Source organism: Hemitrygon akajei, chromosome 22, assembly GCF_048418815.1.
Source record: "Hemitrygon akajei chromosome 22, sHemAka1.3, whole genome shotgun sequence".
Lineage (NCBI taxonomy): Eukaryota > Metazoa > Chordata > Chondrichthyes > Myliobatiformes > Dasyatidae > Hemitrygon > Hemitrygon akajei.
Window position 1 is genome coordinate 25,514,818 of NC_133145.1, and position 1,153,433 is coordinate 26,668,250.

The 1,153,433-nt window shown below is 40.7% G+C and overlaps 2 protein-coding genes across 5 annotated transcripts in view; one reads left to right on the plus strand and one right to left on the minus strand.

Moving 5' to 3' along the window:
* The first annotated feature begins 2,380 nt into the window (after window positions 1-2,380).
* dnah9 (dynein, axonemal, heavy chain 9) lies at window positions 2,381-553,250 on the plus strand. The gene is made up of 69 exons (XM_073025877.1): window positions 2,381-2,781; window positions 12,675-12,862; window positions 14,094-14,252; window positions 20,488-20,618; window positions 21,885-22,096; window positions 24,606-24,839; window positions 30,518-30,685; window positions 41,009-41,125; window positions 43,449-43,596; window positions 48,393-48,507; window positions 49,521-49,589; window positions 53,174-53,300; window positions 53,928-54,183; window positions 54,902-55,143; window positions 57,795-57,930; window positions 68,487-68,683; window positions 69,582-70,006; window positions 75,404-75,626; window positions 85,344-85,510; window positions 90,306-91,176; window positions 92,750-92,880; window positions 94,236-94,362; window positions 102,150-102,302; window positions 104,255-104,380; window positions 105,165-105,404; window positions 114,453-114,613; window positions 123,139-123,295; window positions 129,569-129,673; window positions 165,566-165,723; window positions 171,577-171,715; window positions 173,650-173,937; window positions 175,951-176,161; window positions 176,619-176,746; window positions 179,715-179,823; window positions 184,430-184,577; window positions 191,710-191,884; window positions 204,437-204,610; window positions 206,599-206,806; window positions 213,923-214,088; window positions 219,534-219,636; window positions 225,051-225,290; window positions 243,001-243,162; window positions 243,818-244,014; window positions 244,106-244,268; window positions 270,484-270,607; window positions 279,751-279,893; window positions 292,538-292,699; window positions 296,070-296,303; window positions 332,372-332,632; window positions 334,244-334,669; window positions 336,121-336,240; window positions 344,285-344,473; window positions 362,355-362,590; window positions 366,924-367,046; window positions 373,380-373,584; window positions 384,330-384,494; window positions 386,483-386,623; window positions 386,998-387,168; window positions 396,544-396,666; window positions 427,723-427,916; window positions 429,752-429,900; window positions 432,004-432,131; window positions 460,937-461,164; window positions 464,890-465,081; window positions 490,964-491,155; window positions 495,561-495,731; window positions 500,536-500,718; window positions 504,695-505,084; window positions 552,713-553,250. Exons 1-69 carry the CDS (start codon window positions 2,434-2,436, stop codon window positions 552,938-552,940), a joined length of 13,380 nt encoding a protein of 4,459 aa, XP_072881978.1. The 5' UTR covers window positions 2,381-2,433; the 3' UTR covers window positions 552,941-553,250.
* Window positions 553,251-728,869: 175,619 nt separating this feature from the next.
* The window catches only part of LOC140714572 (protein shisa-6-like), a 578,648-nt gene continuing 154,084 nt past the window's right edge, over window positions 728,870-1,153,433 (minus strand). The window contains exons 6-9 of one of the 4 annotated variants that reach the window (XM_073025878.1): window positions 824,137-824,262; window positions 794,283-794,345; window positions 737,950-738,102; window positions 728,870-735,838 (exon numbers count right to left, since the gene is read on the minus strand). In XM_073025878.1, coding sequence (XP_072881979.1) covers window positions 735,252-735,838; window positions 737,950-738,102; window positions 794,283-794,345; window positions 824,137-824,262 — 929 coding nt within the window. In that variant the 3' untranslated portion in view covers window positions 728,870-735,251. The remainder of the gene's footprint in view (window positions 735,839-737,949; window positions 738,103-794,282; window positions 794,346-824,136; window positions 824,263-1,153,433) is intronic. The other 3 variants (XM_073025879.1, XM_073025880.1, XM_073025881.1) reach the window with 3 other exon arrangements.

Consider the following 1,153,433-nt stretch of genomic DNA (forward strand, 5'->3'; position numbering starts at 1 on the left):
TTTTCACCTTTCACCCTTAACCCATGACCTCTGGTTGTAGTCCCACCCGAACTCAGTGGAAAAAAACCTGCTTGCATTAACCCTATCTATACCCTCATAATTTTGTATACCTCTAGCAAATTTCTCAATCTTCTATGTTCAAAAAAAAATAGTCCTAATCAAGATTTTCTCTACATCAGAAAATCTGTAGATGATGGAAATCCAAGTAACACACACAAAATCATGGAGGAACTCAGTAGCTCAGGCAGCATCTATGGAAAAGAGTAAACAGCTGATGGTTCGGGCAGAAATCCTTCATCAGAACTGGAAAAAAGATGAGAAGTTGGAGTAAGAAGGTGGGGGGAGGAGAAGAAGTACATGGTGGTAGGTGATAGATGAAATCGGGAGGGTGGAGGGGTGAAGTAAAGAGCTGGGAAGTTGATTGGTGAAAGATTTAAAGGGCTGGAAATGGGGGAACCTAATAGGAGAGGGTAGAAGACCATGAAAGAAAGGGGAGGAGCACCAAGGGAGGTGACGGGCAGGTAAGGAGATAAGGTGAGAGAATGAAACAAGAATGGGGGAATAGTAATGGGGGGGCAACTACTGAATGCTTGTGAAATCGACGTTAATTCATCAGGCTGGAGGATACCAAGATGGAATTTAAGGTGTTACACTTTACCTTTACCACTCCCCCTCTCCCTGTTTCACCTCTCACCTACTTCTTCCTCCCCTACCCCACTTTCTTATTCTAACATCTCATCTTTTTTTTGCTGTCCTGATAAAGGGTCTCCGGCTGAAACATCAGCTGTTTACTCTTTTCCATGGGTGCTGCCTGGCCTGCTGAGTTCCTCCAGCAATTTGTGTGTGTTGCCTAACCTATTCAATCTTTACTTACAACTCAGGTCTTCCAGACCTAGCAACATCCTTGAAAATTTTCTCTGTACATTTTCAACCTTGCTTCCTTCTTTCCTACAGATAGTTGACCAAATCTGCACACACTACTCCAAATTGGGCCTCACCATCGTCTTATACAACTTCAACATAACGTCCCAGCTCCTGTACTCAAAACATTGATTTATGAACGCCCATGTGCCGAAAGCTTTCTTCAGGACTCTGCATTCTCTATAATAATTTTGCCTTCATTTTATTCAATTTGTAACATTGCACGTTGAAATTAATTTCTTGAGAAAAGAGAAGATTGTGAGCTCCCCTGATAGAGGTGATCGATATCATGAAAGGAAATAAAGAAACTTAAGTCCTGGGAATTGAAATAAAAATGAAAATTGTCGGAAATATTCTGGTAGCATCTGCGGCAAGAGGAACAGTGTTTCAGGTTGAATATGCTTTGTCATCTGGATGTCTCCCTTTGGCCTCCCACACACTGGAGCTAAATGCAGATGTGACACATACCATGTTGATTTATAATCCCTTTGTTCACTCTGTACTGTACTCAGTTCACTAAGGACTCATCCAAATTAAAATAACAACTATGAGGGTTTTAATATGGAACATCAACCTCTTTGATGGTAAGGGAGAACAAGTTCCTTCAGTATCATGAGGCAGAAATTAGCAGCTTCTTGTGCTGACTGCATCTGTAGCATTTGTCCCATCTTATTTAAGAAATGGGATGCCTGCAATGTTTCTCCTAGTTTCAATGAGGTGAGTTAAAGTGCAAAGCTGAAGAGCTGTGCAGGCGAGTGGAAGAACCAAGGGCAATTTGTTGGATACCCGAGGAGAATAGATCAAGGAAAACTAAGTGGGATTGGAATTTCTCCAAGAGCTGACATAGAAGTGATGGATTAAGTGGCGGCCTCCTAAAGAAACAGACGTAACAAGAATGGGAAAGAAGGAACACAGACAATGTGGGTGGGGATATCATGTTGGTAACTTGCTGCAAGTATGGTTAAAGTTGGTCACAATTGCTGGGGGTGCTGAAGGGGAAGTGAGTTGACTGGAGCTGTTTCGCTTGTGTGTGTGGGTGAATTGGCCGCCGTTACTGGGAGGAATTAGTACTACCTTCTGGGGTGAGGTGGCGGAGGAGGGGGGTTGGGGAACGCGGGATTGATGGGAGAAGGCTAGAATTGTCTGCAGTTGGGAAATTGGAGGGGGTGAATTGTCTGCAGTTTGGGGTTAGTTACGGTCGAACGCACTGTGGGGAAGGGGCGAGATGGCTGCAGTGGTGGGGTGTTGAGGTTGGCGGACAAGAGGAGGAGGAATTACATGCAGTGTGGGGGTTGTCGTTGACTATAGTTGCCAGGGGTACTGGCTAAAGCTGCCGCTCCCTCTCTTCCCCTCCTTCTTCCAAGCTCCACGTGTTTGACCAAGCCGTAAACAAGCTCGTTGCCATGGACACGGCACGCTGAGCGCCTCACTCCGCAATCGGGCTCCCGGACGAGCAGAGTTCGGCCGCCCCGGACACAGGAGACCGGGAGGGGGTGATTTTTGAAGCGAGCAATGGGGGACAGCAGCTCCGATAAGCGGTGGGACTTCCTGCAGGACTATGTGCTGAAGACCATGAAGCTTAAGGCTGATCGCTGGCAGAAGTGTGCGGGCACAGAGGAGTACCGGCTGACGATCCAGGAGTTCCTGGACAGCAGCGAGCGCCTGCTCCTTGTGGTCTCCCTCAGCCAGGCCGGCCTGCTGATGCCCAGCCTGGACTTCCCCAGCATTAGCAAGAACAAAGCCGTCTTCTTCGTCAAACGCCACAAGGACAAGCTGAACACGGACTCCATGAAGACGAACTTGGTGTTTGGCGACCTGGCTTACTGTCCTCTCGAACAGTTCTCAGCCCTGGTCGATGAGGTAAGTCTGAAACAACCACAGGTGGAAAGAGTAAAGGCCTGCCACTGTAGACCAGGACACAGTGCTTCCTCCTGTGGCAGAATCCACAACTTGGGGTTCTCCCATTAAGCCAAGTTGCAGGGAATTGCAAACACGAGGAAATCTTACCTTTGAGAGATGTGCGCTTTTGAATTCTCTTCGCCAAAGGGCTGTCGAGTCATTTCACTCTTTTAAGAACTCAGCGAGCCCGCTGTCCAACAGTATAGAAATCCTGTTGGTTCGGTGTCTGGGATACTGGGAGCTGATTATCGGGCTCCCTCTGAGCCTAGAAGTTTTCGCATCCCATTCTGCCTGAAAACTCACTCCTGCACACACTGGCGCCCCAGTGCCCGCCCTCCCTTGAAACTCGCCTGATTGCTTGGTTCTGTTTCCCGTATTCTTTTTTTTTAATGCACAGGTTTCACTATAATACGTATATCTTACTGGCTACCATATTCAAGTGGGGGGAAAAGCAAATTTAAAATTACGGAGTGAAAGGTTACTCGATAGTGAGGAAATGGACAGCTGAGGTTTCAAAAAGACCATTTAAACAGAAAATGCTGGAAGAAATCAGCAGGTCCGGGGTCAGGCAACATGTTACAGGTTAAAATTCTGGTGAAGGGTGCCTGACCTGAAATATTAACTCTGTTAAGACATCGGAGCAGAGTTAGCCCATCGAGTCTGCTCCGCCATTCAATCATGGCTGATCCTTTCTTTTCTGTCTCCTCCTCAACCCCAGTTCCCGGCCTTCTCCCCATAACCTGTGATGCCATGTCCAGTCAAGAACCTTAATTTATCTTACCTGTTGAGTGTTTCATATTGATGTTAGATATTCAGAATCTGCTCTATTTGATTTTCATTTAAATATCTGCAGATTCTTCAGTTGGATATAATTTAGTCATTTAATATATATATATTTACCATAATTCAGATTTTCCCCCTATATTATCCTGTATTGCATTGTACTGCTGCTGCAAAGTTAACAAATTTCAGGACATGTGCTGGTGATATCAGGGATGGAGCAAGTACAAAGTGCTGAGTAAGTCATTCTTCCTCTGCTATTTTGCATATTTGTAGTTTTTGCATTTTTTTCTAGTTCAACTCATCTCTACTGTTTGGATCTTCAGGTCCATATTGTACTGCTTTCTTAAATATGCTGTCTGGGTTGAGTGCTATCTGATTGATTTAACATGTAAATAGCGTAATATTGGTGTTTGATGCAGTGTCCTGACACAGTCAATTATTTAATGATAGCTCATGACTTGCACTGTTGATATGAAAAGTAGTTGAAGACAATTAGAAGGAATGCAAAAGCCTCGATTAATGGTAAACTGAATTGTATTCACTTAGACAAACTGATCAAGATCATCTGAGAGCTGTTCCGTGCTATGAGGTTCTCTGATCTATGCTGATACAGTAGATCAGATTTTGTTTCCAGTTGAAGTTTATACGGAGCATTCTGTTGCTTTCTACACTTCCAGAAGTAGGATAAGTATGTTGTGACAAATCATGACAAATTCTGCTTTTGTTCACATTTGGAAATTCAGGTAGTGTTTTGGAATGACATTCTAGGGAATCCTGCTCGTTCCACCCCCGATTGAAACCGTAACATGGAGAAGAATGTTCTTTGTGAACGTTTTTATACCAACCAATGTCATCAAGAACTTGTATGTATTTCATCTGATAAATTAGTACACCTTTCTAACCCATCAGTAGAATCTGTAATCTTTTTAAACTCTTGTTTCTTGAGCCAAAGGAGATGATAAATTTAGTGTTAATTTGAGTACTATGCAGTGGTTCCAGCTGTAATACAAAAGTCCAGAATGCAGATTGTAAATTTGTCTGTGATCCCCTCTGCAGTTGACCTTGCACACGTGTGAAGGGAAGAGCCATCAGAACTGTCAGAGAGGCTGCTGAGTGAGCCTCTGCATAGTTATGGTTCAGGATGTGTGACCTGTGGACCAGTGCTGCTGGGACACAAGCCAGGGCCTGATCAACTCTGGCTGGGTCGCCTGGACAAGAGGTGATGGTGAAAGACCCAAAACACCCGATGCCCCAGGTTACATCACTGATAATGTACCTCAGCGTTAGCAGGATTCGTCATGTCTATACCACGATATTTTAGGCCGTAAGACATAGGAGCAGAATTAGACTATTTCATCATGACTGATCCATTTTTCCTCTCAGCCCCAATCTCCTACATTCTCCCCATATCCTATCGTACATTAACCAATCAAAAAATCTAGCAAACTCTGCCTTAATCCTCAGACTTGACCTCCAAATTACACAGATTCACCACTCTAGCTAAAGAAATTCCTCCTCATCTTCATTCTGAAAGGACGCCCCTCTATTCTGAGTTATGTCCTCTGGTCTTAGACACTCCCTCCATCGGAAGCATCCTCTCCACATCCACTCTATCAAGGCTTTCACCATTCAATAGGTTTCAATGAGGTCACCCCTCCTCTTTCTGAATTGCAGTGAATGTAGGCCCAGAGCCATCAGACGCTAGCCATTTAAACCTGGAATCATTTCATTAATCTCTTTTGAATCCTTTCCAGTTTCAGCACATCCTTTCTAAGATAAGGGGCTCACAGTACTCCAAGTGATGCCTCACCAGTGTTTTGTAAAGTTTGAATATTATATCATTACTTTTAATGTTGTAATGAAGAAAATTTAGGAAGAAGAATATTTCACAATTGTCCCAACAGACTAGATAATGAATATTGTAAATAACCAAAACATTAAGGCTGATTTATACTTCTGCGTATGTTGGTGTGTCTGCATCGCTCTGCAATTCGCTGCCAAAACACTAGTTGGCGGTGGGGTTTCTATGCCACTGTGTTGAGTTTCTTCGTGAGAGACATGGCCGAGGAAATGCATTTCAAATATTTTCGAATGTCAGCAGGTAGGTTTGACTATTTGGTTCATTGTCTCCAACCATTTATTTTGCATCGGTGTACACACAGCCTACAAACGTGGCGGAGAAAAAGCTACCCGAAATGCGTAGGAGGAAATGCGATGCTGCCAAGTGGACCAATCACAGTTGTTGCTGTCTGCATCGCCGTGGTGTGCGAGCTACATTTTTGGGGAGGTGCATGTCACCCTACGGCATAGGGTACAGTGTAGGGCACGCAGTACCTACGCATAGATTTGATGCAGAAATATAAATCAGGCTTAAGCCAGACTTCATGAAGTTGCAGGAAGTCTGCATTAAGTTAGCTTGCATTTTTGTCTTATGTGGGGTAGTATGTTCCTGATCAAATTAATGTGCATCTGGGGTCCCTATAAACTTTGAAACATAAGAGACTTAAAATGCTGGAATCTGGAGCAACAAACAAGATACTGGAGGGACTCAGCGGATCAGGCAGCACCTGTAAAAGGAGACCAGAAGTCTGTAATTTGGATTGAGATCTTTCATCCTCCCCTCAACACCACCTTCCCCATTTATGGTATTGCCTGTGGATCCCTCATTAGGCACCACAGAACACGCATAATTGCAGTGGAAGTAAGTCATCTTTAATCCTGAGGCAGTGCTAAAAAGAAACTGGATCTGAAATTCTAGTGCAGCAGATGTAAGTTTAAAATCTGCCAGAAATGAAGTTACCGGTACCTGTTATTTTGACAGGATGCGCCCACACATCTTTGCCTAAGAAGAAATATGTAACTGAGTAGAAAAGCTGTCAAAAAGGATGTTATTTTACTAATGCTTCGAGCATTACTGCTGGATGGAGGAGCCCTTAGCCTTTGAGTGTTATCATGAGAGATGTGAATTTTATTTGTCCTTCCTAACCTTGTCCTGACGCATAATTGTATTCCTTTTGATAGTTGTATTGATAAAAGTAATTTGGGTAACTGGTTATCTGTAGGATGTCTGTGACCTGATGATAGGATGTCCTGCTCTAGCCATGAACATCTTCAGGGATGATGAGAAATCCATTTGCAGTGAATACAGTGGTTGCCCCTGTGTCTGCTACAATGAAAATCATTACCAAGATTGCTTTCATTTTCTCTCTTCTTGTGATCAAAGAGCTGTTTCCCAAACTGATGTATGGATTTCACATTCATAGGCACAGTGGATGTGATATTCACTTTGCATCACCTCCAAGGAATGTGCTGAGAACAGCACTAATCACTGTACATGGGTTTTTTTGATGTTTTATAAGCCTTGCCTCTATTATCTGGGTTAACTGTGAGCATTCTTCTTAAATTTCACTTGAAATGTTTGTTGCCAAATCTCATCTGCTACAGTTCTGTCTTGTAGACTGTGATCTTACCCAAAGGAATCACAACAGACGCAATCACAGCACAGACTTGTGTCAGGCAAGGTTGTGTCATCACCCCAGAAGAGCAGGACTTCATACCCAGCGTATAGCTCATGGTGTAGTAGACAATCGTGATGTCAAACTTTCTGGATATTTCTGAGTTTGAGATACCAGTAGTGGGATAGTCAGGCTGCTGGAAATATACCACCATCGCTTGTCTGAAACCAGGATAAGGGAATTGGTGCCAATATCCTTTCTTAGACTACCAAAATCTCCAACAATGAGATTTTAATTATACTCAATTAACTCCTATAAGCAGACCATTTTTTGTTCATTTTACCCAGTCCCAGTACTGGAATCCTGAAACAAACACTCCACACATTCAGTCAGAGCAAGAGGTTACCAAGAGAGCAAGAGATCTCCTTGAAAAATGTAACACCCCCACAGATTATATGGAAATGCCTGATCCATGGCTGCTCAAAGTAGACTTGCGAGCATTTGGAATGGTATTGAAAATCAGAAGCTCTGTGTAGGCAGAGGAAGGAGTGCACCTACTCCAACATTACCTGCACTGTCATGTCCTTCACCAGTGGCAATCTGCAGGTGCTACATTAGCCTGAATAGCTAACTGAGGGTTAGTGGAATGGGAGAGAAACCAAGTCATTCTTGAATGGAGGCACTGCCTATGCAACCATACACTGTTGAGAAGAATGAGGAAGGAAGGGAAAACCAGAAGAAAAATTGAGAGTTTGTGTTTGATGAGAAAAAGCAGACTTGTTGGTCCTTTTGGTTTGTCTTAATAGTACGTTGGAGTTCCTTCAGGGAGCGTCAGTACTTTATTTCCTTCTCACACCAGATTTCTGTAGTATATTTATTTTTTGTCTTAGTACTACAAAGATACATAGCTGTAGGGAGAAACAGATTATGACCACTCCTTGATGACTTGCTTAGATCATTAATACATTGGCCAAGTAATTGAAATCATTTGAAATGTAAATTGGGGGCATTTTCTACCATATGTAGAGTAGAATTTGCAATGGTGGCTTTGTGTCTGATTTTTCAGGAAAAGTTACACTACTATCTTACAGCAATAAAAGCAGAAAATGCTGCAAACACTCAGCAGTCAGGCAGCATCTGTGGAAGCAGAGAGTTAATATTCCAGATTGAAGATCCTTCCTCACAAAGCAAATGTCCTTCAATTTAAATACTGATCACCACTGTAAAGCACATGTCTTGAAATTTAAGAAGGCAAAGCACCTTTTATAAGTTCTTTAAAACAATGGAACAAACTGTGTCTGACCTGACAGATCAGATACCTCTCCCATGCCTTGAGTCAGCAAGAACGTGATGACAATAGTTATTGAGTCACCGAGCTTGTGTTGTAGTCTTCCAAATACCTAGCAAGTCTTCTAGGGAAGAATGCAAGTGTGGATGGGTATTCACTTATAGTGTTTGTGTTGTATCCACAGTTAAATTACATTGTGACATCTACCGTCCAACCCTGCAAGTAAAGAAACCACACTTGTTCTTGATTGGTCAGGACATGAAAGGATACAGGGAGAAGGCAGGTGATTGGGGCTGAGAGGAAAAATGGATCAGCCATGATGAGTTAGCTGAGCAGAGTCGATGGTCCAAGTGGCCTAATTTTGCTCCTATATTTTATGGTCTTGTGGCCTACCTGGAAGTCTCATGTTGCACACCACCAGGTTCATGAATAGCTACTTCCTTTCAACCAATTGGCACATCCCTAATCACTACAGTTTAGTAGAACCATGACAACTTTGAGCAGTTTGCAGGAAAATGAATTTGTTTGGTTTTTATGTTCTTTATTATAAAGAATATATGTAATTTGTGAATGTTGCTGTGTGCCTCTGATGCCACTACTAGTAAAAATTTTTATTGCAGCTGAGCATACGTGTATTTGTGCATCTGGCAATAACCTTTGAGTGATATTGACTAATAAGTTACCAGAAAAGTTGATAGCATTGGGCAGATGGTAGAAATCTTATCACTTTGGGCAGATGGGGCTAGTCAGCCATGGTTAGCAGCTCATCTAGGAGAAGAAAATCTCAATTCTCTGCTGCCTTGTGGCTATACCTACACATGGGGCAGGATTCCGGAGTAAACCTTCAGGAAAAATCCAGAGTTGGAGTCCCTATGGTGGTTCCATGTTGAGTTCAACACTGATGGCAACTCGCGCGATGCAGCTGGCACCAAACTGTATCGGTTTCTGCCATTCTTTGGATTCATCAGCTTGCTACGCGGGTAACAGCTTGCTCTCCATATCGACTGCCCTGGCTTGCGTATCACATAGATGACTGGGTTGCAACATCCATGGTTGACCCTAAGTAATGGAGTGCCACACAAAAAAAAAGTAACGGGAATAAAATGTTCAGAATCAGAATCGGTTTATTATCACTGATGTGCAGTATGTTGTCAAATACGTTGCTCGTGGTAGCAGTACTGTGCAAGGCATAAAGATTTCTATAAGTTACAATACAAAATAAATAGTGCAGAAGAGGAGTCCTGACGTAGTGTTCATAGACCATTCAGATGTCTGATGGCAGAGGGGAAAGGTTGTTTCTCAAACATTGAATGTAGGCCTTCAGGTTACTGTACCTCTTTCCCAATGGTAGATGCAAATATTCCAAAATCCAAAATGCTTCCGGCCCGGAGTATTTTGGACGATGGACTCTCGATCTGTAATGAGAACAGGGTGTGTCCTAGATGGTGAGGGTCCTTAATTACAGATTCTGCCTTCCTGAGGCGCCACTTTTGAAGATGTTTTTATTGGTTGGGAGAGTCATTGTTGTAGGCAATGTTCTACAGCTCCTTTTGATCCTGCACCTTGGAGTTTCTCTACCAGGTGGTGATCCAGCTAGTCTGAATGTTCTGCACTAGATATCTGTAGAAATTTGTTCCTGCCTTCTCCTCAAACTCCTCATGAAGGATCGCCATCGTCTTGCCTTTTTTATGATTCAGATTCTATATCAATATATTGGGGCCAGAATAGATCTTCTGAGATGTTAATTTCCTGGAGCTTGAAGCTGGGTCACCCTTTCCACTGCTGGCCCCTCAGTGAGGACTGGTTCTCCCGACATCCTCTTCCTGAAGTCCACAATCCCTTGCTCTGGCCAATTTCGAGTGTGAGTGTCAACGAGCTGATCTGTCTTGTTTAGGATAGGTGGATTTAAAATTAGTCATGATGTTACTGCATGAAGAGTTTTAAACTAACAGAAGAATTGGATAGCTGCCAGTTTGTTTTGAAACTTGTTGCTTGGTAAATTATGTATTAAGATATACATAGTTCTGGTGAACTTTATTTGTGATGAGGAGCAAAGGATTTTTGGAAGACAGGATAGACTTATATACCAGGTGCAATTACTCATTGTACAGCTATTGAGTGCTTAGTGAGAGTTTATGTGACAGTGTGTTTATTATGATAAAAGGAGTTGTTACCTTTGTTCTCTGTTGCTAAGCTAGTACTTTGGAAAAGGCTGCTGCTTTGACTGTGTTGTAATAATTGCCTTGTAAACTTTGGCTATAATTATATTGCTCAAAAGGTTCTTAACTAGAAGCCATTGAATGCAAAATTCAAGCAAGAACCTGATTATGGTCATGGATACACTGTTAGGAGGACCATTGTTTATTTTATCATGGTAAGAAAGGCTGATTATACATTCATGTTTCAGAAGCCAATGAAAGCATTTAACTGGTCTTTCCCGAGTTCTTGTTCTGACCCAAGGTGTTAATACATTGTCTTATAGAGAATTTAACAACTTTACTTGGGTAAATTACTTGTAAACCTTCAATATGCCTTTAATTTAATTGGGAATCTTATTATTGCATTGACTATAGGATTGTGAGGAAATTCCAATTAAATTGTGATAAATCAAAATACAGCCAATCTTTTTAATGGAGCATGTAGTACATCTATTGATCTAATACTCTAATACGGATATAAACCAGAGCCAGAGTGATGCCAGGGAGAATAAACCAGAAACTGACATTGTTCCTTTGTGCTTCTGATGATGTGTTAGATTTAGCTGGAGCTCAGGTTTACACAACTGCCCAAGTGTGGTTATGCATCACAGGCCTTTGCTGAGTCCGTAAGACATAAGATGTAGCAGCAGAATTAGGCCATTCAGCCCGCCGAGTCTGCTCCACCATTTCATCATGGCTGATCCTGGATCCCAACCCCATACTCCTGTCTTTTCGCCATATCCTTTGATGCCCTAACCGATCAGGAAACTATCAACTTCTGCCTTAAATATGCCCACAGACATGACCTCCTCTGCAGTCTGTGGCAGAGCGTTCCACAGATTCATTACTCTCTGGCTTAAAAAAAACCCTCCTTACCTCTGTCATCCCTTAATTTTGAGGCTGTGCCATCTAGTTCTGGATACCTCCACTATAGGAAACATGCTGTCCATTCAACATTCGGTAGGTTTCAATGAGAACCCCATGCATTCTTCCTAATTCCATTGGGTGTAGGCCCAAAGTTTCCAAACACTCCTCCTGTGTTAGCCACTTCATTCCTGAAATCATCCTTGTGAACCTCCTCTGGACTCTCTCCAATGACAACACACCCTTTATGAGATATGGGGCACAAAACTTTTGACAATACTGTCGACATTCAGTATTTTTTTTTAAAATCCAAGTTCAAGTTTAATTGACATTGAGCCATTCATGGATACCCATGAATGCAGCTAAATGAAACAGAATTATTCTGGGTCCAAGGTGCAGAACCCAGTACTAACAGTCATACACAACACAAGGTGCATATAGCACGTATAATGTAGCAGTAAAATTCAGAGCACCCACTCCAGCATGGATGCCATGTCACCACCTCTGGGCGGCAGCATCACAGCGTGAGTCCCAGTACCCACTATGACCAAGGCCACACAGCTCCCTCGCCATTCGACTTGCAGCACACCACGCCACCAGTATCCAACGGCGTCTTGCGATCACAAGAAAAGCAACTAAAAAGCTCACTCACTGTTAGACTGCACACTGATGCCTCTGTGACGCAGGATTGGCGCCAAGACTAGCTCCTTCAGTTTCCCCGCTAACCCCACTGGTGGGGTAGTCCTGATTTCCTTTAAGTTCTTAATATCTAGCAGGATCTTGTGATTATAAAAAAAATACATTCAAAAAAAGACAGTAACACTTTTGCTTGACCCCATAGAAGCCATTGCCTCTGAGTGTGCCACCATCTTAGTCATCTTTTGATGGATTTCTGTGTTCAATGTTTGCACCAAGGTAGCATTTAATTTTGTGACTTTGTTTTCCACTGCCAGTGGGCATCTGATCAAGAGAACGATCAGAAACTTGTAGTTCGGGTGCAGAAATACTCAGAGCTGTACAGCATGAAAGGCAATACTGGGACAAGGGAACCTGAGAATTGGGAGGTAGTGATGGGTAGAGCAGAAAGTTTGATGGAAAGATTTATCTTTGTGCCAGGAGGTGGAGTGACTATTACTTTCAAAACTTGGTACATAGCTTATTAAGAATGAATGGTGGAAATGTATGCAAATCCTAATCACATTTGATAGTGTGGATTATGCTTTGCACAACTCTGTATCGACTAGTGCTGTCCGTTGTTCTCCCTAGGTGGTTATGCCGGTTTTGACCAACAGAAGGAATCACAACCAATGGCCACAGGTTGTGTCCCAAGATGTCGTGCACCATGTCCACAACCTGAGGAGCAAAATCTTTGTCGTCATGGGGCAAGTGCAGGGAAAAACTCTGCTGCCTCTGCCAGCAGGAGCAGAGAAAGCTGCTGCTGTTTTACGCAAAAAGTAAGGACTTTTCTAAGAATGTTTCTTTCTGAATAAAAATCCACTTTCCTTTTAAGATGGTTTTCCTTCCTCAGCTTCAATTGATTCACCACCTTTTCGGCATCTCTCGAAATTGCTCTGGAAATAAGTCAGGTTCAGGCTAGATCACCTTCCTTTCCTCCTTAAGTAAATTTCTAATCAGACTCTGCTTATCCTGACCTATCTATCAATGCCACCTCATGAAGTATTACATCAAAATATTCCTGGACACACTATGTTGTAACATCAATGGAAAATAAGGTCAGGCAAGCATTCTTCCCTGCTATCATCAGCCTGTCATTGCTAAACTTAGAGATGCTCCACCCATTTACTCTACTCTTTAGGGCAAATGTGCTGTCTTTTTAGTGATTCTGCTGAAGATAAATTTGAAGACTTTGCTTCTATTACGATTATATATCATTTAAAATAGCCTTTGTTGCCAAAATAAAGATCACAATACCACAATGTTCATAAAATACTGTTTCTGAGCAAGTTGTTGTACTTCACACTCTCCTGTCTTGATTCATTTGTTCAGGTTCTGATAGAATGAGGTTATGCAGATTTGAATTCTCCTTCAGAGCATCCTTGATTTTAGCTGAGATGGCAATGAACAATCTGCTGCAGGAACTCAGCAGGTTGAGCAGCATCTGTAGGAGGAAAGGAATTGTCAACTTTTTAAGTTGAAACCCTGTATCAGGATTCCTGACCTTACCTGTATTTGTTTGGGTGCATCTTCATTCACAGCCAAACAGTTCTGGAAAAGAACCCGCTGCAAGCTTTGCAGTCTTCCTCGCTGCCCACTACACCCCCAATCTTAGTGTCATCACAAATTTGCTGATCCATTTTACAATATTATTATTATCCAGATTGTTGATATAGATGATAAACAACAACAGATTCAGCACCGGTCCCTGTGGCACACCATTAGTCACAGGCCTCCAGTTAGAGAGGCTACAATTAAATGAGGCGGACTCTTTGTCCAAATGGCCTAAAACATAAAATTATTCCAGTATGTCTAACTAAGCGTGGTTTCAGAAACCTGTAATAATAAAAAAAATTAAATGGGATTTGTAATCTATCCTAGGGACAGGAGATGGACAAGACCACCTTGTCTCTGATCTGGCAGTATTTTCACCAGATAAAAAAATCCAGTTTTGGGATAATAGATGGAAAGCAATATTATATTTAATACATGTCTCTGATCTTCCTGCAGTGGTGATAATGTAGATAAAGGAATTGCACATGTTGTAGAATCGATTATAATTGATTGGAGCCACCAGGTCAACGAGGTGCTTAAGAGGGACTCATCTGAACCTTTGCTTTCTGGCCACAATCCCAACCCAAATGTGGAACTGGAGTTCTGGAAAAACAGGTAATATTCTTTCAAAGAAACTTGGACATGGTGAGAAATTTGCATCTTTAGAATCTCAGGCTTAGATATAATTTCTTTGCATATGATATGTTAAACTATTAACAAGCGTTCTATATGCAGAGGAGAGTTTGGCAATTATCTTTTGTATTTACCAAGACAAAATGACCAATTATGAATCATGGTGAAATTGTTGCATAGTTCCTTTGCTTTCCTATAGACATCAGTTTACAGTGATGTACTTGGTTCTTGCTTGCTACGCTGATGGTGCTTCAGGCGGCAATGAAGATCCTCCATCTCAGTCTGTCCTTGGCTATCTTCTCTATTGTGCTCCAGGTGCAAAGAAATGGTGGACAAACTTAATAAGTACTTTGTGTTATTCTTCACTGGCGAAGATATGAGCAATATGTCAGAAATTCAAGAGTGTTGGGGCAGAAGAGAGTGTAGTTGCTATTACTAACGAGAAGGTGCTTGGGAAGCTGACAGGTCTGAAGGTAGATAAGTCACTTGGACCAGATGGACTACACCCCAGGGTTCTGAAAAAGGTTGCTGAAGAGACTGTAGGCATTAGTAATGATCGTTTTAGAATTACTAGGATCTGGAATTGTTCCAGAGAACTGGAAAGTTGCAAGTGTCACTCCACTCTTTAAGACAGGAAGGAAGCAGAAGAAAGGAAATTATAGGCCAGTTAGCCTGACCTCAGTGGTTGGGAAGATGCTGGAGTGCACTAGGATGAGGTTTCGGGGTACTTGGAGGTGCATGATAAAGTAGGTCGAAGTCAGCATGGTTTCCTTAAGGGAAAATCTTGCCTGAAAAATTTGTTGGAATACTTGGAGAAAATAACAGGCAGGATAGACAAAGGAGTGTCAATGAATGCTGTTTAGTTTTAATACAGCCTTTGGCAAGGTGTTCGGCAGTTCCACGATGGCATGATGGTGAAAGTTTTGGATGATGATGACGAGTCAGAAGCCTTCCCAGTGACGAATGGTGTGAAGCAAGGATGCGTTCTCGCCCCTACACTCTTTAGCATGGTCTTCCCTGCTATGTTGACTGATGCCTTCCACGATTGTCAGGCTATTCAACCTCTGGTGTCTACAGGCTGTTACAAAGGTAAAGGAGACCGTCGTCAAAGACCTCTTATTTGCTGATGATTGCACCCTCAATGCCAGCACAGAGCAGAAGATGCAGCGAGAAATGAACTGCTTCTCACGAGCCTGTGACAACTTTGGACTTACAATCAGCACCAAAAAGACTGAAGTTATATACCAGCCCACACTCGGAAAGCCCTACCAGGAACCACAGGTCACAGTAAAGGGGCAGAAGCTACTGGCAGTCGACAGCTTTACTTATCTGGGCAGTACTCTATCACGAGTGGTGAACATAGATGCAGAGATCAGCAACAGAATTGCCAAAGCCAGTGCCGCCCTTGGGAGACTCCGTGAGAATGTATGGGAGTGGAGAGGACTCAGCCTTACCACCAAGCTGAAGGTCTACCAAGCAGTGGTTCTCACCACCCTCCTCTATGCCAGCGAGACCTGGACTGTCTACAGCAGATACACTAAACAACTCAACCACTTCCACTTGAGCTGCCTCCACAGACTTATCCACATACGATGGCAGGACAAAGTCCCAGACACGGAGGTCCTGGAGCAGGCTAGCACCCACAGTGTCTACACCCTCCTACAGAAAGTCCAAGCCAGATGGGCTAGCCATGTCGTCAGGATGTCTGACAGTCGATTACCAAAACAGCTGCTGTATGGAGAGCTGAGCCAGGGCAAGCGCTCAGTTGGAGAGCACAAGAAACGTTTCAAAGACTGCCTCAAAGTGTCCCTCAAAGACCTCAACATCAATCTCAGTAGCTGGGAATCGCTTGCTCTGGACTGCCCAACCTGGTGGAGCAGGACCACTAAAGGAGCATATGCAGCAGAAATCAGACGCACCGCAGAGGCTGAGAGAAACGCACCACGCGCAAGGCTCAAACTACCTCCACTTCCACTGCAGCACCTACCCTCGTGTCCCACATGTGGGCGAGCTTTCAGGGCCTGGATTGGCCTCACCAGTCACCTCTGGACCCACAGTCACAAACCCTCCACCTGACAGAAGTCGTGGTCGTCTTCGACTCCAAAGGACGAACAACAACAGTTTTAATATGGCCTTTGGCAAGGAGCTGCACATGAGGTTGCTAACTAACATAAGATTCCATGGTATTACATAGATAGAAGATTGGCTGATTGGCAGGAGGCAAAGAGGGGGAATAAAGAGGGTGTTTTCTGTTTGGCTGGCTAGTGGTGTTCGGCTGACTAGTGTTCCACAGTGGTCAGTGTTGGTACTGCTTATTTTCAAGTTGTATGTCGATGATTTGGCTGATGGAATTGATGGCTTTGTGGCAGTTTTGCAGGTGATTATGAAGATAAGTGGAAAAGCAGGTAGAATGAGCAGGGAGTCTGCAGAAGGTCTTAGACAGATTGGGAGAATGGGCAAAGAAGTCCTATATGGAATACAGTATAGTGAAGTGCATGGTTATGCACTTTGGTAAAAGAATAAAGGCACAGACTATTTTCTAAATGATGAGTAAGTTCAAAAATCGGAGGTGCAAAGGGACTTGGAAATCCTTGTGCAGAACTCCTTAAAGGTTAACTTAGATCATCAGTCATTGCAAAGGAAGGCAAATTCAATGTGTAATGCTCATGCAATTGTCTGGTGTATGTCTAGGGGAAAATTTGTCCACTCGCCAAACCGCGCCTCCCGTATACATGGATGCTGTGAAATGCACACTAGTGCAAACTCGCACACGCAATATCAAACCACACATCATGTACGTTTACAGAATACACTTTATAAATCTTACTAGAACTAAGTGATTAATAGTGATACAATATATATGAAAGAAAAGAAAGGAAAGAAAAGGCACCAGAACCTATCAGGGTTCATTTTTCATTTTTAGAATCTTTTTATTGGTACATAATTTTCTACAGCTATAAAATGATACAAAACTTCAACAAGTTAATATATATACAATTAATAAAACTGAAGAAAATAAAAGCTGATCATAATATATAAAAATGAAAAAAATTATATATAAGGAAAAGAAGGGGAAAAAAAAGAACCCCATCTAACTAAGAAAAAAAACACTGACTATAAAAAAAGGGGAAAAAAAACATTAGGAATCAACCCTTGGAGCAACACGTCTTACCATTTATTTTTTATATATATATATAAAAATAATCATCAACCACCAATTCATATTTATATAGAATAAGATTGGAAGGAAACCATATAAAATGAGTCAAATTAAATAATAATATTTGGCAAAAGAGCCCCAGCTTCTCTCAAAATCGAATCCAGGATCAAAAGTTCGACTTCTGATTTTTTTCAAACTGAGACATAACATTACTTGAGAAAACCATTCAACTAATGTAGGGACAGAGGTATCTTTCCATTTTAATAATATAGCCCAATAATGTGACAAATTCTGAACTTTGTAACAAGTGTTCTGGAAAACACCAAAATGGTCTGGTAGAAGCAACATCTTTCAGTTCAAATATTAGGTTTAAAGGAACATGATCAGAGATAACAATTGTATCATACTCACATTTCTGAACATTAAATAAAAATTGCGGGTCGACTATAAAATAGTCAATTCTTAAATATTTATTATGAACATGTGAGAAAAAAAGTATTCTCTATCACTAGGATGCATATGCCTCCAAATTTCAATTAAACCATAATCAATTAAAAAGGAATTAATAAGTGATGCAGAACGATTAGAGAGTTGATGTTTGGATGATGACTTATCCATTAAAGGATTTAAACAAGTATTAAAATCACCACCCATTAATAACATATATTCATTTAAATCAGGTAATAGAGCAAAGACAGCTTTAAAAAATGAGGGATCATCAACATTTGATCCATAAATATTAACCAAAACCATTTGCCTATTATAAATTATTCCTTTAACAATCAAAAATCTACCATTAATATCGGCTATAATATCCTCCTGATTAAAAGGGATATTGGAATCAATAAAAATAGAAACACCTCTAATTTTACTCCGAGGTTGCATGAAACTGAGGATCCTACCAAGATTTAAAAAATTGATTTTTATCACATAACCTGATATGCGTCTCTTGAGCAAAGATTATATCAGGTTGGAATCGATCAATTAGTGCACAAACGTTGGAGCTCAACCATCGAAGTCTTCAGTCCGCTATTCGATCTTCTCCAACCTCCATGACCCGCGCACCTGGGACCATCCTCGGTGATCGACCAGAGCGCCTCCAGCACCGTCCACCTTCCTCACAATCTCCTCTCTGACTCACCAAAAATCCGCAAAACCACAGCTCACAGACCCACAAGAAAGAGTAACATCTATCCTAATTGGTTAACAAATGAATACAATTCTCATTATCAGTAATCATAACCCAAACAAGCTGCGAAAGAAAGCACTCTCTCACCTGTTACCATAATAAAGAAGCATCCCTACTTTTATTTAACAGAAGCGATTTTGATTAACATATGCAGGAACATAAGAAACCCTTTACAAATGTTTGCATTCATTTTGAAGAGAAATAGAATATAAGAGCAAGGATGTAATGTTGAGGCTTTATAAGGTATTGGTCAGACTGCACTTGGAGTATTGTGAGCAGTTTTAGGCCCTTTACCTAAGAAAAGATGTGCTGGCATCAGAGAAGATCCAGAGGAGGTTCATGAGAATGATTCCGGGGATGAAAGGTTTAACACGAATGTTTGATGACTCTGGACCTGTGCTCGCTGGAGTTTAGAGGCAAGGGGGTGGGGATCTCATAGAAACCTATTGAATATTGAAAGGCCTATGTGGAGAGGATGTTTCCTACAGTGGGAGAGTCTAGTTCCAGGGGCACAGCCTCAGAATCGAGGGCCATCCATTTAAAACAGAGATGAGGAGGAATTTCTTTTGCCAGATCATATTGAATCTATGGAATTCATTGGCATAAATGTCTATGGGGGGCCAAGTTGTTGAGTATATTTAAAGTGGAGGTTTATTAGTTTCTGTGTCAAAGGAAATGGGGAGGAAGCAGGAGAATGGGGTTGAGAGAGATAATAAATCAGCCATGATGGAATAGCAGAGCAGATGTGATGGGCTGAATGGCCTAATTTTGCTTTGATGTCTAATGGTCTAAGATGGGATTTATGAGCGGTTGTCCACTAGTTGACTGATGGGCTGTCTATTTCCATACTGCATGGCTCTAAGTTGAGCTCTAACTCAGTTACATAGGAGCAGGAAGATGGTAGAATCTAAACCCATGTTTCCCTGTTGTGCAGTGGTAAACCTGTTTCAACCTTCCATGCAATATCCACCAGCAAATATGGTTTCCTATTTTTGGATATATATTTTAGATTTATATCTATGTTTATTTGCAAAATGTAGCAAGTCCAAAAGAAATTTTAAGAGTCAACATGATTTAATTTATTAAAATAGTGCTTTCATTTTCTGGGAAGTTTTGGATGTTTTAATTTCTGCTTCATTGCATCTTGTCAGGTTCAAGATGCACCACATAGATAATTGCATTTGTAGGGCTGCCCCAAGTCATTCTTTAGTAATTTGCTTCTGATTTATTTCGACTGTATCAACTTCTGGTGTGGAAGATTTCTCCCAGCAGAAACCAACAAAAGTGAACTTTAGTGGAAAAAGTGGAAAAAATATTCTTTTTGTCAATGAAATGAGCAGTAAATATTTTGTTTGCATTTTATCTCAAGTAGTCATTTGGATTACTGAAACAATCTATAGTTGTCCCAGATTAGTGAATTTGAAGGCAAGGTTCCTTTTAACGAGTGAACTACTGTACCTGCGAATAATATTGAGGAAGACAATAGGCTGAAATTTCACCTGCAAACAGCTGGCTGATGTTCAAAGACCATGCTCAAATGAAGAAATATAGTTAAATCACACTCATTGTCATGCTAGCATTGATTGGAAAGGTGTCATTGATAAAAGTAGTAATGTAATAGAATATCACATTATATTTTTTTTAAAAGATTCTCCTAATACTTTAGAGGATAAAAAAACTAATAAAGTTCATCGTAGTGTTTTTTGTATTCCTGTCAAAAATTCAATTACATTTAATTAGATATACAGTAAAATTGTGCTTCTTTATGACTGTTGTACAACAGTGGTAGAATATTGCATGGCACCTATCAGATGCTTTGTTGATGTATTTACTAATCACTCTTCCTTGATGTTTTTAATCTGCCTAAGGTGCAGTAATCTGAAATGTATTTATGATCAACTGAGATCTAGAAAAGTAAGAAAGATGGTGGAGCTTCTGGAGAGGATGGAGAGCAGCTACTTCCCAGTATTTAAAACAATGTTTAGTGATGTTGTTGCAGGTATGATGACGTCAAATTCACTAGATAACCAAGACTCTCCTTTAAATTCTTCAATTCATTTGGTGAACTATGATTTACTCTTTTATTTTAAATGTTCTGCATTCATTATTATTTCAAACTGGCTTCACTTATCTGGGTTACATTAATGAAGGCAAGGAATTTCTATATGTCTATTTGCAGAACAATTTCAGTAAGTTAAAAAGAGAATGATGGAAATATGCAGCAGATTGGGGAAAGAAATAAAGTTAGTGTTTCAGATTAATGACCATTTGTGAAGGAAGTACAACTATTGTTTAAGTTTAAAATAGTCATTACCTTCAAGTATTAACTCTTATTTTTGCTCCTCTCTCTACAATTACTGTTGTGTGTTTCAAGCTTTTTATACGATTTATAATATTTTGTTGTTCTTTTTCTTACACCTTAGCATCATTTAATGGGCAGAGATTTTGTCTAAGAGAGCCAGGTTCTGGTCAAGATTGTAAACATAGCTAGGAGTAGGAAGCTGTGTTGATTATGCATGCCGTTATGTATGTATGCATTGCTCTTTCACTTTCTTGCCTCTGAATATCCCTCTATTGACCATGACTGTGAGATTTGCAAATGATTTTGTTCCTTCAATATCCCTCAATCTTTCCTTTCTGCATACCTATCTGAATTTTTTAAAAAAATTTGTACCTAACTTAAGCACTTATTCTGGCAACTTGTTCCATATACCCACCACATGAACAATTTGCCCCTGAGTCCCTTTTAAGTCTTTCCTCTCTTGCCTTAAACCTATACCCTTTAGTAGTTGATTTCTTTTCTTCTGGGGAAAGAATGTGTGCATTCTGTCCCTCATGATTTTATATGCCTCAGTAAGACATCCCTCAGTCAGTCTCCTTCACTACAAGGAATGAAGTCTTAGTCTGTTCAACTTCTCTCTATAACTCAGGCTCTTGAATCTTGACCACATTTCTGTAAAATCTTTGCACTCTTTCCTATCATAGGGTAACCAAAATTGCACACATCAGGTGTTGATTCACCTATAACTTATGTGGACTAAGTAAGTGGTGGAAATCTTTAGCTTTGTACATACAATGGCAAATAGAAAATTGTTGGAAGGATTAGTTCCTTGCAGGTCGTGAGTTCAATTGCTAAAGATTTTGAGTACTGGATGTTAATACAAATTATAAAATTGCTATATTTTCTTTGCAATAAATTCATGTTTCCTTGAAAATATTTTTCACGGTGTAATTTGGGTTGCCTTATTTTACTGTCTACCTCCAGCTCTGACAGAAGCAAGGGATATTAACGTGCATTTGAAGCCACTCCAGCGCCATTTTGAGGATATTGAGAATGCAGAATTCACTGAGCTGAAGCCCCTGCTTAGCTGCTTCATGCATGTAGTGTGCCTGATCTGGACCAGATCTAAGTACTACAGCACTCCAGCACGTATCATAGTCCTTCTACAGGAGACCTGCAACCTCCTTATTCAGCAGGTATGGGGACTGGCAGTGCAGAGGAACCTCATCAGTGTGTAACTGCAGGAAATCTCCAATAATCTTTAATCATACTATTTGGGAAATACTGATGGTTCAGCATCTGACTCACTGGATAAAGTTTGCCTGGTTCATGGCTGCTCACTGGATTCAAATAGCAACACTCTCCCTTTTCCTTCAGTAGAGTTGGGTTCCCAGTTCCCATTCTTTCTTTCCACTCACTGAGATCCTCATTCCCACTTTCTCTTTCTGCTCACTGGGATCCCAATTCCTTTTCTCTCTTTACACTCACTGGGAACCTGCATTTCTCCACCACAATTAGGCCTGGCTTGAGTTCCCTCTTTCCACTGTACAAGACCTCAGTTGCCGTGGTCCAATTCAACTCAATTGGAAAATATATTATGTTATGAACACTGCAAAATCAAATGCCTCAACCCAAGCTACCAATATTCACCACTGTCCTAAATTTATTATTAGACTGTGTTACATATATAAAGTGAGTGAATTTAAAGATGAGTCCAGAAGAAACTGATGTAGGTATCAGGAGGGGGGAAAAAAAAGACAGCTGGAAGAATTCAAATGTTCAGTCAGTATCTATGGATATTATGGGTTGAGACCCTGTATCAGAACTGAGTGTAGAGTGGAGGCTGGAGCTGACAAGTGACAGGTAGATGTAGATGATGGAGTCAGGTGGGGGAGGGAGGAGTGGAGTTGAGGACAAAGGCTGGGAGGTGATGGGTGGAGACAAGCAAGAGCTGCAGATGATGCAATCTGCTGAGAAAGGAAGGTGATGAGTGAAAGCACGTAAGCGAGGGTTGCTGTGCATATGGGGACAGTGGGGAGAATGGATAGGGGACCAGGTGGGTTAAATGTGTGGGTCTCAGGCAGATGGAACCAGATGGGGAGGGGAGTAACTGACAAACAGGGGGCTGGGCTCCAGTAATTCTATGATTGTTGAGTTTGTCTGGAAAATTAGCCAGTCCCACACCATTACAGTTTCAAATATAATGTATCATAGGAGTTTAATTGTTCTGTTTTCATTGACATCTGGTGACATCTTGTTCGATTTGAGTGTATTTCTAATAACTTGGGGTAATTGAATGTAGCTGATAACACATCATCCTATTTTGTGAGAGATTTCCTTTCATTTATTTCTTGACTTTGATTTAGACCTAAAACTTATCCAACCACATAGACACTAAGGACGAGAAATCTCACCAAAGGTTCTACTTCCTCATTGGGCTAAAGAAATTTTATTCATCCATCGACCCTTATGGATTTTTATTGATGAAGTAGAGAAAGCACATATCTGGATGCATAGTAGCTTGATAAGACAATTACTTTGCCCATGACCACAAGAAACTGCAGAGACTGGTGTATAGAGTTCAGCACATCATGGAAACAAGCTGCCTCTCTATGGATTCTATCTTACCTATTTTGCTGCCTCAGTAAAGCAGCCAGCGTATTCAAAGTCCCCCATCCACCCCGACATTCTCTCTTCTCACCTCTCCCATCAGGCAGAAGATGCAAATATCTGAAAGCATATACTCCAGGCTCAGGGACAGCTTCAATCTTGCTGTTGTAAGACTATTGAATGGTTCCCTAGTACAATGAGCTGGACTGTTGACCTCACAATCTACCTCATTATGAGCTTGTGCCTTATTGTCTACCTGCACTGCACTTTCTCTGTAGTTGTTACCCTTTATTCTGCATTTTGTTATTTTACCTTGTAGTCTCAATGCACTATGTGATGACTTGAGCTGTATGAACAATATACAAGACAAGCTTTTCACCGTATCTGTGATGAAATATTCCAATTCCAATTAGTAAACCCATAGAACATCACAGTGGCATTGCTGGTAAAGCTGCTGCCTCATAGCCTTGGTGACCTAGGTTTGGCCTTAACTTTTGGTGCTGTCTGTGTGGAGTTTGCAGATTTTTCCCCGAGACCCAAGGTTTCTTCCCACAGTCCAAGATTTGGTAGATTAATTGACTACTTGCGATTGTCCACAGATGTGTTATGGAATTTGGTGGGTGCTGATGAACATATCTTGGGATTAGTGCAGGATTAGTCATTTAGACTAATCCACGGTTTTTGATGCCACTGGGCCTGTTGCAGTGTATGACTTCATGACAAAATTCTTTATGAATCCTTAACTGTTACTCTGCTCTTCCATGTTATTATGTTGCTTTTAAAGTCTGGCCAGCATTCAAACTTCCCCAGGAATCAGAGTTCCATGTAGCATTCTGTCTGTGCTACAATAGCAGCCCAACATCATTTTGTTGCTGTACTTTCTGAAGCTTTTTTTTCCCTTTTTGTTGTTTTAAGAAGATGGTCCAGCCTTCACTGGACTATGCTGGAACTAGTATTGAGCTTTGTAGAGACTGAGCTGTGCACGTGCTGGAAACACCCCCATGTTCCACTCTGTAACATTTTCATTGTGGGAGCAATGTGCCTGAGAGCTCCTTCTGCTTCATCATTGGGTTGTTCTGTCATTGCATGTTGCAGGCGCATGCTTATGTCAACCCAGAGGACATCCTGAAGGGTGAAGTGGATGAGAGTTTGAGCAAGGTGCGGGAAACCATTGACATCCTATGCTTTTTCAAGCACATTTTTGATGAAAAGCGTGGAAGTATGCCAAGTTATTATAAGGAAGGTGAGAATGTGAAAGAGTGGGACTTTAACTCTCTGCTGATCTTTGCCCGAATGAACTGCTACCTCAAGAGACTTGAACAAATCGAGGTAAGGATGATCACTTTTGGTGATGCCATCTTCTACACTTAGAATTGAAATTAATCTTACATCCTTTAGTCCTCTTTTCAGAAACCACCTTTGTGAATGTATAAGGGATATCCAGCTTTGTGTTGTGCTTTTATACCAATTTGCCTTTGTTCTAGTTCACAATGTAGGCAGTTAATGCAGAAAACCATTATCATTGTTTTCCTCATTCATCTTATAAATTAACTGAGGACTTCTATTTTTCTTGTAAGCTTAACAATTAGTGGTTATAGCTGTGCTGTGTGGAAACTGAAGAGACAGTGACGCTCCAAGCATGTGTCTCAATATTTTCATGGTATCAAGAAATGAATGATAAAGATGCAGTAATGTTTAATATAGTCAGCAATGAGAAATAATGAAAAACCTGAAAAATAACCAAGTTTAGGAAGCTGAATGAAATGGTTTCCTATTTATTTGAAATCTTGAATATCTGGATTTTTTTTCATGACATTTGAAAGTAATCTGAAAAATTAATTTATTTTTGAGTAATTGTTTTTGAAACTCATAAATGTTACTGCAATATTAACAACAGGAGAGCCACTATTTTCCTTTGTGTGATTGGCCATTTGTGATTGAGCTCATTTTTTTCTGTTGAAGTATTTGCATCATATTATGAACAGATATAACTACAATTATTAGTACACTTCAGCTACTACTGAATCACAGGGTCGTACTGAACCTTGTGTCTTTAGATGTACTTATAATTATGGCAGATATCACTAAGTATGTGCCTCTGCTGCAAACAGGAATTATCAATGTCTCCTGGAAAATTTAGTCAAGATGACTTTGACTGCTCCTAATCTTCTGTGAAGAAGAGGATTTTCAATAACTTTCGTCTCCTTTGAGGCTTATTCATTCTTACTGATGGCTTTTAGTTCTGTGCATAATCCATTTCTTCTTTTTTCTCAGTATATTTGAAGAATGAAGTGATGTCTTATTTCAATTTTTTTCCTCCAACGTTATGTAGTTGTGATGCTATCTTCATTACTTGGGACAATATTCTCACTGTAGCCATAAGAAAGAGAAGGGATGTTGATCACGATGATAGAAACTCTTAAGGGGAAGCATATTCCTCAAAAGCACATGCCCTTGAGTAGGTGTGATGTAAAAAATAGATTTTAGAAAGATTACTCCAACTCAGCCAACTATGTTTATAATGGATTTGTGTTACTAGCTGGCTACCAATCTATTTTCTGGAAGTGAGTTGGCTATTTATATATTATAATAAGGCTCTGCATTAGTTACCATTTAAAATTTTGACACTGGCTGAGTGGGTTTCCTGGGCTTGGGGAAAGGCATCAGCTAAAAAGAAGTGAGACTGCCAATCCTGAGGGTAAATGCTATTTCATTTACTTGTTGGTTCTGGTCCATTTTGTTCCCTATTCCCTATTTATGGACTAACTTCTGATCCAATCTCCCTGCCTGCCTCCCTCACAAACCCTGGGTTTCTGATCTCTTAAACTATGATTATAAACTATACAGAGGCCAATATCCAAGGTTTCAATATCAGCAGTCTCTCCATTGAGTCTACATATCTCATCCTGACTCTTCTGCTGCCTAGTCTGAGACGTGAAATGAGAAAAATATTCTTTTACACATGGAACTGTTATCATTAGGGAAGCACCTTGTAGTAAGGAGATGCAATTGTAAGATTCAAAAGCTAATTGGAGAAATACTTCAACAAATACATGGATTTAGGGAAAGTCTAAGAGTAGTCTTTCAAATCTCTTCCAATGATTTGCATAGACATGAAGAGTGAATGGACTACTCTATGCATTGTCAATCTAGGATTTTATGAATGTCCTTAGGCAATCAAAGAACGTTGAGCCTGTGGCCGTCCATCATCTATTAGTTTGCAAGTAATTGGATATGTCTCGGTATTATTGTTCTCAGGTGGTTGACAGGACTTAAATCAGTATATGGTGATACTGAAATACAGATGGATCTTGATCATCTGGGTAAAGAGGGCTGAGGATTAACAAATGGAGTTTAATTTAGATAAGTGCAAGGTGTTGCATTTTGGGAAGTCAAACCAGAATCAGACATTGACAGTGAATGGGTAGGGTCCTGCAGAGCATTATAGAACAGAAGGTCCTCGGAGTTCAAGTACATAGTTCCCTAAAGGTGTATCACAGGTAGACAGGGTGCTGAAGACACTTTTCGGTATGCTGGACTTCATCAGATAGGACACTGAGGGTGTATAGAAACTGATTCATTATGTTGAGTCTTATAAGATATTTGTAAGGCCACACTTGTATTGTGTTCATTTTTGGTCATTTTGCTATCGGAAAAGTTCCGTTAAGCTTGAAAGAGTGCAAAACAGATTTATGAGGATGTTGGCTAGACTGAAAGAACTGGGTTATAGGGAGAGGTTCTGAAGCTAGGACTTGATTCTTTGGACTTTAGGAAACCAGAGGTGGGGGATGATCTTAAAGAGGTGCATACAATCATGAGCATGGAAGGGGTAAATACATATAGTCTTACCTTTGGCAAGCATGAACTACAGGTCATAGGTGCCCAAGAAGAGCAATCTGGTTATCAGCCAGTAGCACTCATATCTACTGTGACAAAGTGCATGGACAAGTTGGTCATGGTTGGAATTAACTTCTCCCTGAGCAAGGGTTTGAACCTGGATTTATTGCAATTTAGCTACTGCCACAGCAGGTCTACAGCAGATACAATTTAATTGGCTCTCCACTCAACTTTGGAGCATTTAGACAACAGCAAAACGTACTTCAGGCTTCTGTTCATTGATTACAGGCCAGCATTCAACATAATCATCCTCTCATTACTTATCTACAAGCTTCAAAACATGGGTGTCTGCAGGTAGATCCTCAGCTTCCTTATTGGGAGGCCATAGTTAGTGCATATCAGTAACAAAGCCTCCTCCTATCTGACAGTCAATGCAGCCACAGCTCAATATATAAGCTTAGCCCACTTCTCTACTCTTGTTACACTCTTGACTGTATGCCTAGACACAACTCCAATGTATCTGTAAATCTGATGATGATGACACTCTTTACAGAATCTCTGATGTTGATGCGGAGGTGTAGAGGACTGAGACAGATTGGCTGGTTGAGTGGTGTTGCAGCAACTACCTTGGATGGAAAGTCAGCAAGACCAAGGAATTGACAGTGGACCTCAGGAAGGGGAAGTTGGGAGAGCACATAGTAGCCCTCTTTGAGCTGTCAGTGGTGGAAAGAGTGAGCACTTTAAGTTCCTGGACGTCAACATTTCAGAGAATTTAGTTTAGGCCCAATACATTGATGCAAACATGGAGAAGCACACTATCGACTCTGCTTCATTAGGATTTTTAGAAAATTTGGTATGTCAGCAAAGACTCCAGCAAATTTCTCTAGATGTTTGATGGAGAGCATTCTGACTGGTTGCAACACAGCCTATTGTGGAGGCTCCAATGCACAAATTGCAATAGGCTGCAGAGCATTGTAGACTCAGTCAGCTCTGGTATGGGTACAACGTTTCCCACCATTTGTGCATCTGCAAGAGGCAGTACCTCACGATAGTGGCATCAATCATTAAGGACCTTCACCGTCTGGGACCTGCTCTCTTCTCATTATTAATAATGGAGCCTGAAACTCATACTCAATATTTTAGGAACAGTATCTTCCCCTTCATGATCAGAAATCTGAATGGTCTATAAACCCATGAATATTACTACATTATTCATCATTTGCACATTTATTAATTTTTGTAACTAATGGCAACTTTTAAGTCTTGCACTGTAGCTGCAAAACAACAAATTTCATGGCATACGTCGGTGATAATAACCCTGATTCTGAGGTTCAAGGTGTGAGGGGAAAGATGTAATAGGCAACTGAGGTGCAAGTTCTTCTGATAGGGGTCAGTGTGTCCTTTATATGGATGAAGGTTCCAAAGGAGTTGGTTGATCGAGATATGACAATTTGTAAAATAAATTTGAACACTTATGGATAGAAAGGTTTAGAGGAATATGAGTGAAACGTGAGCAAATGGAATGACCTCAGCGGGCATCTTGGTTGGCATGGATGCATTGGGCTGAAGAGTCAGCTTCTGTGTTATAGAAATCTAGACTGTTAAGATGACTCAGTGATTTGTTCTAGTCAATGTCTTCTCAAGAAATAAAAATTCATATGTCTGAATAATCTATGATCCCTTTGGTCATCTGTTTAGTTGACCAGAAATGTGTTTGGATTTCCTGGTTCTAAATGTGTGACATCACACTTATTCACTCAGGGAATATCCTCCACTCAAGTAGTCTGTGAGCCAGGACCCTAAATTTGGGCCACCGGTACCATCTGGGGGAATAGTTCTTATAGTGATTTTTGGCAAGGTATACACCCCTAGTGCTAGAAAATATGTGATAGCATTGTAGCAGTGGTAGCTTTCCATCACAACAATGGAGAGCTCTCCATATTCTGGATATCATACATTGACATGGTAGAGAATGTAGTACTTGGGCTTCTGCGCGCCTCTCATGAGGGGGACTGGGAGTTGCACCTCCATGCTATATGAACCACGATCCCATGGGCTTTGCCTTATGCCAGGTACCTGTCCCCTTACTTTGCTTGGATGATGAACCTCCCAGACAGGAATCCTTCTGTGTATGAGGCCTTCAAGACAGGCCAATTCTCAGTGCAGCTGTCAAGTAACAACCCCTTTGGGCAGATCCCTGTGGACCAGGCTATTGAAGCCACAGTGAAGAAAGACACACAGATTCCTGGAGGCACATCACGGTTCAGCCTGAATGCTGGAGCTACCAAGCGTTACTACGTAACAGCTGAGCACCGCAGTGCATTCCTGGGACAGTTAAGGGAGATGATGCAAAGCAACAAATCAGAGCTTTGTCAGCTGCGGAGGTACAGCGGCCAGAAAGATGAGGAAGCAGTTTCAGCAGTGGTTAGCCTCATACATGAATGGGTCAACCCATTTGCAGAGAAGCGGGACCTCATTAGCATCTCTAAGGCAAAAGAAACCCCCCAGGACATTGCCTCTGACCTGATGAAGGCATATGAGATTGGTGAGCAATGCTATGCAACCTTCAAGGATGAGAGCTGCCTGGATCTACTGGCCTGTAACTGTCCAAAAAAAAAAGTTCACTTCCAAGATGTATGTGTGTTGCAAATGGCCTCAGGTATACTGATATGTGTAGACTGGCAGACTGTGAAAAGGGTGTACTCCCCTAATCTCCAGGGTTAATTTGTAACCTCCTAGTCTGGTCTTTTTGACTTTATATTTCCATATCATCTGTGGAATTACAAATATCTATCAAGTCAAGCCTTGTCATTTAGCATGGACCATTAACCCTTCATCCAGTTTTACCAAGGATAGAAATGCAAAAGAAAAAACCTTGTTTATTGTATTTGCAATCAATAGACTTCAAAAAATGAGAGCAAATGTCTCCGGATACCGTATTCAGAAAAAAATTAACCTTTATTAAAGTTAGCAGTTTTACCGAAGTAAAGACAAATGTGTTCAATGCTTTCTTAATTGGGAAAATTTCTTCTCGTTTTCTCTGTAGCACTGGAGGCATTTACCTAAGTGATGATTATAAATTGGGTCTAATGTTATGCTCTCACGATTAACTGTAAAGCTGAAGTAGCAATTATTCATTAAATGGCTTTAGTCTTTTGCTTTTTTTTTAGGATTTCTTGGTGACAGCACAAGATATTTTTAAATTAGAAAAAATTGAGTTTGGAGGGATGCGGGGCAAGTCATTAAGCCAGCAGGTGGCGCAAATGTATGAGGAATTCCAGGAAATGTACAAAGTGTTCACAGATCGTACCTACGACTGTTTGGATCCTGCTAACAAGGTAGGAAGGTATCAGGTTTTACATCATTTACCAGATGAGCAGCACGTTTATTAGTGTCCTAAAATATATATGTTCCAAAAGAGAGACACAAGATACTGCAGGTGCTGGAAATTTGAAGCAACATACCAAATGCTGGAGGAACTCAGCAGATAATCAGCATCCTTCGAGGAAAATGAACAGTTGACTGATGAAAATGACTGTTGACTGATCTCGGCCAAATTGTCGACTGTTCATTTCCCCCCATAGATGTTCTGAGTTCCTTCACCATTTTGTGTGCGTTGTTGGGAAAGGGCAGTTGATAAGATAATTTATAATACTGATTTGGTGTTTTAAAAAGTAAGCTCAGGACTGTAAATTAAGTTTTTAGGAATATATAACAAGCTGAAATTCAACTCTAGTCAGCTAAATGTGAACTCTAAACTTAACTCTAAATGTACAATATGTTCATGAAAGAGCACTGAATTCTGCTTCTGAAACTTGTTCTAGAATGCACTAACTTGATCAGTTTTTTGATCAGGTGTTCCTTTATCAAACTTTCAGAATAACACTTAAACCATGGAAAATTCTACACACAAAGCAGAAGCTTTGGCAGCTAGCAATTTACAGACTCTACAGTTGTTAATTAGTCATTGTGGAGAGGTTCACTATTCAGATAACCACCATGCAGTGCCTGAAAATAAAATAAAACAGCAGATCCTGGAAATATGGAAAACAGCAAAGAAATCCTGGTAAAAAAAACTCAGTAGGTCAGGCAACATTTGTGGGAAGAGAAACTTAACTTTTCAGGCCTGGATCATTATTTTAACTGTCTACAATTGCTGCCTCACCTGCTGGAAATTTCCAGCAGCTTCTCACTATTTGAACCTCCCTGTACAGTGTCCGTACACTTGGGTTATATAGACAGGCCATGCAGTGCACTGCTGCTGATCACTAGTCATTCATATGAAGGATGACAGTTTGCATTTACCTTTAAGCATCAACTCCTGTTGTCATAGCTCTTTTGTTTTGGACTAAGATTTCTCAAGTGATCAACATTCAATTTAAATTCTTCGGTCTGCGATATTTCAGATTTGGATTGGGATTCATTGAAGCATACAGCAAAATACGACCATATATACAAACACGGAAATGTTAGGCCCTTAGCCCCACCATGCTGACCATTAATTTCCCATCTACACTAACCTTATTTACTAGCCCTAGGTCTGTAGCATTTTATGCCTTCATGTTTTACTCCAGGGTGTCACTCAACTCACGTTTCTATGGTTGTTAGATTTTGTTGTAGTACTTAATTCCCTCAGCTTAGGTGCGGCCTGATCTATATTTGTATCAGCTATTGACTTATCCCATTACACTTTCTGTAAACATGACATCATCTGATGCTAAGATACATCTTGGAATGTACTGGGACACATCCTCAGTGACGTAACCTGGGGTCATCGGATGTTTCGGGTCTTTCAACATCAGACACTTTTGCCCAGCCGACCCAGCCAGGGTTGTTCAGTGTGACGAGATTTGAAGGATTATTCTAAAGCGGACTGTTCCTTTAATAAGAGAGAGAGAGAGAGCGAACAGCTTGTGTGCTAATTCAGCAGCAGAGAGAGAGAGAGAAAGTCTGTGAGTTGCCTTGGAAACTGAAAGGCGGAGCTATATGGTGGACAGCTGGTGTTCCGCACTAGTGAGGTTAGTTGACTTTTTAATCAGACACACACGACGCCAGAGGCAAGAAGGACACTGGTGAGCTTTGTGTGCCCATGACAAGGGTGGGGTTTTTGCTCACAGTGTGGACAAAGGAGTGACCGGTGGGGAGCTATCGGTGTGTTTAACCCTGGCCTGGGTTGATTGCTCACTGTGGAAAACCATCATTCCACCTCCTGTGGTCACAAGTGGTGACTTTAAATAAGTTTCAGGAGCAGGAGGACGACGTGGAGGATCGGCATTGGCATTGGAGGACAAACCAACTCTCTCTCTCTCTCCAACTCTACTCAAATCAAATTCCAGAACTGAACTGATTACTTACTATACCACCGTAAGACTGTATCACCTAACCACCTGAGCTGGGAAGCTTGGGAACATTATTTACTCACTTATATATATGCATATACTCTACTAACCTGTTTACCTTACCTTGTTTTATATTACTTTATTCACGTAGTTACTAATGTAACACTTACCCAACAGGCTGGTATATGTCTAGGGGAAAAGGAGATCCAGCCACACACCAACCCACCTCCCGTACACGCAGGTGCTGTGAGAATCGAGTTTATGCCTCGCGCCGCTCACCGTATCAACTTCACACCAAATACCGTTATGACATACACTTTATAGAATTTACTAACATTAACTAAAGAAGTATTAGGCAATACAATATATATATATATATACAAGGAAAGAAAAAAACAAAAGGTGCCAACTTATCAAAGTTCAGTCAGTGTAGTGCACATCGTAGGAGCTCAATCAATGAATCATCCGACAGCCACGTCGTCACCCCTGGGACCACCCGGTGGTCTTACGAGCCGTCCAGCACCCGTCCACCTTCCTCGTCTGTCTCTCCTGCCGATTCCCTTCAACCCCAAGCCCGCGCAACCCCTCCCCCAAGTTCCCAGCCTCACAAAACACAATAACATTCCCCATTGATTAACAAATGAATACAATTACCATATCAGCCATTCTAAAGCGAAACAATGGCGAGAGAAACATTTAACAGACAAAGAAACATTCCTACTCATAACAAACCAAAGAAGCCCTTTTTAGTAACATACACCGGACATTGTACATTCTCTCCCCACCAGCAAATGTCATGCCCTCATGGCATTACTAGAGTTCCCCAAAGCTTCTTGCAACACACAAAACCCCACCCAGGTGCAGAAAGCAGTGACATAACTACCCAGAGCAGTAGAAATCACACTCGGTTCTCCTGGTACCACATATGTCAACCGCTCCGGGGGGCGCCTAATCCTCTGAGATCTCCATACCCCTTCTGCCCCACTGGGCTCCCTCTCCACCTGCGAACCCACTGTCTCGGACACCCCAGGTCTTCCTGACAGACCCTCACCCCCTTCCTCACGGGGGTCCTCCCTCACCTGAGATCTCTCCGGCTCACGCTCAGGCTCCACCCTCTCTCCCACCACTGTTGGCTGCCTCTCCATCTGACCCTCAAGACCTTCCCTCCTCTCACCCAATTCAGTATGGGAAGGGCCAGGAGCCTCCTCTCCTGGTACTGGAGCACCAGCGAATGGGAACAGGGGCCACTCATCTGAGTCGTCCTCTTCCGAATCAGTAGCCATTTCCGGCTGAGGGACCCGTCCTTGCTCTTCAGCAGCGGGCTCTTCCCTTTCTCTGCGCCCTCGCAGAGTCCTTGTACTAGGCGTAACCTCCCACTCTGGCTCCGTATCCACCTGCACCGCTTGACCCAGCGGCAGCAGGTGATTCTGATGGAGTACCTTGATAGGCCCTTTCCCATCCTCAGGTTTCACCCGGTAAACTGGCAGGTTCGGCATCTGGCTCTCTATTACATAGGGGCTGGCCGCCCATCGGTCTGCCAACTTGTGCTTACCGGGGAGTCCCAAATTCCGTAAAAGGACCCGGTCGCCCGGCAATAATTGAACAAACTTCACCTTTCGATCATACCGCATCTTATTCCTCTGATTTTGTTTGGTAGCCGCCGCCTCGGCCAACTCGTACGCCCGCTGTAACTCCCTCTTCATGTCGGACACATACTTTAGATGGGACTTCCCGGCCCCTAAAACACAAGTCAATGGGCAACCTCGCTTCCCGCCCGAACATCAGATAATAGGGCGAATATCCTGTAGCATCATTGCGAGTACAATTGTAACAGTGAACCAATTGTCCAATATGACGACTCCACCTGCTTTTCTGCCCAATCTCCAGCGTCCCGAGCATATCCAACAGGGTCCGGTTGAACCTCTCTGGCTGCGGATCTCCCTGTGGGTGATAAGGGGTAGTCCTGGATTTCTCAACCCCAAGCATAGTCAGTAATTCATGGATAAGGCGGCTCTCAAAGTCCCTCCCCTGATCGCTATGGATTCATCTGGGAAGGCCGTAATGAACAAAATACTTCTCCCATAACACCTTCGCCACTGTCGTCGCCCTCTGATCCTTAGTGGGAAATGCCTGAGCATAGCGAGTGTAATGATCGGTGATGACTAAGACATTCGCGGTGTTGCTGGTGTCAGGCTCAATTGACAGAAAATCCATACATACCAGGTCCAGAGGTCCCGCACTCTGCAAGTGTGACAGTGGAGCCGCCAACGTGGGCAGGGTCTTCCTCCGGATGCAATGACTGCAGCCCCTACAGTATTCTTCGACTTCCCCCCTCATCCGGGGCCAGTAGAACCGGTCTTTGAGTAATCCATAGGTCTGTTCCACCCCCAAGTGTCCAGAATCATCATGTAGGGCCTGGAGTACAGCCTGCTGATACTCCTCCGGCAGGACCAGTTGCCAACAGTGGGGTTGGTCTGGAGGCACCGTTACCCGGTACAAGATTTGGTTCTTCAACTTCAACCGAGACCACTCCTTCAACAACAGGGGCACGAATGGGTGTTTTGCCTTCTCAGCCAACGCCCCATTCCCCCCTCTCGACCGCTCTCCACACTGTGCCAATGCCCGGGTCATTTTGCTGAGCAGCTGCCACTTCCCCCGGACTCAGTTCCGGCAACTGTTTAGTCCGCAGTGCGGTCAGGTCACAGTAAGCTAGGGGTATGGCATCATCAAAACCCCCCAAATGGTCCACGGCTCGTTCCAGCCTCCCTCTTCCCTCGGCCTTCACGGTGATAGCAAACTGACACATCGCCTTCACTCCAGGGGCAGGGACACTCTCCCACTCCTCGTCCCTCTCCTCGTCCCTCTCCTGTTCCCCCGGCTCCCGACGAGACAAAGCATCCGCATCGACATTCTTGCTTCCGGGCCGGTACCTCAGGCTGAAATCATATACCGACAAGGCCGCCAGCCACCGATGTCCTGTGGCATCCAGCTTCGCCGAAGTCAAAATATAAGTGAGAGGATTGTTATCCGTTCGCACCTCAAACTTGGCTCCGTACAGGTAATCGCCCAACTTGTGAGTGGGATAGTTTCTCTCCGATGGCGACAAGCTTCAGCTGACAAAGGCTACCAGTCTCAATGCTTTGCCATGCTCCTGGTACAGAACAGCCCCGAGACCCTCTCGACTGGCATCCATGTGCAGCACATATGGCTTCTGGGGATCGGCAAAAGCCAACACCGGGGCCTGGGTCAGTGCCCTTTTCAAAGATCGGAATGCCTCTTCACATTGATCATCCCATCTCGAGCCAAAAGGTTCCACCGGGTTCCAGTATCCTCCAGCGTCCTGCCTCTGGTCCCCCGTCCTTTTCTTTCCCACCGGGGGATAGCCACACAACAGCTGAGTCAACGGGTGACACACTTTGGCGTATCCTTTCACAAATCGCCGGTAATACCCACAGAACCCTAAAAATGAGCGCAGAGCGCCCACTTTCTGGGGTCTCGGCCAGGTGGTCACGGCCTCTATCTTGGTTGGATCAGTAGCCACTCCCTCTCGCGAAATGATATGGCCAACGTAGCTAACCGACGACTTGCAGAACTGGCATTTGTCCAGGGAAAGCTTCAACCCTTCTTCATTAAGCCGGCCCAACACCTTCAACAGCCTCTCCTCATGTTCCTCCAAAGTCGATCCAAACGCTATCAAATCGTCCAGGTACACCAGCACCTCTAACAGATTCATATCCCCCTCAGTTCTCTCCATGAGCCTCTGGAAGGTGGCTGGGGCTCCCGATATGCCTTGGGGCATTTGTTCGAACTGAAAGAACCCCAGCGGGCAGATAAAAGCGGTCTTCTCTTTATCGCCTGGACTCATCGGGATCTGGTAATACCCACTTCTTAAATCCAGCACACTGAACCACTTAGCACCACTCAGGCAGGCCAGCGCATCCTCAACTCTTGGGACAGTATATTGATCAGGGACAGTTCGCCGATTCAACGTCCTGTAGTCAACACACATGCGCACTCGCCCATTCTTCTTCCGTGCCACCACTATTGGGGACGCATAAGGACTTCGGGACTCAGCTATGATTCCGGCCTCCTTCAACTTGCACAAGTGCTGCCGGACGTCCTCAACATCTGCTGGAGCCAGCCGCTGGGATCTCTCTCTGAACGGGGTGTCCTCCGTCACCCGAATGGTGTGGCAAGTGCTTTTGGAGCAGCCAACATCAAACTCGCCACGAGAAAAAACAGCTTCCATCTTCAGCATCTTCTCCACTAGCCTGTGTTTCCACTCCAGCGACACAGGGGAATCCCCGAAGTTAAAGACTTCAGCGGTCAGCTCCCTTCGATGCTCCGATCCCTCCCCGTTAGGGGTCCTCACTGGTGCGCTAGACATTACCGTCACCGGGAACAGATGTGCCAGCGGCATTCCCCTCTTAAAGATGATGTCTCTTGCCGTGGTGTTCCTGATACTTATAGCTATACGCCTCGCATGTACCACCCCTGGTCTCTGCACTTCGGGCCTCACCAGCGCCCCCGCCAGAAATCGTGTCTCCCCCTCAAGATCGTCCGGGGTGTCTACTAACAGGGCTTCGTCCGTTGGCACTCCCGGGAAATCTGGGGGTCCCCATCACTAGTGCTACCTCCCCGGGTCGTATCACCTTGGGCCTCGCCTGCGTACACCACACCGTCCCTCGTTTACATTCCGGGTCCAGTCCGAGGGAGGCAACTCCTTCTTTGAACACTGCTCGAAACACTGGATGCACCGAGAGGGTCTCCAGAAAGTCTTCCCCTGCTTTCTCCTTACAAGCTCCCAGGAGCCGTCGCACAACGGGGGAATTAGTCCCCACCAGGAGGGCAGCACCACCGGTTTCCACCGGGTCAGGACACACCAACACCAACGTCTCAATAGCTTCGGACACTCCCACATCGCCCTCCGAGAACTCCAATCTCACCGATAGGTACCCATCGTACGGGTAGTCACCCTCGCTCACACCCCAAATCTGCAGGGCGTCAAATGGGGTTACGGGCAAATGCTTTAGATATTGGTTGTAGAAAGACCGGTACAATAAGGTCACCTGCGATCCCGTATCCAGAACGGCTTTTGCGTAAACTCCCTCTATCCGTAGACCCACACTGGCACGGGGTCCTACCAGCCCATCTGGAATAGAGGCGTGGGCACCCTGTGGTCCCCTGGCTGATCTCTGGGAACGTGTTCCTCCAGAGGCTCCAGTCCGTTCCCTCACTGAGCCTCTCCTAAGTTTCCCGACACCTCCCCCTTCTTAGTCGCAGGGGGGCTTGTCCTCAGCGGAACTCCTGGTCTCTCACAATCCCACCTAAAGTGTCCCTCCTCTCCACAGCTATAGCACACCCTCGGCCACCCACAGTCCCACCTGAAATGCCCCTCTTTCCCACAGTTAAAGCACACGCTGCCTGCCGCCCCTCCTCTCCCAGGACGACTCCCACTCCCAACCCACGGCACTGGTCGCCCCGAGAGTGGGTACCTCCCCTGTCCCTCCCCTCTACTCCCCGATGGGTTGTCATTCCTCCACCCAGCCACCACTTCCTGTATCGCTGAGGATCGCTCCCGTAGGCCCGCGCCCCTTTTCCGCCTCAACGCTCTCTCTTCCTCCCGCACCTCTCTAATCAGTTGCCCAAACGATGGAGGGGGGCCTTTCCTATAAGCCTGCCGAATAGTCCACGCCACCTTGTCCTCCTCCAGAGAACCACTGAATAACTGACTCATCCTCACGCTAGCCACATCAGGCGCCTTCACTACCCCCCGGCGCCACAGCCCTGAGAGCATCCCCTCCATCCTAAATATGTACTCGGAGAGCTTTTCCCCTCTCCATTGTTCCAGGCGTTGGAACTCTGCTAAAAGCAGCCAGGGTTCCCCTGACAACCCAAACGCTCCCTCCAAAACTTCTATACATTCCTCCACTGAGGCCCCAGACTTTTCAGCTTTCAACTCCCGAACTGTTTTGGCTGCTAAACCCCTCAAACTTCCCACCAATTGCTGCTGCTTCTCCTCCTCCGAGCCTGGCCACTCCTCTAACATCAAGGACGTATGCTCGATCCAGGTCTCATAGTCCACCTCCCCGTCCGGAGTAGGCTTGGCTCCGGAGAACACCCCCAGCTTCAGCCGTGGCCTCTCGGCCACTCCCACCAGGGAGTTAAGTGCGGCTGTCAGCTCGGAGGCTTCCACCCTACCTGGGGAGCGGGGCCTAGTCACGACTCCCTCCTTCCTCCTCCCTTTGCTAGTGCCTGCCACCTCTCTGGGGTTTTCCTCTAGCTCTAGCTCCTCCTCCAAAGTCTCCTCAGCCTCATCCTTGGAGAGGGTGTGGAGCCCCCACAGCCCCTCCTCCCCCGGTACACTGACCGTTGCCGGCAGTTCCAACGTCCTGACGTCAGCACTTGTACGAACCAACACCCAGCTAGACTCCATCTCTTTACCACACCATCTAGCTACCAATTCTACCTGCCCCATACCTTTCACCAAACTTAACCCCCGCACTAGCGTGTCTCCCGAAACTCGAAAATCCACTCCGCTCACTACGCATGCGTACTGTACCGGTACACCTTCAAATCCACACCAGTGAACAATTTTATCTCTGTCCATCTTCGCTCACTACCTGCGCGATTCCACAGCCCCCTGACAATCCAATCCCAGATGAGCCCCCACAAATGTAACACTTACCGAACAGGCTGGTATATGTCTAGGGGAAAAGGAGATCCAGCCACACACCAACCCACCTCCCGTACACGCAGGTGCTGTGAGAATCGAGTTTATGCCTCGCGCCGCTCACCGTATCAACTTCACACCAAATGCCGTTATGACATACACTTTATAGAATTTACTAACATTAACTAAAGAAGTATTAGGCAATACAATATATATATATATATATACAAGGAAAGAAAAAAACAAAAGGCGCCAACTTATCAAAGTTCAGTCAGTGTAGTGCACATCGTAGGAACTCAATCAACGAATCATCCGACAGCCACGTCGTCACCCCTGGGACCACCCGGTGCTCTTACGAGCCGTTCAGCGCCCGTCCACCTTCCTCGTCCGTCACTCCTGCCGACTCCCTTCACCCCCAAGCCCGCGCAACCCCTCCCCCAAGTTCCCAGCCTCACAAAACACAATAACATTCCCCATTGATTAACAACTGAATACAATTACCACATCAGTCATTCTAAAGCGAAACAACGGCGACATAAACATTTAACAGACAAAGAAACATTCCTACTCGTAACAAACCAAAGAAGCCCTTTTTAGTAACATACACCGGACATTGTACACTAATAAAATAGAGTTTATAACAGAAGACTCGGACTCCAGGTGTGTCCATTTCTGTTGGTTCTTTTTAACCCATTAAGGGGTACGTAACATCAGGCTCTGGCTTGTGTCCCAGCAGCACTGGTCCACGGGTCACACATTTTGATCCATAGCCATCTGGAGGCTTACTCAGTACCCTCTGATATGGTCCTGATGGCTCTTTACTTTGCAGCCCCTGTAATGCCATGGATAGAGTAGGTTCTGCAGAGCAGGTAGCTAGCAAAACCTCTACACCCCAACTCTATAGTCTTGCTTCATACCCATCACCCCTGGCTCTGGTTCTGCTCTACTAACTCCTGGTGTTTGAGTTTCTTGTGCTCAAACGCCCAAATCGTTGCCACCTTTTGTCCAACTCGTACCATTCCTCATTCACCTGTCGTCTCAGTGTGTATTAACTTACATTGGTACTTGCTTCAGCAATGTTTTAATTATTAAAGTGATTATTTTGATTCAAATCCCTCTGACTTCATCACTTACTAGTTTTTTTGAGTTCCATTATTTTCAGAGATCAATGGGTTCTGGCCTTTGGATCTATCTCAAATTTAATGGCTCCAGCATTGTCAGCTATAGTTTTAGCTGCTGTTGTCTTCTTCAACTTCCCCGCCCATCTATCTGTTCCTGCTTTAAGACAAACAAACCATTTTAGTCAAGTTTTTGGTTATATGTGCTAACAATTCCTTCAGTGATCTTGTATTAGGTCTTGTTGAGGATAGTCCTGCAAAATGCCTCAGAACCTCTTGCTGCATAGGAAGTGCTATTTAAATGCAAGCTATTGATAGAAGTGGAGACTTTCACCAAAAGATCTCCTACAGATTGAAATTGTTAAAAACGTTTTTCTTCCCTGTTGATATTGTTGACTGTTAATGTTTTCTGCAGGCAGTCCTGTGAGTGAACCAAATCTGACTCGCCATACTGTTCAGCAGGAATACATTAAAAAATATTAGAAGGAAGGTTTTCACAATGAATTATTAAGATTTTCTTTTCATACGCAGGAATTTGAAGCAGATTTTTTGAATTACAAGCAAAAAATTGAGGATATTGATCGACGGTTGGCAGCCATTTTCTGTCAAGCTTTCGATGATGCCTTTGGTTTGGAGCATGCATTCAAGGTCTGTATGGCTTGCTTCAAAGTTTGAACCATTTACTGATGTGAAATCATGAAGTCTAAATTCCTCTTTGACAGTAGCATGTATGTGACAGATTTTAATGGAGTATTAAGGTACACACAAAAGATTCTGCAGATGCTGGAAACTGAACAACAAAGAGAGAGAGACAGAGAGAGACACAGACAAGACACACACACACACACACACACACACACACACACACACACACACACACACACACACACACACACACTCTCTCCCCCTCTCCCCCTCTCCCCCCTCTCCCCCTCTCCCCCTCTCCCCCTCTCCCCCTCTCCCCCTCTCCCCCTCTCCCCCTCTCTCCCTCTCTCCCTCTCTCCCTCTCCCCCTCTCCCTCCCCAAGTCAGGCAGCATGTATGGAAGGGAATAAACAGTTGATACTTCAGGCTCAGACCCTCAATCAGAACTGGAAAGGAAGGGGGAAGCTAGAATAAGGTGATGGGGGAATAAGGGGAGAGGGAATCTGGCAGTTGATAGGTGAAACCAGGTGAGGGAGAAGGTGGATGAAGTAAGAAGCTGGGAGGATGGATGAAGTAAGAAGAGGTAAAGGTATGAAGAAAAGGGAATCTGATTGGGAAGGGCAGTGGACCATGACAGAAAGGGAAGAAGGTGTGGGTACCAGAGGAAGATGCTGGGCAGGTGAGGAGAAGAGAAGGGTTGAGAATGGGGAATAGAAAAAGAGAGAAGGGGGAGGGAGGCAAAATTACCAGAAGTAATGCTGTCGGGTTGGAGTCAATATAAGGTGTTGCTCCTCCCTCCTGAGTGTGGCCTCACCATGGCAGCAGAGGAAGCCATGGACTGGCATATATGAATGGGAAATTGAATTAAAATGGGTGGCCAGCCCACTGGGTAATCCTGCCTTTTGCAGTGGACAGAGCGAATGTACTTGACAAAGAAGTCCTCCTATCTACGTTCGTCTCACTGGGAGTATTAGCATGGTTGCTGACTTGCTACGGTCCTTTTTGTAGGCTGGAGCAAGACAAATTTGTACCTCAACGAATCTACTTGAATTGCACAAGCTCTGAATATTTGATCTGGTTCTGGAGAGTCAGTTGAATGAAGATCTGATTTTAAAGACACTCCTTGAGGGCTTTTTGCCATCCTGATTGCTGTTATACAGATTGGATGGTGCACTTTATGTTGGTGGTAATATAATTTAATGGTACAGAAATGTTCTTGGTGGTGGTCTCAAATGGCAAATAGTTTGTTCACAATCAATAATTCTCAGTTTTCATGGTAACATATAACATTTTCAGAGACTTTAGAAATTCTTAGCAAAGCAATGTTCCTTTTTTTGACTCTGACTGTAACCACTGAAGAACATAACTTACTCTGATTCAGATCAGGAATAATTCAAAACAATCATAAATCTGTTAAATACTTTCTGTTTCTGAAGCCTAGAGTTTCCACTGTGGTTACAACTTGAAATTGTGCCCATTAAGATGAGAGTTTATGCCCAAGAATTCTATCTATCTTATTAGAACACATCCATATTTAATATGGCTGGGCTCAGTGAATATGACAGGAGTTGACAAAAAACACCAAAATAGTATCACATATTAAGAATTGTTATGTGCCCTAATTATGCTTTCCTTTGCTATAAATGCAGGAGGAATGTGAGTTTTAAATGTTGTTAACAGCTTCTAGTGGCGACTGTCCATACACTCACAGGATTTTTGGCAATACAGATTAAGAGTTGCCAACATTAAACCTACTTAGGTGAATTCACAGTGGATCAGGATTAGCTTATAGAATTAACCATGCTGGACTGACTGTTATTAAACCATTTCAGTAGATTCACTCACCTTAAGCTTCTTCATTATGCCACTGCAGCCATGAGCAGTATTTAATGTTTGATCAGTATTTTCAGCATTTAAGACCATAAGATATAGGAGCAGAAGTAGGTCATTTGGCCCATCGAGTCTGCTCCACCATTCAATCATGGGCTAATCCACTTCATCCAGTCATCCCCGCACCCCTGCTTTCACCCCATACGCTTTGATACCCTGGCTAATCAAGAACCTATCTATCTCTGTCTTAGATACACCCAATGACATGGCCTTCACAGCCGCTCGTGGCAACAAATTCTGCAGATATACCACCCTCTGACTAAAGTAATTTCTCCGCATCTCAGTTCTGAAAGGACATCCTTCAATCCTGAAGTTGTGCCCTTTCGAGCTGCATTATTGTTGCAGTTGATACAAATTGTGGAATGAAAATAAATGAACAGGCAGAATCAACATAAAATATTTACCTGCATTCTAAGATGTTTCCTTTTTCTCAACAGTTACTGGAAATGTTTGGCAACCTCCTTGAACGGCCCCTAATAGCAGCTGCCGCTTGTGATAAATACTCTCGCCTCATGGTGATGTTCATTAAGGACCTGGATGATGCTAAACACATTTATAACAAGCATATGCAAGAAGTGGAATTAGGTATAGATTCATTTTAATAAATTGCAACTGTAAAAAAATTAAGTCTTGGGGTGACAGAGAAATTATAATACTTGTAACATTTCTAGAATAGCTGTTCTCTCCTATCTCTGTCTCTTGCCCTAACCCATGCTCAGACTATAGTTCACTCAATTTGCTACTTTTTAAAAATTCAAACTAACATCCCCCATTACTGGATTGCTTTCTGGTCTATAGACTATACATACTGTTTTGTGTATCATGTACCTGTTTACAGTTTCCATCCTCTCGCATCTGAAGTATGGATCACGATTCTTTGTAGTTGCTTGATAATGTCTTGCCTTTTGTTTTCTTCTTGCTTAATCTGTAATAGCTTCCAAGATCGGCTTTGTATTTCTCATTGGGGACATCAGCGAGTGTGCACGTATTGGGAACCATGGTTTCAAGCAGCCTTCACCATCCATCTCTGTTTGTTCCATTTTAACTCACCAGCATTGTGTCTCAGTCTGCTGTGAGGCAAAGCACATTAGAGAGTGCTTGTTAAATATTTTCATTAATCTAAGCAAACCTATAGAAAAGTATGCAAAATCACAGTAAGTTGTTGAACAAGCAGTGGTTCAGAGGGATGTGGTCAGTCTTTGGTTATTCACATGAATGGAGAAAGACATTTGGAAAAATATTACAGTATTTGGCACTTGGTAATAACTTTCATCTCAGTAATTCAATATTATATGGTGATGGTTTACAAAATTAAAGTTTAAGGATCCATGATTAAATTAGGTTATGAAAATTAGTTCTGAGTTTAAATCTTAGTGGGTTACACACATAATGCCCTAATAATCTTTGAAGTATTGTGGAATACTGGGTTCTGCTGGTAAGTCAAAATCAGCATTGCAACAATCAAACTCGGTGCAATGTTATCTAAATTCGTTGTGCTATCAGATACCAGGTAATTTTAGAGTCATAGAGCAATACAGCACGCACAGTAGAACCAGTCGGTGTCCATCACACTCTCCAACTAGCTGGTCCCAGTTTCCTTTCTGCACTGCACAATACACTTTCCACGGGATCCTTCTCTACGTGACTCCCTTGTCTGCTTATCTCTTCCCACTGATATCTTTCCTGGCACTTACCCCTGCAAGCATGACAAGTGCTACACCTGCCCCTACATCTCATCCCTCACCACCTATCAGGGTCCTAAACATTCTTTCTAGGTGATGTGACACTTCATCTACTGTATCTAGTGTTCCTGGTGCGACCTCCTCTATATCAGTGACATCCAATGTAGATCAGGGGACTGCTTTGTCAAGCCCCTTTTCTCCATTCGCCACTAAAAGCAGGATTTCTTGGTAGACATCCATTTTAATTCGACTTCCTATTCCCATTCCGACATTTCACTTCATGGTCTCCTCTGCTGCAACTGTGATGCACATTCAGTAATGAATCTGATGGGAGAGGACAGTGAACCCTGGGAGAAAGGGAAGGACAGCAGAGAAAAGTGATGGGCAGATGAGAATGATTATGCAGAAAGTTTGAAGTTAATAATTCATCTCCTTCTACCTTAGGCCACAAACTTATCAATCACCCCTGCTGTGGACACTTTCTGGAGGTCCAAGATCCGTATGTTCCATGATTGCTGGACTAAGTGTGTAAATGTAGGAGAAGACTATGTTGAAAAATAAATGTCCCAGGTTTTCTAAAATTGATTCCTTCTACCTTAGGCCACAAACTTATCACCCTTTGTATTTCTTCCAGGCAGAAGAAATTTAGTTTAAGTAGACTTGGGGGTGGGGGGGCTTGCTCCAGTGCTTTACTGTTCTATATATTAAAATGCTAGCATTAAAAATTCTTATATTAGAATTAACATTTTAATATTTTAGGCAATTTATTTAAGTCTGTGTGTCAGAGTAAATTACTAGATAATGGTTTCTTGGTATGACAATAACTGGCATTCAATTATTCTTCCAAGTTTTCAGTAAAGAAATGATTTAAATTTCTGTTTATCTCTTCAAAAATGTCCATTCATTGAAGAAGTTTTGATAATTTGTGTGCAGTGTGGGTACCCGCCTTCACATTAAGCAGCTTGAGTAGGCTTCAATTAAAATTAAAAATCACTTGAATACTTGCCTTTTTTTGTCATTGTTGTTCATTGTGGGCTTACAACTAAAAAAAATTGCAGTTGTAGTAGGAAATATTTCCCAATCAGAATGAGTTGTTCCGTATTTGCCTAGAAACAGTGTTTCTTAGAACCTGGTGGTGCAGCATTATCATGCCTATGGGCATGAGGTGGGGATGATGTGGTGCAGTCTGGAGGACACAAGAAAGGAGGCCATTGAGAATGAAAACAAATGAGTGGAAATATTTCATTAACTTCAAGCAAAGAAGCTAAACTTTGAGAGGCACAGTGCTCATATGAACTTGAAATACGCTTGGATCCTAAATCTAACTTCTGGTGACAATTTTTCAGACAATGCTTCAAACAATATGCTTTGTTGCATATTGACAATTTTTAATCTAACCTTCCATTTTATTTTATAACTCTTTGACTCAGCTTTTGACATAGTACCCAATTCTGACTTTAACTCAAAGTATTTTGGGATATTTTCTACCTTGAGCATGCTGTACTGTTTTATTGCAATTTTACTGTTTCTTCTTTATTCATCATTGAGATATTTATACTAATTAAAAATAATATTGAAATATTTTGTATAAATTTCAATTTAGCTGCCAAAATCAAATAAGAATATACTAATTATTTCTATTTTTTGGAAGAACATGTTTTTTTAAATGAAAATTTGCATTCAATCACTTTTGAGTTATCACTAAACATGGATATGAAATTTAATGTTTTCTCTTGAAAAAATGTAAATCAATCTGTAAAATTTTGATAAATTATTATAACATACAAATGGTGGAAGTTGTTTGGTCTTCCCCACCATCGGTTCTAAAGCCTACACATCTAGATAATGTCTCCTTTTTTTTTAGATGATTAAAAGGCAGACATTGTCAGGATATAACTTTACGTCCTTTTAGATGATTCTAGAAATTTGGTCTCCTTTAATTTGCCTATTTAACTTCATTCTCATTATATAACCGTTGGCATAATGTTTGCCTTTAACCTGCATGGCCAAAATGTCTTCAAAATTATATGTCTTTTGGAAACTATGCAAAATATTGAAACATTTTAGAGCTCTCTAAACATGGTGCATTATATGTGAAAGTGAATAATTATATTTTATCCCTTTTCCATCTGTCCAGTACAGAGAGTAGGTTTTGAGAAAAAGGACTTTCCACAGCTTGTTTGTTATTAAATCCGCTTAAGCATTCCATTATTCTCTGCTGCCCAGAGCTGAATGCTTCCTTGAATATTAATTTTAAATTATTTCAAATCCGATGAGTCATTCTAAAATTCAACCCTATGTGGGTGCCTCGGAGTGAATAATGTCACTAAATTTTGTTGTAAAGGTTGCATTTGGTGCTTTAAAATATAGATAATTTAAGGCATGTCCTCTTATTAATCTCCTTCAGGAAGGAGTAGGAAGGAAAAATGTAAAGCAAAATTAGATGCAGAGTTTCACTACAGTGGCTCTCGTCTATTGTGTTGAGATGGTTCAAAATGAAGTGGTTGGAATGCATCACTGATTTATGCAGCATTTCCTATCCTTTTTAAATTCATGTTCACAAAGAGATAGGGAGAGAGCATCCTGGCAATTTGCTGTGTAAGATACATTTCTTGTAACCTTTCTTCTAGTCTAACACCACAAGACCAGATGAATGTGCCCCTTGGCAAAATTCCCAATAACTTAATGCATGTACTTTCATTCAATAATGTCATGTTATTTTTTGAGCACTATTGCCCCTTTGCCCAAATTAAAGAGAACATCCTGTTTTAATTTAAAATTATAAGTTGAGAAGAAGTATGCAACAAACTTAAATGTTACATTGGAGTTGAATTATAGATTTATATAACATGGGTGGAACATTTTGAGCAATTGTATCTACATTGACTCTTTCAAAGTGTAAACACACAAAATGCTGGAGGAGCTGAGTAAGTCGGGTAGCATCTACGGAGGGGAATAAACAGTCAACGTTTTGGGCCGAGGCCCCTCAGAACTGATTAATGACCTTGGTCTGAAATGTCTATTGTTTATTCACTAGATGCTGCCTGACTTGCTAAGTGCGTTGAGCATTTCATATGCGTTGCACAAGATTTCCAACATCTGCAGTCTCTTGTGTTAATCTTTGAAAGTACAATCCATATTTTTTCTCACTTCTAGCATTTTCTCAAATTTGTGCACTGGAAGTGTTCATGGTACTCTTTCCAGAAAACCACCATTGAATCTGTATCCACCACATTTTTGGGTATTGAGTTCCAGGTCATAACAACATGCTGCATTGGCTTTTTCTTTGCAGCTCAGCATAATATTATGTTCTAGAAACTCACATTTGATTGTTTTAAAATTACTCTTTGTGACAGTTACTTTATTGTCAATCATTCCTCTAAATGCCTGAGGTGGTTTCATGTATTTGAGCTTACACCCTTTGTACAGAAGAAGGTACCTCAGCCTTGTATTCTACTTGTGGGTATATTGTTTAACCATCTCATCCACTGTTTGAAATGGTAGATGAGTTGATTGTCATTTTTTCTCTATATTTCAAAGGTTCATTTACCCTACCATTTATTTCTACATTGCCCAAAAATAGGCTGTAGTATAAACACAGTGCTTGTGAAGTACACCGTTTTAAGCATTTATTTAAATCCCTTGCTGCAAGGATTAGATTGTTCACCAGTCAATAAGAACCTGTTTTCTGTTTTGTAGGAAATCCATCATTGAACAAGAACATGCCAATTGTAGGCGGTGGGTTACGCTGGACGCAAGAATTAAGGGAGCGCATTCGAGTGCCATTTAATAATTTCAAACAAGTCACACAGCTGTATGTATCTTGCACAGAACAATGGGCATTGTCCAGGAGTCCTTTTGTGCAGAGCCTTGTATCTCTGGCACAGTAAAGTAACTGGCTTTGAGGGAAAAATGTGGTCGTCCTCCTTTTTTGCCATTCCCTATTCTGGTTCTCCTCTTACCCCATCTCTTCTGACCTACCTGTCACCTCCCTCTGGTGCCCCTCCTCCTTCCCTTTCTCCCATCTTCAACTCTCCTCTCCTATCAGATTCCTCCTTCAACTCTTTACATTTTCTGCTTATCACCTCCCAGCTTCTCACTTCATTCCGTCCTCCTCACCTACATACGTATTGTTTAGGCAGGCTCCTGGCAGGCTGTCTAGAATCTCTACTGATACCTCCCAGCTATTTCATACTCTATAGCATGCAAAATTAATTAAACAGAAGGAATGTTCATCTGCTCTTAAAATTCTAAATGAAACACAAAACAGTACAAAACAATTTTTATGAGAATAAAGTGAAGAAATTTAGATCACAACTAAACATATAGCTGTCTTTGAAAGCTGGTTTAACCAGGATGCACTACTACTCTGAACTTATGAGTTTGATGCTGTTTTGAATACCTTCACAAAAGGATTGCAGCTTTTGCCTTTTAGATGTAAAGAACTTTGATAAATTTCTGAGGAACATAATTGCAGCATATCAATGTAATATTCTCACTTTCCCCCTCTAATGTGGCAAGTGGAATCAGATATTATGACATTCTGGAGTTCTATCCATAGTCACTGAATGTAGGGATTTATTACAAAATACTGCCTACAATCCATTCCTATTGCTATGTTAGAGAAGTAAATCAGTGCATTAAAGAAGATTGGATTACATTAGTCCATATATTTATATCCTAAAATAACTTAGAACTTTGTTTGCATGTACTCAGTTGAAGTACACTGTCTGCAGATGCAGGATAAAGTATTGTACAGCTTGAAATAATTCAACTGTTGTATGAATATTGCCTTTTGTTAGTCACCAATACAAATAATTTCTACAGGCAGATGGACTCCACAGAAGGTAAAAGAATGATTCAGATGTATCAGGAGATGATGGAACTTTTGGATCAGTAAGTATAAAGTTCTGCAAATTAATTTTCAATAAACTGACCTTCAAGCATTGTAATAGTTGGCAGACATATGAGGTTGAGAGTTGAAAATAAAGATGAATTCAGGAATTAGTTATGATGAGTCAAGTGCAATGCATGATAGTTTCCCCACTTCTGCATATTGATCTTTCGCAATCCTGTTGAATGTCCCAATGTATAAGATGACTGAATATTCTCCAGTGTTTGGTGTAAAATTCCTCTGATCATGATAACTTGTGGTTTCGAGTAATGTAGCATGGAAATAGGCCTTTTAGCCCAGTGAATCGAAGCAGCCATCAAGCACCCACTTATTCCCATATTCTCATTAACCATCCCACCACTATGGGTAATTTGCAGCGGCCATCTAACCTTCTGAACTGCATGTCTTTATGGAAGGAAACCAGTGCATCCAGAGGAAATCCACACATTGACATGATGAGCCTGCAAACTCCACAAGGACTGCACAGAAGGTTAGGATTGAATCCACATTGCTGGACATGTGAGGCAGCAGTCTTCTACTAGCATCACTGTGCTGCCCAAATCCATTCTGGTGGTGCAAATCAACTAACAGTGATGAAAGTGGCTATTATCCACAGTGTTTAATGACCTCAACGTTATACAGAGTAGGTTCAATATTCCTTCAGGCAGTTCCTTTTAAACCACTTCAGCAAAATGAAAAGTACTGTGGAGTACAGTTGCATGTGGTAGATCATTATTGTCAGAAAATTTGGTTTTTTGTATATATGGAGATGTGCAATTCTTTTGTGTAAGTTGTGATGGATAAAATGGGTTATGCAGGCATACATTGTAAGAACCATGATGCTCAAACTATGTTTCTTAGATGGATGAACTTGAATCAGGGTCTTGCACATTTCTTCTGTTATCATTTTACAAAGAAACATGTATGTGAAGGCATTGGGTTTTGATGGCAATTTGCATCTTTAAAACATTTGGAATCTAAAACCTTGAAAACTCAGATGTGTCTGATTTGTATTTGAGAACTGATCTCACCATCTTTGCTTTGTTATTTTCGTGAAAAGCTTGATGTCTCTCTGAAAGCAGCTTGTTTCCTCAGTTCCCTCTTGTCTAATAATCGTTTAATAGTTTGTATTGAGCAGATTTTGGTTTGGCAGTTAGCTGTTTCTGCCGTTGTTTAGCGCTGATGGGGTGAAAGTGATTGTGACCATTGGGTGCAAGAGGAGCAATTGAGCTGTTGCTTTGATTTAGCCATATGCTATCTACTTACTAATGTAGCTACATTTTAGAGCAATTAACTATATGCACTCTAAGAAAAGGTAATGTTTTACATTTTAAATAATGAATGTCTGCTATGAATCACATTTAACTGAATTTAAAATTAATTGCAGATTTTTAATGTGCACACAATCCAGAGTTTACTCGATGAATAACAATCCCTTCATTCACCTAAATGAGCTACTGCAAATGTATTATTCCATTTACCTAATGGTTTAATTCCTCCATTACCCAAAGACAGTCCCTTGATTTAAATTTTATACAGATTTGGTTATGTCTTTATTATGCTTCATCCAATGCAATCTCGACTCTGATGATAATGGATGCTCACACAAAATGTCACTAACATTTTTGCAAGGCCTTTTATTCTAATCCAGTCATTATTGTTCATTTTTTATTTCTGTTTTATCATTCCTGGAAATTTCTTTTTACTTTGCCATCATAAGTGCATTGGGCCAACATACAAACATTGGAAATTGCTTTAAAACTGCAATACTGTTAGAACAATATTGAGATTCCCCTACTGCTGTCTGTGAAAGGTAAAGGTCAACTGTAAGGTTCATTGTAGAAACTTGATGTTTCTCTGGATAATGTGATGAAGCTGATGTCACCAGTTTTGGTGCAGTGTTCCAATTAATCTATTGTAGTTCTTGCTACTGCTGTTAATCTAATAGGTGTAATGTCTACAGCCTTCATTTAGGGATATAGAGCAAAGCATCATCATTTGTCATGGCTCAAGGGATCATTACTGCTGAATAAATGCTCTACTAATGGGAGAGGCTTGGCAGACTGCTTCCAGAGGCTTAGAGATATTCAGACAGGCATGTGAATTATAGTATCCATGGCGGGTGAGTGCTTTGTGAAAAGCAGTCCAAACTCCCTCAAAAACTACACCCTGCTCCTGGCAGGAAGTTGTCATGAGAGTCTGAATCCACCAATGTCTTAACAGAGACAAATATTGGTGCTGCACTGCCTGTCCCCGTGAATGTAAGTGCAGCTTTCCTCCTTGAATATGCACTTCAGGTGACCTCTCCAGTGCAATAGTTAGCAATGGAGCATGAGATGCTAATGAAGTGTGAGATGTTTAGGTAGGTACATGGATGGTAGGGGAGTGGAGAGCTATGCTCCCAGTGCAGATTGATGGGAGTAGGCACTTTAAATGGTACAGCGCAGACCAGATGGGCTGACGGGTCTGTTTCTGTGCTGTACATTTCTACGATTCTAAGTGGTGGCAGCAGCAGTCTGGAATGGTCTTAAGTCTGGGAAATTGAAAGGGGCTGTGACATGATGGTATCACGAGGTTGGTCTACATTCACCAGCAGTTTAGCAATTTGCCCCCTCAAAACTGACCTTAGTTGGTTAGACATGATCTACATATCCTGCAGCCTTGGCGTCACTGCCTTGGTGTATTTCTCCCATTAGCTATTCTTTCTCTGCATTGCCTTTTCTTTCCCCTGTCATCCATGGCATTCATTTGGTGTCTGCTTGCCATAGGCTTACGGTTGTAATATAGATTTCATATTAGCAGAATGGGGTTCAAATGACTGATGTTCCTCACTGTTCCAGCATACTGCAGTGGTGATTCTGTAAACTTCAAGAATGAGGGCTGAAATGTGGATTTTGATTCAGAGAATTTTTGATCTTGGTCTCATTGCTCTAAATTTACTGGTCAGTTTCTCAAAAGAAATGCAAACCACAGCAGGTTCAATACGTGGACTTCTCACATTACAACCATGTTTTTCTTGGATTTAAATTTATCATTCTGTGTGGTATGAGATATTAAAAATTGGTTTGTGGGGATAATTTTCAGTGTTCATGTGTATCAAAAACTACAGGCAATGTAGGAAGATTTCTGATGGAGATTCTCAAAGTTTTGCTGGAAACGTTTAGCTGAGTGAAATTTACACCTGATGTCACTGCACTGTGACCAGAACAAACTATTAATTACATCCGAAGCAGAAACAAATCACAATTCAAGAAAAATAATGGTTGCAATGTAATAAGAGGCTTCAGCTGATTACAGCTGAGAGAATTGTGGAATAGAAAAACACTGTATACTTAATTTATGCATGAAATTGTGAATGGAAACTGTACTTGGTGATCAAGTTATTGAATGCATGGCAATTCTTTTGTTGGGTCACTATGACAACAACTGATTTGATTATTGCATGTTAGCTTGTTTAAATTTAGCTTTCTCATTTTTGGTGCTTCTTGAGGTATTGGACTAATATGGAGTCTATTAAGTGTACTTTACAGAAGTGTTCAACCCACATTTGCTTGCTCTTATTTTGGAATTCCTTCAATTTTACTAGGTATGAAGCAAAGCTGTATTTAGAGTGGTCCAAAACTGTATCTGAAAAATCTCAATATAATCTAACTCAACCTCTCCTCAAACGAGACCCAGAAACAAAACTGATTTCAGTTAATTTTGAGCCGCAGGTAAGTTATTCAAAGTCAGAAAGTTATGTTGCAGCTTTATAAAACTCTAGTTAGTCTGCATCTGGGAAGCTGATCCAGAAGATTAATGGTGAATTGGCTGTTTGGATTCAGAACTGGCTTGCACATAGAAGACAGAAAGTAGTGGTTGAAAGGACGTATTACAACTGAAGGTCTGTGATTTGTGGTGTTGTTTTAGATGTATGTAAATGGTTACTATTCGGTCTTAGTTGTATCTTAATTTAAATTAGTTCATTAGTATCACTGTCTTAAAAATTCAAAACATGCCAGACCACAATCGTTGTCAAACCACTGTTTTCCAGACTCGTGTTTCAACCTGTTTTTGATGAGTAAGAACTGTAATATAAAAACTAACAAATTATGATTTATCTAGTGGAAGTTATAATCAAGTTTAATCTCCTGTAACTTTGTATCTGAAACTGTTTCAGGCTACTGTAAAAATAGTATGTTTATTGTTGATTTAAAGTGTTATAATGATGCAATCTTCATTAAGAAAGCCTTGTTCTAAATTGAATTTGCAAGGAAATAAAAGTTTAAGTGAAAATTAGAGGTATGCCAATTATGTTCTTTATTTGCCTCATGATCTTGGCTATTCTATGCCATTTACAGCTTGTCTCAGTTCTACGAGAGGTTCGATACTTAGAAACAGACCATGTTGAGAAGATTCCTGAAACTGCAGTTGAAATATATGCCTCAAAAGAATCCTACCACCAGTATGTGGCAACCTTGGAGCTGACTGCCAACTGGTACAACAAAATCCTAAAGTCTGTCCTTGGGGTGGAATTTCCTCTCATAGAGGAGCAGGTACAACAGATTGACTGTAAAATGAAGGAGGCAGAAGTATTACTGAACTGGAAGAGTGAAGGTAATTCATTTGCATTTTATTTTCCCTACTTCTGATATACTATATATTGTATGGAATATTCAATGCTAGCAATCACAAACTCTATTGAATCAAATCTGTCATTGATAATGGAGATATTTTTTTAAAAAAATTGAATGCCCTTTTCCCCAAAATAAATTAATTTATTGCTTTTGGGGAAAGAAGGACAGAAGCTTTTTTTTAGAGGTGTTTAACTTCATTAAAGTAGGTTTGTTTTAAATTGGGTTTTCTAGGAAGAAAGTTGTTTCACATTTAATTGTAAAGAATGCCTAAGAAAATAATTTGGTTAAGCCAGAAAACTATGGACTACAATGTTTGAACAGTTTGCAGTTCCAGGTTTCATGAGAAATTACTTACGTTCTGTGAATATTGTTAGAGCCCCAGTCTGTTCTGTTTAAAAGTATGTTCATTTCCCGTTTCTTCCAAGAGCTGACTTTTTCAACTTCTAACCTCTAATAAGATTAACAACTACTTCAATGAAATTAATCAAGAACTTGCCAGAGGTTGACTGCAGTATGCTTAAGTAGTAAAAATGAATTATAAAACAGGCTAAAGAAACCTAGTTATGTGAAATAGTAATTAACAAGCTAATAGAAGGCAATCAAGATAAATGGAAACTCTTCAAAAAGGGAATCTGATAAATATTATTGTGTCTGAATACATTCATCTGCTTAATGCATTCATGTCAATATTTGCTAAGGCATCTGGGATTATATCCAAAAAGTTCGGGATATGGTCCAAGACTTGGAGAACCGATTGCAGAAAGCAAAAGACAACGTGGGTGCCATACAGGATATTATGAAGACTTGGGTATCTCCTGTTTTTGAAAGAAAGGAAGGGAAAAAAGATACACTCCTCAGTCTCGATGACAAGAATGAAAGACTTGAGAAACGCTACAGTTTTATTAAAGAAACTGGTGAAAAAATACACTCATTGGTGAAGGTATGGCAAAATTGGAATTCTAACCTTAAGAAAGCGCAGTATTTCAGCTAATACTACAGACTAATTAGTATTACTGTGAAATTGTTAAGGATGTACAGTATATTTTGCCAATGCTATTACAGGACAAATTGAATGCGATTAGGTAATTCCACTATCTGTCAAGCCTGCTGACAGTGTTGGTGTTGAATAACGAAAACTGATATAAAACCTGTAATTTATGTTTAACAATTCTCCACAAATGAATGGGGCCACATTAGACAACCCCTTAAATTGAGAGGCCTGATAATGATGACTTTCTCACCCCAGGATATTACCAAATGACACAGTAGGATGGTAATGTAGTGAAGTTGTTAACTCAATCGGTTTGCAGCAATAAGCAATCAGTGTTTCATTCCTGCTCCTGTCTGTAAGGAGTTTGTATGTTCTCCCCATGACCACGTGGGTTTTCTCTGGGTGCTCTTGTTCCCTCTCACATTTCAAAGACATATAGTTAGAATTAGTATATTGTGGGCATGCTGTGTTGGTGCTAGAAGTTTGGGAACAGCACAATCCTCACTGATTTGATTCAATACAAACAGGGCATTTCCCTGTATGTTGCAATGTATGTTTGGCAAATGAAGCTAATCTTTAAGGTTGCCCTCAACTATGTGAAAGTACTAGGGTGGATACCTCCAGTCAATGATCTCCAGTGTGTTCTGTGTAGCGTACAGGTGGGAAGTCAGCACTCTATCTAGTCAGTACTTATTGACTGAACCACTAGCTAGGAGTCAGTGTGATCTTACCTAGTGCTTGATTGATCATGCTTGGTACGTACACTAATACCTGGTAATCTTGTGAAAATTGAAGGGATTAAATTGAAGTTAACAAACTTAGTAACAAATGCCGGTGATATTAAACCCAATTCTGATTGTTTTCTAGCCTGATAATTAGGTTCACTTTTGTTTAAAGGGCAGCTGTGTGGTGCAGCAATTATTGCTGCCACCTTTCAGCTCCAATGACAGGTTCATTTCTAACTCAAGGGGTTCTGTGTGTGGAGATTGCACATTTGTCCTGTGACTGTATGAGTTTCCTCTGAGTGCTAGTTTCCTGCCACATCCTAGATACGCTAGTCGCTTACTTGCGGGGGTAGGGGTTACTGTAAATTACCAGTAGTTGAATATAAGTGATTAACAAAGCAAAACAGGAGTTAATGGGCAAATAAGGATGAGTAATTTACATGGGAAAAGTAGAATCACATTTCAGAGTTTTTGCATTTGGATATTTGATCTTTATTGGCTTAAGTTAATTGGCAAAAGGATTAGTGGAAAGCTAACCCTTGTCATCTCTAAAATGTAGCTGGTTAACTACTTGAAGAATCATGTTCCACAAAGCTATGGGCCAACAGCTGACAAGTGGGATTTGCTTAAATAACTTCATCCTTAGGCTAGAAGGTTCGGTTCGTCCATCGTCTCAATGAAGACCTCGATAACATTAGTACTTTTTACGACGTTGATTTGTTAGCTCGACACTCAGCACAGCACAATGGAGAGGGTGCAAGTTCAAACCAGCTGGATTTGAACTTGGAACCTCTTGCTCCGAAGTCCAGCGCTGATGCCACTATGCCACCAGCCGGCTTATGGTGGTGTCGAGACTAGCACTTGACTTGGATTGAAGTGAGGGGAAGTTGCACAGCATCAGCCTTGCACTCTCTTCCCAATTCCCATCTGGATCCAGTGGCAAGGCAAGAGTCGAGACGGCTGGAGATGAGACTAAGTGCAGTGCATGACCAGGACATCATCTGTGTATTGTCGTGCTCTACAAGTTCCACGATGCTTGCAGACACCGCCTTCTTGAACGTTGGACCTTCCATTGGTCTTGTCCGCTCAATCTGCCGGAGTCTGTCTTCACATGCTGGGATAGACAACTTCTTATCTCACCGAGGGTTTGAGACCTGTCGGCTGCCCTCACCTGGTTAAGCCAGCTTGTCGAAGCCATTGCCCGGGGTGTGGCTGCTGTCACATGTAAACAGCTACAGGGAGCCATAGGTGAGAGCTGAGTGCCAGGTGGGGACCAAACGTGGACAAACCAGCAGAAAAGGATGTGACATGTTCCCCACCAGAGGTGCTACCCCTCCCTGACACTCCATACACCCCAGGCTAGAAGGAGCAATGGGCTGAATGGCCTCCTTATAAGCTTTAAATTTCTATGGTTCCATGATTTATTAATTTTAAAAATGATGCACTGCAATGAAGAGTAGATTTTCTGCCAGAATTATCTACTGCTAGAACAAGAATCCGAGAGATCAGCCTTATCCTACTGGTGCTGATACAAGTACTGATAATGGGCAATGACCTCATTTCAACAAAAATTGTTTAAGTGAGGCAGAGTATCTTGAAGATTGGGTTGTAAATTTTAGCTGAGATTTCTACTCTGCAGGAATATCAGCTCATAACTTCATATTAAGCTGGTTGCATTTCTTAAGTGTGTCTCATATAACTACGGTAAATATAGAAATTGTGATTACTTCAAAAATGCATTAAGCTGTATATTTACCACGTGGATTTTTTTTGTTTTTAGTGACTTGTTTTCCAAATTTCCCTGATGGTATTACTTCTTTTAATCACTGATTATGGATCTTATTATGTACGGCTAATATTTTTATCCATCAATAGGACAATCTGAATCTCTTCCAAGCTGATGTGACTTCAAACATTTGGAAGGCATATGTTGACTACGTTGATGAAATGGTTATTGATGGTTTCTTCAATGCTATTGAAGCGTCCCTGAATTACCTTGTAGATAACACTGGTAAGAATAATTTATTCCAGTAATATTATTCCTAATCATCAATTTATAATGGTCACACAATGAGGAAATGCTTATTGTTGTGGTAGAGTAGGTTCCATTATTTTAACTTAATGAAAACACAGAAAGAGGCTGTTCTGCCCATAAAATTTGCACTGACCATCAGGCATGTGTTTACTTGAATCCCACACATATCCCCCAGTTACATATCAATTTCTAACACTAGGGGCAATTTGCAGTGGACAACATAGCCATAAGGAGTAACAGCAGGGACCTTAGAGTATTTATGTACTGAGATTGGGTGCGTATAACTGGCTTACTGAAAGTGATGAAGTAGGTGGATAAGGTCGCTAAGAACTTTTGTAATCTGCTTGCCTTCATAGGTTACTTCAAGTATAGAAGTTTGAACATCATATGGCAGCTGTACAAAACCTTGGTGTAACTGCATTTGGAGTATTGTGTGCAGTTCTGCTCATTGTATACAATACTTGTCAATTGCTAACTCAACCCTATCAGCAATTCTGTCTGCATCGCAATTATTTATATATATATATATATTACGAACAACTGGGGTCTCAGCACTGATCCTGGTCACAGACCTTCAGTCAGAATAACACCTTCTCACAATTATCCTCTGTCTTTTTTATTCAAGTGAATTTTGAATCCAATCTATCAAATCTCCATGATCCTACGTGCCTTAATCTTCTGGACCAATTGAACTCAAATTTCCTGCAGCACATATTTGCTTGAAATGCAGCTTATTAATGCTATGTCATGCTCATCTGTAATGAACAATTAGTTCAGCATCCTATTCAATCTATTAAATAGGAAAAAGAAAGATACAGAGGACAACATGGAAAGCAAGTGCAAATTAGAATCGATTTGGTTGATAAATGTGAGAGGAAAAAGATTGTTTTTACAAACCCCATTTCCAGAAAAGTTGGGATATTTTCCAAAATGCAATACAAACAAAAATCTGTGATGTTAATTCACGTGAATCCTTATTTAACTGACAAAAGTACAAAGAAAAGATTTTCAATAGTTTTACTGACCAACATAATTGTAATTTGTAAATGTACACAAATTTAGAATTTGGTAGCTGCAACACACTCAACAAAAGTTGGGACAGAGTTAAAATAAGATTGAAAAGTGCACAGAGGAGTCAGCGGGAGACGCTCATGGAGTGAGTACTGTTTCAGATCCGCTCCATAATCTTTACTTATTTTAACCTTTGATCACCCTTATTCAACTTATTGTTACCTACACCAAAAGACTTTTGCTACTTTCTCGGGCTTTTTGTTAAGATTTTATCGTGAATTTTGGAAGATATGCAAACAGAAATGGCTCTTAGATCCAAAGGACGAGAACCGGGGCGAAACCCGAACGGTAATGGAAAGAAGCCAGCTCAACCTCAACGCACTGAGTTAACTTATGAACTGCTTATGGAGCTTTTGGATAAAAAATTTGAGGAACAACGTCAGGCTTTTCAACGAGACATAAAGGTTTTTCAAGATTATATGGTTAAGACGGATTCAGTAATTAACCAGCAGCAAGCGCTTATCTCATTGCTGCAAGAGGAAGCGCGGAAACGAGATTCGACAATTGAAAAATTGCAACAGGATCTAATTTCGACTATTAAATTGGTGGAGACACTTAAAGCCAAGAGTGTCGATTTGGAGAATCGGTCCAGAAGACAGAACCTACGCATACTTGGTCTCCCAGACGGCATAGAACAAGGCGATCCTTCGAAATACTTTGCTCAATTTCTAAAAGATGCGTTTCCGTCGGTTTTTCCAGTAAACCCTCCGCTACTTGACCGAGCACATAGAATTTGGAGTCGATCACCGACGATTTCAGATAAGCCCCCGGTGGTAATCGTCCGATTTCATTACGTACACGATAAAGAACAACTCATTCGTGAAGCTCGAAGGGCTGGGATGATTAAATTTCGTGATTATTCTTTTCGCTTGGTCCAGGATTTTAGCCCAGAAATCATGAGAAAAAGACTGCTTTTTAAACCTCTGATGTCTGAATGTTATGAGAAAAATCTAAAACCTGCGCTCTTATACCCGGCGAAGCTCAGGATCTCCCCCCCGAATGCTCCGTGTAAAGTATTTTTGTCTACCTTTGAAGCGAAAAAGTATTTGGAAGAGAACTTCCATACTGATACAGTTACTACTCTCCAGTAAATGAGTGATTCTGATCGTGAAAGATGGTTTTTGATTTTTTAAACCAGGGTTAGTCTCTGGTTATTGGTGTAGGTTTATCCTATACTTCATATTTAAGTTAAAGTGTGTTTTCGTTATATTAATCGCTCTGTCTTATACACTTTAACTACTATACTATATTTTTGTCTACTATTTTTGTTCCCTTGAAGGTATATTTTTAACCTTTCGAAGTGAATTTTTTGTTTAATATCAAGATAATGGTTTTTTGTAAAGTATTGGTTTAGTTTAAGATGGCGTTATTGCTTCTTTTTTCGTCTTCTTCCTATAATGCATCGCTTATCATAGTTTAAATACTTCTTGATTTGTTTGGGTTATAAACCGATTTATAAACTTTTAATGATTTTATTCCCTTTTTCTTTATAACTCAGCATATTAAGAAGCGTAGTTTTTAGTACTGTGAACATAATTCTTAAAGTTCGGGTGGTTTTTTATATATATCCGTTAAACACGGAGTGGTCTGCCGCTGATATGGGGTTAGAGTTAGTTTCATTTTTTCTTTTTTCTAGCCATATTTTGGCTTTTTTTCCTTTTCATATGGGGGTGGGGGTTGGTCTGTTCTCCTTTTTAATTTTTTTCTTATCAATTTGTTTTAGTTTTTTTACTTGGGCTGTTCATGAACTACAAATATGTCTACGATGTCGTCACTTCCGGGTCCGCTCTTTATTTTTGTCCCTCTTCCGGATGCATGAGTTTATAACATGGTTAACCCTTTATATACCAAAGGGATGACTTTGGAAACATGGTTCAAACCATTAACTTTGTGTCTTGGAATACTAATGGATTAAACCATCCGATTAAACGAAAGAAGATTTTCAAAGTATTCCAAAGACTTAATGCTCATATTATTTTTGTACAAGAAACTCATGTGAGGAAGGAGGACAAATATCGCTTTTTTAGGTCTTGGCGGGGTCAACAATATCATTCGAATTCGAATGCCAAAGTTAAGGGAGTTTCAATTTTTATTGACTCCTCTATCACATTTGTTCAACACGATATTCTTTCGGATCCGAATGGTAGATTTTTGTTAATTACGGGTTTACTCGGTAATAAAAAGGTTGCTATGGTTAATGTTTATGCCCCAAATGTGGATTGTCCTGACTTTTTTAAGTCCTTATTTACTTCTTTACCTAATTTAAATGAATATAAATTAATAATGGGTGGTGACTTTAATTGTTGTTTAATTCCTTTGATGGACAAATCTACAACTATTCAGACTTTACCCAATAAGTCGGCCACTTGTATTAACTCCTTTCTGACTGATAATGGAGTTTTTGATATTTGGAGATTTCGTCATCCTAAGGACAAAGAGTTTTCTTTTTTCTCACATGTTTATCACTCCTATTCGAGAATTGATTATTTTTTTATTGACTCTTGTTTTATTCCATTGGTAATTGGTTGTAATTATGATATTATAGCTATTTCTGACCATGCTCCATTAAAACTTTCTATTAATTTTACGGATACAGCTTTAAATGCTAGACAATGGCGATTTGACTCTACCTTATTGCAAGAACCGGACTTTATTAAATTTATGAAGGAACAGATTGATTTCTTCTTTTCAACTAATTCCACGGAGGATATCACATGCGGAACACTTTGGGACACTTTAAAAGCGTATATACGTGGACAGATTATCTCGTATTCTGCTGGTCTGAGAAAACGCATTAAGAAGGAAACTCTTTTACTGGTTGATAAAATTAAAGAGATTGACAAGAAATATTCGACTACTCCTAGCATGGAACTTTATAAACAAAGGGTTGAACTTCAAATGGAACATAGTTTATTACTTACATCTCCGATAGAAAATCAATTAATGAAAACCAAATCTGATTTCTATATACATAGTGATAAATCAGGAAAACTGTTAGCTAGTCAGCTGAAGAATGTTTCAGTTAAACGCCAGATTACTAAGGTTCGACAGCAGAACGGGGATTTGACAGTTAACCATGATGACATAAATAAGTCTTTTCAAGACTTTTATACCTCCCTGTATAAATCGGAATTCCCTCAGGATCATAATACCATGTGTGATTTTCTCGGGAAATTGAATTTTCCAAAACTATCATCTGATGATATTTCAGTAATAGATACTCCGTTTACAGATGCGGAAATTAAAGGGGTTATTTCCTCAATGAACTCTGGGAAAGCACCAGGTCCAGATGGGTTTACAGTAGAATTTTTAAAATGTTTTTCTGATACTCTATCTCCTTGGCTATGCAAGGTGTTTGAAGAAGCAATTAGATTGGGGAAGTTGCCACAATCTTTTTATAGAGCTTCCATTTCTTTAATACTGAAGAAAGATAAAGACCCTACTGATTGTGCATCCTACAGACCAATATCTTTATTGAATGTGGATTCTAAGATTTTTTCCAAGTTGCTGGCTTCTAGGTTGGAGAAGGTATTACCCCAAATTATTTCGGAAGATCAAACCGGTTTTATTAAAAATCGCTATTCTTTTTTCAATGTTAGGAGATTATTGAATATTGTTTATACTCCTTCACATAATATTTCAGAATGTGTTATATCATTAGATGCGGAAAAAGCATTTGATAGAGTTGAATGGCCCTACTTATTTTATGTGTTGGAGAAGTTTAATTTTAGTCCGACCTTCATTTCTTGGATTAAACTGATATATCAAACTCCAGTAGCCTCGGTGTTTACTAATAATCAAAGATCTCCATTTTTTCGTTTATTTCGGGGCACTAGACAAGGTTGTCCTCTTAGTCCATTACTTTTTAACATCGCTTTAGAACCTTTGGCAATTGCCATCAGAGAATCACATGATATTTTGGGTATTAATCGTGGAACAGATATTCATAAGGTATCTTTATATGCAGACGATTTATTATTATTCATCTCTAATCCTGAGAAATCTATTCCAGCAGTCTTATCATTGTTGGCTCAATTTAGTGAGTTTTCTGGGTATAAGTTAAATCTTAATAAGAGTGAATTGTTTCCTTTGAATAAACAGGTCCCAAATTATGGTATTTTACCTTTTAAATTAGCTAACGATTCTTTTACTTATTTAGGGATTAAAATTACCAAAAACCATAAAGAATTATTTCGGTTTAATTTTTTACCCTTAATTGATCAGATTAAAGGTTTGTTTACTAAGTGGTCACCATTATCTTTATCTCTGATAGGTAGGATTAATGCTATTAAGATGGTTATTTTACCTAAATTTTTATATGTTTTTCAAGCGGTACCAATTTTTATTCCGAAATCCTTTTTTACTAATGTTGATTCAAAAATTTCTTCATATATATGGCAGAATAAAAATCCCAGGTTAGGTAAAATATACTTACAGAAGACAAAGAAGGATGGTGGGTTGGCATTACCCAATTTCAGATTTTATTATTGGGCAGTTAATATTAGATATTTGATATGTTGGTTGAAAGAATGGGATGGTCCTTTTGGCCCTCATTGGGTGAGTTTGGAAACCAAATCGGTTTCTGCTTATGCTCTGGGTTCTATCTTAGGGACATCTCTCCCTTTTGCTCTTTCTAAATTGCCGAAGCGAATTGACAACCCGATAGTTAAATATACCTTACGTATATGGTTTCAATTTCGGAAATTTTTCGGGTTGACTCAATTCATGTTAAATAGTCCTATTGTATCTAATTGTTTTTTCCATCCCTCAATTATAGATCATGCTTTTTTGGCTTGGAAAACTAAGGGATTATTAAGATTTTCCGACTTATTTTTGGACAACTGTTTTATGTCCTTTGAGCAACTAGCTAATAAATATAATTTGCCTAGATCTCATTTTTTTAGATACTTACAGGTTAGGCATTTTTTAAGTACGGTACTTCCTTCGTTCCCAAATTCTCTGTCTTCAGATACTTTGGAAAGTTTGTTTGAACTAAACCCTTTTCAAAAAGGGCTTATATCAAAACTTTATAATATAATTATGAAGATACGTTCAGTGCCCTTTGATAAGACCAAAAATGATTGGGAAAGAGAACTTAATCTTATTATTCCTATTGAGAATTGGGATAGAATTCTTAAATTAGTTAATACATCATCTATATGTGCCAAACATTCATTATTACAATTTAAGGTTGTACATAGGGCCCATATGTCCAAGGATAAATTAGCTCATTTTTATTCTCATATAAACCCTATTTGTGACAGATGTCATTTAGAAATCGCTTCTTTAACTCATATGTTTTGGTCGTGTCCACTTTTGAGAAAATATTGGAAAGATATTTTTGATATTATTTCGGCGGTATTGAACACTGATTTACAACCCCATCCTATTACCGCAATTTTTGGTTTACCGATGATGGACTTACTTCACTTATCTCCTTCCGCCTGTCGAATGATTGCTTTTCTCACTTTGATGGCTAGAAGATCTATTTTGTTGAATTGGAAGGAAATTAATCCTCCCACGGTATTTCATTGGCTTTCTCAAACTATGTTATGTCTAAATTTAGAAAAAATTAGAAGTGCTGTATTTGATACTTCTATTAAATTTGAAAAGATATGGAGACCATTTATTCAATATTTTCATATGATGTAATGGCCCTGTGCCGGGCTTATTGGTTTTTTTTTCAGCTTTAACCGTATGTATGTTGAGAGGATCGGAGTTGACGTCATTGATGTTTATGTATACTCGTGAGATACTATGAACAGCCCTTTTTTTTCTCTTTTTAAAAGTTTTTTTTATTTTTTTTTCTTCTTTGTTTTTTTCTTTTTCTTGATACTAGATTAGTAGATTAGCTAATTTCCTTAGATAGATTTTTTTCTCTTTTTTACACTATATATTATGAAATATCTAAACTTACCTTGTTCATATATATACTATACGGTTTATGTTTTGGGAAACTTACTTATGCTCTATTCATTGTTTATGTAATACTTTATGTATAATGGGAGTCTATATATTTGTAATCCCTTACCAATATTTGAATTGTATCTCATTCATAATATTCTAAATATTAATAAAAAGATTGAAAGAGAAAAGTGCACAGAATATTCAAGTAACACTGGTTTGGAAGACTCCACATTAAGCAGGCTAATTGGTAGCAGGTGAGGTATCATGACTGGGTATAAAAGTAGCGTCCATCAAAGGCTCAGTCTTTGCAAGCAAGGATGGGTCATGGCTCACCCCTTTGTGCCAAAATTCGTGAGAGAATTGTTAGTCAGTTCAAAAGGAACATTTCTCAACGCAAGATTGCAGAGAATTTAGGTCTTTCAACATCTACGGTACATAATATTGTGAAAAGTTTCAGAGAATTCAGAGACATCTCAGTGCGTAAAGGGCAAGGTTGGAAACCACTGTTGAATGTGCGTGATCTTCGAGCCCTCAGGTGGCACTGTGCAAGAAACCATCATGCTACTGTGACAATTATAGCCACCTGGGCTCGGGAGTACTTCGGAAAACCATTGTCACTTAACACAGTCCGTCGCTGCATCCAGAAATGCAACTTGAAACTGTATTATGCAAGGAGGAAGCCATACATCAACTCTATACAGAAACGCCGGTGAGTTCTCTGGGCCCGAGCTAATCTCAGATGGACCAAAAGACTGTGGAACCATGTGCTGTGGTCAGATGAGTCCACATTTCAGCTAGTTTTCGGAAAAAATGTGCGTCGAGTTCTCCGTGCCAAAGATGAAAACGACCGTCCTGATTGTTATCAGCGAAAGGTGCAAAAGCCAGCATCTGTGATGGTATGGGGGTGCATCAGTGCCCACGGCATGGGTAGGTTGCATGTATGTGAAGGTACCATTGACTCTGAGGGGTATATTAGGTTTTTAGAGAGACATATGTTGCCATCAAGGCGACGTCTCTTCCCAGGACGTCCATGCTTATTTCAGCAGGACAATGCCAGACCACATTCTGCACGGGCTATAACAGCGTGGCTTTGTAGACACAGAGTGCGAGTGCTTGACTGGCCTGCTGCCAGTCCAGATCTATCTCCTATTGAAAATGTATGGTGCATCATGAAGAGGAGAATCAGACAACGGAGACCATGGACTGTTGAGCAGCTGAAGTCTTATATCAAGCAAAAATGGACAAAATTTCCTATTGCAAATCTACTACAATTAGTATTCTCAGTTCCAAAATGATTAAAAAGTGTTATTAAAAGGAAAGGTGATGTAACACAATGGTAAACATGCCTCTGTCCCAACTTTTGTTGAGTGTATTGCAGCCATCAAATTCTAAATTTGTGTATATTTACAAAATACAATTAAGTTGGTCAGTAAAACTATTGAAAATCTTTTCTTTGTACATTTGTCAGTTATATAAGGTTCATGTGAATTAACATATCACAGATTTTTGTTTTTATTGCATTTTGGAAAATATCCCAACTTTTCTGGAAATGGGGTTTGTAGAAAGATTTAGGGGAAAAAACACAATACAAACAAGCAAAACAATATGAAATCTGAAGTTTTAAAAACCTGAATGAATAACTTGCTACATGCCGAAATAAGGCAAAGTATTTGAAGCATAAATCTTGCAATGTAAGGAATTCTTGCATCATTAACTGCTATCAATAACTTTCTGTGCCATGTTTAATTCAATTTAACTGCACAAATGCTGCAAATTTTAGAACTTCAGGAAATTGGTAGTGGCTTGCTCTTTTCAAGGATGCTGAACTAATGTGCAACATTTCAGATCTTTCTGCAGTTTGGGCCATTTTTAACAGCTCTTCCACACCATTAACTGCTGGCCATTTAGATCCTTTATAGCTCAAAACATACTAGGTTGTCAGCCCACTTGTGCTGTGCAGTTTTAATGATGGACAGCTGAGATTGCATGGTTGTAGTCTGAGCTTCCACTGTAATGGTCAGATGCTTTGTGGCTATTACTGTGCTCCCATGAAAGCTACAGCTGGGAGCATTGCTTAAAAAATGTAAATGAAATTGGGTCATTAAAGCCTTGCGAGATAGCATGGCTTTCCAGATCTGCAATTGAATGCTCTGCAGTAGAACTCAACATCATACTCTGGACTCTGAATTCATCACAATTTACCCTAACTCCAGGACTGATGACCACTGTCTCACCAGAAATAGATTTTGCCTTTTTGCTCTCTTACACATGTAGTGTCTGTACCTGAAGTGTTTACTTTGTGTATAAAACTAAACAAGTCATACTTCCATCATCACTCCAGCTTTACTTTTTCTCAAGGGCCTGTCAGGTTGCATCTCCTGGATACCTTACATGGAAAAAAAAGTATGGGAAAATACCGAGGGGAAAAAATGCACCTTAAACCATTTGCAGCTTGTAACTTAAAGGATTGTAGCAAATAAAATAGCGTTAATTCAACATCTGAATGTTCCTAGTATCTGGCTCATTCACCCAGAATTTGAGTTAGTCACCCTGAGCGCGAGCAATATGTACGGTAGACTTGTGGTCAAAACCTGGTACTTGTGTATTTCCTGTTCTTTTTAAACTCACCAGGTTCACTGGAAAATGTATTATTCTGCTGTTGCCATGTAAAAAAGAGTGAAATAACAATTTTCAGGTATTAGTAAAGATTATCATCCAATAGTCCAGAAAAATCCAAGCTTTATCAAGGGTGGTAGTTATCACTTTGTCTTTGGTGACATGAGCCTGCCGGCCAAACTCTCAGCACGTAATCAGAACATAAAATGCAGGAGCAGAATTAGCTCATTTTGCCCCTTGAGTTGTCTTACGAAGTCTTCTCAGTGATACTCAATCATGGCTGATCTTTTTTCAACCATATTCTCATGTTTTCTTCCTATAACCTTTAACCTCTTACCAATCAGGAACTTGAGAATCTCTGTCTTAAGTATATCCAAAGGCTTGCCTTCCAAAGCACTCCCGGAGTGAAATTCTATAGATTCATCACTCACTGGCTGAAGAAATTCCTCCTCATTTAAGGGAGTGTTTCTTTATTATGAGGCCATGCCCTTCGATCCTAGACTCTTCTACTAATGAAAGCATCCTCTCCACATGCTCTCTCTTCAGGCTTGCAATACCTGGTAGGCCTCAGTGAGATTCTCCCTCTTCCTTCTGAACTCCATCAAATACAGATGCAGGGAATCAAATGTTCTTAATATGTTAAACCATAAGTGATAGTCAGTAAGCCAATATTGATCAACAGCATTTTCTCTGTGAGGTTTAGGATGATTAAGTTTAACTCCTTTTAATTATCATCTGACAATTAAAAATGTTGAGTGATCAGCAGTGCCAGGAAGATGTAGATTTTCAAAAGCACTTAGATGTTCTGCTTATTTGTGGAAAAATGCTAGGTTATACATCTTCCTCATTACACAGAGGAAACATGGAAATTTATTGTTTAAGCCTTCACACTTTGCATAGAAATCACACAGGTTTCCATTATTCTGTTCTCATCATAGAACCTAAAGCTGGTCTTGCACCACTGTTTGAAGCCCAGTTGGATCTAGTTTCTCCAGATTTGGTCTTCCACCCATCTCTTGAGATAGGCAGTGGTGACAGTTTCTATGACCTGGTGGATGGATTGATCAATGATGTTTTCAATATTTCATCTTTGGTACCCAGACTGGCAGAACACTCCACTTTTCCTCACTATCAGGTAAGATGGTATTTAATATCCGCTTGTTTCACCCCAGCTTTTCAGATAGGAAATGTGATGTTTTGGGTGTAATGCCAATTGCAGATCCTTACTTTAATGGAGAGTCATTTGGCTCACACTGGAGATTTTTGATGGATGGGCTGAATTAAGAATGCCATATATACTGTATGTGTCATTATGTTTTTCTAGTTACTTTGTCTAATAGCAATAAATTTGCAATTTTGAAAATATAACTTTTGGTTCATCTTTATTAATCAGAAATGATAATAACTGTAATGGAAAATTAAGTAACTTTGAGGGTCTTTTTGAATTAACTGCTAAAAGCTAATATTATAGATGAATAAAAACCATATCAAAACTAGGAAGTATTTCAAATCATTCTTGTTTTAATGTTAGAAATGAAGTTAAGCATTTTCCCCCCACTGTAGTCAGAAGCAGCTGTGAGAAGAATTCAGTGAAAACTATCATTGGAGATGGTGGTTTTCTCAGATACTTTCAATAAGTCTTGGAATTGCATAGGATAGAAATGAGTCCTTCAACCCTCAGAATCCATGCCAACCCTTTTTACTAATCAACATTAATCATATTTGCCTCCATTAGGACCATATCCTCTATACATAACCTTTTTTAATGTCTGTCTAAATTTCTCAGAAGCATTGTGTATCTGATTTCAACACCACCTTTGGAAGTATGCTTCATACATTGGCCACTTTGTGTATATAAAAAAAACTTACTGTGAAGAACCCTTTTAAATCTTCTGCCCATCTTCTTAAAAACGATGCCCTGTTGGTTTTGATATCCCTACCACCAGAAAAAGATTTTAAATATCTACCCTCTCTATGTTTTGTTTATTTATCATATGTATTTTGTTGTTTTTATCTTGTTGTGTGATTCTTAGGCTGACATGGAAGATATGGCTGACTTGGCAGACATGCGGCAGCATTTAATGGACAGTGTTCGACACGTGATGGGAAAATGCTGTGAGTATCGAAACTCCTTTGACCAGTATGCGTACCTTTGGGTGGATGACCGTAAAGAATTCATGCGCCAGTTCCTTCTGTATGGGCACGTTCTCACTGCTGAGGAAATTGAGGCCTATGGGGAGGATGGTGTCCCAGAGAGCCCCCCAACGCTCCAGCAGTATAAGGAACAGATGGACTCCTATGAAAAGATCTACGAAGAGGTGAACTCTCTGGAGCCCATTAACGTTTTTGATGTTTGGATGCAAATTGATGGCAGGCCTTTCAAGTCTGCCTTGTTGAATATCATCAAGAAATGGAGCCTTATGTTCAAACAGCACCTCATTGACCATGTAACACACAGGTAAGATTCCATAGGTTGAATGGGATAATGCCAGAGTAGGCACAGAGGAAATTCACGAGAATATTGTCTGGATCAAATTATTTAAATTTTTAAAAAAATATTATTTATTTATTGAATTTTAGAAATTACAAGAATAAATGTAATAATGAAATGGTAAGAAGAGTGATATTAACCCTCCCCCTCCCCTTAACCCTCCCCCCTTAACCTTATTTAAAGAAAAAGAAAAAAAAAAGAAAGAAAAGAGAAGAAAGATTGCCTGGATATCAGAGGATCCCCACATGTTCCATGGAGTTCAAAATAATTTTGATATTTATTTTCACTTTCCCCAATTACTATAATTTTATCTTCAAATTTAAATTGAATAAGTATCAGAAAAAATTTATAAAAATTGCTTTGGCAGTAGCCAAAAAAGTTATTGCAGTTACTTGGAAATCTGATTTAAATTTAACTATGGATCGTTGGAATAATGAAATACATAGTTGTATTCCATTTGAAAAAATTACGTATAATTTAAGAAATGAATATGAGATATTTTTGAAAATTTGGTCACCGTACTTATGAAAGATAGGATTAGATACATAGGTCCTTTGAAGATAAATTATTTAAATTTTTTAACTATATTATGTTAATTAAATTAAATTATTGAACATTTCAATCATGGGATGAAAATTGAGACACTAGTTTTTAGTTTTCCTTGGAGTGGAAGAAGTCAAAAGTTCAAGTTTTATTGTCATTCCATCATACAGAAATACAGATGAATGAGCCAAATGAAATAGCATTCCTCCAGGGCCAAGGTGCAAGACACAGTATCAAAATTGTACACAGCACAAGGCTTGTATAGCACATAGATGATAGCAGTAAACATAGTCACAAAAAATATATAATATAGCTGAAGTCACTGAGTCCATGGATATTGTCAACAGCAATCTGCAGATGAAACCAATCCAGCTGGTCTTCCAGCAAGTGAACACTGGGGGGCAGCTGGTCTGGCGTCATCTCTCCTGGGAGGCGGCAACATGTGACACTGGGGCATAAGGCCTAAACTCCACTGTAAAACTGAGGCCATGCAGCCCATTGGTCCTGCCAATAAACCAATGAACTGGGCTTGCAGCATTCCACATTACCAATGCCCAAAAGGACCTTGCAATTAGAAGACAAGCAACTAAGACAATCACTCGCTGTTGGACTGCAACCCATCTTTGTGTACCAACTTTGATCCCTCTCCATAGCATGCAGAACACAATTTGCATCAAGTCCAGCTCCTCCGCCAACAAGCAACTCGCTGACAAGTAGACCTGCAGTAGCTGAAACTCCTAATGAAGCAGTGTCTTGTAATCATAAAAAAGATGTTTGGGGAGAAAAAACAATACACCTTTGTCTGGCCACCTTTAGTAGAGGCCGCTGCGTTTGAGCGTGCTGTCACCTTGCCGCAAGGGGATGTTAGGGCTGTAGACAGGACAGGAAACTTTTCTCCATGTCAGAGGTAAATAAAACTTCATATTATTTTTATTTTAAGTGGTAAGAAATTCAGATGGGATCCAATGGGTTCCTTTTCATTCAGAGAATGGTGAGTATCTGTAGAGTATTACCTGAGAGGGTGGTGTAAACAGAGTGGCTGACAGCTTTAGCTGTCTTGAGAAGCACTTGAATCATTTAGGTGTGGTAGGCTGTAAAATGCTTGAAGATGGGATTAATACGGATGAATTCCCACTGGCCAACATGCTTTAATACCCTGACTCCAAGACACTTATCTCCAGATTAACAGTTGAAAATAGATGTCAAAAGTTACAGTATACTGTCTAAGATTTTAAATGAGAATACCTGAAAAGTATTACCTGAGAGTGTTGTGCAAGCTGAGTCGCTGACAGCATTAGTAGTTTATTTTGTTGGAAATGATGCTGATAGTCTGAAGCACTGTTGTATATATTCTCTCTCATTATACTAAAGCAAATTTTGGTGTTAAAACTTACAACTTTGATCTGTTAGGCCACTCTGTGTGTTTGTAAAGTGTATTTCCTGTTACCTGTTTTGCACAAAATAGCTATTGAATTGTACTGGTGTTATTATTACAGAGCTGTTGTAGTTGATATAGCCATCTTGCACAGGAACTGACAGCCAGTAGGTTATAGCAAAGGATATCCAAAATCACGTGCACACATACATCAAGAAAATAATAGTAATAACAGCTGGATCTTGTAATAGACAAGGACCAGGAGAGATGTGAAACTAGGAAGGGGATATTAGAATTAGAGAATATAGTACAGTATCAGGATCAAGAAAAACATAACAGTATTGTTGCTTGCAAATTAAACTAATTTGCACCAAATTACATGTGTAAACTGCACACAAAAATCAAGCTTTGCCTGTTCCTTTGCATCCCTTTCCAGCATAAACATAGGACTGGCCATGTCCTGTCATGATTCACTTAAGTGCACATTTCATTTAACTATCACATTTTCCATATGTGATGGTGTTGCCAGTAACTCAATAATAGAAATTGGATAAGAAGTATGGAATCCATGTATTTAATAAAATAGGAGTATGTCCTGCTGAAATTAGTGAATTAGAGAATAAGAGGTAGAGGAAGTATTCGGATAGTATGAGAGAAGTTTTAAAAAAATTGAGCATGCAAAGAAAAATGCACAGATTTTTAACATCCCTTAAACATCTTTAACATCTCTTTGCAACAGTCCACTGTCCCTGCAGGTTTCAAGGCAGCCACCATCATTCTATTGCCAAAGAGAACAATAGTAACTGGTCTAAATGATTACTGCCCAGTGGCACAGACCACAACAATCATGAAGTGCTTTGAGCGACTTGTAATGGATTGTATAGAACCCCACCTTCCGGTTACTGTACATTGGACACTTTCCAGTTCGCCTACTTTGATCCAGTTCATTCATGATGCCATAAACTCAGTCCTCCACACCATCCTGTCCCACCTAGTAAAAACAATCCCTTGTAGCCAGGATATTGTTCATTGACTTTAGCTCAGCTTTTAACACAATCATACCTCTGAGGCTAGTGGGTAAACTGTCCTCGTTGGGACTCAACACCCCAACTGCATCTTGGATTTCAGATGGAAAGACCCCAGTCTGTCCATGTTGTCAGCAACATTTCAAACTCCCATCACATTGAGCACTTGTACCACCCAGGGCTGTTTGCTCAGTCCACTGCTGTTCACTCTGCTGATTCATGACTGCACTGCTAGATCCACCTCAAACAGCATCATCAAGTTCACTGATGATACAACAGTGGTTGGCCTCATCAGCAACAATGATGTGTCGGCATATAGAGAACAGGTGGAGTGGCTCGACAAATGATCATGGAGTCATAGAGAAGTACAGCACAGAAACAGGCCCTTTGGCCCATCTAGTGCATGCTGAAACCATTTAGATTGTCTTTTTCCATTGACCTGCACCAGGACCGTAGCCCTCCATACCCCTACTATTCACGCACCTATCCAAACTTAAATGTTGAAATTGAGCTCGTGATGATGTGAAATGATGTGAGAACAACAACCTGAGTCTCAATGTGGAAGAGGCAAAAGAGATGATCATGGACTTTAGGAAGGCGCAGTTTGACGACTCTCCATTTCACATCAATGAATGCTGTGGAGAGAGTAAAGAGCACAAAGGTTCCTGGTATGCACATAATGGATGATCTAACCTGGACACACATCATTAATCAAGAAGGCATGACAGAATTTATACTTTCTGAGGAGATTGAGGTGTACAAGGTTTCCCACCTGCATCTTAACAGCTTTCTACATGATCACCATTGAGAGTGTCCTGTCTGGCTGCATCATCTTGTGCTATGGAAGCTGCAAGGCATTGAATTGCAAGAAGGTCGTAAAATCTGCCAAGAGGATCACCAGATAACAATAAACTTGAACCTGAACTTTTCCAGGAATAATAATAATAAAAAGAATATATTGTACTGTGTTCTATGGACATACAAAATGGAAATTTAAGAAAAGGTAGCATTTAATGGAGAGAACATTAGAACTTTTGAATGACTGATCTTGGTTTCTATTAAAGCAGCTACAAAAATAGATACTTGACTGGAAATTGAAATAGAGTGTTAGTACAGCAGGAGAAACACTAAGAAACTGGAGGAAGTCAGGCAGCAGCTGTGGAGGGAAATGGACAATCGAAGTTTCGGATTGAGATCCTTCTGACAAGCCACTCCTAATGAAGACTTGGCTGCTAAGTTCCACCAGGCACCTTTGTGTGTTGCACAAGATTTCTAACATCTTTAGTTTCTTGTGTCTTCATTACTACAGCAGGTTTAAAAAACATAATTAGTAGAACTAAAAGATGGTATGCACTGGGCACTCTTCAGTAAATTCGGATGGAAGATTCAGAGGCAACAGCCAATAGTTCATATATATACAAACAATACTTAGACTGGGAGATAGTACCAGAACACTGGTAATGTCTGATGTTGTAACTATTTGCAAAAAAAAAAAGGAGAAAATCAAACATGCAACTGTAAATATCTGTGATTGGAAAGTTTTTAAGGATGAGTACTAAAGAAAAGCGCTCCAAGGTGTAGGTAGTATAATAATGGATGAGTCAGCCAGATGACAGAATTATACCTAACCAAGCTAAAATAAATCTTTGGAGAGGTAATGGTATGAATGGGCAATGTTAATGTTATATTCAATGCCTTCCAAAGAGCCTTTGACAAGGTAGGTGCCTTTTATAGTATTTAGAGTAAGAGGAGTATATTTGAAGTGCATGGGGTTGAGATACAGATGGGCAGTATTCTCTACTGGCGTCATTAGGAACAAGTATTTGAGGATGCTATAGGACACATAAGAAAAGGCAGCACAATACAAGATGATAATAGAAAACTAGCAGAGTGGGTAGTTAAATGACAAATTAAGTGACCCACTTGTGTTAGTTGGAAAATGGAGAGATGTTAACTCAAAATGTGAGATCCCAGGCAGACTGCATTTAGGAGCACTGAGCAAACCCATGGTCCCTAAATGACAAAAATTCAAATAAGCACTAGAGAAAATACAAAGTTTAACACAGAAATGAAAGATTACAGATATCAAGAAAGATATGAGTGGTTTAGGGTTTTATCTTTAGAATATTTAGGGATAATTGGAAGTTATGAATAGCTTAAATGTTTCTGTATGGAATATAAATGAACGTATGAGAGAAGAGGATAAAAAGATTGCTGGATGGCTGAGATAAGGAACTCCCGCTATTCAGTTTGTCTTGTCATTCTGAAGATGAGATTACCTGTCTGTCCTTTTCAAGAGTTATATCATTAAATGTATAATAGCTAATAAATTCCAGGTAAATTGCATATAGCTAATATTAGTTGAATAAGCTAACTTCACTGTGCCTGAATGTTTAATTCTCCTTAATTATTTTTTCCTAGTTTGGCTGATCTCAATGAGTTTATTAAAATAACAGAAGGAGGTTTATGTCAGAAGGTCGAAGAAGGTGACTTCAGCGGCCTGGTTGGTGTAATGGGTCACCTGATGGCTGTAAAAGACAGACAGGTTTCGACAGATGCAATGTTTGAGCCCATAAAACAAACAATAGAACTTCTGAAGGCCTATGAGCAGGAATTACCTGATGAAGTCCACAAGCAGCTGGAGGTCAGTGAATTATTGATGTATTATCCCTCTATTTATTTCAACCTTCACAATGACCATAAAGCTTCAACTGATAAAAATTCTAGAATTTTCAATTTCCTATATTCCACAAAATAATCCTATCATTTCCAAATTCGCTCCTATTTTTTGATTTTTCAATCAAAATCCTTTTCTCATTGTTATAATTTTAAACTGCAAATGCCAATTACCTCTTGCATGTTCTAAATATCTTTTGCTAATGTTCCAATCACACTAGCTTATACCTACAGTATGCTGTACAGCATTCAAGTGCTTTTTTATATTACTTGAAGCTGTTCATGTGCTTTGAATGGATTCCTATGAATAAGAGTCATCCTTGCATCCCTCTGTCAACGTAAACTCACAACTCCTAACCTCACCCCCAAAGAACTTCTGATCTTTTGTGCACCCATGGCATTTGCCATTCTTTCATTTCCTCACACCCCAATCTATTCCATCCCATTCATCTTCAGCACTTGATGCTGATTGCTATTATGTCAACATGCCTAATCTTTCTAGTTGACCCTCGTTATCAATCCTTTAGGCTCGCCCTTTCTGGCCCGATCCAAAACACAGATCACAGGCTCTTGAAATGGTATAAGTCTATAAGACAGAGGAGCAGAATTAAGCCATTCAGCCCATTGAGTCTCCTCTGCGGTTCCATTACAGCTGATTTATAATCTCCATGAACCCCATTCTCTTGCCTTCTCCCCGTAAACTTTGATGCTCTGACTAATCAAGAACCTATCAACTTTTGCTTTAAGTATTCTCAATGACTTGGCCTCCACAGCCATCTATGCCAATGAATTGTACAGCTGCAGCACTTTCTGACTAAAGAGATTCCTCCTCAGCTCTGTTCTAAATGGGCATTCCTCTATTCTGATGCTGTTCCCTCTGGTTCTTGACTTGCCTATTATAAAAAAAAACATCCTCTCCATGTCCACTCTTTCTAGGCCTTTCGATATTCATAGAAACACAGAAAACCTACAGCACAATACAGGCCCTTCGGCCCACAAAGTTGTGCCAAACGTGTCCCTACTGTGCGGAAAGTATCCCTTGTTAAGTTTAAAGCAGATAGCTTGTCATTCTTCTAAACTCCAGCAACTACAGGCCTAGAGACATCAACCTTTCCTCACACGTTAACATTTTCATCCTCAGGAATCTCCTCCAATGCCAACAGATCTTTCCTTAGATAATCAGCCCAAAACTGCTCACAATACTCGAAGTATGGTCTTACCAATGCCTTATAAAGCCTCAGCACCATATGCTTGCTTTTATATTCTACTCATGTTGAAATAAATGCTAACATTGCATTTGTTTACCTTACCATGAACTCAACCTTCAAGTTAATGTTAGGAAATCCTACATAAGGACTCCAAGGTCCCTTTTCACTTCTGATATTTGAGTTTTCTCTGTTTAGAAAATAGAAAAAGATAACTACATTTCTTATACCAAAGAGCATCACCATACACTTTCCTACACTATATTCCATCTGCCATTTTGCCCATTCTCCTAATCTGTCAAAGCCCTTCTGCAGACTCCCTGCTTCCTCAATGCTATGTGCTCCTCCAATTTCTTTGTATTATCTGCTATTTGGCCATAGAGCCATCAACTTCATCATCCAAATCGTTGACATATGATATGAAAAGAAGCAGCTCCAATACCAAGCTCTGTGAAACACAGCTGGCAGCCAACCAGAAAAGGCCCGTTTGATTCCCACTCTTTGCACTCTGCCAGTCAGCCAATCTCTCTCCATAATACTATCTTTCCTGAAATACCACTGCTTTCATTAAGCAGCCTCATGTGCGACACCTTGTCAAAGGCCTTGTGAAAATTCAACTAAACAACATTCACTGTCTCTCCTATGTCTATCCTGCCTATTATTTCCATATAACCATATAACAATTACAGCACGGAAACAGACTATCTCTGCCCATCTAGTCCGTGCCGACGCTTACACTCACCTAGTCCTACTGGCCCGCACTGAGCCCATAACCCTCCATTCCTTTCCTGTCCATATACCTATCCAATTTTACTTTAAATGACAATACCGAACCTACCTCTACCAGTTCTACTGCAAGCTCATTCCACACAGCTACCACTCTCTGAGTAAAGAAATTCCCCCTCGTGTTACCCTTAAACTTTTGCCCCCTAACTCTCAAATCATGTCCTCTTGTTTGAATTTCCCGTACTCTCAATGGCAAAAGCCTATCCACGTCAACTCAATCTATCCCCCTCATTATTTTAAATACCTCTATCGTCCCCCCTCAACCTTTTACGCTCCAAAGAATAAAGACCTAACTTGTTCAGCCTTTCCCTGTAACTTAGGTGCTGAAACCCAGGTAACATTCTAGTAAATCTTCCCTGTACTCTCTCTATTTTGTTGATATCTTTCCTATAATTCGGTGACCAGAACTGTACACAATACTCCAAATTCAGCCTTACCAATGCCTTGTACAATTTTCCAACAGCTTTGTGAGGCAAGACTTTGGCTTATTTTACCATGTGTCACCAAGTACCCTGAAACCTCATCTTTAATAATGGACCCCAACATCTTCCAACCTTCCTTTCTTAAACAGTAGAGTGACATTTGCAATTTTCCAGTTCTCTAGAACCATTCTGGAATCTATTGATTCTTGAATGATCTTTACTTACACCTCCAAAATGTCTTCAGTTACCTCTTTCAGAACCCTGGGGTGTAGTCCATCTGGTCCAAGTGACTTAAGTATCTTCAGATCTTTCAGCTTTCCAAGTACTTTATAGTAATAGCAACTACACTAGATCCTTTTCTTTTGCCCCTTGATGCCCTTGAATTTCTGGTGTCTTCCACAATGAAGGTTGATGCAAAATAATTATTCATCTGACATTTCTTTGTTCCCCCATTAGTACCCCTCTGGCATCATATTCCTCTCCTCTCTTTTACTCTTTATGTATCTGAAAAAATGGTATCCTCTTATATATTATTGGTTACTTTACCATATTTCATCTTTTCTTTCTTTGTGGCTTTTTTAGTTGCCTTCTGATGGTTTTTAAAAGCTTCCCAATCCTCTAGCTTCCCATTAATTTTATAAACTCTGTCTTTTGCTTTTATGGTATCTTTTACTGCCCTTGTCAGCCATGGTTGACAAGGAAAACTACTACTTTGGGAGGTATCTATCCTGTGCCTTCCAAATTGCTCCCAGAAACTCCAGCCATTGCTATTCTGCCATCATCCCTGCTAGTGTCCCCTTCCAATCAATTTTTGCCGGGTCCTATTTCATGCCCCTGTAATATCCTTTACTCTACTCTAATACTGATAAATCTGACTTAATGTTCTCCATTTTTAACTGCAGGGTGAATTCTATCATATTGTGATCACTTACCTTAGGTCCCTAATCAAATCTGGTTCATTATACAACTCCCAATCCAGAATTGTTTTCCCCTAGTGGGCTTGATCACAAGTTGCTTTAAAAAGCCATCTCGTAAACATTCAATGAATTCCCTCTCTCGGGGACCAGCACCAACCTAATTTTCCTAATCTACCTGCATATTGATATCCCCCATGACTATTGTAATATTGCCCTTTTTACATGATTTTTCTATCTTTCATTGTAATTTGTACCCCATATCCTACTTACTGATCGGAGGCCTGTATATAACTCCCATCAGGGTCTTTTTGCCCTTGTAGTTTCTTAACAAGAATTCTACATCATCCGATCCTGTCTTATTTTTCTAAGGATTTTATTTCTTTTTTTTTTAGCAAAGCCACCCACCCCCTCTGCCTATCTGCTTGTCCTTTTGATACAATGTGTATCCTGGATGTTAAACTCTTAACTATGATCTTTCACCCATGACACAGTGATGCCCATAGTGTTAAACCTGCTAATCTCTAACTGCGCTACAAGATCATCTGTCTTATTCTGTTTACTGCGTGCATTCAGATATAACACTTCCAGACCTGTGTTCATCACCCTTTTTGGTTTTGCCCCATTGCACTTCAACTCATCCCTCTGACCACAATTCTGCCTTATCATCTTTCTGTCATTCCTCAGTATCACTATACGCTACATTGATTTGTATACCAGCTGCCCTATTCTCAGCTCTATCACTCCATTTCCATTTCTCATCCCCCCCCCCCGCCTATTAGTTTAAACCCTCCCAAACTGCTCTAGCAAACCTGCCTATATGGATATTGGTTCTCCTTGGGTACAAGTGTAACCAGTCTTTTTTGTACAGATTATATCTTCTCTAGTTGAGATCTCAGTGAACTAGCAATCTGAAACCCTGCCCTCTGCTGCATTTCCTCAACTACTCATTCACCTGTACTATTCCTATCCTGTCTAGGATGTGGTACTGGGATTGTTCCAAAGATTACTACCTTGGAGGTCCTGCTCTTCAGCCTCTTCTCTAACTCCCCATACTCACTGCTCAGGACTACATATGTCATTGCTGCCAGTGTGCATCACTGCCTTTGACTGCTCTTTTGAATCTCCTGCAGCGACTCTGTGACATCCTGGACCCTAGCACCAGGGAGGCAACACACCATCGTAGTATCTCTTTCACAGCCACAGAATCTGCTTTCCTATCACTGTCTTACTTTACCCTTCCCTGCTGAGCCTCACGGTGCCACTGGCTTGGCTGCTGTTGTTGCTGCTGCTTGAAACATCATTTCCTGCACCCCCACCCCCACCAGTCTCCAAAGAAGTGTTCTTTTTGGGCTACAAGGGAACCCTGCACTGACTGGTTACTCCCCTTGCTTCTCCTGGTGATCACCCATCTACTATCTGTAACATGCCCTCTGGGTGTGACCACATTAGTAAAAGTCTCATCAATGAGGTTTTCAGCCTCCCAGATGATCCTGGGTGCATCCAGCTCCAGCTCCAGTTCCTTGATCATGTCAGTCAGGAGCTGAGGTTGGATGCACTTCCTGCAGATGTAGTCATTAGGAAGAATATTAGGTACACTGAAATCCCATGTCTCGGAGGAAAGGCATTTCCACTGCCTTAACTGTCACACGCCTACACTTGGTATACCTCTAACTTCTCAAGCTTAAGTTTTAGCCCGTGTCTGTTCTCACCAAAGCCTTGCCGCTCTAACACTATGCACTCCAATAACGGTTGCTTCACTTACACCTCACTTACTTTTATTGGCCCTTGCCATGTGCCCAAGAGATCATTAGACTATATGATATAGACAATAGACAATAGGTGCAGAAGTAGATCATTCGGCCCTTTGAGCCTGCACCGCCATTTTGAGATCATGGCTGATCAATTCCTATCAATACCCAGTTCCTGCCTTGTCCCCATATCCCTTGATTCCCTTATCCATAAGATAACTATCTAGCTCCTTCTTGAAAGCATCCAGAGAATTGGCCTCCACTGCCTTCCGAGGCAGTGCATTCCAGACCCCCACAACTCTCTGGGAGAAGAAGTATTTCCTTAACTCTGTCCTAAATGACCTACCCCTTATTCTCAAACCATGCCCTCTGGTACTGGACTCTCCCAGCATCTGGAACATATTTCCTGCCTCTATCTTGTCCAATCCCTTAATAATCTTATATGTTTCAATCAGATCCCCTCTCAATCTCCTTAATTCCAGCGTGTACAAGCCCAGTCTCTCTAACCTCTCTGCGTAAGACAGTCCAGACATCCCAGGAATTAACCTCGTGAATCTACGCTGCACTTCCTCTACAGCCAGGATGTCCTTCCTTAACCCTGGAGACCAAAACTGTACACAATACTCCAGGTGTGGTCTCACCAGGGCTCTGTACAAATGCAAGAGGATTTCCTTGCTCTTGTACTCAATTCCCTTTGTAATAAAGGCCAACATTCCATTAGCCTTCTTCACTGACTGCTGCACTTGCTCATTCACCTTCAGTGACTGATGAACAAGGACTCCGAGATCTCTTTGTATTACTCCCTTACCCAACTCTATACCATTCAGATAATAATCTGCCTTCCTGTTCTTACTCCCAAAGTGGATAACCTCACACTTATTCACATTAAACGCCATCTACCAAGTATCTGCCCACTCATCCAGCCTATCCAAGTCACCCTGAATTCTCCTAACATCCTCATCACATGTCACACTGCCACCCAGCTTAGTATCATCAGCAAATTTGCTGATGTTATTTTCTATGCCTTCATCTAAATCGTTAACATAAATGGTAAACAGCTGTGGTCCCAATACCGAGCCCTGTGGCACCCCACTAGTCACCACCTGCCATTCCGAGAAACACCCATTCACCGCTACCCTTTGCTTTCTATCTGCCAACCAGTTTTCTATCCATGTCAATGCCTTCCCCCCGATGCCCTGAGCTTTGATTTTACCCACCAATCTTCTATGTGGGACCTTATCAAATGCCTTCTGAAAATCGAGGTACACTACATCCACTGGATCTCCCCCGTCTAACTTCCTGGTTACATCCTCGAAAAACTCCAACAGATTAGTCAAGCATGATTTACCCTTGGTAAATCCATGCTGGCTCGGCCCAATCCTATCACTGCTATCTAGATATGCCACTATTTCATCCTTAATAATGGACTCTAGCATCTTCCCCACCACCGATGTCAGGCTGACACGTCGATAGTTCTCTGATTTCTCCCTCCCTCCTTTCTTAAAAAGTGGGATAACATTAGCCATTCTCCAATCCTCAGGGACTGATCCTGAATCTAAGGAACATTGGAAAATGATTACCAATGCATCCACAATTTCCAGGGCCACCTCCTTTAGTACCCTAGGGTGCAGACCATCTGGACCTGGGGATTTGTCAGCCTTCAGTCCCATCAGTCTTCTCATCACCGTTTCCTTCTGAATGTCAATCTGTTTCATTTCCTCTGTTACCCTATGTCCTTGGCCCATCCATACATCTGGGAGATTGCTTGTGTCTTCCTTAGTGAAAACAGATCTAAAGTACTCATTAAATACTTCTGCCATTTCTCTGTTTCCCATAACAATTTCACCCAATTCATTCTTCAAGGACCCAACGTTGTTCTTAACTATCTTCTTTCTCTTCACATACCTAAAAAAGCTTTTGCTATCTTCCTTTATATTCCTGGCTAGCTTGCGTTCGTACCTCATTTTTTCTCCCCGTATTGTCTTTTTAGTTAAGTTCTGTTGTTCCTTAAACACTTCCCAATCATCTGTCCTCCCACTCACCTTAGCTCTGTCATATTTCCTTTTTTTTAATGCTATGCAATCTCTGACTTCCTTTGTCAACCACTGTGGCCCCTTTCCCCCCTTTGAATCCTTCCTTCTCTGGGGGATGAACTGATTTTGCAGCTTGTGCATTATTCCCAAGAATACCTGCCATTGCTGTTCCACTGTCTTTTCTGCTAGGCTATCCATCCAGTCAACTTTGGCCAGCTCCTCCCTCATGGCTTCATAGTTTCCCCTGTTCATCTGCCACACTGACACCTCTGAGCTGCCCTTATCCTTTTCAAATTGCAGACAAAAGCTTATCATATTGTGATCACTACCTCCTAATGGCTCCTTTACTGCGAGATCGCTTATCAAATCCTGTTCATTACATAACACTAAATCCAGAATAGTCTTGTCCCTGGTCGGCTCTCGTACAAGCTGTTCCAAGAACGCATCCCTTAGGCACTCTACAAACTCCCTATCCTGTGGTCCAGCACCAACCTGATTCTCCCAGTTCACCTGCATGTTGAAATCCCCCATAACTACTGCGACATTACCTTTGCCACATGCCAATGTTAACTCCCTATTCAACTTGCACCCAATATCCATGCTACTGTTTGGTGGCCTGTAGACAACACCCATTTGGGTCCTTTTGTCCTTACTGTTCCTCAGTTCTATCCACACAGACTCTACTTCTCCTGACCCTATGTCCCCCCTTGCAAAGGACTGAATCTCATTCCTCACCAACAGGGCCACCCCACCCCCTCTGCCCACATTTCTGTCCCTACGATAGCACGTATACCCTTGTACATTCATTTCCCAGGTCTGATCTCCCTGCAGCCATGTCTCCGTTATCCCAACAACATCATAGTTACCCATTCACACCTGGGCTTCAAGCTCATCCGCCTTATTTCTGACACTTCGTGCATTCAGATATAGGAGCAGAATTAGGCCATTCAGCTCATTGAGTCTGCTTTGCCATTCCATCATGGCTGATCCCAGATCCCACTTTCCAACCCTCCCCCCGCCCATCCATACACTTACCTTCTTGCCATGTCATTTGATGCCCTGACCGATCCAGTAACAATGAATTTCTGCCTTAGATGTACGCATGGACTTGCAATCTGTGCTACATTGCAATCTGTGGCAGAGTATTCCCCAGATTCACTACTTGCTGGCTAAAGCATTCCTCCTTACCTCTGTTCTAAAAGGTTGCCCCTCAATTTTGAGGCTGTGCCCGCTAGTTCTGGATACCTCCACCATAGGAAACATCTTCTCCACATCCACCCTATCTAGTCCTTTCAACATTTGGTAGCTTTTGATGAGACCCTTCCCCCATTCTTCTAAATTCCAGTGAGTACAGGCCCAAATCTGTCAAACCTTTTCATTCCAAAAATCATCGTCATGATTGCAGCCCGCTGGAAAGTTTTCAAAGACCCTGAGCTCTTTTTAAACCTTGCGCTGCCTCAGCAATGATGTTTGCTGCCTGCCTTCATTTCATCTTCCATCTACCCAATCCTTCAATTAAGTGCAAAAATGTGTAAATGAAATTGGCCGTAGGGGGTCCCGGGACTGAAATGGTCAGTCATGGCAATGTCAGCAAGGTGCACTCTGTTTTGGTCACGTGTTCACATAACTGCTTTGGGACTTGAATCTATAAACTTCTGACCAGAACAAGAGCTGAGCCTATTTCCAAAAGTAATTGTTTGCTTTTGTTGAAAATTGAATCAAATAATTACATCATCAAAGACCCCCATCATCCAGGCCAAGCTCTCTTCTCACTGCTGCCATTGGCGCCTTGGGACCTACACCAACAGGCTCAGAAACAATTCACCTGCAAACATCAGGCTCCTGAACCATCGTGGATAATTTCAATTATCTCAACTCTGAACTGGTTCAAATTCCAATGGACTCACTTTCAATAACTCTACAACTCATGTTCTCGGTATTATTTAATTACCTCTTTATTTGTTCAAATATGCAGTTTGTCTTTCTTTGCACATTGTTTGACAGTCTTTGTATGTGGTTTTCATTGATTCTATTGTATTTCTCTGCCCTACTGTGAATACCTGCAAGAAAATGAATCTCAAAGTACATACTTTGATAATAAATTTACTTGTAAGTTTGAACTTTACTTCATTGAATATGTTCTGATCACTGGAGTCATTCCTGAGTCTTGATCTTCTGAATAAGAGGCAGGAGACCTACAGTGTTTCTGATACTTACCTTACCTTGGTTTCAGAAGATCATGCAAGAAGTTTAAGGTGTTTGCTGGTAACATATTTCACTATACCACAGACCTATAAACTAGCTAAGTATTTAGAAAGGTCAATGTCACTTTGACCCTTCTAAGTTCTTAGCTACTCAATAGGCCTGTGAAGTGAAGGTCATTTGGATGGCAAAAGAATGTACTGGGGAGCAGTGTCTGTGAAACGTAGCAGAAGAGTGGCAAAACTTGGATCTTTATAAGAGGGTGCTTTCACATTGCTTACCTTGCTTCCAGAACTATTATTGAAATATACTAGATTGTGCAACATGGATTGAAGTGAAGGATACAGTATATGTTGATGCTTGTTTGTACAGGAGCTACCAGAGAAGTGGAACAATACTAAGAAACTAGCAGTGACAACAAAGCAACATGTGGCTCCCCTTCAGGCTAATGAAGTCACAATTATTCGCAAGAAATGTGCCAGTTTTGACGTGGAGCAACATAAGTTCCGAGAGCAATTTCGCAAAAATGCTCCTTTCAGGTGAGCAGTGACTGCACCTTGTGTATCAGCATTTACCGGTCGCAGACCAGCTTATAGCTAATGTGTGGTTAATATTCTAGTTTTTTTTGGCTTCTGTTTGTCTGGGACTATCACCATTTTACTTTTAGGTGGGCTTCAAGAATGTTTGGAAAGCACATACATGGAGTTGTGCACCCATATTTTTGAAATTTACGCTGGATTTGGTACCACACTGAATATTTTGATTTAAGGGGTATTAGGTTTGCACAGTGTTCAGATAGTTGAAGGATCACTTTGAGTACCAGATTTCACATCATGCTTGAATTATATTTCAACTGTTTCAAATTCCAGTAGATGTAAGATTGTTTTCTTGATGTAAATTTTACTCTACTACAGTGATAGATTAGTTGATGGACTGAATGCTGTTTTGATACTAAGTTGATATGGCTTCATATTCATGCGGAACAGGCGGTGTTAATGTGTTCCAGTCTAGCCTAATATATTAAGAACTGGTGGAAAGGAATAAGATAAAGTTTCCAATCAGAATTGCAACAGTTTGATAAAGAGGATGAAAATTTCACATATCTTCTATAAAACAACCATCGTTATAGATCCTTTCAGTAATTTTGTTTCCCTTAAAGAGTCACTTTGAGTTATGTACTGCAATATAGCTTAATGAAAAGTGTGCCTGCCTCAATTTCATGCTTTATAACAGTTTGATATGCTTTGATGCTTTGATCACCTCTTTACAGAAATATTTGTATGAATGTATTGCTTATTGCTAGGACTATGGTTATGATGGGAATAATATTAAGGTGGACAGCATCAATTCAATTGTATTTTATCCATCCCTTGAAGTTCATTTACATCGAGGTCGCTCATATTGTAAATATGGAGAGTTGCTGAACAGCTGTCCCATCTAATTCTGTCAGTTTCCATTGTCTGCTAATCCTAATTATTGGTACTGTGCCACTAGATTTTTTGGGGACCAATTTGCCAATGCTTAAAACTTGTAAATGTAACTTGTGCATATTCTATGATGTGGTTTAGCAATACGCTCAGTTGTACCATTTCTGCTATATTAGAGAATGAATCCACATGATATTACCTGAGGCACTGAATTTACACTCATTAAAATTAATCCCAAACTAGCTGACCTCATGAAATCCTCTTCACAAGTATTCAAGGAGTGGTGTCTAAATTCACAAAACTGTCCTGCAGACTTGTCAAAGAGCATTCTGCCTTGGATATATTCGCAGAATCATATCTTCAGGTATCCCTACAGGTTTCTCATCACAAGCCACATTGCCTACACCTGCCAGGGTAGACCATCAAAAAATGGCTGCACAGTGCACAAGGTTGGAGAAGATAGCCCTTGAAGCTCTCAACAGTGATTTCCAGGTTCTCTGGACATTAGACCAGGCAGAGGCTTGGAAAAGCAAACATCTGGACTGATGCAGGGTTTTGTTCTGAAACGTTGATAATTCCTTTCCTTCTACCGATGCTGCTTGACATATTGAGTTCTTCCAGCAGATTGCTTGTTGCTCCAGATTGCAGCATCTGCAGTCTTTTGTGTTTCCAGAAGCTAGGAAACTTCCTTTTACTTGATGCCTTCCTTCAGCTGAAGGATTAGTGCTCCTCCACATTGAACAACACTTAGAAGAAGCACTTAAAGTTAGAAGAACGCAGAACATATCCTGGCTGGGGACTAAGCTGGCCTGTGTCCTGAAGGATACAGCTGCCAGACTAGATCATGACAGACTGTAAATGAACCAACAAGAAAGATATAAACCTATTTGATTTGTGCTAACTCGGTCCACCCCAATCTGCCAGTGGAAATTAATCTGTCGTGATAATATTGGCAGAAACGACCACTCCACAGTACCTGTGGAAACAAGTTAAATCTTTGCAAAAAGTGTACCCTTAATTAAATTCCATGTCACTACAATTGAGCTAAATGAAACAAACCCAGAAGAGATCTGCCAGCTTATTACTGGGCGTCTATTAATAAATCATCCATGTGAGCCATTAGCAGCAGACAGTAATTCCATGGCTTGGCATAAAGCTCACTGTGCAATTACTGTCAATCCAGGAGATCAGCCTTATTTCAGTAGGAGTGCAGAAGGACATCCTGAGAGCAGCACTTGATAGACCTAAAAATGAACTGGCAACCTACTGAAGCTGCACTCCTGGACACGGTGTACGTTGCATAGCTAGAACATGTGGTGGACAGAGCTAAACATTCTCACAACAAGTGGATCAGATCAAAGTTCTGTATTCCTCCCAAATCATGAATAGGACACTAACATCTAACTGAAGAAGAAGACTTAAAGAGCATTTCAATTCTTTATGGTGGTGCAGTGTTGAAGCATATCTACATGATCATGTTTATGAGATCCCAATCACAGAAACCAGTTTTAGCCAATTTGATTCTAGGAAAAGGCTGAGAGTACTGGGTGTAACAAAGGCTGGGGTCTGCCTGCAATTCCAAATTCCTCTGTTCCAGGACGAGCTGCGCCTCTGGCCCAGCTGTTTCCATTCATCTGTAACACTGGCATCTACTCGACAATTGCAGAAAATTGTCCCTCAGTGAGCTGTCTTCAAAAAATGGACAAATCCGATTCAGTTGCTCCATATACCCTCAATTATCAGCATAGTTGTAGAAGTTATTTTCAACACTATTCTCAAGTGGCACCTATTTGCCAGTCAGTTAGTTATTGATACAAAGTTTGGGATTTCTTTAGGACCAGTTGCCTTATCATAACCTTGGTCTGAATATAAACCAAAAATCTGAATTCCAGAGATGGGCAATAATGATTTTCATTGACGTCAAAGCAATACTTCACAATGTGGCATCAAGAAGCATGGGTGAAGCTGAAGTCAGTTGCTATTGAGGGGCCAATCACTCCTATGTTTAGAGACATTTCAGGAAGATGGTTTATATTTGTTGAAGGTCAGCCGTTCCTGCTGCAGGATCCTTTTGCAGTACTTCCCCAGTAAGTATATTAGGCCCCTCCATGAACATCCTGGATTGACTGGAACAAAGCAGGGATGAGGCAGGGTATGGTGTGTTGTGATAAGTAAATCAGCTTGAAATACTCAACACAGTCCGTCATCTACAAGGCATACCGTAGATGTCGGATTATAAGCCGCTACTTTTTTCCCATGCTTTGAACAGCATTGAACATAGCGGCTTATAATAAGGTGCGGCTAATAGAAAGTTTTTTCCCATGCCGCCAAAACATTTTGCCTCGTAACAGTAGACCAATAAAATTGATGAGTAGTTCACAGAGGTCCAATGAAATTGTACGATAAATCAAGCGCACTTCACAAATTATTGTAAATCAGCCATTTGTACTCACCCTCATCAACATGGAAAACACTCGAAGAAAAGCGTATGATGCAGCTTTTAAGTTAAAGGCAATCAATCTGGCGGTTGAACAAGGAAATCGAGCTGCTGCGCGTAATCTTGGCATACATGAATCGATGGTGAGACGGTGGAGATTTAATTTGGGACTGCCGCTTCAGGTCAGGAATGGCTCACGTGATATTAGACAGCAGTACAAGGGAGGGAGGGAGCGAAACTGAGGATTCCGCTGCACCGAAACTGCTAGCGATTCAGTAAACAAAAAAACAGTAAAACTCGTGTGTGAATGGTATCGGGCCAATAAGGACACAAGTGTCCGATGTTACCAAATACCGGTAGGTATAACAAAGTTTAGCCTTACCAAATATGTGTAGCGAGGGTTTGGTTTGGGGGAAAAAGGAGTATAAATAAGAGCAGAATGTAAGGGGAAGGCAAAACGCGTTCTGCAATAAAGCCACGCTGCACTGTAATCCGGTGTTGGTTGTCTCTCTTCCAAAACGAACACAGGGCAGAATTTGAAGCCCAACACGTGTAATATCTTTCTGTGTAAATATCTCATATTACAAGCGGCCGAAAATCCGGTGCGCCGAAAATCCGGTCCGCCGGAAATCCAGTGCGCCGAAAATCCGGTCCGCCGGAAATCCAGTGCGCCGAAAATCCGTTCCGCCGGAGATTCGGTGCGGCCTAAAATCCGATGCGGCCTGTATAATTAAAAAAATGATTTTATTTCTAAAATTAGAGCCAGCGGCTATTAATCAGGTGCGCTCTGTAGTCCGGAATCTACGGTAATTCAGGAAAATGAGAATCACTGAATGCAACTCTGACAACTTCCAGGAAGCCAGATGCGATCATAACAAAACAGCCAACTTGACTGATATCGTATACATCACACACAGCATTTTTTCTGTCATTGTTGTACCATTTATAAAATATACCGTGGTTCCTCAGCCAAACTGTCTGACACCTCCCAAACCTGTGAGTTTTACTACCAAGAAAACGAGGCTTCAGGCATATGGAGACACCACACTTGCAGCATTCCCTTCAAGTCACACAGCATCCTGATGTGAATCTAAATCCTGGAACTTCCATCCCAACAACTGAAGAACCTTCACACGAAGGAATACAACTGTTAAAAAAGGTGGATCACTTCCATCTTCTTGAGGGCAATGAGAGATGGGCAATAAATTAAGGCTTTGCCAGCAATGCCCAGGTCCTGAAAAATTATTACATACAGTATAACCTCCATCTTTGTCATCACTGAAGATTCTTGTTTATTGATTGCATGAAGATATAGTAGCTACTGTATCATGCTGTGATTGCTATGATGTATCCATATTTTATTCAGTGGCCAAAGTGACTTTTCTTGAGTCTGTAATTATTAAATATGCAAAATGAAGAAAAGAAGTGTTGTATATTCTCTAATACAGTGATTTGTTTTCTTTTCATTAGGTTTGATAGTGTGCAAGCCTACCAAATACTGGATGTTGTCCACTCTCAGATCAGCCAGATGGAGACAACAATGAGCACCATTAATGAGTCTGCTGGTTTGTTTGAGGTCAACGTACCAGACTATAAGCAATTAAAACAATGTAGAAAAGAAGTACATCTTTTGAAACAACTGTGGGATATGATTTTTCTGGTACATTCAAGCATCGATGATTGGAAGACGACCAAGTGGAGAGAAATCAATGTTGAAAACATGGATCTAGAATGTAAAAAGTTTGCTAAAGATATCCGTGCCTTAGATAAAGAAGTGCGGGCATGGGATGCTTTCACTGGATTGGACCACACAGTAAAGAATATTTTAACTTCACTGCGGGCTGTAGCTGAACTTCAGAATCCAGCTATTCGCGATAGGCATTGGTATCAACTAATGCAAGCTACAAATGTAACATTTACAATGGATGATAGCACAACTCTAGCTGACCTCTTGAAACTGAATCTGCACAACTTTGAAGAAGAGGTTTGTGGAATTGTTGACAAGGCTGTAAAAGAAATGGGCATGGAAAAGGTATTGAAGGAGTTGAATGCCACTTGGAGCACTATGGAATTTCAGTACGAACATCACTCACGCACTTCTGTCCCATTGCTCAAATCAGATGAGGAGCTTATTGAGACCCTGGAGGACAACCAGGTCCAGCTACAGAACTTAATGACTTCCAAGTATATTGCCTTCTTTTTGGAAGAGGTATCCAGCTGGCAGAAGAAGCTGTCCATTGCTGATTCTGTGATATCAGTTTGGTTTGAGGTGCAACGAACGTGGTCACATCTTGAAAGCATCTTCATTGGGTCTGAAGATATTCGCTCTCAGTTGCCTGAGGTATAATAAACATTTACTTTGTATTTTTAAGTGTGATAAAATTGTAGCATTTAAATTTATAATTGTAAATCAGAAGTCGTGTCAGTTTTTGAGTTAATGTAAAAGTGAAAAATAGTGGAGAAAATAAGGGGCAATACACACAAAAGGCTGGAGAAACTCAGCAGTTTAGACAAAATTTATGGTTGTAAGGGAACAGTCGATGCTTTGGTCTAAGACATCTTGAACCAAAGCTGGACAGTCCATTTTCCCCTGACAGATGCCACTTGACTTGCAGAATTCCTCCAGCACTTTGTGTGTATGTTGCTCCAGATTTCCAGCATCTGCAGAATCTCTTGTGTCTCTGGAGAAAGAAAAAAACATTTGGATGGTTAGATGCACAAAGCACAAACATCTGAGACAAAAGGTAATTGGGAAGATCATGAAATATTGGGCTTTATCTCAATGGGGTTGAAATACAAAGAAATGTAAGTGATTTTTTAAATGGATGGAGTGCTGTCAAAGCTTATTGAAGTCATGCATGCAGTTTTGCCTGTAGGTCTTCAAGTAGAACATATTGGTCCTGGGCATGATGCAACTAGGGTTGACCAGAATGGTGTTGAGGGCTAACTTATGAAGATAGTTTGCATACAACTGGGTTGCATTTTTTGTGTTTTGAATGTTAAGTAACAATCTAATGACAATCTAATAACAACCAAATGTTCAGTAGTTTAATTCAGAAGGATGCAGAAATTATTTCCTTTGACTTAATTGCTGACTTTAGGGCAGCAATGAAGGTCTTCCTTCACAGTGTGTTCAGGGCTTCCTTCATTGTGTCAGGTGCATTCTCTCAGTTTTCACTACTGTCATGCAAGTCCTAAGTGGGGACTCAGGAATACTGACCCTCTCAGATTTAGGAGGATTCTTTATTGCCATTTCAGTAACAGTTTTGTTTTGCCAGTCAGGGCTGTTAGCCCTGAGCTGCACCCCCGAACCAGGAGGATCAGTGGACCACTCTTAGTGTGTCTTCTACCCTTTGGCTTATTTGGCATGGGTGACCCTACCCAGAGCCAAAGTATAAAGCTCTGGCCCCAGCTGGCATAGCTCTCTAGGTCATTGAGGCAAGCAAGCCTCCAAACCACGACAAAGTTGTGAAGACAAAATCTTGGAAGATTTCTTCTAAGGTCAGGGAGAAATCTAGATCAAAGGATCTAATTCTACACTAGTGCTAGGCTACTAGTGAAACTAAAGAGCACTTTTTCACACTTAGTGTTTGGAAATCTAGACTTTGTCATCTTTGTCACAAGATTGTGGATGCTGGGTCTGTTGAAATGTTCAAGATCGAAGAGGTCAGATATTTACTAGTTAAAACTATAAAAGAACATAGATTGATTAAAGGTGTTTATATATTTATCAAGCAAGATCAAGCTCTTTATCTTCAATTCATTTCCTTTTCATCTTTTTCTAAATATTTAGAGGCCACTTTAAAAGCATAAATAACACTTCTCATTTTTGGAAGTTGTTCTGTTCATATTTTATGATAAAATAGGAAGTAAAAATGTGTTAGAAAATTACGGCTGTGCTGTGCGTCATGTAGGATTCCAAACGCTTTGATGGCATTGATAAAGACTTTAAAGAACTGGCATGGGATGCTGAGAGAACTCCAAATGTAGTAGAAGCCACTAACAAACCAGGATTGTGTGAAAAGCTTGAAGACATCCAAGTGAGGTAAGTTAAAACTTTTCTCATTTGATTGAATGAACTAAATGAAATATTGAGGGCTGTAATAAAATGAAGTGGAGTAAAACAATTTGTCAGTGAAGTCATGACCTTAGTCATCTTTTGAAAGTACTTGGGGGCACAAAGCTTGTTCTGGCTATATTCCGTCTTCAGCTGCTCTGCTCCTTGAGATTGTAAAGCACAATAAAACCCACTCCTAAAGTTAAACTACTGGATAATGGAGTTGGAAGGGCATTGTTAAGAATCGTAAGAAAGTAAGTGATATGATAAGCTTCTGTTTTTCTTTCATTAAGGCCAGGGGCCTTGGAGACTTGTTGAAATCCTGTCCGAACAACTGGGCAATTTAAAATATGTAAATCTGGAGAATGATATTTCTGTCAGTAATGGTGACCGCAGAAGTATTAAATTATTGTAAGGACAATAATGATTCACAAATGCTCTTTAGGACTGGAAATCTGCTGTCCTGAAACAGTTTAGCAATGTGTTAAATTGACTTGTAAGCTATTCAATTATAATAACTGCTAGGGCTGGGCAATGAAAGTATTGGCCTTTGCCAAATCATCCACTTCCCATAAAAGGCCAAAGCTAGCAAAACTTGTTCAGCGAGCATGATGCTAGTCTTCTGGAACTTGATTGCTTTTGCATATACAGATGGGATATGAGTGAAAACTCATAGGTCTTAGGCCTAAATGTCCTGGTATGTAATGGTAATCGCTCGTGGAAAGAAGATGGGACCTTAAAGTCTATGTGGATAACTTATCCAGAATAGCAGAGACAACATGAGAAATGTTCCAAAGGCTGCAGCCTTTCTGAGGAATTAGAACATTTTGTAAACTAGGCTAATGTCATTTTGCACTAGGCAAGACCCACAAGGCTTTGAAAACCTCAAGATGTATACTTACCAGTCTGGATGTCTATTTACCTTTTTTAATTTTTGTGTTGGTGGCTGGCCAGGGTGTTATTTTCAAAATATAAAAAAAGTCAATCACATTTTTTGCTCAGTGTAGTAAGACTCCAATAATCCTGTGTCTACTGTTTGTTTGGAAGTTCCAGTGCTTTAGCATCCGGGTCATCTGGTCTGTTACTTATACTCCTTTTTACCACCATTTTTACCACCATGGTTTGCACCATTCCCTGTAAATTCACTGGAAAACTTGTGCTGGTTTGTAAAATCAAAGCAGTGAATTAAAAGTTTGCGGTACTAGAAATCCAGAAAATCTGCCAGTTGGGAACTACCAGAGTCCTGTGGATGCTAGGTTATCAGAGTTTTATGAGAAATGTCGTTCAGTAAATCTTAAGTGTGATGTAAATGGGTGCTTTGTTCTTATTTTCTTCCTGCATAGACTGGCTCTCTGTGAAAAAGCCCTGGCTGAATATCTTGACACCAAAAGACTGGCCTTTCCCAGGTTCTATTTTATTTCCTCTGCTGATTTGTTGGATATTCTATCCAATGGGACCAACCCTCATCAGGTGAGCATCTCAGTATGCTAGCTGAAGGGTTAGAAGGTTACAAAATGCTGGGGTTATTAATATTGCATAAATAGCTCAACTTCTGCACACTGTGTAAAATTGTACAAATTCAGGTAAAGTGTGAATCTAGAATTATAATCAGATGTCAGGTAGAATGTGAATTTTTAATTATAATCAGATGTATTTTTGACAATATTTTTTCTTATTGATGTAGAACTAACTTAATCACTTAGTAGCACCATATTGCTAAACAGTTGTGATATGTTTTTGAAGGTCTGTAATACTGACATATTGACCTTTCAGACATTAACATTTATTACCTAGGCTTGTGACACAAACAAATGCTGGAATTTGGACCAAAACAAGAATAAAATACTGAAAGAATTCAGTGGATTCTGTGGAGGGAAAGGGGTAGTTGATAGTTTGCATCTCAAAATGATATTGTCCATATTGGTCAGTACTCCTCCTTTAACATAGAGTTATAAAACACTACAACACAGCAACCAGCTCTTCGGACCATGTCCATGCCAATCTGTTATTCTGCCTAGTTCCATTAATGTGTACCTGGATCATTGCCCTTCAAACCTCCCCCATCCATGTACTTATTCAAGCTTCTCTTAAATGTTGCAGTTGAACCTGCATTGTTCTGGTAGCACAGTCCATACCCCCCACTCTTTGAGTGATGAAGTTTTCCCTCAGGTTCTCCTTAAATATTTCACCTGTCATCCTTTACCTATGACCTCTAGCTCTAGTTTCACCCAACCTCAATGGAAAAATGTGTTTACGTAAAGCTTATCTATACCCTTCATAATTTTGTATAACTCGATCTTGTCTCCTGTCATTCTTCTCCACTCCAGGGAGAAGAACGTTCTAACCTATTCAACTTTTCTCTATAATTCAGGTCCTCAAGTCCTGCAACAGCCTTGTAAATTTTCTCTGTACTTTTTCAAACTTGTTGATATCTTTTCTGTAGCTAAGTAACCAGAACTGCACACATTATTCAAATTTTCCTCACTAAAGTCTTATATAGCTTCAACATAACATCCCAAATCCTGTACTCAGTGCTCTAATTTATTGAAGCCAGTATGCTCAAAGCTGTCTTTACAACTCTATCTACAGTACTTGTGACACCACTTTCAAGGAATTGTGGATCTATATTCCCAGATCCCTCTGTTCTACTGAACCCTTCAGTGTCCTTCCAATCACTGTGCAAATCCTACCCTGGTACCTTCTCTCAAAGTGCAACACCTCACACCTGTCTGTATTAAATTTCATTTGTCATTTTTCTACTCATTTTTTGAGTTGGTTCAGATCCTGCAGCAAGCTTTGATAGTTTTCCTCGCTATCTACTATGGCCCCCAGTCGAGGTGTTATCTGCAAATTTGCTGATCTAGTTTACCACGTTATCATTCAGATTGTTGATACGGATGGCAAACAACAATGGACCCAGTATTGATCCCTGGGGCACATCACCAGTCACAGGCCTGCAGTCAAAGAGGCAACCGGCTGCTGCTGGATGCAGATCTTGCATGTGTAGTCATCATCAGGGACACTGTCTTCCCACATTTTACAAGAGGAGCATTCCACTGTCATGACAGTCATTCCCACTCTTAATGTGCAATAAGAAGGAAAGAAATAAACAGATGCTAGAAGCTTATCTTAATCTCCACCTCTTCTCGCTGGCCTATTGAGTTGAAACCCCAAGGTCCCCAATCTAACCCTGTCCACTCCAACAATGGCTCTGCAAAAAGTACCCTCTCCCTTTTGAAAATCTCGAGCTTATTAGCTACAAACAATGGGCCTTGCAGTAGCAAGCTCGTGGAATTTCTAGCCCAGCAAACTTTAGTAGACAAATTCTGATTCAGTAACATGCTTAACCAGATGCGACATAATGTAAAAACTTGCTTTTTTCATTTGTTATTTAACAATCATTGCATTCTAAATACCTTTTCTGAATGTAAATACTTTTTCTACATAATTTGTAATGCTTAACAAAATGACAAACGTCAGTAAGGCAGCTTATGTGAAATACTTGCAATTTTCTGTTTCTTCAGGGTTTTGATTTAGTTTTTGTTCTGGAGTGTTTACTGAAGGCATCAGAGGACAGGGGAGGAACTGATTTACTAACACTTGTTCGTTCGTTATGTATCAAGTCAAATGACAATGGTGATCATGATCTTTCCATGACCAGGATTGCGCTTGGAAATTTTTTCTATAGAAGTGGTTTGTCATTGCTGCCTTCTGGGCAGTGTCTTCACAACACAGGTGATCCCAGCCATTAGCAATACTCTTCAGAGGTCGCGTAACCAGCACTTGTGATACGTACCAGCTGCTCATACGTTTCAGGTGACCCTGATCGTGGAACTAAGTAAGTGCAACACATTGCCCAAGGGAGACCTTCAGGATAGTGGAGGAAGGAGCACCTTACACCTCCTTTGATAGAGATGTATCCCCACCCTGCCACCCATTACTAACACTATGTCTATTTATATTTCAGAATCAGAATCAGGTTTATTATCACCAGCATGTGATGTGAAATTTGTTAACTTAACAGCAGCAGTTCAATGCAGTACATAATCTAGCAGAGAGAGAGAAAAAATAATAATAAATAAAATAAAGCATAATGAATAAACAAGTAAATTATTTATGTATATTGAATAGATTTTTTAAAAATGTGCAAAAACAGAAATACTGAATATTTTTTAAAATAATGCTCAAAGCTTCAATGTCCATTTAGGAATTGGATGGCAGAGGGGAAGAAGTTGTTAGTGAATTGCTGAGTGTGTGTCATCAAGCTTCTGTATCTCCTACCTGATGGTAACAGTGAGAAAAGGGCATGCCCTGGGTGCTGGAGGTCCTTAATAATGAATGCTACCTTTCTGAGACAATGCTCCCTAAAGATGTCCTGGGTACTTTGTAGACTAATGCCCAAGGTGGAGCTGACCAGGTTTACAACCTTCTGCAGCTTCTCTTGGTCCTCCACAGTAGCCCCTCCATATCAGAGAGTGATGCAGCCTGTCAGAATGCTGTCCACGGTACAACTATAGAAGTTTTTGAGTGTATTGTTGACATGCCAAATCTCTTCAAACTCCTAATAAAATATAGCCACTGTCTTGCTTTCTTTATAACTACGTCGATATGTCGGGACCAGGTTAGATCCTCAGAGATCTTGACACCCAGGAACTTGAAACTGCTCACTCTCTCCACTTCCAATTCCTCTATGAGGATTGGTATGTGTTCCTTCGTCTTACCCTTCCTGAAGTCCACAATCAGCTCTTAGGTCTTACTGACGGTGCCAGGTTGTTGCTGCGGCACCATACCACTAGTTGGCATATCTCACTCCTGATGTAACTCAGTTTTTGAGTTGTGCTTTTTAATTTTTTTAACAATTTTCTCGAACTTTAATTTCATATTAAAACCGATATTATAAAATTAATTCATTTTACTGTAAGGTAAATGAGGTTTGGGAAATGCACGTGGGATTGGTTTCTGGTTTGCTGACTGAGCATTTTGGTTAATTGTTCTGTATGTCTTCACCATTCCTGGACACCACAGAACCCAAAAGAACAATTCATCACATGAATTTAACAATTATGACTATAAATCTGCAATGTCTTTGTGGGCTTTTTTTGAGTTTGCTTCCATTCATTTTTGACAGCTGTATTCATGGTACGGAGAAACAAGCAGTAACCTATGTCAGGGATGATGGAGAGCAAATGTCAGCAACTATGCAAAAGTCCAAGTTCCTCCCTTGGTACAATTGAGTTGCATTCAGCAATTCACCCATTTAGCATACTCTCAAATCTTTTTTTTTCCCTCATTCTCCATGTTAAGTTGCAGCTGGTTTAAGTAGATTTAATATTTAAAAATAAGAGCCAAAAATGTTGCAAATATTTATAATTGTTATACCAGTATTTAGTCTTTCAGAAGGATTGAATATTTGGTATCGACCTTAATCAAACATAAGTATATTCTACTGACAATAACAAACTAAGGAGGCAAGCCCTCATTACTCATTGCCAGCAATTGTACTTCGGGTTGTATTAGTGTATTCATGGCACACAAATGTTTACAACTATTTGTCTATGTAAAAGGCAAATATATTTCATAAAGGAATGAGTTATTGCAGATTGCAAACTTAATATTCCACAGTAGAATGACAGGAAAATTACTTAGTAGCGCAAAGGAGAGACATTTTCATCTGTTCTGAGCTTTGGGGCACATAAGACAAAAAAAATTATCATTCGTCTTTCACCGATGTGGGAGATATCTAGCAAATAATCAGATCACTTCTGGATCAGGTGCTTTCCTGCCTCCTCCGTAGTATCACTAAAAAAAATACTAATCACTTTTTTGAGCTTTGTAATGCCATCAGAGCATTTTAACATTTATTAGAGGAGCAGATTTAAGTTGGAATAATGAGTCTATAGTATGATTTTCCTCTTGTCTACCAAGTTACTGATTTAAGCTGCACTGGTTAATCAGTGGTTAGGAAAGTTTCTCTCATTTTACTCAAACATAACTTTTCATCAGACAATTAAGATGACAGATATCATCAGTCATTTGCAGTTTTTTATCTGTAAACTCTGGGAATCACTGATGTTAGACACATAACAGTAATGGTGCTGATCCTTTGTTAAATTTTGAGAATATGTTTCTGGGTCATAAAGCTGTAAGCTGCATATGGACTTATTTCAGAACTGCTGAGTGGACAATTGATCTTGGGTTTCTCCTGGGATACTCACCATTACAGCACTCAGTCCTCTGTCAATTTGATTCAGTTGAAGTGACACAAGAAATTACTGAGGGCAGTGGATATGCTGTGTTATTAGACAACATCCCAGACAGTATTGAAGGTTTATGATCAGCTGAGCTGTTTCAGTTCTTTTATAATATTGACAATGCCAATAACTTCAAGGTGTTTTCTGATGACACATAAACAGGAACAATTCAATTTAACTAGTTAATACTCAATCTATCTTTGATTATTAGCAGTGTATTGAATACGTTATCGACTTTGCTATTGAATTGCATTAATCACCAATAACCTACTCACTGGCGCTGAGTTTTGGTTTTGTTAAACTTGTTCTGCTCTTTACATCATCACGCCATTGATCTCAAATGGATCAAATCTGAATTCCAGAGTTTAGTTGGGAGTGACTGTCCTTGACCTCAGTGCCAAACTGATTGAAAGTGGTATCAGGGAGCCCTAGTTAAACCGAAATCAGAGGGCATCAAGGGAAAATACACCAATGGTTGGGTTGTGATTGCTGGAGGTCAAACAATTCAACCCTAGTATGTTCCTGCAGGAGTTCTTCAGGGCAGCAGTCTCGGCACAACAATCTTCTGCTGCTTCATCATTGATTTTTGAGTCATAGAGGAATGCAGAATGGTTATGTTCATTGGCTGAATTTGTCTCTGCCAACCAGGGTGTTCATCTAAACTATTCCCTTTTGCTCATGTTTGGCTGGTACACCTTTAAAACATTCCTATTCATAAATCTTTTTTCAAATAAGGTGAGAAGTGAGAATATTTGGCGTGAGGTAATGTTAAAGTTATATAAGTCCCTAGTTAGATCCCACTTGGAGTACTGTATTCAGTTCTGGTCACTTCACTACAGGAAGGATGTGAATGCTATAGAGAGAGTGCAGAGAAGATTTACAAGGACTTTGCCTGGATTGGAGAATATGCCTTATGAGAATAGGTTGAGTGAACTTGGCCTTTTCTCCTAGCGATAGAGAATGAGAGGTGACCAGATAGAGGCATATAAGATGATGAGAGGAATTGATCATGTGGTTAGCCAAAGGCTTTTTCCCAGGGTTGAAATGGATAACACAAGAGGGCATAGTTTTAAGGTGCTTGGAAGTAGATACAAGGAGGATGTCAGAGGTAATTTTTTTCACACAGAGAGTGGTGGGTGTGTGGAATGCACTGCCATTGACGGTGGTAGAGGACGATACAATAGGGTCTTTTTAAGCGACTCTTCTATAGGTAGAAGGAGCTTAGAAAAATAGAGGGCTATGCAGTAGGAAATTCTAGGCAGTTTCTGGAGTAGGTTACATGGTCAGCACAACATTGTGGGCTGAAGGGCCTGTAATGTGCTGTAGATTTCTATGCTAATTGAACAATATTCATTTCCATTTGCTACTGCTCAGCAATTGGAAAGGTTTGTTCTTGCATGGAGAAATGACACAGATGTCACATTTAGGCCACAAAATTGACAAAGATGACTATTTTCAACAAAAGTGAACCTAATTATTTACTTTTGAGATTCAGTACCATTGTCATTGATGAGTCTCCATCATCAGCACCCTATTGGAAGGAAACTAAGCTAAATCAGCTACATGAATAGAGTCACTAGAAAACTATCCTGTCATGAATAACTCACCACCAGATACTCTAGAGTATCTTTACCATCTCTTAGGCATGAGCCAGGAGTGTAACAGAATACTCTCTACTTGCCTAGTCAAATGCATCTTAAGCAGTTCTCATACAAAACAACTCACGTGATTTGCATTCAGTCCATCATCCTAGGCATTCATTCTCTCTGCACCAGCTCATCATAGTTGCACCATGTTAGGTGTATGGCACCTAAAAAGAACACAGCAGTCACACACCTAAACTGCTCCAGCATCACATCCTAAACTTTGAATTCAGCTACAGAGAACACGGACAACAGGTAACACATCTGAGTAGTATATAATGTAATCCTTATTTGGAAATTCACATTGCATCATCACTGAGTAAGAATTCTGGGCACTGTAGGAGTACCTTCGGTGTAAGGATTGCTGCGATTCAAGCAGGCAGCTTACCAGTACCCTTTAATGGTAATTCACACAGAGAGTGGTGAATCTGTGGAATTCTCTGCCACAGGAAACAGTTGAGGCCAGTTCATTGGCTATGTATAAGAGGGAGTTAGATATGGCCCTTGTGGCTAAAGGGATCAGGGGGTATGGAGAGAAAGCAGGTACAGGGTTCTGAGTTGGATGATCAGCCATGATCATACTGAATGGCGGTGCAGGCTTGGAGGGCCGAATGGCCTACTCGTGCACCTGTTTTCTATGTTTCTAGATGGAGTATGTGTATTGGGCTTAGTTATGAGTCCTATATCCAGAAAAATGAATAAATGGAAACTTTGTAAACTTCATTGTATTGAGAATTGCTGTTTTATTTCATGCTTCCTTTATTACTGTCAGGATGATGAATAAATTTTCAAAGAAATAGCTTATAGATATAGAGTTTATTTTACAAACCTAAAAATTTAAGTCAGAATTTGTCCTCTGTTTATTAAAGTTGCAGGCATATATTTTGCTTTACTTCCACTGTATTGATATCATTGAAGTGTCTATTGGAAGCAGGGTTTAACAATATTGAACAGATATGATGAAGGAAACATTTCTATACATTTCCAGACTCGTTTAGATTCAGTGGAAAGATTATAACATTATAGAATAGGCAACCCAGGATCGACTCCTCCCGCTGCCTGTAAAGCATTTGTACGTTCTCCACGTAACTGTGTGGGTTTCCTCCCACACTCCAAAGATATACCAGTTACTAGGTTAATTGGTCATTGTAAATTGCCCCATTATTAAGCTAGGATTAAATTGGGAAATTGCTGGGCAGCATGGCTCGAAGGGCTGTAAGGGCTATTCTGCAGTGTATCTCAATAAATAAATAAAACAGCTGTAGAAAATTTCACAGTTCTCTGTGGAAAGCAGAACTTTTGGATTAGTTTCAAGACATCTGCTGAAGAAATGTGAACCATTTTTGAATCATTCCAATTGTAGGTTCAACGTCATTTGGCTAAACTATTTGACAACATGGCCAGCATGAAATTCCAGACAGAGGGTGATAATAAGCCAACTAAAATGGCCTTGGGGATGTACAGCAAGGAGGATGAATATGTGAACTTCAAAGAGCCATGTGACTGCAATGGGCAGGTAGGAAAAGCATGTCTGTGTCTGCTGAAGCTATTCAAATGTGTTAATGAGTGGAAATGTTGTAACCTTGGATACAAGACTTCTTGAGAATTGCAAAGTGGGTGTGGTCATCTGATTGAAAATATCTGCCAACTCTCTTTCTACACCCCTCATAATTATCTATACCTCTGTAAAGATCCCTCTAGGCTTTTTTTTCTGCTCTAGAGAAATAAGCACAGACTTCCCTAACTCCATTTGTTCAATGCCAGAAAATTATGATGAATCTCTTTTGGATCCTCCCCCTCCTTTTCTCATGTGATCATCCTTTGCTGGTTTGAAATGTTCTCATTCCTCCTGTCCTTTATTCTTTTTGACAATATTATAAGAATTTTCTTAAAAACATTAAAAAAAAAAGGAGCAAGAGTAGACCCCTTGAGTGTGACCCACCATTCTATAAGACCATGATGAATACTCTGCTTGGCAACATTTTCCTTTCATTCCTACATGGCTTGATTCCTGTAATATCCCCCTCAGATAAAAATGTAATCAATGGTTTGAGTCTCTAAAACTCCACAATAGAGAATTCCAAAGATTCACCTTCATTTTATTGTAGACATTTTCCTCATTTCAGCCTTAAGTGGTTTACAATTTGGTTTAAAAGTTACCCTTCATTCTGGACTTCCATCTAGAATTGTAATGATCGCTATTCTAATTAATCTAACTTGATCTAACACTAAAACTTACCATGCAGCCAAATCTTATCACTTTTATAGTGGTTTTTGTGTTTTTAATAGATGTAAATTAGTCGTGCAATTAATTCTTGTTTCCAGTGTTTTTAATGCCAAACATTTACTCCAATGTCCCAACTACTATGGCCAACTTACATTTCATACTTTTAACAGTTCGCGTTGTTTAGATTTAAGTTTCTATTTTCAAATTGAAGTCCGAAACTTATGAGTCATGTGATCACTCTGCAGATTATTAATGACCCCCTTTTCAGTATACAACTGTAGATCTAAAATGACATATTTGTAGTTGGGGCTTTTGTGGGTGAGTGGGGAATGATTTCATGAACTGCTGCAGTGTATTGTGGATCCAAGGAAGAGCTGTTGCAAGGGTCTAGCATCTCACATTCTCGAGGGGAGCAGCCTACAGCCTGGGAGTAGCTAAGATTCGTAGTCCTCCTTACTTCATCCTAAAGCAGACCTGAGGCATTATGAAGGGTAGAGATCATCATCGATGAAAATTTTATAAGTATGCCTTGGTGCATGTTAAACTTGTGTTTATACATCAGATCAAGAAATTAGACTTTTTTGTGTTTGAGGTTAACTTTATTTTCCTCGGAACTTATTTTCCCTTCCAATTTGGGCATACATAAGTTTTAAAATAAAATATGTATCATTATTTTAGGCCTGATTCATCAATGTAACTTATGCTTTACCATTTCTTTTTCACTTTACTAAATTACTGTTGATATTTTCCTTCTATGCCTTTGGGAGTGGCTCTGTATCAAGGTTCGTAATGTCCCATCTCCAGGATGTTGGCGTATTTTGCAAACTTTATAAACACTTGCTAAATTTTTTGTTGTTTGACTTTTAAATTATGATTTGGAAATTCTGACAGAGCCTCTTACTTGGCCAAGCTTATGTTGCAGTTGTGTGTTTTGTGGAAGGAGAGGCAGAGGTTAATTAGACAATGTACCAGAGTTGTTAGGAAACAAGTGTAATTTGATCACATCCATAGATGGAATGACTGAACGGCTGGAGCTGTGAGTTTGGTGGGAATTACTAACTATATTGGACAAAACTGGAGGTTTAAACATGCCAAATTACTGTTTTTGATAACTGCTAATTTTTTTTTTACCAAATATATACCTTGGGTTTCAAATTTGTTTAAGGTAATTTGTTTAGTTGCTAAGATTGTGGTCCTGTTTGTGTCATAATGATGAAGACATTATTTACTTTCTGTTTAAGGTTGAGACTTGGTTGAATCGCGTGCTTGAAACCATGAGAGATACAGTGAGGCATGAAATGACTGAGGCTGTTGTGGCTTATGAAGAGAAGCCAAGAGATCAGTGGCTGTTCGATTATCCAGCTCAGGTAGGCCAGAACAAACAACGAATCTGGCTTTATCGCTAGCCTCTTGCTTGTATTTTAATCATATGATATATTTCCAGCCAGCCAACAGTGATCGAGTTCCATGGCACTATTACATGGAATGGATTTTGTCTTTATCACCTAGAAACCAGAGAAGAAAATAATTTGACACTGTTTAGCAGCATTCATCAGCTAATTTCATCCTCTGTTAAGAGATGTGTTACATCTAGTTGATACAAAATGAATCCATCGCTCTTTGGTTCTCCTGTGTTGACAAAGTAAAAAAAAACAATTCAAAGGTCACCAGAGCTATATATATTTGCATTGTTAATCTTAATCTGGTTGCTAAATTCTGCTACCAACCATGGGTTTCTGTTTAAAGTTGTAGACTGTATTTGTCTGATGAAAGGTCTTGGATCTAAAATGTTCAAATTACAGAGCTACGTAGAATGGGAACAGACCCTTCAGCCCAATTTGTCCATGTGAACCAAATTGCCAACTTGAGCTAGTTCCATTTTCCCACACATGGCTCAAATCACTCTAAATCTTTTTATCCTAATTTTATTTCTACTTCTGTGCATCCTGTCTGACCTGCTGGCTGCTTCTAGCACTTCGGTTTCAGGTTCCAAGCATTTGCAGTTTTCTTGTTTTTCATTTTTGTACTGTTCATTCCTTCCTTTTTAATAGTAGACAACTTGATGAATCCTCTATTAGTATGCAAAATAATATGTTTATTAATATTTATGAGACAATTCACTTTAAGTTGAACCTGCTTTTCTTGAACCAGGTAGCACTTACTTGCACACAGATTTGGTGGACTACAGAGGTTGGGATTTCCTTTGCCAGACTGGAAGAAGGATATGAAAATGCCATGAAGGAATATTACAAAAAGCAAGTTAACCAGCTGAATACACTTATCACCATGCTAATTGGTCAGCTCTCGAAGGGGGATCGGCAGAAGATCATGACCATCTGTACCATTGACGTCCATGCACGAGATGTTGTTGCAAAGATAATTGCTCAGAAGGTTGGTGCACCAAATACAATGAGATATTGACCATCTAATCCTATTTCATTGCAATGTCTCTCTTCATCTTTTACATTGTGCATTTTAAGTTGATCCTTCCCCTATAATTTTGAAACTTTTTAGGCATTTCAACCCATTGCTTTAACAGAATTATTATACACCTCTTATGATTTTCGATTCCATTGACTTTTATTGAACCAAAACGCTGACATTTTAATAAGTGGGAGATTTTGTATTATCCATATACCACTCTGCCCACTTCAAAATTATACCCAGTTAGCTTGTACCAGTAAGTATGTAAGCCAGCAGAAAAGATGTTGAACGCTGCTATCAGATATAATTTCTGTTTAGGTATATCACTTATGACTTCCTTTTTTCACATTGACATTTTTTGTTCACAATTTACATCCATGGCTTAGACCTTGGAATCAAAAGCGCAGCTTGGAGATCGGTGGTGGGGTGCGTGGTAAAAACAACCCTGAGGAGGATGGAACAAAAATTACAGAAAAATGTACCGAGCAGGACAATGATTGTCTAATGATTCCTCAACACAGATAAATGTGAGGTAGGACATCTTGGTAGAAGGATTAGGGCAAGTCAACTATTACCTGGAATTTGAATATCTGGATGGCGTAGCAAGAGGAGTTCAAGTTCAGTTTGTTGTCATTCAACCATACATAAATATACCACCAATGAAGCAACATTCCTCCGGATGAAGGTGCACAACACAACACAAAGTAACATTACCATTAATAAATTAACAAATAATATGACACAAATTTAAAAAGCAACCAGTATAATGCTACTGGTACTTCATAGTGATGAGACCTGGATGTTAGCAGGGAGTTCAGTAGTCTTACTGCCTGGGGAAGGACACTGTTTTCCATCCGAATAGTTCTTGTTCTAATGCTATGGTACCTCCTACCTGATAGTAAGTGGTCAAAGAGATTGTTGGATAGATGGGAGGAATCATTGACAATGCTAAGGGCCCTGCATATGCAGTGCTCTTGGTAAATATCTCTGATGGGTGGAAGAGAGACCCTGATATTCCTCTCAGTAGTCCACACAATCATTTGTAGGACTTGTGGTCAGATGCCTTGCAATTCCTGTACCAGATGTTGATGCAGCTGGTCAGGACACTCTCAATGGTATTCTGGTAAAAATTGGCTACGTGGCTGGGTGGGGGGAACCTCACTTGCTTGAATATGCTCAGGAAATGGAGATGCTGCTATGCTTGCTTGACCAAAGAGGCACCAAGTGATATCATCCATTATGTGCACTCTAGAAACTTGGTGCACCTAACTCTCTCCACAGAGGGGTCACTTATGTGTAGTGAGTAGTGGTTCAGCCAGCACCTTCCTGAAGTCCAGAACTATCTTTTTGGTCTTGTCTGCAATAAGACTGAAGTTATTGTGCTTGCACCATTCCACTGGCTGCTTTACGTCTTCTCTGGACACTGTCTTGTTGCCGTTGTTGTTGAGGCCAACCATTGTTGTGTCACCTTTGTTGTGTCATCAGCAAGCCTGGTTTAATTTCATCTGGATCCAGCAGTACAGTCATGCGTCAGCAGTGTGAATGGCAGTGGGCTGAGCATGCACCCTGAGGGGTGGCGGTGTTCAGCGTGATGAAGCTAGAGATGTTTCTGCCAATATGGACTGACTGTGGCCTTTCTGTCAAGAAGTCCAAGCTCCAATTACGGAGAGCGGTGTTGAGGGCAGTTTACCTACCAGATTTTGAGGCATAATTGCAATTAACAGTGATCTGAAGTCGATGAACAGTTCCCTGGCTTATGAATCACCATTTTCCAGATGGGACAGGATGGAGTGGAGTGCAGAGGTTAGGGCATTTTCAGTGGACTGATTTGTGAGATAAGCAAACTGGAAAGGGCCTAATATAGCAGGAAGTTGGAAGTTAATGCGATCCGTATACAGCCATTTAAAGCCCTTTGTTATGGAGGTCAGTGCCACTGGATGGTAGACATTAAGATAGGTTACTGTCTCCCTCTTGGGCACCAGGATAGTAGCGGTTGCCTTCAAGTCTGCGGGGACAGTGGACTTTTCTGAAGAGATGTTGAAGATGTCTGTTAGAAGCTCTGTTAACTGGGCTACACAGTCACTCAGCATCTGCTCAGGTGCATTATTGGGCCCCGCAACTTTGTGTGGGTTGACCCTGGCAGGGGTCTTCCTCACATTATAGAACAGTACAGCATGGCAACAGACCAGCTAAAAAGCAAACCAAAAACACCCAAATACTAATCCCTCCTACCTACACAAGGTCATTATTCCTTCAGAAGTTCGCTGATGACACGGCCATAGTGGGGTGTGTCAGGAATGGACAGGAGGAGGAGTATAGGAAACTGATACAGGACTTTGTGATATGGTGCAACTCAAACTACCTGCGTCTCAATATCACCAAGACCAAGGAGATGGTGGTGGACTTTAGGAGATCTAGGCCTCATATGGAGCCAGTGATCATTAATGGAGAATGTGTGGAGCAGGTTAAGACCTACAAGTATCTGGGAGTACAGTTAGACGAGAAGCTAGACTGGACTGCCAACACAGATGCCTTGTGCAGGAAGGCACAGAGTCGACTGTACTTCCTTAGAAGGTTGGCATCATTCAATGTCTGTAGTGAGATGCTGAAGATGTTCTATAGGTCAGTTGTGGAGAGCGCCCTCTTCTTTGTGGTGGCGTGTTGGGGAGGAAGCATTAAGAAGAGGGACGCCTCACGTCTTAATAAGCTGGTAAGGAAGGCGGGCTCTGTCGTGGGCAAAGTACTGGAGAGTTTAACATCGGTAGCTGAGCGAAGGGCGCTGAGTAGGCTACGGTCAATTATGGAAAACTCTGAACATCCTCTACATAGCACCATCCAGAGACAGAGAAGCAGTTTCAGCGACAGGTTACTGTCGATGCAATGCTCCTCAGACAGGATGAAGAGGTCAATACTCCCCAATGCCATTAGGCTTTACAATTCAACTGCCAGGACTTAAGAACTTTTTAAAAGCTATTATTAATGCTTTTTGAGATAGTGATTTAGATGCATATCATATTTTTTACTGAGTTAAGTATTGTATGTAATTAGTTTTGCTACAACAAGTGTATGGGACATTGGAAAAAAGTTGAATTTCCCCATGGGGATGAATAAAGTATCTATCTATCTATCTATCTATCTATCATTCATGTGCCTATCTAAATGTCTCTTAAAAGACTCTAGTATATTTGCCTCTATCACCATACCAGGCATCCATCTCTACTACTACTACTACATCGACTCAGGCCTAGGGGGCCGGCGTCGGGCACTATGACAGACTCTCCACTCCTCCCTCTCCCTCATCAGTGTGTTCAGTTCATCTATAACAGCGGTGCCACTATCTTCTAGGAGCGTGTTGACAATAGTCTTGGGAGGGCGCCCACGGTTCATCCTCCCATGCCTGGGCTCCCATGTGATGACTAGGCTGGCAGGTAGTTCAGGGTGGCGTAAACAGTGCCCCGCTAGTTGCAGTCTTCTTGCCTCGATGTTAGTAGTGAGCATTGGTAGGTCGTCATAGAGTTCAACGTTCGTCATGTGCTGTTGCCAACTCACGTGAAGAGCCATCTGGAGCATTCGTGTATAGCAACCATCTAGTGACTTTTGCATGGTCTTGCTGAGTGTCCATGTCTCGCATCCGTACGTGAGAATGGACTCTATGACAGCTATGAGGATCTTTTTGAGCCCTCTGGTCAGGTTCGACCTCCAGATTTCCTTCATGTCGTTCATAACTCTCCACGCCGGTGCCTTCCGTATCTTTATGTCCTTCTCTGAACTAATCATTCTTGACCTGAGGTACTTGAAGTCTAAGACTTTCTTAATGGTATAATTCTTTACGGTCTTGAGAGTATCTTCATCGCAGTTGGAACGCCATGTACTCTGTCTTTTTAGCATTTAGGTGAAGTCCAACTTTATTGCACTCAATTTCCACTTCTCTCAGTAGCTGCTGTGCTTCCTGCATCTGGTCAGAGAGCAGGACCATGTCATCCACAAAATCAAGATCTGTGAACGTAACTGGTCTGACCCTTTTCGTTCATCCTTGTTTTATGGTAAAAACAAGGCATCCACCACTCTGAGTCAAAAAACATAATCCTCACATCCCCTTTGAACCTACCCCCTCTCACCTTCAATGCATACCCTCTGGTATGAGACATTTGTACCTTGGGAAACAGATACTCCCTGTCTACTTTATCTATGCCTTTCATAATCTTATAAACCTCTATCAGATCTCCCCCAACCTCCGTCGCTCCAGAGAAAACAACCCAAGTTTATCCAGCCTCTCATGATAGCACATGCTCTCTAAACTGGCAACGTCCTGGTAAACCTCTTCTGCACCCCCTCCAAAGCTTCAACATTCTTCCTATGGTGGGGCAACCAGAAATATATAAGATAGTCCAGATGTGGCCTGATCAGAGTTTTATAAAGTTGCAACATAACCTCTTGACTTTTGAACTCAATGCCTCGATTAATAAATACAAGAATTCCATAAACCTTCTTGACCACCTTATTGACCTGTGTAGCCAATTTTAATGATCGATGAACTTGGACCCCAAGATCTCTGCTGAGCAACACTGTTCAGGATCTTGCCCTTAACTGTGTACTGTCTCCCTGCATTTGCCCCACCAAGGTGCAGCACCTCATATTTATCTGGGCTAGATTCCATCTGTCCATATCTGCAACTGGCATGTATCGCGCTTTATTCTTTGCCAGTCTTCCATACTATCCACAACTCCATCAGTCTGGGTATTATGCGCAAACTTACTAACCCATCAGCTGCAGCCAGACAGTATCCCTGCTGCTCAGGCTCATACCAGTTCAAAAGGAATCGTTATTGCCGGACAGTCATTATGTGCATTAAACCATGCTTAAGAGGCACTCAACCTATCAGGAAGCGATGAATCAGTGTCATGGTGGACTTGTAATCTGTTATGGTCCATGTGCAGCTTGTGTCTCTGGTGTGGCATAAGTAGCAGTATATTCTCTGTGCATAATCCCGTCAAGCCAGCTCTCTTGCTGATTTGAGAGCTGTCTTATCCACCAATCAGAGGGCAGCATCCTGAACTCTCAACCATGCCTGGATCTCTGCTGTCAGCCATGGCTTCTGATTTGCCCTCAAATAGATATGTTTCATAACTGTGACATCTTCAATGCGATTCTCTACGTAGCCAGTCACAGATCTTGCATATTCTTCGATGTTAATGTGATGGTCTTAGGTAGCCCTGAGCATGCCACAAGCAGTGTTTTAAAAGCAGTCCTGCAATTCTGAGGTTGTCCTTCTGGCTAGGCTATTAACTCACTTTGAACTGGTTTGATTCATTTAATCTATGGTCTGTTTAAGAGGTAAGTGGTCAGAGCATCTGAGGTTGGGGAGCAGCTTCATATTCACCAGTGATACTGGTATAAACCAGGCCTGATGTGATTTTGTCTCTGGTAGCAAAGTCAACATAGTGATAGAACTTAGACAGGACTGATTTGAAGTTAGCATGGTTTAAGTCACCAGCAACAATAAAGAAGCTTTACTTAACCTTCTTGCGCTGGTGGAACCCTTGAAATAATTTTCAGGTTTCAGGGAACCCGTGCGTAAATTTTTTTATCTACAGCTCACAGTACATTAATGTGATCAGTGTTGTAGATATAATAATCCAAAATAATTGTCGATGCTCTTTTGAGTAGAGAATGAATTTTTAGACAACCTTTCTTGGGGAAGAAAAGCAGGTAGTTAAGCTTAGCTTACCTTTCTTGAAATTGATCTCTTTCTTTCCGTTTCATAAATTTTAAAAACTCAATAAAGGCAAACATAATAAATTTCTATTAAATAACTAGCTAAGTGGGATTTAATTTTTCTGAAGGTAGGCTTGATAGATTTAATTCAAATAAAGGTCATAAATTGATTTTAATTAATGCTAATTACATCATGAAAATTTATTGACAATGTTGAATAGTAAAGTTACTAAGAACCATAAGCCAAAGCATTATGAATAAAAGTACAGCCTAATATAAAATTTTATACAAGATTTTGAAGAATAATTTTCTTACTAAGTGACGTGATCAGGCTCAAATATAGGCCTAGCACGTGAAACCTGTGCTTGTTTTTGCTGCACAAATACTCAATTCTGGGTCAGACTTGAGATAAGCACACACAGATTTCACCTTCAATTGACATCAGACTATTTCTGTCCTTGCTCTTGATGCTTGTTAAACAAGAAAAAGCTTGCTCACACATGCAAGAAGTTGAAAACTGCAAGAAAATGTTCATTGCTTTCCTATGAATGGCAGGATACTCTTCTGTCACAGAAATCCAGAACTTGTCCGGGGCAGGTTAGTAAATCTCGAGTGCACAATCAGACTGCAGCTCAGAAAGTCCTACCTTTTCTATCAAAGTCAAATTCTCAGGCTGAGCAGAAGATTCAGAGAAAGGGTCCCTCACCCAGTCATACATTTGTGTTGGAAGGAGAGGAAAAATACTGTTCAACTTCCTTCTGCCATTCTTCCAGGTAATTTTCAATGTGACTTGAAACTTTCTGATATCCTTCCTCATGCTACACTAGTAGAGTTTGTTCACTCCCATAAGTCAGTCAGTGGCACAGAAGGGTAAGTTGGGGAAGGTAATTTGAGAGAGAGAGGCTGATGTCACAGCCCAACTTGCGCACGTCCATTCAATGCTCAGAAAATGCTCTTCACACTCCTCGTCAGCCTACTGTTTGGGGCATCTTCAGGGCTACCTATGACCGTCACATTAACATTGAAGAATATGCAAAATTCCAATTCAATAAAAGCCTTCCATAACTTTAAATGCCTCTAAGTCATTCCTCAGATTTCTTGATAAATGAGGCTCAGGTTTGTTCAACTTTTAATGTATTATTGGTAAAATCCTTAAAGTCCTCTGTAGCCTCCTTTGTCCTTTTTATAATAGAGTGATGGCAACAATAGGCAGTCTAATCAAAGCAAAGTTTCACACAGCAATACAGTGCTCATCAATTATCAATGGCCTCCCATATTTCTCATCAAAAGCTGAGAATGGACTCAACCAAATAAACTGAGTCCTGCTGCGCACTGCCATTCTGGGCTGAGAGACCTCTAACGAGATTGCTAACAGGGCTGCTTGGTCACTGCCCAACAAATGCGAGTGCTAGCATCACGTGAAATCCAAAAACGATGTTTATTTTTTTAAATCATGATCTCTCGTGGAACCCTGGTTGAGAAACCCTGCATTGGGTGTATGGCTCTGAGGTCAGTAATGGCACTGTGGAGCGCAGACAATGTTTCCCCAGCATTAGCACGGTGGGGATGGGGGTGGTTGAAGGTATGTATACAGCACAATATCAATGGCAGTGAGCTCCCTTGGTAAATAGAAGGGCCATTAGTTCACTATTTAAAAACTCTAGGAGAGCTGAACAGTGGGTCGTCACTACTGAAGCATTCACACACCAGTTTCTATGTACACCACCACCACAGGTCTTGCCAGAGGTTGTGGGAATTCTGGGGACCCAAAAAGAGATGAACAGCTGCTTCAGGGGTGGTACCCTGGAGTCACATTAGTAACAGGATGAGCATACAGCAGTCCTTCATTTCATGCTGATTTACTCTCAGACGCAGGTAATCTTGTTTATTTTCTAACAATCTAATGTTTGAAAGGAGAATCAATGGGAGAACCGGTGTGCAGGGATTCACCTTTAGTCACGCATGAATACCAGTGCACGTCATGCGTTTCTGTTTTCTTACGCACTGCATCCAATGCCTCTTCTGCTGAGTGGCTGTAACAGAAGACATGATATGTAAATACGCCCATGCTGCAAAGCTCATCTTACGCTCATCTTTCATGCTCATCACTCAACAGTGGGGTGGACTTGCAGTACTTAGTGTTCTTAATATCCAGTAGTGTTTTCAAATCTTAAGAAAGACATAAAGGATGGACGATTACTCCATTAGGTGGAGCCAGAGTGGCCTACTCGTCAGTCAGTAGAAGCTGTGCCACATGTTAGCAAGGTCATTGTGCACAAGTAGACAAAGCCTTGCAGTTTGATTTGAGAGAGATAGTATTGAAAAGTAGGAAAATTTAGCTTTATCTGTGTTAAATGTTGCTTTGATTAGACTGCATATTGTTGTCATCACTCTATCATGGAAAGGACAATGGAGGCTACAGAGGACTTTAAGGGCTATACCAGTAAGACAGAAGTACGTGGATCTGTAAGAGATGAACAAACCTGGGTTTCACATCAAACAATCTGAGGAGTGACTTAGAGGCATTTAAAGTTATGGAAGCCTTGGATTGAATTGGGATATTTCCACTGATAGAAGAACATGACTAGATGCCATAAGTATAAAACTGAAGAAATCTATTAAGGAACTGTGGGAAATGTATTTGTCCAGAGCACACTACCTCAGGGTGTGGCTGGAGTGAATGGTGGTATAGATGTATATCAGGGCAGATTGGACAAGCACAAGAGGAAGTGGGTAACAGAGGAAATGACTCAAGTGGTGTATAAATGCTGTTATGTGGTGATGGGCTACACAGCTTTTTTGCTGTATATCTTGTGCATTCTGTGTAAAGTTATTATTAGACACCTGTTTAAGTGTTTCACCTTTCCAGAGGGCATCGGATAGTCTGCTCTTTGGCACTTCGCTTGAAACGCTTTTTGTACGTGACAATTCTAACATTAAGCTGGGAGGTGTCATGCTTGAGAAACTTACTTGCTGATAATCTGGCCACTAGCTTTGTCATAAGAGCATACTTATTTTAGAGATACAGCATGGTAACAGGCCCTTCTAGCCCAGTGAGCCTACGCTCCAAGTGACCAATTAATCTGCTATCCCATGTCTTTGGAATGTAGAAGGAAACTGGAGCAGCTGAAGAAACCCACGTGGTCATGGGGAGAATATACAGCTCATTACAGACTTCAGTGGAATTGAACCCAGGTCTCTGGCACTGTAATAACGTCATGTGCTTTTAAAGTGGAGGTATTTCTTTGTATTTCTGTGCCTATTTTGTGGTTAATTAACAGTGCATGCTTCATTTCACAGGTTGAAAACTCTCAAGCTTTTGTCTGGCTCTCTCAGCTTCGGCATCGCTGGGATGATGAAAAGAAACACTGTTTCGCCAACATTTGCGATGCCCAATTTTTGTATTCCTATGAATATCTGGGCAACACTCCTCGACTGGTAATTACACCATTGACAGACAGGTATGCAAACACTTACAGAGTGTTTTCATTTGATGAAATTTTCTTGTGCTTGGATGTTGAACAAATACATAGCTTACCAAATTTGTAAGTGGCAAATCTAATACATCACCCATGACTTTCTACATTCTTCATAATAATGCTTCATTTGGCATAGAATGAAGAACATGTGTCCAGAAGTTTGTCAAAATTAGCTGTTAGGCACTGTGGGTAGACATAAAAGGGACCTAAACACATTTTAAAATTGGACTGCTCTATCTATAATCTCTGCTGGGCTTGCAGTGTTTGGCAGAGCTGCTGTACACTTACATCAAACCTAATTGACTGTAAAGAATTACATTTAAATAAATACCTCCTTGGGTTTTGAGTTGAAGAGAAGTGAAGTACTTTATCCAGTTCCATAGCCATCCTAAAGACCATTTGTGCTTCATCTCCAGCAGATTGTTCTTCCGCACTATTGATCAACCAGTTTCTTCCTTGATTGCACTTCTCTGGAACAGCACCGGAATGTTCCTAAATGCCCCTCTGCCAAAATCAATCAGAGAGAGAATTGGATAATGTCATGACGTGAGCTTTGCATAATACTTTTTGTCGAGCCATGAGGGGACTTGCAGCAAGACCTTACAAATTGTCCATGAAACATAAAGGAGATCAAGGACTCATAAAGAGAGCTCAGACTACTCTGCTTAATTGTTCCCAAATTATTACTTCAGCAGCTCAGAAGCTGCAGTGGCAACCTTAGTGAAGATTTTGTATTCTTTCTCTTTGAAAGGCAGCAAATCAACTTTGAAGTATTTCAGTGTAGGTATTTTGCATGCCTTTGAACAGAACCTGAAAGGTTTCTTCATGTATTACTCTCGTTTGAAAACTTGGAAACCTGCAAGTAATAGAATATTTAATTCTTCAACTTCTCTATTGGGATGCAGCAATATAAAACACTTGGTAAAGGAAGATCCGAATATGTACCTCTGTGCTTAATTGCTACTCAATTATCTTACACTGAAGTATAACTTAATTACATCGGTGTGACTATCTTTCGTATAATTTTAGACACCTTTCTGTACACCTGACATTTTGAGCAGTATTCCACAGGAGGTGCTGCCTCAAGTCTCCTTGCCTTATAGCTGCTTATTTATCAAGCTGGCTATGAATTAACGTAATGTCAATTTGTTAATTTTGTCTGTGCCGTGGAATAGATTATGACTTTGATAATAAAATGATGCTAAATGTGTTTTGGAACCCATTTAACTGTAGAATTACTTGTTCTAATTTATGATTTATCCCTTCACTGTGTTACACTGCATCGCTTAAAAGCTTACCCCATGTACAAACAGAATTATTTACATACTTGATCTTATTTAGCCTTCAGGAGTGTATCCAGTATTTCTGTGTGAGAATTAGGCACATGTTCTAGTTTGAATTTGAAATCAGAATGGATTCTTAAAAATTAAACATTCCTTTTTTAATTAATGTAAAGTGTATGTGACATTTTTTGATTTGATGACCTGAAATTTGTAGTCAAAAGCCCATACTGTTTATGGTTGAGTAAGTTACTGTCTTACAGGCTGTACAACAGGCTCGACTCCATTTATCCCGCCGCTGCCCGTAAGAAGTTTGTACGTTCTCCCTGTGGCCATGTAGGTTTCCTCCCGTAGTCCAAAAGCATACCATTTGGTAGGTTAATTGGTTATTGTAAATTGTCCTGTGATTAGGTAAGGATTAAATCGGGAGATTGCTGGACGGCACAGCTCAAAGGACCTGAGGGGCGTTTTCCATGTTGTATCTCAATAGAGAAATAACACCACTGGTGAATTCAAGAACAATCTCTGAAGTGTACCTTCCAATTAATGGTTGTAAGAAAATTATCAAAAACATTTGCAGGGTTTTTCCTTTATGCAATAGTTGGCACAGAGAAACAGTGCATAGCAAACGCAGCACAATAACATTCTGTTTGCCTCAGGACCACATCCACTTGCTGCACTATTACATTTCAAGCAAGAATTCATGCTTGAAAGATCGAGTTAACACATGCTGGGAAATGTGTTAAGTTTTAGTCACCCTGATATAGAAAAGATGTCAGTAAACTGGAAAGAGTGTAAATAAGGACATTGCTGGGATTCAAGGGACTGAGTTATGAAGAGAGGTTGGGGAATGGAGTGAATTTCTGGAGGTTTATAAAAGCATAAGGTGCATAGATAGAATTAATATGCTTTCTATATCCCAGGGCTGGGGAATCAAGAACTAGAGGGCATATGTTTAAGGTGGGGTGGGGGGGGGGGGGTGGTGGAGATTCAATCGGAATCTGAGGGTGATCAGTTTATGGAAAGAGCTGCTGGAGGAAATGGTTGAGTAGGTGCATTAACAACATTTAAAAGACACTTGGATATATACATGGATTGGTAAGGTTATATGGGGCAAGCCAAGGCAAATGGGACTAGCTTAGATGGGAATCTTGGTGGGCATGGACCATGTGAGCCAAAGGACCCAAATTCCATTCTCTAAGACTCTAATGACTGTGAAAGAAGAAAAGTTCCAGGAAATGTAGACTGTGGCTTGGCATAGTTCAAAGGCCATCTATCAATTTGCTGATGATACAAGCATTGTTGACAGAACCTAAGATGGAGTCAAGAGGGAGTACAGGAGAGAGATTGAGGGGTGTTGCAGCAACAACATTGCACTCAAAGTCAGTAAGACCAAAGAGCTGATTGTGGACTTCAAAAGTGGAGAGAGTGAGCAATTCCCAGGTGTCATTTCTCTGAAGATCTAACCTGGTCCCAATGTATTGATGCAGCTAGAAAGAAAGCAAAATTGTCAACTAAGACACTTGAAAACTTCTACAGGTGTACCATGAAGAGCATTCTGACAGGGTGCATCACTGTCTGGTATGTGGGGGGCTACTGCACAGGATGGAAAGAGGCTACAGAATGTTGTAAAACTAGTCAACTCCATCTTGGGTACTAGCCTCCACAGTATCCAAGACATCTCCAAGGAATGATGTCTCAGCAAAGCAGTGCCCATCTCTAAGGACCCTGTCACCCAGAACATGCCCTCTTCTAATTGTTACCATCGGGAAGGAGGTACAGAGCCTGGAGGCATGCTCTCAGTGATTCAGGAACAGTTTCTTCCCCTCTGTCAACTGACTCCAAAATGGACATTGAGCCTATGATCATGAACTCACTTTTATTATTTCTGTTTTTGCACTATATATCGGTAATTGACTTAATTTTTTTCTATATTATTATCTATTGCATTGTACTGCTGTCATTATGTTAACAAATTTCACAACATATGCTGGTGATATTAAACCTGATTCTGATTAGAGTATTTACCTTCCCTAACTGCCATAAATAACAGGATGTTTGGGACTCCAAAGTGAAGGCAAATATATCACTGGTAACCAATTTAATGAGATATGAGATGATGATTTCCATCAAACAAATGCAATACAATTTTGCTTAATTTATCACAATACATTTGCTAAATATAACAACATTACAAAAATAACAGGAATAGATGTTCAGCTAGAATATTTACTGTGAAGTCTAGTCATCAGCAGATGGTGGGCAGTATCTGAACTACTAGATTAGAGCAAATCCAAGGTTTGGTGTTACCAGCAATTCATTAAAAATTTGTTCACGTTTTTGGCTATGCAGAAAGATTTATCTTTACAAAAATTTTATATTCTGCATTTGCTTTTTGTTAATGTTACAGAGAATTAGTCAAGCAATAAAAGAGAAATATACATGAGTAGAATCATTAAGACTACTTTTCTTATTGATCTGAAAATATAATTTGCAGACTCCCAGCTTTGATCAGGTAAAGTAAGTGGACAAAGCCTCGGCTGATGTAGTGTAATGTGGAGTAATATGAAATTATTCACTTTATAAGAAGAATAGATACACAGGATATTATTTTAAAATATGATAGCAATGAATCTCTGTGTTTTTGGGTAAGGAACACAAACACAGAAAGCTAATATGAAGAGTGGCCAAGCAGTTAGGAAGGGAAACAGGATGATGGCTTCTTTGCAAGAGAGAAGAAGCACAAATGTAAGAAAGTTTTTAGATAACTGTACAAGAGTTCAGTTAGATCACAGTTGGAGTGCAACAGGAAGATCTGATAGCATTATCAGAATTAGTACCACTGTGAGGATCATGATTTTGATTTCTCAAGTGCCTTCAATACCATTCAGCCCTCATTGCAGGGCAAAAAAACTCCATTCAATGCAGATTTGCACTTCCATTGTATCCTGCATAATGACTAACTGACTGGCCGATCACAGTAGGTGCAGCTTCAGAGCTGTGTGTCAGACATGGTTATAAGCAGCACTGGGCCCCACAGGGGACTGTATTGGCTCCATTCCTGTTTACCCCGTATACCTTGGACTTTAAGTACAACACTGAGTCATGTCATCTGCAGAAATTCTCAGATAACTCAACAATAGTTAGGTGTATTGATTGGGACTCCATACTGTTAAAAGTCTAGATGGGTTAGAATTTGTAAAATGTGTTCAGGAAAGTTTTCTAAATCAATATATAGAGGTACCAACTAGAGAGGATGCAATATTAGATCTCCTATTAGGAAACGAGTTAGGACAGGTGACGGAAGTGTGTGTAGAGGAACACTTTGGTTCCAGTGATCATAACACCATTAGTTTCAACTTGAGCATGGATAAAGATCTGGTCCTCGGGTTGAGGTTCTAAACTGGAAAAAGGCCAAATTTGAAGAAATGAGAAAGGATCTAAGAAGCGTGGATTGGGACAGGATGTTCTCTGGCAAGGATGTCGCTGGTAAGTGGGAGGCCTTCAAAGGAGAAACTTTGAGAGTGCAGAGTTTGTATGTTCCTGTCAGGATTAAAGGCAAAGTGAATAAGAATAAGGAACCTTGGTTCTCTGATGAAGAAGAGAGAGATGTATGACATGTTTAGAAAACAGGGAGCAAATAAGGTACTTGAGGAGTATAAAAAGTGCAAAAAAATACTTAAGAAAGAAATCGGGTGGGCTAAAAGAAGACATGAGGTAGCTTTGGCAATCAAGGTGAAGGATAATCCAAAGAGCTTCTACAGGTATATTAAGAGCAAAAGGATAGTAAGGAATAAAATTGGTCCTGTTGAAGATCAGAGTGGTTGGCTGTGTATTGTATTTACTAAGAAAATTGGCATGGAGTCAATGGAAATAAGGCAAACAAGTAGTGAGGTCATGGAACCTATACAGATTGAAGAGGAGGAGGTGCTTGCTATCTTGAGGCAAATTAGAGTAGATAAATCCCCAGGACCTGACAGGGTATTCCCTTGGACCTTGAAGGAGACTAGTGTTGAAATTGCAGGGGCCCTGGTAGATATATTTAAAATGTTGGTATCTACGGGTGAGGTGCCAGAGGATTGGAGGATAGCTCATGTTGTTCTGTTGTTTATAAAGGCTCTAAAAGTAATCCGGGTGATTATAGGCCGGTAAGTTTGACATTGGTAATAGGTAAATTATTGGAAGGAGTACTAAGAGATAGGATCTATAAGTATTTCGATAGACAGGGACTTATTAGGGAGAGTCAACACGGCTTTGTGCGTGGAAGTTACAAGGAAAGTGGATGAAGGGAAGGCAGTGGATGTTGTCTACATGGAATTCAGTGAGGCCTTTGACAAGGTCCCGTGTGGGAGGTTAGTTAGGAAGATGCAATTGCTAGGTATACATGGTGAGGTAGTAAATTGGATTAGACATTGGCTCAATGGCAGATGTCAGAGAGTGGTAGTGGAGGATTGCTTCTCTGAGTGGAGGCCTGTGACTAGTGGTGTGCCACAGGGATCAGTGCTGGGTCCATTGTTATTTGTCATCTATATCAATGATCTGGATGGTAATGTGGTAAATTGGATCAGCTAATTTGCTGTTGATACAAAGTCTGGAGGTATAGTGGACAGTGCGGAAGGTTTTCAAAGCTTGCAGAGGGATCTGGATCAGCTGGAAAAATGGGCTGAAAATTGGCAGATGGAGTTTAATTCAGACAAGTGTGAGGTATTGCACTTTGGAAGGAAAAACCAAGGTAGAACACACAAGGTAAATGGTAGGGCACTGAGGAGTGCAGTAGAACAGAGGGATTTAGGAATACAGATACAAAATTCCCTAAAAGTGGCATCACAGGTAGCTGGGGTAGTAAAGAGAGCTTTTGATACATTGGCCTTTATAAATCAAAGTATTGAGTATAAGAGTTGGAATGTTATGGTGAAGTTGTATAAGGCATTGGTGAGGCCGAATTTGGAGTATTGTGTGCAGTTTTGGTCACCGAATTACAGGAAGGATATTAATAAGGTTGAAAGAGTTCATAGAAGGTTTACAAGGATGTTGCCAGGACTTGAGAAACTGAGTTACAGAGAAAGGTTGAATTGTTTAGGACTTTATTCCTTGGAGCATAGAAGAATGAGGGGAGACTTGATAGAGGTGTATAAAATTATGATGGGTATAGATAGATAGATAGATACTTTATTCATCCCCATGGGGAAATTCAACATTTTTTCCAATGTCCCATACACTTGTTGTAGCAAAAGCTAATTACATACAATACTTAACTCAGTAATAATATGAAATGCATCTAAATCACTAACTCAAAAAGCATTAATAATAGCTTTAAAAAAAAAGTTCTTAAGTCCTGGCAGTTGAATTGTAAAGCCTAATGGCATTGGGGAGTATTGACCTCTTCATCCTGTCTGAGGAGCATTGCATCGATAGTAACCTGTCGCTGAAACTGCTTCTCTGTCTCTGGATGGTGCTATGTAGAGGATGTTCAGAGTTATCCATAATTGACTGTAGCCTACTCAGCGCCCTTCGCTCAGCTACCGATGTTAAACTCTCCAGTACTTTGCCCACGACAGAGCCCGCCTTCCTTCCCAGCTTATTAAGACGTGAGGCGTCCCTCTTCTTAATGCTTCCTCCCCAACACGCCACCACAAAGAAGAGGGCGCTCTCAACAACTGACCTATAGAACATCTTCAGCATCTCACTGCAGACATTGAATGACGCCAACCTTCTAAGGAAGTACAGTCGACTCTGTGCCTTCCTGCACAAGGCATCTGTGTTGGCAGAGTGAATATAGATAGAGTGAATGCAAGCAGGCTTTTTCCACTGAGGCTAGGGGAGAAAAAAACCAGAGGACATGGGTTAAGGGTGAAGGGGAAAAAGTTTAAAGGGAACATGGGGGGGGGGGGAAGCTTCTTCACACAGAGAGTGGTGGGAGTGTGGAATGAGCTGCCAAATGAAGTGCTAAATGCGGGCTCGCTTTTAACATTTAAGAAAAACTTGGACAGGAACATGGATGGGAGGTGTATGGAGGGATATGGGCCAGGTGCAGGTCAGTGGGACTAGGCAGAAAAATGGTTCGGCACAGCCAAGAAGGGCTAAAAGGCCTGTTTCTGTGCTGTAATGTTCTATGGTATATAGGGTGGACAAGAGGATGAACACAGGGCCATGGTGGAGGACTTTGTCAAATGGTGCAAGCTGAATCATCTACAGCTCAACATCAGTAAGACAGAGGAGATGGTGATGGACTTTAGGAAGACTAAGCCTGCACCGCTCCCTGTTACTATTGATAGTGAGGACCTGGAAGTACTTGGGGTGCACCTGGATGGCAGACTTGTGCGGAGCACCAACATAGAGGCTGTGTACAAGAAGGGCCAGATTTGCCTCTACTTCCTGAGGAAACTAAGGTCCTTTGGAGTATGCAGGCCTCTCCTACACATGTTCTACCCATCTGTTGCCAGTACAGTCTTCTATGCGGTGGTGTGCTGGGGCAATGGCATCAACACGGGTGATGCTAACAGGTGCAATAAACTGATAAAGAAGGCTGGCTCTGTTATAGGAGTCAAACTGGATACACTGGAGGCTGTGGTAGAGTGAAGGACCCTATGGAAAGTCCTGGCAAATCTGGACAATGTTTCTTACCCTCTGCATGCCACCTGGACTGAACAGAGTGGCATTTTAAGCAATAGGTTAAGACAACTGTGCTGCTCTAACAAGCACTATGAGGCAATTCTTACCCTGAGCCATTAGTCTCTATAATGAATCAATCAATAGATGGGGAAGTGATGACCCCCTCCTGTTAGACTGAGGTAACTTTTTTTTATTCTTTCGACTTCTCTTCTAATATTTATATCTGTGCCCTTGTAATGCACTGTGACACTGTAATTTCATTTGGAATCAATAAAGTATATCTATCACTTAAGGAAGAATATATTTGTAAATGTAGTTGAAAGAAATTCACTACATTGATTGTAAGTGAGAGGAGATTATGTTATGAAGAAAGATTAATCTGGGCCAAAGATTCTGAAAATATTTGCTTCCAAACTAATGTAGCTTTAAGGCAATTCTCATTACTCATTACGCAATTTTTAGTTTGGTCCAACAGCAATTTTAACTCGTATTAGCCACAGTTATGCTCTTGAGATTGAACACCATCTGATTGCATAGTGTTGATAATGAATAAAGATTGCTTCTGCTACCTTTGGCTTATGCTTTATAATTTTTTTATTTCATTGTTTGTTTTAGATGTTACATCACATTGACTCAGTCATTGCATCTAACAATGAGTGGAGCTCCTGCTGGACCTGCTGGCACAGGAAAGACTGAAACCACTAAAGATTTAGGCCGAGCCCTAGGAATTATGGTCTATGTATTCAACTGCTCTGAGCAGATGGATTACAAGGTATAGCCTCTTCAATAAAGATCCACACACACTTCTTCATTATTAATCTCATCTATTGTAGCTTTTTATTGATAATTTCTTTATAGTATGCTACTATTATTGCATCTATTTTATTAACTTGCTGCGTGTTAACTTTAGACACAGAGACTGAGTTCATCAGTTTAAGAAATAAAGCTTTGTCATTGTTAAGATGATATTGGCAACTCTTCTGAATCACAAGAACTGGAATCTGCTTCTCTCAGCTTGAAAACATGTCATGTGTATTGCATTTAGGCCTTGTGGAAAATTTAAAAATCTATTCCTTTCAGAGTAAATACCAAATCTTGTGTTATGTTAAGCAATTATTGTAACCATTGCGTTATAAATCACATCAATATGATACAGTATGCTTGTGATCTTCATATCATATTCAAATGTTGAAGTAACAATTTGGTTTATAAATCCACTGGCACTTAAATCCACAGTGATGAGGTGTTTTGAGAGGTTGGTATTGAAACATAACAAATCCTGCCTGAGAAGCAACTAGGATATGCCCAGTTTGCCTACCGACACAACAGGTGCCATCTCATTAGCTCTTCAGTCAACCCTGGAACAGATGGTCAGCAAAAATGCATACATCAGGATGCTCTTTATTGGCTACATTTTGGCATTGAATCCTATCATTGTCTCTAAACCTGATCAACGCATTTCAAGACCTTGGCCTCAACACCACCTTATGCAATCGGATCTTCGATTTCCTCACTTGCAGACCCCAGTCGGTTTCAATTGGCAACAACATCTTTTCCACAATCTCCATCAGCACAGGCACACCACAAGGCTGTGTGCTTCAGCCACCTGCTCCACTTGTTTCACATTAATGACTGTGAGACTAGACAGAGCTCCAGTGCCATATTCGAGTTTGCTGATGACACTGCTGTTATAGGCCAAATCAAAGGTGGTGACAAATCAGATGTAGGCGGGAGATTGAAAATCAAGCTGTTGTGCCAAAACAACAGCATCTTACTTAATGTTAGCAAGACCAATGGAGCTGAACTGATTACTGACTTCAGGAGGAGAAAACCAGAGATCCATGAGCCAGTCCTCATCAGTGGATCAGCAACTTTAAATTCCTTGGCATTATCATATTGGTGGACCAGTCCTGGGCCCAGCACGTAAGTACAGTTATGATGAAAGTACGGCAGCACATTTTGCATTTACACAGTTTGTTGTCATTGTTTTAAGGCACAGTTGGTGTGTTCCTTCATTGATTCTATTACAGTTATCATTCTGTTATGGAATAGAATATTGAGTATGCCCACATGAAAACAAATCTCAGGGTTGTACAAGGTGACATATATGTACTTTGATAATAAATTTACTTTGAGTTTTTGAACTTCTAAGTTACTTGGATAGTTTCCAAGCTGCTGTGATGGTGAGACTTGCGCAGGTTTACGATGCTCAGGTGCGGCAGGATTATTAAAATAACATTTTGGAAGCCAGAAGAGGATGCTTGATAGAACATAATTTTGTAGCACTAATAATCATTACAAATTAATCTATATACTATTAAAACTCATGCTCTGTTTGTCTGTTTGCGACTTCTAATTAGCGCAAACGGTGCATTACAGTGGTACTATTTTTGGCGAAATCGACTTATAATGCCCTAACTTACAGAATGCAGGCAAAGTTCAGGGTTATATATTCATATAAAATTGCTCTCCCGCCAAAATCAACAGCCCCGCTCTCACCTGAGAGCCGATGTCAGTCATGATGGAAACCGCGACTCAACAAAACGACGCAGGCATATGGCCAGCCTCAGAAGCTACTCATGATGCTCACAGCAGCGACACCAACCGGAGCAAAAGGGCAGGGCAACTCTATTTCGAGTGGTCACATTCTGCTAATCACCATCAGCATGTGCAGGATTGGGACAAGTCTAACTGCCACCCATCAGTAAGAGATAATTAATTCTTATTGTAATGACGTACTTCAAGACACCCGTCAAACCCTTTGCTGCAGTCAAAGGACAGCGGTGACTATATCACGTCCATTTAGGAGAGCGCCAACCACATCATCAAGTATAATCAGCATCCTGGAGGCTTTGGTGTTACTGCTTCAAATCTTCTATCTAGCATTAAGGTAAAAAAATATGGTCAGCCTAATTATGCCGCATGGAAAGAGAAGGGGGACATTATGGTCAAGAGATGACACCAAACATCGTTGGGAAGTGGCAAAGAGAGGGAGAGAACAAGAACTGGATGAGGCCAGGGTCGTACGACTCCAGGATCAAAGAGTCAGGACTAAAAAGATGATAGAAGAAGAGACAGAGGAGGGGAGGCATGCACGTCTCTAAAATGACAACAACTGGCATAGGAGGAGGAGAGAGGAAGAGACAAAGGAGCTGCGAAATGCACGTCTCCAGGATCAGAGACAAAGAACAAACAGCAGAAGAGATGAAGAGATAAAGAGATGGGGGATGAAACGGCAGCACGTCTCCAGAATGACAACGAGAGGTACAAGGGTGGCAGATCAACCAGAAATGATGCCATCCAAAGTGTCCTTCATTAAACAAGGAGGAGCTATATTTGCCTTGCTGCATGTCATTCTTCTTTAATAAACTGAGGTTTTCTTCTTCAATTTCCAAAGAAAAGTGTTACCAATAGCATTCAGGAAAATTTATTGTTCATTCTGGTCACATCAGACTGTACTACCCTTCTCTCAAAGGGTGCTCCAATCGGTCACCCCGTTGTCTAGTTTAATATAATTGTTTAAATCACCCAATGTACTGAGAAATGAATCATTGTTATGTTTGAAGCTCACCTTTTTGATTGTTTCATCTCATGTTCTTTTGATTTCTTTAAATATGCATTTCTCTTATTTATACTGTCAGCAATCTTTCTGAGTAACACACCAAAATAAGGCCATAAACACCCCAACTACTCAACCTTTTGGTACTTGAACCATTCTCTGAAAACACTATTCATTTTCACTTCTCTCCTGCTCTCTCTGGAGAAATTATGTCAGGTAGTTATTGTAATCTTCCCATGGAGGAATTACTGCAAGCAAGGAATCAGCGAATTGGCAGGTTTGCAGTGATATTGCGTACTGGAGCTGAACTTAACACAGTGCTACTGAGTCAGTAACAATCAATTTAAAAGGTGGCCCTCCATAAAAGATTGACTGTGATCCTGCCAGTGCTCTGCATAAACCTTGAGCTCAGTGTCAGTATGGCATTTGAACCATTGTGTCTTGTGCTCTTTCAAGATGATCTCTTCACTGTATGACAATAAGGCACTTAATTCTCAGCATTACCCTACTCATGATAAGATGCGTGTCACCACCTTGCACCTCCCTTCAAAGCACAAATTAAAGTATATTTTAAACACCTCTGGAGACTACTCTCAGTTTGCTCAGGGTTCTGCCTGTAGTGTTACCTGCCTGACACACTAATGGAGGATCCTGAGAGGGAATTTTTAATATCCAGCATTGCTTCATTGAACCAAATTTGGAATTTGTTAATTATACTAGAACCATAAAACCACTGAAGTCAATAATATTTTTAGTAGAATTATCAAACACTGTTCAGCATAACTTTTGGACTGGGTTGGCTCATATGGTTTCAAAATTCCCACTTTAAAATATGCACCACCAGGCTCAAGGACAGCTGTTATAAGGCTATTGAATAGGCCATTTGTACTGTTAAGATGCATTCTTGACCTCACAATCAATCTGTGTCTTATTGTCCACCTGTACTGTACTTTCTCCGTAATTCTAACTATAACACTATATCCCGTATTCTGTTATTGCTTTTCCCTGTGCTTTGATATACTTGTGTTTGAACTGATCCGTATCGATGGCATGCAAGATAAAATGTTTCACTGTATCTTAGTCATGTGTCAAGAACAAACGAGTTACTAAGTATATCCTGTGTGATAGCTTGATAGGTGAACCACAAACTTGGACTGTCTTCATGGACCTCTGTTCTCTGTAATATATGTTAATGTTTAGGATGAATATGTGGGTGATCAATTTTGTAAGTTCACAGATGACATGGAAATTGGTGGAATTGTTGATAGTTTGGTAGGTTATCGAAGGATTCAATGGACAGTGATCAATTAGAAATTTGGGTACAGGGCAGGTGGTAGAAGCTAATATGTTAGCAATGTTTAAGAGATATTTCAAAAGGCACATGAACAGGCAGGAAAATATTGGGATATGAATGATGTGCAGACAGATAGTGTTAGGTCAGACTGACATCGTGGTCATTGCTGACATGCTGGGTTGAGGAGCCTGTTCAGTCTTCTAAAGACGATGTTGGAATGCTTCAGACTTTTGTTTAAAAAGTATGCCTATAAAAATGTAATTCTGCACAGGGTAAAAGTTTCCCTAGGATATATGCAAGATCATCAGGCATAGGAGTAGAATTAAGCCATTTGGCCCATTGAGTCTGCTCTGCCATTTGATAATGGTTGATTTATTTTCTCCCTCAACTCCATTCTCCTGCCTTCTCCTTGTAACTTTTGATGCCCTTACTAATAAAGAGCCTATCAATCTCTGCTTTAAATATTAAATATAATGATTTGCCCTCCATAACAGTCTGTGGTAATGAATCTCACTAATTCACCACCATCTGGTGAAAGAAATTCCTCTTCATCTCTGTTCTAAGACATCATTCTATTCTGATGCTTTGGCCTCTTGTCCTAGACTACAGTCAGTTGCTAGACAGGTAATGATTTGTTTTTGTTGAGTAAAGATCAGATGATTCATTGCAGAATTAAAGATCTGACTTTCTTGCAGATTATGAGGGTTCTTTTGTCTTGCTGCATCAGTGCAAGATAACTAAATGTCTCACATTCCATATTTACAATATATTTTGACAACTTTATAGCCAATTCCATTATATCTATTGATACAGTCTTTCAGTTGCGCCAGGCATCGCACATTGAACAGACTGGTGTGAATAATGAACAAACCACAATTAAGGAAGCACTGTCTTCACAAAGCAATGAGTCATGCAGTTTGACAGAATTTAAAAAATAAACTATTTTAGAGACACACGGTTTATCATATTTATATGTTTGTTATTGTAACAAATGTGTTTAACTGTTTAGTTAATTTCTCAGGTAAGTTGTCAAGCAGAAATTTTGTCTTGGACATATTAAATGTCTCTATGATTTTTACTTTTTATTTCAGAGGTACTACACGGTAACAGTCCCTTTGGCCCACTGAGCTCAGGCCACCCAATTACACCCACGTGACCAATTAACCTACTAACCTGTAAATCTTTGGAATATGGGAGGAAACCAGAGCACTCAGAGGAAATCCATGCAGTCACAGGGAGAACATATGAATTCCTCACAGACGGCAGCAGAATTAAACCCTGCTTGCTGGCACTGTAATAGCATTATGCCTATTGCTATGCTAGCGTGCCGCCTCATGTGGTCACACATCTTTTCAAGGCTTGGTTTTTCACACTAGATACAATTTAGCAGCATGGTTGTTGCATTTTGTTGATATTAAGGCAGTGGAGCAAATGCATAACCTTGATTTCAGACGTTAAAAGTGGTTGAATTAAAAGCTTTTGTTGTTTTAAATATTAGTGTTCCCCAATAAATAATTTTCAGGAATAACCAACATACTAATCACCATAGTTTCTATTATGAAAAGTGTGCAACAGTCTATCAGTAGTGCTTGTAACCTTGGTAATCAGTGATACCATTGCTGGATGTATTTTTAGGCCAGGGTCTTTTACAACCATTTGAGAGCCTTTTAATGTCTTCTCTAAAACATGGAAAATTCCCTTGCAGAGAGCTTCCTTCATACCTCACAGTTGCGTCAATGCAGCATTTGAGTCCATGGTGCTGTGTGGTGTGATTATTGGTGGAAGAGGCCTACTGTTGGCTTAGGTTGGAATTCCTCTCTTTTAACAGATAAACTTGATCCCAGGCTGCCAGGAGTCCACCATATGTGTTTAAATTGGGTCCAGTGAATATTCTTCCAAAGCTCAGATTGATATATCCAAGACACAACCAGACAAAATGTTGAAACTAAGAGATTAAGTAAGAAAGCTGTGTAGATTGTGGTGAACTGCATCCTTGTAGTTTGTCAAAGCAGTAAGTGTTGAGTTCATTTGTTTATGTAGTATTTGTTTATTTGTTCAGAAACTCAGATTGACTGGGATACCAGAAAACTTACTGCAGAGCTTCGGGCCATGTCGGGAAATCTTTTGTCTCTTTGTACAGGCAGAAATGACAGCAACAATATTAATTCTTCTTGTTTTTGTTTGTATTACAGTCATGTGGCAACATCTACAAGGGTCTAGCACAGACAGGAGCCTGGGGTTGTTTTGATGAGTTCAACAGGATTTCTGTTGAGGTTTTATCTGTTGTTGCTGTGCAGGTAAGTTGAGATTTTTTATTTTTTTGCAAACATTTATTGATGCATCACAGCAGTTGGACATTCAGTTTATCAAACCCATTCCATCTTCTTAGAAGAGTCTTGCTGTTAGTAACTCACTCTTAATCTTTTCCTTTAGGCCTATAATTTTTACTCTTTTAAGTATTTATACAATTGTTCACTGAATGTTGCTGTTGATTGCAGTATGTATCACGAAACACTCCTTTATTGTCTCTGACGCAAGAAATAGAGAGTTGTCAAGGACGCGGGGGAAAATTGATTGTTCAGTATGGTGGAATCTGTGTTCAGACGATACTGTGACTAAAGTGATTCAAGTGACAGCGCTTTGATGCAGTGCTGGGAGCTAAGAACAAAATAACACTGAAGGCACAAGAAACTACAGATGCTGGAATCAGGAGCAAGATCAGTTCAGGCAAAGTGTCTTGAACCAAAACACTGACTATTCGTTTCCTTCTGTAGAGGCTACATGACCTGTAGAATTCCTCCAGCAGTTTGTTGATTTTTTGAGCAAATTAATATTAGTTAATATTACAAGAAATAGCCATATTATCAAATGCATCCAATATATAACAAAATTAATTCCACACTTCTAGTTTCAAATACTATAATCCTTCACCAGTATATTTATAACAGCGACCACGTTGGAAAGCATTAGTTTCTTCTCAGTTTTCTGCTCAATCATGAGTGAACTAGAAAGTAAACAACTTAGAGATTCTTTTGCATGACTCATCTTCATCTGACGTAGGAAAAGTTATTTTCATTTTAAGTTGTCTTAGCACATGCTGGGAAATTCTCTCCTCTCACTTCTTGACAGATTTCTCCTTAGCGTGTGCTAAGATTTTCTCCTGGCATAAAATCCCCAAATGGCATCAATGATAGTGGAATACTTAAAGTTCATTGGCAACATTGTGACAAAATAGTCTTTGTTATTTATTCAGAGTTTTCTAAAATCTTTTCTCCCAGACGCTGTGCTTTTTTCAGAGGGCAAGCATGCAAACTGTATTCTTTATTCTTGCTGAGATCTCCTGAAACCTTAAGTATAGACTCACCCACGTGTGGCTGAACTCAGGATCATGGTCCCACTCAGCTATTGAGACTCAGGATTATTCTAATTTCCAATTCACGGAGAAAATATCATTGACTTTCCATTTGGCTACAAAGCAGACAGAACAGGCACAGGGATTTATCTGCATTGCAGCTTTTCCCAAAGTGCAAGCATTCAAAATCTGAACTTGTAATGTTACTATCATTCCCTGGCAAGCTCATATTGGGAATACTTGTACGTACCATTGAGGGTTGCTTGGGTATCTCTGCAAAATGAGCATGAATTCTCTTCACACTATTTTGCCTGCCTATCTGGCTAGCTCAGTCCCTCTGAAATCATTTCACCCATCACTGCAGCCGCTTTTTCTAATTAGTTGCATTCCTCTGAGGCTGAGGATTAAGGGAAATCAACCTCCAAGGGAAAGTATATAAATATTGTATACTCTGTCCAATGTAGTTCAGGATCATTTTATATATTTGCCTTTATTGGAGATGCCTGGACATTTGGTACAATGTAGTTTGGACCTGAATTGCTGTGTGTATTGTGATGCCAGCAACTCTAAGACTGGTTGCAGATGTGAAGTCAAATGTCAGCACTGGTGAGATCTTGCAATACATCAATAGGACATACAGTGCTGAATCTGCCATATTAATGTAGTAAAGCAATCTGCAGGTTGCAACCCTTAATTCTCAGTCTTATCCTCTGGAAAGGTTCAAGGGGAAGTGTATGGGCAAATTATCCCCTACTGTATCTAATGAGGTAAGGAATTATTGAGTCAGATCGTGATACAGCATGGATACGAGGCCTTCAGCCCAACCAATCCATGCTAACCTTGATGCCCACTCTCTTGTGTTCGGCTCACCTCTTCATGAATCTATCCAAGCACAACTAAAATGGTACTATTGTACTTGCCTCAAATACTTCCTCTGGCAGCTCATTCCATACACCTGCTTATCTGGATAGCTGAGTCTGTCTGGAATTTACTTATTGAGATACAGTGTGGAATAGGCCCTTTCAGCCCTTCAAGCTACTCTGCCCAGTAACCACCCCCCCCCACACCCCGATTTAATCCACACCTAATTATTGGACAATTTACAGTCGTCAATTAACCTATCAGCTAGTATGTCTTTGGATTGTCGGAGGAAACCAGAGCACCCGGAATAAGCCCGTGTGGTCACGGGGAGAAGATACAAACTCCTTACTGGTAGTGGCTGGAATTGAACCTGGGTGGCCTGAACTATACAGTGTTGTGCTAACCATGATGCTACACTACCCAACCTCATGCAAGGAAATAGTGGACCTCAGATCGCTTGTAAATCTTTTCCCCTCTCACACTAAATCTATGCTCCATAATTTTGGAGTATTCTACTCTTAAAGAGAAAGAACATTACCATCCACTTTATCTATACCTCTCATAATTTTAAGCCTATCAATAAAGTCACCTCTCATTATACTACGTCCAAAAAATAAAGACCTGGGCTAGTCCATCTGGCCATTTCTCCCTAGAACTCAGGCCCTCTCATCAAGTAGCATGCTTGTAAATCTTTATTGCACTCTTTCCAGTTTTTAGGTTTAAGATCAAGTTTCAATCCAATTTACAGGTCTGAGCTGAAGATCATAAAACACAAATTGTAACAATACAGGACAGGGAAAAGCCCTTCTGCCCTCCATACCTGTGCTAAACATGTCAGTCTAACTAATCCCATCTGCTTGCACAGGGTCCATATTCCTTCTCTGCTTTCTGTGTGTTCAGTCACCTACCATTCTCTGTGTAAAAAAAAACTTGCCAAGAAAATCTCATTTAATTTTCTCCTGTTATTATTAAAATTGTGCCCTCTGGTATTTGAAGTTTCCACCTTGGGAAAAATGATTCTGGTTATCTGCCATATCTGTGCCTCTCATAATTTTATGTACTTCTTTCGAGTTGCTCCCCCAGCCTCCAGTGCTCCAGAGAAAACAATTCAGCTTCGTCCAAGCTCTCGATGTCAGAAATTATTACTCATACTATTTGCAAATGATGTTCTAGCACATTGTACAATATTTGACATTCAACTTTAAATATTAACCTAGAGCTGACCTTCATTGAATGTTTGACACTTACCTATGCTACTCGTTCATTCATTATGTACCCTGTTGTATGACATGGGCAATCATGGTGTATCCACAACCAAGATTGTTCTTGGCAAATTTTTCTACAGAAGCAGTTTGCCATTGCCTTCTTCTGGACAGGGGACTGCAGGCATCATCAATACTCTCCAGAGATCATATGTTTGGCATCAGTGGTCGCATAACCAGGACTTGTGATACGCACCAGCTGCTCATATGACCATCCACCACCTGCCCCTATGGCTTCATGTGACCCTAAACTGAAGGCTACACCTTGCCCAAGGGTGACCTGAAGGCTAGTGGAGAGAAGGAGAGCCTCACCCTTCCTTTGGTAGAGGTGTATCTGCACCTTGTCACCCCACTTCTGCTATTAGCTTTATCAAATAAAAGGAGTCCATCTTTCTTTAGCAAACACGAGGAAATCTGCAGATGCTGGAAATTCAAACAACACACACAAAATGCTGGTGGAACACAGCAGGCCAGGCAGCATCTATAGGGAGAAGCGCTGTCGACGTTTCGAGCCGAGACCCTTCGTCAGGACTAACCAAAAGGAAAGATAGTAAGAGATTTGAAAGTAGTGGGGGGAGGGGGAAATGCGAAATGATAGGAGAAGACCGGAAGGGGTGGGATGAAGCTAAGAGCTGGAAAGGTGATTGGCAAAAGTGATACAGAGCTGGAGAAGGGAAAGGATCATGGGACGGGAGGCCTCGGGAGAAAGAAAGGGTGGGGGGGGAACACCAGAGGGAGATGGAGAACAGGCAAACAACTAAATATGTCATGGATGGGGTAAGAAGGGGAGGAGGGGCGTTAACGGAAGTCTACTTAAATGGTTATGAATGTAATGTGTGTTTGTTTAAATCTGTTCTTCTTGACCTTTGTATTATTCTGAGCACTTTTGACTCATAAAGGCTAGTAGTATATTCAGTCCCTGTTAGGTCTATACATGTAGCTCCTTGCAAGGTTCCTTTGATTCACAAAGCAATGTGCCCTATGTGCATTTATTTACATATGAAATGGATGCATCAGATACCAGTTTCAATCTCACATGAATGGATGGGCTATCTCCTTACTGCTTTTGAAAAAGAAATTGAAAAAGGTGGGATTTAACTCCATGGGCAGTTTCATTATCAAAACAGTGGCAAAGATACTTTGTTTAGATCATAATACTTTGTCTACATGGCAGCAAGAATTAGAAATAAGAACAGTATCTAATCCATTGAACCTATTGAGCCATTCTTCAAAATCACAGTTGCTCTTCAGCTTCGGCTCTCTTACCCTGTATTATCCCTATTTCCCTTCATTGTCCTAATATCACACAAGAAAGTCGGAGCAGGAATAAACCACCTGGCCTCTTGATCCTGTCCTATCCATCAGCATGATAATGTTTATTCTGCTTTGCATCTCAGCTTCTCTCCTGTGCCAGGTCCAGAAAGGGCTCATTTCCCAACTTCTCAAAAGAGTACCAGCCTGTTCTTTAAATATCTCCAGTGATCTAAGCTCCACAACCCTCTTGGGTAGGGAATTCCTGACTCATCAACCTCCATGAGAAGAAATTCCTGTTGCTGTCCCCTTATTTATTCTTGAGATACTCAAAGTGGTGGAAATATCTTAACATCTTAACACCTGTCATTTCCCCCCTTAATTTCTTATGTGGTACAAGAAGGTATGCCTCCCCCCTCCGCTTCTTTTAAACTCCAAAGATTACAAGTTTTCTCTTATGGAGGGACAGGCATAAGATATAGGAGCAGAATTAGGCCATTCACCCTATCAAGATTGCTCCACCACTCAATCATGGCTGATTTATTTACTAAACCTATTCTTGCACCTTCTCCCTTTAATCCTTAACCTTAATAATCAAGAAGCTATTAATCTCTACCCCAAATACACCGATGACTTGGTCTCCTCAGCCTTCTGTAGCAATGGATTCCAGAAATTCACCACCTTAAGACAGAAGAAGTATCTTCTCATTTCCAGTTTGAAGGGAAATTCCTTTATTCTGAGGCTATGCCCTCAGATCCTAGACTCTCCTACTAGTGGAAACATCCTCTGAACATCCACTCTATAACATCATAAAGGACTCCTCCCATCCTGCGCACGGACTGTTTGATCTGCTTCTGTCTGGTAAGCACTTCAGATCCCTCCAGACTAAGACTAATAGGCACTGGAGAAGTTTTTTCCGTACTGCGGTCACTTTGCTGAACAGATAACTGCCGGTTAACTGTCGGCAAACTATTACTTGGATTGCACTACCTGTATGTATAATCTATATTTTCACTTATATTTATCATTATTATTGTTATGAGCAGAGAGACAACATCTGCCGGAAGTAAATTCCTTGTATGTGCACAGGTACTTGGCGATTAAAGTCTGATTCTGATTCTGATCCAGACTTTTCAATCTGTCAGTTTTGGAACCAGTTTGGTGAATCTCTATATATCCTGTATGACAAGTATGTACTTTTATATAGGTTAACTGCATATTGTACTCCATTAACAATCTCTTTGAGGTCTTATGTAATTACAGTTAGATATCTGTATTAACCTATTTATCATCTCATGAGAAAAACCATCTCCTCTTTGCCTTATGAAGTGGTTGTTGCATCTGCTTGCAGGGGTTTGTCCTAGCAATGACTTAGTGAATCTTTTCTAGACAGCTTCCAATGCTAGTATATTTTTTTTGTATAAAGGGACATACTACTCCAGATATGACCTCAAGTATTACAAAATAATTATAACAGTTTTTATCTACTTCTGAACTCCAGTCCCTTTGCAATATAGACCAATATGCTGTTTGCCTGCCTAACTGCTGCTGCACTTCGTGTTTCATGAACAAAAATACTTAAGATTCCTTCTACTCCACTCACTTGTGGTCTCTTTTCCATTTAGTTAACTGTCTGCTTTTTGATTGCTCCTGCTGAATGAATTACCTCACATTTTCTTACATTAAAGTCCACTTACCAGATTTGACCCATTCACTCAATGTATTGGTATTTGTTGGAGAATCCATGTATTATCATCACAGCCTGCCCTCTCAGTGAAATCCATTTTGAATGAACTCAACAACTAAGACACTCCATGGGTGAGTGAATTCTTAAGATACACCAACCTCTGAGTGAAAAGCAAAATCACACTGTTCAGTATTTAATAGTGAATCTGTTATTATGAAACTAGTTCTAGGCTAGTCAGCTTGTGACATGCATACAAGAACACCTATATTCATTTGAAAATCATTTCCAATTTCACCATTTAAAAAAAATACTGAATTTCTGTTTTGCATGTTCTGTTTCATTTCATTTAGCATATTTGTATTCCCTTGACGTATCTTTGCATTCTTTGCTGTACTAGTAAAATTAAAAATATGATATTTAATCCCTTTAGTCAAATCCATCACGGCTGTCTGACCTTATCACCTAAAGTCTACCTATTTGAGAAAGATCTATTAACTTCCAGTTTCTGGTTTCTATCATCATTTAAATCAGAAGAATCAGAATCAGTTTTATTATCACTGTCGTGTATGATGTGAAATGAACTGTAATACGGTAGCAGTACAGTACAAAAACTTAAAATTACTATAAATTACAAAATAAAAAAATGTACTAAAAGGAACTGTTCATGGACCATTCAGAAAACGGCTGGCAGAGGGGAAGAAGCTGTTTCTGATTAGTTGAGTGTGGGTCTTCAGGCACCTGTACCACTTCCTCAATGGTAATAACTGTTGTTGCAGATGGTGAGAGTCCTTAATGATAGATGCCTTTTTGAGGTATCGCCTTTTGAAGATGTTTTCAATAATGGGGAAGATTGTACCCATGATGATGCTAGCTGTGTCTACAACCCTCTACAGCCTCTTGAGGTCCTGAGCACGGGGGCCTCCATACCATGATGTAATGTGTTACGTACCCCGTAACTGGGTCACTTACCAGCAAAGATAGAGAGGTCCGTTGAAGTCTGATGGTACTATTTTTAACAGTATTTATTGATAAAAATACACAAAAATAATATCAATGCAAACATACAGATAATATACGTCGTCAATACTAAATCTAAAAGCGTGGGTATAATAATAATCAATAAGAAATAGCTCTATCGTTGTCTAGGGGATAATGTATTGTCCGATGGAAATATAAAAGTCACTCAAGTTCATTCAAGCTGCAGCTTTTGGTTGGAGAGAGAGACGGATTAAAACTTGCCTATTCCTTTTATGATGTCGATCCTTCGAGAGTCGTTGGGGGCTGATTTCCCCTTTGTGGTTAGCTAAAGCCGTTCTTCCGTGGCAAGGCCCACCAATTCCGAGGCAAATGGAAAAGGATGCACGTAGGCTTTTCCACCGGCTTTCGCTATTACGCTGTTACAGGAGTTCTAGCGTTTCTTCTGGTGCGTCTCAAGGGCTGTTTCCCAGACCCTCTTTTATCCCCACTCACGGGGTTTCAGATGTCAATCAGGGTAGAATGATGCCATCCCCCAACCAGCCCACGTTTGCCCGAGGGCTTCCACGAAGCACAGTATTCAATACACAATTCTGTCTCCAAGAGACAATAGCCATTATCAATGGTTTCGCCTTTCGGAGGCCAGGACACATTCCAAACCTGTTTGTGGATTCTGCATGTCTTTCTCTCATTTCCTGGGTCTCCTGACCTGACTTAATAGCGATCTTGCGATTCTCAAAAAGGAGGGGGGGAGCACAGGCGTAACAAATGTAACTAGTTAGATTGCTCTTCACGGTACCACTGCCTCTGGTTTCCCTTTATCTATTCCATTAGCTATATTCTCAAGGAAGATCAAGAGATTAATCAAACATTGATCTTTAATTATGTGTTCTGTTATTCACTGTAGATTACAACAGATGTTCGGTTATTAAGCCAGTCATTTCCTATTTTCTCTTTCCCTTCTTGCTTAAACATTGGAGTCTTATTAGTCACACTTTGATCTGCAGGAACCCTTCCAGAATCTAGAAGCAACCTGATGACAATTTTGTTGAAAGACTTGTAATTGCGTCGTTTTGTAGCCTGCTTTACATTGTTGCTAGCTGGCATTTACTTCTGATGAACATTTTACTTGGATACAGGGTAAGATATTTAGGAACATTGAGAACAAAATGTTTATCCACATCAAAAACTAACTTAACCATCAAAGGATTAAAATTAAATTCTTAAAGTAGTAACCTCATTGGAATACTTGTTAAAAAAATTCTCTTAAATGCCACCTCTCAAAAAGGGGTACACGTTTACTTTTGCACCAAGGTATCCTGCAGATTTTAAAAGTCAATTTGGCTGAATCGTTACTTACGGTACAGGTACTTTTTCATTTATTGCTGTTTGAAGAGATTGAGCCAGCAGGAGACCTTTTGAAACAGATTGACCAGGAAAGAATGAATGACATTAGTATTGCTGCAGTGACTGCTTTATGGGATATTGTGTTCTTTATCATTACCATTTGGTGCCAGAGGTCCATGACCTTTCAAGTCTAGACTTGTTGTTTTAGAAGCAACTATCACTGTAATTATGGCAACCTGCATTCAAGCGATAAATAATCCTTGTTAATCTATTTTGTTTTCAAGAACAGGTGCGCATTCTTTTTCCTATAATTAACCAAAGAAAGCTCTAATATCTACTGCATATTCCCAATGAATGATTTAAAACTGACTGAAAATGTCTTACATCATCCCGATACTACTGGTGGAAGAGATATTCTCCCATTATATTCTGAACTTCTGAACTAGGGATATTCCACTTAAAACCTATGTAAGAGATGTGTGGATTTCTACAATCCATGGCAATCTCTGCCTCAATTCTATATTTAATGCCTTCTAGTTCAGTTTTTGCTCCTGTTTCAACCCTGAAGTACCCTTTAGTGTTGTAGAATTACAAGCAAGGAAACAGGCCCTTTGGCCCAACTCATCCAAAATGTCTACCAACTTAGTCATATTTGCCGACATTTGACCCATCTCCCTTTTAAGCCTTTTCTATCCATGTACCTCTCTAAATGTCTTTAGAACTTTTTAATTGTACCTGTCTCTACCACATCCTCTAGCAGCTCGTTCCATATATGCACCACTTACTCTGTGAGGAAGTTTCTCCTCATATCCCATTAAAATTTTTCCCCATCACCATAAATCTCTGTCATTTAGTTTTAGACCACTCCCTGGGAAAAAGACTGTGACAATCATCCATATCTATGCCCCTCATGATTTTGCATACTTGAGCTCCAGGCCTCCTACGCCTACATACGTTATAATTCAAACCCTCCTGTTCTTGTGAATCTTTCCTACACCCTTTTCAGTATAATGACATCCTTTCTTTGGCCACAACTGTGCACAATACTCAAAGAATGTTTATATCAGCAACTTGTATAGTTGCAACATGATGTCCCAGTTGCTGTACTCAGTGCCCTGGCAAATGGAAGCAACTGTGTCAGATGCCATCTTCACCACTCTGTCTACCTGTGTCACCATGTTACCTAAGTCACAAACAATAAATTAAACTCTCTGTGCAATTGTTCTTCTTACTTTCTTGCTTCGTCATTCCTTGAAATTATGAATATTTTGGCCATACATATCTAGCTTCTATGTGGAACAAAATGGAAAGTGTTGGAAATGCTCACCAGGTCAGACAAAGAATTCTCATCTCGGGTCAAGTTAACTTACAAAGGATGACTCCATTAAATGAAGAGGCTGATGATGGAGAACTATCTCCTTGTTCTGTCTGTGAGAAGTAGTGTGGGAAATAGCTAAAATGTGGACAAGGCTACTTTCAAATCTGGTGGAGGGTAAAGAACTGTTTAAATGGAAGCTTTGGATTATCTTTCTTAATTCCTGCACCTTCAGTGAGAGTCCATCGCCAGATAATTTTCCTTTCCACTCCCCTTCCAGTATTTTGAATGGATCATTTCTTTCATGACTGTTTGGTCTGCTCTTCTGTCATAGTGCACTTTCCCGTGGAACTGTGAGAGATGCAGTGCCTGTCCTTTTACCTCTTTCCCTTCCCACCATTCTGGAACACAACAATCCTGTCAAGTGATGCACAGATTCACTTGCACTTCTTCCAGACTGCATGCAGCATTCTCAGAGTCATATCCTTTGCATTGCATTGGTGAGATCCCACACCGATTGGGTGACCACTTTGTGGAGCAGCTGCATTTATTCCACAGAGCTAACTTCAATGTTGTTTCTGCCTGCCACTTTAATTCTCCAGTCCTACTCTCACGCTGACTTATTTGTGCATGTGTCTCTTACACTTACAATGAGATCCAGTGTGAACTTGAGGGAGAGCATTCCATCTTCCATTTGACATGTTGCAGCCTTGCATGCCCAATATCATATTCTACTAATTTAAGTAACTTGCTTTCTCTCTCTCACTAGGAATTAGACATTACTGCTCTAAGTCATCTATTTCTGATGTGAAGTCGGTTTGGTGTTCTACAACCTGATCTAGTAATTTTGCTTCACAGCCCTGTAATTTGCAACTTTTATGTTGTTTTTTTTTGTCCTCTCTCTCTCTCTATCTTTCTTTCTGCTGTCCCCATTAACTTAGTTTCCAACTTATCTTTATAGCAACTCTGTTCTCATCCCCTTATAGATACTTACTCTGTCCTGTCCATCCCTCACCATCCTTCCTGCAAATTAAAACTGATATTTCTCGCTTTTGACAAAGTGGGAAAGAGAGAAAATATATCAGTTTTCTGGACTTAACTCCATTTCCTTTTCCATGATGCTGCCTAACCTGCTGAATATTTTCATTACTTGCTGATTTTATTTTGTATTTCCAAAATATGCAGATTTTTTGAAAATTAGCATCTTTATGGTTTGCTGACAAACCATGTTGTCATGCATTATTTGCATTACTGTAAGTAAGTGATATTAAAATGTGCACACAGTCATGGTGGGATCAGGCTCTCCGCCTTTGTTTCCTCAATTTTTTCTCTATATTTACTCACTCAAGACTTTGTAGTTTTCTTTTCATTTTGTGAACCTTTATTTGTTGTCAGTTCTGGTTTACAGGCGCACGACAAAAGTTCACCTCACAGAAGGAATCAGTGACCAGTTTAGCATAGTTCCTAGCCTGCTGAACTCCAGTTCAGCGTTGCAGAGACTAGGTCAAGTAGACACAGTGGCATAGCTAGTAGAGCTAGCACAAAGCATTAGAGACTGTCAAGTTAAGACCTTGGATGCTGTCTATAAGGAATTTGCATGGTCTCCTTGTGACCATATGCATTTTCTCTGGATGCTCCAGTTTCCTTCCACATCCCAAGGATGTGCAAGTTGGATGGTTAATTAGCCACTCTAAACTGCCCCTGGGTAAGTGGTAGAGTCTGGGGGGAATTGATGAGAATGTGGGAATAATTTTAAAAAATGATTATTGTAGATTGGGGTAATGGGATGGTTGATAGCATGGACATTAGGCTGAAGAGCCTCTTTCTGTGTTGTAATGCTCTATAACTATATGACTCTTCATGCCTTTGCTTCCTCCAAGACCTTTGGTTTAGATTGTTCATTTCATATTCTTACCATGAACATATAATTGGAATATACTTTCACATAATTGTAAGAATATTTTGTCTTGCATGGGTAAACTAATGTGTTAAATTGTGCCTTGCAGAACACACATTAGCTCCACTGAAACTGGACCAATTGCTGCAATCTCTGTTACTTGTTCTCTCCTATATATTATGAAAGTATTTATTACAGCCCCTTCCCTGTTCATTGACATACTAGTTGCCTCAGTATTGACAGAAGTCCATTCCTTTTTCAAGTAAATAGTGTTCCATTGGAACCTATGAATTACAAGGCTGTTTTAATCTGTAAAGCCACATGACTTTGCCTGGTGGAATAGATTAAAAGCAGTGAATTGGGAAGCTGATTTCCGTTTACTATATCTCACATTTAGCAGCATTTGGCTCGGCTTGTGAGCCCAAGCCCTGCATAAAAGACAGGTTGTCAAGTTCAATATACCAATCAATTAGAGCTCTGTTTAAGTTGGAATCTGCTAAAATTCTGAGCTATTCTAGAGGTGGAATAAGGAGTGTACAAAGCAGTAAATGCAGAGGAAGCTGAAATTGTTTCAGACACACTAATAAATGCACAGGCTTTGCAAGTAGATTCTTCACAAACTTGGAGACTCCTGTAGGTGGCGCAGCACACAGCAGCAGCAGCCTTTCGGATCTGGTGCTACTTTAATTTAGTTTTTTAAATTTAATTTTAAGGCACAATTAGGGTTTAAGGTAATGGATAACAGAGTGACTATCTACCATTGCCAGCTACAGCTACAACACAAAGATTGCCCAAAAACAAACCTTCATGAAAATCTGCTGGTTAGATTGCGCGACCTCGGCTTGCAGAGGGAATCGGGCTGCAGTCCTCGGAGTCGCCTGATGCCGGTGGCCGGAGTTGGGGACGTCGTAAATGGTGTGCGAGGAAGCAGAAGTGAGGCGAGCGGGCAGGAGTCCATGCCAGGAAAAAAGCAAGCCCCAGCCAGCCAGCTCTCCTATCCATTCTGCTGTCCAATGGACATTAAATTGGACTACATCTGTGGCAACGAAATACTAGGCGGCAGTACAGAAACGGACGGAATCCCAGACACCACCATTCAGCTGATTATTTATGTAACAGATTTTCCCCCAAGCCATCGGACTACCAATCTACTGCCCCCTGCTGTGCCTATTATCTTGTTTATTATTTATTGTAATGCCTGCACTGTTCTGTGTACTTTATGCAGTCGTGGGTAGGTTTTAGTGTAGTCTAGTGTAGTCTAGTGTAGTTTTTGTGTCGGTTTACGTAGTTCCGTGTAGTTTTTGTATTATTAATGTAGCACCATGGTCCTGAAAAACATTGTCTCATTTTTACTGTGCACTGTACCAGCAGTTATGGTCGAAATGACAATAAAAAGTGACTTGACTTGAGAAGTTTGTTGAGATGACTTTGGTCAATTTAGAGGTTACTTTCTATACTTGGGTTTGTTTTATTATGTGAGATTGTGTGCATGTTGTGTTGTCTTCTATTAAGGTGAAGGTAAAGACCAAGGTGACCAATAACAGCACCAGCAGAGGCAATTATTTTCATTATTGAAGTGCTGCTCATAGGACATTCACAGGAAATGGGGTATACAGACGCAGGAAACACCAACATCGAGGGACTCTGGATGCAAGGCACCCACAGCTGACAAGCAGGAAATTCCTTCCTGCTAAAATTGGGAGCAAGAGGCAACCAAAGTCACCACTACCTTTGGCCACATGACCAACCTCCTCTAAATCTTATGTGTCAGGGCTGGAACTTGGGTCAATGTTTGCTCAGTAAGTGAGTGGACACTTGGGTTTGTGGTTCTGGCTGACCTGCCACAGGTGCAGGGTGCTTTTTATGGTGCACACTTGGTGATCTGGGCATTCTCAGAGCAACATGGATAATTCATAGCCTCGAATGTTAACCCTGCACCAATATATAACTGGTGAACAGCCACAGAAATATGTAAATGCAGGAGCAAATAACATTCCAGGCAGCTGTTCTGATGCTATTTAGCTTTTTTGTACCTGTCTTAAGGAATAACTGCTCACCGGCAACCAATACCCTCCATGAACTTGACTTGTGGGATCGCTGAAAAATCGTTGGTACAACGGTTACAGCATATTGCGTTTTTTGGATTTCTGCATCTCATTAAGGTGTGCTTGATCACTTGTATAGAATGAAGATTGAGATTTGACAGTCCTTTGCCTACTAGGGATCATAAAATAAAATTTAGAAATCAAAGGGGGTCTGAGGCAGTGGGTCAGTTATCATTTTTGTAAATGATGTTGCAGGCTCAAGGGTCTTTTCCCCAGTGCTGAGAAGCCAAAATTAAAGGGCACAGATAAGAGGGGAGAGATTTTAGAGACCTGAGAGGTAACTCCTTTACAAAGAAGTTGGCGAGTACCTGGAATGAGCTACCTGAGAAAGTGGTAAGGTGGGTACAATTGCAACATTTAATAGGTACATGGAGGCGAAGGGCTTGGAGTGTTATGGGATGAATATGGGCATCTTGGACTAGCAGGGAGGATGCTGTGGTCGGCATAGAGCATTTGGGCTGAAGGGCCTGTTCAATAGATCAATAGTTCCATTTAATATCAGAGAAATGTATGCAATATACATCCTGAAATTCTTGTTCTTTGCCGATATCCATGAAAACAGAAGAGTGCCCCAAGGAATGAGTGACAATTAAAATGCTATATCTCCACTCCCCACCCCCCCCATTCACAGGCGTCAGCAAAGCAATGACCTTCCCCCTCCCCCACTTATTTAAGCAAAAAATCATCAGCACCCTCCACTTACCAAACATGCAATAGCAAGGCTCTCAATAAAGACCATGATCTATATTACAACAAAAACTAATCATTCACCTGACAACTCAACATGCCACAGTCTCTCGCTCTCACTAATAAAGGGAAAAAGAGGTGTCCCTTTTCACAGTGAGAGGAGAGACCTAACAAAACAATTTGCTGATTTATGGTGTTAGAAGTTTGTTGTGCTGCTTTCTTTTCCCCCTGAGTGCTCTGCCTGGAGAATTGACAACAATCTCTCACCCTCCAATGTGAGAGAGAGGGAGCTCAAGTTTCCATGTACAGAGCCTCTGACATCTGATCCACAGTTCCTGATGTTCCATTCTCTCCTGCGATGCTTCAGTCAGTGGCACCGGCTTAGAATCAGCCCGTCCACAGGACCATGGAACCCTAAAGGCTGCATTCTTCGGATATCGAAAAGCGGCCGGACGTGAACCCCCAGGAGTGGCTTCAACCACTGCAAAGAACCAAAGTCTTGAGTCAAACTGCAGGTCAGGATCTTCAACGGAATCCCATCCATCTTGAAGAGGAGAGACTTTCTTGTGCCTATGCTCCACGTGGATGTTCTCAATTCTGGTGATGGCTTTATCCATGATGCACTAGGCCTTTTCTGTGCTGTATTACTCTATGGCTCTTTGGCCATAATAAGCTTCTCTTGTTTTCAATTATGCACTTACTGCCAGCTTAAAAGGTGGTTAAACAAAGCAGTAGAATGCTGAAAACACAGTTGCAGTGCCCCTAGATGCTCCTTCAGGGGGCACCCACAGAAATATATTTCCACTACTCTAAGGAAAATAGTGCTGTGCAGTTAAAAATGAGGTTATCCCAGGGGAGAGCACATTTCGAGATGCCTTCATGCTCAAGGGGAAATTTGCTTCCTTCAAAGTTCAAAGTAAATTTATTATCAAAGTATATATTGTGGGCATAAGCAGTAAATCCAAGGAACACAATAGAATTCAGGAAAGACCACACCCAACCGGATGGGCAAGTAACCAATGTGCAAAAGACAGCAAACTGCAAATACAAAAAAAATCCAAAATAACAAAAAATAAACAATAAAGTATTGAGACATTAAGATGAGGAGCCCTTTAGTCTATGGGTGTGGGGATAGTTCAGTGATGGGGTAAGTGAAGATGAATTTAAATTGTCTCCTCTGATTCAAGTGCGTGATGGTTGAGGAGTAATAATTGTTCCTGAACCTGGTGATGTAGGACCTGAGGCTCCTGTACTACCTTCCTGAAGGCAGCAGCGAGAAGAGAGCATGGTGGGGATCCTCTGACAGATGCTGCTTCGCTATGACTATGCTCCATGTAGATGTGCTCAATTGTGGTGAGGACTTTATCCATGATGGACTATGTCATGTCCACTACCCTTTGTAGGATCTTCCATTCAAGAGCGTTGGTGTTTCCATGCTAGGCTATGATGCAACCAGTCAATATACTCTCCACCACACATCTATAGAAGTTTGTCAAAGTTTTAGATGTCATAATGAATCTTCACAAACTTCTAAGGTCGAGGCGCTGCCGTGCCTTCATTATAATTTCACTTATATACTGGTCTCAGGACAGATTCTGTGAAATAATAACACTGACAAATTTAAAGTTATTGACCCTCTCCATCTCTGATACCCTGATAAGGACTGGCTCATAGATCTCCAGTTTCCTCTTCCTGAAGTCAGTAATCACCTCCTTGGTCTTGTTAATATTGAGTGAAAGGTGGTTGTTGTGGCACCACTCAGCCAGATTTTCAATCTTCCTCCTATATGCTGATTCCTCATTTATTGGTGAGAATTTTGTTCCTTCAAATCATAGCTAGTTTACTGCAACACACAAAATTCATCTTTTTTTGAGATTTTCAACTTAATTGGTCTGAAAATGACCATTGTTATTTATAGATAAAATGATCATCTTTTACAAACCCTGTTCATCCTGAAATTTCTTGAAACTGAATAGTCAATATTCAGACTATATTTTGTCCTTGTTAAGATCTCTAGGCTCCTACGACCTACTACTCCACTACTCTCAGCTTTCTAGACTTGTGAACATACTGAACTTTGCTGCTTCTGATTTCTCTCATATCTCACTATTTTCTGCTCTCTGTTGCATTAATGTGGTCACCCAGACTTCATCTTCTCCTGAAGCCTGTAGGAGCAGGGGCAAGAATTTGTCTGCATTGAAAGCTTCATCAGAATTCAGTCACTCAAGAGTCTGCAGACATATTTTAACTGAGATCCCTTTTAGATCCTCATGTCCGAAGTTTTTGGCTACAGGCCCGGAGGTCTCTAAAGAAAGTATCCTCCAGTGGGCATTGTTTTATACCAGCTTAGTCAAGTCTCTCTGTTGCCTGTGGTGAACACTTTCCCACCCATCCACTCTTTAATTTCATCATCTATTCATTCCCGGTAGCTGGTGGACGATTGCTTACAGTGAGGCCTGTTGCTTTAAGAATTGTCCGCAGAGATTGCACCAACTAATTGCAGAGCATTGCAAGATCCTGCCACACGTCAATAAAGAACACCACACTGAGCCAGCAACATCAGTTTCAGTCCTGTATTACACAGGATAAAGCCAGCAGTGCTGTTCTGTGAACCTTGTAATTGAAATTCCAGCTTTTTATATGAATTTTATAAGCATCGTAAGAGTGATGCAATCTGCCATTTTCATAACAGATGGGCAACATGGAGAAATTCCTAGGCTGGTCGTTTTAGCTGATTACTTTGTACACGGCTGTACAAGAGCAAGGTTTGGAAATGGAGAAGGAAGAGGGAAGGAGCTCAAATGAAATGGAGAGGGAGTTGGAGGAAGATGGATTAAAAGCCTCTTGAAGTCTGCCTGTTGTCATTGCTGCTCAAGATGCCACAATGTTCTCAACCATGCAAGTTGTATTAAAGTTGCACAAGCCCAATCATTATTCCTCTTCTTCTCAACAAGAGCTCCTGGCTCAAACCAACCATTCATAACTTCACAATTTTCCCATTCCCCACCCAACAACTATGGTGCCCATCAATTTGTGTTTTCATGTTCTTCATCCATCAGGTCATGAGGCAGCTTAGCTGCCAAGAGAAAGGGGGAAAAAAAAAATTTTCGTTTGGAGAAGGAAGTTGGATGATCAGAACGGGAGAGCGGCGGGAGACATCTTGAATTTTTCTTATCCTCATCGGAGTTAAGAGAGGCAGGACTGCACAGGCGTGTGATGGCGGGCAGTGAAGGGGGGAAGATTTAAAAAGGGCAGAAATCCTGAATCGGTTTTCGTTTGGAGAAGGAAGTCGGAGGATCAGAATGGGAGTGCGGCGGGAGACATCTTGAATTTTTCTTATCCTCATCGGAGTTAAGAGAGGCGGGACTGCGCAGGCGTGTGACGGTGGGCAGTGAATCAGGGAAGATTTAAAAAGGACCCAGCCTTGTATAGCGGGCAGCGTCGTTTGCGGGCAGTGGAGTGAGCCAGGAACAGAGTGTAGGCTTAAGGGCTTGGGCTCAATGGGCTTAGGCGGAAACGGGCAAGGCAAGATAGGTTTAGGTTTCAGTTTTTCCTGTTATTTGAGGAAAGGGGAAGTATGAGTGTGAGGGCAGCTTGTTGTTCTCGGTGTCGGATGTGGGAGGTCCTGGAGTCTCCTAGTCTCCCGGAAGTCCACATCTGTGCCAGGTGCGCTGAGCTGCAGCTTCTAAGGGACTGTGTTAGGGAACTGGAGCTGAAGCTCGATGACCTTCGTCTGGTCAGGGAGAGTGAGGAGTTGATAGAGAGGAGTTACAGGCAGGTGGTCACACTGGGACCACGGGAGTCAGACAGGTGGGTCACAGTTAAGAGGGGGAAGGGGAAGAGTAAGGTACTAGAGAGTACCCCAGTGGCTGTACTCCTTGACAATAAGTACTCCTGTTTGAGTACTGTTGGGGGGGACAGCCTACCTGGGGGAAGCAACAGTGGCCATGCCTCCGGCACAGAGTCCAGCCCTGTAGATCAGAAGGGTAGGGAAAGGAACAGGAAGGCAGTAGTAATAGGGGACTCGATAGTTAGAGGGTCAGATAGGCGATTCTGTGGACGCGATCAGGAGACCTGGATGGTAGCTTGTCTCCTTGGTGCCAGGGTTTGGGACATTTCTGATCGTGTCCAAGATATCCTGAAGTGGGAGGGTGAGGAGCCACAGGTCGTGGTACGTATAGGTACCAATAACATAGGTAGGAAAAGGGACGAGGTCCTGAAAGGAGAATATAGGGAGTTAGGAAGGCAGTTGAGAAGAAGGACCACAAAGGTAGTAATATCGGGATTACTGCCTGTGCCATGCGACAGTGAGAGTAAGAGTGGAATGAGGTGGAGGATAAATGCATGGCTGAGGGATTGAAGCAGGGGGCAGGGATTCAAGTTTCTGGATCATTGGGACCTCTTTTGGGGCAGGTGTGACCTGTACAAAAAGGACAGGTTACACTTGAATCCTAGGGGGACCAATATCCTGGCGAGGAGATTTGCTAAGGCTACTGAGGAGACTTTAAACTGGAATGGTTGGTGGGTGGGAATCAATTTAAAGAGACTAGGGGAGAGGAGGTTAGTTCACAAATAGAGAAAGCTAGTAGACAGTGTGAGAGGGAGGATAGGCACATGATAGAGAAGGGGAGCGCTCAGACCAAAGATGTAGGGGAGAAGGAAGAAAAGATAATAAAGTTGATTCCATCGTTAGGGATAAACAGAGAGGAAGAGGTGGAGAGTTTCTTAAATGCATCTATTTTAATGCTAGGAGCATTGTAAGAAAGGTGGATGAGCTTAGAGCATGGATTGATACCTGGAAATATGATGTTGTAGCTATTAGTGAAACGTGGTTGCAGGAGGGGTGTGACTGGCAACTAAATATTCCTGGATTTTGTTGCCTCAGGTGTGATAGAATCGGAGGGGCAAGAGGAGGAGGTGTTACATTGCTTGTCTGAGAAAATATTACAGCGGTGCTTTGGCAGGATAGATTAGAGGGCTCATCTAGGGAGATTATTTGGGTGGAATTGAGGAATGGGAAAGGTGTAGTAACACTTATAGGGGTGTATTATAGACTACCTAATGGGGAGCGAGAATTGGAAGAGCAAATTTGTAAGGAGGTAGCAGATATTTGTAGTAAGCACAAGGTTGTGATTGTGGGAGATTTTAATTTTCCATACATAGACTGGGAAGCCCATTCTGTAAAAGGGCTGGATGGTTTGGAGTTTGAAAAATGTGTGCAGGATAGTTTTTTGCAGCAATACATAGAGGTACCAACAAGAGAAGGGACAGTGTTGGATCTCCTGTTAGGGAATGAGATAGGTCAGGTGATGGAGGTATGTGTTGGGGAGCACTTCGGGTCTAGTGATCACAATACCATTGGTTTCAATATAATTATGGAGAAGGATAGGACTGGACCCAGGGTTGAGATTTTTGACTGGAGAAAGGCTAACTTTGAGGAGATGTGGAAGGAATTAGGAGGAGTGGATTGGGACAATTTGTTTTATGGGGAGGATGTAATAGAGAAATGGAGGTCATTTAAAGGTGAAATTTTGAGGGTACAGAATCTTTATATTCCTGTTAGGTTGAAAGGAAAGGTTAAAAGTTTGAGAGCGCCATGGTTTTCAAGGGATATTGGAAACTTGGTTTGGAAAAAGAGGGAGATCTACAATAAACATAGGCAGCATGGAGTGAATGAGGTGCTCAAGGAATATAAAGAATGTAAAATGAATCTTAAGAAATAAATTAGAAAAGCTAAAAGAAGATACAAGGTTGCTTTGGCAAGTAAGGCGAAAATAAATCCAAAGGGTTTCTACAGTTATGTTAATAGCAAAAGGATAGTGAGGGATAAAATTGGTCCCTTAGAGAATCAGAGTGGACAGCTATGTGTGGAGCCGAAAGAGATGGGGGAGATTTTGAACAATTTCTTTTCTTCGGTATTCACTGAGGAGAAGGATATTGAATTGTGTAAGGTAAGGGAAACAAGTAGGGAAGTTATGGAAACTATGACAATTAAAGAGGAGGAAGTACTGGCGCTTTTAAGGAATATAAAAATGGATAAATCTCCAGGTCCTGACAGGATATAAGGACCTTGAGGGAAGTTGGTGTAGAAATAACAGAAATGTCATTAGAAACGGGGATGGTGCCGGAGGATTGGCATATTGCTCATGTGGTTCCATTGTTTAAAAAGCATTCTAAGAGTAAACCTAGCAATTACAGGCCTGTCAGTTTGATGTCCCTGGTGGGTATATTAAAGGAAAGTATTCTTAGAGACGGTATATATAATTATCTAGATAGACAGGGTCTGATTAAGAATAGTCAGCATGGATTTGTGCGTGAAAGGTCATGTTTGACAAATCTTTTTGAATTTTTTGAAGAGGTTACGAGGAAAGTTGATGAGGTTAAAGCAGTGGATGCTGTCTATATGGACTTCAGTAAGACCTTTGACAAGGTTCCGCATGGAAGGTTAGTTAGGAAGGTTCAATCGTTAGGTATTAATATTAAAGTAGTAAAATGGATTCAACAGTGGCTAGATGGGAAATGCCAGAGAGTAGTGGTGGACAACTGTTTGTCAGGTTGGAGGCTGGTGACTAGTGGTGTGCCTCAGGGATCTGTACTGGGTCCAGTGTTGTTTGTCATATACATTAATGATCTGGATGATGGGGTGGTAAATTGGATTAGTAAGTATGCAGATGATACTAAGGTAGGTGGCGTTGTGGATAATGAAGTAGGTTTTCAAAGCTTGCAGAGAGATTTAGGCCAGTCAGAAGAGTGGGCTGAATGATGGCAGATGGAGTTTAATGCTGATAAGTGTGAGGTGCTACATTTTGGTAGGAATAATCCAAATAAGACATACATGGTAAATGGTAGGCCATTAACAGAGGTGATCTAGGAATAATGGTGCATAGTTCCCTGAAGGTGGAATCTCATGTGGATAGGGTGGTGAAGAAAGCTTTGGGTATGCTGGCTTTTATAAATCAGAGCATTGAGTATAGGAGTTGGGATGTAATGTTAAAATTGTACAAGGCATTGTTAAGGCTGAATTTGGAGTATTGTGTACAGTTCTAGTCACTGAATTATAGGAAAGATATCAACAAAATAGAGATAGTACAGAGAAGATTTACTAGAATGTTACCTGGGTTTCAGCACCTAAGTTACGGGGAAAGGCTGAACAAGTTAGGTCTTTATTCTTTGGAGCGTAGAAGGTCGAGGGGGGGACTTGATAGAGGTATTTAAAATAATGAGGGGGATAGATCGAGTTGACGTGGATAGGCTTTTTCCATTGAGAGTAGGGGAGATTCAACAAGAGGACATGATTTGAGAGTTAGGGGGCAAAAGTTTAAGGGTAACACGAGGGGGAATTTCTTTACTCAGAGAGTGGTAGCTGTGTGGAATGAGCTTCCAGCAGAAGTGGTAGAGGCAGGTTCGGTATTGTCATTTAAAGTAAAATTTGGATAGGTATATGGACAGGAAAGGAATGGAGGGTTACGAGCTGTGGGACTAGGTGAGTGTAAGCATTGGCACGGACTAGAAGGGCCGAGATGGCCTGTTTCCGTGCTGTAATTGTTATATGGTTATATTAAAAATCAAAGGAATGAAGAATGAAATGTGGAAAGAAATAAAATGTAGATGAGAAGAGTAGCATCTGTGTGAGCTACAGAAACACCCACTGCAGCATTTTATCAGCACCAATGTGTGGGCCCTCGTTTGAAAATCATGCTGAATATTTCGTAACAAAAGGAGAATATCTGCAGATGCAGGAAATCTAAGGCAACACACACAAAATGCTAGAGGAACTCAGCACACCCGGCAGCATCTATGGAAGGGAATAAACAGCTGACATTTCCGGCCATGACATTTCATCAGGACTGGGGAAAGATGCTGAAGGGCTTCAGCCTGAAACGTTGACTGTTAATTTCCTTCCATAGTTGCTACCTGACCTGCTGAGTTCCTCCAGCATTTTATGTGATTACCCTGCAAATTTCTTTTATAACTTCTCCACGTGGTGCAACTTATCCTGCTTCAGTAGATGATGCAGCTGGCTGCTCGGGTCTCTTGTTTTGACTGTTGGTATGATTTTGTCTGATATCCTTGGGGTTTTGGCCCAAGGACCACATCAAAGATGGTTTCACATGTGCTGTGTGATAGTAGATTCATTGGGAGATGAATAGTGGTAGGGCTGTTGCTCAGGAGCTGGGCTGAGTTGAGGTTAAACGAAGAAAGCAAAGCATCATTTCAGGGGATCTGTCATAGAATGTGCTCTTTCATAGAGACACATACACACAGAAACAGGCCCTTCAGCCCATCAAGTCAATGTTAACCATCCACCATCCAAAGTGAATTATATGACTACTAATCCCAAAGTGGAACCATAGAATCTACTTTGCTGAAAAAAGTTTTGCTGCAGGTACATACAACCTTGTAAGGCCAGGTTCTGTGTGAGGATAAGTTTGCACCTGTAATCTGAAGCATGGAGTTGAAAGTATGTTTGAACCATGTGACAGTCCACAGTGCTGACCCCTCCATTCGTGGAAAGAGCCTTGATCTCATCTCTCTAATCTTTTATGTGAGTTTTTCCAGAATCTCTGTAAATGTGGTGATTCAATCCAGACAATTTTCCGTGTTTTGCATTTTGTGAGGTCAGAGATTCTCCTTCTTATTGATGGCTCCTGAGTGATAGCACCTGTGTTCTGCTCAGCAGGGCTCGGAGGAAGCTGTGCCTTCTGATGCACAGTCACCACTGCTGTCACTGTCACCATCTGCTCCTCCTCACATGTTCTAAGCAGGCCATCCGCTAAGAATCCAACCAGCCACATTACTAATCCACTGAAGTATGAGTAATTGGACTCACACTGTGGGGGCACCACAGTGATGTTCAACACTCTCTCTGCACTCATGACTGTGTGGCTAGGCACCACTCAAACGGCAATTGTAAATTTGCCAGTGATATCACTGTTGTTGGCAGAATCTCAGAGGCATACAGGAGTGAGATAGATCAACTGGTGTCGCAATAACACCCTTCCACTCATCAGCAGCGCGACCTCAGAAAGAGGAAAAAATTCAAAGTAACAAAGAACGAACTGTGGAAGGAGCAGAAAAGGACTGTGGAGAGATGGCGAAAAATAAAAGTTCGACAAGAAGAACGCCATCTTGTGTGAGCTATATAAAGACCACCTGCAACATTTTATCAGCACCAACGTGCGGACCCCTTTTTTGAAAATAAAGCTGAATTTTTTTTTATTTCTTCATGTGGTGGAACTTACGCAGCTTCAGCAGATGATTGTGAACTTCAGGAAGAGGAAGTCAGTAGAACACACACCAGTCCTCGTTGAGTAGTCAGTGGTGGAAAGGAAGGGCTGCTCCAAATTTCTGGGCATCAGAGGAAGTATCCTGGGCCCAACATATTGAGGCAATCATGAAGAACGTATGCTAGTAATTTACTTCATTAAAAGTTTGAAGAGATTTAGCATATCCCTGAAGACTCCTGCAAATTTCTACAGATGTTCCATGGAGTGCATTCTGACTGTGTGCATCACCACCTTCAATGCACAAGATCACAAGAGGTGGTTGCCAGCTCCTTCATGAGCTCAAATAACCCCACCGTTGAGGACATCTCAAAAGTCAGTGTGTCATGAAGGTGGCGTATATCCTTAAGGATCCTCACCATCCAAGACATGACCTAATCTCATTACTATAACTAGAAGTCGAAGGGCTTGAAGACCCACATTCAAAGTTTTAAGACAGTTTCTTCCTTTCCGCTATCAGATTTCTGAAAGTTCCATGAATACTATACTCCTTTGTTGCTATTTATTTATTTATTGACTCACTGTATAGTAATTTTGCATTATATTGCTGCCACAAAAGAACTAATTTCATGACATACAGCATGTCAGTGATAATAAATCTGATACTGGATATAAACATTAGTTGAAAGGCAATGGTTTGTAAGGGTGGAATGCTGAGTAACGCATGAATAGTACTACAGGAGGCCCCCCTTTTTCGAACGTTCACTTTACGACAGCTCGCTGTTATGAAAGACCTACATTAGTACCTGTTTTCGCTAACCAAAGAGGATTTTTGCTTTTACTAGAAAATGACGGCTGCTTTATATGTGTGTTTACCCTGAGAAAGACTACCATGACCGTGAAGCCTTGTGTGGGCATTTGTGTGCGCATGCGTGTACATCCGTATGCATGAACGTGCATAGGTGTGTACATGCACATACGTGTATGTGCCGATTTTTTTCCTCCAAATCGATTTTGGCTCGCTGACTTCCCAATTTTGATAAGTGAAACTACACCATACATACAATATTTCTACTTTATATAGGCTGTATATTTATCTTATCATATTCCTGCTTTTACTATATGTCAGTGTTATTTTAGGTTTTATGTGTTATTTGGTATGATCCGGTAGGTTATTTTTTGGGTATGGGAATGCTCAAAAATTTTTCCCATATAAATTAACGGTAATTGCTTCTTCGCTTTACGACATTTCGGCTTACAAATGGTTTCATAGGAACACTCTACCTTCGGATAGCAAGGGAAACCTGTACTCTCCAAAGGAGCTATAGATCATATGGAACCCCTGGAAAGAAGGTGAAACATCATTCAGACAGTTCAAAATTGGTGATCAGGAAACACATAGTTGGACAAACAGAAAATCAAAGCAAATTCATCAAATAATCCCAATTATTTTGGGTACTCCAAAATATTCGAGTATGAATGAAGAGTTCTGGTTGCTAACAAACTAAAATGGAAGATCGTTAATACAATGCACATCATGATATTCGAGATGCACGGTAGTACCTGCAAGATTGGTGCTGATAGTGCTTTGTAGCGTAACTAATTTGCAGCACCAGTTCTGTTGCAGTTGAGAGAGTGACTGAAATGTAAATTTATTGTCACTGGTGATGTTCAGGATTGATATCTTCGACCCTTTATTTGACACCGAATTGAGTGCTGTCTAATAAATCAAAGCCATATCCAGCTGTACTGCTGACTGTGCATTAAGAGCTTCTGATTTACATTGGCAGCAGCTTTATTATAGTATAAATTACTGTATAGTAACAAATTCCAGGGGAGCTGCTCATAGAGAAAACAAAGCTCTCTTTGATCAAAGTCAAACTCAACACCATGAAGGAAATGAGGGCTGCAGTGGTCTTTGGCTGTGTTAAGTGAATGCTTTGTTATGTTGTATGGTGAATGTAATACAGTTAACTACCAGCATGGTGATTTACTCCTGCACGACCTCAAATTCCAGGGATCTTTTTTCATATCGATTGATTGCGGGGGGTGGGGAAGGTGTTTGCAATTTGTCACATTGCAAATTGGATTAAAGCATTGAGGATCATAATATAAATAACTGACAGCTTTTTTCTGAATTCTGAATACTTAAATAGGTAACACCTATTGTGTTAATTCATTTAAGCATTCAGAATGAGACATTTGAAGATGGGCATTTGGAGTATAAAAAGTGATTAAAGAAATCACCCTCCCTGTAAATACTCTTATACAATGATACCATTATGTTAATTTAAATTAGAGCTGATCAGAATGTTTCTCGGAACAGCTATTGCATTGGTCATCACATGCCGATGAATTGATCAGAGGCTGAATTAAAAAATAAAGAGATGGGCAGCTCTGTGTTTATTGTTGGGTGGAGGGGTTGAGGGGTTGAGTGGTGGAGATATGAGATGGGAAATGCTGAAATCTGGAGCAACAGACAGTCCACTGGAAGATTGAGTGGAGCAAACAGCCCTGCTGAAAGCTTCCCTCCCTGATCTCAGTCCTGATGCAGGGTTTCAACTCAAACCATTGACAATCCCTATCACTCAACCCGCTGTGTTCCTTCAGTTAATTAATTCTTTGTTGCCGTGGATGGGGCAATGTCTTATTGGGATGATTGATTAGAGAATGTAATGGATGGGGGTGGGGGAAGGGAAAGAAAACATTTTGAGCAGGAATTGAGAGAAAAGAAAGATAATTATTTTGAGAGTTTGGTAAAGGAAGAGTGGATCGATCCTGTATTAGGGATAGGGAAGGGGAAAGAGAGATACTTTTCAATTAAGCAGATGTGGGAAACAAAATACTTCCTGTTGCTTGAAAGGATTAAGTTAGAGTGAAAAAGAGGTGCTATAGTTGAGAAGAGTGCACCACAGATTTACTCATGTCTTGCTGATAGTAATTCTGTGCCTATATTTTGAACAGTACTTTTGATTCACTATGATAAATCCTGTGGGAGAGGCTAGATGCATTTGGCAATATATAGTATGTGCATCTCCTCAAGTAATAGACAGTATGCACTAGATAATGGTATCAGATTCAGATTATCAATATAATAATCAATATTCCAGATTGCCTACCTGATAACAACAGGAATATTTTGATATGAATCAGCAATCTTAAATGCTTTGAAAAAGATGGACACGCACTGCAGCAGACAGGAAGGCTCTCCAGTGGGTTGTCAAAATTGCCCAATGCATCACCGGCCTCAGCCTACCAACCTTCAAGGATGTATACAGGAAGCTGCCAGAAAAAGGCCAGTAACATCATGAAGGATCCTGCCCACTCTGCTCATGGACCATTTGTCCCACTCCTATCGGCGAGGACAGTACTTAGCATCCATGCCATGACCACCCTGGCTCAAAAACAGTTACTTTCTCCAAGCAATAAGGCTGATCAACACCTCCACCCACAAACCCACCCCTCCACACCCCCAACCATCACTACTTTTATCATTTGTCAGTCACCTATGTGCAGACAAGCTTGTGTCACTTTATGGGCATACAGTCAATCTAAGTATATAAGCTATCTTATTGATTGTGTTTCATTATTATTATGCTCTGTATCTTATTGTGTTTTTTGTTTGTGTTTATATCGTTTCCGGAGTGCTCTTCTTTACATTTGTGCACTAGAAGTAACATTAAACAATCTTGAATCACCTATCTGTAACTTTAAGAACCAATTCTGAATCCAACCCACAAACATTCAATTATGGAATGCATCATTTTGTCATATTTAACTGGGAAAAGAATGTCACTGCTACCGTTCTGAAAAACCTGAGAGCCCATAAGGAATGAACTGATAAATGAGGAGTATGTTTTCTTAGAATAGATAGCAACATTTAACCCTCAGTGTCCCATTTCATACAACATTTCAGATTGATATTTTTGATATCCTTCAGGCTTGATATTTTTATTCATTTATTTTTACATTTTGTTCAGTTGAAGTTTGCTTTTTATAATGATTGATAATTAATGTACTTTTTGATATTAAAATAGCACTAGAGATGCATCAACTTGTCATCTTTATTGTGATTGAAATTAACAAAGATAAATTAAAATAAGTGCAGATAATTCAGACAAGTTCAAACTTTACCTTAATTATTTCTTTGAGAATATATTTAAGATAATCTCAAAAGAACTTTCATTCTCTTCTCTGTCACACCCTCCTCACCCAGCTGTTTCTACCATCAGTGTACCCTGCTCAGGTACTCTAGATTAATGGCTTACATCACTAGTTCAAGTGCACATTTTGAAAGCTGCATGCGGCAGGCATAAAATGAATACAAAAGTGAACTCTGGTAGATTGACATTTATCAATGTCACAGAATCTGAATGTTTTAAAAAATATTTTGCCCCTAAGAAGTAGAAGTGGTAATTTAATAAGAGACTTTGATCTCATTCATCCATATCATAGGTGGTCCTTTGTCTCAACTTTTATTCCTTGATGTCTTTTGTGTCTGTTTATTTCCTTCAGAGACTTTGCCCTCATTACTTCTGTGGTAGAGAATTACACAGGTTTCACCATCTCCCAAATGAAGAAATTTCTCTCATCACATATCTAGGGACTGTAACCTCTATTGTGCCTGTGATTGCTCTTGGAAATATACCATATACTTAATTAGTAATGCCGCTCTAATCTTTTTCCATAATTCATCATATTATTTCTCTTTGGGTATTTGCCCAACTACAGTTTGAAAGTCATTCAATTTGTTTAGAGTCATAGAAAACTACAGCTCAGAAATGGGTCCTTTGGCCCATCTAGCCTGTGCCAAACCATTCAAACTGTGTAGACCCATTGACCTGCACCGGGACCATAGCCCTCCATACTCCTCCCATCCATGTACCTATCCAAACTTCTCTTTAAAAAAAAATTGCACTGGCAGCTCGATCCACACTGTCACCACCCTCTGAGTGAAGAGGTTTTCCTTGTTTCCCTCAAACAATTCAACTTGCACCCTTAACCCATTGTAAATATTCTTTCAATCTTATTTGCATCTTTCCTGTAGGTAAGTGTCCAAAGTTGCACATGATACTCCAATTTAGGCCTACCAAACCTCTGAGACAATGTCACATAACTTCACTACTGCTATACTCAATTATTTTTCATCTATGAAGGCCAATGTGCCAAAAACTTACTTTATGATCTTATCTACCTCTGATGCCACTTCCAACGGATTATAGACCTAGATTCTCAGATCTTTTTGTTCTACCAAACTCCTCTGCCCTACTGCTCACTGTGTAAGACCTGCCCTGGTTGGTCCTACCAAAGGCAATACTTCGCACTTGTCTGCATTAAATTCCAGCTGCCATTTTTCAGTCAGTTTTTCCAGCTGGTCTAGATCCTTTTGCAAGCTTTGATGGTCTTTCTCGCTGTCCACTACACCCCCAAGCTTGTTTTTTTTTTAATCTGCAAATTTGTTGATCCAGTTAACCACAATATCTTCTGGATTGTTGATATAGATGACAAACAACAATGGACCCAGCACTGATCCCTGCAGCACTCTACTAGTCACAGTCCTGCACCTAGAGAGGTAACCATCTACTACCACTTTCTGGCTTCTTCCGCAAAGCCAGTGTCTAATCCAATTTACTGCAGGTCCACAATCTCTTATCCGAAATTCTGAAATCCAAAAATCTCCAACAGTTGAAGTATTTATGGCTAGGAGCTGACATCACTCAGATGTGATGTGGCAGCACTAGCAGAGGTCGCCAGATGTAAGTTGTGGCTCAGCGCTCGTAGTGGTTACACGTGCATTTGCTGTTCGCTGGTATTTTGTTTTCACTGTTGACTTTGTGTTTAATTTCACTGTGAAAATTTCAAAAAGAGCTGCAGATACCCCTGTGGGTAACAATGAGAAAACGAGAAAGAAGCATCTATCATTATCAATAACGCAGAAAGTGGAGTTATTGCAGAAGCTTGATCGTGGTGTCTGTATGGCATCTTACTGAAGAATATGTCATTGGAACTACCACTGTATATGATTTAAAGAAACAGGAAGACAAGTTACTGAAGTTTTATAGTGACAGTGATGTTCTACCTTTATTCCAATAAGTCACTTACCATGTGTTTGATTCGGTTCATCTGAAGCTGTATATTTTTATGTTTTTGATGGAAATAAAATATTTTTCTTGTCATTATTTCCTAAACAATACAGTATAACAACTATTTACATAGCATTTACATTGTATTAGGTATTATAAGTACAGGAAGATGATTTAAAGTATATGGGAGGATGTGCGTAGGTCTGGAGCTCCACCGGATCCTAAAGTACACCCGCACTGAGACAGGTTAAATCAGGATCTTGAGCATATGTGTTTTTTGGTATCCACGGGTGGGGTCCCGGAACCAAGGAGGAATTCTGAAATCTTAATTCTGAAATGCAACTGGCCCCAAGGATTTTGGATAAGGGATAGTGGACCTGTACCTCGTCTTGAATGCCATGTGACTGAATTTTCTTGACCAACCTCCCATGCGAGACCTTGTTGAATGCAAAACTGAAGTCGATGTGGACAGAATCCATTAGCTTGCCTTCATCAACTTTACTGGTAACTTCCTTGAAAAACTTTAAGAGTGGTTGGACATGACCTACCATGCACAAAACCACGTTGATTATCCCTAATCAATCCCTGCTTATCAAAATATTCATGTATCTGATCCCTTAGAATACCTTCCAATAATTTTCCCAGAGCCAATGTCAGGCTCACTGGCTTATAATTTCCTGGTTTATTCTTAGAGCTTTTCTTAAATAGTGGAACAACATTACCTATCCTCTAACTGTCTGATGTCTCACTTGCCGTGAAGGGTGATTTAAAATACCTCTGCTAGTACCCCTGCAACTTCTGCACTTGCCCCCCACAGCATCTGGGGGAACACCTTGTCAGGCCTTAGAGATTTGTCCACCCTAATTTGCCTCAAGACAAATTACATCTCCTCCTCAGTAATCTGTATAGGGTCCATGACCTCACTGCTGCTTTGTCTCACTTCTGCAGACGCTGTGTCCATCTCCTAAATAAATACAGATACAAAAAAATCCATTTGATATTTTCCTCACCTCTTTTGGCTCCACACATAGACTACTATCGCAATCTTCCAGAGGACCAATGTTGCTGCTTGCAATCCTTTTGATCTTAACACATCTGTAGAATTCCTTAGGATTCTCGTCCACCTTGTCTGCTAGAGAGAGCAACATCTTGTCTTCTTTTGGCCCTCCTGGTTCCTTTCTTAAGTGTTCTCATGCATTTTTTATACTCTACAAGTAGTTAATTTGTTCCTACCTGCTTATACCTGCCATGCATCTCTTTTTTATTTGTTAACCAGGGCCTCAATATCTGTTCCCTAAACCTGTTACCCTTGTCTTTTATTCTGACAGGCACATACAGGCTTTGTACTCTCAAAATTCCACTTTTGAAGGCTTCTCACTTACCGGGTACACACTTGCTAGAAAACAGCTGTCACAAACCAGATCTTTTCTGATACTGTCAAAGTTGGCCTTTTTCCAATTTAGAATCTCAACCCGAGGACCGGACCTGTCCTTTTCCATAATTACTTTGAAACTAATGGCATTATGATCACCAGGTGCAAGGTGTCAGGCATTGTACATCCACTTATTAAGACATCAACTGATTAAGGAAACTTTCATTGGCAAACTCTATCCCATCTAGTCCTTTTATAGTATGGGAGTCCCAGTCACTGGAAAGTTAAAGTCAGCTAATATCACAACCTTATGATTCTTGCAACCGTCTGTGATCTCTTTTCAAATTTGTTCCTCTAAATCTGTGGACTATTGGGTGGTCTATAATATACCCTCATTGTTGTGGACATACCTTTCTTATTCCTCAGTTCCACCATAAGGCCTCACGAGATGAGTTTACTAATCTGTCCTGACTGAGCACTGCAGTGACATTTTCCCTGATTAGTACCACCACCCCTCTCCCTTTAACCCCTCTCACTCTAAAGCAATGGAACCCCAGAATACTGAGCTGCCAGTCCTGCCTCTCCTGCAACCAAGTCTCACTAATGGCTACAATATCATAATTTCAGGTGATGAACCATGCCCTGAGCTCATCTACCTTTCCAATAATACTTCTTGCATTGAAATCTATGCAACTCAGAACAGTAGTTGCACCAGAATCAGAATCGGGTTTATCATCACTGGCATATGTCGTGAAATTTGTCAACTTAGCAGTGTAATATAGAAGAAGAACAAAATAATAAATAAGTAAATCAATTTACAGTATACATGTATTGAATAGATTAAAATTGTCCAAAAAACGGAAATAATATTTAAGTGAGGTAGTGTTCAAGGGTTCAATGTCCCTTTACGAATTGGATGGCAGAGGGGAAGAAGCTGTTCCTGAATCGCTGAGTGTGTGCCTCAGGCTTCTGTACCTCCTGTCTGATAGTAACAGTGAGAAAAGGGCATGCCCTGGGTACTTGGGGTCCTTAATAATGGATGCTGCCTTTCAGAGTTATTGCTCTTTGAAGATGTCCTGGGTACTTTGGAGGCAAGTAGCTAAGATGGAGCCAACTAAATTTACAACCCTCTGCAGCTTCTTTCAGTCTTGTGCAGGAGACCCCCCCCCCCCCCATACCAGACAGTGAGTGCTCTCCATGGTACATCTATAGAAGTTTTTGAGTATATTTGTTGAGATACCAAATCTCTTCAAATTACTAATGAAGTATAGCCGCTGTCTCGCCTTCTTTATAACTGCCTTGATATGTTGGGACCAGGTTAGGTCCTCAGAGATCTTGTCACCTAGGAACTTGAAGCTGCTCACTCTCATCACTTCTGATCCCTCTATGAGAATTGGTGTGGGTTCCTTCGTCTTTCTCTTCCACAATCAGCTCTTTCGTCTTACTAACGTTAATTATAAGGTTGTTGTTGCGACACCACTCCACTAGTTGGCATATCTCACTTCTGTACTTCCTCTCTCCTCCATCTGAGATTCTACTAACAATAGTTGTATCATCACCAAGTTTATAGATGGTATCTGAGTTATGCCTAGTGACACACTCATGGGTATAGAGAGAGAGTAGAGCAGTGGGCTAAGCACACACCCTTGAGGTGCACCAGTGCTGATCATTAGGGAGGAGGGGATATTATTACCAATCCACACAGATTGTGGTCTTCCGGTTAGGAAGTCAAGGATCCAATTGCAGGGGGAGGTTCAGAGGCCCAGGTTCTGTAACTTCTCGATCAGGATTGTGGGAATGATGATATTAAATGTTGTGCTATAGTCGATGAACAGCATCCTGACATGGGTGTTTATATTGTCCAGGTGGTCAAAGATCATGTGAAGAGCCATTGAGATTACATCTGCCGTTGACCTATTGTGGCGATAGGCAATTTGCAAATAGTCTAGGCCCTTGCTGAGGCAGGAGTTGAGTATAATTATGACCAATCTCTCGAAGTATTTCATCACTGTTGATGTGAGTGCTGCTGGGCGATAGTCATTAAGGCAGACCACATTAATCTTCTTCGGCACTGGTATAATTGTTGCCTTTTTGAAGCAAATGGGAACTTCCATCCATAGCAGTGGGAAGTTGAAAATGTCCTTGAATATTCCCGCTAATTGGTTGGCACAGGTTTTCAGAGACTTACCAGGTACTCCATCAGGACCTTCCGCCTTGCGAGGGATCACCCTCTTTAAAGACAGCCTAACACTGACCTCTGAGATAGAGATCATAGGGTCATCAGGTGCAGCAGGTCTTCTTCACACCTGTAGTTATATTCTCCCTTTCAAAGCAGACATAAAAGGCGTTGAGTTCATCTGGTAGTGAAGCATCACTGCCATTCATGCTGTTGTGTTTCGCTTTGTAGGAAGTAATGACTTGCAAACCCTACCAGAGTTGTTGTACATCCAATGTCACTTCCAACCTTGTTTGAAATTGTCTCTTCGCCCTTGAAATAGCCCTCCACAAATCATACTTGGTTTTCTGATACAGACTTGGGTTGCCAGACTTAAATGCCATAGATCTAGCCTTCAGCAGACGATGTACCTCCTAGTTAATCCACAGCTTTAGGTTTGGGAATGTATAGTAAGACTTTGTAGGCACATACTCATCCACACAGGTTTTAATGAAGTCAGTAACAACTTCAGCATAGTCATCCAGATTCGAAGATGAACCTCTGAATACAGTCCGGTCCACCGATTCAAAGCAGTCCTATAATCGCTCCCGTGTTTCTCTTGTCCATACCTTCCTGTTCCTCATTACTGGTGCTGCAGTCTACAGTCTAGAGGTACAGCCGGGTGATCAGACTTCCTGAAGTGAGGGCGTGGAATAGCATTCTTGATGGTGTAACAGTGGCCTAGTCTGTTGTTTCCTCTGGTATTGCAAGTGATCTGTTGCTGCAGCCATTTGTTTGTTTCCACCACCCTTTCAAATAATGCATCCCAAACCATAACAACTTGTTTTAGTGCCTAAAAAGATAGTCGGACAGAATAGCTCCTTCATGAATTTATACAGGTTGTCTTCTTAGCCAAATTATTGTGATATGTGATCTGGCTCATTCGTTAATTTATATTTTAAATGAAATTGAAGTATTATTATTCTTGTTGTAGTGAAGGGTGGAGTGAACAATTAACAAAACCTGTATATTTTCTGTAAGTTGAAAAACAGAGATAATCAAAATTCTCCAGTTGTAGCGCTGCTGATATTTCTTGCATATAGCCGTGTTCTATCTCATTCATTCTGCTGAGGTATTTAAACCTGTCACCAGAGGGAGCCATCTACTGTCGCTTGGCAGACACACATTTAAGTAACTGAAAAGCAACAAAAATCTGAAGTAAAACAGAAAATGCCAGAGACGTTAGGTAGACCAGGCAGCCTCTGTGAAGAGCCAAATATCAACCTCTGGTGAATATTTTCAGCATTTTCTGTTTTTACTACCTGTTGTCGAAGCTTTTCTCAGTTTGTATTTTATTGGTACAGAAGTTATAAACAGAAGTAAACCCAAAACCTTTTTGTATTTGAATCAAGATGCCTGGCAGTGTGCTCTACTTGCCTGCAAAATCATCAGAGCCCATTGATCACATCATTATAAGTACTCGGAGCAGCAGTGGATGGATAATGTGTTGCCCTGCTAGCGATGCCCAAATACAAGGAAAAGATGCTACTTTAATATTAAAGTTTAGAGATCTTTTACAAATTCATTGTGCACATGTCTGTTCTCTTCATTCTTGTCCTTGGTTTATTAACACGTGTGTCCCTGGTCCCAAGGTTTAGTGAGGCACATCAGGACATTTGTCTGTGTGATATGACAACTGCTTAATGCTGCTGTATGAACAAGGAGTATTACTGATTTCCTGTTCAACCCATCCTCAAAGCTTGGCAATACAAGCAATTTTGGAAATGCGAGTGTTTTTTTTTTACATTTTGGGTGCATTTTGTCATCCAATATGTGTCCCTGTTGTGGAGTCATTAAGAAGGGAAACGTCTGCATGGGACCTATGGACCACCTACGAGCATGGAAATATCTGCAGTCCTTGACTGCCCTGTATGGTTTGAAAATAAACTGTCTGCCCCCTTGTAAGAATTGTACTCAGACTCCCATGCTTCTTCTTCTTGGGCTCTTAGCCCCCAGTGGAGCATAGGCCATCGATGACCTCGCTGTTGGGATTCAATGTTTCTGTCATCCATTCTGTCCACTGTGTAGGGGATTGGCCTACCCAGCTTCACCAGAGACCCAATGGCCGACCTTACCTGTTTCCACCTCTGACAATGGGGATGTAGGTCGATTTTGAGAGGTCGACTCCCATCCTTAGATCCTGAATTATGCTTGTGATAGGGGTATAAAGATCAGACATTTTCAAATGTTCTGACTTTTCACTTTCCAATCTTCTCTTCTATGAGGAGCAATTAACTGGTACTGACTTTGGCAGTTAACACGTTCCACATTGAAGTAGGCAAGCGTTAAGTCCCTAAATCAGTGTCAGTGGAAGACTTGCTTCAGGGCCAGAAAGCTGTGTATTTAAGTTTTGACAACAAAGCAAAAATCTAGAGTAATAACCTGGCACAGTGCTGAGATGCTTCTGTTGTGTTGCAGGCGCTGTACAAGACTGAAATTAGGCACAGGCTGCTCTCTCGGATAGGAACAGAAAGGACCCCATCATGTTTTCTCTCTCTGTGGTGAAGTTCAGAATGTGGAGCAATTTGTCATGTTACTACGTTGGTGTTCCCACAGGTGAAATCCATTCAAGATGCAATCCGAGACAAAAAATCCCGCTTCAACTTCATGGGTGAAGAGATTAATCTGACCCTGTCTGTTGGGATCTTTATCACGATGAATCCTGGATATGCAGGACGCACAGAACTACCTGAGAATCTGAAAGCCCTGTTCCGGTGAGTGTCCACACTCAGCAGACCCATCGGTAGGAGTACCAGGTCTGTGACTGTTGTATTGCAAGTTGTGCTACTGAATGTCATGGAACCTGTTAGCCATCCAGTGGCTTAGCAAATGCACACTGTCTTTAGTGGAAAATATTTTTAAACGATCATATCATTGTACAGTGCAGGTATCACTACATGGACTACACAATACTTTCATAGATTTTTTGAATAGAATTGATTTTGAATAAGGTCAGTAATTCTCCAGACTCTGTCAACAAGTTTCTGCAGAGTGCACAAGGCTGTTCCCGTTTGACTCACATCATACCTTTCCTGAAGTAGTGTTGTCCTTATGATTGTGACTGTACTAACAGCGAAAAGGTAGCGTCATATGTACTGGATGATGAGGTTCCTGTGGAAGTGATCATCCTCATTTTTGTACATCTCTAATTTGTTAGCAATGTGGAAGTTATTACAGGGGGGCACTGGACTTTTAAAGAGAGCTTAATTAGTTTGGGGTGAGGAAAAAATGTGGAATCTATGTCAGTTTTGTTAAATGACTCCAGCTAGAAAAGTTTTGTCGAGAAGGAGGCCCAACATATAGTGGAAATGTGTCGAAGTTTTCTAGTCCATGAGCTTCTGATATTGTGGTGAGTAGAACTCATGGAGGGAGAGAAGTTGGAGGCATGGTGGCGTGGGATCATGGAGAATGATTATGGAACATAAGAAATAGGAGCAGGAGTAGGTCATCTAGCCTGTTGAGCCTTCTCCATCATTCAGTAAGATCATGGCTGATTTGACCAAGGGGTCATCTCCACCTACCTGCCTTTTCCCCATAACCCTTAATTCCTCTACTATGCTAAAATCTATCCAACCTGGTCTTAAGTAAATTTACTGTGACTGGGATTGCAGGATTTTGAGGATGGTGATGGCTGGCTGGAGAGTAGCTGGAGCGGGCACAGAGAAATTGAGGAGGAGTTCAGAGTGCGAAGCATTGGCAGCAGGTTTGGTGGGATGAGGACTCCCTGGCAGTTATCCAAGTTAAATTAGGTGCCCTCTATGCAATGGCATACCTGGATTTAACCTTCTTGTTAAGGCTTTCTTTAGTGTGATCCTTGTCTATGCAGTAGAATTTTGTGCATTTGTTTCAAGGTAAGTGTTGGATGCTATTTGACATCATAATGTCTGCCCAATGTCTTTTATGAAGAACTATGCCAAATAAATGATGAGTCCACATCTAATTTAAGAAAGTATGCTACTGGTGCACAATGTCCTGATCATGTTTGAGGCAGTACATAAAAATATTTTATAATGTGAAAGCCTTTTTTGGTCACTAGCTTTAAAAAAGCCAGTCAGGATATTTGTCATTGCTACTTTATGACAGAAGGGATAAAATGTGACTTTGTTTTAAGTTAATAATTATTTTTTTCAATAGGGCCATAGTTTTCCATAGATTTAATCAACAAATCTTTGAACAAATTTCATCATATAGTAACTATAACCAGTGCCATAGCAGGATGCCTTTCTTCCCTTACTCTCTGCACCAAGCAGAATCTTGATGGTTCTGTTGAATTTCCTGCAGAACCACCCTGCTACAAGTCATTCTCTGGCCAATTCTTCACCCTCCATCTAGATGTACTTCCTTGCATGACATTAGAGACGGTATGAAAGATACAGTAGATTCCAGTTAATTGTGAAACTTCAGGACCAAGACATTTTGGCCCAATTAGTTGAAGTTTCATGGAAAAGCATAAAAAGAGAAACTACTCTTTGACTGAGCAACAAATTATGTATTTAAATGAAATACGGGACAAATTAGAACATTACCAATACTACTACGGTACAATAAAACTATGTATTGGTTCCTAATGTTTATTCATCCTGTGTATACTGGGTGTTCTGTTGATTGACTGTAAATGAACAAAATCAGCACAGTCACCTTGGTGCAGATAATGGCTGCCTTCATATAATGCTCTCAATGATTGCATTTTCCAAATCTTTCATTTTCTTTGTAACATTCAAGATGACAGTCAATACCTTAATTCTTTATTGTTCCCAGTGAAATTGTTTCATTTTCACTCAAGGCCATTTCTGGCATCTCTAAGCTTGAATGCTTGAAACCTCAAACAGTTCTGAATTGTCTTACTGCTAATTTCTTGCCAACTATAAGTGACACCAATTAGTTTTTTTGCACACAAACACACACAACTGACGCTATTTAAAAACTTTTCACTCTAAACACAGTGTAGTCTCTAACAGATCAATGTTAGAAACTGTTCAGAATGTCTTCTGCCCCAATTAAGTGGCATATTGTAGCAAATAAACAAAATGAGTCCTGGATATTTTCTTGATTAGTTTTCTTTCTTGAAGAGTTGTCCAAAAAAAAGCGACTGCCCCCATTAACTGATGGCCCAATTAAATGGAATCCTCTGGTATTATATTGATTAACAGTGTATTATAGAATTATAATATGGAAATGCGTCCTTTGGCTCAAGTTGTCGTTGCCAAACATGATATCTACATATCCTGATCTCATTTTCCTGTCTTTGGTCTAGTTCCTTCTAAACCTTTCCTATCCATGTACCTGTTCAAATGTCTTCTGAATATTGCAATTGTACCTGCCTCTGTCACCTCCATTGGCAGCTTGTTCCGTATATCTATCACCCCCTATGTGGGAAAACCCTCTTCCCAGATCACTCTTAAATCTTGCCTCTCTCATCTTTCACTCTGCTCTCCAGTTTTAAACTTCTCTACCCTAGGAAAAAGATGGCTGGAGATGCATCTCTCCCAAAGGAGGTGTAAGGCGTTCCTTCCATCCACTAGCCTGCAAGTCACCCTTGGACAAGGTATAGCACCTGCTTAACCATGGGAGCAGGAGGTGGATGGACGTATGAGCAGCTGGTGCGTATCCCAAGTCCTGGTGTGCTATCACTGACACCAGGCAGACAATCTCTGAAGAGTATTGATAATGGATGAGGTCACCTGTCTTGTAAAGACTTTGCCTAGAAGAAGGCAATGGCAAACCACTTCTGTAGAAAAATTTGCCAAGAACAATCATGGTCATGGAAAGACCATGATTGGCCACGTCATACAACACAACACTAAATGAATGAACGGACCCTAGGAAAAGCATTGTGATTATCTACTCATTCTATGCTTCTTATACCTTTTTAACACTCTATAAGGTCACCCCACAGCTAACTCTGCTCCAGGGAAAATAGTCTCAGATTGTCAAATCTTTCTTTGTAACTTAAGCCCTTCAATTCCAGCAACTTTTCTGCACCGTTAGTTATATTTTCTATGGCAACTACCCACAATACTCCAAGTGCAGCCTAACCAACAATTTGTGCAACTATAAATATACTCAAAGCCTTGGGCAATGTAAGCAAGCATCCATGTGTCTTCTTCACCCCTTTATCTACCTGCATCTCCAGTTTTTGTAAACTATGTACTTCTCCTGAAAAATCTTTCTGCCACATTGCCCTCTGACCTTTTGATACATCTCCAGCTCAGGCCTTTTGAAAAGTTAAATTCTAATTTTAACAGTACTCTTCTTGGTTATCTCTGCTATTTCCAAGTTCCAGGGGATCTGGTTGCCCCTCACAGCTCAAAGACATAGCAGTTAGTAGGTTAATTGGTCATTATAAATTGTCCCATGATAGGTGGTATGCTGTGCAGTGTATCTCATTGGGACATAAGGGCCTGTTCCGTGCTGTATCTCTACAGTATCTCTAAATAAGTAAGTACATTTCCACCCTGTTCTTCTCCACCCCCACTCCTTTTTTTTTAAAATGTTCTTTCAGCTGAGGTTTTCATCATCTGTCTTAAAATCCTTATTAAGCTAATGATGTTTTTACTTGGCTAAAGGTGGCATAAATTGTAATAATATAAAAACTGCAATATTTAGACTCTGTCATATCCACATCAATCCAGCCCAATGTTGGATTTCTGTTTTAAATGTCAATGACTTGGAAGGTGATTTATTCCATCAGAACTTGCTTAAGCAAGTTGTACCTTGTATATCTTACAAATTACATAGTCTCAACTCTTCTGTCAGGCTGCATAATTCAATTTTTTCATTTTGTTTTACTTTCCTCAAGGCATACTTTTAGTAATTGATTTTTAATACATTATAACTGTGTGGAAATGTGTTAAGTATAAAAGACCAGCTAAGTGACAATGCTTTTCTTTCACATGACTCTAAACTGCATTTTTAAATGATCTATACACGTTACTTGCTGCTTTTTACTTAGTGTTCAAGGATTCCAAGCCAAATTCACAGCATAATTTGGAAAGTGATGTATCCTTCTGAATGACACTAGCGGGTATTAGTAAATTTCATACTAAATGTATCTTTGGGTGGGGGACTGAAAGCCAATGAATGAATGATGCACACAGCATCATTCCATAAGTTCCTGTGGACTTCAAACCAGAAAGGTTTGTGAGTATGAAGAGGAAATTCTAACCACTGAAGAAATAATCTAGGAAGCATCTTAAACTTAGTATCATGGATAATTCAACATTGGAACAGGTGCTTTGCAAGGTGCCCATCTAAACTAATTCCACTGACCTGCATGCAGGTCCTTCCAAGCCTTCAAACCTTCCAGTTTAAGGTGGCACAGGTGAAGCCGAGTAGCTACTTATTGGCGGCAGACAAAACAAAGCATGCCACTAAATACTTTATTAAGAACCCTTTTTCTGGAAAGTGATCACCACAAAATAGAGAGGCAAAGGCAAGGGATGGGTATGAGGCAGAGTCGAGGTGAGCAAAGGTGTGGCCTGAGAACGAGGAAAGACCCAAGATTTAATCGATCTAAGTGCCAGGGCATTTTGGTATGGGCCAAAATGTGGCAGCAAGGTCCAGGCCCAGAGTGTATTGAAAGGACAGGGCAAGGGTGCTAGAGCAAGAAACAACACAATACTTGGATGATTTAAATGCCGGTCCAAATTAAAAAGGCAGGGTGTCGGGACCAGAGGTTGCTGCTCCACGATGTTTACTCGGCTCTGTGGTAAACTGAGCCTGTGGCCTGCTCCGACTGCAGTGATCACAAAGTACACCGCAGATGCTGTGGTCAAATCAAGACGTACAAAAGCTGGATGAACTCAGCAGGTCGGGCAGCATCCATTGAAATGAGCAGTCAACGTTTCGGGCCGAGACCCTTCATCAGGACTGAAGAAGGAGGGGATAGGGGCCCTATAAAGAAGGTGGGTGCAGTGATTCCTGGCCTCGTGACTGTAGACTCACTCACTCACTATTGTTCTGAATGTTATCGATTCCTTTTACTGTTTGTAGTATTTGCTTTTTTTCACTCTGCGAATTGGGCGTTTGACTGTCTTTTTTTTTAAAAAATGGTTCTTTTGGGTTTCTTTGTTTTGTGGCTGCCTGTAAGGAGACAAATCTCAAGGCTGTACAATGTATATGTACTTTGAGAATAAAAGAATAAGTGTACTTTGAACTTTGAATCTTTTCTTATCCATGTACCTGTCTTTTAAATGATGTTTGCATTCCTGCCTCTCCCACTTCCTCCGACATCTCATTCCATGTACCTTCCCCTCTGCATGATGAATTTGACCCTCAGATCCCTTTTAAGTCTTTCCCCTCTGACCTCATGTTTTTGATTCCTATTCACTGAGTGGGGGGGTGGGGAGAAAAACTGTGTGCATTAAACCCATCATGACTTTATACAGCCCTGTATGGTCATCCCTCAGTCTCCTGTGCTCCAAGGAATACTGTTCTGAAGCATCAAAGAAGAGTTAACATTTCAATTTTACCAGCGCTGACCTAGAATATTCTAAGTAATGTGCTTCTTATGTCAGCACTCTATTGTGATGAAGAAGTTCACTGAAAGCCATTAACTTCTTTTCCAGACCTTGTGCCATGGTGGTCCCAGACTTCGAATTGATTTGTGAAATCATGTTGGTTGCTGAAGGTTTCATTGAAGCTAGGCTGTTAGCTAGGAAGTTCCTCACCCTGTATCAGCTTTGTAAAGAATTGCTTTCCAAACAGGTATGGCTGAATGGTTTATGATGTTGAAAGACCTATTTTTTTTTACCTTAACTGACTTTATGAATGCTTACTGTGTGTGGCTGTTAGCTTACATGTTGTAATTATGATTTGGTATATATTTATTGGAAAGAAAGTTGATAATTATTGGGACTACTTTTCCAATTCCTGGCACAGTGATAATGCTGTTACAGTGAGAGCATCCCATGCACAAAAATCAAACATAACAATATTATCTCAATTAGAATTTGGACTATATGTGCAGCCTGTTTTGCTAAAATGCAACTGCGACACTCCTAAGAAACCTTGCCAGGCAGAAATTCATGATGTTATAGAACAGGCTGCAGTTGACTCTGAAGTACAGATTTCCCAATCACGATTGCCTTATTTCCAGCTTATCCATCAATCACATTATACACAATTCTTATTATGGAAATATGGATGCACCTCCCTGTCACACTGTAACTATATTATGGTCTGGAATGCTGCAGTTATTTAGTCTAATGCCTTTAGTAATCTTTATCAACTCTCTGGAAACTTCTATCTTTTTTACAATTGATACTGTTCGAATGAAATATAATTTTTTTTAAATTAGTTTTTTTATACACTTTCTACATTGCTACAGATAAAAAAAAACCCAGGTCGAAATATGAAATATAATTTTTAATGCCACCTCCAGGACACCCACCACCCTCCTCCGCCATTGGCAACTGGAAGTTATTGAAATCAAGCATAAAATGAAGCTAAATAGCATACAGTGAAAAGGCAATCTCTTCACAGAGTAGACATTTAATTGTTTTCTTGAAATATTTCCCACCTGTATAACTTCTGGAGACCAGGAGGACCTCTTAATTGGAACATCTAATATTAAAGGTTTCATGTTTTTATACAGGCCTAATTAAAGCATTCAGACTACTTACTATTGCTGAGTCAGGATCACTGTGTGTCTAAACTAAATCCCTTGTAACAACAAGAGAATTTTCATGAAGGAATGTTTCTTCAAAAATCAATGTGCTTTCAAACTGTTCTCATTGAATATCCTTAGATATTTTTGTGAAGCAAATGCATTTTGTGCCAATTGTACTGATGGGATTTTCCCCTGGCTGTGTAGTTCTTGAACCTGCTTGAATTGCACAAGTATAATTGACTCTTCACTAATACTAATGCACAGTAATAAGGTGCGAGAATACCAAGAGACTTATACAAATGAAAGCAGGTATTGATTATGCTGCCTCCCACCCCTGCACACCTGAGAGTTATATGACGTATTTTTACATTTATTATTATTGATTTTAGTTTCACTGATGTTGTACCACTTAAAAGAAATCCCAAAAGCAAATGTAATCCGTTATTGATGAGATCAACAATTCAGAGGACAAGCTCAGTGTTAACTCTAATAAAATTACAATGTAGAAAAGATTTTCATGATTAAAGAGGCTCTGAAGCATAGAAATTATAGGTGAAAGCAAATAAATTCCTACCTAGATCTGTTTCCCCACTGGGGTGAAATGGTTTTGTGTTTTTGCATGGAATTCATTTGCTATGTTCAGGAGGTGTTTTGCATTTCAAACATTTTATATACATTGGTGAACCTCTTTATTAAAATAATGGACAAAAACTTTTTTACAAATGTGGTAGCTGCAAGTATCACGAATTGTCATTCCAATTTGTAAACAATTAAGGAATGATTTTTAAAAATATTTTATATAGTCTAGTTATAATTAGCAGTTTTCTTTGAGAACTTGATTATTTGAATAGTTTCTAATTATCTTTTCAAGTAAGTTTGAGTTGTTCTCCACCATGAATAAAGAAGATAAAGCTCTTCCAGAATACTGCTTGCTCAGAGGCCAATAACTGCCTCTTTGTTGGATCCTGTCATTGCTTTTTTTTAAAATCAAGTGCGCGCTTTGCTTAGCCTCACTATTGTCTTTGGCTAGGATCACTATGACTGGGGTCTTCGTGCTATCAAATCTGTGCTTGTTGTGGCTGGTTCACTGAAAAGAGGTGACCCAGAACGCCCTGAAGACCAGGTCCTGATGAGGGCCCTTCGGGATTTTAACATACCGAAGATAGTCACTGATGATGTGCCTATTTTCATGGGTCTGATCAGCGACCTCTTCCCTGCACTGGATGTCCCTCGAAAGAGAAATCTTCAGTTTGAAGGGCATGTGAAGCAGTCTGTTATAGACCTTAAACTGCAGCCTGAAGACAATTTCATTTTAAAAGTAAGTAACAGATTCTTGGATTAATTTTGTTAAGCCTTAAGATTATTTTATCACAGTTTCAACTGAAATTAGTAGCTGAAAGTTCAATGATCAGAATGGAATAGGAACACAAGTGACTGCAGATACTGCAAACTCGAGCAAAAATCAGACCTGTGGAGGAACTTAGCAGGTCAGGCAGTGTATTTGGAGGCAGAGAGATAGTCAATCTTATGGATCGAGGCCCAACATGTGAAAAGGAAAGGACAGTGGACTGGGTTCAAATAAAGGGAATAAATGTATTTGGCACTGGTATGCAGTTCCAGAGGACTGCTGTTAATGTTCTCTCGGGTTAGTTGCTCTCCAACTTCAGTCCCTTTGCATTCAAAAATGGAAGTGAGTAGTAAGCTGGAGATTGATGCTGGTGCATCTAATCTCCTGTTCTTCTGTAGGACTCTCCACTGAGCACAGGAGTAAGATAACTGTGTATGGAGACGAGGGTTGAATACATGTAGCATCCAAAATTTTCCATACGTGCTGCCTGGCCTGCTGAGTTCCTCCAGCATTTTGTGTGTGTTGTTTGTTATAGAAGCATAGAATCCCGCCGAAGGGTCTCGGCCCAAAACGTTGACTGTACTTTTTTCCATAGATGCTGCCTGGCCTGCTGAGTTCTTCCAGCATTTTGTAGGTGTTGCTTGGATTTACAGCAACAACAGATTTTCTCTTGTTTGTGAGAACATTGGGAAGTTTTTTGACAAGAACAGGCCATTCAGCCCAACAAAGCTTACCAAATTCCTATTCACATAGTGTATTGAAATAACTATCGAGTTTTGATTTGAAAGTCTCTAAGGTACTATTATCAACAACACAACTACTTCTTGTGCCCACAAGTCACTGTGTAAAGAAATGCTTCCCGATATTAGTCTGAAATCTCCCCTTAAACAGTCTCTACCTATGGCCCTGGGTCCTTGATTAATTTGAAGTAGCAGCTGGCAACTACTTTTCTTGTACCCTTAATAATTTTGAACACTTCTATTATGTCTCCTCCAACTCCATGTCTACTTATGCTAAAATGATGATTTAATTCATTCAATCTTTCTTCATAACTCATGCCCTGCAGACCTGGAATGAGTGTCTAGTCACCCTTCTCTGGACTCTTTCCAGTGCCTTCACATCCTTCACACAATATGGGGACCAAAACTGTACACAGTATTCAAGGTGTGGCCTCACAAGTGCATTAAACAGCTTAAGGAGAATGTCTCTTGACTTGAACTCCAGTGAGCGCATTATATAGCCCAACATTCTGTTAGCCTTTAGAGTGTTGCATGCTGGGATTGTGCATCAGTCCAGCATTTTAGCACTGTGAGATGTGGTGAATTTGTCGAGAAGTGAATACCTGATCATTCATTCCTTGATTGACTGTTTTGGGGTCTTATGTCTGAACTGTTTGTTTTGTGTAACAAATGTTGTTGAATTGTAATACCTATCAAATGTAAAACATCTTTGATAAAATGTGACAAACTATTATCAGTATATATGACACATACAAAATGCTGCTGGAACACAGCAGGCCAGGCAGCATCTATAGGGAGAAGCGCTGTTCACGTTTCGGGCCGAGACCCTTCGTCATTTCGCATTTCCCCCTCCCCCCACTACTTTCAAATCTCTTACTATCTTTCCTTTTGGTTAGACATGATCCTTTTCCTTCTCCAGCTCTGTATCACTTTTGCCAATCACCTTTCCAGCTCTTAGCTTCATCCCACCCCCTCTGGTCTTCTCCTATCATTTCGCATTTCCCCCTCCCCCCACTACTTTCAAATCTCTTACTATCTTTCCTTTTGGTTAGTCCTGACGAAGGGTCTCGGCCCGAAACGTCGACAGTGCTTCTCCCTATAGATGCTGCCTGGCCTGCTGTGTTCCACCAGCATTTTGTGTGTGTTGTTGTTTGAATTTCTAGCATCTGCAGATTTCCTCGTGTTTGATCAGTATATATGATCTTTGTTTCTTGGCAAATTATTGATACTTACATTTTTGCAGGTTGTTCAATTGGAAGAGATGCTTGAAGTTAGGCATTCTGTGTTTGTTGTGGGAAATGCTGGAACTGGCAAAACTCAGGTCCTGAAATCCTTGTACAAGACTTACCAGAACATGAAACGACGACCAGTCTGGGCAGATCTTAATCCCAAGGCTGTCACTAATGATGAACTCTTTGGAATCATCAACCCGGCAACCAGAGAATGGAAAGATGGTTTGTAACAGTCTCTTAAAATGAATCTATCCCGTTACACCCATGTAAATGAGCGCATGCCTTAGCAGAATTAGCCAGCTTGATGTTAAATGAGTGAACAAGTATTTGGGCATTCAAAGTACAAAACAGCCTAAAGTTCTTACTTTTTATTAGAACTTCTGTATATAAAAAGTGAGCTTTGATCCAAGAATTACTTAAAAAATCTGTTGTTAAATAGATATATGCGCAGGTTATCCATGTCTGCAAGTGTAAGCTGTATCAAATGCTACTGTGGAGAGTTCCTGTCATTTGTTGAGTATAAGTTCTTATCAAGGAGAGAAGATTAAGAGTTAAAATTGCTGTATGTAGAAAACTACTTAAATTCAGGGTTAGCTGGTGATGTTATTTTTATCCCCGTGTACCTCTCTGAATCGTCTGTATTTCAAATGTAAATGTTTTTTTTCTGTTAAATTCTTAGGGCTGTTTTCAAATATTATGCGTGAACTAGCAAACATCACCCACGATGGTCCTAAGTGGATTGTGCTAGATGGTGACATTGATCCTATGTGGATCGAATCTCTAAACACTGTCATGGATGATAATAAGGTAAGTCGATATCTGCATCCCGAACTGAACCGGTGTTTGAAGAACAAATACAGGGAAAAAAATGATTAATAATAGGTTAACTTTTCATAAAAAAAATCTGTTGCATAATTAATTTAAATCATCCTGGTACACTAATTGCCATAATGGTCAGATGGATTATAAAGGCCTATTATTGATACTAGGCTGACATTTACTGGGAGAACTACAGCCCTCGTGAGGTTATGCTGAAGGGACAATTTAATTTTTTTTTCAATTTATCGAACTAGAATCACCATTTAAGTGAGCAATGTGATGTAAATAAATGGGCACTGACTGATAGCAACAAAATATTTCTTTAGTTATCTTACTAGAAAAGGAGCATTTCAGGGAAGCAGCATGCTCCCCACCAAAACTGACTCAACTCCCTTCCTACAAATCCTTTATGCAGTTTCTTCTTCTTTTTCTTCAGTAACTTTCCATGACCTGCGCTAGGTCACGTAGAGGTCAGCTGCAGTCAGGCAAAGTCAATAACAAAAAGCAGACTCAACCCTAACCACACGAGGCTCAATTCATTCAAATGGTTATAAGTTCTCGATAGATTTGGCAGTACTGTAGCAAGGATACACATTAATCCTTAAACATTAACCCTTTTGCAACCATGCTGTTCATATTTTTCCGCAAATACTTTGTTTTGGGAATACTAACCTACTCAGGTCAAAACCCCCAATGGGACATGGAACAGATTTTGCCTAAGCAAAATGCTGGAGAAACTCAGCAGGCCAGGCAGCCTCTATGGAAATGAATAAACAGTTGACGTTTCAGGCCAAGACCCTTCTTTCAGGACTGCCTAAATGCCCTTATTGCTTTGAATTTTAGTATAAATATGCTTACAACTAGTCTTCAGTATTAAAATAAGCTACTTGGTAGATATTTAGAACTGTTAGACTCTATCTTAGCAGCGATTTGCCTTTAAAGCTCTGTTTAAATTAAAGTTATATCTCATTAAATAAATGCCTTAAACTCTACAAGGCTGGAATGAAACTTTGCACATTTACAATAAAACGTTGATAAAGTTTTCACACTCTACTCATCTTCTAAACTCAGTAGAGATAGTTGTTTTTATCACTGTGACTACTGTCATTAATTATCTGTCAATCGTTAAGACTTCCAAGAGCCACAGTTTTCAACAGGTAAGCAGTAAGTAGTATGATGAGCTCAGAAGTTACTGTTTGACTCTTTACTTTTGATTTTTCTTGTCTTATAAGGTATCTATTTTTCCCAATCACTTCTCCTTTTTCCTCCAAGCCCTGCAACCTTTCTTCTTCTAAATATTAATTTAGTTCCTTTGGACATCATCGCTGAAGTGACTTCCAGCTGGTGCTTTCAGATGTAGCTTTTTTACTATATGCTTTAAAGGTACTTTATGTCATGTAGCTGCTAATCCTTCTGCACTGGAAACAATTTCCTTTTCATTATTAAAACTAATCACTTCCATTAAATCTCCCATTAATTGATATCAAAAATCATATTATTACTATCTCTCCCATTTTCCGCACATCTGCCCTCACCCCATCCACCCGCCACCCCACTCGGGATAGGTTCCCCTTGTCCTTACCTACCACCCAGCCAGCCTCCAGGTCTAACGTACAATTCTCCGTAACTTCCGCCACCTCCAATGGGATCCCACTACCAAGCACATTTTCCCTCCCTCCCTTTCTGCTTTTCGCAGGGATCGCTCCCTACGCGACTCCCTTGTCCACTTGCCCCCCCCATCCCTTCGCACCGATCTCCCTCCTGGCACTTACCCTTGTAAACGGAACAAGTGCTATACCTGCCCTTACACTTCCTCCCTCACCACCATTCAGGGCCCCAGACAGTCCTTCCAGGTGAGGCGACACATCACCTGTGAGTCGGCTGGTGTGGTATACTGTGTCCGGTGCTCCCGGTGTGGCCTTTTATATATTGGTGAGACCCGACGCAGACTGGGATACCGTTTCGCTGAACACCTACGCTCGGTCCACCAGAAAAATCAGGATCTCCCAGTGGCCACACATTTTAATTCCACGTCCCATTCCCATTCTGAAATGTCTATCCATGGCCTCCTCTATTGTCAAAATGAATCCAAGCTCAGGTTGGAGGAACCTTATATACCGGCTGGGTAGCCTCCAACCTGATGGCATGAACATTGACTTCTCTAACTTCCGTTAATGCCCCTCCTCCCCTTCTTACCCCATCCATGACATATTTAGTTGTTTGCCTGTTCTCCATCTCCCTCTGGTGTCCCCCCCCCTTTCTTTCTCCCGAGGTCTCCCGTCCCATGATCCTTTCCCTTCTCCAGCTCTCTGTATCACTTTTGCCAATCACCTTTCCAGCTCTTAGCTTCATCCCACCCCCTCCGGTCTTCTCCTATCATTTCGCATTTCCCCCTCCCCCCACTACTTTCAAATCTCTTACTTATCTTTCCTTTTGGTTAGTCCTGACGAAGGGTCTCGGCTCGAAACATCGACAGCGCTTCTCCCTATAGATGCTGCCTGGCCTGCTGTGTTCCACCAGCATTTTGTGTGTGTTGTTGTTTGAATTTCCAGCATCTGCAGATTTCCTCGTGTTATTACTATCATATCAGTTTTTGATCTTGTTCGTCCATTGTCAATAAATTTAATGATCTGCATGTTCCTGATCTACTGGCATCTGTCAATCTTCACTTTACTTCCTCTGCCTGTCATTAATATGTTATTGGAAACTCTTTCTCTGACAGTGTTCTTGCTTTTGCAAACCTTCCTAAAAAAAATTCCTTTGGCCGTAACTTGCCTTTCCATTCATCTAATTTTTCATGCTTTCATTGATTTTTTTCATAATTTTTCTCTTGGAATGTTGCATTCCTAAAAGTAAAGCAAACAGGACTTTGTTGTTTGAGTACTATCATCTGTGGCCTTCTGGCACCTGGGAAAATCAGAGTTTTCTTGCTGAGTTTGCTGTTGTTTTCCTTTAGGTTTTGACTCTGGCCAGCAATGAACGGATCCCTCTCAACCCCACTATGAGGCTTCTGTTTGAAATTAGTCACTTGCGGACTGCTACACCTGCTACAGTATCTAGGGCAGGTGAGCATGAAATTAACCCTTAATATTTAGTGAGATTATGCAACAGACTTAATCAATTGCAAGCCATTTTATCTCTGGAAAAGTATATCTAACAGTGCAATTTATGTTTGCCACACTGTTGAAAAATTATAGTGAAGAAGGTGCTTAGCAGACCATTAGGATTTTTCCTGGAATGGAGCAATTTAGCAATGAGAGAAAAGGCTAGATAAAGCTGAGCTTGTTTTCTTTGGACCATAGCAGGTTGAGTGAGCCCTTATTGTGATAGGCAGTATTTAATGGGACGTTGTATAGATAATGAGAAGCCTTTCCCTCTGACAGCAGGGTATGTAGCTGTGGGACACAGGTTTATGATCAGCAGAGGAGACTTGAGGAAGATCTTTTTATCCAGTGGGTGGTTGAAATTTGGAAGACAAATAAATAAATTCAGATCATGCAGAAAAATATTTGGATGTATGTCTGAAATATCATGGGATGGAAGGCTATGTGCTGAATGCTGAAAATGGGTCAATATAGATAAACATTTGATGGATAGTACAGACAAGATGGGCCAATAGGTCATGCTGACTTACTCAATAGCTTTATAACTCATATCTTCCACAAAGGAAAATTAATATGGTAACTGGAAATCTATTGTCCACATTTCAGTATATTTTTATAAGGGTTCCACATGGTCATGTTCAAGGTATGGCTATCTAGTTAGTTCATCAATGACCTTTATTTATCATTAAATCAGGTGGAGTTGTTTGCTGATGGTCATTTACTCTTTACAAAAGAAGCAGTTCATGCCTGCATGCAGCAAGAACTAGACAACATTCAGGCATGGTCTGATAGGGAGCAAGTAATATGCATGACACAGAATTGATAGGCTATGACTACCTCCAACAGGTCCAACCACCTACTCTTGACATTCAGTGGTATTAATGTTGCCAAGTTCCACACTCTGAGGCATACTGTCTGGAAACTCAGTAGCTATTCACATAAATGCTGTGACAATAAGAGTATGACAGATGCTATGTAGAGCCAGTATGGAGTATTCCATCATATATCTGATTGTGCCTTTCCATAATCTACAAGGCACGAGTCAGAAATATGATGGTATACTTTATACTTGACTGAATGAGTATAGCTCTGACACAATTCAGGGCACATCAGACTATTTGATAAGTACTTCAAGACCGCCACCATTGTCCCCGTGCCGAAGAAGTCTTTAGTGTCCTGCCTAAATGACTACCGTCCCATTGTACTCACATCCATCATCATGAAGTGTTTCGAGAGGCTCGTTGTGAGGCATATCAAGACCCTGCTGCACCCCTCACTGGACCCCCTGCAGTTTGCATACTGTCCCAACTGCTCAACAGACGATGCCATTGCCATCACCCTCCACCTGGACAAAAAAGACAGATAGGTTCAGATGCTGTTCATAGACTTCAGTTCAGCATTCAACACAATCATCCCTCAGAAACTGATTGGAAAGCTGAGCCTACTGGGCCTGAACACCTCCCTCTGCAGCTGGATCCTAGACTTCCTGACTGGGAGACCTCAGACAGTCTGGATCAGGAGCAGCATCTCCAACACCATCACACTGAGCATGGGAGCTCCCTAGGGCTGTGTGCTCAGTCCACTGCTGTTCACTCTGCTGACCCACGACTGTGCTGCAACACACAGCTTGAACCACATCATCAAGTTCACCAATGACATGACCGTGGTGGGTTTCATCAGCAAGAGCGATGAGTCAGCTTACAGAGAGGAGGTGCAGCGGCTAATGGACTGGTGCAGAGCCAACAACCTGTCTCTGAATGTGAACAAGACAAAAGAGATGGTGTTGACTTCAGGAGGGCACGGAGCAACCACCCCCCACTGAACATCGACAGCTCCTTGGTAGAGATCATTAAGAGCACCAAATTTCTTGGTGTTCACCTGGTGGAGAATCTCACCTGGTCCCTCAACACCAGCTCCATAGCAAAGAAAGCCCAGCAGTGTCTTTACTTTCTGCGAAGGCTGAGAAAAGTCCATCTCTCACCCCCCATCCTCATCACTTTCTACAGGGGTTGTATTGAGAGCATCCTGAACAGCTGTATCACTGCCTGGTTCGGAAATTGCACCGTCTCACATCGCAAGACCCTGCAGCGGATAGTGAGGTCAGCTGAGAAGATCATCAGGGTCTCTCTTCCCGCCATCATGGACATTTACACTACACGCTGCATCCATAAAGCAAACAGCATTATGAAGGACCCCATGCACCCCTCATACAAACTCTTCTCCCTCCTGCCGTCTGGGAAAAGGCACCGAAGCATTCGAGCTCTCACGACCAGACTATGTAACATTTTCTTCCCCCAAGCTATCAGACTCCTCAATGCCTAGAGCCTGGACTGACACCTTACTGCCCTGTTGTCTTGTTTGTTATTTATTGTATTGCCTGCACTGTTTTGTGTACTTTATGCAGTCCTGGGTAGGTCTGTAGTCTAGTGTAGTTGTTTTTATTTTTGTTTTTTTACATAGTTCAGTCCAGGTTTTGTACTGTGTCATGTAACACCATGGTCCTAAAAAACATTGTCCCATTTTTACTATGTACTGTACATAGCAGTTATGGTCGAAATGACAATAAAAGTGACTTGACTTGACTACGCCTTCCACTCTAAACACTTAATTCCCTCCACCATTATTGCACAGTGTAGAGAGTACACTGTGATTATTTGCCTAGGGTAGTGCCTCTGCAACCCATAACCATCCAGAAGGTCAAGCACGTTAGGCAAATGGGAACAATACCAACTACATGTTCCTCTCTGAGTCATGTGCTGTGCCGATTTGAACTATATCATCTCTCCTTAATTGTCACAGCATTTAAAACCAGAGATTCCCTACCCAACAGACTTATGGGAGCACCTTCATCAGTGTTTTGAGGGCCTGCTCTCCACCTCACACAAAGGTCTTGACACTGTTATTACACCACATTCCAGAGGGTGGAGAATGCAGACGTAGTATTTGGAAGTGACTTGAGGAGAGATGGAGAGAGTTTTGAAGAGGGTGGTGAGAGGATAACTATGGGAATGACGTGGAGGATGAGGTCAGAGGGCAGGAAAGATGATCAGCTGGTGACTAAAGGAGTTATGGAGCTGGATAGTGGTAAGAGATCCAAGGAGGCATGTGAATATTGTCAAGTTTGGAACATTTAGTATGATCAATTGTCGAAGATCAATTTTTCAAATACCTGGCTGGGAGGCAGGCAAGGATAGACTTTTCAAGTGCCGTTAGCTATGCTTTGCATGTTCTTGGACATCATTGTGTACCCAACAATTTTATGCAAAGAGACATGGGTTAAATGTGCTCAAGTACATAATGCTAGTGCAAAACACCTGGATGTGGTTACTGGTCAGGTTTTAAACAAACCTGAGAGGAGATGCTAGAGCAAGCAACTGCTGGAAACTGTCTCTTTTCCCCCATTAATGCTGCACATCCAGCATCTTACTTGCTGTTTTAAACAAACTTTACTCACATAAAACCTTCTTAAAGCCATTAGTATTTAATAATTGAAAACACTAACATGTGATGTGCAATAGGTACTTAACAGAAAGTTGCTATTAGTACCTGAGACTGTGGTTGTTGGTTAAATCATTTGTTTAGAGCAGGTTTTGAGGAGAGTAAACCAATGGTATGATTCATTGCTAAAACAGGCACAGAAATTATTGACAAATGCAAACTACTGCATCAGCTGGAAGCCTGAAATAAAAAGAAAATGTTAGGAATCTTCAATAGGTCAAGCAATATCTGTGAAGAGAGAAATAGATTTAACATTTCAGGTCAACAACATCTTGTCTGAGAAAAGATCATCAACCTGAAGTATTACCTCTGATTATCCATAGAAGTGCTCCGTGTTGTTCTGTCTGAAAGCTGGTTGATTGATCAGTCATTGATAGAATGAAGTGAAAACCGAACAGCGTGATTTTTTAAAGTAATTTGGATAACAGCAAAGAGTTGATGATTGTCAGAAGGGTCCTATAGAAATCAGTGTTTAACATGCCCAATTAGCCTATATGAAGTTGAAATAACCCAGGAGAGGGCAGTCATAAACTCGATAGTAAGAAATAAAATATTTCCAATAAAACAGATAGATGTAAAGAGTGTTCATCTTTTTCCTCTTTTTTTTCTCTGTGTTCCTTTCAGCTGCTAAGTCCTAGTTGTACATTTCAATGTAAGTCATGCATACAGGTGACGTAATAACATTGTTGTACAGGTGACATAAGTACATTTGTTGGTGGGTCACCTTCAATACAGAGTTTATATGTGGTCTGACGTTCTGAGTGTGTTGTGTCGTGAAGATTAGTTACAAATAATATTTAATAGCACCCCAAAACTAGCTCAAAGGTTTCCTCTAAATACACCCCAGTAACCATAGCAGCAACAGGTGGAAAACCAGCAGGTTGTATTGCTTAAATAATCTACTTAAATATTATGCAATGGTTACACAATCCACGCAAAGTGGCACTGTACTCATGACTTAATGTTGTAGATTTTATTAGCTATTTTTGCTAATGTCTATGTGGGATTCCCAGGGAAAACCTTGTATATTTGGAAGTGAAAGTTAATGCGGATCTTGTTTGATTTTTAGGGATCTTATACATTAACCCTGCTGACCTTGGATGGAATCCTCCAGTTAGTAGCTGGATTGATAAGCGAGAGATCCAGTCAGAGAAAGCAAATCTAACCATTCTGTTTGATAAGTACCTACCTTTGTGCCTGGACACCCTTAGAACAAGGTAAGGAAAACAAAGGATAAGTGTAATGTCTCATAACTCCAGAACCTAATCAAAAAGAAAAAGCACAGGAGATGTGATACTAATCTACTTTTTTTTAGTGAGGTGCTCAAATCTAACATGGTGGCATATGCCATTCATGTACTTCTTACATATAACCTGTAATGAATTATGTAAGCAAAGAAATAATGCTTAATCAATGCAATGATTTTTTAAATTACTCAAATATTACTGATATATTAAATACACAGCACTTCTCCCTGCTTAGCTATAAACTTCAACTCAATATAGAATGCATCTCAACTCAAATATTTAGTGTATTGCTCTCTAGATATCTCAGTACACTATATAATACACCTACTATATAGACATCCACAGCAGAGCAAATTTTTAAATTGTCCCATTCAGACATAAAGATTTAATCAGCATGGAGGATTTCTTTCTTCTGTGGGATAATGTCTTTCCTGCCAAGGTGGGGTTACTCTGCTTGTCTTGTGAGACTTGTGTTTGTGAAACAATATCAGGTTCTGGGGCCTTCTCGTAGTGGAAGTGGTTCCGACAGTTCTGGACTCCTTTCTTTAACAATTGACTGCTCTCCTCAACTGATCGATGCGGCATCTCCAGATGACATCAGGCACAGTCTCCACTCTGTTGGAGGTCCAGTTCTGTCCTTAATCTTTACAAGTAGCCATTCTTAGTCATTTCTGTAGTACCTCCCAAGGACTGTTTGTTCAGGAGTGAAATATCAAACCTCCTTGTCTGAGGAGCCCTCAATTTGACTCAACTGTTTGCCTTGCATACCCCTTCTGAGATTTGGTTTGAGGAGATCTAAGGGTGAGTGCAAGGGGTGACCCAGATTGGTTGTAGAGTGTGTTGTATTGCAATATGGAAAGAGGAAATTGCTGAGTTTCTTATTCAATGTAGTGTGTTTTGCTGATGTTCGTCACAGTGCATTCTTTAGACTCTGGACAAACCTCTCTGTCAAGCCATTTGTTGCTGGGTGTTAGGGTGCATATGTAATATGTCTTAATTCATTCATTTTCAGGGTTGACTGAAACTGTTCCACAACATATCACTGACTTAGTGTTCTGGAACAGCAGTCCTTGAGAAAAAAGTTCTCAACACATCAACAGTGTGTGAGGCTCTAGTGGAGGCTATTGGGAACACTTCTGGCCACTTTGTAGCTGTATCCAAAAAAATTTGTGCCCATAAATGGTCCAGCAAAATCGACATGAATCCTCTGCCAGGGAGATGCAGGCCATTCTCAGGGATGAACTGACTCTTCTCTTGGTATCTTCTGGATGTGTAGGTATCCTGAATGGTGTATGACAATCTGCTCAATCTGCTGATGTATTCCAGGCCACCAGACAAAACATCAAGCTAACACTTTCAATTTCACCACACCTGGATGAGCAACATATAGTTCCTCCAACACTTTGGCTGTCAGCTTGAAGAGTATGACAACTCTCAATCCCTACATAAGGCAACCCCTGTCAAGATAAATTCATTCCAGCGCAGGTAAAAATGAGGGAACTGGAATATCTGTTGCACATTCCTGCCATTTTGGGTTGCCATGTAGACCTGAGACAGTGTGGGGTCTTTTCTGGTTTCCCTGTGGATCACCTCGGCTGCAATAGGGAGACTTATGATTTGCATTAGGGAGAATATGTCAAGAGGAGTGTCCACATCTGTAAATTTTCAGGTATTTCTGTTTCCAAGGGTAAATGGGACAGTTCATCAGCATTTCCATGATTAGTTGTCCTTTTGAATTCACCCCAAACCAGACTCAAGGCCTCTCTGTAATCTGTGTGTAACTTTTCTCTACAGCAATAAGGGAATGTAATGCAAAGCCTGTGAATTTTCTGAACACATTTCTCTAATCCTTGTGTGTCAATAGCGTGACCACAGTAAGTGATTGTTAGTTTAAAGAATTCACACTTGTTGCATTGTGGTTTGCATCCATAATGTTCTAATCTTATTAACATTGTCTTGAGATTTAGGAAATGTTCTTTGTCATCCTTATGGTAACAATGATGTCATCCAGGTAACACTGAGTGCCTGGGCAGCCTTGCAGCATCTTGTCCAGAGCTTTTTGGCAGTCTGTAGGTGCAGATGCTACTCTAAAAATAAGCCTATTATAGCAATAAAGTCCTTTGTGAGTGTTTATGGTGAGAAAAACTTTGTGTTCTTTTTTCCATTCCTATGTGCCTCACCTAGGTCCACTTTGCTGAAGTGTTTCCCCCCAGAAAGGTTTGCATAGATACCCTCTGTCCTGGGCAGATGATATTGACCTACTTTTAGTATTGGGTTGATGGTAACATCAATCTTGACAGATCTTGACAACGCCATTCTTCTTGGCCACTGGGAACACTAGCATTGCCTATGGTCTCCATTCAGCCTTGGAAAGAATTCCTTTTAAGATTATTTTAACACCATTAACACATTTAACACTATTTTACAATTGATATGTATGAGTTTTCCAATGCCATCCTTGAACGCTGTTGTGGCATCATCCAGTACCTTTTTTAATTCGCTTTCAGATGACTCAATTGCAGGGGATGTGGCATTCAAATGTTGAATAGATCTCCAAACAAGTTGTAATTATCTCAGCTAATCACAGCCCCACAATGCTGGCCTCTTGTTTTAACCACATATTCATATGTTATGAATGTCATTCACATAGGAATTATCTGTTCTCCAGTATAAGTTCTTAGTTGGATATCTGCAGGCTTCAGTTCTGTATCTCTGAAATGACATTCAAACTCATTTTGTGGAATGACTGAAATGGCCAAGCCACTGTACAATTCTATTTTAATTAATTTCCTGTTCATTTCTGGTATAAGCCATATTGCTTGTCTCTTGTTTGTTTTACATTGTAAATCACAAGGCTACTCAGTCCTGTGGCACTCTCGTCGTTATCATATTTTTCATCAACAGCATACAGATTCGTGCTCTTTTTGAAACTGCAACTTGATGTTTTACGTTTTTCTCTTTCCTACGCAGTCCATTTATTTTTGGCTGCCCGACATGTTCTTTGTACGTCACGTACCTTGTTACATTTTCAGCAGATTTCACCTTTTACACCTGCATTGATCTGATGTAAGTGAGACGCTGCTTCGATGGTAACACAATTTGTTCGGCCAGGCAGGTTTTTTGTTTAGATGTTGCAATTTTGTTCATACTCATCTTTATTCCTGACTGCAACTCAATTGCGTCTCCGGCTGCTGTTTCCATTGATACAGTGATTTCAACTGCTCTTTTAAATGTGTGTTGTGCTTCAGTTAAGGGCTGTTTTTGAATGTTTTCTTGTAATACTTCACAAACTAAATGATCTCTCAGTGTGTTATAAAGCCTATCACTGAACTGAGAATGCTTGGACAATTTCTTCAATTCAGTCACCTAATCTGAAATGGTCTCTCATTCCTTTTGATTCCGCTTATGAAACCTAAAGTGTTCTCCATTTAACAATGGTTTCAGTTCTTTATGTTCTTGCATTACATTCAGAATGTCAGCAAAGCTCATTTTGGCAGGTTTAGTTGGAGCATTTAAGCTTCTAAGCAAACTGTAAGCTTTTCCATCTGTTAAACTTAGTAACACTGGTACTCATTTCTCATTGGCTATTTCTTTTGCTTCATAATTCTTCTCAAGTTGTTTGGTATACATCATTCAGTTGTTTGTGGTGTAATTGAACACATCTGTTTATCTGATGAAGCCAGCTATTTGTGCTTTTTAAAAATGTATTATTGTAGCGGTGTGCTACACGCAGCGCTGTAATAACGACACGGAGTTGGTGAGCTGCAGTTACAAAAGAGGTTTACTCAAACTTCGCGGCCTCGCTTTAAAGCCTTCCTGATCCCGCCCTCCCCGGGCGGGAATGCTGTAGATAGATAGATAGATAGATAGATAGATACTTTATTCATCCCCATGGGGAAATTCAACTTTTTTCCAATGTCCCATACACTTGTTGTAGCATAACTAATTACATACAATACTTAACTCAGTAAAAAAATATTATATGCATCTAAATCACTATCTCAAAAAGCATTAATAATAGCTTTTAAAAAGTTCTTAAGTCCTGGCGGTAGAATTGTAAAGCCTAATGGCATTGGGGAGTATTGACCTCTTCATCCTGTCTGAGGAGCATTGCATCGATAGTAACCTGTCGCTGAAACTGCTTCTCTGTCTCTGGATGGTGCTATGTAGAGGATGTTCAGAGTTATCCATAATTGACCGTAGCCTACTCAGCGCCCTTTGCTCAGCTACCGATGTTAAACTCTCCAGTACTTTGCGTATTCACAGTCCCGTCCCGCGCACGGGCTTTTCCCCTTGCTGGTGAAGCAGGCTTGGGGCCCTCTTTGGGACCGGCCTCAATGCCGGAGCGCGCCGCTTTGTGAGCCGGTTCGAGTGCGCTGGGAAGTGGGTCGCCACATTATTACTATCAGTTGGTACTCATTGTTTATGTTCCTTCATTGATTATTAATTTCATCCTTTTTCTGCCTTTTCTAACTCAAACATCATTCTCCCCTTCCGAAGTAAAAATATGCTGCATTTCAACAGGTTGGTAGTAATTTCAGGTTTGTTTAAAAACTACATCCTCACCACAACTATGTTTTGTAACTCCAGAAATCAATCAAAAGAAAACACTGGAGCCATGAAATGTGTCTACTTAATTTTTCTTTGAGTGAGGCATTCACATATGGTGATGGTGCAATGACATACGTCATTTACATACTTCTACATGTAATCTGTAATGAAATATATAATCAAAAAGGAATGCTTTATCATACAATAGATTTACAATATTACTCAAATGTTACTGAAATATTTGTGAATCCAATCTGATTGTGACCTGTTCCACTGCTGCTCTAGCAGATCCAACATTGTTTCATGTGCTGAAGTGGTATTGTGCTTGATTTCTTGTAGCAGCCGGCAAAAGTCTCTTGACTTATACTGTGGTGCTATAGAAGGAGCAGAGATATTGTTCTCATTCTATTGGAATGGAACTTCTGTTTGAACCACGGAAATTACTTTGATGACAGTTTGAAAAGATTGTTATATGTAAGGGTTTATATTACCAGTTAATTCCAGAAATGAATGTGGCATGTCAATGACGCTCTAATTTTGAAAGAATTATAACACACATTGGTTCAGTTTCTTCATTCGAATGCTGAAATGATTTGCTCTTTCGGCCTCCCTGATCTTAAGTGTTTATAAGAATATTGAAAGGTTTAAGGAAGTGGTGGTTGGTGCCACGAGGAGTGTGTTAGTGGGTGCAGGTGTTGATCAGCCGTACTGCTTGGGGAAAGCAACTGGATTTGGGCCCAGTGGCTCTGGAGTGTTGTTATGTATCCTCCTGTCTGATGGGAGTGGGATAAACAGAAAATGAGCAGGGTGGGTGGGATCCTTCATGATGTTCCTGGCCCTTCTTTTGGCAACTATCCGTACATATAGCACCTAAAAAAATATTCAACACCCCCCCCCAAAGTTTACATCTTTGTTTTACAACATTGAATCACAATGGATTTAATTTAGCTCTTTTTTTGACACTGATCAACAGAAAAAGTCTCTTTCATGTCAAAATGAAAACAGATCTCTACAAAGTGATCCAAATTAATTACATATATAAAACACAAAATAATTGATTGCAGAAGTAGTCACACCCTTTAATATGACACACCAAATCATCACTGGTGCAGCCAATTGATTTTAGAAGTCACATAATTAGTTAAATAGAGATCACCATGTGTAGTAAAGATGTTTCAATTGATTGTAGTAAAAATACACCTGTATCTGGAAGGTCCAGCTGCTGGTGAGTTGGTATCTTGGCAAAAACTACACCATAAAGACAAAAGAACACTCCAAGCAACTTTGCTTGGAGTTATTGGAAAGCACACATCAGGAGATGGATACAAGAAAATTTCCAAGTCACTGACTATACCCTGGAGTACAGTTAAGTCAATCATCACGAAATGGAAAGAGTATGGCTCAGCTGTAATCTGCCTAGAGCAAGCCGGCCTCAAAAACTGAGTGGCCATGCAAGAAAGGAGCTGTTGAGGGAGGCCACCAAGAGACCTATGACAACTATGGAGGAGTTACAGGCTTCAGTGACTGAGATGGGAGAGACTGTGCATAGAATGACTGTTGCCCCGGTGCCTCACCAGTTGCAGCTTTATGGGAGAGTGGCAAAGAGAAAGCCACTGTTGGAAAAAAAAGTCATATGAAATCTCAGCTAGAGTTTGCCAGAAGATGTGGAAGACTCCGAAGTTAGCTGACAGAAAGTTCTATGGTCTGATGAAACCAAATTGAGCTTTTTGGCTATCAGACAAAATGCTATGTTTGGTGTAAGCCAAACACCACTCATCATCAAAAACACACCATCCCTACCGTGAAGCATAGTGATAGCTGTATCATGCTGTGGGAATGACTCACTGCAGCAATCCCTGGATGTCTTGTGAAGGTGGAGGGTAAAATGAATGCAGCACAATGCAGGGAAATCCTGGAGGAAAACCTGATGCAGTCTGCAAAAGAACTGCAACCTGGGAGAAGATTTGTTTCCCAGCCAGATGATGACCCCAAGCATAAAGCCAAAGCTACACAGGAATGGCTTAAAAACAACGAAGTTAATCTCTGGAGTGGCCAAGTCAGAGTCCTCAATCCAATTGAGAATTTGTGGTTGGACTTGAAATGGGCTGTTGCATGATCCCCATGCAATCTGATAGAGCTTGTGCAGTTTTGTAAAGATGAATGGGGAAAAATTGTGGTGACCTGATGTGTAAAGCTGATAGAGACCTATCCACACAAATTCAAGGTTGTAATTGCTGCCAAAGATGCATCTACAAAATACTGACTTGAAGGGGGTGGTTAAATATGCAATCAATTATTTTGCATTTAATAATTGTAATAAATTTTGGCCAATTTGTAGAAAACTGTTTTCACTTTGACATGTAAGAGTCTTTTCTGTTGATCAGTGTCAAAAAAAAACAAATTAAATCCACTGTGATTCAATGTTAGTAAAACAATAAAACATAAAAACTTCCAAGGGGTTGAATACTTTTTATAGGCACTGAACTTCCTTGATGGTGGGGAGGCTGCTGCTGTTATTATTAATTTGTTATTATTCAACTAATATCTGCAGGTTTAAGAAGATCATCCCCATTCCAGAACAGAGCATGGTCCAGATGCTTTGCTATTTGCTGGAGTGTTTGCTGACAAAAGAAAATGCACCTGCAGACTCCCCCAAGGAACTCTATGAACTCTATTTCATTTTTGCCACAATTTGGGCCTTTGGTGGTGCTTTATTTCAAGACCAGGTGAGTTCATCCTTCCAAATTGAAAATTTATTCAGATTGATGTACCCAATATGGTTCGTGGAGCGCTTAACAATTTGAACAAATGAAGTCAAGTTAGAGTAATGTAAGGCTGACTGAAATACTACAGATCATTTTCAAAATATTATGTGATTTAAAAGAAATGTTTCTTCAATAAGTCCTTTTTCCCTTTGTGAGGAGACAATAAAGGCTTTAAGTCAGTGACAAAAAGAGTGTAGATGATTAGCCCTGTAATGTGCTGCTTGAGAAGGTGTCTGATGCAGAACACCAGATGGGCACTGGAATTGTGTCGGCATTGAAGACTTTGGAGCAAGTGCTGGAAAATGGGAATAATATGGATTTATGCTCACTAGTCAGCAATGGCGCAGTGGGCTGCATGATTTGCTTCCGTGCTGTATGGCTCTGTGACTTAGCCCACTCCTGTATGCCTCATCAAAGTATAAGTTTGATGATAAATGACTACTGGAAGAATTGAGACTTCAATGTCACATGTCCATTATCAACATCTAAGTATAGGAGCTTTGGTGTCTCTTTGTGTCCAAGCGCACTGTGTGCTATATTGCAAGTCGCTTCTGAGTGAGAGCTATTGATTCAATGTGAATGGTGCACCACTGGCTTCTGTAAATGGCAGTCAGTGGAACAGTTGGTGCAAATAGATCAGCAGAGCATTGTGTTTATGGAAAAATGAAGACAATGAAAATCACTTGAAATATTATCACAATCAGCCCTTTTCTCAACAAATTTGAATTTCTTTTTGTTTTTCAATCCTGCCTTTAAAGTTACCAGCTATTTGATTATCAACGATACTCTAACATTTTCTTTGACAGCCAGCCATGTAGTTCCATTGCAAGAATGTTTTATTCTCTTGAAACTATCCTTTCCCATTTCTGATAATTCAGTGCTTTTTTTTAGGTAATTTAGAAAGCTCCATACAGATGTTCCTGAACATGTGGGCCAAGTGGACTCAGAGTCATACTGGGACAAATTTGAGGGCCTGTGGCTTGCAGGAAATTAGTACTTGCACCTGATCTAAAGCATTCCATAGCATTTATTGTTATTCTTTTTCACTCATTGCCTTTGTTAATCTAACAACCAGGTGACCTCTACAACTTAAATCCATGGTAATCTTGTCCTTATCCTGTCAGTGTCTTCAAACTCTATTCAAGCTATTTCTGTCTACCCTTCCCCAGCACTCTATCCAACTTGAAACTGACTTATTTTCTTCCATTCCCAGTTCTGCTGAAACATTAACTCCCCATTCCACAGATGCTGCCTAAACAGCTGTGTTTTGAGGATTTTCTGTTATTTCTGGTTGCCCAAGTGTGAGTGCATTTAAGTATGACGAAAGCTTCTCTTTTCACGATCTTAGTGAGTCAGTTCCAGGTCCCACTGAAGGCAGCTGGTAGAGCTGCTGCCTCACAGTGTAAGAGATCCAGGTTCCATCTTGATCTTTGATGCCATTGTCTCTCTGTGACTACGTGGGTTTCCTGTGATTTCCAAAGGTGTTTAGTTTGTTAGGAAATTGTCCACACTAAAATTGCCACTTTGTGTTGGTGAGTAGTAAATCCTGGGAGAGTTGTTGAGAATGTGGAGAGAATAAAAAATTTAGGATTAATGTAAGATTATTGTAAATGCATGGTTAATTGTTGGTGCAGAGTTGGTGTGTCGAAGGACCTGTTTTTATGTAACATCTTTTGAAAGCTTCAGTTTTTTATTGGGGAATCCTCTGTAACTGCACATCTATTAATTATTAACTATCAGCTCGTAAAAATTTGCTCTCAGTTTTGTTCTGTCTTCGAATTCAAATAGATTTAATAGTTCCCCATATCTAAGCCTGCTAAGATTTTATTTAGGTCAAGGAGATCTTCCTCCTCTGGTTGATTAAAAAGCAGTTTCAGCCTGGTTATAAATAAACATAATGGATTCTGTAGATGTTGGAAATCCAGAGCAACAGACACAAGATGCTGGAAGAACTTAACAGGTTAGACATCATCTGTGGAGAGAAAGAAAGAGTCAACGCTGAACAGTGATGTTTAACCTAGCTATTTTCTCCCTTTAACTACTCTCCCTATAACTAAAATTCTCTAGCCCTGGTTGGCAGTCTTGTTTATTCATTAAAGTATTAGAGTCCAGATGCGTAGAGAGGGGGAGTTTTCTACATGGGCAACAACTTGCTCTCCATATCGTACTGCCCAGGCTTGTGTATCCAGACAGCTAGGATGTAATATCCATGGTCAACTAAGACTGGCAGAGGCCCTCACTCAGTGGACACCAAACGATCTGGAGTGTCATTGCTGAAACTTTCCCAGTATTGACTGGGTTTGTCTTAGTGCAAGGAGATGGGGTAGAATTTGTCAAGCTGTTGAAAATCCTATGAGGGACAGGGTAGAACTTGATCCTATCTGAATAATTGACACTAAGCCAGTGGAGAACACTTTGAAAACATGATTATAATACTGCAAATTTCAGAGATGGTCTTCAAGTTAAGATCTTGGATTTGGGGAAGGCTAATATCATTCAGCTAAGAAAGCTGCTTTTAAAATAGATTAGGAACTGATGTTTGCAGGTGATATAATGAGGAGTCTTTGAAAGAGAGTGAGTAAGTATTCAGGGCCAGCAGCTTCTAGTCAAGGTGAAAGGTAAGGACAGCAATATTAGGGAACCTTGGATGACAAAGGGTAATGGAACTTTGATCAGAAAAAGGAAGCTTCTGGCATGTAAAGGATACTGGAATTGGTGGGATACCCTGAGAATATAGAGTGGTTTAGAGATAATTTAAGAAAGAAATCGGAGACCAAAAGTGGACCATGAAATATTCTCGCATGTAAGGTTAAGGAAAATTCCAACACATTCTATAAACGTATCAGGAAGAAGAGGATAGGCAAGGCAAGAATGGGACCCTTTAAGGAGCAAGAAGGTCATCTACCTTGGATCCAAGTCGTAAGGAGCACTCATTTGTATTCACGAAATAGAAGGACATTGGAGATTGGGGTGAGATTGTTCATAATCAGGATCAAGTTAGTATGAAGATTGAGGTGGTGTTTGAAATCATGAGCATAAGGTTGATAAATCAACAGGGCTATCTATTGCAGAGATGAGGTTGCTGGGACTTTGGTGGGGAGTTTTGTGTCTTTGTTAGCCATGATTGAAGAGAAAGAAGACTGGACGATAGCTGATATTGTTCTGTTTTTTTCCAGAAGGGCAACAGGGATAAGCCAGGTAACTACAGGCAGGAGAGTCTTATTTAAATTGGAGGTAAACTATTGAAAAAATCCTAATGGATAGAATTTATATACATTTGAATCATGGATAGTCAACATGGTATAGTCCAGGGCAAATCCTGTTTTAAGTGAGTGTTTTGATGAGGCAACTAAGAAAGTCAATGAAAAGTAAGATGGTAATATAGTGAGCAAACATAATAAGATAATATAGTAATATAGTAAGATAGTGGGCAAAATTAGAGCACATGCTATTGGGGGTAGGGTACTGACATGGACAGAAATTTGATTGGTAGACAGGAAACAGAGTAGGGATTAATGGGTCCCTTTCAGAATGGCAGGCAGTGACTAATGGAGTACCACAAGGCTTGGTGTTGGGACTGCAACTATTTACAATATACATTAATGATTTAGATGAGGGGATTAAAAGTAACATTAGCAAATGTGCAGATGACACAAAGCTGAGTGGCAGTGTGAAATGTGAGGAGGATGTTATAAGAATGCAGGGTGACTTGGACAGGTTGGGTGAGAGGGCAGATGCATGGCAGATGCAGTTTAATGTGGATACATGTGAAGTTATCCACTTTGGTGGGAAGAACAGGATGGCAGATTACTATCTGAATGGTGTCAAGTTAGGAAAAGGGAAAGTACAGCCAGATCGAGGTGTCCTTGTTCATCAGTCACTGAAAGTCAGCATGCAGGTACAGCAGGCAGTGAAGAAAGCTAATGGCATGTTGGCCTTCATAACTAGAGGAGTTGAGTATAGGAGCAAAGAGGTCCTTCTGCAGCTGTACAGGGCCCTGGTGAGACCACACCTGGAGTATTGTGTGCAGTTTTGGTCTCCAAATTTGAGGAAGGACATTCTTGCTATTGAGGGAGAGCAGTGTAGGTTCACAAGGTTAATTCCCAGGATGGCGGGACTTTCATATGTTGAAAGATTGGAGCGGCTGGGTGTGTGTACACTGGAATTTAGAAGGATGAAACGGGATCTGATTGAAACATATAAGATTATTAAGGGATTGGACACACGAGGCAGGAAGCATGTTCCCGATGTTGGGAGAGTCCAGAACCGGAGGCCACAGTTTAAGAATAAGGGGGGTAGGCCATTTAGAATGTTGAGGAAAAACTTTTTCACCCAGAGAGTTGTGGATCTGTGGAATGCTCTGCCTCAGAAGGCAGTGGAAGCCAATTTTCTGGATGCTTTCAAGAAAGAATTAGATAGAGCTCTTGATAGCGGAGTCAAGGGCTATGGGGAGAAGGCAGGAATAGGGTACTGATTGTGGATGATCAGCCATGATTACAGTGGGCGGTGCTGGCTCGAAGGGCCGAATGGCCTACTCCTGCACCTATTGTCTATTGTAAACGTTGTCTTCATAGACTTCAAGAAGGCATCTGGTAAGACAAAGAATTGGCATATAGAATTTAAACTCAACAACAGTCAGGTGAATGTCCAATAAGGGTAGGGCATCATCAGTAAATAGTTGGATGCTAGTTGTCTTTTATATTTTATTAGATAGTTTCTTATTTCTCACTTTAATAATACTAAAAATGTTAATCAAACATAGATTGTTATTTCAGTATCTTTAGTGCTTTACTTCCACTAAAGTCTAAACATGAATTTATTTTAATTTTGGAAGAGGAAAATGTTAAACTAATTGAGGGATCAGGACTTGAGTTTCTCCAGCATTTTGTGTGTATTGCTTTGGATTTCCAGCATCCACAGACTTTCTCGTATTTTTGAAATGAACTTTGATGTTTTGGGATTTGACTGTAAGTATTCACTATGGAACAACTTTCAAGTAAGAAAACTTATCAACCTCTGGAAAAAACACTGTTTCAAATGCCACATCATCTGTCACTGCTGCTTTTGAAATGTTCTCAGACCTTTACTCAGATATATATTTTTTTTTCTGTTTGCATGGATGGATATCTTTACACATTGGTTGTTTGTCTTCCCTGTTGGGTGTGGTCTTTCATTGATTCTATTGTGTTTCTTGGATTTACTGTGTATGCCTGCAAGAAAATGAATCTCAGGTTTGTATATGGTGATCTATATGTACCTTCACAATAAATTTACCTTGAATTTTGATTGTTTTTCTGTTTTTGTATCAGATTCCTAACATTTGCAAACTTTTTTTATTCATATTAAAATCTTCTCTTTACCTATAAGCCTATACCTCAGTGGTACCAGTTGAGGGTTGATATTCTAGATGTTTGCAGTAAAAGTATTTCTCCGCAAATTTTTTCTGGCTGCAGCACTAACAATACTTGATGTAAGTATTTATGAATTTGTAGGACACAGGCTACCTTAGAGCTAATAGAATCTTTTTTCAAAGTCAAAGCAACTTGTCCTTTTTAGTTCAGGTTCTTTGAAAATGTATGAAGAGATGAAGACTGAACTTAAATGTCACTCAGATGAGAAATTTTTTTGAAAGATGTTCCATCTGCATAAATTCAGGGCAAGTATCAAGTCCATCCACCAAGCATTTTGCAGCCTTGTGAATTCAACAGTAAGTTTCAGACAATAGATTTGCTATTCCAGTTTTCACCTCTGTAGACCCACTTTTTGTTTACTTGCTTGTTAACTCACTATCACTGCTATGTCAATGCAAGAGCTTTAAGGCTTAAAGGATACTTGGCTCAAAATTATTCCTCTAGATGCATTCCAAGTTTAGAAGGGAAAAAAATCCATAACCGGACTACCAGATATTTATTTTACTTTGTGGACAAAGGAAGAAAATCTTACACAAATGCAGTTACTTACCTGAAATCATCCTAGAAATTTGGATATTTTGCTCCTTTCTCCGTGTCACATATTGCTCCCAGGGTGGAACACAATTGGGAGGTTCCTTGGCTGATTTGTGTCACTTCACCAATCTAACTTGTATGGATCTGGTGCTTTCTGTGTTGAATACGTGCATTCCTCACGTAACATACATTTATAGTAGAGATGGGAGACAGTAGGTCACTGAGGTCGGTTTCTAACCCAAACCCTTGTGCTGTTGTGCAGCAGTCTAATTTTAACAAATGACTCCTTGATGCTGTCAACCTGACTCCGCAAGTTCTTCTTTAGTTGTTTACAAATCAGCTCCGTCGGTACCTCAATCCTGCATAATCCACACCCCACCTGATGTATTGACTCCCACACCTCGCAGTCTTTGCAGAAAATCCACCAAACTCCGAATCTAACAACCACCACCCATCCTCCTCACTCAACTTATTAGCTACTTGAATCCCATATGCTACCATTGCCCAAACTTAACACTTGGTTAGGCATACTCAGTAAATCCAAGAAATATAATCAAATTAATCAAAGACTGCAGCCAACAAGATGGACAAACAACCAAGGTCTTAAAGAGAGCAAACTATCCAAATAGAAACAAAATTAAAAAGAAATAGCAATAATAAACAATAAGCAATAAATATCGAGAACGTGAGATGAAGAGTCCTTGAAAGTGAGTCCATAGGTTGTGGGAACAGTTCAAAGATGGGGTGATTGAAGTTAACCCCACTGGTTCTAGAGCCTGATGGTTAAGGGGTAATGACTGTTCCTGAACCTGGCAGTGTGGGGCATGATACTCTTGTACCTTCTTCCTAATGGCAGCAGTAAGAAGAGAGCATGGCCTGGGTGGTGGGAGTCTTTGATGAATGCTGCTTTATTGTGTCAGCACACTGTGTAGATGTGCTCTCTGGTGGGGAGGACTTTACCCATGATGGACTGGGCCATATCCATTATTCTTGTGGACTTTATCATTAATGACATTTGTGTTTCCATACCAGGCTATGATGCAGATAGTCAATATACACTCCACCTCACATCTATAGAACTTCGTTAAAGTATTAGATGTCATGCTGAATCTTCACAAACAGCAAAGGCCACTGCCATACTTTCTTTATAATTGCACTTACAAGCCTATAAGAAGTATTCACCACCCCTCCCTTGGAAGATTTCATGTTTTGTTGTTTTTCAGCATTGGATCACAGTGGATTTAATTTGGCTTTTTTTGATACTGGTCAACAGAAAAAGACTCTTCCGTGTAAAAGTGAAAACAGATCTCTACAAAGTGTTCTAAATTAATTACAAATATAAAACAAAAAAAATGATTGCATATGCGTTGACCCTCTTCATGTCAGTATTTAGTAGATGCATCTTTGGCTGCAATTACAAGATTGAGTCTCTGTGGATAGGTCTCTATCAGCTTTGCATATCTGGACACTGCAATTTTTCCCTACTCTTCTTTATAAAACTGCTCAAGCTCTGTCAGATTGCATGGGGATCGTGAGTGAACAGCCCTTTTCAAGTCCAGCCACAAATTCTCAGTTGGATTGAGGTCTGGACTTTGACTTGATCACTGCAGGACATTAACTTCATTGTTTTTAAGTCATTCCTCTGTAGTTTTGGCTATATTCTGAAAAACAAATCTTCTCCCAAGTCGCATTTCTCTTGCAGACTGCATCAGGTTTTCTTCCAGGATTTCCCTGTATTTTGCTGCATTCATTTTACCCTCTACCTGCACAAACCTTTCAGGGCCTGCTGCTGTGAAGCACCCCTCAGCAGGATGCAGCCACCACCAGATTCACAGATGGGATGGTGTGTTTCTGATGATGTGTGGTGTTTGGCTTATGCCAAACAGAACTATTAGTTGGATGGCCAAAAGCCTCATTCTTGGTTTCATCAGACCATAGAACCTTCTTCCAGCTGACTTCAGAGTCTTCCACATGCCTTTTGGAAAACTCTAGCTGAGATTTCATGTGACTTTTTTTTTCAACAGTGGCTTTCTCTTTGCCACTCTCCCATAAAGCTGTGACTGGTGAGGCACCCGGACAACAGTTGTTGTATGCGATGTCTCTCCCATCTCAGCCACTGAAGCTTGTAACTCCTCCTGAGCTGTCATAGGTTTTTTGGAAATCTTGCTTACTAGTCTCTTTCTTGTACAGTCACTCAGTTTTTGAGCATGTACTGCTCTAATCTGATTTACAGCTGTGCCATTTCCTTCCATTTCTTGTATCCATCTCCTGAAGTGTGCTTTTCATAACCTTTTCACTAAGTTGCTTGGAGTGTTCCTTTGTCTCCATGGTGTAGTTTTTGCCAGGATACTGACTCACCAGCAGTCGGATCTTCCAGCTACAGGTGTATTTTTACTACAATCAATTGAAACATCTTTACTACACATGGTGATCTCTATTTAACTAATTATGTGACTTCTAAAATCAATTGGCTGCACCAGTGATGATTTGGTGTGTCATATTAAAGGGTGTGACTACTTCTGCAATCAATTATTTTGTTTTTTATATATGTAATTAATTTAGACCACTTTCTAGAGATCTTTGACATGAAAGAATCTTTTTTTGTTGATCAGTGTCAAAAAAAGCCAAATTAAATCCATTGTGATTCAATGTGGTAAAACAATAAAACATGAAAACATTTGTGGGGGGGGAGGGATGAATACTTTTTATAGACATTGATTTGCTGCATCCAGGACAGATCCTCTTTTATGACAATACCAAAAATTAAAAGTTGCTGATCTTCTCCATCTCTGATCTCTGAGGAGGACTGGCTCATGGACCTCTGGTTTCTTCTTTCTGAAATCAATGATCAGCTCCTTGGTCTTGGTGACATTAAGAAAGAGGTGGGGTTGTTCTGCCACCACTCAACCAGATTTTCAATCCCCTTCCCACATGCTGGTTCATCACCACCTTTGACTTAGCCAACAAGAGTGGTGTCATTAGCGGACCTAACTCAAAGAAGACAACATGCACCATTCAAGACTGTCACTATTGATAAAATGACCTATTTCTCATTACTGCCTTCAAAGAGGAGGTACAGAAGCCTGAAGACTCGTATACAGTGTTCTTGGAGCAGTTTCTTCCTCTCCGCTATCAGATTTCTGAATGATCTGCGAACACTTCTTGTTATTCTTCTTTGGCACTATTTATTTTCTGTAACTTATTTTTGTGTCTTGTATTGCTGCTGCAGAACAACATATTTCACAACATGTGTCAGAGATAACAAACCTAATGTTGATTCTCATTCTGAAGTTATATTTACTGATAGGTTTCTCTCAACCAAAACTTACTTCATTGCAAACACGAGAAAATCAGTGGATGCTGGAAATCCAAGCATCACATACAAAGTGATGGAGGAACTCAGTGGGCCAGACAGCATCTACGGAAAAGAGTATAGTCGACGTTTCAGGCTGAGACCCTTCCTCAGGACTGGAGAGGAAAAAAAGGATAAGGAATCAGGGTTAGAAGGTGGGGGTAGAGGAGGAAGAAACACAAGGTGATAGGTGAAATTGAGAGGGGAGGGGAAGGGAATGGGTGAAGTAAAGAGCTGGGGAGTTGATTGATGAAAGTGATTGGTGAAAGGTCTGGAAAAGGGGAATCTGCCAGTAAATGACAGAAGGCCAGGGAAGAAAGAAAAGGGAGAGGAGAAGGGCAGGTAAGGAGATGAGGACAGAGTGGGAAAAGGGAATGGGGAATGGTGAAGTGGGGTCAGGGGCATTACCGGAAGTTCGAGAAATCGATGTTCAAACCATCGGGTTGGAGGCTACCCAGACGGAATATAAGGTGTTGCTCCTCCAACTTGAGTGTGGCCTCATTGCAACAGTAGGGCAGGTCATCGACTGTCATATCAGAATGGGAATAGGAATTGGAACTAAAATGGGTGGCCTCTGGGTGATCCTTCTTATTCTGGCAGATGGAGCATTGGTAGACCATTTCACCGAGCACCTATCTACATTGGGTCTCACTGATATACAGAAAGCCAAAATGGGAGCCCTGGATAAAGTAGCTGACCAGAACAGACTCTCAGGTGAAGAGTCGCCTCACCTGGAAGGGCTATTTAGAGCCCTGAATGGTAGTGAGGGAGGAGGTATAGAGGCAGGTGTAGCACTTGTTCCACTTACAAGGATGCGTGCCAGGAGGGAGATCAGTGGGGAGGAACGAATGGACCAGGGAGCTGAGTAGGAGCAATCCCTGCAGAAGGTTGTGTGGGGGGGGGGTCAGTGGGAGGGAAAGATGCGCTTAGCGGTGGGATCCTGTTGGAGATGCCATGAGTAATGGAGAATTATGTGCTGGATATGGAGACTCATGGGGCAGTAGGTGAGGATAAGAGGAGCTCTATCCCTGGTGGGGTGGCGGGAGGATGGGGTGAGAGCAGATGTGTGAAATGGAAGAAATGCAGTTGAGTGCAGTGTTAATGTGGAGGAAGGGAAGCCCCTTTCTTCAAAGGAGGACATTTCCTTTATTCTGGAATGAAAAGCCTCATCCTGAGAGCAGATGCAGTGGAGACGGAGGAATTAAGCGAAGGGGATAGCATTTTTAAAGCTTATTTAATCTAGGCTGCTAATGCTGATCCCCAACATCATATTTTTACCAAGACCCCATGTTCCAGTCTGGGCCTCTCCTCTTCTGATCTAAATTCAGTTGATTTTCTTTGTGTGCTAGGCACTGATAACAACAAATGATGGAATGGTCTTTGCTGGAGTGAGATCAGTTCACTAATTGAGCCTTTAGTTCTGCTGTACTCCCACATGACAGGATTTGACCAATGCAGTTGTTCATATCCCATATGGACAAACAATCACGTCCTTTGAGAAACCTTTGTATTTCTACGTGAGGCTTTTCTAAGGCAGCTAATAGTTTTGTTAATAAGTTCATCCTAACTTTCGGTAGACCGCAAATTCAATAATACTAGCCTTCTTCAGCTTTGTTACCTTGTATGTCTTTAAGCAATAATAAAACAATGATAAAACTGGAGAAATTTAATAGATAAAGTGAACCTTAAACTGCATCAGATTCTCCTTGTCTTATATTTATAATAACAGACAATTTAAGAACATTAGACCATTCTTGTGTGAAAGAAAAAAGACATACTTTTTGTGAGTATGTTAGACACATTACTTTGTTATTTCCCTCTGTAGTCTTTTCTATTGTTTAATGCTATAGATGACATGCTGTGGCCTTTAACTGTGTATTGTACAAAATGGAATAAATTGTGGTTATGACATTAGATGTCACTGCAGGAGACAGGATAGATGAAAGATGATGTTACCATCAAAACTTGAATGATAGGAGATGGAGAACAATTATAAATAGAATGCTCTGTGATTGAAGTTTGTTTCGGATGGTGTTCTGAAAGTATTTGTACCAAGACTCTACCTTCCTAAGTACTTGCACACGGGATCTTCCTTGCTCTACGTTTATACATGGGCCTGTGTAACCATCTAGACTGCAGATGACAGTTAGTTAAGGGACATGGAAAATTGAGATGATTACAACCAAAAGTACACAGCCAGATTAAGTGACTGGCAATTACTATGGCTAAAGATGTTCAATGTCAGAAAAAGTGAAGTCATTCATTTTAGGCAAACCACAATATTTATGTATTTGTAAGAAACAAAAGACAGTGGAGGAACAAGAAGATTTGGAATTCCATGTGCTAAAGGTGGGTGTAAATTAGAAGCAAATAGATTAATGGAATGTTCCCTTTTATTTTGAAGGGATTGGAAAAGAAAGGAAAGGAAATAATATTCTAATAGATTGAGAGATTTTGGTCTGATTTAATTTGAATATATTTTACAGTAGAAAATCAACACAAGTATAGCACTTGAGTTAAATTATGAAGACAAGTTGTATAAATATGAATTACTTCCACAAGTTTATTTTTATTTATTCATTTATTTATTGAGATTCATGGCAGAATAGTCCTTCTGGCTGTTCAAGCTATGCTGCCCAGCAAACCTCTAATTTAATAGTGGTTTACATTGACTAATTAACGTACCAACCAGTTTCTAAGTAAGCCTGCATGTCCTTGGACTATGGGAGGCAACTGGAACACCTAGAAGAAACACGTGTGGTCATGGGGAGAACGTACAAACGCCTTACAGGCAACAACAAGAATTGAACCCTGTACTGTAAAGTGTTGTGCTAACCATTATGCCACTGTTAAGGTTAAATGATGTTTGTTTAAGCCTGCCAAAGAATTGATAGTGTAAGTCAGTCAACTTCTTCCTCCAGAGGCAAAATCTAAATCAAGGAAAACAACTGGAAACAATTAACTTTAATGAAATTAGGAAGTGTGAAGTTTGTTAAAACCTGGAACTTTTCTCAAAAGGCTATACATACTGGGATAATTGAAATGTTGAAAGTTGAAATTGTCAGTGGAAGAATTTCAGCAATATGTACCAGGAAAGTGTATGAAGGCTGGAATTGTTACTCCAGTTGCATCGTTCCAGTATTGTGAAGGCAAAGATCCTGTTCATAATTAGTGAATTAGAAACCTTCACTCATTGCCATTTCTGTTCTTTCTCAGCTTATTGATTACAGAGTGGAGTTCAGTAAGTGGTGGTCTTCAGAATTCAAGACCATCAAATTCCCATCACAAGGTACAGTTTTTGACTACTATATTGACACGGAGACAAAGAAGTTTGAGCCCTGGTCAAAACTCATTCCCAAATTTGATCTTGATCCTGATATCCCTCTTCAGGTAACTAACTAATTGTAGATGAAATATTTAATAATTTGAAAAGTGCATCATGTTCTGTTTGTGTTGAATTCTCACTTGTATGCTGCTCTAGAAATGGAATTTAATTTGCATTTTGTTCTGACGTATTTGTTGAAATGGATCTTTCTAATTATAAAATAATATAAACTTGGAGCACAGTCAGAGGATAGTTGCTCCATTAAATTGAGCCAGAAACGCATACATTTTATTAGTCAGTCCCATTTCAAATCTCTCACTTTGTACACTTGTGTAGTTACCTATTCAAAGAATTCCAGCTTCTGATGAACATTTCTGTTAATTCACCTTTAAAACTGCGAGTTTCAATCCCCACTGCACTTGGATGAAAAGATTCTACTACAATCTTCTCTAATCCTCCAATAAATTACTTTAAATCAATGTCCTTTTATCACCAACCTTGGCCAGATAAGTTCCACCCATCCTAATTCTCTGATAACTTTGAGCACTTCAGTTATATCTTGCCTGTCTTTTTTTCCCCCCCAAGGGAAAATAAACTCTTTGCACAGTCTTTTAGCTCTAATATTCCAGCTCTGGCACCTCTCCAGTAAATCTGTTGTGCATTATCATTAGTGCCAGCATATGCTTTCTATCATGTGCTAACCAGAATCACACATTCTAGATATTTTATACAGTTCTCACGTAAATGCCCTGGGTTTATAACCAGCCAAAACTATTGTCTAATACACCCTTTTACTAACCTTATCAACCTACCTGCTACTTTTAGTGGCCTTTGGACACATCCCCTAATATCCTGCCACACCTCTATACTAATTAATTTTTAACAATTTCCCTTTCCAATTACCTCACATTTCTCTGGATATTTATTGATGCCTTCCTGCAGCTCACTCCTGTACTCAAACTTCTTAATCAGGGACTCAATCTTTAAGCCCAAGTTAGTGACATCTATCACAATAAATGTGGGCTAACATGAGATCAGCAGGACTCCACTTCACATAATCCTCCAGTCACTAAATTTCATGTCAGCCACCACTCTTCACTTTCTCCCACTGAGCCAGTTTTTAATTCATCTTGTCAATCTTCTTTCAAAGCTGTGGACTTTTTCTTTCTCAATCTATCTGCCATATTGGCTTTTGTCAATTACCTTGCTAAAAATCCATCTTGGTTGATGCATATGCGCAGTCTCCTTCAACTCTTTGTTACTTCATCAAACAATTCAGTAGGATTTGTTAGATGAATAGTCAGGGTGGTACAACATATTGCAATGCTGATATACTATCTTCTATTTGCTATACTGCCGTCCTACCTTCCGCAAAGTTTATGCGTGGATTTATCTCACCATATATTTACTGCAGTCAATAGTTCAGAAATTCTTTAGCGAGGTGCTATGGTCATGTGGGGAAAATGCAGTAGAGTTTCAATAGAAGTGATTTGTGAATATTTTGTGGTAATTCTGAAGTCTCTGATTTTCCTCCTGGGTTTTTTATACTAATGTATTGAGGTACCAGGAAATGCACTTCGGCTTCCAATAATTTGTGAAAGGTGCATGTACTTCAGTTCCACAAATTTCATGTAAACCACACAGCAAGACAGGCTTCAATGAAATGTGAAGGAACTGTGTTTGGATAGGTACAAACCCAGCGGTATGGCACTCGAACTGGCTTAGGTTTGGTGGTCGATAAGTAAAACCATAGTCCTCACTATGTAACTATAGCTCTTCATTGGGAACACTATCACACCTTCCCCAAATCATGATTCTGAATTCCCTGACTCCGACATCGTCCACCTTCCTCTGTTTATTGTGATGATGATTCCTCAACAGCAGCCAACCACTATCTCTCCCCTCCCCTCCTCAGTAATATAGTCAGATATACATGATCCTAATGCTCCACCTTTTGACTGGTAAGAAATCCTCATTACCTTCTGACACTCTTGCTTTTCAGTTAAAATTGTTGTTTGTTCCTTTTAATGCTGTCATGATTTTTTATTTTCAGGCTTGTCTGGTGCATACAGTAGAAACGATTCGCATCCGCTATTTCATGGACAGGCTGCTAGATAGACGCCGGCCTGTCATGCTTGTTGGGAATGCTGGGACAGGTAAATCTGTGCTGGTGGGTGAGAAACTTGGATCACTGGATCCTGATGAGCATATGGTGAAGAATGTGCCATTTAACTACTACACTACATCTGCCATGCTACAAGGTGAGATTATTGAAAGAATATTGCAGCTTATATATATAACTGAGATACTTTCTGATAGTCAAGTAAGTTTACCTCAGTACTGCCAATGTTTTTAATCATTTTTTTAAAATAATAAAGGCATAAATAGCATTGGATGTTCGAAGAGAGACAAAAAAATTTGTTAGCTAGATGCCTAATGCTCAGCAAGCACGTGTCAGAGAAAGAGCCAGCCAGCGTGTCGGAGAAGGAACTGGCAGGCACGTCAGAGGAGCAGGCAGTGGGGAAGCTGAGTAGCCTCGGTTGTATTGAGGACTACGCCTCAAACCGTAGGCTTGCTTGGTGCAGCAATCAGGAGAGAAGACACTGGAGGTGGTCCAGCATGGTCTCCATGCCTGTTTGGGGGCTGGCCTCTCCTGTTGGAGCTGCCCTCCAGTTTTTGATCGACGGAATGACAGGCTGGATTGCTGGGAACTGTACCATCCATTTGCAGAACTTGCTATTCAGGGTCTTGGGCTATATATATGCTTTTTTTCTGCAGTTTTTTTGCTTGTTATTTTGAATGTGCTGTGTGCGTTTTGCACCTTGGCCCCAGAGGAAAGCTTTTTTTTTTTCCGGCTGTATCCATGTATGGTTGAATGATAATTAAATTTGATTTGAAAAACTTGAACAATTTACAACGGTAAATATTTATCCACTAATACATGCAAAATTCTAGACGAAGAATGGTTAAGATGATATGCACACTGATGTCTGTAAGTAATTATTGCATTAAACTTGCAATAACTGGAATTTCAAGTCTGAAAGGCTGTGCATAACATCACTGCACAACAAAATTCTTTTATACTATCTCCTTACAAAGTGAAATCTTTAAACACCAGCGTATTCTGGCTCTTCACTCGGCACCAGCATTCTAAATAAAAGAAATCTGCGAGCATAAATGTTCCTGGCTGCTTTCGTTTTGTGTTGTTTCTTGAAGTACGTGCCGAGAGTATTCTTCAAATTCCGCAAGAGCTGCAGCAAGATGATATAATTAAAGCTCAGGTCACGTTTGCACAAACCTCTTGATTAGCACACCACTGAAAGCCATACCAAAACATGATGACCTTGGAGCATCGTCATGGATAACAGGCATATCACAATTGACAGTTCCCTATATCTTGACAGTATATCTTGGCTAGACCACTCATGCCTTGTGCATAATGCACTGCATTTCATGTTACTGATCTGACTGTTGTGAGTAAAATATGAGAGGCAGGCTTGTCTCTCGGAGTGTATTGTGACATTTCTAATGCACTTAATAAGAACCAAGATAACAACAGATGGTGAAATGTGGATAGAACTGGATAAAATAATGTGGGATGAGAGTCATATGGAGTATTAATGTCTGAACAAATCAGTGAAGTTAAATAGTCCTCTGTGCTATAAATTCTGTGTAATATTGGTAGTTAGTGTTGTGATCAAAATTTATGAATGACTCAGTATAAATAATCCATAAACATCATTGTTTTTTTTGTGCTGCTGCTGGGCACTGGAACTTTAGTTTGCAATGCTACAGATTCTGGGCAGTATGTGATCTTTGTGTTTTCAATAATCAAAGGAAACAGTGAGGCAAAGCTGAAAGGAATAACACAATGAAGTGTGCAGCTTCCTGTGCTGGCTGAAATATACTTGATTGAGAACTCTTGTTTGCCTGTTTCCCTGATTCTGTTTAATGTCAGGGTGATCACTTGCTTGGTTTTTAGATTTGGACATTTGATCATGAAAATTGACTAATTATCAAAGCACAGGACATTCTGCAGATGCCAAAACAACACAAATAAAATGCTGGGGAACTCAGCAGGTCAGGTAGCAACTATGGAAATGAATAGATAGTTGACGTCTCAGGCTGGGACCCTTTTTCAGGACTGAGAAGGAAGGGGGAAGATGCCAGAATAACATTTCAGCAATACCATTCTAATTTTAAAAGAGTAATGGGCTAGGCTTTCTCACACCATCTTGCCTTAACCTATTTGTTGACAGTATTAATAGGTCAGTACTGACAACACACAAGCTCAAATATGCCTATTGACAAAACATTTATTACTTAATTGAGGGTTTTGGGGAAAGCTTGAGAAGCTCAGTTAAATACCTTCAAGTGTTACTTCAAGGAAGAAATAATCTTCAGGTTTATTCCTCAGATAGAGATATCTGATTGATGTCTTTAATGTTTCTGAGTCAAATAATGGAATTTTATAATAGTGTGACAGTCAGCAACAAACTTTCAATTATTTATTTATATGCATCAAAGTTGTAATTTTTTTTTCCGTGAGACTCTTGGCAGAGCAGTATATTCTTTTGGAAATAATGAAGCAGTTGAAGTAAATAATTCACATGGCATCCTTTCTTCTTACTCTTCTATCTTCATATTGATACTCGCCTTATATAAGTTGTGAGATCTGGAGGAATCTATAAGAGGCAGGTGTTCCCCAGCAATCTTTCATGCCTGTTAACTCAGTGTATGCCCTTACAGGGGGATTAATCTTGATGGAAACCCATTTGACTGTGTTCTTATGTTCGTTACACTTAAGAAAAAATGATTAAGGAAGCTTGAGCAGATATAATGTTGCATATGTAAAAATGAATCTGCTGCTGCTCTCTTAGGTGAGAAGTTTTTTTTATGTAAAAGGAACAGCTACTTAATGTACTGAACCGGTGCCATTTTGCTGTGGTCTAAAATCAACCATTTCCATTTCCCAAAGTACATCTGAAATATTCTACCCCTTATTAATGCAATTAATTTGTGCTTTTGGGGAATAATGTATTCAGCATTCAAGTGCCTCAGAAACGCTCTTTGCAAGTTACTATCTTATCAGCGAATCTCATTAAGTGGTGACTCAGCCAGTTGGTGTTTTTCTAAGAGTTCTTTGAATTTTACAGAGGCTAAAAGGCAATCTGATTTCCTATTTAAATAAATCAAACCTGCACTTCATAAGTAGAATATGCCTGGAGTAAATGTGCTCTTAGTATAATAACAGCAAAGTATTTTGTCCAGTGTAAGATAGGATATAAGTTAGTGATTATTCCACAATACAGAATTTTTTCCCAAAGTTTTCTGTTTGAGAAATGAGAATTTCTCATACAGAGAATGAGAAAAGGGTTCATCATTCAATAACAACAGGGGGCGAGCTGGCAGATGAACTAAATAAGTATTTTGCATCAGTCTTTACTGTGGAAGACACAAGCAGTGTGCCAGGTATTGACGGGTGTGAGGGAATAGAAGTGAGTGCAGTTACCATTACAAGGGAGAAAGTGCTTAAAAGGTTGAAAGACCTAAAGGCATATATGTCACCCGGACCAGATAAACTGCACATTAGGGTTCTTAAAGAGGTAGCAATAGAGATTGTGGAGGCACTTGTAATGATCTTTCAAGAATCATTTGCCTCTCGCATGGTTCTGGAGGACTGGAACATTTGCAAATGTCACTCCACTCTTTAAGAAAGGAGGGAGTCAGCAGAAAGGAAATTATGGACTAGATAGCCTGACCTCAGTGGTTGGGAAGTTGTTGGAGTCAATTGCTAAGACTATAGAGTACTTGGTGACTCAAGACCAGATAGGACAAAGTCAGCATGGTTTCCTCAAGGGAAAATCTTGCCTGACAAAACTATTGGAATTCTTTGAGGCGATTACAAGTAGGATAGATAAAGGTGTTGCAATGAATGTTGTATATTTGGAATTTCCAAAGATCTTTGTTATTGATCCACACATTGAGTCTGCTTACCAAATTAAGAGCCCATGGTATTACAGGAAAGTTGCTAACATGGTTACAGCATTAGCTGATTGATAGGAGGCAGTGAGTGGGAATAAAAGGATCCTTTTCTGGTTGGCTAACAGTGACTATTGGTATTCCACTGGAGTCATTGCTGGGCTACTTTTTATGCTGTATGTCAATGATTTTGATGATGGAATAGAAGGCTTTGTTGCCAAGTTTTCAGATGATACAAAGATTGGTGGAGGGGAGGTAGTGTTGAGAAAACAGGAAGGCTGCAGAAGGACTTGGATAGATTAGGAGAATGGGCAAGAAAATGTGAAATGAAATACAATGTTTGAAAATACATGATCATGCACTTTGGTAGAAGAAATAAATGTGCAGGCTATTTTCAAAATGGGGAGAAAATCCAAAAATCTGAGAAACAAACAGACTTGGAAATCCTTGTGCAGAACATCATTAAGGTTAACTTTCAGGTTGCGTTGGTGAAGAAGAAGGCAAATGAAATGTTAGCATTCATTTCAAGAGGTCTAAAATATAAGAGCAGGGATGTGATGCAGAAGCTTTATAAGGCACTGGTGAGGCCTCACCTTGAGTATTGTGAATAGTTTTGGGCTCCTTATCTAAGGAATGAGAAGGTTCAGAAGAGGTTCACAAGGATGATTCCAAGAATGAAAGGGTTATCATATGAGGAACATTTGATGGCTCATGGCCTGTACTCACTGGAATTTAGAAGGATGAGGGTGGATCTTAATGAAACCTTTCGAATGTTGAAAGACCAAGACAGAGTAGATGTAGAAATGATGTTTCTCATAGTGGGAGAGGCTAGGGCAAGAGGACACAACCTCAGGAGAGAGAACTGTCCATTTTAAACAGAGATGCGTGGCATTGTCTTTAGCCAGAGGGTGGTGAATTTGTTGAATTTATTACCACAGGCAGCTGTGGAGGCCAGGTCATTGGGTGTGTTTAAGGCAAAGCTTGATGGGTTCTTGATTGGCCATGGGATCAATGCTATAGGGAGAAGGCCGGGGAGTGGGTCTGAGGAGGGGAGAAAAGGATTAGCCATGAGCCAAGTGGCCTAATTCTGCTCTTATGTCTTATGGTCTTGTGATCTTGTTTTGATACTTACTCATTCCTACATAATGTGTGGTCTTATTTGCAAACTGTACATTTGCAAACAGCCATAATTTGATTTGAATTGTGGTCATCTTTGTTCTTCCTTGTCTGGATTTTATCACTACAGCTTCCTCCTTAGCTGGTCTTCTAGGCATTTTCTAGTGCCCACCAACTTAATGAAAAGGATCCGCTGGAAAGGAAACATCACTTGGTTGCACAGAAAACTAGGAAATCCATGTGGAGCACCCAAACGGAGGGCAGAGGAGAATCATGGTCTTTTGTTTATATGTTGAGACAACACAAACTCATCGTTGATTAAAGTACCAGGATAGTGGGATCAATCAAAGGCTGCTTGTCAGACATCAGTTTTCTGAGTTCAACTTTAGCTGTTCTTTCAGCCCCAGACCATTTGCACATCTTCTCTGCAGTTTCTTTGACGCATAATTGTTTCAAGCTCTGAATCTTTTCATTGTCCTCAAACTTTGTTTCACTGTGTCAAAATAAACTAAAGGACAAGATGTAAAATAGAGAGGACCAGTTGGAGAGCCCATGAAATAGTCAAAGCACAGTAGCAGGCCCTGAACCGAACAAAGGAAGGAAGATTACCGAGAGCTCAAATGGGTAAAAATGCCCAGAAATAATGATTCAACCAACAGGAAGTATAAACTGAGAGGATGTTAAAGAACAGAGGTGAAATTTGAAAATGCCAACTGTTGCTTTTTATTGAGTTGTCGTCATTCAAAGCTGTGAGACCTATAATGAAAATCACAGCATGTACCTTATACCAGAAACACAACAACAATTTATCAGTACTTTCTATTCTTTTAGGTGTAATAACACTAAGTATCAGGCTGGGAACTTTTCATTGCAGAATAATTTTTCAGAGTTATGAAAATCTAATGTGAAACCATCTGTTGTTTTGTCATATTTCTTCTGTTCAGCATATTTACATTGTAATAGCTAGGACCTCCTGAACTCTCAACAAAATGTTGGCATGTGAGTATTGTGTTTTCATAGGCAGATTATTTTAAACGGTTCACATGTTAGCAGAATTGTATCACTAGAATTGCTCTCCATTCATCTCTGCTAACCATCTAGCACAGTGCAAGGTAAAATCAGATGCAGTTCATGCTCACAGTCCAGTGACCTTTGCTGATCCTCTGATGATAGGATCAGAACACATTCCTGATACTGATTATGTTCTAGCAGCTTCTGACAAGTAGTCCAAGCCTGTCTGTGAATACATGACTAATGCAAGATTTTGCCACTCAGCCAGCACCAACATGAGCAGGCAACTAAAGGGGGAAAAAAAAGAACATTTTTGATGGCTGCCACGACTCACATAACATACTTGATAATAGAAGAGAACATTTTGGCAGGAAAATCAGTCAGGTGTCTTGGGCAGTGACAAGCAACATGTTGTCAAATAGAAAATATTTACAAACTCACTGCACACAGCAAACAGAGCAGCAGGGAAAAGTAGAATGGATTTATGTGGATGTTTATTCTTCCTGCTGCAAAGGGTCTGGACTTAACTCTTTATCAGCTTGAAAGTAACAGTAAACAGTACCTCACCTTGTTTTGGATTTTCTAATTGTTAATTGGCATACCATTTCCATTTACTACTGAAAGAAGAAGTCAGAGCTTTATTTTGATTTCTTGGGAGCCAAATAAGGAGCAAAGGATTGAAATTATACGGTACTAAATATTAGTGGTCCAAAACTCTACAGTAATTATAATGGAAGCTGTGGGGAAATGGAACAAGTGACTGAAAATACTGTCACTTGTGTCTTTATTTATGCTGAAGGACTGTAGAATAATTGAATAGTAGGACTAAATTTAACAGAAACTGAAGCAATATATGTGAGATCAGATGGCTGTCGTCTCCATTCACAGGCATAAGTTCATCATCTTACCAGAAGAACCCACCTTGGGCTATATTATTTTCCCCTTTTTTTCCCTTCTTTCTCAACATTTCACTAGTGTCATTGTCATTCATTTTGCACATGTGTGGGTTATGTATAATTGTCATTAATAGAAGTTTATGGTAAGTTGTTATTGTCTTCATAATGGTCTTTGCTGCTAATGCAAAAGTTAATTTTAATGACCTTTACACCATGTGTCAAGATGCCTGTAACAACAATAATCTTGGACTAGTCTTAACACCGTAAACACAGAGAGAAATATTGATAACTCAGCTCCATGGTAGTGCCATTTTTCTCCTGAGTTCAAATCTCATGCTTTCTTCAGTGATAGTTGCTGTTTACCTTTTGCAGCTGTACTGGAAAAGCCTCTTGAGAAGAAGGCTGGCAGGAACTACGGGCCACCTGGCACAAAGAAACTGGTCTACTTCATTGATGACATGAATATGCCTGAAGTTGACACTTACGGCACTGTTCAACCACATACACTTATCAGGCAACATTTGGACTACAGTCACTGGTAGGCATCTTTTAAATAATTAGCCACTTGTATCTTTATAGATCCTAAGAAATGGAACATGGACTTCTTTTAGGATGGTACAAAATGTTTGATAGTGAATTCTCAGAGATTTGTAAACTTTGCTCAAAGTTAAGTCTAATATAGACTGGCAGTTTGCCTCACTATCATCTGAGTTCATTTTCCACATAAGATTCAGATTCAGTTTATTGTCATTTAGAAAGCACAAATGCAATGCAGTTAGTTCCTCCAGAATGATATCACAAAAGCACATGACAAAACAGACTACACCAAAAAATCCACGTAACGTTTGGCAATCCCCAATCCAGAGTCCGGAGAGGCTGCTGCGTATTAATATCACGCTACCATCTTAGCGCGTTCCCCGGAAAGGAGCTCCAAATCCAGCAGACAAAACAAGACCAAAAACTAAAGCTACAAGACCTGCACAAAACCACGTAGTCACAACATACAGTTACAACAGTGCAAACAATAGCATAATTGATAAAAAAAACAGACCATGGGCACAGTAAAAATAGTCCAAAGATGTTAAGACTATAAGTTCAAAAGAAATCACCACACAGTTTCCACAAGTCCCCAGGGTCCCGACAGATTCGCCATCCCACGCAGGCAGCAGAAGGGAATACCCCCGCTATGGACTTCCACGGCGCCGCCTGACTCAGCCTCGCAGACACAGCACACAGTGAAAGCAACCTGACCGCAGCGGACTCCGAGTCAGTCGAACCTCTGAGCCTCCGACCATCCCCTCCGGCACAGCTTCTCCGAGCACCATCCTCTGCTGAGCATATTAAGACGGCCCTGCCAACAGCCATCGGCAACGCGACCCTGAGGACTGGGGGCCTGTTCTTCCCAGCAGACCCTGACCTCACAGCAGCAGCAGCAATGAAGAAGGTCTTCCTGGAGATTTCTAGACATTCCTCCTTGTTCCCACGTCCATTTTTCATCCGATTATGATTGCGCATGGCACCCAGCTTCACAAATAACAGATAATCAGCTCTGGAGTGGCTGCTGCAAGCGCTACTTACATCCCAGCTTTTAGCGCTGTGGTGAACTACATTTACCTGTCTGGACTGCTCCTGTGGCTCCTCCCACAGACCCCTGTATAAAGGCGATTGAGGCCTGAGCCCGGCCTCATTCTCCAGGATGTAGTGTTGTTCATTCTTCCAGTCAATAAAAGCCGATATCTCGCTTCTTACGTCTCAGAGTGAGTTATTGATGGTGCATCAAGCGCTACTCAAGGTGAAGGTTACCAGCAGTTGCTAACTACAGCATTTTATTTTTGTTTCTGTTGAAGTCCCTTTGTATTCCTTCTGTTGCTTAAAGTCATATGTGTCCCATGTTGTCTGATAGCCCCCATCCTCCTTGAAATCTGACAGAACTGCTACTTTTGGGTTCAAGCTTATTCATAATTTGACCAGGTAATCAAGATCAACATCTGAATAAAACATTGAGGAATTTGAGGAATGTTTAAGAATGCTAACATTTGAACATGATATCAAACTTCAGACAGCAGGCTGGACCTTACTACAGTGGCACAGCCAGTCGTGTTGCTACTTCACAGCTCTTGTACCTCAAGTTCAAGCCTGACCTTGGGTGCTGTGTCTGTTTGGAGTTTGCTTCTTGTCTCAATGACCACGTGGCTTGGATTTCCAGCCTCTGCGGATTAAGGAAGCTTGAGTAGATAGAATGTTGCATATGCAAAAATGGCTCTGCTGCTGCTCTCTCAGGTGAAAAGTTTTTTATTGTAAAAAAATTTAATGTAAAATTCCTTATCCCAAAAATGTGTGGATTGTTGGGTTAATAGGCCGTGGGACATCCCCCCCAGTATGTAGGTAAATGATAGAATCCAGAGAGAGCTGATTGGAATGTGAGGAGAATAGATTGCAGAGAAAATTAGTGGGAGAAATGAGATTGCTGTACAAGCTGGCAGATTCACAATAGGTTTAAATAACTTCCCTCCATATTGTAAGGAGATATGGAAACAAGGAATTGTGCGGTCTGGCAAATATTTCATTGTGTTCCATCATGTGGAGTGCAGCAGTGGTACCCGGTGATGTCAGCATTCCCTGACCTGTGCTGGGGAATCTGCTTTCCCAGTCCTACATTGCCAGCTCTAATGCACGGCTTTAACACCTTCTCATTTGAGCTGGTACTCACATCGCAATCAAGATTAGTTATTTTTGGTACTTTCTCTTTCAAATGATGTCAAGATACTTTAGGGACCAGACCTTAGCACTATACCACTTTAGGTCTTGATACATCTTTCCAGATGTTGCTGGGTATAGATCAGTTTTATCTTCCCTGTGAATTCAGACTGGATGAGCATGGACAAGTTTCACAGGCTTCATTTAAATGATGTTAAATGCTAAATAATACCTTCATTTTATGTAATATTCATTTGGATGTTTGTAACTAATACATTACAATAAATATTAGCTAAAATATACCTAAAACTTCCTCATGAATTGTAATAGGGAGTTGATTGATAAATCTGGTACTTTAAATATCATTTGAATCTTACCAGGTTTATAAATCACACAATAAGTATTCCAGCCATACAAGCCCACGGAAATATATCAATAATAACAGGGATTACAGGGAAGATTCTAGCATGGGCAAAGCAGTGGCTGATTGGTAGGAGGCAAAGAGAGAGAATAAAAGGAGCCTTTTGTGGTTGGCTGCCAATGACTAGTGGTTTTCCACCGGGGTCTGTGTTGGGGTCAATTCTTTTTACAATATGTTAATGATTAGAATTTGAATTTACTTAAATTTTGGAACTATTTCACAATGTGAGGGAGTAAATATCTTTGTGTTATGACTCTGTTGCAATGTACAGACATGAATTTATAAGTCTAGTTGCTTGTAGAAAGAAGCTGTCCTGTAGCCTATTGGTCCTAGCTTTAATACTGCAGTACCATTTGCCAGACAGAAACAGCTAAAACAGTTTATGATTGGGGTGACTGGTGACCATGATGATCTTCCAGGCCTTCTTTATGCATCTGCTTCTGTAAATATCCTCAGTTGGGGGAAGTTCATGTTCACAGATGGGCTGGGCTGTCCATACCACTCTCTGCAGTGCCGTGATCAAGGTTGGTGCAATTCCTGTACCAAGCGATGATACCGCCAGTCAGGATGCTCTCAGTGGTGCCTCTGTAGAAGATATTGAGGATTTGGGGGCTCATGCCAATCTTCTCCAGTCACCTGAAGTGGAAGAGACTCTTGTGCTTTTTGATGATGGAATTAATGGCTTTGTTGCAAAGTTTGCAGATGATACAAAGATAGGTGAAGGGGCAGGTAGTTCTGAGGAACTAGTGAGGCTACAGAAGGACTTAGACAGATTAGGAAAATAAAGTGGCAGATGGAATACAGTTTTGGGAAATGTATGGTCATACACTGGTAGAAAAAATGAAAGGATTGACTATTTTCAAAACGGAAAGAAAATGCAAAAAAAAAACTGAGGCGTGAAGAGACTTGGGATTCCTTCTGCAAGATTCCCTAAAGGTTAATTGCAGGGGGAGTCTGTGGTTATGAAGGCAAATGTGATGCTAGCATTCATTTTAAGAGGACTAGAATATAAAAGCAAGGATGTAATGTTGAGACTTTATAAAGCACTGGTGAGGCCTCACTTGGAGTATCATGAGCAGATTTGAGCCCCTTTTCTGAGAAAAGATGTGTTGAAACTGGAGAGGGTTCAAAGGATGTTCAAAAAATGATTCCAGGATTGAATGGCTTGTCATATGAAGAGTGCTTGATGGCTCTGGGCCCATATTCACTGGAATTCAGAAGAACGAGGGGTGACCTCTTTGAAACCCACTGAATGGTGAAAGGTGAATAGGTGAATGATGAATAGAGTGGATGTGGAGAGGATGTTTCCTATGGAGGGAGAATCTGAGACCAGAGAACACAACCTCAGAGGTGGTATCCTTTTAGAGATGAGGAATTTCTTTAGCCAGAGAGTGGTGAATCTGTGGAATGTGTTGCCACAGGCAGCTGAGGAGGCCAAGTCTATATGTATATTTAAGGCAGAGATTGATAGATTCTTGATTGGTCAGGGCATGGAGGGATACAGGGAGAAGGCAGGAAATTGGGGCTGAGAGGAAAAAAAAGAATCAGCCTTGTTTAAATGGCAGAGCAAACTTGATGAGCCAAATGGCCTAATTCAGCTCCTATGTCTTATGGTCTTGTATTTAAGATTTGGCTTCCCGAGATTAGAATGGAAGTTGGAGTAGATATGGTATTAGGCTGCTGAAGATTGGTTTCCCATTGCTTTTTTCAAAATACAGGTGGTATTGACTTGGAATTAAGGATTTTTTCACAACATTAAGTGGAAGAGTTGTCTCTTTTTAACTGTATTGCATTTGTGGTTTCTAAATGACAATAAACAATCTGAAGTAGATGGGAGTCAGTTCACATTAGTATAGTGAAGAGAGCGAGTTCCCACTTCTGCATATTATAAACATATGATCAGGTTTCTCTCTATTCACTATGTTAAATTGCTCCCTGCAATATAACATTCCTCCAAGAACCAATATTACCAATGTACAAAGAAATTATTTATTTGCTGTCCTTCTGACGTTTTGGCAGCCCAATCATAGTGCCCACATCACAAAATATAATTAATTGCTTTGCAAAACAGGTTAGGTTTACAAATGTGATACGGTGTTCTGCAGATGCAAGTTGAATTTGTTTATTTTCAAATGATTCATTCATATGGCATAAAATAAAATACAGTCCAGTTTTATTTGAAGCTTATCACAGTGAGTTATGTATTCTGGATATTAGAACAAAATCATTTTTTGGTGAACTCAAGAGTTTTGAACAAGCACTGCACCACCATAATCACATGGAAAAGGACATGAAAATACACAGTGAGTGTTATATCACATGCACTCAAGTTCAAGTTTATTATGCCAACCAGAACAAAAATGTAAGCTAAATGCTGAAGATGCTGGAACTCCTTAATACAAATAAAAATGCTGAAAATCCTCAGTGGGTCGGGCTGCATTTGTGGAAACAAAAAAATAGAGTCAACATTTCAGGTAAATTACTTTTTGTCAGTTTACTAAAGAAAAGTGATTGAACTAGAATATTGTTTGAATTTCCAGCATCTGCAGATTTCCTCGTGTTTGCTCTAGAATATTAACTGTTTGATTTCTGTACAGATGCTGTTTAACTTGTTGATATTCCAAGCATATTGTTTTTATGCAAATATGACCAAAGCTAACACTGGAAGAGAATTATGTAATTTTATTTTCTATCACAGATGTTGCTCTTCACCAAAAGCTTTTAACGGTTGATTTAAAATTCAGTTTTGATAATTCTGAGGGTGTTGTGCAAGTTGTGCAATTTCTTCACTCTGATTCTAATTTAGTTTGTTTGTTGTGTTGTCATTCAAACTCCTCGGCATCACTAATTTTAATCTTTTACCAGGTATGACCGGACTAAGCTTACACTCAAAGAGATTCATAACGTGCAGTATGTGTCCTGCATGAATCCCACAGCTGGCAGTTTCACCATAAACCCTCGCCTACAGGTACAAAACAGGAGTTTGATTTGGTTGTGCGCAAAGTGGGTGCAGTGAAGACAGGAGGGTTTCAGATCAAGCATAAGAGCTTTTGCATTAGGACTGCAGAATGCAAAACAACTTCAAAATCACACACAGAACACTGGAGGAGCTCAGCAGGTCAACACACTTGCTGAGTTCCTCCAGCATTTTGTGAGTGCTGCTTTGGATTACCAGCATTTTCTCACAGGCAAGGAGGTAAAAGGAACTGTAGGTGACAGAAATCTGAAAGAGAAATTGAAATTGCAGGAGGTTTTCAGCAGTTGTAATGTCACTGATTGAAAGTGGAGGATCTGTGAAGATCTGCTTGTTCGGCACTTCCTAACTTCACTTCAGATCACAACGCCACCTTGTTGTGAATTTTAATCATTCTTTACAATCAGGGGTTGATGTTAAACAAAAGAAGTGCCAAGCAGTACATGAGGCTAGCAGGATTTTTCATCTCAATTATCCATCTTCAACTCGCCAGAAGTACTTATTTGCATCAATCTAGCTTCCAGTAGCTTAATCATGAACATCTAAGCTTTAAAACCATTTTTGGGCAAGTAGAGACATCTGGCACAAAGTGAGCTGAAAAGCTGTAAATAAGTTTACACTGAAATTTCAAAACAATCAATAAAGCATATCACTCTTAATCTGCTGATTAATCAATCCTCTTTTTCAATTTGTTTAGAAGCTGCACTAGATGATCACAGTTACTGTCAGGACAGAGTTACTGTTCCCAGATTTACAATATGTGTATCACTTACTGACAGAGATCTATAAAGCTTTTGTCATCTTCTATAATTTAAAGGATGGGTACAGATTGATTGGTGTGTGAAGCTTGCCGAGTGCTGTAATCAATTGCCTGTTCTCAAGGTGATGTTGGCCCTTAACGGACTGTAATCACCGTGATTGCATCTCTCTCATCTTCCCTGATCTAATGCGGACACACGAAGATTGAAAGGATCAAAATGAGTAGACCAAGTTCTGAAACTAACTGTGGTTTTTAAGCCCTTGAACTTCCTAGATGCTTGGACACGGGGGAAAAAAAGTTTCAGTATTAATATCAACACCTTCCAAATGAATACCTCCACTGTCTGCAGATTGAGGGCAGCACTTGCATGGGAGCAAACTTTGCATTTCCTCACCAGATCATGCACTACCCCACCTTGGATATAACTTACATTTTCTTTATGGATGATTGGTTAAAGTTCCTAAACTGGTATTATTGTGGGGACACATAAGTTACTTAAATTGCAGTGATTAAAGGTAGCTTATAAACAAAGGAGAATAAATGCCAGTCTACCAGTTATGCATGCATATCGAGTGAATTAGAAGCAATGAAAACATTTGCAACATAACAGTCAAAGTGATAGCTTTGAAGGAAGGTATAAAATCATAGAACATTTCCAACACTGAAAGAGAGAATTTGGTCCAAAAACAAGGAAAAATCAAAGGAACACACACAAAATGCTAGAGGAGCTCAGCAGGCCCGGCAGGATCCATATGAACGAGTAAACAGTTGATATTTTGGGCTAAGACCTTTCATCAAGACTGGAAAGAAGATGGTGAGAGGGGAGGAGGTGGTAGGTAATAGGTGAGACTGAGAGACTGTGAGGGGTGAAGTAAAGAGCTGGGAAGTTTATAGGTGAAAGAGATAAAGGGCTGTAGAAGAGGGATTCTGATAGAAGAGGGTAGAAAGGGAAGGGGAGGAGCACCAGAGAGAGACAATGCAAAAGGAAATGGGAATGGTGTAAGAGGGGGAGAAATTACTAGAAGCTTGAGAAATCTATTTTCATGCCATAGATTAGCAGCTACCTAGGTGGAATATAAGTTGTTGCTCCTCCAACCTGGGTGTGGCCTCATCATGGCACATGTGGACTGACATGTTGGAATGGGAAGTAGAATTGAAATGGGTGGCTACCAGGACATCCCACTTTTTCTGGTGGACAGAGCATAGGTGCTTGGCAAAGCTGTCTCGCAGTCCACATCGAGTCTCTCCAATATACAGGAGGCCACACCGGGAACACCGGATACAGTAGATGACCCCAACAGACTCACATGAACGGCACTGAGGGAGAACGTGTTGGGGCAAGTGTTGCACTTGCACCTCTTGCAAGGTTAAATACTAGGAGGGAGATCAGTGGGGAGGGACAAATGGACAAGGGTGTCATGTATGGAGCGGTCACTGTGGAAACCGGAAAGTGGTGGGGAGTGAAGGATGTGCTTGGCTGGATCCCGTTGGAGATGGTGGAAGTTATGGAGAATTAGGTCCATAATTTGGGTGCATGAGATGTGATATGTGTTTCTGCCTTTACTACTCCACAGGCAGTAAATCTTGGACCAGAACACAGTTTGAGTGTTTTTTAAAAAAACTCATCTTCTTTCTTCTTTTAAATCTGTGCCTCCTGGTTTCAGATCCCTGGTTTTTGATTGTTTTGCTTGAAGAAATAGACTCTTCATATTTATATCACTCAAGTTTTCAGAATCAGATTTATTATCATTGACTTGTATGGTGAGAAATTTGTTTTTTGTGGCAGCAGAAAAATGCAAAGATATAAAGTTACTATAAATTGCAAATTTGAACAGTACAAATATAGAGGGTTAACAAGACAATGATCTCAAATGAACAAGGTTGTATTAAATGTGCCTGTTAGAGCTGCTGTAAAGTCGAGGAGATTTACAGAACCACTGGCTATCTTTCCATGTAATCCAGTTAAGCATTGCAGGTAGCAGACCTTTTATTAGAACTCCATTGCATTTGACTGGAGCAGATCAAAGATAACTTTTGTCTCCAGTTAACTGGATAAGATATTTAAGTTGGACACATTAAGGTGGAAATTGCCAGATGTGAAGCTCAATAACTAGTTTATTGAATTTGAAGATTTTTCAGTGTTAATGATGAAGAATCATGTTTTTGTGGATACTTTAGTCCTGGTTATTATGGGCTTTCTCCAGTACAATGACTCTGCTTTCTTATCATTGTGAATATATTTTTGTGTTGTGAAAGTGAGATTGATTTTGCAGATTACTTTCAGATGGCTTCTTTGCTAAATTAGCAGTAAAAATGTTTGCTATTCCTTTCTCTAAGGCTCTTGATTAATTTAGTTTCAGTGGAGGCAACAGCCATTATAATTCCTTGTATCTTAGCAGTCTCTTCAACCATGAAGCAAATTGCAGACAATCTTGTTTTCAATAGACTTCTAAACCACTATTCATTGTTTCATGATTAGGGGAAGGGTACTGAATAGACCCTTGTTCTTCCTGTTCATCTTAAGACTGGAATCAGTCTTTGAATGCATTAAACTGGATCAGAAGATGTAGAGCCCATGTGGATAGAGTTAAGAGACCATAAGGGTAAAAAGATTCTGGATGGAAGATAGATATAATTATACACACCCATCTCTGAACAGTAGCCAGGATATGGGGTACAAATTATAAAGGGAGATTTAAAAAAAAGGCATATAAAAAGAACAATGTTATAATGTTCAAAAGGATTTCATTATGTAGGTAGATTGGAAAAATGAGGTTTGTACTGGATCTAAAGAAGGTAGCCTGTGATTGAGCCCACGAGGGAAAAGACAATTCTGGCTTAAAGTAAAGGAAGCTTAGGAGGTGGTGATCATATGATAGAATTCACCCTGCAGTTTGACAGAAAGAAGCTAAAATTGGATGTATTGATATTACACTGGATTAAAGGTAACTACAGAGGCTTAAGAGAGGAGCTGGCCAAATTTGATTGGAAGAGAACACTAACAGAGATGAATGTAGAGCAAAAATGGCTGAAGTTTCTGGGAGTAGTTCGGAAGATGCAGGATCAGTTCATCCCAAAGAAGAAGAATCATTCTAAAGAGAGGATGAGGATGGCCAACAAGAGAAGTCAGGAGAGTATAAAGTCAAAAAGTAAATTAAGACCACATGTTATTAAAGCAAAGATACTAGTATGGACAGAAGATTAGCTGACTGACAGAAGGCTAGGATTGAGAATAAAGGGGGCCTTTTTTGATTGGCTGCCGGTGACTAGGGTTGTTAGTTACACTACATTCAATGCACATTATATAGATGAAAGAATCAGTGGCTTTGTGGCCCAGTTTAGAGATGATACCAAGATAACGGAAGGGAAGGTAGTGTTGAGGAAGCATGGATTCTGCAGAAGGACTTGGGCAGATTAGGAGAATTTGCAAACAAATAGCAGATGGAATTGTGTAGGGAAGTGTACAGTCATGCACTTCGGTAGAAGAAATAAAGGCATAAACTACTTTCTAAGCTGGGAGTGAATACAGAAATCAGAAGTACAAAGGGATGCAGGGGTTCTAGTGCATTAATTCCTAAAAGTTACCTTACAGGTTGAGTCAGTGATAAAGAAACCAAATGCAATGTTAGCATTCATTTCCAGAGAACTAGAATATAAAATCAAAGATGTAATGCTGATGCATTATAAGGCATTGGTCAGAACAAATTCGGAGTATTGTGAGCAATTTAGGACCCCATATCTAAGAAAGAATGTGCTAGCATAGGAGAAGATTCAGATGTTTATCAGAATGATCCCAGGAATGATAGGGTTAATGAATGAGGAGCAATTGATAGCTCTGGCCCTATTCTTGCTGGAGTTTAGAAGAATAAGGGGAGGGGCAAGGGAATCCCTCTGAAACCACCAAATATTGAAAGGCTTGACAGAGTGGATGTGCAGAGGATGTTTCCAATAGTGGGGAAGGTCCAGGACTAGAGGAACACAGAGTCTGAAAAGAACAGAGTGGAGGAGGAATTTCTTTAGCGAAAGAGTGGTGAAATTGTGGAGCCCATTGCAGTGGATGGCTATGGAGGTCCAGTCATTGCATGTATTTAAAGCAGAGATTGATAGCTACTTCATTAGTAAGAGCACCAAAGGTTATTGGGAGAAGGCAGGAGAAAGGGGTTGAGAGGGAAAATAAATCAGCTATGCAGCAGACTGAATGGGCTAAATGTGCTTCTATGTCTTATGGTCTTTGCTCTTGCTAGTCAAATCCATGCAAAGTAGTTGCATTGGGGTTTTGGAAAGGGATTATACTTGGTACACTATGATATGCATAACCCCAAATATATTGAAGGTTTTAGGAATGGAAAATGATTCTTTATTACTCTTTGTAAATTGATCCGTGATATGTTGTACATTGCTAGTCTTGAATATTGGTGATATCAGCTTAATCAGGCACTAACTGATAATCAGTGGTGATGTCCTATGGTTTTCCATCCCCAAATCTTGTCCACAAGAATACATATCATATAAAATAACAATATGGGGGTGTAAAGCAACAGTTTTAACATCAGAATTTATGTACACTACTTATTATTTTGATATGAAGCTGCATATAGTATTGAAATCAACCTTTCTCTGACTAAAGGTATCTTATTTTTAATTGCAGCGCCACTTTTGTGTGTTTGCTCTATCGTTTCCCAGCACCGATGCACTTGTGACAATCTACAGTACCATTCTTAGCCAGCACCTCAAACTTAATAACTTTGCCGCGGTTTTGCAAAAATCAACACACCAGCTAATCAGCCTGGCACTTGCCTTGCACAATAAGGTGGCTTCTACATTCTTGCCAACGGCCATCAAATTTCATTACATCTTTAACCTGCGTGATCTGTCCAATATCTTTCAGGTAAGTTTATCGCATCAAATGGTAAGCATTCTCTATTCTGGGTGGCCAGATCAAGATTGTTTAATGTTTCAAATCGTTTAACGTCATTTCCAGTAGACAAGTGTAAATGAGAACAAAATAATTGTTACTGTGGATCTGATGCAGCATAGGAAACATCATAAGATAAAGAACACAATTATTAAAAAAAATACAAATGTACAAAATAGATTTAAACTGTACATAAGGTGATGTTTAAGTACAGGAGTGTCTCTATATAAGGTAACAGACAGGACATGATAAAGTAGTGGTGGTGGAGTGGTTAGTGGGTCGAAGTATTGATCAGCCTTGCTTTTTGGGGAAGGTAGCTGTTTCTGTGTCTGGTGGACCTGGTGTGGATGCTACATAACCTCCGCCCTGATGGGAATGGGCCAAACAGTCCATGAGCAGGGTGGGTGAGATCCTTCATGATATTGCCGGCCTTTTCCTGGCACCTTTCTGTATGTATGCCATTAATAATGTGTAGGCTGTTGCCAGTGATGCTTTGGGCAGTTTTGACTACTACTTGTAGATACTTCAATAAAAAGTCCTTTTACCATGACATCCAAGAGCCACACATTAGAAAGTATCATAAGTCATTGTTGGTCTCCACTTATCTTTTGTACAGGCAATTTGTTTAAATACAAGTATAAACTGAAAAGAACAGAACACAGCGATCATAGGTCTCTGTTAAGCATCTTATACCCTGCTTCAAGTAAAGCATAGAAATGCTGAGCACTGGGGTGGAAAAGGGGGGTCATATTGCTGAACAGTGTATCATTTACTTGTTGTAGTACAGTGCAAATGCTTAAATAATAAATAAATCAGCAATCATTTTCCCAGAGGCAATGAAATTGTCATATGAAAGGCCAGCACCTGTCCTGCAAGGTATTCTACTAGTTAGAGAATAGTTATTAGTTACTAGTCAGTGTTTTAAAATATTAATACCTTGAATGTGACATTCTTCCAAACTCCTGCTCTTTGGTTGAGAGAGGTTGCAGGAAATGCAAGATTTGATTCAACATTCTTCAACTCGCAATTTGGACTGTTGACAAATTGAACTGATCTGATATTTTAAAGCCATGATTTCAATCAGGTGGACAAGTGATTGCACCGCTGATGGTGGCTGATGTGAATCTTCCCTGAAATATAACAAGTTTAAGTTTATATTAAATACCAAGTTTAGCTGTTTCTAAACAAGTTGTACTTTATGGGAGGAACATTACCCATTAACTATGGAAAAGAAAATTATTAAACTTCTGCAAATTTTGGAATAAATGCTCTTTTAATTTCAACATATGTCCTGTACCTAATAAAGTGTGTTCAAGGTCTTCTGCTGCTGTAGCCCATCCACTTCTAGATTTGATGTGTGTATATTCAGAGGTGCTCAGGTGCATCACTGCTGTAACGCATTGTTATCCTATCAGCTTGAACCGGTCTGCCCATTCTCCTCTGACTTCTTTCGTTAACAAGGCGTTTTCACCAACAGAACTGCCACTCACTGGATGTTTTTTGCACCATTCTTTGTAAACTCTAGAGCAGAGATTCCCAACCTTTTTTTTTAATGCCGTTGACCAATACACAAGCAAGGGGTCTATGGACCCCAGGTTGGGAACTCCTGTTCTGGAGATTTGTTGTGTGTACAAATCCCCAAAGATATTAACTGTTCCTGAGATGCTCAAACAACCCTGAACTGCACCAACAGTCATTCCAAAGCAAAGTCATTTAGGTCACCTTTCTTTTCCCATTCTGATGTTTGGTCTGAGCCATAAGTGAACCTCTTGACCATGTCTGTGTGCTTTTATGTATTGAATTGCTGCCACGTGATTGGCTGATTAGATACTTGCATTAATGAACAAGTGTACCTAATAAAGTGGCCACTGAGCAGGTGTAGTGAGGAGTCCTCCATTGCCTCTCCCCGCCTTCTCCTCAGCCTTTAGTTATTGCACATTAAAACAGCAAGCAAATATCTGATGCACCCTCATCATACTACGAACATTAAATGGTTACTTGTTTAGAATGGATTGTAAATGCTGTCATTAGTTTATGTTATGTCTTGCCTCAGGTCAGTCCATTAGAAAACCTTCTCATTACAGGTTTTATTTAGTGTTGAATCAGAGACAGTTTAAAATAAATTACAAACCTCTTCTAGCTTGCTTTGGAACAAACCCAAAGAAATTACTGTACATTTATTATTTAAGCCAGTTATCTGTGAAGGTCCCCTGGCTGTGATTATAAAGGGGTTAGATTCTGTCTTGGTACCTTTACAACATGGATAATAATAGTTCGGAACAAAATGACAAAAATAGCTCTTTAAATAATTTCTGTTTCATTTGACAGTAATTCAGAATCAGCTTGGAATACGAATGATGAAGCATAATTTTGGCACTTTAAAGTAAAATTTAATTGCTTTTCACTTATCGGATTCTTCTTTTGAATGTGGTCATCAAGTTGTCATGTGTGTAAATTGATGGATTACAGAAATTAGTCACAGTGGCTGACATTGTAACTAACAGACAGCAGGCACAGAGTGAATGTCTGAGTTAGGCCGTGATGGGTGGCAGCTAATCGTGGGAGGAAACTATACTTGTAATGCAGTTGAGCATGGATTCAAAGTAAAGTAAAAATTAACAGATGAATTTTAAAGGGAAAAAGTATAGTTTGGTGTTTTACTTTATCAGAGATGGTAAGGTTTGTCAAAGGCAGCATTCAAAATTGGATCAAAGGATTAAATGTGGGCTGGTAAAACTTTATGTTAAAATCTAATTTATACTCAGTTATGTTTCAGCTGCTAATCATGAGGATTGAAATTAGATCTGAAAATATAAGGTGTCATATGCATGAATACAAATAAAAAACATGTACTGAGTAGAGACGTGTAAATTACTAAAATGGGATGGGTGTGTAGAAAAGAGGATATGGAACAGCTTCAGTTGTTATGAGGATGCAGACGATCTTGCTGACATCAGTGGAAATGCACATCATCAGCACATCCTACCAGAGTAAAAGGTATTATACATGCAGCGTTATTGAGGATGCAGACAAACTTCTAACTAGGAAGGCAAGAGATTGTGCTTCAAGGTTCTTTTAAAGTTTGTAGAGTGACATTCAACAGTTTCATATTATGACCTGTAAATAGCACTAAACCAATTCTATAGTTATAATGAATTCATGAATGTTTTGTATCCATCTGTCTCTATAATTAGCTGCACAATTTAGCAACAGATGCAATTCCTATCATCAGTATCTTTAGCAATGAGGTGTAATTACATTACACTTAGGGCCTATGTAAAAGTAAGCAATTTGTTTACTAAATACTTCATTGGTTATCTTATCTCAAGGTATGAGAATCTGTTACATCCTTTATTTTACCAAAATACACTTCATAATATATGCAAATGCATATTACTATATATTCAAATGCTGCTATTCATTGTACTAGACATGTCATTTATTTAGCTTGTAAGATTTGTACAACAGCAATAGTCTGATTGTTCATTGTATATATTCCTTAAGTTGTCATTCCAAGAGATTCTTACGCAGGTTCCAGCTTCTTGGTGTACAATGTAAAAGTACAACTGCACCAAATTAACTGCAACATACTCAGTTCATACTCCTGGACCTTGGACTGTGGCTGTCTGTAGCTTTCTGTTATGGTCATTTGCTTTCTCAAGAAGATCAGTAATATTCAGGTAGTCCAGAGGACAAATTTCATCATGTTACTAACCCTCCAGTGGCAGTCGATATGTGTCATGTTGCATGTTACTTGGAACAGCCTGTAGAACACAATATGCCGTGTTATGTTGTTGTTCAAATGGACCTCGACAAAGGCCACTGCATCATTTCGGACTTTTCGACAAAGGTGTATTCAGAAGGTGACGAATGAAGTCTCTGTACCGTGGTATGCACCTCAGGCAGCTATGACAGGAGGACATGACCAGGGGTATTCTTCTTGTAGTAGCCAAGCAAAATCTCAATGGTTTCTTCAAAACCCTGATGATGAGGCATTTCCCCTAAAGACTTTGTTATTCTCCTCCAAAGAAACATCTGATATGATGCGCAATGTCCCTCTCCTACAGAGCTTCAAGGATATTCTATACAGAGCAGCCATAGTCAAGTGGGTTTTTATACAGAGGTTTTCTTTAGGAAACTATGGGTATGTCATGGTCCAACTGGCCAAACTCATCCTTTGTAATTCAATTAGTGATAACCTGGGATAGAAATCTATAATTCACATCAAACAATGAGACTGATTACTAGTTTCTCATTTCAGTTTTCTACCCTTTCTGCATGTAGATGAGTGTGTTGATGCTGTTACTCATGGACTTTGATGTGATATCAGCTGCAAGCCTATTGTTGTGTGCTTACAGTAGTTTGGTCCCAAAGAGCTGAGTACAACTCAACTGAGGAGCCTTCATCAAAGGAGTAAATAGACCTTTTCAGCTCACCCAGAGTTCATAAGTGGTCCAGACTCTCCTGAATGTTGTGATTGGAAACCTCCAAAACAGATACAATAGGGTCTTTTAAGAGTCTCTTGGATAGTTACATGGAACTTAGTAAAATAGAAAGCTATGGGTAACCCTAGGTAATTTCCAAAGTAAGTACATGTTCGGCACAGCATTGTACGCCAAAGAACCTGTATTGTGCTGTAAGTTTTCTATGTTTTCTAAGTCTGGGAGATTTTGCTGTTGCGGCCTTCAAACTGTAAAGCCTTTATATAAGAATTTTCAGGTGCTTAATTTGTCATGCTGCAATTATGTAACTGTTCATTCTCTTCCTTATGAGCTCCCTATGAAATCAGTTTGCAAAAAGATGGATGATATATTCTGTTACATGAACATACTGGATTGGAAGTGAACCTGAAGACATCCCACATAAAGAATTAGGCTTTCTGGCTCTTTACCTCTCAGACCTCCCTCCCATCAAATTCAGAGCAAATTTATTGTCAAGGTACATATATGTCACCATATTCTACCTTGAGATTCATTTTCTGGGAGGTATTTACAGGAAAATAAATACAAAATTTATTGAAAGCCATTTTGTAGACAAAGCTCCAGAAATATAAAAATCAGGGCAGGCAGATGCTGCACAATTTTTTCTGGAGTTGCGGTATTTCCTTTTGACTCTCTCTCACCTTCTGAACATCTTTGCAGTTCAGCTTGATTGCCTCCCACCAGTGCATCAAAGAATCAGTTTTTTTTTTAAAGTCTCCTGAGTAAATATAGATGCAAAAAAATCCATTTAAGGTCTCTCCCATCTCTTTTGGCTCTTGCATAGGTTATCATTCTGATATTCCATAATTTTCCACAATGTTGTCTTCTCCTTTGTTGAAGAATCAGATTCAGAATCGGGTTTAACATCACTGGTATACGCCGAGAAATTTGTTGTTATGCGGCAGCAGTCCGTTGCAATACATAATTTTAAAAGTCAAAATTTCAGTAAGAAGTATGTATATAAAAGTTAAATAATTAGTGCAAAAAGTGGGAAAAATAGTAGTAAGGTGATGTTCGTGGGCTCATCATCCGCTCAGAAATCTGATGGCAGAGGGGCAATAGCTACTCCTGAATTGGTGAGTATGGCATATGGCTTCTACGACTTCTTGAGCAGCATAAACAATACTGGAGGAACTCACGGGCAGGCAGCACTTATGGAAAGAAATGTACAATCAATGTTTCAGGTTGAGACCCTTCACCTGGACTGAAAAACATAAGGGAGATGGACAGTATATATATTGGAAAAAAAGGCAGTGGAAAGAGACTTCTATGACTTCTTATTGGTGGGAAATGGTAACAAGGATGATCCAGATGTGTTGTAGTGGGATAGAGCTGAAGAACAGTTGTGTTAGAGGAATCTTTCAAGTAGATGCTGACTGCCTCACTATACTTGATAAGTATGTCCCTACTCATATCCCTTGGCAGTGTTGTGCTTCCAGTGTTTGTGTAGTAGGTAGTTTTGACAACACTGAAGAATTAAGTATGACATGGCTGGATCTGTACTTGTTCTTTCCACCTGCCATCAGTTATTTCATGCTTGGGGTTCTTACTGGATCTTGGCTTTCAGATGTCTGGAAGAGATTGGAGGAGTGTCCAAGATTACCTTGTATTTCTGGTTAACTAGCTCCTCGATATCCCAGTTATTGTCATCAAAACAATCTTATTACTTTGTGGTAGAGATTAGAATCTTCACATTATCATACTGTCGATCATTCAGAAGGTGCTACTGACTGGGATTCATCAGATTGTCTCGGTGCCGATTCTGTGCAGGTGATAAGGACACCTTCTGATCTCTTTCTTGGATAATGATACAGTCTTAGAGTTCCAGTGCTTGGAACTAGTGTGTTGCCATAGGGTCTTGGTTTTGTCCCTTTGGGTGCTGGCTCTGAGAACTATGTTCCAAACATATAGTCAGGTCACAGATCCATTTGGAATTGGCCTATCCTGATCCCTCCTTATAGGACATACCTTGATAGAGAATTATAATTTTCCCACCTCGATAGTGAAGTAATCCAGGAAGATCAGTGAGCTGGGAATCTTTCTCATGATTGGAATGGAAGTTTTCGTTATTCATGGTGGGGCATATAATCATACATTGATGACTATAGTGAGTTGGCTTTATGCTATGATGGGCTGGAGGACATTGAAGCATTCACAGATTACATTGGTAGAGTCAATTAGAAACCAGATTAGTTCACACCTGATTGTTTATTTTATGAAAATGCTGTTCTTTTTCAACTTTGCCCTTGCAGAGTACAGTGTACTCACCACCTTGCTCTCCTGCCTGTTGTATCTCAGAGATGGCAGTGTCGAGGAATCTACGTTCCTGTCTATGATAATGCCAATTATGCTTGTCTATGATAGGTCTGTAGCCATCCACACCTTGAATGAACGAATAGTGCTCCTGACTAACTAACTAAATTATGAACTGGTGAGTTTCTTTTCTAAGCTGTTGTACAGAGAACATGCATAATACTTTTGTGTGATGTATGTTAAGAAAGGTTGCAAGTTCAGGCTACATTTGTTTCAAATGTAGATCTGGAAATTTATCATCCAATTCTATCTCCCTCATTGAGCTACAGATACATTCTGATGTAATTCAAGTAATGATTAGTTACAAGGGTAGACTTTCTGGGCTTAAAGACCAATTAAATTACAACTTCTCTTTAGCAACAGAAGAATAAAATGAGACATAAATCAACATGTCATTTGAAACATTGAATGCAAAGGCTAACCTATATTAAATAGGATTGAAGGGATCAACTTGGCAGAGTCGGCCTTTTGCCAGTTTCTTAAGAAATTGTTGAAAAGCCCAGACAGGTTGGCAAGAAGAATTATACTCCCTTTGTTGCTTTAGGGGCACTTGAAATTTAATGATCAGGAAGATTGTCAATAATCAAGGTCAAGTGGGGAATCATTTGCTGTGGGATATAGAAGTGGGTCCATCTTATTTCACCAAGTGCTGATTGAACAGTTAATTTAACTGACAATGGGTTTATTTATAGCCAAATGGTGACAAAATATCTAGAAAAATGCTTGAGTTTAGAGTCTTAAGCCAATTGTATTTTACAGCTTATTTTAGTAACATTTATTTTACATTGGCCATTATAATGGGATTTTCACTTTGTTCAAAAACCTGGGATTAGTAATGTTTTCACCAGTTTGTTGTAAGTGGAGTAAATACAAGATATTTATATGCCATTCGTTGTCTCCAGTCACATCGTGTTATACTTCAGAGGCATCTAGTGGAATGATGCATGGTTTGAGTAGTTTGAGCTGGCTTTGTGTCATTTGCAAATCATGTTGCATCTTGCAAAACAATTAGGGCATATAGATCCAGTGCTGTGAAGTTTGCCAAGGTGCTTTAAATAAAACAAAGTGCTTTAAGAAAAAAAATCAAGTATAACTAATAATTCAGGTAGGGTGTTCTTTGGTGTCTAGCTGTAATTTTTGATGATATTGCTGCAGGTATTGTACTCCCATGCTGGAAACATGAATGGAAAATTATTATCATACAATGTGCTCTGGCCTTTTCAAAATGAGAAGAATAGAAAATAAAAACATGAGAAAATCTACAGATGCTGGAAATTCAAGCAGCACACACAAAATGCTGGTGAAACACAGCAGGCCAGGCAGCATCTGTAGGAAGAAGTACAGTCGATGTTTCCGGTCAAGACCCTTTGTCAGGACTGACGGAAAAAAGAGATAGTAAGAGATTTAAAAGGGGGAGGGGGAGACCTGAAATGATAGGAGAAAACAGGAGATAGAAAATAAAGTTACCCATTCCAAGTTGCATGCTATTTGATAAGGGAAGACACTAATCTGGGTGGCGGGGTGAAAATACATCTCTACTCCTTCTCTTTGCTAGCATGTGGGTTAGCCTTAGGCAAAGTGATTCACCTGCTTTGGTACCTCCCCATCTCCCCACCCCCACCTCATGGTCACGTGAAGCCGTGGGAACAGGTGGTGGATGGTTATATCAGCATCTTATGCATATCACAAGCCCTGGTTACGCAACCACTGATACCAGGCAGACAATCTTTGAAGCATATTGCTGATGGCTAGGGGTCACCCATCTTGTAAAGACATGAGGCAGCAGTCCGATGAAGAATTTGTAGAGTTGTGAAGTCCACTTTGTAGCTGTGTTGATGTTGCAGAATAACCATGGATTCAGTTGGAACCTGACTAGGTTGCCAATCTTCCATGGTTGTTCAAAAATTAAAGATGAATATCTTTGACATTAATATCCTCTGAACAAGAAAAAAGGGGGAAAAAAATTTCGAAGTCCCTCTCTGATCACAGTAATAACCCTCAACTTATCCTGGATATAATGTAGATTTGTTGCTTGAATTCTGCAGTATCTGACAAAGTATTTGTATTGGTTTATTATTGTCACAAATACAGTGAAAAGCTATGTTTTGTGTGCTATCCATCCAGATCATGTCATAAATAGTTACAGAGGTAATAAAAAGAAAACAATACAGGTATACTGTAGAGTTGGGGTTACAGAGCAAGTGCAATTCAGGTAAATATTATAAGTGCCAGGGACATAATAAAGTAGATTGGGTGGTCATTGTTCATCTAGCATATGAGGGGTCCATTCACGAGTTTGTTAACAGTGGGATAGAAGCCACCCTCTAGTTTGGTGGCACATTATTTCAAACTTCTATACCTTCTGTCTAAGAAGAGCAAATGACTAGGGTAGGAGGAGTCTTTGATTGTTAGATACTTCCCCAGAAAGCGGGAAGTGTAGATGAAGTCGGGGGAGGGAAGGATGGGATTGGGCTACGTTCACAACTCTGCAATTGTTTGTGGTCTTGAGCAGAGCAACTGTCAAACAAGCTGTGATGCATTTGCAGTGTAGAACATTGTGGGTATTGCAGCCACAATATTGATATTTGACAGATCTAACAGGTGAATGCGAAGAGCTAGGATACCACTGAGTCCCTGCTAACCTAATTTGGGAATTGTAGATGTAAAGTAATTCAGAGTGAGGTTGTGTGGAATGTTTCCCCCTCACTAAGGCAGACAGCTGTGCAACTCTGCTGTGAGCATACAAGTACTTAAGCCTTTTTAGAGAAGAGCTGCAGTTAGAGTTCAGCAGTATAGTGTACCACTTCTTAGATTTCATCCTGATCTCTAGCAGCTGAGTTTGGTAGGAGCCACATAGAGGTCTGATTGCCTTCCAAAAGTGAGAGAAAAGAGGTAGCACTTAGAAGATTCAAATTTCTCCTGTAATGCGAAGATTTTGAAAGAAGATATTTATTTCTAAGTTTGCAACTCTATTTGGTAATTGCTGTCATGGTCACATCCACAATTAAACCAAGCCACACTGAAATCTAAACTATCATTACATTTGTACAAAATATGTATGAATGTGTCATTAAAGTACTGGATTATTATCACTTCCTATTGTTTATTTGTCTATAATGTATGCCTGTTGTGTATTTAATATTTCAGCATTCTTTGTTTAAATAATTCATTACCAGTTATATGTAAAAGTACATAAATGGCATACATCACACTACCATGTGATATATGAGCATCTCGCTTAAAGTAAACAAAAAACAAAACTAAATCCGGTTATCTTGAGCTGCCATCATTTTCTTGCAATAAGATTTATGTTTTGGACTTTAAAAAAAACCTGTGTTCTATTGTTCATCCCTTAATCAAGATGGAAGTGTTGCAGTTCTGCTTTCCATTTGTTCTATTATCTCTGTCTTTTACATTCTTCCATTCAGAACAACAGATTTGAATTACCTTATGATGATTTATTCATGGTCTATTAGTCTTGAATACAATAATTTATAAATTCAACTGCATTCTAGTGTATTAAACCTTCTGCTACAGGGACCTTGTAATCATTTCAAAACAAACAGTGCCTAATCTTGGAACAGGCATAAGCAAATATGGGGCCTCAGGGCTCTTTGAGGTGACCATTAATAGATCAAATTACCATGCGTCATACATTATTGGTGATATTGTGACCTCCGTCAGTCGTGGTTGACCATGGGTACTGCGCCTCTGGTAGCCACTGGTTTGTCGAGCAGCATCGACTGTGGCTATTGAGGCCGATCCTGGAACGGTAGGCTCTGCCACAGTTGCTGCATGTGTAGGGCGCCGTGGAATTGTTGTCCGCTGTGCTCTCTGTTTAGCTCTCTGCTCCTCAAACTGACTCGGGATCACTCTTTCGCCTTGCTCTAGGTGTTGCTGAAGAATACCTCGCCATTTGTTGCGGTCATCTGGTGTATCCTCCCAGCACTCTGTGTTGATTTTTAAGGCTTTCATGACGCACTTGCACAGGTCCTTGAAGCGAAGCTGGGGTCTACCAACGTTCCTCTTGCCTGTTGCTAGTTCTCCATAGAGGATGTCCTTTGGCAATCTACCATCCTTCATATGACGGACGTTGCCCAGCCAGTGCAGTCTGCATTGTCTTAAAAGCGTGAACATTGTGGAAAGTCGAGCGTGGGAGAGGACCTCAGAGTTTGGGACTTTGTCTCTCCAGATGATGCTGAGGATGTGGTGAAGGCTGTGCAGGTGAAAACTATTGAGTTTCCTCTCCTGCTTGGAGTAGATGGAGCATAGAGTGGGTTTTGCTGTTAGGAACTCCTTGTAGCAAATGGTGGAGCCACCACAAAATGGATCAGAACAACTTATAACTCTCCGCCTACATACCAGCCATGGCCCAGTATCTCTCGTCAGTGTGTATGCCCCTACCTTGAACTCTACCTCTGAGGCAAAAGACATGTTCTACGACAAATTAGAAGCTGCTGTCAGGAATATTCCATGATGAGTACCTCGTACTCCTTGGTGACTTTAATGCCAGAGTGGGAGCCGATAACAATTCCTAGCCGTCTTGTCTTGGCCACTTCGGAATTGGCAAAATAAATGAAAATGGACAACATCCCCTGGAGTTCTGCTCCTGTGTGTAATTAACTCCTACTTTCAGATGAAGTCGCGGTAAAAGGTTTCATGGTGACATCCATGGTCTAAACACTGGCACCAACTAGACATGATCATCAGCAGGCGCTCATTCATCAACTCTGTACTAATCACCCGCTCATACCACAGTGCAGACTGCGATACGGATCATCACCAGGTGCTCTTTCATCAACTCTGTACTAATCACCCGCTCATACCACAGTGCAGACTGCGATACGGATCATCAGCAGGCGCTCATTCATCAACTCTGTACTAATCACCCGCTCATACCACAGTGCAGACTGCGATACGGATCATCACCAGGTGCTCTTTCATCAACTCTGTACTAATCACCCGCTCATACCACAGTGCAGACTGTGATACGGATCATCACCAGGTGCTCTTTCATCAACTCTGTACTAATCACCAGCTCATACCACAGTGCAGACTGCGATACGGATCATCACCAGGCACTCATTCATCAACTCTGTACTAATCACCAGCTCATACCACAGTGCAGACTGCGATACGGATCATCACCAGGCACTCATTCATCCACTCTGTACTAATCACCCGCTCATACCACAGTGCAGACTGTGATACGGATCATCAGCAGGCGCTCTTTCATCCACTCTGTACTAATCACCCGCTCCTACCACAGTGCAGACTGCAATACAGATCATCACCAGGTGCTCTTTCATCAACTCTGTACTAATCACCAGCTCATACCACAGTGCAGACTGCGATACGGATCATCACCAGGCACTCATTCATCAACTCTGTACTAATCACCAGCTCATACCACAGTGCAGACTGCGATACGGATCATCACCAGGCACTCATTCATCAACTCTGTACTAATCACCCGCTCATACCACAGTGCAGACTGCGATACGGATCATCACCAGGCGCTCTTTCATCAACTCTGTACTAATCACCCACTCATACCACAGTGCAGACTGCGATACGGATCATCAGCAGGCGCTCTTTCATCCACTCTGTACTAATCACCCGCTCCTACCACAGTGCAGACTGCAATACAGATCATCACCAGGTGCTCTTTCATCAACTCTGTACTAATCACCAGCTCATACCACAGTGCAGACTGCGATACGGATCATCACCAGGTGCTCTTTCATCAACTCTGTACTAATCACCCGCTCATACCACAGTGCAGACTGTGATACGGATCATCACCAGGCGCTCATTCATCAACTCTGTACTAATCACCCGCTCATACCACAGTGCAGACTGCGATACGGATCATCACCAGGCGCTCTTTCATCAACTCTGTACTAATCACCCGCTCATACCACAGTGCAGACTGTGATACGGATCATCACCAGGCGCTCATTCATCAACTCTGTACTAATCACCCGCTCCTACCACAGTGCAGACTGTGATACGGATCATCACCAGGCGCTCATTCATCAACTCTGTACTAATCACCCGCTCATACCACAGTGCAGACTGTGATACGGATCATCACCAGGCGCTCATTCATCAACTCTGTACTAATCACCCGCTCATACCACAGTGCAGACTGTGATACGGATCATCACCAGGTGCTCTTTCATCAACTCTGTACTAATCACCCGCTCATACCACAGTGCAGACTGTGATACGGATCATGCTTTAGTATGCTGCAAGATCAAACTACGTCCGAAGAAAATCCACCACTCCAAACATACTGGAAAACCTCGCACCAACACAACAGGGAAGAAACAGTCAGAAAAGTTTGCCAGGTCAGTACAGGGTGCTATGACTACCTCGTCACAAGGAGATACTGCAACAGAACAGTGGTCATACCTTCGCGATACCATCCGCGAATCAGCACTCTCTATCTTTTGAAGAAAGACCACAAAGAGCAGTGACTGGTTTGAGGCAAAGTCCAACATCATGACTCCTGTCATCGAAGCCAAGCGTGTAGCTCTCACAGAGTACAAGTGCTCACCATCCGACCAAAAACCCCAGGCACTTCGAGCTGCTGGAAGCAAAGTGCAACAGACTGCAAGGCAGTGCGCAAATGAGTACTGGCTCCAGCTCAGTGAGGACATTCAGACACCAGCTGTGACAGGCAACATTAGGTTGATGTATGATGGCATCAAGAAGGCCCTTGGCATATTGCAGAGCAAGACAGCACCCTGAAGTCATCCAGCGGTGAAATAATCACTGATAAAAGGAAGCAGATGGAACGCTAGAAAGAACACTACTCTGAGCTCTACTTGAGGGGAAAATGTTGTTAGCTCAGCCGTTGATGCCATTGATTGTCTACCTGTCATGGATGAACTCGACTCCGTACCAACCACTGAGGACCTCAGCAAGGCAATTGACAGTCTGGCCCCAGGGAAAGCACCTGGAAAGGATGGGATTCCTCCAGACCTGGTCAAACACTGTATTGGTGATAACAGCACTCAATAGAATTAAGCCTCGGGATAACCTGCCATTAGGAATTTACTGAACTGATTGTAGAGGTAGCATATGAAATCGTGATCTTACCAACTCCTTTTTTAACGAACATGGGCCACAATCCCCATTATAATCAGTATTGTTGCCTCAAGCTGCAGCCCTGACTGACTGAAGTGGAGGTTCATGCCTCACACTTCTGTCTTCCACATCTGTCTACAGCATGTATCCCTTATTATCCTCTCAACAACGACTATCTCAGCTTGTGCTCATCCTCTCGTCTGATCTCCACTCCCAGCTGCTCCACTCTTAGCCATATTGCCAGAACTTTGATCTTTCACCGCCATGTTTTGATGTTTGAGTTTGGTTTGAATGGTGTAACATCTCCTATTTTTATAGGGAAAAAAAGGTTTAGTTTTTTTCAGTCAGCCATTCTCCAAAAGATAACAAGAAAGGCAGATTCATTGACACTTTTGCCAATGTCTTGAAACCAATTGAGTGCATTACTCTCTCCGCTGCAGAATTTTGATCAGATGAATGTATCCGAATTGTTAAAACAATTTGCCATTGTAAACTAAAGAGGCGCTGAAATAGAGAGATGCAAGTTCAACACTCATTTGATTAGGATATGACAGTGGGAAATGGAGTTAGAGAGGAAACTGAGCTGCTGTTATTCCTTTTCTCATTGGCCCATTTTACTGGTCTCTCATCAGCTTAACATAAACATCTGATAAATTGGCAATTGTTGTTATAATTTCTCAACATAAAGATATTCCCTAAAATTTTGTGAGCAATCAAACTACAATCTCATCCTTTGTGCACATTTTAAATTTATTTGAGTTCTGTAGACCATTTTTTGGTCATTCAATAAATAGCTCAATGGCCATGCTCAGCCCATGATGAGTAAGTGTGTCCAACAATTGGCTATATTCAATGAAAGACCAAGTTTCATCATAGAAAGACTAAGCCCATTGCCATATTAGTGAAGAATGCAGGAAAGGTTCCCGAGTTAAAATTAAAATATTTAATGTTCCATAATATTAATTAGCCAATAATAATAGCAGAATAATATTAGCCAGGTATTTGCTAACTTGGCAATGAATTTGACATAATAATTCCACTACCAACTACAGTGTTTGTTAACCCCTCAGTAACACAGGCTTAAGGTTATAGATTTCACAATTTTAACAATGTCCAGACTTTGGTCTCATTTCAGGATGGGTGATGTTAAAAAATGACCTTTAAAAGAAGCTCATAATGATTTAAACCTAACTTTGAACACTTTGCACAAATAAATCTAAAAATGTTGAATAAAAGGAATGTTGTTAGGATGACTGGATGGAGATGATTAAAATATGACAATTACTCCAATGGATAGATAATTTTGAATACATAACTTCATGCCTTCATCAGTGTGGTGGATCAGGTCAAATTTGGGGCAGAGGTCAGTCCATTCATATAAGGATGGGCTAGTGGGAGGCAAGTAAGGTTTATTCCTGTGTCTTCTACAATTATATATTCCCATTTTTTCCCCCAAAACAGGTTAGTTTGAATAGCGTAATATAAACTACAGCCAATGTGTTCTGATTGTTAACTACCAGTGTTACTGCATTTTGAAAATAAATCTAATTGAGTCTAGCCAATATAGTGTCATATCATATCTATGTGAAAACTCACTTTCTTAACAATTCTGGGCAAAACAAGCTCAAAATTGGGCTGTCTATATTAATTCCATTTTTGATCTTCTTGATCTGCAAGGCATTTGGCAAGCTTTCAGAATCTGTCTTCTGAAAGCACCATGTTCACTTGATCCTAAATGTTTCCAACTCTCTTACAAATCCTAGTTTTGTTTTGCTCCTTTGCACATATACATCCCTTGTGTCTTGGCAATAAGGTTGTAAGAACATCGAATTCTTTATCGGATTTATTAAATCACAGGCCAGTACTGACTGATTTAAATTTGGTACAGTGATGATGAGATCTCTAAATGTGAGTGACTCATAAATCATGCTGTACCAGCTGGTCCTTGGCTGTCTCTTAGTTTCTTCCTGACTTTTCCTATCACTCTCTGCCTATGCACGTACAGCTTTTCTCTTAAGTTTATGTGTTTTAATCACTTAATGGGAGTGGAGAAAAATTATTTCTTCTGAAATTAGCCAGCTTGTCTTTTTAATAGAGTCATAATTTTTTGCCTTTTACTGTTTTCTCTTTTTGTTAATGTTGGCTGAGTGTCTGTGGTGTCCGTCCTTGGGAACGTTACTAGAAATTAGCAGTCTGTTGAAAGTATGTAACAGGGACTCATAGACAACCCAGCGCAGAGGAGCATGATCACTTCAAAAATTTCATAAATGACCCAAATAAATTGCTGTCATAATGGAGTCCAGGATGCTCATATGAGAATTGATCACACTTTGAGGTGTTGTTGCCACCCAGGTATAGATTGACTCTGCTCCTAATGAGCTTACCCTTATTCTTAGCTGTCAGTTGGATGGGGCTTTGTGAGTTTGAACTGTAGATGGCTTTCAAAGCATGGAAAAACATGCAAGTCATAGCCATTGGGTAGTAGCAGTGTCTCCTGCACTGTCTTCAACCACCATCTATTTTTTAAGCCACAGGTTTACTGATGGAGCTTTGCCTTCAGGTGTCTGCAGACCTGTTTCTTTTCACTAGAAGAAATATTTTTTTACTCTCACACTACTATCTGCATGCTAGATCTTTACGTAGGACATAGAACAGTATAGCACACTACAGGCCCTTCAGCCCACAATGTTGTGCTGACCTTTTAAGCTACTATTCCTTTCCTCCCACAGAGCCCATAACCCTCCATCTTTCCTTCATCCATTTGCCTATCTAAGAGTCTCTTAAATGTTCCTAATGTATCTGCCTCTACCCCACCCCTGTCAGTGTGTCCCAATTCACTTGTCTCTCTGTGTGTAAAAATCCTACTTCTGACATCCTCCCCCCCCCAACTAGAGTTCTGCCAATTACCTTAAAAATATGGACTATTGTATTAACTATTGCTATTCTGGGGATAAAGGCGCTAGCTGTCCACTCTAACTGTAACTCTTATCATCTTATACACCTCTTTCATGCTCCTTTGCTCCATAGTGGAAAAACCCTAGCTTGCTTAACCTATCTTCATATGACATGCCCTCTAGTCCAGGCAGAATCCTAGTAAATCTCCTCTGCATCCTCTAGAAAGCCTCCACATCCTTCCTATAATGAAGCAACCAGTAGAGCTTTAGTGGTGACCTATTGACAGCTGTAAGAGCATTGTTTGTTATTTCTAATTATACTATACGTTGTTATTGTTATTCTCAAAAAAAGTTTTTTAAAGGTTGTAAAGGTAATTCTCTATATTTTTTTTACACTGACACCAGGCAGACAATCTCATTGATCATTCTGGTGTCCTGTGCTGCAGTTAACTTTGGCCATTTATGAACTTCCCTCTTCCAAGGATACAGATTGTGTAATGATCTATCTAATATACCTTGTAACTAAGTTAAACATCTCTCTTGGAAGTACAATAATAGCCCTCTGGATTTCAGTGTCTAACAGCACTTGAAGCATGGCGAATAGTTGAGTTATATTGAAGGAAAATTTGAATCTCATAGGAATTGTTTCTTTTTGGAGTTTGATTCCTCTACTTCCTTAATGATTTTTCTCCAGGATAATGAATTATGAAATAATTTTAATGAAGTTCCCGAATAAGAATTAAGCCTAGTTTCTTGATCAGTTACAAAATCCCATTGAGCATGGTCTGGAAAAGAAGTACTTGTAATGAAGTTGTGAAAGTCACTGTAAAATTGTACATCTTTTTTCATTTCAACAAATTACTTGTGTTGCTAATGCAACGTTTTATGTGCTTTTCACAGGGTATTCTCTTCAGTACACCTGAATGTCTGAAAACTCCTCAAGATTTGGTCACGTTATACCAGCACGAATCTAATCGTGTCTACAGGGATAAGATGATGGATGAAAAAGACTTCAGTGTCTTTGATAAAATCCAGACAGAATTGGTGAAGAAGTTCTTTGATGTATGTGCCATAGTTTCAGGCTCCAAGACAAATAAATGTGTTAAAGAGGGCACAACAGTCATTCAAGACATTGCCTTAAAACCATCCAGCAAGCATCTTGGAAATCACAGGAAATTGATTTGTTTAAATTGGCCCTGTTTTGTCTTGTCAATCAAAATAGTATGGAGTAGAAATCAACCCTCCCCCTTTCATACCTCACCCTCCATGTCTCAAAATACCACTAGTCTGGAGGACAGTCAATAGCCATTCATTCTGGAGAGCAGCATGCAAATCCAATGTGACTGGATAAAGTAGAAGGGATAAACACTTTGTTTGGAACAAAAGTTGGAAACTTGTATCTCTGCTGATTTAAGGTTCTTTTTGATTTTTTCATCCAGTATTATTTATTATTTCTACCACAAGGCAAAAATCTAATATATAGACATAAATGCAGATTAAAATGCAGGTAAAACACAGGGTAGACGCCCGATTAGTTATTACCCTATGATTAAAAATGTTTGGAGCCCATTGATGCATCTAGTGCAGGAGTGATGATGCTTCTGTTTGATTTTTAAAATATTGCACAATTATCTAATGAACAAGAATAATCAACTATGTATTAAAAGTACCAAGCTGGTTTTAGGAAAAAATGACATGTGGCTTTTTTGTACCCTAGGACATGGAGGAGACCCTGGAGCAGGCTAAAATTATGAACATGTACTGCCACTTTTCCAGTGGGGTTGGAGAACCCAAGTACATGCCCGTACAGAACTGGGATTCCTTGAACAAAATCTTGATGGAAACGCTGGATAATTACAATGAAGTAAATGCTGCAATGAGCTTAGTTCTTTTTGAGGATGCCATGAGTCACATGTAAGAATGCATGCTTTTTTCCTTCGTGCTGTTACTGATACAAAACGATTGTAAGCAATGAATAATTATCTCACCATTTTATTTGTCCCAGCTGCCGGATTAACCGGATTTTGGAGTTTCCCAGAGGAAATGCACTTCTTGTTGGTGTTGGGGGAAGTGGCAAACAGAGCCTTACAAGGCTTGCTGCTTACATCAGTTCATTAGAAGTCTTCCAGATCACTTTAAGAAAAGGCTATGGCATTCCTGATTTGAAGGTAAGGGAAACTGAATTACATCACTAGTATTACTGACACTTTGGTTGAAAGCATGGGCTGTTCTATACACAGTTCCTCTATAGTACAGGTGATATTCAGGTCAAGTAACCACAGAAATAACCAAGGAGGAAAATCCTCTACAAACACCAAGAAGTAATCAATTCCATGATATTACTCTGATGTGGATGACGTGTGTAGAAATGTAAGTTTAAGAAATATTCACAGTGTGGTGAACTACATATACCTGTCTGGACACGCCCCCCTGCTGAATGCTTCTGTGGCTCTTCCCACTGACTGTGGCTCCTCCCACAGACCCCGGTATAAAGGCGATTGAGGCCTGAGCCTGGCCCTCAGTCTCCAGGATGTAGTATGGTGGTCAATTACTGCTTGTTCTTTCTTCCAGTCAATAAAAGCCAATATCTCGCCTCACATCTCGGAGAGTTATTGATGGTGCATCACACAGTCACTAAAAATTTGTGCCCACCTTTTCCATCAAATTCCTGCCCTGCTGTTGCAAGCGTACATTTGTATTGCGACAAGAATTGTACAGCGAGATGCCGTAGAATGGGAAGAAGTCAAGCTTACAATCACAGGACTTCCTGCAGTGATCCCTAACTCCTGAGGTACCAATTAGTTATGGCAACTTACCAACAGAAGAGATCAGGCACACACCTTTCTTCTTGTGTATATTCTAATGGATGGTTAAGTAACGATGTGGGGAAATCACCTGTCCAGTTTATAGGCAGGAAGGACTAAAAATGTCCATCTTATTTGGATGCTAGTTTGGCAGTGTGAGGAATTGGAAAGGGAGGGATTAGAGAAAAGAAAACAATAGTCATTTCTCAAAATAATTCTTCATAGTTTTCCTAGTGATATTCTGCGGCTGATTCGTAGAACCACAAATGCCTCATTTTTCATATCCTGAAATTGTCATAAAACACTTCGATGATTGCTATTTCTTTAAAGAGAAAATTATTTTAAGGGAATGGAACCAGGTCAGGAACTCTGTCATTTTTTGTCATTTCATATTCTGTACAAATAGGCTGATTGAGCTGAATTGTGAGCCATCCAACCTAATTTGTACTGTCTGCTGCATAAATATCATCATCTCTTTTGGATAACCAGTCAGGATCTTCCAAAAGGAACAAATGCTTCAGTTTCTCAACTGGTCATTTGACCCGAGAATTATCTGCCTCCTACAGAAGTCAAGAAAGGGAAAATAAAATTAAAGTAACCATTCATGTGTAGCTAATCTGATTAACTGGCATTTATTATTCGATTGTGCTGAAATTCCAGCTATATAATGAATGTTACGTACCCCGTAACTGGGTCACTTACCAGCAAAGATAGAGAGGTCCATTGAAGTCTGATGGTACTATTTTTAACAGTATTTATTGATACAAATACACAAAACAATGTCAATGCAAACATACAGATAATATACGTCGTCAATACTAAATCTAAAAGCGCGGGTATAATAATAATAATAAGAAATAGCTCTATCGTTGTCTAGGGGATAATGTATTGTCCAATGGAAATATGAAAGTCACTCAGTTCATTCAAGCTGCAGCTTTTTGGGTCAGAGAGAAAAACGGGTTTAAAACTTGCCCATTCCTTTTATGATGTCAATCCTTCGAGAGTCATTAGGAGTTGGTTTCCCCGTTGTTAGCTAAAAACCTTTCGGCCGTGGAAAAAGGGCCCACCGATTCCAGGGCAAATGGAACCGGATGCACGTGGCCTTTCCCCTGGTTTCTTGCTATTACGGGATCGCTGGCGTTTCTTCTGGTGCGTCTGAGGGGCTGTTCCCACAGACCCTCTTTTTATCCTGACTCACAGGGTCTCAGATGTCAATCAGGTTGGGATGAGGCAATCCCTCCACCAACCTCCCCCTCGTTTCATTGCCTGGGGCGTCGATGCATCGTACAGGATGCAATACACAAGTCCGTCTCCAAGAGACAATAGCCGGCATCAATGGGTCCGCCTCTTGGAGGCCAAGACACATTCCAACAACTTGTGGATTCTGCATGTCTTTCTCTCATTTCCTGGGTCTCCTGAACTGACTTAATAGTGATCTTGCGATTCTCACAAAGGAGGGGGCTACCCCGCACCCTTCGGCCCCTCAGAGCTGTGGTACATTCATAACATGAATAAACTATATCTAATTGAATTACAGCTTATTTAGAGTATATTTTGTGTCATGTGTGCTCACAGATGTTGGGAGAATGCAGTATTATGTAGAATATTAATGGATCTTGGTGGTATTTATATGAAATAATCTTATTGTGCTATAAATGATTTATCTGCTGATTAATAGTCTGAGTACTGAGTTAAGTATCTGCTGGTTCTGGACCAGTGACAGGTACTAAAGGAACTGACACCAGGGAAAGCATTCTTGACCTCCTCCTATCACAGAAATTATGGAGTGACTGGGAACTACAACTTCATAGACCTTGTAAAAGCTCAGTTTTGGCTTTGTAATGAGGGCATAACAACTACTACGTAAATGGTAGACTGATAAGAAATCTTGCAACAGAAAACAGCAGTAACAAAGTGCTTGGGCAGCACCAAAATCTGTGTCTTCATAGCTTGATATCAATCCAAGAGTTCAGTGGCAGCTACCATGTCAATAGTTCTGTTGAGTATGCTTTAGATAAAGGCATAAAAATAATGAACACATAACACAAGGCAAATTTCTTCCAGTGCAAAGCCAAAATTCTGACAGAGTTCAGTTAGCACACTATCAATGCACCAGAGTGAAGGCTACATAATACTGCCAGTGAAGAACAGCTCTTCCTTCACAAGATGTAACTCTCTATATCCACCTTGACAAGACTATTCAGGATCTTATATTTTTCAATCAACACCCCTTGCACTCCAGCCTGTATGAGTCAAGTCTGTCTACCCCTTTGTCATTAAACAAACTGCCTATTTTAGACATTACTATACTTTTATTTATTTATTGAGATACTGTATGGAATAGGCCCTTATGGTGCTTCGAGCCATGCTACCCAGGAACTCCCGCTTTAACCTAGCCAAATGCTGGAACAATTTACAGTGACCAATTACCCTACCAACTGGTACACCTTTGGATTGTGGGAGGAAACTGGAGCACTCGAAGGACATCCCCACGCTCACGGTAGAGGGCTACAAACTTCTTACAGAGGTCACTGGAATTGAAACCATGACTTTGATGCCCTGGGCTGTAATAGTGTTGCACTAACTACTTTTACTGTGGCATCCCCTCATCATTCTTCTCCAGACTACTTTGAATGCATTATCACCCATCCTTGAATAAGCAGGCCAATGCACTGCATGATACTCAATGTGGGGTCTTACCAATATCTTTAAAACAGCCTTTTGTATTCATTTTTGTAAGCGCTAGGCTTTCTTAATTATTTGCTGTAGTTGTGTACTAGCCTTTTGTGAATCATTCACTAGGACGCATAGCTCTCTCTGTATCTCTGAGCTCCTCAGTCACACAGCACTTGCTTAATGCATTTAATTGCATAACAGTGCTGATGTTTTGCAGTAGTGCAACTAAACTAAAATGTTTTGTTGATGATTTTTATTTGTACTCAGTGTCTGAGGCTTCTCGCTTAGGTATCCGGCAATAATCAGCCATCATTGATTAATTCCAGTTGCCGTGATACCATTTTTCCATGACCGCAATGTCTTGGTGAAACCTTTCGCCATGCTTGTCACTGGCAGTGCCAAGATTTGCAGGGAAGAAGTCTAAATGGGATGCAGAAAATTAATCTTTGTGACATACTATACTCGATGGTTTCAGCTTACATTGTGGACAACTTTTTAATTGACTTGAATTATGAATTGAAACAGTCAATACAAGTAATTTCAATAAAGTGGTGCATGATAGGGAAACTACCTGGTGATTTTCATGATCAGCAGCCCAAAATCCATAAGATACACCCGAAGGTTTTCAGGAAGCAAGATCTTTGTTGGTCGGTGTAATTGTCCAGCTAAGTCTTATTCTTAAAAGAATTGTAGCCATAAACCTAGTAGAGTTCATTCACATCCACCTAGCCTTATCAAAGAGCAGCACAGTTAAATGAAAATTTTTATAAAGGCAGCTGTCAATATTGTAGTAGAGTGGCATTAGTAAGTTGTTTTTTGTAAGCCAGAAGAGAGGTATGCATTGCTCTGCTCACCCTAAAAAAAAACAATATACCATTATAGAGCAGAGGGTTACATAGAAACATAGAAAATAGGTGCTGGAGTAGGTCATTTGGCCCTTCGAGCCTGCACCGCCATTCAGTATGATCATGGCTGATCATCCAACTCAGAATCCTGTACCTGCTTTGTCTCCATACCCCCTGATCCCTTTAGCCACAAGGGCCATATCTAACTCTCTCTTAAATATAGCCAATGAACCGGCCTCAACTGTTTCCTGTGGCAGAGAATTCCACAGATTCACCACTCTCTGTGTGAAGAAGTTTTTCCTCATCTCGGTCCCAAAAGGCCTCCCCTTTATCCTTAAACTGTGACCCCTCGTTCTGGACTTCCCCAACATCGGAAACAATCTTCCTGCATCTAGCCTGTCCAATCCCTTTAGAATTTTATACGTTTCAATAAGATCTCCCCTCAATCTTCTAAATTCCAGTGAGTATAAAGTTCCACGAGGGTTGCCTCATGATCAAAGAACAAATGGGAAAATCTGCCAATGATTGGAGTTAAACCTGACCCAAAGAAGGACATGGGTGAGGGGGTGGTCAAAAACAAACCATAGCAGCTCCAGCTTACATTACTGGCTTCAAACACAGTATTTCCAGCTGCTTCAGGGACTATCTCTGGATCATGTGCTTCATTGATAGAACAATGCTTGGCTCCACTCATAACTATTCGATTAATTTTGCTGGATCCATCTGTAGCAGGATCTAGGTATAGCGTAGGCTTGAACCGAGATGAAATAGGTAAGATTGAAGCTATATAAACGGAATGTATATAGATACCTGCAAATAAAACATGACCCACCACCTTCCAGTGGTCCTCAGTGTTACTTGAACCTCTCAGGTCTGCACACTATGGCTGAACATTTCATTGTTACAATTAAACTTATCACTGCCAAGGTTGTAAGAGTAAGCTCATTTGCTGAGCCTTCAGTGTCCCCCTGTTGTCCACAAGGTTTGTCTATAAAATGACGAATATATGCATTCTCTTCACTTATCCTGCCTCCAGTTTAAATGTACTCAGTGATGTCTCCACAGTCCATTGCAATGAATTCCACAGATTTACCACCCCTAGCTAAAAAAGTTAATCCTCGTCTCTTTTCTAAGTGGAAATTGATTTATTCTGAGACTTAGCCCTCTGATAGGAAATGTCCTCTTCATGTCCACTCTATCTTAGGCTTTTCAATATTTAATAGGTTTCAATGAGATCCCCCCCTCATTCTTCTAAACTCCAGTGAGTACAGGCCCAGAAATATCAAACACTCCTCATAATTAACACTTCCATTCCCAGAATAATTGCTGTGAACCTCTTCTGCACCCTCTCTAATACCAGCACAACTTTTCTTTGATAAGGGGCCCAAAACTGCTCAGAATGCTCTGTGGGGTTTGACCAATGGCTAATAAAGCCTCAGAATCACATCCTTGTTCTTGTATTCCAGTCATTTCAAAATGAATGCCAGCATTGCATTGCCTTGGAGACTCAATCTCCAAGTTATCCTTTAGGGAATCCTGCACATGGACTTCTGAGTCACTTTGCACCTCTGATGTTTGTATTTTTTTCTTCATTTAGTAAACAGTCCATGCCTTTATTCCTTCTTCCTTCTAACAAGAGCATGACGTACACTGCGCTACACTATATTTCATCTTCCATTTTTTTGTCCATTTTCCCAATCTTTAGTCCTCCTGCAAAACTACCTGCTTCTCCACTTATCTTTGTAACATCTGCCAACCTGGCCACAAAATCATCAGTTCCAACATCCAAATCATTAACATATAATGTGAAAAGGAGTGGCCCAAACTAATTGCTGCAGAACACCAATAGTTGCCAGCAGCCAGCCATAATAAGCCCCCTTTATTCCTACTCTTTGCCTCCTGCTAATCTTCTATCTATGCTAGTATCTTTCTTGTAATACCATTGGCTCTTATCTTGTTAAGCTACCTCATGTGAGCACCTTGTCAAAGACCTGAAAATCCAAGTAAACAATGCCCAATGACTCTTCTTTGTCTATTCTGCCTGATATTTAGAGTCATGGAATCAAAGAAAATTTCCACACTGAAACGGACCCTTGGTCCCATCTAATCTGTGCTGCGTACTCCCATCGACCTTTCCTCAAAGATTTCCAACAGGTTTGTCAGTCCAGATTTCCTCTTAACGAAACCATGCTTACATTGGCCTACTTTATAATGTGCCTGCAAGTACCCCCAAAACCTCATTTTTAATAATGGACTCCAACATCTTCCCATCCACTTATGTCAGGCTAACTGGCCAATAATTTCATTTCTTCTGCCTCCACCCCCACCCCCACCCCCACCTTAAAGAATGGAGTGACATTTGCAAGTTACTAGTCCTCTGGAACCATTCCAAAACCTAGTGATTCCAGAAAGATAATTACTAATGCCTCCACAATCTTTTCAGCTACCTCTTTCAGAATCCTGGGGTGTAAATCCATCTCCTTTCAGCTTCCCAAGCACCTTCTCCTTAGTAATGGCAACGGCACTCCCTTCTGCCCCCGACACTTTTGAACTTCTGGCATTCTACCAGTACTTTCCCCAATGAAATGTGAGGCAAATCACTTAAGTTCATCTGACATTACTTTGCCCCCATTACTACCTCTCCAGCATCAGTTTGCAGTAGTCCAATGTCCACTCTTGTCTTTTATTCTTATATATTGGAAAAAACTTTTGGAATCCTCTTTTACATTATTGGCTAGCTTACCTTTATATTTAATCTTCTCTCTACTTATTGCTTTTTTAGTTGCTTTCTGTTGGCTTTTAAAAGCTTCTGAATCCTCTAACTTCTCGCTAAGTTTTAGTATATTATATGCACCTCCTTTTCCTTTTATGCTGACTTTGACTTCCCTTGTCAGCCACGGTTGCCTCATCCTCCCTTTACAACACTTCTTGTCTTTAGGATATATCTATCCTGAGCCTTTTGAATTATACCCAGAATCTCCCGCCATTGCTGTTTTGCCATCATCCCTGCTAGTGTCTCCATCCAATCAACTTTGGCTGGCTAGCTCAGTTATGCGTCTTCAATTCCCTTTAATTCACTGTAATACTGATACATCTGACTTTATCTTTTCTCTCTCAAACTACAAGGTGATCTCTATCATATTATGGTCACTCTCTCCTAAGAATTCCTGTTTTTACTCCCTAATCAAGTCTAGTTCATTACACAACCACACCCCCCCCCCCCATAGTGTACACCCACAATCTGCCGTAGTAGGCATTCTATAAATTACATCTCTTGGGATTCTGCACCAACCTGATTTTCCAAATTTACCTGCATATTGAACTCCCCCATGGCTATAGTATCATCGCCCTTTTTACATGCCTTTTCTATCTCCCATTGTAATTTGTACCCCTTATCCTGGCTACTGTTCGGAGGACTGTATATAACTCCCATCGGGGTCTTTTTACCTTTGCAGTTTCTTAGCTCTACCCACAAGGATTCTACATCTTCCGGTCCTGTGATACATTTTTCTAAGGATTTAATTTCATCTTTTTATTAACAGAGCCACTCCACCCGCTCTGCCATGCTGTCTGCCCTTTCGGTACAAAGTGTATCCTTGGATTTTCAACTTCCGGCTATGATCTTCTTTCAGCCACTACTCAGTGATGCCCACAATGTCATACCTGGCAATCTCTAACTGTGCTACTAGATCATCTTGCAAATTCTGTATACTGCATGAACTCAAATATAACACCATCCCCCTCTTTGATTTTGCCCCTCATTACACTTCAACCCATCCCACTGACTGCAATTTTGCCCTATTATCCCCCACAGTCTCACTACACAATGCATCGTCTTGTATACCAAGTGCTCCGCCCTCAACCATAACACTCTGATTCCCATCCCCCTGTGAAATTAGTTTAAACCCTCTCTACCAACTCTAGCAATCCTGACTGCAAGGATATTGGTGCCTCTCGGGTCAGTTGCAACCCATCATTTTTGTACAAGTTGTACCTTCCCCAGAAGAGATCGCTGTGATCCAAAAATCTAAAAGCTTACCCCCTGCACCACACCCTCAGCCTCTCATTCATCTGTACTATCATCCTGTTCCTGCCCTATCTAGCACATGGTACCTGGAGAAACCCAGAGATTACTACCTTGGTGGTCCTGCCCTTCAGCCTCTCCTTAACTCCCTATACTCACTACAAAGGACCTCTTCCACCTTTCTACCTATGCAACTGGTGCCAATGTGTACACAGCCTCTGGCTGTTCCCCCTCCCTCTTTATAACCTTCTGCAATCACTCTGAGACATCCTGGGTCCTGGTGTGTAGGAGGCACACACCTTCCTGATTTCTCTTTCACAACCACAGAATCTACTGCCTGCCCCCCTATTGTGTCTCCTATCACTCTTGCTCTGCCTGAAATTACCCGTCTCTGCTGAGCCTCAGGGCCAGCCACGGTGCCACTGGCCTGGCTGCTGCTGCTGTTGTGTCCTGATAGGTCATTTCCCCCCACCCAACACCCCCAACTGTATCGAAAGGGGTATACTTGTTGCTGAGGGGAATGGCCTTGGGGAACCCTGCACTGCCTGCTTACTCCCCTTACATTTAAGGTTATCACACATCTACTATCTGAAGCGTGCACTCCCTTGGTGACCACCTCAGTGAAAGTCTCATCCAGGAGGTTTGCAGCTTCCCAGATGGTCTTGAGCACCTCTACCTTCAGCTCCAGTTCCTTGACCTTTTTAATCAGGAGCTGAAGTTGGGTGACTTCCTGCTGATGTCATCACCATGGAGACCATTATGTATGTCACAATCGCACATCTTACAGGAGGAGCAATAAGCTTTGCAGCATAACCACATTATGAATATTTTTTTTCCCGTTCTGGTGTTGCACCCCTGCCTAATCCAAAATCTAATTTTTGATATTGGTCCCTCATACCAATTTGAACTATTTTTTCTAACTATTGACCCTACTCTTGATCTTAATTTTTACTTTCAGACAAACCTAACATTCAACTCTGCACTCTCTTACAACTCACAGTATTCACATTCAAATGTACAAGACTTGTCCTCATTATTTTCTGGAAGGTACATAATGGGAATAAATAATTAAAGTTGAAAAAAGCAAGGTGCATAACCATGAATTGCATCGGTATGTGGTCCCTCTGGTTTCACCTGCATTCTACCTTCCCATTTCCTCCAGTACTCATGTACATGGAAAGTACTTAACACATGTACCACACGTGACCAAAGCATTCTACATTTGCTTAGTTTTAGAGGGAGTGGTCACCTTCCATGACAACACTGACCGGAGATCTGTCCTCGTAGCAAGGAGGTCATTTGGAAAAATAAACATAAGATCAAACAAGTGCTTAGTTTGAGCTTTTTTTGGGCATGGACCAAGTCTGAAGTCCCACAACAGCATATTCAAGTGCAACTACTTCACTTCCAGCAATCAGTCCTTGGACCAACCTGGACAGCCCTAGACACGACCTCAGTGTAATGACACTTTAATCACTTTGCACTACAATAGACCTTCTTTATTTTTGGTTGTAATTGTTCTATTCTTGTATATTTCTTGTAGAATTTCCTCCACATGTCCTGTCTATGATGCTGTGTGCCTTTGATATTGCTCCATATATGTTTTTCATTGCACCTGTGCATACATGTAGTTTTTCACATGGCAATAAACTTGACTTGATGACACGGAACTCATTGCATCCCACCAGGAGTTCAGTACACTTGAACTCATTCAGTTCCCAGAGCTGCATTAGTTACTGACTTTGCGAATTTACTGATGGAACAAGTTTAAGTAAGTCCGAGTGAAGGGGCTACCTACGTTGTTTATATCTGAGAGAATTTTCTGGGCTTTATTGGCAGTAACTGTGAAGTGATACACTATGGAAGATGAACCTTGAATAGGGCATTCAGAGTTAATGGTAGGACTTTTAGTAGTATGGAGGAACAGAGGGATTTTAGGGTCCATGTCCCTAGGTGCCTCAAAGTTACCATACAAGTTGATAGGGTGGTTAAAGTTTCGAGTAGTATGTTAGCCTTCATTAGTTGGGAGATTGCGTTTGATATCCATGAGGGAATGTTGCAGCTCTATAAAATTAAGGTTAGTCCACATTGGAATATTGTGTTCCGTTTTGTTCAGCTCTTTGTAGGTGGGAAGGATACAGAAGCTTTAGAGAAGGTGCAGAGGAGCTTTACCAGGCTGCTGCCTGGATTAGCGAGCATGTCTGAGGAGGAAAGATTGAGAGAGCTGGAGCTTTTCTCTTTGGAGCAAAGGTAGATGAGAGGTGACTCAGTAGAACTCTATAAGATGATAAGAGGAATAGATCATGTAGGCAGCTAACACCTTTTTCCTGAGAGTAAAATGGTTAATATGAGCGGGCATAGTTTTAAGTTGATTAAAGGAAAGTATGGTGGGGGGATGTCAAAGGTAGGGTTTTTACTCAGAGTGTGGTAGGTGCATGGAACGTGCTGCCAGTGGTGGCAACAGAGGCAAATACATTAGGAATATTTAAGGGACTCTTAGATATGTATATGGATGCAAGAAAAATGGAAGGCTATGAGTGAGGGAAGTGTTAAGTTAATCTTGGAGTAGGTTAAAAAGTGGCACAACATCATGGCCCAAAGCGTCTGTACTGTGCTGTACTATTCTTTGTTCTACGGAAGAATTGAGTTCTGCAGGCTGCTTCAAGTTTCAAGTTGACTAACCATGTGGAATAGTAGGATCCAAAAACATGCTGAAGCGTGTCTGATTTTATGACAATTTTGGGATAATCTTGTGAGTCAATAAATCAGAGGTAATGATAGCTTTCAGGCAACTTCTGACCTTTTCTTTCTCAAGAGAGATGACCAAATGACACGAGTCTCTGATACTCCGACAGATAGTCATCATTTTATGGCCAATTTCAAATGTTATTGAGTGTGAATTATCAGTTATCTTTGTAAGAGAGTCAGGGCCCTGGGCTATTGTATAAATAAACGTCCAATTGGAATTCTGTATGAAAGATGTCTGTTTGGTATTTTAGATAAGTGAATCCCTTCAGTTAAAGTGGATGTCTTCTGTGAGCTTTATTCGGGAGCTGACCACAAGCTTTTATGCTGTTTTCACTAAGCAACACTGGTAAATGCTAGATGAAAGCAGGATGGAATTCAGTTGCCAGCAGAATATGCTCACACATGAAGAACTTTCCAATTTCAATAAAGTAACGTATTCAACCTACAACATAATATACAGGGGGCAATATAGGTTGAGCACCCCTTATCTGAAAATCCAAGGTTCAAAGATCTCCGAAACTGAAATTTTTTAAAGTGCTGACATGACACCACAAATGGAAAATGAGGCAGATGACAGTGGAAGCAACATTTTAAAAAGTTATCCAGCACAGTGCCTCCTCATCTTGAGAGCATCTGCTTCCAGGTCCCTCAATGCTTTGATGCAATGATGATATACCCCCTCCCTTAAGTTTCTCAATAGTTACAGTGCCTGGGACTGCATTTGTTTTCTTTTGTAAGCGAAGATCATTACATTGTTTGGTGATTATAAACATATTATATTTGCATGAAATCTGAATTTCATGTTTAAGTGTAACATGACCAGTGTCTTTATTGCATTAAGTTCAATTTATTGTCAAATTATGTCACCACGACCCTGAGATTCATCTTGTTGTGATCATTTCAATGATAGGGCAAGTGAAGTTGAGGGGTAGTAACTGTTCCTGAAACTGGTGGTGTGAGTCCGGAGCTCCTGTACCTTCTTCCTGAAGGCAGCAGTGAGAAGAGAGCATGCCCTGGGTGGTAGGGTCCCTGATGATGGATGCTGCTTTCCCATGATAGCGTTTCATGTGGATGTACTCAAAGGTTGGGAGGGCTTTACCCCTGATGGACTGGGCCGAATCCACTACTTTTTGCAGGATTTTCCATTCAAGAGCATTAGTGTTTCCACGCCAGGCTCTGATGTAGCCAGTCAATATACTCTCCTCAATGTTTTAAATGTGTTGTCGAGTCTTCACAAACTCAAAAGGAAGTAGAGGCACTACCGAGCTTTCTTCTTATTAATAGTTTGAAAATAAAATGTTGACTTTTTTCAGTTTTCATTACATATACCTGTAATTAAATTTAATCTTTTGTTTTTATACCTTAAATAAAACCTGAAAAAAAGTAAAATGCAAATCCAGTGTACTGTAACATTTTAATCAGAACACCATATCATAGCTGGAGACTGAAAGCTTGATATTGTTTGCTGTTGTTCAACATCTGATTCAGGTATTCTCCCGATGCTGCTGAGCTGCTTTTGTTACCCTGCACACATTATATTTTCATTATCTTAATGGTATGGAATATATTTTATTGTTAAGTATGTATGTGTGATGAACAAGTATAAAACAAAGACTGCCTACCGGTAGCACATAAATTCAGAGTTGGGGATGATGGTGTTACCAGACAGCCACTGATTGTCTACATGGCAGCACAGGTAGTGATTGCTTACCTTTCTGGGTGGTTCAAAGTACACATTATTGTTTCATGCACAAAATGATTAAAAATGTTATATGAAACTATCTTGAGAGTACATATATAAGCTGTATATGTAATGTAAATGAATTTTAGACTTGGGTCCTATCCCTGAGCTATCTCATTAGATAACTGTAAGTATTCCAAAATCTGAAAACATCCAAAATCTGAAAACATCCAAAATCTAAACATTTCGGATAAGGGGTGCTCAACTTGTATATTGAAAAGTAAAGGTCTTCTTTCCCTAAAGGATAACGAAGTTGAATACGTTCTCTTCATTGCTTCATGTCTACTGTGTTGCCGAAACCTTTTGAAGCTTGTTTTTGTGTCTCTTCAAATCATACTTATAGCTGATAAATTGCACTCTGCGTTTCTGATATTTCAACTGAGAATATTGTTGACTTGTAGCTATTGCAAAATCTAGCTGTTAATCAACCTTCTAAATACTTCAACCTAATAAAAGTTAAAACAAGAACAGGAATATTGTTGACTCTATTGAAGATAAAATATATCCATGAGCTGATCAATTCATATCTTATCTGCAGCCAAAGAATTCAGAATTGAAATTCACAGTTTAATGATGGAATTGTATTTCATATGATCATGTTTTATTTTCACCATAAAGGCTTTCCTATGCTCCTTATTCATTACTGTGAATTAGAGAGTTAACATACAGTGCACAATTTATTGGGTATCCAGGATACATGCTAGGAAAGTTCAACTCAAGAGGTTTTGAGTACAGGTGGAAAGATGTCCTGTTGCAGTTTGTGACACTTGGAGTGTGCAGCTTGCTCTCCTCACTGAAGAAGGAATATTGTGACGCTTGGGGGGGGGGGGCATGGTTGACAGCCTGCCCCTGCATTTCTAATGACCAGTACTCTTTATTGTTAAAATGCTTTTGTGGGATTATGGTGGGGAGTTCCAGTTCATTTATTGTGACATTTTAGCTTGGGTTATACAGTTATTTGCTTATGGATTAGTGGGTCACCCTAACTGTAACCGGGCTGTGTGATGATCACCTCTCCCCCTCAGAGTGAGACTAGTTGGGTTCACTCTCTGGGTCATGGTACCTGCTCTGTTTTGTGTCTATCACAATAAAACAGTTGTTGAGTTCAACGAGCTTCCTCATCTGGGCCAAATGCTTGCCACAATATTGTCAGAGAGGGAATTGTACAAAGATTCACCAGACTGATTTTTTGAATGATAGGACTGTCAACAAGGGGTAACTGGGTTGACTGTGCCCATATTTACTGAGTTTTATAAGAATAAGTGGATTGTTGAAATGTAAGCAATTCTGTTGGGACATGATGTGCTGGATTGGCAGTCATTCACTAGGCTTGGTGCAGGGGGAGTATCTTTAGTATATTGTTTCCAAATGTTAATACTTACCATAGTTCTCTCAAAGATTTTCCTCTAATGAAATCAATGAAGAATTGCTTGGCTCAGCTCTAATATTGTAACTGTGAGGGGGAATCTCTGCAATTTCACTCACACCTACTGGACACCATGTACCTGAGCCCAGTGGAAGAAACACTGAAGAAAGCTACCAACAGGTTCATGTGTACATGGAAATACCAAAACTATTGGTAGTAATATGGGGATAGACAAGTATTTCAATAGGTACATTTAATATCAGAGAAATGTATACAATATACATCCTGAATTGCTTTTCTTTGCAAACATCCATGAAACCAATGGAGTGCCCCAAAGAATGAATGACAGTTAAATGTTAGAGCCCCAAAGCCCCCACCAGCTCCCCCCCATGCACAATCAGTAGCAAGGCAACGACCTCCCATCCCTCCCCCACCAGCAAAAAAGCATTAGCACCCCCCCCCACTGAGCACTCAAGCGTGCAGCAAAGCATCAATAAAGACACAGACTTGCAGTACCCTAAAGACTACTCATTCACCCGATATTCAACATACCACAGGGAAAAAGAGGTGTCCCCGTTTCACTGTGAGAGGGGAGACATAACCAACAGCTGGCTGATTTATGGTGCTAAAAGTCTGTTGCATTGCTTTTTCTGAGCTCTGTGCCCAAAGAGCTCAGGTCTCTGTGTGCGGAGCCCGCTGCTTCTGATGTCCCGTGTTCTCCTGGTGACGCCTCAGTCGGTGGCATCAGCGTTGAATCCGCCCGTCTCCAGAGCCCCGAAAATCCGGCATCCTGAAGGCACGCTAGTCTTCCAGGCTGCATCTTTGGGATATCAAAAAGCAGCCGGCCGTGAGGCCCTGAGAGCCAGTCCCATTCCCGCAAAGAACCAAAGTCAGATTGTAACTCTAGGTCAGGGTCTTCAAAAGAACCCTGAAAGGGGAAAAAAGAGATATCAAAGATAGAAATAGAGCTGTTTCTGAAGATGCATGCAAAGAAGTCGTCATTAGCGCCATTATGACTATGCTCTGCCCTCCATACCAAACTGCTGATATTTCTTATAAAGTTTTGATGTTCAACCAGTCATTCTATTATAAGAGAAATAGATATGTACATCTGATTAGAGGGGAATAACCAGTATTTAATGCATCTGATCTGTGTGATTAAACAATTGGCTAAAGCTCATTGAGTATCCACTTGATCTAAGTATTGAGTGGCTCTGGTTAACTCTGAATCACAGCACAAACCAACACCATCAGGCAAGGAGTGAGCCGATTGCAGAGCAACTGAAAGCTAATACTTTGTAAAGCAGATTTCAATTACAAAACTTTAATTGAAACAGAAGTTAAGATTCTGATTTAGAGCACATATTTGTTCTGTACAGTTGTGTTTGTAATCTAAAATTACATTTGTCTGTACATGTTTTGGTTCAGGTCAGAATCAAATTTAATATCACTGGCATACATTGTGAAATATGTTGTTTTGCAGCAGCAGTGTGGAGCTATACATAATAATAAAAACTATAAATTACAATAAGAAGTATATAAAATTTTAATTAAATAAGTAGTGCAAAAAGAGAGGGAAAATAGTGAAGTGTAGTGTTCATGGGATCATTGTCTATTCTGAACTCCGATGTGGAGGGTAAGTTGCTGTTCCTGAAATGTTGAGTGTGTATCTTGATGCTCCTGTACCACCTCTTTGATGGCAGCAATGAGAAGAAGGCTTGTCCTGTGTGATGGGGTCCTTAATGACGAGTGTTCCCTTTTTGAGGTATGGGCTTTAGAAGGTATCCTGGATGCTGGTGAGGCTGGCTGAATTTGTATCTCTCTGCAGCTTTTTCCAATCCTGTGCAGTGTCCTCTCCATAACAGATGGCGATGTGACCAGTTAGCATGTACTCTACAGTACATCCGTAGAAACTTGTGAGTGTCTTTGGTGATATACCACTTCTCCTTAGACTTCTAATGAAATATAGCTGCTGTCGTGCCTTCTTTGTAATTACATCAATATGTTAGGCCCAGGATAGATCCTCAGAGATGTTGAAACAGCTCATCCACGACTGATCCCTCAATGAGCACAGGTGTGCGCTCTCTTGACTTACCTGTCCTGAAGTTTACAATCAGTTCTTTGGTCTTACTGATGCTGAGTGCAACACCACCCAACCAGATGATCTGACTTGCTCCTCTACTACTCATTGTCACCATCCGAATTTCTGCCAAAAATGGGTGTGTCATCGGCAGATTTATTGATGGCATTTGAGCTGTGCCTAGCCACACAGTCATGGGTGCACAGAGAGTAGAGCAGTGGGTTAAACACGCATCCTTGAAATACGCCAGTGTTGAAGTGGAGATGTTATTTCTAATCTGCGTGGACTGTGATTTCACAGTGAGGAAGTCAAGGATCCCGTTGCAGAGAGAGTTACAGAGGCCCAGGTTTTGGAGCTTGTTAATTAGAAATGAGGGTAAGATTGGGTTGAATGCTGAGTTATACAGTCGGCCCTCCTTATCCGCAGATTCTGCATGCGCAAATTCAACCAACCGCGGAGCGAGAAAACCTGGAAGTTCTCTCTCCAGCACTCGTTGTTTTTCTTGTCATTATTCCCTAAACAATATAGTATAACAACTATTTACATAGCATTTACATTGTATTAGGTGTTATAGGTAATCTAGAAATGACTTAAAAGTACAGGCAGTCCCCAGGTTATGAATGAGTTCCATTCCTGAGTCTGTCTTTAAGTCTGATTTGCAGTTGGAACAGGTACATCCAGTATTATTTAGTGTCAGTTAGTCAAACGTTTTTCTTAGTATATAGTACATATTTTACCTTTCTATGCATATAAAACACTAAAGAAATATGCGTACAGGTAGACCCCGAGTTACGAATGTCCGACTTATGGACAACTCGTACTTACGAACCGAGGAAGGAGAACGCTGTCCGCCATTTTAAGTCGTTGCCATTGACATTGTGTTGAGTGTTTAACTTTGTATTTGGCTTAAATTTTTCTTAGTAAGATTCACCCTGATCCCGCCCCCCCCCTCCGTTTCAGTTGGCTGGTGGCGCAGTGAAATCAGCGCCGGGCTCGAGAATGGAAGTTTCAGAGTTCGATCCAGTGACAGACCGCTCCCGTGCCGGGTTGATATTGATCCAGTGACTCCCGTACCATCCATGCCAGGTTGATGTTGAGCTCACAACTCGACCTCGTAAAAAAAAACAGTCACCTCCAGTTTAAATTCCTGCGCGGAATATTGTGGATGATCAAGTACCCAAACCCAGCACAGCCCCCACTTGTCCCATTTAGCCTGTCTCAGTGCGGTGGTCCTTAGGGCCCAGCGGACCTCAGGAGCTGGCAGAGATTGGGACCCGCCGCCCGCAGTGTTTCTGTTCCATTGACGGGAAACGATCATGATTGAAAATAAAGTGGAAGTATAAAGCTTTTGGAAAGAGGTGAAACGCCATCGGTCATTGGAAAAGCATTAGGCTACAGTCAGTCAACGATCAGAACAATTTTAAAGGATAAAGTGAGAATAATGGAGCATGTGAAAGGCCCTGCCCCAATGAAAGCTACAATTATTACTAAGCAACGTAGTGGTTTAATTATTGGAATACATAAGTTTCTTAAGTGTTTTATATGCATAGGAAGATAAAATATATACTATATATGAAGACAAACGTTTGACTAACTGATGCTAAATAATACAGGATGTAATTGTTCCGACTTTACTACAGACCCGACTTAAAGACGGACTCAGGAATGGAACTCAAACGTAACCCGGGGACTGCCTGTATTTCAATAATTAAACCACTGCGTTGTTTAGTAATAATTGTAGCTTTCATCGGGGCAGGGCCTTTCACATGCTCCATTCAAATTGTTCGGATCGTTGACCGACTGTAGCCTAACACTTTTCCAATGACCAATGGCGTTTGACCTCTTTCCGATTGCTTTATTATTTCCACCTTATTTTCAATCGTGATTGTGATTATTTTCGTGAACAGAAACACTGCGGATTCAGAGCTACACTGCCGGGTCCTAATGTCCACCGCACTGAGCCATGTTAAATAAAGTCTGGGGTCCTGCTGGGTCCTAAAGACTACCACACAGACAGTTTAAATAAGGAACTTGAGCATCCACGTTTTTTGGTATCCACGGGGAGTCTTGGAACCAATCCCCCGCAGATAAGGAAGGCCGATTGTAGTCAATAAACAGCAGCCTGATGTACAAACATATTACAATTGTCCTGGTGATCCTTGGCCAGTGAGATTGTTTCTGCTGTAGACCTATTGAAGTGGATCCTAATCCTTGTGTAGGCAGCAGCTGATTCTAGCCATGACCATCCTATCAAAGTACTTCATCACAGTTGATGTGACTGCCGCTGGGCAAACGTTATTGAGGCAACTCACCCTACTCTTCTTTAGCACTGGTATGATTGCCAGCCTTTTGAAGCAGGTGGGACTTCCAACTACAGCAGCGAGAGATTGAAGATATCCCTGAACATCCAAACAGTTGGTTGGCACAGATTTTCAGGATCTAGCGACACGTTTTCGGAGTCTTACCAGGTACCTGATGTCTTGTGAGGGTTTACCCTTTCGAAAGATGTTCTGATGCCAGCATCCGTGACAGAGATCACACGGTCACCAGCTGCTGCAGGGATTTGCATAAATATACAGTTGGCCCTCCTTATCCGCGGGGGATTGGTTCTGGGACTCCCCGCGGATACCAAAAAACGCAGATGCTCATGTCCTTTATTTAACCTGTCTCAGTGTCGTAGTCTTTAGGACCCAGTGGAACCCCGAACCTTATTTAACCTGTCTCCGAGCGGTGGACATTAGGACCTGGCGGCATAGCTCTGAATCTGCAGTTTTACTGTTTACGAAAGTAATCACCATCACGACTGAAAATAAAGTGGAAGTAATAAAGTGATTGGAAAGAGGTGAAACACCATAGGTCATTGGAAAATCATTAGGCTACAGTCGGTCAACGATTGGAACAATTTTAATGGAGCATGTGAAAGGCCCTGCCCCGATGAAAGCTACAATTATTACTAAACAACGCAGTGGTTTAATTATTGAAATACATACATTTCTTAAGTGTTTTATATGCATAGAAAGGTAAAATGTATACTATAAACTAATACAAACGTTTGACTAACTGACGCTAAATAATACCATATATACCTGTTCCGACTTCAAATCCGACTTAAAGACGGACTCAGGAACGGAACTCGTTCATAACCCGGGGACTGCCTGTACTTTTAAATCATCTCTAGATTACTTATAGTACCTAATACAATGTAAATGCTATGCAGATAGTTGTTATACTGTATTGTTTAATGACAAGAAACAAATAGTCTGTACAAGCTCAAACAATGAGTGGCTGGAGAGAGAACTTCCGGGTTTTCCTGATCCGCGGTTGGTTGAATCCGTGCATGCGGAACCCGCAGATAAGATGGGCCGACTGTACTTTTATTCTCTATTTCAAAGCATGCATAAAGGTCATGGAGTTCATTTGGGAGTGAAGCATCACAGCCCTTCATGATGCTAGCTTTTGCTTTGTAGGAAGTAATGGCCTGCAAACCCTGCCAGAGCATCTAGAATCAGAATCAGTTTTCTTACCACCAGCATGTGTTGTGAAATTTGTTAACTTAGCAGCAGCAGTTCAATGCAATACATAATAAATAAATAACATGATAATAATAAATAAAGGATTTTATTCACCAGAGACTGCACATTTGCCAGCAAGGTAGTCGGTACTGAGAGTTTTAAAACCCTGTTTCTTTCAATGCACTTGTATCCCCGACCTGCAGCCAGGTTTCCTGTGTGGAATCTGAGGAGGAATTCATCCACAATCGGCATTGTTTCCATCGGGTTTAAGCAGTGATAGTTCATTTAAACACATTGAGACATCTTTGTTGACTGTACTGACCTTGGAAGCAGTTGTGCTTTTTAGCTGAATCAGGCTGAAATGAGAATATTTAATCATATCCATTGAGAGTTCTGCTGCCACACGAGTTGCCTCGAGGCACCCCAGAATTATATTTGATTTCGTTTAACCTCAACTGGAATTATTTGTTCTCCCTTAAAATTGCTTTCCATAGGCTGTACCTGAACTTCTTGTATAGTTCTGGATCACTGGTTTTGAAAGCCACAGATCCATCCCTCAGTAGAATATGAATCTTCTGGTTCATCCATGGCTTTTGGTTTGGGTATGTAATGGATTTCAAGGATGTAATGCTGAAATTTTATTAAGCACTGGTGAGGTATCACTTGGCGTATTGTGAGAAGGTTTGGGCCCTTAGAAAGGATGAGCTGAAACTGGAGAGGGTTCAAAAGAGGTTCACGAAAATGATTCCAGGATTGAATAGCTTGTCATATGAAGAACATCTGATGGCTCTGGGCCTGTATTCACTAGAATTCAGAAGAATGTGGAGTGACCACATTGAAACCTATCAAACGGTGAAAGGGATGTGGAGAGAATGGTTCCTGTGGTGGGAGAGTCTAAAACCAGAGATCACAGCCTCACAATAGAGGGGTGTCCTTTTAGAGTGGAAATGAGAAGGAATTTCTTTAGCCAGAGAGTGGTGAATCTGTGGAATTCTTTACCATAGGCAGCTGTGGAAGCCAAGTCTTTATATATATTTAAGGCAGAGATTGATCAGGGCATAAAAGGATACGGGAGAAGGCAGGAGATTGGGGCTGAAAGGAAAATTGAATCAGCCATGATGAAATGGCAGAGCAGACTCGAAGGGCCAATGGACTAATTCTGCTTCTATGGTCTTATGGTATGTCTGGTATGTTCTTGAAGGCACACACTCATGCACATAGGTTTTGATGAAGTAGCTGACAGCTGGTGAGTATTCATTCAGATTTGAAGATGAATCCCTGAATATTGTCCAGTCCACTGACTCAAAATAGTCACAGTATAGTTTGCTGAAGTTAATTTTCTCCACACTTCCTACCTGCTGTTTATGTTTAAATTGCAAGTTTAAAATAGTGTTCCCTGTTAGCTATAACTTGAACTTTTGTATTGAACTTGCCTTGAAATATACTCAAAATGATTCAAAACTCAATTGAAATGACTTTGCATATACAGTTTATACCGATGAAGAGGTGATGTAGATAGTTTTCCAGGAAATGTGAAAAAGACCACCAGTTGGTTTATTCCCAGTTAATTTATTGTGTGTTTTTGAAATGCATCTCAATGCAGGTACGATTTGCGATTTGCAATAGCAATACTTATTCACTAACTGTAACACATTCACAGTGTGCAGGGTAATTCTAAGGAGTCGATTTGAGAAATAGGAGCAGGAGTGAACTACTCAGTTCCTTGTGATTTCACAGTCATTTAATTATATTAGTATTGTCTTTTTGCCTTCAATGCTGCTTTCCTGAACAAACAGCATCTCACTCAATTCCCTTAATATCCATAATCCATCGATCTCTGTCTTGAATAAACTCGGCCACTGAGCATCCACAGCATGCCAGGGAGAGAATTCAAAGGAATCCTTATCCTCTGGGTGAAAAAAAAGTCCTGAAGGGTTGAACTGTATTTGGGGACTGAAAGAATTGGTTCTCCAGCTCGGGAAAACATTCTTTCTCTTGCGTTTAGTGCTAATTGTGTATGTTTCACTGAGATCACCTCTCATTTGTGTGATCTGAGCCCACTCTCCTTAACCTCCCCTCATATAATAGCAAATTACCTCAGGATGGTGGGTTTGCATTAGGATATGGGTAGCAAAGTATGGGATGAATACAAAGCAAGAGGACTGTCAGTGGTATGATTGATGGGAAGAGTGCACATTTTAGCTTTGTAAACTTATGTTTCAATGCTGATATATAGCTCTCCCATTTCCAATGAGCTCTTGTTAACTATACATGTAGATATTGAAACAGTGAGGTTAAATGGCTCTGAAAATTTCATATTCACTCAGTGGCATGTAATTACTGCAATTTCTGAATCATCAATAACCTGCTGTCATTTTTCAGGTTTGTGACTAATTCCAGCCCTGTACTGCATGTCAATCTGATGTACAACGGGCATTAATGAAGTTGCAGAGTTTCATTCTTTCATTTTTTATGGCATTTCATTTCCAGAATGAAGTAAGTTGGAGCATTCACTTATATCCAGGTGTCATTGTTGCTTTTAAAAGGAACAAGTGCAACCCAATTAACTGAAGTGGTTGCTGAACTACTTTGATCATCTCTTTGCAGCAGAAAACCCCTTTTTTTTCCCCAAAATTTTAACAAGGAGTTATAAACTTGAAGTTCAAGCCTTAAACACCAAGAAGAACTGATCTACAATTGGAATTAGATTTTTTATTGTCGCTGCACTGAGATACAGTGAAAGGCTTTTGTTTGCCTGCCATCTAAATGTACCAATTGATACATTAATACATTGAGATAATTTAAATAAAAAGAGAACACACAATAGAGTGTTACACAGGTATACAAAATGCAAAAGAAGGAATGTTGATTCAAGAATTCGACTTTTAGCATATGAGAGGCCCTCTCAAGGGTCTAATAACAATGAGATGGAAGCTGCACTCGAGCCTGTTATGTGCTTCCAAGCTTTTGTATCATCTGCCCGATCAGAGGGGAGGGAACGAAAATTTCCGAAAGTTGTGTGTTAGTCGAGCTAACTTAGGTCATGTTGTACTTCACAAGTACAAGTACTTCACTCTTAATCCAAGAAAACAGAAAAACAAATTGACAATTTTGATGAATCAACTAGTTTATCTCTTATTCAAAAGTGAACTTAAAGGCAGTCATCATTGCTTTAATTCACTAAGACATTCGCTCATATCTGATTCCTTCCATAATATCTCCCATGTCTCAAACTTCCATAGAGGCACTTTCTGCCTTCTCCTCCAACTTTATCCCCCCAAGTTCAACCTACCAGTCTTCAGCTTCAGCAATACATTTTGCAGCAGTGTTGATAAAGCAAAATGTTCTGTGATTTTGCACAAGAATAAGATCAAACAATATCTTCTACCAGGTTACTTGAAGTAATATTATGCAAGATTAAAAGTTTCTTCAAAGGTGGTGGCCTTGAAGGAGGAAAGATAAGGAATGAGGCTTTGCCACCACCACTTTTATCAAGTACTCTTGGATGCAGACAGCCGATTATTTTAAATAAAGAGTACAGTGTTTTTAAAAACAAAGCAAAGAAGCTTTGGTGCTCTTTTTGATCTTGTCTCAATCCTTGGACCTATCTGAAGCACCTATTCTTAATAAGAATTACTAGAATGCAGTATGAAAGAGTTATAAAATCTATTCATTCATAGCCTTTTGGTTGTCAGTAAAACAATGTGAAGGAAGAGACAATGGGAGGTAGCTGGGTGGGAGAAGAACTACAATTTAATAGGACCCCTGTATTAATCCTTTATTCTTCCCCTGTTTGAGAATGTAAGAAGACCCCTGATAACTCAGTCTTTATTATAGTCGGCATTCTCTGTCTAAATCTCTGTCTGCTATTCTTACTGCCTCAGAAAAGCATCCGCTGTAAGCAAAAATCTTTCCAACCCTGGACATTCCATCCTCTCCACCCTTTCATCACGCAGAAGGAACAAAAGCCTGTAAGGCAGCTTCTATCCCACTATTATTGAGCTGACCCCTTGTACGATAAGGTGGACCTTTGACCCCACAATTTCCCTCATCGTCATCTTGCATCTTATTGTCCGCCCACATAGCATTTTCTCTGTAACTGTAACACCATATCCTGCAGATTGTTATTGCCTTTCCCTTCAAGTACCTCAATGCGCGAAGTGAAATCTGTATGGATGTCACATGCACAACTGTACTGTGCCTCAGCCCATGTGGTAATAATATACTAATTCAATGACAACGCATACAAAATGCTGGAGGAACTCAGCAGTCCAGGCAGCATCTATGAAAAAAAGAGTAAACAGTAGACGTTTCGGGCCGAGTCCCTTCATCAAGACTGCACCCAACATAAATAAATTACTTGAACTGTTCTGTTACTGCAAATTAATTCTCTTAATATTTGATGATTTAATTCAGATTTTACACTGTTGCTTTTAGAAGTTGATAAGGATATGCTCAGGTAGATGTTAAATTGACCATTTTTTGATTTCCGGTAGCATGGTGGTTAGTGTAATGCTATTGCAGTGCCAGTGACAAAGGTTCAGTTCTTGCTGCTGCCTGTAAGGAGCTTGTGGGTTAGTCCATAAAGAAGACTTGAGGTGTTTTGTCATGTATATCTCTAGCAAAGTAGTATATATTAAATATGTTGCATTAATTAGATATGAAAGGGACTACTGTTTAAGGCACTTGTGAGAAAATCCATTTCCCAAATATTCCGAAGCAATGTGGGTGCATTGTAGAAAGAATCGCAAGAAAGAACAATGAGAAACAAACACTTAGAAATCCATTGTTAACATGGGCTTAGCTTTGTAAAGCTAACCTCATTTATTTCTGCACTTACATACCTACCATATTTAACAGATCTCAGTTACTCTGGATCATAATGGAATTGTGATTACTCTCAGTCGCTGATGAATATGAATCCCATTTCTGACAGTGATCTTACTGGAGAGTTAAAGTAAAAGATAGTAAATTAAATAGAATTATACCATTACATTATGATATATTGTAATTGTTACAATGGATGGTGTATTATGGTCATATATGTCAGTCATTTGCATAGTGAGAAATATTGTTAAACTGAACTGGAATACTGAATGGCATCAGATCTTGCCCTGATTCATCTTAATACTGTCAAAATTTTCTCTATGTATGTTGCCAAATGACTTGAGTGTGGGTGTATATCGAAGCAGTTATTAACGCATTTTCAAACAAGTGTCATTATTTAGATTTGAAAATTTATTCTGGTCATTTTCAATGACAGATGAATCCCTCAATTTGTTATTGTCAGTACCCATTTCTCACTAATGTACTGTATATAGTATGTAATCCATGATGGTAGGTGTTATCTTTTGTGCACAAGAACAAAATATTGCAGCTGTTGCAAGTATCAAATTCCCAGCATAAAATTTTCAGCAAGTCTGCCAGAAACGCTGTACTTCATTATTTTTTTGTAAACCTACTCCTTGTTGCTAATTTGTGTTATCACTCTACTTCATGTTAGCCTCTATTATCTACCCTACATTTTACTTCATCTATGAAGTAGTATGTCAATATGTTTTCTTCACTGTAACCTCTCAACAACCATAGAGAAGATATTTCAGTGCATTACTGAGCAGGTTCTACTTCGGTAATTTTACTGAATTTCTGATTAGGTGATATAACAAGGCTCTGAATATTATTATACAGGTGAATTTAAAAGATCTTGAGGCACCATTTGAAGAACATAATGGGAATTCTAACTTCGCAATAATCTTTAGATATCAAACACTAATAATATATTTTTGGATCATTGAATATCATTACTAGTTGGGCGTGTATTGCAAAGTTAGATATGGCAAAGTATTTCCCATGGACAAGAGGGCACAACTTCACGATTGGAGCAAGTCCTTTCGGAACTGAGATGCAGAGAAATTACTTTAGTCGGAAGGTGGTAAATCTGTGGAATTTGTTGCCACGAGCGGCTGTGGAGGCCAAGTCATTGGGTGCATTTAAGGCAGAGATAGATAGGTTCTTGATTAGCCAGGGCATCAAAGAGTATGGGGGTGAAAGCAGGGGAGTGGGGATGACTGGAAGAATTAGATCAGCCCATGATTAAATGGTGGATCTAACTTGATGGGTCAAATGGCCTACTTCTGCTCCTATATCTTATGGTGTATATTTTGACTCTCACCTTCCCAGTAAATAAGATTAATTGCTATAAGAGTATACTTCCAGAAGTTGTAAGGAGACAACTCACGGAAGTATACATAAACACAAGATTCTGCAGATGCTGGAAATCTTGAGCAACGGGTACAAAATCCTGGAGGAACTCAGCAAGTTAGGCAGCATCTATGAAAGGGAGTAAACAGTCGTCATTTTGGACTGAGGCCATTCATCAGGACTGGAAAGGAAGGGGGCAAAGGCCAGAAAAAGAAAGTGGGGGGAGGGAAAGGATTACAAGCTGAAGGTGGTAAGTGACCCCAAGTAAGTGGGAAGCTGGGGGGGGGGGTGTGTACACACACACAGAGACTCTTCAGATTTTTCTTTAAGATAGGTCAGTAAAGTAAATTGTAATTACTGCATTAGACTGTCTTCTTCCTTTCCAGGTTGACCTTGCTAACCTGTGCTTAAAAGCTGGAGTCAAGAATATTGGCACTGTTTTCTTAATGACAGATGCTCAAGTTGCTGATGAAAAGTTTCTGGTACTAGTGAATGACCTGCTGGCATCAGGTAAGTAAGCTTGTATATTCTATAACAGACAAAAATATAAAATGTTCACCTGAATTATTTACATCTGATACTTAATAAATTGTTCAGTGTTAAAGCCTGACACAAAGCTAGTTCAAGTGAAGCCATTATGTATTTTTAGACTATATTTGGGAAAAGGCTTCATTGAACTCAATAGAGAAGGTCATTATGATTGAAGTGGTGCAAAGTTGAAAAATATTGGAGGATGTCTAAAGATAAACCTTGCAGGGGAAGACTGAATTGTGGTAATGAACCTCAAATGCCTGTGTATCTCAAAATGAAATAATGTAACAGGATGATTAGACCAGAAGAAGGTAGTGATGGAAGCAGGATTGGAGACTATGATTTTTTTAATGTCTACTTTTATATTGCAAGAAAAGGATCCATCACAAGTTCAGTTGTGAAATTTTGGAATACAGTGATGTGAAACAGATTTGTCGGTATGAATGTTGTAGAGCATATTAAATCTGGTGAAAGCATTCTATGCTATTCTGGCTTACAAAGAACTGCCATGTAAGCACTTAACCTTTGTGAATTCTGGTATTCTTTTCGTACTTTCAGCTGCCCAGTTTATTGACGGTTGGGAAACCCAACTCACTATGAATGTAAATACTATCTCCACTAAAATGAAGAGGAGTCTTCTTATAGCATACACAAAATGCTGGTGGAACGCAGCAGGCCAGGCAGCATCTATGGGAAGAAGTACAGTCTACGTTTCGGGCCGAGACCCTTCGTTGCGACAAACTGAAAGAAGAGATAGTAAGAGATTTGAAAGTGAGAAAGGGAGGGGGAAATCCGAAATGATAGGAGAAGGCAGGAGGGGGAGGGTGAAGCTAAGAGCTGGAAAGGTGATTGGCAAAAGGGATACACAGCTGGAAAAGGGAAATGATCATAGGATGGAAGGCCTAGGAAGAAAGAAAGGGGGAGGGGAGCACCAGAGGGAGATGGAGAACAGGCAAAGAGTGACTGTGAGAGGGACAGAGAGAGAAAAAACAGAGAGGGAAAAAAAGAGAAGAAATAATAAATAAATAGATAAGGGGTGAAGTAAGAAGGGGAGGAGGGGCATTAACAGAAGTTAGAGAAATCAATGTTCATACCATCAGGTTGGAGGCTACCCAGACGGAATATAAGGTGTTTTTCCTCCAACCTGAGTGTAGCTTCATCTTGACAGTAGAGGAGGCCACCACACTCAGGTTGGAGGAACAACACCTTATATTCTTTCTGGGTAGCATCCAACCTAATGGCTTGAACGGTGATTTCTCTAACTTCCATTAATGCCCCTCCTCCCCTTCTTACCCCACCCTTTATTTATTTATTTATTTATTTATTGTTCCTCCTCCCCCCCCCCTCTCTCTCTCTCTCTCTCTCTCTCTCTCTCTGTCCCTCTCACAATCACTCCTTGCCTGCTCTCCATCTCCCTGTGGTGCTCCACTCCCCCTTTCTTTCTCCCTAGGCCTCCTGTCACATGACACTCTTTCTTCTCCAGTTCTGCATCCCTTTTGCCAATCAACTTTCCAGCTCTTAGCTTCATCCCTCTCCCTCCTGCCTTCTCCTCTCATTTTGGATCTCCCCCTCCCCCTCCCACTTTCAAATCTCTTACTATCTCTTCTTTCAGTTAGTCCTGACAAAGGGTCTCGGCCCGAAATGTCGGCTGTACTTCTTCCTATAGCTGCTGCCTGGTGCACAGACATGCATCATGGTGCACAGACATGGCAGTTCAGTCTCAATCATGCTCAATTAACCTGGTACATCCAGCAGTCAAATGTTATCCCTTTTATCTGCCTAAGGAGTTTATAGCATCGTGCTGGTACATTCCACCTCAGACAAATGTCAAGTAGGCACTGGAGGAGCAATCAGCTCCTGTAATCAGCAAGCATGAAACAATATACCCTGACAACTTCCCTATCATTGCAGGGGATTTCAACCAAGCTATCTTGAAGAAGTTTGGAAACAGCAACCACTGACATTATCACCTATATAACCAGAGGAGCCAATACACTTGATCACTGTTATAGCACCATCAAGAATGCCTACCGTGCCATTCCATGCCCACATTTTGGAAAGTCGATCTCTAACTGCAGCAGTAAGATTTTCAATCTCTGGAGGTTGCCAGCTCCATCAAGGGCATTGATTCCACCAAACCCTATCCCCCCGGGCTGCATCTAGGATACCTTCAAAAAGGTGGTATCCATCATTAAGGACTCCTATCACCCAAGACAAGTCCTCTTCTGATTGCTACCATCAAGGAGGAGTTTCAGGAGCCTGAAATCACACACTAACATTTCAGGAACAGCTTCTTCCCCTCTGCCATCAGATTTCTGAATGAACAATGAATCCATGAACATTACCTCAGTATTTTTCTTCTCTTTTAGCACTACTTGTTTAATTAATTAACACACACACACACACACACACACACACACACACACACACACACACACACACACACACACACACACACACACACACACACACACACACACACACACACACACACACACACACACACACACCAGTACTTATTGTAAATTATGGTTTGTTTTTTTTCTGTTATTATGTATTCCAATGTACTGTTGCCGCAAAACAACAAATCTCATAATATATGGCAGTGATATTGAAGCTGATTCTGAGTGTGGGGAAGTTGATGGGAATGTGAGAGCAAAATGGATTAGTGTAGGATTACTGTAAAATGGATGCTTGGGGTCAGCATAGATACAGTGGGCTGAAAGGCCACTTTCTGGCTCGGATGTCTCCATCTCTATGACTAAGGCAACAACCTTTTCTCAAAGAGCAAAATAATCTCTCAATTAAATTACCAGAATGCCTTAAAGAGTAGTATTTTCAGATGAGGATCCATATCAAAAACAACTTTAAAATACCACATCAAACAAATGCTATGAATACATTCAAGTTGACTTCTTTAGCTCAGCAGCATTAGAAATACATGCACATTCAAAGAGACACATTGAATTTGCTATCTGCCAGAGTAAATAGCCACACTTTAGCTAAAGATGGTTTCCATACAGCTCAACACTTTTTCCTTAAAATACATTGGAGACTGAATTTCATTAGCCGCCCATGGAATCCTGATACAGAAAATATGGGAATTTTCAAATTTCAATTGCATACATTGAAAATAGTTTCCCTTTCCTGCTGCTTTTTATTAAAAAATGATTTGTTTCACAAATGCTTGATGGTCCATCAAGCCTGTTCTACACACAAAATCATCGCAGCATCATGAGTAAATGCTCTTAGTGCTTCATATCAACTGAACCAACTAACTGGCAAGACAAAGAAAAAATATGAATCCCAAAATGGGAAAAAAAAGATAAAATTCTCTCTGGCACCCTCATTCAAAACTAAGATACTATGTTGACCATGAGTTTGTGATGTTTTAATCTATATGTTGCCACAGGGATACATATATATCTAGCAATATCTAGAATAAATCTAGCAATCAGAGTTTACAGTAAAAAGGCAGATAAGACCACGGTTTTAAATTGCATCTGTATCAAAGCATGTACCTTAACAGGTAAGGATGATGTACTTAATTGCCTCCGGGGGGAGGGGGGTTAGTATGTTGTGGCCATAATAGAACTCTGTCTGAGGAAGGACAGAAATGGCAGCTAAATGTTTTGGGATACAATGCTTAAGATGTGACAGTGGATCTTTAAGAGTTGGGATGGAATGTTAACCTTTTGAAAAGGGAGGGCATTACAGCAATGCTTAGAGAGGATATTCTTGAGGGATCACCCAATGAAGCTACTGGGCAGAACTTAGAGATAAGAAGGGAAAGTTCACATTGATAGAGGCTATATTATAAACCCCACAATAGTCAGTGAGAGCTTGAGGAACAGATGTGTTGAGGAATTGCATGTAGTTGTGAGAATAGTAGGAGTGCTATTAGGAGATTGTAATTTTCTCTGTATTGACTGGGCCACCCAGAATCCAAAACACCTGGATGGGGTGGAATTTGCCAGGAAATTTTCCTCACACAATGTATAAAGGAGCCTACTTGGGAAGAAACAATACTGTTTTCCCTTTTTGAGAACGAGGCACACCAAGTAATTAAGTATCAGAATCAGGTTTGATATCACTGACATATATTGTGAAATTTGTTAAGAGTAGTTCAGAGATCTTTGGGTCCAGTAACCACAATTCTATCATTTTCAAATAGTTACGACAAAAGTTAGAACAATTCCACATGTTGAAGTCCTGAACCTGAACAGGGCCCAACATTGAGGGCATTAGGCAGCATGGATATAAGATTGGTTGACTGGCACAAGGCAAAGTGTGGGAATAAAGGGAGCCTTTTCTGGTTGGCTGCCGAATGACTATTGGTGTTCAGCAGGGTTTGGTATTGGGACGGTTTCTTTTTGGGTTATATTTCAATGATTTGGATTACAAAACTTGTGGCCAAGTGTGTGTGACAATATGAAGATAGTTGGAGGGGCAGTTAATGTTGACAAAGCAGGAAGTCTACAGAAGGAATTAGATGAATTAAGAGAATTAGAAAAGAGGCCGATGGAATATAGCGTAGGGAAGTGTATGGTCATGCATTTTGTGTGAAGGAATAAAAGTGTAAGCTCTTTTTGAAAAGGGGAACAAATTCAGAAAGCAGAGGTGCAAACAGACTGAGTGAGTGGTAAGATGGCAAATGCAATGTTAGTATTCATTTCGAGAGGATTAGAATATAAATCCAATGATGTAGTGCTGAGGCTTTTAAGATATTGGTCAAATGGCACTTAGATTATTGTGACCAGTTTTGGGCCTCTTATCTAAAAACGGATATGCTGGCATTCGAGCGGGCCTGGAGGAGCTGCACAAGAATGATTCTGGGAATGAAGGGGTTAACCTATCAGGAGTATTTGATGGCTCAGGGCCTGTACTCACTGGAGTTTAGAAAATTGTGATGAGATCTCATTGAAACCTATTAAATATTGAAAGATCAAGAAAGAGTTGATGTGGAGAGAATGTGTCTATAGTAGCAGAGTCTAGAACCAGAGGGTACAGCCTCCGGATAGAAAGATGTTCCTTTAGAATAGAGGTAAAGAGAAATTTTTTAGCCAGAAGGTGGTGAATCTGTGGAATTTATCGCCACAGACAGCAATGGAGGACATGTAATTGGGTATATTTAAGGAAGAGGTTGATAGATTCTTAATTAGTAAGGTCATCAAAGGCTACGGGGAGAGGAGGCAGGAGAATGGGGTTGAGAGGGATCGTAAATCAGTCATCATGGAACAGTGGAGAACACTCAATGGGCCAAGAAGCCTAATTCTGCTCCTGTATCTTATGGTCTTGTCCAACTGGCTTGTTTGGCTGGCTGCATTTAGAGGCAAAGGATCCTTTGGCAAGTGAGGAACATTTAAAGGGGTTATATCAAGAGCCCAGTAGCAGCATTTGTAGGGTAGACATACACTTAGTGGCTACTTATTAGGTTCATCTGTACATTTACTCATTAATACAAATATCTAATGAGCCAAGAACTCAATGCATAAAAGCATGCTGACACGGTCAAATGGTTCAATTGTTGTTCAGACCAAATATCAGAATATAGAAGAATTGAATTGACTTTATTTCTTACATCCTTCACATACATGAGGAGTATATATCTTTACGTTATGTCTCCATCTAAATGTGCAATGTGCAATCATAGTAATTTATAATAACATAATAAATAGAACAGTCAATGTAACATAGAGTACACTGGCCCGGTGGAAGAAGCTGTCCCAGAGCCTATTGGTCCTGGCTTTTATGCTGCATTGCTGTTTCCTGGATGGTAGCAGCTGGAATAGATTGTGGTTGGGGTGACTCAGGTCCCCAATGATCCTGTGGGTCCTTTTTACACACCTGTCTTTGTAAATGGCCTGAATCATGGGAAGTTCACAACTACAGATGTGCTAGGCTATCCGCACCACTCTCTACAGTTCCCATACCAGACAGTGATGCAGCCAGTCAGGATGGTCTCAATTGTGCCCCTGTAGAAAGTTTTTAGGATTTGGGGGCCCATACCAAACTTCCTCAACTGTCTGAGGTGAAATGTGATCTAAGTTACTTTGACCGTAGAATGATTGTTGGTGCCAGATGGGGTGGTTTGAGTATCTCAGAAACTGCTGATTGCCTGAGTTTTTCATGCACAACAATCTCAAGAGTTTACAGACAATGGTGCGAAAAGCAAAAAGCTTCTAGTGAGTGACAGTTTTGTGAACGAGAATGTCTTGTTAATGAAAGAGGTCAGAAGAGAATGGTTGGTCTGGTTCAAGCAGACTTGAAGGCAACAGTAGCTCAAATAACCACACACTACAACAGTGCTGTGCACCTCTGAATGCACAACAAGTCAAACTTTGAAGTTTATGTGCTACAGCAGCCGAAGACGATGAACATGTACTTAGTGGTACTTTAATAGGTACAGGAAGTGCCTAATAAAATACCACTGAGCGTGTAAAGTTCAGGGAACTCTGATGAGAAATATTGAAGCTCTGATGAGGAGAAATGGAACTATACATCATGTTTGGACAGCTGAATGCAAATGATTCCCTTGACATATATCAAAATTTTAAGACCAGACTTAAGAGCGAAATTAGGAGGGCAAAGTGAAGTGTAGGAGATGGATTTGTCAGGCAGGTTTAAAGATAATTACAAGGGACTCCTAAGTTATATTAAAAGAGTAACTGGAGAGAGACCATGTCCTCTGAAAGAACATCAGGCTTGCCTACATGTGGAACTGCAGGAGAAGGCTGAGATTTTTAACATCTATTTCTCCTTAGTGTTTACTAAGGAGAATGTCATGCACGCTGAAGAAATGCAGATAATAAGTAGTGAGGTCTTGTAGCTCTGCAGCCTTCAGGGCAATAAGGTGGGTCATCACCACAGTCTGACCACGTGCATCTAAATCTCATAGGAGGCTAGGGAAGAAATGGTGGAAGCCCTTGTAAAGATATTTGCTTTGTATTTAGCTACTGGCAAAGATCCAGAAGGCTTGAGCATGGCTAATGTTTTTCAATTGTTCAACAAGTGTAGCAAGTACAGGCTAGTGAGCCTGACTTTAGCAAAGTTAATGAGGAAACTCTAAGGGGCAAGTTCTGCCATCACTTGGATAATCAAGACCTGATCAGGAAGAGACAGCATTATTTTGTGCCTGGCAGCCCATCTCTGATATATTTCTTGGCATTCTTTTAAGAATTTACTAAGGGGATAAATGAAAGTACGACAGTAGATGTTGTCTTGATAAGGTCTTTGACAAGATGATCTATGGACCCAGGTTTAGTGGAATTCCCCAGTGGTCAGTGTTTGCATGTCTGTTATTCATTTTTATGCAAACGATTCATGAATGTTCATTGCAATTTTGCTGATTATACTAAATGTGGGGGTCTTGTTGATAGTGAAGTAGATTAAAATGAACTGTAAAGAGATCCTGTTCGGTTAGGAAGATGCTGAGAAGTGCCAAGTAGATTTCAGTATAGGAAAGTGTGACATGATACATTTCAGACAGTGAAAGCAAGGTATACAGTAAATGGCAGGGCACTGATGAGTGTGTGAAAACAAGAGATCTAGTAGTACAAATGCATAGCTTGCTGAAAGTGGCCATGCAAGTAGATAGGATGGTGAACAAAGTTTTTAGTATGCTGGCCGTCATTGTTCAGGGCATCAAGTTTAGGGGTAGAGACATTATGCTGCAGTTATACAAGTCATTGATGAGGCTGAACTCGGAGTATTGTGTACCGTTTTAGTCAGCCTGTTACAGGAAAGACATTGTCAAGATAGAAAGGATGCAGGAGAAATTTATCAGGATGCTGCCTGGACTAGAGGGCCTGAGTTATCGGGAGAGATCGGATCTTTATTCCTCAGAATACAGAGGGGTGATCTCATGCAAGTTTATAAAATCATGAGGGGAAAGAATAAGCAGAGCAGCGATGGTCTTTTCTCCAGGGTTAGGAGCTCAAGACTAGAGACCGTAGATACCAGAGGGGTGACTTCTTTACAAAGAGATTAGTGAGTAGCTGGAATAAGCTGTCAGAAGAAGTGGTCAAAGTGAGTATAGTTGCAACATTTAACAGTTATTTGGTTAGGTACATGGAGGAGAAGGGTTTGGAGAGTTATGCACCGAACGCAAGCAACTGGGAATAGCAGCGAGTGCTGTGATTGGCACGGACCATTGGGACCAAAAAGGCATATTTCTGTGTTGTACTACTGTATGATTCCATATCTTCCACAAAATCCAGCATATGCCCAGTTATGAACATGTCTATTTCCTTCTGCAACGGTAACTGTGTGGAATTTTGCAGAGCTTTGAAGCTTTTTCTTTTCCTGAAATTAATGTGCCATGCATATTATAATAGTAGTACATACAGAGAAACCTAAATTGTTGCTTATTCATCCTATTTTACTGTCACGTGAACCACTCCAGTTATTCTCCTTTGACCTGTCTCATTAAAAGTGCATTTTCACCCGCACAACTGGGGCTCTTAAGATACTCAAACCACCCCATGTGGTACCAACAATTATTCCACAGCCAAAGTGACTTTGATCACATTTCTTCCCCATTTCAATAGTTGGTCTGAACAACAACAGAACCTCGCGGCCGCGTCTGCCTGCTTTTCTGCATTGCATTGCTGTTATATGATTGGCTGATTAAATAACTGCGTTAATGAGCAGGTGACCCTAATAAAGTGGTCACTGAGTGTATATCAACATGATTTGTGTGACTTGCGTTCTGCCTCCAATCTCGTATTTGTAAAGTCCCATTGACCAAGAGGTTATTATAAATTAACTTAAACACAGGAAATTCTGCAGATGTTGGAAATCCAAGATTTGGGACCACCAGACACAGTAGATGACCCCAGCAGATTAAATTAAATTTCCATTTTATCACTCTGTATGAACAATGATCATACTTTTTTTTAAAATAAGAAGTACTGTGAGTAAATACAAAACTTTACTTCACCAGAAATAAACTGTGCTGATTGAAAAACAGGCAGTGCAATACTTGAATGAACTCCACTGTGTTCCTTGCATTAATTTTCAGTTTTGATCACCATTCAGTTCTGCTTTTCAAATAAATAACATCTCCACCATCCCCCTCTCCTTATTCCCTATTCGTCCAATTCCTATCTCTACACATCCAGGTGAAATCCCTGACCTGTTCCCTGACGATGAAGTGGAAAATATCATCAGTGGTGTACGGAATGAAGTCAAAGGACAGGGTTTGATGGACACTAGAGAGAATTGCTGGAAGTTCTTTATAGATCGTGTCAGGAAGCAACTGAAGGTAATTTTGAAGCAAACAAAGTGGTAATCTTCCTTCAAAATTGACTGGATAATTGAAAATAATGTTTGTTGATAATGTGGTGTTTGTAAATTATTGATTTGCCATTTAATTTGTTATTAAATGGAAAAAAACGCATTTGCAACTATTATATTGACTACCGGTAGAGGAATTCAAATTAAGTTGGCTTCTGATATTTAGCCAAAGTCAAAAAATTCTTACTAGCAGGACGCATTGCTTTTGCAGAAAACTGCTAAAATAAAATATAGCATTGCAGTAGAAATCTTAACCAGGGCATTACATGTATAATTTGTATTTTCACATATTTCTCAGATAAAAGCATAGAAAGTAATTTGTTTCGCACATAGAAAGAGTTAAAGAAGCTTCCACCAAATAATACACGGGTTGGTGCACAGTTCCATTGTGGTAAATAGATTTAGTGAGTGGTGCTTCTTCATAATATTTAGAGATTTGCAGGGTTGGTGAAATTGTATATCATGCACATTATAAAATGGAATAGAGGTTCAATTTGGATTGTCAGTGTATTTTTTGGTGCCATATTAATGTTCTGCTATCTAATGGCATTATCAGGTTCATCGAAAGACACTTATGTGGAAAACTGGATGACGTTTTATTCAATGGCTGTTGATAGAATAGCGTGAAATTTCCTAATTAGAATGCAGAATTGTTGCCATTCAACTCCGTACTAACAATAAAATGTATGATTCTTACTCAGACACACATGGGAATGAAGATCAGTAGCTTCTTCAGAGTTTCAATCTGACAGGATTCTAGTGGCGTTAGCTACAGTTGTGGAGGAAATTTCTCTGCTGTATCCACTGGAGGCATGGCAATAACTTCAGGAACAGGAGTTGAGTGGGAATTAGTACTCTAAGAGGGAGTTTGTTCTCCATTATTCCAGAAATTGAACAATAGTGTCGTATTCCAGTATTTGAGAAAAATAGACTTGGTAAATGTATGTGCTGTGAAAATGTGTAGCAGTGACAGGGAGAGTGAGTAAAAGAGAAAAGTGTCTGATAACTTGTGGGTCTTAATTGTCCAGAAGGTATATACATTATATTAAAATAGAGACTCAACATTTGAATTTTATTTCAAAAGGATTTTGAAGCAGCATTTAACGCAGCAGTTGTTTGTTGATATCAATATGGGGTTAGTTTGGTTCACTAGCAGAAAACAGGTGCTGTGAATGTTTTAATGTTATTTTCCCCAAACTGAAATGCATCACATTGTAAATATGTAATTACTTTGAATTGGCTTCTCACCTGAAAATCTATTGAAGTAAATTAATCCATTGTAATTAGTAGAAATGCATGTAATCATTTGGAATGTAGATCCAATGATGACTCTGTAACATAAAAAAAAAATTGATCAAACAGCCTGATGCAGACACCAGACAGGAGAATCAGAGAGTGCTGAAGTATTTTTTGTGCAGGGAAGGGTAAAATGAAACTTATGTTGAGCTGCAGAAGAAGCTGCAGTACATGTTGTTTATGGCAAGAAATCTTTGAAGAGATTGCTTACAAAGTTGTCAAAACATTTTTGTGGGTTATATTAGGTAAAGCCGGTTTAATTCGGTAAATTCTCACCCATGGAATCTGCTCAAGTTCAGAGCAGATTTACTAGATGAATTAACGCAGTGCTTCTCTGCTCTTAGGAAGTTCTAGAGATTAGGAACCCCACAAATGTCATAGATTGCAAGACCGAGTGGTGGCTAGCAATAATGCAATATAATCAGACTTACTGTTCCATTCATGACAGATGTGTAAAACCAAGTTTATATTATCCTTTCAACATTCCATATCCATTCTCATCAGATTTGTCATGGAGGATAGAAGAATGGTTTGAACTTAGTTACTTTACTGCAAATTTCAAAGACAAAAGAAAAGAGAGTAAGCCAGATAGTTGGAAAATAAAAGTTGTTCAGTCTATTTTTGTACTTAGCAAATGTTCTGCATTGAGGATGTTATCCGCTGGATAATGCAGCTGTGCGTTACAATCCATGTGTGAATAACAAATTTCAACACTGTTAGTAGCATGACAGCAAACAACTAAAAAATAGATTGGGCTTTCTATTAAAGTTGTAAAGTCTCTTAAATTCTTAATTTTATTTAATTGTCAAGTACACACTGGGATTTTATCTCCCAAATGAAAAAAATCTGTGATAAATTTTATATTCAGCTTTATAAAAAAGAAAAGAAACGAGTGCCTGTTTCATTCATTATCGATCACTATGTGCACTCAGTGGCTGCTTTATTAGGTATGTCCTGCACAAAATGAAATGGCCGCTGAGTGTATGTTTGAAGTCTTTGCCGCTGTAGTCCATCCATGGCACTGTTGTAATGTGAGGTTTTTTGAGCTACTGTCACATACATGTCAGCTTGAACCAGAGGAAAACATACAAAATCTGGAGGAACTCAGCAGGTTAGGCAGTCTATGGAGGAGAATAAACACTTGAACTAGTCTCACCATTTTCCTCTGACATCTTTCAATTACAAGGTGTTTTCACTCACCAAACTGCTGCTCAATGGATGTTTTCTGCTTTTCATACCATTCGCTATAAACTCTAGAGCAGGGGTTCACAACCTGGAGTCCACAGACCCCTTGATTAATGGTGTTGGTTCATGGCATAAAAAAATGTTGGAAACCCCTGTCTGAAGACTGTTGTGTGTGAAAATCCCGGGAGATCAACAGCTTCAAACTACTCCCTGTGGCATCAACAATCATTCCATAGTCAAAGTCACTTTGATCACATTTATTCCCCATTCTGATGTTTGGTCTGAACCTCTGGACCATGTCTATATGTTTTATGCATTGACTTGCTGCCACATGATTGGCTGATTAGATGTTTTCATTAACAAGCAGGTGTACAGGTGTACCTAATAAAGTGGCCACTGAACATACACTTACATGTGTTAGGGAATTGCTGTAGCGTATTGATGCTACATGCAACAAAAACAGCATTCGACAATTATAAGAATAAAGAATTATAGAAAAATGGAAATAGAAGAATGGATGAGTAAAATCCTCGTAAATGCTAGCATGTATTTACAATGTAAACAGAATTATTAAAAGTTTTTTTTAAAGTGTTTACTCAACAGTTCAGTGACTGATGGTCAGAAGGGATGGGGGAGGGGTACTAGAGTGGTTAGTCAGATTAACATTCTAGTAACCTCCCCACCCCTGGAAGAAGAAACATTTAAGATGGCATTAAGTTTTTTTGTTTTAATAACCCTCTAGTGTTTTCAAGAAAAGAGCTTTTGGAGAGGGCAGTTTGCTGGAAGGATGCTATCTTCAATAATTTTCCTGCCCACTTCTTTGTCCTTAATACCTGCAAGTCCTGCAGTGATTGTAGAGTATGCCAATAACCTTATCTGCTTTCTGGCAGTTTGCTGTGGTATTCATATACTGTGAGAGGATGCTGTGCCAAACCGGACAGTGATGACTGATGTGAGGATGCTCTCTATAATAGCAATGTAGAATTGCTCCTGCATGTTCTGTGGAAGGTGGAATTTTACTGACTGCCACAAGAAGTACAGTACATCCTTTGCTGAACATTTTTAATAATGAAGGAGATTCTCCCACATGAGGTCCTGTGAAATAATGATGCCCAGAAACCTGAGTGTTGATGTGCTGCTAAGTGTAGCATTGTTGATGATAGTGGGTAGAGAGGAGGTAAATTTCTCCTGAAAACTGTATGCATTTCCACAGTTTTTGAGGGCATTCAGCTCTAAGTTTTGTGTTTACACCAGGGCACTAGCTTGTTTACTTCCTGGTGGTACTAAGGTTCGTCACCTCCGGTCATTTGAAAACTTTATCAGTTTAACTGATGGAGATGTAGTCATTAGTGTACAGAGAAAATAGAAGAGGGGAGAGTGCACACTCCTGTGGCGCACCAGTGCTGACTGAGAGGTCTGTGGAGATGTACTTGCCAAGTCTCAAATACGACCATTAGACATTGGGGACAGAGTTAGGACATTTGGCCCATTGGGGCTGCTCCACCATTTTATCGTTGCTGATATACTATCTCCCTCAACCCAATTCTCCTGCCTTTACTCCGTAACCTTTGAAACCCTATCAACCTCTGTCTTAAATATACCCAATGACTTGGACGTGAAGATGAATTCCACATATTCACCACCCTCTGAATTAAGAAATTCCTCCCTATCTCTGTTCCACATATTCACCACCCTCTGAATTAAGAAATTCCTCCCTATCTCTATCCTTGTAATTAGGGTCTGTGTCCTCTGGTCCTGGACCCCTCCTTTGGAGGAAAACGTACTCTCCATATCCACTCCATCTAAACCTTTTGATATTAGACAAGTTTCAATGAGATCCCTCTTCATTCTTCTGAACTCCAGCGAGTACAGGGTTAATGCTCTCAAGCACTCCTCATAAGTTAACCCTTTCATTCTCAGGATCATTCTCGTGAATCTTCTCTGGATCCTCTCCAATGACAAGTCATCATTTCTTTGATAAGAGGCCCAAACCTGCTTATCATATTCCAAGTATCATCTGACAAATGCGTTACAGAAGTTCAGCATCACATCCTTGCTTTTAAATTCCAGTGCTCCCAGCATGAGTGCTAATATTCATTTGACCCCTTACTACTGACTTAAATTGCAACTTCTGTGGAATTGTGCATGTGGAATTGTGCTCTATTTAGAAAATAGTCAGCACCTTTATTCTTTTTACCAAGTGCATTGCCATACACCTTGCACTGTTTTCTTCGTCCACTCACCCAATCTGTCCAAGTTCTTCTGCAGAAACCTTGCTTCCTCGACACTACCTGCCCTTCCACCTATCTTTGTATCAGCTGCAAACTTGGTTACAAGCCATCAATTCTGTCATCCAGATCATTAACATATAACATGAAAAGGAGCAGTCCCAACACTGACCCCTTTGGAACACTGCTAGTCACTGGCGGTCAACTGGGAAAGACTCCTTTTATTCCCACTTCTTGCCTCCTGCCAGACAGCCAATCTTCTATCCACATTAGTATCCTTCCAGTAATACCATGGGTCTTTCTTATTTACAGCCTCATGTGAAACACTTTGTCAAATGCCTTCTGAAAATCCAAGTACACGACATCGACTGACACTCCTCTGTTTATCCTGCCTGTTATTTCCTCAAAGAATTCTAACAGATTTTCTAACAGAAGATTTCCCCTTAAAGGAAACTGTGCTGACTTGGGCCTATTTTATCATGTGCCTCCAAGTACCCCGAAACCCCATCCTTAATAACACATTCAAGCATCCTTCCAACCACAGAAGTCAAACTAAATGTCCTTTCTTCTGCCTCCCTTCCTTCTTAAAGAGTGGAGTAGCATTTGCAATTTTCTAGTCCTCTGGAACCATTCCAGAATCTAATTATTTCTGATAGTCATTACTAGTGCTTCCATAATCTCTTCAGCTACCTGTTTCAGAACCCTGGTGTGTTTACCATCTGGTCCATATGACTCATCTACCTTCAAACATTTTACCTTCCCAAGCACCTTCTCCTTTGTAATAGCAACTATTCTGCCTCCCGACGCACTCCCAATTTCTAGTATTCTGCTGGTGTCCTCTACAGTGAAAGCTGATGTGAAATACTTATTAAGTTCATTCAATATTTATTTATTCCCCATATACTCCAGTAATATGATATCCACTTTCACCTCTCTTTTACTCTTTATATCTCTGAAAAAAAGCTTTTGGTGTCTCTTTGATATTATTGGCAAGCTTACTTCATATTACATATTTTTTTCCTTGCTTTTTTAGTTGAGTTCTGTTGGCTTTTTAAAAGCTTCCCAATCCTTTTGCTTCCCATTATTCCAGCTACCCACTAAAGATACTGTTCCTGTCAGAGAGGAAGTTTAGGATCCACTTGCAGATGGAGTTTAGGATCCACTTGCAGATGGGACCTAGCACATTAAATTTGGAGAGGTTCTCTTGCATAAGCTCGGGAATGATGGCATTGAAGCTCAACAGAAATCGACAAAGAGAATCCTAACCTATGTATCAGAGGAGTGAGGTGCTGTATAATGAAATCCAGACCGATGTTAATTGCATCATCTGCAGTTCTGTTGGCTCTGTGGGTGAACTGCAGCAGATCTAGAAAGTTTTGAGTTATGGTTTTGAGCAATGACATGACCAGCCTTTCAAAAGTCTTCATTGTGATTGATGTGAGTGCAACTGGCCTGTAGTCATTGAGTCCAGCGATCTTTGATTTTTTTGGGGGACAGAAATAAATACAGATTTTTTGCAACATGTTAGGAGACTGATTGAAAACATCTGTAGAGGCTGTTGACAGATAGTTAGCACAGTGTTTAAGGACACTGGGTCAGGGCTAGCAGCCTTCTTGATATTTTGCTTCCCAAACAGCTTCCTCACCTACTCTTCCTTGACAACTAAGCATGTGGGGTATTGGTGATGATCTGGCTGAATAGGCATTTGAGGGGGTTCTTTGAAAGGTGATCTGTGAGTCAAATATGAAGTAGAATTTATTTATCAAGTTTGGGAGGAGGGGGTCATTGGCAGTGGATGTCGTCTTTTTGTAGTTGGTAATGGACTGAAAGCCTTTCTAAACTGAAGCACAGTCATCTACAGAAAAAGGGTTTTCCAATATTTGGTAGCTCTGGTTAGGTTCTCGAGCTTGTATGTTGTCTTTTTCAACTCCTCTTTTTGTCCACTCCTGTAGGCCTTGTCCTCCTTATCATGATAGGTGGTGGCATCTGTCGGTCTCGAGAGACCATGGATCTGCACCTGGAGTTTCCAGGGCGCAGGCCTGGGCAGGGTTGTATGGGAGACCGGCAGTTGCCCAAGCTGCAGGCCTTCCCCTCTCCATGCCACCGATGTTGTCCAAGGGAAGGGCACTAGGACACCGGTGACGTCGCAGAGCAATGTGTTGTTAAGTGCCTCGCTCAAGGACACAAACACGCTGCCTCAGCTGAGGCTCGAACCAGTGACCTTCAGGTTACTAGTCTGATGCCTTGCCCACTAGGCCACGTGCCAACAATGATATCGTGATAGAAAGCCTCCTATTGGATGCATAACTGCTTGGTGTGGAAAATATTCTGTACGTGGCCATGAGAAAATGCAGAGTTGTGCACACAACTCAGCACAAAATGGAAAACAGGCACTCCTCCATGGACTCTGCCTGCACTTCTCACTGCATCAGTAAAGCAGCCATAATAATCAAAGATCCCAGCCACCCTGAACATTTTCTCTTCTCCCCTTTCTTCTTTCCCTGTAGCTGTTACACTTTATTCTGCATTGTTATTGGTTTACCTTGTTCTACACTGTTTAATGTATAACGGTACATGCTGTGGATCATAGAACAGTATAGTACAGGTGTTTAGTTCAGAATGTTTTGCCTGCTTTTTAACCTGCTCCCAGATCAATCTAACCCTTCACTGCCACATAGCTCTCCAACCTTATTCCATCCCCATGCCTATCTAAGAGTCTTAAATGTCCTGAATGTATATGTCACTACCACCACCTCTGGCAGTGCATTTTGTTAAGTTGTTACTTTTGTGTAAAAAAAGACTACCTCTGTATTTCCCCCCTCCATAATTTCATCCAATTATTTTAAAATTATGCATATCAGCCATTGCCGTTTTGGAGAAAAAGTACTGGTTGTTGATTCCGTCTATGACTTTTATCATTTTGTACATCTCTATCAACTTGCTTCCCATCCTCATTCACTCCAAGGGAAAAGCCCTAGTCCAGGTAGCATCTTGGTAAATCTCCTCTGAACTCTGTCTAAAGCTTCCACATCCTTCCTATAATGAGGTGACTAGAACTAAACACAATACTCCACGTGTGGTCAACCAGAGTGTTTTAGACCAGCAGCATTACCTCGTGGCTCTTGAACTCAGTCCCCTAACTAATGAAGGCCAGCACATCATATTCCTTCTTAACTACCCTATCAACACGAGTGGTAACTTTGAGGGATCTATGGACATGTATTCCAAGATCTTCTGTTACCCCTCACTGCTAAGAACCCTGCCATTAACCTTGTCGTCAGCCTTCATATTTGACCTTGCAAACTGCACCACTTCAGACTTCTCTGGATTGAACTCCACCTGGCATGTCTCAGCTGAGCATTGCATTCTATCGATGTCTCTTTGTAACCTACTACAACTTTCTACACTGTCCACAACAGCACCAACCTTCAAGTAATCTGCAAGCTTACTAACCCACCTTCCGCTTCCTCAGCTAAGTCATCTATAAGAAACACAGAGAGCCGGGGTCCCAAAATAGTGGAAAATCAGTTGTCAGTGATGCCCAGGCAGAATGTGCTACATCTGCTACCACCCTCTACCTTCTGTGGCCAAGTAAGTTCTTAATCCGTACACCCAGGTTTTCCTGGATCCTATGCCTCCTTACTTTTTGAGTGATCCTATCATGGGGCACCTTGTCAAATACTTTATTGAAATCCATATGTATCACATCTACCACTCTATGTTCATTAGTTTGTTTTGTTATTTTCCCAAAAAAGGCAAGCAGGCTTGTGAAGAACAACCTGCACCTCACAAAGCCACCTAACACTCCTCAATCAAACTATAATTCTCCAAATGGTTGTAAATCCTGTCTCTAAGAATCCTCTGCAGTAGTTTGCCCACCATTGATGTATGACTGACTGGTCTATAATTCCTAAGATTATTCCTATTATCTTTCTTGAACAAAAATAAAATAACACTTGCCACCATCCCTCCAATCGGCTAGTACAATGCCTTTGGCCAGTGTGACCATAAAGATCATCACCAAAGGCACAACAATCTCTTCCCTTGCTTCCTGTAGTATCTTGGAGTGTATCCCATCCAACCTCAGGTACTTATTAATCCTAATGCTTTTTAAATGTTCCAGTACATTCTTTTTTGTGACCTCACCATGTTCCAGCGTATTAGCCTGTTCTGTGCTGACCTCACACCTTTTGTCCGCTATCCCTGATCAGTCTTATCCTCACTCTAGTAATCCGCGTGTTCTTCATATGTGCGTAGAATTCCCTGGGGATTTCTTTAATCCTACGTACTAATGCCTTCTCATGAGCCCTTCTAGCTCTCCTAGGTCCAATCTTAAGCTCCTTCCCAGCTGTCTTAAAATTCTCAAGAGCCCTAGCTTATCCTTGCTTCTTAATCTTTAAGTAAGCATCTTTCTTCCTCTTGATTAGATGTTTCACATCTGTTGTCAACCATTGTCCTTTCATTTTACCATCCCCTCACCTAACTATCCCTTCCCTACCTCCAAAACTATACAGAATGTCATGCAAGTGCTCCCTAAACAACCTCTGCATTTCCCTGAGATCATCCGTTCCCAATTTATGCTCCCAAGTTCCTACCTAATATCATCATAATCCCCCCTCCCTCAATTGAATTCTTTCCTATCCATGTCCAGTGCTATGTTAAAGGACAGGGAGTTACGGTCAGTGACTCTGGAAAGCTCACCCACCTAGAGATCTGTCACCTGACCGGGTTTAAGGTTAATTACTGGAGTATAAGTCACCATATACTACCTTAAGTTCATTACCAAGTATTAGATCCATTATGGGCTCAGCTTGTCTGCATATTCTTCTTTTTACAATGTATATTGATGATTTAGATTATGGATTAAATGGTTTTGTGGCTAAGTTTGCGGATGACACCAAGGTAGGTGGAGGAGCAGGAAGTGTTGAAGAAACGGAAAGGTTGCAGAGAGACTTGGTTGGTTTAGGAGAGTTGGCAAAGAAATGGCCAATGAGATACAATGTTGAGAAATGTACGGTTGTACATTTTGGAAGAAGAAACAATCGGGCAGATTATTATTTAGATGGGGAGAAAATTCAAAAATCGAAAGTGCAAAGGGACTTGGGGGTCCTAGTGCAGGATACCCTAAAGGTTAACCACTAGGTTGGATCGGCAGTAAGGAAAGCGAATGCTATGTTGGCGTTCATTTCAAGAGGAATAGTGTTTCAGAATAAGGAGGTGTTGATGAGGCTCTATGGGGCACTGGTGAGACCCCATTTAGAATACTGTGTGCAGTTTTGGGCCCCCTGTCTTAGAGAGGATGTGCTGATGTTGTAGAGAGTTCAGAGAAGATTCATGAGGATGATTCCAGGAATGCAAGGATTAACATATGAGGAGCATTTGTTGGCTCTTGGATTGTATTCATTAGAGTATAGAAGAATGAGAGGAGATCTCATAGAAAAATTTTGAATATTGAAAGGGTTGGACAGAGTAGATGTGGAAAGGCTGTTTCCCTTGGTGGGTGAGTCCAGGACAAGAGGTCACAGTCTTAGAATTAGAGGGTACCCATTTAAAACAGAGATGAGGAGAATTTTTTTCAGCAGGAGGATCGTGGATTTATGGAATTCATTGCCACATCCAGCTCTGGAGGCCCAATCATTGAAGGTGTTTAAGGAGGAGATTGACAGGTATCTAATTAGTCAGGGTATCAAGGGATATGGGGAAAAGCCAGAAATTGGAACTAGACGGGAGAATAGTTTAGCTCATGGTGGAGTGGCGGAGCAGACTCGATGGGCCGAATGGCCTACTTTTTCTCCTTTGTCTTGTGATCTTGGGATATTGTGTCATAAATTCTTCCTGGACACATCTAACCAAATTTTGTCTTAACTAAACCTTTTGCACTAAGGAGTTGTTAATCAATATTAAGGCTGTCTCGATGGGCCGAATGGCCTACTTCTGCTCCTATATCTTATGGAAATTAAAGTCTTGACGACAACCCTGTTATGTTTGTGCCTTTCCAAAATCTGCTTACCAATCTGCTTCTCGATGTCGCTGTTGCGACTGGGGGTTGGGGGGGGGGGGGGGGTCTCCAGAATACTCCCAGTGGAATGATCACTCACTTGCTGTTTCTGACTTCTACCCAGAATGACTCGGGATCCCTCCGTTTTGCAGCTGGGATACTATTCCTGATTAGGAAAGCCACTTCTCCACCCCATTTACCTCCTGCCTGTCTCTTTTGAAACATCTAAACCCCAGAAATTTCAACTGCCATTCCCGCAGTTGTGGCATCTAAGTCTCTGTAATAGCCATAATATCATAGTTCCATGGACTGATCCATGCTCTAAGTTCATCATTCTTGTTCCTGATATTTCTTGCATTAAAGAGACACATTTCAACCCATCCAACTGGGGGAAAAAATCCAACTTGCATTTATGTCATATATGCATTTATGCCTCCAAAAGCTGTGCCTGCAAGGACTTTGGTCCCTCTCATGTTCACTTGTAAGCGTCCTTTGTGTACAGGTGATTCCTTCCCCAGAAGGGATCCAAATTATCCACAAATCTGAAATCCTGCTCCTTGATGGGCCAAATGGCCTAATTCTGCTCCAATATCTTATGGTCTTCATGATTCTTCAGCCACACATTATTTACATGTGACAATAATAAACCAATTCCAATTCTAATCCGGTTAATCTTAAATCATCGCTTTATTAAAGGATTTACAGACTGCAGCATGAGCTGATATAGATTTTTTTCTGATTATTTGAATCACCAAAAATAACAATGGTACAATATTCACTTTATCAGTGTACAATGATTTTACATGAGAACATTAGAGCAGATCGTGCAATATGGACTCTGCATAGAACAGCTGCCTGTGTGCCTGAACTCATCTAATGGATGTAGTTATGCCTGTTCTCTGATGAAGCCTGAGTGATGGCAAGGATAAAAACACGAAATAATGCTGCCCACTAAGTTCCCTTGAAGGACTTGTCATTGAGCAAAGTCACATACCCAGCTTTGTTAGCTCATTATGTTACAAGTTTCTGAACACTTATAACCATGAGAGTATAACAACCGTTGAAAATTAAGTTGATTAATCTGTTTTATTTAAAAAAACAGCTGGAGCACATAACTAAAATCTTTATATCGTGGCTGAAGATGGCAAGCAGGATGCAGTAAAACTCTCAGTGCACAGTAAGATTGCAACTTCAGAGCTCAACTACACATGCATGGGTGGCCCAGTTACAACCTTCTGAAAGCTTTAATTCCATTTGGAACTGTTGGCACTTGCCATCAAGTTCTGTTATGGGCAATTTGTGCACCTCTATACTTCACACTACAGCACTGATGTTATGAGATGCACATTGAAAAAATGTTTGGTCATGATGAAGTCTTTCCAAATATGATTACAATTAATTATTGGAAAACTAATAAAGCAATTATGTATATATTTTCTATAGATGTTATTTTTAATTGCTTCATTTGAAGTAGAGAATATTGAAGCACATATATTTAGCTGCATGAGAACTTCAAAGATAACAGTGAAGTAAGAGTGTCACCCTAACTGTATCATTTGTGGTTCTGTGATAGTAATGAAATCTATCCACTATCTGACCTGGACAAAGCATCTGAAGACTGTCATCCTTATCCATCAATTAGTCTGCCTATACCATGTGGAACCAAAGATCAAATACCACAGAATTCTTTTTTCTCTGTCCTGCTGAGAAGTTTTGCATCTCTGATCCCAGACCATGCAACCACGAGAATAAAATGAGCAGTGATTCACTTTAAACTTCTGCACTGTCACATCTGTCTACTACTACTCACAAGCCCTGGAAGGGAAGGCTCAGCAAGTTAATGCACAGTACATATCTCGTCCTATTAAATGCCAGCAAAATGATTCCATGTTTATTTTCACACAGGTAGCTTTGTGTTTCTCACCGGTTGGTAACAAACTGCGTGTTCGCAGTAGGAAGTTCCCCGCTGTCGTCAACTGCACTGCAATAGACTGGTTTCACGAGTGGCCCAAGGAAGCTTTGGAATCTGTCAGCCTGCGCTTCCTACAGGAGACCGACAACGTTGATGTGAGATCATTATTAGTTTTGGCACATTTCACAGAACCTGTTGGTGTATTTTGTATGGTTGATGATGCCATGCGAGCTTTACCTTTCCATCAACAGATTAAGTATCCTCGCATTTTTATTAACCCGTATAGATCTGCTCAATTTAGCAATTAGTCATTGGAAACCACAGATCCACTTGTTCTTTTATTACTTGTAAAGATGAATCATTGGATTTTACATCGAAATTAAAATGATGTGTAATATATTCATGGATAAAGTAATGTACTTATGGAAGTAGTGCAACAATCATTTGATCTGTGCACAAAGCATGTAAAAAAGGAATTCGCAGTTTTAATATCTTGCATGGAATCAAGAATTTGTATGATCCAATACGTCTATTGTGTAACTGTACATAGTGCAATAACTGGATATCTGAAGTCTATTAGACAATTCCCATATTTTCTTCTAAAGATTAAATAATATTTTGCTGCACTCATCTTAAAAATGGTTTGACCATTTAAACTAAAATAGGAGAATTGTGTTTCCTGTAGATGATGTTCATATCTTTCTGGCTGAACTGCTTCTTTTAAAACATAGCAATTAAGGAGATTACATGTTTGGACAGCAGTCGGCAAGTGGGATCCACATAGTTGCAGTTAATGCACCCTGAGACAGGCATAAGACATCAAAAGTACATTTAAGTAAAATATTCACATAGAATTTAATAACCACTTATAATACTGTATATGCTTTTGGTTACCACAGTGGAAAAGAAATATTACCCCAATTGAAAAGATGAAAACGAAAGCAAGTAGAATGATTGAAGGGATAGAAGAACTAGATTCTGAGGTGCAATTATATAAATTGGGCTTGTCCTCCCTGGGGAAGAGAGAATTGATTGGTGATGTGTGATCACTGTCATTAGGATTCCAAATTATCTTAATAATACAACTATTTATAGCTATTTTAACTCCACAACAACAAAAACAACGCATGTGTTTTGAGAAAGGTAAGTGCAGGAACATTATTTCAGTGAGATGGTGAGTGATCAAGTAATAGATCAGAGGAGTGCAATTTCTTGATACATTCAAATGTAAATTAGATAAATTATCAGAGAAAGTAACATTTTAGGATGGAATAAATTTGCAGTTTAAAATAAAGCAAGGACATATTCTTTTGGGAAGAAATAGATGATTTTGAATCTGTGCTTCTTAAATCTTTCCACAACCAGTGTTTTTACGTGTCATATCTGGGTCCTGCAGTCTAATTTATAGAAATTGACTGCTATGAACTGACAAGATATTTATTTTAATTTTATAACTGTGGGTGGTGGGGTGGAGGTACATCTCTATCAAAAGAGGTGTAAGGTGCTCCTTCCCTCTGCTAGCTGGCAAGTGTTGCGCCTGCTTAGACCCCCCAATCAGGGTCAGGTGAAGTTACGGGGGAATAGTCGTGTGAGTGTCTGTTGTATATCCCAAGACCTAGTTATTCAATCACTGACGCCAGGCAAACAATCTCTGAAGGGTATTGATGATGTCTGGGGTCACCCGCCTTGCAAAGACTGCCCAGAAGAAGGCAATGATGAACCACTTCTGTCGAAAAATTTGCCAGGAACAATCATGGTCAAAAGACCATGCTTGCCCATGTAATACAACATGGCACATAATGATGATAATTACTATATAAACTGGGCAAAAGGCCAATAAAATACAAACCAGATGTAATCTGGTGTTTTTATATCTGACAATTCCTTTTTTTCTGTGCAACACTTTCCCTGCATGTATTTGTTACAGTCTCAGTCTTGGCTCCATTCAAGTTAGAACTAGCTGGAACTATTTTTAATTTGAGTTGGTCATTAACACAAGTAGAAACATTTTAGCTTTAGCACTACCGTTTTTAATTATAGCCACCAGGTTTTTGCAGTGCAATAAAAATGATGGCCTTGATTGACAAACAAAGTTTTTCATGCCTTGTTCTTTGAAAAATGAACCCTATCTGCATAAAGGAAGGAATTGATATTTCGATTAATGGAAAGTAGGGACAAGCAGGAGTAATGTTACAATCTATTTGAACTCATTTGGGACTACATAAGCATTATCCCTCAGGATAGAGTTCACATATCCCCATGCTTTTAGAATCTGCCACTTCCTTCTTAAACAGATCCTTGATTACAAGGAAATGATCAATGTGCCTTTGCAGATATGTGTATTTGAATAAAGATTGACATTCTTCTGTTGGTAACATTGGTAAATTCAATATTTAAAATAAAAATGGCAATGAAACATCTCTATAATGATTAGATTTTAGAACATCTGCAATGATTTACTTTCTGTAGAAGAGTAGTCTCACTTGATTTACTTTCTCATTTTTTGCATTGAGATAAATGAGTAAAGATACATTGTGGATATTTTGTGGATATATATTACGTGATAAGATATTATAAGGTAATATATATATATAATATATAATTATATTATAAGATATATTGTGGATATCTGGTTATCTAGGGCTTGCTGTACTGTACTGAAATTATGTTCATGTTAACTACAAGCAGATGAAATGTTAAGTTTAAATACTAAGTAGAAAACAAATCCTAATTATTTACCATTTTCTTGGTGGTGCTTGTCCATTGTGTCTGACAATTGAAGGAAACCTGTGTAGGAGAATTTTGAAGTGGAAGCATCAGTGTACTGAGGCAATTTCACTCTCTTGACCTCAGAAGTCCAAATTAATGGTACAAGCAAGCATCGCTAACTTGGTTGGAGTGGATGACCATGACATCTCCTGTGCCTTGTCATGTCGTTTGCTCTCCACGGAGCGTTGCAGTACAGCCTTCCTAGCAGTTGAATCTCACTGTAGATCTCATCGTTCCTGTACACCAGAGCTGACTTCACATGCTGAGATAGACATGTCCCTAACTGACCGGGGGTACGATGCTGCCAGCTACCCTCACCTGGTTTAGCCTGCTTGTCGAAAAGTGGGTACTAGGGTGTGGCCACTTTTGCATGTAAGCATCTACTTGTAGCCACAGGTGCCAGCTGAGTGTCTGGTGGGGTCCAAACGTGAGTGACCTGCCCCAGAATGGATACTACAATCCCTTTCACCTCCTCCCTGAACCTCATACACCGCATCCATATTCTGAACTCTGTTGAAAAAAATCATGTCTCAGACTGTATGGCTGCAATTAGTGCTGTCCTTGATTTAGAAAATGCTGGCAAAAGAAGATGATTTCTGTGAGTCATAGTATATGAGGGTTACGCATGAATGTGTCAATGCCTTGTAGTTTTGTCCTAATTATAATATTTTAGTTAGCAATATAAGCACCTAATTTCTTATCACTAGGAAGCATTTTAACAACACATTTTTCTCATAACTTTTCCTTTCTCTATAGCCTTCAATTAAAGAATCTGTAAGCAAGTTTATGGCATATGTACACACCAGTGTCAATGAAACATCCAAGTCCTATTTAATTAATGAACGACGGTATAATTATACTACACCCAAGTCATTCCTTGAACAAATCAAGCTGTATCAAAACCTGCTAGCGAAGAAGAGTAAAGAGCTTACGGCCAAGATGGAGCGTTTGGAGAATGGACTGCAGAAACTAAACAGCACCTCAGCACAGGTAAAGCACAGCTCTTATACATATTGCTAGCAAAATGGTAAATACCATCTTCCTAAATGGTAAATACACCGTTTCCACTGAAGTACTCTTTTTGCAAACTGTGTGACGGGAATCTTAAAAGCAATCAAATTGGAAGGGTTGCTATTGTGTGGGCACAAGAAGATGGGATGTATATTGTCATTTGTGCAGAAACTTTATTTCTGATACTGGTAGGATGAGATGTACAGTTTTTCCAATTGTCACTATTGCAGCTGTATTTCTGTTTATTTTATACAAAATTATTATTTTTAAATCATCAATTAGATTCAGGGATCTGAACTCTCAGTGAATGCATGCAATAATACTGACCAGAAAGTTAAGACAGAGATATTTTAGCCCAGTCTCTGATTTATGTGTTGCAGATTTATAATTAAGCTAATTTACTCTGAGGATGAAAGTTAAAAGCAGAGCTTTTATGTGACCTTAAAACCTTGCTAAACTTACCAGAATGTGAATCATTTTCCTTTGGCATAAAATGGAGCTTATGTGCTCAGGCTGCCTTTCTAACTCCTTCCACGATTGCAAGTTGAAGCTTGATAGGTGCTCAATATAAGATCTAAAAAGGAGCATCTGCAGGTATTTTTTTCCGGTGGCCCAATGCAATCACAATTTATTAGCCAGGGCAAATAAAAATAAAATGGGGACAAGGGCAGCCATTGTTCAAGTGGCTGTCATGTGAGTGGACCAGTCTTAGAGCGCTGAGGCTTTGGATCATTAGGCTTGGGTGGGGTAAGTTTCTAGTAAGTTTCTTCTTCTTCTTCATTCTTCATCTGCTAGTGGAGTGAAAATGGCTCCAGGGGCTGTGTTGGATTCTTTGTGTGAGATGTGGGAATTCTGGGGACTACCAGCCTCCCAGAAAACCACATCTGCACCAGGTGCACCAAGCTGCAGCTCCTCAGAGAATTTGTTAAGAAACTGGATCTGAAGCCCGATGACCTTCAGCTCAAATGGGAAACCGAGGAGGTAATAGAGAGGAGCTACAGGGAGATAGTCACCCATAAGTTGCAGGAGGCAGGTACCTGGGTGACTGTCAAGAGAAGGAAAAGAAATGGGCAGCCAGACAGGAGTAACCCTGTGTCCATTCCCCTCAATATTAAGAATTCCACTTTAGATACTATTCTGGGTGGGAGTGACCTATTGCCAGAGATGACTGGCTGAGCCTGGCACTGTGGTTCAGAAGGGAAAGGGGAGAAGACGACTGCAGTATTGATAGAGGACTCCATAGTTAGATGAGTAGATACGGGATTCTGTGGACGTGAAAAAGATACCTGGATGGTATGTTGCCTCCCAGGTGCCAGGGTCAGGGATGTCTTAGATAGGGTCCATGGCATTCTAAAGGAGGACAGTGAGTAACCAGCTCTTAGTGTATATTGACACCAATGACATAGGTTGGAAAAAAGGTCTTGAAGAGAGAATTTAGGAAGTTAGGTAGAAAACTGAAAAGCAGGACCTCTAGTGTAGTAATCTTTGGATTGCTGCCTGTACCATGGGTCAGTGAGGGTAAGATTAGAATGATTTGGCAAATGAATGTGTGGCTGCAGATCTTCAGAATCATTTGAATCTCTTCTGGGGAAGGTAGGATTTGTACAAAAGGGATTGGTTACATCTGAACCCGAGGGGGGCAATATCACAGTGGGTAGGTTGCTGGAGTTGTTGGGAAGAATTTAAACTAATTTGACAGTGGGATGAGTAGTGGATTGATGGGGCTAAGAATGGGGCAGTTGTTATGCAACTAGATGCTGTGTGCGGTGAGACTGTCAGGTTGGACAGGCACGTGATGGGGCAAACTTGAAGTCAGTAGAATGAGGTGCAGTGTAACATGGGGATAAAATCAAAAAGGGTGATGAATACAGAACTGAAGGATGCAGTATATGGAATAAGGTAGATAATCTGGTAGCGCAGTTAGAGATTGTCAAGTATGACATTGTGGGCATCACTGAGTTGTGGGTGAAAAAAAATCATAGTTTGGAGCTTAACATCCAAGGATGTCCATTGTATTGAAAGGACAGGCAAAGGGAGTGGGTGGCTCTAATGGTAAAAAATGAGATTAAGTCTTTAATAAGGTGGCATAGGTGCAGAAGATGTAGATTCCTTGTGGATAGAGTTAAGGTAATACAAGTGTAAAAAACCCCTGATGGGAGTTATATACAGGCCTCCAAACAGTAGCCATGTGTGAGCTACAAATTACAATGGAAAATAGAAAAAGCATGTCAAAAGGACAATGCTACAATACTTATGGGGGATTTCAATATGCAGATAGATTGGGAAAATCAGGTTGGTATTGCATCCCAAGAGAGAATTTGTAGAATACCTCTGAAGTGGTTTTTTTCAGCAGCTTATGGTTGAGCCCATCAGGGGAAATGCTATTTTGCTTTGGGTGGTGTGTAATGAACTGCATTTGATGATAAAATCATAAGATCATAAGATAGAGGAGCAGAAGTAGGCCACTCAGACCGAGTCTGCTCCACCATTCAATCACAGGCTGATCCAATTCTTCCCATCATCTCCATTCCCCTGCCTTCACCCCATAACCTTTGATGCCCTGGCTAATCAAGAACTTATCTATCTCTGCCTTAAATACACCCAATGACTTGGCCTCCACAGCCGCTGGTGGCAACAAATTCCACAGATTTACTACCCTCTGACTAAAGTAATTTCTCCACATCTCAGTACTAAATGGATGTTCTTCAATCCTGAAGTTGTGCCCTCTTGTCCTAGAATCCCCTACCATGGGAAATAACTTTGCTCTATCTAAATTGTTCAGTCCTTTCAATATTCAGAATGTTTCTATGAGATCCCCCCACATTCTCCTGAACTCCAGGGAATACATCCCAAGAGCTGCCAGACGTTCGGCATACGGTAGCCCTTTCATTCCAGAAATTATTCTTGTGAATCTTTTCTGAACCCTCTCCAATGTCAGTATATCCTTTCTAAAATAAGGAGCCCAAAACTGCACAAAATACTTATAGAGCCTCAACATCACATCGCTGCTTTTATATTCTGTACCTCTAAAAATGAATGCAAACATTGTATTCACCTTCTGCACAACCAACTCAACCAGGAGGTTAAACTTTAGGGGTTAGAAAGTTTAAGGTAAAGGAATCATTAGGACAGAGTGATGATTATATGATAGAATTCACACTGCAATTTGAGAAGGAGAAACTAATGTTAGATGCATCCGTACTACAGTGGAGTAAAGGGAATTATAGAGGCATGCTAGAGGAGCTGGCCAAAGTTGATTGGAAGGGGACACAGGCAGGGATAATGACAGAACAGCAATAGCTGGAGTTTCTGGAGACATCTGGAAGTTGCAGATTAGCTATATCCCAAAGAAGAAGGCAGGATAACACAACCGTATAAGTTTGCAAATAATATCAAAGCAGATAACAAATGTTTTCTTCAGATTTAAAGAATAAAAGAGACGAGTATATTTTGGACTGCTGGAACATGATACTGGATAGGCAGTAATGGGGGGAAAGGAAATGGTGGAGTTAGAAATGACACTATGGAAGACATTAGCAATATGCTGGAAGTTCAGAAGTGTCAGGGGAGCAGAAGCGAGTACAATTGCTATTACTAGCGAGAAAGTGTTTGGAAAACTGAAAGGCCTGAAGGCAGATGCCACCTGGACCAATGTTCTGAAAGAGGATGCTGAAATGTTTGTGGAGGCATTAGTAACGATCTTTCAAGAACCAGTAGGTTCTGGCATGGTTCCTGAGGACTGGAAAATTGCAAGTGTCACTGCACTGTTCAGGAAGGGAGGGAAGCAGAAGAAAGAAAACTATAGACCAGTTAACCTAAACTCAGTGGTTGGGAAGATGTTGGAGTTGATTGTTAAGGATTAAATCTCAGGGTATTTGGGGATCCAAATTAAAATAGGCCAAAGACTGCATGGTTTCCTGAAGGGAAAACCTTGCAGCAAAAATCTGTTGGAATATTTTGAAGGGATGACTAGCAGGATAGGCAAAGGAGAATTGGTGGATGCTGTGTCCATGGATTTTCAGAAGGCCTTTGACAAGATGCCTCACATGAGGCTGCTTAACAAGAGCCCATGGCATTACAGGAAATTATTCACAGATAGGAGATTGGCTGGTTGGCAAGAGGCAAAGAGTGGGAATAAAAGGATCCTTTTCTGGTTGACTAGTGGTATTCCTCAGGGGTTGGTGTTGGGATCGCTTTTTACATTATATGTCAGTGATTTGGATGATGAAATTGATGGCTTTATGGCCAAGTTAAGGGACAATATGTAGATAGGTGGAGGAGCAAGTGGTGATGATGAAGCAGAGGCTGCAGAAGGTTTTAATCAAATTAGGAGAATAGGCAAAGAAGTGGCAGATAGAGTACAGTGTTGGGTAATATATATTGGGTAATATAATCATGCAGTCTTGTAGAAGGAACAAAAGCATAGACTCTTTTCTAAGCAGGCAGAAAATTCAAAAAGCTAAGGTACAAAGTGACATGTGAGTCCTCACACATCTGCCCTCACCCCATCCACCTGCCACCCCACTCGGGATAGAGTTCCCCTTGTCTTTACCTACCACCCCACCAACCTCCAGATCTAATGTATAATTCTCCGTAACTTCTGCCACCTCCAACGGGATCCCACTACCAAACACATTTTTCCCTCCCCCCCTCTTTCTGCTTTTCGCAGGGATTGCTCCCTACGCGACTCCCTTGTCCACTCGTCCCCCCCCATCCCTTCCCACTGATCTCCCTCCTGGCACTTATCCTTGTAAACGGAGCAAGTGCTACACCTGCCCTTACACTTCCTCCCTCACCACCATTCAGGGCCCCAGACAGTCCTTCCAGGTGAGGCAACACTTCACCTGTGAGTTGGCTGGTGTGGTATACTGCGTCCGGTGCTCTCGGTGTGGCCTTTTATATATTGGTGAGACCCGACGCAGACTGGGAGACCATTTTGCTGAACACCGACGCTCGGTCCGCCAGAAAAAGCAGTATCTCCCAGTGGCCACACATTTTAATTCCACGTCCTATTCCCATTCTGTTATGTCTATCCATGGCCTCCTCTACTGTCAAAATGAATCCAAACTCAGGTTGGAGGAACAACACCTTATATACCGGTTGGGTAGCCTCCAACCTGATGGCATGAACATTGACTTCTCTAACTTCCGTTAATGCCCCTCCTCCCCTTCTTACCCCATCCCTGACATATTTAGTTGTTTGCCTGTTCTCCATCTCCCTCTGGTGCTCCCCCCCCCACTTTCTCCTGATGCCTCCCGTCCCATGATCCTTTCCCTTCTCCAGCTCTGTATCACTTTGGCCAATCACCTTTCCAGCTCTTAGCTTCATCCCACCCCTCCGGTCTTCTCCTATCATTTTGCATTTCCCCCTCCCCCCACTACTTTCAAATCTCTTACTATCTTTCCTTTTGGTTAGTTCTGAATACACCTAGGGTCTCGGCCCGAAACGTCGACAGCGCTTCTCCCTATAGATGCTGCCTGGCCTGCTGTGTTCCACCAGCATTTTGTGTGTGTTGTTATGTGAGTCCTCATGCAGGATTCCCTAAAGATTAATTTGCAGGTTGAGTTGGCAGTGAGAAAGGCAAATGCAATGATAGCATTATTTCATGATGATTGGAATATAAAAGCAAAAATGAAATGTGGGGATTTAATAGGCACTGATGAGATCTCACTTGCAATATTGTGAGCAGTTTTGGAACCTGGTTGTGTTTTGGAATCTGGATGTGCTGACATTAGAGATGGTTCAGAGGAGGTGCACAGGAATGATTCTGGGAATGAAGGGTTATCATATGAGGCGTGTTTGATAACTCTGGACCTGTACTCACTGGAATTTAGAAGAATGACAGGGAATCTCATTGAAACCTAATGAATGTTGAAAAGCCTAAATAGAGTTGATGTGGACAGGATGTTTCCTATAGTTGGAGAGTCTAGGAGAAAAGGGCATAGCCTCAGAATAGAGAGACTTCCATTTATAATGGAGTTGAGGAAGAATTTCTTTAGCCGTAAGATGGTGAATCTGTGGAACTCATTGCCACAGGAGGCTGTAGAAGCCATGTCATTGAGTGTACTTAAGGCAGAAGTGGACAGGTTGTTGATGAGTGAGGATGTGAAAGGTTACGGGCAGAAGGCAGGAGAATAGGGTAGAGAGGGAAAATGGATCAGCCATGATGAAATTGCAGAGCAGATTTGATGGGCTAAATGGCCTAAGTCTGTTCCTTTCTCTGATGGTCTTATGGTTCTAGTGTGTGGAGCAGTTGTTTAGCTTACTGCTTGGGGAGAGTAACAGTTTTTGAGTCTGGTGGTCTTAGTGAGGCTACTTCATAGCTTCCTTCCTGATGGGAGTGGGACAAGTAGTCCATGAGCAGGTTGGGTGGAATCCTTTATGATGTTGCTGGCTCTTTCCTGGCACCTTTTTGTATATATATGCCCTTGATGTTGAACAGTCTATGCTGGTGATGCATTGGGTAGTTTTGACTGGCCGTTGTAGAGACAGTTTTAGCTCATTGTTTGACTTGTGCTCGATACCTTGCTGAGATGGTCTATGATCTAAGTGAGTGATGGTAGGGTGATTGGAACTGCCATTGCTTGCATATTGTGTATTGGATTGTGGTGGGAATAGAGGAGCAGCAACACATTAGACTGGATTGGAATAGGGGATGAATGAACCATGGGGAGGTGTTCATGACCAGCATTTTCAGTGGGAAGTATATTGAGGAGTAGGGTCGAGATCACGTGGGAGTGTGGGTGATTTGAGTTGGGAACAGCCCCTCTCCCCTCATGCCAGTGTGTTGCAGCTTCACAATGCCCTAAAATGAGTGTTCCAGAAAGAATTGCCTCAGTTAATGCATCCTGGCACATACATTGTGCCAAGGATGCAAGGGTGATTTATTCCAGCTAGTTCTTCTTAATTGCAAAAATAAAAATGAGCAATCCTAGAAATGATTGCTGTCATGTTTCATTCAGTCATGGGAAGATATGCTCTTCAGTTACATAACACTGAAATTCAGTGTTTATCGTCATTTGCACAACTATCTGTAGGCACAGGTGCAATTGAAAATTTTCTTGCTATGTGTCATCACTGACACATGCCATCAAGTAAGCAGCATTCACAAGAAAAACATAAATTCTACACAATTTTCGCAAGAAAGAACACAATTAGATCAAAAATGCAGGGTGGTCAAAGCAGTTGTGGTATTGCTAAACTGCGGTGATTAAGGTTGCTCCAGTTGGTTCAGTCATCAAGTGATTGAATCGGAACAGCTGTTCTTGAATCTGGTAGTTTGAAATGTATCTCCTGCCTGAAGATGACTGGGAGAAGATGGCATGGCCTGGAACAAAATTTTGTTAAGTAATTGCATAGTGTTCCTCATTCAGGGATAACGTACTGAGATCAAAACTTTTCTTAAGGGAGGAATTTAAAGCATGTTCAATTTATTTTAAGAGCATGCCCTTAATTTATTTTTGATTTGAATTTTAATTTTTTTCAGTAAGACAGTTGTTTTTGAGTGCATAGAGCACTAAATTTCTCAGAATACATTGCATACATAATACAATAATATATTCCCACTCAAACCAAGTAATTAACAACTTCATCATCGCTTGTCACTTCCTTGCCTGCTGAGGTTGATGGAATTTTGCAGATTCACTTTGTGATCTGCATTTGTTTTTATAAGATCTGCCTGCAGGGTGAATGATCTGTGACACTAGTACATCAGATTTCAAGACGTGACTTTCTATATGGTTCATTGTGGTTGTTCCACATTGACAGTGTATGTGTGTGAATGTATCTGACCCAAAATATCATGTTCTTTTTGGGAGTTATCTTCTGATGCAAAAATATGTCCCTTGATCCCAGATGATGCTGTAGAATATTACTTTTGCCACTAGGTTAAAGTACATGCTGTTAATGAGATTTTTTTAAAAATCACAATGCAAGCCTGAATATTTTGTGCTTGTGCATCTTCAGTGCTGGTTTGTTATCTTCAAATTATTTTAAAGAGCTAATGCTAATAAAATAGACACCAAGACACAAAGTGAGGTTTTGTAAGATTTAAGATTAAAAAAGCACAGTAGGATATATTATCCATTTTCTTCCTTTCCTGCCAGATTCCATCATCTGCAGCCCCTTTTTTAGCCTCCTCCCATCACCTCCCAGCCTCTGTCACTATTTCTACACTATCCTCTTCCATTGGCCTGTTAGCCCTCTTCGCCTGGATCCACATCACTTGCTAGCTCATATAGTCATAGAGTCGTGGAGCACCACAGCACAGAAACAGATTCTTCGGCCCATTTAATCTCTGCAGACCTGGTTTTCTGCCTAGTCCCATCTATCGTACCTCCATACCCCTCTCATAGATACACCTAGGCAAATTTCCCTTAAGTGCTACAATTGAATTTATGTCCATCACTTCTACTGGCATTTCATTCCATACTCACAGCACCTTCTGAGTGGAGTAATTCCCCCTCAAGTTTCCCTTAGATATTTAACCTTTAACTTTAAGCTATATCTGTCATTATAGTCTCACCCAACCTCAGGGAAAAAAAGTCTGTCTGCATTCCCCCTATCTTTATCCCTCATAATTTTGTACGTATACCTCTATAAAATTTCCCCCATTCTCCTTCACTCCACGTAATAATGCCATAAACTATTCAACCTATCCCTCTAAATGCACACAATACTCTGAATTTGGCCTCATCAACACTTTAGACCACAAGATATAGGAGCCAAATTAGGCCATTTGGCCCATTGAGTCTGCTCAGCCATTTCATCATGGCTGATCCAATTTTCCTCCCACCCCAATCTCCTGCCTTCTCTATATATCCCTTTGGGCCCTGATTGACCAAGAATCTATCAACCTCTGCCTTAAATATACATAACAGACTTGGCCTCCACAGCTGCCTGTGGCACTTTACACAATTCAACATAACATCCTAATTCCTGTACTCAATAATTTGATTTATGAAAGCCAATGTGCCAAAAATTCTGTTTACTAACCTATGTGCCTGTGATGACAATTTCAAGGAATTGCTCTTCACTGTGCAAGTCTTACCCTGGTTTGTCCTCTCAAAATGCAACACGTCTCACTTGTTGTTTTGGTATTTAGTGCAATGTCAATGCACAGGGACCCAGAGGTTTTTCTGGCATTCAATATTTGTGCTAATTTTTAAATTCTTTGATAGTGTTTCAAAGTGTCTAGTCAGGGATTTCAGTCAAATAAAGCTCCGCGAATACAATGCTGCTAAGCTATTAGACAAATTTACTTTTAATCCACTGGCAATTACGATGCTCAATGGTATCAGAATTCTACAGACACCAGACCCAATGACAGTGGCCTAGCCTAGGCGGCTCAGCAGAAGAAGCAGCAAATGCAGTCGTTACAAGAGGAAGCTGAAATACGGCAAGAGAGCCGGGGCACTAGCTAGGCTGAGAGCTGAACCGACTAGGCCGGCAGTACCACCACTTTTCCTGGCCAGTGCACGCACACTGGATAATAAAATGGACTGAGAATGAACACACTGAAAGAGATGAAAAACTGCTGCGTTCTGTTTTTCACTGAAATGTAGCTAAACAACAACATGCCTGACTCCTGTTCCAACCCAACAGGATGACTCTGCTCCGTGCAGACAGAAACTCCCTGTCGTCGAAATCCAAAGAAGGTGGGATCTGTGTGTAGATTTACAAGGTTGGTGCGCCAACTCACTCTTCTGGGTCAATTGAACATCTTACAATTAAATGCCGACCACACTTCTTGTTCAGAGAGTTTATTGTTTTGTTTGTCGCTGCTCCCCCAAGTGCGAATCCCAAGGACCCACTTTAAGAACTTTACAGTATCATCAGCTCTCTACAAAACAAGCATCTGGATGGTCTCTTCATAACCATAGGAGACTTTAATCATGTTAATCTGCAGGGCATTTTACCCTAATTCCACCAACATGTTACCATGGCCACTAGGAGATCAACAGACTGGACCATGTTTATACAAGTAGACATGGTACTTATAAAGTCATCCCATACCATTATGTTTGCTTCTCTGACCACATCTCAATAACATTAATCTCAGCATACTGAGCACTACTGAAAATAGAGAAAGAAGCCTAGAGGGCTATCATTAATGAGGCAACCTCTTTGCTCCAGGACCGTTTTAAATGGACTAACTGACAGATGTCCGAGTAATATGCCTCTTCTATCACCAGCTACATCAGTAAGCGTGCAGACGACGTTGATACAACAAGTTATGTCTCGGCCCTGCCAAAAGAATTGGCTGAACGCTGAGATGAACTCCCTACTAAAAGTCTGTGATGCTGCCTTCAAGTCTGGTGACAGAACAGCTCTCAGAGTGGCCAGGAGAAACTTATTCATAGGCATCAAGAGAGCAAAGACTGTTTGCACACAAAAGATTCAGGAATACTTGTCCAATAATGATCCCTGGTGTATGTGGCTGGGCCTCAAGAGCATTACTGACCATGCAAGGAAAGACAATGTTGATTGTACCAGTGGCACCTCCTTCCCTGATACTCTAAACAATTTTTATGCATGTAACACAATGCCGGCCATGAAAGTTACTCCCCTCCCAGGTGAGTGACCACTGTCTGTAACAGCAGCAGAAATGAGACAGACTCTGCAGAGATGTTAACACCTGTAAGGCAGCCAGGCCAGACGATATCCCAGGCGAAGTACTCTGGGAGTCTTCATGGACATCTTCAACACTTCACTTGTCCAGACTGCTTTCCCCACATGCTTCAAATCAGCCACCATCATCCCTGTACCAAAGAACTCTACACCTTCAGAACTAAATGGGCACCTCCTGATGACACTGATGCCAATCACCATGAAGTGCTTTGAATGGCTGATAATGGCACATATCAAAAACTCTATTCCTGCCACATTAGCCACTCAGCAATATGCTTACCGATAGAACCACTACGACAGATGCCATAGCTTCTGTTATGTATCTGGCCCTGAGACATCTAGAAAACAAGGCCAGAATGCTGTTTCTGGATTTAATTTCAGCATTCAACGCCATTGTCCCACAGACCTCGGTGAACAAATTCCTGCTCCTCAGTCTAAATAAACCACTGTGCAACTGGATTTAGGATTTCCTAACCAACAAACCACAGATATGTGGATGCCCCACTGATCCTACCTCCTCCTCATCCTCAGCACAGGTGCCTCCCAGGGCTGTGTGCTGAGCCCACTGCTGTGCACTCTGCTCACACACATCTGTATGGCCATAAACCTGAGTAATCACATTGTCAAGTTCACCGATAACACGACAGTGATTGGAGGCTCATCACCAACAACAAGGAGGTGGCCTACAGAGAGGAGGTGGGAGAGTTCAAGGCCTAGTGCCAGACAAATAACCTCTTCATCAATGTCAACTAGGCAAAGGAAATAGATATTGACTTCCAAAGAACTTTTACCACTCACATCCCTCTTTACATTAGCAGCATAGCAGTGAAAAACTGCTGATGGTTTCAAATGCCTGGGCGTACAAATCTTGCACAACCTTTCATGGTCCCAGAACACATTATGAGCAATCAGGAAAGCTCACCAATGCCTCTACTTTCTATGGAGGCTGAAGAGAGATGGACTGTGCATATTTATACTTGCATTATTCTACAGTAGAGAGCATCCTAACAGGCCACACCTGTGCTTGGTACAGAAACTGTGCTGTGGCAGACAGGAAGGCTATACCACAGGTAGTGAAAACTGTCCAGTACTTCACTAGCACCAGTCTACTTTCTGTCAAGGACATGTATATAGAAAAGGGCCAGTAATATCATGAAGGATCCCACTTACCCTGCTCATGGACTGTTTGTCCCACTCCCATCAGGGAAGAGGCTATGAGGCATCCATGCCAGGACCATCAGACCCAAAACACTTACTTTCCCCAAGTAGTAAGGCTGGTCAACACTTCCAGCCACCAACCCACATGATCCATACTCCCTCTTTATCATTTTCTGTCAGTCACCTCATGTACAGATCCAACTGTGCCGAGTATTAATTTATGGACATACAATCAATCTATGTCTATAAATGATCTTATGTATTTATATTTATTATGTTTTTATTATTATTATTGTTGTTGTTGTGTTCTTTATCTTATTGTGTTTTGCTTTTGTGCTGCATCGGAGCCAGAGTAACAATTATTTTGTTCTGCTTTACACTTGTGCACTGGAAATGACAGTAAACAATCTTGCATTGTTATTCTTGTTCTTGTCTGTCATTTTTCAGCCCATTTTCCCAGCCTTTCCAGATCACTTTGATTTGATCCACCACACCCCTCATCTTGGTGTCACCCATGGGTTTGCTGACCCAGTTTACCACATCATTATCTAAACCATTAATATAGGTGTTGAACAATAGTACAGCATCGATCCCTGTGGCACACCACTAATCACAGGCCACCAATCAGAGAGACAACTATCTACTACAAAGCTTCAGTTACTCCCCCCTAAGCCAACATTCAATTCAAATGACTGCTTGATCCTCTTGCTTTACTCTTCCCCTCACTTCTTTATACTGGTTATCTCCCTGCTACTCTTTAGCACTTCTGAAGGATCTAAAGCCTTCTGACGGATCTGTCCATTTTGCTCCAAAAATTTACTTGACTGATGTGCTCCTCCAGTATCTTGTTTGTTACTCCAGATTCCAGCATTTGCACCCACTGGTGTCAACAGTAATTTCAAAAGTAAGAGGATGACAATTCTTTCCTCTGCTGGGATTGTTGAACAACCTTAGTTCAAAGTATTGTTATTCTGTGCAATAGATCACTTGCCACTTTCACTATATTTGTTCTTGCCACCTGTTCCACAGTACTTTTTCTAAAATCATTTTTCCCTCACTGTCTTATCTTCACAATCATAAGGTAATGCTCCTGAGTTTACACATGTTTATATTATGTTTTTTCTAGAAACCTATCTCAGTGGCTTACATTTTATATATATATATATATATATATAAAAACAATTGCAAGTAATTCCATACCAATCTGACCCAATGCTTGAAACCATCATTCTAACTTCTGAAAGCTATTCAAAAGTAAATCATGGAAAACTTATTATTTGTTTTGTTGTAAAAATAAAATCAGTAATTTAACAAATATTAAGATATTTTGGCAAAAGGGCTATAATTTGCTGCCGTTCTTTTGGGACTCCTTACAGACTGCCTTGCTACCTAGAATTTCAGTTTGTGAAGCAAAACATGGCAGGAATCTAGTCATTTTTATTACTCAACTTACACAATTACATTTCCACCATCTTCACCTCTTTTAAGTATTGATTTCAGCAGTTGGAACAAGATACTGATAGCTTTTGTTTACGCCATTTGAACTGCTATTCATTCTATCATAATATTGGGAGGATAGTAAAAGCTTCTTTAGGTATGTGAATAGCAAAAAAAATAGTTAAGACCAAAATTGGGCCATTGAAGACAGAAACAGGTGAATTTATTATGGGGAACAAGGAAATGGCAGATGAGTTGAACAGGTACTTTGGATCTGTCTTCACTAGGGAAGACACAAACAATCTCCCAGATGTAATAGTGGCCAAAGGAACTAGGGTAAAGGATGAACTGAAGGAAATTTATATTAGGCAAGAAACGGTGTTGGATAGACTGTTGAGTCTGAAGGCCGATAAGTCCCTGGGACCTGATGGTCTACATCCCATCAGGACTTAAAGAGGTGGCTCTAGAAATCGTGGACGCATTGGTAATCATTTTCCAATGTTCTATAGATTCAGGAACAGTTCCTGCTGATTGGAGGGTGGCTAATGTTGTCCCACTTTTCAAGAAAGGAGGGAGAGAGAAAACAGGGAATTATAGACCAGATAGCCTGAAGTCAGTGGTGGAACAGATGCTGGAGTCAATTATAAAAGAGGAAATTACGACACATTTGGATAGCAGTAGAAGGATCAGTCCGAGTCAGCATGGATTTATGAAGGGAAAATCTTGCTTGACTAATCTTCTGGAGTTTTTTGAGGATGTAACTATGAAAATGGACAAGGGAGAGCCAGTGGATATAGTGTACCTGGACTTCCAGAAAGCTTTTGATAAATTCCCACATAGGAGATTAGTGGGCAAAATGAGGGCACATGGTATTGGGGGCAGAGTACTGACATGGATTGAAAATTGGCTGGCTGACAGGAAACAAAGAGTAGTGATTAACAGGTCCCTTTCGGAATGGCAGGCTGTGCCCAGTGGGGTACCGCAAGGTTCGGTGCTGGGACCGCAGCTGTTTACAATATGCATTAATGATTTAGATGAAGGGATTAAAAGTAACATTAGCAAATTTGCTGATGACACAAAGCTGGGTGGCAGTGTGAAATGTCAGGAGGATGTTATGAGAATGCAGGGTGACTTGGACAGGTTGGGTGAGTGGGCAAATGTATGGCAGATGCAGTTTAATGTGGATAAATGTGAGGTTATCCACTTTGGTGGCAAGAACAGGAAGGCAGATTACTATCTAAATGGAGTCAAGTTAGGAAAAGGGGAAGTGCAACGAGATCTAGGTGTTCTTGTACATCAGTCAATGAAAGCAAGCATGCAGGTACTGCAGGCAGTGAAGAAAGCTAATGGCATGCTGGCTTTTATAACAAGAGGAATTGAGTATAGGAGTAAAGAGGTCCTTCTGCAGCTGTACAGGGCCCTGGTGAGACCCCACCTGGAGTATTGTGTGCAGTTTTGGTCTCCAAATTTGAGGAAGGACATTCTTGCTATTGAGGGAGTGCAGCGTAGGTTCACAAGGTTAATTCCCGGAATGGCGGGACTGTCATATGTTGAAAGATTGGAGCGACTGGGCTTGTATACACTGGAATTTAGAAGGATGAGAGGGGATCTGATTGAAACATATAAGATTATTAAGGGATTGGACACACTGGAGGCAGGAAGCATGTTCCCGCTGATGGGCGAGTCCAGAACTAGAGGCCACAGTTTAAGAATAAGGGGTAGGCCATTTAGAACAGAGATGCGGAAAAACTTTTTCACCCAGAGAGTGGTGGATATGTGGAATGCTCTGCCCCAGAAGGCAGTGGAGGCCAAGTCTCTGGATGCATTCAAGAGAGAGTTAGATAGAGCTCTTATAGATAGCGGGGTCAAGGGATATGGGGAGAGGGCAGGAACGGGGTACTGATTGTGTATGATCAGCCATGATCACAGTGAATGGCGGTGCTGGCTAGAAGGGCCGAATGGCCTACTCCTGCACCTACTGTCTATTGGGTAAATATACCTAAGCACGTTTACAAAGAGCATTGCCCAGGAAAACATTGTCCAGCAGCAAGGACCCCACCTTCCAGACCATGCTCTCTTGTTGTTGCTGCCATTGGGAAGGAGGTTCAGGAGCCTTAGGTCCTACTCCATCAGGATCAGGAACAGTTATTACCCTTTAACCATTGGGCTCCTGAACCAGTGTGGATAAATTAATTCACCTCAATTCTGAACAAATTCCACAACTTATGAACTCACTTTCAAGGAATCTACTTTGTGTGTGTGTGTGTGTGTGTGTGTGTGTGTGTGTGTGTGTGTGTGTGTGTGTGTGTGTGTGTGTGTGTGTGTGTGTGTGTGTGTGTGTGTGTGTGTGTGTGTGTGTGTGTGTGTGTGAGTTTGTCTTCTTGTGGACTTTGGTTGTTCGTCAGTTTGTATTTCTCTGGTCTACTGTAATTACCTGCAAGAAAATGAATCTAAAGTTAGTACTGTATATGGTGACACATATTGTGCATACTTCAGTAATATATTTACTTTGAACTTTGAAAATAATCTCACTGAATGTGATTGAATGCTGACTACACAGTGTTTTCACCTCCTCCGATGTCTAGCAGATGTGAACAAGCTTATTTAAATACACTAATGCTTCCATTGAAATGCCACATAAGAGAATGTGTTGTACACATGTATTATGTACATGTTCAATAGTTATTTATTTATTGAGATACAGTGCCGAGTACACCCTTCTGGATCTTCGAGCCACGCTGCCCAGCCATCCCTTGATTTAATCCTAGCCTAATCATGGGATAATTTACAATGACCATTTAGCGTCACAAGCAGAATGTCATTGGCCTGAGGGAAGAAACTGGAGCACCTGGAGGAAACTCATGTGGCCACGGGGAGAATGTGGAAACTCCTTACAGGCAGTGGCAGGAATTGAACCCCGGTCACCTGTACTGTAAAGCATTGTGCTAACCACTACGCTGCCATGCCACCTTATACATACACTCATATTTGGAAAGCCTAATTTCAAGTCTGTAATTTCCAGGTGTTATGTTTTTAAATAGGTTAAATTAGAACTCAGTACAGTTTCCAAGTTTAGTTTATAGAATTGTTGTGGAAATACACACTATAAAACAGTATTATTTGAAATTGTTAAAATAACACCTGGAGGTGTAGGTTATTGACTAGGTAAAGGAAAATCAATATTTCTCATTCCAACCTGTCATCTGATCACAGGGTACATTCAGATATATAAAGATACACAAGACAACCTTAGCTCAGCCATCTATAAAGATCACACACTCTCCTATTAAGTTTCCAACTGTTTCTTCACCAACTCTACAACAGTCCATTCCAGAGATTGATTATTTTTCCTACAAAAATAGCTTCATGACATCAGCTCTGAACTAAGTTTTCACAATCTTGAACCTCACCTACTTCATAAAGTGAGTTAATCTTGTCCTTACCACTTACCATTTTCTACGTTACAAGGTCGCCTCTCAGTCACCTCATTACTCAAGTCTTCTGATGTTAAACATCAACTTTTTCACTGCATTGTTTTTGGGAGGTGGGGGTTAGGGGCTAAGGCAGTGTGTGAGCACGTATGTTTATTTAGAAATATCTATGGGTAAATTTTGTTTATTGGTAGAATGGATATATTAAACATTGCTCCATTATCCTGTTAGATTAAGCTATTAAGTCTTGATGAAGGGTCTTGACTCAAAGTGTCAACTGTTTGCTCTTTTCCGTAGATGCTGTCTGGCCTGCAGAGTTCCTCCAGCATTTTGTGTGTGTTGCTCAGATTTCCAGCATCTGCAGATTTTCTCCTGTTAGATTTATGTTTTAATAGGCTGATATCTTTGATTAGGTGTTATCTTGCATGTTCTCCTTGTATCCAGTGTTAAACATTGAATGCTCCATTTCACACAATTTTTCTGTCCAGTTAAATATGCAGTTCATTTTAATGTTTCCAGGATTCAACAATCTTTACTGTCCTCAATCTCATTTTGTCAGTAACTTTGACTGTTCTTTATTAATCAAATTAACTAAACCCTATAAATTAGACCTTCTTTCAAAAATGAATGCCAATAATAAATACCAGAAATGAGAAATAAATATAGAAACCTCAAGAAATTCTCAGCAGGTCAGACATCATCTGTGGAGAAAATTAAAATGAATATTGTAGGTTGATGATTAAGCCTATTTTATGTTAAATAAAAAGGTTGAATAATTAAATTAAACAATTAAAATAGTAGTTTGGGAGAAGAGAGATTTAAAGGGTGGAGATCAAGAACAACTGATTGACACATGTGTTGGTGGTGTGGGCTGAGAGGAGGTGGCGAAGACTTGTTAATTGCAGCAGAAAGCAGTGGGCAAGACGATTCTAGCAATATATGGTGTTGTTTTCCAGCCTGCTCACAAAACTACCAGCTTTTCTATTAAATATACTTCTTCTGGAGTATGATCACTGCAGTCTGCAGCCTTTAATTTCCCTTTGGGAGGCATGCTCTTGAACTGTCTGAACGATCTGGCAGTTTTTGCAGTCCCCTGAAGGATTCGGAGAACTGAATCTTTGAGAATGCAGTTAACGGCGTAGCAGCCATTGATGGACCGGACGTCAGGTCAGTTTGAAGTGGCAGGGCCTGGGCCCGAGAGCAGAAAGTGCACTAATGTTGAGTCAAAATAAGCACCAAGCTGGATTCAAAAGGTCAAGTCTGCGAGGCCAAGGATGGTGAATGAACCAGTGTTCAGCTCCACCCTCGACAATGTCAGCTAAGGTCCCCGCACTTGACTTCATCCCTTCTGCCTAGGTTTGATCCATTTCCCTCTCTCCTCACCGCAACCATCGGGCAGGTGGCGCCGGAGTCTTGGGTCCACGCCACCAGGTTTGGGAGTAGTTGATGCCCTGCAACCGTCAGGGTTCACTCACCTCAGTCCCAAACAGGCTCCGTGGCTATGGACTCACTTTTGGGGATTCTGCATTTCATGTTCTGAGTATTATTTACGTTTTCTTAATTGTTTGCAAAATTTGGTCTTTTTTTTGATGCATTGGATGTTTGTTGGTCTTGGTTGTGCAGGTTTTTTGTAGATTCTGTTGTGCTCCTTTGTATTGTGGCTGCTTGCAAGAAGGTGAATTTCCAGTTTGTAGATGGCATACATACTTTGATAATTAATTTATTTTAAAACTTTGAATCACCTGAAAGAACAGAAAGAGGAGGAGTTGAAAGTGTTACGAACCCCGTAACTGGGTCACTTACCAGCAAAGATAGAGAGGTCCGTTGAAGTCTGATGGTACTAATTTTAACAGTATTTATTAGTAAAGATTCACAAAAATAATATCAATGCAAACATACAGATAATATACGTTGTCAATACTAAATCTAAAGGTGCGGGTATAATAATAATCAATAAGGAATAGCTCTATCGTTGTCTAGGGGATAATGAATTGTCCGATGGAAATGTACAGTTCACTGCAGTTCCACAAGCTGCCGTCTTTTGGTTGTCGCTGTGTTGCACTTTGTTGGAGAGAGAGAGAAATAGGAATAGAATGGGAACAGTTACCCTGTGGGTTTTCCAACCTTTATGAGTTCGATCCGTCGGAGTCTCGTTGGGTGTGGCCGTTCACTTGTGGCCTCTCCTTTAGCTAAAGCCGTTCTTCCGTGGTAAGGCCGCCAATCCCAGGCAAGGGAAGGACGCACACGAGCCCCCCACCGGCTGTCGCTATTAAACGCTGTCACAGGATTTCTAGCGTGAGTTCTGGTGCGTCTGAGGGGCTGTTCCCACAGACCCTCTTTTTATCCTGACTCACAGGGTCTCAGGTGTCAATCAGGTTGGGGATGATGCCATCCCTCCACCAACCTCCTCCTTGGTTCATTGCCTGGGGCTTTGATTGCATCGTACAGGATGCAATACACAAGTCCGTCTCCAAGAGACAATAGCCGGTATCAATGGGTCCGCCTTTCGGAGGCCAGGACACATTCTAACCCTTTTGTGGATTCTGCATGTCTTTCTCTCATTTCCTGTGTCTCCTGAATTGACTCAATAGTGATCTTGCGATTCTCACAAAGGAGGGGGCTACCCCTGCACCCTTCGGCCCCTCAGAGCTGTGGTACATTCATAACAAAAGAGAACAATCGTTTTGGTGGGGGGGGGGGAGTGGACAGCAGGAAGCAATACTGAAACCATAAAATATAAAATATTGCAGTTCATGGAAATAAAGTCATAGTCACCTGAGTTATACAGCATAGAAACAGCCCTTCCAACCAACTCGTCCAAGTTGTTTACTTAAGCTAGTCCTAAATTCCCATGTTTGGCCAATAACCCTCTAAAACTTACCCCTCCATGTAATCTCAATCTTTATCACTTCCTCTGTTGCTTGCTCCATTTATGCAACCCCCCCCCCACCCACCTGTATGAAGAAGTTGCTACTCAGACCCATTTTAAATACATCCCCTCTCACCATAGACCTCTGCTCACTAACTTTAGATTTCTCTACACTGGGAAAATTGGTCTATTGAGTAAACATTCACTCAATCTTTACCCCTCATTATTTTATAAACCTCTTGAAGATCACCCTCAACCTCCTACACTCCAGGGGTAAAAAGGTCCCAGCTGATTTAGTTTCTCATTTCAGTAACTTTCCAATGGATCTTTTCTGCACACTTTTTAGTTTAGTAGCATTCTTCCTAGATCCAGGTGGCCTGAATGGCAGTGTCCCAAACGCAGTCTTACCACATTATGTTCAGCTTTAACACAATGTCCTAGCTGTTGAAATCACTGTTCTGACCAATAAAGGCATGTGTGCCAAACACTTTCTTCATCATCCTATCTATCTGGCTCTTCATTTTCAGGAATGTATGTACCTGTACCGTCTGATCTAACCAAAGTGAAATAAAAGAGAATTCTGCAGATACTGAGCAGGTCAGACAAAACATGTGGAAAAGTATAAATGGAGTTAACTCTTGAAAGGTTGGCAACCATCCACTAGAATTGGCCAGTACATAGAGAAAGTCAGAAGTTGTTGAATTCTATGTTGAATCGTGAGGACAAAACAAAGAGAATGAAGTGGGAGTAAGCAGCTGGAATTTCTTCTGTTTGTTTTTCTTCAGTACAAAGAAAACACATAGTAAGGACCAAATTCAGTTTATTAAATTGGAGAAAATACAAGTTTTTTTTCCCTGAAAGGCAGAGCGTTTAGTTCTCTGGTGGTGGGAAAGGAAGAAGTCAAAAGGCAGTTGTTCCTTCTACAATGGTTGTATCATGGGGAATGGATATTTGTGGAAATGGAAGACCAAACTAGATCATCGTAGAGCGAATTGATCCTACATGATGTTGAAATGTGAGGGAGGAAATATCTATGTTGTGGCAACATGTTAGAGGTGGTGGAATTTATAGAGGATGATTCATTGCGATTGGAAACTGGTGGGGTGAAAGTTGAGGACAAGGTGAACCCAGTCCTTGCTCTGGCTGGAATGAGGAGTGGTGAAAAAAGAAGTTTGGGAGTTCAAACAAATATTGTTAAAGAGCACCCCAACACTGAATCGGATAATTGCTGATAACCACCATGCCAAGTTAACTTCATTTCTTTCCCTCTCTGCGCATGCTGCCTGATCTGATGAGCATTTCCAGCATTTTCTTTCATTTCATGTTTCCAGCATCTGGAGAAATCTTGCATCTCATGGTTCCAGTGTGGTGTGTGTTTTGTCTAGAGAAATCAAATCCAATGAACAACCCTTCAGCGTCTCTCATTTGCATCAGTAAAAATTTTGGCATTTAGACTCCATCTTTATTCTATTGTGAACATTCTGTTTGTGTTCTCCACATCTGTCCCTAGTCTGATAAGTAAAATATGTTTGATTTCTATTATTCCTCATTCTGATGTCAAAACATCATGATGAAACATTACCCTTTCTTCCCCCCAAGAGATGCTGCATAACCTGCAGAGTACCCCTAGCACAGATTTAATGCATTTATTTCATGTTTCCAGTGTTTAGGTCTTGCTTTTTCCATCGAGAATAAACTTTAGGCTGCTATTGAATAAAGCCATTGTGCAAGTGATATTCTGACTGGGAAAAAAATATTTTGGCAGTTTTAACTTGAACCATCCTTCATTATAATAAAATTAAGTTTGAAGTAATATTGATAATCTGTCAGTAACATATTTATTTAATAATCATATTATCTATAATGCTCTTCTGCAGAGAGACCATCATTAATTTCTACTCTCAGGTCCAATTTGCCGTGATGAAAATTAGCCTCAGGAGTCTGGTTTTAGGATCAAATTTAAGTTATTGATGTGAACTGGCTTCCTGATGGGGAACCTCCCAGATATTAGCAAAGATGTTGAATAAATCATGAACTAAGTAAACAAAGGTTTTTAGTGTGTGCTCCTTGATGCTACATTGTCTGACTGAACTGTGGACAAGCAGAGCAATCTTTACTGAGTAAGTAATGCCACAATGGAGAGGGAAAGGGAGAGAGAACGATGACAGTTATACCTTTAGAATGTGTTCTATCTGTGTTAGTGAGCATGGAGTCAGAGTTGAGGTGGGTCTAACTGTAATTATGATTTAATTACAGTTGTTTCTGCTTTGACTTTTAGTCCAGCTTAATGGATTCTTTTTGGAAATCAGAATTTTATATATAAAAGTCCAACTTGCGATTTATTATTTTATTGAATAATGTTTGAAGCTTATTTTACCTTTATGCATTTTGTAGATCCATTCTTGCCAGGCCTGCACTTTTCCATCCATCATTTTTATCATATATTTTGCATGCCACAGTCCTGACAAGCTATTGGATTGCCCAGAGGGAGAGAAGGTTTAAAAGAAGTGAAGGGGGCCAATTCCACATACTTTGTGTGCCACAGTCCCAAGGAATCATCGGAGGGAGAGTTTAGAGAAGGTGAGCAGGTGCAGTCGACACATTTTTGGGTGCCACAGTCCTGTGGAGTCATCAGATTGTGTAGATGGAGAGAGAGTTTAAAAGAAGTGAGTGGGGGTAGTTAGCATATTTTGTGCCCCACAGTTTTTGAGGAGACATTGGATTGCATAGAATTATGCAATGGCAAGGTTCAATAAAAATAAGTTGGGTTTAAGCAGAGCAGCCATTGTGTGAGTGGGCTGGTGTTGGATGGGGTGTTGAGGCTTTGACTCATCGAGGATTCAGCAAAAAGAGGTGCAGTCTGTAAATAGATGTTTTTTCATTATTTAGTCTTTCTTTTTTATTGCATATTTAGAGTAATGAGGATGCCAGACAAGGTAGTGGAATGCTCCTCTTGCAGGATCTGGGAAGGCAGGGAGATGTCCAGTATCTCTGACAACTACACCTGCAGGAAATGTATCCACCTGCAGCTTCTAACAGACCATGTCAAGGAGTAGGAGTTGGAGCTGGAACTGGATGAATTCTGGTGTATTCTGGAGGCTGAGGGGTTGATAGACAGGACAAACTGGAGATGGTTACACCCAAGGTGCAGAGCACAGGTAACTGGGTGACCATCAGAAAGGAGAAAGAGGATAGGCAGCCAGTGGCAGAGAACCCCTGTGGCTGTTTCCATCAACAGCAAGTAACCACTTTGGATGCCGTTGGGGGTTGACCAAGCAGAGGAAAGCTGCAGCAGTCAGGTCTCTGACACTGATTCTCTGCGGCTCAGTAGGGAAGAGGGAGAACAGGTGAGCTGCAGTGATAAGGGGATTCATTGGTTAGGGGAAAAGAAAGGAGGTTCTGCAGACAAGAATCAGAATCCCGGATGGATTGTTGCCTCCCAGTTGCCAGGTCAGGGTCATCTCAGATCAAGTCCACAGCATTCCTAAGCGGGAGATTGAGCAGCCAGAGGTCATGTTCCACATTGGTTCCAATGACTTAGATAGGAAGAGGGATGAGGTTCTGGCAAAGGGAGTTAGCTGCTATGTTAAATGACAGGACCCCCAGCATTATAATCATAGGATCGCTACCTGTGCCACATGGTAACAAATTTCACGTCACGTGCCAGTGATAATAAACCTGATTCTGATGTTAGTGAGGCTTGAAATGGAAAGATTGTACAGTTTTGCTCATGGCTATGGAATTGGTACAGGAGGGAGGTCTTCAGATTTTTGGATCATTAGGCTCTCTTCCAGGGAAGTTGGGACCTGTATAGAAGGAATTGTTAACACTTGAACTTCAGAGAGACTAATATCCTAGCAGGAAGTTTGCTGGTGCCGCACACTGGAGGGAGGGAGGGAAGGCTATACTAGAGTCGGATGGGTTTGGGGACCAGAGTGCCAGAACGGATAGTGGAGTGGTTTTAGAGGAATATGTTTTTAAGCCTACATACAAGGTCAGGAATCAATTGGTCAAGCGTGGTGGGACTAATGTTCTAAGCTGCATATATTTCAATGCAAGGAGTATTATTGTAGGAAAGGCAGCTGAGCTTAGGGCGTGGAACAGCACGCGGAATTATGACATTGTAGCCATAAATGAAACTTGGCTGCAGGTGGGGCAGGACTGGTAGCTCAGTATTCCAGGGATCCATTGCTTTATAAGTGATAGAGTGGGGGGGATTAAAGGGGAAGGGCTGGCATTACTAGTCAGGGAAAATGTCACAGCAGTGCTCAGTGAGGACAGACCGGAGAGCTTGTCTAGTGAAGCTTTATGGGTAGAACTGAGCAATAAGAAAGGTATGATCATGTTAATGGGATTATGTTATAGTCCGTGGGATTTAGAGGAGCAACTTTCCAGAGTAATTGCACACTGTTGCAAGAAACATGAGGTTGTGATCGTAGGTGATTTTAACTTTACAAGTATTCTATGAGACTCTCGTACTGAAAAAGGGCTGAATGGGTAACAGTCTGACAATTGCGTTCAGGAAAGTTTCCTTAATCATTTCATAGAATCCCCAATGAGAGAGTGTGATGCTAGATCTCGTATTAGGGAATGAGACAGGGCAGGTGACAAGAGCTTCTGTAGGAGAACATTTTGCATCTAGTAATCATAGTGCCATTAGTTTCAAGGTAATTATGGAAGAGGATAAGTCTGGTCCTCAGGTTGAGATTCAAAACTGAAATAAAGCCAATCTTGATGGTATCAGAAAGGATCTGGCAAGGGTGAATTAGGATAGGTTGTTTTTTTAGCAGAAGTATATGTGGTAAGTGGGAGGCCTTCAAAAGAGAAAGTCTGAGAGTGCAGAATTTGTATGTTCCTGTCAGAATAATAGGCAAGAATAACAGGTTTTGGGAAACTTGTTTTTTGCGAAATACAGTATTGAGGCCTTGGTTAAAGCTGATGTTTTGGGCTGAGACCATCAGCATTTTGCGTGTGCTACTCTGGATTTCCAGCATCTATAGAATCTCTTGTGTTTATGACGATTGTTTTTTTTTGTAAATATTGAGACCTCTACATTTGACTTCTGAAATTTCTGTCTCCATTCTTTTAACTGTTTTAAATTTATCCTCATTCAACACTCAATAGTCGGTGAGCTGTTGGTCTGATGAGTCAGGCTGTTTTATTTCTTGACTTCTCACGTCCATAATACATATCAACAAGAATAATGCAAAGCTTGTACATTCACCTTTCCAAGGCTCCATTCTCAAATCATGGACATCTCAAAACATGTGCCTTGCTTACCTCTCTCTGTTAACACATCTCAGCTGCAATACCACAGCCTTAATTCATCCTGTTGGCTCATGACTGGCAATGTTGGGTCTAGAGACACTTTAGAACTTAACATGTAGCCAATTTCACCATTTGCAGAATGCAGAGTGTGCAGTGTCAAGCTTTTTGAAGGCTTTGGCATTCGGATGTAGGTCTCTAAAGAATACCCAGTATTGGATCTGCTCTGTCGCCAGGACACTTAAAGACTGATCCACTTATACTTCTAGAAGGTTTTGATACCTTTGTGAAATTCAATAAAGTTAAGGCATCCCTTGCCTTGTTCTTGAGTGGCACAAATGTGACATGTCACTTAGCAGAAAGTGGCAGCTGTGTGATTCTGCTTTCGTGCAGGCATGGACTGCTTCATTATCTGAGGAATTCCCTGTGAAACTCAAGGTTGTAACTACAAGCATCCGTGCTCCTGAACTTCAGATGGGAGAAAGATTCCTGATGTAGTAGTTGGCAGTCATTAAGCTTTGGAGATCATCTTAACAAACTTTGGCATTGAGGCTGAAGTGGACCAATATCACCCACAATTTCTTCACTTGTGTTAAACAGAATAGTGACAAATTTTACCAGTTGCTTCTCATAATCTTTAATTTTACTGTTGCTCCTTGATGTTACAAGTGATGCTACTTGATGCACTCAGTCTTAGCTCCCATCAAAAAAGTACCTCTTTTCAATTTGTCTGAGGTGGTGATGAGGTTCAAGAGCTCCTGGGGGAATTTAAACTGACTACTGCTGTGCAGTTTATTTGTAAGTGACATTTCATAGTGCAATCAGGGACCCTTTAATCAGTTTGGCTCAATATATTCAGACACACCTGCTGCTACTGCTGGTGTGTTCAAAACTTCTGGTAAGCTTAGTTTCACTTTATTGAAGAGCACAAAACTTGTGCAGACATTTCAATGTAGTTCATATGGAGTTACCTTCTACTGGAAGAGAGTTTAAAATCAAGAAAACTTCTATTTTCTCAGGTTGATATGAAATCCTGCTTGCAGGATTATCTTGAAAAGGAGCAAGAGAGTTATCTCCAATTCCCTGATTTGCAGTTATTCCTCTTCTATCATCACATAAACTGATGATCATCACACTGTTATATGGGAGCTTTCTGCGTGCAAATTAGCTCTCACGATTCCTATATTACAAACAGTGATTGCACTTCAGAGTAATTTAATTGGTTGTAAGGGACCAGAATGTCCTTTGGCCATGAAAAACTAAAATGAATATGCACATCTTATTTTGCTTAAGAAATCCTGTGTATGTGAGAGATCTAGACTTTTTTCTGTCTATACTGCTTACCTCATATCCTGAGGAAATAGTTGCATAGGTGGTTTCTGAGCAGAAAAGTTACTCATACCATCAAGAGCAGAGTGAAATGCAATCTATGTCCTAAAGGGAAAAGAGACTTTGATCCAATTCCCTGAAGTGTTTTGTTAAACCCTGGATTTCTCTATTTTGGTTTTTGCAATTTATTAGGTTTCCTATTGCACATTATATTGAAATGACAACAAGAAATTTGTATAGCATCTTTCACATAATAAAATGTCCCAAGTATCATTTATAAAGCAAAGGAAGAAGATTTTGAATCCAATAATTACAGCCTGTGTATGATTGCACTAATAAGAGTGCACAGGATTAGTCTGTGTTACCTTATCATTAACATGCTACTTAAAATTCTGTTGTATCTAATTATAACATGAGCTTCAGACAAGATACTACAACAAATTATGAAGTAGAAGTGATGTACATAGAGAGCCAAGAGTGATGTAGATGAAACAGGTTAGAACAAAACAGAACAGAATGAGGTCATTCAATTAATTCCTGTGAACTACTTTTCCTCACGAATCTGCCTTTTTTTTTCCATTCAAGAACTGATCTAATTCTCCCATTCGTTTCCATCACAACTGCAACTAGTTCAGTACAGGTTATATTAACATGCTGTGAAAACATTATTTTTCAATCTGGCTGCTGTGGTGTTGATCCCCGAACAATTAACTTAACTCTGTGTTGACCATCCTGCCACTGGAAATGGCATCTCTTTATATATTTTATTGACTCATCATCTTAAACATGTTATCAAATCTATCCTGAATCTCCACTCTTCTTGTGAACATAATCCCAGATTTTCATTTATCTCCAGCTAAAGAAATTTCCAGCCTTCATTCTGGCAAATTTCTCTGCACCCGGGCTTTGAAATACTTGAAATACTCCTTGGTATGCTGTGGAGCCTCTTGTAATCTTTGAACATGAAAGCAAGGCTCTTTTTTTTCTTAGCAGCCACAGATCTTATAAATGTTACCTCCTGTGGTCTCTGTGTCTTCACCTAATTGGACTAATGTGTCTGTATAATTGTTCTTCATTCTTCACACCAAATTGAACTGTTTCACACTCCTCTGTTAAATTTTATCTGCTATTTTACCAACCTCTGTGTATCTCTTACGTCTGTCAGTCCACAATGTTGTGCCAAACTATTTTTATTTATTTATTCAGGTGCAGTGTGGGATGATTCCTTCAGCCCTTTGAGCAGTGCTGGCCAGTAACCACCGATTTAATCCTAGCCTAATCATGGGACAATTTACAATGATCAATTAACCTACCAACCAGTACCTCTTTCCACTATGGGAGGAAACCCGAGCAGTCACGGGGAGACATACAAGCTCCTTGCAGGCAACAATGAGAATTGAACCTGGGTTGCTGGTACTGTAAAGTGTTGGGCTAACCACTATGCTACAGAGATTTGATTATCACAATAATAAAATGCCTGACTAAACTAATCCCTTATGCCTACATAATGTCCTATTCGTCCATTTCCTGAACATTTATATACCGGTATTAGAGCCTCTTGAATGCCTTTATTGTATTTGCCTCCAGCACCACCCAGGCAGCAAGTTCAAAACTTGCTCTTTGAACTTACTCCCCATAACTTTAAATGTATGCCTTTTGATATTAGACATTTGAACCCTGGGAAAAAGATGCCGGCTCTCTACTGTATTTACACTTCTCAGAGTCTTATAAAACTTTTATCACATCTTCTCTCAGCCTCTGCTGTTCCAGTGAAAACAGCCCAAGTTTGCTCAGCCTCTCGTTGCATGCCATCAATCCCAGCAGCAAACTGCTAAACCTCTTCTACATCTGCTCCAAAGCCTCAACATCCTTATTCTCATGGAAAACCAAAACTGAATGCAATTTTCCAGATGTAGCCTAACAAGTGTTTAGTAAAACTGTAATGTAATTTCCCAACTTATAAAGGCAAGTATGCAATACAGTATGCCTTCTTTGCCATCCAGTCAACCTGTCAGCCACTTGCAGTGAGATGTGGGCTTGGACTCCAAGAGCTCTCTGCATATCAACACTTTTTAAGAGTCCTGCCATTAACAGTATCCTGTCTCTTTAAAGTTTGTTCTACCAAGGTACAACACTTCACATTTGGCTGGGTTTAACTCTATCGGCCATTTCTGCACCTAAAACTGCAACTGACTCAGTAGATTCTGATTCTGCATTGTGAGTCTTGTATTCTACCCAGACACAAGCAATTTTCATATCATCTAGAAACTTACTAACCCAACCATCTATCATCACAAGCAACAGAAGTCCCAATACAGATCCCTGTGGAACACCAATAGTCACAGACCTCCAGATGAAATAAGTCCCATCACCCACTATCTTCTTACTTCTATGGGAAACACAATTCTGAATCCAAAGGTCCGATTCATCATGGACCCCCTCCCAACATTCTAGATAGCCATTAAAATCCTGCAGACGACATTCACAGCTCTACCTCATCAATCACCTTTATCACCTGATTGATTGATTTAATCAAATTAATAAGGCATGATGTGCCCCACACAAAGCCGTGCCCACTGCTTGCTACATTTCTGAAATTTGTCTGTTCAGCTAGGCATCAAGATTGGCCATTAATGTGTAACAACAGAATGTGAAGATCCTAACAACGTTTAACAGCATGCTTCCTGTCTGTTGAAAAGCAAACCTTCACGTCTACTCTTGTTTTCTGTCCCTTAGCCAGCTTGTGTCCCTCTGATACTTCGGCATGGGATCTGTGAGTGAATTTTCCAAATTAGACTCTGGGCTTCTCACAAGGAATCCATTATCTTATCATTTTCAGCCGTTTTTTTTTACCTTTCATCCAATGTCTTCTTAAGAAATTTGTATGAATCTTTTGCTATCTGTTTAATAAACCTTCGATTAGATATCCGTTGATTAGTAATTAATGTCGAAGTAGATTTTGCTAGCAGCATTATGCCGATGATTGAAATGCTAATTTGGAGAATGTACATTCAATTAATTTTTTCTAAAGGCAGAAGATCTTTTTTTTAAAAAACAGAAAGATAGCAGTAAGAATCATCAATTCCATATAAAAAAAAACTGAGAAAAGTTGTCATTGATAATTAAACAGCTCTGTTGAATCTTTTGACAATTATTTCCTTATGTTTATGGTTATCCACTATAGTTGTTTGAAAATCTAACACATAATTTCTGCAGTTTCTTGAACACACCAGTGCCCTAGTTCTCATTCTCCTTTGAAATCGGTTCAATTTCTGCTGCCAAGACATGGCTATATTTCATTAGGAGTTTGAAGAGATTTGGTTTGTCAACAAAAACACTCCAGAACTTCTGCAACTATACCATGGAGAGCATTCCGACTGGCTGCATCACCATCTGGTATGGGGGAAGCGACTGCACTAGATCAAAATAAGTTGTAGAAACTAGTCAGCTCTATCATGGGTACCAGCCTCCATTATATCCAAGACATCTTCAAGGAGTGGTGCCTTAGGAAAGTGGATCCAACATTAAGGATCCCCACCACCCAGGATATACCCTCTTCACATTGTTACTGTCGGGAAGGGGGGGGGGGTACAGAAGCCTGAAGGCACACTCAGCAATTCAGGAACAGCTTTTTCCCCTCTGTCATCTGATTTCTAAATGGACATTAAACCCATGAACACTACCTCACTACTTTTTTATTTGATTTTTTTTGCTAATTAACTTTTTAATGGACATATATATACTGAATATAACCCAGATTTTTTCAATATTTATTTATTATGTATCTCAATGTACTGCTGCCGGAAAGTTAACAAATTTCCCGACATATGCCGGTGATATTAAACCTGATTCTGATTCAGATTCTGCCTGTAAGGAGTTTGTATGTTTTCCTGCGTGGGTTTTCCTCCGAGTGCTCTGATTTCCTCCCACAGTCCAAGACGTGCCAGTTGGTAGATTGATTGATCATTGTAAATTGCCCTGTGATTTGGCTAGGATTAAATTGGGGGTTTACTGGGCAGCGTGGCTTGAAGGGTTGGAAAGGCCTATTCCACACTGTATGTCAATCAATACAATTTAAAAAAAACACTTTATTCACTGACTAGTTTAACACTGTCCAATTAATTAAAGTTCATTCCACTACTATCAACAGTCAGTCACTTCACTGTTTGTAGAGCGTGGCTGCAAGGTATACTACCAACAAAATGCATTGCAGCAAGTTGCCAGGGCTTCTTTAAGAACAGTCTGTAAAGCCATGATCTCTACCAGAGAAATAGCAGCAGAATGCGCATGGAAATGCCATCTCCTGCCATGAACTCTCCAAGCTTTCCACCATTGTGGCCTGGGAATATATCTTTGCTCCATCTTCGTCATTGGAACCACCTGTATACAAGATGACTATATTGGTTCAAGAAGCTGACCACCATGGACAGATATTAAATACTGAACACAAAGTACACTGCGGACGCTGTGGTCAAATCAAGACGTACAAAAAAGCTGAATGAACTCAGCTGGTCGGGCAGCATCCGTTGAAAGAAGCAGTCAACGTTTCGGGTCGAGACCCTTCGTCAGGACTAAAGAAGGAGGGGGCAAGGGCCCTATAAAGAAGGTGGGGGAAGCGTGGAAAACCAATCAGAGGAAAGATCAAGGGGTGGGGGAGGAGAAACAGGGAGGGGATAGGCAGGAGAGGTGAAGAAGGAATCTAAGGGGAAAGCACTATGGGTAGTAGAAGAAGGCAGAGTCATGAGAGGTGATTGGCAGCTGGAAGAGGAGACAGAATGAAGGTGGGATGGGGGATGGGAAAGGGAGGGAATTCCGGAAGTTGGAGAATTCAATGTTCATACCAAGGGGCTGGCGACTACTGGCCTGTTAGCTGTGTCTTCATTTCATGTGTGATTAAAACAAAAGTCAGAGATTGTTGGATTAGACTGGATGGATCGGTCTGAAGAACCAGCAGCTGCACAGATGCAGATTCCTATTGATTCCTGTGTTGTAATCTTTATAGTTCCAAATTTAGAGTGAAAATTATGGAAAGTATTAGGAATACACATTTGGCAAAATCATTGAACTCGTAGGTGTGATTAAGATGATGTATAACAGTTAATATTTGGCAGTGGGTGTGCTTATTAAAAAGATGTTTTCTTAAAATTGGTGCCTCAGAAAAAGATTTTGGTTGTTTCCATGGTAACATCTCTGTAATGCTAGGAAAGGGGAGCTGAGGGTAAAAGAAAGCTATTGAAATGTGAAAATGAAAGGTGAAAGAGATAAGAAGAAATTAAACGAACTAAGTAGTGGTAATTTGGGAGAACAAAAATGTATGACATGTCTAATCATTCAAGTTTATGTCTTGATTATATTTTCACTTCTTTTGCAGCTGAATCTTTCATGGGAAGAATGTTACACAAGTTATTTTTAAAGGGACAACACAAAACAGTGTTGGATAAGTCCACCTGAAAAAGAATGAGGCAACATAAATCATTGTTGTGTGGCACTGGGATGCAGATTCCCTTTGCAAAAAAACAATGCTTCCATGACCTTGTATGTGCCTTGTAATTAAAAAAAAATTACATGTTACATTTCTTATTTCATGTATGTAGCAATGAACTAAAAGAATCAAAATGTGTTTGTTCCTATTGTTTCTAATTTTCATTTCAGTAGCCCTGAAAACTCTTGTTGATCTGTAGTTAAGTTCCTATGCTGAGAGCATAAGAACATGATATTGTGATGTAGATAGATATCAGGTGAGTTATATCACTCAATTATTCATCATCTTGTATGACCTTCAAATTTGCCATACTTTGATTTATGGGAAAATGCCTGTCAGATTGTTGATGTTGCCCTAGTAATTCAATCACACTTTGCATGTTTTTTTAAAGTGTTGTGGGAATTAATTGTGGCATAAAATCAATCATTAAATGTAATCTGTATTTTACAATGTGCATGGTGTACAATGAAACCATTTGCTCCATGGTTCTATGCACATAGTTTCCATACACCAGAAACCCTGTGGCACACAGAGGTGATGTCATTCATGTTTAATGCCATTCCTCTCAAATTGGTCCACACATAGGCATCAAGGAGACAGTGTGAATCATGTACAGTAAAGTTGACCTTTACAGTACAAAGCACCCATACACATGCTATGCCACCACATATGTCTTTGTCAGGATGTTTATTTAAGGTCTTGATAGTATAGGTAATTATAATGAAGAACAGATTTGCGGATTATTGAGGGAATGCCATTTGAGCCTCTTGGGGGTTGTGAGCATGCTATTCTCTTTAAGAATCTTCATTGGACAAGCTAGCTGGCAGTCTTGTTATTATTCCAGGCAGGTCATGAAACCTGCCAGTAATTTGCACCATCACTTTGAGAAGTTGCAACTTTGCATTAACTAGTACAATTTGCTTACTGTGCCACAAATGACTCTCAGATTTATATGCAGTCAATATGCGGAATGTCAAAGAGATCACCAGCCATGCTGCTAATGAGTATAGATACGTGCATGAGGTGGACAGTGTTAAACATTTTCTAATGGCAACTGGACAAGCTGGCATGGGTGCCCATGCACCACTGTGTTAGCAGATGTTTTCTTACATAAGCGGATGACCACATATGCCTGTGCTTTGAAAGAAAGCTTGTATTAGTCAGATGACTTCCCGAACTACCATAGTGCACATTTCGATGCTTATATTTTGATGGTCCTAATGCAGGCAACTGGCAAATGCTGGTAGGTACATGGCCAGCAACAAGGGCTGTTTCTGTGCTCTGCATTTCTGTGATTCTAAAGAATGAATACATGTGTGAAAGTCTGGAAACAAATATGAAGTGAGGACATATACTATTGAAATCAAGTACATTATGTGTTAATTTGTGTTTGTAATAAAAACATATTTTGGGATAGCTGTTAATGACAGTACACCTGAAGTACAGCAATCACAGTGGGTAAATTGTTTATGCATTAAACATGTTGAATTATTTGAATGAAGTAAGTTTTATAAAATGATAAAAGGGAAATATAGTACAAGATGATTGAATTGTAAGAAAGCCAGCTAAAACAGCATTGAATTTAGAATTTTTGTTACTTATTATTAGAGCAGAAGAAGTCCCTTCTACATTTGGTTTGGAAACGGGATTTAGTTAACTAGGTTAAACCCAACAGTGGATATGTTTGCTGTTGCTTTGTTACTCAGAATCAGAATAAACAATAAATACTGTTTCCTTCCCCAAGTGATGGCAGGATTCAGCTGATTGCTTAAAAACATTGGTTGGTGCAACTAAATGGGGTCAAGCATCTGCCAGGTCACCAGTGCTTATATCGGACTTAACTTGTGTTTTTTAATGGAGTCTGGAAGTCCACCTGTGGCGCTGGCTTAAGGCAGTAGCAGCATCTTCTGCCAAGGCTCCCGAATTCTGGCTGTCCCCACCCGGTGTTGGTGGACTCCCTGTCGAGAGCATTGGCCTCTGCAGATTTCTACAGGTTCCCAAGCTCCCAGGCTGGGAAATGTGCCTGCTCAGCCCCTGCCAAAATAAACAATGCAAGTTCAATAGCCCCAGTGAAATCAAAGAGAAGAAATAGTTGTTGAGAGAATAGTAAGTAATGCTGTTTATTTCATTTGATTTCCAATTTCAAAGTAAATTTTATTATCGAAGCACATATATGCCACCATATCCAACCCTGAGATTCATTTTCCTGTAGGCATACTCAGCAAATCTATAAAATAGTAACTATAACAGGATCAGTGAAAGATCAACCAGAGTGCAGAAGGCAGTAAACTGTGAAAATGCAAATGTAAATACATTTGTAAATAACAATAAAAAGCAAGAACATGAGATAACAAGATAAAGAGTCCTTAAAGTGAGATCTTTGGTAGTGGGAACATCTCAATGTGGGACAAGTGAGTGTATTGTAGTTATCCCCTTTTATTCAAGAGCCTGATAGTTGAAGGGTAGTAACTGTTCTTGAACCTGCTGGTGTAAGTCCTGATACTCTTGCACCTTCTACCTGCATGCAGCAGTGAGAAAAGAACATGGCCTGGGTGGTGGGAATGTCTGATAATGGATGCTGCATTTCTATGACAGTGTTTCATGTAGATTTGCTCAGTGGTCGGGAGAGCTTTACCTGTGATGTACTGTGCTGAATCCACTCACTACCTGTTGTAGGATTTTCTGTTCAAAAGCATTGTTGTTTCCATATTAGGCCATGATGCAGCCAGTCAAAACGTTGTCCACTACACATCAATAGAGGTATAATTCGCATCATCCAAATGCATTCAGTTCTTCCAGTGTTCTTAATATTTATAACTTTTAAACATATTTTAGGTTGGTATTTTCATTTATTTCTTCCAAGTTTTTGACTGCTTGTGAGTCACAAATATCCAATTTCAGTAGGAAGTAGAAGCTGGCTGCCTTTGTGGGACTTGATGATATATTTTGTGTTCATGTCAGTTATATTCTGATAAAACAGTTGGGTTTGACAGTGGTCAGGTGGCAGCATGCCAGCCCATCCCAATGGCTTTATTTAGGTCAAGATAATTTGTTTAGTAATGCCACGTGTATTCTCTGTTCTTAAAATCATTAAGAATGACATGTTTAAGATTGTTCTATTTATGATGATGATTGTGTTGCCTGTGTTAGAGCTGCAATAGTCTAGATTTCTGAATTAGATTTTAATTATATAATTGAGCTGTTGTCTATTCAGAAGCAACTATGTGGGTGACAAGCAAGTGGTCATCCATTGCCTGGATCTGCTCCTTTACAGAGCCCATTTCTGGGTGCTGCTGGACCATTTGATTTTTGGATGGAAAACTGAGGTTGTTCATGAATAGAATTGTGCCAGTGGTTAGGGTTTGGTGAGAAAGAGTAGGGATGTCATGTTGAAGTTCTGCAAGATTTTGGATAGACTGCACTTGAAGGATTGCGTACAGTTCTGGCTGCCACGGTACAGGAAGAATGTGGTAGCGAAAGGTAGGAAAAGATTCGCCATATAGTTGCTTGCCATGCAGAGTTACAATAAGGAGATGTTGCATAGTCTTGGGTCATTCTTGCTAGAGAGAAGTGGGCTGAGAGGTGAGCTTTTGGAGGTTCAGGAGATTTTGAAGGGCATAGACATCATAGATATTAAGAATCATTTTCCCAGAGTAGAGGTGTCTAGAACACAGTTTTACGGTTAGAGGGGGGAAATTTAACGAAAATCAGAGGGTTAGGTTTTTCTAAGTAGTGCATGCTGAATATTTGGAATGAACTGCTAGAGGTGGTAGTGAAGACATAAGCTATTGCAATATTTAAATGGCATTTGGACAGGTACTTGGATAGGGAAGGCAGACAGAGTTATGGGCCTAACATTTGCAAGTAGATTAGTATAGACAGGCATCATGGTCGGCATTAAGGGCACATTTCTGGGCTGTTCCTTGCTGTAATTTGATGATTTTGAGTCAGTGGATGGATTGGTAAAAGTGAATTGGTAGCAGATTGAATGTGATACGAAGTATAGTAGTCATATATTTCAACAGTTTTGATTTTGAAAGAAGCAGATTACAGACTGACTGTTGGAATAATTAACAGGAGGAAATAGGTGGTATATTGTTTGACAGATTAAGAGCAATGTGGAACAAATGAATTTACTGGTAGAATATAATGGCAGATTTGACGAAGATGTACAATTAAAGAACTGGAAATCATTTAGAAACCATTGGATTTATATTGCAGCGAGGGTGAGAGGGGAAGGACATTTTAGTGGTGATGAACTCCAATTGCAAAGTAATTTTAGTGAGAAAAGTGCAGTTACATTTTCATGAATATTGATAGATGCTGAAGACGAATGTCAAAACTTTAGATATTGCAAGGAGATGAAAGTAGGATGAATGTAAATTGGTGTTTAATGATTGAGGGGCCTGTATAATTGTATTTAATTATCTTCATTTCCACCAAATAGGTGGATGATCTCAAAGCTAAACTGGCTGCTCAGGAAGTTGAGCTAAAGCAGAAGAATGAAGATGCTGACAAGCTGATTGAAGTCGTTGGGGTTGAAACAGAGAAAGTAAGCAAAGAAAAAGCCATTGCAGATGAGGAAGAACAAAAGGTTGCTGTCTTTGCTCAAGAAGTTACCCGGACACAGAAAGACTGTGAAGAAGATTTGGCAAAAGCCGAGCCTGCTCTTTTAGCAGCTCAGGCTGCCCTTAATACTCTGAATAAGGTAAGAGGTTAAAATATTTCAAAAGAAAGGTGGTTTGAAGTTTTTCAGTGGTTGTAGAAAATAGTCTCTAGGGATATCTCAGCATCATGAGCAGGAAAAAGGACAGCAATTCAATGAAGAGAGTCATTAGCTTTGAGGACCAAGTGACTTTGAATGAGATGTGTCTAAATTTTTCTCTTCCTTTAGTCGAAATAAAAAGTCTCTCTCATTGTCTAGGTAGAGGGCCAGGAGAGATTATGTACTTCGTCAATCTTTTCCATCATATGCAATATTATTTTGTGCAAAGATGGTTTCTGTGCACCGCAACAGAATGCATGGATCTCCAATTGTAAAACAAATTAAGGACATTGTCCAGCACTAAAAAAATAAGTTCAATTCTATCAAGTACAGATGGGCATTTTATGATATTTGCATTTTAAGTGTTGTATAAATGTCAGAATTGTTCAAAAAGGTTATAATCTTTTTTACTGCATGTGCATTGTAAAACTTTCTTTGTATTATGTTCCGAATCTACAACAACAAAATTGTAGTTGTAACACATGCAGATGATATCTTTTGATTTTGATATAATCAGCTGCCATCAGATTAGAGGTATATTATAGTATTTTCCCAATTAATCTTGTCCATTTTATTTTTGTTATTTTTCCTTTGAAACGGAATAACATCTTCTTACATCATGTTAAATAATGTAATAGTAAATTGTATGTTCTGTAAATTTGATTTATGTATTTCTCCTACTGGATGATAAAGAAATAGTCTTTTGTCCTAGTAAGGCAATAAAGTATCTGCGACGATCTTGTGTAATCTGGTAAAAAGCCATTGACCTGAAACATTACTTTTTGTTTGTCATACCTGATCTGCTCGAGTGCCCAGTATTTTTTGTTTTTGTTTCTGATTTCCTGCATCTGTGGTATTTTGCTTTTGGATTTTGTTTGATGTTGTTTTTGCATAATCAACTGATTTAAAGTTCTAACTGATCCCATTAACATTTCTTGTGGAAGGACTGATAGTGTAATCTTAAATAGTCATGAGAAAAGATTAGTGCTGTTTGTAAACCATTTAGAATGAGGAAGAATGAAATAGAATTGAACCATTTCTCTGTGGAGTAAGAGTTCAGAATTGACCAACCAAAACAATTTGAAATCTGTGGTTAAATTAATATCATTCTACCCAAATTTCATGCAATTTATTTGTCTAATTTGCAATTCCACAACACTTCTCATTTGTCACCAAATATTCATGTGTTGTCCTAATATTCATGCAACAATATTGCTTGAAAAGAATTTCCAATACATTAACCTAGGTCAATTATGCAAGCATTGTCACAAGCTTGCATACTAACCATTTGATTTGTTTGATCTTGATACAATCAGCAGCCATTAGGCACACTGGGACTTCAGCAATTTCAGAGTTTACAAGCAGTTCGGGTTTGGGTTACCACTAGAGGGTTTCATTGCACTGTGTCTTTATGAACTCATATTATGTAAAATTCAACCGAAATTCCAGACTTCAAAGCAACCCGTTTCAGATTGATAATAATTGGACTCTATTAATGCTTCAATACAAAACAAAAATCCATTCTGATTTATCTGTAACCTCATTTTCTTCCAGAATAATCTGACTGAGTTGAAGTCGTTTGGTTCTCCCCCCTCTGCAGTGACTAATGTCACAGCTGCTGTGCTGGTTCTTACAGCAGTCAAAGGCAAGATACCCAAAGACCGTAGCTGGAAGTCAGCAAAGGTGATGATGGCAAAGGTGGATGCTTTCCTCGAGACTCTGATCACCTTCAATAAGGAAAACATCCATGAGAGCTGCCTTAAAGCTATTCAGCCATACTTGCAGGATCCTGAATTCAACCCAGAATTTATTGCATCCAAATCTCTAGCCGCTGCTGGTCTTTGCTCCTGGGTTATCAATATTGTGAGGTTTTATGAGGTCTATTGTGATGTTGAGCCTAAACGTCAAGCCTTAAATAAAGCCAATGCAGAATTAGCTGCTGCCCAGGAGAAGCTGACAGTCATAAAAACCAAGATAAATGTAAGTATGGCATGGTTTACATTTATTATAGTACCTTGTGCAAAGTTACTAACAGATAGAAACATCAGGGTACCTAATTTGTGTAGAAGTTTCATATAAAAGCTATATAAAACTTAAATTATATTCTAAAGATTAATAAAATTCTGTTGAAGATCTCTGCACCTTACAATAATTGTGCCAACATTCAGAATGATCACATTTTGTACCTTTGGGATAACGTACTAGAACTTACTGCCAGAGGATGGACAGGCTGCATTTACTGCTGCCTGTATTTTATTGCTGCCTGTGCTAGTACATTTTGTGTTATTGGAACTTGCTGCCACCTATGCAGTTTTGAAGATGATTACAGATCCAAGCTTATTGCCAAGCCATTCCAATCCTAAATAGCATAGCTCAGTGCAACAGTAAGGTTTTCTGCAATGTAACACCATCAAATGGAGACAAAAACAAACATTGCCCATGAAACAACCTTTGAGTCTCAGCCTGCTCTTGAACTTATCAAGTACTCTGTGTGTCTGAATATTCCTGATATTTGATTATCATTCACACTTAAATATCTCTGACTTTCATTGCATTCAATATCTGTTTGAAAACAATTACATTTTTGACAAATTCAAATAAAGGCAAGATTATATAAATGCACTTAAATCATTACAATGAGTTTTAAATTTGTAAACTAGCTAATTGTTGCCCTTGTTTCTTGCTGTCAATCCCCCCCCCCCCCCCCCCCCCCCCCCCCCCCCCCGCTGAAACAAGTATACTGTTTGTTGTTCTGTCAATCTTAACAGAGGAAGTTCAGATAACAAATACGACTCTCTGGGGAATTACTGCAAGTTTGGAATCCAATATCATGTGGTGGTCAGGTCATTGCTAGCTACAACTGCTCAAAAAGTTCAGGACATCTGCATTCAAATTGGAATCACAAACCTGTTGAAGTGTTGAGAAATACCTGCTCGTATGTTGAAAGAAGTTCTGGCCCACTGTTTTTAATTGAAAATCTTTAATAATACATTACTCTGTGAAACACATGTTAAGTGTTAGGTACTTAAAACATCTCACAAATTGCACTATTGTTCATGCTATCAAGCCCATTCAATTTATGACATGATTGATTAATTAATGCATCACCAAAAAAGGCCATTCTGCCCTCCATGTGTTTAGCTGCTGTTAATTCTTCCTCTTATTATATTGAAAGGGAAAAGGAAATAACACAGAGCAAGGTAAAGGGCTGAAAATGATATTAAAATTAGTTCAGTTATTCGATTTAAAATGTAATTGAACAAAGTAATGAAGTTGTATGAGGGATATTTGACAAGGTGAGGGTGAGTTTCTATGAACTGCAACAGAAGATTGAGAAAATAAATAATAAGCAGCTTTTTTTTACCAATGCTAAATTCCATTTTTGTAGTGATCTAATGTTGATCAATATTTATTTTCTTGTTTTTTATTAGCAACTGAATGAAAATCTAGCCAAACTAACAGCAAAATTTGAACAGGCCACTTCAGATAAACTGAAATGTCAACAGGAGGCTGAATCGACTGCACGGACCATCGGTCTGGCTAACCGACTGGTGAGGTTCCTTACCTTCAACCATTTATGCACTCTTGGGGTGTCATTAACTGAGCATTAACCACAATAGGTGCTGAGCAACATTTTTCGAAAGGGATTACATTGAGTGCGATACTTTTGCCATAATATTTCAGGAATCCATTTCACACAATTCCTGCCCTCATTGAGTTTTTACTAGAGAGAAATATAGCTACCGGTAATTGGTATAGAGCTCTGTGAATGCAAAATAGAACATGATCAGAATTCTGCTAACTGAAGTAAAATCATATATGTGAGGAGGAAGCTGATGCCATTTACACAATATTATGAATGAGTTTTTAAGCAACATCAGTTTAAGACCTGAGGATACCTTAGCATTTCAAATTACATTTTGTCAAATGTCGTAATGTTGAAGAGTTGATGTGTGACAGCCATCTCACTGAATTTCTGAAGTATAACAGGCCTACAGTAACTTGTCCACATTACTTTTGTGAATTAATGTTGTAGGCTTTATAAAATATCTTTCTGACAAAAATAAGCAACTGATCAGACTATTAATTATATTTTGTGTTGTTACCTTGAAGGTGTTTTCAGGATTGATACATTTTAAATTGATTCTATAAGAGAACTTCCTGTGTGGACAATTTCATTACTATTCCTCTTGGTGAATAATTGCTGCCAGTAAGCAAAATGAATGGAATAAGTATGTTGTGATGTTAAGCATGGAGATTCTAATCAAAGCACAAATTAGAAACCAGAAGGAAATGTAGTTTCATGCTCTAACTCACAGAAATCATCAATTCTGACTAAAATCAGAAATTGACAAGAAATTAGTAATCACTCATACTTTTCCGGGTATGTTCTTAAATGGTGTTATTCTAAGCATTATCTATCCAACTAGTTCTCACATCATTAACATAATTACATTTGCAAGGAAGGGAACTAAAATTAAAATGAAATTACCAGTAATGGGAGTTACATACACTAAAATTTCTGAAATAAATATATGTGAAGAAAGTACCCAGTTCTTGCGGCTTTTATCTAATAAATATCTGAAAATCATTCATAGAACAAGGATGCTATTAATGATACAAGATTAATAGAAATGATTAAAATTAAAAAGGATAGGTTTTGTGGAGGTTGTAAGATGATGAAGGGTTTAAGAAGGGAGGCCTCAAGCTCTTGGAGGAAGGGAGTGGAGGGAAGGAGAGGTGGGATAAGTGTGGTTTGGTGCAAGTGACACCAGATGGTACAGGCTAGCGTGTAGGTTTGGACTTTGTACCCAGATATATTTTAAGGAAGGTGTAGTTGAAAGCTCAGCAACATCAGAATGATTTGTAGACAATGTGGTCAGACCTGGATACTAGAGGACATTTTCATGTTTCTATTTTTGGCTCATTTCATGGCCAAGAAGGGTGTTCAACTTATTATGATGTGCTGCAGTCTGAACAAGAAAACCTGAATGGTGATTAAAAAGGTGAGAAAAGAGTTAAGAATTTGGGGCAAAAGAAGGTAATGCCCTTTTGCAGTATTCAATGAAGCTAATAGTTTACTGTAGAGAACTGACTGTGGAATAAACATTGATGTCCTAATGAAGAGTCTCGGCCTGAAACGTTGACTGTGCTTCTTCCTGTAAATGCTGCCTGGCCTGCTGCGTTCCACCAGCATTTTGTGTGTGTTGCTTGAATTTCCAGTATCTGCAGCTTTCCTGGTGTTTGTGTTGATGTTTAGAGAGCTGATTATTATCAGTACCTTAGTGACTGGACCCATGTCTTTGGCTAATATCTGCAGTAGAATGTCAAGGAAGGTAAAATAGGGCCAAGGAACGGAACAGAAATGCAGCAGACACAACCCACAAATATGTACTTTTAACTATCTATAAGTACAAGGTCTATTGAAGTAGCTCACCTAGGAACCCATCAGAATTTCTCCCAAGCCTACAGCCTCTGCTGCTGAGGATAAGCTGTGCAACCACCTGGAAGTTCTCCAATTCAATTACTATTCTGATGTGGAAATATGTTGCTGCACCTTTTTCATTGCTGGAGTAACATATAGAACTAGTGACCTTGCAGCACATAGAAAATGCCTTCACAGTATGGGTTATGTTAGATCTAGCTGATGGTGTACATAAAAGTCTTAAAGTAATTTGTGATGGACAATATATGTTTCTTTGCAGTGACTCTACTTCCAATGAAGGCATGTTTGTTAAAAAGTGAAAAATGCACTTTATGGCAAGTCCATTTTCAAAAAAAAGTTGAAAATTGTTCTTGAACATGGTGCTCCTGGGACTTATTATATGCATAATGCTGCTTCAATTAGATGCCCTGATTGGAATACAGAATAAAAAATTTGAAATCATTATTTTAAGCTGTGCCAGTTTCTCCATAATAGTCAGTTCACTTTTATAACAAACACTTGATTTGTGCACCAACAAGCTCTCTGAACAATGGACTTAATGGGGAACTTGTTACATCACAAGAGTTGATTGATGATCAGCGCATTTTGAATCAATGCTGATCTAAAGCTCTGACTCATCTTTGCTTTCTTAAAGTTTGTGTGCTATTCCATCACGTATGTGGAAGATTCTAAGCTCCACATCTGGAAGCTTTCCAAGAGCATGGTTGAACACCATCTCCAGCCATTTTCACCATTTATTTCCTTATGTACCTTCCCTTCTGTCCCGAGTCTCTTGCCCTTATCAGCAAAAAGTAAACTTATATAAATTTTACAAAGACAACTCAGGGACTGCAGATTAATTTTGATTCACCCCTGTCACTCTGATATGGTGATGATGTCTCTTGGTAATATGGTGATAGTCAAGCACAGTTTTGGAGGCTATCTTTATTTTTTCTCTCCCTCAGGCACAGACTTAAAGTCGTCGTTTCCTGGAATTTATGAGCATTCCAGGCTCTCAATCATTATTGCAAGTGAATGTCATAAGCTGACTCCCTTGGGCAAGCATGTCTAAAATACTTGGTACTTGCACACCACATGTAGCATTTTGACAGTCATAACCGTATTCAATGGTGTCAGAAAGTCAGCAGTGAACCTGAGCAGTTACTAATTCAGTTCGAATTGGACAACTTCTTCTACATGGTTGATTTTGATACTTGTACTTTTGTTTCTTTTGGATGAACTTCGACACATTTCTGCATTCTTCCCTTTTCTCAATTATTTCCATTGGCATGATGTCATGTGTGGCACAGTACATCACCCTTCCACTCCTGCGTACTCCACAGTTGCACAACTATATACTAAGACTTATTAGTGTTAACCGTTTGACTGGTAAGTGGTGCTGTTGGTAATTCAGCACAGCAAGGTTTTTCTCATGACCTCTTTGCTGTGCCTCAGACATTTGAATTCAAATGAGTGCATCTGTATGCTTCTTTGAGCTCCAACTACTCATATTGCTTTGATAGTCTGACCTCAAAAATGGGTTCTGGTGAAGAAGTCCACACTAGAACATTAAGGTGAGAACAGTAAGACAGCGGCACATTCAATTACAGCATCCTCCACGAGGTCAACCAAAGGTGTCCTTTTTAAATGTCATTTAACAATCACAAGACCCTGCTCGACATTAAGAACTCAAAAATGCCACAGGTCTACCTCATCAGCGAGTTGCTCGTTGGCAGAGAAACTAAAGGAGTCAGACTTGGTGGGAATTGTGCAGCTGTGTCAGAGAGGTAGTGTCGCCTGTTTATAGCCACCCAGCAGAGAGGTGTCAGAGTTAGTGCTCTCCACTGCAGGTGATGTGGCGTGGTGATCAAGCTTGAATTGGTGCTGCCTCTCCAGTGTTCAACTGCCAGTAGACAAGCTGTATTGTGTTCAACTGCTGATTTCTTCAACATTCATGGAGTCGAGGTCTTGGACTATATTTTTTATGTAACTGCGTTTTACTGATATCTTATATGTGCTTGCTGTCTTATATGTGCTGTATGTGCTGTATGTGCTGTGTGTGACTGTTGGTACTGTATTTTGTACCCCGGAGTAATGCTGTTTTGTTTGCTTATGTTCATTGGTATTCATGTATGGTTGAATGATAATTAAACTTGAACTATGAACCAATGAGTATACATTTGGTCATTTCTGGGCAAATATCGCAGTAGATGTAACATGATAGATTGTCATTTAAATAAACTGCTTAGTTGCCAGTTCAAATTAGACAGTAGTGAGGCTCTTGTGGTTTGGATGAATGGGGAGGTGTCCAGTATTGATGGTAGACAGGGAATTTTGACATTTCAATATAAATATGGAGCTTTTAAAGTACCGGAAATGACAGTTAAAGATGATAGGTGTGGACCAGAGGATAGGAGCCCATCTCTTTTATATCACTCTCTATCAGGTCTGAAATATCTAAATCATGGAATGTTGAAGTTAGTTACCAGTCTTGTCCTTCTCTCAATCAAGTTTCTGTAATAGCTGTAACATGATAGCTCCATATACTAATCCAGGCTCTGTTCATCTTCCTCACGGTAATACTCCACTCATTTACATAAATATACTTGGGATCGTCAGGCCTACTATGTTTGTTAATTCAGTCTTGGCCCTCCTAGAGGAATACAAGGGAGAGCTGGAGAACAAGCTTGGGTAGAGTAGCACACGGCAGGTGTGGAGAGGCATGAAGAACATCACTGTCTTCGATCAGCCTAGCTGTAGAGCTTCAGAATGCAGCCATGAGTGGGCTAATGAGTTAAAGCAGTTCTTCAATATCTTTCACAATTACCCTCCTGTTCACATCCCCCTCAGCACACCAATCCAGGTGCCGAGGTACCCAATGCTCACTCAGCACCAACTCCTTCCTCCTTCTGCTCCCCCTCCAGTTCAACACATTGATGAATGACACAGGTTTCCACTGTCTACATCCCGTCCTTGCCTTGCACACCTCATATACCAACTATCTTCACCTCCCCCAGACCCCCCACCTTCCACCAACTCCCCAGTCATCATGGACTGTGAGGGGGGGCTCTGGGGAAACTCAGACATGGCAAAGCATTGGGACTGGATGATGTGAACCCCAGAGTTTGCTGAGCCGCTGTGTGGAATTCCTCAGCACATTTCAAACTGAGTCTCAGACTGGAAAGGACTCCGACTGTGTCAAAAACATCATGAGTGGTCCCAGTACCCAGGAAGAGCCTACTGGAAATCTTGAATGACTACTGCCCTGTGGCCCTGACTTCACATATCATGAAGACCCTAGTGAGGCTGGTTTTGGCTCACCTCCGATCCCTGGTCAGATCAAGTTTGCGTGGCTTCAGAGCTGTGTGTCAGACATGTCTATAAGCAGCACTGGGGCCTCACAGTGGACTGTATTACCTTGTATACCTTGGACTTTAGATACAGCACTTAAGTCATGTCATCTGCAGAACTTCTCTGACTCAGCAATAGTTGGGTGTATAAAGGGAGGATGAGAGGATAAATACAGGGCCCTGGTGGAGGACTTTGTCGAATGGTGCAAGCTGACTCATCTACAGCTCAACATCAGTAAGACAAAGGAGATAGTGATGGACTTTCGGAAGACTAAGCCTGCACAACTTTCTGTTGCTATTGATGGTGAGGACATGGATCTGGTGAGAACCTGCAAGTACCTGGAGGTGCACCTGGATGACAGACTGGAGTGGAGCACCAACACTGTGGCTATTTACAAGAAGAGCCCGAGTTGCCTCCACTTCCTGAGGATACTGAGGTCCTTTTGGAGTATGCAGGACTCTCCTTCACAAGTTCTACCGGTATGTTGTCGCCAGTACAATCTAATATGCGATGGTGTGCCGGGGCAATGGCAACAACACAGGTGATGCCTGCAGGCTCAAAAAACTGATTAGAAAGGCTGGCTCTGTGATAGGAGTCAAACTGGACACACTGGAGGTTGTGGTAGAACAAAAGATCCTATGGAAAATGCTGGCAATTCTGGGCAATGTTTCTCACCCTCTGCATGCCACCTTGGCTGAACCAGGCAGCATTTTTAGTCATAGACTTAAGACAACTGTGCTGCTCCATGGAGTGCTATATGAAGTCATTCTTGCCCTCGACCTTTAGGCTCTATGAGTCAACCTATAGTGATGACCCCTTCCTGTTAGACTGCTTGAGGTAACTTATGTTTTATTGTTTCTTTCTTCTCTTCTAATATTTGTATATCTGTGCACGGCAGTGCTACTGTGACACTATAATTTCCTTTGGATCAATAAAGTATCTATCTATCTATCCTTCCTTCCTTCCTTTCTCTACTTTCTCCTTACTCCCACCATTTGCTCTGGTTTCTGATCCCCCTGCCACACTAGTTTAAATCCTGATGAATAACACTGGTAGACCTCCCTGCAGGAATACTGGAGCTCCTCTAGTTGAGGTGGAAGCTGGCCTTCCTGTGTATGTCTTACCTGTCCTGGAATAAATTCTGTCAGTTCCCTCAAATCAAATTCGGTGCATGGTCCTCCATGCTGAAATGTTTACTGCAACTTTAAGGCCCTCATAAATGAGTCCGGTGAGAGCCTTTGCCTCAAAAGAATAATGATCATCACACAATAATTTTTTATTCATATGCATCAAAAAACTGATTCTTCTCCTTTCCAAGAGGTCACAGTTGCAGAATGTATGATTCAAACACTTTCTTAGTACAGCTGCAAGCACTTTGATGAGATTGATATTGAATAAGATTCATATTGCTGAAGGTTCTGAATTGCATCGACTTAATCGAGGTCTGACTAGAATTCTCAAGTACTCTTTCGATACTGACAAAATTCATATTAATAAACCAATAAACATTGAGGATTATTAAATTATATAATCACTGGTCGGTCAGCACAAAAATTACTGGGATAATTTCATTAAATTTCAAAAGATAAGCAAATTTTGGAAATAGTTTGTAAATGCACTACAGTGAATGTTAGCAACTTACCAAGGAACTGAAACGTGCAATTTAGGCTAAATTCAATTACCATCATAATTCTTTATTGCTGAGTTACAAATGAATGATGAATAAATTAGGTTTCATTTTGCTCACAAATATTATGATATTATCCTGTTTTTAATTTGTATAATGTTTCATGTTGTGAGTCAAGCATCTGGAACAGAGATCCAGTATATGTTAAGGCCAGATTAGCAGTAAGGTAACAGAACATGTTCAACGAGAAAAAGAATATTAATATTGAAAAAGCTCAACATGTATGAAACTTTGTTCTGTGAAGCAATGTCTATCTCCCACCACTGGCGAAAAACTGAAGGTTTGTTTAATTAATAATCTGTGCCATTAATTTGCAAAATGAGGAGAATAAACATTATTATTACACACAACGAAACCTCTGTTGCAAATGAAGGTTGGAACTGATTAGTCTCTATTACTCAGCGCATTTGTATGTTTATAACTGTACTAATGCTCCCCTAGTCTGTACTCAGGAGTGCTTGTTTATACATGTAGAGCTCTTGACTTTTAAGTATAGTTTTTTTTGTACTAAGTACTGATGGAGACCAAAAAAAAGGAGAAACTATCCACCCCCCCCCACTACCCACATCACACCTCTTACTATGACCAGACCATTAAGGTTAATTAGTGCAAATTAATTGCACAGATTATTAATCAAACAATTTTTAAACATTGCTATCAAAATGTTCTATAACAATATATACATTTTATAATGATAATTAAATGTTTTTGTTTAACATTTTAAAATTTTAAATATCTCATATACAATCTGTATAGATATGCATTCATTTACCATTTGGCTATGAAGTACTTTAGGAAGCCCTAAATTTTGGTAAGTGCAGTCTCACTCATTTCTTAAACCCCAGAAATATCCTACATATTGGGTAAACACCTTTTTGTATTACATCTAGTATTAGTAACAGGAAAAGGAGTTTAAGAAGGTGCTCAATGTTTGAATTACACAGCTGCTGTTGTTGATAATTTTTGATCAATAATTGACCAACTTTTCATATCTTATGATTTCCATCTTGCAGTGAGAGTTGATTTGCTGTGTTCCTGCTTCTTTTGCATTGTCTGAATGTAACTTTGTCATGGTCAGTGGGAAAAATAGTTTTGACATGTACTCTTTATTATTATTGTGCATTCTTCATAGGTTGGTGGTCTGGCTTCAGAAAATGTGCGTTGGGCAGAAGCTGTGTGCAACTTCAAGCAACAGGAGAGCATGCTCTGTGGGGATGTGCTCCTCATCACTGCTTTCGTTTCCTATCTCGGCTATTTTACCAAGAAGTATAGGCAAGATTTAATGGAAGGAATGTGGAAACCTTATCTTGAACAGCTCAAAGTAAGGACCAAATATCGCAAAATTTGGATATGCTTATGTAGAAATAAATTGACCAGTATTATAGCTTGCTAAGCAATATTTAAGATGGAAATTCACTTGTTACCTTGCCATGTGAATGTGAAATATGTAAGTTATAGAGTAAACTTTTATTTTTAATCACCCTTTATATTTACTCCATATATCAAGCAGATTTAGCAGTCTTGAAAGAACCTTTGGTGCACTCAGTAGTTATCTACCCAGCATGTTTTTGGCTGATTGTTTGATTTGTTCTTAGATTTCAGTTAAAAATGTCTGGTTCACTCTTTTAATTTCACCTCCCCACGTTTTCCTTAGTAATGAGATGTTAAGTTCGGACAAATACCTTTAATTTCTATATTCCTTATTACCAGCATATTTTTGACATTGATTAATTTTTACTATAAAAGTTTGTGATTTGAGAGATATCAGCATGGTTCACACTGGAAACTGCATCTATTATCCCAGTCAGAGAGTCACAAATTTATGGAATCTAAATAAAATACTGGTAGATAATGGAATTAAGATTGAGAGAGGGCAATTACAAAGACTGCAGTTTTCAGTTGGATTTGAGCATTCCTTTGCAAGTCTTTACTTTTTTTCATTTTGATGTTTCAGGAGTAACAGTACTAATTCTGCCTTGGTTAAATCTGGAACTCCCATTCTGAGTTGTAGTTGGTTTATTATTGTCACGCGTACTGACTTAGAGTGAAAAAGTGTGTTTTGCACACCATCCATGCAGGTCAATTCATCACATCCGTGCCTGAACGTAGGACAAAGGATAAGAAATAATAGAATGCAGGACATACTGTTGCAGTTGTAAAGTGCAATGCAGGTAGACAATAAGTTGCAAGGCCATGATGAGGAAGATTTTGAGGTAAAGAGTTCATTATACAAGAGATCCATTCAATAATCTTATAACAGCATGGCACAAACTGTCCTGGAGCCTGGTAGTATGAATTTTCAGCCTTTTCTATCTTCTGCACAATGAAGAGATAATGTCGGTGGTGGAAGGAGTCTTCAATTCTTTTGAGTGCTTTAACTAAACTGTGAGAACTGTAGACCGAGTCCATGATGGGGAGGCTGATTATTGTGATGTGCTGAGTTGTGTCTACAACTCTTCAGTTTCTTGCAGTCTCATGCAAAGCAGTTGGCATACCAAGCTGTGATGCATTGGATCTATTGTTTTGCTAATGGAGCAAGAGAATTAATAATTGAAAATGCAGGCATGATTTGTAAAGAATGGCATTGGAATATTTCATGTACTGGCAGAGAAGTGCATTTGTCTTCTGCTCATATCTGGTAAAAATGTTTGGCATGTGATCAGTTCTTCAGAGGAGTAAAATGCCAGCATGACTATATGTTTCCCCAGGAGATAACTGTCCATAATTAGTTAATCGTTTCATCATTCCAAGTCTCGAATATACTTCCATGTCGATATTAGTATCCAGTCACCTAAAGTAGATCTATGGCGGCTTTGTAGTTACCAACTTTGCTGAGTTCTGGATACATTTATCTTGTGGAAATTAAACTTCTGTCGAAACACAATTCTGTAATTGCTCCACCAACAGCAGCCGTATAGAAACTTTCATTGAGTTAGTATGTGGGAAGTGGTGCTATCTATGGTCTTATCTGCCATACCATATTGTGCAATCCTACAGTGGAACAGAACTGAACTAAAAGATTGTTTCAATCTTTTATGTTACATTGGAATTTAAACCGTTGACATTAATGTAGTATGTGTAATCTGTACTACAGGCATTAAGAAATTATTTATAAAGCCAGTTACATTGCTATGCAACAATAACTCCCCGTAAGTCCAATTAGATGTCACCATCAAGATCAAAAGCCATTTATTGTATGTTGTCTGCAGTTCTCTTGTTATCAATCTCTTACCAAACCACATCATTCAGTTAAATGGAAATGAAGATAGAAATGCTTCCTTCATAGACTGTGCAATGCCTTTTTAATAATTCAAAAATCTCATTTATTCTGCTCAAGCGGTGTCATCTATTTGTTTCACTGGAATATGTATTCTGTATTAACGCCTCTTTTTGTCTGGCACATTACTTTAAATGGCTGTTGTGTTTTATTATTCATAACAGCAGAAGAATGCATCAGCAAGAAAACAAACTTGTACTGATAGATAACCAGGTGACAACTAAACCAACCAGTTAGATGACATCATAAATCATAATCCTGTCACACATGTTATAAATAAAGGTAGAAAGGACAGGATTTAGCAGATGAGCAGAGAGAAATAGATTTAGTTCTAATGAAAGATCAATGATCTGAAGCATTAACTTGGCTTCCCTTACTGCAGTTTTACATAAATGAAAATAATATAACTCTATGGAAATGGCCATACAAACATCACAGTAAACAATAGCGTGATATCCCTCAGTTGTATCTCTGTGGTACCATTAAGTAGAATGTGATGAGCACTATTTCATTGTCCTCCAGTGTTTTTCCAGGAACTTGACCAGGCACCAACATGGTTTGTGTATCTGGCATGCATCAAGTTGTATCATTCCTTCTGCAGAACTATTTCAGGAGCATTCTGTAGGTAAATAAATGGTCCTGAGAACAAATATCACTGGACACTTTAGGTCAATTAAGCTTTTATTGTGAAGAGCCAGACAAGGACTCCACTCAAGCAAGCCCCAAACTTACATATTATCCAGAGGGTAGCTCACTTACCTCAAAAACAACAATGTCACTACCTCTGTCTTTGACCACTCAGACACAGCCATCAATTTCCTTCCCATGAGAGCCAGGATTTCGGCTCTGGCTGCATATCTAATCACCTATCCAATGTAATCCTAGGTCTTGTATGGGTTTATGACCACTCCTCCATTGTCCCACACTGGGCACTTGCCAAGTTCAACTTCAGTTGATTTTCATTTCCACTGGTGAAAAAGTGCAAAGCCCGTCATATACCTGCTGAGGCCATGATTCTCAAGCATGACCGAAATTTTCATTGGCCGGCCCACAACCTATAGCTGTGCCATTGCAACTACTTACCACACTTTCCAATATTCAAGGGCATACCAAAAACACTAGACATTCAAGTTTTTATGTTACACTATCAGCATACAGAATAGCTTGTTTCAATATGCATGTTATAAACATTGCTCTTTTACATAATACTTCATATTTTTTATAATATCTCTGTGGCAGAAATCTTGTTGATATATTATCAATTTAACTTCTATTAATTTGACTTTGCAACTCCACATAGCCCAGCACCCTCTTGTCATTTGGAGTTTCAAAAAAAAAAATTGGGTAGTATCTTCTCTTAATGCATAAAGCCGTCATGTAAATCATCTCACTGTATTGCTTGGGAGATAAGGCCTGGGGGAATATTATGTCAGTTGCAGAAATGGGCAATAACATGATTTGCATTGCATATTCCATTTTTATTATTGATGTGTTGAAGTAATATTGAATTGAAATGTTTAATTCATTAATAGTATACCATAAAGAGTAGGAAAAAAGGTTAACCCTCAACAACCTTTAGTTTTGAAGACAAACTGTTAAACATCTCAACTGGCAGACTGATTGGGTTATCTGAATGTTTTGGTGTGGCTGTGCACTTTGGATATTAACTCCATACAAACCAAACCATGAATGATGCTAAGCTCAACAAACTTAAGACATAGAAATAAAGGTAAATCCAGGAGACAGGTGCCCTTTCATCAGTGTTTGCAAACTTAGAGTGGCTGGATTGCTTTCTATCCCCCCTCGTACCTCAACCCTTTATTTTTGCCATCAGGATCAGGGAATTCTTGCATTAAGTTGGTTCTGTGTTACTCAAAGGCGGGCTCTCATCCCTGTCATCAACCTGTAGTCTTTTCCAGTCCTTATAATCTACCACGCTGTCTGGGAACAATTCCAAAAATGTTAATTATGCCCTTCTAATGAATTCAACAATACTTGCCCCCCCCCCCCCCCCGCCCCCCAGTCACCCTTAAAGCCTGAACTCTGTACAATTTCACATAAATCCCGAGAAGGTCTTTACAAATCATTTTATGTATGATATAGGCCCTAGAGTTATCCAAGATGCAAATATCATAAATAAATGTAGATAGATGTCAGAAGTATTGTATTGCCAAGGAACATTAAGTTCTACCATTCAGTTTCATAGTCACAATACACCTTAATGGTAAATAAATGGTTTAATTGTTCTGAATCACATTTATCAGTTTACTCTCGTGAGGCTGAATTGGGTGCTTTGTTAAAGTTGGAATAGCTCAGTGAGTAATACCCTGACAAGTATCTGTTTTGGTTAGGTAGAAAGAAGATATATAATTAGATCAGTGTTGTGGAATGAGCCAGAGTAGCCTTTGTGTGTGATTACCAGGTGTTTTTATAATTCTAGTTACAGTGAGACTGCTGAAGTACAAATTAGCCAGCATAGATGCTGACTGTTAGAACATAACTGAATTTACAAGACCTCTTTTTATCAGAACATCAATAACCTAACTTTTGGTTGCATTTGCAGCTGATGCTATTGTACTCTAGAGGAGCCTATTAATTGACAAGTTTCTGGTGATAGTGCCTTGGCTGTTGGTGAGTTGCCATAGATACCATACATGTTGGCTTCTCACTCACCATTTGAACAAGTACCATGGAGTGTGATTTGATGTGTATAATGGAGTGTGATTTTTTTTAAACTGAACCAGTCAAATAACATAGCTTTAAATCTGTTATTAGGACTCCTACAAGCTGAATAAAATGTAGTGTTTGGTTCCAAATCTTGTTGCAAAACATATAACCCTACTTCAGCACACAGCATAAAAGAGGTAAATGATAACAAGTTGGAAGGCCCTTATCTGATCAAGCTTTTCAAATATTGTTAGAAATTGTTTGTAACTGTCAGCAAATGGTGTAATTAGATTTCAGGCTTAAGATCAACCCCACATGGTTATCTAATAAAAATAAAATACTGTTCAGTTTGATGTTACATCTACTTTCAATTACTTTCATATTCTTAATATTTGTAAAAAGGTGCAAAAAAATTGAAATGTCCACAAATGAGCTACTCTGCATGGTGTGTTCTCAAGATTCAACCTACAGAGAATACGTTAGGAAGCATTATTAAACTGGTGTGACATTAAACATTGTAAAGGTATTGTTGATTTAGTTGTGCAATGTGTTCACTACGCAGTGTTAAAATTTATCTTCCTGTATTTATGTTGTTACTACCAGTGACTTTGGTAATCAACCGAGATTTATGTGTGCAATAAGATTGTGGTTCATTTTTTAGACAAACTATTTCAGAAACCACTACAAGATAGTGATTTCCATGGGGACATAATGTAGTATTTCTGGTTTGTAACTGTTAAGATCCACCATTACGAACAATGCAAAGGACCGGCAATGTCCATCTAGATTCTATAGTCTATAATTTATTTATTGCAATATATTTTAATCTAACTTCCTTGAAAAGGAAATTTCATATTTTGAAATAAATCATAACTATCACATTATTAGGCAGAGTAATGAAAAAAGTAATATGGTAGAAATTCTCATAGCCTAAAGCTATGATTCAAAAGGACCGATGCCTTAAAAGCAGACATATTGAAATGATTAATTGTCACATTGTTTATGAACCTCCATGTATTTTATGTTGTGAAATTATATAAAATAAGGTTCTCTATCTTGATGTCACTCAAAGGTTACATTCCTAAAATCTGTCACTCTATCCAGGGTAATAGTACACAAACAAAAGTCGCACTTTATCTCAGATAATATGATTATTTTGTTTTGTGATCCAGCTGATAATTGACAGGAGTCAGTCCCAATTGGGGCCTTTGACTATATTAACTCTGTCCTTTATAAAATCTTAAGTATAAGAGGTATGTGCTAACTTCACTTTCAATTATTCAGCTAAGCCTTCAGTTACTTTAATATTTACTTTAATCATTAATAACACTATGGATTGTGAAAGTAGCTATTAAGGGCATTTTTAAAGGAAGAAGTTGAAATAATACAATTTTTCAGGCTGGATCTTGTATATTTAAAAGTGTTAATTGTGTCTCTAATATTAACTATACTATGGAACAAATTTTGTACCATTTAGCTATTTTAATCAAATGAACATTGAGTTCACAATTCAAAACATCAAAGCTTACATATGATATCCAACATATGACTTTTATTCCTCGTGATATATAGTTGCTATTTTACTTTATTTTTTGTGAATGTTTAGGTATATTTTCACATTATCTACCTCGTTAATGTCCTTCTTATGACCCCAGCAGATCTTTGCAGAAGGTTCCTTGGAATGATGCTCCTTAGCCAGTCTGCTCATCTTTCACATATCTGCTTATTATTGATTAAGAAAAAATCCTTCAAATCATTTCTATCCTTTTTATTCAAAGGACAATGACCCTAACATCTTCAGTCACTCTATATAACTGAAGTCCTGATTCAATTAATCCCTTTACAACCTAAATCCATTACATTCTTCCAAAAATGCAGTGTTAAGAATTGAGCCGTGTATTCTTATTGTATTGTTTTATGAGGGTTTAACATTAACTCTTTGTTGTACTCAATGTCTCTGTAAATAGAGGGTGTCATTTACTTTACATTGACCGTCCAAAATGTGAATTTTGCTCTTATACCCACTTTCAAGTTTTACTATTTAATTCAGATAGCTTCCCCACCTAACTTTTCATTAAAATATTTCACTTCATACCTCTTTGTGGTATATTTCACAAGCCATACACCTCCCAAATTATTATCCTGTTTTCACCTCATTTTGCTCATGGTTTAATGCATATTGCATTCCTGATCATTTTTTTGTTCAACTGGTAAATCTCAATTTTATGACATACATACCTAAGTCATTCCTGTATAGCAAATAGAATTTTGGTCCTTGTAACTAATCCCTGGATAATCGAAGCACTGAATAACTTACTTTAGACTGAAAGAGTATTGTTCTACTGTTTTTTTAAAGCAATTTTTAAAATTATTGCCACTGTTCCTTAATGTTTGTCAACTAGTTTGGTTGTACTCTGTCAAAGGTCTTTCAGAATTCCACTTGCACATGATTAACTCTGTTGCAAAAACCCTTCAGTGTTGTTCAGTAGAATCTGATAATCAAATGTAAGGCTACCTTTAGATGAATCCTAGTCAGAGTGATCAGCTGCCTTTACCACATTAGTCCTTACCTTTCCCTAATTGGGACCTCTAACAAATCCATGATCATTTTCATTTATTAACCAGTATATTCCAAGCATCAATGAATTTTGCACAGATTAGCATCTGGAAAAATCTCCTCTGCTGTCCTTCAGCTGGTATAAATGTAAGTGCTCTTTTCAAGTAACAGTGTAACATTTCTATGATTTCAGTCTTTTATCATAATTATATACCAAACATTCTGTACAATATCCTTTTTATCTATTTTGTTATCTCCAATATAACTACTGTTTTCTCCATTACAGCTGCATTAATCACAGATTCTTCTGTGGTGCACATTTAGTATCTCAGCCATTTCCTGACTCTATAAACAAGTAGCATTTATGGTCTCTGATCATGATGGCCTTTTTTTCAAAGTCCTTCACTTGGTTTGTACGTTCATAAAAGACCACCTTTATTTCCTTTTTATGTTTGCTGGTGCTTCATTCTCCATGTCTCTTAAGTGTGTGTGTTAAGTCACTTTACTTCTATCGCATGTTAACTTCCAGCATCCTTGAGTATCTTCCCATGTTCACTTTCTGTCTGGCTTTCAGATTTTGATACTTTTGTGCCTTACCGAAATTGTCCCTCTTCCAGATATGTCTTTTTTTACCATTGTTGGGCTGTCCATAATTACACTATTTCTCATATCCAGTGACTTTCTTCACCAAGTGTTTCTTCCTCTAGTACATGCTTTAGGTGCCCCAATTCATTTATTCATTCCCCTGAATCAACCCAGCCAGCTTGCTACTTCCTTAGGCAAGGTACAAATCAAGTTGATTCCTTTACACATCTTTGCTCTTTGCACAATTATGTTCCCTGTCTATATTAGGTAACTGTTGAAACCTATATTTTTAAAAATTTGCTTGTAAACTTGTATCCTATCATTTCACCACTCTTCACCAGCTTTTAGTCAGTGCTAGGCACTTCTGTTTCATTTTATACAAGTTTCTGTAAAGTGTTCATTTTCCAAAGATTAAAACCAGTGTGAAATCAGGGTAATGGAAGACAAAAAAAACCCACAACTGAACCAAATAAAAAATGTTTATCAGATCAGGCAGCATCTTTGGAGAGGGAAGCAGTTAATGTTTCAAGTAAATTACTTTTTGTTAGAATCAAGTGCCAGTGCCAGACAAGTAGGATTGTTGAACAAGGTTTGATGTCAGTTGGGATACTGGCAACAAATTATGCAAAGTTCAGGACAAAGCTCAGGCTGCCAAGGAGATGTTCAAATTGTTACATTTAATAAAGATTTGGATGAAGGTTTCAGCAGCACTTGTGGCGAGGGAGAGCATGTGTGTAATTTAGGAAGCAGGATCTTGGTGAATATCCCTCTGAAATTTTCTGCATTAAAACAAACAGAATGGTGTGAATTTGGTCTTGGTACCAGAAGGATATTCACAAAAAATCCCAGTAAAACTTGGGGCTTATCTATACCAGTGTAAATTAGTTTTTAAAGGTGTAATCATTATCATCAAACTCTCTTGCACTGAAAATAGTGACTGAATGGGCATTAAAAATGGCTTTTATATTTTATTTCTATGCTGATATCATACAACTAGAAAAAAATTAAAATTCAAAGGAGGAGCTCAGTTGGTCAGAAAGCATCTATGGAAGGAAATGTTTCACATTGAGACACTTCATTTGGTCTTAACCTGAAATGCTGATTATCTATTTCCCTTGCTAGATACTGCCTGCCTAATCCCCCAATTTCCTCCAGCTTCATAGGAACATAGAAAACCTACAGCACAATACAGGCCCTTTGGCCCACAGAGTTGTGCCGTACATGTCCCTACCGTAGAAGTTACTAGGCTTACCTATAGCCCTCTATTTTACTAAGCTCCATGCACCTATCTAAAAGTCTCTTAAAAGACCCTATTGTATCCACCTCCACCACCGTTGCCGGCAGACCATTCCACACACTCACCACTCTCTGAGTAAAAAATTTACCCCTGTAGCTACTCCCCAGCACCTTAAACCTGTACCCTCTTTTGGCAACCATTTCAGCCCTGGGAAAAAGCCTCTGACTATCCACACGATCAATGCCTCTCATCATCTTATACACCTCTATCAGGTCGCCTCTCATCCTCCGTTGCTCCAAGGAGAAAAGGCCAAGTTCACTCAACCTTTCTCATAAGGCATGCTCCCCAGTCCAGGCAACATCCTTGTAAATCTCGTCTGCACCTTTTCTATGGCTTCCACATCCTTCCTGTAGTGAGGTGACCAGAACTGAGCATAGTACTCCATGTGGGGTCTGACCAGGGTGCTATATAGCTGCAACATTGCCCCTTGGCTCCTAAATTCAATTCCACAATTGATGAAGGCCAATATACGATACGCCTTCTTAACCACAGAGTCAATCTGCGCAGCTGCTTTGCTTGTCCTATGGACTCAGATCCCAAGATCCCTCTGGTCCTCCACACTGCCAAGAGACTTACCATTAATACTATATTATGCCATCATATTTGACTGAGCAAAATGAACCACTTCACATTTATCTGGCTTGAACTCCATCTGTCACTTCTCAGCCCAGTTTTGCATCCTATCAATGTCCCACTGTAACCTCTGACAGCCTTCCACACTATCCACAACACCTCCAACCTTCACTGTATGTTGCTCCAGATTTCCAGTAAATGTATCTTGATATTTGACATAACATAGGTAGAGATTCTCCTCTGACCAGTGTATATATTCTGCAATGCACTTTCCAAAATTCAGTTCAATTACAGACTTAATTTTTCAATAGGGGAGGCTGCACAATGTGGAACATGAATTCTGATGAGCAAGACAGGTGATATGTTGCTGTGGTAGCTTCTGATAGAGTTTAATCTCCTGTGTAATAAATCTTATAGAAAGTAAGTTTGTCCACATCTGAACAAGTTAGGCAATATAATTCTACTGGCCAATGGCTCAGATATCAATACCTGAAGCAAATCTCACCTCAACAAAAAGTAATGTGAGGTTATTGCAAAATGATAACTCGATTCCAAGGGCCGGACGCAAGGTCGTCCAGGGATTGTTTTTCAAATAAAGTGTGCTATCCCATCATCTAATTTGCTGCGATCAGGAAGAATGTACACGAACCTCAGGACTCTCACTAACAGGTTCAGGAACAATTATTATTCTTCAGCCATCAGGCTCTTGAGCCAGTAGGGATAACTTCACTCAACTTCACTTGTCTCATCACTGAACTGTTCCCACAACCTATGATTCACTTTCTTTTCATCTCATGTTTTCAATATATATTGCTTATTTATTAGTATTATTTAATTTTTCTTTTGTATTTGCACAGTTTGTTATCTTTTGCACATTGTGGTTGTTTGTCCATCCCGTTGGATGTGGTCCTTCTTTGATTCTATTATGGTTTTAGGACTTACTGAGTATGCCCACAAGAAAACCAATGTATATGGTGACATATATATACTTGGTGATAATAAATTCACTTTGAATTTTGAACTTTTGGACTGTTTGATTCCAGACCTCATCCCATCACTGGTCCAAACATAGGCTCCAATGAGCTAAATTCCTAAGGAGTTAACACCCTTGATATCAAGACAACATTTGAGCATATCAATAGATATGCATCAATAGACATTGAGGGTAAGTACCCCAACAGCTGAAGTCATACCTCACACAAAGGAAAATGGTTGTGGTGGGTGAAACCAATCAATTGTATCTTTACCGAAGCTCCACCATCATCATCTTCTGGTCTTTCATCAAAGATCATTTTCTTTTCTAAAATCATCAGAGAGGATTTATGCCTCTGTTGGCCTAGTGTTCAATTTTATTGAAACTGTTGAAGTTTTCATTCACTATGAGCTAGGTAACATTCACTGATGGGCTGGTGAACAGTATACAACTTTCATGCCATAGAGGTAGGTATTGATTATCTGCACAGCAGAATGTATCAACACCTACAGTACATTTGACTTTCAATGATGTTACTATGCCTTAATTGACAGCATGTGGGTGTTTATATTGAGCAGAAGCTCAACTAACCAGCTACATGAATATTGTGTCTACAAGAGTTGTATCCGGGGAGATATTTCACCCCTTGATGTCCCAAAGCTTTTCTGCAATCTACAAAGCAGAAAAAAAAATTGCCTTTTCCTGGATGAGTGCTGAATCAACAGCATTTAAAGAGCTTGATATCATCCACAACCAACAGCCCACTTGATCTGCACCCAATTAATCTAATGAAACCCTCCACCATTTGCACACAATGTCTGCAATTCACACTATTTGCTGTCACTGGCAACTCCAACAGCAACCACAAAGTATGCTGCTGAGGTACATCCTAAGATGTGCTTGGACACATCATCAGTGATGTAACCTGTGGTCATTGGGTGTTTACGAGTCTTTCAACATTAGACACCCTCACCCAGTCAACACAGCCAAGGTTGATCAGACCTCAGCTTGTGTCCCAGTAGCACTGGTCCACAGGTCACATCTCTTGACTGATAGCCATCTGGAGGCACACTGAGCAGCCTCTGTAATGGCCCTGATGGTTCTATTCTTTGCAGCCCCACCCACCCCTGTAATGCCAAGGGGAGAGTAGATTCTGCAGAGCGAGCAGCCTGCAAAACCTCTACATCCCACCTCTATAGGCTCGCATCGTGCCCTCCACTCCCCTCTCTGGTATGGCTCTACCTGTTCCTCATATTTGGCTGCCTTATACACCCGAATGCCTCCTCAATTAGGTCTTCCCAAGGCTCTGTCAGTTCTACCATGACCATCTGCTTCAAGATTTCTGTCAGAATGACCATGTCAGAACTCAGTAATGATGATGCAATGAAGTCAGGGAACTTTAGTTGCTCGCCAAGATTGATTTTCAGTTGCCAGTCAGACGCAATGGCGAGCAAGTTTACTGGTGAACTTAGCTGAGAATGTGGTTGGTCTCCATCTTTACAAAAGCAATGGTCTTTCTGGGTTGGCTGAGGTGCCTACTGTTGCTAATGGCCGAGGAAATATTTCCTTCCACTGCCTTCAGCACCTGGTCATGGCACCAGCAGTAGCAGCCTTCTCCCAGGGCTTTTGGGCAGCTGCTGAGGATGTGTTCCAGTGCTCCTCTGCTAGGGCAGAGAGGATATCATGGTGTCTCACTTTTGCCCCAAGCGAAAAGGTTCCCTGGACAAAGCAGAACATCATACTCAGCCTGGAGCATGAACTTGATGTTCTGTGGTTCTGCCTGCCAGATATTGGTTCAGGAGATTTTCTGCTTCCGGGCAGCCTCATACCTTGTTCAAGCTCCCTGCTGCCCCATTCCTCTCTTCCTGGGCCAGTTTACACTGGTCCACACCCTGGGCCCTGTTGAAGCAGTTTGAAGGGAAGCTTCCCAGCCCTGCTTGACCAGACGCTATTGTCCCTACCAGATTCCTGTACCCTAGACATGACTCGGTCATCACTGCATCCTGGGCCTTTGACTTCCTGCCTGTCTGGCTTCAATGCCTGCTGTCCTGACCTTGTGGTCTCTAGAATTGTTGTACAGCAGTAATTCTTTTGTACAGGAAGCCAGGCTACTGAAGGGAAGTAGCCTGGTTTCTCTTCCTGTACAGAACAATGCTGTTCAGGCTACGTGCGAGACCCAGCCATTGATCTTTCTTTCAAGAGTATCAACAGTTGACGTGGATACCTCATATGTCAGCATTGGCCAGAATATTCTGGGGATGATGCCATGCTGTTAGATCCCAGCCTTGAACTTGCCAGGTAGGCCTGACTTATCCACAGTGGTGAACCAGACTTCTAACTCCTTGGTGGCCTTCCAGATGGCATCACTTAGGCTGCAGTCAAAGATGCTCCCCAGACTCATGACTGGTTTCTCAGAGATGGATGGGATAGCAATATAATACAAGGAGAAATGGAACCTGTCTGGGAGTCTGCCTTTCTTTAATACCAGAGACCTGATTTTCTCTGGCTTAAAGCTCATCCTTGCCCTTGCAATGTCCTCTGCTGCCTGGGAGTGATGATGTTGTTACAATGAGGTCATCGGTGAAGGCTTTGAGTAGGGGCTGCCACAATGCTGATTTAGTGATGGGAACTGCTGAGAACTTTTTCACTTATTTCAGAACTTTGGAAGAGAGCAGAGCCATAAGCGATGTCATGTAGATTTTTGTTGCACTCTTATTAAATTAAATAATTCTTACACACTGTAAAGATCATTGCATTGTTAACATTGATTGTAATGAAAGTAAAAATAAATTGCTTGCTCATAGCTTAGCAGGTGAATTTCCTACCCAAGAAACTCCCGAACCATTTACTGTTTAATCCCCATTCTGTGCTGAATTAGCTGATCTCATTTATGGTAATAGAAAGTCAAACACTGAAGCTGGCATTCTGCCTGTGAAATCTGTGTTGGCATTTGCTTAGAGCAATTTAAAACTCTTCCTGCTGCCCAGGCCTTGTAGCTTTCTTTAGTTATGTATAACTCTGCATAACACAGCTTTAAATCCATGTATAATTTTCTCTGAAAGTGTTCTTTTTTGTGGTTCTACTGCTCTCTACGGAAAAGCACCAATAATCCTTGTCAGAAGGAAATGCCTCATCATCTGCCTCCTGAATCTCTTGGTAGTGATTTATAAATTCTCAGCTTTGACTTCCCACCCACAGGAAATAGGTCTTCCTTACACTGTCAAAATGCGTTATGATTTTAAACTATCTCTGTTAACTTTTCTCTTAGCCTTCTCTGCTTTACTCCACTTTACTGCTTTACGAATGTTGCTCTTCGTCTACCTTTACTCATACTTCAAAACTCCTAATAATCTGTTTATTATTTAGAATTAGAATTGGAAATAGACTTATTATGAGTGAAATGTGAATCAGAGTCAGGTTGAATATCGTCGGCATATGTCGTGAAATTTGTTGTTATATGACAGCATTACATTGCAATTCATAATAAAAAAAACTGTGAATTACAGTGAATATATATATATATGTATAGTGTGTGTGCCTTCAGGCTCCTCTGCCTCCTGTCTGATGGTAGCAACGAGAAGAAGGCATGTCCTGAGTGATGGAGGTCCTTAAAGATGAACACCGCTTTTTGAGGTGTTGGTTCTTAAAAATGTCCTAAAGGCTCGGCAGGCTAGTGCCCAAGATGGAACTAACTGTGTTTACAACTTTCTGTAGCTTATTTTGATCATGTGCAGCACCCCCCAGATGATGATGCAGCTAGTTAGAATGCTTTCCAAAATATATCTGTAGAAATTTGTGAGGGTAGCAGTAAAGGACAAAGATATTAAATTACTATAAATTACTAAATAATTAAATAATCCAATAAAAGAAATAATGAGGGTAGTGTTCTTGAACCATTCAGAAATGTGATAGCTAAGAGGAAGTAGCTATTCTTCAATAAGTATGTGTCTTCAGGCTCTTGAACCTCCTTTCTGATAGAGAAGAGGGCATATCCAGGATGGCAATGGTCCTTACTGTTGGACTCCACCTTCTTGAGGTGGAGATGCCCTCAATGGGAAGAGCTGTGCCCATGATAGAACTGTCTAAATTTATAACTCCCTGCAGCCTCTTATGATCCTTTGCATCGTAGTCCCATACCAGACATTGGTGACATACCAAATCTCCTCAAATTCATGACCAAGTGGAGCTCATGGTGTCCATGATTGCATCAGTGTATTAGGACAAGGATAGATCCTCTGAGATAATTGATGCTCAAGAACTTGAAGCTGCTCACCCTTTCCACCGTTGACCCTTCAATTAGGACTGGTATGTGTTCTCTCAACTTCCTCTTCCTGAAGTCTACAATAATTTTGTCGGCTTGCTGATGCTAAGTGCGAGGTTGTTCTTTCAACACCACTCAACCAACTGGTTGTCTAACTCTTGTAGGCATCCTTGTGACATCTGAAACTTTACTAATAACATCAGCAAATTTATAAATGGCGTTCCTTTATATTGAATGTATCTTCCAATTCTTAAATTTCTGGTCTTAACACTGTATTTGTCTACACTAAATTATAGCTCCCACTGGCAGGACCAGTGAATTTTTCATTTTTCTGTTCCTTATTTTCTAACCATCTCATTATCTAACAAGTATACTTAACCTTGAGGTATAACCGTACCTAATCTTCATGAATCATTGTTATGCCAGTTTACTCTAGTTTTTAGTGCATGAGCCAATTTTCTATCCATGCTGCTATATTTCCTACATTTCTTCTCCCATAAGGCCACTTTTTTTGAATTAAACATGCAATATTAATCACTGTCCATATGGTCTCCTTAAACTGCTTTCAATTAGTCAAGGAAGTAGGAGTAGAATCTTGCAGATTTTCTTATAAGCTCCAATTGACAAAGATTTTCATCTAATTTTTAACATCTCCTGGGAGTATCTGTATCTCTGCTTGACCCTCAGAGACTATGGATATGATGCACTAACCATTGCAGCTGTCCAGAACAGGATAAACCAATTGATCTTCTCCTAGTATTAATTTTCAGAGGTTAATTTGTCATTTACAAATCTTCTGTAAGCTTTCTTATCAACCACTTTCAGAAAACCCATTAATATTGCATCTCTTGGATTCTGTTAATCAATCACCTCCCTTTAATAACTTGACCTTATTGTTTTTGACTTGCAGAGTCCCAAGGCCATGATCATCACTATAAAGTGAGCTCTGGCTGACTAATTTGAATATGACATTTAGTCACTTAAAATACTGTACTGCTGGCAAAAGTAAGCAACTTTAGAGGAAAATTGGATTTAAAAAGTACTTCTCTGCAGCTGAACAAACAAAAACCATTGAATTGAATTGAAGTGATTTATCATTGTCACATGAACTGAAATACAGTGAAAAATGCATATTTATTCCATCCGCCACAATAGGCAGGATCTTTTATGGTCACCCATTTTAATTCTACTTTCCCATTCTTGTTCCAACATGTTGGCCCATGGTCTCCTCTACTGCCACAATGAGGCATTCTCAAGTTGGAGGAGAAGTATTCAATATTCTAGCTGAGTTGCTCCAACGTAATGGCTTTCTCTGACCTCTGGTACTTTCTGCGCCCTCCCTCTGCTCTCTTTTTCCATTCCACATTCTAGCTTTTCTCTTCTCCTCACCTACAATCACCTTCCTCTGGTACCCCTCCTCCCTCCCTTTGTCTCATGATCCACTTTCCTCTCCTACCAGATGCCTTATTCAACCCTTTACTTCTTCCATCTATCACATCTCAGCTTCTCACTTTATTCTCCCTCCCCTACCCAGCCATCTCCCCCCCCACCCCCACCTGGCTTCACCACTCCCCCTACTTCTTATTCTGGCTTATTTTCCTTTCAAGTTGTACGCAAAGACTTTGAGTTTATTCCTCTCCATAGATACTGCCTGATGTGTTAAGTTCCTCTACTATTGAGTATGCGTATTAATTTAAAGAGATTTTTAAAAATTAGCCTTATTTGTCAAAACATAAAAACATTCAGTGAGATGCATTGCTTGTGTCAGGGATGTGCTGGGTGACAGCCCGCAAGTGTTGCCAGCCAAGCGTGCCCTCAACTTACTAACTCTAATCCGTACGTCTTTGGAATGTGGCAGGAGACTGGAGCACACGGAGGAAACCCGTGCAGTCATGGGGAGAGTATACAAACGCCTTACAGGCAGAGTCAGGAGTTGAACCCTGATCTTACAATTGGTGCAATGTAAAGCATTGTGCTAGCCACTACACTATTATGCCACTTTTCTTTTACATGGTGCAGTGTGGTAGAACAAAGTCAAACAACAATAATACAAAATAAAGCGTGACAGCTACAAAAAAAGCAGTGAAGTGCGATCATAATGAGGTAGATCTTAATGGTCCATCTTAACATTCTAGGCAAACATTTGGCAGTCTTATAACAGTGGGGTAAAACCGGTCTTTGAGTCTGGTGCTATATGTTTTAAGGTTTTTGTATTTTCTGTGAATGGAAGAGGGGCATAAAAAGAGTGTTCAGGGTGTGTGTGGTCTTTGATTATGCCGGCTGTTTTACTGAGGCAGCAGTAAGTATAGACAAGTTTCATGGAAGGGATAATGTGCTGCTGCTCTGTGTCCACGACTCTATGCAGTTCCTTGTGGTTACATGCAGTGCAATTGCCATACTGATCATTATGTAGATAGGATGTTTTCTATGGTGCATTGATAAAAAATATTCATGGTCAAAGGGGGCATGTCAACTTCCTTTGGCCCCCTGAGGAAGTACAGGAAGTGAGGTTTCTTGGCTGTGACATCTACATGGTTGGACAAGGACATGCTGTTGTTGATGTTCATTCCTATGAACTTAAAGTCTCAACCCTCTCAGCCTCAACATCCATGTAGACAGTAGCATGTGTACCACCGCACTACCTGAAGTAAAAAACTTGCTCTTTTGTTTTCCCCATATTGTGGGAAAGCTTGTCGTCATGACACCATGTTACTAAGCTCTCTATCTCCCTCCTGTCCTCTGACTCATCATTATTTGAAATACACCCCACTGGAGTGATGTCATCCGCAAACTTGTAGAATAGAACCTGGCCGTGCAGTTACATGTGTGCAGAGAATAGAGTAGGGGGCTGAGGATGCATCCTTATGGAGCACCAGTGTTAAGAATAGTCACGGTGGCAGTGATAGTGCTTATCTTTACTGATTGCAGCCTATTGGCCAGGATGTCAAGAAGCTTATGTCAAAGTTTTGCTTTGTGAAACCATGGTTCCAATCACGATTTTCTTTTACTAAGGTTCCAATCCCAGTTACTTCTGGCTTGGATCCATTGACAATGCTTACGGATGATGCTGACGTTGCGACCTGGCAGAATGAGAGCCTCCCTGCAGACAGGATGTCCACAGAGAATGCTACCATCTTGACCAATTGTGAACGCTGGCCACTTATGATCGACCCCCAGTTGCAAGGTATCAAATGGATTAAAAACAAGTATGGTGAAGACCTCAGAGTTGTGAGGATTGGCCAGAGAGGGTAAGTCAATTATCAATGGAAATGTTGAGTGTATAGTCATATGCACAAGTACACGTATGTTCAGGTGCAATGAAAAACGTACTTGCAGCAGCATCACAAGCACGTTGTGATACAGTATCCACAAGAAAAAAAAAGAAATTCTACACAACTTTTAAAACCAAGAACACAGAACATTAAAAAAAAAGTCTAGTATAGTGCAATAAGTGGCCAAATATCTGTCGAACTAGTCTTTGTCCTTGAGATTTTTGAGGAAGGTTTAGCTTCAGAACATTGTCAACCTGGTGTTAAGTCTGTTCAATTAAAGGACCTACCTATCATGAGCCCAATAAACATAAAATTAAATTAATCCTTACTTTATATGTGTGACTTAGTGCATATTTATCTGAAGCAACTAATTATTATTAATACAAGGACCATAGATATCCCTGCATCAGTCCTATGGTATAGGAACATGTAATAAAATTAAACAGAGGACTCTGATCTGTCTAGTATGTCTATGCTTTTAATCAGCATTTGCCTATCAAGGCACTTACTAAGTGCAGCAATAATGGTAGTCATTCAACAAAATATCATTCCTGTGGTAGGTCCAAGGACAGCCTATTTGTTTATTTTTAAAAAAGGGAACTAATGAACCCAGGTTGCCAGCATTGGGTCAGGGACCTGCTAACAAAAACCCTCTGTAAAATTGTACACCGACAGAGAAAGTCGCCCTGAAATCTAGATTAGCTCAGTGACAAATGTGAGGTGAAGGTAATCTTGTAAGTCCTAGTGGTTCCCTGAACAAGCATTGCAGTGGGAATGACATCATCACATGTACATAAACAATGTGGGAAACATTTCATCTCCCAAACCTGACAGGAAGCCAAATTTCTGGAGTGGTGCAACTCAACGCAAAAAGTCTTATTTGTGGAAACTGGTGATGATCAGACAGGAGATACTGGAAAGCTTAGTACATTGTGACCAAATTTCCATGCTTCAGTACTTGTATACATACAGCTTTGCCAAATTGCGCTGTAATCTTTGACAGCAGGAGCCAACATTAAACTCAAATCACTTCACGAGTATACTTTCAGCTGTCAGGGGAGGGAGGAGCTGGTTCCTAAGACTGGTCACAAATGGAATGTGTTTTAACACATTGCTTCAGCCCACCTCCAAAGCCCCATTTTTCTCCTTGGACATTCCTGAATTATTATTTAACCAGGTTCCATCCCTGGTTTAAAGCATGCTTAACAAGCAATTTCTACTCTTTCCTATGTTTTCGTCTAGAAGAAATTGTGAATTTGTTGCAACCTTCTGTTTGGTGTGCTTTCCAGCTAAATGAGTCCTATAAACTAAAGGCAGCTAGCTGCTGTGTGCTGTATTTGATTTTCTTAATGTGGGCTTGCATTGTGTGCTAATATATGTTTCATCTGTCAAATCAACTTCTGTATGTTGCTGGTAAACTTCAAGAAATGTTATCCTTTGTACAAATTTGGGAGATATGCATTCCTTCATGGCTTTTGTGTTCCTCCACCAGCAGGGACTGTGCTGTGGGTATTAAGGCTAACACCTGCTTCACCATTATTGGCCAGCAGGAGGTGTGCCGGTTACATGCCAAGATGGGCATGTGGTTCATGTCTTACCTGGGCCTTTCGTCCAGCTCGGACACACTGAAATATTGATGCCTAGGCCCTTTTATTATTCTTTGCATGTTCATTTTGTTTTTGCTTTTACTAAATTGAAATGGATGAGGAGTGATCCAATCAAAGTCTTGAAGTTGATTAATGTATTTGATACGATAGGCAGTTTCCTCTGGGAGGAATCCAGAAGAAAGAGTTACAAATGTAAAAAAAAATCAAGAAAAATACTGCAGATGCTGAAATCTGAAGCGAGGACAGAACAAACTGAGCAGGTCGGGCAACATTTGTGGAAAGAGAAGCAGTGCTAGTATTTCAGTTTGATGAGCTTCCAGCAGAATTTGAAATAAAGGTGCAGTTGGTAACATTGAGTAGGAAAATCTGGAATTCTTCCTCCAAAATTATCTGGTTGGTGTGTGAAAGAGCCTTGCCAAATCCGAGTGACAAATTAATTTGCAAACATTTCCTGCATTTTCTTTTATAGGCCTTTATCTTACCTGGCAAGAACAGGCTGGTGTGGAGTTAGAGGTTAAGCTGGAAATAGGAGATACAGCACACAAACATGCCCTTCAGCCGACCAAGTCTGCACCAACTATTGAGTACTCATTTTTATACCAGCATTACTCTAACTCATTATATACTCTCCACATTCCCATTCAGCTCTTCTCCATGTTTGACCACTCACATACTCATTAGGGACCATTTGCAATTGCTGATTAACCTATCAACCCTCATGTCTGTGGGATATTGTAGGAAACTGGAGCACCCTGAGGAAAACCATACAGTCACAGTCATGTTAAGTCCATGCAGACAGCACCAGAGTCCAGGGTTGAACCTGGGTCGTTGGAACTGCAAGGCGGTGTCTCTATAAGTGCCGCTATTGAGGAAATACAAATTGCAAGGTTTCAAACTTTTCTTCCCACATTCGCTTCAATTCCTTGCAGATGCCACTACTCACCTGCAAACTTGGGACAAGTTTAGCAGTCAATGAACCTCCCAACCACACTCCTTTGCAAAGTGGGAAGGAACTAGGGTATCCAGGGGAAAAATGTATAAAACAGGTAATAAAATTCCCTTAAACTCCCTCTCTTGGCCCAACATGTAATTCATTCAGAACATCTTACAGTCTGAATGCACAAACTACTTACTGTTGAGCCAATATTGGACTCCTCTCAGCATCTGGGCTCCCAGTACCAACTGATCAGTAGCCCCCCCCCCCCCAATGAGTTTCTCCCTCTCAAGCCCCCAGTTTGGCTCACCTGACAACTTTCCAACACCAACCAATGGCAACGAGAACCCCACCATGCTTCCCATTGTGGTGGGAATCCCCATTCCATCGCACATCCAGTGTCTTTCACTCCATAATTGAATCGTCTTGTCTCACTGACATTGGCTTCATGAAGCAGTTTTCTTGTCTTTAAGGCCGGCATTCCCAATTGATCTACCTCTGGCTGAGAACCCCACGTAGCAAGACCTGCAGTTAAATTATTTATGATGTTCAGGCAGATGGGTTGTCAAATTTGCAGCAGCTCTCCTTCTGTGTCCCAATAATCATCCCACACATAACTCATTTCCATTTCAAAATCCAGGCTGAACTCTTTTTAACATTTCAGGTTGAAAACCCTTCAGCAAAATTGAGAAGGAGACAAAGGATGCTTGTTAGCTGCAGGCTTGTTGGGAGATGGGTATGTCCCTGACAAGGTAAAACAGGGGCGACCTTAGAGATGAGCTTTAAACAAGGTTAAGCAGTCACTGAGTAAGTGGGAGCAGTTAGGGAGTGAAAACAGTCAAAAAAACATGTAGGAATTGGAAAAAAGAGAGCAGGAAGATATGCTCAGCAGATCAGGCTGAATGCAGTCTTCACTTCCAGAGGACAAAATAAAATATGACATTGAAGGGAGAAATGAACAAGACAGATGGACAGCAGCTACAGACAGAACGTCAAATTACTTGAAGTTATAACTTTCAAAATCATGTACAGAAAATTGCAATGTGCCCAGATGGAAGATGAGGTGCTGCTCCTAGGATTACATTTGCTTCATTGTAACAGTGCAGGACGCCATTGACTGATGGATCAGAGAGTGAGTGGAATGGAGAATTAAGGTGACAACAGGAAATTCAGGGTCACCCTGAGGACCGCATGTGGGTCCTCTGCCAATAGTCACTCAGCTCGCTTTGGTTTCCCTTGAGTAGACAAGGCTACATTGTGAACACTGAATGCAGCACTCCAGATTGGAAGAAGTGCAAATGAATTGTTGTTCCATCTGAAAAAAAAGTTTGTGTCTGCTCTGCCATCGGTAGCATCATGATCATATTCATGCACTGACCCCACATCCTTGATCATCTTGATATCTAAAAACGCTGATCTCTCTTTTAAATTTGGAATGTCCACGGGTTTTAACTAATTGACTTCTTACTAATAATTGGCTTTCACTTAGTACAATACACACTGAGTGATCTTGGGAGACACCGGTTTTCTGTGACATTGATATGGCCCTAAACTGCTTGTCGGAATTGATATAAAAGATCTATTGAGGTATTCTTGACATAATGTAACATCGATTTGAGTTTTGACAGGCCTGCAGCCTGAAAGATTTATCAATTAAAACCCATAATGAACATACAAGTCAGATTTAGAAAGACATAAGAATAATTGTAAATGATTACCATGATAAGTGAAGAATAATATAAAGGTGTTTATGTTCTTATATTTCAAGTTATCTCGATATCATGGAACATGCCCTTGGAGCAGGTGAAGTAGTCCTAATTGAAAACCTTGAAGAGACGGTGGATCATGTGCTAGGACCTTTGCTGGGCCGAGAAACTATTAAGAAGGGCAGGTAAGGGTTTAAGGAGAGTGTGTTTACAACTCTCAATAATCTTTTATAGTTATTATCGAACATTTGAACTCTTAATCCCTAGAGCTATTTCTTTCCGAATTCATCAAAGTCCATTTCACAAAGGTTGCAACCACAGGACAGACGTGGGATAAATGCAGCTCTCACTCACAGCATTAAGACCACTTGAGTTGTGAACTTTTTTTTGCCAAATATTTATAAAAAATATATATCAAAATTCTTAGTTCCTTTGAGTCTGGTTGGCAAAGCAATAATGTTTTTGACATTAACTATTTCCAAATCGGTATCAATGTGAAACTCATTGTCAGTATGTCCCTGTAGGAGTAAGAAGCAAAAATAGTGAGATTAAAGAACAGCAGATAACAAAGGATATTGAAGGCTTGATCAAGGAAAAGAAGAAAGCATATGTCAGGTGTAGGAAATTGTTACTGAACGAATACTTTTGTGTTTATAGGGAAAGAAGTTATGAAAGAAAGAAAGAAGCCAGGAATTGACGAATAGGATTAAGGAAAATCCTATTGACTTGTATGCGTATATTAGAAGTAGAGGGTAGTTGAGGAAGAAGTATGTCCCCTCAGGTGCGAAGGGTAACTAGTGTGTGGAGCCAGGGGCTAGAGGCAAGGTCCTGAATGAATACATCTCATCAGTATTCACTAAGGAGAAGGACATGGAGGTTGTAGAGTTAAGAGAGAGGAATGCTGATATTCCGGAGCATGTCTGTATTAGGAAGAGTTAAGTGTTAGACACGCTGGAGCACATTACTTTGGATAAATCTACGAGGTCCAACAGAATCCATTCCAAGGTATTAAGGATAACAATGGACATGACTGCTGGGGCCATGACAGGTTTTTGGATCGTTGTTACCCAGGGGTGAGGCACCAGCAGACTGAAGCATAGCTAATATTGTCCCCTTGTTTAAGGAGGATACTAGGGAAGATCTGTAAATGACACACCAATGAGCCTTGGTCAGGAATTTGTTGAAGAAGATTCAGAGAGGCAGCATTTATGTTGGCTTGGAAAGGCACAGACTGATAGCAGTCAGCATGGTTTTGTGCAGGGAAGATTACATCTCTCAAATCTGGTTGTGTTATTTGAGAAGTTAACTAAGAAAATTAAGGAAGGCAATGCAATAGATACGGCTTATATGGGTTTCAGTAAGGCTTTTGACAAGGTCCTGCATGGTAGTTTGGTTGAGAAAGTTAGGGCACAAAGGATCTGAGGCATGTGTTCAAACTGGCATGGTGAGAGAAGGCAGGGGGTAGTAGCAGAAAGGTAATTTTCTGACTGGAAGTCTGTAACAATTGGTGTATCATGGGATTGATGCTGGGATCTTTGTTATTTGTAATATATTTAAGTAACTTGGATGAGAATATAGATGGTCTGATTATTAAGTTTGTTGATAGTGCGAAAATTGATGGAGTTCTAGATGGCGAAGAAAGCTGATTAAGAATACGGGAAGATGAAAGTCGGCTGGAAAGTTGACAGGGTACTGGCAGGCAGAATTTAATCTGGACAATTGTGAAGTAATGCACTTTAGAAAGCCAAATAATGGTGTCATATATTGAATAGTCTAAATAGCAGAGCCCTTAGGAGCACTATGTACTGGGAGACCCTGGCATTCAAGTTTGTAATTCTCTTTGGTAAGGTATGCATGGCTTCAAAGGCTGAAGTTAGGAATATAAGAATTGGGATGTCATGTAATGGTAGTACAAAATGTTGGGAGAATAAGGTACAGTTCTGCTCTCTACAACATAGGATGGATATGCTAGAAATATAGAGAGTGCAGAAGAGATTCACCAGCATGTTGCCTGGAATTGAGAACTGCAATTATAGTGAAAGATTGGATAGGCTGGATTAATTCTCATTGGATTGTAGGAAGCTGAGGCTTTTAGAGATTTATAAAATTATGGGGTACTTTGGGGTAGGATGGATACTCAGAGGCTTTATCACATGGCATGTGTGTCCAGAGATCACAAGCTTAAGATGAGAGGGGAGAATTTAAAGGATATCTGAAGGGTAACTTTTTCACATAGAGGGTGATAAATATCTGGGGTGAGCTGTCAGAGGATTTGGTCAGGACGGTACATTTACAATGTTAAAAGGCATATGTGCATGTACTTAGAAACAGTACACAAAGACATAGGCCTAATGTAGGTAAATGTGATTAGAGTGGATAGGCATCACATTTGCATAGATGAGGTGAGTTGAAAAGGTCTGGTTCTATGTTCTTTGATTTGACATTCCAAGAAATGCAACTTATTAATGCAATGGGGTACCTGGTTGAGTACTGAAGACCTGTACTAATCACGCAAACACAAGGAAATCTGCAGATGCTGGAAATTCAAGCAACACACACAAAATCCTGGTGGAACACAGCAGGCCAGGCAGCATCTATAGGAAGAAGCTCTGTCAATGTTTAGGGCTGAGACCCTTTGTCTGAAAGAAGAGATAGTAAGAGATTTGAAAGTGGGAGGGGGGGAGGGGGAGATCCAAAATGATAGGAGAAGACAGGAGGGGGAGGGATGAAGCTAAGAGCTGTAAAGTTGATTGGCAAAAGGGATACACAGCTGGAGAAGGGAAATGATCATGGGACGGGAGGCCTCGGGAGAAAGAAAGGGGGAGGGGAGTACCAGAGGGAGACAGAAAGCAGGCAAGGAGTGATTGTGAGAGGGACAGAGAGAGAAAGAAAGAAAAGGGAAGGAAGGAAGGAATAAATAGATAGATAGGGAAGGAAGGAAGGGATGGAGTAAGAAGGGGAGGAGGAGCATTAATGAAAGTTAGAGAAATCAATGTTCATGCCATCAGGTTGGAGGCTACCTAGACGGAATATAAGGTGTTGTTCCTCCAACCTGAGTGTGGCTTCATCTTGACAGTAGAGAAGGCCATGGATTGACATATCAGAATGGGAATGGGATGTGAAATTAAAATATGTGGCCACTGGGAGATCCTGCTTTCTCTGGCGGACAGAGCGTAGGTGTTCAGCGAAATGGTCTCCCAGTATGCTTCGGGTCTCACCAGTATATAGAAGGCCAAACAGGGATCACTGGACGCAGTATATTTTACCTGTACTAATCAACTGGCTGGAGTGTTCACTGATATCTGTAACCTCTCACTTCGGCATTCTGAGGTACTCACCTGCTTCAAGCTGGCTTCAATTTTACCGGTGCCTAAGAAGTACATGGTAACGTGCCTCAATCACTATCGTCCAGTAGCACTTACATCCACTTCGATGAAGTGCTTTGAGAGGTTGTTGATGAGGAGTGTCTTGGATCCACTCTAATTTGCCTACCATCGTAACAGGTTAACACTGCACTGGCTCTTCACTCAACCCTGAAACATCTGGGGAGTGAAGATAAGTATATCAGGATGCTCTTCATTGACTACAGCTCTGTATTCAATACTGTCATCCCCTCAAAACTAATTAATAAGCGCCAAGACCTTGGCCTCAATACCTCCTTGTGCAATTGGATCCTCTGTTTCCTCACTTGCAGACCCTAGTCGGTTTGGATTGGCAACAGCATCTCCTCCATAATCACCATCAGAAAAGGTGCCCCACAAGGCTGTGTGCTTAACCACCCGCTCTGCTCGCTTTATACTTATGACTGTGAAGCTAAGTACAGCTCCAATGCTATATTCAAACTTGCTGACGACACCACTGTCGTTGGCCAAATCAAAGGTAATGATGATTCAGCGTTTTAGAGGAAGACTGAAAATCTGGCTGAATGGTGGAAGAACAACAACAAATGTCAGCAAATAAAGCAGCTGATTACTGACTGCAGGAGAAAAAACCCAGAGGTCAATGTGCCTGTCCTCCTCAGAGGATCAGAGATAAAGAAGGTCAGCAACTTTAAATCCCTCAGCATTATCATTTCAGAGGATCTGCCCTGGGTCTAGAACGTAAGATCAATTCCAAAGAAAGCATGGCAGCGCCTCTTCTTTCTTAGCCACCTGCGAAGATTTGGCGTGTCATCTAAAATTTTGACAAAGTTCTATAGATGCACTGTGCACAATATACTGACTAGTTGCATCACGGCCTGGTATGGTAGCACCAATGCCCTTGAAAGGAAAAGCCTGCGAAAAGTACTGGATATAGCTCAGCCCATCATGGTTAAAGCTCTCTCCATCATTTACCACACCTACAAGGCAAGGAGAGCTGTCACAGGAAAGCAGCATCTGTTGTGTCTTTAATATTTCAGTTATATTTGAGTAATATTGTAAATATATTGTTTGGTTAAGCATCCTTTGTTTTTCCACGTAGTTCATTATAGATTCTATGTAAAAGTATATGAATGGCATACATCATTACAACACAACATCATATGTGCAAAAATGAAACTAGACATGTTATTCCAGACTCTGTTTTCTTTCAATTAGTTTTATGGTTTGAAGTTACAAAACATAACAGCATCCATCTTAAAGGATCCCCACCATCCAGGCCAGGCTCTGTCCTCACTGCTGCCTTCAGGAAGGAGGCACAGGAACATCAGGACCCACACCACCAGGTTCAGGAACAGCTATCACCTCTTAATCATCAATCTCTTGAACCAGAGCAGATAACTTCACTAACCCCATCACTAAACTGATCTCACATCATATGGGCTCACTTTCAAGGACACTTTATCTCGTGTTCTCAATACTACTTCTTTATATATGTATTATTATTATTTTTTCAGATTAAGCTGGTAAGACCTGGGGTATGGACATAGCCATGCACACTCATTTCTTAATTGCTGGGAACTTTTGTACTAGTCTAATGGTATTTATTATTATGGCTTTCTGGAGGTTTACATAAATGTTGCTGTGTAGCCCTAATTGTTTATTGCTATTGTGTAGTGACTTTGGGATGATACCAGTTGTAGATATTACTATTGGGACAATGTATACTTGTTCATGCTCCATAGTCTTTCAATTTCCTCTTGCAGATCAGCATATTTCTGGTATTTTTCATTTACTGATTTCTGTATTTTATGTATGTTTGGAATGGCTAGATCTATTAAGTTATTCCTTGTTTACCCTATATTATTATATCTGAATGGTTATCATGGATGTCCTATCTGTAATAACCAATCAGTTGTAACATAATTTGTGGGACTCTGACCCTAAAGCTGGATCAGGCTTATATGTATAGTAAGTTAGGGTTTGTTTTATGAAGTTGTGTTTTAAAGCAAGATTTTTGCAAATAATGTTTGCCACTTGATTGTGCCTGTGTAAGTAATCAGATTGAGTTAAACTGCTGCAGGATTCTGTAGTATGTTGGATTGTTTCTGGTTTCTCTTGGCATTTTCTGCACTTATTGTCTTGAATGTGTTGGTCTTTTATTACGTATTTTTGATCCTTTTTTTGTGTTAACCACCTGGTCCTGTATTGTCACAAGGAGCCCTGTTTGTAGGAAAAGCCCACAGGCTAGGTGTGTTCAATGCTTCCTTGTCCACACCTAGTCTGCTCAGATTGTGGGTATTTCTTCCACTGAGGTTCATACTCTTCCATTGGTTAACTTTTTCTTCTATAGTAATAATTTCTTCATTTGCACAAAAAGAAATACTATTATTAGTATTAGCACAGTTTGTTTTTTTTGCACACTGATTGTTCTCCATCTTAGAACATAGAATAGTACAGCACATTACAGGCCCTTCGGCCCACAATGTTGTACCAACCCTCAAACTCTGCCTCCCATATAACCCCCCACCTTAAATTCCTCCATATACCTGTCTAGTAGTCTCTTAAACTTCACTAGTGTATCTGCCTCCACCACTGACTCAGGCAGTGCATTCCACGCACCAACCACTCTCTGAGTGAAAAACCTTCCTCTAATATCCCCCTTGAACTTCCCTCCCCTTACCTTAAAGCCATGTCCTCTTGTACTGAGCAGTGGTGCCCTGGGGAAGAGGCACTGGCTGTCCACTCTGTCTATTCCTCTTAATATTTTGTACACCTCTATCATGTCTCTTCTCATCCTCCTTCTCTTCAAAGAGTAAAGCCCTAGCTCCCTTAATCTCTGATCATAATCCATACTCTCTAAACCAGGCAGCATCCTGGTAAATCTCCTCTGTACCCTTTCCAATGCTTCCACATCCTTCCTATACTGAGGCGACCAGAACTGGACACAGGTTCGGTATTGTCATTTAAAGTAAAATTGGATAGGTATATGGACAGGAAAGGAATGGAAGGTTATGGGCTGAGTGCGGGCCAGTGGGACTAGGTGTGTGTAAGCGTCGGCACGGACTAAGGGCTGAGATGGCCTGTTTCCATGCTGTAATTGTTATATGGTTACACTGATTTTGTTCTTGAACTGAAGTTGTGCCTTTTCCTACCTAGATGCATCAAAATTGGAGACAAGGAATGTGAATACAATTCCAACTTCCGTCTTATTCTTCACACAAAGCTGGCAAACCCCCATTATCAACCTGAGATGCAAGCCCAATGTACTCTCATTAATTTCACTGTTACTAGAGATGGCTTAGAGGACCAACTTCTGGCTGCCGTTGTCAGTATGGAGAGACCAGACTTGGAAGAGCTGAAGGTATGGTGAAATAACCTTGTTCTTTCAAAACTTTATTTATGCCTGTAAAAACAACAAAAATAGGAAATGCTCGGCAGATGAGGCAGAGTTGGTGGAGAGTAAACAGTGTCAATATCAGCTGCCTGTCCAGTTGAGTATTTTTGCCATTTCTGGTCTTTTTTGCAGTTCTTTGCTTACAGAAACAATTTTCTGTTGTATAGGAGGCATATCTCATTATTAATATTAATTTAGCTGTCTAGGAATTAGTTTTTACAGTACAGAATTTTATTCTATCTATTGTACCTGTGTTAACTCAGAAAGAGATCTCCCGACTTGCAGGCAGCCAAAGAGAGTTCATCATTCCCAGGATATATCCATTCCAGAGGGTTGGGACTGGCTAAAACTATGTAATTGGTAGTTTACAATGAAGAATTTCAGAGTCTGTTAGGATTTTCACCCCCCCTGCTTGTTATAATAAAATTGCTGCTGTCCCGCTGAGTAGGAGTGCTATTGTTTTAAATCTGGTGCATGGGCTCAAGTTATTTTCATGCATAGGCTTGAAAATGAGAAGTAAGGAAACACCCATTTGTTCCGCAATAGGCACCCATGAAAAGTGCTGCACAATCTAGAATCTCCCTGGATGGGACCTACCACCCACAATCTCCATATGTCCTTGCATCTGCCTCCAGAAGGCTGATTTCTCTGGTCCAAACTGTCCTGGAGGGGGGGGAGGAGAGGAAGACAAAATCAATTATTTCCACATCCTGAGCTTTACCATCTGCCAAAACTATCAGAATGCTTCTGATTTTAAGAAGAATTCAAAAAAACAGAAAAAATAAATGGAAAAAAATTAAGTTTTGTTTCAAAAATCAAGTTAAATCAACTAAAACAGTTGTTTAACTTTATTACGTCAAAAGGGTAATTTAAAAAAATATTTACCTTATTCTTGCCTCTCTTCCTCATAGTCACATTATCACATATAGTGGCATAATAGAGTGAGCTACAAGTACACACCAATCATTTTTGGAACTCCATGTTGATGTTATCTTAAGGTAAAATTGGAAAAAGGAATGTTTAGTAATGGTTTAATTTGTACTCCAAGATAGACTTTGAAAATCTATTTCTTCACATTTTCTTTACAATTTTGTTATGACTTTTATACACTTTGTCACTGTATGTAAAAATTCCTAATGTCACTCATTCATAAATTCCTTGGGGATAAACCAGCCTTGTCAATAATATATTTTATGTAAACGTGTATATTATTCACCAGGAATATATTTTACTGACTGCAGCTTTGCTACAATAACAGTCTTAATAAGATTAGGTTTTAGTTAACACATCTTCATAGTACAAATAATATTAAAGGATATATGTAAGGAGTAGACATGGTGTCTGGCAATATTTTACTCATGTGACACTTATTTATCTCTCTATGTAATTTAAAAAGAACTTAATTAGTATAAGACTGATTTAAATTCATTTTCTTTCTCTAATGAACACAAGAATTGCTTGAAAATATGTTTTGAATTACAGGCAACAAATATGTTTTTAATGCAAAACCAATTTAGGTAAAAAGTTTGCTTAATAGTATTTTGTTGAGTGTAACATATCGCACATTTACATATTCTGCAATTTGTGAATTAAGCTAGTAAATTTTTAAATTTATTCAGCTACTATTAACATATGAAAAATTAGCATTTCATAAGAATATATTTTCCTTCCTGTCCTTATAACTTACAAATACACAGCTTGTAGTTGGACTGATGTGCTTATATGAATTTTGTAGAATTAACATGCAACCCTGAACCGACTAATTTACAGTTGACAGGAAGTCATTGGAATTTGTTACTGACTAAAGCTGCACACATAGGTCTAACATTTTTAAGCAAAAGTATCCATTCTTTTAGATATTTGCTGCTTTCAGTCAAGTTGAAGGTTATCCTATCACCTAGTAGCAATGCTATCAATAAGCTGGCTGAATAACCAACGATACTAATGACTTTTTTTAAGGCTGAGATGCAGGAACCAAAAGGCAAACATTTTGAAGTATTCTCATGAAAAATTACAGTATTAATGCAGGCATGCATGCATATATATGTAAACGTGTACGCGCGCACACACACACACACACACACACACACACACACACACACACACACACACACACACACACACACACACACACACACACACACACACACACACACACACACACACACACACACACACACACACACACACACACACCAGCTAGCTTGCTAGAAGTAATAATCATGTTCCAGTAAAGATAAACATTCACCTCATAAAAAGTATAAGATTTTCCATGTTTTATAGAATTGAATTATAAATAGCTGAAGTTTATATCTGTTGAAGTGATTCACCTTCATTCTGTTGGAGAAGACTAAAAATTGTGCGTTTTCATAATCACACTTACTTTCTAACTGGAAGTTTGATATTTTCACATTAGGATACATTTGTGGAGATTGTCAGATGTCATTTTCAATATGTTCTTACACTGTAACAATAATGAACACTCTTTATATAATACAGCTTTGTTATTGTTGCACATCTAGTTATTGATTTCCACATCTTAACACCACACTTAAGCTACAAGATTCCCATCTAAGCATGAGGTGGAGTGTTAAATGCAAAAGTGCTTACCTTGATCTTGCTTTCATCTGCTGCTATGGAAATTCCTAACTTGAGATTGTGTAAAGAGGATAGGGACAAGTTGAGCAAGAAATGACAGAGCCAATATAATATGGAAAAATATACAGTTTTCTAGATTGCACAGAACAAAAAGCAAACTTTTTTTAAAATGGCGAGGTCATGCTTATGTTCAAAATGACATAATGTTCTGCAACGCAAGTCACTGAAAGCCGAGGTACAGAGACTGTGATAATTGATAATCACTGTCTTCCAGTTAACAAGAAGTATTGACCTTGTAAGAAAATGTAAGATTTTTCAGGAATTTTAATGTAGAACTGATTTATAGTTCAGATCTATTCAAATGATTTCCCTTAATTCTGTGACTATGAAGGAAAATTATACTTTAGCTTTATATAGTAGAATTCCAATACATAAATAAGACTACCTTAATGTATTTCTTTAGTGGGACCACATCTGAAGTATTGTGTACAGTTTTAGTCTCCTTCCCTAAAAAATGCTATGCCTCCCAAGGAGGTAATGGTATGAAAGTTTATTAGGCAGGTTCTAGGGACAGCAGATTTGCAATATAAGCTTCTGTAGACTAAGCCTATATTCACAAATTTTAGAAGAATAATAAAAAATTTTTGAAAATTACAAGATTCTTGAAGACCCTAGCAGAGTCTTGAACCGAAGGAAACAGCCTAAGAATAAGGAGGAGATATATTTTTAGTTATAAAGAGAATGAAAGGAATTAAAGATAGTGCTGCAAAATGGTGTTGAGATAGAGGACATCAAGACTGCACAGGCAGGCACCTCCTAGTCTCCACCGAGAAATCACCTGCCACTCATTTCTAACTTGTTGCCAATTCATCACTTGCAGCCTATTTAAACCCAGCTCTCATCCACAGTCCTTGTTCACCCATCAAACCAGCCAACCTCAACCAGTGGCTCCTAGCCTTCAGTTACTTTGCTGCCTTATCAGGTTAAGTATCCATTCTCTCTTATTTTCTGGCCCCTTCTTGCTTGTTATTTTCCAGTTTATTGTTAAAGTGATCACTCACTACTAAATCATCTCTGTAGCGTTAATGTGACTCGGACACCGCAGTATTAAACACACACACTTATTCACCAGACTTCCGTTTTACAAAAACCCCGCGTTCTGACGTCATACGCACGCTGACCTACGAATACTCACATAATACATTACATCCCCCTTCTCAAGTTTTTTTTTACAATACTGTGAATTACCAAAACAATGCCTCTAGGTATGACTTTCTAGCATTACAACAGCCATGACATAAACTAATAAAAATCTTAACTTCTTATACTGTATTCTACATTGTATCTTACAATACTAACAGCAGTATATTTTCTTTTACTAACATAGACTAATAAACCTTTTATTTCACACCTTGGAACTTATAACATGTGTGATTTTGTCTCAAACTGTGCGAGACTGTAGGTAGATCTAGTCTCTTCATTAAGCATTTTAATCTGACTCTATGTGATCTCGTGAGCACGGCACATATCAATCGCTTTTTCCAATGTAAGCTCCGCCTCTCTCAACAGCCTGCCTCTCACATGATCATCTCGTATGCCGCATACAATCCTGTTGAGTATTAAAGAATCATGCAGTTGTCCGAACTCTCAGTTTTTTGCCTTGTTCTTCAAATCTGTTACGTAGGCGTCTATAGTCTCTGTCGGTCCTTGAGCCCTCGTGAAAAATGTGTCGAATGTATGGTAGGTTTTTTCTCGGTTCGCAGTAATCTTGAAACTTTTTCTTCAACACTTCAATTTTATCTCGCTCACCCTCTTGGAAGACAAATGTGTTGCAAACCTTTATTGCCTCTGCTCCTGCCACATGCAGAAACGTAGCACATTGCACTTTCTCCGTCGTGTCATCTACGCCACTAACGGTGCGAAACAGTTCAAACTGCTGGAACCGTACCTTCCAATTCTCAGCAATATTACCTCGTAGGCTTAAACTCGACGGTGGCTGTAACTGTGACATCTTTTTACGTGTCTTCTCTTCCTTTCCTTTTCGCTTTCTTCTGACACCATGTAGCGTTAATGTGACTCGGACACCGCAGCATTAAACACACACGTTTATTCACCAGACTTACATTTTACAAAAACCCCGCGTTCTGACCTCTGTGAGCACTCTGACCTACGAATACTCACATAATACATTACAATCTCCACTGTTCTGGCTTTGGGTCAAGCCTCCTCTACATTTCCTGGCAGAAGATCTTTCAGTATATATAATGGAGTAAAACTGAAAGGCCAACTGGCTTATGTTGGTTTACCTTCTTTCAGAGCCTATGAAAAATATTCAACACCCCTTGGAAGTTTTCATGTTTTATTGTTTAACAACATTGAATCACAGTGGATTTAATTTGGCCTTTTTTGGGAATAATCAACAGAAAATGACTCATTCATGTCAAAGTGAAAACAGATCTCTACAAAGTGATTACCGTAGATTCCGTACTACAGAGCGCACCTGATTAAAAGCCGCAGGCTCTAATTTTAGAAAGAAAATCAATTTTGTACTTGTACAAGCCACACCGGATTTTAAGCCGCAGGTGTCCCACGTTGTAATATGAGATATTTACACAGAAAGATATTACACGTGAGGATTTTTTAACTTTTAATTAAATCCGTATGGTAACATAAACAAATACATATTGCAAATGCTTTTTTTTGAACAGTGCCTGTAACACGGCTACTTTTAAATATACATACGTATCAGTAACACACAAATTACGTTGCGTATACTTTTTTACTGAACAGTGCACGAACAACATTCCAATATCTCCTAACGACTGGTAAAAAAATATATACTGCAGCCTACCAGGAAAAGTTATTGATTGCCTTTAACTTAAAAGCAGCGTTTTCGCTCGGGTCTAATGCGCTCCCCCCCCCCACCTTTCCGTTTATCGCAAACCGGTATTTTTCCACAAGACGCGGCGAAACCGGATGTGACGTCATAGCATCCCGGGATGTAGTACAGAAAACAAATATACTTAAAACACTTCTAACTTTAACTAGAAAATACTAACAAATGAATTACTAAGTGAAAATATTATAAACTAAATAACTGCCATAAAGGCAGCACAATGCTTTTCTTCGAGTGTTTTCCATGTTGATGAGGGTGAGTACAAATGACTGATTTACAATAATTTAATTGTGAAAGTGCGCTTGATTTATCGTACAATTTCATTGGACCTCTGTGAACTACTCATCAATTTTATTGGTCTACTGTTACGAGGCAAAATGTTTTTGGCGGCATGAAAAAAAACCATGCATTAGCCGCACCGTAGTAAAGGCCGCAGTGTTCAAAGCTGTTCAAAGCGTGGGAAAAAAAGTAGTGGCTTATAATCCGGCATCTACGGTAAATTAATTACAAATATAAACACAAAATAAGTAATTGCAGAAGTATTCACCCCTTTTAATATGACACACCAACTAATCACTGGTGCAGCCAATTCATTTTAGAAGTCATGTAATTAGTTAAATGGAGATCACTGTGTGCAGTCAAGGTTTTTCAATTGATTATAGTAAAAATATAACTGAATCTGGAAGGTTCAACTGCTGATGAATCAGTATCCTGGCAAAAATGACATGATGAAGACAAAATAAACTTCAAGCAGCTCTGCAAAAAGGTTATTTAAAAGCACAACTCTGGAGATGGATACAAGAGAATTTCCAAGTCACTGAATATCCCTTGGAGTACAGTTGAGTCAATCATCGAGAAATGGAAAGAATATGGCACAGCTGTAAGTCTGTCTAGAGCATGCCATCCTCAAAAACTGAGTGACCGTGCAAGAAGGGGACTAGTGAGAGAAGCCACCAAGAGACCTATGGCAACTCTAGAGGAGTTACAAGTTTCAGTGGCTGAGATGGGAGAGACTGCGCATACAACTGTGCCCGGGTGTGTCACCAGTCACAACTTTATGGGAGGGTATTAAAGAGAAAGCCACTGTTGAAAAAAAAACTCACATGAGATCTCAGCTAGTGTTGCCAGAAGACACGTGGGAGACTCTGAAGTCAGCTGGAAAGAGGTTCTATGGACTGATGAAACCAAAATTGAACTTCTTGGCCATCAGACCAAAAGGTATGTTTGATGTAAGCCAAGCACCACACATCATCAAAAACACGCCATCCCTACCGTGAAGCATGGTGGTGCATGCGTCATGCTGTGGGGATGCTTCACTGCAGCAGGCCTCAAAAGGCTTGTGAAGGTAGAGGAAAAAATTAATGCAGCAAAGTATAAGGAAATCCTGGAGGAAAACCTGATGCAGTCCACAAGAGAATTGCGACTTGGGAGATCTGTTTTCCAGCATGACAATGACCCCAAACATAAAGCCAAAGCTACACAGGAATGGCTTAAATACAACAAAGTTAATGTCCTGGAATGGACAAGTCGAGTCTAGACCTCAATCCAATTGCGAATTTGTGGCTGGACTTGAAAAGGGCTGTTCACTCAAAATCCCCATGAAATCTGACAGAGGTAAAGCATGTTTTGTATAGAAGAATGGGGGGAAATTGCAGTGTCCAGATGTGCAAAGCTGATAGAGACCTATCTAGACAGACTCAAAGCTATAATTTCTGTCAAAGATGCATCTGCTAAATACTGACTTGAAGAGAATGAATACTTATGCAATCAGGTTTTTTTTGCATTTTATATTTGTAATTAATTTAAATCAGTTTGTAGAGAGCTGTTCTCACTTTGACACGAAAGAGTCTTTTTCTGTTGATCAGTGTCAAAAAAAGACAAATTAAGTCCACTGTGTTTCAATGTTGTAAAATAATAAAACATGAAAACTTTTAAGTGGTTTGAATAGTTTTTATTGGCACTGTATGGTGCAATGTCCTTTTTACAAATTGCTGAAGTTTAACTTTGATGTAATTCATGAAGAAGAGCTAAATTATGGAGTAAACTTCATTAATTGATTCTCCCTGCATTACCCAACTTCCATCCCTCCAGCTCCACCTCTCTTTTTTGCTAATATTTCTATCTCTTAAGCCAAAAGGTGTGCCTGATAGCCCTTCAAGTTGGAGTTAGATGAGAAACCAGAATTGGAGAAGCCAGCAGCCTCAAGGAGTGAATGGCCAGTGAAGGTTACAGGAACTGTGAGTGGCTCTGTGGTGCAGCTGTTAGCACAGTCACTCTACAGCTCCAGAAAAGAGTTTGATTTCAATCTTGGGGCTGTCTGTATGGTGTTTGCACGTCCTACATGTGACAATGTGATTTCTCCTAGGTTTCCTCTTGCATCTCCAAGAGTCCTTCTAGGTTTACTGGCAGCTCACTCAGGCAGTTGTGAGAGAGTTAGTGGCCAAGAAATAGTTGTTTATAGGGTGGTTTGAAGATAGAACATTACAGCAGAGCACCGGCCCTTTGGCTCATGATGTCGCACTGATGTTTAATCTAGTCTAAGGTCAATTGAAACCTTTCCGGCTACATAGTTCTCCATTTTTTTAATCACCCATGTGCCAATCTAAGAGTTTCTTAAATGCCCTAATGCATCTGCCTCTACCAACACTCATGACAGGGCAATTCATACGTCAACCACTTTCTCTGTTATGATCTTACCTCTGATATTCCCCTAATACTTTCCTCCAATCACCTTAAAATTATGCCCTTTATGTACTTTAAGGTGATTTTGTTATCCAATATTTAATGTTCATCTCTCAGTTCTATAAATCAAAACAATATGTCAGTGAGCTCAGTAAGTGATGGCAGAGTTGTGTATTCCCTTTAAAGGCAAAGAATTCTGACATGTTTTATTGAGGAGAGCCTCATAGGTAAGAGTAAGAGGGATCCAAGTTAGATCTCTGAAAAACTCTAGAGTTTATATTGAAGTTAGAAATGCTTACTTTGAATACATCAGAAGAGATAATAATGAAATAAAGAAGAGCAGAGCCACCCATAAGGCAAGTTACTTGAGGAAACTTTTGTTAACTAATGTGAGAGTTGCAATATTTGTTGAGTGATCAGCAAATTAGTGGGATGTACTAGAGCAGGAGACGAGTCTCCTGAGCTATAAATGATTAAAGAAACTCAATTAATTTTTAGGCCTTATCATCTTGTATGTTATTGAAAATGATCATCAACATTTTATATCTTTGGAAGTTATGTTAAGAGGGAACCATGCAATCTTGATAAGCATCAGGCAGTTTAATTGAGTTGATATTTGAGGCTACTAAAATCCTGTTGGGTGGCAGGGTGGAGATGCATCTCTACAAAAGACACACCTTCCCTGCAAGTCACCCTTGGGCAAGGCATAGCACCTGCTTAGCTTCTGATCAGGGTGACATGAAGCCATTGGAGCAAGTGGTGTATGGTTGTAAAAATAGCTGGGTTCATATCACAAGTCCTGGTTATATCACAAGGCAGACAATTCCTGCAGAGTATTGATAATGGCTGGGTCACCCATCTTGTAAAGACACTGCCCAGAAGAAGGCAATGGCAAACCACTTCTGTAGGAAAATTTGGTCATGGAAAGACCAAGATCACCCATGTCATACAACACGGGACATAATGAATGAATGATTGAAAATCCTGTAATCATAAGGGAAAATAAAGAAAGGTATTTCTCTATTATTGGTTCAGATTAAGTACAAAGAAGTGTTATCATTTTGTCTGCTCTTATCTTCTTGAAAACAAGGTAGAATTTTGCTGATGTAGCTATTTCATTCCTATCACATTCCTGTCAGAACTTGTCCTTATAGTGGCATCACTATGGAAACCAGTGTGGTACAAGTACATGAACTGTCTAATATGGGTAATTTAATAAGTTTTATGATCAGGCGCTGGATGACACATGACACCTTCCTCCCCCTGCCACATTACTAAAAGGCTGAGGACAAGATGCAACATTCTAATTTGCTATTGCTTCTGATGGCTTAGGTGTATTTGTTGCATTTGCCTTGTTACTGTCATCAGGATGGACATTCAACACGTGCTTTAGGCAGTGAAGCAATGCCACAAAATGTTCTCTAGGCAGTGAGCTGTGCACTCTTACTGCTAACTTACATTGAAAAGGAGAGTGTCCCAAAGTCACCTGCTTGCAAAGCACCTGCCCAATCCTCATATGTGAGGATGAGTCTAAAACAAAGCACTATCCCCAAAAAAACAGGCAAAGTGAACTCCCAACAGCTTGACAATCTATAGACAACAAGAGAAAAAAGTTGAAAGATCATGTCAAGCTTTGACATATAATGTGGAATTATCATCTCTCTATAAAAATTGAAATAAAGCAGAAAGATGTACAGTATAATGCAATTATAGAATTATAACTGAACATATTTACCAGGAATAGAAAGACTAAGCTTTTAATATTATGATGAAGCACACCAAGGAAATGGATCAAGCTATTTCCAGAAGTATGTTGTTCCTGAAAGAAGGGCCATTAAAGCACAATAATCAGTAATCAATCAAATTAAAAAATGAACCTTTCCACAAAAATGAGGTTCAAAATGCTGTCACATGATTGATTGAAGCCGATGTCACTAATGCTTTTAAGAAGAAGAATGATGTATGAAGGGAAAGGTAATGGAGGGTTACAGATGAAAATGCATTTAGAGTGGGAGAAAGCTTATGTGGAGAGTAAATCCCAACATAGATCATTTGAAGCAAACTATTCATGCCTGCATTGTAAATTCTGTGAAGACCTCTTGTCTTTTCTCTTCACCCTCAGAAGTAATAATTCAGATATACTATTGTGGTCTGTCACTTGTGGCTCATTCAATATTTTTTAATATTGGAACAGATGTAAAGTAATGGATGTTTCTTTCTCCCTAAAGTATTATTCCAGTCCAGTGAGGATATGAATAACATATTATTGACCCCATTCTAATTAGCAAAGTAATAAAAATTCTGCACCCTGTAATTGCAGTGATCTTCTAATTAGGTCACAGGAGTGATGTTAGAATGAAAGAACCAAACAAGCATTGTATTGTGCAGACAGTAACCTCATTTTTGCAGTCATTTGTAATTTTAATTGACTGAAGCTCTCATAAAAGACTTGTCTCCTTGCAACGTTTGCTCTTGTGGTACATTTGATAGTCCTAAAATATGACTTGAGTTCCCTGTGGTATTTTTGTCTCTGTAGTCCAATCTAACAAAGCAGCAAAATGGCTTTAAAATCACCTTGAAGACCTTGGAGGACAACCTACTTTCCCGCCTTTCCTCTGCTTCTGGAAACTTCCTTGGAGACACAGCCTTGGTAGAAAATTTGGAGACTACCAAAAGGACTGCTGCAGAGATTGAAGAGAAGGTTAGGCCAAATGAAACTATAAGGAGAATATTATTTGAATATTGATAATATGTTCAGACATATCCATGTGATTTATGATGAAAAGGGGAATGTATTAAATCTCAGTCTTTTTGAAAAGTCTCATTGAATACTACAGCCAGTCTAGAAGGAATTAAAATGCCATATTATTTACCACCTTCTTTCTGCCAAGGCTAATCATTATATTCCTCAGAGTTCAGTCTGGCAAGCAGCCTGCTTATGAGCCTTGTTAATACATGGATTAGGAATGTTTAAATAGAGGTAGACTTTTTGAACAGGCATTCAACATATTTATCTTTTGAGTCCCACCTCTCTTCCGCAATATTGCAAAATTAGCAAGTTCACATATTAGGCTATCAAACACATAAACTATTTTGTCCACATTTTTGGTGTCATTTGCAATTTTTGGCTCACAGTTAGGGATTAACATACAGTATGTAGGCATTTACAAGTTTCAAATAACTTATTTTGCTCAGCAAGACCAATTGTGTACTTTTTAAAAAAAATAGATTTTTGAGTATGTAAATAGACCTACAATATGTGGATGGCTTATAAATTTGTTTAGCACTCAGATGTGGAAAATCTGCAAAAATGATTTTGTTTTTGAATGACCTCTGAAGTTGTAAATATGTCTAATTAAAGATCTCATTTGATAATTTTTCCTCAATTTGACTTGTGAATTTCATCAATAAAGGTCCAGGTGACTGACAGACACTTTCACTTTCCTCACAATAAGCAATGCAGTTAAAAGAATCAATCTCTTTTGTTTGTGGTTTATGAAAATAACATTTTAAAGTGTAGCAGAGCAGCAGGGATTCTCTGCTGCTTTCCTTGACCACCCTGGTTATTTCTAGATCAGAACATGTGTCGACAGTGCCGTAGTTGTGTAAGAGTGAGTTGATGTAAGACCTTACTAAGACCTGCAGGCAGAGCATAAGGAAGAGAGCCATAGTAAAATAAGGTTTTATTTCAAATGAACATGGGGATTTTTTCAAAAATTAGAGCCTTCCATGTGAATAAAAAGTGATTGAGATGATATTTTCTCACAGCTGGCTCTCTGTGCTGGCAATCCTTGCTCTGTTCCATTGCTGGGTCGTATCTTGCTGACCTCAGATGCAAGTTCTTGCAAATCATTATGTAACTGACCAATGGCAGCACTGCTGTGAACTCCAAACTCCTCCTTTTGCATGTTTGGCAACGTTTAATACTTGAGTTTATAACAGTAGTGAATTACAAACATACAACCTCTGGGTAGGATGAGGGGAAGGAGGCAATCAGAGTCACGAGCCTCCAAAAATATAGTGCATTTCTGAGTGTGAGTGTGAGTGTGAGTGTGTGTGTGTGTGTGTGTGTGTGTGTGTGTGTGTGTGTGTGTGTGTGTGTGTGTGTGTGTGTGTGTGTGTGTGTGTGTGTGTGTGTGTGTGTGTGTGTTGGGATGTGTGCACACGTTTACACCAAGGACATTGCTTTGCCCTTCAAAGGCCTGCAAAATTAATTTCCTGTACACTCCCAAGGTGGTCATCTTGTTTGTATTTTCTGCCATGTAAAAGGAATGCAATTAAGTTGTCTGGATTGGCTACAGGATATAATTATGAAGTCCAGATGTAGAAGGGGTCTGATGATTTAAGTCATTGCCTCAGAATCAATATAACACAGTGCCCTTCCATCTGTAAGTCTGAATCTGACTTCTGCACATATTGAGATTTGAAAAGTGTGCAGGGCTGGGCAATTTTGGGAATTCTTCCTCTATTTTAAAATGCTCAAGTGTTGCTCTTCCAGATAAATATTTATGAGCTATTAATGTTTTCAACAGTAAATAGCTTTTACCAACTGGTTCTGTATGGCATCATAACATTTTCTTAAACATATCCTTGCACCGGAAAATAAAGCAAGAGTGACCCCCAAATGACATTTAGCAGATTTGTTTTGTTATTAAACCACATCCTTACTATAGAACTCTTTTAATACAGGTAAAGGAGGCCAAAGTAACAGAGCTTAAGATCAATGAGGCACGTGAGCATTACCGGCTTGCTGCAGGCCGTGCATCTCTCTTGTACTTCATAATGAATGACCTCAATAAAATCCATCCTATGTACCAGTTCTCTTTGAAGGTATGTCTGTACAAGCTCAGCAGATGTTTCTTTTACTCCCTGCAGCACTATTTAGCTGATGAACTACTTCAGTAAACAAACGATTTTCCAACTTTTCTGAATCCTTTCATAATTTTGTACATTGAAAATAAGGGGTCACATGTTAAAATATTAATGTGGGAACCATAATTGCAGATTTCACTACTGGAGGGTAAACAAAGAATTGATTCTGCTATTCATTCTATGCTTCAAAAAAGACTGAATTTTGATATTGAAATCCAACAAGGAATGAAAATCTAAATATATTCCAATATTTGATGTGTTTACAGAAGAGAAACAATACAACATATAATGACATAATTTATGAATAAGCTCTGCTCTTCTCTTTTTGTTAGGCTTTTAATGTCGTATTCCAAATGGCTGTGAAAAGGGCACCCACTGATGAAGTCCTCAAGCAGAGGGTTGCCCACCTGATTGACAGCATCACTTTTTCCGTGTTTCAATACACAACCAGAGGCTTGTTTGAATGTGATAAGCTGATCTATACAGCTCAGATTACCTTCCTGGTATGTAAGAATATCTGTGCATTTAATTCTCATTTATTTTAACTCTTTTTTTAAGAAACTTAATGTTGAAAAAAAAAATACAGATACAGTACTTGAAACCTGGAATAAAAGGAGAGAATTGCTAGCATTACCCAGTGGGTTAGGTAATATCTTTAGAGAAAGAGATGGAGTTAATACTTCAGTATTATGACCTACCATCAAAACTCTTAGCTCTTGTTTTCCTCTCCATGCTTTCTTGCTGCCTTTAATGATGGAGTTTGCTTCCCCAGTTGGCCTGTTAGATTCTCGCACTGTGAGGGTTCACCAGTTCTTTCAACCCTATTAAAACTTAGTCACACTCTGTCAGGATGCCACTAACAATGTGAGAGGAATATTCAGTTCATTTTCTCTTTCTTGATTGCTGTTGGCTTAGCCATATTGAAAAGAACTTGCAGACAGAAAGACTAGAGGTGCATTTCTGGTACACATTTCTATACCCATAAAATTTAGTTCAATTAAATCCTACAATCTCTGGATTAAATTCTGGATTCCTATGTTCCTTACTCCTCAATTTCCTGTAGTTATAATGTTTAGAACATCATCTTAAATCTGATGGTCTCATAAAATATCACAGTATTAACACCAAAGGAAACCTTTATCTTGCATTTGGAGATTTTACGGACCAAACATTTCTGATAAGTGAAAGTTTCCTGTATTTCCTTTGGGTTGAGGAGTTTTTCTTCTGTTAATTTTCCAACACAAGATTTGTTTTTTGTGTTTTGTCTTCCATTTTACTGTTTCTATTTTTTGTTACTTCCTCTCACAAAAAGAGAAGTTGCCAGCATTCATCAGTCATGATCATGTTGAAAGGAAGGACAAACTTGAGAGAGCTGGTGGCCAATACCAATTTCTATTTTATGACATTCTTGCGAAGAAAAACTGATTCAGAAGGGAAGATAATAAAAATAGTTGACTAATGCAGTGGTCCCCAACCACCGGGCCACAGCCTGGTGGTTGGGGACCACTGGACTAATGGACAAATAACTCTGTTTGTCCAAGATAGATGCTGGTCATATTTAGCTTCTAACTTACTTAGTAAGATTTGAGTCAGTGTGTAATGAAGGCAAACTGTGGTGCATTAGTCTTTAGCCCTCCTGTTGGACATCCCTTATGTTGCCCTTCTTATGGTCGCAGGAGCTGTTACTTGTTGCAAGAGGTGGGAGGTTTAAAGAGTAGTGCCAGTCAAGACTTCCTGTTCAGTTTCAGGTAGCAGGAATTGTAAAGAGGCACAGCTGTGATTGTTAACTGTAAACTGGGTAATTAGGCAATTGACAAGGTCCAGTAAATGGTGGAAGTGGGTTCAACTGCAACACTTAAGATAAATTTAGATAGGTAAATGCATGTGAGAGGTATGGGGGGCAGTGGACTGAGTGGGTAGATGGGACTAGGCAGAATAAAAAAGGTCGGCATGGACTAGATGTTTCTGTGATGTACTGCTCTATAAATCTATGACTACTTGTCATTACACAAAGTCAATCTAATTCAAACCCCCTTTCTCATTTTAGAAATAGAGATGAGTTTCAATAAAACTAAATTGAATTATTTCCTAACAAAGGACAAGTTATTACAAATGCCTGTACATCCTGCCAGAAAGCCTAATAGATTGATAAGTCCTTTGTCTGATATCACATACATTATCCCCAACTTTATGAAAGATCCATTGAAAATTGCCTGTGTGGACATCTGCTTAAATTCATGTTGACAGTTTGAAATATCAACTATTTTATTCCAATTCATGTGTAAAAATCATCATTGCATCATGTCTGCCCGAATACTTCATCAGTATCTGAAAACTCAGTGAACTCAAACTGTTTGATATTGTTCTACTTCAATGACTTTCCTTGTTAACATTAAGTTAAACTTGACAATGCAGGAAGAAAAATACTGGTCTTGTTGACCATAAAGCACAGGGCACTCTATCCCTTACAATACATGATGCTATTTTTATACGTAGTACCTGTATTGGCATCCAGAAAATGATGAACTTTCTCTTCACAGATAATTTTGTAATAGGGTGCTCATTAATTTCCAACTTGTATCTTCTTATACCAAGTTGAAAGAGTAGGTGGGGTGACTTGGTTGAATTGTACAAAGGCCTCTTTTGGTATAGTGCTGGAAATAACTGGGAAAGGTTAAATATGAATGGCCTCTCCTATTTTTCCTTCCTATGGAAAAGTGCCTTCATCTGTAGTCAGGTTTGCACCTTATTTTATATGTCTTTAATTGAAAGAAAAATAAGCAAGCAATCTCAGCTTGACTCTCTTGCTCCATTGTGCACTGCCATGTACAAATAAAATAATCTCCCTTTTTATAATGTGGTGTGAAGTTCCTCTAACTATGCCCTGCTATGTGCAGCTTGACCCTGAAATAATTTGAAAAACAGAAATGTTAAACGAGTTTATTTTTCATACAGCACATTCTTTGTGTTAGAAAGATTTATTTCAGTCCTGAAAAAAAGCCAGTGCAGATAGATGAAACCATTTTATTGTCTCTGATGACTGGCAACGGTGCAAACGAGTTTTTTGTAAATTCAAGACAACCAGAGATAGTTACCTGCAATTCAAAGATAATTAAACTTCCTCACTTTGAAAACCGATTTTCACACCTGAAATATAAGGTGGAAAAGTTGCAATGATATAGCCGCCCGTACTCTTTAAAGTTAAATTAAATACATAATCCTGAAGAAATTTGATGATTACATAATTGCTCTTTTACCCCATTAAGGAATGCTTAAGATGTACAAACATATTTCATTGTCTTGGGCATGTCAATAACAGAAATAAAATGTCCTGAAGAAACTACTGACCATGAAATTAGTCCTTCACTGAAAATATTATCTTCTCAACATTGAATTAATCCAAGACTACAATGCTTCCTTAATACAAAGCATTCTGCTGAAATGTTCTGTTCCTGTTTTATTTTTCCCTTCAGTATGCTGTTCTATTCATGGGAATAACATGCAAAGACGTTGTTCAAGGATGACAATGAAAATTGATTCCAGAAGTTAGAGCTCCTGTTTGTAGTGACCCATATTCATACTCCCTGTTCACGTCCCCATTTAATAATACTACCTAAATTACGGCAAACCTAAATTACTTATTTAAGTTTGATTCAAGAGTCTCCCTGAGCAACATTAACCTACATATCGGCTGCCAGCATTATCCCGTTAACTTGGATTTAACTCCTAAACCTTCAGAGAAAATTCCTCAGTCTCAATCTCCACTTTTGTCCTAATTTAGAAGGTTGATGATATAATAGGAGAAATACTGAGCTCTAGATCCAAGTTAATCAGGCACAGCAGACAGACATTGACCTTGGGAGATTCAGAGAATTTATATTCTCTCTTTTACCCTTTCACCTAAGAAATTTTGGCTATTCTTCCTAGTAAGTCATTCCAATGACACTGCATGTACTTGCTGTTTGATTTTGGAGATTTACAGATTATCCAGAAAATTAGCATCAGAAGTAACTAATTTAATACAGTTAGATGGGATTATAGTAAAGTACATGCTGTATTAGGTAATCATCCTTGAGATAATACGAAGTGTCATGGGACTCAAGATTGCTGGTGATTTATCTCAACCTAATTAATACAAAGTTGCAAAATAAGTTCACACCAATGAGAGTTATACAAGTTTGTTGTTAAGTGTGCAATGTAATCCAGTTGTTTGATAAGACTTGAGAATTCAAAATATGACATGTTTTATTCGTGTCTGTCAGCTCCGAGACCTTAAGAGATAGGCTATGCAGGCCATTGACTCTTCTCTGCCATTCCATTGTGGCTGGTTTATTATCCCTCTCAACCACATTCTCCTAACTCCTTCCAATAATGTTTGATGCTCTGATTAATCAAGAAACAATCAACTTTAGCTGCTTAATGACTTGGCCTTGACAGCCATCTGTGGCTATGAATTCCAAAGATTCACTACTCTCTGGCTAAAGAAAGTCCTCTACATCTTTGTTCTGAATGGATGTGTCTTAATTCTGAAGCTGTGCCCTCTGGTCCTAGACTCCCCACTATTGGAAACATCCTCTCCACAACCTCCCATTCTTCTAAAGTCCTGCAAGTATAGGCCTAGAGCCATCAAATACTCTTGATATGTTAACCCTTCCAGTCTGGAATCGTTCTCATGAACCTCCTCTGGACCCTCTCCAGTGCAGCACATCTTTTCTTAGATAAGGGGCCCAAAACTACTCAAAATATTCCAAATGTGGTCTGACCAGTGTCTTATAAAGCTTCAGCATTTCATCCTTGCTTTAATATTCTAGTCCTCTCCTAAGAAATGATAACATTGTATTTGCCTTCTGTACCACTGACTCAATCCTGCAACTTAAACTTTAGGGAATCCCAAGGACTGCCAAGTCCCAGTGCACCTCTGATTTTTGAATGTTCTTCCTGTTTAGAAAATAATCTATGCCTTTATTCTTTCTTGCAAATTGACCATGCATTTCCCTACATTATATTCCACCTGCCACTTCTTTGCCCATTCTCACAATCTGTCTAAGTCCTTCTGCAGACTCCCTTCTTCCTCAACACTACCTGCCCCTCTGCTTATCTTCCTATCATCTACAAACTTAGCCACAAAGCCATCAATTCTGTCATCCAAATTATTGACAATAATGTGAAAAGAAGTTGTCCGAATACCAATCCCTGCAAGCGCTACTAGTCACCAGCAGCCAAACAGAAAACAAGCCCTTTATTCCCAGCCTTTGCCTCCTGCCAGTCAGCCAATCATCTACCCATGCCAGTATCTTTCCTGTAATACTATGGAATCTTACCTTGTTAAGCAGCTTCATGTGCGGCACCATGTCAAAGGCCATCTAAAAATCCAAGGATACAACATCCACTGACTCTCCTTTGTCTGTCCTGCTTGTTATTTCTTCAAAGAACGCCAACAAATTTGTCATGTCAGATTTCCCTGTCAGAAGTCACATTCTGACTTTGGGCTATTTTATCATGTGCTTCCAAGTACCTTAAGCCTCATCCTTAATAATGGACTTCAACATCTTTCCAACCACTGAAATCAGGCTAACTCCCATGGTGCTGAAAAACTGAAATAATGATGGAAATAAGCAGCAGCAGGTCAAGCCACAATTGAAACAGAAAGTGAGAATAATACTTCTATTGATTTGAAGCTTTGAATAACTGCAGTTATATTGTGGTATCACTGGCACTCTTATCTCAGGCCTAAGGATATTAAAAGTTGGGCAGCAATACTGCTCCTTGTCACTAAGCAATTACTGTCTCCAAAGATTCAAGTGAGGATAAGATCTTCTTGCTTGTGATGTCACGATTAGAGAGCTTTGTGAATGAATCACCACTGGTAAAGGATGAGGCATCCAACCTCAGTAAAACATGACATGAGCAGAGAAGACCTTCTCTGAGGATGGGGTGCTGAAGAAGAGTGAAAAAAAATCAACTGCCTATTTGACTCCTTCACACAAGCCAGCATCCCCTCCACTGACTCCATCTATATTTCCAGCTACCTCAGAAAAGCAGCCATAGAAACAAGGACCCCTCATATCCTGGTCATTCTCCTCTTCTGCTGGGAAGACCAAAAAACTTGAGAGCATGTACCACCAGGCTCATGAACAGCTTCTGTTCTGCTGTATTCAGACTCTTGCGTGGACCTCTCATATACTAAAAGATATATTCTTGATCTTCTAAACTACCTCACCTTGGTCTTTGCATCTACCCTGCACTTCTTCTGTAACTATATCATTATATCTTGCATTCTGTTTTCCGTTTGCTACCTTGAAATAAATGTGCATGATCTGTCTGGATGGCATGCAAATTTAGATAAGTGTAAAGGTCTGCATCTGATTCGTATTTCTACCAGCATTCTCAAACTGAAAGGTTAAGTTGTACAAGGAGTATTATTTTAACATGAATTGTTCAACAGAACGACTTCTTGCATTTGAGATAATTAGAGATGAGTCCTGCCTGTCACAATTCACATGCATAGTGCTGTGGATGGTGGATGGATACATTACTATGCTCAAGGGAAAAAGAAAATAATATCAGACATTTATGAATATTAGCCATTATAGTCATTTAAAGCAATGGCACTATGTTAAGACCTACAAGTATCTGGGAGTACAGTTAGACGAGAAGCTAGACTGGACTGCCAACACAGATGCCTTGTGCAGGAAGGCACAGAGTCGACTGTACTTCCTAAGAAAGTTGGCGTCATTCAATGTCTGTAGTGAGATGCTGAAGATGTTCTATAGGTCAGTTGTGGAGAGCGCCCTCTTCTTTGTGGTGGCGTGTTGGGGAGGAAGCATTAAGAAGAGGGACGCCTCACGTCTTAATAAGCTGGTAAGGAAGGCGGGCTCTGTCGTGGGCAAAGTACTGGAGAGTTTAACATCGGTAGCTGAGCGAAGGGCGCTGAGTAGGCTACGGTCAATTATGGATAACTCTGAACATCCTCTACATAGCACCATCCAGAGACAGAGAAGCAGTTTCAGCGACAGGTTACTATCGATGCAATGCTCCTCAGACAGGATGAAGAGGTCAATACTCCCCAATGCCATTAGGCTTTACAATTCTACCGCCAGGACTTAAGAACTTTTTAAAAGCTATTATTAATGCTTTTTGAGATAGTGATTTAGATGCATATCATATTTTTTACTGAGTTAAGTATTGTATGTAATTAGTTTTGCTACAACAAGTGTATGGGACATTGGAAAAAAGTTGAATTTCCCCATGGGGATGAATAAAGTATCTATCTATCTATCTATCTACTATAGAAATAATAGTAACAGGAACTTAGCATCGAGGCGAGGTAAGTTACTTGGCAGGGAGGATTGCTAAGGCTATTGGGGAGAGTTTAAACTAGGATTGATGGGAGGTGGGAACCGAACTGAAGAGATGGAGGAACGGGCAGTTGGCTCACAAATAGAGAAAGCTTGGAGACAGTGTGAGAGGGAGGATAGGCAGGTGATAGAGAAGGGTGCACTCAGATTGATGGTTTGAGATGTGTCTATTTTAATGCAAGGTGTATCATGAACAAAACGGATGAGCTTAGAGCGTGGATCAGTACTTGGAGTTATGATGTTCTGGCCATTACAGAGACTTGAATGGCTCAGGGGCAGGAATGGCTACTTAGAGTGCCAGGCTTTAGATATTTTGGAAAGGATAGGAAGGGAGGCAAAAGAGGTGGGAGCATGGCACAGCTGATCAGAGATAGTGTCATAGCTGCAGAAAAGGAAGAAGTCATGGAGGGATTGTCTACTGAGTCTCTGTATGTGGAAATTAGGAACAGGAAGAAGTCAATAACTCTACTGGGTGTTTTTTATAGACCACTTAATAGTAACAGGGACATCGAGGAGCAGATAGTGAATGGAGTCTGGAACGGTGCAATAATAACAGGGTTGTTGTGATGGGATATTTTTATTTCCCCAATATTGATTGGCATCTCCCTGGAGCAAAAGGTTCAGATGGGATGGAGTTTGTTAGGTGTGTTCGGGGAATTTTTCTGACACAATATGTAGATAAGCCTACAAGAGGAGAGGCTGTATTTGACCTGGTATTGGGAAATGAACCTGGTCAGATGTCAGGTCTCTCAGTGGGAGAGCATTTTGGAGATAGTGATCACAATTCTATCTCCTTTACCGTAGCATTGGAGAGGGATAGAAGCAGACAAGTCAAGAAAATGTTTAATTGGAGTAAGGGGAAATATGAAACTATCAGGCAGGAACTTGGAAGCATAAATTGGGAGCAGATATTCTCGGTAAATGTACGACAGAAGTGTGGCAAATGTTCAGGGGATATTTGCGTGGCATTCTGCATAGGTACGTTCCAATGAAGGTAAGGATGGTAGGGTACAAAGGCTGTAGTAAACCTAGTCAGGAAGAAAAGACAAGTTTACGAAAGGTTCAAAAAATTAGGTAATGATAGAGATCTAGAAGATTATAAGGCTAGGAGGAAGGAGTAAGAATGAAATTAGGAGAACCTGGAGGGGCCATGAGAAGGCCTTGCTGGACAGGATTAAGGAAAACCCCAAGGCATTCTATGAGTATGTGAAGAGCAAGAGGATAAGACGTGAGAGAATAGGACCAATCAAGGGAGTAGAGATAGCCCAGAAAATTATAGACCAGTGAGCCTTACTTCAGTGGTTGGTAAGTTGATGGAGAATATCCTGAGAGGTAGGATTTATTAGCATTTGGGGAGGCATAATATGATTAGGAATAGTCAGCATGGCTTTGACAAGGGCAGGTCATGCCTTACAAGCCTGAACGAATTTTTGAGGATGGGACTAAACACATTGATGAAGATAGAGCAGTGGATGTAGTGTATATGGATTTCAGCGAGGCATTTGATAAAGTGCCCCATGCAAGGCTTATTGAGAAAGTAAGGAGGCATGGGATCCAAGGGGATTTCGCTTTGTGGATCCAGAATTGGCTTGCCCACGGAAGGCAAAGGGGGGTTGTAGATGGATCATATTCTGCATGGAGGTTGGTTACCAGCGGTGTGCCTTAGGGATCTGTTCTGGGATCCCTTTTCTTCATGATTTTTATAAATGACCTGGATGAGGAAGTGGAGAGATGGGCTAGTAATCAGAGGGATCTTGGGGTCCAAGTCCATAGGACACTCAAAGCTGCTGCGCAGGTTGACTGTGTGGTTAAGAAGGCATATGGTGTATTGGCCTTCATCAACCGTGGGATTGAGTTTAAGAGCCGAGAGGTAATGTTACAGCTATATGGAACCCTGGATAAACCCCACTTGGAGTACTGTGCTCATTTCTGGTTGCCTCACTACAGGAAGGATGTGGAAACCATAGAAAGGGTGCAGAGGAGATTTAGAAGGATATTGCCTGGATTGGGGAGCATGGCTTATGAGAAAAGGTTGAGTGAAATTGGACTTTTCTCCTTGGAGCGACATAGGATGAGAGTTGACCTGATAGAGGTGTATAAGATGATGAGAGGCATTGATCACACGGATGGCTTTTCCCCAGGGCTGAAAAGGCTACCACGAGAGGGCACAGTTTTAAGCTGCTTGGAAGTAGGTACAGAGGAGATGTCAGGGGTAAGTTTTTTTACGCAGAGTGATGAGTGTGTGGAATGGGCTGCCGGCGATGGTGGTGGAGGCGGATACAATAGGGTCTTTTAAGAGACTCTTGGATAGGTACATGGAGCTTAGAGAAACAGAGGGCTGTAGGTTCTATGTTTCTATGTCTTTCTAACTAAGTATAAGTCTATATGAATTTTTAGTGGAAGGGTTGAGTATTGGTCCATATTGATGTTTTTTTTTATCAGATGATGGAATGAAATGAAATCATACCATTAATTCACTAGCATGTTGCTTATTTTTTTTTTGTTACCTCAATTTAACAGATACTTCTGACTAATAAAGAAATTAATCCAAAGGAGCTCGACTTCCTGCTTCGTTATCCAGCCCAGCCAGGTGTATCTACCCCCGTGGATTTCCTTTCCAACCAATCGTGGGGTGGTATTAAGGTATGAATTTCTTACCTTGTGTGACCTTCAAGAAAAAAAAGTAACACTTCTATGTATCTCACTTGCACTTTGTCAAAAACTAAACCCAGTTCTGAAAGGGAGCATGATAGGAGTCCAAAGTTACTGGCTATTCATTAATTTTTGCCACTTGACTTATTTATACCACACTGGTGCAGTGTTCAGAGAAATGGTTAATGGCAGTAGCGGGATTGGGGTCACATATTGACCAAAGGACAGCATTTCATTTTTAAAAGGTATTAGCAATCCATAGAGATTTCCACCACAATCCAAGAGATTTTTTATTTTGTGCAGGTACCAGCCAATAAAACTAAGCAGCAACAGTTTTGCTTCCTAAATACTTTTAGGTGAATCTTAGGATTTTAGTTGCTAATCATGAGAATTATCATGAAAATTTCCCTATACTTGTGGTGAGTATACGTTTAAGTCTCAAAGATGAAGCATGTCCACTCTTATTAAGAAAGCCTATGAGCTCTGCTTTGGGTGCAAAATTGGCAACCAAGGCAAGGCCTGGGCTCATGTTTGTTCAGGAGCACTGTCAATTTTAGATCTTGGCTCAGAGGTACTTGGTAGTCAATGCTGTTCGCTGTCCTGATGATACGGCAAGAACAGAAGATTCATGTGACATACTATTAATTCTGCCTGGCCATTGCGTCTGGTTTCTTTGCTAAATCAAGAAACCCATTGAATACTGCAGTTTCCCTTCAGCCATAAGACCTGTGCCGCATGACGATAGTCCTCCAGTACCGAAGCCACCAGAGGCATGGAGTCAAGAGGAGGCAGACAAGGATGCCATGGTGCACAAGCAAAGAATGGAAAATTATACTGATATAGATTTTGAACCCCTTCTGGTAAGTGAGCCTCATCTGATTATCCAAATCTGAGTAAAATTACTTGGTCAGAAACTTGGATTTGTCAAAACTAAAGGCAGAATTACTGGATTGAAGACTGCAAGGATGGAATCTGCTGTCACCAAGTACAAATATTTCCATGTAGATTTTTGATATTTGAGACAGATATTTCCCAGAGTTTGCCAAGATTAAGGAAGGCATTTTTGTTGGTCCACAAATCAAACGGGTCATCAATGACAGGCAATTTGAAGAACTTCTAATGGAACCAGAGAAAATTGCATGGAAGGCATTCAAGGATGTTGTTGAAAATTTTCTTAGCAACAGTCTATGTGCAGCTGGTTGACAACATGCTTCAAGCATACAAAGCCATGAAGTTCAACATGTCATGAAAGATTTATTTTCTGCAATCCCATTTAGACTTCTTCCCTGCAAATCTTAGGTTGTCAGTGAAGAGCGAGGTGAAAGGTTTCACAAGGCCATTGTGCTCATGGTATCAGGCCAAAAGTAATCAATTAATGCTGGCTGATTATTCTTGGACACTTAAGCAAGAAACCTCAGACTGAGTACAAATGAAAATGAAAATACAAAATACAAGTGAAAATCATCATTTTTGGCTTATTTGAACTATTGCAAAGTGTCAGCAGTTTTATGCAATTAAATGCATTATACTCAAAAGAAGTTAATTTCCTGATACTCCAAATTCCTACATGATGCAAGTAGTCTGAAGTTATATTTGTGTACAGGTTCAAGTGGTCTATCATAACCAAAACAAATTCCTAAAGAAGCAACACTTTTGAAAAAAAGTTGCTGTGCAGTATAATTCCAAATTTATTTGCCTTCCTTTAAATTCCAGGCTTACCATACTGGAATTCAGAATCTCACCACTAGTTCATCAATCTAGGCTTGTAGCTGCAAATGCGGTAACCTACCATTGTGCTGTCATTCTCCATTTCCATTTCGGACCCTGGATAATACGTGATCCATCAGTCACTGTCCAATTTGCACAAATGCATAATGTGGCCTTGCGGATGTATTATCCCCTTTGCCTGCATTGGTTATTTACCAGACCCACCTGAAGATGATTCATGAAACACGGGGGCTCAGCACGTGGCTGCCAAATAGATCAGCACCAGTGACAAGAAAAAACCTTGGATTTATCATGTGAAATTGGCCAGTATTCAACTAGCGTGTGAGCAGCTGAACTGCACTTAGTGCCAGTATGTTTAGAAAATAGAAGAAGCTAATCAACCAGCAATCCAACACCTGATCATTATCCAACAATGTCCCCTGTCACAAAATACGACCTCGTGGATGTTGGTTGACCACAGATTCAGCCTGCTGGTGTCTCTCATAATGACATAAATTGTCAGCACCTAATTCATAGGATCATGGTTGAGGTCCTGTGGTGTCTGAGATCAGCAGAACCAATGCCTTTCCTTTACTCCCTTAATAAAGTACTTGGCATTTCCTTCTATTTAAATATTTATGTAGCTGCTATACAGTTTACTTTTATATGACAGCTTGCTTTGATCTGAGAAATCTGTGAATGTCATTTATATGGGTGCATTCCCTGAAAGAGGACTTATTTACAACAATATCACTGTTCACTTCCCAGTGAATGAGCAACCATCAGGAAACTGGTCCAGACATCTTGAGGTGTAATTCACCTTGAGGTATCTGATGCCTGCCCAGCATTAGAGGTGGATCTAATAAATTCACCCAGTGAACAGCATTTAACAATAGAAACAGACTACTAAAGATGTAACCTATGCCTTGCAATTTCCACTAACAAAAAAAAACAAAGATTAAACCACATAGTGTGTCAAATGTTGTCTTATAAAAGTCCTAACTAGAATGTTAATGTTTTGCCCACGGCTTATGCTAGACTCATTTTCTGCCTCCACATTCATCTGTAAACCTCACTGACAATTATTGTAGTAACATCTCTGTTTTCTGAGCTCATTATCAGATATTGCAATGTCACTTGCAGTAGCCAAGAACCTCTCAATGGATGGGTATTGTCTCAGTCTATCCATCACATCGATGTACTACATCCATGCCCCATATACCTAATCCCACTTCCAGTTTTCCCTTGTCTCATTGACAGCCCTTCTTGGTGCTGTACAGAGACTAGGCAGTGTCCTTTTGAGTCTGACAAGCTTTTTGTTAGCCTGTGTAGAAAAAAAAACAAGGCAGCTACAAATAGTGACCATCATAAAACATACAAGTAAAGTGTATGCATATGATTCAAGGTTAAACAACTTTAACAAATGTTCTATCCGTTCCCATTGACTTTCCTGTATTTTAGTGGTCACAAGATTGCATGGTGTTTCCACACACAACAGTGGTTAGTGCACCAAAAATGAGTGAACTTCAATGATGAGATAATATTTTTTTTATATCTGAGAGTGTAGCTGGTCAGGGATGTCTGGACAACTTTTGCAATGTCTTATTGAAGGGTCTTAACCCAAATTGTCAACTGCTTACTCTCTCCCATAGATACTGCCTGGCTTGCTGAGTTTGTCCAGCATTTTGTGTGTGTTGCTTTGGATTTCCAGCATTTGCAAATTTTCTTGTGTTTGTGGAACTTTTGCAGTGTCATGGGTTCTTATTTTTTGAGTATACTTTCATGCTAGATTGACTTTCTGTTGGCGAAGCAGAGAGATTTGTGGAATCGTAGAACACAGCCAGCCAATATGATCGTTGTTCTTGCTTTGTGTTCCATACATATCTCTTGACATGCACAGTATATATTTCTGATATGAGGCTGATAAGAAGGTGGATTGATGAGGGGAATAGCACTTTATAAATCTGTGGATTTACCACAGAAAGCAAGTATTTAATTTGCCAGACCTTGATCTTGTAGTTAGTTTTGTGCAAGAAAATTTAATATTTTGATGTTGAAAGCAGAATTATGTTGAAAGCAAAATTATGCTGATGTGGAGATCTTTAAAAGCCAAGTTAGGATGGTAGACAAAAATTTTATTTCCCAAGTGGCAAGAAAATTATCAGGTTTTGTCTAGCTGTGTAGATCTGTAGCCTTGACACTAATCTGTATGAGCAACTGGCAGGTGTTTAGGTTCCTTGGAGATGCAGGGTTAGAATTGTACATCTGTTCACTGACATCACAGTCTCTTTATTGTACACAATGATGCCAACAGCTATTTATCTATGTCCAATCCGTGATTTGCTGCTCTCTGAGTAGTTAAGAAATTGGAAAAGCCGTCAGTCAACATAAGTATCGATGAGGGAAATTCATTTTTGTTTTGGAACATGCATCTTCTGCAGAAAAAGAGACCTACATTTTCCCTTAGCATTATATCTCACATGCATCTAGGAGCAATGAATTATATTGAGTTACACAGACTGATGTTAACATCACTTTGTCTGTACTTCTCGCTGCATTAGTAAAGCAGCTAGCATTATCAGAAACCTCACCCACCCAAGACATTCTCTCTTCTACTCTCTCCTATTGGGCAGAAAATACAAAAACCTGAAAGCACGAGCCACCAGTCTCAAATACAAAATCTATCCAGCTGTTATCAGACTCTTGAACGGACCTCTTAAACAATGATGGATTCTTTTTTTATTGAGTTTTCAGATAATTACAGAAAGAAGAAAAAAAAAATACCCTTCCCCCCTCCCCCCTAACATCCCTATAGAAAAAGAAATAAAGAAAGAAAGAAAGAGTGCCTGGATATTGGAAGATCCCCACATGCTCCACGGAGTTCGTAATAACTTTAGTATATATATTTATTTCTTTCCCCAAATAATCAATTACTTTATCTTCAGAGCACCCATATATTTAATCCTGTCTTTTGTAAATAAGGGCGCCAAATTTTCAAAAATGTTTCATATTTATCTCTTAAATTATAAGTAATTTTTTCAAGTGGAATACAGCTGGAAATTTCATTCTTCCAACGATCTATACTTAAGTATGCATCCGATTTCCAAGTAACTGCAATAGCCTTTTTGGTTACTGCCAGTGCAATTTTTATAAATTCTTTCTGATATTTATTCAATTTGGGTTTTGATTTTATCCCTTCAATATCGCCTAATAAAAATAATATTGGATTATGTGGAAGTTGTGTTCCAATAATTTGTTCCAATAAAACTCTTAAATTTGTCCAAAAAGGTTGAATTTTAGAACAAGACCAAGTAGAATGTAAAAAAAGTACCAATTTCTTGGTTACATCGGAAACACTGATCAGATAAATTTGGATTTAATTTATTTATTTTTTGTGGTGTAGTATATAATTGATGTAAAAAATTATATTGCACTAATCTTAACCGGACATTTATTGTATTTGTCATACTATCAAGACATAGTCTTGACCAATTTGTTTCTTCAATTTTAATATTCAAGTCACTTTCCCATTTTTGTCTTGACTTATGGACTCCTTGTTTAATTGCCTGTTTTTGAATCAAGCTATACATACAAGAAATAAATTTTTTAGTTTTTCCTTTTTGAATTAAAGTTTCTATTTCATTAGATTTCGGCAATAACATTGTTTGACCTAATTTTTCTCTTAAATAAGCCCTTAATTGGAAGTAACAAAAAAGAGTGTTGTTTGATACTTTATATTTATTCTTTAATTGATCAAATGGCATTAATATACCTCCTTCAAAACAATCTCCTATATATCTAATCCCTTTTTGAAACCAATTATATAAAAGTTGATTATCGATTGTAAAAGGAATGTCTATTTTGAATTAAAGATCTCTTTGCTAATAAAGATTTCTTTGTCTCATCATCAACATTTATCTTATTCCATAAGTCAATCAAATGTTTTAATATAGGAGATTCTTTCTTTTCCTGTATCCATTTAGATTCCCATTTATATATAAAATCTTCTGGTGTATTTTCTCCTATTTTATCTAGTTCTATTCTAATCCATGCCGGTCTATCTTTCTCAAAAAAAGATGCAATAAATCTAAGTTGATTTGCTTTATAATAATTCTTAAAATTTGGAAGTTGTAACCCTCCTAGATCAAATTTCCATGTCAATTTTTCCAATGATATTCTTGACATCTTACCTTTCCAAAGAAACTTCCTCACATATTTATTTAACTCTTGAAAAAACTTCTGGGGTAATTGTATTGGTAATGATTGAAATAAGTATTGTAGTCTAGGGAATATATTCATTTTTACGGTATTTACTCTACCTATTAATGTTATTGGTAATATCATCCATTTATCAAGATCTTGAATTTTTTTCAATAATGGTAAGTAATTTAATTTATATAAGTTCTTTATATCATTATCAACTCTTATACCTAAATATTTTATACCATTTGCCGGCCATCTAAATTGAGTTATTAATCGACAATGATGGATTCTTGACCTCAAGTATATCTTCTAATGATCTTGCACTTTATTGTTTACCTGCAGTATACTTTCTCTATAACATTCACACTTTATTCTGCATTGTTACTAGTTAACCTTATTCTGCTTAATGCACTGTGCAATGGTTTGATCTGTGTGGATGTTATGCAAGAAAAGCTTTTCACGGGATCTTGGTACATGTGACAATAATAAACCAGTACCAATACTCATTCGCGAATCCTTATATAATAAAGCAGTCTACATGCACTAATAGAAAGCCAATATTCTTGGACAGCTTTAATAAAAGCACATTACATTCATCTCATGGAAGTGCCATCTCCAAAAATAGAGTGCTTTCATACTCCTTTCTCCACCATTTCATCTTCAATAATGTTACCAGTGTTAACATCGACATCTGGTGGGAAGAGGTTAATCAGAAATTTCACTAAATCAATCAGAAAAAAGACTATGGATACATGAGTAGGTCAGGGTGACTTCCACTAAACTTCCCATTATCTACAAAGCACAAGTCATTGGAGAGCCTCCACTGCTTTTCACTTAGCTGGATGATTTGTATTTCACAAACACTCAAGAAGCTTATAGCCACCCAGCAGAGAGTATTCTTGTATTCTCCATCCACCAACATAAGTATTTACTGAGCTAGCACCACTACATCATGATTGAGGTGAGAGCCTTCTCCAAAAAAACTCCCAAACTCTTGAGCTCTACTGTCTAGAAGAATGTTTACATTCAGTTCTGATTGCCTGATTATAGGAAGGATGTGGTGCCTTTGGAGAGAGAGTGCAGAAGAGCTCTATCAGCATGCTGCCTGGATTAGAGGGTATGTGCTGTGAATAGAGGTTGGACGAACTTGAGTTGTTTTCTCTGGAGCAGTAGAGTCTGAAGGGAAGACTTGATGACAGAAGTTTATAAAATTATAAGAGACATCTTTTCATCGGAGACAAAATGTCCGAAACTAGATGGCATGCATTTAAGATGATGAGAGTAAGTTCAAAGAAGCTGTGCTGGGCAAGTTTGTTTATACAGAGAGTGGTGGAAGCCTGGGATGTGCTGCTCGGATGGTAGCAGAGACAAATGCATTGAGGTATTTAAGAGGTTCTTAAACAGGTACATGAATATGCAGGCAATCGAGGGGAAAAGACCTTGTGTAGGTAGAAAAGACAAGTTCGCTTAGGCTTAAAAAGTAGTTTAATTAGTTTGGAGTGTTACGTTCCCCAGTAACCGGGTGACTTACCAGCAAAGATAGATAGGTCCGCTGAAGCCTGGTGCTACTATTTTCAAACATTTTATTTATAAAGGTGCACAAACGTATGGTTAATACAAAACATTCAGATCATATACATCGTCAAAACTCAATCTAAAGCACAGGTGTAGTAATAATCAAAAATGAGCTCTATCATTGTCTAGGGGATACTGAGTCCAATGAAATATAAGAGTCACTCAAAGTCTGCAGGCTTCCCCGTTTCGGGAACCGCTGGTGTTTCACGTGTTGGAGAGAGAGAAAAGGAACACTTGCCCGTCGTCCTTGCGAAGCAAATCCCTGCTGTTAGTTAAAGCTGTTTTTCCTTTTGGGTCCAGCCACAGACTCCCGATCTGGAATCTAACGCACGTGGCTTCCTTCAGAATGGCTTCCCGTCCCGACGGGAAGCACTTTCATGTCTCCTTTGTGTGTCTCCTTGGTGCGTCTGAGGCCCCGCCTCGGCAGCCCACCTTTTACCTGGACTGGCAGGGTTGTAGATGTCCATCAGGGTGGAGGGTGAGGCAATCTTTCCCCCATCACCCATCTCACATTGCCCTGAGGGTTTGCACGTAGGCCAGTTCCTTATTCCACAAAGGTGTCTCCCAAGACAATGGCTATGTCCAAGGCTTTTGTCTTGTTGAGCAACCAGCCCACATTCCAAACCGTAAGGCTCTCTCTCTCTCTCTTGCGATTCTCACAAAGGAGGGGGCTGAGGTCATGACACCTCCCCTCTTAAAAGTTTTTTACCAGCGGTTGAAAACAAGTTGGTACAGGATTTTTTTCTGGACTCTAACATACTACACAAGCTTTTCTCTTCACAGAGTACTACCGTTATACATTCCAGTCAGTATCTAAACAGGTAACAATTACAGTGCCCCTTTCTTTAATATCTTAACCACACGTACCGTACTAAAGTCTGGTAGCATCAAACTTCAGCTCAATGAGTCTTATAGGATTTTTGAATCTAACACAACACACAAGCTTTTCGTTTTAACTACAGAGCCATACATTTTACATTTAATTCAGCACCTAGATAAACAATCCGCTAGCACATTATCACTCCCCTTAATGTGCTGTATCTTAATATTGAATTCCTGCAGCATCAGACTCCAGCTTAATAACCTCCTGTTTTTATTTTTCATATTGTCCAAGAATACCAGCGGGTTGTGATCGGTATAGACCACTAGGGGTCTTTGCGCCAGACAAATGTACACTTCGAAATGTTGTATCGCCAACACAAGCGCTAACAATTCCTTTTCCACGGTAGAGTAATTCCTCTGGTGTCTATTGAACTTCCGAGAGAAATATGCTACCGGGTGCTCCACTCCATCCCCCGCTTGCTGCAATAGGACTGCTCCTGCAGCCTCATCGCTGGCGTCCGTGGCCAAGGAGAAGGGGGTTAACAGATCAGGCGCTTTTAACACAGGGTCATGGCACAATATGGCTTTTAACTTTTCAAAGGCATTCTGACAAGAATGACCCCACTCAAATTTTTCCTCCTTCTGCAGTAATTTTGTAAGGGGGAGCGCAATGTCCGCGAAATTTTTACAGAATTTCCGATAGTATCCCACCATGCCCAGAAACCTCCTCAGGGCCCTTTTATTGTAGGGTACAGGGACCTCGGAAATAGCCCGGACCTTCGCCTGCACAGGGCCAACTGCCCGTCTCCCACAACATACCCCAGATAGGTGATCGTGGCATGACCAAACTCACTCTTGGCGAGGTTTACTGTAAGGTGGGCTGCCGACATTCGGGTAAACAAACTTTCTACAGCCTCCAGGTGCTCCTCCCAGGTGTCATTCCAAACTACCACATCGTCAAGATAAGCCTTGGTGTGGGTTAACCCCTTTATCACAGCGTCTATCATCCACTGAAATGTCCCTGGGGCATTTTTCATCCCAAACGGCATAATGTTGTACTCGTACAACCCGGACGGGGTGACAAAGGCTGAAATCTCTCGAGCCCTGTCTGTTAAAGGAACGCACCAGTACCCCTTTAACAAGTCAATTTTTGTGATGTACCTTGCCTTCCCCACTTGATCAATGCAATCATCCACCCGGGGAATAGGGTAAGCATCGGTCTGGGTAACCGCGTTGACCTTCCGGTAATCGGTACAGAATCTTATGGTCCCGTCCGGCTTTGGGACAACCACGCAAGGAGAAGCCCACGTGGAAGAGGATTCGCGGATTATCCCAGCAGCTAGCATATGTTCAATCTCCTTCTCTACTAGCTGGCTCTTTTCAGAATTCAACCGATAAGGGGCTTGTTTAATAGGTTGGGTTGAGGTAACTATCACATCATGTTGCGTCCCACTACACCTTCGGGGAACATCTGGACATAAGTCTGCATGCCGGTTAACGAGCTGTATTACCTGCTCCCTTTCCTTTTCTTTCTCAGCCCTTTCCTCAGCCTTTTCCTTTGCAGCCCGTTCCTCAGCCTTTGCAGCTGCTTCTAGCTGCTTTACTTTAAGATCATATTCCAACCTTACTTTCTCCAACTCTAACTGATCTGCCCCACTCGCTAATCTCTTTTCGGGGATATTTTCCAAATCCTCAGCGCAAACACCTTCTTCCGAATGTAATACTGATTTATGACCCTTCGCACTTCCTGCTTTTTCATTGATGATCTCACCTCTGCGAGGTCTAACCCCTTTGCCAGATTTACCAAGTCTGATTTGGTAGCCGTCCCTAGCGCCTCTACAGTCGGGTTTCTCATAAATTCATCCACATCCATCTTTGCTGGTTTCCTGTCTGGCTACCTGCGTAACCAGATTTAAGTTTGGACTTACAGCCCGATTCACTGACCCTCCCCTTTGGTTTCAAATCCCGGACGAGCCCCCACTTGTTACGTTCCCCAGTAACCGGGTGACTTACCAGCAAAGATAGATAGGTCCGCTGAAGCCTGATGCTACTATTTTCAAACGTTTTATTTATAAAGGGGCACAAACGTATGGTTAATACAAAACATTCAGATCATATACATCGTCAAAACTCAATCTAAAGCACAGGTGTAGTAATAATCAATCAAAAATGAGCTCTATCGTTGTCTAGGGGATACTGAGTCCAATGAAATATAAGAGTCACTCAAAATCTGCAGGCTTCCCCGTTTCGGGAACCGCTGGCGTTTCACGTGTTGGATAGAGAGAGAAAAAGAACACTTGCCCATTGTCCTTGCAAAGCAAATCCCTGCTGTTAGTTAAAGCTGTTTTTCCTTTTGGGTCCAGCCACAGACTCTCGATCCAGAATCTAACGCACGTGGCTTCCTTTAGAATGGCTTCCCGTCCCGACGGGAAGCACTTTCGTGTCTCCTTCGTGTGTCTCCTTGGTGCGTCTGAGGCCCCGCCTCAGCAGCCCACCTTTTATCTGGACTGGCAGGGTTGTAGATGTCCATCAGGGTGGGGGGCGAGGCAATCTTTCCCCCATCACCCATCTCACATTGCCCTGAGGGTTTGCACGTAGGCCAGTTCCTTATTCCACAAAGGTGTCTCCCAAGACAATGGCTATGTCCAAGGCTTTTGTCTTGTTGAGCGACCAGCCCACATTCCAAACCGTAAGGCTCTCTCTCTCTCTCTTGCGATTCTCACAAAGGAGGGGGCTGAGGTCATGACAGGAGCAATATGTCAACTGAAAGGCCTGTTACTGTGCTTTAAGGTTCTCTGCCCTATGATAATTGCAATAGACACGTAGGAACACTCTTCCTGCAAGTTTCCCTCCTAATCTCAGGCCATGATTTGGAAACAAATTACAGTTCGTCTCTTATCATTAGGTCAAAACTACAGCACAAATATCAAAAATATCAATTTCTCCTTCTGGTAAGTAAATTCGTGCCCCCCCTCACTCCCACCATCCTTTATTCCCCGCTCTAAACTTTTACTTCCCCTATGTTCCCCCCTCCTTCTCTTTCTCCTGTTGTCCACTCTCCTCTCCTGTCAGATTCTTTCTTCTTCAGCCTGTGACCTTTCCCACTCACCTGGCTTCACTTATCACCTTCCAGCAAACCTCCTTCTCCTGCCCCCCCACCTTTTTATTCTGGCATCTTTCCCCTTCCTCCTCAGTTCTGATGAAGGGTCTTGGCTCGAAACATTGACTTTCTATTGAGTTCTATGCAGTTGATACTGCCTGACCTGCTGAGTTCCTCCAGCATTGTGTGTGTGTGTTGCTGTAGAACTCACTGTTCAAAAGTAATAGCTTTGTGACTGTGCACAGCATAAAAAAGGAAGCTAAGAGTTTCTTTCCCAATGGTGCCTATATCAAGTGACAAAAATCTGCAGCAAGATTCCACAAGTTCCAGTGGCATGAATAATCAGTTATTGGTCTTTGATGGCATTTATCAAGGCTGGGACCTCGGCCACGGTGCCAGTACTTTTTGATTACGATCTGTTGAAATCAGTGACAACCGGAATATCAGCCAGACAGGGCCTTATTGCTAACGCCTCCTCCAGAATTTACCATTGCTGTCAAAGAGCTTTCCCTTGGGTTTGACTGAAATGTCACTTAATATTGTTTCTAAGCTGCAGGGCCAATGCTTGGACAAATAAATTAGTTCAGCTACAAACAGTAGTCCGAAGAAAGGGGTAATTTTCAAGTTGAATGCATGAAAAATTATAAGATATTGGAAGCTGTTTTCAATGATTTTTAGTTCTTTTTAATGTTAGTGAGTAAGAAAATGGTATAGTATGTTTGAAGAAATGCTGATAGATTTGCTATTACTCTGTATTAATGAGACAACAAAAAGTGAGAGACCACTAAAATATTTCTTACGGTGTGCTTCCCACATCAGGGATTTCCTCAGAAGTGTCCGCACTTCTTCAGACAGTTAAATGGCAACATTCACCTCAGCCATGAAATTTACTCCGCCCATCATTGGTGTACCATCTTTTCCCAAACACCTCACTGGGAAAGACAGGAACAAGTGATATGAACACCAGCTGCAGGTTCCTCTGCAAGTTGCAAACCATCCCAAGTTGGATATATATATCATGGCCCATCATTTTTGTTGTCTCTAGAAACAAGAGCTAAATATAGCCAATGACAAGAAGGGTTGCAGCTGTTCAAGAAAGCAGCTCTCCACCACCTTTGGTAGTTAAGAATGTGCAATAGATGCAGGTCATATCTGCAGTGGCCACTTTCTGCAAAATGAATAATGAAAAGACTGTCATCAAAATTATGATATTGGATTAGGAATTGCTCTGAGGAAGCGATAGTGAAAGCATATTGAAAATAATGGATTTCAAAAAGAAATTGGATCCGTAAGAAAATAAAATATTTGTAGTAAGTTAGGAGGAGCCGGTGGAGAGAACCAATTGCATTGGTCTATCAAAAAGCCATCAGTGGTAAGAATTGGCTTTTTCTGCACTCTGTGGAGGTATATTGTGAAATGCTGTCCTGAATTTTTAAATAGACAAAGGAGATACAGTTACCTTCTACCTCACCGAATATGATTGCAGTATTTTATTATCTTAACATAACAAACTTGGATATTTATTGTGGAAAAAGAAATAATTCAGATTTAAGATGGCGCTACCAAAGGTGTGCAACAGCTTACTGGCAGTTCGAAAGACAAAAAATTCAACTAAAAATATTTCTAATAGCACCTTTTCTGAAGTAAATTGTGGTAAACTATCACCGGAAACAATGGAGAGCCAAGCAAATATGAGAAATGTGCTGTGCTGGTGCACTGCAAAATCAACGCAGTTGGAGTAGGCGATTCGGAGAGGAGAAGTTTTGATGCTCTTCTAACTAACCTGTGTGCGAGGTTTGGATTGCTGTAAGCACTGAGTCGATTTGGAGAGATCGTGAATGGCTTCGACCTAGGCGGTGAAATCTAGACCCTGCGTGTATTGCTGGGTGGCGTGGCCGAGGCCCAGTGCATTTCGCTGCACCAGGGCCCAGGTCCTAATATGAGGTATGATCCACTGGTTAGGCAAATGAAAGGCTGGCCCAGATAGACTGGAAAAGCAAGGTGTTGGGATCGGAGGTGAGAGCTGAGCCAATTTCACTTGCTCTCCTGAGAGGTCTGCTTCTTTCTCTGTGGAGCTGATGCTGTGAGACTGCCTCCGGCTGCTGTGCTTAGTGTCTGTAAGCTTCATGGAAATTTGCTATGCTAATGTGAAGACCTGATTTCACGACATATGTCAGTGATATAAATTTGACTCTAATTCGGATTCTGGGTCTAATACTAAGGCTTTGAGCCTTCTCCAGGCTGCTCCAGGGATTCGGATCTAAGGATCGGATCCAGTTTGGTTCGGAATGCTGTTTCTTCCTTACATTGTTTGCATAATTTGTTTTTTTTTCTTTCACTGCACGTTGGGGTTGGTGTTTTTTTAATTGGGTTCTTTGCTTTGTGGCTGCCTGTAAGCAGACAAATCTCAAGGTTGTATAATTTATATATTCTTTGATAATAAATGTACTTTGAACTTTGAACCAAATGTGCTAACAAATTTTTTTTTTACCTTCAAGATAATTCAGAAATACCAGAACAAAACACAGAGATCAAAACATCCTTAAACATTCAGAGCTAGTTGTTATTGAATTAGTTGCAATATAATTGGAACAATATTTTGTGCATATACAGTAAGTCCAAGTGAACACAATGATACAGTTGTAAATAGTAAACACAACCTCCTTTTCTAGCGACCTAGACTATATAATCTAATTATTCTCATTATAATGGATAATGGAATGGCTGACAGGCAGGAGGCAGTGAGTAGGAATAAAAGGGGCCTTTCCTCTTTGGCTGCCAGTGACTAAAGGTATTCCTCAATGGTCAGTATTGGGACTGTTGCTTTTCACATTGTTTGTCAATGATTTAGATAATAGAATTGATGGCTTTGTGGCAAAGTTTGCAGATGATACGAAGATGGATGGAGTGGCAGGTAGTGCTAAGGAAACAATGATAAAAGGAAAAATAGTGTGGGCTATTATTATTGCTGATTGTTTTGGGATAATACAGGGCATACGTTATTTATTTTAAACATCAGAAAAATTATTAGCATGACCAGAAGGACACCTTATGAGATATAATGACTTATTATTTTAATGATGTTTAGTAAATTTTTTCTGTTCGGCAAATACTGTATTGTAGTAATAAAATGTCATTTTTGAGCACCATCATTGTAAAGGCAGTAATCAGTTCCTCTTTCCTCTCAGTATCAAAGGTCAGAGTATATAAGACCAACACCCACTTTGTTCCTTATCTCACCCACACATTTATAATATATTTTATAACCATATACACTCAGACCCCACCTAGCACTGAGGATGCGCTCCTGGGAGGTGGAGCGCTATGTAAATCAGCGTTATGTGGGGTCGTTATAACATTACGTAAATGGACATGTGTACCTGATTTAAAAAATATTAAACCCAAGGTGTGATATATTATTTTATGTGTACACAGTAACTCATGGGGTAACAAACACACAAATACATCAGTGGAGCAGCAGCAGCGGAGGGAAGCGGGTGGCGGCTGCATCTCAGAGGAGGGACCAGTCTGTAAGTCCTCCTCTAACTTCAGCTTCTTCTTCTATTTGGTGTCGAGATTTGACTGCCTTTCTTAAGTTTCCTCTCATGAAGCAGTTCTCAATAGCAGGAAATCATGTCGAGAACTCCCCTCTGTGCCTTATTGCTTCGCTCCCAGTCAGGGTCATTATCGATGAACTAGTCCATGGTTTGTGTGATCGTGACGCTAGTGCTGAGAAATTTTGTGGTTAACCGGTCCTTTGCAGCCTTGAACCCAGCTGCATGTTTCTCTTCTTGGGAGATGGAAGTACGGAAAGGTATTCTTTTCAAAATAGGCCTGTTTCATCTACATTGAAGACAAGCTTTGGAGTATAATCATCCTTTTAGATTATGGCCTTCAGTGTTGCAGGCAAATCCTGGGCTGTCTTGCTATCTGCACTAGCCCTTTACCAGAGGTAAGTACACCATGGAGGTTACTGTGCTGTTTAAATCTATCAAACCAACTTCTGTTGGCTGTGAATGTTAGCATTGTATCTTCTTGAATATGGTTGTGGAACTTCTTGCATTTTCCATTATTATTAGCTGGCTTAGGGGCATGTTTCCACCCATATATTTACTGTATTTTCCATTGTTGCAAGCTCCTTCAATGAGTCACCTTTGTTATTGATAACTTTGAGGTTGTCATTGCAGAAGCTTTTATCTTGTCTGGATTTTTTATAATTGTTCTGATCGTCGATGTAGCCAATTTCAAAGCGGCACCAACATCAACCTGATGCTCACCAGCTTCCACTTCCAAACGCCATTATCACTTGCAGTTTCACATCCATGCTGTTTCTTTTGCAAGACATCTTAAATGTACTAACCTCACTGGAAGTTGCAGCGTGTTTTCCAGATGTTATGGGTGAAAAAAATGGAATAAATTGATGAGAGAGCAAGAACGTTTACACATGCGGGGGAGGCAGCGTGAACTAATACATGATTGGCTGTGTGTGGCTCCCAGCGTATGTAAAGTGCTTTCATTGGCTGATTGAATGTTTACTGTAATAGCAGCCACTCTGTAGAAGTTTTAAGTGTTGCATAGAATTAATTTTTGTCGTTTAAAAAAATTCCAATAAAGAATAACTGCATTGTAATGAATCAGTGCTATGTATGGTAGTGATATGCAGGGTCTGAGCATAGTTAGTAAAATAAATTTCATAGCCTGCTTTAACAGACATTAGTGAAATACCTATACTCTAATCACAGTGATTTTTTTGTGCATGTACAAAAAATCCAAATAGACTTTATGATGCAAATCTAAAAAATAGAATTTTTTTCCTTTGCTTTGACCTTGATTGACTGCACTAAAGAAGCTGAACACTAATTATGTAGGATATACTGATTTTCTGCAATGTGATTTGAACTCTCAACTTCTGGTTTGCTATTTCACCTCTACAACTGTTATGTCATTATAGTTAAGAATTTTTAAGAAAGTGATAAGGTGTGCAAAAGAGATTTTTTTGCCTTGGAAATTATATGTAAGTTACCAGTCTTTTTAATAAATACATAATGAGGGAAAGGTAGGAAAGGTGAACGTGGGTCTATTAAAGAGAAATTCAGACAAAATTATGATGGATGTTTAAAAATTATGAAATTCTGAAATCAGTACGTTACATCCTTTCCTTAAAAGGAGAAAATAAAATCAGCACAACTCGACATCAAAATAATTAGAGTGTGCACTTTTCGAGCACCTTAAACATCCCAAGCACTCCTACAGGGGTCCCCAGTTTTTTCTATGCCATGGACCCATATGTTAACCGAGGGGTCCACAGACTGCAGGTTAGGAATCCCTGCCTTAGGAGCTTTCTTTACATAATTTTTTTCTCCCAAATGCAGGGACATAGTTGAGCAAATAACTACAATTTAGTCAAAAAGATCAGAAGAGCCTTTAAGAGAGATGGAGAAATTCACAGATTTAAAGAGTGACTTTGATGATGTCGGAATCATTAAAATTGGGGGAATTAAAGGAACATGTTGTCAGGCATCTTCATAGGCATTGTGAAGTTCAGGGGACGGATGGTGGTGAAGTAGGCCAAAGATCAGTGAAGTAGAACTACGAGCTTTACAAGTTCCAGTGTTTTGTCAAAGTTGAGTTTATTATCATATACAAAAGTAAATGTATGCACAGGTGCAATGAAAAATTTACTTTTAGCTGCATCACAGGCACACAGCATCACATAAGCCGTATTCACAAGAAAAAATTAAATTAAACAGTGGAGTATGGGCCCTTCATCCCACAATTCTGAACCGACCTATATAAACCTACTCCATGATCAATATAACCCCTCCCTCCCACATTGCCCATCTCCAACACTTTTCTTACATCCATGTGGCTATCCAAAAGTCTCTTAAATATCTATATTGCATTAGCCTCCTCCACCACCCCAGCTGTGCATTCCAGGCACCTACCACTGTAAAAAAAAATCTCTGATATTTCATCTAATTTTTCCTCTCCCCACCTTAAATGAATGTCCTCTGGTATTGACCATTGCTGTCTTAGGAAAAAAGGCACTGGCTGTCACTCTGTACCTTTCATAACCCTGTACACCTCTATCATGCCACCCTCAATCCTCCTTCGCTCCAAAAGACAAAAGCACTGGCTTTCTCAACCTTTCCTCATAAGATGTATTCTCCAATCCAAGCAACATCTTAGTAAATCTCCTCTATACCCTCTCTCAAGCTTCCATCTCCATCGTATAATGAGGTGACCAGAACAAAGCACAATACTCCAAGTGTGATCTAACATGACTTTTGAAGTTGGAACATTACTTCATGGCTTTTGAACTCAATTTTCCAACTAATGAACAACACCATAGGCTGAATGAAAGTATTGAGAAGTTACTAACTAAGCTTTCTATATTTATTTGTTTTTCAAAGATACTTTTATAATTATACATAAAGCAAAACTGATTTTTTTTTTGTAGGGAAATATAGGAAAATACACCCATTGAACACAATGGCCTCTGATAACCTGTGAACCGAATAAGGTCCACACATGGTTATGGAGTCACAGCTCACAAAAAACACTCATAATTTTGTACACTTTACCAGATTTGTTCCACATTTTCTGTTCTTTCTGCAACTGCTTTTAAACGCTCTTCAACAAACTCCATTAAACCGGGATTGGTTGCTGTGCACAAAGATAATGATAGACTGAGGAATGTGCTGTGACATAATATTCCAGCAATAGTAGAATACATTTCTGCTTGCACTTTTGGTACAAAAGACGTTATCGACATTCAGTTTCGCACTGCAAGTTCAGTTTTGAATCTAATACATTTAACATTAAGATTGTACTATCTAGTACACAGCATGAACTTGAGGCTGTCTGTAGAAATACTACAGGATGTCTTTCTTATTAATGTACCCATATGTTCATAGATGAATGTTATTTGTGCGGGTGGATTGTTGAGATATTAGGCATATATTTTTGTCCTTTCTTGGTTCTCACATACAGTTTGGCTGCTGTGTCCAGCTCAGTCAATGGTGGAGGCTTCAAGTGTCCAATCTTGATGTTAAAACACTGAATCCTCCACTCAGCCCCTTCCACCTTCAAGCTCGTTGTAAACACTATGCCCATACTAATGCTACACTCCGCATTTATCTAGTGCTGGTGATTAGAGAGCAGAATAATTCATGCTTCTCTGAAAAGATAAATGGAAAATGCTGTTGAGCAACAGACTATGCATTGTGAATACAAATTTTTTTTGACTATGATTGTGAGAAGAGGGGGCAGTTGATAGTTTCGTCCAACATCAGCCTTTTCCTGAAAATAGCATATCATGAGACATCTATAGTAACATATACAGATTCCACAGATTGGTTACTCAACAGTCTAGCAGTTGAATTCACACTCCAGTCAGCTTAAGGCTGATTTATACTTGTGCGTACGGGCTATGCCGCAGCCTATGCCGTAACCCTGATTTTCACTTCTGCGTCGCTCTATGCCACATCAAGCATGCATTGGTGTGCGCCAAAACACTAGCTGGCAGTGGGGTTTCTATGCCATTGTGTTGTGTTTCTTCCTGAGAGACATGGACGAGAAAATGCATTTCAAACATTTTCGCATGTCGGCAGGTAGATTTGACGATTTGGTTCATCTATTTTGCATCGGTGTATGCACAGCCTACAGACATGGCGGAGGAAAAGCAACCAGAAATGCGTAGGAAGAAATGCAATGCTACCAAGCGGACCAATCACAGTTGTTGTGGTCTGCGTCGCCGTGATGCGTGAGTAACTTTTCTGGAGAGGAGCTTGTCACCCTACAGCGTAGGGTACGCAATACCTACGGCGCAGATGCGACAAACAAGTATAAATCTGCCATTAAGGTAAAAGAACCCTAAGGGGCAAGTCATCATAATATGATCAAATTCATCCTGAAATTAGAGAAGGAGAAGCTAAAGTCAGACGTATCAGTATTACAGTGGAGTAAAGGGAATTACAGAGACATAAGAGAGGAGTTGAACAGAATTGATTGGAAAAAAAACTGGCAGGATGACAGCAGAGCGATAGTGGCTGGAATTTCTGGAAGCAATTCGGAAGTCACAGGAGATATTCTTCCCAAAAAGAAAGAAGTAGTCTAAAGGAAAGATGACACAACTGGAGCTAGCAAGAGAAGCCAAAGCCAGAAGAAAAGCCAAACAAAGGGCATATAATGGAGCAAGAATTAGTAGGAAGTTAGAGGATTTGGAGTTTTTTAAAAACCAACAGAAGGCCACTAATAAAGTCATTAAGAATGTAAAGATGGAATACAAAAGTAAGCTAGCCAAGAGTATTAAAGATGATTCCAAATGTTTCTTCAGATAAATAAAGTGTAAAAGAGAGATGAGAGTGGATATGGGACCGCTGAAAAATGGTGCTGGAGTAGTAGTAATGGGAGGCAACAAAATGGCAGATGAACCAAATAAGTATTTTACATCAGTCTTCCCTGTGGAGGACACCAGCAGTATGGTGGAAGTTCCAAGTGTCAGGGGCATGAAGTATGTGGAGTTACCATAAATAGAAAGAAGGTTCTTGGGAAATGGAAAAGTCTGAAGGTAGGTAAGTCACATGGGCCAGATGGTCTACACCCCAGTGTTCTGAAAGAGGTGGCTAAAGACATCATGGAGGCATTGGTAATGATCTTTCAAGAATCACTGGAGTCTGGAATGGTTCCAAAAGACTGGCAAATTGCAAATGTCACTCCACACTTCAAGAAGGGAACGAGGCAGATGAAAGGAAACTATAGGCCTGTTAGTCTGACGTCAGTGGTTAGGAAGATGTTGGAGATGGTTATCAAGGATAATATCTCAGGGTACGGAGACACTTGATAAAATAGGCCATAGTCACCATAGTTTCCTCAAGGGAAAATCGTGCCTGACAAATTCATTGGAATTCTTTGAAAAAATGCCAAGCAGGATATAAAAAGGAGAATTGATTGATGTTGTGTACTTGGATTTTCAGAAGGCCTTTGACAAGGTGCCACACAAGAAGCTGTTTAGCAAGCTACAAGCCTGTGGTATTACAGGAAAGATTCTAACATGGATAGATCAGTGGCTGATTGGCAAGAGGCAAAGAGTGGAATAAAGTGAGCCTTTTCTGGCAGGCAGCTGGTAACTAGTGTTGTTCCACATGGATTTGTGTTGGGACCGATTCTTTTTACATTATATGTCAATGATGTGGATGATGGAATTGATGGCTTTATTGATAACTTTGCAGATGTTATGAAGCTAGGTGGATGGGCAGGTAGTTCTTAGGAAATAGAGAATCTACAAAAGAATGTAGACAGATTAGGAGAATGGGCAAAGAAATGCCAGATGGAATACAGTATTGTGAAGTGCATGGTCATTTACTTGGGTTAAAGAAATGAAAGAGTTGACTATTTCCTAAATGAAGAGAAAATAAAAAAAAAACAGAGGTGCAAAGTCCTTGCTCAGGATTCCCTAAAGGTTAATTTGCATGCTGAGTCTGTGATGGCAATGTTAGCATTTATTTCTAGACTATAAAAGCAAGAATGTAATGTTGAAACTTTATAAACCACTGGTGAGGCTTCACTTGGAGTATTGTGAGCGGGTATGGGCCCCTTATCTTTGAAGGAACATTCTGAAACTGGTGATGGTTCAAAGGAGGTTCATGAAAATAATTCCTTGATTGAATAGCTTGTCATTTGAAGAGTGTTTGATGGCTCTGGGCCTGTAATCCCTGGAAGTCAGAAGAATGAGGCATGACTTCATTGAAACCTATCAAATGGTGAAAGGCATTGATAGTGTGGATGTGGAGAGGATGTTTCCTATGATGGGAGAGTGTAAGACCAGAGGATCCAGCCTCAGAATAGAGGGGTGCCCTTTTGGAATGGAGATAAGGAGGAATTTCTTTAACCAGAGAGTGGTGAATCTATGGAACTCTTGTGGATGCCAAGTCTGTATGTATATATAAGGCAGAGGTTGATAGATTCTTGATTGGTCAAGGCATGAAGAGATTCGGAGAGAAGGCAGAGATTGGGGCTGAGAGGAAATTTGGATCACCCATGATGAAATGGTGGAGCAGACTTGATGGGCCAAATGGCCTAATTCTGCTCTTATGGTCTTATGGTATAAGGAAGAATTGTATAATATTTTGCCTGAGCAATGAATGATAAATTGAATAATTAATGGACAACATTGTTTTGGTCACTGCTAGATTTTTGTGCCCACTCATGGAAACCATTCCCAGCTTATTCAAAGAAAGACGTTAAAGTTTTGAATAAGGTGCAGAAGCTCTTTACTCAAATTATTCCAGAAATCATGGACTGGAGAAGCTGGGGTTCAGAACAAAGTAGGATGCACCACTAACCGACAAAGATATTTCAAACATGTAGATGAATCAGGCAAGGACTATGGTCATTCTCTTTATCGTTAGAGGATCAGACAATATGAGCATAGATGCCTTGACAGAATTTTATGGAACCTTAGTGAAACTGCACCTTAGTATTGTTTACGATTTTGGTCAATTTTGATATAGTTGCTGTAGAAAGAATGCAGTGAAGGTTCATTAAGCTGGTTCTTTGGATGACAGATCTGTCATATAATCAAAGATTGAATTAGCTGTGCCTCCATTCACTAGATTTCAGATGATTTAGAGGTAATCTTGTTAATGCATGCAAAATCTTTGAAGAGAGAACCAATAAAAATGCAAATGTTGGAAGTCATCTACAAACACAGAAAATGCAGGAAATACTCAACCGTTCAGGCTGCATTGTGGGAAGAGTAGAAAACAGTAGAAGAAACTTGGAATTCTCTACTCCTGAGAGCTGTGTATGTTTAGTCATTGATTGCATTCGGAGCTGAGGTCAATTGATTCCTCAGTATTTAAAATCAAAGGAAAAGTGGATAGTGCAGGACAATGGAGTTTGAGGTGGAAGAGCAGACTTAAACATGTTGCAAGGTGGAATAGTTTATTCCTGCTCCTATTTTGAAGGTTTTTTAATGAAGGTGATTGGTAAAAGTGACTTGAGGAAAATATTTTTTTTATGCAGTGAGTGGCTAGGGTCTGAAATACATTGCTAAGGGTAAAAGGCAGATACAGATGTTCTGAAGGGAGCCAGGTAAGTACCTGATAAGAAAGAGGTCAGTAGATTGGGGCTGGGCCAGATTGTTCTTACATAAAGCCAGTCCAATCTCAGTAGTCCAAATACATGGCTCCTTAATGATGGATGTTTCTTTTTTTGAGGCAATACCTTTTGAAAATGTCCATGATACTGGGGAGGCTAGCACCCATAATGGATCTGGCTAAGTTTGCAGCGTTCTGCAGATTTTTTTGATCCTGTGCAGTGGCCCCTCCATACTAGACAACAACCAGTTAGAATGTTTTCCATGGTACATCTGTAGAAATATGCTGGAGTTTTTGGAGACATACCAAATCTCCTCAAACTCCTTAGGAAATATAGCCACTGTCATGTCTTCTTTGTAATTGCATCAATATATTGTACCCAAGATAGATCTTCAGTGAAGTTGACACCCAGGAACTTGAAACTTTTCACTCTTTCCACAGCTGATCTCTCATTGAGTACTGATGAGTATTTCCTCAACTTCCCAATCCTGAAGTCCACAATCAATCCATTAGTTTTACTGATGTTGAGTGCAAGTTTGTTGTTCCGGTCACAACATAGCATACTTACCTACCCTAACTCTTACATATTTGGAATGTGGGAGGAAACCAGAGCACTCAGAGTAAACCCACATGGACATGGGGAGAATATGCAAACTCCTTCCAGACAGCAGAGGGAACTGAAAGCATTGCACTTAACACTATGCTGCTTACACTCTAAGTAATATAACAACCATTATATTAAATCAGTAATGAATCTGAGAAGAGACTGTTTGTGTGTGTGTGTGTGCACTCGCGCACACACATATTTCGGATTCCACTCACATATCCAAAAGCATCAGCCCTGTTTAATAATTGGACTAGAATATAAAATCAAGGGTGTAATGTCAATACTTTATAAAGCACTGGAGAAACCTCCCTTGGAGTATTGTGAGCAGCTTTGAGCATTCTGAAACTGGCGATGGTTCAAAGGAGGTTCACGAAAATGATTCCAGGATTGAATGGCTTGTCCCCTCACCACCATTCAGGGCCCCAGACAGTCCTTCCAGGTGAGGCAACACTTCACCTGTGAGTCGGCTGGTGTGGTATACTGTGTCTGGTGCTCCTGGTGTGGTCTTTTAGAGGTGAGACCCGACGCAGACTGGGAGACCGTTTCGCTGAATGCCTACGCTCGGTCCGCCAGAGAAAGCAGGATCTCCCAGTGGCCACACATTTTAATTCCACGTCCCATTCCCATTCTGATATGTCTATCCATGGCCTCCTCTACTGTCAAGATGAAGCCACACTCAGGTTGGAGGAACACCTTATACACCAGCTGGGTAGCCTCCAACCTGATGGCATGAACATTGACTTCTCTAACTTCTATTAATGCCCCTCCTCCCCTTCTTACCCCATCCCTGACATATTTAGTTGTTTGCTTTTTACTCTCTCTCTGCCCATCACTCTGTCTGTTCTCCATCTCCCTCTGATGCTTCCCCCTCCGCCTTTCTTTCTCCCGAGGCCTCCCGTCCCATGATCCTTTCCCTTCTCCAGCTCTGTATCACTTTTGCCAATCACCTTTCCAGCTCTTAGCTTCATCCCACCCCCTCCAGTCTTCTCCTATCATTTCGCATTTCTCCCTCCCCCCACTATTTTAAAATCTCTTAGTATCTTTCCCTTCAGTTAGTCCTGACGAAGGGTCTCGGCCTGAAACGTCGACAGTGCTTCTCCTTATGGATGTTGCCTGGTCTGCTGTGTTCCACCAGCATTTTGTGTGTGTTGTTTGAATTTCCAGCATCTGCAGATTTCCTTGTGTTTGTCATATGAAGAGTGTTTGATGGCTCTGGGCCTATATTCACTAGAATTTGGAAGAATGAGGGGTGACCTAATTGAAACCCATCAACTGGTGAAAGACCTTGACAGAGTGGATGTGGAGAGGATGTTTCTTATGATGGGAGAGTCTAAGACCAGAGGGCACAGCCTCAGAATAAGGGAGCACCCTTCTAGAATGGAGATGAGGAGGAAATTCTTTAGCCAGAGAGTGGTGGATCTATGAAATTCATTGCCACAGGCAGCTGTGGAGGCCAAATCTTTATGTATATTTAAGGCAGAGGATGATAGATTGGTCAGGATGTGAAGGGATATTGGAGAGAAGGCAGAAGGTTGATCCAATCTCAGCCCCAATCATGATGAAGTGGCAGAGCAGATTCAATGGGCCAAATGACCTAACTCTGCTCATTCATGTATCTTGTAATCAATACTCATTAAATCCTTTTGTGGATAGTAACATTTACCATTTCCTCTGACAAACTAAAAGCAATGGAATAAAGCTATGGAATCTTACCATCTCAGTGAATATCCTCATTGAAGTTGACAGGTTGAACATTCATACAATTGTTGTACAAAAAAAAAGAAATCCATGTTCTCAAATATAGGCTGGAAGCTCTATGGGTGTTTTTTTTCACATGGACTGTAAGACAAACATGTCACATGTGCTCAATTGGACAGTGGACAGGCAGGGAGATAATCAGCCCGGACTCTAAATGGAACTGCGACTTCACCAAACTAGCAGGAATTCTGCAGCCCACCTCCCCTTCATTCTGAGAAGCAGTAGGTGGCCGAAAGTCTCTTGGCGGGCTGACATTGAGGAACATATTTACTGAATTCACTTCGGCTGAAGTTAGACATTCCTGGCATCGCTATCAGGAACCTGGTTCCACCTGGCATTCGGGAATCCCTCGGGGTCGCAGGCGCCCTGCAGTCCCTTCTGCTAAAAGTGCTGATTCAGTGGAAGAGTGGATAAAAACCATAGACTGGAAACTCAAACATCTGGGCAGATGCGCAGAAAACCTGCTTCAGTTCCAACCTCTATCGATAAGACAGAGCACTACTCCCTGGCCCAATTTATTCGCACATGTGTGCTGCACGTTCCTCTGTCTAGATGTGCACAGTGCCTGCTACATCCTATGGCCTTAGATCAACCCTGGGCACAAGTTGGAGATGGGTAGCAAGGGCTGGCCAGGGAACCACAGACCTACAAACCTGGCTTCAGTAGTAGGGATGTTACTGGAGACTATTCTGAGGGACAAGACTTGGATAGTTAAGGCCTGACAGGAGTAGTCAGCAGAGTTCATGTCTGACGAATGTTTGCAGTTTTTGGAAGAGGTAACTAAGGGATTAGATGAAGGTAGTGGAGTGAATGTTGGCCTTTGACTAGGTCCACTATTCAGGCAGGGTAGGTCACGTGGGATTCAGGGGGAGCTAGTGAGGTGGAAGTGGGTTCAGAATTGGCTCAGTGATAGGAACCAGATGGTTGAAGGTTGGTTCTCTGACTTGAAGCCTGTGAATAGTGGGGTGCCCCAGTGGTCAGTGTTGAGAACTCTGTTATTCATTATGTATGCAAATAATTTGGATGTGGCACAATTAGCAAGTTTGTTGATGATATTAAATTAGGGGTGTAGTTGATAGTGCAACAGGTTACAGTTAATTGCAAAGAGATCTTAATAAGTGCGGGAGATGGACAAGTGGATTTCAACTGAGATAAATGTGAGATGGTGCATTTTGGACACTCACACTAGGGTAGGACCTATACAGTGAATGGCAGGGCACTGACAAATGTTGTGGAACAGCAGGCCCTGGGAGTACAAGTGTGCAGTTCTCAAAGCAGTCGTGCAAGTTGACAGGATGTTGAAGAAGGCATTTAGCATACTGGACTACATCAGTCAGGGCATCTGTTTAGGAGTTGGAACATTATATTCCAGTTATATAAGTCATTGGTGAGCCTGCACTTGGATAACTGTGTACGGTTTTGGTCGCCCTGTTATAGGAAAGACATTGCCAAGCTGGAGAGGGTGCAGAAGAGATTTTCCAAGGCGCTGTCTGGACTAGAGGGCCCGAGATACAGGGATAGATTGACCAGGTTGGATCTTTATTCCCTGGAATGCAAGAAAATGAGGGACAGCCTCATAGATGTCTATACAATCATGAGGGGTATGGATAAGGTGGGAGGTCATCATCCTTTCCCTAGGGTTGGGAAGTCCAAAACTAGACAACACAGATACGAAGTAAGAGTGGAGACATTTTAAAAGGCAGTCGAGAGGTAATGAATTTACACAGAGTACCTGGAATGAGCTGTAAGATGGTGGGTGAGATACGTAAAATTTAAGAGGTATTTGGAAGCATATGTGGAGGAGAGAGACTAGCAGGGAGGTTGCTATGGTAGGGCATGTTGGGCTGAAGAGCCTGTTTCTATGCTGTATAGTTCTATGACTCTATGAATGTGTGTTATAGGTCAGGCAGCACCCATGCCTTTTGATCCTTGGTACCCAAAGACATTTAGACTTGTGCTTACATTTTAGTCAAGTTTATGTTAGATAATAAAGTAGCCACCATCTTTAATATACTGAAGAATGAAAATGATGTTGTTGAATTAGATTTTATCTTCAAAAGTTTTTAAACAGTATCTACTCATCTGCTTATAATTTGCTTAATTCTGGATTCGTTAATTCCTTAAATCTTCTTTTGTCTAAGGAGATCTAGCCCCATCTTCTCCAATCCGTCCATGTTACTGAAGTCCCACATTGTTGGAATCATTTTAGTAAATAAATATACTAGTACGTACAGGTTTTCAAAGACATCTTTTACTAGAGAGTGCTCAGATCCAGTTCAATCCATGTCCAATAGCTGAGCAGGCTGAGAATCACTGGTTAGAAATAAAGATGCTAAAAGGCATAGAGAAAACATGTTTCTGTACTTGTTATGACACTAGGATAGAGCAGTATGCTTCTGGAGTTGTAAACATCTATAGACAACACAACCCAGTCATTGCAGGTGAGCAGATATTTGGGATATTCTTGGTTCTGGATATAGGTGGATATTTTACTGAAATAAGACTCTGCTAAATGTTTTTCTTCATTCTATTTATTCTCAATAAAAGGAGATTGAAAGTTTGGAATGAATAGCCCCAATTGTATTTCAGTGTTTTAAATATTAGTTCTTATTTCTTCAGTCAAGCACAAGATAATAATTCTTCCTGTTGTTAATGTATATTGATTTTGCCAAATTTCCCTGAGGATTAGAAGTTGGAGAAACTACACCAAAGTAAATCAGCCTAGGAGCATACACTCACTAGACTAAATATATCAGCCATAGTCAATAATACATACGCTGTGGATTTGATTAACTGACTTCAAAACACTTAACTCAAAGGTCTTTTTTCCTATTTCACCTACCTAAATAGAAGAAACACTTTCATCAGCTTGTTTGCCATCCATTTGCCCCTAATTTTCTGGTTATCCTGCAAGAGCACTGGATGCCCTTGTAAGGTGTAGATCAGAGGTTCCCAACCTGGGGTCCACAGACCCCTTGCTTAATGGTGTTGGTCCATGGCATAAAAAAAGTTAGGAACCCCTAGTATAGATTATTTTATCTGTCTTTAATATCTAAACAGCAATTGCAGCCAATTTTTCAAACTATTGAACTTGTAGCACATCTAAAATCCTCAGTTTCTTGCAACAGGTCGCTGCTTCTTGATTATGATCTTAATAAGCCAAACCAGTGATCGAAAATATCGGTGATCCAGGTTTGACTTTAACCAGGAAGGTGTATTAGATTCTGAGGCTGTTAAAAGGACTGTTGTGCAAGAAACCAGTAAAGCATATTTGTTAGTTGTCATTACATGGCTGTGGAAGCAGGTTGTGTTGAGAAAGGTGGCTCTGCCCCTTGAAGCAATTTAAGTAATTCCCAGTTCTTCATTTCAGTTTTTCTTTTGCATGTTAAATCATTATTGTACAAGTACCCAAAATCAGCTACATTTTTAGCCAAATTTTGAACCGCTTTGGGCCCTATACCTAAGAAAAGTTGTGTTGACATTAGAGAGGATCCAGAGAAGGTTAATGAGGATGATCCCAGCAATAATATCGGTAATTTGGATGGCTTTGTTACCAGATTTGTGGACAATACAAAGCTAGGTGGAGGTTCAGGTGGTGGTGTGGAATCAGAGAGTCTATAGAAGGACTTGGACACATTAAGAGAAAAGACAAAGAAGTGGCAGATCAAATACAGTGTAGGGAGATGGATGGTCATGCACTTTGGTAGATGGAATAAAGTTGTAAACTATTTTCTAAATAGGGAGAAAATTTAGGAATCAGAGGTGCAAAAGGACTTGGAAATCATCATGCCAGATTCCCTAAAGGTTAACTTGCAGGTTGAATCAGTGATAAGAAAGGCAATTACAATGTTAACATTCATTTCGAAAAGACTAGAGTATAAAGGCAAGGATATAATGTTGAGGCTTTATAAGCCATTGGCCAGACCAAACATGAGCAGTTTTGGATACTTTGTCTAAGAAAGAATGTGCTACCACAGGATAGGGTCCAAAAGAGGATATCGATAATGATCCCAGGACCGAAAGGGTTTTCATAGAAGAAGCATTTGATAACTCTGAACCTGTACTTGCTGAAGTTTAAAAGAATTAGGGGGGCATCATATTGAAACCCATCGAATATTGAAAGATTTGAAGGATTTTTCCTATAGTGGGAGAGTCTAGGACCAGAGGGGACAGCCTCAGAATAGAAGGACACCCCTTTAAAACAGAGATGAGGAGACATTTCTTTAGCCAAGAATTCATTGCCACAGATGATTGTGGAGGCCAAGTCATTGGGTATATTTAAAGTGGTGGTTGATAAGTTCTTGATTAGTCGGGGTGTCAAAGGTTATGGAGAGAAGGCAAGAGAATGGAGTTGAGAGGAATAATACATCAGCTACGATTGAATAGTGGAATAGCCTTGATGGGCTTCATGGCTGAATTCTGCTCATATATCTGTGGTCTCATGACCTAATAAAAGAGGTAAAATATAATGAATGTTTGATGATTCTAGGCCTGTAATTGCTGGAGTTTAGAAGAATGGGGTGGAGCATCTCATTCAAATATACTGAATGTTGAAAGGCCAAGATAGAATGGATGTGCAGGGGATGTTTCCAGTCGTGGGAGACTCTAATACCAGAAGACAGTGCCTCATAATAAAAGGACGTCTCTTTAGAACAAAAATGAGAAAGGATTTCTTTAGCTAGAGAGTAGTAAATCTGTGAAATTCACTGCCACAGATGGCTATGAAGGCTAAGTCACTGGGCATATTTAAAGTGGAATTAGATAGGTTCTTCCTTACTAAGGGTATGTGGAGAAGGCAGGAAACCATGATGAGTGGAAAAATTAATCACCTATGATCAAATGATGGAGTGGATGCAATGGGCTAAATAGCCTAATTCTGCTCCTATGTCTTCTGGTCTTAAATTACATTCATAACTATCTAAAACCACTGTATTTGTATTATCTCTTAAAATTCTTTACTTTGCAAGCTTTTTAATAAGATCCAAGGATAGCAATTGCTTTTCTGATTTTTTTCCAGTTTTAAATATATGAAACCAAGGTTTTTTCAAGAACATCACATAGATTTATCCAAAAGTCAATAGGTTCCACCATTTACAAGGCATTGTTAATTACCTCAGAGGTAGTGGTGGTGATCCACCTTCTGAAACATTACAGCTTATAGATTATTGAAGCTGCCATTAGATGGTTTTTTTTGGGGGGGGGGATTTTGACCCAGTGATGATGAAGAAACAGAGATTTATTTGCGGTCTTTGACTTGGATGAAAACTTACAGGTGCCCTCTTTTCCTGTGCACCTGCTCTCAAGTCGTCGAGTTTATTGTCATATGCACAAGTACATTTACTGCATGCACATGTGTAATGGAAAGCTTGCTTGCAGCAGCATCACAGCCTCTTAATACTACAGCCATAACATTCAGAATAAAATCATAAACATAAATCATACAGGAATTGTACAGAAAGCAAATACAATTTAAAAACAAAAAGAAAATGAATTTCCTTATCATGCAAGTGGTAAGCGTGTTGTTATATTAAGGTACTAATTAGGGTTGTGCAGGTTGGTTCAAGAACTGAATGTCTGAAGAGAAATAGCTATTCTTTGGTCTGATGGTGTGGGACTTCAGATTTCTGTACCTCCTAGCTGTGAGAATGGCACATCCCAAGAGATGAGGGTCTTTGGTGATGGGTGCTCCTTTTATTGAAGCACTGTCCTATGCAGGTACTTTATTGTTCTGCTAGGTGGCAGAGATTGCATGTGGTGGTGTAAAATGAAGTTAATCATTTAGTAACTGACAGTAGTTTGAATAATTATCATGCACTAAAATATCAACGAGGATTGTGTTGTGGAGATAAATGTGATACACGATCATATTCAGAACAGGTTTTCTCTTCCACTTCCTTCCACGGCTGGATTCAGAGATCTTTCTGTCAAATTTTCTTTAATGGGTGCATCTAATGTAGATATAATGGCAGTAATTTCAAAATGTGTGTTAAGTAAGAATGTAACAACAGTTTGGAATTATGTTGCAAAGATGTTTATTCCTGGCAAGAGAACGGTGGATGGGTATCGGTTAGTGTCAACACAATGAAGAAACAGATTTTGAATTGTGTGTGGGCTGGCAAATTCAGAGGAAGTGAAAATAAATCTTTCATACACATTTTTTTTTACATTATTAGGCTCTAGCTTCTATGGAGGAGTTTCGAAACCTTGACCGTGATATTGAAGGCTCTGCGAAACGATGGAAGAAGTTTGTGGAGTGTGAATGTCCAGAGAAAGAGAAATTTCCACAGGAGTGGAAAAGCAAAACATCTTTACAGCAGTTGTGTATGATGAGGGCACTACGTCCTGACCGAATGACCTATGCAGTCCGGTAAGAACAAGGGGTTCTTTCATTGTTACAATTAAAGTTGAGTTTACAGTATTGTCGTATGCACAGGTGCAATAAAAAAAGCCTGCAATGACATAACATCATATAAGCAGCATTCTCAAGAGAAACCTAAAGTGTACAAAGTATTTACAAGAAAGAACACAACATTAATGTGCAAAATAACAAATAACAGTGTTGCTATACCGAGGTGGTGATTCGGGTTATTCATGTTGGTTCAAGAACCAAATGGTTGGAGAGAAATAACTGTTAATGACTATTTTCAATAATTACTTGTTAATGGTTCAGGATGTTGTAGACTCTAAAATCTTCATGGTGATCTGATAGCTGTGCATTTGTACCACTATTAAGCGGCGTATTACTGAATTTTGAACTAGCAAACACTTACCAGGTCACTTTGATGGAATTGATCCATTTTGACCTGATAATAAATTTAACCTTCTGTTCTACATTTGCTTTATAAAAGAGAAAATGGTGCCGATAATAACAGGAAGATTAAGTGGCAGTGTTGGTCCGGGTGAGGATTCTGAGTAACATGACGTTCCCTTGTATTTTTTTGATTCCCATTTCCCAGCCAAGCCCAACCATTCTGGGAGGCTGACCTACCATCGGGTGGATAGTCTTTGACACTGGGCCACATTTACAGTGTGGTGGGATAGATCCAACTTTGTACAGTAAGTTAGTCTGACTTTGAGGAAAGAGCGGGGTAGGTATAATGAGCTGAACATTGGAGAGATGACTTAGGAGGAATCTGGTGCTGAGGAGATCTGGTTCTAGAGATGATGTCTAAGCACAAGGGTGAGGTCCATTTGCAGAGAAGGTAAATTGCAATGGTCAGTATCAGTTATAGGCTTGAGAAAGCAATATACTATACCTTCTGAGACAGGGCCTTAGGCCAAATATAACATAGTTCCACTCAGCTTTTCTGAGTGCTGAGATGATTGATCAGGCTACTTTGGGACTGCAGATTCTTCTACAGATGTGTCAGGAGGTTGTTGATAGAGTGGGCAGATGGATACATTGTGTGGTGCTGTGCTCCTTCTACCTCTTATGTAAGACCTCTCAATGCCCCGATACATGACCTCAAGACTCTCAATGCTTTGTCCTCTTGATGCACGTCATAAACTAGAGGTTTGCAAGAACTGTTGAATATCTTACCTTTCCTCACTGATGATCTGAGCATATTCTTCAACCTTTTTACTCTTTCCAGCGGGTAATCTCCACTCGTGATCAATATTGGAATAGAATCCCTTTTTACGGGAATCGTTGTCAAGCATCTGAATGTCATAGCCAGCACAATGTAGGTACTGGGGAGTAACTGTGCCTCGGTGCTGGGGATGTTGGTCTGATGTTAGTTGGATATCCCTTCAGTGAAATTGGAGGATTTTATAGATACACCAGTATTGGCTGTTTACCTGTTAACAGGCATAATCAGGAATATCTCATTGAATGTATGGTGACTGATAGATTGATTCATTAGAAATCCAGAGGAAATACCTGAACTTTCCTTCTGCTAGTAATGTGCATCTGGTACCTGATCTTTATCCATGATGAAGGCACCCTCAGAAAGTAGGAAAGCATCGTTTTACATCAGAATGCACTTCCTCATTGTGTTTCTCCGTGAAGAATTAGTACATTCTCAAATCCGTGCAAGCAGATGAAATGAGCTTTGAATATAGGCCATCTACATTCTGCACACTGATAGATCAATAGCTTCAGTGGTGAACGTTTGGCAGGTGCAAATTCATTTTTTATTGCTGAGAAACATCAAAGTCAGTGCATGTTGTTATACAGTAATAAAAACCTGTCTATCTCCTCAGTGATTTTGTTGAAGAAAAGTTGGGCAGCAAGTATGTCGTGGGGAGGTCACTGGATTTTGCAACATCCTTCGAGGAATCTGGACCGGCCATACCGATGTTTTTTATCCTTTCTCCTGGTGTTGATCCGCTCAAAGATGTAGAAAGACACGGTAATATTTCATGTATCTTCAGTCACAGTGCAGAAGCAGGCCATTTGGCCCAATTTGACAGTGCTGACCAATGCATACCTATGTAGTTTTACCCACACACACCACTTCCTCTGGCCGCTAGTTCCATATGCCAACTACCCTCTGTGTAAAAGAAACGTTGCACCTTGTTTTCTCTTTAAACCTTTTTCCTTTCACCATTCATCTATACGCTCTAGTTTTAGACCCCCCCCCCCCATCGAAAGTAAAGAAAGTGTAGCCATTCACCTTATCCACTCCCCTCATGGTTTTATATACCTAAATAGGCTCACTTCTCAACCTCCTACACTTCAAGCAATGAAAAGCCCAGGTTTCCTTTCTGGTCCTGGTAACATCCTTGTGAATCTTTTCTGCGTCCTTTCCAGTTTATAACATGTTTCTGCTAATTAGGTCACCAAAACTGCACACACGCAATACTCCCAGTGTGGTCTCACCAACATCTTCTACAACTACAACATAGGGAGTTGCAACTGTACAACTACTTGAGCTCAGTGCTCCCACTAATGAAGACAGGCATGCCAAATGTCTCCACCATCCTGTCCACCTGCATTACCAGTTCCTCAAGAGTTAAAACTGAAGTTAAGATGGAACAACTGCTCATAACTGACAATGACAGCTTTAAATAATCATTTAGCAATTGACCAGCGTATGATCAATAATAATTACGATCATCCATTATGTCATGTCTTGTAGTGTTGAAACAGTCCAAGCAGGTGACAGCAGTTGTAAATCTCATTGCTCCATGTGTTCAAATTAATGAGTGAAATGTTGAAATTAAAACTGAAAATGCTGGACACAATCAATGGTGTAGGCAGAATCAGTTGAGGCTTTAAGTCTGGGGCCTTCATCACCAGTAAAAAAAAAGGTTAGGTTTTATTGATGGATTTTATGGAAGGATGGGTAGAACAAAGGACACATCACTGATTGCGTGAGACTAAATGATTTAATGTATCAGTAGAAGTATAAGGATCAGATTGTGTTTCTTTGTATGTGCAGGGAGTTTTAATAGTAAGGGAGTGGTTATGTCCAGCAGCCCAAACAATACAAATAGAAAAAGAAAATTAGAGTGAATATGATAAGCAGTAATGACTAGTTTGGATAAAAAGAAAGAGCGAGTTTTCCAACTTTGAAGAATTTATAACTGAATTTAGAAGACTATGTGTACCCAGATGGAAGGTGTATTGTCCTTCCAGCTTGCTTTGAATCTTGTCTGAACAGTGCAGGGGGCCACCAAATGGTCATGGTGGAAAGGGGATGGTGAATTATGTTGTGGCCAATTGGAAGCTCAGGGTCACCCCATGGCCTGAACAAAGGTGTTCCTCGAAGTGATCACCCGTTTCTATTTGGTTTCTCAAATGTAGAGAAGCCTACGTTGTAAACACAGAGTGCAGTAGACTAGATTGGCAGTGCAAACAAATCACTCCTTCAACTGGATAGAACATTTGTTTCCCTGGATGGTGTGAAAGGACAGGTAGTGCAGTTCCTATGGTTGTGAAACATAGATTTGGGACTCAATTGTGATTCACGTCAAGATTTTGCATGTATTTAGGTTAGCCACAGTTTGTTTTAGAAAATGTTGTCTACACTAATATTCTAATTGAGGAGCTATCACATTGCCTTTTTTGAAGGAAAGGTACACAAAAAAGATAGTATTTAAAGCACAGAACCCAATGATAAAACTACAGCCTGGCAAAGATTAATTCCAATATTTCAATTCATGTACACAAACACTGACTCCTAATGTTGCTGGTTTAACTGAGAACATAAATATTACATTTTTATAAAAATGAGTTTATCAATATATGACTTAGCTAGTGGCAACTTTGAATGGCCTGTCAAAATTGTGTAAAAATTATTAGATAAAAATTTAATACATCTGAAAATTTAATAAAATATATTGCCTTCTTGCTTTCTGTATGCATATTCACATTAAAATGCAGGGAAGCATAATAGACTGTATTCAATATAGTGATAGACACAAAGCTGAGTCATCACTTTTGTGTGATAGGATTAGATCATACTAACAAAGGATGAAGTGTTCTTTCTCATTTTGTTTTTCAACTGCAGGCAAAAAGCTGGGTTTTACATTTGACAACGGAAACTTCCACAATGTCTCACTTGGACAGGGTCAGGAAGTGGTAGCCGAGCAAGCTCTTGACCTGGCGGCCAAAGAGGGCCACTGGGTTATTTTACAGGTACGTTACACATTACCGCTATTTGGATATATTATGCAATACTGATTCTCTGGGATTTATCTAATTAAGTGATTTGGCTTTTTTTTAAAACTCTTTTGATATCTGTTCTATCACATTTAAAAGTAACAGGGTAAATTTAATTTACAACAGATATTCTGTGGATCCACAGTTGCCACTATAAGCAGGGGTATCTATGATCTTCCTTCAGTTTTCTAATTTTCCAACTGATCCACAAGAGATCTGTACAATTTGAGGAGAGTGCAGATTTATTAAATATGTGTTGGAGAAATGTTCAGTAAATGGCAGAAGCTAAGCAAATTCACTGCACAGGAAACACAGAAGAAATATTGATTTAATAATGTATCCATATTACTCTCCACTGATTTATGTTGTGAATGACGTCATCAGGTGCAGTCAAAAACTGCATTGATCTTAATTCCTGTCAGCTTCCTATTGACCAAATTTGGTATAATGTTAATTTTTAACATGTGTTTCAAAAATTAGGTTCATACACCATTGACTCAGTGTGCTACAGCTCATAGGTGGCCTTAGCTATGTTTCACCCGTTTCAACTGAAACGGGCCCCGCCCTCCCAGGGGCCCCCAGCTGACATACAAAAATTTAATGCACGGCTCCCAGATGCCACAATATTCTCCTGGTGGTCAGCCGAACCATCAGTGGGCGCTCGCTGACTGACAGCTGAGAAAATACTGTAAACATTGCTCCTAGCTCAGAAGGCTACTTTTCAATGAGAGGAAAATGAAACGCTCCTATCCTACCGGTGCTGAAAAACGGAAAATATAAGACAACAAAACAAAATGTCTAAGTAGTCTCCCAAAAGTTACATCTTTCTTTGGTCCAGCATCTGTAAAAGGCCCGCCGACTGCAGTTGCTGCTGCACTATCGTCACAGCATGGGGTTGCAGTGCCAAGTGACAGTTTAAGCAGTACAGGAGATGTTGATCATCAGAGCAATGAAAATGAGAAGAACAATTCTACTCAAACAGATGGTGATAATGATGGCCAAACTTTGTTTGATGAACAAGCACCATAGCATGATGACAGTCCTACAGGTGAGGGAGATGCTGCCACCAGCACACCAGACAGAGAGAAAACCCCACTAACATTCACAGAAACCAATCTGGCACATTGGCCAACGCATATAACCAGTGACCAACGGATTGATGTTGTTAAGAGAGGTCCCGTTCAGTTAGAGGACATTAACTTTCCACAGAGCCAATCACGCCATTGTTTTACCAAGGACAGATATCGTAGGAAGATGAAAACTGGAGAAACCATTCGTAGGTCATGGTTAGTGTACTCAGAATCATCTGATTCAATCTTCTGTTTCTGCTGTACCGTATTTGGCAAGCGAAATCACAGTCTCACTTGCGGAGGTTTCAGAGTGTGGGAGCGACTCACTCTCACACTCCAGGATCATGAGAAGTCAAATGCGCACCGTGCCAACATGGATAGCTGGCGCGAGCTGGAAACGCGCTTAAGGACGCACAGCGCCATTGACAGCACGTACCAAGAAATGCAAATGCTGGAAAAAAAAACACTGGAATAATGTCATGAAGAGGTTCATTGCCGTAGTCTGTCCCCTTGCAGAACGAAACCTTGCTTTCCGTGGCCACAATTCCACCCTACATGAACCAAATAATGGAAACTTTCTAGGTCTGGTGGAGCTGCTTGCCGAGTTAGACCCAGTGATGAGCGAACACGTCAGACAAGTAGAGAAAAAGAGATTGCTGACCACTACATAGGGAAAACCATACAAAATCAGTTAATCACACTTATTGGAGACAAGACACTGGAAGCGATAACAGAGAGAGTAAAACAATCACGTTGCTACTCGGTGATAACGGAGTGTACCACTGATGCTGCACACATGGAGCAGCTCTCTGTGACACTGCGCATTGTCGCATGCCAAGTAAATGTTGGAGCTACTGTTAGTGAGCATTTTGTTGGTTTCCTACCAGTGCTTGACACAACAGGTGCAGGCCTAACCGACATTTTCTTAAACGCATATGGAGAAGTTAGGATTAGATATTTCAAAATGCAGGGGGCAGGCATATGATAACGGGAGCAATATGCGGGGGAAAAATAGCGGGGTGCAGAAGAGGGTGCTAGATATTAACAAAGAAACACTGTTTCATGCCATGAAACACTGTTCATGCCATGCACCAGCCACAGCCTAAATCTAGTCATTGTCAATGCTGTAAAATCAACAGTGGAGTCTGTGACCTTCTTTGGAGTGCTGCAACGTCTATACACACTATTCAGCTCATCGACACAGAGATGGGAGCTTTTCAAGGAGAACGTGCCACAGATGACCCTCAAGGCCATATCCAACACACGGTGGGAGTGCCACGTGGGAAGTGTGAAAGTCCTGCGCTACCAGCTTCCCAATGTTGGCAATGCGCTCCTGTCACTGATTGAATATGCCACACAGAAAGGTGACAGTGAAACCACATCTTCAGCCAGAGGCCTAGAACAGGAAATCATGTCATGGAAATTCCTGCTGACTGTTATCATCTGGTACAACATTTTACATGAGGTGAATCATGTCAGCAAGCTGCTCCAGAGCCCACAAGTGGGAATTGAAGTGCTACAGCTCAAGGCGGAATATGTTCTGAAATTTCTCAAGGAATACAGAGAGAATGGCCTTTCATCTGCCCGAGCAGATGCCAGAGACATAGCTGAAGAGGTAGGGATGTCAATGGTCTTTCCTACTGCACGAATCAGAAAACCAAAACGCCAGTTCCAGTCCGAGTCCCAACATGCAGATCCTTCCCTGACAGTGGCACCCGAGGAACGGTACGAGAGAGAAGTTTTCCTTCCATTAGCGGACTCTGCCATCACAGGCATTACTGAGCGCTTCAAGCTGATGGAGTCATTTTACAGTCTGTTTGGCTTCATTTATGGAAAAGAGGAAATGAAAAAAGCCACCCGAAGTCGCACACTGAAAGACAGCTGCGTAAACATGGAGAGGACACTTGGTGATGTGGATGCTGAGGACCTTTTGCGCAAGGTGTCGGCTGCTGTCAGTGCCATGCCTGCAAAAGAAACCACTGGCCTGCAGATTCTGAGCTACATTTACAGCAACAATCTGGTTGAACTGTATCCTAACCTCACCATTGCTCTAAGACACATGCTGACAGCGCCTGTGACTGTAGCGAGTGGGGAGAGAAGTTTTTCGAGGTTGAAGCTCATCAAAACGCGTCTGAGGACAAGCATGCTGCAGGAGTGTCTGTCAGCTCTTGCTCAGATATCAATTGAGCATGAAATAACAAGATTACTGGACAAAGATGAGCTCATTAAAGCATTCTTAGCACTCAAGCGCAGGAGGGTGGTGAAGTTCTAGTGGTAAGTCTTTTAACACATTTTTAGCAGAAATAAAGTTTATAATTAAAATAATAAAATAAACCGTGCATTTCACTCAAAATGTGTATAGGTGATTAGGCGGTGTTTTTCCTCTCTCCCGCTTGCGTCCCTTCTGTCTCTCACTCTCCTCCTGTTCACTCTCCAGGCCTTATGTGAGCTGTCCGTGGTGCTGAAAGAGCTCGCGATGCAGTTTGTTGTAAACTTCCTGTAGTTAACTTTCAGACACTGTTCATTCAATAAATAAAGTGTGAATTTTCATTAAATATGACATTGCTTTTGTTATTAATTTAATTGGAGGGAAATTGTTTAAGCTGTTCTTATGTCAGCTGATACCTAACACATAGTGCCATTCAGTGCAGACTAGTTGCTGATAAGGTCAAGGCTTCTCACTCCAAAGCAAAAAATGTCATTGTTTCAGTTTTTAATTAAGAGAATTATTTGAATTATGTTGAGCTGTCTATCCATTATGCTGAAAGTGCATATAATGCATCAATATTTAAGTCTGAAATGATACCATTATTGATGCAAACCAACTTGAATATTCGCTTTTTTTCTTTCTTTTTTTTGGGAAGCGGGGGTAGGGCCCCACATTAACTCTTGAAACGGGCCCCCAGATGCTTAAGGCTGCCTATGCTACAGCCCACCAAGTAATCTTTGGCTCTGCTTACAGGTCATGAATATCTTCTTAGCTGTATCATCTCTAAGTACATTTTAGAAGCAGATCTCACTCAGAGTTAAATACATCCTGTTATTTTTAGATTGTGCTTATTTTTTGTAAAGTTTCCAGTTTGTAATCCATTTGTTTTATGAAGAAAAATCAACTATTTATGTATACAGTTATATAGAATTATATAGAAATAGTGTGACTACTCAAGTCATTATTTGGGATCAGCCACTTTTTCCCCAGTTTTGTTCCATTTTGTGAATAAGAATGAGATAAGATACTTTGTCTAGAATATAACAAACAAAAGCAAATTGTGTGTGGGTTGCTTTTCAGTATTTGCATTTGATACCTAAGCCTGTAAACTAATTTCAAATATAGTTCTAATTCTCCTTATGAGGCATATAGTTCTCCATCTGCCCAAAGTTCATCTGTAAAGAGAAATAAAAATCATTTAAAAATAACTTATTACTATTAGTATGATAGTGTTTAATAGTGCAATGCTTGACATTAATTCTGTCACTTGTCCTTTCTTTCTGTTGTTGATCTTTGATTAACTTAACTAGACTCATTTAAAATGCTCTGACATTTTTTGTAAGCTCCAGCACGACTATCTTTTACTTCTCAGGATCTGTTAGTTGATCTGTGTGTCTAACAGATAAATAGTGCTTTCTCATTCATTTTCAGAAGTTATTGTGGTTCTTCTTACTGGAATAGATTTGACTCATCACAGCAACACACTCAAAATGCTGGAGGAACTCAGCAGGCCAGGCAGTATCTAAGGAAAAGAGCATAGTTGATGTTTTGGGCCGAGGCCCTTCAGCAGGAAGGGTCCTCCAGCATTGTGTGTGTGTGTTGCTTGGATTGCCAGAAGCTGCAGATTTTCCCTTGTTTGTGATTTGTTGACTCATCCTGGCACTGTTCCTTTATTCTGGTGACAGCTTAGTAACAAGCTCTTTCTCATAAGTAATGCTAGCTGTTAGTGAAACTGGCCTCATACATTTTCTACCAAATTATGTGTCTGTAAATCCTTTTGGAGATGATTTTTCTAATTTCCTAATCGTTTTGTTTCTTAAAAATAATACACAAAACTGCTTCATGGCTGAATATTTTAGCTGTATTGTAGTAGCTGCAGTGCTCCCAAATGGATAAATAAATACATTATCATAAACTTAAACCACATTAATGCAAGCTGTTAGCTAGAGCAGAAGTTAAATTTTGGACTCAAGAGATGAATGATACAAATGGTTCTTGGTAAACCAACAAACACCTTGCTTGGCGCCTTGCTACACATTCAGCAGCGCACGAGGCCTGTGAAGAACATCAGGGAATCAGTTAAGTCTGTACGCAGCAGCCATTGGGAACTGACGTCAGGGTGACAGCTGCTTATGCGGAATGAGATCAATAGGATCTTGATAAATTGGGGAGGACATCAGTAGTTGTTGTGGAGCATAATAGTAGAATATTAATCTGGTCAGACTAGCATATCAGTGAGTAGTGAATGAGAATCAGGTTTATTATAAGACCATAAGAGATAGAAGCAGAATTAAGCCTTTTGGCCTATCGATTCTGCTCAGTCATTCCATCATGGCTGATTTATTATCCCTCTCAACCCCATTCTTCTGCCTTCTCCCCCTTATCTTTGATGCCCTGACCAACCAAGAACCTAGCAACCTTTGCTTTAAATATATTTAATGACTTGGCCTCCACAGCCATCCTTGGCAATGAATTCCACAGTTTCACCATCCTCTGGCTAAAGAAATTCCTCCTCATCTCTGTTCTAAATAGACTTCTCTCTACTCTGAGGCTGTGCTCTCTGGTATTAGTCTTACTTTCTATAGGAAACATTTTCTTAACATCCACTCTGTCTAGGCTTTTTAAATCACTGACTATGTCGTGAAATTTGTTTTCTGGCAGTGGTACAGTGCAAGACATAAAACATTATTTTAAATAAACTAATGGGTGTTTTGGAGTTGGGTATGAGTCTTAGTCCTATGAATTGGTGTCAATCAGTAGCAGATACAAAATGCTGGAGGAACTCAGCAGGCCAGGCAGCATCTATGGGAAAGAGTACAATCAATGTTTCAGACCGAGACCCTTCATCAGGACCTTTCTGAGCTAGACTGGGACCTATTGAAGGAAGTCATTCATATGTATGAAGACTTTTGTAGAAGTAGCCTCTTTGCTTGCAATGCTGCCCTTGGGCTGACGCTGTTATGTTTGAGTTATTCCATGCACTAGAGCATCAGAGCCATGGGAACCCAGAAGGGATATCACTGAGTTCACACAACCTGCAAATTATTCCCTATTTCCTTTCTGTAAGTTTTTCCATTGAACTTCAATCACATAATGCACAAAAAGATAGTGCTATATGAACCAAATTTGTGGTAAACATTACTTTTAAGTAGTTATTTTTAGGGTGCCGTTCTGGGATGGCATTTGAATCTATTTCTAATACCACTCCAGAAATGCTTGTAAACTGTAAAGCTGAAAATTTGATAAATATTGAGAATAAAATGGAACAATATAGCATAGCAAAGAAAAAATTCCTTCCATAGAAGCATGGTGGATAGTATCTTGAATGTTTGCATTACAGTCATTTGGTGGAAACACCAATGCCCAGGAAGGAAAAATGTTAACAAAAGTGGTGGATTGTCAGTCCATTACAGGCTAAGCCCACCCCATCACTGAGTACATTTACATAGAACACTGCTACAAGAGAGTAGCTTCCATCATTGAAGACCTACACCAAGCAGGCTATGCCCTTTTCTCACTGCTACCATCGGGCACGAGGTACAGAAGCTTTCGTTCCAACATCACTAGATTCAGAAATAGTTATTACCCCAGCACCATCAGGATCCTGAACCAGCTTTAATATCTTCATTCTTCATTAAGAACTGATTCTATGGTTTACAGGCTCACTTTCAAAGGTTAAAAAGGTTCAAAGGTCCAATTTAATGAGAAATGTATAGACTATACATCGTGAAATGCTTTTTCTTCGCAAACATCCACGAAAACAGAGAAATGCCCCAAAGAATGAATGACAGTTAAACGTAAGAACCCCAAAGTCGCCCCCTCCTGCGTGTAAGTGGCAGCGAGCAACAACCCCCCTTCCCCCACCGGCAAAAAAAAAGCAAGCATAGGCACTATCACCAAGCACTCAAGCATGAGCAAAGCAATAGCAACAATTGCAGAGTCTCTCTCTCCCTAAAAAGGGCTCTTTTCAACTCGTGTTCTCAGTATTACTTTTGTTTGCAGTTTGCCTTCTTTGCATGTAGTTGTTTGGCAACTTAATCTATGTATGTATAGTTTTATATAAAATTTTATTGTACGTTTTCTTGTAAATGCTTGCAAAAAAATAAATCTCGAGGCAAATGGTAACATATGTAGTTTGATAATAAATTTAGTTTGAACTTTGAAATGAAGGAGTTTCTATGTTCATTATCAGAAATCTCACTTCAGTTATTTCACAATCAACTCAATTTATTATGTGAATGACTTCCACATATCATTGCTTCAGTTGCTGCTGTAAATTAAACAACAACAAGCTTCCAATTGGATAACACTGTAGGTGTTAATCAAGTTTTTGCTGCAGAATTGGAACAATTCATCATCTCTTTCAGTGCTGCCAAATTCATTTTGTTATATTACCTTGTAAAGTGGGTAGTTTGCAGCCATTGTCAAACTCTCATTGCAATTATCAGTAGTAATAGTTTGTTGTTCTTTGAAACAGTGAAGGTCATTGTGGGTTAGGTTTTTTTTACTTTATGCTGCTTTGAAGGAAGATTTTGTATTTAGATTGCTGTTTGAAACTATAATGGATACTTCCTTTGTCGTCTTCTTGGCTGTTATGCTTCCAGTATTGTTCAAAATGGGTGCTTAGTTTAGAAAATGTTTGATAATTTGTGGTGTGATTTTCTGCTCATCCAGGCATTTAATTCAGTTCAGTGAAGTGCCTTTTCTTGAAAGAATGAATCCGACGGATATAAATGGAAAAGTGCAGTTCTATGAATAGATAAACAGCTTGGAAATTGTTGTGAGAAATTGGCCCAGAAACAGTCATCCACTGTGTGTGGTGAAGAATGAGATTACGATGGGTTCAGTAATATGCTGTGACAGTGAAGCATCATTAGGCATTGCCAACCTCCATGGAATTAGGTGTTTAACAGATTAAAATACAAATTTAATTGTCATATGCTGATATGTACTGATTCTTAATACAAATAACAACAATCTGCATTTATATGGAACTTTTAGCATGATCTGATGCAGGTCAGAGATTTTTGAGGAATAATGGACCCTGAGCCAAACAAGGAAGTGCACTCAAGCCTTAGATACAATCAGTGTTCAGGAAGTTCTCAAAGGATGAAAGAAAGATATAGAGGGGCAAGAAATCAGGGAATGAATTTCTAAGTGTGCAGCATTTTTTAGCTGAAAGTACTATTATCAGGACTTTATTGGTAAAATCTAGGTTGCTGAAACCTCAGCTGGAAGTTACAGAGATAACGAGATGTGTGAACATGGATTTAAATGGAATTTTTTTTAGCAGGCACTGAGCTACCGAGAATCAATGGAAGTTAGTGAGGTCTAGAATAAATGTGGGAGTGGACCTTGTTGAAAAATATTGTACAGTTTATGTCAGGTGAAGGATGAGAACTTAGGTTGATGTGCATTGGAGTAAACGAATCTGAACATGACAGATGGGGTGTTGAAGTTTTTAGCGCACATGGCCGAGGTCACCATTGAGTGGGTTTCAGAAAGAGAAGAAATATGTCTCCAGATATTGAAGCCTAAGCCAGATAGAAAGATAAACATGTGAGCAATCATTATTCAACATTGCAATTTGCAAATTCAGAAATAGAAGGTAGAACATAGAACATAGAAAACCTACAGCACAATACAGGCCATTTGGCCCACAATACTGTGCTGAACATGTACTTAATTTAGAAATTACCTAGATTTACCCATAGCCCTCTATTTTCCTAAGCTCCATATACCTATCCAGGAGCTTCTTAAAAGACCCTATTGAATCTGCATCCACCACTGTTGCCAGCAGCCCATTTCACACACTCACCACTTTCTGCGTAAAAAAAACTTACCCCTGACATCTCTCCTGTACCTGCTTCCAAGCACCTTAAAACTGTGTCCACTCACGTTAGCCAATTCAGTCCTGGGGAAAAATCTCTGACTATCCACACGATCAATGCTTCTCATCATCTTATATACCTCTATCAGGTCACCTCTCATTCTCCGTCGCTCCAAGGAGAAAAGGCCAAGTTTACTCAACCTATTCTCATAAGACATGCTCCCCAATCCAGGCAACATTCTTGTAAAGCTCCTCTGCACCCTTTCTATAATTTCCACATCTTTCCTGTAGTGAGGCAACCAGAACTGAGCACAGTACTCCAAGTGGGGTCTGACCAGGGTCCTATATAGCTGCAACATTACCTCTCGGTTCCTACATTCAATTCCGTGATTGATGAAGGCCAATACACCGCATGCCTTCTTAACTACACAGTCAACCTGCGCAGCAGCTTTGTGTGTCCTATGGACTTGGACCCCAAGATCCTACTGATTCTCCACACTGCCAAGAGTCTTACCATTAATGCTATTTTCTGCCATAATATTTGACCTACCAAAATGAAACACCTCACACTTAACTGGGTTGAACGCCGTCTGCTACTTCTCAGCCCAGTTTTGCATCCTATGGATGTTCCGCTGTAACCTCTGTTTGCCCTCCACACTATCCACAACACCCCCAACTTTTGAGTAATCAGCAAATTTACTAACCCATCCCTCCACTTCCTCAAGCAGGTCATTTATAAAAATCATGAAGAAAAGGGGTCCCAGAACAGATCCCTGAGGCACAACACTGGTCACCAACCTCCATGCAGAATATGACCCATCTACAGCCACTCTTTGCCTTCTGTGGGCAAGCCAATTTTGGATCCACAAAGCAAGGTCCCCTTGGATCCCATTCCTCCTTACTTTCTCAATAAGCCTTGCATAGGGTACATTATCAAATGCCTTTCTGAAATCCATATACACTACATCTACTGCTCTACCTTCATCAACGTGTTTAGTCACATCATCAAAAAATTCCATCAGGCTCGTAAGGCACAACCTGCCCTTGACAAACCCATGCTGACGATTCCTAATCATGTTATGCCTCTCCAAATTTTCATAAATCCTGCCTCTCAGAATCTTTTCCATCAACTTCCCAACCACTGAAGTAAGACTCACTTGTCTATAATTTCCTACTCCCTTTCTTGAACAAGGGAACAACATCTGTAACCCTCTAATCCTCTGAAACTTCTGTCCCCATTGATGGTTTAAAGATCATTGCCAAGGGTCAGCAATTTCCTCTCTTGCCTCCCACAGTATCCTGGGGTATATCTCATCCGGTCCCGGTGACTTATCCAATTTGATGCTTTCTAAAAGCTCCAGTACATCTTCCCTTTTAATGTCTATATGCGCAAGCTTTTCATTCTGCTGTAAGTCGTCCCTACAATCGCCAATGTCCTTTTCCGTAGTGAATACTGAAGCAAAGTATTCATTAAGTACCGCCGCTACCTCCTCAGGTTTCATACACACTTCTCCATTGTCACACTTGATTGGTCCTATTCTCTCACGTCTTATCCTCTTGCTCTTCACATACTTGTAGAATGCCTTGGGGTTTTCCTTAATCCTGCTCGCCAAGGCCTTCTCGTGACCCCTTCTGGCTCTCCTAATTTCCTTCTTTTTAAAAGATAAATAAATTTTTAATTGAACTTTCAAATAGGTTACAGAAAGAAAAAAAATTATCAACCCTTCCCCCCTCCCCTTAACCCCTCCCCCCAACATATCCCTATAGAAAAAAAAGAGAAGAAAAAAGAAAGAAAGAATGCCTGGATATCGGAAGATCCTCACATGCTCCATGGAGTTCATAATAGCTTTAATATGTATATTTATTTCTTTCCCCAGATAACCAATAATTTTATCTTCGGAGCACCTATATATTTAATCCTATCTTTTGTAAATAAGGGTGCCAAATTTTCAGAAATATTTCATATTTATCTTTTAAATTATAAGTAATTTTTTCAAGTGGAATGCAGCTAAAAAATTCATTCTTCCAACGATCTATACTTAAGTATGAATCCGATTTCCAAGTAACTGCAATAGCCTTTTTGGCTATTGCCAATGCAATTTTTATGAATTCCTTCTGATATTTATTCAATTTGGATTTCGATTTTATCCCTTCAATATCGCCTAGTAAAAATAATGTTGGATTATGTGGAAGTTGTATTCCAATAATTTGTTCCAGTAAAACTCTTAAATTTGTCCAAAAAGGTTGAATTTTAAAACAAGACCAAGTAGAGTGTAAAATAAGTACCAATTTCTTGATTACATCGAAAATATTGATCAGAATCCTAAGGAAATCCTAATTTCCTTCTTAATCTCCTTCCTGCTAGCCTTATAATTTTCTAGATCTCTAACATTAACTAGTTTTTTGAACCTTTTGTATGCTTTTCTTGATTAGATTTACAACAGCTTTTGTACACCACGGTTCCTGTACCCTACCATCCTTACCCTGTCTCAGTGGAATGTACCGATGCAGAACACCATGTAAAAACCCCCTGAACATTTGCCACATTTTTGTCATACATTTCCCTGAGAACATTTGCTCCCAATTTATACTTCCAAGTTCCTGCCTGATAACTTCATATTGCCCCTCATTCCAATTAAACACTTTCCTAACTTGTCTGTTCCTATCCCTCTCCAACACTATGGTAAAGGAGATAGAATTATAATCACAATCTCCAAAATGCTCTCCCACTGAGAGATCTGACACCTGACTAGGTTCATTACCCAATTCCAGATCAAGTACAGCCTCTCCACTTGTAGGCTTATCTACATAAAATGACAGGAAACCTGCCTGAACATACCTAACAAGCTCCACCCTATTTAAACCCCTTGCTCTTGGGAGATGCCAATCAATACTGGGGAAATTAAAATCTCCCATCATGACAACCCTGTTATTACAGCACCGTTAAGAATCTGTCTCCCTATCTGCTCCTCAATGTCCCTGTTATTATCGGGTGGTCTATAAAAAACACCCAGTAGAGTTATTAACCCCTTCCTGTTTCTAACTTTCACCCACAGTAGACAATCCCTCCATGACTCCCTTCTTTTCTGCTGCCATGACGCTATCTCTGATCAGCAGTGTCGCAGCCCCCACCCCTTTTGCCTCCCTCCCGGTCCTTTCTGAAACATCTAAAGCCTGGCACTCTAAGTAGCCATTCCTGGCCCTAAGCCATCCAACTCTCTGTTATGGCCTCATCATCATAACTCCAAGTACTGATCCACGATCTATGTTCATCCGCTTTGTTCATGATGCTTTCTTGCATTAAAATAGACACGTTTCAAACCATCAGTCTGAGTGTATCCCTCCTCTATCACCTGCCTATCCTCCCTCTCACATTACCTACAAGCTTTCTCTATTTGGGAGCCAACTGCCTCTTCCTCCATCTCTTCAGTTCGGTTCCCACCTCCCAGCAATTCTAATTTAAACTCTCCCCAGTAGCCTTAGCAAACCTCCTCACCAGGATATTGGTCCCCCTCGGATTCAAGTGCAACCCATCCTTTTTGTACAGGTCATGCCTGCCCCAAAAAATGTCCCGATAATCCAGAGATCTGAATCCCTGCCTCCTGCTCCAATCCCTCAGCCACGCATTTATCCTCCACCTCACTCTATTCCTATTCTCACTGTTGCGTGGCACAGGCGGTAATCTCGAAATTACTACCTTTGAGGTCCTGCTTCTCAGCTTCTTTCCTAACTCCCTGTGGTCTGTTTTCAGCCCTCCTCCCTTTTCCTACCTATGTCGTAGGTACCAATATGTACCACGACCTCTGGCTGTTCACCTTTCTATTTCACGATGTCGTTGGCGCGATCAGAAGCATCCCGGACCCTGGCACCTGGGAGACAAACTACCATCCATGTTTCTTTCCTGCGTCCACAGAATCATCTGTCTGACCCCTTAACTTATAGAGTCCCCCAGCACTGCTGCCAACCTCTTCCTTTCCCTACCTTTCTGAGCCACAGGGCTGGATTCTGTGCCAGAGGCACGGCCACTGTCACTTCCTCCAGGGAGGTCAGCTCCCCCAACAGTACTCAAACAGCAGTACTTATTGTTCAGGGGGACAGCCACAGGGCTACGCTCTAGTATCTGACTCTTACCCTTTCCTCTCCTGACTATTATCCACAACTGTTTTCCGAGGCCCTGGTGTGACTTCTTGCCTATAGCTCCTCTCTATCACCTCCTCACTTTTGCTGACCATTATTTCAGTATATCAGAGTATAATTCATATCTGACTGTTGGAGTGCTTATTGTTGAGTCATTGGTATTTATGCTATTTTTCAAAGTTCATGTTCTGCTGCAAATGAACATATTTTTTCAGTTACTCTTGGTAAATTTTTTACTATATCATCTTGGCCTGGATGGCCGCAAAATATTTTCCAGTCTTTTGTTTTTAAAAAAAGTGGTTTATTTCTAATTTAACAAGGAAGAAGATACTATTTGCATCTCAGCAATGGAAATTATAGTTACAGTCTTGAATGGGATAAATAGAAAGTCCCAGAGAAGTTAGATGCATTTAAACTGGATAAGTTATCCAATCACAACAGGTTAAACTGAGAGAAGTAAGCAAAGAAATTGCAGAAGCTTTGGTCATAATCCTCTAAGTTTCGTGAATTCAAGTAGTGCCTCAGGACTGGAACGTGACAAATGTTACATTCTTGTTTTTTTAAAACAAGTGTAGGACTGAACCCAGTCACACCAGACTAGCAGTGTAAGTTATTGTAGTATTTAAACTGTGATCAGAAACAGAATTGGACAGATGTAGATTAATTTGCAGCAGGCAGCATTTATTTGTTAAACAAGTTGTGCCTAACTAAATTAATATAGATTTTTGATGAAGTAATCGAGTGGACAAGTGAAAGAAATGAAGTTGATATGGTGAATAAGAACTTCCAGAAATCATTTGAAACTCATGGAATAAGACAGATAGAACATTTGACTAAGTTACAGTTGGTAACTGTGAGGGGATCTGATGAAAGTCATTATAACCATAAGAGATATTTACAGAGTCGATGGAAAAGAAGTGTTTCCATTGCTAAGGGGGTCAAGTCCAAGAACATATAGAATGATGTGCATAGCGTAAGAACCAATCCAATATTAAGAAAACTTTTTTTCCACAATAATGATAAGAGCCTGGACTGCATTGCCAGGTGCAGTAAAAGAGAAGAATTCAGTTGGATATTTTACAATTTTAATAAGTATTTTAAAAGAAAGAATTTGCAGGGTTTCAGGATAGTGCTGGAGTAATTGTTGGATTTCCCTTTAAGTTGAGCCAGCATGGTTGTGATAAATTAAATGGCTTCTTTTTCTTCTGTAACCATTTTCAGTGACTTGATGGTTTCTGATCATTTTATTCAGAAACTTTTGAAATTCTTGACTGCTATTACAGGCATCACAGAAAATATTCAAGTTTTCTTCTTTGCTCTCGCATGCTTAATGATGGACATTGTTTTTTTTATGTAAATGAAAAGATGATTAAATTTCAGTCTGCTGAGATCACTTGTTATATATACCATTTAGTTCATGTTATTATTTCCAGTAAATGTTTGCCATTAATATTAAAATTTGGTCACCTCCTATGATCTTTACCGTAAGTGGCTCTTTTGGAAACAATCTGCATTGTAACATGATACATTGGAACTGCAATCCTAGTCTAAGCTCCCTAAAGGGAAAATATAATTTCCAGTGAAACATTGAAATCCAAGCAATTTATCACTGAGCCAGTTCAGCAGAAGAAGTAATCTCTCCTTCTCTCTAGTTGGTTTTCAGATGTTGCCTTAACAACAGAACACTTGGATCTTGTGCTACCATATATTTACTCTGTATTTGTTCCATACAGTTTTTTTTTCACTGTCTTGTAAAGTTTATGTATAATTAATGTTTTTTTTTTGCTTGAACTCTGTGGCTGTGATGCTGCTGCAATCAAGTTTTTCATTCTCCCTGTACCTTACCATACTTATGCATGCCAATAAATTTAACTTGACTTGATAATAATTTGCACAGCTAGAGGTAAGTCGTCATAGGGCTCTGGATCTATACAAACATCTTATTGTTCTTTATTGACTTGCATCCTTTTGGTTTAAACGACTTAGATTTCAGGTAATTTAGTTGTCTCTTTTGAAGAGTTCAGCCACCATGAAGTTGTTACTGTATTACTGACAGAGGCATTATCAAAACAGGATGGCCTCATCACCAAGGCTTACTCATCTCCTGACACTGACAGACACAACAACACCTTAACTTTCGCAGAAGGCTAAAGAAATTCAACCAGTCTCCAGTGTCTCAAAGGTTCAAAGTAAAGTTTCTTATCAAAGTATGCATTCAGTATGCGATCCTGAGATTTATCTTCCCCACAGACAGCCATGAGAAAAAGAAAACCATGGCAACATGGTTTTCAAAGAAAAACATCAACCCCCCACGCACAAAAAACACAAATTGCGAAAATGGCAACAAAAAAAGTTTAAAAAAAATATAAAACAGAAAATCAAAAGAATCCAGACATATTCAATTCAACTCAATGTTCATTATCTGCAAGCTACCCCAACTCAAAGTCACCCAAAATAGCAATAAAAAAAGGAGGGATCAGAAACCAGAAACACATCATAACATGAACTACAGAATTCAGATTCAGTTTATTGTCATTTAGAAACCACAAATGCAATGCAGTTAAAAAATGAGACAACATTCCTCCAGAATGATATCACAAAAGCATATGACACAACAGACTACACCAGAAAATCCACATAACGTTTGGCAATCCCCAATCCAGAGTCCGGAGAGGCTGCTGCATATTAATATCGCGCTACCGTCTTAGCGCATTTCCCGGAAAGGAGCTCCAAATCCACCAGACAAAACAAGACCAAAAACTAAAGCTACAAGACCTGCACAAAACCACATAGTTACAACAGTGCGAACAATAGCATAATTGATAAAAATCAGACCATGGGCACGGTAAAAATAATCCAAAGATGTTAAAGGACTATAAGTTCAAAAGAAATCACCACACAGTTTCCACAAGTCCCCAGGATTCCGACAGACTCGCCATCCCACGCCGGTGGCAGAAGGGAATACCCCCGCTATGGACTTCCATGGCGTTGCCCGACTCAGCCTCGTAGACGCAGCACTCACCGAAAGCGACCTGACCGCAACGGACTCCGAATCCGTCGAACCTCCGAGCCGATGACCATCCCCTCCGGCACAGCTTCTCTGAGCACCATCCTCTACCAAGTGTATTAAGACGGCCCCGCCAATGGCCATCGGCAACGCGACCCCGAGGACTTGGGGGCCTGTTCTTCCCAGCAGAGTTCTGGACCTCACAGCAGCAGCAGCAACAGCAACGAAGAAGGTCTTCCTGGAGATTTGCTGATGTTCCTCCGTGCTCCCATGTCCGTTTTCAATCGATTATGATTGCGCACGGCACCCCACTTCACAAATACAAGTACAATTAAACCTTGTCCAGTACCCAGGACTCCAGTACCATCCTCCAACAGCATCATGGCAGAGAGGAACTATTCGAATGCAGGGACGTCTCTCTAGGAGCAGTGAGCTGGAGAGACAAAGAGAGACCATCACACACAGACACCTTCCTCCAGCAGCAGCAAGCGAGAGGTTGCTAGATGGTGCTGAACGCCCGCTCACCTTGCGCACTCACCTTGATGTTTTCAATCTTCCTCATCATTTTAATCAGCGAGATTGGAGTCAATCTTGGGCTCAAAACAGCCTTCAGGCTTCTTGGCCTCAAGCTGCACAGCTCACAGAAATCCCTCGGAAACATCAAAGCGCCAGATCACTCACTCAGTCCAAAAACACACTGGAGAACATAGGCTCCAACAGTAGCAGAACCACATTTGAAAAAAAAAAGAAGACATGAAAGAAGTAGTTTCGGAAGACGTCTGGAGGATGTCACCCTTGATGACGTTGCTTGCTGGAGCTACTTCTGCTCTTCAATTTTTATACTTGCATGATAGAGAGCATCTTATCTAGATGCATCATAAGTTGCAATGAAAACCGTTCTGTCCAAGAGCACAAGTTGGGAATGCAGTGCAGTCCATCGTGCTAACTAAACTCACCTCCATTGACTCGGTCTACATCCTGCTGCTGTGGTAAAGCAGATAAAATGATGAAAGACCCCTCCCAGCCTGGTGATTCGCCCTTCTCCCCTCTCCTGAAGGACGGAAGATATATAAGCCAGAGAGCACGTACCACCAGACTCAAGCTCAGCTTTTTTCCAAACACTGTTATCAGACTCCTGAATAGATCTCTAAAAGATGAACTCTCGGATGATTGATCTCTTAATCTACCTTGTTGTGGCCCTTGTACTTCACTTTTACTGGACATTTTCTGTAACTGTAACATCATGTTCTGATTTCTGTCTATTTTACCACCTCAATGTAGGGCATGATTCTTCTGGATGGCAAGCCGAACAAAAGCTTTACACTGTATCTTGGTACACATGACAATAATAAACCAATCTTCAATATTCAGCATTGTTCACATACAACATGAATTCAAGTTTCAGATAGAAGCCATCTCTGATAGACTTCAGAAAGAACTATTTTAATGTCTTCTGTGTTACCCAAGGCACTATTTAAGTTGGCACCAGACTTGACCATATCACAGAGAAACCACTTCTACTCTGAAGAGCAGGGTTTGCCAACCTGGTGTCCATGGATTCCTCGGCCAATGGTAGGGATCCATGGCATAAAAAAAGGTCTGGAACCCTTGCGATAGAGGCTCATAGGGGCTTCGGTGAGGAGAAGTTGAGGCTGCAGATAGATTTTTTTCATTTAATATTTCTTTCTTTCTTATTGCACAGTTAGGGCAGTGGGGACACCAGGCAAGATAATAGACTGCTCCTCTTTCAGGATGTGGGAAAACAGGGAAATCACCAGTGTACTTGATACTATGCCTGCAGTTGCATCAGCTGCAGCTTCCTCAGACCACGCTAAGGAATTGGAGCTAGAATTGGATGATCTCTGGTTCAGTCGGGAGGCTGGGGGTTGATTAACAGGACATACAGGGAGATAGCTGCACACAAGATGCAGGACACAGGTAATAACTGGGTGTCCGACCGGAGAGGGAAAGGGACAGGCAACCTGTGATTGTTCCCCTCAAAGTCAGTTACACCGCTTTGGATAATGTTGGGTTGAATGACTTAGCAGAAAAAGCTGAGTCTAGCTTTGTGGCTCAGAAGGGAAGCGGGGAGAAGAGGAGTGCTGTAGTGATAGGGATTCCATAGTTAAAGAGGCAGACAGGAGATTCTGTGGATGTAAAAGATACAGCCGGATGGTATGTTGCCTCCCAGGTACCAGGGTCAGGAATATCTTGATTTGAGTCCAAAGTATTCTAAAGGGGGAGGGTGTGCAGCTGGAAGTTGTGGTACATATTGTTATCAACCACGTGCAGTAGGTAGGAAAAGGGAGAAGGTCCTGAAGAGAGAATTTAGGGATTTAGGTACAAAACTGAAAAGCAGGACTTCCAGGGTAGTAATCTCTGGAGTACTGCCTGTGTCACACACCAGTGAGGGTAAGAATAGGGTGATTTGGCAGATGAATGCATGGCCTTCTGGATCACTGGGATCTCTTCCAGGGAAGGTATGACTTTCACAAAGAGGATAGCTTAAACCTAAACCAATATCCTTGCGGACAGCTGGATGGGAACCCGAGTGATTGAGTTGTGGATGGGGCAGTTGGTATATGTGGCAGGTGTGGATTCAGTGGGTAGTGAGACTGTGAGGAAGGACTGGCAGATGATAGGGCAAGTTTGCTGTCTATTGGAGGAATTGAAGTGTAACATGGGAAAAGGGTGATGTATACAGGACTGAACGTGTTATATTTGAATGAACATAGTATACAGAATAAAAAGATAATCTTGAAGCCCAGTTAAGATTGGCAGCTATGACGTTGTGGGCATGACTGAGTTATGGCTTAAAGAAGATCATAGTTGGTAACTGAACATCCAAGGTACACCTTGCATCAAAAGGACAGACTGGTAGGGAGAGATGGTGGGGTGGCTCTGTTGGGAAAGCATGAAATCAAAACCTAGAAAGCAGTGACATAGGATTGGAAGAAGCAGAATCCTTGTGGGTAAAGTTAAGAAGCTGCAAAGTTAAAAAGACCCTGATGGTAGTTATATCTGGTGCTCTAAACAGTAGCCAGGATATGAGTACAAATTACAATGAGAGATAGAAAAGGCATGTAAAAAGGGAAATGGTAATTTCGATGTGCAGGTAGATTGAAAAAATCAGGCTGGTACTGGATCTCAAAAGATGGGTTCAATGTCCATTAGGAATTGGATGGCAGAAGGGAAGAAGCTGTTCCTGAATCGTTGAATGTGTGCCTTCAGGCTTCTGTATCTCCTACCTGATGGTAAGAGTGAGAAAAGGGCTTGCCCTGGGTGCTGGAGGCCCCTAATAATGGACGTTGCCTTTCTGAGAGATGGCTCCTTGAAGATGTCCTGGGTACTTTGTAGGCTAGTGCCCAAGATGGAGCTGACTAGATTTACAAACTTCTGCAGCTTTTGGTCCTGTGCAGTAGCCCCTCCATACCAGACAGTGATGCAGTCTGTCAGAATGCTCTCCATAGTACAACTATAGAAGTTTTTGAGTGCATTTGTTAACATGCCAAATCTCTTCTAACTCCTAGTGAAGTATAGCCGTTGTCTTGCCTTCTTTATAGCTGAACCAATATGTTGCAACCAGTTTAGATCCTCAGAGATCTTGACACCCGGGAACTTGAAGCTGCTCACTCTCTCCACCTGATCCTTCAATGAGGATTGGTATGTGTTCCTTTGTCTTACCCTTCCTGAAGTCCACAATCAGCTCTTTTGTCTTACTGACGTTGAAGGCCAGGTTGTTGCTGCGACACCACTCCACTAATTGGCTATCTCACTCCTGTACGCCCTCTTGTCACCATCTGAGATTCTACGAACATAGGTTGTATCATCAGCAAATTTATAGATGGTAATTGAGCAATGCCTAGCCACATAGTCATGGGTATATAGAGTAGAGCTGTGGGCTAAGCACACACTCCTGAACTGCACCAGTGTTGATCGTCAGCGAGGAGATGTTATCACCAATCCACACAGATTGTGTTCTTCCAGTTCGGAAGTTGAGGATCCAATTGCAGAGGGAGGTACAGTGGCCCAGGTTCTGTAACTTCTTAATCAGGATTGTGGGAACGATGGTGTTAAATGCTGAGCAATAGTCGATGAACAGTATCCTGGCATAGGTGTTTGTGTTGTCCAGGTGGTCTAAAGCGGTGTGAAGAGCCATTGAGATTGCATCTGCCATTGATCTATTGTGGCGATAGGCAAATTGCAATGGGTCCAGGTCCTTGCTGAGCCAGGAGTTCAGACTAGTCATGACCAACATCTCAAAGCATTTCATCACTGTAGATGTGAGTGCTATCGGGTGATAGTCATTAAGGCAGCTCACATTTTCTTCTTAGGCACTGGTATAATTGTTGCCTTTTTGAAGCAAGTGGGAACTTCCACCCATAGCAGTGAGAGGGTGAAAATGTCCTTGAATACTCCCACCAGTTGGTTGACACAGGTTCTCAGAGCCTGACCAGGTACTCCATTGGGACCTTCCTCCTTGCGAGGGTTCACTTTCTTTAAAGACAGCCTAACATTGGCCTCTGAGGCAGAGGTCACAGAGTCATAAGGTGCAGCAGGGATCTTCACAGCTGTAGTTATATTCTCCCTTTCAAAGTGAGCATAGAAGGCATTGAGTTCATCAGGTCGTGAAGCATCACTGCCATTCATGTTCTTGGGTTTTCCTTTGTAGGAAGTAATGTCTTGCAAACTCTGCCAGAGTTGTTGTACATCCGATGTCACCTCCAACCTCATTTGAAATTGACTCTTCGCCTTTGAAATAGCCCTTTGCAAATCATACCTGGTTTTCTGGTACAGGCCTGGGTTGCCAGACTTGAATGCCACAGATCTAGCCTTCAGCAGACGACGTACCTCCTGATTCTTCAATGGCTTTTGGTTTGGGAATGTACAGTAAGTCTTTGTAGGCACACACTCATCCACACAGGTTTTAATGATGTCGGTGACAACTGCAGCATACTCATCCAGGTTCGGAGATGAATCCCTGAATACAGTCCAGTCCACCAATTCAGAGAAGTCCTATAGCTGCTCCTGTGCTTCCCTTGTCCATACCTTCTTGGTGCTGCAGTCTTCAGTCTCTGCAGAAATTGAGGCAGTAGAAGTACAGTCAAGTGATCAGACTGAGGGCACGAAATACAAATGAATGTAGATCACCCTCATTCATCATTCGTCAGTGTGTCAAGAGTTATGGGGAGAAGGCAGAATAGCAGGTTTGAGAGAGATAATAAATCAGCCATGATGAAACGGAGGAGAATGCTTCATATTCTGAATGACCCAATTCTACTGCTATGTGTTACGGTGTAACAGCCACTGAATAATATCTGGGACTACTTGCTGAAAGATTGTACCCTCAGCAAAGTATATGTTCTCTAAGTGGGTAACTGGCTGAAATGAAAGTCATAGTAAGACAGGCAGAGGATGAAAATGATAGCTTTCAGTTTGCAACTACAGATTTAATAGGGTCATTGAGTTCACAGATGATGTGAGCATAGGGAGAGAAGTGTGCACCTGATTAGTAGGGGCATATTCAGGCTTACTAACACTCACTGCCAAGTTATATGAAAGACAATTCATCAGACTGTAACCTCTCAAAAGTCAAGTCTCAAAAACAATTCTTGAATGTGCAAGTAATTCTCGGCAATTCCTCTGTGACACACAGCTTAATGAGTTGGGAAAAAGAAGGGATTGTTTCATTATTGCTTTGGATTCCCTTTTATTTTCTTGCATTTCAAATATCCAATTATCAAATAGATAGCAAAGAGAGAGGAATAATTAAAAAATAGAGAAATAGGTTGGAAGCGAGATGAATTATTGATATGTCCAAACGTCCAGCAAATGTTATGGATAAATGCAGTTTGTTGTAGGGGATCATCATAAACACAGGGATAATATGCTTCTGACTGAAAACCTTTCAGAGTTCATTCTAAATTGGTCATCTGACTATGAACTTAGAAATCTCATGCAAAAAATCATCTTCAGTCTCTTTGTCCAATCCAGGGATGGTATCACGGTAGCATAGCAGTTAGTGTGACATTATTACAACTCTGGAGTTCAATTCTAGCACAGCCTGTCAGGAGTCTGTACATCTTCCCCATGGAATGTGTGGGTTTTCTCCCGCAGTCCAAAGATGAACCAGTTGGTGCATTAATTGATCATTGTAAATTGTCCTGTGATTAGGCTGGGGTTAAATCAGGGGTCGCTGGATGGCATGGCTCAAAAGGCTAGAAGGGTCTATTTCACGCTGAATCTCAATCAGCAAATAAATAAATAAAGGATGATAGAAGTTGCTTGGGGGGAGGAATTGATATAGTAACAGCAAAAGTGGTGTGCAGGTAGACAATAAGGTACAAGATCATAATGAGGTAAATGCACAACTGTGCATCTGGGTGTTAGATTTCCAAACGAACAGACCTCAGATAGTCAGAATGCACATCTGCTCCTCCCTCCACACAGATGCCTCCCTGGTCTGTGCGCTGAGCCCATTGTTATACACCCTGCTTACACATGACTGCATGGCTAAAGACTCGAGTAATCACATTGATCACCGCTGACTCAACAGTGGTGGGGCTCATTACCATCCACAATGAGACAGCCTTACAGATAGGAGGTGGAGGAGCTCGAGACAGGGTGCCAGTCAAATAACCTCTTCATGGCCACAAGCAAAGGAGATGGTTATATGGTCAGGAGAAATTGAACCACTCAACATCCCCCCCCCCCCCCCCCACCTTCCGCCCACTTCACATCGGTAGCACAGCAGTGGAATTGCAAGCAGTTTCACACTACTGGGAGTGCACATCTCACACAGTCTCTCATGGTCCCAGAACATATCCTTCACAGTCAGGAAAGCACACTTGCGCCTCTACTTTTTGAGGAGGCTGAAGAGAGTTGGATTATGCACATCCATGCTCACGTCATTTTACAGATGTCAGTAGAGAGCATCCTGAAAATCTGCAACACTGCTTGGTATGGAAACTGCACTCTGACATACAGGAAGGCACTTCAACAGGTAGTCAAAACTGCCCAATGCCTTACAGGCATCAGCCTACCTACCTTAAGGAACATATAAACTTGAATCGTATTGTGAGATCGAGTCCATTTGATTACACTGGGGAACCATTCAATTGTCTTATGACAGTGGGTAGAAGCTGTCCTTGATCCTGGTAGTATGTGCTTTCAAGCTTTTGTGCCTGATGGAACAGGGGAGAAGAGAGAATCTCTAGTGTGGATGGGTCTTTGATTATGGTGGTTACTTTACTGAGGCAGTGAAATGTATAGACGGAGTCCATGGAAGGAAGTGTGGTTCCCATGAAGTGTCCACAGTTCTCCGCCATTTCCTGTGGACACGGACAGAGCAGTTGCCATAGTAAACCATGATGAACAGTGATGCATTGATACGAGTTGGTAAGGATTGACAGGGCCATGACAAACTTCTTTATGCTCCTGAGAAAGTAAAGCATTCTTGGTCATGACATCTACATGATTGGACCAGGACAGGCTATTCATGATGTCCACGCCCAGGAACCTGAGGCCTCTAAACTCAGCGACATTAATGTAGACAGGGGCATCTGCACCGACCTCTTCCTGAGGTCTGTGACTAGCTTTTTTGTTTTACTGACATTGTTGTCATGACACCATGCTTGGACTGCAGTTTAAATAATAAATTGGAAAGGTTGCCATTATTTTATAACAATATAACCATATAACAATTACAGCATGGAAACAGGCCATCTCAGTCCTTCTAGTCTGTGCCAAACGCTTACTCTCACCTAGTCCCACCGACCTACACTCAGCCCATAACCCTCCATTCCTTTCCTGTCCGTATACCTATCCAATTTTACTTTAAATGACAATACCGAACCTGCCTCTACCACTTCTACTGGAAGCTCGTTCCACACAGCTACCATTCTCTGAGTAAAGAAATTTCCTCTCATGTTACCCCTAAACTTTTGCCCCCTAACTCTCAACTCATGTCCTCTTGTTTGAATCTCCCCTACTCTCAATGGAAAAAGCCTATCCATGTCAACTCTATCTATCCCCCTCATAATTTTAAATACGTCTATCAAGTCCCCCCTCAACCTTCTATGCTTTCTTTAAAAATGAGAAGATCGAGAAAGGATTTTATAGCCTAACACAAAATGTTAGGCAGAATGTATAGTGGGATGCTGTTCCCATTGCTGAAGGGATTGAGTACGAGAGATCACACACGTAAAACAAAGGACTTAATAGCGGCAGGAGTAAAAATTTAATTATGCAACACATGGTGGAAATCTGGAATGCCCAGCCTGCAGATGTGATGGAGGTAGTTCCATTGTGGCTTTGAGGAGGAATTAGCTAAATACATGAAAAGAAAAAAAACAACAATGCAAAGACAGATATGGGATTGAGGGTGGTACTAGTGATTTGCTCTGTTGGAGAACTTTTATGGACGTGATGGCCTTCTATAACCATTCTATGGTATGACGTGGTAAGAAAGGAACTAACTCGAACTCACTGTCCATAATTGTGTTCTCTATGGATTGGTATGAACCTACTTTTGTATTTTAGATGATTGAAATGACGAAACAGTTCCATGCTGTCCCATCAATCCATGTTTAAATGAAGCAACATTGGGATTCTTAACTAGCAGTTGTGTGAAATATTGGATGGTATGGAGAGGAATATAATTGAACTGTATTGACTTTATTTCTTACATTCTTTACATACATAAGGAGTAAAAATCTTTACGTTACATCTCCATCTGAATGTGCAACATGCACTTATAGTAATTTATAATAAATAGAGCAGTCAATGTAACATAGAAATACACTCAAATCGGCATGACTTAATCAGTCTGATGGCCTGGTGGAAGAAGCTGTCCTGGAGCCTGTTGGTCCTGGCTTTTATGCTGTGTTTCCTGGATGGTAGCAGATGGAATAGTTTGTGGTTAGGTGACTTGGGTCCTTTTTTCACACCTGTCTTTGTAAATGTCCTGAATCCTGGGAAGTTCACAACTACAGATGCAATGGGCTGTCCACACCACTCTCTGCAGAGTCCTGCGATTAAGGGAGGTACAATTCCCATACTAGGCAGTGATGCAGCCAGTCAGAATTTTCTCAGTTGTACCCCTGTAGAAAATTCTTAGTATTTGGGAGTCCATACCAAACTTCCTCAAACCATCTGAGGTGAAAGAGGTGCTATTGTGTCTTTTTCACCATACAGCTGGTGTGTACAGACCATGTGAGGTCCTCAGTGATGTGGATGCCGAGGAACTTGAAGCTGTTTACCCTCTCAACCCCAGATCCATTGATTTCAATAGGGGTTAGCCCATCTTCATTCCTCATTCCTTTGTTTTTGCAACATTGCGGGAGAGGTTGTCTTCTTGACATCACTGTGTCAGAGAGATGATTTCTTCCCCGTTTGAGATTAGGCCAATCAGTGCGGTGCCGTCGGCTAATTTAATTAGCAGATTAGAGCTGTGGGTGGTGACACAGTCAAGCGTATACAGGGAGTAAAAGAGGGGATGTGGTACACAACCCTGAGGGGCCCCTGTGTTGAGAGTTAGAGGGGTGGAGGTGAGGGAGCCCACTCTCAACGCTGCTGGTAAGTGTATATAAAAATATTGGAAGTATCAATTGAGATTCAAAGTGTGAAAGAGAGAACTTATCTCTACAAAGTGATCCAAATGAATTACAAATATAGAACACAAAATAATTGATTGCATAATTACTCACCCCCTTCAAGTCAGTACTTAGTAGATGCACCTTTGGCAGCAATTACAGCCTTGTGCCTGTGTGGATAGGTCTCTAACAGCTTTGCACATCTAGACACCAATTTTTCCCTGTTTTTCTTTACAAAGCTGCTCAAGCTCTATCAGATTCCATGGGGATTGTGAGTGAACAGCCCTTTTCAAGTCCAACCACAAATTCTCAATTGGATTGTGGTCTGGACTTTGATTTGGCTATTCCAGGACATTAACTTTGTTGTTTTTATGCCGTTCCTGTGTAGCTTTGGCTTTATGCTTGGGGTCATTTTCTTGCAGAAAAACAAATAGTTCTCTTACAGACTGCATCAGGTTTTCCTCCGGGATTTCCCTGTATTTTGCTGACTTGTGCTTTTCAATAACCTTTTTGCAGAGTTGCTTGGAGTGTTATTTTGTCTTCACGGTGTAGTTTTTGCCAGGATACTGTCTCACCAGCAGTTGGACCTTCCAGATACAGGTGTATTTTTACTTGAAACACCATGACTGCGCACAGGTCTCCAAAAAGCAGATCTCTATTTAACTAAATATATGACATCTAAAACAAATTGGCTGCACCAGTGATGATTTGGTACATCATATTAAATATTTATGAAATCAATTATTTTGTGTTTTATACTTGTAATTAATTTAGAGCACTTTGCAGAGATCTGTTTTCACTTTGACGCAAAAGGATCTGTTGATCAGTCCCAAAAAAGCCAAATTAAATCCACTGTGATTCATTGATGTAAAACACTAAACCATGAAAACTTCCAAGGGAGTGTGATTATTTTTCATAAATAGTCCTCTAACCCTCAAGAGTACTAGAGGGTTAAACCCTCCAGGCCATCTTCTTCAGCCTCCAGCGGATTTGTGGATTCACAGATATTGGTCCTTTAATTTCCCCAGTGGACTCCCAGAGATTTGCAAGCTCAAATCCCCAGCCATTGGTCCTCAAGTTCTGGCCTTCCGATCGAACTTCAGGCTTCAATTTGGACTTTTGATCAACCTTTGGGCTTCAATCCTCGTTACCGTCACAGGACTCATCAGTGACCACGTATGAGGCACCTGGATGAGGAAATGAACTTCAGGCCTTGAGATTTTCAGATTGATTTCCCATGTGGTGGCAATGCCATAGAGAACCATCGCATGCCTACCCTCGTTTGTTCAGTGTGTCTTTAACTTTTACATTTGTAAGCTGTAAGCTGGAAGTTTGAAATTGTATTGGAGGCCAGGTGCCAGTGCACTACTAGATTCAGTGCTGATTCCATTGATGGTTCAGGACTGCCCTGTGCTGAAGGATGAGATGCACTCCATATATGGCCTCTCTGCTTTACAGCAGCATGGCTGATGTATAAGCAATGACACAATTTATTTAAAAGGCATCTCTGACTTTCATTCAACAGACAATCTATTTATTTTGCTTTGCTTCATTTTATATTTATGCTTCAATTAGTTTATTATAATATACTTTAAATACATTTAATGTTTCTACTTCAATTATTATTTAAAATAATTTTAACTGTTTAAATCCATTCATACAGTTTTTAAATGCCTCTGAAAAATAGATTAAATACTGATGAGCTATCAAAGGCTAACGACTATGCTGGAGACACAAGGAAAGCTTGCTGTTCTGTTGCCTGAGACATGGTTACCCATTGTAGTTGCTCTACCACATGGAATGGTCCAGGAACAGAAGTCTCCAGTGCAGTAGATACTGTGAATGCTGTGTTCCATAGGATTAGATGCAGGCTATGTCAAGCATGATCGAGCTCAATGAGAAAGACAGCATTTTTGAAAGTAATTACCAAATTTGGATGAAATCTCCTAGTCGACAATGAGAAGTAAGGGAGGGAAGAGTAGAGATTTCAACCATCATTTTCCAATCCCCTCTGGCTAGAAGATTAGGAAACTTGCAACATTCCACCTTTGCTTAAAAGGGTGGAAAGTGGTGTATTTTTAGAATAAGTAATTATGAGTCAGTAAGACCAAAATCCATATTAGGCAGATTACTGGCGAAGAATTTTAAGTGACGATCTAAGTTATCATTTAGGAAGGTACTGTTTTTTTCAACAACAATCAGCTAAGTTTGCATAGATGTTGAAAAGCTTTCGACAAACTCTCACAAAGTAAAAGTTCACAGGATTCAACAGAAATGGACAACTTAGACCTAAAATTGGCTCAGTGTCATAAAGCAACAGATAATAGTTCTGACTTGAAGGGGTTTGTATGTGGTCATTTGATTTCTGTTTCATACCAATGTTTCAGGCAAACAAAAAATATATATTAGAAAGTTTATGTATGGTACAGAAACTGAGGATATGGTTGGCAGTTGGAAAGAAAGCAGGAGTCTCAGCATGATATTAATGTTTTGGGCCATGAGTGACAAATGGAATTGATTCAAGGGAAGCATGTTAAGACAAAGCATTTCAGAAACGTATGCATGATAAGTAAATACAGAGTGAATAATCATATAAGGACAAATGTAGAGAACAGAAGGCTGGTTCAGGTGGAAACAGACATATTTTCTTGGAGGGGGCGGTGAAGTTTGATTTTCCTTTGAACCGGTTTGTTCCATCGTTCTTGCTTATTTTGTAACTGCCTATGGTGGAATACGAATATCAGGGTTTTGTACTGCATACAACTGTAATAATAAATATACTTTGAATCTTTGAATTATTAAATAAGTACCAGATGAGTTTGTGGTATGCTATAACTTCAATTTTTATGGTGGCTTTATTTCAATTAACTGTTAGAGACTATGTAAATGTGAGCTTTCAATTGACATTGGCTGCTTCAATGATTTTCCCTTGCAGAATATCCATCTAGTTGCAAAGTGGCTCAACAGCCTGGAGAAGAAAATGGAGCAACACAGTGAGAACAGCCACGAGAACTTCCACATCTTTATTAGTGCTGAGCCAGCCCCCTCGCCTGATGGCCACATTATCCCTCAAGGTATCTTGGAGAACTCAATCAAAATCACCAACGAGCCCCCAACAGGAATGCATGCCAACTTGCACAAGGCTTTAGACAACTTCAGTCAGGTAATTTATGGCATAGGTACAGCAAATTCGCTACTCTCTCATAAGAATATTGAAGATTTCAGCTTAATTTAAAATGTCTTAAGTATTATTGTTTGATGCTTATGACCTCTATGTAATCCTTTATATATCATGAAATGAATGTCCTTTGACACTCTGCTCCAGACAGCTGGTCTAACATGCCAAACACTGCAAGGTATTAATATGGTCAACAGTTGTGAATACACCACAGTGTGCATGTGTAAGTACTTTGCTCCTTTGAGAACACACTCATGAAACATTACATTGTACCTGAGAGAACATAGCTACTGTTTACTAGTACTTTGTGCCTGTATGTAATTGTTCCATTGTATCAGTATGCTGAGTTGGTGTGTGCATATTCCACTGGGCCATTTACATTCATCTATCATTTGCTTCAATTTTCTGACTTGATTTCTTTATTTCCATGAATAAATACCATTTGTCCTTGTGCAACACTCAAAATAACATTTATGGATAAAGTTTACACTTTTGTTTTATAATCCTGTTTTTTTTAAAACTCAACATTTATCCTTCCAGTTTTCTGTCCAGCATCCCCGAGATGCCAACCAATGCTGGCTTAGATTTCACAGCTGTGCGGTCTATAAGACATAGGAGCAGAATTAGGCCATTTGGCCCATTGAGTCTACTTTGCCATTTCATCGTGGTTGATCCATTTCCCTCAACTCCATTCTTCTGCCTCCTCCCTATAACCTTTCATGCCCTGACTAATCAAGAATCTATCAATGTCCACCTTAAGTGCACAGAGCGACCTGGCCTCCAGAGACCCCCGTGGCAGCAAATTGCATGGACTCACTACCCTCTGGCTAAAGAAATTCCTCCCCATTTCTGTTCTAAATGGATGTCCCTCAATCTTGAGGCGGTGTCCTCTGATCATAGACTCCCCCCATCAAAGGAAACATCTTCTTCACATCCACTCTATCAACATTTGATAGGCTTCAATTTCTTCAAATTTCACCAAGTACAGGCCCAGAGCTTTCGATCGCTGCTCATATAACCCCTTCCTTCCTGGAATCATTCTCGTGAACCTCCTCTGAACCCTCTGCAATGTCAGCACATCCTTTCCTAAATAAGAGCCCAAAACTGATGACAATACTCCAAGCAAGGCCTTACCAGTGCCTTATGCAGCCTCTGCATTACATCCTTGCTTTTATATTCTAGTTCTCTTGATGTGAATGCTAACATTGCATTTGCCTTCCTCACCACCGATTCAACCTGAAAATTATTCTTTAGGGAATCCTGGACGAGGACTCCCAAATCCTTTTGCATCTCAGATTTTTGATTTTTCACTCAAATCAAATCAAGTTTACTTATCATTCAAACCAGACATGTATACAGTCAAATGAAACAGTGTTCCTCTGGGGCCAAAGGTATTACGTACGTACATTCAAAATAACAAGAGAGAAAGAACTAAACACACATTGTTACACTAGAAATCACATTTATTGTCCAAATCCCTGACCAACATGCAAACTAATGGTACAGCTCCTGGCAATCCAGCTTGTCATTCCACAATCGAACACCAGAGGGCAGCACTGACAGGACAGGCCAGCTTCCAACCGAGAATATACTCTGTGCTACACTGCCTCCAGTGGACTACAGCAGCAGGCAAGCCAGTGGCTTGAGGCCTAATCCTCACTTGATTTGGAAAAACGTCAATGCTTTTATTCCTTCTACTAAAGTGCATGACCATTCAATTCCCGACATTGTATTCCATCTGCCACCACTTTGCCTATTCTTCTAATCTGTCTAGGTCCTTCTGCAGCCCCTCTGCTTCCTCAACACTACCTGCCTCTCTACCTATCTTCGTATCATCTGCAAACTTGGCCACAAACCATCAATTCCAACTTCCAAATCACTGGCATACAATGTATAAAGAAATGATCCCAACACAGACCGCTGCAGAACACCACTAGTCACCAGCAGCCAATCCAAAATGGATCCCTTTAGTCCCACATTTTGCCTCCTGCCAATCATCCATGCTAGTATCTTTCCTAAAAATACCCTGAGGTCTTATCTTGTCTTTCATGTGCATTCATGTGCAGCACCTTGTCAAAGGCTTTCTGAAAATCCTAGTTCACAACATCCACTGATTTACTTTGTCTATCTTGCTTCTTATTTCCTCAAAGAATTCTAACAAGTTTGTCCAGCAAGATTTTCCCTTAACGAAACGATGCTGACTTTGTCATGTGCCTCCAAATACCCTGAAAACACATCCTTAATAATTGACTCCAACATCCTCCCAACTACTGAGGTCAGGCTAACTGGCCTTTAATTTCCTATCTTTTGCCTCCCTCTGTTCTTGAAGAGTGGAGTGACATTTGCAACTTTTCAGTCCTCTAGAACCGTGCTGGTCTATTGATTCTTGGAAGAACATTACTAATGCCTCCAGAATCTCTTCTGCCACCTCTTTTAGAACACTGGGATGTAGTCCATCAGGTCCATGTAACTTATCTGCCATCCAATCTTTTAGTTTCCAAAGCATCATGTTCCTAATAATAGCAGCTGTGCTCACTTCTGCCCTTGACATGCTCGAATTTCCGGCACACTACTGGTGTCTTCTACAGTGAAGACTGATGCAAAATGCTTATCCACCATTTCCTTGTCCCCCATTACTATGTCTCCAGCATAATTTGCCAGTGGTCCAATATCTACTTGTGCACTTAATAAATATCACATTTTTATGGCTGAATTCTAATTTGGATTCCAAGAATATCTGATGTTCTGACAATATTTAAACTTTTGAGAGGAATCAGAACCAAATATGATCCTAGACACACTTGTACATTTATGCTTTAGGCCACTGGATGTGAACTAGAGAAGTATTTTCATTGGCTTTTACTGCTATCTGGAAGGAAAGAAAGCCCCTATGCTTACCCTGGACAGAATAACTACTGAATATAGCAAATTCTTGTTCTGGTTAAAGCATAATTGCACTATAAAGTACTTTCAGCTCAGCCACAGGGAAGTTCAGATTGGTACAAGACTCATTGTTTTCTGTCAATAGAGAACAGACTTCCTGATAAATTAGCCTACCATCTTTCCATTTAAACCAATCTCCATCTGATAAACTAAGTTCTTTCTTATTTGAAGACACGTCTGCCCTAGGAAACTCACGTAAATAGAAATTTTAATGGTTCCAGTGAGTACAAAAGTCAAGTTTTAATTTAATGATTACAACAAATTTGGCCGATGAAAGATTAGTCCACTTTGCTGAAATCTAATAAATGTTATTGGTGAGTAGTAATAGGCCAGTTTTAAATGTTGGGTACATTTGAATGATGGGAAATTTTGCAGATGTTTGATTACTATTAGGCATCATACAGAAGTTTTCTTCAAAAAGAAGAGTCTCTAAGAAGTTTTTATAAAATTTTGTTTCAATCTATCTCATGTAATAGGTTATGTTTTGCACTTTGTCAAGAGCAAGTTCAATGTTTTGCTAAAATCCAAGAAAGCTCCTTTAGCTAAGTATCCATCTGACATGATTAATTCTTGCTAAGTGTAAAGATATTTAGAAAATGTGTACTTTGTATTAAATTTCCTTGTCTGCAGTAAATTGTAATGTAGTCATGCATTTACTAAAGTAGCTTACATTGATTTTCTGTGTACAGTAAAATAATAACTCCTTAGAAAATTATCATTATTCGAGAATAATGCAAGCCTGTGCATGTTTCCACTCTTCATCCTAGGACACATTGGAAATGTGTGCACGAGAGAATGAATTCAAGAGCATTCTCTTTGCTCTTTGCTACTTTCATGCAGTTGTGGCAGAGAGGCGTAAATTTGGGCCACAGGGTTGGAACCGATCTTATCCATTCAACACCGGAGATCTCACCATCTCAGTTAATGTTCTGTACAACTACCTGGAGGCAAATGCAAAGGTAAAACATGACTGCGTGATATGAGGGTTATGTCATGGATTGACACATGAGTTTATAGCAAGCCATCTAGTTTAATGGGATGAAGACCTTTGTCTGCTGTCTGCATTGTAATTTTAGCTGCCAAAATATGGAGAAGTTTTCCATAATTCAGTACTGATCTCATTCAAACACATTTTTTTTTTGGGGGGGGACATTGGAGTTGTTCATGAAGGATGATTGTAGCACGACCATTCAGAGGATAGAAATCTTGCATTATGTAACCTTTCTCTACACTTGTGCTGAATTTTATATGATTCCATGCCATTGACACGTAACTCACCAAATATTCGATAGATGTTTGCATAATATTGAAAACAATCGATTAAAATAGTTTAATCAACTGCTTAGAGTTCAGATTTCTACCTTGATTAAGTTTGTCTGTCTGGACACTAATTCTACTTTCTGCAAAAGGGTGGTTCAGAAGTTTGAGTAAAGAAGCTACCAAACTGAGCTCTAACACCTGCTCTCTGAACTATTATGCTGCAGTTCCCAAGGAGGCACTGGACTGCGTAGAGAGAGAATGAGTTTAAGAGAAGTAAGCAGAGCAGTTGGCGCATTTTTACATACCACAATTCCCCAGTAAACACTGAATTGCACATAACTAGGCACTTGGCAAGTTCCAATAAAAAGAAGTCAGGTTGAAGCAGGCAGCCATTGTGGGCGCTCCCATTGTGTGAGTGAGCCAGTGTTAGAGTGGGGAGTTGAGGCTGAGGCTCTTTGAGACTTCGGTGAGGAGAGGCATAGGCCATGGATTTTTTTTTTGTTATTTATTCTTTCTTTTTTATTGCACATTTAGAACAATAGGGATACCAGACAGGAGAGTGGAATGCTCCTCTTGCAAGTTGTGGCAGGTCAGGGGGAACTCCTGCAAGGTGCATCAAGCTGCAGTTTCTGAAAGGCTGTGTTTAAAGAGCTGGAGCTAGAACTGGATGAACAGAGGCTCATTCTGGATTCTGAGGGTTGATAGACAGGGCATACAGGGAAGCACTTATACCCAAGTTGCAGGAGTCACACCGGTAACTGTGTGACTGTCAGGAGGGGGCAAGGGGATAGGCAATCAGTGCAGACTGGCTGATCCAGTCAACAGCAAGTATGCCTCTTTGGATACTTTTGGGGGAGGGAGGTGATCTAGCAGAGGAAAGTCACAGTGGTCAGGACTGAATCTGACTCCGTGACTCAGAAGCGAAGGAGAGAGAAGAGACAAGTGGTAGTGATAGGGGATTCATTGGTTAGGAGAACAGAAGGGTGGTTCTATTGGATGAGAATGAGATTTCAAGATAGCATGTTACCTCCTGGGTGCCAGGGTCAGGGAAATCTCAGAATGAATCTACAGCATTAAATGTGAGGGTGAGCATCCAGAGGCTGTGGTCCACATTGGTAACTATGGCATGGGTAGGAAAGGTGACAAGGTCCTGCAAAGTGAGTTCAGGGAGTTGGTGCTTAAGTAAAAGGGCAGGACCTCCAGGGTTGCGATCATGGGATTGCTACCCATGCCACGTGCTAGTAAGGCCAGAAATAAGAAGATTGTACAGTTTACCTCGTGGCTAAAGAGATGGTACAGCATGAAGGGCTTTGGATTTTTGGATCATTGAGCTCTCTTGCAGGGAAGGTGGGACCTGTACAGAAGGGACAGTGTTTACTTGAACTGAAGGGGTACTAATATGCTAGTGCTGCATGGGGGAGATTAAACTAGGGTTGCAAGGAGATGGGAACCAGAGTACCAGAGCGGAGAGGTTGTTGGATAAGCCTACGTACAGGGTCAGGAAACAAAAGATTTAGCATGGTGGCACTAATGTTCTGTGCTGTGTATATTTCAATGCAAGGAATACTGTAGGAAAGGTGAATAAGCTTAGGGCATGATTCAGGAAATGGAATTATGACATTGTAGCCATTCATGAGACTTGGTCGCAGGAAGTGCAGAACTGACAGCTCAATGTTCCAGGGTTCTGTTGTTTTTAATGTGATAGAGCAGGAGAGATTAATGGGGAGGGCTGGCATTACTAGTCAGGAAAAATGTCACTGCACTGCTCAATTAGAACAGAGTTGCAAACTCGTCTGGTCAGTTTTATGGGTAGAACTGAGCAATAAGAATGGTATGACCTACAATTTGCCTACCAATACAACTGATCAACAAATGGCTAACTCACCTGGAGAAGAGAGATGCTGTTATTGGACTACAGATCAGCATTCCACACCATAATTCATCCCAGGCTCGACACTGAGCTCAGAGACCTCAGCCTGCATCCTGCCTTGTGCAGCTGGATCCTGGACTTCCTGTCGGATTGCCGACAGGTGGTAAGGATGGGCACCCTCTCCTCTGCCCCTCAGCACAGGAGCCCCCCAGGCCTGTGTCCTGAGCCCCCTCCTCTACACCCTATACACCCAAGACTGTGTTGCCATGCACGGCTTCAGTCTGCTGATCAAATTTGCAGATGAAGCAACATTGATAGGCCTTATTTCCAACAATGATGAGACAGCCTGCAGAGGTGAAGTCAATGCCCTGAGTTTGGCATGAGTCCCCATTCCTCAGGACTTTCTACAGGGGCACCATCGAGAGCATCCTGACCGGCTGCATCACTGCCTGGTACGGGAACTGTACTACCCTTAATGACAGGGCACTGCAGAGAGTGGTGCGGACAGCCCAGTGAATCTGTGGATGTGAACTTCCCTTTATTCAGGACGTGTACAGCAGCAGGTGCATAAAAACAGCCAGGAGGATCATCAGGGACTGCAGCCACCCCAACCACAAAGTGTTTTGGCGGCTGCTGTCTGGTAAACAGTACTGCAGCTTCTTTCACCAGCCCATCACTGATGATTTACCAATACACATTGATCTTATTGCATATCTGACTGTTCATACATGTATACAAAACAATTATGTATACAATCTTAGTGTTTGGGCAATATCCTCCTACATTTCCCTTCCTTATTGCTTGTATATTTCGAAAGAGACAGAACATAAAGATTTTTCCCTCATCATGTTGTGAGATGGATGTAAGAGATAAAATAAATAAAATTCCAAATCATAATAAATGGGATTATATTATAGACCTCCTAACAGACCGTGGGATTTAGAGGAACAAATCTGAGAAACATAAGGTTGTGGTGTAAGGTGATTTTTACTTTCCACTTACTGACTGGAATCCCATACTGTAAAAGGGCTGGATGGCAGAGAGTTTATCAAATGTATTAATCAGTACATAGAAGTCCCAAATAGAGTGAGTGTGTACTAGACCTTTGTTAGGGAATGATTCAGGACAGGTAACAGAAGCTTGTGAGGGAACCCTTCGTGCCTAGTGACCATAATGTCATTACTTTCAAGGTAATTATGGAAAAGGATAGGTCTGGTCCTTGAGCTGAGATTCTAAATTAGAGAAAGGCCAATTCGGAAATGATCTGGCAAGGGTGGGAGGCCTTTAAAAGTGAAATTTTCAGAGTACAGTATGTATATGTTTCTGTCAGAATATAACACAAGGATAACAGATTTAGGGAACTTTGGTTTCCGAGAGATATTGAGACCTTGGTTAATAAATTGAAGGAGGTTCATAGAGGCTATAGGCAAGTTGGTATTAATGAGATTCTTGAGGAGTATAAGAAATACAAGAGAACACTTAATAAAGAAAACAGAAGGGCTAAAAGAAGGCAAGAGGTTTCTCTAGCAGACAAGGTGAAGGAGAATCCGAAAGGTTTCTATGGATACACAGCATTAAGAGCAAAAGGATAGCAAGGGACAGAATTGGTCCTATGGAAAGTCAGAGTGCTAATCTGTGCGTGGAGCCAAAGGAGATGGAAGGCATCTCAAGTAGATCTTTTGCATCTGTCTTTACTTGGGAGACCACGAAATCAATAGAATTGAGGCAATGCAGCAGGGAGGTCTTGGACCCTATACAGATTATAGAGGAGGAGGTGTTTGATTTCTTGAGGCAAATTAGAGTGCATAAGTCACCAGGGACTCACAAGGTGTTACCTTGGCCCTGTGGGAGGCTAGTGCAGAAATTGCCATGGCCCAAGCAGAGATATTTAAATCACCCTTAGGCACCACTGAGGTTCCAGAGGATTGGAAGATAGCTGATAATTTTCTGCTGTTCAAGAAAGGCTCTAAGAATGTGCCAGGAAATTAAAGGCTGATGAACCTGATATCAGCAGTAGGAAAGTTTTGGAAGGTATTCTAAGAGACCAGATGTGTAAGTACATATTTGGATAGGCTATTGCTAATCAGTCCCAGGGACTAATTAGGGATAATCAACATGGCTTTATACGTGTAAGGTCATGTCCAACCAATCTTATAGAGTTTTTATAAGTAAGATGCCGGGAAAGTTGATGAAGGTAAGGTTGTGGATGTTGTTTACATGGACTTTAGCAAGGCCCCACGTGGGAATACAGATCCAAAATTCCTTCTAAGTATTGCCATAGGTACTGTAGAAATGGTTGTAAAGAAAGCTTTTGGCAGTTTGGCCTTCATAAATCGATTTATTGAGTACAAGAGTTGGGATGTTATGCTCAAATTGCATAAGATATTGGTGAGGCCTAATTTGGAGTATTATGTGCAGTTCTGGTCAGCTGCCTACAGAAAAGATGTCACCCAGATTGAAAGAATGCTGAGAAAATTTACAAGGATGTTGCCAGGACTTGAGGACCTGAGTTATAGGGAGAGGTTGAATCGGTTAGGACTTCCGAGAACAAAGAAGTTTGCAGGGAGATTTGATGGAGATATACAAAATTATGAGGGGTATAGATAGGATAAATGCAAGCAAGCTTTTCCACTGATGTTGGGTTAAGTGTGAAAGGTGAAAAGTTTAAGGGAAGCATGATGGAGAACTATTTCAGACAGAGTATGAGGATATAGAACAACCTGCCTTTGCAAGTGGTGGATATGGGTTTGATTTCAACATTTAAGAGAAATTTGGATAGGTATGGACGGTTATGGTCCAGGTGGAGGTCAATGGGTCTAGGCAGATTAATGGTTTGGCATTTCCTAGATGTGACAAGGAGACTGTTTTTGTACTGTATGACTCTATAACTAAAAGAACACTCAACAGCTAAGGCAGCAACTGTGAAAAGAATCAGAATCAGGTTTAATATCACCAGCATAGGTCATTAAATTTTGTTAAGAATATGGCAGCAGTACATGAAGTACATGATAAATAAATATAGAGGGGGAAAAATTGAATTACGGTAAGTATATATACAGTGCCTATTAAAAAAAAGTATTCAACCCCCCCCCCCCCCAGAAGTTTACATGTTTTATTGTTTTACAACACTGAATCACAGTGGCTTTTAGGCTTTTTTTTTAAACACTGATCAACAGAAAAGACTCTTTCGTGTCGAAGTGTAAACAAATATCCACAAATTAGTCTAAATTTATTGCCATTAGTAAACAAAATAATTGATTGCATAATTACTTGCCCCCTTCAAATCAGTATTTAGTAGATACACAGTTGGCAGCAATTACAGCCTTGAGTCTATGTGGATATGTCTCTATCAGCCTTGCACATCTGAACACTGCAATTTTTCCCCATTCTTCTGTACAAAACTGCTCGAGCTCTGTCAGATTTCATGGGGATCGTGAATAAACATCTCTTTCCAAGTCCAGCCACAAATTCTCAATTGGATTGAGGTCTGGACTCTGATTTGGCCACTCCAGGACATTAACTTTGTTGTTTTTAAGTCATTCCTGTGTAGCTTTGGCTTTATGCTTGGGGTTATTGTCTTGCTGGAAAACAGATCTCCCAAGTTACATTTTTCTTACAGACTGCATCAGGTTTTCATGCAAGATTTCCCTGTATTTTGCTGAATTCATTTTACCCTCTACCTTCACAAGACTTCCAAGTCCTGCTACAGTGAAGCATCCCCACAGCATAATGCATGCTTCATGGTAGGGATGGCATGTTTTTGATAATGTGCAGTGTTTGGCTTATGCTGAACATAGCATTTAGTCTGATGGCCAAAGTGCTCAATTTTGGTTTCACTAGACCCAAGAACCTTCTTCCATCTGATTTCAGAGTCTCCCACATGCCTTCTGGCAAACTCTAGCTGAAATTTCATGTGACTTTTTTTCAACAATAACTTTCTCTTTGCCACTCTTCCCATAAAGCTGTGACTGGTGAAGCACTTGGGCACGAGTTGTTGTATGCACAGTCTCCCATCTCAGCCACTGAAGCTTGTAACTCCTCTAGAGTTGTCATAGGTCTTTTGGTGGCAACCCTCACTAGTCCTCTTCTTGCATGGTCATTCAGTTTTTGAGGATGGCCTACTCTAGCCTGATTTACAGCTGTGCCGTATTCTTTCTATTTCTTGATGATTAACCTAACTGTACTCCAGGGGATATTCAGTGACTTGGAAATTTCCTTGTATCCATCTTCAGACATGTGCTTTTCAATAACCTTTTCGTGGAGTTGCTTGGAGTGTTCTTTTGTCTTCATGGTGTAGTTTTTGCCAAGATACTGACTCACCAGCAGTTGGACCTTCCAGATACAGGTGTATTTTTATAAATTAAAACACCTTGATTGCACCTTGAACTACTTGTGTAACTTCAAAAACCAAATGGCTACACCAGTGATGATTTGGTGTGTTGTATCAAAGGAGGTGAATACTTATGCCATCGATTATTTTGTGTTTTATATTTGTAAATAATTTGGATCACCTTGTAGAAATCTATTGTCATTTTGACAAACAAGAGTCATTTTGACTTGATCAATGTAAAAAAAAAGCTAAATTAAATCCACTGTGATTGAATGTTGTAAAACAATAAAACATGAAAGCTTCCCAGTGGGTGGGGGTGCCTATACTTTTTATAGGCACTGTACGTCTATTAAAATAAGTAGTTCAAAAATAAAACCCAGAAATATAAAAAAGTAGTGAGGTAGTTCATGGGTTCAATGTCCATATAGAAATCGCATGCTGGAAGGGAAGATGTTGCTCCTGATTTGTTGAGTGTATGTCTTCAGGGTTTTGTACCTCCTTCCCAATAGTAACAATGGGAAGAGTGCATGTCTTGGGTGGTGGGATCCTCAATGATTTGTGCCTTCCTCCTGAGGCATCTCTCCTTGTAGATGTCTTTGATACCATGGAGGCTAGTACTCACAGTAGAGCTGACTAATTTTACCAGTTTCTGCAACTTTCTTTAATTTTGTGCAGTAGAATCCCATACTAGACAGTGATGCAACCAGTCAGAATACTTTCCACGGTGCATTTGTAGAAGTTTTTGAGCATTTTTGTTGACAAATAAAAATGAAATACAGCCGCTGTCATTCCTTCTTCATAGCTGTATCAGCATGTTACATCCAGGAATTATGGAATCGTAGTAATACAGCATAGAAACAGGCCATTTGATTTACCATCACCATGTCAGCCAAGATGAACCCATCCATATTAATCCCCTCTTCCACCATTTGGCCTGTAGCCTTCAATGCTGAGGTGATTTAAACGCTCTTCCAGGCACTTCTTACATATTGCCAGTGACTGCTTCCCTGCTCTGTAAGGCGGTGTATTCCACTTAATCAGCACTGTCTGGGTGAAAATAATATCCTCCTAAGATCCCTGCTAAATCTCTTTCCCTTATCCTAAATCTATATCCTCTGGTTTTACTTGCCTCTAACACAGGGGAAATTTAACTGCAGTCTACTCTGATCTGATCATTCAAGCATCGCTTAACCTTCCCTGTTCCAGAGTAAATAGGCCAGGTCTCTCCAGTTTCTTCTCATAAATAAAACACTCCCTCTCGGGCAACATCCTTGTGAATCTTCTCTGCATTTTGTCCAGTGATATTTTACGCAATCAAAGCGAGTTAAGGGAGTTAACATTTTAGGCCAGACACCCGCCAATGGAAGTGGGGAAGAGAAAAAATGGTAACTAATTCACAGAGAGGATGGCAGGAAAGATGGGAAGGATCTACCAACTGGCGCTCTGGTGCAGTCGGAACAATCTGGAGCTGAACACGCTCAAGACAAAGGAGATGATGGTGGATTTCAGGAGACATCCCCCCGCTATGTCTCCCCTCACAGTCCTCAGCAGCCCTGCGTCCACCGTGGAGAACTTTAGGTTCCTGGGAACCACCATCTCTCAGGATCTGAAGTGGGAGCAGAACATCAGCTCCATCCTGAAGAAGGCCCAGCAGCGGATGTATTTCCTGCGGCTCTTGAGGAAATACGGTCTGCCTCAGGAATTGCTGCTGCAATTCTACACTGCAGTCATTGAGTCTGTCCTGTGCACCTCCATCATTGTGTGGTTTGGAGCCGCCACCAAGCAGGATAGAACCAGACTACAGCGCACAGTGAGGACTGCCGAGCGCATTATTGGAGCCTCCCTGCCCTCTATTGTGGACCTGTACTCTTCCAGGTTGAAGAAGAGGGCGGGGAACATCATAATGGACTCCTCCCATCCTGCGCACGGACTGTTTGATCTGCTTCTGTCTGGTAGGCACTTCAGATCCCTCCAGACTAAGACTAATAGGCACTGGAGAAGTTTTTTCCCTACTGCGGTCACTTTGCTGAACAGTTAACTGCCGGTTAACTGTCAGCTAACTATTACTTGGCTTGCACTACCTGTATGTATAATTTATATTTTCATTTATATTTATCATTATTATTGTTATGAGCAGAGAGACAACATCTGCCGGAAGTAAATTCCTTGTATGTGCATAGGTACTTGGCGATTAAAGTCTGATTCTGATTCTGATAATGAGAATATCTGAAATAGGTTGAGACCAGATCAAAAAGCTTCACGGGGTATCAAGAATGCGACCATTCTGCTTTCTCTGTGTCATGTGCTGGTAACAGCAGGGTTGTCCAACATGTTTGGCAGTTGGTCTGAGAGAGGAAAACTGAGCAGAAATCATAGGTAGCTGATTTACAGCAGGAATAACCAACTCTGATATGGACAAAAAGTGAATTACCCCTAGTTGGAGAATTTGATCTTTATTTCAGAATGCTGTGGGTTAAAATTACCTCCTTATTTCAGATTGCCAGCTACTGCAATTCTTCTGAATTTTATTTTCTGCACCGACTTATTTGCATATCATCAAACATATAATTTTCGTTAAATTAGATGCAATTGTGTATTTAGTATGTAAATATTTTCAGATTAAAATATTATTTGTTATATTTAGGAACGGCTTTATTCACACTACAAAAAGTAAATTTATCACCAAGATAATCATTTTTATAAGAACTCTATTCCACCATCAATGAGTTAACCCAATTGTAAATGATTAAAATTGATTTTGGAAGTTGATACTGTACAAAAAAAATCAAAAATTGATTTTTTTAATGTATGAAGTCTCCTTCTTTGTAATTTAAATACGCTCACAATATTTACAAATTTCTAATTAATGCCTGTAAAGATTCTGGCATATGGAAGGAAAGATTAATTTGAAAAGCATCTTTAATGGTGTAATGAGCAGAAATTCATTTACCAAGAGACTTAATTCATTCTGGAAGTGTGGTCAGTTTCTATGTATTATTTATTTAGTGATACAATGCAGAGTAGCAGCTTTTCTGACCCTTTTCGAGCCACATTGCCCTAGTAACCCTGACAAACCTGACTGAATTATGGAACAATTTGCAATGAACCATTAACCCACCCAGTACATCTTTGACCGTTGGTGGAAGCCACAGCACACAAAAAAACCCATGCATTCCACTGGGAGGAAGTGTAGACTCCTTAAAGGCAGTACCGGAATTGAACTCCGAATTCTGGAATGCTCTGAGCCGTAACCATGACGCCCAAGTTTAGGCAGGATTTGATTCTAAACTGGTCACAAGAACATGGTTTGCGCAGGGTATACTTTTAACTGGAAATTACTTAATCTTCTGTGCTAATTTGGTCAGTTTATTTGACACTACTACTACTACTACTACTACTACTACGCCGACTCAGGCCTGGGGGACCGGTGTCGGGCACGATGACGGACTCTCCACTCCTCCCTCTCCCTCATCAGTGTGTTCAGTTCATCTACATTAGCCGTGCCGCTATCTTCTAGGAGCGTGTTGACCATAGTCTTGGGAGTGTGCCCAGGGTTCATCCTCCCATGCTTGGGCTCCCATGTGATGATTAGGCTGGCAGGTAGCTCAGGGTGGCGTAGACAGTGTCCCACTAGTTGCAGTCTTCTCGCCTCGATTTTAGTAGTGAGCATTGGTAGGTCATCATGGAGCTGGTTGTTCGTCTACAGCACCTTCAACTCAGTCAGTCAGTCAGAGTAGTATCAATGCAAGTGAGACTGAGCCTGCGGCAACGCAAAACCACAGGTCCCAAGGAGAAGATGGACTGGAAGGTCTTCTCCTCACAACCTATTTTTCAAGCCCAGTACACTGTAGAAGTGAGAAATCGCTTCGGCCCACTGGAGAGGGAGGAAGAAGAGGCTGCCACCAACCACTATCAACGGCTCATAGACGTACACACAGATGCAACAAAGAGTCTGCCTTCTGTGAAGCAAATCAAAAAGAGCCGGATCTCAAAAGAATCAGAATCAGAATCCTTTATTATTGCCAAGTATGAGGACACATACAGGGAATTTGATGCCGGTTTCCCTGAGCTCTCTCTGTACAGAATTAAAAGCAAACAAAAACAATAGTGCAAGTAATCATAAACTATATACAATGAGGTCCACCTCATTGAATGTACAGGTGTACTTGATTTATAATAGACTAAAATTCAAGTGTTCATAAGACTGATAGCATACAGAAATAAACTGTTCTTGTACCTATTTGTCCTGGCATACAGTGATCTAAAGTGCCTACCAGAAGGAAGGAGTTGAAACAGGTGATGTCCAGGGTGTGATGAGTCTACAATAATGCTGCTTGCTCGCTTCCTGACTCTAGATGCATATAAGTCCTGGATCGAGGGCAGCTTCACACCAGTAATCCTTTCTGCAGCCCTGACGATTCTTTGGAGTCTATTCTTGTTTGGTAGCTGATCCAAACCAGACAGTGATGGATGAACAGAGAACAGACTGATGTTGTTGCAGCAAGAAGTGTGATCAATGCTTGTCATGCCAAACTTAGAAGGAGTGAAACAGAAGAGCTAAGAGACAAGTTCAAGACAGCAAAGAAGAATCTCTTTGCCACCTATGACCGACTGAAGGAAGAGGAACTAGCTGAGAGGATTAGAGGGGTAGAGGCTCCTAATGAAGACAAGCAGCATGGAGAAGCATAGTGCCTAGTCAACGAGCTCAGCAGACGGAAGAAGTCCCCATCAGGTCAAATAAGTGGTAAAACAGCTGAGGACTGTGTCCAGACATGGTTTACTCACTTCAAGAACCTGCTGGGAAGCCCTCCAACGATCACAGAAGAAGAGGACATACCCACAATACTAACGCAAGTTGACATTGATGATGGCCCATTCACCACTGAGGAACTGAAGAAGGCCAAATATGCACTCAAACAGGGCAGGAGCGCTGGGCCAGATGGGATACTACCAGATGTCCTGAAGAACTGCGACCTGATCGGCATCTTGCTGGACATATGTAATTTGGCACTGATGAAAGGCGACAAACCAGAACAGTGGTCACTCTCAAACATTATCCCTGTCCCCAAGTCTGGATCCCTCACAAAGACAGATAACTACCGCAGTATCAGCTCGGCCTGCATCTTAGCAAAGCTATACAATTGGATGACCTTGAACAGGATTCACACTGCCATTGACCCTAAGCTAAGATTCAATCAGAATGGTTTTCGGCAGAAGCGCACAACAGTAATGCAAATACTTGCTCTCCGTAGAATCATTGAGGAAGTCAAGAAGAACAACCTACCAGCCGTGCTTACTTTCATCAATTTTCACAAAGCTTTTGACTTTTGACTCCATTATTTGAAAAACGGGCTGAAAATGCTGCAGTGTATATCAAAACTCATAATTATTTCTCTCCACAATTTATTTTTGTAACATTAACACCACAGGTCCAAATTCAAATCTAGTTTAGCTTCTTCATCATCAAAAGAATAATTCTCAATATTTTTATGTCACCAAATTTGACAGTTAATGTCCCAGTTGTCCTGAGAAAGTGTATTGGAATTTCTTCTAGATATATTCAATTAATGATACGGCAGTACAGTGGTCAAATGACTGAATTGGCTTCCAGAGTTTAAACCATTGATCAAGAGATATGAGTTTTAACAGCAGCATGACAGCTGGAGAACTTAAAATCAATGAGTGAAATAAATGTAGAATTTAAAACAAAAGGCTGGTCATGGTAACAACAATGAAACCTCTGGATTGTCATAAAAACCCATCTGATAAATTAATATTTTTCAGGGAAGGAAATTTGTGGCCCTTACCCACTGCGACCCATCAACTATTGACCCTTAACTGTTTCCTCACCTCAGGGATGAACAATAAATGCCAGCAGTGGCATTCATGTTCATATACCATGAACAGACGAAAGAAATAGCCTGCTACTACATGTCAGAGGATTTGACAGAGGGTAATCAGTCAGAGTCAGTAAGGATGGGGTAGAGTTCTATTCTGAAGACCATTCTGGGAGGGAAATGTGTTTTTCATACCTGGCTGGATGCGAATCGCACTGTTGCTTGGATTTATAGCAATATGATTGATGACCATCTGAAATGATCCGGAGTTCCATTCAGTCAAGTCAAATTTCAGCAGCTCGAGAAGATGTCAACATCATCTCTAGGACAGTTGCAAAGCAGCAATAAATAGTTCTTTGCCCATGACATCCATATCCTGTAAACAAATTTTAAAAGATGACATGGTCATATCCTGGTTGGTACTGCTAAATAGCTGACTAGATTAAATTCATTGATATATGTCTACACAGTATGTTGTTCACTGTATTAGTACAACAACTGTAAGACTTCCCTTTTAAACTCACAAGACTGTATCTACAAGTTATGCTGCCTTTTACTTTTAAAAACTGATGCATGTTCCCACATTAACATGACAAGTCATCTGCAAAGAAAACCTAATACCCTTCCTAAGTAACAGGTTGCAGCTACCTTCATTTTTATTACACCTCCAACATTGCTGCAAGATATCTTTGTTGCTTCAGCTCGATAAAAATTCAAAGGGAGCTTTGAAAATAGTAACCATATGCTGATAAGGAAAGCTCAGTCACATAAACTGCACAAGTGAACACACCAGCTGCCGGCTTGTGTCAAGGGAAGAATATGCTGTAATTATCACAGTTTCAGAAAGACATTCTGCATATCATTGAACATCACAAACTTCTGCTGCAACGTATATTGGAGCAATTACCTGGATAATGATTGATATCTAGCAATAATTTCATTGAAGAGTTTCATAAAACGTCATTATTGACAACTTAACCTTAAAATTATGTTCTTAAAAATGCTGTTTAAAAAGTTTCTCTCTCCCTCCCTCTCCCTTCTCTCTGCCTCTGCTTTAGAGGATCTTTGAATGTATCATTCAAAGTATATCAAATGCTACTTCTGTATTAAAATGACAGGAGAATCATACCTTGTAATGTGTCATGCATTACTGTGCTACTCAGGTGAAACTGTGTTTAATCTAGCCTGGCCTTTAAAGGCACTAAGTCTAACTGCTACAAATGAGCACAGCCCAAGGACATTCAGAATTTAATTATCTGGTCAGGGAACATTGCTGATTGAAATGAGCTTTTCAGCTCTGCACCGTAGCTCAAAGGCACCAATATGTTCAGATGGTTTTGCATCTACAAGATATATTAAGTACATGTAATAGATTATTAATATTTTATTGTGGTTGATATTTTATTGTGACTCCTGTGGTAGTTGAAATCAAATGTAATCTTCAGGTATTCCAAAATTATGAAATAACGTTGTTTCTGTATGTGTTCAAGCATGTTACCACCCATGAGGAGAAATGCTGGCAGATCTGCATGGAACTGGTGCCATTTATCTGCAAAGCCCAGGCCAATCAAAGGAAAAACTTGGCTGGACCGCTGACCATAAGGGCATAGAAGATAAGATGAATCCGAATGACACCTTGAACCTGTGCCACTGTGATTGTGGCTGGTTGTGATCATTCCTTCCAGTTTCCCATGTCTCTTAACTTTCCAATCAATCATGCGGAGGCCAGGCAAGATAGTGGAATGCCCCTCTTGCAGGATGTAGAAAGCCAGGGAGACCTCCAGTGCACCTACACCTACAAGAAGTGCATTTAGCTGCAGCTTATTACAGGCTGTGTTAAGGAATTGGAACTGGAGCTGAAGGAACTCTGGATCATTAAGGAAGCTGAGGGGCTGATCGACAGGACACGCAGCGCAGTAGTTACACATGAGTGACGGTCAGGAGGGGGAAATGGGATAGGCAGTCAGTGCAGAGCACTCTGTAGCCATTCCCCACAGGAAAATACAGGTATATTGCTTTAGATACTGTTGGGGGAAATGACCTAGCAGAGGAAAGGCACAGCAGTCAGGTCTCTGGCACTGAGTTTGGCTTTGTGGCTCAGAAAGGAAGGGGGTGAAGAGGTGAGCTGCAATGATAGGTGCTTAATTGGTTAAAGGAACAGAAGAGAGGTACTATTGTTGAGAACCAGATCCCTGGATGGTATGTTGAATCAAGAGTGCCACAGTGGTAGCCAGAGGTCACGGCCCTTGCCGGTACCAATCATATGGGTATGAAGGGTGATGATGCAAAGTTGAAGGACAGAACCTTCAGGGCTGTGATCTCAAGATTACAACCTGTGTCACATGCTAGTGAGGCCAGAAATAGAAAGATTAGACAGTTGTACACGTGGGTGAGGAGATGATGCAGGGGGAATGTTTTCAAACTTTTAGGGAAGGTGGGACTTGTACAGAAGGGATTATTTGCACCTGAACTGGAGGGAGATTAATATCCTTGCAGAAAAGTTTGCTAGTGCTGCAGAGGATTGGGGAGGGGTTGTTTAACTGGAGTTACAGGAGGATGGGAACCAGAGCATCATAGCAGATAGTAGAGTGGTTGGGGTAAGTATGTTGTTCAGCCTACATACAAAGTCAGGAATTGAAAAACTGAGCATAGTGGGACAAATGTTTCGAGTTGTGTATATTTCAATACACTGAGAATTGTATGAAAGGTGGATGAGCGTAGGACATGGACCAGCACATGGAATTATGACATTGTCACTATTAGTGAGACTGGTTGCAGGAGGGGCAGGACTAACAACTCAATGTTCCATGGTTCCATTGATTTAGACATGGTAGAGTGGGAGGGGTGGCATTACTAGTCAGGAAAAACATCAGACAGGTCAGACTGAAGAGCTTGTCTACTGAGTCCATATGGGTGGAGCTGAGAAATAAGAAAGGAATGACCATGTTAATGAGAACACATTATAGACCACGCAATGGTCCGTGGGATTTTGAGGAGAAAATTTGTAGAGAGATCATAGAAATATAAAGTTGTGGTAATAGGTGATATTAATTTTCCACATATTTACTGAGACTTCCATACCGCAAAAAGGCTGGATGGGAAAGAATTTGTCAAATGTGTTCAGGAACATCTCCTCAATCAGTAACAAAAGTGCCAATTATAGAAAGTGTGACACTAGATTTCCTGTTAGGGAATGAGACAGGACGGGTGACAGAGGTTTGTTTAGGAGAACACTTTGAACCTAGTGAACATAATGCCATTTGTTTCAAGATAATAACAGAGAAAGGTAGGTCTGGCCTGCATTGAGATTTGAAATTGGAGGAAGTCCAATTTTGGTGGTATCAGAAAGGATCTGGCAGGTGTAAATTGGGACAGGTTGTTTTCTGGAAAAGGTGATCTTGGTAAGTGGGAGGCTTTCAAAAGTGAAATTTTGGATGTTCCTGTGAAAATAAAAGGCAAGGGTAACAGATTTAGGGAACATTGGTGTTCGAGGGATATTCAGGCCCAGGTTAAGTAAAAGAAGGAAGTGTGTAGTGGGTATAGGCAGGAAGGAGCAAACGGGGTACTTGAGAAATATATGAACTGCGAGAGAACACTTAAGATTTCTTAAGAAGGAAATCAGGAAGGCTAAAAGAAATGCCGTTTCAACATAGCTTTGTGCGTGGTAAATTGTACCTAGCCAAACTTATAGAATTGTTTTAAGGAAGTTACCAGGAACGTTGATACAGTCAAGGTAGCGAATGTTGTCCACATGGACTTTAGCAAGGCAAAGACTTGGTTTAGCACCTGATGCACCATCAATAACTCACTCTGAGACATAAGAAGCGAGATATCGGCTTTTATTGACTGGAAGAATGAACAACACTACATCCTGGAGAAATGAGGCCGGGCTCAGGCCTCAATCGCCTTTATACAGGGGTCTGTGGGAGGAGCCACAGGAGCAGTCAGCAGGGGTCTGTGGGAGGAGCCACAGGAGCAGTCCAGACAGGTATATGTAGTTCACCACAGCACCTTTTCTTAAAGACAGCAATTGTGACAGTACACCTTGTACTAAATTGGAGTATCAGCCTAGCTTTCTGCCTCAAATCTCTGTAGTAGGATTTGGAACTCTGGCCTCTCAAAGCAGAAGATGACAAGCCATGGCCAACACTAATTTTGTCTAATGAGTTAAATTTCTTTTACCAATGAAAAGGATTATGATTTTGATATCAAATTTAAATATTAATAGCTGCTAAACAAAGATGCCAGTATATTTATATATTTAGTGTAAACTCTTGACTGTAATCTTTTTATCTGTAATATAAATTCATTACTCTTTCAATTCACATTTGATTAATTATGCATGATCATCTTTATTTCTTGCATTTGCCTCAGAAGACGTGATACACAATTCAATTAACCATTGTCTGTTGTCCCTTCTTCTGGCTTCAATATTCAATAATTCACACCTTTTTCCCTCCCCTTTATGCTACAAATCTGCCCTTCAGATTCTAAACAGAGAATAAGATAATAGTGAACTTCAATCACTTCTTCAAGCTCTTGAATGTAAGCGCAGGTTTGCCATTTCTTTATACATGCTTTTTTGGTATAGTATTCAAACATTTTTGCAATAGGTTTAGGAGCAAATTGTTCATCCTTTCTTCTGCCTTAGTTGTTCACTTCTTGGTATCCATTGAAACACTATTCCATTATATTCCTGCTACCCTTAGTTAACATGGGAGCTGTTCAGAGTTGCACAGATTTGATTTCAATTTTTTTTTTATTGAATACTGATCTTCTAATTGTCCACTAAGTACCAAAGGTCCTCAAGTACAGAAATCTCAAACACAGGTCCACCCAGCTTACAGCAGGGTTACTTTTTTAAATACTGTTCATGGCCCAAATAGTTGGCAAGTCAAAGATGTGGCTGTGAACCGAATTCCCACCCAGTGATAGAAATTTGCAGCCCTGCATCAAATCAAATCAAATCAAATCAAATTTAATTGTCATTCAAACCATACATGGATACAACCGAACGAGACAGCATTCCTCTGGGGCCCTGGTGCAAAAACATAAATGCGTATTATAATAACAAGAGTATGGGAAAAAAGAACATAGTCACATAAGAAAACACATTTTTAGTCCAAGACCCTGAGCGACAAGTCCCGCTAATTGATGGTTCCTGGCAGGTCAGCCTGTAATACCACCAATCCAGCACTGGAGGGCAGAGCAATTGGAGAGGCCACCCTCAACTGAGCACAGATCAGCTGGCAAATCTATCCCATTATTCCCCCAAATATGTGCAGAGGCTGTACATGCCCAACCATTCTTAAACTACAGAGGACCTGCACGTTGATCTAAATACCTTATCCACCTCAGGGTTACCATTTGTGGGACCAGGCTTCAGTCTCTCGCTTTATAGCTTGGTGAATTTTAAATTATCTCTTTATCTCTTTTGATTCTTAAACAGACATCTGAATGAAAAATAAAGTTGCTAAAATGGCAACAAATCTAAACTGAAATTACTGGGGGGAAAATAATGCCTAACTCCAGGAAGCAATTGAAATTACTTTTCTGAGGATATTAAGTTGTAAGAATAATGTAAATTCATGTTTAGCTTTCTCCGTTGTATTCAAATTTACTTCCATTGAGGCTTTGTGTGGACAGTGGAAAATTTTTTGACAATGTGCACAGAACAATTTTTGCTGAGCTTCAAGTCAGTTCCTGCCCTCCTTAAGTAAGGTAGGATGAGTTTGATTATAAATCATACAGCCATTTTATGCATTCATCATTACTGAATAGAATATTTTTATTGTAATTTAATTCCCAGTCTAATGTCTTTAATTATTTTTCCTGATGAAATATTGCCCTGGGCATCTTAATGTGGAAAATAAAATAACTATTGTTTTTCTGTTCAGGCAGAGGGGAAGCCATCCGATGAATGTAATCATTTACAACCAAGAGGGAGCTTTGTTCTCATTAACAGTGAGATGATTGACAACTAAAGTGATGCAGTCACTGAGCAGGAATAAAATAAAAATCCTGTTTCACTGGCAATACCTGCCATAGCTTCACTGTCCTGTTCACTTAAAAGAGTTGCCTAACTCTTAATTCATTGCAGCTTACAATGAGTAAAGTTTGCCTTTTCAGTTCCTAAGAACTCAGTATATTATCCTGACATGAAAAGACCTCAAAATGTAAAGATTTTTATTTGCAAAGCAATTCTATTGCTTGAGAAATTCAGTAGAAATATTGGCAAAGACTTTGGGAGAAAGCTCTTTTCTTCTCACAAATGCTTCTCACAGTCTAGGAGGGTGCCTGGTTCTTGTAGCATTAAGTTTCAGACGGACAGCTGATGAGAACATCAACCTACCTGACTCTCCACAATGATCCTGAAACCCATCACTCGGGCTCAGGTTGAAAGTTTACTACCAAACTTAAGCCATCATTACGATGAAAAGGCCCTGTCTATTGAGTATCTAGCTGCTCTATGAAGTAAAAGGAAACAGATGGAAATGAGATAGTATGAAAATGTTTTAGCAGCATATATATCTAACATGAACATAGAAAATTACAGCACTGTACAAGCCCTTCGCCCTAACATATTCTACCTACCTTTTAACCTACTCTAAGATCAATCTAATCCTTCCCTCCTACATGGCCCTCCATTTTTCCATCATTCACGTGCCTATCTAAGAGTTTCTTATATGTCCTTAATGTATCTTTCTCAACCACCACCCCTAGTAGGGCATTCTACATACCCACCACTCTCTGTGTAAAGAAAAAAATTAACGTTGACATCTCCTTCAATCACTTTAGCATTATGTCCTCTCAAATTAGCCATTTCCACACTAGGAAAACGTGCTGGCTGTCCCATTCTATCAACGGTTCTTGTCATCTTATGCACCTCTATCAAGTCTCTTCTCATCCCCCTTTGCTCCAAAGAGGGCTTTGCTCCCGAGCTCGCTCAACCTATCCTCATTAGAATTGCACTCCAATCCAGGCAACATCCTGGTAAATCTCCTCTATACCCTCTGTAAAGATTCCACATTCTTCCTATAATGAGGCTATCAGAGCTGAATGCGATATTCCAAGCATGGTCTAACCAGCATTTTATAAAACATTACCTTGTGGCTCTTGAACTCAGTCTCCCAGTTCATGAAGCCCAACCCACTAAACACACTATCAACTTTTAGTGATCTGTGGATGTGGATTTCAAGATTCCTCTGCTCCTCCACACTGCCATTAATCCTGCATTCTGCCTTCAATATAATCTCAAGGCTCAAAGTATGTTTGCAGTATGTATCAAAGTATGTATGCAGTACAAAATTGTAAGATCTGTCTTCTCCAGACAGCCATGAAGCAAAGAAAACCATGAAAGCTATTCAAAGAAAAACATCAACCCCTTCCACGCGCAAAAAAGTTGCGCTAATGGCAGCAAGAACATTAACACTCCCCCCACTAACTTGAAGTACAAGTTATTCAGCAGTGTATTACCTGCCCAGTTAGTAAATTTTGCATAAAATTCTTCATTAAGAAGATTAGTCTATAAATACTTGTGGACCCTAATATGTACGCTAGAAGGGCACAGAGTGGGATGTCAAATTGAAAGTTGATTTTATTGTCATATGCATGTGTATGCAATGAAAAACTTAGTTACAGCAACATCACAGCACGTCACGTTTGACCGCCAGCCTTCAAGAGAAAAATATAAATGATAGAAGAAAGAATACAATTAGAACAATGGCCATATTGTGATGGGTCTGGCTGTAGATCTGTAGTGGATCTGGATGGGAGTGAAACCACACATCTGTGGCATGAGGAATCAGCGATGGACATTTTCAGTGAGGGGGATTATGCATGGAGGGGGTAGTGGGCTGGGGGCTGACACTGGGTCATTGCAGTGCGTAGGAGGCCAAGAAGATTAAAGTAAGTTATGGACCGACTTGGCGGGCATCTTTGTTTTAGTAATAATTCCTCTTTGTCTCAGAATGCCCAGAAATGTAAATCACATCAGAGACACCAAGTTGACTGAATCCTACTAAATTTCCTCTGATACAACACAACCTAGAAATAGCTATTATCACCTTAAATGTGAGGGAAAGCATCAAAATATGATGCTGAAAAAATTACCAATGTATAACTCTGTTCTTGAGCTTCTGTGAAAAGGCAGACCATCAGAAGGGACAAAAATAATGAGTTTGCACTTTGGATTGTTGGAATTCTTTTAGATCCAGATGCTAGAGTTTCACAGGCAGACAATGTCATTATAACTTTATGTTTCTTAAATAAGGTTGCCTCATGGTGGGACACAGTGAAAAATTCTGTGACAGCCATGAAATGCAGCTGCTTCTGAAGTCTGCAGTGAACACAACTGAACATGAACTTAAGAGGTATTTTCAATACTAATTCAACAGAGTTGAATACAAATCATAAACATTGACATCATTTGTAGTAGTGCTTTGAACTCCTCTGGAGCATCTACTTTCATAAACTTAGTTAAGACCAAGGTAAGTCCCAGCTTTTGATGATGGGTGAACGTTGCCATGGAGAAATCCTACATGCATGACTTCGGAATAGAGATACAAGAGCTTTTTTAAAAAAATTTCTTCACATTGTCAGTAGAACGTAAGAAATGTGAGCATCGGAAAGCCACACAGCCTTCAATTTTGGTCTGTCATTAAACAAGAACATATCTGAAGTTCTACACTTCCCCACAGTAGCCTTTCATTCTCTGACTGCCTTAATGACCAAATTCTGATAAACCCCATCTTGTATATGGTCTTCAAATGAACATCCACATTCCATGCAGGTGAGAATTCCAAAGTTTCACTACTTAATAATTGAACTAAATTTTCTTCATCTCAACCCCGTTGCTATATACCTTGCATCAAGGGCAAAAGATTTTGAACATCTGTAACAGCAGTTCTTCTAAGAATTTTGTACATTTCAATGAATGTAATTTCATTCTGCCTAATCCTTCCAGAAAGGATAGCCCAGCTATCCCAGAACTGAATCCACTAAAGCCACTCAGGGTAAGCACTTCCAGATAAGATCTCAAAGAAAAGCCCTAAATGCTTGCAGCAAAGATACAATGTAGTCTTAAAGTGAAACTCCTTCACAAAGAGGTCTAAAATGCCATGGCTTAGAAAATCGATACTTTAATGTTGAACATTTCTTATCACTCTGGAAACTCAAATGAGCTCTTCCCAATGTGATTCTTGTGCGTTTGATGTCATTTCCTTGTCAGATATATATCAAATTAAGTCAATCCCCTGATCATGTTGCTTGGGGAATTAGACCACATTGTTCTGAGAAGCAACATTCTGTGCACTTCTTTCGGTTAAATCATTCATTTGTTAGCCGCACCAAACGTCTATTTTAGGCTCTCTTCCTGACCCAGAAGTGCCAGCTCCACTCTTCTCACCAGACCACTTACTGTTCTCAGGACCTATCAGCCCAGGCCCCACTCCTCTGAACATTCTGACAGCCCTCTTTCCCTGCTGTTCAGCAGCCCCCTGAACTACCTACTGAGCTCCTTGACTGCCATTCCAACACCCAGAAGGTGCTAGGCACCATTCATGTTGCTAGTGCTGGCAACCCATTTCACCCCTTTCTCCTTCTGCTTGGGTCCCAGTTAGTGCTTTGACCTCTGGTCCTTTCTCTCTGACAGTCAAAGCTTCCTGACTCCCAGACCAACCATTTGTCTGGGACAATTTAGAACTTTTTTTTAATGTGCTCAGCGTGATGCTTAGATTTTCTGCAGAACAACCATATAATGTGACTTTTACTGAGAATAACCCTATTGCTTTCAAAAAATCCATGCCTGCAGCAATTTACACCCACCACTTTCCCTTGCATTCAGCTACAGCCATTTTCCTAGCTGTTATGCTTGTGATCAACTGGAGAGAAAATTATTGGAATTTCCATGACTGAATATCAAGGTTGTATAATATATACATACTTTGATAATAAATGTACAAGTATACAAATGTAATAATGTACAAATGTATAATAAAAATAACTTCATACAAGACCCACAGACAGGCTTCATGATAGTCATCTGAGCTCATGTGACTGCAGTCTGAACTTGCAATGAATGACACTCATGAGTGAGTTTTCACTGCAGCACTCATTCACAATGAGTGACATAAGCTGCTTCTGTTCATATCGTCATCATTCTGTGCCATGTTGTTCGATGTAGGCGATCATGGTCTTTCCATAACCATGATTGTGTTGGTGTTGGACATTCCTGAGCAAAAGCTATCTGATGAAGTATCTCAACCACAACGTGGACTCTTTATTCCCCTCCAGAGATGCAGCCTGACCTAGTGAATTCCTCCATTTTGAGTGTGTTGCAGTTTCCCAAATGCAGCCATCATTGTGTTGTATTCACTGCATCTCCTTCCATACCCAGACTCACTGAAATTCAGAGAACTTTGCTGGTACAAGCGGGTATTTATGCTCTACTCGTTTGCTCTACAGGTTACAATGCATGCAGTTGACAACTTCAGTCCAATCTGTCGAATACATGTAATGTCAGTACTGGAACTGGTTGTTTTGCTTTTGAAATCAAATATTCAGTAGTTGCATCTTCATTTTTACTCTGTGTTTGGTTTGATTCCACTTCCTGTCAGATTATACAGTATGTGAATGGATGAGAACATAAGGTTCTGATTAAAGGCAGGGGTTGGAGGGAACATTGACATCATCTCGAGCTTATAAAATGCAGGAGATTGTGGGTGGAAGGAGAAAATGAGTGGATTGTAGCAACATTTCTTTCAATATTATCATTATTTAAATGTCATGAGAAATAACATTAACTTGGTCATTATGAGATTATGTTCATTTTATCCAACCTCATTACAACATTACAGTATAAATCTGCAGATGCTTGCTTTATTTTCCCACCATTACCTTATGAAGCATTTCTTCTCCGAAAATGTTTGAATTATTACAAAACTAACTTAGTGTGTGAAATGGATAAACACAGTGAATGATATTGGACCCACCAGTCAATGTAATCATTTGATGAATCAACATATTTGCCTTTGTCATAATGCTACTGTATTTCAGTTCAATTTTTCTCAACTTCATTGCTTGCTTTATATTTTCAGAAGCTTTTTATGTCAATGAGAAATGCAACAGCAGTATACGTGGCCCACTGAGGATGCTAATCATTATGGACTTCTTCAAAACTGAGGAGCAAAAGTGCTGTGAAATAATGTTCCAAAGCAGTGTCGTAATGTATCTTAATCAGTCCAGCATGGCAAATGGCATTTGCTGCTCAAGCATTTATTTGCCTTCTTAACTAAATAGACAGCATGCATAATTAATGCAGCAAGCTAACATGCTGTGTGCTGAAGGGCCACATTTGTGTCTGGCTTATCAGAGGGACAATGATAACATTTTATACATGGATGAAACACTCATGTTTGTTCACAGCATCATAGTGAATCCTTAGCATACAGGAATAAGAATTTTAGGAGCATCTGGATGTAGGCATTTATGTGCATTGCAAATGTACTTCCTTATTCCCCTTGCCTGGTTTTACAGGTCGGAATGCTTTGCTTCTGTCAAATAGCAAAATCATTTCCAGCAAGCACTCTCCTAATTAGTTCTGAATGAAACATAGAAAACATACTGCACAATACAGGCCCTTCGGCCCACAAAGCTGTGCTGAACATTTCCCTACCTTAGAACTACCTAGACTTTACCCATAGCCCTCTATTTTTTGATGCTCCATGTAGCTATCCAGGAGTCTCTTAGAAGACCCTATCATTTCCACCTCTACCACCACCGCCAGCAGCCCATTCTATGCACTCGCCACTCTCTGCGTAAAAAAACCTACCCCTGACATGTGTTTATATGAAGTTAGCATTATTTCCAGCATCTGCAGATTTTCTCTTATTGGTGAGGAATCACAAATGAGCTTTCTCTTGCGTCATGGTGAATAATTACTTCACAATGAGCACCTAAAAAACAGATACCTGATTGTGTGATCTTGGTCATCCAACTGCATGTGGATTTTTCCTTGAAAAAATGCCTGCTGTGTTTCCTACAATACAGCATTCAGAAGCAGATAGTAGATTGGCTGTAAAGTGCATTAGGATCTCCAGAGGCTTTGAAAGGCATGATATGAAAGAAAGCTCTTCTATTTTTGCTGAATTCAAACTTTCTTAATGAAAACACGAATGTTTTATTTATTACTATTCTCTTAACAATATCCAATTATTTACTAGTGTTGGTTCTAACATATTCTGTGGAGTAGAGTGCAGTATGCAGAGCAAAATATATTACAATTTCTGGTTAAAATGAAAATATTTATTTTCTCATTACATTTTAACCTATATCTTCATCATGTTAAGTAATAATGGCACATGCTATGAAATAAGTTTGTGTTTCTGAACTGCCAGCAGAAAATTGCTCTGATCATTTCTAAAGGAAGCCTAGAAATGAAAGACTAATAGCAGAAATAGAGTATCTCCATACTGACTGGATGTATGTAAGGATGAACAAATAGCTTTCAATCTTTTTCCCTATGAACAAGAATCAAAGTTAATCAGATTCTTCTTTTGTTCTTTTTCACAACCTTCTCAAAGAAATGAACTCCTATAAAATTCTTGTTAATTACCAGACATATTGGTGCTTTTGGGAAAGAATGACACTGAAATTTGTTATATTTAATTATCCTTTTTATTACCAGGTCATCTGGTTCATGGTGACAGAATTCAGTTCCATGTTTTATCACATGGTACTCTGGAACTTTTTTGACTTTTTTTCTATTTTTATTTCTGAAAACTTTAAATATGTGGTTTTACACATTGCATAACATGTCAGAGCTCCAACTTGAATGAAGCAAAATATGTCTTGTATACAAATTTTTAATGTTTTTTGAGATACACTATGGAATAGGGCCGTTTCAGCCCTTCCAACCACACTGTACTTCTTTGGGCTGTGGGAGGAAACCGGAGCACCTGGAGGAAACCCAACATGGTCACAGGGAGAACGTATAAACCCCTTAGAGAGAGTGGCAGGGATTGAACCCGGGTCACCTGTACTGTAAAGCATTCTGCTAACCACGATGCTACTGTGTCACCCCAATTTTAACTGGTAAAATCTAGAGCAGGCAATCAGTTACTTTGTATAATCAAATATGGATGACCCATAAAACATCTGTGAAATAAATACGGTTTTTTCTCATCTTAGCCTCTTCTTAAGATGCATCTTCCGTAGCTGTGGGCAGAAAGGAAAGGCAAAATGCCTGTATGTTTGAGTTATGCTAGTTGGATCATGTTCATGAGGCATTATCATGACTATATGGCTTAATGTGGTTACAGTGAGATGGAATAATACCTAGAAACAGAAATGAAAATTATTGTATGCTGAATGTTGAAATGATAGAACACTGAAAACATGCAGCTTTTCTTCAGAAGAAAATCAAAGCGGTGTTAGGCTGATTTTCCAATTGAATATTAATTCACTTTTTATTTCTACAACCACTGCTGGACTAGTTGCAAATTATAGAAATTTCCATTATGAATAAATAATTGCTTCTGTTGTAGGTCCCCTATGATGACTTACGCTATCTCTTTGGTGAAATTATGTATGGAGGGCATATCACAGATGATTGGGATAGGCGGCTATGCAGAACATACTTGGAGGAGTTTATTAAGCCAGAGATGATGGAAGGAGAAGTATTCTTGGCAGCAGGATTCCCTCTCCCTCCGAACTTGGACTACAATGGCTACCACCAGGTACGCAGTTATCTTGATTTGGTTTGGCATGGTTTCTTATTGTCACATGTACCAAGATAGAGTGATAAGCTGGCCTTGCCTACTGTTCATACGAATCAAATCATCACACAGTGCATTGAGGTAGAACAAAATAAAACAATAACAATGCAAAATTGTAAAAGCTACAGAGAAAGTGCATGTAAGCAATAAGTGCAAGATCGTAATGAGGTAGATTGTGAGGACAAGAGTCCATCTTATCAGACAAGAGGTCCATACACTAATGCATTAATAATATGATTAATTTCCTTTAAGTTCTTAGTAATGGTGGGAATGCTACTGTGTGCAATTTAAAAAACTAAAGCCTGTTGGACAACACTTAGCTTTGCACCCTCAATGACCATCACGGTAATAACTTGTCATAGTACAAAATTCAAAGCCATCACACAATAAATACAGTAACTCATAAATTACAAAACAAAACTGATCATGCTTTTGCTCTACTATTACCTGTCCCCTCTCCCTGCAGTTAATGAGAAGCTGCTGATATTCCATGCTGGAGACTGCAATTCACCGTCAAGTATGAATTGCACCACCGTCAGCACCGCAGCCTAAAAAAGCATGACTAAAGGCTACCTAATTTTAGCAGGAGTTGAATGGCCTGAGTGGTGAGGTTAATTGGTAACAGGAGCATTGAAGATATGCTGGTGTGAGAAGGATGAATGTTGACTTAGAGACATAGAAAAATACAGCACAGAAACAGGCCCTATTTATTCCATGCCAACCTATTTACACTGCCCATTGCCATCAACCTGCACCCAGACCATTGCCCTCCGTACCTCTTCCGTCCATGTACCTATCCAAACTTCTCTTAAATGTTGAACTCAAGTTCACAGGCACCACAGCTCATTCTACACTCTCAATTCCCTTTGAGTGAAGAAGATTCCCCTCATATTTCCCTTAATTGTGTCACCTTTCGCCCTTAACCCATGACCTCTAGTTGTAGTCCCACCCAACCTCAGTGGAAAAGGCCTGCTTGCACTTACCCTACCTATACCCCTCATAATTCTTGTATACCTCTATCCAATCTCCTCTCAACCTTCTACATTCCAAGGAACAAAGCCCTAACCTATGCAATCTGTCATATAACTCATGTCTTTCAGACCCAGCAACATCCTTGGAAATTTTCTCTGTACTCTTTCAACCTTATTTACATCTTTCCAGTAGGTAGGTAGATGTCCTTAAAAGAGAACAGAGCTACTGTCAATGCCTAAGCAGTTTTAATAATCTGTCACAAGACAGTGTATAGAATTGCCGTGACATGTTGCAAGTTTCACTGTACATTGTAGTTCATGACCAACATGGTAGTCATCTGATTTCATTTGACTGGATTTCACTGGGACTGTCCCTTGAGCTACATCCTGATCAAGTGCACAGATGGGTGAGGACATTGATTGCACCAGAAAGGATAGTCTCCAACTTCCAATGCTTCTTACCTCTGACACTACAGACTTCCCAGTAGATTTTCCAGAGCGCAAAGAGCAAATGTACACATCAAACTCCTTCAGGTGGTTGCCTTTTTGAGACACTTTTGTTTAGCAAAACTAAGAAGGTTTATTTACATCACAAATACAAGGTACATACATTCAGTATTTACAAGACAGTGAGTACACTCAGATTGAAATATGGTTACTGCCATCTATTAGACAATCAATACCCTGGGGGGACTGCCGCTCCAGGAAGACTCCCAATGTACCAATTGAGACCGCATGCTCCCTCTCCAAGGACAGTTGGGCACCTTGGAAAAGGGGCAGGTAGTTGGCCGGGCAACACCCTTCGCTTTCTGTTGCCTAGACCCGCGAATGGCCATCTTGGCCAGGTCCGGGAGCAAGCCCACCAGGAGATCCTCCTCATGACCCGCCCCCTTCCGAACTGGGTGCCTGTATATGAGGAATGCGGGACTAAACTGCAGCCAAAACCTAAATAGCAGCCCCTTTAGGAACTCAAATGGGGGCTGCAACCTCTCACAATCCTTGTAAGCATGGTACACAGACTCCTCCCGCCCACAGAATGGACAGGTGGACCTGCTCAGAAAGCTGTTGTACAGTACTGCCTGATGCAACACCTTCCACCCCAGGTTCTTACCACCTCCTGGCCAGTGAGCTCATATATGACCTTGTTCTCTACCCTGCCTGGAAGGTCAAAATCTCTATTATCTGTGATTTTAGCTTAATACAACAAGTGGATTGAGGCAGAGTTGGGGGAAAAAGGAGAAATATGTGATATAATTAAGTTAAGGTGTTCAGGCAATTGTCTCTTTGCTGGGTTTCAGATGTGTCCTCAGCACCACCAGCCCAGTACTGTCCAGTACCACCATCTTCAGTGGTGCTAGAATACAAAGATGTAACTCCTGGTTAATTCTTGCTACTTCTAATCCAATGCTATTTGGGTGATAGGTCTACCATAAATATTTGTAAATATCAGTAAACTTCTTACATTGCTGACTGCATGTTCTGAGCTTGAATTCAGCATGGACGAATATTCTCAACTGACTTGCTTACTTTATCTATCTATCTATGTGTCTATCTATCTATCTATTTACATTTTATTGATTGTTTCATTCATGGATTGAGATACGGAATGGAATAAGCCCTTCTAGCCCTTACAGCCACACTGCCCTGCAATCCCCCATTTTAATCCCAGCCTAATCATGAGATAATTTACAATGACCAATTTATCTACCAAAAAAATGGTAGGTCTTTGGACTGTGGGAGGAAACTGGAGCACCTGGAGGAAACCTACACAGTCACGTGGAGAACATAGAAACTCCTTACAAGCAGCAGCAGGAATTGAACCCGGGTCACGTAGTGCCAACCACTATGCTACCGTGTCACCCTGAGCGCACAACTGCAGGACATCCGTGGATGTGGAAATGTCTCCTAATTTTTAGCTGCTCCACTGTCTTGTGCTGTTCAGTGTCTGATAACAGAGACTGCTCTCTCTCTCTCATGTTATACAATTTCTCGGGTCAGATTCACTTTTTGGACAGCATGTGCTCAAATGACAGTGCATTTCTTCCTTAAAAGATTCAGGCTGCAATGAAGCAGTGTAACTTAACTTTCAGTCAGCTGCTTATAAGATTAGCTGTCTGTTGGTGCGTCTACCCAAAGGGCAGGGTGATTAGCAGTGGATAGCCACTGAAATTATGTAAATAAGCAGGCAGCATACTGTTAGTGCAGGTTAATTGAACACCACATAGACCTCCCCCGCCACCTCCCTTTGGATCTGAAGAAACTCAGACCTCTGTAATTCTTGTTATCTAATTTTTCTTTCATGATTTCTAGCTCACAAGGTGAAAGAACAGCAGCACAAAAGACTGATAATGGGCCAATTAATGGACTATAGCAATAGTGCACATCAGCCTGCATCATTTGCACAGTTGGACATCATTTCAACAGCTTATATTCTCATAAATACAACGATACACAGTCCTTTTATCCTTGGTTATGGGTTCAGCTCCAGGACAAGATGATGCTTCCTGGTTATATAGGGTTTTTGCAAAGAAGAATTCAATTTCTACAGCCCCGTTGTTGTTGAATTGTTCCTACAAATGAGAACGTAATGGGAATTTGTCAAAAGCCACATAAGGTCCCTCATCAAAATTTATTTCTTTTATTTAGCGATACAGTGTGAAACAGGCCCTTCCGGCCCAATGAGCCACGTCGCCAAGCAACCCACAACCACTTGCTTGACCCTAGCCTAATCACAACACAATAAAATGACCAATTAACCAACTAACTGTATGTATTTGAACTGTTGGAGAAAACCAGGGCACCCGGAAGAAACCCACAATGTCACAGGGAGAATGTCCAAACTCCTTACAGACAGTGGCCGGAATTGAACGCTGAACTGCAATGCTCCGAGCGGTAATATAATGAATATGTATATGCTGAGATGATGCGTGTGAAATACCACCTCAGATTATGCCTGTTCTGCACAGCTATATATAAGGGATACAAATAGTACAGCTAATGTAGAGACATTAGGCGAAAACATCATTACAGCTCAGTCATACCCTGGGTATTTTGGCTAATGCCATAGGAAATCATTGCAAGTGGTTTATGAAATATAAACATATAACACTAAAGATCTTAGCAGGTCAAGCAGTTTCTGTGGAAAGAAAAGGTTGATGTATCATATCTGAGACCCTCCTTCAGAGCTAATTATTGGTTCTTTTGAAGGGTCTGTGACTGAACCTTTAACCCATTTTTCTGCGCATGGATGCGGCTCGACTTAATGAACAGCTCCTGATTTTCTTCTAGGTTTCCAACATCTGTAGCATTTTGCTTTTATGTCTAAATGCTTTCTTACAATGTTCCAAAGAGTATGTTGCATTTCTCTTTTTAAAAATGCTCCCTTTTCTCATCAGTACATCGACGACGTGCTTCCACCTGAGTCCCCCTACCTGTATGGTCTCCATCCCAATGCAGAGATTGGGTTCCTCACATTGACATCGGAAAAGCTCTTCCGGACAGTGTTGGAAATGCAGCCCAGGGACAGCAGTGGTGGAGAGGGCGGAGGTGTCACACGAGAAGAAAAGGTAAATTACTTGTTTGAAAAGCAAATCTGCTGTTTCCAAAGGCATGTGGTGATTGTTGTTTCCATTGTTCAGATGCAAAAACACAATCTGGTATATTTTTCAGTCCTGGTTTTATTAATGTAAAGGATAATACTGGAGGTTATGTTGTGTTATTTACTGATAAACTGGTTTTTCAGTGCCTGAAGACAGAGATCAGGTCAATGTTATTAACTATTATTATACTGATGAACAGAACCTGAGGAGGGATATGTAAAGTAGGAGATTAGCTCAGTGATCATAAATTCTGCTCCAGCAGTTCACTTGGTGGCTCAGTCCCTCACCCACACCCAAGATCATTGCATTGTTTGTTCTTGTATGTATTCAGTCTTCAATGAGCTTCATTTAATGTTACCTTCGGGAAGACTGGCTGATGTCTTAGATATTGCATTATGTAGCACCAGAACTTTGATTTCTTCCTCTGTTAACTCCAGCTTATTGATTCAGATCACCTGGCGGGCCTCCACCTTCCATAGATTTCAGTCCCTGCTGGCAGATCCTACATCACATTGGTACCTTCTTGTCTACTTTGCTACCCAGTTTCCCAATACTTTTAAAATTCTCATCTTTGTGCTCCTATCCACCCATGGTATGAGTGTACCGCCCCCCCCCCCCATCTTTCTTATTTCACATTGCCCTACTTCCCCATTTCTTTGACTGATTTCTTGTGGATCATCCAATCAATTTTACACATGCCAGAACACCTTCAAAATGCAGTGAATTCTAATTAATTAGGCCATCATTTTATCTGGGCAGTTGCCATTGTCTGGAATGGTGAGTTGGACTGCCTTGTGAGAAAATGCTGGCCGTGCTAGGTGTGTAAGAAGGACTTGAAATAAAAAACAATGTTGGAGAAGTCTTGATAGAACAGATGTGCAGAAGATATCTCCTCTTGTGGGAGATTCTCAGACTGTTTGATAGATGTGACTACAGTAACACTGGCTCCTAGAATGCCAGGCAAATGTCCTCTTCCAAATCTGGCAAACCCTTTTAGAATCATTGCTACAATCAGTGTAATTGTCAAGTACAATGCAGAGCAGATATAGTATGTCGTTTCCTCTGCTGTGCCCCAGTGGTGCTGTAATTAAGGGAGAGCACTGAGAGCAAACAATGTAGTTCAATTATAGCAGTGTAATTGCAGTAAAGGATTGCCAATATAATTAGTGTGGCTGAGGAGAGGAGTGAGAGTGAGACCAATAATGAGTCTGTGACATAAAGCTTGAAAGTTCTCCCAAACTAGATAATGTTGATAATCATTTCAAAAACTGAATGGCTCATTGTGTAACAAATCAATAAGATAATGTAATTTGAGGTTCAGGTAGAACATGCATGATAGTTAAGGTCTGAAGCTAATTAAAGATTCAAGATTGTTTAATGTCATGTTCCAGTACACAAGTGTAAAGGAGAACAAAATAATTGTTACTCCAGATCTGATGCAGCACAAAAAAACACAATAAGATAATAAAACATACAAAATAAATACTTTAGCTTATTTACATGGATTGATTATATGTCCACATGTGACACTTGGCACAGGGTGTTTCTACATAAGGTGACTCTGACAGGAAATGTTAAAATAGTGCCGGTGGGTGTGTGGAGGGGTGGGTTAGTCAGTGGAGCTGTTGATCAGCCTTACTGCTTTTTGTGTTTGGTGGTCTTGGGGTGGATGCTATGTAGCTACATCCCTGATGGGAGTGGGAGAAATAGACCATGAGCTGGGAGGGTGTGATTCTTCATGATGTTACTGGCCCTTTTCTAGAATTATTCTGTATATATGCCCCTGGTAGGGGTAGGCTGGTGTTGATGATATGTTGGGCAGTTTTGACTATCCATTGTTGAGCTTTTTTGTCCGCTGCAGTGCAGTTTCCATACCAAGTAGTGTTGCAGCTTGTTAGGATGCTCTCTACTGCGCATCTAGAAGGATGTGAGTATAGATATGCATAGTACAACTCTCTTTAAAAAGTAAAGACTTTGCTGAGCTTTCCTGATTGTGTAGGATGTCTTCTGGAACCATGAGAGTTTGTGCACACCCTGGAGTTTGAAACTGCTCGCTGTGCCGCTGATGTAAAGAGGGGTGTGAGTGGTGTGTGCTCTCCCATTGTTGCAACTTTCTGTGTGGAAATTGGCTGTCAGTTTCAGCTAACAGCAGTGATTATCTTCTAAGCTACTCGTAGAAAGCTGCAACAATAGCCATGAGATTTGACCAGGCATCCAGCTTCAGCAGTGCTGAATTATTACAGTAAAACTTAATGTCGGAAATCCTTTCAATAAATTAACATGGCAATGTCCTCTGATGACAACAAGACAAAGTAGATGGTTACTGACTGCAGGAGAACTCACACCCATCAGTGATATAGCAGTGGAAACTGCGAGCAGTTTCAAACTCCAGGGAGTACACACTTTCACGACCTCTCATGGTCCCAGAAGGTATCCTACACAACCAGGAAAGCTCAGCAAAGACTTCAGTTTTTGAAGAGAGTTGTATTATGCACATCTATACAGTACTCACATCCTTCCAGATGCACAGTAGAGAGACTGGATTCCAACTTGGGTCCTAATGCTTGTGTGTGTGTGTGTGTGCGTGCGTGCGTGCGTGCGTGCGTGCGTGCGTGCGTGTGTGTGTGTGTGTGTGTGTGTGTTTCACCATGATCCATATCAATGATTCACATAGAAAATAGGGGAAAGGTTAGATGTAGCACAGAAGTGTAGTGGTAAGTGTAACACTAATACAATGCCAGAGACCATGGTTCAATTCCGCCGCTGTCTGTAAGGAGCCTGTATCTTCTCCCCATGACCCAGTGGGTGACCCAGTCTCCACATTCCAAAGATATACTGGTTAGTAGGTTAATTAGTCATATGGTTATGATAGGGCGGCATGAGTTCTTGAACCAGAAGGGCCTGTTACAGGGCTGTATCTCTAAATAAATGAATGTGACTTTGTCCTGTGACTCCACTGGATGAGGGCCTGGTTGCACAACACAATCAAAGCAACACAGTTTCTCCCACAATCAGTTTTGCCAATGAACCAGTGAACCAGGTGTGGTGAACTAGATATACCTGTCTGACTGCTCCTGTGGCTCCTCCCACAGACCCTGCTGACTGCCCCTGTGGCTCCTCCCACAGACCCCTGTATAAAGGCGACTGTGGCCTGCTGCTCTCCCTCATTTTCCCAGGATGTAGTGTTGTTCTTCAGTCAATAAAAGCCGATATCTCACTTCCTAAGTCTCAGCGTGAGTTATTGATGGCGCATCACCAGGCTTACAGTATTCTTGTTTTATTCAGTGAGATGCATCATGAACTAGGCCGTTTTGGCCCTTTGAGTTGCACCACCCAGCAATCTCCCCCCTCCCCCCCCCGATTTAATCCTAACCTAATCATGGGACAATTTACAATGCCCAATTAACCTACCCGCTGGTATGTCTTTGCACCATGGGAGGAAATGCATGCAGTTACAGTAAGAACGTGCAAATTCCTTAGAGGTAGTCAATGTCCAATTGGATCTTGCAATGTCTCCAAGACAATCATTTGTATCATTTGTTGGACCATGCACCTCCTCTGCACAACAATGGTGCACAATCAGTCCAGCTCCATTACTGATGAGGTAGACCTACAGTACTTTATGTTTGTTAATATCCAGCAGTGCCTGGTAATCATAAAAAAGGCATAAAAGGTGAACAATTACAGTTTTGGTTGGATCTGGAGAGGCCACTGCAACCGTATGCACCGCCATCTTACCATTCAGATAATAATCTGTCATCTTGCTTTAAAAACTGGAGCGATGACCTCATATTTATCCATGCTAAGCAGCATCAGACGTGCATTTGTCCACTCACCCAACTTGTCTTAATTCCTGACCCTCTTTGCATCCTCCTCACTGCACAAACTACCTCCTTCTTATTTTTGTCATCTAACAAGCTTGGAAATGTTAACTTAATTCTCTCATTTAAGTCATTAAATAGCGGAGGCCCAAACACTAGCCCTTACCATTGCTGCAAAAACCCACACTTAACAATTCTGAATCAGCTTCTTCCCCTCTGCCAATAAATTTCTGATTAGTCAATGAATCCTGACTTATTATTGCACTGTTTGCACTATTTATATACTTTTTTGTCATTTGTAGCAATTTTATGTCTTTGTAATGCTGCCACAAAGTAACAAAATCCAGGGCATCTCAGTCAGTGAAAAATCTGATTTCTTATTCTGTTTCTGAAGTCTCCAAAAGATTCCTCAAACATGATTTCTCTTTCATGTGAACATGCTATTTCCAGTCCCCTTAGTGATTTGCCAATGTTGCATTATTGTCTCTGTTAGAATTATATTGCTTACAGAACAGATAATGTTAAGCTCACTGATTACTGATATAATTTAGTAGTTTTTCTTCTTTTCACCCTTTTTTTAAAAAAATAGTTGGCTTACATTACCCACCTTCACTCTATAGGAACTGCTCCCAATACCTGTTAGAAGCTGAGAGTCAGGCCATACATCCAGAAAAACGCATGCATTCTGGTACTATCAAGAGTAAGTTTGAACAGAAGGCAAGGTCCTGGACAATCTAGCCCACTGACTCATACATCACAGCTGCTTTGAAAATACACAATTATCCTCTGTCAAGGGTTAGCATTAAAGGACGAGGAGATAGTGAATCACCGTTGAAGCAGTAAATCCCAGTAGCGTCAGCAAAGCCAAACTCCTGCCAATAATTCAGTCAACCAGAGCTCAATCTTGTGGAGTTTTTCACAGCTCTCACACCCAAACTCTGCCATTGCAGGTAAAGGCTACTTTGGATGAGATCATGGAAAAGTTGCCAGATGAGTTTAATGTCCCAGAACTGATGAGTAAGGCAGAGGAGCGGACACCTTACATCCTGGTGGCTTTTCAGGAGTGCGAGCGAATGAACATCCTTACTTCAGAGATGAAACGCTCACTGAAGGAGCTGAACTTGGGACAGAAGGTATGTTTTGAAACAGTCCAACATTTAATGACGAGAGGAAAGGGAGAAGAAAATGAAAATTAATGATTTCTCCAGTCATAGTAAAGGTTGGATTACTAAATGCCACATCCCTTCTTCCACACTTGAGCATGGAGACAGAGTCTTAGTTAGGCTTTCTTTTTTGAAGTTGTTATTTCTGAATGTTTAGCACTTAAGTCATCCAGTAATGTCTGAATACCTGAAATCTACTTCAGATGTATGGGTATTAAGCTGATCCACATTCTTGATATGCAGATGATGCCTCTATTATGGGGTGGGGGTGCTTGCATGGTTGCATTCCTGGGAAATAGTCATATAATGTTGAATCAAGTTTGCCGGTCTAGCACATGAGACAGAAATCACTCTCTATGAATAGCTATATTAATCATTTATTTACAAACAGTAAAAAGTCAACCAGTCATTCATGTTCCCCAAGTAACAGAAACTACGAAGCTGAATATTCAGCAATCATATGTTTATTCAACAAATATACTTAGGCTACGTCTACACTACACCGGATAAATCCGTAACCAAAGCTTTTTCTCTTCATTTTTACCCTTCATCCACACTAAAACGGCGTTGTCGTCCCCCGAAACCGAAGCTTTTCAAAAACGCTATCCAAGGTGTGTATTTTTGAAAACGCCCTTTGGCAGATCAGTGCGGACGGGGTAACTGGAGAAATCTGAAAATGCCGTCAGACGGCAGCGCGCCATTTCATTGTTTTCCTGAACACAACCTAACAATTTCAGAACAGACAGCAACGAGACTGAAGCCAGAAGAGTTAGAAATGTACTCACCAAATACTTTGACCCATAACTTACTAAATAAATAAGTATACTCACTTGGCCCTGTTTTCTGCCCTTGCTTGTATGAAGGTGGTTTACCTATTTATGCAAGTACTTCTCTAACAATAGATGTGTAACAGCCTAATGTAACATTATATGGAAATACAAGATAATACTGATGCAGACATGTTTTACAGATTTAACAAGGTGCTTTATTAATGCAGCAGAGTTAGTCAATTTTTCAATGTTTGTTGTCAGCCGGGTCAATCTGTTTGTGAACTCTCTGCCGGTTGCCTCCATACGCTCCAGTATTTCTTTTTATACTTTTAAGTCCTCCTGCGCGAGAGCCAACAGCTGCCTGTCGTTTAAGTTTTTCTAGTCTGTAACTGCACAAACACGCACTGTCTTTCACAGCGAGATTTGACACCAAACATGTCGCTTGTTTTCAGTAGATGTGTCCTGCGCATGCGCAGTAGGAGGAGATTCGCTAAAATCTTCATTTCAATGTGGACAGAGATATTTTTTTAAAAAGCATAGTGTGGATGCCTATCATTTTTACATGAAACTGGCGTTTTCAAAATTATCCGGTGTAGGGTGGATGTAGCCTTAGTTAAAACAGTATGCAGAGCATACCTTCTCAATGGTCATATGCATTGCTTGCCTTAAACAAAAGAAGAGAGAGGAACATCCCACACATGCTGTCTACATACCCAGGATTTTTGAAACCGGACACCAGGCAGCTAATGAATGGGAAAAGCAGCTGCAGTTTTTAAACTAACCAATCATGGTGGAAACAACTTTCTACAATCAAAAGAAGGCAGCCGCACCCGCCCCCCCCCCCCCCCCCGTCACAGGATAAGTATATCCTTATTTTCTGTAATATGAAGCTATATCATCTACACATGTGTCAAGGATGCAAGTTTAAAAGGAATTGTGCTTATTTCTATTTTTTTTCCTGCACATAATTCCCATGAGATTTTATATTTCAATTTTTGAGTAGTGACGAAGTTCTGTAAGGGTAAATTTCCATTTTCCCAAATGGTGAGAACCCAGGAATTGCCTATATTTTTCCTGAAAAAAAATTTGTCTGACACACAATTGATCAACAAATTTTACTAATATGTGGACACAATCCCCCAAATAAAATCAAGCCTGCACTTACCCACTTTTGAAGCAGTGACCCAAATTCCAGTGCTATCCTGAGTGGCAAAAAAAGTCTCCAAAGGCACAGTGAATAAACCCCAACCCTCAGAACTTCGCTGTCTCGACAGACACCATCTCCAACTTTGCCAGCTGTCAAAGCTGTAAAAAAATTATAAATGTTTCTGACATTGAAAGGCATATAAGCATTATTAAAAGTGGAGTTAATAAGTAAAAAGAAAAGCTAGATATAGCCTGCAAAGCATAAATAATTAAAAACAGTAAACAAAACCAAACTAAATTTTAAAAAGGAAACTTCATTTCTACTTTGTTTTCCTAACCTCAGTATTGCAATCTCTATTGACAGCAATGGAGTCACAGATTCTGCATCAGTTTTGAGATTTAAGAAGTGGTTGTCCCCAGCTTTAACGCTAAGGAGTCTTAGCAAGCTGAAATCTCCACTAATGGAGTCCACATGGAATCCAGCAGTAGTACATGCTCATAGATTATTTTCGGTACATTGCGGGCTTCAGCATTTGGTAACACATGCTGATAAGTCTCAGATTTGCTGCCGTTTAAATGATAAAGGCTGATGCCTCATTTAGGAGCTATCATTTACCAACAATATTGAGGCCTATTAATCATTTAACTGCTTTTGGACTCTAACCGGCACGTGAACATTGTTTTGTTCTGTCCAGCTAGAGTGTTTAAGTGTCCTGTTTATGAGGCAACTCCACACTTGACCCCATACTAAGAGAGACAGAATGAAATGTCAGTATTTGGAGAATGTATAGACTGAATTGTAGAACAGCAAAGCAGTTTTTAATTAGCAGCTGATCAAGTCTTCTGTGATAGACTATCACTCAAAGAGAAATGTATCTGCCTGTAGCTTGGATCCAGGGCATTCCACTGAATGACACAGCAGCATTAGATTCTGTAAAACAAATTCGACGATTTACTCTTGCAGAACCAGTCATCTATATTGTGGCTGATGATAACTAAAGATCCACTTTCCTCCACTATCCACATAATCCTTGATTCCCTTAATCAATCTTTTTAAAAGAACTCAGTAAATGAACTTATGTAAGGTTTGAGATCTCCAATAAAAAATCTTGCTTTGATTGAAAAAATAATCTTCTTTTCTCCAAACTAAATGGATGCACCTTGTTCTTAGAATGTGATCTATTGTATCAGATTCCTCAGCAAGAAAATATTCTCTGCATAGTCATTATGAAGCATTGTAAGAATATTCAGAGTTTCCATGAGGTTGGATCTCATTCTTATAAGTTCTGGAAACTATGGGCTTAATTGATTTAACCCCTCATATGGCAAGCCTGCCATACTAAAAACTGGTTTGGTGGCTCTTCTTTGCACTCTCTATGGAAAGTATACTCTTGTTTACTTCATAACAAGCTTGTATACAATGTCCAGATGTGGCCTCATAAAGGCCCCATGTAATGCAGTGATGCAGAAGTAACATAACAAGTATACTAATGGATTACTGAAGGATCATTTCAAGTCTCCAGATTATTTTAATTTGAACAAGTATTACTTCCTTTTAAATGACAGCATCCCAGCAGAAGTAAGTTCTCAAACCTCAGTTTCATTGGACCCATGTGTTTAATGATGAAACTGAAGCTCACAACACACATCAAATGATGTTAATAATTACATACCATGTGTGTTTTCTTTTCCTACAATGCAATGTGATATTGTACATCATACAAAGATTATTACATTTTCTTTCCGTTCAATACCACAAGGAGAGGACTTCACCTTGCTCTCCTCCAAGTACAGCATTTAATGTTAATTAGAAGGATTTTATAGTACACAGTTTGCTCAGGCAGTCAAAATAAATTTCTGAGTTGTTAATAAAATATAAAAAAAACAAACATCATTGAAATTCATGAGTCAAACTTCAAGACAAATAAAGTGCACATCAGTGAGATCCTAAGATGATATATTGAGCAAATACTATCAAATACTATCACCGCTGTTCTATATTTCTTCCTAACTTTGTTTATTTTTCCTAGGGTGAACTGACTATGACTAGTGACATGGAGAATTTGCAGAATGCTATCTTCTTTGACCAAGTACCAGATTCTTGGAATAAACGAGCCTACCCATCAATGGCTGGGCTAGCCAACTGGTTTGTTGACCTCCTTTGTCGTATTAAGGAACTGGAAACATGGACATCTGACTTTGTCCTCCCTTCTGCAGTATGGCTTGCCGGTTTTTTCAATCCACAGTCTTTCCTCACAGCCATAATGCAGTCTATGGCACGGAAGAATGAGTGGCCTTTAGACAAGATGTGTCTTCAGTGTGATGTTACCAAGAAAAACCGTGAGGATTGTAGCAGTCCCCCTCGTGAAGGTGCCTATGTCCATGGCCTGTTTATGGAGGGAGCCCGTTGGGACTCACAGGTACTCAGCGGAATTTATCTCTATGGTTCTAATTAAGTTTAAAAATTGTCATTATTTTTCTCAATTGTTTATTAACTATGCTGGTATTATTTGGTAGTTCAGACCATTTAACTAAAGCAACTGGGTTATCTTTTCACATTTGCACAGGTTAATTGAGTACACAGAAACTATAAAAGGAATAGATTTAAAAGTAACAACATTGCTTCTGGGCTTTTTAGTATACGAAAATTCAAGGGAACCAGGGATTATGGGTACTCCTTGAAGTGTTTGAATTGTTTCTTTGTGCTGTTTGGCACTATTGCAATGCATATCACATCATTCTTTCCAAAATGCTCAGTTCTATTCATACTGTTGTGATAAAGCTAGTTCTCAGTATTTATTATCGTGCATATCTTTTACCAATTTACCACTGGAGATAAACAAGCAAAATAGATTGAAAATCTTGCAGAAGTCAGCAAACAAATTTAGTTTACTATCTATCTATTGAGTTCCAACTCAACCCTCAACCTGACTCCACTGTTAAGTTATAGGTCACAAATTTAACTGGAGCAATAATATAATAACTAATGCTATAAGAATAGAATAGAGTCTGGGTATCCTGCAGTGACTAACTTCTGTATTGAAGATACCTTTTGTATCAGCAACAAAGCACAAATCTGGGGTTGTGATGGAGTTGTTACCACTTTCCTGATAGAGTGAAGCTCCAATAATACTGATAGCTTAATTCCATTTGCAGCAAGGCAGCCCAATTGATTTCTACTTTATGCACCATCTCCTTTAAAACTCAGCAAGATATCTTTGTCGGCACCTGCCAAACCTTCGGCCTTGGCCATCTAAAAGAATGTAATGTAAGGGCAATGTAAGTAAAAATGCATAGCCTTCAAGTCCACACAGAAATTAATCCCTAAGAGCAGTGTGGATATTACGCATGCATATGGACTGTGGTGGTTCAATAATATGGCTGATTTTACATTTCAAAAGGAAATCAGTGATGGGAAATAAATTCCTATTCTACTAGTGACACTTAGATTTGGAAGACAAAGGCTACTTATGTTGCATTCTAAGCTTAGTTTTCCTGGGCAGTTGTAGAATGAATATCTATTTCGATAATGATAATTTATTAACTGGCAAGTTTAATGCAACATTTGTACATGTGATACAAAGCTGACTTTTCAGACATGTTCATTGCAGTGTGAATAATGAGTTAATGAAGGCTTCTTTTTGATGGACAAAGTAGTTGACATGATTTCAGGTTTTCATCCATGAGATGTATTATGTAGATCATAATCTGCTCTGGACACTTTTTGAATAGAGAGAGTTCAATCAATGAATATGTCAGTTTGATTTTTGCCTTGAATGATGGGATATGGTTAATTAGTAATTTAATCTAACAAAGGATCATCATGGTAATCATAATATGATAGAATTTTATCTTAAGTTTGAGAGTGACACAGAAATCAAAGTAGAGTTCATAGTAAATTTGTAATCAAAGTGAATATGAGGGGTGACTGATAAGTTCATGGCCTAAGGTAGAAGGAGTCAATTTTAGAAAACCTAGCACATTTATTTTTCCTGCATTTAGACACTTAGTCCAGCGGTCATAGAAGTCGGCATCATGGACCTCCAGAAATGGTCCACAGCATGGGGTGATTGATAGGTTTGTGGCCTAAGGTAGAAGGAGACGAGTTATTAACTTCAAACTTTCTGCATTTTCACTCAGAGTTGAACTGCACGTGCATGTAACGAGAGCTGTATAACTCATCTCCTTCTACCTTAGGCCACGAACTTATCAATCACCCCTGCTGTGGACCACCTGGAGGTCCAAGATGCTCTCTTGGAAATTAAATGCTCAAAATTAGATTTGCTGATATTGTCAAAGTAATGCAGAACACTTAGAACCAAAACCATTGTTAATGGTTTTGAAAAGAAGGGGAGTCCATTTCAGCATATGTGGCTGAATTGAAGAGATTGTCTGAGCAATGTTAATTCAGTAATGCGCTCAACAAGGTACAGAGATCATTTAATTTCTGGAATCCTAAAAGAAAGCTTTCAAAAATAACACCTAACTGAAGCGAAACTTACATTCAAGAGAGCAGTTGAAATCTCCATTTCAATGGAAACTGCAGACAGAGATGCAATTGAGTGACAGTCAGGAATTAAAATAAGCATGAACAAAATTGCAATGTCTAAACAGACACCAGCCTAGCTGGACCAAGGAAGGAAACGTCAATTGTTTTGCTGAAGGGTCTTGGCCCGAAACGTTAATTGTACTCTTTTCCATTAATGCTGCCTGACCTGCTGAGTTCCTCCAGCATTTTATGTGTGCGTTTTGGTTGGCTGGACCAATTCTGTACTGCTGTGGCAGGGGCACACCTTCACCAGACCAATGCAGGTTTAAAGGTGAACTTCAAAAAAATGCAGCAAAGTAGTAGGCATATAAAGAGCATGTTAGACAGACAAAAATAAATGGACAAAAATGAACAGAGAAGCAAATAGCCAAAAAGTCAAGTTACAGTTTCAAAAGGAGCATGCTATTGATGAAAAATCTCATAATAATGAGAGTGACAAAGGACTAGCTAGCCTTCAAATTCACAATGTGAAAACTAGCAATATAAAGGCAATATGGCTTACACCAGAAGTGAATGTGAGATTAGTTAAAATGGAATTAGACACTAGTTCAGCTGTTTCAGTCATTCTGCAAAATGAGTTGGAATGGCATTTCAAACATACTAAGCTGAAGCCTGCAGATATCTAACTAAGAACTTATACTGGAGAGAAGAGACCTGTGGGACATTCGTGACAGTGAAATGCACAACCAACAAGGCACATTGAGCTTGTATGTTGTAAAAACAGGAGGGCCAGCATTGTGGAGATGAAAGTGACTGAGGCAACTACAACTTAAGAAGAATGCCATCCACTATTTGCATGTCTCATTCCCTGCAATGAAGCCAACTGAAAGTGAATTTAAAAAGGTACTGGATGATGCCACAACTGTCTCCATGAACCATTGCCCAACAGGGGACAAACAGGAGTTGGTGCCAACCTCTGACCTCTGGTTGGAAAGCATATTGAACCAAGGAAGGACCATGTTGCTCAGAGGAAGTGTAAAAGTGATGAAGACATTGGTCTGACTGCAACAGTTTTTGTAGATAACATATCTGAGAAAGCCTCTGATATGTTAATCAGTCAGTTACTTGTGAACTGTGGCTTGGTTTTAAGCTGGAAGGACCTTCAGGAAAGTTGTAAGCATGCAGTTTGTCAATATAATGATCCAGAATCTACTCTGCATACATTAAGGTTATTTTATGAACTTCAAGTGGGAGATAAAAATCTGCTTCTAAACACCAAATCTCAGTTAGATGAATGGAAGGCCAAAGTGACAGAAGTCAATGGAGATACAAAAACAGAGGATGCATCAGATGATGTTGTGAATGAGTAAACCAGGCGGAGAGATCAGATTGTAAAAAGAGCAATAGAAGGATTAATAAGAGAATACTCCAGTGAATTAAATGCATCTTCTCAAGATCATGATGTACAACCTAGAAGAAAGAAAAGGAAGGAGAAGAAAGCTATCCAGCGCTGTCAGAACCACTTCCTGTAATCTTAGAGACAACTCCTACAACAACCACAGGAGAGGCCACAGAACCTGAGGTTGTTTCAAAGCCACAATTGCATCTGCCAAGCAGAGTGATCTCCCTTGTCAGGAAAATCAGTATCCCACAAGAGTAGGAAAGAGTAGTATTATATAATACACTTGCCTCTGGCGGCTGAAAAGCAGCCGACCCCGCAGCTTGAGGCTCGAGTCCATTGAGTGCCGCTAAAAAATCTGCAGTTGGCCTCAACAGAGCTTGTCTTCAGCTGAGTGAAACCCTAAGAGGGCAGCTCTGACTCCTTCCTGGACTCTATGTTATGCCACCCCGGTGAAGCACACAGCTTCGTCCCCTCACTCTGGATGGCCGCAAATAGGCGACATCGATTTCAGACCCAATCCTCACCCTCTCCGTCCACCCCTGCTCACATCCAATAAATCAGCGGAACAAACTTGGGGTGTACAATGTCAAAAGGGGTCTAGCAATAATAAGAAAAGCGACCATGACAGCCATTTGCTAGTAGACTGTAAGCCTCCATCGACTCAGGAAGCAGCACGTTGTGCAGCTCCTTCATTATCTCCACCAGTGAGCAACTCGCTAATGGAACTCGTGGATCTGCAGACCCTTGAGTTCTTAACGTATGGCAGGATCCTGTGATCATTAGCCGTACATTTCAGTAGAACGGTAGCACCTTTTGCTGACCCCATTGAAGCCGCTGCAACCAGTCGCAGAATTAGTTTAATGTTTTGAAGTTACAAAACAGCATCCCCTGTCACTATTCCATTCTTGTTCACTTTGTACTAGCAACTCTCAATAAAACAATTATTGACCAACAAAATTCATTCCTTGTTCTTGACTCCTAAAAGAGCCTTGGATTTAAACATCAAAATCCACCACCGGCATAGTCAGCAGTTTAAAATTTGTTATAATTGAAGAGAAAGGGGGGAATGTTTAAGGCAAAGCAAAAGAGAGAAGAACCTCCTCTGTCATCAGAGAGGAAAATTCTGGCTTTAAATATTGGATGGAAATCAATATTCGCTGTTAAAAAGAGAAACAGCTGTGGAAATATTGGTTGCAATCTATTTGGTCCTAACCTATTCAGTTACAATCTATTATGGTCACACAGCCATCTATTTCGGTACTTGGTGAAAGTAGAGGTTGCACGATCTATTTGGTTGTAATCTGTTTGGTTGTAATCCATTTGCTTATTGGAGTAACCCATATGGTTGCAATCTGTTTGGTTCCTGGAGCAATCTATTTGCTATTTGGTTGCAATCTATTAATATTTCAAGATCTCCGTCAAAGTAATAAAAAATACATACAAATTAAGATTGAATCAAAACAGTGGCCAAAGTGATGAAATACTAAGTCCAAGTTTTTTTTTAAATGTTAAGGGTGAGCCCGCATTTACCACTTCATCTGGCAGCTCATTCCACACTCCCACCATTCTCTGTGTGAAGAAGCTCCCCCCTAATGTTCCCTTTAGACTTTTCCCCCTTCACCCATGTCCTCTGGTTTTTTTTCTCCCCTAGCCTCAGTGAAGCCTGCTTGCATTCACTCTATCTATAGCACAGCCAAGAAGGGACAAAAGGCCTGTTTTGTGCTGTAATGTTCTATGGTTCTAAGAACTCTTACCAGAAAAAAATACATCTCTTCCAGATAAAATCAATGAAATGTCCAGACAAAAAAATACCCAGTATTGTTAAGTTTACTCAGAATAAGAAGGAATGCATTAAACTCCGGGAAATTGTTGCTACTGATTTCAAGAAAATCCCGTGTGTTTGTTTTGATCAAATGTGTGAGTGATTGTAAGAGTTAATGAGGCGAGTAAAGTCTTTTAGTTGTTGAAAGAAACTTCAAACTTGGAATAAACTACAAAAACAGCATGAAAAAGACAGTAAAAAAATCTAAAGATCAAATTTTTACATGAACTGAACAAGCAGAAGAACAATGTGGTAATTCAATCAATGTGCAATGTATGGAGTTTCAAAACAAACTGAAGTGAAATGGAAAGTGCAGCCACGACTTCAAGAGAGCAGTCCCACTAGTGACACTTCAAGTGATGCTGCTAGTATTGTAACTGCTGGTGCTCTGCCTTGGGATGCAACTGCTTCTGAAGCTCTGCCCAAGGAATTATAGCACACGTTGAACATTCTCTGTTTATAACACCACCGTCCAAATGAAAATTACAGCCTATGTCAGACAGTCCTCCAAGACAGTGACATCTGATCTCCGAGGAATTACAGGATAGACATGACATGGACTCTACAAAGGTGCCCAAAGACTCAAGTGGGGATGACAGTGATGGGACAATAAGATTGACAGCTATGTCACAGCTTGCTTCAATGCAGTTTAAAGTTCAAAGTAAATGTTATTATCAGAGTACGTGTATGTCACCATGTAAACCTCAAGATTCTTTTACCTGTGGGCATACTCAACTAATCTCCATGATCCTTTCCCTTCTCCAGCTCTGTACCACTTTTGCCAATCACCTTTCCAGCTCTTAGCTTCATCCCACCCCCTCCGGTCTTCTCCTATCATTTCGCATTTCCCCCTTCCCCCCACTACTTTCAAATCTCTTAGTATCTGTCTCTTCAGTTAGTCCTGACGAAAGGTCTCAGCCCGAAACGTTGACAGTGCTTCTCCTTATAGATGCTGCCTGGCCCGCTGTGTTCCACCAGCATTTTGTGTGTGTTGTTTATACTTAAAATGCCGGATTTTAGATGTTGCAGAAAGGACAGGGGAGGAGGCAAAAGAGGTGGGGCTGTGGTGCTGTTGATCAGTGATAGTGTCACGGCTGCAGAAAAAGTGGACGTCATGGAGGGATTGTCTACAGAGTCTCTGTGGGTGGAGATTAGGAACAGCAAGTCAAGTCAAGTCACTTTTATTGTCAATAACTCTACTGGGTGTTTTTTATAGGCCACCCAATAGTAACAGGGATATGGAGGAGCAGATAGGGAAACAGATCCTGGAAAGGTGTAGTAATAACAGAGTTGTTGTGATGGGGGATTTTAATTTCACATGTATCGATTGGCATCTCCCTAGAGCGAGGGGTTTAGATGGGGTGGAGTTTGTTAGGTGTGTTCAGGAACGTTTCTTGACACAACATGTAGATAAGCCAACAAGAGGAGAGACTGTACTTGATTTGGTATTGGGAAATGAACCTGGTCAGGTGTCAGATCCCTCAGTGGGAGAGCATTTTGGAGACAGTGATCAATAGTATTGGAGAGAGATAGGAACAGACAAGTTAGAAAAGAGTTTAATTGGAGTAAGGAGAATTATGAGGCTATCAGACAGGAACTTGGAAGCTTAAATTAGGAACACATGTTCTCAGGGAAAGGTACGGAAGAAATGTGGTGAAAGTTCATGCGATATTTGTATGGAGTTCTGCATAGGTGCGTTCCAATGAGACAGGGAAATTATGGTAGGGTACAGGAACCGTGGTGTACAAAAGGTGTAGTAAATCTAGTCAAGAAGAAAAGAAAAGCTTACGAAAGGTCCAGAGAGCTCGGTAATGTTAGAGATCTAGAAGATTATAAGGCTAACAGGAAGGAACTTTAGAAGGAAATTAGGAGAGCCAGATGGGGCCATGAGAAGGCCTTGGCGGGCAGAATTAAGGAAAACCACAAGGCAATCTACAAGTATGTGAAGAGCAAGAGGATAAGATGTGAAAGAATAGGACCTATCAAGTGTGACTGTGGGAAAGTGTGTATGGAACTGGAGGAAATAGCAGAGGTACTTAATGAATACTTTACTTCAGTATTCACTATGGAAAAGGATCTTGGTGATTGTAGTGATGACTTGCAGTGGACTGAAAAGCTTGAGCATGTAGATATTAAGAAGGAGGATGTGCTGGAGCTTTTGGAAAGCATCAAGTTGGATAAGTCGCCAAGACTGGATGAGATGTACCCCAGGCTACTGTGGGAGGCGAGGGAGGAGATTGCTGAGGTTGATGATGATGATGTTCCTTAATTCAAGAAAGGGAGTAGAGATAGCCCAGGAAATTATAGACCATATAACAGTTACAGCACGAAAACAGGCCTTCTCGGCCCTTCTAGTCTGTGCCGAACGCTTACTCTCACATAATCCCACTGACCCGCACTCAGCCCATAACCCTCCATTCCTTTCCTGTCCATATACCTATCCAATTTTGCTTTAAATGACAATACCGAACCTGCTTCTACCACTTCTACTGGAAGCTCATTCAACACAGCTACCACTCACTGAGTAAAGAAATTCCCCTTCATGTTACCCTTAAACTTTTGCCCCTTAAGTCTCAACTCATGTCCTCTTGTTTGAATCTCCCCTACTCTCAATGGAAAAAGCCTATCTATGTCAACTCTATCTATCCCCCTCATAATTTTAAATACCTCTACCAGTGGGTCTTACCTCAGTAATTGGTAAGTTGATTGAGAAGATCCTGAGAGGCAGAATTTATGAACATTTGGAGAGGTATAATATGATTAGGAATAGTCAGCATGACTTTGTCAACGGCAGGTCATACCTGAAGAGCCTGATTGAATTTTTTGAGGATGTGACTAAACACATTGATGAAGGGAGAGCAGTAGATGTAGTGTATATGGATTTAAGCAAGGCATTTGATAAAGTATCCCATGCAAGGCTTATTGAGAAAATAAGGAGGCATGGGATCCAAGGGGACATTACTTTGTGGATCTAGAACTGGCTTGCCCACAGAAGGCAAAGAGTGGTTGTAGATGGGTCATATTCTGCATGGAGGTCGGTCACGAGTGGAGTGCCTCAGGGATCTGTTCTGGGATCCTTACTCTTCGTGATTTTTATAAATGACTTGGAGGAGGAAGTGGAGGGATGGGTTAGTAAGTTTGCTGATGACACAAAGGTTGGAGGTGTTGTAGATAGTGTGAAGGGCTGTCAGAGGTTACAGCAGGACATTGATAGGATGCAGAACTGGGCTGAGAAGTGGCAGATGGGGTTCAACCCATATAAGTGTGCAGTGGTTCATTTGGTAGGTCAAATATGATGGCAGGATATAGTGTTAATGGTAAGACTCTTGGCAGTGTGGAGGATCAGAGGGATCTTGGGGTCTGAGTCCATAGGAAGCTCAAAGCAGCTGCGCAGGTTGACTCTGTGGTTAAGAAGGCATACGGTGTATTGGCCTTCATCAATTGTGGAATTGAATTTAGGAGCCGAGAGGTAGTGTTGTAGCTATTTAGGACCCTGGTCAGAACCCACTTGGAGTACTGTGCTCATTTCTGGTCGCCTCACTACAAGAAGGATGTGGAAACCATAGAAAGAGTGCAGAGGAGATTTACAAGGATGTTGCCTGGATTGGGGAGCATGTCTTATGAAGACAGGTTGAGTGAACTCGGCTTTCTCTCCTTGGAGCGACGGAGGATGAGAGGTGACCTTATAGAGGTGTATAAGATGATGAGAGTCATTGATCGTGTGGATAGTCAGAGGCTTTTCCCCAGGGCTGAAATGGCTGCCACAAGAGAGCACAGGTTTAAGGTGCTTGGCGGTAGGTACGGAGGAGATGTCAGGGCAAGTTTTTTACTCAGAGAGTGGTGAGTGCGTGGAATGGGCTGCCAGCATCAGTGGTGGAGGTGGATACGATAGGGTCTTTTAAGAGACTTTTGAATAGGTACATGGAGTTTAGAATAATAGAGGGCTATGGGTAACCCTAGTAATTTCTAATATAGGGACATGTTCGGCACAGCTTTGTGGAGCAACGGGCCTGTATTGTGCTGTAGGTTTTCTATGATTCTATGGAATAGCAGCTATAGCACGAGCAATGAAAGATCAAGTAGAACATAGAAGACAAAAAAAATGTTTTGACCAGCGACCAGTTTGCATTTGGGATTGATCAGTAATAGCATATTAAAGGAAGGCAGGGGCAAGCACAGTGGCCATTGGCGCCACAACTATCATCAGAGAAGACATAGTCAGAGTGGTGATCTTGAAGCGTTAGCTCTTTGAGGCTTCATAAAAGAGAGGATTTACTCCGAGAAAGCAGAGGAAAGGAAACCTCTTTTTTTCCTCTTCTCTTCTTTATATCTGCTCAACTAGGGCATTAGTAATGCCAGGCAGGATAGTGATATGGTCTTCTTGTGAGATGTGGGAAAGCATGGATACCTCCAATGTTCCTAAAGACTACAACTTCGAGAAGAGCATCCAGCTGCAGCTTCTAGCAAACTGTGTTAAGGAGTTGGAGCTGGAAATGGATAAACTCAGGATCATTTGGGAGGCTGAGGAGGTGATCGATAGGACCAATGGAGAAGTAGTTACACCCAAGGTGCAGGACACAGGAAAATGGATGTTAGTCAGGAAGGGGAAAGAAGTCAATGAGCCAGTGTAGAGTATCCCTGTGGCCATCCCCGCAAATAGGGTATCACTTTGGATACTGGGGGGGGGGAGTGATGACCTAACAGAGGAAAGTCACAGTGGTCGGGTCTCTGGCGTTGAGTCTGCCTCTGTGACTCAGAAGAGAAGTGGGGAGAAGAGTCATGCTGTGATGATTAGGGGATCTGTTAGTTAGAGAAATGGACAGGAGGTTCTATGAGAGTGAATGAGGCTCCCGGATGGTATGTTGCCTCCTGGGTGCCAAGGTCCAGGGTATCTCAGATCGAATCCTCAGCATTCTTAAATGGGAGGGTGAACAGTCAGAAATCGTGGTCCATGTAGGTACCAATGACATGGGTAGGACGAGTGACAAGGTTCTCCATCGGGAGTTAGGTGCTAGGTAAAGGGCAGGACCTCCAGGGTTGTGATCTCATAATTGCTACCCATGCCATATGCTAGTGAGGCCAGAACTAGGAAGATTATACCATTTTATATAGAAACAGAAAACCTACAGCACAATACAGGCTGATGGAGGATGGGAGGTGACCTGATAGAGGTGTACAAGATGATGAGAGGCATTGATTGTGTGGATAGTTAGAGGCTTTTTCCCAGGGCTGAAATGGCGAGCACGAAAGAACTCAGTTTTAAGGTGCTTGGAAGTAGGTACAGAGGAGATATCAGGGTAAGTTTTTTTTAATGCAGAGACTGGTGAGTGTGTGGAATGGGCTGCCAGCAACGGTGGTGGAGGCAGATATGATGGGGTCTTTTAAGAGACTTTTGGATAGGTACATGGAGCTTAGAATGTGGCTATGTATTTGGTGTAGGAGTGAGGGCACAAGAATTTTGGATCATTGGGCTCTCTTCCAGGGAGAATGGACAGTTTGCTCCTGAACTTGAGGGGGACTAATATCCAAGCAGGAAGGGATTTTAATGCTGCATGGTGGGTTTTAAGCTAGAGTTGCAGGGGGAGAAGAACCAGAGTGCCAAAAAGTTAGTGGAGAGGTTGTGGAAGCAGAAGTCTGTAAGAAATCAGACAAAGTTAGGAATCAAAAGGTTGAGCATGCTGCTACTGGTGACCTGAGCTGCCTGTATTTCAATGCAAGAAATATTGTAGTAGGTGGATAATAGTGCTGAAGATGAGGTAGCTGGTTTACGTGTAGTAAGGAAAGGCTGGTGTTAGAGCAGAATTGCAATCAACAGGATGAATTTCAATCCAGGATGAGATGGACAAAATCGAAAGAGGTTGAATACAGGACTGAAGATGTTGTATTTGAATGCACACGGTATATGGAATAAGGTAGATGAACTTGTACAGTTGCAGATCGGCAGGGATGATGTTGCAGGTATTACTGAATCATGGCTGAAAGATCATAGGTAGGAGCTTAATATCCAAGGATACACATTGTTTCAAAAGATGGGCAAGGAAACAGAAAGGACAGCATAGCTTTGTGAGTAAATTATTAGAAAGAGCTGACATAGAGTCAGAAGGTGTTGAATCATTGTGGATAGAGCTAAGAAACTGCAAGGATATAAAGATCCTGATGGGGGTTGTATACAGACCCCCAAACAGTAGTAAGGATGTGAACTACAAATTACAATGGGAGATTAAAAAATGCATGCTAAGATGGCAATGTTACAATAGTCATGGTGGACTTTAATATGCGGGTTGGTGCTGGATTATAGGAGGGGAAATTTCTAGAGTGCCTACAAGATGGCCTTTTAGAGTAGCTCATGTTTGAGCCCTCTGGAGGATCAGCTATTCTGGATTGGGTGATGTGCAATGAACCAAAATTGATTAGAAACCTTATCTGAAAGAACCCTTAGGGGAGCATGATCATAATATGGTTGAATTCACCTTGCAATTTGAGAACGAGAAGCTAAAGTCAGATATATCAGTATTACAGAGGCATGAGAGTAGTGTTGGCCAGAATTGATTGGAAAAGAACACTGGCAGGGATGATAGCAGAGCAGCAATGGCTGGAATTTCTGGAAGCAATTCAAAAGGCACATATATAAATATCCCAAAGAGAAAGAATGCTTCAAAAGGAAAGGTGACACAACCATGGCAAACAAGAGAAGTCAAAATCAATATAGAAGCCAAAGAGAGGACATAATAACAGAACAAAAATTAGTGGGGAGTTAGAGGACTGGGAAGCTATTAAAAACCAACAAAAGACAACTAAAAAATCATTAATGAGGTAAAAATGGAATATAAAGTAAACTAGCCAATAATATTAAAGAAGGTACCAAAAGTTGTTTCAGATACATAAAGTGTAAAAGAGTGGATATCAGACCACTGGAAAAAGATACTGAAGATGTAGTAATGCGGTACAACAAAATGGCAGATGAATTGAACAAGTACTTAGAACCATAGAACATTACAGCACAAAACAGACCTTTTGGCCCTTCTTGGCTGTGCCGAACCATTTTTCTGCCTAGTTCCACTGACCTGCACCTGGCCCATATCCCTCCATACACCTCTCATCCATGTACCTGTCCAAGTTTTTCTTAAATGTTAAGAGTTAGCCCGCATTTACAACTTCAACTGGCAGCTCATTCCACACTCCCACCACTCTCTGTGTGAAGAAGCTCCCCCTAATGTTCCCTTTAGACTTTTCCCCCTTCACCCATGTTCTCTGGTTTTTTTCTCCGCTAGCCTCAGTGAAGCCTGCTTGCATTCACTCTATCTATACCTATCATAATTTTATATACCTCTATCAAGTCTCCCCTCATTCTTCTACACTTCAGGGAATAAAGTCCTAACCTATTCAACCTTTCTCTGTAACTCAGTTTCTCAAGTCCCGACAATATCCTTGTAAACCTTCTCTGCACTCTTTCAACCATATTAATATCCTTCCTGTAATTCGGTGACCAAAACTGCACACAATACTCCTAATTCGGCCTCACCAATGCCTTATACTACCTCACCATGACATTCCAACTCTTATACTCAACACTTCGATTTATAAAGGCCAATGTACCAAAAGCTCTCTTTATTACCTTATCTACCTGTGACGCCACTTTTAGGAATTTTGTATCTGTATTCCTAGATCCCTCTGTTCTACTACACTCCTCAGTGCCCTACCATTTACCTTGTATGTTCTACCTTGGTTTTTCCTTCCAAAGTGAAAGACAACCTCACACTTGTCTGTATTAAACTCCATCTGCTATTTTTCAGCCCATTTTTCCAGCTGGTTCAGATCCCTCTGCAAGCTTTGAAAACCTTCCTCGCTGTCCACTACACCTCCAATCTTTGTATCATCAGCAAATTTGCTGATCCAATTTACCATATTATCATCCAGATCATTGATATAGATGACAAATAACAATGGACCCAGCACTGATCCCTGTGGCACACCACTAGTCACAGGCCTCCACTCAGAGAAGCAATCCTCCACTACCATTCTCTGACTTCTCCCATTGAGCCAATGTCTAATTCAATTTACTACCTCTCCATGTAAACCTAGCGACTGGATCTTCCTAACTAACCTCCCATGCGGGACCTTGTCAAAGCCCTTACTGAAGTCCGTGTAGACAACATCCACTGCCTTCCCTTCATTCACTTTCCTAGTAACCTCCTCAAAAAAACTCTTAATAGATTTTTTAAACATGACCTACCACGCATAAAGCCATGTTGACTCTCCCTAATAAGTCCCTGTCTATCTAATTACTTGTAGGTCCTATCTCTTAGTACTCCTATTTTGGATCAGTCTTCACTGTGGAAGACACTAGCAGTATGGTGGAGGTTCCAGATGTCAGGGGTCATGAAGTGTGTGAAGTTTACATTACTAGACAGAAGATTCTTGGGAAACTGCAAGGTCTGAAATTAATTAAGTCACGTAGTATAGATGGTGTTTACCCCAGAGTTCTGAAAGTGGTGGCTGAAGAGATCGTAAAGGCATTAGTAATGTTCTTTCAAGAATCATAGATTCTGGAATGGTTCCAAAAGATTGCAAACATTGCAAATGTCACCCCACTTTTCAAGAAGGGAGAGAGGCAGAGGAAATGAAACTATAGGCCAGTTAGTCTGGCAGCAGTGCTTGGGAAGATGTTGGAGACGATTATTAAGGATGAGGTCTCAGGGTACTTGGAGGCATATGATAAAATAGGTCATAGTCAGCATGGTTTCCTCAAGGGAAAATCTTGTCTAAGAAATCTGTTGGAATTCTTTGAAGAAATAACAAGCAGGATAGACAAAGGATGTTGTGTACTTGGATTTTTCGGAAGGCTTTTGACAAGGTGCCACGCATGAGGCTGCTGAACAAGTTACAAGCCCGTGGTATTACGGGACATGGATAAAGCAGTGGCTGATTGGGAGGAGGCAAAGAATGGGATAAAGTGAGCCTTTTCTGGCTGGCTGCCAGTGTCTATTGGTGTTTTACTTGTTGGGACTGATTCTTTTTATGGTCTAGGTCAATGATTTGGATGATGGAATTGAAAGCTTTATTGCAAAGTTTTCAGACAATATGAAGATAGGTGGAGGGTAGGTAGTTTTGAAGAAGTTGACAGTCTACTGAAGGACTTAGAAAATTAGGAGAATGGGTAAATAAATGGCAGATGGAATACAGTGTCAGAATGTATATGGACATGCACTTTTTTAGAAGAAATGAAAGGGTTGACTATTTTCTAAATGGAGAGAAAATAGAAAAAACTGAGGCACAAAGGGATTTGGAAGTCCTTGTACAGGATTTCCTAAAGGTTAATTTGCAAATTGAGTCTGTGGTGTTATGAACCCTGTAACTGGGTCACTTACCAGCAAAGATAGAGAGGTCCGTTGAAGTCTGATGATACGATTTTTAAAAGTATTTATTAGTAAAAATACACAAAACTAATATCAATGCAAACATACAGATAATATACGTTGTCAATACTAAATCTAAAAGTGCGGCTATAATAATAATCAATAAGAAATAAGCTCTATTGTTGTCTAGGGGATAATGTATTGTCCGATGGAAATATAAAAGTCACTCAGTTCATACAGGCTGCAGCCTTTGGGGGACCGCTGGGTTTGCAATGGTTGGAGAGAGAGAGATTTGGAGAAAAACTTGACGATTCCTTTTTTGATTTTGATCCATCGGGAGTCCCGTTGGTGTGGCCGTTCACTCGTGGCCTCTCCTTTAGCTAAGCCGTTCTTCCATGGCGAGCCCGCCAATCCCAGGCAAGGGAAGGATGCACACGAGCCCCCCACCAGCTGTCACTATTAAACGCTGTCACGGGATTTCTAGCGTTTCTCCTGGTGCATCTAAAGGGGTTGCTCCCCAGACCCTCTTTTATCCTTACTCACAGGGTCTCAGATGTCAATCAGGTTGGGATGATGCAATCCCTCAACCAGCCCACTCTGGTCGTCCCCTGAGGGCTTCAATGAATAGTACAGTACTCAATACACAATTCCGTCTCCAAGAGACAATAGCCATTATCAATGGTTTTGTTTCGCTGAGGACAGGACACATTCCAAACCTTGTGGATTCTCTCTCATTTCCTGGGTCCCAGACCCGAATTAATAGCGATCTTGTGATTCTCAAAAAGGAGGGGGCGACTTTGTACCCTTCGGCTCCTCAGAGTTGTAGCACATTCATAACAGTGGTGAGGAAGGCAAATGCAATATTAGCATTCATTACCAGAGGATGGGTCCAGAACAAATCCTGTGAGAGAGTAACATCCAGGAATTTAAAGTTATTGACTCTCTCCAATTCTGATCCTCCAATGAGGACTGGCTCATGGACCTCTGGTTTCCCTCTCCTGAAGACTACAATCAGTTCCTTAATCTTGCTGACATTGAGTGTGAGATTGTTGTTATGACACCACTCAGTCAAATTTTCAATCTCCCTTCTGGATGCTAATACATCACTGCCTTTGATATAGCCCACAACAGTGGCATCATAAGCAAACTTGAATATAGTGTTGGATCTGTATGTAGCCATACAATCATAGGCCTAAAAGTGAGTAGAGCAGGGATCTAAGCACATAGTCCTTTGGATCAAGAGAATGAAGACATGCAGAAGATGAAATTATGTAATTTTGACTATTTTATACATAATGTTTATACACACTGGGTTTTTCTTTCTTTGAATTTTCATATGTAATATTATGTGTGTGATTTAGAATCAAAAGTGGTGCATTGTTGGATCTGAGTGTTTAATTTTAATTGTCATTTTCTTTGCAGATCAATAATTATCTGCTTGTATTTTAAGTAACCTTTATAGATTTAACAGTTTAATATGCCTCTAGTGGCTATACAAAGTATAATTCTGAAGCTTCCTTGTCTTCCATGAAGTAGCTAGTATTTTCTCTGGTTAACATCTTCACTGCAGTATTGAAGAAGTATTTTGTAATTAGATTATTATTATCTATAGATTAGAATTGATTTTTGTTATCTTTATGGTTTAAAAGTAGCTGTTTTGTGCTGAAATCCTCTTTCTCTAAGTCAAGTAGTAAGGTCCCCTGTCACAGTTCTGTTACTGTTCTCTTTGTTCTAGCAGCTTTTAAGAAAAAGATTGTGAAGCAAGTTTTGCCTTGTTCCTGACTTCTCTAAGAACCTTGGATTTAAACATCAACTGTCTTGCCAAATCTTCACAGACTTCTAAAGGAGTAGAAGCACTGCTTGGCTTCTTTGTGGTTGCACTTGCATGTTGATCCTCTGAAGTTAACGGAAGAATTTAATGTTGCTGACCATTTCCATCTCTGATCACCTGATAAGGACTGACTCACGGACCTCCGGTTTCCTCCACCTGAAGTCAATCACCTCCTTAGTCTTGCCTACATTGAGCGATAGGTTCTTGATGCAGTGCCTCTCATCCAGATTTTCAATCTCCCTCCTATATGCTAATTTGTCACCACCTTTGATGCAGCCAGTGATAGTGGTTTTGTCAGGAAACCTAAATATGGCATAGGAGCTGTGCTTAGCCTCACAGTCATACGTGTAAAGCAAGTAGAGCAGGGGCTAAGCACAGAGCCTTGTGATGCACCTGTGCTGATAGAAATTGTGGAGGAGATGTTGTTGCCAATCTGATCTGACTGGAGTTTGCAAGGGAGGAAATCAAGGATCCAATTGCACAAGGAGGTATTGAGGCCAAGGTCTTGAAGCTCATTAATTTGTTTTGAGGAGCTTATTGAATTTAGAATTGTAGTTGGTGAAGAGCATTCTGATGTATATATCTTTGCTGTACAGATGTTCCAGGGTTGAGTGAGAGCCAGTGAAATGGCATCTGCTCTGGACCTGTTGTTCCAGTAGGCAAACTGGAGCAGATCCAAGTTTTGCTTCTCAGGCAGGAGTTGATATGTTTCATCACCAATCTCTCAAAGCACTTCATCTCAGTGGATGTAAGTGCTACGGACAACAGTCTTTGAAGCAGGTTACCTCATTCTTCTTGGGTATCAGCATAATTGAAGCCTGCTTGAAGCAGGTGGGTACCTCAAACTGATGAAGTGAGAGGTTAAAGATATTTGTTAACACTTCAGTCAGTTGATCGGCACAGGTCTTTAGTACTTGGGCAGGTATCCCATCTGGGTCAGATGGTTTCTATGGCTTCACCCTACTGGAGGATACTCTCACTCTCATATCAACTTTCAAAACTCAAATCATAGGATCATGGGGGTCTGTAGGAATTTGTGGAGGTTCCTCCACGTTTTGATGCTCAGAGCAAGCATAGAAGGCATTGAGCTCATCTTGGACCAAAGCCTTATTATCACTTGTGTCATTTTGTTTCACTTTGTAAGAGGTAATGTCATTCAAGCCCTGCCACAGCTGTCGAGCATTCTTCAATGATTCAAGTTTGGTCTGGAATTGCTACTTTGCACGTGAGATTGTACCGGGACCTTTTGTATTTTACTTGGTAACCAGACCTGAATGCCACTGATCTGGCCCTTAGTAGATTGCAGACCTCGTGGTTCATCCATGGCTTCTGACTGGAGAGGACTGAATGATTTTGTGGGGACATACTCATCTGTGACTGTTTTTATACAATCCATGACAACTGTGGTGTATTTATTTAGATACCCTCATGAGCCCTTGAACACAGCCCAGTCCATTGACCTGAAGCAATCCTATAGCCACTCCTCAGCCTCTAGCAAACTCATCTTTGTTGACCTTATCTTTGAAGCCTTGTTCTTTAGGCTCTGCCTGCATACAGGTAGGAGAAGGACAGCCAAGTGATCAGATTTCCCAAAATGTGTCCTAGGTATGAAACAGTAGGCATTCCTAATCATAGAATAGCAGTGGCTGAGTGTGTTGGGACCCCTGGTGCTGCAGGTTATATGCTGGACAGATAAGTGGACAAATATTTTTTTCAAACAAGTCTGACTGAAGTCTCTGACTATGATATGAAATGTGTCGGTGTAGGCTTGTTTGGTGATGGCAGCATTCAATATCTCAAGTGCCTGATTAGCATTGGCTTTTTGCGGCATGTAAACAATGGTCAGGATCATGAAGGAGAACTCTTTAGGTAAGTACAACAGTTGGCACTTAATAGTTAGAAAGCTTTGTCTGAAAAAGCTGTCCAGTCCAGCCTGTGTATCAAGAAGGATTACCAATGTACCTGGTGTGGCTGCGGTAATCCCTATCTCTGTGAAAGACAGCAAACAGCAATTCCTCATTTCCCTGCAATACAGCAATCCTACCCTTAGGACCTCAATCTTGTTCTCCAGCAGCTGTATATTTACTAACAAGATGCTGTGTAGATGAACTTTCATCTCTTGGTGTTTCAGTCTGGCTTAGAGTCCTCCCCTCTTCCCGCTCTTTTAGCCATGGCAATGTAACTTCGTCCACTTAAAGGTGCCGTGGAGGAAATAGGACTAATGGAATTGTCCTGCTTGAGAGTTAAGTTCACCAAGCCCTTCAGAAGATTGTGAAATCGGTAGTTCATTGAGACGGTTCAAAGGTACTGTGCATTGCTTAAAGGGAAATTACAGATTGCAGTGAGCGTAATTTAGAAGAGGTATATGTAGAAGTTTTGTAAGCAGTCTGCAAGATGTTGCCATGGTTCCCTGATGTCAACTTGGGGGGAAAAATTATACAGCCAATTAACAGTTACTGCTCAAACACGAGGAAATCTGCAGATGCTGGAAATTCACGTAACACACACAAAATGCTGGTGGAACACAGCAGGCCAGGCAGCATCAATAAGGCGAAGGGTCTCGGCCCGAAACGTCGACGGTGCTTCGCCTTATTGATGCTGCCTGGCCTGCTGTGTTCCACCAGCATTTTGAGTGTGTTAACTGTTACTGCTGCTAGATCTAAGTTTGACCACGACCTTGAGTACAGTTTGCACATTGTCTCTTTAGTTTTCCTCAAAATTCTTAGGTACACTCCCACATCACAAAGAAATGCTAGTAGGTTAATTGACTATTATAAATTACCCTTGAAGAAGATCATTGGAAAAAAGAATCAAAAGAACAGTTGATGAGCTTTTGTTTAAGAGAATAAATTTCAGGGGTACAGGAAATTAAAGAGGGAATGGGACTAATAGAATTGTCCTCCATGAAGCAGGCATGAACCATTTGGGCTTTGTGAGAAGTACAGATTGTTTTGAAGGGCAAGTTAGCACAGTAAAAGTTTTGCTAATAAACAAATTAAAAATATTCAAAGTATTCCATAAATCTCAACAAAGGTTGCATTCTGAATATAATATAAATATTGATTCAAATATCATTAACCAAACAGAACTGCATTAAATTCATACAAGGTTGAGCTGGGGGAGCTTTAGTTTTAGCATACTACACCAGAAGGCCATAATGAGATGGATAGAAGATGGAGCATGTAAACAAGCTGTTAAAACATGAAAGCACTTTTCTGCTTGTGTGAAAAGGGATTAGCCAAAGTAACAGAAGGAATTTTAATGGTGAATAAAATAATTGCTGTGCTCCTGAACAAATATTTTATACACGCCTTCATTGAAAAAGGCCCAATAAATCCATCAAAGATAAAGGAAAAGGGAAAGTATAAGTGAAAGGCTCCTAAATAATTAACATTAATAAAGAAAGAGGACTGGAAATGGATGGAGAAAGAAAGAGAGATAAAGAAATTTAGTTGGAAGTTCCTTGTATTATAATTAATGACTGGTCACAAGACACTTTGTGGTATCATTAACTTAGTTTTATGAAAGGGCATTCATTTTGATAGATCTAATAAGAATATTTTGTGCATGTAACCAGCAGGGTACATAAAGGAGAGCCAGTAGATGAATGATCTTTGCATTTTCAAAAGGCATTGGATGAAAGAACAGATGTTGCTACAGAAAATAAGGGCTCATGGTGTTGGTTAATATATTCACAATGATAAAGGAATGAGTAGATGACAGAAAACAGAGTGAGGATAGTTTCATATCAGTAGCTGCTCTGCATATTTTAATAGATGGACACTTTTACATGATCCCTTGGTGTGAGATTTCTAATTAACTTTTCTCTCAATGCAAATGCTTCCTGACATGCTGAATACTTTCAGGATTTTTTTGTTTTTGTTTAAAAATAATTGGGTCATTTTCAGTTAGGCAGCTTGTTACTAATGAGGTGACACAAAGATCAGCTATTTACAACTTACCTAATGACCTAGAAGTAATGACAGAATGTAACTCTTCTAGCAGTACAAACATGGATTGGAAAATGAGCTGCTGGGAAGATACAAAGTTGCTGCAAAGAACTGTACATGGGGCAGGAATATGAAATACCTAGAAATATGAATTTAATCATTTTGATATTATGAAGTGGAAACATGTACTTGCAGTTATAAGGAAATTGTAAGTGTTGGTGTGCACAGTGATCTAGAGTGCTGATACAGGTAGTCCCCGAGTTACGAACGTCCGACTTACGGACAACTTGGACTTACGAACTGAGAAAGGAGAATGCCGTCCGCCATTTTAAGTTGGATCGCGACGCTGTCCACCATTTTAAGTCATTGCCGTTGACACTGTGTTGAATGTGTAACTTTGTATTTGGCTTAAGTTTTTCTTAGCAAGATTCGCCCTGACCCTGCCCCCCCACCCATTCCGGTCGGCTGGTGAGATCAGCGCCGGGCTGGAGAACAGAGGTTCCCGAGTTCGATCCAGTGGCAGACTGCTCCCGTGCCGAGTTGATGTTGATCCAGTGACTCCCGTACCATCTGTGCTGGGTTGATGTCGAGCTCGCAACTTGACATCGTAAGAAAAACACTGCCACCTCTAGTTTAAATTCCCACGTGGAATATTGAAGAGGATCAAATACCCAAACCTAGCACAGCCTCCACTTGTCCCATTTAACCTGACTCAGTGCGGTGGAGCTTAGGACCCGGAGAATTCGGTGCGGTGGTCCTTAGGACCCAGCGGACTTTGGGAGCCGGTGGAGGTCGGGACCCGCTGCCCGCAGTGTTTCTGTTCTGTTGATGGGAAGCGATCGCGATTGAAAATAAAGTGGAAATAATAAAGGGATCGGAAAGAGGTGAAACGCCTTCAGTCATTAGAAAAGCGTTAGGCTACAGTCGGTCAACGATCGGAACAATTTTAAAGGATAAAAGATAAAGTAAAAATAATGGAGCATGTGAAAGGCCCTGCCCTGATGAAAGCTACAATTATTACTAAGCAACACAGTGGTTTAATTATTGAAATACATATGTTTCTTGTGTTTTATATGTATAAAAAGGTAAAATATATACTATATACTAAGACAAACGTTTGACTAACTGACGCTAAATAATACCAGATATACTTGTTACGACTTACGTACAAATCCGACTTAAAGACAGACTCAGGAACGGAACTCGTTCGTAACCCAGGGACTGCCTGTGTATAAAATGCAGAATGTGAATAAGGACCAATAGAAAACCTTGCAACTGTACAATTTTTTTTTAGTGAGAGCATATCTAGAGTTCTTTATGCAATTTTGGTCTCTAGGTCCAGGGAGGACTTAATGTAATTCTCTCATGAGAAGCAATTGAGTTGGATTGTTCAATATTTACCTGAAATTAGATGAATAAAAGATGGCCGCTGTAGAACATAAGATTCTAAGTGGGATTGACAGAATAGATCCCATTTTTTCTGGAAGGAGGCTCTCAAACAATAGGATATAGATAGAAAGTTATGCATCTTTAGTATTTCCTTTCCTTTAACATTGCTAATGCTTAATCTTAAAGTTAAGATTCAAGGCAAAGATCAATAATGTTTAAACACCAAGCCTTAAGTGGCATTGAGGTAAGGAATAAGACTTGATCTAACTGAATGTTCAAGCAGGCCTTCTCTTACATTAGAATTTTAAGGGCTTAAGTCAAAGTCACCATCAAAATCTTAAATAGCAATTAAGTATGGAGCATAAAATAGTGGAGGCAGGAGAAATGTTCTTTTAAATAGTAAGAAACACAGGTTTGCAAAGAAGAATTTTAGACCACATCATGACACATGTAATTGATACCAATTATCAAGGCACTCCTTTTGTTCCTTTCGATAACCATGATTGTTAGTGTGCTAGAGATGCATTCAAAGATGGTTTAAAATGCAGTAATTTGAAGTTAGTTTGGCTTCAGAACAGGGCCTCTGGCCAAACTTCAAATCTGATTTACGTAATTTTAACCATTTCTTACAAATCAGACATGATGCACATCAGAATTCTAACCAAGGTTATGGATTTCATCAGATCATTCCCAAAACCAAAATAGAGAGAACTGAGGTTGCCACTCCAAGTGACAGTAAACACGAGTGTTGTTGGCAAACACGAGGAAATCTGCAGATGCTGGAAATTCAAGCAACACACACAAAATGCTGGTGGAACACAGTGCAGCATCTATAGGAAGAAGCGCTGTCAATGTTTCGGGCCGAGATGCCAACAGCGCTTCTCCCTATAGATGCTGCCTTGCCTGCTGTGTTCTACCAGCATTTTGTGTGTGTTATGAGTATTGTTGGCATTAGTTTGAACATTATATGTTGGTAAGACAAGTAGGCAGAGAAGGTATATCATTGGTCACCTTAGCTCTCCCTGTAGCCTACTTCTTCAGTTAATGGTTGTTCTAGTACAGGGCAGGAGTAGAAAGGCTGGAGTTAGGTAGGCATTGTTGGTGGCATTCAGCATTGTGCTCTGTAAGGTGGTGACATTCCACACTGACCCTTGAGCTTTATGGTAATTAATACGGCTCACTTTGAAATTTTGTCTGACTTTAACAACCAGTTTGCAGCTTATTAAGTATGAAGGTGACTGCATTCTCCATAGTTTGAATCTGTCAGGGGGATTTGCAGTAAGTGAGAGAAGTTTGAAGGATTTTGTTGCTGGTTGGAGCGGATTTGCTTTTTGACGGAGTGCTGGTGCTTTTCAGTCATACCTTATCATCTTTAAACTTGAGGAACTACATTTGTTTCTCTGTAACTGTATCCACTGATGGAATGATTTTTCACTTGATGTAATCCTGAGCATTTATTTCATACTTAAACAATGCCCATTAAATGTGGAAGACTGCATATTTATAAAACTAAGTGGATGTTACTTGATTTTCCATTCTCATTATCTCTACATAACATTCAACAACCAAAAATTTTTATTTATTCATTTGGCAGTTTACAGATTAACTCAATTCCTCTGAGGTATGTGCTGTGACATGTGATACTTGGGACCACTTAGCAAACAGCCTGCACAGCAATAGCAGCACTTCATATAGAATATCAGTTAAATATTCATGTACATTGATGGAGCCTGGAAGTGGATCTGTTTTTTTCCAATCACAGCTTAAGACAAATGAGCTTGTTTTGCAAAGAAGTTCCTGGTTTCTGCCCAGGGTATTATTCCCATCTCCAGGTACTACTGAGTTTACCTCTGCAAATACAAATCTGACCTACTATTAGCCAGAAAGTGTTCTGTATAACGAGGGGGCCAGTAGGTGCGGAAATGATTCAGCATACATTCAACAGCAGATGAAGCAGTTTCTGGAAGCAATGTCCTTCCTTTCAGCTTGATTCTGTTTCTTTCCCTGGTCCAGTTTACTCCATTTAACTTACTTAAACAGAAAAATCTTCCAATGTGAGACATCCTGATTAATGACTACATTGCTTAAAACCTGAACATTTGAATGTTTTGCAGAGGCATCAGTAGATTGTATCAGATGGTTCAATTGTGAAAATTGGTCTAAGTAATTATTAGCCTTTTGACACTGCCTATGAAACCAAAATATGTTATGCAAATCTGCTTCCAGATAGCATCATATTACATCATTCATTTATTGCTAAGTCTTCTTGCGTCCTGTGGATTTGAAAAACATTTTCATCAATCAGTACCTCGTATCCGTATGTCGGGGCATTTTCAAGCTCAGTTAAATGGAAAGGGAAGATCATTTTCACTTTCTCCACATACATGCAATAATCCTAAAGTCAGATAGGCATTCAGTATGGACAGTTCCCTTTTCCACTCTGACCACCTGAGTACAATATAAACTGACACAAATGTTGAAGTGTTCAGCCAGAGAGTGGGGTATCCATATAATTCATTGCCACAGAGGGGGTGTGGACGTCAAGTCATTGACTGTGTTTCAGACTGAGGTTGATGGTTTCTTGGTTGGTAATGGGTTTAAGGACAAGTCAGGTGTATAGGGTCATAAAAGTTTAGCCCTGATTTAATGGTGGAGCTGACATGATGAGCCAAATGACTTAATTCTGCTCCTCTATCTTTTGGTTCTTTCCAATTTTAAGCTGTTTCAATTAGTTAAAATCCAGTTAAATTCAACTTTTTCTTTTTGTGACTTAAGAACATAATAAAGTAATGATAAGTCATCAGGCCCTTGGAGCCTTTCATAAAAATAATAGGTTATCTATCTCAACATCATTTTAAACACATTCTATATATCCTTTGATTCCCTTAATGTCCAGAATGAATACAATGGCCAAGCTTCAGAACTGGCCAGGTAGAGGGTACCAAAAGATTTTCTCCTTAACAATATACTATACCACCAATCTCTTATTCTCAAACTGTACCTGGCCTTGGACAACTGAGCCAGGGAGACATCCTTCTTGCTGCCAGCCTGTCAGACACTTTAAGGATTATGTAAGATTGTATAAGATCCCCCTTCATTCTTCTAAATTATGAAGTAATCCGGTCCCAGTCTATTCACTCATGTGGCAAACCAACCAACCCTGTCAATACAATACCTCTTCTCTGCATTCCTTCTTTGGCACGTATAAGCTTTCTTAGTTAAGATGTCAATGTATTGTACTTGTATAATAGAGTTGCTGTTGTTATTGAGTGCTGTCAAGTCGTCATTGACTCGTGGTGACCCTATGGATAATATAGTTGTCCACAGGGTTTTTCTGCCAAGATAAGGAAGTAGATTGCCAGGCCTTTCTTCTGCACAGATTTTGTTGCTGCCCAACTTGGGACCCGGCCAGATTCAAACTCAGGATCATCCGCCTCGAAGTCCAGTGCTGATGCCACTACACCACAGGCCAGCCCGTAATCAAGTATAGGGTGCCAATTAAAGTGCCAGTTTCAGAGTAAAAAGAGATTTTATTGATTACTTGTTCCTTTCCCATTTTTTTCCAGAAGTTCCCATTTCTTCCTTCTCATATTCTTCTTGCTTGTTTCTTCCTACTTCAATTGATGTTTGTAAGTCTTTTTGGCTGTGTACCTCAAAGTTCTTCCATGTTTATTTCTCTTGATGATAAGTGTACCCTGAGGCTTCACTAACCTGTGCCCATGTTACAACACAAGCCATGATAGTTATATATCTTGTCCTGTTCAGATCTTGTCTTGTACCCCTGTTCCTTCTCGATGTTTATGTTGCATGTTTAAAATAGGTGCAAAATACATTGGGAGTAAGGGAAAACATGTCAGTATTCATCTATTTCAATAGCAGTATTTGTGCTCCATGCTAGAATAACAAGAATATTCAATTGCTTACTTACATATGGGTATTTATTTATAGTAATCCTACTTGCCACTTTCTTAGCAAAATGCTGGATCTATTATGTCTCCTTAACAGTGGCTGGAAACTTATAAACAGTCGAGAAACAAAATAGTCACCAGCATTTGAGTTCTCTAGCTTGCTTCTTGTGAACTAAATCTTAATTGAATGATAGCCACAGCATTCACTGGTGCAGCAAAGTTCAAAGTAAAATATATTATCAGACTACATGCATTTCACTGCATATGATACTGAGATTCTTTTTCCTGCAGTCATATTCGGCAAATCTATAGAACAGTACCTGTAAACAGGATCAACAATAGAGCAAGAGCATGGAAGACAACAAACTGTGCAAATGCAAATATAACAAATAGCAATAAATAATGAGAGTATGAAGTAACAAGATAAGGAGTCCTTAAGGTGAGATCTTGAACCTGATGGTGTGAGTCCTGAGGCTCTTGTACCCTCTACCAGATGCTGGCAGCAAGAAAAGAGCATGGCCCAGGTGGTGAGGATATTTGATGGTGGATGCTACTTTTCTATGACAATGTTTAATGTAGATATGCTCAATGGTTGGGAGGGTTTTATTTGTGATGCACTTGGACGAGTTCCTTTTGTAGGATTTTCCGCTCAAGGGCATTGGTGTTCCCATGCCAGGCTGTAATGCAGACAGTTAGTACGTTTTCCACTACACACCTATTGAAGTTTATCCAGGTTTTTGATATCATGCCGAATCTCTGCAGACTCCTGAGGACGAAGAGGTGCTGTTGTGCTTTCTTTGCAATTACATTTGTATGATGGGTCCAGAACAGGTCCTCTGAGGTAGTGTCACTCAGGAATTTAAAGTTACTGACCCTTTCCACCTCTGATCCTCCGATGAGTAATGGCTCATTGACCACTGGCTTCCCTCTCCTGAAGTCTACAGTCAGTTCCTTGGTCTTGCTGACATTGAGTGAGAGGTTGTTGTTATGACACCACTCAGCCAAATTTTCAATTTCCCTCCTGTATCCTGATTCTTCACCATCTTTGACACCTTTGATAGCAATTCTGGCGGCACTGTAAATCCAGAACTCCTTGCTGGACTGCTGGACGTTTTGCCAATGCTTGGCGTATCTACTACTAATTATTCATGGCAACAACCCCTCCCTATAAATGCTGCCTGTAAATTTGAAGACTTATTCTTCCAAAAGGTGCTCTTCAGTGATGTAAGTACTTTATTGTACTTCCATCTCCTCTCAACATACTGCCTATGGAAGCCACTGACAGGAATAACTGAAGTTATAGTAAATGGTTGCTTATGGCCTGTATAATGTTGGCCCTCTGGCCTGTGAACTCTGCTGATGCAATTTCTTTCACAGTACTCCTGGCATAAGATCCAGATTGAAAGTTTATAAACAATTTAAATATATAGTTTGGCAGAGGAACAACATTTTATGTACTTTGCAAGTGAATTTTTAATAGTTTTCTATGTGGACCCTCAGGGCTGTTTTATTTGTAAGTACACGATTTGCTGCTATTTATAGGCATTCAATGTTTCACGGGTTTCTGTGACTGTTAGCTGCTAGATAACATGTTAATTTGATCTGTAATCCTTTGCTTAATGCAACAGTGCACTGATCGCCTGCTGACCTGCACATTGCGATGCAGTACAACTGGTTGATGCTAATATTGTGCAAAAGCAAAATACTGCAAGGGCTGGATAAAGGTCATTTTGACCCTGACTTCATTATTTCAAATTAATGGCAGATTATGACTTGTACTTGATGTTAAAGAGAGCAGTTTGTCTGGTGAACATGCCAGGTAACAAGCTGATATTTCACCCCTCTAGTCAGAGGATCTGGCCCATGAGCACCTGCGCACAGGATTTACATAATACAACCCACCTCCCTCCAAACATCTGCATCAATTTGAAATGAACCTTTATAAAAGCTGTAAGAATGGTTACTTTCTTTAAAAGGTGACATGTCTTTAAGTTGCTTTACAGTATAATAGGGCTAAACTGGTATCTGGATTGATGCATAGTTATATAATCAGATAAAGCAGAAAAGATTTGTAAAAGATTTTCAAATAATTTGTTTTGACTGCTATGAGACTGTGATAATCTTCCCATAATTGTGTATCATTCATGGATCAAACTATCAGCTTTTGATCCCATCTGCTTCTGATGTCTAGTATGTAACAAAGGTGGAGGACGTGTCACCTTCCATCAAAACAACAAAGAAAATAAACCAACTAATATGAATGTATACCAAAACAGGGACACATTTGGCAAGTGGAAGCAGAAAAGGAGTGGACAGTGAAGGTAGGTAGATGTGAGAAAAGAAAAGCTTTGTCAACAGGAACACTCTAAAATGCAGGCTTCTTAATGTTAAGTTTCATTTTCTTTTTATCCACCCAATTGATTAGCCAGTTGTAATTTGTTGTATTAGATCTGACTTAAACCTCCCTGAGAGATAGTTGTGTGCCATTTTGAAAGAAATAATTATCTTAGTAGGTCACCTTTGGCATTAAAAAATGCTCAGATCACATCAAAGGAAGAATGGCTGACATTTATGGGACAGTTTCTCATGTGGGATTGGTTGAAAGCTCTGCAGTTTGAATAATGAAGGCAATTTGAATGCAGCCTACATTTCTAGTAACATGGCACCTGCATGTGTATCAGCAGATTTTTCTGCAGTACATTATTGATTAGCCTCTCTATAATCTTGCTGCTGCACAAGTTTGTGTGGTGTCAGAAATGATCGTGAGTGGGAACCCGAGCCATTCCTGATATTACCATTGCTGAAATTCTTGGCCTATTAAGCATGACATGATTCCACTATTTTCTTCTGATGCTTTAGCTTCAAAATTAAGTTGTTTTAACTGTGGAAGTGTACAATTAGTGCAGCCAGTACTAGAAAACATTTTGCTGACTTAAAGATATGCTCCCAGACACGGATCTATAATGAACAGTATACTCTTGCAGTACAAGGAGCACAGGGCATACAGCCGACATATTTTTTAAGAGGATTGGAGAGAAGGAATCTCACAACTTAAAAATAAACCATGATTTTCAGCATCAGTTCCTTATCTGAAGTACTGTAAGGGACAATAAGATTCAGCAAGGGCACACTCATTAAAACCTTCCATAGATTTAAAGTAGCAAATGAGGGAGAGAGATCGTAGCTGGGGGGAGCCATTTGAAAAGAACAACTCTCAAGGGATTGAGTTTTATTTGAGCCAATAAAAAGAAGGGAGGCAGTAACTGAAGCGATCATTCTTTTGGAGCGGCCATTGTTGCAACAGGCCAATGTTAGAGTGGAAGGCTTGGACGAGAACAGACTTGGGAAAGCACAAGCAGGCTCTAAGTAAGTTCCTAGTAAGTTTTTTTTCTCTTTCTTTTTCTATTAGTACATAGCTACTGTGCTGAGAATGGGTCAAGAGTAAGTGGTATATTTTTTCTGAGAGATGTGGGAACTCTCCAGTTTCTCTAATCACTACATCTGCACAAAATGCATTATGCTGAAGCTCAGTAACGACTGCATTAAGGAACTCGAGCTGCAGCTCAATGACTTCCAAGTCAAGTCAAGTCACTTTTATTGTCTTTTGACCATCTGTACAGTACGTAGTAAAAATGAGACGTTTTTCAGGACCATGGTGTTACATGACACAGTACAAAAACTAGACTGAACTACATAAAAAACAACACAGAGAGAAAAAAATCAACTAGACTACAGACCTACACAGGACTGCATAAAGTGCACAAAACAGTGCAGGCAATACAATAAATAATAAACAGGACAATAGGGCAGTAAGGTGTCAGTCCAGGCTCTGGGTATTGAGGAGTCTGATAGCTTAGGGGAAGAAACTGTTACATAGTCTGGTCGTGAGAGCCTGAATGCTTTGGTGCCTTTTCCCAAACGGCAGGAGGAAGAAGAGATTGTATGAGGGGAGCATGGGGTCCCTCATAACGCTGTTTGCTTTGCGGATACAGCGTGTAGTGTAAATGTCCGTGATGGCGGGAAGAGAGACCCCGATGATCTTCTCAGCTGACCTCACTATCCGCTGCAGGGTCTTGTGATCCGAGATGGTGCAATTTCCAAACCAGGCAGTAATGCAGCTGCTCAGGATACTCTCAATACAACCCCTATAGAATGAGGGGTGGGAGATGGACTTTCCTCAGCCTTCGCAGAAAGTAAGAGACGCTGCTGGGCTTTCTTTGCTATGGAGCTGGTGTTGAGGGACCAGGTGAGATTCTCCGCCAGGTGAACACCAAGAAATTTGGTGCTCGTAACGATCTCTACTGAGGAGCCGTCGATGTTCAGCGGGGAGTGGTTGCTCCGTGTCCTCCTGAAGTCAACAACCATCTCTTTTGTTTTGTTCACATTCAGAGACAGGTTGTTGGCTCTGCACCGGTCCATTAGCCGCTGCACCTCCTCTCTCATACAGCTCATACAGGAGAATGAAGAGGTGACAGATAGGAGCTACAGAGAGATAGTCACCCCTAAGTTACAGGAGGCAAGTACCTGTGTGACAGGCGGGGGAAAGGGAATAAGCAGCCAGAAAGAGGTGCAGAATACCCCCGTGGCTATTCCCCTCAATAAGAAGAACGGTACACTGCTTTGGATACTGTTGGGGGAGAGAACCTACTGAGGGAAACAGCACCCATGAGACTCTGTGGTTCAGAAGGGAAGTGTGGCAGGGCGAAGGGGAGTGCAGTAGTGACAGGGGATTCCATAGTTAGAAAAGTGAACAGGAGATTCTATGGACGTGAAAGAGACATCCGGATGTCATGTTGCCTCCCAGGTGCCAGGGTCAGGGATCAGATCCACAGCATTTTAAAGATGGAGGATGAGCAGCCAGAAGTCATGGTACATGTTGGTAGCAGCAACATATATAGGAAAAGGGAGAATATAGGTAGTTGGGTAGAAAGCTGAAAAGCAGAACATCCAGGTTAGTAATTTGTAGATTGCTGTCTATGCCACGCACCAGTAAGGGTAAGAATAGGATGATTTGGCAGATGAATGTGTGGCTGAGGAACAGGTGCAGAAGGCTGGGTTTCAGATTCCTGGGGTCTCTACTGGGCAAGGTAAGACCTGTACAAAAAGGATGGGTTACACCTGAGCCAAGGCAGACCAGTATCCTTGCTGGCAGCTTTGCTAGAGGCTGTAGGGAAGGTTTTAAACTAATTTGGCAAGGGCATGTGAACTGGGGTGATAGGGCTCAGGATGGGGTAGTTAGTATGCAAGTAGATGCAGTGTGTAGTGTGACTCTGAGGAAGGACAGGCAGATGATAGGGCACAATTGCAGTCAGTAGGTCAAGTTGAAGAATAACATGTAGCAAAATCAAAACTGGTGATGAATACAGGACTGAAGATGTTATATTTGAATGCATGCAGTATACAGAGTAAAGTAGATGTTCTTATAGTGCAGTTAGAGATTGACAGTTAGGACACTAGAACACTACAGCACAGTGCAGGTTCTTCAGCCCTCGATGTTGTGCCGACCCATATATTACTTTAAAAAAGTACTAAACCCACACCACCCCTTAACCCTCTATTTTTCTTTCATCCAAGAGGCTCTTAAATACCCCTAATGTTTTAGCCTCCATCACCATCCCTGGCAAGTCATTCCAGGCACCCACAACCCTCAGTGTAAAAATCTTACCCCTGATGTCTCCCCTAAACTTCCTTCCCTTAACTTTGTACATATGCCCTTTGTGGGCATTACTGAGCTGTGGTTGAAATAAGATCATAGATGGGAGCTTAACATTTAAGGATACACATTGTATCGAAAGTACAGGCAGGGAGTCAGAGGGCTGGAGTGGCGCTGTTAATAAAAAAATACATCAAATCTTTAGAAAGAGGTGACATAGGATTGGAAGATGTAGACTAGTGGGTAGAGTTAAGAAACTGCAAGTGTAAAAATACCTTAATGGGAATTATATACAGTTCTCCTAACAGCAGGCAGGACATGAGGTACAAATTACAATGGGAGATATAAAAGTCATGTAAAAAAGGGCAATGTTACTATAGCCATGGGGGATTTCAATATGCAGATAGATTGGGAAAATCAGGTTGGTGCTGGATTCCAAGAGAGAGAGTTTATGACAGTAGAACAGCAATGGCTGGAGTTTCTAGGGGCAATTCAGAGGGCACAGAATAGATACAGTACATCCCAGAGATGAAAATGTATTCTCAAGGGAGGGCGATGCAATCGTGGCCAACAACGGCAACATTAAAGCAGAAGAGTGGGCATATAATATGGCAAAAAATTGTGGGAAATTAGAGGATTGGGAAGTTTTCAAAAACCAACTGAAGGCAACTAAAAAAAAAATAAGGAGAGAAAAGATGAAAAATGGTAAGCTAGCCAATGATTTAAAAGAGGATACCAAAATTCTTTTCAGATATATAAAGAGAAAAAGAGTCAAGAGTGAATATTGGACCACTGGAAAATGATGCCAGAGAGGTAGTTATAGGGGACAAAGGAATGGCGGACTAACTTAATAAATATTCATCATCATTCTGCACTGTGGAAGACACTAGCAGTACGCCAGAAATTTGAGAGTGTCTGGGGGAGGGACAGAAATGAGAATGGTTGCTTTACTAAGGTGCATGGAAAGCTGAAAAATCTGAAGGTAAGTAAGTCATCTGGACCAGATGCACTGCACCTCAGGGTTCTGAAAAAGGTAGCTGAAGAGATGGTGGAGGCCTTAGTAATAATCTTTCAAGAATCACTGCATTCTGGAATGGTTACAGAGGACTGGAAAATTGCAAATGTCATTCCACTTTTAAGAAGGGAGGGAGGTAGAAGTAAAGAAAGTATAGGTCGTTTAGCCTGACTTCAGTGGTTGGGAAAATGTGGAAGTCCTTTACTAACAATGAGGTTTTGATGTACATGATAAAGCAGGCCGAAGTTAGCATAGTTTCCCTATGGGGAAATCTTGCCTGACTGGTGTCAATGGCGGATTTAAAATATGGAAGAAAAAGTCAAGTGGGCCAAGGACAGTAGAAGCAGACAGATCAATTGTCTTTGTGCTTGGACATAGAGGCTGTCATTTTGTGGAACTGTTTTATGCTTTCCATTTTGTGAATGAAGTTGCTTTGCTTGAAAGAAGACACAATGATACTTAAAGTGCTAGACTAGAGATAATTTCCAAATAAGAAGTTATTTGTGAAATGTTCTTTGGTTGGATAAAACATGCAGGTTTTCCACTGTTGGAGTAAATATTTGTTTTGCATGTATCAACCTCGTTGCTGATTGAGAACAAAGAGCCATGAATTAGCAATTGTCACTTGCTGGGAAGAGGGCATTAATGGATGCTGGCCTGAAGTAGAGCCAATAAAAAGGTGTTAAAGGTCAGACACATGACCTACACTGAATTACACTGAAATGCTACATTTGAATTGATAAGAACTGAATATCAAAGTGGATGCTTTGATTGCAGTAGCAGTGATAACTCTGGAGAATCACCATCACTAGGATAAACTCCCCTTGCTGGGGGCTGGCAGAAGAAAGGGTAAATCCCCTGGCCAATGCAGTGTTATAAATTGAACAAGTGGAGTGGTGAGTATTGATAGAGGGAACAGTAGAATTCATGTTTTAAGTTGTTGACCTGGGGTCAACAAAGTTGCATTGTTTGTGCAAAAACAATAAAATGTGAGCTTCGATTAATTATGAGCTGTGCAGTGAATTTACTAACCTAGATCCGATGACAAATGATCAACATGACAAATCTGCTGGAATTTTGCCAGGGTTGGTGTTCCGACCACTTCTTTTCACGTTCTGTGCCAATGATTTGGATGACGGAATTGATGGCTTTGTGGCCAAGTTTACGGATGATACAGAGCGGTAGGTAGTGTTGAGAAAGTAGGGAGTCTACAGAAGGATTCAGACAGATAGGGAGAATGGACAAAGAAGCGGCAGATAGAACATGGTGTAGGGAAATGTATGGTCATGCATTTTGGTAGAAGGAATAAAGCTGTAGACTATTTCTTAAACTGGGAGAAAATTAAAAATCAGCGATGCCAAGGGACTTGGATGTCTCCATGTAGGATTCGCTAAAGGTTAACTTGAAGTTTATCAATGGTAAGGAAGGCAAATGTAATGTTAGCATTCATCTTGAGAGGACTAGAATTTAAGAGCAAGGATGTAATGCTGAGGCTTTATTAGGCATTGGTCTGACTGCCCTTAGAGTATTGTGAACAGTTTTGGGCTCCTTATCCAAGAAAAGATGTCATGGCATTAGTGAGGATCCATCAGAGGTTCACAAGAATGATTCAGAGAATGAAAGGGTTAATTCCTGTGCCTTGTGCAGGAAGGCACAGAGTCGACTGTACTTCCTTAGAAGGTTGGCGTCATTCAGTGTTTGTAGTGAGATGCTGAAGATGTTCTATAGGTCAGTTGTGGAGAGCGCCCTCTTCTTTGTGGTGGCGTGTTGGGGAGGCAGCATTAAGAAGAGGGACGCCTCACGTCTTAATAAGCTGGTAAGGAAGGCGGGCTCTGTCGTGGGCACAGAACTGGAGAGTATGACATCGGTAGCAGAGTGAAGGGTGCTGAGTAGGCTACGGTCAATCATGGAAAACCCTGAACATCCTCTGCATAGCACCATCCAGAGACAGAGAAGCAGCTTCAGCGGCAGGTTGCTATCGATGCAATGCTCCTCAGACAGGATGAAGAGATCATTACTCCCCAATGCCATTCGGCTTTACAATTCAACCGCCAGGGGTAAGATATGTTAAAGTGCCGGGGTTAGGACTGAGCTTAAGTTATCATTCAATGTATTTTAGTAAACTATTTAAGAACTTTTTAAAAGCTATTTATTAATGCTTTTTGAGAGGGTGATTTTAGATGCATATCATATTTATACTGAGATAAGTATTGTATGTAATTAGTTTTGCTACAGTAAGTGTATGGGACATTGGAAAAAATGTTGAATTTCCCCATGGGGATGAATAAAGTATCTATCTATCTATCTATCTATCTATCTATCTATCTATCTATCTATCTATCTATCTATCTATCTATCTATCTATCTATCTATCTATCTATCTATCTATCTATGTGTGAAGAGCATTTGTTAGCTCTAGGCCTGTACTCACTGGAGTTTAGAAGAATAAGGAGGGGATCTCATTGAAACCTATCAAATATTGAAAGGCCTAAATGGAGTGGATTTGGAAAGGATGTTTCTGATAGTGGTCTAAATTTGAATAACATATGCTGCCTCATAATAGGGCAAGGACTGCATTGCCTTCAGCTATCAAAGTAACTATTACAGTAAATTATAATACTTCCAGGATGGAGCTAGAGATATTCATAATTTCTTGCTGTTTGTGACATTATTTTTTAAAGGCAGATACCTCTAGCTGCTTTTCAAAAAGCTAACATTCCCAATCATTAGTAAGTGGAGAAATCACATAACATTTCATAGCAGACAGTGTTATTACCATAATCCACAGTGGGTTTTTTTTTTGCAATTGCCAAATGTAATTTCTGTCTCATACTAAAACTGACAGGCATTCCAGTTCTTTGGTATGTAGCTGGTGATTGATTCTAGTGAACCATGCGGTTCAGTGCCAGTATACCGGCAACTGTCATGGTTACCTCACTCTGTGGCACCTTTCTATGCAAGATGCCTCTCAACCATCAGAGCAAACCAAAACATGTCCACAGGGCACCCAAGTCTACTTGCTGAAAATGCAGCTCAAGTATTTGATACACAAGAGTAGATACAATGGTAGTTGTGCTACTATGCAAAACTGACTCAGCGATTCCTGCAACTAATTTTCCCCTGTTGGGGAAAGTTTCAGGAGAGTGAATAGAACAGTGTGTGTCACCATCAAACAGCAACAAGATGAAGAAAGGTGGTGGGGGCGGGGGAAGCAGCCTCAATAATCCCTTGGTACACCACATTCTGTGATTAACTTGCTCACAACCTTAATCAGCAACCTTAATTTTCAGCTTCTCTGCAGTTCCACAATGTCCACAATGTCTATATCACTGACAACACATGCTTGCCCAGGAAATAAACATTCCAAGCTAATTTCATAACATAAATCATGTAAAAAAAACAATTATTCTCGCACATAATTCAAATGGCTGCCTTCTCTGTTCCTCTGTGCTCCTTCATGTGGTTGCCACAATAGTTGCTGCACTGAGTTGTGAAGGCTGCTAGAAGTCTTTGAAGCTGGCTGAGGATGTTACCTTGAGTGTCTGGGCCTAGAAGGAGTATCTGTAATTTGCACCCTCTCTGCATGAGTGGTAGTAGTTCAGACTGGCTGACTGTCAGCAAGTCTACTGACAGACGTGGACAAAAGTTGTAATTCATACAGCCGATTTGTATTTTGTGGAGTCACTGTATTCCCCTTCAGCAAACCCAGGTAACGTGCATTGATCCTTGGCTTATAACGACAGGAGTCTAAGTTTTCACTTGGATGTTGTGTGAATGCAATGAAAGACAAATTGGCCAATAGACTGTATGTCACAGTAGAATTTATAAGTGTGTGAGTGGTATTAATGCAATGTTCATGGTGGAGGTGATGATCTCCAAGCTCTGGACAAAGTCCAAAACTGTGCCCTAGTGCTTAGGAAACGTTTCACCAAGCAGTTCATCATTCATGCCTTTGGAACATGATTTAATGAAGCCAACTAATTACTCAACTAAATGTGCATTCTCTATCTCAAGTGAACTGGCATTGTCCCTTCTCACTGACATGACTGTAGGACACTTTTGTTTGGTGTCTCACAATGTATGGATCCCAACTTCATGCTGTTCTTTGAATTAAACCTGAGAGTTGCTGACTGACAGACTGAAATCAAGTGAGTAGGTGTCTTCAATGTCATTCTTTCTTATCTCCGTTGCTTTGATAGGTTTCATTTCTTGGCTTTTTCTGAGATGAAAGTAAAATATAGGTAATGTAATGATGCAAGGAATGTGGAACTGTCACTACATCACCAAGATACATACAGATGGGAAAAGATCTGTCACGCGTAACCTGGGGGTACAGTACTGCAGTATTCAGGTTGGCTGATGTTTATTGAGAACACAGTTCTTTCCATTTCATTAACTGATTCTTTGAAAGGATACTTTGACAGAGCTGGTCCAGGCAAACTGAGATGCAAGAAATTTTAAATTAGTGACCCTGCTAAGGCACCCTACCAGATTTTATTCTCGTTAGGCATAATACCATGTATGTGAACTTGAGGAATTTCAAAACGAAGCTGATGTGAAGTGGCGATTGAGCATGATGGTAAGGAAATCTGTCTGGAAACATGACCTCAGGGAAGTTGCTTTCGAGAGGACGGGAACATCTGCCTTTTTAAAAAAATCACTCAACCTTTTAGTTTTTTCTTCCCCACAGTAAACCTTCAACATTGCCTCAAGTATTTTTTTTTTCAGAATGTTGTAGTAAACATTTTGCAAACTGCAACAGTTTTGGTAAAATAGTTAGATTTCAGAAATCACGTTTCTATATTTTGTTTTTTCTCTTTTATTTACGTAATTTCATTTATCCACAATTATGGTTTGGCTTCGTTCTTTGATGCTGTTCTCCCAGAATCTCCTTATTAGCAATGTGGTTTACTGTGCCCTCAGTCACAAGCCCCAGCCCTTATTGATTTGATTACAATATTGTACTGGCAAATCTGAATGTATTGTGAATGACATGCCTCATGTTTACACTGTGTCAGGGGAGAGAGGATAAGTGAAGGATGCGAATGTTTGGTTGGAGTCCTATTGATGGGAATTATTGTGGGAAAATTGATGGGGCTATAAGAGCTTTTGGTTGAATATGGCATTTTGAGATTATTCATTCAATTTGACCAGCTAATAATGATCAAGGAATTTTACTCTTAAAGTTTTATTTGTTTGCTTGGAGTTTTATATCTGACCTATTCACCATTTATTTCTATTGCTGTCTGCCTGGGAAGCATCCTGGTCTAGTCATTCCACTAAAGACTCCATTACCTTGAAACCCTTGTTGCCCATACCTCTCCCAAGTTGTGCTGTTATTTAGTGTTTCCAACTTTCTGGATGTCTCTAAGCATTATGCTCCTCCCATGGCTTGCTCAGCAAGGTATCACACACAAAATGCTGGAGGAACTCAGCAGGTCAGGCAGTATCTATTGAAATGAATAGATAGTCAACAGTTTGGGCTGAGACCCTTCTTCAGCTTGAGAACGAAGGGAGAAGATGCCAGAATAAAAAAGTTGGGGGAAGCGGAAAAAGGCTTGAAGGTGATAGATGAAGCCAGGTGGGTGAGAAAGGCTAAGGGTTGGAGAAGAAGGAATCTGATCGGAAAGGAGAGTGGACCAGTGAGGAAAGGGAAGGAGGAGGGGGCCCAGTGGAAAGTAACAAGCAGGTGAGAAGAGGTCAGATAGGGAGTGGGGGGGGGGGGGAATTTATTTACCAGAAGAAGAAATCAATATTCATGCCATCAAGTTGGAAGACACCCAGCCGGAATATAAGATGTTTCTCCTCCACCCTGAGGATGGCCTCATCTTGGCAGAAGAGGAGGCCATGGACTGACATGTCAGAATAGGAATGGGAATTAAAATATTTGGCCACCAGGAAGTCCGGCTTGTGGCCGATGATGCAGAGGTGCTCAGCAAAGCAGTTCCCCAATTTATGATGGTCTCACCAATGTAGAGAATGCTGCATCAGGCACACTGGACACAATAGGCAACCCCAGCAAATTTGCAGGTGAAGTGTTGTGTCACCTGGAAGAACTACCTGGGGCCCTGAATGGAGATGAGGGAGGAGGTGTTTGGGCAAGGATAGCACTTAGGTCACTTGTAGAGATAAGTGCTGGGAGGTAGTAGGGAGGGATGAATGGACAAGGGAACCATGGAGAGAGCAATTCCTGCAGAAAGCAATGATACTGAAGTCACCAAAATAGTAGGCAGCATGGAGTTGGTGTTGCACCTGTTTTCCAGTCAGTGAACACTTTTCCAGGAGTTGTCTTTTGTCAGACTTTTTTAGCATGACAATTTAAAAAAAGTATTAAAATAATTCCTCTATGTACTGATTCCAACTTGTGATTTGAATATTTATAGTCCAATGCAGTGTTGTCTCCCCCCGGGTTGTCATCAATTGGGCAAGAAAGGACTAGATTATCTCACTCAAATTAGACTGCATCGATCATAAAACAAATTTAAATAATCTGACTTTTAAAACTTAACCTGCAATTTTATTAAATAGATTTTACAAGAACATAAGTTGCAAAATAATTCAACAGATTTAAATGATCTTATATATTAATTTGAAAAAAACTCTGAAACTACCACATATCCTAGAAGCAGGTGATCAAAGATTTCAGTTCCTTGGTTGCAAGGGTGTTGACATTTAGTTTGTCCACATACTGGAATATGATAGTCATTGAGTTATCAGAAGATGCAGCATGAAAACAGACTTGATTGAGGTGACACTGACCACCAAGCACGCATTTACACTAAGCCTACATTTGTCCCATTTTGTATTCGCCAAGATTTGGCAAATCACCTACAAATTAAAGATGATTTACAACAGTCTACTAACTTGCATATCTTTGGGATGCAGGAGAAAGGAGAAACCAAAGCACTGGTAGTCACAAAGAGAGCTTGTAAATTCCTCATAGACAGTACTCAGAATCAGGTTTGAAGCTGGGTTACTGGTACTTCGAGACATTAGCCCTACCAGCTGGGCAAATGCACCACCCCATGTTGAAATACTGGATAAATATGCATGCAGATCCTCTCACCATACATAAGAAATATATTTTCAATATGTAATATACTATTGGAAGAGGGTTATAGAGAGCCCTTGAAATTCCAAAGCATAGAAGACTCACAATTGGGATCATTATTGATGAATTGGAGGTTATCTTGAACATAATGGGCTAAGAGGCCTGTTTCTGTGCCCTGCCTGACACTAAATCTTCCTTTTCAGCATTTTATTTGCAATAGGAATTTTAGACTGGAGCTCACAATGTCTCATACTTCATACCCTTTTCAAACTGACATCTTTTGACCTACATCAGTGAGATATTGGCCCTGAATGTTATTTATACCACCAAATAAAATCAATGCCATGCAGTTGAAAATCAGTTTAATACAAGAGAGCAATTTTACACACATTTCTGGATAGGTTAACACATGTTAAGAAATCCATCGTGAATATCTGGCAGATTTTTCTTTCTACCCAGTACTTTTCTCAAGGGCACAATTCTCAACAAGTAACACTAACAATTGTGCAAAATTCATCTACAATGAAACCTCACTGCAAAATCTGCAAAATGACAAGTACACAAGAAGATAGATAAGTTTAAACGGCATTGAACCTGCTTTGCTGTTGAGTAAAATTATGTTTGCATTTTAATATATTTTCAAAATTCATTGTGCTCAGCTCTGCAATTGCCTTTATTTAAGTCTATAAATCCAGTTTCCAACACAGTTTTTCACTTTCAAACAGAATATGAAAACTAGAAAATCATTTAAGAGACAATTAATTAAGAGATTATCAAATAAAACAAAATATTCCCTGGCTGGATCCTTAGAAACTCCCCGAACACACCGAGGTTATCCTCAAGGCTATCTTCGTCAATTTGATAGTTCAATCTATATGAAGATTAAAGATGTCCATTATTATGGCAATATCCTTCTTTCAAACTCACATTATGTATTGATTTATACTCTATGCTACACAGTAGCTACATTTAGGGGGTTATAGATTGCTCCTAGCAGTGACTTCTTTCCCTGGCTGTTTCTTATTTAGACCCAGAAGGAGTCTCTATATCTTGATCAGCTGAACAAGCAACATTTCACAATAGAGTACTGATCTCATCTTTTATTAACAAATCTACCCTGCGTACTTGTCATGTTTTCCTTTCCCCCTGTAACATCAAATTCGTTGGAACCATATGTCTTTCAGATCATACCAATTTATTTCTACAGTGCCAATTCATTTCTAATGTTGCTGATACTGCGCACACTCAGATAAGCACATTTTAGATGAGTCTTTTTACCATTTTTGCTTTTCTAACTCTGTTTGCAGTTAGATTCTTATGAGCTCTCCCCTCCCTTTTTCCCAACCATGATGTTCCCTCTCCCTGCTCCCTTCCCACTCTCAGTCCACGATAAAAACCCATATCAGAATCCGGTTTATCATCACTCTCGTATGTTATGAAATTTGTTTATTTTCGCGACAGGAGTGCACTGAAATACATAAAATTGCTGCAGTAATGTGCAAAAGTCTTAGCACCCGAGTTATAAATACGTGCCTTAAACTTTTGTACAGTACTGTCCTTGGGCAAAATCTTTAAAGTATACATAAATTGTTCCTGCCAAAGTGACATCGGGAATATTGATCTTTCAAGGCAGCCAAGCTAACTCTGTAGATCATCTTCAAAATGTTTCACCGAGCCAAAAAGATATACATCAGGAACCATAACCGATACATTTCAATGAAAAATACTTCTAATTATATTTCGTCTCCATCACCTTCCCATTTGCTTAAATCATGAAGATACATCACTTGAGTAACAGGCTAGCTTAAATGGCCTCAGAAACGGCTGTCTGTCTACCAACTGTGATGCATAAATTGGCTTTGATGTGTTACACTGGCAGGATTTAGCCTCAGTTGATAGAAGGATACTAATTAGTTGTAGGGGACTATACCAAAATGTATGTATGGCTTATATTTATTTGACCATTAACCCTTTAAATCTCACCATCATTTTTAGTACTCTGCCCCAATGGGTAACAAACAGTAAGGAGATTTTGAAAATATCTTAACATAAATAAAACAAATCTTCAGAGAGCTTCACTGCCTAGCAACCCACCTATTTTACCCTATTTAACCATATAGAACCATATAACAATTACAGCACGGAAACAGGCCATCTTGGCCCTTCTAGTCAGTGCCTAACGCTTACTCTTACCTAGTCCCACCTACATGCACTCAGCCCATAACCCTCCATTCCTTTCCTGTCCATATAACTATCCAATTTTTTTTTAAATGACAAAATCAAGCCTGCCTCTACCACTTCTACTGGAAGCTCGTTCCACACAGCTACCGCTCTCTGAGTAAAGAAATTCCCCCTCGTGTTACCTCTAAACTTTTGCCACTTAACTCTCAACTCATGTCCTCTTGTTTGAATCTCCCCTACTCTCAATGGAAAAAGCCTATCCACGTCAACTCTATCTATCCCCCTCGTAATTTTAAATACCTCTATCAAGTCCCCCCTCAGCCTTCAATGCTCCAAAGAATAAAGACCTAACTTGTTTAACCTTTCTCTGTAACTTAGGTGCTGAAACCCAGGTAACATTCTAATTTAATTTCAGCCTAATCACAGGACAATTGACAATGACCAATTCACCTGCTAGTCGGTACATCTTTGAACTGTGGGAGGAAACACATGTACTCACGGGAGGAATATACAAACTACTTACAGCTGGAACTGAAATTGAACTCTGAACTCTAACACCTTGAGCTGTAATAACTACAACACCACTGTGATGCCCTATTGATATTTATACAGTCTTTATGTATGGAGTTTTGTCCAGCACAACACATATAAATTCTGTTCATGTTTTGCTCTGGGAGCTTGAATTATGGCTGCTGTAGTTTGTTGCCATACTATCTAATTCCAGATCCTGCCATTGTTTTTTTAATAGAACTAAAATGCTATTATAGGGATATTCTTGTGTGCAAGGTAAATTGTGATTTAAGTGTTGTTTAGTTATTCTTCTGCTTCTACAATAAGCTTCCGTGAGCTTGTTAATGTCTATTAAGGAAACCTCAAAATAGTTTAATAAAGAGATCTGACTTGATACAAGTGAGGCTGCAGTGACTGTAATGCACAAACACCAATTAGAGCAGAAAAAGCTGTACAGATAAATGACAAATCGGCATTTATAGGCAATACTTTGATCTGATCAAATGACTGAAGATATTGAAATTGTTATCCATTTCATGCAGATTTCCAAGTTGAATTTTAATTTTGATGCCTTTACACTCTGGAGTTGCGGATAGAGGGACTAATGAACTACAGGCTTATACTTGTTAAAAGTTGTTGCCAAGGCAATGGCTGCTTTTAGTGGTAAAATATATTGTATACATAACATAACCCAAATAGAGCAGATAGTGGGCATCTGAAATAGTAGTTCAGAGGAAGCAACATCAAGCTGGAACGTTAACTCTATATCTCTCTCCATAGATGCTGCCGAGTTTGTCCAGTATTAGCTTCACCTAAATGCAATTATTTCTTTCATGGCTGGTCAGTTTACTTTCATGTTACTTGTTCTACAATTTCAGAATCTAAGTATGTCATTCACAAAATATACATATGAGCTTATTAATACAATTTATCTTGTACAACTGAGGTTTCACGTGATCCCTGTAGGAGCCATACAGTGATCTTATCAAATGAGGGTATAGTTACACGTATAGTACTGTGAGTTATAGCATATTCCCAAAGTCATATTGAATAATCATGCTTTTGGCAAGAAATTGGAGTCTTCTTCGCTTGACTGAGCTCAGAAGATGGAGTTGAATGACCAGCGTTGAACCAGCAATGTGACTTGCTTGAACTGACTTTGATTAAGTGCAGTCCAGATCATGGTTGTTATCATGCACCGCAAAAATATTGGATCATATTGGCACTAGCTGAGATGTACCATGAAATATAAATATGTTAGCCTCAAGAAAAATATGCTGTTGCAGTCTCGGAACTACTGATGCCAATGTCTCATCCCTTGACAGTTCAATTGTGCTACTTTAGATGTGGAGAAATAAATGTAATTTCCTACGGGCCAGGAATGTTGGCCAACTGTTGATGCATTAGCTTGGCAGCCATTGATGAGAGCTAAAGTTTACAGCTGCATGATCTTAAGAACTCCCATGACTTTATCTTTTAGCTGTTGAGATTTCAACATGGTTTGAAGAAGCTGATGACTGATTTGAGAGCATGTTCTTGTGCCCATATCTAAAACAGAGGGTCCAATTTTCTGTAATCACAGACTTATCAGTGTGCATGTATGTGTATGTGTGATTTACCAAACAGCCACACGTTTTTCTCAGTCTGCCTGATGGCTGGCAAGTACCCCATCAAGGGCTGATAAAACTTTTTTTTGACAGGTATATATGTATGTGTCGTTTATTTCTCAATTTGCAATTCCCCATTCTCCACTTTAAGAAATTATTAGGTTATAGATGCACTGAAAACTCTCCAAAGTATTAAGCACATCGATATTACCTTTATGGTAAGGTGTTGGAAGATTATTTGAGAGGAGAAGGTAACACTGAAGAATTTAGTTCTACCATTAGCTGATGCCCAAATGCACTCCTTTGGAAAGGTTTACTGAAAATTGATTTCCTGCGAAGTATGAAGCCTATGGAACTAACTTGAGGTTTGTGCGTTATGTAATGTAATTACACACTGAATCAGTAGGAAGATTATATTTAATGTCATGACAAGCAAATTAATGGGTGTGACTAGATCTAGACTTTACAGCAACCCAAAATTCAATGCATTGACTTGGAGGCATTAACAAGCAGATGTTAAGTAACTCAATTAAAACACTTCCTGCTCAATGTAACTTGATTCTGATCAATAATTATTAATGCACACAGTATGATTGGTAATTAGTAGGTCAACCTGCTGCTTTTTTATTAATATGGCCATGTTCGTTTCCAAGAGTTACTGGAGAAGAGGATTCTCATCATGGTCTGATGTTACAAGATTGGCAACTTCCTTACGAAGAAGTGCTGTACACTATGGATGGCAGTTTAATAGTAATCTGTGTAGAGAGCACTTTCAGGGCACATGCTCTTTGCTTTTTTTATAGGAGCTTGGTGGCCTCAGAAACAGCACTGAGTTCAGTGTGTTATAATGCAGACTGTGAGGCCATGTAATGAGGTCTCTATTCCTAACACAGGCATTGTGAATGATACCCAGTATATGACCAGTTCTCTCATACCAGGGTCCTGTAAACCATTACATTGATGCTCCTCTTAGTCAACATGTACAATTAACATGTGAGATCCTCTGGCTCTGAGTAAAATCTCATATCATGATTGAGTACTATGCATAGGTACCAGAAGGTAACCTAGAGACTGTTGACTGCTGTTGCTGCCAGTTCAGCCATTGTAGCTATTTTGAAGGTTGTTCATACAGCCTTTTATAACTCTGTTGGCATGCTGAAAGAATCTTCCATTTAATCATATCTTTCTATCCATTCCTCCTACCCCTACTAGTATAATACTAATGCTCTTCCCTTGAACAACATTGGTGGCATGGAGAGGGGAGACTTGCAGCTTGAGAAACTGCCGGTCTTCCATAAAAAAAAACCTTGCCCAGGCTTGCGCCCTGGAAACTTCCAAGGTGCAAATCCATGGTCTATCAAGATTAACGGAGGCCTACACACACACTAGTATAATAATCATTGTATAAAAACAGTGTAAGTTATTCAGGAAATTATGAATCTAACTTAAAACTATATTTCAAATCATAACAACACATTGTACTAGTATTTTCTCTTGATGTTGTCTCTATTGTTTAGCTAATTAACTTAAATATTGTCATCAGTTTTAAGTTTCTTTGCCACTGAAAGTAATTTCTCCTTATTTACTCGACTGAAGCAGCCACAGTTGATCCACTTGCTGCACCTAAAGCCCTATACAACTGGTGCAATTTTTGTAAACCTAGTTGCTGAATTTCCAAAAACTGTTAACCATAATACTCCAGCTATGTTAACCACTATTTCAGAAAGGTTCAACTAAGCCAGAATGCAAACTGAATTTATGCACATATTTGGCCATAACACACATGAAATACACAGCAGTAGTATTTTAGAATCCTCTCTAAAAGGAACTATGTCAACTACACATTAGCTTGAACACTTTGTATGGAGCTGTTTCTATTTGAAAGCAATCCATAAGTCAGCATAGAAAATAAATGGTAAAATCAACCTTCATTGATTCACTGAACAGTTACAGCATAAAAGAAATAATTCATTTCATTGTGCCCTTACTAGTTTGCTGTCAGAACCGTTCACTAGTCACAACCCCTAATCATTTCTCTGTAGCCTTGTAAATCTTTCCTCACCATACATTTACTCAGTTCCTTATTCAAGGATTCTACTTTTACCACGGTTGTAGGCTGCTTTATATATTAAAGAAGAATTTTTCCATGTCACTCTCCAATTCACCTTCTCATTCATTCTTTCCTCTGAGCTCTTGGCCTTAGCCCTCTGACAGGGACAGCCTCTTACCCTCCATTCTTTCCAGATTCAGAATTATTTTACGTACTTCCATCAAATTTCCCCTCAGCCTTCTCTTCTTTAGAGAATACAACACAGCTTCCTCTAATTTATTTTTATGGGTATAGTCCTTCATTCTAGAAATCATCCTATTTGTAAATCTTTTTGGTCGCCCCTTGATGCCTTTTCATTCTTCCTATAATGAGGCAAACAGAATGGAACAAAATGCTACAGTTAAGGCCTTTCCAGTGTTCTATAAAGTTCAGCATCATTTCTCAAATTTAATACTCTATGCCTCTATTGGTAAAGGCCTGAATTATTTATGCCTTATTAATCACTTTCTCACCTTCCCCTGCCACTTTATCACTTGTGCACATACACCATCAGTACCCACTCCCATTCCTGTGTCCTTTAAGAACAATACTTCTCATAGTGTTTGTCCTCATTCTTCATATCGAGACTTATCAGCACACATTTCTCTGCATAAAACTTCATCTGACAGATATCTATCCTTTCTTCCAGTGAATTTATATCCTGATTCAATTTATAACAAAAGTCTTCACAGTCCATAATACTGCTAAGTTCTGTGGCATTTGCAAATTTAGAAATTGTTTCATGCAGCCTAAGACTAGGTCATTCCCTTGGAATGCCACTGTTCACCTTCCTACAATCTGAAAACCAGCCATTCATCATGACCTACTGGTGTCTGTTAATTAACCAGCTTTATATCAATGATGTCTACAATATTTCCCTTTTATGCCATGTGTTTCAGCTTTGCTGAGATGCCGGTCATGTGTCACCCAATCAGTGGCTTGGTGTGTTGTTATGTGTGCATAATAAAGAGTTTTAGTTCCCAGTGGGCAATGCAGGGGTTCACGTGAAACTGGAAACTATGGTAGTGATGCACCATCAATAACTCTCAGAGACGGGAGGCAAACAATAGGCTTTTATTAGCTGCAAGAGACCACCACACAACATCCTGGAGACTGAGGGGGGAGCAGTGCCTCCAACCGCCTTTATACAGGGGTGTGTGGGAGGAGCCACAGGAGCAGTCAGCGGGGGGGGGGGGGGGGGCGTGTCCAGACAGGTATATGTAGTTCACCACAGGTAGTGACCGGGTTTTGCTGCATTTCAGTAATAAAATATTCTAACAAAATATTCTATCCCAGACAAAGTCTGTCTTTATTTAGAGCAACCATAACACGCAGCACTGAACAATCCATTTCCAGACCAAATGCTTATAACTTGGGTGAAGAATCACTTCTTAAACTGTATACTGTGAGTTTTGATCTAAGTCATCCCTTCAGGAGTGGAGAATCATGTACTCTTGAAGAGAGTATCACATATAAAAAAAAATCAAATTCAAGTTCAAATTTCATTTAAAGAATGCATCGTGTCACGCAAGCACACCCCAAAGCTCTTACAGCCAATTTGGTGCATTGGAAATGTCATCACTGTTGTAGTACAGGAAATTATATAGAAAAGACCTAAGGAGGGAATGGTCTATGAGAATCTACTTCTCTAAGTGCCTGTGGTTGTTGAACAAGAAACAAATTCAAGTACTTAATTGTCAGGAAATCCAACTTAACTCATACCAGTATTCACTTGCTATATAGGGTGATGTATTTCAGCTGCATTTTTTTTTAAACTGTGTTTTATCCTTTACAGGCTGGAATTATTACAGATGCTCGTTTGAAGGAACTGACCCCAACAATACCAGTGATTTTCATCAAAGCTATTCCTGTAGACAAGCAGGACACTCGGAATGTGTATCCATGTCCAGTTTATAAAACACGTCTTCGAGGCCCAACATTTGTCTGGACTTTTAATTTGAAAACCAAGGAAAAGTCATCCAAATGGGTGCTGGCTGGAGTTTCACTCCTCCTGCAGATTTAACCCAAGAGTTTGCACATTCTTTATAGAATAACTAGACAGAAAAATACTCATACAATCCAATACAGATCACTTATTTTAGTACAAAGATTAAATTGATTTTTAAAAATATAACAGTTAATCAATTTCTTTTAATGTAAAAATTCACTAATAGAGAAACTAGAGTCAAAACATTGCACTGAATTTGATATCTCTGTTTGAATCATGCACAAGTATGCTGCAGAAGTGTATTTTAAGTGTATTGTTACATGTCACCAGAAATGCCTTTTTTTCCCTAATAAAGAGCCATGTCTAATTCTCTTTTTATATGTAAGATGCACATTTGGATCTTGTTCCCAGCTGATTTTACACTGTGAAATTAATGAGTAAATACAACACAGTATGTTGGCACCAGTTTATGTAAAGTGTGAAGATGAGGGTTCTTGGATGGTATAAACCCTGGTGATAGAACAGTTGACTATTTTACCTTCACAACTTTTAAGTTTCCATGAATTAAGCAGGTATGAATATTTAATTAAGGAAGCTGCAAATCAAAGATTTGATAACATTCAGAATGTATGGCCAAGATAAAAGTTGTAGTATAAATGTAGAGAAAGATCAAGGGTTTATAATGTTCTTCTGCAAGTATAAACTGCTCAGTACTTCTACCTAGGCTAATCAGAAACCAACTGGATTTCTTTGCATCCATCGTTTTATTCACTATCTGAGAACTCTATATTGGGAAAAGTTCAACATATACTAACTACTTTCAGTTATTGCTGAAAGTAGTTAGGGTTGTTGTCATGGAGGACTTAAATTTCCCTAACATAAATTGGGATATTCTCAGTACAGGAGACTTAGATGGGGCAGTATTTGCTAGGTGCATCCAGGAGGGTTTCTTAATTTAGATGTAGATAGTCCAATGAAAGGAGGAGCTGTACTTGACTTGGTGCTGGGTAATGAGCCTGGCCAGGTGACCAATTTTTCAGTGAGTGAACAGCTAGGGAACAACTCCTAGGTTAAGGACCACAACTCCTTAAGTTTTAAGATAGGATCAGGGCAAATTACAAGAGCATTAGGCAGGAACTCGGGAGAATTGGGAACTGTTGTTTTTTGGGCAAGCCCACATCTGAAATGAGGAGAGCATTTGAAGTCCAACTGCACAGAGTACAGGACACGTATGTTCCAGTCAGAAGGAAGGACAGAATGGCTAGGTAAGAGAACCTTTGATGTCGAGAAAGGTGATGATTTTAGCCAAGAAGAAAAAGGAAAAATATGTAAAGCTTAGGAAGCTAAAATCAAATAGAACCCTTCAACAGGGGAATAAGGCAAGCCAGATGGATCATGAAAAGTCCTTGGGCAGTAGAATTATAGAGAATCTCAAGGCATTCTATATATTGAGAACAAGTGGGTAAGACAACTCAAGGATGATGGAGGGAAGATTTGATTGGATATGGAAAAGGTGGGTGAGGTCCTTAATGAGCGTCAGTGTTTGCCAAAGAGAAGGATCTATAGAATAGGGCAGTGGTTCCCAACCTTTTCTATGCCCCACACCCCTAGGAAATGTTTGATTAATGTTCGCACCCCCAACAAAAGTAATATCACATTTGAAGTTGAAGAAGTCTAATTTCTAATTTTTGAACCACATACAATACTGCTGGTGAACAAATTGAACTTAAAAAATAAGCTTTTAACTCAGTGCATAAAATGCAAATATAAATTGAGCAATTAGATTCTAATTTATTCAGAAAAAATTGTAAACAGTAAATTGATGAGACTCCTCAACTCTGAGGTGTAACTTCCCAGGTAACACTGATGCGAATCCTCAACACTGACTCGGGCAGCGGGAGATTGGAGTGTGCTTGGGACAAACGTTACTACCATTTCTCAAGGCACACTGGCAGCTGGCTGAGTGATGACTTGTGACTTGTCACTCAAGCACACAAGGCTCTCTTTGTCGCACCCCCTGGGGGTGCGGGCACCCCAGGTTGGGAACCCCTGGAATAGGGAGATCTTTGCCAAGTGTATTAATATGCTGGGGCATTTCAAAGGAAAGGAGGAGATAGTGTTGGTCTCCTAAAGAACGTTAAAGTGAATAAGTCCATGTAGCCTGATGTGATATGCTCCAGGTTATTGAGAGAGGCAAAAGAAGAGATTACTATGGCCTTGACCAATATCTTCATGTCCTCTCTAGCCACAGGTGAGGTCCTGGAGGAATGGCCAGTAGCTAATGTTCCATTATTCAAGAAGAGAACCAGGGTTAATCCTGGAAACTATGGACAGCCGTGTCTCACATCAGTGGTAGGGAAGTTACTGGAGAGAATTATTGGGGATAGGTTTTATGAGCATTTGGGGAAGCCAACTTGGCTTTGTGTGGAGCAGGTTGTGTCTTATTAGCTTGATCGAGTTTTTAATGAGATGATTGATGAAGTAGAGTTGTGGGTGTTGTTTACTTGGATTTTAGTAAGGCATTTGACATGGTCCCTCATGGGAGGTTCATTCAGATGAATGGGATCCATTCCATAGTGAATTGGCTGTATGGATTCAGAACTAGCTTTTCCATGGGAGACAGGGTAGTGGTTGAAGTGACATATTCTATCTGGGTGTCTGTGATTAGCGGTGCTCTGCAAGGATCTGTAGTCGGACGTCTGATGTGATACATATACAAATTACCTGGATGAAGAGTTAATGAGTTTGTCAATGATACAAAGATCAGAGGTCTTGTGAACAGTGTAGAAGACTGACAAAGAATACAGTGGGATATAGAACAGTTGCAGACATGAGCGGAGAAATGGCAGGTGGAATTTAACCCGACAAATGTGAAATGTTACACCATGTAGGTAAAGGTAAAGAGACAGTACAATGTTACGAGCAGAGGGAGTTTGGTGGAGTCACAGCTCTGTGAAAGTGGCTACACGGGCTACATAGGGTGCTTAAGAAGACATATGAAATGTTGCCTTTATTAGTCGAGACATTGAATTCAAAAGTTAAGATGTTGCAAAATTATAAAGTTCTAGTTAGGCCACATCTGCACTATAGTGTACAGTTCTGGTCATCCCATTAAAGGTAGAATGTTGAGGCTTTGGAGAGGTTTACTGTGATGCTGCCTGGATTAGAGAAACTTGTGTTGTTTTTTCTCATATAGCAGAGGCTAAAGGGATATCTTATAGATGTTTGTTTATAAGATTATGAGAGGCATAGATAGACAGTATCTGTTCCCCAGTTGAAATGTCTAGCACCCGAGGGCATGCATTTAAGGTGAGTTGGGTCATTTCAAAGGAGGTGTAAGGGGCATTTTTTTTTACACAGCAGTGGGTGCCTGGAATGTGTTGCCTACAGTGTTGGTGGAGACAGATACATTAGAGATTTTTAAGAGATGTTTAGATAGGTACCTGAATGTGAGGAAAATGTAAGAATAGGGACATGACAGAGGGGATTAGTTAGGTTATCCACAACGGCCTATTCCAGTGAGTATAGTCCCAGGTGACTCAATCTCTCCTCATAGATGAATGTTGGTTGAGGATTGATTACTGACCAGGAGAACTTACTTTCTCTTTGAATAATGCAATGGGATTTGTATCATTCCCCAAAGGTGGATCTCCTCTCTGATGTAAATCACTCTCAGGTGCAATACTTAGATTCTAGCTCACATATCAGACTAACAGCAAGGCAGGTGGAACTGAGGAACGTGTTATCTGGGATTCTTGTCTGCTGATTGCTGAAAACAGCTGGCAGAATCCAGAGTTAAATGCAAAGATTTTAATCAGAACCAATGCAATATGAATGAACCAGTACTGGTTCCTCTTGAAACAGAGGTACATGAAGCAAGGTGGACTTTCAGGAGGGAGGGCGTAAGATTTTTGGATATTGGACTTTCTTCCAGGGAATGTGGGACCTGTACAGAAGGGATGGTTTGCACCTGAACTGGAGAGGGACTCATATTGTAGCAAGAAGGTTTATTAATGCTGCTCGGTGGGGTTTATTCTAGAGCTGCAGGAGAATGGGAAGGAGTGCCAGTACCATTAGGGGAGAGGTTGTGGAGGCAGATGTTGGTAAGACCTCAGACAAAGTTAGGAATCAAAAGGCTGAGCATGGTGCAACTAGTGTCCTGAGCTGCGTATATTTCAATGCAGGAAGTGTCACAGGAAAGGCGGGTGATAGTGCTGAAGGAGAGGTAGTGATTTACAAACAGAGGCAATGTGTAGTGAGGAGACTGTGTTGATAGGGCAAAGTTGCAGTCAACAACATGAGTTACAATGTAAAAGGCAGACAAAACTAAAAAGGATGAATCCAGGACTGAAGGTGTTATATTTGAATGCACGCAGTATACGGAATAAGGTAGATAAATGTGTAGCACAGTTACAGATGGCCATGTATGATGTTGTATGCATCACTGACTCATGGCTGAAAGAAGATTATAGCTGGGAGCTCAATGTCTAGGGATACACATTGTTTTGAAAAGACAGGCAGCAAGGCACAGGGGTGGAGGTGCTCTGTTGGTAAAACGTGAAATCAAGTAATCAGAAAAAGGTGACATATGGTCAGAAGCTGTTAAATCATTGTGGATAGAGCAAGGAATTGCAAGAGTAAAAAGACCCTGATGGGAGTTATATTCAAACCCCCAAATATAAGTAAGGATATGGTTCTACAAATTGCAATGGGAGATAGAAAATGCATGCCAAAAAGGAAATGTTACAATAGTCATGGGAGATTTCAATATGCAGTTAGATTGGGAAAATCAGTTTTGTGCAAAGAAGGGGAATTTCTAGAAGCCCTATGGGATGGCTTTTTAGTGTGTCTTGTTTTTGAGCCCACTAGGAGATCAGCTATTCTGGATTGGGTGATGTGCTATGAACCAGAATTGATTAGAACCCTAAGGTAAAAGAACCCTAAGGGGAGCGTGATCATAATATGGTTGAATTCATCCTGCAATTTAGGAAGGAGAAGCTGAAGCCAGGTGTATCAGTATTACAGAGGCATGCGAGTAGTGTTGGCCAGAATTGATTAGAAAAGAACACTGGTAGGGATGATGGCAGAGCAGCAATGGCTGGAATTTCTGGAAACAATTTGGAAGGCACAGGATCTATCCCAAAGAGGAAGAAGTATTCAAGAGGCAAGATGACACAAGCATGGCTAACAAGAGAAGTCAATGTTAACATAAGAGTCAAAGAGGGGGCATGTAAGAAAGCAAAAATTAGTGGGAAGTTAGAGGATTGAGCTTTTGAAAACTAACAGAGGACAATTGAAATAGTCACTAAGAAGGTAAAGATGAAATACAAAATAAACTAGTCAATAATTTTCAAGAGGATATCAAAACTTTCTTCAGGTACATTAAGTGTAAAAAAAAAGGCAAAAGCCAGAAAATAATGTTGGACAGGTAATGATGGGGGGGGGGGGGGGGGAACTCCGGATGAAGTGAATAAGTATTTTGCATCAGTCGTCACTGTGGAAGGCGCTGGCAGTTTGGTGTGTTTCCAGGTGTTAGGTGTTATGAAGTGTGTTAAGTTACCATTACTGGAGAGAAGGTTCTTGAGAAACTAAAAGGTCTGAAGGTAGATAAGTTACCTAGACCAGATGGTGTACACTCCAGGGTTCTGAATGAGGTGGGTGAATAGATTGTAGAAGCATTAGTAATGATCTTTCAAGAGTCACAAATTTCTGGGATGGTTCCGGAAGACTGGAAAATTGCAAATGTTATTCCACTCTTCAAGAAGGGAAACTATAGACCAGTTAGTCTGACCTCAGTGGTTGGAAAGATGTTTCATTCAATTATTAAGGATGAGATCTCTGGGTACTTGCAGGCATGTGATAAAATAGACCATAGTCAGCATGGTTTCCTCGAGGGAAAATCTTGCCTGACAAATCTGCTGGAATTCTTTGAAGAAATAACAGGCAGGATAGACAAGGAGAATTGCTTCATGTTTTGCATTTGGATTTTCAGAAGGCCTTTGACAAAATGCTACATGTGAAGCTGCTTAACAAACTATAATCCCAAGGTATTACAGGAAAGATTATAATATAGATAAAGCTGATTGGCAGGAGGCAAAAATGTGAATAAAGTGTGCCTTTTCTGGTTGGCCGCCAGTGACTAATGGTGTTGCACAGGGGTTTGTGTTGGGATTGATACGTTTTACATTATGTATCACGGATTCGGATGATAGAATTGATGGCTTTGTTGCATAGTTTGCAGGATCTGAAGATAGGTGGAGGGGCAGATAGTTTTGAGGAAGTAGAGAGGCTACAGAATGACTTGGACAGATTTGGAGAATGGGCAAATAAGTGCCAGATGGAATACAGTGTCGGGAAGTGTATGGTCATGCACTCTGGTAGAAGAAATGAAAGGGTAGAGAAAATATATAGAAAAACTGAGGCACGAAGGGGTTGGCAGTCTTTCTGCAGGACTTCCTAAAGGTTAATTTTCAGACTGAGGAATGCAAATGTGATGTTAACCTTCATTTCAAGAGGACTAAAACATGAAAGCAAGAATATAATATTGAGGCTTTCTAAGTCACTGGTGAGGACTCACTTGGAGGATTGTGAGAAGTTTTGGGCTCCTAATCTTATAAAGCATGTGCTGAAACTGGGGAATGCATAATGGAGGTTCACAACACTGTTTCCACGCTTGTCATATGAAGAGCGTTTGATGGCTCTGGGCCTGTATTCACTGGAATTCAGAAGAATGAGGGGTGAAACATAGAAAACCTACAGCATAATACAAGCCCTTCAGCCCACAAAATTGTACCGAACATGCCCCTACCTTAGAAATTACTAGGTTTACCTATAGCGCTCTACTAAGTTCCATGTACCTATCTAAAAGCCTCTTAAAAGACCCTATCCTATCTGCCTCCACCACTGATGCCAGCAGCCCATTCCATGCACTCACCACTCTCTGAGTAAAAAACTTGCCCTGACATCTCCTTTGTACCTACTCCACAGCACCTTAAACCTGTGTGCTCTTGTGGCAACCATTTCAGCCCTGGGAAAAAGCCTCTGACTATCCACACAGTCAATGCCTCTCATCATCTTGTACACCTCTGTCAGGTCACCCTTCATCCTCCTTCGCTCCAAATAGAAAAGGCCGAGTTCATTCAACCTATTCTCACAAGGCATGCTCCCCAATCCAGGCAACATCCTTGTAAATCTCCTCTGCACCCTTTCTATGGCTTCCACATGCTTCCTGTAGTGAGGTGACCAGAACTGAGCACTGTACTCCAAGTGGGGTCTGACCACAGTCCTATATACCTGCAACATTGTCTCTCGGCTCCTAAATTCAAATCCATGATTGATGAAGGCCAATAGACCATATGCCTTCTTAACCACAGAGTCAACCAGCGCAGCTGCTTTGAGCATCCTATGGAGTTGGACCTCAAGATCCCTCTGATCCTCCACACTGCCAAGAGTCTTACCATTAATACTATATTCTGCCATCATATTTGACCTACCAAAATGAACCACTTCACATTTATCTGGGTTGAACTCCATCTGCCACTTCTCAGCCCAGTTTTGCATCCTATCAATGTCCTGCTGTAACCTCTGACAGCCCTCCACACTATCCACAACACCTCCAACTTTTGTGTCATAGCAAATTTACTAATCCATCCCTCCACTTCCTCATCCATGTCATTTATAAAAATCACGAAGAGTAAAGGATCCCAGAACAGATCCCTGAGGCACTCCACTGGTGACCAACCTCCATGCAGATTATGACCCATCTACAACCACTCTTTATCTTCTGTGGGCAAGCCAGTTCTGGATCCATAAAGCAATGTCCCCTTGGATCCCATGCCTCCTTTCTTTCTGAATCAGCTTGCATGGGATACCTTGTCAAATGCCTTGCTGAAATCCATATACACTACATCTTCTGCTCTTCCTTCATCAATGTGTTTCATCACATCCTCAAAAAATTCAATCAGGCTGGTAAGGTAAGACCTGCCCTTCACAAAGCTATGCTGACTACTCCTAATCATATTATACCTCTCCAAATGTTCATAAATCCTGCCTCTCAGGATCTTCTCCATCAACTTATCAACTACTGAGGTAAGACTCACTCATGTATAATTTCCTGGGCAATCTCTACTCCCTTTCTTGAATAAAGGACAATCCTCCAATCCTCCAGAACCTCTCCCGTCCCCATTGATAATGCAAAGATCATCACCAGAGGCTCAGCAATCTCCACCCTCGTCTCCCACAGTAGTCTGGGGTACATCTCGTCTGGTCCCAGCGACTTATCCAACTTGATGCTTTCACAAAGCTCCAGCACATCTTTCTTAATATCTACATGCTCAAGCTTATCAGTCTGCTACAAGTCATCACTACAATCACTAAGATCCTTTTCCATAGTGAATACAAGTAAAATATTCATTAAGTACCTCTGCTATTTCCTCCGGTTCCATACACACTTTCCCACTGTCACACTTGATAGATCATATTCTTTCACATCTGATCCTCTTGCTCTTCATATACTTGTAGAATGCCTTTCCTTAGTTCTGCCCGCCAAGGACTTCTCATGGACTCTTATGGCTCTCCTAATTTCCTTCTTAAGCTCCTTCCTAGTAGCCTTATAATCTTCTAGATCTCTAACATTACCTAGCTCCCTGAACTTTTTGTAAGCTTTTCTTCTTGACTAGATTTATTACAGCCTTTGTACACCACGGTTCCTGTACCCTACCATAACTTCCCTGTCTCATTGGAACATACCTATACAGAACTCTACACAAATATCCTCTGAATATTTGTCACTTTTCTTCCGTACTTTTCCCAGAGAACATCTGTTTCCGATTTAAGACTCCAAATTCCTGCCTGATAGCCTCATAATTCCCCTTACTCCAATTAAATGCTTTTCTAACTTGTCTGTTCCTATCTCTCTCCAATGCTATTGTAAAGGAGATAGAATTATGATTACTATCTCCAAAATGCTCTCCCACTGAGAGATCTGACACCTGACCAGGTTCATTTCCCAATACCAAATCAAGTACAGCCTCTCCTCTTGTAGGCTTATCGACATACTGTGTCAAGAAACCTTCCTGAACACACCTAACAAACTCCACCCCATCTAAACCCCTCGATCTAGGGAGATGCCAATCAATATTTGGAAAATCAAAATCTCCCATCATGACAACTCTGTTATTATTACACCTTTCCAGGATCTGTTTCCCTATCTGCTCCTCGATATCCCTGTTACTATTAGATGGCCTATAAAAAACACCCAGTAAAGATATTGACCCCTTCCTGTTGCTAACCTCCACTCACAAAGATTCCATAGACAATCTCTCCATCACATCCATCATTTCGGCAGCTGTGACACTATCTCTGATCAACAATGCCACACCCCCACCTCTTTTGCCTCCCTCCCTGTCCTTTCTGAAACATCTAAAACCTGGCACCTGAAGTAACCAATCCTGTCCCTGAGCCATCCAAGTCTCTGTAATGGCCACCACATCATATCTCCAATTACCTGTACTATTCCACGCTCTAAGCTCATTCGCTTTGTTCACAACACTCCTTGCATTAAAATAGACGCATCTCAAGCCTTCGGACTGAGCGCATCCCTTCTCTGTCATCTGCCTATCCTCCTGCTTGCACTGTCTACAAGCTTTCTCTATTTGTGAGCTAACCTCCTCTTCCCCAGTCTCTTCAGTTCATTTCCCACCCCCCAACAATTCTAGTTTAAACTCTCCCCAGTAGCCTTAGCAAACCTCCCCGCCAGGCTATTGGTCCCTCGGGATTCAAGTGCAACCTGTCCTTTTTTGTACAGCTCACACCTGCCCCAAAAGAGGTCCCAATGATCCAGAAATCTGAATCCCTGCCCCCTGCTCCAATCCCTCAGCCACGCATTTATCCTCCACCTCAATCTATTCCTATTCTCACTGTCGCGTGAAACAGGCAGTAATCCCGAAATTACTACCTTTGTGGTCCTGCTTCTCAACTTCCTTCCTAATTCCTTGTAGTCTGCATTCAGGACCTCTTCCTTTTTCCTACCTATGTCGTTGGTACCAATATGTACCATGACCTCTGGCTGTTCTCCCTCCCACCGCAGGATATCTTGGATGTAATCGGAAACATCCCAGACCCGAGCACCTGGGAGGCAAACTACCATCCAAGTTTCTTTCCTGCGTCCACAGAATCACCTGTCTGACCCCATAACTATAGAGTCCCTATCACTACTGCCTTCCTCTTCCCTTCCCTACCCTTCTGAGCCACAGGGCCAGACTCTGTGCCAGAGGCAAGGCCACTGCGGCTTCCCCCAGGTGGGCTGCCCCCCCCAACAGTAATCAAACTTATTGTCAAGGGGTACAGCCACAGGGGTACTCTCTAGCATCTGACTTTTCCCCTTCCCCCTCGTGACTGTGACCCACCGGTCTGCCTCCCATGGCCCCGGTGTGACCACCTGCCTGTAATTCCTTTCTATCACCTCCTTGCTCTCCCTGACTAGACGAAGGTCATCGAGCTGCATCTCCAGTCCCCTAACTCGGTCCCTTAGGAGCGGCAGCTCAACATACCTGGTGCAGATATGGCCATCCGGGAGTCTGAGAGACTCCAGGACCTCCCACATTTGACACTGAGCACAGAAAACTGGCCTCACACACATACTTCCTACCTCGCCTTGTCCCATTACCGCCTAAGCCTGTTGAGCCAAAGCCCTACCTACCACTTTGCTGTCTGCTGGATATGGCTGCCTTCTTTTTAAATCTTTCGCGCTCTACTGGCTGATGTCACGTACCTGCGCAGTCTCGCCTCTCTTTAACCCAAGTAGTAAAAAATATCCTTCGCTCCGAAAAATCAGCAGTTCACTCGCAGTCTTCTTGCTCCGATTAAGGTGACCTAATTGAAACCTATTGAATGGCGAAAGGCCTTCATAAAGAGGAGGTGGAAGGGATACTCCTATCCTGGCAGAGTCTAAGACCAAGAGGACACAGCCTCAGAACAGAGGGGCATCCTTTTAGAATGGTGATGAGGAGGAATTTCTTTAGCCGGGGGAGATAAATCTGTGGAACTCTTTGCCAGAGGCAGTTGTGGAGGCCAACTATTTCTGTATATTTAAGGCCAAAGTTGATAGATTCTTGATTAGTCAGGGCATGAAGGGATACAGGGAGGAGGCAAGAGATTGGGGCTGCGATGAAGATTGGATCAGCCATGATACAAAGGCAGATCAGGCTCAATAGCCAAAAGGCTCCAATATCTTAAAACTCCCACACTCCTGAACTCAGAACTTCGAGAGCATAAAGCTAAAGAGGAGACAGGTCTATCAACCAATTTGGTGTTGTTGGCAGGTGCTCTGTCACAGATGTTTGCTTTGATTTGATGTGATGGGAATTTAGTTTTCTGAGTCAGTGACTGAATTGAAAAACATTTAAATGAAGAAAGTAATGAATGTGGAATGTCAGCCAAATACTGATTGCTTAAAAGAACTGTATCATTTCAGGCATGAGTGATTAAACTATTCATCATGTTGTACTGAAGTGATTAAAGCAATAAAATTCAATAGTGTTCCATTGTAATCAAATCATATTTCACCTCAAGATTTTTTTTATCTTAAAGAATCCTTACTCTTATTCTGGGTGCCTATTTCTTTTCAGAACATTTTACAACATATACTTCCAACTAGTCACTGGCAAACGTGGATTACTTCACCAAAGTGAAAATGAGTACATGTGAAGGTTGGCACAATCTGCCCACAAAGCTCATTTTTTCACCTTCTCATCCATCTCTGCCCATCTATTTTCCCAATACACATTTTCCGTCAAATGCTCTGTCATCAATACTTCTCACATCAGTCCAGGTTAAATCTGCTTCAGCTGTTTTAATGCTCTTCTGGTTCTAGCCTCAGGACAATACCTCTCCTCCACCATGAATACATCTTTTTTCATATTAAGTCTTGTAGTTGTGAACATATCCACTAGAGAGACCCTGAAGCTAGTGGATATAGAAGTCTTTCATTCAACAAAATTGGGCATCAAGCATCATATTGAGACACTCTTAGAAGATACCTGCTAGGCCCAATGTTACATGACATTTTTATATGCTACAGATCAAAGGTTACAGCAGGCTAATTCTACAATTACAATATATCTACAATGCTTCCTTTGAATTACATATAGTTTTCACAAACATCCCTCTTCGCACCCACACTCCAGACACCAAAATAAATGTTATTCCCCATTGATTCTAGGCTGCATTTATGCATATGCAGGCATCTATAGTCTAAGTGGAGTTTTTTTTGTTTATGATTAACCCAACTCCAGGAAGCCTACTGTTCTGCGTTGCGATTTAAATTCAATCTGCAATTTATATTCTAATCTGAAAAATGGCTGCAGCTGGACTTAATATTTGCTATATACCCTATCTCCAGAGTATTCCACTAACATTAAGATTACCTACTTTACCTGCATTATAAATGGAACTACTGTTCAAAAGTACTTCATTGGGTGCAAAGTTGGAGCACTAAAGGGAGGGCAAGAAGAACGAAAGGGATATGTGTTTTCCTCATCTTCCTTCAGAAACTGACATTTGCTGTAGTTCTCTAATTGCTATCAGTATTTTAATAGTCTGTTGAGACCAATGTTATCTCAGGAAAGGGGGCTTGAGGGGCCAGACTACATTAGCTGAGCAAGCAAGCATCAATAAGTGTGCTTCAGATTGCAGATTATCGAGGAATAAGATCAACTGAGCTCTTGAACTGTTATTTTCAGGAAGAGCAGTTCATCATCTGTGTATTTTAGAACATGATTCCTTTGCTGTTAAACATATATAAAGCAGCAGTCTGTTGTGAAATTCATTTTACAGTTGGTTGCTGTAATTATAAAAGCAAAGGCAGTGAAGAATCTACAACTCAAATATAACTATTCATCAATTTGTTCCAACCAAACAATAATGAGGCCTATTTAACTGAATCTCATTTTAAGTGGTTGTTCTCCAGTGGATACAGTAACTACTATAAAACTGACTGTAATACAAAAGGTGACATCAACAGTGAATGTGGAGATCTGCTTAGGATGAAGCAGCCCAGCTTGTTTCTCATTTTTTCCCTTTTTCTATTTTCCCTGGGCTGTACACTACGTCTGGTTGAGAATGATTACAGTTATCAGTGAATTTCACCAGTTGTGTACATTGCAACAGTCACAGATTCATGGGCAATGGTACATACTTATAACAGGTCATTTGCTGCTACTGTTGCACATCAGTGCCTTTGACAGCTCAAAGTTCCACACCAAGAGGCAGCCTTCTTTGCAATGCAAGGGAAAATAACACCATCAACAGTGAACTGAATATCAACAGGCCAGCTGAGCACTTGTGTTCAATTGATGACATTAATGTGGTTTAGCACCAAGACCAGATGAAGCTCAAGGCTTAGTGTAATGTGAAATTGTACCAACACATAAAAGTTACTTATTTGCTCTTCTGTTGCTTACTGGCTCCTGGGGTATACAAAGAGCAAATTATTTGGCATTGACTGCTGCTGTTCAACACAGAACCAACACCCTGTTTGAGTTGCAAAAGTTGTCATTAATTTTATTAGTTTATAATTAACACTGACATTGAGAGACATTAACAACAAATACAATTGAGGAATTTAGTTTTAAAATGTTATTACCTATTTGAAATAAAAAGTTAACAAAAAAGTCAGCAGTATAATGAGTTAAAAATATTAACCAAAAGCAAAACAAATGTAAAGAAAATAAGTTACCTTCCACTTCAAGGCAACACTCACAAAATGCCGGAGGAACGCAGCAGGTCAGGATGCTGCTCGGCCTGTTGAATTCCTCCAGCATATTCTGTGTGTTGCTTTGGATCTCCAGTATCTGCAGACTTTCTCCTGTTTGTAATTTAACTTCCACCTTGCCTCCTAACCAGCTGGCATTTGATTCCCACTAAAACTAGTAATGTCTTATTTCTATGCCGGACATGAATTCCGTAGAAGTCTTCTTGTGGGAATTCTCATCCCAATGTTGGTAGATTTTGGATTTTCCAGATGGGGTTCAGCAGCCTAAAATCCATCACTAGCTTCCAAAATTTCATGTTTCATGGCATGTGTCCATTGAAGTTGAAGGGTTCAAGAGCAATGCCATTTTGATTGCAATCACTTGCAAAAGTTAGCATGATGCAGATAGTGGATATCAAAGCCTCAGAGAAGTTATAAAGGAGATTTACCACATCAAAATTGGGGCAAGAGATATAAAAGGTATGAGAAGATGTGAGAGATATAAAATATATGAAAAGATCAAAGCTAAAATAGTTTAAAATTCTGAGGTGCTATAATAGAACAAATGAGAACTTGTTTCCACTTGCAGTGGAGTCCCTAACCAGACCAGTCATTAAAGTAATTGGTGAAAGAACTGAAGAAAAAAGTTTAGGATAACATGAGGGGAAATTTCTTCACTCAGAAAGTCATGAGAGTGTGGAACAAGCTGCCAGGTCAAGTGGTATATGCAAGCTTGATTTCAACACTTAAGAGAAGTTTGGATTGGTTCATGGATGGTAGGAGTGTTAAGGGCTATGGTCCTAGTGCAGTTCAATGGGAATAGGTTGTTTACATGGTTTTAGCATGGACTAGATGGGCCGAAGGGTCTGCTTCTGTGCTGTGCTTTTCTACGGCTCTATAGAAGTTAAAGTTGTTGCAGAGTGTGTTATGATCTATCATGATCTTTCTGAAAATGTGAAGGAGCAGGTAGTATTCAACAAAAATTAAGTAAATTGGAAAGAGTTATAAGGAATAACTTGGAGAGTGAAGCGTATTGGACAATTCTTTCAAAAAGTCAGCATAAGCACAACAGACTGAATAGCCTTTTTCTCTTCTGTACCATTGTTCCTTGATAAAACTAAAACTTTCTTACTCTGCCAATTAATCTTTAATTTAACCAACTTCACTTATTGGGTGAGCATATTTTGTGAGTCATTGGAAGTATTAAAGGATGATTCATGGCAACTAGATTAAAGTCAAAGAAGGAATTTTGCAGTGAGAGGAGAGTTGCACCCTTTAAGGCCAGCCAGTATTGAAAGGCGATTACTGGGCTCAGGCAGCTTTGGGAAGATATGTACTACTCTTCCATTCACCCAGCCATATAAGTGCAGATAGGGAGCTTCACTCATACATAAAAATGCAGCTATTAAACATTTGAGTTATCTCAGGCAAGCAGACTTTGACTCTTTCTCTGGTTTCTCACCCTTTGCTTCCCTCCCCCACAATGTGTTTTGGATGAAGATTAGAAAGTTGGGGTTAAATTACCATACATTCAAGTTTTGGTTAATAAAGTTCAGGAAAAATATATTTGTTGGACTAGATATAAATGAGGAATAATTGTCCATTCTTTTCACCCTGATCTGGTTGATTCATCCAAATTGATATAACTTTCTAATATATTTGCCCCTATTATTACCTCAGCTAAGATCAGTATAAACAGTCTTAGATTTTATGATGGGAGGTTGTCATTTTATTACAATATATCACATTTTAGCCACTGAAGGATGAAATAGCCTTTAATCCTTATCCTAGTTCTAGTCAAAACTTGAGACCAGTTTTCATTTTAATGGTATCATAGTTCTTCTGATCTTTGCTCTTTTGTGAAGAAATGATCTTCTAAAGACATTTATACTCTTGTTGTCAACTGGAAACTATAAAATGCTGCAAATAAACAACTCCAAATTTACTATAGTTCTCAAAGAAGTGCAAAGGTCAATTAACAAAGATTTCTTTCTTAACCTAAAATCCTGGCTGTAAACAAATGTCGTGCATACTAATATGAAGTAATTATTTTAAATTCTGTAGATATTTTGGGATTCTTATTTCATTTATATGGAAGTTAAAGAAAAATTATCTGCCTGTTTTATCACTAGCGAATTGTTGCATTCTTATCTTTCTTTTCCTGCCTTTGAAGGCAAGTTCTGACTCACTGCCACAGGCAATTGCTAATTATCAAGCCTGAGAATATCATATCTCCCTGCTTCTTGTCAACACACCAAAGCTTTGAGCCATTTCAGTGAATATGAAGTTCCTGAGTCTATGAGGTGAACATAGTTTTCTAGTTTTTACTTTACATAGGTTCATAGAGTTATACCATGGTGGAAACAGGTCCTCTAGCCCAACTTGTCCATGCCAACCATATTGCCATCTGAGCTGGTCCCCTTTGTCTGCATTTGGCCCCCATCTCACTAAGCCTTTTCTATAAATGTACCTGCCCAAATGTATTTTTAATTATATATTTGTTCCTGCCTCTGTCACTCCTCTGGCAGCTCACTCCCTTTTTAAATCTTTCTCCTTAAAGCTATGCACTCCAGATTTAGAATCCTACCCTAGGGAAAACACTGTGGATATTCAGCTTCCCTGTGGCCCTCATGATTTTATAAATCTCAGCCTTCTGTGTTAAAGGAAAAGAAGTCCTACCCAATCCAGTCTCTATTTATAACTAAACACCCCAACACCAGTAGAATCATCATGTATCTTTTATGCACCATGTCCTTCCTATAGCTGGGTAATCAGAACTGTACCGAGTCGTCCAAGTATGGCCTCGTACAGCTGTAACATAAAGTCTCAAATCCTGTACTCTATATCTAGCCAATGAAGGCAAGAATGCCAAATAACTTCTCCACCACCCTGTCTACTTCTGTCACTACTAGGTCTCTCTATTCTACAACAAACCCTAGAGCCGTATCATTTACAGTATTAGTCCTGCCATGGTCAATGTTGCCAAAATGCAACACTTTGCATTTATCTTTATTAAACTCCATTTGCTACTCCACAGCCTACTAACTTAATTGATCAAGATCTCATTGTAATCTTAAATAACTACCCTCACTATATCATGCTCAAACTTACTATAATGCCAAATATGTTCTAATCCAAGTTGTTAATATAAATGAAGAACAGTGAATGCCATACTGCTCTCTGTAGCACACTGCAAAGCCTAAACCTCAGAAGGAGAATTTAAGCCCTATCCGATATAGGGATCTACAGGTATCTTCACTTTACGGAGGTTATAATGTATCCACCTGCTCTTCAAAGACTAGCAATTTGCCTATCGCCACAATAGGTCTACAGCAGATGCAATCTCACTGCTTTCCACATAGCCTTGGATCACCTAGACAACAGCAATACCTATGTCAGGCTGCTGTTTATTGATTACAGCTCAGCGTTCGACACCATCATACCCTCAGTAACAATCAATGAGCTCCAAATCCTGGGCCTCTGTACCTCCCTGTGCAACTGGATCCTTGACCTCCTCATGGGGAGACCACAGTCTGTGCGGACTGAAAATAGAATCCCCTCCTCACTGACAATCAATACCAGTGCACCTCAAGGACGCCTTCTTAGCCCACTGCTCTATCCTCTCTACACCCACAACTATGTGGCTAGGCACAGCTCAACACCCTCTATAAATTTGCCACTGACACAACTATCCTTGGCAGGATTTCAGATGTTGATAAGGAGACTCAAAGGAGTGATAGATCAGCTGGTTGAATGGTGTCCAACAACCATGCCCTCAGTGTCAGTGAGACCAAAGAATTGATGTGGACTTCAGGAAGGGAACGTCAAAGGAACACACATCAGCCCTCATTGAAGGATTAGCAGTGGAAAGGGTGAGAAGCTTTGAGTTCCTGGGTGTTATCATCCCTGAAAATCTATCCTGGGCCCAACATATTGATGCAATTATAAAAATGGGATGACAGGGGCTATATTTCATTAGGAGCTTGAGGAGACTAGGTACATCACCAAAGACTGTAGCAGATCTCTATAGATGTACAGTACCATAGAGAGTTTTCTAACCGGTTGCATCACAGTCTGGCATGGAGGGTCTACTGCACAGGATGAGGAAAAGCTGCAGCACGTTGAAATCTCAGCCAGCTCGGTTATGGGTCTTCAAAAGGCGATGCCTCAAAAATGTTGAAGTCATTGATAAGGATGGCCATCACCCAGGACAAGCCCTCTTCTCTTCGCAACCATGAAGAAGGAGGTACAGGACCCTGAAAACAGTCACTCAGTGTTTCAGGAACAACGTCTTCTATCAGATTTCTGAATGTATAATAAACCCACAAACACTAACTTGTACTCCCTCCTCTCTTTTTTGGCTATATTTAATATAGTTTTTCATACTGTAGATGCTTATTTTAATTTATAGTTCTTTATTATGTCTTGCAATGTACTATTGCTGTAAAGCAACAAATTTCACAACATATGCCATAATGTTAAACCTGATTCTGATTCCCTTCATGCCATCTATGCTCAAGAAAGCACAGCAGCGCCTCCACTTCCTGAGGTGAGTGAAGCTCCCCAGCCCATTCTTACCAATTTTTACAGAAGGACTGTCCTGACCACCTGCATCACCATCTGGTGTGGGATTTACAAGGCATCTGACCGCAAGTCCTGACAAAAGATTGCAAGCACTGCTGAGAGGATCATCTGGTCTCTCTTGCACCCATCAGAGATATTTATCAGGAGCGCTGCGTATGTAGCATTGTCAATGATCCCTCCCATCCATCCAACGATTTTTTTTACTCCTACCATCAGACAGGAGGTCCCATGGCTTTAGGCCAAGAACTGTTGGAATGAGAAACAGCTTCTTTCCCCAGGCTGCAAGACTATTGAACTCCCTACCACCACCCAGGTCACATCACACATGAAGCACTAGTAGTGTGCTACCGTTTACTTGTTAACTCGTTGAATAAATTCACTTTATTGTTTGTTAATTTACTAGTGGTAATATCTCTTTATGTGTTGTGTGTGGGTCATAGATACTATGTTGTGCACCTTGTCTGGTGGAACACTGTTTTATTTGGAGGTATGCTATAGATGTGTATGATTGAAAGACAATAAACCTGAACTTGATATAGAACTTGTGAACCAAGTTAATACGAGCTCTCAAAATCTTGTATCTATTATAAAACATTATTAGCTGGAAGATACAGAACAGTTTCTGTAAAAGCAATTGAGATTTAATAGTGTCTTTGCACCATTACTTTGCTAAATTTTAGTGCATATTTTACTCATTCTACTCCAAGTATGGATTAGAGATCCAGGTGTAGTACCCTGATTCACAATATTTGACGTTTTCCTTTTGATCAAATTTATCATTGGAAAATTCATAATGCGACATTTGCCTAGCGGGTTTCCATTCTCAATTTGGATTCCCATTAAAGATGCTTCTTTATAAACACCTACTTAAAGAAAATTTTCTTACCCTATTGAATTATGTAAAAAAGGCACTTTCAAACTGGTCGCCCCTCTCATTATCGTTGATTGGCTGAATTAATTCTATTAAAATGAATATCTTACCTAAATTTATATACCTTTTTCAGGCCTTACCCATTTTTAATCCTAAATCCTTTTTTGATTCTCTTGATTCTATTCTATCATCTTATAAATGGAAAAACATTCTCGACTAAATAAAGTTCATCTTCAAAAAGCTAAAAAGAATGGAGGTTTAGCTTTACCAAATTTTAGGTTTTGTTACTGGGCAGTCAATATACAAAATATTACTTTTTGGTCATATTATATTAACTCTGAGGACTATCCGGTATGGGTTTCTTTAGAAGCCTATTCTGTTAATAAATTTTCTATCATTTCTCTTCTTGGATCCTCAATTCCCTTATCTTTAAGTAAACTAACTGACAATTTGGTAGTTAAACATACTTTGAGGATCTGGGTACAATTGAGAAAATAGATTGGTTTATTGAGATTTTCTCTTTCAAGTCCCATTTTTTCTACCGGTAATTATTTTTTTAAACCTCCTATGACCAATCTAGTTTTTAAAGAATGGGATAGATTGGGTATTAAATAATTCCAGGATCTGTTTGTTGGAGGAAGTCTCTTTTTGTTTCAGCAATTATCAGCTAAATATAGCTTACCAAAAACCCACTTTTTTCGATATCTACAAATTAGAGACTTTCTGCGATCTCAATTATATATATTTCCTAAAAGTCTCGATAAGAACTTATAAGATGTAATTTCTAATTTGAAACCTTTTCAAACTGGTTCAATATCCAATATTTATGGTATGCTGTTGGGAATGAGAAATGCTCCTTTAGACAAAATTAAAAATCTTTGGGGACAAGATTTACAGACTTCAATCTCTGAGGAATCTTGGAATGGAATTTTTAAATTGGTTAACACTTCTTTGTTATGTGCCTGCCACTTCCTCCTACAATTTAAAGTGGTCCATATGGCTCACATGACCAAGGATAAGCTATCTCATTTGTATTTGGATATATCTCCCTATTGTAATAGATGTAACAATGGAGAAGCTTCACTAATTCATATGTTTTGGACATGTACGAATCATGAAAAATATTGGAAGGAAGTATTCCAAACTTTCTCTGTACTTTTCAAAGTAAATTTTAAGCCTAACCCTTTGACTGCCTTATTCGGTATTGTTGGAGGAAAAGACAGTATTCTGGAGACAACTGATTTGCACATTTTGATTTTTGTTTCTCTTATAATATTCCATTCCATTTAAGCAAGAGCGCCCTCCTTATTTTCAGCCAAGGACACCGGGGTGTTTCACTTATTTCTCTGATTTCTTGCCAAATCCTAAGGGTGGTAGGTTTCTTGCTCCCTAGTGTATAGGGTAGGATGGCGTGGTGTTAGTGTGGAGAAGATGCTTGGGTAATTAGTGGATGTGTTTACTTTTTGGGCTTGTATAGACGATGAGCCAAATGGAAATAAGAAAATGCAAGGTTACATTGGGAGTTGAAAATAAGGATGTGAGCTTTAGGGTGGGTTGCTACAGAACCTGGAGTCAGCGTAGGCCAGTGGAAATGGGAATAATGGATGTCAGTGGACGAGCCTTCAAGTGCTATGTCCTCAAGGAAGGTAAGTTGAGAGAAGCTAACCAAGAATGCATTGGGGAAGTCAAGCCTAGATCTTACAAAGTAGGAGTCAAACGACATTACAAAGAAAGAAACAAGCGCTTTTGTAATGGCAGAGATATATGCTTGAAAGCTTTGCCAAACATAATACTTTGCATTGTGACCATCTAAGCAGTCCGAACCAATAATAAGGCAATGTTATGAAGACAACAGGTTTACTTTCCTTAATATTAACAGCCTTGAGATTTCTTCTGATGAAAAATAGAACACAAGGAAAGCACGTAAATAAAAACAATTTGTACTTACAATACAAATTATCTTGACTATAGTTCTTCCCACCCTGGCTCCTGTAAAAAATACAATTATCAGTACCTCCAGTTAAACTCTGTCTTTTTGTGTGTTTCCCCCTACCTCCTTCCTCCTTGAGTTTTTATGGCAGTTGGCATCCACACTGTTGCATTATTTCTGTTACGAACCCCGTAACTGGGTCACTTACCAGCAAAGATAGAGACGTCCGTTGAAGTCTGATGATACTATTTTTAACAGTATTTATTAGTAAAAATACACAAAAATAATATCAATGCAAATATATAGATAATATACGTCGTCAATACTAAATCTAAAAGTGCGGGTATAATAATAATCAATAAGAAATAAGCTGTATCGTTGTCTAGGGGATAATGTATTGTCGATGGAAATATAAAGTTCACTCAGTTCATGCAGGCTGCTGCCGTTGGGGACCGCTGTGTTGCAATGGTTGGAGAGAGAGAAAGAGATTTGGAGAAAAACTTGCCGGCTTTTCTTTATGATTTCGATCCGTCAGGAGTCTCATTGTCGTGGCCATTCACTTGCGGCCTCTCCTTTAGCTAAACCGTTCTTCCGTGGTGAGCTCGCTGCCCCAGGCAAAGGGAGGACGCACACGAGCCCCCACCAGCTTTCGCTATTAAACGCTGTCACGGGATTTCTAGCGTTTCTCCTGGTGCGTCTAAAGGGGTTGTTCCCCAGACCCCTCTTTTATCCTTACTCACGGGGTCTCAGATGTCTATCAGGTTGGGATGATGCAATCCCTCAACCAGACCACTCTGGTTGTCCCCTGAGGGGTTTCAATGAATAGTACAGTACTCAATACACAATTCCGTCTCCAAGAGACAATAGCCGTTATCAGTGGTTCCGTTTCGCTGATGTCAGGCCACATTCCAAACCTTGTGTATTCTGGATGTCTCTCTCTCATTTCCTGGGTCTCAGACCCGAATTAATAGCGATCTTGCGATTCTCAAAAAGGAGGGGGCGACTTTGTACCCTTCGGCCCCTCAGAGTTGCTTCACATTCGTAACACTTCCATCTTCAGGATTTACTGTCCCTCATTGTCCATTCACTTGATTGCCTAAAGTGATCTTTCCAGTCCCGTCGCCCTTAAAAAACTAAACAACCGTTTCCTCCCCTGATCACTCTCCCCACATTCCAATAAACCTTTAACACTGTTGGCTACCAGTCCTATTTTACGTAATTGTTGTAGCATTTGTTCTCTTTTTCCTGTGCAAATTTCCTGCATGAAATAAGGATATGCCCTACTGTTCCAGTCTCCTGACATAGATCGCAAAAACCTGTTGGATGTTTATTTATGATGGCCAGAGTACCATTAAGGTTGCTGTGCCCAATTCTCAGTCTACTTATAATTACTTGCTCCTTCTGCTTTACTCCCCTACTCCTTCCCATATCTACTCTGTTCTGAATTGAATGTAAATGTCTTCCTTTTATTCCTCTATCCCAATACTGCTGCCACTGTTGATTTATCCTTCTCCACACTATGCTCTTCCCCTTTGATTTTGATAGTTTAATATTGACCTCTACAGATCCTTTTTTGACTGCTGCTTTTGCCTGCTTATCTGCTGTCTCATTTTCCATAATACCCGAATGTGCTGGAACCCACATGAATGTAATATTTTTGCCTTGTCTAGCCAGTCTTGAATTTGTAAACAGGATTTCATAAAGCAGATCCTGGTGTCCTCTAGCTGTACCCGCCTTAATGCTTGCAAGGGCCGATACAGAATCGCTACATATCACAATCAACCTGCTCCCTCCATTCTAGTGCGAACAATATGGCAAACATTTCAACTGCATAAACACTCAAACAGTCCGGTGTTCTCTTGCTAATTTCCACTTGATAACTTGGCACAACAATTGCAGACCCTGTTGCACCCGTTTCTGGATCCTTTGATCCACCTGTAAAAATCTATACATCTTTATATTTACATTCCCTATACCTATGATATTCACTGAGTATATCAGCCGTTTTATTACTGCATTTAATCTTAAGCAATTCCAAATCTACCGAGGGATTTTCTAATACCCAGAAAGGTCTGACAGGCCACACCACACTTGGACAAAACTCTTTATCATATACACTCATATCTTTTGCTGTTTGCTCTCCTGTCCAGCCAAAACTTTCTTTTTGTGTCCTTTCCTTCTCCAGCATGTCTGCAACACCCTTTTTGTAGGATGGCTATCACCATGCCCCCTTAAGTTAATCCAGTAATTGGCCTCCAGCTGTTCACGTCGCAGCCCCAATGGCATTTTATTTGCTTCAACTTGGAGTGCACACACTGGGGAAGTTCTAACCGCTCCCTAGCACACCTTTAGAGCCCGAGCTTGCACGATATCCAGTTCCGCTAACACAGATTTTGCTGCTGACCCGTATACAATACTTCCATAATCTACTCTTGATCTTATTAATGCTACAAAAATATACTTCAGTGATGCAAAATCAGCACCCCATTCCAAACCAGCAAGACACCTCATGACATTTATCACATTTTTACATTTAGCAACTACATATCTAACATGTTCTCTCCATGTTAATCTCAAGTCAAAGTGCACTCCCAAAAACCGAAAACTTTCAACTCTCTCCAGGTTACTACCACACAGAGTCAGATTAAGTCCCCTGACCTTTTTTCCTTGTAAAGAACATGGTTTTTGTCTTCTCCACTGAAAATTTAACACCCCACTTTGTCCCCCACTCTTCAACTTGATTAATTCCATCTTGCATTTTCATAACTATGTGTTCAATATTTCTCCCTCTTTTCCACAAATCCCCGTCATCTGCAAACAATGACCTCCCCACTTTCGTTGGTATATTTACGAATATATCATTTATCAAAATGGAGAATAAAATTGGACTCACTACCCTCCCCTGAGGCGTCCCGTTTTCTACAACATACTGGCTTGATAGCCCTGATCCTATCTTCACCTGAATAGTTCTCCTGTTTAAAAAGTCCTTAACCCAATTGAACATTGCCCCCACCCCGATTCCCATTAAATGCAGCTTGATTAGGAGACTCTCCTTCCATAATATATCATAAGCTTTCTCAACATCAAAAAAAAACTGCAACCACGGTCTCTTTATTCACTTGTGCTTTTCTTATTTCATCCTCTAGACACACCACTGGATCCATAGTATTCCTTCCTTTCCTGAACCCGCTTTGATACGTAACCACCGTACCTCTACTTTCCAGAAAGTACACTAACCTTTCATTTATCATACGTTCCATAAGTTTACAAATGAGACATCAAGGCAAGGGTGAATATATGTATATATTGACGAATATCGTTCCAGACCTATACAGGCCATCGGTCAATATTCCCACAGAATGTCCCCCACAACACCCCAGCAGTTCCTCAACCCCAAGTCCAGCCCAGAGAACAAACTTCAAAACGAGGCCGAGACCCCAGCAGTTGGACCTTCCCGGCTGCCGCCACCCATGTTTCTCCCTGGCTGTCAGTCTGTGGTTTTGTATCACCATGTGCTCCTGCTCTACTCCGGCCCCTGTATCACTGAGTACTCCATCTCTCATCATTACCTGTGTTGTTGCCACCTGTGTCTCATTGTGCTCCACCTATCATCTGCCTCTCTGTTTATTGCTCAGTGTATTTTAGTCCTGTGTTTTTGCCAGTTTGTTGCCAGACTGTGCCAGTGAATTTTCCTGAGTCTTTCCAGCATTCGTATCTGAACTCTATCTGTCTGTCTATTGACTCTGCCTGTTTCCTGATTCTGGTTTTTGGATTTCTCTGGATGTTTTGATCTCTGCCTGAACTTTGATGCTGACTTTGTTTGCACCTCAGGATTTGTTACTCAGTTAATATCAGTGTGTGCACAGTACTGGGCCTGCGATTGGATCCCTGCTCCATTGTCCTGACAACTATTCACTTTTCTTAGTTCCTTCATCTCCATCGTACCTGTTCCCAGGATCCGGCTTTCCTTTCCAGGACTCCTGGATATCAGAGATGTCCTCCTTCTTCAAAGAATGGGATTTTCCTTCCTCCACCATTGATGCAGCCCTCACCATCATCACCTCCACTTCCCGTATATCTGCACTCACCCCACCTTCCTCCTGCCGTATATGGGATAGAGTTCTATCTGTCCTCACCTACCAGCTCATGAGTCTCCACATCCAATGCATCATTCTCTGCAATTTCCACCATTTTCATCAGGATCCTACTGCCAAACACATCTTTACTCCCCCCACCCCCCCCACCCCCGTCACTCTCCACTTTCCACAGCAATGGCTCCCTCTGTGATTCCCTTGTCTATTCGTCCCTCCTTACTACTCCCCCTCCTGCCACATATCACTGCAAGCAACAGAAATGCTATACATGCCCAATTGCTTCCTCCCTTGCCTCCAATTAAGGGCCCCAAACAGTTCTTCCAGGTGAGGCAATACATCACTTACAAATCTGATGGGGTTGTCTGCTATATCTGGTGCTTTCAGTGTGGCCTCCTCTACATTGGTGAGACCTGACATAACCTGAGGAACTGCTTTATCGAACACCTCCATTCCATCCTCAGAAAGCAGAATTTCCCTGGTGGTCAACCACTTTAATTCCCGTCTCCATTCCCATTCGTTACATTGGTCCATGGTCTCCACCTCTGCCACGATGAGTCCACTCTAAGGTTGGAGAAGCAGCCGTATGAATTATCAAGCAGGTGATCAATGACGATCAAAGAAATATATTTTAATTGAGGAAAGAAGTTAGATGCCAGGCATTATGGTCTCCCAGATAAGAACAAGACAGCCAATGGAGGGAGATTAAAGCCGTGAATGTGAAAACTGGCAAACTTTGAGAATGTACAAGCATTTTAGAGTACAAGTAAGGCTAGGGGATGGGAAGGCGACATTCAAAAACAAGGATTAGAATTCTACTATTTCAGTTGCTACTAGGTGAGGAGTCAAAGTAGGTCAGTATGAAGAAAAAAGAGGTGTGAATACATTATCTCAGATTTAAGAAGGAAGATGGGAGGCTGGCCTGAAATGTCTCTGTACCCTATTGTATACCAGATCACTTTCCCACCACACCTCCTAAGTGGGGGTAACAAAGGCATGGATGAGCTCAGGTAAGGACTGAGTGAAATAATGTTACATAGGGTAAAGAATACTGCTGGAGTAGTTTGCTGGTGTACAGTAAATATGTATGAAATATTAAACTAATATTGGTTTAATTATAAGACGATTCTGCCAGCAACATTGTTGGATATACTATATACTTTGTTTTTCATACCCAAGAAACAAATAATCAATTACATGGCCAGCACTTTGATAAATTAGAGCTATTATCAAAGTCAATGTTGTGTTTATTATCATTTGCCCAAGCACATGTATGCAGGGGTGCAAAGAGAAAGTTACTGTGTCAGCATCACAAGCACACAGCATCAGATACTAAGCAGCATTCACAAGAAAAACCTAAACTTAATTTATACAGTTCATTTTCGCAACAAAACACAATTGGAACTACAAAAGTACCCATGCACAATTCATTCAAATCTCCAAGACTTGGTGACCTTCCACCATACCCTCTGCTGAACACAAGTCCACACTTTAAACTGCCAAAACCATCCCCTCCCACCCCCAAGTTTATGGAACCTCATTACAGGATTCCCGGTGGCTCATTATGGTGCTTCTTTTAAATCATCAAAGTCCAAACTTTTCGGACCAAGGTGAACTAACTTAACTTTCGATCCGTTTATTTTAATTTTTCTCTAATTTACATCTTCTGTTTCTTCTCATGTATTATTAGGGGAAAAGAATAACTTTGTAGTTCCTAATGATGAAATATTAAATGTACATGAATTATGTTCATTATTTATACATGTAAAGAAATCATCCTATTTCTGCTGATTCTAATGAGATCCTGAGAAATTTAAACTGAGTGTTGGAGGTAGAATGCTGCTGTGCACAGTGGAATTAAAACCTGTTGATATTTGGAAGTGAGTGATATTTAAATACATGTGAACATACGCTGGAGACCTTAATATATTAAATGATAATTGGGGTAATGGTGTCCATGTCTCAGTCATCCATTCTCAACCCATCATTCCATACTTGACACCTGCAATATAAGAATGGAACTGGCAGCCTAGGACAGGAATTCTTGACCAAGATGCAACACTAAATGTAGAACAATTTTATTATTTGTAGAACTCAGCTGGAGATCTGACCATGACAATACAGCCAAGACTAGTTATTAATCTCAGCTTCCACTGTAGAGTTACAGAGTGATGTTCTGTAATTCATTTATGACCCCACTATAATACAACATGTCATCTCATCTTGACAAATTGCAAGCAAACACACTCTAATTTTTCCTAAGCAATTTAAATCTTTTGCATCTAATTAAAATGGCATATCATCCTTCTCAGTTAACAGTAACTTACTAAATGCAGTAGATTCCTGTTAATTGGGCCATTGGTTAATCAAGGTAGCTCCCATTTGGGACAACCCTTAAAGAACAAGAGCTAATCAAGAAAATAGCCAGGGTTCTCTTTGTTTACTTGGGACACTATGCCACTTAATTGGGACAGAAGACTGTTGCCAGACAATTTCTAACTAGTGACAGTTGCGTGCACTTGTGTGGCCATTAGACACTACATCGTACTTAGAGCAGAGAGTTTTTAAATAGCATCAGTTGTGTGTGTTTGTGTTCAAAGAGCAGGGATTTTTGTCACTGATAGTTGGTGAGACTTGTTTGTGCAGCTTAGGAGACAACGGCGCCTAACAACAACTCCTTTGCTTGCATCTTTGGAAACAGCTCTATTTCTATCTTTAATATCTCTGTTTTTCCCTTTCAGTGTTCTTTTGAAGACCAGCTGGCTTCGGTTCTTTGCGGGAATGGGACCCGCTCTTGGGGTCTCACGACTGGCCGTTATTCGATATACCAAGGACGCGGCCTAGAAGATTAGCTTACCTTTTGGAGTTTTGGGATTTCGTTGATCTGGAGGTGGGCAGACTCGAGGTTGGTGCCTCTGCAGGAAATTGGTCTGTTGTGGGAGATGGAAGATCTCTGGCTGTGTGCCCAGGGACCCAAGTTCTTTGGGCACAGAGCTCGGAAAAAGCAGCGCAACAAACTTTTAACATCGTAAGTCAGCAAGTTATTTGTTATGTCTCCACTTTTTCCCTTATTAGGGAGAGAGAGAGAGAGAGAGAGCCTGTGGTATGGGGGAGTGGGGATTGTCGCTTTGCTGCTGCTTATGCGTGGGAGGGGGGAGTTGGGGCGGGGCTTTGGGGTTCTACCATTTAACTGTTATTCATTCTTTGGGGCACTCCTCTGTTTTTGTGGATGGTTGCAAAGAAAAAGAATTTCAGGATGTATATTGTATACATTTCTCTGCCATTAAATGTACCTTTGAAATAAGCAGTAAGGCAATTCAAAACTGTTTTGCTCATTGTGGTTTCAAGCATTCAGGCTTGGAAATGTCAGAAACTGCCAGGAATGAAAATTAAATGATTTTACTACTTCACCAAGTTAGGGACTAGACAAATTTGAAGGTATCACCAATCATCTTGAATATTACAATGAAAATGAAGATTTGGAAGATCGCTTCATTGAAAACACTGTTTGAAGGCAGTCCATTATCTGCACTAGATGTATGCTCTAATTTTGTTCATTTACAGCCAATCAAGTGAGAACTGGGTACAAACTGATTGAATTCTACCATCGATAACTATTAGGATCTAATATGAAGTCTTACAATACTGTATTGATTTTGGTAATGTTCTAATTACCATACATAATTTTTGAATACAATACATAATTTTTACTCAGTTAAATTGTAGTTTTCTTTTTTATACTTTTTTTTAACTATTTCCTTGAAACTTCAGTTAATCGGGGCGGTCACTTAATTGGGCCAAGAACTACTTCCAATGTGTCCCAATGAACTGGAATCCCCTGTCTATCAGAGTACTCTATGCAATCCAGCTCTGCCTGGCCTCTGAACTACTTTGCATCCTAGAGCTAAAACTTCGAATTATTTGCTTCAGATCTAGCCCCAGGATAAATCAATACACCCCTGCACTAATGTAACATTCCACTTTTACTAAAACTGGAACTAAAGCCACTGGATTTTGAAAATATTTTTAAAGCAGCTCTTATAATGCTTTTGTTGTCCATGTGGACTCTCTGTAACCATAGCAACTGCTGTTAAACAGCTGCTGCTGAGCTTTCTGTGGTATCAGCATCACCAGCAAAGTACACTAAAATTAAACAGCAGAGATAAATTAAAAACTATATCTTTTCAAGTTGCTTTAAACATCCATGAATATACTACTGGTAACTATGGTAACCATCTGAACATATTCACCTATCACTTCTGAGGCGATATGATGTAAACTGCAAAGCAAATACTCTATAATTATTACTTAAGCACATGGTGCACATTTATGGATTTCTATAATATCTACTGGATGTAAAAGTCATCACATCAGAGATTGTGGGCCATGTTGGTACCAATGAGTGATGATGTCCAGCAAAGTGAATTTAGGAAGTTTGGTGGTACGTTAAAAGACAGGACCTCTAGGGTTGTGATCTCAAGATAAAGGGGAAGGGTTGGCATTACTTGTCAGAGAAAATATTACAGCAGTGCTCGGTCAGGCCAGACTGGAGAACCTGTCTAGTGAGGCTTTATGGGTAGAACCGAGGAATAAGCAAGGTATGACCATGTTAATAGGATTTTATTATAGGCCAATCAACAGGCTGCAGAATTTAGAGGAGCAAATTTGTAGAGAGATTACAGACTATTGCAAAAAACATAAGGTTGTAGTAATAGGTGATTTTAACTTTCTACAAATTGACCTGGACTCCCATTCTATAAAAGGGCAGGATGGGAAAGAATTTGTCAAATGTGTTCAGGAAATAACGAATAAGCTCTTCTTGGGCTTCTAGCCGGGTACAGATATCGATTATAACCAATGTTTTGATGACAAACTCTGCCATCTTCTTCAGGGATAATACTTAGGTATATCTATTCCAGTGGTATTTATACCCCCATAATCCGTCCCTCCTGATTGGTTAGTCCTCATCCAATCAGGTTTCCACTCTTCCACCTTGTTTGCCATTGAACTCCAATTCTTACTTAAAGCGAGACCTTCGTCTCTGTTAAAATTCTTTTCCTCTAGTTTTATTTCAATGGCTTCCTTTATCAGGTGGTTCCAAAAGCCATTGGCACAGTATGGTAGTTTTATGCCATCGAAGTCAATCCTATGGCCATTGTGAATGCAATATTCTGCTACCAATCTCTCTGGGTAACCCAAATGGATCTCCTTGGTGTGGGTTTCCACTGTGCACCCGTCTGGCCGATATCCTGTAAACTCCAGCCAACCTGAGTCCCAGGTCATCTCTGACCCGCATAAGCTGTGACTTGATCTTCCTTACGGGTTTGTGGATGGTATTAATCTGGTATTGCTTCAGGATCCTGACAATCCTTCCAGGAACCTTGGAAATATGGGGAAGTCAGGCAGTAGTGACAGGTCCCTCCTTGTTGTTTGGCTTCCTGGTTTTCTGTTGGCCATTTTAAGGGCCTGATGGATTTCCTTCAAATTGTAGCCATTCTATAGGAATGTCATGCAAAAACGTCTTAGAAGGGTATCACCGAACTTCTTGAGCGCATCCTTACTTCAATGTACTTCCTCTATAAGGGGATGTACGATCGATAAATGGACAGAGTGGCAGTTTCTCATTGAATCATCCGTTATAATCAACACCTGTATCCAGCTGGAAGCCTGAGGAGAATCTACTCGTCATATACACTGGGAAAGAACGAGATCTTTTTTCATATTCAGGACAGTTTCCTTAATCAGTGCATAGAAGTTCCAACTAGACAAAGTGTGAGGTGTGGGACCAGATCTGCTGTTAGGGAATGAGACAAAGTACAGGTGACAGAGGATTCTGCAGGAAAACACTTTGCAGCTAGTGATCATAATGCCACTAGTTCCGAGATAATTATGGAAAAGGATAGGTCTGGTCCTCGGGTTGAGATTCTAAGTTGGAGAATGACCATTTTTGATGGTGTCAGAGAGGATCTGGCAAGTGTGGATTGGGACAAGTTGTTTTCCGGCAAAGGTGTACTCGGTAAATGGGAGGCCTTCAAAAGTGAAATTTTTAGTGTACAGAGTTTGTATGATTCTTTCAGAATAAAAGGCAAGGATAACAGATTTATGGAACATTGGTCTTCAGGAAATTTTGAGGCCCTGGTTATGATAAAGAAAGAGTTGCAAAGCAAGTACTGGCAGGCATGAACAAATTAAGTACTTGAGGAGTATAAGAAATGCAAGTGAGCATAAGAAGAAAATCAGAAGGGCTAAAATAAGGCACAATGTTGCTCAAGCAGACTAGGTGAAGGAGACTCCTAAGAGCTTCTACAGATTATTAAGAGCACAAGGATAGCAAGGGATGAAATATTCCCTCTGGAAGATCAAAGTGGTAGTCCATGTGTGGAGCCATAAGTGATTGGGAAGATCTTAAATGGGTTTTTGCATCTGTATTTAGACAGGTGACAGACACAGAGTCTATAGATGTGAGGAAATGTAGCAGTGAGGTCATGGGCCCTTTACAGGTCACAGAGAAGGAGGTGTCTGCCATCTGGTAGCAAATTAGATTGAATAAATCCCAGACCCTGTGGGAAGTTAGTCCAGAAATTGCAGGGGCCCAAGAAAGATATTTAAAACACCCTTAGCTATGAATGAGGTACTGAAGGATTGTAGTATAGCTGATGTTGTTCCATTGTTTAAGAAAGGCTCTTAGAATAAGCCAGGAAACTATAGTCTAGTGAGCCTGACAGTAATAATGGGAAAGTTATTGGAAGGTCCAGATATATACATATGTATTTGAATTGGCAGGGACTAAATAAGAATAATCAACATGGCTATACGCATGGTAAGTTGTGTCTAACCAATCTTATAGAGTTTTACATGGAAGTTACCAGGAATGTTGATGAAGGCAACATAGTGGATGTTGTCTATATGGACCTTAGCAAGGCCTTTAACAAGGTGCAGCATGTGAGATTGTTCAAGAAGGTTCAGTCGCTTGGCATTCAAGTTGGGGTAGTAAATTGGATTGGACATTGGCTTTGTGAAAGTAGTCAGAGAGTGGTAGTAGATGGTTGCCTCTCTGACTGGAGGCTTGTGACTAAATGTATTCCACATCAGTGCTGATTCCGTTGGTGTTTGTCATCTATACCAGCGATCTGGATGACAATGTGGTAAACTGCATCAGCAAATTAGTGAATGACGCCAAGGTTGGGGTTGTAGTGGATAGTGAAGAAGACTATCAAAGCTTGCAGTGAGATCTGGACTGGCGTAAAAATGGGCTGAAAATGGCAGATGGAATTTAATGTAGACAAGTGTGAAGAACTTCACTTCAGAGAACCAACCAAGGTAGGTCTGACACAGAGTGGCAGGGCACTAAAAAGTTCAGTAGAACAGAGGGTATCTGGGAATACAGATCTACAATTCCTTGAAAGTGGCCTCACAGATAGACAAGGATGTAAAGAAAGCTTTTGGTACTTTGGCTTCATAAATCAATCTATTGAGTACAGGAGTTGGGATGATAAGTTGACATTGTTTAAGATTGGTGAGGCCTTATCTGGAGTATTGTGTGTAGTTTTGGTCAGCTCCCTACAAGAAAGATGTAAATAAGTTTGAAAGAGTGCAGAGAAAATTTACAAGAACGTTGCCAGGACTTGAGATCCTGAGTTATAGGGAAAAGTTGAATACATTCACTAGAACATAGAGGATTGAGGAGAGATTTGATAGAGGTGTACAAAATTAAGGGTATAGATAGGGTAAATGCAAGCAAGCTTCTTCTACTGAAGCTGCGTAAGACTTCAACTAGAGGTTATGGGTTCGGGGTGAAAGGTGAAATCTATTGTTTTTTTTACTTCAAAGCATTAAAATTAATTGCAATAAAAAGACAGAAGCCAAAGAGAATGTTCTTTGTCCTTTACTTTCAGTGAAGCACACACGTATCACTTACAAGTGTCATGACATATGCAATTCACTTATTTTTACATAAAACCCATCAACAAACAAGAATATGTAATCAAATGATATATTTACAATAAATACTACTGAAATATTAAATATACTATGCTCCTCTCTGCTTAGCTATCAACTCTAATTCAATATACAGAGTATACTATGTAATACAACCAATATATAGACATCCACAGCAGTCAACTTTTAAACTGTCCCATTCAGGCCTACACATTTAATCGCTGTTGTGGCTTTCTTACTCTTGTGGGATAACATCTTTCATGACAAGGGGGATCACTCTGCTTGGGAGGTGAGACTTGTGGCTGTGAAACAATCTCAGGTTCTGAGGTCTCCACCTCAGTAGGAGTTGACTCTGAGACTGCAGGAAGAGGTTCTGACAACTCTGGCCACCTTTCCTAACAATTGACTTTGCTCTCAACTGATTGCTGTGTCGTCTCCAGATGCAATCTCTACTGTGTAGGAGAGTAGTCCAGATCTGTCCTTAATCTTTCTAAGTACCTACCTTTGATCACCTCTGTAGTCCCTCGCCAGGACTGCTTGTTCAGGAGTGAAACATTGAACCTCCTTGTTGACGAGCTCTCAATTTGTCTGAGCTGTTTGTGCTGAATACTCCTTCTGATGTTGGGTTTGAGGGGATCCAAGTGTGAGTGGAAGGAACGAGCCGGGACCAGCATACCTGTTGAGTTGTTGTTTGTGGAATGCACTGCATGATGATATGCAACGTGAAAATTGGCGAACTTCTGGTTCAGTATTAGTGTAGTGTGTTCTGTTGCCATTGATTGCAGTCTCATCTTCCTTTAGACTCTGGACAAACCATTCCACCAAGCCATTTATAGCTGTGTGGTACCTTGCAGATGTAATCTGTTTTATTCCATTCATTTTCAGGAATGACTGAAACTCTTCCACCACTATCTGTGGTCCATTGTCACTGACCAAGTGTTCTGAAGTTTACCACCTCTTAATTCCCACATAAGGCAACCTACGTCAAAGGCAGGTCATCTTGATGCCAGTAAAAATGGAGGATCTGGAATTCCTGCTGCATATTCCATTCATTTTAGGTAGCCTTGTAGAAGTAAGACAATGTGGGGTCTTTTCTGGTTTCCCTTTGGATCACCTCTGCCGAAATTGGGAGATTTTTGACGTGTTAGGGTGAATACATCACAAACAGTGTCCACTTTTGTAAGTTTTTCAGGTATTTCCTTTCCCAAGGGTAAAAGGTTCAAATCATCAATATTTCCGTGATAAGCTGTCCCCCTGACTTTAATTGTGTAATTGTGTTCTCCAAGAAACAGAGCCCATCTCTGCACTTTTGCTGCTATAGGTAATGGAACACCCTTCTGTGGATTGAAAATAGACACTAGTGGTTGATGATCAGTAATGAGGGTAAACTCTCTCCCATTCAAATACCGGTTAAAATGTTTTACCCCTCAAACCAGATGCAAGACCTCTGTCAATCTGTGCGTAATTTTTCTCTGCAGCGGTTAGGGTACATGATGCAAGGGCCAATGTAAGATTTTGTGAATAAAACATGAAAGAGTCATTTTATGTGCTTAACAAAAGCTACAGCTCTTTACTTCCATTATAAAAAAACCAAAACGGTTGCCTTATTCTGACATCATTATGATAGGCATTGTTGCTTAAAGTGAACACAACAACTCAATGATGGTGTTTGTGATTTAAGTAAAACAGTTTGTATTATGAACAACACGTGTCATCTGACACCCAAAACATGACCCTACCCAGGCCCCCACCAAAATTCACTAAAACCAGCATTGTGAGTGTGTCTGGAGTTCGTGCAAGCCACCCAATTTAGGTCCTATGTGCCTTGGTTGGAGTAGAGCAGGTGCTTCTAGTTCAACCAGGGGTGTGCTGACACACACGTGATCATGTTGAGATGCAGGGGTTATGGTATTAGAACCATCCCAGTCATGGTGGGCCTGTTTAAAGTGATCACAGAATTACATTCAGGTTTATCCTTCCTGTCTACAATAGAAGTCTTTTCGTCCCATTCCAAAATGCCAAATGAACCACCATAAGGGGGTTTATGGAGGTGTTGATGTGCATCATGGTGGAGAAAAGCGAATGTGGGTCAACTGGAACCTGAGTGCTACATGCCATGATAGGTTGGAATAGGTGTAAAAAAAATTAGTTTACTGAAGAGGGCAGAATGCTCCTGAGGCACCGACCATGCTGACATGGCACCGGGGATAAAATCAACTGGAACCCGTAGTGACTGTCCATACATCAACTCATCTGCAGAGGACTGCAGGTCCCCTTTTGCAGGTACGTTTCACTCCTAGCAGGAGATGATCATGCCAACACCCATCCATCAGAGAGGCCACTGGACTCTGGGTGATATGCTGTGGTGTGATGTAATTTAACAGCGAGGTTCTGGGTCATTGCGGCTCAGAGATTTGACCTGAACTGGGGACTGGGGTCAGGAGAAATACCAGATGGGATGCTGCATCGAGCATCCCAGTGTAATGACTGGCCAAGCCATGTCTGGTGCAGTTGTCGATACTAGAGGGACAATCTCTGGCCTCCTGGTGCACGGTTCACCATGGTAAAAGGTACGTGAAACCATGGGGGTTGGGAGGGGGAGAGGACCATATGGGTGCATGTTGTTGTAGTCAAACTGTCAGTTAGGGACTCGAATGTGATTGTTAATTTTCACCCACTAACGCACATAACAAGCTGCACTCCAGTCCTGCACATCCTTCCAAAGGCAGTGCCACACCGATTTTAAAACAATTTTGTGGAACAATTGAAACTGCTGAGCCAATGTCTAATTCCATTTTAATTAATTTGCCATTCACTTCTAGTGTAAGCCATATTGGTTGTCTATTGTTTTTATATTGTAAACCTCATGGCTACCTAGTCCGATATTACTCTCATCATTATCATATTTTTCATCCACAGCAAGCGATTTAGTGCTCCTTTTGAAACTGCCGGTGGACTGTTTATCATTTCTCAATTCTGTGGAGTCCATTTATTTTTGTCTACCTGACATGCTCTTTGTACGTCTCCTACTTTGTTGCATCTTCTGCAAGTTTTGCCTTTAAATCTGCATTGGTCTGGTGTATCTGAGCCCCTGTCACAATGGTAACATAATTTGCTTGGCCAGGCAGGCCTCCATCTAAATCAAGGGTTCCCAAGGTTTTTTGTACCATGGTTCCCTTCCATTAACTGAGGAGTCTGTGGACACCAGGCTGGGAACCCCTGATCTAAATTATGCTATTTTGTTCACATTCACTTTTATTCCTGACTATAAGTCAATTGCAACTCTTTCTGCTCTTTCCATTGATACAGCTATTTCAACTGCACTTTTAAATGTAAATTGTGCTTCACTTAGGAGCCATTTTTTGAATGCTTTTTTGAATGATTTCACAAACTAAACAGTCTCTCTATGTATCATTAAACCCAATACAGAAATGACAATGCTCGGACAATTTCTTCAATTAGGTCACTTACACTAAATGCACTCTCCTTCCTTTTGATTCTGCTTATGAAATCTAAAGTGTTCTGTAATCAAGAATGGTATCGGTTCTAAATGTTCCCACATTATTTTCATATTGTCAGCAAAGCTCATATCGGTGGGATTGGTTGGAGCAGTTGCATTTCTAAGCAATCTGTACGACTTTAAACTCAATGCACTCAGCAAAATTGGCACTCACTTCTCATCAGATATTCCATTTGCTGTAAAATACTACTTGCTTAGCTCAGTGTACATGAGGCAGTTATCCAATGTTCAATCAAACATGGCAATCTTTCTGATGTAGCCAGCAATTTCTGCTCTTTTTTATGATTATTATCACCCGGTACTCACTGCATATGAATCTGTGAATTCTTCCATTATCTGTCTTTACTTTAACTCGATTATCTTTCCTTTTGCAAAGAAAATATGCTGCTGTGAAGAAAATGAAAGAGCTGTGCTGCTTTTCGTTTTACTCAACCATTTTGCTGTGCATTTTTTTAAAACTCAAAACACTTCACTTCAACAATTAAATAGTTGACTCAGGTTTGTTTTAAAAATACTTCATCACCATTACGTTTTGTAACTTCAAAACCTAAAAACCAATTGCAATAAAAAGACGGGAGCCCAAGAGGATGGGTGTTAGTTCAAAGCACATGCTGTCACGCGGTAGTATCACGAGATATGCAATTCACTTATATTTACATAAACTCATAGTGAATTATTTAAATGAACAAGAATGCTTAATCAAACAATATATTTACAAAATTACGCAAATACTACTGAAATATTAAATACACAACAAAATCTTTAAGTGGAAGATATTGGGGAATTTCTTCACTCAGAGTTTGGTGAGAGAGTGGAACAAGCTGCCAGAGCAAGTAGTGAACGTGGGGCTGATTTCAACATTTGGATGAAATTTGAATAGGTATATGGATGAGAGAAGTATGGGTGCATGCCAATAGGACTAGGCAGATTAAGGGTTCAGCACAGACTAGATGGGACGAAGGGCCCATTTCTTTGCTGTAGTGTTCTATGACACTATGACAAAATGTAACACATTCATAACCATGCAGTTTTCTCCTCCAGTTTTACATTTCCTTTTTGTCCCATCAAAGACCATTACTTATCAGTGTTTGAGACTTCAGTTAGACTTCCACCCAAATGCCATCAAACTCAGAAGTCAGAAGTATGCTAAGTAATAGATAGCATTGATGCCATCACTATGTTTTACTGCAGGAAGTTGCGTTGTATTCAGCTGTAACATCTGGTCTTGTTTGGATCTCCCAAGCATCTCCTCAATTCCACATCAGGTCAGACCAGAACTGCAGATCCATTTGAGATCAATGAAGGTTTCAGGACTGTGGAAGCAATTGGGTATGGGGGTGTTATATATTTGTCTTAATGATTTAAATTATATCCCATCAGCATTTTTGTTAAGATGGTTAATAAGTTTTAGTTTTTATATCTTTCTTTGCAATTTAATAATTTCTACATGTCTCTTAATGTCAGCTTTGATAGAGGATAGGCCCCACCTGTGATGAAAGGTTACAAGGGTTAAGAGGTGGCCTCCTTATATAATAAGTTGAGGTGAGCAAGGACTTGCAAAATCATTTGTCCCGGCAAGGTAAGGGACTGGAAAGTTCAACGGCAGCAGAAGTGTGATGTTCTTCTCTTGGATCCAGGATTGTAACGGATTTAAGAAACACATCAGGTACCAGTGAAAATTTACATACATCCTGATCTGAATTTTTAATAGAAAAAGAAATATTAGCTTAATTTGTCACATGTGCATCGAAACATACAGGTAAATGCATCATTTACCTCAAATCAAACCAGCAGGACTACGATAGGGAACCCCCCCCCCCCCCCCCCCCCCCCCCCAACAAGTGTTGCTATGTTTCTGGCGCCAATATTAGCAACTTACTAACCAATTGGAGTGTGGAAGGAAGTCAAAGCACCCCGAGGAAACCCATGCAGTCAAGGAATGAAACAAACTACAAACTCCTTATAGACAGTAGCGGGCATTGAACTCTTCTCTTTCAGCTGACTGCTTTAAAGCACTGTGCTTATTGCTAGGCTACTGTGCTGCCCTATTATTCCCAGTCAATCAATCAGCACTTCTTATGCTGTTACAAATGCTTCCCTCCTGGTGAGAGCATCTTCTGCAGGTGACCACACCCTCTCCTCTGTGCATCATCACTACTCTGTACTGTTATCAAGTTCACCTTAACACAGAGCATGCCTCTCAGTCAAACTCACATTAACTGACGTTCTTCCCCCATCCACCCATCCAACAATGAGATACTCTGCTTGCTCTTACTCTTATACAAGATTAAGGAGATAGGGTTCTTAAGGTAGCTGGCACCAGAATTCCTTCACATTAATTACAATGTATGGCATGAAGACCAATAATGAATGAAAATTAAATTTGTAAATTATCAAATGCTCTCTTGACTATTGCAAGTATGAATAGTTATCAATTAAATGAGTCAAACAACTGAAAAGAAGTTTAAAAAAATTAAAAACATTGCTAATTCTTTGCATTATACAGATATTTCCACACATACATACATACTTATTTCCCCTCTTCATCTTTCTCCAGTCTCTATTTCTCTTCTGTGTCTATATCGTACTCTCTTCCTTCCATCCTTTCTCCCTCTCTGCTTTCTCTCCTGCAAAGCAATTATGTTCAGGGGTTGGGTATCCAGTCTGGTTGCTTGCTCCTCTCCATTTGAAAAGCATCACTCAGAGAAATCCATTCTTATTGTACGTTTAGCCATCAGTGTGCACAAGCTGGAAGGGCATCAAAGGGAGGCAAAAGTAACTGGGGATGTGCAGGAGCTCAGAATTATAGCGATCCGAGAGTAATGAAATTGAATGAGGTAATGGAGCATGGAGCTCTCTCACACATATGCAGAAAAGAAATTAGGATTCAGCTGTTGCCTGTAGCAAGAGAATTGAGGAAAGCCCTACCATTCAACTAACTGTACTTGCACTGAAAAGAGAATACTTGTGATCGTGGGGACATACACGACAGTGCTTTTGGACAAGTGGAGTCATTGTGGTGGAATATTCAAATCCAAACCTCTTCCTCACATTTGACTTCCTCCTCGTCTTTCAAAGTCTTAAGGTAAACACTTGAAGGTGGTCCGAATATGAACCTCCATCTGAATCTGAGGCAGCAGAAGAGAGTGGAGAGGTATGATTGGCAAATGGCAATTCATTGGAGATGAGTGAACTTTAACCAGACATGGGTTAAAGGGTAGGTCATCTGCCAGGAGTTCCTTGCAGGGTGAGGTGATAGTTTGGATAACAGATAAGGAATCTGATGGGGCTATGTCAGTGCCAGAATGTATGATGACACTTGCAAGCTACCCCAGCACACCCTTCAGTGCAAGGGTTGTTAATGTAAATGACACATTTCACTACATGTTTTGGTGTACACATAATGAATACATTTCATCATCACCTCTACAGCAGAAGCTAATGGCCTGTCCCTTTAAAACTTTTACCTCTAGATACTTTGCTTATCTTACATGTAAAGAGAGGAGTATTTCTCCCTGAATATCTTGAAATTAAACCCTCCTGGTCAGATTTCAACACCTCTTCCTCCTTCAGCCTCCTCTGACAAAGCTAAAGGTCAAGTTTCATTCCAGGCACTGACTGCCATTAGCTTCACATACACACTTTACAACACACTACCAATTAGTTACTCAATATAGCTAAGACATCCAAACTGATGTACAGTATTTCTCATTCTCTCTTTCCATCAGGACTGTGTGATGCATAATCATAAGCAGGGAGAGGCTGTACTTAATGTCCAAACTCTTCTCAGGTTGCCAGCCAGGTACAGATGTTGATTTTAACTGATGTTCCGATGACAAACTCCGGCGTCTTCATCAGGGATGATGCCTAGGCGTGTTTCCACACTGTGGCTTTAACAGGATTCCCTGGGAATGCAGAGCAGCATATATCGGCCAGATGGTGGAAACCCACATCAAGGAGCACAGGAAGTGTATCCATTTGGGTTACCTGAAGAAATTGGCTGTAGCAGAACATTGCACTCGCAATGACCATGGGATTGACTTTGACGGCACAAAACTACTGTGCCACGCCTATGGCTTTTGAGATCGTCTGGTGAAGGACGCCACTGAAATAAGACTAGAGAATAAGTATTTTAACACAGATGAAAGTCTCACTCAACCTAAGAACTGGAATATGATTTTAAACAAGGTGGGACAACAGAAACCTGATTGGTTGAGGAATAAATGAAGAATGTGAGGAAGACTTTCTGTCTCTGAAGAAGGCTGTGTTCCCGGCTGGCCTTCATCAGCCCACACTTCACCAAACCTTTCCACCAAGTCGATGCCTCAGGAATGGGGATGGGACTGTTCTGGCCCAAGAGAAAGAGGGAGAACAGCAGCCGGTATTTTATCTTAGACAGAAGTTACTACCACGGGAGACGAGGTATCCCACTGTTGAGAAGGAAGCTCTTGCCATAAAGTGAGCCTTGGAGAGCCATCCTGGAGACCAACCACAAAGAACTCAACTGGATCCTCTCCATGAAAGAACACAATGTACACGTTGTGAGACAGTACCTGGCTCCAAAACCATTCCATTTCAACATCTGTCATAAGGCAGGACAGCACAACATTGTGGCAGACCATCCCTCCCGATTGCCCACCTTGTGCAATCCAGAAGAGATGGGGGTGAGGTCACAGAACTTGTTGGCAATGTTAATTGTCCCGCTAACCTTGCCCCTTTGCCCAGTTAGTCACTCCTCCTCGTTCTGTCCCTGCTCTAGTTTCCCCAGTAGTTCACACACTTTGCCCTCCCATTCTGCAGTTCTTGGAAGTTCACTATTTACACATCCCAAGAGTAAAACAATCACTAGCTTGGCTAATCAAAACAACCCCTTCAGTTAACATGCTCTACTGGTTTATGACTCATAAAAATAAGGATTCTAGATACAGGCATTCCAAATAGTTTCGTTTATTTTCACTCACACTATTACATCGGTTCACAGACAACAGAATGGCCCCAAAAGACCTGAGGGACAGTTTGGGATGTCCTAGAATAATATCACCCCTCGTTATCAGGGGCGGGTAAGCGGCCCGATCAGGGTCACCAGTTGAAAATGAAACCAGATGGTAAGCTGTAGGTGAGAAAATGCAAAATCTGCTCCAAAGTTTTGAAAAAAAGTATTTCCATATAGACAAATGAAAACAAACATATATGTACAAAAATTTACAAATATACAGAGGCTTTGTATAATACTTTGTCTTTAACTTTCCAATAGAACTATTCACAACCATCAACTCCAACCTCCACACCTCTCTGGCAAAGTCAGACTGAGAGCTTAAATCTGCCTTTGTAAGTGTAGTCCTCCTGCTCCCACTAATCCAAGGATTACTTTAGGATGTCCCAAACTGTTCCTCAGGTCTTTTGGCATTGTCTGCAAACTGATGTAACGGTGTGAGTGAAAATAAATGAAACCATTTGAAATGCCTGTGTCTAGAATCCTTATTTTTATGAGTCATAAACTAGTAGAGCATGTTAACTGAAGGGGTTGTTTTGATTAGCCAAGCTAGTGATTGGTTTACTGATGGGGTGTGTAAATAGTGAACTCCCAAGAACTATAGAATGGGAGGGGAAAGTGTGTGAACTACTGGGAAAACTAGAGCAGGGACAGAACGAGGAGGATTGACTAATCGGGAAAACGGGCAATGTTATTGGGAGAATCAGCATCGCCAACCTGTACTGTTGCACTAACCACCTCACACATCTGCTGTTCCTGCAGAAGAGGTCCAATGTGAAATGGCCCTGCTAGGTTCAGAACTTGTTTCTCATTGACAATAAAGGGCAAATGCATAATAGGCATAAAAGATACTGAGGAGTTAAGTTGCTGTTGGATGCCATTAACATGATTTAAAAAATAGTTTTAGTTTTGGAATATTTTAACATATGGCCAACAGATTTAGGAATTGCAGCAATTAAGTGAAGGTAAGACAATGAATCTACAGAACTTGGTTATATCGTTTGGCAACATAAATCTCAACGAGGCCTCACATCATACACTTTCTCCATAAATATTCTCAAAGTTGTTCATCTCTTTTCCCTTCATTTTATGACTTTTATATCTCATTGATGTTCCTTCTTCTCAGTTTAATCCTCTTATTCTTGGTTTCTCCTTTCTTTTTATCTCCTTTACTAAATTCCAGTTTTCACCTCCTTTATTACTTCAAAATCATCCTGATTTTTTTTTCAATTCGGTTTTCCTTCCTCGTCATTTTATTCTATTTATGCATTGTTTACATTCTTTGCTTGGTCATCTAAAAAAATCATCTTCGCATTTCCATTAAACATCATATTTCCTACTTCTGTCATCTCTCACATTGATTTCTTTTTAGTTCCTAAAGGAATTTTAAGCTTCTGACTGAATGATCCATTTATTCCTTTGAGATATTCACCATTGCAAAATCTGGGTGTCAGCCAATTCAATTCACTCTACGTGATGTCAATAAATAGCCCCTGAACAACATTCCATCTGTAAATTTTAAGACCTGTGCTTCAGAACCAGATGTTTTTCTACCCAAGTTATTCCGATACACTGATCTTTATTCATTCAAGTGTAATACTTCCTACTTACTTCCCATACACAAAACAAATATGGCCAAGTCCCAACGCAATGGAACATATGGTGTCAGCAGCAGTGCCTTTATACAGCAGGTACTCACCCTGAGGGCATCAGAGATGCACGTTTTGGAGAATATCTGGACCATGTGGCACAAAACCCCATTGCAGCTTTGGCTCACATACTTGAAGGAGCAAAAATCCAGTGAAAAGATTAGATCTGACAGTTCTAAATATCACTTTCCTTCATTTGATTTATTTTATACCTCATCAATGTTAAGATATGAAGGGACTTATAAAGGGAGATATAAAAGGTGCAAAGGGACATAGGAGTCCTCGTGCAAGACTCCCAGAAGGTTAATTTACAGGTTGAGTCTGTGGTAAAGAAGGCAAATGCAATGTTGGCATTTATTTCAAAGGAAATAGAATGTAAAAGAAAGGAGGTAATGCTGAAGCTTTATAAGACACCAGTCAGGCTGCACTCAGAGAATTGTCAACAGATTTGGGCCCCTTATCTCAGAAAGGATGTATTGTCATTGGAGAGAGTCCAGAGGAGGTTCAGGAGGATGATTTCAAGAATGAAGGGGTTAGCACATGAGAAGTGTTTGGCAGCTTTGGGCCTGTACTCACTGGAATTTAGAAGAATGCATGGGGATCGCATTCAAACCTACTGAATGTTGAAAGGACTAGATAAGGTGGATGTGGAGAGGATGTTTCCTCTGGTGTGGGTATCCAGAACAAGAGGGCACAGCCTCAAAATTGAGGGGTGACCTTTTAGAAGAGAAGTACGGAGGAATATTTTAGCTGAAGAGTAGTGAATCTGTGGAATGCTCCGCCGAGGACTGCGGTAAGGCCAAGTTCGTGGCTATATTTAAAGCGGAAGTTGATAGATTGCTGACTGGTCGAGGCATCAAGAGATATGGTGAGAGGGCAGGTGTATGGGGTTGAATGGGATACGGAACCAGCCATGATGAAATGGCGAAGCAGACTCGATGGGTTGAATAGCCTAATTCTGCTCCTATGTCTTATGGTCTAACATTCTCTCTTCTCATTTTGCTCTACCTGTTTTTGCTTTCTCCTTTCCTTTTATCTCATTCTTTACTAAATTCCAATTCTCACTTCCTTTATAATAATCTTGATGTTCTTTCTATTTGACTCGCTAACCTTCCAGGTTAGTAAGGGTTAGCACAGGTTAATAACATCGAGTAGGTTGTGGGCATGCTCTGTTGGTGGTGTAGTGATTTTATGCATTGCACTGTGCTGCTGCCTCAAAGAAAATTCATGACATATGTGAGTGATGATAAACCTGATTCTGATGTTGTGGACTGAGAGTGGGAAGGGGGCAGGGAGAGGGGAATCATGGTTGGGAAAAGAAGGGAGGGGGAGGCTGCCAAAAGTACCAGAGAAAGATTCCGTAATCATCAATAAATCAATTGTTTGGAATCAGCTGACCTTGCCTGGTGGCTCAGGGCTGAGTGTTTCTGCGCCCAAGCCAATCTCCATCCCGGCACTCCTTCTCTGCCACCTGTCCCACACCCCTCCCGTGGCACTGAACACTTGTCATTCCCAATATCCACTAGATTTACAAACTCTCTCTCTGCACCATACAGTACTGTAAAGAAGTCTTAGGTACCCTAGCAATAAGCAATATACATAGACATGCCTAAGACTTTTGCACTGTATTGATGGTCTTCTTCATATAGTCTGTCGAGTTCAAGTTTATTGTCATTCAGCTCTATACATGTCCACTGTTAAATAAAACAGACCAAAGAGCACAACACGGTATATACAACTCTCACACAGGTATCTCACTAAAGTTGAAGCTTATGGGAGAATCTATAGTGACTGGAGTCATGCCTAGAAACAAGGACTATGGTGATGGTTTTAGGAGCCATTCTTCTCACTGCAAGATGATTTGCTCAGGGAGGGGTCCTCAGCGGATACATCCTCAACTGCCTTATCAGAAGCCTTCCCCTGATCACAAAAACAAAAATGGAGATGTTGCTGCTGATTTTACATTGTTAATTCAATGCACAATTCCTTGTGTAATTAAGCAGATCTACTCACTTGCTGTGCAAGCTTAACAACATCTAGGAGTGGGTGATAAGAAACTTAACAGCCTTGCTACACAAGTACCAGGCATTAATTACTTTCTTCAAGAAAGAGCCAAAGTCCTTTTGTCATTTATTTGCATTAATATTGTCGAATAGCCTTACATACGCTCACTGAGATCACAACCAAATATAAACTTGAATGCTTTTTTATCCGAAGTACTGTTTCTAAAAAAGCTAATATTATAAAACTTCCCTCCTGATCTCATAAGCAATGTGGCATGTGAAGAGAATAGTTCTCACATCCAATTAATCTAAACAAAGCTCAGTATTCTTGCCACATCATCAGAACTGTGGAGATAAACTGCACCACAAACGAACAAGAGTCCTCACGATCAATATTGCTCTCAGTGATCGCAGCCTCAAGCAGTTCATTACTCGAACAGCGGCCAGTCAGCATTTGGAGGTGAAAAGTAATGGTGTCTTCACCCAGGTCAAGGAGAGAGATTTAAAAATCAGCACTTTGAAGCCGTATTTCCAGAGATTGAACAGCAGCCAAGCAGAGTTTGGGATTCTTTAGCAAGGTTGAATAAAAACAAGGCAGGGCTAGTAGAGCAGCCATTGTTAGATTGGGGCAGTATTAGAGTGGGAAGACTTTGGCTTTGCTTAACAGGCTTGGGCGATAACAGGCGTGGGTGACGTAAGTATATGGAAAGTTCTTCTTGCTCGTTCTTCATCTGTGTGTATAGTTAGGGCAGTATGGATGGCTGCAGGAGCTTGTGTTTTGTTCTTTGTGTGAGATGTGCAAGACCTCCAGCCTCCCAGATAACCACATCTGTACCAGCTGCAGCTCCTCAGAGGATGTGTTAAAGAACTTTGGCTCATAAGGGAAACTGAGGGGACGTCTTGGATTGTGTCCACGACATTCTAAAGGGGGGAGGCTGAGCATCTTGGTACCTATTGGTAATGACATAGGAAGGAAAAAGAGAGGAGGTCCTAAAGAGAGAATTTAGAGTACTAGGTAAGAAAGCTGAAAAACAGCACCTCCAGGGTAAAAATCTCTAGATAGCTGCCTATGGTAAACATAACTGAGGGCAAGAATAGGATATTTGGCAGATGAACGTGCAGCTGTGGAATTGGTGCAGGGGGAAGGGTCTCTGTTTACAAGTCATTGGGATATCTGTGGGGGGAAGGTATAACCTGTACAAAAAAGGACAGACTACATCTGAACCAAGGGGGGGGGGGGGGGGTGATATCCTTGTGGGCAGGTTTGCCAGAGCTTTTGAGGAGGGTTTAAACTAATTTGATAGTGCGTTGTGAACCAGCGTGATAGGGCTGAGGATGGGAATGTTGGTCTACAAGCAGAGGTAGTGTATAGTGAGACTGTCAAGAAGGACAGGTACATGATGGGGCAAAATCCCAGCTAGTGGATGGGTTGCAGTGTAAAATGGGGACAAAATTGAAAAGGGTGACAAATACAGCACTGAAGGTTTTATATTTGAATGCATGCAGTATACCGGATAAAGTAGATGCTCTTGTATCACAGTTAAAGTTTGGCAGGAATGACATTGTGGGCATCCATGAGTCATGGCTGAAAGAAGATCACAGTTGGGAGCTCAGTATGCAAGGGTACACCTTGTATTGTAAGGTCAGACACGTAGTTAGAAGGGGTGAGGTGGCTCTGTTGGTAACACATGAAATGAGGTGACATAGGATCGGAAGGTGTAGAATCCTAGCGGGCAGAATTAAGAAATTGCAAGGGTAAGAAGGCCTTGATGGGAGTTATATACAGGCCTCCTAATGGTAGTCAGGATGTGGTCGACAAATTACAACAAGAGACTGAAAAAGCATGTCAAAAAGGCAATGTTACATTAGTCACTGGGGATTTCAATATGCAAATAGATTAGGAAAACCAAGTTGACGATGGATCCTAAGAGAGAGATTTGGTGGAATGCCTCCAACGTGGCTTTGTGCTGTAGTTTGTGATTAACCCCACTATGGGATCAGCAATTCTGGATTAGGCGCTCTTGGACACAGTGATCCTAATATGATAAATTCACACTACAATTTGAGAGGAAGAAGCTAAAATCAGATGTATCAGTATTATAGTAGAGTAAAGGGAGTTACAGAGGCATGAGAGAGGAGCGGGCCAAAGTTGATTCGAAGGAGACACCAGCAGGGGTTATGGCAGAACATCAATGGCTGGAGTTTCTGGGAGCAATTCAGAAGATACATGGCAGAGCGACACAACTTTGGCTGACAAGCACAAGCTAAAACAAAAGCAAAGGAGAGGGCATATAACAAGAGAGAGCAAAAATTAGTGGGAAGTTAGAGGACTGTGACCAACAAAAAGCAACTAAAAATTCACAATGGGGGAAAACATGAAATATGAAGGTAAGCCAGCCAATAATATCAACAATTATACCAAAATTGTTTTCAGATGTACAGTTTGTCATGCACATTGGTAGAGGAATAAAGGCATAGGCTGTTTCTAAACAGGTGGCAAATTCAGAAGTTAAAGGAGTAAAGGGACTTGGGAGTCCTACTGCAGGATTGCCTGAAGGTAAACTTACAAAGTGAAGTGGTAAGAAGGGATTCGTTTTGAGAGGACTAGAATATCAACGCAAGGATGTAATACTTTATAAAGCTTATTACCTTCTAGCTTGCAATCCTTCCCCACTCACCCCACCTTCTTATTCTGGCATCGTCCCCCTTCTTTTCCAGTCCTGATGAAGGGTCTGAGACTGAAAAATCGACTGTTTATTCATTTCCACAGATGCTGCCTGACCTGCCAAGTTCCTCCAGCATCTTGAACGTATTGCTCCGGGTTTCCAGCATCTGCAGAATTTCTGATGTGTATGATTTGCTACCCCACTGCGCAGGGTCTTCAAGGAATGCCTGCCCTGAAGAAGTTTAAATCTTCCCTTTGATGGGAGTTCAGTGAGACCCTCTCTCACTGCTCTCCCTCAGTGATCTCTGCTGCCTCTGTCTCTTTCACTCTGTGCTCACCCAGACTCACTACCACAGCCTTGTGTCCTTCCTGGAAACTTGTCTTCACCACCTTCTTGATCCCATCGGATTCATTCTTCTCCAGTCCTCTACCTTTTCCATATATTTTCCACGGCCTTTTCTCCTTGGAGCAACGGAGGATGAGAGGTGACTTGATAGAGGTGTAGAAGATAATAAGAGGCATTGATCATGTGGATAGTCAGAGGCTTTTCCCCAGGGCTGAATTGGCTAGCACGAGGGGCATAGTTTTAAGGTGCTTGGAAGTAGGTACAGAGGAGATGTCAGGGGTAAGTTTTTTACGCAGAGAATGGTGAGCGCGTGGAATGGGCTGCTGGCGACGGTGGTGGAGGCGGAAGTGATAAGGTCTTTTAAGAGACTCCTGGATGGATACATGGAGCTTAGAAAAATAGAGGGCTATGGGTATAGCCTAGGTAGTTCTAATGTAGGGACATGTTCGGCACAGCTTTGTGGGCCGAAGGGCCTGTATTGTGCTGTAGGTTTTCTATGTTTCTATGTTTCTATATTACCTCCCAGCTTCTTACTTCACCCCTCCCCCACACACCTGGCTTCACCTATCAACTTCTAGCTTTTACTCCTTCGCCATCCCCGACTTTCTTATTCTGGCATCTTCCCCCTGCCTTTCCAGGCCTGATGAATGGTCTCAGTCCAAAACTTTGACTGCTCATTCATTTTCATAAATGCTGCCTGGCCTGCTGAGCTTCTCTGGCATCTTGTGTGTGTTGTATCTGCAGAATGCTTTGTATTTTGGAGTATTGTTATCAGATTTTGGTCCCATATCTAAAGCAAACGATGTGCTGGCATTGGAGAAGATCCAGATGAGGCTTACAAGAATAATCCTGGGAATGAAAGGGTTAAGGCATGGGGAGCACTTGATGGTTCCGGGCCTGTACTCGCAGGAGGTTAGAGAAATGGTGGGGGTGGGGGGGGGGGAAGGAATTGTTATGGACCCCCAGGATTCATTTTGTTCTGTGGACTGTCACTTTAAAACAGCGAGAGAATGAGACTGACTTTTAGACACTGAGGGGAGAGAGAGAGAGAGAGGTGGAGTTATTTGATAGACAATGAATGTTTATTGTTTCTCACGGCTTGTTTTGAATATACAAGGACACACAGACACACACAGCTCAGAGTTGAGCTGGATTCGGTCAATGGGAGACACCAATGAGTCGGTCACAGGTTTAAACTTTCAATAGCCCAAAAGGGGTGAGTTGAGATCGATCCAGAGTATTGATAACTGACTCTCACAAGTCTGCTGCAAGTAGAAGAAGTTTGCAGAGAGAGGAGAGGAGAGGAAGGTTCTGAAACAGAAGAAACCTAGTGCCAAAGAGATCACTGTTTGGACCCTCTCTCCAAGTAGCCCATAAGGGTGAGTTTGTTTCCATTCGAATACAAAAGTGTGTTTGTCACATAGTTAATCCGCAGAAGTGGGTTCTCTGATGAGAGGAAAACCTTTGTGAATACGATGTGTGTGTTTCCACTTTGTCTGGGTGTGGTAGTTCACTGAAGAAAGGCAACCCATGGCAAATCACTGTTGGAGTTATTTCATATGTCGTGGAACTGGATACATAGCTATCACGTTGTGTGATTGGGGTAACCTTGTGGAATCTACCGGTGTGTCAACCTTTGCCTGGGTGGTGGTTCCCTTAAAGATGGTTCCCTTTGTGATAAGCTACTGTTGTTGATAATCCATAGGTGGATTCTGTTTGAGTGTCTTGTGGCCAACACTTTGGGACGTCCTGTAGCTGAATTCAGGTGTGGTACTACTTGTGTTGAAAGGATATTTGTTGAAGATCACTGTCGGTGATACTTCGTGTGTGGAGTGGAACAACTTTGGAGATAAAACCTACTGCTGTTGTTATTTTGTATTGTTGTCGTGGAATCTGTGGAATATCGACGTAATTGCTTTCTCACAAATTCTCTTTTGGATTACAAACATCTTGCATTAATTAACCTGTGCATTTGAACAGAACTTCCTCTCCACACCATTGTAAGACTGTATTACTTACCACCTAAGCTTGAAGAAGTTTGGGGATTTATATATTTACCCCTATATATGCGTAACACCGTTAACTCTTGATTTACCTGGTCTAAGTTACTATATGACGTAGTTACTAATAAAATAGTGTTTCGTTAACAGTAAAACCAGGTGTGTTTTATTGCTGCTGATACTTTTACAGGGTTGCGTGTACATAACAGGAATATCATTGAAGTTTACCAAATATTGAAAGGCCTAGATAAAGAGTTTGTAGAGAGTATGTTTTCATTGGTAAGAGAGTCTAGGACCAGAGGCTACAGCCTCAGAATAGAAAAACATTCCTTTAGACAGATGAGGAGGAACTTCTTTAGCCAGGAGGTGGTGAATCTGTGGAATTCAATGCCACAGGCAGCTGTGGAGGTCAAACACTGAGCATGTTTAAAGTCAAAGTTAGTATGTTCTTGATTAGTTAGTTTCGTAGTTTACGGGCTGAGGGCAGGAGAAAGAGGTTGAGAGGGAAAATAAATTAGCCATGATTGAAAGCGCAGAATCAATGGGCTAAATGGCCTAATTTGCTCATGTTTTATGGTCTTATGGTCTAATATTAGGTGGATAAGTACCCAAGACCTGAAGTGATCTATCCCGTTATCGAAGGAAGCAAGAAAAGAGAGTGATGGGACCTTGAGAGATATCTTTGTATCTTCATTAGCAACACTTGAGGTCCCAGGGGATTGCAGAACAAGGTCCATCATGGTAGGCTAACCCAGAAGATGAAGGTGCTTGGGGTCTGTGGAGACTTGGTTGATTATATTGGAAATTGTCCTTAGCCACAGAAGGCAAAAGGTAGTGGAGGAGGATGTAATCCTTCTGGAGATCTATGACCAGTGGTGTTCTGTAAAGATCAATGTTGGTATCTCTGCTATTTGTGAAATAAATAAATGAAAGTGGGCTGTAAAGTACTTTTGCAAATGATACCAAATTTAGTGGAGTTGTGGATAGTGAGAGATGTTGTCAAATAACTCAATAGCATATATACCACTGTGGAAATGTTGGTAAAGAGATGGCAGATGGAATTTTACTCAGCTTAGTGAGGTGTTGTATTTTTGGAGGTTAATTAGAGAAGAAATGTATACAATAACTGGAGCAATCCTTAGAAGCACTGATGTTGGGCTGCAAGTTCTCAGAAAGTGGCAACACAAATAGATAGGGTGATAAAGAAGATGTATGATGTACTCTGGGGTATTAGACATAAGAATTTGACATAATATTGTAGCTGTAATGTTGGACCACTTTTGGAGTGCATGTCCACCAGTAGCTATTACATTAAAAGAAGCATGTGAAGGTATTTGTGAGGGTACAGAAGAGGTTCACCAGAACTCTACCTGGATCACAGACTACTATCTCCAAGGAGAAGGTGAACAAACTTGCATTACTCTCTATGGGACATCACAGGTTGATGAGCAACCTGATTGAAGTATATAAAATTGTGAGAGGCATAGATACGATAAATACTCAAAGATTTTTTTTCCCCCGTGAGGATATGTCAAACACTAGAAGACATAGTTTAAGTGGGAGAAGTTTAAAGGAGATTTACAAGGCTTTTCTTTAACACAGAGTGGCAGATACCTGGAACATGCTGCCAGGGCAAGTAGTGGAAGTACATGCAGCTGGTATTATTTAATAGGTATTTCACAGGCATGTGGATAGGAAAGGAACCAAGAGATATGGACAACGTGCAGGCAGATGGGTTTAGTTCAATTTGGCATGGTTAGCACAGACACTGTGGGCTGAAGGGCCTGCTTCTGTGTTGTACTATTCTATGTTGGAACTGGATGAAAATAATCTGAGATTAGTATTAATTCTGGAAAAATCCAAAATATGAGCACAGATGGAAAGGTTGAATCATTTTCAGCCATTGTCAGTCATGCGTAGAGTGGTTAATTAATCTTGGAGTGTCCATCATACAAGATTCAATCCTTCAGCCAATTTAATTTAATTCACATTCCATCGGAGATTGGATACAACAGTGACCATGACACCTGACAACAGCCCAGCTATACTGCTGAAGATGTAAATAAGATGAGTGCAACTATAACATGCCACACTTAACACCCTCCACCACTATCTTTTGCCTTCTGTGGAAAATTGCCAAGTTATGTCCTTTGACAAAAAGCAAAACAAATTCTAGCCAGCCAATTACTACTCCATCAACTACTTTCCATCAGTATCAATGTGATAGATGTTGCTGATAGCAGTGACAAGTTCCGTCAGTTTTAGTTCCATTGGGACAATTCAGCTCTAGGCAACACTATAGCTTTGGTTTGAATTTGAACAAAAAGCTGAAATGAAAAGTGAGTTGAGGGAAACTATCTTTGACATCAAAGTACTAATTGTCTCAACGTGGCAAAAGGATACTCAAGTAAAACTGGATCAGGAGAGTGCTCCACATTGGATATAGTCATACCCAACATGAATGAAGATGGCTATGTTTCTTGGAATTCAATTACCTTCAGCTCAAATTTGCTGCAGTAAATGCTCTTCAGGCAATGTCACAGTCTTACCCATCCTTATCCATCTCATTAATGGTCTTGACTCTGTCATATGATCTGAAGTAGGGATTTCCATTGATCAGTTCTGCTCTATTCTTTCATTATCATCTTGAACAATAAGTAGCAACATCCATACATGCCTCCCAAATGTTGACTAGTGGAGAAGTTAACAACATCCCATAGGAGTACAGCCCAGCGTTTGTAGTTTTTGACTCACTACATGCTCACCAGTGACCTACGGGAGAAGATAACACTTAGATTGTGCAAATTGCCCAAAGCCAATTTGTCTGATCTCAACTTTGGTGGGTCTTCCCTTTGTAAGTTCCATCAGATAAGAGATCTAAAACAAGCCTCGCCCTTAAAACTGAAAAAATGATTATACGAAATTTGGCACTTCTTAAGCCAGTTGTACCAGCAGTTAGGATCGAAATGACAATAAAAAGTGACTTGACTTGACTTGACTTGTTAACAATTTTTAGAACCGTTAATTCTCCTGCAAGTTTTTGCTATTCCAAAACTATTAAAAATGAATTGAGCTATTAAAAATTAAAGATGTAAATAATTAAATAAAAAAACACTTGGTTATTTAAAGAACTCTTAAACAATTTAAAACATTCAAAATACTTGCATCTTCTTCTATAATCGACTCTAGTGTAGGTTTATCAAGTGATTTCCCAATATATACTGACATTTGGAAATGCAAATGGTTTCAAGGTTCAAAGTACATTTATTAGCAAAGCATATGTACATTATACAGCCTTATGATTTGTCTCCTTACAGACAGCCACAAAATAAAGAACCACCAAAGCATCCATGAAAAAAGATCAAGCACCAAGTTTGCAGAGAAAAAAACAATACTAACAATGAAAGCAAGCAAATAACATTCAGGATGAAAGTGAAACCATAGACACAAAGCCCGGAGCTCCTGGAGCAGGCCACAACCTCAACCTCAGTTCAGTGCAGAGCTGAGTCAACATTACAGAGTAGTGCGCAAAACCGTCTTGACCTTTGCTCCCGGTCCTGACACTCTGCCTTTTCAATCTGGCTTGGCAGAAGAAATTCACAAAGAGCTGCCTGAATTTTTAAGTTAAATTTGGCCCATAGAAACAGGACAGAGGAGGCAGATGGCTTCTTCGATCTGTTCTGAAATTTGGTGATCCAGCTTCTTATACTGACCTTTGCTTTAACCAAATGTTAACTTATGCTTAGAATCCCAAAATTAATACTAATAATTGACCTAGGTTAAAGTACCTTTACTATTATTAGGTCAGAATTCTGAATTTACACCATTGTTTAGATTTAGAAAGTTTTTCTATCTATATATGAAAAGATTGGTCTAAGATTTAAACTATGACTCTTTGACCTAGAATCTACCAAAGAATTAGCAATCAACCCTTCCAGTTCCTCTTATTACTCTGAAGATCTACCATACAGAATTATTGTAAAATGACACTAACTTGTATAATTTTTGGTCCTTAATAATTTTTGTGAACATTCATTCATTTCCTGACTATGTGTCCTCGTGGGCTACACTCTGACTGCAATATATACAATGTAGACCGCACCACCTTTGCAAGGTGTCCCAAACATTTTATTTCTACCATCTAGATGAAGGACAAGGACAGGGATGAGGTCATCTCCTTTATGTCCCCCCCACCCCCGACACATTGCATGACATTTCCTTGTTATTCATTCATTACGTTTGAGTTAAAATCCTGCTAACTCTACCTAACATCATTGTTGAATAATTTACCCATGTGGATACAACAGTTCAAAATGCTACTCAATATCTCTGTGTAATTATGTGTGCATAATAAAGCACTTCAGTTCCCAGTGGGAATGCAAGGGGTTCACCTGGAACAGGAAACTATGATGGTTACTGGGTTGCGCGCATGGGGTTGAGCAGCAGTTCGGTAACAAAACGTACTAACATAAACCCACACCAAGTTTGTCTTTATTAAGAACAGAACATGGTGTCTAAGTACGGAGGGTAAATGAATAACGTGCACCACTGAGAAAGAGACTGCGTGAGCACAAAAGCTGCCAGCAGCAAGTGAGATTGGATGCTGGTTACGATGGAAAAAAGCTGGCCAGAGAGTGCATTGTTCCCAAAGTTCAGCAAACACCAGATTCACCGAGAGAGACTCAGGTAAGAGGCTGAGAGTTCCCGTCATGGATAGGTTCAGACCTCCCGCAACTATGCCGTTTACTGGTGATCTAACTGATGACTAAAAAAACTTCAAACAGCAATTCAGTACTTATTTAGCTGCGGGAGGGACTGATAAAAAATTGAAAGTGCCTTTTCTTCTGCATAATTGGCAAAGATGCTTTGAACATCTATAACAGCTTTGAAATTGATGAGACAGCTTTTACATTGGATATTCTCATGACAGCATTTAAGGAGTACTTTGTCCCCAGTAAAAACATCACATTGAGAGATATAACATTCTTTTCCTGTGACCAGAAACTAAGTGTTAGCTTTGATCAATACTTAGCTGAATTTCACACACTGAGCAAGACCTGTGAACTTGGTGATTTGGGAAGCTCACTTGGGAAGCTAGTTTGCAAAATTTCAGATAATGGACTCAGAGAAAGACTGCTGTGTGAAAAAGATCTGACACTGCAAAAGGCTGTGAATATGTGTAGGGCAGCAGAGACCACATGGGCACAAGCTAAGGAGCTGCATAGAGCAGAAACAATAGTGCGTGCTGTGAAAACAGAGTAGCAGCACACAAGGCGTTTCCCAAAGCAACAGCAAGGCAAAAGGAAGGCTCAAATAACAAATGCAGCAAATATGGAAGTAGTCACATCTGAAAGACATTTCCTGCTAATGTTAAGTCTTACAGTAATTGTGGGAAGAAGAATCAGTTTGTAAAGTGCTGCAAAGCTTGGGCTACCAAGAGAAAGATGCACATGGTTGAAGAGGAAATGGCGGAATCCTTTTAGGTTTGTCTGGAGTCTGCTGGTGCTGGGAAAACAGAATGGGTCGTTCCAGTGATTGTAAATGAGACAGTAATTCTGTTCATGCTTGATATTGAAGCCCAGGTGAATCTGTTATCCATTGATGATTACAAGCCCCTGAGAGTAAAGAACAACATTTACCCAGTGAAGGTAAAAGTGACAGACTATACTGGAGAGTACATTCCACCAAAAGGGGGCTGTATAGTGATTTTCAATCACAAGGGGCAGCACCTAAAGGTATAGCTGCTGATTATACAAAAGAGAGTACAGCCAATATTAGGTCTAAGTGCATGTGAAAAGCTCAACCTGATGAAAACTGTTTTCATAGTGGCTCCACCAACCAAATATGACCATACAACACTCATGGAAGAGTATGCAGATGTCTTTGAGGGTCTTGGATGGTTACCTGGTGTACATAAAATTCATATAGACGAGGCAGTGACTCCTCTTGTCCGTGCATTCAGGGAAGTTTGTTCATAGTTCTTTCCTTTTGCTTGTTTTTTTCTTTCCACTCTGTTCTATAAGTATATACTTCAGATAAATACTTTGTGGAGATTTATGATATATATATGATTATATGACATATATGTACAATGTCTGAAATACATCTTCTGGAAATGTTTGATGATGAACTTCAATAAAAAAATAAACTATGAAACAAAAATAAGTAAGTACTAGTATGCATGGAATGGATGAATGTCACACTGAAAATTGAAGAACCAACAGGCCAGGTGAGCTGGTTGGTCATTGTGCAAATAGAAATGGGGCATTGCGGATATGTCTATCCCCAAGAGGTCTCAATAAAGCCGTCAAGAGAGGGCATTTTAAACTGCCAGTGTGGGAGGAGATCATGTCCCGGTTTTCAGGTGTCAAGTGGTTTAGCAAGCTTGAAGCCTCATCTGGGTTTTGGAGATAAAGCTTGATGAGGCAAGATCAAGACTGTGCTTTTAACCCACCACGGGAAAGATACCACTTTCTTCAGATACCTTATGGGACTCTGTCCATACCAGAACTCTATCATAAAACCATCCACATGATTTCTGAGGGCATACCTGGTGTTGAGAACGTGATTGATGACATCATCATCTGGGGGTCCAGCAAGAATGAAAATGATACACGACTGAGAAAGTGGTTAATGTGACGCAGAAGGTCAATTTGAAATTAAATAAAGTGAGATGTCAGTTTGGTATTAAGACTTCGTAAAGCCATATCTGAAGAGGGAGTGAAGCTTGGCTCAAGAAACTCGCCAGCCATTGAAAACATGGAGAGGCCCCAAAACAAAGAGGAAGTGAGACATTTCTTGGGGCTGGTAAATTACCCAGATATCTTCATCCCTCGACTGTCAACTGAATCAACACCACTCAGGTCACTCTTTGAGCCAGAAAATGAGTGGATTTGGACTCGAGAGCAAAAAGGTGTGTTTCCAGATACTGGAAAAAAAGTCATAATCGAAGGGCCCATTCTGAAGTTTTATGATCTGGAAAGGTATACTCGGATATTGGCTGATGCGTCCCAGTAGGGCCTTGGAGAAGAACTAGAGCAGCATTGTGACACATGGCAACCTGTTGCCTTTGCATCAAGGGCTTTAACAAATGAGCAAGTCAACTATGCACAGATCGAGAATCAACGCACCAGTGAAAGGTTCCATCGGTACATCTATGGACAAGCTTTTGAAGTGGAGACAGACTACAAACAACTTGTCTCAGTTACCTCCAAACCACCGAACGACTGTCCCATGAGGATACAGTGGATGTTGACAAGGCTGCAGAAATATGCTGCTGATGTGCTGTCTCATGCAGTCGGTAAGAAAGAGAAGAGTGGACAAAAGGTCAATGCAGATATACAGGCCTTCGCTGACATGATTGTCATCTCCCTTCCAATATCTCCTGACAGAACAGAGCAGATTGGGAAAGCAGCAGGGACAGGTGAAACAATAAAAGAAGTCAGAGAATGCAAAGGATAGCTAGCAGCTAAGAATGACTGCCCAATGTGTACTTGGGATTATGGGCACAGAGAGCTGAACTGTCATTAATAAAAGACATGGTCTTTAAAGGGGACAGTTTTGCGATTCCAATGTCGCTATGCAAGGAAATGCTCCAGAAGATACATAAAGGGCACCTTGGTAAGAGAAATGTAAACGTAGAGCTCATGAAGCGATGTACTAGCCAGAACATCAGCTAGGTCACTGTTTCATGTGAAATATCCCTTACCTACAGACCAAAGCAGTGAGAAGAACCACTTACACCACACCCTGTACCAGACAGGTCATACTTCAAAGTTGAAGTGGGACTGTTTGATTGTAATGTGAAAAATCGTATTGTTGGAACAGACTCCTTCTCCAATTACTCAGAGGTTGCAACATGTGAAGTGGTATCAGACAATGGTCCACATTTTCAAACTGTAAACTTGAGTCCTTTGCCAATATTTAGGGGTTTTGACATATAACCAAGTCCACATCACCCAAAATATAATGGCCCAGCAGAAACTTCAGTGAAGGGCCTCAAGAAGAAAGTGCAACTTGGATGAGGACATTCCTAAATGTCTAATGATTCACAGAAGTGTGCCACTGCAGAATGACCTTTCACTAGCCCAAATGCTGATGGTTTAATGCATATACACTAACCTTCCAGAGCATGAAAACCTGTTGACACCTGAAGGAGCACCCAAGGTCAAATAGGCTAAAGTGAAAGGGAAAGTAAAACAGAAACAGTATCCCAAGACTGCGAAATACCTACCAGTCCTGAAGCCTGGGGATCAAATGTGAATCCCTGGAAAATGGTCCTTGCTGTTATGATACGGCAACAATGAATATACAATTGAGACAGGTTTTTATAAACAAAGAAACATTTATTAAACTCAATAAAAATGAAAAGTAAACAAACGACTAACTTAACCGGAAGTTAACTGCTATACAGGAACTCGAACAGTTCTTAAAGCGATAAATGCGAACACAGTTCTTAAAGTGGTAAATGTGAAAGTCCAAGTGATTTATACAGTCAATTAGGAGAGACTTTCCTGAAGTAACAAATTCCTCGACAATGTGACGTTATTGCTGATCCCAGTCGAAATATGCCTTGACCGAAGGATTTACGACAAAGGAAATAAAAATGCCTTAAAGGAACTGACCTTCCTTGGTGAATAACGTTGCACCCAGCTCTTTCTGCTTCCATAATGCAGGGGCTATCTCAGATGCAGGTTACTACTTTCTGAATGAGGATTAAATAAGGTTGATCCTGTATTACTGCTGACGACACCAACTTTACTCGATCCTTTGGGTTCCCGTACCTCGATAAATCTTCACTCTCTGACTGGACTAAAACTGGCAGCATTGTGGCAGAACTGCCGGCAATAACCTTTGAGACTTAAGATAGAAAGTAAAACTCTACTTTAAAACAAAACTGCGTCATGAGACGAATACACAGCTTTATCGTAGGCAAATTCCACATAAATTTCTTCCACAGATTTCTTCAAATTTCTGTATCTTTCTCTATATGCTTCTGGAACCAGTTCATACACTTTTAATATATGCTGCTTCACAGTATCATAATCATGTGCTTGCTCAGCAGTTAAAGCTATATAAACTTGTGCTTTGCCTTTAATTACACTCTGTAACATCACTGACCATTTCTCTTTCGGCCACTCTGAAATCAGAGCAACAGTTCCAAAATGTTGAAAATATTTCTCTACTTCTGTTTCACTAAATGTAGGAACCAATTTAATTTCCTGACTAACAACAAACGTTTTTCTAGAACCAGAGGAATGATCACTGGACCTTAATTCCACCATCACAAGTTCAAATTCCCTCTGTTTATTTTCAGCTTCTAACCTACATCGCTCCAAGTCCACTTTACTTTGTTCTAACTTCATTTATTCGATTTGTAACTGCATCTCTAGATTACTTGTTGGAAACATATCTAAAACCACTTCATCAAAATCACCCAACTCTACATAGTGTGATGCAATTTTTCTCCAAATTACAGGCTTTGTTGTAGTCTTTGAAATACCTTTAAGTTCCAACCTGCTAGCAATCTCAGATCCCTCACTCTTTTTTGCCTTCGCTAATAACTCCAGGTCTGGCGATGCCAGAAAGTCGTCAATATTCATTGTTCCTGAATACCACCCACAATCCAATCAAACAAAAGAATCGGGTATTCCCCTTTTCCAAAACAGACTGACAATTAAACAAGCATTTAAGCACAAAAAAAGGAACATATCCTGGACAAGCCCCCAATTGTTACAATATGGCAACAATGAGTATAAAATTGAGACAGGATTTTTATAAGGAAATAAAAAACTTATTAAACACTGCTCAATGAAAATGAAAAGTAAACAAACGACTAACTTAACTGGAAATTAACTGCTATACGGCAAATCGAATGGTTCTTAAAGCGATAAATGCGAACACAGTTCTTAAGGTGGTAAATGTGAAAGTCCAAGTGACTTATACAGTCAATTAAGAGAGACTTTGCTGAAGTAATGATTTCCTCGACAACGTGACGTTACTGCTGATCCCAGCCGAAATATGCCTTGCCTGAAGGATTTACGATGAAGGAAATAAAAGCAGCTTAAAGGAACTGACTTTCCATGGCAAATAACGCTGTACCCAGCCCTTTCTGCTTCCACGATGCAGGGGCTATCTCAGATGAAGGTTACTACCTTCTGAACGAGGATTAAATAAGGTCAATCCTGTATTACCGCCGACGACACCAACTTTTCTCAATCCTTCGGGTTCCTGTACCTCGATAAATCTTCACTCTCCGACTGGACTAAAACTGGTAGCGTTGTGGTGAAACTGCCGGCAATAACCTTTGGGACTTAGGATAGAAAGTAAAACTCCACTGAAAAACAAAACTGTGTCATGTGATGAATACGCAGCATAACGGAGTAACTGACGAACTGACCTGCATCACAGCAAGGCTTTCTCATTTTATACCTGTTGAAACAGGCCATCACATGACCTCTCACTGCTGGGAAAATTACATCATGCGACCTCACACTGGCAGGAAATTACATCACCCCACCATCACAAGACAATTACATCATGCTCACCAGATACTCAATGATATCATGGTCATGAGACGGTCACAAGATACCCACGAGATGCTATATGTGCAAGAGGAATTAGTTCCACATTCCTATCTGATCTCTATGGAGTGAAGGACATCTCTGAGAAAGAACTGCATGAATCTACAACTGCAAGCACCAACCCATAGCTGTGAACTATCACCTGTTAGTACAGCAGAGGGCCCAGCAAATGTAAACAATGAACATGTTGATCAGAGTTCTCAGAAAGACACAAATATTAATAAAGCAAATACATCTGTGAAAAGAAATAGCAGACAATATAAGGACTTTTAAACCACTTCAGAGACTAATTGGAAATGAGATGAGTAAATAAGGGACTGTAGTTGTTCATTACAATTGAAGTTGAAATCTTGAACAGTTGAAATTCAGGAAAAAAGAGACTGGCTACAGAATTTAAATATCTTTGTCAGAAAGGATTATTGTTCCTTGCAGGTTTATGAGGACATTGTTTTGAATTTGTTTTTCTTTCAAGGGGGAAGATGTATTTGTCAGTACCTGCAGTTGAACTCTGTTCTTTTGTGTGTTACCCCTAGTGGTCAGTCTGTGGTTTTGTATTGCCATGTGCTCTTGTTTGTTTTCATGCCCCATGTGCTCCTGTCCCTGCCCCTGCTCTACTCCGGCCCCTGTATCACTGATCACTCCGCCCTCACCTGTTTCCCATTATTACCTGTATTGTGGCCACCTGTGTCTCATTGTGCTCCACCTATCAACTGCCTCTCTGTTTATTGCTCAGTGTATTTTAGTCCTGTGTTTTCACCTATGTTTTGCCAGATTGTGCCAGTGAGTTTTCCCAAGCCTTTACAGTATTCATATCTAAACTCTGTCCTTCTGTGTATCGACTCTGCCTTTTTCCTGATTCTGATTTTTGGATTTCTCTGGATTTTTTCATCTCCGCCTGAACTTTGACGCCAACTTTGTTGCCCCTCTGGATTTGTTACTCAATAAATATCACAGTGTGCACGGTATTTGGTCTGCGATTGGATCCCTGCTCCAGAGCCCTGGACAGTGTTACTATGTGTACGTAATAAAGAACTTCATTTCACAGTGGCATTACAAGGGTTCATCTGGAACTGGAAGCTACAATGGTAACCAGGTTGTGCACGCACAGGGTTGAGCAGTAATTCAGTAATAATATGCTTTTTTAATTAATTTGTTTGTGCATTTCTACAATTACTACGACAAAAGTCCAAGTACAAAATAAAGATTAATACAGTGCAAGATAAACATACAATAATATGGTTCAAAATAATGATGAAAAAGCACCCAAAATAAAGTCATGTGAAGTTATTATCCTCCCCCACTCCTGCAGAAAAAAAAACTCCAGACCAACCACTGCAAGATGTAGGAAATATTAATCGGAGCATTCAAACCCCCAAAACTGTAAATTAAAATAAGAACAAAAGATAATAATGTCTACTACCAAAGAAAGAGAAAAAAGGCTGAAAGTAAGGGACTGAAAAAAAAGACAATCTAAAGAGTAGTTATGAAAATATTCAAGAAAAGTTCCCCACACATTATGAAACTTTATGTCCGAATTGAGAAGTGAGTAATGAATTTTTTCAAGATCTAAACAGGACATAATATCATTAAGCCATTGAGCATGCGTGGGTGGGGAAACATCTCTCCACCTAAGAAGAATTAAACGTCTAGCCAAAAGAGAAGCAAAAGATAATGTTCGACGTTTAGTCGGACTCAGATGTATATCCGCCTCACTCAAGGTACCAAAAAGAGCAATCAGATGGTTAGATTCTAAGTGGCAACTAAGAATATGGGATAAGGTTAAGAAAACTTCTCTCCAAAATTTCTCTAGACTAGGACAGGCCCAGTACATATGAATAAGAGAAGCTCGCCACTTTTACACTTATCACAAACAGGACTAATGTTAGGGTAAAATCGAGACAATTTAGATTTGGACATGTGAGCCCTATGTACAATCTTAAACTGTAAAAGACAGTGGCGAGCAATAATATGTTCTAACGTAAACTGATGCCAAGTTTATCTTTATTAAGTACAAACATAATGATCTCCTTCTCAAGTTCAGTAGCAGATTGACAATAAATGCTGGCATTGCAGGTAACACTTATATCTTGTGTATGAATGCAAGAAAATGACATTTATTAATCTTGTATTTTTAACAATGTTACTTAATTTAATCCTTTTTTGGCCTCTCTTACAACTTACTTCTTTGGTTTGCACATTTTTTCTATATCCATTTTTTGCTCCTTTCTATCAATATAATTTTTTCTTAATCCCTCTTCTATTACATATTTTTCTAATTTATTTTTCCCTTCACTTTTTCTTAATCAACAGCTTATTATGTTTTACTGCTATTTCTCATTTGCATTGCACTAAATTTTCCCTCTGTCATAGCCCTTCTAAATATTTATTTTCCTTTTCTTTTTGTAATTAATTTCTTATTACTTACTTAATTCCATATTTCTCTATTTGTGTATAAGTTACACCTCATCAGTTCTGATTGTTGCAGTTTAATGTGTTTTCTCTTCATGTTTTGCTTAATTCTAATCTTAATTCTGTTTTGCATATTTCCCCTTATTATCGTCTATCTCATTCTCCTTTTAAATCATTAATTAACTTCAAAAGTATCTACTGATATATTTGTTTCAGTTTTTTCTATTTGTCCATTTACAAGATGCACTCAAGGATTCAACAACGGTTCTTCAAATGCACACTGCAAAATTCTAACAGGTAGCACCCAAAAGGGCAAGGATGGTGATGTGGAATGAAACCCTTAAAGTTCCATTCAATAATTCATAGATCTCTAGCACATTTCTTCATCATTGTTGATGTGAACCTTGGTACGCCTCACCCTGCATATCCTGGGGAAAATTTCATTGGAAGGACTACAGTGGTTCAAGGAGATGAGATGGACAATAATGGCCGAGCCATTGATGGCCATGTTGATCTTTTATCCCCTCTCACATGTTCACTGACCACTGCCCATTTCATGTCATATATTCTCTACTTTTTAAATTCTGTCTGCATTCACCACAGTTTTCCACTCCCTTTTATGTGGTTACAATAGCAAATACTGAACTTGACTTTTTTTTCTTGTTCAGCTTTCCCGATTTTAAATTTGATGATCATTCACTATTTTTTCTCTTCTGGTCCTTATCATCTTATCTACATCCTTGTTTTCATATCACTTATTTTCTTAAGTAGAATGAACATTTCAGTCACACTAACTTCGTAAAATTAAGAATTTTTTTTTCCATCAACTTATCTCTAATTTCTAAACTACTTTTTTCTCCTTAGGAGTTTTTATTTCTACATTTTTCTTTAACTTCTCTTCATTCAGCACTAATTCAACTTAATTTTACTTAACTTTCTCAAATAATATTTTTTGTTCTTCTTACTTTTAATTATATCTCTATTAAGCAATCTCTTATTTTGTAATCCTTTGGTTTACTAAATATCACCTAAGAGCACAGGAATAAAGCCTTTTGGTCCTCAGATCCCATTCTTCCATTTAATAAGGTATGGCTTTCGGATTTCAAATCAACTCTGCACTAATGTCTACTTCAGATAATATTCCTCCTTTTTTAATCAAGTACTGTACCTGTCAACCCTTAATTTTAAATATTCAAAGACACTCATTACACAATGCTTTTAGGAAGAGTCTACCAGTCAAGATGGCACTGGCATACAACACTCACTCAGTTCAAGATTGAAGGCCATGGAAGAAAGAAAAGGGTGGGGGAGCACCAGAGGGAGGCGATGGACAGGCAAGGAGATAAGGTGAGAGAGGAAAAAGGAGATTGGGTCTGGTGTAGGAGAGGGCAGGGGGAGCCATTACCAGAAGTTCAAGAAATTGGTGTTCATGCCATCAGGTTGGTGACTACTCAGATGTAGTCATAAGGTGTTGTTCCTCCAACCTGAGTGTGGCCTCATCGAGACAGTCGAGGAGGCCACAGATGTACTTTGGTATTGGCCATCACCACTCTGGGAAAAAGGCGCTGGCTGTCCACTCTACCCATGCCCTTCATTATCATATTCACTTCTTTCAAGTCACCTCTCATCCCCCCTCAATTGAAGGGGAAAATCCCAAACGACCTTTCTTCATAAGACATGTTCTCTAAACTGGGCAGAGAACTGGGAAGTTTCCTATACTTTTTCTATAGAGCATCCACATCCTCTAGAACTGAGCACAATAGGCCAAGTATGGACTAACCAGAGTTTTATAGAGCTGCAACATAATTTCACACCTATTGAACTGGATCCCCCAACTAATGAAGGCTGGTACACCATATACCTTCTTTATCATCCCATTTCTCCACTGCTAAGATTTCTGCAATTGACCATCAAATTTGATCATCCAAAGTGCATGTTCTCAGACTTTTCAGGATTTAACTCCATCTGCCACTTCTCAAACTAACTTTGTATCCTACTTATATTCTGTTGTAACTTATGAGAATGTTCGAAACTATCTTTTAAAAGACTCTTGGATAGATACATGGAGCTTAGAAAAATAGAGGGCTATGGGTAACCCTAGGTAATTTCTAAAGTAAGTACATGTTTGAAATGGCATTGTGGGCTGAAGGGCCTGTGTTGTGCCTGTATTGTTCGACGTACACATCCCATCCTCGCTTACAGACTTTCTTTCAACTTTTCTACGACCTTATTATGTCGCTTGATCTGGCTTCATTTAACGGACAGGCATCTTCCTGAGATGTGGGCCAGGGTTTCATTGGCCATTCCGCATCTCCTACAGGTTTTTACCCGCTCCTTATCTCCCTTGTTTCTATGTTTCTATGCATAATTCCAAATTTTGTGTCACCTGCTAATTATCTAACCCATCCCTACATTGCTTCATCCAAAATATTTATAAAGAGAACAAAGAGCAGGAATCCCACAACACAAACTTATAGAACGTAACTAGTCAACAACCTCCAGACAGAATGCTCTCCATCTGCTACCACAGAATGCCTTCTGTGGGCAAGCCATTTCCAGATGCACACAGCCAAGTCCCCACAGAACTCGTGCCTCATGACATTATGGACAAGACAACCATGGGAAATCTTGTCAAATGTCAAACACTGTATTAAAATCCATATACACCAGACCCACTGCTTTACATTTATCAGTTTGTTTGGCACCTCCTTGAAAAACTCAGATAGGTTTGTGAGGCATGACCTGCCCTTCACAAAGCCACGTTAACTATTTTTAACTGTTTTTTATCAATTATGCTATTGTTTGCACTGTTGTAACTATGTGGTTTTGTGCAGGTCTTGTAGCTTTAGTTTTTGGTCTTGTTTGTCTGGTGGATTTGGAGCTCCTTTCCGGAGAATGCGCTAAGACGGTAGCACGATATTAATACGCAACGGCCTCTCCGGACTCTGGATTGGGGATTGCCAAACGTTACGTGGATTTTCTGGTGTAGTCTGTTTTGTCATATGCTTTTGTGATATCATTCTGGAGGAACGTTGTCTCATTTTTTAACTGCAGTGCATTTGTGGTTTCTAAATGACAAATAAACTGAATCTGAATCTGAATCTAATAGCACGATGCTTCTCCAAATGCTCATAAATCCACTCCCTAAGAATCCTTTACAATAATCTTCCCACTATTAACATAAGAATTACTGGTCTATAATTCCTAAGATTATCCTTATTACAATATTTAAATGAACAACAGAACAAACATTTTGTAACCTCCAAGTCTCTGGCACCACTCTTGTAACCAGGAAGGAAGCAACTATCTTCATCAAACCCCAGCAATCTCTTCCCTTGCTTCCAATAATAAACTGGGAATAGTTCTATTTTGACCATTTCCCACATTTTTATGCACCTATATGACAAACTGCAGCTCTCTTCTCAGATTGTTCACATAGATCGATTACAATCTTATTATGTAATCCCAATCACAAATAAGCAGGCAGTTAAACTCTTTCTATGTGACACCGCAAAAGGAACATAGCACCAGAATCTGTCAAAAAATAAACTAAACACCTTTCCGTGATACATTACATGGTCACATGTCCACTCTCACTCCTGGTGACCTCACAGTTTCCGTAATCAACATTACACTCAACTTGATTCCCATACACTAAAGTTAAAGCTAGGAAAAACAGTCCTATAAAACAGCCACTAATTCAATCGTCCAGTCTGTCATCTCTCTAGCCAATTGTCTAAAGTTTATTTGTGTGTTCAGCAACAGAATGTCGTCCCTCTCTCTGTATTCAGCAGTTGTCTTCTCTCCTTGAGCAGTGAGGATCCGGGATAATGAAACTCCCTCTGAAGTTAGTAGGAAGAAACAAGAAAGCATTGGACACACACAAAATGCTGTGGGAGCTCATCAGGTTAGGGAGCATCTATAGGAATAAATAATCAGTAGACTCTTCAGGCCATAACCCTTCTTTAGAGGGTTTCTTCATTGAGTGGTTAATCATTTCCATAGATGCTGTCTGACCTGCTAAGTTCCAGAATTTTGCGCAAGTGGCTTTGGATTTCCAGCATCTGCAGACTTTCTCATGTTTAAGAAGCCATTGGTAGTGGTAACAAATGAAAGATTCACCAGAAGTTTAAGAAAAGAACAAAATCACTGGGGAATAATGGGAATGGGCATAGTGTATATGCTTCCTCCCCTTTGTCCTGGCAAACATTCCTAGACTATGGTTTGAAAAGGATCAAAGCTTCTTCAAATCTATTCCATAAATTACACATAGGACAGGATTGGCGTGAACTAGAAAAAGGCGTAAGCCTCATTCCAGATTATTTAATACCGCACAGCCAAAGTTTAAAGTAAATGATCACTGTAAACAGTGAAGAAGCAGGCAAAAGTGAGGCTGACTCAAGGGTTGAGGTGTGCAGGTGGGATACAAGGTCGGAGCAAGGCTGAGGCATGTTTGAGGAGAAGTGGTCAGAGTGAGGTCAAGATGTAGTTGAGATGGAGTTGGGGCGTGCAAGCAGCGAGGTATCGGAGCCTAAACCGAGAGCAAGGTCAGATTGAGCTAAATTGGGCTGATTTGGAAATGTCGGGTATTGACTGAAATGTGTCAGTGGGTCCAGAGCCAGTCCTATTGCACGGAAAGACCTGGTGTTTGGACAATTTCAACACCGGGCTAGTTGGATTGAAAGGGCAGGGTATTGGGACTGGAGATGAGGGTTGGGCCAGTTCTGCTCCTGCTTTGCAACATTTACCAAGCTCTCCACTGCACTATGGCAGGCTGAGGACTGGCACCAGACCTTGTGTCTATGGACTCACTTTCATTCTGCATGCTATTGCTTGCATGATCTGTGTTTTTCTTTCTTTCTCTCGGTGCATCAGGTTCCAGTTGGTATTTTTTTAATGGGTTCTTCTGCGTTTCTTGTTTTGTGGCTGCCTCAGGGTTGTATAATTTTTACATACTTTGACAATTAACTGCCAGTGGTGTAGTGGCATCCGCACTGGACGTCAGGACAAGTGGTCCCAGGTTCGAATCCAGCTGGCTCCTTACACACTTTCCAACCGTGGTAGGTCAAGCGTTGAACTAGCAACACGGCCTCGTAAAAAAAGTCAAATGCTACAGAAACGGCAAAAATGCTGTCCAAGGTGCAGAAAGAAGCAACAATGTTGATAATATACTTTGAACTTCAAACTTTGAGATTGTCAAATCAAAGCTTTAGTTTATGGTTTTTGTGGACAGTGTCCCTATTGATTGTTAATATCCCATCTCAACAAAATCCTGATCTACAGTGAAGTTTTCCCTCTTTGCAGTCTTTCAGAAGTGATCCTGGGATGTACTTTATGAATTCACCAACTTTTCCTCCTTCCTAGATATTAGATAATACAGGCTGTTTGGCCCACAATGTTGTGTCTATCTAAGAGTCTCTTAAACGTCACTAATGCATATACTTCCCCTACCAACCCTGGCAGCACATTTCAAATACCCACAACTCCCTGTGCAAAAAATCAACCCCTGACATCTCCCCTATATCCTCCTCCAATCATAATAAAATTATGTTCTCTCATATTAGCCATTTCTGACTGGGGGAGAAATTACTGGTTATGCACTCTATGCCTCTTATCATCTTATACACCTCTGTCAAGTCATGTCTCATCCTCCTATGCCCCAAAGGGAGGAAGCCCTGGCTCACTCACCCTTTCCTTATCAGATATGCTTTCTAATCAAGGCCGTATCCTGGTAAATTTCCTCTGCATTCTTTCTAAAGCCTCCACATCCTTCCTATAATGTGATGACCAGAAGACTCCAACTGTGGTCTAAACAGAATTTTATAGAGCTGCAACATTACTTCATGACTCTTGAACTTCATCCCCTGATTAATGATGGCCAACCCATCATACACCTTCTTAACCAGTCTATCAATTTGTGCAGAAACTTTGAGACATCTATGGAACTGGATCCCAAGATCCTTCTGTTCCTCCACACTGCCAAGAATCCAGCCATTAAACCTGTAATCTGCCTTTAACTATGACCTTTTAGAATGTATCATTTTACACTTTTCTAGATTGAACTGCATCTGCTATTTCGCAGCACACTTCTGCATCCTATCTGTAGCTTCTGACAACCTTCCACACTGTGTCCACAACAACACCAACCTTCATGTCAAATGCAGTTATTAACCCACCCAACCACCTCCTCATCCAAGCCATTTATAAAAATCACAAAGAGCTGAGGGCCCAGAACAAAGCCCGGTATAACACCACTGCTCATTGAACCTCAGGTAGAATAATACATTCTAGCGCTAACCCAAATGCAGTGACAGCAGTGCTCTTTTCCATAAAGTTCAGCATCTTACTGCAGATTCCAACGCTGCTCCCGGACTGCCACTGTAATGCTGGGGGGTTCCTCCCAATGTTCCGGGCAGAAGCTGCACTTAGGCAGTGGGTTCCATCTGGTCTATCAGTGGATTCTTGCTATTACTTTAAAATTTTATTTTCTTTTGCCTCTAGGTCCCAATACTTTCCAGAAACTCTAGTTTGACTTGACAGCTCCCACTCGATCTTCCCATGGAAACACTGGGGAGATCGCCAGCTTCAAAGGCAAACTTGGTGGTCCCAGTTCGGTGTTCGGTGACCGGTGTTCGGTCTGCTTCTGCCCGGAACATTGGGAGGAACCCCCCAGCATCACAGTGGCAGCCCAGGAGCAGCGTTGGAATCTGCAGTAAGATGCTGAACTTTAAATAACTTGAGAGACTGTTTCATTGAAAAGAGCGCGGCTGTCACTTCCTTGGGCAAGCCGATTCGATATCCACATCCCTGGATCCCGTGCCTCTAGATTTTTCAGTATGAGCCTATCTTGATGAATGCCTTACGAAAATCTATATACACCACATCCATTACTCCACCTTCAATTTCTTTTAACACTTCTGTGAAGATTTCTATCAGGCTTGTGAGGCACATCCTGCCACTCACTAAAACATGCTGAGTAACCCTAATCAATCTAAGCTTCTCCAAATGCTCATAAAACCTTTCTCTATGAATCCACTCTAATCATTTGTCCACCACTGATGTGAGTCTCATTGGTCAATAATTCCCAGGATTTTCCCCATTACCTTTCTTGAATGACGAAGGACAAAAGAAATATTTCCTATCCTCCAATTCTCCGGTACCACTGTGGCCAGAGAGGATGCAAATAACTTCATCATACCCCAGCAATCTCTGCCCTTGTTTCCCATAGTGACCTATGATATATCTCATCCGTTCTCGGTGACTTATCTATCTTGATGATTTTCCAAATCTCTAATGTTACCTTTCTGGAACTCAACTTGACCAGCACATTATGCGGTCCTAGACTGACCTCATGTTCATCAATCTCCCTCTCCCTGGTGAAGTTTGTAATCAAACTAACATCTTCTATCTTCCCACTTATAAATTACTCTCGAAGCAGAAAAGGAATTCATGGACATTAAGATGTGTAGACAATCAGTGCTAAGAAGTGGAGAGATTACCAGACAAACAGTTACAGGATAACTCACTTACTTGGGCCCTTTGTTCCCAGTAGAGCATGGGCCATCGATGACCTCCCAGCTTCATTGTCCTCTAAAGTCGATTGTATGGATGGATTTCATCAGTGCTTTTGCCATCCATTGCATCTACTGTACAGGGGTTTGGGCTTTTCAGCTTCACCAGAGTCCTGCTGGATGGCCTTACCCATTTCCACCTTTCACGTCAAGCACGTAGGATTAGACTTTGAGAGGCATTTACAGAGTAATGCTTGGTCAATTGTATGCTAATCAAATACTCTTGGTTGATGTAAAGCAGGGATTTAAAATAAAGCAGGGATTTTTCTACATTTTACTGACATCCATAGCAAGGACAGTTAAAACATAATTTTGGTACCATGCAATTATACCTTTATTTTAAAAATAATCTATCATTCAACTGACTTTGATTGCGTTATTTGCATTTTAAGTAATGAACTCTCTTGACACTAAGGAGGAAGCACATGACCTTGCACACAGATTTGATTAGACAACATAAACACAGGCATCAACATACCCAGATGATATACAGTACGAGACTTTTTATGAATGGGCAGGCAGTGACACAGCTGTTAGAACAGCTGCCACAAGGTACCAGAGACCCAGTCGGAGTCTTGACCTGGGGTGCTGTCTGTGTGAAGTTTGCATACTTTTCTTGTAACCACAAGGGTTTCTTTCATGAAGTTTCAGTATCCTTCCATTTGCCAGAGACGTGCTGGTGGGTTAGTTGTTCCTCGTGAGTAAGTGAGTGATAGGACCTGGGAAGGATGATAAGAATGGGGGAGGAAAGTTAAAAAAGGATTTACTATAGGGTTAATGGAAAAGGGTGTTTGCTGGTAGGTGCAGATTCAGTGGGCGGAAAGGCCTTTCTCTATGCTATGTGTCTCTGAAACTCTGCACGAAGGCTGAACCTAATGTTATCTGTGGACGAGTTTCCCAGTGACTTGTCATAGTCCTCTCAGCAAAATCCTTGTCTGAGATCCCAGTAAGATCTTCACTCCATGTTACCTATTATATTCCATCAGTGATGCTGGAAGTCTGTCTGTGACTCCAGCAACAACTCTCAGTGTGGTGATGATTTAACTTAATGGTCTCTGCTTCCTGAGACACAAGTCATTTTGGATCTAAAATTATTTAAAATAAATCAGGTGTCTACAAGCTGAACCTCAGGGAAAACTTTAGTGACAAAAGTTATACTTTACAAACATTAAATTACATGTATATGAAGATTACATGTATATAAATTACATTATATACTAAATTGTTGAAATACTCTTCCACTCACATTATCAACTGCCATTTCCTGCTTCCCTAAATTACTCTGCTGCTTTCATGTAACTGGGAGCTCAAACCTGCTGACAGTTGATGTCACAATGTTAATCAGACCCAATCACAATGGTAAAACTAAACCCCGCCCACATCATCACATGGCCAGGTTGTGTTGTTGAAATGCTGTTCTAGTTGGTATGTTTGTCCGTTCGACAATCAGTCCTTTTTCCTTAGGTCCACTGCCCTGCACTAAAACTGGAAATAAGGAATGGAGAATCCAACTGTACCACATACAGTATCTTCATTATTTATCTCCCCTAACCCTTCATCAGAAGGTGTCCTTTCTGTTGTTTTCAGGTAATTAGTCCTCCACATCCTACAGTGAGAGGAATTTGAGATATTGGAACATGAGGTGAGGCAGACTTTGTGTAAGGTAAGGTTATCACAAGTATGACAACTTAAAGATCTTTCTAAATTGATAAAATATAATATGATATAATATAATATAATATAAAAGAGCTCCAACTCATCCTACACGAAATGAAGCATGAAGTGCTTCTGATACTATTAACAGATGACCCAGTTCAGTTCCGGCTGAGAATGAAGATAGAAAGTAAATCCCTCTACATGTGCCTCGTGCACTTAAATGACACAGAAGGGAGGAGCTGAAGCTGTTCCTACTCCACCTGAATGAAAACTGGAGCTGCTGGTAATCTCTGCCAAGTTTCTCACTTCTGCAATCACTGAAGCATGCTATTGCATCTTGACTTCTATACTGAGGGTTTTGTTAAATCAACATGCTCAATGAATCTCAGTTAGTGTGCCAGTGATTACCCCGTCCCTCTCTATCTTCCACAGGCACGATTCATCTTTTAATCTAAAAGTCAATAGAGGTAATTCTGGATTCTGCAACTGGAATACTATTGAATAAATTGGTTGTCTACAATTAGACTTCTTTAAATATATTTGGTATTAATTATACCCACTTGCATTAAATATCTTTAAATTAAATAGTTATATTTTGACCATTTTCCTCATTTTTATGGACCTGTATGACAAATTGCAGCTCATTCTCAGATTGATCACAATCTTATTGTGAAATCTCAATCACAAACCATCAGGCAGTTAAACTCTTCCTATGTGACATCACAAAAGGAGCCTGGCACCAGGGTCTATGTCAAAAAATAAACTAAGCACCTTTCTATGACATATTACACGGTCACATGGCCACTCTCACTCCTGGTGAACTCACTGGTTCTATAATTAAATTTGTACCCAATTCTATTTCCATATACTAAAGATAAAGTTAAACAAAAGCAGTCATTAATAAGTTAATCCTCTCTAGCCAATTGCCTCTAAAGTTTCTCCTTGGGTTCAGCAACAGAATGTCTTCTTTCTCTCTGTATTCAGCAGTTGTCTTCTCTCCTGCTAGAGTAGTGAGGATCAGGGATAATGAAACTCCCTCTGAAGTTAGTAGGGAAAAGCAAGAAGTCACTAATACTGGTAACAAATTAAAGGTTCACCAGAAGTTTAAAAAAAGAACAAAATCACTGGCGAATAAAGGGACTATATCCTGGGAACTGCAAATAAAGCTTTCTGTCCTCTGCCCTGAAAACATTCCTAGACTATAGTTTGAAAAGAATCAAAGATTCCCAAATCTATCCTATCAATCACACATAAGGCAGGGTCAGCAGGAACAAGAAAAAGGTGCAAAGCTCATTCCAGATGATCTAATACAGCACAGCCACCTCATCTCCACAAGATCAATGGAACACAGAACACAATTAAAGAAAACACATCAGTTTGCACACAGCATGGCATGAATACAGAATACTTACAAATTCATATATCAATGCCATACATACTCAGCACGTTTACATGAGTTAAGTTCCAATCAAATAATCAATTCAAACCTTTAGCTAATGGTATATGTGGACAATGTTCCCAGTGGCTTGTTAATACCCCATCTCAACAAAATCCTGATCTGATGACCACTACAGTAATTTTTTTCATCTTTGCAGTCTTTCAAATGTGATCCTGAGGGGGTAGCTCCAGATAGATGTACTTTATGTAATCACCAACTTTTCTTCATTCTCAGATATTAGATAATAGAACAGTACAGCATAATACAGATTCTTCAGCCCACAGTGTTGTGCCTATCCAAGTGTCTTAAATGTTGCTAATTTATGTGCTTCCCCCACCAACTCTGGCAGCACATTCCAAGCACCCACCACTCTCTGTACAAAATTCATCCCCCCTCTACCATTCTCCATTTATAATAAACTTATGTTATCTCATATTAGCCATCTCTGCCCTGAGCAAAAAGGCACTGGCTGTTCACTTTCTCTATGTCTCTTACCATCTTATATACCTCTATGAGGTCACCTCTCATCCTCCTTCACTCCAAAGAGAGAAGCCCCAGCTCGCTCACCTTTTCCTCATAAAATCAAGGCAGCATCCTGGTAAATTTCCTCTACACCCTTTCTAAAGCCTCCATATCCTTTCTATGAGATGGCCAGAACTGACCACACCACTCCAACTGTGCTCTAACTAGATTCTTACTCTAACTAGATTAATATTACCTCGTGGCTCGTGAACTCAGTCCCCTAATTAATGAAGCCCAATACAGCTTCTTAACCAGTCTATTAACTCGTGCAGAAACTTGGAAACATTTAAGGACATGGACCCCAAGGTCCTTCTGTTCCTCTATACCGCTAAGAATCCTGCTACTAACCCTGTACTCTACCTTTTGGTTTCACCTTTTGAAATGTCAAAGCTGCCTAAAGAGATTCCCAGTGACTTGTCATATTCCACCTCCGCAAATTCCTTGTCTGAGATCTCAGTAAGATCTTCAGTGCAGGTGAAGATCTTGCTTGACCTGTTACATTCCATCAGTGATGCTGGAAGTCTGCCTGTGACTCCAGCATGCAGACCCAGTGTGTTGATGTCTGCTTCCTGAAACACAAGTCATTTTGGATCTCAATCAGTTGAGATAAATCAGGAGTCTTTAAGTTAAACAGGCAGGGAGAACTTCAGTGCCTGTAGTTATATTTTACGGCATTTAATTCATACTTAATATTTTAAAATAGTTACATGTGCATAAATTACATCAGATTCTAAATTGTTGAAATATTTTTCCAGGCTTCATTTGGACAAAAGATACTCACATAATCAGCTGCCTCTTCCCGCTTCCCTCAATAGCTCTGATGGTCTCGTGTCACCAGGAGCACCACAACCTGGTGACACTTGATGTCACAATAGTAAGGATTGCATCACAAGGCTAAGCCACTCCCACATCATCACATGGCCAGATTGCTTTGTTGAAATGCTCTCCTAGTGTTTGCAGGGTTGACTGTCTCCTTCAGTCCACTGCCTTGCACAAAAACTAGAAATAAGGAATGGAGCATACAAATGTACCAGATACATATCTCCCCTAACCCTTCAGCAGAAGGTGTCCTTTCTGTTGTTTTCAGGTAATTAGTCCCCCACATCCTACAGTGAGAGGAATTTGAGATATTGGAATATGAAGTAAGGCAGACTTTGTGTAAGGTAAGGTTATCACAAGCAGGGTAACCTGAAGGCCTTTCTAAATTGATGAAACATAACTAACTTAGCTCCAACTCATCCTATACGAAATGAAGCACGGAGTGCTTCTGATACTATTAGCAGACGGACTCAGTTCAGTTCCAGTTTAGGGTGAAGATAGAAAGTAAATCCCTCTACGTATGCCTTAAGTGCACAAATGACCAAGAAGAGTTGAAGCTGTTCCTAATCCACCCGAGCAAATACTGGAGCTGCTGGTAATCTCTGCCAAGTTTCTCACTTCTGCAATCACTGAAGCATGCTATTGCATCTTGACTTCTATACTGAGGGTTTTGTTAAATCAACATGCTCAATGAATCTCAGTTAGTGTGCCAGTGATTACCCCGTCCCTCTCTATCTTCCACAGGCACGATTCATCTTTTAATCTAAAAGTCAATAGAGGTAATTCTGGATTCTGCAACTGGAATACTATTGAATAAATTGATTGTCTACAATTAAACTTCTTTAAATATATTTGGAATTAAGTATATACAATTGCATTACATATCTTTAAATTAAATAGTTATATTTTGACAATTTTCCTCATTCTTATGGACCTGTATGACAAACTGCAGCTCATTCTCAGATTGATCACAATCTTATTTGTGAAATCTCAATCACAAACCAGCAGGCAGTTAAACTCTTTCTATGTGACATCACAAAAGGAGCCTGGCACCAGGGTCTATGTCAAAAAATAAACTAAGCACCTTTCTATGACATATTACACGGTCACATGGCCACTCTCACTCCTGGTTGTGTAATCAAACTTGTACCCAATCCTATCCCCAAGTACTAAATATAAAGTCAGGAAATAATTCAATAATTCACTAATAATTCAATCCTACAGTCTGAGATCTCTCTAGCCAATTGCCTCTAAAGTTTTTCCTTTTGTTTAGCAACAGAATGCCTTCCTTCTCTCTGTATTCAGCAGTTGTCTTCTCTCCTTGAGCAGTGAGGATCAGGGATAATGAAACTCCCTCTGAAGTTAGGAGGAAAAAGCAAGAAGTCATTGATACCAGTAACAAATTAAAAGTTCACCAGAAGTTTAAGAAAAGAACAAAATCACTAAGGAATAAAGGGAATACATGATGGAAATTATGTATAAAGCTTCCTCTCCTCTGCCCTGCAAACATTCCTAGACTATGGTTTGAAAAGAATCGAAGATTCCCAAATCTATCGTATCAATCACACATAAGACAGGGTCAGCAGGAACTGAAAAAGGTGCAATGCTCGTTCCAGATGATCTAACGATTTACACTGATCATAATCTGTTAGTGTTTCTGAGTAAGATCAAGGACAAGAACAGAAGCTTGTTAAACTGCAGTCTGATTTTGCAGGAATATGACATGGTAATAAAACATGTAAAAGGTACCGATAACATTATTGCAGCTTGTTTATCCAGGGGTTAAGTTAAAGCTTGTATATGCTTCTGTAATGTGTTACCTGGTAGTTACATATGGATTGCTTCACATTCTATACAGTTAAAAAAATTTCTCCTTGATCAAATTTTTACCTTTTGGAGGGAGGTGTGATGGACATGGACTGTGCCTTTAAAAGAGGGAGAGAGACAGAGATGTGGACTACAGTGCTGCCTGCTTCTGGATTGCTCTGGTGAGAGAGAGGTGGAGTTATGTGATGGACAGTTGATGTTTACTGTTGCTTCGCGGCGTGTTTATTTAAGCAAGGTCAGATGACTCTCTCACAGACACACAACTGGAAATCGACCATGGAAGGACACCAGTGACAGAAGAGTCACTGGATGGAACTTTCGAGAGCCCACAAGGGTGGGCTGAGGATTGATCAGGAGAATCAATCAGTAGTTATCACTGTGTGTAGACGGGCTGACCCTGTGGAGGCTACCAGTGTGTTTACCCTTGCCTGGGTGGTAGTTTCCCCTTGAAGATGTACCCTTTCTGATAAGCTACATTTGGTTAACTTGAGAATGGATTTGGAGTCCGACAACAGAAGACCAACGACACCTATTTATTCGTTCTTCTCCTATTGTGGATTTCACTTTGGCTTACAGATACCTCTCTCTTCCCCCCACCAACTCCGTGTATTGAATTGAACTTTCTTACATTACCATCATAAGTCTTTAAACCCTGCCACCTGAGCTTAAATGAGTTTGGGAATTATATTTACTCTCATATATATGCATAACACTGGTAACTTGTGACTTACCTGGTTTAAGTTACCATATTAACTAGTTAAGAATAAATAGTAGTTTTTAGCATCAAAACCAGACTCCAGGCATTGTCATGGTCCCCTCTGACAATCCCCCACCTTGCTATTTACCTCAGGAATTGGGCCTTAATCCACTCGTTTAGTTTCCAATCATTCCCAGGTTCCACAAACTACACACACCTGCTTTCCATCAGAAAATGCAGGATAAAGACCCTGTGATCACAACAAGGAACTGCCAGTTTGTTGGTTTATTCCCGTGTGATAACTTTGTTTCCGGACTGCTTAGAACCGTTAGTTCTAAGCTCAGCTCTAGTTTCAAGTAATTCCATGAAAACCCCGTCTCCGAGTCAAGATTCCTCCTGGTTATCTGTTCCAAGTTCACGACTGAGCAAGCACCTCTCAACTCTGTCTCCATGTCTGTGTCCTGCACTTGGGTTCGCCCCCAGTCGTTCCATGTAACAGTGCAAACTGGCCAAGAATGAACCCAGCGGACACGGATCCCGTACAATAGGCCCTCACCAGTCAGGGCTACCTACTGGGCGCCCACGACCAACTACTTAGGGATGTCACAGAAAACCTTCGGACGCTGTCCATGAATATACGGAAGGTCAGTGAGCAGGCGGACTAAGTTTCCGCTTCCCTTTCTCCGTCCCCTCCAAGAATCCCGACTACCCAAACCGCACCACTCGGGATGGCGTCGCCCCTGGGATCAGCAACACCATCCCCTCGTGAGCTATATGTCCCCGAGCCCAAACCCTACCCTGCAGGCTTAGGAAGGTGCCAGGCCTTCCTGTTACAATGCTCTCTGGTCTTTGAGCTACAGCCATGTATCTACTCTTCAGATAAATCCAAGGCTGTGTATATCATGGGGCTGTTATGAGGGGATGCCTTGGCCTGGGCAACTGCGACATGGGATAACTGACCAGAGGTTTGTTCCTCCTTCCCCTCCTTTGTTGCTGAAATGAGGAAGGTCTTCAAACAGCCCATTCGCGGTAAGGACGCCACTAAACGCTTGCTGACTCTTTGTCAGGGTTTGTGAAGCATAGCAAGGTATTCCATTGAGTTCCGAACCTTAGCCGCAGACTCAGGGTGGAATGACGACAACCTACGGGAGGTGTTTCGACAGGGCCTCTCAGACAAGATAAAGGATGAACTGACAGCGAGGGATGACACGGACTGTCTGATCTCTCTGATCTCGCTAGCCACTACATTAGATAATCGACTTCAAGAGAGAAAGAACCAGTCGCCCCGCTCCTCGGGGAAGCCCACGGTCCACCTTATCAGTCCCAGGCAGCCTCCCTTCCCCAGTCGCTCCAAGTGTAGCTCCTGGTCCGACCATCCTCACCAGCCTGGGGGCAGAACCAGCTCTCCCCAGCTGAACGACTTCGGAGGTGGAGAGCTGGGGATTGTTTCTGTTGTGGCCAGCCAGGACATTTCCGGGATACCTGCCCTCAGCGGCCAAAAGGGAGGGCACCAGAGAAAAAAGGGGGTCCTGGTGAGCCAGACGACACTCCCTTCAGCCCCCCAGACTTGGATGCAGATTCCGGCTACCGTAAATTACCGACGACAGTCTCTGTCCCCATCCACTTTGGTGGATTCCAGTGCCAAGGGCAACCTACTGGATGAAGACATAGCCACCCAGGCTGGAAAACCTTGCGAGCCACTAACAACCCCCGGATGGAAAACTGCTTGCTCGGGTGACCCACTGTACGCCGCCTATGACCTTGATCCTATCCGGGAACCATTGGGAGGAGATACGATTCAGTCTCATTCATTCACCTCAAGCCCCAGTAGTTCTAGGGTACCCATGGCCGACCCAACACAATCCCCACATCAACTGGGAGGATAGCCAAATGGAGCCCATCTTGCCATGCCAACTGTCTGCGGTCGGCCCCATCTCCCAGGGAAGCTACTGCGAATCTGCCTGTCCCGGAACCCCCCCCGATTTGTCCCAAGTCCCCACAGAATATCATGACCTGGGACCGGTATTCAATAAACAACGGGCCCTTTCCCTGCCTCCACACCACCCATATTATTGTGCCATCGACGTTCTCCTCGGGGCCCCACTACCCACCAGTCGCCTTTTCAACCTATCCCGACCAGAGAGAGAGGCCATGGAGAAGTATATCAGCGAGTCCCTCGCGGTGGGCATTATCAGACTTTCATCTTCCCTGGTAGGTGCCGGTTTCTTCTTTGTAGAAAAGAAGGACAGGTCACTTCGTCCTTGTATTGATTACAGAGGCCTAAACAGTATAACAGTTAAGAATAAATACCCTCTACCCCCAATACTTTGGCTTTTGAACCACTGCATGGAATCACCATTTTCTCAAAGCTGGACCTTCAGAACGCCTACCATCTAATCAGGGTGAGGGAGGGGGACGAGTGGAAGACAGCCTTTAATACATCTCTGGGCCACTTTGAATATTTGGTCATGCTGTTTGGCCTCACCAATGCTCCCGCCGTTTTTCAAGCCCTCATTAATGACATACTGAGGGACTTTATTAATCAGTTCATATTCACTTACCTCGAAGATACCCTGATATTTTCTAGCACCGCCCAAGAACACGTTCACCATGTCCGTCAAGTCCTCCAGAGACTGTGGGAAAACCAATTATTTGTGAAGGTGGAGAGATGTGAGTTCCACGTTCCTTTGGTCATCTTCCTGGGTTATATCATTGAGAGTGGGCAAGTGAGAGCAGACCCCGAGAAGATCTGGGCAGTGGAAGAATGGCCTAGGCCCACGACCCACAGACAACTTCAACGATTCCTGGGGTTTGCAAACTTCTACTGCCAATTTATCAGAGACTACAGTCAAGTGGCAGGCCCCCCTTACCTGGCTTACCTTGCCTACTACCCCCTTCTGTTGGGACTCCGAAGCTGACTCGGCATTCACTGACCTGAAGAGGCGTTTCACTACCGCTCCCACCCTGGTCCATCCAGACCCAGCCTGTCAATTCATTGTCGAGGTGGATGCCTCTGACTCCGGGATAGGAGCAGTCTTGTCCCAACGATCAAGTTCAGATGAAAAGCTTCACCCCTGTGCCTTCTATTCTCGCCAACTGTCCCCCGCCGAGCGGAATTACGACGTGGGGAATAGGGAACTCCTGGCGGTCAAACTAGCACTGGAAGAACGGAGGCACTGGCTGGAGGGGGCAAAACAACCGTTTGTGGTATGGACTGATCATGAAAACCTGGGGTATATTCAGACCGCCAAACGTTTGAACTCCCTCCAGGCCTATTGGGCATTATTTTTTGGACGGTTCAAGTTCATACCATCTGGGGTCCAAAAATGGGAAGCTGGACGCGCTGTCCCGCCAATACGACTCCAAGGAGGACACTTCCAGCCCAGGGACTATCCTCCCACCATCCTGCGTGGTTGCCACGCTCACTTGGGAGATCCAATCCAAAGTAAAAGCCCAATGGGATGACCCCGACCCTGGCGATGGACCCAGCGATCGCCTGTATGTGCCCGTTTCGGTCAGGCCTCAGGCTCTCCAATGGGGGCACATGTCTCAGTTTGCCTGCCACCTCAGGAGTGATCAGACCCTAGCACTCCTGAAGAGACACTTTTGGTGGCCGTCCATGGAGGTGGATACCCGTTCCTATGTCTCGATATCTTCCATCTGTGCCCGGGGAAAAGCCTCTCATCGGCCACCTGCGGGTTTACTTCATTCTGTACCCGTCCCTGGTCATCCCTGGTTGCACATCGCCCTAGACTGTCACCGGTCTAGCCCCTTCACGTGGGAACACCACCGTACTCACCGTGGGAGACAGGTTCTCCAAGGCGGTGCACTTCATAGCCCTCCCTAAACTCCCTTCCTCTCAAGAAACCGCAGATCTTCTCATCTGCCACGTCTTCCGCCTCCATGGAATCCCCGCAGACATCGTCTCTGATCGAGCTCCCCAGTTCATCTCTCAGGTATGGAAGGCTTTCTGTCAAGCCTTAGGTGTATCGGTCAGCTTGTCATCCGGCTTCCACCCCCAGGCAAATGGGCAGATGGGAGGGGTCAACCAAGACCTGGAGGAGACGCTACGTTGTGTAACGGCAAACAACCCGTCAACCCGGAGCGACCACCTCCCGTGGGTTGAGTACGTCCACAACTCTCCAGTGAGCTCTGCCATTGGACAGTCTCCATTTGAGTGTCCTCTGGGGTACCAACCCCCGCGGTTCCCCACACAAGAAGAACAGACTGCCGTACCGCCAGTTCAGGACGATATCGATCGGAGCCTTAAGGTTTAGGAGTAGACGTGCACGGCCCTTCTCAGATAAGCAAAACGCAATAAGAAGATGGCTGACCGACACCAAACTCTGGTGCCTGAGTACCAACCGGGGCAGATGGTGTGGCTTGCATCCAAGGACATCCGGCTCAAGAACGAGCATAGGAAACTCGCCCCTCGCCTCCTGGGAACATTCAAGGACGAAAGTGTTATCAATCCCGCAGCGGCCCACCTAAAAATGCCAAGATCTATGTGCATCCACCCGACTGTTCATTTTTCCCAGTTAAAGCCAGTTTCCATCAGCCCCTTGTGTCCTCCGGCCGAGACTCCCCCACCTGCCCATATCATCGACAACCATCCGGCATACACGGTCCGAAGACTACTGGAGGTGCGCCGAAGGGGCAAGGGTCTCCAATACCTGGTGGACTGGGAAGGGCACGGTCCAGAAGAGCGTTCCTGGGTCCCCCGCTCCTTCATCCTACACCCTTCCCTCATCCAGGATTTTCATTGGGACCATCCAGACAGGCCTGGAGGATCACTGGGAGCCTCCTGTTGAGGGAGGGGTACTGTCATGGACCCTTCTGACAATCTCCCACCTTGCTACTTACCTCAGGAATCAATCTGCCCATTTAGTTTCCAATCATTCCCAGGTTCCACTAACTACTCACACCTGCTTTCCATCAGAAAATGCAGGATAAAAACCCTGTGATCACAACAAGGAGCTGCCAGTCCGTTGGTCTATTCCGGTGTGATAACTTTGTTTCTGGACCGCTTAGAACCATTATAAGTTCAGCTCTAGTTTCAAGTAATTCCATGGAAATCCTGTCTCCGTGTCTGTGTCCTGCACTTGGATTCACCCCCCCGTAACATGTGTGGTTTATTGCCGCTGGTTTATTTAAAATGTCGCATTTATGTAAAAGTAGGAAGAAGCAAGAAGTCCTTGATACCAGTAACAAATTAAAAGTTCACCGGAAGTTTAAGAAAAGAACAAAATCACATGGGGAATAAAGTGAATACATCATGGGAATTATGTATAAAGCTTCCTCTCCTCTGCCCTGCAAACATTCCTAGACTAGTTTGAAAAGAATCAAAGATTCCCAAATCTATCCTATCAATCACACATAAGGCAGGGTCAGCAGGAACAAGAAAAAGGTGCAAAGCTCATTCCAGATGATCTAATACAGCACAGCCACCTCATCTCCACAAGATCAATGGAACACAGAACACAATTAAAGAAAACACATCAGTTTGCACACAGCATGGCATGAATACAGAATACTTACAAATTCATATATCAATGCCATACATACTCAGCACGTTTACATGAGTTAAGTTCCAATCAAATAGTCAATTCAAGCCTTTAGCTTCTGGTATATGTGGACAATGTTCCCAGTGGCTTGTTAATACCCCATCTCAACAAAATCCTGATCTGATGACCACTACAGTGAAGTTTTTTTATATTTGCAGTCTTTCAAATGTGATCCTGAGGGGGTAGCTCCAGATAGATGTACTTTATATATTACAGATTCTTCCGCCCACAGTGTTGTGCCTATCCAAGAGTTTTTAAATGTTGCTAATGTATGTGCTTCCCCCACCAACCCTGGCAGCACATTCCAAGCACCCACGACTTTCCGTGCAAAATACCTACCACTGATATCCCCCATACCTTCCCCCAATTATGATAAAATTATGTCCTCCTATTAACCAGATCTACCCTGGGAAAATAACTAATGTCTATTCACTCTCTCTATGCCTCTTGTCATCTTCTACACCTCTATGAAGTTACCTCTCCCCCTCCTTCACTCCAAAGAGAGAAGCCCTAGTTCACTCCACCTTTTCTCATAAAGTATGCTTTCTAATCAAGGCATTATCCTGGTACATTTCCTCTGCACCCTTTCTAAAGCCTTGATGCACCATCAATAACTCTCTGAGACGTGAAGGCGAGATATCGGCTTTTATTGACTGGAAGAAAGAACAAGCAGTAGTTGACCACCATACTACATCCTGGAGACTGAGGGCCGGGCTCAGGCCTCAATCGCCTTTATACCGGGGTCTGTGGGAGGAACCACAGGAGCAGTCAGCAGGGGGGGGGGCGTGTCCAGACAGGTATATGTAGTTCACCACATTCACCCCCCCTTGTTTTAAAAGAGAGTCCCCATGGGGCGAAGTTTTTTACAGGTATATTTACAAGTTAAGTCTATCAGGTGGTCGAATTTGTCGCTGTGATCTACGTAGCACCGGCTGTGATTGCACAGGTGCCGGTGGTGATTGCACCGGAGACGGTGGTTGTGCTGGTTCTGGCCTAACTGGAGGTGTCAGCCCACTAGGCGTCAGTGATCCCTCATGCGTGTGTGAGGCGCCTGGTATATGCGCGTGTGAGACGCCCGGTATGGGAGTGTCGTGAGGAGTCTGTGTAGGGCTTGGTGTGCGCGGTGTCACCTCGGGTACAGGGTTCATAGTTACCGTGGAGTGTTCGGGGTAGTGGTCTGCTGCTCCTGCGGGCACCAGGTCGCGGACGGAGACCGTGTCCTCCCGCCCATCAGGTAAGACCACGTAAGCATACTGGGGGTTCACATGTAGAAGGTGAACCCTCTCGACCAGCGGGGAATATTTATTGCTCCTCACATGTTTCCGGAGCAGCACTGGCCCTGGGGGCGTCAGCCAAGCTGGTAGGGTGGTCCCAGTGGCAGACTTCCTGGGAAAAGAGAATAGGCGTTCGTGAGGGGTGGCATTGGTGGACGCACATAACAGGGAGCGGATAGAGTGGAGTGCCTCGGGGAGGACCTCCTGCCATCGAGAGACCGGCAACCCTTTTGACTTAAGGACTAAAAGTGTGGCCTTCCACACTGTGGCATTCTCCCTCTCCACCTGTCCATTTCCCCGGGGATTATAGCTCGTGGTCCTACTAGTAGCAATGCCCCTAGCCAGCAGGTACTGGCGCAGCTCGTCACTCATAAAGGAGGACCCTCTATCACTGTGGATATAGCAGGAATATCCGAACAGAGTGAAGAGCTGGTGCAGGGCTTTTATGATGGACGTGGTAGTGGTGTCGGGGCAGGGGATGGCAAAGGGGAACCGCGAGTACTCGTCGATAATGTTGAGAAAGTAGACATTGCGGTCGGTGGAGGGAAGGGGGCCCTTAAACTCAACACTCAGTCACTCAAAAGGGCGGGTGGCCTTGACAAGTTGCGCCATTTCAGGACGGTAGAAGTGCGATTTGGTAAAATGGTAAAATGGGGTGACCCCCGGGTGGCAAAGATGTGCATGGAGGGTGTATAGCTGGTCGAGCTGTGCGCTGGCACACGCTCCCCGGGATAGGGCATCAGGGGGCTCATTGAGCCTTCCAGGCTGGTACAGGATATCATAGTTGTAGGTGGAGAGTTCTATTCTCCACCACAAAATTTTATCATTTTTGATTTTGCCCCGCTGTTGGTTGCTGAACATGAACGCAACTGAGCGCTGGTCGATCAGCAAGGTGAACCTTTTGCCGGCGAGATAGTGCCTCCAGTGCCTAATAGCTTCCACTATGGCCTGGGCTTCTTTCTCCACCGCGGAGTGCCGAATTTCAGAGCCTTGAAGGGTACGAGAAAAGAATGCTACTGGCCTGCCTGCCTGATTGAGGGTAGCAGCCAGCGCAAAGTCGGAGGCGTCACTCTCTACTTGGAAGGGAATGGTCTCATCCACCGCATGCATCGTTGCTTTGGCAATGTCCCCTTTAATGCAGCTGAAGGCCGCGCAGGCCTCAGCAGAGAGGGGAAAAGTGGTAGACTTGACCAGGGGGCGGGCCTTGTCTGCGTAATGGGGGACCCATTGGGCGTAATAGGAAAAGAAGCCCAGGCACCGTCTGAGGGCTTTGAGGGTGGTGGGAAGAGGGAGTTCATACGGTCGGGAACAGGGCCAATGACCCCGTTTTCCACGACATACCCAAGGATAGCGAGTCGGGTGGTTCTGAACACACACTTGTCCCTATTATACGTAAGGTTCAGGGCTTTGGCCACTTGGAAAAATCGTTGGAGGTTGGCGTTGTGATCCGGCCAGTCATGACCACAGATGGTGATGTTATCCAGATAGGGAAATGTGGCCTTCAGTTGGCACTGGTCCACCATCCGGTCCATTTCCCTCTGGAAGACCGAGACACCATTTGTGACACCGAATGGGACGCGCAGGAAGTGATAGAGCCTGCCGCCCGCCTCGAAGGCGGTGTAGGGGCGGTCCTCCGGGCGGATGGGGAGCTGGTGATAAGCGGATTTCAGATCTATCGTCGAGTACACCTTGTACTGAGCTATCTGGTTGACCATATCCGTGATGCGGGGTAGGGAGTACGCGTCAAGCTGCGTGAACCTATTGATGGTTTGACTATAGTCCACGACCATCCTATTTTTCTGCCCAGTCCGAACAACAACCACCTGGGCCCTCCAAGGGCTTGTGCTTGGCTCAATGATCCCCTCCCTGAGCAGCCGCTGCACCTCTGACTGAATGAAGGCCCTGTCCCCAGCGCTGTACCTCCTGCTTTTAGTTGCCACAGGTTTACAGTCGGGGGTTAGGTTGGCGAACATCGGTGGGGGAGGGATCTTGAGGGTGGAGAGGCTGCAAGTGGTGTCAGTAGCGCAGCTGTTGGCATGGTGCTGGGTGGGATGTGTGGTTCGGTGTGTGTGTGTGGTCAGTAGCGGGGTATATGGCGAAGTCCCACAAAACTAAGGATTCCTGACAGTGAGTGGTGGGAGGGGCCCATCATATGCCATAGTCACACTTTCGAGGTGGCTCTGGAAGTCCAGCCCCAATAGCACAGGCGTGCACAGTTGAGGCATGACCAGTAGCGCAAAGTTCCGATATTCTGTGCTCTGCACCACCAATGTCGCTACACAACCCACCTGGATGTCTGTGGAATGCGATTCAGAAGCCATGGTGACCCTCTGGCTTACCGGCCGTGTCACGAGTTTGCAGCGTTGCACTGTGTCCGGGTCAATAAAACACTCAGTGCTGCCTGTGTCAAACAGGCAGCTAGTCCTGTGCCCCTCCACCAGGATGTCCATCATTGACCTTGCAAGCTGGTGTGGGGTGCTTTGGTCGAGGGTTACGGAGGCCAGAGTTGAACTGCCGTCTTGGTGTCCGGTAAGGACCGGTGGGTAGGGGGCAGGGCATGTTGGCGCCAACAAAGATGGCGGCCCCCATGCCTCACACGCAGCGCTGCCCGACCCCGCTCGTGGTTTAGACTTACAGACCTTGGCGAAATAGCCCTTCTTCCCGCAGCTGGAACAGGTCGCTTCTCGAGCCGGGCAGCGTTTTTGGGGGTGCTTTTCGAGTCCGCAGAAGTAACACTGCGCGGACTTGCGACTGGCAGCAGCTGTGGTCGGTTTTGGGGAGTTCGTGGACTCGCGACTGGCAGCGGCGGGTGGCGGGGTCTGCAGTGTCCACGGGACCGGCGGGGGATCGCGCGGTTGGACAGCGTCACGTTGTGCAGAGCAGCCTCCAGCGTGTCGGCCGTCTTGATCGCTGAGCGTAAGGTAAGATCGGCATTTTCCAGCAGCCGCTGGTGCACGTACACTGACCTGATCCCCGTAACGAAGGCGTCTCGTATGAGGAGCTCCGCATGCTGTTCCGCCGTGAGAGTTTTGCAGTCGCAAGTTCGCACGAGTGTCTGTAGGGCTCGGAGACTCTCCAGGCCGCTGTTGTCGCGTAGCGAAGCGATGTCTTGCATAGACGGTGTTCACCGGCCACAGGTACTGTCTTTTGAGGGCGTCCAGTGCCCCTTGGTAGGTCGACAGGTCTCTGATAAGTGAGTAAACTTTCGGGGTGACCCTCGAGAGGAGAATTCTGTGCATAACAGCGGGTTCAGTAGCACTAACCTCCTCCAAGTATGATTGGAAGCATGCAAGCCAGAGTTCAAAGGCAAGAGCTGCTTCAGGGGCTTGGTGGTCCAAATCCAATTTTTCTGGACGTAAAATACTCTCCATGTTTTAAAACTTCCAGTCAATAAAATTGATGCACCATCAATAACTCTGTCTGAGATGTGAAGACGAGATATCGGCTTTTATTGACTGGAAGAAAGAACAAGCAGTAGTTGACCACCATACTACATCCTGGAGACTGAGGGCCGGGCTCAGGCCTCAATCGCCTTTATACCGGGGTCTGTGGGAGGAGCCACAGCAGCAGTCAGCAGGGGGTGTGTCCAGACAGGTATATGTAGTTCACCACAAGCCTTCACATCCTTTCTACAGTGAGGCAATCAGAACTGAATACAATACTCCAACTGTGGTCTAATCACAATTTTATAGAGCTCCAACATCACCTTGTGGCTCTTAAACTCAATCCCCTGATTAATGAAGCCCAGTACACCTTCTCAACCAGTCTGTCAACTTGTGCAGAAACTTCGAAGCATCTATGGATATGATCCCTAAGAACCTTCTGTTCCTCCACAATGCTGAGGGTCTTCCCATTAACCCTTTACTCTGCCTTTAGGTGTGACCTTGTAAATATGCATCATTTCACACTTTTCTGGATTAAACTCCATCTGCCACTTCCCAGCATGCCCCTGTATCCTATTAATGTCCTGTTGTAACCTATGACAACCTTCTGCAGTATCCACAACACCGCTAACTTTTGTGTCAGCTGCAAGCTTGCAACCGACTCATTGGCCCTCATCCAACGACATGCTGACTATCCTTAATCAGCTTAAGCCTCTCCAAATGCTTATAAATCCTGTCTCTAAGTATCCACTCCAATTGTTTGCCCACCACCAATTTGAGTCTCACCGTTCTATTATTCCCAGTATTATTCCTATTACATTTTGAGCAAAGGAATGATATTTGCCATCTTCCACTGTTCTGGTACTACTCCTGATGCCATTGTGGATGAAAACATTATCCCCAAAAGCACAACAATCTCTTCCCTAGCTTCCCATACTAAGCTGGAGTATATCTTCCTTGTCCATGGAGCCTTATCTATCCTAATGTTTTACAAAAGTTTCAGCACAAGACCTTTCTCAGCATTGACATGTTCCATCATATTAGCCCATTTTACATTGTGTTCTCATGCTCATCAAGATCCATCTCATTAGTGAATACTGAAGTCAAGTATTCATTCAGGATCTCCTTTATTTCCATTGACTCCAGCCAAGTTTCCTCTTTTAACACTTATTGATCCTTTCCTCACTCTAGGCACTTTCCTGTTCTTCAAGTACATGTAGAATGCCTTGGGATTTTCATTAATCCTAATTCCCAAGACCTTCTCATGTCTCATTCTAGTTCCCCTTCTTATTAAGCTACTTCCTGACTACCTTACAAATCTCCAGAACCCTGTCTGATCTCCGCTTCCTAAACCTTAAGTAAGCTTCTTTCTTCCTCTTGACTAGATATTCCATATCTTTTGTCAACCATGATTCTTTATTATCCATTCCCTACCTCAATGAGACCAACCTATCCAGAACTCAGTGCAAGTCCTCACTAAGGAACCTCCACATTTCTGTTGTGCATTCCCCTGAGTACATCTGTTGGTAGTTTATGCTTCCATGTTACTGTCTAATATACAACATAATCCACCCTCTCCCATTTAAATACTTTTCCATGTTGTCTGCTCCCATCCCTACCAAGGTCATGGTAAAGGTCAGGGAGTTGTAGTCACTATCACGAACCTGCTCACCCACCAAGAGATCTATCACCTGACCAAATTCATTGCTAAGTACAAGATCTAATATGGTTTCTCCTCTAGTTGGCCCTTCTACACATTGTGTCAGGAGTCTTTCCTGGACCTATACAACAAATTCATCTACCGTAAACCTTTTGCAGTGAAAAAGGTGCCAGTCAATAACATGGAAGTTGAAGTCACCTATGGCAACAACCCTGTTACTTTTGCATCTTTCCAAAATCAGCCTCCTAATCTGCAGTATACTCCTAATAGAGTGATTGCTCCCTTCCTATTTCTGATTTCCATCAACACTGACTTAACGACAATCCCTCCATGACATATGTCTTTCTGCAGCTGTGATACTATCCCTGATTAGCAATGACACTTACCCACCTCGTTTACCTCCCTCCCTGTCCCTTTTGAAACTCTGGAATACCTAGAAGCCAGTCATGCCCCTTGTGACACTTTATACCATCTGTTCCCATCCTCTGACCTGTCACGCTGTTTTCCATGCCCTTGCCAATCTAGTTTAAACTCTATCCACAGCTGTAACAAACCTGCCAGCAAGGATACTGGTACCCCCCCCCCCCCCCCCCCGAGTTCAAGTGTAACCTGTCCCTTTTGTACAGGTCAATGCTTCCATAGAGGAGATCCCAATGATCCATAAATCTGAAACCCTGCTCCCTGCACCAATACTTTAGCTACACATGCATTTGCCAAATCATCCTATCCTTACCTTCGTAGTATGTTGCACAGGGATCAATATAGATATTCCTACCCTTGAGATCCTGCTTTTCAGCTTCCTCCCTAGTTCCCTATATTTGCTCCTAAGGGCCTCATCCATTTCCTAACTATGCTGTTGGTACCAGTATGTACCATGACTTCTGGCTGCAGGCCACTTTCGTTAAGAATGCTGTGAACACAATCTGAGATGTTTCTGACCTTGGCACTGGCAGGCAACATACCATCTGGAAGTCTGTTTCACAGCCAGAGAATCTCCTGTCTGTTCCTGTAACTACTGAATCCCCTATCACCACCAATCTCCACTTTTGCCACTTTCTGAAGTGCAGAGCCTGACTCCGTGCCAGAGAACTAGTTGCTGTGGCTTCTCCTTGGTCGATCTTCCCCATCAACAGTGTCCAAAGCAATATACTTGTTTCTCTGCACTCTCTGCCTATTCCCTCTCCTGACCCAGGTACCTCCCCCCTGCAATTTTGATGTGACTGCCTCCCTGTAATTCCTGTCTATGAATTCCCAATTCTCCCAAATGATTGATAGGCCATCCAGCTCCAGGTCCCTAACATGGTCTGTGAGAAGCTGTACCTAGATGTGCCTCATGCAGATGTCGCATTTAGTGAGACTAGTGGTCTAGCAGATCTCCCACATCCTGCAAGAGGAGCACACCATTGACATGGGATTCATTCTATCTTCTCCATCTAGGTGCTAATAAAGAAAGAAAAGAGAAACTTCTCAGAAATCTCACTCTAGCCTCAGTCTCTTCTCAATGAAACCTCTTATAGTAATTCTACTTAACACATTTCCTCTGCATGTTCCACTGTTCCCTTAAAATGTTCTAATATTAGAGAAATTAAACTTAAGTTAAGAATCATTAATTAGAATATAGCAGGATAAGTTTACTAACAAGTGTTATATTTAATTTGAATATATTTATAATTGTTATGCATTTCTTAGTTTTTTAATGAAATCATTATTACCATTCCTTTAAATATATTGATACATAAAGAATACAGTTAATTACCCATCTGCTGCTAAGCCCAGCTTCTCCAATAGTACTGCCATTGACTGTGAGTATTCAAGAGTTAAATCTATTTCTAGGTAACACTGCAAAGGACTCAGGAATCAATACCACAGCAGTCAGAGTCTTATGGTGTGTACTGTGTTTTGAAACTAGTCTCTTCACTCTAATAGACAAGAATGTAACAACTGGTGGATTCACTAAAATTTCCAAGTGGTATAACCACCTTAACTTTAATTGGAAAGGCTGTGGCAGGCAATAATTTGCAATGCTGAGTTCAAGTTCCCACTGGAGTCAATTATAAATGTAGTTGAGGTCATAGCATTGCAAGATATAGAGTGAAACTCCTTTTATCCCATCAAACATCACCTGTGAAGGTAGACAGACCACTGATAAAGTACACAGATAAAATAACATCATATTTGGCGCAATTTATGGGTTAATAGTCAATCTCCTTTGAAATTTATGGACACTAGTTTTATTTCCAAAACTAACAGGATGGTTTTCTACTGTCAAACAAGGCAAGCATGTTATGTCTTCTGTTGTTAAAGACAGAATACAATCTTAAAATCCTGTGCAGCTCCCAACGCTAAGATGCCATATTTCTTCTGCTCATGTCTGTCCCACGGCCATCATCTTGGGGTCTTCTTGCAGTTCCTCCTCTGTCGCCAGCTGCTAAGTTCAGTTTGCAAGTTTATGCAATGTTGTATCACCTAATGACGAAGTCCCTACATCTTCCTTCTGTACAGCCCAGAGTATCTCTGAAGTAATTAAGGTAATTGAATCTCATCTTGAGAAGACCTGTTTCTACTACTGGTGCTCTTGCATCTTATCATCGTAACTGTGCTCAAGTTGCTGTCATTGGAGAGTACGTGGGAATGAAGAGACTACATATCTTTTGCTCCAGGACTATATATCCTTTGTTCTAGTATCCATCTCTTTGGCCAGTCTTGCTTAAAATGTCCTCCCTCCAAATAAAGAAACCATGCATGTTTTCTAAAAAAAAACTAACGGTCAACAAGAACAATAAAGTGCACATTGAGGTTCTGGAAATATTTCCACTCCTAAAATTGGTCCAGACTTTTTTTTAAACCTGAGTACATGTGGATATAGCTGCAGTTAATAGCATTCATTGGAAGCCAACAAAGTTTGCAACTCCCAGTATCTAAAATGTCATCTGTCCTTATTGAATTAAAGTAGCTGCATTTAGCTCTTCAGGACTACATAGGCTGGCTGATATCTCTGAAGAAGTGGTGAGCAGCAGTTTGAAAGATGCAGCAAAGATTTTGAGGTGAGGAAGGTCAGAGACAAAATGACCATGACTTTCACAGAGTGAGATGTCTGTTCATAAATGTATGGCCAAAGGTCTATCTTGGTCATGTGGATTGGAAAATCTGAGCCCATCCATCAGGAAGGTCCTTTTAGGATGCATCCTTTCCAAAACTTCTCTAATGTTAAGGGTTTCTTGGCTCTCCTAATATTTCCGTCCCACATTGATAGGCCAGCCAAAGTCATACTAATGCTGTTTGCGATATTTGTAAATGGCACAGATGAGGAAGTGGAACAGCAGGTTAGTAAATTGGAAGTAGCTAAATTAAAGGGGGCATTACTTTAAGATGCTTGGAGGAATGTATGGGGGGGACTTCAAAGGTAGACAGCGATAGGTGTGTAGAATGCCCTGCCAGGGGTAGTGGTAGAGGCAGATACATTAGGAACATTTAAAAGATTCTTAGATAGTCAATAGGCACATGGATGAAAGAAAAATGCAGGGCTATGTAGGAGGAAAATGTTAGATAGATCTTGGAGTAGGTTTAAGAGTCAGCAAAGAGTCAGAAACAGGTCTATTTTCATCTTTAATATCTCTATTTTTTCCTTTCAGGATTCTTTGAAGACCCTGATCTGGAGTTACACGCTGACTACAGTTCTTTGTGGGAATGGGACCCGCCCTCAGGGTTTCACGAATGGCCGTTGATTGCTACGCCAAGGGCTCTACCTAAGAGATCCAGTCGTCTTCGGAGGACCGAGATTTCATGGCTCTGTACGGGGGATTGGAGGTCGGTGCCTCTGCAGGAGATCGGTGTGTCATTGGAGACAGAAGATCTCTGGCTGTGTGCCCAGAGACCCAAGATTTTTGGGCACAGAGCTTGGAAAAAGCAACGGACTTTTAAAATCATAAACCAGCGAGTTGTTATGTCTCCCCTCTCTCTGTGAAATGGAGACACCCCTTTCTCCCTTATTAGGGAGAGAGGGAGCCTGTGGTATGTTGAATACCGGGTGAACAAGTAGTCTTTGGGGTACTGCCAAAGTATGGAGTCTGTGACTTTGCTGTTGCTTTGCTCACGCTTGAGTGCGTAGTGGTGGATGCCGATGCTTTTCTTTCTGCAGCTGGAGGGAGGGGGGAATTGCCACTTGCTGCCACTTACTTGCAGGAGGGAGGGGAGCTGGGGGGGACTTTGGGGTTCCAACATTTAACTGTCATTTAATCTTTGAGAGAACTCCTCTGTTTTCATGGGTGGTTGTGAAGAAAAAGCATTTCAGGATGTATATTGTATACATTTCTCTGACATTAAATGTACCTTTGAAACCTTTGAACATCTTTGGCTGAAGGGCCTGTATTGTGCTGTACTACGTTCTATGATGTCTTTAGAAGTGGATTGTTGCCAGTGGAGCTTCTGCTGAGGCGTCTATGGAATGAACATCTCAACAGCTAAATCTTGAAGGAAACACTCCCTGTTAGAATGAGCATGAACAGTGAATCTCGGAGCATTGGAACAGCTTGCAGTCAGTTCTGAAGCTGTCTGATCAGGTTTCCTGATGTTAACACATACTTTTTGATAATGAGAAAAGCAACAGGTATCACAATAGCAGATATGTTTTAGTTTTAAGCTACCAGTTATGTTACTACAGATGCATTGTGTGACTAATTATGTTATTAGCTGTCTACTTAATCCTTGGAAAAAGTTAGATTCATGTACATAGATCACCACCATGAATCCCCTGTCCAATTTTGCAACTGGTGTCAATTCCACTATAAATTATCTCAAATGTTTTAAATTCTGAGTTAAATTGAATTTAAATTTGCTAGCACCTCGAAAGCAGGCGCTGATTCCTGTATTCAGCTTATCAGAGAAACCTGAACTTAGAACACGGGTTCACACTAAGCCCACTGACATTACTGCTGGGTAAGCACTGAGGTATGATGCCTGCTTCAGGTTACTTTGCGACAACCAGAGAGAATATTTGCATCCTTTCTTTTACCAACAGCATTTTTGATAACTTTGCAGAATGTAGAATAGTTATTATATAATTTCTTAACTGAAAGGAGTTTCTGGAGCTGTGCTATTTATTATGTTGGAACACCCAGCGTCCCCGATGCACCATCAATAACTCTCCGAGACGTGAGGCGAGATATCGGCTTTTATTGACTGGAAGAAAGAACAAGCAGCAATTGACCACCATACTACATCCTGGAGACTGAGGGCAGGGCTCAGGCCTCAATCGCCTTTATACCGAGGTCTGTGGGAGGAGCCACAGCCAGTGGGAGGGGCCACAGGAGCAGTCAGCGGGGGGGGGGGGGGGGCGTGTCCAGACAGGTATATGTAGTTCACCACAATCCCCTCACCTACTCACTTCCAGCTTGCACAGGGACCAATATGTTTTGTTAATATAACTTGTGGAAATGTTATTTCTCAGCTATTCCCCCTGCTTATTTATGATGACGAAGATGATAGAATCTTTGACTATGCATGCTTGGCAATAAGGAATGGAGTCAGAAATGATAAGTGTTTGTGAGAATCAGCACTGAAGATATAATTGCCAAGACTTTCAGCTCTTTCTATTCGGATAGATGTATGTATGCCTATCGTAACATTTTGCCAACTATCTGTGGAACTCTGGGGATATTATACAGAAATGTTGTCAGTGTCAAATTGATAGGAAGTCGACAATACAGGGGATTTTGAAGGTTTGAGAAGGAAATTAAATCAGTCAAAAAGAGGGAATAATAAATGAAGGGTATAATGGGATAGGCATTCAAGATTAGACACTGGCTTTGTGGGGGAAGCCAGAGAGTGGTAGTAGGTGGTTGCCTCTTTGATTGGAGGCCTGTTTCTAGAGGAGTGCCATAGGGATTGGTGGGCCCATTGTTGTTTGTCATCTATATCAATGATCTGAATGATAATGTGGTTAACTGGATCAGCAAATTTGTGGATGACGCCAAGATTGAGGATGTAGTGGACAGTGAGGGAGGCTATTATGGCCTGCAGACGGGATCTGGACCAGCTGGAAAATTTAATGCAGATAAGTGCAAGGTGTTGCATTTCGGTAGGACCAGCCGGGTCAGGTCTTACATAGTTAATAGAAGGGCACTGAGAAGAACAAAGGGATCTGTGAACAGAGGTCTATAAATCATTGAAAGGGCATCACAAGTAGATAGGGCAATAAAGAAATTTTTGGCACATTGGCCTTCAAAATTCAAAGTATTGTGTACAGGAGATGGGATATTATGTTGAAGTTGTATAAAGCATTGGTGAGACCTAACTTAGAGCATTGTGTGCAGATTTGTTCAACTACCTACAGGAAAAATGTAAATAAGGTTGAAAAAGTGCAGAGAAAATGTACAAGGTTGTTTCCAGGACTGGAGGGCCTGAGTTATAAGTGTAACTCACTATAAGGTTTCACTGCTAATGTAATGGTTCCTTTGTAGCAGTGATGTTTGTGTTATGACTAGAGATAATGGGGGCTTTGGAATGTGTGCCGTCCAATGACAGGCATGTTGTTCTTTCTTGTGGGTCTGAGGGAAGGGATTTCGCAGTCCTTTGTCAGCGTGAGAGGAATAGAGAAGATGCGAGTGGAGAGAGTTGGTAGACCGCTGGACAGAGTGGACTTGGAGAGAGGGTACGAGGGTCCGCGATGCTCGGAGGAAGTCAACGGGGGAACGAATGGATGGAACTGTGAGCTTCAACATGTACGTTAGACTGTTTCATTAAAATGGGGTCTTTTTCATTTTCTTTACTAACCCTATAGTCAGATTAAGATTTATAAAGTTCAGTCGTTTAATTGCATATGGTGTACTGTCTGATATTTTGTGGCACGTATTTGTAACTGGGCAACACATCACACAGCATCCAAACAAATGAGATTTCTCAGTTTTGCTGGGCCAGAGGTGTCTTCCCCTAGACAAACGCATGTTGGCCAAACCTGAGGATTACATAAGGAAAGATTGAATAGGTTAGAACTTTATTCTTGGAATGTGGAGGATTGAGGGGAGATTTGATAACGGTATACAAAATTATGAGGGATATAGATAGGGTAAGTGCAAGCAGGTTTTTTCCACTGAGGTTTGGAGAGGCTGGAACTAGAAGTCATGGGTTAAGGGTGAAAGATGGAAAGTTTAAGGGGTACATGACAGGGAACTTCTTCTCTCAGAGGGTGGTGAGTTTGTGGAATGGTCTGTCAATGCAAGTGGTGCATACAAGCTTAATTTCGATGTTTGAAGAAAGTTTGGACAGGTACGTGGATGGTGGTGGTATGGGGGTCTATGGTCCCGGCGCAGGTCTGCGGATGTAGGCAGTTTAAATGGTTTGGCATGGACTAGATAGGCTGAATGGCCTGTTTCTGTGCTGTATTTTCTATGACTCTTTGTGTGTTGATATAGTGGTTAATTTAACTGACAAACATCTAGAGACTTGGACTATTGATTCAAAGATATGAGGTGAAATCCCATACATAGCAGATGGAGCATTTAAATTCAAGGAATTGGATATAAAAAGCATGCATCAGTGATGGTGGTTATGAACCTACCAGGTCAACATAAAACCCATCTGGTTTCACTAACATCCTTTCGGGAAGGAAACCCTGATATCTATACTTGATGTGGCTGATATATGTTTTCAGACTCACCAAAATGGCTGACATCTTACTGGCTTCTAAAATGGCCCAGCAAGCTACCATTTCAGGAGCTGCTTAGTGAGAAACAATAAATGCAGGCCTTCCAAGTGTTGTTGTCATATGAATACATAGAAAACCAGTGGAAATCAGAACACAATGAGTGATATGACTGTGTTTGAATGACTCGTAGGCTGATTTTTACTCTAAATTTTCTAGGCATGAGCACCTCAGTATCATTATTTGGAGACAGAGTTATACAAATAGTCGACAGAAAGCTAGATACAAAGTTAGCATTGCTAATTCCTCCCAGCATTTTACTGTGAAATCGAGAACTTCAAGTAGAAAATGTGCCCCTTTTGAATTACTTCTTGATTAATAATGATTGCTCTAGATTGACAATAAAATGCACAGTGACTAAGATTTCAATTACCAAGTGAGTCACGTAGAAATTAAAAATTTATTCAGGGAATTCAGGCAAAACTTATTAACTCACTTCCTGAATTTTGGGTGAATAAGAAAATGCATTAGATATTGCGATTAAACTAACTGCTGAACATTTTCAATTATAAACTGGATTAGATGGTAATGTAAATTGTCGATTCACAGTTATCCGGTTAGGAAATTAAAAATCTATTTCTGTTGGTCAAGAAAGGAAACCCTTTTGCTGATCTATCACCTTTCACTGTAGATTAATGTTAAGTGTTTTGCAGCTAGTTAAATACCTCTTGAAATTTGGTCATGAGTATATTGTAGGAAATAAGTTGAGCAATTTGTGCACCCAAGTTCCCTGAGTGATAATGACTCAACCATCTGTTTTGATGATACTGTTTGTGGTATAGGTATTAGCAAGGACAGAAAGGAAGCTAAAGAAACTTCGTTTGTTGTTGATCGCTGTTTATTTCTGATTGCAGAGACCTGTAGTTCTGTCAATTAAGATATTCATCTAATGTTAGTTCAGAACAGATATTTGAATCCCACTAATGATTGTAAAGAACCCAGTCTGATATGATTTAGCATCAGTCTAATTCTTTGTGAGTATTTCCACAGAATATATTGACTAGAAATTTTATTTAAAATGTTGTAAAATCTGGAAATTTTATTTTTTTTAAAGAGAGAATAACCTGGAAATAGCAATATAGGAGTATCTATAGTGTGAGAAAAATAAATAATGCTTGGGCTAGTAATTGAAGAAGTGCTGCTTAATCAATTGCCAAGAGGCAAATATTATGCCAACAAAACATGGTGTAAAAATCCAGCCTACTGATATGCATGAGGCAGTTAATGCAAGTTCTGGATATTTAAGATAGATTTATCATATTTCTGTCAGACGGTTTTGAGATCTGAATCAGTGCTCTTCAAGACAAAGAATTCCAATGAAATAAATGTTCCTTTTCTCACTGAATGCTCAGGAAGTCATGATTCTAGTATCTCCTGGCTTTCACGGAGATTTAGTTTTGTGAATGTTACCGATTCATTGGAAAATGCTTTGATTTTAAGCATGGCTTAAATGAGACAAACATTGAATTAAATGGGTAAGGTGCCACCTTAGAGCTAAGATTATAATCTGAGATGGTATCCAAGATTTTGCACATTAGTTTCTAAAAATTCCAAAAGTAGCAGGAATTGTAACTGGGTTTATAAGATTTTCAGCAATTGTGAGAATCCTGCGGATTAGAGTATTATAGGACTCAGCAAGAGTACGAAGAGATTAGTTTAAAAAAGGCTAGAGAGAATACAAGAGTGAGCCAAAGAGAAACATAAGAAGTCACTATAAAAGATTTATATTCATGTTCTACAGAGAAAACAAGCAAGGGAAAATGTTGTCCTTCGGGAGAGTGGCAGAGGTTGATGTTAGGAGTTGAGGGGGTGGGCAGGGGAAAGGAAGGATTGAATTTGGAGAGTGAGTCTGAGAGAAAATGGCAAATGATAGAAGGAAGAAAATATGGAAGAAACATAGACATAGAAACATAGAAAACCTACAGCCCAATACAAGCCCTTCGGACCACAATACTTTCCAAACATGTACTTAAATTAGAAATTACCTGGGATTACCCACAGCCCTCTAATTTTCTAAGCTCCGTGTACCTATCCAGGAATCTCTTAAAAGACCCTGTTGAATCCACCTCCACCACTGTCGCTAGCAGCCCATTCCACACACTCACCACTCTGCATAAAAAACTTACCCCCGACATCTCCTCTGAACCTACTTCCAAGCACCTTAAAACTGTGTTCTTTTACGTTAGCCAATTCAGCCCTGGGAAAAGTCTCTGACTATGCACACGATCAATGCCTCTCATCATCTTAATCACCTCTATCAGGTCATCTCTCATCCTCCGTCGCTCCAAGGAAGGAAGGCCGAGTTCACTAACCTATTCTCATAATGCATGCTCCCCAATCCAGGCAACATCCTTGTAAATCTCCTCTGCACCCTTTCTATGGTTTCCACATCCTTCCTGTAGTGAGGCGACCAGAACTGAGCACAGTACTCCAAGTGGGATCTGACCAGGGTCCTATATAGCTGTAACATTACCTCTCAGCTCTTGAACTCAATCCTATGAATGATAAAGGCCAATACACCGTATGCCTTCTTAACCACACAGTCAACCTGCGCAGCAGCTTTGAGTGTCCTATGGACTCAAACCACAAGGTCCCTCTGATCTTCCACACTGCCAAGAGTCTTACAATTAATGCTATATTCTGACATCATATTTGACCTGTCAAAATGAACCACCTCACACTTATCTGGGTTGAACTCCACTTGCCACTTCTCAGCCCAGTTTTGCATCCTATCAAAGTCCCACTGTAAACTCTGACAGCTCTTCATAACACCCCCAACCATTGTGTCATCAGCAAATTTACTAACCCATCCCTCCATTTCCTCATGCAGGTCATTTATAAAAATCACGAAGGGGTCCCAGAACAGATCCCTGAGGCACACCACAGGTCACCAACCTCCATGCAGAATATGACCCATCTACAACCACTCTTTGCCTTCTGTGGGCAAGCCAATTCTGGATCCACAAAGTAAAGTCCCCTTGGATCCCATGCCTCTTTACTTTCTTTACCCCTTGCATGGGGTACCATCAAATGCCTTGCTGAAATCCATATACACTACATCTATTGCTCTACCTTCATCAATGTGTTCAGTCACATCCTCAAAAATTTCAGTCAGGCTCGTAAGGCACGACCTGCCTTTGACAAAGCCATGCTGATAGTTGGATGCATCAGCAAGGGAGATGAGGCTGAGTACAGGGCTATGGTGGGAAACTTTGTCTCATGGTGTGAGCAGAATCATCTGCAGCTTAACGTGAAAAAGACTAAGGAGATGGTGGTGGACCTGAGGAGGGCTAAGGCACCAGTGACCCATGTTTCCATCCAAGGGGTCAGGGTGGACATGGTAGAGGATTACAAATACCTGGGGATATGAATTGACAATAAACTGGACTGGTCAAAGAACACTGAGGCTGTCTACAAGAAGGGTCTGAGCCGTCTCTACTTCCTGAGGAGACTGAGGTCCTTTAACATCTGCCGGACGATGCTGAGGATGTTCTATGGGTCTGTTCTATCATGTTTGCTGTTGTGTGCTGGGGCAGCAGGCTGAGGGTAGCAGACACCAACAGAATCAACAAACTCATTCGTAAGGCCAGTGATGTTGTGGGGGTTGAATTGGACTCTCTAACGGTGGTGTCTGAAAAGAGGATGCTGTCCAAGTTGCATGCCATCTTGGACAATGTCTCCCATCCACTCAATAATGTACTGGTTAGGCACAGGAGTTCATTCAGCCAGAGACTCATTCCACCGAGATGCAACACTGAGCATCATAGGAAGTCATTCCTGCCTGTGGCCATCAAACTTTACAACTCCTCCCTCGGAGTCTCAGACACCCTGAGCCAATAGGCTGGTCCTGGACTAATTTCCACTTGGCATTATTTACTTATTATTATTTATGGTTTTATATTGCTATATTTCTACACTATTCTTGGTTGGTGCAACTGTAACGAAACCCAATTTCCCTCGGGATCAATAAAGTATGTCTGTCTATCTGTCTGACTATTCCTAATCATATTATGCCTCTCCAAATGTTCATAAATCCTGCCTCTCAGGATCTTTTCCATCAACTTACCAACCACTGGTTTATAATTTCCAGGGCTATCTCTTGAATAAGGGAAGCAACCCTCCAATCCTCTGTAACCTCCCCCATAACCATTGTTGATGTAAAGATCATTGCCAGAGGCTCAGCAATCTCTTCCCTTGACTCCCACAATAGCCTGGGGGGGGGGGGGGGTATCTCGTCCAGTCCCAGTGACTTTATCCAACTTGATGCTTTCCAAAAGCTCTATCCTCTTTCTTAATGTCTATATACTCAAGCTTTTCAGTCCACTGTAAGTCATTCCTACAATCAACAAGGTTGTTTTCCATAGTGAATACTGAAGCAATTAAATTGAATGGAACTGAATTTTTAGAAGCAAAGTAGCTGCCACTACACGGTACATTTAATGTGATCAGTTTAATGTCTCTTTTGTGACTTGATGTCAAATTCTGTTTGATCATATTCCAGTGGAACACCTTAAGGCATTTTGCTATGTTACAAGGTGCTATGTAAGTATAAGTCCTTGGTTTTGTTGTCACATACTGGAATATTGATCTGGATCATTGAAATCAATTCCTACCAAGACAACCGGTGAATTTAAATTCAAGTAACCAAATAAGCACTGAATGAATAGCTAGAATTATTAATCATTACTGGATGGACTCAAAAATGCATTCTGGAACTCCAAAGTTACACAAGAGGTAATATGACATCCTATATATAACTACAGACACACAACAATAAAGTTAACCTTTAAATGATTCATAGTGGTAATGAGATAATCTTGTTTCAGTGAAATCAGTTGAGGGAAAAATCTTGACCAAGACTTTTAGATAATTCGGGTGTCCTTTATTATATTGTGTGTCGTGAGACAACTTAAATACAAACAAAATTAGTTGCATTTATTCCCTCAAAACTTTCCCAAGAATTGAACCCAAGAATTGAACTTGGATTCAATTCTGCCACTGACTGTAAGGACTTTGTACATTCTCTCTATAATGAAGTGAGTTCCTCCAGGTGCTCTGATTTCCTCCCACATTCCAGGGATATACAATTTTTTTAAGTTAATTGGTCACATGGTGTAATTGGGTGTCATGGGCTCATTGGGCCATGACTTGCAATTTTCCAGTCTTTCACAGTTGAGAGTCTGGGAGGCTGTGTGCCTTGATTTAGCTCAGAAGTTGGAAGGATAATGTCATGCATCCTAACAGCTGACAGCCATCATAGATTTTAAAATGCCGCCTTTATTAACTCCCAGGAGTTAATATCCTCCCTTTAATTTTGAGGGCTTTTAGTTTTGGGAGAGGATTGCCATCTCGCAGTATCTAAAATACACCAGCACTGGACACATATGATGTACACATACACTGCTGCTTAGTGCATTTCATAGAGTCATAGAAGAGTAGAGCACAGAAACAGGCTCTTCAATCCATGCTGAGCCATTTACATGCCTAGTCCCATCGACCTGCACCCAGACACCTCCCACCCTTGTACCTACCCAAACTTCTCTTAAACCTTGAAATTGAAATTGCATCCACCACTTGTGCTGGCAGATTCTTCCACACTCACCAGCCTCTCTAGTGAAGAAGTTTCCCCTTAAATATCCCACCTTTTGTCCGTAACCCATCACCTGTAGTTGTAGTCTCACCCTACTGCAGTGGAAAAAGACTGCTTGCATTTGCCTGATCTATATCCCTCAATTTTATATCTCTATCAAATCTCCCCTCAGTCTTCTATCTTCTCTAGAACAAAGTCCTAACCTATTTAATCTTTCCTTATAACTTAGACCTTTGAGTTCCAGCAATATTTTTGTAAACTTTTTCTGCACTCTTTCAATCTTATTTACATTTTTCCTGTAAGTAGGTGACCAAACCTGCACAAAATACTCCAAGTTAGACCTCACTTACACCTTATATAACTTCAACATAACATTCCAACTCCTGTACTCAATACTTTGAACTACAGTGCCTATAAAAAGTATTCACCCACCTTGGAAGTTTTCAGGTTTTATTGTTTTACAACATTGAATCATAGTGGATTTACGAGGGGTGATTAATAAGTTCGTGGCCTAAGGTAGAAGGAGTCAATTTTAGAAAACATTATTTTTCTATTTTTTTAAAAATTTTTCTTTATTTTCAATAAATATTGAAAAAACATTTATTTTTCAACATGGTCCCCTCCTACGTTCACACACTTAGTCCAGCGGTTGTGGAGCATACAGATCTTGGACCTCCAGAAAGTGTCCACAGCAGGGGTGATTGATAAGTTTGTTACCTAAGGTAGAAGGAGATGAGTTATACAGCTCTCGTTACATGCACATGCAAGTCAACTCTTTGAGTGATTATGCAGAAAGTTTGAAGTTAATAACTCATCAGGGGGGATTGATAATTTCGTGGCCTAAGGTAGAAGGAGATGAACCCAGCACCGACGCCTGTGGCACACCACTAGTTACAGGACTCCAGCCAGAAAGGCAACAATCTACAGCCATTTGCTGGCTTCCCTGGCAAAGCCAATGTATAATCCAATTTGCTACCTCATCTTGAATGCCATGTGACTGAACCTGCTTGACCAAGCTCCATGTGGCTTAGTGTTGGTAAACACTTTTCAAACCAATATGATGTTTTGCTATTTCCATTTACATTAGGGCAGCCAATCTCTTTCCATTTCAGTCTCCTTATTATTCTTAGCTCTTGCATATAGTCAAATATTATATGATTTGTTATTCACCTTCAGCCCTAAAAACTCCTTCTGGCATGATGAGAACAATGCAAACCACTCAGTTACAGAATGATTTAGATGAAGTTATTCAAAGTAACATTAGCAAATTTGCAGATGACACAAAGCTGGGTGGCAGTGTGAAATGTGAGGAGGATGTTATGAGAATGCAGGGTGACTTGGACAGATTGGGTGAGAGGGCAGATGCAGTTTAATGTGGATAAATGTGAGGTTATTCACTTTGGTGGCAAGAACAGGAAGGCAGATTACTATCTGAATGTTGTCAAGTTAGGAAAAGGGGCAGTACAATGAGATCTAGGTGTCCTTGTTCATCAGTCACTGAAAGTAAGCATGCAGGTACAGCAGGCAGTGAAGAAAGCTAATGACATGTTGGCCTTCATAACAAGGGGAGTTGAGTATAGGAGCAAAGAGGTCCTTCTGCAGTTGTACAGGGCCCTGGCGAGACCCCACCTGGAGTATTGTGTGCAGTTTTGGTCTCCAAATTTGAGGAAGGACATCCTTGCTATTGTGGGAGTGCAGCGTAGGTTCACGAGGTTGATTCCCGGGATGGCGGGATTGTCATATGTTGAAAGATTAGAGCAACTGGGCTTGAATACACTGGAATTTAGAAGTATGAGAGGGGATCTGATTGAAACATATAAGGTTATTAAGGGATTGGACATGCTAGAGGCAGGAAACATGTTCCCAATGTTGGGGGAGTCCAGAACCAGAGGCCACAGTTATAAGAATAAGGGGTAGGCCATTTAGAATGGAGTTGAAGAAAAACTTTTTCACCCAGAGAGTTGTGGATCTGAGGAATGCTCTTCCCCAGAAGGCAGTGGAAGCCAATTCTCTGCATGCTTTCAAGCAAGAGTTAGATGGAGCTCTAATCAGGTAGTGATTGTGGATGATCAGCCATGATCACAGTGAATGGCGGTGCTACATGAACCTAATGCCAGCATGATTCACTACATAATAATTATGACAGGAAACCTGGCTGATTATCACCAACTTCCCTCCCTCTTTCATTACCCTTGGAGCACAGACACTTGTTCCCCCACCATCACTTTGGCTGTGATAGGCTAATTCACTTTTGGGTGGCAATAGACTTAAAACTTTACATATCAATAATGGCTCAGTTCCACACTAGTTATTAAATTTATCGAGTAAGTCAGTGGGGATCTAAATTTGAGTTGATGGACAATGAAAAAAAAACTGCATAGTTTTATAACAGAAATAGTTCTTGCTAAAAGTCCACATAATGTTACCATGGGGACCAAAGTGCAAGTGTATTCAGTCTGCATCAAAAAAATGTAGTCAATGGATCAATACAGTTCCAACTTAGTGAAAGATCAAACAAAGCAGAAACACTTGAAACAACTTAGACTGGTTGCTGAAGATACCACAGATGAGTTTGTGGGTGTAAAATTGCCCAACTTCAAAGTACTTAAATACGGACAATGCAAGCTATAGCAAATAGTTTCCAGCAGGATAATGTTACCTTCTTTGCCAATAAAGCTAAATATTTGGGTAGAAAGGTTAAACAAACAAAAAAGCAGGAACTGAAAATTTAGTGTGTGTGATAGCAGAAGGGTAACAAATCTGGGTCTGAGTGCAGCTCAATGTATTTGAAGTTGGAACGTGCACAGTATGGGCTCCACATCAGTATGCCTGTTTCTCTGTTCACATCAGCAGGTGGATATCTATTAACATGAAGAAAGACCTTCAACCAAGCATGAAAGCAAAATTGTTCCTGTTTGAATGCCTGATTCTTGCTCTTATTGGTGCAGTTTACAGTTAGGTCTGCAGATGAAAAAAATATTTATCGCTATCCATTTTCATTACTGAATGATTTCCATGCTAAGGGAATGATGTATCATTGGATAAACATCTTTAGAGATGAAGCATAAAGCAGATTTGCCAACCTCTCATTCCAATTTTCCCAACAGATCCCACTACATGGAAGCTGCCCAGGTATATTCTCCTGGTCTCCTTGACAATTTTTAACTTCACCCAACATAACTAAAGCCTGTTTTCTAATCATTATGAATTTTTCATGATGTTGCCACATTAATATTTGCCATTGTATTTCTTACATTGTAATTCTGATTACATCATGAGCACATCATTGGCTATACATCACCTTGTGTCTATCCAAAGTTTTGAGAGCAGCTGAATTACTCCACCTACTTTCTCTTTATCTTTTCTTAAGGTCCTCTCATGCTAAATCCTTATCAGGACTATGATTAAGACACCTTCTCTTCAGCTTGTAGACCTGCCAGAGATGATGTCCTCACCTGAAAGTGTTGTCTTGCAGTGCCAAGTGTGCCTTACCCTTTAAAGGCAGAAATAAATCTTGCTGTAGGCTTGTGATTTGCCCATTGTTAATAATTCCAAAATTAATACCCATTCAGGCTTGAATAGTATTATAACTCCAGTCAAGGGCTCTAGCTGGGATCGCACAAACAGAGGGTTGTCCTGCTGCCTTGTAGTTCCAACAATCAGAATTCAATTATCTTTTTGTCCATATAGAGTTTGCAAGATCCACTTATAGTCATGTTGGACTGCCAATTTCCTCCCACTTCCTAAATATGTGCTGATTGACAGTTCTATTGACCACTAAGATTGTGTGCAGTGTGTAGGTGAGAAATAGAGTATTTTGGAACAGACTTTGCTGGTTTGTTGTAGAATGTGGAGACAAAAGGATGCAGGGAAAATGTTTGGAAGAGATGCTCACATTTACCTCTATCCCCCCAGATTCTAAAAGATACTAGGAATAGAGCAAGGCTGGGTATCCATGCACACAGACTCACTACTGATCAGTACAACTCCCATCTCTATGAGATGCCATAGGTTTGATGGTTGAAAAAGGTTTCCTTACAGATATGAAGACTGACTGACCCAACCCATTGTATTTGTAGAGATCACAATGGAAAATTCCATACATATTCGCATCTTTTAAAATAATTAGCGCAAAAAAAAATCTTTGGCTCAAGTCCATGACTTCCCAAGATGTGTTTTCAATGAGTACCACTCCACACATGTGGAAACCATCTTAATTGCTAGAAAAGCCTAAAGACTTATCCATTCATCTACAAGTATCCTTCTGGTTATTTGATGCTGTGGGAATGGATTTTTATTTTTATAGAGTAGAGGCCATTCCAGCCCAATAAACCATTCAGATCAACAACTCCCATACATAACCCTAGGCTAGCCACAGGACAATTTACAGTGAACAATTAACCTACTAACTAGTACAATTTTTGAATGTGGGAGGAAAACAGAACACCCAGAGGGAACCCACACCTTCACAGGGAGGATGTACAAACTCCTTACAGCAGCGTCAGAATTGAACTCCAAACTCTGACACCTGAGATGTAATAGCATCACGAGAACCTCTACGCTAATATCGCAATCCATCCGTGTAGGAGTTCTTGAGCAGATATTGCATTCATCTTTGTTAATTGGTCAGCAGTATACTGAAGTACGAGGCAGAATCAGATCAGGTTTATTATCATTGACATACAGTATATTGTGAAAGTTGTTTTGTGGCAGCAGTACTTGGTTATCTGATGGTAGGAAACATTAGCAACGATAGGTCAATTCTATCTATTCTTCTCAAGCATACTGCATTTAAAATGTCACATGACAAATTACCAGTTGGCTCATAACCTCTGATATTACTGTGCAGTCTTAACAACAAGTAAATGGGTTTGCATAAATTCTTTTATTTGCTATTTTCTGGAAGGATTATGTATGTTGTTTCAAATAAAAAAAAATACCTCCTTCAATGTACACATGAAGGGATTTTAACAGAGATGTGGGGACATATTTTAAAATCAGAAATTTAAAGAAGGATAAAAACATATTAGTTTCTGAATGTTTAATGGCATCCAGTGATGAAGTCAGGAGCTAGAGTTACCTTAACACATTGTTTTAAAAAATGTCATACTTTTGTATTATCTGTAGTTTTCCACTTTTAGGATGGCAGAAAAGATTCTTCTATGAAATCTATTTGATTCCAGAACAACAGTATAGCAATTGTACATTTTGTTTTGTCTCAATTTGAGAACAAAAACATTTGAAGGATTTAAAAGTAGGATATTTTTGAATTTTTTTAAAAAAGAGAACTATATACAGTTAATTATCAATGATAACATCACCATCCCTCTGGAGAGAAAAAAGCTTAAAGAATGACCTTATAGAAGTTTATAAGATCATGATGGGCAGAAATTGAAAACTGAAGGGCATAGATTAAACACTTGAGGGGTAAGATTTGAAGGGAATTTGAGGGGCAAGTATTTTGCACCCAGAGGGTGGTAGGTATACGGAATGATTTGGCAAAAGAAGGAGAGACAGGTGCAACTACAATATTTAAAAGACATTTGGGCAAGTATATGGATGGGAAAGGATTGGAAGGATACAAGTACAGGCAAATGGGAGTAGCTTATTTAAGTACCTCGGTCAGCATAGCTGGGTTCAGCTGAAGGGAAGGCTTCTGTACTGTAATACCTTGCCTTTACAGAAGGTTGATTTAGAAAGGTCTCATGAGCAGTCTCTTGAATCTGCCAATAAACGTCCTTTTAGTATCGTTGAATGACAGAATTATATCTGTTAGTTTTGGAATCTAACTAATTATTGTGATGCCCCATCATTTAAGCAATGCTCATAAATTTATAGCCTTCTAGCTCCACGAAACAGTCAGTACAAGACTGCTTCTGGGAAAATCATAAGGTCTCCGCTACATGATTTTTTTTGTTCAGTCCTGATTTTACTTTCCATTGATCAATGGTAACATAACATTCTACAAACAAAGCAGAACTGCAAACCAGTTATCATTTCTTTTCTATTTGAAAGTGTGAGATAGTGCCCTATGAAATTAAAATACATATAGGTACAGACTCACTATCTTAACACTCAGCTTCAAGACTACATTAGTAGCTTTTTTTAAAACCAGGAACTAATTTAATATGACATAAGCCTTTGAGTGCTGCTGCCAGACGTCAACAAAATTAAGTGCTCTGCACTGAAATTCACATCTCTCCCTCAAATTTATATTCAATCAATTATTCTCTTAAAATTAAAATCCCCGTGAGTTTGATCCCTTACGTCATGAGAAGGTGAAATCAGATCCTGCCTGTTTATCACCTGGAAAAACTGACAGATCATGCTTCATTCTTTGTGGCTCGCAACAAGAATTTTGTCATGTACAACTTACTATTCTGCCCTCGCTCAAGACTTTCCCCATTTTCTTAAGTTTGGCAGATAGGTAAACTTCAGTCCTGTGTAGCTGCAGTTTGAAGGTGGTTCTATTATTCATCAACACGTTACGGTACGCAAGGAACTGATGTAAAAAGATAGTACCTTGACATTATCATGAAGAGTAGATTCAAATATTGATTGAAATTCCATCAACTTCTAACGAATGAATGAATATACAAGTGCTTATATAATGGCCAAGCTAATGTCGAATACTAATTGATTAACAACACCATAATAAGTAAGCAACACCAGCTGTGAACTTACAAGTAAGCAGTGAGATCCAGTAATTAGAAAATAAAATAAAATAACAAACCACATCAGGAAGGACATTAATAAGCCTGCTCTCTGTAAAAGGTGCCACCAACTGGACACAAAGCTTTCACATAACATATTAGAATCAATGCTCCTGATCAATAGCATAGCACTGTCAAACACTAAAGAGTAAAAGATTATCAACTGGATTCGAAATACAGGAGTAAAATCTTGTCATCAGGAGGGATCACTACCCAAATTTCAAAATATGTGAATTAGATCATATTCAATATACTACAAAGAATTCAAAACAAATCTAGAATCTGTACAAACTTAAAATTTTGTCTTCATTTTTACAGATTTGTAACCAGAGTTCTTGTTTAAATCATTTTTTGACAGTGTATGTTTCCATTCATACTGCTTGTTTTCTTCCGAAGTAATTCCAGGATGTTTCTTGAGCCTGCGTGTAAGTGAAGCAAAGCTGCTGCTTGCTTGCCCACGGTTGTTTGGGAGGCATTGTTGGGGGCTACAGGAGGGGAGCTGTACTATTTGACTGTTTGAGCTGTCTTGATGGAACCCATTATCCATCATCCTCAGGAAAGAAGGTCATCTATTGCAGGAGCTGGTTTGTAGTCATCCTTTGTATGGACAAAGGCAGATTCACCTGTACTTACTGTGTTACTGGTCAAAACTCTTTGTTGCGAGGTCAAAATGGGTCAAAGACAGGAGGCTGGCAAGACGGGTCACAGCTCTCCTTGACATGGATCCTGCTAAGGCAGGAAGTCATGAGACTTTTCATCTTCTGGAATGCTACTTCTGAAGACACTCACAGGTGAAGGTTTGTGTGCACTCCATGATCTTTGGACATGACTTACTGGTGCACTTTTCCCCACAGACCTCAGTACAGGAAAAGGTGGCAACTAGGGAGGAAGGGAATTCATCTCCCTCCCCACCATGCTGTAAGGGCATACTTGTGATGTTCTTCAACAGACCTGGGAGGTGGGCTAACATAAGAGCTGCAATGTGTTTGTTGCTGTCACAGTCAGAGCACTGGATGACAGCTTTATAGTCCCTCGCCTGGTAGCTGATTGAAGAACAGCAGCAGAAATATATAGGGTGCTCTTCAAAGGAGGGCATTCATAGATTTAGAGGGTTCTTTCTGAAACCTCTACACTTCCAGAGAGGATGCTGCTTGTTAAGATCTTCTGACATTTTAGAATCATCTTTTTGGAAGAGGAGCCCCGATTCAGTCTTGATTGGCTGGCCTAAGTCTTCATTGTCTGCCAGTGAGTGGGTATAAACATAAGCAGACTGGTCTTGGATATACTTTGAGTCCTCTCCGCTGAATAACATGGTGAATCTGATCTAACACCAACATTGTCAGCTTGTTGTTTCTTGCGCAGCTCAGAGTCTCTGGACTCAGCTAAAGCTGCCTCCGCTTATTTTTCATGCTGCAGTATCTCTCGTGTGGCTTCTTGGTGGATCTTCTCTACTTTTAGATCAATCTCTCTTCTCACAAGTGACATCCTGACTAGCGCTGCTTTGGCCCTTGCACAGGCTTCCAGCGCTGCCATGTTTGCTGCAGATCCGCAAGACTGTCTCAATAGTCTAGATGAATGCAGTGAACACAGTGATCTGATTTCAAGGCTTCTCTTATCCATTGCTGACATTTTAACTTTATGTCACGCAGAAGCCTGCAATGTCAATATCTAATCAATCGCAATGGATTCACTGGTGAGAGTCTCTTTTTACTCTTCTGCCCTCATCTCAAGAGTTTTCCCATTTTTTTAAGCTAAACAAATTGGTAAACTTCAGTCCCATGTAGTTGCAGATTGAAGGTAGTTTTATTATTCACCAACGTGTTACAGTACACAAGGAGCTGGTGTAAAAAGACAGTACTTCTTGGCGCACTCACAATAGGTAGATTCAAATATTGATTGAAATTCCTTCGACTTCTAACAAAGAGCTTTGAACAAGTGATTATATAAAGGCTGACCTAATTTCAATGGTAAATTGATTAACAATGTGATAATAAGTAATCAACAATAGCTGTGAACTTACAAGTAAGCAGTGACATCTAGTAATTAGAGAAAAAAATAACAAAGCACATCAGGCAGGACATAACACTTACTTACTGTCCATTACACCGCTGATGTTTAGGGCAACAACAAAGGTCCTCCAACCTCGTCTGTCTATACTGTCACACACAGATATAGAAGGATACTTCACGCTGTTTCCATACAAACCCTGTTTCAGTCAGGGTTGTTAGACCTCAGCTGAACCCCTGGACCTGGAGAACTAGTGGACCACTCTTAGTCTGACCTCTTTCTTTTGACCTGTTTAGCATGGGTGACCCTACCAAGAGCCAATTCACACGGCCCTGACTCTAGCCAAATAGCTCTCCAGGTCATTGAGGCAAGCAATCCTCCAAACCCTACGAAAATGTTGTAGTTCTCCTGGAGCTATCATGTAAATTGTGCCCTCTGAAAATTAATATTTCCTCTTGAAATCCCCACTTTACTTGAAGTTGAGGGAGTCTTTAACAAATAGATTCTCTTATTATCTAATACCACATATATCCAAAAGTTTCACTTGACTTCATCATCAAATCTTCACTTGTAGTTGCTTGCCCATCTGTTCCAAAGAATCATTAAAGAACTCAGAGGACAATTAGTGAGAATTATTGAAACTGACAGGAACAACAATCATCCTTTACTCATCCTGAAAGTTAACTTGACAATAATACATTCTTGAGCTGCAGCTCAAACAGGAAAAAGGGAAGTAGCTTACTATGAAATTTTGCTCCAGTGACATCAACAAACTGAACATTAACAGGACCTACAACAGGTAGCAAGTCTGTTATTGTCATCATATCACCATTGCTAGTAATGCAATACTACAACCACTAATGTTAAAATAAAATCATGAAGAGTTCCTAGTCAGTTCAAAGTGAGTAGTTGACCTGTTGACCATGAAGCATAGAGGAATGAGCCAGGATGATGGACAGATAGGGTTTAAATCAAATATATTTAGTTTAGTCTAGCCTCTTTTCAAGTGAACACAAATCCACATTATTTGGGTCTGATTATAATTACAGGTGATAACTTTATTCATAGAGGCCAATGAATATACTTAATGTAGCATATGGAATTATCCAACCATTTGCAACAATGAGTACTCTCTAGAGTTTGACCAAAGCTACTTGATAATGCAGATGAGTTCCATTTAGTTGATGGTTAAAATGAATCAAGGAGAACTTATTATGGATAATAATGGCCAAACTAACTGAAGCATCATTCTCCAGAAACTTGAAAAGTGGAAACCACCCCCCCCCCCCCCCCCCCGTTTTTCCGTTCATTACTCCACAGGGGAAAATGTAGGAATGTTCAGCAGGAGATTAAAGAGATAAAGGGGGGATGGTGAAAGCACGGAGAAAATAGATCACATGGTGAGGGTTTAGGTGTGAAACAGTGAACTATTGTGTAAGTGGCTGTGAAGCAGAAATGAGGTAAATGGATAGAGTATATTAAAGAAAAATAAAAATCATGAAATTTCTGTATATCTACCTGATAAAAATATAAAGGTTGACGTCCTTAGTGTGAGAGTTTTTCAGACCTGAATTGCTTCATGTCAATCATTCCGTTAAAAATTTCCCAATGTACATGGGACCACGGTTCTCTGTCCTGTGTGGGTTTCTCTACGTTTTCAGAAGAAATATAGACACAATTACTGATATCCAGCGCACTTAGCTCAACGGGGCTGTCCAGTCCTTGCTGGAGTGGATGGGTACCATAACTAGTTGTTCCATAATGATACTAAATTCACTGCATTGCATTTGTGGTTTCTAAATGACAATAAACTGAATCTGAATCTGAATCTGAATTTATTGCCTGTGTGGGGCACTGCACATGCTCACAACGTTTGCACATGTTAGAGCCTGGACATGATGTTACAGTATATGACCTTTAATCACTCTCTAAGTGCAAAATGTTCAGCAGTTTTAAATTGAACAGGTGAAGAGGAATACCTCTTTGTTGTTTGCTAGGATTTAGATCATACTTTAGTTTCCTTAATCCTCTCAATTACGATGGACTCTGAAAATCAATAACCAAACTACAGACAAAATGGCAACTCCTGCAGCAATCAGTCTGAAAAAGGATTGGACTTATGGGCCATATATACCTCTTTATAGCAATAACATTAAAACTTCTAAATGAAGATTATTCAAAGGTACAAAAGGTACAATTGCTTGCAATAATTCAACACATCATGGGGAGGGATGAATATGTGATAAATGAGAAAAGGCAGCAATTTGCAATAAAGCATCATTATTGAAGGAATTATGTTTCAGACCAAAGACAATAGACTTTTCAAATTGCACAGAAAAATCTCATCATAATTCTGTGACATTTGAAGGTTAATGTTCCATTTCATCGTCCTGCAATAAATGAAGCCTTGCAGTTCTTTCAGTCTACAATCTGCCTTTGTACATTCAAAATCATTGAAGCATCACTAAAATGTCACACTTTGTTGTTCATGTTACATTGCTAACAGATTGGCAGCTTTATATTACATCAGTTTTCAGACAGAAATATATTAGTACAGGTCCTCCCCTGATTATGTCAGGGTTCTGTTCATGACTCAAACAGTCTGCATGTCAGAACTGAGACCACAAACCGAGTTCCCACATGGTGGAAGATGCCTGCAGCCTCACAGTAGCTGGGAACCCCGTCCTGCCCATCTCCTAAACGCTCACTTGGATGTATGGCTGTACATAAGCCAAGCATTTGTAAATTGGGGAGGGCCTGTATTCACCAAGGATTGCTACTAGGCCCATCACTTTTTTGAAGGATATTAATGACTTAGATTTGGGTAAACAGAAGTGTTGTCAAAGCAGGAGACTAACTCGAAAAGTGTATTAAATAGTGAGGAGGGATGTAGCAGACTGTGGGGTAACACAGATAGGCAGGTAATGTGACAAGTTGAAATTTAACTCAGGGAATTTTGAAATAACAAACTACTGAAATAACATACTTTGGTCACAAGAATGAAGTGAATTAATATTAATGAGTGTCACAATTCTGAAGAGGTGGAAGGCAAAGAAAGTGCTGAGTGTGTCCATACACAAATTTTTGAAGGTGATACTGTGGCGACCCACTTTCTGCGCAGGCGAACCGGCTCACAAATAGCCAGCGCGCGGGGAGAGACTTTGGTAATGCACCTCTGATGTCATTTCCGCCCGGAGAGGGCGGGTGCTAGGGATTAAATGCCAGCGCCGCGAAGTTTGAATAAACTAGTCTCGAAACGACCTACCGACTGCGTGTCGTTATTTCAGTGCTGTGTGTAGCACATCGCTACATTGGTCACCCCGACGGTCCAAACAGGACTTGGACCAAAGATGACCGACTCTTCATCTGTTCACGCAGTTTCGCTAAAACTGCCCACTTTCTGGACGCTTTCTGGACCACGCGTGTGGTTTAGCCAAGCAGAAGCCCAGTTCCAGATTTGGCAGATATCTTCTGATTTCACGCGTTACTATCACGTGGTGAGCGCCCTTGACCAGGAGACGGCCGCCCAGGTTGCAGATTTAATACAGTCGCCCCCGGAAGAAGGAAAATATGAAGCATTCAAGGCGCTGCTCATTGGGACCTTTGGCCTCTCATGGCGTGAGCAGGGTGCCCGCCTGCTTCACCTGGACGGTTTGGGAGACAGACTGCCGTCAGCATTGATGAACGAGATGCTGTCCCTGGCTGACGGACACAAGCCCTGCCTCATGTTCGAGCAAGCGTTCCTAGAGCAACTGCCCGAGGACATACATCTGCTGCTGGCCGACACAGATTTCAGCGACCCCCGGAAGGTGGCGGCCCGGGCAGATGTGCTGTGGAAAGCCAAGAGGGAGAGTGTGGCGTCCGTCAGTCAGATTACCAGGCCACACGCCCAACAGCGGACCAGACCAGGCCCGGCAGGGGGGCGCACACAACACAGAGACAGGAGTGAGGAGGCCAGCAAACAGTGGTGTATCTACCAACAGCGGTGGGGCACAAAAGCCCGCCATTGTCGCCCGCCCTGCAAGGGACAGGGCCAGGGCCAGCTGCCGCTAATGACTATGGCAGCTGGCCACCAGGACAGCCTCTTGTATGTTTGGGACAAACAGTCCACTTCTTGGTCGACACCGGAGTGGAAATCAGCGTCTTGCCCCCGATGGGGTACGACACCCGCAACAGGAAGCCAGGACCCAGCCTGAGGGCTGCAAACGGCAGCACCATACGGACCTACGGCACCCGCACAGTACAGCTGCAGTTCGGTGCCAGCCGGTTCACATGGGACTTCACACTGGCCGCGGTGGCCCAACCACTCCTGGGGGCGGACTTCTTGCGAGCTCACAGCCTGCTGGTCGACTTGCAAGGGAAAAGACTGGTACATGCCGAGACTTTCCAGAGATTCTCCCTGGGTGAAGCGAAGTTGCCGGCCCCACACCTGGACTCCATCACGCTGTCGGGCAACGAATTCACCAGAATCCTGGCGGACTTTCCATCGATTTTGGCACCGCAGTTCATGGCACCCATGCCCAGACACGGGGTACAGCACCACATCCCGACCCAGGGACCACCCCTCCACACCCATGCACGAAGGCTCCCCCTGGAAAAGCTCCGCCTGGCGAAGGAGGAGTTCAAGAGGATGGAGGAATTGGGGATCGTACGGAAGTCTGACAGCCCATGGGCCTCCCCCCTGCACATGGTGCCCAAAGCAGCCGGGGGTTGAAGACCATGTGATGACTACCGCAGACTGAACGAGGTTACCACTCCAGACCGCTACCCCGTGCCGCACATACAGGACTTTGCAGCAAACCTGCACGGGGCAAAAATATTTTCCAAAGTAGACCTCGTCCGGGGATACCATCAAATCCCGGTGCAACCTGAAGACATCCCCAAAACAGCACTCATCACCCCATTCGAGTTCCTCCGAATGCCGTTCAGCCTGAAGAATGCCGCACAGACGTTCCAGCGGCTAATGGATGCGGTGGGATGCGACCTGGACTTTGCATTCATCTATTTGGAAGGCATCCTTATAGCCAGCAGTAGTCGCCAGGAGCATCTGTCCCACCTCCGCCAGCTCTACTCTCGCCTGAGTGATTTCGGCCTCACGATCAACCCGGCCAAATGCCAGTTCGGTCTCGATACCATCGACTTCCTGGGCCACAGGATTACCAAAGATGGGGCAACACCTCTGCCCGCCAAGGTAGACGCGATCCGCTACTTTGCCCGGCCCAACACGGTCAAAGGCCTGCAGGAGTTTGTTGGTATGGTGAACTTCTACCACCGGTTCCTCCCCTCAGCAGCCCGTATCATGCGCCCTTTGTACACCCTGATGTCGGGTAAAGGCAAGGACATTACTTGGGACAAGGAGGCTGCGGCCGCTTTTGTTAAAGCCAAGGAAGCCTTGGCAGATGCCGCAATGCTGGTGCACCCCAGAACGGACGTTCCGACCGCCCTCTCAGTGGACACATCCGACACAGCAGTCGGTGGGGTGCTGCAGCAACTCATCGAGGGGCGCTGGCAACCTCTGACGTTCTTCAGCAAGCACCTACGACCACCCAAACTCAAGTACAGTGCTTTCAACCGGGAGCTGTTGGCACTGTATCTGGCAATCCGGCATTTCAGGTACTTCTTAGAAGGCAGGCTGTTCACCGCGTTCACGGACCCCAAACCGTTGACCTTCGTGTTCACGAAGGTGTCCGATCCCTGGTCCGCTCGCCAGCAGCGACATCTGTCCTACATCTCCGAGTACACGACGGACATCCAGAATGTCTCGGGAAAGGGCAACGTTGTGGCGGACGCACTCTCCAGACCAGCTATCCAGGCCCTGTCCCTGGGGGTGGACTATGCAGCACTGACAGAGGCGCAGCAGGCAGATGACGAGATGCCCAGCTACAGGACCGCAGTCTCGGGTTTGCAGCTGCAAGACTTTCTCATAGGCCCAGGTGAGAGGACCCTCCTGTGCGACGTGGCTACCGGCCAACCTCGCCCCATCGTCCCGGCAGCCTGGAGGCGGTGAGTTTTCAACTCCATACACGGTTTGGCACACCCATCTATCAGGACAACCGTTCGGCTGGTCTCCAGCAAGTTCGCGTGGCACGGACTCCGCAAGCAGGTCAGTGAATGGGCCAGAACGTGCGCGCAGTGCCAAACAGCCAAGGTGCAGCAGCACACTAAAGCCCCGCCGCAGCAGTTCGAACCCACCCACCGGAGGTTCGACCACATTCATGTGGATATCTTGGGCCCCCTACCTGTGTCTCAGGGAGCGCGGTACCTCCTAACTATGGTAGACCGGTTCACGAGGTGGCCAGAGGCGGTCCCGCTCATCGACACATCTGCCGATTCCTGCGCCCGAGCACTGATTGTATTGGAGTATAAAAGTATAAATTTTAAACTTGCTATTTGCTATGCATGTACCCAATTTAGTAGGAGAATGAAATCCTAAAAATGTAGAAGACAATGGTGTGTTAATGAGAGGTAGCTAAGAGATGTAGATTAGAACATGATTAAGTCAATGGGTAGAAACAATAGTGGCAGGATGTACGTGTGATTCGCAACAATAGACTATAGACTATAGATATGCTAATGCAACTGGACCAGGAGATTGCTATAAAAAATGCTATGTCCAAAGGATCGGTGGGCAATCAGCGACTAGCTCAATGACTGTCTCAGCTTTGATTTGCAAATTAAAGTTTAACCCTTCTTGAAGAATCTTCTGCGTCTCCTGGTCATTTGTGGGGCATGAGAAACCACGACAAAATTGGCGACCATGGCAGGACCGGAAAGAGACCCGCGGAAAGAAACGGCAGATTGGGGACGCTTCCCAGTTCTCTAGGGACCCCCACAAGGCTAACAGAATTAAGGGTGCACCCAAACAAAAGGTAAGCGCTTTTTGCGACAATTTGGACTAAGAATTCTATTGGCTTTGGGGAGGTCTTGGAGTCTCAGAAGTATGGAACCACTGCTGAAGTGTCTCTCCAGTCCAAAGAATCTGGCAGAATTGGGGGTTAACAGGAGGCTCAGAGGATTGATCGAGAACACTGCAGTGAGGGTAAGTACAAATAAGTTAATAAGAAGTTAAGTTAAGAAAAATTCCACGTATGAAACGAAGGTCTGAATGGGCAGGGAAAGGAAAATAGACTAGGCATAGAATTAGAGTAAGTTAAGTTCAGAAAAAGTCCACGTGGTGTTGGTAAATCCCTGTGGATACCGCTTCGTATGAAATGAAGGGCTGAATGGGCAGGGAAAGGGAAATAGAGAAAATCCTCGTGGATACCGCCTTAAGAGATAAGGGTCTGCATAGACGAGGTGCAAAGAGCAAGTTCTGTGGGTACCGCTCTGAATAGAGGTCTGTACGGGCAGAACAGAATAGGAAACAAGGACAGTCCAATATATAGTTTAAAGCGCTGGTAGATAGACGATAGACTAGGCATAGAATTAGAGTAAATAATATTATCCAGTAAACGAACTGTGAATCTCTGAAATACCTTAAAAGAGAGAATAACATGACGGGTAAAGGAACGGCAGTAGAGATTCTGAGCAAAAAATTCCCGATAAATAAATATGAGATCACAAAAACTTCAGAAAAATGGGAATAAAGAACTAAAAACCTGGTCACAAAGTGGCCAAGAGAAGGAACGTTTGATGTAAGTTTGTGCGAAGAAATGGAGGGACTAATCAAAAATTACAAACCAAAAGATAAATCTAAGAAAAGAGGGCAAAAAAGAGAACGAGAAATGGAAGTGCTAAAACTCTTCAGAACGGAGGGAGAAAGGCTGAGGAGGACAGGTAGAATATTGATTACAAGCGAGAAAGACACTAAGGTGCAGGAAAAACAGCCTGTTAGAGAGAGAGGAAGGTACAGTGAGAAGCTGGCTTCAGATCCGTACCCGGATGTGAAAGAAGCAGAAAGACCCCCTCCCTATAATGAGAAAGGAACCCCTAAGCAGTGCCCCCTGCTGACGGGAACAGTAAACATGCAGGGGAAGTACAAGTTTGGGATAATGAGGAGTATCGGTTATACTATAGAAATAAACAGACTAGAAAAGAAAGTGGCTCATCAGGGCAGGAAGAGATGAGGCATTCAAGAAGTGGAAAAAAGATAGGAGATGAGAGTCTTGGAGAACACAAGAGAGAAGGGAATCAAGCACGAGTAAGGATCATGAGGAGTCCCTGCCACAGGTGTACAGACACGGACAGGAAGAAAGAGAAGGTGACTCATTGGAGGAGCAAGAGTTAAGTGGAGAGAGAGAAGATGCGAGAATTTGTGGGGAAGAGGTAGGAGGCAGAAGCCTAGAAGAGCAGAAGGAGGCGGTAGGGAAGCGACTTGTGGAAGTAGAGAGAGAGCTAAATAAGTTACTGAGAGGAGATTGCCAGAGGAGATGCGAAAAATACTCCAGGGGCCAACCAAGTATTGAATCAGGACAGAAAGGAAGGACCCCACAGGGAGACGGAGGGAAGAAGAGGACCCCGGAGACATTTGTGTGGGAGGAAGTAAAGACATACCCTGAGACAGATGTGGAGTCAGGTGAGGAGGAGAGCCAAGGCAGGTGGGAAGAAGGAGGAAGACTGATGCCGTTGTTAGTAAAAGGATCAGGACAAGTGCAGTACATCCCTTGGGGATCCCAGGACCTAGAAGGGCTGAAAAACACTCTGCCCAATCTACATGAAGGAGCAGGGAAATGGATTAGAGCTTTTGAAGAAGAAACGGCGGGACAATTATTGGCTATGGGAGATTTGAAGGCACTATTGATAAGGTTGATGGGAACCTCCAAATTTAATGAACTAATGGAAATGGCTGGCATAGTAAACTCGAACGACCCAAGAACTGATGGAGACGGGTTTGACAGAGTGAGGCAGAGGGTATGGCAGGCCCTCAGAAAGCTTTATCCACCCAAAGTGGACCACAAAGCATTAAAAGGGGATCCACTGGGAGACACTGAAAACCCAGCAGCCTACGTAGAAAACCAGTTGAAAAGGTGGAGACTGGAGACTCAGCAAGAGGTGGAGAATAGCTTATTTATGACCTCACTGTTCCGACATAGCATTTTGGATGCAATGCCTCCACAAGTAAAATCCAAACTGGAGGAAGTGGTTGGGCTGACGTCAATGACCCCACAAGAATTTAGAGACCACGTAGTCCATGCGGTTGAGAAATACCGGAAAGACAAACGAAGGTTGGCTGAGCAGCAGGAAGAGGTGCAAAGAAAGTTAATACAAATGCAGCTCGAAGAACTCAAAAAGAAGGAAAAAGAGAAAAACAAAAAGATGCTGCCAGCAACCACCGGTTCGAGTACAGCCATCGAACTGGACAAAGCACTGCTATATGGAGGGACCGATCATACTGTAAGACAAGGGCTGGAAAACCCCATGCCAATAATTGTCTTTGGGGGAGCATTCCCACAAATGCCCTATCAGGAACAGACTAAATTCAAACAGCCCAGACAGGACTGGAAGTCCCAAGGAGGGGGACAGAGGAGCTATGGGCAGAGGGGACCAGTGAGGAAACAGGGGGAAAGAGAGGTAGAGAGATTGTGCTGGGAATGTAATCAGCCAGGTCACATGAGAAGAGATTGTCTGTTTACACCATGGCCTGTCACACACCAGCAGGAACCAATAAGAAGGGAACCAAAGTTTAGCCAAGGACCAGCCCCCACAGGCCCAAGCGGACCTGTGAACCCCTATGCGAGGTATTAGGGGTGCCCCGAGAACTTGAGTGGGAAGGGACATTACCCAATGATAACAAGGGAGGCAGATGAGGAACCCATTGTTCAGGTTATGTTAGAAGGGCAACTTACACCAATGATGATAGATACTGGAGCCACGTACACTTGCGTACAGCCACAGTATGCCCTTCACCTTCCCATGTCAGGAAAGTTTATTAAGACGGTAGGGTTCTCGGGGAAAACACAGTTGACACAGTGCACAGCTCCAGTGCGGTTGAGAATGGGAAATAAAGGAATTGTTTTGCTGGTGCTAGTATTTAAAGGAACTCCGATTAATTTGTTAGGCGGAGATGCCTTATTGAAACTGGAATTAAAATTAGAATGCACCAGAAATGGGCTGAGTGTGGAAAGAGCAGGGGCTCAATTGATAGTGCTAGAAGACAAAAAGACATCATCTGTAACCCTGGGCTATCCTGTGACTTTGTACACACACCACAAAGTAACAGAATTGCTGGAAAGAGGGAAATTTGTGCTGACGCCAGCCAGGATAGCAGCGTATCAGATGCTATTGATATTTCCAGACATAACTATACAGAGATGCACTATCAGTAATATAGCCGATTTTGTCCCTTTGGACTATGAAGGAGAACCCCATGATTGTGTAGGGAAGACGATGGCATTTGCCAAATTGAGAGCAGATTTACGGTCAGAACCACTAGAGGATGCAGATAAAAAAGGTTCTGTTCGTAGATAGCTCTTGTTATAGGGATTATGATGGAAATCACGCAGGGTTCTCAGTAGTGCAGCAGGATCAGTCGAGCTATAAGATTATTAGGATGGAGCCATGTCCCCAACCGTGTTCCGCCCAACTAGCAGAAATCAAAGCCCTGACAGCTGCATGTGAAATGATGGAAGGTGAGAAAGTAGACATCTATACTGATTCAGCATATGCTCATGGAGTATGCCATTTGTTCGGGGCAGTGTGGAAGCAGAGAGGTTTTAAAAAAGGTAATGGAGATCCCATACAACATTGTCAGCAAATTCTAGACTTAATAAAAGCCATAATGAAACCTAAAGCATTGGCTATAGTAAAATGCCAGGCACATAAAAAGGGAAATAATGTAATAACAAAGGGAAATCAAGCTGCGGACGAGGCAGCCAGAAAAGCGTCTAGATGTACATCGGCTGTCATTGCCCCCCAGGTAAGCCTAACTCCAGAACCTGTTTAGTTTTAGTGTGTTCAATAAATGTTTATTCTGTTTGGCCCGCGACCTAAAGTGTGCTTTGAGTTTTGGCCCCATGTGCAATTGAGTTCGACACCTCTGCAGTACATAAAGAGCTTTTGATGGATCTGGACCTGTATTTACTGGAATTTAGAAGAATGAGTGATGAGCTAATTGAAACCGATTGAAATGTGAAAAGCCTTGATGGAGTGGATGTGGAGAGGAGACTCCTATGGTGGGAGTGTCTAAGACCAAATGGCACAGACTCAAAAAAGAGGGGCATCCTTTTAGAACAGAGATGTGGAGGAATTTCTTAGGTCAGAGAGTGGTGAATCTGTGGAATTCTTTGCCACAGGCAGCTGTGGAGGCCAAGTCTTTATGTATATTTAAGGCAGAGGTTGATAGATTCTTGATTGGTCAAGTCATGAAGGATACAGACCAAAGGAAGGAGATTGGGGCTGAGAGGAAAAAATGAATTAGCCATGACTAAATGGCGGAGCAGACTCGATGGGCTAATTGACTTAATTCTTCTCCTATATCTTATAGTCTTATGGCAACTAAGCAAAACTTTTCATGAAATATTGAATGGGGCTCGTCTGAATTATTATATTCCTTTTCTGGGCATGACACTGTGGGAAGTACATCAATGCATCGGAGAGATTTACTTTAACCGTCAGGAATGAAGGATTGCATTTACACAGGGAAACTGCAGATATTGAAGCAGGCAACACACAAAATGCTGGGGGAATTCAGCAAGCCAGGCAGCACCTATAGAAGAAAGTACAGTGGACGCTTAGGGCTGAGACCCTTCGGCAGGACTGAGCTATTGAGGCAGTTTGCTTTAGTGCAGAAAAGGGAAAGAGACTGGGTTTGATTCAATTTAAGAAGTTTTATGGGGACAGTTAATCGAAGGACACTTCAAATCTGAATGATGTTGCATCAGTATATCCATGAATTCTATACATATACGTACAGTATATATGATCAGACATTACTTCCTGTTGCTGCAAACATATTTGGACAGTAAATCCTACAGCAAATCAAAAAAAAACCTGGATGATAATCATACTCAGGTAAAGACATAGACCATAACTTTGTGGGCTGAAGGGCCTGTATTGTGCTGCAGGTTTTCTATGTTTCTATAGACCATAAGATATAGGAACAGAATTAGGCCACTTAGCCCTTTAAGTCTGTTCTGCCATTTCATCATGGCTGATCCATTCCCTTCTCAATCCCAATCTCCTGCCTTCTCTCTTCCTTCATGCCCTGACTAATCAAGAATCTATCAACCTCTGCCCTACATATGCCCAATGACTTGGTTTCCACATGTACTGTGCCAACAAATTCCACATATTCAACACTCTCTGGCTAAAGGAATTCCTCATCTGTGATCAAAATGGACGGCCTTTTATTCTGAGGCCTTGTCCTCTGGTTTTAGGCTCCCCTATCATAGGAAATGTCATCTAAACATGCACTCTGTCAAGGCCTTTTGTCATTCAATAGCTTTCAATGAGATCCCCTGAGTTTTGATTAAAAAATTAAGTCCATGATTAAAACTGCACCTGTATCAAGATTATTGATAGATTCTTGCCCATAAACAAAGTTACTTACCAAGAATCCAGTAAAAAATTTCCTTTCAAAAGTGAACAACCTGAAGGAAGTGTGGGATGTGGTAAAATAGGAAACTATCTAAAATTGCTTCATGCTAGCATTAGTTTTTTATTGAAACTTCTGAAAACAACTACAATGGATATTCATTGTGTGGTAGCATGAAAGATAATGCCAGTGCTACAACTCTTCCCAATATTAAGATTAGGAACAGGAAAATCTCTGGCTGTTTTAGCGAAGCTGAACTTTGCATTACATCAACGATAATAACACCCTTGCAGAAATTTTACAAAATCCAGAAATATCATTCAGGCAACAGTAGAAGATGTGATGTAGATAGAAACTGAATCTTTAAGTTAAGAATACTATAGATTATTTAGATTTACTGCAAAACTGTTTTCAACAGACTATCAAAATCAACAAAAAATCATTTGTTTTACTGGATTGTATCTTTAGTCTTGTAGGGAACTTGAAACAGATTATTACCTATGTTTATCCATGTCCTAAGTTTGGAAATACTTGGTCACAGAATATTTGAGATGTTTGATTTAGTTTGAAAATTATGATTATAAATAAAGATGAATTTATTTGGATTTAGCAATTTTCATTTTTATATTGGCAGTGATGTACACTGATTTTGTAATCTTTAAAGAAAATAGTTCAATCTATTAACAGTTAGCACATGATAAATATACTAGCTGGTCTATCACTGTTTTGTATTACTAAGTTCAACGGTTTGTTAATATTCCGAGAGCTTTAGTGGGCCCAGAGGTATTGATTTAAATAGATAGACCTATATGTTATAGACTCACCTAATGTTGGTGCAAATGACATCATTGGGCAAATATTCTTCAATTTCAGTACAGCTACATGAACACCGGAGGATGGAGTTCAACATGCAATCTGATCCCAGAGACAGAGAGCTCTCCCATGCATCTAATCACACCACCCAAAGTTATAAAGCAACTAAGGTGCTGATTACAGTTGCCATTGAGAATATTAGTTGGGAATTGCCATTCCTTTAGTGTATGGGAGTCATTATATGCCAATGACAGCTATGAAATAACATCAATGTAACTTTGGATTTGTACACAAGCTATAATTTTGGTCATCTTTGTCGAACTATCCACCACTGAACATCATTTGAACAAATAAAAGCAGATTCTACAACACCTGTAAATGTTAAATGAGTATGCACTCAATTTAATCTTTGCACTCCAAAGTTAATACAGAATAAAAGTTTCTGACCTGTAAACAAACATCTATGATGACTTTCATTGATGTTTATTTCCAGTTTAATTTACTTTCTACAATTAACTTTACTTATTAGAAAGGTGATTTATTTATCTCATTCAAAGCAGGGAAACTGTGTATTACTATATGCCAGTAAAAGATGTAATAATTGGACAAAAATACATGATCTAAATATATTTTGGTTAAAGATTAGAGCTTTAAGTATCTCAAAATCCTTCACAAAATTACTTCTTAAAATGTGCTGAGTCATTTTACAGTTCTGCAGAAGATGAACTGAAGATGTTTTGAAATATTAGAGATAAGATGGTATATCACGGAACACACAATGCATGATATAATACAATTAGTTACTTGTGCTGTCATCCACAATGTAAGATTTCCTAAATATTTCTCTTTCTGCACCCATTATCTCATCTGGCCAACTTACTTATGCTCCATGTCTTTCTGCTTATCTTCCATTCTCTATACCTGAAAGGTATTTTCAATTAACTTCACCCTTTGTACAGTTCTTGCCTTTCTGCGCTTTCCATTTTTTTCCCTCTTTCTCCCACAATCTGTTGGCTCCCAGGCACACAGCTCCCTTTGCAATAATAATTGGTGCATTGTAGCAGACTCAGATTAAGGTACATTCAAATTAGAACGAAAACCAAGAGCAATGGGTGGCAATTCATCGAGATTGCATGTTCAACTAGCCTTGGTAAAGATAACATACAGAAGTACGATTTGGAGCAGAAATTTGCTAAATACTTTTCAGTTGTGATCTGTGGTAGTGTTGTAGTAGAAATGCCTAGAGTGCCTTGCTGTTGGAAGTACAATCTAAATCTTCGGGGAAGAGCCCTTTCTGGTTTGTCTTTTTAACATCTGCAGGAACTTCCAGTGTCTTTAGCGAAAGTTTATCACAAAGACAAATGGCAAAGGAAATTTCCATGAGAACTGTTAACAAGGAATTGACTATTGATTAGAAATTTGACTAAGATCATGCTGCATGGATATTTTTTTTAAACTTAATTTGTGAATCCTGTAATTTTCTTATACTATTCTTTGCTGGAGATCAACTCATAATCTGTCAACAGAAAGGATTTGAAAAGTGATGATAATGGATGCAGAGAACATAAAGATTCTTGTCAGGCCTGTACCTAAGTGGGTAAGAAGCAGAGGTCAAGAATGCCCATATTTCACAGAAGTAACATGGAAGGCATTTACTTTCCTCACTTGAATGTAGTAGACTACTCAAGAATCAATACTCATAAAACTAATCATGTTACTAATGGTTAGGATTGTGCAGAAAGATTTCATTTTCTCTAAGAGTTTCTCTAAGACCAGCAGAGCAGTGGCAATGAAACAGCAAGAAGCCTGGACCAAATGGGAGCAGGTGATTGAGCGCAAGATCATGTAGAACGATCTCTGGAAGATGGATCCACACCACATCAAGTTCCTTATCCAGGCTGTTTATGGCGTCCTTCCTAGCCCATCCAACCTGCGTGGCCGGGGCCTTGCAGAACGACCAGCTTGCCCCCTCTGTGAGAAGTCCAGTACGCTAGAGCATATTCTGAGCTGCTGCCCCAGAGCTCTTGCCAATGGCCGTTATCAGTGGAGGCATGACCAGGTCCTCCGGACAATTTCTGAGACAATCTCTAGCACCCTTAACATCTGCCGGAAAACAAGTCTGGTCAAGAATTCCATCTGCTTTGTCAAAGAGGGGGAAAGACTGACAGAACACCAGAAAGCAACCAGGTTGCTCTTCACTGCGCAGGACTGGAAGTTAAAAGCAGACCTGGGAAAACAGCTGCAGTCCCCTCCCCACATCACAGAGACTACACTGCGGCCCGACATTGTGTTGTGGTCCGACTCATCGAAGCACGTTCTAATGCTTGAGCTTACCGTGCTGTGGGAAGAACGAATGGAAGAGGCCTATGAACGGAGAAGAGCCAAGTATGAGGATCTGAAGAACAACTGCCAAAGAAGAGGCTGGAGAGCAAAGTGTTGGCCCGTGGAAGTCGGGTGTCGTGGCTTTGCAGGCCAGTCACTGCCGAGTATACACTGCACTTGGAATCACGGGAGAGAGAAGGAGAGCCATTTCTACCACCACAGATGCAGCAGAGAAAGCATCAAGATGGCTCTGGATAAAGAGGGCAGATCTGTGGGTTGCTGCTAGGGCACAGGCCGGGGTCTGATCAACCCCGGTCGGGTTGCCTGGGTGAGGGTGTATGGTGTTGAAAGACCCGAAACACCTGATGACCACAGGTAACATCACTGATGACGTGCTCTAGCTTAGCATCATGCAGATGTTTTTGTAAGAAGAAGATGCTTCTGTAAGAATAACTTCCTTTAGATGGCTATGTTGTTACTTATTATTAGATCTGTATCCACTCTTGGCTCAGGTACTGCATTCTAAATGCTGATCATGTTTTGCTCATTTCAATTTCAGTTCTATAACCAATCATCTTAAATCAATGTGTTCTGGTTATCAACCCTACAGTCACTGGAGGGAAAAAATCAATTTATTCTACATAAACACTTCATGATTTCAAACAGCACAGTCAAATATCTTCTCAACCCTTTGTGGATACACGTCAGTTCAGAATCAGAATCAGGTTTAATATCAATGGCATATGTCATTAAATATGTTGTTTTGCAGTACACTGCAATTCGTAATAATAAAGACTATACATTGCAATAAAAGTATAGATAGAAAAAGAAAATGAAATTGAATAAGGAATGCAAAAAGAGAGGAAACCAAAATATTGAGGTTGTGTTCGTGGGTTCACTGTGCATTTAAAGATCTGATGGTGGAGAGGAAGAAGCTATTCCTGAAATATTGAGTGTGTGTCTTCAAGCTCCTGTACCTCCTCCTTGATGGTAGCAATGAGAAAAGGGCATGTCCTGGGCGATGGGGGTTCTTAACAATGGATGCGTTTTTTTGAGGCGTCGTCTTTTGAAGGTGTCCTGAATGCTGGGGAGGCTAGTGCCCATGATGGAGCTGGCAGAGTTCACAACTTTCTGCAGCTTTTTCCGCTCCTGTGCAGTGGCCCCTCCATATCAGTTGGTGATGCAACCAGTTAGAATGCTATCCATCTCTAGAAACTGGTGACATAACAATTCTCAAACTCTTCATGAAATATAGCTGCAGTCATACCTTCTTTGTAATTGCTTGAATATGTTGGGCCCAGGATAGACCCTCAGAGATGCTGACACCCAAGAACTTGGTACTGCTCACCCTTTCCACTTCTGATCGCTCCAAAAGGACTGATGAATATTCCCTTGACTTTTTGAAATCCATGGTCAATTCCTTGGTCTTATTAGTGTTGAGTGCAATGTTTTCAGTATATCCAAAAATGTTAATCCTTCTGAAATCCTTAATGTTTTCCTGTTCTTAATGTCTGGTCCCCTGAAGTGAATACAAAATCCCAGTTGTATAGTGTTGGTGCAACTATTAGATTGGTGCAACTTAGGCACACAGTCTCAGAGAAATGCAGCACAGAACCAGATCATATGGCCCAACTTGTCAATGCCAACCAAGATGCCCATCTAAGCTAGTCCTATTTACCATTGATTAGAGTATATCCCTTTATGCCCAGGGGTTCCCAACCTAGAGTCGTCAGACTCCTTGCTAAATGGTTTTGGTCTATAGCATAATAAAGGTTGGGAACCCTTGCTTTAAACATTTCCTCTCTATGTAACTGTCCAAGTGCCTTATAGATGTTGCTATTGTTCCTGCCTCAACCACTTTCTCTGGCAACCCATTTCATGTATGCCCTCCCCCTGTGTGAAAAAAATTGCCCTTTAGGTCCATTTTAAATATTTTCCATCATCTTAAACCTGTGCCCAGTAGTTGTTGATTCCCTTTTTCTATGAAAAAGATGTGTATTAACCTTATCTGTGACCTTTACAATTTTATTCAATACATTTTTATTGGACATAGAGTGCGTGCATGCTGCCGTATCCACTCTGGTAGCTCTTTAGCTAGTGGCATACATTCCGACCAACTCACACCTCTCAATGCACATGCTATAGACCCAGTAACAACAATAGAACAATTGCAACCACTTCAGTGTAGCACATGGTACTATATTCCATTCTGCTGGATAAAGATGACTTGAAACACGCACTTGCAACACATCTGTAGTCCCAAAGAGCTGGAAGGCGAGGATTCTCCATTTTCTAGAATTCTATGTGATACTGACCACAAAGCCCAAAGATGTAGAAGTCATAGCTTTCAAAGCTAGGCAGGAACTGGCAGGAGCTTGGTCCCCTGCAGTACATGTTCTGAATATACTCAGTGTTCTTGCCAGCATCCCATACACTCGCCATTTCTTTGCTCTTTCTTCCTTTTACTAATACAGAGCCTCAGGAGACATCAGTCACCCAGCATCACCTGCCTTTCACAGCAGTACCCTTCACCACCCTTTCTTCACTGGCTCTAGCACAGGACCACCACTCCACACAGGAGGAAAAGAAGAATACTCAGTTTAGTTTAACAACACTAGCAGATATCAGATCAGGCACAGATGCAAGAGAGTTAAGCAGATTAGATCAGTTGTGTACATTTCACATGGAGAGATCCCTGCCACTAAATGGTTAGGTCAGAGGGATAGGGAGGTTATGTGCCAGGTACATGGAGAGAGAGGTTAACTATTAATTCTTCCCTGGAGGAATACAATTAGAAACTACAGTGAAAAATGCATGGGGAAGATTCTGCAGATACTTTTGGAAATATTTGGGACTTTGCCAGCGTGCTTAGCTGTAGGCAAAGAAGCAAGATAGTTGGAGCTCCAACACATTGCTGGAGCCTGGAGTGAATCCTTTCCAGCCGCAGTGCCATCTGATGCTGAAAGCTTTGGCTCCCGTTGAGCCACGGGTGAAGACAATGCAAAACAATCTGTGCCTCATTAGGCTATTCCTATCACCGTGCTTCTTTAACAAATGTTGTTGTTTGGAGGGTCTTGCCTTTGCTCTGTTTAGTACTGCCTAATTATTTTGTGTTTTATATTTGTAATTAATTTGGATCACTTTGTAGAGATCCGTTTTCACTTTGACACGAAAGTTTTTTTTTGTTGATCAGCGTCAAAGAAGCAAAATTAAATCCACTGCGATTCAATGTTGTAAAACAATAAAACATGACAAGTTCCACGGGGGTAGGGGTGAATACTTTTCATAAGCACTGTATGTATATCAGATAGTTAAATAAGTAGTGCAAAAACATAGGTTAAAAATGCAGTGAGGTAGTGTTCATGGTTTCAGTGTCCATTCAGAAATCAGATGGCAGACAGAAAGAAGCTGTTCTTGAGTGACTGAGTGTGTGCTTTCAGGTTTCTGTACCTCCTTCCTGATGGTAACAGCAAGAAGAGGGCATGTCCTGGGTGGAGGGGGTCCTTAATGATGGACGCTGCCTTTTTGAGGTACTGTCCCTTGAGGATGTCTTGGATACTATGGAGGTTAGTACCCATGATAGTGCTGGCTAATTTTACTACTCTACAGTTTACTTTGATCCTGTGCAGTAGACACCCCCCAACATCCATACCAGATGTGTTGCAACCAGTCGGAATGCTCTCCACTGTACATCTGTAAAAAAAATTTTGAATGTTTTCGGTGACATTCTAAATCTCCTCAAACCCCTAATGAAAAATAGTCACTGAGGAATAGCCAGTGCCTATTCCCCAGGGCACCACTGCTCAATACAAGAGGATATGGCTTTAAGGTAAGGGGTGGAAAGTTCAAGGGGGATATCAGAGGAAGGTTTTTTACTCAGAGAGTGGTTGGTGTGGTGGAGGCAGGTATTCTAGTGAAATTTAAGAGGCTACTAGACAGGTATATGGAGGAATTTAAGGTGAGGGGTTATATGGGGGGCAGGGTTTAAGGGTCGGCACACACTGTGGGGGCAAGGGACTGTACTGTGCTCTACTATTCTATGTTCTATGTCTTGCCTTCTTTATAGCTGCATTGATATGCTGGGACCAGGTTGGGTCCTCAGAGATATTAACACCCAGGAACCTGAAATTGCTCACTCTCTCCACTTCTGCTCCCTCTATAAGGATTGGTTTGCGTTCCCTCATCTTACCCTTTCTGAAGTCCACAATCACCTCTTTGGTGCTACTGATGTTGAGTGCAAGGTTGTTGCTGCAACGCACCTCAGCCAGCTGGTAGATCTTGCTCCTGTACACCCTCTTGTCACTAACTGAGATTCTGCCAACAATGGTTGCGTTGTAGGTTTTCACAAATAAAAGGAAGTGAGGTGTTTTATGTTTAATGAAATCTGTGACACATTTTATTGAACTCCAAAACCTACATACAAAAAGCGTGCTAAAACTCTGTGTAATAACGTCATCACGTCAGACCAGCCTTTTAAAGAGAAACCCCAAATCAATGTCAGTGGTTGTGAATTATGTACATTTCTCCCAGTTATATTACCCTATAAAGGCCCCCCAGAATTTGCTAAACCAGGCAGGGTGAGCCTGTGTGGAGCTTGGACGAGCCCTCCGGCGTGGGTCCTGTGTTCCATGCGTAGAAGAACAGCAGGTGGTTCTAGCTCGCCCAGAGGTGCGTTAACACGTTCGTGGTCATGTAGTGATGCCAGCGGCAGAATACTTCAAATCTCGGAGGGCTGGTTTAAGTTGATCTACTGAAATACTTTCAGGTTTACCCCTCTTATCTATGACAAAAGTCTTTTCTCCCTGTTCCAAAAGGTGGAATGGACCATTGTAAGGGGGGCCTCAGGGGATGTTGGTGTGCATCATGGCAGACGAAAACAAATGAGGCAGAATGTTGGTCAGCAGGAATCCAAGAGTGCTGTATGCTCTGTTGGGTGGTAGAAATAGGTGAAAAGGAATTGAATTTACTGAGGAGGGTGGAATAGTGTTGAGAGGCCGACCAGGTGGTCGTGCCATGAGGGATTAAATCACATGGCACTCATAATGGCTTCCCATATACCAACTCTGCCAGAGACAACTGCAGGTGGTGTTTTGGAGAGCAGTTCTGAATCCCGGCACAACCCAAGGGAGATGATCATACCAGCACTTGTCTGTAAGGGAAGCCCGCAGAGCAGCCTTCATGAAGTGGTGAAACTGCTTGCATAGGCCATAGGACTGCAGGTGATATGCTGTGGTGTGATGTAACCTTACCCCAAGGTTCTGGGCCATCACAGCCCAGAGGTCTGAAATGAATTGGGGACCACGGTCACAGGAAATATCAGATGGGATGTCAAACCAAGCAAACCAGATGCTGGTGAATGCCAGAGCCGTGTCTATGGCGGCCATTGTTGATGCTAGAGGGATGATCTCCAGCCACCTGGTGGTAAGGTCCACCATGGTAAAAAGATGCATGGAACTCCAGGGGGCAGGGGGGTGAGAGGACCAGCAAGCTCCAGATTTACATGGTCAAACCGTCACTCAGGGACCTCAAAAGGTGCCAGTGGCGCCAGAACATATAACCATATAATAATTACAGCACGGAAACAGGCCATCTTGGCCCTTCTAGTCCGTGCCGACGCTTACACTCACCTAGTCCTACTGGCCCGCACTCAGCCCATAACCCTCCATTCCTTTCCTATCCATATACCTATCCAGTTTTACTTTAAATGACAATACCGAACCTGCCTCTACCACTTCTACTGGAAGCTCATTCCACACAGCTACCACTCTCTGAGTAAAGAAATTCCCCCTCGTGTTACCCTTAAACTTTTGCCCCCTAACTCTCAAATCATGTCCTCTTGTTTGAATCTCCTATTGGCATTCCAATGTTGAAAACTAACATGATGGTTAGTTTTTGCCCACCAGCAGTCTACACAGGCTACAGTCCAATCATGCACGTCCTTTCTCAGGACATGCCAAACAAACTTTAGTATGACCAGCTTCTGTGAGGCCTTCCAGCCCGCATGCGAGAGGACATATATGGAGTCAAAAACAGTCCGTCTCCAGTTTGCAAGGAGGATGGGGTGAGGGCGACCGGTTGAGGCATTGCACACGAGGGAAACCCCAGCTTCCTTTAACTTAACGTCAGCCAACAGCAGGCCCGTGACTGCTAATCGGTAAGCCTGGACCTCTGGATCAGCAAGATGACCGGCCGCCATGCCAGTACACATTCAATCCCTATGTGTACTGCCTCAACAACTGGCCATGAGAGGCAATCAGCTAACGGCATTATTTTTGCCCTTGATATGTTGTACATCGGTTGTGAACTCGGATATGTAGACCAGGTGGCGTTGCTGCCATGTAGACCAAGGGACTAATACTTTTGCCATTGTGTTCACGAGAGGCTTGTGGACAATGAACACTGTGATATGGCGACCATCTAGAAGAAAACAAAAATGGCAGACAGCCAGATAGAGACTGAGAAGCTCGTGGTCAAATAAGCTGTACTTCCTTTTGGGGGGAGTGGCTGGTGGCATCAGTGACGGACTGCGGAGCGAAGGCTCCCGGGTTCGAATCCAGCCGGCTCCCTTGTACGCTTTCCATCCGTGCTGGGTTGAGCATCGAGATAGCAACTCGGCCTCGTAAAATCAAGAAAGCCTGCTAAAAAACACCATCATGACGGCGTCCCGATGACTCCACTCAGAGTTAAGGGCTTTCTTCTTTTCTTTTCCTTTTGGGGGGACAGAGTGCCGGCTAGAGAAGGCAAGCGGCTGCCACACACCTCCGATCAACTTTTCGTGCACAGCACCCATAGCATAGTCAGGAATGCCAATAGTAATGGCATTGGGGAGCAGGTGAGCCAACACGGTTGCATTAGAAAGAACTCATTTGGTATCATCAAGTGCCCTGGTCATATCTGCTGAGCGGTCAAGCACTTGATTAGGGGTATTGCCTTTAAGAACACTATACGGTGGGAGCATGTTCAGCAGCTCGCAGATTGAATAAGTGGTACCAACCTAAAAGCTCCTGTCATTATTTTTGTCGTGTGGGGCAGTGGGAAATCCATAATAGCGGCTTCTTTTGATGGGAGGTGTTTTGCACCTTCAGTGGAGATGTGATGGCTGAGAATTGTAATGGTTTACAACCCAAACTGGCATTTAGCAGAGTTAATAGTCAACCTGTGTTGGCTTAAGTGCTTGAACAGTGTGTGGACATGAGATATGTATTTGGATGCACTGGTGACAAGTATGTCATCCAGGTAAACAAAAGGAAAGTCTTTTAATACAGAGTCCATCAGCCGTTAGAAAGTCAGTGTTGCATTTTTCAGTCCAAACAGCATATGCAGAAACTCAGAAAGGCCAAATAGGGTAATCACAGCTGTTTTGGGAATGTCCTCTGAGCACACAGGGACCTGACGGTAGCCCCTAACTAGACTGACTTTGGAAAAAATTAACTTTCTGGCTAACCTGCCGAAAAGTCTTGAATGTGTGGGACCAGGTAATGATCGGGGTGGTGGCCTCATTAAGGTGTCGGTATTCACCACATGGGCAGCAATCGCCATCGAACTTAGGGACGACATGGAGGGGTGAAGTCCAGGGGCTATTCCACCGGCACACAATTCCAAGTCTTTCCACATCAGCAAACTTAGCCTTTGTGGTTGCCAGCTTTTCTGCGTCCGGTCTACACGTGCGGGAATGGACTGGCAGGCCAGTTGTGGGAATGTGATGCTTGATCTGATATTTTGCAATGTTAGTGGAGAACTTGGACTTGGCAAGCTGTGGGAATTCGCCCAGCAGTCGAGTAAACTTACATGCAGAGATACATGCGTCTTAAAGGGTAACCCCCAACTCAATGTGGGTGGCTGTGAATTATGTACATTTCTCCCAATTACGTTACCCTGCAGTATCATCAACAAATTTATAGAAGTCTTTTGAGCTGTGTCTAGCCGTACAGTCATGGCTGTAGGGAGAGTAGAGCAGTGGGCTAATCATACATTCCTGATGTGCGTGAGTGTTGATTGTTAGCAAGGTGAAGATGTTATTACCAGTCCATACAGATTGTGGTCTTTCAGGTAGGAAGTCAAGGACCCAGTCGCAGAGGGAGGTACAGAGGTCCAGGTTCTGTAGCTTTTCGATCAGGTCTATAGGAATGATGGTGTTAAATGCTGAGCTACTATACAGTCAATAAACAGCATCCTGACATAGGTATCTGTGTTGTCCAGGTGATCCAAAGCCGTGTGGAGAGCCAATGAGATACATCTGCCATAGACCTATTATGTAGATAGTCAAATTGCAATGAGTCAAGGTCCTTGCTGAGGCAGGAGTTGCTTCTGGCTTGACCAAGCTCTCAAAGCTTTTCATCACCATAGATGTGAGTGTTACGGGATGATAGTCATTAAGGCAGCTCACACTGCTTTTCTTGGGCACTGTATAATTGTTGCCCCTTAGAAGCAGGTGGGAACTTCTAACTGTAGCGGTGAAAGATTGAAAATGTCTTTGAACACTCCACCCCACCAGTTGGTTAGCACATTTTCAAAGCTTTACCAGGGACTGCATCAGGGCAACAGTTCATCTCACTGAAAGACAACCTGATGTCGACTTCTGAGACAGAGATCACAGGGTTTCTGAGTGCTGCAGGGATTCTCACAGATGTAGTTCTATTCTCCCTTTCAAAGTGAGCATAAGAGGCATTGAGCTCGCCTGGTATCAAACATCTCTGCCGTTCATGATGTTGGGTTTTGCTTTGTAGAAACTAATGGCCTGCAAACCCCACCAGAGTTGATGTGCATCCAATGTCACCTCTAACCTTGATCAGAATTGTTTCTTGAAATAGCTCTGTGCAAGTCATACCTGGTTTATCTTGTATAGAGCTGGGTCGCCAGATTTACTGTAAATGCTACAGTTCTTGCCCTCAGCAGACTATGAACCTCCTGGTTCATCTAGGGCTTTGGATTTGGGTGTGTATGGTATGTTCTCATAGACACACACTCATCCACACAGCTGTGGTTCAGACTCGAGGATGGATTCCTGAATAAAGTCCAGTCCACCTCTTCAAAGCAGACTTGTAAGTGATTCTGCCTCCCTTGTCCATACCTTCTTGATCCTCACTGCTGGTGCTGCAGTCTTCTGTCTCTGCCTGTACTCAGTGAGTAGAAGCAAAGTGTGGACGTGGAATAACATGGCAAGTGCTTTTGATGGTGGTGTAACAGTGGTCTGGTGTGTTGGTGCCTCTGGAGCCTCAAGTGATTTTTTGGTAATAATTTAGTGGCTTTTTCAAGCCAGCCTGGTTAAAATCCCCCAATCTGATGGGATGGGGAAGGCGTCAGGATGTGCTGTTTCATGAAATGTTTAAGGTAAGAGGGAAAAGATTTAATGTGGTTTTGAAGGGATACTTTTTCTTCATGGAGTGCGATGTGTATATGGTGCAAGCTGTCAGAGGAAGCTCTAGCCGTAGGTACATTTACAGCATTTAAAAGAAATACAGATAGTTATTTGGGCTGGAATGGTTTAGAGGGATGTGAGCCAAACACAACCAAATGGGACTAGTTCAAGTACACAACTTGATTGGCATGAACAAGTTAGACTGAAGGGTCCGTCTCCGATTTGTGTAACTCTTTGCTCTCAAAGACAACTGACTCAGTTTCTGCATCAGAGCAATGTGATCCAACTTCAGCTGCAAACATGTCAAGAGCATTGCTTGTTAGATAATATCACCTTTTGTATGTCCAATGTGACAATTGTTTTGTGTGTGGTAGCAGATATCACATTGAGATAAGTATGCTCAAATTTCAGGAATGGAAGGATATTTTGTAAAACATTGAAATTCATTCATACAGCACTGAACTCACAGATCTCTCTCATCCTTGGATTCTCAAGCCAATTACTTTTGGCTACTCTGTCATCTAATGAATGGTGGTCGGAATTTTAAGTCTCCATTATTAAACAGGAGTATCCTTGTAACACCTATTGTTAGGTATTTTCATGGAATTCAAAGCTGCAACCTTCCAACTAAGAGCCAGATGTTGTCCCATAGAATAAGCCCAAAATATAGGATATAGAAATATTTGTTTGCTATTTTAAATATACCGACTTCATTTCAACACATCGACTGGAAATCCAGTAAATTAAAGGTGGCAGTTTGTAGGGATAGATAAAATACTAAAATGATGGAATGTTAGAGAGAAAATCCCACCTCATAGCTTCCACAGAATGGCACATTAGTTAGTTCTGTTATGTGATAGCCGGTCTCTATGAGTTAACTTTCTCTGCTGACTAGGGTTCAATCCTGACATCTGGTGCTGTTATTTGGATTCTGCATTTCTACCTGTGGCCATATGGGTTTCTATCAGATGCTCCAGTTTCTTCCCACACTGTTAGGTTAACTGCCTCGTATAAATTACCTCATAACATAACATAGTCAAAATAATGTTGATGAACTTATAAGAGAAAACAAAGTTCAAAAGTTCAAAATCAGTTTATTATCAAAGTGTGTATGTGCTTCCGTATACTAACCTGACATTCAATTTTCTTGCAGACATTCACAGTAGAACAAAAAAGCTGTATACAAGACAAATCCTGGCAAATAACCACAAACAAGAGAAAATCTGCAGATGCTGGAGATCCAAGCAACAGACACAAAATGCTGGAGAAACTCAGCAGGCCAGGCAGCATCTAAGGAAAAGAGTATAGTTGACGTTTCAGGCCGAGACCCTTCATCAGGGCTGGAGAAAAAAAAGATGAGTCAGAATTGGAAGTAGGGGCGGGGAGGGGAGGAACAAGCACAAGCTGATAGGTGAAACTGGGAGTGGGGAGGGAGTTGGGAAGATGATTGGTGAAAGAGATACAGAGCTGGAGAAGGGTGAATCTGATAGGAGAGGATGGAAGGTGATGAAAGAAAGAAGAGGGGAAGGAGCACCAGAGAGAGGTGGCAGGCAGATAGGGAGATATGGTGAGAGACAGAAATGGGAATGGGGAATGGTGAAGGGGGGGAGAGATATAGGGGTGCCGTAGCAGACTGACAGATTGACCTCTACCTTACTGAGGCCCAGCAACAACTGTCAGACACCTCCCCTTACTTAACCCCCCCCCCCCCCCACTTGTGCAAGCTTCTAAGCCAGTAGACATGCTATTGTGCCTTTTTTGTAATGGCCCTTTCGTGTTTCTCCCAAGTTAGATCCTCTGATATGATGCCGAGGTACTTAAAGTTACTGACCCTCTCCACATCCAATCCACAAATGAGGACTGGCTCACAGACCCTCTGTAGTCAATAATCACAAGAATCAGCTCTTCCGTTTTGCTGATGTTGAGGAAGAGGTGGTTGTCGTGGCACCATTCGATGCGATTTTCAATCTCCCTCCTATATGTCGGTTCGACACATCTTTGATTTGACTAGCAACGGTAGTGACATCAGCAAACATGAATATGGCACTGGAGCTGTACTTAAATATGACATAGTAACCTCACAGCCATTTGTATAAAGCAAATTGAGCAGGGTGCTGAGTACCCAGCCTTGTGGTGCACCTGAGCAGGGTATCGTTTTCGATCTGTGATGTATGGATCTATTTCTTTTAAAGCAATGACCTCCTCAGCACTACGTATGATCTGTTGTCTAGGCATGAGTATTGAATTGTTGACTGAACATGTGGCATTGATCCGTTGTCTATGCACATGCTTTGTTCTCTCTCTCTCTCTCTCTCTCTCTCTCTCTCGCTGCAATGTGCCTCATTTAATTGATAGGTAGTTGCAAATACACAACAAATTGGCAACGAGTACGAATCTGATTGTCAGAAAATATCATGAACTGCACCAACAGCAAGAGTTCCATACAGCAAGAGTACGGAAGGTCACAGTTGCTAACAAAGGGACACATGAGCAACACTATATCTTCTGGTTATCCATCCCATAGGATGATCCCATAGGATGATGGTTATCCCACTCCTCAGAAAGAACTGCGTGTGCGTGAATGGATTTTAGGTGAATAAGGGGTTGCACAGGTCCAGACCCACCCTCTTGACATCCCCTCCCAGATCCAGTGGCATGGTGCGGTCCAAGACAGCTTGGGGAAGTTCACCACTGCATAGTACACCATGAAAGACGTGTGACTAGCAAAATTGAAGTTAAAATAATGTGGTGATGGCTTCAGTTGGGAAAGTTGACAAATGTAACAGGTCCCAGGATGTACGGTCTCTTACACAACTTAGTAACCTCTGAAAAGCCAGCAAGCAAGATGTTTGATGAATTATACAAAATCACTTGAGTCCTAAACTGCTGGTAATAGCTGTGAGATTTAGATTTTACAAAATGAACCTGTCAAAGGATGAAAACATTTCTGAATACATTGTAGAACTGTACGAACTTTCCCAGTACTGTGACTTTAGAGATGGTCTTTCTGATGCATTAACGGACAGGCTTGTTTGTGGCAAAGCACTCAAACAAGGCTACCAGCAGAAAGAGACCTAACCTTAGAGCGGACATGACAATTGCAATATCGTTAGAGACTGCAGCAAAGGTTGCAGCAGAACTACAGAAAATGAGGTTAGAATGTGAAATGCACAAGGTGTCCCTGAATGGTGCAAAAAGCCAAAACTAGTATCGATGTGACAAATCCTCCCATGATGCAAATGACTGTTGGTTCAAGGAAGAAGTTTGCAGAAAATTTCACAGACAAGGTCACATAGAGACTGTGTACAAGGCCAACAGTAAGCACAACTGAGTGAAAAGTTTCAAAGACAACATAAAGCAAATGCATAAAGTTGACCAAATGCAAAGCAGAATCAGACAACACAGCATTTGACAAAGGTGAACTATCATGTCTAGAAATGCATCTGAATCACAATAGATGTGTCTGGTATAAAACTGGAAATGGAATTGGCTATGGTCAGCTTTATGTATAAAACGGCTGACTGCAACAGACTGTTTTCTAAGCTACCATTAGAGGAGACCTCAATGATGCTATAGACTTAAGCAAGTGAAAAAGTGTCTCCCAAAGGCAAATTGAAAGTGAATGTGACATATGGAGGCCAATCATAGCAGAGTTAGTGCTTTATGCCTTGAAAAGTGGAGCACCAGCACTTTTCAGACATGACAATCAACATTCACAAGGGACTGTTCCAGAATAGTTATCTCGTCTTTGGCATCGCATCAACTCCAGCAATTCGGCAAAGAACAATGAACGACGGCCTCCAAGCTATCTCAGGAACACAATGTTACCTTGATGACATCATCATGACAGGCAGGAATGATGAAGTGCACCTCCAGAACCTTGGTAAAATATGTAGAAGGGTAAGTGATAATGGTCTGAGCGCAAAGAGAAATGTGAGTTTTTGAAGAATGAACTCTCATATTGTGGAAATGTTATTGACAAGCATGGCTTACATAAGTCACAAGAGAAGATTGAAGCAGTGCTACAGGCTCCCAAACTGGAAAAAGTGTCACAACTCAGGTCATAGTAGAGCCTTGTAGACTGGTTTACTCGAAACACTGCTACAGTGCTGCTCCAATTGAATGCACTGTTACAAACAAGGGCAACATGGGAATGGCCACAAAGATGTGAAAGAGCATTCAAGGAAATAAAGAGAACAGCTGCTCACCCATTATGACCAACCCCTGCCCATCAGACTGGTGTACATCCCCTTATGGCATTGGAGATGTTTTGTCACACCTTGTGAAAGATGGATCTGAACACTAACAAGTGTAGAACACAACTACGCACAAATTGACTGATAGGTCCTTAGTTTAGTATGGAGAATAATGAAATTCCACCACTTACACTATGGACAAAGTTTTATGCTGGTGACAGATCACCACCCCGTGTGTTCATTTTCAATCCCAGGAAAGGAATTCCAGTGATGGCTGCTACCTGGTTACAATTTTGGGCACTGTTCCTAGGAGCCCATTCTTATAACATGGAGTTCAAGGGTAACAAACAATACAGCAATGCTGATGGCTTGTCATGTCTTTCACTGTTGGCAACTGAAGTAGAAAAGTCTTCATATTGTGACCCAGCAGAAGTGTCCCACAGAGCATTGGTGGACCAGTTGCCAGTAACAAATTTGGAAATACAAAGGGAAACAAGGAATGACCTGATATTGTCAAAAGTCTATGAGATCATCATGCAAGGATGGCCAATTCATGCTAACCCTATGTTTACAGAGTTGTCTGTGAGATGAGACCAAATGTCAATATGTCGAAGAATGCTGACGTGTGGATCTCGAGTTGTAGTTCACCTCTTGAGCACCAGAGTGTTAGAGAATCTGTCTGAAGAGCACCTGCGTACATTTAAGATTTGAGTCTCGCCCTGAGCTATGTGTGGTGGCTAGGAATAGATAAACAGATTGAAGATTTGTCCAGAAGCTGTTCAGGATGCCGATAAATTCAATATGCACCCCTACAGGTGCCGTTATACCCGTGGGAGTGGCCATTGTCACCATGGCAAAGAGTACATATTGATTTTTCTGGGTCATTCATGGACTCCATGTTTCTGATTGCTGTGGATACACATTCGGAGTGGCCAGAAGTTACACCAATGAAGTGAACCACCTCAACAAAGACCATCTCTGCCCTGAGGACTATCTTCACCAAAAATGGCTTACCAGAACAAATTGTGACAACAGACCACAATACATGTCAGAAGAATTCTTACTGTTTATGAAGAAAAATGGCATCACACATTTCAAGTCAGCTTCTCACCACCCAGCAACAAATGGGTTAGCTGAAAGGTTTATCCAAGCCTTCAAGAAGGCCATTAAAGTGATGGACTAGGAGGACATTTCTCTGCAGCATAAGGTGGATAACTTTCTTTTGTGTATTGGAACTCTGTTCATGCGACAACAAATCAAACACCTGTTCAGGAGCAGGAATTTGAGATCTTTCATAGACCTCCTGAAACCAGACCTATGGAGTGAAGTGCAGAAGAAACAGTCCAGCCAGTTGCCAAGTGAAGCAGCAAGGAGCTTCAAGATTGGACAGGAAGTCCTAGGATGTGACTACTGAGAAGACAATTGATGCCCAATAGGACAGCTACAAGAACTGGACCACTGGTGTACACAGTGGATGTTAGAGATCATGCACGGAGATGTCATGTGGACCAGATACTGGATGCTTAACTGAAGAACACACCTGAGTCGACGGCATCCAACAAGATCGACACATTACAGCCACTGGACTTGCCTCTCTGAGATGATCAAGTCACTGACAGCAACATTACTTCGGCAACAGAGAACATTGTCTTAGATACGACACCTACCAAACCACAGGTCCAGAGTAGTCACTATCCTGAAAGAAAGAGAGTGCCACAAAAAGACTGAATTTTAGAATAGGAAGTTAGTTATGGTCAGTATTGTGAAAGCATGTTTATTTGAATATGTTTTGTGAAAAGAAAATTGAATGTTATACACATATACAGTTTATATTTTGTTAACCTAATGGGGAAGGAAATGTAATATACAGATCTACTTCTTTAGAGCTATAACTCCCCTTAGCACTACATGTGGACTGTTGTCTACACATGAGCATTGATCTGTTGTCTACGCATGCACATAGTTCTCTCTCCCTCTCTTTCTTCAATGTGAATACACCATCTCCCGCATGCAACCTTATTTAATTGACACGTAGTTGCAAAGATACAAGAGAATCCACATTGGCTGAGATATACAAGTGAGAAATCAAGGATCCTGTTGCACAAGGGAATATTGAGGCCTAGGTTCTTACAGTTTATTGATTAGGATTGAGGGTGTTGAATTCTGAACTGTAATCAATGAATAGCATTCTGGTGTGTGCCACTTCATTGTCCAGATATTCCAGAGCTGAGTGAAGAGCCAATGAAATAGCATGTACTGTTGACCTGTTGTGATGGTGAGCAAACTGGAGCAAATCCAAGTCACCCCTCAGGCTGGAGTTGATATGCTTTATGACCAACCTCTCAAAGCATTTCCTCACAGTGAATTTAAATGCTACTGGACAATAGCTATTGAGGCAGATTACCACGGACTTCTTTTGCATTGTTATGATTGAATCCTGCTTGAAGAAGGTGGGTAACTACTGAAGTGAAGGGTTAAAGAGGTCAGTGAACAGTCCAGCCTAGTGATTAGCATAGGTCTTCAGTACTCAGCCAGGTATGACTTCTGGGCCAGATGCTCTACATGGATTCACCCTCCTGAAAGATGCCCTCATGTCAGCCTCAGAGACTGAAATCATTGGGTTGTCGCAACAGGTTGCAGAGGTGCAGAAAAAACAAGGAGAAGGAAAAAGAACAATTGAAGGTTGTTTCAGAACACAAAACACCGAAAATCTGCAGCACATTACAGGTCGTTCACCCACAATATTGTGCCGACCATGTAACCTATGCTAGAAGCGGCCTAGAATTTCTCTACCACATAGTCCTTTATTTTTCAAAGCTCCATATACCTATCTAACAGTCTTTTAGAAGACCCTATTGTATCCACCTCGACCACCTTCACTGGCAGTGCATTCCGTGCACCCACCACGCTCTGTGTGAAAAACTTGCCTCTGACATCCCCCTTGCACCTACTTCCAAGCACCTTAAAACTATGCCCCCTCGAGTTAGCCATTTCAGCTCTGGGAAATAGCCTCTGGCTATCCACACGATCAATCCTCTCATCTTATACACCTCTATCAGGTCACCTCTCATCCTCCTCCTCTGAGAAGAAAAGGCCAAGTTGACTCAACCTACTCTCATAAGGCATGCTCTCCAATCCAGGCAACATCATTGTAAATCTCCTCTGCACTTTCTCTATAGTAACCACATCCTTCCTGTCTTGAGGTGACCAGAACTGAACACAGTATTCTAAGTGAGGTTTCACTAAGGTCTTATATAGCTGTAACATTATCTCACAGCTCTTGAACTGAATCCCATTGTTGATGAAGGCCAACACACAATACACCTTCTTAACATCACTGTTAACCTGTGTAGCAGCTTTGAGTGTCCTATGGACATGGACCCCATGATCTTGTTAATCCCTCACATTGCCAAGAGTCCTACCATTAATATTCTATTCTGTATTCAAATTTGACCTACCGAAATGAACCACTTCACACTTATCTTGGTTGAACTCATCTACCACTTCTCAGCCCAGTTCTGGATTCTATCGATGTCCAGCTGTAACCTCTGACAACCCTCCAGACTATCCACAACACCCCCAACTTTTGTATCATCAGCAAACTTACTAATCCACCCTTTTACTTCCTCATCCAGGTCATTTATAAAAAATCACCAAGAGGAGGGGTCTCAGAACAGATCCCTGCAGATCATAACTGGTCACTGTCCTCCATGCAGAATACGAACCATCTCCAACCACCCTTCGGTGGGCATACCAATTCTGGATCCACAAAGCAAAGTTTCCTTGGATCACATGCCTCATTACTTTCTGTATGAGCGCGCATTGAGAACCTTGCTTTGTTGTGAGAGTGCATGAGTTCAAAAAGCTGAAGGGCCTCCCTGTGTCATAATAAGCAATTACAAAGAACGTTGGTGAAGTAGACAGTTTATTTGTTCTGCATGAAGTTTTGTAAAAACTATGGAAGATAAGTTTTCCAAAATAACAGAGCTCACGCTTTGCTTCAGGTGGGATTATAGATGAGGTCTATTAGAAAGAGACCTGCTTACACTTTTCAGCATTAACTACACAACTACCTGTCAATAATTGGTTTAAATCAGAATTTATAGACAACCTTGATGTATCTGCAGTAATGTTTTAAGATTCTTTATCCTACTTTTCCAGTAAATGCTTTTGTCGTGGTCAGTTAGTTCTTCAAGAAGTCTTATTGTAAATAATGAGTGGCAGCAAGTACAACGTAAGCATATGCAAGCCTAATATTTAAGAGATAAGCTTATTGATCTTGAGCAGAGAGAGGTATTGAAGTCTGCTCTTTTCTCGATAGCACTGCGGATGGAGGTGAAACCAGGTCACTGCTGGAGGCAGCTATACTTTTGTTACAGAAAATGCTATTTGGATCAACTCTAAGTCACGTGCAATTCATTGAATCCCTCAGCACCACAGGTTCACAAGTTTGCAAATCTAGGTCACATTTCTCTGTGTCAAAACTCTAATCTCTGTTGTTACTAGCTTCTCTCTTGCTTTTGAATGAGAATATTCTTCAGCCTCTGATCTGAAGGATGGAATCCTGAAAGGATTTAATATGGTGTTTTCTGCAGATTTGGTCTCTGTTCTCTCTACTTCAGAAAAAAACACAACAGAATTTTCACAGAATGAAGCCTGACTAATACTAAGTACAACAAATGGTTATTTAATTTGAAACAAAAATAGAAAAATGGTGCTCAGCAGCTGAGGAAGCATATGTGGAAAGTGAAACATCTAACGCTCCAGAGAAATCTTAAGTTCCAGGATGAAAACCCTTTGGGAGAACCAGGAAAGTGAAAACAAATTAATTTTAAGTAGTAGCAAGGGTGAGGAGGGGCTGCAATATTATCTCATTTTTCTCTTTCCATTAGCACACCTGACCTACTGGGAATTTCTCTGATAATGCAAGGCCAGGTTGCCATTGGGTAATGAACATCTCCTGCTTGATGACAGCAGTCAAAGAGAGATAATACAAATAAAGGAATGAAAAAGTTGCAAAATGTGGATCTGTAGGAAATTCCATGCAGGTGAATTCATATTGAAGCTGACTATAGCAAAATAAAGAAGATGTAGCTAAATTGGCTATTTCTCATCCAAACAGGAAAAGCAAGCTACCCAAAGCTGAAGAATCTGACGTCAATCTGAAAGGCAGAAACTTTTATTTATGGAGATACAGTGAGGAATATTCTTTTCCAGCACTTTGAGCCACGCTGCCCAGTAACCCCTGATGTAATGCTAGCCTAATCATGGGACAATTAACAACCTATCAACCACTACGTCTGTGGACTTCAGGAGGAAACCAGAGCACCCAGAGGAAACACACGCCGTCACAGGAAGAATGTACAAACTCCTTACAGACAGCAACTGGAACTGAGCCCAGGTCGCTAGTGCTGTAAAGTGTTGTGTTTTCACTACGTTACCATGCCGCCCTCTTGCCAAATTGAAAGGTGAGGTTTCAAAAGGTTTAAACAGGCAAGGAATCTTCAACTGTTTTTAATTCGGAGCAAGAAGGCTGCGAGTGAACTGCTGATTTTTCGGAGCGAAGGGAGTTTTTTACTACTCAGGTTAAAGAGAGGCGAGACTGTTCAGGTGCGTGACGTCAGCCAGTAGAGCGTGAAAGGTTTAAAAAGAAGGCAGCCATATCCAGTGGGCAGCGGAGTGAGAGGCAGCACAGTGATAGGGCTTTGGCTCAATGGGCTTAGGTGGTAATGCGACGAGGCGAGGTAGGAAGTATGTGTGCGAGGCCAGGTTTCTGTGCTCGGTGTCAGATGTGGGGTTTCCTGGAGTCTCCCAGCCTCCTGGACAGCCATATCTGCACCAGGTATGTCGAGCTGCAGCTCCTGAGGGACTGAGTTAGGGAAATGGAGATGCTGCTCGATGACCTTTGCCTGGTCAGGGAGAGCGAGGAGGTGACAGAGAGGAGTTACAGGCAGGTGGTCACACCGGGGCCATGGACACAGACAAGTCGGTCACAGTCAGGAGGGGGAAGGGGAAGAGTCAGGTACTAGAGAGTACCCCTGTGGCTGAACCCCTTGACAATAAGTACTCCTGTTTGAGTACTGTTGGGGGGGGGGGGGAACAGCTTACCTGGGGGAAGCAGCAGTGGCCCTGCCTCTGGCACTGAATCTGGCCCTGTGGCTCAGAAGGGTAGGGAAGGGAAGAGGAAGGCAGTAGTGATAGGGACTCTATAGTTATGGGGTCAGACAGGCGATTCTGTGGACGCAGGGAAGAAATTCGGATGGTAGTTTGCCTCCTAGATGCCAGGGTCTGGGATGTTTTGGATCATGTCCAAGATATCCTGCAGTGGGAGGGAGAACAGCCAAAGGTCGTGGTACATATTAGTACCAATGACATAGGTAGGAAAAGGGAAGAGGTCCTGAAAATGACTACAGGGATTTAGGAAGGAAGTTGAGAAACAGTACTGCAAAATAGTAATCTTGGTATTACATGACAGTGAGAATAGGAATAGAATGAGGTGGAGGATAAATACATGGCAGAGGGATTGGAGCAGGGGGCAGGGATTCAGATTTCTGGATCATTGGGACCTCTTTTGGGGCAAGTGTGACCTGTACAAATGGATGGGTTGCACTTGAATCCCAGGGGTACCAATATCCTGGCGGGGAGGTTTGCTAAGGCTACTGGGGAGAGTTTAAGCTAGAATTGTTGGGGGGTGGGAACTGAATTGAAGAGACTGGGGAAGAGGAGGTTAGCTCACAAATAGATAAAGCTTGTAGACAGTGCAAGCGGGAGGATAGGCAGGTGATAGAGAAGGGACGCGCTCGGACTGAAGGCTTGAGATGTGTCTATTTTAATGCAAGGAGTGTTGTGAGCAAAGTGAGTGAGCTTAGAGTGTGGATCAGTACTTGGAGATATGATCTGGTGGCCATTACAGAGACTTGCATGACTCAGGGACAGGATTGGTTACTTCAAGTGCTGGGTTTTAGATGTTTCTGAAAGGACAGGGATGGAGGCAAAGAAAGTGGGTGTGTGGCACTGTTGATCAGAGATAGTGTCACAGCTGCAGAAAAGATGAACGCCATGGAGGGATTTTCTACGGAGTCTCTGTGGGTGGAAGTTAGGAACAGGAAGTGGTCAATAACTTTACTGGGTGTTTTTTATAGGCCGCCTAATAGTAACAGGGATATCGAGGCACAGATAGTGAAACAGATCCTGGAAAGGTGTAATAATAACAGAGTTGTTGTGATGGGAGATTTTAATTTCCCAAATATCGATTGACATCTCCCTAGAGCAAGGGATTTAGATGGGGTGGGGTTTGTTAGGTATGTTCAGGAAGGTTTCTTGACACAGTATGTAGATAAGCCTACAAGAGGAGAGGCTGTACTTGATTTGGTATTGGGAAATGAACCTGGTCAGGTGTCAGATCTCTCAGTGGGAGAGCAATTTGGAGATAATGATTATAATTCCATCTCTTTTACAATAGCATTGGAGAGAGATAGGAACAGACAAATTAGAAAAACATTTAATTGGAGTAAGGGGAATTATGAGGTTTAAATTGGAAACAGATGTTCTCAGGGAAAAGTAGGAAGAAATATAGCAAATATTCAGGGGATATTTGTGTGGAGTTCTGCATAGGTACGTTCCAATGAGACAGGGAAGTTATGGTAGGGCACAGGAACTGTGGTGTACAAAGGCTGTAATAAATCTAGTCAAGAAGAAAAGAAAAGCTTACGAAAGGTTCAAAGAGCTCAGTAATGGTAGAGATCTAGAAGATTATAAGGCTAATAGGAAGGAGCTTAAGAAGCAAATTAGGAGAGCCAGAAGGGGCCATGAGAAGGCCTTGGCAGGCAGAGTTAAGGAAAATCCCAAGGCACTCTAAAAGAATGTGAAGAGCAAGAGGATAAGATGTGAAAGAATAAGACCTATCAAGTGTGACAGTGGGAAAGTGTGTATGGAACTGGAGGAAATAGCAGAGGTACTTAATGAATACTTTAATTCAGTATTCACTATGGAAAAGGGTCTTAGTGATTGTAGTGATGACTTGCAGCAGACAGAAAAGCTTGAGCATGCAGATATTAAGAAAGAGGATGTGCTGGAGCTTTTGGAAAGCAACAAGTTGGATAAGCCGTTGGAACTGGATGAGATGTACCCCAGGCTACTGTGGGAGGCGAGGGAGGAGATTGCTGAGCCTCTGGCGATGATCTTTGCATCATCAATGGGACGGGAGGTGTTCCTGAGGATTGGAGCGTTGTTCCTTTATTCAAGAACGGGAGTAGAGGTAGCCCAGGAAATTATAGACCAGAGAGTCTTACCTCAGTGGTTGGTAAGTTAGAAACATAGAAGCATAGAAAATAGGTGCAGGAGTAGGCCATTTGGCCCTTTGAGCCTGCACCGCCATTTAGTATGATCCTGGCTGATCATCCAACTCAGAACCCTCTACCTGTTTTCTCTCCATACCCTCTGATCCCTTTAGCCACAAGGGCCATATCTAACTTCCTCTTAAATATAGCCAATGAACCGGCCTCAACTGTTTCCTGTGGCAGAAAATTCCACAGATTCACCACTCTCTGTGTGAAGAAGTTTTTCCTCATCTCGGTCCCAAAAGGCCTCCCCTTTATCCTTAAACTGTGACCCCTCGTTCTGGACTTCCCCAACATCGGAAACAATCTTCCTGCATCTAGCCTGTACAATCCCTTTAGAATTTTATACGTTTCAATAAGATCCCCCCTCAATCTTCTAAGTTCCAGTGAGTATAAGCCTAGTCGATCCAGCTGTTGATGGAGAAGATCCTGAGAGGCAGGATTTATGAACATTTGAAGAGTTACAATAAGATTAGGAGTAGTCAGCATGGCTTTGTCAAGGGCAGGTTGTGACTTACGAGACTGATAGAATTTTTTGAGGATGTGACTAAACACATTGATGAAGGAAGAGCAGTAGATGTAGTGTATATGGATTTCAGCAAGACATTTGATAAGGTACCCTATGCCAGGCTTACTGAGAAAGGAAAGAGGCAGGGGATCCAAGGTGATATTGCTTTGTGGATCTAGAACTGGCTTGCTCAAGGAAGGAAAAGAGTAGTTGTAGACGGGTCATATTCTGCACAGAGGTCGGTGACCAGTGGTGTGCCTCAGGGATCAGTTCTGGAACCCTTACTCTTCGTGATTTTTTATAAATGACCTGGATGAGGAAGTGGAGGGATGGGTTAGTAAGTTTGCTGATGACACAAAGGTTGGGTGTGTTGTGGATAGTGTGGAGGGCTGTCAGAGGTTACAGCTGGACATTGATAGGATGCAAAACTGGGCTGAAAAGTGGCAGATGGAGTTCAACCCAGATAAGTGTGAAGTGGTTCATTTTGGTAGGTCAAATATGATGGCAGAATATAGTATTAATGGTAAGACTCTTGGCAGTGTGGAGGATCAGAGGGATCTTGGTGTCTGAGTCCATAGGACGCTCAAAGCAGCTGAGCAGGTTGACTGTGTGGTTAAGAAGGCATACAGTGTATTGGCCTTCATCAATCATGGAATTGAATTTAGGAGCAGAGAGGTAATGTTGCAGCTATACAGGACTCTGGTCAGACCCCACATGGAGTACTGTGCTCAGTTCTAGTCGCCTCACTACAGGAAGGATGTGGAAGCCATAGAAAGGGTGCAGAGGAGATTTACAAAGATGTTGCCTGGATTGGGGTGCATGCCTAATGAGAATTGGATGAGTGAGCACGGCCTTTTCTCCTTGGAGCGAAGGAAGATGAGAGGTGACCTGATAGAGGTGCACAAGATGATGAGAGGTTTTGATCGTGTGGATAGTCAGAGGCTTTTTCCCAGGGCTGAAATGGTTGCCACAAGAGGACACAGGTTTAAGGTGCTGGGGAGTAGGTACAGAGGAGATGTCAGGGGTAAGATTTTTTTACTCAGAGAGTGGTGAGTGCGTGGAATGGGCTGCTGGCAACGGTGGTGGAGGCAGATATGATAGGGTCTTTTAAGAGACTTTTAGATAGGTACATAGTGCTTAGTAAAATATAGGGCCATAGGTAAACATAGTAATTTATAAGGTAGGGACATGTATTGTGCTGTAGGTTTTTTATGTTTCTATTAGGTCTTGTTCCTTGTGATCATATTGGGACTTGATAGAACAGTGCAGAAAGCCACAGACAGTTAGATCCAAATGGGAGTTGAATGGAGAATTAAAGTGGCAAGCAACAGGAAGCTTAGTGTCACTCTTTGGACTGACTATTGGTGCTCTGCAAAGTAGTGATCCAATCAGTGTTAAGTTTCTTGAGTGTGTAACAGAGAGTACGTGCAGTGTAGGTAAAGAGTGCGGTGTGAATTCATAACAAGGTAGATTGAGAGGTCAAGAGTCCATTTTATCATATTAGGGAACTAATCTACAGTCTTATAACAATGGCAGAATCTGACCTTGAGCCTAGTGGTACGTGCTTTCAGGTTTTTGTATCTTCTGCCTGATGGAAGAGGGAAGAAGAGAGAATGTCCAGAGTCGATGAGGTTGTTTTACTGAAGCAGCGAGAAAAATAGACAAGAGTCCATGGACGGGAGTGTAGTTTCCGTGATATGCTGAGGTGTTTCCACATCTCTCTGCAGTTTCTTACAGTCACAGGCAGAGCAGTTGCCATAGCAAGCCATAAAGCAACCAGACAGGATGCATTCTATGGTGCATCAATGAATTCTAAAGGTGGTGGTGGGTTTAGGGGATTCAGGGTTTGGGCATAGAAAGAAGACGTGGTGTCTGGTCTGCTGGTGGAATGTTGTTGGAACTGGCAAAAATACTAAAGGAGGATCTGTTGAATGCAGGAACATAGAAAGATGGAACGGTACAGCACAGGAACAAGCCCTTTGGCCCACAATGCTGCACTACACTTACTAAATGAGTAATCAAGTGCCCAGCTGAACACTGTTCATATTCTTCAACTTCATGTATGTTTATGTCCCTATTTGAAAGCCTCCTGACTCCCTCTGTCATACTTGCCTCCAACAACACTATTTTAGGCAGTGTGTTCCAGGACAACAAACATAAAATGCTGGAGGAACTCAATAATTCAGGTAGCATCTCCACTTCCAGAATATTCCAGATACTCACCACACTGTGTCAATAAAAACTTGCCTCACACATCTCCTTTCAACTTATCCGTCTTACTTTAAATGCATGCCCTCTCGTATTAACCATTTCAACACCAGGAACAAGATACCGTTTCACCATTCTCTCTGTGCCTCTCACAATCATATAAACCTCTATCAAATCTCCCCTCTTCCCCCACTGCTCCAGGGAAAAGATATGGACCTTAACTCTAAGATATCTTTGTACATCAACATTGTTAAGGGGCTTGCTATTAACCATGTACTGTCTCTTTACATTTGATCTCCCAAGGTGGAACACTTCACATTTGGTGAGATTAAACTCCATCTGCCATTTCTCTGCCAATATCTGCAAGTAAACTATATCTCACTGTATCTTTTGCTAGTCTTCTATGTTATCCACAATGTCACCAATCTTTATATTGTCTGCACACTTATTAATCCACACGTCTGTGTTTTCATCTGGATCATTATGTGTAACACAATAGCAGAGGTCTGGAACAGATCCCTGCACAATACCACTAGTTACGGATAATTAGCTGGAATAAATCCAATCGACCAATACCCCCTGTCTCCAGAGTTAAATCTGAATTCAAATAGACAATTGACTGTGGATTTTAATCCTTCGGATGAGTCTCCCATGAGATTTAAACACCTTTCTAAGACGCAAGTAGACAACATCCACAGCTCTGTCTTCATTAATAACCTTTGTCACCTTTTCGAGTAACTCAATCTAGTTAGTAGACATGATTTATAACACATAAAGCTACATTGACTTCTCTAATTAGCACTTTAAGGAACAGTATGTTCTGATGAACTTCTCTGAAGTCAAATGTCTTCAAAGTAGATCTTCCTTGAGGTGGCTTTCTTCATGTTTGCCCTCTCACCTCTCTTTGTCTGAAAGGTGAGATCCTTCTCAACAATTCACCACAAAATAGAATCAATACCAAGCTGGAAATTTTCAGGAAGAACTTCCGTCATACCCTCGTACAAACTTTAATTGATCCATCACAAGAACTTTCAATTAATTCATGTCAGCAGGGAGTTTAAACAATTACATTCTCCCTCATACCAGATTCTTACTGACTGACTAAATATTCTTGTATCAACATAAGACATCCCATTTAGAATGGTGCATCTGCAAAACAAATTTGGATGGAAAGTTTCAGACACAGGGACATTGTTAAAACAAGGAATAGCAAATAGTATTATATTACAATATAGCAGTTTTTACTGTTTTTAAAGAGAAGGGCATATGTAAATCAATTTGGGTGGAAATGTATAATATCAAGGCAAGAGAAATTGGGCACAGTATTCCCTGTACTGGTGTGAGAAGAATCTCAACTCATATGTTAGCAATGAAATGGTCATTAAAATAGTAGAAATGTTGAATATTCATGAGGCATTAGGACCTGGGGAAGTGTAGGGCCAGAAACCTATGGCAGTTAGATGTTCTAGTTCACCAAGCACAAAAATTGATGTAAGAAAGTTGTGAAATAATTGATCATGCCAATTAAAGAATTTAAGGGCTAAAGTGGAAGAAGTAAAGACTTTTCAATGAGGGACAGAACATATTCCATATTTAATGCTGAAGTGCGAGTACTGTTCTATGATTAAGTGTTCTGAGGTTCATTAGAACCAGAAGGTGGCATATTGGGTCGTCCATTTCTGCATCAGTGAAAATTAGCACTGATGCACCTCAAGGATGTGTGCTTAGACCACTAGTTTGCTCCCTCTGCACCCATGACACGGTTCAAATGCCATTTATAAATCTGCCAATGTCACAACTATCGTTGGCGGAATTTCAGATGGTGAGGAGGAGGCCTACAGGAGTGAGATAGATCAGCTGGTTGACTGGTGTAGCAACAACAACCTTGCACTCAAAATCAATAAGACCAAAGAATTGATTGTGGACTTCAGTATGGGAAGTTGAAGGAACAAACGCCAGTCCACATTGAGGGATCAGCAGTGGGAAGGGAGAGCAGTTTCAAGATCCTGGGGGGGTCAACATCTTTGAAGATCTATCCCGGGCCCAGCGTATTGATGCAATTACAAAGAAAGCATTACAGTGGCTATATTTCATTAGGAGTTTGAGGAGAATTGGTATGTCACCAACGGCATTCACAAATTTCTACAGATGTACCATGGAGAGCATTCTAACTGGTGCATCATCATCTGGCATGCAGAAAGTTGTAAAAGTCAGCTCTCGTCATGAGCACTAGCCTCCCCAGCATCAAGGACATCCTCACAAGCTGCTGCCTCAGAATGGTGCCATCCATCATGAGGACCCCCATCACCCAGGACGTGCCCTCTTCTCATTGCTAACATCAAGGAAGAGTTACAGGAGCCTGAAGACACACACTGAATGTTTCAGGAACTGTCACTTTCCCTCTGCTTTCAGATTTCTGAATGGACAATGAATCCATGAGCATGACCTCAATAGTCATTTTTTCACTTTTCTTTGCTCTCTTTTTGCACTACTTATTTAATTCAATTATTTTATATTTCTTATTGTAAGTTATAGCTTTGCAATGTAATGTTGTGGCAAATTTCATAACATATGCCGGTGAAACTAAATCTGATTCAATTCTGATTTGTGAGTCTACCTTTGCATTACTATTTAGCTAACCACTAGCAGGGTGGTCAGGAGAAGACTAAAAAGGATAAAGATGGCTATAATCTGAATTACACAGTACATGGGTCAGATTCACTTTGTATTATGAGAACTGAAGTTATTACAGTGATTCTGAAGGAGGAATAACCAAAAATGGACATTGCAAATGTCTAGTATGAGTAGCCAGCAATATTTTAGAACAATGGAAAGCACAGTGCAGGATGTTACCCTTCAGTCCATAATGTTGGGCTGAGCTAATAAAGCTAATGACACCTAATCCATTCAGCTGGTCAGTAGAGTCACAGAGCAACACAGCACAGACACTTCACCCCCACTGCATGATTTTGGAGACGTAGAAGGGAACTGAAGCATCCTGGAGGAACCCATGTGGCTACAGTGCATTCTCTGCACAATTATGTACTGAACTAATTGCCTCTAAAATGCCTCTATTGTATCTAACTCCACCACCACTACCACTAATGGAGGAGCATTACAGGCACCTACCACTCTCTTGTAAAATAATCTTGCCCTACGTGTCTTTTTTTGAACTGTTTATGAAATGTTGACTGTTTACTGTTTCCCATAGATGCTGCCTGGCCTGCTAAGTTCCTCCAGCATTTTAGACAATAGACAATAGACAATAGGTGCAGAAGTAGACCATTCGGCCCTTCGAGCCTGCACCACCATTTTGAGATCATGGCTGATCAATTACTATCAATACCCGGTTCCTGCCTTGTCCCCATATCCCTTGATTCCCCTATCCATAAGATACCTATCTAGCTCCTTCTTGAAAACATCCAGAGAATTGGCCTCCACTACCTTCCGAGACAGTGCATTCCAGACCCCCACAACTCTCTGGGAGAAGAAGTTTTTCCTTAACTCTGTCCTAAATGACCTACCCCTTATTCTCAAACCATGCCCTCTGGTACTGGACTCTCCCAGCATCTGGAACATATTTCCTGCCTCTATCTTGTCCAATCCCTTAATAATCTTATATGTTTCAATCAGATCCCCTCTCAATCTCCTTAATTCCAGCGTGTACAAGCCCAGACTCTCTAACCTCTCTGCGTAAGACAGTCCAGACATCCCAGAAATTAACCTCGTGAATCTATGCTGCACTTCCTTTACAGCCAGGATGTCCTTCCTTAACCCTGGAGACCAAAACTGTACACAATACTCCAGGTGTTGCTTTGGATTTCCAGCAGCTGCAGATTTTCTTCTGTTTGTGAGATCAGGAAGAGAGCTTTCCCTTCTTCCCCTCTGTTATCTGACTTCTGAATGGACATTGAATCCACGAACACTACCTCGCTACTTTTTTTATTTCTATGTTTGCACTGCTAATTTAATTTAACTTTAATTAATTTAAAGTATACTTACTGTAATATATTTACTTACTGTAATTCATGTTTTTCTCTATTATTACATATTGCATTGTACTGCTGCCGCAAAGCCAACAAATTTCACAACATATGACAGTGATATTAAACCTGATTCTCATTCTGAGACATAATGTACACATATGGAGCAAGAGGTTGTTAGATCTATAATTTCCAATGACGTATGATGGAAGATGGAAAAGGTAGATCTTTGTGACATTGTTTGTACATTAAACAATTACGATGTAGGTGCAGAGATGTTTTCAATCAGTACGGGATGTGTTGGAATAATGTTTGATTTTATCCAGATCAGTAGAAAATGCTTGGCCATTTATATCTACATAGCTGCCATTTCTAAGTCTTGTTTTGTAAACTGATCCAAGTCTCAGTTTACAAATCCTGGTGTAAAATGTGGCATACTGTGAAATCGATGTGAATTGGTGTAAGACCATTTTTTAACAGTCATGCAAGCTCTTTTGTTAGGAACCCACTATGTACAGTTGCAACTATTTACAATACTGTCATTTCCACTCTGAGATAAAGCAAACCAGGTAAGAATCATTAAGATGCAGCTTTCCCATCAGGAATCTCAAAATTCCAGTAACTGGTTGTCTCCAAAGCTTGATTTAATTCAGTTCCTTATCTGGTGCTAATATCAATGAGAGGCTGTTGCTCAGAGAAGGTGCATAATTAACATTAATCAGGATTTATTGACCAGCCACCTACTTGTTCATTTACAATCCTGGATCAGCTCACAATATTTACTGACATGTTATTTTCTATTTGACAGTGATAGCAATCATGGACTGTGGAAACAAGAAGTATCACAATAGTCTCAACACTTACTCTGACTCTGATAAAAGCTATCAAGGTAAAGGAAATGTGGTAAATTGGATATTGAATGGACTGCATGATGAGCAACAAAGGGCAAGGGTTATTGTAGTATTATGCTTCTCATTGGACAGTGAAAGATTGCCACATTAAGTCTTAATGGACTGATCTGCAACTGGACTGTTGCAAATCTAAGAGATAAATAAACTGGTTTAATTAGGTAAAATTTAAATTAAAGATTTGTTTTCACTTTATCCTGTTCTGATTCAGCTGCTTTGCCAATCGCATTGTTTTCATCATATGGTGAAATGTGAGAAAGTTCACTGTTGATTGTCCAACATTTTAAATCATTCGTAACTTCTAATACAATGAAATGAACCATGCCAATAATCAGAATCAGTTAAAGATTGGCAATTAATAGACCATTTCCAACAAGAGAGAATCTAACATATTTAGTGTCATCGAGTTCCCCAATTACTAGCTTATCAAAAACCCAACTAGATTAGTCCTATAAATGCTATGCCTACAAGAAGTGGGTAGAAGAAACCTGAGTGGCTTTTGAAACTCTTATTCCTGGTTCAAGATTCCACAGCCTGAGAAATATCCTCTCAGTCCCCCTCTTTCCTTGAGCTCTGATTGTGGGATAAGACTGACTAGGAGACGTGTTGTTCTTGGCATGCAGTTCAGGTTGAGAGCAAGTCAATAAGTTTGAGCAAAATGAAGAATTCAATATTTTGTACATTGTAACCTATCAATTTCTAGTATTGCACCAAATGAAGGAAAGCTAGAGGGAGGGAGATAATTGGATTCTGAGTCTCAAACATAATTTAGATCCAATTTTAAATTCAAACAGCCCATGCATAATTAAATGTTATTGCTACAGAACTGACATACTCTAAATAAAATGAAGAAGTGAGGAGATTTAAAACTATCTTTGACATGCCTGTATTTTCAACATGCTACATTTCTCTAGGAGGTTCTGTTGAAATCCATAGGATTGGCTGTAGGCAGAAACTGAGAGTGAATAAGATATTCTGTTTTTCTAGACGCATTTAGGTAATTATCAGAGGGTGATAATTGGACCCAGGAAGCGAAGTGACCTCAAAGGAGTGAGAATGCTTTGTGGTCAGTAAGTATTCAGTCGTCCAGCGAGTCAATCTTCTATGTGGTAATGAGTGGTGAGGAGGAAGAGGAAAAGATGATTAGAGAAGAGAACGTTGTTAAAGGGAGGTATGGTAGAGCAGAGAGCATTACGAGCAGGGGAAGAGAGAAAGACAACAGGAAGATTTTGTGAAGGTCAAAGCCCCTGTGTTTCTGTTTAGTTGGTGACAGGATCGGACCATTTTCTCCTGGGAATATGAAAAACTGTTCATTCCAGTCACTACTTAAATCCTGATTTCTTCCTGTCCAAATGAAAGATTTTATGTTTGCCAAGGGATATAAAGGGTTTAAGAGTAGGCTTGTCTCCCCTTTGCTGTGGAAAGAGCGATATCTGCCTCTCCCTTGTTGGTGAGAGAGAGCCTGTGAGATGCTGAAATGCTGGATGAACCATTAATTTTTGATGTATAGACCATGATCTCTCTTTGGGGCTTTGCTGTTGGGTGGTGGGAATGCTGATCCTTTATGCTAAATAAATAGGGAGAGGAGCGGGACGGGTGTTACTTCTGTTTTGAGGATGTCTGTGGAGAGTGAGAATTTCAGGTTGTATTTTATATACATTCTCTGATATTAAATGGAACTATTGAAGAGAGAAATCTGGAGAGCAAAAAGAGGGTATGAGATGGATGCCAGATAAGATTAAAGATAATCCAAAGAGGGTTTTCAGTTACTGTATATATCCAGTAAAAAGATGACTAGGGACAGACTAGGTCATCTTAACGACCATCTGCACAGCTCATATGTGGTGTGGTAGAGATGGCCAAGATTTGTAATGTCTATTTCTCATCAGTATCAACTAGGGAGAATATCATGGATACCAATGAAATGAGGGCAGTAAGTACTGAGGTCTTGGAACATATGATTATCACAAGGAAGTAGGTATTTGTAGACCTAAACAACATTAAACTTGGAAAATCCCCAGGACCTAACCAAGTCTACACTTGAATCTTATGGAAGGCCAGGAAAGATATCGTGGAGTCCTTGTAGAGATATTTGCTGAGTCATTTGCTGCTGAAGTTACAGTAAACGAGACGATGGCTAATGTTCTGTGATGTTATTGTCCAAGAAGTGTAGCAAGGATAGGCCAGGGAACTATAGGGAACTCACTTGTAGGAAAGTTACTGGATGAATTTCTGAGAGACAGGAACTACCATCACTTGGACAGTCAAGGCCTGATCATGGTTTTGAGCGTGGGAGGTCCTCTGATGAATCTTTTGGAGTCTTTTGAAGAGGTTTCTATATAGACCTTAGTAAAACTTTTGACAAAGTCTTGCAAGATAGGCTGATCTGAAATGTTAGATCGCATGGAATTCAGAGAGGGGTAGCGAGATGGTTTCAAATTAGCTTGGTAATAGGAAGCAAAGGTTGAAGTTCGCTTCTCTGACCGGAGGCCTGTGACTAGTGGGATGCCAGAGTTAAGGCCACTGTTTTTCTTTGTTTTTGTAAATAAGTTAGAAGCGACCATACATGGTGCAAATATGGATCTTTATTCCCCGGTGTGCAGGAAATGACTTCTCAGAAATTTATAAAACAATGAGAAATACAGATGAGATGAAGAGTAATAAGTCTTTCCCCTAGGGTTGGGGAGTCCAAAGTGAGAGGCCACAATGCAGGATAAAGTGGAGACATTTAAAAGAGACCTGAGAGGTAACTTATTTAAATAAGGTAACTTATTTATTTTATTTAGTGAGTATCTGGAATGAGCATCCAGAGGAAGAGATCGAGGAGGGGACATTTGCAACACTTAAAAGGCATTTGGATATGTATATGGAGGGTTTAGAGGGTTATGGACCGAATGTGGGCGATTGGAACTGGGAAGGTGCTGTGGTTAGCATGGACAGTTAGTCCGAAAAGCCTGTTTCTGTGCTGTATCACTCTGTGGGATTTATCCTGTACACACCTTCCATCTCACCCTTGATAAATTCTACCTTTCCTTCTCACTGCACATTTCTCTGCCTGAGATGAACCATCTGTCCTTGGATCATGGCTGATCTGTCCGTAAACTCTACCTGCCTTTTCCCTATAACCCTTAATTCCCTTTCTCATATTTGAATAGAACCCAGGAGGCCATTTGTCCTATCAAATTTATACTGGCTTTCAGAGTACTCCCATCAGTCTCATTGCCCCACATAATTCCCTGTCATCTATGCTTCTTCAGCTCCCACCCCCCCTGTTCTCTAGCCACCCAATTGCTGTGGGTGTCGTTTGCGGATGCCAATTAAACTAGCAATCAGAACGTCTTTCTGTAATGGAAGAGGAATCCCCCATTATCACAGGCAGAATATGCAAACTCTGTAGTATTACACAGATGCACTCCATTTCAAAAACAGGTTCCAATAGAACTGGATTTCTTAAGAACAGTAAGTGCTTTGTTCGAGTGAATGTTTTGAATGAAATTTTAAGCCCAGGTTCTGTCTGCCTCTAAAGTCAGAATAAAAGGAGTAATTGCTGACACCATTCAGCAGGTCAGGCAGCATCTTTGGGAGAAGAAGCAGATTTAACTTGCAAGTCAAATTAGTAATATTAATGACAAAAAAATACAGATACTGAGTTAACTCTATTTCTTTTTCCACAGATGCTGACTGACTTGCTGAGTGTTTACAGTATTTTCTGTTTGCATTTCAGATTTTCAGCATCTGCGTATTTTTTAATTTTCATCTAAAACTAGGAGTAAAAGGTCACTTAGCTATATTTAACAAAGAGCAGGGGCGTTCTCTGAGGGTCCGTTAAACTTGCTTGCAGGGTTGTTTGCTGAAGCTGGAGGTTAGGTCACAAATGTTTTATCACCGGTCGAGGTGACGTCATTGGTGCACCGTTGAGTGCGGTTTCTGCTGAGTGCTTGTATTTAAATTAGTCCAGCTCCTTGTTCTGATTGGTTGGCTGTTACACTGACCACTAGTCTTCACTGGCTCTCAGAAAATCAGGCAGCTGAGTAATCTCTGCTGGCCTATATCAGTCTGGTAAACAGTTATCATTCAATTCTAACTATGAGGGGTGATTGATAAGTTCGTGGCCTAAGGTAGAAGAAGTCAATTTTAGAAAACCTAGCACATTTATTTTTCAATATAGTCCCCTCCTACATTTACACACTTAGTTCAGCAGTCGTGGAGCATACGGATCTTGGACCTCCAGAAAGTGTCCACAGCAGGGGTGATTGATAAGTTCGTGACCTATGGTAGAAGGAGATGAGTTATACAGCTCTCGTCACATGCACATGCAGTTCAACTCTTCGAGTGATTATGCAGAAAGTTTGAAGTTAATAACTCATCTCCTTCTATCTTAAGCCACGAACTTATCAATCACCTCGATGAGTTATTAACTTCAAACTTTCTGCATAATCACTCAAAGAGTTGACCTGCATGTGCATGTGACGAGAGCTGTATAACTCATCTCCTTCTACCTTAGGACACGAACTTATCAATCACCCCTGCTGTGGACACTTTCTGCAGGTCCAAGATCCGTATGCTCCACAACCGTTGGACTAAGTGTGTAAATGTAGGAGGGGACTATGTTGAAAAATAAATGTGCTAGGTTTTCTAACATTGATTCCTTCTACCTTAAGCCATGAACTTATCAGTCAGCCCTCGTATTAATGATGGATTAACTCAGCATTTCCTCCAAGAGGACCACAACCTTGTCATAGGGTTTGGAGGCTTGCGTGCCTCAGTGACCTGGAGATATGTTGGCTGGAATCAGGGCCTTGTGCTTTGGCTGTTTGTAGGGTCACCCATGCTAAACAGGCCAAAGGGTAGAGGGTAGAGGCTAGACTGAGAGTGGTCTACTGGTCCTCCAGGTTGTGGGCGTTCGGCTCAGGGCCAGCAATGATGACTGGTCGAATAACAATTGTTATAGAAGCTGCAATGAAGAATCGCTCTATGTAGACAGAGGTGAAGGATCTTCATTGATGTCCTAAATGCCAGCAAAAGTTGGCATACTGGGCAGTAAGTAAGTAACTCAGCATTTATCTTATTACTGCTTCATCACAGTTATGTTATAAAGTGGTAGTTTACTGCTCTTCAGAGATCCAGTTCTATTGAAGCCTGTTTTAGAAATGCAACACCCAGTAGTGCATTTAGTGTAAATAAACCTGAATAAGTTTCTGCATCAGCCACATCAACAGTATGCTGCACACTCACTACTGACAGTAAGATTCTAATAACCTGATCTGACCAATCAGAGACCTTGTTGCTGTGGAATCTGGCTTATCAAATGCTGTTTCCTGGACTCCTGCAAAACTTACTAGTGCCCTACCCCTGCTCCCTTGAAACTCACCTGATACTCACATATTCTTGAAACCCACCAGTGCTCTCAATCTCATGCTCCCCTAAAATTCATAGGGGTCCTAGTAACAGTGCTTCCTTGAAATTTACTGGGGCCTTGGATTCCACGATCCATTCAAACTATGCAACATCACTGTAAAATTTATTATACCACAGAAGTAAAGTGAATTAAAAGTATGCTGGTGTGTTAATATGAGTAACATCCAATAGCCAGGAAGATTTGGCACTCCAGCATCACCAATGTCCTAAGCATGCCAGATTATCATAGCTTTACTGTAACTGGGCTTTGTCCTCAAGTCCAGGAGTAGTACTTGAGTCCAGGAGTATCTTCCTTTTCTTTATTTATAATATTTGTAAGTGGTTGCCATTATCTGATTATACTCTGTTGGATCTTTCAATTCATTTTCATGGAGTGGTTGTTACATCCTTCATATTGATTAAGAAGTTTTCTTGCTACACTAAATGGTTTTCCGCAAACATTGGCATTCTATTGGGATTTAGGTCTGTTCAGTGTTCTTAATGTTGGAAAAATATCTTTATTGTGCATAATATTGCAGAGGTAAACTTAAAATTAATATACTACTGGAGTATGTCTTCCAACATTACACCTGCTCCTGTCCCCTATCTGGTACAACCTACCCGTCATCTTACACCCCTCCTCAATCCACCAATCACTTTGGAATCCTTTCTTACCACACCCCTCTCCTCTTTCTACAGGCCATCTTGCCCCTCCACTCTCAGTCGTTGTGTATGGTTTCAACCTGAAATGTTGACAATTCCTCCCACAGGTGCTGCACAAACTTGCGTAAAACAGCTTTAGTTTGGTTTTACTCTAACTCTTTTTATTCAGCCTCTGGGCAGTCTGATGCAGTTGATTACAATAACTTCCACTTGTTGAAACCAGGAATTACAATTGGAAGCAATAAATGAATATACAGAGGGGAAAGATGCTGTGCAAAAAGTACTTTGTGAATTTTAAATGTGGTGGTCCCAGTTTGCTAACATTTGGAGGCATAACTCAATGCTAAATCTTTTTCTCTTAGGTCAACAAACGTAATATAATTGTAAGAGCAACAATGCTGAGTATGGGTGTCGTATACCACCATTATATGAAAATGTTTCATCTACATCTAACTAGATTTTACCAGCTGGTATCATTAGGACAAAAAAGTGTTTCATTAACACCCTGACATCTCATAGACACACAAGTGTTGACCTTTTCCCTCTCATTGACTCATGCCGTCTGGTGTACGTGTGATCTAGTTATCAAGCTGTATTTCTTGGTTATGTCAATGTATTATTAAAGTATACTCTAGCTTCACTTGCAAGCAGAAGATTTCTCAACATTTAAAGGTCAAGATTTGATATAAACACAGCTTTGAGTTGCCTAAGTTCATGTATATATATCATGTAATACTGGAAGGTCCATAATTGTTTTGAGAAGATACCATATGCTCAAACATGATGAGATAGATATGAGAAGCTTCACTAAAATGCTTCTATAGATGTGTAGTGGAGAGTGTATTGATTGACTGCATCAAGGCCTGGTATGGAAACACCAATGCCTTTGAATGGAAAATCCTACAAAAGGTAGTGGATTCAGCCCAGTACATCACATGTAAAGCCCTCCCAGCACAACTGCGTGAAACACAGTTGGAGGGAAGTCCATCATCAGAGATCTCCACTACCCAGGCCACGCTCTCTTCTTGCTGCTGACATCAGGTAGGAGAGCCTCAGGACTTGCACCATCAGCTTCAAGAATGGTTACTACCCCTCAGCCATCAGGCTTTTGAATAAAATAGCTGCACTCACTTGCCCCATCATTGAGATTTCCCACAATCAATTATCTCATTTTAAGGACTTTTTGTCTTGTTATTTCATGTTCTGATTATTTATTGCTATTTATGTATCTTTGCATTTACACAAATTGTTGCCTTCTGCACTCTGGTTGATCCTGTTATAGAAACATAGTAAAACTACAGCACAATACAGGCCCTTTGGCCCACAATGCTGTGCCGAACATGCCCTTATCTTAGAAATTACCTAGGGTTACCCATAGCCCTCTATTTTTCTAAGCTCCATGTACTTGTCCAGGAGTCTCTTAAAAGACCCTATTGTATCCACCTCCACCACCATCGCCGGCAGCCCATTCCACGCACTCACCACTCTCTGTGTAAAAACTTACCCCTGACATTTCCTCTGTACCTACTTCCAAGCATCTTAAAACTGTGCCCTCTCATGCTAGCCATTTGAGCCCTGGGAAAAAGCCTCTGACTATCACACGATCAATGCCTCTCGTCATCTTATACTCCTCTCATCCTCCATCGCTCCAAGGAAAAAAGGCTGAGTTCACACAACCTATTCTCATAAGGCATGCACCCCAATCCAGGCAACATTCTTGTAAATGTCCTCTGTACCTTTCTATGGTTTCCACATCCTTCCTGTAGTGAGGCGACCAGAACTGAACACAGTACTCCAAGTGGGGTCTGACCAGGGTCCTATATAGCTGCAACATGCGCAGTCAACCTGCGCAGCACCTTTGACTGTCCTATTGACTCGGACCCCAAGATCCCTCTAATCCTCCACACTGCCAAGAGTCTTACCATTAATACCATATTCTGTCATCATATTTGACCTACCAAAGTGAACCGCCTCACACTTATCTGGGTTGAACTCCATCTGCCACTTCTCAGCCCAGTTTTGCATACTATCAATGTCCTGCTGTAACCTCTGACAGCCCTCCACACTATCCACAACACACCCAACTTTTGTGTCATCAGAAAATTTACTAACCCATCCCGCCACTTCCTCATCCAGGTCACTTATAAAAATCACAAAGAGTAAGGGTTCCAGAACTGATCCCTGAGGCACTCCACTGGTGACCGACCTTCATGCAGAATATGACCCGTCTACAACCACTCTTTGCCTTCCTTGAGCAAGCCAGTTCTGGATCCACAAAGCAATGTCCCCTTGGATCCCATTCCTCCTTACTTTCTCAATAAGCTTTGCATGGGGTACCTTGTCATATGCCTTGCTAAAATCCATATACACTACATCTGCTGCTCTACCTTCATCAATGTGTTTAGTCACATCGTCAAAAAATTCAATCAGGCTCGTAAGGTATGACCTGCCTTTGATAAAGTCATGGTTACTATTCCTAATCATATTATGCCCCTCCAAATGGCCATAAATCCTGCCTCTCAGGATCTTCTCCATCAGCTTACCAATCACTGAAGTAAGGCTCACTGGTCTACAATTTCCTGGGCTATCTCTACTCTCTTTCTTGAGTAAAGAAACAACATCTGCCACCCTCCAATCCCCCAGAACCTCTCCTGTCCTCATTGATGATGCAAAGATCATTGACAGAGGCTCAGCAATCTCCTCTCTCACCTCCCACAGTAGCCTGGGGTACATCTCATCCAGTCCCAGTGACTTATCCAACTTGGTGCTTTCCAAAAGCTCCACCACATCCTCTTTCTTAATATCTACATGCTCAAGCTGTTCATTCCGCTGTAAGTCATCCCTACAATCACCAAGATCCTTTTCCATAGTGAATACCTCTGCTATCTCATGCTTAATACCTCATTAAGTACCTCTGCTATCTCCTCTGGTTCCATACGTACTTTTCCACTGTCACTCTTGATTGGTCCTATTCTATCACATCTTATCCTCTTGCTCTTCACATACTTGTAGAATGCCTTGGGATTTTCCTTAATCCTGTCTGCCAAGCCTTCTCATGGCCCCTTTTGGCTCTCCTAATTTTTTTCTTAAGCTCCTTCCTGCTAGCCTTATAATATTCTAGATCTCTATCATTACCTAATTTTTTGAACCTTTCATAAGCTTTTCTTCTTGACTAAGTTTACAACTGTCTTTATACACCACAGTATCTGTACCCTACCATCCTTTCCCTGTCTCATTGGAATGTACCTATGCTGAACGTCACATAAATATCCCCTGAACATTTGCCACATTTCTTCCATACACTTCCCTGAGAACATCTATTCCCAATTTATGCTTCCAAGCTCCTACCCAATAGCTTCATATTTCCCCTTATTCCAAATAAATGGTTTCCTAACTTGTCTGTTCCTACCTCTCCCCAATGCTATGGTAAAGGAGATAGAATTATGATCAGTATCTCCAAAATGCTCTTCCATTGAGAGATCTGACACCTGACCAGGTTCATTTCCCAATACCAAATCAAGTACAGCCTCTCCTCTATCTATAACTATGTCAAGAAACTTTCCTGAACACACCTAACAAACTCCACCCCATCTAAATCCCTCGCTCTAGGGAGATGCCAATTGATATTTGGGAAATTAAAATCTCCAACCACAACAACCCTATTATTATTACACCTTTCCAGAATCTGTCTCCCTATCTGCTCCTTGATTTCCCTGTTACTATTGAGTGGTAAAAAAACACCCAATGGAGTCTTTCTGTTCCTAACTTCCACCCACAGAGACCCAGACTCCATGTCTTCCTCCTTTTCTGCAGCTGTGACACTATCTCTGATCAACAGTGCCACGTCCCCACCTCTTTTGCCTCCCTCCCCCTAACCTTTCTGAAACATCCAAAGCCTGCCACTCGAAGTAACCATTCCTACCCTAGAGTCATCCAAGTCTCTGTTATGGCCACAACATCATGGCTCCAAGTATTGATCCACGTTCTAAGCTCAACCACTTTGTTCATAATACTCCTTGCATTAAAATAGACTCATCTCAAATCATTAGTCTGAGCATGTCTCCTCTCTATTGCCTGCTTATCCTCCCTCTTGCACCATCTCCAAGCTTTCTCTATTTGCGAGCCAACCGACTCTACCTCTGTCTCTTCAGTTTGGTTTCCACTCCCCAGCAATTCTAGTTTAAACTCTCCCCAATAGCCTTAGCAAACCTCCCCACCAGGATATTGGTCCCCTTGGGATTTAAGTGCAACAATGATCCAGAACTCTGAATCCCTGCCCCCTGCTCCAATCCCTCAGCTGCGCATTTATCCTCCACCTCACTCTACTCTTATATTCACTGTCACATGGCACAGGCAGTAATCTGGAGAATACTACCTTTGTGGTCCTGCTTCTCAACTTCCTTCCAAACTCCCTGTAGTCTGCTTTCAGGACCTTCTCCCTTTTCCTGCCTATGTCGTTGGTATCAATATGCACCATGACCTCTGGCTGTTCTCCTTCCCACTTCAGAATATCTTGGACATGATCAGAAACATCCCGGACCATGGCACCTGGGAGGCAAATTACCATCCGTGCTTCTTTCCTGCATCCAAAGAATTGCTGCAGTATAGTTACTATTCTTTAGATTTGCCGAGTATGTCCACAGGAAAATGAATCTCAGGGTTGTATATGTACTTTGACAATGAAATTTACTTTGAAATTTCAACTTTATAATGGTTTAAAAATGTTTGTAAGAAAGTGTAGAGCAATTGTTTGCAAGAGCTGTAGAAGCTGAAGATCTTAAACTATGTGTCGCAATTCTGAAGTGTTGACTGTTTTTCTTTATGCAGATGCTGCCCAAGTTTTCTTGCAATTTCTGTTTTTGTCTGCAATTATATAGTGGTTCAGAGTTGTGGACTCTGCTGTGCAAGTTGATATGAATACATTTTATTAGTCTGGAAAAGTTTTAACATCAATAGCAGCAATTTCTCAGCTTTGATGAGGACTTTTTGGTGAGATAGTTCAAGCTTGCTAAGTGGTCATGGATCAGCTGACTATTACACACCCACCAAATCTTTTTCCAGTTGAAGTCAACAGATATTGGGCAGGATATGTAAAGGCCAAGCAATGATAGTTTATACATCACATGAGGAGAATGTCATAATCCAATTGGATCTACTGTATATATATTTTAGGTTAAATGAATAAGTTGTGATCGCATAGTGATGTACAAAATGTTTTTGTTGTTTGATAGGGTAAAGTTGATGTTTCCCTTGGCTGAGGATTTTCACGACAGAGGTCAATAGATCAGCAGATTGTTTGTTGCTCCAGCACTTGTCGGCTTTGTGTTCACACTCATCACCCTCCAGCAGCTGTCTCCGCCTTCATCTTCCCTTCTGCCCATCTGATTTAAACTGCCTCTATCTTTAATTTTCCCTCTTTGCTTCCTCCTATCCCCATCTGCCTCTGTCTTCCAACTCCATACTTTCCCCTGCTCCAATAACACTTTCTATCATCCTTTGTCCCTCCTCAGTCTACCTATTCCCTATCAATCCTGGTTCCAGCCCTCCAGCCCTCCACTCTCCTCTGTATGTGGGCTATCTACCCTCTCCATTCTTAGTCCTGATGCAGGGTTTCAACCTGAAATGTTGACGGTTTTGCTCCCCCCACAGATGCTGCTTGCCCTGCTCAATTGTTCTGGCAGAATTTCTACTGCTACAGATTCCAATATCTGCAGGCACTTGTTTATCTTCATCCCTTTATCCTGACAGTTCAGCAAAGAGCATCACAACCCATAAATATCTTTGGAAAATCATGCAATATCAACATGTAAAGGAGATGTTTTGTGCATAAGCATTATAAAAGTAAGATAGCTTCTTCCCACTTACTTTTCAGTCCAGAAGAAGGGTCTCAGCCTGAAGCATCAACTGTTTATTCCTTTCTACCAAGCCCGCTGAATTTTTCTAGCACTTTGTATGTGTTACCCATAAACATTAAATGTCACAAAATAATCAACGATATACATTTGAGGGATGAATGTGAGCCACACCACTCTTCTGCCCTCTTTCAAAAATACATGCCCTGACCTTAAGTTTTGCATACTTGCTTCTAAAAGCTTCCTTAATTTTGCATCCATTGCCTGAATTGCTTTCTCAGTGATTTATTTACTTATTTTTATTTAGAGATACCGTGCAGAATAGGGCATTCAGCCCTACGAGCCGCGTCACCCCAGCAACCTCTGATTCAACCCTAGCCTAATCATGGGACAATTTAGAAAGACCAACTAACCTTCCAAGCAGTACATTTTTAGACTGTGGGAGGAAACTGAAGCACCTGGAGAAAATCCACACATTCCACAGGGAGGATGTACAGACTGCTTATAGATGATGTCAGAAATGAACTCTGAACTCCGACAGCCCAAGTTGTGCTATCAGCAACACTACTGTGATCTGATCTGAGAACTACTAGTCCACAGTCAATAGACAATAGACAATAGGTGCAGAAGTAGACCATTCGGCCCTTCGAGCCTGTACCGCCATTTTGAGATCATGGCTGATCAATTACTATCAATACCCGGTTCCTGCCTTGTCCCCATATCCCTTGATTCCCCTATCCATAAGATACCTATCTAGCTCCTTCTTGAAAGCATCCAGAGAATTGGCCTCCACTACCTTCCGAGGCAGTGCATTCCAGACCCCCACAACTCTCTGGGAGAAGAAGTTTTTCCTTAACTCTGTCCTAAATGACCTACCCCTTATTCTCAAACCATGCCCTCTGGTACTGGACTCTCCCAGCATCTGGAACATATTTCCTGCCTCTATCTTGTCCAATCCCTTAATAACCTTATATGTTTCAATCAGATCCCCTCTCAATCTCCTTAATTCCAATGTGTACAAGCCCAGTCTCTCTAACCTCTCTGCATAAGACAGTCCAGACATCCCAGGAATTAACCTCATAAATCTACGCTGCACTTCCTCTACAGCCAGGATGTCCTTCCTTAACCCTGGAGACCAAAACTGTACACAATACTCCAGGTGTGGTCTCACCAGGGCTCTGTACAAATGCAAGAGGATTTCCTTGCTCTTGTACTCAATTCCCTTTGTAATAAAGGCCAACATTCCATTAGCCTTCTTCACTGCCTGCTGCACTTGCTCATTCACCTTCAGTGACTGATGAACAAGGACTCCGAGATCTCTTTGTATTACTCCCTTACCCAACTCTGTACCATTCAGATAATAATCTGCCTTCCTGTTCTTACTCCCAAAGTGGATAACCTCACACTTATTCACATTAAACGCCATCTGCCAAGTATCTGCCCACTCACCCAGCCTATCCAAGTCACCCTGAATTCTCCTAACATCCTCATCACATGTCACACTGCCACCCAGCTTAGTATCATCAGCAAATTTGCTGATGTTATTTTCTATGCCTTCATCCAAATCATTAGCGTAAATGGTAAACAGCTGTGGTCCCAATACCGAGCCCTGTGGCACCCCACTAGTCACCACCTGCCATTCCGAGAAACACCCATTCACCGCTACCCTTTGCTTTCTATCTGCCAACCAGTTTTCTATCCATGTCAATGCCTTCCCCCCGATGCCCTGAGCTTTGATATTACCCACCAATCTCCTATGTGGGACCTTATCAAATGCCTTCTGAAAATCGAGGTACACTACATCCACTGGATCTCCCCCGTCTAACTTCCTGGTTACATCCTCGAAAAACTCCAACAGATTAGTCAAGCATGATTTACCCTTGGTAAATCCATGCTGGCTCGGCCCAATCCTATCACTGCTATCTAGATATGCCACTATTTCATCCTTAATAATGGACTCTAGCATCTTTCCCACCACCGATGTCAGGCTGACAGGTCGATAGTTCTCTGTTTTCTCCCTCCCTCCTTTCTTAAAAAGTGGGATAACATTAGCCATTCTCCAATCCTCAGGAACTGATCCTGAATCTAAGGAACATTGGAAAATGATTACCAATGCATCCGCAATTTCCAGGGCCACCTCCTTTAGTACCCTAGGGTGCAGACCATCTGGACCTGGGGATTTGTCAGCCTTCAGTCCCATCAGTCTTCTCATCACCGTTTCCTTCCGAATGTCAATCTGTTTCATTACCTCTGTTACCCTATGTCCTTGGCCCATCCATACATCTGGGAGATTGCTTGTCTCTTCCTTAGTGAAAACAGATCTAAAGTACTCATTAAATTCTTCTTCCATTTCTCTGTTTCCCATAACAATTTCACCCAATTCATTCTTCAAGGGCCCAACATTGTTCTTAACTATCTTCTTTCTCTTCACATACCTAAAAAAGCTTTTGATATCTTCCTTTATATTCCTGGCTAGCTTGTGTTCGTATCTCATTTTTTCTCCCCGTATTGTCTTTTTAGTTAAGTTCTGTTGTTCCTTAAAAACTTCCCACTCACCTTAGCTCTGTCATATTTCCTTTTTTTTTAATGCTATGCAATCTCTGACTTCCTTTGTCAACCACTGTGGCCCCTTTCCCCCCTTTGAATCCTTCCTTCTCTGGAGGATGAACTGATTTTGCACCTTGTGCATTATTCCCAAGAATACCTGCCATTGCTGTTCCACTGTCTTTTCTGCTAGGCTATCCGTCCAGTCAACTTTGGCCAGCTCCTCCCTCATGGCACCATAGTTTCCCCTGTTCATCTGCAACACTGACACCTCCGAGCTGCCCTTATCCTTCTCAAATTGCAGATAAAAGCTTATCATATTGTGATCACTACCTCCTAATGGCTCCTTTACTGCGAGATCGCTTATCAAATCCTGTTCATTACATAACACTAAATCCAGAATAGTCTTGTCCCTGGTTGGCTCTCGTACAAGCTGTTCCAAGAATGCATCCCATAGTCACTCTACAAACTCCCTATCCTGTGGTCCAGCACCAACCTGATTCTCCCAGTTCACCTGCATGTTGAAATCCCCCATAACTACTGCGACATTACCTTTGCCACATGCCAATGTTAACTCCCTATTCAACTTGCACCCAATATCCATGCTACTGTTTGGTGGCCTGTAGACAACACCCATTTGGGTCCTTTTGCCCTTACTGTTCCTCAGTTCTATCCACACAGACTCTACTTCTCCTGACCCTATGTCCCCCCTTGCAAAGGACTGAATCTCAATCCTCACCAACAGGGCCACCCCACCCCCTCTACCCACATTTCTGTCCCTACGATAGCACGTATACCCTTGTACATTCATTTCCCAGGTCTGATCTCCCTGTAGCCATGTCTCCGTTATCCCAACAACATCATAGTTACCCATTCGCACCTGGGCTTCAAGCTCATCCGCCTTATTCCTGACACTTCGTGCATTCAGATATAGAATTTTTAACCTATTTCTCCTCTCTCTGTTTGAATCGCTGCCTATTGTGCTTAACCCAGCTCCCCGAACTCCCATCGGGCTATACGCCCCTAGAATTTTGTTGTCTTTCCTACATTTGCTTATTCTTTCAACACATTTAACTCCATGTTCCATTAGACCATCCCCCTGTACACGAGTCCTCCTTATCCCTTGTTCCGCCCCACCTTCCTCTACTACACATTTAATATTCCGGAACTGTGTAGTCCCCACCTGTCCTTTATTCTTCCCCTCGCTATCCCCTCTCGCATTCTGGATCCCCGCCCCCTGCAAATTTAGTTTAAACCCCCCCAAGAAGCTCTAGCAAACTTCTCTGCAAGAATGTTAGTACCGCTCCAGTTCAGGTGTAAACCATCCCTTCGGAACAGATCCCACCTTCCCTGGAACAAGGCCCAATTATCTACAAACCTGAAGCCCTCCCTCCTGCACCATCCTCTCAGCCACGTATTAATCTTTATAATCTTTCTGTTCCTTGCCTCACTCGCACGTGGCACAGGTAGCAATCCTGAGATTGTTACCCTGGAGGTCCGGCTCTTCAGCTTCGCACCTAACTCCCTGAACTCCCTACGCAGGACCCCCTCACTTATCCTACCCACGTCATTGCTCCCTACATGGACCACAACATCTGGATTCTTGCCCTCCCTCTGGAGAATAACCTGCACCCGATCTGAGATGTCTCGGACCCCGGCACCAGGGAAGCAACATACCATCCGAGACTCCCGATCTTCCCCACAAAATCTCCTATCCGCCCCCCTGACTATAGAATCCCCTATCACTACCGCTCTCTTCTCTTCCCTCCTCCCCTTCCTAGTCAAGGGTCCAACCTCAGTGCCGGAGACAGGACCACTGCAGCTTGTTCCTGGTAGGTCATCCCCACCAACAGTATCCAAAACGGTATACTTATTTTTGATGGGAACGGCCACAGGGGTTCTCTTCTCTCTCTGTCTGCTCCCCCTGCCTCTCTTGACTGTCACCCATTTGCCTACCTCCTGTCTTTTCGGTGTGACTGCCTCCCGATAACTCTTATCTATCTCTGCCTCTGCCTCCCGAATGATCCGTAGTTCATCCAGCTCCTGCTCCAATTCCCTAACTCGGTCTGATAGGAGCTGCAGCTGGATGCACCTATTGCAGGTGTGATCATCAGGAACAACTGTGTTGACCCAGACCTCCCACATACTGCATACGGAGCACACCACTGCTCTAACCGTCTCCCCCATTACCTGATCCCAGATTAGTCAGAATAAATGAAAATCAGGCTTCTTGTCGAAGTCCTCTTGCGCCAAAGCCCGCTGAGCCAAAACCCAGCACTCTGCTCCTGCGCACTCCGCTGCCTGTTCCTGAAAGTGGGTCGCTTTTTAAAGCCTGCGCTCGCCGCTGACGTCACCTAATCACTAATGATGTCACCTAATCACCTAATGACGTCCTCAGATCTAATCACTCCATCACTGCTAATCATTCTCTCAGCTGTTTGCTGTCTCGGCTCCAACAATCATTCCTTAAACCTGTCCACCTTTTCACATCTACTTCTTCATTCCAGAGGCTCTTTAAAATATGCCTCTTCTACCAGCTTTTGTATATATTCTCCTATGTGTCCCTTTATATGGTTCAATGTCAATTTTTATGTAAAATATCTTGTGACATGTATTGCATTGTTTTAGTATATTAAACACAAGTCATTGTTATTGTTGACCTTTTACTGATTTCCCATTTTGAAAACTCATCTGAGAGATGAGAAGTCCTATGATGTGGCAACCCCTGAAGTGCAAGCCCAGACTATGCTAACACCTACAGTGTGTCTTGGAACCACAGTTAAGGTGAATCTTTCTCTGCTGACATGTTCATTGGAAATACTTGAATGCATTCCTTTTGGAGAACGCAATCAAAATTTCTGTTAAAGAAAATAACACTAATCCATAGTAACACACGTGAAATGCTGGAGGAACTTGACAGTTCAGGCAGCATCTACAGAGAGGAGTCTATGGACAGTTTCGTCGAAGCGACACAGCCCAAAATGTTAACTCCTCTCCATAGATGCTCTCCTGACCTCCTGAATTCCTGCGGCAATTTGTGTGCGTGTGTGTATTACTATGGATTTCCAGCATCTGCTGAATCTCTTGTGTTTATAAAACGCTGATCCATCAGTGCTAATTATTTATGGTACAATGTAGAATATGTTGTAATGTGAGTATTATTAAAAGTAAGTTCATACTAATCTGGGAGTTGTTGGTAGCAAGAGGTGGGATCCGGGGTTGGCGGGGTCTTTACTTCCGCTCTTTTTACTCCCAGTATGCATTGTATATAGTTCCTCCACCCAGGCAGCACGAGGTACCTGGAAGCCTCTGTATTGTAAATATCATTTGCCGTCCCAGATAAAGATGCTCTTTTAGCCAACAAGTTGTCGAGTGGTCTTTTGTAAAGTAGAAGTTACCACAGAATAATTACCAAAAAAAAAGTGGGGACTTTATTTGTTGTAGGTACTAATTTCAATGATGTTACTGAATTAAAAGAAGTAGGATATCTGAGTTTCAAGGCTTAACTGCAAAATTGATCCAACCCTGGCAGAATACTTAATTTTTTAGTTCAATATTGATTCATAATCAATATAGTTAAATGTATAGAATTACAGTTCTGAACATTAAATTTAAAATGTTCTCAAAACTTGAAAGTAATTCTATGACACATGAAAGTAATTCTATGACATGTTCATACTGACTAGCTGCATTACAGCCTGCTATAGAAACACCAATGCCCTTGAATGACAAGTCATACAGAAAAAAGTGAATGTGGCCCAGCCCACAAAATGCTCTCACATGAAAAGGGTATCCATCATCAGGGTCCCCCACTACCCAGGTCATGCTCTCTTCTTGCTGCTGCAATCAGGAAGAAGGTATAGGAGCCTCAGGACTCATACCACCATGTTCAGGAACAGCTAATACCATCAGGATCTTGAACCGGAGGGAATAACTTCACTCAAGTTCTCTCGCCTCATCATTGAAATGCTCCCATAACCTATGGACTTACTTTCAAGAACTCTTCATCTCGTGTTCTCGATATTTATTTATTTATTTATTTATCTATCTATCTATTTCTTTCTTTTTATATTTGTTCGGTTTATTGTCTTCTGCACACTGGTTGAACACTCAAATTGGTACGGTCTTTCATTGATTCTGTTATGGTTATAATTTTATGGATTTATTGAGTATGCTCACAAAGATGTATCTCAGGGTTGTATATGGTGACGTATATATACTTTGATAATTACTTTGAACTTTGAACTCAAATAAGCCTTTTGTAACATTTGGCTTGACAAATGTATCAAAGAGCTGCAATTATTCCACGTACTATGAGATCATCTCATGTAAAATCAGAATGGGTTCTGCACTCTGTACATGTGTTGCTGCTGTGGCTTGTCAGAACTAAAATGACAGCAATAATAACACTCTTTAATCTGCTACTTGGAAGATAAGAATTAATCTTCACATTGTTAAAACAACTTGTGTTGCACTTTGTCTTCACCCATTGAACAGCAATTTAATCCCTCACTCTAACCCCAACGCTAATCCACAGATAATCATGTTTAACAGAAAGGCCTTCATAGATATCTGGATAAACACGACTGGGAAAGAAACAGAGGCAAGCAATCCTCAGTAATGAATGTAGGAGAAGTTCACGAGGCAGAAACAATTTAACTTCAGAGGCAGTTTCCCTTTGTTTAAATCGATTTAATTTTTTTTACTGAATCCATAAATAGTTGTAACTGACAAAGTGAAAAAATGTCCTTAAGACTATATAAGTTTTACTAAACTCGTTACAGTTTGTATACAGTACATACAGAATGTGCTTTTACAGGTAATTTGAACAACAATTAAGTTACAGAGAAACAGTCAAGTACTGCTCATCCTGAAGCTTACTCAATTTTCAACCAATAGTTTGTGCAAAGTAACAGTTACAAAGGTACATTGTTATGTATACTACCATAAACAATCATAAAATGACCAAAAACACAAAATCACCACCTCTCTTTTAGTAAATCCATAGTCTCCTACTAAAGTAAAAATGTTGTCGTAACAATAGTCTGTCTCATAGCTAGTTACATACTAGCTGTAAATAAAATTCTAATCTGCATTATTTTTATTAGTGAAGATAATTAGCTATTACACTGCAACTGGTTCTGAAGCTAGTTCAAAACGATGGATATAAAAATTCACCCAAGTTTATATATGGTGAAAAGGCTGAACGGCTGCTACAAATCCTAAGCTGAGGAGGTAATGCAGAAAAAAATACTATTGTAGCAGATCTCACAGATCGTGTGGATTTGATTATTATTAAATAGAGAGAACATAAAGTGTTACAGATTTCCCAAGGTACAGGTGCATCCACTATGTAGTAAATATAACAGTTTCCATCAAACAAAGCCACAAATCCATTGCAGGACTTCAAATTAACATGTGTTGCCTGGGTTTAAACTGCAACCAATTACAGGACAAACTCTTATAGCTCCCCAGCATGTCTAATGTTACAGTATAATCACACCAATCTCTTAAGGTCCATTTTAAACCTTCAATAGCTCACCCTCCAGCACAATGTTATATGACACGTAGGGTACGTGTTCTGTAGTTTAACTATTGAAATTTTAATCAAACTAGCTTGCTAATCTACAAGATTACATGGTAGCCAATGTTCCCTCTAAGGTGTGTGCGTGCACACTAACTTTTGCTACAAGCGCACAAAAGAATTTAAACTGCAGACAAAAGATTGTCACCCTCTACCTCCTTGGCATGTCAAGTATATTTCACGATTGTACACAATCACATTTCCTTTTGCGGTTTCGGATGCGGATGATGTGGCGTTTATGATGACTTGCCTGCAGATTTTAGAACTGGTTTATTTATACGGTTTTTTATTGAAAAGGTCATTAATGTGCACACGTTGTTGTCACTGGGCAAAAAATTGCACAGCACAAGATTTTTGTGCTGACTGGTCATTACAAATCAGAGGGAACTTTGATGGTAGCCTGGTATAAAATCCACAAACTGATGAATCTTTGACAATCTGATAACAAAGTCACCCAATTTACTATACAGCACCTTTAGAAAAATTGATTGACCAGTAATTTTCCCTGCTGACTTACCTTTCCCTGCTTTCTTCTGTGTTTGTGGTGATATGTTACTCCTGTGTCGCTGGTTCACTGGTAGATTTCTGTAGGCAGTGGAAGGATGCTGCACCCTGTCACCTGGTGCCGGCACTCCTCAGCCTCCTGAACCTCCCGCAACCAGCTCACTCACCCAAAAACTTGTTCCTGGGAACTGGGCCGTTCACTTCCCCTGCAATCCCTTTCAGGAGAGTGATCTTTGCAGTGGGTGTGGAAGATTTAATTGCATGATTAAATATTCCAGCGTTAAGTTGCTTCAACTTCCATGATCCTTGTGTGCTACCTGCTGGTGATGTTCTCGGTGACAATGTGTGCAATGCTTGGAACCTTCTGTTGGGGTCTTTACTAACTGTTTTTCTCATGAACCTTTTCTGACAGGCTCTCTCTTTAGATTAGGGGTCCCCAACCTGAGTTCACGGACCCCTTGGTTAATGGTAGGGGTCCAGGGCATAAAAAAGGTTGTGAACCCCTGCTTTGGATTATACTGCCATTTGCAATGGTTCACACCTTTGCTTACAAATCCATCTCTGACTGGTTGGGCAAGCCTGCTGATTGTGATGTCAGCATATCGTACTATGCCTCTGAACATCGTTGCACTGTTCTTTGGTCTCAAGTTATAGTTTACAGCTTTGCATCTTGGACCACAGTGTGAGGTTCATTCAATAGTAAATTCAAACTATTCCTTTCCTGCTCCATTGGTGGATGCAGACTGCTTAGTGAACTTATCACAAGCTGAATTGGCAGACATGATGTGTCTAAATAGATTTGTATTTATTTATTTAGGACCTATAGCAATGTAGCCCCATAAAATGCAAAGCTTCTTTACCCAGCCTGTGACCAAGAAATCAAGGATCTATCAATCACTACCTTATGTACATTTAAGGCAGAGGTTAGTAGATTGATTGGTCTGGGCATGAAGGGATATGGGGAGAAGGCAGGAGACTGGCGCTGAGAGGAAAATTGATCAGGCGTGATGGAGCAGACTCGATGGGCAAAATGGCCTAATTCTGCTGCTATATCTTATAGTCTTATGTTTTAAGCAATCTTGGCCAGGTTGTTAAGTGTTATGTTGAGCTAAAACTTGGAACAAAGCAATACTTTAGAACACAGCCAGTTCAGGGCATATGCATTCCCACTGGAACTTGGTTAAGTGAGTGTACTTAGGATAAGAATAGGCAATAAATACAACAGGGACCCTGGAAGAACAAAATAATGTCCATAGTGACTAAATAACTAGGAAAATAATAAAGGGAACAGTAAAGTAATAAATGATAAGTTCTGATGCTGATTTTGTTTTGTAGCCAAATTGGAGGTATTCCAAATCCAACATTTCCTAACTGGTAAGAACTCAGGTTAACCTCATGATCGATGCTGCATTTACTCAGCAAGATATGATGGATAATAATGATTTAAAAAGTGGTTGTTATCCAAAGGGAGCAATAATATTGACAGGTGGGTGTTGATCATACTGTGGACCATTGGAGCTTTTGTAATTGTGAAGGTGAGCTACTCGTTTCTGAGACATCTAACGAGCGTTGGCTTCTTTAATTTCAGGAGAGCCTGCTTCACTCTTGCAACATCATCAGGGAGTCACTTTTACTCATTCTAGAAGCATTGCTGGTAGAAGATACCTAGAAATCTGATTTATAATGGCAAAATATCCCAACAAATGACTAAACAATTATACAGTTTTCAAATCAACTGCTGTTTAAATTATGCTATTATTTGAGGATTAGTCAAATGATTACTCTATCTCCATCTCATGCTAAATTTCTCATAGTTTATCCTCTGGAATGTAATTTCTCAAGGGCACCTGCCTACAATCTACTTGTAAATTTCATACTTTACACTGTAACAACCTAAATAACCCTTTAAACATTTGCACTTCAGATTTGCAACACCACTTTAACATTGTAGAGGGACTGTAACACCCTTCTAAATAGCAAGCTGTAACTATTGTTGTGCTTTAATCAATAAAATGTACATTAGCTTGAAAGCATCACTTTTATTTAGTTGGTGTCACTGTATTATTTACAGATAAAATACAAAGAATAACAGTGGTGTACTAGATCCTTTAAAAACTATAAACCTTCTTCCACCTTTGCATACTTCTCCCACTTTGATCTCTGCTTTTGCATTGCAGTTTTAACCATACCGATTTTCTGCACGAGCTCGCCACTGAATAAAGTTTCTCCTTGCTGCCCTAAGCTTTGTGGCTGATGTGATCTCTACTGAGCAAAAAAAAGCCTCAATCATATACAAGACAAATATTAATGTTTGCGGCAAACTGATTACACTGTAACTTCTGGCTTATTTTATGGTCAGTCTTCCATTTCACTGCAATGACCAAAACACAGAAGATGACTGATAACTTGATGTTATAAGCAATTAGCTGCTCACGCTGTCAGTCACAAGACTAATTTCACCTGCAAGTATTGAGGTATTAAAAAAAACGCCCATGAAGCAGCATCAACTGACGAGGAAAAGGTGTCTGAGGAGTAATTCTTTTATAAACGAATAAGTCATCCTTTTATTACACTGCCTCTACACTTTATCGGTCCTTATTGAGTCAGTAAGCCTAGACAATGAATGCCTGCATCACTGCCACCAGTATGGTTCTGCATTTGTTGGCATGTTGACCCTCTCTAATGCTTCCTTTGCCTTCCTGACTTTCAAGATGAATTAATCAAACATGCCAACAAGCTTCTTTACTAACCTGTCTAAATGCATGGAAAATTTAATTTTAAATATATAGCGAAAACTAGGATTTGAATCTTGACCTTCAAAAAGAAATGTTAAATTGCTGCAAAAAGGTTTCTTAGACTATGATCATACTTCACTCACTACAGTGTAAGTTATTCTTCCATTCATTTTTAAAGCAATACAATGCACATTCCTCATTTGCCTGTATGGCTATGAGGTGGAATCTCACTGATACTGGTAGATAATGTGTAATGCTGATACTCATACACATTACAAAGGAATAATCGTGACAGGAGACATGTGTGAGCCTGAAGTTTTTTGTAAGTGTTCAGATAACTAAAATAACATAAGATTTCAAATCATCATCTAATCAGATTTTTAGTTGTGATGTACTCACAGTTTAAGAACTTGCTAATGAAGATAAAATCCATATCTAACTAGATAATTATTACATAATGGCCTAAGTTGCACAAAAAAATTCCAAGTACATTTCCAGGCCTCCAATATAACACAGAAGATCACACCACTGCTACATTATAGGATCTCTTCCACTTGTGTGTAAAGTCACCACAAGCCATTCAATGACATAAACATCATTCAACACTATACAATACATGCCTCAACAGGCCAGCACTTGTCCAATATTTATATATAGCTTCAAACTTGCAAATTACAATTTTAACATACTTTGTTTTACAAATCCAGAGGCTCCATCAATTTTGCAAGCAGCAGATCTGAATGAATACTTAGCATGCTAATCTGTGGGGATATCGACTTCCAGATCCAGCTAAGAGTCCTGTGCACTCTGTTTTTAAAAATGCTGAATTCCATCATTAGGTTGTGCCAGTGCATAGCTCTCCACACTACTGCACTTCATGTCCTGACGAGCACGGTGCCTATCGAACCCAAACCATGAGACGAATCATCAGCGTTTAAGGAGAGTAAAGGTGAATGGGAAATAACAAGGGGAATGTGTTGGAAAACTAAAAACAACAAATGTGTGCAGATGTTGTAAAATAAATAATTGATGCTAAACAGATGAAACACTGAATACAGTGAAGTACATATAAAATAAGAGAAGGATGAAGTACAGAACAAAAGAAAAAAAGAAAACAATGAAACATGGCACTCCTGTCATTACAAATGTATGAAGTTGCTTTCCTCCACCTTCTACAGCTCTCTTTATGTTGTCTGCATGCCTGTAAGTTCTTGGGTACCACCTCTTCTTGTTGACTGACGTAAATAAATGATTCACGAGGTTCACCTCAGACCATCACCAAATTGAGCACTTTGGCATGATTAGTGATTTCAATGCCTGTGTGGCATTTCATATGTCAGAAGTGAACCTGATAATAAAGTCCATGAAGTTTAAAAAGAAAGATAAGCAACATCCTCCTAGGTTCAAAAATTCATTTACAGAGTCCCATGCCCACAAAATTAAACTCTTATCTTGTAAATGCTACAGATTTCTCAGAAATTTTTCCGCTCAGTAAAAAAGTCATACTGTTGGGAAAAAAAAATTATGGAACTCATTACCACTTATCAAAAGTGCTCAATAATGCAATTTTTAATTCTTTCTATAATGATACTACTTGACCACCTGGAATTCTAAGCAACCATTCAAAGGGCCAAATATGCATGGAAGAAAAGCCAGCTGTGCCCCAATCTTGTGTACGGAAATGGTTACCGATGAGTTGGCCTAATTAAATTTTAACTGTACATGCTTAGAAGATGGAAAACCTTAACGCACTGTTTGGGATGATATGGTACAAGCGTCTTTGTTTTCACGTCGAGTAATCTGAACAATTCTGTTTCCCAAATTAAAAATCAGTCTCTTTCAAACAAATAATTTCAATCTCCAGAAGTAGCAATAGTAGTCGGTTAGAAATTTAACCTCTGATCTTGTTGCTCTGAGCCTGTTCCATCGATTACCATACCACATGGCTTCCTTTGATAGAAACTGTCAGGTGACCTGGATGGTTCACCACCTTCTGTTGTGCTAATGTACCAACTAAAATGAAAACCTTGAATAAAACTAGGAATTGATGTTAAGTATCTCTGAAAAGACTGAAGCCTTGTATAGTATACCATTTTGTTTAGATAAACAAATACATTTGCCTAAATAACATATCAGAAATTAGAGTGTGAGTAATTAGCGTAGTCTGACAGTGCCATTGTCCTGTGGTTCACTGACAAAACCTTCTACACTCTTGTTACTGTAGAATCGGCAACTGACTTTTTGAAGATCAAACAGTCACTTCTGTTTTGCTGGCTGTATGGTAATTACGGTGATGTCCTGGGATATAGTGGAGCTGTTCCACTGTGTTGTGCCGACGTGAAGCAAAGGCATGTCGCTTAGCAGCAGTGTGATTCGTCTGATTTGTACTTAAGGTATTGGACGAAGAGTTTGAGGCACTGGGATGTGAGTGCATTTTTGTCATCTTATAACGATCTAAGATGGGCGTAGATACAAAGACATCTGTGTGGGATTGAGACAAAGCCCTGGACATGGCCTTCTCACGGAATGCGGAGCGTTTGAGGGACATAACTTTGTCTGGAGAGAGTAGAGGATCCTGGGACTGAAGGCGTTCAGCTGACAATAGTTGTTCATCAGATAGGATGCGCTCATAAGACAAGACACATTCTTGAGGCATGTCTCTCTGTGGGGACAGGACTCTGTCCTGTGACATGGCTCGCTCTGGTCGCCTCGGCCTTTCCCTATGGTTACTGTGTTCCTGATTCATTTTAATAACATGGAGAGGCAGAGTTCCTCTTGCTGCCAAGTCTGGAAGATGCCTTCTTTTCATGTAGTATTCATCCATCTCCTTCTCACCTGCGGGGATGAGTTAAAATCACATTTTAGATTGCCATCAACAAAAGATCTTACATTTCTGAAAGAATGCATTAACCACAATTAAGGCTGTCCCTTATCCAATTTTCATTCGGGTGGTCCCATTTTCAAAGAAGATGCCCTCAGGTTCCAGGAATATAAACTAGATGTAATTAGTGAGAAGGGGTTCCCTTTGTTTATCCCCTCTTGCTGTATATTACAAAATAGGGCTATTATTCTGTAGAATTTTTAATAACAGTGAAAAAATCAGCAAAGCTCTTACCATAAGCTTACTCTTTCAAACCAACCAACAATCCAGTTCTGGATTTGGTTAAAAAACAAGAAAAGCAGCCTTAAATGTAATTTTATTTAGAACATTTAGGTTTCAATCAACTGTACTAAGCAACATGTAAGACTTGTGTACTTTTCTGTAGTACAACAATCATGAATGATTTTATTAACAGAACTATTCATAGATATTCATGCCGAGGTATGTGCAACATAGAATGCATTTGATAGTGGAATGCATGAGCTTCCTTTCTGACAGGTAAAGACTGACAGAAATGTCTCCCATGAGGACAGGTATAAATGAACAAACATAGCTGAAGTAGACAGGCATCAGCAGCGTAACTGCAACTATCATGGTACATACATCTCACTTGACTCAGTTGTCCGATGTGAAATCATTGTGCTTGCATAAGACTGGCAATTATGAAGTTATTTCTGTCTACTGTATGTTATTCGAGGTTACCTCACCAGGCCTGGTAAAATGTTCCATCTTCTTATATTTTCAGGAAATTTCAGGCACCTTTCTTGTATTTTATTTGTTAATATTTGTTGCAACTTATGTGTGTGCTTACTTTTTTTTAAAGTTAAAATCGCCTTTAAATTGTTTTCTTTTTATATTTTAATATCTTCTTCTTACATTTCACAGACTTAAGGTTTGGCATCATTTTCAAATTTATATAATTTCTTTCCCTTTACTTTACCCAAATAATTGCCATCTTCAATACCCAATACCTTGTTTGTAAGGATTCATAATCTTTTTTTAAGAATGATCTGCTTTTCTTTACATTGTTCCAATTCTTTATGACAATTATCTTTGTTTATGACACCTTTTGTTATATTTCCTCCTTCTCCTTATGTTTAGATTCCTCTTACATCCCTCTTATTATTAGATTCTTGATATTATTGCACCCAGTCCTTCTAGTCAGCATGGCCAATAACTTGATTTCTTATTTCAACCCCATCAGACATTTATTGATCATATTTTACCAGATAGAATTACTTTAAGAAGAAAATGTTTGTGTGAAGTCCTAAGATAGCTGATTCTATGCAATTGGCTTCATTCACATTGCAGAACAGACTTTATTCACCACAGCGAAAGAGAATAGTATTTTCACAATGATCCTTCTCCCACAGTCAGAGATCAGGGAGGCATGTCCTTGACTCCTGTGAGCTACTAGGAGGATTAGCTTATCAACACCCTGAACTCTGCTTCTGACAGTACTATTGTGCTCTGTTAAAGGGCGATCTTCGGTGATCTCTCCAGCTGGTCATGCCACAGTTGTCTTGAAATAGGTGCGACAAAATTAGAGGTATAATAATGCTATCTGTGATAGATGTAACAAAATAAAGTAAGAACACATTTAAAATAAAATCTCAGCTCGATAGGCAGCATCTCTACAATGAGAAACAGAAATAACATTTCAGGTGGAAATACTGGCTGAGAATGAAGGATCGTCAATGTAAAATGTTAGCTTGTTTCTCTTTCCATAGATGCTGCCTGACCTGCTGAATGTTTTCAGCATATCCTGATTTTATTTTGGATTTCCAGCATCTGCATTTCATGTAACACCACATCGAACTGTAACCAGCCCTGCTCGAGCTGCAATGTCTGTAGGACTTCATAATGGCAATTAGGTCTTGACCATCTATGAAGAATGCGTCAGCATGAAGTTGAACAGTTGTTACTCTTGCTTGAGCAACAGCTGGGACACTGAAAGACCAAGACACTTACAAGTTTGTGGCATTTAAAAATAAAATAAGTTACCAGATCCAAGATCCTAGGCATGGTGCAAAATAATGTTAATGGAAAATTATGGGACACCTACTTAATCGTTTTAGTGAAGAATACTTGCTTATGTCAGATTTGACTGCAGACTCGTACGATGGTGGAAGGTGTGACAGACTTTGATAAGACCTTGAGAAGGACAGGTCATATGGCTCGGTCGCAGAAGTAAGAATACTGTTCATCCGAGGTTTTTCTGTGGAGGTTAAAAAAAAGATTTGTTTAAGAATGACTAATGTGAAAGTTCAACAACATATTTCTCCTCCACTCTACCTTTGAAAGGTATAGAACATATGAAAAAAATTGCTCCACGCTAAGTATGTTGATCGAATGACCTTTTAAAATGGTTGTCAGAGCTAGTCCAACTTCCATTTTTGCATGTCCTGTAAAAATGACATTTCATGAGAATTAGCAATGGTAATTCTGGTTAATTTTTCTCCCCTCAGTTAACGAGAGCAGAAACCAACATTAGTTGCCCACGTATAATCTTATTCTTCTAACAGTAAACATAAAATGTAATGGAAAATTGTGAGTCTAATACACATGGAATGAATGCTTGATTTCTCCATTGTTATTGTGTTTTCCTTATACCACCTCAATGCACTGAGTAATGAATTGATCTGCATGAACAATATGCAAGACGAGCTTTTCACTGTACACGTGACAATAATAAACCAACCAACCAATTTTCATTATGGGTCTTCCATTCCTGCAAAGACCCAACTTGACCTATTCTCCTTATCTGCCCACATTCTCCAACCACTGACAACCTCACTTCTTGGTTTCCCATTAGCCCAAGAACACCTGCACCTCCATTATCACTACCTACAACATTCTTCCTCCATCCAAACACCTCCTTGACATCTCTACCAAGGGAGTCTCTGCTGTCATTCAGTTTGATCCCTCTACTAACCCTAAACCAACCCACCTACCTACTGATTGGTCCCTTTTACCCGCCAATCCTACTTTTGATCTGCAACCATTCCACTGAAACCCCCCATATCCCACCATAGACACTATGATAGCATTCAAGATTCAAAATCATTTAATGTCATTTCCAGCGCCTAAGTGCAAAGGACAATAAAATTGTTATTTTGGATTCAATGCAGAACAAAAAAGAACACAATAAGATAAAGAATATAATGACAATAAAAATACACAATAAATATAAACACATAACATAGGTTATATACCTGGATGATTGTATGTCTGTAAACAAATGCTAGGTACAGGAGTGTCTGTACAGAAGGTGATTAACAGCAAATAATTAAAGCAGTGGTTATGTAAAGTAATGATTACGTAGCCTCCTCCCTGATGGCAGTGGGTCACACAGTCTATGAGCAGGGTGAGATGTTACTGGCCCTTTTCTGTATATGTGTCCTTGATGCTGGCTAGACTGGTGGGGCCAGTGATGCACTGAGCAGTACTGACTACTCACTGTAGCACCTTCCTGTCCAGTTTCCATTGCATGCCGTGATGCAGCTTGTTAGGGTGCTCTCTACTGCATGCCCGTAGAAGGGTGTGTGTAGATCTGCATAATTTAACTCATCCTCAGTGGAAGATGAGTTGGTGAGATTTATTGATTGTGTAGAATGTCTCCCGGGACCATGAGCGGTTGTGTGAGGTGTGCACTCCCAGGAGCTGGAATCTGCTCACAGGTTTCACTGCCGTGCCACCGATGTAAAGGGGTTGTGAGTGGTGCAGGTTCTCCTGAAGTCAACAACCATCTTGTTGTTCACTGCATCTTGTTGGCATTGAGCAAGAGGCTGTTTGCCTGGTCTCCAGCTCTTCCACCTCCTCTCCGTAGGCCGTCTCATCATTGTGATGCGTCCCACCATTGTCATGTCGTATGCAAATTTAACAATGTGATTACTCGGGCATTTGGCCATACAGCCAGATGTGAGCGGACTGTACAGCACACAGCCCTGGGGGCACCCGTGTTGAAGATGAGGGAGGGAGGAGCAGTTGTACATCCTGATCATCTAAAGTCTATTAATTAGGGAGACCAACACCCAGTTACAAAGTGGTGTATTTAAGACCCAGCATTAGGAGTTTGTTTGTCAAGGTCTGTGGGACAATAGTGTTGAATGCAAAACTGAAATCCAGACACTGCATTCTGATATAAGTGTTCTTCTTTTCTGGGTACGTCAGGGCCAGATGCATGACAGATGCTATGGATCTGTTGTACATTGATTTTGTCAGTGAGCTTATTGGTGAATGAGCAATATGGCAGGAATCGAGTTTTTGATATGTGTCATTACTGGCCATTCAAAGCACTTCATGATGATTGTTTCAGTTCCACCAGGCATAGTCACTTAGTTCTGAAGGTGTAGAGTTCCTTAATGTAGGGATGATGGTGGCCAATATGGAAATAGCAGCCTAGATGAGTGAAGTGTTGAAGATGTCCATGAAGTCATCAGTGAGTAGTGTGGACACTGCCTGAGTACTTGGCCTCAGATGTAGTCTGGCCCAGAGGTAGTGTCCCCCAAGCCATTACAGAGCTTGACTCTTGACTCTCAGCCGAGTCCTTCCTACCTCTACTGCTCTTAGACAGTGGCTACTCACTTGTGTGTGTGTGGGGGGGGGGGGGGGGGCGGTAGCTTCTGTGGCCAGCGTGGTGTCACGTGCCTTGAAGCTTGTATAGAAGTTGTTTGGAGTGTCAGGCTGGGAGGCAGTTCATGCTGTTTTTCCTTATGCAGTCAGTAATGCCCTTGATGCCCAGCCACATACGTTGGTTATTTGACAGGAGTTCCTGATTTTTTTTGAGTGTAGGTAAACTTTTCCCTCTTGAAGCCTAAGATGAGGTTTCTTCTTGCTGCTGTGAGAGCTGTTCTGTCACCAGACCTGAAAGCATTGTCACGGGCTTTTAGTAGGGAACGCGCCTCAGCTCAGCGTTCAGCTAGTGCTCAGGTTGGGCCACGAGAAGACCGCCCTTAAAGTACCAACATCACCTACACACCTACTAATGTAGCTGGTGATGGATGAGGAATATTCCTTGAGGTCTGTGTCTTCTCTGTTTGTGGCAGCAACTTTGAATACCTGTCAGTTAGTCTGTTGAAAACAGTCCTGAAATATAGAGGTTGCCTCTTTAGGCAATACAGTGATGGTTTCTCTTGACTGGTTTCAGCAGATGTCAGTATGCTGGGATTAACATTATGGAGATGTGGTCAGAGAGACCAAGGTGAGAGTGTGGGATAGCTTTGTAAGTACCATGTCTATTTGTATGAAGATGGTCATGTCTATTTGTTCCCCTAGTGGCCGTGGTGACATGTGGAATTTGGGTAAAATGCCCTGCAGGTTAACGTGATTGTAGTGTTGTCTTCTCCCAAGCATTAGACTCCTCAATTCCCAGAGTCTAGTCTGACACATGCGCGCACACACACACACACACACTCTCTCTCTCTCTCTCTCTCTCTCTCTCTCTCTCTCTCTCTCTCTCTCTCTCTCTCTCTCTCTCTCTCTCTCTCTCTCTCTCCCTCCCTCCCTCCCTCCCTCCCTCCCTCCCTCTCCTGAACACCACTCTCCACTCCCTTTGCAATTTTTGCTCATTTCTTTCTCAATTCTGGCTAAAACATTGTTTACATTTACATCATTTGTTATTATATTGTAATTTGCCCTTTACTGTGCCTATTGTCTTGTTTATTAATTATCATACTGTCTTGCACTGTTTGTGCACTTTATGTAGCCCCGTGTAGGTCTGAAATCTAATGTAGTTTTGCGTTGTTTCACGTAGTCTGGTGTAATTTTGTGTTGTTTCAAGTAGTCTAGTGTAGTTTTGTGTTGTTTCAGGTAGCACCATAGTCCTGGAGGAATGTTGTTTCATTTTTACTGTATACTGTACAAGCAGTTATGGTTGAAATGACAATAAAAGCGATTTGACTTGACTTGACTTTTGAGAATTATATTTTTGGGAGGCGGATGCAATTCTCAACCATGGCAGAGACCCTGTGCTCAATGCAAACCCCCAGGAATCATGCTGTACCTGGGGGGGGGGCACTGGATTTCAGTGCATATCCTACTATTAGGCATTAAAAACTCCAGCTGCATGTTCATCTGGTGGTTTTATCCATGTACTGCAGTATTCAAGCATCCCTAGCAAGCCGTCACCATTGAGCAGTGAACATACTATTTTCAAGCATAGTTTCCCTTCCTGCACTAATCAGAAGGCTACCATTTCCTATTCTTCAAATGAATCAATGAGTCCCTCATTCAGCCAGGGCTTTCTTTCTGACTATGTATATTACTACAGACAAAGAAAACTCATAAATAATCTCAGTTTTAATGCCCTATGACTTTTCTCTTTGGTTTACACACAGCAATTATCCAAGGATTAATTTTAAATTCCTATATATCCCAGACCCTAAACACTTCCAGCCCTTGCATTAACTTAATTTGCTTAAGGTATTATTAAAATACTATTAATTTTGACAACTGAATAATAAGGATGGGCAGCACTTTCTTAAGACAGTGACAAATATTAGCCCATAACAAACCCAAAGGGAAATCCCTTTCAGCAGAAATTATTACAAAATGGTGAAGCTGTCAATGCAGGATTGTTACAACAGGAATGAAAATTGTACTGTAGCTGCCAACAAGTTTTCTCAATTTTCATTCTTCGTATTATGATGGGGAATTTTCATTAAATAATGTTGACATTCTCTTTGAGTTTGTATCAGCTTCAAGACAAATATACCAACATTTATAAAATATTCTCTTCGCTTTACATAGTGGGAAAATACGATTTATTTTTCAACTTAGCTAGCCTTTAATCCAGGTAGGAAATGAATGATATGAGTTGATTAAACATTGACGGATTTAATAAAATTGCAGGAATTGATAACTATTATGCATAAACAGAATATGTTAAAAAGAAGTTATCAAGATAAATCACACTCTGGAATCCAATTTTACTTTGCATTGTTTCATAAGAATGAGAGAGCTAATCATTAATGGAAAAGATCCTGTTAATAATTTATGCTTAATATATACTAGGATAGCTAGTAATAACTAGCAATATAATGCAATGACTGCAAAATAATAAGGATTTATATGGCCTTTCTATTACAGAATGAATAAAAAACACACATCAAAGGTGCTCAATCGATGATGGATACACTTAGAAATGTTTGCACCAAGACACTACACCAATTAATAAATAGCAGAATATTTGTATCTGTTAGTGGCCACTTTAGTTGGTATGTTCCAATATTATGAGTGTGGAATGAGCTGCCAGGTGAAGTGGTAAATGCAGGCTCTCTTTTAACATTTAAGAAAAACTTGGACAGGTACATGGATGAGAGGGGTTTGGAGGGATGTGGTCCAGGTGCAGGTCAGTGGGACTAGGCAGAAAAATGGTTCGGCACAGCCAAGAAGGGCCAAAAGGCCTGTTTCTGTGCTGTAATGTTCTATGGTTCCCATTATGCACCTTTTCAATGTGCAACACAGAACAGTGGCCTTGTGATGTGCTGGCTGAGCTTATAGTTAAGACCTTTTGATTTGGTATAAACGCTGAACATCCGGACAATGACTGAGACAATACACGTAGACAAAGCTGGCTGCTCGCTCATGGATATTTCGACTTTGCATCCACAACTCAGCTAGTTCATCAAAGGAAACAAGTGTGTTATATATACAGGCTGCCCAGCAATATAAGAACTTCTCCTGTACTTTCCAAGGATGAGCGCTCTGGGAGAGCTGTAAGTTCATTTTCTTAATTGCAGCAAATAGTTTGAATTTCCATTACTTCTGGGGCACCAACATAGATGACCCTAATGACAGCTCTCATTGAAAATTATGGAAAACATCAAATATTCTTGTTTTAGCCTACTGTGGTGGAGAACCACAGCTGCCTCTATGATATGTGTGTTCAGTTATGAAGTTCTAATGTGATTGAACGATCTATGCTGCTTAAAACTGATGGAAATAGACTCGGAAACACACGCAGAAAATGCTGGGGTCCTGCTGAAGGCCCGAAATGTTGACTGTACACTTTTCCTAGATGCTGCCTGGCCTGCTGAGTACCTTCAGCATTTCGTGCGTGTTGCTAGGATTTCCAGCATTTGCAGATTTCCTCCTGTTTGGAAATAAACTGGACTGTGGCCGGCACAGTGCCCCTTTAAGAAGCCGCCGGCAAAAGAGGGGTCGACCTGCTGGTTTGATGGTGCATTTTCAAAAAAAAAACACAAGGTTTTTGACTTCTATTCCAACTATCTTGCTGGCAAATGTGCAGTCTCTCGTAAATAAATTTGACAATCTCAGAGCTAGGGTGCTGGATCAGAGGGACATTAGGTATATATGTGTCTTTTGTTTTACGGAATCTTGGTGAATCCCTTCCATGTTGACCATAGTGATTCCAATAGACGGGTTCACAACACATCATCAAGATAGGTCGGTCGAGTCTCTCAGAATTAGAGGTGGAGATATATGACTCATGATCAACTCCTTGTGGTGTACTAATGTGTTGGTGTTGTCCCAATATCGCTCACCAGGCCTGGAATTCCTCGCAATTCCTCGCAATTCCAGGCCTGGAATTCCTGGAAGTGCCGGCCATTTTACCTGCTGCAAGGGAATTCAGTGATCTTTTTGGTAGTGGTACACTTTGATACGTTCTATCTCAGCCTCATGTCAAGCAGGCTCCAGACGAACTGAGCAATGTAATCAACAGGCTTTGAACAGCACATCCCGATGCCTTCCCCTTCATTTTGGGGGATTTTAACCAGCTTGATAAAGTCACTAAGTATTTATTATTAACAAATAACCTGTAGTGCCTCACTGGACTACCATTACACTTAAGTTCAAGAGTGCCATCTGTGCTGTTCCCCATCCACACTTTGGGAAGTCTGATCACCGGGCTGTACTTCTGCTCCCTGAGTATAGGCAGAGTCTGAAGACTGCAGCACCAGGAGTGAGGACAAAGAAGATAGAGACTAGGGAGGCACAGGACCGCCTACAGGACTGCTTTGAATCAGTGGACAGGACTGCATTCAGGGAGTCATCTTCCAGCCTGGATGAGTAGGCTGCTGCAGAAGGTCAAAATAAGTTGCAGACACATTTAAGATTAGTCAGTTCTATCATGGGTTCCAGCCTCCGTAGTATCAAGACATCTTCAAAGAGCGATGCTTTAGGAAGGCGGTGTCCATCATTAAGGACCCCCACCACCCTGTCCTGCCCTCTTCACACTGTTACCATCGGGAAGGAGGTACAGAAGCCTGAAGGCTACACTCAGCAATTCAGGAACAGCTTCTTCTCTGCCATCCGATTTCTAAATGGACATTGAACCCATGAATATTATCTCACTAGTTTTTTATTTCTGTTATTTTGCACTACTTACTTTAACTTATCTATTTAACAGACATATATATACTTATTGTAACTTTTTTCTCTATGTTTATTTGTCATATATTTCATTTACTGCTGTCATAAAGTTAACGAATTTCACGACATATATGCGGTATATTAATTCTAATTCTGAAATTCATGCAGGAAACAGATGGTATTAATACAATTCATTGTAAAATAGTATAATGGTTGGAGAATACTTATACTAATTTTGGCCAAAGCATATGAAGTTTGCCAGAATTAAATCAAGCAAAGACTATTGTTATAGGAATACTCTGATAAGCCAACCATAGAAATATACAAAGTACTTTATGTGCACATACAGTATTGTGCAAAAGGGTTTGGCACTGATATACAGCAAGAGTGTCTAAAACTTATGCACAGTGCTGTAGTAATTATGTACTGCTGTCATGAAAGAAAATCAAATTTCATGACATATCTCAGTGATGATAACCCCGATTCTGGTATAGGTCTCTATTGTGGACTGAGAATGGGAAGGGTAGGGAGAAGGGAATCATGGCTGGAAAAAAAGGAAAGGAAGGATGAGGGAGTGGGAAATACCAGAGGGACATTCTGTAGTGATTAAATGACCTTGCCTGGTGTCTCATGGCTGGGGGTGCCAGTAACACCTGCCCCGGTCGTCCTGCTCTGCCACCTATCCTGCACATCTCCACAGCAATCCACCCTCAGAATTCCCAGCATCCTTTGCTCCCGCCAGATTTATAAAACTCGCTCTCTGCTCCACATTGACAAGTACAGTACTGTGCAAGAGTGAAACTGTAGGAGACTTTGATACCCAAGCCTATTCCCTCTGGTAGGGGTGACAAAAACTAGAGGAAGGAGGTTTAAATGGAAACTGAGAGGTAAACATTTCACAAAAAGATAGTTGATATCTGGAAGAGTAGCCGAGCTGAAGGCCAGAGAGACAGTGGAACTAGGAACCCAGCATGCTTTGCTCCCGCCAGATTTCCAAACTCGCTCTCCGCTCTACAATGACAAGTACAGTACTGTGCTAGGGACCCTAGCTATATATGTGCCTTAGGTTTTGCACAGTACTGTCTACACACCCACATAGAACATCATGTTACAGTAGTGTAAAACATTGATTAGGCCACACTTGCAATGTTGTGTGCCGTTCTCGTTGCTGCTCTACAGGATGGATGTTACTAAGCATCCGTCCATCCATCCTGTAGAGTGGCAATTAGAATTGTGCACAATACTGCATGTGATTAAGGTGAAGAATGTTACCAGGATTGGAGACCTTGAGATATGAAGGGAGACTGGAAAGGTTGGATATGATTTCCCTGGAGCAAAAAATGCTGAGAGGTGACATGATGGCGTTATATAAAACTGTAGGAGACCCAAGCCTATTTCCTGTGGTCGAGGTGACAAAAAATGGAGGGAGGAGGTTTAAATGGAAACTGAGAGGTAAACATTTCACAAAAAAGATAGTTGCTATCTGGAAGTGTAGCTGAGCTGAAGGCCAGAGGAGATAGTGGAACCAGGAGCAGGAAGAAGCATCTGGACAGGTACTTGAGTAACCGGGTCTCAGAGCAGTATGAATTTGAAGGCACCCATGGTAGGATGAAGGCACTGTTTCTATGTTATATAACTGGCAAAAGATTCACAAACACATACACCTTTTATAGGTATAACATCAATTTTGTTTCCCTCTTCTCTTGTAATGGGTTGACTGAAGGAGAGGGATATCAGAGGTCGATGAGCCAGTTCTCATTGGAGGACCAGAGGTGGTGAGGGTTAGCAACTTTAAATTCCTTGGTGTTACTATTTTAGAAGACCTGTCCTGGACATGTTTCCATACCAGTCCCAGCATGTAAGTGTATTAATGAAGAAAACACGGCAGTGCCTCTATTTCCTTAGGCGTTTGCAGAGATTCGGTATGACATCTAAAACTTTGACAAACTTCATGGAGAGTATATTGACTGGCTGCATCACAGTCTGGTATGGAAACACCAATATCTTGGAACAGAAAATCCTACAAAAGGTAGTAGATTTGGCCCAGTACATCACGAGTAAAGCCCTCCTAACCATTGAGCACATCTACATGAAACACTGCCATAGGAAAGCAGCATTCATCATCTCAGAGATTCCAGCTATCCAAGTCTTGCTGTCTTTGTGCTGTTGCCCTCAGGTAGAAGGTACAAGATCCTTAGGACTCATACCACCAGGTTCATGAACAGTTACTACTCCTCAATCATCAGTCTCTTGTATAAAAGGGGATAACTACACTCAACTTCACTTGCACCATCATGGGAACATTCCCACCACTAATGACTTCACTTCTGAGGACTCTATCTCATGTTCTTGTTATTTATTGTGATTTACTTATATTTGCATTTGCACAGTGTGTTGTCTTCATTGATCTTGTTGTAGTTACTATTCCATAGATTTGCTAAGTACAGTATACCCACCAGAAAATGAATCTTGGGGTTGTATATGTACTTTGATAATAAATTTACTTTGAACTTGTGTTTCCACAGAACTCATAGACTGACCCATATATTCTCGTATAGAGGCCCTCCATTGGTTGGGGTCAACCATGAATGTTGCATCCTGGCTGTTTACATTGTTGGTGCTACACCGTCAGTCGATACGCAAGCCAGGGCAGTACGATATGGAGAGGAAACTGTTGCCCGTGTAGCAGGCTCCCCCTCTCCACACAGCTGATGAAGCCAAAGGAACGGCCGAGACTGATACACTTTGGCACTGCGATAGCTGATGCATGTTGAACTAAATGCAGGACTGACTTCGGGACTTCAGTCCAGATTTTTCCCTCAGGGGCTTACTCCCGAAGCCTTCCTCATGAACGGGTATTGGCATAAGGCAGCGGAGGCTTGAGGTCAGAGTTGCTCTCCAAGATGAGCTGACAACCATGGCTAATGAGCACCATCTGCCCTGAGTGACTGGTAGATGCCAGTAACACACCTTTGCCCCTTCTCCTGTCAGTAAAAACAGTTCTGCCAGGCTTAGTAGCTAAGCCATACATGAAGGCCAGGGGCTGGACTTGGATTTCAGAGACTACTTGAGATATTGGGAGCATTTTATAGGTACTGGAAGTTTATCCCCAGTACCCCGTACTCCATCTCCAGCTACGACAACTTTAGAGAACATGTATTTTAAACTGGATATGATTTATACAGAAATTGCATTATTGTAGCATTTCATCAAGATCACAAATGTTAGTCTTTGTAAAGTACCATAATGAACAAAGGAACAATATTGATGGAGCTCCATTGTTTCCATTTCCACAATGTTCATACACATTATTATATCCTGTCTGGACCTAACCATGCTGAAAGCTGATGTGTCACTATCCTTGTGAATGGCTAATGTTGTTGTATTCAAGACAAACCACCAAATATAAATCTGGGATAATTGCAGAAACTTTCTGGAAGCTGACTCCTAGCCACTTACAACAGACTCACTACAATATTCAGAATCCAGAAGATGAAGTCGCATTGGGAGTCACAGTGACTTATTAAGTTGGATCTACAATTGACTTCACCATAGATGACAGAAGGTAGTGGCCATATACTACTCTGAGATTCATTTTGTTGTGCGCATTCATAGTAAATACAAAGAAACACAATAAAATCAATAAAAAAAAACCACAACAAAGAACAAAGGATACACAACCAATGTGTAAAAGGCAGCAAACTGCGCAAATACAAAATAAATAAATAAACAAACAAACAAATGAGGCATAAATAAAGAACACGAGTTGTAGAATCTTTTAAAATAAGTCCATAGGTTGTGGGATTAGTTTAGTGTTCGGGGTGAGCAAAGTTGAGTGAAGTTATCCCCCCCCCCCCCCCCCCCCCCCCGGTTCAAGAGCCTGATGGTTGAGGGGTAATGACTGTTCCCGGACCTGGTGGTGTGGGACCTGAGGCTCCTGTCCTTCCTTCCCGGTGGCAGCAGCAGGCAGAGTGCATGGTTTGTACAGCGGAGGTACTCAATGATGGATGCTGCTTTCCAGCGACAGCGCTCCTCGTACTCAGTGGTAGGGAGGGATTGGGATTACTTTCTGTAGGCGTTTCCATTTCTGGAGGTGATGCAACCTGTCATTATACTCTCCTTCGTGTATCTTTATAAGTTTGTCATTTTAAGATAACATAGCAAATCTACACAGACTTTTAAGAAAGTAGAGGCACTGTAATGCCTTTTATGTGGTGTACCAATGACAGATCCTCTGAAATGATCATTCTGAGGAATCTAAAGTTGCTGACCCTGTCCACCTCTCATCCCTCAATAAAGACTGGGCGATGGGCTTTTCTCCTGTAGTCAATAATCAACTCTTTGGTTTTGCTGACATTGAGTGAGATGTTGTCGTTGTGGCATGATTCAGCCAGAATAACAATCTCCCTCCTATATCCTGTTTGTCACTAGTTTGATTCGGTGCCATCAGCAAACTTAAATATGGCATGGGAGCTGTGTTCAGTCTCACACTCTAAGTATAAAAAGAGCCAATGAAATGGCACCTGCTGTTTCGGTGGGTAAATTGGAGCGGATCCAAGCCGCTCCTTAGGCAGGAGTTGGTATGTTTCGTCACCAGCCTCTCAAAGCCCTTCATCCCAGTGGACGATTGTCATTGAGGCAGATTACCACATTCTTCTTGGGCACCAGTATAATTGAAAGCTGCCTGAAGCAGGTTGGCACTCAAACGACTGAAGACAAAGGTTAAAAATATCAGTGAACTCTCCAGCTAGTTGATTAACGTAGGTTTTCGATACTCGGCCAGGTACCCCGTCTGCACCAGGTGCTTTCTGGGAGACTTACTCTCCTGAAAGATGCTCTCATGTTGACCTTAGTGGCTGAAATCACAGGGTTTCCAGGGGCTGTGGGAGTTTGTGAATGTGTCTCCATGTTTTGTCAGTCAAATTTAGTCTAGAAGTTCATCTGGGAGTGAAACCTTGTCATATCTTTTTGCTTGGTTTCAGTTTGTAGGAGGTGATAGCTTTCAAGCCCTGCCTCCATTCTTGCGAATCCTTCAATGATTCAAGTTTGGCCCAGAATTGCCACTTTGCATGTGAAATTGCTTTCTGGAGGTTGTACCTGGAACTCTTGTATTTTGCTTGGTCACCAGACTGAATGCCACTGAGATCTTCCGTTTGGTGAAGACTCTGGATGACTTTGTGGGGACATTAATCCACAACCGAGTCAGTGTTGGTACTTCTGTTGTTATTTGCACAAAACTGTAAGTAGTCTATTAAGTAAGTTTGCAGAAGACAAAAACTGTAGTTGCGTACAGTGAGGAAGGTTGTCAAAGGATGCAGCAGGGTGAAGATCAATAGGAAATTTGGGCAAAGAGACGGCAGATGAAGTTTAATCCATACAAATGTAAAGTGGAGCATTTTGGAGTCAAATGCAAGCGAAAAGGCAGAATCCTTAGGAGCACTGATGTGAAGAGGGATCTTGGGGTACGTCCATAGCTCCTTGAAATCAGCAGCACGTGGCAAAGATTGCCCTCATTGTCTGGATTACTGAATAAGCACTGGGAATTTTTGTGAAGTTACAAGTTTTTTTGCACATAAAGTGATTGGTGCTGAAATTTGCTGCCAGACAAAGTGATAGAAACAAATATGATCGCAATGTTTAAGAAGAGATTAGGCAGACATATAAACAGGCTGTGAATAGAATGATATGCACAAGACGTAGGCAGACAAGTTTAGTTTAGAATGGCATCATGATCAGCACAGACATTGTGGACAAAGGGCCTATTCTTGTTCTGAACTTTGTCCCATGTTCTACAACATTTGTAGCTGAGGCTGTCATTTTTTTTCTTTTGCAGTAGAACATTCCAAATAAATACCGACTGCTGCTGAACTGTAAGCTGTTACCTACAATGTCTATATTCTCCTCTTTGAGAACCTGCATAGGTTATGTGCTAGTGGATGACACGGTATGCACTAATTAGATGTTTTGCTACAGCAGCATGTGAACTGATGTAGAATACCATCGCTTCATCAGCACACCTGCACACAGTAATTGTGACAGTTTGCAGTAAGCAAACACATTGTTATCTCCCTCCATTAAGCATACCCAATGCCCTGGCCTGTACATTCATCTGTGGCAATGAATTCCACAGATTTACCATTCACTGGCTAAAGAAATTTCTCCTCATCTCTGTTCTAAATCGACGTCCTTCTATTCTGAGGCTGTGCCCTCTAGTTATAGACTATCCCACTATAGGGAACATCCTCTGCTTGCCATTCTATACAGGCTTTTTAATATTTGATATGTTTCAATTAGATCTTGCCCCCCCCCCCCACCACACATTTCTTCTAAACTTAAGAAAGTACGGAGCCAAATCCATCAAATGCTTTTGAGTTTACAATGCAGTTTGGAAGTTTGCAGACTGCAGAGTTCTTCAAAGTAAGCACATGTGTAACTGATGTCTCTACCTCAGGAGCAAGGGAAAAAAACAGCTATATGTAAAACATCAGAGCAGAGGAATAGATTTGTTTCTAGGAGTCATTTAAACAAATATAACAAATTGAATCAATGGGTCGTCTTGAAGAGAATAATACGGTTGTAATCACTGAGGTTTAGCTACAAGCTGTCAACACTAGGAACTAGTTTACCAAAGGTCTATAGAAGAACTCAGTAAAACGGCAGAGTGAAATGAGTAGTCTTTACAATTAAGGCTGAAATATTCTCAGAGATGAGACAGAATAAATTAAGAAGTAATCAGGTAAAGGCTATTTTTGTGGATAAAAATAAGGGGAAAAAATCACAGTGTATAACGAGTTGTGTGCAGGCACTGCAGCCAATTCCCTGTCCCAGTAATGAGAATGGCTGAGGGATGGTAGAACAGATACAAGCAAAGGTTTAACTTCCATTTGTTTCGAGAGAGCCAGACTACCTTGTGGTAGGCATTCTAAGAATGTCTTGATTGTGTACGGGACAGCAATGCTTGAAATGCTTCATAACCAACGAGTGAGGAGATCACAATAAATATACCATGAGTAAGGAGATATGGTAGGCAAACTCTGATTGGGAAAGGAAAAGTTTGGAGAGGTACAGATCAAACATGAGCAAATGGAATAAGCATAGATGGGCATCTTGATTAGCATGGATGAGATGGGTTGAATGGCCTGTTTCTGTGATGTATTATTCTATGACAATAATAATAATAATCATAAGACCAGGTTAAACTTTGAAAGATGGAAATGAGAATTAACTGCAGTACTAACACTGAACATAGAAAAGGCTGCCTGCCATTCAGTAGGAGAGTGTTGACATTAAACTGGCAAAAGTATTAATAGTTAAAGCAACAAGATCTGTGAAAGATGCTCAGAAAATTTAATGTGAATCAGAATCAGTTTATGCCTTTCGGAGGACTGAGAGTGTTGACATTAAACTGGCAAAAGTGTTAATAAATAAAGCAATGAGGTCAGTGAAAGATGCTCAAAGATAATTTAATGTGGCTCAGAATCAGCTCATGCCATTTAGAGGTAATAACGCTGCTGGTCAAAAAGCAAAACAAGGATCAACATTAAGGTAAAAGATAAAGCTTGCATAGACGAGCACAATTACTGGCAACTGGGGAAGGCGTGAAGAACCGCAAACGTTGATCAAACATATTCAGAGCTGCAAAATCAAGGTCCTCGAAAGGGAGATCAAAAAATCAAATGAAAGCTGTGAAAAAAGTTTGCTCAGAAACAATTTGTAAGCTGATAATATTGATATTTACTGTAATTAAAAATAATGACAAATATGTTTAATAATTACTTTACATAGATAGTGACTGTTCAGAAAGCAAGTGACGAGTTGAATATTCCAAGGACGTCAACACCAAATCATGGAAGGGAATTCATGCAATCAAAATATTGATTATGAGGAAGATAATCCCAGCAAATAGCCACATCCCTGGGGCAGTTAATCTCATTTTACAAATTAAAAACAACAGGTACCAACAGTGCAAATTTGTTATTTGGGAATTGTTAGCCTAGGCTGGAATATTATATCTGACAGACGGCAATTTAAGGAAGGCGAGGAATGTAAAAGGAGAGTTTATTCAATGCCATAGATGCTGCCTGACCTGCTGAGTTCCTCCAGCATTGTGCGTGTGTGTTGCAAATAAATTATAGACCACTTAGTATAACATCTATTGACAGAATATTGCTATTCCATAGTTAACCATCTTGAAAATTTCCAGATGATCAGAGAAAGTCAGCACGGTTTGCAAAAGTCAGGTCATGACTGATGATTTTGTCTTAATGTAGTGAATGCTATTTATGTGAATTATTGCACACAGCGATTAGTTTAATTGGGGGCCTGCTGAAAACAGGCATCATGGGTTGAGAGGCCTCTTCCTGTGCTGTACTGTTCTATGTTTTACTTGTGATAAATCCTCTCAGAGAAGGTTGTTAGCTAAACCTAAAGCTCAAAGATAAACTCAAGAAATTCTGCAGATACTGGAAGTCCAAAGCAACACATACAAAATGTATGAGGAGATAGGACGAAAGGGTAAGAGAGATGTACCTACTTGAGTTACAAGAGGTAACCAAATATAACACAGCTGAGTCTACCCCCGGCCAGAGCAATTCATTCTGCTTTAAATAATCTCGATGAGGGGATAGAAAGATATGCATCCAAGCTTTCCAATGTTTAAAGATTGCTGATATTGTTAGTAGTGTGAATGGAAGCATTAAATTACACAGGGGTATTGATTGATTAAGAAAATGCAGAAAATTGTGCTAAAATCATTTTAATGTAAAGTGTGAGATCATAAAAATAGAGAACATTCAAAATAATTAGAGTGGACATAGTGGCAATTCAAAGTAGTTTAGAGTGACTGCATGACACATGACTGCATGGCCAACCAGCTGGGTAATCACATTGTCAAGTTCGCTGATGACACAACCGTGGTTGGGCTCATCACTAACGATGATAGGACGGCCCCCAGAAAAGAGGAGGAAGAGCTCGAGACCTGCTGCCAGGCAAATAACCTCTTCATCAACATCAACAAGACAAAGGAGACAGCTATCAAGTTCAGGAGGACTCGAACCGCTCACACCCTTCTTTACATCGGCAGCAGAGCTGTGGAACTGTGAGCGGTTTCAAACTCCTGAGAGTGCACATCTCACACCCTTCATAGTCCCAGAGCATGTCAACCACAGCCAGGAAAACTCACTAATGCCTCTACACTCCAAGGGGGCTGATGAGAGCTGAACAATGCACATTTGTACTCGTGCCATTCTACAGATATGCGGTAGACATCATTCTAACAAGCTGCATCACTGGTCGGTACAGAAGCGGCATTGTTTTGGACAGGAAAGTCCTACAGCGGGTAGTCAAAACTGCCCGAAGCATCACTAGCTCCAGCCTACACACAATCAAGAGGCCAGTAACATCATGAAAGATCCACCCCCCACCCCGTCATGTTGATGTCCCACTCCCTTCAGAGAGGAGACTACCTAGTATCCATGCCAGGACCACCAGACTCAAAAACATTTACTTTCCCAAGTAGTAAGGCTGATCAGCACCTTCACTGACTAACCCTCCCCACCATAACCCCAACCACCACTACTTTATCATTTCTGGTCAGTCACCTTATGTACAGACCCTCCTGTGTCTGGTGTCACTTTATAGACATACAATCTATGTATAGAAACAACCTTATGTATATAAACTATCTTAGTCATAGAGTGACTGACTTGTGCCCAGTGCTATCGTAATTTTATGTATTGCCCAGTGCTGCTGCTGAAAAGGAACAAATTTCGTGATACATGTGGGCGATTCTAAACCAGATTCTGATAATGCTCTCCATTGTGGACTGAGAGTGGGAAGGGGGCAGGGAAAGGGGGAGGGAAGATGGGAGGGAGCTGGAAGCACCAGAGAGACATTCTGTAATAATCAATAAACTAATTGTTTGGGATCAAATGACCTTGCCTAGTGCCTCAGGGCTGGGAGCACCTACACCCAGACCAAACCCTCACCCCTGGCCTCCTCTGCCACCTTTTGCACACCCTCCTGCAGTGCTCCATACGCATGCTGTGGACCTTTGCAATATTGTATGTATTTTGTTTTATTATTATTTTTATTGTGTTCCTTATTTTATTGTGTTTTTTGTGCTGCATCGAATCTGCCAGTACCAATTATTTCATTCTCCTTTACACTTGTGTATAGGAAATGACGTTATATAACCTTAAACAAATGGTTTACCATTGCAAACCCAGTGTTAGACTTAAACTGAAATATAGTTGACAGCTCGTACGAAGTCTGTGATGGCCTCAGTAAGAACTTCTGTTTACCAAAACCATGGGATCTCTTTACTAATTTAAGCACAGACTAGGTTTGTGCACACATTTAAATACTTCTGTACTGATTCTGTCAAAATGTTCACAATATTAAGAGGAAATAGGAGGGTGAAATGAGACCGTTACCACAGGACGCTCAAAGCTACTGCGCAGATTGACTCTGTGGTTAAGAAGGCATAAGGAATATTGGCCTTTATCAACCGTGGGACTGAGTTCAAGAGCTGAGAGGTAATGTTACAGCTATATAGGACCCTGGTCAGACCCCACTTGGAGCACTGTGCTCAGTTCTGGTCACCTCACCTCAGGAAGGATGTGGAAGCCATAGAAAGGGCGCAGAGGAGATTTACAAGGATGTTGCCTGGATTGGGGAGCATGGCTGCTGAGAATAGGTTGAACGAACTTGGATTTTTCTCCTCGGAGTGACGGAAGATGAGAGGCGGTCTGATGGAAGTGTATATGATGATGAGTGGCATTCATTGTGTGGATGGTCAGAGGCTTTTTCCTAGGATTGAAATGACTGACATGAGAGGGCACAGTTTTAAGGTGCTTGAAAGTAGGGACAGAGGAGATGTCATGGGCAGAGAGTGGTGAGTGCATGGAATGGGCTGCCAGCGACAGTGGTGGAAGCGGATCCAATATGGTCTTTTAAGAGTCTCTTGGATGGGTACATGGAGCTTAGAAAAATAGAGGGCTATGGGTTACCCTAGGTAATTTCTAAAGTAAGTACATGTTTGGTACAGCATTGTGGGCCAAAGGGACTGTATTGTGCTGTAGGTTTTCTATGTTTCTATGTTTCTTAGATGAAAACACAGTGATTTAGTGTCAAGGCATAATATTTGGTCCCCTGACTTTTAGAAGTGAATTGTTGAAATAATTTAAGGGATGAAACTTGGTGAGTGTCTGGAGGACTCTTCAATAAATGATGCAAGGTCTAGCTTTTGTAACCTTAGCTTTTGTAGTCCATCTCTTTCTCAATGAATGTTAAGAGTTTTGAGCTGCTAGATTCAAAGTTCAATGTAAATTTGTTCTCAAAGTATGTATGTCACCATTTTGTTTTCTTGAAAGCATTCACAGCAGAACAAAGAAGTACAATAGAATCAATGAAAATCTACACACACAAAGCCTGACAAACAACCAAAGTGCAAAAGATGACAAACTGTGCAAATACAATAAACAGGTAAATAAATTCATTAGTTGTAGAGTCTTTGAAAGTGAGTTGATAGCTTATGTAATCGGTTCAGTGTTGAGGTGAGTGAATTTATACATGCTGGTTCAGAAGGTTGAAGGGTAGTAACCATTGCTGAGCCTGGTGGGGTGGGACCCAAGCCTTCCTGATGGCTGTCCTGAGAAGGGAGCATTGCCTGGATGGTGGGATCCTTGATGATGGATAGTGCTTTCTATGGCAGTGCTCCTTGTAGGCGTACTTAACGATGGGGAAGGGTTTTCTTGTGATGGACTGGGAAGTGTCCACTACTTTTTGTAGTTTGTGTTTTTTAAGTGATCATTTCATGTCCTTACAATGAAAGAAATCATTGAATCATTGAAAATTGCAGCACTGAAGAAGACTACTTAGCCCTTCTTATAAACACCAAACAAGAAAGACTAATTTGGATTAATCCTCTCAGTCTGATGCCTTGTAGGTGATGCCTCATTACATTCCTAACTATAATCCTGTGAAATGTGATCAGGGTTTTCATTTCACCACAATTCCAATTAGTAAATACTTTCATCGCATCTTCTCTTCGAGTTATTTCATCTCCCCTGACATCTTGTGCTCCATAGGAGATAGCTGGTGCCAAACACATCTTGCCACGTAACTGAAAGCCTTTGGCCTTGGCATCTCAGCTAGTGATCCCCTATACTCGTCTGATTCAGCAGAGCCCTCAGACATTGAATCAGAAAGTTTTGAACTGCTCTCCTCCTAACCTTCTATTCATTAGTCTTACTCTGGTTGAAACATTCCTCCCTGCTGCTTTTTTTATCTATAAATCTCATCATGGGAGAGATATGCTACTGATGGGAATGATTTGCTGCCACGTCACCATAGAATAATATCATTAAATTTCCAGCCACGATCTCAACAGGGCAGAGCTCTCAATTTTTCTTTCTGTAGTCTTTCAAAATCAAGTTTCAAATTCATTTAGCACATGTACATCGAAACACACAGTAAAATGTACCTTTTGTGTTAACAACCAACACACCCAATGGTGTGCTGGGGACAGCTCACAAAAATTGCCACGCAATCTGGTGCCAGCATAGCTCGCCCACAACGCTCAGCAGAACAACAGAGAACACAACAAGTGGCAAATCAACATTATTTGCCTTAGCAGACCTTTCCAAATACATAATAGTTAATTTATTTATTATCGTCACATGTACCAAGTTAGAGTGATAAACTTGTCAGACAGTTTCAATTCGTTACAGCAGTGCAGAGATCGTACAAGGAAGTACAGAATGCAGAATGAAGTGTTACAGTTATAGAGAAAGTGTGGTGCAGGCAGATAATAAGGGGCAGAGTCAAAGCTGAATCTTGCTCTCTCTGCTAAATTTTTTCCAAGTAATAGCTTTGTGTCTGAGGACAAGAACTCATAAAGTACAGTAAAATCTGTCCATATCAGAATAGAGAATAAACAAGCATCCTTTGATTGCTAGCAGCTGAATTTCACGTGATAGAGAGATTTTTAGGTTTCTCCCAGTGACATGATTAACTTAAATGTTGATCTCACTAGGTAAAGTGAGAAAATGCTGCACTTTCAATAAAATTTCACTGACATGTGAGTAACGTTACTTTTCTCTTTCACGCCTCCTCCTTTCTTTTTTTATACCTTTCCTTCCTATTCCATTTCTTTACACATCACCTTTTTTGTCCATTTGACACTGGATCGGTGTTTATTAAACCGATCCAGTGTCAAATAGCTCTCAGGGGCCATGATGGAAAATGTGAATGATGAGAAATTGGGAATGTATTTCCAAGATGAGCAGTTAGAAATATCACTGAACAAAAAGATTACCGCACTTTTTTTTACTACTCGTTGGACTCCACATCAATGCCAAAGTGGCCTAGTGGTCATCAGCTTGCACTCATCCTATCAACAAGAGCTGATTGCTGAAGTTGTTGCAAAGGATCCTTGGGCACCAGTTGAAAAAAAAAACATCAGACGTTCGCTCTTTATCCTTTGACAACGTTTGGTCCTTCAATTATCGATCTTTGTAGAATTTTGCTATGGATGTCATTTAATTAATCTTACAGGAGCGAAAAAAAATGGGGAAAAACAATATACTGTAGTTGCTGGATGTCTAAAACAGAAGCAATAAATTACCAGAAATATTTAATAGGTCAGGTAATATTAATGGAAAGAAATAAAAACAGACTGAATATTTAAGCTGATCACTGCGTAGCTCATTGAGACAAAATCTTAATTCACTTTCTCCTACTCAAGATATTAAATACCTTGAAAGAACTCTTTTAAGATAGTGGATGTAATATTAAATTCCTTATATTAAAGCTCTCTTACAAATGTAGAGGAATTTGAAGAAAAATACTTGATGTGTTGTCTACTAATATCAAAGTGCAATTTCCCCATTTTCAAATGGCATTAAGCCTTTTATTCAATTTACCAAAATGTGCATCAGCTATTTAAATCCAGTATCATTACCACGGTGAAAAATACAATAGAGTATCTGTTGTAAGAGACAAACATAGCCTCCCAGATAATATTGACTGATTGTCCTATTTAATCAAAAATTAATTATGAAGAAATACAATTATAATCCACTTAAAATGTTAACTGCTGTACTTACAGGTTTATATCACTGACAGCAGTTATATTTCTAAACAGCACCCTGTACTTCCAGCCTGCAAATTTTCACTAGCCATCTCACAATTTTTGAAAAATTTGTTTTCTATGAAGTTTACTCTGAAATGGAAACATCAGCTGCATTTAATTAGTCAAGACATTATCAGTTCACTTTCAGCCTTCCCTTTCTACAAAAATGAGTCTCTATTAACATGGAGGTAAAGTTCTATCAGTTCCAGTAACATCCTTCTGAATCCTTTCTGTAGTTTCTCCATTTCATTTTGATCTAATATAGAACATAGAGACCATAGAGTATTGTTATGAGTGTGGAGCAACTCTGATGGGCTGAAGGGTGCAAAGTCGCCTTCTCCTTCTGGAAAATCGCAAATCGCTACTATTCCGATGCTGTTATCAAGGGAGATGAGAGAGACACAGGATAACAGCAAAGGCAGTTGTTACAGACAATGCATAATACACAAGGTGGAATGTCTCCTGTTGACAAAGAGAGAGATTACTGCTATTGTCTCGAAGGAGGAATTGTGTATTGAGTACTGTACTATTCATTGAAACCCCTCAGGGGGCAGCCAGAGTGGTCTGGTTGAGGGATTGCATCATCCCAACCTGATAGACATCTGAGACCCCGTGAGTGAGGATAAAAGTCGGGTCTGGGGAACACCCCTCAGACGCACCAGGAGAAACGCTACAAGACCGGTGGGGGGCTTGTGTGTGTGTCCACCCTTATCTGGGTGACGGGTCCTCCACGGAACGGTCTAGCTAAAGGACGGATACGGATCAAGATCGTAACAAGGAAAGTCAGCAAGTTTTCTCTCTCTCTCTCTCTCTTTCCGACAATTGCCACATGGTGATCAGCAACGACTGCAGCCTGTATGAACTGAACTGAACTGAACTTTATATTTCCATCGGACAATTCATTATCCCCTAGACAACGATAGAGCTTATTTCTTATTGATGATTATTACCCCGCACTTTTAGGTTAAGTATTGATGACGTATATTATCTGTATATTTGCATTGATATTATTTTTGTGTATTTTTACTAATAAATACTGTTAAAAATAGTATCATCAGACTTCAACAGCTACTCCTATCTTTGCTGGTAAGACACCCAATTACGGGGTTCATAACAGTATATTATATAATTATGATCTAAATGGTTTCCTACAGGCTTAATAGCACAGACTCAGATGGAGTGACATCTGTTTAGAACAGAGATGAGGAGCAATTTTTTTAGCCAGAAGGTAGTGAATCTGTGGAACTCATTGCCACAGGCTGTGGATGCCAAGATGTTGAGTATACTTAAAGTGGAGGTTGATAGGTTCAAGGCATCAATGGTTACAGGTAGAAGGCTGGAGAATGGGGTTGTGTGGGATAATAAATCAGCTGTGATGAAATGGTAGAGCAGATGTAATGGGCTGAATGGCCTAATTATGCTCCTATGTCTTATAGTCTTAATATGGTCTCTTTACATTTCAGATCTCTCTGGAAATGATTCACAATACAATCTTAATCATTCTGGACAGAAATGGAACAAATGGCCTTCAAGCACACACTGACCAACTATCATACATTTACATTAATCCTGTACTAATCATATTTTATTTTCTGCACATTCTCCTCAACTCCTCAGAGATTCTGGCATTCTACATATTGGAGCAATGTCTGATGGCTAATTAGACAACCAACTTGCCAGAAGTTCAGGATATGGGAGAAAAATCAGACAGTAACTCTCAGGGTCAAACAGACAACATGCAAACTCCATGCAGACAGCACAGGAGGCCAGGATTGAATCTGAGTTGTTGGAGCAGTGAGTCGGCTCTGATTACTGTGTCACCGTACTGCTTTGAAGGTAAACTATTTGATTTTCTCAGAGGGTTATTGATCTTCCCTGTTTATGAATTAATTCATACAGATCTTTTTGTTCCTTATTTGAAATCTTATTTCTGAAGGAGCGTGTGGCATTCTGCAATTTCTGTCCAAAAGGGAGACGGAGAAAGAAACTCCCATTCTGCAATTTCTTAGGCAAATTTGACTGTTGATGATTCTGACAAAAGCCCCACTAATAAATTCACTTCACCATTTCCATATAAGAATGGAAAAAAAAAGTATGAGCCTTCAGATTTATCTCTAATGTTTCCTAGTAAAAAATCTATTTGGCCCATCATATCAATGCTAGATTTCAGAGCATTCCCATCAGCCCCACTCAGCATTGTATTTCCTTGTAACCAATTCTCTTTCACAAGTCCATCAACTCTCCCTCAATTCACATAATTTAACATGCAAAGAGCTTACAGTGTCAGGACACCAGCATTTACTATGCCTCTAGAACAGCTACAGTAAATATACCGTAGTTGCAATAACATTCAGGACAGTTAATCACATGACACATTTCTTAGAAACATGGAGACATAGAAAATCTACAGCACATTACAGGCCCTTCGGCTCACAATGTTGTGCTGAACATGTAACCTTCTCTAGAAGCTGCCAAGAATTTCCCTACGACATAGCCCTCTATTTTTCTAAGGGTCTCTATTAAGACTATAAGACATAGGAGCGTAATTAGAACCTATTGTATTCACCTCTACCACCTTCGCTGGCAGTGCATTCCGTGCACCCACCACTCTCTGTGTGAAAAGCTTACCTCTGACATCCCCCTTGTACTTACTTCCAAGCACCTTAAAACTATGCCCCTTCGTGTTAGCCATTTCAGCCCTGGGAAAAAGCCTCTGGCTATCCACATGATCAAAGCCTCTCATCATTTTATACACTCTATCAGGTCACCTCTTATCCTCTGTCGCTCCAAGAAGAAAAGGCCAAGTTCACTCAACCTATTCTCATAAGGCATGCTCTCCAATCCAGGCAACATCCTTGTAAATCTCCCCGGCACTCTCTCTGTAGTATCCACATCCTTCCTGTAGTGAGGTGACCAGAACTGAACACAGAACTCCAAGTGGGGTCTAAGATCTTGTATAGCTGTATAGTATAGCTGAGAATGGTACAGCCTTTAAAAAATCTTTGTTCTCTGAAATCCCTTGTTTAATAATGAAAACAAAATTAAAACAAAACTATCCTTTCTCCAGGTCTTTGCTTTGACATAAATAGATACATGGATAAAAGACTGCCCATATGTATTTAGGTGATAGTCCTTAAAGGATATGTTGGTAAGTTGCGTTACTTCTGCCGAGCAGTGTTTTTTACTGATATTTCCATCAGTGCTTCTGTCAAGCAAACTTCTTGGGTTCTATTCCTGAGTTGATGCCTCCTGGGTGTGAAATATATTGACTCACCATTGCCTTCTGTCATGAGGCCATAAGACCATAAGACATGGGAGCAAGATTAGGTAATCTGCTCATTGAGTCTATCCCACCAATCAATTGTGGCTGACTTGTTATCCCTCTTAATCCCATACTCCTGCCTTTTCCCCATAACCTTTAACACACTTACTAATCAAGAACCTTATCAATTTCCACTTTAAGTATACACAATGACTTAGCCACCACAGCTATCTGTAGCAATGATTGTGTAGACTGAATTACAGACAATGATCATGTATTATGTAGACTTCATCCTCAGCGACTCTCCAACTTTTGATGATGACACTTTTGTTGTGGTCATGTTCCTGTCTTCCTTTTATCATCTCCAGTTATTTTTCTGCATTTCCTTGTATTTCTGTTGTTGTAATAGAGTTCTGTTATGTCTTCTCTGCATGTGACTGTTCGTTATTGCTTGGATTTGGGCATTCTGAAAAGTGAGGATGTTCAAGTAGGAATGTGCCTGCATGATTTTAGCTTTCTTGAATTTATCCACTTTCACAGCACTCTGCTTTTTTTCATTATTTGTCGGAATGAGGTGATAGAGTCTAGCGATCAAACTGTCCAAACTTGTAAAATAGTTTGAATTGAACTCTACTCACACCCAATACCATATCTTACAAACTTGTCCTCTGAGTTTGTTAATGAATGTTTTATTGAGAATTCTGTTTTCTGCAAATCTAAAAAATCAAGAGATTCACTTTCCCATCCAAGAAAATAGACCTAACTTGACTTCAAGCCTGGGTCAGATCAAACTGGCAGTTAACTACCAGTGAGGCTAATAATCTCACGTGATGAGAATAACAGAGGTAAGAGAGAAACATACTCTACTGCCCACAAACAGACACCTTAACCCTCTATTGAAATAAACCCTTGTCTTTGGCTATTTCCATTCCAGAGGTCTGCAGTTCTGCACAAGACCTCTGATCTCTCTGTCCATCTCTGAAAAGTATATATTTTCTCTCACCTTTGCAAAAGTAGGCATTTTGCTCTGGAAGAACTAAGCATATTTTATCATGACCACTCCTTTATAACTCAGGATCAATTACTGAAGACCAAATGACCCAGAGTCTCTAGTTTATCTTACATGTGGAATATAGTCTGGGGAAAGGTTTAACATGAAGTTTTTTTCTTCAGAATGTCTGAATCAAGCACTTCAAGAGCTGAAATTTATTGTCTTGTCTGCTAGCTCCCTCGATCTCAGTGGCTGAGAATTTGAAATATGTCTTACCACCTTCATCCCAGACTCAGTATCTTTTGCATTGTTTGCCCCCTTGAGATATACTCAGCTTTACATATACTCAGTATATCGAATTGCAAGTCTTTGCCTGAAGAGTATCAAATATTAACAATGGATGCCTGCACTGTTACAAGTTTTTCAAGTGCAGCAAGGATTTCAAATGAAATACAGTACTCAGCAAGTCAGGCAGCATCTGTGGGAAGAGCAATGGAAAGCATTAACAGTTTCTCTTTCCACAATGCTGCCTCACCTGCTGAGTGTTTTCTGTACTTTCTGTTTTTTTACAGTATTTCAGATTTCCAGCATCTACAGCTTGCTGATTTTCATGATCTCATATAGTTTGTGATGACTGTGTAGATAGGATTTTTCCTAGAAGTGTGTTTGGGAATCCTTCCTGAACAAAAATCATAGTAAGAGGCTCCTTCTCAATTTGTGCACCTGCATGCTGTCCTCTGATCCTCCTGGAAGATCGTTGCTGAAAAGCCAGTTTCTGAGACATCAACAGTATAACATGTACTTTTAATCTTTGAAACCTCCTTTTATCAAAGCATCACAACATGAGGTCTATGACTGTAACTTTCATTATTTTGACCTCTTCATTCCACATGTATACTAGTCAACTGTACGAGTGGCTCACACATCCCACTTAATAAGATACCTGACAAACCACAGAAGTGCTGAACTCTTACAGCATAGGCCAGGCTTGGCTTCATCTCTACATCAGGCTTTACTTGAATCAGACTTTAGACCATCCTTGGCAATCAAGCGACACGGGAAAAATACTTCCTTTAGTTTGAACTTCAGCTTTTACTCATTCATCTTTCGTCACTTCCCCTGAACTTGATAATAAGGACACTCGGCTTTTGACCAAGGTCGAACACCTCTCCTGTTATTTTCTCCTTCTCCTACAATGCCCTACGAGATGCTTAAGAATCCAGACCAATTCTTCTGGGTACCTTCTGGTTCTTTGGGTTCATCACCATCAGAGAGTGTCTACCTGATGGCCTTGCTGCCCTTGATGTAGTCTTCTTTTAAATTTGCAGCACAGGACTCATTGGATTTAGCTACATGCCTTGAAATTGCCTGTTGGTTCCAAGTTAAGTTGATTAGCCTTTCCTGGTTCAACCATGTAGATGTCATGATCAAGTAATCACATCAGAGGCTTGACATCTTCAGGAGGCTAATAAAAATTGGTACTCTTAGTCGATCCTCACTAATTTTTTTAATCGATGCACCATACAAAGTATCCTCTTTAGATCTTGTTGCTTTCCCTGGGACTGCAAGAAACTGCAGAGAGTTGTGGACACAGCTTAGCACATTATAGAAACTACCCCCCCCACCCCCATGGACTGTCTATACTTATCAATACCTCAGTAATGTACCAGCATCATCACAGATCCTACACATCCCAGGTATTCTCTCTTCTCCTTACCCCCATTCGGCAGAAGATGCAAAAGTCTGAAAGTACATACCACTAGGGTCAAGGGCAGCTTCTATCATACTGTTATAAGACTACAGAATGGTCACCTAGTATAATAAGATGGACTCTTGACCTCACAATCTACCTCATTATAGCCTTACACTATTGTCTGCCTGCACTGCATTTTCTCTGTAATAGTAACACTTCATTCTGTACTCTTATTTTCCCTTGTACTACTGTAATGCTCTGACTGATGAATCATTCAGTATGGATGGCATGCAAAATAAAGTTTTCCACTGTACCCCAGTACATATGACAATAGAAAACCAATTTCTCAGTTAGTTATACGTTGTTCCTTCTACAGACATGACCTAACGTGGCAGAAGGTATATTGTGTTCAGCTGGTGCTCGGTTCCAGACCCTGCATCTGACCTGACAGAGCTCATCTCATCCAGTTTATGTCCTGGTTATTACACAAAGTTTATAAATATCATCTTCCCATATACAGGTTACGCCTTTCATAGCTGCTCATGTTGCGGTCCACAATACTCTGAATGCCTAGTTCCATTGCTTTACATGGAGCATGCACTTCCCAGAAGTAAATCTGTCTCACAGCTAGGCATTCCTTCAGACTGGATTCCATAAATAATTTGATTTCTGAAAAATCATCCTTCAAATCTGCAAATATCCTCTAATGGTCAAAGCTCCATATTGAAAGTACGAAATGATTTCTCCTACTTCTGGTTGCATGTAAAGATGTGGTAATGATCAACTGTTTTGTTTCTAAAAGGAATCCAACGTGCCATTTGGTTTCATTTGACAGCTTTATGATTTGATAACATTCTCTGCCCACTTGACCACTAAAATACAGTATATTAGCACCATAATCGTCAGCAGTACTGGTGTATTCACCATAGACATGACACAGCACATACTCTTCCTTCTACTCTCTCAATTCTTGAGATCAGTTGTTAGCTTGGAAATCCAGCAACCTGAGTGAATTTATCTGTTTTACAGTGTATTTTCTCAATTGAATCACAGAGCTTGTTGACTAACATCTATTTTCCAAATTGGGAGGTTTCAATGTCAGCATTCAATATTCAATTTAGATACAGCTTCTAAATTTCATAATTACTTCAAACAGTAATTCTGTTACAATGACTCGGTATTTTGAAATAACATGCTGTAGAATAGTAGACCCTATAGTAGTAAGAAACTATTTTATTTAGCAGTCTCCTGAAATGTGCACAATAAGTATGTACCGTTCAATCATTTACAACAGTCAGTCACTGCCATATTTGATCTCAAACAATATTCCATACACCCAGTGACTACTTTATTAGGTACACCTGCTCTTTAATGTAAATATCTGATCAGCCAATCATTTGGCTGCAACTCAATGCATAAAAGCATGCAGACCTAGTCAAGATCTCTAGTTGCTGCTCAGGCCAAACATCAGAATGGGGAAGAAATGTGATCTAAATTACCTTGACCATGAAATGCTTTGAGTATCACAGAAACTGTCGACCTCTGCGATTTTCATGCACAACAGTCTCCAGAGTTTGCAAAGAACGGTGAGAAAAACAAGAAGAACATCCAGTGAGTGGCAGTTCCGTTGGTGGCAATGCCTTGTTCATGGGAGAGATTAGAGGAGAATGGCCTGACTGGTTCAAGCTGACAGGAAGGCAACAGAAATTCAAATAATCACATGTTACAGCAGTGGTGTGCAGAGGAGCATCTCTGAACACACATGTCAAACCTTGAAATGGATGCACTACCGCCACAGAAGACAATGAACAGAAAGAGATACACTCAGTGGAGACTTTATTTGGTACAGGAGGTATGTTTTTTCTATAACATTGCTTCTGTGTTCTTTCAAATGGATCCTGCTGTTTGAAAATCTGTTAATACTTCAAGGCTTCCTCACACACAACCCACATTTAGCAAACACGTTTGCTATTCTAAGTAATGGTTTCAATTTTCCTCTTATCCCTCTGCCTGAAGGAGTTCTGCTTGACACCCCCAATGTTTCTGGGTCGCTCACATTCTGGGCAATCGGTCCACCGGTCCATGTATACAAACAGAAGCTTAAATGTGGTGATCTGATGCAGAAAGTTATTTGGTGCTGCTCTGAGGAACAGGTGAGATTTGACACGACTGCTTTGAATCAAGAGACTGGACCATGTTCAACGACTGAACGTTCAACATAGGTGTGAATGTTACCACCCTCATGGACTTGATCAGCAAGTGTGTCGAAGACTGTGCACTGAAGAGGACAATCCAGCTCTTCCCAATCCAGAAACCAAGTATGAAAAGGGAGATCCACCCTCTACTGAAGTCCAGGAATCTGACATTCAAATCTGGTAACCCTGACATACACAAAAAAATCGAGATATGAGCTCTGCAAAGCTAATAGTAATGGCAAGAGATAATATATCAAGTCCCAGACCAGTTGTGGCAGGGCTACAACTAGGCATCATCACCGACAACAGCACATCCCTTCCCAATAAGTTGAATAGATTTTGAACAGAAGGGGACTGGAATGTCTCCAATGCACCTAAACCATTATGGATGTAAAACTGGTTTTCTTGAGAATAAACCTGAGGAAAGAAAGTAACGGGTGTCCCTGCTGTGTTCATAAACCCTGCACAGATCATCTGGCCTGGATTTCAACCTGCAGACATTTTAACGTTTCCTTGCTTCATTCTGACGTTTCAGCATGCTTTAAGAATACCATTATCATCCTGGTGCTGAAGAGAAGCAAGGCATTTACTGATGATTGCCTGGTTCTGACATCCACCGTCACAAAGAACTTTGAGAGGCTCTTCATAGCACACATGAATTCCAGTCTCCCAGACAAACGAGACACACCTCAATTTGCCAAAAAAGGTATATGGCAGATGCCATCTCCTGGCTGTATGCTCATCCCAGGACAGTAAAGACACCAATGTTAGACTATTGTTTATTGGCTACAGCTCGGTCTCCAGTGCTATAAACCAAGCAAACTTATCCCTAATCTCCTAAACCTCGGACTCAACACCTCCCTTTGGAACTGGACCCTTGTCTTCCTGACCAACAGACCACAATCATGAGGAGAGGCAGAAATATTCTGCCATGATCATCTTAATACTGGTGCCTCACAAGGCTGTGTCCTTAGCCCCCTACTCTACTCCCTGTAGATCACAACTGCATTGTCATATTTGGCTCTAACTCACAGTGGGTTGTATCTCAAATAATGAATCAGAGTACAGAAAGGACAGGTTGCTATCGATGCAATGCTCCTCAGACAGGATGAAGAGGTCAATACTCCCCAATGCCATTAGGCTTTACAATTCAACCGCCAGGAGTAAGATATGTTAAAGTGCCGGGGTTGATTATATTTAATGTATTTAAGTAAACTACTTAAGAACTTTTTAAAAGCTATTATTAATGCTTTTTGAGAGAGTGATTTAGATGCATATCATATTTTTACTGAGTTAAGTATTGTATGTAATTAGTTTTGCTACAACAAGTGTATGGGACATTGGAAAAAATGTTGAATTTCCCCATGGGGATGAATAAAGTATCTATCTATCTATCTATCTAGTTACACTGTCATGACAACAACCTTTCTCTGAAAGAGCTGGTCATTGACTCCAGGAAGGGGAGCACTGCTCCAGGCTCCTGTTTACATCAGTGGTGCTGAGGTCAAGAGGGTTGTAAGTTTCAACTTCCTAGGAGTGAACAGCACCAATGGACTGTTCTGATTCAACCATATATATGCCACATCCAAGAAAGCTCACCATGCCTCTGCTCTCTCAGGAGGCTAAGGGAATTTGGCCTGTGTCTTTTGATCCTCACTATTTTTTTTATTAATGCCCCATAGAAAGCATCTTATCCAGATGCATCTTGGCTTGGTATGGCAACTACTCTGCCTGTGACGGCTAGAAATGGCAGACAGGTCTGAACACAGCTCAGAAATCAGACTCTCCTCCATGGACCCTGCCTACACTTCTCGCTGAAAGCCTGAAACAAGGTACCAAAGACAATGTAATCAAACGTTCCATCCACCATGGTCATTCTCTCCTCTTCCTTTTCCCATCAGGGTGCAGATACAAGAGCTGGAAAACTCACACCACCAGGCTGAAGGACCGCCTCTGTCCTGATGTTGAAAGACTATTGAATGGTTTCCTAGTACAATAAGATGGAATCTTGACCTCATAATCTACCTCATTATTCAGATTCAGATACAGATTCAGTTTATTGTCATTTAGAAACCACAAATGCAATGCAGTTAAAAAATGAGACAACGTTCCTCCAGAATGATATCACAAAAGCATATGACAAAACAGACTACACCAGAAAGTCCACATAATGTTTGGCAATCTCCAATCCAGAGTCCAGAGAGGCTGCTGCGTATTAATATTGCGCTACCGTCTTAGCGCGTTCCCCGGAGAGGAGCTCCAAATCCACCAGACAAACAAGACCAAAAACTAAAGCTACAAGACCTGCACAAAACCACATAGTTACAACATATAGTTACAACAGTGCAAACAATAGCATAATTGATAAAAAAAAAACAGACCATGGGCACAGTAAAAATAGTCCAAAGATGTTAAAAGATTATAAGTTCAAAAGAAATCACCACACAGTTTCCACAAGTCCCCAGGGTCCCGACAGACTCACCATCCCACGGCAGAAGGGAATACCCCCGCTATGGACTTCCACGGCGCCGCCCGACTCAGCCTCGCAGACGCAGCACACACCGAAAGCGACCCGACCGCAGCGGACTCCGAGTCCGTCGAACTTCCGAGCCGACGACCATCCCCTCCGGCACAGCTTCTCCAAGCACCATTTAACTGCACTATACTGTCTCTGTACTTTAAAACTTTATTCTATGCTCTCATTGCTTTACCTTGCACTACGTTTAATGCACTTTTGTAAAGAACTGATCTGTATATAACGTACTGAAGACAAGCTTTTCAGTGCACATGGGTTCATGTGACAATAATAAACTAATTCACCAAATTTCTGTTGGACACCAAGGCACAGCTGCAGCCATTCAGCCCATTGAGTGTGCTCTGCCATTACGGTATGGCTGATTTATTATCCCTCTCAATCCCATCTTCCTGCCTTCTCCCTGTAACGTTTGATGCACTAATTAATCACGAACCTGTCAAGCTCCACTTTAAATATAGCCAATAACTTGGCCTCGACAGATTCACCACTCTCTGGCTAAAGAAATTCCTCCTCATCTTTGTTTGAAATGAGACTGTGCCCTTCAGTCCTAGTCTCCCCCATTGTAGAAAACATCCTCTCCACATCTACTCTATCTAGGCACTTCAATATTCAATAGATTTCAATCAGATTACCCCTCATTCCTCAAAACTCCAGCAAGCACAGGTTCAGGGCCATCAAATGCTCCTCACATGTTTACACTTTCATTCCTTGAATAATTATCTTTCCTAGTTCCCTTACCATGCACTGCTCGCTTCTACTTCCTACTCAAGATCCATAAACCTGACTGTATGGGTCTCTGGTTGCTAATGTCTGCATACCTCCATCAATCCTGCTTGGTTCAGTTGCTTCCCATGCACATCCAAGACACTTCTCATGCTCACAATCTCCTAAATAACTTTCAATTCCTGACCCTGATGGCCTCATTTTCACCAGGGATGTCCAGTCCCTATACACTTCTATCCCCTCCATCAAAAAGGCCTTAAAGCTCTCCACTTATTTCTCAATGAAACAACCAACCAGTTACCCTCTACCACCACCCTCCTCCATCTAGCAGAACTGGTCCTCACCTCAACAATTTTTCCTTTGGCTCCTCCCTCTTTCTCCAGACTCAAGGGGTAGCTGTGGGCAGCTGCATGGGCCCCAGCTGTGCCCGCCTTTTTGTTGGCTATGTGGAACAGTCTGTGTTCCAATATTCCAAGGTAATGCTCCCCAACTTTTTCTCTATTACAATGATGACCGCATTGGTGTTGCTTCATGCACCCATGCTGAGCTCACCAAATTCATCAACTTTGCCTCCAACTTCCAACCTGCCCTTAAATTCACTTGGTCCCATTCTAACCGCTCCCTCCCCTTTCTCGATCTCTAAGCCTCCATCTCTGGAGACAAACTGTCGACCGGCATCATTTATAGCCCTACCAATTCCCATGGTTAATACCTTGTTCTACTCTATGTCATGTAAAAATGCTAGTCCGTATTCTCAGTTCCTTTGTCTCCTCCACATCGGTTTCCAGAATGACACTTTCCTTTCAAGGACATCAAAGAACAGGATTTCTCTTCCTCCATCATTGATACCGCCCTCACCTGCATCGCTTCCATTTTCCAAACATAAGTGCTCACCCCATCTTCCCGCGGCCTTAGCAGTGATAGAGTCCCTTGACTTTACCTATGATCTCATGAGCCTCCACATCCAACACATTATTCTCCACAACATCCACTATCTCCATAGGGATCCTACAACCAAACATATCTTTACCTACACCCACCTCCACTATCCACAGTGATTACTCCCTTCATGATTCCCTTGTCCGTTTGTTCTTCCCCACTAATCTCCGTCCCGGCACTTATCCCTGCAAGCAGCCTAACTACAACACCTGCCCAATCACATCCTCCCTCACCTCCATTAACAGTCCTTACGTGTGCGCAACACTTCACCTGTGAATCTGCTGGGGTTGTCTACTGTGTTTGGCGTTCACAATATGGCTTCCTCTACATTGATAAAGTGGGGGAGTGCTTCGTTGAGCACCTCTGCACCATCTGCCAAAAGCAGAATATCTTAGTGGCCGATTCAAGCTCTGATGTGTCAGTCCATGGCCTCCACTTGTACCATGATGAGGTCACCCTCAGGGTGGAGGATCCATACCTTATATTCCATCTGGATAGCCTTCAACCTGATGGCATGAACATCGATTTGTGTTCCAGTAAACAAATACTCCCCCTCCCCCTCATTTTCTATTCTCCAAATTGGGCTTGTCTCTTCTCACTTGCCAATCACCACCCCCTGGGACCCTCCTCCTTCCCTTTCTCCTATGGTCCACTCTCCTCTCCTATCAGATTCCTTCCTCTCCAACCCTCTACCTTTCCTTAGCTTCACCTATCACATTCTAGCTATCTTCCTTTCCTCCCACCCACCTTTCTTTTTATTCTGGCATCATGCCACTTCCATTCCAGTACTGAAGAAGGATCTTGGCCCAAAATATTGACTGTTTATTCATTTTCATAAATACTGTCTGAAATTCTGAGTTCCTCCTGCATTTTGTGTGTATTGCTGTGGATTTCCAGTACCTGCAGAATCTGGAGAATTATTCGACCCCCACAACGCCAGCACATCTTTTCATAGATAAAGAGCCCAAAATGGCTTACAACACTCCAAGTTCAGTCTAACCAATGCCTTATAAATCCTCAGCATTATATCCTTATCTTTATATTCTAGTCCTGTTGAATCAAATGCTAACATTGCATTTGCCTTCCTTACCAATCACTCCACCTGCAACTTAATCTTTTGGGAATCCTGCACAAAGACTCCCAAGTTTCATCGCATGTCTGATTTTTGTATTTTTACCCCATTTAGAAAATCGTCTATGCCTTTATTCTGTCAATTAAAATGCATGACCATACACTTCCCTACACTATATTCTCTATCTGCCACTTCTTTGTCTATTCTCCTAATCTGTCTAAGTCCTTCATATTCCCTGCTTCCTCAACACTCCCTGCCCCTCCATCTGCCTTCATATTGTCTACAAGTTCAGCCACAAGGCCATCAATTCTGTCATCCTGACATATAAAGTGAAAAACAGTTCCAACAGAGACCCTGAGAAATAGCACAAATGGCAGCCAACCAGGAAAGGCCTTGTTTATTCCCATTCTTAGCCTCCTGCCAGTCAGCCAATCCTTTATCCATGCTAGTATTTTTCCTGTAATACTATTGGCTCTTATCTTGTTAAGCAGCCTCATGTATGGAATCATGTCAAAACATACTGAAAACCTAAGTAAGCAATATCCACTCACTGTCCTTTGACTATCCTGCCTCTTATTTCCTCTAAGAATTGCAACAGATCTTCAGGCTGACATCGGCATATTTTATCATGTGCCTCCAAGTACCTTAAAAAATCATCCTTAATAATGGACTCTAATGTCAGGCTACCTAGCCTATAATTTCCTTCCTATTGCATGAGTGTCTGCAACTTAAGGGGAGATTTTAAATAAAAGAGTGAAAGGAACACAAAGTAATGAGATTTTTTTCTTGCACTTAGTCATTGTAATCTGAAGTGAACAGCACTGAAGAGTGAACTAAGTATAATCTATAGCACTTTCAAATGATAATTGTATAAATGGTTGAAAAGACAAGACATAATGCATGATACAAACAAAAGTAGCAGAATATAATACTTGTTGGGTAACTACAATACATCAGTGTGTTTTCTGTTGTGAATAGTTCTCTGAGTCATGGCACCTCCCAACAAACATTATCCAAATTTCTTCAGCTATCTTTAGCAGAATCCTACATTATGGTGTTTGGTTACCTACTGAAATTTTTCGGTAAGATTAATGCTTCTATTTTGACTTCATTCATCTTCTATTTGCACATTGACCAGACATACTTCATCTAGATCACACTGCTCTTCTTGGGTACATTGTTGCCCTTTTGAAGCAGGTGGGAACTTCCCACTGTGGCAATGGGAGATAGAAAATGCCCTTGAATATCCGCACCAGTTGGTTGACACAGGTTTTCAGAGCCTTACCAGGTACTCTATCAGGCCCTGCTACCTTGTGAGGGTTCACCCTCTTGATAGACAGCCTGACATTGACCACCAAAACAGAGATTGCAGGGTCATCGGATGCTGCAGTGAACCTCATAGCTGTGGTTTTATTCTCCCTTTCAAAGTGAGCATAAAAAGTGTTGAGCTTGTCCGGTAGTGAAGTATCACTGCCATTCATGATGTTGGGTTTTGCTTTGTAGGAAGTAATGCCCTTCAGGATATCCCCTTCCATCTTTTTTACATGGACTGTCTTTCTGTGCAACTACCCTTTCTTTTCTAACTTTGCCTAGTTATAATGAAACTTTTATACTTTTTCTCTTTCCCCATAGAAGCTGCAGAACTCACTGAATATTTCCAATTATAAATTTTCCAGCATCTGAGGTGTTTTGCTTTTGAGTTTCATGCTAACTAATGATCATTAATATTTTTCAAATGAAAATAAGAAGTTTAACTCATTTGGCAACTTAATATTGGGCTTTCCTTTGAGTCTTTTGAATGGGTAGATTTAGTATAACAAAGAACTGAAATGTTCTACACCCTCCATGTAAAGCTGTATTGAAATCTTGCGGTGAACTTATCAAAATATTAATGGCTTGTCTTCGTAAAAGTAAGTTGTACATCGCTTGCTTTTTACTTGAATTATTTGGTGTTAATCAAGCTGTCTGATGGACATTTAATTTATTATTTTACAACTTCCTGCAACGTTAAGCAACACACAATCTTTCTACATAATGAACAGAAGTAAAGTATCTGACAACTTTAAACTTTAAAACAGGTTTATATTAATTAAGTTTATTTATTTTAGTCTAGTCTTAAATTATTTCAAAAACAAATGATAATAATACAACATAATACATAGTACATGCATAGTGGTATGAAATTACTCATTTTTATCTTAATATTGGGCAAATGGTTTTCAAACCATCTTCTATGATGCTTTTGAAAAAAAGCCTTTGAAAAATTTCAATCAGCAATCATTCCAAATTTATGGTAAACCCTTCCACGTAGATTTTTCCCCATATCACCTTTACATGAATATAGAAACTTAACTTTATTGTGACCTTCCTTAAACCTCAACAATTTGCTTAGATTTTGATCAAACTTCAAACATATTGGATTGCTCAGTGTCTGCTGTTGCTTGATTAATCTCGTAAGAATTCCAGAATAGTTCTATTTTAAGTTGCTATACCAATGTAAAATGTCTTTAAAAGACAGAGAATTCGATAGATGCACAGAGTCATAGAGTAATATAACATGGATACAGCCTCTTCACCCCAACCAGTCCATGCTCACCACAATGTTCTCCCAGCTAGTTCCAATTACTTGAGTTTGGCCCATATCCCTCTAAGCCTTGCCCCTCCATGTACCCATCCAAGTGCTTCTTAAATTATACCATTATATCTGCCTCAGATCTGGCTCATTCCATATTCTCACCACCCTCTGCATGAAAATCTTGTCCCTTTTAAACATTTCCCTTCTCACCATAAACCTATTTCCCCTAATTTTTGACTCCCCTACCCTGAGACCATGCTATACCTTTCATAATTTTAAATAGTTCTATAAGGTTGGACCTCATTGTCTTACATTCTTCAAGTATGGTCTCACTGATGAGTTATAAAACTGCAACATAGTATTCCAACTATTATATTCAGTGCCCTGTTGAAGGCCACAGTGCTAAATGCCTTTCTCATATGCCACTTTCAATGTACTATGCACTTGTACTCCTTGGTTCTAATATATCCCTAATGCCCTTACTATTCATAGTATAAGTCCTTTGCTGGTTTGACTTTACAAAATGCAACAACTCACAATTGTCTAAAGTTTATTTGCTGTTCTATGGCGTGACTGACCAGGATTCCTGTAAGATAACTTCCTTCACAATCAACAACATCTAATTTTGTGTCATCTGCAAGCTTAGTGATCCAGCCTTATTCATTTGCATCCACATTATTTATATACATAATCAATAAACAAGGGTACTAATATGGACTCCTACGGCACATCGCTAGTCAGCATTCCGAGAAATAACCTTCAACCACCAACCTTTTCCAACCTCCAAGTTAATTTTGAATCCAACTAACTAGCTCTTCCTGGATTTCATGGGACCTAACGTTCCAGATTAGCATACCATTGGGGATCTTGTCAAAGGCCTTGCTAAAATCCAAATACACAACATAGGGTTAAAGTAACTCATTGTATACACACACAAAACGCTGGAGGAACTCAGAAGGCAGAAAGCGTCTATGGAAAAGGTATGCAGGCAGTGCTTCAGGAAAGCATCATTCATCATTAAGGGCATCATAATCGAGGATCTGCCCTCTTCTCATTACTCCCAACAGGGTGGAGATACAGCAGCCTGAAGATGCACACTCAGTGTTTTAGGAACAGCCTCTTGCCTTCATCAGGTTTCTGAGTGGTCCATGAACTCAAACCATACCTCCCTATTTTGCTTGCTTTTTGCACTATTTATTTATTTTTCTATTTATTATAGCTTCTTGTAAATAATCAGGTATTGCACAGTACTGCTGTCACAAATTAAATTTCATGACAGTTCAATAATAATAAATTTGATCCTAACTCATAACTTTTGTTAACTTAAGGAGGAATGTGTTTATAGAAAAAAAGGCCACATAATGGAAAGTCAAAAAACTTGCAGTTCAATCCATTTAACCCTGACGTTTTGTTAATTTCTGGCATAGACTGCTAATAAATTGTGCTGAATGCAACCTGAGATAGAACACTTGTTAGTGCAGAGTGTTGGTCCCCTATGAGATACGGAATAAGCATTTGCAGAAGGAATGCCAATGAGAAACAAGAAGGTAGTTGCTTATTTTGATACAATGTTGGGATAAGTTAGGTGAATTTAATTTTTCTCTTGTTTCTGAAAATTGAAGTGGGGGATTGTTTCATATTTTTAAAAATATTTTTAATAAATTAAAGATGGCAAAGGGAAAGAGAGATGCCTGCCCTTAAAATAATGAGAGGAATTGATAATTCTAAAATAACTTGTATTGGTCTCACAAATTGGACAAACAAATTCATCTCCAAACTCCTAGACTGAGAACTCTGCAACCATATTTTTCACTTCCTGACCAACAAACTGCAATCAGTACGGATACGCAGCAAATTTTCAGCACCTGTACCCCACAAGGCCGTGTTCCTGCCTGGCTCCTTATTTGACTTGTTATGCACTCACAGTTTTATAAGATTCTGGTCTAATGACATCTACAAGTTTGCAGATGGCACTGTTCTTGTGGGCTAGATTCCAGACGAGGATGAGATAGGGTAGAGGAAGTAAAGAGATAGTATAGTGGGATGATGTCAAGACAACAACCTTCTTCTCGATGTCAACAAAACAAAGGAGCTGGTCATTGACTTCTGAAAGCAGGTGGAGTTCATAGACCTGTCTCTATCAATGGTGCTGAGGTGGAGACATTTGAGAGCTTCGGGTTCCAAGGTACAAATATCAGCAACAACTTGTACTGGTCCTGCCAGGTAGATTATATGGCCAAGAAAGCCTACCAGTGCCTCTGCTTCCTGAGTAAGCTAAGGAATTTCAGTATGTCCCTGAAGACAGTCACTGATTTTCATAGCTACACCATAGACAGCATCCTGGCTGGATGCATCACAGCTTGGGATGGCAACTGCTCTGTAAAGATGGTAGGACATTGCAAATAGTGAATGCAGTTCAGTCGATCATGAAAACCAGACTCCTCTCCATTAACTCTGTTGATGTTTCCTTCTGCCTCAGAAAGACAGCAAACATTATCAAGGATCCCTTCCACACTGGTCAGTTTCTCATCACTCCCCCCTTCTGTTGGGCAGAAGATACAAAAGCTTGGGAACACTCACCACCAGGCTCAAGGACAGTTTCTACACTACTATCATAAGACTTTTCCATCAATAAAAATGGCCTCTTGATATACCTTGTCATGACCCTTACATGTGTCTACCTGCATTGCACTTTCTCTGAAACTGTAACACTACATTCGGTATTCTGATATTGGTTTCATTCTCTACCACTTCAAAGTACTTAAATATGGAATGACCTTTGTGGATGGCATGCAGACAAAAGATTTTTATTGCATGTGACAATAAAAATCCATTACCAATTACTTAGACTAAGCTGCTGTTGTTCAAACTCATTGAAATGACACCATTCAAGCTAGACAGCATGGAAAACAGGCTCTTTGACCCAATTCATCCATGGGAAAAGCATGGGGGTAGGTTTCCTTGAAGTTAAAAGAAAGCCAAATGCAGGAGAATTAATGCTTTGTCAAAAATTCTGGCTCACTTGGTGCCAGCATGTTTGGAAATCATCACAATCATTGAAGGAGAGGAAACTTTTCCATTCAAGGTTGTTTTGAAGCAACCCACTGAACGACACGGAGATCATCAATTGTTTCTGCACTGTTGGCTGTAATTATAATACAGATATATGGAATCATACATTTGAATCAAAGAGTAGTGTCAGAAAGAAGAAGGAATTTGGGAAAATGAGTTCCCAGCTCTGACTGCTTAATAGTCATTACAGGTCACAGCAGCAAGCAAGGTGGTTGGTAAATGAGAAAGCAAAGACAAAGGTTTTTAATGTGCTGTTCTGTTTAGTTAACAGGACCACTGATCTAAAATTGTCTTACACTAACTCATTTGATAATAACTGCAGAATACAATCTAACCTATCAGATTACTTGCAATGAACCCTTCCCACTGAGGAATAGATCAGGAAATGACAGTAGGAAAGAAATTGTGGGGAAGAGGGGTAGTAGATAGAAGGGACAGACACAGACTAAGAGAGTGTGACGGGCAACAACCAGGAGTTAAAATTGATCACAGTGTGCGGAAGAAGGGTCAGTTATTGAGAATGAGAAACAAGACCAAGGTTTGAAAGCAAAATCTTATCCAAAACAAGAGCAACTCTATTTTGCTAGAATCTTCAGTGATGGACCTCCTGACTCCAGCTGGTTTTGAACCCTTTAGTAAAGCAGAAGCAGCCTTAAACCTCTTGATAAGACTTGACATTGTGTGCACTGTGCATTCATGGTAGGAAATTCCTAAAAACGATACTAAACACACAGTATCCTACTCCATAGTCTGTGGATCAAAGAATTTTTTGCAGAATCTGAAAGCAATTGGGTTTTGGATAAAAATCAATTGGAGACTGCAATGAAAAGTTGCACCACACAATTGAATTTCAAGGTTCAAAATTCCTCATCTAGCTACGCAAAATTACCTTACACCATGACTTGTATAATCAAAAATGAAATACAGTGAAAAATACAGTGGGCTATAAACTATGTGTACTATAAATGCTTCATTTGACAATCAGTTCAAATTTGGTGAATAATCAGTTTTGCATTTTTTACTCACTTACTAAAATCGTTTCATAAATTAGCATGCTGAAATATAAAGAATGGAATCTAGTGAATTTTTAACATAAAGCACTGAAGAACTTTCCAAATTATAAAATATTACCCAATATTGCTATATCATCCATGTATGAAGACCAGATTTTATTAACTGAGCGGGAATATTACCTTGCATCATTGTTTAAACAAATATTTCAAAATCTGAGTGTCACAGTAAAATGTCCATATTACTATTTGGGGCAGGGTGGCTATCAAGCAGGACAACAACGGGCAAAGGTCACCATGGGTATGTAAAAGTAGTCCAACTCTAATTGAACTGATTGAACATTTTGAGGAGAAGAAGAATGTGGTAGAAATATAAGGATAGATGCTATTTATTTGGACTTCCATAAGGTTGCTGACAAGTCTCAACAAGTAGAGTCTGAAATGAACTAAAACATGGTTGCATGAAACACACACAAAATGAAGGAATTCAGCATTCATCTTCTCTCTCCTTATGTTTTTTTTTCTGTTGCCTTATGCTGGTTTTTAAAAGCTTCCCAACACGTGTGGGTCGAGGATTTTTGGCGGGAGTTGGGAGAAGACAGGAGGGAAGATGGCTGAGGAGGCCGTCATTGTTGCTCAGGGTGCCCAGTACAGGTGAATGGCTTCAAGGAGGAAGGACTGATACTTCTGTGGGGGAGCCCGCTTGTTTGAGGCAGATTTTGAGTGACTGTGGAAAGGTGGTGTGTGCATTCTTGCAGGCCATGCGTCCAGTGCGCGAGTTAAAGAAAATTTCAAGATGAACTCCAACTTATGTGTACATTTGGACTGGGTTAACTGTAATGGCGCATTTTTTATTTACTTTTTTTCTGTTTCCTTCTAACTGTTTGACAAAGCCAACATTGTAAATATACTTTCTTTATAATTGTATGCTGTGTATGATCTGTTATTACTTGCTGATGGTCAATTGCACGGAGGCAGTATTCACACAGATTGGGTTTTGGGTGGGTGAGTCATCCCACCTTCCCAGGTCGGGTGGGACCCAAGTCATATTGACCCTGGACAGATGGAGTCTCAGATAGGTGGTTTTCTCACTGCTGAGCCGGGTGACTGTTAGTGAGGGGCTAATTAGCTGCAACCCTGGTAAAAAGGGGTTTCAAGGGGATAGTAAAAACCACTGATAGGATCACCAGGGTTTCCCTCACCCCATCTGTGATTTTTACCAGAAAGTTTGCAGATGCAGAGGGCTTGAAGCATTGTTGAGGATCCCTACCACCTATCCCACAATCTCTTTGACCCGCTGCTCTCAGGAAGGAGGGACAGAAGCAAGAAGCATCAGGATTAGGACCTCCAAACTGGGTAACAGCTTCTTCTTTCAGGCCCTGAGACTAATGAATACCCAGACGCCGCCAAGGCTTCGGACAGCGAGCTGTTTACTGGAAAAAGGATCTAGTGCTTTTCTGGTGTATATGGCTAATAAACTTTTCTCGGCTTCTGGCCATGTACAGGAGACACCGTTCCTTGAAAATGTCCTGGGTACTTTGTAGGCTAGTATCCAAGATGGAGACGACTAAGCTTACAACCCGCTGCAGCTTCTTTTGGTCCTGTGCACACACCCATAACAGACAGTGATGCAGCCTGTCAGAATGCTCTCCGCAGGACATCTATAGAGGTTTTTCAGTGTATTTGTTGACATACCAAATCTCTTTAAACTCCTAGAACCATAGAACCATAGAACATAACAGCACAGAAACAGGCCTTTTGGCCCTTCACGGCTGTGCCGAACCATTTTTCTGCCTTGTTCCACTGACCTGCACCTGGACCATATCCCTCCATACCCCTCTCATCTACGTACCTGTCCAAGTTTTTCTTAAATGTTAAAAGTGAGCCCTCATTTACCACTTCAGCTGGCAGCTCATTCCACACTCCCACCACTCTCTGTGTGAAGAAGCCCCCCCAATGTTCCCTTTAAACTTTTCCCCCTTCACCCTTAATCCATGTCCTCTGGGTTTTATTCTTCCCTAGCCTCAGTGGAAAAAGCCTGCTTGCATTCACTCTATCTATACCCATCATAATTTTATATACCTCTATCAAATCTCCCCTCATTCTTCTACGCTGTAGAGAATAAAGTCCTAACCTATTCAACCTTTCTCTGTAACTCAGTTTCTCAAGTCCCAGCAATATCTTTGTAAACCTTCTCTGCACTCTTTCAACTTTATTAATATCCTTCCTGTAATTAGGTAACCAAAACTGCACACAATACTCCAAATTCGGCCTCACCAATGCCTTATACAACCTCACCATAACATTCCAACTCATATATTCAATACTTTGATTTATAAAGGCCAATGGAGCAAAAGCTCTGTTTACTACCCTATCTACCTGTGACGCCACTTTTAGGGAATTTTGTATCTGTATTCCTAGATCCCTCTGTTCTACTGCACTCCTCAGTGCCCTACCATTTACCTTGTATGTTCTACATTGGTTTTTCCTTCCAAAGTGCAATACCTCACACTTGTCTGTATTAAACTCCATCTGCCATTTTTCAGCCCATTTTTCCAGCTGGTCCAAATCCCTCTGCAAGCTTTGAAAACCTTCCTCACTGTCCACTACACCTCCAATCTTTGTATCATCAGCAAATTTGCTGATCCAATTTGCCACATTATCATCCAGATCATTGATATAGATGACAAATAACAATGGACCCAGCACTGATCCCTGTGGCACACCACTAGTCACAGGCCTCCGCTCAGAGTTGCAATCCTCCACTACCACTCTCTGGCTTCTTCCATTGAGCCAATGTCCAATCCAATTTACTACCTCACCATGTATACCTAGTGACTGAATCTTCCTAACTAACCTCCCATGTGGGACCTTGTCAAAGGCCTCACTGAAGTCCATGTAGACAACATCCACTGCCTTCCCTTCATCCGCTTTCCTTGTAACCTCCTCAAAAAACCCTAGAAGATTTGTTAAACATGACCTACCACACACAAAGCCATGTTGACTCTCCCTAATAAGTCCCTGTCTATCTAAATACTTGTAGATCCTATCTCTTAGTACTCCTTCCAATAATTTACCTTCTACCAACGTCAAACTTACCAGCCTATAACTTCCCGGATTACTTTTAGAGCCTTTTTTAAACAACAGAACAACATAAGCTATCCTCCAATCCTCCGGCACCTCACCTGTAGATACCAACATTTTAAATATATCTGCCAGGGACCCTGCAATTTCAACACTAGTCTCCATCAAGGTCCGAGTGAATACCCTTGTCAGGTCCTGGGGATTTATCTACTCTGACTTGCCTCAAGATAGCAAGCACCTCCTCCTCTTCAATCTGCATGGGTTCCATGCCCTCACTTCTTGTTTGCCTTATTTCCATTGACTCCATGCCAGTTTCCTTAGTAAATACAGATGCAAAAAACCCATTTAAGATCTCCCCCATTTCTTTTGGTTCCATACTTAGGCGACCACTCTGATCTTCAAGAGGACCAATTTTATCCCTTACTATCTTTTTGCTCTTAATATACCTGTAGAAGCTCTTCGGATTATCCTTCACCTTGACTGCCAAAGCTACCTCATGTCTTCTTTTAGCCCTCCTGATTTCTTTCTTAAGTTTTCTTTTGCTCTGGTTACACTCCTCAAGCACCTTATTTGCTCCCTGTTTCCTATACATGTCATACACCTCTCTCTTCTTCTTTATCAGAGTTCCAATATCTCTAGAGAACCAATGTTCCTTATTCTTATTCACTTTGCCTTTAATCCTGATAGGAACATACAAACTCTGCACTCTCAAAATTTCTCCTTTGAAGGCCTCCCACTTACCAGCGACATCCTTGCCAGAGAACAACCTGTCCCAATCCATGCTTTTTAGATCCTTTCTCATTTCTTCAAATTTGGCCTTTTTCCAGCTTAGAACCTCAACCTGAGGACCAGATCTATCTTTATCCATGATCAAGTTGAAACTAATGGTGTTATGATCACTAGAACCAAAGTGTTCCCCTATACACACTTCCATCACCTGTCCTAACTCATTTCCTAATAGGAGATCTAATATTGCATCCTCTCTGGTTGGTACCTCTATATATTGATTTAGAAAACTTTCTTGAACACGTTTTACAAACTCTAACCCATCTAGACCTTTAACAGTATGGGAGTCCCAATCAATATGTGGAAAATTAAAATCCCCTACTATCACAACTTTATGTTTCCTGCAGTTGTCTGCTATCTCTCTGCAGATTTGCTCCTCCAATTCTCACTGACTATTGGGTGGTCTATAATACAATCCCATTAATGTGGTCATACCTTTCCTGTTTCTCAGCTCCACACATATGGCCTTGGTCGACAAGCCCTCTAATCTGTCCTGCCTGAGCACTGCTGTAACATTTTCCCTGACTAGCAATGCCACCATCCCACCCTTCATCCTTCTGCCTCTATCACATCTGAAACATCTGAACCCTGGATCATTAAGCTTCCAGTCCTGCCCTGGCTACAATGTCATAATTCCATGTGTCAATCCACGCCCTCAGCTCGTCAGCCTTCCCCACAATACTCCTCACATTGAAGAAGACACACCTCAGAAGATTATTACCACCACACACAACCGTTCTATTTGTGACTTTGCATGAACCTTTAACATAATTTATTTTCACCCCCGCTCCACTATCTACTGGCACTCTGGTTCCCATCCCCCTGCACATCTAGTTTAAACGCCTCCCCCCCCCAATAGCACTAATAAACCTCCCTGCAAGGATATTTGACCCCCTGTAGTTCGGGTGTAAACCGTCTCTCTTGTACAGATCCCAGCTGCCCCGGAAGAGGTCCCAATGATCCTGAAGTCTGAAACCCTGCCCCCTACACCAGTTCCTCAGCCACGTGTTCATCCTCCAGAGCATCCTATTCTTACCCTCACTGGCACGTGGCACAGGTAGCAATCCTGAGATTACCACCCTCGAGGTCCTGCTTTTTAACTTCCTAACAAGCTTTTTATACTCACTCTTCAGGACCTCCTCACTCTTTCTTCCTACGTCATTAGTACCAATTTGTACCATGACATCTGGCTGATCACCCTCCCACTTCAGAATGCTGTGCATGCGATCAGAGACATCCCTGACCCTGACACCCGGGAGGCAACAAACCATCTGTGAGTCTATGACAGTGATCATAGAACCTCCTGTCTGTACCTCTTAACTGTCGAGTCCCCTATCACTATCGCTTTCCTCTTCTTCCCCTCTTCCTTCTGCACTGCAGAACCAGACTCAGTGCCAGAGATCCGGCTGCCACAGCTTGTTCCAGATAAATCATTCCCCCCAACAATATCCAAATCGGTATACTTGTTGTTGAGGGGAATGGCCATAGGGGAGCCCTGCTCTGCCTGCCCTTTCCCCTTATCTCGCCTGACGGTAACTCAATTACCTGTGCGCTGCTTCTTTGCCGTAACTGCCTCCTTGTAGCTACTATCTATAAACTTCTCATTCTCCCGAATGATCCGGAGGTCATCCAGTTCCTGCTCCAGTTCCCTAACGCGGTCTGTTAGGAGCTGCAGCTGGATGCACCTCTTGCAGGTGTTGTTGTCGGGGACACCAGAGGTCTCCCTGACTTCCCACATCCTGCAAGAGGAGCATTCCAACATCCTGCCTGGCATTCTCTCTACTCTAAACAAACAAAATAAAACTTACTGGAACCTACCCTCGCCTCTGCCTGTTCACGCCGAAGCCTGTTGAACCAAAGTTGTCCCACTCTGACTCAGTCCACTCTGACGATGGCCGCTGTATATGGCGGTCTTTTTTTAAACCTTTGGCACGCTACGTCACATGCCTGTGCAGTCTAGCCTCTTTTCCCTGATCAGTAAAAAAAAGGATTCTCTCCGAGATGTCTTTAGTCCTTCACTCTCAGCCTCATGCTTCGATTTAAAAAGATCCTAATGAAGTATAGCTGCTGTCTTGCCTTCTTTATAATTGCATTGATATGTTGGGACTAGGTTAGGTCCTCAGAGATCTAATTTATTTATTTGTACTGACTACTGTTCATCTGTGCTGCTCACTACCTGCATTTTGAATTATAGTTATGGTAACATAGTTATGGTAATATTTTGGTTTATGTGCTGTGTGTGATATATGATTTGTGGGTGCAGTGTAGCCTGAAGGAACATCATTTTGTTTGGTTGTACATAAGCACAGTCAGATGACAATGAACTTGAACTTGAATTTAAGGAACTTATGCTCACTTTTGCATTTCTAAATCTGGAAATAAGGAATTTGTTCTCAGAGATATTCTGTTTTCCTTGCGAGGTGCTGCAGTTGTCATCAAATCAGTATCTTATTTTGTTGTTCCCTGTTCTTGCTGTAAAGGCTAATAAGAACATAATTCTCATTAATCAGTGCTGTAATTGGTTAGAATTAGTGACAATGTGAGGGTGACTGTCTTTACCATCAAGGCTGTATTTGTCCAAGTGAGGTGAGTAGATCTGGTAAAAGTGAAGTCAAGGACAATTAGGTGATATATTCTCCATTTACCATAGTATGCCTCATACAAAGTGGAAGTAATTGTGTAATTGTTCAGTCATCCCAGCACCAGGATATCTGCACCAAATCTTCGTTATAGTGTCCTGGTCACAACTCTCCTCATTTAGTCCATTAAGGTCCTCCCTTTCATCATAAAGTCAGAAATAGGAGGTTTCCCTGTGATGTTCAACTCAACAATATATGGAAATTACTCACCAAGGCCTCTTAGACAACAATTCTCAAACCTGCAAGCTCTATGAATAGAAAGGACCAGGACAGTAGGTGCATCAGAACACCACCGCCTACAGATGCCCCTCAGGGCTGCATATCTTGCTGATTTAGAAGAACATCATTGGTCATCTATTGATACTGGGTCTAACTTCACCCCTTTCCCAATGGCATTCTCAGAAGACCTTCTGCTTTGAGCTGGATCATTAATGTGATACCTTGGTAATGAGCCTAGACACCATAAAACTTAGTGCTTCAGATTGAACAAAGTTAATTCCTTCCTTCTCACTAGCAATTTATTGATACTGTTTTGTGTAGCATCATAATGGAAGAAAAGGCAGAAACTGTAATCTTTTAAGAGTGGGATGAGCTTAAGGCTAGGTACAGGTCTGTAAACGTAAAACTAGGACCAGGGATAGGCCTTTAGGCCTTTTGCCCTTTTGAACTTGCTCAAACATTCAATAAGTACATAGCTGATTGGACTGAAACCTCAACACTGCATTCACACCTATCTGGGGTAACCATTCCACCATTTTGATTATCAGAGGCTGTGGTAGTGGAAACTCTACAGAATCAAGCATCTGATCAACCTACCACACTCAGACCTCGTGTGGCATCTGCTGATACTGTCAGACCACCTCTCACTTATTCTGCAATCCACGACCACAATGGCAAGGCTGGTCTTGATGACAGAAGGAGTAGGAGTAGCCCTGATAATGAAACACAGCTGTATGTATTTAAACCTCAGTAACTGGTGATTTGGATTTACTTGTGTGCACTTTAACTTTCTCGTTTAATAATTTGGAAGTGTCTATTTGCCAGAGAACATTTAGTAAGAAGTGAGTAAACAGAAAGCATGTAGGGATTTTCATTGTCTCTTGTGTAGTGTCTTTAAAATGGTGATGGCTTTCCAAACTTCAGCGATCCAGATGATCAATGAAAACATTCCAATCAATGTAACCAGAGATGGAAAAAAATCAAAGTTGCTGAGTGCAATTTACTTAATTATTTTTATGTATTAACAGAATTTTGTGCATACCCTGAAAACAACATATCATTAATAATTTTAATCATAAATATTCCAACATAATGATCTGGAAATATACACATTCAGCCCTGCGGAGGCTGCCAGATTGTTTTGAATAATAGTCTCTCGTATTCTACCCCTGGGTAGTGTTACTGCACAGTGGGACCACTGGTACAAGTTCATTGTTCTCTGAACGTGCTGACACAGGTAGAGTGGTGAAGAAGGCACGTGGCATACTTACCTCCATCTGCCAAGGCACTGACTATAGGAGCTACAGCGTCATGTTACAGTTGTACAATTGGCTGGTTAGGCTACATTTAAAGTATTGTGTGCATTTCTGTTCACCACACCAGAGGAATGATGTGAGTACGCTAGAGAAATGCAGGGAAGATTCCCAGGAAAGTTGCCTAGTCTGCAGGTCTCCAGTTATTAAGAGAGACTGAATAGCCTGGAGCGAAGGAGGTTAACAGTGACCTTATGGAGGATTATTGAAATTCTGAGAGGCACAGATAGACACAGTTCTTTTCCCCCACTGTAGTGAAGCCTAAAATGAGAAGGTAAAGGTGTAAAGTGAGAGAGGAAGATTTTAAGATGATCTGAGGAACGCATTTTCGCACAAAGATGGATGCATAGAATGGGATACCAAAGGTTATGGTAGTGGCTGGTACAATTACAATGTTTAAAAGGCATTTGGACAGCTACGTGGATAGCAAAGGTTTTGAACAACGTGGGCCAAATACAGGCGAATGGATTTAGAGTAGGCAGACATCTTGGTTTGCATGGGTGAGTTAGATAAAGGGCCTATTTTCCATGATGTGTAACTTTATAAATTTGTGAATGGAAACATTCCAATGAAATATCAAAGCTCAGTGTAAGCAGCTTCCTAGTGATGAAGTTATCAGCTTGGCCCCTGAGGAACCTAAAGAGTAAAGTAACCCAATGGAACACTGGTAGCTGCTAAATATAACACTGTAGAGATTCCTTTTGTCAATGTGCATACATCTCTATTAAGAATTCATTTAATGTTCCCAGCAAAAGCATAAATCTAAGTTTTTGAATATCCATTAAACTCTTATGTCTGCTTGCTTTTCCTCTTTTAAAAAACCTTATCCCATCAATTTTACTCTCAGATTTCTGTATCAAACATTTCCCACAGTTTATTCTAATCTCCACAATTGTAATGACTAGTGAATATATAAATGCTGTTACTGCCTATCATTGGCGACAGTACTTTGTCCTGCTTTGTGTTTCTGAGCTTTTCAAAATTTAACTGCAGAGAAATTCCAAAACTCCAACAATGCTAGGAGTGAACAAGACCAACAGCCTCTCCTGGTCCAACCACATGGTGCCATGGCCGAGAGTCTTACATAAATCTTATGGGTTAACTGTAAAAGTACAAGAACGGCATACGTTATTACGCCACCACGTCATAAAAGAGTGCCTCACTAAAAGTAACGCTAAATGTACATGAATTATCTCCGGCTCCTGTGTTTTTCTTTCAATTGGTTTTTATATTTCGGAGTTACAAAACATAACAGTGGTGATGAGTAACTTCTAAAACAAACCCAAGGCAACTACCTACCTGCTGAAGTGCAGTGAGGCATTCGAGTTAAAAAAAAAGTGCAGCACTTTTTTTTCTTCGGAAGGGGACATACAGACATTTGAGTTAAAAACAAAACATAGCATGATTTTTCTTCTTCAGCAGGAAGACAGTTGAGTTAAAAAAAAATTAGGAAACGGACAAAATTCATGGGATCATAAATAGTGAGTACCAGGTGATGATAATAAGTAGTAAAAAAAACATAAATGGCTGGCTACATTGAAAAGATAGTCACTTTCAATTGCACAAGAGATAACTGGGTTATGCTTACTAAACAAGTTTGAGCAATACTCTGAAGTAAATGGAATAGCTGAAGAGAAACGAGTGGCAGCTTTACTGAGTGTAATTGGTGGAAGAGCATACAGCTTGGGTAGCAGTTTATCTGCTGCAACCAAACCAGCTGAAATGAGCTCCACTGATATTATGGTGTAGCTGTAGGTGCAATTGAGTTGCAGGCAGGAATGAAAGTGAATGTGAACAAAATTGCAATGTCTAAACAGAAACCAGCCTGGCTGAATAAATTCTGTTATCATTGTGGCAGGGGCTCACATACGTCAGACCAATGAAGGGTTAAAGGCAAAATGCACAGAAAATGCAACAAAGTAGGGCCCATAGAAAGAGCATGTTGGGTAGACAAAATAAATGGGCTGCACAGGGAACAGAAAAAGATAAAAAGTCAAGTTGCAGCTTCAAAGAGAGCACTAATCTGCATGCTGTTGATGAAAAATCTTTTAATGAAGAGAGTGACACAGGACTGAGTAGCCTTGAGATTTACAATGTGAAAAGCAATATGGCTTACAACAGAAGTGAACAGCAAATTAATTAAAATGGAAATGGACACTGGTTGAGCTGTTTCAGTCATTCCACAAAATCAGTTTGAATGGCATTTCAAAGACATTTAAATGAAGTCTGCAGATATCCTGCTAAGATCTTATACAGGAGAAAAGATAACTCCTGTGGGAATGGCATTTTTAACAGTGAAATACAACAACCAACAAGCCACGTTGGGTTTGTATGTGGTAAAAACAGGAGGGCCAGCATTGTGAGGGTGGGATTGGCTAAGACAACTACTACCTGATTGGAGATCCATCCACCATTTGCTTTGCCTGGTGGCCTGGGATAGATCAGCAGATCGAGCAGTTTTCCATGCACTGTTCAGGATGCCAACACATCTAGAAAGTGCCAAGATCAGTGCCTCTCCATCCCCGGGAATGACCTGCATTGCCCTGGCAGAGGATTGATATGGATCTGGCCAGACCATTCATGTGCACACCATTTCTTGGTGGTAGTGGATGCAGCTAGAATATGGCCAGAGGTGTTCCCAATAGCTTCCACTACAGCTTCACACACTGCAGATGTGTTGGGAAGCCTCTTCTCAAAGACTAGTGATCCAGAACACTTCATCAGTGACAATGGACAACACTTTGTTGCAGAATAGTTTCAGTCATTCCTGAAAACGAATTGAATAAGATATATTACATCTGCACCGTACCACTGAGCCTGGTGGGCAGGATTGTCCAGAGCCTAAAGAACATATTTCAAGCAACATGAGCAAAACAACCTACACTAACACTGAATCAGAAGCCTGCCAATTTCCTCCTTGCATATCACAATGCATCACACTCCACAACCATCAACTCACCAACCATGCTGGCCGTGGGTCACTCTTGCACTCTTGCTTGGATCTCCTCAAACACAATATCAGAATGAGTATGCAGTTCTAACAGCTGACTCAAATAGAAGGCCGCTCAAGTAAGGGGGTTCAATATTTCATTCCTGGGCAAGCAGATGAAGGACTACAGTGGTGATCAAAAGTGGGCACTTGGAAAGATTAAGAACAGAACTGGACAACTTTCCTACACAGTGGTGACTGCATCTGATGTCATTCTGGATACGACACAGTAGAAGACAGCAGAGTCAATTGTTAGAGAAGAAAGGTGCCCAGAGCTGTCAGAACAACTTCCTGCAGTCCCAGAGTCAACTCTTACAATCATCATGGAGAAAGCCCCAGAACCTGAGATTGCTTTACAGCCACATCTCTCCTGCCAAGCCGAGTAACCCCCACCCTATCATGAAAGGTATTATCCCACAATAGTAACAAATCCACCACAGTGATGAAATCTTTAGGACTGAATGGGCAAATTAAAACTTACTATGCAATCGATGTCTATATTGTAGTCATATTATATAGTATATTGTGTATGTAGTTGAGATGCATTCTCTATTGAGTAAGCAGGATGGAGTGTTGTGTGTTTAGTATATTAGCAGCATTTAAGTAATATTGTAAACATATTGTTTGATTAATCATTCTTTATTGTTTACATAATTCATTATGGGTTATGTTTAAAAGTACGTGAATGGCACACATCATTACGCCACATCATAAGTGAGTGCCTCAATAAAATAAAAGCTAAATGTACAGAAGTTCATGGCTCCTGTGTTTTTCTTTCAAATAGTTTTATGTTTTGAGGTTACAAAACATAACACTGTATAATGTAGAAAATAAAAGGTCAAGTGTAAAGCAATCTCTAAAGCAGAATAGTAAGTTTAAATATCATGATTCCTAAAACAAAATGAAAATAAACTGAAATCCTTTTGGTTGGTTCCAAATTGAAAAGAGATAAACCTTTGATAAACTTGGGAACCTGGCTGCCATTGTAAATCAGAAGTAACTAGCCTGCATGTATTGATTTACTGCAATCAATAGCCTATAACTTCCCTTTTGGAGTTGTGCTTTTGAACTGCCTGTACGACTGGCATTTCTGCACTGTTCTGGGGGTTTTGGTGACCTGGAGTCTTGAAGCTGCAGTATGATTGTGGTGCTGTGGTGGGTTCAGGCCAAATCTAAGCAGTTGGGGCATGGGCCCGAGAGCGAGGTACAAGCCAAAGTTTGGCCCCTGGTGGAGCAGGCCTGAGGGCAATTCAAAGTGGCAGAGCCTGGGCCTGAGAGCATGGAATGAACCAATGTTTGTCTGATTTAAGAGCAGGGCCAAATTGAAAAGGTTGGAGTGCCGGGGCCAGAGGCAAGGGATGGACTGGTGTTCGGCTCACAGCTCCGTGAGTTTTACTCATCTCTGTGAGGAACTGAGGCTGTGGCCTGCAACTAACGGGCTCCTGGACCAGCTGCAGGCTTCATGGCTGTGGACTCACTTTCACAAACTTTAGTTTTGAGTGTTATTTGTTTACATTTTATTGTTTGCACAATTTATTCTTTTTTTCACATTGGGCATTTGATAATTTTTTTTTAATGGCCTCTATTGGTTTTTTTGTGGCTGCCTGTAAGAAGACAAATTTCAAAATTGTATATAGAACACATACTTTGATAATGAATGTACTTTGGGCTTTGTTATCCTTGACTCAGATTTTAATTTTAAATACCACATCAAGAAATTGACTAGAGTAGCAGTTCTACACTTAAATAGTGCAAATGTACATTTGTTTCTGTCATGTAATGATGCTGAAAAGCTAATTCAGGCCTTTATATTGAATAGACTAGGTTACATATAATGCACTTTTTACTATCGACAAACTTCAACTGATTCAGAGTACTGCTGCTAAACTTATAACCAAACCAGGATGAAGGAACATATCACTCCCGTACCAGCTACTTTACATATTCCTGTATCTTGTAGAATTGATTTTGAAGTTCCCTTTCTTGTTTTTAAAGCTCTTAATAGTCTGGGACCAGAGTACCTCACAGAATTGTTTTCATTTTATAGTCCTGCTCAACCTCTCAGGTCTTCTTCCGCCTGTCTCTTAAATTTAAACCATCTCCCTCAAAAGATAATTGCAGGTCAGCTTTTATGAACTTACACTCACAGACTGTAGAATTCAATACCTAAAACTATAAGGGATGCAAACTCAGTTGACAGTTTTAAACACCAGCACAAAACCCATTTATTTAATCTTTTTAACAGGCATCTTTTTGTCCATGTTTGTACTTTTATCCCATTGTAAAGCACTTTGAACTACATCAACCGTATGAAAAGTGCACTAGGAAGTTATTATTATTATTATTTTTCTCAGCTCAAGCTGAGCACAGCCAAGCATACACATTTCCAATTGATAGGATCTTTCGGACTATTCCAGTGGTGTCTAGTATTGCCACTCTCTGAAGGTTTATATAAATATTGCAGTGTAGGCCTAATTGTTTAATGCTATTGTATAGTGACTTTGGGATAATCATGTTCCATAGTCTTACAATTTCCTCTTCTAATTCATCATATTTCTGCTGTTTCTCATTTATTGATTTCTGTATGTAGCGTGTGTTTGGAATAGTTATATCTATTAAGTAAGTTCTTCTTGCTTAAGTAAGTTGTTCCTGTAATATTATATCTGAACGATGATTACGTATTGCCCTATCTGTAATAATGTATCAGTTGTAATATAGTTTGTGGGACTCTGTCTCTAAAACTGGATCAGGGTTATATTTAAAGTATGAGTTTGCATTTTAAAAGAAGATTTTGGTGAATGATGTTTGCCTCTTGATTGTGCTTGTGCAAGAAATCAGATTGAATTAAACTGTTTCTGGATTCTCTTCCCATTTTCAGCACGTGTCATCTTGAATTTTTTGGTCTTTCAATATGTGTTATGTAGTCGCTCTGGAAAATGGCTTTGTTTATTTTGTTAATGGTGGCTTTTTTTATTGTTAATACATAGGGTGATTATAATACACTTCATCAAGTGTTGTAGGAATTTCCCAAAGTATTGGGTGTAGTTTATATATACCTTAAGAACTTAATATTATTATTATACCAAAAATGTATAGCTTGATAAGAACACAGATTCATTAGTGCAAGAAGCTGTTAAGACTGCAGTACAGAAACATTTGCAGCATGTAGATAATCATTAAACTTCCCGGTAAGTTTAACTAGGCGATACCAAGCTTCTACATTTAATTGACTATCAATTATCTTTGTATTAATTTCATTGTTTTCAGAACCTGTCATGTGCAGAAGTTCTGCTAGGTTTTCCTACGGTGCAATAGTATCTTTCTTTATTTTGCCCATTACGCTGCAGTGAAGGTTCTATTTGGATTCTTCACTGCTGTTTTCATAACAAGTTTATTTTACCAGTTAGGGCTGTTGGCCCTGAGCTGAAACTCCGAACCTGGAGGACCAGTGGATTTCTCTCTTAGTCTTAGAATGCAATAGTATATCCACTTTAAAATACTGTTGCTTTAAAACAAATTGGGGACACAATGGAGACATGCATCTATATTGATGCAATTCATTCTTCACATTTACCTGAATTCCAGCATGAAGAAATGCTGAAGTAAAGAAAGTTGAAAAAGAGTTGATAACTTGAGCAACTTGATAATACCAATTCCTAACTGCTGTTCGAATTTTAAAATTAAAAGAGTTCAAATTTAGTCCATGGGCCCACTCCATCCCGATATTTACACATAAACATTTCCCCCTGCTAATATAAAGAACAAGGTATGAGGGAAAACCCTACCAAGCTGGATCCTATCCTTCAACAGTGTATCAACTTTGTACTCACCATTAGTGGGAGTTTGAGTGGGACTGATCAACCCCAGGTGATTGTAATTATGGTGATGGTTACCTACAAAGCAAAGAAAGAAGGGGTAAAGCAAAAATAAATGCGGGCAAATTATACATCAATAAACATTTTAATTGTTTAAAAATTGCACCTTTATATAATAACTGTCTTGAAAGGTACAAAAATATCATAACTGAATATAGCAAACATTTGCATTTTTATCATTTTGTCGGTGATTGTATTACAGTTGTGATATATGCAGATCATTGCAAATGTAGGTGACATAAACATTTTTATTTTCTCTATGGGGAACCTTGTGATGGAAAATGGAATCTACAAGAATGCTTTGTGTGAATTTGGTGTTTATCTAGATAATTCCATTTTAAAATTATGTAGATAGTTCAGGTTCTAAGTCATTTGCTTGGATAAAGTTGTGCGGATATAGGCATCTGACCTATGAATACTACTTACTTGCTTTGAGTCTGAATTAAAATGACCCTACTTTAAAAGCAGCTGTTCTTTCCTTTTTAATACATTTAAGCAATATAACAACTCATTAATCTTTCCACAAAATCGTGAGATTTAGAAAACCAATTTCTGTAAATTTATTCACCAGCATAGGAGCCACAAATCAACTAGGGACCAGACCAACAAAATATATTAGTTATTCATCCCAACTGCTAGCTAGTGAATAGAGTGTGGTGGAGAAGTCATTAATATTTAAGCAATGTAGATATTTCAAACCATTTGTCATAATAAGTAAATGACAGAAGTGAGTGTATTTATAATTAAAAACAAGGACATCAATCACAACAACGAACTGAATGAATAACAGAGTATCACAAAATTCTGCCACAATATGAACATTTCAGTTTTACACAGCAAAGGCAGTTGTTATTATTTTACAATTATTGATATATCAGTTTTCATTGATCATTTTTAATCTACTTTGTATGTTATTTAGAAGGCAAGCCTACAACAGGTTGTTTAGACAATTCTCTACTCCATTGTACTTAACTGGTCTTCAGCTCTGTATCTACTGTAACGCTGTAGGAGTTCCACCTCAGCTGTTGTCTTAAACATTCCGCATTACTGATCATGTTTGCTTGTCAGCAAATTGCCATTAAACTGAGATTTCTTACTCAACAATGTTAAAATGGCTTGCTTCTTCCCAATACAAAGCTATTTTCCTTTCAAGGTGCACAAGAGATCCTTTATGAAAAATGGTTAGGTCGAAAAACAAATGGCCCTGAGGCACAACTTCTGTTGGAGTTCTATGGCAGTAAGACTAATCACTTAATGGAATAGAGATCAAGTTAATTCAACTAGAGGTGTACAGAATCACAAACTACTAAAATAATGGGATAGGAGACAATGAATGATGTTCAGAAACATTTTAGTGACAATGAATGAAGATCAGAAATATTTCAGCCATGGCTTGGTGATTACATTCTCAAAGTTGATCTTGAGGTTAGTTTTCTTCAATGCCCTGTCCAGTGATTAAACTAATTTGCAGCTTTGTAAGAGATGGTGTCCAACTGATGAGAATAATGGCCATGCCTTTCTTCCCGTGAATTTGTCTAAGGTATAGGACACTTTCCACACAAGTGATCTGAATAACATCTATCTTTAAACTAAAATTAGGGAGGTACATTAGTTGTTCATTAATCTCTTTGCAGTGAATGAATTATGCTATGATCAACTTGATTGCTTCATTTTCTTCCATTACATAATTAAAAAAAAACATTTCAAAAGAAATTATTTGGCAACAGTGCACTTTAGAACATTCTTAAGTTTAAAAAAAATCTTGAAACTTTCACAGAAATACTGCCATTACCATTCAACATTTTCAGCATTTATGCCTGTATTAATGCAGAAGTTTACAGGCGTGAAGTGACTTTCTGATTTTGCTTCACTCAGATTCTCCATTCAATCCAGCTTTCTGATTTTTCAGTATTTCTACTGCAGACCTATCTGCTGAACCAATCCCAAGTCAGATTTAGCTGAGGCACAGAGAACCTATTGAAATGCATGGCAAAGATTGGCTGCAAAGGTGAAGAGTAAATAAAAGACCATTTTCTTTCTTAATCAAAAATTTGAATGTATTTAATTGATTTTAAGTGATTTAGTTTTTAATATATTTCAAACAATTTTAAGAATTAACAAAGTCTGTTTTTTTTTATTTTTGAATTTAAATGAATCATTATGAATGTTTCAGACTACCAGCATATCTTCTGTTCCACCACCCTTGACTATAGCTAAACAATCATCAAAAATGTCTACTGAGCCATGTGTCACCAGCACTGCGGTAAATCAGACCACCAAGCTGTACTCTTTCTCCCTGCATACAAAGAGAAGATGAAACAGAAGGGTCTGGTACAGAAAGTCATTCAGTGTTGGTCTGAGGAGTTGAGCTTCTATACTACCTTGAGTAAATAGACTGGTCCATGTTCAAAGATGCAACAACCAGCCTAGATGAGTATGTCACTACCATCAAGGACTTTATCAACAAGTGTTTTGAGGACTGTGTATCAAAGAGGACAATCTGAGAGATACCAAACTAGAAGCCATGGATGAACTGGGAGATCCATTCCCAAATGAAATTTAGGACTGCAGTGTGATCTTGATTATTACAAGAAAATAAGATACAACCTCCATAAATCTATCTGGGATGTCAATAGACAACATCAGTCCAAAATAGAATCCCAGACAAGCTAACAGTTGTGACAGGTAACATGCCTTAATGCCAGTGATATCCACCATCATACAGTGCTTCAAGACGCTGCTCATCGCTTGTATTAATTCCAGCCTCCTTGACAATTTTGACCCACTGCAATTCACCTACTGCTAGAACAAGTCTATGGCAGATACCATCTCCCAGGCACATTACTCATCTCTGGAGCTTCTGGACAGTAAAGACACTTACAGTATGTTAAACTATTACTTATTGATTACAGCTTTGCCATCAGTACCAATATCCAAGCGAACTCATCTCTAAACCCCTCAACTTGAGGCTCAACACCTCCCTTTGAAACCTGACTTTGTGACCAATAGACCTCAATCAGTAGGAAAGGCAACAGCATCTCCAACTAACCTCAGTATTGTTTTGGAAAAGTACATTGAAGGGAAGGGAGCGGTCTATGTGCAGGTTGATGAGACAAGGCAGAATAACCATCTGACATGTGCTAAATGATTGAAATGGCTCATTTTGTTCTGTAATGCTCTATGGCTCTAACTTCACAGGCTACATCCTCAGCCCCCTTCTCTCCTCTCTATAGATCCTGACTGCATGGCCAGTTTCTGTTGTAACGCCATCTACAAATTTCCATATGACACCAATGTAATGGGCTATATCTCAAATACAGTAATGAAGTGGAGTACAGGAAGAGATAGAGGGCCTACTGACATGCTATCATGACAATAATCTTTCCCTCAATGTCGGTGAAACAAAAGAACTAGTCATTGACTTTAAGAGGGATTATACTCACATGCTCCTGTGGTGAACAGTGCTGAGGTTGAGAGCTTCACACTCTTAGGAGTGAATACCACTATCAGCTTGTCTCAGTCCAGGCACATGAATCCCATGGCCATGAAAACCCACCAGTGCCTTTGCTTCCTGGGCAGGCTAAAGAGATTTGGCATGTCTCCTACGCTCCTCACCAGTTTTTATTGATGCACCAACCACAAGAGCTGTAGACTGAGTTCAGCTCATCATGGAAATCAACCTCGCCGTGATGACCTCAGACTACAGTTCTTGCAGCCTTGGTAAAACAGCCGGGATAATCAAAGACCCCACCCATCCCAGTCATTCACTCTTCCCACCCAACACCCATCAAGCAGAAAATACAAAATCCTGAAAGTATGTATCCTGCTGTTATAATATTAAAGTGTTCCCTAATGCAATAAGTGGCCCCTTAACCTCACAATCTACCTTGTTATGACCTTGTACCATACTGTCTGCCTGCACCACACTTTCTCCAAAAATGTAATATTTTATTCTGTGTTCTGTTATTGTTTTATCTTTTACTTCCTCAACACACTGTGGTAATGAATTGACCTGTATCAACAACAAGTAAGACAAGTTTTTATCACTGGTCCTTCTGTAACATGTGGCAATGATAAACTGGTTTACCAATTATACTCACTCATATTTAAATACTTTCATGGCTGGCAAATTTGGATATGTGCCCTAATTGGTTGTCAATACAATTCTGTAGGCAGAACCTGTCGTTAACAAATTGATCGAACATTGATATACACTGGGCCTCCCTGATGAGCTCAGAACTAGTTTTACTGAGGATGCTCACGTAGCGGTACCCTAAAATATGAGTTGGTTTAGTGGGCATATGAGTACTGAATCTCAGATTTAAATGATTTAATGGAGATGCTGAGACAGTGCAAATGCTATTTCTTGTTTTGTAAGCAAATTGCTCACTTTTCCTGAAAGACACAACGTTATTGCTACACTTGGGAATTTTAATATCAGCTCACACCATCCAGGAATAGTCTGTAACATAAAAGCTCACTGTAAATACTGCTGATTTTAGTTCACATTTGCAATGAATATGGAGGACTTCTGAAATATCTTTGCATGAAATAAAAAAGGCACAGACATAATTGGTGGCATGATGATATTTCAAGTCACTGAATAAGTAATTGCTCAAGAATTCATTCTTAAATGCAGTAAAGCATTTCTATTAACTAGAGCTAGGGCTGAACTAACATGCAATTAATATGAGAACAAATTACTGTGTACAGTATTTAATGTATTAATCATGCATACTATGTGGAAAAAAAGATTAAAGAGAAGGAAGATCCTCAAAAGCCCTGGTTGTTTAAAACTATAATAAACTTGCAATTTATTTTTTATTGTCCAATCGAATGTTTAATGCTGCTGAATGATCAGAATGTCAGTCAGAATTGCCAGGCACACCTCCTCACCTGTATCCACCTATTGCTTCTTAGCTCTTGTTCCACTGACTGAATTCTTCTATCATCTTGTATAGATGATACATGTTGCTACAGAAAGGCAATAACTAAAATATCAACCTTCAGCGCTAGAACAAAAGGGGATAGAAGTAATCTAGTGACAGAGGAGCCACAAGCATGTTTGATGGTGCAGGGTTAGGGAAAAGTCAGTTATATACTCATGGAGTATATAAAGGAGGCTTTTTGTCCCACAATTCTATGCTGATCATCAAAACCCATTTCACACTAATTCTATATGAATACTATTTTATTATCCCAACATTCCCATCAACTCTCCACAGATTCTACCACTCACTTGCACGTTAAGGTTATTCTACAGTGTCCAATGTATCTACTGAGCCACTCTTTTTGAGAATTGGGAAAAAGTCCACACAGTTTCAAGGAGAGCTTGCAAACGCCACACAGAAAGCACAGGAGGCCAGAGTTGCACTAACTCTACTAACTGTGTCAGTTTGTTAACTGAAAAGATACATTTAATCTTTTTAATCATTTTTCCAAAATAAATTTACTTTAACTTATTGCAGCAAGTTTTATCTCATAACTCTGTGTTGGAGCCACATCATGATTCAGAAAGTAAGAACCAATCTGAAGCAAAAGAATTTTAAGTTGTTTCTGCTTAGCTATTAACTATAGTTAACAAGATTTAGATATTATTTAAGTTTTGCCTAAATGATGCACCAGGACAGAAGAATTAAGACATCAAGGGTATATTATTACATGTTACTGTTGATTAATCAAATGAAGTGTTACATTGTGCAGAGAAAATAAAGAAAACCCTTTTGCAATAACATTGCAGAACAGATAATCCTTAATAACAACTGAGGCATGAATGCTGAATAGAATTTTAACTCAGGTATACTTCTGAATTGGATGCCGTGTCAAAAAAGTTTGGAGCATAAACTGAGGTAATGACTGAATCACATCAGTTGTCATTAGCTCAGCTGGAAATGTATCACACCTCCTTGTAACTTCCTTAGGACTTAATTTGATGGAAATTCATTGTCTGAATTGTTTTCTTAGTCTAGTCGATGCACTTTAGCATCACAAAATATAATTTCCATTAAAAACAAATTTCAAAAGCAAGATATTGGCTTGTTTTTTAATTATTAGATGTTGCTTATGAGTAGAAATCTTACTGTTAGTACTAATTGATGCTTTTAGATTGAAGCTAACTTCAGTGCAGAATGGCTGTAGATATGTCTGCAGATGTTCACAAAAAACAGTCTGTCTAATATTGATCCAAGGCCAGCCACCATCCTCTCGAGGGTATTATATGAAATATTGTGTGCAACCATTGCCCTTCTGCTCACAATGCTCAGTGTAACAAAACAACACAGAACACTTTCCTTGATGTTTGGATGGTCGTCAAGGAAGTGCTAACAGATGTTGAGTGATGCAGGCCAAGGTGTTTCTCTGCTGTTGAAAGGTTTCAAATGCAACTGGTAGCTTGTTAATAGAGTTCACTTGGTTTTGATAGAAACATCAGGCTGGGAATGAGCCTGCTGCATCTATACAGTGTACAAGTTTGGTAGCCACTGCACACTGAGCATCACTTTCTGTATTTCTACACTTTCTCCTTCCCTGCCTATCACCTCCCCCTGGTGTCCCTCCTCCTTCCCTTTCTCCCATGGCCTACTCTCTTCTCTTATTGGATTCTTTCTTCTTCACATTTTCCAACTATCATTTCCCAGCTTCTTATTTCACCCCTTTCCCCACCCACCTTCCTTCACCTTCACACGGCTTCACCTGTCACCTGCTAGCTCGTACTCCTTCCCCTCCCCCACTTTATTATTCTGGCTTCTTCCCCCTTTCTGTTCAGCCCTGATGAAAGATCTCAGTTTGAAACGTTGACTTCTATTCCTTTCCACAGACGCTGCCTGACCTGCCATGTTCCTCCAGTATTTTAAGGGAGTCACGTAGCTAACATTTCAGATGTAAAAGTGATGAAGGTATGCAGAACAAAATATCTTTGCTGCCTCACCTGCTGAGTTTTTCCAGCATTTTCTAACCTAATTCAGATTTCCAACATCTGCATTTTGTTTGATTTTCATTGGAATTAAACTTCTGCCTGGCTTACTTTGCTTGTTATAATATTTGTCACATGGTGAAGGCATCAGAACACTCTTGAGGCAACAAGTACTGATATGCATCATAATCCTCCTGTGATTAGATCCAATTTGCTTAAAAACTGAATATTAGCATTTTTTCTTTCAATTAAATGCCAGGTTCTCTGCATGCTACAAACACCTAACTTTATACAGTCCGTACACATGAACAAGCATTTGCGAGATTGGCAGGACAGATTTCATGACAGTCTTGGGGCCCCAGGCACCTTCTGATGCTCAGTTCACAGGAATGAATCAAGGGGAAGTTCTGTATACATATACTTATGAGGAGCTCTCCTATCCAGAGAAGTATTATCTTAATACCTTGTCATGAAATGAGCTTTGCCTCTGGTTGACAGCTCTGTGATGTGCACAGTTAATGCCTTTTTTCCTATGAATTTTTGAGTCTTTCTGATTTAGGCTGGGAAGTTCCCTGTGGCATTGTGAACAACTACTGGTTGCTTATTTAGTAGTTACAGACAACGTCTCACGTTTAAACACGCTGAAAAAGGCAGTAGTCTACATTACATTGAATTGGTGTCCTATCTTCAAATTATGGCAGATTATTACTTTGCTAGGCATAGATGGGTTCACAAAGACTCCAGCACTAAAAATATCAACTTATGCTTTCAAGTTCAAATAGTAAAGGCAGATAAGAACAGTTATGCCATACAAATGCATTATAATGGACTTTCTACAACAAAAGAATTTCAAACCACCTCTTCCTGGCTATCAGAGCCAGGATTATTATCACTGACATATGTTGGGTAAGCTTGTTGTTTTCCAGCAGCAGGACAGTATAATATACATAACAACTGTATAAGTTACAGTGAGAATATATAGAAAATAAATTGTGCTAAAGGAGCACTTTTGCAACTAATACTGCATTAATATCACAGAGTCCAAAACATCAACTAAAGTGGAGTTACTGTTGATCAGAAATCGACAGGGTTGGCTATGAGAGTAGGACTGAGGCTTAGAATCCTGGGGCAACTGATTCACTTCCCGACTCCCAAAGCCTTCTTCCAGCTACAAAACACAGCTTAGGAATGTGATGGAATACATTTCACCTGCCTGGAAGAGTGCTGCTCCAACATTCAAGAAACACTCACTATCCTGGTTAAACCAACCCGCTTGCAACAACCACATCTTCCACATCTACTGCAACGTGACTGTAATGCATGCATCTCAAACTGCACTGCAGCAACCTGCCAAGACATGCTCCTTCTAAAACAGGGCAGCAAGTGGATACTTTTGCTGCTTGGAAGAATATTATAATCCCTTCATCATTACTGTGTTGAAATCCTAACACTTCCCAACTTATTTTGACTACATTTACCACATTAACTGCAATGGTTGAAGAAGGCAGCTCATCACCAAAAACAAATGAGCAATTAAGTACAATTATCAATGTTGGCACTGCCAGCAATACCCAATTACTGTAAATGAGTATGAACAGTGTGTGTACAGCCTTTCTGGTATAAATTATCCCACCATTATATATAAAAAAAACAAAAGTGTTAACTTTGTGACCAGGCACTTGTTCCATAAATTATTCAATTAAGGTTAATACACAAGATAAGTGACACTCTGCAAATCATATGGCACAAGACATAATGGTATTTACCCAAAAATGTGGATATTTAGAAGGATGAGGGGTGACATCATTGGAACCTAGAGAATGTTGAAAGACCTTGACAGAGTGCATGTGGGAACGATGTTTCCTGTGGTGGAGAAGTCTAAGGCCAGAGAGCACAGCCTCACAATACAGGGGTGCCCATTTAGAATGGAGATGGGGAGCAATTTTTTTAGCCAGAGAGTGATGGATTCATTGTCACAGGCCGCTGTGGAGGCCAAGTCATCAGGCATATTTAAAGTAGTGGTTGATAGATTCTTGATTACTCAGGGCATGAAGGGATGTAGGGAGAAGGGAGGAAACTAGGGCTGAGAGTAAAAGTGGATCACTAATTATGAAATGTTGGAGCAGACTTGACGGGTGTCAGGGTCCGATCCGGAACCGCGTTCCGGGTTTTGATCCGGTCCGGGGGCTCCGGACTCCGGGTCCTGCAGTTGTCTCTCCCGTCACTCGTGATCTAGTTAGGACCCTCTTGGTTCAAGGAGACACACCTGTAACTCATTGAGCTGCAGGTGTTTATAAGGGGCCTTGGGACTGGGACCAGATGGGTGGTCGTTTTGTTCTGTTTCCTGTTTCTCCGCCTGCCGGAACTTCGGGAGCTGCTCCGCTCCGCTCTGCCTGCCTGAACCCCAGCTACCCATGGCATCCCCATCCTGTCCTCCCCCTAGTACTTCAGTGCCTGCGTCCTGCGTTTGGGTCCATCCGGCCCCTCTTGACAACTGGTCAAGTGGCCTAATTCTGCTCCTATATCTTATGGTCTTATGGTACGTCCTGCTATAAGATGTTATACAAATCCACTGCCCTGTTCATCTGACCTTGATCACCTGCAAAGTGGTGGAACAGGGAGTCAATGATGCCAACAAACAACACTTGCTTAGCAAACACCTGCTCACAGGATCTCAGTTTGTGTTTAGCCAAAGACATTCGGCTTCTGACCTCGTCAGCCTTGGTCTGATAAAGGAGCTGAAGTGAGAAAAGCTGCCCTTATTCAGCAGCATTTGATCAAGTATGGCACCAAGGAGCTCTGGATAAAATAGAAGTCAATGGGAATCAAGGGAAGAAACCTTCACAGGTTTGAAAATACACCTGGTACAGAGGAAGGTAGTTGTGTTGCTTGTAGGTCAATCATCTCAGCTACTGGACATCTCAGCAGGAGGTCCTCGGGGTAGTGTCCTTAGACCAACCTCCTTCATTCAAATCTTCAAAAGGTTAGAATTAGTAATAGTTACTGATTTTATCAATGTTCAGCACTATTTGTGGCTCCTCAGAGTAGTCCACATCCAAATGAAGAAGGTGCTGAACAACACGCAGGCATGAGCCACACAAGAATCAGGAAATGCCAATATCTTAAAAGAGAAATGCCAGTTATCAGCCACAGACATTCAATGACATTACCATAATTGAATCTTCCATTATCAACACCCTGGAGCTTACCATTGACCGGAAACAGGACTAGAACATGAGTAGCAATGTGCAATGTGACCAAAAACATCAGATTTCCTAAAAGCAAGGAATCCTGTGGCAAATAACTCACCTCTTAACTCCACAAAGCCTATTCACAAGTGAGGAACATCATGGAAAGCTCCACTTGCCTATATGAGAGCATTTCAACAGTTCTCAAGAAGTTTGACACCATACAGGACGTAGCAGCCCACTTGAAAGGTTTTCATTCCACAACCATTCACTCATTCCACCACCAAATCACCGTACAAAGTTCAAAGTACATTTATTATCAAAGTATGTATACCATATACAACCTTCAGATTCGTCTCCTTACAGGCAGCCACAAAACAAGGAAACACAATAGAACCCACTAAAAATGCACGCACACACAAAGGCCATGTGCAACATAAAAAGAACAAATCGTGCAAACAATAAGAAACAGTAAACAATAACACACAGAACATAAACTGCAGAGTCTCCAAAAGTGAGTTCACAGCCACCGAGTCAGATCAGAACAGCAGCTCGGCCGGGAGATTGACGGATGCAGGCCACAACCATGGAACTGGCTCAGTGCTGAGACAAACAAACCCTCCCAGAGTAGTGAGCTGAACTCTGATTTGTCCTTATCCCTCGGCCTTGATACCTTGATCTTTTTAACCTGGCTCAGCCATTAAAGCGGCTAAACATTGGTTCATTTTCCATTCTCCAACCCAGGCCCCGCCACTTCGATCCGGCCTGAAGTTTCAATCCGGTCCCTAGTCAATGGCTGCTGCAGCCGTACCTGCCTTCTCGAGAGTCCAGTTTGCCACATCCTTCAGGATACCACCAAAACACAAGGTCATACAGGTGGTTTAAAAGCACAACTCCCATAGGGAAATTACAGATTGTGGATTGCAGCGATAACAGTGTAGAAAGAGTGTAATTAATAGAATCGTCAGTAATAGCTTTTTGTACCATCTCATGATGAGACTCATTAGACAACACTTTTCAGATCCACAAGCTCTACCAGAAGAAGAACAAAGAAAGCAGAAGTACGGGAATATCAGAAGCTGGAATTTTTCCTCTAAGCCACAAATCGGCCTTGCTTGAAAACATATGAGGGGTGATTGATAAGTTTATGGCCTAAGGTAGAAGGAGATGAGTTATTAACTTTAAACTTCCTGCATTTCACTCAAAGAGTTGAACTGCACGTGCATGTAACGAGAGCTGTATAACTCATCTCCTTCTACCTTAGGCCACAAACTTATCAATCACCCCTGCTGTGGACCAGCTGGAGGTCCAAGACACTCTCGTTACATGCATAAAGAAGGGATCTGTATGCTCCACGACCGCTAGTCCAAGTGTGTAAATGTAGGAGGAGATTATGTTGAAAAATAAATGTGCTAGGTTTTCTAAAATTGACTCCTTCTACCTTAGGCCACAAACTTATCAATCGACCCTGGTATTGCTTTTTCTTCACTGTCAAGACCCTGGAGCTCCTTTTCTAAGCCTACTGGGTATACCCAAACCTTAATGATTGCAGCAGTTGAAGAAGGAAGCTCACCACTACCTTCTCAAACACCATTGGGGATGGGCAATCAGACTCTGGCTCAATCTGCAAAGCCCACATCTCTCAAATGAACAAATAAATGAAATTGCATCAGTGTGCAAATGAAGACATGATTTGCTTGCATTGCTTTTTGATAAAAGCCACTTAGTTACATTTAAGTCATTCATTGTTCTAATGAGATAATCAAACATGAGAACTTTTCCGTTTGGTGACATAGAGTTAAGAATAGGAAAATAATGTATGAGCAACTGAAAGTTTGATATTTGGATAATCAACTAGTCAGGCAGCAACTGTGGAAGTGCAATGTTCTGAAATGTTAACTGTCTCTCTATTGTTGTTGGCTGACCTGCTGACTGTAATCAGAATATATTTTTTTCTTATTTCAGATTTACAGCATCTGCAGTCAATTCTATATTAGGTTTCTTCAGATATATCTTGGGAGTCCTACATTACTCTGAAGCATCTTAATAGATGTGTGTAATATGTCTTTCTGCAAGAAATACCGGTCCATAATTCATTGACAGTGGCATCACAGGTAGATAAGGTCATAAAGAAAGCTTTTGGCACATTGGCCTTCATAAACAAAATATTGAATATAGGAGAAGGGACGTTACGTTAGATGTTGGGGAGGCCTAATTTGGAGCATTCTGTGCACAGTTTTGGTCACCTACCTACAGGAAAGATGTAAGAAGGATTGGAAGAGTGCACAGAGAATTTACAAGGATGTTGCCAGGACTGGAGGACCTGAGTTATAAGGAAAAATTGAATTGGTTAGAACTTTATTCCCTAGAACATAGAAGATTGAAGGGAGATTTGATAACGGTATACAAAATTATGAGGGATATAGATAGGGTAAATGCAAGCAGGCATATTCCACTGAGATTCAGTGGGGCTACAACTAGAGGTCATGGGTTAAGAGTGGAAGGTAAAAGGTTTAAGGGGAACATGAGGGTAAAATTCTTCACTCAGAGGGTGGTAAGAGTGTGGAACAAGCTGCCAGCACAAGTGGTGCATGTAAGCTTGATTTCAAGTTTAAATGGTTCAGCACAGACTAGATGGGCTGAAGGGCCTCTTTCTGTGCTGTACTTTTCTATGACTCTATGATTCCAAATCCTTCTGTAGACAATGAATGTTGTTTCATCGTTCAGCATAACACAATGTTAACTTGTTCTTCATACAGTAAAACTATTCCCTCGTTAAATTTTTGCCATGTATTTTAATACATCTGTTCCTCTTTTTGGCTAAGATATTATTCTTCATCCTTTTCAATGAGAAAGTCCACCTCTATGACTCAAGCACGTAGCCTCCTACCACTAATGAAGCTCAGTTTGATTCACAATGCTGTGTGTAGCCCAGATATGTGAGGGGTGCTTTGCAAGTATTTGCTTGGACAGGATTCTTATTGAGCTGTTTGTCTCTATGTAGCATTCTGCTGAAAAATATGTTTGTATATAGGTATTATTGATCACATTGCAATGGCTAACAACGTTCCCAAAAACAATGTCAAAAATCACTGCAAAATCTCCAGGAAATGGGCATTTTCTGCTAGTACTTTCTTCCAGACTGTTAACAGTCTGTTAACAGTCCTTTGTCTGTGTAGCCAAGCCTGGGGATTGTGGAGTGGTGCATAAACTTCAGGTCAGAATGTGGAGGGGAAGCTATAATAATGGAGGATTCCTAGCTACCAGTCATTGCTGGACACATACAGTAGCATGACTGAACCAGACACCTGAGAATGTATGTTATAGTGAGTGTTAATCTAACTGTCAGTGGGTAGATCATCAACTGCTGTGTGGTACAACTATACTGTGTAAACATTGAGAACCGTGGGCATTTTTACAGCTAGAGTCATGCTGAGCTAATGGATCAATGTGTTTGCAAATCCTCCTCAAGCTGATAGTACACATTTATTATTGCCTCCCTGTACAGATGCATTTGAATTAAACACTGTGCTTGAAGAAAACCAGTTCATGGCACCTAGAAGCACTCATGTACCATTTGGGTAAAGTTGAAACCTTTCACAGACCTACTTGCCATACAATTTGCCACCTTCTCTTTCCCTTTCAACATCCAACTCAATATTGAATGTATGTGCAGCAACCACAAAGACAGAAATATTCAGCATTTCCGTAAAGATATACTTAGTGCAATTACTTGAGCTGGTGATATGGATAAGACCCCACATTAAAATATAGTCTTTGGTTGAAGTAGCTGCAGTGTTTTGATTAATAACACAGGCAGCAGCGAGGAGCAATATATGGTCCATTATAGACCACAGTTTATTAAAATCCTTTCACCTTATTCATTACTTTGGCTGCAGGTTAAAAATCATTAACAAAGGAATATTTAACCACATTACCATGCTGAAAATGAGCCAAACGCTCCCTTGAGTTCCATCAGTAAATTCAAATGTTGAAGTAATCTAATGGCTCTACAATATATAAAACCATGCATTCATGATCCTGCATAGATCTATCTAATTTATGCTATTAATTTTTTTCTCCATGCTAAGTAGTCCAGACTTCAAAGACAACCAGGAATTCTCTTAACCAGATATATACTATTCATAAACAAGAGGAAATCTGCAGGCCAGGCAGCATCTATGGAAAAGAGTAAAGTGATTGGACTACTATACCGCGAAGTCTCTTCCAGGGATGCCTACCCTGAAGTAGTTTAAATCTTCCCTTAGGGAGTTCAGTGAAATCCTCTCTCACTGCCCCCGTCTGTGATCTCTGCTGCCCTTCAACACCTTCTTATTCTAACTTCTTATCATTTTCTCCAGTCCTGATAAAGGGTCTTGGCCTGAAATGCCAACTTCCTCTTTTCCATTGATGCTGCCTGGCCTGCTGAGTTCCTCCAGCATTGTGTGCGTGTTGCTTTAAAGCTATTCATTACTGCCTCTATCCCTTATCTATAATGTTGATGAGAATAATTCTATTGTGGTAATGTATGTAGAACGAACAACATTAGAGCTTGATATGAATGTTGTTCTTCTCATCAACAAATAACTCAGTGATAAAGTTCTCAAAAGGTTGCATCCTATCAATAGACTGCAACACATATTTGAATCTGAGTCCACTAACTCACTGTGCACTGCGATGCAGTAAAACTTTCTCATTTATTGTCCCAATATGCTTCTTAGACAATCTCTTGAGATCAAGGATGCCCCGTATGGGGGTTTCTGAAGAAACTAATGAGAACTGCATACTCTTCCATAGATGGAGCTGGACGTAGTTAAAGGGGCGGATGTGCAGATAGTTTGGGAGGCCACGCACTCCTTTCACTGCTTTCTTGTGCTTCCAATGCAAGGTCTCGACGTTCTCAATACCATCCTGAATGTTGTTTCTCCACTTTGAACCTGTGAGCCTTCTTTGGGGGTGGTGTGTGGGTTTGGGAATTGGCCAAGCGTCTGTCTGCAGATGGGCTTCACCTACAGCTGAATTCCACTGCTGGCACTACTGACTTACTGTACACTCCGTTTTTGCCTGATATGCCACTGGCGCGTAGGGCAGCAATGAATGTGCCACTTCTCTGGCCGTGTTCAAGACTTCCTTCATCATGCCGGTAGCTTACTCTTGGTTCACTGTGCGTCGTGCAAATCCCGGGCGGGGACACAGAAATACCGTCACATACCGATGCGGAAGGATTCTTCATTGCTGTTTCTGCGACAGTTTTGTTGGACCACTCAGGGTTGATAGTCCTGAGCCGACCCCCCCAGACCTGGAGGGTCAGTGGACCACTCTTAGTCTGGCCTCGACCCTTTGACCTGATTAGCATGGGTGACCCTACCGAGAGCCAAAATCTAAAGCCCTGACTCCAACCGGCGTAGGTCTCCAGGTCACCGAGGCACGACAAGGTCATGGTCCTCTTTGAAAACTGTACACTCTGCGATAGGTAAAAAAACTACTGTCGCTCTGTGCACTCAGCTATAGGCAGATTTTAATTCATTGTCTCCTTGTGCGCTCTGCTGCAACACGTCTCTAATTCCCTGTCCCACTGTGCATTCTGCTGTTGGAGAACTCTAATTCACTGCACCACTGTGCTTCCGAATAAGGACTGTCCCATTGTGCGGGAGACTTACTGACTCATTGATGTGCATGTAACATTTAACATAGACACCTCTGACACCAATTATAAGAGAGATCCTCACTGTGAAGTGACATATCAAAAATAAACATCATGGGACAAAATGTCATGATTCCTGCTGTCAGAGAGTGTGACCCATCATTGCCTGTGTAGGTGGGCTTTACTAGTGCCATTAAGGCTTTCTACATTGTGTTTGGTGAAAATATCTGCCTTTAGGTTCCATCAACTTCAACTTACAGCAACAATTATGATGAATAGCAGTGCTACATAAATAAATAATTGCTTCTAATTCTGGGAGCAGTATTATTCCAGTGTGTATTCCCACTTTCCCAACGCGGTGTTTTTTATCTCTGAGGGAAACTCAACGGTGTGCTAATAAATGTTCACAATGGGCATTGTATTTGCGACACCATGACCCTTTTAAGGCCCCGCCAGATTAATTCTACCTCAGGTGCCTTTGGTAGCAGAAGGACAATAAAGCTTCAATTAGTTGCCCTGGATTACCTTTCACGCCAGGTTTTTTTTTCCAGACCAGTGAAGCAAATAAGAGAGGCACAGAAATTCATTCTCTTCTAAGCCTGCACCATGTGGTGAGCCACATCACCTCATGCTGGTGCATTCTGGAGCCAGTAGAACACTGGTGCCAGGTGAAAGCGACTTAGCTCAGTTTGAGCATACACAGCTTTGTTTTGTGTTAGTGCCTGGCCAACAACATGTTGCAGTATTAAGTATCCCTCCAGGCAGTAAGGTGCTCCAGACCTTTAAGGGCACTTAGGTTAGAACACTGCTGGAAGTGAGTTATGTGATCCACTGAAAAGTTACTGAGGTATGTTTTGAAATGTTTGTGATGGTGGCTTTGCCAGGGAAGGTACAAATCTCATACTTAAGGACCTACATCTTTGTGATGAGTTGCAGTGAAAAGCATCTTATTCTGTATCATTCATACCAGGGATTGTGCTCTGAGCAGTAGCTGGCCAATGAAATCACCCGCGAGTGAATCTAGAAACTATACAGTAACTGTTCTCTTTTTAAAGCAACTAATAAAGTCAGGTTTACACCAGACACAAGCCAAGACTCCTTCCTCAACACTCCCCCATTCCTCCCCGCCCTTCATCCCACTTACACCCTGGATTTTAAAAGGATTTTAAGATATTTGTTTACTGGGTTGTCCTGCCATCATACCTGCTGGAGCTGAGGTGAAGATTTGTGCGTTTCTAAATGTCCTTTTTACACACCTCCTTTCTTCTTGGCCATTAATAGTACAGGTTTACAGCTGCAGGTGAGAGGCGTCCACCAGGAGCGGCGTGGAGCAGCTTCCGGTCTGGAGCTGGTGCTGTCCCCCAAGTGCTCACTCGACAGAAGACTAACTCTGTTGTGGTTGGCTGTAGATTTCTGCGGCTTTGATAGCTTGAATGTGGGCTGTTTTATTACTTGGCTGTATCTGACCTGATACCTTTATGTGCTTGCTGTCTTGTATGTACTATGTGTGATTGTTGGTATGTGTTGTGCACCTTGGCCCTGGAGTGATGCTGTATTTATGAGTATTCATGTATTTTTGAATGACAATCAAACTTGAAATGAATCGTCTAGGAGCTTGTACAATGTCATCATGAACGTTCTCATCTTTCTGTCTTTTATCGCAGAATCACACAACCCAGCCAGGCTTTTTCTCCTCCATAAGGAGCACTCTGCTAAGATAGAAGAGAGGTTCACTGCACCTGATGCTGACAGGCACTGTTTGTGCAGCCAAGACGGGAGAGGAAGTGCATCTTTCACATACGGAGGCACCTGGCACGAGCAGGCCGCTATTCACTCAAAGGTTTAATGACGTAGGGGGTCAAAGTCATATATAATTTTTATTCAAGAGGACTTGGATAAAAAATATAATCAGAAAGCATACAGAGAAAGACAGCGTTACATGCAGTTTGGAATATTTGATGCATTATCTGACCTGTTGGTCAGCCTGCGAGTGATGGCACGGAGAAAATGCAGTGTCTGGGGTACTTCCAGTCCTCACACTGGTGAGGCTTAAAGCTTTGGCTATCTGGTTTGTTCAGTATTTATGCCTGAGATACAATATTGAGCCTTCGTGAAAAGGATCGTTTAATCACTCCAACAAGAGATTCCTCAAACAACTGCAGAGGCTGCCGCGACTACATTGGGAGGGACACCACTAAGGGTTTCTGCTGTCAGCAACACTGGGAAGGCAGGGTATGTATCTTGTATGTTGTGGTCCAGCCACAGGTGTAGAAATTTTACATCCTTTCTCTCTAAGGACCTCCAAGTACAGTCAACTTCACTAAATTTATTCCTCTAGGTTTACTGAACAATCCTTCCAAGCACAACTGCTGTTTAGATATTGCCTTCCAGATGTTTTCCCTGGAGGAGCCCTTGAAGTAATTTTCAGGTCTCGGGGAATCCCTGCATCAATCTTAATATATCTACAGCTTACAGTATGTTAGCGTGATCAAAATGTTGTAGATATTGAATCTTCTGGGAACGTGTACAAACTCGTCATCCACTACTACCAACCTCATAGTTCCCGCACCCTGCACTTTCCGTTTCTACCTCCTACCCAAGATCCACAAACCTATTTGTCCTGGTAGAGCCATTGTTTCAGCTTGTTCCTGCCCCACTGAAATTATATCAGCTTGCCTTGTCTCTGTTTTATCCCTTCCCACCTACATCCTTGACACCTCACACCCTCTTGATCTTTTTAAGATTCTCAAGTTCCCTGGCCCCCATGATCTCATTTTTACTATGGATGTCCAGTCCCTATATACTTTTATCCCCCACCAGGAAGATCCCACCACCAAGCACATCTTTCCCTCCCCCCCACACTTTCTGCTTTCCTCAGGGATCGCTCCCTAGGTGACTCCCTTGTCCATTTATCCCTTCCCACCGATCTCCCTCCTGGCACTTATCCTTGCAAACGGAACAAGTGCTACACCTACCCCTACACCTCCTCCCTCACCACCATCCAGGGCCCTAAACAGTCCTTCCAAGTGCATTGACACTTCACCTGTGAGTCTGTTGGGGTCATTTACTGTGTTTGGTGCTCCTGGTATGGCCTCTTGTACATCGGTGAGAGCCGATGTAGATTGGGAGACCGCTTTGCCGCGCATCTACGCTCCGTCCGCCAGAATAAGCGGGATCCCCCAGTGGCCACTCATTTTAATTCCACCTCCCACTCACATTCCAATATATCCATCCACTGTTGTGATCGAGCCACACTTACATTGGAGGAACAACACTTTATATTCCATTTGGGTAGCCTCCAACCTGATGGCTTGAACATTGATTTCTCAAACTTCTGGTAATTCCCCCTCCCCCCCCCACCTTCACCATTTCCTATCCCCTTTTCCCTCTTTCCTTGCCCACCCATCACCTCCCTCTGGTGCTCCTCCACACCTCCTCCCTTTTTCTTTCTTCCATGACCTTTAGCCTCTTTCACCAATCAACTTCCCAGCTCTTCACTTCATCTATCTCCCTCCAAGTTTTACCAATCACCTGGTGGTTCTCTCTCCCCTCCCCCCACCTTTTAAATCTACACCTCAGCTTTTTTTCTCTCCAGTCCTGCCGAAGGGTCTCGGCCTGAAACATCAACTGTACTTTTTTCCATAGATGCCGCCCGGCCTGCTGAGTTCCTCCAGCATTTTGTGTGTGTTGCTCGGATTTTCAGCATCCGCACGTTTTTCTCTTTTGTAGAGATAGTAAACCAAAAATAACTGTCAATGCTCCTTTGAGTAAAGAATGAATTTTTAGCCAACCTTTCCTGAAAAAGACAGGTAGTTAAGTTTAGTTTACCTTTCTTGAAATTAATTTCTTTCTTTCCCTTTCGTAAATTTAAAAAACTCATAAGGCAAACATCATAGATTTCTGTTTTCAATAAGACTTGTGACTTTCTGATATCATTCCTCACTCTGAATCCCAAGCAGCAGTGGGAACATTTCATGATTTCCTTTTGCAACATGACTTTTCCAAAATTCAGTTTCCTTTTAAATCTAAGAAACTTGAAGTCAAAACATTTTCTCCAGGGCCTTGCAGAATCTTGTTCAACTGATTCCTATGATGAAAAATGTCCACCAGGTAGGCTAGTTTCTGCAGCCATTCTTCATCTTCAAAGCACTCAGCAAAATCTGTCCTACTATTTTTTTTGCAAGTACCCCTGTAATTTACCTTTCAGCTCAAACACCCTGTTGAGAGCTCTTTCTCTGCTAAAGCACCAGATTTCTGTAAGTAACAGGAGACTGGTGTGCTCTGTGTCCAGGTTTTCACAGTTTTTAAAAACATTTTTGAGTGAACTCATGTTTGTTTGATGAAGTTAACCATTTTTGTAGCATCATCCAGAAATTTTAAATTTAATTTCCAATTCTTCTTGACACCAGCACCTCTCTGTGAAGCACCTCTCTGTAGAGTTGGGTAAGGGAGAAATACAAAGAGATCTCCGAGTCCTTGTTCATCAGTCACTGAAGGTGAATGAGCAAGTGCAGCAGGCAGTGAAGAAGGCTAATGGAATGTTGGCCTTTATTACAAAGGGAATTGAGTACAAGAGCAAGGAAATCCTCTTGCATTTGTACAGAGCCCTGGTGAGACCACACCTGGAGTATTGTGTACAGTTTTGGTCTCCAGGGTTAAGGAAGGACATCCTGGCTGTAGAGGAAGTGCAGCGTAGATTCACGAGGTTAATTCCTGGGATGTCTGGACTGTCTTACGCAGAGAGGTTAGAGAGACTGGGCTTGTACACGCTGGAATTAAGGAGATTGAGAGGGGATCTGATTGCAACATATAAGATTATTAAGGGATTGGACAAGATAGAGGCAGGAAATATGTTCCAGATGCTGGGAGAGACCAGTACCAGAGGGCATGGTTTGAGAATAAGGGGTAGCTCATTTAGGACAGAGTTAAGGAAAAACTTCTTCTCCCAGAGAGTTGTGGGGGTCTGGAATGCACTGCCTCGGAAGGTAGTGGAGGCCAATTCTCTGGATGCTTTCAAGAAGGAGCTAGATAGGTATCTTATGGATAGGGGAATCAAGGGATATGTGGACAAGGCAGGAACCGGGTATTGATAGTAGTTGATCAGCCATGATCTCAAAATGGCGGTGCAGGCTCGAAGGGCCGAATGGTCTACTTCTGCACCAATTGTCTATTGTCTATTGTCTATAAAACAATGTGTTGTGACAACAAAAGGATTTTCCTTTTTTACAAGAGAAACCAAACCTCCCATGGAGCCAACCATTGATGGGGCACCATCAGTACAGATGCCAAATCAGTTTTTCAAAGACAGACTTTTTGTTTCCAGATAGGAAGACAATACATTAAATATATCTTGGCCTTAGCTTATTTTGGGAAGCAGAAAAAGGTTTCTAAAATTTCACCAAAATTTCCAAACCTTACAAATGCTACAAGACGACATTTATTGGTGAAATCAGTCAGCTCATCAACCTGCATAGAGAAGTTGTTGTTTTTCAGTTTATCACACAAAACTTCTTCAGCATGTGACATCTCATCAAAATGTCAATTTATCGTACTGTTTGAGAGTGAAACCTTTTCAATTTCTCGTACTGCATCTTATCCTAACACAGGGGTTAATAAAATATAAAAAAGGAATGGCATATTAAATAACTAAACAAGTAAACTGCAAAACATATGAAAACTTCACAATACAATTCACCTTCTGTAATGATTATAACAGCAGCTAAGTGGCTGGCTAGCAGCTGGGTTGCGGTGCGTAAAATTTTCTTCTTTTGAATGAAAATTTCCCTCCAATTTTGTACTACTCTGATAGAATTTGTTCACTTCCATAAGCCAGTGGGTGATGCATAAGGGGGAAGTTGGGAAAGTAATTCAGAAGGAAAGTTGACATCACAGCCCAAGTTGGGCTAGTCCATTCAATGCTTAGAAAACGCACTTCACACTCATCATCAGCCTATCGTCCTCCCCTCCGTGTAATACAGTGCCCACCAATTATCAATGGCCTCCCCTATCTTGTGTCAAAAACTGAGAATGGACTCAACCAATTAAACGCGGTCCTACTGCGCACTGCCATACTGGGCGGAGAGACCTCTAACAGGATTGCTTAAGGGGCTACTTGGTCACTGCCCACCACCACTGCGAGCGCTAGCATTTCATGTTCCTTGAAGTTCAAAAAACAATTTTTTTTACTCACGATCTCTCACAGAACCCCTACTGAACTCTTACAGAACCCTAGTTGAGAAACCTGTGTATAGAATGATTGAGTGCCCATAAAGTGAGGCTTGGCGGTACATTAGATAACTGACAGGAAATAATAAAGTTGAGGTGGAGTTAGTGGGTGGAGGTGTTGATCAGCCTTACTGCATGGTGAAAGTCTGGTTGTACTGGCATGGATGCTATGTAGCCTTCTCCCTGATGCGAGAGGGACTAACAGTCTGTGAGTAGCATCCTTTATAATGTTTCTGGCACCTTTCTGTATATATGTCCTTGATGGTGGGTAGGTCGATGCCAATAATCTGTTGGGCATTTTAGACTGCCCATTGTAGGGCCTTCCTGTCCACCGCAGTACGGTTACCATACCAGCATGTCAGGGTGCTCTCTACTGCGCATCTGTAGAATGATGAGTATGGTTGTTGGAAGCCCAGCTCCCTTCAGCCTCCTCGTGCCCATTCTGGTTAGCTTTTACTGTGAACAGTTTACATGGTAAACACGAGGTCTGCTGAAATCAAAACAGGTAGTCTGTGTTACACAGGAAATAGGGCCATTGAAAATGAAATAAAGGAGCTATTGTTGCCCTAGTTATTGCCTGACTGTATGTATACCTTGTCAAGTGGGGTCCTGGAGAATCTTTGGACATTGCTGGACATCAAATCCAGAAACCAGCTGTTGACATTCTCCTCTGTAATAGTTCCACCTCTACCTTGCGTGCCACCAACTCCACCTCCTACTGAAGACATCTAGGGAAAACTTGCCCTTCTGTGGGCTAGGTCATGAAGGATGCCACAGCTGATATTAATGGTTTCTGAGTTTTTCTGGAAAGAATTATAGGACACCTCTGGTGCAGTGCAGATGGTATATTCCCATTTGGAGGTCTGCAGAAGGCCTGGAAGCTCATGAAGGCAAGTGTTGGGAACTAGGTGAGAATAACCCTAGTCCATGAGATGTGGGCCTTCGTGCAAAGTAGTGGCTGCAATATGGTATACGCAACAAAAAGGAGGCAAGCAATTCCTTGAAGACCAGTCAAATGTCTTCTCCTAATGATATGGATGTTGAGGGCATGAAATTCCTTGTGATCCATGTCGTGCTTCAGGTTCTCAAGGGAGTCCAAAGCACTATGAGTGCAGGACACATTTTCCAAATGTCTGGGATGTGCAATCCTCACAAGTCCATATGCCAGTTTCTTTGAGCACCATACAGGGATATACAGTGAAATTACTGCTTGGCATCAACGGGGATGAGGAAATTCATGGTGATAGTAACTTCAATTTCCAGAGGCAAAACAGCTTGGGCATGGGGACATGATTAAAGCTCTACTTATAGATTACCGATCGGAATCCATTGACTTACGAATTACTAGCCAGTTGATACAGAGTCACAGAATTACAGTGCCAATAAAAAGTAATCACCCCCCACCCTTGGAAGTTTTCATGCTTTATTGTTTTTACAGCATTGATTCACAATGGCTTAATTTGGGTTCTTGACCGATCAACAGAAAAAGACTTCTTTGTGTCAGGTGAAAACAGATCTCTACAAAGTGATCTAAATTAATTACAAATATAAAACATAAAATAATTGATTGCATTAGTATTGACACACCAAATCATCACTGGTGCAGCCAACTGGGTTTAGAAGTCACATAATTAGTTAAATGGGGATCACTGTGTGCCGTCAAGGTGTTTCAATTCATTATATTAAAAATACTCCTGTATCTGGAAGGTCCAACTGCTGGTGAGTCAGTATCCCGGCAAAAACCACACCACGAAGACAAAAGAACAATCCAAGCAGCTCCATGAAAAGGTTATTGTAAAGCACAAGTCAGGAAATGAATACAAGAAAGTTTCCAAGTCACTGAATATCCCATGGAGTACAGTTAAATCAATCATCAAGAAATGGAAAGAACATGGCACATCTGTAAATCTGCCTAGAGCAGGCCATTTCCTAGAACTGAGTGGCTGTGCAAGAAGAGGACGTGAGGGAGGTTTCCTAAAGACCTATAACAACTCTGGAGGAGTTACAGCTTCAGTGGCTGAGATGGGAGAGACTGCACGTACAACAACTGTTGCATGGGTGCTTCACCAGTCACATCTTTATGGGAGAGTGGCAAAGAGAAAGCCACTGTTGGAAAAAAAAACTTACATGAAATCCCAGCTACAGTTTGCCAGAAGGCATGTGGGAGATTCTGAAATCAGCTGGAAGGTTCTATGGTCTGGTGAAACCAAAATTGAGCCTTTTGGCCATCAGACTAAATATTATGTTTGGCATAAGCCAAACACAGCACATCATCGAAAACAGACCGTCCCTACCATGAAGCATGGTGGTGGCTGCATCATGCTGTGGGGATGCTTCACTGCAGTAGGCCCTGGATGGTCTGTGAAGGTAGAGGGTAAAATGAATGCGGCAAAATACAGGGAAATCCTGGATGAAAACTTGATGCAGTCTGCAAGAGAACTGCAACTTGTGAGAAGATTTATTTTCCAGCAAGACAATAACCCCAAGCGTAAAGCCAAAGCTACACAGGAATGGTTTAAAAACAAAGTTAATATCCTAGAATGGCTAAGACAGAGTCCAGACTTCAATTCAATTGAGAATTTGTGGCTGGACTCAATGGGCTATTGCATGATCCCCATGTAATCTGACAGTGCTTGAGGATTTTTGTAAAGATGAATGAGGAAAAATTGCAGTGTTCAGATGTGCAAAGCTGATAGAGACCTATCCATACAGACACAAGGCTGTAATTGCTGCGAAAGGTGCATTTACTAAATACTGACGAAGGGGGTGAATACTTATGTAATAAATTATTTTGTGTTTTATATTATTGTAGGTCACTTTGTAGAGATCAGTTTCACTTTGACAAGAAATAGTATTTTACTGTTGATCAATGTCAAAAAAGCCTCATTAGATCCATTGTGATTCAAATTAGGAGATCTAGGCCTCATATGGAGCCAGTGATAATTAATGGAGAATGTGTGGAGCAGGTTAAGACCTACAAGTATCTGGGAGTACAGTTAGACGAGAAGCTAGACTGGACTGCCAACACAGATGCCTTGTGCAGGAAGGCACAGAGTCGACTGTACTTCCTAAGAAGGTTGGCGTCATTCAATGTCTGTAGTGAGATGCTGAACATGTTCTATAGGTCAGTTGTGGAGAGCGCCCTCTTCTTTGTGGTGGCGTGTTGGGGAGGAAGCATTAAGAAGAGGGACGCCTCACGTCTTAATAAGCTGGTAAGGAAGGCGGGCTCTGTCATGGGCAAAGTACTGGAGAGTTTAACATCGGTAGCTGAGCGAAGGGCACTGAGTAGGCTACGGTCAATTATGGATAACTCTGAACATCCTCTACATAGCACCATCCAGAGACAGAGAAGCAGTTTCAGCGACAGGTTACTATCGATGCAATGCTCCTCAGACAGGATGAAGAGGTCAATACTCCCCAATGCCATTAGGCTTTACAATTCTACCGCCAGGACTTAAGAACTCTTTAAAAGCTATTATTAATGCTTTTTGAGATAGTGATTTAGATGCATATCATATTTTTTACTGAGTTAAGTATTGTATGTAATTAGTTTTGCTACAACAAGTGTATGGGACATTGGAAAAATGTTGAATTTCCCCATGGGGATGAATAAAGTATCTATCTATCTATCTATCTATCTATCTATCTATCTGTTGTAAAACAATAAAGCATGAAAACTTCCAAGGGGGAGTGGGGTGAATCCCTTTCATAGGCGCTGTATACAGCACAGAAACAGGACCCATGGACCAATCCGTTCATCCATGCCAGCCAAGTTGCTTAACTGAATTCATCCAATTTTCCTGCATTTGGCCTAGTTCTCTCTGAACCTTTCCTATCCCCTAACCTTTCCTAAACCTTTGATTGGTAAATGCAGAAGAAGAGTGGTGAAAAAAGAAGCTAAGCCCAGGATTGAATAGCACAGCAGACTCAATGGACTGAATGGTCTACATCTGCCTCTATGTATTATGGGCTGTCCATGTACCTGCCTAAATGCCGTTTAAATGTTATGTTACCTCTTGGAGATCTGAAAATGAAGTCGAGCTTCTGTTCCCTTGAGCAGTAAAATGAAAGGTTATGAGGCTTCCTTATTTCCTCTGACAAGGTCCTTGCACCTCTGCTGACTGTAGTTCTGGTTCATTCAGAACTACCATCAACAAAAAAATCCCATGGCAATGCGGCAATGCACATTACCCAAACATGTGCAGACAGGTTTTAGTCATCTCCTGATTCCTCAGGGATTCTTGAAAGATCAGTGCAACACCCAGGAGAAGTGACATATGCCTCAGCGTAAATTAGCACAGGTATTTTGAACAGAGTGGTATAAACACAAGTCCCTCTGAGTGCCTCATATCGCTTATAAAACAGAAAAAAATACTATTTTCAATAGTAGCTCTTCCTTGCAGTGCTGCATGACAGATTATATAATTCTGTAAACACAAGAGGTTCTGCAGATGCTAGAAAAGTAGAGCAACATACACAAAATGCTGAAGGAACAACTAGTCAGGCAGGAACTCTGGAGAGGACCGAATCCTGATGGAGGATCTTGGCCCAAAACTACGACTGTTTATTCCCTCCATAGATGCTGTCAGACCTGCTGAATTCCCCCAGCTTTTTTTTTTGCGTTTCAATATAATTCTGCGGCAACTCTGTGCACTATGACAAATGACCGTGTTTCTATGAATAACACAAAAACACTGAAGTTAATGCTCAAAAGTACACCATCATATCACTAATTCTGTAGACCAGAATACATGACTCCTTTACATGTTGAATTATCTACATTTGACATTGAGGCTCAATCTTTATTTCTCCCAAATTTGAAACAAGAATGCTACTGTATTTGAATGTATTTGAATACAGATGCTGCCCAACCTGCTGAGTTCATCCAGCTTTCTTGCATGTGTATTTGAATGATGGAAGTTAATTACAGGTAATTTTACAAAGTAAAACCACAAATTCATATGTAACAGTTACCAGGGATGTTCTCAAACAAGTTGTATAACATATTAAATATATACTGTTTGTTTTTAAGAATTTGCTAATTACTTCTTTGTAAGGGTGAAAAGTGGGATTGTTATAATATGGAGGTCCCAGTTGGTGGTAGTATTCTTTGGATATGTAAACTGTACTTCAGAATAACAGATTTTTCTCACTCAACTATCTTACCAATCAAAACTGAGAGCCCTATCTCGACATATGCATATTGTTCATTCCTCTGCGGGTAGCAAAAACCGTCTGAAGTTTTCACATGAAAACATACCCATTTTATTCTGTCATTCTGTCCTTTTATTTTATGCAGTCGTGAAGATCTATCAGAACAACACATCTGAAGATGTGCATGTTACAGTTAGGAGCCTGATGGTAAGGTTCAATAATAGTAAAAACTTACTGCAAAATTTTGCAGATAGAGAAAGAATGTACTTACACCCAATAAGTCGTCCACAATGTCTGCACGTTTGAGCAAAATTCCACCCCCAGATATGTATTCCCACACCTTTTCCTTTCGGGGCTGGGTCCAGAACTGTTCACGATATGCATTAACAATTTGGAAGACGGAATCTTGCATAGTGTATCTAAGTTAGATGATGACACTAAATTGAATGGAAAAGCAAATTATGCAGAGGGTAGGTTGTGAGCGGGCAAAGGTCTGGCAGGTGGAGTACTGTTTTGGTAAATGTGGGGTCAAACACCTTGGAAGGAAAAAAAAATCAGATCATTAGATAAATGGTGAAAGATTGTAACGTGCTGTTGTGCAGAGGGACTTGTGTGTGTTTGTACTTGAATTGTAAAAGGCTGGTTTGCAGGTGCAACAGGTTATCAAGAAAGCAAATGGCCTTCATAATGAGAAGGGTTGAATTTAAGAGCAGGGGGTTGTACTGAAACAGAGGGTACTGGTAAGGCTACATTTAGAGTACTGCATGCTGCTCTAGTCTCAGTACTTGAGGAAAGATATACTGGTTTTGGAGGTGGTGCAGGTGGTTATGTTTTGCAACTCAAAACATAAAATTAATTGGAAGAAAAACAAGGGAGTCAAGAGATGCGAGACTTAGTTCAATTTCTGTTTGAAGTGCACACAATCATGTGGTGCCGTGACAACGTATGCCATTTACATACTTTTACAGATAACTTGCATGCTTTATGTAAACAACAAAAACACCTATATTTACAACATTACTGAAATACTAAATACACAACACAGGTTGACTCTGAAATGAGGGGTGTCAGCATACGAGCGGAGATCGAGTCCCCTGGAGTTCAGAAGAATAAGAGGGAATCTTATAGAAACATATGTAATTATGAAAGGGATAAATAAGATAAAGGCAGGAAAGCTGTTTCCACTGGGGAGTGAGGATAGAATGAGGGGACATGGTCTCAAGATTCAGGGGAATAGATTTAGGATAGAGATGAAGAGAAACTGCTTTTCCCTGTGAGTGGTGCATCTGCAGAATTCTCTACTGAGGGAAGCAACAGAGGCTACCTCATTAAATATACTTAAGACATAGTTAAATAGTTTTTGCACAGCAGGTGAATTAAGCATTATGGGGAAAAGGCAGGTAGACGGAACTGTTTCCAGGCCATATCAGCCATAATCTTATTGAATGGCAGGTCAGGCTTGATGACTAGATAGCCTATTCCTGTTTCTATTTCATATGCTCTACGTTCTTATCATTTCAACAAGATTGCTCACTTCATGGCTCCATTCCCAGCTACCAGTCGCATAGCACTGTCCTTTAATCTCTTCCCTACCTACCATCCAGGCACCAAAACTATCCAGGTGAAAAACTCATTTGTACTTCTTCCAATCTGGGGCACTCCAGTCAACGTTCACAATGCAGCCTCCTCTACATTGCAGAAATGCAACATAGATTGGGTGATCATTTTGCAGAACACCTGGGTGCAGTGTACAGGAGTGACCCTGAGTTTCTAGTCACATCATTTCAGTTTTCCATTCCGGATCCACTCCGACCTTTTTATCTGTGATCTCATGCAGGCCTAATGAAAGCCAGAAGAAAGCATTTCATCTTCTGTCTGCATGTGTTCCAGCTTTCCTGAATCAAAATCAATTTTCCAACTTAACTCATTCTTTCGTTTTATCTGAATCAGAAATGGCCACTTCTGCCTGTCATAATTTACTCTGTTTTTTTTTATTGTTTGGCTTGTTGGAACTGTCTCTCAATCTTACTATTAACCACACAATACACAAACAAGGAAACATAATGTGCTTCACAGCTGCTCTAAATCCTTCCCCTAACCCATTTGAGATTTTCTCATTGTTCTACTTTCTCACCCCACCACTCCTTCTCTATTACTGAAAATTCATTGAATTTGCTCCCTTACTTGGTTTTGATGAAGGGTACAGAATTTCTTCCCATCAATATTATCCACCCTTCTGAATATTTCTGGCATTTTCTGTTTTTACTTCATACTTACAGTCAAATAAATCTGATTTTGGCAGATCTGTAAGATTTCTCCTTTTGGTTTTAACCTGTAGAATGATTATATAAGAACATTTAAATGCATTTGCCTGAACTATTTTGTTATCTATTTTAATTGTGGTGTCAACCAATTTACTTTTATGTTAAAATAGCAGAGGGAAGAAATGTTGTCAAACAGTTAAATGTGCCTAATCTGTTATCATCCAGTACATACAGAAGGTTCACTTGAAAGTGAGCCTTAGACTTTTGTAGTTTAATTTATTTTATGGAATTGTTTAGAGGTGTTAATGACAGCAGAGATGTTGAGCCGGTATATTGTTAAAGCAGAAAGAAGTCATTAGCACCCTGAACATTTCGATTGAAGGAGTGGGGTGAGGAGGTATGGAAGTTGAGAAATTTAACATACCAAGGGATCCAAGTTCTCTGTATCTTTGGGGAAACCTCTCAACGTTTTTGGCTTCCCAGTCCAGATATGCAATTTTTTCCTTATGGCTTGCTGGTTTGGAATATTGGAAAGAATCTCGGAAACAGTCTAGAAAAAAGGAAAAGGATTGGAGTCAATTCTGCCCGTCAAGAAAGACTGGCACATATCAACAGAAAATGGAGTCTGTGTTAGGATCAAACCTTTGGTTTGAAAATATGCTATTTCCTTTCCGTTCACAAATACAGGTGCAAGATAATTTGATGTGTCACTGATAGCTGGAGCAGCTTTAAATGAGTAACAACCAGTCTTGATGATTTTCCTTTCACCTTTACAGGATTACCATGATGTTGATTTATGCTTCCTTTGGGAACACTTGCCGGTTCCATCATTAATCAGCTCAAAGCCAGATCACAGAGCTGTTGCCCTATTTTGCGATTTTTTGCACATTTATAATTTAAAGAAGCAGGTTACGATTTATATGTGCTGAGGGCAATATATTATATTTGCATATTTTAGTGGTTTCCATATGCAAATTATCACAAAAATCTCATAATTGAGCTAACATTCTATATGTGCTAACATTTTTCATTCTGTAAATAATGGTGACCTTCCTGTTATTGCTGAGCATGCTTACTTCACAGCATTGGAGACGTGCTCATTTTTTGCCTTCAAATGCCATAACGTTCTGATATGGAGTTGTGTCCTCTGCTACCATGGTGACTGCAATTTTTTTTCATCTGAAAATAGTCAGGATTATTTAAGACCACAACTCTAAGAGTGGACAGGGAATGACCATGAACAAAGTCAGCGGTGATGACAGAAGACTAGATTAGATTTTGAAGCCAACTTTGCCAGATTTTCAAGTACAGAAAAGGCTTTTCAAAAACAATGTCAGATATAAAAGTTCAGCCGTGATATTATTGAATAATGGAGGAGGCCAAGGGTGCCAAATGGCTGTCTTCCGCTATTTCTTACTTTGTCTGTCCAATACCAACTTTCTGAGGTTGCTTGAAACACCCTTTTATAAATGTAGTCACATTTAAGTTATAGATGTGCAAGTCCCAAATAATTAATTGAAGTTGTGGAGTAACTGCCTGAAACTTCTGCGACTTTGATCACTGTGAAGCAGTACAAAGCATGCTTGAAGAAATTCTTAAAAGGGGAAGGTGACTTTCAGTACAAAATCAGCAAACTGTTACTTTGCTGTGGAAAGATTAACAATTGTGAATTTTTATTCAGAATATATTCTGAATTTTATTCAGTATATATACACATACACCAACATACATATATAGACATATACCACCGATCTTCAGTAGTTACATTCTCTAGATTTGTAGGGTACCAATGTAATAGTTTTATTTGCAATCTACTTATGAACGTCATGGGGAGTCAAAGTCAAAGTCATTATTATCTCGTCTGTCTTTGACACGTTACTAAATAATATGCTGCTTACACACAGAATAGCGATTGACATCTCACCCCTATTGACATCAATAGATCTGGGGTTGAGAGGGTGAACAGCTTCATGTTACTCGGTATACACATCACCGAGGATCTCACTTGGTCTGTACACACCGGCTGCGTGATGAAAAAAGCATGACAGCACCTCTTTCATTTCAGACGGTTGGAGAAGTTCAGCATGAGTCCCCAAATCTGAAGGACATCCTACAGGGGCACAATTGAGAGCATCCTGACTGGCTGTATCACTGCCTGGTATGGGAACTGTACTTCCCTTAATCAGCCCCTTGGTATGAACATCGAATTCTCCAACTTTTGGTAATTCCCTCCCTCTCCCACCATCCCACTTTCACTCTGTCTCCTCTTCCAGCTGCCTATCACCTCTCTCATGATTCTTCCTTCTTCTACTACCCATAGTGCTTTCCCCTTTCATTCCTTCTTCACCTTTCCTGCCTATCCTCTCCCTGCTTCCCCTCCCCCACCCCTTGATCTTTCCTCTGATTGGTTTTTCACCTGGCACCTTTCACCCCCCCCCCACCTTCTTTATAGGGCCCCTGCCCCCTCCTTCTTCAGTCCTGATGAAGGGTCTCGACCCGAAACGTTGACTGCTCGTTTCAGCGGATGCTGCCCAACCTGCTGACTTCATCCAGCTTGTTTGTACGTCTTGATTTGACCACAGCATCTGCAGTGTACTTTGTGCTTCCCTTAATCACAGGGCTTTGCAGATAGTAGTGTGGACAGTCCAACGCATCTGTGGATGTCAGGTTCCCGCTATTTAGGACATTTACAGTGACAGGTGCGTAAAAAGGGCCCGAAGGATCATCGGGGACCCGAATCACCCCAACCACAAACTGTTCCAGCTGCTATAGTAACACAGCATAAAAGCCAGGACCAGCAGACTCCGGGACAGCTTCTTCCATTAGGCCATCAAACTGATTAATTCATGCTGACACAATTGTATTTCTAAGCTATATTGACAGTCCTGTTGTATATCTTACTGTACATACTATTTATTACAAATTACTATAATTTGCATATTGCACATTCAGATAGAGATGTAGTGTAAAGATTCTTACACCTCACGTATGTGAAGGATGTAAGAAATAAAGTCAATTCAATTCAACAAACGGTAACTGATACCTCCTCTGTCAAAGGACTCCCCCCCCCCCCCCCCACTAATGAGTAATAAAAGCTTTTTTAATGCAGCTTGTGAGAAATTCCATGGTTTGGCTGATAATGATCATGGCAGTGTCTGATGAAGAGATTCAAATTGTTTTCATATTGTCCTCCTCTTTTCGAACTCAACAAGTTCACAGAGTGTCTCTGTATGTGCTTGCTAACCAAGCTGATGTGTATTGCCACAGTCCAAACCGCCAGCAAGTATTTAATGACTGAAGTCCAAGCCTATAATGACACAAAGGTAAAAATGTTAGAAACTTTGCCACTTGTCATGGCTTCACAGCGACACGATATTACAATGTACTCAGTGGGCACTTTATTATCGGTACCCACGAAGTGTGAGCTCATGGTCTTCTGCTGCTGTGGTAACTACTGTTGTTACAGTGACCATCCTATAAGCTTGAACCACTCTGGCCATTCTCCTCTGACCTCTCTTATTAACAAAACATTTTCACCCACAGAACTAACCCTCACTGGTTTTTTTTTTCTTTCCACGTCATTTTCTAAACCCTTGAGACTGTAGTGCATGAAAATCCCAGGAGATCAGCAGTTTCTGAAATACTCAAACCATCCTGCCTGGCACCAAAAATCACTTGACTATCAAAGTCACTTAGATCACATTTCTTCCCCATTCTGATGTTTGGTCTGAATAGCAAGTGAACCTCTTGACCATGTCTGCGTGCTTTTCTGCATTAAGTTGCTACCGCATGATTGGCTGATTAGATATTTGCATTAATAGGCAGGTGTACAGGTGTACCTAATAAAGTGGCCACTGAGTGCACGCTGAATGTGCAAATGCTTATGTTGAAGTTGGAAAAAATTAAGACAAGTTGTAAGAGAATGATGGTTCTGCCACTGAACCTGAAACAAGCTGTTGTTTCTGCCCTTTCTGTGTTCTTTTCAGATCACATTTGAGTGACTTTTTGCAAGGCTGCCTTAGCAAGTTGAAATTTAAGCCTGTTCCTCCTTTGCCTTCTGGGGCAAGCAGAATATAGGCTTGAATCTAGTCTTCCAGGAAGATGGTGGCACGTTTGTTCGCAGTGGCTTCTCCAGGTCCAGGCAAGGGTGTGATTGTTTATACTTCACTATTCTTTGCGATCACAAGACACTGCTGGATATTGAGAACGTCAAGTGCTGCAGGTCTGTCCTCTGGTGAGGCTGGACTTGTTGCATATCGTGCTGCCGCCTGCTATCGCCACCCAAGGAGAAAGGTGCTGGAAGTGTTGCTCAGTCCAACAAATAGTGCACGTGATTGTCCTGGATATTTTTCCTTGCGACTGCAAGGCCCTGTTGAACATGGATAATGTAGAATACTGCAAGTCCAGTTCACTGGTTGATTGGTGACGCTGACAGCTGCGGAGTGTGTGTCCTCGGTTTCTGCACAGACCAGGTCCTCTTACCACAGGGTCGCCGGTAGCAGCCACCCAGGGGAGGTGACTAGAGAGAGAGCAGAGGCACTGTGGCTGCACTGGAAGTCCGTGTTGGGTTGTGGGCTGACCCCTCCCATCAATGGTACTCTCCAGTGTTCACTCTGTCAAAACAAGCTGGATTGATTTTGTCTGCAGCTGCACGAACGTGTGATGAGGACTTCTGAGTGCTTGCTCTTTCAGAAATGTGGCTCCAGGACGACATCCCATGCACAATCAATCTACAGGCCATGACACTCAGGGACTTGGGCTATGTTCTATTAGTGACTGTGTGTTTTTTTCTGTGGAGAGCATTCTGACAGGCTGCCTCACTGTCTGGTATGGGGAGGGGGAGCTGCTACTGCACAGGATCAAAAAAAGCTGCAGAAAGTTGTAAAATTAGTCAGCTCCATCTTGTGTCCAGGACATCTTCAAGGAGCAGTGTCTCAGAAAGGCAGCATCCATTATTAAGGTTCCCCACCACCCAGGCCATGCCCTCTTCTCATTGTTACCATCAGGAAGGACGTACAGAAGCCTAAAGGTACACACTCAGTGATTCAGGAACAGCTTCTTCCTCTCTGCCATCCGATTCCTAAATGGACATTGAACCCATGAATACTACCTCACTTTCATCATTTCTGTTTTCGCACTATTTTTAATTTAACTATTTAATACGTATACACTTACTGTAATTGATTTACCTATTTATTTCCCCCTATATTATCATGTATTGCATTGTAGTGCTGCCGCTAAGTTAACAAATTTCACGGCATATGCCGGTGATGTTGAACCTGTTTCTGATTCTGTCATAACTATATGTGCACGGTACCTTGGCCCGGGAGGAATGCTGTCTTGTTTGCCTGTATTCATATGTATGGTTGAATGCCAATTAAACTTGAATTTGAGTCATAGAATCATAGACTAATAAACCATGGGAGGAGGCCCTTCTGTCCAACTCACCCATGCTGACTAAAACGCCCACGGAAGATCGTATATATCCAAATATTCATGTTCCTTTGTCCAGCCATCATATATCACATGGCATCACTATTCACTCACAGGATGCATGAAATGGAACTTACTGGAAAATACCGGCAGTTCCTCCCAAAATGCAAGTCCATGGAAAACAAACTTCCTGGACATACACTGGGGAATCTGCATAGCGAACCTAATTAGATTAGACCAGCAAGAGCAGTTGCAAAAGAAGAGTTAAGAAGCTCATTTACATTTCTTTAGAAGATGTTTGTTTCAATTATTTAACAATTGTAAAGAGTTCTATGTCATTAAAAGATTTCACATTTCATTTATTTTATTTTCGCTATGCACTCATTGACCGCCTTATCAGGTACACCTGTGCACCTGCTCGTTAATGCAAATATCTAATCATCCAATCACGTAGCAGCAACTCAGTCCTAAAAAGCATGCAGACGTGGTCATGAGGTTCAGTTGTCGCTCAGATCAAACATCAATACGGGGAAGAAATGAGATCTGAGACTTAAACCGTGGAATGATTGTTGGTGCCAGAAGGCACAGAGGGAGGGAGAATTTAAAAGAAGCAAGTGGGGGCAGCTGGCACATTTTTGCACGCCACGACCCCGGAAAGAAATTGTACTTTGCATTATTAGGTACGGCAAGATCCAATAAAAAGAAATTAGGTTTAAATCAAGCGGCCATTCTGTGGTGGTATAGTGAGAAGTTGGGATTTCGGCTCATTGAGTGGAAAGTGAGAAAACAGTGGGATTTGGGGCAGCTGGAAAAATGGCAGATGTAATTTAATGCAGACAAGTGTGAGGTGTTGCACTTTGAGAGGACGAACCAGGGTATGTCTTACATGGTGAGTAGTGGCACACCAATGAGTGAGGTACAAGAAGGATCTGGAAATATATGTCCCTCTTCTATCCTTGAAGGTGTTGTCACAGATAGACAGGGACGTAAAGTTAGGCACATTGGCATTCATAAATCAATGTACTGAGTACGGGAGGGTGGATGTTATGTTGAATTTGTTTAAGACATTAGTGCTCCTAATTTGGAGCATTGTGTGCAACATGGACCGGCTGGAAAGATGTAAATAATATTGAAAAACCATAGAGAAAATTTACAAGGATGTTGTTGGATTTGAGGAGCTGAGTTATAGGATAAGACTTTATTCCTTGGAATGTGGAGGGGGACATTTGATCGACACATACAAAATTATGAGGGATATAGATGTTGTACATGCAAGCAGACTTTTTCTACTGAGGTTGGGCGGGACTACAACTAGAGATCATGAGTTAAGAGTGAAAAGTCAAACACTTGATGTGAACATGTGTGGGAACCTCTTCACTCAAAGTGTGGTGGCTGCTAGTATGAGTGTTTGACGTGCATTTGATTTTAATATTTAAGAGAAATTTGGATAGGTACATGGAAGAGAGGGGCATGGAGGGTTATGGTCTGGGTGCAGGTCAATGGGACTATGTACAGACTAGATGGGCTGAAGGGTCTGTTTCTGTATTGATTTGTTCTTTCATTCTAAGGGGTAGTTTTTTGTATCTCAGAAACCACTATCCTAGCAAATTTCATGTACAGTATTGCCTAGAGTTTGCAGAGGTACAAAAACCAAAAAAAAAAGCATTCAGTGAGCAGCATTTCAGTGCATGAAAATATCTTGTTAATGAGAGAGGTCAGAGTAGAATGGCCTGACTGCTTCAGGCTGACAGGACAGTGACAGTAACTGTGATGTGCAAAGAGCATCTCGGAACACACATCAAATCTTGAAGTGGGTGAGCTGCAGTATCAGACGATCATGAACACACACTCAGTGGCTACTTTATCAGGTACAAGAGGTGCTTAATAAAGTGGTCACTGAGTGCAGTTTTTTATCCTTCTAATTGTTTTATTTGATGAATTTGGGAACTTCTGGTAGTAAGATTCAAAGGGATTTATAATCATTGACAGCTCACAAATTTGGGGCAAAGTTGTGCCTGCAGTAAATTTACTTTTAGGCTTAACCATTTAATATCAGGATTGACCGGATGCTACGAGTTGGGGAGGGAATTGAGTTAGCTTACAGCAGATGGTAGGTCCTGGCCTCAGCCACACTTTGTTTTCCTGTTGTTTCACTCCTAGGCACCTTGGTCTATAAAATGTATATTAGGTATAAAGACATTGTACTTTACCAGTATTTTCCTTTAAATGGCCACAATGTGATAAGTTTGAGTTGCTGCTGTTTTGGAATTCAGGTGTGTGAATATATTTTTTGCCAGTCCAATTAAGCAGCTGTGTTGCTGAAACAGTAATCCATACAAAGAGGTTGAAAGAATCATTATATGAGCCAATCCTTTGTTTTATTCAGTTACAGTGAACAGGCATCAGTAACAAGGCTTGTCTTTATCGGCCTTCCAAAATTGTTTTGAAAAGTCAATGGAATGTTGTTTTCCTAAATAGCATTTTAATCTTGTTTCGTTTTCCACTGAAGCTTCATAGCCCACTGTTTCCAGCATTTTGTGTTTTTATTTCAGATTACCGTTATCAGTAGCTCTTTTTATTAGATGGCTATCTCAGCGGTTGGATGAGAAACGAGCACATTCTTACAGTTGGTGGAATTGGATTTGAGCTATAGAAGGCAAGGACAGCAGGATTAGGAAAGTCATTTGTTGTCAGATCAGTGAGCAGTGTGTTGAATGCATGGGAAATTGGATTACACTGTTCTTCACTCTTTTTACATTCTGCTTTATCCTCTGTTTTAAATTCTATACTGCATTGTCTTGGGAAGGAGAATGAAATTGAATTTTGTATACTATTCAAGGCACAACAGTCTTGCTTCAAGGTATTGTACCCACACACCGTGTTGCTATCTGCATAAGCTTCAGACTTTGCTGTTTGAAATCACAGATCGCTTTCTTAGACCTTCCACTGGCATAGATGTTAACTCTACAACAAAAAAAGATATACTTGTAGGCGGATAGAAAGTGAACTTTGATATTGGCATTCTCACATACCGAGTCCACAGTCTGCAACAAGAAAGAACGGGGATTTATTTCATTCCGTGAATTATTAATTGAAGTGTTGCTGTTTGTGACACTCCTCTATCTTTCTTTATTTCAGTATTTTTTTAAGGAGATGGAGCTGCAACGATTTGAAACAGAGTTGCAGCAGGATTTTGTTTTTGCGTTGAATGTGTGGTTACAAAAATGAGGAAGTTGGTTATACTTACTCCGATTTGTTTAACCTCTTCCTCGGCCAGATTCCAGTTGTACAGATTCAAATTATTTGAAATATTAATATTTTTATTCACAATATTTTTATCAAAATTATTTAATTTTGGTTCAAATAGATTTTAAGAAAACAAGTTTGGGTGCCTGATCATCTCCCTGTCCTTATTCATATATGTAATAAAATTTATCACTTTGACCAAGATTCTGATAGCCTTGATATATTTAATAGCTTTGGATAATAATGCTTGTTTGCAAAAACTTGGGTTGTCACATTACATTGAAGGCACAACCTAAATGCCAAGTGCCACTGCTGCTCGGCCACGATTTAATGTAATTTTAACTGTGTCCATTCAAAACTAGCATTCTCCTTTGCCAGCACTTTGTTTTTCAAAGCATACATCATTTTCAGTGTTTGAACATCTATTAATTGTATGATTTCCAAACTTTCATGTGCTCAATCTCGTACGCTGAAAAGGTGACGTAGCAGATAACGTGCTGATCTCTGGTTCCAATGTTTACTCTTACTGACTGCAACAGAAGCAACCTTCAGAAGTACAGGACAAACTACAGCTACGGTATGGAATAGCTGCTGCCAAGAACTAATTCCTGGTTCAGCGACCCTTGTGAAGCTTACTCTGTTAACTCATGAAAACGATTTAAATATCCCTATATTGACCTTTTGAACACAAAGGGAAATGCTCAGTTCCATAATTCAAAACATTGAAAAATAGAATAGTTTCGGGAGCAGGCCATTCAGCCTTATTGCCTACTCCATCATTCTATATAATTGTGACTGAACATTCAATTCGGGTGCCCTGTTTTAGCCTAGCAACACACACACAAGATGCTGGAGGAACTCAGCAGGCCAGGCAGCATCTATGGAAAACAGCACAGCTGATGCTTCGGGACGAAAACCTTTGGCAGGACTGCAGAAAAAAATCTGAGGTGTGGATTTGAAAGGTGGGGGGAGGGGGGAGAGAAACGCTAGGCAATAGGTAAAACTTCTGGCCTTCCTGCCATATCCTTTGAACCCTTTGGTATTAAGAAATATTGTAGATCTAACACCTTCTTGATTATATTTAATGACGTGATGAAGAATTTCAGTTACACCACCTTCTGGGGACATAACGTCTTATGATGTGGATCTCAATAAAATGCACCATACAAAGGTTCAGGACTCTCCAATCATTTGGAATATTCTCCCTGTGTCTAGTCTGCCCTGAGGTTAGAGTGTTATAGCTTTCCATGAGATCTCATTCTTCGACACTCAGTGAAGAATGGCTCAATCAGCCCAATCTCTCCTCATACACCAGGCCAGGAGTGAGTCTTGTAAATCATTGCTATGTTCCCCCTATAGGAAGACATTTTTCCTTGTATAAGGAGATGGAAACTATTCACAAAACTCCAAATGAAGTTGCCCTCAGGTTGTGCCGAGCTACAGATAGGCATTGTTGCTATTGTAATTAGATTCTCTTAAAATGGAAGCCAAATTGCTCATTGCATGTTGTTTATACAAGGACACCCTTTACCATTTCAGATATAATCTATTAGATAGTAATACTTTTCTGTTTTTAGAACTAAAGTAGGTAAAGTCACATTTATCCATGTTAAACAGCTTATTTGTACACTATGCCAACTTGCCAAAATCATACTGAAGCCTCTCCATTCTTTTGAATGCTCACACTAAGCCCCTAGCTTTGTGTTGTCTGCAATACTGGAGATGTTACATTTAATTTTTTTCACGTAAACGATAGATATAATTGGACTCACCACCTGGACAAAGACCTGTTTATTCGTAATTCTCAGCCCTTTCCAGCTCTATGTGCATTAATTTTACACAGTAATCTCTCAATAGACAATAGACAATAGACAGTAGGTGCAGGAGTAGGCCATTCGGCCCTTCTAGCCAGCACCGCCATTCACTGTGATCATGGCTGATCATACACAATCAGTACCCCGTTCCTGCCCTCTCCCCATATCCCTTGACCCCGCTATCTATGAGCTCTATCTAACTCTCTCTTGAATGCATCCAGAGACTTGGCCTCCACTGCCTTCTGGGGCAGAGCATTCCACATATCCACCACTCTCTGGGTGAAAAGGTTTTTCTGCATCTCTGTTCTAAATGGCCTACCCCTTATTCTTAAACTGTGGCCTCTAGTTCTGGACTCACCCATCAGCGGGAACATGCTTCCTGCCTCCAATGTGTCCAATCCCTTAATAATCTTATATGTTTCAATCAGATCCCCTCTCATCCTTCTAAATTCCAGTGTATACAAGCCCAGTCACTCCAATCTTTCAACATGTGACAGTTCCGTCATTCCGGGAATTAACCTTGTGAACCTACGCTGCACTCCCTCAATAGCAAGAATGTCCTTCTTCAAATTTGGAGACCAAAACTGCACACAATACTCCAGGTGGGGTCTCACCAGGGCCCTGTACAGCTGCAAAAGGACCTCTTTACTCCTATACTCAATTCCTCTTGTTATAAAGGCCAGCATGCCATTAGCTTTCTTCACTGCCTGCTGTACCTGCATGCTTGCTTTCATTGACTGATGTACAAGAACACCTAGATCTTGTTGTACTTCCCCTTTTCCTAACTTGACTCCATTTAGATAGTAGTAATCTGCCTTCCTGTTCTTGCCACCAAAGTGGATAACCTCACATTTATCCACATTAAACTGCATCTGCCATACATTTGCCCACTCACCCAACCTGTCCAAGTCACCCTGCATTCTCATAACATCCTCCTGACATTTCACACTGCCACCCAGCTTTGTGTCATCAGCAAATTTGCTAATGTTACTTTTAATCCCTTCATCTAAATCATTAATGTATATTGTAAACAGCTGCGGCCCCAGCACCGAACCTTGCGGTACCCCACTGGTCACAGCCTACCATTCCGAAAGGGACCCGTTAATCACCACTCTTTGTTTCCTGTCAGCCAGCCAATTTTCAATCCATGTCAGTACTCTGCCCCCAATATCATGTGCCCTGATTTTGCCCACTAATCTCCTATGTGGGACTTTATCAAAAGCTTTCTGGAAGTCCAGGTACACTACATCCACTGGCTCTCCCTTGTCCATTTTCATAGTTACATCCTCAAAAAACTCCAGAAGATTAGTCAAGCATGATTTTCCCTTCATAAATCCATGCTGACTCGGACGGATCCTTCTACTGCTATCCAAATGTGTCATAATTTCCTCTTTTATAAATGACTCCAGCATCTTTCCCACCACTGACATCAGGCTAACCGGTCTATAATTCCCTGTTTTCTCTCTCCCTCCTTTCTTGAAAAGTGGGACAACATTAGCTACCCTCCAATCAGCAGGAACTGTTCCTGAATCTATAGAACATTGGAAAATGATGACCAATGCGTCCACGATTTCCAGAGCCACCTCTTTAAGTACTCTGGGATGCAGACCAACAGGTCCCGGGGACTTATCAGCCTTCAGACTTAACAGTCTATCCAACACCGTTTCTTGCCTAACATGAATTTCCTTCAGTTCATCCTTTACCCTAGTTCCTTTGGCCACTATTACATCTGGGAGATTGTTTGTGTCTTCCCTAGTGAAGACAGATCCAAAGTACCTGTTCAACTCATCTGCCATTTCCTTGTTCCCCATAATAAATTCACCTGTTTCTGTCTTCAATGGCCCAATTTTGGTCTTAACTATTTTTTTGCTATTCACATACCTAAAGAAGCTTTTACTATCCTCCTTTATATTCTTGGCTAGTTTATTTTCGTACCTCATTTTTTCTTGGCGTATTGCCTTTTTAGTTATCTTCTGTTGCTCTTTAAAAGATTCCCAGTCCTCCGGTTTCCCGCTCATCTTTGCTATGTTATACTTCTTCTCTTTTATTTTTATACTGCCCTTTACTTCTCTCATCAGCCACGGCCACCCCTTACTCCCCTTAGGATCTTTCTTCCTCTTTGGAATGAACCGATCCTGCACCTTCTGCATTATTCCCAGAAATACCTGCCATTGTTGTTCCACTGTCTTCCCTGCTAGAGTATTGTTCCATTGAACTTTGGCCAGCTCCTCCCTCATAGCTCCATAGTTCCCTTTGTTCAACTGTAATACTGACACATCCGATTTTCCCTTCTCCTTCTCAAATTGTAGGTTAAAACATATCATATTATGGTCACTATCTCCTAATGGTTCCTTTACCTCGAGTACCTCGAGGTCCCTGATCAAATCCGGTTCATTGCACAACACTAAATCTAGAATTGCCTTCTCCCTGGTAGGCTCCAGTACAAGCTGTTCTAAGAATCCATCTCAGAGGCACTCCACAAACTCCCTTTCTTGGGGTCCAGTACCATTCTGATTCTCCCAGTCTACCTGCATGTTGAAATCCCCCATGACAACTGTATCATTACCTTTGCGACATACCAATTTTAACTCTTCATTCAACTTACACCCTACATCCAGACTGTTGTTTGGGGGCCTATAGATAACTCCCATTAGAGTCTTTCTACCCTTAGAATTTCTCAGTTCTATCCATACTGACTCTACATCCCCTGTTTCTATGTCCTCCCTTGCAAGGGACTGAATATCATTCCTCACCAACAGAGCCACCCCACCCCCTCTGCCAGTCAGTCTGTCCTTTCGATAAGATGTATATCCTTGAATATTCATTTCCCAGGCCCTGTCCGTTTGAAGCCATGTCTCTGTTATTCCCACAACATCGTACTTGCCAATTTCCAACTGAGCCTCAAGCTCATCTAATTTATTCCTTATACTTCGTGCATTCATATATAATACTTTTAATTCGTTACTCCTCTCTCCTTTCATATCAATTCCTGTTTCACTTGGCCATACTGTATGATCTCTTCTTGAGCTTTCTACTCCATTGATTCTGTTGTCCTTTTTAACTTTTCTTACTTTCACTTTCCCTTTAACTCCATCCTTATATTTCCAGTTCATCCCCTCCCCCCCCACTACTTAGTTTAAACACATCCGTGTTGCAGTGGCAAACCTGTCTGCCAGAATGCTGGTCCCCCGCCTATTAAGGTGCAACCCGTCCCTTTTGTACAATTCATCCCTACCCCAAAACAGATCCCAGTGGTCCAAGAATGTAAATCCTTGCTTCCTGCACCAGTTCCTCAGTCATACATTCAGATCCATTATCTCCCTGTCCCTGCCCTCTCCAGCACGAGGAACTGGAAGCAAACCAGAGATCACCACCCTGGAAGTCCTGCTTTTCAGCCTTCTTCCGAGTTCTCTGAAGTCCCGCTGCAGAATGTCCTTCCTCTTCTTCCCGATGTCATTTGTGCCGACATGCACTACCACTTCCGGCTGTTCACCTTCACCCTTGAGGATTCCCTGCAATCGGTCCATGATGTTCTGGATCCTAGCACCAGGGAGGCAACACACCATCCTTAAATCTCGCCTGTTTGCGCAGAAACCCCTTTCCGTACCTCTTACTATGGAGTCCCCTACTACCACGGCTCTTCCTGATATCCGACTCCTCGGCTCTGCTTCTGCACCAATTTTCGGCTTGCAGACCTGTCCGCCTCTCAGACTGGCAGTATCTTCTGTCCTGACAGCTTCCAAGAGGGTGAACCTGTTTACGAGAGGTACAACCCCTGGGGTCTCCTGTACTTCAAGCATCCTTTCCTTCCTCATCGTTACCCCCTTTCTCTCATGTGGGACTTTATCTAAAGACTTCTGAAAGTCAAAATACACCACAACCACTGCAGCTTTCTTATGTATTGTAATAACTACATCTTCAGAAATCCCCAGCAAATTTGTTAAGCATGATTTCCCTATGCTGACTGTGTTCAGACCCATTAATAACTTGCAAGTATTTTATTATTGCATCGTGTGGACATACATCTGTCACCTTCCAATCTGAGGGAACTTCTCCATATTAAGGATATTTGGAAAGTGACAACTGATGCATCCAGTGCACCTTCGTTAGGACTCTAGGGTGTAGAATATCATACTCTCGCGATTTGTTGGCCTTTGATCCCATTAATTCCGTAGGTCTATTTCTTTACTGATAATAATTTCACTTAGTTCATCCCTCTCTTCAAACCTTTGTTCCTCCACATATATGTTCCTCTTTGTAAAGACTGTCCAAAGTAAGTGTTTAATTGTTCTACCGTTTCTTTGTCCTCAGTAATAATTTCTGCCATTTCTGACTATTGAGGACCTACATCGGTTTCATGTATTTCAATTAAACAGTACATGCATTTTTTATATTTGCTGTAAACTCACTCCTATAATATATTTTCCCCTCTTAATCATTTTTGTTACTAAACTATGGTTGAGCCCTTTTGCTGAGCCAGATAGGAATCGGTAATCGTAATTCACATTTATATTATTAACCAATGGCGGTGGCCTTTCTGCTTTCAATTAATTTAGTAAAGTTTGCAATTTACAAAAAGCAAGTTGCATTTCATCAACTTGAGATCTGTTAAAGTGCGTGGCCATGAAATTTTGACTGTTTATTCCCTTCCACATATGCAACTTCATTAGTTGAGTTCCTCTAGCATTTTGTGTGTGTTGCATCCCATACCCTTGCAGTGGTCTGCATACAGAGTCAACACCCTTGTGACTGACTCTGTGACTTCACTTTCCAGTCTGGTCATTTATCTAGAAAGAGCCACCCACAACAAGATTGTCAAATATTCACTTCCCAAAACACAATACCTAACCTAGGATAGTCTGTTCTCTAGGTACATCCTTAAAAGCATGAAACTTAAGAGCAGAGTTAGGCCACTTGGCCCATCGAGTCTGCTCTGCCATTCCATCTGGGCTGATTTATTATCCCTCTCAACCCATTCTCCTGTCTTTTCCCCATAAACGTTGACGCCCTGACTAACCAATAACCTAACCTCTGCTTTGAATATACTCTGTGACTTGGCCTCCACAGCAGTCCATGACAATGAATTCCACAAATTTACCACCCCCTAGCTAAAGAAATTCCTTCTCATCTTTGTTCTAAATGTAAGTCCCTCTATTCTGAGATTGTATCCCCTGGTCCTAGACTCATCCACTATAGGAAACATCCTCTCCATATCCACATTGCCTCAGCCTTTAAATATTCAACAGGTTTCAATGAGATTTCACCTCATTCTTCTAAATTCCAGTGAGCACAGGCCCAGAGTCATCAAGTGCTCCTCACACATTATCCCTTTAATTCCTGGAATCATTCTTGTTAACCACTTCTGGACCCTCTCCAATGCCAGCACACCTTTTTTTTTAGATAACTGGCCCAAAACTGCTCACAATACTCCGTGCAGTCTGACCAATGCCTTATAAAGCTTCAACATCACATTCTTGCTCTGATATTCTACTCCTCTCAAAAGGAATGCTAACATTGCATTTGCCTGCCTGACTCAACCTGCTTGTTAACCTTTAGAAATGCTGCATAACAACTCTCAAGTCCCTTTACATCTCTGATTTTTGAATGTTCTCTCCATTTAGAAAATAGTCTAAGCCTTTACTTTTCCAGCAAAGTGAATGATCATACACTTCCCTACACTATATTCCATTGGACACTTCTTTGCCCATAGTCTCAAACTGTTCAAGTCTTTCTGCAGACTTCCTGCTTCCTCAACACCACTTGCTGCTCCATTTATCTTTGTATCGTTTGCAGACTTGGTCACAAAGCCATCAATTCTGTCATTCAAATTGTGGACGGATAATGTGAAAAGAAGTTGTCCCAAAACCAACTCCTGTGGAACACCACTTGTCACCGACAGCCAACCAGACTAGACCCCCATTATTCCAAGAATTTACCTCTTGCCAATTAGCCGATCTTCTTTCCATGCAAATATCTTTCTATGGGCTTGTAGTTTGTTAAGCAAACTCGTGTGAGGCACTTTGTCAAAGGCCTTCTGAACATCCAAATAAACAACATCCACTAACTATCTTTTGTCTATCCTGCCTTTTATTTCCTCAAAGGATTTCAACAGATCTGTCAGGCAAGATGTCCCCTTAAGGAATCCATGCTGACTTTGGCTACCTTTATCATTCAGCTCCAAGTACCCTGAAACCTTATCCTTAATAATGGATTCCAACACCTTGACAACCACTGAAGTCAGTCTAACCGGCCTAAAATTTCCTTTCTTCTGTCTCCCTCCCTTCTGGATATTTTCAATTTTCCAGTCCTCTAGAATGATTCTGGAATCTAGTGATTCTTGAAAGATCATTACTAATGCCTCTCATCTCTTCAACCTCTTCAGCTAACTCTTTCAGAACCCAGGGCATAGTCCATCTGGTCCTGGTGACTTATCTAACTTCAGACCTTACAGCTTCCCAAGCATCTTCTCCTTAGTAATGGCAACTACACTCACTTCTGACCCCTGACACACTTGAATTACTGGCATCCTGCTAGTGTCTTCCACAGTGAAGACTCACACAAAATACTTCTTAAGTTCATCCGACAGTTCCTTATCCCCCATTACTACATCTCCGGTGTCATTTTCCAGCGTTCCAATATCCATTCTCACTTTTCTTTCACTCTATATGCCTGATAAAACTTTCTGGTATGCCTTTGATATTTTCAATAAGCTTACTTTCATATTTCATCTTTTCTCTCATGTTTTTTTTAGTTGCCTTCTGTTGGTTTTTAAAAGCTTCCAAATTCTCTAGCTTCCCACTAATTTTTGCGATATTATATGCACTCTCTTTGATTTCCCTCGTCAGTCATGGTTACCTTATCCTCCCTTTAGAACAGGAGTTCCCAACCTGGGGTCCTTCTATTTCTTCCTTAATGGCATCGGTCCATGGCATAAAAAGGTTGGCAACCCCTACTTTAGCACAATTCCTCTTCTTTGGAATATATTTATCCTCTACCTTCCAACTTGCCCCCAGAAACTTCAGCCATCGCTGCTGTGCTGTCATCCCTGATAGTGTCTCCTTCCAATCAACTTTGGCCAGCTCCTCTCTTACGCCTCTGTAATTCCCTTTGTAATACAGATACAGCTGACTTTACCTTCATCCCCTCAAACTGCAGGGTGAATTCGATCATCTTATGGTCACTGCCTCTCAAGTGTTCCTTTATCTTAAGTTTCCTAATCAAATTTGGTTAATTACACAACACCCAATGGCCTTTCTCCTAGTGGACTCAACCAAAAGCTGCTCTAACAAATCATCCCCTAGGCATTCTGCAGAGTCCCTCTTGGGATTCAGCACCAACCTGATATTCCCAATTTGCCTGCATATTGTAATCTACGATGACTATTGTAACATTGCCCTTATTACATGTCATTTCTATTTCCTGTTGATATTTATATCCCATATCCTGGCTACTGTCCAGGGGCTAGAACGTAACTCCCATCAGTGTCTTTTTACCCTTATAGTTTCTTAATTCTACCCACAAGGATTCTCCATCTTCTGATCCTATGTCACTTTTCTAATCAAGAGCCAGCTGCCTATCTGCCTGTCTTTTCAAAACAAGCCTTGGATGTTAAGCTCCCAGCTTTGATCTTCTTTCAGTCAGTTCTCAGTGATACCCACAACGTCATACTTGCCAATCTCTAACTGTACTGCAAGATCATCTCCTGTCCCATTGTCTCAGAAATCTGAATCTCCCCAGTACGTCATCTCTGCAGATCCAAGATACCTTTCTATTTCTGATTTTGCTTGTGAATTGATTCAAATAAGAGGATATTTTGACATCTCTAAACATGACTTTCCTTTGAGTTTACACTTGCAGCAATAAAAATAATATGGAATCAGCACCATTCTCTCATATACAGTAGACACTGATAACAGATATTGCTAAAAGTATTTTGTGTATCATTCATGTTTGTCTTTATTACTGTATTGAAAATTCCTTTCCCTTGTCAATTTGTTGAGGTTGCATATTGTGACACCACAAATTCCTAGACAGAACAGAGATGATTGGGTCATTTCAAACTTAGCCACTATACTAGTGATTGATTTTTCACATATAATTTGTTTTTAAAACCTGCCATTCACCCTCTGGAGAATTATATGTTTGGTATTACTGGTTATTTCTTATCGATGAATTCAAAGACTCTATTAAATCAGAATAGTGATTTCTAATCCTGCCCTCAATTAATTACTGACATTGTAGTGTCAATATTCAGTTGTTCTGTGTATAGCTTCCTCCCTGCTTCTTTAAAGATTTGGTGTATTTCATTTTGTTCTAGTTTCTGTTCTGGCTTGACAGTTCTCAGATCAAGTCCCACTCTGGAAAATTAGAACACAATAATAAATATCAATTATACTGGTTAGTTAACCATAGCCAATATATTGGTGAGGGAATAATAACTTCTAAACAAGAGCAATCTCCAAATTAAACAAAACAAGGATTATTCTGGCTGCTCTTTTAACATAGATGGATATTAAACATTCAACAGAACTCAGCAAACAATAGGGATATGTCCTGATATATTGGTGAAGCTCACTCCTTCAATAAAATATCATCAAACTCTATGAACTGGCCATTAATTGCATGCTATCTGTGCGATCTTGTGTACAAAACAACTGCAGACATACCCAACATGATAATAGTCACTGACCTTTAAAATAATTAATAGCAATTAAGGTTGAATCCTGCACCTCAGAATTCAGAAAACTGAGAGTAGTAGTAGCGTACAGTTAATACGACTTGATGTTTCAATCCCTATGATAAGTCGGCACTCTTGATACTGGCAGTGGGATTGGAGTGGTGGCAAGAAGGATAGGTACTTCATCGGGGTCATCAGGTGGGCACCCTCCTTCATTGACGTTCCGTTGATAAGCCCACGACGTCTCCAGAGGACTCAACAGTGCTACCTGGTGTCCCAGATACATCCCCCTCAGTTCCAAACCCTCCTGTCTTCATCTTGCAGCCCAGTTGTCTTTCCTTTTAATCCAAATCCAATTACTGCTTTCTTCTGCTGCATTTGACAAAGATTTGATTGCTTGTTTGAGTGACCCCCATCTTCTTCAATAGACTGGTTGTAGATGTAGCCACAAATCCCCTGCGTTCCACTTCTACGGGGAAAATCTTGGTCTTCCAGCCATTCTGGGTAGCCTTAGTTGCCAGTTCAGAGTACTTGGTCTTTTTCCTCTCATAAGCTTCTTCAACACCATCTTCCCATGGTACTGTCAATTCCACAATATCTGCCAGCTTGGCTGTTGTGGACCACAGGGCCATGTCTAGCTGGAGTGTTGTAGCCGCAATGTCTGGGAGAAACACAAGCTTTTTTTCCAAGTCCACGTCCATTTTCCTATCCCGAGCAACCTGCAGAACGCTTACCTCTTTTGATGTAATATGGTGCTCTAGAGGTTGGCTGGCTGGTACAAATCATGTGATGTGAACATTTCTTGCCGATGTTTGTGGGAGAGAATTTGTGGTAATTCGCCTCTGTTCCAAGATTGATGTCAGCTGACTGAGAACTTGGTTATGCCACCAAGTGTACCGCCCCTGGCTGGGGCTCGTGCTGCATCCTGTTAAAATGTGCCTTAGTGATCCAGGTGCTTGACAAAGAAAGCAAGTGGGGTCTTCTCCCCACCACTGGTTCAGGTTCTGGGGTGTGGGTAGGAGGTCATAAGTGGCTCTGATGACAAAACTTAGCCGAGATCCAGATGTCACACCAGCTGAGTTTTCTTTTCCAGGCTCTCCCAATTAGTCCATTGGCCCTGCTTGGCCATTGAGACGGCCCTGGCGTGTCACTCTGCCTCCTCCTGTCTTCTCACCTCCTCCACCACGAGCCGTCTCTTCTGCACTGATGTTGCCTTGTGCATTGAGGAGCCTTTGGGATGAGCCTGAGCCCGGCTCTCCCAAGTTCGATGGCCAACCACATCCCTGAAGCGAAGAGCAGACTTAGCACTCTGAACGGCTTCAGATGGGGTCCACTTCCTCTCCGTTGCCACACGAAGGGCCGCTGTTCGAAAAACAGCATCTTCAGATTCAGTGAGGGTCTTGACCAACCTTGCTTTGGTGCATTTGAGTGCTTCCACAAGACTTGCAACTGGTAATTCTAATTTGCCATTCCCACACAGTCCAAACGGATTTAAGCATTCTTGAAAGTCCAAGCCACTGTTTCGCAAGTGTGCTGATCACTCTTTCAAGCTTTTCCACCTTGTTGATGGGGATTTCATACACTGTTAAAGGCCACATGAGTCTTGGGAGTATGCCGAACTGGAAGCACCACAGCTTGAGTTTTCCTGGCAGCAAGGTCTTGTTGATGCGAGCTATGTACGTGATGGTATCGTTTAGTAGTTACTTAAACTGCTCGGTGTCCTTGAGCTTAGCATCGTACCATCGGCCTAAGCTCTTCACTGGCATTTCTGAAACAGTTAGTTCAATCTATATGAAATCTTTATCCATGACATGACCTTTGGCAATGGAGATGCTTCTGCACTTGCTGGGCTTGGTATTCATCTTCGCCCGTGTGATGTTTTGATGAAGCTTTTGCAGAAGTCTCTTGGTGCAGGGGACAGTTTTTGTCAGTATTGTTATATCATCCATATAGGCCAAACTGTAGCCATTTTCCTCCCGCAACCCATTTTTAGGCTCTGATAATGAGCTCCATTGCCATAGTGAAGGCCAACGGGGAGATGGTGCACCCCGCCACGATGCCTACTGATGCTGTGAGACAAACTTGCAGACCCTGGAAGCAGAGTTTTACCAGATTTGTTATTGTTGCAGGCACCTGAAAGAATTCAAAAGCAGTCCACAGCAGGGAATGAGGAACTGATCCATAGGCATTGGCCAGGTCGAGGAACAAGACATGCAACTCCTTTCCTTCTTTCTTAGCCATCTGGACGTGATGCCATATGACGCTGGTATGTTCAAGGCATCCCGAGAAGCCTGCTATACCAGCCTTTTGGATTGACGTATCAATGAAATGATTTTCTTTCATTTAATTGACATGTTCAGATCCAGAGAGGGATTGATAAGGCATGTGCTGAAGAATAATCCCCATTACCTCGAAAGCCAAGAATCTTGGAACACGATAAAGGGCTGGTACATCTAGAACTGGGATGAGGAGAAATTCTTTAAGCAGTAGTTTACATTCCTTTAGTATTTTCTTAAGTGGATTGTAAATACAAAATTGTCTGTATTCGAGGGCAATGTAAAAATATGCTCTGGGCACTAAAGCATTCAGAATAAACAGATCTGATGGACAGTTGTACTTGGGGCACAGTGTGAGCTGTGATCTTACAAACTGGCAAAGCAAACTTCAGAATCTGTATGGCCAATACAAGCTTCTGTTTCTTAAGTTCCTAACACGTGAATTGCATGAAGATGTTATAATTCGATGTCACAAACTCAAATTATTCATTCCTCCAGAATCCCAACATTATTTTTAAATAGCAAAACCGTGGGGGGGGGGGGGGTGGTAATGTGATACTCTAGTCACAACAATATACTTCAGTTCCAATTCTTACCCTGATTGTTATTGATAGATTTTTAATTGTATTGCCGGCCATACTAATTGAGAAATCAAAAGGGTTCACAGAAAGGGGCATCAAACACTTTATTTAGTTCATTGTATTCTGCCTCTGAAACTAATTTCACTGAAGTTAATGGAAATGAATTTTGGAGGTGAAAAATGTCACACTGACACAATTACATAACAGGAACGGATTTGAGTTGTTTTCCTTTCTGTGTTCCTTTTTACAACCTATTTGCAGATGGAATAAAAATTGTTGATATCAATATGATTCTTCTGTAAAATGATATTATTATTTATGAGACTACAGAAGCAGCAGAAGTCAGAAGATATGTAATTTAACACATAGTATTTGCATTGAGTACTCTCGACTGCAATGTTTTCCTAATCCACACAATCTAATTCTGCCTTTCATTTAATTCAACAGCGACTTATTCATAAGAAGAAACTGCAGACAGACAACAGGAACACTCAGTGAAAAGATACTTAAAATATCTAAGCAAAATAAAACCCTCACAGGTCCCCAATCTTTTGTTGAGAGAATGTTGTTAATTAAATGGAGGGGTAAGTGAGCACTCAAAGTTTCAGAAAGCTTCACAAATAGCATTAATAAAAACAACAAAATTTGGTAATATAGAGAAGAGGATAGTGTAGAAGTAATAAAGACTGATTTGCATCTGTTTTTATTACAACTTGTGTGCCTTGTTCAAGGGATCCAGATTCCAATTGGTTACGTGTAGGTGACAAAAGGGGTTCCATTAAATATATTAAAGAGGTCAAAATAGAAAAGACTGCTGAGTGTGAATTAATTCCATACTGTTGAAGAAGTGGCAGATGTAATGGATAATTTCTTAATAGTTTGCTGGAAAATACTGTTGTGCCAGTGCCTCAGTGGAAGACATGTATTATTCTCTCTCTCCACCCACCTACTCAAGAAGAGAATTAATGCTAAATCATGGGGATTTTGCATCAATAATGTGCACCAGACTTCGCTGGGAAAGGTAATGGAGGGTACTGTAAGAGATACTGTTAGTAAGTACTTAGAACATATTGGAATTATACAAGGGGTGATAGATAAGTTCGTGGCCTAGGGTAGAAGGAGTCAGTTTTAGAAAACCTAGCACATTTATTTTTCAACATAGTCCCCTCGTACATTTACACGCTTAGTCCAGTGGTCGTGGAGCATACGGATCTTGGACCTTCAGAAAGTGTCCACAGCAGGGGTGATTGATAAGTTTGTGGCCTAAGGTAGAAGGAGATGAGTTATACAGCTCTCGTTACATGCACATGCAGTTTAACTCTTTGAGTGATTATGCAGAAAATTTGGTTAATAACTCATCGGGGTGATTGATAAGTTCATGGCCTAAGGTAGAAGGAGGTGAGTTATTAACTTCAAACTTTCTGCATAATCACTCAAAGAGTTGACCTGCATGTGCATGTAACGAGAGCTGTATAACCATCTTCTTCTACCTTAGGCCACAAACTTATCAATCACCCATCTGTGGACACTTTCTGGAGGTCCAAGATCCGTATGCTACACGACCACTGGACTAAGTGTGTAAATGTAGGAGGGGACTATGTTGAAAAATAAATGTGCTAGGTTTTCTAAAATTGAATCCTTCTACCTTAGGCCACAAATTTATCAATCACCCCTCGTAGTATAGAAAGCACCCAAAATGACTTCAAAAAATCAAAGGGTAGGTTTAACAAACCTGAGCAGTTTATTGAAAAAATAAATTAAAATTTGTGATTGAGCAATCACAGTAGGCACTTGATTTTCCAAAAGACTTTAGATAAAATGTCAGATAGAGGTCCGCTTATGAATGTAAAATTCATAAGGGGAAGAAAAAGGATTTAAAGATTGGCCTGAGCAAAGGATGACCTTAAATGGAATAACCCACCCAATGGAGTCTGACAAAAAATAAGATACTTCACATTCTCTTTGCTCATTGTAGTCATCGAGGACAAAGTATAAATATGAATTCCTTATGCAAAATGTTTCCAAGGGTATAGATAGAGGAAAGCAAAGAAGGGAAATTGAAAGCAAATGGAAATAATGAGAGCATAGGGCTATAACCAAGGTATTTCTCTTATCCAGATAATTACACAGGCACACATGTAGGATATAAGGTATAACTTAAGCCTTTACAGAGAAGGCATATGTTTATGGTAAGGGATAAAATACCTTGAGGCTTAGAGGGGATTGATATGGTGCTAGTTATGAGAACTGCTTTGTCCTAAATGTTGTCAAGTTTCTTACTTGATTTTGAAATAAGCTTCTAAATATGTCTCTTGTTAAAGGTAGTTGGGGTTTTTGCCTCAGTGCACATAGCTGGATACTTTCTGCATGGTAAGTGGTAAGTGAATCGGTTTGGTCATTATTGTCCCAGGGTAACTGGTGACAATAACGAGATAAAGGAAGTCACAGTCAAGGCTGAAGCTGGGGAAGTGCAGAGGTCAGAGAGCAGACAGTCAGGAGGACTTTGTGATTAGAGGCAGCAGAATTTTCAATCACACACTTACTGTATAGGAAGCATTTTTCATCAATCATACAAATGAGATTAGAATTCAATTATTGTTTAATAGTGCAATTAACATAGTAGTTAACTTGCATCTTTTAAAATATTCTCAATGGACCTAATTGCTGATGTTAACAGAAGAGCTCAAAATTGTATAACTGAGCGATGGAAGGTAGGGAAAGTGCAGTGGAGAGAGAACCAAACACACATCCTAGTTGGCCTGCCCAGTATTTCTGTCAATATTGTTGTTATACAGTCGTAATACTATAGAGCAGTGGTTCCCAACCTTTTTTTGGCCATGCCCCACCTAATCACCTCTAAAATCCTGATGCCCCCTGTGGTGATATATAATTCTTATTATTCAAAAAGTGAACTCCTATTCACCTGGAGGAAGCCTAAAAGACCATTAACTTGGTTTAAACAAGCTTCCAAAGAACATGGCATTCATGAAAGAACCAAAAAATAAAAAGAAAAATAAAAGAACCAAAGGACTGTTAAAGTTCTGAGGAAGAAATTACTAAGAAATTGTAAAAAAAAGAACATTAAGTGATATTAAAATAATAATAATAATAATAAATAAATAAAACAATGCCGATTCGTTTCTACAGCATACTGTTATGATCCCAGCCCCCTCCTTCCTGAGAATCGCAAGATCACTATTAATTCGGGTCTTGGACCCAGGAAATGAGAGAGAATCCTCAGAAAGACCACGCAACGGATGTTGACCATTGTTTCTTGGAGACACCTTTGTGGATTGCGACCCCATGCTACGTGCCAGCTATCAGGGCTACGTGGACACCCTCGGGCAATGTGGGGTGGGGATTGTATCGCCCCACCTTGATTGACATCTACAGCTCTGCAAGTCAAGATAAAAAGGGGCTGCAGGAGGCAGTCCCCTAGCGACGCACCAGAAGGAGACACCATCGCTCATCGCTCCCGTGATAATGGGAAGCTATTCGGAAGCCACGTGTGGTTTGTTTCCCCTTGCCTGGGGAACGGGTGGCTGATAACACCGAAAAGGACTTCAAACTAACAACGGGGAACCCACGTTCCCGATTCAACGGTTTGAGTCCAAAAGACTGGCAAGTTTTCTTTTCTCACCAAAAATCTCTCTCTCTCCAACAAGTGAAACCCAGCGGTCCCCAAACGACTAAAAGCCTGCATGAACTCGAAAGACTTTTATATTTCCATCGGACAATATTTTTACCCCTAGACAAAACGATAGAGCTACTTCTTATTGATGATTATTACTATACCCGCACTTTAGATTGAGATTTGACGATGTATATTATCTAAATGTTTGTATTAACCTTACTTTTGTGCCCTTTTATAAATAAAAACATTTAAAAATAGTACCATCAGACTTCAACGGACCTCTCTATCTTTGCTGGTAAGTGACCCAGTTACGGGGTTCGTAACAACATAAGGACAGATACACCGTTTAAAAGAGATGACGCAATGTACACACCTTCACACCACCAAGAACCGAAAGCTACTGCAAAAAGCAGCATAGGCGCGACCTCGTACGAGTTTCTTACGCGTTTGGACTTGTTCATTCGTTCCTTCCTACATCAGTCAATTCATTAATTTAATTATGAAAGCCATTTGATGGTTGTAATGATGGTGATACACTATATATACAGTACATACGCAATTACACATGTACATACACACAAGTATTTTTATGTATGCATACTGTATATACACATATGTATTAACTCGCACACACACTCATACTCACACAGACTTACTAGAAAAAATTCACTGTTAATAACTCATTCTCGAATTGCCCCCCTTAAAAATCAAATTATCCCCCTGTGGGGCGTACGCCCCACATTGGGAACCACTGCCATAGAGTCATACAGTAGAGAGAAACGTCTTTTGGCCGAGACGGTCAATGCCAACCATGAAGTATCCTACTGCACTAGTCCCATGTAATAGCACTTAGTCCATGGTCTAAGCTTTTGCAATTCGTGCTCATATTGATATTTCTTCAATATCGAGAGTCTCAGCTTCTCATTTTAGCAGTTTGTTCCAGATTCCAAACATACTGTTGGTAGAGAGAAAAGGTTCTTCAGATCCCTTCCAAATGTCCTTCACCTTATCTTGAACTTGTGCCTTCTAGTTTTGGAAGCTACTCCAATGGGAAATGTTTCCTATTTACTGTTTGCCCCTCATAATTCTATAAATTAAGTAAGTAGTGCAAACTGATCTCCACAATGAAAAATAGTCCTTATTCAGTCTCTCTTTACTCATTAATAAGGAGAGACTGAATTGGCTGCTTATTTTCCTTGGAGCAGAGGAGGCTTGGGGGATTTGTCGTATAGAATTTTATATATCAGTCCCCAAATGACCGATCTCTTAAATTGAAATTATGATCCTTGTTACTGAACAGCAGGGCATCTAGCCCATTAAACTAAAAAAAATCTATCTGATTCAATGTGATAATCTCTAAACTCAAGAGAGTGATAGATGACTCTGCTTAATTTCTCCTCACAGGACAAACTTGATCATCCCAGGAAGCAATCTGGTAAACCTTCATTGCATCCTCTCTATTGCAAGTAAGGATTAGCTATTAAATGTTAGGCTGATGAAATGACACTATATGATGTGATTTTAGATGTTTCAGTATTTTACTGATATGAACTTCTTGGAGACATGAAAACTGTCAACACTTTCAATGGAGTAAATCCATTTTGTACACAAATGAGAGAAATTCATCACAGAAGTTAAGATTTTGCACAAAGTATTTGCCATAGAAATACTTTAAAGTAAAGATAGTTGTTTATTTTAGAGAAAATTTTTGATGAATAATACAGTTTCTGAATTTAGTTAGAGATGAAGCAAACATTGGGATACTGCTATGACTTTCACGATACTGACTTACTCAGATGCAAACGTACATTTGGAAAATAATCAACACAAGAGATTTCGCAGTTGCTGGAAATCCAGAGCAACACACACAAAATTCTAGAGGAACAAAGCAAGTCAGGCAGCATCTATGGACATGGTCAACATTTTGAGCCAAGACCCTTCATCAGGACTGATGAAGTGTTTGGAAAGTAAGCAGCTTATATTGTTAATAAAGTTAATTTATTAGCTACACTGGATTATTTCACTTTTTCTTGTGTTCTACTATTTTCTTCTGGCCTTTCCTATTGTAGCCTCAGATGAACTTCTTCACTGCTTTCTATGCCACTAATTTTGGGGTCAATCTTCAAACTTACTAATCAAACTACCTACAGTCTCATCCATATACATGACAAGCAACAGAGGTTCTAAGCTCAGCAGCACACTACTGGTCAAAAGCCACAGAAGGACCTTTGAATCAAATTGGTTAGCTCATGCTGGATCTGAGGCGGCGGAGATTTGGAATGAGCTGCTAGGGGATGTGGTATAGACAGACACAATTAAAATATTAACAGACATTTGCATACATATATGGATAAGAAACTTTTAAGTAATGTGGGCTAATAGGACTAGCTCATGTAGACAACTTAGTTGGCATGAACAAGATGGACTGTAGGGCCTAATTCCTGCTGCAAAACTCTATGATTCTATGACTCTATGCTTTAAAGCTCTGGGCCCAGCCACCATTCAGGATCTTTTCAAAGGATTTGGCTATTAACTTCTTTAACACGTAGCATACAAGGAATCTAGCTTTCTGCCTAATTCCCACCAGTGAATGTTGAGAGCATATTCCAAACTCAGAACCTATGAGCGGACAAATTAATTCTATAAGTATATGTAAAAGAGATCTGTACTCTCAGCATGTAGTTAAAGCAAGTTGGTCTTGTCCCTGAAGAATTTTTTTATTGATTCATAGGATTAAGGACTGCGCTCTATATTTATACAAATGTGACAGTACCCTGTTTATTTTTTTCTATTTAAAATGAAACCCATTTATGGTTATAAAAGTATAGAGCTAATTTTTTTTAATTCTATATTTCACTCATCTGTGCAGCATGAACTTGGGACTGGAAATTCAGCCATTCATTTTGCAATTTATTCAATGCCAAACAGTCTACAATGTTCCCAGTATGAAGGGAAGATAACATGCACACATCTCCTTTTGAAATGTGCCATCTGCTATATTAGATAAGGAACATGTGTAGGCGGCAGGATCACAAGTCAGAAAATATTAAATGGAAAAAATTACAACTGTCCTGCTAGTTTAGAAAGTCAATTTTTCAATGGATCCAGTGCTTACTCTCTGAACTGAACTCAGGCAACACACGATGGCAGGAGGACCTCTCTGTCTATACCTTTCTGAACAGGAAGCTGAAAGATATGCAGCAATAATGAATTTGGTAGTTTTATTGTGATGACTGCTGGTTGATCCATACCTGCATTTGTGGTACTCCTAAGTTTACCAGGCCCTCTGGCAGTCAGGTACTTCAATAGATGTTCAACTACCCTGTTGCAAAGAGGAAGTCAATGATGTTGTCATAGCAAAGAAAATTGAGTGGAGATTTCATGAAGAGCTACCAGTGTGGCTGATGACACCTGCAAGTAGTGCATCTGGCTGCAGCTCCTTACAAGCCGTATTAGGGAAAGAAAGCTGGAACTGGATGATCTACAGTTCATTCAGGAGGAAGAGGAGGTGATAGCTACGAGCTACAGGGAGGTAGTCACCCCTAAGGTGCAGCAGGCAGGTAGCATGGGTGACTGTCAGGAAAGACGAATGGAAAAGTCAGACTGTTTCCCTCAACTTACAAATATATCGTTTTGGAGATTGTTGGCGGGAGACAACTCACCAGGGGAAAGCCTCAATGAACCAGGTTTCTGGCACTGAATCTGGCTCTGCGGCTCAGAAGGGGATGGGGAAGAAAAGGAGACCAGTGATGATAAAGGATCCAATAGGTAGGGGAACAGAAACAGACAGGAGATTCCATATACCTGAAAGAGACTACTGGATGGTGTGTTGCCCCACCCCACCCAGGGTCAGAGATGTTAGATTTTGGAGCAGTTAATATAAAAGTAGATGCAATGTCCTGAGAGACTGAAGAAAGGTAGGCAGTGGATAGTGTATAAATGCAGTCAGCTGGATGGGCTGAATTGTGTTTAATTTAATCCAAGAAGCATTAGGACCAAGGGTGGTGAACTTGGTGCACAGATCACTGCATGGAAATATGATAGATCATAGAAAACAGAATAATACAATATATATACAGGCTCTTCGGCCTATGATGTGCTGACTTTCTAACCTACTCCAAGATCAATCTAATGTTTCTCTCCCACGGAGTACTTCACGTTCATCCATGTCCTAATCTAATAGCCTCTTTAAGTCTAATGTATCTGCCTCTACCAACACCTCTGGCAGCTCATTCTGTGTACACACCATTCTCTGTGTAGGAAACCTATACTGACATGTGCCCTGATATACTTCCATCCAACCTCCATAGAATTATGCCTTTTGTACTAAATATTTCTGCCCTGTGAAAAAGGCAAAGAGAGTTCACTCTCTCAATGCCTTTTATCATCTAATACACCTCTATAGTCACTTCTCATCCTCCTTCACTTGAAAGAGAAAAGACCTAGCTCACTCAACCTTTCCTCATAAAATATGCTCTCTAATCCAGGCAACATCCTGGTGAATCTCTAAGGCTTAAGCAACCTATCTATAATGAGGTAACCAGAACTGAACACATGATGTTGAGGCTTGGCTGTCACAAGGTCAGGAATAGCTGCTGGATGTTCCAGGGCTTAACTGTTTCATATGGGGCAACAAGAGAGTTAATAGAGGAGGGGGAGTGGTTTGCTACTCAGGGATAGTATCGCAGCTGCTATGATAGTATCATAGTAGGACATCATAGTAGACATTTGATAATGTACCCTATGCAAGGCTTATTGAGAAAGTAAGGAGCAATGGGATCCAAGGGAACATTGCTTTGTGGATCCAGAACTGGCTTGCCCATGAAAGACAAAGAGTCGTTATAGACGGGTCATTTTCAGCATGGAGGCCGGTGACAGTGGTGTGTCTCAGGGATCTGTTCCAGGAACCCTACTCGTAGTGATTTTTATAAATGACCTGGACAAGGAAGTGAAAGGATGGGTTAGTAAATTTGCTGCTGAAGACACAAAGATTGGGGGTGTTGTGAATAGTGTGGAGGGCTGTCAGAGGTTACATTGGGACATTGATAGGATGCAAAACTGTGCTGAGAAGTGGCAGATGGAGTTCAACCCAGATAAGTGTGAGGTGGTTCATTCTGGGAGGTCAAATATGATGGCAGAATATAGCATTAATGGCAAGACACTTGGCAGTGTGGAGGATCAGAGGGATCTTGGGGGCCGAGTCCATAGGACACTCAAAGCTGCTACGCAGGTTAACTGTGTGGTTATGAAGGCATATGGTGTATTGGCCTTCATCAATTGTGGTAAGAGTTTAAGAGCTGAGAGGTAATGATGCAGCTATATAGGACCCTGGTCAGACCCCACTTGGAGTACAGTGCTCAGTTCTGGTTGCCTCATTACAGGAAGAATGTGGAAACCTTAGAAAGGGTGCAGAGGAGATTTACAAGGATGTTGCCTGGATTGGGGAGCATGCCTTATGAAAATAGGTTGAGTGAACCCAACCTTTTTTCCTTGGAGCGAGGAAGGATGAGAGGTGACTTGATAGAGGTTATAAGATGACAAGAGGCATTGATCGTGTGGATAGTCGGAGGCTTTTCCCCAGGGTTGAAATGGTTGCCACAAGAGGGCATAGTTTTAAGGTGCTTGGAAGTAGGTACAGAGGAGATGTCAGGGGTAAGTTTTTTTACGCAGAGAGTGGTGAGTGCGTGGAATGGACTGCCGGTGGTGTTGGTGATGGAGGCAGAAATGATAGGATCTTTTAAGAGACTCCTGGATGGATACATGGCGCTTAGAAAAATAGAGAGCTATGGGTAAAGCCTAGGTAGTTCTAATGTAAGGACATGTTTGGCACAGCTTTGTGGGCTGAAGGGCCTGTAATGTGCTGTAGGTTTTCTATGTTTCTATTTAGTTTAGCCTTGGATAGAGATGGAAGCAGACAGTATCGGAAAGTATTTAATTAGGGGAGGAGAATTATGCTGCTCTTTGGCAGGATGTTGGAAGCGTAAATTGGGAACAGATGTTTTCAGGGATTTATACAATGGAAATGTAGAGGTTGTTTAGGGAGCACTTGCATAGGGTTCTGGTTAGGTTTGTCCCATTAAGCAGGATAAGGATGGTAGGGTGAAAACAAGGTTAACAAGTAATGTGGAGCATTTAGTCAAGAAGAAGGAACCACACTTAAGGTTTAGGAGCAAAGTTCAGATAGGGTTCTTGAAAGTTATAAAGTAGCCAGGAAGAAAATTCCAGAGCAACACACACAAAATGCTGCAGGAACTCAGCAGGCCAGGCAGCATCTTTGGAAAAACATACAGTCGACGTTTTGACCCAAGGCCCTTCATCAGGACTAATGAAGGGTCTCGGCCTGAAACATCAACTATACACTTTTCCACGGGTGCTCCCCGGGTTGCTGAGGTCCTACAGCATTTTGTGTGTATTGCTTGGATTTCCAGCATCTGCAGATTTTCTATTGCTTGAAGATAGATAAGTCTCTGGAGTCAGACTGGATATGCTACCACTTACTACAGGAGGTGAGGGAAGAGATTGCTGCACCTTTGGCAATGATCTATATGTCCTCACTGGTCACAGGAGTAGACCCAGAAGATTGGAGGTTTGCAATTGTTATTCCTTGGTTCAAGAAAGATAATAGAGGTAACCCTGAGAACTATAAACCAGTGTGTCTTACATCAGTGGTGGGCAACCTATTAGAGAGAATCCTTAGAGACAGTAATTATGAGCATTTTGAGGAGCATGATCTGATTACAGATAGTCATCCCAGCTTTGTGAGGGGCAGATTATGCTTTGCAACCCTGATTGACTTTAGTGAGGAAGTGACAAAACAAATTGATGAAGGTAGAGTGGTGGATGTGGAGTATATGGATTTTAGTAAAACCTTCAACAGGTTTCCCATGTTACACTCATTCGTTAAGTCAGGAGACATGGTTTCTAGGAAAACTTGGATGCATAGGTATAGAACTGGCTTGCCAACAAAGGCAATGTATTAATAGATGGAGTGTATTTGGATTGGAGGTCGATGCCTAGTGGAGTTCCACAGGGATCTGTTCTGGGAACCCTGCTCTTTGTGATATTTATAAATGGATGAAGAAGTGGAAGAATGGTATAGTTAATTTGCAGATGACGTGAAGGTTGGTGGTGTTGTGGATAATATCAAAGCTAGTTGTAGGTTACAGTGGGATATTGATAGGATGCAGGGCTGGACAGAGAAGTTACAGATAGAGTTCATTCCAGAGAAATGTAAAGTCATACGCTTTGGAAGGTTGAACTGGAAGGCTAAGTACAAGGTTAATGGGAGGATTTTAGCAGTGTAGAGGAACAAAATGATTTTGGGGACCACATCCATGGATCCCTCAGAGTTGCTGTGCATGTTATTAGGATGGTGAAGAAGGTGTATGGTGGATTAGCCTTCCTTAATATCAGAATGCCAGAATCAAGTTTAATATCACCTGCATATGTCATAAAATTTGTTAGCTGTGCTGCCAATGGTGGTGGTAAAGACCAATATGTTAGCAATATTTAAGAGACTCTCAGATAGGCATAGCATTGTGGGCCAAAGGGCCTTTACTATGCTATACTGTTCTGTTATCTATTATCTACAAATGAAGAAACGTTGGTAAACTCACAGAGCACAACTATCTGGAGTTAACCCCTCGGGGGGTTGTTAAATTTAACACAGTGGTAAATGTGTTGAACAAGCTGTTGGGCTTGGTAGTACTCAAGCTATTAATGCACAGCTTGTGGACTACATGGGTAATCCTGGGATTGTGATGATGGGTCCAGCAATACTCAAAGGGAGCCTGGCAGAAGAAGAACCTTTCTATCAAATAGGTATTATTGACATATTATACTTTCATGTCAGCAACACAATCTAATCTGCTACCCAAGTATTAATTTTCCTCTAAGCCTAGTTTAAAACCTCTGGCAAGCCCATCTGTCAACTTCCAATCTTCCAAGCATACCCAGCTGCCGAACACCAATCCACCGACCCTGCCACTCGCACCCACAATCACCAATCCATCAACTATTCCCCAAATGATAACCCTCCTCCAGACTGCTCTGCTTACATGTAGGCCCATACCTCCTTCCAGTTCTTGCTCAGATTCCTGATTATCATTTCCAGGTTTTCTAATCCTCAACCAGTTTCTAACCTTGAGTGATCAGGCCTAGATTTCCTTTGCAAAATTTATGTGCTGTGACTTGGTGAACCATGCAACGGAAAAGTTTTTTTTTACAGGTGAGATTCATTCAGTAGCGCACTGCATCTTGGGTTTCAAGAACATGGACCAATTATTCATTGCATCTACATACATACCATTCAATTCCTAATCATGAACAATCACACCTAACTTCATGTCACATCATGAAGGATCCCATCCACCCTGCTCATCAACGTGTCAGTCCAAAGCCTCCTCCTTTGCCATGATGAGGCCACACTCAGGTTGGACGAGCAATAACTTATATTCCGTCCGTGTACCATCCAACCTGATGGCATGAACAAATTTCCGGTAACTGAGCCCCCACACCTTCACCATTCCTGTTCCCATCTCTCACCTTATCTCCTTACCTGCCCATCACCTCCCTCTGGTGCTCCTCTCCCTTCCCTTTCTTCCTTGGTCTTCTATCCTCTCCTGTCAGATTCACCCTTCTCCAGCCCTTCCTCTCTTTCACCAATCAACTTCCCAGCTCTTTACTTCACCCATCCCAGTTTCTCCTATCACCTTTCTTCCCTCTCCCCACTTTTCTGCGCTGACTTCTCATCTTTTTTTACAATCCTGATGAAGGGTCTCGGTCTGAATCATTGAAGGTTTACTCTTTTCCATAGATGATGCCTGGCTAGCTGAGTTCCTCCAGTATTTTGTGTGCGTAGCACACAATCTGCAGATTTTTTTCATGTTTGTGGACAGTTTGTCCCACTCCCGTCAGGGAGAAGGCTGCTATGTAGTGTCCACGTCAGGACCACCAGACCCAAAGTCAGTTACTTTCCCCAAGCAGTCAGGCTGGTCAACACCTCCACCCACTAACCCACCCCTCCACATCCCAACCACCACTACTTTATAATTTCCTGTCAGTCACCTTACACACAAACACCCTTGTGCCTAGAGTCACTTTATGGATATACAATCTATGTATAAGTTATCCTACGTATTTATATTTATTGTGTTCCTTATCTTATTGTGGATCTTTTTTTCCCACTGCTTTGGATCTCGAGTAACAATTATTTCGTTCTCTAGACTTGTATATTGGAAATTACCTTGAATGAGGAATACCAACCTGGAAGAGGTGGGAATTAGAAAGGAAGAAATCAAAATCAGATCAATATGAAAAAGAGAAATTAATAAACAAAAAAGAGATTAGATTAAAACAAATAGAGAGAAAAGACAGCAAGAAAATAATAAGCGGAAAACAAACTTAAAACTTAATCTTTGACATTTTAAAATCCTTAAAATATATTACATGCCAAAATAATGAACTTTCCTTTTAATTGATCATTTTTGGATTCATAACAGAGTCCTGGCACTTATTCATAGCTGTCATGTTGCTAAAAGATTATTTAAGCTCTTAATTAGTGACATATGTTTTTTTCTGCTGAGTTTAATTGGAATTGAATGACTCAATGGAACTAAATTATGAAAATCACATGATAGTTAACGGCAGGACAAGATATTTTCGGGAAGGAAGTAGCAGGATGGCACAAATTTTCCCGTATTATTTGGCCATTTCCAATTGATCAGGAATATCTACTTGGCTACAAGTTGCTGCAGATTTACAGAGCAGTAATGCCATGCAATGTTTATATGTCAATATTTTTTGCAAATATAGCCCCTTCATGTTACATTGGTATCATATCATGTTTATCTGACAAACTTAGAATATTCTAGTATTCCAAAGTCACAAACCAATCTTAGAGAATAAAACCAGTTCCTCTCACTGGGTAGCCTAAACTGTACAATCAGTTGTTAATCCACTGCACTCCTTCTACCTGGCTCACGGTACATTGACTCCTTTTTGTCTTACCATATTGTGCATAGGTCTTAGACACCGAACTGCTGCCACAAAAAAAGCAACAAATTCCATGATATATGTGGGTGCTGATAAACCTGAATCTGATCTGGGTCTTTACTGTGTACTGAGAGTGGCACGGAGGCAGGGAGAGGGGAATCATGAGTGGGAAAGGTGGAAGGGAGAGAGGAGGGAGCAGGAAGCACCAGAGAGACATTCTGTAATGATCAATTAACCAATTGTTTGAAATTAAATGATCTTACCTTGTGTTTCAGTGTTGGGAGTTTTTGGTCCAAATTCTGGTCCAGGCACTCCATCTCCACTGCCTGTTCCACACCTCTTCCATGCCACCCCACCCTCCCCATTCCTAACATCCTTTGCTCCCGCTAGATTTACAAATTCGCCTTCAGCTCCTATATATACTGCTGTGCAAAAGTCTGAGGTACCCTAGCTATATAAACAGTGTATATATTGGGATTTTTGCACAGTACTGTAAATGAGTGTCATTCCAGCAGTATAATACTTTATGTAACAGAATGTAAATGATCCTGTTAGCTGTAAGAGAGCCTCCTCTGAGCTGAGAAAGTTCTACATTCCATAGTTAACAGCAATGTACCTGAAAAATTAGCAGGATCAATGACTGAGTTACTGGAAGAAGTGGCATGACAAAAAGCAATGGTCTAACCTAACTTTCATTGGCTATTATTTTCTTTTACATGGGTCAGAAGTCTATACAACGTCTACTTCTAAAAATAAATTAGGCATTGTGATATGGCCTACAATAGAGAAAATGGTGCTATGATATTGACTGACAAAATGATAATGTAAAAATACATCTTAATTGGAATTTCTCACAACAAAGACACATTCTGTGCTGATGTTTTTTTTTAAAATTCCACGCATTAAATAAATCCCTATAATATTCTAAACCTAGGAACATTATGACAGCTTTTTGTCAATCCACTAAGTCTGTTCCCCTCAGAGGTGCTATTCCATCAAGTACAGTTTGTTTATCTGTGGCGTTAGAGCTTCCTGGGTATTGAAAACCACTGATAGCAGTATGTATTTTATTGGTTTGCAGGAAAATTCATTTGCTTTCTTTTTCTGTGTTAATTATGGTGCAAAATGACTCAATATCCTAGTCCAAATCAGTGGAATCCTGGCACTTGTTTACCAATATTGTCCTGTACATCAAATACATTTCTCAGCAAAGTAGAAACTTTGCAGTACACTTGTCAGCGTAAAGCTGATGCTTTGCCATACATCAATGAAAGAAATAGAGCTTCTGGGGGCAATTGCAAGAAGGACATACAAGTCCTGGAAGTTTTGGATGATACCATAAATTACACAAATATCCTGAGTTGCATTCAAACCACTGTAAAAAAAATATGAAGTGAGGTTTGTGCTTTAAAATGCACTTCTGTCTTTGAAGTATCCAAGGTGCACTCTATGATGCAGGATGCCTCGCACAGTGTGTGCAACTGATATTTGCAGCAGGAAGCCATTATCCAGGGTTTATTATGGCTGGCCAGTTATCAAAGCTTTAATGGCATGGAAAAACTTCTTGATCTACTTCTTCACAAAAAAGGCAGTGAGAGATCACAACTTCCTAGTCAAAACTGAAGTTGATTTTTTTTTGACAGAGGAAGATAATGGATAACAATGGAATCATGTTAGGAAATTGGTGCTGGAGATAGAGGTAATCTAGGATCTAACCAGCACACTAGAGCTGCTGCCTAAATCTCAAGTCTGACTTCAGTACTGACTTCCCGTGCTCCTATGCTTTCCCTTTGACAGATATGGGTTTCTTCTCATGCTCCAGATGCCTCCCACAGTCCAAAGGCATACCAGTTGGTAGGTTAATTGGTCATTGTAGATTAGGCGAGGATTAAACCAGGGGATTACTGGGCTCGAAGGGGTGGAAAGGCCTACACCATGCTGTATCTCAATAAATAAATAAAAATAAATAAATATTGGCAGGTCATTTTGGCCACTAAATTTCCTCAAGTGTTTGGAGTGGTAGGAATGAGGGGAGAATAAAAATGGGATTAGTGAAGGAGGAGGATAAATGTTGCTTGATAGCAAAGTCTCAATCAGCTAACAAACCTATTTCTGTGCTGTATGGCTCACTAAAGGGAATTTAGACAAATATTTTAAATAACCCATATTCAAAAGGAATATGCCATTCATCTCTATAAACTACACTGCATCTATATTCACCTACAGTATATTCACAGCTGATCGTCTACCTTTACACCATCTCCACATCCGACAATTTCCTTAATATTCAAAAATCTGTCAAACTCTGTTTGAATGCAACCAATAACTGAGTCACCAGAGCCTTTGGGAAAGAGCATTAACCACACTAAGACTGACCTTACTATGCCTGAAGAAATCTTCATCCTAGTCCCAAATGGCCAAATGTTATGTTAAGATGGACTTGGCCTCTCAATCTACCTCGTGATCTTGCACTTCATCTTTAACCTGCACTGTACTTTACAGCTTTAACATTTTATTCTGCATTACTTTGTTTTGCCTCAATGTTCTGTGTAATGATTTGATCTGTATGAACGGTATGGAAGACAAGCCTTTCACTGTACATGTGACAATAGTAATGAACTAATAGCAATATCAAGACTGTGAGCTATAGGTTGGAGACACCTTAGTCTGGGTACACATCCTCCCTCATCTGACCTATCTAGCACTCTCATTCCATTTTACTTTAAAGAATATTGACTTAGCCCACTCAATCTTTAATCATATGAGAAGCCTGCTCTCCTAAGAACCAAATCTGGTGTAACTATGTTGTGCTCCCTGAATAGCAAGTAAATTGGTTATTATGCAAGTAAGTCAAAATTGTACACAGTGCTTTCAGTGTAATGACCAAAGCATTATATTACTGTGGTAATTTAGCTTCACTCTTGGCAAGTTTTCCACTGATAAAGACCAACGTACCATTTACACTCCAAAATGTCTGTTATACCTGCTGTAAACTTCCAATGTCATACGTAAAAGAACACCCTGGACTAATTAAAAAACTGTGGAAAAAGTAACAGAGATAATGTTTCAAGTTGAAGGATCTTTGTTAAAACATTCTGATTAAAAGTCTTCAACCTGAATCCTTAGTTCCATTTCTCTTCCAACTGATATGACCTGACCTGCTCAGTATTTACCACATTTTCTGTTTTTTTTAGATTTCCAGCAGATACGGATTTTTTGATTTTCATGGTCACCCGATTCTATCTAATTTTCTTCAGCAAGTTGACTTGTCAATTTTATATATTTTTTAAAGTGTAAAATGTACAGAGTGATTTAGTTTTCTGAAGTACTTTTAAATTTTCTTGATAAACCCCTCATCTAAGAAGGGATGTGCATTGGAGAGTGTTGAAAGGAGGGATTGGAGGCTTGGCATATGAGCAGGCATTTGAAGGCTCTGGTCCTTGTTAGAGTGGACATGGAGAGAATGTTTCCTATTTATTTATTTATCGATTGAGATACTGTGTGGAGTAGACCTGTCTGGTCCTTCAAGCCTCACTGCCCAGCAACACTTGATTTAACCCAAGCCTAATTACGGGACAATTTACAATGATCAGTTAACTGTAGAGCGCTCTGAGGAAACCCACAAGGAGATTGCACAAACTCCTTACAGACTGCAGTGGAAATTGAATCCCAGTCGCCAGTACTGTAAAGTGTTGTGCTAACCACTATGCTACCAGACCACCCTTATGGTGGGGGAGTCTAAGACCAGAGGACACAGCCTCAGAATAGAGGATGTCCTTTTAGAATGAAGAAGAGGAGGAATTTCTTTAGCCAGAGAGTGGTGAATCTGTGGAATTCATTGTCACAGGCGGCTCTGGAGGCCAAGTCATTGGGTATAATTAAAGCAGAGGTTCATAGATTCTGGATTAGTCAGGGAGATACAGAGAGAAGGCAGGAGATTGGGGCTGAGAGGGAAATGGATCAGCCATGATGAAATGGCAGAGCAACCTCGATGGGCCCAATGGCCTGATTCTGCTCCTGTATCTTATGGTCTTATGATTGTAAGTTTCTTAATACTTTGATTTTTTTAACTTTTTTTTTCCCTTTTTTTAAAAAAGTATTTTCCAGTATCTCAGAATTATTCAGAATGCTTGTTCAGCTGTGCTATTATGACCTAGTTTGGAGTCATGACATTATCACCTCCCAGTTGTTGACAAGTATTGTTCACTAAATGTGTAGCATTTCCTGTAGAGGTATTTGTACCCTCTGGAAGGGTATTGTAAGGGAAGGTGTTGTTTTTAGACCAAGGTCAGGTACAACCTGACATGGTGCAGTGCTGTCTATAACGTGTTAATACATTGGTCTTCTTCCTCTGTTTCCTGAGTTCAAATGTAATTGAGACTGATGATATAGAAGTTTCTTTTTTAACTCTGTTCTCCGTTATTTTTGTTCTTCTCTCCATAGTTGCTGCCTGACCTGCGGAGTGTTTCCAGCATTTTCTGTTTTTATTTCAGATTTGCATCATCTAAACTTTTTTTCAACTTTTTTTCCTATAAGATTATTTCCGGCTTGCCTGTGATGTTATGTGCATTGGATTTCTTGCAGTCTGGTGGCAGCTAGCGGGTATAGTCCCATTGCCTAACTTGGTATTGCGCTGCTTTCACTGTGACGATCTATTCTGTAGGATTGAAGTATATTTATTTTGCATTTCCCTTACCTGGGAGAGATTGAAGCTAATTCTAAAAACAGTGAAAAATTATCCATTACTCAACATTAATATGCCTCACCTTCGTCATCACAACAATTCAAGATGCAAAAGTTCTCCTTCCAAACAGCACACCTGACATATGTGGACACAAGATCAATTTCATGCATGGAAACAGTGTATCCGTTGCTGTTGGCAACATTGCATCAAACTTCCAATTTTTGATTTTTCACACTGACAATGATTGAACAAGAGAATGTTTTCATTCCCAGAAATAAATGAGACTTGCTTATTCGATGCAGCCATTAGAACATGCCCATAATAAGTACTTCCACTTTCAAAAGCTTGTACAAAGGTGTGTGGCTTTACAGGCAGAGATATTTAGCTTAGATAGGAGCACAAAACTGTGATATTAAATTGAAGTGTATCATCCATTTGATGTTGGTCTGCCATTTCATGATATCTTTCAAAATTATTTTCTGTTTCATAAGACCCACATATAATGCCTCCCCGTTTTCAGAATGTACCGTATGATTAGAATCTGTTGACATGTAAAGTTGTGCTGAGGTGATTCATGCCATTCTCCGCAAATGTGCGCAACATTCCAAGGGGGGTCAAACCAGCATTTTATAGAGCTGCAACAATGCCTCTGAGCTATTGAACCCTATCTAACAACTAGTGAAGGCCAATGCACCGTATACCTTCTTAACCATCCTATCATTTTACGTGACAACTTTAAGGGATCTATGGAAGTAGTCCCAAAGATCCTTCTGTTCCTCTACACTGCTGAGAATCCTGCCATTAACTTTATACTCTGCCTTCAAATTTGACCTTCCAAAGTGTATCACTTCAGACTTTTCTGGACTGAAATACGCCTGCCAGTTCTCAGTCCACACAAATAAAGAGTTAAATATTTTAATGATTAAAAAGAGCAAGGATTCCAGAACAGATCCCTACAGAAGACCACAAGTCACCGACCTCCAGTCAAAATATGCTCCCTCTACTACCACTAGTTTTCCTGCAATCAAGTTTCCTGGATCCCATGCCTCCTTACCCTCTAAATGAGCCTACAGTAACATAGGAAACCTTATCAAATACCTTACTAATATCAATATACACATCCACTGATCTACCTTCATCAATTTGTTTCTCACTTTGAAGAAGTCTATCAGGCTCGCTCCTCACAAAGCTATGCTGACTATCTGTAATCTGTAATACTTCTCCCAATGCTCTTAAACTCTGTCTCCAAGAATCCTCTCTAATAGTGTTCCCAGAACTGATGTACAACTCACATGTCTACAATTCACAGGGTAATGTCTGTTACCTTTCTTCAACAAGGAACAACATTTGCCACCCTCAAATCTTGTGGTACTACTCTTGTGGCTAGTAAGAATGCAAAAAGTCATTGCCAAAAGGCATTACAATCTCTTCCCTCATTTCCCAAAGTAACCTACAATATATCCCTTCTGACCCCAGGGATTTATCTATCCTAGCATTTTTCAAAAGTTCCAGCACATCCTCTTTCTTAAACTCAACATGCCCCAGCAATTCAACACTGTTTGACACTGATCTTACATCAAGATCCTTCTCAGTGGTGAATACCGAAGCAAAGCATTCATTAAGAACCTCCCCTATCTCCTCTGATTCCAGGCACATGTTCCTTCTTTTATCGCTGATCAGTGCTACCTTAGCTCTTGTCATCCTCCTGTTTGTCACATCCATGTGGAATGCCTTGGGGTTTTCCTGAATTCTGCTCCTCAAGGCATTTGCATATCTCCTGGTTCTTCTAAGTCTTATCCTAATCTCCTTCTTGGCCACTGTACATCTCTCAAAAGCCCTGTCTAATCTTTGCTGCTAAACAAAAAGTATGCTTCCTTCTTGCTCTTGACTAAATGTGCTATGTATCTTGTTCCTTCACCCATTCTCTGTTTCAATGGGACAAACCTGTGCAGAACCCCAGACAAGTGCTCCCTAAGCACCCATCATATTTCTATTGTACATTTCCCTGAGAAATGTACCCAATTTACACTATCAAGATCCTGTTCAATAGGATCATAATTCCCCTCCCCCATTCAATACTTTCCCATATCATCTGCTCCTATCTCTGTCCAAAGCTATGCTAAAGGTCAGAGAGTTGTGACCACTGTCTCTGAGATCTGTCCATGACCAAGTTCATTACTTAGTACTAGATCCAGTATGCCCTCTCCTCTAGTCATCCAGTTTATAACGAACAAATTCTGCCCCATCTGAACCTCTTGAACTAGGGAGCTGCCAATCAATATTAGGGAAGCTAACGTCAACCATGACAACAACCCTGTTATTTTTGCACCATTCCAAAATTTGCCTTCAAATTTGCTCCTCAGTGCCTCTGTTGCTATAGGGTCGGGGGAGGGGGGGGGGGAACTATAAAATACTCTCAGCAGAGTGATTCATTTCTTCCTGTTTCAGATTTCCACCCACATAGACATTAGAGAATCCCTCCAAGATGTCCTCCCTTTCTGCAGCTGTGATAGCAATACTACTCCCTCAACTCTATTACCTCTCTCCCTGTGCCTTTTGAAACATCTAAAGCTTGGAACATTCAGCAGCCATTCCTGTCCCTATGACAGCCAAATCACTAATAGCGACAACATCAAGTGTCCAGTTCTGCTCACCTCATTATACGTAGGATGTGGAAGCTCTAGAGAGGGTGCGGCAGAGATTTACCAGGATGCTTCCTTTATTAGAATGCATATCTTATGAGGAAAAGTTGAGTGAACTAGGGCTTTTCTCTACTGAGTGAAGAAGGATGAGAGGTTACTTGATAGAGGAACTGACAGAACATTCAGCCGGCACCTTTCCAACAGGGTAGAAATCCCTAGTACAAAAGGGCATAATTTTAAGGTGATTAAATGGAAATATAGGGGAGAAATGTCAAATATAGGTGTGTTTTTTTTTACACAGAGTGGTGGGTGCATGGAATGCACTGCCAAGGGTATTGGTAGAGGCAGATATGTTAGACTTCCAGATAGGTTCAGTTTCCAACCAGACTGCATGGTAAATTAAAACCATACATCAAACTAAATATCTGTATTCATAAGTAATTGATATTTCTGGCTAAGATCCTTCATTCTGGCTTCCGCCCCTTTCTTTTCCAGTCCAGATGAAGGGCCTTGACCCTAAACATTGTTTATCTCTCTCCTTAGATGCTGCCTGGTTTGTAGAGTTCCTTCAGCATTTTGTGTGTGATTCAGGATTTACAGCCTCGAAAGAATCTCTGGTGCTTACATCTGCTTCAAGTACCCAATGACATTTGATAACCATGCATTGGATAAAATCCTATCTCACAGCACACAAAAGCATTACGCTGCACAATATACCTTCTAGTCCAATATCCCCTTATCCTTAGCCTTCAACTAACTGCTACTCTGGGTAACAACAAATCCAAGTGGAGTTAGGCCAGTTATGGGATACAGGATAACTGGTGAGTGAAAATGATATGTTACACAAGGAAAAAATTGCATTAACACTTGAGTTTCCGAGATACTAAAATGATTTTGAATGGATTCTCTCCACAAATATTTTTCAGATGAAAACTGATGTCCCAGCAACACACACAGAATACTGGTGGAATGCAGCAAGCCAGGCAGCATCTAAAGGAAGAATCACTGTCGACGTTTCGGGCCAAGACCCTTCGTCAGGATCTCGGCCCGAAATGTCGACAGCGCTTCTTCCTACAGATACTGCCTGGCCTGCTGCGTTCCACCAGCATTTTGTGTGTGCTGCTTGAATTTTCAGCATCTGCAGATTTCCTCGCCCCAGCAGTACTTTCTATTTAGATGTCTGTAGAGTTCAACTGAATATCTAACTTCGTGATGACATATTGGTCATGTTGTTCTGTGTTTGCGTCATAGTAAATACAGTATATGAGAGCAGTTGTGCAATTTTCCATGTTTTCCTATGCTTTCATGGAATTACAGGGAAGTTACTAGCATGGCTGGAGCATTAGCTGGTTGGCAGAAAACAGGGAGAGTGGGAATAAAGGGATCCTATTCTGGCTGGTTGCCGGTTACCAGAGGAGTTCCACAGGGGTTGGTATTGGGACCAGTGCTTTATATGATTTGGACATCAATGATTTGGACTACGGTATTAATGAATTTGTGGCTAAGTTTGCTGACGATACAAAGATAGGTGGAGGAGCAGCACACACAAAATGCTGGTGGAACACAGCAGGCCAGGCAGCATCTATAGGGAGAAGCACTGTTGACGTTTCGGGCTGAGACCCTTCGTCAGGACTAACTGAAAGGAAAGGTAGTAAGAGATTTGAAAGTAGGAGGGAGAGGGGGAAATGCAAAATGATAGGAGAAGACTGGAGGGGGTGGGGTGAAGCTGAGAGCTGGAAAGGTGATTGGCAAAAGGGATACAGAGCTGGAGAAGGGAAAGGATCATGAAACAGGAGGCTTAGGGAGAAAGAAAGGGAGAGGGGAGCACCAGAGGGAGATGGAGAACAGACAGAGTGATGGGCAGAGAGAGAGAGAAAAAAAAGAAGGGGGGGAAACTAAATATATCAGGGATGGGTTAGAAGGGGAGGAGGGGCATTAACGGAAGTTAGAGAAATCAATGTTCATGCCATCAGGTTGGAGGCTATCCAGCCGGTATATAAGGTGTTATTCCTCCAACCTGAGTGTGGTTTCATCTTGACAGTAGAGGAGGCCATGGATAGACATATCAGAATGGGAATGGGACATGGAATTAAAATGTGTGGCCACTGGGAGATCCTGCTTTCTCTGGCAGACAGAGTGTAGGTGTTCAGCGAAATGGTCTCCCAGTCTGCGTCGGGTCTCACCAATATATAAAAGGCCACACCAGGAGCACCGGACACACGATACCACACCAGCCGACTCACAGGTGAAGTGTCGCCTCACCTGGAAGGACTGTCTGGGGTCCTGAATGGTGGTGAGGGAGGAAGTGTAAGGGCAGGTGTAGCACTTGTTCCGCTTACAAGGATAAGTGCCAGGAGGGAGATTGGTGGGAAGGGATGGGGGGGACGAATGAACAAGGGAGTCGTGTAGGGAGCAATCCCTGCAGAAAGCAGAAAGAGGAAGGGAGGGAATGATATGCTTGGTAGTGGGATCCCGTTGGAGGTGACGGAACTTACAGAGAATTATACGTTGGACCCAGAGGCTGGTAGGGTGGTAGGAGAGGACAGGGGAACTCTATCCCGGAGCAGGTAGTGTTGAGGAAACAGTGAGCCTGCAGAGAGACTTAGATAGTTTAGGGGAATGGGCAAAGAAGTGGCAAATTGTATACAATGTTGTAAAGTGTATGGTCATGCACTTTAGTGGGCAGACTATTATTTAGATGGGGAGAGAATTCAAAATGCAGAGATGCAAAAGGACTTGGGAGTCCTTGTGCAAAATATCATAAAGGTTAACCTCCAGGCTGAGTCGGTTGTGAAGAAGGTGAATGCAATGTTGGCATTCATTTCTAGAGGTATAGAATATTAGAGCAGGGGTGTGATGTTGAGGCTCTAAAAGGCACTCGTGAGACCACACCTGGAGTGTTGTGTGCAGTTTTGTGCTCCTTATTTTAGAAAGTATATACTGACATTGGAGAGGGTTCAGAGAATATTCATGAGAATGATTTCATGAATGAATGGGTTACCGTATGAAGAATGTCTGGCAGCTCTTGGGATGTATTCCCTGGAGTTCAGGAGAATGACGGGGGATCTCATAGAAGCATTCCTAATGTTAAAAGGCCTGAACAGATTAGATACGGCAAAGCTATTTTCCATGGTAGGGGATCCTAGGACAAGAAGGCACGACTTCAAGATTGAAGGACGTTCTTTTAGAACTGAGATGCGGAAATATTACTTTAGTCAGAGGATGGTAGATCTGTAGAATTCATTGCCACAAGCAGCTGTGAAGGTCAAGTCATTGGGTGTATTTAAGGCAGAGGTAGATAGGTTCTTGGTTAGCCAGGGTATCAAAGGGTATGGGGTGAAGGCAGGGGAGTGGGAATGACTGGAAGAATTGGTTCAGCTCATGATTGAATCGTGGAGCAGACTCAATGGACCGAATGGCTCCTATATATTATGGTTTTATCCTATTGTAAACATAAGCTGGTGAACATATAATCATACCAATTTGATACTCTTCAGTGCCTCTTCCTTTACCCACACAACGTTGAAATGGTAATGAAGTCCATATGTATCATCATCATCATGCATGGAGTTGTCCTCTTGTGTTATACTAGGATAATCTCTTGTTTAGCGTATGCAATAAAGAATTATAAAGTATGTCTGTAATAAATTTTCCATGATTACTTAAACCTAAAATTAAAAATTACCCTGAGAGTAATAGGAGAATTAACATTTAAATTTTCTTCAGGGCAGTCAGTTTATGTACTCGCAGTCTAGAGCTAAGATTTATAGATTCCACCTCTCTATTCTATAACGGTATTCTGTGGGAGGAATGATGATTGTCTCACAGTTCATCTGTCTCTCCATCCGCAGTTGCAGTCCTCTGCTTCATGGTCTGAAGGGCTTGGAGACTAGATTGGTACAATCTTTGATAAGCTTTTGTGGTAGACACAAACACACACACACACAGAGGTGAGATGCGAGAGAGAGATCTCTGTAAAATATAGGTTTCATTGGAAGGTTACAACAAAAAAAAATCTTAAAATGAAAGTCACAGAATCAGAGCATTGCAGCACAGTCACGAGCCATACCAGCCTGGTCTGCCAAGTCCAAACTATCTGCTCCCGGACCATAACCTTCCATATCTCTCTTTTTAATGTACCTATCTGTACTCTTCCTAAATGTTATAATCAAATCCACATCTGCCATGTCCACTGGCAGCTCATTCCACAAACATCTTACATAAGTGATCTCCATTTTCAGTAAAAGTTCTCCAGTGCTTCACTTTGAACTTCATTTCTACAATTCCATAAATTTTATTCAGCACATGGTCCTTTAATACATTTAATTTATGTTGGCTGAATGCGTACTATAAAACTACTTGGAACTGTAAACAGATATTACTGCAAGGACAGTGACAACAGACAAGTTGTGGGCTCCATATAAATGGGCTTCAACTTACAATCACAGTGAAAGCCCATGGGAAATGTCAGAACTATCACTATTAACGTAATATTTAATGATGTTACCAGAGTCTTGTCAATTCAGTTTTATAAAGCAGTCGTTAAAAGTTCCAAAGGTTGTCCATTATGATTAATGATAGTTCAAAGGAAACTCATGAAATTATGTGGAGGGGTTTCAATTGGTTACAAAGTAGTCTGAAGTTTGCAGCAAAACTGTTTCTCTGCTCTCCAGTAGCTAGACAACTGCCAGGATAATGGATAGCCACATTGAATGTGTTAGAGTTGTCTTTAAAACAAGACTGGGCTTGAATTTAAGAGCAATTTCAATATTTTGTGTATAGTTTGAGTCAATTACAGCATTAGAATGCATTGAACTATTTCACATTTTATAGTAATGTTTAAATGGTATTATTTTAAAAATTGAATAAGAATCCTGGAGCAGTAATTTGTCCTTGATTGTATATGCAATATCCAACACAGAAGCACGTTACATTCTGCTTCTGGAACTTGATTCCCCTGAAGACGAGAGAACTGAATTTGTAAACCAAACACAAAAGCACAATGGACATTTAGCACAGCTGCAAGTTTAATTTCTAAGCAAAGTGCTTGCTGATCCATTGTGCCACAATCCCAAAATGCCAAGAGTTTTCACCTTGTCCACTGCAACTCAATTTAATTAGTATTAAAATTGTTCGGTCAAATAGATTCAAAGCAAGGCGTGGCAGAAATAAAATCCCCATCACTGAGGGATATTTTACTGGATAATCAATAGAAGGAAATCAATAATCTTTTTCTCCCTATTGGGGTATTATTGACATAACCTTTGGATATCTTTAAGGTAGATTTTGATCAGAACATAGACAAGAACAGCACACAAAAGGTCTTTGTGAATGACATTTAGTTTACAAGATTACTTGAACAGCCTTTGGTTATATAAGAAGCCCAGAGAAGAGCATTTAATTTTTCTTGTCAATCCATCTTTTCTGCTTTCCAAAGCAGGGAGCATGGTTTTGGAAGGAGGGCTTGAAATATGTTTTGTAGAGGGAGCCCAACTGGGGGACAAAATAATCCTCCAGGTACCATGTTGTGGCATTTCAAGTAGCCTTTCCTTCTCTGTCAATTTTGGATGCTTCAGCATATTCAGTTCTTGAACCAACCTGCACAACCCTAATCACTACCTCAGTGTAACAACACTATGGCTGCCGGGCAATGCAATGGGCTCTTTGTTTTGTTCTAATTGTGTGTGTTTCTTAATATGTGCATCCCTCCCATCAGTGAAAGCATTTACAAGAGATGCTTCTTCAAAAGGGAGGCATCTGTCATCAAACACTGCCATAGCCATGCCATCTTCTTGGGTAGGAGGTATGGAAGCCTGAAGAATCACACCATCAGATTTGATCATTCTTCCCTTGAATCGAACAAAGTTGCACATCCCCAATCACTACTTCAGTACCATAATGCTGTCACCACTTTCACTGCTTTGCACAACAATGAACTTCATTTATTTTTGTTTTAATTATGTTCTTTCTTGTACAATTCTTCTATACTTTCTGTTGCAGTGTTTGGCCATTCTAGCATGAGGCACAAGTAACAGTAGATGCTAGAAGGCGGAGCAAACAGCAAGCTGCTGGAAGAACATACTGGGTTGAGCAGCATCTGCGGAAGCAAAGAGATGACTGATGTTTTATGTTGAGACCCCGATACAGTTTTGACTGGAACCATTGACCATCCCTTTTGAGACGGGATTTTATTTTTCCTGGCAGTTTATTTTTCGCCATCTAGTAAGCATTATTTCATGGCGATCACAAGCAGAAAGTTCAGCTGATTTCCTTCCACATCGTTCTTCTGTCATCACCTACTTGCACCTTGACTTGGTTATCTTCAAATTACTTGTGACACCTGTTTTCAATTTAATTACCAGAGAATTTTAAGGAAAAATGAGAACAAATATATGGCTATATAAAGAGCTATTCCCTACCAGACAGGAATTTTATGGGATTACGAAAGTCATGCTATGTCACAAACCTGAGTACGTACATAATAGACTGAGGAAATCAATTTTGACTCACATCTGTTGTTTTAAAACTGAAGACATCCACAATTTCACTCTGAATCTTATAAGCTTTCTTGCAAAGCACTGAACTGCCTTGCCTCAGTCAGTATTAATGGTTTTCATGATTGCAACAGCCATAGAGTTTATCAATAATTAAGATACATTTTTGTCACCTAGTCATGTGTTAGATCAGTATCAGAAAACTAATAAGCCCAAAGTCACCATTTCAGGACTTGTTAAGATTCTAAATGGAATCACGGAAATACTGAATGAGGCTATTTAGCCCTTCGTACTTTATGTGGTCTCTTTAAAAAAAACTACTGAGTTTCTCCAGGATTTTTCTATGTTGCTCTTTGAAATATCATCCCATAAGTCACACTTTGCTACTCTTTGCCCACAGCCTTTTATTTTCATTCTTCAAATATTTATCCAATGCAAATCTAAAGTTTTTTCTTAAATGCGTTTATTACACAGTTACAGTCCGTGTCTGCCATTATTGTAACTTGCTGTGCAATTTGTTTCATTCTAATTCATTCTGGTTCACTGAATTTTCTTAGTAGTTTTCAGAATGTTCATAATTTCTGTCAAGTAACAGTAGAGAAACGTTTTTCCCATAAATGTCAAAGTTCCTTTAGTTTACTGAAGAATAAATTTTACAATCAGATAAGGAACAGAGAGCTGATTGATGTACTCAGTAAGCAGTACCTGTTGTAAGCATCTCAGAATATTTTATCCACAGGCAGATAAAAGACAATTTCCTTCAGTGAGTGCAACACCTGAGTGTGGTGAACTACATATACCCGTCTGGACACGCCCCCTGCTGACTGCTCCTGTGGCTCCTCCCACAGACCCCTGTATAAAGGTGATGGAGGTCTGAGCCCGGCCTCTCTGTCTCCAGGATGTAGTATGGTGGTCAACCACTGCTTGTTCCTTCTTCCAGTCAATAAAAGCCGATATCTCGCCTTTACGTCTCAGAGTGAGTTATTGATGGTGCATCACTGAGTGAATCATTCTATTGTACATGCCATGTGAATTCTGGTGGGCAAACAAATGTGATGTACTGTGAGATTCATGATGCCCATCTTCATGTTCTTTTTGATGGTTTGGTTAGTAAATGGAATGTTCAACTTGGAACCAAATGACACAAGGCCAGGGTGGTCCATATTTGGCTCCCCCCACCTCAAATTCTCTTTAATTCAGAGTCACTGTATTAATGGTCCAGCAATTGACCCTATGTCTAGAGAACTGCGCCCTATAGTTTTACTTGAATCTCCCTGCAAGCCAAAGTCTTTGTTTTCATCTGTGAGGATATGGAAATAGAGGGGAAAACTCAGCATTTCCAGCTATTCAATCAGATTATACGTCCCTCACCTAACTCCATCGACTCCCATTTTGGAATGCTTAGAGCACTTGTCTAGCAATAATCTATTGACCTTTATTTTAGATATTTCATTTGAACCTGCCTCAATAAATGTTCAACATAATGTAGAACAGTACAGCACAGTTATACTGAACTTCTAACCTAGTCCGAGATCAGTCTTTTCTTCCAAAGTGAAAAAGCCTAGTTCATTCAACCTCTCTCAATAAGACACTTTCCAATCCAGACTGCATGCAGGTAATGTTGTGAATTTAATATCTAAGTAATATTTGAGTAATTATATGCACACACACACACACAATCACACAATATATGTATATATATATTTATTAAGCATTCCCATTCATTAAAATAATTCATCACCGGTTATATGTATAAATAAGTGGATTGCATTTTTCATGCTACCACATGATACGTGCACATGTCACTTAAAGTAAACTTGGAAGTTGAACCTACATTTCAGACATTCATGTCTTTATTTGACTTACTTTAATGTCTTGAAATTACGAAACATAACATTGGTGAACAGGCAAATACAGTAGGAGGAAAGCTGCAGATGCTGGCAATTCAAGCAACACACACAAAATGCTGGTGGAACACAGCAGGCCAGACAACATCTACAGGAAGAAGTACAGTCAACATTTTGGGTCGAGACCCTTCGTCAGGACCAACTGAAAAAAGAGACAGTAAGAGATCTGAAAGTGGGGTGGGGGGGGGGGGGGAAGATCCGAATTGATAGGAGAAGACAGGAGGGGGAGGGATGAAGCTAAGATCTGGGAAGTTGATTGTCAAAATGGACACAAGGCTGGAGAAGGGGGAGTATCATAGGACAGGGGGCCTTGGAAGGAAGAAAGGGGGAGGGGAGCACCAGAGGAAGATGGAGAACAGGCAAGGAGTGATTGTGAGAGGGAAAGAGAGAGAATGAATGAATGAATGAATCAATAAATAAATAAATAAATAGATAAGGGATGGGGTAAGAAGGGGAGGAGCGCATTACCAGAAGTTAGAGAAGTCAATGTTCATGCCATCAGGTTGGAGGCTACCCAAACAGAACTTCAGGTGTTGTTCCTCCAACCTGAATGTGGCTTCATCTCAACAGTAGAGGAGGTCATGGATTGACTTATCAGAATGGGAATGAGACATGGAATTAAAATGTGTGGCCACCAGGAGATCCTGCTTCCTCTGGCGGACAGAGCGTAGGTGTTCCGCGAAACGGTCTCCCAGTCCGCGTTGGGTCTCACCAATATATAAAAGGCCACACTGGGAGCACCGGACGCAGTATACCACACCAGCCGACTCACAGGTGAAGTGTCGCCTCACCTGGAAGGACTGTCTGAGGCCCTGAATGGTGGTGAGGGAGGAAGTGTAAGGGCAGGTGTAGCACTTGTTCCGCTTACAAGGATAAGTGCCAGGAGGGAGATCGGTGGGAAGGGATGGGGGGGACGAGTGGACAAGGGAGTCGAGTAGGGAGCGATCCCTGCAGAAAGCAGAAAGGGGGGGCAGGAGGGAAAGAAGTGCTTGGTAGTGGGATCCTGTTGGAGATGGCAGAAGTTAGGGAGGATTATATGTTGGACCTGGAGGCTGGTGGGGTGGTAGGTGAGGAAAAGGGGAACCCTATCCCGAGTGGGGTGGCGGGTGGATGGGGTGAGAACAGATGTGCGTGAAATGGGAGAGATGTGTTTGAGAGCAGAGTTGATAGTGGAGGAAGGGAAGCCCCTTTCTTTCAAAAAGGAAGACATCTCTTCGTCCTGAAATGAAAAGCCTCATCCTGAGAGCAGATGAGGTGAGGAGGTATTTTTAAAACAAATCCAAGACAGCTACCAACCAGTTGAAGCGCAGTGAGCAGCTCAAACTAAAAAAATGCAGCCAGCACGTGCAAAGATAGTCGAGATTTTTATATAGAGAAAAGCAGTACAGCATGTATCCTTTGGAAGGAAGGCATGATTAGATTTTTTTAATATAAAGTCAGTCAATAAAAGAAATCAGGATTCATAAACAGAGAGTACCAGGTGATAATTATCATAAAAAAGAGCAGTAATGGCTGGCTTTATCAGAAAGATAGACATGTATGATTACATGACAGATAACAGGCTCATATATACTAAGCTAATTCTACAATATTTTGAAGCAAATGTAACAGCTAATGAGAAAAAATTTCCATCCTGGCTGAGTGCATTGAGTTTAAAGGCATACAGTTTACTTTGATGTTTGACTGCTCCAACAAAACCAGCAGAAATGAGGTTTGTGTCTATTGTAAAAGTAATGTAGGAATATTTAAAAATGAAGCCATTGTTGATTGCAGAATGCTTTAAGCTGATTTAAAAAGGATATTCAGTGTGCCTGGCTAAATTAAAGAGGTCACCAATTTGGTAATGGGCTTAACGATATACTGAGATAGTTTAGTTTGTAGAATCTTAAAAGAAAGCATTCAAAAGTGGCTTTAAACTTACATTTAAAGGAACACGGCTGTTTCAATGGAAATGCAGATAGAAATGCCATTGAGTTACAATCAGGAGTGAAAGTGAGCAGGAACAAAATTGCAGCGTCTAAACAGAAACCAGCCTGGCCAAAGAAATTTTGTTACTGTTCACATACAACAAACAAATAGAGATTTAAATGTGAAACTTGCTGAAAATACGACCAAGGAGGGCACATACAAAGAGTATGCCAGGTAGACAAAAATAAATGGGCTACACAGGGAAGAGAAAAAGCTAAAAAGTCAAAGTTGCATTTTCAAATAGAAGACTAATCTACAGGCTGTTACGAGAAATCTGATAACGATGCGAATGAAACAGATCTGGCTAACTTTGAGATTTACAGTAAGAAAATTAACAATAGGCACGCAATATGGCATGCAGTAGTGAATGGCAAATTAATTAAAATGAAATTGGACACTGGTTCAGCTGTTTCAATCATAAAATGAGTTTGAAAGGCATTTCAAAGATACTAAACTGAAGTCTGCAGATACCCAACTAAGAACTTATACCAGAGAAATATAATCATGTGGGAATGGCATTTGTAGCAGTGAAAGGTACAACTAACAAGCCACATTGGGCTTATATGCAGTGAGCGCTGGAGGACCAGCACTGTGGGGGCATGATTGGCTCAGCTAGCTACAACTTAATTGGAGATTCATCCACCATGTATGCCATATCCTCTGCAATGAAGCCATATGAAATCAGATTAATAAAGGTACTGGATGATGTCACAATGGTCTCCACGCCAAACACCATGAACTGTTGCTCAACAGAGGGAAAACAAGTGTTGCTGCCATCCTGTGTCTCTGTTTGGAAAGTGTATTGGACCAAGGAAGGACCATGCTGCTCAGAGGAAGCATGAAAGTGACAAAAGCAGTGGTCCACCTATGACAGTTTTCATAGGCAACATAGCTGAGAATGTTTCTGATATGTTAATCAGACAGTTATTTGCAAAACATGGCTTGATTTTAAGCTGGAAGAGAGTTCACAGAGCTTCAGGTAAGAAGTAAGCATTGAACTTTTGTGAGTATAAAGAACCAGAATCCACTGTCTACATTAAGGTTATTGCATGAACTTCAAGTGGGAGCAAAAAGCTGCTTGTAAAAGTAGACGCAAAGACCAAAGCCAAGCTGGATGAATGGAAGGCCAAAGAGAAAGGAGTCAATGGAGATACAAAAACAGAGGGTTCGTCAGAGGATGTTATGGATGAGGAAACCAAGTGGAGAGATTAGATTGTAAAGGGAGCAATAGACGGATTAATAACAGAATAATGCAGTGATTTCCCAAGACCAAGATGCATCAACTAGAAGGAAAGAGAAGAAAGGTGTCCAGAGCTGTTAGACCACTTCTTGCAGTCTCAGAGTCAATTCCTACAACCACCACATAACCTAGTCTGTATATAGTTAAGCTGTATTCTCTATTCAGTTGGAGTTTATAGCTAAGCAAAGTGGAGTGTTGTGTATTGAATATTTAAGTAATATTTGAATAATCTTCTATATATGTTGTTGATTCAGCATTCTTATTTGTTTAAATAATTCATTATGGGTTATATGGATAAATGTCTGTAGTGAGATGCTGAAGATGTTCTATAGGTCAGTTGTGGAGAGCGTCCTCTTCTTTGTGGTGGCGTGTTGGGGAGGAAGCATTAAGAAGAGGGACGCCTCACGTCTTAATAAGCTGGTAAGGAAGGCGGGCTCTGTCGTGGGCAAAGTACTGGAGAGTTTAACATCGGTAGCTGAGCGAAGGGCGCTGAGTAGGCTACAGTCAATTATGGATAACTCTGAACATCCTCTACATAGCACCATCCAGAGACAGAGAAGCAGTTTCAGTGACAGGTTACTATCGATGCAATGCTCCTCAGACAGGATGAAGAGGTCAATACTCCCCAATGCCATTAGGCTTTACAATTCTACCGCCAGGACTTAAGAACTTTTTAAAAGCTATTAATGCTTTTTGAGACGGTGATTTAGATGCATATCATATTTTTTTTTACTAAGTATTGTATGTAATTAGTTTTGCTACAACAAGTGTATGGGACATTGGAAAAAAAAATTGAATTTCCCCATGGGGATGAATAAAGTATCTATCTATCTATCTATCTATCTAAATACATGAATTGCATATGATCATGCTACCATGTTATACATGTGCACCTCACTTAAAGTAAACTTGGTTAGACTTGCATTTTGGACTCCCGTGTCTTATTTGAATTAGTTTAATTGTTTGAAGTTACAAAACATAACAGGTAAATCTTATCTGCAATGCCTCTAAAGCAGGGGTTCCCAACCTACTTTATGCCATGGAGTCTTTCCATTAACCCACTCTTCAAGAACAGAGAGAAGCAGAAGAAAGGAGATAATAGCCCAGTTAGTTCGACCTCAGTGCGTGGGAAGACGGTGGAGTCAATTGTAAGGATGTGGTTTCAGGGAACGTGGAGGCACATGATAAAATAAGCCATAGTCAGCATGGTTTCCTCAAGGGAAAAACTTGTCTGATAAATCTGTTGGAATTCTTTGAAGAAATAACAAGCAGGATAGACAAAGGAGATTTGGTTGATGTTGTGCACTTGGATTTTCAGAAGGCCTTTGACAAGATGCCACACGAGGCTGCTTAGCAAGCTACAAGCCCATGGTATTACAGGAAAGATTCTAGCATTGATAAAGCAGTGGCTGATTGACAGGAGGCGAAGAGTGGGAATAAAGGGATCCTTTTCTGGTTGGCTGCTGGTGACTAGTGGTGTTCCAAGGGGTCTGTGTCGGTCTATTCTTTTTATGTTATATATCAATGTTGTGGATGATGGAACTGCTTAGGAGAATGGGCAAAGAAGTAGCAGATGGAATACTGTGTCAGGAAGTGTATGGTCTTGTACTTTGGTAGAAGAAATGAAAGGGTTAACTATTTACTAAATGGTGAGAACATACAAAGAAACTGAGGCGCAAAATGACTTGAGTTCTTGCGCAGGATTTCCTGAAGGTTAATTTGCAGGTTGAGCCTGTGCTGAGGAAGGCAAATGCAGATGCCTTGTGCAGGAAGGCACAGAGTCGACTGTACTTCCTAAGAAGGTTGGCGTCATTCAATGTCTGTAGTGAGATGCTGAAGATGTTCTATAGGTCAGTTGTGGAGAGCGCCCTCTTCTTTGTGGTGGCGTGTTGGGGAGGAAGCATTAAGAAGAGGGACGCCTCACGTCTTAATAAGCTGGTAAGGAAGGCGGGCTCTGTCGTGGGCAAAGTACTCGAGAGTTTAACATCGGTAGCTGAGCGAAGGGCACTTAGTAGGCTACGGTCAATTATGGATAACTCTGAACATCCTCTACATAGCACCATCCAGAGACAGAGAAGCAGTTTCAGTGACAGGTTACTATCGATGCAATGCTCCTCAGACAGGATGAAGAGGTCAATACTCCCCAATGCCATTAGGCTTTACAATTCTACCGCCAGGACTTAAGAACTTTTTAAAAGCTATTATTAATGCTTTTTGAGATAGTGATTTAGATGCATATCATATTTTTTACTGAGTTAAGTATTGTATGTAATTAGTTTTGCTACAACAAGTGTATGGGACATTGGAAAAAAAGTTGAATTTCCCCATGGGGATGAATAAAGTATCTATCTATCTATCTATCTATTTCAAGAGGACTAGAATATAAAAGCAAGGATGTAATGTTGAGGCTTTATAAAGCACTGATGAGGCCTCACTTGGAGTATTGTGAGCAGTTTTAGGCCCCTTATCTTTGAAAGGGAGAGGGTTCAAAGGAAGTTCATGACAATGATTCCAGGATTAAAGGGCATGTCATATGAAGACTGTTTGACAGCTCTGGGCCTGTATTCACTGGAATTCAGAAGGATGATGGGTGACCTAATTGAAACCTATCAAATGGTGAAAAGCCTTGCTAGAGTGGACGTAGAGAGGATGTTTCCTATGATGGGAGAGTCTAAGACCAGAGGGCACAGCCTCAGAATAGAAGGCCATCCTTTTAGAATGGATATGAGGAGAAATTTCTCCTCATTTGTGGAATTCATTGCCAGAAGCAGCAATTCAAGGCCAGAATTCCAAATCCGGCCCGCGGTGGAATTATCTTTGGCCCGCGAGATAATATCTAGTTACTATTAAAGCTGGCCCTAGTAATTGAAGCGCCTATGGCGTATGATATGGCTAATGCTGAGTTTATTCAGGTACCAGGTTTTCAGGGTTTTTAGTGTTTATTCGGCAGTCTTGCTCGGCAGTCTTCTTCATAAGAAACGGAATTTGTAAAGTGAAACACTTTGTAGTTATAGCAGAGGCTGAGACACATGAGAGCAGGCTGAAAAAACGGAGGCAACGAAAGCTGCGTTCGCACGTGTCCGACTGATCCGGCCCGCATGAAGCTGCATTTTGCTCAATCCAGCCCGTGACCTAAAATGAGTTTGACACCCCTGGTTTAGGGCATGAAGAGATACGGGGGGGGGGGGGGGAGGAGGGGGGGGAGAGATTAGGGCTGAGAGAGAAAATATATCAGCCATGACAAAATGGCGGTGCAGACTCGATGGGGCAAATGGCCTAATTTTGTTCCTATACCTTATTGTCTTATGGGTTCATGGATCCCAGGTTGGGAACCCCTGTTTTAAAGATTCACATTCTTCTTATAATGAGATGACCAGACCTGAACTATACTCCAAGTATAGTCTAATCAGAGTTTTATAGAGCTGTGCTATTCTTTTGCAGTTCTTGAACTGAATCCTACGACTACTGAAGGCCAACCTACCATACACCACCTTAACCATGCTGTCAACTTGCATTGCAACTTTGAGGGATCAAAAGGGGAGGAATTTTATATATTTCTGTTGCTACCTTTTGAGGAATTACTTCTTAAAATTTTCTTTGAACTGGCCAAATTTAACATTATCTTTATTCTAGACATATTCACTGTAAGAAATATTTTTCCCCATATATCATCTCAGATCCTTTAGACATCATAATTAGATCAACTGCAGGAACAGAAGATGACCCTTTCCAATACATATAGAAAGTACTGAAATAGGTCAGCAGCATCTGCTGAAATAGAAATGGCTAATGTTTGAGGATAATGACTTTTCATTGAAATTGCTTTTGAATTACTAGTCTGCTTCCTCATGTTGTTGCCTTTTGTCCCACTGTAACTCAGCTGAATTTAATATAGTACCCAAGATGGGAGTCTAATCAGTTTATCTAACTGTAGAACATTCCCCTTATAAAATAATGGAAATCTATTGTGATTTTCTCTATAATGAAAAGTAAACTCCTCACATTCAAAATTGAGCCTTACACATATAGTATGACAACTTACTTCACGACAAAAAGGTCAACCACTTTTCCTCAGTGATACCACATTTACCTTCAAACCAAAGGTGGTGGGTTTAGTCATGTTTTTTCTAGAGTCTGAGCAAATAGTCCAGGCTAAATTTCCAGTAATAGGACTAACAGAATATTGAACTGTGAGCGGTCCTGATTTATAGATTAAACAATAAAGCCTTTCAGATCTCCTAGGTCAATATAAAAAAACTCTCAAACATTGTTTAAAGGGCAGAGATACCTTCTCCTTGGAAGCCTGAACTATATCTCTCCACCGCCCAAAGATCACTATTCCATGGGCTGTAAAGCTAGATTTGGATGTTCTGAAATAGTGAGCCTTAGTATCAATGCACATGGCAAGTGAGAGGAGAAGGGCAATGAATGAGACAAATAAAGATGACACGAATATTCTGGCTATTGGCACTATTATTGCAAATGGGAAAGCTGCCTAAACTGTAAAGAATAACTGTCACATTTCATGAAGGAACATCAGCCTGATTGTGGGAGCAGCGCAACCAGAACATTTTGATCATTGCAAGTTCTCTGCCGCAATGGGAGACCTCCAGTTAATTAAAGTACTCCAGCACAGTTCTTTATTAAATTAGTCCTCTAGCTCCCAGTACAGCAAAAAATAAAACTGCTGGATCAGACAGTCCAGAAAAAAAAATGGAGGGTTTAACTGCTGCTGTTAACGCTCTAGCTGAAATATTTCAATGGAATCCCTGGCCAATCAGCAGCCTTATAATTCACTTCCACCTGCTGTATACAACAGTGGCTGGCTGGAGTAATCACCAACTAATGAATCACAATGGAATTATTAGTTTATGTGAACATTTTATAAAGCCTAATTTGCTAATCATTTAAAACCCATGCTTACTGTGATTGCCTCTGCAGAAGAATCCGGTTAATGAATCTTTCCAGATACATTATCCTAAACTCAATGAGGAAGGGAAAGGTAGCAAGAAGGTACTTTCCCAGGTTAATGTCTCTAACAACCAGCTGCTTAAGAATCCTCTGAGCACATCAGCAGCTGACTTAACACTGGCTTTGCCTTCACAGATATCCTCACCTTGATATTGTAGGATCATTTATTCCCGACAATTGCACAGAAAAAATATACAGCTGATTGTTTATTCTTATCAAAGGTAAAAGCACCGAACTTGATTTGAGCATGACTAGATGGGCTGAAGGGCCTGTTTCTATGCTGTACTTCTCTATGACTAATGAAAAGCATTACACACAAAGTGCCGGAGGAACTCAGCAGGCCAGATAGCATCTATGGAAAAGAGTTAACTGTCGACATTTTGGTCCAAGAACCTTCTTCAGGACTGAACAACATCAATTTGGTTAAGAGGCCATTTCTTGAATCCTTTTTCTTTAAGTTAATGCCACTGTTTTGGGGAAATTTTGATTTTTATACATTTCCTGTTCTTTGCCTTACTATCTTGTTAGTTTACTGGACATGCAGCTGCTGGATCCTCATGGGGGAGAGGAGGATCGAATACAGAAACTAAGATTAGGTCCATGTGGGAAGTTGCAAAATGGGAGCCAGAGTAGCATCCATCATTGTGGAGCCTTTTCCTCCCTTGTTTGCAGGACATTTGTTCCTACAAAGCGAAACCCAATAGCATAAATGGCAGCCATGCTTCCTGTGGTGAACTAGATATACCTGTCTGACTGCTCCTGTGGCTCCTCCCACAGACCCCTGTATAAAGGCGACTGTGGGCTGCTGCTCTCCCTCATTTTCCCCAGGATGTAGTGCTGTTTATTCTTCCAGTCAATAAAAGCCGATATCTCACTTCCTAAGTCTCAGCGTGAGTTATTGATGGTGCATCACTTCCCTACTAGATGAGCTCAACTGCTCTTATACACGCTTTGAAAGAGAGGACATAACCACAACTGCGAAGATCCCTGCTGCACCTGGTGACCCTGTGGTCTTTGCTCAGAGGCCGATGTCAGGCTGTCTTTCAGGAAGGTGAACCCTCGCAAGGTGGAAGGCCCTGATGGAGTACCTCGTAAGACTCTGAAAACTTGTGCCAACCAACCGGCAGGAGTTTTCAGGAACATTTTCAACCTCTCACTGCTACGGTGGGAAGCTCCCACCTGTTTCAAAAAGGCAACAATTACACCAGTGCCTAAAAAGAGACGTGTGAGCTGCCTTAATGACCGTCATCCAGTAGCACTCACACCTACAGTGATGAAATGCTTTGAGAGGTTGGTCATAGCTAGAATGAATTCCTGCCTCAGCAAGAACCACTGCAATTTGCCTATTACCACAATAGGTCTATGGCAGACACAATCTCAATGGCTCTTCACACAGCCTTAGATCACCTGGATAATACACGCACCTATCTCGGGATGCTGTTAGTTAACTATAGCTCAGTGTTTAATACCAACGTTCTGACGAGTCCTAATTGATAAACTATAGAACTTGGGTCTCTGTACCTCCCTCTGCAAGACTTGCTAACCGGAAGACTACAATCTGCGCAGATTGGTGATTGCATCTCCTCCTCACAGATGATCAACACTGGTTTACCTCAGGGGTGTGCTTAGCCCATTGCTCTACTCACTCTATACCTTAACTGTTTGGCTATAGCTCAAATACCGTCCATAAATTTACTAATGATACAACCATTATTGGTAAAATCTCAGGAGATGCGAGGGCATACAGTAGTGAAATGTACCAGCAGTTGAGTGGTGTCTCAGCAACAACCTCGCACTCAAAGTCAGTAAGATGAAAGAGCTGATTGTGGACTTAAGGAAGGGTAAGACAAGGGAACGTAACCACTCCTCATAATGGGATCAGAAGTGGAAAGAGTGAGAAATTTCAAGTTCATGGGTGCCAAGTTCCTGGGTGTCTCTGAGGATCTAACCTAGTCCCAACATATTGATGCAGCTATACAGAAGCCAAGACAGCGGCTATATTTCATTAGAGTTCAAAGAGATTTGGTTTGCCAGCTAAAGCACTCAGGTTTCTACAGATGTACAGTGGAGAGCATTCTGACAGGCTGCATCACCATCTGGTACAGGAGTGCTACTGCAGAGGACTGAAAGAGACTACAGAAAGTTGTAAAATTTGTCAGTTCCATCTTAAGTACTAGTATCCAAAACATCTTTAAGAAGTTGTGCTTCAGAAAGGTGATACCCATTATTAGGGACCCACATCATCTAGGTCATGCTCTCCTCTCAATGTCTCTGTCAGGAAGGGGGTACAGTGGGCTGAAGATACACACTCAGCAATTCAGGAACTCTGCCCATCTGATCCCTAAATACAGACAGACAGACAGACATACTTTATTGATTAGACATTGAACCCATGAGCACTAACTCACTTTTAAAAAATATATATATTATTTCTATTTTTGCACTATTTTTAGTTACTTACTAAACATATATATACTAATGTAATTAACTTATTTACTGCTTTCTATATTATCATGTACTGCATTATATAGCTGCTGCAAAGTTAACAAAATTTCACGACACATGCCAGTGATAATAAACCTGATTCTGATTCTGAAAAACAGCCAGTTTAAAAGATGCCACCACAATTAGTATGCTCTAATCACCATTAAATTGTGCATTTCTATTCATTGGTTTGTGGAAACGGTAGGGAAATCTCATTGTTGGGAAGCTGATGCTCCGGGTGAAAAATATGCAGCATCGTACACCTTAGGGTGATAAAAGATTAGCCATTATCTTTAACAGGATTACCAAGCCTCTAGGTCTCCCTGCGGTGTTCAGGAATTAAAGTCTGATCTATTTGTTTCAGCTGCAGGCAACTCGGAAAGAAAAACCCCAGCGGCATTAAGAAAGATTCCCATATTTACGTAAACTGTATTCCTTGCCCATTTTCAATTCTCAGTCATAAAATGTTGGAAGCATGTTTGTGCGTTGGAAGAGGGATGTGTGGTGATGAGTTAGCACCAAAAAAAAAACACTGAATGAAAAATTAATTTTCCTGTTTTTTCCAAGTAGAAGAATGGCGTAGCGTAGAGAAAACGCCATTCTAAAAATATATGGTAGTGAATTAGAATTCTGGAATGTAATAGATTTTACCCACAGCAATTCATGATACAAAATGTTAGTCCTTCAATACCTGGAACATAATAATAAAAAAAAACTATTAATGTTTACAGCAGTGGGGATTCAAGCTAAACTCTGATGAGAAACTGAGTGTAAAAAAAAACTGCCAGTGCCTTCTACAGATAGTGGAGGTGTGAAGAAAATTGATGACCTGTGTGTCTAGGGACTAGTGATGGTGAAAGTTCTGATCTCTCCTGTTGATAGTAATCGCTTGGAGTTCAAAGTTTAAAATCCAAGACATTGCAAAACTGGAAGCAGTGGCAGAATCTGATGAGGCACCTCTTGGACTACAAAATAAAAGCTGCTATCGAGTCCAAATTATTGAGATTCAACAGTACACACGTACACCGCCAAACAAAACAACATTCCTCCCGACAGAGGTGCTCAGTACATGTGGCCCGCACACACACAGCACATCAAGTAATATTACCACAAATAAATTAACAATTATTAAGGTGCATTTACGACACAAGTTACAAACTGAACAGTATAGCTCTACTGACGCTTCATATTTGATGAGACCAGGGTGGTGGCAGGGAGTTAAATAGTTTTATGGCCTGAGAGATGAAGATCTCCTCTACAATCACTCTGAGCACTGGTACCCCACAAGGCTGTGTACTCAGCCCCCTGCTGTACTCACTGTACACCCATGATTGTGTAGCCAAGTTTCCATCGAACTCAGTATATAAGTTTGCTGATGACACCACAATTGTAGGCCGTAACTCGGGTAATGATGAGTTTGAGTACAGAGAGGAAATTAAGAACCTGGTGGCATGGTGCGAAGACAATAACCTCTCCCTCAACGTCAGCAAGACGAAGGAATTGGTTGTTGACTTCAGAAGGAGTAGCGGACCGCACAACCCCATAATACATTGGTGGTGCGCAGGTGGAACAGGTCAAAAGCTTTAAGTTCCTCGGGGTGAATATCACAAATGACCTGACTTGGTCTAACCAAACAGAGTCCACTGCCAAGAAGGCCAACCAGCACCTTTACTTCCTGAGAAAGCTGAAGAAATTTGGCCTGTCCCCTAAAACCCTCACTAATTTTTATAGATGCATCGTAGAAAGCATTCTTCTAGGGTGCATCACAACCTGGTATGGAAGTTGTCCTGTCCAAGACCAGAAGAAGCTGCAGAAGATCGTGAACACAGCCCAGCGCATCACACAAACCAATCTTCTGTCCTTGGACTCACTTTACACTGCACACTGTCGGAGCAGTGCTGCCAGGATAATCAAGGACACAACCGATCCAGCCAACACACTTTTTGTCCCTCTTCCCTCCGGGAGAAGGTTCAGGAGCTTGAAGATTCGTACGGTCAGATTTGGGAACAGCTTCTTTCCAACTGTGATAAGACTGCTGAATAGATCCTGACCCAGATCTGGGCCGTACCTTCCAAATATCCGGACCTGACCTGCACTACCTTACTTCCCCTTTTCTATTTTTTTATGATTTATAATTTAAATTTTTATTATATTTGCTATTGATTTGTACTCCAGGGAACGCGAAGCGCAGAATCAAATATCGCTGTGATGATTGTACGCTCTAGTACCAATTACTTGGCGACAATAAAGTAAAGTAAATAAGTAAGAATCCTTTCCGTCCTCGCAGTTCTTGTCCTAATGCTAAAATACATCCTGCCCGATGGTAGGGGGCCAAGAGATCATTGTTGGATGAGAAGGATTATTCACAATGCTAAGGGCCCTGCAAGTGCAGCACTCAGGATAAATATCTCAGATGGGTGGAAGGGAAACCCCAATAAACCTGTCAGCAGCCCCTGTAATCCTTTGAATGGATTTGTGTTCAAATGCCTTGCCGTTCGCGTACCAGGCAGTGATGCAGCTGGTCAGGAGGCTCTTAATGGTGGGGGGTGGGGAAGAGATGTACTTGTAGAGAAAAATAATTTATGGTGAAATATGGATCAAAAACTGGCTCTTGATTTTTTAACCCCATCAGAAGCTCATTGATAGATTGCTTCTGATATCCAAACAGAAGTGTTGTCAACTCCCAGCCAAACGGTTACATTGGACAAAGAGAAGGGAAGGAAGTGGATCTGATCCGAACTGGAAGTTCTTCTGTCTTCTTGTCTATTACGAATATTGCTAGGTTGTAATTTATAATTATAATTATAACAAAGAGGATTGCCACTATGGTTAACAAGGTTAACTGTGGAGATAACACAATTCTCTTGGAAGTTAAAAGCATGTGATTTAGAGCAAAAGTAGGTGATGTGACTTTTTCCCTTTATTTTGTCATTCAATAATATATTTGCTTTGCTCTCTGGCCTTAACATTGCCCTACATGTTCCTCATTTTCCTTGACTTCATTACTGGCCTAAAACCTACCTCAGCCTTGGATTATTCAATAAATTAACCTCCGTAACTCACCAGGGGTAGAAAATCCCAAAGATTCACAAGTCTCCAAGAGCAGACACTCCTTATCATTCGCTTACTTCTCTTTTTCTGAAGCTATGACTCTTTGGTCTGGAATCCCTCCCACGAGGGGAAAGACCCTGTCAGTATGTGGCATGTCAAGCTTCCTCAAAATGTTCCATGAAGCATTGAACACAGGTTCAACTTTAAATATACCTCATAGGACAACCTCCTCAATTGCAGGATGAGCCATGTGAACTTTCTCTGAAATGCAGGCATCCCCTCCTTAAATAAGACAACCAAAACCCCAGGTGTGGTCTCTGCAGTACCTTGCAAGTTATAGCAAGACCTTGATAAACAGTAGATTGGGACACATTGGGACAAATCCATTTTGGCCCAATTAAGTGGCTGTCCCAATTAACCAAAGTTTCATCAAGTTAATTAAGAATGTATAAAACAGACAATCTACCATGTAATTGAGTAAAAGATTATGTATTTAAATGAAATACAGAACAAATTGTAAACACTATCAATATCACCACAGTACTATAAAACTGCGTGCTAGTTCTTAGTTATCAACACTGGAATTCATTTCTCTACGCTGCCATGTATGGGGTTTCCAGGGAATGGTAGCATCTCTGGTGAAGGAGCTTGTCGTGTCCATTCTGGGGCACTTCACTCACCTTTGGTCCTCACTGTACACTCAGCTCTCACCTGTGGTTCCAGCTAGCTGTTTGTTTGTGATGGCAGCCACACCCGGAAGACAGTTTTGGCAGATGGGCTAAACTAGGGTGAGGGTAGCTGTCAATAGACAATAGACAGTAGGTGCAGGAGTAGGCCATTTGGCCCTTCTAGCCAGCACTGCCATTCACTGTGATCATGGCTGATCATACACAATCAGTACCCTGTTCCTGCCCTCTCCCCATATCCCTTGACCCCGCTATCTATAAGAGCTCTATCTAACTCTCTCTTGAATGCATCCAGAGACTTGGCCTCCACTGCCTTCTGGGGCAGAGCATTCCACATATCCACCACTCTCTGGGTGAAAAAGTTTTTCCACATCTCTGTTCTAAATGGCCTACCCCTTATTCTTAAACTGTGGCCTCTAGTTCTGGACTCACCCATCAGCGGGAACATGCTTCCTGCCTCCAGTGTGTCCAATCCCTTAATAATCTTATATGTTTCAATCAGATCCCCTCTCATTCTTCTAAGTTTTAGTGTATACAAGCCCAGTTGCTCCAATCTTTCAACATATGGCAGTCCCGCCATTCCGGGAATTAACCTGGTGAAGCTACGCTGCACTCCCTCAATAGCAAGAATGTCCTTCCTCAAATTTGAAGACCAAAACTGCACACAATACTCCAGGTGGGGTCTCACCAGGGCCCTGTACAGCTGCAGAAGGACCTCTTTACTCCTATACTCAATTCCTCTTGTTATAAAAGCCAGCATGCCATATTTCATACCCCGGTGAAATAGGGACAAGCCTGACATAGCATGTGACCCTGCGGACTGGGCTGATAAGATCACTAGAGAGATCCAATGGCCAAGAAGGCAGTTCTACAATGCTTTGAGGAGAACGAAGGCATGACAAAGGCACAGACGAAGTCATGGTTATTCACTGTAACCAAGGAAGACCCCAGTTTGTGACAACTATTCATACCAATGAACTTGGACTTCCAAGGACAAGTGTGGAACTGCCCCAGTGCAGTTGCTTTTCCTCTTTAATAACGCTTCCACAGTTTCACTGTCATTGTTGGATATGATGGACAACTAAGATATTACAGTGTTCTTTTGATAGAAATGAACAAAATTAGCACAGACACCTAGTGTAGATAATTGACTGCCTTCATAGTGATTGCATCTTCCAAATCTTCATTTTCATTGTAACATTCAAGATGATTATCGATACCTTTAAATTCTTCTTAGTTCCTAAATTGTTGAAGTAGTGAAATCATTTCATTTTCACTTCTGGCCATTTCTGGCATCACTAAGCCTGAATGCTTGAAACCACAGCGAGCAATAAAATTCTAAATGGTCTTACTGTTTATTTCTCACCAACTATCAGTGACAAAAATCTCTGCTTATTGAACACAAAAACACACAAGTGACACTGATTAAAAACCGTTTGCTGTAAGCACGGTGTAGTATCTAACACCTACGCAAGGTCAAGCGACTGACGCTAGTTAGTAAAAGTTCAGCAAGTCTTCTGTTCCAATTAAGTGGCCTAGTGTCCTAAATAAATGAAAGGAATCCCAGCTATTTTCTTGATTCGTTTTTATTATTTAAGAGTCTTCTCAAATAAGCAGTTGCCCCAATTAAGTGATGGTCCAATTCCAGAATATTTTACTTTACTTCTTCTACATACACACATGATGTTTAGAGTTGTTGACATTTCTTTGCCTGTGTTAATATTTTTTATGACATTGATCACCTTTGGCAGTTTTCTAGGTTAATGTTTATGCGCTGGACAAAGTACATAAATAGAAAACAATTTGTTAAACTTAGTTGAAACCAAAATTAAGTAGAGCACATTGGAAAAAATATAATTCCTACAATGAAAACTGAAATTCTGAAAATGCACAGCACTTTGAGTAACACCATTGAGAAAGAAGCAGAGGTAACTTTTCAGGTCAGTGGCTTTTTATTAGAACAGGTAATATTTATTGAGCTAACAGTGTGGAAAGAAGGAAGAATATAACTTACATTATTACATTGTAATAATATCTTCCCGCTTCAGCAATGCGTTGCAATTGAAAGAGTAGATGGTACAACAATGGAAGTGTGATGGGAGAGCCCTGTCGATGAGTCAGAGGGACTGGGGAACACTGGTACCCACAGAAGGAGTGCTCTTTTTGCAAAGGGATATCAAAGATCTGCCAGATCCACAAAAGTCATGCTTTTCTAGCAGGAGCAATACCCACAAAATGCTATGAAGCATCAACTGTTTATTTCCCTCCATAATGCTTCCTGACTTGTTGAGTTCCTCCAGCATTTTGTGTGCATTGCTCCAGATTTCTAGCATCTGTAGAATAATCTCTGTCTTTCCTAGCTGGAAGTTTCCAGGTCTCTGGAAGAACAGGAATTTCTGTTTTTGGGAGGGTCTACTATGCATGTGGGTGCTCGCTCTGTCTGCTCCTGTGAAAAGGAAAATTGTTAGATGTGACCAAGATCAGCAATGGGACTTAAATGTCAAGGCATATCTGTGAACCTACATCTGAGCTCACCAATTCAGGTGAGAACAACAAATTCAGTGTCAATAATTCCTGTTTGATTACTCGAAGTAGGTGGTCATGGTAGAACTAACAGTTCCTTGAGAAAACCAGATGTAGGAAGCGTTTGAGCAAATACCAGGAGCTGGTCGAGCAGTGCCAGAGACAGGGTTAGTGGCATGCTGGAAGCCTATAGAGGTGGACAGTTGAAGTTTTGCAGGCTGCTCACGGTGCAGAACCTACTCTTTCCTTGCCATTATGGGGGTTGCAAAGAGAAGAGTCATCAGGATCATCAGAGAGCAAGTCTTCAGATGGCTGTGGATGAAGAGGAATGACCTGTGGACCAATGCCTGATCAACCCTGTTTGGGTCGCTTGGGTGGAAGTATATGATGTTGAAAGACTCGAAGCACCTGATGACCCCAGGTTACATCACTAATGATCCCAGAATGAATCTCAGTAACACAGTTGAAGGGAAAATTATACCAATAAAAATCGTTATTCTGTGAATGAAACAGACTGTCAAGTTTCAATGTGAAATCTTCACGGCAGGTGAACTTTGCACATTGTGCTCTTGTTTACATTATTTGGGGGGAGTGTTATAGCAAAATCTGGAAAGAATGAAAATGCATATGTAAAATGAGGAGATTAGTACCATGGGGTGATACGATAACATAGTGGTTAACACAATGCTTTATAGTGCAGCGGACCTGGGTTTAACTCCTGCAGCAACCTGTAAGGGGTTCGTACATTCTCTTAGTGATCGCATGGGTTTCCTCCAGGTGCTCCGGATTCCTACCACAACTCAAAAAGACACACCGGTTGGCAGGTTAATCGGTCATTGTAAACTGTCCCATGGTTAGGCTAGGGTCAAATCGGGGGTCACTGGGCGGCATGGCTCAAAGGGCTGGAAGGGCCTTTTCAGTATTGTATATTAATTAAAGAAACAATTTCTTTAGAAGTCACAGAAAATTATTCAACATTATTCTATTCCAGAATACCTCAATACTCAACTGCAAGGCTCTATTTTCTTTGGTGTTTTTGCAAATAAATTTCCATCTCTAGTTACTGCTAATTAACCTATTTTTAAGGACTTGCTACGCATAATCTGGCTGCCATCTTCAGAATGGATGATACAATTCAAAATTACTTTGCTGGTAGTAAAGCAATTCAAGGTCATGAAAGACACTACATAATTGTATTTGCAAAACACTCCTGTACATTTTTCAATCTAATTTGGTAATTATATCTACTGTGAAAAATAAAAATTCAATAACACCAAGCGGTTAATTTTCAGGTTATTGCAGTCTTTGAGAAACAAAGCAATATAGTTAGTCCTGACGAAGGGTCTCGGCCCGAAACGTCGACAGCGCTTCTCCCTATAGATGCTGCCTAACCTCCTGTGTCTTATCAGCATTTTGTGTGTGTTGTTGTAGGACTATTATTGATCCTTTTCTAACTTTATTCACCCCATTTCCACATAGTGATATTCCTACACAGAGTGTGTGCATAGGTTAATGCTCTCGTGCTGCTTAGCGCTGGACATGGGTGTTGTGGGCTCTGGTCTTATGATTCCTCTGTCTGGCATGGTAACATGCTACAGCACGACTCTTTTGAACAGGAGTTATCATTTTTTAAATTAGTGATGAAGTTACCACAGTCTTACTTTTGCCAAACAATTGCATTTTGTCTGTATTATAACTCTGGCTACTCCAAAAATTGCATAATTGGTGCTTACAGCAAAATGTACCTTCTGTATGCAGAATTTTAACCACACGCCCACCTGTCTCACTTGACCCAATTGTGATCTGGAACTACAGCATCTGTTTAATCAAATGATTCCACACTAGTTTCCTAACTGTACATACTTGTTCATTCACGACAGTATCTCTGCAAGATATTGAGTGTGTAAACCATGGTCCTTTACACAACATTCAGAAAATGCTACTGAAAGTTTGCTGCACATTTTAATGCAATTTGTTAATTACATCAACTGCACACAATTAAAATACTACACAAATCATGCTAAGAGATTTAATATAGAATTGGGAGCTCATGGATCACAGACATACTTGCTACACCAGAATAAATAGATACTTTGCTTCCAATTAGCTGTATAGATAGAAGTACAGATAGCAACATTCAGTATATTACCATACACAAGAAGAACATAAATCAAAAGATGAACAACATAGGTATTTTGTATAGTAAAACAAAATGAGAAATTTGGCATACATTTAGATTATTCAGTGAGACTGTGATCTGGCACCAGAGTTAAACCTGTGGCCCTCTAACCACCTTCACCAGCCACCGTGCAGTAAATTGTTGAGTTAGAGCAGGCCTCATAGGGAAATGTGTGTTGTTTTTCAAATCCTGCATTAGCAGATAAATTGTAATTTTGACCCACATTTTCCTTTTCACATGAGATTCTGTAGATGTTGGAAATCCAGAGTGAAACACACAAACGCTGGGGGAGCTCAGCAGGTCAGACAGCATCTATGGAAATGTATAAACGGTCGACATTTTGGGCCTCTTTCTTTGGGACTAGAAAGGAAGGGGGAAGGCACCAGAATAAAAAATAAAGTTGGGGTAGGGAAAGGAGGACGACCTAGAAGATGATAGGTGAAGCCAGGTGGGTGGAAAATAGCAATCTGATAGGAGAAGAGACTAGACCATGGGAGAAGGGAAAGAAGAGGGGACCCAGGGAATAGTGATAGGCAGGTGAGGAGACAAGGTAAGAGGCCAGAGAGGGGAATGGAAGGGGAGGGAAAAAAAATTATCATATGGAGAAATCAATGTAAATGCCATCAGTTTGGAGACTACCTTGACAGAATATGAGGTATTGCCCCTCCACCCTGACAGTGGCCTCATTGTGACAAAATAGGAGGCCATGGACTAACATGTCAGAACAGGAAGGGAATAGGATATAGGAATTAAAATGGTTGGCCACCAGGAAATTCCACTTTTGGCAGATGAATCGGAGGAGCTCAACAAAGCGGTCCCAACGTATGATGGGTCTCACTAATGTACAGGCTGCCGCATTGGGAGTACCAGATACAAGAGACGACCCCAACAGATTCACAGGTGAAATGTTGCCTCACCTGGAAGGACTCTTAGGGCCCAGAATGGAGATGAGGGAGGAGGTAAAGGTACACTTTCACATATTATTAACAATAATGAAACACTTAATATCAATTACCAATAAATAAGGATTAGGTCAGTTTACAAGCTCTTCCAATCTGATATTCAACTTCAAAGTTCTGTCTCCAAGAAAGTAATTTTTCACTATTTGCTTTAAGATCTCGATATCATATCTACTGTCAAAATCAGAAAAGCTTGAGTAGGCACTGACCTTCTAGCAGTCTTTACACATCTTTTAGCTCATATCACCAAAGATCTGAGGTTCTTTATGGACAGTTTGCCATTTTTAGAGTCCTACATTAATCTCTGGCACAGAACATTTCCCACCCCCCTCTTTTTATAGAAAAGATATTTTTATCCTTGTCAATCAATGTGAAGTTGTACAAAAAAAAACCTCCTTCGTGTTGCACTTTGGTTCCCAATGATCTCATGATTTGGAAATAATGTGCTGGGATATGAATGGATAGGTGTCAGATACAAAAAAAGTGTAGAACCTTCTTTAATTTGACCACTTCCCCCAAAGAGAGCAACACTGAATTCCACATGACATTTTTCCTCCCAAGTAGTAAAGTTGTAGCACAATCTGTAAAAAGTTTGTGTTACAGACTTATAATTTGATGCACAACAGAACTATAAAATAATCTGCCTTTCAGTTTTCTCTGCACTTTCTTCATTATGCATTTCCAGTTTGAGCATATGAATTGAACAAGGAAGTGAATATTTTATTTTTGCATTGCAAAGGAACCATGTGCAGAATTTTACCTAGTATTACATTGAATGAGGAGATAATTTCTTCCAGACTATATCAGTTATTCAATATGCCTCAGTTATTCAAAGGAACATTAAATTCAGTGATGCTCCAGCTGCTGTGCTGTGGAACATCATTGAACCAGTGCCATGTGGTTTCATGAGCAGTAGTTAATCACCACCACAGTAATTAATGTTTAAACTCATTTGTTTTTATAACTTGGCAGTTAAGGAACACTCCATGGATCTTGATGACACCAAGCGACGCATGAACACAATTGCCCAGCTGTCCTCTTTCTTTTAAGTTGCCTTCTGAGTCTGAGGAGGCATTCGTTGCCCTGTTTCTAGGCAAGGCTCTTCCTGTTCCGTAATCATGCGACGCGATGACGTAATTCGCGTCGTGATGATGTAACTTGTGTCGAAAAACGTCATCGCGTCGCAAAAACGTCATCATGCCGCCTATGCGTGATGGCATGGTGGAGACAGATGTAACAGAATGTTCTTCCTGGTCCATGTCGTCGTTATTTCTGATCTATGCTTGGTTATTTTCCTACCCACCAGCTGATACTTACGTAATGATAATAAATCCTTATCTATAATACATTGTATCCATTAGACTGTACTGCTTCTGATTTCTGCTGTAATACATTTGTACCCTTAGGGCTCTCAGCCTTACAATCTAACAGAAAAAAAACATTTTGGAAATCTGACAAAAAATAATACTTCACTCTGTCAAGCTTTGTCAAATGTTACCATACATTTTTGTGCAAATATTAATAAGTTTCTTAAATAGTTACAAGACAAAACAACGCAAAGCACCTGTGGACCTGAACAGTCAGCACCTTGTTAAGTGCACGACTGCAAAGTCAGCAAGTTCAGATTTTTGTTTAGTGTGCTATCCTTGCAACCTGCTTTGTCATTAAAGGATGCTGATGTGATTTAGAACATCAAAGGACAAATCAAATTCACAACATAGATTTTCTCTCACAAATCAAGAGACAAAGCTATTGGATTATTTAATTATCAATTTTAAGGAAACCCATCAGTCAGGATTTTGTGGTCTAGTGAGACAATAGAAACTGGGGGTTTTGTAATGTTGATTTTGTGCTCCACTCAATGGAAGCCATCCACCATGAAAGTCTTCCTGACATATTCTGTGCTTTGTTAAAGCTTTTGGACTGATAATAATTAGATATCAATCTGCAGTATTTTCATCCATGGACATGTATTTGTTTGTTTATTTGAAAATGGAAAATAAGGGATCACAAAAGATACGCTCCATAATTATTTGTGTGACATGACATTTCCAAATAGACGCTCCTTTACCACCTTTTGTGGAAATGTATTTTACACGGTCATTCAATAAACCAAATTATTACAAATATATATAACATAGGGAACATATGAGATATACATATACACAAGAAATTCTGCAGATACTGGAAATCCAGTGCACCACACACAAAATGCTGGAGGAACCCAGCAGGTCAGGCAGCATCTATGGAGAGGAATTGAGTCAATGTTTCGGGTCAAGAATCTTCATCAGGAGTTGCATATGAGATACATATATTTTATGTCTGCTAATAATGTCACACTCATTTACTTTCTTAAATTTAAGTGTTTTAGATGCAGCTTTTAGAGTTGTTAAAACCAATATCCGACAGGCCTAATAATATGCAAAAGAGATTAAACAAGATTTCTTTAAACTGTTTACATTTGTATTCAAATAGCAGTTGTAGCCAATGCAGACAATCTTAGTTATTGTCTTCTTTGCATTGCTAGAAATGCATATGCATATTAAATCAGATGACCCTGAGGTTAAAATTTACATGCACAATGCATATTTAGATATCACTGGGGTTCAAACCTCAGTCCTTAGCGACCATCATGCACCAATGCCATTTTTATCCTCATCTCATTCCCACCAACCTCCTCCAAATTCTACCAGTCACCTATTACACAGTGGGTAGCCTGCACGTCCTTGGATGGTGGGCAGGAACCTGAACGTGGTCACAGGAAACACTAGCAAACTCCATGCACGTGATTGAACCTGGGTTGCTGGAGCTGCTGTATGTGGTGGCAGGTCTACTAGCAGTGGCACCCGTCAATGTGTAACCACAACTTGTCCAGTCTGGTCTGGCACACCTACCCTTTCACAGCCTCCACCATCAGGAAGAAGAAAAAAAAACAGGAGGACAATAACACCGTCAGCTCCAAGTTCCACTCATACACCAGCTGTGACCTGGATATGTACCACTATTTCTTCTGTCACTGGCTCAATCAAAAGCAATTCTTTCACGAGGCTGTGGAGCCATCTACATACAGTACAAAGATTCAATCCTGGAACATTATCAAAGGTATGCAGTGTTAGACAATAAAGGATGGACTTTACAGTGTTGCCAAGATTCTGTAAATGTAATTGAATTCTTTTCAAATTACGTGCTGTTAATTGGATATATTCCTGTATAACTATTCACTAATGCAGGTTCTTATATTGAAGGCATTCAACATACGAGGCGTGATTGATAAGTTCGTGGCCTATGGTAGAAGGAGTCAGTTTTTGAAAACCTAGCACATTTGTTTTTCAACATAGTCCCCTCCTACATTTACACACTTTGTCCAGCGGTCGTGGAGCATACAGATCTTGGACCTCCAGAAAGTGTCCACAGCATGGGTGATTGATAAGTTTGTGGCCTAAGGTAGAAGGAGATGAGTTATTAACTTTAAACTTTGTACATAATCAATGCAAGGAGAGCTGTATAACTCATCTCCTTCTACCTTAGGCCACAAATTTATCAAACACCCATGCTGTGGCTGGAGGTCCAAGATCCATATGCTCCACGACCGCTGGACTAAGTGTGTAAATGTAGAAGGGGACTATGTTGAAAAATAAATGTGCTAGGTTTTCAAAAATTGACTCCTTCTATCTTGGACCACGAACTTATCAATCACCCCTCGTATACTTATACAAAAATAATTAACAGGAGAAATTCTGGAGTTGCTAGAAATCCAAAGCAACACACACATAAAATACTTGAAGAATTCAGCAGGACAGACAGCATTTGTGGAAGTAAGTAAACAGTTAACGCTTCAGACCGAGTCCTGAAGAAGGGTCTTGGCCCAAAATGTCAACTGTTTATTCACTTCCTTAGATGCTTCTCATAATTTACCTTATACTTATTGAATTTAAATAATTTCTTAAACCAAATATGTTGAAAAACTATAAACGTACAAAGTTTCTTAACATATGTGGCAACCTTTACAAAAAAAACTGACTCAGTTATAACATAGTTTAATTTCAAGTCTTGGCTTATAAATAAACAGAATCCATTTTGTATATCCAATAAATACTGCATATGCCTGTGAAAATAGACCCACTTCAATTGAAATGGAAAGCAAAGGCAATATTTGAACAATATAGAACATCCAAATTGTTTCATTAATTTGGGGACTAAAGAATTTGACATTTCCCTTATTTAGTGGCTTCTCATGTTTATTCAAAGTACATGTACATGTATCAAAGTATGTATACTATACACAACCTTGAGATTTGTCTTCTTTCAGGCAACCACAAAACAACAAAACTCAATAGAATTCATAAAAAAGAGATGGGAAAAATAAGAAGTAGTGCAAACAATAAAATTAAGCAAATAATTTTCAGAACTCAAGTTCATGAAAGTGAGTCAATTACTACAAAGCCAGTCACAGCCGATCCAAGAGCCTGTTAGTTGCAGGCCACAGCATCGGTTCAGTGCAGAGATGAGTAAACCTCATAGAGTAGTGAGCTGAACATCAGCCCGTCCTTCTCCTCTAGCCTTGACTCTGATTTTTTTCCCCCAAGTCTGCTCCAGCATTAAAATGGGCAAACCTTGGTTATTCCTCGATTTCAGGCCCAGGCTCTGCTGCTTCGATACACTCTCTGGCCTAGGCCCTGGTGGCTGGCTTGACCCAACCATTACAATCCGGCCTGGTGCTGAAGTTGGCCAAACAGAGGGTCGTTCCTTGCTCTCGGGCCTGAGCCGCGCTGTCTCACCTCTGCTTCATCTCGGTTCTGCTGCTTCAAATCATTTCAAAGTCCACTCTAGCAATGGCCAAACATTGGCTCGTTCCCTGCTCACAGGTCCGAGCCTGGGTTTGGATCCCACCACCTAGATTCAGCGAGCAACTGTCCAACCCCTTCAGGACACATCCACAAAAACACGCCAGGTTGTACAGGCAGTTCAAAAGCTCAGCTCCAAAAGGAAGTTAGAGGCTATTGACTGCAATGATCACTTTTGAGAAAAAAGTGAGTAATAATGTAGTTAATGTTTGTGTTTGCTGCCAGCAAGTTGTCACTGTGCTTCACCAGTACCATCTTAGACCAGATGGCTCAGTTGGCTCAGTTCACATTTTGTGCAACTCCTGGGACAATGTTTATCTTGCTTATATTCTATTCACTTCTACAAAAAAAGTTTATTCAGAGCAGTTTTGTGGAGAGAAAAAGTAGGGTTATAGCTAAAAGAGATAAGGACCTTCTTAGGTGCCACTTAAAATCTCAGGATGTCCCAAAGCTTCTGGGGACAAACGATATTGTTGCAAAGTGTATAATAACATTGGACACACAACAACTGATTTGGGCCAGCCAGGTACCACAAACTATAATACGATGATCAACTAATTGATGTCACTTGACTGATAAATTTTACTCTGGATATTATGGAGAATACCTTATTTCTTCAAGAAGGTGCCATAGGCCTTTTTGCATTCACATGAGAGCACAGGGTATTCTTCAATTTAATCAGTCACCTAACTTCTGCAGTTCTGAGTGGAACTCCAAAGCTCCAAGCCTGCCTTGATATATTGCTTCAGAAACAGTTGGAAACTGAAATGTTTGACTGGATGGACAATTAGCTATTGAAACAAAGATGTCCCCAGAGAGACAACATTACACAACTCCTTACTCTCTCCTTTCCCTTGGCTTTCCTCCTTTCCTAAAGACCACTTAAAGTCACACCTTTTAAACAGCCACGTTAACTGAATTATCCAACATCTGCCCTGATACACAAAAAACTGACTAGCTACATATGCTGTAAAAACAAAGCATTTGCAAAAGACATTATTTCAAATACGGCAATCTGTTAATACCAGTGTAAAGTAATTAAATCTAGCCCCATCTCTCTGTTCAGTTAGGCAGTAGACCGATGCTGTGTAGAAATTGCCACAGAAGATGGCACACAGATCTCCAACCCAACTCCACAACATAGCAAAGAGAAGATCAATAACATATGGCACTGTCTTCTGTTCCTTGCTACAGATCAAAACAATTACCAATTAAATTGCTCGAGAAACAAATTTAAATGATGGCCTGGAATGCTTTTGGGTGAAAACTATAGCATTTCTCTAAACTTGTCTTGTTCCCTTTCCCTATACAGATCACAAGCTGGTGCAGTTACATGCCATCCACCATATTGGACAGTAAATGTTAAACATTTTGAGATTTTCCAGAGGGAACTGACTTTTCATGTACATTCCAGGGTGTCTATATCACAAGGCAAATTCAATTCATGCACCAGAAAAGGGAATATGACACATTTTTTAAAATCATTACAATACCTTCATAATGTCAACTTCCTGAATAAGTAATAATTATACAACTTACTTCAAGGCTCCAGACCGTGCACTCATGCAAGACAATGAGGTAAGAGCAATTACTGGCTTCAAGTAAAAAGGCAGCAACAATTACAGGATCATTTGAAACCAAGGGATACAATATCCCTCACCAAATCCACCAATAAAAATATCGTCTGCCATCCTACGTATAAAGAATTACCGGTTTTGTACATTAAGCTTATAAATTCCTGAAAACCTATTTTCATTTCTCTTAGAAACATAGAAACATAGAAAATATGTGCAGGAGTAGGCCATTCTGCCCTTCAAGCCTGTACCGCCATTCAGTATGATCATGGGTGATCATCCAACTCAGAACCCTGTACCTGCTTTCTCTCCATACCCCCGATCCCTTTAGCCACAAGGGCCATATCTAACTTCCTCTTAAGTATAGCCAATGAACCGGCCTCAACTGTTTCCTGTGGCAGAGAATTCCACAGATTCACCACTCTCTGTGTGAAGAAGTTTTTCTTCATCTCGGTCCTAAAAGGCTTCCCTTTTATCCTTAAACTGTGACCCCTCATTCTGGACTTCCCCAACATCGGAAGCAATCTTCTTACATCTAGCCTGTGCAATCACTTTAGAATTTTATACGTTTCAATAAGATCCCCCCTCAGTCTTCTAAATTCCAGCGAGTATAAGCCTAGTCGATCCAGTCTTTCTTCATATGAAAGTCCTGCCATCCCAGGAATCAATCTGGTGAACCTTCTCTGTACTCCCTCTATGACAAGAATGTCTTTCCTCAGATTAGGGGACCAAAACTGCACACAATATTCTAGGTGTGATCTCACCAAGGCCTTGTACAACTGCAGTAGAACCTCCCTGCTCCTGTACTCAAATCCTTTTGCTATGAATGCCAACATACCATTTGCCTTTTTCACCGCCTGCTGTACCTGCATGCCCACCTTCAATGACTGGTGTACAATGACAACCAGGTCTCGTTGCATCTCCCCTTTTCCTAATCGGCCACCGTTCAGATAATAATCTGTTTTCCTGTTCTTGCAACCAAAGTGGATAACCTCATATTTATCCACATTAAATTGCAACTGCCATGAATTTGCCCATTCACCTAACCTATCCAAATCACCCTGCATCCTCCTCACAGCTAACACTGCCGCCCAGCTTCTTGTCATCCGCAAACTTGGAGATGCTGCATTTAATTCCCTCGTCTAAATCATTAATATATATCGTAAACAACTGGGGTCCCAGCACTGAGCCTTGCGGTACCCCACTAGTCACTGCCTGCCATTCTGGAAAGGTCCTGTTTACTCCCACTCTTTGCTTCCTGTCTGCCAACCAATTCTCTATCCACATCAATACCATACCCCCAATACCGTGTGCTTTAAGTTTGCACATTAATCTCCTGTGTGGGACCTTGTCAAAAGCCTTTTGAAAATCTAAATATACCACATCCACTGGCTCTCCCCTATCCACTCTACTAGTTACATCTTCAAAAAATTCTATAAGATTCGTCAGACATGATTTTCCTTTCACAAATTCATGCTGACTTTGTCTGATGATTTCACCTCTTTCCAAATGTGCTGTTATCACATCTTTGATAACCAACTCTAGCATTTTCCCCACCACCGATGTCAGACTAACTGGTCTATAATTCCCCGGTTTCTCTCTCCCTCCTTTTTTAAAAAGTGGGGTTACATTAGCTACACTCCAATCTTCAGGAACTAATCCAGAATCTAAGGTGTTTTGAAAAATTATCACTAATGCATCCACTATTTCTTGGGCTACTTCCTTAAGCATTCTGGGATGCAGACCATCTGGCCCTGGGGATTTATCTGCCTTTAATCCCTTCAATTTACCTAACACCATTTCCCTACTAACATGTATTTCCCTCAGTTCCTTCATCTCACTAGACCCTCGGTCCCTTACTATTTCCAGAAGATTATTTATGTCCTCCTTAGTGAAGACAGAACCAAAGTAGTTATTCAATTGGTCTGCCATGTCTTTGTTCCCTATGATCAATTCACCTGTTTCTGACTGTAAAGGACCTACATTTGTCTTGACCAATCTTCCTCTTTTCACGTATCTATAAAAGCTTTTACAGTCAGTTTTTATGTTCCCTGCCAGCTTTCTCTCATAATCTTTTTTTCCCTTTCCTAATTAAGCCCTTTGTCCCCCTCTGCTGGTCTCTGAATTTCTCCCAGTCCTCAGGTGTGCTGCTTTTTTTTGCTAATTTATATGTTTCTTCTTTGGACTTGATACTATCCCTAATTTCTCTTGTCAGCCATGGGTGCACTACCTTCCCTGGTTTATTCTTTTGCCAAACTGGGATGAACAATTGTTGTAGTTCATCCATACGATCTTTAAATGCTTGCCATTGCATATCCACCGTCAACCCTTTAAGTATCATTTGCCAGTCTATCTTAGCTAATTCACGTCTCATACCTTCCAAGTTACCCTTCTTTAAGTTCAGAACCTTTGTTTCTGAATTAACTATGTCACTCTCCATCTTAATGAAGAATTCCACCATATTATGGTCACTCTTACCCAAGGGGCCTCGCACGACAAGATTGCTAACTAACCCTTCCTCATTGCTCAATACCCAATCTAGAATGGCCTGCTCTCTAGTTGGTTCCTTGACATGTTGGTTCAGAAAACCATCCCGCATACATTCCAAGAAATCCTCTTCCTTAGCACGTTTACCAATTTGGTTCACCCAATCTATATGTCAATTGAAGTCACCCATTATAACTACTGTTCCTTTTTTGCACGCATTTCTAATTTCCTGTTTAATGCAATCCCCAACCTCACTACTACTGTTAGGTGGCCTGTACACAACTCCCACCAGCGTTTTCTGGCCCTTAGTGTTATGCAGCTCTACCCATATCGATTCCACATCCTCCAGGCTAATTTCCTTCCTTTCTATTGCGTTAATCTCCTCTCTAACCAGCAATGCTACCCCACCTCCTTTTCTTTCCTGTCTATCCCTCCTGAATATTGAGTATCCCTGGATGTTGAGCTCCCATCCTTGGTCACCCTGGAGCCATGTCTCTGTGATCCCAACTATATCATATTCATTAATAACTATCTGCACATTCAATTCATCCACCTTGTTACGAATGCTCCTCGCATTGACACACAAAGCCTTCAGGCTTGTTTTTACGACACTCTTAGCCCTTATACAATTATGTTGAAAAGTGGCTCTTTTTCCTTTTGTCCTGGATTTGCCTGCCTGCCACTTTTACTTTTCACCTTACTACTTTTTGCTTTTACCCTCATTTTACACCCCTCTGTCTCTCTGCACTTGTTCCCATTCCCCTGCCACATTAGTTTAAAGCCTCCTGAACAGCAGTAGCAAACGCTCCCCCTAGGACATTGGTTCCAGTCCAGCCCAGGTGCAGACCATCCTGTTTATACCAGTCCCTCTTCCCCCAGAACTGGTTCCAATGCCCCAGAAATTTGAATCCCTCCCCCTTGCACCATTTTTCAAGCCATGTATTCATCTGAAATATCCTCCTATTTCTACTCTGACTAGCACATGGCACTGGTAGTAATCCAGAGATTATTACTTTTGTGGTCCTACTTTTTAGTTTATCTCCTAACTCCCTAAATTCACCTTGTAGGACCTCATCCCGTTTTTTTACCTATATCGTTGGTACCTATGTGCACCACGACCACTGGCTGTTTACCCTCCCATTCCAGAATGCCCTGCAGCTGCTCAGAGACTTCCTTGACCCTTGCACCAGGGAGGCAACATACCCTCCTGGAGACTCGCTTGCGGCCACAGAAACGAGGATGTGATTCAGCTCATTTCTGTACAAAACAATCGATTGGCTATAATGGATATTTCATTAATTCTTAAGTAGGATGTGATTCTGCTCATTTCTGTACAAAACAATCGATTGGCTATAATGGATATTTCATTAATTTATGAATGATTCAGTATTAATGCTTTGGTAGATTTGGCTGAATGGATTATTTGATTTCCAGTGTTAAAACTTAAACTGTACACCGGCCTGAGATTTTTTTTAGCTTTGTTTCAACTTCAGTGACCATTGTTGTGTCTCTGTTTTGTAATGTATACATACTTTGATAATAAATGAACTTGAACATTGGAGTGGAAATAACAAGGTGTCACTGGTGTAGCCAGGTGGAATTGGGAATTGTGCCTATTGTTTCCAGTTGGAAGATAAATAGTGGAGCACTTTCCTCCCTAAAGTTTATTCTGTGCCTGGCATAAAGGAACATTATTTTTTGATCTCCTCTGAGACAAGAAGCTAGGTACCTGGGCTCTCACAGGGGTGCATTTTGAATGCTTTAATTGCTGTCCAAATTCACAAATGGGGGTATGTATGGTGGGGGTTGGCTAGGGCAAGTCACCTTGATGAAGCTTCCTGTTCACATGTGCTTAGGCCAGGGTATAGTTTATAGTAGAAGACTATGTATGTCTTTGTGAGAAACACTGTGTAGCCTTTTGTTTAGCTTGAACCTGTGGGACTTACATGCGTGGTCTCAAATTTCCATGTGAACCCGAGGCACTGACACACTTTATTGTATTGATGTAGCAACTTTATTTAAAAGGTTTATTGCATTGATGCATTTTATTTTACACTGTGATGGACAGTTTTGAGACTTTACAATCTTTAGCATATGGCTCATTGATGCTATTCTTGCACGTTATTCAATCTGATTGTAACTCAGGAACTGTATTTTATTTGAAAACTGACATGCCTTTCTAAGTGCAACATTTAAAGAAAACTTGTTTGTTAATGAAATTTGTTATAGTTTTATATTAGTGTCTGACTGCCTGCTCATACGTCTAGCTCAGCCACTACACTAGGAAACGAAATGCAGGAACACTCTTTGTACATTGTACAGAATCAGTCACAGTACAGCCTTCCCTTGACTACTGGTGGTTATAAAACCAAGACCTTGAGCATCAGAAATAGAGCTTTTAATTTACTTATGGGTGAGGATATTGCTGGTAAGCCAGCATTTATTGCAGACACAAGAGACTACAGATGCTGGAATCAGGAGACAAAAAGAAAATAGTCAGTGGGTCAGGTAGCGGTGGAAGGAAATCTTATTTCAGGTCAAGAGCTTTCATCAGTTCAAGTTCAATTGTCATTTATCTATATGTAGGAATACAGCCAAATGAAATAGTGTTCCTCTGGGGTGAAGTGCAATATACAGAACCAACAGTTACACAGAACATAATTATGATAAGCAGAAAAAAGTTACAAATAATTAACAAAATAACAATAATACAGCACAGTGCTTGAGTGACATGGCCTGTAGAATAATGGTGCAATGATGTTGTCCTGGAGCCATGTTCCTGCAAGAACAAGCCTGCAGCAATTCCTTATTTTGTGCAAGTGCAGCCACAGACAAATACAATAAAGATTGTCTTCCCAAGAGGAAACACGGAGGGCAGCAGTGACAGGAGGGGCCATTCCCCAACCCAGTACAGAATCCAGCGGGCCACAACCAGCTCTGGTGTCTCCTTCACTGGGGACTGCAACAGGCAACTCCGACGCATGAGGGCCTTGTCCACACAACGACTGAGGTAAAGCAACTCCCTTGCCAATGAGCCAGTGAACTGAGGGACTTGCAGCATTCTACATTACTAATGTCCAACAGGATCTTGCGTTCACAAAGAAAAATGTCCAAGACAATCACCCATACTGCCTGTTGGATTGTACACAGTTCCTCACTGAAGTAGGCTACAACCCTGTGTGTAACAAGTCCAACTCTATTGCTATCTAGCAACTCGCTAGTGAGGTAGATCTGCCATACGTGATGTCCTTAATATCCAGAAGAGTCATGCAATTGTAAAAAAGACAAAGGATGAATACGTTCACTTTGGTTTGGACCCAGAGCTGCTGCATCTGAGCACACCGTCATCTTACTGAAATCTGGAAGCATTTATGTATTTCTAAAGGCCTTAACAAAGTGGTGATGGGGCTAATACTTGGACTGTTTCTGGTGAAGGTACTCCCACAATTCTGATGGGCAGGATGCTCCATGATTTGGACCCAGTGGCAATGGACAATTCTGAATTGATATCGTGCTATTAAAATTCTGGTTGGAGAAACTCTAGATATGTACCAGGAGGCAAAATGCAAACCATCTACTGTACCATCCGTGTGATCTGGATCTGAAATAATAACTATTCCTCTCTCCAGAGGTGGTGCCTGATCTGCTAAGCGTTTCAACATATTCTGTTTTTTTATTATATATGAAAATAATTGAGATTCAAGTGATATGATAAATCTGAAGTAATCTCAAGCAGAGTCACAGTGCACAAATAACAAATAACTGCGGCAAAAAATATTCCAAAATTACATGATAATTGCAGATACTATTTTACGATTATACATCAGTTTCTCCTGTTTAGATACTTAAATCTAATCTTTGACATGGCAAATTTTAACTGTAAAGAGTAATTCCATGAAGATGTTTTGTTTTCCCCCAACAAAATGATGAAAATACCTTTACTATGCAAGATGATAGCTTGAGGTCACTTGATACAATACATCCTTGCTGAAAAGGACATACTTTAATTTTAAGCAACCAGTTATCAAGCTGTCACACTGCTTTCCATCACAACTAGTAGGGAGCAACTACAGATCTTTCTCCCTGGCCATGCACATATTGCAAATTCCACAGATCACATTTCTGGGAACATCCCTTGAAGGAAATCAAGGGCAGTCATTTCAATCCATCTTGAATTGTGTTGATATTTATGATCTTTTTTTGACTTTACTTCCTGGAGTACTGTTCTATATGTTTATTAAAGAGAGGTTACCAACCTACTGATAGCTGTTCCATAATTTGCTATTGTGAATAGGCATGGCTTAAGTACGGGCAATAGAATATATAACATGAAGCAATCAACAGAAGAGATGCAAGAGTTTTATAAATGTTGGAAACTATTACAAAAGCAAATTGGAAGAAATCGGTATAACAACATGACTAAACTCCAATCTCAGAATAAAAATCCTCACTGGCCACCATTGTCTATTCTGTTTCTCAAACTAGGAACACTTTCTAGTTGAAACTGAAAATTCACTTACAAAGTTGACGTAGGAACACTGGTACAGAGGAAAGCATATGTGCTGAAAGCACTCTACATCTTCTCTCCTCTGAATTATGCAGTTTTCTTGACTTTCATTTAGCATTGGCCCTATTCCTGTGACGTGAGGTCTAGGCAAGGATGGCAAGGACTCATGTTCTGAAGTACCTGGGACTAGAATCGAGACACGACTTCAAGACTGAGAGAAGAGCAAGGTTCATGACTAGATGCTAGATGAGAATCAAAACGAGACAGAAATCCTAAGCACAATCATAGACAGAACTAAAGTTGAGCTGATGATCAAGCACCAAACCTCCTTCTTCTGACTTTTAATGGCAGTTGGCAGTTCAACTTAAAGGTGCATTACTACCACCAACTGGACTGCAGTGTGGTGTAGAGAGTGGGGAAATAAAACCCCTACTAGTTCTTTATCAAATGAAAACTAAATTACCCCAAAAAGCCCTGTAGATTTTAAATAATGAAAGACAATATTGCATAGCCAGCGCACCAATCATGAGTTAGAGAGCTATGAGGGAGGAGGCAGCACACAGGTCCCAGAGCGAAGTTTAAAAGAGGAAAGCCTCGTGGGTACTCGGCTATAACTGGTGCACCGATTGTGTGTTGGAGAACAGGAAAGGTTCATGCATAAAAGGAAGACCCTGCCTAATGGAGCGGTCATCAACAGAGTGGTCTGAGTCAGAGTGGTAGGACTTTGGCTCATTTGGGCTTCAGCAAGGTAAACAGGTAAGTGGACTTTATTCTTACCTTGCAGTTTTTGAGGAATAGAGAGCATGACTGTAGGGTTAGTGTTTTGCTCTGGGTGTCAGGTGTGGGAATCCTGGGAATCTTCCAGTCTCCCAGATGGTCACATCTGTGTCAGGTGCATTGAGATGCAGCCCCTGAGAGACCGTGTTAGGGATCTGGAGCTGCGGCTTGATGACCTACAGCTTATTAGGGAAAGTGAGAAGAAGATAGATAGGATCTAGAGGGAGTTAGTTACCCCGAGGCTGCAGGAGTTAGATAAGTGGGTGACTGTAAGGGAAGGGAAGAGAAGAACTCAGATAGTAGAGTGCAACCCCTGTGGCCATCCCCCTCAGTAATCATTATCTTGTTTTGGATGCTGTTGAGGGGGGTGTCCTGGAAGAGGACGACCATGGTGATCGGGTCTCTAGCACTGAGCCTGGTTCTGTGGTGCAGAAGGGAGAGAAGAAGATGAAGAACATGGTAGTCATAGGGGATTCAACACTGAGGGGAACAGACAGGAGGTTCTGTCAGCCTGATAGAGATACCCACATGGTGTGTTACCTCTCAGGTGCCAGGGTACGGGATGTCTCAGATGGGGTGCAGGGTATTCTGAAGGGAGAGGCTGAAAAGCCAGAAGTCTTGGTACACCTTGGTACCAGTGACATTGGTAGCAAAAGGGAGGAGGTCCTGAAGAGAGAATTCAGGGAGTTGGGTAGGAAGCTGAAAAGTAGGACCTCCAGGGTGGTAATCTCAGAATTGCTGCCTGTGCCACGTGCTAATGAGTGCAAAAATAGCATGATCAGATATATTAATGTGTGGCTGAGAGACTGGTGTAGGGGAGAGTTTCGGGTTCCTGGATCATTGGGGCCTCTTCTGGGTGGAGGTACAACCTGTACAAAAAGGACAGGTTACCCCTGAACCCACAGGGGTCCAATATCCCAGCAGGCAGGATTAATAGAGCTGCTAGGGAGGCTTTAAATTAATTTGGCAGGGGGATGGGAACCGGAGAGATAGGACTGATGAAAGGGGAAATAGAAATAACTCAAAGATAACGCGCAATAGAGATGATGGAAAGGACAGGCAGGAGATGAGGCATAATTACAGCCAGTAGGATGACTTACAGGGTACTAGAGGCATGGTGCAGTTAAAACAGAAAACAACAAATGCTGGACTGAAAATGTTATATTTGAATTCATGCAGCCTAAGAAATAAAATGAATGATCTTAAAATTCAGCTACAGATTGACAAGTATGACATTGTGGCCATCTCTGAAACTTGTCTAAAGGTTGGCTGCCATTGGGAGATGAACGACCAAGGATATATGGCGTATCGGAAAGATAGGTTAGTAGGCAGAGGGGGTGGTGTGGGCCTGTGTAAAAGAAATAATATTAAATCATTAGAAAGTGATGACATGGGATTTCAGGAATCGGCTGAGCTAGATTGGGTGTTGTGTAATGATCCAGAGGTGATAAGAGAGCTTAAGGTTAAGGAACCCTTAGGGAACAGTGATCACAATATGATCGAGTTCACTTTGAAATCCGAGAAGGAGAAACTAAATTTCAATGTGTTGGTATTTCAGTGGAATAAAGGAAATTACGATAGCATGAGCAGGGAACTGGCCAAAGTTGACTGGAAAGGGACACTAGCAGGAAGGACAGTAGTATAGCAATGGCTGGAGTTTCGGTTAAAAATGAGGGAAGTGCAAGACAGATATATTCCAAATAAGAAGACATTTTTGAATGGAAGAAGGACACTACCATGGCTGACAAGTGAAGTCAGAGCCAAAGTAAAAGCAAAAGAGAAGGCATACAAGGAAGCCAAAGCTAATGAGAAGATAGAGAACTTGGGAAGCTTTTAAAAACTTGCTGAAGGAAATTAAGAAAAACATTAGGAAGGAAAAGATGAATTATGAAAGGAAGCTGGCAATTAATATCAAAGAAGATATTAAAAGCTTTTTTAAGTATATAAGGGGTAAAAGAGAGTTGAGGGTAGATATAGGACCAATAGAAAATGACGCTGAAGATATTGTAATGAGAGACGCAGAGGAACTGAATGTGTATTTTGCATCAGTCTTCATAGTGGAAGATATCTGCAGTATACCGGACATTCAAGAGTGCTGGCGAAGTGAAGTTTGTGCAGTGAAAATTATGACTAAGTAGGTGCTCAGGAAGCTTTCTGGTCAGAAGGTGGCTAAATCTCTTGCACCTGATGGAACATCTTTTGGGTCTAAAGGAAGTAGCTGGAGAGATTGCTGAGGCATTAACAATGATCTTTCAAGAATTGATAGGTTCTGGCATTGTACCTGATGACTGGAAAATTGCAAATGTTACTCACTCTGCTATTTAAGAAGGGTGGGATGCAGCAGAAAGGAAACTATAGACCTGTTAGCCTAACATCAGTGGTTGTGAATTTGTTGGAATTGGTTGTTAGGGATGACATTATGGAATACCTGGAGGCACATGACAAGATAGGCCAAAGCCAGCATGGTTTCCTGAAAGGAAAATCCTGCCTGACTAACTCACTGCAATTTTTTGAGGAAATTACAAGCAGGGTAGACAAAGGAGATGCAGTAGATGTGGTGCACTTGGATTTTCAGAAGGCCTTCAACAAGGTGCCACACATGAGGCTGCTTAGCAAGATAAGAGCCCGTGGAATTACAGGAAAGTTACTAGCATGGGTGGAGCATTGGATGACTGGCAGAAAACAGAGAGTGGGAGTAAAGAGATCCTATTCTGGCTGGCTGTCGGTTACCGGTGGAGTTCCACAGGGGTCGGTGTTGGGACCGCTGCATTTTACGATGTATGTCAGTGATATGGACTCTGGGATTCATGGATTTGTGGCTAAATTTGCCGATGATACAAAGATAGGTGGAGGAGCAGGTAGTGTTGAGGAAACAGTGAGCCCGCAGAGAGACTTAGATAGTTTAGGGGAATGGGCAAAAAAAAAAAGTGGCAAATGAAATATAATGTTGTAAAGTGTATGGTCATGCACTTTGGTGGAAGAAACAATCAGGCAGACTATTAATTAATTGGAGAGAGAATTCAAAATGCAGAGATGCAAAGGGTCTTGGGAGTCCTTGTGCAGGATACCCTAAAGGTTAACCTCCAGGCTGAGTTGGTGATGCAGAAGGTGAATGCAATGTTGACATTCATTTCCAGAGGTATAGTATACAAGAGAAGTGATGTGATGTTGAGGCTCTATTAGCCACTCCTGAGACTACACTTGGACTATTGTGTGCACTTTTGGGCTCCTTATTTTAGAAAGGATATACTGACGTTGGAGAGGGTTCAGAGAAGATTCATGAGAATGATTCCAAGAATGAAAGGGTTACCGTATGAGGAATGTATGGCAGCTCTTGGGCTGTATTCCCTGGAGTTCAGGAGAACGAGGGGGGATCTCATTGAAACATTCCAAATGTTAAAAGTCATGAACAGATAAGATATGGCAAAGTTATTTCCCATGGTAGGGAAGTCTAGGACAAGAGGGCATAACTTCAGGATTGAAGGACGTCCATTAAGAACAGAGATGCGTAGAAATTATTTTAGTCAGAGGGCGGTAAATCTGTGGAATTTGTTGCTAAGAGCACCTGTGGAGGCCAAGTCATTGGGTGTATTTAAGGTAGAAATAAATAGGTTCTTGATAAGCCAGGGTTTCAAAGGGTATAGGGTGAAAGCAGGGGGGTGTGGATGACTGGAAGAATTGGATCAGCCCATAATTGAGTGGTGGAGCAGACTCAATGGGCTGAATGGCCTACTTCTACTCCTATATCTTTTGGTCTTATGGTCTTATATTGTTAAAGTCAGTTTCATAACTTAAAGTTTGTACAATGAAAACTGTTAATCCCCAAAGCTAGTAGTGCAGCCTGCATTTGCTTTCTTTCAACCTTATCTGCTTCACATTGTAAAAGATTATGTTCAACTGTTTAATAATGATGACAAATCCGACATACCCCAGAGTGATGTTTTCCAACAAGAGACAAAGAATGATTAAGCATAGCAGGCCCAATTCTAGGTCGTTAATATAATTTCTTCTCTTTTTGTCCTACCCCCTTCTCCCATCAATCCAACAGTTTTGTGTATTTTGTAAAGATGTCTCCTCTTTTGAATATTATCCCACAAGTCTTGCCATAATCCGCTACTTCTTAGTCCCCACCAACCCTTTAGCTTCTGATTTGCTAAAATGAAAGGTCTATATCCACAGATGAATGTTTAACAGCTTCTTTGGACAAACAATGAACCCGCTCATTCCCCTCAACACCTCTATGTGCAGGGATCAATAAGATGACATGTAGACCAATATTTTAAATGTGAAATTAAGTTTGAAGAGTCTCTAGCAGTAGATCTGACAGACTGCTAGAATGATCTGTTTTAAGACTAGTCAAAACCGAAAAAGAACCTGAACAAATTATAACATTGCAAGGACAGATTTCCTCCACCCACTGTAAGCCCAAAACGATGGCAACCAGTTCTGCAGGATACACTGATAAATAGTTAGTAAGACATTTCTTCACTGTTACCTGTAATTCTGGCACAAAAAAAAACAGCCACACTGACATTCCCTGTTAAATTTTCTTTTGATCCATCAGTAAGAATGGTTAACATAACATAATAATTCTCCTTAACATACTGATGAACCAACAGACTCTCAGGCATATCAGGATCCTTGGATTTCATTAAGTCATGCAACCTAAAATCAACTAAGGTCATTGGAAAAGACCATGGTGGAGTTACTGAAAAAGCTACAACGGGACAAATTACATAATCTAACAAACACATATTCCTAGCGTGATGAGAGCCCAGCCACCCAAAACTAAAAAATTTCTTCTCGTGATATTCCCAATGGTCTTCCAAACACACATAACAGGGTGATCATTCCTCTGCCCCCTCAAGCTAACCCAGTATGTAACAACAACTTCGACCTTCAAAGCTGTGAGGATAATTGTCCCATTTCAACCAGCAAAGCTGAAACAGGAGACCACCTTACTGGACAACAACAGGCTTAAAGCCTGTGCTTGGATCAATCATATTGAAACATCTTAAATTTGAAGATGTCGCTGATCCATAAGCCACACAGCCAAAGATCAAGTACCAATCTAATTACACAAGTATATATGGTCAGATTTTCAAATCGCACCAAAGAATACCCACATAGAGACCCAAGGATATTTAATGTCCCTTTACATTTGTCAATTATGTTACTGATGTGGTGCTTCCATGGCAGCTTATTATCCAGGCATATGCCAAGAGCAAATGTTTTGAGTTTGACTATATAATTTCAAATTAAGTGTATGTCTATTGATCCTTTGTAAAACACACAACTTGTGTTTTAGCTACTGAAAGCTCCATCTATTTACCCACTGTTCAACCTTATTAATTGCTAATTGTATCCTTTATACAGTGAAATTGAATTTTTTCCTCTGATCCACAAAGCTCCATCATCTGCAAAAAGTGATTTCCCCACCCCAGTACTTATCTCAGAGAAAATATCATTAATCATGATATTAAACAATAAAGGGCTACAAATACTGCGCCTTGTGGAGTCCTATTCTCTATCTCCTAGAAGCCTGAATTGTGGAATGAGCTTCCAGTAGAAGTGGTAGAGGCAGGTTCGGTATTGTCATTTAAAGTAGAACTGGATAGGTATATGGACAGGAAAGGAATGGAGGGTTATGGGCTCAGTGCGGGCCAGTGGGACTAGATAGATAGATAGATAGATAGATACTTTATTCATCCCCATGGGGAAATTCAACTTTTTTTTCCAATGTCCCATACACTTGTTGTAGCAAAACTAATTACATACAATACTTAACTCAGTAAAAAATATGATATGCATCTAAATCACTATCTCAAAAAGCATTAATAATAGCTTTTAAAAAGTTCTTAAGTCCTGGCGGTAGAATTGTAAAGCCTAATGGCATTGGGGAGTATTGACCTCTTCATCCTGTCTGAGGAGCATTGCATAGATGAGTGTAAGCGTCGGCACGGACTAGAAGGGCCGAGATGGCCTGTTTCTGTGCTGTAATTGTTATATGGTTATATGGTTATACCTTTCCTACCCTTACCTGCATAGACTTTCCAAATAAAGACTCAAAAAAATTATATAGCCTTTCTCTCACTCCCAATTTCCATAATTTAATCATAAGCTTTTTCTATATTAAAGAATACCGCTATTGCAGATACTTCATTTACCTGTGCTTTCATAATATCATCTTCCAAACATAAAACCTGAATCCAATGTCATTCTAACCTTTTGAAATCCGCTCTATTTTTTTCCAAAATGCAATTCAGTTGCTCTATTACCATACACTCCACAAGTTTACATAGATGGGACATTAATGATATTGATCTATAACTAGAAGGATGCGACAGGAGTTTTCCAGGTTTTAGAATAGGCACTACTACTGCCATTTTCCATGGGAGTGTGGGCAAGAAGATGGCCTGAATTCCAAATACGATTTAAAAATTTTAGTATTATCTTAAGAGTTGTCAGCTGTATGTTTAAACATACAACATCTTATATCATTCTTTCCTGGAGCTATTTGGCCTGTACTATTAATACCTTCCTTAAATTCACACAATGAAAACTCTACATCACTAATACTATCATTGCTATAGCTAGCTCCCAACACATCAGGGTATTCAGTTAGAGCCTTATCCCTTATCCCTACCTTATCCCTCTTCACTTAAATTACCTCGATTATGAATTGCAACAAATGACCAAGCTAGTAACTCAACCTTCTACATTTCAGTAACAATCGAATTACCTTCTTTAATCAATACTGGAATGTTATAGTCCTATGATTTCCCCCCCCCCCCCATTTTTTAAAATCATTTCCCAAACATCTCCAAGTTTAATTTTCCTTCCAATACCGTCACAATATGACCTCCAGTAAACCTTTCTCACACAGTCTGTGCCCTTTTATACTTAATAAGGGCACTTAGAGGGTAATACTTCTTAACTTTCCTAGACACTTTATTTCTCTCCCTAACTGCCTCTGCACACTCCTCAGTCCATCATGGTACAGCCTTCCTTCTAATAATGCCCTTTTTAATAGGAATCACTTCCAGAATGTTCAAAACTAAAGTTAAATCTGTAGCAGTTTCAGAACTATTATAAACATTAAATCTCATGCCCCCCATCATTAAGACACACAACATGTGAAATATCAAAAAAGTTCTTCGACAATCAAACCATTCTGCAAATAACCCCAGTGAACTATGTGAGTTAAAATCCCCACACCGTATGACCCTTGGTGAGCGAGAGCTGCATATGCTTTCCAGCAAATCAATCGAGAGCTTTCCACGAGTGTTATAAAAATTTACCACTTTAATGCTCCTTCCTGTTGAATCAAATACTTCTATTACAAGTGCCTCACATACTTAATTTACATCCACAGCTCTATGTCCTATCCCTTTCTTTATAAAACTTATAACACTACCCCCTACCAATTAATCTATCACACCTAATTACAATATAACCCTGCAAGAAAAAACTTAAAATGTGGTAACCTCAAGGTTTTCTGAATACATATAATATCAGGTGTTTTTGATAAATCAGAAATAAACTTATTGAACTCTGGACAATTAGAAATCAGGCTTCTCACATTCCACTGCAATATCCTTATGCCCATTATGTACCTTCCCAAGGAGACTGAAATATCGATACCCCACCCATTAGAGCTTCATTTACAGCTTCTCACATAACACCTGTTATACCAAGATACTTTTCAACAGCTTTCACAATAATTTTAATTTTCTCAGTACAACTAGATGTTTGAGAAGTACAATTCACCACATTCGTTATGCACATCACAAACTTCATTTTATCAACTAGTAAAATATCTTTATCAAGAGAAGTATTCTGTTCTGACTGGTAATACTTTATCAACATTTGGTTTAACTTTTTGCACAGCCTGATACATTTACCTTGCTGGTGCCCCAGAAACAAAATTTTAGCTATCGGAAAATGAAACGGTGAAGATATAGAATGTGATTAAACTGCAATTGGCCAACAATGAAGGAGGAATGATGAAGCTTCATTTTTAAAGTCTGTTGTTCAAATTTCTGGAACAACCTCTCTGCATCTTGTAGCTAGCTATTAGGAATGATAGGATAGCTATAGATGCGCATAAAGTAATGGGGGGGGGGGGGAATTCCAAGGCAGGACCTTTCTGCTGCCCTATTTGAGTAGATGGTCCTCAAGGTTGGCCTTTCCTTGTACAATTGATTTTTATCTAGGAGGGCCAAAAGCCTTTTCAGGGCCTTTTGGGGGTTAATGCTTATAGCAAATAACTTCAACACCTAACTTCAACCATCAATTTTCAAATCTGAATATTGACTGTAGATTAAATTTAAAATGCAGCTCTGAACAATGGTTCCTAAGAGCCGACATCCACAGTTAATTGAAAGACCAGACAATACTAATTTAAATTCACTAGGGTGGCTGTAGTGTGGGTGCAATGAGGGAAATGTGACAGTTGTGTGTCGTTCAAAGGAAGCATTGTGCATGCATTGTAAATATGGAATTTTCCTTGATCTTTATCATATAAAATGTCATGTAGTGTTGGGTCACATAACACAGCGACTTTGTTCATGTAACAGCCATCAGTAGTACAGAAAGATCAAGCTCTTTGGAGGTTCAAACACAAAAAAAAGCCTGACTTTCCAGTGCATTACTAAATTAGATTTACTTTGCATTTTGGTTAAGGCATAAAATCAAGGGCTTATTTGCACCCTCAGGTGGCTGTAAAACATTCCAGGCCACTATCATGTAGAAGTTCAAAGTTCAAAATAATTCATTCTCAAAGTACATACTGTATACATTATCATATACAATCTTGAGATTAACTTTCTTGCAGACATTCAGACTAAATACAAAGAAACACAATGGAATCAATGGAAGGCTGCACAGAAGACAGACAAATAACTATGTGCAAAGGGCAGCAAATTGCAAATACAAAAAGTAAGGAAATTCTCCCATATAAAATCAATGGACTGCAGGCTGTGTAAATCTGAAATTGAAACAGAAAGTGATGAGGGTGGGGGGGGGGGGGTAAAAAGCTCAGCAGAACCACAAACCTGAAACAGTGACTATTGCTCTTTCCACAGATCCTGCCTGACCTACTCACTTGTACTTTTGCCTCCAAGAATCTTGGAGCATCACTAAAACAGATTACCTGCTTAATATCAAATTGCTGTTTTTGGAGAGCTTGCTGGATGTAGCAACTGCTTTGCCTGCTGATTCTCTTTCCTACATTACAATAAAGTTCAAATCTCATTATCGACAGCACACAGCATATTGTACAAATAGTACATATAGTTACGAATTCAGAAAAAAACATAGTCACAAAGAAAAAATACTAAGATAGCCCGTCCCTGAGTGTCATGACTGTAAAATTGACAGTAAGTTCTCCTGATCCAGGTTATTTTTCCCCTGAGTAAACACTGGAGAGCAGCACCAATATTATGGGGTCAACCCCCACCCCGAATACGGATTACAGCGCTCTTCGCAGGGGCTCTCCCTCACCGCCTCAGTGTCTCCTCTCCAGGTCGGCTGCAACAGGCAACCTCACAGCCTCAGCCTAGTTTTTACCACAACCAAGGCAACACAGCTTCCCCCACCGCTGGTCTCCCCAGTGAACCAGTAAACTAGACTTGCAGAATTCTACATTACTAATATCCAGTAGGGACTTGTAATCACAGTAGAAACTTTCAAGACAATCACTCAAAATGCATACCATCCAACGCTACACAAGTCCAGGTGACAACACAACAATGGTATGCACTAAGTCCAGCTCCATTGCTATCGAGCAACTTACTGATGGGATAATCTTAGAATACTTGAAGTTCTTAGTATCCAGTTGTTACTTGCAATCATAAAAAATACTAACAAAACAGACAAATACACCTTTGATTGGACCCAGAGTGGCCACTGCATCCTAGTGTGCTGCCATCTTACCATCTTTTGAAGTACAGTGACTGTACTTGAAAATTACTTCATGGATTGTAAAACAAGTGGAGAGACTTTGAGTCAATATAATGTGAGGTTTTCTCTTGCTGAGCAACATCTGAGCATGAAAATATTTTCCCATTTAAAAAAAGAAGCAAATTTACAATTTATTAATCATAAGTATTTGAATGCATTGAGATAACTAGTAGAAAGCTTAATTCTATTTATCAGACTATTGTAACACTTTCGTGAAGTGCGTATTGAATTTTAATGGTACACTTGTCCGGCAGTAATTTATTGATAACTTTTTGGCTGAAGACAACAATAAATTTTGTTGCCTTAAATGAAAAGTTAGCTGGGCTCTGTAGATTATAGAAAATTAGATCACAATGATATCATTTGGCAACTTCAGGTATTTGGAATGCCTATAACATGAAATTAATTCAAAAAGGGAAGCAGAGCCAGTACTGTAAAATCTTGTAATCTTCTAATGATGTCTGAATGGTTTTTAATTAAATGAACGACACCAGAGGAAGGGACAGTAGAATAGATTGAGTACTGGATTAAAGTTCATGCTGACAGGAGACCTGATCAAATGTGGTTAATCCATTTCATTTCTGTCTTCCTTTCATCTGTGTAAGTATAATTATCATGTTACATAGTGGCAGCCCTTTAGATGTCTGACAAAGTAAAATAGGAATTTGTAGAGCGCAACATCATTTGTTTAATGAATTAAAACCTCTGCAGTCCAGGGGATGATATGCAGAAGAAAGCAAAGGTTCACAGGAATTAAGGTTCAGAAAAAGTAGGAATATAAAGAGCACAGGAAAAAACTCAAACAGGGAATTAGGTAGGCAAGAAGAGGTAATGAATTGTCCCTGATAGATAGGATTAAAGAAAATCCAAAGGCATTGTATACATACGTTAAAGACGAGGCTAGTTCGGGAGAGAATAGGATCACTCAAGGATAAAGGAGGGAATTTATGCATGGAGCCAGAGAACATGTGTGAGCTACTAAATACATCAGAATTCATCAAGGAGAAGGGCATAGAGTATAGTAGGAGCAGTGTGGTGAATGACAATAATGTAGAGCATGCTGAGATCAAAAAGGAAGTTATTTTCGTTCTGTTAAAGAGTACTGAGGTGGCTAAATCTCCAGGGCTTGATGGGAACTATCCCAGATTATTGAGAGAAAATACTTAGGGATAGGATTTTGGAAAAATGTATTCATTATGGGCGCGGCTTTGTGTGGGGCAGGTAATGTTTCACAAGCTTGATTGAGGTTTTTGAGGAGATGGTGAAAATGATTGATGAAGGTAGGGCAATGGATGTTGTCTGTATGGATCTTAGTAAAACATTTTACAAAATCCTTCCTGGTTAGTTGACCTAGAAGAATAAGATGCATAGGAGCCATGGTAATATTGCAGATTAGATTCAAAATCGACTGCTGGGGATTGTAGTAGGAGAGTACACAATAGTGGCATTTAAGAGGAATCTAGACAGGCATTTTAACATGTAGGGAATGGAAAATTTTGGATCATGTACATACAGGTAGATTTATTTTGATATGGCATCATGATACACACAGACAATATGGGCTTAAGGTCCAAATCTTTTTCTGTACTATTCTGTATCCTGAGACACTACATTATCAATGGAACTATTAATGAAAATACAACAAACATCATGCTGCTTTGGAATTTGCAGTTGTAAAGGTAGAAGTAAGATTTTCAGTGGTATTTTGTATTCTACCATTGTTTGCTTCAGAAATTTATGGGACATAATTCAGTAATGGAAAATAAAATAATTATAGCCCTCTGTTCATTACAAAAAGGCTCCAACGTAAATCAGAATACTGAAATCACCAGATGACTTAGTTGAAGACCAAAAAGAAGACAACTGAAGGTAAAATGTAAAGTACCTGGAAAATTGGCTGAAGAATGAAAATCAGAATTCATGGATGCAGGGATGAAGATGACCAAGAGAGAGTCACAAGAGACAGCAGATGCTAATATCTGGAGCAACACACAACACACTGGAGTACCTCACCTGCTCAGGAGCATCTATCGAGGAAAATGGACAGTCAACATTTAGGGTCAAATGAAGGACCCCAACCCAATATGTCGACTGTTCTTTTCCCTCTGGATTAAGACTAACAGGAGGTCTGTTTCCCACCAATACTCTAAATGCGGGGTGCGGTGCAGGGGTATTATTTAAGAAGTTATCTCTCAATATATTGATGCAGAATAAAGCAGTGCAAGAAAGTTACTTCTGCTAACAAAGCATGAAATAATGCAAAGAAAATGTCATCTGACATATTTTCTCTAATGTCTCCCGTGCAATAAATTGCTTGGTGTAATTCAGTAAAGCAGCAATGTTATACATATTGTATTTGTACAAATATCAATCAGATCAGTTTTGGTAATATAGTTTAGTTGAGAATGCACATTGATAGATCTCACCACTCTCCAAGAATTATTCACCAGGATAGGCTGGAAGGAATGATGAGAAAGGCTTCTTTTGAAATAAAGTACAGATACTACCTTCATGGAGGAGGTCCAAAGCCTGAAGACACATACTCAATGTTTTAGGAACAGCTTCTTCCCCTCCAACATCAGGTTTCTGAATGGTACATAAACCTATGAATTCTGCTAGTTTATATGTACCTGTATATGTATCGCACTGAATTGCAGCTGCAACACAACAAATTTCATGACATAAGTTAGTTATAATAAACTTGATTCCAATTTTGAGATGGGAGCACATTTGAAAGAGAAAGGGTAGCAAGAACAAGTTGGGCACTAAATTGTTAAGTGGTGAGACACAGAGGACACAAAAAGAAGGGTTGCTATCCTTTAAAAAAATGTACGCTTTGGCTATCTTGCTCATATGGATATAATTCGAATTTTGGCATTCACTGGGATGAAGGAATTACAAGAAAGCCAACAACCAGCAAATAAATGATGCAGCTCGATTACAGAGCAAACCTGATTTAGTTTTTTGTCATTAGATTTAGGAAGAAAAAATGAGCAATTTTGTGAATTAATGTTCCTACGATTGAATATACAGCATGTCACAATGACAGTTAACAGTTAAAATATTATCTAAATGTAATTGCAATTATAGGGAATGGAATTTAATGTTATACATAATGAGCTTTGAAATAGTATAAAGCTATGAGAGATCTTAGATGAATTCACTTTTTGTTGGCTCTGTATGGATGACTGCATCTTGCATAAAAATGACATGCAGCCAGTTAGCTGTGAATTTTATTCTCATCGGCTCTCTAAATTTTCCAGTGAGAGCGAAAGAAGATGTGTTTTTCTTTCTACAAGAACCAAATGACGAGGTATGTATTACAAGTCTGCTGGGGTGTGTCATTGTGAAATCAGGCACACTTAATTTTGCTCTAAATTTGAATATTTCAACAAAATTATCAATATTTACTTGACTTTCCAGAAATAGCTGAAAAAAAGAGCAGCAAATATCCCTTGACATTTTGAAGGCATATAGCAATTTCTCACTCAGCTATAAGTTAACTGTTTACTCCTCATAACATAGTACATACATCAAATACACAAATTGCCAGCTTTGCTATTGATAATATTTACTTCAAAGGAGTTCTTTTCATGTGACACTTCATGACTTTTCACAGTAAGCCAGTTACAGTATACTTTTCATATCAAGGCTTATCAGATTCAGTTTTGATGCAAATTAAATTCAGACATTCAGATCCTGTCCATTCCAACAAGGTAAATACATGCAACTTAAGCAACATTCACTCCCAAGCCGAAATGTCTCTGAAGGCAAAGGGAAATGGAGAATTAATTAAATCACCCTGCATCTTTTTTTTTGTGCAAGCATGATAATTATTTTATAATTTTACTCAAAGTCCTGTTGAGATGCATCTGGTTAATTTGTAGCTGATTCGCAGAGTGTCCTGCAGGTGCAAACTAAATAATCATAGCTAGCTGTGCGGAGAGAAATGTAGGTTAATTCCATCTGCAGCGCAGTTTTCCTGACCTCAGTGTGAGTTTTGTGAAAGATTGAATGAGCAGATACACATTGCAAAGGCACTATGTTCATGGCACTGTAAAGCATGCCACATCTGCTGCTGCCAATTGCTTAACACTGGTTCCATTCTTGCAATAAAATCTTAGAAAATAAAAGAGTGAAGATATGTCTTTGTACACGCGAGGTTACATACATAGCACTGTTAGGACATCCAGAAATTGATTAATTATTGAGTCATTTAAAGATACCCAAAGGATCTTTGACTCACTCGGATTAAGAAAAATAGAGATAATTACTTTTGATTGCAAACATGTCTGGACTTTTGCAACCTTGGTGTGTTCATTTTGACAACAGATCCAGTAGAGTCTAATACAAAATCTGTGTTGGTAAAATGCTCCTGCTGATAATAAATACAACATCAGAGATGCTACATTTGGAAAGAGGAGGAACAAATTCTTTCCTGATTTTGATAATAGAGTATGCCTAAATTGCACACAAACTTGTGATGAATTATACAGATACAACAAGCCCAAGATCATAATGACTGTACCTCCAGAACTACCCAATTATCAACCTATCCATCAAAGAGACATTGAGGAACTTGGGGGAAAAAAAAACAATAAAGCAGCACGGAAATCCAGACTAATAAGGGAAAATTAATCTGGAAATAATCTTTACTTGCTTTTTGTGCCAACAAATCTTTCTTAGTGTTCTCCAGTCATTAAAGCAGCAAGGACCATATGTTTCACAGTCAAGGTAGCTGCACTAATTGATGGAGTCTGATCTCCCTGCTAGCACAATATCCACAGGAGAAAATGTTACAACTCCTCAATTCTTTGCAACTCCTTTTAATCTATCAGGCTGAAGGAAAAGATTCTTGAGATTTCGATTCAGTTTGTTCTCCTAATTACCTGCAGGATCTGCATACAGGTTTTTTTTCCCCACAGCTTCCTTAGAAAACCCAAACATCTGTGCACCTCAGAGTTCAGGAATCTTTCACCAACTAGATAATATGTATATTTTAATATTTTTTCCTACAACATGAGGAGACAAGAAAAAGAACACAAAAATGGGAGAAGATATAGACCATCTAGCCCCCTCACAACTGCCCCACCATTCAATCTGATCATACCAGGCATTGACTTCACTTCTATGCCAGATCCCCATAGCCCCAATCTTTCAAAATCCCCAATTATAAAATCTTTCAAAAGATCACCATAAGACCATAAGATATAGGAACAGACTAAGGCCATTTGACACATCGAGTCTGCTCTGCCATTACATCATCATTGATCCATTTTTCCTCTCAGCCCTAATCTCCTGCCTTTTCCCTGTATCCCTTCATGCATTGACTAGTCAATAATCTATCAAACTCTGCTTTAAATATACCCAATGTCCTGTCCTCCACAGCCAGCTGCGGCAATGCCTTCTGCAGATTCACCACTCTTTGACTAAAGAAATTCCTCCTCACCTCTGTTCTAAAAGCATGGCCTCTATTCTGAGGTTGCATTCTCCTCTTTAAATATTTCCAAAGTTCTCACCTCTGTGTTGGAGAATTCTCGGCAAAATGATCATTTCACATTTTCCCATTTGTCAGATCTTATTTTATAATGTAACATTTTCTAAGTTATCTTTAGAAAAAAAAACTGCTTATTTTTGATATTAGATGAACAATGATAGATTTGGGTTGTAGGTTGAAGCATTTTGATTAAATAAATATAAAACAATCCCCATCATTTACTCCCTGGGCATCCACTTGTATTTTACATTTGTTAAGTCTGGCCACCAACCAGATAACTTAACTATTTTGGTAACCAACTGTGTTAGCGATTCCAAAGCCAACTACTGGGTGCCTTTTTATTTACTAGTAGCAAGGAGCAACATTGAAAGTTGGCTGAAAGGAACTCTTTGCTCGCAAATCTGTGGAATACAGTTGGATGCATTTGTGCACTGTTCTGTGCTACTGACAGAAGGACTGCTTGTCAGATTGGAACACTGCAAGACAAAATAAGATAGAGTTCATAGCCACCTCAAGCTGCACTTCATTTTGCACTCAGGTTCTCTCTTTAAACTCATGCTGTACACCATTGGGATAAAGGTATCTTCATCCATTTCCTCCAATCTACTACTATTAAAAGAAACATTTAACATTATTTCCAAGGCTTCGTTAGCAATGGAATCTTCACAAGTCTTTTCTTAGAGTCTACTGGTCTTCAGGTAGTCTATATTTCACAAACCTGAAACTTCAGCTGATTCAGATCTACTCATTATTCTATAAAAGGGTGGTCAACTGGAAACATCAACTTTGTTTCTTGTCTTATAGTTGCTGCCTGACCTGAGTTTTTACAGCATTTTCTGTTTTCATTTCAGATTTCTAGCACTGGTAGTTATTTGGTTTTCTCATATATTCGTATTCCTTTTCCATTTGTGATTTTCACTTCTACCTTCTTTCTAGATGGCAGCAGAGTAAATGAAACAGAAAGTGCTGGAAATACTCAGCAGGTCGGTCCGTAACTATGGGAAGAAAAATCAGAGTTAATGTTTCAAGTCAGAAACCATTGTCAGAACAATCGATCATCACATAGAGAAAGTGGAATTTATTTACCAGTCCTAATGTTTCACCACTCAGTCTTACTCAAGAGCAAGCTGTGAACCCTGGTAATTTCAGTTCAGGCCATTTGAAAAGCTACAAGACAATGATAATTTTTCCTAACTTTAGTCAGGTCTATACGTTTGATGACATCTATTGCACAGAAAAGAGGGGAATATGTTCAATGGCCCACTTGGCCCCCATTCGCAGAGCCGACTCTGTGGAGAATCCCAGGCCCTGTAGGATCTGCATTGTGGAATTTACTAGCTTTATTCTAACAGATAAGTGCAATGAACCAATCAGATTTATGAGGATGGAAGATCTAAAAGAAGTCTGGGTTCTTCAGGCATTGTGTGTAGCAGGAGCATGCAGGCTCATAACCAGAGATTGTTTGATTGAAACCAACCTCTGCTAACAGTAATATTGTCATCAACAGTTCTCTGTTTCAGCATTTTTAATGTAAGCAGAGACCCAGTGGGCCAAGACCCCGTTGCTGTGAAATATTAATGCATGCCAACATGATCTAAACAACAATGTATGGAAGTCAATCTAGAATAAACTTGTTGAAAATATCGTGGTGTTCTGAATATAGTAGCCAGTACAAACCTGAGTATATCTCAGACATTGCACATGCCGTTGAACACAAAAGTACAAGACTTAATGACTGACTCCATATACAGTCCAATGGGGAAACAGTCTTGATGGGATTCTCCAGCAATGCAAAGGGGAACCGCCACTTGGATCATAAGCATTTTCACTGAAGCATACAGGAGGGAGATCCTCTTGTGCAAAATCCCAAAGTCCAAGGCCTTTTACCAATCTGCTGCTGCTGTACCAGACTGACCTATTCAAACATCTCAGTAATTAATGATGAAGTTCACCACTGCCTTCAGTGTGCCAAAATAGCCTTTCACTGGGTGAAGAAAAGGTTTTTTTGAAGTCTGGTTCTCAGACCTGGCACAGTGATCCCTGAACTCAAATACAGTTCTCGACTACCAACAGGAGACATCACAAGGCTCTGGAAAAATACGTAATACTGTATCCACAAAATCCTTTAAATTTACTCAAGGGAAAAGCAAACCAATGTCAACATCCTCTCCATGGCCAACATCCCTCGTACTTAGCCCCAAGTTGCTCTTAATTACTGAAATACCTGGATAAAGTGAAAGTGGAGAGGGTGATTCCTTAAATATGAAAGTCTAGAATTCAAATACACAGCCTCAGAATAAATATACTTCTTATTAAGACTGAGATGAGGAGAATTTTCTTCAGCCTGTTATGTACCCCTAGGTTTCATATTTTCTGTGGACTGTCACTTTAAAACACCGAGAGAATGAGACTGTCTTTTGGATACTTGGATTTCTACTGACTACAGAGTTGCTTGGTTGCCATGGTGGAGAGAGGTGGAGTTATTTGTTGGACAATCGATGTTATGGTTTCTCTGCAGCTTGTTTACTTTTTACAAGGCCAGTCACAGACACACAGACACACACAGTTAGAGTCAAAATGGATTCGGTCAATGGAAGACACCAGTGAGTTGGTCGCTGGTTTAAACTTTCAGTAGCCCAAAAGGGGTGAGTTGAGATTGATCCAGAGTATCGATAGATGACTCTCACAAGTTGCTGCAACTAGAAGAAATTTGCAGAGAGAGGAGATGAGAGGAAGGTTTGGAACAGAAGAAACCTAGTGACAAAGAGATCACTGTTTGGATTCTCTCTCTAAGTAGCCCGTGAGGGTCAGTTTGTTTCCATTTGGGTACGAAAGTGTGATTGTCACATAGTTAGTCCACAGGAGTGGGTTTTCCGGTGTGGAGAAAACCTTTTGTGAATACCACGTGTGTGTTTACCCTTTTGTCTGGGTGTGGTAGTTCATTGAAGAAAGGCACCCCTGTGGCAAATCACTGTTGGAGTTATTTCGTATGTCGTGGAACTGGATAAGTGGCTATCACGTTGTGTGTGATTGGGGTAACCGTGTGGAATCTACCGGTATGTTGACCCTTGCCTGGGTGGTGGTTCCCTTGAAAATGGCCCCCTTTGTGATAAGCTATTGTTGGTGATAATCCATACGTGGATTCTGTTTGAGTGTCTTGTGGCCAACACTTTGGGACGTCCCGTAGCTGAATTAGAGTGTGGTACCACTTGTGTTGAAAGGATATTCGTTGAAGATCACTGTCGGTGATACTTCATGTGTGGAGTGGAACAACTTCAGAGATAAAGCCTACTGCTGTTGTTATTTTGTATTGTTGTCATGGAATCTGTGGAATATCGATGTTAAGAGCACCAAATTTCTTTGTGTTCACCTGGCAGAGAATCTCACCTGGTCTCTCAACACCAGCTCCATAGCAAAGAAAGCCCAGCAGCGCCTCTACTTTCTGCGAAGGCAGAGAAAAGTCCATCCCCCACCCCCCATCCTCATCACATTCTACAGGGGTTGTATTGAGAGCATCCTGAGCAGCTGCATCACTGCCTGGTTCGGAAATTGCACCATCTCGGATCGCAAGACCCTGCAGCGGATAGTGAGGTCAGCTGAGAAGATCATCGGGGTCTCTTTTCCCGCCATTACGAACATTTACACTACACGCTGCATCCGTAAAGCAAACAGCATTATGAAGGACCCCACGCACCCCTCGTACAATCTCTTCTCCCTCCTGCCGTCTGGGAAAAGGCTCTGAAGCATTCAGGCTCTCAAGACCAGACTATGTAACAGTTTCTCCCCCCAAGCTATCAGACTCCTCAATACCCAGAGCCTGGACTGACACCTCACTGCCCTGTTGTCCTGTTTATTATTTATTGTACTGCCTGCACTGTTTTGTGCGCTTTATGCAGTCCTGGGTAGGTCTGTAGTCTAGTGAGGTTGTTTTTCTCTCTGTGTTGTTTTTTATGTAGTTCAGTCTAGTTTTTGTAATGCGTCATGTAACACCATGGTCCTGAAAAAACGTTGTCTCATTTTTACTATGTACAGTACCAGCAGCTATGGTCGAAATGACAATAAAAGTGACTTGACTTGACTTGTAATTGTAATTCTCACAACATTCGCTCTTGGATTACAAACATCTTGCATTAATTAACCTGTGCGTTTGAACTGAACTTCTCTTACACACCACTGTAAGACTGTATCATTTAGCACCTAAGCTTGAAGACGTTTGGGGATTTATATATTTACACCTATATATGCATAACACCGTTAATTCTTGATTTATCTGGTTTAAGTTACTGTATGACATAGTTACTAATCAAATAGTGTTTTGTTAACAGCAAAACCAGACTCCAGGTGTGTTCTGTTGCTGCTAATACTTATACAGGGTTGCGTGTACATAACATTAAATTGGGTTGCTCGTCCCGGATATGAACAAATTGTTTGGAGCTGTTTCAAAAATAGTTGGGGGCTTAATTGATTGATTAATGGTCAATCTGATAGGGGAAAATCCATTTTGATTTGCTTGAGTGGGAAATCAGCAGCAATGGAGGTTGAGGTTGGTAGGTTTCTGGCAGAACCAACCCCTGAAGGACTGAAGGATATTAAGAGGGTTGTGCTGTGGGAAATTGCTCAGAAGTTAAGGTGAACACTAAAATGAGGAAGGCTCAGATGTAGACATTGGTAGCACAGCATTTTATAACCAAGGGAAAGTTTAATGAGGATGTGTTGGAAATGTTTGCTGAAAGTAAACCTACTGTGGCTGAGCATCAGCTTCAGTTAGAAAAATTAAAGATGGAGGCTGAGGATAGGTGAAGACAACATGAGCTGCAACTAAAACAGCTCGATGCTAGAGAGGCAGACAAACAGAGAGAAGAGGCAGAAAGACAAGGCAGTTCGAGAGGGAGATATGGCAGTAGGGAGCTCTAGTGTTAGACCCTGGTGATTTTGACAGCTTGAAAGAGCTGGTTTTGATTGAGGAATTCAAGAAGTGTGTTCCAGATGGTGTAAAGGCATACCCAGATGAAAAGGATGACGCCACTTTGCAGAAGTCTGCTAGATTAGCAGATGAGTTTGCTTTAACAATAGACAATAGACAATAGACAGTAGGTGCAGGAGTAGGCCATTCGGCCCTTCTAGCCAGCACCGCCATTCACTGTGATCATGGTTGATCATACACAATTAGTACCCCGTTCCTGCCCTCTCCCCATATCCTTTGACCCCGCTATCTATAAGAGCTCTATCTAACTCTCTCTTGAATGCATCCAGAGACTTGGCCTCCACTGCCTTCTGGGGCAGAGCATTCCACATATCCACCACTCTCTGGGTGAAAAAGTTATTCCACATCTCTGTTCTAAATGGCCTACCCCTTATTCTTAAACTGTGGCCTCTAGTTTTGGACTCACCCATCAGCGGGAACATGCTTCCTGCCTCCAGTGTGTCTAATCCCTTAATAATCTTATATGTTTCAATCAGATCCCCTCTCATCCTTCTAAATTCCAGTGTATACAAGCACAATCTTTCAACACATGACAGTCCCACCATTCCGGGAATTAACCTTGTGAACCTACGCTGCACTCCCTCAATAGCAAGAATGTCCTTCCTTAAATTTGGAGACCAAAACTGCACACAATACTCCAGGTGGGGTCTCACCAGGGCCCTGTACAGCTGCAGAAGGACCTCTTTACTCCTATACTCAATTCCTCTTGTTATAAAAGCCAGCATGCCATTAGCTTTCTTCACTGCCTGCTGTACCTGCATGCTTGCTTTCATTGACTGATGTACAAGAACACCTAGATCTCGTTGTACTTCCCCTTTTCCTAACTTGACTCCATTAAGATAGTAATCTGCCTTCCTGTTCTTGCCACCAAAGTGGATAACCTCACATTTATCCACATTAAACTGCATCTGCCATACATTTGCCCTCTCACCCAACCTGTCCAAGTCACCCTGCATTCTCATAACATCCTCCTGACATTTCACACTGCCACCCAGCTTTGTGTCATCAGCAAATTTGCTAATGTTACTTTTAATCCCTTCATCTAAATCATTAATGTATATTGTAAACAGCTGCGGTCCCAGCACCAAACCTTGCGGTACCCCACTGGTCACAGCCTGCCATTCCGAAAGGGACCCGTTAATCACAACTCTTTGTTTCCTGTCAGCCAGCCAATTTTCAATCCATGTGCTACTCTGCCCCCAGTACCATGTGCCCTAATTTTGCCCACTAATCTCCTATGTGGGACTTTATTAAAAGCTTTCTGGAAGTCCAGGTACACTACATCCACTGGCTCTCCCTTGTCCATTTTCATAGTTACATCCTCAAAAAACTCCAGAAGATTAGTCAAGCATGATTTTCCCTTCATAAATGCATGCTGACTCGGACTGATCCTTCTACTGCTATCCAAATGTGTCGTAATTTCCTCTTTTATAACTGACTCCAGCATCTTTCCCACCACTGACATCAGGCTAACCGGTCTATAATTCCCTGTTTTCTCTCTCCCTCCTTTCTTGAAAAGTGGGACAACATCAGCCACCCTCCAATCAGCAGGAACTGTTCCTGAATCTATAGAACATTGGAAAATGATTACCAATGCGTTCACGATTTCTAGAGACACCTCTTTAAGTACCCTGGGATGCAGACCATCAGGTCCCGGGGACTTATCAGCCTTCAGACTCAACAGTCTATCCAACACCGTTTCTTGCCTAATATAAATTTCCTTCAGTTCATCCTTTACCCTAGTTCCTTTGGCCACTATTACATCTGGGAGATTGTTTGTGTCTTCTCTAGTGAAGACAGATCCATAAGGTTAAGTTTTTCCCAAATGAGAGCTTCCAAGAGAGTAGCCGGGATGATCAGGGCAAATTGGAATCTGAAACTGGGACTAGTGATGAAAGCGAGGAGGAGGGGGAGTCCCAATTGCCTGTGTTCAGGTTGTTGAAGCATCTGTAAATCTGCAGGATGCTGAATATTGTGTTCAAACTCCGTTAAAGCCTGAGATGTCTGATATGGTTGGAAAGGAATGCAGTCCTTTTGTGTCAGATGAATTGGTGTCAGTGAATGAAGGGTTAACCCTGGTACCAGTGGAAATTGAGGGTTCTCAGTCACTTATATTGGACAGTGTGCTAAAATCTGGTCATGAGACAAAAACTGGTGGGGAAAATTTTACTCAAGGTATTGGGAAAGATATTGTTTCTGAACCTTTGAATAAGGCGATATTGAAGTCTGGATTGGTTTCAAGACCTTTGACCTTGCTGAAGGAACAGCGGTCTGCTGAGACAGTGCATGTTGATTTGTTTAACTATATTTTAGAATTTAAAGATAAACAACCTCAAGGTTGTGGGTTGCAGAGACAGGGCTTGACGTATTGTTTTGACTTGGAGAGGCCATCTGTAGGGGGTTGCCATGGAAACCTGTGGAACCAAATGTTGTAGAGTGGGACCAAATAACTTGTTTGGAACTTTTTCCAAGGAAAACATGGGTGACGAGCTGGCACTTGTTCAGGGTAAAGTTCAGGCGGTCTTTGGAGCTGGTAAGCAAGCTAATCATGTGATGGTTAATTGTTTTGTGCCGAAGTGGGAAAAGGAAAATGGTTGACCAAATGCCATTTTGAATACAACAGGATCTGGTTTTGCAGGAATTTGATTTTATGATAAAGCATGTGAAAGGTAAAGACAATAACATGGTAGATTGATTGTCTGGATGTTAAGTTTAAGAATGAAATAGAAACTAGTATTTGTATACACTTCTGTAATGTTAATCACATATGTATTGCTTTATACTCTGTAATATACAGTTAAAAATATTTTGCTCCTTGATCAAAATTTGCTTTCTTAGGGGGGAGGTGTTCTGTACCCTAGGTTTCATATTTTCTGTGGACTGTCACTTTAAAACACCAAGAGAATGAGACTTTCTTTTGGACAATTGGATTCCTTCTGACTGCAGAGTTGCTTGGTTACTATGGTGGAGAGAGGTGGAGTTATTTGCTGGACAATCAATGTTATGGTTTCTCTACAGCTTGTTTACTTTTTACAAGGCCAGTCACAGACACACACACACACACAATTAGAGTCAAAATGGATTCGGTCAATGAAAGACACCAGTAAGTTGGTCGCTGGTTTAAACTTTCAGTAGCCCAAAAGGGGTGAGTTGAGATCGATCCAGAGTATTGATAAATGACTCTGTCAAAGTAGCCCGTGAGGGTGAGTTTGTTTCCATTCGGCTATGAAAGTGTGACTGTCACGTAGTTAATCCACAGGAGTGGGTTCTCTGGTGAGGGGAAACCTTTGTGAATACCACGTGTGTGTTTACCCTTTTGTCTGGGTGTGGTAGTTCACTGAAGAAAGTTACCCTGTGGCAAATCACTGTTGGAGTTATTTCGTATGTCGTGGAACTGGATAAGTGGCTATCACGTTGTGCAAGATTAGGGAATCTACTGGTATGTCGACCCTTGCCTGGGTGGTGGTTCCCTTGAAGATGGTCCCCTTTGTGATAAGCTACTGTTGGTGATAAACCATACGTGGATTCTGTTTGAGTGTCTTGTGGCCACCACTTTGGGACGTCCCGTAGCTGAATTTGGCAGTAGTACCACTTGTGTTGAAAGGATATTCGTTGAAGATCACTGTCGGTGATACTTTGTGTGTGGAGTGGAACAACTGCGGAGATAAAGCCTACTGCTGTTGCTACTTTGTATTGTTGTTGTGGAATCTGTGGAATATCGACATAATTACCTTCTCACAACATTCGCCCTTAGATTACAAACATCTTGCATTAATTAAGCTGTGCATTTAAACTGAATCACTTACCACTTAGGCTTGAAGAAGTTTGGGGATTTATATATTTACACCTATATATGCATTACACCATTAACTCTTGATTTACCTGGTTTAGGTTACTATATGATGTAGTTACTAATAAAATAGTGTTTTGTTAACAACAAAACCAGACTCCAGGTGTGTTTTATTGCTGCTGATACTTGTACAGGGTTGCGTGTATGTAATAAGACAAAGGGTGGTGAATCTATGGAACTTGTTGCACAGGGGATTGTGCAGGCTAAATCACTGGATATATTTAAGGAAGAGATTGAGAGGTTCTTGATTGTTAAGGGAGTTAAGGGGAATAGAAAGAAGGTGAAAGACTAAGTTTGAAAAGAATTAGCCATGTTTGAATGACAGAGCATATCAGGACCATTCTTGGGCAGTTATTCAACTTTACATCATTGGAGGCCTGAATTGACTTAAGGGCATTGAGGGTCAGGAAGATTGACGCTGTATTCAGCCAAGGTCAGTATGGATATGCAAGGATCCCAGGTGATAATTCAAGGTAGTTGGCCAGGTCCAAGATGAATTAGCTCAATGAATTCTACAGTTAAAGTTTAAGAACATGTATTCTGAACTTTCAAAACATGTTTGAATGGTTAGAAAAGGCACATATCAAAAACTCCATTTCTGTCACACTGGACAGTCAGCAATATGCTTATCAACAGAACCGCTCTACGATAGATGCCATAGCATCTGGCATCTGTCATGCACTTGGCCCTGACACACCTAGAAAACAAGGACACAGGCTAAAATGCCATTTCTGGATTTTAGTTTTAGCATTCAACACTACTGTTCCACAGGTGTTGTGAACAAACTCCTACTCCCAACTCTTCATTCTAATTACACCACTGTGCAACTAGGTGTTGGACTTCCCAACCAACAGACCTTGGATAGTCAGGATGCACAACCTCTCCACCTCCCTGCCTCCCCATCATTTTCAACATGGGTGCCCTCCATGGCTGTGTGCTGAGCCCATTGCTGTACACTCTGCTCACATATGGCTACCTGGCCAAACACCCGAGAACTTACACTGTTAAGTTTGGCAATAACATGACAGTGGGAGACTCCATTACCAACAACGACGAGATGGCCTACCCAACAGAGGAGGTAGAAGAGCCTGAGGCCTGGTGCTAAGCCAATAATCTCTTCCTCAATGTTAATAAAACAGAGGAGATTGTTATCAACTTCAACACCACTCACACCTGTTTTGCATCGGTGATGCAGCTGTGGAAACTGTAAGCAGATTCAAACTCCAGGGACTACACATTACACTCAACCTCTCACAATTCCAGAAGACATTCTACACAATAGGGAAAGCTCACTAATGTCTCTACTTTCTGAGGAGGCTGAAGAGAACTAGACTATATTCATGTCCTTCTACAGATGCACAGTGGAGAGTGTCCCAACAAGCAAACCTCCCTATTATTTGGTATCAACAATGTGTCTAACAACCACCGAAGTATACGTTCTATTAAACTGATATGACATTCCCATTTCAGCAGCACCTTCAAAATCACTTGTATATTAGCTAACTGGAATGAAACTTATTTAGCAGAAGGTTCTCACAATAGAATTATTATTATAACTTTGATTTAAACATATCGATAAACATTAAAAGTATATGAATCTATGAGTCTGTTCCATCTTGCATATTATTAAGCAAACATCGGATATATATTTGAATAAGTGCCCTCTAATAGCTCACTTGTACTGTTTCAATGTACTGAATAGAACATTTAACTTGGTTTGGGAATGGAAGGGGTTAGAGTTAACACATCAAGTTCCATGCTTGTCCAGTAGCAGCAAGAGATGAGAGTGTGTATAATTAAAAAGACAGAACAATGATACCTGGGTTGTTGTCTGCCTCATGTTTTGTTTTCATATCGGCACATGTTGGAAAGCACTCTAAAGGAAATGATGCCAGTAGATGGGGTAATTGAGAAAATCAACCACAGTGAATGGACAAGCTCAATCGTGGCATAACCTGATAAGGGTGAATCAGAGATTCTTTCTGAAAGAAGGGACACAAACAATGTAATGCCCTAGTTACAGCCTGACAGATGGTTTCAAAGATGAACATTTGAAATTCAGCAATCGAGTGATATGGCCAGGTCCTTCTCCTCGGTGTTTGGTTCCTAACTGCCTGTGTCTAGAGATCAGATTGTGTGTCAGAAATCAATGATTTTGCCTTGTTTAGATTAGTCCTAGATGTTACCATCTACCACTTCCGCTATTAATCCCACCTTATCCATTCCTGAAATGTGTCGATAAAAGATGAAGAAATTGGAACTTATTTTGATTTAATTAATTACAAGCAGAGTGATTTCCAATTTGGCTTCGGTGTTGCCATAAATCAAATTTCCAGAGATAACCACAAAGTCTTTTAATCACCTTTTCCAAAGACATACTGTAAATGCTGAATTTCTATACTTTTTGTGAAATGTGTTCATTCTTGAGGATGGCTATAGAGTCACAGAGTACAAGAGCACAGAAACAGGGCCTTCAGCCCATCTGGTCTGTGTCAGAATTTTATTCTGCCTAGTCCTACCAATGTGTATCTTTGAAATCAAATGCGCATCCACTGCTTCACCTGGCAGCTCATTCCACACTTGCATTACCCTCTGAGTGAAGAAGTTCCCCCTCATGTTCCCCTTAAAGATTTCATCTTTCACCCTTAACCCATGACCTCTAATTCTTGACTCACCCAACTGTAGTGGAAAAAGCCTGCTTGCATTTACTCTCTGCCTGTCAAAATTTTGTATTACGCTCTAGGGAGTTACACTCCTCAGTGCCCTATCACTCACTAAGTAAGTCCTACCCTGGTTGGTCTTTTATCAGAGTGCAACACCTTGCACTTGTCTGCATTAAATTCCATTTAGTCTAGATCTCGCTGCAAGCTTTGACAGTCTTCCTCGTTGTCCACTACACCCCCACTCGGTGCCATCTGCAAATTTGCTGATCCAGTTAACCACATCATCATCCAGATCACTGATATAGATGACCAACGACAACGGACCCAGCACCAGTCCTTGCAGCACTCCACTAGTCACAGGCCTCCAGTCAGAGAGACAACCATCTGCTACCACTCTCTGGCTTCTCTCACAAAGCCAATGTCTAATCCATTTTACTACCTCATCGAGAATGGCAAGAGACTGAACCTTCTTAACCAACCTCCCATGTCAAAGGCCTTGCTAAAGTCCATGTAGACAACATCAACTATCCTAAATTTTAAAAGGTTGGTCTACTATGGCCTACTATGGACAAAGCCATGTTGAATATTCCTAATCAGTCCCTGTCTATCCAAATACTTACATATCCAGTTCCTTAGAATAACTTCCAATAACGTACCTGCTACTGATGTCAGGCTCACCAACTTATAATATTCCAGCTTAGTCTTAGAGCCCTTCTTAAACAACAGAACAACATTAGTTATCCTCCAGTCCTCTGGTATCTCATCTGTAGTCACAGATGTTTTAAAAATCTCTGCTAGATTTAGAGCCCCTGCAATTTCTGTGCTAGCCTCACACAAGTTCCAAAGGAACACCTTGTAGGCCCTGAGGATTTATCAACTGTAATATGGCTCAAGACAGCTAACACCTCCTCCTCTGTAATCTATATGTGGTTAATGAACTCATTGCTGATTTTCTCAGTTCTGTAGACTTTGTGTCCATCTCCCAAGTAGAGGCAGATACAGAAGATCCATTTAAGATCTACCCCATCTCTTTTGGCTCCATGCACATATGACCACTTTGATCTTCAGGAGAAACTTGCTATCCCTTTGCTCTTAAACCCTTAGGATTCTCCTTCACCATCAAAATTGGCCTTTCTCCAATTTAAATCTCAACCTGAACACTAGACCTATCCTTCTCCAGAATTGTCTTGGAACAAATGGCATTATGATCACTAGATACAAAGTGTTGCCTTTTACAAACTTCTCTCACCTGCCCTGTCTCTTTCCCTAATAGGAGATCTGGTATCATGCTCTGTCTAGTTGGGACTTCTATGTATTGATTAGGAAAACTTTCCTGAACACATTCAACAAACTCTATCCCACCCAGCCATTTTACAATAAAGAAGTTCCAGTCAATATCTGGAAAGTTAAAATCAGCTACTATCACAACTTTATGTTTCTTGCAGCAGTGCATGATTTTTCTACCAATTTGCTCCTCTATATCCTGCTGATTATTGGGTGGCCTATAGTATAATCTCATTAACATGGTCATCCCTTTCTTATTCCTTAAATACACCCATGTGGCCTCAGTAGATGAGCTCTCCGATCTGACCTGTCAGAGCACTGCAATGACATTTTCCTTGACCATTAATGTCACCCTCCTCTTTTAATACCTCCCATTCTATCATGTCTAAAACAACAGAATCACAGAACACTGAGGTGCCAGTCCTGCCTCTCTACAACCAAGTCTCACTAATGGCTACTATGTCACTATAACATGTGCTGATCCATGCCTTAAGCTCATCTAGTTTCCGCACAATACTCCTTGCATTGAAATAAACATCACTTAGAATATTAGTCCCACCAAGCTAAAGCTTTTCATTCCTGATTTTGTATGTAGACTTACAAGTATCTTCCCCAACTTTCACTCCATTATCTGTTATGGCACTCTGTTTCCCACTTCTCAGCAACTCTAGTTTAAACCCCAAACCACACCACATCCCCAGCTGTGCAGCCCCAGCACATCTTACAGCAAGGGTATTAGCTCCCCACTTCACAAACTGTCCCTTCTGTACATGTCCCATCTTCCCTAAAAGAGAGCCCAGTGATCTAAAAATCTGAAGCCCTCCCTCTAGTACCATCCCCTTAGCCACATGTTAAACAGTATTATATTCCTATTCCTGGCCTTATGTGCATGTGGCACGGGTAGCAATCCTGAGATCACAAGCCTTTCTGTTCCCTTAACTAATGAATCTCCTATCACTAAAGCTTACATCTTCTTTCCCCTTTGCTTCTGAGCCACAGAACTAGACTCTGTGCTGGAGACCTGGCCACTGTGGCTTTACTTTATTTAGGGCACCCACCCAACAAGTCAAGCCAAGCCAAGTCACTTTTTATTGTCATTTCGACCATAACTGCTGGTACGGTACACGGTAAAAACGGGACAATGTTTTTCAGGACCATGGTGCTACATGAACAATACAAAAACTACACTGAACTACGTAAACCAACTACACTAGCCTACAGATCTACCCAGGACTGCATAAAGTACACAGAACAGTGCAGGCATTACAATAAACAATAAACAAGACAATAGGCACAGCAGAGGACAGTAGGTTGGTAGTCCGATGGCTAGGGGGCAAATCTGTTACATAAATAAACAGCTGATTGGTGGCGTCCGGGATTCCGTCCGTTTCTGTACTCCCGCCGAGTATTACGTTGCCACAGATGTAATCAGTTTAATGTCCATCGGAGAGCAGAATGGACAAGAGAGCCATCCGGCTAGGGCTCGCTTTTTTCCTGGCTCCTGCCTGCTCGCCTTGCTTCCGCTTCCTCGCACACTGCTTATGACATCCCCACCTCTGGCCACCAGCATCAGACGATTCCGAGATCTGCAGTATCCAAAGTCTGTTATTGAAGGAAATGGCCACAGGTATACTCTGTACTAACTACCTATCCTGTTTCCCTTTCCGGACATTTACCCAGTCACTTGGGTCCTGCACCTTGAGTGTAGCTACCTCCCTGTATCACCTGTTGATCAATTCCGCAGACTCCCAAATGATCCGGAGTTCATCCAGCTCCAGCTGCATATGCAGGCCTGATATCCCTTGATGATGCTCCTCTTTACTTTTTTCCCCAGCAAGTCTCCTAAGTTTGCTGATAGAGTTAGGATGCAATATAGTGTTTGACTGTAGGCTGGGTGGAGACTGGAAGGAGCCTGCATGTGCAGGCTTGACAGAACACTTCTCCCCTGTCTACAGACAGCCACGTCCCAGGATGATCCAGATGGTTCTGGTGGAACTTCCCATTGAGCAATCTACCAAGATTTAACTGGATGGCACCCAAGATCTCTCCTCCAGGCTGTACATCTACTCCACAAAATGACATGCATCCATAAACTGGTGAATATGTACACTGGACCACCGTTCACCATCCTAGATCATCCATAGACACTGGGCTTCAGGCAGGACACGTGGAAGGTAGGTGTGATCCTGAGGAACAGTGGCAGCTGCAGACGGTAAGTAACTGGATTTATGCAATTGGTAATCTCCAAGAGACCAATGAACCAGGGAGAAAGCTTGCAGGAGTCGGCTTGCAAGGGCAGATCTCAGGTGGACAGCCAGCCATGGTCCGCAGGCCAGAGTGAGTCTGGCTGGTGCTGACGTGTTTAGCCAAGTGGCAGTAAGGGTCAGCAGAACAAGTGTAGCAGAAAATCCAGAGTCCACTGTGCATCTGACTGTCCGAAGAGGGGTGAGCAGTGACCTCACTGGAGTGCCTCAGAGCACACTGCCACTGGCACATACATGCAATTGTCCGGTATTTCAGGCAGAGCAAGCTCATGTTGTAGGGCCTGGCAGATCTGGTTCTCAAGTGCTCTGGTTCTATAGATAATAGGGGGAAGGATCGGCAAGGACGGACTGATGGGCTGAGAGTTGATCTCCATTTCAGCTGAGTTGTAGTATTTTTGGAAACAGGTCAGTAGGAGATGGCGAAGTGGGCCGACGTAGGTTCAGTTGGTGGGATATGTGGTTCTGGTGGTCAGTCCAAATCAGGAAGAGCTTGTTTCCCATCAGCCAACGTGTCCACTCTTCCATGGCTCATTTTTAGCAGGTAAATCTCTGTTTCCTAATCCATAATGGCACAAGAAGGCACAAGGCTGTTGAATGGAGTGACGATTTGGTGACTTTCTGATGAACCAGTGGTAGAATTGGAGAAGCCCAAAAAGCACTGTAGATGTTTGAGGGAACAAGTGAGGCTTGCAACGATGATGCGCACTCTCTATTCATCTATGGTTATGCCTTGGGGTGGAAGTACGTAACCCAGGAAAGAACTGACTGGGGTGTGGAATGTGTATCTTTCTAATCTGCAGTACAGCTGGTTTTCGAGGAGCCACTGAAGGCTTCTGACAGACATGGTCTTGGGCGACCTTGGTGAAGATGAGGATATCTTTGAGGTAGACAAATACATACCTGTGTGTATAGCATGTCGGAGGATTTTTTGATGAAGGCAAGTATTTGTTATGAATGCTGTCTTCCACTCATCCTCCTGGCATATGCAGATCAGGTTGTATGTGCTCTGTAGATCCAGTCTGATGAACACCTGGGCCTTGATGAATGTTTTGAATGCACTATTCATGAAGGGTAAAAGGTAGCAGTTCTTAATGGAGATTTTGATGAGTCCACAATAGTCAACGCAGAGACAAAAAAGAATCCAACACCGGCTGGGGACTGGGATGGTCACGTGCAGCACTTTGGCAATGTAATTGTTCATGGCTTTAGGAGGGGAGAGGGGGAAGAGACAATTTCGGTGAGCGGTGGTGTCTGGGAGGAGGTCAATCACGCAGTTGTGTGATTTGTGAGGCGGCAGGGTACTGGCTTCCCTTTTAATGAAGGTGATGGCTAAATTGTGGTATCCCTGTGGGAGCTTGGTGAGGTCAAAGGTTTCTTCCGGCTCCTCAGATTTAGAGGGTGAGGTCAACGGAGATTTTAGGCAGGTGGGTCCCCAACTCAGCAGTGGACCAGTTGACCAGGCAAAGCGAGGGTTCGGGGGTTGTGAGTGGAGAGCCAGGGGCAACCGAAGATGAGAGGAGTTTTGGATGAGTTGATCAGGAGGAATCAGGTGCTTTCTGAAGTTCATGTGCACGGGCCGTGTATGCACTCTGATCATCCCGAACCCCAAAGGACATCCGCCAAAGACCATGATAGAGAAGGAGTGAGAGATAGGCTTGGGAGGGAGTCCAAGCTGCACACACAGAGCCTGCCCCAGATAGTTACCTGCTGCGCCAGAATCCACCAGAGTCTCCCGTGTGCATAGAGCTGTTGGGGTGTGGAGCAGGACAGAGAGAGTGGGTCAGGCTATGATAGGTGGGACGAGTTTTCCAGATAGAAGGCCCCTCATCTCTACCTGGTGGTGCCATTGCCCAGGCACAGTGGGCATTTGATGCATGGATGATCGGCTGTTCCGTAGTAAGCATGCTGGTTGTTTCTTCACTGATGCTTATGTTCTTGGGGGATGAGCGATTAAAGGACATCTCCTTAGCTTCCTGGGTTCTGGAGACATTGATGATAAGGTTTCTGCAGCTTGAAATGCTTCTTGGAATTAAAGTGGGGCTCTGACTAATGATCTGGAGGGTCATTCCATAAGATGCTTGTCAATTCAGAAGGCCAGAGTGATAAGGCTTTTGAGGTCAATGGCCATCTCCTGGGTAAACAGCTCTTTCAAGAGCTCTGAGTGGCCGTGACGGTCTTGGAGAGGCTGCTGGGTTAAGTCGCTGCCCTGAGGCTGGGTGTTTGGAGTTTGCTGTTCTTGTTGTTTCTCCATGGGTGGTGGGTGATCTGATAGCTTTTATGCGAGGAGGAGTGGGGAGGTTTGGGGCTTGTGAGTTTGTGGGTTTTTTTTCTTTTTGTGCGTAGGTGGGTGATAGTTGTCTTTCTTTCAACTACTTCTATGGATTTCTGTATTTTATGGCTATCTGGAGAAGACAAATCTTAGAGTTGTATTCTGCATGCATAGTTTGATAATGGAATGAACACTTGAACCATTGAACCTTTGGCAATGGGCCAGCAGTGCTTTTGCATTCCAGCCGCACTCCGCTGCAAGGGTCCTGAATTTCCCGACATAATCCAGCACCGAGCATGAGCCCTGATGGAGGCAAAGAATCCGATCCACTGGTCTCCTTCCACTTTCCTGATGGTTGAAAACCTGGCACATCTCAGTGCTGAATTCCTCATATTTATTGCAAATAGTAGTTTATTGTCCATTTAACAGTGTCCCAGGTCAGGGCTTGCCCAGTCGAGAGAGAGATGATGAAGGCAATCTTGACTTGGACTGTAGAATACCGAGGCAACTGGAGCTTGAAGTGTAAGATGTAATAGGGTAGGAAGGTGCAGCATTGGGATGGGGATCCATCAAAGCATTCAGGCATCGGAATCCAGTTCCTGGTGTAAGAAGACTGACTGTCACAGCAATGCCGTATTGAGGCAGAGAGTTGGAAAACAGTGGTGAGCAGATGGTCAATGGTTTCCTGCTGCTTCTGGCTTGTGTGCTCATGTCGACGGACAATTTCTTTTAGCAAGCATACACTGCTGGGTCAATTAATTCTGTCAGGAAATATAGAGGAGGTTTGACCGAAAAGCAGAGCAGCGGAGATGATTTAGTAGTGAGCGATAACTTTAATAATCAACTGCAAAATAACAAGCCAAGGGGGCCACAAAATAAGACCGGACAAATACTTAACACGACAAGGCAGCATGACATCTGAAGGCTAGGAGTAACTGGTTGAGATTGGCCAGTTCGATGAGTGAACAAGAGTTGTGGCTAAGAGCTGGGTTCAAATAGGTTGCAGGAGTTGAGCTGGAAATGAGTGGTAGGTGACTCCTGTTAGTTGGGTGGAAACTGGGAAGAGCCTGAATGTGAAGGCCTGACATCTCCTGATTTCTTTTTTGGGGGGGGTTTTCCCAGCAATTCTCCTAATTTTTTTGTACGGTTAGGTTGCAGTATCTTGCTTGGTAGTCCAATCTATGTTTTAACACTCTATCTAACTCGATATATCATCTTACAAAGTAGTTGACTACCATAGCGGCATTTAAATTGTTTATGCATTTTATGATCTGAAGTACTTCAGTAAGATGAGTTTTGAGTCTCAATATCGCTCTCTGTAACTGGATCTTAGACTTCTTGACAGAAAGACCACAGTCAGTCCATGTTGGCAGCAACATCTCTGGTCCCATCATGTTGCGCATCCCATCCCACAGGGGTGCATGCTCAGCCTGCTGCTGTACACACTGCTGATGTATGCCAGATCCAGTTCCAACCATCAACAACACCGACGAAATGGCATACATAGAGGATGTAGTGTGGCTTGCAGAATGGTGCAAGCACAACACCTTGAGTCCCAATGTGGATAAGAGATGATTGTGCATTTTAGGAAGGTGCAGGCTAACCACTCCTCACTGCAGATAAATGGCTTCTCCTTGGAGAGAGATCGGAGCACCACATTTCTGGTTGTGCACCAAATAGATAATTTCACCTGGTCCCTTAACACCACTTCTTTAGTCAAAAAAGCACAATAGCATCTCCAGTTCCTGAGGAGATTGAGACGAGCAAGATGAGCACTTCTAACCAATTTTTACAGGAGTATCGTTGAGAGTGTCCTGACCAGCTGCATCCTCCTTTGGTATAGGAATTGTAAGCATCTGTCTACAATGAAGGATTCTGAGGGTTGTTGAGAGGATCATCAGTGTTTGTCTTCCACCCATCCAAGATATTTACCAGGTGCACTACACAGGGCCCTTAGCACTGTCAATGATCCCTGATATTTGACCAACAATCTCTTTGACCCTATCCCATCAGACCAGAGGTACCATAGCATTAGGAAAATGACTACTAGGATGGGAAACAGTTTCTTTCCCCTGATCGTGAGACAACTGAACTTCCTGCCACCTCCCAGGTCTCACCACATGAAGCACAAGTAGTGTTATACTGTTTACTTTTCAAATTGTGATGTAAATGCACCTTATTATTTGTGATAATATTACTATATGTTGCGCAGCTTATTCTAGAGCTGCTGGTTTTGCTTAAATGTTAAGACAAACCTTAGGCTTTAGAAGGCAAGTAACAGATGCACTGCCACAGTTAAAACCCCCCTCATCGCCATGCAGTGGGGTTAGAACCTAAAAATTCTGTTCTATGTTATTGTTAATCAGAGGCAAACTGAAATTCGTGTAACTGTAACTGAAAAGATAATGGAAGCAGAATCGAGTGCAGCCATCAGAAAGGATTTGAATGAATACTCAGAAAAGGGAATAGTGTAGGACAAAGGGGAATCAGCAGGAAAGTCGGGTGGGTTTGATAGCACTTCTGAAGAATAGCATAAGGGCTGAATGATCTGTCAATGAAATGTGACTGGCTCCTGATGAAAATCAAAGGTTTGCCAAAGCCTTGAGGCACAATTCCTGGAGGCAATCTCCAATTTATGTAGTCTCTGCTCCTGCTGCTCCTGACTGCCTTGCTGTGATAGGTAATGTGTGTGACACTGAGAGAATAACATACATGGCTTTAAGTACAGCAGGAAATTGATCAAAGCTTCCTACAGTAAAATGCTGCAAAAATCAGCAGCAAATTTGTTTGCAGACACTTGGCGGGGGGGGGGGGGGGGAGTCAAAGTCATTTTTGAAGAAAAAAACTGCTGCTGTCTTGGCCCTATCTGCCAGTCACCAATGGCAGTGGGCGGGGGGGAGGGCAGGTGTGACGGAGTGGGTGTGTACTCCTGGGAGGCGCAACGGAATTGACAAGTAAACAGCGCTGAATGTGAAGTAGTCTGGTAATAAGGATAGTAAGTGAAACCTAAAGAAGAAGACATGAGCTGCAAAATATCTGAGGTTGCCTCATCACACTTTGCTGTCAATGACAGGAATTTTGAGGATGTTTGAATTCTTTGAAAAGATTTATTATAAATTTGTAAAGTCATTGCTTCAATATTGAACTTTTAAAGTTCAAAGTAAATTTTATCATCAAAGTAGATATATGTCGCCATATACAACCCTGAGATTCATCTTCTTGGGGGCATACTCAGCAAATCTATAGAACAGTAACTATAACAGAATCAATGAAGGATCAGCTAGTGCAGAAGCTAACAAACTGTGCAAATGCAAACATAAATAAATAATGAGAACATGAGATAATGAGATAAAGAAATCCTGAAAGTGAGATAATTGGTTGTGGGAATATTTCAATGAAAACACCTCAAGGCTAAACATAATATGAGAATATGGATTAGTCCAACCTAGCACAACCATAGCTTCTGAATAGTGAAGTTGTCTGAACATGTCAGTTTAGTTATCAGCTTATTGATGGACTCAAAGATCATTTAGTTTGTGGAATCTTACCAGAAAGCATTCAAAAACATATCGTAACTGGAGCACATCTCACATTGAAAAGAGCAGTTGAAATTGCTGTATCAATGTAAACAGCAGACAAACATGGAATTGAGTTACAGACAGGAATGAAAGTGAGTGTGAACAAAATTGAGCCAAGCCAAGCAAATTGTGTTACCATTGTGGCAGGGGATCTCATACACCAAACAAATGCCGATTTAAAGTTGAAACTTGCTGAAAATGGACAGATATAAAGAGCACATTGGGCAGGCAAAAATAAATGGACTGCACAGGGAAAAGATAAAGATAAAAAGTCAAGTTGCAGTTTCAAAAAGAGCATTAATCTGCATACAGTTGATGATGAAAGAATCTGATAATGACGAAAGTGACACAGGACTGGGTTGCCTTGAGATTTACTATGTGAGAAAAGTAATATGGATTACACCAAAAGAGGATGCCAAATTAATTAAAGTGAGATTAGACACTAGATCAGCTGTTTCAATCATTCCACACAATGGGATTGAACAGCATTTCAAAAATACTGAACTGAAGGTGCAGATGTCACAACCACTAACTCATCTGCGGAGCAGATTCGGCAATTGTGTTCATGAATATGTCTGTATCAGATAATTATTATTTCATTATGGCTGTATTTAACTCCCTTCTTTTTGTTGTAGCGCTTGTTGAGACTTGAGTGAAACATAACAATATTAAGTTGCGTGCTTGCATTTGGCTTTGCCTGGAAGTAGTGGACTGTCGAGTCGACTGTTCCTGAGGACTAGCGGTATTCAGTTCATATTTAGATATTCCTTTCAGCCACAGGGTTGGCATCTAGTTTTTCATTTGAGAGTTTTAGTTAATGGCCTTGTTTGGCCTAACATTTATTGTTTTATTTTTCCCTTAAAATACTGTTTGTATTGAAGTCTGTGAACTATCGACCTGCTTCAGCGTCTCTTTCTCCGCACTTGGGTCATATCCTAATGAACAGACAGCAAATATCCAACTCATACTGGAAAAAAGATAACTCCTGTGGGAAGGACATTGAAATACAACAACCAGCAAGCCACATAAAGTTTGTACGTGGTAAAAATAGGAGAGCCAGAATTATGAGGTTGTGAAAGGTTGAGGCAACTACAATTTCATTGGAGATCCATTACCATTTGCCTGTCACGTCCCCCGCAATTCAGTCAACTGAAGGCAAATTAAGAAAGGTACTGGCTGATGTCACAGCAATGTTCAAGGATGACATTGGAAAACTCAAACTTATCAAGAGTAAAATAGTGTTAAATGAAAATGTCACACCCAAGTTTTGCAAAGCCTGTCCAAAACCTTATACCATCTTTGATAAAGTAGCCAATGAGCCAAATTCAGTAGAGGCTGAAGGAATTCTTTCCAAGGTTGAGTGGTCCTGGTATCTAAGAAAGATGGCTCTGTCAGTATCTATGGAGACTTTAAGGTCACCATCAATCCAGGACTGAAAGTGAATCAATACTTTCTGCCCAGGATGGAGGATGTCTTTGCAAACCTTTCTAGTGGGAATCACTTCAGCAAAGTGGATTTAGCTGAGGCCTACATGGATATGAAAGAAGAGTCCGAAGTATTTCTCACCATGGACACTCACAAAGGGCTTTGTTGCTATAATACATTATTTTTGGAGTAGCATCTGCACCTCCACTCTGGCAGAAAGCTATGGACTAAGTGCAGTAAGGCTGCCCAAGCACTCAGAGTTACCTGGATGATATTAATGTTACTGTTAAGGATGACAAGGAACATCTCAAATATCTTAAGACTGTGTTGAAAAGATTTGAGGATTCTGTGCTCAGAGCATGATGCATCAAGTGTAATTTCTTTAAACCAAGCCTCACTTATTTATTATATAGTCTGGTCACACCACTGATGCACAAAGATTACACAAGTGTGCTGAAAAATTCAAGCAGTGGTGGATGATCCAAGGCCAAAGGATGTGTCACAGATGTGGTCCTTTATAGGATTTGTCAATTACTATAACAGATTGCTGCCAAACACGGCTACAGTGATCCACTACTTGAATTCATTACTACAGATCAGAAAGAAATGGCAATGGACAAAGCGGTGTGAGGTAGCTTTCCAAATGTTAAAAATTATGGTGTCATACATTGTACTCACACATTATGATCCGCAGAGCCCAGGGAAGCTTTCCTGTAATGCCTGGCCTTATGGTATGGACACAGTCATGTTGCATGCTATAAACAACGGAAATGACACCCCATAGCCATTCCATCATATTCCCTTACCACTGCCAAGAAAAATTACACATAGATTGACAGAGGAGCATTGAGTCTGGTTTGGCGTGTAAAACGTTTCCACCAGCACTGTGTGGGAGAGAGTTTAACTTCATTACTGATCATCAACCACTAGTGTCCATTTTCAATCCACAGAAGGGTGATCCACTAACAGCAGCAGCACAAATGTAAAGATGGGCTCTGTCTCTTGGAGGACACCTTTACAAGATTGTGATCATGAGGGCAGCTAATCATGGAAATGCTGATGGATCATCCTCTTTACCCTTGGTAAGGAAATACCTGAAAAATTGACAAAACAAGACACTCCTCTTGAAGTATTCTCCCTAATGCAAATTGACAGTCTTCCTACTATGGCAGCGATGGTCCAAAGGGATCCCGCACTGTCTCAGGTCTACATAGCAAACCAAAATGGCTGGAATGTGCAGCAGAAACTCCAGTTTCCCCATTTCTACCAGTGCTGGATGATCTCACACTTGATGTGATTTCCCTTATTTGGGGATTCAAGTTGCTATATGATTCAAGCTGAGAGCTAAAGTGTTGGAGGAGCTTCATGTGGGACATCTAGGTGTAGTCAAAATGAAAGCATTGGCTTGAAACTTTGTCTGGTGGCCAGGGATAGATCAGCTAATTGAGCATCTTTCCATACACTGTTCAGTGTGCCAACATGTTCAGAAGCTGCCAAGAGTAGAGCCTCTCCATCCTTGGATTGCCCTCTGGTAGAATTTATGCAGATTTTCCTGGACTATTCATGGGGCACAAATTTCTCGGAAGTAGTGGATACAGCTACAAAATGGCCAGAAGTGTTCCCAACAGCCTCCACTACGGCCTTGTACACCTTTAATGTGTTGAGAAGCCCCTTCTGAAGGACCGGTGTTCTAGAAAACTTAGTCAGTGAAAATTAATGGAATAAGACATATTATACCTGCACCGTACCATGAAGCTACAAATGGCTTGGCAGAAAGGTTTGTCTGGAGTTTAAGGAAAGCGCTGTGAGTAATGTCAGCAGAACACACTATATTAACACTGAAATAAAAGCTCACCTATTCCCTCCTTGCCTGTCACAATACAGCACACTCCACAACCAACAGCTCACAAGCTATGCTGTTCCTGCTTTGTCCCTTGTGCTCATGCTTGGATCTGCTCCAATCCAATCTCAGGAGCATGCAGGGCAAACAGCTGAGACAAAGTGAGGGCTCCACAAACAAGGATGGTTCATTCTTGGACAAGTAATCCAAGTGAGGGACTCCAGAAAGTGATCAAAAGTGGGTACTTGGAAAGATTAAAGACAGAACTGGACCACTCTCTTACAAAGTAGAGATTGCCTCTGATGTCATCTGGAGCCAACACATTGATCGGTGTCAGGTCCACTTCCTGCATTACAATAGACAACTCCTACAACCATCACAGACTAGGCCACAAAATCTGAAATTGTTTTGCAGCCACATGTCTCTCTTGCCAAGCTGAGAGACCTCCCTTGAGAGGAAAGTCGTTATCGCACAAGAGTAAGAAATTCTCCTCAGTGTTTACACCTTTAGACTTGAATAAAGCAATATAAAATTCATTATGCTGTGGATTATAAATATATTGTTTGATTAAACATTCAATTCAATTCAATCCAAGATTAATTGTCATTTAACCACACATGAATACCCATGAATACAACCAAATGAAATAGCATTACTCAGACATCCCACCTCTCCTGGAAGTTCCGGGAGTCTCCTGCATATTGACAGTGGCTCCCTGACACCCACAAATTATATACAATATCCCGGAAATCGTTTTTTTTGAGAGAGAGAGAGAGAGAGAGAGAGAGAGAGCATGTGTGAGAGAGAGCGATAGAGAGAGCAAGAGAGAGAGCGAGAGCGAGCAAGAGACAGAGGGAGAGAGAGAGAGAGAGAGACATGGCAGAGAGTTCCAAAAAAAACGTACTTCACCCCAGACTACACCAAAGTGTACCCCTGCCTAATAGAGGTCAAAATAATGACAGTGTTGCTCACTGCACTGTTTGCAACAGTGACTTTTCTATTGCCCATGGTGGGTTAAAATGTAAAAGTCATGTTGAGGTGAGTTTAGCAGGTGTCATTTGTGTATTAGCATAGCTAATGTTTTTTAAACTAGCTAGCTAGCTGCTAAAGAGCTACTCTATTGCAAACATCCCACCTCTCCCGGGAGTCTTTTGCAAATTGACGGTGCTACCTCCCTGAAATGAGTTTTTGCAGGGTGGGATGTCTGATTACTCCAGGGTCAAGGTGCAAAACACAGTACCAACTGTCATGCACAGCACAAAGCACATATAGTACATATATCAGTAGAGTCACACAAAAGATATATAGTCCAAGACCCTGAGTCCTTGAATGCAGCAGCAGTCTGCAGTCCAACACGATTCGGCTTGTATTCTACTGTGTGAACACTAGAGGTCTGCACCAACTCCAACCTGGAGGCCACACCACACCGCCTTCAGCACTCCAGTGGAGTTGGTTTAATTCATCATGGGTTATATGTAAAAGTACACGGACGGCATGCATCATTACACCAGCACAATATACACGTGCGCCTCAATACAATAACAACTAAGTATACACACATGTCCCAGACTCAGAGTTTTTAGTCTGGTTAGTTTTATGTTTTGGAACTAAAAAACATAACAATTTGCCTCTCTTCTCTTTGCTCATCCTTGCTCTGGACAAATCGACAGCTATGTTTCACTAGAAAACCAACAGTGACTACAATAGTAACATTATTGAAAGGGTGCAGAGGAGATTTACAAGGATGGTGCCTGGATTGGGGAGCATGCCTTATGAGAATAGGTTGAGTGATCTCGGCCTTTTCTCCTTGGAGTGGCGGGGGATGAGAGGTGACCTGATAGACGTGTATAAGATGATGAGAGGCATTGATCGTGTGGGTAGTCAGAGGCTTTTTTTCAGGGCTGAAATGGCTAACACGATTGGGCATAGTTTTAAGGTGCTTGGAAGTAGGTACAGAGGAGATGTCAGGGGTAAGATTTTATGCAGAGAGTGGAGAGTGCGTGGAATGGGCTGCCGGCAACGGTGGTGGAGGCGGATATGATAAGATCTTTTAAGAGACTCCTGGATAGGTACATGGAGCTTAGAAAAATAGAGGGCTATGGGTAACCCTAGATAATTTCTAAGGTAATGACATGTTCAGCACAGTTTTGTGGGCTGAAGGGTCTGTATTGTGCTGTAGGTTTTCTATGTTTCTATTATGAGTCTTTGGAACATTCCAAAGATTTATAAGCGCTTTGGGTCAATGTGCATGCTAGAAATTTATTCACACAGATTTGACTAATACTGAAACATGTTAAGCATTTGCTTTTTCTGGATTGGACGTCTTAGTGCAAATCCCTGACTCTTTGGTGTAAACCTCCCTCCAAATGATACCAAGAGCAGGGAAACATGCAAAATATTTTCTTTGGTGTGAGTTTTTCATCTCAGTGGCCTGCAGAACAATGTTTCTTCTCATGGAAACACACAGGCATTTATACCAAAGGATTATAGGAGCAGAAGAAGGCAACCAGTCTCCTCAAGTCTCCCCAACTCATTCAATATGATCACGGCTTATCTAACCTCTAATAATCTGTGCCAGTTCTCCATAACCCCCAGTTCCTCAATCTTCTAAATATTTATCTATCGCCACATTTACTATGACTTTACACCTCTAATGACTTCCACTCATCGGGGGATTGAGTTCAAGAGCTGTGAGGTAATGTTGCATCTCTATAAAGACCAGGGTAGACCACACTTGGAATATTGTGTTTAGTTCTGGTTGCCTCAATATAGGAAGGATATAGAAGCTTTACAGAGGTGCAGAGGAGATTTAGCAGGATGCTGCCTGGAATACAGAGCATGTATTACGAGGAAGGGTTGATCAAGTGTGGATTTTTCTCTTTGGAGTGAAGAAGGACGAGAGCCATCTTGATAGATGTGTACATGATGATAAGAAATATAGTTCAAATAATATACCGAACCTGCCTCTAATGAACTGGCCTCCAACACTATCAGGGTTGGAGAATTCCAGAGAATCACTACCTTTTGTCAGAAGAAACTTCTGTGCACCTCTGTATTAAATGAATGGCCTCTCACTTGCCATTATGTCCCCTTGTGTGTCATTCTGTCACACCTCACTCTCAGGTGCGGGTAAGCACGCCCGATGAGGGTCACCGGTTGGAGAATACACAGATGGGAAGCCGCAACAGCACTTCAGCGCCGGCTGAAGAAAAGAGCAACAGCTGCCAAAATGTTGTGAAGAAAAACGTATTTACAAATAGACAAATGAAAACAAACATGTGTGTATTAGAACTTACAAATATACAGAAGCTTTCTCCACAATGCACTTTGTCTTTAACTTTGCAAAATAACTATTCGGCAACTGTCAATCAACTCCAACCTCCATATTTCTCAGCAAAGCCAGACCGAGAGTTTAAATCTACCTGCGTAAGGTGCTGATCCCACTAACCCAGGGATTATTTTAGGATGTCCTAGACTGTCCCTTGTGTCTTTTGGGGTCATTCTGGTGTGAATGAAAACAAATGAAACAGTTGGAGTGCCTGTGTCTAGAATACTTATTTTTATGAGTTATAAACCAGTAAAGCATGTTAACTGAAGGGATTGTTTTGATTAGCTAAGTTAGCTTTACTGTTGGGGTGTATAATGTTGAATTCCCAAGAATTGTAGATTGGGAGGACAAAGTGTGTGAACCACTGGAGAAACTAGAACAGAGACAGAATGAGGAGGAGTGACTAACCAGGCAAAGAGGCAAGGCTAGTGGGAAAATTAGCATTGCCAACCTGTACCGTCATGATCCCAATATCTACCCATCAGGGCTCCTTAGGATCTTACAGTTTTAAATAAGAACCAATCATTTCAGAAGAATACAGACCCAAACTATAAAGAATGCTTTATTTAGCATGGTTTCAGAGGGAAAGGACTGGTGCAGTCCGGTTGCTCATTGAGGAAATGAGAATGAGGAGATTCACCAGACTAATACCTCGGATAAGAGTGCTATCATACTTAGAGAGGCTGGATAGTCTGGGTCTGTATTCTTTTAAGATGAGTGGTATTCCCTCTTTCCATTACTGCCGACGTTACACCTGCTGCTCTAGATAGTGGCAAATGTAAGAAATTCCAAAGCACTAAATGAGAAACAATGCACTAAAACAATGATTGGCAGCTTCAGTGTGGGGTTACAGCTGCAAAGATCACAGTCCTGATTTGTGAACAATTGCAATGAAAGATCTTGATTTCATGTGCCCTTCAAGCTGATGCATAATGCTGTTTTGTCTCCATTGTAAGATAGTAATGCAATTTCCAGACCAATAGCATTGATTTAAGATAATATTAATCAGACAAATTATAAATGTGAAAGCCTTGGTGCCAGACAGCTGTGGAAAGTAATCCGTTTCACCTTATTCTGGAGTTGCTGGAGGACAACAGACCATTTAACCTGACGGTGCTTCATGTGGCCTGGAGATTTGGTGGCAGAGTTCCAGCATCAGAAAGAGATCATATTCTTCTTATTTGCTACTTTGGCTTGTCCTGCAGCTGACGATCAGACCAGTGTTTGCACCAGAGCTTGGCAAATCACCAGACATATTTACATTAGCACTGATGCCAGCGCTATCAAAAACAATCCACCCTCCGGCATTTAATCCTTTAAACATTACTTTTCAATCCCTGAAAAAATCTAGCTGTTTTGCAAATGCACTTATTTTAAATTAGAGCTTTGTACCTCGGCACCATATTCAGTCACTGCTGACATAGAAACTGATCCAGGCAGAACCTTCAGATAATGAGTCAAGTGTGAAGATTTCCCCAGCCATTTCTGGCTTTGACGCTTTCACACTGGAAGTGTCAATCTAGCCAGTTAGGAATGTTTCATGTTAGTAATTTTGCACAAAAAGGTCCTTGTATTCATTCTGCACCTGAAGCATTAAGAATAGGTCTGTGTATTTGTCAGGTTGCATTTTCACTGTAATCAAAAATTTACTATTGCCAAACAGGGCCCTAATTCCATGAGAATTATTACACAGTGCAAACTGGTGAATGATTACACCACTACTTCATTGCTGTGTTATGTTGAAAAGAAAATACGATGTGAAATTGAGAAGCGGGAGAAGAAGAGACCTAACGTAAACTTAGCAGTGGACTGTCCAGCATTTAGTGGAGAGAGCCGTGAGGATTTGTCTATGATGCTCCAGTCTGGGCTTGTTGGAGTTTCAGGCATATTGTGAGGAATTAAGTAAAAAGGCAAAAGTAGAAAGAGAGAGAGAGAGAAAGCGATACCAGAGAAGCCTTCACTGATGTTAATTCACTATTCTGAATTATTCAAGTAACATGTGGCACCTGCTGGTTTTATTCTCTTCGAGTTATGGCCTCATTTTGGTGTAGTTCACAAATGACAGACTTTACGCTTAAAATATGTCCCGTGTCAACAGCCATATAAAGCACCCATCATGAATGCCAATTTGACGTCATGAAAAGCTGCATTTTGAATGAAATTCTGCACTCTGATCATTCGGAAGGCTTCTGCAAATGTGTTGAGCCAAGGCATATGTCTGGCTCCTAATGCTTGTGGCTGGCTGATAGCTTCCATCACGGGCTGTTTAGCAAGCAGATACGGCTGTTTTTATTTTATCTGAACTGCTGGAGCCTGCCCAGGCCTTCACCCAGGGAGAGACCTTGCCTGCCATGAACTCTGTAAGAATTCAGTAAACTGCATGTAAGGATGTGTGGCAGCTCTGTTTGTCAGCAGTCAAATACTATTTATCATCCACCAGTCATTATAGTTGACTTTAGAAAAGACACATTTAGCTACTCATTTTTATCAGTCTGTTGGTAGGGTTCATTATTTGTGAAAGAATGAACACTGCAGTTTCCTTGCAGTTGATGAGGGTTATTTTCTGCTAAAATATTTACAGCCTAGCCCCGGGTACACATATAATCCAAGAGTTATTCTAGCGCTGCTGAAACCATGGTTACAATTCTAGTCTAGTACAAACTGCCAGTCACTCCTCTTATTAATTGAACACATGTAATGCGCCATACTGAGGTACTGATTCTTTTGAATGCCCATTATGTCAAATTGTTACACAAAATCCAAGAGAGTCAATAAATCAGGGCAAAGCACTCACAGTCTCAAATCAGATTTGGGAAAGCAGAGATTATGCTTTGCGTTATGTAACAGAAAGATGCGAATGCCTCCCTTCATCATCCCACCCTTCTTTCAATCCACTCCAATAGGAGACCACCTCTAAATCTAACAACTCAACAAGAAAAGAAGGAATAAAGGTGTAGACTATTTTCAAAATGGGGAGAAAATTCGGCCATGTGATAATAAATCAGCCATGATGGAATAGCGGGGCAGACCAGGCAACATCTATGGAAATAAGTACAGTCGACATTTTGGGCCGAAACCCTTCGGCAGGACTGGAGAATAGCAGGCCTGGCCTGCTCAGATCCTCCAGAATTCTGTGAGTGGTTTTTTGGATGTCCAGCATCTGCAGATTTTCTCTTGTTTATTCTTAGTACTGAAGGCCTTGATTTTAATGGAGCTTTCACAAAAATTATTAGGATACTGAAAATGCTGGTCCAACATCATTAGTTAACAGTCAAGTATTGTCCAGGCCACAACATTTTAATACTAAATATATTTAAATATTTTTAATACAATAATTTCATAACATTGTCTGTCTTGATAGAATTAATAACAAGAATTCACAACAGATATTCCTACAAAGTGAAGATACAACCAAGATGAATGCAGATGCCAAATTCTTTTGCAACATGTTGAGTTATTCGGCATTCTAAAAAAGAACATTAATAAGTGTGCAATGACAAAATATTAATCTGTTAGCTTATTCATTAGTGGAATAGTATCACATTTATTTGACTAAGTTATTCTCCCCTTAACACAACTCCTTGAAAAACTTTGAAGTATTTTGTAAAAATGTCATTTGTTGTTGCTTGCAATATTGAAAATCCCATTGAAAATGAAGAGCTGTTACTCTTTTCTCACTCCCTCATTGAAATTATATTCATACTTATATGTATTCATATGAGATAGAAGGAGGCCATTTGTCCCTTGCTTTATTCTCTTTTTACCATTCCTCTGCCAGGAAGTAAGTTATCCTACATATAATTTCAGCAGTGCTGTCAGTTCACTCCCACCTAATCAATGTGGACGCATGTTGGAATTAATTTTGAATGACATAATTGTCAAATTCACACTTTCCATCAGGGATTGCTAAACATGGTCTACTAAGTGCTATTCAGAAGCTGAAATGAAAACTAGGAACTTTTAAAGATCTTGTAACCCAAGTACAGGATTTTCTTTCAGGAATATATGTCATTTTTTTTTTCCCTGTCTGTGATGCATTTTAAATGCTGGATTCGACGAACACTGCTTACTGTATGTTGAACTTCCCATTTGGGGTCCTATCGCTGTGCATTTTGGAAACAAGTGCATGGATCTGAGACACATTACAAATAAATCAATTTTTTAAAATTAGAATGAGGTGTTCAAAGCCAGGTTTGTAAACTGAACAGTCCACATATATCTTTATATATTATATTAACTAGATGCTGTCCTTTTTTCAGCCATATAAATATATGATAACATTGGGCAAGGGGTATAGGAGCCTAAATTCCCGGACCACCAAGTTCAGGAAAAGTTACTACCCTTCAACGATCAGGCTTCTGAACCAACGTGGATAACTTCATTCACCACAGCACTGAACTGTCTCCATAACCGACAGACTCTATTTCACAACTCACTGTTATTGATTTATCTATCTATCTATCTATCTATCAATTAATTTGCAACATTTGTCTACTTTTGAACATTGGTTGTTTGTCTTTGTTATTTATAGTTTTTCATGAATTCTATTGTATTTCTTTATTTTCCCATAAATGCCTGCAAGAAAATGAATCTCAAGGTGACATATCTGTACTTTGATAATAAATTTACTTTGAACTTTATTTCCTGAAGATTTTACACACTGCTGCAAAAACTGTAACTCAGTATCCCTAATGCTGTATTCTGAAGCTACAGAACATTGACCTCTGTAACCCCCTCTGTAACTGGATCGTCAACATCATAAACGGAAGACCACTATCTGTGTGGATTGGTAATAACATCTCTTCCTTGCTGACGATCAAAACTGGTGCACCTCAGGGATATGTGCTTAGTCCACTGCTCTACATCCACGACTGTGTGGCTAGGCATAGCTCAAATGCCACCTATAAATTTGCTGATGATAAAACTATTGTTGGCATAATCACAGATGGAGATGAGAGGGCGTACGGGAGCGAGATATATCAGCTAGTTGAGTGGTGTCACAGCAACAACCTTACACATAACGTCAGTAAGACCGAAGAGTTGACTGTGGACTTCAGCGAGGCTAAGACGAGGGATCATGAACCAATCCTCATCGAGGGATCAGAAGTGGAGATAGTGAGCAATTTCAAGTTCCTGAGTATCAATATCTCTGGGGATCTAACCTGGTCCCAATGTATCAATGCAGCTATAAAGAAGGCAAGACAGCAGCTATACTTCATTAGGAGTTTGAGGAGATTTGGTTTGTCAACTAAAACACTTGAAAACTTCTACAGATGTACCGTAGAGAGCATTCTGACAGGCTGCATCACCGGCTGGTATGGGGTGGGGGGGGGGGGGGAAGGGGGGTGCAAGTGGTGGCTACTACACAGGATAGAAAGAAGCTACAGAAAGTTGTAAAATTAGTTACTTCCATCATGGGTACCAACCATAGTGTCCAAGGCATCTTCAAGGAACAGTGCCTCAGAAAGGCGACGTCCATTTCTAAGGACCCCCTTCACCCAGGACATGACCTCTTCTCATTGCTACCATCAGTACTACTATTTTTAATTTAACTATTTAAAATAGATATGTGTACCTGGGCCAGCTAGTGGTGTAGTGGTGTCAGCACTGGACTTTGAGGAGGGTGGTCCTGAGTTCAAATCTGGCTGGGTTCCAACTTGGGACAGTAGCAGTGTCCATGCAGAAGGAGGGCCTGGGAATCTTGCCATGAAAACCCGACGGACAACTACACTATCCATAGGGTCACCATGTGTTGACAACGACTTGACAGCACTTAACAACAACAATGTATATACTGTAATTCATTTATATATTTATCATGTATTCCATGCTGCTAAGTTAACAAATTTCATGACCTATTAAACCTGATTCTGATTCTGATCTCAAAACTTCAATAATTAATTATTCTACATTATTAATTAAGTCTGAAGGGGATTACACTTCTTCCATTGCCTTTCCTATGCTTCAAAACTTATCAAATCCCACAATCAGAGTTGAAGAAATTAAAATAAGATGTTAACTTGGCTCTGTAATTTAGAGATACCGTAATAATTCCTCAAGATTGATGCCACCACTTAATGTTCACTCTGTGCTAAAGTGATATCCTTTTTAATCCATATGGATAGGAACACTACAATTTTTGGTCAAAGTTTGCAAGGGAGGTGTTAATGTAGAACATATATACATCACACATTATTAAAAAATTAAAAAATGGAATCAGAGGTTAAAGGAAAGGCGTGGAGGGCAGATTAAGTAGTGGTAGTAGTTCCTTGATTCAATTCAGGCAACTATGTAAGATCTTGCAATGAGATCTTGTCCTGTTCTTAGCCTACTGTATCGGAGTTGAATGCATCAATGGCAAAGATACCATCTAGCTTGGCCACAGCTCAGTAAAGCAAGGATACAGATTCGTCTCCAGGATGGCAAGAAATATTTTATAGTATTCCTCAATTAGGCATCAAAGAAAACAGATCTCTGCCCATTTCTTTTTCCATCCAACAAATATACTGACTTCCATGGTGTCCAGCTGTTTTCTAAATAAACTCAATGACCCGCTGTTCAGCTATTCATGACATTCTTTATTTACATTGATTTGCTATTCCTTATTTGAAAACTATCGCTAAGAAACTTGCATAGAAGTTATTTGAAGTGTGTTCTTTTTAACACAATTGATCTGTTTTCAGTATGGTCTATCAATCACGTGTCATTTCCTCAGTCCGAAATGCATATACTGACGTTACTAACTAGCACAATGCCCTATCCAGAACAGGGACTGAAACTTGTAGAGTGATTGAAGGAAGTGGATAAACAGTATAATAGAATACACTGCAGATCAATACAGCACAAGAGCAGGCCTTTGGCCTAAAAGGTCTGCACCAACAATTATGCCAATCCAAATTAATCCTTTCGCCCTGCACGTATGTATATCCCCCTATTCCTGCCTGTTCATGTGCCTTGCTAAATGGCTCTTCAAAGTTGCTGTCTATTTGCTTTGACCACTTCCCTTGTCATCACATTCCAAGCTCCTTTTGTACCATCTTTGTGTAAAAAATTGCCATGTAATTCTATAAGCTTTCCTTTAATGCAAAACACTACAGTAGTTGACATTTCTACACTGAGAAAAAAAGGCTCTATCTCCTCTGTCAATGTCTTTCATATACTTTGATGAGGTTGCTCCGCAGCCTCCCAAGCTACAGTGGAAACAATCTGTTTCTACAGTCTGTAATGTGCTTCCCCTCCCTCCTCCCACCCACTATCTCTCCCCATCATAGCGATATTATGCTACTTTACTACAGTTGCCATGGAGAACGTACATATTGTTAAGCATTCCTGGTATTGAGGCCCAAGTTGAATTCAGCAGTATTAGACAAGCCCTGTAAACATACACCCAATATCAGACTCTCAAAACACATACTCTGTTCTAAGGTCTGTCATTGGAAGAGGTTACCAGGCTGACTGCTGAAGCTTAGAAAAGCGGACTTCTGCACAGACTAACTTCATACTCACTCCACTGACTACCAACAACCCCCATCTGTGGCATTATCAGCCACCTTAGACCCCACTAAAGCTCAGACGGAATTCAGACATCCGCAATCTGGAGAGGTTGTCTAGGAAGAAGGCCTGTCTTCCCAGCAATCAGTGGGGACTTGACATGAAATTTGCAAGCACTGCAACATTGCTAACATTGGGAAGAAGTTTTCATAAGACCATAAGACACATAGTAGTAGACTTAGGCTATTTGGTCCATTGAATCTATTCTGCCAAAAGTGCAGATGACCTTTAACACTTTTTAAAGTTAACTTTTTCTAGATATGTAATTTCTTTGCAAGTCGTCCAATTGTATACTGAGGCAAACATAACATCTATCTGTTCTGGAATCCCTACACTTTGAGATTTTTATAAATGACCCGGATGAAAAAGTTAAGGGATGGGTTAGTAAAATTTGTTGATGACACAAAGGTTGGAGGTGTTGTGGATAGTGTGGAGGGCTGTCAGAGGTTACGGTGGGACATTGATAGGATGCAAAAATGGGCTGAGAAGTGGCAGATGGAATTCAACCCAGATAAGTGTGAAGTGGTTCATTTTGGTAGGTCAAATATGTTGACAGAATATTGTATTAATGGTGGAACTCTTGACAGTGTGGAAGATCAGAGGGATCTTGAGGTCCGAGTCCATAGGACACTCAAGGCTGCTGCTCAGGTTGACTCTGTGGTTAAGAATGCATACGATACATTGGCCTTCATCAATCGTAGGATTGAGTTTAGGAGCTGAGAGATAATGTTGCAGCTATATAAGACCCTCAAAAATAAGTGCAATTCAATATCTAGATGCATATATTAGTACTAGTTGCTGCACCAGTTCTTTCAAACATGTGTGACACCTTTGTAGTGCTGGTCTGATCTTGTGTGACTGGTTGCTGCACTCTTTATGAGTAAAGTCTAATTATATAGTACTATACCAGGTGCTAGCGGGCCAGCAGAAGCACCAGGTATCAGAAGGAGGCAGTGAACAGAAAACACATACTTCTGGAGGTAAATTTTATTTATAAAAAAATAGCAATATACAAAATATTTACATGAATAAGAACAATTCAAAATTCTGACATTCTGTTTTAGGTTCCAAATCTTAGATATCAAATGAAAACCAAATTCTATTTTAGTTAGAATCAGTGGAATTCATTAGATTAACCTGAATTCAAATTGAAATTCAAGCTCTCCCATCCCGATATAGCTATTTATACAGCTTAACTCCTTTTAAGACAAATTCTCTGACATCACAACTTTTAAACAAAGCAAATCTCATCATCACTCATCAATGTCCTTGCAAAAATAAGCAGTTATTCCAGAAAATCAAATTGAGATCCTTTGAATGAGAAATACAATGATACATCTAACCATAATAAATCCTCTACATCTTGAAGCATTCTGTTCCTGAGCTGGTTCTTTGACCTTGGGTGGCTCGCCATCTTGTTTCTTGGTTTGTTGGATGAAATGGTGAAGAAAACCTGACCAAATCCTTTGGTATGACTTAACAGAACATGGTAGAGGTCTTGGACCCCAGTCTCTGCCTATATCATCTCGCTGTAGCTGGTACTCATTATAGCTGTAGCTTCAATAAATCTTTTATCAACATCATCTCTCCTCCAGGAGTTTATATCATTTGTTAGTTTCTATTGTTTGCTGCATTTCTGTCACTGAGTTTTATGTCCTCTCCTCACTGGTATTACATCTCATTCTTGCAATTTCTTTTTTAAAGAACTGAAAATGAAGCTTCGTTTTCATCCTTCCACGGGTGGAGTTTTCTAACGTTACATCTTTGAGTTTAATTAACCTAGGTTACACACAGTATATACTGTAACTTGAGTGTTGTTCTTCAAGGCTAAAGGACAGTGCCTGACCAAGCTGTCATCATTATTCATTCCTTAACAGGAAGAGCACTGTTGTTCTGCTCTAGACGATGAAGTGGTAGTCTTGTTTCTATTTACTAGAAGTGTATACTCACATCAAGTGCGACACCATGAAAACACAATATATTTTTCCATGTATTAAATGCACAATGCATAATAAGCACAAGTGAAATTGCTCTAGACCCTCTGTTAAGCCTGATTTCCATTTATCCTTTCATGACACTTGGCCATCACCCAGTCTCTCCTGCAAATCACTACACTGCATGCTTTTTTAAAGGTTACAATTCCAAAATTGTCCTAATTCTAAGCCGATGTGGTGCAGATACAATCAACAGAGGCACATCCTTATTAAGAGGTTACATTTCGTTATTTGCCTGAGAGGATATGTCTTAATTTCCCTTGAATTTATATTTGTATTCAGTGTTTAGTTCCTTTAAAATAGGTTGTATTATTTTTTTAGTCAGCTGGGCATATGATATGCAAGTTGACATTAGTTCGGATATATGGACAGGTAATGACTTCATAATGTTGTGTGCAGAGACAGGAAAGTTCATTTTATCATCTAAACTGAATTATGACCTTTCATCTCCTCAGAACGACTAGCTCTTTTGGTAGGAGGTATCGAGTGGAATTTAACCATTGAAGATTGGGATTCTTTTGAAGCAAACAAAAAAGAAACTGAACGCATAGTCAAATTCTGATGTTTGTAGCAGCAAAGGGCAAAGATTGTTTTCTGATTTATTCTGCTGAACCATTACTTGTTCAGCCATTGTTCTGCTTATTGAAAACATTTTCACATTAAATTATGTCCATGTGCAGAGTGATATTACTCATCAATTTGAAAGCAACAGTTTGCTGAATTATAATCGCGTAATTTTTCTTATCTTATTTAAACAATAACTCAGCATAATGTTACTTCCTGTTTTCAAAACAATTGATACATTGACAATTATTTCTCCAGATTTAGCTATGCACTTTGGAGTCATGAAAAAGGGTCTCGGCCTGAAACATCGACCGTTTATTCATTTCCATAGATGCAGCATGACCTGCTGAGTTCCTTCAACATTTTGTGTGTGTTGCTTTGGATTTCCAGCATCTTGTGCTTCTTGTGTTTATAATTGTAGTTTTATCTTGATAAGGTTCCTTAAGGTTGTTATAGCCGGGGTGATAATGGGGACAAGCTCCCATTACCTAATAAATGCTCCCAATGGCAGCACCTCAAATAGCCTCTGACAACCAAGTCTAGCTCCTGGCCTTCACGTGTGGCTTTGCTACTAAGCCTGGTTGAACTGTTTCTATTGACAGGACAAGGGGCAAGGCAGGTTACTGGTACCTTAAAACCAGTTGCTTTGGGTAGATTGGGCTCATCAGCTGTAGTTGGCAGCTCAACTAGGAAAAGGAAAACCCCAATCTCAAACCTCTGCTGCCTTGTGGCTATACCTACTCATGAGGAAGGCTGCGGAGTAATACCCGAGGGAAAAATCTGGAGCTGGAGTCCTATATTTAGTTTAATGCCTACTGGCAATTCCTGCAACACTGCTGGTACCAAACTGTATCGGTCTCTGCCATTCCTTTGGGTTCATCAGATGCATGGAGGGGGGAGCTTGCTACACGTGCAACAGCTTGTTCTCCACATTGTACTGCCCAGGCTCACGTATCAGGATGCAATATCCATGGTCAACTCTGACTGACGGAGGCCCTCTCCTCACCTCATCACACATCTTGTTGAAAGCGCAATTTCCAAATGTCAGTGTTTGGACTGATGGAGGACTTCATAGAACAAGCACTTACTTTTAGAACATACCGTAAATTCTCTGTTTAAACCCAGCACTTTATTTGCAGCCATAACCACTTCACGATAAATTTGTACTAGAAAATTGAAGAATTGACTAAGAACTATCAAAAACTAAGGCAGCTTTATGGGGGAGAGAGAAAATTAGACTTTCCTGGGTGAAGGAAGAGTGAAAAGGAGCATTTTGGGAATGCAGAAGAGAGAAGTATCTTCCAGCTGACTTATCGCAATGTACATGCTGGGACTTATCCAGTTATTCCTCTTCTACAGAGCTGGAATCAACCCAAATCAACATTAGCATCTTCAGCTCTGTCATCCGTGCTTGTGGGAAAGGGTGGTCTGACATTTGGCAGAGGAGCAGCTATTGACAAAGGACTTTAAGCTGCCTGCTGCTGTTGTCAGCATTGACAAAGCAACAATGTATTGCGTGATATCTTGAGGAAGAGCAGTAGTTTTAAACTATTCACTTTGCCTGGTGACCCACTACTACCAAACTAACTGGGTATTCTAGATCAATATCCTTACCTTTGATGCAGATTATAAGCTTTCTATCTGCATTCTCAATAAAATGATGGCATGGTATAAGCTGTGACTCCCATCATTATTTCTTTATAGAGTGTTATCTCCGAAATCCCTTATCAATCCATAACTTCAATATGACTATACCTGCTCTACTTGCTTTATACTTATGGCTGTATGGATAAGGTGGATAACACTGTCTTAATTCCATATTTACGTTTGCCGATGACACCACTGTCATTTGCTAAATCAAAAGTACTGACTAATTAGCATAAAGGAGGGAGACTGAAAATCTGGCTGAGTGGTGTCACAACAACAGCGTCCCACTCAATGCCAGAAAAACCAAGCAGATGATTATTGAATTCAGCAGGAAGAAACTGGAAGTCTATGAGCCAATCCTCATCAGAGGATAAGAGGTGAAGATGGTCAGCAACTTTATCATTTCAGAGAATCTCTCACGGGGCCAGCACGTAAGGGCTATTATGAAGAAAACATGGTAGTGCCACTACTTCATTAGAAGTTAGTAGAGTTTCAGAAAAGTTATCTAAAATTTTGACTAATTTCTAAAGATGTGTAGTAGAGAATGTGTTGACTGATTTCATCAAGGCCTGGAATGCAAATACCAATGCCCTTGTATGGAAACCCCTGCAAAAATTAGTAGCCCAGTTCATCACAGGGAAAACCCTCCCCACCAATGAGCACATTTACATGGAGTGCTGTCGCAGGAAAGCAGCATCCACCATCAAGAACTGCCACAGTCCAGGCCATGCTCTCTTCTTGCTGGTTCAATCAGGATGAAAATACAGGGGGCTTAAGACCCACACTACCAGGTTCAGGAACAGTCATTACCCCTCAACCATCAGACTATTGAACTAAAAGGGATAACTTCACTCAACTTCCCTCGCCCCAACACTGAAATTTTACGCAAACTAGGGACTGACTTTCAAAGACATCATCTCAAGTTCTCAATATTTATTGCTTATTTTTTTCTCTTTCTTTTTGTATTTACACAGTTTGGTTTTTTTTGCACATTGGTTACTTGTCTGTCCTGTTTGGTGCAGTCTTCCATTGGTTCTATTGTGTTTCTTGGATTTATTGTGATTTCCCATAAGAAAGTGAATCTCAGGTTTGTAGATGGTGACATAGAAAGATATATATATATATATATATATATATATAGATATATATTCAATAACAAATACACTTTGAACTTTGAAATTTCTTAGAATGGATATCCAGTATAATTTTGGTGCGTTCACTCTGATCGAAGACACACTTTTTGCTGGCTTTAATATCCAGCCCCACTTAGATGTCTTCCCATATCCCTTCCCTCTTCCAACATTCCCATTCACTCCTCCAACCACCCTCTTCCACCCTCCAATATCTTTTCCCCCTCCAAACCCTCTTCCCTCATCTTCCCGTCCCCAGCAGTAGTTTCTGTGTATATCTCTAAATGTTCCCAGAATAACCCTAAAATTATATTCATCCATCGTAAATTAGGCCTCATGTTTTCTATGCCTAACAAGAAAATGCAAATGAGGACCTCATATAAAGGAGAAGGAGAGGATATAATTAAGCACTGAGCTAAGTCACTAAATTATTTGATTAAAATATCTCATCAGAAGAGTTCCTTGAATTAAATTTAGTCACGTGATACAAAGATGCAATGCATCAGTTTCGCATACTATTTACATGTGAGGATGATTTAATAAATGCATGCTCCTGGCAGATGTGGGCTCCCCATTGAGGACGTAGGTTTGTAAAATTATCTCTAAAGCCTTCTTCATTTCAAGGCTGACAGAAATTTATTTGAAGTAGCTTTTATTTGCATCAGTCAAAAAAAGTTTGCTGCATTCCCTTTTTAATGCTTTGAAACTATTCCAGATCACCTAAGGAATTTGCTGTGACTTTGAAATGATTTATTGTATTGCATCATAAGCAGTGAATTTATCTCATTTATGTGCAAGCGTATCTATTACAAAATAAATCTTGCGGAGAAGGGACTGATTTACTTGCTTGCTGTGCATAGACGCACTGGCATTGAGGCTGTGCTTATATTTGTGACTGCATTTGCTGAAAATTTCAGTCTCTTGAGGACATGTGAGTAATTCTTTGTTTAATTTACAATGCCATTTGTGGCATATTTAGCCGGAGGTTGGAGCTAGGGAGGCGGGGAAGGGGGTGGCTCAGGAGATATTGGCGATGCTTAATTGAATATTGTTAATTATTTCTTCTGCTTATAAGGGTTTTGATTTCATAGAACAAGCAATGAAATCCATGAATGTGCAGTTCATAACATAATGGCTGAATTAGGCTGTCATTTTGAATCTCTGAGAAAGGCCTTAGCAAAGCTTTAGATTGTTACATGATTTTAAAGTAATCAAATTTAAAAAAAAGATATGCAAGTAAAGGACTCAAGATTTCTTAATTCTGAAGTTCAATTAATTATCTAATGACTAGACACCTACTTTATGCGCAATATCTCATGACTAAGACATCTATTTTACATATAATGTTTTGGGTTCCAGCACTGTTACACATACTGTAAATGCTTTCTCCTGAGGTGTAATTAAGCATGGCATGATCTGTCTGGCTGGCTTGTGCAACAAAAGCTTTTCACTGTATCTCGGTACACGTGACAGCAATAAACCAATACCGTATACACAGTAAACTAAACCTCTTTTGTGAAAGGTGAACGATGCCTTGTCTACCACATTGACTCTATTTAGGATACTGAGTCTATGGTACATGAACACATGCAGTAGCTTCAAGCTCTTGACATTCTTCGTTGCCCACAGGGAGTTACAGAGGTTTCTCAGTCTAATCAAATATTTACAGCTTGTTAAATTGTTTACATATGCTATTTTCACGGAGAAGCCCCTTGAATCATTTTATCATTAAATTAGATAAATGCAGATGTCATTGTGGGGATTTTAGATTTAGTTGGGAGGCAGGGTATCTGCAATTATACAGGGATGGCAATACATGACAGAGTAACTTGGAAAAATTACATTTAAGGTTGTTTTTTCTTTCAACTAATGACTTTCATGGTTGATAAAATTATGATATAGATTCCAAATGTTAAAATCTGTATGGACGTTTATTTGAACTGAAATAGGAACACCATCTCCAAATGACTCATGTAGTCATTCCGCACTAAAACAGCCCTTCCCATACATGAGGACCATCAACTAATAGATCCACTAGTCCCACTGCCCAAAACTTCTATGGCTTGGTAATTCAAGAGCTTCTCCAGATGCTTTTTAAGAAAATAGTTGTTTGTTTATTGTTGGAAATGCTGTGGCCAACATAATTATGGAATTATAAATCTGTATGATAACCAGGCAATGTGTTACAACTTCAAACAAGATCTGCGTTTGGTAAGAAGGCCTGGATTCACTCAGCAGAGAAAGAAGCTGCTGGGTTATCATGGCCTGTGCTGGCACTTTGAAGGAGCTATCCAATTAGTCAAACACCATTGCATTTTCCCCGCAGCTCTGGAAATATTTCCTTTACAGCCAATTAATTCTTGAAAGTTTGAAAGAAGTTTGTTTCCACCATCTTTTCAGGCTGTGCTTTCCAAATCAGAAGGTGAAAAGAAGGACTCTTTCCATGCATCATATCATTCTGTGAATTGATCATCTTTGGCACAAAGGCAAATGACTGCACTTGCATGCTGTCATTGCGTATACTTGCTTAAACAAATTGGAAATCATTACCCTGGTCTGCCCTGACTGGCAAATTGCCTGAGCTAGCCAATCACTCAGTCTTGAACCTCAAGTATGCACGCAGTGTGTCTCTGGGAACATTGCTGCTCCATCAAGCCACCTTATAGGTAAGTCCCTGTGTAGCGCAGTGCGTTTTGCTTGAGTGCGCCATGCTCCATTGCTACATAAGTTTTGGGAGCCGAGGTAAAGCACTTCCCCTGGGATGAATTCACTGCCACTTCTCTTTTAAGGGAATCTGTTGGTCCCAGGAAGGTTCCCAAATAATCTTTTTAATTTATTGAAGAATTAAGTGTTATGGTATGCACCTAACCACGCCAGCCTCCAGCGTTAGATGCTCTGATTCTCCAGAGTATGGATAGCTGGTATGATCCCTTTAAAGATTCTGGGCCACTCCGCTAATTGGCAGCCATGTTTTGGTGCCAAGGTTTGGATATTTAAAGAGCACCTGAACTCAGGTTCGGAGCTCAACTGTCAGTTCAACTTTGGTTCAGTCTGTGATTGCGTTTAGGATTTCTGTCTCATTTGGATTCTCATCTAGTCTCGCCAGGTTCTTGTCTGGCATCTATTCAAGGGCCCTGTTCTCATCTCAGTCTTGAATTCGTGTCTCGATCCGAGTCTGCAGTACTTGGGCCCTTACCATCCTCGCCTCTCATCGCATTAAGATATATGAATAAACCAGTGACAAACAAACAAAACAATTAAATATATTGAAATTGATTCAATGAATATGAAAATTACCTCCCTGCAGTGAATTCTGTGGAAATTACATTTTTCTACTTGACTCAATCAGTAATCCAGCGTCAGACAACTCTAGTTTCAAGAGCCATGATTAGCTGTTTGGAAGTCTGAGTTTTCAAACTTAGCTCAAGACCCTGGAAGTTCTGACTAGTCATTTGGGAAAAAATTATCAGCTCCAAGTGGAACTGATGCCTTTCAAATAAAAGAACCAGAACAAGGTCCTAAGGGCAGCTGAGCATTTTAAAGCAGGTGTTTTCCATTTTGTTCCATGGAGCTTAACTACATTCATTCAGGTTCTTAACATTTATCAACATAATTCAATATTAAATTAATCTATTAATTGTAGAACTTTACCACAGAAGATTGGGCTTTTATGCTCTGTAATTGAGAGGAATTAGAAACATAGAAACATAGAAAACCTACACCACCATACAGGCCTTTCGGCCCACAAAGTTGTGCTGAACATGTCCCTACGTTAGAAATTACTAGGCTTACCTATAGCCATCTAATTTTCTAAGCTCCGTGTACCTATCCAAAAGTCTCTTAAAAGATCCTATCATATCTGCCTCCACCACTGTTGCTGGCAGCCCATTCCATGCACTCACCACTCTCTGAGTAAAAAACTTACCCCTGACATCTCCTCTGTACCTACTCCCCAGCACCTTAAACCTGTGTCCTCTTGTGGCAACCATTTTAGCCCTGGGAAAAAGTCTCTGACTATCCTCACAGTCAATGCCTCTCATCATCTTATACACCTCTATCAGGTCACCTCTCATCCTCCGTCGCTCCAAGGAGACAAGGCCAAGTTCACTCAACCTATTCTCATAAGGCATGCTCCCCAATCCAGGAAACATCCTTGTAAATCTCCTCTGCACCCTTTCTATGGCTTCCACATCCTTCCTGTAGTGAGGCAACCAGAACTGAGCACAGTACTCCAAGTGGGGTCTGACCAGGGTCCTATATAGCTGCAACATTACCTCTCGGCTCCTAAATTCAATTCCATGATTGATGAAGGCCAATACACCATACACCTTCTTAATCACAGAGTCAACCAGCACAGCTGCTTTGAGTGTCCTATGGACTCGGACCCCAGGATCCCTCTGATCCTCCACACTGCCAAGAGTCTTACCATTAACACAATATTCTGCCATCATATTTGACCTTCCAAAATGAAACACTTCACACTTATCTGGGTTGAACTCCATCTTCCACTTCTCAGCCTAGCTTTGCATCCTATCAATGTCCCCCGTAACCTCTGACAGCCCTCCACACTATCCACAATTGGATCGTTGGTGGTGGTGAATTATAAACTCTTAAGAGGAGTTGTGATAGGAGTGGAGATGCTGCCAGGCTTTTTTCCTGAATGAACAATCTGGAGCCTTTCTCTTTCATTGTTTCAGGATATGAGAAGCAAAACCTCTCCATCAGGGTGAAACCCTTTGAAACTCCCCATGGCAGATGGATAGAGAGCTGGAATACAGCCAGAGGATGTAATTTAAGCACCAAGGAAGTCAACCAAAGACTTCAAAATGGTAGCGCCTTCAAGAAAAATTGCACAGTTTCCTGCTTCTCCTATTTCCTTGTTTCTTCTAAAATATCCTTAAGTACATTGCATATGGCAAAGATCCTATTCGAAAGCTAACTTGGAAAAAATACTCATATCCTCAATTTGCAATGTTTTGAGACATAATCTGTATGATACAACACTATTCACTGTACAAATGCAATGAAAGTATTATTTAGTCCTTTGATGGAAGGACGGAAATTTTGTCAAAAGGATCCAGGAAAGGATTGTCCAAGAAATTAGATAGTTTCCATGGAATAATTGGCCAAATGGTCAGATGGATTTCTATGCGAACAGCTGTAAGCTATTTAGATTTCTTGCCAATGGCTCTGCTGGTCACATGCTCAAAATACTTTGCGGGAGTTGTAACAATGTGACATTCTGAGTTAGTCAATATCTCGTAACTGTTAATAATGCTGAGATTTACCATTATGATAAAAATGATAAGATGAAATTCTATTTCATGCATGACATAAATGCAAGTTACTCAGGAGATTGAGAAGGAACATAATCACTTTATCCTGGATAATATAAATGCCGGTTTTGCTATGTTCTCCCTTTCATTCCAACCCATGTTAAATGCAAAGTTGGTATCCTTCCCAATAACATCTATCATATACCAGCCTGGATCTTGCTGTAGAAACTATCAGTGGGGCTATCAATGCTCACCTTATTAACAGCATTTTGATGTAAATATGATGATCAGAAAAGGTATTCTCATATTTGTCCTGTTTCTCTAGAAGCTCAACCATATGGGTATTTCATTGAGAGGGTGTTCTTCTCATTCAAACATACAGAAAAGTCAAAAATAGCTGCACCTTCATGAAAGATCATCTTTATTTGCCTGAGAAAGTTAATAACTTTCCATGGGATAAATCCTAATTACTTCTAAATAATCTTTTTGTCAACTGAAAACTGGTATTTCTAAATGTAGGCTCATACACTAGGAATTGAAAAGTTTTTAAACTAACAACTTAACAAGTATCCTTTCTTATTATTGTTGTTGTTTTCATCCTTCTCTCTCTGTCTTCCTCTCAGTACATAATTTGTTACTAAGTTCAGTATTATGACATGATTTAGACTCTACGTTCGTCAGTAATAATTTTAAGCACTCATCAATGTTTGTCTTGTTCACATGGATTCCTTTGCACTATACACAGTACAGTCTTGGATACAATCTTGGATTTGTAACAGCTACAGGTTTCACAGAAAGTCTTCAGGCAACTGTAATGAGTTAGTAGTGACTGACTGCAGAATTTAGATATTTGTTTTATAATTAAAATACCATACAGCTTAAAATCTCAAAACAAATTTCATTATGCAATTCAGCAACTTAGACTTTAATGAGATAGTATTCAATCTGTCTTCCTTTTGGATTTTAACTACTCTTTTGCTTAATTTTCTGCTTTGTGGATTAATTTATTATTTTCAACACCAGTACAGATCCTGCACTTTTTTTCTTGATCTTCGAACATGAAGATCCAGTTTGAGGGCTATCACAGAACCAAGTTCAAGAGCCATCACTGGGAATGCATCACGCGTGGTTAAATGCTGAAGTCTGGATGAAGATCTGCATCGTCAGGATTAACAAGGTGGCGGGAACTGCATGACATAAAGCATTGAACACCTGGAGGACTCCTGCAGCACATGAACGTGGCTGTTCACATTCAAACCCATGCTTGTCAGTAACGGTCCAGCACGTAATGTGTGTTTGGCTGCTAAAAGTGGAAACAGGAACATGCTCTACTATCTGACCTCACCATTCCACTCTTCATATGTATTCAACACATGGATATTCCACACACCATTACGTGCAAAAAACGGAAAGGAAAATGCTTTAATTTTTATGAAGAACATGCAGCCTAGTTTAAGGAAGATGGTACTCATATGTTGCGTGCTTCACAATTCTTGCACTGATCAGTGATAGATTGTAGATTATTTGTTCAACCTTTCTATGTGTATGCTGTAAAATGTATAGGTTGTATTCTTGAGCTTACAGTTGATGTGAATATCATGGTTGCATTTAGAACATAGAGCATTACAACATATTACATACCCTTTGCCCGTGATGTTGTGTGGACTTTTTAACCTACTCTAAAATTATTCTAGCCTTTCCCTCCCACATAGCCCTCTCCTTTTCTACTATTTTTATTCTATTTTCATTCAATTATGCCACTTAAGGAGAAGCTGGATACTTATATGCGAAGAAAGGAATAGAAAGAAATGCCATTCTGGATGCTGCATGGCGGGAGGGGCATCATGAGGAGCCAAAGAACTGGCTTTGGCTATTTAGCCACTGTATCTTTATCTTTTGTGCTTTAAATTTTGGGTGTATCTGCATGCTATATCTGTACAGCTGATGTTTTCTAAGCAGGATAAGACGCAATGATGATAGAAAAGAACTAATATTTATTTGGATGGCATTGCAGATAGAGGCAGCAATAGTGTAAGTGTTATCAGAATGTTCATCCTTCTTCTACAAATGTCATGCCAGTATCTGATTTTTTTTTAATTCTGTGCATTGCAACTCAGATACTGCAGTGCACCAAGAAGGGACCATACAGACACTTGTAGAAATTTCAATGCGTCTATCGTATCGTAATTAATTTTATGAATATAAATGTGAATTATAGATGAAAGTGAAGGCTTTGACAGCTTCAATATTTGGAGCTCTAGTTTGTTTAGGTAAAAAAGGGATTTCAGTATCAAAAACTATTGAAAGGTGAGGCACCAACAGGAACTGTACTTAACATTCAAACAATGTACATTCTATTCTGCTAATGATATTGAAACTCACTGGAGCAGTACATTGGTAGGAGGGTGTTTGCTGTGCATACCTAGTACTGGTGCAAGATCAGTAAAACTGCCGACCATAGATTTTGAATGAAGTGCTTGGGAATATCAATACCAACACCAACAGCCTCCTGTGAGCCAGATAGTAAACAAACTGAATGAACTACCTAAAATCATCTGGTCAACACCAATAAGGACACCCAGGTCTGATCTTTGATTTGTGACGAGTTTACTTTCTCTTTTTATTTGAAGGGATGTAGGTTGCATTTGTCAGGCTAACATTTATTGCACGCCCTTAATTATACTTCACTATTATTTTAATCTGGCAATTTTAATACAGACAAAGACCTTGCAAGGCTATTTAACAAGGCAGTTAAGAGTCAAGCACATCAATGGGTCTAAAGTCAAATTTAGGTCAGATCAGGTAAGGAAAGCAAATTTTATTCTCTGAAGGCCACTGTCAACCAGACTGATTTTACAAGCATCCAGTAGTTTCACAGCATCCGGATGCCGTTTAATTAATTAATAATTTACTTGCATTAAATTGTACAGCTTTTGTGATTATAAATTAAGGTTGTCAGAGCTGGAGGAGGTAGCTCCCACTACCTATTAAATGTTCAAAATGGCGTCCATCTTGAATTGTCTCTGACAACCAAGTTTAGCTCCTGGCCTTCACGTGTGGCTTAGCTACAAAACCTCACAGAAGCAGTTCTACTGACAGGAGAACAGGCAAAAGGCAGGTTACTGGTACCTTAAAACCAATCGCTTCAGGCAGGTGGGCTCATCAGCCACGGTTGGCAGTTCATCTAAGAGAAGGAAAATTATAATCTCAAACCTCCACTACTTCGCGGGAAGGCTTTGGGAATAAACGCTGAAGAAAAATCAGGAGCTAGAGTCCCTAAGGCAGTCCTGAGTTGGGTTCAATGCTGACTGGCATCTTCTGCAACACCACTAATGCCAAACTGTATTGGCATCTTCTATTCCTTTGGATTCCTCAGCAGCTTGATCTCCATTTCGTACTGCCCTGGCTTGCACATGATAGCTAGAATGCAACATCCATGGTCGGCCTTGACTAACGGAGGGCCCCACTCACTCCTGTGAGATAGTTTGAACTCTCATCACTAAGGCCAACTGATTATCAATCCTGTGATTTTGTGTGCTACCATTCCTTTAACTTTAGCAATAACAGTGTTAGGGTGCTAATACAGAAAGTGAAATGCCCAAGGAAATCTCACAGGAGCGTTACAGCCTTAACCTGAAATGGAGTCACTGAGAGTGTGGTGAACTACATATACCTGTCTGGACTGCTCCTGTGGCTCCTCCCACAGACCCCTGCTGACTGCTCCTTTGGCTCCTCCCACAGACCCCTGTATAAAGGCGATTGAGGTCTGAGCCCGGCCTCTCTGACTCCAGGATGTAGTGTTGTTCATTCTTCCAGTCAATAAAAGCCGATACCTCGCTTCTTACGTCTCAGAGTGAGTTATTGATGGTGCATCAGAGAGTAAGCATGAGGAGAAAATATTTCTTAACGAGTGACAGTAGGAGAGGCAGAGAAACATAAGATGGGAATTTCAAAGTTTAGGTTAAAAAAATCAGTAATATTCAAAAGGATGGAACTAGAGGGGAGCAGAAACTTTAATTAGTGGTTGGTCTAGAGACAGAGGGAGAATGAGGTTTGTGATTTGAAAGCAATAATATGAATATTAAAATCTGGAACTCTGCCACACCAGCAATGTGAGTCATTGAGTTTAGTGGTGATTGGCAAACAGGTTGGTTTACAGGTAGTAAGCTAGGCTTGGATGACACCTACAGTGAATGCAAGGCTGATGGTTGATCCTAATAAATTGGATATATTCTGTATGAGAAAGAAATGATTGAGGGTTTCAGTAGCGTTTGAAGGGAGACAGGGAACAGATGTGGTGTCTAAGACATAATTCAGTAATGGACATGATCAATTCAAGGAAAGATAGAAGAAATATGAAGTTACAACTTGCCTGGATCCATCTCTGTGGAAAAGCATGAACCCAGTGGCTCTAGAACTGAATTGGGATGATAATTTAATCTCTCCAATAACCGACTGGAACTCTCATCACTGTGCAGCAAGAAGGGTCATGAGGTGATAGTAAGGTAAAGCAATGTGTGGTGAATGTGCACATGGCTACAGCTGATGTTTGCAGACGCAACATATTGATGAAAACTCGGAGGGTTGAAGAGGAAATGAAGTGCATGCTGTGGTCTGCCTCTGCACAGTAAATCATGGTTGTTAAGATCTTGCCGTAAGTTACCTTGCTGTTTCTACAAATATGCACTGAAAACTTCTACCTGGAAACATAAAGAACAGTGTAAATTTACTCTGCTTACATTACAGATACCTACCAAGGGTGCCAGTAGAAGTTAGGTCTTATCCATACCGTCGTAAGTCAAAAGCAGAAAACTTCTCTGGCATTGAATGTTAATTTTAAAATTGTAAAGACAAATTTATTTTCAAAGTTTAATTACTGCTCTCAGCTTTTTTTTTAAATAAATGTTTCTTTCTAATTTTTCCTCTCCAATTTCATTTTAATCCTCTATACTTCTCAACACTTTTTTGAATTACAGACCCTTCTTCTTTCAGCCTTAATGTTGCTCATTACTTCCTCTTAAATAGCTCACCTTGTTCAAATGCACCAGTGATCTACTGCCGAGAGCACTGCACTGCAATTTGCAGTAAGCACACTGTGGATATATGGCAGCATAGTAATTAAAGTACTGAACTTATTTACAGAGACCTGGATTACTGATGTGGAGATGCAATTTTGAATTATAAAACAACTGGGAAGTTAAAATTCAAACAAGTAAATCTCGAATGAACGGTAATGTTGAATCTACTGCATGGTCATAAAAGCCCATATGGTTCACTACTACACTTCCAGGAAAGAAATCTGTTACCCTTAACATACTGTTGTCTATGTGTGACCAATGTAATGTGGTTGATTCTTCACTGCCCGTGAATGGACATATTGTAAGACCCACAGCCCAGAATCATAAAACCCAATAAGATTTCTTAGTAAATGCACTGGATGTCAGACAGCTTTCGTTTGTCTGTTGAATGTATATCTATTCACCATTCTTTGGCGGTAGAAGAAAGGTTGGTCAAACTCATTTTTTTTTTAGCTGGTGTTGATGTTCCTATATAAACAATAGACAGTAGGTGCAGGAGTAGGCCATTCGGCCCTTCTAGCCAGCACCGCCATTCACTGTGATCATGGCTGATCATACACAATCAGTACCCCATTCCTGCCCTCTCCCCATATCCCTTGACCCCGCTATCTATAAGAGCTCTATCTAACTCTCTCTTGAATGCATCCAGAGACTTGGCCTCCACTGCCTTCTGGGGCAGAGCATTCCACATATCCACCACTCTCTGGGTGAATAAGTTTTTCCATATCTCTGTTCTAAATGGCCTAACCCTTATTCTTAAACTGTGGCCTCTAGTTCTGGACTCACCCATCAGCGGGAACATGCTTCCTGCCTCCAGCATGTCCAATCCCTTAATAATCTTATATGTTTCAATCAGATCCCCTCTCATCCTTCTAAATTGTAAAATCTGAAGTAAACCTTAACATTCCCTGAATTAGTCACAATGGTTCAAACCACTGCCCAGAACATACTATGAAATAATTGGCTTTGAATTCATTCATCAAGAAAAGGACAAAGAAGATACGTAATGCGGGCAAACTGGCAAATAATATGAAAATACTATTTACATCAGACATATAAAAGAATTACAACAAGCACAGATGATAAAATATAAAGATAGTTAGAAAAAGAAGTTATGGAAATCCTTGCCCTGGTACATCAACAAGAATTGTACCAGCTTTTTGCCCTCATCAGCTAAATATTGGATGTTTTATACAATATGAGATGGTGCTTTATATTTCTTAAAGCCTGTGGCTCAGATACATCAACTAGCTTGTACCTTAACCCATCTAGAACATTGGTTCAGTTATTCACACCATGAAAAGCTACTTCATTTTAATTCCAATTTTCATTCCCTTTTTGATATGTTGGTCCATGGCCTCCTTTTGTGCCAAGATGAGGTTATGGTCAGGGTGGAGGAGCAACACCTTAATATTCTGTTAGGGCAAGCTCCAAACTGATGGCATGAATATCGATTTCTTCTTCTGCTAAAAAAATTATTCCCTCTCCCTCCCTCATTTTTATATTCTCCACTCTGGCCTCTTTTCTCTTCTCATCTGCCTATCACCTTCCCTGGGTCCCCTCCTCCTTCCCTTTCTTCTACCATCCAATCTCCTCTCCTATCAGATTCCTTCTTCTCCAGCCCTTGACCTTTCCCACCCACCTGGCTTCACATACCACCTTCCAGCTAGCTTCCTTCCCCCCCAGCTATTTTATTCTAGCATCTTCCCCCTTCCGTTCCAGTCCTGAAGAATGGTCTTTGCCTGAAACGGCAACTATTTACTCACTTTCATAGATGCTGCTGACCTGCTAAGTTCCTCCAGCATTTTGTGTGTGTTGCTTGACAGTTCTCAGTTTTATATGTAATCTTGCTTCCGAGTCAGATCTAGGCTAGAACTGCAGATGTTTGTGGGAAGTGACAAAACGACAATCAAAACACTACTGAGGGCTATGTACATTGACAAAAAAATCTTAAGATTTCTCATAGATCCTGCCTCTGCCATTCCTTTTGTATTCTGACCTTGCATTCCAGTAGTTGTCTTCTGAAACCCTTCACTTCCCCCATTGTTACATTACAGTATCTTGATACTAAACATGTACACGTTTCTGATTTACAACCATATATAACAATTACAGCATGGAAACAGGCCATCTCGGCCCTTCGAGTCCGTGCCGATTTGGTTCAGCAATTCCATTCATTTTAGTAGACAGCAATCGTGGTGGTACAGGCAGTTTCCAATCATTTACATTTGCTGAATTAATTGAATTTAAATGTATTTAACTGTTCTTGTGTTTTAATTATTTTAAATGTAATGTGAATGCTCATCTTTTAAATGTTTTAGTATTTGTTTGCAATATTAATTATTAATAGCTTTTTTTGAAGTGTTTGTGAATGTGCGTAGTGTAGGCCAGATTTTTTTCCTCAAGTACTGAGGGGGACTTAAATCCACAACTTTCTCATTTGGGGATAACTAACACCAGCTGAGCCACAATGGTGAGGCAGAGAAATTATTGTACATTAAGAGCCTTCTTTGAAAATATTCAGCCTCAGTGAAATCTAATGATATGCATGTATTTTAATTGGCTTTTCCCACTGGTGGAATATATTCGGCTCACAGATTTGTAGTGGCTTTCATTGTGTAAGGTTGCATTAAAAATATACCTCTTGAGGGTCACTACCATGCAGGTCAATCTTGACTTATACAACAAATAGCTCATGTGTTTGTTTAATCTAAGTACTGTATATTTAATATTTGCAGGTCTGTGTGAAACTGTAATCCCAACCTTCTATCTGGTATGATTATATGTCAGAATTTTAATTCCTTTTGCGTTGATCAAAGCAATTCCTGTCACTGCTCGGATCAAAGCTCTGCATTTTGTTCGTCTAATAATAGAGCATGTCTTGATCAAATCTGTTGAGAGTTAGAAACAGTAGGGTGTGGTAATGAGGGTGCTGGTGTTAGAGACAGGACTAACTGCAGATGGATGGCTGGGTGCTTGCGAGAAGTAAAGAATTTTAAGTTACAGATCTAACACCACCTTCAAAAATGTGCCCTTTACAGACATGCATCATAAAATGTTGAGGGGGTGGAGGTGTGGTGGGGCAGGTAGTGAGTAAATGTTGAAGTTGATCACAAGGAGAGGAATAGATGACTAACCACACATGGGGGGGTGGATGAAGAGCATCTGATGTATTCACTCTCAGAGGTAAAATAGGTGACTAATCCACTCTCAGTTGCACAGTTAAGCAACAGACAACAGAAAATCATTCAATGCTGATGACTTGGATTGGCCAGTGCAATTTTGAAAGGAGGTTGCGAATTTCCATTCAAGTGCTGCTTTGGTTTTTAACTTTTGGAAGCTGTAGTAGGCAAAAGGAAGTGGGAAAACTGTGAATTTATAGGATAAGTGCTTTTCCCCATTCAGCATCCCAATTTCCCACCCCAAAGGGACTTGAACCCAGCACCATCTGATTACATTTCCCTCCCTACCAGAGCTTCAGATGCCGCCAACCAATCTCGAATTCCTCTTACATGGTCTTTGTCTAGCCATTCTTGCTTTTCTCATAGACACACAGGAGGCCGCAGACACACGAATCTGAAGCAAAAAAATATCCGCTGAAGGAATACCTCAGGTCAAGCAGCATCTGTGGGGTTAAAGGAATCGTCAACATTGCGGGTTAAGAAACCGCATCAAGACCATGTTGGCATATCCTTCCCCCCCACAGATGCTACTCGACCTATTGAGTTCCTCCAGCAGTTTGACTTTACTGTTCTCATGATCCTAGGCTGGAAGAGTAAATCTTTCTTTAACATGTAAGTGTGCCTAAATCCCTAACACAGTAGGCAGAAGAACGCCTACTGTCTGTGGTTTTCTTCAATAAAACAGTTTTATGGGTCTTTTATATTACCATTGCAACACACATTTACAAGTACTGCTCGGTTTAGTAGTGTATCTCTAACCTACTATAAGATAGAGATCTTCCAAATCAGCAGTCCTCCGAGAGCCTCAATAGCTTAAATAATGATGCTTAAGGACTTCTCCAAATCACCTTCACTTACTTTTTGTTGCCAATCACAATGGAAACCTTAAAAAGAAGTTTTGAATTGTAACAGTGTAAATTTTGTTCACTAATATTTCTCTAGGGCCAGTGAATGAATCTGACACATTCTACTAATAACAGAAGAGCAGATGTTAATCTGTCATTCAGACTGCTCTGAAGCGGCTGTTGAATTCTCAGTTTATTTTACAGCTACAGTTCACAAACACTATTCATATCTTGAAACCACTCTGAGAGGAGCAGCTTTGCTAATCAAGGGACAGCTTACCAGGCCAGTCAAAACAATGCTTACCCATGCAAAAGAAGCTGATTCGTTTCTTTCTAGATGTTTTCTTACACCTGCTTGTCTACTTTCCTATTACCTCATTTTCATATAAGTGCTCAGACAATGATCCCTGACTACACAATCTCAAGAGTCTTCTGCTTTAAACACAAAGGATGCAACAGCTGTAAAGTCAAGGAACATTGACCATTTCCAATTTTCCATTAGTCTTCATATTGTGTGGTCAAAATAAAGTCTAGTGCTCTCAAACTTCTATACGTTTGAAGTGAGATTACAAGAAGAGCCCAGAGATTAAACCTGCACACTCTTGTGCTTTGCATGTCTTTGCTTTAACCTGCTAACTGCTGTAGCATATCTACTATGATAGGATATTGGAAGTAAGCAACATTGGCTGCCAGCTCATGGGTGGCTTATAGCAAATGTCTGACGGTAAGGCAGTGTTCTGATGCTCAGAAATGTGGCAAGCACAGAAGATGATATCCTTTCAGGCTGTCACATTTTTATCAGACCTAACTAGAGGAGAGAAGGAAGCAAGCAATCATGTGGTGGTGATCCTTCAATTGAGTGTATGTATTAATGTTCAAACAGATTTTTGAATAGTTTTCACATTCATTTGCTAAAAATGGTCCTGTTCTATGATTTTAACTTGATCACAAATGTGAATCTGACATGTGAGCAACACGGTAGATTGAAATTCAACCTAGTTATATTTCTGCACCTTGGTTTTAAATTCAAATTCAGCACATCTTATTGTTTGGGAACTCAACATCATACATCCTGTTGAAAGTACTAATATTGCCATTGGCAATTAGTTTTTTTTTTAAGGCAATAGTCATTTCATAGAGCATAGTAAATAATTTATTCATACTTATATAATCCTTGTACGCCATGCTTAAGAAATTATTGGCATCCTGAAATATTGACTGAAGCGGGTCAGAAAAACAACGATGCAGGTGTTCAGCATAGTTTAATCTGCAGGCAGATTGACTAGTATAGTCAAACATTTTGACTTTAGGGCAAAGTGGCACAGCATGGTTAAGAGAGTAATTTTAGTCCTTGCAATCTGGGCACAAACCTTCTTAGACAAAGATAAATTAAGATTGTCTTCTGTCACAGACATCTGTCAAGTAAACTAATTTGAAAACTCGAGCATTATCATGAATTAATAATACATAACAACAATTCATGGATTATAATTTTGACTCATTTGTGAGAGAACCATAGAATGGTTATAGCACAAATGAAGGCTACTTCGTCTGCCAAACCTCCATAAAACCAGAATAAGGCTATTCGGCCCATTGAGTCTGCTCCGCCGTTCAGTCATGGCTGATTTATTGTCTCTCTCAACCCTATTCTCTAGCCTTTAACAACCTTACTAATCAAGAACCTATCAAGCTCCACTTTAAATGACTTGACCTTCACAGCCATCTATGGCAATGCATTCCACAGATTTACCATTCTCTGACCAAAGAAATTCCTCCTTATCTCTGTTTTACAGGGATGCACGTCTATTCTGATGCTGTGTCCTCTGTCCTAGACTCCCCACCACAGGAAACATCCTCTCCATATCCACTCTATCTAGGCCTTTCAATATTCTAAAGGTTTTAATGAAATTCCCCCTCATTCTTCTAAACTCCAGTGAGTACAGGCCCAGAGTCATCAAATACTTTTGATATGTTAACCTTTGCATTCCAGTGATCATTCTTGTGACCCTCCTCTGGATCCTCGCCAATTCCAGCGCACCCTTTCTTAGATAAGCAGCCCAAAACTGCTGACAATACTCCAAGTATCTTTTGACCAATGCCTCAAAAAGCCTGAGCATTATATCCTTGCTTTCATATTCTAGTCCTCTTGACATGAACGCTAACCTTGCGATTGCCTTCCTCACCACTGACTCAGCCTGCAAGTTAAATTTTAAGAAATCCTGCATGAGGATGCACCTCTAAATCCCTTTGCACCTCTAATTTCTGAATTTCCCCATTTAGAAAATGGCCTATGCTTTTGTTCCTTCAACCAAGGTGCATGACCGTACACTTTCTTACACTATATTCTGTCTGCCACTTCTTCTCCCATTGTCTAAGTCCTTCTGCAGACTCCCTGCTTCCTCCACACTACCTGCCCCTCCACCTATCTTCCTATCATCTGCAAACTTGGCAATTTCATCATCCAAATCCCTGACATATAACATGAACAGAAGTGGTCCCAACACAGACTTCTGTAGAACACCACTACTCACCAGTACCCAATCAGAAAAGGCCCCCTTTATTCCCACTCTTTGCCTCCTGCCAGTCAGCCAATCTTCTACCCTTGCTAGTATCTTTCCTGTAATACTACAAGGTCTTATTTTGTTACGTAGCCTCATGTGCGGCACTTTGTCAGAGGCTTTCTGAAAATCCAAGTAAGCAACGGCAAATTACTCTCCTTTGTCTACTCTGCCAGTTACTTCTTCAAAGAATTCCAACTGAATTTTCAGGCAAGATTTCTGCTGAAGGAACCATGCTGACTTCAGTCTTTTTCATCATGTGCCCCCAGCTAGCCCAAATCATGGTCTCATCCTTAATCATGGACTCTAACATCTTCCCCAACCACTGAAGTCTGGCTAACTGGCCTATAATATTCTTCCCCTCTTAAAGAGTGGAGTAACATTTGCAATTTTCCAGTCCTCTGGAACCATTCCAGAGTCTAGTGATTCTTGAAAGATCTCTGCTAGTGCCTCCATAATCTGTTCAGCTACCTCTTTCAGAACCCTGGGGTGTAGTCCATCTGGTCCAGCTGCCTTATTTACCTTCAGGGCTTTCAGCTTCTCAAACACTTTCTCCTCAATAATGGTGACTGCACTCACTTCTGAATCCTGACATACTACTGCTGTCCTTAATAGTGAAGACTGGTGCAAAATACTTATTATGTTCATCAACAAACACAAAATGCTGGTGGAACACAGCAGGCCAGGCAGCATCTATAGGGAGGAGCGCTGTCGACGTTTCGGGCCGAGACCCTTCGTCAGGACTAACTGAAAGGAAAGATACTCTACTTTCAAATCTCTTAGTATCTTTCCTTTCAGTTAGTCCTGACGAAGGGTCTCGGCCCGAAACGTCGACAGCGCTTCTCCCTATAGATGCTGCCTGGCCTGCTGTGTTCCACCAGCATTTTGTGTGTGTTGCTTGAATTTCCAGCATCTGCAGATTTGTTTTTAATTATGTTCATCCACCATTTCTTTGTCTCTCATTATTACCTCTCTAGTGTCATTTTCCAGCAGTGCATATCCACTCCCTGCTCGCTATATCCAGCTAGTCTCAATCCCAGTTCTCTCCCTATACCCCTAAATATCTTTTGTCATGTGATACTTACTTCAGCTCCCTTTTGAATTCGACATTTAAATCTGCCACCACTATTACCCCAGCATTGCATTTCAGACCCTAATCATTGATCTCTTATTGCCATCACTGCAAACTCTCTCTCTCCTCTTGCTGATTTGACTTTACGCTTCAAGATTTTAAATACCCCTATCAGACCTCATTGAAACTTCATTTGTACATTTCAGTTCATCTGATATCAAGGAACATTTGTGAACATAGACATAACGAAGGCTGTGCAATCAGACAATGTTGTTGCTCTAGTACTGAAGGCCTGTTCTGCAGATCTAGCCAAGCTGTTCTGGTATCTGGTATAACTGCAATTCTGGAATCTACCCAACATTGTGGAAAGTTACCCCAGAATGTCCCATTCACAAAAAAGCAGGAAAAGTCCAGTCAGGTTATTAATCACCCGATCAGTTTACTCTCAATCACTCATCAAATAAAAATGGAAGTTATCAACAGTAGTGTTGCCAAGTAACATTTCCTTATGAATAATCTGCTCACAGATGTCCATTTTAACATTTTCTGGGACCACTTCTCATATCCTTTGTCCAAACATGGACCAAAGAGCTGAATTCCGCAAGTGAAGTGAGAATAGTTGGACATCAAGCTCTGGTAGATTCTAAGTTACTGGATAGGAAAAGGAGAGTAGTCCAATGTGTGTAGCCACACCTGGCACAAAGACTGTGGTTCTTGGGGATCAAACATCCCATCCCTAGAATGTTACCTCAGGTGTTGCCAGGGCAGTGACCTGACCCAACTATCTTCAACTGCTTCTTCAATATGTTTGTTCCATTGTTAGGTCTGATGTAGGGGTATTTGCTGATGATTATGTTACCTCATATACAGTATGTCCCACAGTTACTCTCTCTGGCTACTCTAGCAGTACCTCTTAAGCGCATGGACATGGTAGTGGACATGTGGAAAGCACCACCACTTACAAATTCCCCTTTTTGGAAATATATCACAAATCCTTAATCATCACTGGGTCTAATCTACCTACAGGAAAGATATTAGAATCAGAATCAGGTTTATTATCACTGGCATGTGATGTGAAATTTGTTAACTTAGCAGCAGCAGTTCATTGCAATACATAATATAGAAGGAAAAAATATATATCAATAAATAAATAAATAAATAAATCAGTAAAATAAATAAGTAAATCAGTTGGAGTGTGTGTGTGTGTATATATATAGGAAATAAAAAATTGTAGAAAAACAGAAATAATACATCTTGAAAAAGTGAGGCAGATGGGAAGAAGCTGTTCCTGAATTGCTGAATGTGTGCCTTCAAGCTTCTGTACCTCCTACCTGATGGTAACAGTGAGAAAAGGGCATGCCCTGGGTACTGGGGGTCTTTAATAATGGACACTGCCTTTTTGAGACACCGCTCCTTGAAGATGTCCTGGGTACTTTGGAGGCCAGTACCCAAGATGGAGCTGACTAAACTTTTAACTCTCTGCAACTTCTTTCAGTCCTGTACAGTAGCCCCTCCATACCAGAGAGTGATGCAGCCTGTCAGAATGCTCTCCATGGTACATCTATAAAGGTTTTTGAGTGCTTTTGTTGACATATCAAATCTCTTCAAACTCCTAATGAAGTATAGCTGCCTTCTTTATAACTACATCACCATGCTGGGACCAGGTTAGATCCTCAGAGATCTTGACACCCAAGAACTTGAAACTGTTCACTCTTTCCACTTCTGATCCCTCTATGAGGATTGGTATGTGTTCCTTCGTCTTACTCTTCCTGAAGTCCACAATCAAATCTTTTGTCTTATTGACCTTGAATGCAAAGTTGTTGTTGCGACACCACTACACTAGTTGGCATATGTTGCTTCTGTGCGCCCTCTCGTCTCCCTCTGAGTCTCTACCAACAATGGCTGTATCATCAGCAAATTTATAGATGGTATTTAAGCTATTCCTAGCCACACAGTCATGGGTGTAGAGAGAGTAGAGCTGTGGGCTAAGCACACACCCTTGAGGTACACAAGTGTGGATCATCAGCGAGGAGGAGATATTATCACCAATCTGCACAGACTGTGGTCTTCCAGTTAGGAAGTCAAGGATCCAATTGCAGAGGGAGGTACAGAGGCCCAGGTTGTACAACTTCTCAATCAGGATTGTGGGAATGATGGTGTTAAGTGCTGAGCTATAGCATCCTGACATAGGTGTTTGTATTGTCCATGTCTAAGGGCATGTGAAAAGCCATTGAGATTGGCTCTCAATAAGACTTAAGGAGCATAAAGATGTTGCCCAGGCTTGAATACCTGAGTTATAGGTAAGGCTGAATAGGTTGGGACTTTATTCCTTGGAGTGTAGGAGAATGAGGGGGGGGGGGGGGAATTGAATAGAGGAATGCAATATTATGAGGGACACACATACGCTTAGTGCAACAGGCTTTGTACTCTGAAGCTGGCTAAAACTAGAACTAGTTATGGGTAAAAAATTAAATATTTAAGGGGAACGTCTTCACTTAGAGGATGATGCAAGTATGGAATGAGCTGCCAGAGGAAGTAGTGGATGAGGGTTTGATTGCAAAATTTTAGAGAAGTTTGGATAAGTACAAGGATGGGAGAGGTAGGGAGCGCTATAGTCCAGGTGAGGGTGGATGGAACTAGGCAGAGTAATAGTCTGGCATGGACTAGATAGGTCTGTTTATAGGCTGTAGTGTTCTATGACTCCCTGACTCATTGACTGTAGGAGTTCAAGAAGGAGGATCATCACAACTCTCTCAAGAGCAGTTTGGAATGGGAAATAAATACTGGTTTTCTGGTGATGCCCAGGTCCTGAAGAAACAATACACTATTTTTTAAAAAAAACATTCACATCAAGTTGCAAAACCTGAATTCATAAACCAAAGGTGTCCAAGCCTGGATATTTTTTAAGGAAACATGCACAATAAGTAAAGTATATTTTTTGTTGAAGCATCCAATTAAGCCATTTGCATTTCATCCTGTCTGGATCAAACAATTAAAAAAACATTTGATAACTACTGACAGATGAATCTCAGCATTATGCCACAGTTTCCTTTAGTTAAATTAATGGGCAGTATATTATATAACACATATAAAGCTCTGGAGGAACTCAGCAGGTGTGGCGACATCTGCAAGGGGCACAGTGCATTACAGTTCCTTTGTCAAAGTTCTTTGTTTTGTAGATCCTTTAGTTAAAAACCCAACTTTATAACACAAGGCCACCTTTTCTTATTCTCTCTTAACCCTGTCACCTCAAGGTGAGGGTGAGACACATTACTTGAACCACTGTAGCTCCGGGAGTAATGATGTTAATAGATGAGAACTAAGAAGATTTTAACTCAGTGGCAATAAAAGAAGGGAAATATGCTTCAAAGGTTGCAGCTTGGTTTTGCAAGTGTTGGTATATCAACGACCTTCTCCTTTGGATAAGCATGTCAGAGCATAATACTCAAGTATTTGAAACATTCTGATTGATGCTGTTACCTACATACAGCAACCAAGTCCTCAATAGAGCAGTTGGTTGAAGATGATGGAACATCACAACGGCAATGAAGGGTCCCCATTCGTCTTGCGTTCCATGTTACTGGACCCTGACCCCAATCTGCCAAGGCCCATGTGATGGCTGCCCCTGCATCAGCCTATCTATTTTAAACAAAGTCAGGCACATGTATTCTTCATGAAGGGAATCCACCGTAACATCCCAGAATATGTGGATCTCCAAAAGGCCTCTACAGACATGAGAGGACTCACCAATAAATAACCCCATAGGAGAACATCATACTCGACTACAGTGATTGCACCCCTACTACTAACAGGATACTACGATTTGGAGCTAGATACATAGATACAGGAAAGACAGAAATGTTGGCAAGTGTATGTTGTTTGATGTGAAACCATGTTTACTCTGTGAGTAAACCTAATCTATTTCAACTAAACACATTGCAGAATTAATGAGTCATCATTTGCTAATTATCAAAACAAATCAATGGACTAATTACTCAAACCTGCAGCAAGCAGTTAGACCATAAAACTATAAGTCATAGGGACAGACTTAGGCCACTTGACCTATTGAGTCTGTTCCACCATTCAGTCATGGCTAATTTATTATTACCTTTCTTCTTCATTCTCCTGCCTTGTTCCTGTAACCTTTGCAGGCTCGTTAATCAAGCTTGCAAGCTTGTTAACTTATCAACTTCAACTTTAAAGATACCCAATGACTTGACCTCAACAGCTATCTGTGAATTTGACACCCTCTTGATAAAGAAATTCTTCCTCAAATCTATTCTAAAGGCACGTTGTTTTATTCTGAGGCTCTGCCTCCTAGCCCTAGATTCTCTCACTATTGGACCATCCTCTCCATATCAATTTTATCCAGGACTTTCAATATTCAAGAGGTTTCAAAGAGGTACCCTCTCATCCTTCTAAACTCTGGTGAGTAAAATCCCAGCGCAATCAAACATTCCTCGTGTCAACCCTATCACCCCAAGGATCATTCTCATAAACTCCTAGATCCTGACCAATGTTAATACATCCTTCCTTTGATATGGGATGCAAAACCACACACAATAATCCAAATATGTTCTGAACAATGTCTTAACAATCCTAAGTATTACACTTTGGCTTTTATATTCTAGTCCTCTTGAAATGGATGCTAACTTTGAAATTGCCTCTCTTAAAACTGACTCAACCTTCAAATGAACCTATGGGGCATGCTGCACTAGGACTCCCCAGTCTCGTTGCACCTTGGGTTGCTGAGTTCTGTCTCCATTTAGAAATTAGTCTTTGTCTTTATTCCTTCTACCAAAGTGCATGACCATACACTTCCCTACACTGTGTTCGATCTGCCAACCTGTCCAATTCCTGCTGCAGACTTCCTGCTTCTTCAACATTACCTGGCTCTCCATCAATCGTTCTATCACCTGCAAATTTGGCAAAAAAAACCATCAAGATCATTGGCATATAACAGAAGCAGTGGACCCAGCCCCAGCATCTGAGAATGCCACTAGTTACCAGCAGCCAACCAGAAAAGGCTCCCTTTATTCCAACTCTGTCTTCTGCCAGCCAGCCAATGCTCTGTCCATGCTAGTACTTTCCTGCAATACAATCGGTTCCTATTTTATTTCTCAGCACCAGGTGTAGCACCTGGTCAAAGTTCTTCTGCAAATTCAAGTAAACTACATTGATTGACTCTCCTTTGTCCACTCTGCTTGTTACTTCCTCAAAGAGTTACAACAAATTTTTCAGGCAAGATCATCCTTCAAAAAGCCTTGCTGACTTTGGCCAATTTTATCACCTGCTTCTAAGTCCCCTAAAACCTCATCCTTAATAATGGAATCTAAAATCTTACTAATCACTGAAATTAGGCTATAATTTCCTATCTCTTGGTTCTCTCTTTTCTTAAAGAGTGGAGTGACATTTGTGATTTTCCAATACTCTGGAATCATGCTTGTGTCTAGTGATTCTTGAAAGATCCCCACTAAAGTATCCACACGATCTCTTCAGCTATTACTTTCAGGACCCTGGGGTATAGTCCAACTGGTCTAGATAATATCCACCTTCAGACCCTTCACCTTCTCAAGTACCTTCTCCTCAGTAATAGCAATTACACTCACTTCTGCCCCTTGACACTCTCAAATTTCAGACATGTTGTTAGTGTCTTCCACTGTGAAGCCTAGTGCAAAATAGTTATTTAGTTTGTCTGCCGCTTCTTTGTTCCCCTACTATGACATACTATAATGAGATTTTAAAAATAGTCACAACTAGCAAACAGGGTGGATTAGAGGGTTTTCTAGTCGGCAAATGAATGCATCTTATTTATATAAATATAATCTTAAATACTTGACAGTTGTGTTACGATAAAGTGTTCACTGCTTAAATGGAAATATACTTTTTGAAAATTTACATAGATTTAAAAGGATTAAAATGGGTTGATAGGAATTCAGCTATTGTACAGTAAGTAATTTGCATGGAGGTATTAAATTTACAGTAATAGTTTACAAGTGTTTGAGAAGATTTGGATATATTTACACTGCTTGTCTTTGGGATCAAGAGAAAATTGGCATGTAAAATGGTTAGAATGAGATCTGGTTTGTTCTGTTTTTGTTTTATTTTTCTACATTTGCTTTTAATAACTATCCCCGATGAAGCAATAGTGAGTGAGAATTATACACTGGGCTAAAAAAATGATTCAAATTGTATTGATACATTTTATATTGAAACACTCCCAGGATACTACTCACATAAGAAACTATCCATTGCAAGTTAAATGTGTGATCTTTCTTTGAATTTTCTTTGACACAAACATTTTCAAGGATATTGTTATCTATTGTTATCAATTATAAGCATAGAAGTGTAATTAGATGTAGAATTTCAAAAGTAATTGCCTTTTGGTTGTTTTCATTATATTTTTGCATAACATAATAGTGATGTTAAATATGTTACCCTTATCCATAATATGGCATAGAATTTTTTTTGTTAAAAGGACTTATCTCAACCCAGGCATGGGATGTTGCCTAAATGCTTAAACGCAGAAAAGATTCTATGGCATTTGGGTGGGGTGTGTAAGTGTTCATTCATTTTGCACAATCTATAGAGGTCTTCAATATCATGAGGGACATGGACATTATGCATGGAATAGGCACTGGAGAAGTTTGTTCCCTACTGCGGTCACTTTGCTGAACAGTTAACTGTCGGTTAACTGTCGGCTAACTATTACTTGGATTGCACTACCTGTATGTATAATCTATATTTTCATTTATATTTATCATTATTATTGTTATGAGCAGAGAGACAACATCTGCCGGAAGTAAATTCCTTGTATGTGCACAAGTACTTGGCGATTAAATTCTGATTCTGATTCTGAATGCACACAGACTTTTGACCCAGGGAAAGGGGTCAAACAAAACTAGAGGGCAGAGGCTTAAGATGAGAAGGAAGATATTTAAAAGGGCCCAGAGGGGCAACTTTTTCCATGTGAAAAATAGTTATGGTAGTTACAATTACAAAATATAAGAGACATTTGGATAAGTTCATGGATAGGAAAGGTTTAGAGGCATTTGGGCCAAACATGGGTCAAAGGGACTAGCTTATGTGGGTACCTTGGTCAGCATGGACAAGCTAGGCCCGAGGGCTTGTCTTCATTCTGTATTACCTGGTCAGAAACTCCTGTTTGCCTTGCTTATAATGGTCATTTTGTATCTATTACCAGAAAGGAAGAGGACTAATACAGAATAGAGGCTTGAATGTTCAACAATAGAATATTTTGCTTGAATTCTACAGAAGTTGAATACTGTAATTAAGTCCCAAGATGCAAGGAAACACAAACTTTGAAAAGAACAGGATAAATGAGTGATATCAAAAATCAATATTAATAGACAATCATATGGGAAAAATATATATGTGGTAACTACCCCCTGCCACTTTGAAGTCTTGGAAACTAATTAATTCAGGAGACAATATAATGGCCTCTGAATATAGTGAGAGTATTTGATGAACAAAGGTAATGGGATCTAGCCCAAAAATTCAAGCTGGTTCTGTACCTGCAAATTTTTTCAAATATGTTTTTGTGAAATGCACAAATTATCAGCCCCTTCCTGCAGGTAACCTTAATTTTATCCAAGCAGATGAAGGAACATCAAACAATTCTTTGAATTATATTCCTACTACACAACTGGCACTACATCTGACTTTGGGAAAATATTAATATGTTACCGGGATATGGAAGTGCATTCATTACAGCTTAGCAACATGTTTTTTTTACATAATAACATTAGTATTAAAAATCATGACTCCACTACTGAGCTGTTTTACAATCACAAGTGGCCCTGTACTCCACACTACATTGGAAGTATTGTATCTCCCAAGTGTTTACTCTCACACCTGACTGCACAGCAAGGTATTAGAACATATATAAATGCTGTTTTACACCCTTATAAGAATGCTCACATATTTTTCCTAAAATTTAAGGGACCATATTTAAGGGCTTGAAAGACTTGTTTATGTAAGTTATTGCTAGCTGCCAGTTTAAATTGGTGACTAATGAACAAGATGCATTCTGGCTAAGAGCTGACTTTTAACAAATATCACTTGAACTGTTTTTGTCAGGCCGATTTTTCTTACAAGTAGTTCAAAGGAGATGTATCTTTTTTTTCTTTGAATATTTCAGAAGCATTTTACGGATTAGACTCAGATTAAAAAATAAACCCCTTTGTTTGTATTTGAATATTCAATACAATAGGAATATAATATTTGTATTTGCAGAGACTGAAGAGAACCCACAGTATCAAACTTATCTACACAAGCGTGAAACAACTGAGACAGATCTCAAGAGTATTTTGCTGCCCTTCCTTCTGAGAGAGTAATAATCACAAACCACTGATGCACAAGTCAAGCCACCTCCTTTCAATTTACTGGCCACATTATAAGGGAGAAGGCCATTCTGAGTTTTTTTTTACCAAATAAGACACAAAATAAATGGAAGTTCTGGTGCGATAAAGATTTATAATGAAGGATGTGAGCAGATCCACATAAAATTCTCAATAATAGAAAATTTAAAATCTATGAGCTTGGGGCTTTGGAATTCAGAGTTCAATTCCAGCGCCCTCTGTCAGAAGTTTTTACATTCCTCCCTTGGGCGCTGGAGTTTCCTTTTGGTTGCTCCTCCAGTTTCCTCCCACAGCCCAAAGACGTACTAGTTAGTTGGCTAATTGGTCATAGTAAATTGTCCTTTGATTATGCTAGGATTAAATAGGTGAGCTGCTGGATGGTTTGGCTCGTAGGGCCAGAGGAGTCTGTTCCGCACTGTATCTCTAAAATAAAATAAATAAATACAATAGAGAAACACACAAAATGCTGGAGGAACACAGCAGGCCAGGCAGCAGAGGAATAAAGAGTTGATGCTTTGGGATGAGAGGAGCTAGAATGGGGAATGGAAGAAGAGAGAAGTGGGATGGGCAGAAATAACTGTAAGTTAGAGCAATCAATGTATCTGCCAAAGATTGGAGGCTATGAGGTGCTGCTTCTCCAACCTGAGAGTGGCCACGTCTTGGCAGTAGAGGAGACCATGGACTGACAAGTTGGCCTCGGAAAGGGGATTGGACAATAAAAGGTTGGCCTTCAGGAGATCCTGGAGCCCTGAATGGTGGTGAGGGACGTTCCCTCTAAAGTGTGCGCGTGCTACTAGATGGTGACAGAATCTTTTACTACTAGAGCATAAAGGAATAAACTGCGCACGAAAGGTTGTCACCCTCTACCTTATTGGCATGTTAAGTATATTTCACAATCGAACACAATCTCCTTTTCTTTTTCAGTTTCTGATGCAGCTGGTGTTGACAAAGTGGAGTTTGCAAAGATTTGTCTGCAGATTTTAGAACTGGCTTACTTATTTCCTTGAAGTAATTATTCATTCACTATGTTGAAATCCAAAGAAGCAAAGGGCGTGAAGTACAAAAGAACTGCAAGTTCATTTAAAACAGAATGGCTTAATGAAACAGTAGAAACTGAAAGCTCATGAGGTCAGGAATATGCAGCTATGAGAAATACTTATGTACAATACAGAAATTGGTGTTACCTACGTGTATTGTTGCAATGCAAAAGTTGCTGGAGAATTTGCAAGTGGGAAGGAGTGGAGTGATATTTGGAAACCTGACTTCTTAAAGTATCATTTAGCAAGCAAATCGCATATGGACAGTGTGCAAAAGCTCTGGCAAGAAAATCCTTCATTAATTGCAATTGGCCTGCAATGTATGTTTTGTGAGAGTGCAGATGAACGAGAGTGAAAACAATCAAACCTGGAGGGGATCAAAGTTCTTATTGACAGTGTTTTGCTAGCTGTTAAAATGAATACCTCTATATATAAAACTTAGTGCATACCTGTTGTTGTCACTGAGCAAAAAAATTGCATAGCACAAGATTTTTGCACACTCTGGCCATTATAAATTAAAGGGAACATTGGTGAAGGAGGAGGTGAATGGGCAGATGTTCCACTTCCTCCACTTGCATATAGAAGGATGACCCTGAAGAACTGATTCTGAAACAAATGATGTCAGAAAACTCTTGCCAAGCAGCATAGCAATTGTGGGAGTAGCCAAATGAAGAATGCAAGATTGGGCTGGTAAGATGGGCAGCAGCAAGGTCGAATTGTTTAGCAGCTTGAGGTCTGCTCTGAAGGCTGAGGTGCCTGAGGATCCTTCTTGCATGGAATATACAAGGTGTGCCTTGAATACACATAGCTCGTGGTTCTTCATCGGGTTGCAAAGGGAGAGTTTCTATTGGAATAGTCTTTCATGTCTCTACCACTGAAGTACTTCATGAATTGTAGATAAAATTTTAATGTTAGTTGTTAGACTCCAACAGAAATTATTCTGTGAAAGTTATATCCATTTGTAGCAAGCATTGCAGTCTAATCCGAGAATACTTACATAGTAACCTCTATATGTAGTAGCTCCAAAAATAAACAGGTATCCTAGTTGTTGTTTGCAAGGGCCCAGAAAACTTCAAATCCAGATGGTTAGAACAGAATAACCTATCATAAGGTAACTGCTTGTTGAATTAAAATTCAATTGTGATTTTTAGTGCAAGGTATAATCTACCGAAGCACAGAAAGTGGCTCAATCTTTTAAATATTCTGCTAGCATTCCTGTTGAATCACATCTTCTTTATTTGCATTCAACATCCTAGTGCTGCTTGGAGGTAAAACTCTAATGATTTTTTTTTAACGCCCACTGTGCATTGTTGGTGTAGACAGCATTAGTGGTTAATGCTGTGTAAGAAGCATTTTGTATACGTGGATGTTCAACAGTGGAGGTAAGCTGGATAGCAAGGCAATCACAGTTCAGACGCTGCAATAATTTATATATATATATTTCTAAATTACAGTTCTTTAAACCCATTCATGATGTGAACCTGGAATTAGAAAGATAATTTTAAACACATTGCAATTTATTTGAATTATCGAGTTTCACAAGCATTTAGCTCATTGGCAATTAATTAAATGCCATTGTTTAAAATTTTAGGGAATGTTGCAGAAATAAATAATAGTACTTCACAGAAATTAATATATTATAACTGATATGAAAATAAGAATTCATAAGACTGTTTTAGTTTATAGATTTTAGGGACATTTCTTATTCATTTGATGCTGAACTTGCGGTGTCATTGGCATGTCTCAGTATATTAGGCCAGTTTGCTGTTCACTCTCCTATTCAGCACAAGCAACAATATACATTTAAAGGCTTCCCCAGGTTGGTTACAAGGGCTAAAGGTACTGTAAATTTAGTGTTGTTTTGATTTTTCGAACTGATGCTTGGCTTAAATTGCAATAGCTGAAAATTGCTCATCAGCAACAGCTCGCAATCTTGTGTTCTGACATTAGTGAATAAAGGTATTTAGCACAAAAGCGTAATATTGATGTGTCATTAAAGAGTTGTATTGTTTTAAACTGGAATATTGAATTATTTGCAGTCTATGTAGACTAAAGAATAGAGAGACATCTGCAATTGGAAATGTCCTCAGGAGATGATGACAGGATGCCATGTTATTCCTCTCTGCTCAAACCCACCCCCAGCCCATGCCAGCAGAGAGCACAGCTTCTGTTGATAATTGGTTTTTCAAAGCTGCAGATGACTAGTCTAATGAAGTAATGCCTCAAGTACTTATAGCGTATTTGAGGCATTACTTTATTTGCTGTATTTGGCCTTAAAAGAACAGACTCTTTGCTGAACCAGAGAGGTAAAAATAAAAGGCCAATTAGGAATAGTTTTGAAATTAATTCAATTTGATTTTGTTTTCATTCATGGAACGAGGCTGTCACAGGAACGACCAACATTTATTACCCATCATCAGTGCTGTTGTACAAAGGAGCCATTTCATCCAGAGAATCATCTGCTTTTCAATGGGTCTGGAGTCACAAGCAAGCCAAATCAGGTAGGAATGACAGATTTCTTCTCATCAGGGATCTTCGTGAACCAGATGGGACTTTATGGTAATGGTGGCTGCATGGTTACCATTACTAGAACTAGTTTGTATTTCAGATTTATTGACTTTGATAGATGGGAATTGACTAAGTTGATTACAATGCAAAAACGTGACAGTGTTATACTGTATGTGTAAAGCATGCAGATAAGGCTGAATTTCTGTCTTATATTTTGCCTCCATCTGGTTCAATCGAATTGAGAATCTGAGAACAACTGTGTCATTGAAATGCAATGGATTCTGTGCCATAAACCTAAATCAAGTATATATGTTTGCACCATGACTTAATATGTACTTCTAAAGCAAAAGAAGCTAAGTTTCATCAAACTGCCTCAACTTATTCCTTCCTGAGAGCAAGAACAATGGAACATAGCAAGCAAGACCAGGAGCTGCCAACTAGTCCCTACTACAAGACAATCATGGCTGATCTGTCCTAACCATTCTTATGGATAGGAGAATCAAGGGATATGGGGACAAGGCAGGAACCGGGTATTGATAGTAGTTGATCAGCCATGATCTCAAAATGGCAATGCAGGCTCGAAGGGCCGAATGGTCTACTTCTGCACCTATTGTCTATTGTCCATATCCCTTGATTAACTTACTTAGTCACAGAATCACAGTCAACACAGCATAGACCCACAGTGCCCACCTACGTAGTTCCAAATTCAAAGCGTTTGGCCTATATCCCTCTAAGCACCACCCCCTCCCCATATACCTAACCAATTGCTTTTGAAATGATAAAATGGTACCTGCCTCAGCCACTTCCTCTGCCAGCTCATTCCATTCAGTCCATGTGAAAAAGTTACCCCTCAGGTCCCTTTTAGATATTTCCCCTCTCACCCTAAACCTACATCCCTAGTTTTGGACTCCCCGATTCTAGAGAAAAGACCATCCAATTTATCTATGCCTCTCTTCATTTTAAGTAGTTCTTCATTCTGCAATATTCCAAGGAATAAAGATCTAGTCTGACTACCATCTCCCTATAAACAAGGCTCTCTTATCTTCTCACTTATGTTCTTGCAGAAGTGTCATTTTAATGTCAACATCTGACAAATATAAGCACATAAGAGCAATAAAGAAGAGTGGCTTATAGCACAGACCAGTAATGGCAAGAAACTACCCCAAATGTCACTTTCATTGGCCATAATGCTGTTACAATAGTAATATCTCTAGCTTATAGAATTCCCTTATGGTAAAGGAAAGCACTTGAAAGTACCTTACAACTTGGAAACTAAATGGTTAGAAGTTTAACATCAGGCTACAAGTTTGGTTCAAGCAATGATCTTTAAAGGAGGCATAGAGGTAATGACAAATTCAGGCAGTAGGACTCATGCAAATTGAAGACTTTCCAATGGACATTAGGAGTCGGACAGGGAGACCTTGACAGAGGCTAAGAGCATGTTGGCAGATGAATGAGTCAAAGGGAAATTTTACCATTGAGAATGAAGGTAAAATTTTAAGGATGGAGGCTGTGCAGTTCAGTAGTTGGTGGTGGCATCCATCGGTCTCGAGAGACCATGGATCTGCGCCTGGCCTGGACAGGGTTGTATGGGAGACCGGCAGTTGCCCAAGCTGCAGGCCTTCCCCTCTCCACGCCACCGATGTTGTCCAAGGGAAGGGCACTAGGACCCATGCAGCTTGGCACCGGTGACATCGCAGAGCAATGTGTTGTTAAGTGTCTTGCTCAAGGACACAAACACGCTGCCTCAGCTGAGGCTCGAACCAGTGACCTTCAGGTTACTAGTCTGATGCCTTGCCCACTAGGGCACATGCCAAACAACAAGTTCAGTAGTTACATAGATAATAAAAGTGGCTGTATGAAATGTTGTGCTGGGTGATTGGAATTTACAAGGGATTTGGAATAAGAAGTCAGCAGAGACTACTCTTAAATGGTCAGATATAAAGATAAAGACATATGTAGTCTTCCTACAGTCCAGGTTAGCATATAAACCAATAGGCAATGGTAGTGTGTGATTCTCAACTTTGTGTCTTTATTCTCAGCAGCCTTAAAGGAAGCTGCTTGATTAGGTCTTGGTCCTGCCATCACTCCGCTATAGATTTGATTGAGTGCTTGTTGGCTATGTTCTGTCCAGAATTAATGTAATACTTCAGGCAGTGCTGGGGCAGTTATTCATTCTCAGAGTTATGGCCTCTGAGATGTTATGCTAATTTAAGGCCCCATCTGCTTCCTTGGTGGAATGTAAAATATTCCTTTGCACTTTGAAATGTTTAATGGGAACATAAGGTGGAACTTCTTCACTCAGAGGGTGGTGAGAGTGTAGAAATGGCTGCCAGCAAAAGTGGTGAATGCAGTTTGATTTCAACATTGAAGATAAATTTGGATCGATACGTAGATGGGAGGGGTATGGAGGACTATGATCTGGGTGCAGGCCAGTGGGACTATGCAAACTAATAGTTCAGCACAGATTTGATGGGCTGAAGGGCCTGGTGTTGTGCTGCAGTGTTCTATGACTCTATGACTTTCAAGAGAAGAGTAGGGGAGTTCTAAACAATGTGTCTGCTTATACCTACAGCCCTTCCACTACCTCCATCAAACACCACAGAAATAAAATATCTGGATTTTATCTCCAGGTATCTGAAGGACATTAAGTGCAAATTCTCTGCTAACTTTCCCACATTACAACAATGACCACACCTCAAAAGTACTAGATGTAAAGCACTTTCAGATATCCAGGATCATGAAAGGCCTATATAATCACAGACTTTTATTTTCAAAGTTAAATGGCTCATTTTTGCAGTAAAAATAATGCATCCTAGAATTTCATCAGTGCCTACAAAAACTGTGGCCGCATGGTGAATCTGTCAATGAAGGCCCATCCATTAAAATTCAATAGTGCCAAAGTTACTTAATGGTCATGGATATTTCCTCAGTATGTCCCGGATTGAGATGGGAGCATGGAGGGAAGTCAGCCCAGACACTAGAGGAGCATCTTGGTTGTGGATCAGGAAGAACGTTTCTGAAAGGAGCCTGAATGTGATTGGTGCTGATGGGGTGAATTATCAATGTCACAGCTGAGCTCATTGTCATATGCACACACAGGTGCATTGAAAACTTACTTGCAGCAGCATGACAGGCACAACAATCACAAGAAAATATAAATTAAATATAAATCAGATGAAAAAGAATGCAATTAGAACAAAAATTGTGAAGTGCAAAGTAGTCATAATGTTGCTCTACGGAGGCAGTAATTAGGGTTGTGCAGATTGGTTCAAAAACTGATCGGTTGAAGTAAAGTAGCTGTTCTTGTGGTGTGGAACTTCAAACTTCTGTACCACCTTCTTGATGGTTACCAAGAAGATGATAAGGCCCAGTTGGTGAGCACTTTTAACGATAGATATTGCCTTCTATGATGCAAGGATAGGGTTTGTTGGATACTGGGTATCAGGTGGGGAAGTGGGATGGGCAGAGGACTGGATGAATAGAAAGAGAAAAGGGGCAGATGGCAGGTGATTGGACAGAGTTGTTGCTCAAAAACAGGTGAAAGGAACAAGCTTCGCTGGGGTATGAAACTGACTGTGGGCCAGTGTGGTGGCTGTCTGAGATGGGTTCCCAACACCATCTTGGGCCTGGCCAGGGTGGACCTCCTCCAGCTACGCAGAAGCAAACTTCACTGGCACAGAGGGCAGTCTATTTCAGGTGTGTCTTTGCTCTTAGACAATGGAAAGGTTTCCATTTGATCAAGCGGAGAGAATTCCCTTCCCAAATATAAGCAACCTCTCAAATTTGATGAAAAAGACAGAAATTCAATCTGTGGTAAAGTCTGCACCATGGAGGCATTTAATAGTGTGCAATCTGAAAACAACTCATGCAAACCTACCCGTGAGCAATTGAAACCATGGGACCAATGCTTGCCAGCCTCCTTTTCCTTAATTACTAGAATTCTATGTTGTTGTTAAACATCCTAGAAATGGTTCCACCGGGAGAAAAGCTGTTGACTCTTTTCAGCTAGCAGCTGCTGTTGCTCCAGTCATTTGCAAGTGTCAACATTTTTAAGACTACGCTAATTTTCAGCTTGCACTATTTAAGAAGTTTGGATAGGAAGGTGACTGCTCAGGATTGAACACATAAAATGCTGAAAGAACTCAACAGGTCAGGTAGCATCTATGAAGAGGAATAAACATTTGACTTTTTGTACTAAGACCCTTTATCATTTGTGTTTATTGCTCTGAATTTCCAGAATCTGCAATATATTTTGTATTTATGCTCAGGATTGAAGATTAGTGATTTTTTTATTTGAAGTGCTGCGTTGGAGTGAGAAAGACTGAGAATAGAGGTGGAGTAATGATAGTGGCTTCTCTTTCACTACTGGGACTAAGTCTGTTGTGAATTTCCTGGTTAAGGTCACAGCATTTATCCCATCGTGTTAGCAGGCACAGTACAAAGATAAATTCTTCAGACAGCCAAACTCAAGAAAGATGCTCCATAGACCTCAACTGACAAAGTTAAATGTTTTTTGTAAGATCTTGAATTGATGCTGCTCTCTCTGTGTCTTTTGGACCTCTAATACATTGAGGATCAAGTTCACAATGTCTTTAAGTATATGGATCTTAAACTGCAATGTTTGAAATAGCTCTTCAAAAACAGGGAAGAGAAAGCTAAAGAGATAATTTTTCAATGTGAGATGACTGTTCTGCAACTATTACGGTTGGGTTTGTCTTCTTTTTTGAAGTTTATCATACTTACAATGCCTTTGTGATCCACTGGCATGTCCTCCTCTTCTCAGACTTAGGAGAAGGGTTTGCAAACTTGTAACAGAAGTTTACCATTTCATGTTTTGGAACTTCAGCAAAGATATCTTCTGCACCTGACATCCTATTGTTATTTGATTGGTAGATGGTATTTTTAGCTTCTTGTTCATCATGGGTGGTGTTAGATTGGACAATACATTGTAGAGTAGTTAAGAACTCTCAAGTCAAGAACAATGACATGACTGTGGAGTTCAGTGACAAGTTTTCACCAGCAAGCTCTGACTATCTCTAATTTTATTAAGAGGTTTGTGGCTTTCAACATAGTGGGACCTTGGCATTTGCGCAGTAGATGCCTTGGGTGCTGTTATGTCAATAAGTTGATAGATTTTCCATCCCCTTTAATGCATGGTCCTTCTGCTTAACCTCAGACTTCAGGTGCCATAGAGCTGTTCTGATTCCTTTGAGGAAGATGGTGGAGTTTTCAATCCAAGTACATACTGCAACAGGAGTTAAGTAACTCCTTGAACTCTAGATAATTTTCATCATCGAGCCTTTATGTTGTTTATTTAGTAATGGCAGATTCCAGGTCTGCCCAGATGTTGTGGACACTCCGCAAATCTCATTGATTAGAAGTTGCAAGGTTACTTGAGAGATTCTCTGGGAAGACCTATTTTTCTGGTGTCCCCAAGGACTTCTAACTATTAACCTTTAGGTCTTGCTTCTGTTGCTATTTTTGCTTCGGGGCCAGGCTGACAAAAGTAACAGCAGATTATGCAGTAGTCAGTCCAACAGCAATTGCTAACTATTGTGACTTGAATGATGCAGTCATCCCTGCAGTCTCTTTCTCAGATAATCCAGGATCCAGGGTTTCACCATGATACCTTGTCACTTCTTGCTGTTGGAACAGCATGTTGATGTGATAAGACTGTGCAGAACGTAGTTTGTCAGGAAGATTACTTTGCCTTCTCCCTCCTTGCCAATTGTACTTTGTCAGAGGATTATTCTTTTTAGGAGAATTAAGTTGACACTCCCGAAATGCCGATAAGGATATTTTCAAGGGTGGTGCAGAAGCCCTCCTTGGCATAATTTTTAGCTTCCAGATGGGAATGTATACACTGACTATGTTCCATGTTAGAGTGAGCCAGAAGATTATGTGGGTTATGAAGATTATGAGCTGTCCCTCAAAATAAAGCACTGAGACACCAGACCAAATCCATTTTGAGAATGAAGTTCAATACATGAAAATGGAATTCTTTTTGTGTTGTGCTCTTTTAAAATGTGTACCCTCTTTGAAGTGGACATTTCCTCCACATTGTTTCCCTTAGGGCAGCTATAGCATTGTCTGAGTATCTGCGTTCACAGCTATATTAATGAAGCAACCTTCAGATCTGTTACTGCTGGGGCTGTCCATGAAGATCTTACTGTCCCAGATCCCAAATGTACTGAGGAAAAAATAGTCCCTGCATGCTGCTTCTTGTTATGTTGGGTGGCTTCTGGCAAATTTGAAAGTGTAAGATATCGATCCTCTGGCGAGAGGGTGGAAGATAACTTGAGATCAAAAATATATAGATGGACATGTCCATAATGGAAACCCATGCAAAAATGGAGGTAAACTCAGGTGGTCAATAGTCCCATATTGAAACTGGTGCCTCATAATTCAAATAGAAATCAGTACAAGACTTCCTTCCTCCATTATAATTTTCTCAGTTTGGACATCCAATTTGCAAGGATCGAGACCCAAGCCAGTCCCAAACCGAAAGACAGTTTGTGCCAGAACCACTGAGCAGATATAACTATCAGGAAACTGAAATGAACATTACATTTACACTGATGTACAAGAGGAAATTTTATGATAATGGACCAGAGATAATAAACCGGCTGAATACTAAATAATTCAAAGGACTTTTATTAGGCATCAAAATATTTGTTTATTCTGACATGATGCCAACCTTTTCATCAGGTACAAAGAACGGCCACGTTATAGAGGAGTTGCATTCCTAGAAAACTATCTGTATTGCAATTTTCTATCATGTAAACCCTTAACAAAAATTGACAAACTGTTGTTTCTTATACATTTTGTTTTCAGTCAATGATTTTTCCTCATATAAATTCTGCTACAGTGAATTTTTATTCTGATTCTCAAATATTGTAGTAGTGAATAGTGAATTCCATAAAGATGAATTTCCATTACCAAAATCCCTCAGGCAGGGCTACACCACATTTAATTTATTTGATATTCAAATTGCAAGTCCAGGTAATTGCCCAAAGATAACTTGTCTTATCTGCTGTTGCTGAGGTATTTTGAACACTGGGCACTTTAATTACACAAGTAGAGAAATGAACAAAAAAAAAGTGTGCAATAAAGTACCTATTTACTTCCTGGCAACGCTTTTGTTGGCAAGTTAGTCAAAGCAAGAACTTTCACTGTGTAATGTAGGCAGGTTTTCATCCCTCCAGGGGTATAACTAATGGCTGGGAGCAAGCTGAGTGGACCAGCTGGTCTATTCCTGCCCAGCCATTTTGTAAATTCAGATACAAAACATCATACTGTGTACTGAACCACATATCAAAAGATAATTCAGCAAGTCTGCTCATGAAACAACTAGACAGTAGGTGGTAGAATAGATACAATAGTAGTATTTAAGAGGCATTTAAACACACACATGAACAGATGGGAATAGAGTGATATGGCTCATGTTCAGGCAGATTGGATTAGTTAGATTAGCACTGGAGTTGGTGCAGATTCAATGGGCTGAAGGGCTTGTTCCTGTGCAGTACTGCTCTTGTGTTTGTTCTATGTGAGCCGTGGAATCAGTATGGAATGTGAGATGATCTGTCTACAGCCCATCCTCCCATAATTGCAATCTTCAGTACTTTCAGCCTCAATTACCTCACTGCATCACCCAAGAACATTGTGCACCGCTTATTATACAAATGACGCAAAGTGATTTGACGGGCCTCTGACCATAAAAAATCTATTAAACTTACTCTTTGTCTGACCCTGGGCTGCATACATCGTTACTGTACAATAGATGCTTGGTTTCTTTTAGGGAATGTGATGATGTAGCATCAGAGTACCTGCCACATTATGATTTATTTTCTTCCTGCTCAGAACTTGTTATCAGCTGTTTGTTTCTAAATGTCGCATCACTTTCATACTGGCATGTTACCACAAGACCGAAGATGAATTATCAACACAAAAGCTTCAAGTATACACGTAAGAAATGTAACTAGTGTTATAAAATTAATACATATAAAACCAATTAAAGGTGGTAACTGTCTTGGAAAGATCGCATAATGAAGCACTATTGGTATGAATTGTAGCATTGTCCTTCAAATGACAGGCTCTCTAATCCCTTGCATTCATCTATTAACATTCCTTGCTTCACATTGCTGTCAACTGGTGTAATTCTTTGCATGTATTTATTTTACAGGATTCCTGTGCCTTACATTTAAATTTGCCACTCCACAAAGTGATTTGGTTTCTGGCCAATCTGTCGTTCCTCTGAGCTGGACTGGTTCAAAAACATATTGAGCAGCATCTTATCAAAGAGCAGCTTTGCTTTTAATTACACTTAGCTAATGGCACCCATGCCGCATTGCTGACCAAACATGGGCTGTAGCTGTTACCTGCATTGAGTTCTGTTTAAGCTGTTGTTCCACCCTGATTTTTCTCTTTCCATAAAACCTCCCACAGTTTCTTTTAAGTAAATGAAGGATCATTTGCTGCCAGCATGGCTAAGGGAGTCAGACAAAAGAAGTATGATGTAAATTGCCCTTTCCAGCACCCAGCAGAATTGTCATTCAAAAGAAATAATTCCTGAGAATATTGTATTCTTGCATGTTTGCAAAATATAGGTTTTGATTTTGGAACAGCTATGGAGCCTCTGCATGTATATTCAGAATATATGTGTCCTTTAGCTCTTAAGGTAGCAATAAGAGATTGCCAGATGGAACTCAATAAATTAATTCTCCTGTATACTTGATTAATTTATGCACCACATAACTGATTCCTGCTGGACTGGAGGTTGTGCAGTGGGCCAGGACTGTGGGGACAATCATCTAACTTGTTCTACTTGGCAGAAAGGTTACTGAAGCTGTCCTACAGTCCACAAGAATTTCTTTTCTATTCAAGTCGATATAGAATGGAATGGTACATGGTAAGATGCCAATGTCCCATCTATTTCACTCCATCAGGTAGGCATAAATAAAACCATCTACTCTGCCACATACAATTCTAGCTATTTCCTCTGTTGGTTAATTCCATCCACTGGGTCAGGAAGAAGGCTCCCTTTGAAGTTTGGAGCTGAATTCATCATAGCAATCTCATTGATACACAATTCCAGCCAGCAGTGAGTGTGATCGTACTCAAGAATATTGCTACAAGTCACAGTAACAGCACTTCATTATTTTAGCCCTCTAAGGCAGTGAATAATGAATATAATTCATTTCAAATGGCATTTCTCTTCGATTTAAATCTCTCTCTGCATTTACAGAGAAGCATAGCACATAAGTAACTATGTAAATACCTTCAACACTCAAGACCAAAGTTCAAAATAAATTTATTATTGAAGTACATATGTCACCATGAGGTTCATTTTCTTGTGGGAAAACTCAATATATCCATAATAGAACAACAACCGTAATAGAATCAATGGAAGACCATACCAACTGGGGTATTCAATCAATGTGAAAAAGACAAATAACAGAGCAAATACAAAAATAAAGAAATAATAATAAATTTAGAGAATATGAGACGACTAGTCCTTGAAAGTGAAACCACAGGCTGTGGGAACTTCTTAGTGATGAGATAAGTGAAGTTGGGAGAAGTTATACACTTTGTTTCCAAAGCCTGATGGTTGAAGGGTATTAACTGTTTCTGAACTTGGTGGTGAGCGCACTGAGGCTCTAGTACTACCTTCCTAGTGGCAGCAGACAGAAGGACGCATGGCCTGGGCAGTGGGAGTCCCAGCCAACTTGACCCATGATGTCTGGAAATCCCTTTTGGGAAAGAACTTAGTAATGGCACCAAAACATCCTGGAGAAAAGTTTAGGGAGGCCGTAATCCAGATGAATGTTCTTGAAACAAAATATTGACTATCCTTTTCCTCCACAGACGCTGCCTGACCCAATGGTTTCCTCATTCCGTTTGTTTTCTGCACCAGATTCCAGCATCTGCTGTTTTCAATAGCTTTACAAACGTCTTGAATCTAACTCAATAGCTGAACATCAACCTCCCACAGAACATATGGGCAATTCGAAATGGGATGAGGACCATTGGGGATGAGGTACCAGAGTTCCACACCACCAGGTTCAGGAGCAGTTATTATGCTACAACATCAGGCTCCTGAGCCAGTGTGGATAACTTCACTCACCTCATCTGAGCTGATTCTACAACCTAGTGACTCATCTTCAAGGACTCTACAATTCATCTTCTCAGTATTATTTATTTATTTGTTTGTTTATTTAAAAATTGCAGAGTTTGCCTCCTTCCTTTACACACTGGTCATTTATCAGTCTTTGTTTATGCACAGTGCTTTATAATTAAGTTGTATCTTTTCAAGGCCAATGTGGCACAATTAACACCTTAAAGCTTCACCTGGTTGCCAACTGGAAGCTGAACAAAAGGGGCACATAATCACATCACACGCTTCACAGTGATGTCACAGAGGTATGCTTCCACTTTCACAGTGTTTCGGTGAGGTTGGTGGATTTAAAATTAAGGCTATTTCACACTAAATAATCTACCTTTCTAACTATTCCAGGAGGCAGGGTCAAATTTTCCTAGCTTCCGCTGAGCATGAACTGGAAAGTGCATATTGCAGATGGTCGGGAAAGGATGCTATCTTCTCTTTCTTGCTGGCAACTTATTGTCGGCTGCTGGGTAGATAACTTGAAACTGTATGCTAACATAAAGCAGTACATTAAATGAATTTCACAACCCTGTCCATCCCATTTCAACTGATTTAAAAGGTTTCAAATTTATATGCAATTATTGGGCAATTACTTATCAGCTAACTCTAAACCTTTTGAATAATGCTGTTTGATACCTAATGCCTCAGTTATGTCTATGACTCTGCCTATCAAGGACAAATAATTATGAAAGCAATTTCCATAAAGAGATCTTCCTTTAACAATGGCTGTTAAGTAAACAATGGGGTCATCATCTGTTCATTTGTACGTAAAAGGCCTTTTGATTAAAAGACTTCAATATATGTCTGGAAATCTATACCCATGCCATTCTAAGTGACATGAAATTATGTTTGGAAAGTTCTGGTTAACCAGTGTTGAATATTTCTCTACTTACTGATTTCTATCATGATTGTCAGGCATTTACAGTTGCTAGAATATTTAATTAACCTTTATCTTCAATTTTAGATCACCCCCATCCACCACTCTACCCCACTCTTTGCTGCTTGCTTGGTTTAAGCCATATTAGATTGATGGTGATTACTAAGCTTTAAGGCACAGTGCATTTAATGCAACTCTTACATTTTCTTACAACTTGTTTTTTTTATGATCATTTCTACATAAATACATCATCCAAGTTTTCTTTTATATTTTCTGATTAACCATCTTTCAAAGGTATAAAATATTTTCTACTTTTTTTTCTATTTGTATCAAAAATATTTGAAACATTAATTCCAGCACCACTTTGAAGAAACAAAGACCAGGGATCAAGGCGGAAATTCTTTGATATGAAGCTTCATTAAGATTAAGTAAAATATTAAAAAATATATCCCACACTTGTCTTTTGTTATCTGCTTCAACTTTCCATTTGCAATCTGGATGTTTGTTTTATTGTGTGTGCTCTCTTTAGTGATTAGGTATTTTAATTACTGGCTCTCATTTTGGCCATCTGGGATTTAGGGATGTTAGTATAATCACAAATTGAACAGAATAAAGCGTACACAGGAAGACTACACAATAAACTAGCAGTCTTTTTTTATAGCTGTCAGGTACTTCACCACAAGTAGTTCAGCAATCTGTTGCAAAAATTCTGCATGGAAAGAACTGAACTCAAATCTGAAGAGGCAGCTGCTGAAGAAACCTTTCTAAATTTCCGATTTATATGAATTGGTGTGGATTGGAAGCGTTAAGTGAAGATTGCTCTGAGGACAATTGGTGCAGAACAAGAAACACAGCTGTTGAATATTAGGCCATCAAATTGAAAAGGTTGAGCAGTTCTTCCAGGTCATGGCCAGCTGCCAATATTTGATTGGGGATGAGGCATATAGACAGTATCACAGAACCAAAGCTTTGGATGGGAAAATAGTACTGTACAAAACCAGCCCCTAGAAGTTCTTCTTTTAAGCCTGTATTAGTGGATCTGTCCATGGTATAGAGGCTTGGAATATAACTAAGGTACTCAATTGGACTTTGTGGTATCGATAACAGATGGCTGAAGAGAATTCCTTGGGCATGATATATGATTAAGTCTGAACAGCCAAACAACAATTGCTCAGCTCTTTGATCTGAAACAATAAGGTTACCCATTTGCTGAGAAATACCAGAGTTTAACCAAAGCGAGTGGACAGTGGAAATTAAAGGGTTAGGTAGGTTGAAGAAAACAAAAACATGCAGTTGGATGTAATTCAACAAACTTTATCACAACAGAAGAAAGCACGTCGAGCACCTCCACTTCATCCACCAGTAGGGGAACTTCCCAGTGGCTAACAATTTTAATTCCCATTCCAACATGTCAGGTGCCAAGATGAGGCCACTCTGACTGAAGCGGCAACAGCTTCCACTCCATCTTGGTAGCTGCCAAAGTGATGGCATGAATATTGATTTCTCCTTCTGGAAATTTTTTCCTCTTCTTCTATTTCCCACTCTGGCCTTTTACTTCTCACCTGCCTATCACCTCCTCCCTGTAACTCCTCCCTCCCTTCCCTTTCTCCTATGGTCCACTCTCCTTTCCTGTCAGATTCCTTCTTCTCCAGCCCTTTTCCTTTCCCACCCACCTGGCTTCCCCTATCACCTTCTAGCTATCCTCCTTCTCCTCCCCCCCCCCCCACCTTTTTATTCTGCCATCTTTCTCCTTCCTTCTCAGTCCAGAAGAATGGTCTTGACCTGAAACGTCGACTGTTTATTCATTTCCATGGATGCTACCTGACCTGCTGAGTTCCTTTAGTATTTAGTGTGTGCTGCTTTAGATCACCAGCAACTGCAGAACTTCTTATATTTAGAAGAAAGTAAGTGATAAATTTTCTGAATTTGGATCTGGCTTTGGGTAGTAACTGTCCAGAAAAGAAAGTAGTTTTAATATTTACTTTTGGAAATACCATTGAAAATAAAGAAACTGGTTAGGAATCACAAATAGCTTCAGTGGGTTCTTTCAAGCTCTAAAATACACTTAACATTTGTTCCAGTTCCATCATGTGTTGGAGTTTTGTTGTAATCATCCCCATGACAACCGTGTATTCAAAAGGTCATTCTACTTGTAACTTGTGATTCATGACCAGGTTTAACTGGGGAGGATTTTCACAGACATTGTGAATATCTACTTAACTATAATTAAACAAATAGTTATGTAATTTATATGCATTAATGTAGAATGGTAGCTAGTAGAGAAGGAGATCACCATGGATATTGATGATATCAGCAGGGCAACCTAATGGGCCTGTGTTCCTCATGGGAGTAGGTGATTCATGGTGCAGTTTCTTGGCTCCTGGTTTATCAGTGGGAGCGGCTGTGTGAGAGGGTTCAGTAGCATGGCCGAATAGCTAAGTGGAAACAGGTGCGAAGCTGTTGGCTGTTTCGCAGAGAGATCAGTGTGACAGATTGAAGGCCGTGTATCCTGAGTGGAAGTGCTGCTTGATGTCCGCCCGTGAGGCAGATCAGATCTGTGCCGACAGGTAATTTATTTATTTATTTATTTAGAGAACCAGCATGGAATTGGGCCTTCTGGCCTGTCTGGTGCACCGGCCAGCAACCCCTGACAACCACGGTTTAACCCTAATGTAGTCATGGGGGAATTTACAATGAGCAACTAACCTATCTGGTACTTCTTTGGACAGTGGGAGGAAACCGAAGCACCCGGAGAAAACCCATGCTTTCTGTTCACTTACAAGAGCAATACCAGTACCAAAGAGCGACCATCTACTGTAAGAGGTAGGGTTATAGAAGGAAAAAAGGAGAAATAGAAGATTTAACAAGCAAACACGAGGACATCTGCAGATGCTAGAAATTCAAACAACACACACAAAATGCTGGTGGAACACAGCAGGCCAGGCATCATCTATAAGGAGAAGCACTGTCGACATTTTGGGCCGAGACATCTCAGCCCGAAATGTCGACAGTGCTTCTCCTTATAGATGCTGCCTGGCCTGCTGTGTTCCACCAGCATTTTGTGTGTGTTGTTTGAAATAGATTTCTTTCTCAATAAAAGCAACACCTTGGTCCCCTCCACGCTCCTCTGTCTGGCATCCACCTGCTTGGGCCCCCCGCTATGTCAGCTTCTTCGTTGGCTAAGTAGAACAGTCCTTGTTTCAAACCTTCTTCGTTAATGTGTTCTAACACTTCCTCTGCTACGTTGATGACCGCATTGATGCTGTTCCAAGCAGCCATGCCAAACTTCAATTTCATCAACTTTGCCTCTAGCTTCCACCCAGCCCTTCAATTCAGTTGTTCCATTTCTGACACCACCCTCCCCTTTCTTGATTTTTTCATCTCCATTTCTGGAGATAAATTTTCAACTGGCATCTTTTATAAACTTACCGATCCCCACAGTTATTTTGACTCTCTCTGCTCCCATATTGTCTCCTGTAAAAACGGTATTCTCTTTTTTTAGTTCCTTTCTTTCTGCCCCATCTGTTCCCAGGATGTGTATTTCCTTTCCAGGATTCAGAGATGTCCTCCTTCTTCGAAGAATAGGGTTTCCCTTCCTCCACCACTGATGCTGCCCACACCTATCTTCCTCCTCCATCAGCCTCTGCATCCAACACATCCTGCACAGCTTCCACCATCTTCAAAATGATCCTACCACCAAACATATCTTTACCTCTTCCACCCTCTGCTTTCCTCAGGGATTGCTCTCTCTGCTTTTCACTTGTCCATTCAACCCTCCTCACTAATCTCCCTCCTGGACTTATCCTTCCAAGCAGTATAAGTGCTACACCTGCCCATTCACCTCCTCCCTCACCTCCATTCACAGCCCCAAAACAGTCTTTCCAGGTGAAGCAATACTTCACCTGCGAAACTGCTGGGGTCGTCTATCGTGTCAAGTGCTTTTGATGCACCTTCCTCTACATTGGTGAAATTCCTTATACACTGCCTGGATAGCCTCCAACTTGATGGCATGAATATCAACATCTCCTTCCAATAAAAAAAATTCCCTCCCCCTTCCCTCTTCTTCTATAAACTACACTGGCCTCTTACATCTTCTCACCTACCTATCACATCCCTCTGGGTCCCTTCCTCTTTCCCTTTCTACTACGGTCTACTCTGCTTTCCTATCAGATTCCTTCCTCTCCAACCCTTTACTTTTTCTACCACCCCCCCCCCCCAACTTCACCTATCCCCTCTACCTATACTCCTTCCCCTCCCCTGCCTTTTTGTTCTGGCATTTTCTCACTTTCTTTCCAGTCCTGAAGAAGGGTCTCGGCCCAAAACGTCAACTGTTTAATCATTTGCATAGGTGCTGCCTGACCTGCTGAGTTCCTCCAGCATTTTGTGTGTAAAACAGAAGATCTTATTTTACAAATATCTTCTTGTATATTCAAGAAACATTTCTACTCCTCCCTTCTGAATACTTATATTCCCCTTAAATATTTTTAGATAGGCATTTCAGCTACTATTTGAGACAGTAAGTTTCATTATACACAAAATAGTGCTAAGTTACTTGGTCTTTAGTGTGATAGGGTTTGATGGTGAAGATGCTTCCACTTGGGAAATTGTCCATAACTAGAGGTGATAAATACAAGTTGGTCACTAATTTAGCAACCGGTTTAGGAGAAATATCTCCAGCTTGATTAGAAAGTGGAACATCCTCATGCATGTGGTGGGATAAGCCTTATGTGAACATAAACACAGACTTAGATTAGCACACTGTTACAGCATTGTACATTCTGTGGAAGTATATGATAGGGGAGAGAGAAATTGAGATTCCCAAACAATTAATGTATCAGAGTGCAGGTGTAGAAAAAAAGAGCAGAAGAATTCAAAAGGTATACTGTAGCTGCCGCTGAAATCTAAATGAGTCCATGGAAAATTTCAAGTTCTCTGATGCATACATAGCCAGCCGATGGTGTAGTGGCATCCACTCGAGGCGAGTGATCTTGGATTCGAATCTAGCCGGTTTCTTGGAGGCTTTCCATCCATGCTGTGTTGAGCATCAAGCTTGCAATTTGGCCTCATAAAAAAACAGACAAATACTAAAGAAATTGCAAGGTTTCTGCCCCATGCACCACAAGGTGCGGAGTGGAAAAAGAAAAGATTCATACATGCTTCCTATTAACCAAAGATTGTGTCTAAATATGAGCTGCAATATATATTACTTTTGAATAATGGATATTATGGAACATATGTAGAATGGCAATGGAACTTACACAGTAAAATGATAAAAGATTTGTGAAGCTCTGATTTATGTCTGTTATTTCAAGCTCGATATAACATTTATTTCTTGTAACATCGTTCCCTCAATGCCAGTTATACCATTGGTTTCATGTTTACATTAGATAAGATTTTTAATATAAGATTCCTAATTTCCTTGGCAAACTGTTGTCACTATTCCCAAGTTATTACGGAAAGTAGATGTGGTAAAATGTCAAAGCCAAGGACATGGTGGGTCAGGAAAAAGGGAAACATGGGAGGAAACAAAGTGAAGTCCTCTGATAGCCAACAGCATTCCTACTCAGAAGGTGTCCATTGTTGAAGGTAGTCATCACAGCCCAAGGACATCACTGTCTAGCATTGAACATGCTCTTCCTCAGGAGGCTAAAGGAATTTGACACATTTCCTTTGACTCTCACCAGTTTTTATCACTGCATCACCGAGAACATCCTATTTGGATGCACCATGCATTTGTGTGGCCCTGCTCTACCCATGATCCTAAGAAACTGCAGAGAGTTGTGAACAGAGCTCAGCACATCACAAATGCAAGTGGCCCCTCCATGGGCTCTGTCTACAATTCTCACAGTAAAGCAGCCAGCGTAACCGAACATCACTGTTCACCCGAACATTTTCTCTTCTTCCCTCTGCCATGAGACAGAAAATACAATACCCTTAAATCAAGTGCCGTCAGGTACAAAGACAGCTTCTATCCCACTGCTAAAGACTATGGAAAGATTCTCTCATGTGCCAAGATGAACTCTTGACCTTATCATCTACCTCATTGTGACCTTGCACCTTATTGTCTACCCAGACTGTTAAAGGGATTTTAAATATTAGGTTGATTTGTCACATGTACATTGAAACGTACAGTGAAGTGCGTCGTTTGCATCAATCACCAGTGCAGTCCAAAGATGTGTTAAGGGCAGCCCACAATTGTTGCCATGTTTCTGTTGCCAACATAACATGCTCACAGTTTACAAACCCTAACCCATATGTCTTTGGAATGAGGGAGGAAACTGGAGCACATGGTATCTATGCTGTCACGGGAAGAACGTACAAATTCCTTACAGGCACGGGTGAGAGCTGAACCCCAATCATAATTCAAAGTAAATTATTATCAAAGTACATATATGTCCCCATATACAACCCTCATATCTGTGTTCTTGCAGGCATTCACAGTAAATACAAGAAACACACTAGAATCAATAGAACACCACACCCAACAGGATGGACAACCAACCAATATGTAAAAGACAACAAACAGTGCAAATACAAAAAGAGAAAGAAAAACAAAATAATAATAAATAAATAAGCAATAACTATTGAGAACAGGAATTGTAGAGTTCTTGAAAGTGAGTCCATCTGTTGTGGAACCAGTTCAATGTAGGGGTAAGTGAAGTTCAATGAAGCAATGCCCTCTGGTTCAAGAGCCTGCTGGTTGAGGGGAAATAACCGTTCCTGCACCTGAGGGACTTCAAGTCAAGTTGTCACTTTTATTGTCATTTCAACCATAACTGCTGGTACAGTACATAGTAAAAATGAAACGTTTTTTAGGACCATGGTGTTACATGACACAGTACAAAAACTAGACTGAACTACGTCAAAAAAAAAACACAGAGAAAGCTACACTAGACTGCAAAAAGTGCACAAAAACAGTGCAGACATTACAATAAATAATTAACAGGACAATAGGGCAAGGTGTCAGTCCAGGCTTAGGGTATTGAGGAGTCTGATAGCTTTGGGGAAGAAACTGTTATATAGTCTGGTCGTGAGAGCCTGAATGCTTCGGAGCCTTTTCCCAGATGGCAGGAGGGAGAACAGATTGTATGAGGGGTGCATGGGGTCCTTCATAATGCTGTTTCCTTTGCGGATGCAGCATGTAGTGTAAATGTCCGTGATGGCAGGAAGAGAGACCCCGGTGATCTTCTCAGCTGACCTCACTATCCACTGCAGGATCTTGCGACCTGAGATGGTGCAATTTCCAAACCAGGCAGTGATGCAGCTGCTCAGGATGCTCTCAATATAACCCCTATAGAATGTGATGAGGATGGGGGATGGGAGATGGACTTCCCTCAGCCTTCGCAAAAAGTAGAGATGCTGCTGGGCTTTCTTTGCTATGGAGCTGGTGTTGAGGGACCAGGTGAGATTCTCTGTCAGGTGAACACCAAGAAATTTGGTGCTCTTAACGATTTCTACCGAGGAGCCGTCGATGTTCAGCGGGGAGTGGCTGCTCCCCTTGAGGCTCCTGTACCTCCTTGCTGATGGCAGCATTAAGATGAAAGTATGGCATGGATGGCAAAGGTCTGTGATGATAGATGCTTCTTTCCTGCGACAGCGCTCCCTGTACCGTGGTGGTCAGTGGTGGTGAGGGCTTTACCCATGATGGACTGGGCTGGATCCACTACTTTTTGTAGGTCTATTCTTTCAAGAACCTTGGTATTTCCATACTAGACTGTGATGCAACCAGTTAGTATACACTCCACCACACATCTATGGAAGTCTGTCAAATTTTTGGATGACATCCCAAATCTACATAAACTTCTATTAAAGTACAGGCCTTCTTTGTAATGGTTTTTAGTGCTGAACCCGGGACAGATCCTCTGAAATGATAATGCTGAGGAACTTAAAATTTCTGATCCTCTCCACCTTTGATCCCTTAATGAAGACTGGTACATGGACCTCCGATTTCCTCCTCCTGTTGTCAATAATTAACTCTTTGGTTTTGCTGATGTTGACTAAGATGTTGTTGTTGTGGCATCACTGAGTCAGATTTTCAACCTCCCTCTATGCTGATTTATCACCACTTTTGATTCAGCCTGTGATAGTGGTATCATCAGCAAACTTGAATATGACATTGGAGCTGTGCTTAGCTCCAATACAAAGCGAAGAGGGTGGAGGGCTAAGCACACAACCTTATGATGCACCTGTGCCGATGGTGATTGTGGAGGAGATGTTGTTGCCAATCCAACCTGACTGGGTTCTGCAAGTGAGGAAATTGAGGATCCGGTTGCATAGGGAGGTACTGAGGTCTTGTAGCTTATTGGTTAGCTTTGAGGGGATAGTAGTTTTGAATGCAGTGCTGCAGTCAATGGGAGACATCCTGATGTATATATGTTCACCATCCATATGTTCCAGGGTTGAATGAAGAGCCAATGAAATGGCATTTGCTGTTTACCTGTTTTGATGTTAGGCATTTCTCATGCAGGAGTTGATATGTTTCATCATCAGCCTTTTATAGCACTTCATCACTTTGGATGTCCTTGCTTTCCTCTGATAAAATTGGTCACTGGTGAACAAAATTCTTGACGAACATGGACTCCTGATGTATAGCTTTAACCTACACGCACACAAGCCACCACAACCCCTTCCCATGTATTGTTTATATGTAAGTTTATCTTTACGTACTGAGTCTCCCAAGATTGGTAAGACTTCAATTTGTTCTTGTAACAAACAATGCTCTTGGTTGAAAATTACTGGCTTCAATAAACTTGGTCTGTTGGTTACTGTACTCTCGTATTTGCTAATGCAAGTGACAAACAAGAGTTCTCTGTTGTCAAGGATAGAGCATTTATATGGCTTTGTTTGAGCAGTAGGCGTTTTTGCACGTGTAACGAGATACCAGAGAAGACAGCCACTGAATATGTGGTGAGTTTGAAAACACCAATAGTAAGCTACAACTCCAGTTGGACATTGATCTATCACTTAATATATGAAAAGGTGAATGAGAGAATTGCGAAAACTATTTAACAGACAACAACACACACAAAATGCTGGTGGAACACAGCAGGCCAGGCAGCATCTATAGGGAGAAGCACTGTCGACGTTTTGGGCACAGACCCTTCATCAGGACAGCTGCCTGGCCTGCTGAGTTCCACCAGCATTTTGTGTGTGTTGTTTGAATTTCCAGCATCTGCAGATTTCCTCGTGTTAACTATTTAACAGGATAGGTTTCTCTAGGGAGCATGTAGCATGGATTCCAGGGAGGGAGTGTAAGGTAGAGTATAGTTCCAAGTTGCAATCAGGGAATAAGTCTACAAAAATGGTAATGGTAGTGCGGCCCCTTTCTTCATAGCTAGGAAACAGCAGAAAGCAAATATTACATGAATGCCATAGGTGACAGACACCTTCCATAGATGGTATGGGAATCACACAGTTTGGAATGCATGTTTAAGGCACTCTATAATGTGAATGCATGGGGTAGGGTATTCTTCATGTGGGTGCATGTCCTTAAAGAGGGAAATGGTCATTAAAGTCTGACAGTCTCTGGTCGGTGAAGTAATGGAATCGATCAACTGGGTGCCACAGGAGCAGCAGAATTAGATAGTGAACAATCGAAATGCTTACTGGTATTTATTGTGCAACTGAGGAAAATGACAAGGACAGAACATTAAAAAGCACCTTGTTGATTGAGGAAGAAAATATGAGTGACAAGCTGCAGGTGAAGATGTATCTTTTCTCATTGAGGTAGAGTAAAGTAATCATTGCTGGTGAACTCTCACTCTCCTAAATATGACAGGCAACTGAAGCGATCTGTTTCTTCTCGTAACCCAACAGTTTATCCTCCCCATAACAGGAGAGTTGACTGCTCAGCCTTCAATAAGTGGAAGTTTGTTGATAGATCTCTCTTTGCTCTTCGCTTGAGCAAATGACAGAAGGGAATAGGCTTAGATCACATGTCAGCAATGAGGGTGGGTGACATGTTTGAGAGAGTTATAGGACAGTGATTTAGTGCAAAAAAAGTAATGAAGAAGAGATTATGGCAGGCAGATATGCAGATGATGCATTGGAAACATTGGTGAACTTAAAGGATAGAGGCAGTTAGCCTGTATTTCAAGTCAGCAGGAATATTCCTGAGGCTAAGTGCTATTTCTGAAGTCCCAGGTAAGGGTACTGATCAAGGAATTATGAAGCTTAGCACTGATAAAGCCCAACCACATGATATCCTTCCACCTTTCTGCAATATCTTGAAACCCGTTTCTTTCTTTTTTGTTTTTTTCTCTCCTTTCTTAGCTAGTGTGCAACTCAATATTACCTTCTCCATTTGTCCCACCATTTGCACTTCTGACCATGAATACATTAAGCATATTAAATGGCTGTCTATTCAATTTCCTACCCTGGTCTCAATACAAGGAAGCATTATAAGTGGTTTCCCCTTTCCTACAAGTCCTCTCCATTGCAATATATGTTTTTCCATCATATGTTTGGATTTTTCATATGTTCTACAAATGTAAGCTCTATACATCCTTTGATTTTGTTGGATTTAGTCCATGAGCCAGGACCCCAAATTTGGGCCACTGGTACCATCTGGGGAGGGAATAATTCTTATAGTGATTTTTGGCAAGGTATACACCACTGGTGCTAGAAAATATGTGATAGCATTGCAGCTGTGGTAGCTTTCAGACAATCCCAAGCTGGACTGGTTTTAATATCAGCACCAGGGACCAAGAACCAATCTCACAAGATGTTGTTGGGGATCTGCCAACCATCAATTCACCCCCCACAGAGTTGACCACAGTATTTGAAATCCTGAACCAATCAGAGCTAATCAGGAAGGAAATTCATCTAGAAACAATTGAGGTAGTCATGGATCAAGAACTCTATGCAAAATCCATTGAAATGCCTGGAAGCTCAAAGGCCACTTCTCCAACATTCTTCTCAGGATGGGGACATTCCATACCATACGTAGTGCCTTAGCCATCCTAGGAAATCTCGGGATGCTGGTCTAAAGGATGCATGCATAGAGGCTGGAATTGTCGCAGAGGGGTCCATCAATGGAGTCCTTGATGGTAAACATGACGATCGTGCTGTCAGGGTCCACAGGTATATCTCTGAAGCATTGATGAGACTCGCATGGGCAGAGTTCACACCGTGCCTTGAGGATAACGTTCCAGAGAGGAGTGGGATGAACAAATCATTCTTAGACCATGTGAACGACATGGCCAGTGACTTGAACCAACAGAAGTTGAACAATCTGCTGCAAAGTCCACTCTTAGCTGAGCTGATAGCCCTGTGGACAGACCTTCTGGAACACCTCCGTCACAACAATATCCACATTCTGGATATCATACATTGACATGGTAGAGAACGTAGTACCTGGGCTTCTGCGCGCCTCTCGTGATGGGGACTGGGAGTTGCACCTCCATGCTATAAGAACCACGATCCCATGGGCTTTGCCTTATGCCAGGTACCTGTCCCCTTTCTTTGCTTGGATGATGAACCTCCCAGAGAGGAATCCTTCTGTGTATGAGGCCTTCAAGACAGGCCAATTCTCAGTGCAGCTGTCAAGTAACAACCCCTTTGGGCAGATCCCTGTGGACCAGGCTATTGAAGCCACAGTGAAGAAAGACACACAGATTCCTGGAGGCACATCACGGTTCAGCCTGAATGCTGGAGCTACCAAGCGTTACTACATAACAGCTGAGCACCGCAGTGCATTCCTGGGACGGTTAAGGGAGATGGTGCAAGGCAACAAATCAGAGCTTTGTCATGCGGAGCTACAGCAGCCAGAAAGATGAGGAAGCAGCTTCAGCAGTGGTTAGCCTCATACATGAATGGGTCAACCCATTTTCAGAGAAGCGGGACCTCATTAGCATCTCTACAGCAAAGGCAGCCCCCAAGGACATTGCCTCCGATGAAGGCATATGAGATTGGTGAGCAATGCTATGCAACCTTCAAGGATGAGAGACTAAAGGAAGACCCACCAGCAAAGAAATTTCATGATCCAATGAAAACCAACAAGCTGAAAACATTCAGTGACATGTGTAAGAGAGAAGTGAAATCAAATGGGAGAGTGATCATCTTGAAAGTAGCCAGGTCTTTGTTTGGACGCATCATAGTGATGGCACAAGGGCGCAGTCTATGTATGGAGGATATCCTTTCTCACCCCCTTGGACCATTGCCCTGGGCTCTGTTCACACCAGAAGGATTGCTGAGAAAGACAAATAAAGCTACTTCAGCCACAGCCTTGCAGAAAAATGTAGCAGTCGAAGAGTAACTCCCAGGAAACTCTGCTACAGTGGTTGATGGAATGAACTTGGTCCAAAGAGTAAAAGGTGATCAAGTTACTTTCAGAGATGTTGCCACAACAATTCTGGGTATGGATCTGAGGGAAGGCAGTCAGAGTAGCAGAATCGATGTTGTGTTTGACACATACAAGGAGAACTCTATCAAGAATGGTGAAAGATTTCTACGGAGTGAAGAGACTGGTCTTGAGTTGCAAGGTATCACAGACACACAGGTGGTGAGGCAGTGGAGGAGCTTCCTGACCAAAGTCAATAACAAAAATAGTCTCATTAGCTTCATAGTCCATGAATGGAGGAAGGCGGAGTACAGAGCAAAGCTACAGGAGAAGATTCTGTATGCAACTGTGAATGGCAAATGTTACGGAATCACAGCTCAAGACAGTGAGGAGGTGTCAGCTCTTCAGTGTCAACAAGAAGAAGCAGATGGTCACCTACTTTTCCATGCTGCCCATGCCACAAGAGAGGGAAACCAATCTGTAGTGATCTGCTCAGAAGACACAGATGTCTTTATCATGTCTTTAGCATTTTGTGACAAGATTGAGACCCCACTGTTCCAGAAGTGTGGCACTAGAACCCGTACAAGGCTTGTAGACATCAGGAAGGTTGCTGCCACTGTTGGCATCGAGGTCTGTAGGGCTCTCATCGGGTTGCATGCATATACAGGATGTGACACTGTAAGCGCTTTTGCAGGCAAAGGGAAGACAAGTGCCCTAAAACTTCTGACCAGCAAAAAGCTACCACTGGTGCAATGCTATCACATATTTTCTAACTCTAGAGATGTATACTTTGCTAAAAATCACTATGAGCATTATTCCCCTGAGATGGTAACACCTGTATTAGCTCATGGACAAATTGATATTTTTGAAATAAGCTGAGGAAAAAGGGATTGTTCAAAGCTAAAGGAGACCAATCTGGTGTGTATTTCTCTTAGCAAAATGGTCAAAATCTGGTCTATGTGGATTTTCTAGTTGTGATTATTCCTTTTAATTAAAATCAACCTAATAGTAACATTTTAACAGCAATAGAAGTAAAAAGTGAAAAGGTTTATAAAAGTGGGAAATAAAGTGAAGAATTCAGGGAACAGAGAGGAAAATAAAGTACTCTCCTGAGGGTCCAGTATGTGATTCAGCAATAGAAACCAAGAGCAATAGTTAACTTACTATTTGTATCTTGAAAATTTAATTTTGACATGTTAAAGTAAATCCACTGAGCTCATGTTTTAGCCTGGAAGGGAGGATTGGTCCTTTTATTTGTAGTTTCTACTCAGTCATATGTCTGAAAGAAAAACAATTGATTAAAATGTAATTTTGCACTCATTTACCAGATGTGACTGATGTTTAAAATCTGAATTGATATTAGAAACAAAACAAGTGCATAATTAATATCTCAGTACTCTGCTGCTGAAAACACATTTAGCAAAAATAAATCTTGCATTAAAATCAACCAAATAGCAAGGACATTTCTTTGCCCCATATAACATCTATTCTATAGACGTTTAATTAAGCTTATTTAAACTTAATTAAAATTATTGGTTGACCTATTTCATGTGTGTATAGTGCAAATATTGTGTGTATAGACACTAATTATGTATGGGCTCTCATAGTTCTACAATAACCTTATAAAACTTGATTTCTTACAGAGCTAAGATCACCAAATTTGGATTCCAAAGGTGTTGGACATCTCACTATCCTGTGAGCTGTAGTTAATTTACATGTATCAGTTCTGAAGAACCTTTTCAATCTCATGTAACTCCAGTGCAATGCATATTCCAACCATTTGTTGTTCCTCATACTCGATCACTCCCTGGACTCTTGTCCTTCCAATTTTTGTAACCTCCTCCAGCTTTTTAAGACCCCAGGATCTCAACACTGCTCCTGTTGGACCTTCTTGCACTTCCTATGATTTAATTATGCCCCCATCCCATGTCAAATGCATCAACTCTGAGACCCTATGTTCTGTAAATCTCCATCCGATACTTATCACCCCAACCCTCAAAACCTTCTCTAGCTGTCTACTTAACTTTTGTTTTTCATTAAAACTAATAATTCAGCAAGATTTAAGTGAAGTCTTGATATGGCTCAATTAATGTTCCAGCGAAGCATTGTGGGGAATTTTTACTATATAGAAATCAGGAAGCATCTAGACTCTAGAGGCACTGGTAGGCAGGGAGAAATTATTCCCATTGACACAACTGAAAACAGAATGCAATCAGTTTGCCACAGGACCAAGTATGACGTAAGGAATATCTTTTATTTTAAATATAGGGAATTGTTAGAATGCGAATACACTGCCAGAGGAAGTGAGTGGGTAAGGAGTGAAATTTGCTCTTACATAGAACTCATATTAATTCAAAGGGCTGAATGCTGCAGTCTTCCTGTAGGTCCAACAGATGAGTGATGATAAAAGTAGAAATTGACCATGTTATTGATGTTTAGAGGACTTATTTCAGAGTCAAAAGAATATTGTAGCCACAAATAACCTGATTTAGCCTGAGACAGTGAATAAAGTAAGGAAATGCATTATTGGGTAGGAACCATGTCTGTGATGGGGAATGGAGATACCAACTTGCGTCTTGCAAACATTTCGCTGAAGAAAATTTCTGCATATTGTGGATTAAATGTAGGAAATACAACATTATATCTCAAGCAGCAAGAAGTACCCAAGAGCTGAAATAGAGGAAGAGTTCGGCATTATTATCGTGCATCTGGGGCTGGCATGCTTTCGAATGATGCTGTAGAAAGTTAATTATGGTTGTCAATAATCCCATATTGGACAGGATTGTCTATACTTAAATGGAAAATCAGTTACCATTTTTTCCCACGATAAGTTCCCTAACCTGAACAAGAGTGCTCGACTAGACTGAGCTATAAGATTCCGGCTCAGTTCTTATTCTGAGTCATCCTGAGAAACCTTATAGGAACAGCAGCCTGGATGTTTCAGCCGATAGCAAGCATTTAAACTTCTTGCTGACCTCTATATGATGACCCTAATTTCTGAGCAATCCTTCCCATGAATTCAACCTCTTCCTGTTGATAATATTCATTGCATGCTACACGCTCCACCCAGAACGTCTGACAATCAAAAAATGCTTTCAAAAACTATAACCTGACTTCTGCTGGCGTAGGAGGGAAGTGAATGGAGTGAATGCCTGGGAGGCAGATAAGAGCAGCAGCAATAACATGCACTGCTTTATTTTTGAAATACAGTTTTGGAAGCCCCTGGGGAAGCCAGGAAGTGGGCAATAAGCTGCGAAGAAATGCTCGAGAGTTTCCACAGTTAACCTGTGAATGTTGGAAGAGACGGTATTGTAAATCTCCGACCACAACTGGCTGGTAAAGAATGAAACCATTGATATATTCATTCATCCGGGTATGCCTGACAGGCTCGGAAGGACGATGCTTTGATTAACCATGTCAAAGGCTGCAGACAGTTCAAACAGGAGGAGAAGGAGTAATTTGCCACAGTCACCATCCGAAAATTGTTATACTTTTTAATACACCATAGCTATTCTTCCTTTTGCATTCTTTTATTTCAATGAAAAATCACCTTCAACATTAGTTTACAGACATTATTTTCTTCCCTGTAACTACCATAATGACTGAAATGAGATTTTTAATTCTTTTCCAATAACATAATTAGATTATGTTGTAAGTTTTAATGTCTTTATTAAGCTTCTACTTAAAGGCTTCAGACTCTGATGCTTGAAGTTGCTACTTTGCTCAGAGATGTTATAGTCTGAATTTACAAATGGGATAATTTTGTTCAGCTGCTGGACTTTCTACCCAATTACCAAATATGTAAACATTGGCCTATCGAATCCATAGCAGGTGAAAATGGGCTACTTACTAATTGCATTTCCCAGTTCTCTGTCTGTTCTTTCCAGTAGTTTATACACATTTGACAGATCACATGGTTATCCATGAACTTTTTAAAATGAGATGTGGGTTTCTTCCCTCACCAGCTATTGAAGCAGTGAGGTCTAGACCATTACAACTCTTTGGCTGAACAACTTCTCATAACTCTCAAATCCTTTTGCAAATAATCTAACAGTGTAAACCTTTTCCACTCATTTACTTACATCTTTATTACAGGATCTTCAAATTTTTCTATATGCTCTGCAGGCCTGCCATAAACTCAAGAGTATCATGTAGCACCTGGTATCAGTTAAAAAGATTTTTTCAAATTCCAAAACATAATTTCCTCTGATAACAACATTTTGGCCTATTGATAAAAGCAATGATTTGTTTTCAGACTAAAACAACACAGCTGAAAATTTCGGGCTTTGTTTGTTGGCTGACAAACTACACTAAAATTTGGCATCCATATATAATCGGCCAAATGCTTTACATTATAATGATATGAATCTATTTAAGAAAAACCAATACTTTGCATTATCCAGTTCTATATTGTAACTTAATTGTGACATCAGTCCATAATTCATATATAATGATCAATTGGCAAACCTTTCTTTTATTCCTCAATTTCCCTTCCATTACAACTGGCAACCCATCTGCAAAAATTTCCAAAATAAAATGGAAAAAAATCCAAGTTGAAATGACAAGGTCAGTGAACATGACTTGATTTCAAATTAGATTTAAAAACATGCATAAAATATTTCAGATCAATTTACTTGGCCTCATATTTCCTAATTAAGTTGATGGTTCTATTTTTCATTTAATATTAGAATAGTTTTACCAACAATTACTGTGTCCCTCTGGACTGCATGACCAGACGGTGCTGAAAGGAATGAAATCTTAGTCTTTGCTCATTTGAAAACTAAACACTTAATTCTGCAGCTAGTTCATAAGATTTTCAGTTCCTTCCAAATCAAGCACTGCCTTCATTCTAACCCCATTTTCTATAGATGAAAAGCAGCTTCCATGCCCCATACAATGTGAACATGCCTCTCATTAGCACCAGTCTGCAGAGGCTTCATTTCATTAAAAGATGACAATCATCTGCCCCATTCCAAGTTTTCTTTGCCCATCAGGCTGTGAAATGAATCATAAAATCGGAGAGTCTGGGCTTTACTTTCAAAAAATGGCAGCAAAACCCTGCAATTTGTGTAGATATGCTGCTTCTGAAAACGTGTAAATTGACATGCCAGAGAGTGTTGAGAAAGACTGGTGGTATGCTTCTAAGATAGATGGTTTACGATTTCTACGGAAGCTTACAGGTGCTCGTGTTGCACGCAGTCAATGTTCCATGTTTGCTTAGTGCTGTCAAAGTTATCAGGTTGCTGTACTTTTTGTAGGTGGGTACTACAGCAACAGCATGGAGGTGTTAGAGACAGTGAATGTTCAGAGTGCCAGTCAGGTGGGCAAGTTTGTGTAGGACAGCGCTGAGCTTCTGCTGCATTGTCGTAGTTGCACTCATCTAGTGGCGAGTATGACATCAAACTTCGTACTAGGTGGAAAGACTTTAGGGACCAAGAGGATAAATATTCACCAGAGGACACTCAGCTACTGCTCTGTATTATTAGTCACAGTATCACAGAGATGGCCAGTTGCTTGTGATTTTCTTTCGATTCTTCTCTCACATGCATTAACTTCCTGATTTTTATACATCCTTCTATTCATCATTCTCTTATTAAACAGTTTTCTTTCCTTCAGTTTTCATTCTGACTCTGGCACCTTTATACCCCGTGTACCTACCACCCTTGTTCTTATAGGTTAGATAGTACCAGCTTTAGAAATATATTGGATAAGGCTTTGTCTTCCGCTGGACAAAGGAGACATATCCTCATTGCTAAAACTGATCTTTTTTTATCTTCGTTGAATGGATTTTCAATGTGCTCCCAATCTGCCATAATCTCAACTGCAGGAATCAACCTGACAGAAATGATAGATTAAACTCTGCACATGAAGCAAGCAGACGTTTTGACGAAGCCACACTCCATGGCTTAACCCGTTGGCAATACAGTGAAAAATTGTGAGTATTTCTGAAAGTCTCATTTTTATATTTTTTTATGGGATGTTAATGTCACTGGCATGCCCAATCTTTATTATGTATCTCTCTCTGCCCTTCAGATGAATGGTTTGTTAAGCCATTTCAAAGAGATTATGGGTAGGTCTGAAGTTATGCATTGAGTGGGCTAGGGAATGATAGTAGATTTCATTCTATGAAGGACACGTTGAACCAGATGTCTTTAACTATCACCATTTCTATTGGTAGTTTTGTATTCCAGATTCACTGACTTAAGTTCCTCTAAATGCCATGGTGGAATTCAATGAACGTCTCTGTATCAATATTCCAGGAATCTTGACACTAGTGTATGAATTTAACTGGGAAGATGCTACACTTTTGGGAGAGCGTTAGTGATGACTAAAATGCCAGATAGCAGTTGTCTCATCCAACAGCAACAGTATAGAGCTTGCTGAGCCACTATGATGCCAACATTGGGCAATGTCTATAGACCAAAACCTAATTCCACAGTTCCAACGTTAGAAAATAGGAACTGTCGGTGCTTTAAACAAGAGCAGTTCTTTTATTATTTGTACTTATACCTAACAACCAGTCTAAAATAAATGCCATGTGATCTCTGACATATTACACAACAGCTTCAGTTCCATATATGTTTAATTTCACAATACAAACTAGCCCCCTGCTATCTTCCCCGCTTCCTGTTCTGAGAAGAGCACTTAAAGGTGAAGAAGATGAATTAAGGTGTCATCATTATCTCTTGACGGTGTAGCTTCAGTATAATATTAAGCTCATCACAGCATTAGTGCAGAGTGCATCCTTCCTCAATAGCAACGTGTTCCAGAAAGCTTCCTGGGATTTGTTCTTACCCAGCGGGAGCTGCTGTTCCTATGCTGTCATGATACTAATCAAGGTAAAGCAACACCCTCAGAGAAGTAATCAAATCATTGACGAACTGCAGCATTTATAACATCATGTTAAGACCTTAGTGGTAGTGTCTTAACCACTTGTAAAGGATGTGTCTTACTGGCTGTTTGAAAATTTAGGACTTATATTTGAAAAATTGGATAAATTATATTACAACATTGATTATGTACCCCTACATCAGTAGCATGGAAGCATGAAGAAAGCTTCAAGATTTAACTTACTGTTTTATAAAATTTTGTGCATAGAAACCATTTTCTTTTAGAATCGGCACAGTAACAGACTTATTATGATTCTATTCCACAAGCCTTCTTAATGCTTCAGTTATGGATGAAATGTTACATTGAATCAGATAAAATCTATAGTATAGATATTTGGTTCAACTAGTCAATGGTAGTGTTTATCTTCTTTATCAGCTGTTCACATCCTAATTACCTGTTCTCTTCCTGCACCCACAATTCAATTCATTGTTACAAGGGGTGATTGACAAGTTCGTGGCCTAAGGTAGACGGGGATGAGTTATACAGCTCTCGTTACATGCACATGCAGCTCAACTCTTTGAGTGAAATGCAGAAAGTTTGAAGTTAATAAATCATCAGTTAATAACTCATCAGGGGTGATTGATAAGCTCGTGGCCTAAGATAGAAGGAGATGAGTTATTAACTTCAAACTTTCTGCACAATCACTCAAAGAGTTGACCTGCATGTGCATGTAACGAGAGCTGTATAACTCATCTCCTTCTACCTTAGGCCACAAACTTATCAATCACCCCTGCTGTGGGCCGCCTGGAGGTCCAAGATCCGTATGCTCCACAACCACTGGACTAAGTGTGTAAATGTGGAGGGGACCATGTTGAAAAATAAATGTGCTAGGTTTTCTAAAATTGACTCCTTCTACCTTAGGCTATGAACTTATCAATCCCCTTTGTATAAAAACATTAAATTTATCCTTAAATACATTAACATCATTTGTCTAACCATTCAATAAGATGGTGATGACCATATTCTCACCTCTACCTTTCATAGAAATTTTACGTAAATGCTCTATTCGATTCACTACTGGCTATCTTATTTCTTGGCCTCAATTGGCTAGCAAAACTACACAATCAAATCTCTTTGTAATTGCTAACAGTCTGCAGAAAAAAAACACAGCCTGTTTGATCTTTTCTAATAGTTACATCTAAATTCTAGCAACAGAATTATATATCTTTTCATTGTGCTCTCTTAAGTTATGGAATTGCATACTGTAAAATCTTGTGGTGCATATAGGGTGAACACGTGCTGTCTTTTTCCTAGAGGAGAACTAGAACGCAAAAGGCATATGTTTAAGGTTGGAGGTGAAAATTTGCAAGAGATCTGAGGGTCATCTCTTTTCATCACGAGAGTGGTGCATACATGGAATGAGCTGCCAGACAAAATGGCTGGAGCAGGTACAATCATAACATTTAAAACACTAGTACATGGGTAAAAGGTGAATATGACTAGCTTGGTGGACACTGTGGACAAGCTGGGCAGAAGGACTTGTGTCAATACGGTATAACTTTATCACCCTAACTTCCCTTGTGTATAATCCTTTTCCCAGATACATTTTACCTTTACTACTGCAGTCTACCAAGCCAATTATTCTTGATTGTTTTGTTCTTACTTCTAGTGACATATATTTCTTGTAAACTCATTTTTAAATATTGCCTACACTGTCAATATTTTGTTTCCTGGTTAATATATTCAGCTTTGTTTTCATAGTTTAACTTTGGATCTTTGAGCTACCACTTCACCAATCTTTTCCTTGAACCTTATTACACTGTAATCATTATCTATGTCTTTCCCCTCTTGATTTATTCTTGTTCTTATTGCTGTTCATTTCCCATTAATATCTCTCATCACATGCTTTTTACTGCAATTTTCACAAGTCAAAAATTGCAGAGGTATTGTCTGCTGTCTTTAAATTCCTGTTAGATAATACAATAATGTTAAATGCTTGGAAGTTTACAAGCCTTATTCAAATGATAAAAAACAATTAACCAGGCCAATTGCAAGGCATTCCAGTCCTGACGTATGAAAGCTTTATAAGAAAATCAACGGAGGCTTGGGTAAGTACTGATTAATAAGGAGAAGACACCCCAGTAGAGATCAGTATTTGACAAACAGTATTTGATGAATGTCATTGTACATTTCTGAAGTAACTGTAAGGGAGGATGAGACAATGCATTTGATACTGTATATGTGGACTTTCAAAAGCATTACATAACACATTGCAAAATAGGTTTGTAATACAATTGAGATTTTTAGGTCAGATGGAGCATGGAAATAAAACTGACTAACGTATATTAAGGAGAATTGGAATAAAAGAATTGAAGGAATGGAGGGCAGTAAATGGCTGAGTTTTCAGTTTCAATGCTGTTCTCTCAGCCGTTTTCCATTTACAATCATGACTTGAACCTGAGCAGTTCAGGGCACAACTTCAAACTTTGCTGATGAAGTGATATAGTGACACTTAGGAAAATGTCAATAGATTCAAAAAGAATATAGATAATTCAATGGGATCCATGTGAGAACTTAAGAAATGGAAGCAGGTATAGTCCATTTGGCCCCTCATGGCTATGAAGCCATTCACGTTTGATCTTTTGTACTGCATCACTTTCATGCAGAATACAGATTCCACATAAATTCCAAAAACTTATTGAACCCAGCCCTCAGAGAATTTGGAAGATTTGCTACATTCTGGATTTACTACATTGAACATAGAAAAGTATGAAAAACTAATGAGCAGAGACAAAAAAAAACTAATTTGCACTATTTCAAAAGGATACAAACTTGGAGGTGCAGATGTACAAATCTTTGAAGAAGCAGAGTGAGTTTCAATCCTGTTTCCAAAGCCTAGAGGAACCCAGGCTTTATAAACAAAAGCACACAGTACAAAAGCTGGGACGCAAAGCTAAACCTACTTAAAATATTAGTTTGGTCCCAGAAGTATTGTGTTCAATTCTGAGCATCACACCATAAGAAGGATGTGAAGCTTTTCATAAGGAGATTTACTGGAAGACTTGTAGGCATTGGGGATTACATTTATGTAGAGAAAGTGGAGAGCTGAGGTAATGATCTTACACCAGGCTAAGATTAGATCTGTGTTTAAAAATTATGAAGGATTTTTATAAAGAAAAAATCTGCTATCAATGGCTAGAGTGTTGTGAGGGTGCAGATTATAATTGATTGACAGAAGGAAGGTAACTGAAAAATATTTTTTAATGTAACAAGTAGTTCAGATTTGGAATGAGCTGACTGTTAGGCTTCAGAATACAAATCCAACAGTAAACCCTTCTGAAAGAAATTGGAAATAAAAGATAAATAATGTATAATAAAATGAAATATAAACATATAAAATTATTAACACTAGGTGTATGTGGTATAAGCGAAGTACCGTGAAGGAGTTGGGGTGTGGGTGGATCGTTTTCTAAAAAGACACCACAACTTCAGTTCAGTAGTTGTGTTGCACTATCAGAATCAGGTTTAATAGCACCAGCATATGTCGTGAAAATTATTAACCTTACTGCAGCGGCGCAATGCAATACAAGATAATAGAGAGAAATAAAACTGAAAGGTGGATAGCACCTTTCTGAGGCAGGGTTCCTTGAAGAGGCCCTGGATTCTATGGAGGCTATTACCCATGATGGAGCTGACTAATTTTACATCTCACTGCAGCTTACTTCAATCCTGTGCAGTAGCCTCTCGCCCTCCATACCAGACGATGATGCAGCCAGTTAGAATGCTCTTCACAGTACATCTTTCGAAATTTATGTATGTTTTTGGTGATATAACAAACCTCCTCAAAATCCTCATGAAATATAGCCACTGTCTTGCCTTCTTAATAACTGCATTGATATATTGGGTCCAGGTTAGGTCCTCAGAGATATTGACACCCAGGAACTTGAAATTGCTCACTCTCTCCATTTCTGATCCCTCTATGAGGACTGGTGTGTGTTCCCTCGCCTTACCCTTTCTGAAGTCCACAATCAGTTCTTTGATCTTACTGACGTTGAGTACAAGGTTGTTGCTGCGACATCACTCATCCAGCTGGTATATCTTGCTCCTATATGCCCTTTCATCACCATATGAGATTCTGTGACAGGAGCCTTGTACATAATAAAATCACCATGTTACTCCTTGGAGATGGGAGATTAGTGGAAGAGGTAATATCTCAACCAGTAATTTCGAACTTTATACTCATTTTATATTTTAGCACCAATTTTTCACCCACTTCCTTTGTACTAGTTGATGATCTGTGAAGGTCTTCCAATAACATGGCCATTTTTCTTCATGTGTTTTATATCAACTCATGTAGATTCTGTTTGATTGCATTGTTATTTATGTCTAATCTCATTATGGCTATATTATTCTTTAGTTTAATATGATGAACACCATCTACCCTCCCTCTTAATTCCTGATATGCAATAACAATATTTAATTGCCAATCATGATTTTTCAGTATCCGTTTTTGCATTATACCTTTCACCTGCTTACTCTAATTAATGATAGATATCTCCCCATATTGCCAATGCTTTATACATTGTTATACATGAAAGTTAATACTATTTTTCATGAATATTATTTTCCATCATGCCAGCTTTTATTTGCCAACGTTTTGCTATTATCTGGAACCATTCAAATCTCTAAAAATGCTGATTTCATCATTTTATTCTTCACTATCCTTTATTCTTAGCATTTCTTTCTCTTAACTTTATAACAGGTCAGTCTTGCTCAGTCCAACCTGCTGCTCGCACAAGTTCATGTTTATTATCATTCAACCTTGGACATTTTTAAAAAAATTAATAATACGTTAAACTACTTTGATTTAATGAAAAACATGAGTAAAGCAAAACTTTAAAAAAAATTGAAAATCTTAATATGAACGTTTCTTTTTAATGAAGGTCAGCAATGGGTGGATTGTAAGGATTGAGTGACGCAAAGTGCATCGAGCCACTCAGTCCAGTACAGTGCTCAACTGTTACTGGATCCAGAGAGGGACTCAATAGTAGAACAGGAGGTGAGCTGCACCGACATCCAATATCCGGCACATTTCCAGTTCTGCATTACAATGCGCAGAAGAAGAAGCTACATATATATTGAAAATCAATTCAAACTATCATATCAAAAAAGACCCACCCTCTTCTTCTGATCGAATTCTACCACCTTCATATGAGGCAGGCATCAAAGTTCAAAGTAAGCTTATTATCAAAGCACATATATGTCTCTCTACACAACCATGAGATTCATCTTCCTGTAGGCATACTCAGCAAATCTATAGAATAGTAACTATAACAAGATCAATGAAAGATCAACCAGAGTGCAGAGGGCAAACTGTGTAAGTCCTGATAATCTTGTACCTTCTACCTGATGGCAGCAGCAAGAAGAGAGCATGGCCTGGTTGGTGGGGATCTCTGATGATGGATGTTGCTTTCCTAAAACAGTGTTTCATGTAGATGTGTTCAATGGTTAGGAGGGCTTTACCCATGATGTACTGGGCTGAATCTGCCACCTCAATACACTACTTCAAATCAGATACGTCGATACACTATTGTAAACAAATTCAAATGTTTCAGTCTGTTTATCCAGAAAAGCTGAGGGTAGATGTTGCATTAAAAATCAACCTGCTGATTTCTGCTGGAAGAGTAGGTTTCAGTGGTGGAGAACTGCCTAGATCATTAGTTTTTAAAGTTGGTGTAACTCTCAGATTGGTTGTGGTACAGTAAAATTTGGGTTGTAATCTATGTATTTTTAAAGAGGTGCTGATCCATAAACTGGGGATCTTATTATTGTCAGGTTGCAGAGATGAATCACTTGAAAAAAAACTCGAAAACCACTGGTTTTGGAAAAGTTAATTGAATTAATTGAAACACACTTTAATGCCAAGGTTAATCTTCTACTGTGGAGTGAGTGTCTTTATAATGAGCTGCTGCTTTTGTTGCTCTTCAAATAGAAATGCAATCCCAAGCCCCTACACGGAGGAGAAAGTGTCAGATGATTTATATCGAATACTCAGTTGAATCATGTCATTAACTGGAATTCTAAAATTGAATGGAAGGATGATTATAAATTTGATTAAATGTTGCAGCATTTAAAAAGCCCTTTTCTTGACATAAGCTGCATTTTTGAATATTTTTGACTTTTAAGACCTGATTTCTGAATCTTGTTCAGCTCCCAAAATAGTTGTAAGTTGCCTGTGTCCCATTGGGATCAATAAATAATCAAATTTTAAAATTTCTTATTTCCCATTGTCTGAACCCTAATTACAGCTTCACAGGTGAGTAAATTATTGAATCTTGATCTCCTAAATACGTACCTTTTTCTGAATGACTCATAAGTTATGTTTGTCCTCAATGTTCTAGATATTGTGGTGTTGTGATCCTGGCAAAATTTGATAACTAACTGAAGATATCTGGTGTCACAATCCCTACTGAGACATCAAAGAGGTAGAACGTTGCCAATGCAGCATTCAGATTTGATTTTGGAGAGAAAGAGAATGAGCCTGTCATGCAAGAGAGAGAGTGCAATTAAACAATTTTGAATATTTTAATTATTTGGCCTTTTGATTAATTCCTACAAAGTACTGTAAATTCTAGAATTAAGTCACCTTCCCTTTTCATTTCTAATTATATTTCTGGACTTGACAAAGGCAGTTTGACAGTCCTACCTGTTCAACACCTACACATAACTAACACATGAAATGCACATGCATTCATGCAATTCAAGGCACGCAGACTGAAACTCAAGCCTTTGTAGCTGTCTCCACAGGAAGGCAGTCCCCACGGCAACAACAGATGGAACCAGATAAGACAAAAGCAGGGAATGATGAAAACAGGTGACTGATGTGAAAGTATGATTGAAGCGCATTAATTGCATTAATGAGCGGATTGGTATGATGTTCTCAGTCTGAAGGTTTGCAGGCAGATTACAGGTCACCAAGTATCTATACATGCCTCACCACTTTCTCACTGTCTCCTCAGCTTCTTCCTCTCTGGCTAATGATGTCAAGATTTTCCATCTTCCCATTCCACCCCGTGCATAATGTTGTTCATATCGGAGGATCAATGGTGTTTGCGGGGAGTTGGCAGAATGGAATATTGTTTCTGTGCTCAGTCCTATCATCAGCACTAGTCACACATGAATTGTTGAACAGGCTGTACAGGATAACAGTAAGACATCCACACAATAGCATATGCTGAAATGTGTTTCCTTGCAAGAGCATAGGAACTCAAGACAACAGGATAACAGAAACAGGAGTAAGCCACCACACCCAGCCAGCCTGCTTCGCTATTCAATAGGATCATGGCTAATCAATATCGACCTTTGCTGAGAAATTTCTCCATAACCCTCTATTCTTCAATCTATCAAATATTTATCCACCTCCGCTTTAAATACTTCCAGTGATCCATTGTCCTTGAGTTCATATAGGAAGTCAGCCAGGCTGCAAATTGATGGGATGAGTGGGTTTTGAGTGAGGTGTAGTATTAGTGATCAAGAGGGCAGAGGGAATATAGATGTTCAGACCATGGAACAGAGGAGTAGGTTGAATGGGTTGGATGAAATGGGTCAGGGGGAAGATAAAAGAGATTGTTCCGTTTGGAGAAGATGGGGATTTGAAAGGCTCTGTGAACCTTGAGGAAATGGTTGGGGAAATGTTTTCTTGAGAGTGGGTTAATCATAGAGGAGTAAAGACATGGAATGTAGGTGAAGGGCAAGAGGAAAGGTTCACTTGAAATAAGGGAAAATGAGAAGTTGATAGGAGCTACGAAGAGGTAGTTACTCCTAAACTGCAGGAGGCAGGTAGTTGGATGACTGTCCTGTGAGGAAAAGGGTATAAGCAGCTAATGCAGAGTACCTCTGTGGCCATTCCAGTCAAGAATAAATACACCGCTTTGGATACTGTTGGGAGAGAAGTCCAACGGGGGAATCCACGGTGGCTGGGTCTTTGGCACTGAGCCTGGCTCTGTGGCTCTGAAGGGAAGGGGGAGAAAAGGAGTGTAGTAGTGATAAGGATTCCATAGTTAGAGGAGCAGATAGGAGATTCTGTAGATGTGAAAGAGACACCTAGATGGTTTGTTGCCTCCCCAGTGCCATGGTCAGGGATGCCTCTGATCGGTTCCATAGCATTCAAAAGAGAGAGGGTGAGCAGCCAGAGTTTGTGGTACATTTTGGTACCAATGACATAGAAAGGAAAAGGGTGGAGGTCCTGAAGAGATGATATAGGAAGTTAGGTAGAAAGCTGTAAAGTAGGACCTCCAGGGGAGTAATCTCTGGATTGCTGCCCGTGCCACAAGCCATTCAGAATAGGATGATTTAGGAGATGAATATGTGGCTGAGCAACTGGTGAAGGTGCAGGTTGCAGATATCTGCGTCATTGGGATCTATTCTGTGGATGGTGTGACCTGTACAAAAAGGACGAGTTACACCTGAACCCGAGGGGAAACAATACACTCATGGACAGGTTTGCTAGAGCTGTTGCGGAAGGTTTAAACTAATTCAGCGGGAGGATGGGAACAGAGTGAGAGGGCTGAGGTTGGGGCAGTTGGCATGCAAGTACATACAGTGTGTAGGAAACCAGTGAGGAAGGGCAAGCAGGTGATAGGGCAAAATTGCAGTCAGATGAGATGAAGTATAACATGGGGGCAAAATCGAAAAGGGTGATGATACGGGACTGAATATGTTATATTTGAATGGATGCAGTGTACAGAATAAGGTAGTTGACTTTGTAATGCAGTTGGAGATCTGCAGGTATGACTTTGTGGGGATCGCTGAGATATAGTTGAAAGAAGATCATTACTGGGAGGTTACCATTCAAAGATACACATTGTATTAAAAGGACAGGCAGGTAGGTAGGGTGGGGTGGGGTGCCTCTGTCAGAAGTCAAACCCTTTAGAAAAAGGTGACATTAGATTGGAAGATGTAGAATCCTTGTGAGTAGAGTTAAGAAATTGCTATGATAAAAGGACCATAATGGGGGTTATATACAGGCCTCCAAACAGTAGCCAGGATTTGGGATACAAATTAAAATCGGAGATAAAAAAGTCATGTCAAAAAAGGAAATAATATTCATCATGCTTTTCAACATGCAGGTAGATTTCGTAAAATCAGGTTGGTGCTGGATTCCAAGAGAGGGAATTTGTAGAAAGCCACAACTTGGCTTTTTATCAACACACACAACATGCTGGAGGAACTCAGCAGGCCAGACAGCATCTAGGAAAAGAGAACAGTAGATGTTTCAGGCCGAAACCCTTCAGCAGGCTCTTTTCCTAAATGCCGTCTTGCCTGCTGAGTTCCTCCAGCATTTTGTGTGTGTTGTTCAGATTTCCAGCATCTGCAGGTTTTCTTTTGTTCAAGATGGCTTTTTAGAACAGCGTGTGGTTGAGCCCACCAGGCAAAAGGCAATTCTTGATTGGATGTTGATTGGATAACCAGTCATATTTGATTATGGAGCTTAAGGTAAAGGAACCCTTATGAGAAAGTGATCATGATATGATGGAATTCACACTGCAGTTTGAAAAGCTAGATATATCAGTATTTTACTGAAGCAAATGGAATTACAGAGGAATGCAAGAGAACCTAGCCAAAATCTGAATGGAAGGGGACATGAGCAGGGATGACAACAGAACAACAATAGCTGGAGTTTCCGGGAGCAGTTTGGAAGGTGCAGAATAGATATATCCCAATATTCTAAAGACAGGATGACACAACCGTGGCTGACAAGGTCTGTTAAAGACAACGTAAAAGCAAATGAGAGGGCATACAATATAGCAAAAATTAGAGGGATGTTAGAAGATTGAGGAGCTATTAAAAACCAACAGAAGACAAACAAAAAAAAATGAGAGAAAAGATGATGCATGACGGTAAGCTAGCTAAAGATATAAAAGAAGATTCCAAAAGTCTTTATAACATATATAAAGAGTAAAAAAAAGTATGAGTGGATATCATACTGTTCGGAAACAATAAGGACTTTAATAAGTATTTTGCATCAGTCTTCACTGTGGAAGACAAGCAGTATGCCAGAAACTCGAGGGTGTCAGAGGGCATAAGTGACTGTGGTTGCTATACTAAGGAGAAGATGCTTGCCAAGCAGAAAGGTCTGAAGATAGATAAGTCACCTGGACCAGATGGAGTACACCCACAGGGTTCTGAAAGGGGTAGCTGAAGACATTGTGGAGGCATTTGTAATGATATTTCAGAATCAGAATCAAGTTTATTATCACCGGCATGTGCCATGAAATTTGTTAACTTAGCAGCAGCAGTAATACAATGCAATACATGATAATATAGAAATCAATCAATCAATCAATTATAGTAAGTATGTTTATGTATTTTGAATAGATTAAAAATAGTACTAGACAGAAATAAAAAATATTTTTTTAAAAAGTAAGGTACTGTTCATGTGTCAATATCCATTTACAAATCGTATAGCAGAGGGGAAGAAGCTGACCCTGAATCACTAAGTGTGTGCCTTCAGATTTCTGTACCTCCTTCCTGATGGTAATCACTAGAGGACTGGAAAACTGCAAATGTCACTCCACTCTTCAAGAAGGAGACTTCAGTGGTTGGGAAGATGTTGGAGTCCATTATTAAGGATGAGTTTATTGGACACTTGGAGACACATGTTAAAATAGGCCAAAGTCAGCATGGTTTCCTTCAGGAGAAATCCTGCCTGATAAACCTGTTGGAATTCTTTGAAGAAAAAATAAGCAGGATAGACAAAGGAATGTCAGGAGATATTATATGCTTGGATGTTCAGAAGGCCTTTGACAGGGTAATGCAACTTAACAAGATTAGAGTCTATGGAATTACAGGCAAAATACTGTACTTGCATGGATAGAAGACTGGCTGACTGGCAGGAAGCAAAGAGCGGGAGTAAGGTGAGATAAGGGGAGCCTTTTCTGGTTGGCTGCCGGTGATGGAGGTGTTCCGCTGTTGGGACCTATTTTCATGTCAATGACTTGGGTAACAGAATTGATGGCTTTGTGGCCAAGTTTGTGAATGATACGGAGATGGATGAAGGGGCAGACAGCATTGAGGAAGCAGGGGGTCTGCAGAAGGACTTAGACAGATTGGGAAAATGAGTGAAGAAGTGGCAGATGGGCAGATGGGATATAGTGTAGGGAAGTGCAGGGTCATGCACTTTGGTAGAAACAATAAAGGCATAGATTATTTTCTAAATGTAAAATTCAAAAACTCAGAGGACTAGAACAAGCAAAGATGTAATGTTGAGGCTTTATAAGACATTGGTCAGACAGCACTTGGAATAACGTGAGCAGCTTTGGGCATCTTATCTAAGAAAAAATGTGCTGGTGTTGGAGTGACTTCAGGGGAGATTCACAAAAATGGTTCTGGGAATGGAAGAGTTACCATGTGAGGGCAGTTTAGAAGAATGAGGGGAGATCTCATTGAAATGTGTTAAATTTTGAAAGGCCTAGATGGAGTGAATGTGGAGAGGATGCTTCCTACAGTGGGAGAATCTAGGACAAGCAGACAGAGCCTCAGAATAAAGGGATGTTAATTTAGAAAAGTGATGAGGAGGAATTTCTTTAGCTGGTGGAATTCATTGTGGAATTCTTTACATAGGCGGCTGTGGAGTCATTGGTATATTTAAAGTGGAGGTTGATCAGTACTTGATTGTCTAAGATCAAAGGTTATGGGGAGAAGCTAGCGCAATGGAGTTGAGAGGGATAATAAATCAGCCATGATGAAATGGTGGAGGAGATTCAATCGTCCAAATGGCCTAATTCTGCACCTATCTCTTATGGTCAATGGTATAATGGTTTATGATAGATGGTAAATAGAAGTTTTCAGTACCCTGCCATATATACCTTCAGGGCTGAGGTCTTGCAGGGGTTACACACTCATAAAGGATGTTCTGATGTTGGCATCCAAGTGAGAGATCGCAGAGTCATCAGGCACTGTGGGGTTTTGCACAGTTGTAGTTTTTTTTCTCTTTCAAAGCAGGCATAAAAGGTACTGTACTCAACAGGGAGTGAAGCATCATGTTAATTATGATAGGATTGCCATGTAGAAAGTAATAGCTTGCAAACCCTGCCATAGTTGATGGTAGAAATACAGCCAGGTGATCAGACTTGGGATGTTGTTGATGGTGTTGCGACAGTGATCAAGGGCATTGGCTCCTCTTGTACCACAGGTAACTCGTTGGTGGTAACTTGTCAGAGACTTCTTCAAGCTGGCCTGGATAAAGTCCCCAAAAATGATCAGGAAGGCATCAGAGTGTACTGTCTCGTGACTGTTGATCATAGTGCTCGGCTCCTCCGATGCCAGCTTGACGTTAGCCAGGGGTGGGACGTACACTACAAGCCGGGTGACGGTAGAGAATGCCCTCGGTAGGTAGAATGGACAAAACTTGATTGCCAGATGTTCCAGCCTCACTAGCACAGAATAATTTGGTGACAGTGATGTCAAAATACAGTCAACGCACGGTCTATCATCACCTAGAGATCACGTACATGTGCTTGTTATATACAAGGAGGTCCTCAAACAAATAACCAAGAGCCCACAGCCACCTATCACCTAATGCACACAAATATAGGACCAATTCCTTTTCACTTCTGGCTGGGATTCTTTAGAAAGACACCAGAAACATCTTCAGTATGGAGGCTGACGATGCGGGCTTACGTGCCTGTGCATGAAATGGCAGACATTAGCTGGAGGTCAGGTGTGAGTGAGTCTGACCACCCCAGCTCCACTACTTGACTCAGCACTTCAGCACGTAACTCTCAATCCTTTTCCTTTCCTGTGGTTGCTTACTGGATTACTGACTATTTCTAGCAATTTCTCTGTTTGTATTTCACATTTCTAACATCCACAATTTTTATTCTGATCTTCTGCAGTGAATCCATTTGTGAACACAGTCGTAAGCTGAGAGGTCAGATGAACTACAGCTGGCAAGGTTAGCGCCAGACCCCAGTCACTGACTTTGATAGACCGTACAGCATCGGGTATTTTTTTAATTTTCTGAATTTCACTTTATTGTTGTGTACTTAATTCAATTTTTGATAATGGATTGCTGTTGTGTCCTTTTGTAACTCTGACTGTTTTAAGTCAGTAAAGTTCTGGGGTTCCACCAGAGATCTACAGAATGTGCATGTTTCGTAGCGTTTACACAACGCGTTATAGTACCAGCGACCCCGGTTCACTTCCCACCGCTGTCTTCAGGGAGTTTGTATCTTCTCTCCATGTCCAGCTGGGTTTCCTCCGGGTCCTCTGGTTTCCTCCCACAGCCCAAAGATGTACTGGTTGGTAGGTTAATTGGCCATTTTAAATTGTCCTGTGATTAGGCTAGGTTAAATTGGGGCTTGTTGGGCAGCATGGTGTGGCTTGAAGGACTTATTCCCTGCTGTAAATTAATAAATATTTATTAATTTATAAAATAAAAATAAACATTAAAATACTTCTACATTATGCAAATTAAAATTAATAGCAGTATACTGAAGATTATGGGTGAGACTTATTTCAGAAAAAGTCAACAGCACTGTAGTCTGAAGATGCTTCTAAAGTGAGTCCATTTTCATATTTGTTGGGAAGATGCATTAATCCGGTAATTATAAAATAACTTAAAGAAAAACCTTGGCATGTAAGTCTACACCACATTGAAAGTGATAAGACAGGGGGACAGGGTAGAAGAAAAACAAGTACTTGGATTGGAAAGGAGTAGAGGGATTTGGGCCCAAGGCAGGCAAATGGGATTTGCTAAAATTGACATCATGGTCTTTAAGGATGGTGGAGGCTGAATGGTCCCCATCTCTGCACAATATATTTCTATGATTCTGTGACTGTCATCTGGAAGCAGGGAAATCCATGTTATTTTGAGATGTTAAAGCTCCTAGCCCTCTGCAACAGTACAAGTTAGCTTCACTAGACTGCTGTCAATAGTGCCAGCCTGCACCGGTGGCACAGTAGCGCAGTGATTAGCACACACTTTACAGTACCGGCGACCCAGGTTCAGTTCCTGAGTTTGAGTTTGTACATCCTCCAGGACAACGTGTGACCACGTTGGTGTCCTCCAGGTGCTACAGTTTCCTCCCAGAGTCTAAAGATGTACCGGAAGGTAGGTTAATGCGTCATTGTAAATTGTGCTGAAATTAGGATAGTTTAAAACAGGGAGTGCTGGGTCTATTCGGCACTGTGTCTCAATAAATAATAAACAAACCTGGCTGTGATCACTGACAGTAACACACGGGTAGCTGTTTGTTTAATTTTATTCATTCACTTTATGTTACATTTTGTTATTTTCTTTTAATAATTGTAACATTTCACAAGATCCACTTAAACTGTGTCACAATGTCTTTCCTGACAGATCATGAAAACAGGCCATTTATAAAAAGCCACCGAGACAGGACCTCAAACTCTGCTGTGGCCCATATTCCTCATGGGATGCCTGCAGTCTCAGATCGCCAGATTCATCCATCTTGTGAGGACGTTATGGTAAAGGTAAAATTGGCAAGTGAACATCAGATCCAGCACAATTCAGCTCATTGACTACGCACTCCGCTTCTGACCAATGAATAGAGGAATGGATTCAAGATATTGCTAAACAGAAACTAGATAAAGTAACATTCAAGAGATGTTGCCAAATAATATTGTGTCCCTAATCCAAATAGAAGCCCAAAATTTAGACAAATGTTGAAAATACAGCTGACACTTGTTGGAATTTTATTACATTAATCAAGTACAATTTACATTGTCTGAAAATAATGACATGCAGTCTCTGAGTCAATGTGAGTCATTCCACCAACTCCCTGGTCTCCACTGTTGCCTGTGGAATTCCCTTCTGGAAATGACAGTGGGGGCTAAAGGCACTAAAATAAATGGTAGGGATGTTATAGGTTATCCAACATATTTTCCATCATCAACACCTTTGCAAATTCAGCACATAAGAGCTTTTGCCCTCTTCATTCGACAGGTTGCTTATTAGCTTCAAACACTGTGCACATGTTCCTGGCTGTAAGTATACCTAATGCAGCGGAGGTGGAATGGAGTACCAAAGGGAACTACAGACCAGCACTACTGATTACAGAATGATTAATTGCTCTGCAGTAATCAGCAGAATATAAACAATTTCTGAAAAGATAGTTGGTGTTTAACTCGAACAAGATGGTGCCCAGATGATTTCCACTACTTAGACTTAGATCCATCAGAAGAAGGTAATGACAAACCACTTCTGCAGAAAAAAATTGCGAAGAACAATCATGGTCAAAGATCATGATTGCCCACGTCATGCCATAGCACCCACATAGGTAGTGGTTAGCACGCTGCTATTACAGCTCATTCCGGAGTTCAGAGTTCAATTTCAGCGGCCTTTGTAAGGAGTCTTTGTACCTTCTCCCTGTGGAATGCATGGGTTTTTCTCGAGTGCTCCGGTTTCCTCCCACAGTCTAAAGATGTACCGGGTAGGTTAGTTAGATATTGTAAATTGTCTCCATGATTAGGCGAGGGTTAATAGGGCTTCGCAGGGGTTGCTGGGGTAACGTGGCTCAAAGGGCCAGCAGGGCCTACTCCATGGTGTATCGCTAAAATAAAATCAATTTTTAAAAAATGATGATGATGGATCTGCCTTAACATGATGGTAATGGCCATCAGAAGAATCTATGCTTGTAATCAGTCTAATCCCAGAGGCAAACCAGGGCTTAGACAAACCTAACAAAAATAAAATGAATAGATGGTTGTCATTCGATGTAAAGGGTCTCTCTGTTATTCAGGATGACCATGATACAACTTCAACATCAATTCTACTTTCCTGCCCTTATCTAAGTCATGATCGCACATCAGACGAGATTCCAGGAACACTACACTGTATAGTAAATATACAGCACTGCCTGATGGGGCGCAGTTTGGTACACCAGGCTGTATTCTGAGCACTCATTTGTTTTTATACACACAAGAACAATTAAGTCCTGATGAAGGGTCTTGACTCGAAATGTCGACTGCTTATTCCCTTCCATAAATGCTGACTGACCTACTGAGTTCCTCCAGCATTTTGTGTATTGGTGTTTGGTGCAGTTGGGTCGGGAAGAGAAAGCACTAGATTCTTAATCCAGGTTGTTTATTTGCTGACTCATGTTCAGAAGAATGTGTTGAAGTGGAGGACATCACAGCAACAAACTAAGTTCATAATATAACTCTGGATGTTTATTTGGAGAAACCTATGGCTTCTAAAGTCCACCACAACACCCATTATCTCAGGAGAGGTGTAAAGAACTTAAAGGAAATAAGAAATAGGAGCAGGATAAAACCATCTGTCCCGTCGAGCCTGCCCCATCATTCCATAAGATCATGGCTGATCTGGCCATGGACTCATCTCCATCTACCTGCCTTTTCCCCATAACCCTTAATCCCCCTACTATGCAAAAATCTATCCAACCTTGTCTTAAATATATTTACTGAGGTAGCTCCCACTGCTTCATTGGGCACAGAATTCCACAGATTCACCACTCTCTGGGAAAAGCAGTTCCTCCTCATCTTCATCCCAAATCTACTCCCCCGAATCTTGAGGCTACGTCTCCTAGTTCTAGTCTCACCGACCAGCGGAAACAACTTTCCTGCCTCTATCTTATCTATCCTTTTCATAATTTTGAATTAATTAATGAATTAGGCTTCTGGTTTAAGATGGCACTGGTGAAGCCCAGTGACTACTAATTGGAGGCAAACAAAACTAAGAATACAACTCAATACTTCATTAATAACACATTTTCTGGAAAGATTTATGGTAAGCGATCACTGCAAACAATGTGGAGGTGAGCAAAGCTAAGACTGAGTCAAGGATCAAAGCGTGCAGGTGCGACACAAGGTCGAGGCAAATTCGAGGCAAAATCAGGGTGAGCGGAGTGGAGGAGAGGCAGAATTGAGATCTGTCCACCTAAATTGAGAGCGGGGTTTCATCAATCTGAATGCCAGGCTGATTTGGAAGGGTTGGTTATGGGGCAAAACAAGGTGACGGAGTCCAGACCCTGAGCGTATCGATGTGACAGGGCCCGGGTCCTAGAGTGAGGGACAAATCGATGTTTGGCTGATTTAAACGCAGAGCCAGATGGATTGAAAGGCAGAATGTTGGGACCAGAGTGAGGGTCAGGCTGGTTCCACTCGCTGTTCCGCTACGTTCACTCAGCTCTGCTTTGAACTGCAGCTGAGGCTGTGGCCTGCTCTTGCTGCTCTAGGATTCAAGTCTGTGGACTCACTCTCATTCTGAATGCTATTTCCTTACTTTTATTGTTTGCACGGTTTGGTTTTTTTTCTGCTCTCTGCACATTGGGTGTTTGGCGTTTTTTTTTAATGGGTTCTTTTTGGTTTCTTTGGTTTCTGGCTGCCTGTAAGGAGACAAATCTCAAGGTTGTATAACATATACATGCTTTGATAATAAATGTACATTGAACTTTGACCATCAGAGATCAAAATGCATCACAGCAAGGGTCAATGCGATGATGAGGGGAAGACACTGAAGCTTTTTGCCCTTCACTTCCAGCTTTTACACTTTATACAACGCACCTGAAATCCAATTGATTTAGCTGTGTTTAGAGTCAATTCCCGAAAGTGTGTTGGTTCGAACTGCACATTGGATTCACATTTGTTATGACTGAATAAACAACTAGCTCACACCAATACTGTCTGAAGTTTTCTATTTGGTTACAATACCTTATGGATTTGATTATGTGTGTGTTTATTCAACTTGCTTTTTTTGCCACAGTAATGTTGAAGAACAGTTCCAAGATGTGTAAGTTAAATGAATATTAATAAGAGAATGTCAGCTGCTTTAATTGCAAGTGCTTGTAAAGTTTGAAAATTGGCCTGTTGGGATTCAGCAGTCTGATTGCTGTTTTTTGAAAATTACCATTTGGTTACTCTGTCATCTTTGAATCAAAGGTTATTGCTGCAAATTATCTGATCACTCACTCATTGTTATTTGTGATAGTTTGTAATGGGCAAATGTCCGACAGAGACCACAGTTCAGAAATACATTTAAAGTGATGCATGAGGCATTATGTGAACATAATATATTCATTCTAATGACACACAGCTGAAGAGATCATTCAGGAGTCTGCTAGCCTTCAAGCATTTGTGTACATCTGGTGAATTATGTATACCCCACCCCAAACCCTACCACTTTACACTCGTACTTGAAGAAAATACCGTCACTTGCCACTGATGATCTGAAGTGAATGTTGCTCACCTGATTAAGGAAACAGAAAGTGCATGGACCGGAAGCCAGCGTGTTCCAAAGAGATGAGAATGAGATGAGAACTAAATTTAAATATTTCAGTGGTCAGGGTTGCAAATCTGAATGTGCCAGTGCATCTTTAGCATTCAGAAATATGTACTTTTCCAGTACATTTTTTTATGGAGCAGTAACATGTTGTGAAGCCAGATTCCTGGACCATATGACTGATACATGTAAAAGCAGAAATGAAGCAAAATGTGTAATTTAGTAAAACCCGGTGTTTCTACCTGTAGCCATGAAATTACCAGACTGTTGTAAAGACCCATCTGATTCACTAATGCTCTTTGAGGTAGGGAATCAGGTAGAACCAATATGAAGCTCCAGACCCAACAATCTTGTTGGCCTTTGGCGGCCTCCTCATTTCAAAGTGGCAATGAATGCCAAGATTGCTAGTGACCTCTGCTTTTTGTGAATGAAGACAGAGGAATATGGGCAGAACTCTCCTAATACACACACTAGAGTTGTTGTCTCACAGCAAGCCTACTTCAGTTCTGACTCCCCTGGTGCTGTTGATGTGACATGTCCACATTCTCCCCATGACTGCAAAAACTTCCTCCATGTCCCCAAAGACATGGCTGGCATGTTGTAAGTAGTTCCTAGTACGGGTGATGGTAAAATCAGGGGGAAATTGGTGAGATTAGTACAGGATTGGTGTGAATGGTTGCTTGGTAGTCAACACTGGCTCATTAGAGTGTATGACTCTCCAAAGCTGTGTGATTCTGTAACACCATGACTTCAAAATCATCTCTTCCATTCACAATCTCTCACAAATCAATCATCTTCAGTAGTGCAGGATGCTTCCAGCAAAAGTAGAACATTGATGGATCTGTTTCTATTGAAGCTTATCTCCTGAACCAGGACTTTGTCAACTTAATCATTTAAAGTTAAGCAGGTCCTTCTCAGAGCCATGTGTTCAACCTCCAGCAAGTTGATTTCAGCACCAATTAACTTTGTAAATATGAATAGAAATCACAAAAAAGTCAGAAATTAACATCTATTGCAAGGTCCAGTGCAGAATGCCCCAGGCATTGATGAATAATACAATTAAGGAATCTCAGACTGCACTTGGTGCCTTCTTGAGTGGAGTAAGAATGAGCTGAATGTGACATCAGAAGATTTGGGGTGCTGGCTACACAAGGGTTAATCACCCGTTGACTCTCATGCCACCCTTGCTACAATCTCCAGACCTGGAACTGAGCCAGGTGAAAGACTAGCACACACCCAGCCTCACCACCGTTATCACAGACATCTGAATCATGCTGCCTTCTCATTTCCCTTTGCAGCTTTCTCTTGAGCAAGGCTCTGTTCAGGATGGTGGGTATAGATTGGATGCGGGAGGGAGCACAGAAATGACAAGTCCCTGCGCCGCTATGCCATGCCGAACATCACTTTTCTCTTGGAGAACGGCTCATAATTAGCCTCCATGTGCCCACTGGCAGCACACTTGGAAACGCTGAGCCAAATTTTTCCAAGCTGTAAGAACCTATGACTCTACATTCTCAAATGACATCACCCTACTCAATGCCATCACTGATCTGTTCAAGAGTGTCATCATTCTGCTAAATTAGGACTGCGTCAGTCCTTGGAGGCCTTTCTCTGTTTCTGTAGAACTTCAAGTTGCTCCTACGTGGCAGAAGTGAGACCTATCACTGTAGCCTGCAGACATGACGGGGCATCCTCCCAACAGCTGAAATCAAAACCCATGGATCTGTTGCCAATTGTTTACCAATAACCACCAGAACGGAGGTCATGGTCTCCTGATTCCATGCCACACCCCTCAAGAACATCGAGGTGGACTCCATCCTCCTCACCATTTCCTGCAACAGGCCGGGCAGTTATGATGATGCACCTGCCATCTCCATCAGCCTCCTTATGGAGCAGGGTTTCCCAACCTTTTTATGCCAGGGACCAATACCATTAAACAAGGGCTCTGTGGACACCATGTTGGAAACCCCTATTATAGAGAATCCCAAATGTGGACCTTATATTAGACATGTGTGCACTCGCCATTCCAGCAGCTTAGTACTGCCCAGTGTACTATCCTGTAGCATGCTTCACCCTAATCTGTTCACCTGTCATGGTGCAGTGTCTGAGCTGGTGCTACGTGCTACAATATGTTCATTATCATCGTCCCTGTCCTTTTCTCTCCTGCTGCAGCAACTCACCTCTGGGAGGTGGCATTCAGGTGGCCTCTGCAGATACGCTGCAAAGATTGAACAGCAGATAAGCATACTTACAGGCATCATCCAAAATACCCGTGATGCAGCTACATTATCGGTAATGAGGGTGGAAACTAAGTTCAAAGTAACTTTATTATTGAAGCATATATATGCCATCATACACTATTCTGCGTTTCATTTTCTTCTAGGTATTCACAGGAAAACAGATAAATACAATAGAATCAATGAAAAACTGTGCACAAAGATGAACAAATGACCAATGTTCAAAGGAAGACAACCTATACAAATACAAAAATAGAAAAAATAATATTGAGAATGGAGTTGTCGAGTCCCTGAAAGTGAATCCATAGGTTGTGGAGTCAGTTCAGTGCTGAGCTGAGTGAACTTATTCATGCTGAAGATTTTAACCGTTCCTAAACCTTTTGGTGCGGGACCTCTTTCCCAATGTCAGCAGTGAGAAGAGAGCATGGCCTGGATGGTGAGGGTCTTCGGGAATGGATGCTGTTTACTTATGGCTGTGCTCCTTGTAAATGTGTTCAATGGAGGGGAGGGTTGTTTCCTGTGATGGCTGTATCCATTACTTTTTGTAGGCTTTTTGTTCTTGGGCATTTGTGTTTCCATACCAGGCTGTGATACAACCAGTCAGGATATTCTTGACTGTGCATCTATAGAAGTTTGTCAAAGTTTTAGATGATTAAAAATCAGATAGTTTGTGTCAACTCATATAATTTAGAAACTCTAAATCAAATCAGTGAGTTTGTAATAATCATAATGAAGTATAGATGGTCAGCTTATCTGACAAGACTTCTTATATCTTCTGCTCTTGAGATTGGTAGAGGAGCAGGGCCTAGTCCAGGTTGGTGAAGTGGTGAACTTGTGAGGCCCCCACTCTGTATGGTTGGTTTCTCTCCTATCTCATGCTGGGTTACCCTGAATGGAGGAAGTGACAACTATTCTCATGTCTTTGGAAGTTTGACGTTGCAGTGGAGGGGCTAAAATGATGACGTAGCTGAATGGAGTAATGTTTAGTGTGGGAGCGTGTGAGTGTGCTTCCATAGAGTTCATGCCTGAATAAGGGTCTCAATGTAAGAAAGCAGTATCTCCAGTGGTCTTACACACCTTGTGAGATCATGACATTTCCTACGGTATTCTTCCACACCACAAGGATTCTTTCTCCAGAAACTGATCACTCCAGCCACCTCCCACCAGACTCAATTACCAAGTCTCCACCAACCTCATTCAGCTAGCTCCACACTTGTGTTATTAAGCCTAGCTTGGTCTCTGGTTTATTACGGGCATTCTCTTTTCTTCTCCACACGATTCACTTAACTACTGCATAAAACCTGCACCCACCTGACCTCACCCCTCACAGACAAGAGAAAATCATGCAGATGTTGGAAATTCAAGCAGCACATGCAAAATGCTGGAGGAACTCAGCAGGTCAGGCAACATCTATGGAAATGAATAGATTGCCAACACTTCGGACTGAGACCTTTCTTCAGGACTGAGAAGTAAGGGAGAAGATGCCAGAATAAAAAAGTGGAATTAGGGGAAGGTGGCTCGCTGGAAGGTGATGGGGGTGAAGCCAGGTTGGTGGGAAAGGTCAATAGCTAGAGAAGAAAGAATCTGGTAGGAGAGGAGAGTGGACCAAAGGAGGAGGGGACCCAGGGGGAGGTGGTAGGCAGGTCAGAGTGGGGATCAGAGAAAGGGGGAGGAAATTTGTTAACCAGAAGTAGAGAATCGATATTCATGCTATCAAGTTGAAGGCTACCCAGACAGAATATAAGGTGTTTCTCCTCCACCCTGAGGGTGGCCTCATATTGGCACAAGAAGAAACCATGGACTGACATACCTCAATGGAAATGGGAATCAGAATTAGCGTGTTTGCCCGCAGGGAAGTCCCGCTTGTAGGGATAGTGTGGAGGTGTTTGATAAAGCAGTCTATTTGTGACAAGTCTTACCAATGCAAAGAAGGCTGTATCGGGAGCACATTAAACTAACTAAAATTAAGGATGCACTCATTGCTCTCAGGAAGGAGAAGAGAAAAAGAAGTTGCAATATCCTCTATTCCTTGGCCACTTTGATTTGTTCCAAATTCTAGTAAAGAGTACAATGCCATTTGTGAAAAAGGACATGAGGATTTATCATGGTGAGTGATTATTAATATTCAGAGGCATACCTGTTCTTGAGAAGTGGTATAACCTAGGTAATATCTGCCTGCTTCACGTTTAAAAAAAACGTTGATACAAAACATTCACAGAGTCTTCAGCTGCCAATTATGTACATTGTTTTTTCATTTGCTGTGCAGCTTTAACCACTTTTCAGTCTGTAAACTATAACATGGAGCACTAAGTTCTCACAGTGATTCAAATGCACCACTTCCACATTCCCCAGGGCACAGTATTACTGCAATGCTCAGTGGAGCATTGCTTCTACAGCCCACGTACACAGTGAATCACACTGTGAGTGGAACTCATCCATGTCTCTGATGGCATTGTCGGTCAGTTTGTCGAATCACTGGACAATTAAATTAAACCTGTGCTTAAATCTCACTTATTGCTGCATGTATTTTTGATTCTAAGAGGTAGTGTGCTTTTGTTCAATGTCTTAGAAGAGGGATACCCCAAAGCTTGGCCAGCTGGTGTGGTATTGGCATCTGCATTGGACTCCAGGGTGAATGGTCCTAGGTTCGAGTCCAGCTGGCTCCTTGAATGCTTTCCATCCTTGCTGGGTTGAGCATCGAGCTAGCCACTCAGCCTCATAAAAAAAAAACAGATAAATGCTGAAGAAACGGCAAGGTTGCTGCCCGATGGGACACGAGGCACGGAGAAGAACAACAACTCCAAAGCTTGGGTGTGTCTGGCGGTCTTAGCGAAGAAGGTTTTGGGTATGTACAGTATGTAATTATAATTTAAACTACAATGAAATGTGTATCATCATCATAGTTGTGATTTTTTCCCTTATATGTTTACAGCTAACCCTTCAACTCCAAGCTTCTAAACCACATCAGCCTGACCAAGAGCACCAAGTTCTGCAAACAGTGCTGATGATCAAATCCAAGAGCACTCAATTATTTGCAGGAAAATTGAGAAAACGGTAGAAATTATTCAGCACTGGCTAAATATCACTATTTCAAATTAGGAAGTAACAAATCTGAGTAATTTGGTCACAACAGGAAACATTGCCCTGTTGATTTACCTTGAGAGAATTGCATATTCATCAGCCGTGGCACCAAACCAGTATCCCTTTAAACAATGCGTCCACTTCCCATTCTAATTTTTGCATTCAAAAATGATGGATTACATTATGCCTTTTTATCAAAGTTAACCTAGTATATTTATTTTATATATCCATCTTATTCTTCAGTCCTTCTTGGATAGAATAAACTATATTTAATCCCTTGCCATTCTCATCTGTTTGTGGTGGATGGATAATCTTGTTTATCTCTGGGTTCAGCATCCAAACGAACATTCTGAAATGGCCTCTAGGAAATGTTCACTGACATTTTGATACTTAATTTACAGCTGTGCTTTATTAGCCAGCTCATTCATTTGGATTTACTTGATGAAAATCTTCTAAGAACATATTCCCCAGCTTTTTTTTTCTATCTTTCCCTGAAGGTACTGACTCATCGCTCTCCTATCTCCTTTGCAAGGCAGTGCTTGCAGCTGATGGATTCACAGCAGATATTAGAACCCATACTGTACTCAATGCTCCGTCAGAAATGAATACATAACACTTTTATTTTAAGAGCTGCCTATCTTGATTACATTAAAGTTAATTATAATTCCACCTTTAATCACAAGAACACAGAAAATGGGAGCAGGAGTGGGCCTTCCTATGCACAAACTTTAAATAATGGTCCCAGTATGTTGTGGCTGTGCCTCCTCCTTTGAGGATTTCCTTCTAGAGTAAATAATTTGACATCTGTCCTGTAATGCACCCTTAGTTTCTCATATGCTCTACTAAGAACACTCCTTCTTCTACTACAGAATACAAATCCAATATCTTTAGCCATTCTTGGTAGGACAACACTCACATTTCTTGTTTGTACCATGCTATTGACTCTCTCCATTTTAAGTATAACCTCACTCAAATCGACAAGGTGTCATCATCAAAGAAGGTATTACAGAAATAGTGGTACTTAAATGGTAAACCAGAGACTTTGGAGTTCAAATCATCTTGTGGCTACTTACACAATTAAGTACAATAACATGCCTCTCGTTTATGAAATCGTGACTATGAATATCTGCAAATAATGAAAATCAAATATTTGGATCTTTGTCAATGCAGAGGAACAAGTAATCCTTTCTGATCCAGCATATGCATGTAATTCCAGTCCTTATCATTACAGGTTTGGTTCCCAATTGTCCTGAGATGCTCCACAAGTAGAGAGGGGTAAGATGGCTAGAATTGTTGGTATGTTTTGTATGCAAAGAATCAAATACTGGGGCCAAGCTAATTTGGTCTTGCGACCTTTTAGAAATATTCCAAAAAGCATATGAAGTAGTAGTCCAGCCAATTTGTATGTCTCAGCAAATGCAGTCATTGTAGGAATCAAACCACTTTCTTTTAAAACAATATTCCTAATTATTAACAGACTGTTCTTGGATCTTGTATGCTTTACTCCTCCTTCCTGTGAATCCAATGTATCCACAGCTTCTTTGACATTCTTTCTATACTATTGAAAAAAATCAGGTGAAGGACCACACTCAAGATCAAAAAAGAGGAAACCGATGTACTGTGTGATAATGGATAAATGATGCATAGCTTTGCTTTTCAAAACTTGTTGAGCTGTGGGAAGACTGATAGAACTGAAGAATTCTAGAAGAACAAGTGCTATGCATCAAACAACATGCCATGGTAACAAAGATACAGGAAATCACTGTTGCAAGCCACAGCTTCTACCCTACTGTTACAACATTATTGTATTGCATGGTATGATAAGAAAATCTCTTGACCTGACACCGTACCTTGTCCTGACCTTGCACCTTATTATCTGCTTGCACTGCAGTCTCTCTGCACGATATTCTGCATTCTGTTGTTGCCCTTCCCTTGTACTACCTCAATGTACTAACGTGAAGAAATGACTTGTATGGATGGTATGCAAAACAAACTCTTTCACCGTACTTCAGTAAGTGCGACCACAATAAACCAATTTACCAATTTCTTCTTTCTATTTGACTGTCAAGAAATTAATGAACACTTTAGAATCAGATTTAATATCACTAGCATATGTTATGAAGTTGGTTAACTTTATGGCAGCAGTACATTGAACTACATGATAAATAAATACAGAGAAAAAAACTAAGTTACATGAAGTATATATGTTTATTAAATAATTAAATTAAAAACAAGAAATACAAAATAACAGAAATAAAAAATGTAGTGAGGCAGTGTTCACAGGTTCAATGTCCATTTAGAAATCGGATGGCAGAGGGAAAGAAGCTGTTCCTGAATCGCTGAGCGTGTGCTTTGAGAAAAAAATGACAAATAGTTTTGAATCCAAAGGATTGTCCAGAAAATTTGTTCGGTCTTATTGGCTGAAAAATCACAGTAATGCTTGTAAATCTACTTCTTGCCAACTATCGTCTGCCAGCCCCTGTCTAAACCTTTCATCTCACCTCTTTATACTGGTCATTTCCCCAATAGTGTCTCAGTTGCAGGATCTCTACCCAAAATAGCAACTATCTCTTGCCTCTGTAGATGCTGCTTGGCTTGTTGAAATCATCCGGATGTTTGCTGTTTGCTCAGGACTCCAGCATCTATAGTTCCTTGCAACTCCATCTTATATCTGAACCATTTTCCCAAATTACATGTCAAGTTGAAATCGTCACATGATGATGGAGAGGAATTCAGGAAAAAAAATCTACTCCAGTGAATACAAACAACCAGGTCAACACCATATAAAGAATTCTTTTAAAATTATAATTCAAGGAAAGCGTAGATCAAAGCATTGGAAATAAACACATAATTCTAGCTTTTGTATTACAAATATTTATCACCCATGACTCTCTGGTAAACAGAAATCATATGGTACACCCAAAAGTTATCTACTACAAATCAATCTGCACTTTCAATAAAATAAACCATGTCTGACCTCTTTACTTCCACTGCTGAGTGTTTGAATGGATAATACTACTTTCCCTAAAAGCATGATGAAATGTTCACTGATTTACACATCATTAATCTGGCAATTCAGACTTTCCAACTGCCCACACTGCAATCTACACTCCCACCACACTCCCACCCACTGGTTAAAATTGACAGACTTAGTATTGAGAAGTAGTACATTTTGATCAGATTATATGGCATTTCCAAGAACAAGTATTCATTCAGCCATTTATCTGGACTGTGCATGCGTGTATTCGCTTTATCTGAAGAAATTCATTGTACACTTGTCTTTGAATCCAGTGGATTGTATCTCTGCCTCTACAGGAAAGTGGAGATACGTTCAAATGAATTCTGCCTGGCAGCAGAGCTTCTATAACTTCTATCTGTTTCAGGTTGGCACCTTGCCCAACCTGAACCTTGAGGTAGCTATTAACAAACTACCCATTTGCAACATGGTCCATTAACACGTTCTTAATGACGACAATTAATGCCAATTAATATTGAAGGATTTATTATTCTCCTGTTGGCTAATATAACCAACTTGCATAAGATGTGCCAGACACAAGCATGAATAATTAAAGCAAAATACGTATTTTATCACTGCTAATTCTTAAGATTCCTTGATGAATATATTGTTTATTGAATTATTCTTTACATGAGAATTGACTCGATAGGTTATTGTAGAGTTTCCTTAAGTGCCCTCTTTATTTGACTGTTTTTCTTTGGAACATTGTAATATCTGCAGGGTAACGGCTGATAATGGTTTTCAAGTGCGCTGTGCTTTACAGAGGTGCCATTGAGTAACAAGAGCAAAGCACTAATATTTCACCTATAAGTTGAATGCATGTGCTCATTGCATTCTCATTGACCTTTTGTTGATTAATATTTTCTGCAAGGTACAGGTTCTATTTGCCCTAGTCACTATTTGTCCACTTCTCCTTACTCACCTTTCACCCTTCTCTTTTAGAAGATGCTGATCATTGACAGAGCTTGACTCTGGTGCCTGAGATTATCATCGTGCATTGCCACCATTTTAGACATGACCTGGACATTTTAGATGATGCAATGAAGGACAGACTGAGCTCAATCTCAACAACGCATTTCCCATTAATTGACTACTGCATAAGCAAATTAAATGATAAAATCTGACTTTTGAAATACTCGGCAACACACAAAAAGTGCTGGAGGTACTCGGCCGGTCAGGCAGCATCTATTGAAATGAGCCAACAGTCAAAGTTTTGAGCTGAGACCCTTCTTCAGGACTGGAAACAAAGGGCGATGATGCCAGAATAAAAAGGTCGGGGGGAGCGGAAGGAGACTAGCTGGAAGGTGATAGGTGAAGCCCCGTGGGTGGGAAAGGTCAGGAGCTGGAGAATCTGATAGGAGAGGAGAGTGGATTGTAGGAGAAAGAAAAGGAAAAGACCCACGGGGAAGTGATAGGCAGGTGAAAAGAGGTAAGGGACCACAGCCAGGAATAGAGGAAGCGGGAGGGGGAGGGAAATATTATTTTACCAGAAGGAAAAATCAATATTCATGCCATCAGGTTGGAGGCTGCACAGATGGAATATAAGATATTGCTCCTCCACCCTGGGGGAGGGGGGCGGGGGTGCTAATCCAGGCACAAGCCATGCCATGGACTGACATGTCGGAACAGGTATGGGAATAGGAATTAAAATGTTTGGCCACCAGGAAGTTGGGGTTTTGGATTAGATGAGTGTTGTTGGAATGCTCAGCATTTAATACTGATCATACACATTATGTGTACGATCATGAGCACTGGTTCACAAATTGCTTCAGTGTTTGTATAGGTGCTACTGAGGGAGACTGTGGGTAAGTGAAGTGGAGGGAATGGGGAGGGAATGCTCTTCACCACTTACGCTGTTTCTCAGTTGAAATAAAGGAGACTCTACATAAGGAATCAGTGCTTTTTGGCACTGTTTCTATCATCCCTGACCACAACATGTGTTTGAAATGAGAATGAACACTTGCAAACAAATATTTCAAAATGAAAGGGGAACCGTAATAATGCTGGATTCTGACTTCAGAAGCATTTTGCCTGTAAGCATTAGCATATTTGTCTTCAGAACTGCAATGCAAAAAGAATTCTGGGTCACAGCGATTTTCAGTGCTGTGAACAAGTTTTTCTGAAAAACAAATCTATGAATACTGCCCCATTGACATCAGTAAGTTCTAAAACTGCATCTCTCTGTGCAAAGTAATTAAATCACGATCAGCTTTCAATTCCAAACTGTTTAACTGATCAGTCAGAAGCTGTGAAAATTACACTGATGTACCATTCTTCATTATCTGTGTTCTCTAATTATATGAAAAAGCTGTGGCTAAGAATTTGAGGACGTTAACATTGAATAGTCAGTGAAGTGTTTACTTTTAGTAATCTAGGACTGAAAGTTGTCAACCATTGGGTGAGCTGCATGGAAACAACTGAATAGTTGCATTTAGAGGGAGTTGGCTATGTACCTGTACCTTGTTAACAATATTTTATGCAGGTGGAATAGACATGAAGCAGTTACTGAGGTCCTTGAGAGTTTAGTAGTGGAAAGGGTGAGCAGCTTCAAGCTCCTGGGCATCAATATCTCAGAGGATCTATCCTGAGCCAACATAATGATGCAGCTATGATGAAGGCATGCCAGAGGCTGTACTTCAGTTGGGATTTGAGGGGATTTGGTATGCCACCAAGGACAAGGCCTCTAGCAAATATCTACAGACGTAACATGGAAAGCATTTTGACTGGTTTTATCACCGCCTGGTATAGAGGCTCGATTGCACAAGATCAAGAGGGTTGTAGACTCAGCCAGGTCCATCACGGGCACAAGCTTCCCCACAATTGAGGATATTTTCAAAAGGCATTGCTTCAAGAAGGCGTTATTAAATACCCTCAGCATCTAAGACACTTCCTCTTCTCATTACCGCCATCTGAAGGGGGTACAGGAGCCTGAAGACACACTTTCAGTATTTTACCAGGATTTACAATGGAGGAATCTTCTGATGAGATGTTGTCTAACTGGACCAGCTATAAATCCCATTTTATTGTGATCTTACGCAAACTTCATGCATTTCTGGAATTTGGGGGTTGTTTAAAGGCCAGCATGTACTTTTCACCCTATTTATCCTTGAATAAATGGTCTTGAATTGCTGGTGCTTGCTGAAGATACTTACACCATATCTGGGTCAGGATCTCAAATTTAAATGCAGCAATGAGAATATATTTCAAAATCAGAATTGTGTGTGAATTGGAAGGAATGTGAGAATAAAGTTAATTCAGTTCACCTGCTGCTTTTGATCTTATTGATGGTCAAGGTTGAGAGTATGGGAGGAATTACTGAAGAAGCCTACATACTTAAAGGTGGATGGAGTATCAATCAAGTAGACTACCTTGTTGGAACTGCATTTGTGCAGGCAAGTAGAGAGTGTTCCCATGTTCTGACCTTGTGAAACTTTGGATATCAGGAGTTGAGTCACTCACTCTAGGATGCCCAGAATTCACCTTCCTTGTGTAGCCATAGTATTTACAGTACATCCACTCTGTCAGCCATACTTCTGCTTTTTACTGAAGCTTGATCCACCAATCTTTGTCATTTTATTGGCCCATATTGTGCTTCCCTTCAACTGGTATATCTATAGAGGGCAACTGGCTGAAAACATTGCATGGGTCAGCATGCTTCTGTACATCACAGTACGCCCATACAGCATGTTAGGTATGATTCAAGACAGTGGACAGTGTTACAACTTATGAACCATTAACTTTATTCTTACTTGGAATCTTTGCTCCCACTATTTGAATGGGATAGGAATCAACCAGAATGGAAAAAGTACTCTTTCAAAATTATTTTAGTAAATGTTATTTTATAGATGTGTTTTGGAAAATTTATTATTTTTTCTTTATTTTAATATTTTAAAACTAATTTAATTTATTGCAACTGTCTGTCTGTCTTACTTATTGCATTCATCATGAGCAGTCTGTCTAAATGTCACCAGATTAAAGCTACTAAGTGACTGCATAATCCATTTAGATGTGTTGGTTTTTGCAAAATTTCAGTTGTCCCTCCTCCTTTTCGCCTCTCATTTTGTTTTATTACCTGGGGTGGCATGGTAATGTAGTGATTAGCACAACGCTTTACAGTACCAGCAACCTGAGTTCATTTCCCACCGCTGCCTGTAAGGAATTTGTACGTTCACCCCATGACCGCTTGGGTTTCCTCTGCGTGCTCTGGTTTCAAAGATGTACCAGTTGATGGGTCCAAAGACATACAGGTTGATAGGTTAATTGGTCTGTAAGTTGTCCCATTATTAGTCTAGGGTTAAATCGGGGGTTGCTGGGCAGTGCAACTTGAAGGGCCAGAGGACTGACTCCACACTGTATCTCAATAAATAAAAAATTTAAAACATGTGCATATAAAATAAACAGGAGTGCTTCTTTCAAATCCTTAGGAGTAATTGACTTCTAATTGGTAAACACAAGCAATTCATGTGGTAGGTATTTGAATTTAATACGCAGCCGTTCTCCAAATTACAAAAGTGCTCCTGAAAAATGCATCTTTGAGCAAAAGTTTGTAATAGAAAAAGGGCTGGGTGAAATGCATTATGGCTATTTTGATGCAGTGTATTCCAGTCAACAGAAGATGAGGTGTTCATTCATTATGACAAGGAATAGATTTATTGATCAAGGACTTGTGCCACACAGGGGCATTATATCATATCACCCATAAATAAATTTAACTTTTGTAATTTAAAGAATAGTGACTAAAAAGAGATGGGTGTGCATATCATACCTGTGGTTGCCATTTAGCATCAGATGGTTAAAAAAATGCTACCCACCCACATCAAATTCAAGTTCAAGTTTAAGTTTATTGTCATTCAACCGTATACATGTATACCGCCAAACGAAACAATGTTCCACCGGACCAAAGTGATACAACACAGTACATAGAACTCAGACAGAGCACATAAGGTAATATTACCACAAAGAAATTAACAAACAATAAGATGCACTTATGACACAAGTAAACACTATATACTACTGGTGCTTCACATGTAATGAGTCCTTGGTAGTGGCAGCAATCAGTAGTCTCATGCCCAAGGGGAAGAAGTTGTTTTCCATCCTAACAGTCCGTGTCCTAAAGCTATGGTACCTCCTGCCTAATGGTTAGAGATCAAAGAGATTGTTTGATGGATGGGAGGGATCATTGACAATGTTAAGGGCCCTACGCATGCAGTGCTCCTGATAAATATCTCAGAGAGGTGGAAGAGATCCTCCCTCCTCCAATGAATTTCTGCAAATTATATTGTATTTATACTGCAAGACCTCTCAGAACATGATGAGCATTTTGGCATTGATGCACAAAATTATTCGAGAAACTCAAACCTTATCATTAACATTAAACTCAGCTTGCGTGTGGCGTCATGCACGGGGAATCAAATTGCTAGATTATATGGGGAGAGCTGGTGCACTTACATCACTACCCTCCCCTCGTAAAGCCAGAATATACACTAGGTAGAGATATCATGCTGTGTTTGGAGAGATATGTCACAGCATATTACCACAAAACTGCTTATTACTATTTCACCAGCATGCAATAAGTTTGAAAGTGTGCTGATTAAAAGGACAAGACTCTCATATGATGGAATGAATGGTGCATTACAATGCCAATGAAATGTGGCTATGTATTACAAAATTGTTTTCTGTAATGCAACAAGGGACAATTGTTAGGTCCCCTTTAGGTCATTTGGAGGTTAATTGCTGTTGGGGAAATTCTCAGATTAATTAAATGGGCTGGCTGGGTCTTAAGCAGACTTAGATAATTACAGAAGATGTTACTTTCAGTTTCCCTATAGATTTGAATTGCCTTTACTTAATTCCAATTTCTCAAGGTGTGACCAAACTTTGGATGTGAACAATGGCTTTTCATGACTGTTTTGTGCTACTGCTGCTAACCACACACAGTCTTTAATACAGAACTTAATTGAACATATGCGATTATGGCAAGAGCCGCACTTTAGGATTTGAAATTGCAGTGCACACTTTATAGTAAACATTGTAGTGAAATCTCAACACATACAATTAGCTGTGCAATTCAGACTTAGTTTGGCTAGAAATATTTGAATAGTGAATATTCTTAATGCATTTATGTCTATTTAATTAGATATAATTCAGTAGATATATTTTGTGCAATACTCTCAATTCATTTATAAAATCTGTTATAAATGTAAATGCATTTTTTGCATTAGTAGTTTCTGGATAATGGTCAATTAATTTGCATGGACCAGTTAAACTGTGGGTACTACTTATAGTTAGTTTTCTATAAATTACAGTGCATATCTTGTATATATTACTAAGTATGAATTTTGGTCTGAAAACAAAACAGGATTTTTTAAATGCTATTTTGAAAATTCTTTCTCATCTCTCAGTAAGAAGATTATGATGGAGTCAAGTCTAATGAGAGAACTGGAACAGACAGCACATTTACAATAGCTGCCTGGGATACTTTCACACTGGTAATCCAAATGAGCTGATATTCATTTGCCATTCCCTTAGATACATCCTCAGGCTTAAATCCATTGGGAAGTGATTTTGGTCCATAGTGGGCATCACACTTGAGGACAACTTATTATTTTTACATTGATAGTTCAAATTTCAAAATTGAAAGTATATTTATTATCTGAGTATGTATACATTATGTAACCCTGAGATTTCCCTCCTTGTTTAGTGGCTCCCTATATGGTGACTGAGGACCTGAAAGTTGTGAACATCAGAAGTTCGCCAGGACTTCTGAGATCCTGACAATCTTGCTCTGGACCTTAAATTCAGCTGTGTTTCTCTCTGTCTTTTGTTAACAGTGGCTGCTTCTCAGTTAAACCTCTGATATTCAGAATATCAGAATCATAACTCACTTTAAGAGCACAATCTTAAACTTTTTCTCTCTGTAAATAATCCAAACTAGGCATTACTGGAACTGATCTGCAATTATGCTAGCCAGGCTTCTTCCTGCAGGCAATTGCCTAGATGTTAGTTTCCAAGATGGCTTAAAGACTTAATCCTCATAGAATTGTATCTACAGCTTTTCTAAGCAATATTGCACCCTCCTTATCAATTCTGTTTGCACCTAGGCTCATAATTCATAATTAATGCATAATTTGTTTACTAGTCCAGCAGCTGTCATCATGGTATAGGCCAGGTGTCTGTTTACATTAATTTTTACTCAACTATATATTGGACACCTTGATTTTGACTATTTTAGTACTGCTAGGTAAAGTTAATTCCTATCATAATGCCACTCAAAACTCTGACTTTACTGGAATCAAACTGTCTTTATCCTCTTGGAAATTTCCAATGTCGTGATGAATTAAATTACTTGTTTGAATTGTTAAGATTTGCAATTTTCTGTGTAAATCTTTAATAAATAAATAATAATCAAAGTTCTCTCAGTTTCTCCTTAAAAGACATATTGGGACAAGTCTTTTATTGAAGATGGTGTGCTAAATAATTTCTTATCATCATCCTTTCCAAAGGAAGGATGTAGGCAGCTACCAGAAATCTATAGGAAAATAAAACATTTGCTTCTAAGGAAAATGAGATATGAACCTTCAGGAAAACACAATGATATTCATTAATGACATTCATTAAGGTCTTGAGCTGCTTGATAGATACATGACTGATGCTGATGAAATCAAATTTTAATCTTGATATACTGAAAAATTGTGAGAGCAATGCAAAATTGTCTAATTACTGTCCCAATACCAGTGTTGAGCACTTCACAAAACACAATGGGTGGTTAGTAATGCAAACACGAGGAAATCTACAGATGCTGGAAATTCAAGCAACACACACAAAATGCTGATGGAACGCAGCAGGCCAAGCAGCATCTATAAGAAGAAGCACAGTCGACGTTTTGGGCCGAGACCCTCCGTCAGGACTACAGTGCTTCTTTCTAGAGATGCTCCCTGGCCTACTGTATTCTACCAGCATTTTGTGTGTGTTGGGTGGTTAGTAAAGAGTGCAGAGGCGCTTACTGAAAAAAGTTGTCCATGCATCATGGATGTGCTGCTGAGACAATAATGTCTGCAAATAATGGAGAAGTGTGGGTTGTAAACTGATGTTGTTGTCCTGGGATTTACTTTTGATTAGTAAAAGAAATTTGATAAGAACTTTTGTACTTTGATAAGAACTTTGTAATTTGATAAGAACTTTGTACTCTGCGTTGTTCAGCTTTACTTTTGACATAGTCATCTGATTTAGGGACTTTCAATGCATTGGGCAGATTATATAATCTGCAAAGATATTATGCTTGATAGCAACTTCTGGCCCAACATGAACCTCCACAGTTTAAGATGGTGCTACCGAAGACGTGCAACAGCTTACTAGTAGTTGGAAAGCAAAGGAAGTTGATTAAAAACATTACTAATAACACTTTTTTGAAGTAAATTGTGGTAAACTATCAATTCAAACAATGAAGCGGCGAGCGAAGGCAAATTCGCAGGACACACTGTAAAATCAACGCACTTGGAGTTGGAGCCGTGCTGGTTGGAGTGAACGATTCAGACAGGACAAGACAGGACAGAAGAGCTCTGATGCCTGTCCAGCATCGGGTACAAGGGTGGATCGTTCCAAGTGCTGAGCTGACTTGGAGAGGTTGAGTATAGCTTCTATAGCAAAGAAATCTAGGTCCGAAGCGAATCACTTGGTAGCACGCTCTGGACCTGCAGCATTTTGGCATGGTGAGGCCAGGGTCCTAATGCGAGGTGCAATATGCTGTTCGGACAATCTGAATGCCAGCCAAGATAGACTGAAAGGCAGGAAGTCGAGCGAGGTTGGATCACTCTGGGCACCGAGCTGATTTGGAGAGGTCAAAAACACATACTCCGACAGCAGTCTAGGCCTGGAGTTATTCATTGCAGTGGGGCTGGGTCCTATTGTGAGGTTTGGACAATTTAAATGCCGGTCCAGATAGTCTTGGGGCTCCTCTCTCCATGATGCTAAGGCTGTGAGACTGCCCCTGGCTGCTGCACTTTGTGTCTGCGAACGTTACAGCAGTTTGCCCCACTAATATGATGAATTAAGTGCCGTGGCTTTGGGCCTACTCTCGGCTGCTCCAGGGATTTGGACCTAAGGACTCAATTTGGTTTGGAATGCTATTGTTGTTGCTCGCTTCTCGTGTTTACATGATTTGTTTTGTGTTTTGTTTCTCTTTCTCTGCGGGCACTGGAGGTTTGTCTTAATTTTTTAAAATTAGGTTCTTTCGGGTTCCTTGCTTTGCAATTGCCTTAAACAAACAAATCTCAACGTTGTATAATTTATACATTCTTTGATAATAAATGCACTTTGAATCTTTGAATATAATGAAAAACATTAAAGGGAACATCTTATGGATTTTTTTTTCCCAAAATGGCCCCAACTGGCATTTGTTGAAAATATGTGGACATCTGTTCTAATAATTTTATTAGTATTAAAATTGGGAATTTATTGGGGTTTAAATGGGTCAGATGAATGTGCAGAGTAAAATTCAAGATGGAGATTTTCAGAGTCAAAGAGTCATACAGTACAGAAGCAGATGCTTTGGCCCACTGAATTCACCTTTGCTAATTACATATCCCAACACTCGGTCCATGGCTTTATATGTCTGGACAATTCAAGTGTTTGCCCATACACTATTTAAATGTTCTGAGAGTCCGCATATCCACAACCCACTCAATCAATGTATTCCATTTTTCAACCACCCTCTGGACAAAAAAAAAGTTATTATTGACCCAACAACATAGGACCTATACAACTTTAAGGCATCTTTTATCTTCATCACAGCAGTTTCTGAACAATCCATTTCAAGGCAGAGAACATTTGTTAATTTTAGCAATATGCTCCTACAGCAGGGATATACCATAGTGAGGTACCAGCATGTAAAAAAGAAGATAACAAGGGATCATCTGCTAAGATGAATGCGCATCTTTACACTTTTTGAAATTGTGTTTTTAAAATTCCTGTTTGGTTATAGTGTTGGTTGATTCCAGCTCCAATCCTATTACTGTTCCACCAATATGAATTTAGATTTAGCAATGCAACATTCCACTGCCACATATTACCCAGGGCAATTTGGTCATTTAATGCCAATTTATATCAGCTTAATAGAAAATGTTCATGCTGTGTGTTTGCAGCCCGTGGGAATTAGACCAAGACTTTGCAAACTTACCTCAGGTAAAATCTTTTTAACTATCACAAAGCCTTCCTAGACATAATTGTAATCTAAATATGAAATCATTAAATGTTTTGGTTATGTTATTTCCGCTTCTAATATTGGAAAAGAAAACCAGTACTGCTACAGATAATTACACAATCTGGGAGGCAAAGCAAGCTTTATAACTTCAGTGTGGGTTAAAAGCCATCATTTAGAATTTCTAAATGTGGGAACATCTTAATCTGAAGAATTATCTTTGAATCTTTATCTTTATTAACTATTAACTGGTGTAGAATTATAACATTGCCACAGTTAATTAAGCCTAATTTGTTTTCCATATCACCAAAAGATCTTCTTATATAATGGGAGCATTTAAAAGGGTTGAAGTGAGTAGTTTTACCACCAACTCTTTGAGAGCTCCAGACCTGACCTTTACATATAAGCCTTAATGTTTCAACTTTGAGGAACACTAGATTGCAGAGAACATTACAGATGAATCTGATTATGTTTGGTATTCAACTTCTGTAATTTCTGGCGGAAGATATGGAATAACCAACAGAAGCAGTAATATCTACCTCCTTATCTCCCCTATGCTTCCTGGGATCACTACCATTATTAGCAATGACCACCATGCCAACATGAAAATAGAGGTTGGATCAATCTTTTGAGGAGCCATTTAATGATTGATCATAAATCTCCTATATTGACCTCTCATACCTGATGGTAAAACATTCCAAAAGTAAAATCAAAAGAACATAAATATATTTTTTCCATTTTCTTTGAACACATTGAAATCTTCTCGTTGTTCAACCAGCTGAATTGTTGTATGATCTAATTTCCTGTGCTTCTCAAACTGAAGGGTGATCTGGAGCTTGTTTTGTATGCCACAACTCTCCCTTTGAGAAACTAGTGATAGGACCTGATGTTTACGTTGGTGGTGACACTGGTGATCATGTGAGAAAATGTCCACCCACCCTCCTCAATTATCCCCGCTCCCAGTATCTATTTTTACATGTCCATTGGAGAAAAGAGCATTCTATGCCCTCTGAGTTCTGTAGGGCATGCTGCCTAAAGGTCATCATGAATCCTGGAAACACTGATTCTAACGATCCTGACGCTGATTACATTTTTTTTAATTGCCCATTGATAGTGATATTGCCCTGGCCAACTGTCAAACAAAATTGTTTTATTACATTGCACTTCTTGATCATTTTGACCACATATATCCTCCATGCACCTTGGAGTACAAATTATCACTTATTGCTGTGATACCAAGAATAATTTAATATTTGGGTTTGCAAGTGACAGAAATAATTCCAAGATCTGTTGCTCTCAGGAGAAAGTTATGTCTGGTTTCACCTATCTGTTGCCCAACTCCACTCCTCCCTCTCCCCTACTTGGTGTCTTCCGTCTGTATCCCCTCACAAATCATTAGTCCACATATCACTGCTGCTTCACCCACTTTAATCTTGTATCTTCCCTCTCTACTCTCAGTATTGACATTGGGCTTGAACCTGAAATACTGACCATTTCTTTCTCTACACAGAGTTTTCCAGCAGTTTTTTTTTTGCTCCAGATTACAGTCTCCTGAGCCTCCATATGTAAGAGCACGAGGGGTAGGAGGATGAAGTGAATTCTCTCACAGCTCTTCAAAATGTGTACTTTAACCAGAAGCACATTTACAAAAATTACCCTAATGCTTAGTTGCCTTAAGTCCACAGATATATCTGAGTTCATAATGCTTATTTCTGACATTTGTGTATTTCAGGCATTTTCCTGCACTGGAATATTACAAATACCAAAATAAAACAAATATATATAGTTTCAAGCTGCACAACAAAGGCTTTATTGACAATATCTTTCATGAATATATTGCTCGGTGAGAATATAGATAAGGAATTGAGAATAAAAAGCAGTCAGACATTAAGCCGGACGTCACATCACCTAACTTAGTACTTTTTACTGAAACAGTATCTTAGTAAGTTTGTTCACTTTAATTTTGTTACATGTTCAAGTAACAGTTGAATTATATAGATTTTATGTTATTATTAGAATATTACAAATGTCATTGCTTAGCACATCATCAAAAATACTCTGTTTTCAACATCGTCTGCCAGTTTATTTACGTTCTGTAAGATAAAGCAGTGCAATTGATTTGCACTGGAAATTCTTATATCAATTAATCAGGTCATTTGAGCCTGAGGGAATTAGGTAGGTTAGAGAACCACTTTGGGGTTGATCACTGGTTTCTTTTTTACTATTATTTGTCATCATAAATTTGAGGGAATATTGTTTCTGGAAAGCGATAGCCTCAATTCATCACAACTTATTCCTTCACTTCATAAATAAACAGTAGCTTTTAAATAGCTTCTTTCTCTCACTCAGAATGACTCATTTTGTGTGTGGCTTTTGCCATATGGAAGGTTTATTTTTTTTAATTATTGGTGGCAGCTTGTTCAGGGAAATTGAATATTTCCTGGTGTGAAATTATTAGCTGGTTTTATTGGACATGGCCTACTGTGGCACCTATGCAATTGCCAAGGACTGAAATGAGAGAGGAAACAGAGTTAGGATATGATATGCTTTGCTATGATAAATTTTAATGCCACGAATCATACGTAGAAATATAGTTGATACTAGAATGGCAAGATGTGGCAAAACCTATATATATATACAAACGTGTTTGTTTGTGTGTGTATATATATATATATATATATACAGAACAAGTCCTGTCAAAGCCATTAAAATTTTAGTACAACTTTGGCTTTGAGTGTTGTAGATTTATGAGCAGAGGTACTTTTGGGTGGTCAGCTGCTTCTGGCTATGTCAGCAACCCTGTTGTAATGAAAAGGGTTGATAATTTCCTGGTCTTGCATTATTTTTGCATTCCTAAATTCTAATGGAAACACGGTGCTGTATTATCACATCATTTGACCAAGGACACCATAGATGGAACAAGAAACAGGGTTTTGGGTTATGATTTAAGCTATTGATTAAATCTATATACATCTATATCACTGGAATTTAGAAGATTGAGGGGGGATCTTATTGAAACGTATAAAATTCTAAAGGGATTGGACAGGTTAGATGCAGGAAGATTGTTTCCGATGTTGGGGAAGTCCAGAACAAGGGGTCACAGCTTAAGGATAAAGGGGAAGCCTTTTAGGACCGAGATGAGGAAAAACTTCTTCACACAGAGAGTGGTGAATCTGTGGAATTCTCTGCCACAGGAAACAGTTGAGGCCGGTTCATTGGCTATATTTAAAAGGAAGTTAGATATGGCCCTTGTGGCTAAAGTGATCGGGGGTATGGAGAGAAAGGAGGTACAGGGTTCTGAGTTGGATGATCAGCCATGATCATACTTAATGGTGGTGCAGGCTCGAAGGGCCGAATGGCCTACCCCTGCACCTATTTTCTATGTTTCTATGTTTCTATCTCAACAGTGACATATATAAATACCTTTGTTGTGGAAGCACATTTAATTCATTTAAAAAAAAATATGAGAATGTCAGAAGTAATTTCCAGCACTAGTCATGAAAATGACTTTCACCGGTCTGGCCTTAAGATAGTTCCTGACAAAATTTTGCATTTGTATTCTGCTGTAAGTTGGCAGTTTGGTGGATGTTAAATAATTAAATTGGTTCTTCAGTCGGTTTGGTAACTTAACCACTTGTGATACCAATGTATTAAAATGATAATCCACATTACTTGCTGAGAATAGTTCTGAATGTTTTTCAGTAGGGTAATATATCAATGCCCATTCAAGGCTTTATACACTAATATCATTGGTTATTACTCAATTACAGTATAACAATCCTGATGATTAGTAATACAATGCAGCATAACCCATACTGCTGTGTACTGCCATAGTGTATAGAGAACATAATGTATGCAATATTGAATACGGGGAGTTATTCACAGAAATAGTGCAGGTCAAAAGACACCTCCAAACACAATAAACATTAATTGGAAGAGAACAATAATAAGTGGCTTTTATATATATATTGCACCCTATAACTATAATTCCTATTGGTATATCTAAAACAAAAGTATAAATCATGGCTTATTTATTGGAAATCAAGCAGCTTCAGCTATTGTTTGTATATATGAATCTAATACAGATTTTGATGAATGAAAAGTAAATATTCTTCAAGACAATATCATTTAGCTTGGAATGGGCAAAGTTAAGCAAGCTAACTTGGATTAGTATTTTCCTTTAGCGTATGCGGCTTTAATGTGCTACATCCCCAGAACTTTCTATTTTTGTTTTGTACTTATTATTTTTCTCCTCGCCTTTAGGTTCCGTTATGTCTCACACCACTTCCTGCTTGAGGGAATAGTTCCACTAGCTCGAACCTGGTCTCTCTCCCCCATGTTGTTATGTAATGAATTGCTCGCAGGTGCAGCACAGCTGCTCCTCTCTAGTGCTCATGAAACACTTCAGTATCATGGGTAGTTTGGGATGAATGCAGGAACTTAACTTTGATTGCAGTCTTGGTTGTGAGCCTGAATCTCGCTAAATAAAGAATGTTCTTTTGAAACAGAGTGAACGATGATAGAGTCACAAAGTCATGCAGAACAGAAACAGACCCTTTGACGGACCATATCATTATTCTTATATAACCTTATGTTTTCAACCCATCAGCTTCACCCCCATCCCCGATCGTACCAGTGACCTATATATTTGGGCCTTTGGGGTACTTGGAGGCACACGAGATAATAGGCCAAAGTCAGCATGGTTTCTTAAGGGGAAATCTTGCCTGATAAATCTGTTGGAGTTCTTCGAGGAAATAACAGGCAGGATAGACAAAGGAGAGTCTGTGGATGTAACACGCACAACAGGCTGCAGGAACTCAGCAGGTCGGGCAGCATCCATGGAAAAGAACAGTCAATGTTTTGGGCCGAGACCCTTCGTCAGGTCTCATGTTGCTTTGACCCCAGCATCTGCAGAGTATTCTGTGATTAGTCTGTGGATGTTGTTTATTTGTATAGAAGGCCTTTTGACAAGGTGCTGCACAAGACGCTGCTAAATGAGCTAAGAGTCCACGGTATTACAGGAAAGATAAAAGTATGGACAGAAAATTGGCTGGCTGGCAAAAGGTAAAGAGTGGGAATAAAGGGGGCCTCTTTTAGTTGGCAGTCAGTGACTAGCGGTATTCCACAGAGGTCCGTGCTGGAACCTTTTCACGTTATGTCGAGGATCTGGATGACAGAGTTGATGGCTCTGTGGCCAAGTTTGCATATGATACAACAATAGGAACAGTGGCGGGTGGTTTTGAGGAAGCAGAGAGGCTGCTGAAGGACTTGGACAGACTAGGAGAATAGGCAAAGGAGAGGTGGATGGAATACAATGTAGGGAAGTATATGGTTATGTATTTTGGAAGAAGGAATAAAGGAATTGGCTGTTTTCTAAATGGGGAGCAAATTCAGGAAATGGAGGTGTAAAGCAGCTTGGGGTCACAGTGTAGGATTTCTAAATGTTAACTTGCAAATTGATTTGGTAGTATGGACGATAAATGTAATGCTAGCATCCATTTTGAGAGGACTAGAATATAAAAGCGAGGATATAATGCAGAGACTTTATAAGGCATGGTCAGACCACATTTTAAGTATTGTGAGCAGTTTTGGACCCTATATCTAAGAAAGGATGTTCTGGAGAGAGTCCAGAGGCATTTTACTAGAATAATCTTGGGAAAGAAAGAGTTAACACATGAGAAGCATTTGATGGTTCTGGGCCTGTACTCACAGAAATCTAGTGGATATTGAAAGGCCAAGATAGAGTGTACTTTCAAAGGATGTTTCCAATAGCGGGGGATCCTAGGAGCAGAGGGCACGGTCTCACAAAGATGCCCTTTTAGAACACAGTTAAGGAGGAATTTCTTTAGGCAGAGGGTGGTGAATCTGTGGAATTCATTGCCACAGGCAGCTGTGGAGGCTGAGTCATTGGAGGTTGATAGGTAAGGAGTAAGGGCATTAAAGATTATGAGGTGAAGGTAGGGGAATGAGGTTGAGTGGGAAAATAAATCAGCAGTGATTGAATGGCAGAGCATTCTCAATGAGCAGAATGGCCTAATTCTGCCCCTGTGTCTTGTGGTCTTGTGGACAACTTACTCTGGCCAGTTTACAGACCGACTGAATATCTTTGGGATATGGAAGGAAACGGAGAAATACTGATACACACTGTTAGGGTAAATGTGAAGTCAGAGCACAGACAACACAGATCTGAACTGAACTTGGTTTTATGGAGCTGTAGGCAGGAACTCGGATATCTCTGCCACTGAACCACCCTAGATCGCTAGCATCCTCAGAAAAATCTACAACACACCACAACTAATTCTGTTTAAATATTTTATTTGGAAGGGCAGTGGATATTAAGGGTGGATTGATGGATGAATAAATAATTGGTTGAGTGACATTATGCTGCCTGTATTATGCGATAAACTATCATAGGGATGATGAAGATAGCCCGTGCGCCACTGGCCTGTATTTTGTGGGAAAATGCCAACAATATTGCATGTAAATACCAGAAATCCCCTCAGTTAGTGCCACAGTTAACAGAGCAGCCACCTCACAGCACCAAAAACCTTGGGACCAGCCTGTGTAACCACCCGACACATGTGTTTCCAGTTCCCTCCCACATTCAAAAAAAGGGCAGGTTGCTTGGGTAGTCAGCACTGTCCATTGTCCCTTGTAGGTGGTAAGTGGTAGAATCCTGGGTGAGTTGCTGAGAATGTGGTGAAAATTTATTTTTAAAAAGGTAGGGGTATTGTACGATTAGTGCAAATATGTGTTTGATGATTGGTGATTTGATGATTTGCTGAAGGATCTGTTTTGTGCCATATAATTCTTGGGCTCTAAGTCTGTAAACTCCCAACATATAGGCAAAGACTAAAGATTACAACACCAGTCGTGACAAACAAGAAGGTATGGTGAAGGGAAGCAGAGGAGCACTTACAGGACTGCTTTGAGTCGATAGACTGGACAATATTCAGGGATTCATCTTTGCGTCTGAATGAATATGCCGCACTGATCACCAACTTCACCAAGAGCTGTGTGATGAGAGTGTGTCTTCGAGAACATATTAGACACAACCAAACCATAAGCTATGGATGAACCAGGAGATTTGTAATCTCCTGAGGGCTAGATCTGTGGCATTCTAGACCGGTGATCCAGAAGTATGTGAGAAGTCTAGGTCTTGGCTTGAATCAACTCCTGCCTAAGCAAGGATCTGGACCCACTGCAAATTGCCTATTGCCACAATAGGTCTACAGTGGATGCGATATCACTGGCTCTCCACTTGGCCCTTGGATCACCTGGACAATAGTAATACCTACACCATGCTGATTTTTATTGATTACAGCTCAGCATTCAACACAATCATACTCTCAGTTCTAATCAATAAGCTCCAGAATCTGGGCCTCTGTACCTCCCTCTACAGCCTCTTCACCGGGAGACCACAGTCCGTGCAGATCAGAAATAACCCCCCCTCCTCGCTGACAATTAACACTGGTGCTCCTCAAGGATGTGTGCTTAGCCCACTGCTCTACTCTCTCTAAACCCACAACTGTGTGGCTGGAGACAGCTCAACCGCCATCTATAAACTTGCTGAAGATACACCTAGTGTTGGCGGAATCTCAGATGGTGATGAGGAGGTGTGCAGGGCTGAGACAGATCAGCTGGTTGAGGGGTGTCAGCAGTGACCTTGCACTCAACGTCAATAAGACCAAGGAATTGATTGCGGACTTCAGGTAGGGGAGGTCGAGGGAACACACATCAGTCCTCATTGAGGGATCAGAAGTGGAAAGAGTGAGCAGTTTCAAGTTCCTGGGTGTCAACATCACTGAGGATCTATCCTGGGCTCAACGTATTGATGCAATTACAAAGAAAGCACAACAGCGGCTACATTTTATTAAGAATTTGAGGAGATTTGGTATGTCACCAAAGACACTCACAGTTTTCTACAGATGTACTGTGGAAGGCATTCTAACTGGCTGCATTACCATTTGGTATGAAGGGGCTCGGACTGGAAAAAAGCTGCAGAAATTTGTAGATTCAGCCAGCTCCGTCCTGGACTCTGGCCTCCACAGTATCCTGGATGCCTTCTAAAGGAGATGCCTTAAAATCATTAAGGACCCTCACCACCCAGGACATGCTCTTTCCTCATTGCTACCATCAAGGAGGAGGTACGGGAGGCTGAAGACACACTTGCCATTTCAGGAGCGGCTTCTTCCCCTCGGCCATCAGTCTTTTGAATGGACAATAACTCCATGAACACACCTCGGTATTATTTTCCCCTCTCTTTTTGTATTACTTATTTAATTTATTTTTTTAGATATATATTTATTGTAATTTATAGTTTTTATCATTATGGTTTGTAATGTACTGCTAACAGAAAACAACACATTTTATAACATGTGCCAGTGATATTAAATGTGATTCTGACGACTCTGTGATTCTAAGTTTTGAGGAAATGTGAGCAGGTATGGAATTCTGTCTGTAAGTTTAACAATCGCGTGTGTGCACACTTGAGCATAGAAGTTGCAACTGATTGGCTGCACTTCACAAATTAGCCCTTTCTTGACTTCAGTACTCACAGATGAAAACAAAATCATTTGAGTTCCCAATATTTATGCTGTAGAATCCAACAGGCAAACCTGTGCCATATTAATGCAGGTCATTATTAGTAATTTGAATAGAGAGACAAAGTTGCCAGGGACCAAGGTAAGTACAGGTATAACATAATTTAAAACTTTTTGAATTAATTGTGATCAGTTAGATGTTTATTAGTTGTATTCATGTGTTTTACAATTTTGTTCTTTTTTTCATATTTAAGCATGTGAAATAGGATTAGAGATGCTCAATAAAATGTTAACTGCATTTTAAAATATTAGAATATTATAGGTATTCAATGTTTTTGACAACTTAGTCAGCTGTCAAAGATCTTTCCAAGACAGTTGCAAACATGCTAGCCATGCCATATCACACAATAGTATTTATACGCACAAGGCCTTGCTACCATACTGAGCCCCATTACTGAGGATCTGAGCATATTCTGCAGGCCCACGACATACATCGGCAATAAGTGTAGCTTACTGCTGGCAGGACATTCTGAAATATTTCATGCAAAACCATCTTTGCAAAAAGATTGTGATTTTGTTCTTGCAATGAAACATCACAGCCTTCTGAATATATTAAGATGATAATAACACACAAAAATTGTTAGAAGAACTCAGCAAGCCAGACAAATCAATAGAGGAATAAACAGTCAACGTTTGGGTTGAGAACCTTCATCAGGAAGGAGACAGAAGTCAGAATAAGAAAATGGGAAGAGGGGAAGGCATACAAGCCAGCAGGAAATAGCTGAGACCAGATGATGGGGAAAGTGGGTGGGTGGAAGAAGTAAGAAGCTGGGAGGTGAAGGTGGAAGAGATAAATGGCTGAAAAGAACAAATCTAATGGGAGAGGATGCATATTATCTTCAATTGTGGTGGAACCTGGAACTTCTTAGCCTTTAGCATAAGACATCTCTTATTTATTATTAGTTATCCTCAATATGTGAAGTAAAACTAGTCAGTAAATTGGTTGATTATTGTGCATCAACACGAGTGAAAAATTCTCTTTTGCATGCCGTCCATACAAATCATTCATTACATCAGAGCGTTGAAATAGTACAAAGCTAAGCAATAACAGGGTGGCACATGGATGATGGAGAAATGGAGGGCTATGTGGGAGGGAAGGATTAGATAGATCTTCCAGTAGGCTAAAAGGTCGACACAGCGTCACTAGCTCAAGGGCCTGTACCGTGCTGTAAAATTCTATGTTCCAATGAGTACAGGCAAATAATAAGGTGCCAGGCCATAACAAGGTCGGCTGTGAGGCCAAGTGTCCATCTTATCACACTCGTGCTACTATCTTGAGGGTTGATGCATTTATGATTTTCACTGAAAGTGTGGAATTTTTCAGTACCTTCCTGGAGTTTAAAAATACATGTGCTAAACAGTTGCATTTCCTCGACTACAAAACGTACATCCCTTACAGGATTCCTACTTTGAAAGGATGGCTTAAACTGTTTATTAGGGGGGTACAGGAGGAGGTTTCGATGAGAGGAACATTGCATGTTTGATATTGATGCCCTAGTAGGAGCATCTTTTTAATTATGGGTAATTGGCTATTACTCTGCATGGAACTAAATTAGACTTGAGACGAATGCATGTATAAATTAACTAATACTCCATTGATGGTCTGTAAAATCAGAGACCTGGAAAACACTTTAAGCTCCAACACGCAGAAGAAGCAGCCACCCTTTGCTGTCAAAATGCTTACTGCCGATGAAATCATCGAGGAAGATTGAGGTGAATGCAGAAGGCAAGCGAGAGTTTCAGTGCCGACTGCCTGCTGCCTTTTGATCACTGCCAGAGAGGTTCCTTTTCTGTTTTGTTGTGCAAGGGGAGGGTGTTTAGAGGATGATATTCTGTTATGAACTGTTTCATTTTTGTGTGGGGGCGGGTTTGGGGGTCGATGTTCCTCTCCCATTTTGTGTGGGGGAAGGGGGAGGTTGATGATTGGGATGCCATTCTTTTTTGTATGGGGGGTGGCTGTGTTTGATTTTTCTTTCTGAAAGACTTTCATGCGCTTTCTTTGTTTCATGGCTAACTGGAGAAGACAAATTTCAGATACAAGCTTTGATAATAAATGAACCTTTGATAGTATATTTGGTAAGAGCTAGAATGATTGCTTGTTTGGAAGTTGGACTGTTTGGAAGCAAATATTTGAGATCAGGTGGACATCAAAATAGCTCAGCTCAGGAAACTAGTAGTCCAAGCAAATGAGATCTGAGTGATTCCATTTTGCAGTTAGGTATTCTCTCATTCTGTGCTGTGTACCTTTCCCTCATTTGTTGCTAGCAAAGTTAGAATCCCAGTTTCTAGTTGCCTACCAGGAAAATTATTTATATAGAAATACAGCAAGGAATAGGCCCTTCGAGCTACACTGCCCAGCAACCCCTGATAATCACAATTTAACCCTAACCGAATCACAGAACAATTTACAATAACCACCTGGTATGCCTTTGGACTGTGGGAGGAAACTGGAGGACCCAGGGAAAACCGAAGGACCTGGAGAAAACCCACACATTCCACGGGAAAGACATCCAGGGACTGCTTACAGAGGATGCCAGGACTGAATTCTGAACTCTGACGCCCTGACCTGTAACAGATTTACTCTAACTGCTATATTACTGTGGCACTGGGAGACATGACAGAATCAGTAACTCACCAAGGTTGCCATGTCAGGCCCTGAAGCCAACTTTGGGTTTATTTGGAGCAGATATGGTTCCCACTGGGTCTGCATGAAGGCAGCACCACTGAACCAAGTTGGATGTTAATGGATTTGTATCTTGGGATATTACATGCATTCCAAATAACCCATGCGGCATGTTTTTAACCTGTACAGCTTCTCCTGTGAATGGATCAATGGTTTAAAGTTAGTAATAGACATATCCTAAGAACAATATTTTCAAACTTTTTTGCAAACCACCGAGGACATCTATATACGTCGGCTTAAATCATCGCAGGAGATGGCCACAGATAATTATGCCTCTGTTTCTATTCATGAAAAACAAATCTCCCTAGTTCTCCAATGGTTGACCTATCGACCTTAAGCGAAGTGTGCTCCAGTGACAGAATATATATATTTTTTCTCTGCGTGTACCCAAAGTGGATTACATCAAGAAAGATTTGTATTTATGTAATCTCGCAAGCATTTCTTTCAGGAGATCCTGAATTTTTTTACAACAACCATGTTTTCCTGAGGAGTAGTCATAGATGTAACATAGGAAAGAAGGCAGCCCATTTATATGCAGCATAGTCACACATACTGCAATGTGATATGAAGCAGATAAACTTTTATTTTCAGACCATTGATGGGGAGGCAGATGTTGGTCCAGTACAAGTGATAACAACAAGATGAAAGATGTTATATCTTACATATTCACTCAGGAAAGGAAAGTACACTCTTGATTTATTATCTTATCACAAAGACTCCATCACTCTTTCATGAGCATTGGCCTGGACTTCGGCACTCAAGACTTTGAAGTGGGACTTGAACCCAGATTCTCCTGACAGAGGCAAGAGTGCTCTCAACTGTAAGCCGCAGCTGACACTACTTGAATAATTTTATATAGTAAGCCATTTCCTTCCATCCCCTATTATTTGATGATGCAATTGCCATTACAATTTCACTGGGAAGAAGCACAATCTTATAAATAAGCAGAAGATATGCAGGAAGTGAAAACTGTTGGTAATGTATTTGAAAGATCAACTTTTAACCTTGAAAAATTTTACAACCATTTGGTGTAAAATGCATCTCCTAGTAATAAACATCTAATCAGTAAAACCAACAGCCGCGGATAAGATAGGAGTTATTTGTCGAGCTTATGACTAAATTAAGATCTAAATAAAGGATCCTATATGTCCACTGACACTTTACAATGAAATTCTATAGTGAATTTCTAGACTACACTATGAGTCATGAGTTTCTTCAGCTTTGCATGTGTACTGTGACTACTGTGTACTGTGACTATAAGCAATGAAGTTGCTAGAAATCATAAATAATTAATTCTTATTGTAATAATGTTTTAAATGTTGAACTTCATACCTACATATTCATATTCTCTGGAGAGTTTTCCTCTGGAATTTATACAATGCACCAAACTGCTATTCCAAAATGAAGTCAAAATTATCTGATTATATTGCTCGTCATAATATAGATCTTCTAAAATTAAATAAATCCTCAAAATCTTAAGGGGTGTTTAAAAATGAGAATAGATCTGGGATGGAAAATATAACTAATGTTATCTTTTTTCTTTCTAGCCTAGATTTCATTTCATTCTGACATAACTCTAGATCATGTCAATATGGAACAGTTGATTTGAATGTATGTCATAAACATACAGTGAGTCATTATGGACATATAGGCTCAATTAAACAGTAATATAAATAAATACTTAACCTTAGAATTGGTTTTAGAGGGGTCAACAAAGTCCGATATAGACACTACCAAGGTTCCTTATTTTGTTCCCACAGTATTATTTTACCCATGTTGAATTATTCTAAAGCTTAAAACTATTTATTCAACCAAAAATCTAATAGAATGTTTGTAATACTTATTCTGACACTTGAGACTTCGAGGGAGAAATTCCTCCCTGATTGTTAGAGCTGATTTAAAGTGAATGGAACTGAATGTGTCCAATTGTTTGATGATGCCTTGTGTTTAATGCTTATGACCAAAAAAGATCTTGGTAATGGCAGCACAAGGGATTGATATTTGGGGCTATAAATAAGAAATGAAATATAATAGGTCTAATAAATTTCTTGACCAAATGCTTCTGCACTGATGTAGATTGAATTATGCACCTTTACCAAAATGGGACCAAACACCCAAGACTACATTCAAGACTCTCGATTCAAGATTGTATAATGTCATTTCCAAAACACAAATAAAAAGGAGAACAAAGTAAATTTTATGGCATGAAAAGAAACACAATAACATGAAGAACACAATAATAAAAAATGCAATATAAATACATAAGATAGCTTGTATACATAGATTGATTTTATGTCCATAATGTGACATTAGGCACAGGAGTATCTGCACATAAGGTGACTCTGACAGGAATGATAAAATACTGGTGGTGACGGTTAATTAGTGGGTGGAGATGTTCGTCAGCCTTACTGGTTGGAGAAAGTGGGGAAAACAGTCTATGAGCAAGAGGGGTAGTCTTATGATATTACTGGCCTTTTTTCCAGCATCTGTCTGTATATACAGTATGTCCTTGAAAGCAGATAGGATGGTGTTGGTGATGCATTTGGCAGTTCTGGCTACCTTACTGTCTGCTGCCATGCAGTTTCTGTACCATGCAGTGATGCAGCATGTTCGGATGCTCCCTCCTGTGCATCTTAGCCTATTGAGTGTGGATGTCCATAGTGCAGCTCTCATCAGTGTAGAGACATTGGTGAGCGTTCCTAAGTCTGTAGAATGTACTCTGGGACCATGAGAGGTTGTACAAAATGTGCACTCCCAGGAGTTTGAAACTGCTCGCTGTTTCCACTGCTGTGCCGCTGATGTAAAGAAGAATATGAGTGTTGCAAGTTCTGCTGAAGTCGATACCCACCTCCGTAGTCTTGTTGACATTGAGGAAGAGGATATTTGTACTAAGAACATAATGTAAAGCAAATAGAAAGAATGGTGTATTTTGTTCAGAGTAGACTTTCACACATCTCACCATGCAACCAGTTTGAAGTGTTTTTTAGGAAAATGTGTGATTCTAACAAAGTATCAATGGAGTTGGATTTCATTGTGAGTAGATATTGCATGGCAGTTAGATTTGCTATTGCCTATTTGAGTTTTTTTGTGACTGAGGGCTGAAAACATTGAAAAGAGAGAAATATCACCTTAACCAATTGGATTAAAGAAATGTAAAATCTATTAACACAAGTTCTATGAAAGAATATTGGTTGGAACAGGTGGATTTTCAGTCTCCTACCTTCATTTCAGGGAACAGTAAGCACTACAGCTCTTGACTATAAGTCCTCTCGACTTACAGGATATCCAACATGGACTCCATTGTACCTGTTCTGGAGAGGCCACCATCCACACAATGTTTCTGCACACTTCTACAAATGTACCGTAGAGACCATTCTGACTGGCTGAACTACTGTCTGGTATCGGGGGGAGTGTGGGAGCAACTGCACAAGAATGAAATAAGTTGCAGAAACTTGTAAAATTAGTCAGCTCCATCATGGGTACTATCTTTTACTGTATCCAAGACATCTTCAAGGAGCAGTGCATTAGGAAGGCAGAGTCCATCATTAAGGAACTCCACAACTCTTCTCATTGTTACCATCAGGAAGTAGGAACAGAAGCCTGAAGGCATATACTCAGCAACTCAGGAACAGCTTCTTCCCCTCTCCCAACTAACTTTTAAAAGGATGTTCAACCCATGAACACTACCTCACTACTTTTTTATTTCTGGTTTCTTTCTGCAATACTCCTTTTTTCTCCATAGCTATTTATAGAAACATAGAAACATAGAAAATAGGTGCAGGAGTAGGCCATTTGGCCCTTCGAGTATGATCATGGCTGATCATCCAACTCAGAACCCTGTACCTGCTTTCTCTCCATACCCCCTGATCCCTTTAGCCACAAGGGCCATATCCAGCTTCCTCTTAAATATAGCCAATGGACCGGCCTCAACTGTTTCCTGTGGCAGAGAATTCCACAGATTCACCACTCTCTGTGTGAAGAAGTTTTTCCTCATCTCGGTCCTAAAAGGTCCTTTATCCTTAAACTGTGACCCCTCGCTCTGGAATCATGTATCATGTATTGCATTCTACTGCTGCCATAAAGTTAACAAATTTCACAACATATGACAGTGATACTAACCTGACTCTCATATATCTTATTTTTTTCTCAATTTTAAATTCTTCTCTAATGTTGTCAACAATCTCCCAAACATATCCCTTCCGTTTCCGGTAGTTTCGCTTTTACATCCCACAACAGAAACACAAACAAACCCCTTTCCTTTCATTCCACCATTTTCTGCACCCCATTAATAATCAGCTACTATTTTCTCCACCTCCATGAAAAGGTCAATCTGAGCACACCTTCATTGTATTCCACTTCCAACCTTCCAAAGGCACCATTCCCTTTGGGACTCTTTGTTCTGTTCTTCCACATCTAGGAATTGACACTTCTATTCCCTTGTCACCTTTCCTGTTGGGACAGGAGACCCAATGTTTTTCTTACTAGCTTCCCACTTTTTGGAACTCCAAGCACTCTTTCCATGTGAAACAGTGACTGACTTGTACTTTTAGTTTACTGTATTCACTTCTCATGACGTGGTCTTCTTTTCCACACTTTAGAGCAGGGGTTCCCAGCCTGGGGTCCAAGGCATAAAAAAGGTTGGGAACCTCTGCGTTAGAGGCTGAATCCTGATTGACTAATCACTTTGGGAAACCCAGAGCTTCCAGCGATCCATCAGTCCTAGTCCAATTCTAACCTCCTTGTCCTCATCATCCTTCAGCACGCTAAAGATGCACAATTTAATATCATGGAACAGCTACCCCCTTTTCACATCACAGCTCCGATTAAGCTTATGACAGCCTTCAGAAATCAAAGTGTAACAACTTCAGCCAAACAGTTTCTAACTGTTACAGTACATTAACTCTGGTAATGTCAGACAATGATTCTACTTCCATTCTCATTTCCTGCAAATTGCTGTTTTGTTTCCTCACGTGTCCCATTTGTGGTTGTACAGTTGTGTTGCTGTGGTAAAAGTGATCAAACTCATGGTCTAGAGATCTGGACTAATAGCCCAGAGTTCAAATCCCACCACAGTGGCTATGGAATTTAAACTCAATTAGTAACCTTTAATTTTGGTTAGATGGAGTAGAAATAAACGCTAACTACTTGTAATAATGATGACCTTGTAAAAATATCAGAGTTTAAAAAAAACCCTCTTGGTTTACATAGAAGATCTGCCATACCTCCTCAGTCCCAATTCCAAGTGGCTCAAGATCCCACATATTACTGGGATGTCTCAGACTTGTAATTGTGAGACATCCAATGATGTTAATATTATTAAGAATATTAGCATGACACTGCGTTTTCACCATATTCAAAGAAGCCTAGATACACGACTGAAAGAAACCTTTTTTTTAATCTGCTATCTGCTATCTTTATAGCTTGTAGTCACATCCTGATTCATATATCATTCTACCATTTTGCAAAGTTTAAGATGTAAAGAGAGGCTTTTGTTATATCCATCATTCTTAATGCATTCTCAGAAGGTCTGCATGATCCATCACGCTGAATGATTAAACAACAGAAACATGAATATTCCCACTAGTGAAAATGTGGATTAGCACAGATCTTTCATAACCTTATGTTATTCCCAAGTGTTTCACTATCAACAATGTATTTTTAAAAAGTATATTCTCACAAAAGTCAACATATAGTTTTCACCCACAGATGGCAATGAGTAAAAAAGCAGATTATCTGCTTAAGTGGGCAAGAAACAATATGTTGGATTGTTGAGCAGCATCTGTGGGTGGAAAGGAATAGATGTTTTGGCCAAACCCCTCCATGAAATATCAACAATTTCCTTGGGCTCAGAATATGTGAAAAAAATCAATATAGATGCAGTATAGTAGAGTTGGGTGCAAAGACTTGGGGAGATCCTGCTGATACAATGAGAGATAATTACTGTTATGGCTGTTGGCTGCAAGTTATTTAATTAATGTGGATACAGTCTATTATTACATGCAGTCCTCAGCAGAGAAGATTCCTCAAGGTTGTTAGAGCTGGAAGTGGTAAGGTGGGCATGTTCCTACTACCTATTAAATGCTCCCAAATGGCACGCAGCACAAATAGCCTCTGACAACCAAGTCCAGCGTTTGACTTTCATGTGTGGCTTAGCCTCTAAGTCCAGCTGAACCACTTCTACTGACAGGAGAAGGAGCAGAGGTGAGCTACTGGTGCCTTAAAACCAGTCGTTCTGGGCAGATGGGGCTCATCAGCCATGGCTGGCAAAGAAGGAAAACTCTGATCTCAAACCTCCACTGCCTTGTGGCTATATCCACTCAAGGGTAAGGCTTTGGGAGTAAACCCTGAGGGAAAAGTCTGGAGCTGGAGTCCCTAATGCAGTCCTACGTCGAAATCAATGCTGCCTGGCAACTCCTGCGATGCTGCTGGTACCAAACTGTATCGGTCTCTGCCATTCCTTTGGGTTCATCAGTTGCATGGAGAGATGGAGCTTGCTACAAGGACATATGCTCTCCATATGCTACTGCCCTGGCTTGCGTATCTAGACATAGTGGACTCTGACCGACAGAGGCCTTACTCACTCAGCATTGAATGAAATGTAAGGAATGGAGGTTTATGATGAACTGGTACAGATATGGACATGTGCATGGATAGGAAAGGTCTAGAGGGATATGGGCCATATATAGGCAAATGCGACCTACATAGATGCCCATCTTGGTTAGCATGGATGTATTGCACCAAAGAGTCTGCTTCAGTGCGGTCTGAATCTAAGAATCAAAGAGGAACTGAGGCCAGCTTAGATCAGCAAAGGGTCATATTTAATGGTAGAGCAGCCTTGAGGATCCTATTACGGCTCTCAGTTTATCATGCTCTTGTATTCTTGATGGTTTGTACACATGCCACCTGGGATGATTGTTAGGTTGGTTCATATTAGGATGATGGTTATTTTGGTTTATATTGGGAATGATAGCTAGGTTGGTTTATATTGGGATGATGGTTAGATTGGTTTATATTGGATGATGGCTAGGTTGGTGGACAGGGAATTGAGAGAAAGCTTCTGTGTACAAAATACTCTATTGATGATCCTTTTTGGAACACATTTTATAGTTTTCATTGCATTGCAAAACATTTTGACCCTGCCTGAGGTTGAGAGAGCTGCGAAATAAAACAGGGTCATTCATTAACTTAATACACAAAACTAATAATCACTCTTGGATGAAAAGGTTCTGCCTAATTTAAAGCAATCCTTTCAGCTCATTATTTGGAACCCTAACTGAAAATTATGAATCACTTTTTCTGTATATCCCGCACCATTAAAATTTTCTGCTAGATTGAGGCAATATCAACTCTTCACAGAAGTTCTTAACTTTGGTTGTTCTTCCTTGCTTAAAGAGCTGACAGCCAGAATCTGCCTAAAACAGCCTCAAGTTTAATAATATCCTTCCATGACTGGTGATAAAAGATAGTTGATGTTGAAAATGCTTTATATTTGCTGAGGACCTGTTTGGAATACAATGGTTCAGAAGGCATTGCGACTGATGTTAATCCTCAAAAGTTGTTAATCCTGCTCTAAATTTGCTTTGAAATACTGGAGAAGAATGCAAGTGTAATAAGTATCTACACAATGTTTTGCAACCATGCATTTTCCACCAGAAGCCAATGTACAGCAAGCGAGGGTCCGGAAATCAGATTTGCACTGTCATCTCTCTGCCACCAAACTGTATTAAAGGCTGGGATACTCCAGTAACATGAGTGAGTTTATAGACTTAATATTTAACCTAATTTGATGTTATATGAATCAATTTCACTTGACAATTGAGGGACTAAATTAATACGGTTGCTCGATTATAGATAGGAAAACATGAGATTTTTTGCTAGGATAGATCTCAAATTGAAAAATCTGCAATGTGCATTTTCTCTGAGAAGGGAAATGGGAACATTAAATTAGTTTTCTATCCTTGTCCGTTTGATATTTTTAATAATACAGAGAACAGCTCCTAGGTTATTTCACAGTCTTATTGCAATGTTCTCCTTCCTACAGTTCACTGCATTCTGGTTGGCTTCCTATATTGAGACACTTTTAACCCTAATCTAGTGATTCTGAGATAGCTTAGCACGATCCGCCCACCTCTACAAATTGCTGCTCCTTATACCTCCTGCATCTCTAACTCAGATTTGAATTTCTAATCCATCAAATTTTTCCACAGGAGGTGGGTGGAGTGAAGCCACACAATTCTCCAGCATTCCTGTGAAATTAATCAGATCTCCAGGAGCACAAGTGAAATGTGGATACACCACATGACTAATAGCAATTGAATTATGCTCACACAGAGAGAACAAAATGAATGCCACTAGCTGAACTGTCAACTATTCTTGAGGAAGCGCAGTGGGATGATGTTCTGTGAATTGCAATGACTATTAGCATTAATGACCATCACTTTACTCTCTTCCACTGATACAGAGTGAAGCTGTCAATTTTTGATTTAAGATGTAACAAAGTCGTAAATCAACAATTGACAGAACAGCAATTACGAATTCTTTTAGGATTATTACCAAGAAAACTTCCCATTTATTTACTTTGACTGCTTGTTAGGTAATATGGACACCAGTCCAGGGAGAACTAGTGGAACTGACTCTTTTCCTGTGCAATAATTCCACGACTGAACATACCCATTAATCCACAGAACTGAACTTACTTCATTATTGAAAATGAACCTCAGGCTAGTATATACGTACTTTGATAATAAACTTACTGTAAGATTTGAATTAATCTGTGGCATTTGTGAACACCCATTCTGAATTCTTTACCATGTTAGCCTTATTCAGTTCATTCAAAGATGTGTAATTAGCAGAAAGTGTCATTTCATCACAAAGTGATGCAAATGAATAAAATTTACAAGTAACCATATGTTTTTACTCTATTATTGAGCAGCGCTCTGCCAATTATAAGGTACCATTTCAAATGCAATAGTAAACTTGGTATTGTTATGATAATATTCACAAGGACTACAGCCCTGAGGATAATGTAGTTTGAATTAATTGACCTGTTACCAGCCTGGATTTCTTCTAAGAGTCCATGGTTTGAAGTACTGGCAGGCTCCCCAGGGATTTTTGCTTCATAACCATGCCTGATCCCGGTTAACATATTTTCATGGTGTTTTCTCATCTTTGATACAAACATGCTCAGCAATAATACAAAAGGTATATGTTAAATTATGTGTTAGAGTTTGATAGAAAGCTGTTAACACAAAGCTTGGTTTAATGGATTGTTGCAGATTCTCCAAGATATCAGAACACAGGGCAGGAATTCACACGCAATGTACTAACTGCATCTCTCTGCAAGTTTAAAATACCCATCTGTACACCAATTCGGCATGTTGAAACAACCCATTTTAAGTGCTTCAGCCTACTACTCAAGCTGCTGGAAAAGATCTGAAAGTTCAATAGTCATATCATTGATAAAGTGTCCACCAGTTGCTAAAGACCAGATTTTGTACATGGAGGAGTGACAGGGTTGAATCAGAAGCAGGAATTCTTGCTGATTTATTCTTTTTGCAAATCTAGAAATTACAAAAGCAACTTACTTTAGCTGAGATCCGTCAACGCACAAAAACAGTTGCGTCTGTGCTACGAATAAAAATTGACAATCTTTATTGATACAATCTGACTTGCTGAGTGTTTCCAGTATTTTGGGCTTTTAGTTTGGTTCTCTTGCACCTGCAGTGTGTGTTTATGTATTAAATCTGAGACTGTTTTGTATATACAATAGATTATACTTGAAGTTCAAGAGTAACTATATGCATAGGAAAATGTACAACATGAGTCATCCAGAGCAAAGCATGTCTCTGGGTATTAGCATCCTGCTGACAGCATTTCTTTCAGATCAATGCTGGACTTTCTAATAGTCTTTCCACTGAGATCAGGAATGCTGCTGACCACTGTGGGGCTCAGATGCATCCTGACTGATATAAACCCCAATTTGCCTTTCTGTCAGTATGAAACATATGCCAGGTTTCCTGATATGAAACAGTCATCGTGATTTCTTGCCCCCAGGATGTGAATACAACAAGAGACCAGAGTTAGCTTCCCATGGTATCATAGTGCTGTACAGAGAGGGGATGGGATCGGGGCCAGCACTGTCTCTTTCACCTTACTTCCATTATTTGTAAGTTTTATATTCTCCTAAGAGTCTTTGCTCAGTGTATTCCCAATGGTGTTAGTGTAAGATGGTCAAGCATTATGTCACTGATATTTTCCAATCTTCTACCATTTTACCTTTCCGTTTTACAGCTTCCACTCATGAAACCAGTATCTCCTATTTTATGGTCCACTTAACTTTCATAGAATCAGACTCAACACAACAGCAGTACAGCTCTCAGTAATTGCTGCTGCAGCTAAATGGCATTGCTCCGTAGAGTATTTCTCGATGGCTAAAGCACTCTGCAGTTTGCTTCAATGGGCATGCAGCACAATTTAACTTTAAACATCTGATCTAATTGGTCACTCGGTGTGATATATATTTATACTCTACTGTTGTATTTGTATTTTAATTAAAAGTCAGTGAGCTGTGACAATTAGTGGTCAGTTCCAGTAAGAAGGGAGAGCTCACATTTTCTTATCCCTGTTCTGCAGTATTTTTCCTTTGTGTGTATTATGATGCACATCAAAATCTTAACTAGCTTACAGTCATTCGCTAAGAAATGAGAGTTATGTTCCTAATGCCTTGTTCCTTAATATCATATGACTTTGATTTTAATTTTTGATTACTGGAGGTGCATGGAAACCTAAAGTGAAGCAACTGCCCTGAGGACCATCGAAACCAATAGTCTGTGAAATTAATGTACCGATGAAGGGTCTCGACCCAAAATGTAGACTGTTTATTACTCTCCATACATACTGCCTGACCTGCTGAGTTCCTTCATCATTTTGCGTTCATTTTAAACTGTGAATTGGCAGCTTTAGCACATACCGTAGATTCCGGATTTTAAGCCGCTACTTTTTTCCCACATTTTGAACAGCTTTGAACTTTGCGGCCAATAATCCGAAGCGGCTAATGCATGATTTTTTTCATGCCGCCTCGTAAACATTTTGCCTCATAACAGTAGACCAATAAAATTGATGAGTAGTTCACAGAGGTCCAATGAAATTGTACGATAAATCAAGCGCACTTTCACAATTAAATTATTGTAAATCAGTCATTTGTACTCACCCTCATCAACATGGAAAACACTCGAAGCATTGTGCTGCCTACTTAGTTTAAACTATATTTGTTTTCTGTACTACATCGCGGGATGCTATGACGTCACACCCGGTTTCGCGGTGTCTTGTGGGAAAATGCCGGTTTGCGATGAAACGGGACGGAGGGAGGGAGCGCATTACGCGAGCGGCTTTGGATCTGAGCGAACTCTGCTTTTAAGTTAAAGGTATCAATAACTTTTCCTGGTAGGCTGCAATATATATATTTTTTACCAGTCGTTAGGAGATATTGGAATGTTGTTCAGTAAAGAAGTATACGCAACGTATATTTAAAAGTAGCCGCGTACGGGCACGGTTCGAAAAAAAGCATTTGCAATATGTATTTGTTTTTGTTACCATATGGATTTAATTAAAAGTTAAAAAAATCCTCACGTGTAATATCTTTCTGTGTAAATATCTCATATTACAACGTGGGACACCTGCGGCCGAAAATCCGGTGCAGCCTAAAATCCGGTGCGGCCTAAAATCCGATGCGGCCTTTACAATTAAAAAATTGATTTTATTTCTAAAATTAGAGCCAGCGGCTTTTAATCAGGTGCGCTCTGTAGTCCGGAATCTACGGTAATTTGTACTGAGGCAACCAATGTTAGTAATACATCAGCCCAAATTCTGTAATCAAGAAATCAGCATTATTACAAGGAGGTAATCTACTCGTGTAGGTTACCTAGACCACTAGAGTCAGGAACTTGAGAAGAAACATAAATTTGATCTCTCTTGGAGGGAGGTATTAACCACACTTACATTATGTTACTTGATCACAGAAGTGTACATTCCTCTGGGAGCCGTGGGTTCGCAAAGAGAGTGGGGAAAAAGATGCAGGAGTCCTTGTCATGACTCAGCTTGAACATCTGCTGTCTTATCTATGGGCTGATCCTAGGGACACACTCAGACAAACACAAAGTGCTCTGGCAGATCATCAACTCGGTGAAAGATGCCCGGCAGCCTGCCCAAAACTTGTTGGTCTCCCAACACATCAATATGTCAGAGGAATATCACTAACTGGCACATTAGGTGTTGCAGGAGGACATGGTGAGAGACACACTGAAGCTTGGTGTAGCCAACACAAGGGCTCAATGGAGAAGGACTAAGGTTATGTCACTATTGGACAAGGAGGGGCTGGGCCAAGTGGAGAAACACTTTAAACATTGTATTAGCATATCACCCCACCACAGGATGCCACATGAGTGGCAATGGTGCTATTTGTTTTAAAAACGGAAGCTAACACTACTTAATGCATCATCTAAGAATGAAAAGTTTTTGCAGTTTATTCTTTATATATTTTTTATTATGATAAAAAAGGCATGTGGGCCTTACACAATACCCACAAGAATCACAAATCTCTAATTGCACCACACTACTCCCTGATAATAAGATCATATTGGAATATGGGGACTATTTCTCAAATCTTGGGAGCCACTCTTGGTCAATGTGGACACCAATTCATAAAATACTGAAATTTATCGGTATGCCAACTCAGCACACTGAGCACACTGAAGTCAAACGAGGAAAATGTATTTAAAGATCAAGGCTTCAGGCCTAGTTCAAAACTTATGGTCTACTGGGCAGCAATGATTGCTGCCCTCCTCTTTGCTCCTGATACCTGCACAGATTTCTGCATGCGTTTCAAGGAATTGGAAAGTTATATATGTGATCTAGATTAGTCACTTAAGAGCCATGAGGTAATCCTGTAGCTTTATAAAACTGTAGTTAGACCACGCTTGGAGTATTGTGTTCAGTTCAGTATGCCTCGTTATGAGAAGGATGTGGAAGCTTCAGAGAGAGCGTTGAGGAAACTTATCAGGATGCTCTCTGGATTAGAACACTTACCTTCTTTTCTCTTTGGAATGAAGGAGGATGAGATGTAACTTAATATGATAAGAAGCATAAGTAGAGTGGACAGCCAGTGTTCTTTTCCCCCCAGGGTGGCAATGGCAAATACAAGAGGGCATAATTTTCAGGTGATTGTTGAATAGTATAGGGGAATGCCAGAAGTACATTTTTTACACTGAGAGTGCATGGAAAGTACTGATGGGAAGATAGCAGAGGCAGATACGTTAGGAAGATTTAAAAGACTCCTAGACAGGCACATGAATTAACAAAAAATGAAAGATTATGTAAGAGTTGATTGATCTTGGTTTGCATTAAAAGGTCAGCACAGCATTATTGAGAAAGAGTCCATACTGCACTGCACTGTTCTAGGTTCTTTATATGTTCTTTACTACCAATGCTACATCGACAAAATCCTTCAAGTTCACAGGAAGAACGTAAACAAATTTTTCTGTTCACTCTTAAACAAGAATCCCTTGTACTGAGGCCCTGATTACATTCAGACAGTTATGCTGGACAGCCCATACTCTCAAAACAGACATGCTATTCTGTGCTCTGTTAGGTCAGAAGAAAAGGTTCAAGAATGTTTTGAGGAACTGAAACATCCCCACAGTCTCCAGAAAATTCTGGCCCTTGATTACACAGAGAGGAGAAGGAGCACTTGGGATTATATTGATAACTGGGTTCAAGCACAATGAACACAGCAAGCCTGTGTCAACAGCAGGAGAAGCACACCACCTCACAAGTTATTCTGCAGAAGACTCAGTGGCACCCACATCAGATAACTCTGATCCATCTAGAGTGGAAACAAGTCATGCTCAATTCCAAGGGACTGCCTAAGAAGAAATATTCATCATGTAACAACACACACAAAATGCTGGTGGAACACAGCAGGCATCTATAGGAAGAAGCACTGTCGACATTTCGGGCCGAGACACCTTCATCAGGACTAACCAAAAGGAAAGATAGTAAGAGATTTTAAAGTAGTGGGGGGAGGGGGAAATGCGAAATGATCTGAGAAGACCGGAGGGGGTGGGGTGAAGCTGAGAGCTGGAAAGGTGATTGGTGAAAATGTTACAGAGCTGGAGAAGGGAAAGGATCATGGGATGGGAGGCCTCAGGAGAAAGTGGGGGGGAGCACCAGAGGGAGATGGAGAACAGACAAACAACTAAATATGTCAGGGATGGGGTAAGAAGGGGAGGAGGGGCATTAACGGAAGTTAGAGAAGTCAATGTTCATGCCATCAGGTTGGAGGCTACCCAGCGGTATATAAGGTGTTGTTCCTCCAACCTGAGTTTGGATGCATTTTGACAGTAGAGGAGGCCATGGATAGACATATCAGAATGGGAATGGGATGTGGAATTAAAATGTGTGGCCACTGGGAGATCCTGCTTTTTCTGGCGGACCGAGCGTAGGTGTTCAGCAAAATAGTCTCCCAGTCTGCATCGGGTCTCACCAATATATAAAAGGCCACACTGGGAGCACCGGACGCAGTATACCACATCAGCTGACTCACAGGTGAAGTGTCACCTCACCTGGAAGGACAGTCTGGGGCCCTGAATGGTGGTGAGAGAGGAAGTGTAAGGGCAGGTGTAGCACTTGTTCTGCTTACAAGGATAAGTGCCAGGAGGGAGATCGGTGGGAAGGGATGGGGGGGGGGGGGGAACGAGTGGACAAGAGAGTCACGTAGGGAACGATCCCTGCGGAAAGCAGAACGAGGGGGGGAGGGAAAGATGTGCTTGGTAGTGGGATCCCGTTGGAGGTGGCGGAAGTTACGGAGAATTATACGTTGGACCTCAAACGCATCTCCCTCATTTCCCGTACATCTGCCCTCATCCTATCCACCCGCCACCCCACTCGGGATAGGGTTCCCCTTGTCCTCACCTATCACCCAACCAGCCTCCAGGTCCAACGTATAATTCTCTGTAATTTCTCCCCCCCTTTCTTTCTCCCGAGGCCTCCCGTCCCATGATCCTTTCCCTTCTCCAGCTCGGTATCACTTTCACCAATCACCTTTCCAGCTCTTAGCTTCATCCCGCCCCCTCCGATCTTCTACTATCATTTCGCATTTCCCACTCCCCCCACTACTTTAAAATCTCTTACTATCTTTCCTTTCGGTTAGTCCTGACGAAGGGTCTCGGCCCGTAATGTCGACAGTGCTTCTCCTATAGATGCTGACTGGCCTGCTGTGTTCCACCAGCATTTTGTGTGTGTTGTTGTTTGAATTTCCAGCATCTGCAGATTTCCTCGTGTAAATTCTTCATGTACATGAGTATTCTTAATGTTTGATGATTATTGGGCCATGTTTCTCTCCTAGCTCACCCAGCTCCTCTGTTACAAGCTAATATTCATTTCTTTTACCAGATCATGCCAATTCTTTAGTAAAGTATGTGCTAGAATATCAGATGAACAGATTAAGAGGATCTCATGCCTCACAGGAGTTCATTCAGTCCATTATTCCCATGATAACTCATTGAAAGAGTTATGCTATTAACCCGTTCTACTCCCCTTTATTTAACACTAACAAATATTGAGATACAAGAGACTTCAGATGCTGAAATCTGAAGCAACACAATCTACTGGTGGGAATCGTAACAGCCGCTGTGGGGAAAAGGAAATGTCGACATTTTGGATCAAAACACTGCTTCAGGGCAAATATTTATATTTCAAATATGTTTCTAATTCACTTAATGGAACGGTGTTCCCAACAGCCCATCAGGGAGTTCATTTTAGGTTATGACTATTTATTATGTAAAAGAAAGTTGTTTGGTTCCTTTAAGTGTTACTGAAAACCCGAGTCCCTTGTTTCAAAGAATTCCTGCCTCTCAAAGCACTCCTGCATTCATTATTCAAATAATAATAACTGTCATAATGTTGAATCCCTTTCAAATATTCCCTTAACGTTTTCTGTGGTAGTGAGACCAAACCCTTTTACTTAAAGTTCTCCAGGTTTTTGAAGTTTTAATCCCTGACGTTTCTCATTAATTTCTGATGCACCCTCTCCAAACCTTCTTTAAAAAAAATGGTACCCAGAATTGAAAGTAATTCTGAGGATTTACAATGTAAATTCTGAGGATTTATCTTGGGTATTTTAATTTATAGCTTGTTGCAGCATTTTACTAATTTAGAGCTAGAGCGCAGAATAGGCTCTTCCAGCCTACCACCTAGCGACTACCAATTTAACCTTAGCCTATTCACGGGATGATTTACAGTGGCCAATTGATCTATGTAACTGGTACGCCTTTGGACTCTGGGAGGAAACCAGAGCACCCAGGGGGAACCCATGTACCCATGGGAAGAATGTACAAACTTTCTTACAGAGGAATTGAACTCTGAACTCCGATGTCCCAAGCTGTTAAGAGCGTCGTGCTAACTGCTACGCTACAGTTGTGCATCACACAATAAATTTTTGCTGCTAGATTAACATTTTGCAAAAAACCCTTTCCTGTATGTGTTCACAGCAATGAAAAAAAAAGTCATTGATCTTGAAAATAAAAAAAAATTAAAACTTAACAGATCAATACAGATCTTGATGTGCACCAAGTGCCTCTAACATTTTGTGCAATATCTGTCATTATTGGTTCCCTCAGGAGGTTACAAAACCATGCTTTCAATAGCTGCTCTTACATTGAGGCTTTATTAGTGCAGAATATTTACTTTCTTAGCTGTACGGGCACCAAAACAACCCCCTCCCCATCCAACCTAAGGCTTTATCAATAGGCCTATGACAAGCAGATTTGAAGGCTTGGTCAATAACAACAACGGCAGATCTTTATGTTCCCTTCATTAAATTATTTAAACTATGCAATCAGGAACTAGGATCAAATTCAAGAAAGTGAAAAGTATGAACTGTGTAATTTAAAATTAGAAGGAACTTGTGCAAAGACCGAAAAGAAATCAAGGTGAAATATGTGAAGGAAGTTTAAAGGTTGGATATCTCATGGAGATTATATTAAAAGGAATCTCCTGGGAGAAGTGTTTTCATGACAATGCTTGTGAAATATTTATGTCAAGGAAAACCTGAGATTGTTGAAGGTTTACAATTTTGAAAAATGAGTTTAATGAAGAATCTTATAGGTAAAGTCATAGGCAACCTATCAGGTACTCATAGGCCATTATGTAATTATGAAGATTTGGTGTGAATCCTCAGAGATTAATGCTATGAATAGGCTACTCATTCAAATTAATGTAACTGGATTAAAGGAATCATGCAAAGTAGAGATGCATAAAGAAAAATTAAAGGAGAAAAGATTGACCCATTAAAAGTAAGTAGAAAATCCATGATAGCAAAGCTACTCCTTTTACTCACAATGACCAGAAATAATCCAATGGTGAAGAAGGAAAATGGGTCATGGTGTAGGAGTATTTGGAGAAGGTAGCTGAGAGAAGAATTCAAAATGAGGTATGGAAGTCTTTGTTCAGGAAAGTGCTCATGTTGGCCATTCAGTTGTTTACTGGTAGACATATATGAATGATATTTAAAGGACTGCTGGACGAGGCAAGAGCAGAGCCACTTAAATCTAACCAAGGCCTCCTTAAGCAAATGTAATTGAGAAAAGCTTTAAAAATATGTGATTATGCTAACTTACCTTATAAGGGACCTTTTCTTGTTTTATACCTATTCATTTTTTTTATTCTGTCTTCTAATTTCCAGTTATAAATGTAGTTCCTGCCATTTATAAACGTAGCTTTCTTCCCTTGTCCTTCTAGGATCTGGTCTACAGATAAGCACATGCATAGCAAGACCAAGCTCCTAGTTCAGACACCTAATGTCAGCCTCAGGCAATCCTGATGCCAGTGGCAGAGCACAACTCCCTCGACTCCATTCCAACAACATTTCTCAGAACTCATCTCAGAAGAGTGCCTTCTAACACACATTGTCAGGTGTTTTTCAGTTCCCACACTAGCCATCTGTGAAAGCTCTGAGTGAGACAGCAATAAGGTGGTTGTCAGGGAAGTAGAAAATGTGCCACAATGGTGCATCTGTAATTACACAGAATTACATAGCATTTACAAGCCACTTTAGTTGAACTGATCTATGCTGGTGTTCATAGTTCACCTAAACTGTGTTCCTTCCCAATTATCTCATTCAGTCTTAAAATCAAATCTTTTCATTCCCTTCCTACTCTGATTTCCATTTTCATTTTTCCAAAGATCAGATTCCACTATCCTCTGTGTCAAGTTATAATACAAGATAAATTATTTTAAAAAGGTAATTAAAATCTCTCCAAAAACTTGTACAAACTTCAGTAAGGATGACAGTTATTGGAATGCTCCTCTTGCGGGAAGTGGGAAGACATGGAGGTCACCAGTGTCCATGATGACTACATCTGCAAGAAATGCATCCTGCTGCTGCTTCTAACAAACCATGTTACAGAGTTGGAGATGGAACTGGATAAACGGCAGATCATTCAGGAGGCTGGCAAATCGATAGACAAGACATACTGGGAGTTAGCTACACCCAAGATAACTGGATGACAGTCAGAAGGGGGAAAGGTGCTAAACAGCCAGTGCAGAGTTCCTCTGTGCCTGTTGCCCTCAAAACAGGGATACCATTGTACAATGTCCTGTGTATGTTACTCAAAATGGCTTCTTTGGTTTGTTAAGAGTAGGAATGCTTCTTTGTCTGATAAGTGTTTCTCTCGCAGTTGTTTAGCTTTAGACTTGCTGATATGGGGATTGTATTCATTTGTTAACCAATGGGGAATGTTATTTTGTCTTGTGGGGTTGGGAGCTTGGGGGCTTTTGCGGTTTTTTCAGGGGAGGCGGGAAGGAGACGCCGAGGAAGGTGGACATGTGCCGCACTGCTCGGTCGATCACCGGGGGTGGTCCCAGGTGCGAGGACGTGGAGGTCGGAGGAAAGTGACGAGGGGTCAAATGGTTTGATGGTTGAGCTCCAACGATGTGCACTAAACTGACTGAACTTTGATAAGCTGGTGCCTTTTACTTTTTCTTTTCTTTCATATATATTGTATTGCCATTTGTAAACTCTTGTTTGTAAACTCTTTTAGTTTTAGTAAAATCTTTAAAGTGTATTCCATAACGGTATCTGGTGTGAGTTTGATATTGTGTGGTACGCGCGGCATAAACTTGAATCCCACAGCACCTGCGTGTACGGGAGGTGGGGTTGGTGAGTGGCTGGATCTCCTTTTCCCCTAGACATATACCAGCCTGTTGGGTGAGTGTTACACCATTTTGGAACCTCTTGGGGGAAAGGCATAGCAGAGGAAAGCCACAGCAGCTAGGTCTGAGTTTGGCTCTGTGACTCAGAAGGGAAGGGGGAAGAGGATTCGAGCTGTGATGATAGGGGATTCATTGGTTAAGGGAACAGAAAGGAAGTTTTGTGGGCGAGAACAAGGTTCCCGGATGGTTTGTTGCCTCCCATGTGCCGGGGTCAGGGACATATCCAATTGAGTTCCCAGCATTTTTAAGTGGGGTGGTGAGTAGTCAGAGAATGTGGTCTCCATCAGTATGAATGACATGGGTAGGAGGGGTGATGAGGTCCCGCAAAGTGAGTTCAGGGAGTTAGGTGCTAACTTAAAGGACAGGATTGTGACCTCAGGATTGCCACCTGTGCCACATGCTACTGAGGGAGAAAAGAAAGATCATACAATTTAACACATGGCTAAGGAGATGGCGCAGGAGGGAGGGTTTAGATCGTTAGATTATTGGGCTTCCTTCCAGGGAAGGTGGAACCTGTAGAGAATGGTTTGCACCTGAACTGAAGGGGCACTAGTATCCTAGCGGGAAGGTTTTTCAAGAGCTGCACGGGGGGGGTTAAACTAGAGTTGCAGTGGGAAGACGAGTGGGAACTTCTTCACTCAGCGGGTGGTGAGAGTGTGGAACAAGCTGCCAGTGCAAGTGCTGGATGCAGGGTCAAGTTCAACACTGATGAAAAATTTGGATCGGTACATGGATGGGAATGGGAAGGAGCCCATCACCTGGTGATGGGAATAAGCAGATAAACAGTTCGGCACATACTAAATGGCTGTTTCTGTGCTGTCATGCTCCATGACTCCAGGCCAAATGTTTCACATTATGTGGTAAAGTGGAATATAAAATAAATTATGATTACTTTGACTACTGTTTGTGCGTATGCAAAAATCACTAGTCCATATATTTTGCTGAACACACTTCAATGGCATCTTTTGTATTAAGGGATATTTTATTCTCATTTTAACCTGTGTATAAAGATGTGAATCATGTATTGTAAAGCTATTTCAATGTTAAATAACAATCAAATAGTTTCACTTCTATGAAGTCAGGTGATTTCAAGTCCATTTTTATAAGGCATTGGATCAGGTTACAAAATAGCCTAATTTTATGGTACTTGGAAGTAGGTACAAAGGGCATGTCAGAGGTAGGTTTTTCACACAGAGAGTGGTGGGTGCGTGGAGTACACTGCCAGCGAAGGTGATAAAGGTGGATACAATAGGGTCTTTTAAGAAACTATGTGATAGGTACATGGAGCTTAGAAAAATAGAGGGCCATGCAGTAGGGAAATTCTAGGCAGTTTCTAGAGTAGGTTACATGGTCGGCACAACATTGTGGGCTGAAAGGCCTGTAATGTTCTGCAGATTTCTATGATTCTATGTTTTTAAAACCAACCTTCATTGATTACACTTGGTAGACTTATTGGATCTTTTAAGATTAGAATGATGGGGTGGTAAATTGGATTATGCAGATGATACTAAGATAGGTGGCATAGTGGATAATGAAATAGGTTTTCAAAGCTTGCAGAGAGATTTAGGCCAGTTAGAAGAGTGGGCTGAAGGATGGCAGATGGAGTTTAATGCTGATAAGTGAGAGGTGCTACATTTTAGTAGGACTAATCAAAATAGGACATACATGGTAAATGGTAAGGCATTGAAGAATACAGTGGAACAGAGTGATCTAGGAATAATGGTGCATAGTTCCCTGAAGGTGGAATCTCATGTGGATAGGGTGGTGAAGAAAGCTTTTGGTATGCTGGCCTTTATACATCAGAGCATTGAGTATAGGAGTTGGGATGTAATGTTGAAATTGTACAAGGCATTGGTGAGGCCGAATTTGAAGTATTGTGTACAGTTCTGGTCACCGAATTATAGGAAAGATGCCAACAAAATAGAGAGAGTACAGAGAAGATTTATTCGAATGTTACCTGGGTTTCAGCACCTAAGTTACAGAGAAAGGTTGAACAAGTTAGGTCTTTATTCTTTGAAGCATAGAAGATTGAGGGGGGACTTGATAGAGGTATTTAAAATTATGAGGGGGATAAATAGAGTTGACATGGATAGGCTTTTCCATTGAGAGTAGGAGAGATTCAAACAAGAGGACATGAGTTGAGAGTTAGGGGGCAAAAGTTTAGGGGTAACACGAGGGGGAACTTCTTTACTCAGAGAGTGGTAGCTGTGTGGAACGAGCTTCCAGTAGAAGTGGTAGAGGCAGGTTCCATATTGTCCCTTAAAGTAAAATTGGATAGGTATATGGACAGGAAAGGAATGGAGGGTTATAGGATGAGTGGTGGGTGGTTACAGGTCGGTGGGACTAGGTGAGAATAAGCGCTTGGCACGGACTAGAAGGGCCGAGATGGCCTGTTTCCATGCTGTCATTGTTATATGGTTATAGGAATGAGACACATTAGCCAGCAATTTGCCTGTAGCACAAGGGGAAAAAATAATCAATGGTTGGAATCAGGATATCTTCTGAACGGAAAATATGGATGACCAATGAATGCACACCTTGAAAGAGAAACACACTGAAATTTGAATAAATAAAATAAAATCTAGCTGAATTCAGAATCAGGTTTATTATCACCAGAATGTGACATAAAATTTGATAACTTAGCAGCAGCAGTTCAATGCAATACATACTCTAGCAGACAGAGACAAAAATAATAATAAATAAAATAAAACATGATAATAAATAAACAAGTAAAGCAATTACATATATTGAATAGATTAAAACAAACGTGCAAAAACAGAAATGCTGTATATTAAAAAGAAGTGAGATAGTGTTCAAAGCTTCAATGTCCATTTAAGAATCGGATAGCAGAGGAGAAGAAGCTGTTCCTGAAACACTGAGTGTGTGCCTTCAGGCTTCTGTATCTCCTATCTGATGGTAATAGCGAGAAAAGCGTACGTCCAGGGTGCTGGAGGTCCTTAATAATGGGACGCTGCCTTTTTGAGACACCACTCCATAAAGATCTGCTGAGTACTTTGTAGGGTAATGCCCAAGATAGAGCTAACTAGATTTACAACCTTCTGCAGCTTCTTTCGGTCCTGTGCAGTAGCCGCTCCATACCAGACAGTGATGCAGCCTGTCAGAATACTCTCCACTGTACATCTATAGAAGTTTTTGAGTGTATTTGTTGACATGCCAAATCTCTTCAAACTCGTAATGAAGCATAGCCACTGTCTTGCCTTCTTTATAACTACATCGATATGTTGAGACCAGGTTAGATCCTCAGAGATCTTGACACCCAGGAACGAAGGTACTCACTCTCTCCACTTCTGATCCCTCTATGAGGATTGGTATGTGTTCCTTCATCTTACCCTCCCTGAAGTGCACAATCAGCTCTTTCGTCTTACTGATGTTGAGTGCCAGATTGTTGCTGTGACACCATTCCACTAGTTGGCATTTCTCACTCCTGTACGCCCTCTTGTCAACATCTGAGATTCTACCAACAATGGTTGTATCATCAGTAAATTTATAGATGGCATTTGAGCTATGCCTAGCCACATTGTTATGTGTATATAGAGAGTAGAGCACTGGGCTAAGCACGTACCCCTGAGGTGAGCCAGTATTGATATTCAGCGAGGAGGATATGGTATCAGCAATCTGCCGAGGATCCAATTGCAGGGGGAGGTACAGAGGCCTAGGTTCTGCAACTTCTCAATCAGGATTGTGGGAATGGTGGTATTAAATGCTGAGCTATAGTCGATGAACAACATCCTGCCGTAGGTGTTTGTGTTGTCCAGGTGGTCTAAAGCCGTGAGAACAGCCATTAAGATTGCATCTGCCGTTGACCTATTGTGGTGATAGGCAAATTGCAATGAGTCCAGATCCTTGCTGAGGCAGAAGTTCAGTCTAGTCATGAACCACCTCTTAAAGCATTTCATCACGGCCAATGCGAGTGCTACCGGGCGATAGTCAATAAAGCAGCCCACATTATTGTTCTTAGGCACTGGTATAATTGTTGCCATTTGAAGCAAGTGGGAACTTCCCACTTTTGTGAAAGCAATAAGTTTTTCACTCATTTGGTTTCTCTACTTGCTTACCAGAAACTCAGTCCTTCAACTCCATTCCCACTCAGCCAACTAATTGACAATTATTAAACCGCGCACACCTTTGTTCATCAAATACCATATTTCTGGGGATCCACAGGATGACTCTCTCCTGACTATGTATCACCTCTAGCTATGAACTGCCATTGGACTAGTCATGTACATTTATAGTAATGGAGTATTCCAGAATGTCTGATGAAAGTCATGACAGAGTTAAATATACCAGGCTATTTCTTGATGTGTCTATGACAGAACTTTGCAGATTTAGATATTAAGGTGCAAAAATTTTCTAGAAGAGATTGGACTGTCTGAATCCATTGCATAGGAATGGAGAACTGTTTACCCTGGTTTTATTTTTTCAGTATTTTTTTATTGGAACAGTCTAACTCGGAATCTCTTGTGTTCATGAACTAACTAAATATCCTGTTTGATGAAAGTCAGAACTGAGTTAAAAATATCAGGCTATTGTTTGATTTGTCTATAACAAAACTCTGGAGATTTCAATATTAATGAACAAAATCTCTCCTTCTGCTAAATGAATATTCATTTCCATAGATGTTGCCTGACCTGCCTTGTTCCTCCAGCATTTTGTGTGAGTTGCTTTGGATTTCCAGCATCTACAGGCTTTTTCATGTTTATAAGTATCTTGTTTTCTGATTTTAGAAAGCAGTTAAAAGCTAACTACATGACTAGGTCACATATAACAACAGTCAGTAGGTTCACTTTGTAATTTATTTCATAGTGACTATTGAAGAAATAGCTTTTCGTTCCGGTTTTATTAATAACTAAACTTAGCAGAAATGCTGAATTCTATAATAAAACTCCCATCATTATTACCTATTTACACTATATACTCCTGGACATGTAAATTAACATAATCAACTTTTTTTCTCACAACTGTCTCCACTATATCAAAACTGAAATAATAGTCGCACCATTCAAACTGCATGCTATGGTTCTCAGATGAATAATTCTTGCTTTTTCATTGTTGTGGCCGTGTCTTTCACCAAGTCCTTCACGTAGACATTCACAAAGGAGAAACAGGTAACAATAGCAGGCTCCAAGCACTGCTTATAAACACAGGAGATTCTACAGATGTTGGAAAACTTGAGTAATGTACATAAAACATTGGAGGAACTCAGCAAGTCAGGCAGCATCTATGGAGGGGGATAAACATTTCAGGCCAACACCTTTCATCAAGACTTGATCAGGACCCTTCCCTAATGAAGGATCTTGACCTGAAACGTCAACTGTTTATTCCCCTTGATACACGCTGCGTGATTTCAGTTTCTCCAGTATTTGTGTATGTAGCCCAACCACAGTTGCATTCAACAGACTGTAGCGATGTGCTACACACAGCGCTGAAATAACGACATGTAGTCGGTAAGTTGTTTCGAGACTAGTTTATTCAAACTTTGTGACGTTGGCATTTAATGCCTAGAGCCCGCCCTCTCCGGGTGGAAATGACATCAGAGGTGCATTACCAAAGTCTCTGCCCGCGCACTGGCTATTTGTGAGCCGGTTCGCCTGCGCAGAAAGTGGGTCACCACATAACCCCCCCCCCCCCACTGAACCGGCGATACACCCCCCCAATGTCCACAGTCTGGATCAGACTCTGTTTGGGAGGTCTGGCTCTGTGCCGCGGTGCCTGAACCTCGACCGGCTGCACCAAGTCAACATGGGCTGGTTTGAGTCAGTCCACCGTGAAAATCTCCTCTCTCCCCCCAGTGTCCAGAACGTACGTGGACCCGTTGTTGTTGATCACCTTGAATGGCCCCTCGTATGGCCGCTGTAGCGGTGCCCGGTGTCCGCCCCTTCGTACAAACACAAACTTACAGTTCTGCAGGTCTTTGGGTACATGGGTCGGGGTCCGTCCGTGCTGTGAAGTCGGTACAGGGGCCAGGTGGCTGAGCCTTTCACGTAGTCTGTCCAGGACTGCTGCGGGTTCTTCCTCTTGCCCCCTTGGGGCTGGTATGAACTCTCCTGGGATGGCCAGGGGTGCGCCGTACATCAACTTGGCCGACGAGGCGTGCAGATCCTCTTTGGGCGCTGTGCGAATTCCAAGCAGGACCCAGGGAAGCTCGTCCACCCAGTTAGGTCCTCTCAGGCGGGCCATGAGAGCCGACTTCAAGTGACGGTGGAAGCGTTCCACTAGTCCGTTCGACTGTGGGTGGTAGGCAGTAGTGTGGTGTAGCTGCGTTCCCAACAGGCTGGCCACAGCTGACCACAGGCTGGAGGTGAACTGGGCGCCTCTGTCGGAGGTAATGTGGGTCGGTACCCCGAAGCGTGCTACCCAGGTTACAATCAGTGCTCGGGCGCAGGAATCGGCAGATGTGTTGGTGAGCGGGACCGCCTCTGGCCACCTTGTGAACCGCTCTACCATAGTTAGGAGGTACCGTGCTCCTCGAGACACAGGTAGGGGGCCCAAGATATCCACATGAATGTGGTCGAACCTCCGGTGGGTGGGTTCGAACTGCTGCGTCGGGGCTTTAGTGTGCCGCTGCACCTTGGCTGTTTGGCACTGCGCGCACGTTCTGGCCCATTCACTGACCTGCTTGCGAAGTCCGTGCCATGCAAACTTGCTGGAGACCAGCCAGACGATTGTCCTGATAGATGGGTGAGCCAAACCGTGTATGGAGTTGAAAACTTGCCGCCTCCAGGCTGCCGGGATGATGGGGTGAGGTTGGCCGGTAGCCACGTCGCACAGGAGGGTCCTATCACCTGGGCCTACGAGAAAGTCCTGCAGCTGCAAACCCGAGACTGCGGTCCTGTAGCTGGGCATCTCGTCGTCTATCTGCTGCGCCTCCGCCAGTGCTGCATAGTCCACCCTCAGGGACAGGGCCTGGACAGCTGGTCTGGAGAGTGCGTCCGCCACAACGTTGTCCTTTCCCGAGACATTCTGGATGTCCGTCGTGTACTCGGAGATGTAGGACAGATGTCGCTGCTGGTGAACCTACCAGGGATCGGACACCTTCGTGTACGCGAAGGTCAACGGTTTGTGGTCCGTGAACGCGGTTAACGGCCTGCCTTCTAAGAAGTACCTGAAATGCCGGATTGCCAGATACAGTGCCAACAGCTCCCGGTCGAAAGCACTGTACTTGAGTTCGGGTGGTCGTAGGTGCTTGCTGAAGAACGCCAGGGGTTGCCAGCGCCCCTCGATGAGCTGCTCCAGCACCCGACCAACTGCTGTGTCGGATGCGTCCACCGTGAGTGCAGTCGGAACGTCCGTTCTGGGGTGCACCAGCATCGTGGCATCTGCCAAGGCTTCCTTGGCTTTAATGAAAGCGACCGTGGCCTCCTCGTCCTAAGTAATGTCCTTGCCTTTACCTGACATCAGGGTGTACAAAGGGCACATGATACAGGCTGCTGAGGGGAGGAAACGGTGGTAGCAGTTCACCATACCAACAAACTCCTGTAGGTCTTTGACCGTGTTGGGCCGGGCAAAGTGGCGGATCGCATCTACCTTGGCGGGCAGAGGTGTTGCCCCGTCTTTGATAATCCTGTGGCCCAGGAAGTCGATGGTATCTAGACCGAACTGGCATTTGGCCGGGTTGATCGTGAGGCCGAAATCACTCAGGCGGGAGTAGAGCTGGCGGGGGTGGGACAGATGCTCCTGGCGACTACTGCTGGCTATAAGGATGTCGTCCAAATAGATGAACGCAAAGTCCAGGTCACGTCCCACCGCATCCATTAGCCACTGGAACGTCTGTGCGGCATTCTTCAGGCCGAACGGCATTCGGAGGAACTTGAACAGGCCGAACGGGGTGATGAGTGCTGTACTGGGGATGTCTTCAGGGTGCACCGGGATTTGATGGTACCCCCGGACGAGATCTATTTTGGAAAAGATTCTTGCCCCGTGCAGGTTTGCTGCAAAGTCCTGTATGTGCGGCACGGGGTAGCGGTCTGGAGTTGTAGCCTCGTTCAGTCTGCGGTAGTCGCCGCATGGTCTCCAACCACCAGCTGCTTTGGGCACCATGTGAAGGGGGGAGGCCCATGGGCTGTCAGACCTCCATACAATCCCCAATTCCTCCATCCTCTTGAACTCCTCCTTCGCCAGGCGGAGCTTTTCCAGGGGGAGCCTTCGTGCACGGGCGTGGAGGGGTGGTCCCTGGGTCGGGATATGGTGCTGTACCCCGTGTCTGGGCATGGCTGCCATGAACTGCGGTACCAGAATCGATGGAAAGTCCGCCAGGATTCTGATGAATTCGTTGTCTGACAGCGTGATGGAGTCCAGGTGTGGGGCCGGCAACTTGGCTTCACCCAGAGAGAACGTCTGGAAAGTCTCGGCATGTACCAGTCTTTTCCCTTGCAAGTCGACCAGTAGGCTCTGAGCTTGCAAGAAGTCCGCCCCCAGGAGTTGTTGGGCCACCGCGGCCAGTGTGAAGTCCCACATGAACCCGCTGGCGCCGAACTTCAGCTGCACTGTGCGAGTGCCGTAGGTCCGTATCGTGCTGCCGTTTGCGGCCCTCAGGGTGGGTCCTGGCTTCCTGTTGCGGGTGTCGTACCCCGTCGGGGGCAAGACGCTGATTTCCGCTCCGGTGTCGACCAAGAAGCGGTGTCCCGACTGTTTGTCCCAGACGTACATGAGGCTGTTCTGGTGGCCAGCCGCCATAGTCATTAGCGGCAGCTGGCCCTGGCCCTGGCCCTTGCAGGGCGGGCGACAATGGCGGGCTTTTGTGCCCCACCACTGGTGGTAGAAACACCACTATTCACTGTCCTCCTCACTCCTGCCTCTGTGTTGTGTGCGCCCCCCCTGCCGGGCCTGGTCTGCTGTTGGGCTCGTGGCCTGGTAATCTGAACAACGGATGTCATGCTCTCCCTCTTGGCTTTCCAGAGCATGTCTGCCCGGGCCGCCACCTTCCGGGGGTCGCTGAAATCTGCATCGGCCAGCAGCAGACGTATGTCCTTGGGCAGTTGCTCTAGGAACGCTTGCTTGAACATGAGGCAGGGCTTGTATCCGTCAGCCAGGGACAGCATCTTGTTCATCAATGCTGATGGCAGTCTGTCTCCCAAACCGTCCAGGTGAAGCAGGCGGGCACCCCGCTCACGCCATGAGAGGCCAAAGGTCCCAATGAGCAGCACTTTGAATGCTCCATATTTGCCTTCTTCCGGGGGCGACTGTATTAAATCTGCAACCTGGGCGGCCGTCTCCTGGTCAAGGGTGCTCACCACGTGGTAGTAACGCGTGGAATCAGAAGATATCTGCCAAATCTGGAACTGGGCTTCTGCTTGGCTAAACCACACGCGTGGTCGTAGCGTCCAGAAAGTCGGCAGTTATAGCGAAACTGCGTGAACAGATGAAGTGTCAGTCATCTTTGGTCCAAATCCCGTTTGGACCGTCTGGGTCACCAATGTAGCGATGTGCTACACACAGCGCTGAAATAACGACACGCAGTCGGTAAGTCGTTTCGAGACTAGTTTATTCAAACTTCGCGGCGCTGGCATTTAATCCCTAGCGCCCGCCCTCTCCGGGCGGAAATGACATCAGAGGTGCATAACCAAAGTCTCCCCCCACATGCTGGCTATTTGTGAGCCGGTTTGCCTGCGCAGAAAGTGGGTCGCCACAAGACAACTATTTTTACATATATATATTTTTCAATACTTTCAAGCCCATGTTGTGGAGATGGAACCTGCGTTCTCACTTTAACAGCCAGAAGCATCTTGGACGATGAATTTATTATTCCCTTGTATCCAGTTTAAAATTATACCTTTGACACAAACTAGCTTATACGGGCATTTGTTCCAGAATACATGTTTGCGTCCGAGCAGTTGGTCTCTTGCACAGATCAATGAATCTATGTAATCTAAAATATAAAGAATATACATATGTATTGTATTTACTAATAACTGATTTGTGAACTGCTTGCTGCACTGATTACTCTGAGTGTAATTACAGAGTAATCCCAGGGAGCAGAGTGCATTTGACTCCTGCACATAGTGAAGTCAAGCCAGAGGCAACATATTCAGTGATTGTTCAACGGGAGGGAATTGCTTTTTGTGTTTGGAATATGTTCTGCTCAACGAAAGCTCCACTAAGTAAAGTAGATACATGCTGAAAGGGAAGGAAATAGTTATTAGCTTTTATAAACCCAAGTAAATTAAAACATTATGCAGACCAGGAATGTACAGTGTTTTACTGTTTTAAGAACATCTACTGGTTCTACAAGTACAAGTGGTATCGAGGCATGTTTTGCAATTTCTTGCATTACGGACACTTTCTTTCTCTGTATCGTCTACTCCACTTCAATAATTACCTTTAGGAAGAAGGTAAGGCAGTGGAATTGGCTTCAGTCCCCTGGGTTATGAAAGGGAAATCAGATAACAACATTCTATATTATGATTTAGTCCTATCTGCTGGAAGATTTAACACTTCCATAAGAAATAAAAGGAGATGATTAGGCCCATCACATCAATGCCAGCTCAAAAATTATCTCCATCAATCCCATTCCCAATCTATGTCACTGCAACATTATCTCATCCACACACCCTTCAACTCCTCACTTGATATTGAAGATGTCCCTAATGTTTAAGCAGGACAATCTTAGATTACAAGAAGATATTGATCAGTTTGTACAGTGGCCAGAACAAGAGCAGATGGAATTTAATCCTGATGAGTGTGAGGTGATTCACTTTAGGACTAATAAGGAGAGAACAGGCAAAATGAATAATAGGGCTTTGTGGAACAGAAGAAACCTGATGCACATGTCTAAGTACCTCTGAAGGTTGCAGCACAAGTACATAGGTGAGCAAAGAAGGTGTGTTGGATAATAGCCCTCGTTAGTCAGCCACATAAGATCAGATAGATTATGGTACAATTTTATGGAACATTATTCCATAGCTGGAGTATTATATGCAGTTTTGTGCATAATATTATGCACAATTACAACACCAATGGACGGATGCTATTGTGCTAGAGAAGATTCACCAGAGTTTTGTATTAGGACAAGAGTCTGGATTGGCTGGGTTCAACTTTCTTGAAGCAAGGCAGGCTGAAGGTGATCCTAAATGAGATATACAAAATAATTTGGAATATTGATATTAGGAAAACTTTCAGCATAATAGAGAAGTCAAAAAATAGAGCTTAGTTTCATAATGAGAAAGAAAGTTATTTTCTTGACCCAGGAGTGGTTGGAATCAGAAAAATGCCCCAGGAGTGGGATGTGGAAGTGAAGTCTCTCACTACATTTAAGACGTACTGAGACATGCTCTCAAATTGCCAAGAGACAGAAGCCCATGAACCAAGTGCTAATAAATGAGATTAGTGTAAATAAGTTTTTGATGGTTAGCACACACATTATGGGTTGAATGGCCTGTTTTTGTGCTGGATGACACAGATGACACAATAACTCTAATTCCTCCTGTTTTTCCAGCTACCAAATGACACTAGGAGCATTTTACAGCAACTAACTAAGTACCAGCACATTTTTGGACTACAGCTGAGAAACAGAACATCCAGAAGAAATCCAGTCAATGGAAGGACACACAACTTCATTTAGACAGCACTCTGGCTCAGAGTTGAACGCAGGTGGCTGGAACTGTGCAATAACAACACTACTGTCTACTCCGCTGGGTTCAACTACAGTTCAAATGTGTTAACATACTACTCAAATAGCCTGCTAACATTTAAATAATGGTGTGTGTTACTTAATTTTGTAAACTAACAAATTGTGCCAAGTTCCTGTGGAACGGGAATATTGAGGAAGCCATGCCTTTTCTTCTTTATAAAAGATCACTAACGAACATCCCCACTTCTGATTTTACATTAGAAGAAAAGTCATTGATAATGCAACTAAATATAATTTCACCTGGGCACTGTCCAGATGATCTCCTGCAGTGATGTCTTAGGGCTGGAATGATTGAGGATCCAACAGTCACAACCAACTTCCTTTCCACGAGGAATGACTCCAGCCACTGGAGAGTATTTCCATTGATGCCTCTTGACTTCAGTTTTACCAGGATTAGTTGAAAGACCTGGTCAGCAGTTGCCTTAAATTCTGCTCACTCTGAACTCACTTCTAGAATAAAGCTCTTTGGACCAAGACTGTGATGAGGTATAGTATCAAGTGGGCTTCGATGGAGAGCCTATTGGACAGACATTGACACTCTCCATCACAATATTAATGATTAAGAGTAGAACAAGTGGTCAGTGTTGTCTAGATAGGATTTGTCTCGAGGAGCTTTCAACATTGTTGGGTATAAATCTGCATTTTTCTTGTAATGGAACAGCTTAGCTAAAGTAAATATCTTTAATACCACAGCTGGGGTATTATCTTGTCCCACAGATTTTTATTGTAACCTGTGTAGACTGCAGTGAATTAAATTAAGTTACCTGAAGATTTACACTCACACAGCATGATAGGGGTGAACTTGGTGTAAATTTTATTTTTATAAAGAATGATGCTGGTAGGAATAGCACTGCACAGTTCTTGAGGAGTTTCCATACTGGCAGCAGCCTCTCTTCTGCTATGTCATGCTATATGTAATAGATTACAAATAGACATAGCAGTTCAGAAGGGCATTGATTATTGGAGCTGGACATCATGTTGCAGTTGTGTAAGTCATTGATGAGTTTTGGTCACCCTGTTATATGAAAGATTTGGATAAACTGGAAAGAATGAAAAAAGAGATTCATGAGGATGTTTCTAGGACTTGAGGGCCTGAGTTAAAGAAAGAGGTTGACCAGGCCAAGTAGGGGAATGAGGGATGACCTAATAGAAACCTATAAAATTATGAGAGGATGAGAGGTATAGATAAGGTGGATGGAAACACACTTTTTGTAGCAGCCAGAGACTTCTGGTGAGAGAGGAAAACTGTGTAATGGATCTGTACAGCAACTTTCTCACATTGAGGGTGCTGAGCATATGGAATGAGCTGCCAGAGGAAGTGGTGGAAACAGTTATGAAGCACCTGGGTAGGCACATGGAGGAGGAGGGCTTAGTGTGATGTGAAGCAAACACAAGGAACTGGAACTAGCTGGGCAGGCAACTTGGTCGGCATGGATATGTTGGCTGAAGGACCCACATCTGTGCTATATTGCTCTGTGACTACGATTCTAGGCACCCACAAAGTGTTGTGGTCTATGAGGAGCAGAGTTTCAATGCATCACAACCTACAACCACATGGCTCAGCATGCAACCAATTATATAATTATAATTATGCCTGGAAGAGAAGCCAGTAAATCTAAAAATGAGGTGGTGCAACTCAGGTCCCTATTGAGCTAAACAACTAATAGATCAGATGAAGGTTTAGTAATGCTGCCACAATCAATCATGTATAGTGGGGAACAGATAGAAAATTATATGGAGGTAATTCATGGGCTAGGACAAACATTTGACTGTAACAGAAAGGAAATTTTCAGCCATAAGTGTAGAATAAATACTTTTTATTTCTGACTACTCCTAAAGTCTTTACAGATATCTCTGTGATATCCAGAAATGACAGGATCAGTGGATACAAAAGATACACCCTCAACAGCATCCCTTCTGTGGTGGTCGGGATGTGGCTAGCATTCTCCATGCCTCTGACCAAACTGCTCCATTAAACCTGAAACTTTGAGGTCTACCAAACAAAAATGAAAATTGCTGATGTATACCTAGCCCAAAACAGTTGGGTAAAAACAAACTGGCCTAATAGTTTGCTCTCAGATGTTGGTAATGTAATGAAAAGGGATGCCAAATGTGATATCAAGTGACATCTAATGAACAAATACCCACTGACCACTGTGCAGTTTGTTTTCCACTAGGATAACTCAAATTCAGATCTTATGCCAGCCATGATCCAAAAAAAACTGGGAAAAGGAAAGAATTCCAAGTATATATTGAGAGCGTGTATTCTTTGGTATCAAGGAAACATTGCCCTAGTAAGACAGAAGTCAGGCCAAATCAAAATAAAACTTCTCATTGCTTCTGGCTGTTGGAGGCCAATTGGCTCACTCTCTTGATGGTACTAAACTTCCAGGCCCAACCACTCCTGGAATCATTACTGTTCTCTGTTATGAAATCAGGCCTGGGGATAACTCTTAACTCAGATAATCCCAGAGATTGTGTCTACATTCAGCAAGGCACAATATAGCTTTCGGCTGAAGAGTTTCAATTATGGTTCATCCACATAAGTATCTAGCAGAATCAAAAGCAGCTAGGTAGAACATAATCTGTTACCAATTACTAATCACCCATCTCTCCAATGCTTTTTCACCAACAGCAAAGCATAAATCAAGAATTCAGTGGAATTATCTCCACTTGCTTAGATGTATTCAATTCTGGTCACCCCATTACAGGAATGATGTCAAAGCTTTGCAGAGGGTGCAGGTGATGGTTGCCAGAATGCTACCCAGATTCGACAGCATGTGCAATACAAAGAATTTGGACAAACTTACATTGTTTTTTTTCTGGAGCAGTGGAGGCTGAAGGGAGATATGATAGAGGTTTATAAGATTAGGTAGGAGGGGCATAAATAGAGCAGACAGCCCCAAGTTGAAATGTCTAATACCAGAGAGCATACATTTAAGTTCAAAGGGGATGTGCGGGACAAATTGTCCTTTACACAGAGCGTGATGGGTGCCTGCAATGCACGGCCTGGGGCGGTGGTAGATACAATTACAATAGAGGTGTTCTGGAGCCTCTTAAACAGGCACATGAATGTGCAGGAAATGGAAGGAGATGGACATTGTATCGGCAGAAGTGGTAGTTGAGTTTGTCACTGGATTAGTAATTTAATTAGTCTGGCATAATATTTTGGGCGGAAGGGCGTGTCCTGCGCTGTGCAGTTCTGTGTTCTTGTCTATAAGTCAAAAATGCTCAAGCAGTTCAAGGCCATCACTGACAAAGCAACACTCTAGATTGGCACTCTATCGCTACCTTTAACATTCCCTTTCTTCACCACTAACATGCAGTGGCTAGTACGCATATCGTCAAGATGATGCACAGCTTATAGAGATTTTGTTGGCAGTGCTTGCCAAAACCATTGACTCCAGCACCTAGAAGGTCCAAGGGTTGTCATGCAAAAAAAGGTGAGCGGGCAACTTCCTGTTTGACAATTCTAAAGGGGTAACTTCATCAGAATGTCTGTGGTGATCCAAGTTCATTATCACTTTCTCAATGGCAATCAAGGAGATGCAAACTATAAACTAATCCTGCCAAAGATACCTACATGAATTAAATACGTCCATAAATGAATAAAACAAATAGCCTGACTCTACGTATTGTATTTCTACTCAGGCATTTTACATTTTTACGTAATAGTCTTTTAACCTATGAGCTGTTTATTAACTTAGATGCAATATTCTAATGCACTAGCTTTTTCAAATTTAAAAAGGGCAAACTAGTCCGGAAACTAATGTGGTAAACTGGATCTGCAAATTTGTGGATGACACCAAAATTAGAGGTGCTGTGGACAGTGAGGAAGTCTATCAAAGCTAGCAGTAGGATCTGGACCAGCTGGAAAATGGGCTAAAAATTGTGGGTGGAATTTAATGCAGACAAATATGAGGTATTGCACTTTGGGAGGACAACTTAGAGTAAGATTTACATGGTGAGTGTTAGGGCACTGAGAAGTACAGTAGATCAGAGGGATCTGGGAATACAGGTCCATAAATCCTTGGAAGTGGTTTCACAGGTAGATAGGGTTGTAAAGAAAGCTTCTGGCACATTGGCCTTCATAAATCAAAGTACTAAGTACAGGAGTTAGGACATTAAATTGAAGTTGTATAAGACATTGGTGAGACCTAATTTGGAGTATTGTGTGCAGTTTTGGTCACCTACCTACAAGAAAGATATCAATAAGATTGAAAGAGTGCTGGAGAAACTTATAAGGATGTTGACAGGACTTAAGGACTTGAATTATAGGGAAAGGTTAAATAGGTTAGGACTTCATTCACTAAAATGTAGGAGAATGAGGGGAGGTTTGACAGAAGTATACAAAATTATGAGGGGTATACATAGGGTATATGGAAGCAGGGTCTTTCGACTGAGGCTGAGTGAGAGGTGAAATAGAGGTCATGGGTTAAGGGTTTAAGGGAAACATGAGAGGGAATTTATTTACTCAGTGGCAGGTGAGAGTGTCGAACGAGCTGACAGCAGAAGTGGTGGATGTGGGTTCAATTTCAACATTTAAGAGTAATTTAGGCAAATGGATGGGAGGGGTATGAAGGGCTATGGTCGATGGGACTAAGCAGATCAATCGTTCAGCATGGACTACATGGGTGGGAGAGTGCTGCTCTAAGACTGGTTTAGCAAGACTGACTAACTTAACATGAAATTGAACAACATCTAAAGGTACCCATTAGCTAATAATCCATTAAGAGGAGTGTGTAGCTTCCACAATCATGCTCACTGTTGAAATCATTGAAAGTATGCAATGATTAACTGTTTATTCATGAGACTTTAATACATCTTAGGATGTTGAAGGTGGTTGGAAAAGCTGAGGGAAAATAGACGAGAACAACAATTTTATAAAGTGCACCACTGGTTCAATGAGGCATAATCTGACTCAATTTAATCTGAAAGGAGATCTGATAAGGGTAATCAAAATGTTTACAATGGTAGACTGGAGGAGCAGATGGGGAGCACTTTAAACCTAGCTGTATTTACCAGAGCTGAGTGCGAACCAGAAGAAACAAATCTCATATTGAAAACCACCCTTGGATTCCCCGTGAGCCTCCAGCAACAAGACTATGACTGTAGTTGGACCGCATTACACTACAAACAAATTTGACAATTTATAAATAATACCTTAGTGAATGGATTGGGATATCTAGCATATAGACCCACCACAGTGAGTTCGATATTTCTCCTGTCATTAATATGTTTTCTACATCAATTGCAATAAATTGCTACAAATTACACAGAGTTCAAGTACAGAAATATGAGAACTAACACAACACCCTCATGTTGGTGATTTCATTGCATGTGAGCCTCTCCCATCATTCTTTTATCAACGTTCCTTCTATTCCTCTCTCTTTCACACACTTGGCTAACTTTTCCTTAAGTGATGAAAGCTGTCAGTCTCAACTATTCTATATGTTATTAAATGCCACGCCATATCAATCTCCAGGCAGTCATTATATATCGATAGAAATCTAGTGTCTATGTTGGTTTACCTGCTACCATTATACAGGAACTTAATGGATATTTCTGGATAATCCATTCAAAGAATTAAAATGAGACTAAACCACAAGAGCTAATCCCAAAGTGGGATTAATGTTTTAAACTCATTTAAAGATAAGGATCTTTTCGTCACTTATTTTTTAAAATGGTGTGATGTGATTTGTCAACCTGCTTTAGATTGAAAAGATTTTCAGTGGCGCATGAAGATAAATTTAATGATTCTTGATGAGACATAAACAATTTCATTATCTGAATAGTCTACAGCTAAGGATTTATATTTTGACTTGGCTAGACTTTACAATATTTCATTGTTACCTGTAGCTATGGATTAAAGAAAGATTTATTCATAATATTGAACATGAAAGAATGATGAATACTTTAAATAATTACCAGCCAGTTATTTCATCACACGATTTCATTGGACTGCATATTAGAGAAAACTTGAAACATGTTTCTTTCATATAAACTGACAGTAAGGAACTTGCATTTTAACACTTCACAGCTAATGAAGTAGTTTTGAAATATAATCATTACTGGACTCTGGATCAACACAGAAATCAATCCTCACACAGTAAGGTGCAATGATTACATTGGACAACAAATATTTTGCTTCCTGAATACTTTTGGGGTGTACCTGATGCATTTTGGGCTGCAGATCATGAACATCATCATGAATTTTCCCTATGATGCACCATTTTTTTTTTGAAATTGCCAATATTTGTTATTTCAATTCAAAATTCTAGTCAGGACATCTGATGCCAAGACTAAGGAAGCCATTAGTCCACCAATCAAACAGGTAATCAATGACAGGCAATTCAAAGAAATTCTAGTGGGACTTCTGTTGGTACTCATGGCAAGGTCTACATTTATTGTCTATGCAAAACAAAATAAAATTCTTTGTACTGTATTATTGGGTTTATTAATTCCAAATCGGGACTGGTGGAAACTTAGGTTAATATTTCATCGATCCGATGGAATGCTGGATTTGTACTAAAATTATGTGCTTAAATTCTGAGTGGGGCTAGAATAAACAATCTCCTCCTTTAATTGCAATGATCTGCATTTATAGAACAGTTATAATCTAGTAAAAAATTATCAGTGGGGTACATTTTAAAGAGTGCCTTGAAGATAAAGAAAACCAGAGAATTGAGATTGTAAACACAAGAGATACTGCTGATACTGGAAATGCAGAGCAATACGTGCAAAGTGTTGGAGAAAGTCAGCACAGCAGGCAACATCTATGGAAGGAAATAAACGTGTGATGATTTCAGCTGAGGTTCTTCATTAGGACCTGAGGTGTTCATCACACTAAAATGGAAGGACTATGTATATAGTATCTGAGGATTTCAGAGTTCATTAAGTTCAAAATTCAAAGTAAGCTTATTATCAAAGTACATGTATGTCACTATATACAGCCCTATGCTTCGTTTTCTTGTGGGCTACTCAGTAAGCCCAAAAACCAGAATAAAATCAATGAAAGACCACACCCAACAGGGTAAATAACTGATGTGCGAAGGATAACAAACTGTGTAAATACAAAAGAGAAAAAATAATCATAATAATAAAAAGGAATCGATATTGAGACCATGAGATGAAGAGTCACTAAAAGTGAGTCCATGGGTTGTGCAAACAGTTCGGTGATGGGATGACCGAAGTTGAATGAAGTTTTCTCCACTGGTTCAAGAGCCTGATGGTTGAGGGGAAATAATGGTTTCTGAACATGGTAGTGTGAGTCCTGAGGCTCTCGTACCTTCTTCCTGATGGCAGCAGCGAGATGACAGCATGGTCTTTGCACTAAGGTTGTTGATGATGGACAGTGCTTTCCTGCAACAGTGCTCCGTTGAGATGTACTCAATGGTGGGGAGGACTTAACTCATGATGGACTATATCCACTACTTTCTGTAGGAGTTTCTATTCAAGGGCATTGGTGTTTCCATACCAGTCTGTGATGCAACAAATCGATATACTCTCCACTACATAACTATAGAAGTTATTCAAAGTATGAGATATCATGTCAAATCTTCAAAAACTTCTAAGGATGCAGAGGCCCTGCCATGTTTTCCTCATAATTGCACTTATGTGGTGGTCCCAGCACACATCTGAGGAATTTAAGGTTGCTGACCCTCTCCATCTTTGCTTCCCTGATGAGGACTGGCTCATGAATCTTCGTCTTTCTCCTCCTGAAGTCAATAATCAGCCGCTTGGTCTTGATGATATTGAGTGAGAGGTTATAGAGTTGGGTGAGATTACTAAAATAAGACACAATGGAAAGATTTGAGAATGCTATTGAGAATTTTTAAATGGAGGCACAGTTTAACCTGGAATCAATGCACTAAGTGAATGGAAATTAGCATAAATTGAGACAGTTTAATTTTTGGTGAAGTCAGACCCTATGGAGAGTAACGTGTGGGACCATGAACAAATGGATTACTTTGGTCAATTTGAGAGATATTGATGAAGTTGCAACTGAGGTAAGGGAGTGGAAAGATGTTACAAAGGAAGCAGCACGCGTATGCACTGCAGGAGATTCTCACTGACTATGATAAGAATGGAACCCAGTGAGTGCAACTAGTCAATTAAATGCAGATTTTGGAAAACAATGGCAAATTGTCAAAGTTTGTAAACTGATTAAAACGGATGTGCTGGGATGGGTGACCCTCTGTATTCAACATCCAATGTTTTGATACCTAATATATTACAGTGCATTCTTAATATGTCATGCCTCATTTTATTGTGTTTTCAGATATTCCTCTCATTCCAAGAAGAAAAACTAGGTAAATTTTAGATTTACTCCTAACAGGAAGAGCTTATAGAGTATTAAAATTGTCCCCTGACATCCATATTATTAAGAGTCCACTGTATTCCCAATATAATTAATGTTGGGATAAGGATTTACCAAGTAAGATAGATATTTCATCCTGGTATAACTTCTCCACAGTACAGATGTACAGTGGAGAGGATTTGGACTGATTGCATCATAGCCCACTTCAGAGGCTCTAATACACAGACTTGAAAGAGGTTGTAGACATCTCCATCAAGGGCACAAACCTCCCCATCATTGAGGCAATATTCAAGAGGAGATGCCTCAAGGATGTGGCATCCATTATTAAGGACCCTCACCATCCAGGACATGCCTTCTTTACATTTTTACCATTAGGGAGGTGATACAGGAGCCTGAAGATCCACACTCACTATTTTAGGAACAGCTTCTTCCCTCTGCCATCAGAGTTGTAAATAGTCCATTGATCTCCAATTCATTATTCTTTTTTGCACTATATACTTATTGTTGTAACTTAAAGTAATTTTTATGTCTTATACTGTATTGCCATTTCAAAACAACAAGTTTCACAACACATGTTGATCTGATTCGGGTTGTCCAGTAAAATGTAAAAACTATGGCAAAAACAAAATTCATTTTGTTATCCTCCTGATTTTCAGATTTCCGACATTGTATGATTAAATATAAAATCCAACACTGTTAGTATTATAGAACTCACAGTGTTTGATTTCAATTACCCACTTGGAAAACCTTTTCATCAAGTGAGTCTGTAAATAGGGTTTCTCAAACGTTTTTATGCCATGGACCGATACCCTTAAGGAATGGGTCCATGGAGCCTAGGTTGGGAACCACTGTCTGTAAACCTTCCTCAGAATACAAGAAGTGGAACATAAAGGAATAACATAGTTTCTAATCAATTTTGTTTGTATTTCTGGATATTGTATATAATTAATAAGGTATTTCTAGATTTGTTGGTTCTTTTACTCTGCATTTTATTCTCTTTCTCAAAAATGAGGCCAAACAACATATCTTAATTGGAACTGTACACTTTACCCAATGACCTCCTTGTTATCTGCTTGCTTAATCACAACTGAAAGTTATTCTACCACCTAGAGCATAAATGGAATAATAATTTACAAGAGAAAAAATTCCTGCTGACACGTTGAGGGAAATCTGATCTGAGTATTCTGTCTTTAGGGAACAACAAGATGGGAAGCAATAGGCCAGCATTAGTGTGAAATACTGAAAAATCCTGATCCCGTGAATAACATTTAAAAAAACATTTATTTTTATGATTTAAAGCACACTTTTGTTATATCCTGCTTTTAGTAATTGTGTTTAGAATGTTTGCATTATATTATTCCTTCCCTAAATTGATTCTTTTTTGAGGTTAATTCTATGTGCTACCTTTCTCAGAATATAAGTATTTTGAAACAGTCCATCCCAACCTCCCCTCTTCACGTTATTGCCCCCCTGAATTCATGCCATGCCAGTTCCCAGACAAAGACTTCAACAATGAGGGAGAGCAAAGAACTTGTCAAGAAGACCGTTAATCAAATTTCTTGGCAACCAGTTAAAGTGTCAATGAGAAAACCTTCAAGCAGGGAGGTAACCCACTTTACCATTCAGTGGTTACCCCTTAGAAAGATGACAAAATGTAAATGGGAATCCTAGTTTTATACTGTATGTTCCACGAATTTCAGGAATATTCCAGGTGTTGCATGATTCAACTATATCATGAATCTAATGAACTAAAGGAAAATAGGTCAAGGAAACCAAAAAGATACCACCTTTTGAAATCAGCCTCTAAACTGAGACACTGTTATTACTCTGCCATCAGCTTTATTTCCGTCAACTTAACACAGTCTGGCTGTGGAACTGAAACCAATATCTGTGTTTCTGCAAAAATTGCTCTTTCCTTTAGAGGTAAATTATATGGCTCAGTAGAACACTAACTTTACAAAATGACTTGGTTCATTTTAAACTGTAGCAGTGACTCATCAAAATGACTTGTATTTACCAACTCTGGTGCCATAAACGTGGCAACATTATGTTCCTGTCATGCTTTAGCATTTAATTTGTTCGAGAAAACTCTGCAATATTTCATTACCTTTTATTAACTTGATTTAAAGAAATTCCACCCATTGCAAGGTTTAGCATTAACAGTAAAGGGGAAAAAAGTGATACATTTGTGATAAGTAAGTCAAACCCATTGCCAGTTCCATGTATCCCGACGTAATCAAAATGCATATTTAGGTAAATGTACAACTTTATTCACTACCACAATTCCAAAGCACTCATCCACTATATATTTTCATTTACAAAGTATTTCACCATCACCTTTCTGCTTGCCAACTAGTTTTTTTTTCCTTTGCTTCATTGTTTATTTTCCTCTGGAACACATCTACCAAATTTCCTTTAAACCTTTTATGCTTCGAGGCCTCTGGCTTCAGTGACTCAAGGATGAGAAAAAATCATTAAAGTGGAGGGACGAAGTCACAATAAAATCAGATTTTAAGATGGGTGTTAAGCTAGGAATACTTGGAAAAGTCAAGTTTGCAGGTAACTTGTGCCATACTGATGTCATAATGCACAGAAGGAAGTTAATGTTAGTCTGCAGTAAAGAGGTAATAAAGAATAAACCTCCTGGGTTTCAAGCCAGGTACAGGTATCAATTATAACCAATGTTTCAATGACAAATGCTGTCATCTTCTTCAGGGATGAAGAGTTTATTCTTCATATATGCCAGGGAACCACTAGATCTTTTTTTCAGCTAATAAAGAGGCTCCTATTATAGGTTCAACTCACCTAGTTCACATATCACCTCCCAACAGGCTACAACTGCGACCACAATGTCAACAGTCCGCAAGTAAGATAATAGCATCATAACGTGAAGTAAAAAACAAAATCAATGCATATTTGTCCAACCAATTGTCTACTCTCTTGTCTATCTTAGATTAAACCTGGATGGCAATACTTTACAACCTATCAAGGTCAAAGCTAACAGAACTGTAAAAGTAAATGGTCTAATGTGGTAAAGCTCAGATCTATTTTAGGTACTATTCACTATTGTTCACAATTTTACCACATGTAACAATGTTAGTTAGACCACTGCAACAGCAAATTGAAAAGAATGGAAAATGAAGATGGAATGAAGACAAACAGTGAGTATACAACTTATAAAAACAGAGCTTCACCACTAAGTCCTTTTTACGAGACTGTACCATAGCCAGATTTGCCGATGATACAAATGTAGGCATGAGAGATGGGAAAGAAGAGGATGTGAAGAGATAAAATATTTTAAGAAATTGGAGTAAAATGTGGGGAATGTTTGTTTCTTTCTTTTGGTGGAAACAACACGACCTGAAGCTTCCTACCAAGTTAGGTGCCATCTTGACTTTATTGTCCCGCAATCTCAAACCCAAAGCACCCACCCTGTGAGTGAACCATCAGCAGAAGGACTACAGCAGTTCAAGGAAGTGACACCATCACCTTCTCAAGGGTAGTAATGAATAGGCAACAAATGCTGCTGTCATTAGCAAAGCCAAAGAGAAAGGAAAAATTGCCTGCCTGCACAGTGTCAGGATCTTGGCTTACATTGATATTTACTAGGTAATGCAGAACAGGCATGCTGAGAATGGAAATGTGAGTTATAAATACTTAGGTGCAAGTGCACACACACATGCACAAGTCTGACCTTGCTCATTTACCATGGTATCTTAATATTACTGGGGTTATGGAGCCCACTCTGCAGTGCAAGTAGAACTGAAACCACGGCGACAGTGTTAAACAGAATCAAGGCGTGTTTTCAATAGAATGTGATTGTGTAAAACAGATTTTGAATATAATTGCTTCCTCTCCTGGGAATAGCTCAGCTCCTAGCTATTCCATGGTGAAACTGGTAATTCACTCCTGGAGCTGCAGCCTGCCTGACCCCCTTATAATATCTCATCGCTCTGTAGCTGCGTCGGTGTATTAGAAATTTTTTGGTTGATTATGTAATACTTTTTGATAGAGTAAATGGATTTCTCAAAACCACAGCATTTTCATTGAGAAGATCTCTCAAAAGAATGAATTGGTCTCAGATCGCTGGTTAAGAGTCAGGTTTTGTCAATTTCACTTGGGCTAATTACACAGTAATTAACAGTAATCACCACCTTCAGTCATTTTTCATCATCAGTTACCAAGCAATTGGCAATAAATCAAATAGTTATAACTTCTGTGAAGGAAACAAGGCAGCAAAGCAGTCATAGGTTTAGTTGTAGAAGGTAAATAAGAAGCCAATTAATTAGGTTTACACACACAGTCAGTCCTTCAGCTGGTTAGCATTAAAATCACCATTTTCAGGTTAGACAATCCTGTCTTGTCCAATGCCTTGACTCCAGAGATTTTCCTGACAACCAGGGAATACTCTCCTCCTGGCATTCATGAAATGAGCGAGTGCAACTGATCTGATGACAAAATCTTCAGAGAACTTACCAACTGAGTCTGATTCCAATTATCTAGTTCTTTGGAGCTAGTTTGCAGAATGTCCCTAGAAATGCTGTTCAAGATTCACTCCGTGTGTCATAATGTCAGAATTCCAGTTGATGCAGAAGCTTTCTGACGTAAGTGTAATCTTCAGGGCGTACAGTTTATTCTGAGGCCGTGAAGGACGTTCTTCCAAACCTAGCTTTAATTAACACTGGTGCAGCCTTGACTTGGTGATAGGGAGTGTGTGAGGTCGGAGCCTTGAGGGAGAATTCAGACTGTTGCTTCTGTGCTCTACGGATTGGTGCAGCAATGTCTAAGGTTCCTTTCTTGATTTAGGGTGGGTGTAAAAACTCCCACTGCGCTGTATAAGTACTGCCCTGCGCTACTTCAGAGTGTGTGGAGAGGAGTTCCATCAAAGTCAATGTTTATCCCTCAATTAATGTCTGAAAAAAAGATGATTTAAGCATCTTTTAATTTCATTCCCATTTCATGAGACCTGGTTGTTGTTGCTAAGTTACAGCACTTTGTTATGCTTCATATCCTTTGAAGTGCTTTGGAACCTCCTGTGGTCATGAAAGAAACGTTATACAAATACATCCTTTCTTATAGGCGAGTACACACTTAAATATTACTTTATGATTGAGGCTAAATGTTTTATCTGCAGGTTTTTCACTGTCTACTTTGTGAAGCTTAAACCAATAAAACATTACTTATATTAGGTTGGTAATATTTGTAGATTTTTTTTTCAAATTATTTTTCAGATCATTTTGGTTTCTTGTCTGTTTTGCTTCCAGTCACTTTCTGGATGTGGAAGGCAGTGTTTATGGTCTATCCCAAATTTTTCTCGAGACGCTGGTGATGAGCTATATTCTTCTTCCACGTAGACTTCCTGTTGAAGACGTTTCCATGAACGTCTGACAGAGAGAGATCCAGAAATGTAGATCCAATATTGTCAGGAGACCTTTGGCAGACAGTACTGCGTTTCCAAGTTAGGAGGGGGAGTAACTTGAAAGCAAAACTTGCAAGTGATGGTGGTACCATATGCTTACTGCTCTTGCCTTCTTTCTGAGGGATTGCAGAAGTAGGCTGTGTGAGTAATTACAGTACATTTGCATACAGTTCACAAAGCAGCCACTGTGGAAGAAATGCCTATGACTGGGTTCTTAAAAATGAGGGCTGATTTGTCCTTATTGGTGTTGGGCCTCTTAAATGATTTTTGCAATTATCTAATCCATGCATGGCATTTGCAGTATTCAGGCCGGGAGTGCCTGATTTGCTGCAGAACTGTGAACATGGTGGTTATGGTACTATCCTTTTCATCCCATGATATCATTGATGGGATAAGTGAAGATGTTTTGCTGGCACACTGTCCTGTGGCTTCATTTGCAATCCATTTTGTAAGTTTGATTATGTATTGTATATTTATGAAATATCAGCAGAATATTTTCCCTCTATTGTCAACTAAGATGGAATATTTCCAGGATCTCCAAGAACTACTTAGTACACAAGACACTGACTTGGACAACTGGGGAAAAATAACTTACAGGAGCATGGCAAAGTTGTACATCATTGCACATGATCCCTAAGAAAACACATTTCTTTGGCCCAGAAAGCTTATGCCAGTGTGTGCTCCAGACAAACCCCTCCCCATCTTATTTCAGCTCTTGTCTTCAGTGTAACTTTCTAGTCATTTCTTCCAAGTGTGCTTAGTTTGTCTCTGATCAAATGCTTCTCTTTATTGTTTTCTGTGAATGCTTTTCTTCATTAATTATAGGGGTATTAGAGATAGGAACAAAAAAAAATTGGTTTTCTAGACAAAGCACATAAAGCCATGAGGTCATATCTGAACTTTCTTAGGGAATTTCTCTGGAGCCCAGATCAACCATTGTAACGTCCTCTAGACTGTGTTTATACTTTCTGACTGAATGGCATGCTACTCAGTGCATTGATGTACTGCAACTTCTGGTCTCACTTATTAAAAACAGGTTCTTAACCCAAGACACATTCCCTAATGAGTCAATGTTGTTATAGCAAAAAAATTGCTTATCAGACATTCCTTAATTGAAGATCAGCAAAAGGACAACTTCTCCATAGATATATTGTGAGGAATTAACTTGGATCATATCTTTTAATTAAATTTGTGAATGAAGGCATGACATAATAGACAGCATTGTCCATGAAGAGAATTCTTATGGGTTTGACAAGATCTTGATAAATCTACCAAACAGTTAAAAACTTTTTTTTGAGTCAATACTTGTATGCTGGAGTGTTCAATGATATTTTCAATCTCTCAGTCCTTCAGTCAGACTTTCCCACCTGCTACAAAAGGGGAATAATCATAATGGTGCCCAAGAAGAGTTGAGTTAGCTGCCTCAATGACTATTACACAGTTGCACTCACATCTTCTGTGATGAAGTAATTTGAGAGATTGGTCATGGCCAAAATCAACCCCTGCCTAAGCAAGGCTCTGGACTTTCTGCTTGAATTGGATCCTTGATTTCCTTACCTGGAGGTCGCAGTCTGTGTAGATTGGAAATAACATCTCGTCCTCACTGACAGTCAACACAGGTGCACTTCAAGGATGTGTGTTTCGCCCACTACTCTACTGTCTCCAAACCCATGACTGTGTGGCTAGGCGCAGTTCAAACACCATTGATAAACATGCCAATAACTGATGCACCATCAATAACTCTTGGAGATGTGAGGCGAAATATAGGCTTTTATTGGCTGGAAGAAAGAACAAGCAGCAATTGACCACCACACTGCATCCTGGAGACTTTTGAGGCCGGGCCTGTGTCTCCAATCGCCTTTATACCGGGGTCCGTGGGAGGAGCCACAGTCAGTGGGAGGGGCTACAGGAGCAGTCAGCGGAGGGGCGTGTCCAGACAGGTATATGTAGTTCACCACAATAACACAATTATTGTCAGCAGAATTTCAGATGGTGATGAAGAGCCATAAAGAAGTAAGATAGATCAACTGATTGAGTGGTGTCACAACAACAACTTTGCTCTAAACATCTGTAAGACCAAAGAATTGATTGTAGACTTCAGAAAGGAGAAGTCGAGGGAACAGACATCAGTCTCCATCAAGGATTCAGCAATAGAAAGGATGAGCAGTTCCAAGTTTCTGGGTGTCAACTAACTATACATATATACCACCAAATGAAGCAACATTTCTCTGGACAATGGCACACCCACAAAGGATATAAATCAAAATATTACCATAAATCAGTTAATAAAATATATCTCAAATGCATGTAGCGTTTAGCACAGATAAACAGTAAACGGTACAGCAAACAGTTCGCCGTCCTAGTGATGAGACCTTGGTGGTGGCAGGGTATTCATTAGTCTCACAGCCTGAGAGAAAAATCTGTTACCTTATTCTGGGAGTCCGACTTCTGATGTTTCTGTCCCTCCTTCCTGATGGTAGTGGATTAAAGAGATTCTGGGATGGGTGGCAGGAATCTTCAACAATGCTCTGTGCCAGTTGTCTGCAATGCTCCTGGTAAATGTCACAAATAGAGGGGAGAGAGACCCCAATGACTCTCTTGGCTGTTTTTACTGAACTCAGTAGGGCCACAGCATCCATTCCACACAATGATGCAGTCAGACAAAATATTCTCGATGGTGCTCTGTTGAACATTGTTAGAATGGGAATGGGGAGTCTTGCATGCCTCAATCTTCTCAGAACGTGTAGACACTGCTATGCCTTCTTGACTAGTGAGGAGGTGTAGTGGGTCCAGGTTAGCTCATTTGTCACGGAACCTTCTCCATGTCAGAACCATCAATGTGCCAAGGACAGTGGTCAGCCTGAAGTCCACAATCATTTTTTTGTCTTGACAACATCAAAATTCAGGTTGTTGTGTTGTGTTCTTGCACCACTTAACAAGCCTCCCTGTCTTGTCTCTCGACTCACCATCGTTGCTGATGAAGTCAACCACTGTACTAACATTAGTGAACTTGATGATGTAACTTGAGCCAAATATGGCAGTGCGGTTGTAAATCAGCAGCATGAACAGTAGGCTGAGCACTTAAACTTGGGGGGCACTAGTGTTCAGCATAATGAAATTTGAGATGTTGCTGTTAACATGGACTGCCTGGGGTTTGTCCATCAAGAAGTCCAAGATCCAATTAGAGAGGGGGAGGATTGAGTCCCCACGAGGACAGTTTACCCATCAGCCTCGGAGGTATGATCATGTCAAATGCCGAGCTGAAGTTGGTGAACACATTCTGGTGTATGAGACATCATTTTCTAAGTGGGATAGGTCAGACTGGAGGGCTGAGGCAATGGCATCATCAATGGACCAGTATGAGTGGTAGGCACACTGGAAAGTGTCCAATATCCAGCTGGAAGGTGGGACTTTGTATGATCCATTACCAGTCATTCTAAGTATATCATGATTAGTGAAGAGAAGATGAACAGGACAAGAAATTGCACCACTGATAGGAGCCAGAGTGGCAGGTAGGACCGTGCATGCTGCCATCTTGTGACATAATTATTATTCCTAGGCCCAACATATTGATATAATTACAAAGAAGGCACAGCAGCAGCTATATTTCATTAGGAACTTGAGGAGATTTCAATAGTCATTAAAGACTCTCACAAATTTCTACAGATGCATTGAGGAGAGCATTCTAACTGCTTGTGTCACAACCTGATACGGGGGGCCACTGCACCGAATCAGAGACATCTGCAGAAAGTTGCAATCTCAGCTAGCTCCATTGTGGGCACTAGCCTCCCCAGCATCGAGGACATCTTCAGAAGATGATGCCTCAAAAGGGTGGGGTCCATCGTTATGGACCCCCCCCCCCTTCTCATTGCTACCATCAAGGAGAAGGTCCAGGAGCCTGCAGACATACAAAATGTTTTAGGACCAGGTTCTTCCTCTCTATGATTGAATTTCTAAACGGATGATGGATCCATATGCACTACTTCTCTTTTTTTTGCTCTCCTTTCGCACTACTTATTTAATTAAATATTTTATATATGTGTATATATATTTTTTAAATTCTGTATTGCGCTGTAGAGTTGCTGCAAAGCAGCAAATTTCATGACATGTGCCAGTGATATTAAACCTGATTCTGATTCTGATGTTACTGTGATACTCAGCGGGGCTTCACTTTCGGAATACTCGTCTTACACCTGAATGCACTGGCAGTGACAAGCGGCTCTCAGTAAATTACATAATACTAATCCAGCTGAAGGAGTTCATAATCACTGAATCATTCAGGTTTGCCTCAGAAAGCTGTGGGTGGTTTTTGTATTAAAGTCACTGGCAGGTTATGTATGCACTATAATGTTTATTGTACAATACTTCTAATGCCCACAGTTCTCCCCTGCCGGAAATAGCATTATTGATCATCTGCATCTGATTTTGGACCATGAGTAACATGAGAATGTCAGAAGAGTTAAGGTCATGGAAGAGGACTGTGCTCGACCAGTCCGTATCTTTGTGACGCATTCATGAAAGCAATGGACACAGATCCTTTTTTGTATGGCATAATGCTCATATGCAAAAAAAAGGGCAATGCTAATTTGATGCTTAAATTCATATCTTCCACCTGATTCCTAATTGTCTAAGTACCACAATGATTGATCTTTTGTTGGTTAATTAATGTGATGAAAATTTGGACATGTTTTATACAGGAGTAGCATAAAGGATGATGTGTTCACATTTATAATCTTCAAAGTGTTGGTTGGACTTCCAATGATTTTTTAAATATGAAAGAGATGTTTTTAAAATGGAAAGAAAACCATTCTGTTCATTCTGGGTTCTGCTGACCAGAAATTTAGCCAGCCAACGCAGGAGCAAATTGAAAACTATGCAGATTGAAAGTGTTGCCTAATTTTGTTAAAGAGTCATGGAATCATACAATATGGAAACTTGCCATTCACACTGGTAAGTCCACACTGAGCATCAAATATACACTTATTCTAATCCAACACTTATTCCATTTTATTTTATCTTCATTCCCATCATCTTCCTCAGGATTCTGCCACCTACCTACACACCAGGAGCAATTTACAGTTCCCTATAAAACCACCAGCCTGCAAGTCAGTGGGACGTGAGAGAAACCAGGGCACCCAGAAGATCTGCATGTCATCACAGAAAGAGTGTGCAAGCTACACAGACAGAGCTGTAGGTCAGTACTGAAGCTGGCTCACTGGAAATGTCAGTGGTAGCCTACCAGTTGTGCCACTGTTATGACCCTGCTGCATACCTTGGGAAGATTGACCATAAAATAGACTAGAATTCTTTGTTTAGATGGAAAGAAAGATTGTTCAATCTGAAATTAGGATCCTAAATCTAGATGAAGGAGACTATGAAAATACAAGGAGTGGATTGGCTATAACAGACTGGAGAGTATTATTGATAGCAGGACAGTGAAAAACTATCCTACCTATCAATAGCTAACTTTTTAGTAATGGATGCAGGAAATGCAAATATTATACATTCTTTTCTGGTGCAAAAACTGTGGCCAACAAAAGAATTTACAGATAATATTAGAACAAAAGAAAAATCACATGAATTTGCCAGAAGTACTAGCAAGCCCGAAAGTGGGTGCAGATTAGAATTCATCAATAAATACTATAGTCTGTCTTCATGGAAGAGGACACAAGCAATTTACCAGAATTACTGGGGAACCAACAGTCTAATCAGAAGGAGGAATTAAAGGAAATTAGCATCAATGAAAAATAATGGGACTGAAATCCAATAAATCCCCAAGGCTTGAAAATCTGCATAACAGAGTACTAAAAGAGGTAGCCAGGGAAATAATGTGTGCATTGGTTGTCATCTTCCAAAATTCCAACTCCTTGTAACTCTTCTCTTCTCCTCACCTGCCTGTCACATCCCTCTGGTCTCCTCCTCCTTCCTTTTCTCCTACGGTCTACTCTCCTCTCCTATCAGATTTCTTCATCTACAGCCCCAGCTTCTTGCTTCATGCCTCCCCCTCTCCCACCCACCTCGCTTCACCTATCACCTTCTAGCTTGTACTCCTTCCCTCCACTCACCTTTTTATTCTGGCTTCCTGTCCTTTCCTTTCCAGTCCTGATGAAAGGTATCAGCCCAAAAAGTCAAATGGCTATTTTTTCATAAAAATGTGCCTGACCTGCTGAGTTCCTCCAGCATTTTTTGTCTGTTGTACTTCAAGGATTGACATGTTTAGTGTTCTGCACACCACTGCTGTAACGTGTGCTTATTTGAGTGACTGTTATCTTCCTGTCAGCTTGAACCAGTCTGGCCATTCTCCTCAGACTTCTCTCATTAACAAGGTGTTTTCATCCACAGAACTACCGTTCACTGAATATTTTTGGTTTTTGCACCATTCTCTGTAAAGTCTTGAGATTGTTGTGCGTGAAAATCCCAGGAGATTAGCAGTTTTGGAGACACTCAAATCACCCTGTCTGGCACCAGCTATCATTCCATTGAATTGAATTGAATTGACTTTATTATTTACATCCTTCATATACATGAGTAAAAATCTTTATGTTCTGTCTCCATCTAAATATGCAATGTGCATTTATAGTAATATTATGTACAACAGGATAGTCAATATAGAAATACAGTTGCATCAGTATGAATTAATCAATCTGAGGGCCTGGTGGAAGAAGCTGTCCTGGAGCTTGTTGGTCCTGGCTTTTATGCTGCGGTACTGTTTCCTGCATGGTAGCAGCTGGAACAGTTTGTGGTTGGGTGACTCGGGTCTCCAATGATCTTTCAGGCCCTTTTTACACACCCACCTTTGTAAATGTCCTGAATAGTGAGAAGTCAAAGTCACTTCAATCATATTTCTGCCCCATTCTAATGTTTGGTCTGAACAACAACTGAACCTCTTGACCATGTCTGCATGTTTTTATGAATGAGTTCTTCCCATATGATTGGCTGATTATATTTGTTTTTTCAAGCAGGTGTACAAGTGTACCTAAGAAAGTAGCCACGGGGTGTATCATAAACAGCAAAAACAATGTGCAATAGGCAGATTTTACAACCAATTGATCAGAGCTACTCAGATCTGTAACCTTGCCATATCTACTCATAATAATAATGGCAATTAGACAGCTAATGGGAAAAAGAGACTCTAATGACACCATTCCTCAAAAGTGATGAGGGTTTACACATGGCACAAGATGCCAAAGACAAGGCTGAAGAATTTGTAACCAGAAGTGGCAAGCTCCTTCTTGGCCTCCTCCTGACATTCCCACCATCACAGAAATCTGTCTTCAACCAATTTGCTATTCGATATATTAAAAAAATCTGAGTGCACTGGATACAATAAAGGCCCAGGCACCAGACAACACCTCAGCTATTGAAAGGAAAATGTGTGCCCTAAAACTAATGGCACCTCAGTAAAATTATCCCAATGCAAATTCGACAGTGGCATCAGCGCTACGTTGAAAAGTGCCCGCGTATGACCTTTCCACATAAAGCAGCACAAATCTAATCCAGCTAATTACTGCCCAATTAATCTGCTCTGAATCATCAGCAAAATGACAGCAAGTGTCATAAACCCTGCTAGCAAGCCATACTTCATTAAAATCCAACGCCTTCTGTTTCCCCATGTCCCATTCTGATCATCCAACCCCTCCATCACTGGTGCACTATGACTGGGGAGTCAGATAATACATTCATTCTGACAGCAGCCACCAAAAATTGTCTTTTCTACCACCAAGAAAGAGATGGCAATTTGGAACAGTATGCCCTATGAAATCCCTCCAAGTTACACAGATAGCAAGCATAGAAAATTCGGGGGAAGAGTTGGCCTGTCAGTCCTTTGAACCTACTCTGCTACTCAATAGCTGGCCTTGTGTTTCAATAACATATAAACGTTGTCTCCCTAGATGCCTTGATGCCTTCTGTACGAGGAAGTTATTTACTACCTTCTTAACCATGTTCAATAACTTGACCTCCATTGGATTCTGTGGTAGAGAATTCCAAAGGTTCACCATATTTCAAGCAAAAGCAGAACAGTTGTCTCGGTCCTTTTCTGTCTCACTCCATGTCCTGAGACTGTAGTACTTGATTCTGCACTCTCCATCCATGGAAATCACTCTTTCAGTACCCAGCCTTTCAAGCCTGATCAGAAAATTATACATTTCAATGAGATCTCCCCTCGTCCTTTTGTATCCCAATAGATCTAATGGACCCAGTCTCTCCTCATAAGACACCCTGAGATCCATTTAATGTTTGCTTTAGGTAACTGGTATATGAGGAATAAGGATATTTATAAGGATGTTTTAACATCTGTCAACATTTATACAATATTCTGCTTTTGTATTTGTTCTTCTGAAGTAGATAACTTCACAGCTATCTATGATATACTGCATCTTTCACATCTTTGCCCATTGACTCAACTTGTACTCTGTAAATTGTCTTGTAGACCTATGCATCCATCTCACAAGTTACAAATCCCTTTACTTTTGTGTCATTTGCAAACTTAGAGATATTACATGCAGTTCCCTCATCATCATTAATATAGGTTGTGAAAAGCTGGGGCATTAGTACTGATCTCATCGATACCCCATTAGTCACCAATTGCCACCATGTTAAAGACACATTTATTCCTATTCTCTGTTCACCATGTGTTAGCCATTTCTCTTTCCATGCTTGATAATAATGCCTTCATTCCAATGTACTTTAAATTTGCACTCAAATATCTTAGAAACCAAAAACTAGTACCAGTAGTAAGCCCTTCAAGGATGTTGTGTCTTTCAATAGAATTATGGCTGATTGCACCTATTCAATACCCTGTTCTATCAGTTTCCCTGTGTTCCTTGATTCTCCCTGTCCTTGGAAAATATCTAACTCCTTCTTGAATATATTCAGTGAATTGACTTCATCTTGTTTCTGGGTTGAGAATTTCACCAGCCTCTGGAAGAAGAAATTCCTTCCAACTCAGTCTTAAATGGTGTACCCCTTATCCTTAGATTCTGAGCCTTTGATCTTAGATTTCCTGGCCATTGAAAACACATTCCCATTTCTATTCTGTCCAGTCCTATAAGAATTTTGTAGAGGATATATGAAAAACCCTTTCAAACTTATAAAGCCTAATGAATATAAGAAAAATTGATTCAATCTCTTTTCATATATCAGTTCTGATCAGGGATAAGACCAATGAATTTCGTCTGAACATTGGGTCTTACCAAAGTAGAGGGGGCCAGATCAGGAGCACTGAATGGAGTAGATGACCCCCAACTGATTTGCAGGTAAAATGTTGCCTCACCTGGAAGGACTATTTGGAGTCTGACATGGACTGGGAGACTGCTTTGTTGAGTCCCTCTGCTTAATCTGCAAAAACCAAGATCCCCCAATGGCCAACCATGTTAATTCCAATCCCAATTCTCATTTTGATATGTCGGTCCATGGCATCCCTTACTGCCACGATGAGACGATTCTCAGGATGGAGGAGTAACATCCCATATTCTGTCTAGGTATCTTACAACCGGATGGCATGAACTTCGATTTCTCCAAATTCTGTTAACTATTCCCCATCTTCCTTCCCTCCTCTGCAATTCCCCACTCTTGCCTTTGCTTACTTGTTTTCTACACCTGACTATCACTTTGCCCCGGTGCCCCTCCTCCTTTACTTTCTGCCACATTCCACTCTTCACTCCTATCGAATTCCTTCTTCTCCAGCCTTTACCTTTTCCACCTTGCACCTGTCAGTTTCTTACTTCATCCCCCCTCCGACACTCACCTGATCTATCACCTTTGAGCTTATACTCCTTCCATTCTCTCCACCTTCTAAAGCTGGCTTCTCCCCCCTGCCTTTCTAGTACTGACGAAGGGTCTAGGTATGCAATGTTGACTGTTTACACTATTCCAAAGATGCTGCCTGACCTGCTGAGCTCCTCCAGCATTTTATGCATAATGCTTTGGATTTCCATCATCTGCAAAAGCTTGAAGTGGATCGCTTACCACAGCAGAAGACCATGGTGCACCTAATAAAGTGGCCACTGAATGTTTATCTGGTCCTGTATTCAAAATTCAAAGCTCAAAGTAAATATATTTTCAAAGTGCACATATGTCACTATATACAACCCTGAGATTCATTTTCTTGCAGGCATACCCAATCATATAGAATCAATGAAACACCACACCAACTTGGTTGTAGAACAGTGTGCAAAAGAGAACAAACTGTACAAAATTTTAAAAAATAATAATAATAAATAGATAAGCAACAAACATCAAGGACATGAGATGAAGATTCCTTCAAAGTGAGTCCATAGGTTGTGAGAACATTTCAATAACGGGGCAAGTGCAGCTATCCCCACTGGTTGAAGAGCCTGATGATTGAGGGGAAATAACTGTTCCTGAACCTTCTTGTATGAGACCTGAGGCTTCTGTACCTTCTTCCCGATGGCAGCAGTGAGAGGAGAGCATGTCCTAGGTGGTGAGGATTCCTGGTGGTGGATGCGGCTTTCCTGCAACAATGCTTTACGATGGACTGGGCCGTATCCAATACTCTTGTAGGAGTTTCTGCTTCAGGGGGATTGGTGATTCCATACCAGGCTGTGATGCAGCCAGTCAATATACTCCACACTACACATCAATAGAAGTTTGTCTAAGTTTTAGATGTCATGCTGAATCTTCTTAAACTCCTGAGGGAGCAGAGGCACTGCCACGCTTTCTTGATTATTGCACTTAGGCATCAGGCCTAGGACAGATCCTCTGAAATGATAACACTGAGGAATTTAAAGTTGCTGGCCCTCTCCACTCCTGATCCTCTGATGAAGACTGGCTCAGGGACCTCCAGTTTCCTTCTCCTGAGGTCAATAATCAGCTCCTTGGTCTTGCTGACATTGAGTAAGTAGTTGTCGTTATGACATCACTCAGCCAGATTTTCAGTCTCCCTCCTATATGCTGATTTGTCGCTACCTGTGATTCAGCCTGTGACAGTGGTGTTGTCAGCAAACTTGAAGATGGCATTGGAGCTGTACTTAGTCGCACTGTCTTAAGTGTAAAATGAGTAGAGCAGAGGGATAAGCCCGCAGCTTTGCTGTGCACCTGTGTTGCTGGAGATTCTGGAGGAGATGTTGTTGCCAATCCAAACTGACTGGGGTCTTCCAGTGAAGAATTCCAGGAAATATGTTCTGTCCTCTTGCTACATTTCATGCTTCTTCCATATTTTATACAGAATGGAGCATCATATTCTCATTATTTGAGGGAAGATGGTCAGGAGAAAGACTCCTTGGCTGTGCATGATCTGATGTAATGAATCCTCATGAGGCTTGGACCAGCCATTATCGCCCTGTTGTCTTTGTGTACTACTGGACCACCATCAACGGCGCTTTGTTCTGCTCATGCGATAGGACATTCTCAGGAACTATAATGAAGGAATGTGTCATGATTTCTCTAAGCTGAAAACATGGTCCTGTGGGCATGGCTATTCCATGCTGCTCAAATAGTCTAAGGACAACTTCTCCCAATTTAAATACAAGGCACCAAATCTTCACAAGGACTACAACTGAATGAGTTGGTGCCATGTCCAGATCTGGTGTGTAGATAGTCACTGGGGATTTCTTTGGACTGCCGCTATTTTTCCTGATAACTCAGTAATGATAGATGTCACAGGGACACTTCTTGTAATATTATGCAGATCAACTGTTTCATCATACTTGATGTGATAAGCTCAAAACAGTAGGTATCATGACCTGATCACGAGTATGTGTATATATAGTACAAATACTAGCTCCTTCGCTCAAGGACCTGAAGCCTCTTCGTTCAGGTTTATAGCTCATTTTTCAGGATGTGGGTGTTGCTGACAAGGCCAACATTTATTGCCGCCCCTAACTGCGTCCTAACTGGTTTCCCATGTCAGTACATGGACAGCCATATTGCTGGGCTAGACCTTGTAAAGAATGTCATCATTACTCCTTCCATTGCAGGGCATTAGAGAAAAAGGTAGATTTTTACTCCCAATCCAGTAGTTTTCTTGTAATAGCATGCTTTCTATTTTGAATTATTAATCTGAATTTGAGCTCCACAGAGGCCATGGTAGGATTCTAACTCTGATCTTCAGATTGTAATCCAGATTACTAGTCCAATAATTTAACCACTTCTCTGCCCTGTCAAAGTGCTTCCTCCTCTGATGTGCCTATCTACACTTTGCTGAAATCAATTCAACAGAGCAAATGGACAGAAAAGAACAAGCAAGAGAAAATCTGCAGATGTTGAAATCCAAGCAACACACACAAAATGCTGAAGGAACTCAGCAGGCCAGGCAGCATTTATGGAAAAAAAGGTACAGTCGATGTTTTGGGCCAAGACCCTTCAGCAGAATAGTGAATAAGTTGATTTATCTTACAACACTATATATTCTAGGAAGAAATTAATCATTGACCTCCATTAGCATTGATTTTCAGTTATCCAGTTTCATGGAACTGAATGAGGCATGTGAATATAATCTATGGCTGTCATTACCATCCAAAGCCAAGTTTCATCCCACGGAGTAAATGCAAGTTTGATTAGCTCAATCTTAAATTTTTATTCAAATCAAGGAAAGAAATAATAAAGCAAGGGAATCAGAAGGGAAAATAATATGTTACCATATATGCTTCTGTCAAGACCACATGATGTATTAAAGTTTTGCTTACAATATATAGAGTGACGTTGTTCCTCTGTTGGAAATGTAGGCTAAATCTATCACTTAGAGGCTGACATACATGCTTGGAGCTTTACCTTTCCTGTTGAAGATCACAAAAATTGTCCTGGCTTATTGAAAGCTGGATCCTACTAGATTTATGAGTGGATTTGTTACCATCTATTCAGCTGTATTTTGAGTAATCTTCACTCCTACCCCTCTCTACCCACTTTTGTTCTGCTTTATGAGACATCAATTTTCTAGTTGATTTCTCTGTGGAAATGAATGCTGCCAGCTGCACCCACATTAATCTTGAAAGCTCATCATTCAAATAAAAGTGCTTAAGGTTAAACAGCACATTCATGAGGATGTGCATCTGTGGCTTCCTTAATTACATGACATAATTAGTTCATTGTCTGGGATGTTACACAATAAGCACATTAGTTAATCCATAAATTTTGATCAACTAGGACAAACAGTGGAATGACTTTTTACTATTGGTAATTTTTAATTATTTATAGTCCCCAAAGAGCTTTAATAAAAATGTAACTCTCTTTTTGATAATTTTATTGGAAGGTAGATTATAACATGAATTTTATCTCTCATGTATCTCCAGTATTTAATCAATAGCAGAAACCTAGATGTGCTTTCAAAGCCTGAAACCAGAGATATAAATATTTAAAAGAAAGCTCCTGTATATTTGAGAAAGAATTAGATAATCTAAAGTTACATCTATATTGTACATTTCATGTCTCAAACCATTTCATTTGTGAAGATTAGTCACTGTTGTAATCTCAAAGTTTCTATTTTTACCCATTCCTCTCTTACTGCAGTGTTTCAAAATACAAATGTCATTTTTGTTGGCTTTTATGGTTGCAGGTGAAACCTGCCGTTTGTACTATATCTCAAATGGTACTCATCCTCTTTTGCTTTCCATCCATTTTCTCCTGTAACGTACTGTTGGTGAAAGATTATCATCCCTTATCCTCAACAGGTGCTCAAACCACCTGATTTATTGCTTTCTGATGTAATACAAGATTGCTTGGTTCTGAATTGCTCATCTCATCTCTTCTGCCCTCTTCTAGTAACTCCCAGCAGTCTCCTTTAAACCTTGGTTCAGTTTTCATGCTTTGATATTAAGGTCCTAGTGTGACTGTGGTCTAAAGCTAGGAAGATTCTTACATAAGATCTGCCTCGATGATGATAGGTAATGATTGATGTTGCAGCAACGGTGACATTTGGTTTTTTATTTAGTTTGCCTTTGTACATCTGGCTTCTGCTTCCCTGATGATGCTCCTGTTATGGGCAATGATCATCTCAGCAATTTAACTTTCCGTTTGTTTTAATACTGCCGATATCTTTATGAAATGTTTGTTTTATTCTTCTGATTTTTATCACCTGCCTTTTGAACATTTACTCATGCTAATTTTGTATTGAACTGAAGCTGACGTTTACTGGAATTTTACAAAAAATCTGCACTGGGATCATGATCATCATTGACCTGTTCTCGTTTGGCTCTCTGCATAAAGATCACAGATTTTGTGCTCCCACTTCCACATGAATTAATTCCAGTCTTTGGCTAATCAGGTTAATCCAGGTTAATGCCAGACTTGGCAGAATCCATGGATGGGAGTTATGTCAATGACTGAGTGAAGCCATAGCTGAAACTCAAATGGGAGGTGATCTGTCAGATGTCATTATACATGTTCTGGAAGTTTGCAGGAAGCCCAGGCAGAACCCGGAAAAGAGTGTTTAAACAGGCTTTCACATTTTGCCTTGGTTAATGCAGGGAGAAAGAGCAATGTCTTCTCATCAATAGGGTCCAATAAATCCTTCAGATCCAAAGCCAAAGTACGGGCGGAAGAACATTACGTACAACTCCAATGCCAGGAGTAAATACCCACATCAATACAAAATGCTTATTGAGCTCTCATCTGTTGTCAGGAAAGGCATCATCAAGTCTGATCTTCCAACATCTTTACTGCCAACCTCATGCACTCTTCTAACTTTTACACCACCTTTCCTCAAACACCCGAGACTATTTTGTCTCCTTCCCAACACCTTCACACATTTTCTATTGGTCCAACACTTAACCCCACATTTTATTACTGCCATACCCTTCCAGATATTCATTCATGGAAGCTTATTTCTGAAATACATAGCAAATTATTCACTAACGTACTCTTGAAGGAAAATGTACGGCTTAACCAGCCAACAATAGCAGAACTACTAAGAAATAGCTTGCTATTTTAAATGAGAGTGTTGTCTGTTACTAGAGCAGCTAAGAGTGGCACAGAGATACTGAAGATAACAATGCAGGTATGACTAATACACTTGCCTCAATCACATACTCTTATAAACCGCAAGCTGTATATGGTGTTGGTGTATACCTTCGCTCCCCACCACCATTGGTATGATGATGCTCAGTATGAAGAGGCAGTATGTGAGACTACATAAGTACATCTCCACATCCTGCTCACTCAGTACTAGTTTGCCACAGCAATGTGCTTTATCCCTTCTCCTATTTTTTTTTCTATATGCCAAAGACTGTATCTCCATTGATCCATCTGTTAAACTGATGAAGCTTACGGAGGACACAACTGTCGTTGGACTAATGACCAGAGGCTGTGAGTCCAAGTCCCACCTGGAAGTAAACAAGCTAAGAGTCCTGGTGCAATCACAAACAACTTGGAGCTGAATACCTTCAAAAGTGAGGAGTTGCATATTGACTTCAGTGGACTGTGTCTCCTCTCTATCCACTCATCAACAACTCTACACTTAGCACTGTTTCAGCATTCAGGTTCCTGGCCATTATTATTTCACAGGACCTCATGTGCAAAAAAAGCGCTCAACATAGGATGTACTTGTTACGGCAATCGGTAAAATTGGATCTTCCCCAGAACCTACTGGTGCAATTCTATGCTGCCATCATAGAGGGAGTATCCTCACATAAGCCATTACTGTCTGTTTCAGTGCAGCATACTCTCTCAATATCTGAACACTACAGCAAACTGTCAGGTCAACTGAAAAGGTCATTGGCTGCAGTCTGCTATCACTGCAAGACTTGTATGTGACCAGGACAAAGGACTTGGGAGAAAAAAATAATCATTGCAGACACTACCCACCCAGTAAGCTTTTTTTTCCCCAAAAAGCTCTCTTCTGGAAAGCACTATAGGGCTATTAAGACAAAAATTTCATGCTATCTTGAACATTTCTTCCCCCAGGCAGTTAATGCGATCAACCATTCGAGTTAGCCACTTCCACCCCCTCTATTACCTCAGTCACTGCATTGCAAGCATTTTAATCCACTTTTTGTAATGATGTGTACATTAAAAATATGTGTTGGTATTTATTTATGCACATTTTATTCCATTTTCATACTTCTACTTCTAAGTTTACTTTTTAAATAACTCTTTATTCTTATAATTGTGATTGTTGTTTTTGTGCATGTTGCATCAACGCACCACAGCAATTTCCTAATACATATCAATGTATATGCAAAGGAGGTTGGCTTTTGATCTTTGATTCTGCTGCCTTTCTCCTTTCTAGCTGCTAAGAGGTCTATCCTAACTTTGTGCGAGAAATACCGCACAGAACTAAGGCAAGGACAGCTCTTAAATGGATCTGACTGTAGCTGAAACATCTGCTGAGAAAATGGTGCATTGTATAGCGCATTTAGAAGAATGATCTGTGTGGAATCAGCAACCAGGCTGGAACCACTGGACCAAATTATAGGGCAGCTAAAGTCACATAGAAGGATTAAACTTCAGACATGCACAGGGTGACTTGTAGGCTTGTATATATTTTTTTTATCATTAGCTATCCAATTTGCATTTGTACTGTATTCACCAGACATGAGATCATCAAGAAATGTAGAAAGGCAAGTTAGGACCTATGGAAAAATGGGTAATTCCTTTTTCTGTTACATCTAGTCGCTCTCAACATGGGCATTTCTTGGAGGGCCAGCATTTATTGTCTACCCACAATTATATTGGAGATGAAGGTGCTGAGTCACAAAATTGCTGAGGTGGTATCTCCAAGAGACAGACCAAGCAAAGATGAAGAAGCAGTGATAGATATTCAAATCAAGATGGAATGCAACTTGGAGGGCTGCCTGCACCTACTGGTGCTCTCATACTTCGAATGACCATTACATTCTTGGTTTACTTTTTGGAGATATTGTCAAAAAATTCATAGTGAGTTGTAGCAAAGCATTTTGTAGATTGTACAAGTATGATCATGATGGTGAGATGGTGGAGGATTAAGGGGATAATCAAGTGACTGGTTTGCCCTTATTCTGTTGATCTTCTTGAACCTTGCTGAACCTGCAATCATCTAGGCAGTGGAGCGATTGCCTCATGTGTATCAGATGACAGAAGACTACTTTGGAAGTCAGAGGTGCAGTCAATCACCATCTATAAATAGCTTTTGATTTGTTCCTGCAGGCACATCCAATTATGTTCCTGGACAATCACAACTTCCATGTTTCTCACCATGGAGGAATCCAGTAAAGGTCCTGTCATTAAATGGCCATTCCATCTCCAATGACGTGAACAATACTTGCCACTTAGCATCCCATGCCTGATGTTATCCATACCCCATGCCTTGGCAAATGCAGGTACAGGTTGCTTTATCAGTAGAGGAACAGTAATATTCACTTCACTGAAAGCGCAATGCTAATCAGTCTCTTCCAAATGAAATGGTAGAATCTTTCCTTACACCTCATTTTCATCACCTTCTCTTCTTGAAATGCAGATATTGGCAATGGCTGAGAGGCTTCTTTTTACAGTATAGGTCAATGGTTTAGATGAAGGGATTGATGGCTTTGCCGCTAAGTTTGCAGATGAAACAATGATAGATGGATGAGAAGGTAGTGTTAAGGAAGGAGTGAGTCTGCAAAAGGATTAGGAGAATAGACAATGAAGAGGCAGACAGAATATAGTAAGGGGGTGTACAGTCAAGCACTTTGTTAGAAGGAATAAAGGTGCAGACAATTTTCAAAACAGGGAGAATATTCAGAGATCAGAGGTGTAATAGGACTTGGGAGTACTCGTGCGGGATTCCCTAAAAGTTAACTTGCAGGTTGAGTTCGTTGTAAAGAAGACAAATGTAATGTTAGCATTGATCTTGAGAGGACTAGAGCATAAAATTCAGGATGTAATGCTGAAGCTTTATAAGGCATTGGTCAGAATGCACTTGGAGCATTATAGGCAGTTTTAGGCCCCTCTAGGAAAGACGTGCTGGCACTGGAGAGGGTCCTTTAGGAGGTTCATAAGAATGATTCTGGCAATGAAAGAGCTAATGTATGAGGAGCATTTAGTGGCTTCACGCCTATACTTGCCGGAGTTTAGAAGAATGAGAGGGGGTTCTCATCAAAAACTATCAAATATTGAAAGACCTAGACAGAGTGGATGGGACCAGAGGACACAACCTCAGAATAGCAAGATATCCATTTAGAACCAAGGTGAGAAGGAATTTCTTTAGCCATAGGGTGTTGAATCTGTGGAACTCATTGCCACAGATGATTTTGGAGGCCAAGTCATTGGGTATATTTAAAGTGGAGGTTGATAGGTTCATGATTAGTCAGGTTATGGGAAGAAGACAGGAGAATGAAGTTGAGAGGGATAATAAATCGGCAATGAAGGAATGGTGGAACCGACTCAATGGGCCAAATGGCCTAATTCTGTTCCTATGTCTTATGGTCTTATGCTCTGTAGTTGCCAACTGAGGATACAGAAGTTGATGTTGAACTATCAGAGACTCTCCTCAGTGTCCTATAACATGCCATTAGATATTTCTGTGCAACAGGTTTGTTTCTGGAGCACACTGATAGTTATGATCCTTTTGGAAGGGTGCATGTCATTTAGGCAGCATTGTCTTCAGAGCATGTTGCAGAGTCAGGATCTAGATGGTTAGAGGGTAATCCTGGTGCCCAAGCAGCCTCTCTCTGATCGAGTGCAGTTTCTAATGTTACAGAAGAGTATCCTGCAATGATACATGAGAATTCCCAGATACTGTATCTTGTATAGACCATGAGGTATCTCTGTTGCATTGTGTTGGTTTATTACCCTAAGGTTGTTAAAGCTGGGGGTGGCAATGGGGATAAGCACCCACTACCTATTAAATGCTCCTAATGGCATGCCTCTCAAATAGCCTCTGACAATCAAGTCCAGCTGCTGGCCTTCACGTGTGGCTTAGCTACTAAGTTCGGCAGAATCATTTCTACTGACAGGAGAAGGAGCAAAAGTGGGTTACTGGCGTCTTAAAAGCAGTCATTTTGGGTAGGTGAGACTCCTCAGCCATGGTTGGCAGCTATTATTGGAGAAGGAAAACTCTGATCTCAAACCTCCACTGCCTTGTGGCTATACCCTTTCATGGGGAAGGCTTTGGGAGTAAAGCCCGAGGGAAAAATCGGAAGCTGGAGTCCCTAAGGCAGTCCTACATTGAATTAAACACTGACCGGCAACTCCTGCAGCACTGCTGATGCCAAACTGCATGACCTCTGCCACGTGTTGAAAGAACTAGATAAGGTGGATGTAAAGAGGATGGTTCCTATGATGGGGGTGTCCAGAACTAGAGTGCACAGTCTCAAAATTGAGGGGCGACCCTTTAGAACAGAGGTAAGGAGGAATTTATTTAGCCAGAGAGTAGTGAATCTGTGGAATCCTCTGCCACAGGCAGCTCTGGGGGCCAAGACCATGCGTATACTTAAAGCGAAAATTGATAGTTTCTTGAAAGGCTATGGCGAGAAGGTAGGTGTATGAGGTTGAGTGGGATCCAGGATCAGCCAGGTTGGAATAGTGGAGCAGACGCAATGGACTGAATGGCCTAATACTGTTCTTATGTCTTATGTTTTATCGTTTCTTTGGGTTCATCAGATGCATAGAGAGGTGGAGCCTGTTACACGGGCAAAAGCTTGCTCTCCATATCATACTGCCCTATCTTGCGTATCTAGACAGCTAGGATACAGCTCCCATGGTTGACTCTGACAAACCGAGCCCTCAGAGGGTTTATTATCATTTTGTGTAGCAAAATACAGTGAAAAGCTTTTGATTTGCATGCGATCAAAAGATGGATCATACCACACATAATTACATTGAGGTAGTAAACCAAAAATGAAATGCAGAATACAGAGAAAGTGCAATGCAGATAGACAAATAAACTACAAAGGTCATAATGAAGAGCAACAGGAGGTCAAGAGTTCATCTTTTAACATCCGAGAGGTCCATTGAAGAGTCTGATAACAGTGGGTTAGAAGATATCCTTGAGTCTGGTGGTTTGTGATCTTAGGCTTTTGCACCTTCCGCCTGACACGAGAGGGGAGAAGAGACAATGACCAGGTTGAATGGGGTCCTCGAATATGTAACTGATTTCTTGAGGCAGTGGGAAGAGTAGATGGAGTCAATGGAGAGAAGGTTGGTGTTTGGAATAAATTGTGTTCACTATTCCTTGCAATTTTTTTGCATTGTTGGGCAGAGCAGTTGCCAGGGTAATCTCAGACCAGCTACACACTGGGGGCATAATCGTTGCCTTTCAAGTATATTTCCTCACATTGCACCACAGCCCTAAGGTGACGAAGGCTCCCAAGGATGACTGCAATGTGTGAAGCTGCATACATTCACTTCCAGCAGCTCGCTGCCTCCAGGAGAAGATGAAGGGTTTACCTCCTCACACTTCAAAACTTCTGTCAACTCTCCAGTTTTCCATTGACTGAGATCTGCTTCTGACATCGCTCTGGGACTACAGTTGGGGCAGATCTCAGTCAGTACATCCCTGTTTCACATCGAAATGCAGAAAGGAAAATATGCCTAGATCACAAATTGCCAAAAGGTTCTTCTACCGAAGGACTTCTGTCTTGTTCTTCACTTCCTAGAAGGCTGGTCTTGCACTGTTGACTTCTCCCTCTATGTTAAAACCCCAGAAAAATGACCACCAATACACCTATTGCTGGAGGGAAAGAAGATGGAACAGGTTTCTCCACACTGGCATCAGATTTCTAAGTGGCCCAAGATCTCATGAACACTGCCTCATTATTCCTTTTCTCTTTGCATTGTTTACTTATTTTGTAATGCCTTCACACTATCCTGCTGCTGCAAAACAACAAATTTCATGTTATATAAGACAGTGATAAAAAAACCTGACTCTATCCTCCTAATTCTTCAGGAAAAGATGGCTAAAAGTAAAATCATAACCACTGCCATAGCACTCCCTGAAGGCATCAGAATCAATCGTCTCTTTTGACAACAGTAATACCACATTTCCCTCCAGCTCATTTCAGTCAATTATCAAGAAACCTGCAGGTTATTGACAATTCCTTTAGACAGTACAGGTTGATCGAAGGTGTGTGGATTAGGTTTTCCTTGTTATTTGGTTCCTAACACATCACCAGTGGGATGGCCATGAACCAGTTTTTCAGGACTTTCATCAAAAGCTGACTACTCCTTCAATTTTCAATGCATGGACATGACACATCACCAATTTTCCAACGGCAAACAAAACTGTGCCCACAGTTCACCTCCAGTTTTCGGTCAGTGAGAATTATAGAACTCCATTTCATAGCCTGTGCCTCTAGTGGCAGGGTACCTGCTTTTCATTAAATGCTCAGTAGGTCAGTCACATTGGGCCAGCCCCACATTTACCTGTTGCATACCAATATTTTCTTCTACAGGTATTTATTGTAAGTCTAATATAATAAAAATTAATTGTCATAACTATACAGTACATCTAACAGTCAAAATACTAAATGGTCAGGCACTTAGAATGTAAACTGCTACAATAATAGTGAAAAAAATCTTATACTGGAAATCTGATGAAAGTCATCTGCCTAAAATATTAACTTTTTATTGCTCCATGGATGCTCCCTAGCCTGATGTATATTCCAACCTTTATTTCATTTTGACCTCACCTGTCATCCTCAGAGATCTCTGAATGGCACAAATTAGAATCTCATGGGATCTCTTACATCAACCTGAGAGACCAGTGGTGATTTCATCTAAATCATGCCACTCTCTACAGTGCAACATTTCCTTAGCACCAGACTGAAATGTCAACCTGGATTAAACATTTTAAATTGCAAGTAATCCAACTTGCTGTGAGCAGCTCCATGGGCGAAATGTCACATACCAAACAAAGACAGAGCACTGCAGATCTTCCACAGTTACTAGTTAACTATTGCTTGTCCCATCAGCCTGGCCCAGAACCCAATCGTTCTCTGGGAGGTCATGTGGGCATGACACAGGAGCCCCCCTAACACAAGTGGCTGACTTCAATGCCAAGGGCAGCAATTATATTGCCGACATACTGTCCCTCCCCCACCTCAGTTCACTGGCTGCCCAACCTGTCATTCAAAATGACATTATCTCTGTCATTCATAAATATTCATTGTCCATCAAAGAATAAAAATAATTTTAATAATTGCAAATTATGAAAATGTATCGTAAAGTAACAAAAATAAAATCCCACTTTTTAAAGCAGAGGGTGATGAACCTGTGGAATTCATTGTCATGGACAGCTATGGTGGTCAAGTAATTGTGTATATTCAAAGCAAAGGTTGATAGGTTTTTGATTAGCAAGGGTGTCACAGATTACAGGGAGGAGGTAGGAGAATGGAGTTGAGAAGGAATAATAAATCAGCCAAATCTGAATGGTGGAACAGACTTGATGCGCTGAATGACCTAATTCCACTCCTATGGCCTAGGTCATTATGGTCTAAATAGATTCAATGAAAATTTTTAGTTGATGATCTCCTTTCAACCAACTTCTGCCACTGGTTTCAAAGGCTCGATGTATTTGTGGTAAGTTGACCTGATGTCGATTCAGCAAATGGATGCTCTACAGTTGGAAATCCTGCCGAAGTTTACATTGCCCAAGGCTGAGTAAAACATGGTACTGGTCCGGACTTGCACAATTATAGTGACAGATCCATTGTGAATCCCAATGGATAACTGACCTTATATTTTCCCCCTAGGGATTGGCACCAATCGTCCTACAACAAATTTCAGCATTCCCCTAAGTGGAGCTGGCCTCAAATTGAGTTGGGAAAAGTGTCTGTTTTTACAGTGTTGTCTCAAAACAACTAATAGGTGGGCATTACATGATGTAAAACTCCTTTGCCTAAAACACAATCTGGGGAGATTCACTGGCTGAATTAAATTCTGGATGTCTTGAGCTAAGTGAGGTTTACAAAGCCAGGAAAACATTTATTAAACAAAATTTGACAATTACTTCATTAATTAAGTTTCCAGAAATATTTGCAGATGTCATTACAGGACTGAATAAATTGTTCTATGCTATGATATAATGAACTTAGTCCACAAGGGAACAAGAGAACAAACATTTTTCCAGTTGCAGTGATGTCACTAAATCCATCAACATCCTTTGGCACTGCAAATTATAGTAACCAGATTCTCTAATTTTTGGCATCAGATTTGGGAATGTGTTGCACCAATATCACCCACTGCTATCTCATTCTATTTTTTCTTACTGATTTGTTCATAATTTATTATTGGCCATTGTTTAAATTTAATGCCATTGGACTTTTTGAAATACTTGCACCAATTTTCTTTCGGACAGTTAAACAGGAGCCCATTAGTGGGTTTATCTCATTTTAACGGTGTGAAGCAGTATCGTTTCTCATCCTAACACTGTTTCCATAAGTTCCACAACAATTATAATCTTCAATTGCAAGGTTCCCTGTGCATGCCTGCACCTTGTCAGTTTCAGCACTTGCTGCTCTCGTCATCAAAACCACGATTACATACCTGTCAGCAACCCTCCAGCTATTCTGCTTAAAGAATAGGTGCTGCAGTCTATGATGAATGAGGTGGGGAACCTGGGCAGGCTGGTGAAGAATACTAACCACAAAAGGCATGTTAACCTCAAAATTATATCTATATTTTTTGGTGTGTTAAATGGACATTGAATTTTTACCTCAAGCCAAATCAGGGATCAGCAAAAAGAAAAACCTTAAAATTGTACATCCTCATTTTAAGGAATAATTTATGTGGTTTTCTCAGGCACTAAAAACTGACGTGCATTTCTACAGCAAGCCAGTTGCACAGCTCACGGCTGCTGTACATGTCATGCACAGCCTGCTGGGAAGCAGGTCAGCACTGTGGCAGGCTTCCATGGAGATGAGGGAAAACAGTGTGGATAGATTTGGGGAAGGGAATGGAGAAGGGGGTAACAAAGCAAGGTGTTAGGGATATTTAGGTCCAGGCTGTTTTTTTCTGTCTTTTAATATGAAGTTTGAGTTAGCTTCTTAAATTGAAATTATAAGGAAACTGTGAGATGTGGCAGAAAGCAGTATTGCTCCTGAGATAAAGAAGTTGAGAATGCCTTCCAGGGAAACCCTGGGTAATATTCTGAAACAAAATCCATTAAATATTTTGAATATTTCAATCAGTGATGTGTGTAATAAGTGGCCAAAAGCATTAGTTTGCCTCACTGAATACTGCTTTATATATTTTGATTATTGATGTCTATTGGTATCAACTTAATTGCATATTGAAAGGCATCTTAAAGCAAAAACAACAAAACTTGAGCCATGAAGAAATAAGTAACTTATTTTTGCCTGCAACATAGGTTATCCAAATCAAAACAGAACATCTTGTGAGAAAAAAGTAGTGTCAATGACAAAACTGGGGAAAACTATTAAAATAAGCTTAATTATGTGCATCTTCCATAAAAGTTAGAATTGTACACAGATCGAAATCAGTATTATCTTGTATTTTAATAAAGAAAAATTCTGAAAAGGGTTCCTCAGGATTTGCACTTTTACAGTGTCATGTTACCTGTTACTGGAACAGTGGAATAAAGATAAATCATAAATTATGATGTACTTGACTTATGACATGGTTAATGTTCTTTTGTGGCATCTTGCAGTCTCCTTCCTCTCATTTTCTGATGAAAACAATAATAATTATAAGTTCCAGGATTTTCACCAGTTTTATTTTTACACCACTGCTACTTAAGGATTAAAAATAACATCACTGTAGTGTTGTTTCATTTAAATTACCAACAAGGTTAACCGAAGATAATCCAAGGTGAAACAATATATTTGTCATGTACTTCTGCATGTGGTCTAATGCAAGTGTCAGGAAGAGACTGGACTGGAATGAGCAGTGTATCTGATGAAGTTACTTTGCCTTCACATAAAAGTTCTGGGTTTTTGGTTCCACATCATTGCAGCTCTCCTTCCCATTCCCACGTCTATCTGTTTATCCTTGGCCTTCTGCACTGCCATGGTGAGGCCAAATACAAATAAAAAGAGCAAGTTGAGTAGCCTCCAACCCAATAATAAGTACACTGACCCACACCCCTGCATTCCTTTCCTATTTTCACCAACTCACCAAGTTTCTCACACCTTTCAAATACTCTCTCTTCCCTCTTCTTTACCATAACTCAATTCCCTTTCAACCTGGTTCTATCTGCCCATCACCCACATACAATAACCACTGAGTTTATTTTTCCCACAATTCACCTTTCCTACCCACTTCATCCACTTGGTTCCAAGTGCTCATCATTCCTCTTACCTGGTTCAATCCATCTTCTACCAGCCTCTGTCCCTAGCCTCCACATCCTCTTCCAGCAACTCAGATCCATCTACCTTATCTGCATCCCCCTCCCCAACCTTACTGGCTTCCACCTATAACATACCAACCTCTGTTTCAACCCTCTCTTTCTCTATATAGTTCTCTGTCCTCTACACCATCATTTCTGATGCAGGCTCTCAACCCAAAATGTTGACTGTTTCATTGCCTCCATTGATACTGCTTGACCCACTGTAACATTCTAGCAGTTCATTATTTTTGTCACTTTTAAGAGTTTACTTTGACTCTTTGTTTATACATTTATTGAAATAATGGCATTTATGGTCACAGGACCTCTGATTTTCTTTATCCTCAGTGGGCCATATTTTAAGTGCAGAAAAACATGGGTGCATTTAATTGACTTTGAAATAGGTGCTCTGAGCGGCCGAGTGCATGGGGAACATGGGTGTGGTCCAACTGCCAGAAATTCTGGGGCAAGGACTTGACCACTTCGAGACACAACAAGATGTTCAGTGGATAAAGTACTATCAGTGTAGACCATATCAACAATATATCACAGGTAGATTTTCATTTTTGGTCTCATATTGTAGCAGCTGTGCTCCACCTCCAAAATTTGGTTCTACTGAGCTGGCTTTGCATTGGATATCTTGGATGTTCTACCCCCATGTTTTACACAGTTTTTCGTGCACCATATGCTTCAATGTGAAGACAAAACATTCCAAATGAGAAATTGTGGACTTACTGTGAAATGTACGGAGTCAGCAGTTTTCCTTCCGAGTCCTCTGTGGGTGGAGTGCTAGTGCAAGAAGCCACCACAACACGAGCACTTCAAGGACTTGCGATGCTAAGTGCAGACACCAGGGGCAGCACATGCAGGAGGAGGTCTTCACACTTCGGTGGTCCTCTTCAGTGTCATTGAAAGGGAAACTACCTGAGTAGCTCCAAGGTCATGGTGTTGAGAATTTGACATCAGGTTTGGGCTCCTTTATGAATTATATTTAAACTTCTTGAAGGATCTTCCACATGGCCCACATCATCAACCAGCCATGCACTTTGTAACCATCCCACCTTACAATAACCAACGTGCCACCTCAATGCAATTCCGCACCACCCATCCTGGTTTAACTGCAGGAGTTACGTCTGGCCACTGAAATCAGTAGTGAAGAACTTTGAGCCCACTACTGATTGCAGTGGGCAAATGTAACTCCTGGATCTCTTCCATCCATGACAACACTAGCTAGCCCATCCATAACCCTGATTTACCCATTTTCCTTGACATGTCCCACACCCTTGTGTCCATACCATGTCTACGACCTCATGTGCTGTAGAAATCTGTTGTCATGAGCCCTCACACAAAGCTTGCCAGTGCATCCCATTACTGAACCAAAGTAGGTGGCGTGGAAATTGTTGGCAATAAAGTTCTCTGCATTGCAATTACTGCAATGTTTCCTGAGCGGTTGCAGCTGGGGTGTGTGTATGAATTTAAAGCTGAATGCTTTGTGAATGCATGTTATACATATACACAAACATGTGCATCCTCAACATGGATATATGATTTTCCTGCTGTGTCCAGCAAAACCCTTCCATTCAAGCGTCCAACACTGCACAAGCTCCACTACGCACAGCAACACACGGAAAGTGCTGGAGGAACTCAGCAGGTCAGGTGGTATCCATAGAAATGAATAAACAGTTGACGAATAGGGCTGAGCCACTTCTTCAGGACGGGAAAGGAAGTAGGAAGATGCCAGAATAAAAATGTGGAGTGGCAGTGAAGAACGATAGCTGGAAGGTGATAGGTGAGGCCAGGTGGGTGGAAAGGGAAAGGGCTGGAGAGGAAGGAATCTAACTGGAAGGGCGAGTGAATTGTAGGAGAAAGGGAAGAAGGAGACCGAGGGGGAGGTGATGGGCAGGTGAGAAGAGGGATGAGACTAGAGCGAGGCCTGGGCTATAGCTCGGCACTGCAGCTGGTTCAAAGAAGTTGACCCACCCAACCACCATCTGTCCCGTCACCCAAAAAAGATTGGGATTATGGTGGGATTGTCTTAGATGGGTGACTGATGGTCAACATGGACTTGAAGGTCTGATGGGCATGTCTTAATGTTGTCTATCACTCCATAATTGCAAATCCCTTTTGTAATATTATCAGCAAGCTGCACTCCTGCTTATAATCCATCACATGCAACCCTTATTCCCCTTTTGCTGATATTGGGAAGCTGTGAGTTTACTATCGTTTTCTATGCTGCGGTCCACAGGAAGGCAATCCAACACATTTATTCAGTAAGATGAATTCATGAATTTTACTGTCGCTGCACGGCAAGACTTCAACATCCCTCCTTTGTCTTTCCAGTAATGCAGCAGGTGTCAAGGTCAATGTTATGAAGCTGCTACCTCAGTTATATATACTAACAGTTCAGCCTGTTGTTATGCATGATCAAAACACTAGTCTAACAGGATGTGTCAAATTATACACCAGAACATCTTAATTTATCTATTTCTTAAGGCTCCTAGTGCATTGCACCCTGACTTTCTAAAAATGCCACAAAGAAAAATTGCCCATATACAAGATAGCTAAGGTTAAGAGCCCTGTGTGTATGTGTGTACATATATGAGGATGACAATTTAAAAAACGCTTGGAAAGGGAGAGGGTTGTTGTGGGGTTATTTGATTTGGCCATTGCATCACTTTTCTTCCAGAATAATCAATAAGTTACTGACAGTTTTATAAATCTTTTATAGTTTTAATCAGGGAATAATATTACATTCTGGTGTTATGACATCCCAAGAAAACTGGCAAACATGAAGGTGACATACAGGTGCAATCAAACTACTCAATTTCTAAATGGTGAGTTCAAAAGCAAAGCTACTTGCAGCTGTGGTGGCCATTCAGGGCAGGAGCCAACAGGGCATGCGAAGCAGAGTGGAACTACACTCTCAGTTATTCAGTTATCCATATCAATACTGTTCTTTCAAGTTATTGCTCAGGATATTGGATATTAAAGTGCTCTGTGAAGACTGTCATAAAATAAATCTTTGTCTGTGGGACTCAGTAATAAACTGATCCCATTTGCACTGTGAGGCACAGATCATGTTCACGGTCTGATTAAGTACTTATCATGAAATGAAGTAAGCTAGTCTGCTGCCAGGAAAGGACTATACAGTGTGTGTATACATATATATATATATGTTTTGCTAAATGTCATATGAAACTTGGTCAGAATTTCTAAAGTAAGTACATGTTCGGCACAGCATCGTGGGCCGAAGGGCCTGTATTGTGCTGTAGGTTTTCTATGTTCTATGTTTTCTAGAACAAGTTGTTTTCCGGGCTTACTGACTGATGTTCTAGCTCGTAGGATATCTGACCTTTGATTATTGCTGGCTGGCTTGTTGATTCCTGGGTCATCAGTAATTTGGCTGAGCCTCCATTGACATAATGATGACATAGTGGTACAGCTGACTGAGCAGCAGTTTCACGGTTCCACTGGCGTTGGTATTGAGTTATCATTGTCAAATGTACAGAGATACCCGGGCTTCAGGTCTATCGACTCAGTTTGGTTCTGAATGCTGTTGCTTGCTTTTATTGTTTGCATGAGTTTATTTTTCTCTCCAACTATGCATCGGGGATTGATCTTTTTTTAAATTGGGTTCTTTTGGGTTTCTTGCTTCCTAGCTGCTTCTAAGTAGATGAATCTCAAGGTTGTATAATTCATACATATGTGATAATAAATGTACTTTAAACTTTGAAGTAGACCGGGAATTCAAGATTTAATCTTTTAGAGTACGCAAGCCTGACCTTGGGTGCTGATTGTATGGAATTTTGTACATTGCCACTGTGACTGTGTGAATTTTCTTACTTCCTCCTGATTAGCTCACATCCCAAAGACCTAAAAGTTAACCGACCTCTGTAAACTGTAGCTGAATGGTAGTCCTGCAGCAAAGCATGTCAGCGTAGTGGTTAGCACAATGCTTTACAGTATATTCCTATCACTGTCTGTAAGGAGTTTATACATTCTCCCCGTGACCACTTGGCTGTCTTCCAGGTGCTCCAGTTTCCTCCCATAGACATGCCAGTTAGTAGACTAATTGGTCGTTGTAAACTAGGATTAAATTTGAGGGTTGCTGGGCGGTGTGGCTCAAAGGGCCGAAATGGCCTACTCTGCACTGGATCTCAATAAAATAAATAAATTAAGTTGATAGGAATATGGATAAAATAAAACGGGAGTTGTAAGTGATTAGTGTAAATCGTGACTGATGATCTGCTTGAACTTGTAAGGCCACAGAGTATGTTCCGTGTTGCATAACCGTGAGTTTGTGACAATCTCAGAACATATTTGGAACATTTAAAGCCTGATTGTTATCAGGAGAGATCTCCAAATATCAGGAGATCAAGGGACATGTAGAAATCAAGGACTAATGCAGGGAAATAGGACTGAGGTCAGCCATTGTCTTATGGATTGGTGGAACAGACATGAAAGACTAAATAACCTCTTCCTGCTTCTATTTCTTATGTTCTTATATCAAATCAATGGCTGATATACAGATCAGACATTAAACCTAGCCCCAAAAGTCTGGGAGAAAATCAGTCAGGTGAAGTGGAGGAAGGTCACGGACTATTTGCTACGAATATAATAATTAACATAATTTTGAAAGATAATATTGTAATATCACAACAATTGACAACTATTCAATAATAAGCCCGTTATAATAACATCATGCTTAATTTTAATGGCTATGCTTCACTGGAGTTTTATTTGTTATATAGTCAATACAAAATTGTCTGGTATTACTGACACATATTGTTCCAATAGTCGTCATTATTGGAACTATTGTAAACTACATTATGAAATTCTTCTACATAAATACTGTGAACAAAGTGAAATGTTGAAAATTAGAATTAAACTTGAAAAATGTTTTCTGAAGGCATTTTATTGTATTTATTCGCAGCTCTATGAATGGAAGCACTTCCCACATAATGTTATGTAAATAGTCATAATTCACCAGCCGCTCACAATGAGAAATGAGTTTGAAGGAACGATTTTGGTGATGTTGCTTGAAGAAAGACTTTTCGCCACATCACTGAGAACCCTTTGAAAATTCCACTAGATCGTTAAAAGCACATGTGATCAAACCCTGGATTAGCATCACAAACATCATAGGCAAGAATGCTTTCAACACAGCTAAGAACAAAGAATAACATTTCAGGATGCAGGGTTTCACTAATAAACTTCTATTTTCAAAAATATATAGTTATATTCCTATATTGTAATGTAAGGTGATATTCAGTTTCAATGAAAGCTTTACCCTATAAGCTCTATCAGACAGCCATATAATACTTTAATTGTTTTTTGCATCATTTAAGTCTCTGACTTATCCTAGCAACTTAACCAAGGACAATCAGTTTTTATAACAATGGCAGAGGTATTTCACCCTGCGCGCCTGTGAACCTAAATAAAAAACCACTGAAACATTACCATTCATCAGTGAATTGGAGACAATTGGATGACACGGCTCCAAGCTTCATTAGCTCGGAACATTTATCTACTTCAAAACAACCTGCATGAGAATTAAATCTTGCACAGGATAAAGAAACAAAATTTATGGTGTAGAATGTGATAACTATCAAGCCCATTAATAAAGAAACAGAGACTATGTTGTATTTTCTACCCTCTGTTTCAAACCAGTGTGCTATAGTGTGACAGCATTCGGAAATTGCATTTTCATCTTCATGACACAAGGAGCAATGCAAGGGACAGATCCCGTGCATCAAAGTACCGGTAAGTTCCTCGACTGACAGTCATATTATTCTGTCTTTCTTTGAACAACTATTGCACCTTTGGAAGTGGGAAATTTGTCCCTTTTACCACCTAAATAGATACTTCTAATCAGAATTAATTTTGCCCCTTCGTGTAGCCCCTTCAAAGTCTGATGACTGTATAGCTTGTGGGACTTCTACAAACTTGATCATGTTGCATATATGGTCTGTTTCATTAGTCTAGGGTGGATAACGCTGATCTTTTTTTATTTGTTTAGTCACCTAAGAAGAAAATTTAAGAGAAATAGAAAATTGAAGGAAGAAAGAAAGGTGGGTTTTCTGAGGGTAATGGATACATAGCGCAATCATATAAAAAACAATGGTATGAAGAATGAACAAATGAAAATATACGGGTAGACACTTTATCAGTGATTTCAGAAGAAGGGAATGGTGAGGAGAAAATGTGATTAAAAATTATCTAATTACAAGAAATAAAAAATTTGTTGATCTATATGTAACTTCCATTATTGCATCAGCATTTTAAAGCATACAGCAGTTATTCTCTTCTATTGGGGAATAAAATGGGGATTGAGATATGGTGCAGAAAATTCGAAATGCTTACAATGATTCAGTGGTAGTCATACCAAAACACTATAGAAAAGAAAGTTTTTGGAAGGCCATCAATATATTCCAAGAATAGTGGCAGCCTCCTCCGCCAGAACCTGTTTGCACGTTTTCCTCAGCATCTGGTACTTAGTAACCTGTGCCAGCTCATATGCAGTTTGTGTAACACTGAGATGGATCCAATCCTCTAGTAGAATTTAGTATTTTGTCAAAATAGAGGAATAAGATATCAGCCATGTTTCAGTGATAAGAACTTATCTGCTCGAAGGGACTTAAGCACTAAGGATCAGACTTGCATTCCAGTGCCACACCGAAGGAACGTCTGTAGTTGTGCCTGTTCTCAATTCTCTCAGATGTCCATTAACGATTTCATGGGACAACTACATAGAAGAGAAGGGGTACTGTCCCAAAAGTTCTATCCAATGATTACCTCAAACTCAAGATTATTAACAAAGGAATTATTTGCTGATCATTATTTTACTGTTTGTGGAAACTCCCTGTGTGCAGAATGAACACTTATGATTTCCTATAACAGTGACAATGCTCCACAATTACTGTTATTTGTCCTGAAGCATTTTAGGACTGAATGAAAAATCCGACATGCAAGTTTTTCTTTAAAGTCAGCACATTCAAGCATGCCAGAACACTCTGATTTGTGAGTACAACCTTGGAACTGGCAGTGAATTGAGCCACCTCATGGAAACCTACAGCACCCAGTGGAACAAATGCCAATAAAATGGGGTTTGAGATATGGTGCAGAAAATTCAAAATGCTTACAATGATTCAGTGGTAGTCATACCAAAACACTATAGAAAAGAAAGTTTTTGGAAGGCCATCAATATATTCCAAGAATAGTGGATAGGTCGTGAGTCATGGGCTACAATGTTTGCACCAACTATGAGCATGTGATATTGCAGACAACAAAAAACAAGCAATGTAATATAACATGTTGTCATCACATATAATATCATTCAAGAAGGAAAAAGATCAGCAAAGGCTTTTAAAGTATTTTTTGAAGCAGAGATTAATGGGGAACTGCTCCTGGACTGCTTGTTCTTTCCCTGCCGTGTGATTTAAACCTACAAGCTCTGCTTCACAATAGGTGTATTCTACTAAGCGTGACCCTGATCAGCTGGTTAAACCTACAAGCTCTGCTTCAGAGTAAGTGGAGTCTAACTAAACGTGATTCTGGTCAACTGGGCAGGTGTGACAAGAGCAACCTACCACTTGGTCCACCCAGCATCTGGATTTCTGTCAAGGGAGTATCCAGGTTGGTAAGGCTGAAACAATAATAACAATAAGAATTAAATTTCTCACCTCTGGTCTACAGCCACAGACTCATTTGACATTGATAATCCTGTTCACCATATGGTGTGGGTTTCTAATTTCACTGGAAACTTCAAGGTTACAGCAAGGCATTTGACAAGGTACTCCATGCAAGGCTTATTGAGAAAGTAAGGAGGCATGGGATCCAAGGGGACATTGCTTTGTGGATCCAGAACTGGCTTACCCACAGAAGGCAAAGAGTGGTTGCAGATGGGTCACATTCTGCATGGAGGTTGGTGACCAGTGGTTTGCCTCAGGGATCTGTTCTGGGACCCCTACTCTTCATGATTTTAATACATGACCTGGATGGGGAAGTGGAGGGATAGGTTAGTAAATTTGTTGATGACTCAAAGGTTGAGGGTATTGTGGATAGTGTGGAGGGCTGTCAGATGTTACAACGGGACATTGATAGGATGCAAAACTGGGCTGAGAAGTTGTAGATGGAGTTCACCCAGCTAAGTGTGAAGTGGTTCATTTTGGTAGGTCAAATATGATGACAGAATATAGTATTAATGGTAAGACTCTTGACAGTGTGGAGGATCAAAGGAATCTTGGGGTCCGAGTCCATAGGACACCCAAAGCTGCTGCACAGGTTGACTATGTGGTTAAGAAGGCATACAGTACATTAGCCTTCAAAAATTGTGGGATTGAGTTTAAGAGCTGAGAAGTAATGTTACAGTTATATGGGACAATGGTCAGACCCCACTTGGAGTACTGTGCTCAGTTCTAGTCGCCTCACTACAGGAAGGATGTGGAAACCATAGAAAGGGTGCAGAGGAGATTTACAAGGATGGTGCCTGGATTGAGGAGTATGCCTTATGAGAATAGGTTGAGTGTACTTGGCCTTTTCTCCTTGGAGCGACAGAGGATGAGTGGTGAACAGATAGTGATGTATAAGATGATGAGAGGCATTGGTTGTGTGGATAGTTAGAGGATTTTTCCCAGGGCTGAAATGGCTAGCACGAGAGGGTACAGTTTTAAGGTGCTTGGAAGTAGGTACAGAGGAGATGTCAGGGGTAGGTTTTTTATGCAGAGAGTGGTGAGTGTGTGGAATGGGCTGCCAGTGACGGTGGTGGAGGCAGATACAACAGGGACTTTCAAGAGACTCCTGGACAGGTACATGGAGCTTAGAAAAATAGAGGGCTATGGGTAAGCCTAGGTAATTTCTAAGGTAAGGACATGTTTGGCACAGCATTGTGGGCTGAAGGGCCTGTATTGTGCTGTAGGTTTTCTATGTTTCTGTGTTTCTATGTTACATCACTGGACTCTTCTTTTTTTGGGTGGCACAAGAGACTATAGAATCTAAAGTAAAAATCAGACTGCCACAGGAACTCAGTCCATCCTGATGCAAGGTCTCGATTCCAAACACTGACCATTCCTTTGCCTCACAGATACAGCTTGACCCAGTCACTCCTTTAATGGGATTAGGACTAGTAGTAGGATACCCAATCAAATTTGCAGCCTCTGTGTTGGATAAATATACAAAAAGCCATGTCCCAAAATCATATAGGACAGTCAAGCTTTCTTCTAGATATGGGAGATCCCACTTAAAATCCTGTTTGGACCACGTATCTAGTCATGCTACATCTAACCAGGCCGTGATTACTCCTGATACTGGCTGCCTGGATCAGAAAATAAATGTTCTTCAGCATGATTTTGTTTTAATTGATAAGCATGAAATTCAATTTTAATGTGAAAGGGTAAAATTTAATTCAGAAAAGTAAAGAAAAACATAATGTTCGCCTCAATTTCTGGCATTGTTTGCTGTTACCAGGAGATTAAAATGAAAAAGATTCATTCTTTGCAGTTTTTTAGTCCATTCACATAATGCACTTGAACACCAGCTTAGCAGCAGTAATTCCCACCTTCAGAAATGCGAATATTTCAAATGTTTATCTCAATGTACTGCTTTGACACCTACTTATTCATTAACTACTGGCGGCCTGCCAGTCAGATTAGAATTAACGTGAGTCAATGCTTTACATTTTGAAAGAGAATCTGAAAGTTTATATGCTAGTATTTTATATATATATTAATATCTCTAATATTGTCATTTTGACTCGATCCTGACAACATTGGAAATCATATCGTCATCTAGAGGAAAGGAAACAGTTGTCTATCTTTATGGTAAGAAGACATCCAAGATACTCTTATCAAGCCCTACTGGAAGAGCAGTGCAAGTTATTGTTGGAGAAACAAGAGACTGCAGGTATTGGAAGCTGGAGCAAGACACAAAGTGCTGAGGAACTCTGCTGGTCAGGAAGCATCTGTGGAGAGAAATGGACAGTCGATGTTTTAGGTGGAGACCCTTCATCACCCAATGAGCTGCTGAAGGTTTCCTGGTGTCAGAACTCTCAAGAGCAATTAGTAAATCAAATCATGCAGCATTGCTCTTTTCAAGTGTAATGCCCTGCTTCATATTTTTTACTGATATGCTATACATGTTTCATTTTCTGCTGTTCTGTATTTCATTTTGGCAGTTCTATGCGAGCTGCTTGTTTTCAGTTGACATTTGGGTTATTGTTGAAGGTAACAGATGAGGAGAAATGAGGAGATG

Coding starts and splice junctions, on each gene's coding strand:
- dnah9 (XM_073025877.1), top strand. CDS start 2,434: ATGGGGGACAGCAGCTCCGATAAGCGGTGGGACTTCCTGCAGGACTAT. Junction 20,619..21,884: donor GTTTAGTGATGTTGTTGCAG/GTATGATGACGT, acceptor GTCTACCTCCAG/CTCTGACAGAAGCAAGGGAT. Junction 129,674..165,565: donor TATCTGTTGTTGCTGTGCAG/GTAAGTTGAGAT, acceptor GTGTTCCCACAG/GTGAAATCCATTCAAGATGC.